Source organism: Mastigoproctus giganteus, chromosome 12 (genome assembly GCF_048544385.1).
Source record: "Mastigoproctus giganteus isolate SK-2022 chromosome 12, ASM4854438v1, whole genome shotgun sequence".
Lineage (NCBI taxonomy): Eukaryota > Metazoa > Arthropoda > Arachnida > Uropygi > Thelyphonidae > Mastigoproctus > Mastigoproctus giganteus.
In genome coordinates, this window is record NC_143586.1 from 118,582,608 (window position 1) to 119,543,981 (window position 961,374).

General features: G+C 38.8%; 2 protein-coding genes across 3 annotated transcripts; one reads left to right on the forward strand and one right to left on the reverse strand.

Annotated features, from left to right (window-relative positions):
* The first annotated feature begins 180,281 nt into the window (after positions 1 to 180,281).
* LOC150077362 (GTP-binding protein 6) lies at positions 180,282 to 481,059 on the forward strand. Its single transcript, XM_090386669.1, has 9 exons — positions 180,282 to 180,760; positions 199,128 to 199,309; positions 249,150 to 249,239; positions 264,850 to 264,955; positions 288,589 to 288,709; positions 313,621 to 313,829; positions 396,199 to 396,347; positions 409,293 to 409,448; positions 480,988 to 481,059. The coding sequence occupies exons 1-9, from the start codon at positions 180,323 to 180,325 to the stop codon at positions 481,016 to 481,018; spliced, it is 1,482 nt and encodes a 493-aa protein (XP_090242795.1). The 5' UTR covers positions 180,282 to 180,322; the 3' UTR covers positions 481,019 to 481,059.
* Positions 415,855 to 858,848, reverse strand: JMJD6 (Bifunctional arginine demethylase and lysyl-hydroxylase PSR). 2 transcript variants are annotated; one of them, XM_090386671.1, is made up of 8 exons: positions 858,693 to 858,848; positions 794,964 to 795,178; positions 710,726 to 710,878; positions 694,960 to 695,156; positions 631,216 to 631,363; positions 551,908 to 552,096; positions 498,850 to 499,040; positions 415,855 to 415,948 (listed from the first exon to the last, which is right to left on the reverse strand). In XM_090386671.1, the coding sequence occupies exons 1-8, from the start codon at positions 858,766 to 858,768 to the stop codon at positions 415,945 to 415,947; spliced, it is 1,173 nt and encodes a 390-aa protein (XP_090242797.1). In that variant the 5' UTR covers positions 858,769 to 858,848; the 3' UTR covers positions 415,855 to 415,944. The 2 variants fall into 2 exon arrangements, with proteins under 2 accessions (XP_090242797.1, XP_090242796.1); XM_090386670.1 differs by lacking the exon at positions 415,855 to 415,948 and adding an exon at positions 491,163 to 491,442.
* Positions 858,849 to 961,374: the final 102,526 nt, after the last annotated feature.

The following is a 961,374-nucleotide window of genomic DNA, read 5'->3' on the forward strand; positions in this document are numbered from 1 at the left end:
AAAACCTAAGTTTCAGGGAGAAAAATCCATGCTACCCTCACCTGACACCGACTAACTCAGCCACATTGTGAAAAATACCCATACGATTTCCTTCCGTCATCGAGGGGATTTGAACTCAGGTCTTTTCCACCCGGTTAGGAGAGGACGGCGATCCCACCACATGTGCTACCCAAGAGGGCAAACGTCGTTAGGGAAAATGAGCACGATAAGATAAGCAGGAAGGTATACACTACAGAGGATAAACCATTGTAATTAGAGCAAACAATGATTCTCGACTGAAGGGTAATAAGATGCTCTTGATGATAATGATGCTCTTGGTAAGGCGATGAAAGGGACGCTGAAATCAGTTACAGTTATAAATGTTCGATAAACAGTGGAGAAAGGAATTGTCGTGGAGGGGAGAGTGAGGAGTACACTGATTATATAAAAATGAAAGAAAGAATAAGACGTTTGGGTGTCTCATTCTCCAAGCCTAGGAGAGTGGGACCAAAAATAATCATTTACGACGTCAGTGTGGAGATCAGCAAGGACGAATTGATGAACGAGTTATGACTGAAATCTGAGTTACATGAATATGACACGGATGGAAATGGACGGTAAGTTCTTGGTACATTTCTGGAGTGTAAATTAGGCAAAAACTGTAATAAATTGAATGATGGCGGTATTGGGCTGTATTTACAATTATCTTATCGGCCAAGGTCTCATTTTTGTAGGGATGATGGCGTACGGACTGAATCACTAGTGACAATCTGTTGCAATTTAGTCTTATGGACATACCTTGAAAACTCGTAGACGCCACGAGCCAATCTGCATTCACTGTACTCTGAGTGATCACACATATCACAGTTGTCAACGTACACATAAACCTGGAATATGTGCAAATTGCGAGTCAAGGGGAAACATATCCGACCATTCGGTAAGAGACAAAATGTCTGCTATATGAGTGTACGCGGAAAATGATTACTGAACGGACAAACTAGGATACTGATTATTTGCAACCTGCAATGGCACAATATATAGTACTTTTCTCAAATATGCATCAGAACTAACAGATCTCTGAACGATACGTTGAAATCGATGGAAGGATACGTTGAAATCGACATTCCTTAAGTATAGTAAAATTAAGTGGTCAATGATCAAGCGTTGTGGCAGATGAATTCTGAATTGCGTGAAATCCTGCACAGATTGATTCAAGAATCATATGAAGTAGATGGTACGATAATGGGATACTCCTTCCCTACTCGGATTGCTTCCATTCAATATCGTAATCTGTGTGCAGTTGTTCTTATCTTTAACCACAATATTACCTTTACTCTTCTGCACTTCTCAATATCAATTGAGACAGATAGCATCAAAGTTTACCTAGTGTCGTTTTATTTCAAACATGGGATCGAACCATATCTAAATTATTTTGTTGACTTGTTGCATCACTTAGAGGGAAAGAAGGTCATTCTCTATTCGGATAAAAATTCTAAAAATACCTTGTGGTTCAGCAGACTGGCTGATGACAGAGTACGCTTACTTGAAGAGGCGATGAATCACCACAATATGTTTGTGCATAATCAGCCCTCAGAACGCGGTACGTTTTGGAGAGTGACCAGGGAATCTAACATTGATATCACGTTATTCACCCTATTTCATGTTGCTCCTGCCAGTTCCATCCGTCCCTGTCATTCAAGTTAAGAAGGGAAGTTCATCGAGCCCGTAGGTACTACCAAAGGCATAGAGACTGGCCCCAAGCCGACGTTAATCGTTTTTTTAAATCCACAAGTTGCCCTCGAGGGATCGGATGATTCTGAGTCTTCGCAAGATGAAACTTTTCGTTGGAAATCTCTTTCCACTGAGCAGATGGAATTGGATGGCTCATTGCAGGACTCTGCAACAAAAAAAAACACTGGCTAAAAATATACAGTCAGAGTTGGACAGTGATATCGCAAAGGGGGAGCCAACGAATTACAAGTTGGATACAGGCTCCGAAGATGAATTGAACTTACAAACAAAGCAAAATGAAATGGACACACCTGTCATTCTGGGTACCATATCGAAACTGCATAATGATTTTTCTGGGTTTCTCTCCCGAGAGGGAAACAAGATTACTAAAACAGCTGGTAACATCCTAAGAGAAAAGTGGCATAATTTGGAAACCGCGACAATGTCACTTCTCATTGAAAACGAAAAACTAAAGGCGCTTAATCAGGAGGTACAAAACAGAACAGATCTCCTTGATAGAATTATAAATACCTGCCCGGCATTCGTGATGAATTCAGATACGGCCAGACAAGAGAAATCAAAGGATCTGATAGGATCCGAGGTTATCGATTCTCAGCTGATAAGGGAGCCACACCTGACATGTTCAGAACCTAATCATTCTGAGTTACTACCTGCTTCTCCTGTTCCTAGATCATATGCAGACACTGTTCGAATATCGGTACAAAAGACTGGACAACCGAAAGTTAAAACTGATAATGTTATTATTCTTCGAGCTTCAGACACCAGTGGGTGCAAAACAAGTGGCGATGTTAAAAATCTCGTTACTAAGACCCTCAAGTCTGATCTTAAGACTGTTAAAATTAAGTCCCTACGCATGATACGAAATAAAGGAGTTATTGTAGAAACTGCTACCAAGACAGACTTAGAAAATTTATCTGCTTCTGAGTCTCTTACTTCGGCTGGCGTCTCTCTCGGTCGCCCTCGCATGGGAAACCCCTCTTTGCTTCTTTACGACATTCCAAAAGATTTAACTAAAGAAGAAATAATCGAAAATCTTCATGTGAAAAACTTGGCTGACTATGGATTTTCCTTGGAGGAATGTAAACAGGAAATTGCTCTCAGATTTACTACACGTGCAAGATCGTCGTCACTTGTGAATTGGGTAATAAGCTTCCCGCCAAGAATGTACAAACACCTTCTGTCCCAAGAAAGGATTTTCTTATCTTGGAGTTCTCACAAATTCCGTCGGTTTACAATTGTAACCAAGTGTTACCTCTGCTTAGGATATGGGCACACTACACAGTTTTGTTCCCACGAATCCCCTTCGTGCGGTCACTGTGCCCGCAGTGGTCATGTTTTCTCTGAGTGCCCTCATAAGGAAGAGGCGGCTTGCTGCGTAAACTGCAAGCGACGTAAACGGGAGTACAGCCATTCTGTAAAGGAGAGTGAATGTCCTGAATATAAAAGAGCATTAGAAACCGCAAGAATAAGGACCGCTTATGAGTAATTTGACTCATTACTCTGTACATAATGTAAACAACACCACCTCTCTAAACGGTTCTACGCCAGTTTCGTCTGTGAGGGAGAAAGACCGTCTGAGGATTATGCAGATAAATGGGCAGCGATCTCGGGCAGTAGCTGACGAGATTAGGCTTTCTGCCGAGACAAATTGTTTCGACATTGTCGCTATACAAGAGCCTTATTTTGCACGCGTCCAGTCTGGACCACAGTCTAAAATCCTGGGTTACTCGTTAAAAATGAGAATAATACAACCCGTCGACCAGAATCCCAAATCTTGTATATTAATTCTTAATGACTCTTTAGACATCACGGTTCTTCATGGATTTTGCACTCAGTTCTCTACCTGCATTCTTGTCACACACTCCGTAATGAATTTTTACTTAATTTCTCTCTACTGCCCTCCATCGGAGGACTTTAATCACTCTCTTGCTTACCTAGAGACTGTCATAAATACTTTGGGACCGAACAGCAATATATTGATCTCATCGGACGTCAACGCAAAATCAAACTTTTGGCACAGCTCTTCTACAGATGCACGTGGCCTTCTCTTGGAGGAGTTCATAATTAATCATTGTGTTTCAATTCACAACAAGCCTAATCACCCTCATACTTTCTCAAGTTATGCAGGAGAATCTAACATAGATATAACGATGACAAACTCTCACTTCGATTTGCGGCTTACTGACTGGACCGTGTATACGGACTGGTGCACCAGTGACCATAGAGTCATCTATTATATGCTTTCCCCTGATTCTACCGTTCCATCTTCACACACTTTCTCACAGCCAGAATTAATAAGATTTTCCATCAGAAACATTGACTGGAATGCTTTTGACTCTTCCATTCTTCTGGACCTTTACGAACAGAAACTTGCTTCTTTTGAAACCTCACATATTTCTCATCAAGTGAACTATATTCAAAATGCTATAATAAAAGCGTCATATAAGTCTTCTAGGAAAAAGAGGGTTAACCAGAAGACGTGCTCATGGTGGACGCAGGAGTTATCGCAGTTAAGAAGGGAAGTTCATCGAGCCCGTAGGTACTACAAAAGGCATAGAGACTGGCCCCAAGCCGACGTTAATCGTTTTTACCAGCAGTATTCTTCATTGAGGAAAAGCTACGTGAAGGCCATTGCCTCTCGAAAGCGTGAAACGTGGATGAATTTCGTTCACACCTCTGGAAATGCTAACCCTTGGGGTCTTCTATACAAGATTGTAAGAGGAAAAACCTCTAGTTCTAACATATTTGGCTCAATTGTGGCAGACTCCCTGGAAACACTGAACTGGCATGATTCTGCAAATGCAATCTTAGATGCTCTTTTTCCGTTGGATGATCCAACCTCAGACTTACCTATTCACTCTAAAATCCGATCAGACAATGAATTTTATGTGTCCTCAACAACCACCGAACCTTTTACGTTGGATGAACTGCAGGCTGTCTCCCATAAAGTTAATGTTCAGAAGTGCCCAGGACTAGATCTTATAGAAAACATTTTTATCATCAGAGTCTTGAAATTAAAACCTTACGTTCTTCTAAACTTATTCAACAGATGCCTTCAGGAAGAAACTTTTCCGGAAATTTGGAAGGTCGCTCTAGTTAAGTTGATCAGAAAGCCGGATAAGCCTCCTGGAGCGGCTAGATCGTACAGGCCGATCGCTCTGCTGGCTAACTTGGGTAAATTGCTAGAGCGACTAATGGCCATTAGATTGAATACCCTACTGGTAGAACAGGCTCTGCTTTCAAGAAGTCAATATGGGTTCTGTCCCGGACGTTCCTGCGAGGATGCTCTTGTGGACTTTGTCTCTTCAGTTCAAAACTCGGTACATAAATATACCCTGGCCGTTTTCATCGACTTCGAGGGTGCCTTCGACTCCCTTTGGTGGGAGAGCGTCCTGGAGCGTCTGCGATCGGCTAGGTGCTCCAACCACCTTTACCTTTTAATCCGCAATTATTTTGCCAATAGAACCATAATAGTCAAGGCTAAACATAGCCAAGTATCAAGATCAGTATCTAGAGGGTGCCCACAAGGTTCTATATTGGGTCCTTTTACATGGAACATGGTGCTGCAGCAGTGGCTCTCCCGATCTTTCGGTAACGTAAAAATAATAGCGTATGCAGACGATCTCACCATCTTGGTAAATGGTAACTCTAGGGCCGATCTGGAAAATACCGTAAATTTTGTTCTCCGGGATCTCTAAGATTGGACTGTGGCCAATAAGCTTAAAATCAGCTTGTCAAAAACGAAGATGATGATTCTTGGATCAAAGTTGGATATCACTCATCCTCCGTTGGTCAAGATCAACAACATTCGTCTCCCCATAGTTAAAGAGTACAAGGTTTTAGGAGTGGTAATTGATTCCAGTCTCAATTTTATTCCTCATTTGACAAACTTATCATCTAAAATACGTAGATTTACTGGTGCAATTGTTAGGGTGTCCCGTGTTGAATGGGGGCTCTCCAGAAAAACTTTAAGGATTTATTACAATGCAGTTTTCCTCCCTCTAATCACGTATGCTGCCGGTGCATGGTTTCACAGGGCACGGCTCAAACACTTCATTACAAAACTCGCCTCATTGCAGAGAACCATTTTGCGGTGTTTAGTTAAGGCATGCAGGACAGTCTCGACGCAAGCTCTGCAAGTACTAGCCGGAACATTACCTTTAGACTTGCAAGTTACTTACAGAGGCTTTTTATACAGACTGAAAAGGCAGATTGAGACCGAATTTCTTGGAATAACCATCAACCTTCAAAAAGATGCTAAAAGAGAAAGAAGGAGACTGTGGAACGAGTTAGTAAACATTTGGCAGTCTCGATGGGACACAGCTCCCGTTGGTGCAACAACGAGAAAATTTATACCACCAGTTTCATTTCTCCTTGATAAACGTGTTCGATTGTGGTTCTGTATGGACATATTCACGTCGTACCTGTTGACAGGACATGGATCGATGAACCAGAGTCTTCTTAGGTTCAATTTATCACAAACAGACCTCTGTTCGTGTGGATCACCAGAGAGTTGGGATCACATCTTGTTTCATTGCTCCCTGTATGACGATCTCAGACTTCCTCTTCAAGCACTTACTAATTTTCAATCAGGACAGGAGTCGTCTCTGCTTCAAAGCTCGGAGTCATTTCAGATTCTTCAGGCTTTCGCTCAAGGCGTATTTCTTCGAAGGCGTTCAGTGTCGACAGATCTCAACAGAATGCAGCACAACGGTCCTGCTGATGCATAGCTGGTTAGATCTCCTTTAATAATACATAAACTCAAATCCTCAAGAAATGAAATTTTCCTCGGCCTGCAGACAAAATTAAGTGCTTTCTTCCTTTTTTTTTTTTTTTTTTTAATTTTTTTTATTTATTTATTTATTTTTTTTCATTTTATTTATTTTATTATTTAGTTACATAAATGTTTCATTTTAATAATTTTGGTTCCAAATCCAGCACCACGGGTGATCCTTTTTTTTTTTTTTTTCCCTCTGGAATGGGCCCCCAGAGGATCCTGGCCTACCTTCTGACAACATTAGGTGGGTCAGAGTCTCTCTTGAGACAGTACGTGCTTTACATGGACTGGCCCACCTTCCCGTGGTGTGGACGAGTACCCAGAATCATCTGTCCAGGTGACTGATGCTTCTGGGTAGCCAAGCGGCCAGAACAGAACAACAAAACACACACATAATACACACAATATTATGTGTGTATTATGTAACCGACGTCACACACATATCTGGCCCATTTGTAGTGCTACTGTTCTTCACAGAGATACGAGGCGGAGTTGAACAAACGTTCTAGGAGCCGCCCTTTACATATACACATGTCCACATGTCCACATGTCCACGTCCCTGTCATTCCAGAATGCCTGACTTTGTCCATTTTTCCACAAAATCAATTGACTGGGCAGCCTTCGATGGATCAATTCAGCATGACTTCCCACTTCCCATGCTGTACCACCTTGACACTGTTTTGACAACCGAACTATGTGATCTCGTTCAGCAATCCGTAACTAAAGCCTCATACATATCAGCCAAGAAGAAGACATTCACTCCCAGGATCTGTTCTTGGTGGACAGTGGAACTCAGTAAACTTCGTAAAGATGTCCATTACGCCCGTAAACAGTACCAGTGTGGATGGCCTCCTCCAGATGTTGCCCGACTCTATAATGACTACATCACTAAAAAGAATCAGTACACAAAAGCAATAGCAAAGAGGAAAAAAGAAACGTGGACCAACTTTGTTAAGGACTCTGTCAATGCAAATCCCTGGGGGCTCTTCCACAAAATTACAAGGGGGAAGACTTTCACCTCAGACATCTTAGGGTCTGTGGTCTTAGGAACGAATGAATCAACTAATTGACACGACTCGGTCAACAATGTTTTCCCAACTGATGACTCCTCGGAAGACCTTCCCGAACATGCTGATCTTCGAGCACAAAATGCTAATTAATATTCTCAGTCCTTAGCAGATCCCTTTACCATGCTGGAGCTGGATGCAATACTGAAAAAAATCAATCCCTGAAAATGTCCCGGCATTGACCTTATTGAATGTCTTCATCCTCAGGTTCTACACATTAAGACCATCACACCTTTTGCTGCTGTTTAACAAGTGTCTACGAGACAGCCAGTTCCCTAAGTGTTGGAAAGAGGCATTGCTCCAGCTCATAAAAAACCAAATAAGCCTTCAACTGAACCATGGTCCTTCAGGCCTATTGCACTACTGGCTAACCTTGGAAAAATATTAGAGCGGCTAATGGCCAACAGAGTTACCACTTTGTTCCTTTCACAGGATTTAATCTCCCCATCCCAGTATGGCTTCACACGGTTGACGTTTTAGTATGCTGCACTTCATTTAATATCCTAATGTTTTCATTGTGCTTTATTTAATTCAGTTGTTGTCGAGAAATTGTCAGTAAGTGATTCCCTAACTGGCTATAAATTTTAATAGTTTTGTAAACTGTTAATATTAGTTTATTACCGTAGTAATATTGTTAGGCCTAACTCAGGAATCGCTGACTGTCTCGTTTAACCCTAGTTAGTTGTTGGCGCATCGGCTTCTGTGGCTATAATACATCTCCCAAGGTTTTTGCAGTACTCTGATCCAAGCCCGAGGCGGGATTTGAGCCCACGACCTTTGGGTTTCCAGGCAGGCACTTTACTCACCTGGCTAGCCCAATCGTCTATTTAAACTAGGGCGCTGAATACCCTGACCAGTGTAATCACGCGAATAGTGAGCTCCGTGGAAAAAGTTATTTTTATTGTGAAAAACATCGAATTTCTGATTGCAAATGGTGTTGGAAGAAGAGGAAATTGGACTGGATATACAGGTGACCTTTTGTGACTTTTCGTTAACTATTTTTAGAGATATGAACGTTTTTAAGAAATTTTCCTATCTAAACCAGTACAGCAATATGCTGGCAGCATATGTTTAGAATAATCGTTTTGATTAGAGCGGACCAAACTTTGGAAGCCCTAAAAACTTACAAAATAATCTCTCTTTGCCCTATGTGCGTGTAGCAGGTATTGTTCACCAGCATATTACAGCCACAAACTGATAAAAAGATTGACAACTTCGATAATCCGCACATCCGATTATCCGGAACCTTTGCTGATATGGATAGCAAAAATCACAAACTGAAAAGAAACTCAGCCAAAGGGGCAGGACGACGAGATAATCCCCCTAGAACAACAGGAGGACATAGAAGACGCCTGTCCAGGGACCCCCCAAACACAAAGCAAGCGTAAAAACAAAAAGTTGTTAACAGCGAAAATAGAGCGGGGAACACGCTCCCAAACTGAGAATAATGACACTCAGGAAAATGTCAATGTGAACAAAGAAACAAACAACGAAAAGCAGCAGGAAACCCCCCCCATGGATCCCTCCCTACCGGTGGGCACTGTCTATGAAAAGTCACTGGCACTCAAAACAGCACTGGAATCAATATTTAAAGAACCGAATAACAGGATAACCACCCTTGTGAGGTCGCAAATCGTCACAATCTTTAACAAAATGGAGACTATCCTTTTTAAGACATATGTTGAAAATGAAAAGGTCACCGCGAGGCTGCAGGCCTATAAAGACTGTGGGGCAAATAAAATGCAACAGCGTGCTCCCACATATGCTGAAACGCTGAGCAGTAACCAAAATCAGGAAAGCAAACTCACCATGGGCCCCCAAAAAGGGAGCAACCTCTCTTGATGACACCCAACTTGGTTGTGCTTAGACCTGTTGCCACAGATGGCCCCCAGGAAAAGAGAACTAGTGAAGAAATAAAGACAACTGTGATGAAGGAACTAAAGGATGACCTCAAAGCTACTAAGATAAAGTCCATCCGGAAAACGAGGAATGTAGGACTCGTTATTGAAACGGAGGGAAACGAAGACATACAGACGATAATGGATAACCCAAAAATTGCCACCTTGGGTTTGACTGCAGAATTGCCAAAAAAGAGAGGACCTGCTATCATTGTCTTTGACATTGACAAAGACCTAACCCCGGAACAGTTAGCCACAGAGATCATAAACAGAAATCTGAGACCGACCCCCCAGCAACTACAGGAACAGCGAACTCTGGTGCAGCCCGGGTACTCCACCAGATCTAGGGCAGGACCAAACAGAAACTGGGTTCTAAAGCTGGCCCCGACTGTCTGGCAGCAACTAAAGAATCAAGAGAGAATCTACATTGAATGGGGATCCCACCGATTCCGGGAGCATGTGGCAGTCCCGAAATGCTTCCGGTATTGTAAATACGGCCACACAAATCATACGTGTACACAAACAGAATCAATCTGCGGTCACTGCTCTGGCAGGGGACATGAATATAAAACATGTCCAAACAAGGAGCAAGATCCAATCTGTACAAACTGCAAGGCAGGGAAAATGGACCATTCGCATTCTATGAGAGACCCGAACTGTCCAGTTTATCTTAAAGTAAAAGGGTTATACCAGTCACGAATCGATTATGGAGAGACGCCCTAAAGAGTACAACAGATCCAAAATTGCAATAATACAGCATAACGCGCAGAGAGCTAGAGCAGTGGCCCAGCAACTTAGGGTCATAGCGTACGAGGAAGCTACTACTACAGGAACCATATACCCACTCAAAACGAGTGTGCGGATATCCGGCTGCATAAAAATTAGTCCATGACGAGAGTGACACCCCTTGGGCTGCGGTTGTGGTCCGCAATCCCAATTATACTGTGACTAAAGTAACACAGCTTTGTGCACCCTGGGCGGCGTGTGCCCACATCTTAACGCCATTGGGCCAAATCTATGCTGTTGCCCTTTACAGCAGGCCGGGCGAGGACATCACACCCATCACCAGGTACTTGCAGGCCTTGACCGACATGCTCCCTGATCAAAGGATCATAATTGGGGCAGATGTAAACTGCCACTCACCAGCCTGGCACAGTCTGACCCCAGACAGGAGAGGTACCAGAAATGGACAGATTTTAGAGGACTTTCTCTGGAACTCTCGGTTCACTATCCTGAACAGACCACACCAGATGCCTACATTTTGTAATACCCTGTGGGAGGCGACTATTGATGTCACGTTGTCCACGGGAAACCTTGCAGGTTACGTTGATGAGTGGATCGTCAGAGACTCGTGGACGACTTCCGACCACAGGGTGATTACCTGCCAAATCAGAAGATCATTAAACAGGCTACTGATACCTAAACAAACACTAAATCGCTTCGCCATCCGTTGGGCGAACTGGGAAAGGTTCAGAGAGGTCTTAATGCCTGCTGCGGCCCAACACATGGAAACAACAAACCAGAATGGGGACCCAGACGAGAATCAAAAGAGGGTAACAGAAATAATACTTGCGGCGAGTGAAGCATCAATGAAGAGGAGAAATCCCAAACCGGGAGCAGTCCCGTTGTGCACTCACGAGATCCAGCAACTCAGAAGGGAGACCATGAGAAGAAGAAAATTCTTTCAACGGGCAAGACGCACATGGCCTGCTGCTAAGGTCCAGATACTAAAGGATTGCTATAGAGAAGCATGAAACAGATATACGGATGCGATAAACAAGAGCAAACAAAGAGCCTGGGAAAACTTGGCAGGCATAACAGGAAATAATGAGCCGTGGGGGGTAGTCTATAGGATAATCACAAACAAACTCCCCAGGGGGGAAGTTATTTCTACCACATTGACACCACAGGGGAGCCAAACCACCATATGGCAACAGTCAATCACAAATATTCTGGGCACTATTTTCCCGGAGACTGCCATGCCTACCTCACCTGAACAGCATAGAATATGCCAAGAAAATGACATATACACCACTGACTCCCGTGAACCACCGTTCACGCTAGATGACATCAAATCAGCGGCAAATCACGTAAGAAATAATAAGTGCCATCTACTGTACGGTGTGACCAGTTCCAACAGTAAATACTACTTAATCATCTCCATAGATTTGCCGGGGCTTTCGACACCATTTGGTGGCCAAGTGTCCTGGCAAGGCTAACGGGGGCCAACCTTCCCTGCAATTTGTATCTCACTATCAAGTCTTACCTTACCGACAGGAGTATTAATGTCGTGGCACCCTATGGTAAGGTAAACCGCAGTGTCTGCAGGGGTTGCCCCCAGGGTTCTGTCCTGGGGCCGCTGTTGTGGAACATTGTCTTGGATGTGTTCCTGGCCATGGACCTTGGTGATGTCCAAACCCAAGCTTTTGCCGACGACTTAATCTTGAAAATTGCTGCCGACAATATAACCCAGTTGGAGGTAAAAGCAAACCATGCCATCAAGATACTACAGGACTGGACAACCTTACACTACCTAAAAATCTCACCAACTAAGACATCTTCAATCTTACTGAAAGGCACCCTTGACCTGCACACGCCACCTCAAATAAAGGTGAACAGCACCACAATGAAACTCCAAAGCCAGCTTAAGTACCTGGGGTGATATTAGATTGTAATCTTTCCTTCAAGCAGCATCTCGCACATCTAAGAACAAAGATAAGGAAGTACCCTGCACTGTTAGCACGTGTGGTCCGTCGTGACTGGGGACTTAAACGTCGCGTACTCTCCTTATATTATAAAACGACATTCCTACCAGCTATAACATATGCCTCTGCGGTTTGGTATCACAAGGCATCAACCGCTGTAAATAGACGCATAATCGACTCAATCCGTAGAACTATCCTGTTAACCATTACCAGAGCCTGCAGCACCACTAGCACTGTTGCCCTACAGGTCTTGGCCGGAGCCCTTCCCCTTGACCTGGACATCATACGTACTGGAATAGCCTATTATATAAACAAAGGAATGCCTTGCACCCACATAGACTACACAGTGGATAACAGTGCAACCCACAAGGCTGAAAAGCACAGGCTGCAGAAATACTTAAAAGAAACCTGGCAATACCGCTGGACAAACACAACAAAAGGGAATATCACCAAAAAAGTTCATCCCGGACGTAGCCAGAGTTTACCCCATTCTTCCAACCTGGCTGCAACCCGGACTTTACACGGCCTACCTCCTTACGGGTCACGGGGCTTTCAATGCAAAGCTTACTGCATTGGGAATAGTGGAGGATCCGCGTTGTACTTGCTGGGAACAAGAAAGCTGGGTGCACATTATGTTTGAGTGTGCCCAATACGAAGACTTTAGATGCAGACTAATAACTAGAGTTCACTATCTACCGAGGGATCTTGAGTCACATCTACTAGATACACAAGAGGAATATTTAGCCTTAACTGATTTTGCCCAGGGATTATTTACCAGGCGCCAAACACTAACCGCCATATACAGAAGACCTTAAAGGAATGAGACAAAACAAACCTGCAAATAGCAGTGAGATGACACAGAGGAGCCGACTATACAGACCTTGGACTGAGTACAAAATGAACTGGGAAAAGACAAGTGACAATATATTGTCTAACCACAAGAGTCATGATTACCGCCAATGGAAGCGAAAAAAAAAAAAAAAAAAACACCTTTAAATAGTTGTGACATCAGAACAAAGGGACACTGCCCCCAGACCTTGCTGCATAGACCCACTATATAATGAAAAAAGGTAGTGTGAGGACTATCAAACATCACGGAAGGGATAAAACCCCATAATGACAGCCAGTAGACTTGATTATGACCCCAAGATAATGACCAGAAAATAGGACCCAGACCACATGCAGTCTGGAAGGATGACATCCCAGATTTAGCCCCCTATTAGTGTCCCACCTAGATGAGACTCAACGGCCAGCTTTTTAGGGCCTGCAAACTGATGGAGACGACATACGGTGGCACTCTCCCGCCGGAACAGCCTATTGGCGACCCAAATCCGCACTCTCTTGAGCGGATCTTTCTTTCCAAACTCCTGGGGAGGAGAGGCTTGCCTCCCCAATTTTCTCACTCTGGTGGGGCACGGGCATGCCTCACTACCTGCAGGGGCTATCTACTCTGTCGGCCCCTTATTTCCAACTTCTTCCCCCCCAGTCTTCGTCCTTCCCCCAAACTTTTGTCTTGCACAGCATTTAGCCATACATTTCAAAATCAAAAGAGAACATCAAAATTCTTGCCCGAACCTATTTGGTCTTTAAAACTCACTTTCACGGCACAGCCCCACGGCGCGTACTATTAATACTAACTTGCTAAGTATCACTAATATCAACCTCGATTTATTTATTTATTATAATTATTATTATTTATATTTTATTTTTTATTTTATTTTATTTTATTTTTTTTTATTTTTTTATTTTTTGGTCCTAGCCACTGAAATCCCAGGAAAGTAAGTGGCAAGACCTGCCAGAGTACAAATATTGGTAACACCCGGCCGGCCTCCCTGTGGCGGGTATTGGTAACGTCGGGTTTCACTAGGGGCCCGGCGGCTAACAGGCCGGATGAACAATGGGCACAACAAACTACACAGTACATATCCCACACACTTTTAAATCTCTGGCTTGTCCGATACAGAGAACATACGCGGAGATGGGAGAAATCCCAGGTGCCGTCAGACCCCGAACATACCTAATGCCTAATACCTAATATGGCTTCACACACATACAGTTAAAAACACAGAGGAGAAATATATGCTGGCAATCTGCATTGACTTTGCTGGGGTATTTGACTCACTCTGGTGGCCTAGTGTCCTTAGGAGACTTCGCCAGGCAAATGCCCCACAAAACCTCTATAAGGTAATAAACCTTACAGACAGAAGTGTCTCAGTACGCACAAGGTTCCAGGAATTGACACGCCCTGTGAATAAAGGCTGCCCACAGGGTTCAATCCTTGGCCTTTTCTTTTGGAACATTGTTCTGGACGAATTTCTGGTCTTGGATCTGGGCCCCGTGGAAATCCTGGCCTTTGCAGATGACATGATTTTCGTTGTAAAAGATAACTCACGAGTGGTTGTAGAGAGCAAAGATCAAATGCCGCCCTCTTGCAGCTGCAGGAGTGGGCACAAATGCACATGCTCAAAATATCGCCTGAAAAAACCAAACAAATACTTCTAAAAGGCAATTTGGACATAAGAAGACGTCCACAAATCAAAATTAACACAACCACTATAAAAATGGTAACAGAACTAAAATATCATGGAGTGGTCTTTGATTCAAAATTAACTTTTTACCCCCATTTGATCTACTTGGCGAAGAAAGTGAGAAATTATGCAGGTATGATTGCCAGGATCAGTCGAGCAGACTGGGGACTCAAAAGAAAAACCCTGGCAATCATATACCGTGCAATGTTCCTACCTGTTGTCACCTATGGAGCCGATGCGTGGTTCATCCGCTCGGCCATAGTAAGAAATAGGAACAAATTAGAATCGATACAAAGGACAATACTACTCACTATTACCAGAGCATGTCGCACAGTAACACGCCTGCACTACAGTTGCTGGCCGGAACTCTCCCACTTCACCTGGAAGTAGCCAAAAGAGGCTTATATTATAGATTTAAAAAGGGCATACCCACAGAATTAATTTCTGGGGATAGCCCTTGACACAGCCAACACCTTCAATGATGAAAGAAAAAGAATAGCCACAAAGCTCCACGAGCTATGGCAAACAAAGTGGGAGCAGGAAACCAGAGGTCTGGTTACCAAATGGTTTCTGCCACGGGTGTCAATGGTTAGCCCAAAGCCACCTAAGTGGTATGCCGCTGGACTTTTTACAACATTTATATTGACAGGTCACGGCTCCCTAAAGGCGAAACTAACCTCCTTAGGCCTGACCGATGACCCAAACTGCACCTGTGGCGAAAGTGAAGACTGGGCACACATTCTATATGAATGTATAATATATGACATCCCCAGAACAGAGCTAATAGCACAGATTGGTCCCCTTCCCAGGAGAGAAGAACATCTGTTCATCATAGAAGAGCAAAATTATAAAGCTTTTACATCTTTCACACAGAAAGTATTCGAAATGCGCAGAGCAATGCAAAGAATGGCAATTCAGTCCCCCAGCAATTAAACAATAATCAATAGTAAAATTTCCCAAGTTTCCCACCACGCCCAGACGATGACTTAAAAACTGTCAGGATAGCAGTATTCTGCACCCTGACAGAAACCTGACATGACAAACCTCCCCAGGATTACCCTGCCATGTGTAGGAACCTGGGGCCCCATGCCAAATAAGTAACCACGTAGGGGAGGAAGATGTACAGGGAGCAGATTAGCTGAAAAATATCAGTAGGCTACTAGCAAAGGGAGGCAATGTTGTATGATTGAATGTGAATGAAAGACAATGAATAGGCTGGGAACTGAGTGAACAAGGAATTATGGTAAAAGGGAATAAATGGCAGTTTTGGTGAAAGAAAGAGTGACCTAGCATGAGGGAAAGAGAGAGTAAATGGGAATGAGTGGAAGAGCAAATGTAATTGGCCGAAAGAATACAAAGTTAAAAATAACTTACATCACTTTATATATACTGTACTAACAAACATTTACTAACCACATAAATACTATCACTGCATTCTCCCCTGGCCTACAAAAAAAAAAAAAAAAAAAAACTTGTGGTTAGGCCTGCACCACAACTGAAGAATAACAGTAAGTTGAGGTGCCCAGAGAGTGCAGTGCAGAAAGTAAGAGTCGAATAAATGAGATGAGAGCTAGAAGAATGAATAAAAGCGTAAGCGTGTGAGAAAAAGAACACAAGCCATAAATGCCACAGTTAAGTACACACTAACCTTAGTTTTAATTAGCATTTAAATTTACACTACACATCATTGCAACCCTTCCTGGTGTGTGAGAAAAATATGAATGAGTGAAAAAAAAAAAAAAAAAATATATATATATATATATATATATATATATAAAACTTGGAAAAAAATTATAAAATAAGAAAAAAAAGAATAATAATAAAATTAAAAAAATAATAATAAAAAAATAAAATAAAATAAAAATAAATAAATAAAAGAAAAAAGAATGCAAGTAGAGTGAGAATGCAGATTGTGAATGAAGTATGTGTGTCTCTCCCACCCCCTTGCCTGGTGGGTTCCCCACTGCCAGCTAACATATCCCACCCCCGGAGCGGGATGGGCAGATTCACCGTCATACCGGATTGGACACGAAGACATTCTGCGGCTTTGCTGCCAACTGCGATCTGAACTGGGTACTCTAACCCGGTTCCCTTTAAAACCCCATCCCCAGGCAGGGGAGAGAGGAGACGGATCTCTGTCTCCTCTCCTCCCTGCCTATCCCCCCATACTTCGCCTGGTGGGGCTCGTCTCCACTGACCTCTTTGGGGATGCCTACTTTATCGTCCCTATTCTTCTATCTGTTTTCCCCCAGTCTTCAGTCTCCCTCCCTCTTTAACTAAATCAAGTACACCCTTAAAAATGCCGCCAAATTAGTATTAATATTAGTATTAGTAGAGGCATTTGATGCAAGAAAGCAAGCTTATGCAGCATCAGCCAAAAAAAAAAAAAAAAAAAACCCACTTCCACTTCACCCCTCTGTTCGTTCAAAATACCTGTCCAGCTGAGCATTAAACTTATTTAGGCTATCAACTTCCACGACAAGAGATGGAAGTCTGTTCCACCAACCAACCACCCGCTGGCTAAAGGCAAATTTCCGCACGTCTATCCTACATCTGTCTTTCCTCAATTTGAATTTATGCCCTCTCAGGTGTTTATTCTGAGCGAGAGGAAGAATCCCATCAGCATTGAGCATGCTCAAACCATTCAAGGCCTTATACACCTCTATCAGATCACCTCGCTGGTGCCTAGTCTCCAGACACTGTAATTTGCAAAACTTAATCCTTTCTTCGTAAGAGCACCCCTTTGTTCCATTCACTAATCTTGTTGCCCTTCTCTGTACTCGTTCCAGCAGCTCTGCATCCTTCTTGAAATGAGGCCTCCAGACCTGTATACAGCACTCTAGGTGTGGCCTGACCATTGCCTTATACAAGGAAATAATCACCTCCTTATCCCTGCTAGAAAAATTCCTATTATCATTGACAATACACCATGAGCTACTCTTGCAGACCGTCTGCACTGCTCAGAGAACTTCATATCTGCCTGCACAACCACCCCCAGGTCCCTTTCATTCTCTACCACTGTCAGTGTAGTACCATAGAGTTGATACGTTGTTCTGGGGTTGCTGTTTCCCATGTGTAGTACTTTACATTTGTCAATGTTAAACTTCATTTGCCACCTCTCAGCCCATCTGCTCAACCTTTCCAGATCCTGTTCAGCAGCACAGTGTCAGTAGTATCCTTGACAACCCTGCCTACCTTTGTATCGTCTGCAAACTTCGACATTAATCTTGGTATACCCTCATCAATATCATTTATGAATACAGAAAGCAATAATGGACCCAACACTGAACCCTGAGGGACTCCACTAATAACATTTGTCCACGACGAGCAGTGTCCACTGATTACCATTCTCTGTCTTCTCCCCCTCAGCCACCCCTTTATCCACAGCAGCAATTTGCCTCCAATGCCACACTGCTCCAATTTGTGCAGCAGTCTTCCATGTGCAACAGTATCAAAAGCCTTTCTAAGATCCAAGTATATAATATCAAAGTTATTCCCTGCATCCAGTTCCTTTGTGACTGCATCATAGTATCCAATCAAATTGGTGAGGCATGACTTCCGCTTAAAAAAACCATGCTGTGTCCGAGCTATAGCTGAAGTCTTGTCTAAATGATCCTGCAGTGCTTCTTTAACTAGTGCTTCCATTAATTTTCCTGGAACAGAAGTTAAACACACAGGTCTATAATTACTTGTGTCAGCCTTTGATCCTCCTTTGTGAACCTCCCCTGAGTCCAAGGAAGCTCTCATAATTATGGCTAAGGGTTTGCTTACTTCCTTTGCTGCCTCCTTTAATATAACTGGATAGATCCCATCCATCCCAGGTGTCTTTCTTGTGTTTATCTTCAACAATTTCTCCTCCACTTTACTCTCAGTTATTACAAGATTCTCTAGCTTACTGCTAGAGTTGAATACACCTCTGGCTTTCCCCTCGCTAAATAACTCCTCATCTGTGAATGTCGATGCAAAATATTCATTTAGTTTGTTAGCTACCTGAGCAGGATCATCAACAGTTGACCCATCGATATCAAGTGGACCAATCTGATTCACCCACTTTCTTCTAGAGTTTACATAAGTAAAGAACTCTTTGCTGTTTTTCTTTGCATCCCTTGCCAAGGATTTCTCGTAATCTGCCTTCGCCTGCCTAACCTCCTTTGTAACTTGGTTACAGATCAACTTGTATCTATCATAGGCTTCTGTATCATGTGTTAATTTGTATGTATCCCATGAATGTTTCTTCTGTGCCATATGCCTCATCAGTTCATCTGACATCCATTTAGGCCGAAACCTTGAACAATATTTCTTAGTTGGTATGTAAAGCCTAGTAGCTTCCAAGATAAGTTCTTTGAATGCTTCCCATTTTGCATTTGCTGTTGGTAACATCATCAGTTGGTCCCACTGTATAGAATTTAAATACTGTCTCAGTCCATCATAGTCGCCTTTACGAAAGCAATAACCCTTCCCTTTACCCCTAATGGTAGTTACCTCTTTGAATAAATCCCACTTCAGCACACTGTGATTACTGCCACCTAGTGGTTCATTTATCTGCAGATTCTTAATGCATGAAGGATCACTGCTGATAATCAAATCAAGAGTATTCCTCCCTCTAGTTGCCTCCCGAACATGCTGATGTAGAAAACAGTCATCCAATAAATCCACAAAAGCCTTGCTAGTGTGTGAGTGACCAGCCCCCAAATTCCAGTCAATATCTGGGAAATTAAAATCTCCCATTATAAGACTCTCTGAATTACTGGCCCACTCTATTCCCCTGTACAGTTTCTTATTATACTCCTCAGAGTCATTAGGCCTATAGCACACTCCTACTCTCAATTTTGATCTCCCAATGCTTATGTCACACCAAACTGAGTCGACATTGCACTGTCCAGCTATGTCAACTGGCTGCACTTCCTTGGATTTTATGTGTTTCTTAACTAATAGCATAACCCCTCCTCCCTTCCTATCCTGCCTGTCCTTTCTGTAGACGTTGTACTCCCCAAATTCCAGTTCTGCATTCCTTACATCTGTGTGACACCACATCTCTGATATCCCAACAATATCTGCCTTTGATGTTTTGAGCAATACCTCAAATTCATCAAATTTATTTACTAAACTCCTAGAATTGGTGTACACGCAAGCATACATGCACCTGTTTCTATTCTTAGCTACCCTAACACAACCCATGTGTTTACTTGTACCGCAATGACTCCCGGCAGTCTCTGAAATATCCTGCATCTTGTGTTTCAGACTTCTGCTCATTCCAATAGAAGCAGTGCAAGAATCTCTTTCACCTCTGCCAGTGGCTACTGTTAATCTATTCGTCTTTGTCTCCCCCCAAGCTAGCAGTTTTCCGACCCACCTAACACTGCCTCGATAGCATCAGCAAATATTCTTGCACCCTTTTAAATGTATCTATTTTATATTTTATATATATGTATATTTTTAAGTGTATATATTTTAAGTGTATATATATTAAGTAAGTATATATTTAAGTGTATATATATTAAAATTATATATATTTTAAGTGTATCCCATCCCTGTAGAAGCAATCTCTCCTGTTAACAAGTACAGTCCAGGCTGAAAAAAATTCTGCCCCTTGAGCCTTGCGCAATCTTTCCAGGGTCGAATTGATCGACAAGGCTCTCATCATATACTTCCTCCTATCGTGTCTGGGCAGAATTGCAGACACTTTCAAATTCAAATTTCAAATTTCAACAGTGACTTGTACTTGTTAAGCAATTTTGCCAGTCTCCTACTCAAACTCCTACTCCAAATTCTAATCAACTTCTAAATTCTACCGGTTTCCTCTAAATCTGTAAGACAACTAACACTATTAACACTATTAACACAACAGTGACTTGTACTTGTTAAGCAATTTTGCCGGTCTCCTACTCAAACTCCTACTCCAAATTCTAATCAACTTCTAAATTCTACCGGTTTCCTGTAAATCTGTAAGACAACTAACACTATTAGCTAGCGTATAGCCTCACATGTCTAAATTTAATAACATCAAAATTTTCCCCGACCTATTTGGCCTTTAACACATCTCTTTAGCGTTCAACCCCAACCAGTGATTTCCTAACAGCAATCCCATTAAGCATTAACGTTAAACGCAATTTTTTTTATTTATTTTTTTTAATAGGTCCTAGCCACTGAAATCCCAGGAAACTAGGTGGCAGGACCTGCCAGAGCAATTTTTTGTGATACTGGATACACCCGGCTAGCCTCCACGTGGCAGGGTATGGGCAACGTTGGGCCCCACTAGGGGCCTGGCGGCCAATAAGCCGGATAAACAATGGGCACAACATATCACACTGCACAGTCACGGCCCACACACTTTCAAGTCTCTGGCTTGACAGTGTACTGTCCTCGATACAGCGAATCACACGCGGAGATGGGAGAATTCCCAGGTGCCTTCCGACACGAACATACCTTATACATACCTTATGGCTTCACATAGGGCGCTGACCAAGTACTGGCCACAAGCATAGTTTTGGTGCTCCGTTATTTGTTGTACCGTTTATTGGTTTCAAGTGTCACATTTTCATTTATTTTGTGTCCATTAAGTTCCTCTTCTCAAGATGTGTCCATGGACATCAACTTCGTGAAGATTGGCCAAGGTAATCGAAAGTTATGGTAATTTTTATTAGCGTTGATCTTGCCGGGTCACAACGTGCTTTTGCATTGTATATTGTTATAGTGCCAATTTTGTTAAAGTGAATAGTACCATAAATCATTCCTAAATATTGATCATAGTAATTATCGGGAACAGTAATTGAACAGTTCTACAACCACATGTATCTTTCATGATGAATTTTGGATATTTTGCTAGTTTTCCTTGTTTGACTTTAGTATGCTGGTTAATAAACAAAGGAATTTGTTCTCAGTGTGTACCACGCGGTCAAGCCCTGTTTGAGTGACCGTTAGCGTGAGTTGGTATCTACGTACCTCGAGATATCTATATCTAGAATATTTATTGGTACTAAATTTATTTGATTTAAAATATGATAAATAGATGTTATTAATTTCATTACATTTAAGATATTGAGAACATATATATATATATATATATATATATATATATATATATATATATATAATATGCGCAGTGTCATGCTCCCAATGGCTCCCCAGGACGAACAATAACCAAGCTCACCATCCAGTATTCTTCATATCTAGGGGTTAAGACTTCCCCCCTTCCACTCGTAAAACTCCGAGACTCTGAACTAAACACTGCACCCCAGCAGCAAAGCAACTCAGCAACTGCCCTTCAGAACCTTTAATCCCGCGGATTTTCATCCCGCAGATTTTCATCCCTCAGATTTCATCCTGCTGCAAAAAATTATCTTGGCACCATTATCCAATTCTGGGTATGGGAACACAAGACCTGGAGGAGATGCCAGCCAGAGGGTTCCCAGACATCGAGTGGTGAAACCCACCCTGGGCAAACCAGAAGAACAGGACGAAACAAGAGGTACAATATTGAAAAACCAGACCGGGAAATGAGGAGCAATAGTGAAGCAAGAGATCGACAGGAACCAAGCCAAAACACAGAAGAGCAAAAACAAGGGGGGAAATCCCCCCCGATCTCTCCTTGCCACAGGGAACAGTCCTTGAGCAAGTGCTCACCCTGCGAGCCACTCTAGAAAACATAATGAAAGATAACAGTAGCAGAATTTCTTCAAACTTAAGAGCAGACATAGTCCTTCAATAGACTAAATTAGAAACAATCCTCCTGCAAACAAACGTGGAGCACCAGAGGGCGCTTGCAGCCCTAGAAGCATATAAAGATGCTGATGGTGGCAAACAAATGCTACAGCGCACTCCATCATATGCCCAAGCGCTGAGGCACACCCCAAGTGAGAGGGAAAAAACCAGCGAATTACAAGTGCAAAAGAAGAAAGTACTCACAAAAACTCCAAATATAGTGATACTGAGACCTACCGGGAACAGCAACCAATCAAGTGAGCAAATCAAACAAAAAGTCATAGATAATATGAAGGAAGACTTTCAAAACACCAGGATAAAGTCTATCCGCAAAACCAGGCACCCAGGGATCGTGATTGAGACTGACAGCGAGAAGGAGATAGAAGAAATAAAAACAAATGTGAAAATAACCACATTAGGGCTAAAGGCAGAATTACCGAAAAAGAAAGGCCCAACTATACTAATATTCGATGTAGAGTATGACATGGATCCCCACCAACGAGATTTATAGAAAGAACTTACAGAGCCACTTCCCAGAGTTGGACCCTCTGAGCTGATTTTTCCAAAGTTCAAAATAAAAGCAAAGAACGGGATAGGAGTAAATTGGACGGTGGAACTGGCGCCATCTACTTGGCAAATCTTAAGCACCCAAAACAGAATTTATATAGAATGGAGCAGTCTGAGATACAGGGAACATATATCCATTCCCAAGTGCTTTCGCTGCTGCAGATATGGCCACACCACCCATACTTGCACACAAAGAGAGCCGACCTGCGGCCACTGCTCTGGCAAAGGGCATGAGTACATTACCTGCCCAAACAAAACCGACGCAACAACCTGCGCAAACTGTAAGAGTCTGAAACTGGTGCACTCACACTCCATCCGCGATACTGGGTGTCCGACATACCAAAAAATCAAGAGTTCCTGCCAACAGAGAATAAGTCATCAAATCCTACCTGTCGAATAGGTTCGTGACAGTCAGAGCACCATACTGTTCAGTAACAGGAGAAGTATTCAGAGGATGCCCACAGGGCTCAATCCTGGGTCCACTCCTATGGAACTTGGTTCTAGACGGCTTTTTGAACCTGGAACTCGGCGACGTCGTTCCCCTAGCCTATGCGGATGATGTGGTTCTGATGCTGCCTGGGGGATCTAGGACGCAACTGGAGAACACCGCCAACAAGAGCAATAGAAACTCTAGAGGACTGGGCTAACAACAATAACTTGAAGATCTCATCCTCGAAGACAAGATCTATATTATTAAAAGGAGCCCTAGACACCAGACGACCCCCTCAAATCAAAATATAAGGTAACACAATTAAGCTTACCACCGAATTAAAGCACCTTGGAGTCGTACTAGACAAGAACCTGAGCTTTATACCACATATAGTGCACTTACGGAAGAAAATTAGAGGATACTCCGCACTTTTTGCGCGAATCACACGCAAGGAATGGGGTTTGAGGAGGAAAACCCTCAGCCTCTACTATAAAGCTATTTTCCTGCCAGCGATTACATATGCTGCTGGAATATGGTATCGCAAGGCGACCACTGCAGTGAACCGGAAAAAATTGGAGACTACGCAGCGACACCTACTCATAACCATCTCGAGAGCATGTAACACTGTAAGTACCCACGCACTCCAGGCCTTAACGGGATCCCTCCCTCTGGAGATTGTTAAGCATGGGCTACTCTATCAATTGACCAAAGGCAGAACGGCAACATGCCTCGACTACACCATAGATCTGTCAAATGATCCCAAAGTAGAAAGGAACCGTCTCTCCGCTTACCTTCAACAAACTTGGCAGGCCCGCTGGGAGACCTCCAGCAAAGGTACAATAACTAGAAAATTTCTACCCAACATACAGCTGGTATACCCGGATTATCCAGCGTGGCTCTCACCAGGACTCTACACAACCTACCTGCTGACGGGACACGGGGCCATTAGAGACAAACTACAAGGATTTGGACTGAGTGATACACCGTTTTGCCTCTGTGGTGAACATGAAACGTGGGAGCACCTAATGTACAGTTGCCCACTATATGAGAACCTCTATTGTAAGTTCATTACTAGAACACAGCTTAACCTCCGTAATCAAGAAGACCTCTCCATAACTGAAGTTGACACATACAAGGCATTCGCGCAGCTGGCCCAGGACCTCTTCACAAGGAGAAGGACGCTCCCACAGCCTCAACCACTGCAGTAACCAACCATGCCATGCAGTAAACAACCAAGGAATTAAACCTCACAACTGAGTCTACCTGAAGTCACAATCTCTATGACTACCGACAGATATATCCACCTGACGTGACAACCCGATTAGACAAACTCATCCAGCACAGGCATTTGACAACCTGATCAAGACAACAAGACTACCATGCAAGGGCTCAGAGATATGACTGCAGCACATTGCTGCCACCTAGCCATATGGCGATCTGGGCTGGTAGCCTTGACCAGCCTGCTTTCACTCCTATTCCTTGGTGGGGGGGGGGGGAGATGGCTCGCTGTCTTCTCCTCCTCCTCCTGCCATCCCCCTTTCCCTCTGGTGGGGCATGAGCATGCCACACTGACTGCAGGGGCCATCTACCCTATCGGCCCCTTACTTCTCTTTCTTCCCCCAGCCTTCATCTCCTTACCCTTCTCTTTGACTATACACCGCGAAAGCCCCAAGCATCCAAATTTAAATTAGCACCAAAATTATTGCCCGCCCCATTAGACCTCTAGAACTTGTCATTTTAGCGTACAACCCCATGGTAATTTCGGGGAACAAACCACACATACTATCTCATAACAGCGATTTTGCAACTATACCACCGCGACCATCTTTTTTTTTTTTTTTTTTTTTTTTTTCTATAGGACCCATCCGCTGAAATCCCAGGAAATTAGGCGGAGGGACCTGCCAGAGTATAATAAATTTCAAGGTACACCTGGCCAGCCTCCTCGTTGGCATAGTACGGACAACGCCGGATCTCATCAGGGGCTCGACGGCCAATAGGCCAGAAGAACAATGGGCACAACATACTACACAACACATGATCCACACACTTTTAAATCTCTGGTCTTGACAGAGTACTGTCCCTCGATACAGTGAACACTCGCGGAGATGGGAGAAATTCCTGGTGCCGTTTGACCCTCAACATACTTTGTACTTTGTACTTTGTACCAACAGAGAATAGATTATGGCCACACACCATAAACAATTCAACTCCAGCATTCTCACATTCCACCGGCTCAATGCACAGCGTGCCAGAGCGGTGGTAGAGCAAGTCCGACTAAAACCTGACGATGAAAATGCTGACATCCTCATAATATTGGAACCGTACACGCACCAAAAGCAAGTACGGGGATATCCTATTAAATACAAAATTGTGCAGTACACAGATGAAACCCAATGGGCAACTGTGATAATCAGGAAACCCCATATCACGGTCACAAAAATCCCACAATTCTGCACACCATGGGCAGCATGTGCCCACCTTGTCACCTCCCTGGGAAGTCTTTATGTGGTTGCTCTATACTGCAAGCCAGGGGCAGAAATCGACTATGCGATAACATACCTGGAGAATCTTCAAACTGCACTAAGCGGACACAAGATACTGTGGGGGCAGACGTCAACTGCATTTCCCCCCCCCCTCTGGCACAGTACCACGCCTGAAAGAAGAGGCTCAGCGAATGGGCAAAGGCACCTGGCCAACTCCATATTTGTTGTTAAAAACCAACCCTTCTGCCTCCCGACCTTCTGCGATACCTTATAGGAAGCAGAGATTGACATAACATTAGCCACAAGGAACATAGACACCCACATCACAAATTGGACGGTTAGAAACGCCTGGACGACCTCGGACCATCGCACAATAACCTTCACATTAGAAAGAAACCTGACAAGAACAGCTGCCGACAGTCACATGCTAAATAGATTCGCCCTCAGCAAGGCAAATTGGGACACCTTCCGAGAGACTCTACGCACAGCAGGCCAGCAATATCTGCGCACACTGAGGGAGTAGGAATGAGGGAGCGAAAACCCGGAACGACTCCAGAAGGATTTAACAAAAATAATAACAGAAGCAGCAGAGAAAGCAATGAAAAGAAGAATCCCCATTGCAGGGGCCACGCCCTGGTGGACTGCAGAGCTCACACGAATGAGGAAATTAGTACAACACAGAAGGAAACAATTTCAGAGGGCTAGGAGGAATTGGCCACAACAAGAAGTCACTGAACTCAGGATCCAATATAGAATCGCTAGAAATTGTTATACTGAACAGATAAAAAAAAAGAAAAGAGAATCATGGGAGAGGTTGGTACAAGGGTCAGGAAACAGCAACCCCTGGGGGGTGGTATACAAAATTACCACTCACAAACTCCCCAGGGGGGAAGTCGTGACAGCCACCAAAACAGCACAAAGAAATTTAACCATAACCTGGGAGGAGTCGATTGGGAACATCCTGGACAACATCCATCAGGAGCTGCCAACAACACTAACAGATGAGCAGCAAGCTATCTGCCAAGCAAACAATTGCTATAATAATGACCAAATAGAACCCCCCCTTCACCTTAGAAGAAATTCAGGATGCAGCAAGCCGCGCGAAAAATAAGAAATGCCATGGACTGGACCTAATTGAACCGGAGATGGCGAAAGGAGCAACGGAACATATACCGGAATTACTGCTAAAACTATTCGATTGCTTCCTGGAAGCAGGTAAATTTCCACTACAGTGGAAAAAGGCAAATTTAAAACTGCTCCTAAAAAACCCAACAAAGCCACCAGAGACACCTATTTCTTACAGATCCATAGCCCTGTTACCAACCTACAGACCCATAGCCCTGCTACTAACAATGGTAAGAGAGATGGAATGAGGATATTACTAAGGGTCGTGTTACAAATAAATTTCTTCTGCGTGTAAATATTAATGATAAATCTTGGTTCAGATGGTTTTTTTAGTCCAAATGTTACACGTCACCTTATTCTTCACTGGATATGGACAATTTTTTTTTGCAAAGTTACATGAGTTAGGCTCTTATTTAAGAAGAACACACAAACAAATGACGATGGAATGATTCAAATTGCATCGTATAAAATTGCAGAAATCATTGGAAAAACTGGTAGTGCTCATGCAGTTTCTGAGACTGTAATATGATCCGCATATATAGTTCTTTTATGTTCCTCTCGTTAAGCAATCTATTTATTTAATAACAGCTCTTGTTACAAAAGAACTTGCACAGAGCAAGAAAGGAAAGCCACCTTTCTTTTTTCTCATAGTTTTATTACTAACCCCCTACTACTTTTCGCTTCGTCACACCAGATAATGCTCCTGCCTCCCCATGGCGGTGTTCGAGAGCCGCCGTAGTTAAAATGTACCAGGACTAGCGTCAAAATGGTCAAACAACGACTCGACGGCAAAACTGGAAAGGTCAGCGAAAGGTTGATGTTAGAGGTGAGCACCTGGTCCGACAACTCGTACAGGAGAACAGGCGCAGCACTGTTGAAGAGTTGACTATCAAATACAACATAGGCCAACCCGGAACAATATCTGGCATGACAATGCGTCGCACGCTCGCACGTATGGGCTATACCAGCAGATGACCCCTACAGCATCCTCTCCTAACCAAAGTTCATCGGCGTAAAAGACTCGCCTGGTGCAAAGAGCATGCAAATTGGACGTTAGAAGACTGGAAGAAGGTGCGCTGGTCGGATGAGTCACGTTATTTACTCCACACCGTGGATGGTCCATAATACAGGATATCAATACAGGATGTATGGTGTGGGGAATGTTTGCTGGCAGGAACTGGATCCCTGGTGCATGTGGAACAACGTATCAGTGGTCTCCGCTTGCTGCTTGCTGACTGTGTACACCCCTCTATGTTACACGTTTTTCCCGAATGGCGATGGTGTCTTCCAAGATGACAATGCGCCGAGTCATCAGGCACTTGTTGTGCAGGAATGGTTTGAGAAACACAGTTCTGACTTCCAGCATATCGATTGTCTTCCGAACTCCCACCGAGTTGTGGGACACTATGGAAAGGTATATCGGGCGTCTGGATTCCCCAATCACCTCCATACCTGCATTGCTGGACGTATTACACACAGCTTGGTTGGCCATACCACCCCGAACGCTTCCGACATCTTGTTGAATCAATGCCATGTTGGATAGCTGCTGTACTGAGGGCAAAAGGAGGATCTGAGAAGTATTGGGTAGGTGGTCATAATTCAGTGATCACTCAGAGTATATATTAATTACTAACAAACTCTATTAATTTCTGCAATGCTTGGTCACTGGTGGCAGCGCACCAGCCTCCATGTGTGGGGAGCGGTAACCTGGGAGAAGAAAGTCCCTCTCCCAGGGCTAGCTAAAATGAGCAAACAGAATTTGATAATTTCCCTCCTATTGAGCCTCGACGCTCATCATGTCCAAAAGTCAATGACACTGGCCATGACACATCACAGTCGAAAAACTGCGAACTGACAAAGAGCAACAGGAATTCTCATCTTTCCTAATCTGTCACTCCTTTGTCAAACAAATTAATGAGTATGCTCTCCCCATTTCTGATACAGAAATTATTGGCAAACTCATGAGGTTTGCCTAAAATGGTGAAAAGACAGATCTGAAGATTTACTAATAGAAAGTACGAGTCGTAAGCGGTCAGAGACTCTGATGAACCTCTCAACCTTTGGTGGTATTCCTGTGCAAGTTACCCCACAGTAATTACCTCCAAATCCACTCAGCAATTACCCTTTTGGAGGTAATTGCTGAGTGGGATTTGATCAATGTCACAGAAGAAGAACTGGTCTAAGAGTTAAAAGAACAGAAAGTCACACAAGCTAAGCGGATTATGATGAGAAAAAAATAGTCAGCTTGTTCCCACACGGAACATCATCCGTATGTTCCGTGCCAAATGGTAAATTTGGTATGCCAAATTTACCATTTGGCACGGAATTTGGTATGCCAAATTTACCATTGAATATTATAGCCGGCTATCTCAATTGAATGTTATAGCCGGCTATCCTTACATGCCTAATCCCATCAGGTGTTATAAGTGCCAAAAGTTTGGGCACTCTCAGACCGTCTGCCGAGGGGATGCAGTGTGCCCAAACTGTGGGTCAAAATCCCACACACAAACTGAATGTGATACTGAAACACCACATTGTCCGAACTGTCAAAGCCAACATCCCGCTTATTCAAGGATGTGTGAACTATGGAAAACAGGGAAAAAGATCCAAAAATGCAAAGTAGAACAGAAGGTGACTTACCAGGAGGCAAAGAAGCAAATTATGCTTACGACACCAAAATATACCTATGCAACAGCAGCAGCAAGGAAATTCCAGTCAGCACCCACTCAAACTAACGTGTCAGTTCGCCCAACCATGTCTATTGCAGATTGGGCCCGAAAAATACTCTCAACCTTATAGCAATCTACTAAGAAACGGAATGCGATAGATCGTGCCAACAACACACCAATTATAGTACCGCCAACTGCATCGCATCTGAAACCATAAAAAAACTCATCCAAATATGGATACAGATGAGAACATCAATCAGGATGAGTCAACCTTAGATCTGTACGCAGAAGATGACATGGACAACGGACGACTTATCTTCTCGAAAAAAGAAAGAATAAAATTGGAGAGACAGAAACAGAATGGATCTAAAAGGCAGACTGAATCAAACCCAACTGCTAAAAACAAGTAATGGATCACATCATACAGTGGAATTGTAGAGGCCTATGCAGCAACATCTATGACCTAATCCAACAGTATAGTCCGGTAAGCATATGTTTACAAGAAACTAATCTATCACCACAAGTAATTCCAAAAATCAAGGACTACGAGTATACTGTATACCAGCATAATATAAATAACAATAACATTGTGCGTGGAGGTATGGCCCTTCTTGTAAACTCAAGAATTCCCTTAGAAGACTCCAGACTCGAGACTCCCTTAGAAGCAGTAGCAATAACTCTCTCCTTAGGAATTATGTTAGTAATAGTTTCAATCTACCTATCACCAAACAAAGAATATTCTTATAATGACCTAGAAGAACTTCTGCTGCAGATCCCTCCTCCTCCTTTTTGTATATTAGGGGATTTTAATGCCCACCATCCACTCTAGGGCTCCCCACATACAGACAGACGAGGAAAAATTCTGGAATCGCTGATTGACAAACACAATCTAATACAGTACTGTTGAATATTGGTGCAGATACTTACATTCATTTCGCTACTAGAAAATTACAGCTATTGACTTAAAAATCTGCACTCCAACATTGCATCCACTCATCCGCTGGTCAACTCTGGACAAGCCCCTAAACAGTGACCATTATCCGATAATTTGCCAAATATAGACAACTAGAATCCCTCAGGCAAATAATACCCGCTTAAAATGGAAATTTTCGAAGGCTGATTGGAAGTTGTTTGCTTCTAATATCTCATTCGACAATGAAATTATCAGACATCAATCCATCGATGATGCCATACAACACGTCACAACTGAGATTCTAAATGCCGCAACCAAGGCCATACCCAAAATCCGTACTAGTTCCTTTAAACATGCCAATTTGTGATGGAGTGATGCGTGCCAGCTTGCCAAAAAAGAGAAAAACCGGGCATGGAACCTATTTCGAAAACACCTAACAACGGAGAACCTTATAAATTTCAAAAAAACGTAAAGCAAAAGCACGATTTGCAAGGAAAAAGGCTAAAAAAGATTCTTGGATCCAGTTTGCCTCTATTATAACGAAGGATACCAATAAGAGAATAATCTGGAATAAAATAAAAAAAAAAACTGAATGGTACATTTCTATACAGTACTGAGATGGAATGGACAAGACTTATCGTCTCCAGTTGAAATAGCTAAAATAGCTATTTCAAAATTTTGCCCAAATCTCAGATATAGCTGCATATAAACCATCCTTTCAGCAACGTAAAACATGTGGTGGAGTGATGCGAAATGAGTGATTCCTTCTCCGAAAGCAACTATCCTTACAAGGGCTGAGAAATGCAAATTAAATTTCAGCACAAGACTAACACTCCCATATAATCAATCCTTTACAATTTTTCAGCTACAGAATGAAAAATTGTAAAGGATTAATTTTTCAGCTAACTAAATTTCAGCACAAGACTAACACTCCCATATAATCAATACTTTACTATTTTTCAGCTACAGGGTGCTCTAAACAAATCAACAAATGGGGCATCGGTTCCTGATTGGATTTATTACCTCATGTTGCAACACCTAAAGCAAAAGGCATTAAATTCCCTATTGCTGTTTCAAATTGGATCTTCTACGAACGCCACTATCCTCGCTCATGGTGTCATTCAACAGTGCTAGCTTTTCCTAAACCTGGAAAAGATCAGATGAATCCATAATAGACTTCTATGGTACATAGAATCCCACTCAGTCATCAATTGTAATCAATACGGCTTCCGTAAAAACCGATTCATATTAGACCTAATGGTGAAAGCCGAGTGTAACATACGGAACGCCTTTATCCGAAAATAACATCTTGTCATGGTGCGCCTAGATATTAGCATTAGCATTAGCATTAGTAGAGGCATATGATGCAAGAAAGCAAGCTTATGCAGCATCAGCCAGAAAAAAAAAAAAAAAAAAAAACTTCCGCTTCACCTCTCCGTTCGTTCGAAATACCTGTCCAGCTGAGCCTTAAATTTATTTAGGCTATCAACTTCCACAACAAAGGATGGAAGTATGTTCCACCAACCAACTACCCGCTGGCTAAAGGCAAATTTCCGCACATCTATCCTACATCTGTCTTTCCTCAATTTGAATTTATGCCCTCTCAGGCGATTATTCTGAGCAAGAGGAAGAATCCCATCAGCATTGAGCATGCTCAAACCATTCAAGGCTTTATACACCTCTATCAGATCACCTCGCCGGTGCCTAGTCTCCAGACACTGTAATTTGCAAAACTTAAGCCTTTCTTCGTAAGAGCAACTCTTTGTTCCATTCACTAACCTTATGGCTCTGCTCTGTACTCGTTTCAGCAGCCCTACATCCTTCTTGAAATGAGGCCTCCAGACCTGTATACAGTACTCGAGGTGTGGCCTTGACCATTGCCTTATACAAGGGAATAATCACCTCCTTATCCCTGCTAGAAAAATTCCTGTATATCATTGATAAGACACCATGAGCTACTCTTGCAGCCCGTCTACACTGCTCAGAGAACTTCATATCTGCCTGCACAATTACAGGTCCTTTTCATTCTATACTACTGTCAGTGTAGTACCACAGAGTTGATACGTTGCTCTGGGGTTGCTGTTTCCCATATGTAGTACTTTACATTTGTCAATGTTAAACTTCATTTGCCACCTCTCAGCCCATATTGAAAAAGCATTTGACACCACTTGGCACTATGGCATTCTACAAGACCGCTATGCCATAAAACTCAGAGGTCGTCTGTCAATGATCATAGAGAGTTACCTTAAAAATAGAACTTTTCAAGTGAGCTATCGTAATGCGTTTTCACAATGTCTTGTCCAAAGAGGTGTACCACAGGGATCAGTACTCAGTGCTACACTCTTTGCTCTTAGGATAAACAATTTAGCGCACAACATTTTGGGTGATGTAGACACCTATCTTTATGCTGATGACCTTGCCATATCTTGCCATTCATAGAATATCCGTTCCATTGAACGACAACTGCATCTTGCAATAAACAAAATAGTGCCAATGACTTCACGTAATGGTTACGGTCTATAAGCAACCAAAAGTACAGCCATTCACTTTTCTAAAAAACGTCAGCTACATCCAAAACCCGAATTATCATTGGGAAACCATCCGATACCAATCACTAGCAATATCCGATTCTGATTCTTGGCATGACGTTTGACACCAAACTTCAAACCAGAAGCATATACTACAAACACGAACTCTCTGCATAAAAAAGCTGATTATACTTAAAGTCATCTCAACCATGACATGGGAAGCTGATCGCTATACTCTGCTCCATCTATACCGAGTTTTAATAAGATCTCGATTATATTAGAGTGCTCCAGTTTATGATTCCGTTCGAAAGACTCTGCTAGCATGTCTTAACACGGTACAACGTATTGTGCGCATGATTGCGCTTGGGGTATTCAGGATTTTTCCAAAGCCATCACCTTTGAAACACCCTATATACAGGGTGTTTCAAAGTGATGGTCAATAATTTATAGGTGAACTGCACAGACTACATTATGCAAAAAAAGCCTAGTACACATGGGTCTTTAAGTGAATCGTTTTCGAGATATTGCGCATTTCTAGTTGGGATCCACCACTGACTTGTTTGTTTAGGTTAGGTTATGCTCATTCCTCCCTTTGCCTTTCTCAATGCTCTGAGACGTAGCAGGCATACTAGTACTTCTCAAAGGATAGTCAACACGGAAAGAGGCTACAGCAAAGAAGAGTATGCAGACATGCAATTCATGTATGGTAAAGCCAACGGCAGTGCATTCGAGGCTTCGCGTTTGTACCAAGAAGCATTTCCCCGCCGAAGGCAGCCCAACAAGCGCACATTCATCAAGGTACATCAACCATGAGCGCTTCGCACATGGAGTACGAGCAGGCATGTCCAGAAGCATAACACCTGATGTTGAGGAAAGGGTGTTAGAAAGAATATTCAAATTATTATATTAGGGCCACCCATAATTTCTTACATATGCCCGTATATGTATTACGTCTTTAAATTGTGTGTGTTCTCTGTCGATTTGCCTGTTTTGGTGAACGAAAAAAACTTCAGTTTCTGGGGGTGAAAACCTTGCTATCTACGCCTGAGACTGACTAACTCAGCCACGGGGTGAAAAATGGCCATTAAAGTTTCTCGCGTCCTCGACTGGATTCGAACCCAAGCCTTTTCCCCCCTCGGTGTGGGGAGGACGGTGACGATACCACTGTGCGCAGACAGTTAGAAATAAAATTTTATTTAGGCTACCCGAATAATTAAATTTATCTGCCGTGCTGCGTCTTATGTCTGTTAATTGCGTGTGTTCTATGATCGATTTGTCTGTTGCTGGACGAAAAAACCCAGTTTCTGGGGGAAGAACCTTGCTATCTACGCCTGAGACCGAGTAGCTCACCCACGGAGTGAAAGTTAGAAAGAATACATGTGTTTTTGTAAAGGGCGGCACAAAAGCCAGGAATTTCGACAAGGAGGGTTGCTCTGCAAGAGCGGGTACTGAGTCATAGCGGTGTGTGGTGAATTTCACATCGCCAATTACTGTAGCCCTACCATATCCAGCGTGTACAAAGTCTGAGCAAAACAGACTACCCTCGCGAGTGAGTGTCGGATCTTACCAGAAAATGTACTTATCTCGAAAACGGTTCATTTGCGGCCCAATGTTCACTGGGACCTTTTTGCTTATTTTGTTTTGTACTTTTCACCTGGTCTGCGCAGATAACAAAGTGGTATCGTCACCGTTCTCCCCACACCGGGTCGAAAAGGCCCGGGTTCGAATCCCGTCGATGACGCGAGGAACTTTAGGGTGCTTTTTTCACTCCGTGGCTGAGTTAGTCGGTTTCAGGCGTAGGTAGCAAGGTTTTCCCCCCCAAGAAACTGAGTTTTTTCGTCCAGTAAACAGGTAATTTACACGCAATTTACAGACAAAATAAATATGGATAGATGTAGTCATTTACAGAGGACCCTAATATCATAATTTGTTTCTTTTTTTTTTTGTACTTTTCACCTTTAAATTATTGACTTCTCTACTTCTAAATTATTGGCTTCTATACAGGGTGTTTCATTTTTGAAACACCCTGTATAGAAGCCAATGGACCTCCACTTCATCTTCAGAGAAAGATGCTACTCCTCAAAATAAAATAGCCTTCCTAAAATAAATAGCCAACCATCTCATCCTATCTGGTCACACCTCTATGATCCTCAGTGGGTAAACCTTTTTAGAAATAAACCTCATGAAAACAAACCTACAGGAATCCGCCTACAAGAACTAATTCAGCAGTGGAATATGGATTTGACCAATTTTCACATCAAGACAGAGAAATCGTACAATCTCCATGGAATGCATGCATACCTTCATGTGATGATTACTTCCAACGTTTGTGGAAACAATCGATCGCTGATCAATCAAACTTTTCAGAAACTACATGCAGCCCACTCCTTGGCAAATGCACCAAACTCTTCAAAATGATACTAACGGCTCCCAAAGTGAGATAGCTGTGGGAGCTGCTGTGGTTCTATCAACATCAACAATCTCTGTCTCGTTACCTCAGGAATGCAGTGTTTTCACTGCATTCCTACAGAACTCTATGCCATTAAGAGGAGTTTGACATTCATTGCTAATAACTCCCCTCCGAAGACTCTATACAGTCTCTTTGAGTGCAGTGACAGCATTCCCTGGAAATTCTTGCCCTCCACATACATTGATAAATCAAATAACAACTCAAATATCGGATCTTCATAAAAATAGGCAGAGTGTCAATTTTTGTTGGATCCCAGGGCACGCTGGAATACTAGGAAATGAACATGCAGATAAAGCAGCAAGAAATCCCACTGACAATGGCAATATCCAGAATCCTTACACAGACTATAAACAATTCATACACCGAATATGTAATGAAAAATGGAGAGAATTTTGGCATAATCAGTTAAATAACAAGTTACGAAATATAATACCGACTCTGCAGGCATGGAAATCTAGTTTCCGCTCAAACAGACACGAGGAGGTTGTACTTGCCAGAGCAGGTATTAGACATACCCACCTTACGCATCTCTATTCATTTCAAGGAAATAACCCCCCCCCCCCACTATGCTTGCACTGTGATTCAACGCTAACTGTGAAACATATTCTTATAGAATGCGATCATTATCAGTCTGCCAGATCCACATTATTCCGATCCCTCCGTAACTTGAATGAATCTTTCTTTTCAACTAAGATATATTATTGGAGACAACTCCAATTTATCTGAAATTTTTAACAATCTAAAACAGATTAATATATATATATATATATATATACTCTTATAAACTCGGTTTACTAATCTGTACAGTTTCTCTCCACAGGAATAGGCGCAATTTGGCCATAGTATCCCTTGCGCCAAAAAAAAAAAGAAAAAAAAAAAAAAAAAAAGACCACAGCAACAACGTGCATTTCCAATCCCTTGAGGTGTTACAAGTAACAAAAGTGTATGGCAACTCTCAGACAACATGTAGAAGAAATCCAATTTGTCCCACTGTGTATCTTCCGATCATAGTCAGTCTGAATGTTTGGCAACAGAAATGACTTGTCCCAACTGCAAAGGAAACCATCCTGCGTATTCTAAAACTTGACAGATGGAAGACTGAAAGAAAAATGTTAAATATAAGGTGGAGACAAGGTAAGCTATCGAGAAGCGATGAAAATAATTGCTCTTACTATGCCAGTGTCTACCCAAACTGATGTTACAGTCCCCTCAAATATATCAATCTCTGACTGGACTCGAGCTCCTCTCTCAGCAACAGTCCAGTGTCCCTAAGCACACAGACCAGGCAAGTAATACTACTCGTACCAGTGACAAATCGTTCCCCACCAGTGATCGCTACTACTTCGCATAGTAAAAGTTCCAATTCAAGAAAGAATATCCAAGACACCTCCATGGCTGATTGGTTGGATTACTCATCCAACTAGGAAGATCCGATTTTAGAAATATATTTGGAAGAAGATCGGCCTATATATATATTCAAAAAAAGACAAACAGAAGTCTGAACGCCATAAAACTTTTCCATACTGAAAAAGCAGTCAGATACAGCTCCTTGTACTCATCTCAAGTAATGCCTTATATTTTACAGGGGAATTGCAGAGTATTTCGTAGCAATCTTGAAGATATTAATGATTATTTGATATCAATCTTGACGATATTAAATCCATCGTTACTCTCCAGTTGGTTTCTGCTTAAAGGAAACGTATTTAATTTCTTAGATTTCCACCTCCGTAAAGAGGTGGAAATTTGAAATATATCTCTATATATCGAAAATATCGCAATACATCGAATGCTGCCCGTGGTGGTGGTGTGGCCATCTTAATCAATTCACAGATCCCAGCCAAGCAAATTGTTCTTCAAACAGAAATTGAATCTGCTGCTGTACGTTTCTTCACTCAGATTGAGATAACGCTGGTTTCAATATATCTTCCACCAAATCATACCTTTTCTTACAAAGATCTTGAAGGAAACCTATTTAATACACTGCGCGGGTTACGCAGTGGTATCGTCACCTTCCTCCCCACATCGGGTGGAAAAGGTGTTCGAATCCCGTCGATGACGCGAGAAACTTTAATGGTTTTTTTTCTACTTCGTGGCTGAGTTAGTCGGTCTCAGGCGTAGATAGCAAGGTTCCCCCCCCCCTCAAACTGGGGGTTTTTTATCCAGCAAACAGACAAATCGACCGTAGAACACACGCAATTTACAGACATAAGAAGAAGAAGAAGAAGAAATCTTTATTGTATACAAAATGCATATGCCGTACACAATACCCTTCACGGCTAGAAGCCAGGGGTTTACAGTAAAGGTTAACACAAGGTAAAAGTCTAATATAAAGGTTACAAAGGCTAATACACTGCAATAAACAAGGATGAGATAGGAGAAAAAATAATCTTATTACTAATTATACAAGTATAATGAAATGAAAGCAAATGGAAAATTTACATATGAACGTAAATACACAACAGCATGTTAACATGCTAATTTATCCTCCAGGGAGCAGTCCTCTTACAGTGTTGGAGTCATCTGAGCAGGCGCAGAAAGTTGGAGCAATGTAGTCAGGGATCCATGGGAGTGATGGACAGGTCCTTGGGAGCAGGTTCTAATGCCCTGTGACATGGTCCTGAGAAGGAAGTCGATGGAGTAAGTTCTGCCTGTATTTTTTATCCAATGCGAACTTGTAGAGGTCGCCATCCAAGGAGTATACGTACTGCAGCATTTGCACGGGTATGAAGCGATCGGATAACTTTAACCGGTTTGGGGTGGCCTGGAGGACTGGATTGGCCCGAAGGCTTGGGACCGGGATCCTCCAACCGCAGTTGGCCCAGAAGTCTGGGTGCGAAATAATGCCAACCATCATTTTTACAGAAAAGACGAGTCTTCTCTCATGGATAATGGCAGGAAGACGTCTGATGTTTAGAGATGCTGCCATCTGGGTGGTCCTTCGTGCAGGGGGAAGTCGGAATTTCCATATGGCCCACTTCAATAGCCAAAATTCGCCCGCAAAAATGCGTCTTAGATGCGTTGCGGCAGTTGAGGTCCAGACTTCTGCTCCATAAAGAATGACCGGATAGACACACGTCTTAATATACCTGCACCCAACGGCCTGGTCACGGACATGCATAAGTTGTTGCTTAAGCATCCACCGGAGTTGACAGAATTTTTTTTGCAGGTGGTCTATGTGTGGTATAAAGGAGAGCTTCTGGTCAAAAATAACGCCCAGGTCGGTGTGTTGCTGCACAGCAGAAATCGCGGATCCTCTTATATTGGGTTGCACCATCGTTGGGTTCCGTTTGAGCGAGAAAGTGAGCTGTTTCGACTTCTCAGGATTGATGTGAAGGCCGAAACCGGAGAGGAAGGCCTCAAGGTTCTGGATTTTATGTTCGATTACGACATTTGTGTAGTCAGCAGTGTCTCCGGGGTTGATAACAGTGAACAGCTTTATATCATCGGCGAAGGTGATAATATCAGTTCGGCCCGTCACGAAAGGCAGAAGAACGGCTGAGAACAAAATACCAGAGAGGACCCCACCTTGTGGGACTCCAGTTGTAATATTTCTCATGGCAGTGAATTTAATTATTCGGGTGGCCTAAATATAATAATTTTATTTCTTTTTTTTAGACCTAATACAGTAACACATTGGTATTGAAGTATTTTATTTAAATTTAAATAAATAAATTTAAAGTATTTATATTGAACAATGAAAGAAGGAATGCCATCTCTGATATTGTTTACGTGACACGGAACTGTCTACTCAATCAAAGCTCATGTGGAGAAGAACAAAAGCAGAAAAAAATAGGAATGCGATGAAGTTACTGACATATGGCACTATCAGCTTCACGAAACTGCAAAGTCCACGGGGGCAACAGTACCCTGAGAGGAGGGGCGCCAAAATGGCAACTCATTTTTTGTAGAGCAGAAAATAGGAAAGTAAACAATAACAAGAGGGCTAATTGTGTTTTACCTCTGAGAAGGTTTACCAGGCTAGGGTCACCGTCCATTCATTTAATAATTTTCTTCTTCGATACACATATGCCAAGTTGTTTCAAACTCGCCAGGAAAGAGTTAACTTTCCTGGCGTGTTTGAAACTGAATTATCCAAGAGTGTCCTAATTTGCCTTCTCAGTATCATAAATATTTGCCATGTAAATGACTTAAATCGAACTAAATGAGATTACAATGAAAATCTCAGGTCATTAAATACAAAGAAAAAAAATACTCACGAATTCGAATTATCTAAATAAGTCTTACTATACTGATTTGTGAATAACATTATTATCGCAGTTTTTTTCTGTAAATGTAGTTTCCCTGCTTATGTTGGGAGCACAGCGGTACTTCTGTGGAAATGTCTGTACGTCTTACATGAAAGTTATTTCCGCATAATTAATAAGTGTGCATTAATGCTGTGTGCTGCTTTATTTTGTTGCGCGTGTTAATTAATATCACAATCATTCCAATTCGAACAGTACGCAACTTGATAACACGGAAAAGGTAAAGGGGACAGGAAATGCATAGTGATTCACAAAGGTACAGGAATTAGGCGTTGGGAGATATCGCTGATATAACAAATGTAATATAGGAAGCTGACGGCCACTGGCCAACAACCAAAAAAGGTAGCTCATTTTTAGTAGTGCAATAGCTATTCAAGGAATCAGTATGCATATAAAAGATATAAATAACGCCAGCAACGTCAAAGAATACACAAATTTATTTTGGTATAATTCTGTTGGTTTTTTTTTTATGTAAACCCCAATCACGAGAGGTATTAGAACCTTTAGTACTTAGTATCGTACTTGGGTTTACATACCACTACTATTACTAACACCCACACAACAGGTCTGGAGGCCTCATTTTAGGAAGGATGTAGATTTGCTTGAGCGTGTACAGAGAAGAGCAACACGATTGGTGAGGGGAATGAAGGGATTCTCTTACCAAGAGAGGCTTAAGTTCTGCAAATTGCAGTGGCTGGAGACTAGGCACCTGCGCGGTGATCTGATTGAGGTCTATAAGGCCTTGAATGGGTTGAGCACGCTGAATTCTGATGGGATCCTTCCACTTGTTCAGATTACCAACCTACGGGGACATAAGTTCAAATTAAGAAAGGACAGATGTAGAATAGATGTGCGGAAATTTGCCTTTAGCCAGCGAGTGGTTAATTGCTGGAACAAACTTCCATCTGTCGTTGTGGAAGTTGATAGGTTAAATAAATTTAAGGAGGAACTGGATAGGCATTTGGAGGGAATGGTGTGATTTTTTTTTTTTTTTTTTTTGGCTGATGCTGCATAAGCTTCTACACTTGCTTTCTTGCATCATGTGCCACTACTACTACTACTACTACAACAACGGAGACAAAACGGTACAGAGGGACTTTATTCAAAAATGGCAATATAGCACTGGCTGCCATGATACAGATGCATCACTGTATCTGTATCATGACGGAACAAAGGAAAGAGCCTAATGGCGATGCAGGCTTTGCACCACCTGTCCATACTTAAAACTCGTATGTTACTCGTATTAGAAACATATCTCGCCTTGGAAGCACTTTTCTATATCTCTTTCCTGAATAAAATACAAAACTTGGTATACCTAGTCGAAAACAATTAATACTCCTAACCTAAACCAATATCAAAAAAAAAAAAACAAAAAAAAAAACACAGAGAAATAAAGAATGAATAGCATACAGCGTGTAGGTTAGCGCAATTGCATCAGTTTAATTCGTAGTCACTACCAAAGTAGTTGAATTGGCATCGTTTTAATTATATCTCATATAGTGAATACCTTCGTAACGAATTCCCATGGTATTGCTCTACCTCGAATAAGTAACGCTTCACCAGTGGAAAAGACTAATGTTACTTGTTCTCGGCAGATACCACCACTCACAGTGATTCACAAAGGTAGACGAATTAGGGGTTGGGAAATATCGCTGATATAACAAAGGTGATATAGGAAGTTATGCCCCTAGCCATGTGCTGTGATGGGCTTGCTGTATTTGCAATAAATGAATATTTATTTATTTAAATAATATAAGAATAAGTAACATTAGTCTTCTACACTGGTGAAGCGTTACTTATTCGAGGTAGTGCAATACCATGGAAACTCGTTGAGAAGGTACTCACAATATGAGATATAATTAAAACAATGTCATCTTAACTAATTTGATAGATGGCTACGAATTTAAACAGATGCAATTGCACTAATCTATACGCTAGTCTGTAGCATGATGTTCCTACATTAAAATACTCTATAGTAAATAGCATACAATAATAATAATACGGCAAGATGTACCGAGGTCGTCGAATGTGAAAATACAAAAAATCGGTATACCTAGTCGAAAACAATTAATACTCCTAAACCAATATAAAAAAGGGAGAAATAAAATGAAGAATGCATAAACGTTTTTTTTTTTTTTTTTGCATAAACACCCCATAAACGTTTATATTCATCCTTGGCTGTTTGAATTTCATATAAGCAGCCATACGCTTAAGACATAGAAGCTGTACGCTTTAGCTAGACGGAGCATGTTACAGTACCAGTTGAGTGGGCCATCGCCTCAATGACTTGAAGTGACGATCTGTCACTTTCTAATAAACAACGACTATCTAATAAATAGGCTGCTCAGTACACAGCAAGTAGGGTAATAATGAAAATAAATACAGTATATCTTTATTGTAAGGTTCACCGGTACACGCAGGTACCGCGACTTTACAAAACCCTTCAGGGCATCATTCCAGAGGTTAAAGCGGCAGAGATAACCTCGCTAGAAATATAAAGATTAAATTATAGGCAAATTATGTATATTAAAAAAAAAAACATATAGCAGATAATATTAACTTGGAAGGAAAACTAATACAAAAACATAACTAAATTATTACAAATTAAGATAAGAAAAGACAGTTTCTTTGAGTTCGGTTTTCCGTGAGATTCTTGTTCAGCCGTAATGATCTCAAATCAGTTGATAGTTGTGGAGACCATCTAGGATGAGCCGTCTATACTTCTTATCATCTGTGATTTTATACAAGTCAACATCCAGGAATTGATCTAGATCAGCGGATCCCAACCGGTGGTTCGCGTAAGTGTTCCAGAGGATTCGCACTAAAAAATCTGTAATGGCGTCTGCTTAATTTACATGGCTGCGTGGGTAGCACAGTGGTATCGTCACGGTCCTCATCACTCCGGGTGGAAAAGGCACAGGTTCGAATCTCCTTCGATGACGCGAGAACTTTAATGGGCTTTTTTTCATTCCATGGCTGAGTTAGTCGGTCTCAGGCGTAGATAGCAAGGTTTTTTTTTCCCAGAAACTGGGTTTTTTTGTCCAGCAAAACAGACAAATCGACCATAGAACACACGCAATTTACAGACATAAGACAGAGCACGGTAGATGAATTTAATTATTCAAGTGGCCTAAAAATAATAGTTGTTTTTTTTTTATGTGCTGTTGTGGCTGGAGCTGACACTTCCAGGTAGCTCAATTCTGCGGCGTTCAATGGTTTGATTGTAGTGTTTGAAACCGAGCCCCACAACTCTACTCCATGTCTACCTCCGAAAAGTATCGTCCTGTTATATATTTTTTATCAGGTTTGTGTTCCTAATTATGTAGCAAGTGTTGCCTGGCAACCCACCGTTGAATTTGGCACAAAGTTCCTATATGATGACAAAATCTCAATTTTCTGTCAAAGATCACACTCAGATCTATCTGCTTTTTGACGCAGGAAAACAGACAGGGTGTCGTATATCTTGCATTGTCCGAAAGTGTTAACCCCTGAGTGGTTACCAAATTTTATGGAACAAATTAACGTGAGAGACATTCCAAAGAAGGTAGTGTTCAATTTCTGATACAGTAACGCGCCAGCTATACGGCGCTTTGCATTCTAATGCAAATTGACTGGTGGCGCTTTCGTCTTATTGCTGGGCGTAAACGCTTCCAGGACTCCAAAGCTAGGCAGCAACGCACCGTCTTCGGATCTCCGGCACTAAAACAAAGTCAATCCTCCTCAAAGATCAAAGTCAATCCTCCTCCAAGATCAAAATCAATCCTCCTCAAACTAAGTTAATCTTCCTCAAATCTACAGATTCGCCAACTACCAAGCTTGAAAACACTCCAATCCGGCTGTCTCCAGAAGTTAAAATACTTATGACTCCGTATTGACTCGGGGCTTACATTCCATCGCCACTTGAAATTTCTTTTAACCAAAGTCCGGAAGTAAGTCGCTTCCGGACTTTGCAGATTGGGGACTAAAACACAAAGCCCTACTGCTCATCTACAAAGCCATATTTATCCTAATTGTCACCTTCATCTGGTGTACGAAAGCTGTACTGGAGAGAAACAGACGAAAGTTGGATTCTATCCAAAGATCCATGCTGCTTTCCATTAGCAGGGCATGTTGCACAGTTAGCATGCCTACCCTACAGGTGATAACTGGATGACTCCTACTCTACCTTGAAGTCGTCAGGAGAGGACTGTTCATGCGCCTAAGAAAAGAGTATACCAACAACAATTCTAAACCTACAGTTAGACTTGCCAAATGATATCACGCAGGAGCGAAGACGTATCTCTGACCACCTACAAAGTTTATGGCAACAGTTTTTGGAAGAAAACGCCCAAGGGTAAAACAACCAAACGATTCTTACCAAGTATAAATGTTACTTACCCAAAGGCTCCTCCCTGGCTTTCTCCTGGCTTCCAAGTCACGCACCTAATCACTGACCACAGCCCATTTAGGCAAAAACTGATGTCTGTGGATATTGAAGCTGATTCCCCACTGCTACTGTGGTGAGGAGGAGACATGGCATCACGTAGCGTATGACTGTCCCCCTTTTTGAGGATGGAAGAATCAGATTCCTCACACTGAGATACAATGTAACCCACTGAACAATAAAAGCTACCTACCTATGCACAGGCTGTCTTCAACACCCGTCGAATGAAATTTACAGAACTCAGGGCCCAACAAGAAACGCCACCAACAACCTCCCTTCTGGGGTGGGACAGTGTCCACACATGAGAAAACGTCTGAACGACATGCTAACCCATATGGGGTAGGTAGGAACAAATGCTGGCACCTCTGATTCAGGATCTAACCGCTAACCCATCTTAAGGTAGGATAATTCTGGCACTCTACTGAGTGCGGGACAATAACTTCAAGCCTACTAAAGGTATTCTTACAGTTATTTGGCACCAGCTGGCACTCCCTGGAGCGCAGGATTCTAGAGTGCCATCCGACCTCTGGCGATGACACAGAGCCATCTGTTCTTGTGACCTTTACTTCCCTCCCCACCCCTCATTTCGCCTTAACTGGTGGCCTTGCCCGCCTCTCTTTCACCAAATTCACCTTGGCAGGGGGTACCGGTTCTCGCTCCCTCCCCCTCCATGCCCATTATTTCGCCTGGTGGGGCTATTACTCACTGACCGCCTCGGGGATGCCTACTCTATTGTCCTGCTTCTATCTGCCCCCCCTGTCTAACTAGACCGATGTTGTACCCCTAACTTAACGTAGCTAAATTACTAATTTGCGTCCAAATTTAACTTCACTCTCATCAAACGCACACCACCCGATGTCAATGACAGAGGCGCCAAATGGCGATCCTATCTGTGCTTCCTTGTACAGTCACTTTCGATCCCATTCTTTCCCCTTTCTTCACCTTCGCCTGATGGACTGAGTGTCCATTGATTGGTTGAGGATGCCTTCGCCTATATCCCCTTACTCTTAATTTCATTTCCCCCTCTTCTTCTGTACACTCTGTACTACCTCACTCTATCTAATGTCTTTTTTTTTAATATATATATGTATTTATTTTATTATTATTATTTTTTTTTTAAACTTGGTCTCGCTCAGGAAGCTGAGGCGACCCTGACGGAGACTAGTCAGAGAATTATGGGCAGCCTGGCTACCTCCTAGTGGTGTGTGCGGGCAACATGGGGTTCCATCAGGAGCCCTGCGGCAAAATGCCAGGATACACAACAGAACCCAACACAATACTACACATCTAACACACAACACTTTTCTGGCATCTGCAATAGTACTGTATTTCTTCACAGTGTACATGTGGCGCAGATGTGAAAAACCACATGTGGCGCCTGACCCTAACACTATGCACACTATGTTCTGCATAATCGAAGAATCACACTGTCTCTGCGGCGAACTAGAAACATGGCATCACATTATGAATCAGTGTGAAATATATGAAGACATCAGATGTCAAATGATCACGAGAATTAAATACATTCCTAGTGGCCGAGTGGTTAAGGCGCCAGAACCTGACAACCCAGAAATCAATTATCTTACCAGAGACTTAACACAAAGTATTCCTAACACCCAAGGAACACCATCTCCTGGATACACCAGAAGAATTTGCGGCCTTTAGTCGCATTGCACAGGACGTCTTCTCCAGAAGAAAACTACAAATAGCCATCCAGCAAGGCCAACGGAGTAATGAAACCAAATATGGACACCAAGGAATACGAGAAACTAAGGACGGGATATCAACCAATGATTTATTTATGACAATCGGAATATGTCACCCAAAGTTGAGAACGGAACCCCACCACTTAAGATAACAGAATCCACCTGGTAGGGAAGTAAACAAAAAAAAAAAAAAAAAAACTACCACACAATCAAAGAAGGATGCTGAACCAAAGAAAGAGGAACACAAGGATGGGGCTTGCCCCATGAGTGACAATGAACAGAAACAGACGCGAGACAAAGGCCATATTGGAGACAAGAAGAGGGCACTCTAGCCCCTTCACCTGTAATTCCTAACTCCCCGGGAGAAGGGGACGACCACACGGTCACCCCTTCTCGCCATCCGGTGTTTCTTCTTCTTCTCTGGTGGGGCATGGATGTGCCCACTGAAACTGGGGCCGCCTTCTCTATTGGCTCCATACTTCTGACTTTTCCCCCAGTCTTCTGCATCCCCTCCCTGTCTATCTTCATGCTAGCGAAAGTCCCAACATCAAAATTTAATACATCAAAACCGCCATACGCCCAGCATTCGGCCTAACAAATTAAAGCGATAATACCCCACGTCAATGCGAATAATAATTTTTTTTTTTTTTTTTTTTTGGTCCTAGCCGCCGAAATCTCAGGAAACTAAGCGGCAGGACCTGCCAGAGTAAACTAAGTCTACTGAGTTCCTGGCCTACCTCCACGGGGTTTAAGTGGGGCAACGTTGGATCCCAACAGGGGTCCAGCGGCTAAATGGCCAGAAGAATAACGGTACACGACATTACACGATCCAAGATCCATACACTTTTAAATCTCTGGCATTTACAATGTACTGTAATACACCACAACGTAAAATATGCGGAGATTAGGAAACCCTTGGTGCCGCTTGACCCTAAAAACACTTACACTTACTTACTTGTTCTGCCTTGGGGTCGCCTTCTCTATCGTCCCCATACTTCTGTCTTTCCCCACCAGTCTTCAGTCTCCCTCCCTCCATCCCTACTCTGCCTAATCGCTACCGAACGCGCCACACAAATTTTTAAAAAAATTTAACAGTGTCCAAATTCTCACCGCATACGTGAACCCCTTACGGCTTAACTCGATTCTAGCATCCATCACCCTTATTTATTATTTTTTTTTTCATAGGCCCTAGCCACTGAAATCTCAGGAAACTAGGTGGCAGGGCCTGCCAGAGTAAATAATTTCTCAATACTGGTGTACCTGGTTTGCCTCCACGGGGCCAAGTGTGGGCAACGTTGGGCTCCAGCAGGGGTCTAGCGGCTAAAGAACAACGATACACAACACTACACTCATACAATAGCCATACACTTTTAAATCTCTGGCCTTCCCAGTGAACTGATTCGCCTACAATGAAAGCAACGCGGAGATGGGGAACTCCTGGTGCCGTTTGACACTAAATGCACTTTACGCTTTACACTTCACTTTACTATACTTTCACACAATAATAATACAATAAGTAAAGTATGCATCGCTTCCAAGTACAACCTTATGCCAACAACAGGACAAAATTAGAGTTAAGAAATCCAATGGTCTAGTGATTTCACACAGTTTTACATTCTATCTTTTCAAAACAAATCCGGTCTATCATTTCTGGCATCCTCTTAATAACTCTAGAATATAAACTATGATATACCTTATTGAATTAATACCAATTACTACATATAAAAGAGAATAAGAAAGGAAGCATTGAGTTTAAAGTAAATTTGGCTGTTTCACACATTTTCATTCACACGTAAGAACGGTCTGCTTACCAGGTTAAGTTGGTTTGTCTGTAGTCTGTTACATGGCTTCCTTCTATAGTGGAGTGGACTGTAAGTGGAAGTGCAAGTGTGTTTAGGGTCAAGCGGCATAGGGGTTTCCCCCATCTCCGCGTAGTTTACATTGTGTTGTGTTACAGTATGCTGTAAATGCCAGAGATTTAAAAGTGTGTGGGTCTTGGATCGTTTAGTGTCATGTACCGTTGTTCTTCTGGTCGTTTAGCCGCTAAACCCCAATTGGGGCCCAACGTTGCCCACTTACGCCCCGTAGAGGCAGACCAGGAACCCAGTAGCTAATATGCACTCTGGCAGGTCCTGCCACCTAATTTCTTGAGATTTCGGTGGCTAGGACCTTAATAAAAAAAAAATAAAAAGAAAAACGGGGCACTTAAGTTTAGAAAAGACAGGAGAGGTTAATATGGTTCAGTTTTCAGTTTAGAAATCGTTAATTTTGATTAGTTATGTGGGGTTTACGCTGGCGTATTAGTCAGAGTAGGGGAAAGACACAAGTATGGGGTCGATAGGGAAGGCAACCCCAGATGGTCAGTAAGGCATGCCCATGCCTCACCAGGCGAAATATATGGGGTGGTAGAGGAGGGAGGAAACAGGAAAACCATCTCCTCCTCCCCCCCCTGCCAGGGATAGGAAAAAAGGTACCAGGCAAGGGAGCTGGTAGAGATCGCCATTTGGCTACACATGGCAGTGAGGCTGCATCAGTCGTAGTGTAGTCATAATTCCGGTAGTAGAGTCACTCGTGGGATAGTGTCCCGTCCAAATTGAATGCCTTTGTTTTGGTTCTCTGTCTTCATTCTGTATATTTGTCAGTTTCACTTAGGTCTCATATTTTTGGTACATAGGCAGGGTTTCTTGGTAGACAGGTAGTAGCTTCCACATAATTTTCATTCCGGAGTGTGTCCTAAAGGATGTTTTGATCTGTTATCTGGCTGGTCGTCTTTCACTCCTGGTGTATTGCATATAGTGTTCTCCTTCTTGAGAAGAGTTCTTGAGCGAAGTTGGTCAGGGCTCTGTGTTCCTCCTCTGAATCCAGTAGGTGAAACTCTTGCCCTCTGGGGAGGTATCTTATACTCGTGATTAGAATGCACCTGAGATCCTCGTATTGCGGACAGTCGTACATGAGGTGTTCCCAGGTTTCGATTTCTCCACATGTACAGCATGGGTCCTCTACAAGGGCGAAGTCCATTAACTTTGCGTTAAAGGGGCCGTGTCCAGTTAGCAAGTATGTTGTTTGCAACCCCGGAAAGAACCAAGTAGGCGATTTTGGATAGATTTTTTTCAAGTTGCGGTAAGAACTTGTGGGTGATTGCTCCTTTGGTTGTTTCTGCCTACCTGTCCTGCCACACCTGTAGCAGGTGAGACTGAAGCAGGATCTTTTCTGCCTTATGGTTGTTTGTTGGGTCTATTGTAAATTCCAAGAAAGCGGTGGGTATTCCCTTAGATAAGTAGTAGAGGAATCCTGTTGCGATTTCACGATCAAGTGGAAGTACTGCTGCTATCACCTGAAGCGCTGGGTTACTCACCGTTCTGCAGGCGCGGGTGGTAGTGAGGAGGATGGTGCGTTGAATTGCATCCAGGGTTCTCTTATTTACGACCAAGGCAGTTTTGTCATACCAGATTGCTGAAGCGTATGTAATTATTGGGAAGAAGGTGTCTTGTAGTATAAGGCTAGGGTACGCTTTTTGAGACCCCAGTCTCGCCTTCTGACCCTAGCTACCATGGCAGAGTAGTTTCTGATCTTTTTTCTTAGGAATTTGAGATGTGGTTGGAACGATAGGTTATTGTCTAGTATGACACCCAGGTGTTTTAGTTGACTAGCAAACTTAATAGTTGTCCCATCAATCTTAATCTGGGGTTGTCGTCTAAGTTGCAGGGTTCCTTTGAGCAGCGCCGACAATGTCTTTGTCGGTGAAATTGTTAAGAAATTCTTCTTGTCCCACTGTTGGGGTATCTGCAGGGCCTGATTAGCTACAATTTCCAATTGGGCTCTGGAGTTTGCTTGCACTGTCAAAATCAGGTCAATCTGCGAAGGCCTGCACCCCCACTGCACCTAGGTCCATTCTCATGAACTCATCAAATGCCAAGTTCCAGAGGAGTGGGCCCAATACAGACCCCTGTGGACATCCTCTGTGTACTATTCTTGCGATCTTTTTGTATGGAGTGTTTATCTAAATTTTTCTTTGTGAGAGATAGGTTTCGATGACTTTATAGAGGTTGGTGGGTACTTTAGCTTTCCTGAGTCTGCCCAAGACGCTCGGCCACCACAGTGAGTCGAACGCCCCGGCAAAATCAATCGATATTACGAGGAAATATTTGTTGTCACATTCTTTGACCTTGTTAGTTAGGTTTCTGAGGGCTTCTGTTGTGGAGGATCCCGGTTTAAATCCAAACTGATTTCCAGCTAGGAGGCCAGCTGCTTCATAGTGTTGGAGGATTCGTTTGTGCAGTAGCCTTTCAAATAATTTGCTAACTACTGAAAGTAGTGCTTTGGGCCTGTAGGATTTCGGGCACTCTGATTTCTTAGTCGGACTCTTGATGATAAGTTTGATGTTGGCCGTTTTCCATTTTGTTGGGAATTTCCCTACCTCTAGACATTGAACAGGGTCAATTGAAGTTGTGATGTATATTCTATTACTTTTTTAAGTATTTCGGGTTCTATCATGTCTAGGCCGGGATATTTTCTCTTTCTTATCCGGGCGGCAGCAGTACTGAGCGCCTCCATGGTGAAGGGGGGCTCCATTATTTGTGTATTGTAGTTCAGGTTTTCTTGACAGAGATAATTTTGTTCCTGTAGAGTTGGGACCGCCGGTTCCTTGAATATGGCATTCAAGTTGTTGTCCACCGATTGTTCCCAAGTTGTTGTCATTTAACCTTGTGGAGATCGAGTGGTAGTCACTACCTCCCCCCTAGGGAGTTTGTTGGTAATAACCGTGTAGACTGTTCCCCAAGGTTCATCATTTCCAGTTGTTGTCACTAAGCGTTCCCAAGTTCGTTCCTTACTTTTCCGGATGCCGTCCGTGTATTGGTTTCTGGGTTTCTTCAACAGTATTGGTTCCCTATAATGTTGCCTGAGGGCTTCTACTTCGGCTTCTGGCCACATCCTGCGCGCTCGTTGAAACTCATTTCTTCTTTTGGTTACCACTTTGCAGAGGGCACTGATTTCCGGAGTCCACCAGGGGTTGGCTCCAGGTTTCGGGTTCTTATTTTTGATAGCTTCGTTGTTTGTATCTGTGATTATTTTAGTTGTCTTATCTTGCAGTACGTCCGGGTCGACTTGCGGGTCTAAACTTCCTGGATTGGGTTCCACCACTTCATTCAGTAGGTTTCTGAAGAGCTCCCAGTTGGCACTGGTGATAGCGTATCTGTTTGTCATCTGCTTGGCTAGTGGTGTTGTTGTTAGGACTCTTATCTTGTAGGTTATGACCCGGTGGTCCGAAGTGGTCCACGAATCTTCGATCCTCCAATCAGTCACAAACCCAGCAAGATTTCTTGTTGCCAGAGAGATGTCGATCGTGGCCTCCCACAAGGGTATTACAATAGGTTGGCAGATGATGTGGCTGGTTTAAAACAGTAAATTGGGAGCCCATGAGAAAGTCCTCCAGAAGTTGGTCGTTTCTGGTACCTTTTCTGTCTGGTGTAGTACTATGCCATGCTGGCGAACGACAGTTGACATCCGCGCCGATGATAATTTTTTGGTTAGGCAGTGTATCCAAAAGTCGTTGTAAGTAGTTTATTGCGAAGGTTATTTCTTCTCCTGGTCGGCATTATAGCGCCACCACGTAGAGGGCGCCCAGGGCTGTGATAAGGTGTGCGCATGCGGCCCAGGTTGTGCAGAACTGCGTGATCCCGGTGGCCGTGATGTTCTGATTTCTGATCAATACGGCCGCCCACGGGGTATCCTCATCTGTCTGAATAATTTTGAAGTGCAGTGGATAGCCCCTGACCAGCGTTTTATGTACATATGGCTCCTGGAGTAGTATAATCCCACAATGATAAAGATCTCCCGTCTGGGAGATCTTTATCATTGTGGAATTAAAGTTTTTAATTCGTGTTCCCATAGTTAATTCTTCCTTGGTAGACACTCTTGGCTTTCAGATAGATCGGACATTTCGGGTCTCTGATGGAGTGATTATGGTCTATTTTCTGCGGCTAGTTTGATACAGGGTCTTGGTTCTTGTTTGGGCAAGCGTTGTAGTCATGATCTTTTTCAGAGCAGTGACCACATGTCTTGATGTTCTGTGTGCAAGTGTGGGAGGTGTGGCCGAACTTGCAGCATTTTTAACACTTCGGAACAGCCACATGCTCCCTGAAGTGACAGGATCCCCAGTCTATGTAGATTATTGATTGATTTCTTTATACTTGCCAGGCTTCCAGCACTAGTTCTACTATCCGGTTATTGCTGAAACCATCCCTTGATTTGATGGCGTATTTAGGAGTTATTAATTGTTGCGATTTCCCTTCCGGATATATCCCCTGGAAATTTCTTTGATATATTTCCTCTGTCAGTTCTGATGCGGTAATATCTTTGTTTACATCACAAATAACTATAGATGGGCCCCTACTTTTGGGTGGCTCCGCGCTCAGTCGAAGGATTGCAATCTTTGGGTTTTCCATTAATTCCTGTGCCTCTTCTTTGGTCTCTGTCTCTATGACTATACCCACACTTCTCAGTTTCCTAATTCCCTTTACTCTTGTCTGCTTTAGGTCTTCTTTTAGGTTTGTTATTATTTTGGTTTTGATTTCATCACTAGTTTTTATTTCTTCCAGGTCTCTTGGTCTTAGGATGACCATATTTGGCGTTGATAACAGCGTTTTTCTCTTATTCTGCTCTGTCCGCGCTGTATCAGTTGCAGTAGTTCTTACTGTAGTCCTCACCGCGTCTGAATAAGAGAGAGAGAACGCTGTGGCATTTGTTTTCTCTGGGCATCACAATTCCACCTCTTCAGCCAGAACAGATGGTGCAGACAGCTACTGAAGAGGCTTGGGCGAGACGCCGATGGTGACTTAGGCAGTGACGGTGACCAGCATCGATGATCGCAGGGATCCACTATACAACGGCGAACCTACAGCAACTAAGGCAATGATCTTTCAGCATCCATAGGAACGATGGAGACCAAAACTAGCAAAGCCTCCGGCGGTGACAACCCTTTGGTCTCATTTTGGGCCCTTTTAAATTCTGTGCTCTACTTTGTCTTCTAGAGTAAAACTCTCTCATTGGCCACTGGAAGTCACGAGTTTCCTGTCCAAGACGGTCCAGGAACGACGCATGCCCCCCAGTGGGTCCCCTCGTCTCTAGGTGTTTTATTTGGCGTTCTGGTGTCGGAGACATTAATAAAAATGCCCACGTACTTTCTCATGGCTGCCTTCCCTTTAGGCAACCTCCAACGCCTTCCGTTCTGTTACCCCGGCCATAAAATCCCTTATGTATCGTGAGAAGCCAGGCTCCTGCATTCCTTTCCCTTTGCACATTAATTAATTCATTTCTAGATCTGGTAGGGATTAGGGCGACTTTGCCTTACTGACTACTAAATACGATAAATATTTGTATTGACGATTTATTGTAAACTCTACTGACTTGGTTGTCGTGCCGGAGTATAAACAGAAAATTTATTCTTATTAGATATGGAGAGAAATTCGTATAACCTAATTAGAGCGAGAGGTTTTTCACGTTCCCTGAGATCCAAACTTTGCCTAGCTACAATGGGAATAATTTTCTCTGTTCTTCCATCTGCCCCTGGGTTCCCAACAGTGACACGATTCGGGTTTGATGTTGTTCTGTTACAATATTGATAACTGAGTATTAGTTTGGAATTGTTGGAATTACAGGGAAGGTAAAAACTCTCGGGCTAACACTTATTCCGCTGTTTACTCCCACTCTCTTTACATATAACTCACATGTATTTGCGTGAATACAACTGCTTTGAACAGGAGAATTCACGTTTAACTCTCTACGAAACGAGTCAGCTTACCAAGATAAGCATGAAACAACAGTCATACAGTTTATACACGTTCATACATGCATACGCTGCTGCGCTAATCGACTGCTCATACTTGCATTACATCAAAATATGTAATTCTGATGTAACACTGACTGCGAATTACATCAAAAGATGTCATCTGCTTGGCTAGTGGTGTTCTTGTTAGGACTCTTGTTATCTTGTAGGTTATGATTTATTTTAAGAAATATTTTGCTCCCTTTCCCCACTTTTCAGAATGAAAGTGCCTAGAGCCTACAAACATTAAAATCAGGCCCTGCAGTAACTTAATATTAACTAATCGACTATTTATAGGCGTTTCTACACACATTTTAGTGGGTCCAACACACAAGGGTTCACCATATAGTAATTCTCAGTAGAGGGCCATACATTACACACAATACCATTTCCATTTTAACTACGGTTTGTGATGTATGTGGTTCGTCGCAAACTCAATCTTTGCATACTCAATAATATTTTCGATGGCAAGCTTGAATACAAACAAATAATTGGAGTTCCCATGGGTTCGCAAATTTCCAGCCTTATCTCTAACTTGTTTTTACACTACTATGAGGAATTATTTTTTACTAGCAATCCAAATCATAAATTTTTAGCTTTCCGGTATATTGATGATATATTAGTTTTAAAAGCCGAATTTGAACGTTTAGCTGCTGATATTAGCATTAGCATTAGTAGAGGCATATTATGCAATAAAGCAAGCTTATGCAGCATCAGCCAAAAAAAAAAAAAAAAAAAAAACCTTCCACTTCACCCCTCCGTTCGTTCGAAATACCTGTCCAGCTGAGCCTTAAATTTATTTAGGCTATCAACTTCCACAACAAGGGATGGAAGTCTGTTCCACCAACCAACTACCCGCTGGCTAAAGGCAAATTTCCGCACATCTATCCTACATTTGTCTTTCCTCAATTTGAATTTATGCCCTCTCAATGCTGATGGCAGTATCCCATCAGCATTGAGCATGCTCAAACCATTCAAGACTTTGTACACCTCTATCAGATCACCTCGCCGGTGCCTACTCTCCAGACACTGTAATTTGCAAAACTTAAGCCTTTCTTCGTAAGAGCAACCCTTCGTTCCGTTCACTAACCTTGTTGCCCTTCTCTGTACTCGTTCCAGCAGCTCTACATCCTTCTTGAAATGAGGCCTCCAGACCTGTATACAGTACTGAAGGTGCGACCTGACCATTGCCTCATAAAAGGGAATAATCACCTCCCTCTCCCTGCTAGAAAAATTCCTGTATATCATTGATAAGACAGCATGAGCTACTCTTGCAGCCCATCTGCACTGCTCAGAGAACTTCATATCTGCCTGCACAATTACCCCTAGGTCCTTTTCATTCTCTACCACTGTCAGTAGTACCACAGAGTTGATACGTTGCTCTGGAGTTGCTGTTTCCCATATGTAGTACTTTACGTTTGTCAATGTTAAACTTCATTTGCCACTTTTCAGCCCATCTGCTCAACCTTTCCAGATCCTGTTGAAGCAGCATAGCGTCAGTAGCGTCCTTAACAACCCTGCCAACCTTTGTATCGTCTGCAAACTTGGACATTAAGCTTGATATACCATCATCAATATTATTTATAAATACATAAAACAACAATGAACCCAACACTGAATCCTAAGGGACTCCACTAATAACATTAGTCCACGATGAGCAGTGTCCATTAATTACCACTCTCTGTCTTCTGCCACTGAACCACCCCTTTATCCATAGCAACAATTTTCCACCAATGCCACACTGCTCCAATTTGTGCAGCAGTCTTCGATGTGCAACAGTATCAAAAGCCTTTCTAAGATCCAAATATATAATATCAAAGTTATTCCCTGCATCCAATTCTTTTGTGACTACATCATAGTATCCAATCAAATTGGTCAGGCAAGACCTTCCCTTAACAAAACCATGCTGTGTCTAAACTATAACTGAATTCTTGTCAAGATGATCCTGCAGTGCTTCTTTAACCAGTGCTTCCATTAATTTTCCTGGAACAGAAGTTAAACTCACAGGTCTATAATTACTTGTGTCAGTCTTTGATCCTCCTTTGTGAAATGGGGTCACATTTGCACATCTCCAGTCAATGGGTACCTCCCCTGAGTCCAAGGAAGCTCTCATAATTATGGCTAAGGGTTTGCTTACTTCCTTTGTTGCCTCCTTTAATATAACTGGATAGATCCCATCCACCCCAGGTGCCTTTCTTGTATTTATCTTCAACAATTTCTGCTCCACTTTACTCTCAATTATTACAAGATCATCTAGCTCACTGCCAGTGTTTACTTCATCTATGGCATTCCCCTTCCTGAATAACTCCTGATGTCTGAATGTAGATGCAAAATATTGATTTAGTTTGTTAGCTACCTGAGCAGGATCATGAACAGTTGAACCATCGATAGCAAGTGGATCAATCTGATACCCCTCTTCACTTAAACTCAACAAAAAAATGTTGATAATTTCACAACCAACTTCCTTGATCTGAAAATTACATTACTCTCTGCAATGATGCAGTTCCTCATCTTATTGACATTTATGACAAAAGAAACTATTTTAACTTTGAGATCATTTACCTCACAAATTGGCAATCTAATATTTCCAATAAAATTCACAAAAATACTATTTGTATTCAAGCATTTGTATTCCACCATATGCAGCAACAATATCCTTTTCAGCAAAGCAATAAAAGTTTTTTACAAGCTTTTAAATAATAATAAACCTCCTTTTTCATCAAATACTGTTTCAGTATTTGACTACAATTAAAAATAAATTCAATTTCGATTTACTTGGCGCCTGTCCGTGTTAAAGGTATTGTGCAGTTGTATATTATTTGGTGGGATTTCCACTAATCACTGATCATGACTTCCGTTTAAGGTTCTTTCTCGGAATGAGATTACTGTTACTTTACTCTCTAAATTTTTTCACACGTTTAGTTTGAATTCGTCCTTTCTACTTTTTGGAATCCTGTACATATGGCTTTTTATTCCAGGGCTTATTAAATGTGTTTCTTCCCTGATTAGAACTGCTAGGTTTGGCACTTTGCTTCTCTGACACTGGCTTCAGATCTTTTGTATGTATGGTACGCTTGTTTCATTTAACTAGGCCTTTTATTTGGTGGAATAAATTTCATCAATGGATACGAAAATTCTTCTTCTTCAAGGTTTTTAATTCTGTTTTCATGAATAGTTTTTTCTCCTGCCTTATTTTTTGTCACGCTCTTCAATGGATTCATTAAACCTTCAATCAACCTCAGTTGTGCCAAACTGAGCTTTTCTCTTTCTACAGGGTTTTGTCATCTTGGAAGTTTGGAGCCGTTATCTATAAACCCTATTCATCTTTGATCATCTAAATTTTACCAGAATTTTATCTCCTGTAGTTCGTAATTCTTCTTGTTCTACTTTCTGTTTCACACATTCCTTCACATATTGGATGCCTGCGGCCTTTTGTCTGGCGTTTCATGTTTTTAGGCCATCTTTTCCACTTTTTTTTTTAATGATAGAAGTCATTCCTATCTGTTTCTCTAAATCTATATAACGCGGTGACTTGTCATTGTTTCTCAATTTTGCATCCCGTCTCTTCTTCGTTCAACTTCAGGTAACTCCCAATTTTAATTTTGGTTTCGATTTCACTTCCTCTCTACAAGCCTATGGTATTAACACCCACTTTTACTAACGCTTGCTTATACCAGAGCTCTTTCTTTAAGGTTGGGTCTTACACACCCAGTAAGTTCAGTATTTTTAATGACTTTTTTCTACACTTTTCTACACCCTCGAATTACACTATTAGTGTAATTCGAGGGTGATACGAATGCTCCGTCTCTCATCAATCCTATCGCTATTTTCGCCTTCTTTTGACCATATTTTTCTTCCCTTCCCCTTCCCAAGAATTTTACTATTCCCTATACCATTCGCATGTCTACACCTTTTCGTTCAAATTTTTCTGCTTTATATTTGAATTTTAATTTTCAACCGCGTTAATTTAATTACCTTTCACCCCTTCCGCACTTCACATTTGTATTAAATTTCACATTACACTTTTGTAAATTTGTATTTATTTTAATTTACATTATTAACTTTATTTTTACACTGCATAGGGACTACCTTGTCTATTAGTATTACGATAAAGGCCGCTTATTTTCTTCCCCACTTTTTGTGAGGAACGCAGTGCCTGATACATGGTCAGGAGTAGTCCCCTGATGAATTTCCTGACTGTGTATCATATTTTCATCTACTATATTCAGATTTTGCATATTTGCCATACCCTGATTCGACCTCTTGCTAAAATTGCCCTCCCATATCTGAATATAGTGCTATTTACTTATTTATTTATTTGTTATTTATTATTTTTAATTTTTTTCCCTCAGTCCCGGTTCATTTCTTATTAGGGTTTTCAAATTCTTTCACCTGTTTAACAGCTACTTCACTTCCACTTTCGACTAACCCTTAAACTTCTCTTAGTTCAGGCACCGTGTGTACTTTTCATTTGCATTTTCACAGACACTTGATCTATTTTACAAACCACACATTATTTATATCCTTTTGCTTCATTTACTGCTGTACTCCGCATTTTGGAGCATTAGACATACGATAACTTTTGTTATTTTCCTTTTTCTGCTTATTTTGCTTCTTAACAGTTGTATATCACTACTATTTATTTAAGTTTTAGCCTTCTTCTGCTTTGCGCGATGATACTCTTAAACAACAGCTCCTCAATAGCCATTCTTCTAGGTCAGTGCTTCTCAAAGTGGGCGATATCGCCCGATGGGGGGCGTTTGAATTATCCGTAGGACGTTAGGCATAAAAGGGGGCAACAGGGGGCGATTTTTAAAGACAGGGAAATTCCACTTACAAATGTACTTGCTTGTGTAATGGATGGAGCACCATCAATGATTGGCCATTACAAGGGTTTTATGGCTTATTTAAAAAATGCTGTGCCAAATATTATTACTGTTCATTGTGTCATTAACCGTCAGCATTTAGTTGCAAAAAAACTTGGTGATCAACTGCACAATTCTCTACAAACAGTTATTACTGCTATAAACAAAATTAAAGCACATTCTTTGAATGATCGTATATTTCGAAAGCTTTGTGATCAAAGCAGTGAAGATTTTGAACGATTGCTACTTCACTCCGAGGTTCGGTGGCTGTCAAAAGGCAACTGTCTCAACAGATTTTATGAACTCTTTGATACTGTTGTCGAGGTTTTTGAAGATAGGAACAACGACCTTAGTAATGACCTCCAGAAAATGAAAACTGATATTGCTTATCTTGCAGATTTATTTCCAGATTCAACTCAATGAACTTACATTTACAAGGACAAGATGTAACTCTTATTAAGGCGAAAACTCAAATTTCAGCATTTATTTCAAAATTAAAGCTTTTTATGCGCAACATAGGACGACGTGAATTGTATCAATTTTCAAATCTGTTGGAAATAAAGAAAAAAGAAAAAATAGCTGATGAAACTAACTTTTTGTAATCATCTAGAAATGTTGCACAGAGGTATGCAGGAAAGGTTCAAAGATCTCCTTAATTTGAAAATTCCAGACTGGTTTATAAATCATTTTTTAAATAATGATGATGGTGAAGGTTTTATAGAAGAAGAATTGATTGAGTTACAAAATGAAGTTGAACTGAAGCCAAAATTTCAAAATTCATATCAGAAATTTTGGTTGCAAAAAAAATCCCTGACCATTATTCTGCATTGTGGGGAATTGTAAAAAAATTACTTATTTCTTTTCCAACATCATATCTAGTCGAAACCGGTTTCAGTGCTGTGTCTCAATAATTGAGATACTTTACTAGTTTTGTCAGCAATTATTGCTGACAAAACAAAGAAATTGTCTGGATGTTGTTAAACGTGGCGATTTACGACTTCTACTTACAGATATTAAATCTAATATTGATAAGCTAATAAATCTCCACCTAGCTCATCCATCGCATTAAATATTAAAATATAATTAACTATTTCCATTAATATCATGACTTATTTTTGTAATTAACTTTAATTTTTAGGACTTTATTTAAGTGACTATAACTGACTTTAATTATGTAGTTGTAATTTTTTACGAAGAAGGAATAAAGTGCAGTAAATAGTTTTCTTTATAATTCACACACATGAATGCAGGGCTGCATTTACGTTTTTGGAGGCAAACAGACAAATATTCATTTCAGTTATTTAGCTTCACTTTATATTGGTTGGCTAAAAAAAAGTCCTGGCGAGGACTTTTTTTTAGTGGGGCGGTGATCCAAAAACGTTTGAGAAGCATTGTGCTAGATGGTTCTGACATTTACACATCTTGCCTTATTTAATTTTTCCTTTTTTGCGTTATGAGTACAACAGATATAAATATGGTGAGTCAGCACTGTGTCACCTCTAGTTTCAGTAGAAAACGTGTTGCGTTCTGTTCTACTCCTGAGGATGGTCTATCAAATTTGACACAGGAGAATCATACTTTTGGCACCGACTCGTTCAATTCCATCTTTCTTAAACACGAAAGTAATCTGCATATAATAAATCACATTCCTTCTTTCTCTAAGTGTTGGTAAACGTTGTCTTACCTGTCCTGCCATGGATAACCTGAAACTTTCCATTGCTTTAACTCCACCCCTTTTTGTAAAACAAAAAAAAAACGTTATCTACCTCCTAGTATCAGAATAAATGGATACAGATCAAAAAGTAAAAATCTTTCTTTAGGCAATAACAATGATAGGCTTTGAACTGCTTCACTTCCATCACCATAATTTTAGCAATGCTATGATTAAAATCTTAGCCATCATAGAAGATAACCACAAACGTGAATACTACGAAAGCATCTTTATGTGTATTCACAAATCACTGTAACCCACATGGTTTAAATAATAAATTCTTCAATAAAATTGTATGCAGCAATAGATCCTTGAACACCGAGCACTGTTTCTACAAATTATTTAACCTTAGTCATATATTAAAAAACAAAATTGACAGACATGCTCGTTTAGCAAGAAACAAAAACCATATAAAAATATCAAATTCAACTTCTCTAATATCCTAAGTTCACGGGACCATACTACACTTGATTTGCATAATATTTACCAATTCCTTTTTAGCATTAATAGGTCTGTTCCTAAAGCACATGTCTCATCCAGCCATAAATTCGAGTTTGCCAATGCACAGCTGAAACACATAATAAAAGGCATCAGTCTCTTTAGAAATGGAATTACTGCTTCTCACTGCATCGAATATTGTAACATTATATTTATCCATAAATGGTTTGACAATATATCTTGTTCCTCTATTCTTAACAAACACAGTAACCTATTATCTTTCAACAACCGCTATAAATTTGATATACATCACTATTTCAATTGTGACCCTCCATTAGGATTAAAAACTGCAACTACAAACAACTTGCTACTAATTTAGGTAACATATCGCTTACTGATCTCCCATGCCATTGCAATAGTCCAGTTTATGCTCCTTTTGTGGATCAACATTATGGACATATCATAACTGGAAATCTAAACATCATAAATGACAATAATCTAAAAACAGCTATGAGTAAAGGGTTCAAATTCAGACCCATTAACCGAGTTAATCTTAATTACATCAACAAAAAGCTATATCAAGAACTTATACATTTTGCCTACAAGCTTGCTTATAAATATATACCATTCCACATGAAGCATTTCAAAACTTAATAACGATTATCTATCAAGACATCAAAAAAGCTATTGCCAAGTCCTACAAACTTGACAATAATCACCACATTCCATTCTGCAATCTGAAAAAAAAACATATTTTAGAATTACAGGACAATTTTATTATGTCCCTGTTGAAAAAGCATCCAAAAACTTTGCTATCTTCTGCAAACAATTCTACTTCAACCAACTAAAATCTGAAATTGAGAATAGCTCCACATACCATGCAGCCTCAATCCTGCTTCAACAATAAAAAAAGGTTATAGCTTTACATAAAAAACTGCACACCAAAATACAAAACTCTAGCCTTCCTTTCCTTTATACGACAGCTAAATTCCACAAACAACCGGTAGGTTTCAGATTCGTAACCAGTTCCAAAAATAGTGGCTGATACCTACCCTGCAAGCAATTCTTCACACAGCTAAAAACCAACTTCAGCAATCTTACTACTACCTGGATTATTAGCAATAACCAATCTGTTTTAAACATTTTTAGATCCAATCTCTCTATAACTAGTATTGAAACTTTCGACTATCCCTTAAATTTCTCTTAGTTCATGCACCGTGTGTACTTTTCATTTGCATTTTCACAGACACTTTATCTATTTTACAAACCACACATTATTTATATCCTTTTGCTTCCTTTAATGGCGCATCCGTAGCCAGGTGGGAAGGAGCAGCAGTCGTAGCACACGCTTCTTGATTAGACGGGGGTTCGAACCAGTCACCACCAAATACGGAGGATGCGGAAAGGTCAGGGAATGACCATCGCATATCCCGGAGTAATATGGCTTTAGTTGCTAATGCTCCTAAAATCCAAATAACAAACAAACATAACAGCTTCTTTTTACTGCTGCACTGCACGTTTTGAAGCATTAGACATAACTTTTGTTATTTTTTTTCCCGCTGATTTTGCTTCTTAACAGTTGTATATCACTACTATATATATATATATATTGCATAAATATTAAAAATAATAAAACTATTAGTATTGTCTAAGAATCAAATTCTAATAAATTTATTTTTTAATTTCAGTAAATATTTTAATAATTTGTTTTTTCAAGTTTTTCAAAAACCAGAAGGTATACGCTATTCACCTAAACAATTCCAGAGGGTACATGGCGTATACTCGTATATACCATCCACTGCAGCCCTGGTAAAGTAAGTAAGCAGCATTATCAATCTACTATATGATGGAAGCCTCCTCAACAGTTGAGGAAAATAGACCATAATCTGCCACGCTGGTCCAGTGCGGGTTGGCAGATAGATTGTATTTAGCAGTCAGAGGCTTCAACCCCGGTCTACTCAAAGAGCCAAATTGCACTCGCGCTCCTGATTACGGAGGCCGTGGTAACATGCTCTAATTACTATCACCACCTTGCCAACCTTCGTATCATCTGCAAACTTAGACATTAGACCTGTATGCCTTGATCAATATCATTACAACAATCACCATAATATTATAAGAATGCTTGTAATGTGTGTGGGCGCCTCCGTAGCCAGGTGGGAAGGAGCAGCAGCAGCAGTGCGTAGCACACGCTTCTTGATTAGACCGAGGTTCGTGCCCATCACCACCAAATACGGAGGATGCGGAAAGGTCAGGAAATGACCACCGCATATCCCGGAGCAATATGGCCTTAGTTGCTAATGCTCCAAATAAACAAACAAACAACAACAACGTAATGTTTGTCACTCTACTGAAAGCAGATCCATTTTTAATAGAAAGTAAATAAATTTTCTCGTTATATTCCCGGGGCGATCACACGGTCAGAGAAGTTCACGGAATACGGAGAATACGAGAAACAACACCGTGTTTAGCAGTCACAGGCTTTGAACCCCGGTCACTCAGAGCATGTGCACTTAAGCACCTTCGCGCTGAACACTCGGTTACGGTGGCCGCAATAGCACCTCTATCTTTTTCATTTAACACATTTTATTTAAAAATAGTGTTAATTGTTTAAGTTAATCATGAAGAACAAAATGTAAATCTGCAAAAATATTAATAGTTACTAAATGCAGATTTATTCAAACACCCTTTCTAAAATAGTACTTATTACTAATTGTAATATGTTGTAAGTATAATAGAAATCCTTATTGGATGCAAGTGTTCTTTGACCATAAATTTTCTCATCCGCTAGTTTAATAGACTTGATTTTTTAACTCTTTCATTATCGCTGGAATTTACAACAGTATTATATTAAGCATTATAATAAAATTCATACTTTAGGAGTTGTACTGTATACCCACAGTTTAGTCACAAACTATTACATCATTTGTAAAAAGCAGAAAAATGAGTAAACTATGATAGTGATAAACAGTTTATCAGATTCGAACTAGGTACTTACCTTCAGTGAGGATGCGGAGAGCAGCTAGAAAAGACACTAAAGGTACCATGGTTATCCTCAAGATCATTGTGAGCACGCGCACCTAGAAAGAAAACATTTTGTCTTCAGTACAACATATATGATTTTCCATAAGAAAACATACACGTTCCCACCCCTCTATTGGAACTCTTTTCTGTTCGTTTCTGAAACCTAGCTGTCTCCACTAATTCCTGGCACTGAGTATGGGATTAATGTTTATTATTGGCCATTGAAAGCGGCGTAGTGAGAACATTGATTCCGTACATCCTCTTCCCTAATTCCCTCCCTTCATTGAGTCACGGGTCAAGGGTTCGGCGACTGTTTTGTCGCTGGCCTACTCTGTAACTCCCCACTCCTTTTCCCTCTACCACAACCACGTGATTGTACAGTGGATAAAATAGGTTTCCGGGAAACATGCCACGGGTGAACGACCAAATAAAGTGTTACCTATACGGAGATGTGGACAGGAGTATGCCGTGTTCTGTATGTAGGTAGAGATGTTCACAGTGAGCTGAAGTGTCGTCCCACATCTCATGTGCTACTGATATATAATGATACTGTAATAGGGCGTGGTATGGCAGGTGAAACAATCCGACAGGCGGCTGCTCACGTCATCTACTGGTATTCACATCCCGGTCTGTGTGATAAATGTTTGAGCACTATAACGGTTCTTCTATAATTCAAAAAAAAATAATAATAATTAAAACTACCGGAAAAAAATATATATACCGAGCGAACATGATACTAGTGCATTTTGCCATGTATGACACGAATGCACGAAGCGAAGAAATGAAACAAATAAATATAAATGCTGTTTATTATAGTACATAAAGAAAAAGTGGTTTACAATTCCTGTAAACGATTGCACCACGGCAATTCCTAACGGTTAATATGTCTTGGGGATTAGTTGTAGAATATTGTAACAGAATCGTAACAAATTTTCACGATCCAAACACGAAAGGTTTAGGAAACGTATATTATGTTATGATATTATATGTTGATATTAGATAGTATGTTGGTATTATTATTCTGGTGATGAACAAGTATGCCACAGAAAGGGATATAATGATTGAAGGAGCAGTAATTGAAAAGGTGGAGTCATATACTTATTTGGGACAAGTCATTAGCTGTAATAATGATAAATGGATGGAAATCAAGAGAAGAATAAATTTTGAATGGATAGCATTCAGGAAATATAGTCACATACTGAGAAGCAATATCCCAGTTTGTCTGAAACGTAAAATAATGAACCAATGTATACTCCCCATCATGACTTATGGAAGTGAAACTTGGGCACTCACCAAAAGAATGGAAGAGAAGCTGAGAACTACACAGCGAAGAATGGAGCGAATTATATTGGGAATCAGACTGTTAGATAAGAAGAGAAACACATGGATTAGGCAGCAAACTCAAGTAAAGGATATTATTATCAAAACTAAAAAACTAAAATGGTCTTGGGCAGGACACGTAGCTCGAAAACATGATGACAGATGGACTAAGAAAATAACAGAATTGTACCCAAGAGGAGCTAAGAGAAAACCTGGAAGATAACAACGGAGATGGACAGAAGAAATTCATGAGTTTGTGGGTGCACAAAACACAAGGCACTGGAAAGTTGCTAGAGAGGCCTTCATCCTGCAGTGGATTGATGATTATTATTATTTCTGGTTAAGGTCGGAAGTATAGGCGCCGGCAGCATGGTGCAATTGCACCACCTTTGGATTTCGAAGTAATGCACAATTTTTACATATTATTCCTGTTTAATTCCAATGACAAAATTTCGCACCTTTTTCTTTCTCACTCTGCCCAAATGCGCTCGCAGTCTGCGCAGTACTTTCTCCCAACTATCACGAAACGTTAACTCGGCTGTACATGTAAATCAATCAAACTTGACTTAATTAAGATTAATTGCATGACTTAATTGCATGAATTCGATAATTTGGTGAACAAAAAATTTATTCCCATATCCTGCCGGCGCCGTTGGTTGGAAGTTTGTAAAATTAATTGTTTTTCTCAATACAAATGTAAATTATTACAAATGTATACAAGTTCAGATTAGCTCTTAATTTGAAAATTCACAATATTTCAATCATAATTTATTATGATTTCACTGTGAATGCAACAACAATCTTGAATTTAGTCAAATTTGTTGCCCGCTTCTTTGTGGATTTGAATTTATATTATAATAGGCCTAAATTTAATTCACTCGTTTAATATACAGTATATAGACTTCACTTTGGTACTGTGCGTAAAACACACAAATACGTATTGTAAACTCTGTGAAATACTGCACATTTTACAAAAGAGTTAGCAGTTTAAAATATGGATATGTTAATTAACAAAGCAATCCGGCATTCATATCAAAGATTGCATTTGTGTTGTAAGAATTCACAAATGCAGTCTTCGATATGAATGCTTTTCCCTTTTTTCCTTGAATAAGAATCCTTTTTTTCCTTGAATAAGAATCCTTTTTTGCATGAATAAGAATTCATGCAAAAAAGGATGAAACTTCTCTCTTTATAAGACGCTGTGTTGCTATTTTATCCTTTAAATTTTGCTGGTTTCAAGAACAGTTTTTGAAAAAAACAGTTTAAAATTGCAATGGTCTTAATTTTCACAACAGAACAATCTTAACTTTCAAATAATTGGTCCTGGTATTGCACTACTTTCTATCAGAAAGCTTGTTTGCTGTTTGGTTTTTAGGAGCATTAGCAACTAAGGCCATATTGCTCCGGGATATGCGGTGGTCATTCCCTGACCCTTCCGCATCCTCCATATTTGGTGGCGACGGGCTCGAACCCCGGTCTAATCAAGAAGCGTGTGCTATGCACTGCTGCTCCTTCCCACCTGGCTACGGAGGCGCCATCAGAAAGCTTCGTCAAAAGTCTAACAGCATTTGTTTAAAAGGTGAGACTGTTATGACAGTCTGATTCAGGACCAATTGATCCCGGATTAGAGAAGTGGGCAACACGCAGGCAAAATCAGTTGTAAGAAGTTGTTCGATGAGAGCTGTAATGCATTAGACGAAATCTAAATTTTCAAAGTTGTGATATACAACTTTGAAAAGCCGAATTCAAAGTTGTTACATACAACTTTGAAATCGGTTACTGTACATAAAGTCCTCTGTTTGTTTCAGTACTGTCATGAGAGACCACCAGCTCTCTGTTGATGAACAGTTAGTTCTGAAATACACACGCATAGCAGCCTTGTAAACAAATATGTAGTCTATTAAACTTTTGGGCCGCCTATCTGTTTGAAAGTAATGCAGTACCGGGGCAACTATAGTGCCTATGCGTGTTTTTTTTTCTTTTTTTTTTTTTTTTTTTATGTAAACCCCAAACACGAGAGGTATTAGAACCTATAGTACTTAGTACCGTGCTTGGGTTGGAGGTTGAGAAGACGAAAGAAGATATTTGTTGACATTGGATATGAACTTCTGTAGACTGTAATTTTCAGGAAATACGTATGAAGGAAGGCTGTTCCAGAAAACGGCAGTTGAATGAATAAACGAGGAAGATGAAAATTGGTTCTGTGAGTTTGAAGTTGGACAGTAAATGGATGTTGGCTGCACGTGTTCGGACTGTTTTGAAAGGGAGAGCGGGAATTATAGAAGCTAATTCAGAAGAACAGTGCCCATGGAAGTATCTGTAAGAAGAGGCATGCAGCAGAAACAGTACGTCTATGAGACAGCGAGTGGAGAGACTCTGTTAGAAAGGAGTCATTAATTAACCTAACTGTCCTCTTCTGAATGGAATCAAGAAGCTTGAGAGAGGTTTTGGGGGCACCACCCCAGATGTGTGAACAATATTCCATGGTAGGGCAGATTTGCGATTTATACAGAATGAGCATCTGTTTGAAAGAAAAATAACGCCGAGAGCGAAAAAAAAATCAAGTTTTTTAGATGCAGAGGAAGCGGTATTTGTAATGTGCTTGTGCCAAGAGAGATTAGAAGTCAGGGTAATCCCCAAAAGAGATATATCATTTTGCCTAGAAATCGGAGTGTCACCAAAGATAAGCATAGGAGCAGAAGAATCCTTTTTGCGAGATATAAGACAAGATTGAGTTTTAGAAGGGTTGAAATCAACTAAGTTGTCTTTGCCCCACTGGAGGATTACCTGAAGATCGGCATTTAAGGAATTGATAGCAGATTTTGTAGGTGTATGTAGGTGTATTTGTAGGTATATAATTGGTAGCAAAGGTTGTAGGTGTGTGTAGCTTTTAAGTTAGTCCTGGATTACTCTGTTTCTATCTTGCTGTGACAACCACAATGGGATATAATTATCACAATCAAACACGTGAATTATCACAATCAAACACGTGGTTTTATCAAGTTGTCGCCTAGTTTTCAGCGTTTTAAAATCGCTGTATTTTTAAATCAATTACTGCTTGCTTCTATGCTAGTGTTCAAAGAAAGTGCAAAACCTAGGAATTTCACATTTCTAACCCTTTTTCGCGATGGTACGTTACATTAATGACTAGCATCACAAATACAAATATAAACAATAGATATTTATTAATAGTTAAGGCAAAGCTAAGTAATATTTGACAGGTGCTCTCAAAATATTCCAAAATAAACATTTGCAACCTTTATACAACAGTTTTGGTAAACACGGCAATTATGGCTGAAATGTTATCAGAAGCCCTCAGTTTGCTTCAGTTTATCATTTTAAATGGAAAATAAAATGAAAAGTTTAACAGATATTTATTTAAAGTATACCCAGTATAAAATAAAATAAAATAAAATAAAATATTTCAAGTAGCTTTCGGAACTCGTGTCCCTTTCTCAACTGACAGAATTTTTGAATACATTACAAGCAAAGTGTGGCACGTTACTCATTCGTCATTGTTGTAGCACGGACGTGTGCTGCCTTGCGCCAGTGATCATCCATCAATAAAACGGTTGTCTCCAGGATTGGATGTATACGCATGCCTTTCTGGCGATTTAATGCCTTAGGGTTGTTCATTATGTTTAGTGACTCTAGCCATAGGCGGTGGCGAAAGTGTCGCGCGTGGTCCACTATCTCAAAGTCGCGCTTGGGGTCAAGATCGTGGTTGGTAGCCCAAAAATGTTCTGCAAGCGCGGACTGGTCAGTTTCGGCAAGCCGGATTGCTCTGTCGTGTTCCGTGAGGCGATCCTGGAGACGTCTCGATGTCTCACCTACGTAGCAACTGTTACAGGCCCTACAGGTGATACGGTACACTACATTGCTGCGTAAGACAGGTGTGACAGGGGTCTTCACACTGGAGACAAGTGAACGTAGGTTCCTACCTGGTAATTGTACACATTTTATGTTGTAACTTCTCAGGATCTTCGAGATACGTCCTGACACTCCTGGATAGTACGGAATGTAGGCGGATGATATGCCGACTTGCTTAGGAGGTCTTGGGTTGGAAGTAAGTTCTTGTGCCTGTAACAAGCATCTGTTTAGTACATGGGATGGATAACCGCATCTGGTTAAGTCCGCCTTCACACGGGAGATCTCGTTACGTCTAATTGTGTCGGTGCTGGAATGGCTCCAGGCCCTGGAGAACAGGGTGCGGGCAGTGCTATTGAGATGGCTTGGAGCGTGGCCGGACCCGTAGTTGGTGAATTGACCGCACCACATGGGTTTGCGGTATACTGAGGTCTCTAGATGTGGGCCTACGCGATGCACTAGCACGTCCAGAAACGGGAGCGAACCGTCCACCTCTGATTCTACGGTAAACTTGATGAAATTGGATAGAGAGTTGAGGTATTCTAGTAGCACTGCCCGCACCCTGTTCTCCAGGGCCTGGAGCCATTCCAGCACCGACACAATTAGACGTAACGAGATCTCCCGTGTGAAGGCGGACTTAACCAGATGCGGTTATCCATCCCATGTACTAAACAGATGCTTGTTACAGGCACAAGAACTTACTTCCAACCCAAGACCTCCGAAGCAAGTCGGCATATCATCCGCCTACATTCCGTACTATCCAGGAGTGTCAGGACGTATCTCGAAGATCCTGAGAAGTTACAACATAAAATGTGTACAATTACCAGGTAGGAACCTACGTTCACTTGTCTCCAGTGTGAAGACCCCTGTCACACCTGTCTTACGCAGCAATGTAGTGTACCGTATCACCTGTAGGGCCTGTAACAGTTGCTACGTAGGTGAGACATCGAGACGTCTCCAGGATCGCCTCACGGAACACGACAGAGCAATCCGGCTTGCCGAAACTGACCAGTCCGCGCTTGCAGAACATTTTTGGGCTACCAACCACGATCTTGACCCCAAGCGCGACTTTGAGATAGTGGACCACGCGCGACACTTTCGCCACCGCCTATGGCTAGAGTCACTAAACATAATGAACAACCCTAAGGCATTAAATCGCCAGAAAGGCATGCGTATACATCCAATCCTGGAGACAACCGTTTTATTGATGGATGATCACTGGTGCAAGGCAGCACACGTCCGTGCTACAACAATGACGAATGAGTAACGTGCCACACTTTGCTTGTAATGTATTCAAAAAATTCTGTCAGTTGAGAAAGGGACACGAGTTCCGAAAGCTACTGGAAATATTTTATTTTATTTTATTTTATTTTATACTGGGTATACTTTAAATAAATATCTGTTAAACTATGGACCCCAGTACTCCAGGCCCATTTGTCACTAAAATGAAAAGTTCACCAGGTACAAATTAATATTGTGTTGAACAGCCTCTGGCCCTGATGACAGCAGCATACCGTCGAGGCATTGACAAGATCAATTTCTGAAGATAATCAACTGATAGTTCGTGGTTCCAAAACACGAATCACAGCTTCATGAAGTGCACGAAAAGTCTGATTTCTTTCCGGCAACTGCAGATTCCACACGATGCCAACAGATCTCTATAGGATTCAGGTCCAGGCTGTTTCCTGGCCATATAAGAGTTTGTAATGGACCACTTTTTCACCTGTAACAAATGTAAACACATTACTGTCGAACCTCTAATGCAGAAATGAAGCTAAAGTAACTACAGAATTGCCTACTTACACTTTTGGCCCGGTGACAAGGAGCAGAGTCGTCCTGAAAGATGCAGTTACTTGGCAGATTGAAATGGTCACTAATGATTGGCAGCGATTTGCCTTCCAATATAGTCAGGTATCTATTGGCATTTACGGAACCTTTTATAAACTGCAAGTGACCTGTGCGATACGAAATGCACTCCCATATCATTTGGCTGGTAGGGAATTTAACTGTAGACACCATACAGTCTTGATGGTATTCTTCACAACATCTACGGCGAATCGTTTGTCTCCCATCAGAGCCGTGCAGGTTGAATTTCTTCTCATTCGAGAAAATAACTGACTTCCATTGCTCGGGGGTCCATTTCACATGCTCCTCACACCAAATTAATCGGGCATTTTTCATTTTTTGTGTGAGGACGGGCTGTAAGTTCATTTTTGAAGAAGCGTCTTCTGACTGTTACTGCACTTACTACCTGCACTACTGCACTTACTCCTGATGTTCTTCTCATTCTCTTTTCAGCTCAGACGAAGAAGCTTTACGGTTTCTAAGGCATAAGCGCTTCAAAACGCGGTCCTGTTTTGGCGTAGAGATTCGTTTGCGTCGTCTTCCTTTTTTCCTATCAGCAGAACCAGTATTCTTTTTGTATAATAACAGTCTTCAGTTTGGAAAGAAATCTACTCACTGTCGACTGATTACATGACACTCTATAAGCAATATGACGGGAAGAACATCCTTCCTCACGTAAAGCCACAATAGCACTCTTTCTTCGTGGCGTCAACTGCACGTAACTCGCCATCCTGACAAGCAAGGAATGACTGCAACTCTTGCAGAGTGTGCTTATATAGCTGAAATAACAGCTGATGCAATATTACGTCATTGCCTACGCGTGTCAATCTTATCTGATGTAATCTGTAAAAAATATTGCCATATACTTACGTTATTCGGACGACAATTACAATTTTATGGGGTGATACACTTTGAACACCAGTGTATATACTTTTATATGATAAACATGGCTACCAATTAACATGGTCTTTGTTGTGGAAGAAATATATTTTTCTTTTCACTTGTACTTCATTACAGAGTAAACTAAACTTTATTTAGATTGACACTGATGACAATTAGAAATGAGACAAGCCTTTGACTTTTGTTTTGGTGTACTTTTTGTATAATAACAGTCGGATTTAAAAACTTTATTACTTTGTCTACTATAATTATTATTTTGAAATTATTCTTCCTCAAACTGACTTTTAGAGAGAATGTCTGGTTGCCATCTTACTTTTCATGACCTTTGATGTTAAAGCTCTAAATTTTTGTGCTTTGAAAATATAAAATAGAAGTGAATATATTGTTTCTATATATAAGGCTCTAATGGAGGGTTAGTAAGCTGGTTATTGGAGGGAATTTCACTGGCCATCTTGCTTTTACGACACCTGCTGTGTAAAAACTTATTATGTGGTTTGAAAAACTAAACCACATGAGCATATACTGTAATTATAGTTGTACGGCCCTAATAGTGGGCTGGTAGAAGTGCAATAACATCACAAATATAGAACTTTTCCTATTTGGGCTACTTTTGAGCTGCAGTTGAATAGTCTGTCTACGCTCTCCTAGTGGTTGTCTGGGGTTTACAATTTTTCTTTTGCATGCTCATACGATTAAAGATTTTTGTGGCGTCCTCTGCTAAAAACAGTTTCCAAAAAAAAAAATCTTAAATTTTTGAATTTTTGTGAAATGCATTCAATTATGACCAAGGTTGTAGCTCGGCCACAACTTGCATGTTACTATGCACATAGACTAGTTGGTATTTTCTTTTACAGCCTTCACGGGTAAGTTTCTCTTATTGTGAAGTTCGAGAATATCGTACAGTTCATTTGGTGGCCCAAATGAATTGTGGAAAAGGATCAAAATAAACTATTTTGATTGAATGCTGTGCCTTGCTTTATATTATCTTTCACTTACTATTAAGAAGTAATAATCAAGATTTGTATTATGCAGAGCAAACAACATCTTGATACTGAAAACTTTCCTGTTTTTAGTAGCCTGTTTGGTGTTGTAAATACACTGCTATATTAACAGAACACGTACAATATTAACAGAACACGTAGAAAACGTGGTGTAACTCGTGGTGTAGTTCTGTTCTCTGATGAGTCCCGTTTTAGCCTACAAACAGATTCTAGGCGTTATTTAATTTGGAGATAAAGATGAATGCGTACCATCTCCCCAACGTCAGAGAAAGGGATACTTACATTGCAGGCGCTGTTTTCGTGTGGAGCGGAATAATGATTAACCGGCGCACCCCACTTCATGTTTTTAATAAAGGTACCATAATTACGCAGAGCTACTGAAAACAGATTCTAGGCGTTATTTAATTTGGAGATAAAGAGGAATGCGTACCATCTCCCCAACGTCAGAGAAAGGAATACTTACATTGCAGGCGCTGTTTTCGTGTGGAGCGGAATAATGATTAACCGGCGCACCCCACTTCATGTTTTTAATAAAGGTACCATAATTACGGAGAGCTACTGAAAACAGATTCTAGGCGTTATTTAATTTGGAGATAAAGAGGAATGCGTACCATCTCCCCAACGTCAGAGAAAGGAATACTTACATTGCAGGCGCTGTTTTCGTGTGGAGAGGAATAATGATTAACCGGCGCACCCCACTTCATGTTTTTAATAAAGGTACCATAATTACGCAGAGCTACTGAAAACAGATCCTCAAATCCATTGTGTGACTTTTTAGGGTGTGGTTGGCCCAGATTTTCTCTTCATGCACGACAACGCCACTGCACATAGAGCTCAAGTGGTAGAGGAACATCTTGAAACTGAACGATTGCCGTGGCCAGCACGATCACCCGACATATCCGATAGAACATATGTGGGACGCCTTTGGGCGTCGCATGTACGCCGACAGCCAACTTCTCGGTCACTTTGTAAGCTAAGGTCTGCACTGGTGGAAGAATGTGATTTGCTGTCATAGAATCTTATAGACGTCCATAAGGACGTCTATAAGATTCTATGATGAACTATGCTCGATATAAATCGAGCATAGTTCACCGCTGTCAAGCCTGTTTAACTGTTGGAGGGTATTATACGCCGTACTGATGTCACGTGACCATATTTTCGAGCATCTTGTATCGACTTCTGTAATGTGACTTTTTTTGGTAATTCTTATATAACCCCTATAAATGTCATTTATACCTGTCCGCAGTTTCTCGCTGTCTCCTCATTTCATCCTTATTCTGTGGTACACCGCTGTACCAAATTTTGCCCTGCTTCATCGCAAGTTGCACCAGTTACACCACGGTTTTTATGTGTTCTGTTAATTTTGCCGAGCAGTGTATAAATCATCAAATTTCCCTTGTAAATATGAATCCACAAATTTCTCTTGACAAGTTACGATTATACAGGGTGTTTCAGTTAAACGTTTCAGAACTTCTAAGAGGGGTAGGGTACATCCTGACAACTCGAAATCATATAGCAATGTGGGGTCGGAAATGCTTTCCTGAAGCGGTGTTGTACACAGAAGCACCATAAAGAAAAGAGACCGTAAGTGAGAAATCGTTTTAATAATACATGAAAAGAAGCAAAAGGTACATGGATTAAAGTAAGTGTTCGAAGTTTCTTCCACGGGCTACAATGCACGCCTCACATCTCCGATGCATGGACATCCGAACATTCTGGAATACTCCAGGCGAATTTCGAATTTCTTGAACAAGAACGCCAAGTTAGTAGGATGGATGATTACACGAACGCAGAATTAGCCGATATGCATTTGGCGTACAGGGCTGCAAATTGTAGTGGGCCAGCCGCACAGCGTTTGCACGCGGAACGATATCCGACGAGGCGTATTCCCAGTCATAATTTCTTTGCAAGACTGCACCAGAGGTTAGCTGAGAGAGGTTCATTTGAAAGAGCTGACAGGGACAGGGTAAGAACAGCACGGATTCCAGCCGTCGAACAGAATGTGCTGCAGCATGTACAGGGGAATCCAAGAACGAGTACACGAAGTCTAGCAAACGCAGTCGGGGTTTCCCATTGCAGCGTCTGGAGGATTCTCCGAGAACAAGACATGCATCCGTTTCACGTGCAGCGTGTCCAGACACAGCAACCGGAGGATTATGCACCTCGTATTGCTTTCGCACAGTGGTACCTTGGAAAATGTGCTACAAATCCCCTTTTTCCTGCTGAAGTCTTGTTTTCCGATGAGGCATCCTTCACAAGGGAAGGAATTTTCAACACGCATAACGACCATATCTGGGCGGTCGAGAACCCGCATGCAATACGACGTCGTGCAGCACAGATTCGATTTTCGGTCAATGTATGGGCCGGTATTATGGGAGATCACCTCATCGGACCTTACCTGTTACCGTGTCTTCTAACCGGACCTATCTACTTGATCTTTCTGCAGCAAGTATTGCCACAACTTTTGAGAGATGAACAGATTTCTGCATCGACGCAACAGACAATGTGGTTCCAACACGATGGAGTCCCTGCCCATTATAGCGGAGATGTTCGTAACTACCTGGATGTCACATTTGGTCAACAGTGGATCGGACGTGGTGGTCCCGTGCGTTGGCCTGCTCGGTCACCCGACCTATCATGTCTTGATTTTTATTTCTGGGGTCATATGAAATCGCTAGTTTATGACACCCCTGTTGACAATGCTGAGGAGCTAGTTGCAAGAATCGCAGTAGCTGCCGAAGAAATTCGAAATTCGCCTGGAGTATTCCAGAATGTTCGGATGTCCATGCGTCGGAGATGTGAGTCGTGCATTGTAGCCCGTGGAAGAAACTTCGAACACTTACTTTAATCCATGTACCTTTTGCTTCTTTTCATGTATTATTAAAACGATTTCTCACTTACGGTCTCTTTTCTTTATGGTGCTTCTGTGTACAACACCGCTTCAGGAAAGCATTTCCGACCCCACATTGCTATATGATTTCGAGTTGTCAGGATGTACCTTACCCCTCTTAGAAGTTCTGAAACGTTTAACTGAAACACCCTGTATAGCCTTAGTTGATATGTTTCAGTTTCTCCGCAGGAGATTCCTGCCTCTGCGTGTTTGCAGTCAAGTTTGGACAAGGAAATAGTTAGTGGTGTCCCTTCAAGTGATAGGCTTGGCACTGTTTCTGCTCCCACTACTGCTCCGCAGGAGGATGTTTTTGCTCAAGATGTCTCTTCTTTATATAACAGAATTGCAAAAATGCGTAAAGATTTGTCCAGTTTCCTATCTTATGAAGGGAACAAGGTTAAAAAGACAAGTGGTAAAGCTATCATAGATAAATGGCTGAACTCTGAAAGAGTGGTGACGGCGTTTTTTATTAATAACGAAAAGCTAACAGCATTGAATGAAGAAGTGAATACACGTGCCTCTTTACTACAGAAAGTTGGAAAAAAATCTTTCTATGATGATTCCTATAAATGCTTTTATTGCTAACAAAGACGTACATCGACCAGAGTACGGTCGTGGCTACTGCTTCTAGTAAATTGCCTCCCTTTCCTCATATTCGTTCTTCTCCTAAGACTTTGTGGATGCTGCTCGTTCTTTACCACAAGACTCTACTGTTTCTAAAGGTAACGACAACGTTATAAATTTGAGGGCATCATAGAATAGCAAATGCAAGTTCAGCGTAGACGTAAAGAACGTTGTGACCAATAATTTCAAAACTGAGTTGAAAAACGTCAGAGTAAAATCTTTACGTTTGGCGAGAAACCGTGGGGATATTGTCCAAACTGCTACTAAAACCGATTTGATCTCTATTTCTGCTTCAAATTCTTTTTTTTCTGTGGAATTGTGTCTGGTGTATCTAGGAAAGTCATCCTTCGATTTTAGAGTAGATGTACCTAAAGAGTTTTCTAAAGATGGAATTTTAGACAATCTGTTTTAAAAAAGAAACTTATCTTTGGAGGAGATGAAGCAAGAAATCGATTTCAATTTTCCACTAAGGGTAGATCGTCATCCGAAGTTGACTAGGTTTTGACTTTCGAGCGTATTTAAATGTGACTTCGCTATGGGGAGATTATAATTAGTATGGAGTTCACACAAACACAGGCCGTTCACAATTGTTACTAAATGTTACCTGTGTCTTAGCTACGGGCGCACAACGCAATATTGCACGCATGAATCTCCTTCTTGTAGACATTGGGCCCGTAGCGGTCACATGCATTTTGAATGTCCAAGTACGGATGCGGGTTTCTGTATTAACTGCAAAAGGAGGAAGAGGGATTTCCACCATTTTGTTCGGGACAGTAATTGTCCAGAGTATCTTAGGGCCCTAGAAATAGTAAGTCTTAGAACTGTAAATGACTAACTCATCCAATTTTACTCAGGAAGTTAGGATTAATTCTTATTCTTCTTTCGGTGTGAATAATGTAAATAATGTACATAGACGTGATCATTCACCAAGGACTTGTGAACAACGAACTTCAAATTTTGGTCTTAGAAATTCTGCCTCTTCCTCCTCCTCCTCCTCCTCCTCAAATCCACAATCCTTGAAGTTATTTCAAATCAACGGTCAACGCTCCAGGGCCGTCTCGGACGAGATACGGATTTCTGCGGAACTAAATGGAATTGATATCATTACTATACAGGAGCCAGTCACTTAATTCACTCGCCGAAAATTATGGGTTTCTCATTATCTTGTCGAGTAATACATCCATTTTTGCAAAATCCAAAGACATGTATGATTGTGTTAAACAATATGTTGGAAATTTCCATAATTAATGGTTTATGCAACAAATATGGCACGTGTCCTTATCACTAGTTCATGATCGAATTTTATCTTATATCGTTGCATTGTCTTCCGTCTGACGATCTAAATGACTCATTAAACTATTTAGAAAATGCTTTAAATTTTATTGGTCCGAAAAACATTTTGGTAGCATCTGAAGTTAATTGAAAATCCCCAATGTGGTTTTTGTTCCTTATCCTACGCTCGAGGCCAGCTCCTGGAAGAGTTTATGGTAAAATGCCCCAGTTCGTTCATCCTCCAACCGCTCAGGTCCATCTTCAACGGAATTCTAACCACAAGAATTCCTAAAGCCTGGAATAGCTACCTTGTCAAACCACATCCAAAAGTTCGAAAAACCCCACTCTACCTAAGCCGATATCTAACCCCTCAACGCTCTTGAAAATCCTGGAAAATAGTATGCTGCCCACCTTAATGAATCAGATCCTTGGAGATAAGCTGCCACAGATCCACTACCCCAACCGACACTGATCCACAGTGACGAACCTCCAACCTCCTTGCAACCACATGTAATATATTTTCTGCCTTTGAACAGCAAGAGAAAGTCGCAAACAACCTGAATCGCAACCTGAATATTGAAGCTGCCTTTGACGCCATGAGCGTGTCGGCACTCCTCCGCTTACTGGAAGACCACTATCTAATCCAATGTAATATCCTTTGGTTCATAGCATCACTCCTCTATGAGAGGGTACTACAAGTCGATGCGTATGGACAATCACACAAGGAGGCGATCTCTGCTGGTGTCCCGCAAGGAGGAGTCCTATCTGGCTTATTATTTATAGCCATCATTGCGCCTCTTGTTCGTAACAATGAGGAAATCATCACCTATGCAGATAATATAAAAATTCTAATGCCCATTATTTCCAACAATCACCTTGAGGCTACAGCGTGTATCAATAATAGTCTCATCAACGTTGCCGCAAACAGTGTGTACTCTCAATCAACCCACAAAAAAACAAACCTATTGGTGTTCTCTCTTAGAGCAACCCCTACAATAATAGCCCCAACACTCGATGGAATTGCAATATCTGCCATTACTACCCATGCGAATTTGGGAATAGTATTTGACCCAAAACTTCGGTTTCAGGCTCATGTAGACAAGCTCACGTCCAGAGCAGCCTCTCTCCGATAGGGAGCTAACCAGCAACTAATTTATGTTAAGGAGCCGCATATAATTAAGAAATTCATCAGTACTGATGAGGAGTGGAGAATAATTTATTCTCCACTCCTCTATGCTGCTGAAGTGTAGGCATCAGCAGCTACTACAACGAAAAAACCAATCCTGGCTGCAGAATTCTGGCTACTTAAATGGGCTAACCGAAAAACTTGTCTCCCATCACAGAACTACACAAAAAAACAAAACTAATGGTGTTCTCTCTCAGAGCAACCCCTACAATAATAGCCCCAATACACGATGGAATTGTAATATCTGCCATTCCTACCCATGAGGATTTGGGAATAGTATTTGACCCAAAACTTCCCAATTTGATTCCCAAACCAAATGCTGCCGAAAATACAGCAGCTCGACGCTGACTTGCATAGGTTTTGCAGCAATAATACCTACAGGAAAGAAGTGTTAGCAGCTGGCTCCAATCCCAGAATCTAATAAGAACAAGTTCGTGCGCCCTCCACACCACCTGCTAAGTTCGGCTGTGCTACGACAAAATTCTTTTGACAGAGAAGTGCCATTCATGTATATTATATATTTTTATTGTAAATATAACTGTATGATGTAGCTTGTAAATACAGTTAATAATGCGTAATGTGAAGAAGTGTAATAACATGTTTATATTTTAATTTTTACATTTTTAATTTTACAGTGTGCACATTGATTTGAGCCCCTGGCCTTTGGCCGTGACGGCACAGTTGCAACTTAACTTACATCTATGTACATTGTATTGATTTAGTTGCAATAAAGATTCTCTCTCTCTCTCTCTCTCTCTCTCTCTCTCTCTCTCTATATCTCTCTTTAAACATTTTTTTCTCCGTTCAAACAGACCTCAACCATATTATATCTGTTCTAGTTTTTCTGGAGAATAAAATATTAACATTATGCTAACAAAGCATGTTTTTAACGCTCAAATTCAGAATTGGACAAATAGTGATCATTGTGCAATTTCATTTGCCATCGTTCAAAATTTTTATTCTTCAGTATTTGATCTTCAACCTGAATTAATTCGCTTCTCTATTGGAAACATAAACTGGTTATCTTTCTATTCCTTCATGAATCTGAGTTTTCTGATCAATCTGACCATATGACTTCAATAGACCTTGCACTCCTTGTGGAAAAATCTATTCTAAAAGCATCTAAGGCCTCTAGAAAAAAGACAAGAACTTGATGGACACACAAATTATCCTTATTACATAAACGTGTGCATCAGGCAAGAAGACGATACCAAATCAATACCGAAGACGATACCAAAGACACAGGCACCTACCTGCCGAGAAGGTTTCTCCATTTTATGAAGAATATCGTAAACTTAGAAACGTTACCTGAAAGCTATCGCTCCTAGGAAGAAGGACACTTGGATTAACTTTGTTAGAGCTTCTGGTAACAGTGACTCATGTGGACTATTTTATCGAATTTTCCGAAATACAATCCTCACATCTGAAATCTAAAGCTCAATCTTCTCTGATTCCTCCAAGTGGAGAGACCTCCACTTGGACTGATTCCGTGAATGTCATTTTGGACAACTTATTTCTATCTGATGACCTAGATTTGGATTGAATTCGACATGCGACATTTAATTCTACTGTGGAAACTCAACTTTTTTACTATTCCTGAACTAATTCAGGTTTCTAAGAGAATCAATGAAAAAACTGTCCTGAAAAAGGTCTCGTCGAGAATATATTTATCGTTAGATTGTTCAAAAGTAAGCCAGAAGTTTTGATTTGTCTTTTTAACAAGTGTTTACACGAAGGCTCCTTTCCCAATCTTTAGAAGTCTACCCTAGTCAAACTTATTCCGAATCGCCATAAACTAGCTATACATCCAAGATCTTTTCGACCAATAGCCCTATATCTGAATTTGGGTAAACTTTTGGAAATGTTAATGGCTCTACCTCTTGAAAATTTACTGCAGACAAAATCTTATTTTCGCCAACCAATACGGATTTTATTGAGGAAGATCATGTGAAGACGCTTTTATAGAGATCCTTTTACATATTCAGAATTCACCATTCAAATACCCTTTAGCCGCCTTCATTGACTTCGAAGGCACTTTCAGTTCCCTTTGTTGGGAAAGCTCCTTCAAGAATGTCTAAGACATTCTTCAAGAATGTCAATTGTCCTCAATTACTCTTTCTTTTCAGAAGCTACTTCTTGGACCGTTACATTTGTGTGAAATCTAAATGTAATCAAGTTACTCGACAAGTCTCAAATGATGACCCGAGAGGTCTATCCTGGGGCCTCAAGTATGGAATGTTTTTCCTGCAAAGCTTTCCAAGTCTTTTGAATACGTAAACATCATTGCTTATGCTGATGACATCATTATATTCATCAGAGGTAAATTGAAGGCAGTTCTCGAGACCCATTCCAGTATAGCTTTATCTGACCTATTTAAATGGACCACTACTAACAAGCTAAAAAAATGAGTCCTATCAAAATAAAGATGATGATTTTTTGAACCATGTTAAATATACAAAGACCACCACAAGCAAAAATTAACTCGGTCCAAATTTTCTTGTTGCCAAAACTAAATTCTTAGGAGTTACTATTGTCCACAAATTAAATGTTTATTCGCACTTAAGCAATATTTTCCAAAAATTAGGAGTTTTATTGGTGCCATAATGCGTATTTCTAGAAAGGAATGAGGTCTTTCCCAAAGGTTTTGAAATTTTACCACAATGCTGTTTTCCTGCTTATCTATGCTATTGGGGCTTGGTTCCATAGGGTAAGAACGGTTATATTCCAGAAGAAATTTGCCTCTACAGAGTGAGGACCTTCACGTAGCTTATAAAGGACTGTGTTACAGACTAAAAAAGAAAGTTCCTACTTTCAGGAATTATCGTGGATACTTAAGTAGATGCCAAACGAAAGCGTTCTAGATATTGGAATGAACCGTAGACTTGCAGGGACGCCACGTCTCTTGGCAGTGTAACAAGAAAATTTATTTTAGAAGTTTTGTGAAACCTTTTTTGCGAATATGAAGCAGAAACAGTGGTTTTCTGTTAGTATGTATACGTCTTTTTTGATTACTGCTAGGGGTCTTTGAAAGAAACATTATATAGTTTGGGAAGCTCACAAACAGATCGCTTTTCCTATGGCGATATAGAACCTGGGGATTACATTCCTTATACATGTGTCAAATATACCACTTTTCGAATACTTCCTCAGAGTATGATTGTTCTCTTGTTCTTGGAATGGAGTCTGTGTTTTTGGATAATGCTGAAAATTTAATTGCATTAAAACTGTTTGCGCAAGAGACTTTTGGTAGAAAGCTCATTTTGAATGCAAATTTAAATCAACTAGGTGCAACTGTTGATGCAATGGAAGCTAGATGCAATGGAAGAAATTTCTGTTGCTTCCATTGATTCTGATGCAAGAGTAGATGACTAAATTTTATTAGTTATTTTGATGATAGACTGAAAATTGTATATTTGTATAAGTGTTTATTAAGGATACATATTGAAAAGCCATGCTTGGAATATAGTTAATTAGTTATAGTGTGGTAATTTAGAGATACCTGTATGAATTGTAAATAATTGTAATTTTACGATGGATCTAAGGCCGCGAACCCCCCCCCCCAAAAAATAGGGCCTAGTATAATTATATTCAACACAGACATCACGCCAACAGCTCTTCGAGAAGAACTGTATATGAGAAACCTCCAGCAAGAACACCCGGAGGTAGATCCAGCGTCACTTATAAATCCGAGGTATCAAACCAAATCCCGAATAGGTAGCGCCACAAACTGGGTGGTCGAGCTTTCGTCTGTGGACTGGAATACTATAAACAAACACAACAGAGTGTTCATAACCTGGGGCAGTCAACGCTACAATGAACACGTGACAGTCCCCAAATGCTTCCGGTGTGGCCGCTTCGGACACACCACCCACACATGCGCCCAAATGCAACCAAAATGTGGGCACTGTGCTGAAGTAGGACACGAATTAAAGACATGCCCTAAGAGAGAGAGAGAGGATCCACCAACATGTGCAAACTGCAAGGCGCACAAAATCCAGGCAGACCATTCCATCCGTGACAACAAGTGCCCTGTATACATAAAGGCCAAGGGAGTACACCAAACAAGACTCGACTATGGAAGCACGCCCTAAACAGTATAACCAACTAAAAGTTCAGTTCACACAGCTCAACGCGCAAAGGTCTAGGGCGGTTGCCGCCCAGTTAGCAAAAAAGGCCAACGAAGAAAATGTCGACATTATGCTCGTGAAAGAGCCATATACACACACACAATAAAGAGGTCAGGGAATACCCCCTGAAATACAAGATCGTGCATACTGATGCTGAAACCCCGTGGGCAGCCATCCTAGTTAGAAATTCGGATTACACAGTGACCAAACTATCAAACTACTGCCTCCCCTGGGCTGCGTGTGCCCACATAGTCACCACACTAGGGGAATTTTACAATATACAGTCGACCGGGGAAAGATATCCTCTCAACTATTAACTACCTACAGACCATGCACTCAGAATCCCCGAACGCCAAAATTTTTCGCCGTAGGCGCAGACGTAAACTGCAGCTCACTGGCATGGTATAGCGAAACCCCAGGACGGAGAGGCGTTGTGAACGGGCAGCGTCTGTAAGAGTACCTCACAAACAGTTGCTATAATATACTTAACCAGCCAAATAACCTCCCAACATTCTCCAGCACTATGTGGGAGACAACAATTGATGTCACCCTTGCCACAAGATCCGTCACTGATCACATCACAGCCTGGACAGTAACGGAAAACTGGAAAACATCGGACCACAGAGCAATAATCTTCGAACTAAACCGAACAATAGCCAGAAGCACAACTCCCAGACAACTACAGCACAGATACGCCATAGGAAAAGCAGACTGGCCCGAATTTCAACAGACCATACGGGTGGCTGCCGACACATTCAACACAGAAGAGACAACCCCATACCAACACCAAGTAAAACTGGTGAGACTTATCACAGAAGCGGCGGACAAATCTATCAAAAGAAAGAAACCATCTCCGGGAGCGGTACCCTGGTGGAACCCTGAGCTCCAGCAACTAAGGCAGGTAGCAAACACCTGTCGGAAAAAATTCCAGTGGGCTAGACGTGATTAGCCTATCGCAGAAGTAGAGGCGCTCCGGGAACGATACCGTACTGCTAGGAATCAATACACAGCAAAAATCAGAGATAGAAAACACCGTACATGGGAACACCTAGTTTCCACGACAGGAAAAGACAACCCCTAGGGAGTGGTCTATCGGGTGACTACAAATAGACTCCCCCAGAGGCGAGGTAGTCCCAACAACGAGGAAACCGCAAGGGGTTCACAAAGACGTGGCACGAAACAGTCAACAATATTTTGGATGCTATGTTTCCGGAGCACATTGATCCCACCACGCCAGAACAAGTACTGCTCTGCCAACAGAACAGTATATACACAACCCAGCAAATTGAGGATCCTTTCACCAAGATTGAGCTGGAGATCGCGGCGGCCAAGCTGAGAAACAAAACGTCCCCAGGAGAAGATCTCCTAGAGCCAGAGACCATCAAGAAAACAGTGGACACCATCCCGGAGGAAATATTGAAATTATACAATAAATGCCTCAAAGAAGGCTACTTCCCATGCGGTTGGAGGGTGGCGACGCTCCGGCTAATCTTGAAGAATCCCACGAAGAGGCAGAACCTGCGAGGGTCCTATCGCCCGATAGCGCTCCTGACAGTTCTTAGCAAGCTTCTTGAACATCTCCTGCGAAACAGAATAGAGAAAAACTATAAAAACGCAGGCCTAGAGTCACCCAAACAATTTGGATTTCGAAAAGGATACTCCACCACCGATCACTACGCAGCATCATCAACGCTGCAACAGAAACAGACCACAAACTTTCTTGCCATCGCGGTTGACTTTGCCGGGGCGTCTGACACCCTCTGGTGGCCAAGCGTCCTCAGTAGGCTCCGTGAGGCCAAACTCCAAAGTAATCTATACAATTGCGTCAGCAGTTACCTGTGCGACAGGTCAGTAAAAGTCACTGCTCTTTACTGTACAATAACCAGACGCATCTACAGAGGATGCCCACAGGGCTTCGTCCTGGGCCCACTACTCTGGAACGTGGTCCTGAACGGATTCCTCAACCTCAACCTCGGAAATTCAGCCTCCCAGGCGTATGCGGATGACCTTGTCCTGACGCTGGCAGAAAACTTCAGGGCTCAACTGGAAAACACAGCAAACCGGGCGCTTGCCACTCTACAACAATGGGCTGACGAAAATAACCTGAAGATATCATCCACTAAGACAAGCTCGATCCTACTTCGGGGAACCCTGGACACCAGAAGACCCCCCCCAAAGAAAAGTACAAGGAACCACCGTCAAGCTGACCACAGAAATGAAATTTCTCGGGGTTGTCTTTGATAGAAACCTATCCTTCACCTTAACTATCTCAGAAATAAAATCAGAAATTACTCGTCACTATTACTCGTCGGACTGGGGCATAAAGAAGAAAAACCCTTGCTCTTTTTCACAAAAGTGTGTTCCTGCCAGTCATCCTCTATGCCTCGGGGGTCTGGTACAAGAAAGCAACCACTGCAACAAATAAAAGAAAACTAGAAACCATACAGAGGTACATCTTGCTGACTATCTCACGAGCTTGAAACACAGTGAGTACACACACGCTTCAGATGCTCACGGGTGCCCTCCCCTTGGACCTGGATGTGATACGCAGTAGACTCCTCTACAGCCTTTCCAGAGGCATACCGGATACCAGCCTAAATTTCTCGTTAAATGTAGCCAGCGAACCGAAAATAGAGAAAAGAAGACTAACTGTACATATCCAGCAAACCTGGCAAACACGGTGGCAAAACTCAACAAAAGGGCAAATAACGCGAAAGTTCCTCCCAACTGTCTCGGCCGTATACCAAAATACCCAAGCTGGCTCTCCCCAGGATTGCTGGTCACGTACCTCCTAACTGGCCACGGCGCCATCAGATTCAAACTAATGACCTTGGACTCAGCAACACTCCCCTCTGTCGTTGTGGCTTAGTGGAAACGTGGGAGCATTTAATGTACCACTGCAAGCTTTATGAAGACCTCCGATGCCGACTTAATTACAGAATTACATTATGTACCAGAGAATCAAAAAGAACGTTTACTGGAGGAGGAGCACAGCTACAAAGCACTGGCCAATTTTGCATAAGATTTTTTTGACAGAAGGCATACTCTTCCGCCCCCACAGCCACAATAGCGATTCTGAGGCCCACAATATATGACTTTGCAAACAACCATATAAGGTGCATGGACAGTCACCATCAAGACAATCCACAAAGGGATTGCATCCCAGGAAGAAACAGCATAAACTGAAGTAATCACATACTGGACCAAACACTCGCAACCACAGACCTGACTAATTGACCTGTCCTGGTGCTCAGTGACAACTACAGACAGGATCCTACACCCGGACTAGACAAACTCGGATCCAACAAATGGACCCAGGATCCAACAACTAATGACCATGACTCCAGACAGAGACATAAGTAACCACAAACTGGACTAAATACCGACAACTACGGACCTAAGTAAGGCACCTGTTCTGCTGCCAAGTGACAACCACAGACAGGAACTACACCCGGATTGGACAACTAGGACCCAATCAAGGACCTGACTCAAGCAGACATGCAGCTGCCAGGTCATACGGCGACCTGTGCCGGCTCCCTTTCTGGGCACACTTTCCTCTCTCCCTCCTCCCCTGTCAGAGGGGGAGGCGACAGCCTTCTTGTTGCCTCCCCCCTGCCATCCCACATCATTCTCTCTGGTGGGGCATGGGCATGCCCCACTGGCACATGCTGGGGTCGTCTACTCTATTGACCCCAGTCTTTCTTTGCTATTCCCCCAGCCTTCAGTCTCCTCCCCTCTCTATCTGTATGCCAGCTATCTGTATACCCACACCAAAATTCTAGCTTCTTTAAATTATTTCGCCCTCTACTTGGCCATTAAATTCTCAAACGCAACCCCTTCAAACCGGGAAACATGTATATGCTCAACATACAACGTACAAAAATTATTTTATTTTATTTTTATTTTTTTTTTCTATTTATTTATTTTATATTATTTTATTTTTTTAATTTTTATTCTTTTTTTTAATTTTTTTTTTTTTTTTTTAGGTTCTTGCCATTGAAATCTCAGGAAAATAGATGGTAGGACCTGCCAGAGCAAATGCAAATTACTAGGTAACTGGTCTGCCTCCACGGGCGAAAATGGGGTAACATCGAGCCTCAGCAGAGGACTGGCGGCTAAATGGCCAGAAGAACAAGAGTACATGACACCATACATCTCAAGATCCATACACTTTTAAATCTCTAGCCTTTATAGTGAACTGAATCACCACACAAAGCAAACTACGCGGAGATAGGGGAAACCCCTGGTGCCGTTTGACCCTAGATACACTTTACACTTTACACCTACAGCAAACCTGGCAAACACGCTGGGAAAACTCTCAGAAGGGCGCAATAACTGGGAAATTTATACCTCAGGTGCTCGCCGTCTATCCAAAATACCCACACTGACTATCACCAGGATTATTAACCACCTATCTGCTCACCAGCCACTGTGCTATCTGACAAAAACTGACTGCCTTTGGACTCAATAACACACCTCATTGCCATTCTCTGGAATATGATCCTAGACGAATTCCTCGCCTGGGACCTGGGGGAAGTTAACTCTCAGGCCTTCGTACCCGATCTAATACTGACAGTCGCTGCTGAAAGCCGAGCACAAATGGAAGTCCAAGCAAACCAAGCACTTAAACTCCTTCAAGACTGGGCCACTGTCCACTTCTTAAAAATATCAACTACAAAAACTAAATCTATATTGTTGAAAGGCAGCCTAAACTTAAGAAGACCACCACAAATTAAAATCCATAGCCAGACAATCAAACTAGTTGCCGAACTGAAGCATCTAGGTATCATTGTAGACACCAACCTGTCCTTCCACCCTCATCTCAAATATTTGAGAGAAAAAGTAAGAAGATATGCCGGATTAATAGCCAGAATAACAAGAAAGCATTGGGGACTCAAAAAAACGCACGCTAACACTACTATAAAGCCTTCTTCACCCTGGCGATTACATACGCTTCCCCCGTGTGGTTCCATAGAGCTACACAGGTGGTTAACAAAAAGATCTTGGACTCCATACAACGCTCAATTCTCCTCGCCACCTGGGAACGACGCATGTGCGGTGACTGTGTCTATCTAGTTATTTTGTGCTCCTACATTTGCTTAAAATTCAAGTATAATTAATCAACGAAGTATAAAGTATTTGGGACATTCTGAAAGTTAAAGATGTCATCTACACAACAGAGATAACTATTGGACCCGAATCTTTGAGGTAAATTTACTTTTGATAACTTTAGATTGACATAATTATATTATTATTATTATTATTATTATTATTATTATTATTATTATTATTATCAGTTTATTTAACAAACACCATTGTACAGAAATTTCCTAGGAGGGTGGCGCATACATACATCACTTATTAGAGTGTAACATAGGATTAAATATCAGGAAATACATAAGATAAGAAACACATAGAGGAAGAATTACATACAGACATCATGCATTCACAGAAAAATTACAAAACAATATATGTACATAGAAAAATTACAAAATTACAAAACAATGTACATACATAGAAAAATGACATCGTCATTTACACTATGAATTGGTCCTCATTTTTTATTCTCTGAACAAAAGGAATACCCTCAGTCCTATAAGAATCTTTTGGAATATAATATATCGTTCATTTAAGATTTTTATCAGTTCGAGGGCACTTGAAGTCTCTCTTCAATTACGTTCTTCATCATATTTGTAGTTTCGTAATTTTAGCAGTAGTGATCGGTGGCACTTGGAACATACCACTTAGAGTGAATGCCAACCTAAAGCAGCTAAGTGGTTAATCCCTGCTTCACGCAACAAGGCAACAACACTCTGCCTTTTGTTCTCTGAGAAGAGCAAGTAGTTAGAGCCGTTTACTGTATACTCGTTCGAGTTTCACAGTCAAGCTAAATGAGATTGTCCACGCATACAATATGGAAATCTATTTAGAGCGCGCTTACAAACTCATCCCACTTGATTCATATAATTTTCGAAAACATTCAGATTCCGACGTTGAATATATGAACGGGGACCGCGCAGACGCTGGCAGACGCACTAGAAATGCTAATCTCCTTCGTGAGAATGATGAAGCTATGAGAAACTAATGAGGCAACAAAGCGCGCGGAAAGCTAGAAGGACAAGACATAGATCTGGCACAGAGTCCCCCCCTGTAAGGGATATACCTGAGGACCCTGGTACTGATACATCCAGTGGATCGGATACAGATAACACTACAGGAAACCCCAATTGACCAATTCTTAAAACTGCGCGACATCCTTGAGAAATATATGGCCAAGAAGACAAACAGAATCACTGCTCTCACTCGCACAGGCATTATTAGAATATGGTCGAAAATGGAGGGCATCGTTTACCATCTGCATACAGATAACGAGAAAATGTCGGCCAAATTAGACTTACTCACACAAGAACGGGAAAACAAAATGCTACAACACCGCCGTTCTTTTGCTGAGGCGTTGAGGAATGGCACTTCCTCCTCAACGAAGAGGCCCCTGTGCAAAAAAGTACTATCAGGAAATCTGACAAAGCGTTATCCCGGTGAAGCCCACAGAGGATGCGCAACTAACAACTAGCGACGCAGTTAAGGATGTTTTAACCAGTAATCTCAAGGAGCAGATGAAAACCCTAAAGATCAGAAGCATAAGAAAAACCAGGATGCCTGGTGTTATCATTGAAACTGATACTAGGGAGGAGGCACTCCCTATACTGGAGTTCAGAAATCTCCAACATAGAACTGAAGGCGGAAACGCCAAAACGAAAAGGACCTTCCATTATCCTCTTCGGTCTGGACAAGAATACTACTCCTCAAGAGCTAAAGGAGGAGATATACTACAAAAACCTTAGCGCGCATACACCAGAGGACGTTGATGCTGACATTATACCGAAACATATCACGAAGTCTAAGTCAGCTGCTACAGTTAACTGGATAGTCGAACTTTTCCCCAGAGCGTGGAAGGATATTAGCCAACATGAGAGAATCTACATCGGATGGGGAAGCCACCGATTCAAGGAGTACGTTCCAGTTCCCAAATGTTTCAGGTGTCTGCAATTTGGGAACACATCGCACACCTGCAACCAACGGGTCCCTTTAAACTCATGTCCCTGGTGGGCACAGTGTGGTCACTGTGCATAGCAGGGACATGAGTTTAAAGACTGTCCTAAAAGGAAGGAACCAGCAGCTTGCGCAAACTGCAAACGGTCTAATATATCCCATCTGCACTCCGTTAGGGATGCAAACTGCCCTGTATATATAAAATTTAAGAGAATATACCAAGATAGAACCAATTAGGGATAGACGGTCTACCCAACCACCAACACAGAAGAAGCTGAATTTCTTGCAGATTAATGCACAGCATGCCAGAGCGGTGGTTGAACAAATTAAATTAAAAGCAGAGGAAGAAATTATTGACATAATTATGCTCCAGGAGCCTTATGTCTACAAGGGTAAGCTCAGAGGTTATCCAGCTTCATACAAAATCATTCAAGGTACTACAGATGCACCAAAGGCCGCAATCCCAGTCAGTAACACTGAAATCTCTGTAACTAAAGTAGCTCCACTTTGTACATCCCTCAGTGCCTGTGCTCAAGTTCTTACTGCCATTGGATCCTTACATCTGCTCTCACTCTATAGCAGACCTGGTGAAGACATTTCAATTGCAATCGCCATAATACAAACAGCACTTGACCTTCTCCCAGGGGGTGAGCTACTCATAGTCATGGACGCGAATTGTCGCTCCCCCTTGTGGCCTAGTCAAACACCTGATCGTACGGTCACTCGAAATGGGGAGGGACTTGAAAACTTCATCCTTGCCTCCAGACTACAAGTACTCAACCAGCCTGGAAATCTCCCCACATACAGTAGTGTGGGGAAAGTACCATCGACATCACCCTGACCACGGCGACTATTTCTGGAAAGTTCAGCAAGTAGAAGGTTAATGAAACATGGACCACTTCTGACAACAGAGATATCACCTATTCTCTTGGCCGCTCTGTGGATCACGTTCCCGCAATACCAAGGGATGTAGTGCGATTCTGCACAAAGAAAGCTGACTGGCCGCATTTTTCAAGCCGAACTTGTAAGAAGACTTCATGAAATTTTCTTCACAACTGAATCATATCACCTCTGAGGACTGTGCAATTTCCCCATCGAAGACCATCAAAGAGGCCTGCTATGGCAATCCCCAAGAGAAAGCCCTTCAAAAACGCAATCCCTTGGTGGAATGCTGAACTACAGGACATGAGGAAGAGAGTAAAACAAGCTTGTAAAAATTTTCAGAGAGCCCATGCTCACCTTCCACCCTTGGAGGTCGAAGCCGCAAAAGACAGTTACGGATTATTAAGGAACAGTTACACTACCATGATTAGACGCTACAAAAAAGGCTCATGGCAGAATTTGGTCTCGATCACAGGAAATGATAACCCCTGGGGAGTTGTCTATCGTATCGTTGTGAACAAACTCCCTAGAGGTGAAGTCCTTAGTAGAACTGTAAAGCCTGATGGTTCTTCCATCTTCACGTGGGAGGACTCTCTCCACAACATGATAAATGCCCTCTTTCCAACAGATGATGCACGGCTAACTGAAGAGCAACTACAGATTGTTACCGCTAACGATTCTTACACAACAGAAAATACTGAAGAACCTTTTACAAATGACGATCTAAAAGCTGCACTGGACAAAACTGAAGAAAATAAAACTCCTGGCAATGATCACTTCGAGGTGGATGTTATCAAGAAATTTGCAACATACTTCCCTAACACCATGCTCGCCACTTTCAACACATGCCGAATGGAAGGCTACTTTCCTGCTATCTGGAAGGAGGCAAGCCTTAAACTCATCTTGAAGAACCCAGACAAACCACCTGAAAAGCCAAAATCTTACAGGCCAATTGCTCTCTTGCCAGTCCTCGGAAAACTTCTGGAAAGGCTTCTGCAAACTCAGCAGATTGTCAAAATGCTACTCTAAAGAAAGCCTCATTTCTCCACTTCAGTACGCTTTCGAAGCTGGTTGCAGCACTGAAGATGCTCTTCTTAAATTAATATCTAATGCTTCAAGCACTCAAGCTAAGTATGCGCTAGCCATCACAGTTGACTCTGCTTGCGCATTTGATCGGCTGTGGTGGCCAACTATTCTCAGAAGACTCCGACAAGCCAAAGCACAACTCAACCTTTATAGCTGTGTCAAGGAGTACCTGAGACACCGCACTGTCCATGTTAGTACCAGGTACAAATCTGTCACTAGCCAGGTCTCCCGAGGCTGTCCCCAGGGCTTGGTCCTGGGGCCTTTCTTTTGGTCCATCGTCCTGGACGATTTCCTTGGGATGAACTTAGGGATGACTCAACCCTTTGCGTTTGCTGACGATTTGGTTTTGGTGGTGCATGGTGACACATGAGCTCATCTAGAAGAGTGAGCAAATTGCGCACTAATTAAGCTCCAGGATTGGGCAACCATTCACCGACTAAATATCTTGGGAGAACAAACAAAATCTATATTGCTCAAGAGAACGTTCCAACTACGAAGACCACTGGTTATCAAAATTGACAACACCCCCATAAGATTATACCCAGAAATCAAGTATTTAGGAATCGTCTTAGATATAAAGCTAAATTTCCATCCTCACTTGAAATATATGTCACAGAAAATAAAAAAATACTCAGCCATGATCATCCGTATAAGCCGTGCAGACTGGGGGCCTTAAGCGCCGGGCTCTGGCCCTCATCTATAATGTCATATTATCCCAATAACTTGCTATGGAGCCTCAGTAAGGTGTACTAGGGCCTCCCTCGACCGAAATCCCCGTAAACTAGACTCTATACAGCGTTCTATGCTCCTTGCCATAGAAAGACGTGCAGTACAGTAAGCACTCCAGCTCTACAGGTGCTAGCTGGATGTATACTCCTAAACCTGGAGGTAATAAGAACAGGATTGTATCAACAGTTGAAGAAGAGTATTCCCACCAAAGCAGCAGGCATCGCTCTTAACCTTGATAGCAACCCCAAACAGGTGAAATTATGTACAGGATCTGGAAAGAGACATGGGATTACTAACCAGAAAGTTCATTCCCTCTGTGAACCTCATCAGTACAAAGCCTCCTCCCTGGTACTCACTAGGCCTCCATACTACATTTCTATTGACAGGCCACGGACCCTTTAAAGCAAAGCTTACATCCCAAGATGATCCACTGTGTCACTGCGGGGCTGAAGAAACGTGGGATCACGTTTCTTCATCGTAGGCGCATTTAGACATAAGTTAACTGCACTTGGAACTGAAGAAAAACCATTTTGTGTCTGTGGCCATGAAGAAAATTGGGAACATGTGATGTACCTCTGTCCACAGTATGACGACTACCGGACTAGACTGTTCACAAAGATACAAGAAAAACCCCCGAAATTCTGAGTACCTTTTTTCTCACGGAAGAAAACTTTTATATAGCTGTCACTGAATTCGCTCAAGATGTCCAGAAAAGGCGTTCTACCCACTTGAGGCACACATTACCAATTCCAGGACAACCCAACTGATGACACTAACTCTTCGCACTTTTTTTTTTTTGCCCCTGAATACCTTTAGGTTGGTTGGGTGCAGCTGAAATCTGGCTTGCCATAGTGGTATGACAACATGGCGCTCTTCTTTGCAGACCTCCCTTGTTCTGCAAACTGTCTTTGTCCCTGGCAATGGGTGGGCTCCCAATGCCAGGGGTGATTCCCACTTCTCCTCCTCACCTCTTTGTTCAGTTGGAGGATACCTTCCCTCCCATCACTTACCATTTCTCCTCCTTGTTCCCACTTTGATTCCACTTCTCGTACTATCTTCTCCACTCAGTCTCACCATTTTTTATTTATTTATTATCATTTTTATTTATTATTTATTTATTTTATTCTTTTATTTTATTTTATTTTTTTACTTTTTTTTTTTTACTTTTTTTTTTTTTTTGTTCTCCGCCAGGAAGCTCAGGCTGCCCCTGACGGAGAGCAGCCAGAGTACTGTGGAAGTCTGGCTCACCTCCCAGTGGTGGTGGCAGACAACGTGGAGTCCCACTAAAGGCCCTGCGGATAACAATCCAGAACATTACAACAGAACCCAACACAAAACTCTACACATACAACACACTACACTTTTTCTGGCTTTTACAGAGTTCTGTATACATCACAAGAGTACTGATGGCACAAATGGGGGAAACCACGGGTGGCGCCTTACCCAAACACTATGCCACCATGTCTCCTGGTCATCACCCGTGCCTGCCGTACTGTTAGTATGCATGCCCTCCAAGTCCTGGCAGGGGTCCTGCCCCTCGACCTAGAAGTTATACGCTGCGGAATGGCGTACCACCTGACCCTACACTCTAAGGGGAATACACCATCAATGTAGCAGGGAACAGAAGAGAAGAAAGGACCAGACTTGTGCACACATGTGCAGCAGGCATGGCAGGAAAGGTGGTCTGCTTCAACAAAATGGGAAATTACCAGGAAGTTCCTGCCTGCAGTCGGAAGCGTGTATCCTAGAGCCCCTTGTTGGTTCCACCAGGTCTATTTATAATGTTTCTCCTGACGGGCCATGGTGCCTTCAAGGCAAAGTTAACTTACTTTCGAATAACGGAAGACCTCCTCTGCATATGTGAAGAGACAGAAACATGGTCGCACATTATGTACAGCTGCAACCATTATGAGGCCCTCCGCTGTCGACTTATGATGGAACTCACATATCTACCAGCAGGACTGGAGCATCACCTTCTAGACTCGAGGGAGAAGTTTCTGGTCTTCACGAAGTTTGCGCAAGAGGTGTTTTCTAGGCGGAGGACATTTATTGCTGTTCATCACAACTAAAACCAGTAACTGAATGAAACAACTCAACCTAATTGAACAGAAGCATTCAAACGGAAAGATTGAGCTAACCACACTAAGGACCTTCTGCAACAGGACCAGGACAGGACACGAAACTGACGCAGTCCATTGTTCACCTGTCTCGAGATCCCTCTGCGGCGGAAGTGATCACCAAATCAGACTTAACTCTACCCATCTCCTGAACCTGAGACCAGCGGCTGTGACCTCTGAAACAAACTCCCCGGACATGACTATTGCTACAGTGCTGGTAAGGTCAGTGGCCTCCCCATACCAGTGCACTCTTGCACAGTACTTTCTACATACTTCCTGGGTGAAGGGGAGGAGAAGTCAATTGTCTTCTCCCCTCCTCGCCACCCGATTTTCTACCCTCTAGTGGGGCATGGGCATGCCTCACTGACCATCTGGGGGTCGCCTTCTCTATTGACCCCACCTCTATCTTCCTCCCAGTCTTCAGTCTCCTCACTCTCTCTCTAACTTTGCGACCGCGTCTAATGAAACCAAAATTATCCAAATCCACACTCAAAAACTTAAGTCAACCGTGCAACAACCCTATTACCATTCGGCCTACACCCTTTCAGCATAAAATATAGTAACTTTTTATTTTTTATTTTTTTTAGGTCCTAGCCACTGAAATCTCAGAAACTTAGGTGGCAGAGCCTGCCGGAGTAAATATAACTATACTGGGTGTACCTGGTCTGCCTCCACGAGACCAAGTGTGGGAAACGGTGGATCCCATTAGGGGCCCAACAACTAAAAGGCCAGAGGAACAACGGTACAAAACATTACACATATACAAGACACACACACTTTTAAATCTCTGGCCTTTACAGTGTACTGTATCATACGACAATGTATACTACGCGGAAATGGGGGGAACCCCTGGTGCCGTCTGACCCTAAATACACTTTACATTTTACACAAATATCATGGAATCGCCAATATGGCTGCCTTTCGTGCTGCCACGTTATTTTACCGCTCGAGGATTTTGCCTGAAATTATGTGTACAAAGTGTTTTTCTTCCCAGGAAAAGTGCCTACAGTGATATTAAAACCTCAGTGGATACCCGCGGCGAGTAACTTTCTGTACTTTACTGGGTTTTAGCTTGCTAGAATCGTTTTTATTTGTATTCTTTGTGTCAGACCGCATGGTCACTACGTGGCTGATACCCGAATATAGACAGGAGACCGATATAACGCGGTAGCCACGCTTCTATCGGGCAACTTGACTGGGAAGGTGACCCAAACTTAATAACCTCAGACTGTGACCTAGTCCAAATTTCCAGTGATCTTCGTGCTCTTCATTTTAAGGAACAATGACCACAACGTTTGCCTCCCTTCATAACCATATACTTACAATGGTGATTTTTTTTTTTTTTTTATTAACAAAAACAACAAGCGGCCCTTAGCCAGAAACCGGCAAATCCGCTATGTACATACATAGATACATATACAATGATATATATATGATACATATAATGATACAATATATAATGATACATACAATGATATATACATAAAATCGTGTTAATTACAATGTTATATGTGTAATGAACATGTAACATGTTCATACAGCAAATCACATCACGCAACTAATCAGAAGTATTAATTATGGCACAGGAACCAAAAGACAGCAGTCTTTTTCTGTCCTAGGAAGAACGAAAACCGCAGCCACTGGATGTAGTGCTATACCAATGGGTGTTAGCTAATCCTGTATCCACAGCTTCCCAAACTGGGGTACCAGCTTAAAAAAAAGAAAAAAAGTACATGGCAGGCGATATCAGTTTTAAGAAATATCGATAGAAATTGCAGGTATTGGGTTGGTTCCTTGTTGTTGATATGTTGATAAACTTGAGAAGAGTTGCTTTCTTTTGGTGAAAACAGCAGAGCAGAATTGTTGGTGAGCTGAGAACGATTGAGAATTTTCAGTCAGCGCCACTTCATTTCCTTCAGAGAAGTTGCTGACAGCAGCTTGTAGTGTCGATCTGTCATCATGGTACAGGCTGCAGCGATACAGAATATGCGTTCAGGATTCCTCAGCACCACACAAGCAGAGATTGGTGTCAGACAAGCCAAATTGAAATAGTTTGGAGTTGATGGAGCCGTGGCCAGTAAGTATATACGATGTTGTAAGGCTGGGAGAAAACCATTGGCGGACGTTCTTGCTGAGAGGGAAGGTAGCTGCAGGAACAAAACAGCGGGCGACTTGACCAGTAGTACTGGAATCCCATCGTGATTGCTACACACTGATAAGTTCATTCCAGATTCTCCGTTTCTCGTCTTTGATGTTAGCAGTTAAGTTGCATGAGATGCCGAGAATCTCGCCGGGAACTCCGTGCTTTACACGATAGCATAGTCTTTTGAAGATGATATGCAGGTCTAGTGATAAGACTCCAGCAAGGTCCTGCAGAGCAGCAGAGTACACTGTCCTGCAGGCCCGGAGCATGGCAAGCAGTATAATCCGTTGAATGGAAATGAGCTTGTAACGGAGTTTAACATTAACGGCTCTATGGAACCAGACTCCCGAAGCATATGTTATTATTGGTACGAATACTGCTGTATAATATAGTAAGAGAGACTTCCTATTTAGCCCCCAGTCCAATTTGGAAATTCGGATAATTGCTGCAGTGAACTTCTTAATCTTCGAGGCGAGGTGATTAATATAAGAGGAGAAGGTTAACATGTCATCTAAAATTACGCCAAGATGTTTTAATTCAGGAACAAAAGGGATTTGCTTTCCGTCTATCTTGTCTGCGCATGTAGCACAGTGGTATCGTCACCGTCCTTCTCACACCGCGTGGAAAAGGCCTGGATTCGAATCCCGTCGATGACGCGAGGAACTTTAATGGGCTTTTTTTCAATCTGTGGCTGAGTTAGTCGGTCTCAGGCGTAGATAGCAAGGTTTTTCTCCCCAGTAACTGGGGTTTTTTTGTCCAGCAAAACAGGCAAATCGACCATAGAACATATGCAATTTACAGACACAATTACGGGTTAATGTATTTAATTACGGGCAACCCTAAAATAATAATTTTTTTTCCGTCTATCTTTATATTTGGAGGTCTAACTTATCCTTAAAAACCATTAGTTTTGTTTTTGTGGCAGATATTCGCAGTTTATGTATATTTCACCACTTGATTAGCTCAGAAAGAGTTATATTGGCTGATTGTTCTAGTTGAAAAAGTGATTGACCTGGAATTAGAAGAATCAAATCATCGGCGTAGGCGAAGGTAGAGATATTGTCCGGTTTTTGCGTGAGCCAGCTGTTCAAAACTATGTCCCAGAAGAGGGGTCTCAGAACTGATCCCTGGGGGCATCCTCTTGAGATGATCCTTGAGAGAGACTGCTGTTTCGAGATTACTTGGATGAGTCTATTTTGGAAGTAGCTTCTAATAACTTGGAATAATTGCTGAGAGCACTTGGCTTGGGTAAGACGATTGAGAGCGCTCTCCCAACAGAGGGAATCGACAGCTCCCTCGAAGTCAACGAATATGGCCATTTCATATATTTAGCCCTTGAAGCTGATATGTGGTTAACTAAAGAGATCAAGGCGTCTTTACAGGATTTTCCCTTCTTGAAGTCAAATTGGGATGGAGACATTAAGTTTTGAGCTTCAATTAAATCTGCTACTCTGGGTGCTAACAATCTTTCAAATAGTTTGTCTAAAGAGAGATGGGTCTGTATGCTTTGGAATCAGATTTATTTTTGTCCGGCTTGTGAATAATTTTGATCAAAGGTACCTTCCAGAGATTAGGAAATATCCCCTCAGTAAGACATTTGTTGTACATAGTTAAAAGTATTTCTGGAAAGATTTCGGCTAATTTGATAATTACAGCATTTTCCACAAGATCTAAACCCGGACATTTATAGATATTTATTTTGCTTAGGGCTAGCTTTAGCTCGGGAAGAGTGAAGAGATCAGTTTCATATGAGGAGTGGTAGGTTGAGTTGCTATTCCTGATAGATATTTGTTCTGGAGTTCCTGTGGTGAGATCGTCCAGGGAAAGCAACCGATCCAGGATGGCGTTAACTGAGTCATTCCAGTTAGTGGTTTCTGTGTCGTTGTTCACTACACTTCATGAGAGTCATACTTGTTTTTGCTAATTTTATATAATAGACCGCAGGGATCAGAATTTCCTGTGGAGTGAACTAAGTGTTGCCAGGAGGCAAGTTTTTGTTTCCAATTGTATTTACGTAATCGTTCCGACTTCTGGTTCGTTTCGTATTGACTTCTGGTTCAGGCTAGGACCTTCTCCGTTGAAAGTCTCTGCCTGATTTGTGTACTTTTTTCGCAGAGTGGAAAGTTCAGCTGTCCACCGTGGAACTGTAGTATGCTTGCTAATTTTCTTCTTAGTGGAGTGTTCTGTAGCACGAAGTAAGGCAGCCTGTACATAAAATGCATATTCTGAGGCATTGAACTGGTTCAAAGACCGGCGAGTGTCAACGTTAATATCCTGGTGAATTGAAGACATAAATAAAGCCATTTCATGGTTTTGATAGAAAATCTTCTAAGAACTTTTGGAGGAGGAGAAGGAGGGGGACCTGTAGTATTTGGAAGGAGAGACACCTTAAAAGTGATTGCTCGGTGGTCACTGTTTGTGTAGTCAGTATGTATGGTCCAATCAGAGATCCTCGAGGACATGGCGGACGTTGAAATGGTTAAATCAATGTTTGATTCTCCGTGGACGTTTGAGAAGTTGTGCGGTTGGTTGGGTAAGTTGTGCAGATTTAAATTGTAGGTGAATAAAAATTCCTCGAAAATCCTACCTCTGTTGTCCAAGACACTGTTGAACCATAAGAAAGATTTTGAGTTTGAATCAGTTGTAATTATTGAATATGTGGGATTTAAAATAGCAAACACCTGTTCTAGATATCTTTGTGAAAATTTAATATCAACTATTTACATAGAATGTAAATAGTTGTTGTTGAAAATGTATCTACTGTTCACGTTTTAATAAAAAAAAAAAAAAAAAAAAAATATCTATCTATCTATCTATCTATCTATCTATCTGCCTACAATATGGTCATACTTTCAAGTTTTGTAAGCAATCTACATTTACCTGTGGTCACTGTGGCCTAACTGGACATCAAACTACAAATTGTCCATCCCTTGATAGTCCTCCATCCTGTTCAAACTGCAGGATTAAGAAGAAAGATGTCTCTCAATCCTACAAGGACACTAAGTGTCCCGAATTTGTTAAAGCACAGTTGACCAATAAACTAAAAACTAACTTTATTCCTTAGAATCTGGTAAGATTTTCTTGATTCTTATTGCTTCGTTTCCTTGTTGGGTTCTATTTGAATCCCTGTTACTGTTTAATTGTTAATTTAACCTAAGCTGCCTGTTTTTTTAGCTAATATTGAAAAAATTATAGTTTAAATATATTGTCTTAAAAAAAAAAAATATATATATATATATATATATATATATATATATATATATATATATATCTGACACTTAATATGAGAATGATCCAACGCGAAGAAACTGTTTTTCTTAATTCCTGAAACTGAAATGTTGAAACGTTTGTATTTCATTCTAAAAAGTTTTCTTTATCCTTTCTTTTTTGCTTTTGTACATAGAATGTAAATAGTTGTTGTTGAAAATGTATCTACTGTTCACGTTTTAATAAAATAAAATAAAAAAAATAATAATAATATCTGCTGATGGTGAACAATATAGTGACAGTAAGTAGAACGAGAAAGTTGATGTAGAGACTAAAATAGTGGAATTTTGATTACACAAGCCAGAGATAACAGTGATATCCAGCTTGTTGTTAAATATGATGATGGCAGATTTAGGATCAGTTGTAGAGGACTGGATGATTCTTGTAGTCATGGGACTCTTTTATGTCTCTAAGCCCATAAATGTGCTTAGAGACATAAAGTTCCTGAATGCATATAATATCAAATAAATTTTCCGTTGCAATGATCCTCATCTCATCAGCAACGCATCTAGAGTGTTGTCCATTGATTTGCATGATTGTAACATGGAAGGGATAGTCTGGTGCGCTGTCTAGCTATGCAGAGAGAGAGAGAGAGAGAGGCACACGGCTCGTCTCTGGTCTCAGGATCGCTTGTACGGCTGGTTGTTCATTATGATTGCCAAACGATGGCATGACCAAGAGACCTGCGGGTCTCCTGGTAATGCCAAATCAAAAAATCAAAGAGGATCTGTCACTAAGAGGTGACAGATCATCTTTGATTTTTTTGATAAATTCTAAATAGTCAGAATTCCTTAGCATTTCTTCAAGAGGACTAGAGACCTCAAGAGCAGGTTTATTATTATTATTATTAATCGGCACCTTAGGTTGCTGCGCTACAGTCTCACTAGGCGCGGAAGAGACAGGATCTGATGTTGGAGTACTCACTTCCCTTTTGAGTATGTTTCCTTTTCTTTAGTTGAGCTAATCGTGGTTCTTAGGTATGTTTCAAGAGTATCGGCTATTCTGTTAGTATCATCAAGTATCAAGTATCACCTTCAAGTATCATCTCCAAGCCATTTCTTTCTTGCCCTTCTCTGTGCAATATTAAATCCTCAATTTTCTCGAGACGTTTTACCCAGTTTTCTAGTTTTTTCCCATTGGCCGAAATATTTTTTTAAAATTATTTATCTCGCTAATACAAGTGGCATGCAATTCTGAATTTTTTCTTTTTTTATCTCTGTTTTTGCTACCAGGTTCAAAGATCGCAACAGATTGCGATTTATGGTCTCCTGTGTGGGTTACTGCTCCGGGCGTCCTCGGTTCAGGTATGCCGTCCGAATCAGGAGTTCCAATAAATGTAATGTTATTTCGCGTATTCTTTGATTTTCTAAGTGTTTTCTTCATTGTGGTTTTCCTGTGCGGAAATCGGAAAGTGCCGGTCGGGGAGTTATTCCTAGAAACGCTAGAGCTACATTTAGTTGCCTGAACACCGGAGGCACGTATTGGCCTGTCACTTAGACGTTTTAATTGTGCACATTCCTTTCGTGGGCATGTAGAGGATTTAGATTTCTTCATTGTTAGACCAAACGGAAATTTCCAGACAATTGTTTACAATTGTCTGGAATCAAATGTCTGGAATCAAAGCCATTAGAAAGAGACTCAGAGAAGACATAAGAAAATTTAACACAAGAAAAGTAGAACAAGCATTAAGGGAAAACAAAGGATTTAAATCAGCAGTTCATGAGCAGTAATACAGAAAAACAACAAATGATACTGAAACTGAGGAATAGCGAGGGTGTACTTATAAATAGCAGAGAAGGCATAATTCAAATAGCAGAAGACTACTATCAAGAGTTATACAAGGAGCGAGGGAATGATGCCAGCAGTTGGGAAGATGGATAGCAAATTAGTAACACATACAACATACCTGATATCCTTCCTGATGAGGTAGAACATGCGTTGAAGAAAATGAAGAATCAGAAAGCTCCGGGGGGAAGATGAAGTTACTGTAGAGTTGTTAAAATTGGAAGGAAGAGACATGGCACAAAAACTGGCAAGACTCTTCACAAAATACGTGGTGTGGAATCTAAGGAGTTAAATAAGGGGAATGCCAGAGGTGTATTCAGTTCTAGCAGTAAGCTACAGAATCTTGAAATAACTGGGAGTAAAGTGGAGGAGAAACTGTTGAAGATAAACACAAGAAAGGCACCCGGGGTGGATGGGATCTATCCAGTTATATTAAAGGAGGCAACAAAGGAAGTAAGCAAACCCTTAGCCATAATTATGAGAGCTTCCTGGGACTCAGGGGAGGTACCCATAGACTGGAAATGTGCAAATGTGACCCCAATCCACAAAGGAGGATCAAAGGCTGACACAAGTAATTATAGACCTGTGAGCTTAACTTCTGTTCCAGGAAAATTAATGGAGGCACTGGTTAAAGAAGCACTGCAGGATCATTTAGACAAGACTTCAGTTATAGCTCAGACACAGCATGGTTTTGTTAAGGGGAAGTCTTGCCTGACCAACTTGATTGGATACTATGATGCAGTCACAAAAGAACTGGATGCAGGGAATAACTTTGATATCATATACTTGGATCTTAGAAAGGCTTTTGATACTGTTGCACATGGACGACTGCTACACAAATTGGAGCAGTGTGACATTGGAGGCAAATTGCTGCTATGGATAAAGGGGTGGTTGAGGGGGAGAAGACAGAGAGTGGTAATCAATGGACACTGCTCATCGTGGAATAATGTTATTAGTGGAGTCCCTCAGGGCTCAGTGTTGGGTCCATTATTGTTTTCTGTATTTATAAATGATATTGATGATGGTATATCAAGCTTAATGTCCAAGTTTGCAGATGATACAAAGGTTGGCAGGGTTGTCAAGGACACTACTGACACTATGCTGCTACAACAGGATCTGGAAAGGTTGAGCAGATGGGCTGAGAGGTGGCAAATGAAGTTTAACATTGACAAATGTAAAGTACTACACATGGGAAACAGCAACCCTAGAGCAACGTATCAACTCTGTGGTACTACACTGACAGTGGTAGAGAATGAAAGGGACTTGGGGGTGGTTGTGCAGGCAGATATGAAGTTCTCTGAGCAGTGCAGACGGGCTGCAAGAGTAGCTCATGGAGTATTGTCAATGATATACAGGACTTTTTTTCCAGCAGGGATAAGGAGGTGATTATTCCATTGTATAAGGCAATGGTCAGGCCACACCTAGAGTACTGTATACAGGTCTGGAGGCCTCATTTCAAGAAGGATGTAGAGCTGCTGGAACGAGTACAGAGAAGGGCAACAAGATTAGTGAATGGAACAAAGGGGTGCTCTTACGAAGAAAGGCTTAAGTTTTGCAAATTACAGTGTCTGGAGACTAGGCACCAGCGAGTTGATCTGATAGAAGTGTATAAAGCCTTGAATGGTTTAAGCATGCTCAATGCTGATGGGATTCTTCCTCTAGCTCAGAAAAATCACCTGAGAGGGCATAAATTCAAATTGAGGAAAGACAGATGTAGGATAGACGTGCGGAAATTTGCCTTTAGCCAGCGGGTGGTTGGTTGGTGGAACAGACTTCCATCCCTTGTGGTGGAGGTTGATAGCTAAATAAGTTTAAGGCTCAGCTGGACAGGTATTTTGAACGAACAGAGGGGTGAAATGGAAGTGGGTTTTTTTTTTTTTTTTTTTTTTTGGCTGATGCTGCATAAGCTTGCTTTCTTGCATCAAATGCCTCTACTAATGCTAATGCTAATGCTAATAATGGAATCATAGTTTTGCTGCATAAGAAAGGAGATAAATCAGAAATTGGAAATTATAGACCAATTAGCTTGTTATCCCACATCAACAAGTTGTTCACACGGATCTTTACTAACAGATTAAAAAGAATACTTGATGAGAATCAACCAAAAGAGCAAACTGGCTTTAGGACAGGATTCTCAACTATGGATCACCCTTCACGTAATGTCACAGCTAATGGAGAAGGCAAATGAATATAAAACACCATTATGCCTGGCATTTGTGGATTATGAAAAAGCATTTGACTCCATACAGCATAAGGCAATGTTTCGGGCACTGGAAAGACAAGTGCATTTGTGGATTATGAAAAGGCATTTGGCTCCATACAGCATCAATGTTTCCGGCATTGGAAAGACAACGCATAAATACTCCACATATTATGATTTTTAATAAAATATATGAGAATGCTACCTCCTTTATTAGACTGGACAAAGAGAGTAATAAATTTAAAATTGAGAAAGGAGTTCGACAAGGAGACACGATATCTGCGAAGTTGTTTACTGCTGCCCTTAAGGAAGCTTTCAGAAGATTAGACTTGTCGGAAAAAGGAGTCAATGTGAATGGAGAGTAACTAAACCATTTACGATTTGCAGATAACATTTCGTTCATAAGCCACAATCCCAAAGAATTAGAGGAAAATCTTAATCAGTTATGCAAATTTAATTAGGATTTTGGACTAAAGATGAATATGGCTAAAACAAAAGTAATGATGAACAAGTATGCCACAGAAAGGGATATAATGATTGAAGGAGCAGTAATTGAAAAGGTGGAGTCATATACCTATCTGGGACAAGTTATTAGCTGTAATAATGATAAATGGATGGAAATCAAGAGAAGAATAAATTTTGAATGGATAGCATTCAGGAAATATTGTCACATACTGAGAAGCAATATCCCAATTTGTCTGAAACGTAAAATAATGAACCAATGTATACTCCCCACCATGACTTATGGAAGTGAAACTTACCAAAAGAATGGAAGAGAAGCTGAGAACTACACAGCGAATAATGGAACGAATTATATTGGGAATCAGACTGTTAGATAAGAAAAGAAACACGTGGATTAGGCAGCAAACTCAAGTATAGGACATTCTTATCAAAACTAAAGAACTAAAATGGTCTTGGGCAGGACACATAGCTCGAAGACAGAATGGTACCCAAGAGGAGCTAAGAGAAAACCTGCAAGACAAAGGCGGAGATGGACAGATGAAATTCATGAGTTTGTGGGTAGTAAATGGATGGCCATTGCACAAAACAGGAGGAACTGGGAAGCTGCTGGAGAGGCTTTCATCCTGAAGTGGATTGACAATGGCTGATGATGATGATGATGATGCCGATGAAGACGATAGTATAGTATAGAGATATATATCGATTATAGTAACCCCTTTGGAGGGGAGTGTAGCGTGTTGAAAAAACTTCAGTGGACTGTGAAATAAGCACAAGTAAATTTTTACAACGTGTTCTTTGTCCAAAATTACTCAGGGTAGGAACTCACCCACAGTCTAGGAAGCGAGATTTGAGGCGCGATGACCAAACAATACTAACTGTCACACTCACCAATTTATTATGAATGGTGGCATGCTGACTTGACCATTGACAAATACACTCGCTAAGTAATGCTCGCGAATCAAGCAATAAGCCCAACATTCAAAATAATAAACCTACACAGGACATTCAAGCAATAAGCCCAACATTCAAAATAATAAACCTACACAGGACATTCCTCTTCATAAGATGAATCACTCCAAACAAGACGTGACACCTATAGAACAGGTAGACTAAAGAAAAAAGTAAAATACACGGAGCAATAAAACAATGTATCTACTTCAAACAACAACCAAAATGGCCAGAGAGTGTATTGAATCGTTGGGGTTAATTTTGAGGGCATTTTTGGACTATGGAGAAATTCCTTTAGATTGGAGAAGTGTCGCCAATACATAAAAGCGGTTCTAACAGTGATATCGGTAACCATAGTCCAATTAGTCTGTTACTCTTCAGTAGTAGGGAAAATCTTGGAGGCAATGACTATGAGTACAGATCAGGGTTATGTTTGTTTGTTATTTGGTTTTTAGGAGCATTAGCAACTAAGGCCATATTGCTCGGGGATATGCGGTGGTCATTCTCTGACCTTTCCGCATCCTCCGTATTTGGTGGTGACGGGCTCGAACCCCGGTCTAATCAAGAAGCGTGTGCTACGCACTGCTGCTTCTTCCCACCTGGCTACGGAGGCGCCTACAGACCAGGGACATTTAGATAGATATGGCATTTGAAAGATATGCAACATGGTTTTTTGTTAAGGAAAAATAATGTTTCAGCTATTTTGACACAGTTGCTTGATATAAACAATTTTTGTTATATCAAGGCATTTGACTCCGTCCCTCATTAATGCTATGTAAGCTGGACAATGTTCGGATTACTGGAAAGAATCTAAGATGGCTGTATACTTTCTATTTCGACGGACAAACTGATTTATGTTAAACTTTATTACGATAAATAAAATATACATAAAAATATAATATTAAAACGGATATAGATTAAAATAAAAGCGTTAAAATACATAAGTAAAGAGCAATAATATATAAAATATGAAATAAAATAGAATAAAATAGTAGCCTTCGTGGCGAGGTGTCCCTTCTTCAGCTAATCAGTGAATGGTGTACTGCGCGTATACAGGGTGTCTCAAAAAATTGGTAAAAAAGTTTAGGGGAGGTAGGTAACATCTAAAGGAATGTGAATCGCATAGGAACCCATAACCGGAAACGTCGCCGTAAGTCGGTAGACGGCGCTGTTCATCAGTTCGGGAGTGGGAAAATTTCTGGTTTACTCATTCAGGCGGTAGTCCCCGCGCGAAGAGCATGCATCGATATACGAACTGTGAGCTGGCAGACATCAACCTCTATTTAACTGTGCAGCAATAATCTCAGTTATCCGAATATTCCCGATAAACCGATATTTCCAAATCTGAGAATATGGATACACTCAGTACAAATCCCACTGAATTGATTTGTAACGTCACTGAACGGCCATCGAGCGCTCAACAAACCACTGATAGCACAAAAAGTGACCAACCTGACATTGAAGTTCCGGATAAATCTGAGGATGTCCGGCTGACACCGGCATCCAAAAAGAAATACAGAAAACGGGTAGGTCCCCAATCGGACAGGGAAACCCGCTCACAAAGTGAGCCTCATGAGCCCCAGGGATCCCAGGGCCCCCACACAAGACAACCGCGAAAAGACGACAAAACAGCAAGAGTCGACTAACATCGACCCAACTCTTCCAGAGGGCACCGTCAATGAGCAAGAGGCGCCTCTGTAGCCAGGTGGACAGGAGCAGCAGTGCGTAGCACACGCTTCTTGATTAGATGGAGGTTCGAGCCAGTGACAACCAAATACGCAGGATGCGGAAAGGTCAGAGAATGACCACCGCATATCCCCGGAACAATATGGCCTTAGTTGCTAATGCTCCTAAAAACCAAACAAACAAGCAATGAGCAGGTATTGGCCCTGCGAGTCGAACTAGAAAATAAACTAAAAGAGTCTTCCAGCCGCATTACTTCAACACTTCGGGGAGAGATTGTTGGATCTGGGCAACGCTTGAAACAATCCTGCGCAATGTTCGCCTTGCTTCTGAGAGGAATGAGGCCAAATTCGAGGCATACCTCGAATGTAGGGGCACACAAATGCTACAGAACGCCCCAACTTTTGCTGATGCGCTGAGGAACACAAAGCCAAATACGAGAACGGACCCGCCACCAAAAAGAAAGACACTACTACCAACACCACACCTGGTAGTTCTCAAGCCGGCCACAGCCAATGCACCAAAAACAAGGGAGGAGATTAAGAAGACTGTAATCGCTTCCCCAACTGATGTCCTGAGAAACACTAAAATAAAATCCATCCGAAAGACCCGAAATACGGGCATTATCATAGAAACTGACTCGAAGGACGACGCTGATATAATATTAACAAAAGTTAAGATACCCACCCTGGGCCTTCTAGCTGAGCCCCCAAGGAAAAAGGCAACCTCAATAGTAATTTTTGACATTGACAAGGGCCTGGACCCCAACACCATACGAGATGAATTGTACAGGCCTAACCTCCAACATGCACTCCAAAAAAGAAGCTCCAGCTAACCTGATAAAGCCAAAGTACCAAACGAAGTCTAGAAGTGGCACTTCCTTCAACTGGGTTGTAGAACTGGCACCAACAGCCTGGCACATACTGACCCACCACAACTGAGTATACATAATGCCATGTGCTGTGATGGGCTTGCTGTATTTGCAATAAATGAACATTTATTTATTTATTTATTTATAAATTGGAGCTCCCACCGCTACAAGGAGCATATAACTGTCCCAAAATGCTTCAGATGCTGTCGTTTCGGTCACACAACCCACACGTGCACCCAGACAGAATAGACCTGCGATCATTGTGCTGATAAAGGCCACAGCTATGCAACCTGCCCGAACAAGGCCAATGAACCAATCTGTGCTAACTGTAAAAGCCAGAAACTACCTCATGCCCACTCACTTCGGGATAATAAATGCCCTGTCTACATCAAGGCCAAGGGCAGGCTCCAACAACAAATAAATTATGGGGACACTGCATAAACAGTATAACAGCAACAAGATAAAATTCCTGCAAATAAACGCGCAGCGGGCAAAGGCCGTTGTGGGACAACTCCGACAGAAGGCAGATGAGGAAAACATTGACATTCTCTTAATACAAGAACCCTACACTCATTCAAACGAAATGAGGGGATACCCCTTGTCCTACAAAATTGTCCAGGCTCCTGGTGTGACACTCTGGGCGGCGATCGCTGTGAGGAATCCTCACTTGACTGTGATGCAGATATCTCATCTCTGCTCTTCATGGGCCGCCTGTGCCCACATCATCTCCTCTCTGGGCGATTTCTACGCCGTTTCCCTGTACTGCAAGCCGGGAGAGGACATCCTACCTGCAGTCCAGTACCAACAACATGCCTTAACAGAACTGGCGGGTGCAAAGATTGTCATCTCTGCCGACTTAATTGCCGCTCCGCGCTCTGGCATAGTGAGACCCCAGGGCGTAGAGGTGCTGCAAATGGACAGTGGTTGGAGGAGTTCCTGGCCAATAGTGGTCTGGAAGTCATTAATAGGCCCAACAGCCTGCCGACGTTTTCCAGCTCACTTTGGGAAGCCACGATTGACGTGACTCTCTCCACCGGGTTCTTTGCTAGATTTCTATCGGATTGGACCGTGCGGGAGGGCTGGTCCACCTCAGACCATCGAGCCATAACTTTCAATATGTACAGATCGATCACTCAGTCCACAATTCTCAGACAGAAGCAACACAGATACGCTTTGAACAAAGCTGACTGGAGCCTGTTTAAAGAAAAACTCATAAATGGGATATTGCGCCTGCAAACCGAGAATGTGCAAGTTCAGCATCCAGACTCTCATCAGCACAAGGTCACGGACATAATTACAAACGCTGCAAATACAGCAATAAAACGGAAAAATCACATCCCTGGGGCGGTCCCTTGGCGGTCAGGAGAGCTTCAGGTCCTCAAAAGCGAAGTAAACCAAAAGAAGCGTGCATTCCAACGGGCCAGGCGATCCTGGCCCCCCCGCAAAAATTGAATACCTCCGGCAAGAATACAGAGAGACTCGAAACGCCTACAACGCGATGATCAGGCAGCGTCAAAGACTGTCCTGGGAGCACTTGGTATCATATCAACAGTTGATAACTCTGACTCCTGGGGTGTCGTGTTCAAGATAACAACAAGTAAACTGCCAAGAGGTTAAGTTATTCGCTCCACAATCACCCCACAAGGCCACGTGACCACCAATGGGCAGCATTCAATTTTAAACATACTAGATCACTCTTTCAAACAGCCACCAGATGACAACTCTCCAGAACAACAGCAGCTTTGCCTCGATAATAACAACTATAACTCAACACTCGTGGAAGAGCCTTTCACCGTCGAGGATCTCTCTGTGGCCGCTGGGAGACTGAGAAATAACAAGTCACCAGGCCTGGACATGCTCGAGCCCGAAATAATTTAAAAAGTTGCCGAATTCGCTCCTGAAACTCTGCTAAACCTCTTCAACCATTGCCTGCTAAAGGGATGGTTCCCAACTGATTGGAAAACTGCGTCCGTTCGGCTCATACTCAAAAATCCAACTAAACCGCACAACCGACCTGACTCGTATACAGACCTATTGCTCTCCTTTCTGTGCTGAGTAAGGTTTTGAGCAGCTCCTCAGACGAAGGTTGGAAAACCACTACAATACTGCACAGCTACCAGCACGAAATCAATTTGGATTCAAGCCGGGCATGTCTACGGTCGATGCGCTGGAGACCATTACCAAGGTTGCCAGGAACTGCAACCAGAAGTACCTCCTCGTCATCTCGATCGACTTCGCTGGGGCGTTCGACACCTTATGGTGGCCTCGCGTCCTCGGACGGCTACGACGCGCTGAGAAACCAGGAAATCTCTACAACTGCATTGCCAGCTATCTCATTGACAACACACTTTACACTTTACACTTTATCTCAGTGACAGGAGCATTGTGGTTCAGGCTCCCTTCTCCAGTGTGGAACGTCGTGTCCACCGAGGTTGCCCTCAGGGCTCTGTCCTGGGCCCCGTTTTCTGGAACTCTGTACTCGACGAGCTTCTCAGTACTGACTTAAGCAATGTCCAGACCTTGGCATATGCGGATGATCCCTCCCTGATCATGGCAGGGGACTTCAGGGCTCAACTTGAAGTATCTGCCAACAGAGCTCTTACTACCCTGCAAGAGTGGGTCCGGAAAAACCATCTGAGCATCTCATCCACTAAAACCCAATCCATTCTCCTGAAGGACTATCTTGATCCGCGGAGGCCGCCTCAAATCAAGATACATGGCACAACCATCCAGCTTGTTACCCAGCTGAAACTCCTTGGCATTATCATCGACAGCAAACTAACATTTCTCCCACAACTCAACTATCAACAGAATAAAATAAGAAATTACATTTCAGTGGTTGCCAGGGTGACCCACCGAGATTGGGGGGGGCTCAAAAAACGCACTCCAGCATTACTCTATAAAGCCATATTCATACCGGCTATTACCTACGGTCAGGAGACATATGGTTCTGGCATATGGTTCACCAAAGCCTCCACTGTGGTAGGACGAAGAAAGCTGAACATCATTCAACGGCCAATGCTCCTTAGGATGACCAGAGCATGTTGCACCTCCAGCACGCACGCACGCTCTACGGTCCTCGCCGTTGTGCTGCCCCTAGACCTTGAGGTGGTCCATGTGGGGGATGCTGTATCAGCTCAGCAGAGGAAAGTCTACCACCTTTATTGATTTTACCATGGATCCTACTAACACCTATTCCAGTGAAAAAAGCAGACTCCTCACCTACTTACAACAGACCTGGCAAGCTAGATGGTCTGAATCCACCAAAGGGGCCATCACCAGCAAATTTATACGGGACATATGCAAAGTATATCCCAAATGACCATCCTGGTTCTCCCCAGGCCTTCTAACCACGTACCTCCTAACAGGGCATGGTGCCTTTCGCAGCAAACTGAACCTTTTTGGACTTTCCAACAGCTCTCTTTGCACCTGTGATGTCCAGGAGACCTGGGACCACTTGATGCATGACTGCCTACTATATGATGACCTCAGATCTTCTCTCATCACACAAATTCATTTCATCCCGAGAGACCATGAGCAACATCTCCTGGAAGACCACCATACCTATACACCCTTTTCGAACTTTACTCAGGGCCTCTTCACAAAGCGGAAAACCCTACCATAACTTCAGAATCAGACCCAACCAGACAATGAAACAGCCTAATCAGCTATGTGTCAAGACCACTACTTGCTTCAGCATACTGCAATCCCCGTGAAGAATTTCAACCTGCACAATAATTGTGCCTTTACAATGCAGCCTCAATATAACTTCGATCTACCATGACTGCTGCTCCGGCTTCGCACCCACCAAGTTGACTCACGACTGAAATGACTCCACTATCTGGACGGAACTTCTTTGTCCCAGGATTGACACTACTCGGATCTGCTCCTCTCGGATTGACTCTACCAACTATATCTTCATGTAGCTCACTACTGAAATGACTTCACCACCTGGACGGGACCTGTCTGTCCCAGGATTGCACTACTCGAATTTGACCTTCTCGGACTGGACTCTGCAAACTATGACTTCACGCAGCATTGTTGCCAATGCCACGTGGCGAGCCTAAACCCGTGCTCCTTTGCACGGCCCTGTTTCTCCCCTGTCGTGGTGGGGAGGAGGTGAAGTTCCCCTTGTCTCCTCCCCGCCGCCCCGTCTTTTCTTCTGGTGGGATCTTGGCCTGCCTCACTGATTTTGGGGTCATCTATTCTGTCGACCCTATACTTCTGTCTCTCACCCCCAGCCTTCAGTCTCCCTTCCCCTCTAGCTTTCCAACTAACGTTCATCCCATGTCAAAATTATCCTAGCCCTACACTAAAATTCTTAATTCCACACTGTATAACTTAAAACTCCTTTGGCCTGAGCCTCTAGCGCACCTCTTTTTTTTTTTTTTTTTTTTTTTTGTCCTAGCCACTGAAATCCCAGGAGATTAGGTGGCAGGACCTGCCAGAGTACTTATTTAAAAATACTGGTGTACCTGGCTTGCCTCCACGGGACTAAGTGTGGGCAACGTTGGGCCTCAGTAGGGGTCCAGCGGCTAAATGGCCAGATGAACAACAGTACACGACACTACATCCAACAATATCCATACACTTTTAAATCTCTAGCCTTTATTGTGTTCTGTAACACACGACAATGTAGACTACACGGAGATGGGGGAAACCCCTGGTGGCGTTAGACCCTAAACACACTTTACACCTTACACTTTACTTGCACCTAGTGTATGGATTAGCAGAGGGCAATGGACGAGCCGCTCAACGAATTTATGGAGAACGCTTCCCAGACAGAAATGTACCGGACCACCGTTTGTTTGCGCGTGTGCATCAAAATTTGTGCGATTATGGGTCATTTAGAGGTAACAGGAGTAGTACGTTCGACGCGAATCCGCGCCATGGAAGAAAGTGTGTTGAATGCTGTTCAGAATAATCCTACTACCAGCACACGTGCCGTTGCCTCTACATTAGAAGTGTCTCGTTGCAGTGTACAGCGTGTCTGGCACGACGATTCCTAACACTCCTTTCATCTCCAAAGGATTTAGTTACTGCTCCTCCAAGATCATCCTGCACGTGTGGCTTTTGCTCAGTGGTTTCTCCAAGAAAGTGTTCAAGACTTGAATTTTCCAGCCTATGTTTTGTTCACGTATGAGGCTTATTTCACTCGGGAAGGCTTATTCAATCAGCACAATGCTCAAGTGTAGGCTCACGACAACCCACACGGTGTGCGCCCCCATGCGGCACAACATCACTTCGCAATAAATGTGTGGGTCAACATCACTTCGCAATAAATGGTCGGGACTGCTTAGTCGGCCCATACCTGTTACCATCCCACATGAACTCCGCTAAATATCGGATCTTTCTTGAACAAATTCTACCAGGGTTACTTGACGATGTTCCAACAAATGTGAGACGCAACATTTGGTTTCAACATGACAGGGCGCCTACCCATTATGGAAGGTGTGTTCGTGACCATTTGAACAGGCGTTTTGGGCGTCGATGGATTGGCCGTGGCGGACCCGTTGCCTGGCCCCCACGCTCACCTGATTTATCGAGCCTTGATTTCTTTCTGTGGGGGGGGGCCTCAAATCTGTCGTGTATGAATCGCCTGTGGAGATGGAAATGGATCTCGTGGCAAGACTCGTCTGCGCTGCTGTTACTATCAAAGAAACTCCAGGTGTGTTCGACCGTGTCCGCCAATCCATGCTGCGTCGGTGTCACGCATGCATCGCATCTCATGGTGGAATCTTCGAGGATCTGTTGTAACATCATGAAATGCATCCATCTCCTACTCCATTGTTAATATTATGTCAAATAAATATTTGCCACCAATTACTGTCTTTGTGTCATTTCTGCTTCTTGTACCTCTGCTACTACTTTCCTGTGATGTTTCCGGTTATGGGTTCCTATGCGATTCACATTCCTTTAGATGTTACCTATCACCCCTAAACGTTTGTACCAATATTTTTGAGACACCCTGTATATATGTTAACTATTATTAACTATTATTTTAGGTCACCAATAATTCATATGCGGGCTGTGTGTCTTATTTCTTTAATTTGCGTGTGTTCTATGGTCAATTTGTCTGTTTTGCTGGACGAAAAACCCCAGTTTCTGGGTGGGGGGGTTAGTTAGCTATTTGGTTTTTAGGAGCATTAGCAACTAAGGCCATATTGCTCCGGGGATATGCGGTGGCCATTCCCTGACCTTTCCGCATCTTCCGTATTTGGTAGTCACGGGCTCGAACCCCGGTCTAAACAAGAAGCGTGTGCTACCACTGCTGCTCCTGCCTACCTGGCTAGGGAGGCGCCTACTGGATGGGGACCTCGCTATCTATGCCTGACACCGACTAACTCAGCCACAGAGTGAAAAAAAGCCGTTTAAATTTCTTCGCGTAATCAACGGGATTTGAACTCTGGCCTTTTCCACCCGGTGTGGGGAGGACGGTGACACTACCACTGTGCTACTCGCACAGACTATACAACCAAACTATTATATTTAGGCCACCCGAATAATTACATTCATCTGCCGTGCTGTGTCTTATGTCTGTTAATTGCGTGTGTTCTATGGTCGATTTGTCTGTTTGCTGGACGAAAATCCCCAGTTTTCTGGGGGAAAAACTTTGTTATCTTCGTCTGAGACCGACTAACTCAGCCACGGAGTAAAAAAAGCCCATTAAAGTTCCTCGCGTCATCGACGGGATTCGAACCCGGGCCTTTTCCCTGGTGTGGCGAGGACGGTGACGATACCACTGTGCTACCGCGCAGATGCACAGACTATACACGTGTATATACGAGGAGTTGACTGGCATGATCATGAATTACAAATCCGGAATCTGTAATGGAGAATTACGCATACGTGACGAACGCCAGCGCTCATCGCACACCGAATGATAGACACCATAATGGGTGCATATGAGGCACAGTACACCATACTTGGGGTTCATTTAAGCGCTGGCGTTCATAACATATATATGCGCGCAGTATATACCGGGTGGTTATAAAATATGTTACCCTATTCAGGAGACCCTAGTGTCAAAACAGTTAGAGATAGCGCTGTCGAAATAGGTGGGTATGTCCCTTAGGGCATGGGAAAGCGATTTGTAGAAGAAAAAAATATTAGCTCAAATTTACCCCACTAGGGAGAAATTGGCTCTATAAACATGAGATGGAATACTTAACTTAGGATTAGATTTTAATATCAGAATTTAGAAATTTACAGATATCCTTCTATGTGCTTTCCTTCACTTGAGATGACATTCTGAAAATGGAGGACTGCGTGCGACACAGTTTCGCGTAGCATCTAAGTGGCTACATGAAGTTTAATGCCTGTTTTCAAATCGACAAGCGTTTGTATGTTGTTGTTGTTGTTGTTGTTGTTGTTGTTGTTAGATTTCTTTGTGAATCAATTACTTAGGCTATAATGCACTAATTATTAGGGGCTTAGAAGGGAACAGGTATCCTGTGTGTTATCAGACACTCAGCCTGAAACACTAATGGATCCAATATCACTCTATTACTGAAGATTTAGGAGAAGTCCGGTTGGCCTGCCTCCCTAAAATCCACTCATGCACACCTTCTCGATGGTAAGCCCTGTTACGTCACATAGGTGGCAATGAACGTGTAGAGTGGTTCTCTTCAAGACGCCTGGTCAGCGTGAAGAGGAAAAGACCAAACCTCCAGCATATGACAGCACCAACAATACAAATGACCATCAGTCCCCAGCAGCATTCACTCACCCTCTTACGGCAGCGAGAGGATCAGAGTGGAAGCAGAGGGTGCTAAGAATCTCTGGGTACGACCAGGCTGCCATGCACGGAAACTGAACTTGGCCTGTTATAACGTACGATCACTCATCGGTGAAGACAGGATATTAGAGCTGGAAAAGGAATTAGAAAATGTGAATTGAAATATCATCGGTTTGGCTGAAACAAGAAGAAGAAATGAATCACTGATAAATTTATCAAGTGGAAATCTACTGTACACCAATGGAAACAGTGAAAGGAGTGAAGGTGGAGTTGGCTTTCTGGTCCATAAAGATTTTAAAAACAACATTTTGGAATTCAAAAGTACGTCACCAAGGGTGTCAAGACTAATACTCAAGATTTCTAAGAGGTACAAGCTAAAGATTATAATGGTTTATGCATCAACATCGAGCCATAATGATGAAGAGGTTGAAGAAATGCACACCGAAATTGAGAGTCTTCTAGATGAGCAGAAAACCCACTACACTATTATTATGGGAGACTTCAATGCTAAGGTTGAAAAAAGTCAAAACAGCGCAGAAAGTGGAACTATAGGAAATTTTGGAATTGGTGAAAGAAATAAAAGAGGTGAAAGACTTGTGGAATTTGCAGAATCTCAAGGACTGTCAGTAATGAACACTTTTTTCAAGAAAAGGGTGAAGAGAAAGTGGACATGGAAGAGTCCAAATGAATTAACAACTAATGAAATTGACTTCATCCTCACTAACAGAAGATATATTGTGAATGATGTTACCGTCCTGAATAAGGTAAATGTTGGAAGTGATCACAGAATAGAAACATGTACACTTGATATAGATGTAGGAAAGGAAAGGAAAAAACTGACTCGAGTAAATAATACAAAGGTCTTTGAGATAACAGAGGAGGAGAAAAAGCAGTATGTACTGGAACTTAAGAACAAGTTTGAGCTTCTGCAGACTGCACAGGACCAAGATATCGACGAGGAATATTACAACTTTCTGAAACTGATAAAGCCCAAGAAACCTATAGGGAAAAAGAAATCCAAAGAAGAAAAAATTAGTCAAGAAACACTTGTCATGATGAACCGAAGACGACAAATGAAGAGCAAGAAAAACACTGAGAGGGAGAAAATTGAGTATACTGAGTTATGCAAAGCCATTAGAAAGAGACTCAGAGAGGACATAAGAAGATTTAACACAAGAAAAGTAGAACAAGCATTAAGGGAAAACAAAGGATTTAAATAAGCAGCCATGAGCAGTAATACAGAAAGACAAATGATACTGAAACTGAAGAATAGCGATGGTGTACTTATAAACAGCAGAGAAGGCATAATTCAAATAGCAGAAGACTACTATAGAGAATTATCCAAGGAGCGAGGGAATGATACCAGCAGTGGGGAAGATGGATTGCAAAGTAGCAACACATACGACATACCCAATAGTCTTCCTGATGAGGTAGAACATACATTGAAGAAATTGAAGAATCGGAAAGCCCCGGGGGAAGATGAAGTTAAGGTGTAAGGTATATTGTTGTCATGCGGCCCCAGGGGTTTCCCCCATCTCCGCGTTGCTTTCTTTGTGGGTGTACCAGTTTCCTGGGAATGCCAGAAGTTTAAAAGTGTGTGGGTATTGTACCTGTGTAATGTCGTGTACCGTTGTTCATCTGGTCATTTAGCCGCTGGACCCCTGCTGGAGCCCAGCGTTGCCCCACCTTCGCCCCGTGGAGGCGAAGATGAAGTTACTGTAGAGTTGTTAAAATTGGGAGGAAGAGACATAACACAAAAACTGGCAAGGCTCTTCACAAAGTGCATTAGAAAAGGTGTGACGCCTAAGCAGTGGAATAATGCAATCATAGTTTTGCTGCATAAGAAAGGAGATAAATCAGAAATTGAAAATTATACACCAATTAGCTTGTTGTCCCACATCTACAAGTTGTTCACAAGGGGCATTACTAACAGATTAGAAAGAATACTTGGTGAGAATCAACCGAAAGAGCAAACTGGCTTTAGGACAGGATTCTCAACTATGGATCACCTTCACGTAATATTACAGCTAATGGAGAAAGCAAATGAATATAAAACACCATTATGCCTGGCATTTGTGGATTATGAAAAGGCATTTGACTCCATACAGCATAAGGTAATGTTTCGGGCACTGGAAAGACAAGGCATAGATACCCCATATATTATGATTTTGAAGAAAATATATGAGAGTGCTACCTCATGTATTAGACTAGACAAAGACTGTATGAAATTTAAAATCGAGAAAGGAGTTCGACGAGGAGACACAATATCTCCGAAGCGAGACACAATATCTCCGAAGCTGTTTGCTGCTGCCCTTGAGGAAGCTTTCAGAAGATTAGACTGGTCGCAGGAGTCAATGTGAACGGAGAGTACCTAAACCATTTACGATTTGCAAGATGACATTGTGGTCATAAGCCACGATCCCAAAGAATTAGAGGAAAATCTTAATCAGTTATGCACAGTTAGTAACGATTTTGGACTAAAGATGAATATGGCTAAAACAAAAGTAATGATGAACAAGTATGCCACAGAAAGGGAAATAATGATTGAAGGAGCAGTAATTGAAAAGGTGGAGTCATATACTTATCTGGGACAAGTTATTAGCTATAATAATGATAAATGGCTAGAAGGCAAAAGAAGAATAAATTTTGGATGGATAGCATTCAGGAAATATAGTCACATACTGAAGAGCAATATCCCAGTTTGTCTGAAACGTAAAATAATGAATCAATGTATACTCCCCACCATGACTTATGGAAGTGAAACTTGGGCACTCACCAAAAGAATGGAAGAGAAGCTGAGAACTACACAGTCAAGAATGGAACGAATTTTACTGGGAATCAGACTGTTAGATAAGAAGAGAAACACATGGATTAGGCAGCAAAATCAAGTAAAGGACATTCTTATCAAAACTAAAGAACTAAAATGGTCTTGGGCAGGACATAGCTCGAAGACATGGTGACAGATGGACTAAGAGAATAACAGAATGGTACCCAAGAGGAGCTAGAAGAAAACCTGAAGACAAAGGCAGAGATGGATAGATGAAATTTCTGAGTTTTTGGGTAGTAAATGGATGGCCAGTGCCCAAAACAGAAGGAACTGAAAAGTTGCTGGAGAGGCCTTAATCCTGCAGTGGATTGAAAATGGCTGATGATGATGATGATGATGATGATGATGATGATGATGCACTAATTACTGTCTCATAAATTCTTCCTTTGAAAGCGTCTGTATGTTGCCACGGTAAACTCTGTCTTTCAGGTATCCCCATAGGCAGAAAACACAGGGATTGAGATCTGCTGATCGGGCTGGCCAGAACTGCAGGAAGTCTCTAGAAATTATGCGATCATGTTGAACGGACCAGTTCCTTCACCTGTCGACCAATGTGGGAAGGGATCTTGCTTGAACACTACAGTCTCCAAATATTGCCTTTCTTGCAGAGCAGGAATAATGTGATCTTTTAGAAGAGCGCAGTTCTGTACACTAGTCACCGTACACCTTACGGTGCCATGAGATGTAGACTCTTCAAAGAAAAATAGTCTGATTATAAACTCTGCTGTGAATCCACACCATACTGTACCGTATGGACTTTGTAGGGTTCTTTAACGTACAGCAGATGAACGAGAAGTTCGTCATTTTCGGCAGTTTTCTGCATTTAAAGCCCCATGAAGAATCAAATGTGCCTCATCAGACCACAACATCATTCGAGTCCATGTATTCAAGTTCCATAGGAGCCAGAAATCGTAGAGCAAAGTCTATTCGTTGTTGCTGATCACAAGACTTTAGTTCTTGCACTGCATTAATCTTGTATGGGAACCAGCGTAAAATTATTCGAGACACTTTAGGTACAATAGCCCGAGGAAGATTCAAGTCTCTTGACACACCTCTGGCACTACTGACTTGTAGTGTTTCGCATTTTGACCTGGAGGCCATTGCAACCGCCACTTCATCCATTACCCCTCTGTTCTGATACGTGGCCGTCCCCTGCCTGTAATTCTCCGGTCGTTTCAAATTTCTTTATTAGTTTTCTACGCTCCACTGACGTGAAAGTCGTTTACGCAAACCTTTAAGTTTGAGATATTTACGTAGTGCTGCATTAGCGTTACTATTATTCTGATAGAACAGTTTTACTAAGAGAGTACGTTCCTTTTTTGTAAGAGCCATAATGGTTATTGATGGTGGCGTTGGCCTTTCTGCTTTTGTCTAACAGGATGTAATTTGCGTGTCTTGAAGTAAATGACAACTTTTGCATATGTGCAGCGCCGTTTTCCCCCGGTGGTGGAAATTTGAACAAATTTTTTTTTCTGCTAATTTTTTCTGAATATCGGTGCGTATCCACTACGCTGTGAATACCCACCGATTTTCACAGCGCTAACTCTAACCGTTTTGACACTAGGGTCTCCTGAATAAGCAACTTATTTTTTAACCACTCGGTATAAATACGTGCAGTACACCATTCACCGACGAGCTGAAGAAGGGACACCTCGCCCAGAAAGCTAATATTTTATTCTATTTTATATTTTATTGCTCTTTACTTATGTATTTTAACGCTTTTATTTTAATTTATATTCGTTTCAGTATTATTTCAGATTGCACATATATTTTTTATCTATAATTATTTAGTATTATTTAGTATTATTTAGGAAACGGCCGTATGGTGCAAGAAAGCCTATGGCTTATGCTGCACCAGCCAAAAAAAAAAAAAAAAAAAATCCGAACATTATGTTTATGTTTATTTAATTATGTTTATAGTGTTTAACAATAAAACGATCCATCTGGAGGAATTTGAATTGCAGTAACCTTAAGAACTGGAGATGGATGTATATTTTTATTTATCTTAATAAAGTTTAAATAAATCAGTTTGTTGATCGTGAACAGAAAGTATACAGTGATATGCAACCCGAAGCTCAAGACCTGTTTTCCAATTCTAAGACGGATCACAGGGTGGCTGCAAAGTCTGAAGGCAGAGGGTTAAGATTAATGGATATTCTTCAGATCGGTGTTCTTGTACCACTGTTTTTGATTTTTATAAACGAGTTCGACGAAGGGATAGAGGCCATAATAACAAAATTTTCAGACGATGTAACGTATGGGAGCGTCGTTAATGATCAGTGCTGAGCAGCGCTTCTTCAGGTGGAATTCAAGAGGCTTCAAGAACGGTCAGGAAAGTGGCAGCTATGTTTTAATGAAGCAAAATGCAAGATTCGGAAATAGCAACCCAAAACAACTTATACCCTTGGTAGGGTCGAAATTAAATCCAGTAGAGAAAGAAAGGGATCTGGTATTTCTGATACAGGCAGATATGAATAGAAAGTGTAAATAGGTGTTCAGGAAAATTCATGATGCTCTACCAATGATTAATATAGCATATATATAAATCATGGTAGCCTATAATAATAGTAAGAGCCTATAGAGATAGGATCATAATCTCATTTTATAACGCAATTGTCAGATCTCATTTAGAATGCTGTGTCCAATTAGGAGACTTCATCTGAAAAAAGAAATTGCGCTTCTTGAAAGGGTCCGAAGATGAGAAATTCGCATTGTGAGATTGGCAAAAGGGCGACCGTACGAGGAAAGCCTTCGATTATGTGGATACAGAGCTTGGCAACTTTAAAGGAGGATCTGATTGAGTTTTATAAGGCTGTGAGAGGGGGTTAGTAAAATCAAGGCAGAATTTTCATATTGTTATAAATAATTCCACAACTAGGAATTACAGGGGAAGAGGTTGGGACTAGATTATAGGAAGTTTTCTTTTAGCCAACGAATTGTTGATTTCTGGAAAAAGTTGCCTCAGCAGGTAGTCGAAGAAACAGTTTGAAGAAATTCAAAGGTCAGTCACCGAATATCTATGTGAGAAAAGAAGCGCATAATTTATTTGCTTATCTACTTTTTTCTTTTTTTTTTTTTTTTTTTTTTTGGCTGGTGCAGCAAAAGCTTGTAGTTTTTCTTGCTCTATATGGCTAATACTAATACTATGGTTTTTATTCAGAACGAAGGGGGGAGGGAACAGAGAGAGAGAGAGCCAATCTCATGAACTCTTGAACTCATCCATCCACCATATCCCAAAATAAATCTTATTCACCTAAGGGTAGACCGCCCATACTGGTTAAATAGCACTGAGTTATCTCCAACTTCGGAGCGTATTTAGTATTTATATGCCCTTTGTAGTTGAATATTCCTTCTACAATAGGTACGGTAAGTGACAAATTCCCTTCAGGGCAGTAAATATCATAGGAAATATAAAAGAGTTGCTAAAATATTTAATGAATAGATTTGCACAATTTTCTTCTAGAGTTGTAATCGCAGTTGTAATCCAAATTGTTCAGTTTTAAGAACACAGCAGATAAAATATACTACACGAGATATACACTTGATGACATACTGATTGCACACACTATTGTGTCTGCAATTGTGATTGCACACCTGATCACACTATAAGTACACACAATTGTTCACGTAAACGCACACAACTGTTAGGCAACAGTAGCTTGAGCGAACCATACCGCGATTTGTTTCCTATAGTTTGCATCTTCAATTTTCTTTTCAAGATCAATTCCAATATGTGATGAGCTATGAATTGATTCCATTTTCATCCTCATGGATTTCGTGCCTCTTAAGGCACGAAATCCATGAGGTGGGGTGTACCACTCATATAGATACCAGAAGTATGGTGATGATATCACGCCAATCATAATCTTTATCGTCATAATCAATTGTTTCCAGGCAACGGTGATAGCTTCAACGGTGAACAGCTTAAACTACAGCATACGCTGTAGTTTAAGCTGTTCTGCAAGTTTCGTCGTCATTAAATGATGTGGGAAATGGTGTTTATTATTTGCCCACTTCAGAAACCAGAATTCAGTAGAATATATTCTCATAATGTGAGTAGGAGTGGCTAACTCTCACAGCGCGAATGTATTCTCAGGTCTTTTATACCAGCAAAATATCTATGATAAATTATCAATGAGAAGGATGTTTACGGTTTATACTTCTGTCATGAATCCTCAAAATTAACAAGAAACACAAAAACAGCACTTATTTGGACACATTTTAATTCAACCTTATTTAGGACTACTTTTACTCTCAGATAATTCATGAAGAAGTTTCAACGCGGAATTGCTACTAGTTAACGATGTCACTGTTTACGTCCTACCCATCCACGTCTAAAAAACGAGAGCTAAATTATTCTACCTATTTTCTCCGTTTCACTGGAATTGGAACGGGAAGTACAAAAGAAGAGGAAATGGGCTTCTGTGACCTCTTCTAACGGAAACGTTACAAATTTGCCAGGTTTTAATGAAATACCGTTTACTAAGGAGACTAAAGGACTTTCGAATGGTCATGCGTTTATCTCAGGTGATAGAAACTATAACGGTACACAGAAAATCTGCAAATTCTTTGTTCCTTCCCTCTGTCCCCCGCCTTTCTACCACATGGTGATTAATTTTCTTTCATTTCGATAGTCACGCAAGCGCAGGTAGGTCCTATTTCTTTCGTGTTAGTCTGCAACAGTGAGGGGGGGACACACCAATTAAGAATACTAATACAGAATACGTCCATTCACATAGAGCCATGGCAATCAACTTTAAACACTGGGTTTAAACTACGATATTGCTGGAAAATTGATGGGCATCACAGAAAGATGACTTTTATTCGTAAAATGAAAAATATCTATACAGTAAAAGGACTTGTAAAAGGACACAGGCCCGATCTTATATGCACCTCCGTGAAAATGAGCGACAGTGCATAGCACGCGTTCTTTGAGTGGACCGGGGTTCAAGCCCGTGACTACTAAATACGATAAATATTTGTATTGACGATTTATTGTAAACTCTACTGACTTGGTTGTCGTGCCGGAGTATAAACAGAAAATTTATTTTTATTTATTTATATATCTAATGCAGTATTAGCACTATGCAGCGGTTATGCTATGAAGTTACCAATTATGCATAACGTTATCAGTTACACGAGGGGTGATCATTTAATTCGGACTGATGCAAGATTTCATGTTTACCGCGCAAACTTTCGATAAATACCGCTATCGAAAGTAGTAGTGATCAGGTAGAGGCGCTCTGCTTGATCACTACTAAGCAGACTGTGTGCACATGCCGAGCTAGTGTTGCGTGAAGAGAGTTTTTATAACCGCGTATCACGTATTGAAGAGAGTTTTTATAACCGCGTATCACGCGTATGACGATCGTTTTGAAGCAAGTATCAAATCGTTATCTGTATTTGAAGCAAGTATCAAATCGTTATCTGTATTTGAAGCAAGTATCAAATCGTTATCTGTATTTGAAGCAAGTATCAAATCACATATCGCTGTTCAATCTGTGTCGGATATACAGATTGAACAGCGATATGTGATTCGTTATTGTGTCAGAACGGACTTAAATGCATCGGAAACAGTTAAAGAGATGAAAAAAGCATATGGTAATGAGTGTCTCTGTAGGACGGTCACATTCCGGTGTGATGTGGTTTCTCCATCAACTTCCAGGCCCCATATGGCTGTTAATACAGAGGTAAGGAGTCTTCTGTATTTGTATTATAGACCTGGCAAGGATAGTAGTGGCATAGTATTTAGGTTTAGGCGCCACCGGTGGTTTCCCACATCTGCACCATATGTACTCTGTGATGAAATACAGAACTACTGCACAGCCAGAAAAAAAGTGTAATGTCTAGTTAATGTAGTATTGTGCTTTGTTCTGTTGTTGTGTCTGGCTGCTTGGCCGCGGGGCCCCTACTGGGACTCCACGTTGGCCGCCACAACCACTGGGAGGTGAGCCAGGCTGCCCATTATACTCTGGCTGCCTCTGCCAGGGTTGCCTGAGCTTCCTGACAGAAGCCATAAAAAATAATAATAAAATAAATAAAAAAATAATAAAAAATAAAAATAATAAAAAAATAATAAAATAAAAAAAATGAAGACTGAAAATAAAAAAAAGTTGAGGCTGTAAAAAAAATAAAATAAAAAGATAAGATAGCATATGGGGGGGGGGGTAAGAGAAGAAGAAGAGGTCAAATGTGGGGAACAGTAGTTGGAGTGGACCAAAGAGGGAAGGCAGTCCACTCTAAGGAAGAGGATGGAGAAGGGAGTTGAAAATTCCAGGAGCAGGTGCTCCTGTGAGTATCCTGCACCCAGGGTAAATTGCATTATCCTGGCAAGGATATCACCACTGCCATTCTACACGACAGAAAAATAATCATTGAGCCCGATGTGAATTGTAGATCACCGGCTTGGTTCAGCAACCCGCCAGATCAGTAAGGAACAAGAAATGGCTGCGCCTGGTGGAGTTTTGGAAAATTCATCCGTAACTGTATTGAATAGGCCTAGCCAATTACCAACTTTCTGCAAGCTTAGGTGGGAAGCCACCATAGACGACTCACTTGCCACCAGAAATATAGCGGGGAATATTAATCATTGGAAGGTTCAGAATGCCTGGACAACGTCCGACCATACCGTCCTCACCTTCCAGCTAAACAGAGACCACCAGGGGCAGCCAGTCGAGAGACGAATGCTCCATAGATACACACTGCAAACTGGGACTTATTTAAAGAAATCTCGATTGCAACCATAACCAGAAAACAGACGGAGATTGATGGCACCCAAAGCTCGGATGAACTTCAACAAACCATAAACAAGATTATTAGAACTGCTGCACATACCACTATCTGATGAAACACATCGGCCCCAGGTGCTGCTGTCCTGGTGGAATCCAGAATTGCAAAGACTCCGAAGAGACATCCAAGCCAGGAGGAGAGTCTTCCAGTGGGCAAGGTGTACCTGGCCTGCCCCGGAAGTTGATGCATTTCGTGAAAATTACAAACGGGTAAGGAATGCGTACATCACCTCATTCAAAGCAGTAAGAAACAGTTTTGAGAACAACTCCAAAAAAAAAAAAAAAAAAAACCTATTATTTTTAGCCCCCCCCCCGAATAATTAAAATCAACTGCTGTGCTGTGTGTCTTACATCTGCTAATTGCATGTGTTCTATGGTTAATTTGTCTGTTTTTCTGGACGAAAAATCCCCAGTTTCTGGGGGAAACACCTTGCTATCTACACCTGAGACCGATAAATTCAGCCACGAAGTGAAACAAAATCATTTAAATTCCTCGCGTCATCGACGGGATTCGAACCCGGGCCTTTTCCACCCGGTGTGGGAAAGATCGTGGCGATACCATTGTGTTACCCGCGCAGACCCTGGGAACAACTCGTCTCAACCACTAGAAAGAGGTTGACCCCTGGGGAGTGGTGTACAAAGTACATGTAACCACAAATAAACACCCCAGAGGTGAGGTTATCGCCGCGACCACTTTCCCGCAAGGAACAATGACAAATACGTGAGGCATCAATAAATAGTATCCTGGATGAAATCTTCCACCCACATGTAGATCTGCAGATGCCAGAAGAAACCAAACTCTGTCAAGACAATGATGGATACCGAACGGACCACATTGAACAACAATTTACTAAGGAAGACCTCCAAGCAGCTGCTGCCCTCACCACAGGAAAGAAATGTCCTGGCCCGGACCTTCCGAAGCCGAAAATTGTTAAAAAAAAGTGGTCGAAATTGCCCCTGACCTGCTGCTCCAACTGTACAACCTCTGCCTCAGCACTGGAACCTTCCCCAAAGGATTAGAAGAGGAAAAAATGTCAAACAGTTAAAAACCGCAATGATCCACTAGAACAGCCTACCTCATATCGATTGAATGCTCTCCTCTCGGTCTGTCCCCAGGGCACCGTTTTGATACCGACGTTATGGAGCATACAGATGGAAGACTCGCTCAACATGGACATTGCAGAGGTCTATTCACAAGCTTTTACAGATGACCTTATCTTAACGGTCACGGCAAATTCTAGAGCACAACTTGAGACACAACTCAAGCACACTCTGCAAATCCTCCTTGGCGCCTCCGTAGCCCGGTGGGCAGAAGCAGCAGTGGTAGCACACACTTCTTGATTAGACCGGGGTTCGAGCCCGTGCCCACCAAATACGGAGGATGCGGAAAGGTCAGGGAATTACCACCGCATATCCCCGGAGCAATATGGCCTTAGTTGCTAATGCTCCTAAAAACCAAATAACAAACAACAACAACAAGCAAATCCTCCACGACTGAACTTAGGTACACTTTCTGAAGATCTGAACCACGAAACCAACTCTATTCTACTTAAAGGAGTCTCAGATCTCCGGAGACCTTCACAGATCAAAGTTGCGAACAAAACCAAACGTCTTTCCTAGAAATATCTAATTTATGATTGATTGAAAGACTATGATGAGAGCCTCTAAATGCAAATGGAATGGGCGATCAAGTGTGAATATCTTATTACGAGTTATTTCAGTTTGTCCCTAATTGATTGGAGCTGTGTTGTTATAGGGTTTTACGCGCATCAGCAACTTAATCCTGGATACTAACTTATCCTTTAAGCCCCACCTCAACTATCTGAGAAAGAATATTAGGAACTATACTGTTTTGGTTGCTCGAGTGTCAAAAAAGGATTGGAGATTAAACGAACCCTCATGCTCTTTTATAAAACGATATTCGTCCCAATAGTGACATATGCATCAGGGGCATGGTATACTAAAGTTATCATGGCTGTAAACCTGAGAAGTCTTGATTCTATTCAGCAGGCCATGCTCCTTGCCATCACCCTTGCTGCAGTACGGTGTGCACTCACCATACTGCATCACGGGTGATGGCAAGGATGGCATGCGCTCGAAGTCCTGCGAGTGTTCCTCGCAGGAGCACTCTCTGGATCTGGAAGTGGCCAGATGTCGAATCCTTTACGAACTCTTAAAGGTTGTGGGCTGCACCTTCCTGAAATGAAATGGTATGAGTTAGCTGGAAACGAAGATATAATGAGAGTAGAAGTAATCTACACATCAGAAAATCGTGAAGATTATGATGAGAGCCTCTAAATGCAAATGGAATGGGCGATCAAGAATGAATATCTTATTATGAATTATTTCAGTCTGTCCCTAATTGATTGGAGCTATGTTGTAGAGTTTTACGCGCATCAGCAACTTAGGCTACTGCGCCATATATAATATGTCTATTAGTGATTTCGCCACCTATTTATAATACTGTACATACATTGAGTGATCACTGAATTATGACCACCTACCTAATACTTTGTAGGTCCTCCTTTTGCCCTCAAAACAGCAACTATCCGACGTGGCATTGATTCAACGAGATGTCAGAAGCGTTCGGGAGGTATGGCAAACCAAGCTGTGTGCAATGCGGTCAGCAATGCAGTATGGAGGTGATTGGTGTATCCAGACGCCTGATATGCCTTTCCTTAGTGTACCACAAGTGATCTATGGGAATGATATTGCGGGAGTTCGGAGGCCAATCGATAAGCTGGAAGTCAGAACTGTGTTCCTCAAACCATTCCAAGTGCCCGACGGTACAGTGCATTGTCTTCTTGGAGGACACCATCGCCATTCGGGAAAAGGTGTAACGTGGGTGTACACAGTCAGCAAGCAGTTCATGATAGCGGAGACCACTGATATATTGTTCCACATGCACCAGGGGTTCAAGTTCCTGTCAGTGAAACATGCCCCACCGGCCTGCACTTTTAAAATTAAATTAAATTAAATTTTCTGTTTATACTCCAGGACGACCAAACGGTCAGAGGAGTTCACAAGATGGACAGAATACAAGAAACAGCACTGTATTCAGCAGTCACGGGCTTGAACCCCGGTCATTCAAGGCACGTGTACTTATGCACCCGCGCGCCTGACCACTAGGCTACGGCGACCTTTTTGCTTTTTGATACCATGCATGACGGATCAAGAGCCTCATGTTGTTGACGCCAAATCCGTACACGTCCATCCACGGTGTGGAATAAATAACGTGACTCTTCACACATTCTTCCAGTCTTCTAACGTCCAACTTGCATGCTCTTTGCACCAGGCGAGTATTTTACGCCGATGAACCTTGGTTAGAAGAGGATGTCGTAGAGGTAGTCTGCTGGTAATGCCTATACGTGCGAACGTGCGGCGCATGGTCATGCCCGATATTGTTCCATATTGACCCATATTGTATTGGGTAGTCAACTCCTCAACGGTGCTGCGCCTATTCGCCTGTACGAATCGTGGGGACCCGGCGCTCACCTCGACCATCAACCTTTGCCTGACCTTTGTAGTTTTGCCGTCGGGTCGATATTTGACCATTTTAACGCTAGTCCTCGTACACTTTAACTACAGCGGCTCTCGAAATCGAGAGCCGCCGTAGTTAAAGTGGGAAATCGAGGCATACGGTGGGAAATCGAGGTACCAGATCGTCGAGCACCCTCACTCTCTCCATTTTCAAAGTCCGATAAATCTTTCCTTTTACCCATCACGCTCGGAATTTTACTACCTACTGAACCGCTGAAACCTTATCTATGCTACGTATGTCGACTAATTCCGCACTCTCGTACCTCACGTGGTCAACGGGTCGCATTCAGTTTTCATAGGAGTGGTCATAATTCAGTGATCACTCAGTGTATAATATCATAGTCGCAGAAACTTTGAAAACCAGTAAGAAAATCTAGTGAAAGGAGTATGTACTGTGATGGATGGATGAATAACAAAATGCAAAATAATCACCTTAGTTTATAATATGTCTGTAAATTGGGTGCACTCTGCGGTCGATTTGCTATTTGCTGGATGAAAACATAATTTCGGGGGAGGCGCCCTCTCGCCTGAGACCGGCTGCTTTGTGAAAAAGACCAATAATAATAATAAGAAGAACTCTTTATTGCATACAAAAGGCACACGCCGTAGGGGTTAATATTTCTCATGTCACGGAGGGGATTCAAACTAGTGCGGGAAGGATGATGATTAAACCAACTGTGCTACCCACAAGGGAAATTGATTGGAGCAAGTGGAGGGGCCTCACCATTGGCAACAAAATTTTCAAATCAGCAAGGTTATTGTTATTTGCATCAGCGTTTTAGGAAAAGTACTAGGGAATAGATATTCTAAACCTCGTTATCACCCATGAACTAGACGACATCATAGGGGTATACCCAGAAGTGATCATAGAGTTCTAAGTTGGATTATGGGGAAGGAGGTAGTAGTAGGTAGGTAGGTAGTAGTAATATCCATAGGGAAGCAGACGTATACTAGGCAAATACAAGCAGGCGTTCCGCAAGGGGGGGGGGGGGGAGGTCCTGTCTGGAATTCTTTTCACAGCCATAATTAATCCTCTAGTACACAACAGACCAGATATGTCATCATATGCGGATGACTTGAAGCTCTTAACAAAAATAAAATCAACCGATGAAGCAATAGACACAACAGCAACCATCAACAAGACTTTATGAGAAATAAAGCAGTACCTCATGAGATTTGACCTGCAAGTTAATCCTGAAAAATCCGCCATCATACTCTTCTCACTGAAACCCACACCAACCATAATTCAACCTGCGATAGACGGAGTCTTGATCCCCTGCGTCGAAAAGCAGAAAGACCTGGGTGTGACCTTTGATCTAAAATTAAGATTCCATCATCACATTGAAGAACTCTGTGCAAAATTCAACAGGAAACGGTGGATTGCCAAGCAGCACTTGCTACATATTCATAACACCAATCTGATAAGAACGTATATCAGGACGATAATCTTCGGAGGTATACTGTATGGGGTAGAATTGTGGGGCTCGGCCGCAGACAGAACAATCAAACCATTGAACGCCGCGGAATACTAGCTCCTGAAATGGGCTACCTGGAAGTGTCATCTCCCACCACAACTTCACACAACACCGATGGCCAAAGCACTGAATTTGCAGCCTTAATGAACGGAAGAAGATTAATCTTCACCATCAAAATGATCGCTGGAAGAATCTGAGCGCCCAACATTTGGGACACTGTGTGCTGCAGCATCCCTGAACCAGCATTCCGCTGCACTCCCAAGCTTCTTGCTCTTCCGTCGAGGTTACATTTTAAAGATCGGTTCCTCCCTTATCAGAAGCTCCATCTAGCTCAGTCCTTGGAGGCCGACCTGTGCAAAATCGTCGATGACAAAAAGTACAGACGGCACATCCTGGATCTGCACGTGTGTTCCACAACCATCAACTGATGTGAGATCGCTCCGGCTCGGCAAGAATTTCAGGCAAACTTTAATTCAAGAAAACTGTCATGTGTTATTTTAATTTATTTTATTATTTTAATCTGATGTATTATTGTTATTATATTTTATTTTTAACTAAATTCAATCTGCTGTATGCTATTTATTTATCTTATTACGTATTTATTACATTTCCGGCGAGATGATAACTCTGCCACTTGTTAACCCCTGGCTTAGTGCCGTGAAGGGTTTGTAAAGGTAGGGTACCTGCGTACCTAGGAATCTTACAATAAAGATCATATTTATTTATTAGTTGTTCAAGGTGTCAATTCAAGGTTTCAGTTCAAGTAGTTGAATAGGTTTCAGTTTCATGAAAGGAAATTATAATATTTTAAGGTTGTATTTTAAGGCTGCCTCTGTAAACTGGGGGTACAGCTCACGCAGTGCACCTATAGTGTATAGTGTTTATTGTCCAGCGGCATTGGGGATTTCCCCTAAAAACCAGACGCAGTGCACATATATTAGAATAACTTCAAAGTTATATTTTTATTTTATTTATTATACTAATCAGTCCAAGGAAATTTTTCTGACAATCTCGCCACCTATTTATAATATTGTATATATAATATCATAGTCGCAGAAACTTAGATAGCATATCTCTCTATACATTAAAAAAATTTTCCTCCTAGTGATATTTATTCGAGACAATGGGAGAAGAGGACAGAGCAATTATGTCACTACAAATGCGCAGGTAAATAGTTACATTGTTGTCTTACATTGAAAGACAACTGCCTACATAACGTTCACCTGGCGCCTCCGTAGCCAGGTGGGAAGGAGCAGCAGTGCGTAGCACACGCTTCTTGATTAGACCGGGGTTCGAGCCCGTCACCACCAAATACGGAGGATGCGGAAAGGTCAGGGAATGACCACCGCATATCCCAGAGCAATATGGCCCTAGTTGTTAATGCTCCTAAAAACCAAAATAACAAACAAACAATAACATTCACCAACCTCGTGCACATGCTTCACTCTGTAATACATGACCACGCACGGCATCATTTGATGTTCCCTTTTCATGTTAGCTGAAGAAGGGACCTGATATAGTTCGTATATTTGTAAATAGTTTAGTGTTTTGTAAATATTTAAAATATTTGTATAGTTCATAAATATTTTAGTCCTGCTCTTTCTTTCGGATGCAACAATATTCTTCATGCATTATGGAACCCGAAGCAAAAGGCCTTTTCCTAAGTGACCTACGTAAATGCAGATAAATAATTACATAGTGATATTTATTCCACCTTGAGAATGTCGCGTGGTAGGGGGTGGGGTAGCCAATAGGAGACGAGGGATGCTGGTCACGTGGTACAAGTGGGCGGGGAAATTACGTCACTACAAATGCACAGATAAATAATTACATAGGCAATTTCCTGATTAGATATCAATCATAATAGCATAGTGTTTGGGTAACGCGCCACCTGTGGTTTCCCACATCAGCGCCATCAGTACTCTTGTGATGAATACAGAACCTCTCAAAAGCCTGAAAAGTGTTGTGTTGCATGCGTTGGGGTCTGTTGTGTTGTGCTGGTTTCTTGGCCGCAGGGCTCCTAGAGGGACTCCACGTTGTCCGCCGCCACCACCACCACTGGGAGATGAGTCAGGCTGTCTACAGTACTCTGACTGCTCTCCATCAAGGGTAACTGAGCTTCCTGATAGAGAACAAAAGAAAAAAAAAGCATGAGTGAGGGAGATAGTTGAAGAATGAGAGTAGGGGGAGGAAGAACATCAGTGCGTTTAGACAGGTGTGTCTTTTACGTAGAAAAGATTTGACTTCTTCCGTCATACCTCTACATTTTACGTAGAAAAACGTGCGCGGGAGTTGACGAGCAGGGAGCGTATCCCCCTAGTATACCATTACGAAAATCTAGTAAAAGGAATACTCCTTTTACTAGATTTTCTAGTGACATATTGAGATGGATGGATGAATAACAAACTAGCCAGTTTAATAAAGCAGAAAAAGATGATAGGGAAAAGTTATAGATCGATAAAAATTACAAGAACAAAGGCCTACAACAGGTGCAAAATTGATATTTAACAGTACCGCAGAAAAGGCTAGGCTGGCAAAGGTAGTTTATGAGAAATCTCTGGCTAAGACAGCAAAGAATGGGGACAAGGAGTTTTTCTCGTATGTGAATACTACGAAGTAAAAGAACGAGTCAAATTGGACCCTTGAATAATGAATTCGGGAAAGTTGTACATAAACCTGTTGTTGTAGACGAATTGAACAGGACTTTTGCACCGATATTTATAGAAGAAAGACCCTATTGGGGAGAAACTAGAAAGTATGAAATTAGCGATATTGAAATATGAAAAGGCGAGTAGGGGTCTTGGTATGGATGGAAAATACCCCGTAATTTAGAGGGCGGCAGCAAAGAGAATCCATTGAACCATCCAAGTTAATTATGAGGCTGTCACAACTTTTTAAGAAACAATAAACTCTGATTATGAGACGATCATGAGTGACATGTTTTGCGAAGTTCAGAAGACTAGGTTGCAATATGAGTTAACAAGTTATATTTGCCCTCACATCAACTATATCCCAGGAAATTTAGGTAGTTTAAGTGAAGATTCCATCAGAATATAAAAGAAATGGAAGAAAAGGTAGCTAGAGGAGGACAGAACGTTAGTATGATGGTGGACTATTTCTAGATGCTAAAAAGAGGAATACTGCCCGAAACTAGGAATACTGCTTGATGAAGTCAAAAGTTGCAAGTTTAAATAAATGTAACCGTATAAGAAATACCATTTGCGGCCATTTATGCTTGTCAGGAAGACGTACCATTGTTTTAAAGCATTTTTATATAAAAATAAACTATTTGCAAAATCTGTAAAGATATACAAAATAAACCAGAAGCACCTCTTTACGAAGAAGTACCAAAATTTTCGGGTTTTTTTTTTTTTTTTTGTTTTTTTTCATTTGTAAAAGATTGTAACATGGTAGAGTAAATTTCAAGTAACTTTCGAAATTACTATTACAAATCTAATTCAGATTTATCATCAGAAAAACTCTTCTTAAAATGCAGACCTGTGTAATCCAATTATTGCAATAGCACCTGGGTCGGGAGTTATAATAATAATAAATTTTCTGTTTATACTCCGGGACGACCAAAGGAGTTCACAAGATAGAGAGAATACAAGAAGCAGCACCGTATTCAACAGTCACGAGCTTGAACCCCGGTCACTCAAGGCACGTGTACTTATGCACCCGCGCGCCTGACCACTAGGCTACTGCTAATGCCTTTCGACAACTGTTTCATTTATCTCCGAGCGCTTCCAGTGGAAAAAGAATATAAAATCTTGACAAGGTCGTGATGAATTTTACTGTCTGCATTTAGTTACTTGCAGATTGCATACAGGAATAAATCATTGTTATGGCCGTGATGCCATTGACATCGAAATGCCAATTCTTTTCTAAGAAATATTAATTAAAATCAATTAAGGTTTTACTTACCAATTTAAAGCTTATTATTTAAGATTGATACGTGTTATTTCATAAAATAATAAACGAGTGTCGAAATAATTGAAAAAACGAACTTGCTAAATTAAATTTTTAATTCGTTCGTGAATTGCAGTCGTGTACGGCTATCATGATGCCGGAACCCGTTTATTTAATAATAATGATAATAATAGTATACATTTAAAATTTTTAGAAGTAATTCAAAATTCAATGAAGTTTATGACATATGTGCATACCTACACCCTACAAATTTTAAGATTAATATGAGGTACGGTAAGCACAAATGGTTCAAAATTTTATTACGTTCTTTTTGCTTTTCGGATTCTTTTACTGATTAGCAGGTAGAAATGCTTTATTCGTCACATACTCGTATTTCGTTGCTTAAAATTCATCTTCTGCTAAACGCCTTTAAGTATGAATAGAGTACAGTATTAGAAATTTCCGGGTTACGGTTTTTTGTAATCTTCATATCTTTCCTCTTACATCGTACTTCTTACAGCATTATACTGATCTCACAATTATGTCATAACATATTGACATAATCACAATTATGTCACAGTGGTTAAATTAAGTATTGTATTATACATGATTCAATAAAACAATATTATTTGAAAATTTAGTTAAGTAGAGAAACTTTAATTTTCAGTAGTTTCCAGTGGAATAGTTTAGCAAAATGTTTAAAAACGAGAATGCTGATACCCTGTTTTGAACATAAACATAAATTTATATTTTCATTCGGAAGCAAAAGTTCTAGAATATCCAGTTGTGATCGCTGTTTTTGCGATTTAAACAGTTAGTGAGTGTCTAAAAAAAGTTGTATATGGAATACCGTAAGTATACGGCGTAGAATAGAGTTACTTAGTAACTATATACTATGCAAATTATAACTACATGCAGTAAACTAAGACGTTTTTAAAGTATTATCGATGATATGGTTGCTTTTAAAGTATTATCGATGAAAATAAATTTTGACTTGATAAGCATCTTATCAGTTACTTAAAAATTGAGCGTAATATTATAATTTCAAAAATATAAAATAAATAAGAGTACTCACATATAATGTCAGCTGTAAAGAGAAGAAGTGATCACTGTGTCACTGAGAAAGGAAAATCTTTGGTTTTAATGATTCCCTTAATTATACTTCCTCTCTTTGCCGGACTATTAGGCCGCCATTGCAAGTCCGTTAACGAAGCCAGGTTTTTGTGTCCTCCACACTCTACTACCAGATCCACATGTCGCTATAGTTTTCTATACATGACATCCGTACTCGTTCCTACTTTCCCCCCACCCAATTGTACTAATGTCAAAGAGAGAGAGAGGCTTGTCGAGGATCGTGTAGCGCTCAAGTACGGAATTCAGGCATTTGGGAATTTCGCGGCCTTCACGTCCCACCGAACATCTCCACACCTACGAAATGTGCAAAACATGGAAATCTAGAGGTCACCATGAGGTCACCATAAGTTTAGCTTCCGTCGAAGATAAAGTAACGGGAAATGATCAGTAATTCTGCGTGAAAAGCTCAGTTTCCGCATTTGGTCACAAGGAGTGTCCACTTGTTGCCACTGACCCAAATCAGTTTCCGGAGAGAGACGTTTGCGACCTACTAGAATTTGATGGAGCTTCACAACTCACCGTGTTCCGTTACTGCTCTTTGTTTCAACGGAAGTTACCATAGAATACTCATTCATATTTCGAAGTGGTGAATGGCTGACGTACACAGCGAAGAGAAATAACAATCGCGAGTATTCACTTATATGTGGTTCGTTACATGAAAACACAATTCTAAGAATATTATAGAATGCACGCTCATGAACATTAGAAAGAAAGTGTTGTGCATGTTTGCTTGTATGTATCTACGAGTACATATATGAATTCCGTACATATAAGTGCATGCATATGCTAATTCTTCACATTTTATAACTTGGTTATGAAACATGATTATAAGAATATGACGTTCAAGTATAGAGCATGAAATAGTTTAGTTAGTATCGTGTATAAAAATTTGCATGAATTAAAATACTGCCCGAGCATCCTTTCATAAACCATACACAGTAGAAAGCGCGTAATTGAATAATACTATGATTAACTTTCATATAAATTTAGCTCAGTTAAACGTGTATTTCTGTGACACTTATGTCGTTAAATAGCGATCTACGGTTTATGGAAAGGATAAATGGCATCCTTTCTTAAGCCATAAATAGTACGAAGCACGTGATTTGATAGCGTCAAGGGTTAACTCTCATGTAAATTCAGCTGAGTTAAACGCATTTCTGCGATACTTGCTGATGCAATGCTGTGCGCATAGTACTGGTGTACTGGTGACCTGCGATGTAGTTAAAAAGTACAATAGTTAAATGCCATAGAAATTAACAGAGGAAAATGACATCGAATTTTTTATGTTACACAGATTTTCAACTTCGTTTTATGACAAGTATTAAACCGCAATAAAAAATACAAGAGGCATAAAATATTTTTATAAACAAAACGACTGCTACCGCAGGCACTGTACATCTATCACATCCAGGGTCCTGAGCTGGATATCATTATTCTTCTCTTTCTTGGTGATTTCTTCTACTTCTGTCAATATCTCTCTCTCTCTCTCTCTCTCTGGGTAACTCGGGAATTTTTTTTGGCTGGTGCAGCATAAGCCTCAGGCTTCCTTGCACCATATGGCTAAAAATAATAATAATAATAATAAAACTGGCACTGTATATCTATCCCTTGCGTGTAGCACAGTGAAGACTTTTTTTTCAGGCGGTGGTTGAATTTGATCTTGAGCGAAAGTTTCATTTCGCGTTCCGCATACTCGGTTTCTTTATCAGCAAAATGGACACACTGACCGTAGACTACGCGGGGTCCAAAGATTACGGCTGAGACGACTGCAGAGATTACACTTAGCCTTAGACTACACCTCATACCCTTAATACAAAATAATAATAATAAAAAATATATATCACTAACTGGACCAGCTTGCGAATCGCACTGAAACCATTACCAGGGCCATTCAGAATGAAATAAGCATCCAGAGTCGCCTATTTGTAAACAACTCCCTAAAATTTTGTATTATTACAGCCCTTGATAGAAATGCTTTATTAGTCACATAACCGTATTTCGACACACACTCGTATTTCGCTACTTAAAATTTCATATTCTGCTAAGCACAGTTATTAGGTGCGTTCGCATACATATTTTTTACATGAGCACTGGGAAAACTAAAATGAATTCAAGAGTCTGCTATAGGCCAAATGACTGTGATGAGTATAATGAACAGATACACAAAAAAGATACAGATCGGAATGTCTTAATGGGGAAATTTAGCTTTCCAAATATTGACTGGAACTTGTGAATTATTCACTTACACAGTAGCACAACTTTTCTGGATTCATTGCGCGACTGTTTTCCCTAGCTGCATGTTAGAGAGGTAACAAAAGAAAGCAATATGAATGATCTGATTATCAGCAGTAACTCATCATGCATTAAGAATATCCAAATAAAGGAACCACTAGTTGGCAGTAAGAGAAGAAAAGCGCAAATCCATAGTGAAGTGCAGTCAGCATTCCTGCAATGTCAGCGCAACTAGTCAACTCCCAGTGAAAGTTTCCGGACTGTCTCAATGTGTTGCAGCTTGTATATAATAACTATAAAAACCATTGATTGCAATATTAGCTGTGCATATTGCACTGTCTATGTATTTGCTGTGTACCCACGTAGTTTTTATATACTGAATGTAATGTGTACAGTTAATTGTAAGATTCCTCTGGTTGCCTGTAGCGGGCAACCGGCGGGAATTGTGTCCTACATTTCTATGAATAAAGAATTTTATTATTATTATCATAATATATTGACGTGGGATCGTCTTAAAGATATAACCACTGTCTAAGACTCTAGGGCAAACTGAAGGGCTTTTGCTTTTGCAAAGCCCTGTGTAAAGACGAGTGTGGTAGTCATAATAATTTTAAGGCGCGTTCACATATAAGTATAATATTCTAAGCGCCTTTTGTCTTTACCATGTAAGTCCGTCCATCCGCATGTAACAGAGGACTCCAAGTAGACAGAGTTCTATGAAATTTTGTATTTGGACTTTATTAAATCTAAAAAATAAAAATCTTACAATTATGAGAGAGAGAGAGAGAGAGAGAGAGAGAGAGAGAGAGAGAGAGACAGAGAGACAGAGAGAGACAGAGAGAGAGAGAGAGAGAGAGAGAGAATCTTTATTGCAACTAGATGAATACAATGTAGATAACTATAACTAAAGTTGCAATTGTCCCGTCAAGGCCAGGGGCTCACATCATAATTAAATAAATAATTATCTACAAAACGATATGACAGTAAAAATTTAAAAAACGGAGCATGCTATCATGATTCCTCGCATGATGCAAGTATTAGCTGTATTTACAATGCTACATCACGTAAGCTTATATTTACAATATATACTGGTATGCAAAACTCAAGGACCAACACTGTTTCTAAACGTTACAACCACAAAATCTTTACTTAAGTTACTCTTTACCGATGAGAGTAGATCCAGTCTCAACAGCCATTCTGGGCGTCAGCTAATCTGGCGAGAGGTTGGCACACAGTATCACCCCGCAAACATCACTGAAAGGGATCGATATGTCGGTCGAGGTGTTCTCGTCTGGGGAGGCGTTATCTTGGATAGGCGTACACAACTCCAGATACTGGAAGGCGGTACTATAACCAGTGCACGCTATTGTACTGAGGTAATTCTTCCCCATGTGCGTCTGTTCCGAGGTGCCATTGGTCCCGAGTTCGTGTTTATGGATGAAAACGCCACACTCCATCGCACTGCAGTTGTTGATATGCTTTTGGAAGGTGAGGACATTGTTCGTATGGATTGGCCTGCCCGTTCCAACGATCTAAATCCCATCGAACGCATATGGGACACTCAGGGGAGATGCCTAGGGGCACGTCCACACCCACCATAAAATGTTCACCAGCTGATGATGGCGCCGACAGAGGAATGGACGATGTTACTGCAAGAACTTATCAACAACATTGCTCTACGTATGGACAAGCCTACATTAGGGGTAGCCATATCTCCTACTGAGGACCACCTCTTCCCTTTGTTCCATCTTTGGCAGTGATGCATCTGTATTATGGCAACCAGTGCTATGTTGCCATTTTTGAATAAAGTACCTCTATACCGTTTTGTTTCCGTTGTTTTGTCGGTGTTGTTTCTTTCATCATTTCTGTACCTCACGAGGTTCCTTTGGTATGATTTTTCCACATCCAGGCCATTCCTGTGAGAAGCTGCAGGTGAAAATCTGACTGGTCCTTAAATTTTGCACACCAGTGTATACAACATACACCAACGGCATTCATACTTTCACTGCAAATACTCGTCAATGCGCTCGTTTACGCAAGCATGGGTATGTATACTTAGTCCCCGCATGTAGCGAACGAATTTCTTCGAAGCACAAGAGAGCTTGGCAGATGGTGTGGAGAGGAGCACGAGCTTGTGCTTATTGGCTTCTGGGATTCGGTCGAGCTTCTAACAACTCTTTCTAATAGGTTCTAATGGTGCAAAACTTATTCAAGTCGGTATCGAGGTGCTATACTTCCGTTAGCATTTGATTTGGGAGGAAGCGATCTGAGTAAAGTCTCCGATGCTTCGAGCAGAACATCGGGGTTGACCGAAGTTCTGGGTTGGGTATTCGCCAGTAACACGAATTCCAAATGCACCGTGTTGAGATTTGGCCGTGTTCATTTTAACTGTAGCTACCAGTCGTTGCATTTCAATAATATCAGGTAGTCGCTGCATCCCCAGTGAAGTAGCTAAGTAGCACAACTTTTCTGGTAGTTATGTCCTGTGGTGGGAGACAAGTTTTCCGATTAGCCTATTGAAGGAGCCAGAATTCTGCAGCGAGGATTCGTTTCTTCGTTGTAATGTGTCCACGGGTAGTAAGCGCTATCTTCACCGTCCTCCCCACACCTCGTGGAAAAGGCCCGAGTTTGAATCCCGTCGATGAAGACAGGAAGTTTAATGGGCTTTTTTCACTCCGTGGCTGAGTGACAGCAAAACCCCAAGAAAACTGGAGTTTTTTCGTCCAGCAAAACAAAAAAATCGACCAGAGACCTCACACAATTTACAGACAAAATACATATACGAGTATATGTAATCAATTACTAGTGACCCTAATAATAATTTGAATTCTTCGTTGTTGTAACAGCTGATGCCCACACTTCATAGAGAAGTGGAGTATAAATTACCACTATAATGAATTATTTTCTAATTATTTGAGGATCCTTGACATATATTAATTGCTGTTCGAATGCTCATCGAAGAGAAGCCGCTCTGCACCGGAGCTTGTCTACGTGAGCATAAAACCTAAGTTTTGGGTCGAATATGTATATATGTATGTATAAAACGCTTAGGTATCCTGCCCAAATTTTCCAACTGCTAATTGTTGCCAGCACCCGTTCACACGGTTCACTTCGCATGACTACCATACCGGACATTCTTTATTAATTTTTGTACTAACGTTTTTCGACTGAAGAAAGGCAACCTATGCTTGAAAGCTATCGATGTATGTTTATTTTATCTGTCTTCAACTTTAATAAACCGTTCTAAGTTTTGAGAAGTGTAAAAATTATTGAACAGTGTGTAAGAACTTTGAGAATATATAGAAGAAACGCTAATAAAACATTAGAGGATAGATCTAATAGACTAAGAGACCGAAACGAGACTCTACGACTAATAGATGGACAGAAAACATTGAAGAAAGAGAAGCCAGATTGGAAATAAGAAGACGGGCAAAACACCTTAGGACTGATCAAATAGAAGTACCAGATGCAAATAATCAACAATCTGTAATTAATGTGGAAGAGCATGATAAGAAATATGTGTTACAACTGTGAGTGTTGCAATGCAAGATATGGGGGACATGAGTTAAACACATCGAATAAATACACTAAATGCTGTCATGATGAAAAGCTTTCACTTTATCTATTGTCTGAGACACTGACTCTATTGCTGGAGCTGCTTAAAGGGAATACACTTGAACCAAATAACTACAGAGAACATGCACACATCGGCCAAAACATTATGACCAACGAATCTTTATGCAAATCGAAGCAACTGCAGGTGAACTACGGCACGTGGCGGGTCGGGACACGGTATACAAAACACCTGATACTGAGCTCCTTTAATCACTGTTACTCTTGATACACTGTTACCCTTGATACACTGTTTCCCTTGAAACTCTTGATACACTGTTACTCTTGATAATTGATACACCTGATACTGAGCTACTTTAATCACTGTTACTCTTGTTCTTCAAATGGGAAAAGCAGCGCACTTAAGAGAGTTTGACAAAGGCCAAATTGTAATGGCCAGACCGTCAAAGCATATCCGAAACGACACGGCTGGTGGGGTTCTCACAGCCAGCCGTGGTTAGTAACTACTGAAATTGGTCCGAGGAGGGGAAACCCACGAATCGCCGGCGATTCGTGGTGTTGGACGACCACAGCTCATCGATCTCGAGGTGAGCCAAGGCTCTCCAGGATGATATGTGGAAACAAAAGGGCAACTGTGGCGCAACTTGCCGGTAATTGAAATGCTGGTGACTGTAGTAATGTGTCACAACACACAGTACATCGAACCCTGCTGAAAATGGGGCTGTGTAGCCGCAGGCCACGCCAAGTGCCCAAACTAACCGCGGTTCACCGGCGACAGCACCTGCAATGGGCACGCGAGCATAGAAACTGGACTTTGAGTGACGGAAGAAGGTCGTCTGGTCCGATGAATCACGTTTCCTGTTGAACCATGTGGACGGAAGGGTACGTGTGCGTCGTTTACCTGGGGAAGTGATGGCCTGCATGCACCGTGGGATGAAAACAAGCCGGTGGCGGCGGTATCATGCTTTAGGTGATGTTCTGCTGGGATACCCTGGGTCCAATCATCCATGTGCCGAGAGCTCTCCTCCCGAATAGTCTTATGAGTTTAGCCTGTCTGCGTGGGTAGCACAGTGGTATCGTCACCGTCCTCCCCACACCGGGTGGAAAAGGCCCGGGTTCGAATCCCGTCGATGATGCGAGGAACTTTAGTGGGCTTTTTTAACTCCGTGGCTGGGTTAGTCGGTCTCAGGCGTAGATAGCAAGGTTTTTTTCCCTCAGAAACTGAGGTTCTTTTCGTCCAGCAAAACAGGCAAATCGACCAGAGAACACACGCAATTCATAGACACGAATACGGGTTAATGTAATCATTTACGGGTAACCCTAATATAGTAATTTTTTTTATGAGTTTAGCCGTGTTTAACGGCTAGAACAATCTCTAGCACGTGTGAGTATCGGTTTTGCAGATATGGCAGAGATAATTATCTGCTCTTGAAGTTTACATGTTTTCTTCCGCATTTGCCTACCCTTTCACTGGCGATTTCTCCCGATTGTGTTATAATTTTTTAATTCTACCCAAGACTGGCCAGAGCCACTAGGAAAGACTGGGGCCTGAAATAGAGGGCCCTTGGCGTCCTCTATAAGGCATTCTTTATCCGAACACTAGCCTATGCAGCTGTGGCGTGGTACACAAAGACTAGCACAGCTGTCAACGAAAAAAAACTGGACACACCGATCGATATTACTCATAACGACAAGAGCTTGCTGCACTGTGAGCACCCACGCGCTCCAGGTCCTGGCGGGATGCCTTCTCTTGGACTTGAATATTGAGCGCTGGGGGTTGCTGTACCAGCATTTCCAAGGAAAAATAGTCTCCCATATAGGATTCACTACAGATACAGCAAACTCCAAAACCGTGGATAAAAGAGGGATTTTACAACACGTGAAATCACTATGGCAAAATCGCTGGAAAACCTCACTAACAAAAGCTCCATTACTAAGAGGTTTATACTGGATGTCGGACAAATTTATCCACTCTCCCCGGCCTGGTTTTCGCCCGGACTCCAAACCACCAATCTATTGACTGGACATGGCTCATTTAGAAAGAGGATATATGACATTGGAATCTCAGCTACTCCGCTGTGCACCTGTGGACAGGAGGAGTCCTGGGAGCATCTGGTCCACGAGTGTGACCACTACGAGGACCTCAGATGTCAACTATACACCAAGATTCACTCGCTTCTTCGAATCCAGGAGGATATCGTTCTGCAATACGAAGAGACCTACAAAGCCTTCACACTTTTTGCACAAAACTTGTTCACAAGACAACGGACTCTACCCTCCCCTTAAGTGGAGGTATCCCAAAATTTCACAAATCCATGAATAGGACAATATCAATCACGAGACAACGGCCATCCCTCAATGGCCCAGAGTAACGGAAACACCACTAATACCTGATTGAATTCATAGAAAACCCTCTCTAAAGAACAACAGAATTAATGCCCGAAATATACTCCGGCTATTTCGCACAGGATCAGGAACCGATCTAGGAAAAACTACTGGATCACTGGAATGGACCCCCAACTTGTGAGGCAACCAGGATCTGGTTGGGCTACCTTAGTGACAATGAATCTTTTGAGACCTACATGGTCCAAAACAGGGATGAGACTGAATACTACTTGGAAAAGAAACCCATCGATAAAGATCAGGCAGTGGTCACCCTCTTGAACTCCTAAGCAAATGACAACAGGAATGGATTCCCAAACTGAGAGGCAGTCAAGTGTGTTAAGGTTGGCCTACTAAGCGACAACAAACTACTATGTTATGACTGGACCAAAATATGGAAGAGATTTTCTTACCACAGACAAAGAAAACACAACAATAAAGACTGGAGGTAGGACTTATCACTGTCCTCCACTGTGACAGTAACTGTGACTCAACTCGGTCAGAGACACCACAGAAGACCAGAAGAACCTCATCTCGCCTTGTTGGACAACTGGACTAAAGGACATCCAAGGTGGTCATAGGACTCATCATACACTGTTTCTCTCTTGAGCAGTGCTTTCCCTTCCTGTGGGGAGAGGGCGCCTGCTCCCCTGTAAACGCGGAGCCATCCTCTCTAACTGCCCCTTACTTCCTTTTCTTCCCTCCGGTCTTCAGCCGCCCCACCCTCCCTTTACTGTTATCTTTTACAGCGCTTTCAGCCCTACACGTCCAAAGTTAACTACATCAAAATTTCTTGCCTGACCCATTTAAGCGTACAGAAAATATTATTTAAGCGTATAGCCCCTCGCAAGCTTCTTCTAAACTATTCTAACAAACGCTAATAACTAACCGCGAGCATTTTTTTTTCCTTTTAGATCCTAGCCATTGAAATATAAAGTACTGAAAAAATTGAAGTACTGTAAAATATAGTACTCTGGTAGGACCTGTCAGAGTACTATATATTACAGATAACACCCGGCCGGCCTCCCCGTGGCACAGAATGGTAACGTTGGGTCGCATTAGGGCTCCGCGGCTAACAGGCCGGATGAACAAAGGACACAGCATGCTACATACCAGACCCATATACTTTTAAATCCCCGGCTTGTCCGATATGGTGTGCATACACGGAGATGGGATAAATCCCAGGAGCCGATAGGCACAAATATACTTATACCTAAACATTATTTCTGACCACGTAACCCTTTCACGGCAGCGGTCTTTCCCTCTGGCGGTGCCGTCTTTCAGCGGGGTAATGCTCCATGCCACACCGCCCGGATTGTTCGAGACTGGTTAGCGGAACATGAGGAAAACTTCCAGGTATTGTCCTGGCCTCCAAATTCCCCAATCAATCCCCTTCGAGCATCCGTGGTTTGTGTTGGAACAGCAACTCCGATCTGCAGCGTCTCAACCACGGACCTTACAGGAGTTAAAGGATCTGCTGGTTACGTGTTGGTACCAGATACCACAAGACACATTTAGAAATCTTGTAGCGTCCGTGACGCGTCGGGTACGAGCTGTTTTGGCTGCACTTGGAGGACCAATATCATATTAGGTAGGTGGTCATAATGTTTTGGCTCATCGGTGTACGAGAGTACAATTCAGCAATGGCGTTCGCATCAGTGGGCGCAGAGATTAAATCGCCGCCTGGAAATGGTCCAAAAATCCAAAATGGAGGTTGCTGCAATATTTGTTGGGAACCACCTGCAAATAGAGGGAACCACCTGCAAATGCATATATCCCACAGGTGACTGCTGTAGAATTATATCACTGCTAAACAAGAATGGTGAAGACTGGAGGATCTAGATTAAACTATTTACGCCATAATCAGAAAGATGACATATGTTAGGACGGGTACAACTAGTTATTCCAAAAACCACTAGTTATTCCCGTAGATTTGGGAATAACTAGTGGTTTTTGTGAATAACGGTGGAAATGGCAGACATTACAATTTCGTCGAGTGTTGGAGCCATTATTGTAGGGATTGATTTGAGGGAAAACACCATTAGTTTTTTTTTTTTTTTGTGTGTGTATAGATTGATTGAAAGTCCATACTGTTTGAGGTGAGGCGACGTTGAGGAGACATTGATACATACTGTAGCCTCAAGATCATTGTTAGGAGCAATAGGTGTTAGAATTTTTATATCGTCTGCATACATACGTGATAATTTTCTCATTATTACGGACAAGAGGCGCGATGACGGCTGTAAATAACAAACCAGATAGGACTCCTCATTGTGGAACACGAGAGGAGATCGCCTTCTTTTGTGGTTGTCCATGGGCATCAATCTGTAATACACTGTCGTGGAGTGGTGATGCTATGAACCAGAGGACATTGCCTTGGATTAGACAGTGGGCTTCAAGTATGCAAAGGAGTAGCGACACGTGGAGTCAAAGGCAGCTTCAGCAGCTAGGTAAGTGATTGCGACTTCCTCGTGTCGTTCAAAAGCAGACAATATAGTGCGTGTGGTTGCAGGGAGGTTCATCACTGTGGACCGGTTTCGGATGGCATAGTGGATCTGTGGCAGCCTATCTTCAAGAATGTGGTTGACTATTAAAATGGCAGCATAATTTTTTCCAGGATTTTTAGGAGCATCGAACTTTTGGATGCGGTCGGACAAGGTAGCTGTTCCAGGCTTTAGGAAAGATTCTTGTGGCCAGAATTCCATAGAAAATGTACCTGAGCAGTGGAAGGATGAACGGGTATTTTATCATGGATTGTGGCACTTTCCAACCGTTGGCCCTTTCCAACCGTTGGCCCCAGCGGTTGCAGTCGTTGATAGCGAATTTATCGCTGCTATCAGCTAGTGTGTAGAGATAGTGATGGAATGTAGTATGTCTTGTTGTAATTCATGGTCGGAACATAGAAGAGGGTTTGGTCGTCCTGCGCGTGTATGGAATCTGGTGATATGATCTAGCCATTGAGTTTGGTTCAGCTGAATAGGGAAGCTATGGGATCTGGAGTAGTATGGATTTTCCCTTTTTGAAGTTGAGCGTCCAGGTTTGCTGTAATTGCTCTTGATTTCTCCCTGTCAAATTGCACTCCTGCTCTTGAATAGGATATGCGGTCGGAAAACTGTTGACTACTTTTCCAAATCTGGTGCAGCTGCTGCTTTAATAGAAAAGCCATGTGTACTTTTGGATTCCATCAGGCTTTGGAGCGAGATGAGATCCTTATTTTCTTTGATCCAGCATATTGTGCAATGGAGTTTACCCAGCTTGTTAATAGGGGATACAGGTGGGAGAGACGTCAAACGTTTCGAGGACATGCCAAGATATAAGGGTGTCAGCTTTCTGGAATTTTTTGGCTGTTAAGGAACTTGGAGCTGACGACAACGGAGGTTTCGACTTTTTTTCGAACAAGTGATCCTCGAGTAGGTATGATTAATCATACATGTTAAGGACGAAAATAGTACGTCAAGATGGTTTTCTCCTCTAGTAGGACAATGATCGATTAGCTGTATTGGTTGATTAGCTGTATCGATTTGCTGACTTCAGGTAGTCAACAATAATGTGGTGAGCGGAGGAGTGCAATTGGTTTACAGCCCAGTTGGCCTCCTCAGTAATTATATCAATCGTGGGTACATGGGGATATATATTTAAGTAGCTATCTGCTGTGGATGCGTTTCTAACCAATGTGATGGCTAGGGCTTCGAAAAATTCGATGAGTAAGTGGACTTAGCGTTGATCAGTTTGATGGTCCCTCTTTGAAAGACATAGCAACACCACCTCTCCTGCTGCTTCTCCTGGAGGTAAACTCCACCCCTTAGCTCGCTAGTGTAGCTATTACTATGGTCTGGTTTTTTTATGAAAACCCCAAACACAAGAGGTATTAGAACCTTAGAACAGTGCTTGGGTTGCGGGCTGAGAATACGAAAGAAGATATTTGTTGATTTGAACTTCTTTAGACGGTCATTTTCAGGAAATACGTATGAAGGAAGGTTGTTTCAAAAAACGGCAGTTGAATGAATAAACGAGGAAGATGAAAAGTTGGCTCTGTGAGTTTAAAGTTGGACAGTAAATGGATGGTGGCTGGTGGTGGCACGTGTTCGGACTGTTTTGAAAGAGAGAGCGGGAATTATAGAAGCCAATTCAGAAGAACAGAGCCCATGGAAGTATCTGTAGAAGAGGCATGCAGCAGAAACAGTACGTCTATGAGACAGCGAGTGGAGAGACTCTGTTACAGAGGAGTCATTAATTAACCTAACCACCCTCTTCTGAATGGAATCAAGAAGCTTGAGAGAGGTTTTGGGGGCACCACCCCAGATGTGGGAACAATATTCCAATTGTTCAGATTTATACAGAATGAGCAGCTGTTTGAAAGAAAAGTAACGCCGAGTGCGAAAGAGAAAACCAAGTGTTTTAGATGCAGAGGAAGCAGTATTTGTAATGTGCTTGTGCCAAGAGAGATTAGAAGTCAGGGTAATCCCCAAAAGAGATATATCATTTTGCCTAGAAATCGGAGTGTCACCAAAGATAAGCATAGGAGCAGAAGAATCCTTTTTGCGAGATATAAGACAAGATTGAGTTTTAGAAGGATTGAAATCAAAACTAGGGATAGGATTTCCAGTCAATGGAAGAAAGTCATTAATATACGAGAGGAAAACAGTGGGGGAAAGAACTGAACCTTGGAGTACACCAGGATTAGTGAAGACGTTAGAAGACAGAGAACCATCTACCATCACCCTCAGTGAGCGACCAGAGAGAAAACTGGATAACCAATTACAAAAAACAGTTGGCAAACCATAAGATGGAAGCTTGTTTAGAAGACCTTTCTGCCAAACACGATCGAAAGCCTTTGAGATGTCAAGGGCAACTGCTTGTGTTTCACCGAACTTTTCCATTGAATTTGTCGTTAAATGGGTAACATAAGCCAGAATATCACCAGTGGAACGACATTGACGGAATCCATAGTGGCGATCGATCAGACAGAAGGTTTCTAGGTAGTTTAAGATTTGGCGGTTAATTGATTTCTCCATTACTTTAGAAAGTGTAGAAGTAATTGCAATGGGACGATAATTGGATGGGAGGTATTTGTCACCCTTTTCAGGAACTGGCTGGATATGAGCAAATTTCCAAGCTGAAGAAAAAATACCTTTCGAATAAGAAAGTGTAAAAAGGCGGCAAAGAACAGGAGTAAGTTCAGGAGCACAGGTTTTGAGAACAAGTGGAGAAATACCATGAGGACCTGGAACTTTATTAGCATCAAGATTTTTTCAAAATCCTTCTGAAATGCTTTTAACGGAAGGCCACAGGAGACATTGAATGGAGCGTGTTAGGAATGGTGGGAGGTGTTTTACCAAGATCATTAATACTTGAGTTGAAAAAAAAATGGGATTCTAGCAGGTCGGCTTTATCCTTGGCTAAAGTGACAGAAAATTATAGCCCCGGAACTGTCTCCAAAAAGACAAATAAGGCGATGGTTGTACTCAAGTCAAAAAAGGAAGCAAGATCACATAGCGAACCAAAAGAGTCACAAGACAACTCAGCATCTCACAAGTAGAAGTCCCCGACATAAATGACGTGAGCAAACAATCAGAGTCAACACATACCTTAGACCCCACCCCCACCTGAGGGTATGCCCTAGAGCAGGTATTGACTCTCAGAACACAGCTTGATGATTTAATGAAGGAATCATGTAATAGCCTCACCACCACCCTTCGTAGAGACATCGTGATTCTTTGGAGCAAAAAAGATACAATCCTACTAATACTACTAATACAAATTAGAAACAATCCTACTAATACAAATTAGAAACAATCCTACTAATACAAATTAGAAACAATCCTACTAATACAAATTAGAAACAATCCTACTAATACAAATTAGAAACAATCCTACTAATACAAATTAGAAACAATCCTACTAATACAAATTAGAAACAATCCTACTAAAACAATACTACTAGAGTCTGAAAATAATGACGCAAAGCTCGAAGCATGCCTTGAAGGTAGGGGCACTCAAATGTCACAGCATGCCCCTACCTGTGCAGATGCGCTGACTGACAAACATGTGACTACCAAAGAAAACACTGTGACTACCAAAAGAAAGCACTAATTAATAACTACATCTGGTTGTACTTAGTCCACTAGACACAAATGTTCACCAGTCTAGCGAAGAGGTTAAAACCCAAGTCACGACCAATTTTCAAAAAGAATTTAAATCAACCAGAATTAATATAATATGTAAGACAAGAAATATCGGTGTGGTTATTGAAGCGGAGTACAAGGAGGAGGCTGAGAGAATCACACAAAATCCAAAGATCTCCACCCTCAGCCTAGTAGCCAAGTCCCCTAAAAGCAGAGTACCGGCCATAACAACTTCGACTTGAACACAGATATCACTGCAGAACAACTCACTCAGAAGTTGTTCTGCAGTGATACGCAATCTCCAAGACTACTTACGTGAACAAAATAATCAGAAATTTTTTTCACCGAAATACTCAACTAAATCCAAAACTGGCCTTAATTAGGTCATGAATTTACATCAACAGGGACAGCCACCACTTTAGTGAGCACATGGCTGTGCCCAAATGCTTTAAATGTTGCAAATTTGGGTACACGTCCCACACATGTGACCAGACTGTCTCCCTGTGTGACCACTGCTCAGAAAAAGGGCATGATTATAACACCTGCCCAAACAATGCCCAGCAACCCATCTATGTGAAATGCAAAAGCCTGAAGATGGACAGCACTTACTCAATCCCAGACAACAAGTGCCCCATCTATTAAAAGAACAAGAGTTACTACCAAACAAGAACCGGTTAAGGCCCCAAACCCTAAAGGATTCAATACAGCTATGACTAAATCTTCCAAGTCAATGCACAGCGGACACTTGCAGTGCCTGACCAAGTTCGAGTAAAAGCGGAAGAAGAGAACTCAGATCTCATTATACTTCAGGAACCATATACCCACATACGACGGGTCAGGGGTACCCATTAAGGTATAAAATCGTTCAGTCGCACACACCCTGGGCTGCCGTTGCGGACCGAAATCTAAACCTCACAGCAACCAAGATTACCTAACTCTGTACAGCTTGGGTGGGGTGTGCCCTCATTATCAGTCCCATCGGAAACTTCTGTGCCATCTCCATGTACTGCAGTCTGTGGAGGACATTGACCGAGCTGTCAGATATCTAGAATCTGTCCGTCAAATACTCGAAAAAATGAGAAGATAGTCGTGGGGGCTGATATCAACTGTCACCACCAGCATCGCACAGCACCACACTTGATAGACGAGGAACAATAAACGGCCAACGGCTTGAAGAGTTCCTTTCTAACTCTCCCTTTGCAATACTCAACCATCCGAATAACCTCCCAACATTCTGTAACGCCCTGGGGGAGGCAACGATTGATATTTCCCTCTCCACTAGATCCTTCTCTAGCAACATTACTGATTGTATGGTCCAAGACTCGTGGATCACATCGGACCACCGACTCATCACATATCAATTGAACAGGAACCTTACCAAGCAGTGCCGACCCAAACAGCTAATACACAAATATGCAATCCAGAAGGCCAACTGGGAGCTCTTCAAGGCTCTGCTGACAGTGGATGCAGCAACATTGACAACGTAATACTGCTCCCAAAGGGATCCAGATGAGCTCCAGCAGGAAGTCACCACGATTTTACAAATGAACCTCACAAAGCAATTACGAAAAAGAATGCAATGCCTTGGTGGTATCAGGATCTGGCATATCTACAACAAGAAGCAAATCCAAAACGTAAGGCTTTCCAATGAGCGCGACGTTCCTGGCCTGCCCATGAGGTCGAAACCGAATGAAACCTGTACACAGAGGCCCGCAACAGATACACGGCAAAGATAACAGAATGTAAACAACACTCCTGGTAAACACTAGTGTCCACTATTGATAACGATAACCCCTTTAGTGGTGTATAAAGTCACCACCAATAAGTTCCCCAGAAGGGGAAGTGGTCACCACCACCAGGACCTCCAAGGTACCATGACTTCTTCATGGGAGCAGACGGCCTGCAACATTCTGGACGTCACCTTCTAGCCCCATGCAGCCGCAGCTTCGGAGGAGCAGTTTCAACTCTGCCTTGAAAGCGACAACTACGAAAAAATTCAGAACCTGGAACCTGCCCTTAACTTGGAAGAGCTATATGCTGCAACAGCACTAATTCGAAACAAAAAAATGCCCATCCAGATCTTTTGGAGCCGGAAATAATAAAAAAAGCTGTTGAATTCTGCCCGGAGATGATCCTTAATATTTTCAACCGCTTCCTACTGGCCGCGATTTTTCCCAATGGCTGGAAAGTCGCAAATTTAAAACTAATTCTAAAGAATCCTAACAAGTCCTTAGACCTGCTACAATCCTACAGGCCAATCACTTTACTTCCTGTCATAAGTAAACTCTTTTAAAGACTCCTACATCAGAGAATTCTCCAGCACTACGAGAATGCTAGCCTTTCAGCATTTAAATCCAGATTTTTTACTGTGTACGCCCTTCACAGTCTCCTTACTTCGGCTGCCAACGCTAGACAAGACAGATTTGTGAAGTATTTTCTGATGATATCTGTCGACTTCGTCAGGGCATCTGACACCCTCTGGTGGCTGAGCGTCCTCAATAGATTGCGCAGAGCTACCTTACCAAGAACCCTATATGAAACTATAAAAACATACCTCTCAAACAGAAATGGTTAACGCACCATTTCAGAGTGTTTCCAAACAGTTCTCCAGGGCTATCCATAGGGCTCGGTGTTGGGACGTAGATGAGGTAAATGCACAAGCTTGTACTAATGGTCTTATCATCACTGTGGCTGCTGACAGCAAAGCCCACCTCGAAACACTGGTAAACCAGACCTTTCATACTCTCCAAGGACGGGCCGCAGAGAACAATCTCCATTTTTCCCTGACTAAAACAAATTCTCTCCTTTTCACAGGCAAGCTGGATATCAGACCAGCGAATCAATAGAACAACCTATTGAACATATATAATTGATAGAATAGGTTCTTTTGATTGAATAGAACAATCTATAAAACGTATTCTATTGTTTCATCAGAAGCAAGAGAACAACCATCAAGTTTTCAACAGAATTAAAGTAACTGGGATTTATCCTCGACACAACTTGCTCATTGCACCCTCATCTGAAATACCTCGGAAAAAAGATATAAAATTAAGAAGCCCCGGTTTCCAGGGGTTTCGCGTTGTGACTGGGGATTCATCCAGAAGACATTTTTATTCTTCAAAACAGCCTTCATGTTAACATATGCCTCTGGAATTTGGTGTGCGAAAGCTACCACTGCCATCAACAAAAGGATACTGGAAGCCATCCAACCTCCCGTGCCTGCCGCACAGTGAGCACTCACACCGTGCAGGTCCTGGCAGATGCATTCCCCTGAACCTCGAGGTTGTTAGAACTGGTCACCTGTACCACCTTTCATAGGGAAACCCGCAAACCTTCCTCAACTTTACAATGAATACAGCAAATGCAAGATAGCTCAAAAACAGTGCCTCCATGCCCACTTGCAGTAGGAGAGGCAAACCAGGTGGTCAAACTCGACCAAGGGAGAAATCACCAGATGTCAATAGAACCTTCTGCAGACCTCCACCATGGGTCTCTCGCCAGGCCAATAAGTAAAAACTGAACGTTTTTACTTATTGGTTACGGTTCTATAAATGCTAAACTCACTGCACTGCACTTGGCATCACAGAGGACCGAACACGCACCTGTGGGACACCTTGTCTATGATTGCCAACTATATGAGGACCTCCATCGTATCCTCATTTCCAAAATTAGATCTATTCCGAAGGATCAAGAATCTCACCTCCTACACTCCGAAGAGGAATACAGTGCCTTCGTCTACTTTGGTGATCTCTTCACAAGACGAAGAACCCGCCTGGCACAACAAAGACATAGACCCGAACAAGATAATCCAGAATAGTGAAAGATATATTCACCGAACCAAGATGCCCACTAGTAATAATAGAACTGTGCCTAGGACAATTCTTGACTACTTCCAGACAAACCTACTGAAATCAATTACCACTGATTTGGACATCGCCAAATAGACTAACAGCATCTGACTATACATTTATCAGTGGAATATCAGTGCCAAGAGTTCTGGGCAAACTTGCATTAGGTTCTTCTTGGCTAGTGCCTCACCCTTTCCTTTTTTTTATAATTTTTATTTTTTTTTAATTACTATTTTATTTTATTTTTTTTTTAATTACTATTTTATTTTATTTTTTTATTTATTTATTTTTTTTTATTTTCTATTTTAATTGTTTATCTATAATTTTTTATTTTTTTATTTGAATTCTGGGTACTCTGATTTAGTGTCACAGAAAACGCCAGAGATTTTTCAAAAAGTATAGGGGTATTGTCCTGTTGTGTAATGTCGTGGTATGTTGTTTCTCTGACCTTTTAGCTGTTGGGCCCCTGTTGAGACCCCGGTTGCTCACACTTTGCCATGAGAAGGCAAGTCGGGTACCCAGTAGAAGTTTATATTATTAGTACTCTGGCAGGCCCTGCCACCTAGTTTCCAAAGATTTCGGTGGCTAGGGGCTATAAGAAAAAATGAAAAAAACTAGAAGAATAGCATAAGGCTGAATGACGCTGAAACCATGGTGAAGTTGAGTTTGAACACTAATGGAATTTAGTTGGTTAAATTAGGAGCGTGCGCTGTCGTATAGTTAGAGTGGGGAGAGTTTTAATTGTATCTCATATTGTGGTTGCCTTCACAACGAGATAGCTGCTATTGCATTACTTCAAATAAATGACGCTTCTCTAGTAGAGAAGACTACTGTTATTTATTTTCAGCGGATACCACCACCCAGACGATCGTTTCGAAGCTAGTGTGAATTTAACGTGAAAAAAAACTCATCGGACCAGATCTATTAAACCAAACAAATGAATTATAAAATCCAAACCTAAATCATGAAAAATTTTAATTCAGACGATCGTTTCAAAGCTATTTGTGAATTTAATGTGAAAAATAACCCATTGGACCAGATCTATTAAACCAAAAAAATGAGTTATAAAATTCAAACCTATATTATGGAACTGTTTTGATGAGAGCCTAAGAGTTATCAAGAAAACTTAATTTTGTAATAAACAAAAAAAAAAAAAAAAAAAAAAACCAGGTGCTTTTTTTTTTTCCAAATAACTAAAACCAGTACTTTAGATGAACATCATCTCCAATCAAACTGCACAGAAGAGGTGGCTCTCCCCCACCTTTTCGACCCTAAACGCCTTCATCATCAGTGTGCGGACCGGTACCCTGGTAATGCAACGTGCCATCACAGTTGCGAAGTTATTTCCACAATATGAGAGATGCCAAAGGGTGTTGTTAATAATGTATTAGAAATTAAATGCACAAAAGCATAATTCCTTAAGGGTTTAAGTAATTAACTATATAATATCGGTGTAAATACACCATAGTTAACCCATAAATTTGAACAACGGATGTAGCGTATTAGGCATCGTTTTAATTGTATCTCATATTGTGGTTGCCTTCACAACGAGATAGCTGCTATTGCATTACTTCAAATAAATAACGCAACTGTGATGGCACGTTGCATTACCAGGGTACCTGCCCGCCCACTGATGATGAATCCCACTAGCTTCGAAACGATCGTCTGGGTGGTGGTATCCGCTGAAAATAAATAAGTCTTCTCTACTAGAGAAGCGTTATTTATTTGAAGTAATGCAATAGCAGCTATCTCGTTGTGAAGGCAACCACAATATGAGATACAATTAAAACGATGCCTAATACGCTACATGCGTAGTTCAAATTTATGGGTTAACTATGGTGTATTTACACCGATGTTATATAGTTAATTACTTAAACCCATAAGGAATTATGCCTTTGTGCATTTATTTTCTCATACACTAATTACAATATAAACATTTAGTTGTTGCCAAGACCCAGCCAAAGTATGATGGGCAGCCTGGTTCATCTCCCAGTTGTGGTGGCCGGCAACGTAAGGTTCCATTAGGGCCCTGTGGCCAAGCAGCCAGAGACTATAAGCCTTTGGCTTACTAACTGGGGTAGTCTCCTATGGAATGCGGCGCAGAGATTAATTAACGAAGGTCAAGGGTTGTCATGGTCCTTGGAAAGGCCTATATTAGGAACTGTCTAGTGGGTGGAACCAACAGGGAAACCTTGAAAGTATAGGAGGGGGAAAGAATTGGAAAATAAAATTAATAGGGGAGCTAGTGATTTGAAAATTTTGGCTGGTTTTTCTAGTGAGAGCAGCAGTCTTGCGCGGGTAGTGAACTGTAGTAGTTGTGAAAAGGAGGTTGGCACGGAACAGAGGTTGCCGAAGTAGTGGGGAAGTCTATTATGTGTTGTGAATAGTGCGCTAAGGATGTTTTTTTTGGTGATGAAGGAGTTGCAGCGGTAAAAAAAAAAAAAAAAAGAAAAAGGGATTGCGAAAGGCCTGCTGAGATACTAGATTTCAAAGAACAAAGGGAACCCGCCAATCCGATGACAAAAAAGTTGTCGGAAGTCCAAACGACGGATTCCAGGGAATGTAATGAAAACTCTAAAGATTTGTGAGTACCTGATTTAACTTTTAAACCTAAAATACATGTACGGGCCAACCTGGTCGCCGCAATAAATGTTTACCCAAGGCATTTTCTCTCTCCCTTCGTAAGAAAAAAAAAGGAGGGGATTTATAGCATAATAGCAAACTGCCTGTGTCACACAATACTTGATTGGTTATTAGTGGTAGAACTAGAGTTAAGTAAATTGTAAGCTGAGACAGGCGGTACTGAATCAGTGATAGTAACAATTAAGGTGTTTAGAGTAATATACGGGACAATACAAGAAGACTATGTATGCTGAAGTAAGCCTAGCACCAAATCCTGTCAGCAAGAATAAGAACATGATACTAGCTTTATTTTGCCTGTTATAATATGTTGATCAGAAACAGAATTCTTTATAATAAAGAAAAAAGGGGTTGATGTTTATTGTAAAATACTGGACTGTACCTGAAGATTATGTGTGAGGAAGAGAATTTTGATAAGTATTGTCAAACCTTGTATATATTGTTTTAAAATGTCTCATTAAAGAATTTGAATAGATTAGAATAGTTTTGTGAATTATAGTTCCTCTGCTCAATTATATACTTAACGAAGGGAATCTTCTAGCAGTCAGCTAACTGGTGAGTTTGAGTTTAGTATATAAAGTACAATTGTTTAACCCAACTCTTAAGGTAGGACTTGGACTTCCACAAATTGAAGCTGGGAGGAGCATCTGGAAGTATTAGCCAGAGTAAAGGATACCGCATACAAGGCATAACAACAGAACAAAACACAATACTGTACTGTACAGCGGATTCTGGTTATTTGAGCCACCGGTTAATCGGAGCAGCCATTTATTTGGGACAAATCTTAAAGAGCAGAAGCTAATTGAGAAAATAGCCAGGGTTTTCTTCGCTTAATTGGGAAAACATGTCGTTTAATAGGGGCAGGAGACCGCAGCACTCGAGATTACCCTACGATTGTCTCTAACCATACCACGTGGCCTGGTCGGATTTCTGGAGTTCACGACCATAAAACTATTAGCAGTCCCCTATTTATTAGGCTCCTCTATTAGTGCAGTCTGTTATAAATATATAATAAACTCAATCTTATGGAATTTGCGATAATATCGACAGCTGGAATTCGGTGGGATTTTACTTTATTATGGTGAAATGCGTTTTCCCATCCCTGAAATCTTCAATCAAATAAAAAACAAATTTTCAGAATCTCCTTTTCATTCCGATTTTTTAAGCTTCTAACTTGTTACCCCGTTCTCACTTGCGTGTATCGTGTTAGTTGCAATGTGTGGGCGCTGTATTCTTCGTTATTGATTGCTTATCTTTTTTTACTCTTTTAAATTTTACATTACAGTACGTATTAATTAAACTTTGCACATAAGCGTAAATTTATTTTTATTTTGCTAATTTGCAGAAAATATTCTTCAAATTTTTACATATCATTTAATTTTTCAATTGGTAAGGTAATAAAGCGTAAATATATGCTTAATATATCTTTACTTTTATAGTCTGTGGATAATTTTTTTATAACTTTACTTTTATAATCTGTGGATACCGCACCTAAAGAAAGACATCGAGCTTCTTGAAAGGGTGCAAAGAAGGGTAACTCGCCTAGTGAGATCGGCAAAAGGGCGTCCTTATGAAGAAAGACTTCGAATATGTGGGTTGCAGAGTTTGGAAACTAGACACCTTAGAGGAGATTTGATTGAGGTGTTTAAGGCTCTGAGAGGCATCAGTAAAATGAATGAGGACAAAATTTTCAAGATTATAAATGATGCTAGAACTAGGGGACATAAATTCAAGTTACGGGGGGAAATGTTTAGATTGGACTGCAGGAAGTTTTATTTTTGCCAGCGAGTTATAAATTACTGGAATAAGTTGCCTTCATGGGTGGTAGAGGCCGACAATTTGGGGAAATTCAAAGGTCATCTGGATAGTACTTTCGGGTAAGGGAAACGCATAGGATGATAGGTGTAATTTCCTTTTTATTTATATTTTATTATATATTTTTTATTTATTTATTAATTATTATTATTTAGTTATTTATTTTATTTATTTTTTTTTATCATTGTTTTGTTCGGATTTTTTTTTTTTTTTTTTTTTTTTGGCTGGTGCAGCATAAGCCATAATCTTTCTTGCACCATGCGGCCGTTACTAATACTAATACTAATACTAATATTCCTCCTATTTTCGTTTATTAGAATCGCTGTTTAATAGAATTAAAATTCAATTCACAAACTTGTGCACAATGACCGGCAGCTACTACATATCGTATAGTGAACGGTACTTTACCCTGGCGAGTCTGTCGTAATATGGTTTGATCATACAGAGAATCAATCATTAGGTGGGGGTCCACTGTATTTTTAAGAATTTAATTTAAATTTGCATAATTGGGTCAGCCGCTTAATCGGGCCAAAATGCACTAGTCCCAATGTGTCCCAAATAACCGGAATCCACTGTACTACATAAACCAGACACGACACTTTTTATTCTGGCTTCTGCATTCCATCACAGAGTACATATGGTGCAGATGTAGGAAACCACTAGTGGCACCTGACCCTAAATACTATGACCCAGAATGCATTGCTCACATAATTAACTTTCAAAGCATTCACAAGTCCTGCTTTGACGTCACAACTGCTACATTCAAATGTAACAGCTAACCTTAAAACCACAAGGGATCCATCAGGATATAACTTCAGCAAGCAAGAAAGCTGACCAAAGTTAAAGATCAACTCAAGGTAAAAATTAAAATAAAATTGAAAAAAATTGAGAAAATACCACCAACACCATCTAGGGAGGGAAAATAAAAACAGAAAATTCAAGCAGAACCGGAAGAAAGGAGCGCCACCTGGCGAACAGGAACTGCCGGATGTAAACAGTGGCACCTGGTGAGATAGAAAAGAAACACAACCAGAAGCAAGCAGCAGAACACAGCGGGTTAGAAATACAATTTTCCCATGACATCACTTCTGGGGTCAGAGGTCATTTCGTTCATATCCTATCCCGATAATTCTACTTTAGTAACACACAGTAGGTACGTTACTCTGTGATTAACCCTACCAATATGCAGTTTTGCATTTGTAAAGGTTAAATTTCAATTGCCAATTCTCAGCCCAACTGCTAAATTTTTCAATATACTGTTACAGTATACCTTCTCTAATGTCAGTAACTACCTTATCAACCTATATATGAAATAGAAACGTGGACATTATTCCTAATATACCTTCATCAGTATCATTAATACATATAGAAAATAATATTGGGCCCAAAAAATAACCCTGGTGAATTCCATTGATAAGATTATTCCATGAAGAGTTCGCCCTCTGTCTTATTCTGCTCAACCTTTATCCATAGCAACCATTTGCACTTAATGCCACACTGCTCCAATTGGGACAGCAGTTTTTTATGTGGAACAGTATAAAAACTTTCTTAAAATCCTAGTATGTTATTAAAATAAATTTTTATATTCAGTTCCTTTGTGTTTGCATTGTAGTATCCAATTGAATTGGTCAAACAAAATTTCCCCTTAACTAACTCCCCATGCTGTGTCTGAATTATAACTGCTGTTCTACCTAGATGATCCAGCATTATTTTCTTAACTAGAGCCTCCATTAATTTCCTTGGAACAGAAGTTAAGCTAACAGGTTATTAATTACTCATGTCACGCTTTGTCACCCTTTGGGAATTGGGGACACAATCCCACATCTGTAGTTTCCCGGGAAATCCTCTGAATCGAAAGGTGCTCTCAAAATTATGCCTAAGGGTTTGCTTACCTTCTTTTCTGCCTTCCTTAATAACACAATAAGTGCCTTTCTTATGTTTAACTTCGACAATTTCTCTTCCATTTTCCTCTCAGTAATTACAAAATCAGTCGGCTCCCTGTTACAGCTTGATAAATTTCTGCTACCCATTCTCCTAAATAATTCCTCATGTGTGAATTTTGATAAAAAAAAATACTTATTCAGTTTTTCAGCAACCTGATCAAGATAATCAGCAGTGAAATTTCAATATCAAAGGAAACAACTGCATTTCATCCCCTTCCTTTTAGTTTATATAAGTAAAGAAGTCTTTGCTATTTTTCTTTGCATTCTTTTGCCAAAATATTTCTCATAATTTTCATTAGCTTGCCTAACCTCCTTTTTGACTTTATTGCAGACTAGTTGATATCTGCTATAGGCTTCTGTCTCTTCAAATGGTTTATATGCATCCCATATTTTTTTTTTCTCTGCTAGAAGTGTCATTAGTTCATGTAATTCAAGTATAAGTGTTGAACGGTATTTCATAATTGGTATGAAGAGCCTAGTAGCTTCTATAATTATTTTTCTGAAAGCTTCCAATTTAGAATTCGTTGTTGGTGACATCGTTAGTTGGTCGCACTCTTTAGAATTTAAACACTGCCTCAGACCTTTGTAGTCTCTAATACGAGAGCAAATATCCTTCTCTTTACCCTTGATGATAGTTATTTCTTTAACTAAATTCCCTACGTGTTCAATTCCCTGTGATCAATGCAACCTAGTGGTTATTTTAACTACAGATTCTTAATGCGTGAAGAATCGCAGCTGGTAATAAGATCAAGAGTAATGCTCTTTCTCTTCATCTTTTTGCACCTTAACATGCTGCTGTAGAAAACAGTCATCCGATAAATCGACAAAAGTTTTCTTGCAAGTATGTGTGAACTGCCAACCCAGATATCTGGAAAGTTAAAATCCCCCATTATAAGGACACTCTGCTTTACTTGCTCACTCTATTTTTCTGTACAGCTGTTCGTTTTCTGCGCGGTAGCACAGTGGTATTATCACCGTCCTCTCCACACCGAGTGGAAAAAGTCCGGATTCGAATTCCGTCAATGACGCGAGTAACTTTAGTGTGCTTTTTTTTCGCGGTTGAGTTAGTCGATCTCAGGTGTAGATAGCAGGGTTTTGTCCCCCAGAAACTGGAGTTTTTTTGTCCAGCAAAACAAGCAAATCGACCAGAGAACACACGCAATTTAAGACAAAATAAAATATATGTTCCTAATATCATCACATGTTTGTTTGTTTTTTGTACAGCTGGCTGTTCGTTATAACACACTCCTACTCCACCTTTTGCGTTTCCAATGCATATGTCACACCAAACTGAATCAACATTGCACTGACTATGCATTTCCACTGGATGCACTGTCTTAGATTTTATGTGCTTCTTAACTAAGAGCATAACCCCTTCCACTTCCTTTAATGTCTGTGACTTCTGTACACCTTGTACACCTCACATTCAAATTCTGCAATCCTTATATCTCAGTTATCCCACGTCTCTGATATCCGAACAATGTCTGCATTTCATGGCTTGAACAGCATTTCAAATTCATCATAGTTATTTACTACGCTCCTAGCATTGGTGTACCTGCAACTACACCAATGACAAGTACACCATGACATGATGTGAGTCATCACAGAACTTTTTGAAATTCCTGCCACATTCCTTTCCAGGCTGTTGCACGTTCCAAGAGAAGATGTTCGAGAATCACCTTCACCTCTTCCTGCTGGTATTTTTAATATCTTATTCTATGCATTCCCTCACTCCAATCTAGCAATTTTCCACCCCACCTCGCACTGCGTCGATAGCATCAGCAAGTGTTCTTGCATTCTTTCCATTGAAGTGTTTCCTCATCCCTGTAGAAGCAGTCTCTCTTATTAACAAGCATTGACCACACCGGTAAAAATTCTCACCCCGTCAGCATTGCACAATCTCTCTAGGGCCGTATTGATTGACAAGGTTCTCATCACATATTGCCTCCGATCAGGTTTGAGCAGAATTGTCGACACTTTCAAATTTAGCCTAACATGCGGTTTTTTTACATTACTGTGTATTATACCCTTCAGGATATAACAGTTGGTAGGATCGCCATCATCCCCACCCCAGGCGGAAAAAGACCTGAGTTCTACTACTGTCGATGGCGGGACGAATTTTTATGGGCCTTTTTCAGAATATGGCTGAATTGGTGTCAGGAGAAGGTAGCAAGGTTTCTTTCTCTTGGAAACTGCGGGATTTTCGTATAGCAAATATTAAGTTGGCTTCAGAAGACACAAAATTTACAGACAGTATACATGGAGCAATATGGCGTTATTCGCTGATGCTCATAAAATCCTACTGTCCTAAAATTTAAGGAACAGGCAGATTTTCACCTGTAGCTTCTCATAGGAGTGACTTGGATATGGGAAAAGCATAGAAAAGGAACCTCATGAGGTACAGAAATGATGAAGGAAACAACGCCGACACAACAACAGAAACAAAACGGTACAGAGGAACTTTATTCAAAAATGGCAACATATCATTGGCTGCCATGATACACGTGCATCACTGCCAAAGATGGAACAAAAGGGAAGAAGTGGTCCTCAGTAGGAGATATAGCCACCTCTAATGTCAATGCAGGCTTTGTACCGCCTGTCCATACTTAGAATGATGTTGTTAATAAGTTCTTGAGATAACATCGTCCATTCCTCTGTCAGCGCCATCTTCAGCTGGTGAACATTTTCTGGTGGGTGTGGACGTGCCACTAGGAGTCTCCTCAGAGTGTCCCATATGTGTTCGATGGGATTTAGATTGGTGGAACGGGCAGGCCAATCCATACGAACAATGTACTCACTTTCCAAAAGCATATCAACAGCTGCAGTGCGATGGGGTGTAGCGTTATCATCCATAAACACGAACTCGGGGCCAATGGCACCTCGGAACAGACGAACATGGTATGAGGTATGAGGTATATTGAGGGTCTAGCGGCTCCTGGGATTTCTCCCATCTCCGCGAATGTTCTATGTATCGGTGACAGTACCCTGTCAAAGCCAGAGATTTAGAAGTGTGTGGGTCATGATTAGTGTTATATGTTGTACCCATTGGTTATCCGGCTTATTGGCCGCCAGGCCCCTAATGGGACCCGACGTTGCCCATACCTCGCCACGTGGAGGCTAGCCGGGTGTTACTATTGAGTCAATTGTACTCTGGCAGGTCCTGCCACTTACTTTCCTGGGATTTTAGTGGCTAGGACCTAAAATAAAATTGGAACGACTGCGGTTGATTTTAATTCACTTACATTAAAGCGCTAATATGGGGTTTAACGCTGAAGGCCTGTTTCTGAAGTGCCTAAAAGGTTGGGCGAAATTTTTTTTGGTGTATTTTAAATTTGGACGTGTAGGGCTATACACTGTGCAAGAGAAAGTGCTGGGAGGGGAGAGTGAAGGCTGGGGGGTGAAATAGGAAGAAGAGGGTCGATAGGGTAGGTTACCCCCAATTATTCAGTGAGGCATGCCCATGCACCACCAGAGGGAAGGAATGGTGTGGCAGGGAAGAGAGGAGACAGCAAGCCGTCACCTCCCTCCCTTGCCGGGTGTGGGAGTAAAAGAATTGCACTGCACAAGAGAGTGCAGAGCCTTGAGCCAATATGGCTCCGTTGAGGCAGCAACTTGGAGTTTCTCTATCTTCGTCGGTCTTCCCTGTCATTGGTAGCGTTTGGTATCCAGATTTGTCCTCAGCTATGAACACTGGTCAGGTCCGTTGTTAGTCTGTTAGCAATGGCTGTGGTTCTCTTCATCATGGGAAGATCCGCATCTCCATGGGGTTATTCTTGCGATCGCTGGTTTTTGATGATTAGTAGTGAGCAGGTTCCTGATGGAGGTTCTCCTTGAGTCCTCTCAACGCGTGTTCTGTGTCTCTTTTTATTTATTTATTTATTTTATTTTATTATTTTTTATTTTTATCTTCTTTTATTTTTATCTTCTTTTATTTTTATCTTCTAGATGGCTATCAGTGTTTTACGCCTACCAAATAGTTTTTGGGCATATTCCTTTAGCTCCCTGTATTCCTCTAGTGAGTCCAATAGATGTGATTCCAAGTTCTTGGGGAGGTAGTATATTGCAGTGATCAGTCTGCACCTGAGGTCCTCATAATGGGTGCAATCATACATAATGTGCTCCCAGCACTCAAGCTCCCCACAGGCACAGCTCGGATCCACCTCAATCCCCAGCGCTGCCAGCTTGGCTTTAAAGGCCCCGTGACCAGTCAATAAATATGTGGTGTATAAGCCAGGTTGAAACCAAGTTGGGGGACTAGGGTACATCCTGTCGATGTTCGGAATGAATTTCCTGGTGATATTTTCCTTATTTGAGTTGGCCCAGCGCTCCTGCCAAACTTGCATCAGGTGTTTTTGCAGTCTTGTCTTTTCATATTTTTTGTGGTGCATTAACGTCCACAGTATAGCCATGGTATGTACAAGGTATTCCTTTGTCTATGTGGTAGTTCATTCCCCTGCGCGTGATCTCTAAGTCAAGGGGGAGAGCTCCGGCCAAGACCTGCAGTGCGTGGGTACTGGTTGTCCTACAAGCACGTGTAACTGTCAGTAGGATGGTTCTTTGCGTTGCATCAAGGATGCGTTGGTTTACTACAGTTGCTGTTTTGGGAAACCATATTGCTGAGGCGTAAGTGATGATCGGTAGGAAGGTTGTTTTATAAAACAATGACAGGGTGCGTTGATTTAACCCCCAGTCCCGCTTGGCGATCCTAGCCACCAATCCAGAGTATCTTTTAATTTTGGCTCTGATATAAGTTAGATGGTGTTTAAAGGTAAGATTACCATCAAGTATAACCCCTAAATATTTTAACTGGGTCACTAATTTTATTGTGGTAGGTCCCACCTTTATTTGTGGCGGTCTACGTATATCAAGCATGCCTTTTAGCAGGATGGAGGACGTCTTTGTTGTTGATATCGTCAGGCAGTGGGTTCTGGTCCAGTTTTGCAATATCAGCCTGATTGGCCTTTTCCTCTAGCTGGGCCCTGCTATCTGCAGCAATGGTGAGGACCAAATCATCAGCAAAGGCCTGGGAGCGCACATCAGCGAGGTGCAAAGCCAAGAACCCGTCCAGAACCATATTCCACAGGAGCGGCCCCAGAACAGAACCCTGGGGACAGCCCCTGGACATCACGATTCACTCTACCATAAGGTGCTTCCACGATGATGCGTCTCTCGGAGAGATATGACCTAATTATGGAGTATAAGTTGATCGGCACTTGTGCCTGCCTTAGTCTTGCCAGTATGGTGAAAGATTACCTCAGTACAGTAGCATGCACCGGTTACAGTACTGCCTTCCAGTATCTGAAGCTGTGTACGTCCATCCAAGATAACGCCTCCCCAGACGAGAACCGCTATATCGATCCCTTTCAGTGACGTTTGCGAGGTGATACCATATGCCATCCTCTCTTCAGATTAGCTGTAGTCCAGAATCACTGCTGAGACTGAATCTACTCTCATCAGTAAAGTAGGTTTCTTTACTGATGAGAACAGTGTTGGTCCTTAAGTTTTGCACACCAGTGTACAACAAGTACAACAGCCATGTCTTGTTAAGTAGGTCCGCAGGCCTCCTACTCTTAATGTTACTAGCTCCAGCGTGTACAACAATATCACCTTTTGTTCCCTTAAAAGACGATATGTGCTCAACTACGTTATTATCCTTTGCCGCGGCAAACATACTTTTGTAAAAATTAATAAATAGAGAGGACTCAGGTTATGGCCCCAAAAGAAAAAAAATTATAGTTGAAAAATAGTTAAAGATTGTTGAAAAAGTTAAGAGTGGCCAAACAAAATTCAGTATATTTCGTGAGTGTGGAAGTCCGGAAGGAATGAGGAAGATTAAAGAGGAAGAAAAATTGTGTTCATTAGTAGACTCCGTAAAAGATGATGTAGGCCTCCAATGAAAGAGGACTAGACTTTGTGCGAACAGTGATGTGGACTAATGCCTTTACAAATGGTTTCTACCGAATTGTAGTGAGTGAGTAACGACAAATTGCGTCATTTTGAAAGCAGAGGCATTGAAATTTCATAAGCTACTTGATGGAGATGACGACATATTTAAAGGTTCTGAAGGCTAGCTTTGGAGATTGAAAGGTCGTCATGCGATATCCCAGTTTAGTCCTGTAAGTAAATCTGCAATTGGTAATATTACAGCAGTAGAAGTGCTTCCTGAATTTCTGCTTAATTTGATTAAAGATGGTGAATTCACATATAATAATTATACAACTCTGACGAAACAGAGCTATTCTATGAACATCAGGGGCTCACATCTGGTGAGTATGGACTGGGCACACCCAGGGTCCTGAGCTAGATATTATCATGCTTCTCTTTCTTGGTGATTCCTTTCTACTTCTCTCTCTCTCTCTCTCTCTCTCTCTCTCTCTCTCTCTCTCTCTCTCTCTCTCTCTCTCTCTCTCTCTCAGGGTAACTAGGGAATTCTTTTGGCTGGTGCAGCATAAGCCTTACGCCATATGGCTAATATAATAAATAGTAACCTCCCTGACAAGTGACTGGATATTAAAAAGGCAAAGCAGGTATGAAAATTGTGATTAACAATTTTCATACCAACAAAGCAGGTATGAAAATTGTTAATCACAGGCTAATGCAATTTTAAGCACGTCAACATGAAATCTCTACCTGTGATTTATAAAATCACTAATAACAACCTTTTGGAGAGCAAGTGAGACATCATTTTCTCTCCAAAAAACTTGAAGAAAAGGCTCTGATACTGTAACATCGCTGACCAACTAATCATTCGGCTGAGGGCCTGAAACTGAAATGGTAAGATCAGAATAGCGTTTCTGCCAATGAACACGATTGCACTAATTTAGCTCATCAATCAGGGTATTATTCGAGCCTTCAAAGCCTGCTATCATGGAGTTCTACTTGCTGGTATTGTGAAATCACAAATACAGGTTCTAGAATTTCTGAAAACATTAACACTGAAAGACATTGCATATAATATTGGATTAGCGTGGGAGAAAATAAGTTCAGCAGAAAAAGAAAACTGATGGAAAATTACGTATGGAAAAGACGAGATCACTAATAACAACCTTGAATTACAGCATTTCAGAACAAGGAGCAAATGCTGCTTGTAATATACTTGGTGGTATTCTTGGAGCAAATGACCAAACTGCTTGGATTGAAGTGGATGCGAAGTTACAATTGCGCACAAACAGAAGTCATTAGAGATTGATTCATAAGGTAATGTGGATGACTTGTATAAGGAAAAAGGACCAGAAATTAACAAGGTGCTTGAAAACATTAATTGGGGTAGTGGTGTGGTTAGAATGTTACAGTGGTGGTGAACATCATGTATTGCATCTGACCACTGATAAGAATTATGTACTGGAAAAAACGCTGTTATGAGTTCTGGCAAACAAAATTACATGACTATTTTAGAGCGGAAGTGTAAAATGTAAGTCCATAACAGCATTGTGTATCAGTAGAATGTAAAGGGAATGAATTAACTTCTAATACTTTATGCCTTTTAGTCTGTATACTCATAAAACATTAGGAAACAAAGTATTTATTTACTAAGTAAAGTGTGTTTATGGAAAAAAAATGGCAAAAAATGGTAAAATGTTTTCGGCTATAGCATGCTTTGCTTATAATGCAGATATTAAAGTTATCGCCTGACCACCTACGTTTTATTCAGATCAGTGCCGTACATGCGAATCGCCCGGGGCCCTGGAATGTAGTGGGCCTGAATTCCCATGATATTTTAATTTTTTAAATATATAAAAAAAAGTTTGTTTCTTAAAATAATACTTCAATTGTACAAAAAATTCCCCAAATTCAATGTTGCCTTATTTATATTCAGTAAATTTATTTATTTTATAATCAGATGTTAAAAGAAATGAATTTTTGCCTATTTTTATTTTTAAAACCTAGTTTTAATACTACAAAAACCAACAATAATGCAGATTCGCATTTAAAACTGTTTACTTTGCTCTGAATGTAATGATATACGAGAAATTACAACTGCACTGAATGAAATCAAGGAATGGGCCAAAGGAAAACATGTAAAATTGCAGTCTGAAATACAAGGTTTGTTAATAGAAATTACTTCTTTTAAATTTATTATAAGTGTAGTTGTTTGGTATGAAACATTGAGTATTATAAATAATACTCAATAATACGTCAAGAAATCCAATCTTTGCAAACATGTTTTAAAAGGGGAATAAAAAATAACTGTTGGCTTACAATTATTTGTTAGTTGAATTATAATTATATCCCAACAGCATAATTTCTCTTCGGATATTATTACCATTGTCAATTACGGTTGCGTCTGGAGAGAGGAGTTTTTCAAGACTAAAATGATTAAAACATATTCCGAGCAACAACTGGCCAAGAAAGAATTAATAGATTGGCCATTACGTCAATAGAATGTTATTCTAGTAGTAATGGCATGTGATGCAAGAAAGAAAGCGTATGCAGCATCAGCCAAAAAAAAAAAAAAAAAAAAAAAAAAAATTACAAAACAATCCCCTCTAAATATTTCTCCAGTTCCTCCTTAAATTTATTCGACCTATCAACTTCCACAACAACAACAACAGATGGAAGTTTATTCCAGCAATTAACCACCCGCTGGCTAAAGGCAAATTTCCGCACATCTATTCTACATCTGTCTTTCCTCAATTTCAACTTATGCCCCCTTGGTTCGTAATCTGAACAACTGGAAGAATCCCATTAGAATTCAGCGCGCTCATCCATTCAAGGCTTTATACACCTCAATCAGATCACCTCGCAGGTGCCTAGTCTCCAGCTGCTGCAATTTGCAGAACTTAACCCTCTTCTGGTAAGAGGCTCCTTTCATTCCCCTCACCAATCTTGTTGCCCTTCTCTGTGCACGCGCAAGCAAATCTACATCCTTCTACATTGCCTTATACAGAGGGACAATCACCTCCTTTTCCCTGCTAGCAAAATTCCTGTATATCATTGACAACACCCCATGACCTGCCCTGGCAGGCTGTCTGCATTGCTCAGAAAACATCATATCTCACTGCACAATTACTCCCAGGTCTTTTTCATTTTCTACCACCTTAAGTGTAGTACCACACAGTTGGTACGTTTCTCTGGGGTTACTTCTACCCATATGCAGTACTTTGCATTTTTCAATGTTAAACTTCAGTTGCCACTTCTTAGCCCATCTGCCCAAATTTTCTAGATCCTGTTGCAATAACACACTGCCATTAATATCATTCAGAATCCTGCCAACCTTTGTATCATCTGCAAACTTCGATACTAAGCCTGATATATCTTCATCAATATCATTGATAAATATACAAAACAAAAGTGGATCCAACACCGAACTCTGGAATTCCAGTAATAACATTAGTCCACGAAGAGCAGCACCCATTGATTACTACCCTCTGTCTTCTCCACTCAACCGTCCTTTTATCCATTGTAGCAACTAATCCTTAATACCATTCTGCTCCAATTTGTAGAGTAGTCTTCCATGCCCAAGAATGTCAAAAGCTTTCCTGAAGTCCACGTATATAATATCAAAATTATTTTTTGCAACCAGTTCCTTAGTAACCACATCATAATAACCAATCAAATTTGCCAGACAAGAGTTTCCCTTAACAAACCCATGCTGTGTCTGAATTATTGCTGCAGTCTTGTCTAGATGATTCTGCAATGCATCTTTAACCAGTGACTCCATTATTTTACCTGGAACAGAAGTTAAACTAACTGGTCTGTACTTACTCGTGTCACCCTTCGATCCCCCTTTGTGAATTGGGGACACATTTGCACATCTCCAGTCCCCTGAGTCCAAGGATACTCTCATAATTATGGCTAAGGGTTTGCTTACTTCTTTTGCCACCTCCTTTAATATAACTGGATAGATCCCATCCACCCCAGGTGCCTTTCTTATGTTTAACTTCAACAATTTCTCCTCCACTTTGTTCTCAGTTATTACAAAATCATTAAGCACCTAGTTACAATTTGATAACCTTGTGGCATTTTCAAACCTTAATAACTCCTTATGTGTGACTGTAGATGCAAAATACTCATTCAGTTTGTTTGCTATCTGAGCAAGATCATCAACAGTTGAACCATCGATATCAAGTGCACCAATCAGATTCATACCCTTCCTTTTTGAGTTTATATAAGTAGAGAAATCCTTGCTGTTTTTCTTAGCATCCTTTGCCAAAGATTTCTCGTAATCTGCCTTCGTCTGCCTAACCTCCTTTGTGACTTGATTACAGACTAGCTTATATGTGCCATAGGCGTCTGTGTCACTTGATAATTTATATGCTTCTCATGCATTTTTCTTCTCTGCCACGAGTCTCATTAGTTCATTTGATAACCATTTAGGCCTAAACCTTAAACAATATTTCTTAATAGGTATGAAACGTTTAGTAGTGTCTACTATTAATTCCTTGAATGCTTCCCACTTAGAATTTGCTGTTGATAACAGCATCAGTTGGTCCCACTGTACAGAATTTAAAAACTGTCTGAGACTACTGTAGTCACCTTTACGGAAGCAAAAACCCCTTCCTTTACCCCTGATGGTAATTATATCTTTAAGTAAATCCGACATCAATACACTGTGATCACTGCCATCTAATGGTTCCTTTATCCGCAAATTCTTAATACACGAATGATCACTGCTGATAACCAGATCAAGAGTATTATCCTCTCTGGTTGCCTCTCGAACATGCTGCTGCAGAAAACAATCATCCAATAAATCCACAAATAACAACTAATTAGTTGTTACTTGGTTTTTAGGAGCATTAGCAACTAAGGCCATATTGCTCCAGGGATATGCGATGGTCATTTCCTGACCTTTCCGCATTCGGTGGTCACGGGCTCGAACCGCGGTCTAATCAAGAAGCATGTGCTACGCACTCCTGCCCACTTGGCTACGGAGGCGGCAGTCAATAGAATAAGATCTACTAAAAGATATAAAAGCGTCAGACGTTATAGACAAAATTTTATCGAGTAAATATCGTATGGTAATGATGTGAAAACCTCTAAGTTTATATAAATAATGTACTAGTTGTTAAAGTTTAAATAAATAATTATGATTTGAATAATTTTTGGGTGTTTCCTTTTTTTCAATTTTACGAATTCCCCCTTTTTAATTTTCGCGAGGGGGTTGAAGACGTTTCGTGAGACTGCACTGATTCAGATTGAACTGTTTTGGACAAAATCTCTTAATTTTTTTTATATGGAAAATAAACCAGTAAACTGACCTCTTCTAAGTTCAGAGTATGTGAAAAGTCAATAAAATTTAAGATAATAATTTTTCTATTGTTAAAGAGCCTTCTGCTGAAGGCTCTAAAAAACCGAGAAGGACATTGCCATTGTCCTGCCCTCGTGGACACCGTTCACAGAGTAACTTATTTCTTTGTGGCTCCGTTGGTAGTAACATACCTGTTGGAAAAGATCTGAGTTCGCTTCCTGTCCATGGAAAATTTGTATGGGCTTTTTACAATGTGGTTGAGTTAGCTGATCTCAGGCGATTGTACAGCGGTGAACAACAAAAAAAAAAAAAAACTGAAACTCTGAGGAGAGTATGTGAAGCAAGTAAGAAAAAAGGATTATTAAAAGGACATTAAAAAATGTAACATTTGTAGTGAAACGTATAAGATAATTTTTGATTACAGTCATTTTGTTTGTCGCAAAGCAAAGGTATTGCCTTAGATAACGCTTCTATTGCATCAGACGGTAATTGCAAGTTAAGCCGTTTCTTTAAATATAGCGTGGGAAGGGTATAAACGTTCATTAGTATCCTGTTTTGTGGAGGTGTAAGCATGGCTCCAAATGTTGAGATGATACCAAGAAAAAAAAGTAAAGTGTAAAACCGTAAAGTTCCCCGCCGATCAGATGGTCTGGAGATGCATAACAAGCAAAGGGGTGGAGCGAATTAAGTTTATCAATGGAACGGTGAATGGAGAAACCGACACTGCTATCTTGGAGGTGTGCCTGAAACCCGTTATTAGGGATCACCATACAGACAGGCCAAAACCACATTTTTCAACAGGCCTCAGCACCTTTCCACACAGCAAAATTGGTAAGTTTTATGCTATTTAGATTTAATGATAAGTTTGTCTTCTTGTCTCACAAGGCTTAAAACATATTTACACCAATGTTTTCCCTTGTTTTTCTCCATTAAGGTGCAGTCATACCTCAGAATTGCTGGCTGCAGTGTTGGACTGGCCCAGCAACAGTGCAGATTTGAACCATATTGAAAATTGTTGGTACATAATGTCGCATACCACCACATTATCTGATGCCACAGAGACCACAACAAAAACAACTCCAAAATCTGCTGTTAACCAGATCCCGGACGCCACTTTGTGCCCTGCAGAATTAAATTTAAGAAAGAAAAGGGTAAACGTGGCCACATGGAATGTAAAAAGTTAAAAGAAGGTAAAATGGATATGGTCATCAATGAAATGGATAGGTATAAAATTTGCATTTTAGGAGCAATCAAAGTCATGTGGACAGGACAAGGTCATTTCAAAACTGGAAATGGGTTTTTGGTTGTTTTTTTCCGGAAATGACCAAGTAAAAGAACATGGTGTCGCTGTCATTTTTCATTTTGAATAAGGAATGTTCAAGGTCTCTTCTTGGATACAATCCTCTTAATAGTAGAATGATGACGGTTAGACTTCAGAGTCAGCCAGTAAATCTCACAGTTTTAGTTGCATATGCACCGACATCAACATCCACAGACGAATAGATATGGATGTTTATTATGAAAATCTCCAGCCAGCTCTTGATCTGGTCACAAAAAGGATGCTTTGATACTCATAGATGATTTTAATACAAAAGTAGGCAAGACAGTTTCTTCTAGTCCGGAATCTGGTAGATTTGGCCTTGGCACTAGAAATGAGTGGGATGACAGTTTAATTGAATTTTATTATCTGGACAGTCTTGTCATATGTAACTCTTGCTTTCAGCAGCACCCAAGAAGGCTCAACATATGGAAATCTCCTGATCATAAAACAAGGAATCAGATTGATTATATCCTTATGCAGCAAAGGTGGCGTTCCAGTGTAATCACAGCAAAAACACTTCCTGGAGCAGATTGTGGCAGTGATTATCAGCTACTCCACATCGTTCTCAAGCTGAAGCTGAAAAAGATCATGCATAAGGTTTTCCGTAGACGATTGGATGTAGAAAATATTCCAATCGATTATATGCTTGAAACAGGCAATCGTTTTCAAGCTCTATTAGAACTAGATGACAATATGCTGCCTGAGGAAATGTGGGAAAATACAAAAAACATTATTAAGGATTCAGCAAATAGACACATTAGAAAAAGGTCCAAGATCAGGAAGCCTTGGATTACAGAAGTCACGTTTAAACTTAGTGAATAGAGAAGAACTGTAAAAGCCCAAGGTGTACAAGGAAACGAAGGGTATCAGGAACCATTTTGGTCCTTGAGGTTGTCACAGACATTCTCTCAGATATGCCAGACAAGCTGTTCTTGCTACCTGGGAGTCTAAAACGCTGATGGAACTGATATTCGGGTGACACTTAAGTCAAGTGGACCCAATTTCGGCGAGGTCCGGACGGTCTATGACAGCCAAATCCTCTGCTTGCACCTTCACGATGGTGGGACTGTTAGTAATCCTGGGTATAACCTCCAACGTAAGCAGGGGTCGAGGTGTGGCGCCCACACCACATGGAGGAACGCCGCCCCTCTATGTTACCAGGCAATACTAGGTGGTAGATGACTCTCATCAACCGGTGAAATACCACCACTTTGCTTATTGGAGGCTTGAAGTGGTGGAACCCATGTTTAGTCTCTAGAGCTAAGTTCCGGCCAACTCTTCCCTATCTCTTCCATCATGCAGTATGATTGATGATTTTTGAGGTTATGATGACTGTCGTGGCGAGATCCAATATTCCTTACATTTCGAGGGTACAGCTCTAAAACGGTGTTCGCAGGCCGGCCGCTAGATAGTACACCGGACCAAACCTATTGGTAACTCTCTAGGAGGCTTCCGGATCAGCTAGTGTATAATCTTGCTACCTCTACTCTGCCAGATAGTGACTGGAGGGAGTCCGAGTAGTGTGTATGCGGGGAGCATTGTCGAGGCCACGTTATGTCAAGGATCTGGGTATATTCTTACCACATGTACGCCATATCCAAAAATTTCATTACTTCATACAGCATGTCCCACCCACTTTTTCTTACTATTGAATACACCATGAATTGTCAAAATAATAGAGCAAGCTTATCTGCGAAAAGATCTAAACCTCCCAAGGACTTCCTAATTCATTTCACAAATATACGTGGTCTTAATTCCAATCTCAACGATGTCCATTTCCACTTGCAGTCTTCCAAACCCCATGTACTTTTTCTGACTGAATCTCAGTTATCAGTTAATTCAACTACTTCTCATCTCAGATGTCCAAATTATTTGCTGTATGATTCCTTTCGCCTCAAAAGTGGTACTTGTGCATATGTCCGTTCTGATATTCCCTGTCAGAGACTTGGCAATTTGGAATCTCCTCTCTTTGATCTTCTCTGGCTTAAAATCTCTCTACTTCATTGGGTCAAATTCATCTGTTGTCTCTACCGTTCTCCCAACTCCACTAATCACTTGGAGCTCTTTGACTTCCTCTCTTTGCAACTTGACTTTCTCCAGTCTAACTTTCCTAACAGTGAGGTAATTTTCCTTGGTGATTTTAACGTTCACAACTCCAGCTGGCTTCCATTTTCTAGTCACACCGACCCAGCAGGTCGAGATGCTGAAGCTTTTGCAATTACTAATGACCTAGCACAGATTGTTCATTTACCTACAAGAATACCGGACAATCCTAATCATACAGCCAATACGCTTGATCGTTTTCTCACAAACAACCCTTCTAAGTACAAGGTCGAAGTGAGAGGCCCTTTAGGCACTTCAGATCACAACTTGGTGATTGGCTCTCCTCCAATGGATCCTTTATCTCATGGCTATTCCCAACCTCGTATTGTTTGGCATTACAAGAATGCAAAATGGGATGACCTGCGAGACTTCTTTTCTTCTTTTCCTTGGTCTGATTACTGTTTCAAAACTTCTGATGTCAACGTTTGCTCAGATCGTGTCAGTGAAATTATTCTTGCAGGAATGGAATCCTTTATCCCACACTCCACTTTAAAATCTCGTCCTTTATCTAAACCTTGGTTTTCCAATAAATGTGCTAAGGCTGTCCAAGAGAAGAATGTTGCATATCGTAATTGGCTTGTTTCTAATTCTTCAGTTTCATTTTCTGCCTAATTTTTCTACATTTTCATTTTCTACACTTTCATTTTCTACACCAAAACTCGCAACAATTGTAAAGCAGTTATTAATCAGTCCAAACTAGAGTTTGAACAGGCTAAGAGTAGAAAACTTGCTTCTTGCCCTAATGGTAGCCGAGCATTCTGGTCTCTTGCCAAAGCTATTGGCCGCAACTTTTGCCCATCTCTGCTCACACCTCTGTCCAAACCAGATGGTTCTGTTGTCACTTCAGCCAAGGATAAAGCTGACCTGCTAGCATCCCATTTTTCTTCCAGCTCATGTATTAATGATCTTGGTAAAACACCTCCCACCATTCCTAACACGCTCCATTCAATGCCTCCTGTGGTCTTCCGTCAAAAGGATATCAGAAGGATTTTGATGAATCTTGATGCTAAGAAAGCTCCAGGTCCTGATGGTATTTCTCCACTTGTTCTCAAAACTTGTGCTCCTGAACTTACTCCTATTCTTTGCCGCCTTTTTTCACTTTCTTATTCCAAAGGTGTTTTTCCTTCTGCTTGGAAATTTGCTCATATCCAGCCAGTTCCTAAAAAGGGTGACAAATCCCTCCCATCCAATTATCGTCCCATTGCAATTACTTCTACTCTTTCTAAAGTAATGGAGAAATCAATTAACCGCCAACTCTTAAACTACCTTGAAACCTTCCGTCTGATCAACGATCGCCAGTATGGATTCCGTCGGTGTCGATCCACTGGTGAGATTCTGGCTTATGTTACCCATTTATGGACTAATTCAATGGAAAGGTTCGGTGAAACACAAGTAGTTGCTCTTGACATCTCAAAGGCTTTTGATCGTGTTTGGCATAAAGATCTTCTAAACAAGCTTCCATCTTATGGTTTGCCAACTGTTTTTAGTAATTGGTTATCCAGTTTTCTCTCTGATCGCTCACTGAGGGTGATGGTAGATGGCTCTCTGTCTTCTAACTTCTCCACTAATGCCAGTGTCCCCCAAGGTTCAGTTCTTTCCCCCACTCTTTTCTAATAAATAAATAAATAAATAAATAAATTTTCTGTTTATACTCCGGGACGACCAAACAGTCAGAGGAGTTAACAAGATAGACAGAATACAAGAAACAGCACCGTATTCAGCAGTCACGGGCTTGAATCCCGGTCACTCAAGGCACGTGTACTTATGCACCCGCGCGCCTGACCACTAGGCTACGGTGGCCTTTCCTCTTGTATATCAATGAACTTCTTCCATTGACTGGAAATCCTATCCATAGTTTTGCCGATGATAGCACATTGCATTCAACTTTCCATTTTGAGAAACCTTGTCCTGCTCAATCAGCTTCAACTTCTCGAAAATCTGCTGCCAATTCCTTAAATGCCGATCTTCAGGTAATTCTCCAGTGGGGCAAAGACAACTTAGTTGATTTCAACCCTTCTAAAACACAGTCTTGTCTTATATCTCGCAAAAAGGATTCTTCTGCTCCTATGCTTATCTTTAGTGACACTCCGATTTCTAGGCAAAATGATATATCTCTTTTGGGGATTACCCTGACTTCTAATCTCTCTTGGCACAAGCACATTACAAATATTGCTTCCTCTGCATCTAAAAAACTTGGTTTTCTCTTTCGCTCTCGGCGTTACTTTTCTTCCAAACAGCTGCTCACTCTGTATAAATCGCAAATCCGCCCTGCCATGGAATATTGTTCACACATCTGGTGTGGTGCCCCCAAAACCTCTCTCAGGCTTCTTGATTCCATTCAGAAGAGGGCAGTTAGGTTAATTAATGATTCATCTCTAACAGAGTCTCTCCACTCGCTTTCTCATAGACGTACTGTTTCTGCTGCATGCCTCTTCTACAGATACTTCCATGGGCACTGTTCTTCTGAATTGGCTTCTATAATTCCCGCTCTCTCTTTCAAAACAGTCCGAACACGTGCTGCCACCAGCCAACATCCATTTACAGTCCAACTTCAAACCCACAGAACCAACTTTTCATCTTCCTCATTTATTCATTCAACTGCCGTTTTCTGGAACAACCTTCCTTCATACGTATTTCCTGAAAATTACAATCTACAGAAGTTCAAGTCCAATGTCAACAAATATCTTCTTTCGTCTTCTCAACCTCCAACCCAAGCACGGTACTAAGTACTATAGGTTCTAATACCTCTCGTGTTTGGGGTTCTCATAAAAAAAAAAAAAAAAAAACAAGCAAAGTCATCAAGCGCTGTTTAAGGCAGGACAAACAGGATTATATCAATCGAAAGTGTAAAAAAATCGAATACCACAACAAACGAAACAACACCAAAAAGATGTATGATGTAATAAAGTTCTTAAGACAAAAGTTCCAACCAAAACTTAATGTAATTAAGTGCTCCAAAAGGGAAATTTTAACAGAGGAGAACACAATCAAAGGAAGGTGGAAAGAATACTGTGAGCAGCGATTTCGAGTACCTGCTGGTACTAATGATCTGCAAACCGCTTTTTAAGAGTGTGATCATGAACCAATTCCACTGAAGGAAGAAGTCGAAAAAGCCATCAGAGAACTAACGCGTGGCAAGACACCTGGAAATGATGAAATCCCAGTGGAATTATTTAAGCTACAGGTGTGAAGGGCGCCGAGTTTTTTCATAAAGCGATTGTAAAAATTTTGGAAATGGGACGGTGGCCATCAGATTGGAAGAAATAAATTTTCATCCCGTTACCAAAAAAAAAGGAGATCAGAAAATTTGCTCAAATTACAGGACTATTAGCCTAATTTCTCATGCTAGCAAGATTCTTCTTAAAATCATATTAAACAAAATCTCAAGAAAACTTGAAGCAGAAATACCAGAAGAGCAAGCAGGTTTCAGAAGGCGCAGAGGAACCACAGATCAGATCCTAAGTCTACGACTGATTATTGAAAAATGCAAAGAATTCAATGTTCCAGTCGTTTTGTATATTATAGATTATGCAAAAGCATTTGATTGTGTTCAATATGAGAAACTATGGGATACGATGACTAATATGGGTTTCCCGCTCCACATAATTCAGCTGATTAAGCTACTGTACTAGGAACAGGAAGGAACTGGGAGAACGAACATGGGAAACACGGACTTTTTCACAATAGGCAACGGTGTCAGGCAGGACTATATTTTGTCACCTCACCTTTTTAATCTTTTTTTTTAATAAAACAAGAAACAAATTCACACCACATGCAACCACTGATGTGAACAACAGAAATGCCATCACCATGTGCAGCAGCTGCAAACTTGACGATTTCAGGAACAATTCACGTCAACAGAAATGCTAAAAATACAGAAAACCACTCGCTGATCAGTGGAAAGTCATCATTGAGTCTTGAGTGCGCTTGTATACTTCGGAAAGATATCATTCGTGAAGCTTTGGAAGATTTAGAGACTGGCATCAAAATTGGAGGACTGAAGATAAACAACCTTCGTTATGCAGATGATACTGTGCTAATTTGTAACTCTAAGGATCATCTTAAAGAAACTCTGAGGAGAGTATGTGAAGCAAGTAAGAAAAAAGGATTATTTCTGAAAAACTAAAGTTATGGTGATTGGTGATAATCTCGATTCCATTAAAGTGAAGTGAAGGTTAATGGGCAAGATATCGAAGTAGTTGATGAATTTGATTACTTAGGGTAAAGAATAAATAAAAACAGTGACTGCTCAAACGATGTAAAGAGACGACAGGCAATTGCTAAAACGTGGCTCGCTGATCTGACAAAATTATGGAGGGATCATGATCTGCCCCTAAAGACGAAACTGAGAATCATTGATTCGTTAATTTTTCCAGTTGCCACTTATAGATGTGAAAGATGGAATCTGAAAAGAGTTTACAGGAAGAAAAGTGAGGCATTTAAAATGTGGTGTTACAGGAGAATACTGCGTATTTCTTACTTGGATCGAAGAACAAATGAGTGGGTATTGAATAAAATTGGTAGGCCTAAAATTCTTCTTCATAGCATCAACAAAAGAAAACTCAAGTTTTTTGGTCATATAGTAAGAAGGGAAAACTTTCCTTTGAAGAATATAATGGAAGGGAAAACCGAGGGGAAGGGTGCAGAGGAAGACCTGCAATTAGGTGAAAGGATGGAATAAGTGAACTTCTGGGCATGACACTTTGCGATGCTGTTCGTATAGCACACGATAGATGCAGTTGGAGAAATTTGTTGTTGGCCACAACAGTTCTTCAGGGAGTTATGTGACTGGAAGAAGATCCCAGAAGTTGATTAACTCTATGCCAGATCGTTGCAGGTCGAGGAGGAAGAACAAAATATTGAGGACTTATTTTGCTGATTTACAGTACATAATACTATTACTTTAACTTGTTATTTCACTTTGTACATGTAAATGCAATAAAATGTATGTTTGGTTATCATGATTGCTATTTGCATGATTTCGCATATTTCCATTAATTACGCATTTTACCCTTTTGGGAAGATATTTATGACAATTAGATATATCAGGTGGAGCCTTTTTATTGGATTTTATTCACAGATATATATATATATATATATATATATATATATATATATATATATATATATATATATCCCATCTAACAAATGCATTTCGAACATTTCTGCAACCAACAATGCAGTGCAAAACACATTATTTGCAAAATTCACAAGTTATGCAGTTTTTATGCCCGCCACTTGGTTTTATTCCCCGAAACTCGTTTTTTTTTTTTTTTTTTTTGTTTCCAAACGAACAGAAAATCGACCATAGAACATACGCAATTTTCAGATATTTTGTACGGATCAATATGGCCGTAGTTGCTGATGCTCCTAAACATCATACAACAAAATTGTACTCTCAGCTTTGGTCATAATTAAAATGTGGCGCCATCTTTTGGGTTACTTATCTAATCGAATCGCAAAAAGTCTTCTGTTCCTTGCTTTTGATTTATATTTCGTGGATAAGCCCTGTGTTATTTGGATAATATATTTTATATGTGTACTTTGTTGGTCTTTAAAAATTTTGATTTTGTACAGTTTGCTGGTGATTATATCGTAATTTTTTTTTGGAGTGCGATTTCCTTTTTACTCACCATAATGTTTGTTCGTGTGGCAGAAGTAGGAAGGCAGTGTAAGGTACTGAGAATATTACAATTTAAGTATGACTTGCACAGTGGATTAAGAAATATGTACTCGAGTGGTTTATTCTGTTTCTTTCATCCCCAATGTTGTTATTGTTGCAGATATATTGTACCGTTATTTAAGTGCCGTTTTAGTTCGGGTCCGAATTATATGAGTGGAAATAGTGGAACTTTTGATATAGCAATGGGTCAAAATGACAACGAAGAAATCGGTGAAGTAGTCGATGAAGATATAAACAGATACCGAATTCTAGGAGCAGGACACGATGTACTAATTATTCAGCCGCGAGTGAAGTGTGGTCCGAAGAAGCCAAAGCATACTACCTTCGAACTGCAGTTAGCGGAGGCCGTTGCATTAGTTGCAACACTTCCTAAATGGAATGTCATCGAAAAGGTTGGTTAGATTCGAAGATAGAGATTGAAAAATAGAAAATGTAAAAACTAGTGGGGGCTCGTAGTATAACACAGTGGTGGAGTAAATTGCGTTTTAATTTTTGAAATTTCTTGATTTCAAAAATCGGTAATGATTCAGTTATGGGTACAGCCTCCAAAAATGGCAGCGAGGAGAAGAGGGGGAAAGCCGTGATTGACGGGTTGTGGGTTATGACTCCGCCAGTTTTCCCTCCTCTCTTCGACTGCAAGTTACAGGGGGATGTCACGTGACAAAATAATACTGCGGAGGCCGAAAATAAAGAAAAACTGAAGGGGAAATGCATTTTTTTTTTTTTTTTTTTAAAGTAACAAATATGCACGTTTTTTTTGGTGATGGAAAAATGTCACGTAACATCACAAAATCGGAGCTGAAATTAAGAAAAAATACAGGCGAAACGGCAATTTTTTTAAAAACAAAACAAAAATTCACACCACGTGCAACCATTTGTTCTCTTCTAGTCTGTACATTACTAGACTATTTGGTCGAGATTCAGTATCGGGTACAGCCAATGAGAACGGCTCAGAAGGGCCGTGAATGAAGGCTGCCGCCCTTACCCACGCTTACTTTTTCATTTTTTGGTGATAGCTACACGATTTCACGAGTTAAAGACAGACAAGTAACAAAAATTAATACCACGTGCAACCACTGATTACTAGACGATTTCACGAGAATTAATTTTGGTGGCGGCTGCTGCACCCTAACTCCCGCTTTTCCCCTCCACAAAATCGGAACTGAATTGAAGAAGAAAAGGCGAAACGGAAGTTTTTTTAATAAAACAAGAAACAAATTCACACCACATGCAACCACTGATGTGAACAACAGAAATGCCATCACCATGTGCAGCAGCTGCAAACTTGACGATTTCAGGAACAATGCACGTCAACAGAAATGCTAAAAAGACAGAAAACCACTCGCTGATCAGTGGAAAGTCATCATTGAGTCCTGAGTGCAGGCTTGTATACTTCGGAAAGCTTTCAGGAATTCCACTGTAAGGGTGCTACTGCCTCGATGCTTCCTTCACCACATATACTCTGCGAGTTAGGAGTCAAACTGGTCACTGACCTTGCTCAATGACAGTTGCCTTTTTAAAGCACTCCACGTCCTCTCGATGCTGTTTGTGTTGGCGACAGTTTCCAGATAGCTGGAATGAATTGAGTGGTTTACAGCCAAATGCTTAAAACCTTTGTCTCCTAGGCAGTCCTAGACTTCCAACAGTTCAGTTCTATCACTGTGCTGGGTAAAATGGAAGTCTTAATGATGTCTAGGAGAAAAACACTTTCCTGTCCCTCATTCAGTCCCACCAAACACCAATTTTCCATTCACTCTTTTACCACAATTGTACTTTCGCTTCCAAAACTTACTTTCATCGATCTCTACAATAACATTCTCTCTGCCAATCATACCTCTTTCTCTCTCACACACTTGCACACAAACTTTGTGGCAAAAACTCCTCAAATTACTTAAGTTTGCAATACAACACCAAGTTCATTGATGATAAAATCGATGGGCACCTTCAGAACACAATAATAAGTTAGGAGAACATCAATGATACTGAGCCTGCTCTCGGAAAGCCAGTGCTTTCTCTTGGAAAGCCACGATCCCTTACGTACAGACTTTTTAATTTAATGAGTGTTGGCCCCTTTCATTCTGCAGATCCACTCAAAACCATCTGAATGATCCTTGTGCTCGGCCAAGCTCATCATACTTCCACACAAGAAACATTTATACTCACTTGCAATCAACCACACACTTGCATCCTTCATTTTCCAAATGACCCAACATTCTTGTACCGATTCGCTCCATTGGGGTTGAACTGAGAATTAACACAGAAAAAAGTACCTAAGATCAAGGAAGACTTGGCTGCGGCAGCAGCAGGATTAACATCTGTACTCGACCTAGATGAACCAAAAAGTAAATCACAAGCAATCAAATACAGATATTGGGGAAATTATATATTCCTAATCAGCCAATGAGATTGCTCAGGAGAGGGGGGGGAAAGTGGTCATGTCACTTTCATCATTCAACATTTCTTGATTATTATTATTATTTTTTTTTTCTGGGGGCTGCTTCCCCCAGATCCCTAGTTTTATTCAGCCATCCCAAAAACCAAACACTTTTCTTTTTTTAATTTTTAATTACGCATTTAATTGCAGTCAATGATTACATCAACACCATGTGACATTCCAAAGAGTGAAGTTCACAACCCACCATGTGGTTCCGGCAGAGTGGTGACACTTCCCTGGAACGTCCAGCTTGAAGGGGGGGGGGGGACCGTGGGCGGAGTCTTGCCCTGTCAATCACTGCCATATAGCCGATAGTCTGTATTCATTCGGGATGCCTTAACAGAATCTAGACCCAAAAATCATTACTTTTAATTGTTTGCGACTTTGGGACAGATTCAAGCAAAAGCCAGTCATTGGCCACGTCTAGGGGATACCTGATACTGAAGTTTTACCTCACATAATCCTGAACTTTTTCCTGGATGCGAAGGCACAACATTTTGTACCTTCGGATCTACGAAATGTGCAATCTTACATGGTTCCACATTAAAGGAATAAATAATATTGTTTTTATATTATTATTTTTTTTTCTATAGCAGTATTATTTACTATATTATATGGTAGTACTGACTAAAATAATTTATAGTTATACACCAATTCATTTAGTTAGACAAAAGTCTAAACCACCTGATAGGCGTGTGGAAGGAGTTGGGGGGGGGATCAGTTTCCTGTGCCCGAACATCGTGTGAGGAACCAGGAAATGAACCCCCCCCCCCCCCGAATAGGAAATAACAGGGGTGAACTTGCGGGTGCTATTTGTAGCAGGGCCTGGCTTTGGATCTCTTTTCCTGTGTCCCCCCCCCCCCCCCCCCAATCTGGCCACATTGCCAGTGGTTAAAATTTCTTTTTCCATTCAGCATATTGGATTAGAATAATCTTCTTGGTCTTCATCAATTTCATGTGCCTGTTGGTCCCAAGTTCTTTAAAATATTTTTGCCCACCTCTCATTTCATGCAGTCTGTTTTTCTCATTTTTTTCCTATTGTATATGACCACTAAGTAATAGGTTATATTTTACATTTTTTTTGATTTCCTCAATTTTAGCTTTAACCCTTAATGTTTTATTAGTTATATTTATTGGTTTCCTTAACGTTTTTGTTTTCTTTGTTTTATTTTTGATGTTGTACCTCTTGTCTCAGCTGCATACATTATTATAGGTCTTAGAGTACTTTTATTTTATTAAAGTTAAAATATAACTTTTTAGCATCCTAACTAATGTTTGGATTGTTCCAAATTATAATATTTAACCCCCCCCCCCCCATTATTTTACTTGGTTTTAATGTTTGTTCTGTTTAAATAATCTTAAGCCAGAACAATTGTACAGAGAAATAGAGTGGGCTAGTAAATCGGAATGTCTTATAATGGGGGATTTTAACTTCCCAGATATTGACTGGAACTTGTGGGTTGGTCACTCACACACTAGTCAGACTTTTGTGGATTTATTGGATGATTGTTTTCTGCAGCAGCATGTTTGAGAGGCAACCAGAGAAAGTAATACTCTTGATCTGGTTATCAGCAGTGATCATTCGTGTATTAAGAATTTGCAGATAAAGGAACCACTAGGTGGCAGTGATCACAGTGTACTGATGTGCGATTTACTTAAAGATTTAATTACCATCAGGGATAAAGGAAAGGGTTTTTGCTTCCGTAAAAGTGAGTACAGTAGTCTCAGACAGTTTTTATATTCTGTACAGTGGGATCAACTCACGAGCAGTGCAGACGGGCTGCAAGAGTAGCTCATGGAGTATTGTCAATGATATATAGGAATTTTTCCAGCAGGGATAAGGAGGTGATTATTCCATTGTATAAGGCAATGGTCAGGCCACACCTAGAGTACTGTATACAGGTCTGGAGGCCTCATTTCAAGACGGATGTAGAGCTGCTGGAACGAGTACAGAGAAGGGCAACAAGATTAGTGAATGGAACAAAGGGGTGCTCTTACGAAGAAAGGCTTAAGTTTTGCAAATTACAGTGTCTGGAGACTAGGCACCAGCGAGGTGATCTGATAGAGGTGTATAAAGCCTTGAATGGTTTAAGCATGCTCAATGCTGATTGGATTCTTCCTCTAGCTCAGAAAAATCACCTGAGACGGCATAAATTCAAATCGAGGAAAGACAGATGTAGGATAGATGTGCGGAAATTTGCCTTTAGCCAGCGGGTGGTTGGTTGGTGGAACAGACTTCCATCCCTTGTGGTGGAGGTTGATAGCCTAAATAAGTTTAAGGCTCAGCTGGACAGGTATTTTGAACGAACAGAGGGATGAAGTGGAAGTGGTTTTTTTTTTTTTTTGGCTGATGCTGCATAAGCTTGCTTTCTTGCATCAAATGCCTCTACTAATGCTAATGCTAAAAAGGTCTTCAATGAGGGCCTCATTGGATAGGTCTTTAGAGGTGTCATAAATCAGTAGCGAGGGATTTGATTTCCTGCGTGGGGTAATGACAATACCTGCAGTGGCCAGGGAGTTGGAGATACTAAACAAATCCTCTTGTGTAGCTGTTTCCAAAAGGATACCCTGGTTTCTGATAGATCTCAGATACCCTGATACTTCTATAGTCAGTCTTGAGTGTGTTGGTGACCAATTCTTTTATATCATTGCTTGTTTTTAGCTCTGAAGTCTTGTTGGCCCTCAAGAGCAGCAAGTGCTTTGGTTTCCTTATGGCAACTGGGGTCTGCAGTATTTTGCCTTCTTGAGTAGCAGTCAGGGTTTGTCCTGTGCAAACGACGCTTGCTTAGGAGGTGGCTTCGGTCTGGAGAATCTGTGGTTCACAGAGGAACTGGTTTCAGGACCAACAGCGACAGGGAGCTTAGAAAACGTGTCTACCACCTTCTCCAGCAGAATAGTCCTCGATCGCAGCTCTTCATTCACTGCTTTCAACTTTTCATTGTCAATTAACAACTGAGTAGAAATGATCTCCAAACTTGATCATAGCTCCTGGATATAATTACCCTGGGCAGGAGATGTCCCAAACAGAATGGTTATGTTCTAGTGTTCCGCTGTCTTAGTGAAATGGTTGGTGTCATTATTCAGGAATGAGACTAAAATCTGGTGGAGTTTGGAGATGTCCTGGTGCAAAGAGGTTGAATCAGAAGGGGGAGAAGGGATTCCTAGCCTTGGAGAGGATTTGAGGCCAGATGCAATGGTAAGGACCAGGGCAGGAGGAGCACTTGTCAGTGCAGGAGTCTTGGTGGCCAGTTGGGGGGTAGCAATAGAGTTGGCTGGCATGGTAGAACACAATGGGTCATCAGGGCCTTGGTCAGAAGCCACATACGGTGGACGACCCTCATCTTGGGAGGGGTATTCAGCTAGGGAGATGCCAGCCCTTGGTTCTTTGATCTTCTTTCTGTCCTTTTTCTTCTTCAATGCAAAATTGCCACTTTTAGTTGGGACACTCGGTAGAGGTGGGCTACCTGGATCAGGCCTCGCTTTAGTAGTGGAACTGGAGCTCTCGCATGTACTCATGGTAGAAATTTCAGTTCGTAGTTCGGAATGAAAAGTATGCACTGAAGTATGAGTGTAGGGATGCAGCTCATCAGGGATGAAAAGCAAGAGTGACCCAGGATTGTGCTGGTATTGGACTGTCCAAGTGGTTTAGTTATTAATCAGAGAATTGGTTCATAGCGCATCCACAAGGGGGAACTGTGCCAATTTGCATACCAAATCAAATCCACCACATGTTGGCAGTCACGTGACTTCTGGTCTATGAACAAAGCCCTTTGTTTCTAAGTTGGAAGAAGCAATGGCCACCCTCTAGCTTCATAATTTATCGTTAGCACTAGTATACCTATGCAAAAACTCTCGAACTCATCATGGTAGTATGCATATAATGTGTCCACAGTATAGTTAAGTCTTCACAGTGTTCCAAAATGTGACTTAATAGCTAACAATCAGCCAAATACTACGAATTCCAAGCGAAATAAGCAGCAGTTCATCAGTAAACAACAGCCAGACTAATATGGGAGCAGCCACGTTCGTTAGGAACAATGTGGTAGCTGGAGCAGCAAAGAAAAATTTTGAAAATCTTTAATAACATTGCTGTTCCCTAAAAGGCTGGAATAAAAATGGTATGTACGAATTCACCAACTCAAGGAGAATCCAGGACACTAAATTATATCCAATATGCGCAAAAGAATACCACAAATTAAAACAACTTTTGCAGAGCAAAAAAAAAAAATCATTGACAAACACAGTATATGCCACATGGCAACTCTGTAAATCTAAGCAGACACCATTACGGAATTTTTAGCGTGAACCCTGGGAGTTTGCGAACCACGAGTTGGGAACCACTGGTTTAGACTGATTCCAATCTTATAGAAATATTAGTAAATAAAAGATAGTCATGAAATATTCAGCAACACCAGTGTCAAATATTAAATATACAGGTAATCCTTGTACAACACGGTAGCTAGGTTCTTATAAAATGTTGTGTTGTGCGAAACTGAGTTATACGGACTAAGAAAAAGTACAAAAAGGGGAGTTGCGTTCCAAAAGTTAAAAAAATATGCCATTTTGTTAACAAAACTAACAAAAATACACTGTTCTAGATTTCGTGTATCTTCTGCTCTCTTTAAAAAATCTGGGTTTTTTTGCTTTTGCTTGATAAATCTTTGTGAATTTCGTTGTATGGAACTAAGCATTTGTGAAGCTCCCTTTTGTACTTTGGGCTCCTTTCATTCGAGAATCTGCATTCAAAAAATGATTCTAATTGCTCAGCTAACTTTATCCTTCCCGTATGCTTTTTATTGTAAAATCTGGAAGATTAGAATTTTCATCTGTGCTATCATCCTCTGAATTGATTTGGTTTTACCTCCAATGCCATTTCCACCAAATTCACCTTGCCAGCCTCTTTTTCTACCAGGAATTCTTGAACAAGTGGGTGCGAGAGTAAATGTGAACAGGTGAAGTTTTTACGGCTCCAGCAAATAGAGAAGTTTTTGCTTTTTTATTGACTTAAATTGACGTATTAATTTATTTTTTAAGAGTTGCTTTATATTCCTAGTAACAATACTTTAGTTTAAATTGAATTTAGATAGAGATTTTGTAGGTTATTACTTAGTATCGGTAAGGGTATCAAATCCACGTGTGAACAGGTTTTGCAGTTCTCGCGAACGAAAAGTTTTTAATTATACTTAGCCACTTTATTGACTTAATTGTTAGATTAAATTATTTTCTGTAAGTAGCTTATAGACTTAGTCAAGCTCCGTGGTTTATTTTGAATTTAGATAGCGCGATTTGGAAAGTAAATAATACCTTGTGTCCGTAGATTAATTGTTTGTAACTTGCCGCCATTGCTATACGATACAATGTGTGATAGTAAGGTTTAACGGAAAACTAGATAGCGAGTATAGTAGTATCAATTAATCAGTAAAATTTATTAATCTTATTAAATTTCATTGTCAATGGAATTATATTTTTTTAACTAAATAAATATAGTGACCTAGCTATTACAATATTCGATACCGAAATATATATATATAGTGTTATAACTGCATTGGGATATAGGTTTAGGGTTATATTTTGTATTGGAATTTTATTCAACTTGAATAGAAATCATGGCTCAGACCAGAGCAGCAAAGCAAAAGGCTCGAACTAGTGGAAGTGCTGTGGCTCAGGGGAGAACAGAGGGGGGTGGGAAGATGTCCTCTGAATCAGTCTATTGAAATGCACTGCTTGTTTGATGCTTGTGGAGCAATCAGGAACAAGACATGATATTGCCAAGGGGAATGTCTTTGTGTGTGCGTGTGATGTAAGGAGTGCAAGGAAATCAGGCGCCAACTCGGCGTTGTTATGGGCTTATATGAGAGCTTGAAGGACAGGGTGGATGCCCTCAAAGGATTTAAATTGAGGGGTCTATCAAGCTCTCAGCTGCCCACATCAATGCCAGAGCTTGCACTTGAACATCACACAACACAGCGGCAACCCCCAAGGCAGAATGCGCTGGTTCCAAAGGAACTAGTTGTTGTAGGTGACTCTACTGTCAGGGAAATGGGGAACATATTGTGCAAAAAGGATAGATGGAACAGGACCAGGGTATGTCTGCTAGGGGCAAAAGTTGATGATGATGTAGGGCAGATATCATCCTTTAAGGGCACAAAGGGTGATATTGTTGTACACGTTGGCATTAATGATATTAAGAGTAGGAGACTGGCAGAATTACTTAACAAGTACAAGACAATGCTGAAAAAAAGCCGTGAGTTAGGGTTGAATTTGAAAGTGTCTGCAATTCTGCCCAGACACGATAGGAGGGAGTATATGATGAGAGCCTTGTCGATCAGTTCGGCCCTGGAGAGATTGTGCAAGGTTCAAGGGGTAGAATTTTTCTCAGCATGGTCTGTGCTTCTTAACAGTAGAGACTGTTTCTACAGGGATGGGATACACTTAAATAGAAAGGGTGCAAGAATTTTTGCTATCGAGGCAGAGTTAGTTGGGTTGGAAAACTGCTAGCTTGGGGGGATACAAGGACTAATAGATTAACAGTAGCCTCTGGCAGAAGTAAAAGTGATTCTTGCACTACTTCTATTAAAACGCAATTGAGCAGCAGCCTGGAAAGCAAGGCAATGGGAATTTCCAGGACTGCTGGGAGTCGTAGTAGAACAAGTAAATACATCGGCTGTGTTAGGGTAACTAAGAGTAGAAACAGGTGCATGTATACTTGCATGTACACCAATGCTAGAAGTATAGTTAATAAATTCGATGAGCTTGAATTGCTAGTCAAGACATCAAAGGCAGATATTGTTGGGATATCAGAGACATGGTGTCACACAGACATAAAGAGTGCAGAACTGGAATTTGGGGAGTACAATGTGTACAGAAAGGATAGACAGAACAGGAAGGGAGGAGGGGTTATGCTGTTAGTTAAGAAACACATAAAATCTAAGGAAGTGCATCCAATTGATGTTGGTGCACAATGCAATGTCGAGTCTGCTTGGTGTGACATAAGCACTGGGAAAGGAAAAATGAGAGTAGGTGTGTGTGTGTGTTATAGACCTAATGAATATGAGGAGTATAATGAGCAATTGTGCAGAGAAATAGAGTGGGCCAGTAAATCAGTGTCTTATAATGGGGGATTTTAATTTCCTGGATATTGACTTGAATTTGTGGGTTGTTCACTCACACACTAGCAAAGCTTTTGTGGATTTATTGGATGATTGTTTTCTACAGCAGCATGTTCGGGAGGCAACTAGAGGGAGTAATACTCTTGATCTGATTATCAGTAATGATTTTTCATGCATCAAGAATCTGCAGATAAAGGAACGACTAGGTGGCAGTGATCACAGTGTGCTGAAGTGGGATTTACTCAAAGAGGTAACTACCTTCAAAGGTAAAGTGAAGGATTTTTGCTTTCGTAAAGGTGATTACGGTGGTCTGGGACAGTATTTAAATTCTATACGGTGGAACCAACTAATGATGTTACCAACAGCAAATTCAAAATGGAAAGCATTCAAAGAATTAATCTTGGAAGCTACTAAGCTTTTCATACCAACAAAGAAATATTGTTCAAGATTTAGGCTTAAATGGATGTCAGGAGAACTAATTAGATATTTGACAGAGAAGAAAAATGCATGGGATACATATAAATCATCATGTGACACCGAAGCCTATGATAGATATAAGCTGGTCTGTAACCAAGTTATAAAGGAGGTTAAGCAGGCGAAGGCAGATTACGAGAAATCTTTGGCAAAGGATGCAAAGAAAAACAGCAAAGAGTTCTTTACTTACGTAAACTCTAGAAGGAAGAGGATGAATCAGATTGGTCCACTTGATATCGATGGTTCAACTGTTGATGATTCTGCTCAGGTAGCTAACAAACTAAATGAATATTTTGCATCAACATTCACACATGAGGAGTTATTCAGGGAAGGGAATGCCAGAGGTATATTCAACTCTGGCAGTAAGATAGAGACTTTTGTAATAACTGAGAGTAAAGTGGAGGAGAAATTGTTGAAGATAAATACAAGAAAGGCACCTGGGGGTGGATGGAATCAATCCAGTTATATTAAAGGAGGCGGCAAAGGAAGTAAGTAAACCCTTAGCCATAATTATGAAAGCTTCCCTGGACTCACGGGAGGTACCCACGGACTGGAGATGTGCAAATGTGACCCCAATCCACAAAGGAGGATCAAAGGGAGACATAGGTAATTACAGACCTGTTAGTTTAACTTCTGTTCCAGGGAAATTAATGGAGGCACTGGTTAAAGAAGCATTGCAGGATCATCTAGACAAGACTTCAGTTATAGCTCGGATACAGCATAGGTTTGTTAAGGGAAAGTCTTATGTGACTAATTTGATTGTATACTCTGATGTTCTCACAAAGGAACTGGATGCAAAAAATAACTTTGATATCATATATTTGAATCTTAGAAAAGCCTTTGATACTGTTGCACATGGAAGACTGCTGCACAAATTGGAGGCAAATTGCTGCTATGGATAAAGGGATGGTTGAATGGGAGAAGACAGAGTGGTAATCAATGGACACTGCTCTTTGTGGACTAATGTTATTAATGGAGTCTCTCAGGGTTCAGTTTTGGGTCCATTGTTGTTTTCTGTATTTATAAATGATATTGATGATGATATATCAGGCTTAATGTCCAACTTTGCAGACGATACGAAGGTTGGCATGGTTGTTAATGACACTGATGACAGTACACTGCTGCAACAGGATCTAGAAAAGTTGGGCAGATGGGCTGAGAGGTGGCAAATGAAGTTTAACATTGACACATGTAAAGTAGTACATATGGGAAGCAGTAATTCCAGAGTAACATATCAACTCTGTGGTACCACACTGACATTGTTGGAGAATGAAAAGGATCTGGGGGTAATTGTGCAGGCATATATGAAGTTTTCTGAGCTGTGCCGACAGGCTGCAAGAGTAGGTCATGGTGTCTTGTCAATGATATACAGGAATATTTCAAGAGGTGATTATTCTATTGTATAAGGCAATGGTCAGACCACATCTTGAGTACTGCATACAGGTCTGGAGGCCTCATTTTAAGAAGGATGTAGAGCTGTTGGAACGAGTATAGTGAAGGGCAACAAGATTAGTGAATGGAACAAAGGGTTGCTCTTAGGAAGAAAGGCTTAAGTTTTGCAAATTACAGTGTCTAGAGACTAGGCACCTGTGAGGTGATCTGATTGAGGTGTATAAAGGCTTGAATGGTTTGAGCATGCCCAATGCTGATGGGATTCTTCCTCTTGCTCAGAATAATCATCTAAGAGGGCATAAATTCAAATTGAGGAAAGACGGTTGTAGGATAGATGTGCAGAAGTTTGCCTTTAGCCAGAGGGTGGTTGAATGCTGGAACAAACTTCCATCTGTCGTAGAAGTTCATAGCTTAAATAGATTAAAGGCAGAACTTGACAAACATTTGGAGCGAGGCGAGTGGATTGGTGAAATAAGGGTTTTTTTTTTTTTTTTTTTTTTTTTTGGCTGCTGTATTAGCTTGCTTTCTTGCATCATATGCCTTTGCTAATGCTGAATGCTAATGACGAGTTGCCATGACATTGCACTACTTCGAATAAGTAATGCTTCACCCTAAAGGAGAAGGCTATTGTTACTTATTCTCAGTGGATACCACCACCCAGATGGTACCGTTTCAGGGCTATTTGGCCCTTCTTTGGTGGGTGGATAGGTACCCAAGTGATGGAATGATGGCAAAGTAGTTATGAAGTATAACTCCACAATATGAGAGATGCCTGATGGTGTATAAGATGAATTAAGACTATACAGTAATGCAATAGTCTTCTCCTTTGGGGTGAAGTGTTACTTATTCGAAGTAGTGCAATGTCATGGCAACTCGTCGTGAAGGTATTCACAATATGAGATATGACTTAAACGATGCTGCTTTTGTAAATAATTTGCTAATCTAGAATTGGCTGTGTACGAATATGATGCATTTGCACTAACTTTTACATAGTCTGTCTCGCAAACTGAGGCATAAGCCCTAATGCATTATAGTCTTAATTCATCTTTTACACTATCAGGCATCACTCATATTGTGAAATTATACTTCCTAACTGTTTTGCCATCATTACATCACTTGGGTACCCACTCACCCACCGAAGAAGGCCAAATAGCCCTGAAACGGCACCAGGGGGAGCCTGGTGATGTCCGGAGTTTCCAAGAATAGGTAACAACAGTCTTCCTTACTGGGGAAGCTTTGCCTATTCGAGGAGTTTGAGTTTTTGAGTGGTGTGAGTTGAAGGAGTTACTGTCCCTTTCATTCTTCTACACCATTTCTTTTCCTCTTCCACTATTACTATTACTTTTCCTCTACTTTTTGCATTTTTAAGTCTAATACGGATAATTGGATAGTAGAGTTATTATCCCACACATATACAAAATAGCCCTGAAAACGATGCCGTCTGGGTGGTGGTATCCACCCAGAATAAGTAACAATAGTCTTCTTTAAGAATAAGTAACAATAGTCTTCTTTAGGATGAAGTGTTACTTATTCGAAGTAGTGCAATGTCGTGGCAACTCGTTGTGAAGGTATTCACAATATGAGATATGACTTAAACGATGCCGCTTTTGCAAATAATTTGCTAATCTAGAATTTGCCAATTCTAGATTAGCAAATTATTTGTACTAATATGATGCATTGCACTAACTTGTACATATTCTAACTCTCTTGCAGCCTGAGGCATATGCCCTAATGCATTATAGTTTCTCAGAACATTAATAAATTTACTCTTTACCACCATATTTTTTCCAATTATGATAGAAAGACTGAAGATGTAAGTAAATTTATTATTATCGGTTTCCAGTTTTCATTCACAAATTGTGGATTTATAATTTGTGAACGTGAGCCATTCACAAATTATTAATGATATATGAAGTTGTCCAGTTTTGATACTAATATATGTTACTTATTGCTGTAGATTTATTTATTTATTTATTTTACTATTCTTTACATTCTGTTGCAATTTGACAGAATGATTTGTAATTTTATTACTCTGGCGTCATTAATTTTTTTTTTTATTGAAAATTTGATGAAGGATCATTTACAGATCAGAGAAAGATATAATATGAATTTCGAAAAACTATTTTCTTGTCTGCACTTTTTTTTCTTCTTTTTTTTGCTTAGTGAACAATGAATGCGCACCTCTGAATAGAGAAGTATGCATTGATTTCCTTTGTGCACAATGTAATGCCAACTTTGTAGTAATTCTGTAATAAGTGATTTTATTATTAAATGTAAGTGAATTTATTATTCCAGTTTACATTATGGACCATTCACAAATTATGAATGGTCTATGATGTCAGCAGTTATCAAACATTGTATAGTTTGTAATAATAATAATATATTATTATTATTAGCCATATGATGCAAGGAAGCGTTACCCTGAGAGAGAGAGAGAGAGAGAGAGAGAGAGAGAGAGAGAGAGAGAGAGAGAGAGAGAGAGAGAGAGAGAGAGAGAGAGAGAGAGAGAGAGAGAGAGAGAGAGAGAAGAATGATGATATCCAGCTCAGGACCCTTGGTGTGCCAAGCCCCCTGGGGTTAATATGTTACTCATTGCTGTAGATTTATTTTATTTTTTTTTATCTATTGTTTGTCTGCGCAGGTAGCACAGTGGTATCGCCACCATCCTTTCCCTACACTGGGTGGAAAAGGCGAGAGTTCAAATCCCGTCGATGGCGCAAGGAACTTTAGTAGGCTTTTTCACTCCGTGGCTGAGTTAGTCGGTCTCAGGCATAGATAGCAAAGTTTATTCCCCAGAAACTGGGGTTTTTTTTGTCCAGCAAACAGACAAATCGACCAGAGAACACATGCAATTTACAGACAAAATAAATATATGGGTTGATGTAATCATTTACGGGGGGGCCCTAATATAATTTTTTTTTTTTTACTATTCTTTGCATTTTGTTTCAATTTGACAGAACAATTTGTAATTTTATTACTCAGTATTTCTTTTATTGAAAATTTGTTGACGGATCATTTACAGATTGGAGAAAGATTATAATATGAATTTGAATATGAATTTGCATCAATCACTGAGAACTCTTCCAACTTCCTTTCTCTGAAACTTTTGTGATCAATTTCTCAAAGAGACTAAATATAAAAACTGACTCTGCAAATTAGATGGTGATTATTTAAAATGTTTTTTGTAAATATTGTACATGCACGCTGACAGCAAAATTAAGTGATATTGAAAGCATCGTAATTACAAATTAATCACAAGAAAGATGAACAGCCCGTCAGTTTTCAGCATCGCAGAATGTATTGCCATTCAAGAAAATTGGTGATACAGAAGGTGCAAAGGCAGAAAGCAGCATAGCATTATGCTGCTTTCTGCCTTTGCACTAAATATTAGGTCTCAGGTGTAGATTGCAAGGTATTTTCCCCAGAAACTGAGGTTTTTCATCCAGCAACAACAGGCAAATCGACCAGAGAACATGTTCAATTTACAGACACAAAAAAACATGGGTAGATGTAATCAATTATGGGAGACTTTAATAATTTTTTTTTTTTCTGGAGACCGTGTAAGAATGATGCCCTGGGCAACTGCCCTGTTAGCTCGTACCTTAATCCAGCACTGATCCAGAATAAATGTCCTGGACAATTAGATACGTCTCCAACGGAACGGTTTGGGTCCCATTAGGGGCTCAGCAGCTGAATGACCAGAGGAACAATGGTACACAGCACTACACATATACAAAATCCATATACCTTTAAACCTCTGGCATTGACAGTGTTCTGTTTCTCACCCACAATGTATACTATGCAGAGATGTTTGACACTAAACACACTCTACATTATACACTCTGCTCCCCAATACTCCAGTCGGTGTGTATGAACAGTTTATAAAATTTATCAATGTAAAGAGCAGTACCGGAGAAAAGTGCAATGTGCTGAAACAGGAATTCGAAATATTAGGATTAGACATAACTAATATCCGAGGGCAAGGTTATGACAATGGAGCTAATATGAAAGGAAAAGTTTCAGTTGCTCAGGCAGGACTTTTACAGGAAAATTCAAGGACATTTTTTACATAATGTGCTTGTCACAGTTACAATCTAGTTCTAGGGGATATGGCCAAAACCTGTCCTGATGCAGTGACCTTTTTTAGTTTTTCATTATTTCAAAATGTTGAGGGATTAATATTGAATTTTTCAAGGGGCTCCACCAGCATGTCCAATCGGGCTCCGCATTTGCTAAGTCCGGCACTGGCTAAAGGCAAATATCCACACATCTATTCTACAAATGTCCTTCCTCAATTTCAGTTTATGCCCCTCAGGTGGGTAATATAAGCAAGAGGAAGAATCCCATCAGCATAACCTTGCCCTCAAACCATTCAGTAATTGAATTATTACTGAATGGTTTCAGTAAGTTTAAACCATTCAAGGCCCTATACACCTCAATCAGATCACCTCACAGGTGCCTAGTCTCCAAATGTTGCAAAATTTGCAGTACTTAAGCCTTTCTTGATAAGAGGAACCCTTTGTTCCCCCTCACCAATCTTGATCTTCTCTGTACTAAATGTTCCAACAGCTCTATATCCTTCCTAAAATGAGGCCTCCAGACCTGTATGCAGTACCAGGGTTTGGCTTGACCATTGTCCTATACAAGGGGATAATCACCTTATACATGCTAGCAAATTTGCTGTATATCTTTGACAAGACCCCAAGAGCTGCTTCAGCAGCATGTCTGCATTGCTCAGAAAATTTCATATCTGACTGCACAATTATCCCCAAGGTCCTTTTCATTCTCCACTACCCCCGAGTATAGTATGATACATTACTCTGGGGTTACTGCTACCCATATGCAGTACTTTACATTTGTCAATGTTAAACTTCAGTTGCCACTGCAGTTGCCACTTCTCAGCCCATCGGCTCAACTTTTCCAGATCCATTGCAGTAGCATACTGTCATTACTGTCATTCAGAACCCTGCCAACCTTCGTATTGTCTGCAAACTTAGACATCAACCTTGATATACCTTCATCAGTATCATTGATAAATACCGAAAACAACAATGGGGCGAACACCGAACCTTGGGGGACTCCACTATTAACATTAGTCCATGAAGAGTAGTGTCCATTGATAATCACTCTCTCTCTTCTCCCACTCAACCATCCTTTTATCCATTGTAGCAACTTGCCCTTAATGCCATAATGCTCCAATTGTATAGTAGCCTTCCATGTTTTGTTTTGTTATTTGTTTTTTAGGAGCATTAGCAACTGAGGCCATATTGCTCTGGGGATATGTGGTGGTCATTCCCTGACCTTTCCGCATACTCCATATTTGGTGGGCACGGGCTCGAACCTCGATCTAATCAAGAAGTGTGTGCTACACACTGCTGCTCCTGCCGACCTTGCTACGGAGGCGCCGTAGTCTTCCATGTGCCACAGTATCAAAATCTTTCCAAAAATCCAAGTGTATGATATCAAAACTATGCTTTGCATCCAGGTCCTTTGTAACCACAACATAGTATCCAATCAAATTTGTCAGATAAGACTTCTCCTTAACAAACTGATGCTGTCTCTCAACTATAACTGCAGTCTTCTCTAGATGATCCTGCATCTTTCCTTAACCAGTGACTCCATTATTTTCCCTGGAACAGAAGTTAGACTAACAGGTGTGTAATTATCCGTGCCACTCTTTGATCCCCCTTTGTGAATTGGGGATGTATTTGCACATCTCCAGTCCATGGGGACCTGCCCTGAGTCTAAGGAAGCTTTTATAATTTTGGCTAAGGGTTTGCTTACTTCCTTTGCTGCCTCCTTTAATATAACTGGATAGATCCCATCCACCCCAGGTGCATTCCTTATGTTTAACTTCAATAATTTCTCCTCCACTTTGCTCTCAGTTATTACAAAATCACTTAGCTCTCTGTTATATTTTGATAAGCTTCTGGTCTCTACTTACCTACAGAATTCATCATATGTGAATGTAGATGAAAAATACTCATTCAGTTTGTCACCTGCCTGAGCAGGATCATCAACAGTTGAACTTGCTATCAAGTGAACCAATCTGATTCATCCCCTTCCTTCTGGAGTTTGCATAAGTAAAGAAGTCTTTGCTGTTTTTCTTTGTGTCCTTCACTAAAGATTTCTTGTAATCTGTCTTCACTTCTCTAACCTCCTTTGTGACTTGATTACAGACTAGCTTATGTCTACCATGGGCTTCTGTATTGCCACGAGTCTCGTTGGTTCATCAGATATCCATTTAGTCCTAAACTTTGAACAGTATTTCTGGTATGCATTTGAACCTCCAAAATCTAGCATCCTCAGGATCTTATCCTCAATAGATTAGGTCTCTTGAAACTCTGGGCTGCTTAATTTTCTTTTAGGCAACAGCAGCAGATGAGTAAATATAAATGGATGATAGTTGCTATGTCAGTTTTGTTTGCAAACAGTAATCTAAAAATTCTAATGATGTTCACTAAATACTAAATGTATTTAGAGAGGTCCTCAGTGTAATGCTTCATGTACAAATCTTGAAACTCAGTAACTGAGCATGCAGTTGCTTATTACTGATGAGTCTTTAATCTTATCCACAAATGACAATTAGGCAGTTCCTCTGACCTGCAAAATTTTTTCATGTTGGAGTGCCAGAAAAATGCATTTTTCTGTGATGAATGTTTATCCTGTGAAGTTAGCACTAACATTACTATGAAAAATGAATGAATGGCCAATCTAAGAACTAAATTTGCAATTCTTGAGGGGCTTGCTGGATTCACCCATTTTCTTAAAATGTTTAGAAAATGGGTAGTGTCAGATAATAGATTGGCAGATTTGGGAGATTCTTCTCTAAGTTGCGTTGTTAAGGGAAGGGGGAATAGTAATTTCCTTTCTTTTTTTTTTTTTTTTTTTTGTTTTTTGTTGCAATCCAGGCACACAATGTATTATATTGAAAGAGTTAGTGACTACACAGTTTACTTGCTGAATGAAATTGAATTATTACCAGAATCAGTGAAGAGTTTATAATGATTGTTCTTGCCAGGAATTGTGAATACTGACTTTCAAAAATCTGTTAAAGGAGTTAGGTATGGGGCTATGAAAAGTTGATTTATAAATTGAATATGAAAATGAATTATTATTGTTTTATTCTATTTTATATTTTTGCTTAGGGTTTATATGCATTCTTTTTATTGTGTCAGGTTCTGGTAACTCTGTATATGGGTGAAACACTAGCAGATATTTATCTCAGCAGTGTAGTTATACTTTGATTTTGGCTAGTTATCTGATATATTACATTTTAATTTGTGTGTGCATGCACACACATACATACATGTATTTGTTTATAATAACAATTATTATTTTTATTTCTAGTTGTTGCTACCATCAAAAAATTTAAATACTAAGCTTATCTTTGGAAGTGGAAATATGAATAAAGTGAAAGAAGTATTTCACAGTAAACCTTTCATCAGTGCCATTTTCCTAAATATGAACCTGCTGACTACACTCCAGAAAGTCTCATTAGAGAAAATTTTTGGTATCCCAGTATATGATAGGTATGTTTAAAATTACATTTACATAAGTAAACTTACTTGAAACGAACTGAAAATAAGTACAGGCAGTTATCCAATCCAGAGCATTCTTCCATCATGCATCAGATGATGATTAGATAACAAATCCCATTTTCCCATAGGAACAATGTTGAATATTAAGGTTGAATATTCTTGCCAAGAGTCAGATATCCTATACCCCCAGTTATCTAGATTATTTTCATCTAAATATCACAAAAAATTGTATTAAACATATTGTAGCTTAGAATAGAATATAGTATTTCTTTGAGTCCCGGGGACTCACATCTGGTGAGTATGGGCTTGGCACACCCAGGGTCCTGAGCTAGATATCATCATTCTTCTCTTTCTTGGTGATTCCCTTCTACTTTTGACTCTCTCTCTCTCTCTCTCTCTCTCTCTCTCTCTCTCTCTCTCTCTCTCTCTCTCTCTCTCTCAGGGTAACTCGGGAACTTTTTTTTTTCCTGGTGCAGCATAAGCCTCAGGCTTCCTTGCACCATATGGCTATTAATAATAATAATAATAAGCCAGTGTATGTATTTATGGTTATTATCAATATGATTATCAAAAAAAAAAAAAACTTGTCATATTACTCCCATCATCAGAAGTGATTATCCGATTCCACCTTGAATTTTGTCAAGCTCTGACTTGGTATTGGTTGCAGATAACTTATTCCATAAAATCTGGTCTACTGTTCCTTCCAATGATTTTTGTAGCTGTGCTCTCTGGTTCCTGTTGTCATTGTCTGAGAGTTTTGGTACAAGGAGTACTTAGGTCATATTGTACCTATCAGTACTACATGTTGTGAATATTATGAGAACAGTCAGAAACAATCATATTGTTGTATATTTGCTTTAGAAAAACAGAACTTCTGAGAGATTTGATTCACCACTTATGATCTGGCAAAGTGTCAAAGGTTCTTTTAGATTTGGGAGAAAACTGAATAAACGTTGGATGTTATTATGAAAAGCACATTATCAATTATATGCTTTTTTTGTGAGTGGTATGTGGCAGTGATCATTTCCTGAAAAAAGTAAGCAAACCAAAGATGATCTATATGGGTTCTTGGCTACTGGTTCTTGTCTCATTTACTAGTGAGCATATTTCTGTCTCATTCGTTTTAATAATTGAGGCATATTTCTGCCTCATTCGATTTACTCAAAGAGGTAACTACCATCAGGGGTAAAGGGAAGGGTTATTGCTTTCGTAAAGACGACTACGATGGTCTAGAGACAGTATTTAAATTCTATACAGTGGGACCAACTGATGATGTTACCAACAGCAAATTCAAAATGGGAAGCATTCAAAGAACTTATCTTGGAACCTACTAGGCTTTACATACCAACTAAGAAATATTGTTCAAGGTTTAGGCCTAAATGGATATTAGATGAACTAATGAGACATATGGCAGAGAAGAAAAAACCTTGGGATACATATAAATTAACACGTGACACAGAAGCCTATGATAGATAAAAGTTGATCTGTAACCAAGTTATAAAGGAGGTTAAGTAGGCGAAGGCAGATTACGAGAAATCTTTGGCAAGGGATGCAAAGAGTTCTTTATTTATGTAAACTCTAGAAGGAAGGGGATGAATCAGATTGGTCCACTTGATATTGATGGTTCAACTGTTGATGATCCTGCTCAGGTAGCTAACAAACTAAATGAATATTTTGCTTCAACATTCATACCTGAGGAGTTATTCAGTGAGGGGAATGCCAGAGGTGTATTCAACTCTGGCAGTAAGCTAGATAATCTTGTAATAACTGAGAGTAAAGTGGAGGAGAAATTGTTAAAGATAAACACAAGAAAGGCACCTGGGGTGGATGGAATCTATCCAGTTATATTAAAGGAGGCAACAAAGGAAGTAAGCAAACCCTTAGCCATAATTACGAGAGCTTCCTTGGACTCAGGGGAGGTACCCATAGACTGGAGATGTGCAAATGTGACCCCATTTCACAAAGGAGGATCAAAGGCTGACACAAGTAATTATAGACCTCTGAGTTTAACTTCTATTCCAGGAAAATTAATGGAGACACTGGTTAAAGAAGCACTGCAGGATCATCTAGACAAGACTTCAGTTATAGCTCGGACACAGCATGGTTTTGTTAAGGGGAAGTCTTGCCTGACCAATTTGATTGGATACTATGGTGCAGTCTCAAAAGAACTGGATGAAGGGAATAACTTTGATATTATATACTTGGATCTTAGAAAGGCTTTTGATACCGTTGCACATAGAAGACTGCTGCACAAATTGGAGCAGTGTGGCACTGCAGGCAAATTGCTGCTATGGATAAAGGGGTGGTTGAGGGGGAGAAGACAGAGAGTGGTAATCAATGGACACTGCTCATCGTGGACTAATGTTATTAGTGGAGTCCCTCAGGGTTCAGTGTTGGGTCCATTATTGTTTTCTATATTTATAAATAATATTGATGATGGTATATCAAGCTTAATGTCCAAGTTTGCAGACGATACAAAAGTTGGCAGGGTTGTTAAGGACACTATTGATGCTATGCTGCTACAACAGGATCTGGAAATGTTGAGCAGATGGGCTGAGAGGTGGCAAATGAAGTTAATATTGACAAATGTAAAATGCTACATATGGGAAACAGCAACCCCAGAGCAACGTATCAACTCTGTGGTACTACACTGACAGTGGTAGAGAATGAAAAGGACCTGGGGATAATTGTGCAGGCAGATATGAAGTTCTCTGAGTAGTGCAGACGGGCTGCAAGAGTAGCTCATGGTGTCTTATTAATGATATACAGGAATTTTTCTAGCAGGGATAAGGAGGTGATTATTCCCTTGTAAAAGGCAATGGTCAGGCCACACCTCGAGTACTGTATACAGGTCTGGAGGCCTTATTTCAAGAATGATGTAGGGCTGCTGGAATGAGTACAGAGCAGAGCCATAAGGTTAGTGAATGTAACAAAGGGTTGCACTTACGAAGAAAGGCTTAAGTTTTGCAAATTACAGTGTCTGGAGACTAGGCACCGGCGAGGTGATCTGATAGAGGTGTATAAAGCCTTGAATGGTTTTAGCATGCTCAATGCTAATGGGATTCTGTCTCTTACTCAGAATAATCACCTGAGAGGGCATAAATTCAAATTGAGGAAAGACAGATGTAGGATAGATATCCGGAAATTTGTCTTTAGCCAGTGGGTGGTTGGTTGGTGGAACAGACTTCCATCCCTTGTTGTGGAAGTTGATAGCCTAAATAAATTTAAGGCTCAGCTGAACAGGTATTTTGAACGAACGGAGGGGTGAAGTGGAAGTTTTTTTTATTTCTGGCTGATGCTGCATAAGCTTGCTTTCTTGCATCATATGCCTCTACTAATGACTACTATTGGAGACAAAGACCAATAGATTGACAGTAGCCACTGGCAGAGGTGAAAGAGATTCTTGCACTGCTTCTATTAGAATGAGCAGAAGCCTGAAAAACAAGATGCATGGTATTTCAGAGACTGCTGGGAGCCATTGCGGTACAAGGGGTTGTGTTAGGGTAGCTAAGAATAGAAACAGGTGCAGGTATACTTGCGTGTACACCAATGCTACGAGTTTAGTAAATAAATTTGATGAATTTGAGGTATTGCTCAAAACATCGAAGGCAGATATTGTTGGGATATCAGAGACGTGGTGTCACACAGATATAAGGGATGCAGAACTGCAATTTGGGGTGTACAACGTCTACAGAAAGGATAGACAGGATAGGAAGGGGGGAGGGGTTATGCTATTAGTTAAGAAACACATAAAAACCAAGGAAGTGAAGCCAGTCGACATCACTGGACAGTGCAGTGTTGAGTCAGTTTGGTGTGACATAAATATTGGGAGATCAAAATTGAGAGTAGGAGTGTGCTATAGGCCTAATGACTCTGATGAGTATAATAAGGGGTTTGTTTTTTGTTTGTTTTTGGTTTTTAGGAGCATTAGCAACTAAGGCCATATTGCTCCGGGATATGCGGTGGTCATTCCCTGACCTTTCCGCATTCTCCGTATTTGGTGGTGACGGGCTCGAACCCCGGTCTAATCAAGAAGCGTGTGCTACGCACTGCTGCTCCTTCCCACCTGGTTACGGAGGCGCCGTATAATAGGGAACTGTACAGGGAAATAGAGTGGGCCAGTAAATCAGAGAGTCTTATAATGGGAGATTTTAATTTCCCAGATATTGACTGGAATTTGGGGGCTGGTTACTCACACACTAGCAGGGCTTTTGTGGATTTATTGGATGATTGTTTTCTACATCAGCATGTTCAGGAGGCACTAGAGGGAGTAATACTCTTGATTTGATTATCAGCAGTGATTCTTCATGCATTAAAAATCTGCAGATAAATGAACCACTAGGTGGCAGTGATCACAGTGTGCTGAAGTGGGATTTACTCAAAGAGGTAACTACCATTAGGGGTAAAGGGAAGGGTTATTGCTTCCGTAAAGGCCACTACAATGGACTGAGACAGTATTTAGATTCTATACAGTGGGACCAACTGATGATGTTACCAACAGCAAATTCAAAATGGGAAGCATTCAAAGAACTTATCTTGGAAGCTACTAGGCTTTACATACCAACTAAGAAATATTGTTCAAGGTTTAGGCCAAAATGGATGTCAGATGAACTAATGAGGCATATGGCAGAAAAGAAAAATGCATGGGATGCATACAAATTAACACATGACACAGAAGCCTATGATAGATACAAGTTGATATGCAACCAAGTTACAAAGGAGGTTAGGCAGGCGAAGGCAGGTTACGAGAAATCCTTGGCAAGGGATGCAAAGAAAAACAGCAAAGAGTTCTTTACTTATGTAAACTCTAGAAGGAAGGGGATGAATCAGATTGGTCCACTTGATATTGATGGGTCAACTGTTGATGATCCTGCTCAGGTAGCTAACAAACTAAATGAATATTTTGCATCGACATTCACACATGAGGAGTTATTCAGCGAGGGGAATGCCAGAGGTGTATTCAACTCTAGCAGTAAGCTACAGAATCTTGAAATAACTGCGAGTAAAGTGGAGGAGAAACTGTTGAAGATAAACACAAGAAAGGCACACGGGGTGGATGGGATCTATCCAGTTATATTAAAGGTGGCAGCAAAGGAAGTAAGCAAACCCTTAGCCATAATTATGAGAGCTTCCTTGGACTCAGGGGAGGTATACCCATAGACTGGAAATGTGCAAATGTGACCCCAATTCACAAAGGAGGATCAAAGGCTGACACAAGTAATTATAGACCTGTGAGCTTAACTTCTGTTCCAGGAAAATTAATGGAGGCACTGGTTAAAGAAGCACTGCAGGATCATTTAGACAAGACTTCAGTTATAGCTCAGACACAGCATGGTTTTGTTAAGGGGAAGTCTTGCCTGACCAACTTGATTGGATACCATGATGCAGTCTCAAAAGAACTGGATGCAGGGAATAACTTTGATATTATATACTTGGATGTTAGAAAGGCTTTTGATACTGTTGCACATGGAAGACTGCTACACAAATTGGAGCAGTGTGACATTGGAGGCAAATTGCTGCTATGGATAAAGCGGTGGTTGAGGGGGAGAAGACAGAGAGTGGTAATCAATGGACACTGCTCATCGTGGACTGATGTTATTATTGGAGGAGTCCCTCAGGGCTCAGTGTTGGGTCCATTATTGTTTTCTGTATTTATAAATGATATTGATGATGGTCATCATCGTCATCAGCCATTTTCAATCCACTGCAGGATGAAGGCCTCTCCAGCAACTTTCCAGTTCCTTCTGTTTTGAGCACTGGCCATCCATTTACTACTCAAAAACTCCTGAATTTAATCTATTCATCTCCGCCTTTGTCTTCCACGTTTTCTTCTAGCCCCTCTTGGGTACCATTCTGTTATTTTCTTTGTCCATCTGTCATCATGTCTTCGAGCTATGTGTCCTGCCCAAGACCATTTTAGTTCTATAGTTTTGATAAGAATGTCCTTTACTTGAGTTTGCTGCCTAATCCATGTGTTTCTCTTCTTATCTAACAGTCTGATTCCCAATATAATTCGTTCCATTCTTCGCTGTGTTGTTCTTAGCTTCTCTTCCATTCTTTTGGTGAGTGCCCAAGTTTCACTTCCATAAGTCATGGTGGGGAGTATACATTGATTCATTATTTTACGTTTCAGACAAACTGGGATATTGCTCTTCAGTATGTGGCTATATTTCCTGAATGCTATCCATCCAAAATTTATTCTTCTCTTGACTTCCAGCCATTTATCATTATTACAGCTAATAACTTGTCCCAGATAAGTATATGACTCCGCCTTTTCAATTACTGCTCCTTCAATTATTATTTCCCTTTCCGTGGCATACTTGTTCATCATTACTTTTGTTTTAGCCATATTCATCTTTAGTCCAAAATCCTTACTAACTGTGCATAACTGATTTGGGATCGTGGCTTATGACCACAATGTCATCTGCAAATCGTAAATGGTTTAGGTACTCTCCTTTCACATTGACTCCTTTCTGCGACCAGTCTAATCTTCTGAAAGCTTCCTCAAGGGCAGCAGTAAACAGCTTCGGAGATATTGTGTCTCCTTGTCGAACTCCTTTCTCGATTTTAAATTTGCTACTGTCTTTGTCTAGTCTAATAAAGGATGTAGCACTCTCATATATTTTCTTCAAAATCATAATATATGGAGTATCTATGCCTTGTCTTTCCAGTGCCCGAAACATTGCCTTATGCTGTATGGAGTCAAATGCCTTTTCATAATCCACAAATGCCAGGCATAATGGTGTTTTATATTCATTTGCTTTCTCCATTAGCTTTGATATTACGTGAAGGTGATCCATAGTTGAGAATCCTGTCCTAAAGCCAGCTTGCTCTTTCGGTTGATTCTCATCAAGTATTCTTTCTAATCTGTTAGTAATGACCCTTGTGAACAACTTGTAGATATGGGATAACAAGCTAATTGGTCTATAATTTCCAATTTCTGATTTATCTCCTTTCTTATGCAGCAAAACTATTATTGCATTATTCCACTGCTTAGGCATCACACCTTTTCTAATGCACTTTGTGAAGAGCCTTGCCAGTTTTTGTGTTATGTCTCTTCCTCCCAATTTTAACAACTCTACAGTAACTTCATCTTCCCCCGGGGCTTTCCGATTCTTCATTTTCTTCAATGCATGTTCTACCTCATCAGGAAGAATATCGGGTATGTCGTATGTGTTGCTACTTTGCAATCCATGTTCCCCACTGCTGGTATCATTTCCTCGCTCCTTGTATAATTCTCTATAGTAGTCTTCTGCTATTTGAATTATGCCTTCTCTGCTGTTTATAAGTACACCATCGCTATTCTTCAGTTTCAGTATCATTTGTCTTTCTGTATTACTGCTCATGGCTGCTGATTTAAATCCTTTGTTTTCCCTTAATGCTTGTTCTACTTTTCTTATGTTAAATCTTCTTATGTCCTCTCTGAGTCTCTTTCTAATGGCTTTGCATAACTCAGTATACTCAATTTTCTCCCTGTCAGTGTTTTTTTTGTTCTTCATTTGTCGTCTTTGGTTCATCATGACAAGTGTTTCTTGACTAATTTTTTCTTCTTTGGATTTCAGTTTCCCTATAGGTTTCTTGGGCTTTATCACTTTCAGAAAGTTGTAATATTCCTTGTCGATATCTTGGTCCTGAGCAGTCTGCAGAAGCTCAAACTTGTTTTTAAGTTCCACTACATACTGCTTTTTCTTCTCCTCTGTTATTTCAAAGACCTTTGTATTATTTACTTGAGTCAGTTTTCCTTTCCTTTCCTACATCTATGTCAAGTGTACATCTTACCATTGTGTGATCACTTCCAACACTTACCTTATTCAGGACGGTAACATCATTCACAATAGATCTTCTGTTAGTGAGGATGGAGTCGATTTCATTAGTTGTTAATCCATTTGGACTCTTCCATGTCCACTTTCTGTTCACCCTTTTCTTGAAAAAAGTGTTCATTACTGACAGTCCTTGAGATTCTGCAAATTCCACAAGTCTTTCACCTCTTTTATTTCTTTCACCAATTCCAAAATTTCCTATAGCTCCTCTTTCTGCGCTGTTTTGCCTTTTTCCAACCTTAGCATTGAAATCCCCCATAATAATAGTGTAGTGGGTTTTCTGCTCATCTAGAAGACTCTCAATTTCAGTGTACATTTCTTCAACCTCTTCATCATCATGGCTCGATGTTGGTGCATAAATCATTATAATCTTTAGCTTGTACCTCTTAGAAATCTTGAGTATTAGTCTTGACACCCTTGGTGATGTACTTTTGAATTCCAAAATGTTGTTTTTTAAATCTTTATGGACCAGAAACCCAACTCCACCTTCACTCCTTTCACTGTTTCCCTTGGTGTACAGCAGATTTCCACTTGATAGACTTATAAGTGACTCATTTCTTCTTCTTGTTTCAGCCAAACCGATGATATTCCAATTCACATTTTCTAATCCCTTTTCCAGCTCTAATATATATACCAAGTCCGATATACCATGGTGATGGTATATAGGGCTTAATGTCCAAGTTTGCAGACGATACAAAGGTTAGCAGGGTTGTCAACGACACTACTGACAGTATGCTGCTGCAGCAGGATCTGGAAAGGTTGAGTAGATGGGCTGAGAGGTGGCAAATGAAGTTTAACATTGACAAATGTAATGTACTACACATGGGAAACAGCAACCCCAGAGCAACGTATCAACTCTGTGGTACTACACTGACAGTGGTAGAGAATGAAAGGGACTTGGGGGTGGTTGTGTAGGCAGATATGAAGTTCTCTGAGCAGTGCAGACGGGCTGCAAGAGTAGCTCATGGAGTATTGTCAATGATATACAGGAATTTTTCCAGCAGGGATAAGGAGGTGATTATTCCATTGTATAAGGCGATGGTCAGGCCACACCTAGAGTACTGTATACAGGTCTGGAGGCCTCATTTCAAGAAGGATGTAGAGCTGCTGGAACGAGTACAGAGAAGGGCAACAAGATTAGTGAATGGAACAAAGGGGTGCTCTTACGAAGAAAGGCTTAAGTTTTGCAAATTACAGTGTCTGGAGACTAGGCACCAGCGAGGTGATCTGATAGAGGTGTATAAAGCCTTGAATGGTTTAAGCATGCTCAATGCTGATGGGAGTCTTCCTCTAGCTCAGAAAAATCACCTGAGAGGGCATAATTTCAAATTGAGGAAAGACAGATGTAGGATAGACGTGCGGAAATTTGCCTTTAGCCAGCAGGTGGTTGGTTGGTGGAACAGACTTCCTTCCCTTGTCGTGGAGGTTGATAGCCTAAATAAGTTTAAGGCTCAGCTGGACAGGTATTTTGAACGAACAGAGGGGTGAAGTGGAAATGGGTTTTTTTTTTTTTTGGCTGATGCTGCATAAGCTTGCTTTCTTGCATCAAATGCCTCTGCTAATGCTAATAATCCTTTCATAGCCTTATCACTTCAATCAAATTCTCCCTTATGTGTCTAGCGCCAAGTTTTTCAGATTTAGACCACATCTTCTCATAGGTATAATGCTTAGCATTCTTCACAAATCTTGCCTCTTTCCCTTCAAAACCCTCTCTAAAAGTTCGAGATCTTTCTTTAAATGTGTCCTACAACTGATATTCCAAGTAAGTCTTTCCATCATTTTATAGAGAAGGATAATGATTACCTTCCCTCTCCTTCAAAATTCTGATAAACCTTATATTGAACACCATGTGCCCTTCTTTCCATCTGTTTAAATTGTAAGTTGAAATTTGCTTTCTGTATCATAATTCCCAAGTCGTTCTCTCCCTGAACATTGCTTAATTTTTTTCCTCCCCATCTGTGAACTACTCCTGAGTTTCTGTTCCTTGTGTGCCACACCTTGCACTTGGGCATCATACTTTATCAGCTATTTTTTGGGCCCTACTTGCAGTTAGTTCAAAGTAGTGATGGGAATAATAGGGAGATCTAAATTGAATAATGAATTTTGGGTAATAATCGAAATAATGCATTATGGAATTTGCGTAACAGATTACAGATTTTTGATAATCAAACAGAAAGGTATAATCAGAGGTGTGGCTGATGTGGGCACACATGCCAAGATTGGTCTGTTGCGTAGGACAAGGTAGAACTGAAGCTTTAAGTTTTGATAATATCAGTTTAAGTCCATTCACTGTCACCTTTTTAATTTCATAATTGTTTATTTCAATTACTGAAATAATCAGTTATGGAAATCATTCGATTATGCCCATGGGATAGTTAACCCCACCTCCATTCCAAACTTTGATCAGCAGACTTTGACAGATTACAGAATACAACAGTTCCCCTTGTATTCCCCTCATAATATAGTAAACTAAGAAACAAGAGAGGTCAGAGCAATTATCCCTGAGAGACCCCACTCTAGTCTATTTTGTAGAATACCCATTTATGACCACACTCTCTGTCTCTTATCCTTCAATCAACCCCTAATTCACTGATGGATCTTTCCTGCTATCCCATCCTTTGCTAATGTAACTTCTCATGAGGAACCGCATCAAAGCCCCTTTTTAAAATCAAGGTAAGTGTGTCAAAGCTGTTTCTTGCATCCAACTGATTTAAAACCTCCTTACAGCAGGTTGCTAGATTGTTAGGCATGATCTCTACCTTCATGAAACCATACTGAGAATGGTTTCAATGGTTACATACCAATTTAGGATTCCATTCTTGTTGAGATGGTCCTATATTACATCTTTAACCATAAACTCCATAATCTTACCAACTGCAGAAGTCAAACTCACTTTTCTGAGAGAACATAAAGGTGGAGAGTTTCTAATATTCTTGTCACTTATTTTGTAGTGTTTCAACTTGACTTATTTTTCTTCCATGTGGTTTCAGTAGTAAAGATTGCTGCAAAATACCTATTTAACTTTAATTCAGCTGGATTATTGATTATACTACCTCTTTATCTTGCATCGCTTATCCAGTCTGATTTTTTTTTTTTTTTTTTTTTTTTTTTTTGTCTTATATATGAGCCTTTCATAGTTTTCATTCATAAGGGAAAAAAAAAAAAAAATCAGACTGGCAGTGGTTTCATTGCACATTTGATTATAGTTATTGTATAAAGCATTTTATTTTCAATCAAAAATTTCAAAAATACTTTCAAAAATAATGTCATACAATAGCCTTTACATATTCATGCCTTTTCTTTTTATTTTGCTCAATTAAATCTTTCAGCTTTCTTCTCATCTATTTCAGCAACTTTCTTTTGCTGTACTTCACAGCTAGTACTGTGAACAAGCAGTAAATGTTAACTCTCCATGGGTAACACGCCCAAATGGACATAAATGCTTAGACAATTTCTTTTTATTATAAAGGTATTAATTTTTAACATTTTTATTGAATTGAAAATAGTCTTTTATTAAATATATATATATATATATATATATATATATATATATATAATATACATAATGCATAGAATGAGCAAATTATAAGATGCCATTGGTCACTGAATGACTAGTGTTTGTATATTACAGTTAATACTGAAAAAATAATAAAAAAAGATATGGTTGCTTGCATGATATCTATTAGATGCAAAGCAAACAGATACCTTCTCACTTTATGAGAAGTTAGAATATTGTCTCATTGTTATTCAGAGAAAGGAGAAACATACATGGAAGGATATGATTTCGTTCCCAAATTAAAAAAAAAAAAAAAAAGATTTAAAAAGTGACATCAGTCAGATTGGTACATGACTGACAGAAAGTAAAATGAAAATTGTGAATATAGTGCATTGAAATCATATAAAATTAAAATCTGTATAATACTGTGTAATATTTTAAAAATGATATTCAAAAGTACTGTACAAATAAAAATTAAAAATAGTCTATTTTTCCGTATCATGTCTTCTCATATCTTTAATAGACCTAAAATTGTTGTGGTAAGGCAGAAGGTGAGTGCAGACATTTAAAATCTAAGCATGGGTTTTATTGGTAACTTTGGAGCATCTTGAAGAGGCTTTCCAAACAGATTTGGACTGCTGAGTTCTGCCTGTAGCAGACTTCTCTGTATCAGGTGGTTGTACTTTTCTTGAATGACATCCATGGTTTTATTTAAGTTGAGAACCTTGCCCATCTCACAATTAGCATTAGTAGAGGCATTTGATGCAAGAAAGCAAGCTTATGCAGCATCAGCCAAAAAAAAATAAAGTAAAATAAATAAATAAAAAATAGCCACTTCCACTTCACCCCTCTGTTCGTTCGAAATACCTGTCCAGCTGAGCCTTAAACTTATTTAGGCTATCAACTTCCACGACAAGGGATGGAAGTCTGTTCCACCTACAAACACGCTGGCTAAAGGCAAATTTCTGCACATCTATCCTACATCTGTCTTTCCTCAATTTGAATTTATGCCCTCTCAGGTGATTATTCTGAGCAAGAGGAAGAATCCCATCAGCATTGAGCATGCTCAAACCATTCAAGGCTTTGTACACCTCTATCAGATCACCTCGCTGGTGCCTAGTCTCCAGACACTGTAATTCGCAAAACTTTAGCCTTTCTTCGTAAGAGCACCCCTTTGTTCCATTCACTAATCTTGTTGCCCTTCTCTGTACTCGTTCCAGCAGCTCTACATCCTTCTTGAAATGAGGCCTCCAGGCGTGTATACAGTACTCTGGGTGTGGCCTGACCATTGCTTTATACAAGGGAATAATCACCTCCTTATCCCTGCTAGAAAAATTCCTATATATCATTGACAATACACCATGAGCTACTCTTGCAGCCCATCTGCACTGCTCAGAGAACTTCATATCTGCTTGCACAACCACCCCCAGGTCCCTTTCATTCTCAACCACTGTCAGTGTAGTACCACAGAGTTGATACGTTGCTCTGGGGTTGCTGTTTCCCATATGTAGTACTTTACATTTGTCAATGTTAAACTTCATTTGCCACCTCTCAGCCCATCTGCTCAACCTTTCCAGATCCTGTTGCAGCAGCATAGTGTCAGTAGTGTCCTTGACAACCCTGCCAACCTTCGTATCGTCTGTAAACTTGGACATTAAGCTTGATATAACATCATCAATATCATTTATAAATACAGAAAACAATAAAGGACCCAATACTGAACCCTGAGGGACTCCACTAATAACATTAGTCCACGATGAGCAGTGTCCATTGATTACCACTCTCTGTCTTCTCCCCCTCAACCACCCCTTTATCCATAGCAGCAATTTGCCTCCAATGCCACACTGCTCCAATTTGTGCAGCAGTCTCCCATGTGCAACAGTATCAAAAGCCTTTCTAAGATCCAAGTATATAATATCAAAGTTATTCCCTGCATCCAGTTCTTTTGTGACTGCATCATAGTATCCAATCAAATTGGTCAGGCAAGACTTCCCCTTAACAAAACCATGCTGTGTCCGAGCTATAACTAAACTCTTGTCTAGATGATCCTGCAGTGCTTCTTTAACCAGTGCTTCCGTTAATTTTCCGGGAACAGAAGTTAAACTCACAGGTCTATAATTACTTGTGTCAGCCTTTGATCCTCCTTTGTGAATTGGGGGTCACATTTACACATCTCCAGTCCACGGGTACCTCCCCTGAGTCCCAGGAAGCTCTCATAATTATGGCTAAGGGTTTGCTTACTTCCTTTGCTGCCTCCTTTAATATAACTGGATAGATCCCATCCACCCCAGGTGCCTTTCTTGTGTTTATCTTTAACAATTTCTCCTCCACTTTACTCTCAGTTATTACAAGATTATCTAGCTTACTGCCAGAGTTTAATACACCTCTGGCATTCCCCTCGCTGATTAACTCCTCATGTGTGAATGTCGATGCAAAATATTCATTTAGTTCGTTTAGTATCTATTTAATTCATTTAGTATCTGAGCAGAATCATCAACATTTGACCCATCGATATCAAGTGGACCAATCTGATTCATCCCCTTTCTTCTAGAGTTTACATAAGTAAAGAACTCTTTGCTGTTTTTCTTTGCATCCCTTGCCAAAGATTTCTCGAAATCTGCCTTCGCTTGCCTAACCTCCTTTGTAACTTGGTTACAGATCAACTTGTATCTGTCATAGGCTTCTGTGTCACGTGTGAATTTGTATGTATTCCATGCATTTTTCTTCTGTGCCATATGCCTCATTAGTTCATCTGACATCCATTTAGGCCTAAACCTTGAACAATATTTCTTAGTTGGTATGTAAAGCCTAGTAGCTTCCAAGATACGTTCTTTGAATGCTTCCCATTTTGAATTTGCTGTTGGTAACATCATCAGTTGATCCCACTGTATAGAATTTAAATACTGTCTCAGTCCATCGTAGTCGCCTTTACGAAAGCAATACCCCTTCCCTTTACCCCTAATGGTAGTTACCTCTTTGAGTAAATTTCACTTCAGAACACTGTGATCACTGCCACCTAGTTGTTCTTTTATCTGCAGATTCTTAATGCATGAAGAATCACTACTGATAATCAAATCAAGAGTATTACTCCCTCTATTTGCCTCCCGAACATGCTGATGTAGAAAACAATCATCCAATAAATCCACGAAAGCCTTGCTAGTGTGTGAGTGACCAGCCCCCAAATTCCAGTCAATATCTGGGAAATTAAAATCCCCCCCATTATAAGACTCTCTGATTTACTGGCCCACTATTTTTCTGTACAGTTTCTTATTATACTCATCACAGTCATTAGGGCTATAGCACACTCCTACTCTCAATTTTGATCTCCCAATGCGTATGTCACACCAAACTGACTCGACACTGCTCTGTCCAGCGATATCGACTGGCTTCACTTCCTTGGATTTTGTGTTTCTTAACTAATAGCATAACTCCTCCTCCCTTCCTATCCTGTCTATCCTTTCTGTAGACATTGTACTCCCCAAATTCCAGTTCTGCATTCCTTATATCTGTGTGACACCATGTCTCTGAAATCCCAACAAATCTGCCTTTGATGTTTTGAGCAATACCTCAAATTCATCAAATTTATTTGCTAAACTCCTAGCACTGGTGTACACGCAAGTATACATGCACCTGCTCTTCCTCTTAGCCACCCTAACACAACCCATGTGTTTACTTGTACCCCCATGATTCCCAGCAGTCTCTGAAATATCCTGCATCTTATTTTCCAGGCTGCTGCTCATTCCAATAGAAGCAGTGCAAGAATCACTTTCTCTTCTGCCAGTGGCTACTGTTAATCTATTAGCCCTTGTATCCCCCCAATCTAGCAGTTTTCCGACCCACCTAACACTGCTTTGATAGCATCAGCAAAAATTCTTGCACCCTTTCTATTTAAGTGTATCCCAACCCTGTAGAAGCAGTCTCTCCTGTTAACAGGTACAGAGCAGGCTGAAAAAAGCTCTACCCCTTGAGCGCTGCACAGTCTTTCCAGGGCCGAATTGATTGACAGGGCTCTCATCATATACTCCCTCCTATCGTGTCTGGGCAGAATTGCAGACACTTTCAAATTCAACCCTAATTCACGGCTTTTTTTCATCAGTGACCTGTACTTGTTAAGTAATTCCGACGGTCTCCTACTCTCAATGTTAAGGTTTGATTCTTCGATCTCAATCCATGCTTCACCGATATTCTTGACTGCATAAAAAATGAAGTCCTCATCCAAATTCTTCATAATTAAGCTCTCTTCCTTTTTGATTTCTATGATGGCTTGGGTAAGAGTTTGCCTAAGCTAATAAGTATGAAATGATGCGGTTATTCTCTGGTTCACTGGCTGGTACTTTATGGTGGGATTCGAATCATTCAGAAATTCTTTGAAAGAATGATTCGAATCATTCTTTATATTCTGTGATTCGAATCATTCAGAAACAAATCACCCGATACAATACCCAAAATCAACAATGCCTTAAATGCCAGTTTTTTAATCAAACAGTATTTTTCTGTACAAGGTACAAAATAATCATAGAACCACTCCTTGAATGAACACCATGCTTGCAACTCCAAACTTTTGTATTAGATTTCCATATTCCTGGAAGGGCAGTCCTCACAACTCTTAACAACTCCAGTGTTTTAAGAATGTAAACTAGCACGGATTTCAGTTTAATTACCAATGGCATTAGCACCTAACCATAAAGTCAATCTGCTTAGCCACTTTGAAGCCAGGCATTTCTTCTTTTTCATGGCTGTATAGGTTTCCTGGTTACTCTTCACCATTTGGGAGTAACTGTGTTATATAATATGAAGTTTTCTGAACAATGTAGACAGGCTTCCAGGGCAGCTGGTGGGATATTTTTAATGATTTTCAGCAACTTTGCAAATGGAGATAAAATGATTATTCCATTATATAAAGCAGTGGTCAAGTTGCATCTTGAATATTGCATACAGGTTCGGAGCTCCCATTTTAGTAAAGGTGCGGATGCTGTTGGAAAGTGTACAGAGAAGGGCAACAAGATTGGCTAAGGGCACGAAAAGGGTATTCTTATCCAGAGAGACTTCTGTTTTTGTAAGTTACAGTGTTTTTGAAACCAAGTTTCCACGAGGTGATCTTATCTTGGCATTTATGGCCTTGAAAGGATAGAATAAACAAAATGCCTATGAAATTTTTATGCTTAGTCATGTGACATAAAGGGGGAATAAATTTAAATTGAAAGAAAATAATTGCCGACAGAGTCTGAAATTTTTCTTTACTCAAAGAGTGATTGACTGTTGAAATAAACTCTGACCTACTCACATGGAGGTTGTAAGTTTATCTAAATGAGGGATTGAATAAAAACTTGAAAGAAATAGGTAAATAAGAGGAGGAAAGGACATTGGTTACTTCATTTTTTAATTTAAATTTAAACTTTATTTTTGACAAAGCAATCTTATATGGCTGGTGCTATGTAAGCTTGCTTGTTATATTGCTGATGATAATACCGGTACCAACAAGTTAGTGTTAACAGTGTTTACATTTCAGGTGCATTTGATATTAATTGAATTTTCATTAATAGAAATAAAAATTTCATTTTCTCATTAAAAGAAATAAAAATTAATAGAAATAAAAAATTTCATTAATAGATTAATAGAAATAAAAAGTAAATAACTAATTTGTTCCCAGTTAATTACTAATTAATAAATTAATTAGTAATTGATTGGGAATAAATTAGCTATTTACTTTTAAACCATTTCTCTTCTGTCAAGCAATGTGAGTGATGTCTTTTAAGGGTATGATGGGCATTATGGCTTGATCCAATATTTCTTACAATTTGAGGGTACAGCTCTACAATAGTTTTTGCAGGCCAGCTGCAAGATAGTCCAAACCTATTTGTCTCACAGGAATAGTTGTAGTCGATGACTTGATTTTCAGGGAAACTGAAAATATATTGTGCAAAAAGGATAGGTGGAATAGTACCGGGGTGGGAGGGACTAAAGTTGATAACATTGTAGAGCAGCTGTCATCTTTTAAGGGTACAAAAGGTGATATTGCTATACACATTGTTACCAATGATATTAAGAGTATTAGATCTTAGGCTCTAATTAACAAGTACAGAGCAAAGTTCAGAAACAGTTTCAAGTTAGGATTGAAATTGAAAGTGTTTGCAATTCTGCCCACACATGATAGGAAGAAGTACAGCTGACCCCTGCTCAACGCTGATAATTCGTTCCGGAAAAACAGAGCGCTAAGTGAATCCACATTAAGCGAGCGCCGCATTCCCATAAGGTAACATATGTATTTGTGAGTTGTGGTCGGTGCCATAGGATATTTCCTAATCAATAAGAAACGGTAGTGAAAAGATGCACAAATGTTGGTCAAAATATTTAATATTCAAATATTTGTACATATAAAATATTCTGCATTACATACATATATTTGATATGTAAGTGGTTACTTACGTATCAAAATTAAACTTAATTCCAATTAAAATCATGAATTTAATTGATCTAAATTGATTTAATTTAATTGATGAATTTAATCATGAAAAATGTATCGATTTTGGGTCGTACTTTGGTCCTCTTCCTGGAAACTAAAAGGGGTTTTAATTTTAAATCCCCCGCAGCGTTACCACCCAGCAATAAAGTCAACTGATCCTTCACCGCTTTTAAACATGGCATGTTTTTTTCTTCTTTCAATATGAAACTTCTTTAAGGCATACATTTCCAAAAAAAGTCCTGCTTCATCTATGTTAAAAACTTGTTGAGAAGTATAACACATAATACTCCTCTTCAATAATTTTAACAAGTTCTTTTTTGAAAGTTTCGGATCCTTGATCTGCACTTGCAGCTTCTCCCTGGATTTTAAATCTATTCAACCAGCCCTTGCTAGTTTTAAATGGTTCCACATTTTTTTTTTTTTTTTTAAGTGAGTTTTCTTCAGATATAAGCTAATCTCTCTCTCTTTTTTTTATTTATTTTTTTATAATATTTAACTAAAATATTTAAAGGCAAAGGCCTCGTGCTATGAGGTAGAATTACTAACATCTAGGTTAGTGCAAAAGCATCATTTTAACGTAGCCATCTACCAAAGTAATTAAATTAATTAATTAAATTGGCATCATTTTGGTTATATCTCATATTGTTAATGCCTTCAGAACGAGTTGCCATACTATTATACTACCTTGAATAAATAACACTTCAGTGGAGAAGACTACTGTTATTTATTCTCAGTGAATACCACCACCAAAATGGCACCGTTTCAAAGCTTGTTGCCTTCTCTTTGGTGGGTGGGTGGGCGGGCAGTTATCCAGGTGTTGCAATAGTGACAAGATAGCTACATTAAAATGATGCTTTTGCACTAACCTACATGTTAGTCATTCTACCTCGTAGCATGAGGCCTTTGCCCTTAAATATTTTATAATTTATATCACTGCACACCATCAGGCAATCTCTCATTTGCAACAACAGGGTATCTGCCCACCCACCGAAGAGAAGCCAACAAGCTTTTAGCATTAGTAGAGGCATATGATGCAAGAAAGCAAGCTTATGCAGCATCAGCCAAAAAAAAAAAAAAAAAAAAAAAAACATGCTCCCATTTCACCCCTCTGTTTGTTCCTAGTACCTGCTCAGCCTTAAATTTATTTAAGCTATCAACTTTCACAACAAAGGATGGAAGTCTGTTCCACCAACCAACAACCCGCTGGCTAAAGACAAACTTCCACACATCTATCCTACCTCTGTCTTTCCTCAATTTGAATTTATGCCCTCTCAAATGATTATTCTGAGCAAGAGTTTGAAACGGTGCCGTCTGGGTGGTGGTATCCGCTGAGAATAAATAACAGTAGTTTTCTCCACTGGTGAAGTGTTATTTATTCGAGGTAGTACAATACCATGGAAACTCGTTCTGAAGGCATTCACAATATGAGATATAACCAGAACTATGCCAATTTAATTAACTACTTTGGTAGATGGCTACGTTAAAATGATGCTTTTGCGCTAACATACATGTTATTATTTAACTTAACTGAATTCTGCATTGGATATTATCTTCAATAAAATTATTTAGAAGTCTCTCCATTTCAATCCTAATAGCCGGCCTAGCCCTAGTTGCTTGTAGTGGAGCAGCTGTCTTTCCCTCTGCTAAAATTAATTATTTATTTTTTATAATTGTTCTTACAGTTAAACTTTCCAGTTCTAAAATGTGGCACACTTCCGCTTGTTGTTGACCAGAATCGATTCACTTCGAAACGTCGAATTTCAGATTCAGTCTTTTTCTTACATTTGTAGTCTTCGTACTACATCCAGACATTGTTGCTTTTTTATTCTTATCCACCATTATTAACTCTTCGAAAATGTAACTGTGTTGGTTGCATTAATTATGATACAGTGTTTGAATAAACTGTCCGTTGTGCACAATGTCTAATACTGTACTGAATGATGACTAGAATTTGGATAAATGCATATAACGCAAATATTACAAGCAATATACTTGATCATTTTTTAAAATGTTGATCTCGGAACTACGTAACAAGTCACTGTACTGCAATTAAATTAGCGTGCGAGAAAATTTCACTGAGAGTGGGAATATTTCTCAAGTCGGCGTGGGAAAACATTTTAATGCTGTTTTGCTATTCATTTTCAAGCTGTCGACTCCATCATATGAAACAATTTCGTTAAATATGCCAAAAATGTAATCTGTAAAAGAGCATTATTGATTTGTGACAATATTATAGTCAGATACGGGTTATAATATAAGAACAGCATTATAGCGAATCAGCGTAAAGCAAACCGCGTTATAACGAGGGCCTGCTGTATGTGAATAAGAGCCTCGTCAGTCAGTTTGGCCCTGGAGAGATTGTGCAAGGTTCATGGGGTACAGTTTTTCTCAGCATTGTCTGTGCTTGTTAACAGAAGAAACTCTTTCTACAGGTATTAGATACTTTTAAATAGAAAGAGTGCAAGAATATTTGCTGATGCTATTGAGGCAGTGCTAGATAGGTTGAAAAACTGCTAGCCTTTGGGGGGGGGGGATACATAGTTTAATAGATTGAGTAGCCATAGGCAGAGGTGAAAGTAATTCTTGCACTGCTTCTTTTGGAGCATCCAGAAGTCTGGAGGACAAGTGTTCAGAATTCAAGACCTGATGGGGATCAACTCCCACATGGAACAAGTAAAGACACGGGCTGCGATATAGTTAATAAGAGTAAAAACAGTTGCATGTGTACTTGCATGTACACTAATACCAGAAGCATAGTAAATGAATTTGAAATAAAATGTTCTTGTTCAATTCATCAGATGCAGATAATGTGGGTATATAAGAGACATGGTGACACACAGATATGCTTAAGTTGCTGACAAACTCAAATATTTTGCATCTACACATTTGCATATGGGGAATTTTTTAGGAATGTATGTCAAATTGTAACGGAGTTGAGCAATTTTGTGATAACACAGAAGAAAGTAGAAGCGAAATTGTTGAATTTAAATTTTGTAAAGGCACCTGGGGAGGATGGAATCTGTACAGTTACATTAAAGGAGTCAGCAAACCTTTGGCCATGATTATGATAGTATTTTTGATTTGGGAAAGGTTCCTGTGGGGTGGAGAGGTGGAAAGATATCCCCAGTTCGCAAAAGTGGATGAGAGGGTGACAAGTAATTACAGACCTGTTAACTTGACCTCTGTTCCAGGGAAAAAATAATGCAGTCATTGGTTAAAGATGTGATACAGGGCCATCTAGACAGGAATGCAGTTATATTGCAGTCACAGCATGGATTAGCATTATTATTAGTAGAGGCACATGATGCAAGAAAGCAAGCTTATGACAGCATGAGCCAAAAAAAAAAAAAAATAAACACTTTCCATTTCACCAATCCATTCGAGCCAAACGTTTGTCCAGTTCTTCCTTGAATTTATTTAAGCTATCAACTTCTATGACAGATGGATGTTTGTTCCAGCAATTGACTACCCGTGGCTAAAGGCAAATTTCCTCACATCTATTCTATAGCTGTCGTTCCTCAATTTGAATTTATGACCCCTCAGGTTCATAATCTGAGCAATAGGAAAAATCCCATTAGCATTGAGTCTGCTCAAACCATTCAAGGCCTTATACACCTCAAATAGATCACCTTGCAATTGCCTAGTCTTCAGGTGCTGCAATTTGCAGAACTTAAGCCTTTCTTGATAGGAGAATCCCTTCATTCCCCCTCACCAAGCTTGTTGCCATTCTCTGCACTTGTTCTAGCAACTTTGCATCCTTCCTAAAATGAGGCCTCCAAACCTGTACGCAGTACTCAAGGTATGGCCTGACCATTGCCTTATACAAAGGAATAATCGCTTCCTTATGCCTACTAGCAAAATTCTTGTATGTCATTGACAAGCTTCCCCCCCCCATAACCTGCTCTGGTAGCCTGTCTGCACTGATCAGAAAACTTCATATCTGACTGCACAATTATCCTCAGACCTTTTTCATTCTCTATCACCCTGAGTACAGTACCACACAGTTGGTACGTTTCTTCTCTGGGGTTATTGCTTACTGATTACTGCTATCCATATGGAGTACATTGCATTTGTCAATGTTAAACTTCAGTTTCCACTTCTCAGCCCATCTACCCAACTTTTCAAGATCCTGTTGCAGTAGCACACTGTCATTAACAACCCACTGCCAACCTTTGTATCATTTGCAAACTAGGACATTAAGCCTGATATGCCTTCATCAATATCATTCATAAATATACAAATTTTTGTAAAAGAATAACAGACATTTATCTCTATATGATAATACATAGAACACTTCCGTATGATACTCTCCAGAAATTAAAACGAAAACAATTTTTAAAAAAATCGAAAATCTTAAATTACAGTAACAAATAACTAACAATAATTAAAAATCAAATGAACACAATTAAAAATCAATTTTAATGCAATTAAAAATTAAGTAAAAAATTAATTTAACGAAAAAAATGCAAAGCGATTTTCCTTCCAGAAGCTGACAATGCTTTACGCACATCTGCGTAAAGGACCACGAGTCGTAGATTAGATATGGCCGGCGAACATTAACAGAATTCTCATGTAATTTAATTTTGATGGTTTCTGCAATTAATAGTCTTGTATAATTACGTTGGACACTAAGTATTTTGGCCTCTTTAAACAAAAAAGTATGTTTTTCATTAGTGGCAGAAAAGGCTAATTCTGACGCTGCTGAACTAACTGAGGCCGCATGGTGATTAACACGAAAATTCAGAGAACACTGTGTAGAACCCTGATAAGAGGAGTCACAATCACTACAAGAAATGTATAGGTTATTTATTTGTGGTGTGAACATGAAAAGGACTGAGCGATTGTTCAGTGTAGTGTGTAATTTCCGTATTGGCCTGGCTACAATTTTAAATTCGGTATCTTTAAAGGATCTGTTAAGTTGTTTGTGCCACTGTTCAACATATGGGACAGAAATAAAATATTTTTTGATATTACTATTGTTGGTTGGTGTATTTTTTTTTTTTTTTTTTTTTTTTTGTATTCTATCCTTAGCTTGCACCCTAATTCTGTCTATTGTAGCAAGTGGGTAACTCCTGTTTAAGAATCTGCTGGTTAATATTTGTATTTCTGAGCCCAAAGCAGATTCTGTCGTTGAATATTTATAAGCATTGAAAAATTGATTAAAGAAAATCGGTCTTTTGTAGGTGAGTGGGTTGTAGCTATTAACGTAGAAGCATACCGGTGTTTGTAGGTTTACGATAGATGTTAAATTGGATTTTATTTGCATCCTGAGTAAGCGTGAAATTTAGAAAATTTAATGACTTAGTATCTGTATTCTCCCTCTCCGATGTAAATTTGAGTCTAGTATTTTTTTTATGAATATTATTAAACGAATGTAAAATGTCTTGGATAGTGCTACTATCAGTAATGACTAGAACATCATCTAAATACCTCCCATAATATGTGATATAGGGTAGAAAAGGCATCAAAAATATACGTTCAATCGTTGAAAGGTAGATCTCAGATATTAGGCCACTCAGGCTTAATCCCATTGGTAAACCAAAAATTTGTTTGTGTACTTTGGCATCAACTAACAGTTAAATTAAGTGAAAAATTTCCTTAATAGGAGGCTTCGTATGATGAATCGGTATAGTGTTATTATTTAACATATCCCAAAGAATATCTAATGTGTATTCAACGTTTACATTAGTATATACATAATGAGGTAACATCTAGTGAGAATAAATTATCATTACCACCACGTATACAGTCCTTAAGGTTATTAAATAGTGTATCATAGTTCTTAATCCCAAATTGTATCGCCTTTCTAAAGGGCTCTGGTTCATACTATCAAATTCATTTTTAATCTCTTTTTTTGACTATTTCATTCACTTCCTTTCTCTCCAGGTATATAACCCCAGGGGCTCACATCTGGTGAGTATGGGCCTGGCACACCCAGGGTCCCGAGCTGGATATCATCATTCTTCTCTTTCTTGGTGATTCCCTTGTATTCCTTACTCTTGTACGTTCACTCTGTCTCTCTCTCTCTCTCTCCGGGTAACTAAAATTTTTTTTTTTTTTTTGGCTGGTGCAGCAAAAGCCTCAGGCTTCCTTGCACCATATGGCTAATGATAATAATAATAATAATAATAATAATAATAATAATAATATCCTATCGATACACAATTATGGAGGATTTTTTTTAATACCTTGGTGCAAAATTACATTAGATTGATACTGAGATACTCGGCCCAAGGTTACCTTATTTCTTTTCTAAAGTATTGCCTTCAAAACAACATCGTTCTGAAGTTTGTCAGGGTTAATTTAAATCATAAAATTTCGGGCATTAAGCAACTAGCACTTGCCACATTGTGTAATATAGTTAAGCTTCCCTTAAAATCTCGGTATTCTGATAAACAAAAATACCTTTCCCAAGTGAGGAAACTTTGTGACAAATTAAAAAAAATTATCTGCATCCTAACGATTGGTCTGTATTGAAGACCTCCATAGATTTGCGACGTGAAGCACATTCCTCAGAAATAAAAAAACAGACACATTAACAAATTGAATACATTATCGGGAGGGTCAAGACATGTTCATAAGAGTTCTAATATATTGTTACAAGTTTGTAACTAAATGCATATGAGTTGTATGACAACCACCACCACATACGCACAATGGTCTACCAAAGAATACTTCAGTTAGTTTGCAAACACCCTCCTCGCCCAACATTCAATGAACTGACATATCAACAGGTTACAAATCTTTCCTCATATATGCTATCGCAGGACCAGATTTCACTTCTGTCGAAAGGATTAAATTAGCATTAGTAGAGGCATGCGATGCAAGAAGGCAAGCTTATGCAGCATCAGCCGAAAAAAAACCCTCCCATTTCACACCTCCATTCGTTCCAAATTGCCTGCCCAGCTCAGCCTTAAATTTATTTAGGCTGTTAGCTTCCACAACAAAAGATGGAAGACTGTTCCACCAATCAACTACCTGCTGGCTAAAGGCAAATTTCCAAACATCTATTCTACAACCATCTTTCCTCAATTTGAAACTGTGCCCTCTCAGGTTCTTAGTTTGAGCAAGAAGAAGAATCCCATCAGCATTCAGCTTGCTCAACCCATTCGAGGCCTTATACACCTCAATAAGATCACCTCGTAGGTGGCTACTCACCAGGTGCTGCAATTTGCAGAACCTTTGTGTCACCTTTTAAGCCTTTCTTGGTAAGAGCACCCCTTTGTTCCCCTAACCAATCTTGTTGCCCCTCTTTGTACTCTTTCCAGCAACTCTGGTATAATGGGATAATCACCTACCTGTCCCTGCTAGCAAAATTTCTATATATCATTGACAAGACTCCATGAGCGGCTCTGGCAGCCCGTCTGCACTGCTGAGCGAACTACATATTTGACTGCACAATTACCCCCAGGTCTTTTTCACTTTCCACTTCCCTGAGTGTAGTACCACACAGTTGGTACGTTTCTCTTCAGTTATTCTTACCTGTATGCAGTACTTTTGTCAATGTTAAACTTCAGTTGCCACTTCTTAGCCCATTTTCCGAACTTATCTAGATCCAGTTGGAGTAGCATATTGTCTTTACTGTCGTTAAAAACCATGCCAGCCTTTGTATCATCTGCAAACTTGGACATTAAACCTGATATACCTTCATCAATATCGTTGATAAATATACAAAGCAACAATGGGCCCAACACCGAACAATGGGGAACTCCACTAATAACAGTAGTCCACGAAGGGCAGTGTCCATTGATTGCCACTCTCTGTCGTCTCCCACTCAACCATCCTTTTATCTATTGTAGTAACTTACCTTAATGCCATACCTCTCCAATTTGTGCAGCAGTCTGCCATGTGCAACAGTATCAAAAGCTTTCCTGAAATCCAGGTATATGATATCAAAATTATTTTTGGCTTTCAGTTCCTTTGTGACCACATCATAGTATGAAATCAAATTGGTCAGACAAGACCTCCCTTTAACAAACCCATGCTGTGTCTTAACTATTACTGCAGTCTTGTCTAGATAATCCTGTAATGCTTCTTTAACAGTAATTCCATTATTTTCTCCAGAACATAAGTTCAACTAACAAATCTGTAGATATTTGTGTCACCTTTCGAACCCCCTTTGCAAATTGGTGATACATTTGCACACCTCCAGTCCATGGGGACCTCCCCCCGAGTCCAAGGAAGCTCTCATAATTATGGCTGAGGGTTTGATTACTTCCTTTGCTGCCTCCTTTAATATAACTGGATAGATTCCCTCCACCCCAGGTGCCTTCCTTATGTTTCACTCCAACAATTTCTCCTCCACTTTGCTCTCAGTTATTACAAAATCACTTGGCTCCCTGTTAGCGTTTGATAAACTTCTGGCACTCCCCTCATTGAATAACTCCTCATATGTGCATATAGATGCAAAATACTCATGCAGTTTATCAGCTACCTGAGTATAACCATCAATAGTTAACCCATCTATTTTAACTGGTCCAATCTGATTCATCCCTTTCCTTCTAGAGTTTACATAAGTAAAGAACTCTTTGCTGTTTTTCTTTGCATCCTTTGCCAAAAATTTCTCGTAATTTGCCTTTGCCTGCCTAACCTCCTTTGTGACTTGATTACAGAGTAGTTTATACCTGCCATAGGCTTCTGTGTCACCTGATACTTTATATGCATCTCATACATTCTTCTTATCTGCCACGAGCCTCATTAATTCATCTGACATCCATTTAGGTCTAAACCTTGAACAGTATTTCTTAGTTGGAATGAAAAGCCTAGTAGCCTCCAAAATTAAGTCCCTGAAGGTTTTCCATTTAGAATTCAATGTTGGTAACATCATCAGTTGATCCCACTGTACAGAATTTAAAAACTGTCTGAGACCCCTGAAGTCACCTTTACAAAAGTAAAAGCCTTTCCCTTTAGCCTTGATGGAAGTTACATCTTTTAAGTAATTCCCATATCAGCACATTGTGATCACTGTGACCCAGTGGTTCCTTTATCCTTAATGCATGAATAATCATTGGGGATAATCAGATCTAGAGTATTACTCCTCTGGTTGTCTCTTGAACATGTTTCTATAGAAAACAGGCATCCAATAAATCCACAAAAGCATCAGTTCCAGTTCCATCAATGCACCAGTTCCAGTCAATATCTGGAAAGTTAAAATTCCCCATTATAAGACATTCTGATATACTGGCCCACTCTATTTCTCTGCACAATTGCTCATTGTACTCATCAGATTCTTTATTCCTGTGATCACGAATGTACACTTGCATGTACACGTAGCATTGGTGTACATGCAAGTATACATGCACCTGTTATTCACCATGTATTTACTTGTTTCACTGTGACTCCCAGCAGTCCTGGAAATCTCCATTACCTTGCTTTCCAGGCTGCTGCTCATTCTAATAGAAGCAGTGCAAGAATCTCTTTTGCCTCTGCCTGCAGCCACTGTTAGACTTTTAGTCTGTGCATTCCCCCCCCCCAAGCTAGCAGTTTTCTGATCCACCTAACATTGCATCAATAGCATTAGCAAAATATTCTTGCACCCTTTCTATTTAAGTGTCAGTCTCTCCAGTCAACAAGCACAGACCAGGCTGAAAAAAATCTTGCACAATCTGTCCAGGGCTGAATTGATCGACAAGGCTCTCATCAGTACTCCCTCCTATTGTGTCTAGGCAGAATTGCAGACACTTTCACATTCAACCCTAAATCGCACCTTTTTTCAACATTGACTTGTACTTGACTTGTTAAGTAAATCTGCAGATCTCTTACCCTTAATGTCATTATTTCCGTGTACAACATCATAACTTTTTGTGTCCTTAAATGATGATATCTGCTCTACAACATCAACTTTTGCCACTGGCAGACACACCCCTGGTACTGTTCCACCTATCCTTCTTGCATAGTATGTTCCACATCTACCTGACAATAGAGTTCCACATCTACCAACAATAACTAGTTCCTTTGGGACCAGCACGTTCAGGCTTGCAGAATTACAACTTACCACCTCGAAAACTTCCTAAAATAACAGTGTGTAATTGAAATTATTTGGACTTCGTAATGTTCCACAAAAAGATTTATTTATTCAACAAATTAGCCAGGTGATGAATAACATAAAAGAAACGTGACTGCCATAATTGAATACATGTGACAGTTCAGCTTTATGTGAACTTCGGGAAAATAAAGACATTATTATTCAGAGAGCTTACAAAGGAGATACAGTTGTAATACTCAATAAACCAGATTATATTAATAAGTTAGTCAGTTGTATCAGATACCTCCACTTATCTTGAAGTAGACCTGGCACTATTTACCAATTTGGTCAGTCAATACAATAAAATGTTAACCACACATCGAAAAAATGAATACATTACTATGGCTCAGTTAAAGGAATTGAAAGCCAGAACATACAATATTCTTGCACTTTTTGGTCAGGTAAAATTACATAAGACTGGCTTTCCTATTTGGCCTATTGTTTCTTACAGAAACTGGGCATTTTCATCCTTGGCCACACATGTATATATAGCATCATGAACCCTTTAGACAGGCGATACAATTTGGGTTATTGTTATTTGGTTTTTAGAAGCATTAGCAACTAAGGCCATATTGCTCCGGGAATATGTGGTAGTCATTCCCTGACCTTTCCGCATCCTCCATATTTGGTGGTGACGGGTTCAAACCCCGGTCTAATCAAGAAGCATGTGCTACGCGCTGCTGCTCCTTCCCACCTGGCTACGGAGGCACCCCCTACAATTTGGGATTAAGAACTATGATACACTATTTAATAACCTTAAGGACTGTAGACTTGGCGGTAATGATAATTTATTCTCACTAGATGTTACCTCTTATATACAAATGTAAACGTTGAATACACATTAGATATTCTTTGGGATATGTTAAATAATAACTGTATACCAATTAATTATACAAAGCTATATTAAGGAAATTTTTCACTTAATTAAACTCTTAGTTGAAGCCAACTATATCACCTTTCGAGACAATGTATACAAACAAATTTTTGGTTTGTCAATGGGATTAAGCCTGAGCTTTTTTTTTTTTTTTTTATGTGAACCCCAAACACGAGAGGTATTAGAACCTATAGTACTTAGTACCGTGCTTCGGTTGGAGGTTAAAAAGACGAAAGAAGATATTTGTTGACATTGGACTTGAACTTCTGTAAATTGTAATTTTCAGGAAATACGTATGAAGGAAGGTTGTTCCAGAAAACGGCAGTGGAATGAATAAATGAGGAAGATGAAAAGTTGGTTCTGTGGGTTTGAAGTTGGACAGTAAATGGATGTTGGCTGGTGGTGGCACGTGTTTGGACTGTTTTGAAAGAGACAGTGGGAATTATAGAAGCCAATTCAGAAGAACAGTGCCCATGAAAGTATCTGTAGAAGAGGCATGCAGCAGAAACAGTATGTCTATGAGACAGCGAGTGGACAGACTCTGTTAGAGATGAATCATTAATTAACCTAACTGCCCTCTTCTGAATGGAATCAAGAAGCCTGAGAGAGGTTTTGGGGGCACCACCCCAGATCATTAATTAACCTAACTGCCCTCTTCTGAATGGAATCAAGAAGCCTGAGAGAGGTTTTGGGGGCACCACCCCAGATGTGGGAACAATATTCCATGGCAGGGCGGATTTGCGATTTATACAGAGTGAGCAGCTGTTTGGAAGAAAAGTAATGCCGAGAGCGAAAGAGAAAACCAAGTTTTTTAGACGCAGAGGAAGCAATATTTGTAATGTGCTTGTACCAAGAGAGATTAGAAGTCAGAGTAATCCCCAAAAGAGATATATCATTTTGCCTAGAAATCGGAGTGTCACTAAAGATAAGCATAGGAGCAGAAGAATCCTTTTTGCGAGATATAAGACAAGACTGAGTTTTAGAAGGGTTGAAATCAACTAAGTTGTCTTTGCCCCACTGGAGAAATACCTGAAGATCGGCATTTAAGGAATTGGTAGTAGATTTTTGAGAAGTTGAAGCTGATTGAGCAGGACAAGTGTGAAATGGTTTCTCAAAATGGAAAGTGGAATACAATGTGCTATCATCGGGAAAACTATGGATAGGATTTCCAGTCAATGGAAGAAGGTCATTAATATACAAGAGGAAAAGAGTGGGGGAAAGAAATGAACCTTGGGGGACACCAGCATTAGTGGAGAAGTTGGAAGACAGACAGCCATCTACCATCATCCTCACCGAGAAAACTAGATAACCAATTACGAAAAACAGTTGGCAAACCATAAGATGGAAACCATAAGCTTGTTTAGAAGACCTTTATGCCAAACACGATCAAAAGCCTTTGAGTTGTCAAGAGCAACTACTTGTGTTTCACCAAACCTTTCCATTGAATTAGTCCATAAATGGGTAACGTAAGCCAGAATATCACCAGTGGATCGACACTGACGGACTCCATATTGGTGATCGTTGATCAGACGGAAGGTTTCCAGGTAGTTTAAGAGTTGGCGATTAATTGATTTCTCCATTACTTTAGAAAGAGTTGAAGTAATTGCAATGGGACGATAATTGGATGGGAGGGATTTGTCACCCTTTTTAGGAACTGGCTGGATATGAGCAAATTTCCAAGCAGAAGGGAAAACACCTATGGAATAAGAAAGTGAAAAAAGGCGGCAAAGAATAGGAGTAAGTTCAGGAGCACAGGTTTTGAGAACAAGTGGAGAAATACCATCAGGACCTGGAGCTTTCTTAGCATCAAGATTCATCAAAATCCTTCTGATATCCTTTTGTCGGAAGACCACAGGAGGCATTGAATGGAGCGTATTGGGAATGATGGGAGGTGTTTTACCAAGATCATTTATACATGAGCTGGAAGAAAAATGGGATGCTAGCACATCAGCTTTATCCTTGGCTGAAGTGACAACAGAACCATCTGGTTTGGACAGAGATGGGAACTGAGATGGGCAAAAGTTGTGGCCAATAGCTTTGGCAAGAGACCAGAATGCTCGGCTACCATTAGGGCAAGAAGGAAGTTTTCTACTCTTAGCTTGTTCAAACTCTAGTTTACACCGATTAATAACTGCTTTACAATTGTTGCGAGCTTTGGTGTAGGCAGAAAATGAAACTGAAGAATTAGAAACAAGCCAATTCGATATGCAACATTCTTCTCTTGAACAGCCTTAGCACATTTATTGGAAAACCAAGGTTTAGATAAAGGACGAGATTTTAAAGTGGAGTGTGGGATAAAGGATTCCATTCCTGCAAGAATAATTTCACTAACTCGATCTGAGCAAACGTTGACATCAGAAGTTTGGAAACAGTAATCCGACCAAGGAAAAGAAGAAAAGAAGTCTCACAGGTCATCCCATTTTGCATTCTTGTAATGCCAAACAACACGAGGTTGAGAATAGCCATGAGATAAATCCCATTGGTTCAATTGTTGAAAGGTAGATCTCCGATATTAGGCCTGAGCGGCCTAATATCAGAGATATACCTCTCAACAATTGAATGTATACATTTGATGCCTTTTCTACCCTGATCACATATTATTTGAGGTATTTATACGATGTTCTAGTCATTATCGATAGTAGCACTATCCAAGACATTTTAAATTTGTTTGATAATATTCATTCTAGACTCAAATTTACATTGGAGAGGGAGAATACGGATACTAAGTCATTAAATTTTCTAAATTTCATGCTTACTCAGGATGCGAATAAAATCCAATTTAACACCTATCGTAAACCTACAAACACTGGTATGCTTCTATGTTAATAGCTATAACCCACTCACCTACAAAAGATCGATTATCTTTAATCAATTTCTCAATGCTTATAAATATTCAACGACAGAATCTGCTCTGGGCTCAGAAATACAAATATTAGCCAGCAGATTCTTAAACAGGAGTTACCCACTTGCTACAGTAGACAGAATTAGGGTGCTAGCTAATGATAGAATACAAAAAAATACACCAACCAACGATATTAATATCAAAAAATACTTTATTTCTGTCCCATATGTTGAACAGTGGCACAAACAACTTTAACAGATTCTTTAAAGGTACCAAATTTAAAATTGTAGCCAGGCCAATATGGAAATTACACATTATACTGAACATAATGGACTGAACATAATGTAGATACAAATTGCTCAGTCCTTTCCTATTTTGCAACACAAATAAATGACCTAGTATATAACATTTCTTGCGGTGATTGTGACTTGCCTTATCAGGGTTCTATGCTGTTCCTCTGAACTTTCGTATTAATCAACACATGGCCTCAGTTCGTGCTTCTCGTTCAGCAGCATCAGAATTAGCTTTTAATGAAAAACATACTTTTTTGTTTAATGAGGCCAAAATACTTAGTGTCCAACGTAATTATATGAGACTGTTAATTGCAGAAACCATGAAAATTAAATTACATGAGAATTCTGTTAATGTTCGCCGGCCATATCTAATCTCTGACTCGTGGTCCTTTATGTGGATGTGTGAAGACAAATAATCCCTATTTAAGTTCCATGCTCACCACTATTTGGTAATTTTTATTCCTGTGATCACGACATGCGGTCGAAAAGCATTGTCGGCTTCAGGAAGGAAAATCGTTTTGCATTTTTTTCTTTAAATTAATTTTTACTTAGTTTTTAATTGCGTTAAAATTGATTTTTAATTGTGTTCATTTGATTTTTAATTATTGTTAATTATTTCTTACTGTAATGTTAGATTTTCGATTTTTTTTTTTTTTTTAATTGTTTTCGTTTTAATTTCTGGAGAGTATCATATGGAAATGTTCTCCGTATCATATTGAGGTAAACTTCTATTAAACTTTTACAAATATTGATATCAACGTAGAACTTATTGAGCATTATAGCTCTGGTTCTTACTATAAATATACAAAATAACAATGGTCCCAACATTGAACCCCGGGATCTGAACCCTGGGGGACTTCACAAAGAGCAGTGTATTGATTACCACTTTGCCTTCTCCCACTCAACCATCCTTTTATCTGTTGTAGCAGCTTGCCCTTAATGCCATACTGCTTCAATTTGTACATTAGTCTTCCATGTGCAACAGTATCAAAAGTAACAGTATCTTTCCTGAAATCCAAGTATATGATATCAAAATTTTTTACATCCAGTTCCTTTGTGACCACATCATAGTATCCAATCAAATTGTTTAGACAAGATGCTGTGTCTGAATTATTACTGCAGTTGTGTCCTTATGATCCTTCAATGGTTTTTTAAACAGTGACTCCATTATGTTCCCTGGAACAGAAGTTAAACTAACAGGTCTGTAATTATTCATGTCGCCTTTTGATCCCCGTTTATAAATTGAGAATACATTTGCACATCTAAAGTCCATGGGGACCTCCCTTGACTCCAAGGATGCTCTCATAATTTGTGCTAAGGGTTTGCTTACTTCCTTTGCCACCTCCTTTAATATAACTGAGATATGGATAGATCCGATCCATCCCAGGTGTCTTTCTGATGTTTTTCAACCATTTCTCCTGCACTTCGTTCTCAGTTATTAAAAAATAATTTAGCTCATTGTTAGTTTAACTTTTTCTCCTCCACTTGCCTACAGAATTCCTCATGTGTCAATGTAGATACAAAATTCGAATTTGTTAATGGGCAATCATATTTCATCTTCCTCGTTTATTCATTCAACTGCCGTTTTATGGAACGACCTTCCTTCATACATATTTCCTGAAAATTACAGTTTACAGAAGTTCAAGTCAACAAATATCTTCTTTCGTCTTCTCAACCTCCATCCCAAGCACGGTACTAAGTACTATATGTTCTGATACCTCTCATGTGTGGGGTTTACATAAAAAAAAAAAAAAAGTCTGACCAGTCAGATGATACTATTATGCAGTAACAAAGGAACTGGATGTGAAAAATAATTTTGACATAGATTCAGAAAAGCTTTTGATACTGTTCCATATAAAACACTTCTGTTCAAATTGGTGCATTTGGCATTAAGGGCAAATTATTTTATGAATAATTGGTTGGTTCAGTGGGAAAAGACAGCGAATGGTTGACATTGGACACTGCACCTCTTGGACTAATGTTATTATCGGAGTTCTTCAAGGTCCAGTGATGGGCAAATTGCTGTTTTCTGAATTTATTAATGATACTGATTCAGGTGTATCAGGCTTAATGTCTAAGTATGCAGATGATATGAAGGTAGGCAGATTGGTTTATCACAGTAATCAGGGAATGCTGTTGCATTCCCCGATTACAACAAGATCTATACAAATTACGGTGGCAGAGAAGAGAAATGCATGGGATGCATATAAATTATCAGGTAACACAGAAGCCTATGGCAGATATAAGCTGGTCTGTAACCAAGTCACAAAGGAGATTAGGCAGGCGAAGGCAAATTACAAGAAATCTTTGGCAAAGGATGCAAAGAAAAACAGCAAAGAGTTCTTTACTTATGTAAACTCTAGAAGAGGGGTTGGCAACCATTTATTGAGTGGAATCATTTTTGATATAATTAAAAAAAAATAAACAAGAGAATCCAAGGAGCTGCACCTCAGCTCAAGCTGGGAGGAGGGGGAGTTTTGTTAAGAAACGGAATAGAATGGGAAGGTGTTTTATTAAAAAAAAATATATTTTGAAATATTATTTATTTATTCTGAAAAAAAATGTAGCAAACATCCACTTAGGTACGAGTCTCTCAACATCGGGCAAGTATGCCGTAATTTTCATCTTTAAACATGCTGACAGACTCGCATTTTTCAGACGGTTTCTTGATTTATTTTTAATATTGATCATATGTGGAATATTTCTCTGCAGAAATTTGCCGAACCAAAAACTTAGAGAAGTCCAAATGTAAATATTTTCAAATTTATATATGTGTCCTTATATATTTATATATATAAGCTACTCCACACATCGAACACAATTTGGTTTTGATTTTAAACTCATCTATTGCCATCCATTTGTATAGAATTGCAAGGGCAGCCTTTTGCCTTTCCAAATCCTTAATTTCAGTCTTGCACTCAACATGTCCTTGATTTATAAGTTCATGTGGGCTAAAAGTTGAGCCATAGCTACATGTTCAAAGAGCCACAGGTTGCCAACCTTGCTCTAGAAGGAAAGGGATGAATCAGATTGGTCCAGTTAACATAAGTGGTTTGACTATTGATGATCATGCTCAGGTAGCTGATAAACTGAATGAATATTTTGCATCTACATTCACACATGAGGAGTTATTCAAGGAGTGGAATGCCAGAAGTTTTTAAAACTCTAACAGGGAGCAAAGTGGAGGAGAAATTATTGAAGTTAAACATAAGGAAGGCGCCGGGGGTGGATGGGATCCATCCAGTTATATTAAAGGAGGCAGCAAAGGAAGTAAGAAACCCTTGGCCATAATTATGAAAGCGTCCTTGGACTTAGGGCAGGTCCCCATGGACTGGAGATGTGCAAATGCATCCCCAATTCACAAAGGGGGGGATCAAAGGTTGGCACAGGTAATTACAGACCTGTTAGTCTAACATCTATGCGAAATCACCAATTCTAAAAGCTCTGTGAATATTACTGTCCTACGTTATGAGTGTACGTGATCTACGTGACAAGTTAAATTATTAAGTCATGTAAGTAGTGCTATAATTTACTATAGGTCGACCATCACTAATCCGGCAGCGTTGGGAACCTGTGGGGTGCCAGATTAGTGAGTTTGACAGACCACTGGTGATTATTTTAGCACATACAGTTTACCCAACAGCTAACCACCTCATCCTACCTTTAACACGTTGACTGCCAAGCTAGTTTAAGAAAAAAATTCCCCAGGGGCCAAAAAATATTTAGCAAATAATTTGATCAGTAATTCAAAAATAAATATTGTGATGTCAGTGTTGTCGTTTTTTTGCTTAAAATATCAAAAAAAAGTCCTTTTTTTTTATATCTCATATATGTGGCTGATGTGGCCCAGTAGGTTACTTTATTTCTTGAGAAGCAGTATGTCGGCCACATACATGTGACACTATTACATACATATGAAGGTCGTTTGTGATTAGTTTATTGCACTTGCGGCGAGCGCTGCAATAAAACTAATTGCGATAAAATAAACTCTCAAACGTTGCAATAAGTTTGTCAGTAATGTTAGAGATTTGTGAAAACAAGTTCATTAGTGCACTGTATTATCCATCATATTGTGTTGTTTTTCAGCAAGTGCGTTGTAAAAAAAAAAAAAATCTAAAAAGGAATGGCTAAAAGAAAATTACTAAAATAAGAGGAACTGAGAGAAATTGCTGGAATTTAAAACTAAGCAGAGTTAAACTTCTCACAGATACACCGCTGTTGAATTTTTTCAGGAGTTCAACTTTATATGTTATGGACAATGAACGGTGTTTGTGCTTTACACCTCGAGAGGTACTTCCTTTATGCATTGGAACCATGGCTGGGGCTAAACAACCTCACTGTGTATGAATCTCACATCTACCCTACCATAGAATATTGTCCCACATCTGTGGCGTTGTTCCAGATACCATTTTCGAGGTATTTCAGGTGGCACCAAAGAAGGCAGTCAGGTTAATTAATGACTTGTCTTTTGCAGACTCTCCCCACTCTCTATCTCATAGATATTCAGTTTCTGCTGTATGCCTTTTCTATGGATGCTTCCCTGAGCATTGTTCTTAATTGGCATCTGTAATTCCCCCACTCACTTTAAAATCATTCCAAACATGGGCCTCAACCAGTCAGCATCCATTTGTTGTCTGCCTGCCTGCAAACTCACAGAATCCCCTTCCTCATTTATCCCATCAGCATTTATTTTCTAGAATGATCTTCCTTCAAACGATTTACTGAAAATTGCAATCTACAGAAATTCAAGTTTTATGTCAACATATATCATCTGTTTTCTCAGCGTCTCACCTACATGGTAGATGTGAATTTTTTTTTTTGTTATTTCGGTGCTGTTATTTTGATTTTACCTAGAAAGTTTTATTTTTAATATATTTAATGCAGCAATAATGAGGCTAAATAAGAAACAGAGATTAAGAATACAATTTTATTAACTGAATGTAAAAAACATGAATTCTGTAATACGTAAGCATAAAAAAATATAAAACATGCTTTAATATATAAACATAACTGGGTATGCCAAGCCCATACTCACCAGATGTGAGCCCCCAGGGGCTCACATCTGGTGAGTATGGGCTTGGCATACCCAGAGTCCTGAGCTGGATATCATCATTCTTCTCTTTCTTGGTGATTCCTTTCTACTTCTCTCTGTCAGGGTAAGCCAGCAATTTTTTTTTTTTTTTTTTTTGGCTGGTGCAGCATAAGCCTCAGGCTTCCTTGCACCATATGGCTAATAATAATAATAATAATAAAAAATGGAAAAAAAATTCTACTAGCATTATTAGGGCATATTATGCAAGAAAACAAGTTTATATAGCATGAAAGAAAAAAAAAAAAAAACGCCCTTCCCATTTCACCCATCCATTCACTCCAAATGTTAGTCTATTTCTACCTTGAACTTTTTCAAGCTGCTTACCTCCACTACAACACTTGGAAGTTTGTTCCAATTATCAACCACTCACTGGCTAAAGGTGAATTTCTGCACATCTATTCTACAATTCTTTCTTCAATTTGAATTTATGCCCCCTCAGGTGAGTAATCTGAGCAAGAGGAAGAATCCCATTAGCATTGCATTGAGCTTGCTCAATCCATTCAATGCATTATGCACCTCAATTAGATCACCTCACAGGTGCCTAGGTTCCAGAAGCTGCAATTTGCAGAACTTAAGTCCTTCTTATTAAATAATTAAACTTCACACCAACCGGTACTTGAAAATATTTTAATACTGTAACTAAAAACACTGTATTTACAATAAAATGATTAAAACTAGTTTAAAATATTTAAAATATATAAATAAAAACAATTAAAATATGACTTAAAACAGATATTAAAAATTAAAATATATCGTAACAACTGTAGCTTTCGGAGATGGCAGTCTCCTTTCTCAACAGCGTACATTTTGCTGTATGCAAAATCCTTAAATAGCAGGTCCACAGCATTCATCACATGGTTTCCCAGGAATGCGATTGGTATTTCCCATTTGCGCACCAAAACCAGAAATGGCTCGGGAGCACGCTACTCAAAGCCGTTCGTGTCCCAAGACAACCGTTTCAAAGAGAGGGTGTAAACGTACACCCTTATCTCTATTAATGGTATTACTGGCTGCCCCAATGGTATTATTGGCTGCCACCAATCTTGTTGCCCTTCTCTGTACTCGTTCCAGCAGCTCTACATCCTTCCAAAAATGAGGCCTCCAGACCTGTAATACAGTACTTGAAGTGTGGGCTGACCACCTTATACAAGGGGACATTTACCCCCTTATCCCTGCTAGCAGAATTCCTGTATATCATTCACAACACACAATGAGCTACTCTTGCAGCCTTTTTGCACTGTTCAGAATATTTCATATCTGACTGCATAATTACTCCCAGATCCTTTTCATTCCCTACTACCCTGAGTGTAGTACCACCCAGTTGATAAAGTACCTTGGGGTTATTGCTACCCGTATTCAGTACTTTACATTTGCCAATGTTGAACTTCAGTTGCTACCCCTCAGCCCATATGCTCAATATTTCCAGATCCTGTTGCAGTAACATACATCATTACTGTCATTAACAATTCATCAATATCATTGACGAATACCGAAAAGAACAATGGGCCCAACATTACAGTGTGTTGGACACACTCTCCATGAAGAGTGTGTCCATTGATAACCAATGGACATTTTGTCTTCTCCCATTCAACCATCCTTTTATCCATTGTAGCAACTTGCCATTAATACCATGCTGCTCCAATTTGTACAGTAATCTTCCATGTGCCATGATATCAAAAGCTTTCATAAAATCCAAGTATGTGATATCAAAATTATTCTTTTCATATAATTCCTTTGTCACCACATCATAGTATCCAGTCAAATTTGTCAGACAAGACTTCCCCTTAACAAACCCATGCTGTGTCTGAACTATAACTGCAGTCTTCTCTAGATAATCCTGCATTGTTTCCTTAAGCGGTGACTCCATTATTTTTCCTGTTAGTCAAACTAACAGGTCTATAATTAGTCGTGTCACCCTTTGATCCCTCTTTGTGAATTGGTGACACATTTGCACATCTCCAGTCCATGGGGACCTCACCAGAGTCCAAGGAAACTTTCCAAGTTATGGCTAAGGGTTTGCTTACTTCCTTTGCTGCCTCCTTTAATATAACTGGATAGATTCCATCCTCCCCAGGTGCCTTCCTTATGTTTAATTTATTTCAACAATTTCTGCTCCACTTTGCTCTCTGTTATTACAAAATCATGTAGCTCCCTGTTAGATTGATAAGCTTCTGGCATTCCCCTCCTTAAATAACTCCTCATTTGTGAATGTAGATGCAAAATATTCATTCAGTTTATCATCAGTAGTCAAACCATCTATGTTAAGTGGACTAATCCGATTCATTCCTTTCCTTCTCGAGTTTACAAAAGCCTTGATATTCCAAATATTGACTGGAATATGTGGGTTGGCCACTTGCACACTAGCAAGACTTTTTTGGATTTATTGGATGACTGTTTTCTACAGCAGCATGTTCGAGATGCAACCAGAAGGAGTAATACTCTTGATCTGATTATAAGCAGTGATTATTCATGCATTAAGAATTTGCAGATAAAGGAACCACTGGGTTACAGTAATCACAATTTGCTGATATGGGAATTACTTAAAAGATGTAACTTTCATCAAGGCTAAAGGGAAAGGCTTTTACTTTTGTAAAGGTGACTTCAGGGGTCTCAGACAGTTTTTAAATTCTGTACAGTGGGATGAACTGATGATGTTACCAATGTTGAATTCTAAATGGGAAGCCTTCAGGGACTTAATCTTGGAGGCTACTAGGCTTTTCATTCCAACTATACTGTTCATGGCTCAGGCCTAAATGGATGTCAGAGGAATTAATGAGGCTCGTGGCAGAGAAGAAAAATGTATGGGATACATATAAATTATCAGGTGACAGAAGCCTATGGCAGATATAAGATTGTCTGTTTACAAGTCACACAGGAGGTTAGGCAAGCGAAGGCAGATTACAAGAAAACTTTGGCAAAGGATGTAAAGAAAAACGGCAAAGATTTCTTTACTTATATAAACTCTAGAAGGAAAAGGATGAATTTGATTGGACCACTTAATATAGATGGGTTGACTATTGATGATCATGCTCAGGTAGCTGATAAATTGAATGAGTATTTTGCATCTATATTCACACATGAGGAGTTATTCAATGAGGGGAATGCCAGATGTTTATCAAACTCTAACAGGGAGCAAAGTGATTTTGTAATAACTGAGAGCAAAGTGAGGAGAAATTGTTGAAGTTAAACATAAGGAAGGCACCTGGGGTGGACGGGATCTGTAAAGTTATATTAAAGGAGGCAGCAAAGGAAGTAAGCTAACCCTTAGCCATAATTATGAGAGCTTCCCTGGACTCAGGGGAGGTCCCCATGGACTGAAGGTGTGGAAATGTATCACCAATTCACAAATGGGGTTCAAAAGGTGACACACATCACTATAGACCTGTTAGTTTAACTTGTGTTCTAGGGAAAATAATGGAGTCACTGGTTAAAGAAGCATAGCATGATCATCTAGATAAGACTGCAGTAATAGTTAAGACACAGCATGGGTTTGTTAAAGGCCTTTTCTGACCAATTTGATTGGATACTATGATGTTGTCACAAAGGAACTGAATGCCAAAACTGATTTTGATATTATATACTTGGATTTTAGGAAGGCTTTTGATACTGTTGCACATGGAAGACTGCTGTACAAATTGCAGAGGTATGGCATTAAGAGTAAGTTGCTACAATGTATAAAGGGAGGGTTGAGTGGAAAACGACAGGGCACTGCTTTTCGTGGACAGATGATATTAGTGGAGTTCCCTGCACTGCTCAGCTAACTTCATATTTGACTGCAAAATTACCTACAGGTCTTTTTCACTTTCCTGAGTGTAGTACCACACAGTTGGTATGTTTCTCTTCAGTTATTGCTACCCATATGCAGTACTTTGCATTTGTCAATGTTAAACTTCAGTTTCCACTTCTCAGCCCATTTGGTTTCGGTTCTGTGGGTTCGGTGCTGGGCCCATTGTTGTTTTGTGTATTCATCAATGATATTGATGAAGGTTTATCAGGATTAATGTTGAAGTGTGCATGATACAAAGGTTGGCAGGGTTGTTAACGACAGTAAAGACAGTATGCTACTTCAACTGGATCTAGATAAGTTGGGCAAATAACGGGCTGAGAAGTAGCAACTGAAGTTTAACATTGACAAATGCAAAGTACTGCGTATGGGTAGCAATAACTGAAGAGAAACATACCAACTGTGTGGTACTACACTCAGGAAAGTGAAAAAGACCTGGGGGTAATTGTGCAGTCAAATATGAAGTTTGTTGAGCAGTGCAGAAAAGCTGCCAGAGCAGGTCATGGAGTCTTGTCAATGATATATAGGAATTTTGCTAGCAGGGACATGGAGGTGATTATCCCGTTATACAAGGCAATGGTCAGGTCACACCTAGAGTGCTGTGTACAGGTCTGAGGACTCATTTTAGGAGTGATGTAGAGTTGCGAGAATTAGTACAAAGAAGGGCAACAAGATTGGTGATGGGAACAAAGGGGTGCTCTTACCAAGAAATTCTTAAGTTCTGCAAATTGCAGCACCTGGAGTGCATGCACCTGCGAGGTGATCTGATCGAGTGTATAAGGCCTTGAATGGGTTGAGCAAGCCGAATGCTGATGGAATTCTTCCTCTTGCTCAGATTAAGAACCTGATGGGGCATAGATTCAAATTGAGGAAAGACGGTTGTAGAATAGATGTGCAGAAGTTTGCCTTCAGTCAGCGGGTGGTTGATCGGTGGAACAGACTTCCATCTTTTGTTGTGGAAGTTGATAGTCTAAAGTTAAGGCTGAGCTGGACAGGCATTGGAATGAATGGAGGGGTGAAATGGGAGGATTTTTTTTTTTTTTTCGGCTGATGCTGCATAAGCTTGCTTTCTTGCACCGCATGCCTCTACTAATGCTAAAAGTAAAGAGCTCTTTGCTGTTTTTCTTTGCGTCCTTTGACCAAGATTTCCTGTAATCTGCCTTCACTTGCCTAATCTCCTTTGTAACTTGATTACAGACTAGCTTATATCTGTCATAGGCTTCTGTGTCGCCTGATAATTTATACGCATCTCATGCATTTTTCTTTTCTGCTATGAGCCACATTAATTCATCTAATATCCATTTAGGCCTAAACCTTAAACAGTATTTCTTAGTTGGTATGAAAAGCCTAGTACCCTCAAAAATTAATTCTCATTTAGAATTCACCGTTGGTAACATCATCACTTGATTCCACTGTATAGAATTTAAAAATTGTCTCAGACCACTGTAGTCACCTTTATGAAAGCAAAAACCTTTCCCCTTACCCTTGATTTACCCTTAAGTAAATCCCACATTTGTACATTGCGATCACTGACACCTAGTGGTTCCTTTATCTGCAGATTCTTAATGCATGAAGAATCACTGCTGATAATCAGATGAAGAGTATTAGTCCTTCTGGTTGCCTCTTGAACACATTGTTGTATTAGCATTAGCATTAGTAGAGGCATTTGATGCAAGAAAGCAAGCTTATGCAGCGTCAGCCAAAAAAAAAAAAAAAACCCACTTCCACTTCACCCCTCTGTTTGTTCAAAATACCTGTCCAGCTGAGCCTTAAACTTATTTAGGCTATCAACCTCCACCACAAGGGATGGAAGTCTGTTCCACCAACCAACCACCCGCTGGCTAAAGGCAAATTTCCGCACGTCTATCCTACATCTGTCTTTCCTCAATTTGAATTTATGCCCTCTCAGGTGATTTTTCTGAGCTAGAGGAAGAATCCCATCAGCATTGAGCATGCTTAAACCATTCAAGGCTTTATACACCTCTATCAGATCACCTCGCTGGTGCCTAGTCTCCAGACACTGTAATTTGCAAAACTTAAGCCTTTCTTCGTAAGAGCACCCCTTTGTTCCATTCACTAATCTTGTTGCCCTTCTCTTTTGCCCATGTTGCCCATACTCGTTCCAGCAGCTCTACATCCTTCTTGAAATGAGGCCTCCAGACCTGTATACAGTACTCTAGGTGTGGCCTGACCATTGCCTTATACAAGGGAATAATCACCTCCTTATCCCTGCTGGAAAAATTCCTGTATATCATTGACAATACTCCATGAGCTACTCTTGCAGCCCGTCTGCACTGCTCAGAGAACTTCATATCTGCCTGCACAACCACCCCCAAGTCTCCTTATCCCTGCTGGAAAAATTCCTGTATATCATTGACAATACTCCATGAGCTACTCTTGCAGCCCGTCTGCACTGCTCAGAGAACTTCATATCTGCCTGCACAACCACCCCCAAGTCCCTTTCATTCTCTACCATTGTCAGTGTAGTACCACAGAGTTGATACGTTGCTCTGGGGTTGCTGTTTCCCATGTGTAGTACTTTACATTTGTCAATGTTAAACTTCATTTGCCACCTCTCAGCCTGGCGCCTCCGTAGCCAGGTGGGAAGGAGCAGCAGTGCGTAGCACACGCTTCTTGATTAGACTGGGGTTCGAGCCCGTCACCACCAAATACGGAGGATGCGGAGAGGCCAGGGAATGACCACCGCATATCCCGGAGCAATATGGTCTTAGTTGCTAATGCTCCTAAAAAAAACAACCAAACCAAACCAAACCTCTCAGCCCATCTGCTCAACCTTTCCAGATCCGGTTGCAGCAGCATAGTGTCAGTAGTGTCCTTGACAACCCTGCCAACCTTTGTATCGTCTGCAAACTTGGACATTAAGCCCGATATACCATCATCAATATCATTTATAAATACAGAAAACAATAATGGACCCAACACTGAGCCCTGAGGGACTCCACTAATAACATCAGTTCACGATGAGCAGTGTCCATTGATTACCACTCTCTGTCTTCTCCCCCTCAACCACCCCTTTATCCATAGCAGCAATTTGCCTCCAATGTCACACTGCTCCAATTTGTGTAGCAGTCTTCCATGTGCAACAGTATCAAAAGCCTTTCTAAGATCCAAGTATATAATATCAAAGTTATTCCCTGCATCCAGTTCTTTTGTGACTGCATCATAGTATCCAATCAAGTTGGTCAGGCAAGACCTCCCCTTAACAAAACCATGCTGTGTCTGAGCTATAACTGAAGTCTTGTCTAAATGATCCTGCAGTGCTTCTTTAACCAGTGCCTCCATTAATTTTTCTGGAACAGAAGTTAAGCTCACAGGTCTATAATTACTTGTGACAGCCTTTGATCCTCCTTTGTGAATTGGGGTCACATTTGCACATTTCCAGTCTATGGGTACCTCCCCTGAGTCCAAGGAAGCTCTCATAATTATGGCTAAGGGTTTGCTTACTTCCTTTGCTGCCTCCTTTAATATAACTGGATAGATCCCATCCACCCCGGGTGCCTTTCTTGTGTTTATCTTCAACAGTTTCTCCTCCACTTTACTCCCAGTTATTTCAAGATTCTGTAGCTTACTGCTAGAGTTGAATACACCTCTGGCTGAATAACTCCTCATGTGTGAATGTCGATGCAAAATATTCATTTAGTTTGTTAGCTACCTGAGCAGGATCATCAACACTTGACCCATCAATATCAAGTGGACCAATCTGATTCATCCCCTTCCTTCTAGAGTTTACATACGTAAAGAACTCTTTGCTGTTTTTCTTTGCATCCCTTGCCAATGATTTCTCGTAATCTGCCTTCGCCTGCCTAACCTCCTTTGTAACTTGGTTGCATATCAACTTGTATCTATCATAGGCTTCTGTGTCATGTGTTAATTTGTATGTATCCCATGCATTTTTCTTCTCTGCCATATGCCTCATTAGTTCATCTGACATCCATTTTGGCCTAAACCTTGAACAATATTTCTTAGTTGGTATGTAAAGCCTAGTAGCTTCCAAGATAAGTTCTTTGAATGCTTCCCATTTTGAATTTGCTGTTGGTAACATCATCAGTTGGTCCCACTGTATAGAATTTAAATACTGTCTCAGTCCATCGTAGTCGCCTTTACGGAAGCAATAACCCTTCCCTTTACTCCTAATGGTAGTTACCTCTTTGAGTAAATCCCACTTCAGCACACTTTGATCACTGCCACCTAGTGGTTCATTTATCTGCAGATTCTTAATCCATGAAGAATCACTGCTGATAATCAAATCAAGAGTATTACTCCCTCTAGTTGCCTCCCGAACATGCTGATGTAGAAAACAATCATCCAATAAATCCACAAAAGTCCTGCTAGTGTGTGAGTAACCAGCCCCCAAATTCTAGTCAATATCTGGGAAATTAAAATCTCCCATTATAAGACACTCTGATTTACTGGCCCACTCTATTTCCCTGTACAGTTCCTTATTATACTCATCAGAGTCATTTGGCCTATAGCACACTCCTACTCTCAATTTTGATCTCCCAATGTTTATGTCACACCAAACTGACTCCACACTGCACTGTCCAGCGATGTCGACTGGCTTCACTTCCTTGGTTTTTATGTGTTTCTTAACTAATAGCATAACCCCTCCTCCCTTCCTAACCTGTCTATCCTTTCTGTAGACGTTGTACTCCCCAAATTGCAGTTCTGCATCCCTTATATCTGTGTGACACCACGTCTCTGATATCCCAACAATATCTGCCTTCGATGTTTTGAGCAATACCTCAAATTCATCAAATTTATTTACTAAACTCCTAGCATTGGTGTACACGCAAGTATACCTGCACCTGTTTCTATTCTTAGCTACCCTAACACAACCCATGTGTTTACTTGTACTGCAATGGCTCCCAGCAGTCTCTGAAATACCATGCATCTTGTTTTTCAGGCTTCTGCTCATTCTAATAGAAGCAGTGCAAGAATCTCTTTCACCTCTGCCACTGGCTACTGTCAATCTATTGGTCTTTGTCTCCCTCCAAGCTAGCAGTTTTCCGACCCACCTAACACTGCCTCGATAGCATCAGCAAATATTCTTGCACCCTTTCTATTTAAGTGTATCCCATCCCTGTAGAAGCAATCTCTCCTGTTAACAAGTACAGTCCAGGCTGAAAAAAATTCTACCCCTTGAGCCTTGCACAATCTTTCCAGGGCCGAATTGATCGACAAGGCTCTCATCATATACTCCCTCCTATCGTGTCTGGGCAGAATTGCAGACACTTTCAAATTCAACCCTAATTCTCGGCTTTTGTTCAACAGTGACCTGTACTTGTTAAGTAATTCTGCCGGTCTCCTACTCTTAATATTATTAGTGCCAACGTGTACAACTATATCACCTTTTGTGCCCTTAAAAGATGATATTCGCTCTACGACGTCATCAACCTTTGCCCCTGGCAGACATACCCTGGTCCTGTTCCACCTATCTTTTTTACAAAGCATGTTCCCCGTTTCCCTGACATTAGAGTCACCAACAACTACTAGTTCCTTCGGGACCAGCGCATTCTGCCTTAGGGGTTGTCTCTGTGTCACGCGATGCCCAAGTGCAAACTCTGGCGTTGATGTGGGCAGCTGAGAGCTTAATGGGCCCCTCAATTTAGTTTCTTCGAGGGCATCCACCCTGTCCTTCAAGCTCTCGTATAGGCCCACAAGAACGCCGAGTTGTTGCCTGATATCGATACACTCCTTGCATCGCGCACACACAAAGACATCCCCCTTGGCAGTATCATGTCCCGTACCCGATTGCTCTGCAAACATCAAGCAAACAGTGCATTTTATAAGGCTGTGAGTCAGAGGACAACTGCCCCCCCTCAGTTCTGCTCTGAGCCACAGCACTTCCATTAGCTTGAGCCTTTTGCTTTGCTGCTCTGGTCTGAGTCATGATTCTATTAATTTATTAATTAATTATGTTATGTTATTAATTATATTACGTTTGTAATCTAAGTCGTTATATGTATTTATTTAAACGTACAATTTAACTGCTAACGAAGTTCAACTAACGCTATCTAGTACGGTATATAACCTACGGTATATCTAGTACGGTATCAGAATGGCGGGAAAGTTACTAACGGTAACGGTAGTTACGAACACGTGGAAACCCTTACTGATACTTTTACAAGGCCGAGTAAAGAATAAATACACCAAATTAATCAAAAAATCACAAAATAATGTTATACTACTAAATTTAAATCAAAAGTTTTAGAAAAACAATAATTTCAAATCAATAAATAAGAAAAATCCACTTAGCGGCTTTGAACACGACCGTCACTAGTAGCCTCGTCAGCAGACTCTGTTTGTACAAAACAGTCATCCAATAAATCCACAAAAGTCTTTTTTGTGTGCGAGTGACACTAGCAAGACTTTTGCTAGTGTGCAAGTGCTAGTAATATTGACAGAAAGCGCAAGTTTCAGTCAATATCTGGAAAGTTAAAATCCTCCATTATAAGACATTCTGATTTACTGGCCCCCTCTATTTCTCTGCACAATTGCTCATTTCACTCATCAGATTCCTTAGGATTTTTAGCACACAGCTATTCTCATTTTCCCTTAAATGAAAAGTAACATTCATGATGTTACTTTTCATTTTTTTTTTTTAACAGGGTTTTTTTTTTTTCTTTTACTGCACAAACACTTGTCTTCTGAATTAGCATCTATATTTCCACCTTTCAGTTTTCAGCTAGCCCAAATACATCAATCTGCTATGAAGCATCCATTCACAGTTCAACTCCAGATTTAAGAAACAACTTTTCTTCTTCTTCCTTTGCCCTTTTTACACAGTATACTAAGGAGATTGCCATCCAAGAGAAACTCTCCTCTATCCAAAGATGTATGCTCTTAATGATGAATAATACCTGTCGCACTGTCTCAACAGCTGTGCTTCTTGTTTTAAATGGTTGCCTACCTCTGGACCTCCAAATCGCTTATTGAGGTTTTTGCTATTACCGTAGACATGCCAGTCCAGTTGACTTTTTAGGGTTCACTGTTAACATCCACTGCAATACTAAAATCGAAAAAACTCGTTGCTGGAACCATCTGGTTCAACTCTGGCAAGAACGGTGGTCTTAGTTGAACCAGAGGTATGGTCACAAGAAAGTTTATTCCATCTGTGTCCTTTGCCTTACAAAAGTCTATTCTAAAATGTTTCAGGGCACCTCCGTAGCCAGGTGGGCAGGAGCAGCAGTGTGTAGCACACGCTTCTTGATGTAGACCGGGGTTCGAGCCCGTGCCCACCAAATACGGAGGATGCAGAAAGGTCAGGGAATGACCACCGCATATCCCCGGAGCAATATGGCCTTAGTTGCTATAATGTTCCTAAAAAAAAAAAAAAAAAAAAACCCCAAAAAAAACTAAAATGTTTCAGTCTGAGTCTCCACACTCTTTTTCTTCTAACTGGCCATGGTTCTCTTCGTGCTAAACTTGCTATGTTTATTCTGTCTGAATCTCTCACCTCTGTAACTGTGGCAGCATGCTCTTTTCACCTGCCCATATTACTTGGATCTTCGTCAGCCTCTGTCTGCTATGTGTCAACCATTCTCCCCAGCCAATGAGTCATCTCTCTTTGACTCCAAAGAAAAATTTCATCTTCTGCAAGATTTTGCACATAAAGTCTTTGGCAGATGTGGACAACTCATCAGTAGTGCCCAATTTCAGGAACTACTCCTATTCCAGCTCTACTTCCAGTCCAGACCAGCATCTCTATCGCTACAAAGGCACCTCTGTAGCCAGGTGGGAAGGAGCAGCAGTGCGTAGCATACGCTTCTTGATTAGACCGGGGTTCGAGCCCGTCACCACCAAATACGGAGGATACGGAAAGGTCAGGGAATGACCACTGTATATCCCGGAGCAATATGGCCTTAGTTGCTAATGCCCCTAAAAACCAAATAACAACAACTATCGCTACCATCTTGTGATACCACCATTTTTTAGCTTAAGTACCATCTTCGACTTGGACAGTTAGTTGGTTATTAAACTTGTATGACACTGACATTATCCCTCCAAATAACATTCGATAGACCTCTGGCCTCAGGCTTGTCCTGAGGTGGGACTATCTACTGGCACCACCTTACGGTGGTGCGGGATTTCCCCCCCCCCCATTTTATTAACTTATTTTTATCTTTATTTTTTCCGAATTTTAATTTAATTTTATTTTATTTACTTTTCTGAATTTTATTTTTATTTTATTTTATTTACTTATTTTTTCGGAATTTTATTTACTTATTTTTATCTTTAATTTTTCTGATTATTTATTTTTTTTTTCCAAAGATTTATTTTTACTTTAAATTTTTTATTCCTTTAACGTTTAATTACTTTTATTTTTATAATTTATATTAATTTACTGTTTAAATTTAATTTTATTTGTTCATATTTTTAATGATTTGGACATTCAGTACATGCCACTCGAGGTTTGCTGCGGTTCGTGCTTAGTTGCGGCCTGCCCCCTCATGGCATAGACAGGTTTCAGGATGCACCACCCTGGTGCTTGTTGCTTCCTGATAGCAAAGCAGCCAGAAACAACTAAACAACATAACAAACACATACATGGCACAAACGTAGCATTACACACATTTCTGGCCTTTCTGCAGAGTTTTTGTAACATCACAGTGTACCATGGCAGAGTTGAACTAGCATTCGGGAGCCACCTTACACAAGATACTATTCATGTCTACATGCCCTCTTTACTTCTGTGGAGCAACCTTCCTTCCGTCCGTATGCATTTCCAGAAAATTACCATCTACAGAAATTCACGTCCAATCTTAACAGGCATCTTCTGCCTCTCCAACCATACATGGTACTAGAGTACTATAAGGTTCGATAACCTGGTCGCAGGGCTGTGCAAATGGGGTGTGCATTGCATGCGCTGCACCAGGGCCCCTGATCGAAGAGGCCCAAATCCAGGGAGCCATCAAGTCTCGACATAAATAAATGAGGCCCCTTTAATCGCTTTTACTGCTGGGCCCCAAGTACCTTTGCATGGCCTGCCTGTCCTGTTTGATGTTATTGTGAATTAGTAGTAAACATTGAATAAACAGGCTAAATTTATAGCAGTAATGATAGCAAATGTAATTTCAATATCAAGTAACTTTAAAATAATATTTTGTTCTGTATTATATTAGATATGCAATAGTCTTGGAGATATTTCGTAATCATGCACACACAAAAGAGGCCAAGCTTCAAGTAGCTTTAGCAGAAATCCCTTATCTTAAGTAAGTTTTTATTACTTATGTTACTTAATGCAGTGTGTTATAGTGATATATATTTTTTTATTCATTAATTGTATTATCGTGTGTAGATAATAAAGTAACTAAGCATAGTTACTTTATTATTTACGATCATGGGCTCACATCTTGTGAGCCCATGGGCTTGGCAAATCCAGGGTCCGGAGTTGGATATCATCATCCTTCTCTTTCTTGGTGATTCCTTTCTACTAATTTCTCTCTCTTTCTCTCTCTCTCTCTGTGAGATTTTTTTCTTGGCTGGTGCAGCAATAGCTTAAGGCTTCCTTGCACCATGTGGCTAATAATAATGTGCAAACTGTTTTCGACATTGTTTCCTATTTGTATTGGCCACATTCATTGCAAAATGATTAATTCATTTTCTTATAAGAAGATGGAGGCAGCAACATTTGTATCATGATTGGACTGTTGATTCACCAGGAATTGTTAGCTTTGAGTAGTGATCAACACATTATTTACATAATACAAAAACAAAATTTAAAAACATTTTTTCAACTTTTGATTTGAAAACCAACATGCAGTGTGCAGGCCAAGCACGGCCAACCTGAGATTTTTATATATGTGTATACCCACTGTTTCTCATTATGTGAAATAACAGTAATCTCACGGACTTGATCAAAATGATGTGTCCAATACTAGCAGTTGGACTGTAACTGTATGCTTTGTGTAAATAAAGTTGATTAAACTGTATTTTTGACTGCGTTTTTTTATTACTCCAAAAAAATTTACAAGTTTTGAATGGCTCTACTAACAGGCAGTACATGGCAGTATTATTCACCATAGTGAACTACAAAAAAAATTCATGCAACTTGCATAACATACCGACTTAGATTACAAACGTCACATAATTAATTAATACATAACTGATACGGAAGTTATACAAAGGGAACTCGGAGATAATTAATACTTGACACTAAAAAATATATATCTCGTTATAACTGTGTTGGGAGATAAGTTAGGGTTATAAACTGAAATTGAAATTTTATTTAAATTAAAAGAAAACATGACTCAGACCAGAGCAGCAAAACAAAAGGCTCAAGCTAATGGAAGTGCTGTGGCTCAGAGGAGAACTGAGGGGGACAGTTGCCTTCTGAATCACAGCCTTCTAAAATGCACAGCTTGCATGATGTTTGTGGAGCATTCAGGTACAGGACATGATATTGCCATGGGGGATGTCTTTGTGTGTGCGCGATGCAAGGAGTGTATCGAAATCAGGCAACAACTCAGCGTTCTTATGGGCCTATATGAGAGCTTGAAGGACAGGGTGGATGCCCTCGAAGGAACTAAATTGAGGGCCCATCAAGCTCTCAGCTGCCCACATCAACACCAGAGCTTGCACTTGGTCGTTGCGCAACACAGCGGCAACCCCCAAGGCAGAATGCGCTGGTCCCAAAGGAACTAGTAGTTGTTGGTGACTCTATTGTCAGGGAAACGGAGAACATGCTTTGTAAAAAGGATAGGTGGAACAGGACCAGGGTATGTCTGCCAGGGACAAAGGTTGATGATGTTGTAGAGCAGATATCATCTTTTAAGGGCACAAAAGGTGATATAGTTGTACACGTTGGCACTAATGATATTAAGAGTAGGAAACCGGTAGAATTACTTAAAAAGTACAGGTCACTGTTGAAAAAAAGCCGTAACAAGTACAGGTCACAGTTGAAAAAAAACCGTACTTGTTAACAGGAGAGACTACTTCTACAGGGATGGGATACACTTAAATAGAAAGGGTGCAAGAATATTTGCTGATGCTATCGAGGCAGTGTTAGGTGGGTCGGAAAACTGCTAGCTTGGGGGGAGGCAAAGACGATTAGATTAACAGTAGCCACTGGCAGAGGTGAAAGAGATTCTTGCACTGCTTCTATTGGAATGAGCAGAAGCCTGAAAAACAAGATGCAGTATACTTCAGAGACTGCCGGGAGTCATTGCGGTACAAGTAAACACATGGGTTGTGTTAGGGTAGCTAAGAATAGAAATAGGTGCATGTATACTTGCGTGTACACCAATGCTAGGAGTTTAGTAAATAAATTTGATGAATTTGAAGTATTGCTCAAAACATCAAAGGCAGATATTGTTGGAATATCAGAGACGTGGTGTCACACAGATATAAGGAATGCAGAACTGGAATTTGTGGAGTACAACGTCCACAGAAAGGATAGACTGGATAGGAAGGGAGGAGGGGTTATGCTATTAGTTAAGAAATACATAAAATCCAAGGAAGTGAAGCCAGTGGACATCGCTGGAGTGTCCACTGGCTTCGTCACGCAGTGTCGAGTCAGTTTGGTGTGACATAAGCATTGGGAGATCAAAATTGAGAGTAGGAGTGTGCTATAGGCCTAATGACTCTAATGAGTATAATAAGAAACTGTACAGGGAAATAGAGTGGGCCAGTAAATCAGAGAGTCTTATAATGGGAGATTTTAATTTCCCAGATATTGACTGGAATTTGTGGGTTGGTCACTCACATACTAGCAAGGCTTTTGTGGATTTATTGGATGATTGTTTTCTACATCAGCATGTTCGGGAGGCAACTAGAGGGAGGAATACTCTTGATTTGATTATCAGCAGTGATTCTTCATGCATTAAGAATCTGCAGATAAATGAACCACTAGGTGGCAGTGATCACAGTGTGCTGAAGTGGGATTTACTCAAAGAGGTAACTACCATTAGGGATAAAGGGAAGGGTTATTGCTTTCGTAAAGGCGACTACGATGGACTGAGACAGTATTTAAATTCTATACAGTGTAACCAACTGATGATGTTACCAACAGCAAATGCAAAATGGGAAGCATTCAAAGAACTTATCTTGGAAGCTACTAGGCTTTACATACCAACTAAGAAATATTGTTCAAGGTTTAGGCCTAAATGGATGTCAGATGAACTGATGAGGCATATGGCAGAGAAGAAACATGCATGGGATACATACAAATCAACACATGACACAGAAGCCTATGATAGATACAAGTTGATCTGTAACCAAGTTACAAAGGAGGTTAGGCAGGCGAAGGCAGATGACGAGAAATCTTTGGCAAGGGATGCAAAGAAAAATAGCAAAGAGTTCTTTACTTATGTAAACTCTAGAAAGAAGGGGATGAATCAGATTGGTCCACTTGATATCGATGGGTCAACTGTTGATGATCCTGCTCAGGTAGCTAACAAACTAAATGAATATTTTGCATCCACATTCACACATGAGGAGTTATTTAGTGAGGGGAAAGCCAGAGGTGTATTCAACTCTAGCATTAAGCTAGAGAATCTTGTAATAACTGAGAGTAAAGTGGAGGAGAAATTGTTGAAGATAAACACAAGAAAGGCACCCGGGGTGGATGAGATCTATCCAGTTATATTAAAGGAGGCAGCAAAGGAAGTAAGCGAACCCTTAGCCATAATTATGAGAGATTCCTTGGACTCAGGGGAGGTACCCACAGACTGGAGATGTGCAAATGTGACCCCAATTCACAAAGGAGGATCAAAGGCTGAGACAAGTAATTATAGACCTGTGAGTTTAACTTCTGTTCCAGGAAAATTAATGGAGGCACTAGTTAAAGAAGCACTGCAGGATCATTTAGACAAGACTTCAGTTATAGCTCGGACACAGCATGGTTTTGTTAAGGGGAAGTCTTGCCTGACCAATTTGATTGGATACTATGATGTAGTCACAAAAGAACTGGATGCAGGGAATAACTTTGATATTATATACTTGGATCTTAGAAAGGCTTTTGATACTGTTGCACATGGAAGACTGCTGCACAAATTGGAGCAGTGTGACATTGGAGGCAAATTGCTGCTGTGGATAAAGGGGTGGCTGAGGGGGAGAAGACAGAGAGTGGTTATCAATGGACACTGCTTGTCGTGGACTAATGTTATTAGTGGAGTACCTCAGGGCTCAGTGTTGGGTCCATTATTGTTTTCTATATTTATAAATGATATTGATGATGGTATATCAAGCTTAATGTCGAAGTTTGCAGACGATACAAAGGTAGGCAGGGTTGTCAAGGACACTACTGACACTATGCTGCTGCAACAGGATCTGGAAAGGTTGAGCAGATGGGCCGAGAGGTGGCAAATGAAGTTTAACATTGACAAATGTAAAGTACTACACATGGGAAACAGCAACCCTAGAGCAACATATCAACTCTGTGGTACTACACTGACAGTGGTAGAGAATGAAAGGGACCTGGGGGTGGTTGTGCAGGCAGATATGAAGTTCTCTGAACAGTGCAGACGGGCTGCAAGAGTAGCTCATGGTGTATTGTCAATGATATATAGGAATTTTTCTAGCAGGGATAAGGAGGTGATTATTCCCTTGTATAAGGCAATGATCAGGCCACACCTAGAGTACTGTATACAGGTCTGGAGGCCTCATTTCAAGAAGGATGTAGAGCTGCTGGAACGAGTACAGAGAAGGGCAACAAGATTAGTGAATGGAACAAAGGGGTGCTCTTACGAAGAAAGGCTTAAGTTTTGCGAATTACAGTGTCTGGAGACTAGGCACCAGCGAGGTGATCTGATAGAGGTGTATAAAGCTTTGAATGGTTTGAGCATGCTCAATGCTGATGGGATTCTTCCTCTCGCTCAGAATAATCACCTGAGAGGGCATAAATTCAAATTGAGGAAAGACAGATGCAGGATAGACGTGCGGAAATTTGCCTTTATCCAGCGGGTGGTTGGTTGGTGGAACAGACTTCCATCCCTTGTCGTGGAAGTTGATAGCCTAAATAAGTTTAAGGCTTAGCTGGACAAGTATTTTGAACGAACAGAGGGGTGAAGTGGAAGTGGTTTTTTTTTTTTTTTTTTGGCTGATGCTGCATAAGCTTGCTTTCTTGCATCAAATGCCTCTACTAATGCTAATGCTAACACACAGATTTAGATCATGTGCCCACTATTGGGGAAAAAAAAAACTTGAATGCCTCCTGCCCTAGAAAACTCATTTTGATAAGATTCTCAGATACTAGGATCAAAAAATAATTATTTGTGTAAAGAAGACAAAAATGGTCTAATATTACTGAAACTTACAGAATCAATAAAATCCTGTGATAGTGCACACTGCTAGGATAAAAGGGCATATGATGCTTATATTACTAGTTTCTTCTTTCAGGAAAGCACTTTAATGGGACAAGTCATTCAGAAATTTTTAGAATCCTTTCGAAGAAAAGTATTCACTCATTCATTCTTATTCTTACTTTGGGGGATAGCATTAGATACTGTAGACATAAGATTGCGTAAAGTGATGATGCCTCAAACTTTATTGACCAATAATATAAGTTGGACATCATGTGAAAGTTCAAGACCCACTAACAAAGCCATAACTAGGAACACCAAATAATCTAGGTTATAAAATTATGACTGTTGACCCAATGCAGAAAAAATATTGCCACTCCACATACAGTAGTTTTGGACATTATCACCCACATTATCATTGAGGAGCTAGGTAGACCAGGAAACCCACATGACCTAGTAAATTGGAAGGGGGAGATAAAAATACATTCAACTTTAATAATAAAAACCAAGAAAGTGTCATGTTAAAAGAAACCAAATCATGTTAACACATTAGCTGCTTTTGTATGAGTCCTTTCTGTGTGCCTTTTGGGGTGGCTTTTGTGTGGCACTGGAACAAGTTAGCACTGCTTTTTAGTAAATGGGAAAGGATTTCATCTGTGAAGAAATATCCCTCCAAATAACACTGGCATCTATTATTTCTAGTGTTTTAATATAAAGAGCTGTTTCAATGTCATCAGCTTCAACATAGTATCTACCCCTGTTCTGTTGCAGACCTGATGTCCCACGCTGTGGATCCATTATAACAACCCTTTAGGGTAAAATTTTATCATCCTTAGTGTGTATTGACACATGCTAAGGATGATGATTTTTTTTTTCCCCTTCACAAACTTCTTCTTTTGATGCTGTGTCCTATTGGAGGTTTGCTATCATCACGCTACTTAACATTAGCATTAGTAGAGGTGATGTAAAATAGCAAGCTTATATAGCATCAGCCAAAAAAAAACAAAAAAAAAAAAAAACAGAAAAAACCCTTCTCATTTCACACATCCATTTACTCCAAATGTTTATCTAGAACGTAGGTTGCCTTGAACTTAAGTTGCCGACCTCCACTACGACAGATGGAAGTTTGTTCCAATTATCAACCACCCGCTGGCTACAGGCGAATTTCCGTACAATTGTCCTTCCTCAATTTGAATTTATGCCCCCTCAGGTGAGTAATCTGAGCAAGAGGAGAAATCCCATTAGCATTGAGCTTGCTCAATCCATTCAAGGCCTTATACACCTCAGTTAGATTAACTCGCAGGTGCCTAGTCTCCAGAAGCTGCAGTTTGCAGAACTTAAGCCTTTCTTGGTAACACCAAGAAAGGCTACAATCCTTCATCCCACTCACCAATCTCGTTGCACTTCTCTGTACTCGTTCCAGCAGCTCTACATCATTTCCTAAAATGAGGCCTCCAGACCTGTATACAGTACTCAAGATGTGGCCTAACCATTGCCTTATACATGGGGACAATCACCTCCTTATCCCTGCTAGCAAAATTCCTGTATATCATTGACAAGACACCATGAGCTACTCTTGCAGCCTTTTTACACTGCTCAGAAAATTCCATATCTGACCGCAAAGTTACCCCCAGGTCCTTTTCATTCTCCACTATCCACAGTGTAGTACCATCCAGTTGGTACGTTACTCTGGGGTTACTGTTAACCATATGCAGTACTTTATGTTTGTCAATGTTAAACTTCAGTTGCCACCTCTCAGCCTATCTGCTCAACTTTTCTAAATCTGTTGTAGTAGTGTACTATCATTACTGTAATTAAGAACTCTGCAACCTTTGTATTGTCTGCAAACTTAGACACCAATATCGTTGATAAATAATGAAAGCAGCAATGGGCACGACACCGAACCCTGGGGTACTCCACTAATAACATTAGTCCATGATGTAAAATTAGAGGTGATGTAAAATAGCAAGCTTATATAGCATCAATCAAAACAAAAACAAAAAAAAAAAAAAACAGAAAAAACCCTTCCCATTTCACACATCCATTTACTCCAAATGTTTATCTAGTTCTGTCTTGAACTTAAGTTGCTGACCTCCATTACGACAGATGGAAGTTTGTTCCAATTATCAACCGCCCACTGGCTACAGGTGAATTTCCGTGCACATATTCTACAATTGTCCTTCCTTAATTTGAATTTATGCCCCCTCAGGTGAGTAATCTGAGCAAGAGGAGAAATCGCATTAGCATTGAACTTGCTCAATCCATTCAAGGCCTTATACACTTCAGTTAGATTAACTCGCAGGTGCCTAGTCTCCAGAAGCTGCAATTTGCAGAATTTGTAGCAAACCTTCATCCTACTCGCCAATCTCTTTGCACTTCTCTGTACTCGTTCGAGCAGCTCTACATCATTTCCTAAAATGAGGCCTCCAGACCTGCATACAGTACACAAGATGTGGCCTAACCATTGCCTTATACAAGGGGACAATCATCTCCTTATCCCTGCTAGCAAAATTCCTGTATATCATTGACGAGACACCATGAGCTACCCTTGCAGCTCATGGTGTCTTGTATGTGATAAAATCCAAGTATGTGATATCAAAATTATTCTTTGCATCCAATTCCTTTGTCAACACATCATAGTATCCAATCAAATTTGTCAGACAAGACTTCCCCTTAACAAACCCATGCTGTGTCTGAACCAGTGCTTTTTTTGTAAAAGAATAGGTGCCGGTACTCATTCTTTGCTATTAGAAAAAAACTGAAAATTAAAAGGACATGAAAAGTACAGTACTCTGAAAAATTATTTCCTAATATTGTTACTTTAGTAGTAATGTTTTTGGAATAAGAAGAACAAATTAAGTATATTAACACACAGTTTATTAAGCATAAATTTATTATTCAAATACATATACTTAGGGGACTTCACCCTCCCTCTGCTCGCTGCGCTCGCTTCTTTTGATAAAATAAAATAAAATACTTAACAGAAGCTTTTGACACAGTGTGTGCCTCTCTTCCTTAGCTACGAATACATAAATACGTTACATATGGAAATCAAGAATGGTATCACGTGGTCATGTTGGATAAACAAAGCGCGTGCACTAGGTTTATCTAGCATGTGCACGCTTAAACAGAAGCTTGTTTTACCACAGTAAAACAAGCTTCCGTTACGTATTTTAGTATTTGTTGCGTATTGCTGAGTAACCTGCATCTCTCTTTTCCCATTGGCTAAATAAATATCACTAGGAGGAAACTTATTTTAATGTATATAAAGATAAAAAAATAAGTAAAAAATAATAATTTTCGTAATAAAGTTTTTATAGATTATTTAAAATTTTATTGAGTTGTCATCCACCACACCATGCCGACTTCTTTTCTTGTTTGTGTCTGTTGCTGAATGACATTTTTTGTCATCAATGAAGCTCTGGTTGGGCTGGCAATCAGATTGATTTGTGAAAATCCTCTTTTACATTCACTCAGTGAAATTGGTATCGTACTCAGAGCATCCATCAAATGCTTCAATTCTTCTGAAACCATCTTTTCAATTAGGTATTCCCGAAATCCTCAAATTGTATTTCTTTCATTTAACTGTAACCTCATTGACAATTTTCTAACTTCATTTTCACCAAATGCCAACAATTCATGTTTAGAAGGTTTAATACCTTTGTCGTCTTCGTTTTCCTTCTCTCGTCATCGGTATTGTCACTAGTTCTTAAATTTGAATTTTTTCTTTTTCTTTTTTTTTTTTTTTATTGTCCAAAATGTCGTTATCATTCTGATATTTAGCTACAGTGACCATGTAACCAGAGAAAGGGAAATTTTTTGGAAAAATGTGGATAACGCACTCCTGCTAAACAACAGATGATTAATTGTCAGGGTAAAAGAAAATCACTCTCCCCTAATTCTCGGAGAGGGCACTTACAGTTGAATCACAGCGGTGTCCAACCTGCGGCCCGAGCGCAAAGTGAATTAAAACAGCATTTTAAATTTTGCTAATTATCAAAAATTCTCATTATATGTTTTGTTTAGTAAATGTAATCGTGTATTGTACTTAATAAAATTTTCGAATATTTTCAATTTCAGGTGTATCATTATTTTTATTTATTCACTTTAATATTCACCTTATATTCATCTTAAGCAGTAATCCTTTCAGGTTGTAAAATTAGTGGGGAAACATGCGAAAAAATTTACGGAATATTACAAATTTCAAAGTGTACTACATGCAAATGTCACAAGCCACTGTTAATGAAGGTGCCAGTACGCCGTACCGTTGCGTACTGTCTCAAAAAAAAAGCACTGGTCTGAACTATAACTGTTGCCTTATCTAGATGATCCTGCATCTCTTCCTTAACCAGTGACTCTATTTTCCTGAAACAGAAGTAATACTAACAGGTCTGTAATTACTCATGCCACCCTTTAATATCCCTTTGTGAATTGGGGACACAATTTGCACATTTCCAGTCCATGGGGACCTGACCAGAGTAAAAGGAAACTTTCAAAGTTATGGCTAAGGGTTTGCTTACTTCCTTTACTGCCTCCTTTAATATAACTGGATAGATCCCATCCACCCCAGGAGCCTTCCTTATGTTTAACTTCAACAATTTCTCCTCCACTTTGCTCTCAGTTATTTCAAAATCACTTAACTTCCTGTTCACATTTGATAAACGTCTGGCACTCCCCTCATTGAATAAATCCTCATGTGTGAATGTAGATGCAAAATACTCATTCAGTTTATCAGCTACCTGAGCCTGATCATCAATAGTTAACCCATCTATGTTAAGTGGTCCAATGATTCATACCTTTCCTTCTAGAGTTTACATAAATAAAGAACTCTCTGCTGTTTTTCTTTGCATACTTTGCCAAAGATTTCTCATAATCTGCCTTCTCCTGCCTAACCTCCTTTGTGACTTGATTACAGACTAGCTAATATCTGCCCTAGGCTTCTGTGTTGTCTGATAATTTATATGAATGCCATTCATTTTTCTTCTCTACCATGAGCCTCATTAATTAATCCAACATTTATTTAGGCCTGAATCTTGAACAGTATTTCTTAGTTGGTATGAAAAGCCTAGTAGCCTCCAAGGTTAAGTCCCTGAAGGCTTCCCAATTAGAATTCATTGTTGGTAACATCATCAGTTAATCCCACTGTATAGAATTTAAAACTGTTTGAGACCCTATAGTCACCTTTACGAAAGCAAAAACCCTTCCCCTTATCCTTGATGGTAGTTACATCTTTAAGTATATCTTTACATCTTTAAATATATCCGAAATCAGTGCACTTTGATCACTGTCACAGTGTACTGTGATCACTTTTTCTGCAAATTCTTAATGCCTGAATAACCACTGCTGATTATCATATCAAGGGTATTATTCCCTCTGGTTGCCCCTCGAACATGTTGCTGTAGAAAACGATCCTCCAATAATTCCACAAAAATCTTGCTTGCATTTGAGTGACCAATCCACAAGCTCCAGTCAATATCTGGAAAGTTAAAATCCCCAGGTACAAGACATTCTGATTTACTGGCCCATTTTATTTCTCTGCACAACTGTTCATTGTACTCATCAGAGTCATTAGGTCAATAACATACTCCTACTCTCATTTTCCCTTTTCCAGTGTTTATGTCACACCAAACAGACTCAAAATTGCACTGTCCACCCTTGTCAACTGGATGTACTTCCTTAGATTTTGTTTCTTAACTAACAGCATAACCCCTCTTCCCTTCCTACCCTGTCTGTCCTTTCTGTACACCTTGTACTCCCCAAATTCTAATTCTGCACTGCGTGTATCTGTGTGACACCATGTCTCTGATATCCCAACAATATCTGCCTTTGATATAATGTAACACTTCAAATTCATCAGTTTTATTTACTATACTTCTAGCATTATTGTACATGCAAGTATACATGCACTTGTTCGTACTATTAGTTACCCTAACACAGCCCATGTATTTACTTGTTACACGATGACTCCCAGCAGCTCTTGAAGTCCCCAGCAACTTGCTCTCTAGGCTGCTGCTACCGTTAATCTTTTAGTCTCTGAATTCCCGAAATCTAGCATATTACTCCATTTGAAGTTTTACAATATATTTTTAAATATTGTAGAAAACAACTGCTACATTTGGAAAATTTTATAGAATTTTCCAAATGTAGCAGTTGTTTTCAGAATTTTTCTGACTTTACTAGTTTCAGTTGCCTCAGGTGAATATAGTTTTTCAAAATTAAAATTAATCAAATTATTTACGATCGACATTGTCACAACAACAAGTCTCTAATTTGGCAATAATTTCGATAGAAAATGATCTTTTGGAAAAAATAAACATAAATGAAATAATTGATAAATTCACACATTTTAAAGCAAGGAAACAAATTTTTTTTAACATTATAATTTTCCTTTTATTTTATTATTGTGGGTACAGTTAGTGTGATTTAGAATTTAAAGTTTATTTCCAGGATTTCAGAATGATTTTATTATTTTTGTTTGTTGTTTCATTATATTATATGTGAGATATGTTATAATTCTTTTCTTTTTCAATAAATTATTACTAATTATTAATGCCTTATTTTATTTTTTAATCCAAATATTTTCGGGCAGCAACAATATCTGCCTTTGATATAATGTAACACTTCAAATTCATCAGTTTTACATAAATTTGATTTTGCTTACTGGTGGCACATAGGGTTACAGCGGCCCTGCATGTAGGTATAGTTATACCTCATCAAATCTTTCTCAAGGTGGGCAGAGATCAAACCGTTCTGGGTCGTTAAACATTTCAGTAATTTGTATCTCAGAGCAGTTCTTTTTGGAACAGTGCAAGATCCTAAACAATAATAAGACAAAAAAGAGAGATCCTTCAGGCATTCAGCTGCCCAACATATTGCTGAAGAGCTGAAGATTGCATTCAGGGAAAAGGGGAAATAAGCTTTTTAAAAGAATAGGTGAAGCAGGTCCACACTATGTCTGTTGTGGCAAAAGTTAATGATGTTGTAGAGTTAGCTGTCATCTAATGATATTAACAGTGGGAAATCTGAAGATTCGCTCTACAAGTACAGGGCAATGCTCAGAAAAAGTCATGAGTTAGCATTGAAAGAGACTGTACAAGGCTGATGGGATAGAATTTTTTTTTCAATGTGACCTAAAAAGCTTGTTAACAGGAGAGACTGTGTTTTTACAGGGATAGGATATACTTGAATCAGCAGCAGCCTGGAGATACAGGGTACTTCAGAGACTGCTGGGAGTCATTGTGGTACAAGTAAATACATGGATTGTGTTAGGGTAGCTAAGAATAGGAACAGGTACATGTATACTTGTGTGTACACCAATGCTAGGAGTTTGGTAAATAAATTTGATGAATGTGAGGTATTGCTCAAACCATCAAAGGCAGATATTGTTGGGATATCAGAGACGTGGTGTCACACAGATATAAGGAAGGCAGAACTGGAATTTGGCAAGTACAATGTGTACAGAAAGGATATACAGAATACGAAAGGATGAGGGGGTTATGCTATTAGTTAAGAAACACATAAAATCCAAGGAAGTGAAGCCAGTTGACATCGCTGGACAGTGCAGCTTCAAGTCAGTTTGGTGTGACCTAAGCATTGGAAGATCAAAATTGAGAGTAGGAGTGTGCACTCTGATGAGTATAATAAGAAACTGTACAGGGAAATAGAGTGAGCCAGTAAATCAGAGAGTCTTATAATGGGGGGATTTTAATTTCCCAGATATTGACTGGAATTTGTGGGTTGGTCACTCACACACTAGCAAGGCTTTTGTGGATTTATTGGATGATTGTTTTCTACATCAGCATGTTCTGGAGGCAACTAGAGGGTGTAATACTCTTGATCTGATTATCAGTAGTGATTCTTCATGCATTAAGAATCTGCAGATAAAGGAACCACTAGGTGGCAGTGATCACAGTGTGCTGAAGTGGGATTTACTCAAAGAAGTAACTACCATCAGGGGTGAAGGGAAGGGTTTTTGCTTTCGTTAAGGCGACTACGATGGTCTGAGACAGTATTTAAAATCTACACAGTGGGACCAACTGATGATGTTACCAACAGCAAATTCAAAATGGGAAGCATTCAAAAAATTTATCTTGGAAGCTACTAGGCTTTACATACCAACTAAGAAATATTGTTCAAGGTTTAGGCCTAAATGGATGTCAGTTGAACTAATAAGACATATGGCAGAGAAGAAAAATGCATGGGATACATATAAATTAATGCGTGACATGGAAGCCCATGATAGATGTAACCAAGTTACAAAGGTGATTAGGCAGGCAAAGGCAGATTATGAGAAATCCTTGGCAAAGGATGTAAAGAAAAACAGAAAAGAGTTCTTTACCTATGTAGGAGGGTGATGAATCAGATTGGTCTACTGGATATTGATGGTTCAACTGTTGATGATCCTGCTCAGGTGGCTAACAAACTAAACGAGTATTTTTCATCTACATTCACACATGAGGAGTTATTCAGAAAGGGGAAGGCAGTGAGCTAGATGATTTTATAATAACTGAGAGGAAAGTGGAGGAGAAATCGTTGAGGATAAACATAAAAAAGGCAGCTGGGGAGGATGGGATCTATCCAGTTATATTAAAGGAGGCAGCAAAGGAAATAAGCAAACCCTTGAGCCATAATTATGAGAGCTTCTTTGGACTCAGGGGAGGTACCCATAGACTGGAGATGTGCAAATGTGACCCCAATTCACAAAGGAGGATCAAAGGCTGACACAAGTAATTATAGACCTATTAGTTTAACTTCTGTTCCAGAAAAATTAATGGAGGCACTGGTTAAAGAAGCACTGCAGGATCATTTAGACAAGACTTCAGTTATAGCTTGGACACAGCATGGTTTTGTTAAGGGAAAAGCAAGACCAATCAAATTGGTCTTGCTTGACCAATTTGATTTTTGATATTATATATTTGGATCTTAGAAAGGCTTTTGATACTGTTGCACATGGAAGACTGCTGCACAAATTGGAGCAGTTTGGCATTGGAGGCAAATTGCTGCTATGGATAAAGGGATGGTTGAGGGGGAGAAGACAGAGAGTGTTAATCAATGGACACTGCTCATCGTGTACTAATGTTATTAGTGGAGTCCCTCAGGGTTCAGTGTTGGGTCCATTGTTGTTTTCTGTATTTATAAATGATATTGATGATGGTATATCAAGCTTAATGTCCAAGTTTGCAGACGATACAAAGGTTGGCAGGATTGTTAAGGACACTACTGACAGTATGCTGCTGCAACAGGCTCTGGAAAGGTTGAGCAGATGGGCTGAGAGATGGCAAATGAAGTTTAACATCAACAAATGAAAAGTACTACATATGGGAAACAGTAACTCCAGAGTAACGTATCAACTCTGTTGTATTACACTGACAGTGGTAGAGAATGAAAAGGACCTGGGGGTAATTGTGCAGGCAGATATGAAGTTTTCAGACAGTGCAGACAGGCTGCAAGAGTAGCTCCTGGTGTCTTGTCAATGATATACAGGAATTTTTCTACCAAGGATAAGGAGGTGATTATTTCCTTATATAAGGCAATGGTCAGGCCACACCTTGAGTACTGTATACAGGTCTGGTGGCCTCATTTTAAGAAGGATGTAGAGCTGCTGGAACGAGTACAGAGAAGGGCAACAAGATTAGTGAATGGAACAAAGGGTTGCTCTTACGAAGAAAGGCTTAAGTTTTGCAAATTGCAGTGTCTGGAGACTAGGCACCAGAGAGGTGATCTGATAGAGGTGTATAAACTCTTGAATGGTTTGAGCATGCTCAATGCTGATGGGATTCTTCCTCTCGCTCAGAATAATCACCTGGGAGGGTATAAATTTAAATTTAGGAAAGACAGATGTAGGATAGATTGTGTGGAAATTTGCCTTTAGCCAGCGGGTGGTTGGTTGGTGGAACAGACTTCCATCCCTTGTGGTGGAGGTTGATAGCCTAAATAAGTTTAAGGCTCAGCTGAACAGGTATTTTGAACAAATAGAGGGGTGAAATGGGAGTGGTGTTTTTTTTTTTTTTGGCTGATGCTGCATGAGCTTGCTTTCTTGCATCATATGCCTCTACTAATGCTAAATAGAAGGGGGGTGTTGATGCTGTCAGGGCAGTGTTAGATAGCTCAAAACTGCTACTTTGAGAGGAGGGGGAGATGCTCACACTAATAATCAGAATCATATCCAAAGGAAATTATATAACCTGTAAAAATTTCATTTTATTAAACCTTTAATTTAATAATTCTGTATACTCATGAAGCATTACTAAATAAAGTGTATTTACATTAAAAAAAACTGGGTGAGAAATGGTAAAATATTTCTAGCTGTGATATGCTTTGCTTATAACCTGGGTATTGAACTTGTTGCCTGACACCCACATTATATCGAGGTTGTGCTGTTTATGTCAAAGTCTCTGAATTTTTTTTTTCATATGAAAAAAAAAAAGATGAATACATTTGAACACGTAAGTTCTTCAGTTTTTACTAAAAGTCAATAAAATTTTAGATAAATTTTCTATAGTTAAAGAGAAAATATATATTTTTAAGTTTTTTTTTTTTTTCTGCACATATACGCCTATTAATTAATAGTATTAATCCAAAGAGCAAGGATTACTGAACTACAGCATGGTAAAATACAACAGGGTGGACGTCAGCGCAGTCGTGGCTCTGGTGAAACATTCTTGGAGACCAAGAAGCATGTACTTATGGTAAGTTTGTTTTAAATTTGAAATATAAAGTAAATTTTGTTGATAAAATATCAGTTAATAGAAAGAAGCTGTTTCATGAAGTCATCTTCAGATCCCTTCCCTTTCCATAATATGATCAATCATTCTGTGAATATTGAGTGATGGCCAATAGCTACTGTTTATTTTACAAAGATTTCCTTGTTGCAAAGGGTACTTCATTTGCAAAAAATTAAATTTAATGCTTAAAGAATTTAAAAAACAACATACCATACAAAAAAAACTGATATACCTTTAAAAAACAACATACCATACAAAAAAACTGATATACCTTTAAAAAACAACATACAGTATTCAGGTGATACTTTATATACATGAGTCAGGTGACTCAAGTCATGTGAACCCAATTTCGACAGAGTCTGGTCGATCTGTAACAGCCAAATCCCCTGCTTGCACATTCACAATTGTGGAACTGTTGGTAACCCTGGGTATAAACAACTTTGTGTAAGTCCTGAATTACGGCACCTAACACACTGTAGGAGACTATCTAGGTGCAAACCAATGTAAGAAAAAGTCAAGGTTTGCTACCCACACCACATGCAGGAGTGCTGCCTCTCTGTGTTATCAGGCAATACTAGATGGTAGGTGACTCATCAACTGGTGTAATACTACCACTTTGCTTATTGGAGGCTTGAAGTAGTGGAACCAACGAAAAGATTCAGTAAACCGTCCCCCATCTCTTCCATCATGCAGTATGATTGATGTTTTTTGAAGTTATGATGGACATCATGGCAAGATCCTTTCTTTCTTACCTTTCGAGGCTGCAGCTCTAAAATGATGTTCACAGGCTGGCTGCTAGATAGTCCACAGAACTAAACCTATTGGTAACTCTCTAGGAGGCTTCCGGATCAGCTACTGTATAATATCACTTCCTTTACTTTGTCAGATAGTGATTGGAGGGAGTCCAGGTAGTGTGTATGGGGGGGGGGCATTGTCATGTTATGGCAAGGAGCTTGAGTATATTCTCACCATGTGTATACCATTTCCAAAAATTTCATTACTTCATACAGCATGGCCCCCTCCCACCTTTTCTTACTACTGAATACACCATGAATTTTCAAACCAATAGAAAAAAACTTATATGCAAAAAGATCTAAAACTCCCAAACACTTCCTTGTTCATTTCACAAATTTATGTGATCTCGGTTCTGATCTCAGTGATATCCATTTCCACTTAGAGTACAGTCTGCCACTTGTTTGAGTTATGGGGTTCTTATTAGAATCCCATAACTGGCATTCTGACAGAATCCCAGTTATCGGATGATTCAACCGCTTCGCATCTCAGTTGTTTGAATTATTTGCTGTATGATTCCTTTCTCTTCAAAGGTGGTACTTGTGTATATGACCATTCTGATATTCCTTGTCAGAGACTTAGTAATATGGAATCTCCTCATTTCGATCTTCTCTGTATTTCATTCTGTCAAATTCGTCTGTTGTCCCTATCATTCTTCCAAATCCACTAATCACTTGGAAGTCTTTGACTTCCTCACTTTGAAACTACTTTTTCCAGTTCAACTTTCCTAAGGGTGAGATAATTTTCCTTGGTGATTTAATGCTAATAACTTCAGTTGGCTTCTGTTTTCGGGTCACACCGACTCAGCTGGTCGACATGCTGAGGCTTTTGCAATTACTACTGGCCTCACACAGGTTGTTCATTTATCTACCAGAATACCAGACAATCTTAAGCATGCAGCTAACATGTTTGATCTTTTTCTCACAAACAACCCTTCTAAGTACACAGTTGAGGCTAATGGCCTTCTAGGCACTTCAGATGACAACTTTTGATGATCTCTTCTCCAATGGAGCCTTTCTCTCATGGCCATTCTCAACTTCAGATTGGCAGTGGATATTCGAGAAGTAGAAGCTGTTTGTGCAGGGCAAGGTTTCTCAAACTGAAAGGTGGAATGCAATGTGCTATCATCAGCAAAACTATGGATAGGATTTCCTGCCAATGGAAGAAGGTAATTAATATACAAGAAGAAAAGAGTGGTAGAAAGAACTGAACCTTGGAGAACATCAGCATTAGTGGAGAAGTAGAAGACAGCAAGCCATCTACCATCGCCTGCAGTGAGTGGTCAGAGAGAAAACTGGATACCCATTTACAAAACACATTAAGAAAAAAATAAGATGAAAGCTTATTTTAGTCACGCCAAACATGACTAAAATAAGCTTTCACCTTTGAAATCTTTGTGTGTGTGCGCGATGCAAGGAGTGTATCGATATCAGGCAACAACTCAGCGTTCTTGTGGGCCTATATGAGAGCTTGAAGGACAGGGTGGATGCCCTCGAAGAAACTAAATTGAGGGGCCCATCAAGCTCTCAGCTGCCCACATCAACGCCGGAGCTTGCACTTGGGCATCGCGTGACACAGAGACAACCCCCAAGGCAGAATGCGCTGGTCCCGAAGGAACTAGTAGTTGTTGGTGACTCTATTGTCAGGGAAACAGGGAACATGCTTTGTAAAAAAGATAGGTGGAACAGGACCAGGGTATGTCTGCCAGGGTCAAAGGTTGATGATGTTGTAGAGCGAATATCATCTTTTAAGGGCACAAAAGGTGATATAGTTGTACACGTTGGCACTAATAATATTAAGAGTAGGAGACTGGCAGAATTACTTAACAAGTACAGGTCACTGTTGAACAAAAGCCGAGAATTAGGGTTGAATTTGAAAGTGTCTGCAATTCTGCCCAGACACGATAGGAGGGAGTATATGATGAGAGCCTTGTCGATCAATTCGGCCCTGGAAAGATTGTGCAAGGCTCAAGGGGTAGAATTTTTTTCAGCCTGGACTGTACTTGTTAACAGGAGAGATTGCTTCTACAGGGATGGGATACACTTAAATAGAAAGGGTGCAAGAATATTTGCTGATGCTATCGAGGCAGTGTTAGGTGGGTCGGAAAACTGCTAGCTTGGGGGGAGACAAAGACCAATAGATTGACAGTAGCCACTGGCAGAGGTGAAAGAGATTCTTGCACTGCTTCTATGAGAATGAGCAGAAGCCTGAAAAACAAGATGCATGGTATTTCAGAGACTGCTGGGAGCCATTGCGGTACAAGTAAACACATGGGTTGTGTTAGGGTAGCTAAGAATAGAAACAGGTGCAGGTATACTTGCGTGTACACCAATGCTAGGAGTTTAGTAAATAAATTTGATGAATTTGAGGTATTGCTCAAAACATCGAAGGCAGATATTGTTGGGATATCAGAGACGTGGTGTCACACAGATATAAGGGATGCAGAACTGCAATTTGGGGAGTACAACGTCTACAGAAAGGATAGACAGGATAGGAAGGGGGGAGGGGTTATGCTATTAGTTAAGAAACACATAAAAACCAAGGAAGTGAAGCCAGTCGACATCGCTGGACAGTGCAGTGTTGAGTCAGTTTGGTGTGACATAAACATTGGGAGATCAAAATTGAGAGTAGGAGTGTGCTATAGGCCAAATGACTCTGATGAGTATAAGGAACTGTACAGGGAAATAGAGTGGGCCAGTAAATCAGAGAGTCTTATAATGGGAGATTTTAATTTCCCAGATATTGACTGGAATTTGGGGGCTGGTACTCACACACTAGCAGGGCTTTTGTGGATTTATAGGATGATTGTTTTCTACATCAGCATGTTCGGGAGGCAACTAGAGGGAGTAATACTCTTGATTTGATTATCAGCAGTGATTCTTCATGCATTAAGAATCTGCAGATAAATGAACCACTAGGTGGCAGTGATCACAGTGTGCTGAAGTGGGATTTACTCAAAGAGGTAACTACCATTAGGGGTAAAGGGAAGGGTTATTGCTTCTGTAAAGACGACTACGATGGACTGAGACAGTATTTAAATTCTATACAGTGGGACCAACTGATGATGTTACCAACAGCAAATGCAAAATGGGAAGCATTCAAAGAACTTATCTTGGAAGCTACTAGGCTTTACATACCAACTAAGAAATATTGTTCAAGGTTTAGGCCAAAATGGATGTCAGATGAACTAATGAGGCATATGGCAGAGAAGAAAAATGCATGGGATACATACAAATTAACACATGACACAGAAGCCTATGATAGATACAAGTTGATATGCAACCAAGTTACAAAGGAGGTTAGGCAGGCGAAGGTAGATTACGAGAAATCCTTGGCAAGGGATGCAAAGAAAAACAGCAAAGAGTTCTTTACTTATGTAAACTCTAGAAGGAAGGGGATGAATCAGATTGGTCCACTTGATATTGATGGGTCAACTGTTGATGATCCTGCTCAGGTAGCTAACAAACTAAATGAATATTTTGCATCGACATTCACACATGAGGAGTTATTCAGCGAGGGGAATGCCAGAGGTGTATTCAACTCTAGCAGTAAGCTACAGAATCTTGAAATAACTGGGAGTAAAGTGGAGGAGAAACTGTTGAAGATAAACACAAGAAAGGCACCCGGGGTGGATGGGATCTAACCAGTTATATTAAAGGAGGCAGCAAAGGAAGTAAGCAAACCTTAGCCATAATTATGAGAGCTTCCTTGGACTCAGGGGAGGTACCCATAGACTGGAAATGTGCAAATGTGACCCCAATTCACAAAGGAGGATCAAAGGCTGACACAAGTAATTATAGACCTGTGAACTTAACTTCTGTTCCAGGAAAATTAATGGAGGCACTGGTTAAAGAAGCACTGCAGGATCATTTAGACAAGACTTCAGTTATAGCTCAGACACAGCATGGTTTTGTTAAGGGGAAGTTTTGCCTGACCAACTTGATTGGATACTATGATGCAGTCACAAAAAAACTGGATGCAGGGAATAACTTTGATATTATATACTTGGATCTTAGAAAGGCTTTTGATACTGTTGCACATGGAAGACTGCTACACAAATTGGAGCAGTGTGACATTGGAGGCAAATTGCTGCTATGGATAAAGGGGTGGTTGAGGGGGAGAAGACAGAGAGTGGTAATCAATGGACACTGCTCATCGTGAACTGATGTTATTAGTGGAGTCCCTCAGGGCTCAGTGTTGGGTCCATTATTGTTTTCTGTATTTATAAATGATATTGATGATGGTATATTGGGCTTAATGTCCAAGTTTGCAGACGATACAAAGGTTGGCAGGGTTGTCAAGGACATAACTGACACTATGCTGCTGCAACAGGATCTGGATAGATTGAGCAGATGGGCTGAGAGGTGGCAAATGAAGTTTAACATTGACAAATGTAAAGTACTACACATGGGAAACAGCAACCCCAGAGCAACGTATCAACTCTGTGGTACTACACTGACAGTGGTAGAGAATGAAAGGGACTTGGGGGTGGTTGTGCAGGCAGATATGAAGTTCTCTGAGCAGTGCAGATGGGCTGCAAGAGTAGCTCATGGAGTATTGTCAATGATATACAGGAATTTTTCCAGCAGGGATAAGGAGGTGATTATTCCATTGTATAAGGCGATGGTCAGGCCACAACTAGAGTACTGTATACAGGTCTGGAGGCCTCATTTCAAGAAGGATGTAGAGCTGCTGGAACGAGTACAGAGAAGGGCAACAAGATTAGTGAATGGAATAAAGGGGTGCTCTTACGAAAAAAGGCTTAAGTTTTGCAAATTACAGTGTCTGGAGACTAGGCACCAGCGAGGTGATCTGATAGAGGTGTATAAAGCCTTGAATGGTTTGAGCATGCTCAATGCTGATGGGATTCTTCCTCTAGCTCAGAAAAATCACCTGAGAGGGCATAAATTCAAATTGAGGAAAGACAGATGTAGGATAGACGTGCGGAAATTTGCCTTTAGCCAGCGGCTGGTTGGTTGGTGGAACAGACTTCCATCCCTTGTGGTGGAGGTTGAAAGCCTAAATAAGTTTAAGGCTCAGCTGGACAGGTATTTTGAACAAACAGAGGGGTGAAGTGGAAATGGGTTTTTTTTTTTTTTTTTTTTTGGCTGATGCTGCATAAGCTTGCTTTCTTGCATCAAATGCCTCTACTAATGCTAATGCTAAATGTCAAGAGCAACTGCTTAGTTTCACCAAACTTTTCCATTGAGTTTGTCCATAGATGGGTAATATAAGCTGGAATATCACCAGTAGATTGTCACTGGTGATTATTGTCACTGACAGAATCCATGTGATCATTGATCAGATGGAAGGTTTCTAGATAGTTTAAGAGTTTGCGGTCAATTAATTTCTCCATTACTTTAGAAAGAGTAGAAGTAAGTGCAATGGGATGATAATTGGATGGGAGAGGGATTTGTCACCCTTCTCAGGAACTGGCTGGATATGAGCAAGTTTCAAAGCAGAAAGAAAAACTAATTAGCTGCTGACGAAGTGTGCCTGACAGAAATATCCAGTTTTCTTCCATCAAATTGGAAGAAAATGGTTCATAGTCAGGTGGTTTATTCATCCAAGTAGATTAAAAACCCTATAATGCACATATGAGTTAAAGATCTGGAGTCCCCTTAACACACAGCTAATGTGTTAAGGGGACTCTCCAGATCTTTTTTTATATTAGTTGGTTTAAAGCAGTCTTTTTAGTATGTAATGTCTATCTTTTTTTAGTATGTTTCAAGGGCTTAAAAGGTGATCTTGTTGTACACATTGGTACTAATGTGATATTAAGAGTAGGGCATCAGAGGATTTAATAACTAGTGCAGAGCAGTATTTAGAAAGTTGTGAATTGGGGGGGGGATGAATTTGAAAGTGTCTGCAATTCTACCTAGACACGATAAGAGAATACATGATGAGTGCCTTATCAATCAATTTGACCATGGAGAGACTATGCAGGACTCATGGGGTAGAATTTTCTCAGCATGGGCTGATCTTATTAAAAGGACTGTTTCTACAGCATTAGCATTTTAGCATTAGTAGAGGCATATGATGCAAGAAAGCAAGCTTATGCAGCATCAGCCAAAAAAAAAAAAAAAAAAAAAAAAAGCACTCCCATTTCACCCCTCCATTCGTTCCAAATTCCTGTCCAGCTGAGCCTTAAATTTATTTAGGCTATCAACTTCAACAACAAGGGATCGAAGTCTGTTCCACCAACCAACTACCCACTGGCTAAAGGCAAATTTCCGCACATCTATCCTACATCTGTCTTTCCTCAATCTGAATTTATACCCTCTCAGGTGATTATTCTGAGCAAGAGGAAGAATCTCATTGGCATTGAGCATGCTCAAACCATTCAAGGCTTTATACACCTCTATCAGATCACCTCGCCGGTGCCTAGTCTCCAGACACTGTAATTTGCAAAACTTGCACTGTAATTTGTAAGAGCAACCCTTTGTTACATTCACTAATCTTGTTGCCCTTCTCTGTACTCATTCCAGCAGCTCTACATCCTTCTTGAAATGAGGCCTCCAGACCTGTATACAGTACTCAAGGTGTGGCCTGACCATTGCCTACAGGATTGGGATACACTTGAATGGAAGGAATGCAAGAACATTTAGAATATTTGCTGATGCTATCAAGGCAGTGTAGTGGATTGGAATACTACTAGCCTGGTGGGTGGGATACAAGACTAATATATTAAGAGCAGCCATAGGCAGAAGTGGAAGTGATAATTGCACTGCTTCTATTAGAACATGCAGTAGCATAGAAAGCAAGGTGTCAGGATTTCAAGAACTGCTGGGGATCCTCATGGAACAAGCAAATATGTGGGGCTGTGTTAGGATTATTAAGAGTAAAAAAAAATTACACGTATACTTGCATGTATACAAATGCTAGGAGCATTGTAAATAAATTTGAATTTGACATACTGGTTAAGTCATCAAATGCAGAGATTGTTAGGATATCAAAGACTTGGTGTCATTCAAACATAAGGGATGAGTAATTTGATTGTTGGGAGTACAATATGTACACAAAAGATGGACAGGAGGTGGGGGGAAAGTTATGCTCTTAGTTAAGAAGCAGATCAAACCCAAGGCAATGTGTCTAATTGACATGGGTAGCCAGTGCAATGTTGAGTCAGTTTGGTATGTATATGCACTGGGAAAATAAAAGTGAGAGTAAGAGTGTGCTATAGGTCTAATGACTGCGGTAAACATCTATATAGATTTGGCCAGTAAATCAGGTTGTCTTATAATGGAGGATTTTAACTTTCCCAGTATTGATTATACCTCATGGGTTGGTCAATCACATAGAAGCAAGACTTTTATGGATTTATTGGATGGTAGTTTTTTTACATTTTGTAGAAAGTAGAAAGGCAGCAAGAGAAAAGAATATACTTGATATGATTATCATATGTGTTAAGAATCTGGACATAAAGGACACACTAGATGGCAGTGATCACACTGTATTGGTGTGGGATTCATTATAGATGTAACTACTCTGGAAGCCCATACTCACCAGATGTGAGCCTCTGGGTGATTAATGATATTGATATGAAACATATGTCTTAACATCTAAGGAAGAAGACTTTTGCTTTCATAAAGGTGACTGCAGTGATCTCACACAGTATTTAAATTCTATGCAGTGGGACCATCTGATGACATGTTACCAACAGCAACTTCTAAGTGAGAAGTAATCGTAGTAATCGCTTCTATGATTACTTCTCACTTAGAAGTTGCTGTTGGTAACATCATCAGGCGGTCCCACTGCATAGAATTTAAATACTGTGTGAGATCACTGTAAGTCACCTTGCGAGGTATTTTATACCAACTGAGAGATTCCGTACAAGGCTGAAGCCTAAGAGTGTCAGATCAATTGATGAAGACTTATGGCAATGAAGAAAAGTGCATGGGAAGCACATAAATTATCATGGGATAAAAATACCAACATTAGATATAAACTACTGTAGGCATCAGATATAGATGAAGTCACAAAAGAGGTTAGGCAAACTAAGGCAGATTGAGAAGTTTCTGGCTAAGAATACAAAGAAATGCAGAAAAGATTTTTGTTTATGTAATCGCTTGAAGGAAGGGGGTGAAGAAGGGCAGTTGCCCTCTGAATCACAGCCTTTTAAAATGCACTGCTTGCATGATGTTTGTGGAGCAATCGGGTACGGGACTTGATATTGCCATGGGGGATGTCTTTGTGTGTGTGCGCGCGATGCAAGGAGTATAAAGAAATCAGCCGACAACTCAGCGTTGTTATGCGCCTATATGAGAGCTTGAAGGACAGGGTGAATGCCCTAGAAGGATCTAAATTGAGGGCCCATCAAGCTCTCAGCTGCCCACAGCAACACCAGAGCTTGCACTTGGTCATCGTGCAACACAGTGGCAACCCCCCAGGCAGAATGCACTGGTTCCACAAGAACTAGTAGTTGTTCGTGACTCTGTTGTCAGGGAAACGGGGAACATGCTTTGTAAAAAGAATAGGTGGAACCAGGGTATGTCTACCAGGGGCAAAGGTTGATGACATTGTAGAGTGGATATCATCTTTTAAGGGCACAAAAGGTGATATAGTTGTACAGTTGTAAGAGTAGGAAACCGGTAGAATTACTTAACAAGTACAGGTCACTGTTGAAAAAAAGCTGTGAATTAGGGTTGAATTTGAAAGTGTCTGCAATTCTGCCCAGACACTATAGGAGGGAGTATATGATGAGAGCCTTGTCGATCAATTCGGCCCTGGAAAGATTGTGCAAGGCTCAAGGGATAGAATTTTTTTCAGCCTGCTCTGTACTTGTTAACAGGAGAGACTACTTCTACAGGGATGGGATACACTTAAATAGAAAGGGTGCAAGAATATTTGCTGATGTTATCGAGGCAGTGTTAGGTGGGTCGGAAAACTGCTAGCTTGGGGGGATACAAGGACTAATAGATTAACAGTAGCCACTGGCAGAGGTGAAAGTGATTCTTGCTCTGCTTCTATTGGAATGAGCAGAAGCCTAGAAAACAAGATGCAGGATATTTCAGAGACTGCTGGGAGTCATTGCGGTACAAGTAAACACATGGGTTGTGTTAGGGTAGCTAAGAATAGGAACAGGTGCATGTATACTTGCGTGTACACCAATGCTAGGAGTTCGGTAAATAAATTTGATGAATTTGAGGTATTGCTCAAAGCATCAAAGGCAGATATTGTTGGGATATCAGAGATGTGGTGTCACACAGATATAAGGAAGGCAGAACTGGAATTTGGGGAGTACAATGTGTACAGAAAGGATAGACAGGATAGGAAAGGAGGAGGGGGTTATGCTATTAGTTAAGAAACACATAAAATCCAAGGAAGTGAAGCCAGTCGACATCACTGGACAGTGCAGTGTTGAGTCAGTTTGGTGTGACATAAGCATTGGGAGATCAAAATTGAGAGTAGAAGTGTGCTATAGGTCAAATGACTCTGATGAGTATAATAAGAAACTGTACAGGGAAATAGAGTGGGCCAGTAAATCAGAGAGTCTTATAATGGGGGGAATTTTAATTTCCCAGATATTGACTGGAATTTGTGGGTTGGTCACTCACACACTAGCAAGGCTTTTGTGGATTTATTGGATGATTGTTTTCTACATCAGCATGCTCTGGAGGCAACTAGAGGGAGTAATACTCTTGATTTCATTATCAGTAGTGATTCTTCATGCATTAAGGATCTGCAGATAAAGGAACCACTAGATGGCAGTGATCACAGTGTGCTGAAGTGGGATTTACTCAAAGAGGCAACTACCATCAGGGAGATAGGGAAGGGTTATTGCTTTCGTAAAGGCGACTACGATGGTCTGAGACAGTATTTAAATTCTATGCAGTGGGACCAACTGATGATGACACCAACAGCAAATTCAAAATGGGAAGCATTCAAAGAACTTATCTTGGTAGCTACTACGCTTTACATACCAACTAAGAAATATTGTTCAAGGTTTAGGCCTAAATGGATGTCAGATGAACTAATGAGACACATGGCAAAGAAGAAAAATGCATGGGATACATATAAATTAACATGAGACACAGAAGCCTATGATAGATATAAGCTGGTCTGTAACCAAGTCACAAAGGAGGTTACACAAGCAAAGGAAGATTATGAGAAATCTTTAGCAAAGGATGTAAAGAAAAACTGCAAAGAGTTCTTTACTTATGTAAACTGTAGAAGGAAGGGGATGAATCAGATTGGTCCACTTGATATCGATGGTTCAACTGTTGATGATCCTGCTCAGGTGGCTAACAACCTAAATGAATATTTTTCTTCGACATTCACACATGAGGAGTTATTCAGCGAGGGGAATTCTAGAGGTGTATTCAACTCTGGCAGTAAGGTAGATAATCTTGTAATAACTGAGAGTAAAGTGGAGGAGAAATTGTTGAAGATAAACACAAGAAAGGCACCTGGGGTGGATGGGATCTATCCAGTTATATTAAAGGAAGCAGCAAAGGAAGTAAGCAAATCCTTAGCCATAATTATGAGAGCTTCCTTGGGCTCAGGGGAGGTACCCATAAACTGGAGGTGTGCAAATGTGACCCCATTTCACAAAGGACGATCAAAGGCTGACACAAGTAATTATAGACCTGTGAGTTTAACTTCTGTTCCCGGAAAATTAATGGAGGCACTGGTTAAAGAAGCACTGCAGGATCATCTAGACAAGACTTCAGTTATAGCTCGGACACAGCATGGTTTTGTTAAGGGGAAGGAAGTCTTGCCTGACCAATTTGATTGGATACTATAATGCAGTCACAAAAGAGCTGGATGCAGCGAATAACTTTGATATTGTATACTTCGATTTTAGAAAGTCTTTTGATACTGCTGCACAAATTGGAGCAGTGTGGCATTGGAGGCAAATTGCTGCTATGGATAAAGATGTGGTTGAGGGAGAGAAGACAGAGAGTGGTAATCAATGGACACTGCTCGTCGTGGACTAATGTTATTAGTGGAGTCCCTCAGGGTTCAGTGTTGGGTCCATTATTGTTTTCTGTATTTATTAATAATATTGATGATGGTATAACAAGCTTAATGTCCAAGTTTGCAGACGATACAAAGGTTGGCAGGGTTGTTAAGGACACTACTGACGCTAGGGTGGTGCAGCAGGATCGGGAAAGGTTGAGCAGATGGGCTGAGAGGTGGCAAACGATGTTTAACATTGACAAATGTAAAGTACTACATATGGGAAACAGCAACCCCAGTATCAACTCTGTGGTACTACACTGACAGTGGTAGAGAATAAAAAGGACCTGGCGGTAATTGTGCAGGCAGATATGAAGTTCCCTGAGTAGTGCAGACGGGCTGCAAGAGTAGCTCATGGTGTCTTATTAATGATATACAGGAATTTTTCTAGCAGGGATAAGGAGGTGATTATTCCCTTGTATAAGGCAATGGTCAGGCCACACCTTGAGTACTATATACAGGTCTGGAGGCCGCATTTCAAGAAGGATGTAGAGCTGCTGGAATGAGTACAGAGAAGGGCAACAAGATTAGTGAATGGAACAAAGGGTTGCTCTTACGAAGAAAGGCTTATGTGTTGCAAATTACAGTGTCTGGAGACTAGGGACCGGCGAGGTGGTCTGATAGAGGTGTATAAAGCCTTGAATGGTTTGAGCATGCTCAATTGTGATGGGATTCTTCATCTTGCTCAGAATAATCACCTGAGAGGGAATAAATTCAAATTGAGGAAAGACAGATGTAGGATAGTTGTCCGGAAATTTGCCTTTAGCCAGTGGGTATTTGGTTGGTGGAACAGACTTCCATCCCTTGTTGTGGAAGTTGATAGACTAAATAAATTTAAGGCTCAGCTGGACAGGTATTTGGAACAAATGGAGCACTTTTTTTTGGCTGATGCTGAATAAGCTTGCTTTCTTGCATCATATGCTTCTACTAATGCTAAAATAGGTGTATGAAATCAGTTAGATCATTTGCTCTCATGCTTCAGTTAGAGCTGCCTCTTATTGGAAATTAATAAGGCTGCCAATAAGTTTTTGATTACTAAAAACTTTATTAAAATCACTGTACAAAATAAAAAAATAGCAAGTTGATAATATATACAAAGGGTACTAGGAAAGTTTTGCAATATGACGCAACAATGAATCACAGGAAGCTGCTTGTTGCTGCATGTTGAGACATGTTCATGCGTGCATAGTAGCTGCCGCGCCAAGTCGATGGGCTCAGTTATTCATTAGTAGTGAGAGTGTAAAGTGCTTGCGATGGCATCGTGGTCACGAAATGAGATAAGGACAGTTTTGCAGTATAATTTCGTGCGTGGTTTAACCATAGACCAGTGCTTAGAAGAAATGACTTTTGCACTAGATGATGATTGTCCACATCATACAACGATATTCAGGTGGTATAGAGAATTCCAAAGGGATAATTTCACTCTGGAGGATTCTGAGAGGCCAGGAAGGCCACGAACGTCAGTTACAGAGGAAAACATTACTGCTGTGAGGAAAATGCTTGACGAAAACAGGCGAGTGACCTACCAACAGATAGAGGATACTTTGGGCCTAAATGCACCAGCAATTCGTTCGATTCTGCAAGATCATTTGCACGTGAAGAAACTTTGTTCTCTCTGGGTGCCGCATCAACTGACTGAAGAGCAGATGACACGACGTGTGACTTGGTGCCGGGAGATGTTAAAAAAGTTTGATAAGGGACAATCTCGGTATGTGAACAACATCGTGACAGGTGACGAGACTTGGCTGTACTATTACGATCTGCCGACCAAGGCTCAAAACAAAGTTTGGGTCTTTGATGATGACGACACACCCGTAATTGTCAGAAAATCCCGATCTGTAAAGAAGAAAATGATAGCTGTATTTTTCAAATCGAGTGGAATTGTGGAACGTGTCGTTTTGGACACGCAGAAGACAGTCACAGCTAAGTGGTATACTGAACAATGCCTGCCTAAAGTCATTGGATCTATGAAGAACCTGTGGCCAAAGTCAAGAATGGACACCTGGTACCCCCATCACGATAATGCTCCAGCTTACCGCGCCAAAGCCTACACCGAATATTTGACCACGACAGGACTGAAACTTCTCGAGCACCCTCCCTACAGTCCAGACCTTGCTCCCTGCGACTTTGCACTGTTCGCGCATGTGAAAATGAAGCTAAAAGGGAGGCGGTTTTCCAGTGATGAGGACCTTCTACGGGCTTGGGACAATGAGTGTGCTTTACTCCCTAGTGAAACTTGGCAGAACTGGTTTAAAGATTGGTTTTGGAGGATGGAGAGGTGTATTGAATGTATAGGAAATTACTTTGAAAAAATTAAATAAACAAAGCTGTATTGCAAAACTTTCCTAGTACCCTTTGTATATAATATAATTATTATTGACTATTGAATGGTTTGCACCGTGAATCTTAAGTGTAGTCCCATGCTTCATGCAAAATAATATATAATATAATGTGTGATAAAGTCAATGAAAATGATAAATAAAATAAAATAATGCATAAAATCTGTTAAGGCTCAGTAACTTGTTTAAAAACCCTACAGAAATAGCTGAAAGCTTTATCAGTTTTTACGTATGCTTTTATTTTTTATTTATAAAAAAAAATAAAGGCATGTTTTATTTCATTTTTTATTTTTATTGGAGTTTTTAATAGAGGCTCACATCTGGTTTGTCACACCCAGGGTCCTGAGCTGGATATTATCATTCTTCTCTTTCTTGGTGAGTCCGTTTTCTCTCTCTCTCTCTCTCTCTCTCTCTCTCTCTCTCTCTCTCTCTCTCTCTCTCTCTCTCTCTCTCTCTCTCTCTCAGAGTAACTCAAAAAATGTTTTGGCTGGTGCAGCAAAAGCCTCCCCCTTCCTTGCACCATATGGCGAATAATAATAAATTATATATAGGTCCTTGAGGTTGTCACAGACATTTTCTCAGGTATGACTGAATAAAAACATTAGAGGAAGGAAGATCTGGGAGTTATAATATGGACAGATATGAAGTTTTCTGAGCAGTGCAAATAGTCAGCAGGAAAGCCTATGGTGTCCTATTGATGATTTATTGAACATTATCCTGTAGAGATATGGAGGACATACTCCTACTATATGAGGCAATTGTAAGTCCACATTTGGAATACTGTGTTGGGTATGGAGAAGACCTCATCTGAAAAATGACATTTAGCTTCTTGAAAGGGTCCAAAGAAGGGCAACTCACATGGTGAAATTGGCTAAAGGGAGACCATATGAGGAAGGATTCTATATATGTGTGCTGCAGAGCTTGCCAACCTGATACCTCAGAGGTGATCTGATTGAGGTTTATAAAGCTGTGAGAGGAATTGGTAAAATGAACGAATGCAGAATTCACGCTGTTATAGAGAATTCCAGAACTTGGGGGCATAAATTCAAATTACAGGGAAAGAGGTTAGACAAGATTGTAGGAAGTTTTCTTTTAGCCAGCAAGTCATTAATTGCTGGAACAGGTTGCTTTTACAGGTAGTCAAGGCTGACGTTTGAATAAATTCTAAAGTCAACTTGATAAAAACACCTGTGTGAAGAGGGAAGCAAATAATTTGTATTTTATTATCTACTTTTGTTTCCCCCCCGTGAATGCAGCAAAAGCTTGTAGCTTCCTTGCACTGTATGGCTATTTCTATTACTATGATACACTGGGCTTGCTACCTGGGAGTTTAAAATGTTGATGGAACTGATACAGTCATCTCCCGATTTGTGCGAGGGTTACGTTCTGGGTAAACACCGTGCAGTCCAAATCCAGCAATGCAAAACATAGTTTATATGACATAATGAGGGTTCTGTACCGGTACATACACAAAAAAAAAAAAATAAATAATAAATTGAAAAAATTGTCTTTGTTTGGTAAGAAAAAAAACTTAGAAATATGTCCATAAAATGAATCTTACTTATCTTGCTCTAGATTTTTAATCTAAATTCATTGCTTCTTCATCGCTGTTTTCCTGTGATAAACTTGCAACAGTATCTGGCTCTTTTTGAAAAAAAAATTAGTTAAAATTGTTTGCTTAGAAGCACTCTATAAATTTCTTCATAAGGAACTAAAGCTAATGATAAAGTTCTGCGAAAATTTAAATTCCTCTCCAAATTAGGATCCACATCCAGAGCTTCTTGGCTAAGCTCATTTGCAAGTCTTAAAAACTGAGCTAGTCTCTTTGCGGTCAAATTTTTGTGTGCATCTTCTTCACATTGTGAAAAAATATCACCCACTGATAATTGTTCTCTATGGGATTCAAGGACTTCTGTGATATCTGCTGGTTCCAGTTCTTCAAATCCCTCTCTGCTAATCATTTTGCCAATTATCACAATCTCAACTTCCTCCGACATTTCGACCGTGGCTTCTTCAGTGCACCTTTGTGACCACAGCTTTTTTCCACACTGCATTCATTGTTGTGTTCTTAACTTCACCCCACGAATTCAATATTTTTTACAGCATCAAGAATGTTATAATTCCTTCAATAATCTCGAATTGAAAGACTGCCTATTCCATCAGTACCTTCTATCAATTGTAAAAAAGATCTTAGGTAATAAAGTTTAAAGGAAGCCAATAACACCTTGGTCCATTGGCTGAATCAACGAAGTTGTATTTGCTGGAAGAAAGGTAACTTTCACATTTGGGTGCAGATCAGACATATGTGCAGGATGACTGGGCATATTGTCAAGAATGAGCAAGTTTTGAATGCTATGTTCTTCTTCTTCAGGCAATATCTTTTTGTTTCAACGAAAAAGCAATTTAAAATCCAATCCTCGAAGATTTTAGCTGTCATCCAGGCTTTTTTTGCTCAATTTCCAATGAATTGGTAAGGAGCTTTCCGATATTCCTTTAAAAGCACAAAGATTTTCTGTGGTTTACACTTAAAGTCACCCTCTGCATTGCCACATAACAAAAGTGTTAACCTATCTTTTGCAGCTTTGAAACCTGGGGCAGTTTTCTCTTCTTTTGAAATGAAGCATATACTTCCAAAATAAGCCGATCTCATCAGCATTAAAAACTTGACTTGCTAGATAGCCCTCAGTCACAATAACATCCTTGAAAGTTTTCGGATACAAAGAAGCAGCTCCTGTATCTGTATTGGCTGCTTCACCCGTTAATTTTAGATTGTGAAGACTGACATTTTTTTTAAATTTTCAAACCAACCCTTTCTGGACTGAAAGACATCTGCATTGGATGGACTGGCTTCTTCTTGTAAGCAATTAAAAATTTGCAGAGCTTTGGCACAAATAATATCCGAACTAAGAGGCATTCTCTTTTGATTAAGATCTTCTATCCAGAAAGAAAGTAATTTTTCAGAGAAAACTGAAAAGTTTCTCTATTAATGGATTTCTCACTTTTGTAGTGCTTTTTTGCAGCTGATGATGTGGAGCAGATGAACTTTTAATTTTCTCAATATTTTCCCTAATTCGTCGAATGCTAGATTCATTTATGCTCTATTTCTTGGCCAACGTCACAACCTTTTTGCCATTTTCTAACTCCTTAACGATTTTTAATTTTTCCTCTAAATTTAAAAATTGTTTTGTTGTAGCTTTCTTCATTTTAGGCACTAATTAAACACACACTTTATATAGACAAGAAATATTAAATCAGCAAAAGCAGTGCTTACCGATTAAAACTTTACATTGTGTGAACCAGAAAAAGATTCTGTCCGAACAGCTAACGTAGGATAACTGATGAAGGGGGTTCCTGAATGAGGAAGTTGTTTCAAAAATAACTGGACGACACACCACCGTTTATTGCTAAGTTTGGTTATGAGAATCAGTTTGGAATGCCTTTGTGATATTTTTCTAAAGCACATTTCTGGAGGTCACGACCATAAAGCATTAAAAACAATTTGCACACTCCGGTTTATTGGGCTTTTCTGTAAGTGCAATCTAATTATAAATGGGTCGTAAACTCGATCTTATTGCATTTGCAATAATACCGACAACTGGAATTCGGTGGGATTCTACGTTATTATGATGAAATATATTTCTTCTTCAATGAAATCTTCAATCATGTAAAAAACAAATAAATTTTCAAAATCTGCTCTTCATTCCTATTTTTGAAGCTTTGTAAACAAAACTTGGGCAGGTAGCAAAACTCGCTGCACAATCTAAAATCTAAAATTTTGCTAGTAAATATTTGACTGTGCAATAGCAAAACTGTGCAAATTGAGGGAAGACTGTATTCAGGTTACATTTGAGTCAAAGGACCGAATTCAGCAAAGTCTGTTGTTCTGCAACAACAAAATTCTCTGCTTGTACCTTCACAATGGCGGCACTGTTAGTAACCCTGAATGTAACCCCCATGTGCAAGTCCCTGAAATATGGCACATAGTATAATGGAGGAGACCCAGACATGAACCAATGTAAGTAATGGTCAAGGTATGGCATCCACACCACAGAAGAATGCCACCCCTCTTGTGTTACCAGGCAAAACTAGGTGGTAAATGGCTCCCATCAACCAGTGCAATACCACGACCACTTTGCTTTTTGGAGAATTGAAGTGGGGGGGAACCCATGTTTAGGCTCCAGAGCAAAATCCAACAACCCCCACCCCCTGAAATATGGCACATAGTATAATGGAGGAGACCCAGACGTGAACCAATGTAAGTAATGGTCAAGGTATGGCATCCACACCACAGAAGAATGCCACCCCTCTTGTGTTACCAGACAAAACTAGGTGGTAAATGGCTCCCATCAACCAGTGCAATACCATGACCACCTTTGCTTTTTGGAGAATTGAAGTGGGGGGGGGAAACCCATGTTTAGGCTCCAGAGCAAACTCCAGCAACCCCCACCCCCATCTGTTATGATGGGCATGATATTATAATGGTGAACTTCAATCTTTCTTATATTTCAAGGGTACAGCTCTAAAATGGTGTTCTCTAGATAGTCTACTAGACCAAACCTATTGGTAACTCTTCAGGAGGCTTCGGGCTACTGAGAATTCATTGCTAACATTCTTTCTAATATGCCATTCAATATCACTTCTAATTCTTTGAAATATTGGAGGGAGTTATAGTAGTTTGTTTGGGGAGAGCGGCATTGTGAAAACCACATAATGTCAAGTAGCAAGTGTATTCCATATCCAAAAATTTCATTACTTCGTACATGTCCTCCCTGCCTTTCTTACTACTAATTACATCAACTATAGTCAAATATCATTCATTCATTTCACAAATTCATTCATTTGTCACATCATTCATTTAACAAATTCATTCATTTCACATCATTCATTTCACAAATATATGTGGTCTCAGTTCCAATCTCAGTGATGTCCATTTCCACTTACAGTCTGCCAAGCCCCACCTACTTTTTCTGATAGCATCCCAATTATTGGTTGATTCGACCACTGTTCATAGTGGTATTTTGATTCCACCTTTTTTCTCAAAGATAGTACTTTGTGCCACAGCCAATACTCTTGATCCTTTTCTCACAAACAACCCTTCCAAGTAAATGGTTGAGATGAGTGATCCTCTAGCCACCTCAGATCACAACTTGGTGAGGGTCTCTTTTCCAATGGAGCCTTTTTTATATGGCCATTCATAGCCTCATTGTTTTGGCATTACAAATGCAAAATAGTATGATCCTAAAGATTTCTATTCTTTTTTTGCCTTGGTTGGATTACTGTTTTAAATCTTCAGATGTCGTTGTTTCCTCAGATCTTGTCAGTGAAGTTATTCTTGTTGCACATTTATTTTTGGAAACCCTCCTCTCCCAATAAATATGCTGAGGCCATTTAAGATGTTACGTATGGCAATTAGCTTGCATATAAATCTACAGATTCATTTTCTGTATACACCAAAGCCACAATAATTGTAAAGAAGTTATTAATCAGTGCAAACTAGATTTTGAGCAGACTAAGAGTAGAAAACTTGCTTCTTATCTGAACAGTAGTTGAGCATTGTGGTCTCCTGCCAAAGCTATTTGCCACAACTTTTGCCCATCTCTACTCCCAACTTTGTTAAAAGCTGTTGGTTTTAACAGAATAGAGAAGACAAAGCCAATCTGCTATATTCTACTTTCATTCGAACTCTTTTATTGATAATCTTATAAACTACCTTCTACCATTCCCAATGCACTAAATTCAATACCTCCTGTAATCTTTTGTCATAATTTTGGTGTCTGTTTGGTGTGACATAAACACTGAGAACTACAAAGTGTACAGAAAGGACAGACATGGTAGGAAGGAAGAGGGGTTATGCTGTTAGTTAAGAAACAGAAAATCAAAAGAATTGCATCCAGTTGACATGGGTGGATAGTGCAACCAGTGTGGTGTGATGTAAACAATGGGAAAGGGAAAATGACAGTAGGAGTATGTTATGGGCCTAATGACTCTGATGAGTACAATGAACAGTTGTGCAGAGAAGTAGAATGGGCCAGTAAATCAGAATGTCTTGTAATGGGGGATTTTAACTTTCCAGATATTGACTGGAACTAATGGATTGGTCACTTGCATGCTAGCAAGATTTTGTGGATTTATTGGAGGATTGTTTTCTACAGCAACATGTTCGAGGAGCATCCAGAGGGAGTAATACAAACCCTTGATCTGATAATCAGCAGTGATTATTCATGCATTAAGAATTTGCAGATAAAGGAACGACTAGGTGACAGTGATCAAAGTGTACTGATGTCGGATATACTTAAAGATGCAACTACCATCAAGGATAAGGGATTTTGTTTTCGTAAAGGTGACTACAGAGGTCTCAGACAGTTTTTAAATTCTATACAGTGGGATCAACTGATGATGTTACCAACAATGAATTCTAATTAGGAAGCCTTCAGGGACAGTCTTGGAGGCTACTAGGCTTTCCATACCAACTAAGAAATACTGTTCAAGGTTCAGGCCTAAATGGATGTCTGATGAATTAATGAGGCTTGTGGCAGAGAAGAAAAATGCATGGGATGTATATAAATTATCAGGCAACACAGAAGCCTATGGCAGATATAATCAAGTCACAAAGGAGGTTAAGCAGGCAAAGGCAGATTATGAGAAATCTTTGGCAGATTGGTCCACTTAACATAGATGTTTGACTATTGAATAACCCTGCTCAAGAAGTTGATAAACTGAACGAGTATTTTGCATCTGCATTCACACATGAGGAGTTATTCAAGGAGGGGAATGCTAGAAGTTTATCAAACTCTAACAGGGAGCTAAGTGATTTTTTAATAACTGAGAGCAAAGTGGAGGAGAAATTGTTGAAGTTAAACATAAAAAAGGCACTTGGGGCAGATGGAATCTATCCAGTTATAATGGAGGCAGCAAGGGAAGTAAGCACACCCTTAGCCATAATGAGAGCATCCTTAGAGTCAGTGGAGGTCCCCATAGACTGGAGATGTGCAAATGTATCCCCAATTCAAAGGATGACACAAATAATTATAGACCTGTTAGTTTAACTTCTGTTCTGGAGAAAATAATGGAGTTACTGGTTAAAGAAGTGATACAGGATCACCTAGACAAGACAGCAGTAATAGTTCTGACACAGCATGGGTTTGTTAGGGGAAGTCTTGTCTGACCAATTTCATTGGATACTATTATGTGGTCACAAAGGAACTGGATGCAAAAAATAATTCTGATATCATATCAAACAGAATAATTCTGATATCATATCAAACCAAAAATCATATCAAACAGAATAATTCTGATATCATATCAAACCAAAAATCATATCAAACAAAATAATTCTTATATCATATCTCAAACTATTCAAGGATTGAGGAAAGCCTTGAATGGTTTGAGCATGCTCAATGCTGATGGGATTCTTCCTCTTGCTCAGAATAATCACCTGAGAGGGCATAAATTCAAATTGAGGAAAGACAGTTGTAGGATAGATGTGCGGAAGTTTGCCTTTAGTCAGCAGGTAGTTGATAGGTGGAACAGACTTCCATCTTTTGTTGTGGAAGTTGATAGCCTAAATAAATTTAAGGCTGAGCTGGACAGGTATTTGGAATGAACAGAGGGGTGAAATGGGAGCGGTTTTTTTTTTTTTTTTTTTGGCTGATGCTGCATAAGCTTGCTTTCTTGAATCGTATACCTCTAATATACTTGGATTTCAGTAAAGCTTTTGATACAGTTGCACATGGAAGACTGCTGTACAAATTGGAGCAGTATGGTATTAAGGGAAAGTTGCTGCAAATGCGTGAGACGGTAGAGAGTGGTAATAAATGTACACTGTTCTATGCCTCAACTAATGCTGTATAAGGATTTGAACTATCTCGATACCAAAAAAGCTCCAGTTCCTGATGGTATTTGTCCACTTGTACTGAAAACCTGTGCCTGCCCCTGATCTTACTCATGTTTGGTATTTCCTTTTTTCCCCTTCTACTGCACTAGCTTCTAAACTATTTAGAAATCTTCCATCTCATCAGTGTGATCCACTTGTGATATTACTGGTTTATGATACTCATCTATGGACCAATTTAATGGAAAAGTTTGGGGAAGCTCAAGTAGTTGCTCTTGACATTTGAAACACTATTGATCATGTTTAGTATAAAGGTCTTCTAAAAATGCTTCCATCTTATGGATTGCCAACTTTTTTTTTTTAATTGGGTATCCAGGTTTCTTGCTCACTGCTCGCTGTGGGTGATGGTAGATGGCTTTCTGTTTTCTAAATTTTCCACTAATGCTGGTGTTCTCTAAGGTTCAGTTCTTTCTCCCACTCTTTCCCTCTTCTATATTAATAATTTTCTTCCATTGACCTCAAATCCTATCTATAGTTTTGCTGATGGTAACACTTTGTATTCCATCTTCCAGTTTAAGAAATCTTTCTCCTGCACAAACAGCTTCAACTTCTCGAATATCCACTACCAATTTCTTAAATCCTGATCTTCTGGTAATTCTCCAATAAGGAAAATATAACTTAGTTAATTTCAATCTTTCTACAACTCAGTTTTGTCTTATATCTTACAAAAAAATTATTCTTCTGCTCTATACTTATTTTGATATCACTCAGATTTCTACACAAATATCACATATTTATATTAGGATTACCCTGATTTCTGATCTCTCTCTCTTCGCACAAATGTTGATTACAAATATTGCTTATTCTGCATCTAAAATACTGGGTTTTCTCTTTTGCTGTCAGTAGTAACCTCTCTGTCTCCTAGACTCCGTTCAAAATAGGGCAGTTAAGTTAATTAATGGCCCATCCCTTACAAAGTTTCTCTATTCTCTGTGTTATAGATGTTCTGTTCTGTTGCAACCTTTTCTATAGATACTTCCATAGGCACTGATCTTCTCTATTAGCTTCTATAATTCTCTTTCTCTTCCAGACCAGTTCAAATATGTGCCACGACAATTTAGCTTCCTTTTACTGTCTAACTTCAAACTCACAAGGCCAACCTTTCTTCTACCCCATTTATTCCTTCAACTTTCATTTTCTGGGACAATCTCCCTTCACATATATTTCCTGAAAATTATAATGTTCAGAAATTCAAGTTAAATGTTAATAAGTAAAACCTTTTATAAGTATCTGATAAACTTTCAACCCATGCAAGTACCTAGTACTGTAAGTTCTGATACCTCTTGTATTTGAAGAGTTTTAAAAAAAATATATATATATTGTATACTATTATTTTATTTTAATTTGTACAGCGATTTTTATAAAGTTTTTGTAATCATGAGTTTATTTTTTGTCTTTTTAATCTTCAGTAAGACAGCCAACTCTAATTCAAGGTGGAATGTAAAATTGCATAACATAAAAATGTGTATTTATAATAAAAATAGTTGAATTTAGAATCGTATTTGTATTGTAATTTGATAATTTTTCTAATATGATTATACTTACTTCATTGTTAAAAGTAATATAGACAAATTTAAATATTCATATTTATAATTTTATATCCTTTCATATAGGAAAGAGAACTTAAAATAAAACAAGCTCTGTACCAGTTAAAGAGAAAGCGGTGTTTACTTAAGGTTCAACGTAAAAAAAAAGAAATACCAACAGTTGCTGTTATTGGTTATACTAATGCAGGTAAATATATATATAAGTTACTTTAGAATGATGGTATATATTCTGTTAAGTAACAGGGTTATTAAAATTAAAGTATCCCTATGTACAGGGCTCAGGAGTGAGTTCTAAGGCTTGTACTGAAGAAAAATTTGGGCAACAGGTACAATAAAGAATGCACTCGCCATTTATTGGAAAAAAAAATTAGTTACAAAATTTGTCACTGTATGTCATGTAACTATCTTAGTTATGATTATGCAAATAACTTACGTTATTTGCATAATTAGATAGTATGAATCAGAGCTGTACTACTCAATATGTTCTACGTTGATAATAATATTAGTAAAATAATAAGAGGAGTTTACCTCAATATAGTGCATAGAACCCTTCCGTATGATACCCTCCAGAAATTAAAATGGAAAAAACGAAAAAATCGGCAACTTACCGGTACATTAGAGTAAAATATAAACAATTAAATAATCAATTTAACACAATTAAAAATCAAATTAACGCAATTAAAAGAATCTAACGAAAATATTCAAAACGATTTTCCTTCCTGAAGCTGACAACGCTTTTCGACCGTATGTCGTGATCACAGGAATGAAAATTACCGAATCGGGTTAAACCTGATGCTTAAATAGAGATTATTCTATTTAAGACCTTTCCGCATCCTCCGTATTTGGTGATGATGGGCTCGAACCCCGGTCTAATCAAGAAGAGTGTGTTACACACTGCTGCTGCTCCTTCCCACCTGGCTACGGAGGCGCCTAAACAGAATATACATGCATGCATTTCATTTTTGCAGTCTTCATAACGTAGACACAGATTAATCATATCCAGGATCAGGAAGTGAAGAGAAGAGAACTCAGAATAGAAAAATAAATGTAATAGGTAATTTGATCAGAGGTTAATAACAATTTCCATATATTTTAATGGGCATTGTTGCTCTTCTTTGGAGACTTTTAATGTAGAAAATAAATTAATTTCAATTATAGAACATGCTTCATTACTTATTGCTGAAGATAGCAGCCTTCCAAACTTTCAGGTGTCTTTATTAACATTTGATACCTGAAATTGATGTTAAGTTGCATATCCAGAAAGAGCACCAGCTAATTATCAGGAAACGTTAATCATCTGTGATGATCTCAAAAATTTGTTCGGATAATAACAGCTAATCAGTGATCCATATTGAACTTTGGGGACTGTATTGCTGATTTTTACTGGTGAGGTTTGGTTTAAATGTGCACCCCATAACCCCCTGAAGTGGTTATGGGGCAATTTAATGGCAGAGCATTAAATTTCTGAGCCTTAAGAATGAGATTTGTCAACGAATCTCTCTCTCTCTCTCTCTCTCTCTCTCTCTCTCTCTCTCTCTCTCTCTCTCTCTCTCTCTCTCTCTCACACACACACACACAATGATCCCAAACATAAAATGTATTCAAACTCATAGTATTAGCAATGGCCACATGGTGCAAGGAAGCCTATGACTTATGCTACACTAGCCAAAAAATAATAATAAAAGGAAATAGATAATCTATGCGTTTTCCTCCTCCAGGTAATTATCCAGCTGACCTTTGAATTTCTCCAAACTGTCAGCCTCTATCACATATGTAGGTAACTTATTCCAGTAATTTATAATTCGCTGGCTAAAATAAAACTTCTTGCAATCCAGTCTGTCTCCTCCCATAACTTGAAATTATGGCCCCTTGCTCTAGAATCATTTATAACCATGAAAATGTCATCCTTATTAATTTTGCTTATGCCTCTCAGAGCATTAAATACCTCAATCAAGTCTTTTCTAAGGTGTCTAGTTTCCAAGCTGTGCAACCCACATATTCAAAGTCTTTCCTCGTATATTGACGCCCTTATGCCGATCTCATCAGGCAAGTTACCCATCTTTGGACCCTTTCAAGAAGCACAATGTCTTTAAGTGTGGTGTCCATACTTGAACACAGTATTCCAAGTGTGGTCTAACAATAGCCTTATATAATGGGATTATGACATTCTTATCTCTACTTGCAATTGTTCGATAAATCATCGATAGGACACCATGGGCCTTCCTTGCAACCAGTCTACAATGCTCGGAGAACTTCATGTTTGACTGTGTCATAATACCCAAGTCCCTTTCCTCCCCTACTGGCTTTAGTTCAACTTCGCCAAGTGTATAAGTTATTTTGGGGTTACTGTTCCCCAGGTGCAATACCTTACACTTTGCTGGATTAAAGCATAGCTGCCCTTTTTCTGACCATCCCTGAAGTCTGTCTAGGTCACTCTGAAGAAGCTCTGCTTGGCAGTGATCATTAACTACTCTATCAATCTTTACATCATCTGCAAATTTAGACATCAATCCCTCTATCCTTTCATCAGTGTCATTTATGAAAATAAAAAACAACAGTGATCCTAATACTGATCCTTGGGGAATCCCACTTCCTATGTCAACCCAATCTGAGGAATAACCATTTATCACAACCCTCTGTCTCCTGCCCTGAAGCCATCCAGCTCCTCATCTATGGATGTTCCCTGTGATTCCAACCTATTCCATCTTATAAAGTCAGCAATGTTTTATGTGCAACAGTATAAAAATCTTTCTTGAAATCCAAGTCGATGATATCAAAATTATTTTTGCATCCAGTTACTTTGTTACCGGATGCAAAAATTCAAATTCAAATTAGTTAGAGAATATCGCCCCTTGACAAACCCATACTGTGACTGAAGTATAACTGCATTCCCGTCTAGATGATCCTGCATTACCTCTTTAACCAGTGACTCCATTATTTTCTCTGGAGCAGAAATTAAACTAACAGATCTGTAATTACTCATATCACTCTTTGATCCCTTTTTTGCATTACTGTCATTAACCACCCTGCCAACCTTTGTATCACCTGCAAACAGACATTAAGCCGGACAGACATTAAGCATGGGAGAAGTGTAAAGTATCATCCCGAATCAAACCCTTAACTATAATCATAATTATAGTTAATTACCACCAGGGTTAATTACCATCAGGGGTAAAGGAAAGGGTTTTTGCTTCCGTAAAGCAAAAACTACATCAGCATGTTCGGGAGGCAACTAGAGGGAGTAATACTCTTGATTTGATTATCAGTAGTGATTCTTCATGCATTAAGAATCTGCAGATAAATGAACCACTTGGTGGCAGTGATCACAGTGTGCTGAAGTGGGAGTTACTCAAAGAGGTAACTACCATTAGGGGTAAAGGGAAGGGGTATTGCTTTCGTAAAGGGGACTACAATGGACTGAGACAGTATTTAAATTCTATACAGTGGGATCAACTGATGATATTGCCAACAGCAAATTCAAAATGGGAAGCATTCAAAGAACTTATCGTGGAAGCTACTAGGCTTTACATACCAACTAAGAAATATTGTTCAAGGTTTAGGCCTAAATGGTTGTCAGATGAACTAATGAGGCATATGGCAGAGAAGAAAAATGCATGGGATACATACAAATTAACACGTGACACGGACGCCTATGATAGATACAAGTTGATCTGTAACCAAGTTACAAAGGAGGTTAGGCAGGCGAAGGCAGATTACGAGAGATCCTTGGCAAGGGATGCGAAGAAAAACAGCAAAGAGTTCTTTACTTATGTAAACTCTAGAAGGAAGGGGAAGAATCAGATTGGTCCACTTGAGATCGATGGGTCAACTGTTGATGACCCTGCTCGGGTAGCTAACAAACTAAATGAATATTTTGCATCGACATTCACACATGAGGAGTTATTCAGCGAGGGGAATGCCAGAGGTGTATTCAACTCTAGCAGTAAGCTAGAGAATCTTGTAATAACTGAGAGCAAAGTGGAGGAGAAATTGTTGAAGATAAACACAAGAAAGGCACCTGGGGTGGATGGGATCTATCCAGTTATATTAAAGGAGGCAGCAAAGGAGGTAAGCAAACCCTTAGCCATAATTATGAGAGCTTCCTTGGACTCAGGGGAGGTACCCATTGACTGGAGATGTGCAAATGTGACCCCAATTCACAAAGGGGGATCAAAGGCTGACACAAGTAATTATAGACCTGTGAGTTTAACTTCTGTTCCCGGAAAATTAATGGAGGCACTGGTGAAAGAAGCACTGCAGGATCATCTAGACAAGACTTCAGTTATAGCTAGGACACAGCATGGTTTTGTTAAGGGGAAGTCTTGCCTGACCAATTTGATTGGATACTATGATGCAGTCACAAAAGAACTGGATGCAGGGAATAACTTTGATATTATATACTTGGATCTTAGAAAGGCTTTTGATACTGTTGCACATGGAAGACTGCTGCACAAATTGGAGCAGTGTGGCGTTGGAGGCAAGTTGCTGCTATGGATAAAGGGGTGGTTGAGGGGGAGAAGACAGAGAGTGGTAATCAATGGACACTGCTCATCGTGGACTAATGTTATTAGTGGAGTCCCTCAGGGTTCAGTATTGGGGCCTTTATTGTTTTCTGTATTTATAAATGATATTGATGATGGTATATCAGGCTTAATGTCCAAGTTTGCAGACGATACGAAGGTTGGCAGGGTTGTCAAGGACACTACTGACACTATGCTGCTGCAACAGGATTTGGAAAGGTTGAGCAGATGGGCTTCGAGGTGGCAAATGAAGTTTAACATTGACAAATGTAAAGTACTACATATGGGAAACAGCAACCCCAGAGCAATGTATCAACTCTGTGGTACTACACTGACAGTGGTAGAGAATGAAAGGGACCTGGGGGTGGTGGTGCAGGCAGATATGAAGTTCTCTGAGCAGTGCAGACGAGCTGCAAGAGTAGCTCATGGTGTATTGTCAATGATATATAGGAATTTTTCTAGCAGGGATAAGGAGGTGATTATTCCCTTGTATAAGGCAATGGTCAGGCCACACCTAGAGTACTGTATACAGGCCTGGAGGCCTCATTTCAGGAAGGATGTAGAGTGCTGGAACGAGTACAGAGAAGGGCAACTAGATTGGTGAATGGGACAAAGGGGTTCTCTTACGAAGAAAGGCTTAAGTTTTGCAAATTACAGTGTCTGGAAACTAGGCACCAGCGGGGTGATCTGATAGAGGTGTACAAAGCCTTGCATGGTTTGAGCATGCTCAATGCTGATGGGATTCTTCCTCTAGCTCAGAAAAATCACCTGAGAGGGCATAAATTCAAATTGAGGAAAGACAGATGTAGGATAGATGTGCGGAAATTTGCCTTTAGCCAGCGGGTGGTTGGTGGGTGGAACAGACTTCCATCCCTTGTCGTGGAAGTTGATAGCCTAAATAAGTTTAAGGCTCAGCTGGACAGGTATTTCGAACGAACAGAGGGGTGAAGTGGAAGTGGTTATTTTTATTTATTTATGTTACTTTTTTTTTTTTTTTTTTTTGGCTGATGCTGCATAAGCTTGCTTTCTTGCATCAAATGCCTCTACTAATGCTAATGCTAATGCTAAAGGTGAGTACAGTGGTCTCCGACAGTTTTTAAATTCTGTACAGTAGGATAAACTGACGATGTTACCAACAGTAAATTCTAAGTGGGAAGCATTCAAGGAATTAATCGTGGAAGCTACTGAAAGTTTCATACCTATTAAGAAATATTGTTCAAGGCTTAGGCCTAAATGGTTATCTAATGAACTAATGAGACTCGTAATAGAGAAGAAAAATGCATGGGATGCATATAAATTATCAAGCGACTCAGAAGCCTATGGCAGATATAAGCTAGTCTGTAATCAGGTGACAAAGGAGGTTAGGCAGGCGAAGGCAGATTACGAGAAATCCTTGGCAAAAGAGGCTAAGAAAAATAGCAAGGATTTCTTTACTTATATAAACTTTAAAAGGAAGGGGATGAATCTGATTGGTCTCCTTGACATTGATGGTTCGATTGTTGATGATCCTGCTCAGATAGCAAACAAACTGAATGAGTATTTTGCATCTACATTCACATATGAGGAATTATTAAGGTTTGAAAATGGCAGAAGGTTATCAAATTCGAGCAGGATACTTAATGATTTTGTAATGACTGAGAGCAAAGTGGAGGAGAAATTGTTGAAGTTAAACATAAGAAAAGCACCTGGGGTGGATGGGATCTATCCAGTTATATTAAAGGAGGTGGCAAAGCAACTAAGCAAACCCTTAGCCATAATTATGAGAGCGTCCTTGGACTCAGGGGAGGTTCCCATGGACTGGAGATGTGCAAATGTATCCCCAATTCACAAAGGGGGATCGAAGGGTGACACGAGTAATTACGGACCAGTTAGTTCTTCTTAACTTCTGTTCCGGGTAAAATAATGGAGTCACTGGTTAAAGATGCATTGCAGGATCATCTAGACAAGACTGCAGCAATAATTCAGACACAGCATGGGTTTGTTAAGGGAAAGTCTTGTCTGACAAATTTGATAGGATATATGATGTGGTTACAAAGGAACTGGATGCAAAAAATAATTTTGATATCATATATTTGGATTTCAGGAAAGCTTTTGACACTGTTGCGCATGGAAGACTTGTACAAATTGGAGCAGAATGGTATTAAGGGTAAGTTGCTACAATGGATAAAAGGATGGTTAAGTGGGAGAAGACAGAGGGTGGTAATCAATGGGTGCTGCTCTTCTTGGACTAATGTTATTAGTGGAGTCCCACAGGGTTCGGTTTTAGGTCCACTGTTGTTTTGTATATTTATCAATGATATTGATGAAGGTATATCAGGCTTGATGTCGAAGTTTGCAGATGATACAAGGTTGGCAGGGTTAATGACAGTAATGGCAGTGTGCTACTGCAACAGGATCTAGATAATTTGGGCAGATTGGCTAAGAAGTGGCAACTGAAGTTTAACCTTGACAAATGCAAAGTACAAAGGGTACTAGGAAAGTTTTGCAATACAGCTTTGTTTATTTAATTTTTTCAAAGTAATTTCCTCTACATTCAATACACCTCTCCATCCTCCGAAACCAATCTTTAAACCAGTTCTGCCAAGTTTCACTAGGGAGTAAAGCGCACTCGTTGTCCCAAGCCCGTAGAAGGTCCTCATCACTGGAAAACCGCCTCCCTTTTAGCTTCATTTTCACATGCGGGAACAGTGCAAAGTCGCAGGGAGCAAGGTCTGGACTGTAGGGAGGGTGCTCGAGAAGTTTCAGTCCTGTCGTGGTCAAATATTCGGTGCAGGCTTTGGCGCGGTGAGCTGGAGCATTTTCGTGATGGAGGTACCAGGTGTCCATTCTTGACTTTGGCCGCAGGTTTTTCATAGATCCAATGACTTTAGGCAGGCATTGTTCAGTATACCACTTAGCTGTGACTGTCTTCTGCGTGTCCAAAACGACACGTTCCACAATTCCACTCGATTTGAAAAATACAGCTATCATTTTCTTCTTTACAGATCGGGATTTTCTGACAATTACGGGTGTGTCGTCATCATCAAAGACCCAAACTTTGTTTTGAGCCTTGGTCGGGAGATCGTAATAGTACAGCCAAGTCTCGTCACCTGTCACGATGTTGTTCACATACCGAGATTGTCCCTTATCAAACTTTTTTAGCATCTCCCGGCACCAAGTCACACGTCGTGTCATCTGCTCTTCAGTCAGTTGATGCGGCACCCAGAGAGAACAAAGTTTCTTCACGTGCAAATGATCTTGCAGAATCGAACGAATTGCTGGTGCATTTAGGCCGAACGTATCCTCTAGCTGTTGGTAGGTCACTCGCCTGTTTTCGTCAAGCATTTTCCTCACAGCAGTAACGTTTTCCTCCGTAACTGACGTTCGTGGCCTTCCCGGCCTCTCAGAATCCTCCAGAGTGAAATTTCCCCTTTCCAAATCTCTATACCACCTGAATATCGTTGTACGATGTGGACAATCATCATCTAGTGCAAGAGTCATTTCTTCTAAGCACTGGTCTATGGTTAAACCACGCACGAAATTATACTGCAAAACTGTCCTTATCTCATTTCGTGACCACGATGCCATCGCAAGCACTTTACACTCTCACTACTAATGAATAACTGAGCCCATCGACTTGGCGCGGCGGCTACTATGCACGTATGAACATGTCTCAACATGCAGCAACAAGCAGCTTCCTGTGATTCATTGTTACGTCATATTGCAAAACTTTCCTAGTACCCTTTGTACTGCATATGGGTAGAAGTAACCCCAGAGAAATGTACCAACTGTGTGATACTACACTTAAGGTGGTAGAAAATGAAAAAGACCTGGGAGTAATTGTGCAGTCAGATATGAAGTTTTCTGAGCAATGCAGACAGGCTGCCAGGGCAGGTCATGGGGTTTTGTCAATGGTATATAAGAATTTTGCTAGCATGGAAAATGAGGTGATTATCCCTCTGTATAAGGCAATGGTCAGGCCACGCCCTGAGTACTGCGTACAGGTCTGGAGGCCTCATTTTAGGAAGGATGTAGATTTACTTGAGCGTGTACAGAGAAGGCAACAAGATTGATGAGGGGAACGAAGGGATCCTCATACCAAGAGAGGCTTAAGTTCTGCAAATTGCAGTGGCTGGAGAGCGCGCGGTGATCTGATTGAGGTGTATAAGGCCTTGAATGGGTTGAGCACGCTGAATTCTGATGGGATCCTTCCACTTGTTCAGATTACGAACCCAAGGGGGCATAAATTCAAATTAAGAAAGGACAGATGTAGAATAGATGTACGGAAATTTGCCTTTAGCCAGCGGGTGGTTAATTGCTGGAACAAACTTCCATCTGTCGTTGTGGAAGTTGATAGGTTGAATAAATTTAACGAGGAACTGGACAGGCATTTGGAGGGAATGGTGTGATTTTTTTTTTTTTTTTTTTGGCTGATGCTGCATAAGCTCATACACATGCTTTCTTGCATCACAGGCCACTGCTACTACTACTACACATCAATACAGATATTTTCATCGTTAAGAAGTGAGGTGAAATTATATGAAGCGATATATGTACACTGGCACTGAATCTAAACATTTTATTAGATGCTCTTCTAACAATTAGACCTATTTCAACTCAAAATGAAAGAAATTTTTCTACTTCAGGCTTATTTGTAACTAAGCAAAGATACAGGCTTTCTGGCAAAGCAGTTAATGCACTGTTTTTTTTTAATTTTATTTTAACAATAACTGTAAATGTTAAATGCTAATATTAGTTTTTTTTATTTGTTTTGTTTCAGTATTAGTGTTTATTTATGATTTCTTTAATGCTAATCTCAAACTTATTTTTTTCGAATAAATGTTGCCAATCTGTACGCTGTATGTAATAAAATTTTTTGTTTACTTTCATCAAACCATGAACCATGCGTTGCATTTTTTAATATCTAATTCTCCTTAAATTTTAGTTTTTTTACTTATACAACACAATGTACAGTCATTATTATAGTGTTTTTTGACTAGAATAAGGACAAAAATTCTTATCAAACGGATAGCAAATATTTAATCAATAAAATAAAATTTTTGGGAATTCTTGCGAACTGCAATTTCCCATTCTTGGTTCCTGAAGATAAAAAAATGTCTGGAATTTAGAAACCCTAGTGATGAGTATACTAAACAGCTATACAGTGAAATAGAGTGGGCCAGAAAATCAGAATGTCTCATAATGGGGGATTATTGCTTTCCAGATGTGGACTGGAATTTGTGAATTGGTCACTCAAACACTAACAAGCTTGTTGTGTATTTCTTAGATGACTGTTTTGTACAGCAGATTCTTAGAGAAGTAACAAGAGGAAGCAATATTCTTGATCTGGTTATCAGCATGATTCTTCATGCATTAAGAATCTGCATGTAAAAGATGCATTGGGTGGCAGCAATCACAGTGTAGTAATGTGGAATTTAATTAAATCCATAACTACTGTCAAGGATTAAAGGAAAGGCTTTTGCTTTCGTAAGGGTGACCTTACGAAAGCAAAAACTGTCTCAGACAGTTTTTAAATCTGGTGTTATCAACAGCAAATTCTAAAGGCTAAGTATTTATGGGAGTAATAAAAGAAGCTACTAGGCTTTTCATACCAATGAAGAAATATTGTTCAAGGCTTAGAATTAGAATTAAATGGATGTCAGATGAACTATTGAGACACATGGAAGAGAAGAAAAATGCATGGGATTCATATAAATTATCAGTTGATAGAAAAGCTTATGGTAGATATAAATTAGTCTGTAATCAAGTCACAGAGAGTTATCAGTGGGAGAGGCTATCAGTGGGCACTGCTTTTTGTGGACTAATTCTTCATGGACTAATGTTATTAGTGGATTTCCCTAGGTTCAGCACTGGACCCATTTTTTTTTAGTATTCCTCAATGATGTTGATGAAAGTATATCAGGTTGGCAGGGTGGTTAATGACAGTAATCAGAATGAGCTAATGTAACAAGACTTGGGAAAATTGGGTTGATGGGCTGAGAAATGGCAGATGAAGTTTAACATTGACAAATGCATGGTACAGCATATACCATACATAGCAGCAACCCAAGAGTTTTTTTTTTTTTTTTTTTTTTTGATTTGGTAGTTGTTGGCGCATCGGCTTCTGTGGCCATATTGCACCTCCCAAGGTTTTTTTTTGCAGTACTTTGATCCAAGCCCGAGGCGGGAATCGAACCCGCAACCTTTGGGTTGCCGGGCAGGTACTTTACCCACTCGGCTAGCCCCGTCGGCCAACCCAAGAGTAACGTATCAACTGTGTGGTACTACACTCAGGGTAGAGGATTATGAAAAAAACATGGAGGTAATTGGGCAGTCATGCTGCCAGGACAGCTCATGGGGTTTTGCCAATGATATAAAGAAACTTTGCTAGTTGGGATAAGAAGGTGAGTGCAGTCTGTCCCTGACATATGAAATAGATACATCCCAGGACTTCTTACGCAAGTCGATTTTACGTAACTTGGGAATGGCTAATAAAATATTGCTACTATATCACTGATATGCCAAAATTATAAAAACCATGTAATATCCTCAGAAGAATGAAGAAAAATAATTATATACTAAAATAATTAAAAACAATTATTTGGCAATAGTGCTAGGTTAGCACTATTGCCAATCATGTGGTTAAGCGATAACGGTTCTTGCAGTTGTGATTGAGAGTGGAAAGTACTTCTGAAATGGGAATAGTGAGAACAATCTAAAAGCATATGCTTGACTGTAAGCTGTAGTGTACAATGCGTGCATCGAGGTGGATCATCCCCTATGAGTAGAAACATATGGGTTAGGTGTGTATATCCAATCCTTAGTCTTGCTAGTACAACTTCTTCCTGTCTATTTTGTCTGAAGCTGGAAATCCATAATGCTGGTTCTTCTTTGATTTGGAGCAACTTGTTATGACTTTGTGCCTTCCATATTTCTGACCACTGAAATACACAGACTTTTTTTATATGCTTTAAATAATCTCTATATGGTACTTGGTAATTTGCTGGTGTTGTACTGTTTGGTTTTTTGGTTGCCTGATCTGCTCTCTCATTGCCTAAGATACCAGAATGCCCTGGGATCTAGCAGAATTTCACTGAATGATTCCTACTTCGTAGATGGTTTAAACAGCAAAGGATTTGTTTTTTGATTGGTTGTGATATTGAAAATTGATTGCCCAAAGAAGACACTGCACTCAATGAATCAGTGTATATTATACTGCTAGCATTGTGGAGAGTGTTAATATTCTGTAAGGCTAGTTTGATTGCATATAACTCAGCAGTATAACTGCTACATTCAACTGGTATATGTGATATGGAGACTGTAAAAGATGGAAAGACAGCTGCGGCACCAACGGCAGAACCTGTTTTTAAGCCATCTGTATATATTTGGTAGCTTTGTATATTGTTGAGGGCATGTTCTTTATGTAGTTGTTTGATATTTTCATCTGCCAGGGAGTTCTTTCCCCATTGCTGAAAGTGGGTATCACAGTCAGGGAGATTTACAGACCAGGGTGGATCAGGAATATTGCTCTCTTGAAGTATGTTATCAAAATCAATATTCCAGGTGTGAAGCAAATCTTTTAGTCTCATGCCAGTTGGTCTATTTTCAGTCGGTTTACTGTTATAGAATGCTGTCCACTCAGGGTTGGAAAGCAATGGGCGAACGGGATGGTCTTGGAAGGCTTTGAATTTTAGCTGCATAATTTAGAAGCAACATTTTCCTTCGAAGGTGAAGTGGAGGTTCGTGTGCCTCTACATACAGACTCTGAACAGGGGATGTTCTAAGTGCACCCAGAGCAGTGCGAAGGGCACTGTGTTGAATGGTATTAAGTCTGATCAATGCACTTTTCCTAGCTGAATCATATATGATAGTACCGTAGTCTAAACGAGATCTGATAATAGCACGATACAAATGTAATAGAGTGTATCTATCAGCTCCCCATGTCATAGCAGAAATGGATCTAAGTATATTAAGTTTCTTTAGACAAACAGTTCAGAGGTATGTGATATGTGAAACAAAGTTCAGTTTGGTGTCCAATATTAAGCCTAGGAAACGAAGATTACTGGTGAGAGGGATCAAATGGTTTTTTAATCTGAGTTTCGGTTCTGGGTGTAGCTTAACGTTTTTTGCAGAAGTGAACCGCAATTGTTTTTGGTTCTGATAAACGATATCCATTCTGCATTGCCCATGTCTCCAACTTATTTATGGAGAGTTGCAGCTGTCTTTCAATGGTATGAATATTTTGTGAACGGCAAGATATAGTTAGATCATCAGCATACATATATAGTTCTACAGTATTTGGGATGTTGTGTGTTATGGTATTCAGTCTAAGTGAAAAAAGGGTAGAGCTCAGTACTGATCCTTGTGGGATACTTCTTCTGGAGTGTAGGACCGAGAAAGTACAGATTGATAGCGAACCTGAAAGGTTCTGTGTTGAAGAAAATTTCTAATGAATTCTGGTAAGTGCCCTCGCAATCTATGGAATGAAGTTCTCTCAATATGCCATACCTCCAGGTAGTATCGAAAGCCTTTTCTATATCGAGACTTACCATTACAAGATGTTTATTTCTGACGTAAGCATTGCGGATATTAGTCTCGGCTTTCACCATTAGATCTAAAGTGGATCTGTTTTGTCAGAAACCAAACTGATTGTTGTTCATCAGTTCTTTAGTTTCAAGAATCCAGGTAAGCCGTCTGTGTATCATTCTTTCTAGGATTTTACTTAGACAGCTGGTTAGAGAAATAGGTCGGTAATTTTCTGGAAGTGAGTGATCTTTTCCTGGTTTAGGAAAGGTGAAAATGATGGAATGATTTTTTTTTTTTTTATGTGAACCCCAAACACGAGAGGTATTAGAACCTATAGTACTTAGTACCGTGCTTGGGTTGGAGATTGAGAAGACGAAAGAAGATATTTGTTGACATTGGACTTGAACTTCTGTAGATTGTAATTTTCAGGAAATACGTATGAAGGAAGGTTGTTCCAGAAAACGGCAGCTGAATGAATAAATGAGGAAGATGAAAAGTTGGTTCTGTGGGTTTGAAGTTGGACAGTAAATGGCTGGTGGCGGCATGTGTTCGGACTGTTTTGAAAGAGAGAGCGGGAATTATAGAAGCTAATTCAGAAGAACAGTGCCCATGGAAGTATCTGTAGAAGAGGCATGCAGCAGAAACAGTGCGTCTATGAGACAGCGAGTGGAGAGACTCTGTTAGAGATGAATCATTAATTAACCTAACTGCCCTCTTCTGAATGGAATCAAGAAGCCTGAGAGAGGTTTTGGGGGCACCACCCCAGATGTGGGAACAATATTCCATGGCAGGGCGGATTTGCGATTTATACAGAGTGAGCAGCTGTTTGGAAGAAAAGTAACGGCGAGAGCGAAGAGAAAACCAAGTTTTTTAGATGCAGAGGAAGCAATATTTGTAATATGCTTGTGCCAAGAGAGATTAGAAGTCAGGGTAATCCCCAAAAGAGATATATCCTTTTGCCTAGAAATTGGAGTGTCACTAAAGATAAGCATAGGAGCAGAAGAATCCTTTTTGCGAGATATTTTGCTGTTACGAAGAAAGGCTTAAGTTTTGCAAATTACAGTGTCTGGAGACTAGGCACCAGCGAGGTGATCTGATAGAGGTGTATAAAGCCTTGAATGGTTTGAGCATGCTCAATGCTGATGGAATTCTTCCTCTAGCTCAGAATAATCACCTGAGAGGGCATAAATTGAAATTGAGGAAAGACAGATGTAGGATAGACGTGCGGAAATTTGCCTTTAGCCAGCGGGTGGTTGGTTGGTGGAACAGACTTCCATCCCTTGTAGTGGAGGTTGATAGCCTAAATAAGTTTAAGGCTCAGCTGGAGAGGTATTTTGAACGAACAGAGAGGTGAAGTGGAAGTGGGTTTTTTTTTTTTTTTTTGGCTGATGCTGCATAAGCTTGCTTTCTTGCATCAAATGCCTCTACTAATGCTAATATAAGACAAGACTGAGTTTTAGAAGGGTTGAAATCAACTAAGTTGTCTTTGCCCCACTGGAGAATTACCTGAAGATCGGCATTTAAGGAATTGGTAGCAGATTTTCGAGAAGTTGAAGCTGATTGAGCAGGACAAGGTTTCTCGAAATGGAAAGTTGAATGCAATGTGCTATCATCGGCAAAACTATGGATAGGATTTCCAGTCAATGGAAGAAGGTCATTGATATACAAGAGGAAAAGAGTGGGGGAAAGAACTGAACCTTAGGGGACACCGGCATTAGTGGAGAAGTTAGAAGACAGAGAGCCATCAACCATCACCCTCAGTGAGCGATCAGAGAGAAAACTGGATAACCAATTACTAAAAACAGTTGGTAAACCATAAGATGGAAGCTTGTTTAGAAGACCTTTATGCCAAACACGATCAAAAGCCTTTGAGATGTCAAGAGCAACTACTTATGTTTCACCGAACCTTTCCATTGAATTAGTCCATAAATGGGTAACATAAGCCAGAATATCACCAGTGGATCGAAACTGACGGAATCCATACTGGCGATCGTTGATCAGATGGAAGGTTTCTAGGTAGTTTAAGAGTTGGCGGTTAATTGATTTCTCCATTACTTTAGAAAGAGTAGAAGTAATTGCAATGAGACGATAATTGGATGGGAGGGATTTGTCACCCTTTTTAGGAACTGGATGGATATGAGCAAATTTCCAAGCAGAAGGAAAAACAGCTTTAGAATAAGAAAGTGAAAAAAGGCGGCAAAGAATAGGAGTAAGTTCAGGAGCACAGGTTTTGAGAACAAGTGGAGAAATACCATCAGGACCTGGAGCTTTCTTAGCATCGAGATTCATCAAAATCCTTCTGATATCCTTTTGATGGAATACCACAGGAGGCATTGAATGGAGTGTGTTGGGAATGGTGGGAGGTGTTTTACCAAGATCATTAATACATGAGCCGGAAGAAAAATGGAATGCTAGCAGGTCAGCTTTATCCTTGGCTGAAGTGACAACAGAACCATCTGGTTTGGACAGAGGTGGGAGCAGAGATGGGCAAAAGTTGCGGCCAATAGCTTTGGCAAGAGACCAGAATGCTCGGTTACCATTAGGGCAAGAAGAAGTTTTCTACTCTTAGCCTGTTCGAACTTGTTTGGACTGATTAATAACTGCTTTACAATTGTTGCGAGCTTTGGTGTAGGCAGAAAATGAAACTGAAGAATTAGAAACAAGCCAATTACGATATGCAACGTTCTTCTCTTGGACAGCCTTAGCACATTTATTGGAAAACCAAGGTTTAGATAAAGGACGAATGCCAAATCTCTGATGCTCACCCATATCATAGGTAATAATGCTAATCTGCTGGAGTTTTTTCACTTTATTAAACAGATATTGAACAGATTATATGATTATATTAACTGATGTCATAGCAGTCATGATGCATGTGTAACATTCATACCATTGGTAGGTGCAATATGGCCTATAGCCCTTGCACCAAAAAACAACAATAGAAGCCTGAGGGGGTTTTGGGGCCACTGCCCCAGGTGTGAGAACAATATTCAGAAGCAATATTTGTGACATGCTTCTGCAAAGAGATTAGAAATCAGGGTAATCCTATAGAGATATGTGATTGTGTCTAGAAATCTGAGTGTTGTCAAAGATAAGCACAGGAACAGAAGAATCCTTTTTGTGAGATATGAGACAGGGCTGAGTTTAAGAAGGATAGAAATTAAGTAATATATGCACTATTGGAGAATTACCTGGAGATCAGCATTTATGGAATTCATAATTCCATAAATGCTGATTGGAGATCCAAGAAATTGAAGACGTTTGTGCAGAGCAAGGTTTCTCATACTGGAATGGAATGCAAGCAAAAGCAATTATCAGCAAAAAAATGGGTAGGATTCCCAGTCAGTGGAAGGCTGTCATAAATGTGTGAGAGGAAAATAGTTCGAGAAAGAACTGAACCTTGGGAAACACCAGCATTAGTGGAGAAGTTAGAAGACAACTTGCGGTCAGGAACATAAGACTAAATAAGCTTCCATAAAATGGAAGCTTATTTAGAAGAACTTTATTACACACACGCACGCACTTGCGTCAGAAGCCTTTGAAATGTGTATAGCAACTGCTTGAGTTTCACCAAACTTTCCATTGAATTTTTCCATAGATATTCCATAGGGTAATGTAAGCCAGTATATCACCAATGGATCGACAGTGACAGAATCTATACTGGCATTCATTGATCATGTGAAAGGTTTCTAGATAGTGTAGGAGTTGATAGTTAATGGAATTACCCATTACTTTAGAGAGAGAGAGACAGTAGAAGTAAGTCGAATGGAATGATTATTGGATAGAGTTGATTTGTTATCCTTTTTTAGGAACTGGCTGGATATGAGCATATTTCCAAGCAGAAAGAAAAACAACAGTGGAATATGAATATGTAAAAAGGCAACACAGAATAGGAGCAGAGGTTTTGAGAAGAAATGTAGAAATAACCTTAGGACCTGGTACTTTCTTGGCATCAAGAGTGTTCAAAATTTATGTAACATCCTTTCAGGACGCATAGAATGGAGTGTACTGGGAATGGTAGGAGGTAGTTTACAGAGATTATCGTTACAAGAGTTGAAAGAAAAATAGGATTCTAGTAGGTCAGCTTTACCTTTAGCTGAGGTGGCAATAGAACCATTGAGTTTTAAAAGAGGTGGGCGTAGTAGAGATGACAGAAGTTGTGACCAACAGCTTTGGCAAACAAGAAGAATCTTGACTACTGTTTTGACAAGAAGCAAGTTTTCTACTCTTCGGCTGTTCAAAATCTACTTTTGACTGAATAATAACTGCTTTACAATTGTTTAAAGCTTTGGTGTAGGTAGTAAATTAACCTAGAGATTTGTATATAGGCCAATTTTGCAATATGGACTGCCATAGCTCATTTATTGGAAAGCAAGTTTTAGACTAAGGACGAGATTTTAAGGTGGAGTGTGAAAAAAAAAAAAAAAAAAAAACGAGAGAGAGACCATCACCAAGTTGTGATCTGAGGTGCCTAGATGACCACCCACCTCGACCATGTACTAGGAAGGGTTTTTCTTATGATAAAGATCGAGTGTTTGCTGTGTGGTTAGGAGTACAGGAACTCCCTGACTTACATAATTACTCGACTTACAGAAATTCAACTTAAGTTTTTGCCCACTGGTGCAAACTTAAAAAAAATCGTGGAAATGTATTTTGCAACCCGTAGGAATAAATGGAGGTATTGTGAAAATATCGTAATGTTGAACCCGATAACACTTTTTTTTTTTTTTTTTTGGAATTCATTCCAAGTCCTTGAAGTCTATATTACTAAGCTATTTATCTTTCTAAAACATCATATTTATAATATAAATTGCACTACCCTTTCATCGTTATCATATGTTCCTGTTATAAGAATCAATTTTAAATGCTTTTGTGATATTTTTCTAAAGCACCTTTCGTGGAGGTCATGACCATAAAACAACAAAAACGATTTGCACTTTCTGGTTTATTGGGCTTTTCTGTTAGTGCAATGTAATTATAAACAGGTAGTAAACTCGATCTTAATGCATTTGCGATAACACCGATAATTGCAATTGTGTGGGTTTTTATGCTATTATGGTGAAATGTGTTCCCCTTCACTGAAATCTTCAATCATATAAAAAAAAAACTAATTTTCAGAAACTTCTTTTCATTCCTGTTTACGTATTACAATGATGAAGGGAAAATGACCAACGAAAAGTGCAAGTGGTAGTAATGCCTGGAAACGAAACAAAATTGATTTAGAAATGAAGGTGAAAATGATTAGAAAGTATGAAGCAGGACAAAGTTTATCTGTTGCAAGGGAATTAGGTCTTGCTGCTTCAACAGTGAATACTATTTTAAAGGACAGTGCGCGTATAAAAGAACATGTCAAAGGATCAACGCACTTAAGATCTACAGTAATCGCAAAACAGCGTTCAGGTGCTACATCACAGATGGAATAGCTGTTAATAATATGGATGGAAAATCAGATTCAGAAGCAAGTGCCCCTGAGTTAAGTATGGCGAACCCCTACCCAAGTTCATGGTAAGAAACAGGTGGTTTAAAAGGTTCAAGCATCACGCTGGTTTCCACAAAGTTAAAGTGTGCGGTGAAGTCGCCAGTGCCGATTCTGCAGCTGCAGAGAAATTTTGTGATGTGTTGGAAAAAAATTATTGATGAAAGTGGCTGTTCGACGCAGCATATTTTTAACGTTGACAAGATTGCTCTGTATTGGAAAAAAATACCGGATCGAACATACACTGCCCAAGAGGAAAAGACAATTCCAGGTTTCCAGGTGTCAAAAGATAGGGTCTTGCTTGAGGCTAATGCAGTGGAAGATTACAGATTAAAACCACTGCTTGTGTACCATTCTGGAAATCCTCATGCATTTAAGGGCATTAATAAAGCCACCCTACCGACCCTCTTTGAGGATTGGTTTAAATGCTGCTTCATTTCCCAGGTTGAAAAATATTGTCAAGATAACAACACTCCTTTCGAGATTTTGCTTCTATTGGATAATGCTCCTTGACATCCTAAGCATCTAGATAATTTCAATTCGAACGCGAGAGTCGTATTTCTACAGCCAAACACGACTTCACTCATCCAACCTATGGATTAGTGAAAGTGGTTATTTCGAATTTAAAAGCATACTATTGATGCACAACATTTGCTCAGGCATTGTCTGCAGTAGACGATGAGAAAAATTTTACATTAAGAGACTTTTGGAACTCTTATAATATTTACCACAGCTTATAATATTTAAACATTAATAAGGCTTGAGTGGAAATTACTAAAAGTTGTTTAAATAGCACATGGAAGAAAATATGCCCATGGCACATAAAAGGCTTTGAAGGATTTGAAAAAGACAAATCATATGAAGAGGTTGCTTACTGATGGAGGTTGTTGCCAAAGATGTTGAGGAGTTAATAGAGGAAGACGAGAAGAAATTATCTAACGAAAACTTATTGACTTGCAGGCAGCGATAGTGAAAGAAGGTAATGCTGACGAAGCTCAAGATGAACCAAATGAGGAGCCGAGACGCTTCATCACCGAGAGATGGCAATGCCATTTCATGAAATTGCATCAGCAATGGTGAAGTTTGAGAAGATGGACCCTGACAGCAAACGATTCTTAAAAGTTAAGAGGGGTGAATGATATGCTTGCTTGCTACAAATAAATCTACTATGAAAAGAAAAAAAAGCCACCGTTCAATCGTCCATTAATATGTTCTTTCGTAAGGTTGAGCGGCCGACACCTAAATCTCCACAGCCCTCAACCTCCGCAGCAGCGTACTTATCAGCTGACGATGTCGATTCTGGCAACGATGCTCAAGAGGTAAAACTTACTGATGTTATGCCTGTTTCCTCTCTTTTTTTGTAATTTTATAATTTTGAAATATTTTTAAATTGCATGCTTTTGTAATTATTCCTGTGCATGAAATAAAATTTAATAAATACAATAAATAATTCTATTTACATGTTTGTTGAACATTTCTTTTTTGATTCAATCAATTTAGCGAACACAGTTGCGAGTGCTGCACAAGCATGGGGGAAATTCCGACTTACGTAGCGTTCCGTGGAACGCAACCCTTACGCGAGTTGGGGAGTTCCTGTATCTGGTATTCTTGTAGCTAGATGATTAATCTGAGTGAGGTAATTAGTAATTGAAAAAGTTTCAAATCAAGTTTCAAAGAAAGGAAGCGAAAGAGTTCCAAGTGGTTAGTGGAGGTTGGATAACAGTAGAGGTAACAGATGAATTAGACAGAATGGGGGTAGAGATATTTTAAGCCAGAGAATTGAAAAGAGGAGATTCCAAATTACTAAGTTTCTGACAGGGAATATCAGAACTGACATATGCACAAATATCACATTAGAAGTGAAAGGAATCACACAGCAAACAATTAGAACAAAGTGAAATGAGCAGTGGTTGAATCAACTGATAATTGTGATTCTGTTAGAAAAAATGAAGTGGGGTGTGGCGGACTGTAAATGGAAGTGAACATTATTGAGATTGGAACTGAGGCCAATATATTTGTGAAATGAATGAAGTGTTTAGGACGTTTGGATTTTTTAGCAGATAAATTTGTTCTTTTAATTTGACTATTTGTAATTTATTCAGTACTGATAAAATGTTGGGAGGACATGTATGAAATTCTGAAATTTTTGGGGATGGTGTACACATGCAAGGATATATACCCAGCTTGACATAATGTGGACTTGACAGTGCTCCCTGCATACACACTACTCGGACTCTCTCCAGTCACTATCTGGCAGAGTAGAGGCAGCAGAATTATACACTAGCTGATCCTGAAGCCTCCTAGAGAGTTACCAGTAGGTTTGGTCTGGTGGACTATCTAGGGACTGGCCTTCAAACATCATTTTAGATGTAACCTCAAAATATACAGACAACTGGATCTCTCCATGATATCCATCATGTCCTCAAAAGACATCAATCATACCACATGCTGGAATAGATGGGAGAGGGATTGCCTGAGCTTTGCTCTGAAGACCAAATATGGGTTTCACCACTTCAAGCCTGCAATTTTGTCAATACTAATACTAATATTTGATTTTTAATAAATATTTAACTTTTATTATCTTACTTTTAGTGCTGTGTTTGGTGTAAGCAACATTAATGAGTCAGCCAGGAGTTTAGCATTCCATCATTGTTACTGTGGTAGTTTTGTATTGTTATTGTACTGTATTGTTAACCCCTTCCTGGTACATTTTTTTTCCGAAAAATGTGCCGTAACGGATTGACTTTTTTTATTTTACAGATTAAAAGTATGCATTATGCGAATATCCGAGTTATCTCGGGATAGCCAAAAAGTGTTCAAATTATACAGATTTTTTTAATAAATTAGCACTTGAGCTAAAAGAAAGGCACAGAAAAAGACTTCATTACTCATTATATAAATAAATTTAAAAAATCAAGTGGAACTCACAAGCAGTAACCTCCCGCCACAAGCAATAATTGCGAACTAACTGCATTCTGACCCATGGCTGCCACAAGTGTGGTAAGGTGAGGTAAGTGTCGCTTACAGACCAACCAACAAAAACCAGTCGTCTGCTGACAGGTGTAAAAAAAATCCTGAGAAATCTCGGGATTTATCTGGCTAATGCAAAATTAGCCAGATAAATGCCAGAGAAAATACGTTTCAGTCCTAAATTTGGAGGTATTATTGTTTGCTTCGGGTATTATTGTATTCCGAGATATTTCGTATAGTTCCAAATAACTTTTAAAACTAAAAACGAGATATCTCGGGATAATCCATGAAGGGGTTAAAGGAAGGTTATGTTACTTCAAATATGAAGGTGTTTTGGTTTTTTAGAAGATTTGATTTGCAAAAGAAGATAGCATTATTTTGCGTTTGTTAATTGCTGCTTTAGCAAATTCATGAAATTCACAATGGTGTGCTGTAATTAACTTCAACAAGGTCACGGAATTTAAAGATATTGAATAGTCAATACCACCCACCATTCCCAGTACACTCCATTTACCCTCCTCCCCGTTCCATCAAAAAGATGTTAGGATTTTGACGAATCTTGATGCTAAGAAAGCTCCAGGTCCTGATGGTATTTCTCTACTTGTACTCAAACCTGTGCTCCTGAACTTATTGTTGTGTGTTGCCTCTTTTCACTTTCTTATTCTAAAGGTGTTTTTGCTTCTGCTTGGAAATTTGCTCATATCCAGCCAGTTCCTAAAAAGGATGACAAATCCCTCCTAACCAATTATCATCCCATTGCAAGTAAATTAATGGAGAAATCAATTAACTGCCAACTCTTAAACTATCTAGAAATCAATGATTGCTAGTATGGATTCCATCAGTGTCAATCTACGGGCTATATTTTGGCTTATGTTACCAATCTGCGGACAAATTCAATGGAAAAGTTTGGTGAAACTCACGGAAGTAGTTGCTCTTGACATCTCTAAGGCTTGATTGTGTTTGGCATAAAAGTCTTCTAAAGATGCTTCCATCTTATGGTTTGCCAATTGTTTTTTGCAATTGGGTATCCAGTTTTCTGTCTGACCACTCACTACAGGTGGTGGTAACTGGTTGGTTGGCTGGCTGTCTGTCTTCCAACATCTCCCCTAATGCTGGTGTTCTCCAAGGTTCAGTTCTTTCTCCCACTCTTTTCATCTTGTATATTAATGACCTTTTTCTATTGAATGGAAATTCTATCCATAGTTTTAGCACATTGCTAAATGTGCACATTGCATTCCACCTTGCTTTTTTTTTTGAGAAACCTTGCCCTAAACAAACAGCTTCAACTCCTTCAATATCCACTAGAAATTCCTTAAATGCTGATCTTCAGTAATTCTCCAGTCCTCACTGGAGAATTAACTGGAGATAACTTAGTTGATTTCAATCCTTCTAAAGCTTAGTCCTGTCTTATATCTCGCAAAAAGGATTCTTCTGCTCCTATGCCTATCTTCGATGAGACTCCGATTTCTAGACAAGATCATATATCTCTATTGGAGATTACTCTAACTTCTAACCTCTCTTGTCATAATTACATTACAAATATTGCCTCTAAAAAATATTGAATCTAAAAAACTGGGTTTTCTCTTTCGCTCTCAGCGTTACTTTTTTTCCAAGCAGCTTTTCACTCTGAAAAATCACAAATCTGCCCCACCATAGAATATTGTTGCCACATCTGGGGTAGTGCACTCAGATGTGGCAACACTTAAAATTACTAATTTTAAGCTAACTAAAAATTACCTGTAGCATGTCCATGCTCAATGTACATGTCCTTGAGGGCATTCGTGACATCACCTTATCATAGTTGAGAGTTTTCGTAGCCTTCTCTGCTTTGCTTAATTGTAATTCTTTCTTTGAAATCAAGGCAAACTTGTTGGGCCCAACTGTACAATTTATTTTATTCTTTAGTAAGTCACAAGTTGTGCAAGTATCAGCATGAGGGCTATGAAATGACAACTTAGGGAACTCTCTTTTAAAAACTCTTCGGTAAAATCTGTGATCAATTTTACAATTAGGGTACAATAATTTGAACGCCTGATACATTCTGTGTATGTTGAGATCAGGGCTCAGGTAATGTTTTGATGATTTATGCCGAGAATAATGGCTTTCTTCAGTAGGAAATGACATGATATGAACTTTGATATGCTGTTTATTCTCCTCAATGTATTTTACCTTGTGGGCATGTGAGATAGGGTTTTTTCCCCCGTTGTTTTTGAAAATATTGACCCCCTTCTTTTCTACCAAAGTATAAACACATTTGTCTGGTAGCCATAACATGTCTTTAAACGATCTGCTGCATACTTGCACATGACAACTGTCAGAGGGTAAACTATAAGTAACAGAAACTTGCCTCTTACTTGAAGCGGGATCATCCTATTTTCCACGTCTCCTTCTCTGTATGTTGACAATGTTAATCAAACCCATTAGAAACGTACCTTTCACGACAAATGTCTGTTTCCAAAAATTGGCATGAAGTGTGCTTATTTGCTGTTGAGTGAAGTAACGACACTTACATGTAGCCTGGAAAAGAAAATGTTTGGTTATGTTTATAAAGGTTTTGTAAGTTCGATTATACCCACAACAACAACAACAATAAATTAAGAATCAATATTTAAACGTACTATTTTAAAAGGACAAGGTTTTGGAGGCATGCTGAGAAACACTGAATTATAATACAAACAAACACTACCTTAGTCGGGAAACCTTATGGACGGCATGAGGGAGTTACTACCTTCTCTGTGCCAACTGCCGTGCACTTGACACAGGAGGCATCTAGCAGCAACATTTTCAACCTGTTCTGTATTACTTATGGACTAACTACTTTCTCTGTGCTACTGGCATTGGCATTTACTACCTTTTCCATGCAAAAAATAAAGTCGAATTTTTGGCACTTACTACCTTTCCCATGTCAACGCCTCAATTATTGAATCATCTCTAACAGAGTCTCTGCACTCTGTCTCATAAGCATTCTCTATCTGCCGCATGCCTTTTCTATAGATACTTCCAAGGGCACTGTTCTTCTGAATTGGCTTCTGTAATTTCTCCTCCTCTCTTCCAAAGCAGTCTGAGCATGTGCTGCAACCAGTCAACATCCTTTTACTGTCCAACTTCTATTCTCTGCAACAAATCTTCCTTAACACATATTTCCTGAAAATTACAATCTGTAGAAGTTCAAGTCTAATGTCAACAAATATTTTTTATTTTTCTCATCCTTCAACCCATGCATGTTACTATAGGTTCTAATACCTCTCATGTTTGGGATTTTCATAAAAAAAAATCTAGGAAATCTGGGATTCCATATTGAGAATCTGGGATTCTCAATATGGAATCCCAGCGTAGCAAATTCAGTGACAAGCAGTATATTATAAATGTGAGAAGATTTGAAAGTATTTATGAATTATGGAGTTGTGCTCATCTTTGTAACTTCATTCTATTTTCAGCTATGAGTAACAGAGTAATAAGTGTGTTTACAGTTGGTTATAAGCATTTAAGCACATCATTTTTATATGTGTGTCATGGTAGTTTAATTATATAATATATGGAAAAAATTGGCGTTTTCTGTTATGCTTGTAATTTGATGGATATTTTATTTAAGTTAAGCTAATTAATTTTGTCTTTGTTTTTTTCAAGGAAAAACATCTCTGATAAAGGCATTGACAAAAGATCCTCATCTTGAACCTAAAAATGAACTCTTTGCAACATTAGATGTTACTGTTCATGAGGGAATACTGCCATCATACCAAAAAGTACTTTTTGTAGATACAGTGGGTTTCATATCAGATATTCCTGTCTCTTTAATACAGTCATTTGCTACTACTCTTGAAGATGCACTCCAGGCTGTATGTTAACATTTTTTTTTTTTTTGTTGTTATTGTTGTTTTGTTTTTTCTTTAATCAATTCAGTTTTGCATGATTGATAATTTTGTCTGAGTAATCCCCCAGGGGCTGAAATCTGGTGAGTATGGGCTTGGCACACCCAGGGTCTTGAGCTGGAAATCATCATTCTTCTCTTTCTTGGTGATTCCTTTCTACTTTTTTTCTCTCTCTCTCTCAGGGTAATAGGGAAATTTTTTTTTGGCCAGTGCAGCATAAGCCTCAGACTTCCTTGCACCATATGGCTATTAATAATAATAATAATAATAAAAAAAAAGTTTTAATATTTTTGCTTAGAAACATTTGAAAGGTGGAACATTCAGAAAAGTGGGGGGGGGAGCAATGGAAGATTATTATAGTTGAATGATTGAATTGTTTGATTGCTAAATTGTTAAATATTAAATTTAGTGTGGAGTGATCTTTTCTTCATTGCATCATATTAGTGTGCCTATAAAAAAAATATATATATATATTTTAATATATATATTTTAAAAAATATATATATTTTTTAATTACCATATTCTAGGTCAGTTTCTATTTTCATCCTGAAAATTTATGATTGATTATATATTATGTTTTGTGATTATATAAATTGATATAAGTTGATCCCATTTTTTTATTGTCTTTCATATTTTACATAATGACATGTTATGGTAAAATCTGCATTAATAATCAATTTTTGTTTTAATTCATTTATTCTGCGTTTTGTTTTAAAATTTTGTGAGTTGTAGCATTTTTATTACACTTCACTGTAAAGAAAATTGTAAGTACTCCCTTATGTAGAAGGCCATAAAACCAGCAAGTATGTAGGTTTTTTGTTTCACTTCATGTAAACTTACATATGTGAGTTTTTGACACTGATATTGCTCTTATTAATGCTATAGATACATATATGGAGGGTTTGATTATATAATTGAGCTGTTTCTCGCTGTCCATTTACTGTTGTACTGCACAATGGCTTTTCTGCCTCAATATGGAATCCCAAAAAGCATAACTGATGAATTCTGTGAACTGTTCTCATGTTGTGAAGAAGGTGAACAAATTCTTGGATTTTAAACAGTGAGCAACATTATTACAATAGAAAGCACAAAACTGCAGTTGCTGGAAACATGTTATCGAGGCGTTCATCCTGCAGTGGATCAACAATGACTGAAGACGATGATAATGACACAGTGAGCAACTATACATAGTTTATATAGTTGGTAAGTTTATAATAGAGTTAGCATTAGTAGAGGCATTTGATGCAAGAAAGCAAGCTTATGCAGCATCAGCCAAAAAAAAAATAAAGTAAAATAAGTAAATAAAAAATAACCACTTCCACTTCACCCCTCTGTTCGTTCGAAATACCTGTCCAGCTGAGCCTTAAACTTATTTAGGCTATCAACTTCCACGACAAGGGATGGAAGTCTGTTCCACCTACCAACCACCCGCTGGCTAAAGGCAAATTTCCGCACATCTACCCTACATCTGTCTTTCCTCAATTTGAATTTATGCCCTCTCAGGTGATTATTCTCAGCAAGAGGAAGAATCCCATCAGCATTGAGCATGCTCAAACCATTCAAGGCTTTGTACACCTCTATCAGATCACCTCGCTGGTGCCTAGTCTCCAGACACTGTAATTCGCAAAACTTAAGCCTTTCTTCGTAAGAGCACCCCTTTGTTCCATTCACTAATCTTGTTGCCCTTCTCTGTACTCGTTCCAGCAGCTCTACATCCTTCTTGAAATGAGGCCTCCAGGCCTGTATACAGTACTCTAGGTGTGCCTGACCATTGCCTTATACAAGGGAATAATCACCTCCTTATCCCTGCTAGAAAAATTCCTATATATCATTGACAATACACCATGAGCTACTCTTGCAGCCCGTCTGCACTGCTCAGAGAACTTCATATCTGCCTGCACAACCACCCCCAGGTCCCTTTCATTCTCTACCACTGTCAGTGTAGTACCACAGAGTTGATACGTTGCTCTGGGGTTGCTGTTTCCCATGTGTAGTACTTTACATTTGTCAATGTTAAACTTCATTTGCCACCTCTCAGCCCATCTGCTCAACCTTTCCAGATCCTGTTGCAGCAGCATAGTGTCAGTAGTGTCCTTGACAACCCTGCCAACCTTCGTATCGTCTGCAAACTTGGACATTAAGCTTGATATACCATCATCAATATCATTTATAAATACAGAAAACAATAAAGGACCCAATACTGAACCCTGAGGGACTCCACTAATAACATTAGTCCACGATGAGCAGTGTCCATTGATTACCATTCTCTGTCTTCTCCCGCTCAACCACCCCCTATATCCATTGCAGCAATGCCACACTGCTCCAATTTGTGCAGCAATCTTCCATGTGCAACAGTATCAAAAGCTTTTCTCAGATCCAAGTATATAATATCAAAGTTATTCCCTGCATCCAGTTCTTTTGTGACTGCATCATGGTATCCAATCAAATTGGTCAGGCAAGACTTCCCCTTAACAAAACCATGCTGTGTCCGAGCTATAACTGAAGTCTTGTCTAGATGATCCTGCAGTGCTTCTTTAACCAGTGCCTCCATTAATTTTCCGGGAACAGAAATTAAACTCACAGGTCTATAATTACTTGTGTCAGCCTTTGATCCTCCTTTGTGAATTGGGGTCACATTTGCACATCTCCAGTCCATGGGTACCTCCCCTGAGTCCAAGGAAGCTCTCATAATTATGGCTAAGGGCTTGCTTACTTCCTTCGCTGCCTCCTTTAATATAACTGGATAGATCCCATCCACCCCAGGTGCCTTTCTTGTGTTTATCTTCAACAATTTCTCCTCCACTTTACTCTCAGTTATTAAAGATTCTCTAGCTTACTGCCAGAGTTGAATACACCTCTGGCATTCCCCTCGCTGAATAACTCCTCATGTGTGAATGTCGATGCAAAATATTCATTTACTTTGTTAGCTACCTGAGCAGGATCATCAACAGTTGACCCATCGATATCAAGTGGACCAATCTGATTCATTCCCTTTACTTCTAGAGTTTACATAGGTAAAGAACTCTTTTCTGTCTTTCTTTGAATCCTTGAAGCAGAAGGGAAAACACCTATGGAATAAGAAAGTGAAAAAAGGCGGCAAAGAGTAGTAGTAAGTTCAGGAGCACAGGTTTTGAGAACAAGTGGAGAAATACCATCAGGACCTGGAGCTTTCTTAGCATCGAGATTCATCAAAATCCTTCTGATATCTTTTTGACGGAAGACCACAGGAGGCATTGAATGGAGCGTGTTGGGAATGGTGGAAGAAAAATGGGATGCTAGCAGATCAGCTTTATCCTTGGCTGAAGTGACAACAGAACCATCTGGTTTGTACAGAGGTGGGGGCAGAGATGGGCAAAGGTTGTGGCCAATAACTTTGGCAAGAGACCAGAATGCTCGGCTGCCATTAGGGCAAGAAGCAAGTTTTCTACTCTTAGCCTGTTCAAACTCTAGTTTGGACTGATTAATAACTGCTTTACAATTGTTGTGAGCTTCGGTGTAGGCAGAAAATGAAACTGAAGAATTAGAAAGAAGCCAATTACGATATGCAACATTCTTCTCTTGAACAGCCTTAGCACATTTATTGGAAAACCAAGGTTTAGATAAAGGACGAGATTTTAAAGTGGAGTTGGGATAAAGGATTCCATTCCTGCAAGAATAATTTTACTGACACGATCTGAGCAAACGTTGGCATCAGAAGTTTTGAAACAGTAATCCGACCATGGAAAAGAATAAAAGAAGTCTCGCAGGTCATCCTATTTTGCATTCTTGTAATGCCAAACAACACGAGGTTGGGAATAGCCATCAGATAAAGGTTCCATTGGAGAAGAGACAATCACCAAGTTGTGATCTGAAGTGCCTAAAGGACCTCTCACTTCGACCATGTACTTAGAAGGGTTGTTTGTGAGAAAAAGATCAAGCGTACTGGCTGTATGATTAGAATTGTCCGGTATTCTTGTAGGTAAATGAACAATCTGTGCTAGGTCATTAGTAATTGCAAAAGCCTCAGCATCTCGACCTGCTGGGTCGGTGTGACTAGAAAACGGAAGCCAGCTGGAGTTGTGAACAATAAAATCACCAAGGAAAATTACCTCACTGTTAGGAAAGTTGGACTGGAGAAAGTCAAGTTGCAAAGAGAGGAAGTCAAAGAGCTCCAAGTGATTAGTGGATTTGGGAGAACGGTAGAGACAGCAGATGAATTTGAGACAATGAGGTAGAGAGATTTTAAGCCAGAGAAGATCAAAGAGAGGAGATTCCAAATTGCCAAGTCTCTGACAGGGAATATCAGAACGGACATATGCACAAGTACCACCTTTGAGGCAAAAGGAATCATACAGCCAATAATTTGGGCATCTGAGATGAGCAGTAGTTGAATCAACCGATAAGTGAAATTCTGTCAGAAAAAATACATGGGGTTTGGCAGACTGCGAGTGGAAATGGACATCGTTGAGATTAGAATTGAGACCACGTATATTTGTGAAATGAATTAGGAAGTGCTTGGGAGGTTTAGATTTTTTTGCAGATAAGCTTGCTCTATTAGTTTGACAATTCATGGTGTATTCAATAGTAAGAAAAAGTGGGTGGGACATGCTGTATGAAGTAATGAAATTTTTGGGTATGGCGCACATGTGGTAAGAATATACCCAGATTCTTGACATAACGTGGCCTCGACAATGCTCCCCGCATACACACTACTCGGGCTCCCTCTAATCTGTCAGAGTAGAGGTAGCAAGATTATACAAAAGTTGATCCGGAAGCCTCCTAGAGAGTTACCAATAGGTTCGGTCTGGTGTACTAACTAGCAGCCGGCCTGCGAACACCATTTTAGAGCTGTACCCTCATAAAGGTAAGGAATGTTGGATCTCGCCACGACGTTCATCCTAACCTCAAAAGTCATCAATCATACTGCATGATGGAAGAGATAGGGAAGGGTTGACCGCAACTTAGCTCTATAGACAAAACATGGGTTCCACCACTTCAAGCCTCCAATAAGCAAAGTGGTGGTATTTCACCGGTTGATGAGAGTCATCTACCACCTAGTTCTGCCTGGTGACATAGAGGGGCGGCGTTCTTCCATGTGGTGTGGGAGCCACACCTCGACTCCTGCTTACATTGGTTCACACCTAGGTGGTCACCCACCATGTACTTGTGCATGGAGGTTATACCCAGGATTACTAACAGTCCCACCATCGTGAAGGTGCAAGCAGAGGATGTGGCTGTCACAGACTGTTCGGACTTCGTTGAAATTGGGTCCACTTGACTTGAGTGTCACCCGAATATCAGTTCCATCAGCGTTTTAGACTCCCAGGTAGCAAATACAGCTTGTCTGGCATATCTGAGAGAATGTCTGTGACAACCTCAAGGAGCAGCAGCAGAGTTGTAAAATCTGTTGCACATCATCTGTATACTACAAGGAATATCAGTTCCTGTGGCCACACTAAATTTTTGCAGTCACTCCAAATATTTCCTGGCTGTAGTAACACCATTATGTTTCTATTTGGAAATTACATCGGCCACCATTACTTTAATATGCTGCTGTTTCTCTGCAATAGCACAAACAGTTTGATTTTTAATGTGGTATCCTATGATGTTGGAATTTACATGGCACCCTGTTGGAATTTACCAAGTTCAATGCCTCAACCTATCTACTGTATTATTCATTGATCTGTTTACTTCTAGCTTGAATGTAGTTGCTCTTTTATATCTTTTATGTGAATAGCAGTTGTGGTTAATTTTTCTGCATCCTTCTGACAATATGACATATTTATGTAAAACATATGTATAATAAATTATAAATATATTGTTATTAAATCATGTCTTTCTAACACTAAGCACATACCTTTTTAATTCAGGTTAAGGATTTTACACTTGGCATATAAGTCAACCTTAAAATCTTAGAAGATATTGAATGCTTCAAGAGGATAAAATGGTGGAGATTGAAAGAGGAGGATTTGAGGAAGGAGTTTAAGGAAAAGGTGCTAAAAGGAATAACGTTACCGGAAGACATGCAAGAGTGGTGGAAGTTAAATAGTTGTATCATAAGAAAAGTTGGAGAAGAGTTGTTGGGGAAAACATTAGGAAAGGGGGTGCCGGAGGGAAAGGAGGTGGCAGAATGAGGAAGTGCAATTAGTGATAAAACAAAAGGAGATGAAGAAAAGATGGGATTTAACAGGTAGCCAGGAAGATAAAGAAGCATATAAATTAGCAAATAAGGAGGCAAAAATGGCTGTGACAATAGTAGAGGACAGAGGTCGAGGCCTATGGGGAACTGGAAAGGAAAGATGGAGATAGGCAATTGATGAAAATAGCTTGAGTACACCTTGAGTACTGTATATAGGTCTGGAGGCCTCATTTCAAGAAGGATATAGAGCTGCTGGAATGAGCACAGAGAAGGGCAACAAGATTAGTGAATGGAACAAAAGGTTGCTCTTACAAAGAAAGGCTTAAGTTTTGCAAATTACAGTGTCTGGAGACTAGGCACCGGTGAGGTGATCTGATAGAGGTGTATAAAGCCTTGAATGGTTTGAGCATGCTTAATGCTGATGGGATTCTTTCTCTTGCTCAGAATAACCACCTGAGAGGCCATCAATTCAAATTGAGGAAGGACAGATGTAGGATAGATGTGTGGAAGTTTGCCTTTAGCCTGCGGGTAGTTGGTTGGTGGAACAGACTTCCATCCCTTGTTGTGGAAGTTGATAGCCTAAATAAATTTAAGGCTCAGCTGGACAGGTATTTGGAACGAACGGAGGGCTGAAGTGGAAGTGTTTTTTTTTGGCTGATGCTGCATAAGCTTGCTTTCTTGCATCATATGCTAATAGCCAAAGTGAGAGACAAGGCATCAAAGGACTTCTCATCAATAAAACAGATAAAAGATGAGAGGGGAGTGGTTATACAGGAGAAGGTTAAGGAAAGGTGGAAAGACTATTTTAAGAAGTTATTAAATGAGGAAAACTCAAGACCATTATGCGAGGATGGAGAGACGAATGAAAGAGTAGCGGAAGGCATAAACAGGAAAGAAGTGGAAGACGCGCTCAGAAAAATGAAGAGGGGAAAGCAATAGGTGTTGATCAGATACCAGTAGAGGTATGGAGAAGTCTGGGAGAAGAAGGGATCGATATCCTATGGGACTTTATGGAAAAACTGTGGCAGCAGGAGAGGATACCCAATGAGTGGAGTATGCTGTTTGCTGATGATATTGTACTGTGCAAACCATCCCAAGGAAAGGTAGAGAAGAAATTGGAGGAATGGAGGAAAGCATTGGAAGAGAGAGGCATGCGGATGATATCGTACCGTGCAAACCATCCCAAGGAAAGGTAGAGAAGAAATTGGAGGAATGGAGGAAAGCATTGGAAGAGAGAGGCATGCGGATGATATCGTACCGTGCAAACCATCCCAAGGAAAGGTAGAGAAGAAATTGGAGGAATGGAGGAAAGCGTTGGAAGAGAGAGGCATGAGGATAAGTATACGTATGCCAATCTATAAAGGAAAGGGTGATGTACAAGAATGTGGGAACTACAGTGGAATAAAGTTAATGTCACATTTGATGAAGATCTGGGAAAGAATTGTGGAAGGAAGGATAAGGCAGGAGATGGAAATAGGAGAGGAACAGTTTGGTTTCATGCCGGGAAGAGGAACAACAGATGCGGTCTTTGCTTTAAGGCAGGTGATGGAAAGATACAGGGAGATGCAAGTACAATTGCACATGGTGTTCATAGACCTGGAAAAAGCATATGATAGTGTATGGAGATGCATGAGGGAGAAGGGTGCATCAGAAAAGTATGTAAGGCTTGTGAAGGAAATGTATGAGGGAGCGGTGACTCATGTTAGGAGTAGTGTACGTATGACTGAGGGGTTCTTTGTAGAAGTTGGACTGCACCAGGGATCAGCTCTTAGCCCATATCTGTTTGATCTGGTAATGGATGTGTTGGTGAGAGAAGTGAAGAGTAGAGCACCATGGAGTATGCTGTTTGCGGATGATATTGTACTGTGCAAACCATCCCAAGGAAAGGTAGAGAAGAAATTGGAGGAATGGAGGAAAGCATTGGAAGAGAGAGGCATGCGGATGATATCGTACCGTGCAAACCATCCCAAGGAAAGGTAGAGAAGAAATTGGAGGAATGGAGGAAAGCATTGGAAGAGAGAGGCATGCGGATGATATTGTACCGTGCAAACCATCCCAAGGAAAGGTAGAGAAGAAATTGGAGGAATAGAGGAAAGCGTTGGAAGAGAGAGGCATGAGGATAAGTAGAACAAAGACAGAATATTAGGTATTGAATGGAGAAGATGAGAGTTCTATAAAACTGCAGGAGGAAAAGCTACCATCAGTTTAGAAATTTAAGTATCTGGGATCGAACGTTGAGAGGGATGGAGGATTGAGTGCAGAAATACAGCATAGACTGCAATGTGGATGGTTGAACTGGAGAAAGATGAGTAGGGTGCTGTGTGATAAGAAAGTAAATTGTAGAATGAAGGGAAGAGTGTATAAAACTGTGGTTAGACCCGCATTGATGTACGGTGCTGAGACATGGGCGATTACAAGGGCCCAGGAGAAGAAGATGGAAGTGGCGGAGATGAGGATGCTAAGATGTGTGGTGTGATGAGGAAGGACAGGATAAGAAATTACTACATCAGAGGTATGGTTAAAGTGGGGCCTCTGAGTAAAAAAATGCAGAAATCTAGGTTGAGGTGGCTTGGACATGTGGAACAAAGAAGTGAGGAGTATGCGGGGAAGAAGTGTGAAAAGTTGGAGGTGATAGGGAAGAGGAAGAGGGAGAGACCTAAGCTGAGATGGAAGGAAAAGGTAGCAGAGGATTTAAAAGAGAGAGGATGGAGGAGAGAGGAAGCCCAGTATAGGGAGGAATGGAGGAAAAGAATTAAGGACGGAAATGCTGACCCCATATAAACGTGGGAAGAAGGCGAAGATAAATAAGAAGAAGATTTAATACTTCAAGAATTATATCCCAGAATATATTCGGTTTTAAGTAATTGTAGTCAAATAAGAAAATTATGCAGCATAACTTGCATAGTTTCTGTAGTGATTAAAACACTTCTTGCTATATTGCCTCTTTCAGATCATTAACTGTGTGAGAAGTGGTTTTAAACCCTTATATGTCCCCATATAAAAATATTCATGTGAGTTTAAATTAGTTGACAGAAGTGGCTAAGTGAAACTTCTGTTGTGAACATTAGAAAATCTTCATGGGAGTCCTCTCTTTCTAAATATTTCCTTCAAAAAATTCGAAACAATAGCTGTTGTATAAGACTTGCATGATCTTGTTGGAATCGGTTTTCAGTGGTATCAACTCCATAATCCATGAGAAAAGGACAGTCATTCTAAGAAACTTTTTCTCTCTAAATGGCCACTGTTATGCCACGTGATTTTTTAAAAGTATTAGTTTATTTAGCTTTATTCACTAATTTATACAATTAGGTGATGTTTCTGAACCTCTGCAGAACCCATCCTCACACCATGCTTGAATGTACTAAAGGACAGAAAAACAAATTATTATGAGTTACTGTAAATATTGGATTATCTATAATTTGTAAATTATATACAAATAAAGCTTAAAGTAAAGCTTACCTGTCAACAGCATTCCTCTTGCTGAACGACTAAGTCTCCTTCATTTAGTCAAGGAGAGCTAATAACAGCTCATTTTATACTTATGTTATGTCTGGGTCAGGAGGTTGACTGGCCAAAATAGTAGGTTGCCAGGTCAGTTATCATGGAGTCCAAAGCTCCTTATAGTTCAATTGTGCTTGGGGTTAACTTTTCAAGATGGTTAGTTAAGCCCTGCTCCCAAAAACTTCCCAGGTTGTGGTTATGCTAGTGGTGGTGTGGAGGAGAGGAATCTGCTGTCTTCTTGTCTGGAGCTTTCTTTTTTGTTTTTTGAGAGAGTAAGGCAGTGGTTTTCGACCTTTTTTTAATAACGGCACCACTAAGTAATTTATTTTATTTTGTCACACCCCTACTCAATTTTCTGCCTGTTAGATCCAATTCTCTCTCTCTGTATATATACATAACTAATATTAAAAAAATGTTATATGATAGTTATTACAATAATATAACTATAAACAAAATTACAACTCATAATACAAATTATATATATATATATATATATATATATATATATATAATAATTTTATTCTTTATATAGAGATACTAAATAAACCGATTATAAATCACCACAAAATTAAAAAGATAGCGTATACCTTTTTATAATGTAATAAATATATAAATATAAAAAAAAATAAGTTTAGTAACTTAAACCCAAATTACGTGGCACCCCTGGAATGTTGTTGCGGCATCCCAGTTGAAAACCACTGGAGTAAAGCTTAGCTAACCATTCCATAGAATCAACCTTAAGCACATTTGAACTACAAGAAGCATTGGGCTTCAGGATAACTGATCTGGCAACCTGCTACCAACTATCAGCATCCTGACCCAGGCCCAACATAAGCATAAAAATGAGCTGTTAACAGCCCCCCACCCCCCGACTGAATGAAGGAGACAGCCATTCAGCAAGAGGAAGCTGGATCGACAGAATCCATACTGGCGATCAGATGAAAGATTTCTAGATAGTTTAAGAGTTGCCGATTAATTGATTTCTCCATTACTTTAGAAAGAGTAGAAGTAATTGCAGTGGGATGATAATTGGATGGGAGGGATCCAATTTAAAATGAAGCAATTTTAAAATACATTACTGGTCAATTGTGCCATTAAAATGTTGAGGATGGTGCCCTGCTCACCCCACCGTAGTTCCAGTTCTGGATATTCAGTAATTGAATTCAGGATTTCATTTGTAAAATAAATGATCCTGGCTTGCAAATTTTCAAAAAAAAAAAAAAAAACGGTGTGTGCACCCTATACTTACGAAAGATATTTTATGTGAAAACATCTTTGACGAAAATCAGAACAGTTTTAAAATCAAACAACTAGAACCGAAATTATGAACAATGTAACATTTTATACTTACACCTGCTGCATACTTACTCTACTGAATCAACATTTGGAAGAGTTAGCGAAATCTAATCCAATAGCCTAATTACACATCAATTGTAGCCATTTGTTGAATAGTATGAAATGCAACAATACAATTACTTGTATTGTTGCATTTTCTTTACATTCCATTGTTAGGTGCTGCTATAGATGTTTTCATATCAGTAATTTTCTGAGCAGTGAAAAGGGCTGAATTTGTCACCCTGCCGCACTGCTATTGCCTTTGTGTTGAATGATGCTGAAGTCAAATGCAGAGTGTTGTCGAGAGTATTAAGCACACCAAACTAACAAAATAAAGGTGAAGGTAGCAATGAGCGAGCAAAAATGACAAAGGCTATCGAGTTTGCATAAAAGACAAACAGAAAATCAAGCATTGGATTTAGCACTGCCTTCAACTAGCAATGCCTCTCCTCCATCTAACAGTAATGTACCAGAGGTGAGTATTAATTATGTACAATGGAATGTTTCTCCAATTGCAGAGTAGATGAGTTTAAATGATCGAGCTCTTTTTCCTTACACCAACTACTATTTACATAAGAAAGGCCATCGAGAGTTTGAAAGGATATTGGGCGCCTCTGTAGCCAGGTGGGAAGGAGCAGCAGTGCATAGCACACACTTCTGGATTAGACCGGGGTTCAAGCCCGTCACCACCAAATACAGAGGATGTGAAAAGGTCAGGGAATGACCACCGCATATTCCCGGAGCAGTATGGCCTTAGTTGCTAATGCTCCTAAAAACCAAATAACAAAAACGAAAGAATATTTTTGAAAAATAATTTTTGTTCTGTATGCTACATTTTTGCGATCGACTATGGTTCAAAAATGACACAAAGAAACCAGCTGCTAAAGATGCACCATTGATACGCACTGCATTTTCCAAGGTTGATATTGATGGGATCCTTGTGTGTAATAGCTGCAGAGGATCACTTAAGAACAGCACCATTCCAGCACTATCTAAGTCGAAAGGATTTGTCTACCTAGAAATTACATTGTATTTACCAAAGTTGGTTTTGGTGACAGAGAAGCTTATTTCTCCTCACTTACTGTTCATACAAATAAGGATCATCTAGACAAGACTGCAGTAATAGTTAAGACACAGCATGGGTATGTTAAAGGTAGGTCTTGTCTGACCAATTTGACTGGATACTATGATGTGGTCACAGAGGAACTGAATGTCAAAAATAATTTTGATATCATATACAGGTCGGCCATCACTAATCCAGTTCCACCGCTAATTCGGACATAATTTCCGCAAACGTAATTTCAAATTTCCCAGGTTGGTGCACCAACCTGCCGCTACTGTTTTGGTGTCGTTGGTTGCAGCATCAGCTGTTGGCACGAAATCCTAAACACTGGAAAGCCATTTCTACTTGTTTTTCTGCATTTATTATTATAATCTGCTCACATTTAGCCCCAGCCATGGTTCCAATGGAAACTGAACTTGGCCTGTTATAATGTAAGGTCACTCATCGGTGAAGACAGGATATTAGAGCTTGAAAAGGAATTAGAAAATGTGAATTGGAATATCATCAGTTTGGCTGAAACAAGAAGAAGAAATGAATCACTTATAAGTTTATCAAGTGGAAATCTGCTGTACACCAATTGAAACAGTGAAAGGAGTGAAGGTGGAGTTGGCTTTCTGGTCCATAAAGATTTTAAAAACAACATTTTGGAATTCAAAAGTACATCACCAAGGGTGTCAAGACTAATACTCAAGATTTCTAAGAGGTACAAGCTAAATATTATAATGATTTATGCACCAACATCGAGCCATGATGATGAAGAGGTTGAAGAAATGTACACCGAAATTGAGAGTCTTCTAGATGAGCAGAAAACCCACTACACTATTATTATGGGGGACTTCAATGCTAAGGTTGGAAAAAGACAAAACAGCGTAGAAAGGGGAACTATAGGAAATTTTGGAATTGGTTAAAGAAATGAAAGAGGCGAAAGACTTGTGGAATTTGCAGAATCTCAAGGACTGTCAGTAATGTACACTTTTTTCAAGAAAAGGGTGAACAGAAAGTGGACATGGAAGAGTCCAAATGGATTAACTACTAATGAAATCGACTTCATCCTCACTAACAGAAGATATATTGTGAATGATGTTACCATCCTGAATAAGGTAAACGTTGGAAGTGATCACAGAATGGTAAGATGTACACTTGATATAGATGTAGGAAAGAAAAGGAAAAAACTGACTTGAGTAAATAATACAAAGCGGTGTTTCTTGACTATTTTTTCTTCTTTGGATTTCTTTTTCCCTATAGGTTTCTTGGGCTTTCTCACTTTCTGAAAGTGATAAAGCCACTTTCTGAAAGTGATAAAGCCCAAGAAACCTATAGGGAAAAAGAAATCCAAAGAAGAAAAAATTAGTCAAGAAACACTTGTCATGATGAACCGAAGACGACAAATGAAAAGCTAGAAAAACACTGACAGGGAGAAAATTGAGTATACTGAGTTATGCAAAGCCATTAGAAAGAGACTCAGAGAGGACATAAGATTTAACACAAGAAAATTAGAACAAGCATTAAGGGAAAACAAAAGATTTAAATCAGCAGCCATGAGCAGTAATACAGAAAGACAAATGATACTGAAACTGAAGAATAGTGATGGTGTACTTATAAACAGCAGAGAAGGCATAATTCAAATAGCAGAAGACTACTATAGAGAATTATACAAGGAGCAGGGGAATGATTCCAGAAGTGGGGAAGATGGATTGCAAAGTAGCAACACATACGACATACCCGATGAGGTAGAACATGCATTGAAGAAAATGAAGAATCAGAAAGCCCCGGGGGAAGATGAAGTTACTGCAGAGTTGTTAAAATTGGGAGGAAGAGACATAACACAAAAACTGGCAAGGCTCTTCACAAAGTGCATTAGAAAAGGTGTGACACCTAAGCAGTGGAATAATGCAATCATAGTTTTGCTGCATAAGAAAGGAGATAAATCAGAAATTGAAAATTATAGACCAATTAGCTTGTTATCCCACATGTACAAGTTGTTCACAAGGGTCATTACTAACAGATTAGAAAGAATACTTGATGAGAATCAACCAAAAGAGCAAGCTGGCTTTAGGACAGGATTCTCAACTATGGATCACCTTCACGTAATATCACAGCTAATGGAGAAAGCAAATGAATATAAAACACCATTATGCCTGGCATTTGTGGATTATGAAAAGGCATTTGACTCCATACAGCATAAGGCAATGTTTCAGGCACTGCAAAGACAAGGCATAGATACCCCATATATTATGATTTTGAAGAAAATATATGAGAGTGCTACCTTCTTTATTAGACTAGATGAAGACAGTAGGAAATTTAAAATGGACAAAGGAGTTCGACAGGGAGACACAATATCTCCGAAGCTGTTTACTGCTTCCCTTGAGGAAGCTTTCAGAAAGTTAGACTGGTCGCAGAAAGGAGTCAAGGTGAACGGAGAGTACCTAAACCATTTACGATTTGCAGATGGGGTCATAAGCCACGATCCCAAAGAATTAGAGGAAAATCTTAATCAGTTATGCACAGTTAGTAAGGATTTTGGACTAAAGATGAATATGGCTAAAATAAAAGTAATGACGAACAAGTATGCCACAGAAAGGGAAATAATGATTGAAGGAGCAGTAATTGAAAAGGTGGAGTCATATACTTATCTGGGACAAGTTATTAGCTGTAATAATGATAAATGGCTGGAAGTCAAGAGAAGAATAAATTTTGGATGGATAGCATTCAGGAAATATAGTGACATACTGAAGAGCAATATCCCAGTTTGTCTGAAACGTTAAATAATGAACCAATGTATACTCCCTATCATGACTTATGGAAGTGAAAGAATGGAAGAGAAGCTGAGTACTACACAGCGAAGAATGGAATGAATTATATTGAGAATCAGACTTAGATAAGAAGAGAAACATATGGATTAGGCAGAAACTCAAGTAAAGGACATTCTTAACAAAACTAAAGAACTAAAATGGTCTTGGGCAGTACACATAGCTTGAAGACATGATGACAGATCGACTAAGAAAATAACAGGATGGTATCCAAGAGGAGCTAGAAGAAAACCTGGAAGACAAAGGCGGAGATGGATAGATGAAATTCGTGAGTTTGTGGGTAGTAAATGGATGGCCAGTGCTCAAAACAGAAGGAACTGGAAAGTTGCTGGAGAGGCCTTCATCCTGCAGTGGATTGAAAATGGCTGATGATGATGATGGTTCCAATGCATAAAGGGAGGTCTTGTCTTACCAAGACTATGGTGCATCTCGTGGTGTAAAGCGCAAACACCATACATTGTTCCTAACAGATAAAGTTGAACTTCTGAAAAAACTTGACGGTGGTGTGTATGTGAGAAGTTTAACTCTGCTTAGTAAATTGCAGAAATTTCTCTCAGTTCCTCTTATTTTAGTAATTTTCGTTTAGCTATTCCTTTTTAGCTTTTTTTTTTTTACAACAGACTTGTACAAACTTGCGGAAAAATACAACACAATATGATGGATAATACAGTGCGCTAACGAACTTGTTTTCACAAAAATCTCTAACATTACTGACAAACTTATTGCAACGTTTGAGAGTTTATTTTGTCGCAGTTAGTTTTATTGCAGCACTCGCAATAAACTAATCACAAACGACCTTCATATGTGTGCCTTAATAGCGTCACACATATGTGGCCGACACAGCTTCTCAAGAAATAAACTAACCTACTGGGCCACGTCGGCCACATAAATGCGACATAAAAAAAACTCTTTTCTTTTGATATTTTAAGCAAAAAATCGGTAACACTAACATTACAATATTTATTTTAGAATTACTAATCAAATTATTTGCTAAATATTTTTTGGTCCCTGGAGAATTTTTTCTTAAACTAGCTTGGCAGTCAACGTGTTACAGTTAGGATGAGATGGTTAACTGTATGTGCTAAAATAACCACCGGTGATCCAGCAAACTCACTAATCTGGCACCCCGCAGGTCCCAACGCTGCTGGATTAGTGACAGTCGACCTGTGCTTGGATTTCAGGAAAGCTTTTGATACTTTTGATGCATAGGGAAGACTGCTGTACAAATTGGAGAGGTATGGCATTAAGGGTAGGTTGCTACAATAGCAGGGAATTTTGCTAGCAGAGTGGTAATAAATGCTCTGGACAAATTTGGATTGGAAAAAAAGAGCAGTGGACAAATCATTTGTTCACCGCTCTTTGTGGACAAATGTTATTAGTGGAGTTCCCCAGTGTTCGGTTCTGGGACCATTGTTGTTTTGTGTATTCTTCAATGATATTGATGAAGGTATAGGATTAATGTCTAAGTTTGCAGATGATACAAAGGTTGGCAGGGTTGTTAACGACAGTAAAGACAGTATGTTATTCCAGCTGGATCTAGATAAGGTGGGCAAATGGGCTGAGAAGAGGCAACCGAAGTTTAACATTGACAAATGCAAAGTACTGCATATGGGTAGCAATAACCGAAGAAATACAAACTTTGTGTGGTACTACACTCAGGGAAGTGGAAAGTGAAAAAATGATGGGGTGATTGTGCAGTCAGATATGAAGTTTGCTGAGCAGTGCAGACAGGGCTCTCAGGGCAGATCATGGAGTCTTGTCAATGATATATAGGAATTTTGCTAGCAGGGACAGGGAGGTGATTATCCCATTGTACAAGGCAATGGTCAGGCCACACCTAGAGTACTGTGTACAGGTCTGAAGGCCTCATTTTAGGAAGGATGTAGATTTGCTAGAACGAGTACAAAGAAGGGCAACAAGATTGGTGAGGGGAACAAAGGGGTGCTCTTACCAAGAAATGCTTAAGTTCTGCAAATTGCAGTGCCTGGAGAGTAGGCACCTGCAAGGTGATCTGATTGAGGTGTATAAGGTCTTGAATGGGTTGAGCAAGCTGAATGCTGTTGGGATTCTTTCTCTTGCTCGGATTAAGAACCTGAGGGGGCATAGATTTAAATCGAGGAAAGACAGTTGTAAAATGGATGTGTGGAAGTTTGCCTTTAGCCAGGAGGTGGTTGATTGGTGGAACAGACTTCTATCTTTTTGTTGTGGAAATTTTGAGCTGAACAGGCATTTTGAATGAATGAAGGGGGTGAAATGGGAGGGATGTTTTTATTTTTATTTATTTTTTTTATTTTGGGCTGGTGCTGCATAAGCTTGCTTTCTTGCATCGTAGGCCTCTACTAATGCTAATGTGACTGTTTTAGTCAACACGATGAGCTCAGACAATCTGACTGACATGCCATTACAATGGAAGTAATGCGATTGAGAACGAGAAAATCTGACAGTGGCTTTCAAACATAGGTAAAGATACAAAACTGACCTCGAGTGAGTTGGAATCAAAGAATTCATTAACAGCTGTATCAAAAACAGTTTGGCTGACCTACTACTGGACTCAAATTCGCCGTGAATAGACAGCTCTGTAAACCTACACATTCTTGACTGCTAGTGAAATCACTTGGCCGTGCTTCCTTTGGCTATTGTACAAGCTACAGAATAAGGGATGCAATATTAGTGAGGACGATGTGAGCAACACTGTCTTTATGCAGAAGGGGACGCTAATGAATAAAGATGCTGTAACTTGTGCAATGTACTTCAAGAAGATTAGATGTAATTATGAACATATTGCAGTTGAAATATTATAGCCCATTTGGTAAATTTTTTCAAGCGCATAGCATTTCAATGTCGCAGTAGTCCAAATGCACACATTTTGCTGTGGCTAAATAATGCTCCCAAAGATCCTTTGGATGAGAACAAAGAAGACACCATTGCAATGATCTACAAGTTAGTGTGTCTTTGCTAACAAGACCTCAGGGAGCTTCAAACTCACAAGCATACATTCACATGTTACAAGAAATTAATACCAGTTAAAAAACAGACTGTGCTAGGTTTAACTAGGTTCAAAAGCTTCAACTTCAAAGCAACAGAATAATGGGGAGTGTTTGAACCTCTCTCTCTCTCTCTCTCTCTCTCTCTCCCTCCCTCTCTCTCTCCCCCCCCCTCCATAGCTACATAAATGCTAGTGGAGTCTATTGCTGTTTTAATGTAAAAGGTAAATCATTCATTCAGCTCATTTGTGTGATGAGATTAATTTGATACCTCACTACAATGAAAAGAAGTTGTTTGTTTATTTATTTATTTGTTTTCATTTCAAAAAATTGGAGATTTCTCATTTATTGTTGTCTAGTGCCAGTTTACAGGTAGGTGTTAGCAAATCTCAAAAACAAATTAAGGAGAACTGTAATAGACTATAAAATGCCAGGGTGTTCAGAAACACATGCAGAAATAATGAAAATGTTAATAATTTAGTGAAATATTAATTTAAGGATGATTTCAATGTTTAGTAAACATTAACCCATAGTAGACAAAAATTTCGACATAAAGGCGCACACGCACGCACACATATATATATATATATATATATATATATCCATTATTTTAAATTAAATAAAACATAAGCCAGTAGTATGGCAAAAACTGTAGAGCGAAAATTAACATAAAAATAACCCAAATAAACAATCGAACGAAAAGAAAGAATAGATATAAATAGTAGCCCAGAAACCCTAATATAATTTCGATCTCTAAATCCAATTAACAAAAACTATACAATTTTTAGAATAATGCCAATTAGTTATTAATTTAGCGGTACCCCCCCGAGAGGTACCAGTTCCGAAAGACGTGAAATATCACCCAAAGAGGGTTAAAGGAACTACCAAACGATAACAAAATCAAAATAAACTAAAATAAAATAGAATATTGAAATGCAGCGATTCCATGACCATTATTGGCCTCGTGGTCCTCTGTCGATATGGGGCATGATGGTCAGTCTATTCTATTTTATTTTAGTTTATTTTGATTTTGTTATCGTTTGGTAGTTCCTTTAACCCTCTTTGGGTGATATTTCACGTCTTTCGGAACTGGTACCTCTCGGGGGGGTACCGCTAAATTAATAACTAATTGGCATTATTCTAAAAATTGTATAGTTTTTGTTAATTGGATTTAGAGATCGAAATTATATTAGGGTTTCTGGGCTACTATTTATATCTATTCTTTCTTTTCGTTCGATTGTTTATTTGGGTTATTTTTATGTTAATTTTCGCTCTACAGTTTTTGCCATACTACTGGCTTATGTTTTATTTAATTTAAAATAATGGATGTATTTCAGCTTCATATGGAGGAATTGCATGTCGCTGCCTCTAATGAATGCTTAATTATTTCTTCATTTTATTATAATTTAACTTTATTTAATATATTTCAATGATAGTATGTATTTCGGCTTCATATGGAGGAATTGCAAGTTGCTGCCTCTAATGAATGCTTAATTATTTTAATTTTTTATTATAATTTAATTTTCGTCAACATTTATTATAATTCAATAGTAATGGGTCGATATGCTAATTTAGCAACGCCTGTGCTGCCATCTATTTCCTTTTTTCTTCAATATAAGCTGATTCAGCTTACAGTATGTCAGTAGTGTGGCTCTGCTTTAGAGTGCTGTCTGTTCTATAGTTTATTTTCGCTGCATAAGGACCACCGCCATGCAAATCCTCTGCATTGGTTGATCTATCGGAGAATGGAAGGGTGGTTTGGTTCTTCGATATTTCCGCCTTTGCGATGTTTTGTATGACGATTGAAATGCAGCGATTCCATGACCATTATTGGCCTCGTGGTCCTCTGTCGATATGGGGCATGATGGTCAGTCTATTCTATTTTATTTTAGTTTATTTTGATTTTGTTATCGTTTGGTAGTTCCTTTAACCCTCTTTGGGTGATATTTCACGTCTTTCGGAACTGGTACCTCTCGGGGGGGTACCGCTAAATTAATAACTAATTGGCATTATTCTAAAAATTGTATAGTTTTTGTTAATTGGATTTAGAGATCAAAATTATATTAGGGTTTCTGGGCTACTATTTATATCTATTCTTTCTTTTCGTTCGATTGTTTATTTGGGTTATTTTTATGTTAATTTTCGCTCTACAGTTTTTGCCATACTACTGGCTTATGTTTTATTTAATTTAAAATAATGGATGTATTTCAGCTTCATATGGAGGAATTGCATGTCGCTGCCTCTAATGAATGCTTAATTATTTCTTCATTTTATTATAATTTAACTTTATTTAATATATTTCAATGATAGTATGTATTTCGGCTTCATATGGAGGAATTGCAAGTTGCTGCCTCTAATGAATGCTTAATTATTTTAATTTTTTATTATAATTTAATTTTCGTCAACATTTATTATAATTCAATAGTAATGGGTCGATATGCTAATTTAGCAACGCCTGTGCTGCCATCTATTTCCTTTTTTCTTCAATATAAGCTGATTCAGCTTACAGTATGTCAGTAGTGTGGCTCTGCTTTAGAGTGCTGTCTGTTCTATAGTTTATTTTCGCTGCATAAGGACCACCGCCATGCAAATCCTCTGCATTGGTTGATCTATCGGAGAATGGAAGGGTGGTTTGGTTCTTCGATATTTCCGCCTTTGCGATGTTTTGTATGACGATTGAAATGCAGCGATTCCATGACCATTATTGGCCTCGTGGTCCTCTGTCGATATGGGGCATGATGGTCAGTCTATTCTATTTTATTTTAGTTTATTTTGATTTTGTTATCGTTTGGTAGTTCCTTTAACCCTCTTTGGGTGATATTTCACGTCTTTCGGAACTGGTACCTCTCGGGGGGGTACCGCTAAATTAATAACTAATTGGCATTATTCTAAAAATTGTATAGTTTTTGTTAATTGGATTTAGAGATCGAAATTATATTAGGGTTTCTGGGCTACTATTTATATCTATTCTTTCTTTTCGTTCGATTGTTTATTTGGGTTATTTTTATGTTAATTTTCGCTCTACAGTTTTTGCCATACTACTGGCTTATGTTTTATTTAATTTAAAATAATGGATGTATTTCAGCTTCATATGGAGGAATTGCATGTCGCTGCCTCTAATGAATGCTTAATTATTTCTTCATTTTATTATAATTTAACTTTATTTAATATATTTCAATGATAGTATATATATATATATATATATATATATATATATATATATATATATATATATATATATGAACTTCTTCATATATACAGGGTGTCTCAAAAATATTGGTACAAACATTTAGGGGAGGTAGGTAACATCTAAAGGAATGTGAATCGCATAGGAACCCATAACCGGAAACGTCACGGGAAAGTAGTAGCAGAGGTGCAAGAAGCAGAAATGACACAAGACAGTAATTAGTGGCAAACATTTATTTGACATAATATTAACAATGGAGTATGAGATGGATGCATTTCATGATGTTACAACAGATGCTCGAAGGTTCCACCATGAGACGTGATGCATGCATAACACCGACGCAGCATGGATTGGTGGACACGGTCGAACACACCTCGAGTTTCTTTGACAGTAGCAGCAGCAGCACAGATGAGTCTCGCCATGAGATCCATTTCCGTCTCCACAGGCGATTCATACACAATAGATTTGAGGCCCCCCACAGAAAGAAATCAAGGCTCAATAAATCAGGTGAGCGTGGGGGCCAGGCAACGGGTCCACCACGGCCAATCCATCGACGCCCAAAACGCCTGTTCAAATGGTCACGAACACACTTTCCATAATGGGAAGGCGCCCAGTCATGTTGAAACGAAATGTTGTCTCATACTTGCTGGAAAATCATCAGGTAATCCTGGTTGAACTTGTTCAAGAAAGATCCGATATTTAGCGGAGTTCATGCAGGATGGTAACAGGTATGGGCCGACTAAGCAATCACAGACCATACCTGCCTACACATTTATTGCGAAGCGATGTTGTGCCGCTATTATTATTTATTGTTATTTGGTTTTTTTTTAGGAGCATTAGCAACTAAGGCCATATTGCTCCAGGAATATGCGGTGGTCATTCCCTGACCTTTTCGCATCCTCCGTATTTTGGTGGTGACGGGCTCGAACCCCGGTCTAATCAAGAAGCATGTGCTATGCACTGCTGCTCCTTCCCACCTGGCTACGGAGGCGCCGATGTTGTGCCGCATGGAGGCGCACACCGTGGGGGACCTCTGCTAATCCATACACAAGGTGCATGTGTGCCAGCTCACAGTTCGTATATCAATGCATGCTTTTCGTGCGGCGACTACGGCTTGAATGAGTAAACCAGAAATTTTCCCTCTCGCGAACTGATGAACAGCACCGTGTACCGACTTACGGTGATGTTTCCAGTTATAGGTTCCTATACGATTCACATCCCTTTAGATGTTACCTACCTCCCCTAAACGTTTGTACCAATATTTTTGAGACACCCTGTATATATGAACAGGCTGAACACAAATGATCATCCACAGATATTTGTTGGTGAAGTGTGGGTTACATCATCCCCATCCCCCAAAAAGACATTGGAGCCCATTCTCCAGTTATTCACATGTCACAAGAGAATGCCATAGAGGTGCCATAAACAAAATAACAGTTTTCCCATTTGAATAACAAATGTTAAATAATTAATCCCTTTGAAGGATTTCAGAATAACCAAAAGACTGCCAGTAATGGATTATGTTTGTGAGCAATCTTGGATATTTGGGCCTGTAAGTTTCACATAGTGGTCGAAACAACTTCAAATAGAGCCTTAGCATTATTTGAACTTATTCTTGTTAGTTTTCATTCAAATATATATGCACTTTAATACTCATGTATGGAATTGAGACCAAATGCAAACTGTAATGCTCTCACCCTGCCACCCTATTTATTAGTAACATACTGAATCGTGCAATTCTATTTACGTGAGATATGTCCCCAGAGTTATTTCCCAAACAGAAATACAGTATAATTTATACTTCTTTATCTCTCTGTTAATTTCCAAGTGATCTGCAATTTTTTGGATTTATTTGCTGCTGGCTTTTTTTTTTTTTCTCTTGTGAGTTAGTGAATTTATTTCCTCCACATTGCTGCTATGGACAGTTTGGCAAAAAAAAAAAAAAATTAAATTAAATTTTTTTTGTGGTGTAAGGTGTGTAATTTACCAAACTTTTTGTTAGTGTAAGGAAACTATGATGTATTGATCATTTTTTCTAGCCTGCCTCTGGTGCAGAAGGCTGCTGTTGGAACATCTGTTATCAATAAAGAAGGCAATGAAATTTACGAGAAGTATTGTATCCTGGAAAAGCCTAAGGCATCGGCATTGAAATGAACTCTGAATTATGTCTATGATATTTGATTATGGGTGAAACGTAAAGTGCATCAGAGTGATTATATCTGTAAACTCTTGGAAGATGAATTCAGATTATGATTTCCGCAAAATCTAAAATTTCAGTTGTCTTGGCTGACATAACATAACTGTAGCCCAAGCATGAATGGTGTTTTTGTAAATTTTTGCTTTATTTGCTTCATCTGGTGAAGGATATGGATTGCAGCTGTTGTAAAAGAACATTTGTAAAAGAACCTCTTCAGAAATGGAAAAAAATTAAAAAATAAAAAGATAAAAAACCGTTAATTTTTAAGAAGCATTCAGAGCTATATTGTTAATTTTCTATCAAAAATTGATTACATAATAGTGAATTTTTTAAAAAAATTATAATTCTGGAAATGTCATTGCAGAAAAAATGTTTGATAACATGGAATAGACAACTGATATGAAGTACATATTGATCATGATTGTAAAAATTATTATTTTTTTGTGGGAAAAATAATTTATCCCTCAGAGGATATTGAGATGATAGCAAAATGAAACCATACTCAGGTATGCATGAAGCCATAATGAAGCTATATTCAGAGAAGTATAGACACAGTATACCAAATGCAATCTTACAATTGCTTTGTACAGTGGGATTATGACCTTCCTATTTATGCAGGATATTGTTTAATAAATCATCACTAGAACACCATGAGATTTCCTGGGCACCTGTTTAGACTCCTCAGAAAAATTCATATTGCCTGTATCATAACTCCCAGATCCCTTTCTTCAAGAGTGGTCAGAAAAGTGGCATCTCATTAAAACAGAGATGCCACTTTTCTGACCACTCTTGAAGTCTATTCAAGTCACCTTGAAGGAGCACTTCTTGGCACTGATCATTAACAACTCTTTCAATCTTTACGTCATGTGCAAATTTTGATGTTATGCCCTTTATCCCTTCGAGGTAGTTTATGAAAATCAGAAACAGCAGTGGTCCAAGGAATGATCCTTGGGACATCCCACTTCTGAAGTTAGACCCAATCTAAAGAATAACCATTAATCACAACTCTCTGCCTTCTGTTCTGCAGCCATCCTACAGTCCATCTTAGTTTTTCTGGTAATCCCAAAATTTTTCAGCTTATACTGTAATGTCTCATGAGAGTCTGGCTCAAATGCCTTGCTAAAATCAAAACAAGCTATGTCAAGATTGTTCCCTACATCTAGCTCATGAACTAGATGTAAGGAACAATCTTGTTAAACATTATTTTTCCTTAACAAACCATGTTGTGTTGTGCCCTTTAGAATGCCTTATCTAAATGTGCCTGGATTGCACTCTTAATCATTGTTTCTAAGATGTTCTCTATCACTGGAGTCAGATTTGTTGATCTGTGGTTGCCAACTTCACTCTCAGAACCGCCTTTATTCATTGGCACTACATTGGCATTCAATCCAAAGGAATCTCTCCTGATTCCAAATATGCCCTCATAATTGACCTCAGTGGACACTTCTCTCAAAATTACTGGGTATATGCCCTAGTTGTCTTTAGGCTTGAAAGCTTTTCTAATAAAGTCATTTGTAATTTCAAAATCACTAATTTCATATGGCTCAGCCCCACTCATGCAGCCTCTCCTCAGCGTAAAAGATTGGTAAGACTTCATATCGGTCTTCAGTAAAGACTGATATGAAGTACATATTCAATTTATCAGCTGGGTTATCTAAGACTTTCCCCACACCCAGTGCACAAGGATCCATCCAGTTTGTTTTTTTCTTTGTATTCACCTGCATGAAATCTCCTTTTCCCGATTCTTTGCTGTCTTACCCAGTACTTTCTTATACTTGGCCTTGGCCTCCCTATCTGTGATACTATTATCAACTTGTAACTGTTGAGGCTTCAGTACTTTCATCAGCTCTGTAAATTTTCCATGCTGTCTTTTTCTGCTCTATTAGACCAGCCAGTTCTGCATTCATCCATCCCGGCATCCACGTTATTCTATATTTTCTTAATAGTATATACGAGGGCTGTCCGGAAAATATCCAGCCATGTAACATAAAAAAAAAAAAGTATCTTACCTATAACAATGGCACATTTGTTCCCTTTAAAGTACTCCCCTTGGGGCATTACACACTTATCCCAGCATTGTTTCCACTTTTCAAAACAATCTGCAAAGTCCCTTTTTGGGATCACCATCAGCTGCCTAGCCACATTCTCCTTAATCTTGCCTGTGGTCTGAAGTCTCCTCCTTTTCAACTGATTTTAGCTTTGGGAAAAGCCAAAAGTCATAGACCCATGACTTATCTCCGGTTATGATCTTCTTGAGGAAATCTCAAGATCATAACCGGATCTTGAGGAAATCTGGGTCATTGTTAGTGGTTTCAAGCAAGTCCTGTGCAACTTCAGCACGAAATTCCTTCCGACCTTGTGACAGCAGCCGCAGAACAAATTTTGCAGCCACACGTTTTGTGCCAAGATCCTCCGTCAAAATCTCTGAAACAATAGTCTGTGGAATCCCCACATCTTCTTCTAATCTCTCACTGTCAATCGCCGATTTTCATTGATTGCAGCCTGCATGCGTTCAACATTTTCGGGTGTTCTGCTTGTTGAAGGCCTTCCAGATCGTGGATTGCTTTCAACGGATTCCCGCCCTTCTTTGAAGCATCATTACCACATTTTTATCTGGGCTTCACTCATTGAATCATCTCTGAATGCCTTCTTAATCATTCAAATAGTTTCTGCAGACGAATGTCCAAGTTTGAAGCAAAACTTGATGCAGATTCGCTGATCTACTTGCTCGGTCATAGTGAATGCGATGGTCACACAGTACACAAGCTCACTCAACGGCGTCTCGTTGCCGACTGACTAGCCCCAAGCGAGAGTGACTGTTCATGCATGCGCAGTAATGTCTTCTCTAACGAGCTGCCAAGTTACATCAAGGTCACATGACCGATTCTCAAGATATTCAAAATAGCTGGATACTTTCTGGACAGACCTTGTATGCATTTGTGGCTTCCATGATTATTGCTTTGAAGGTATTTTGTGATTCTAATGTATTTGCTGTCCCCCTACAATCTGCCTAATTAATAGATGTTATATAGTGCCTTGAACTACCATAGTTCCCTTGTTCCCTTTTCTGAAATTAAATCCCATGCCTTTACCTTTAAATTATTATTATTATTATTATTAATAGCCATATGGTGCAAGGAAGCCTGAGGCTTATGCTGCACCGGCCAAAAAAAAAAATTCCTTATTACCCTGAGAGAGAGAGAGAGAGAAGTAGAAAGGAATCACCAAGAAAGAGAAGAATGATGATATCCAGCTCAAGACCCTAGGTGTGCCAAGCTCATACTCACCAGATGTGAGACCCTGGGGGATTACTTGGACAAAATTATCAGTCATGCAAAACTGAATTGATTAAAGAAAAAACAAAACAACAAAAAAAATGTTAACATACAGCCTGGGATGCATCTTCAAGAGTAGTAGCAAATGACTGTATTAAAGAGACAGGAATATCTGATATGAAACCCACTGTATCTACAAAAAGCACTTTTTGGTATGATGGCAGTATTGCAAACAGTTCTTTAGGTTCAAGATGAGGATCTTTTGTCAATGCCTTTATCAGAGATGTTTTTCCTATTACATTTATTACATCATAGGAATCGGCATGTTTGCTGTGTGCTACGACCTGTGAAAACTTGGAAAGGGGGATCCTGGCAGTTGAAGGGCAATTGCAGGCCTATTTACAATTGCAAGCACTCGGGATAACATTTGCTAAAGTTGTCCGTCAAAACATCTTACACTCAAGAGCTTCTTTCCCTCAAGCAAAAATCTGAGAAACAGTAATTGAAGCTGCTCTCAAATGGTTGCGAACCCTACAGTCAGCCATTTACATAATAGGAATTGAAAGAGCAGTGCTCTCTTTCCCAGATGAGTGCTGTTGGGAAGATGACATCCATTATATGATTAAGCATCTTTCATTAGAATCTATGGATTGACTGCTCTGTCTTTACAACAGAATCTATCTCGAAGAGCAGTTTCCAAATTCCTTTCACAAGGCAATTATACTTGTCTATCCTAAACCAAGAAAGAATCCAAAAATACCAAATAATTATTATTGTCCTATAGCTCTGACTAGCTGCTTGTGCAAGATCCCAGAATGAATAGTCAGTTATTGAATGATGTGGTATTTAGAAGCTTAATAACCTTTGCAGGACACAGTGTTACTTTTGAAGAAACAAGTCAACACTTGATCATTTAATCTTAATGGAAACATCGATTTGTAATACTTTCCTGAAACACGTGCACCAGATGTCATTTTCTTTGATATGGAAAAAGCATGTGACATGTCTTGGAGATTCGGAAATTTAAAAGATATTTACAGCTTGTGTCTTAGCTATCAAAGTTAATTCTATTCAAATTGTCTTCTATAAGTAGATTATAGACCTAGTCAGGATCCTTAGTTTATTCTAAATTGAGATAGAGAGATTTTGAAGCTAATCAACACTTACGAGTCCGTAGAAGTACCGTTCGAGATTCCCGACATTTTTACACGATAGCATAAGCTTAGTGTAGTATAGTGCATAATATAATATTGTCAATTAATCAGTAAATCTATTAATCTTGATAAACTTTATTGTCAATTAAATTGTATTTTTAACTCTATATATATATATATAACGACTTAATCGTAACAAATAATTAATACATAACTATAGTGGTACACGTGATACGGAAGTTGTATAAAGGGAACTCGTAGAAAACACTAGATACCGAAAAAAAATATATAACATAACTGTTTTGGGATATAACTTAAGGATTTAATTTTTGTTTTGAAATTTTATTGAATTAAATCGGAATCATGACTCTGACCAGAGCAGCAAAGCAAAAGGCTCAAGCTAATGGGAGTGCTGTGGTTCAGGGGAGAACTGAGGGGGGCAGTTGCCCTCTGAATCACAGTCTTTTAAAATGCACTGTTTGCTTGATGTTTGCGGAGCAGTCGGGTACGGGACATGATACTGCCAAGGGGGGGATGTCTTTGTGTGTGCACGATGTAAGGAGTGCAAGGAAATCAGGCGACAACTCAGCGTTGTTATGGGCCTTAATGAGAGCTTGAAGGACAGGGTGGATGCCCTCGAAGGAAATAAATTGAGGGGCCCATCAAGCTCTCAGCTGCCCACATCAACGCCAGAGCTTGCACTTGGTCATCAGGCAACACAGAGGCAGCCCCCTAGGCAGAATGCGCTGGTCCCACAGGAACTAGTAGTTGTTGGTGACTCTATTGTCAGTGAAAAGGGGAACATGCTTTGTAAAAAGGATAGGTGGAATAGGACCAGGGTATGTCTGCCAGGGGCAAAGGTTGATGACGTAGAGCGGATATCATCTTTCAAGGGCACAAAAGGTGATATAGTTGTGCACGTTGGCACTAATGATATCAAGAGTAGGAGACCGGCAGAATTACTCAACAAGTACAGGTCACTGTTGAAAAAAAGCCGTGAAATAGGGTTGAATTTGAAAGTGTCTGCAATTCTGCCCAGACACGATAGGAGGGAGTACATGATGAGAACCTTGTCGATCAATTCGGCCCTGGAAAGATTGTGCAAGGCTCAAGGGGGTAGAATTTTTTTTCAGCCTGGACTGTACTTGTTAACAGGAGAGATTGCTTCTACAGGGATGGGATACACTTAAATAGAAAGGGTGCAAGAATATGTGCTGATGCTATCGAGGCAGTGTTAGGTGGGTCGGAAAACTGCTAGTTGGGGGGGATACAAGGACTAATAGATTAACAGTAGCCACTGGCAGAGGTGGAAGTGATTCTTGCACTGCTTCTATTGAAATGAGCAGAAGCCTGAAAAACAAGATGCAGGATATTTCAGAGACTGCTGGGAGTCATTGCGGTACAAGTAAACACATGGGTTGTGTTAGGGTAGCTAAGAATAGAAACAGGTGCATGTATACCTGCGTGTACACTAATGCTAGGAGTTTGGTAAATAAATTTGATGAATTTGAGGTATTGCTCAAAACATCAAAGGCAGATATTGTTGGGATATCAGAGACGTGGTGTCACACAGTTATAAGTAATGCGGAACTGGAATTTGGGGAATACAATGTGTATAGAAAGGATAGACAGGACAGGAGGGGAGGAAGGGTTATGCTATTAGTTAAGAAACACAAAGTCCAAGGAAGTGAAGCCAGTCGACATCGATGGACAGGGCAGTGTCGAGTCAGTTTGGTGTGACATAAACATTGGGAGATCAAAATTGAGAGTAGGAGTGTGCTATAGGCCTAATGACTCTGATGAGTATAATAAGATATTGTACAGGGAAATAGAATGGGCCAGTAAATCAGAGATTCTTATAATGGGGGATTTTAATTTCCCAGATATTGACTGGAATTTGTGGGTTGGTCACTCGCACACTAGCAAGGCTTTTGTGGATTTATTGGATGATTGTTTTCTATATCAGTATGTTCGTGAGGCAACAAGAGGGAGCAATACTCTTGATCTGATTATCAGTAGTGATTCTTCATGCATTAAGAATCTGCAGATAAATGAACCACTAGGTGGCAGTGATCACAGTGTGTTGAAGTGGGATTTACTCAAGGAGGTAACTACCATCAGAGGTAAAGGGAAGGGTTTTTGTTTTCGTAAAGGCGACTATGATGGTCTGAGACAGTATTTAAATTCTATACAGTGGGACCAACTGATGATGTTACCAACAGCAAACTCAAAATGGGAAGCATTCAAGGAACTAATCTTGGAGGCTACCAGGCTTTACATACTAACTAAGAATTATTGTTCAAGGTTCAGGCCTAAATGGATGTCAGATGAACTAATGAGGCATATGGCAGAGAAGAAAAATGCATGGGATACATATAAATTAACATGTGACACAGAAGCCTATGATAGATATAAGTTGATCTGTAACCAAGTTGCAAAGGAGGTTAGGCAGGCGAAGTCAGATTACGAGAAATCTTTGGCAAGGGATGCAAAGAAAAACAGCAAGGAGTTCTTTACTTATGTAAACTCTAGAAGGAAGGGGATGAATCAGATTGGTCCATTTGATATCGATGGTTCAACTGTTCATGATCCTGCTCAGACAGCTAACAAACTAAGAATATTGTTCAAGGTTTAGGCCTAAATGGTTGTCAGATGAACTAATGAGACATGTGGCAGTGAAGAAAAATGCATGGGATACATACAAATTAATGGGTAACATGGAAGCCTATGATAGATATAAGTTGCTCTGTAACCAAGTCACAAAGGAGATTAGGCAGGCAAAGGCAGACTACGAAAAATCCTTGGCAATGGATGCAAAGAAAAACAGAAAAGAGTTCTTTACATATTTAAACTCAAGAAGGAAAGGGATGAATCAGATTGGTCCACTGGATATTGATGGTTCAACAGTTGAGGATCCTGCTCAGGTGGCTAACAATCTAAACGAGTATTTTGCATCTACATTCACACATGAGGAGTTATTCAGGAAGGAGAATGATGTAGGTAAAGTAAACATTGGCAGTGAGCTGGATGATTTTGTAATAACTAAGAGGAAAGTGGAGGAGAGATTGTTGAGGATAAACATAAAAAAGGCACCTGGGGTGGATGGGATCTATCCAGTTATATTAAAGGAGGCAGCAAAGGAAGTAAGCAAACCCCTAGCCATAATTATGAGAGCTTCTTTGGACTCAGGGGAGGTACCCATAGATTGGAGATGTGCAAATGTAACCCCAATTCACAAAGGAGGATCAAAGGCTGACACAAGTAATTATAGACCTGTTAGTTTAACTTCTGTTCCAGGAAAATTAATGGAGGCACTGGTTAAAGAAGCACTGCAGGATCATCTAGACAAGAATTCAGTTATAGCTCAGACGCAGCATGGTTTTGTTAAGGGCAGGTCTTGCCTGACCAATTTGATTGGATACTATGATGTAGTCACAAAAGAACTGGATGCAGGGAATAACTTTGATATTATATATTTGGATCTTAGAAAGGCTTTTGATACTGTTGCACATGGAAGACTGCTGCACAAATTGGAGCAGTGTGGCATTGGAGGCAAATTGCTGCTATGGATAAGGGGATGGTTGAGTGGCAGAAGACAGAGAGTGGTAATCAATGGACACTGCTCAACGTGGACTAATGTTATTAGTGGAGTTCCTCAGGGTTCAGTGTTGGGTCCGTTGTTGTTTTCGGTGTTTATGAATGATATTAATGATGGGATATCAAGTTCAATGTCCAAGTTTGCAGATGATACAAAGGTTGGCAGGGTTGTTAAGGACACTACTGACGCTATGCTGCTGCAACAGGATCTGGGAAGGTTGAACAGATGGGTTGAGAGGTGGCAAATGAAGTTTAACATTGAAAAATGTAAAGTACTACATATGGGAAACAGTAACCCCAGAGCAACGTATCAACTCTGTGGTACTACACTGACAGTGGTGGAGAATGAAAAGGACCTGGGGGTAATTGTGCAGTAAGATATGAAGTTCTCTGAGCAGTGCAGACGAGCTGCAAGAGTAGCTCATGGTGTCTTGTCAATGATATACAGGAATTTTTCTAGCAGGGATAAGGAGGTGATTATTCCCTTGTATAAGGCAATGGTTAGGCCACATCTTGAGTATTGTATACAGGTCTGGAGGCCTCATTTCAAGAAGGATGTAGAGCTGCTGGAACGGTTACAGAGAAGGGCAACAAGATTAGTGAATGGAACAAAGGGTTGCTCTTATGAAGAAAGGCTTAAGTTTTGCAAATTACAGAGTCTGGAGACTAGGCACCGGCGAGGTGATCTGATAGAGGTGTATAAGGCTTTGAATGGTTTGAGCATGCTCAGTGCCAATGGGATTCTTCATCTTGCTCAGAATAATCACCTCAGAGGGCATAAATTCAAATTGAGGAAGGACGGATGTCGGATAGATGTGCGGAAATTTGCCTTTGGCCAGCGGGTGGTTGGTTGGTGGAACCGACTTCCATCACTTGTTGTTGAAATTGATAGGCTAAACAAATTTAAAGCTCAACTGGACAGGTATTTCGAACGAACGGAGGGATGAAATGGGAGTGGTGTGTGTGTTTTTTTTTTTTTTTTTGGCTGATGCTGAATAAGCTTGCTTTCTTGCATCATATGCCTCTACTAATGCTAATGCTATTACTGAACAGTTTCCTTCAACTGCAAAGAGCACCCATTTCATTGATTACTTTAGCTCTTTTCATTGTCATGCAATATGAAGGTTATTGAAATGCAATTTCAGCATGTCATTGACAATATCAGTTCTTGGTCAATGGCTGGTAGGCTTGGGTTTTCATCCTAGGAGACTGTTTGTAACTACCTTTGTCAGAAGCGGAACCTTTGCCCTGAACCAGAACTAAAACTTGGACAAAACATGATCCCAGTAGTACCTGAAAAAAAATTTTAAGGAACTTATATTCAATAAAAAGTTGACATTTTTACAACAAGTCTGTCAACTTTGAACACAGTGCAAGGAGGTCCTGTACACATTATGGGCCATATTCTCCAATAAGTGGAGTGCAGATCATTGTACATTACTTCAACTTGATCGTGCACTCATTTGTTCATTAATTAGATTATGAGTCATAAGTGTATGCATTGACTAGAAACAGCCTACTGCAATGGATTTACCCAGTCCACCATTAGACCATTCACATTGCTACTGGAACATTCCAAATATCTCCTGTCCAGAGTATATATGACAAAGCAGCCTAACCATCCTTGTTTCTTCAATGAAAGCAGTTGTCATTACAGTATAATGACATATAGTATATGTCATTACAGTTACACATTTAAACTAAAATCCTTGCCGGACCACCCCACATGGGCATCAGTTTTTTAGCCATCAGAGTGCCAACTATCCCTTTGGTATTCTTGTCTAAGAGCTTCTCAGAGAGCTTAATGTAAATGGTGAATAATGCTGCCCAATCACCAAGGTAACCCCTTCCTGCCATGCCCACTATTCACCATATAACTTCTCCATTAAAAAGTGGGAGAGAAGGCCGCCACTCCAGAATCTGTCTACCAACTGCTCTGTGCTGCCCATCGAATTGAATACTCTGACTTCTTGCCTGTATTCACTTATGGCTCGAAGTCAGAGTCACATGTCAGGTTGGTTGCTATTCTTTGCAGATAACACTATACAAAGGATACTAGGAAAGTTTTGCAATACAGCTTTGTTTATTTAATTTTTTCAAAGTAATTTCCTCTACATTCAATACACCTCTCCATCCTCCGAAACCCATCTTTAAACCAGTTCTGCCAAGTTTCACTAGGGAGTAAAGCACACTCGTTGTCCCAAGCTCGAGAAGGTCCTCATCACTGGAAAACCGCCTCCCTTTTAGCTTCATTTTCACATGCGGGAACAGTGCAAAGTCGCAGGGAGCAAGGTCTGGACTGTAGGGAGGGTGCTCGAGAGGTTTCAGTCCTGTTGTGGTCAAATATTCAGTGCAGGCTTTGGCGCGGTGAGCTGGAGCATTTTCGTGATGGAGGTACCAGGTGTCCATTCTTGACTTTGGCCGCAGGTTCTTCATAGATCCAATGACTTTAGGCAGGCATTGTTCAGTATACCACTTAGCTGTGACTGTCTTCTGCATGTCCAAAACGACACGTTCCACAATTCCACTCGATTTGAAAAATACAGCTATCATTTTCTTCTTTACAGATTGGGATTTTCTGATAATTACGGGTGTGTCGTCATCATCAAAGACCCAAACTTTGTTTTGAGCCTTGGTCGGCAGATCGTAATAGTACAGCCAAGTCTTGTCACCTGTCACGATGTTGTTCACATACCGAGATTGTCCCTTATCAAACTTTTTTAACATCTCCCGGCACCAAGTCACACGTCGTGTCATCTGCTCTTCAGTCAGCTGATGCGGCACCCAGAGAGAACAAAGTTTCTTCACGTGCAAATGATCTTGCAGAATCGAACGAATTGCTGGTGCATTTAGGCCCAAAGTATCCTCTATCTGTTGGTAGGTCACTCGCCTGTTTTCGTCAAGCATTTTCCTCACAGCAGTAACATTTTCCTCCTTAACTGACATTCGTGGCCTTCCCGGCCTCTCAGAATCCTCCAGAGTGAAATTTCCCCTTTGGAATTCTCTATACCACCTGAATATCGTTGTACAATGTGGACAATCATCATCTAGTGCAAGAGTCATTTCTTCTAAGCACTGGTCTATGGTTAAACCACGCACGAAATTATACCGCAAAACTGTCCTTATCTCATTTCGTGACCATGATGCCATCGCAAACACTTTACACTCTCACTACTAATGAATAACTGAGCCCATCGACTTGGCGCGGCGGCTACTATGCACGTATGAACATGTCTCAACATGCAGCAACAAGCAGCTTCCTGTGATTTATTGTTGCGTCATATTGCAAAACCTTCCTAGTACCCTTTGTATCTGAGAGGATCTCTGACCAATGCAGCATATACCTTTGCAGCATAACCCACAATTACCTTTGGTGATTGTGGGTTTTAATGTGGCCCAAGATGTGTACTGCCTCTTTAAGTTTAATGCAGGTTTTCTTGCAGATGAGATATAATACTCATCCCTTCCTGACCCAGGTTCAGCAGGTATTACATTCTCTTTCTGAATGCTCATTCAACATCAATTTCTGCTAAATCCCAAGACACATTGGGATCAAGGGTAATGAACTGGCTGATGCTGCAGCCAGGTCACCACAACCCCAGAACAACTGTAACTTGTTGGTCCCCAATGCAGACTAGAAGCAAGTAATACACAATAGATTACTCTTCCAAGGGCAGAAATCTTGGTATCGGCAGGTTTTGAACAAGCTTTATGAAATAAAACACATGATCGAATACTGGCAGTCTAGTCTGCCCAGGAACACAGAGAAGTTGTCTTGCTCGCCTCTGCATAGGACACAGTAATCTTATGCATTTATTTCTGCTAAGGGCATATGACTCCCCTGTGTGTGAGCACTGTGACACCTTTTTAACCATATAACATATTTATCTGAGTGTCCATGGTATATAGACACCAATATGGTTTATATTTTACAGCTTTTAGTCATCTGACAATGTCAGGGTCTGATAACAGTGACTATGTGTCAAATGTTTTTGGTTATCTAAAATCATTAAACCTTTTTTACTCTTTAAAATTTACCTTTTTATACATCTTTACATATTTTTGTTGCAATTTGCTTTGGCATAGTGACCTAACCTAATTGGTTAGGTCACTAAAATGTTATCTTTTATATAACCTGATTTTGGTACATTATAGCCTTAGCTGATAATGGGCCAATAAAACCCAAACCAACCAACCTGCTATGGTTCCTGTACTTTTAGTCCTCTAATGTCATCTGATTTGTGAGTAATGATGAGGTCAAGAATATTCCTATCACTAGCATTTCCTCTAATATACTGATACAAATAATAATCGTCTAGTTTTTAAAAGGTTTGTTCCCCATGGTGAGTTTCACTCCCACTTATTCCACTTCATCTGGGGCGAATTGAAGTCACCGCATTTAATATAAGGCATTTGCTCTTTCTTGCCCATTCCATCCGCATGTAGAGACTCTTGTCATACCCTTCACAATTTTCTGGTCTGTGGATTACTCCCACTCTCACTACACCCCCTCTTTCAACCAACTCACCCCACACAGATTCTACGCTGGTGGATGTAACTTGGGCAGATGGGCTGAGAAGTGGCAACTGAAGTTTAACCTTGACAAATGCAAAGTACTGCATATGGGTAGAAGTAACCCCAGAGAAATGTACCACACTTAAGGTGGTAGAAAATTAAAAATACCTGGGGGTAATTGTGCAGTCAGATATGAAGTTTTCTGAGCAACACAGACAGGTGGCCAGGGCAGGTCATGGGGTTTTGTCAATTATATATAGGAATTTTGCTAGCAGGAAAAAGGAGGTGATTGTCCCTCTGTATAAGGCAATGGTCAGGACACGCCTTGAGTACTGCGTACAGGTCTGGAGGCCTCATTTTAGGAAGGATGTAGATTTACTTGAGCGTGTACAGAGAAGGGCAACAAGATTGGTGAGGGGAATGAAGGGATCCTCTTACCAAGAGAGGCTTAAGTTCTGCAAATTGCAGTGGCTGGAGACTACGTACCTGCGCGGTGATCTGATTGAGGTGTATAAGGCCTTGAATGGGTTGAGCACGCTGAATTCTGATGGGATCCTTCCACTTTTTCAGATTATGAACCTAAGGAGGCATAAATTCAAATTGCAGAAAGACAGATATAGAATAGATGTGCGGAAATTTGCCTTTAGCCAGTGGATGGTTAATTGCTGGAACAAACTTCCATCTGTCGTTGTGGAAGTTGATAGGTTAAATAAATTTAAGGAGGAACTAGACAAACATTTAGAGAGAATTGTTTTGTAAATTTTTTTTTTGGCTGATGCTGCATAAGCTTATAGCATACATGCTACTACTCCATCCGCATGTAGAGACTCTTGTCACACCCTTCACAATTTTCTGGTCTGTGGATTACTCCCACTCTCACTACACCCCCCTCTTTCAACCAACTCACCCCACACAGATTCTATGCTGGTGGATGTAACTTGGGCAGATGGGCTGAGAAGTGGCAACTGAAGTTTAACCTTGACAAATGCAAAGTACTGCATATGGGTAGACTACTACTACTTTGGACTCAGCAAAAGCTCTTTTCACACTCAGGCCTCCTTTGATAAGAACCATGACACCACCATGCTTCTGTCTTCCCTACGTTTCCTAAACACATTATACATACCATAGTGGAACTTTTGGTTGCCAGCATGTTTCTGTTAGCCCTATTATGTCAGCATTAGCTGACCCAACCAGGAGTTCAAACTCAGCCACTTCACTGACAATACCCCCGACATTACTGTAGACACAGTTGAGATCAAGGATTCTTTTACAGTTTACTATCATGACACACCCCTTGAAGCTATCCAGGCCCGCCTCCCCATCTCAATCATCATGCTCATTTGAAATATTGCTACCCTCAGAAAATCCTGCCAACATGAGCTGCTAAGGCAACAAACAAGAATTCCTGAGATGTATGTGCAAGCATGGGAGAATGAGAGTAGCCTTGTGCAGGCGAAGTTTTTACTGCTTCTAGAATAGAGAAATTTTTTCTGTTTTATTAGCTTAAATTGGTATATTAACTTATTTTCTAGAGTAGCTTTATATTCCTAGTTATGATACTTAGTTTAAAGTTTAACTTAGATAGAGACTTTGTAGGTATTACTTAGTATCGCTAAGTGTATCAAATCCACGTGTTACAAGTTGCAGTTCCGCTGAACGAGAAGTTTTTTAGCCATATTTAGCCGCTTTATTGACCAATTGTTATATTAAATTATTTTCTATAAGTAGCTTATAGACCTAGTCAGGATCTTTAATTTATTCTGAAGTGAGACAGTGAGATTTGGAAGATAATTAATACTTAAGTGTCCATAGATTTACCATTCGTAACTTGCTGCCATTGTTACACGATACGTTATATTTCGAACTAGATAGCATAAGCTTAGTATAGTATATAATATAATATTGTCGATTAATCAGTAAAATCTATTAATCTTTTCAAACTTCATTGTAAATTAAATTGTACTTTTTAACTAAATACATATAACGACTTAGATTACAAACGTAAAATAATTAATTAATACATAACTTGATACGGAAGGTATATAAATGAAACTCGTAGATAATACTCGATACTGAAAAATATATATAGTGTTATAACTGTGTTGGGATACAAGTTTAGGTTTATAATTTTGTACTGAAATTGAAATTTTATTAAAATTAAATCATGACTCAGACCAGAGCAGCAAAGCAAAAGGCTCAAGCTAATGGGAGTGTTGTGGCTCAGGGGAGAACTGAGGGGGGGGGACAGTTGCCCTCTGAATCACAGCCTTTTAAAATGCACTGATTGCATGATGTTTGTGGAGCAATCGGGTACGGGACATGATATTGCCATGGGGGATGTCTTTGTGTGCACGCGCAATGTAAGCAGTGTAAGAAAATCAGGCGACAACTCAGCACTGTTATGGGCCTATGTGAGAGCTTGAAGGACAGGGTGGATGCCCTCGAAAGATCTAAATTGAGAGGCTCATCAAGCTCTCAGCTGCCCATATCAACGCCAGAGTTTGCAGGTGGTCATCACGCAACACAGCGACAACCCCCAAGGCAGAATGCGCTGGTCCCAAAGGTACTGGTTGTTGTCTGTTACTCTATTGTCAGGGAAACAGGGAACATATTGTGTAAAAAGGATAGGTGGAAAGGTGGAACAGGATAAGAGTAAGAATGCCAGGGGCAAAGGTTGATGACGTTGTAGAGTGGATATCATCTTTTAAGGGCACAAAAGGTGATATAGTAGTAGTAGTGGCATGTGATGCAAGAAAGCAAATGTATGAGCTTATGCAGCATCAGCCAAAAAAAAAAAATCACACCATTCCCTCCAAATGCCTGTCCAGTTCCTCCTTAAATTTATTCAACCTATCAACTTCCACAACGACAGATGGAAGTTTGTTCCAGCAATTAACTACCCGCTGGCTAAAGGCAAATTTCCGCACATCTATTCTACATCTGTCCTTTCGTAATTTGAATTTATACCCCCTTAGGTTCGTAATCGGAACAAGTGGAAGGATCCCATCAGAATTCAGCGTGCTCAACCCAACGGGTACAATATATAGTTGTACACGTTGGCACTAATGATATTAAGAGTAGGAGACCAGTGGAATTACTTAACAAGTACAGGTCACTGTTGAAAAAAAGCCAGGAATTAGGGTTGAATTTGAAAGTGTCTGCAATTCTGCCCAGACACGATAGGAGGGAGTATATGATGAGAGCCGATCAATTCAGCCCTGGAAAGATTGTGCAAGGCTCAAGGGGTAGAATTTTTTTCAGCCTGGTCTGTACTTGTTAACAAGAGAGACTGCTTCTAAAGGGATGGGATACACTTAAATATAAAGGTTGCAAGAATATTTGCTGATGCTATTGAGGCAGTGTTAGGTAGGTCGAAAAACTGCTACTTGGGGGGGGGGGGATACAAGGACTAACTGATTAATAGTAGCCACTGGCAGAGGTGAAAGTGATTCTTGCACTGCTTCTATTGGAATGAGCAGCAGCCTGGAAAACAAGATGCAGGATATTTCAGAGACTGATGGGAGTCATTGCGGTACAAGTACTTATGGGTTGTGTTAGGGTAGCTAAGAATAGAACAGATGCATGTATACTTGTGTTACACCAATTCTGGGAGTTTGGTAAATAAATATGATGAATTTGAGGTATTGCTCAAAACATCAAAGGCAGATATTGTTGGGACATCAGAGACGTGGTGTCACACAGATATAAGGAAGGCAGAACTGGAATTTGGAGAGTACAATGTGTACAGAAAGGATAGACAGGATAGGAAAGGAGGAGGGGGTTATGCTATTAGTTAAGAAACACATAAAATCCAAGGAAGTGAAGCCAGTCGACATCACTGGACAGTGCAGTGTCGAGTCAGTTTGGTGTGACATAAGCATTGGGAGATCAAAAATGAGAGTAGCAGAATGCTATAGTCCTATTGACTCTGATGAGTATAATAAGAAACTGAACAGGGAAATAGTAAATCAGAGAGTCTTATAATGAGGGATTTTAATTTCCCAGATATTGACTGGAATTTGTGGGTTGGTCACTCAGATACTAGTAAGGCTTTTGTGGATTTATTGGATGATTGTTTTCTACATCATCATGTTTGGGAGGCAACTAGAGGGAGTAATAGTCTTGATCTGATTATCAGTAGTGATTCTTCATGCATTAAGAATCTGCAGATAAAGGAACCACTAGGTGGCAGTGATCACAGTGTGCTGAAGTGGGATTTACTCAAAGAGGTAACTACCATCAGGGGTAAAGGGAAGGGTTTTTGCTTTCGTAAAGGCGACTATGATGGTCTGAGACAGTATTTAAATTCTATGCAGTAGGACTAACTGATGATGTTATCAACAGCAAATTCAAAATGGCGAGCATTCAAAGAACTTACCTTGGAAGCTACTAGGCTTTACATACCAACTAAGAAATATTGTTCAAGATTTAGGCCTAAATGGATGTCAGATGAACTAATGAGACATATGGCAGAGAAGAAAAATGCATAGGATACATATAAATTAATGGGTGACATAGAAACCTATGATAAATATAAGCTGGTCTGTAACCAAGTCACAAAGGAGATTAGGCAGGCAAAGGCAGATTATGAGAAATCCTTTGCAAAGAATGCAAAGAAAAACAGAAAAGAGTTCTTTACCTATGTAAACTCTAGAAGGAAAGGGATGAATCAGATTGGTCCACTGGATAATGACAGTTCAACAGTTGAGGATCCTACTCAGGTGGCCAACAAACTAAATGAGTGTTTTGCATCTACATTCACACATGAAGAGTTATTCAGGAAGAGGAACGCCAGAGGTAAAGTAAACTCTGGCAGTGAGCTAGATGATTTTGTAATAACTGAGAGGAAAGTGGAGGAGAAATTGTTGAGGATAAACATAAAGGCACCCAGGGTGGATGAGATCTATCCAGTTATATTAAAGGAGGCAGCAAAGGAAGTAAGCAAACCCTTAGCCATAATTATGAGAGCTTCTCTGAACTCATGGGAGGTACCCATAGACTGGAGATGTGCAAATGTGACCCCAATTCACAAAGGAGGATCAAAGGGTGATACAAGTAATTATAGACCTGTGAGTTTAACTTCTGTTCCAGGAAAATTAATGGAGGCACTGGTTAAAGAAGCACTGCAGGATCATCTAGACAAGACTTCAGCTAAAGCTCGGACACAGCATGGTTTTGTTATGGGAAAGTCTTGTCTGACTAATTTGATTGGATACTGTGATGCAGTCACAAAAGAACTGGATGCAGGGAATAACTTTGATATTATATATTTGGATCTTAGAAAGGCTTTTGATACTGTTGCAAATGGAAAACTGCTGCACAAATTGGAGTTGTGTGGCATTGGAGGCAAATTGCTGCTATGGATAAAGGGATGGTTGAGGGGGACAAGACAGAGAGTGATAATTAATGGATACTGCTCATCGTGGACTAATGTTATTAGTGGAGTTGCTCAGGGTTCAGTGTTGGGTCCATTGTTGTTTGGTTTTTAGGAGCATTAGCAACTAAGGCAATATTGCTCCAGGAATATGCGGTGGTCATTCCCTGACCTTTCTGCATCCTCTGTATTTCGTGGTGACGGGCTCGAACCCCAGTCTAATCAAGAAGCATGTGCTACGCACTGTTGCTCCTTCCCACCTGGCTACGGAGGCACCATTTGTTGATTTCTGTATTTATAAATGATATTGATGATGGTATATCAAGCCTAATCCAAGTTTGCAGACAACACAAAGGTTGGAAGGGTTGTAAAGGACACTACTGACGCTATGCTGATGCTACAGGATATGGAAAGGTTGAGCAGATGGGCTGAGAGGTGGCAAATGAAGTTTATCATTGGCAAATGCAAAGTACTACATATGGGAAACAGTAACCCCAGAGCAACGTATCAACTGTGTGGTACTACACTGACAGTGGTAGAGAATGAAAAGGACCTGGGGGTAATTGTGCAGTCAGATATGAAGTTCTCTGAGCAGTGCAGACGGGCTGCAAGAGTAGCTCATGGTGTGTTGTCAGTGATATACAGGAATTTTTCTAGCAGGGATAAGGAGGTGATTATTCCCTTGTATAAGGCAATGGTCAGGCCACACTTTGAGTACTGTATATAGGTCTGGAGGCCTCATTTCAAGAAGGATGTAGATCTGCTGGAACGAGTTCAGAGAAGGGCAACAAGATTAGTGAATGGAACAAAGGGTTGCTCTTCTGAAGAAAGGCTTAAATTTTGCAAATTACAGTGTCTGGAGACTAGGCACCAGCGAGGTGATCTGATAGAGATGTATAAAGCCTTGAATGGTGTGAGCATGCTCAATGCCGATGGGATTGATCTTGCTCAGAATTATCACCTGAGAAGGCATAAATTCAACTTGAGGAAAGACAGATGTAGGATAGATGTGCAGAAATTTTCCTTTAGCCAGCGGGTAGTTGGTTGGTGGAACAGACTTCCATACCTTTTGTGGAAGTTGATAGCCTAAATAAATTTAAGGCTCAGCTGGACAAGCATTTCAAACGGATGGAGGGGTGAAATGGGAGTGGTTTTTCTTTTTTTTTCCCCTTTTTTTTTTTTTTTTGGGTGATGCTGCATAAGCTTGCTTTCTTGCATCATATGCCTCTACTAATGCTAATGCATTATCTGACTTGCATTGTCAGATAAATGAGTGTCTACATTGTCCTTTTCCCCTCTTAAGTGGCAGTTTCACTGAACCCTCTGAAGGTGTCTTCAATATTATTGTCAAGTATCCTTGTTCACCTTTGTTCAAATGAATAGTCTTTACAAAATAAATTTCTTCTACCTGCAAGTGCCACCATGCTGATAAAAGAATTCCCCCCAAGAGTCTTTCAGACTCCCTCAAGTTTTGAGTTAATCCACAAGGCTTTCCGCATATAATGCCTTTTGCCCAGACATGACAGAATTGCAGATACACAGCATTTTTGTCAGATCATGTTCATTTAATATTGTTCGTACCCACATGAATAATGGTGCTCTCGTTACCCCCACACCCCTCTAAAATATATGTTGTTACCAATAGTTTCCACAGGGAAACTGTTGTTTCCCTCTGTTTGCCAATAAAATTTAATTTACTTCAAATTCTGGGACCCAGACCAGGGTTCCAGATCCCACTTGATGGGTTATGAGATACTTGAGTTATTGATGAGCTCAGTTACATTTGTTTCTAGGATGAGCACCTTCAATGAATAGAATTCTTCTAGTAATGCACCATGTTTTAATTTGAGATCAGTATGCAACTTATGTCAGTTGCAAAGAAAAGAATTGTCAGTTGTGCCTGGTTTGTCTGCTAGACCGATGTTTCAATACATGCCACAGGATATACAAGCAACAAGTTCATGACTTGCACTGGAAATGCCTGCAGGCATTTCCATCTGGGTCATGATGTCCTTGGACTTTGTATTGAAAGTGTATTTTGTAACAACCCTTAAGAAAATTACAAAATTTCAGTATATTACAGAAATTAAACTGATGTGTAAGTTAGTGCAATGCATCAATTCTACATGCAGCCAGCTACTAAGTTACTAGGAATTGGCTTCATTAAGTACATCTCATTTGTGAATACCTTCAAAACGAGTTGCCATGGTATTGCACTATATATGCAATATATAGTGCAATATATATATGCAATATATAGTGCAATATATAATACCATATGATATATGCAATATCACATGGTATTGCACCTCAAATAAGTGATGCTTCACCAATGGAGAAGACTACTGTTACTTATTTTTGCATTCTTAGAGCTTGTTGGCTCCTCATCGGTGGGTGCCATCTGGGTGGTGGTGGTGTCTCTGTCGAGAATAAGTAACAGTAGTCTTCTCCATTGGTGAAGCATTACTTATTTGAGGTAGTGCAATACTGTGGCAACTCATTGTGAAGGTATTGACAATATGAGACATACTTAATGATGCCAATTCCTAGTTACTTAGTAGCTGGCTGCATATAGAAATGATGCACTTGCACTAACTTACATGTCAGTTAACTATTTTGCAGAGGCTTATAGACTTAAAGTGCTCTAAGAAATTAAACTGTTAACAGAACTTTATCTACTAGTGAAGTTAAATTTAAGCTACCAAAGTTATCAGAAGGATTTAGCTTAGCAGAAATACTTTAGTAAAGTTAAGGATTAAATTTACAAAAAATTTTGTCTTCGAGACACCCGATGTTAACCCTCTTCAGTAAATCTGCTTGAGGTGCTTAAAACTTTGAGTGGATTGAGTAAGTTAAATGCTGATGGCACTCTTGCTCAGATAACACACAAGGAGTTATAAATTTAAATTGAGGAGGATGATTGTAGAATATATATGTGGAAATTTGTTTACTGCCAGTGAGTAGTTGATTATTTCTTGGAACAAATTTCCATCGGTATTTTGGAAATGGATGTGGATAATTTGAAAAATTAAGGAAGAACCACACAAATTATTAGAAGTGTTAGACAGGTGATGCAGGAAGTGGTGTGTGTGTGTGTGTGTGTGTTGGCCGATATAAGCTTACCTTCTGCATCATTTGACACTAAGTGATGATCAATCATTTTGATATATATAATCTTATTGGCAGATACAATTCAAATCTGAGTGTATTCTGCCAGTGTATTGTATGAATTTTGAACCAAATATTTTATCTACTGTTGGAGCTTTTTTTTTTTTTTTTTTTTTTTTGTTTGATGTAAATTGGCACTTGGCTGTATTACCCTTACACTCAACTGCTTAATCACATTGCCAAAAGTCATGTTTTCTTTGGTGTAAAGAGGATATCATGTATAAAGTTTTACATAATTAGTGTTAATTTTACTGTTATATATAGTGAATTTTTTTTGGTTTGCTGTCAAAAATTTTGTGTGACATATTGCTAATCTGGTGGTGCTGGCACAATGCTTTAAAGCCCCCCCCCCCCCAAAATGCCTGTTCATTAATTTCCAATAATTAGTAGTTGTGCCTCTGTCGAGCATCCTAAATATATTCAATGTTTTACTTTTGAGTAGAATTGGAAGTAATGTGTTGTTTATGCCAGATTATTAAGTGAAATTGGCAGTAATACACGTACATAGTTTTGTTTGAATTTTTATCTTTCTAAAAGTCCTAATTGCGAAGCAGCAGTTTTCAAGCAATTACTCTATATGAGTATTAGCACCATCCTAATTTTCATTCCACTCACAACATTATCGCTGACTGCTCAAATTTTACGCTGATGCTGCATCATATCCATACTACAACCATGTTAGTAATATCTTGTACCTGCTAGCAATGTACTTTCTCACTTGTAGGTAGAAGGAATCTATTTTAGTTTGGATACACTCAGACAAAAGTGGTTTTTGCCAATATCACCAAGGGTACCTTAACAATTCAGGGAAATTGCTAATTGGGGTGGGGGCAGAGATAAGTGTTTATCTGATGATATTGATAAAGGTAATACTTTCACACATTTCAAGAATTCTTGTTCATTTCCATTATAGCCAATATTGGCAAGATGTTTGGATGATATTGATGTTTCAAATAAGCAGGAAGGTCAAGCTAGGGAAATAAGCTTCATTAACTCCGAGGGTGTGTCAGGGCAGTAAACTATACAAGAACATTTAGTCTTCACCGTGTATACACTGTGTTAGGAATGTTGTCAATAAAATAAATGAATTTGAACTCTGGTCAGGACAACTAATGCTGACATAATAAGACTATTGGTGCCACCCAGAAATATGGGATGCTGAGTTTTTAAAATGGTATTTACAATGTATTTTGGAAGGATAGGTAAGGTACAAGGTGTTGGGTTCATGCTTCTTATCAAAAGCAGCCCAAGCATGACAAAAGCTGTCCCAGATTCAGAAGTTTTTACTCATGCTAGTACAAAATCTGTGTGGTGCAAGTTAGCTGGAAGCAAAGGTATAATGAGAGTAGGAATAATCTACAGATTGGAAGGTTATGATTAGGACCTCTATATGCAAATGGAATGGGCAAGCAATTGTGAATGTCTTATTTGTGCATTCAGTTTGTCCCTAAATTGATTGCAGCAATTGGAAGGGCAGCAATTACAGCAAATCAACTAGATGATTGTTATTTGTATCAGTATGTTAGAAAAACTACTAGGTTAGTAAATATTCTAGATCTTATCATCTACAATGAACCAGATTACATCATAATACTTGACAGTATGGGAACTGTTAATCAGCAGTGATCACAGAGTGCTAAGCTGGATGATGATGAGGGGAAGGGGGGGAGAGAGAGATTGAGAGGCAAGTAGCAATTGTTAAAGATTGTTAAAGTTAAAGGAATGAGTTTCAATTTCAGAAAAGGAATTATGATAGTTTAAGGTTGTACATGGCTTTTGTGAACTGGCAAATTCAAGGTACTGTATATGGGTGCAAATACATTAGAATTATTATATAACTTTTTTGCTGCTATGGATAAAAGGATGGTTGAGTGTGAGAAGACAGAGAGTGGTAATCAGTGGACACTGCTCTTTGTGGGCTATTGTTATTAGTGGAGCTCCCCAGGGTTTGGTGTTGGGTCCATTGTTGTTTTCTGTGTTTATTAATGATACTGATAAAGCAGTGGTGGGAATAAAAAAAATTTAAAAACCGGTTCTCTATCACCTTACTCCTCCTTTTAAAGGTAAAAAAGAAAAACCAAACAGTATTTTTATTTTTCCTTCAAGTACAAGCATCCCTGGCTTGTAATACAGTGAAACTTCCCTTTAACAGACATCCATGGGGAATGAGAATGTGTCCGTTAGAGAGAAGTGTCCGCTAACAAGAAGTCTGAGGGAGAAAAAAAAAAGAAAGAAAGAAAAATCGTTAAACATTTAATGTAAAATTAAATTAAAATTTATACAGATTTTGAACAATATTTTTGTAAATAATATACAATTACATACACAAGAGATAAAGAAAAATCGTTAAACATTTAATGTAAAATTAAATTATATACAGATTTTGCACAATATTTTTGTAAATAATATACATACAATTGTGCTATGCATATTATGACATTATCTTAAGAAAAATACATACAGTAATCACTTATTTTCTTCTGCACCTTCTTCCGGCCTATAATTTTGTTTTCAACATTTGTTTGGAGTGAAGAAACCATCGAAAGTCCTTCAGTATCTTCTTCAGCGGCGAAAAACATTTTTAAATGATTGATTTGTATGAGCGCTTCTTCTATTTTCATCGGTGGTTCGTCTTTAATATGTTCTTCGACAGAATGACCTCCTTCCATTTCTTCATCCTCATGAGGAACTTCTTGAAAAATATCGATGATAATGTCGTTGATATCTAGAGCACCATCTTCTGTAGTGAGGTTTGAGTCTATATCTTTGTAGCCAGGGTCACACTTGTAGCGGAAGTATCGTACATTATCAATAGATGTTGTTCTTGTTCTTCTTGGTGCTCCACATTGCTGTTCACAACTTCAATTTTTTCCTTTGAGAAGCCAGACTTTATAAAACAGTTCACGACAGTTTGTTTTCTAATTGGGTTTACTGAAGAGGAAATCCATTGCATCACATCTAGGATGCTGAGTTTCTTTGCAAGGTCACTCACACATGTTGCATCGTTCATGTTTGCAATGAGATGTCTTAAAACACGTTTTCTGTAGTGAAGTTTAAAATTTTTTTATTATCCCTTGATCCAAGGGCTGACACTCTGCAGATGTGTTTGGTGGCAGAAAAACGATTTGGATGATGCAATTCAATGTGCAGGTGAGATGCAGCATTATCCATGAAAAGAATAATTATTCTGTTTTCCTCATGATATCTATTCGCTCATGATATCTCGTGTCATCCACGCTTTTTTATTAGACTTCTAGTCAACATTCAAAAGATTCAATTTTATGCCCTTGAAACAACGACGATTTTGTGGTTTTCCTATAACAAGAGGTTGTTCAAAGTCTCCCAACATATTTGTACACAATAGTACAGTCAAGCGTTCCTTAGAAATTTTTCCGCCCTGGCACTTTTCGTTTTTTAGACTCATTGTTTTTTCAGGAAGAGCTTTAAAAAACAACCCTGTTTCATCACAGTTGTAAATATCCTTAGCTTCAAAATCACGACATAAATCTTCCAATTGGCGGTCCACTCTGTTACAACCCCAGTATCAACAGATCCACCTTCACCACTTATGGTTTTCCAAGAAATTTTATGCCAAGTTTTGAACTTGTCTAGCCATCCCACAGAAGCTTTGAACTCATTTATTCCCATAGATTTCGCAACCTCCAAAGCCTTTTCCCTAATAATAGGCCCATTAATGGGAATATTTTTAGCACGTGCGCGACAAACCACTCATGCGTAACATTGTCAATTTGAAGTCCAACAGTTTTCGGGAATGATTTTTGAACCTGATCATTTACATGTTGCCAAAATTGTTTGAGCAGTTCATTTTTTTTTCTTTAGGATGTCGCTTACCTGCATCTTCCCGATTTTGAATTTTGCAGCGAGATTGTGAACACTATTTTTTTGCCGATCATACGCATTAATGAGTTCGACTTTATCTTTTAAAGTTAAATGCTTACGAGAAGACATTGTGCACTTCACATGACACTGAACAAAACTGAAAAATGAAACTCAAAGATGAAAGGCCAACAAAATCCCCCCCCCCCCTGCACCCACCGAATTCATCAGAAGTTTTACACGTGCCTTAAAATTCTGAAAATGGGTTTAGAACCGTGATGTAAACCTTGATAAAATTCAGAGAATCGGAAATAGAAAATAAACACACGATTGAGGCAATACGTGGAAGAAACGTTCCTAGAAAAGGGCCGTGAGCTCGCCCACTGTCCGTTATGGGGAGATCAAATTAACTGCTAATCTAAACGAAACAGTGCAGATTGCCTGTCCGCGTCCGTTACAGAGAATGTACACTAGACAGAAGCTGAAAACACGTTAAAACCAATAGAGGAGAGTTGGGGAATTTGAAAATGTCCGTTGTAGAGCGGTGTCTGTTAGGAGAAGTTTCACTGTATTCGACTTTACGGAAGTTTTTGTGGCTGGTGCAAACTTAAAAGAATCGTGGAAATCTATTTTGCATCCCGTAGGAATAAATGAAGGTATTGTGAAAATATCGTAATGTGAACTCAATAACACATTGTTTTTTTTTTTCGTAATTCATTCCAAGACCTTGGAAGTTAATTTTCGCTATATGCAACTAAGCTATTTATCTCTCTCTAAAAGGTAATTTTTATAATGGAAATTGCACTACACTTTTATCATTATCATACACCAATAAGCCAAAACATTATAACCAAAAAGTTGTTATGCAAATTGAAGCAACTGCAGGTGAACTATGCCGCATGCGTAGGTCGAGACATGGTATAAAAATATCTGATACTGAGCTCCGTTAATCAATGTTACTCTTGTTCTTCAGATGGGAAAGACAGCGGACTTAAGCGAGTTTGACAAAGGCCAAATTGTAATGACCAGATGACTGGGTCAGAGCATATCCGGCACGGCTGGTGGGGTGCTCACCGTCAGCCGTGCTTAGTATCTACCGAAAGTGGTCCGAGGAGGGGAAACCCACGAACTGCTGGCGAGGTGTTGGACGACCACTGCTCATCGATGCTCGAGGTGAGCGAAGGCTCTGCCAGATGGTACATGGCAACAGAAGGGTGACTGTGGTGCAAATCACCAGTAATTGGAATGCTAGTGACGGGAGTAATGTGTCACAACACACAGTACATTGAATCCTGCTGAAAATGGGGCTGCATAGCCTCAGGCCGCTCTTAGTGGCTATGCTAACCATGGTTCAAATTTAGGAAAATTCTGACACACAGAGTTCTGTGAAATGCAACCCTTACAGAAGTCGGGGAGAGGCTGTACTTCCAAATTACAAGTTGATTATCATCATACAGTTTATTTCCTCCATCTTTCATTCTCGTATCATAGGCTGTGTGGCCGTGTCTCATAGCCACGTTTGAACAGAGTGGGGTCTCAGAAATCCAATGGAAGGCCAATCAGGTTAATCGTCATCAAATTTGCAGAATTCTGGACTGGGAGGTAGCTTCTTTTACCTGAATATACAATATTCATCCTAGAAAAACCTCTTTCTGCCTCCGCAGAACTAATAGCAACTGTATTGATAATATTTTTCGCCTTTTATAGTGCTTGGAATTTCATGATTGTGGCAGTTTTTTAGAAATCCTAGAAGGAAGGGGATGAATTAGATTGGTCCATTTAACATAGATGGTTTGACTATTGATAATCTTGCTCAAGTGGCTGATAAACTAAATGAGTATTTTGCATCTACATTCACACATGAGGAGTTATTCAAGGAGGGGAATCCCAGAAGTTAAGTTAAAACTCTAACAGGGAGGTAAGTGATTTTGTAATAACTGAGAGCAAAGTGGAGGAGAAATTGTTGAAGTTAAACATAAAAAGGCACCTGGGGCAGATGGAATCTATCCAGTTATAATGAATAAGGCAGCAAGGGAAGTAAGCAAACTCTTAGCCATAATTATGAGAGCTTCCTTGGACTCGGGGGAGGTCCCCATGGACTGGAAGTGTGCAAATCTATCCCAATTCACAAAGGGGATTCAAAGGGTACACAAATAATTATAGATCTGTTAGTTTAACTTCTGTTCCGGGGAAAATATTGGAGTCACTGGTTAGAGGTGATACAGGATCACCTAGACAAGACAGCAGTAATAGTTCAGACACAGCATGGGTTTGTTAAGGGGAAGTCTTGTCTGACCAATTTAATTGGATACTATGATGTCGTCACAAAGGAACTGGATGCAAAAAATAATTTTGATATCATATACTTTGATTTCAGTAAAGCTTTTGATACTGTTGCACATGGAAGACTGCTGTACAAATTAGAGTGGTATGGCATTAAGGGCAAGTTACTTCAATGGATAGAGGGCTGGTTGAGTGGAAGACGGCAGAGAGTGGTAATAAATGGACACTGCTCTACTTGGACTACTGTTATTAGCGCAGTCCCCCAGAGTTTGGTACATTGACAAATGCAATGTACTCCATATGGGTAGCAGTAACCCAAGAGAAACATACCAACTGTGTAGTACTACACTCAGGGAGGTGGAGAATGAAAAAGACCTTGGGGTAATTGTGCAGTCAGATATGAAGTTCTCTGAGTAGTGCAGACGGGCTGCCAGAGTAGGTCATGGAGTTTTGTCAATGATATAGGAATTTTGCTAGCAGAGACAGGGGGGGGGGGACTATCCCTTTTTATAAGCAATGGTCAGGCCACATCTTGAGTACTGTATACAGGTCTGGAGGCATCATTTTAGGAAGGATGTAGATTGCTAGAATGAGTACAGAGAAGGGCAACAAGATTGGTGAGAGGGAATAAAGGGGTGCACTTACGAAGAAAGGCTTAAGTTCTGCAAGTTGCAGCGTCTGGAGACTAGGCACCTGCAAGTTGACCTGATCGATGTATATAAGGCCTTGACTGATTTGAGCAGGCTCGATGCTGATAGGATACTTCCGCTTGCCCAGATTAAGAACCTGAGGGGACATAGATTCAAATTGAGGAAAGACAGTTGTAGAATCCATGTGCAGAAGTTTGCCTTTAGCCAGTGGGTAGTTGATTGCTGGAACAGAGTTCCATCTGTTGTTGTGAAAGTTGACAGCTTAAATAAAGTTAAGGCTGAAATAGACAAATATTTGGAGTGACCGAATGGATGAAATGGGAAGGATTTTTTTTTTTTTTTGCTGATGCTGTATAAGATTGCTTTCTTGCCTCATATTCCTCAACTAATGCTGTTTAGTTCAGGATATACATTGTATTTTATAACAATGGTGGCAAGTTATGAACGGTAAATCTACAGACACTAAGTATTAATTAACTTTCAAAATCACTATCTAATTTCAAAATAAACCAAGGAGCTTGACCAGGTCTGTAAGCTACTTATAGAAAATAATTTAATATAACAATTAAGTCAATAAAACAGCTAAATATAATTAAAAATTTAGAGTTTGATGGAGCTACAAAATCTTGTCCAACACGTGGATTGGATATCCTTTCTCTCATAAATAATTCTCATACTCCATCAGATACAGCAAAATCAAAAGATTCGGCTATAATAAGAAGGACCAGTTTGCACAATGCCTGTGGATATAGATATTGACACCAGTCAAGACAAAGCAATCCTAGTCTTTCGTGTGGGAGGACACTGGGTATCCAGATTGCCCAAAAAAAGAAAAAAATTAAATCCAGCTGCTATAAACTCTCTGGACTCAAAACCAAAACCCATATACAATCTCTGAAACCAAACGATGGAGCATATTATTCAGTAGAATTGTAGAAGCTTACTTACCAGTATTAACATGTATGATGTAATCAAACAGTAACACATGAATCATCCATTTATCTGTAGTCTGAATTAATGCACTTTAAATAGAAAATGTGTTATATGTTTTGTCTCATTTTAAAATGAGTGATTTTACTCACCATTGAATTTGCATCAAATTTGGGAAGTACTTATTTGCCCATGCACCATAAAAAACCAAAACCAAACCAATCAGAGAAGATGCCGAGTGTTCGAAGACTTTTCAGTGGTTTTCAGAGTTTAAGTAGGTCTCTTGTTTGTCAAAGATGATATTTACTTTGGCTGCCCTTCACTTTTAAACATCAACCATTCAGTTACTTGTCTGTGACCTGAGCAGGAGTAATTAACATTTAATTATCGATGAAGTTTGTTATGGGATATGACAATTAATTTGAAGACAAGATTTGGGAATGTGATGCATTTCCCAAGTTTGTGCCTCACTGGTGAACTGAGTGTGGAGAGTTCTCACATGTCAGGATCTTTGTGATATGCTGCTGTTGACCCACACTTTTTCTTTCATCATCACTGCATATGGACTGATGTTGTGTGTATGGCTGTGATCCAGAAACAAAGGCTCAATGTTCTTTGTGGAAGATAACATCTTTTTCAAAACAAAAAAAAAGCAAGACAATCTTAATCAAATATGAAGATTGTGCTTATTGTCTTTTTTGATTCACAGGGCATTTTTCACTATGAATTTGTCCTTAATGTCAAACAGTGGACTAGGATACTGCAAAACAGTTCTGTGACAGTTGTGCCATGATGTATGAAAAAAAAGGCCAAAAAATGACAGGCTTCAGAAAATGGGTACTTGCATTATGGCAAGTACTCATGTGCAGTATGCAAAGAGTTTTCCCCTGCAAACTCTTTGCTTTTCATTCAAGAATTTCTTTCAAATCATTCCATCACTGTGCCCCCCCCATCTATTATATTCCCTGCCTTTAGCAAGTTAACAATCCCTTGAAAGGTCAAAGATTTGCAATAACTGAGGAAATTATTCATAATGCAACACAGGAACTGTTATTTCCAAAAAGAAGCCTCTCAGGATTGTTTCCAGAAGTTGTGGAAGGAATCAGTGTTTAGAGTGTCATGCAGACTACTTCAAATGAGATCCATCCAAAAACTTAGTAAATGTCATCATTTCCCAAATATTAGCTTGGTACCAAACTATGACCACTTATAAATTTGCTTTCTGTCACTCTACAATAACAGGTACAATTTGGCTGTAGAGGCCTTGCTCAAATAAGCTTCTGCTTCAACAACAACAGTGCTTTGATCAGTTTCATGAACTTGAAATTGGAAGTGACTGATAGTTTCATGTTTATATTTTATGTTTATATATATAATATCAGTGTAGATGCACCATAGATAGCTCCTAAATAAAAATCTATGATAGTAGTGTAAAGGGCATCATTTCATCTGTATCTCATTTTGTGATTATCCTTCATAATGAGTTACCATAGATTGCACTGCCTCGAATAAGTAATGCTTCACTAATAGAGAAGACTATTATTACTTATTCTCGATGGGCACCACCACCACCCAGATGGCACCGTTTCAAGGCTTGTTTGTATATGTGTGGGATAATAACTCTACTATTCCTATTAGACTTAGAAGAGCAAAAAGTAGGGGGAAAGTTATAGTAGGAGTGGAAGAAGAAGAAAAGAAATGGTGTAGAAGAATGAAAGGGACAGTAACTCCTTCAACTCACCCCACTCAAAAACTCATAAATTAGTATTAGTATTAGTAATGGCCGCATGGTGCAAGAAAGCCTATGGCTTATGCTGCACCAGCCAAAAAAAAAAACCCAAATAAAACAATGATAAAAAAAATAAATAAAATAAATAATAATAATTAATAAAAGAAATGGAAATTAAACCTATTATCCTATGTGCTTCCCTGACCCGAAGGTACTATCCAGATGACCTTTGAATTTCCCCAAACTGTCAGCCTCTACCACCCATGTAGGCAACTTATTCCAGTAATTTATAACTCGCTGGCTAAAATAAAACTTCCTGCAGTCCAATCTAAACAGTTCCCCTGTAACTTGAATTTATGTCCCCTAGTTCTAGCATAATTTATAATCTTGAAAATTTCGTCCTCATTCATTTTACTGATGCCTCTCAGAGCCTTAACACCTCAATGAAATATCCTCTAAGGTGTCTCGTTTCCAAACTCTGAAAACACATATTTGAAGTCTTTCTTCATAAGGACGCCCTTTTGCTGATCTCACCAGGCGAGTTACCCATCTTTGCACCCTTTCAAGAAGCTCGATGTCTTTCTTTAGGTGCGGTCTCCATACTTGAACACAGTATTCCAAGTGTGGTCTAACAAAAGCCTTATATAATGGGATTATCACGTCCCTACCTCTACTTGCAAAAGTTCGATAGATCATCGATAGGACACCATGGGCATTCCTTGCAACCTGTTTACAATGCTCAGAGAATTTCATGTCTGACCTTATCGTAACACCCAAGTCCCTTTCCTCCAGTACTGGGTTTAGTTGAACTCCACCAAGTGAATAAGTTATTTTGGGATTACTGTTTCCCAGGTGTAATCTTCCTCGCAGACACTCAAAAACTGATCGCCACGTGTGCCAACTACAATCTTCTGTCAGCCGTTCTCGACTTTGAGCCCTCACCAATTTCACTGACCAGCCTATTCCTACACAGGAGGTTGCTAATGCAAAGACCAGTGTATATTTCATCTCTGAAAATGATTTTTCCATAAAGTAACTTTAAAACCACTTTAATGCCTTATCATCATTGCCATGTCTTCTCGATTTTATCATTAAAAAATCTTTTATACTCAGCCATCAACAGTCTTTTAATTAACATTTGAATCATTTACTTTATAAATTCCATAATCTCCTGATGATTTTGACACAACCAGCTTTAGAACACGCATGCACATTTTTTTAGAAATATGTAACAATTAAGTTCTCTAAATCTGGGGGTTTCCCCAATGAAATTGGCCCTTTTTGCGATATCTTTATTATTTTTTTTTTAATGTACACTGGAATTCCATTTACGCGTAATGACATATCTCTTCTTACGTAAGTGTTTTAATTAAAACCCTGAGAGAAATTCTTCATTAACTACGCAGGAAATACCGCATTTCTTTTTTGAAATGGTAATTTGTATACAGAAGCCATTATTTAACCTACACAGGGCGGCAAAAGGTAGGAAATTAGGACACAGGCGACCAGTTCTGAAAAATTAGCGTGTGACATCATTAGCGTGTAGTGACAGTTGTAGACCAACCCTCGGAAAATGTGTCACCTTTATTCTCTTTCTCCTACTCAGCACTTCAAGGCCACCCACCCTTTAATCATCCCCGGCAACTGGTGGCCAGACATATACTGTTTACGCGCATTTGATATGCGCAGATTAAAAATAAGTGTTGACGATCATAGGTGGTTGTTTTCCTCCAGGGACACCAAGACGAATAGAAACACTTGTTATGAAATAGGTCCTTGAGTTGGGGTCAGAATAGCCGTGATTATCTCAATAAATACTATTAAGAAATATCCAATTAAAGGTACAATTGCAAACCTATTTCAATAGCAATAATAATCATAGAAGCTAATAACAATAGTTTTATTATGAATCATAATAATAAAGACAGTTGTCACATCTGTTTTAGTAAAGTTAAAAGATAAATACATGTTGTTGTTGTAGGGCTTTGGGAGCATCGGAGACTGGGGCCATATTGCTCCCTGTCTGTCTGTAAATTGCGTGTGTTCTGAGGTCAATTTTCTGTCTGCTGGATGAAAAGCCCGAGTTTCCAGGATATAAAACCATGCTACCCTCCCCTGAGACCGGCTAACTCAGCCACGTTGTGAAAAAGACCTATCAAAATTCCTGGCGGGATTCCAGTTCAGGTCTTTTCCACTCGCTTTGAGTAGCACAGTTGGTAGAATAGCTGTCTACCAACTGTGCTACTCACGAGGGCCAACAACTTGGTCTAATGACTGTAGTGTGTACTGAAGTTTAAGGTAACCTAACAGTCATCCAAGTTCAAAATATAATCTTATAAAGGTGAATCTGGTAAGGGCCCTAAACAATTGTTTATTTGTTTATAAATTGCAAAGTTAATAGACCTCAACATGAATAGAGGGACTATTGATTGAATTTTAACGAACATCTGAATACGAAGAAAGTCTGTACCAAGATCCTGCAGAAAAATCTCAGCTACTAGCAAAATCTGAGAAGAAATGAAATGCATTCGGACTTTGCAAAAGGGATTTGAAAAGGACCTTACTATTTTTAAAAAAAACTAACTCTTAACATTTGAATCTCCCGCTGTGACGCTAAAAATACCAGTCTTTGGGGTCTTCCAGATAAAAAAAAAAAAAGAAACACGAATGTGAAAATCCAAGGTTATGTCCTTTTTAAATATCAAAGGAATTGTTTATCACGAAGTTGTTCCTCCTTAAATGTTCAACCAAATATCCTAACTTAACGGTTGGTAACATTTAGGCAGAGACTGGAAAACGCTGGTCGAACAAAAGGATTTTATATTTTGACAGTGCATATTCCCACTTATCTTTTTGGGTAACAAAGTTTTTTTTGTAAAAAAGTCTGAGTATGGTCCGGGATCTCAAAGCCGCACTCATTGCTTGAGTGCGCCTTTGAGATCTTGGACCATACTTGGACGTGACAGACTTGTGAGCAGGTGGGTTATCCTTGTGGGACAAGGCTCCTTTGCTGAATTTTCGGCATTTGTCGGCGTTTGTCTTTTAATGTTTCACACAAACGTCCCATGGTCTGCGTAGCGTGCTCCTCTGATTGTGTAGTCTTTCTAAAGGTAATCCACTAGCAACACTCCATCTGCATCCCAAAAAACCGATGCCATCCCCTTGCCAACTGAAGAAGAAATCGACTTGACTTTCTTTGTAGTGGGATAAAAGCTGTGCTTTCACTTTAGATTGCTCCTTTGTCTCTGGATGAAAGTGATAGAACCACGTCTCATCCATGGTCATAAACCTTGCAAGGATATTTGTTGAATGTGGTTGAAAACGAAGCAGATGTTCACTTGACATGACAACTCTTCTGCGTTTTTGATCTGCTGTGGGATCCATCGTAGTGACACCTTTTTCATAACGCAGACCTTTCTTATTATGTGGTACACACGTACAAATGATTCCCAAGACGTTGGCAATGCACCGAACACCAGATCATGCACGCTGTCAACAACTTCTGGAGTGAAGGACATTGCAGGTCTTCCACACCGTGGGTCATCTTCCAGGTCTCCCTCCCTCGTTTAAATTCCACTGCCCACTTTTTCAACATGGAACAGGAAGGGAAATCTTCCCCCAATGTTGTAACCATATCCTCTTGAATTGCCTTTGGCGTTAGTCCTTTTCTTCCCAAACATTGGATGACTTCGCGGTGATTGATTTCGTTTGTTTTTCATTTTCAGTGGAAGCTGACTGCATACCGCTACTCCAGTCAACAGTGTTTGAGAATTGTGTATATTGGACAAAGTGCATGCCGGCCCCGAAAGAAAATAAAAATTCCATGATTACTGTAATAAAAGTAGCAGTGCTGTTCGTTGTATGATGTTATAATTGTCATTCATTAGTTGAAATAAAATACCTTGAACTTTTCCAATATATTTCAGGAACTAAATGATAGAAATATCCACGTTCGTGGTTTACATCTTCCAGCGCCCCCGTGTTCCTCCCCTGCTTTTACAGCTAGCAGTGAATGTTAATGTACGCCTTGTTAATTTGTGTGCCTCCAATTTGAATGGGAAAGCAAGCTCCCCTTGGCTATCAAGTTACCGACAGCGATGTACCTCGACTCCCATTTCCTAAGCAATTAAACTATGAAAGCAAGCTGTCCCTCCAGCTGCTATTTAATTGTCATTCAAGGCGTGCTATCGCCTCCTACCAGAATAAACAGTCCATACGGTAGCATCATTAGCAGCTTTTATTGATCAGCGCAGCATTGATAAGTCGCGAGAAGTTTAAAGTTTAGTTGAAACCAATTTTTGTTTTTTTGGCTGCCGTCACACACTTTGATTGGCTTATTTCAAATTATACCAAACCACTTTCGCTATTTATATTTTATAATTATTTTATTATTGTTTTTAAAAGACAGCTGTTTATAACCGGTACCGAAATTCCAGTTCCCATTCCATTGTTTTGGGCGCTCGTGGGTGGCACAGTTGGTAGAGTCGCCGTCCTCCCCGCACCGGGTGGAAAAGACGTGAGGAACGTTTAATGGCCTCTCTCACAACGTGGCTGGGTTGGTCGGTCTCGGGGGAGGGTGGCGTGGTTTTTTCTCCCGGAAACTCGGGTTTTTTTCGTTGAGCAGGCAGAGGATCGTCTTCAGAGCGCGTTTACAGACGGTGTACACGGAGCAATATGGCCTTAGTTGCTAATGAAAAAGGCCCATAAAAGTTCCTCACGTCTTTTCCACCCGTTGTGGGGAGGACGGCGATTCTACCATCTGTGCTACCCACGAGGGCTGTCGTTTATCCAGTAACAAAGTAACATCTTTCAAGAGTTGAGTGACGAAACTTGCGCTTGGTAACAGAGAGACTATAGTTAATCAGATAACAACCCAGTATCCCAACGATAACCAAAGAGGTATTTTAGAACGCACAACTGGTACTTTATCTCGGATGGGGTATGGCAGCCGACAACTGAACGAAGTTCTACTCCTGCCAACGAAACCCAAGGAGGTACTCTTACGGGGAAGATTGAGAAAACGTTGCCTGGTCTAATTATTAATATTATTAATTATTAATTGAATCCCACTTACTGTTAGTTTCATGCCAATGGGAGGAGGAGCTGCAGATTATGGAGAACACAAGGCAAGTCCATGGACCCATTATGCCAGGTGTCAGCAGTGCAGGCTGACGGAGACGTTGTATTGGTGTGGAGAGTATTTTCGTGGTGTATATTGGGTCCCTTGGAATTTGTCTCATTATAGGATGTAACGTATAACAAATTATTTACACTTTCAAAAACTCATTAGTTAAGTATTTAAAATTTTTGAAGTGTTGAAGGCATTTGTTTCTTCTATCAATTAGTCATCACCATTAATGAAGCTCAATTTTATATTATACGTTGTGTGCGCTTGGCATATTCAATAAGCAATTACGAAAAATCGAATATTCCTAGAATTTCATAATAGGGGTCATAAATTACGGGAATCAAACGATCGAAATGCTTAAATTAGGCATTGAAGAAAACTTGGTTTCTTTTAAGAGGTTGCAAAATTTTAACATCTTCGGGGAGAAGAAATTATATCACTTAAAAACGAAAAATTTATGTACAGAACGTATAAAAAAGATGTGAATACCTAGAGAGATGGGTTGAACACTACAATAGATTCAATCTGGATGATGTTGGGTTTTAGGAGCATTAGGGACTGAGGCCATATTGCTCTGTGTATGCTGTTTGTAAAATGCGTGTTCTGTGGTCGATTTTCTGTTTGCTTGGCGAAGGACCGAGTTTCCGGGAGAAAGGAGCTGTGCTGCCCTCGCCTGGGACCGACTAACTGGGCCGCGTTCTGAGAGAGGCCCACAAAAGTTCCTCACGTAATCGACAAAATTCGAACTCAGGTATTTTCCACCAGGTGCGGGGAGGACGGCAGTTCTCAACTGTGCTACCTAGGAGGGCCATGGAATGGATGTTTTGGGAAAATGCACCAATTTGGAGGTAACGAATGTGTAAAAATATTATTGATATGGTATTTTAAACTGATTATTTATTCAGTTTTCTTTACTCAAGAATTTCATTTTAGAGGAATTAAAAAAGACGAATGGTCATGTCTTAAGAGTTTTTTTTTTTTTTTTTTTTTTCCCAAAGTTTGTATTTCAAGAGCAGACCCCGGGAACAGAAAAATTGCTGGGCTTTGTGTTTGCCATTCGGGTACAAAATGGAAACGTTGAAAGAATATTTCTGGAGATTCGTGAATCGTTATTCAAAATTTTTATAATTGGCCACACCTCAGTTCTACCACACAAGCATTGAATTCTCAATTATATTTGAGAGAAATTAAATATTGTATATAATTTTAGGATTCAAAACTTATTGAGCTGGCCTGTATTATTCAGTATTTCAATTTAAAAGCGCTATTCTTTTCTATTCATATAACGGTTGGTTGAAATTGAAATTTAAAGTTTAATGGAAAAAATTTTGGAAAACCTTGGAAAAAGTTAAATAATTTTTTTTGGAAAAAACTGGTGGATTGAAAATTTAAAAAATTTTAAATGCAATTTTGAAAATTAATTTGTAACTCATTGTACTGCTTTTAATGTAAATATTCTTGTCTTCTGTATTGAATCCCAATTAGTATACACTGTGCAAAGTTCATGTATAATAAGTATTGCTACCACTTTGAATATGTGATTTTTTAATTTTTTTTAAATTTTTTATTTTAATAGTTAGCAGGGAAAGCAGTTTTATAATTAACTTTGGTGTGGTATTTATTCGAAAAGATCGGCCTTTCTCTTTGGTACTACTACGGAAAAAAATATTTATTAAATTTTTCAAATAAATATTTTCTGAGGAGTTTTTTTCTTTTTTTTTTTAATGCGCAAATAATTCCAATTTTTTAGAGGGGCTTATTCTGATGTTAAGTTCTTTATTCGCTCAATACAAAGGGTTAACATTTTTCAGGTTCAAATAATCATGCTTGGTCTTTTATCTCTATTCAGTGAACTCCTTAATCAGAATCAGCCAACTCGCCCTTTAGAAGAACCATGCCAAAAATGGCATCCGTGTCTGCATCGCTGTGGTTCAAATTCTCAAAGTATTTATAAGTACTGTCTCACTTAGCATAAGAACCTTATCTTTCGATATAGCTTCTCTGATCTCAAGAATAAATTTTATGTAATGCATTCTGTTTTCTGCCATTACAAACCAAAAGAAATCTCGTCTAGGAGTTTCAACGAGTTAATCCTGGCTGTCTTATAGTATTGGACGATGAGAAGTCTAAATCTTCAGTTGAACAATCCTCTCCCGATATCGAGATCACTTCTCTTTGATTTGAACAATAAAATCAAATATACTCCTCCATTGAGTTGCCTTGATATGGCACTACTCAATGGAGAAATATATTAATTTTTATTATTTAAAATACTGATGTTTTATGTCCTAAGTTGCCTGTCGTTGGCTGAAACTGACGTAGCCGAACCAAAACTGTAAACTTAATAATATGCGATTTTATTTTTAAATCCGTGGCCTCGATGAAACTACTAGTTATCTCCAGGCAGAACAATTTCAGCAAAGCTCGCTTTGCGTAAAACGAGAGAACAAATGTTGGCGTTCCTTTGACCTTGAACAGATGACTCTCCAAGCAAGCTTGTGTCTGTTGTAGTCACGTGCAGTACGCTTTAATATTACCTCAATAATGTAACGTGGATTCGGTGACAAACAAGACATGATTACCATCTGATTTGTCTACGTAACAATAGACCTTGACTGGTGGCGTACCTGTCTACGCCACCTTGTGTACAAATACGATACACAGGTGTGGTCCTGAAAATGTTCCGACCTTCAAAGTGCGCTGCCTTCTGAAATTTGTTGAATAAAAATTTCAATACGGATGGTATCGTGGCCTTCTTGATAGTGAATACTTCAAGGTTTTTTCGATATTGGTTGCAAAACAAACCTTATTGCGCATGCTCAAACCTAAAAGTTTACCCTTGTTGATATACTGTAAGATATAAGAGGAAATGAATTCAATTAGGTACAGTATTTAGAATAGGATTCGACTTAAGGGACATCGAGTACCCACCCCATTTGAGCTCCAATAATTAATCAAAAAATTGTACTCTTTTTTTTTTTTTTTTTTTTTTTTTTTTTCCAAAAATTTAATTCATGGAATTTACCAAAATGTGACCTTACCAATTACTTCAAAGGCAGTGCCTAGCTCTTCCCCCAAAATATTAAATGGATCTTGTACATCGACAACTGTCCACTATTGTGGTTTAAAATATATTTCGCTTGCATCAGAGTTCGTTAAGTGCAAATTTAGGCAACATATTTAGGAAACACATTGAGCATATAAAAGGAATAGAAGCCAGCATGACCATCTCATGTAAATAGAAAAGTCGTCTGAAGGCCCTTGAGCCATAAATAGAAGGCCGAGCGTGTAATTAGGCAACATTAAGTAGTCGGCACGGATGAATGGAGGTTGCAGACATGCCGGTGGCCATTTTTACTTCCTCCGAAAATGACGTCAAATACGTACTTTTGGGAGCCTTGGTGTTTATGTTGGCATCCTCCTGCAGGGGTTGTTTACGGCTCTACCGATCTCCTCACGGCTATTCGTGCGGCATGTAGGCACTTCCAGTAAATTCTTTCCAAACCCCTCCCCATCTGGGTCTGCAGTGGCGCCATCTGTGTTCTGTGAAACAACAGGCAGCCTTTGACGTTTTATGGGACACCTGAATGCAGTGACTTGGAACATTCAGTTTCCAAGAAGGGCTGTCTGTAATTCCAGTCGATTATCACCTGCATCTCATGATCTCGATTCCTGGTACCCGGTCCTTTGTTGGCAGCATAATTACTTTTTAGTGAGCTATCTTTTAGACCAAAATGCATTTAGAGATAAGTGTTATTTACTTTGAATGTGTAACTCTGCGGATGACGAACTGGAAACTTATCAAAATATTTAGAATTGAATGCGTATTATTTTTAACATTACGAAATTTTAGCCACCTCAACTTTACAAACTTCAAAATCTGAAAGTGAAGAAGTTTTATAAGAAATGTGAATATTTGAAATGTCTTATGTGGTCTTTGAAAAATGGCAGACAATAGAATCGAAAACAAATTTAACCTCAAATTTTTAACAAAACTAAAGAAAACACCAACTGAAACTTATGAGTTGCTACGTCAAGTTTATGGGGAAGATCCTATGTCAAGAGTTTGCCTGTTTGAATGGCATAAAAGATTTTGAGAAGGAAGAGGGGATGTGGAAGACGATGTACGACCAGGCCCTCTGGTATCCATGAAAACTGTTGAAAATGTGGACCAGCTAAGGACATTGATTAGAATTTATTGTGGTTTAAGCATTAGAATGGTTGTGTCGGAACTCAATATGGACAAAGAATCACAAAAATTTTAACTGAAAATTTAGGCATGAGAAAAGTACGTGTGCTGAGATGGTGCCAAAAATATTGAAGATCAAAGAAGACTCCACGTTTGTGAAGATGTTTCGAAAATTGAATATCCAGACTTTCTGAGCATTATAATTAATTGCGATGAAAGTTGGCTGTTCCAATACGACACAGAAGCTAAAAGACAGTCAATGCAATGGAAAACAAAACAAACCCCAAACCAAAAAGGCAAGAGTGTCAAAATGAAAAATGAAAATCATGCTTCTTGTTTTCTTCAATATTAAAGGAATTATTATGGTTGAATACGTCCCACCAAAACAGACTGTCAATCAAATATATTACATTGAAGTTCTGACAAGGCTACATGAAAAAATTCGAAGGAAGAGACCTGAATTGAGGAAGGATGGTTGGATGCTCAATCATGACAATGCTCCACCACACAACGCGCACTCTGTTCGCCAGTTTCTGATCAAAAAAATCCCTGTGTGTGAACGTGCACTCTACTCTCCATAATTAGCCCCCTGTAACTTTTTCTCTTCCCTAAACTGAAACGTGTACTTAAGGGAATCCATTTTCAGTCCATTGAAGACATACAGCAAAAAAAGACCAAACTTCCGGATATGTTTCTGTGCTTGGAAGAAACGTATGGAATGGTGTGCATGCAAGAGTCCAAGTTTTGAAGGGAATAACATGGTAAGGTACGAAATATTTCATTACAGTATATTTATTTTATTGTAACAGACTTCGTTATTTATTAGACACATTCGTACCTATTTCCACCCATCTCCATTTGGGTTTCCATATCGACATATATTCTACGACTTTCTTTCGTCAACTTAAATTTATACCCCCTCAGGTGCGTAATCTCATCAAGACAAAGAATCTCATCAGCATTAAACTTGCTGAAACCATCCAAAGCCTTAAACACCTCAATTAGATCTCCTCGCAGGTGTCTAGTCTCCAGACAGTGAAACTTGCAGAACTTAAGCATTTCTTGGTAAGAGAACCCCTTTGTTCCCTTCAGCAGTCTCTTTGCCATTCTCTGTACTCATTCCAGCAGCTCTACATCCTTCCTAAAATGAGGCTTCCAGACCTGTAAGCAGTACTCAAGGCGTGGTCTGACCATTGCTTTATATAATGGGATAATTACTTCCTTATCCCTGCTAACAAAATTCCTGTATATCGTTGACAAGGCACCATGAGCTGCTCTTGTAGCGTGTCTGCTCTGCTCAGAAAACTTCACATCTGACTGCACAATTACCCCAGGTCTTTTTCATTTTCCACTACCCTGAGTGTAGTTCCCCACAGTCTTTATGTTCCTCTGGGGTTATTGCTCCCCGCATGCAGTACTTTTAATTTGCCAATGTTAACTCTGGTTGCCGCCTCTCAGCCCATCTGCCAACTTTTTTAGATCCTGTTGCCCTAGCGTCATTAGGGGGCCTATTGGATTTATCCTTTACATTAGGAGAATTATCCACGTTCTCTTTGCTAGTGCTTTGTACCAATCTGCTTTCGCCCGTCTAATCGCATCAGTGGCTTTTTGTTATAATGCTCACACAAACGGGAATCACGTGATTGTTGGAATCATCGTAATTGCTCCATGCTGGCTTCTTTTGCTTAGTAGTTATTATTGTTAATTGGATAGATTCTATCAGCCCTAGGTGTCTTTTTTACTTTTAGCTTCAACACTTTTTCTTTTACTTTCCTCTCAGTTATCACAAAATCACTTAGCTACCACTTAAAATTAGATTTAGGATGGCTGCACTGGACAGCCAATGTCCTGTAGCTTGATTTGTTTGTCTAAAAATAGGCTAACCTGTCCCTTAAAATTGCACAATATGCTGGGAAAATATGGCTTTGTTTGTTGGTATGTGGGGGAAGAGATTGTTATACACTTTATCAGTGGTTGGTATCTGGAAGGTACACTCACCTTGAAGGACAGGTTGCTGTCCGCAAATGCCTCCGGGATAGAGAGAAAATTAAACACCGAAGAAAAACCACCGGAATGGATTTCGTGTGTTGTTCAGAGTAACATAAAAATAAAAAATAAACGATTTCTTTTTTTTCCTCCTTTTTTTGCTACACCAAGACGGTCACTTGAGGTCAGAGAAGTTTTAAGGTTAGAAACTACAAGGCTACAAAATCAGAGACAAGATTATTATTGAATCCTAAGCGTTCAGGTTATCAAATATGTTGATTTTATGATTTTTTTGTAATTGTAGAAAAGAATGATGTTTTCCTGAAAGATGTCTCTTAAGCTGGGGGCTCTCGTGGATAGCACAGTTGGTAGAATCGGCGTCCTCCCCGCACCGGGTGGAGAGGATCTCAGTTCGAGTCCCCCTCGATCACGGGAGGAATTTTTATAGACCTTTTTCACAACGTGGCTCAGTTAATCGGTTCATGCGAGGGTAGCATGGATTTTTCTCCCGGAAACTAGGTTTTTCTTCCAGCAAACAGAAAATCGACCACGGGATACAAGCCATTTGCAGACAATATACACGGAGCATTATGGCCCTAGTTGTAGGTGCTCCTAAAACTCTTACAATAGCTTAAGTTGGGAAAATAATAAATGAGGACTACACTGTATTGCTGAAAGTATCCTTACATCTTCCACACCGGATTTGGTAAAAATGAACCATACCCACCATCCACGTGATATAAAAGCAATTGGGTTCAACCTAAAAGTAAGCATCGGATTTTACGGAAGATCATCAAACATTAAAGAAACATGGAAGCACACATTACACAGCGACTTCTCTGGGGAATAATCCATCGTAATTGGTTCCTGGAATGTTGGAAAGCTGTGTTATGGAGCGACAGATCGCCGGCATGGTTTTCGAATAGAATGTCCAGAAGACGTTATTTACTAGAGTGTGTCATCTGACCTGTGAGGCTGCTGAAGATGCTGTCATCGACTGGAGTTGTTCCTCATTGGTTAGACTTGGACCACTGACTCTCGTTCCTGAAACAATGAATTTCATTTGTTACATTGGCATTCTCGACAATTCCACCATTTCTACACTGTGGAGAGAATTTGGGGATGGGGTCTTTTTTTGTATCAGCAGCACAGTGCACGATGTCGTATACTTCATAGCCCGTAGTGACTTGATTTGGTCAATAAGACGCAATCAATCCGCAATCAATATCTGAAGTGACTGCTGTGTCAAAAGAGGGATGGACCAAAATCCCGCTTTCCTGTTGCCAAAATTTAGTTCAGAGAGCGCCGAAGAGGATACACTGAAAAAGCACATAAAAATTCCTCACGTCACAACGGGACTTGAACTCAGATCTTTTCCGACCGGTGCGGGGGGGGGGACGGCGATTATACCAACGAGGACACTCGTATATTGAAATTTCTTTGATTACATACATTGGCAGGGCCTTCAGTTGTTTTGGATGTTGATCATTCCAGTTGTGCAGACGAAAAATCTGTAATGGACACTTAGTATTAGTATTAATATTAAGCCACATCACTGGTTTTTATTCGCCAAAATACGGATTTTTTTATCCAGAAAACAGTTACCCAAAAGATTGTGCAAGGCTCAAGGGGTAGAATTTTTTTCAGCCTGGACTGTACTTGTTAACAGGAGAGATTGCTTCTACAGGGATGGGATACACTTAAATAGAAAGGGTGCAAGAATATTTGCTGATGCTATCGAGGCAGTGTTAGGTGGGTCGGAAAACTGCTAGCTTGGGGGGAGACAAAGACCAATAGATTGACAGTAGCCACTGGCAGAGGTGAAAGAGATTCTTGCACTGCTTCTATTAGAATGAGCAGAAGCCTGAAAAACAAGATGTATGGTATTTCAGAGACTGCTGGGAGCCATTGCGGTACAAGTAAACACATGGGTTGTGTTAGGGTAGCTAAGAATAGAAACAGGTGCAGGTATACTTGCGTGTACACCAATGCTAGGAGTTTAGTAAATAAATTTGATGAATTTGAGGTATTGCTCAAAACATCGAAGGCAGATATTGTTGGGATATCAGAGACGTGGTGTCACACAGATATAAGGGATGCGGAACTGCAATTTGGGGAGTACAACATCTACAGAAAGGATACACAGGATAGGAAGGGGGGAGGTGTTATGCTATTAGTTAAGAAACACATAAAAACCAAGGAAGTGAAGCCAGTCGACATCGCTGGACAGTGCAGTGTGAAGTCAGTTTGGTGTGACATAAACATTGGGAGATCAAAATTGAGAGTAGGAGTATGCTATAGGCCTAATGACTCTGATGAGTATAATAAGGAACTGTACAGGGAAATAGAGTGAGCCAGTAAATCAGAGTGTCTTATAATGGCAGATTTTAATTTCCCAGATATTGACTGGATTTTGGGGGCTGGTTACTCACACACTAGCAGGGCTTTTGTGGATTTATTGGATGATTGTTTTCTACATCAGCATGTTCGGGAGGCAACTAGAGGGAGTAATACTCTTGATTTGATTATCAGCAGTGATTCTTCATGCATTAAGAATCTGCAGATAAATGAACCACTAGGTGGCAGTGATCACAGTGTGCTGAAGTGGGATTTACTCAAAGAGGTAACTACCATTAGGGGTAAAGGGAAGGGTTATTGCTTCCGTAAAGGCGACTACGATGGACTGAGACAGTATTTAAATTCTATACAGTGGGACCAACTGATGATGTTACCAACAGCAAATTCAAAATGGGAAGCATTCAAAGAACTTATCTTGGAAGCTACTAGGCTTTACATACCAACTAAGAAATATTGTTCAAGGTTTAGGCCAAAATGGATGTCAGATGAACTAATGAGGCATATGGCAGAGAAGAAAAATGCATGGGATACATACAAATTAACACATGACACAGAAGCCTATGATAGATACAAGTTGATATGCAACCAAGTTACAAAGGAGGATAGATTGATGATCCTGCTCAGGTAGCTAACAAACTAAATGAATATTTTGCATCGACATTCACACATGAGGAGTTATTCGCGAGGGGAATGCCAGAGGTGTATTCAACTCTAGCAGTAAGCTACAGAATCTTGAAATAACTGGGAGTAAAGTGGAGGAGAAACTGTTGAAGATAAACACAAGAAAGGCACCCGGGGTGGATGGGATCTATCCAGTTATATTAAAGGAGGCAGCAAAGGAAGTAAGCAAACCCTTAGCCATAATTATGAGAGCTTCCTTGGACTCAGGGGAGGTACCCATAGACTGGAAATGTGCAAATGTGACCCCAATTCACGAAGGAGGATCAAAGGCTGACACAAGTAATTATAGACCTGTGAGCTTAACTTCTGTTCCAGGAAAATTAATGGAGGCACTGGTTAAAGAAGCACTGCAGGATCATTTAGACAAGACTTCAGTTATAGCTCAGACACAGCTTGGTTTTGTTAAGGGGAAGTCTTGCCTGACCAACTTGATTGGATACTATGATGCAGTCACAAAAGAACTGGATGTAGGGAATAACTTTGATATTATATACTTGGATCTTAGAAAGGCTTTTGATACTGTTGCACATGGAAGACTGCTACACAAATTGGAGCAGTGTGACATTGGAGGCAAATTGCTGCTATGGATAAAGGGGTGGTTGAGGGGGAGAAGACAGAGAGTGGTAATCAATGGACACTGCTCATCGTGGACTGATGTTATTAGTGGAGTCCCTCAGGGCTCAGTGTTGGGTCCATTATTGTTTTCTGTATTTATAAATGATATTGATGATGGTATATCGGGCTTAATATCCAAGTTTGCAGACGATACAAAGGTTGGCAGGGTTGTCAAGGACACTACTGACACTATGCTGCTGCAACAGGATCTGGAAAGGTTGAGCAGATGGGCTGAGAGGTGGCAAATGAAGTTTAACATTGACAAATGTAAAGTACTACACATGGGAAACAGCAACCCCAGAGCAACGTATCAACTCTGTGGTACAACACTGACAGTGGTAGAGAATGAAAGGGACTTGGGGGTGGTTGTGCAGGCAGATATGAAGTTCTCTGAGCAGTGCAGACGGGCTGCAAGAGTAGCTCATGGAGTATTGTCAATGATATACAGGAATTTTTCCAGCAGGGATAAGGAGGTGATTATTCCATTGTATAAGGCGATGGTCAGGCCACACCTAGAGTACTGTATACAGGTCTGGAGGCCTCATTCAAGAAGGATGTAGAGCTGCTGGAACGAGTACAGAGAAGGGCAACAAGATTAGTGAATGGAACAAAGGGGTGCTCTTACGAAGAAAGGCTTAAGTTTTGCAAATTACAGTGTCTGGAGACTAGGCACCAGCGAGGTGATCTGATAGAGGTGTATAAAGCCTTGAATGGTTTAAGCATGCTCAATGCTGATGGGATTCTTCCTCTAGCTCAGAAAAATCACCTGAGAGGGCATAAATTCAAATTGAGGAAAGACAGATGTAGGATAGACGTGCGGAAATTTGCCTTTACCCAGTGGGTGGTTGGTTGGTGGAACAGACTTCCATCCCTTGTTGTGGAGGTTGATAGCCTAAATAAGTTTAAGGCTCAGCTGGACAGGTATTTTGAACGAACAGAGGGGTGAAGTGGAAGTGGTTTTTTTTTTTTTTTTTTTTTTTTTGGCTGATGCTGCATAAGCTTGCTTTCTTGCATCAAATGCCTCTACTAATGCTAATGCTTACACTTTGTTGGATTAAAGCATAGCTGCCATTTTTCTGACCATTCCTGAAGTCTATCTAGGTCACTCTGAAGAAGCTCAGCTTGACAGTGATCATTAAGTACTCTACCAATTTTAACATCATCTGCAAATTTAGACATCACGCCTTCTATCCCTTCATCGATGTCGTTTATGAAAATTAAAAACAACAGTGGTCCTAATACTAATCCTTGGGGAACCCCACTTCTTACATCAACCCAATCTGAGGAATAGCCATTTATCACATCCCTCTGCCTCCTGCCCTGAAGCCATCCTGCTATCCATCTAAGGATTTTCCCAGTGATTCCAACCTGTTCCAGTTTATAAAGCAACCATTCATGTGGGACTGAGTCAAAAGCTTTGCTGAAATCTAAATAAACAATGTTGAAATTATTCCCTAAATCCAGCTCGTGAGTGACCCTTTCAAATTGGCGAACTAGGTTTGTTAAACATAATTTTCCCTTTACAAAATCATGCTGAGTATCCTTGAGAATTTCAATTCAATCCAAATGATCCTGAATTCCACGCTTGATCATTGACTCCATGATTTTCCCTGCCATTGAAGTCAGACTGACAGGTCGATAATATCCCACTTCACTCTTAGTAGCCACCCTTATGTATGGAAGATACATTGGCACTTTTCCAATCCAAGGGAATCTCCCCAGGTTCTAGTGATGCTCACATAATTAGCCTCAATGGTTCAATGCACTCACTTGCCGCCTCCCTTAAGATTATAGGGTATATTCCATCAACTCCAGGAGCCTTACTGGCCTGCAAGTTTGAAAGTTTTTTCATTAAATAATCTTGCGAAATTTCAATATCATTAATTACATATTTTTGAACTTCGCTCCCACAATTTCCCATTGCCACAAACGATGCAATTCTTCGAATAGGCAACGCTTCTCCAGTAGAGTAGACTGTTGTTACCTATTCTCGGAAATTCCATGACTATCAGGCCCCCCTGGGGTGACCATTTTAAGGCTTGTTGGCTTTTCATCATTGGGTGGTCAGATACCCTGGTATTGCAAACATGACAACCCAGTTGTTGTTTTGGTTTTTAGGAGCATTAGCAGCTAAGGCCATATTGCTCCGGGATATGCGGTGGTCATTCCCTGACCTTTCTGCATCCTCCGTATTTGGTGGTGACAGGCTCGAACCCCGGTCTAATCAAGAAGCGTGTGCTATGCACTGCTGCTCCTTCCCACCTGGCTACGGAGGCGCCACAACCCAGTTGTGAAGTTAAGCTCACAATATGAGAGATGCCAAAAGGTATATGTGATACTACTAAAATAAAACTAAGTACAACTAGGCATAATATTTTAAGAGCTTAAAAATTATCTATATAATATTGGTGTAGTTACACCATAGATAGCTCTTAAAGAAAAAAAAACTATGATAGTTAGTGTAAAGGGCATCATTTCATCTGTATCTCATATTGTGATCATCCTTCACAACGAGTTACCATGTATTGCACTACCTCGAATAAGTAAGGCTTCAATAATAGAGATGACTATTTTTACTAATTCTCGGTGGGCATCACCAGCCAGATGGCACTGTTTTAGGGCTTGTTGGCCTTTCATCGGTTAGATCATTTTTAAGCTCTTAAAATATTATGCCTAGTTATGTTTAGTTTTATTTTAGTATTTATCGCATACACCTTTTGGCATATCTCATATTGTATTAACTTCAGAACTGGGTTGTCATGTTTGCAATACCAGGGTACCTGACCACCCATCAATGAAAGGCCAACAAGCCCTGAAGCGCTGCCTATTCGAGGAGTTCATGAGCTTTTGAGTGGTGTGAGTTGAAGGAGTTACTGTCCTTTTCTTTTCCTCTTCCACTCCTACTATTACTTTCCTTCTATCTTTTTGCTTTTCTAAGTCTAATAGGGACAACTGGATAGTTGAGTTATTATCCCACACAAATACAAAATAGCCCTGAAACGATGCCATCTGGGTGGTGGTGCCCACTGAGAATAAGTAACAATAGTCATCTCTATTAGTTAAGCGTTACTTATTCGAGGTAATGCAATACATGGTAACTCATGAAGGATGATCACAATATGAGGTACAGACGAAATGATGCCCTTTACACTACTATCGTAGTTTTTTCTTTAAGAGATATCTATGGTTTATCTACACCAATATTATATAGATAATTTTAAGCTCTTAAAATATTATGCCTAGTTTAGGGTGACCAGATTTATAAAACAAAAAAAACAGGACACTCATGGCAAGTTGACATGTTTCGGCTGTCATACTAGTTAAGACGATCCTCTTCTACTCGTTTCATGCCAACTAGCCATAACTGTTTAGCTTGATTAAAATTAATGTAGGTTACTTACATATTTATTGCTGTCTTAGTCTCACATTAACATTGTCAAATGACACAAATCTTTATTGAGCAGATTAATATACACTATTAATATTTTTGTCATATATTTTAGTATGACTGAATTTCTTCCAAAAGGTTTGGCCGTTCCTTTATGAAATTGTAAAAGTCCATACATGAAATGTCTTTAAAATGTATTTTTGTTATTCGTATTGCCTGTACAGTTTGAACAGACAATTGGTTAGTTTAATCAGTCCAAAATGTGTTCATTAAAAAAAACAACCTCTCTCACGGTGCATTTGTGCCCAGTTATCGCTAACACAGAACTTACAATGTGTGTTATGATCCCAAATCTAATGTCTTCATTTTTCATTGTCTGGATTGTCTCAGTACACCTGTCAGTGGTCTTCACACCACAATTCTTCCAATGATCAATCTTAGATTCACATATATTCTTTACATGATTCACTTCATTGAATAGTTTATCTTCATCTATTACTTTTAGTATGTTGGTTTCAATTTTGGATATGTTTTGGACACACTGTTGAACAACACACCAAGATGGAGGGATATTTAACAAAACCCATTTAAAGTCACACAGCTCTGCAAAAGGCTTGGCCCAGTTTTCCACATATTCTAGGAAAGTATCATATAAATTGGTGACAGTTTCAGCAAATTCAACATCTCTGATGACACTATCCTCTATTGGTTGGTTTCTGAGGTCGTGGACGGCAGATGTAAAAAAATGCTCCTTTCTATTGAGCATTTGTTCTGGCAGGGCAATCAGTTCTTGTGCCACTTCACTGCCACAAATGTCCTCTCATTCAATATTTTTGATAGTGTTATTACACATTTTAAGTTGGCTGTGAATGAACTTGAACCAGAGAAGGGACTGTGGATTATTAAAAAAAATCCCTCAAGAGTTTGGGGCTTTTATCTTGTGATATAAAATATGACTTGGGATCATCAAACGTTTTGATTATTCTTTCCACTGCCGGTAGCAAGGAAAGCCATCGCGTCTTCACACTTCCTAAAAGTTGCTTGTATTCCACTTCAACAGAATTGCAGGATTTCAGTGCCTCGACTCTAATAGTGAAAACATGAAAATGTTGAAACACTTTGTTAATAATTGATTTCCATCAATTGACAACATATCAGCACTTGTTTGCAAAGCATTATGCATGATATATGCAGCACAGCCTACTCTCAAGATGTTAATGTGTAAATATCCAACCTCTTAGAGAGGGTCTTGGCTGAGAGAGTGTTAGTTGAAGTAGAAACTAATACCCCTAGCCTGTGCTATATTTTAAAATGCCAAAAAATAAAAATATATAAGGTAAAAATGATGAATAATAGAGAACAATTAAATACCTGTTATTCATTAAGTTAGGTTACATCAAGGTAGGCAAAAATGTATTACTAAGAAAGGCATGAATATTTCATCAAGATCATCACCATCAGCCATTTTCAATCCACTGCAGGATGAAGGCCTCTCCAGCAACTTTCCAGTTCCTTCTGTTTTGAGCACTGGCCATCCATTTACTACCCAAAAACACATGAATTTCATCTATCCATCTCCGCCTTTGTCTTCCAGGTTTTCTTCTAGCTCCTCTTGGGTACCATTCTGTTATTTTCTTAGTCCATCTGTCATCATGTCTTCGAGCTATGTGTCCTGCCCAAGACCATTTTAGTTCTTTAGTTTTGATAAGAATGTCCTTTACTTGGGTTTGCTGCCTAATCCATGTGTTTCTCTTCTTATCTAACAGTCTGATTCACAATATGATTCGTTCCATTCTTTTTCTGTGTAGTTCTCAGCTTATCTTCCATTCTTTTGGTGAGTGCCCAAGTTTCACTTCCATAAGTCATGGTGGGGAGTATACATTGATTCATTATTTTACGTTTCAGACAAACTGGGATATTGCTCTTCAGTAGGTGACTATATTTCCTAAATGCTATCTGTCCAAAATTTATTCTTCTCTTGACTTCCAGCCATTTATCATTATTACAGCTAATAACTTGTCCCAGATAAGTATATGACTCCACCTTTTCAATTACTGCTCCTTCAATCATTATTTCCCTTTCTGTGGCATACTTGTTCATCATTACTTTTGTTTTAGCCATATTCATCTTTAGTCCAAAATCCTTACTAACTGTGCATAACTGATTAAGATTTTCCTCTAATTCTTTGGGATCGTGGCTTATGACCACAATGTCATCTGCAAATTGTAAATGGTTTAGGTAATCTCCGTTCACATTGACTCCTTTCTGCGACCAGTCTAACTTTCTGAGAGCTTCCTCAAGGGCAGCAGTAAACAGCTTTGGAGATATTGTGTCTCCTTGTCGAACTCCTTTCTCGATTTTAAATTTCCTACTGTCTTTGTCTAGTCTAATAAAGGAGGTAGCACTCTCATATATTTTCTTCAAAATCATAATATATGGGGTATCTATGTCTTGTCTTTGCAATGTCCGAAACATTGCCTTATGCTGTATGGAGTCAAATGCCTTTTCATAATCCACAAATGCCAAGCATAATGGTGTTTTATATTCATTTGCTTTCTTCATTAGCTGTGATATTATGTGAAGGTGATCCATAGTTGAGAATCTTGTCCTAAAGCCAGCTTGCTCTTTCGGTTGATTCTCATCAAGTATTCTTTCTAATCTGTTAGTAATGACCCTTGTGAACAACTTGTAGATGTGGGATAACAAGCTAATTGGTCTATAATTTCCGATTTCTGATTTATCTCCTTTCTTATGCAGCAAAACTATGATTGCATTATTCCACTGCTTAGGCGTCACACCTTTTCTAATGCACTTTGTGAAGAGCCTTGCCAGTTTTTGTGTTATGTCTCTTCCTCCCAATTTTAACAACTCTACAGTAACGTCATCTTCTCCTGGGGCTTTCTGATTCTTCATTTTCTTCAATGTATGTTCTACCTCATCAGGAAGAATATCGGGTATGTCGTATGTGTTGCTACTTTGCAATCCATCTTCCCCACTGCTGGCATCATTCCCTCGCTCCTTGTATAATTCTCTATAGTAGTCTTCTGCTATTTGAATTATGCCTTCTCTGTGTTTATACGTATACCATCGCTATTCTTCAGTTTCAGTATCATTTGTCTTTCTGTATTACTGCTCATGACTGCTGATTTAAATCCTTTGTTTTCCCTTAATGATTGTTCTACTTTTCTTGTGTTAAATCTTCTTATGTCCTCTCTGAGTCTCTTTCTAATGGCTTTGCATAACTCAGTATACTCAATTTTCTCCCTGTCAGTTTTTTTCTTGCTCTTCATTTGTCGTCTTCGGTTCATCATGACAAGTGTTTCTTGACTAATTTTTTCTTTGGATTTCTTTTTCCCTATATGTTTCTTGGGCTTTATCACTTTCAGAAAGTTGTAATATTCCTCGTCGATATCTTGGTCCTGAGCAGTCTGCAGAAGCTCAAACTTGTTCTTAAGTTCCAGTACATACTGCTTTTTCTCCTCCTCTGTTATCTCAAAGACCTTTGTATTATTTACTCGAGTCAATTTTTTCCTTTCCTTTCCTACATCTATATCAAGTGTACATCTTACCATTCTGTGATCACTTCCAACATTTACCTTATTCAGGACGGTAACATCATTCACAATATATCTTCTGTTAGTGAGGATGAAGTCGATTTCATTAGTTGTTAATCCATTTGGACTCTTCCATGTCCACTTTCTGTTCACTCTTTTCTTGAAAAAAGTGTTCATTACTGACAGTCCTTGAGATTCTGCAAATTCCACAAGTCTTTCACCTCTTTTATTTCTTTCACCAATTCCAAAATTTCCTATAGTTCCTCTTTCTGCGTTGTTTTGCCTTTTTCCAACCTTAGCATTGAAGTCCCCCCCCATAATAATAGTGTAGTGGGTTTTCTGCTCATCTAGAAGACTCTCAATTTCGGTGTACATTTCTTCAACCTCTTCATCATCATGGCTCGATGTTGGTGCATAAATCATTATAATCTTTAGCTTCTTCTTGTTTCAGCCAAACCGATGATATTCCAACTCACATTTTCTAATTCCTTTTCCAGCTCTAATATCCTGTCTTCACTGATGAGTGATCGTACATTATAACAGGCCAAGTTCAGTTTCCGTGCATGGCAGCCTGGCCGTACATTACATTATATGAAATCAAGGCATTTATTATTCTTTTTTTAATTCATTTATACTTTAATTTCTTAATTTAATTTCTTTAATTTAATTACATACACTGCATTGGGGCTACCTTACTTATATTTTTTTTTTAAGAGAAAAGTTCTTTTTCTCCCTCTTTTTTCTGTATTTTTTTATTTTTTTTATCTTTAATCTTTCCTCCATTAACATAAGTTTGTATAGAAATGGAGTGGTTTGGTACAAGATCAGGTGTAATCTGCCGATGAAATGCCTGATTTATGTACCAACTTTGTTTAATTTTCATCAACCTTTTTTTTTTTTTTTTTTCCCCTTTTTTTTTTACCGTCCTCCCACCCTCAGTTTGATGCTCACTATTTTTTGTATTAATTACTCATATATTTCGTCTTTTCCTTTCAGTTTATCTGTGTTTGATTGGCTCGTTGATTCAGCCTTTAATTTTATATATATATATTTTTATTTTTTTATTTGTAGGTTCTTAATATTCTTTTTCTTTATATTTCTCTTTCTTACCTTTCTTCTATTAGGCTCGGCACCTTGTGTTTAATACTTTTCCATCTTTTTTGTATTTTCGATTAGTTCTTTCTAATTTTATCTATATATATATATATATATAATATTAAAGATAATATAAAATAATAGAAAAAGTAAATCAATCAAATAATACATTCAGGGATTTAAGAAAACGGAAAAAAAAAAATATATATATATATATATTATCGCTTTTTACCCACAATCCAGATGACTTCAACTGGGGCCAACCACCCAGACTGAAGACAAAAAATGACAGGTTCTCTGTTTCTGTAATGATCAGTATATGCTAAGTATTTTAAATCTAAATCAACGAGCCAATCAAACATAGATAAACTGAAAGGGAAAGACGAAATATATGAGTAATTAATACAAAAAATAGTGAGCATAAACCAATATAGGCCAAATATAAATAAAATATAGTAATTAAAAAGTTAAGGAATTTTAGAATCAAAAGTAAGAAAATATAAGTAAATTATAAATGTAAGCATATATTAATCATCGTTGACCTGACAGAGAACATAATTTAATGATTAAAATAAGATTAAATATATAATACATACTACATATTTACCGTATCCAGGACATAATGTAATAGTTGTCAAAATAATATGTGGTGCCCCCTATGTGATGGATATGGTAAAAATAAATATAAATAAATAATTAATCAATTAGCCAATCAAATCTAAGTTAAAGCAAAGAGAAACATGCAGATAGTAAGAAGAAAAACCAAAGGAGGAAGAATAATAGAACCTGAACTCCACAACGGCAAAAAATAGTGGTATAGATAAGAAATAGTTTCTCCTACGTCCTTGGATTGCCCTAATAATTTCGGAGAAATAAAAAAAAAAATAAATAGTGTAGGACAGCTTAAAGACATTACAAGATATAAGTTGTTGATATAATTTCTTAACTTTTTAATTACTATATTTGGCCTATATTGGTTTATATTTGGTTTAGATTTAAATTACTCAGCATATATTGATCATTACAGAAACAGAGAACCTCTTGTCGTTTTTTGCCTTCAGTCTGGGTGGTTGGCCGCGGTTAAAGTCATCTGGATTGTGGGTAAAAAGCGATAATTTTTTTTTTTTGCTTTTTCTTAAATCCCTGAATGTATTATTTGATTGATTTACTTTTCTATTATTTTCTATTATCTTTAATATTTTATAGACATTATGGGTGTAATGCATGATTGCTCTGCAACTGCATTGACCCATAAATATTAGTTACAGTTACAGTCATTATAATTATTAACTTTCTTTTTTATCACTAATATATATATATAGATAGAAGGAGGACCACAATATGAAATACAGATAAAATGATGCCCCTTCAAACTACAAACGTAGCTTTTTCGTTTAAGAGTTTTCTATGGTGTATTTACACCAATATTATATGGAATATTTGCACTCTTAAACATATGATGCTTTATTGCATCAATCTTTGTTTTAACATTATCATGTACACCTTCTGGCATCTCTCATATTGTGTGATTATCTTCACAACTGGATTGTCATGTGTGCAATACCAAGGTGCTTGCCCACCCACCGATGAAGGGCGAACAAGCTCTGAAACGGTGCCATCTTGGTCGAGGTAGTGCAATACATGGCAACTCGTTGTGAAGGAGGAGCACAATATGAGATACAGATAAAATGATGCCCCTTCAAACTACAAACGTAGTTTTTTTTGTTTAAGTATATATTTGTAGTTTTTTGAATATATATATATATACATACAGACAAACGTATATTTTCAGTGTATTGGGTAGGGGTGCTGACCTGTCAAGTGTAATTGCCATGGAAAAAATTGATAAAGCCAGGTAAAAGCACAGACAACCTGAAATTAAATTAGATTAACATAAAGATAATAATGATAACCACGATGGTACCTAAATCAGTGGATCCTAGGGCTTTAACTACTCTTCGAGGGGTCGGCTACCAAAACCATAGAGCCACCACAATAAGCAGGGTCTCTGTTTCTGTTATGATCTATATGTATGAAATGCACATATCATAGCCGACCTGATGGAGACCAAAAAGAAGGAATAAAATTCAAACATAAATAAAAATATTGGACTGGATAAAATATAGTCTGGATAAAATACAATCTATTTCACTGATTCTGGCCCAAGCAGACAGTAAGTTGGCATTAACCTGACTTTATTCTGTAATCTAAAGTTACTTTGTTAAATTGCATAGTGTATTTTTATCTTTTTGAATTCAAACCTTTCATTCATTCATTTTTACCTTAAAAAGATTTAATTGGCATTATTTTAGCTTTAAATTGTTATTTTTATTTATGTTTGAATTTTATTCCTTCCTTTTGGTCTCTGTTGGGTCGGCTGTGATTTATGCGTTTAGTACGTAGAGATCATAACAGAAACAAAGACACTGCTTATTGCGGTGGCTCCTACTATTTTGGCTGCCGACCCCTCTAAGAGCAGTTAAAGCTCTTATTATTATTGCACTGCATTATTGTTTTTATGTTAATCTAATTTAATTTTGGCTTGTCTGTGCTTTTACCTGGCTGGCTTTATTAAATTTTTTTCCATCATAATTACACTGACAGGTCAGCACCCCCTACCCAATACATTGAAAATATACATTTATCTATATTTCATTATGGTTGCTGGGTATTTCTGCTATAACTAGTAGTGCCCTGGATCCATAACCCAGTTCAATACCTTTTCTTGCTTGCTTAGTCGTTCGGTAATGTGATCATATCCTATTATTTTTATCAATATTATATATATATATATGTGTGTGTGTGTGTGTGTGTGTGTGTGTATAGTACATGGATGTGTTTAATTTAATAAAGACAAATATATATTTTAAAAAAAATGCATATGTGGCATTAATTTTCTGTGCATAGTAATTCCTCTCTTAGGAATTTCAAAAGTGAGTAGCTTGTTTATAAGAAAAATTTCTTTAGAATGAAATTTTGTGGTAATTTAGGCACTTTGTTAAGAAGTGGGGTGTGACTGTGCTTCACAAACTAGATACAAGAGTTATCTTCCTGTGATCTCTCAGCTTTGTGTGCATATTTATGACTACAAGTACGCACTTTTATTTCAAATTATGCACTTTTTTTTTTAATATAGATCCAAAAAAACTATCAAATGATATGAATAGACTTTTCCTTAGTAGAAACTTGAATCGGCTTTTGACTTATTGAGTGCACATACCCACAGTGGCATGCAGAAAAACCAGTGTCTATAACAGAAATTTTAAAAGTCAGTGTTGCTTCAATTTACATTTAGTCTCAGCCAGAGGTTATGCATTAGCATGTCCATGGAAGCTGAAACAACAGGTTTAAGTAAACACCTCAGCTCTGTACCATTCTCAATTTGGTTCTCTAATATTCTTGTGCAGTACAACATGATAGTCTTAAATTATATATATATATATATATATATATATATATATATATATATATATATATGCGCCAAAATCTTAAGTTTAGTAATCCCAAAAAAATTAAAAATGAAGTTAATAGTATTCAAGATCCTTCTTTTCTGAGATCAAGAGCTGAAAGATGCATGCCCCATTCTTTAGAAATCCTCCAAGAATGAGCTGAAATCCCCATTAGCTGAAAGTAAGATAGAGAAATTACAACTTAAGTCATATAATTATAACAATTTGGAACATTCTTTCATCTCTGATGACATGAAAAAAGCAGAGTAGGCTCCACCTACTGTCAACCCCACCCACCCTCGCATCAAAACTAGTTTTGACATTCATGATAAAGTCAAAAATAACCTTACTGTAAGCTGTTTTATATATACTATGAAAAAACAAATATTTGATGATATGATGTGTTATTGTTTACGTACTCATAGCAGAAGCTGTATGACTTTGTGAATAAATTTGGTTAATTTAGATGTAGTTTTGCAGCTCCACGGACTTTAAATCATGAATTCCTGATACCAAAACAGAATTCATAAATAGCAAGTTTTCAACTATTACTGGAAGTGTTAAGTTAAATATTATTTAACTTAAATATAATCTTATTTAGTTAACCAATTTCCATCCAATAATGCTCTTTAGGGAAAATGTTTTTTGAAATCAGTTTTGCAAAAAAAACTTTCAGTACTTCTTAATATCACTGAAGGTAAAGAAATAGATATATTTTTCAGATCAGTTCTGCCAGTTTCAAGGTGAGCACCTAGCAGACACTTATGTAAGAAGAAAGAATTTATGTACAGTGGTCAGGTTACTGATGAGTGCCCAAGGAAGCATGAAATATAACAAGTCATTCCAAGTCACTCTTGGCATTTTAATAATTTGTCACAGCAATGCTGAGTGCTAGAGAATATTCAACACCAACAAACTCACTCAAACACTGGGTGACAGGGTAAAGAAAAACTGATATTGGATCTTCTCTTTCTGGTGTAGTTTTGGAAATGTTGTCACAGCCACATGTGAATAGCAGTGCCATTGTTATGAACAAAACTTTTGAGTCAATATTTCCAAAGAAATATTATTTAACTTTTTAAATATAAAATATATATTAAATATATTTAATACTTTTGACTCATTTATGAATATGTGCTTTCTTTCTTGAAGCAGTTATAGCTAGTTGCTGTCTAATAGACAATCAAAACAAAATTCCACAGACAAAGAAAAATGTTATAATCTAATGTTTAAATGCAACTGTACTGCTAGACTATCCTGTCTCTGTATTTTTAATGTAAAATGTGTGTTTTGGCAGCGAAATTTAATTTCTAGTTCAGTGTGGACTAGAAATTAAATAGGAAATTATTTGTCGGCAATAGGAAAAGAGAAGATTTTTTGAAAAAAAAATCTTCTCTTTTCCTATTGCCGACAAATAAATTTCGTCAGCTTTTTGAAGGTCAAATGTTGGCATCTGTGATCTCCAGAAATGCTGGAGAAACCTCATCTATTGTTAAAAGAAGTTATCACGGACTTTAAATAAGTTGATATTAACTGTAAGAGAGTTCTAGCTTTACCGAGGGTTTATGAATCTAGTTATGCACCACAAATTTAATTAAAGACTTATGCAGGAGATGATTTACAAATCCACATTTGGGTCTCTAAAGGGAACCCAGTGTTTCCTTCCCAACCACCCAGAATGTTTTCAGAATTCCAAGATTGTTACCCAATACATAAATGGTATCGGAAATAAAAGTTGCCAAGACTGCAAATAGATGGCATTCTAAAACACATTTGGTCAAACAGATAAAAGTCACTGATATGATCATCAAATGGCATGTTAAATGCAGAGTGAAATTAGCTATATAAAGAAAACTTCTCTACCTTCTTTGGCTATTTTAGAAACTAAGCAGCTGCATCAGCTGAATTTAAATGGTATTTAAAACACTGAAAGAGGGTTATCTAGACAACCCAGAACATGTGGCTATGCTTTAGTTTCGATTTAAGCAATGAGCATTGGGTAGGATTCAATAATGGAAATCATTAAATCCTAATCTCTCTTAATCCCAAAATTATTAAGTTGAATATACAGCCAAAATGTTTACAAAACACACACACCCTACAAAACTGTGTATGCTGGAATTGGGTATATCTGTGGGAAGTTGACATTCAATTTTTAATTTTTATTTTATTTTTTTATATAGAATTTAATCATTCATGTTCGAGATATCAGCCATCCTGATACAAATGCCCAGAAAGCCAATGTCCTTGAAACTTTAAAGAGCCTTAATATTTCTTACACATTAATGTCAAGCATGATTGAGGTTGGAAATAAAGTGGACCTCAAAACAAGGTAAAAATTGTGTTCATTGTATATTTTTGTAATAATAGAAAGATATTTTTAATAGAAAATAAAATAGATTATAGAATGATATAGAAAGGTAAAAGACCCTCTAGGTGGCAGCAACAACAGTGAGATTTTCTTTTGTAAAGGGCTTTTGTTTTCGTAGGGGTGACTACACTGGTCTCAAACAGTTTTTAAATTCTGTATAGTGGCACCACCTGATGATAGTGTTACCAACAGCAAAAGGAGGAATGGAAAGCATTCAGGGAAGTAATCATAAAAGATACTAGGCTTTTCATACGGACTAAGAAATACCGATCCAAGTTTAGACTTAAAAGGATGGCAGATGAACTGATGAGACTTGTGGCAGAAAATAAAAATGCAGATGTACAGAAATTATCAGGTGACACAGAAACCTATAGTAGATATGAACTAATTTGTAATCAAGTCAAAAGTATGTTAAGCAAGGTAAGGCAAATTATGAGAGTCTGAAAATGAATGCTAAGAAAAGCAAAAGCAGCAAAGACTTCTTAACTTATTTTAACAGTAGAAAGAAGGGGTTAAATCATATTGGTCCACTTTATGCAGATGGTTTAACTGTTGGTCCTGCTCATTTGCTGACAAACTGAATAGGAATTTTGCATCTACACTCATGAATGAGGAATATTTTAGGGAAGAGGACACCAGAAGAAGTTTCTCAAACTTGAACAGCAACTAAAGGATTTTGTGATAACTGAGAACAAAGTGGAAGAGAATTTAACAAATACAGGTCACTGTTGAAAACAAGCCATGAATTAGGGTTGAATTTCAAAGTGTCTGCAATTCTGCCCAGACACGATAGAGGGGAGTATATGATGAGAGCCTTGTTGATCAATTCGGCCCTGGAAAGACTGTGCAAGGCTCAAGGGTTAGAATTTTTTTCAGCCTGGTCTGGGTCGGAAAACTGCTAGCTTGGGCGGATACAAGGACTAATAGATTAACAGTAGCCACTGGCAGAGGTGAAATTGATTCTTGCACTTCTTCTATTGGAATGAGCAGCAGCCTGAAAAACAAGATGCAGGGTATTTCAGAGACTGCTGGGCATCATTGCGATACAAGTAAACATGTGCATACTTGCACATGTTTACATTATAAGTAAACATACTTGCATGTACACCAATGCTAGGAGTTTGGTAAATAAATTTGATGAATTTGAGGTATTGCTCAAAATATCAAAGGCAGATATTGTTGGGATATCAGAAACTTCATATCATACAGATATAAGGAATGCAGAACTGGAATTTGGGGAGTACAATGTGTATAGGAAGGAAGGAGAGGTTATGTTATTAGTTAAGAAACACATAAAATCCAAGGAAGTGAAGCCAGTCGACATCGCTGGACAGTGCAGTGTTGAGTCAGTTTGGTGTGACATAAGCATTGGGGGATCAAAATTGAGAGTAGGAGTGTGTTATAGGCCTAATGACTCTGATGAGTACAATAAGAACCTGTACAGGGAAATAAAGTGGGCCAGTAAATCAGAGTCTTATAATGAGGGATTTTAATTTCCCAGATATTGACTGGAATTTGTGAGTTGGTCACTCACACACTAGTAAGGCTTTTGTGAATTTATTGGATGATTGATTTCTACATCAGCATGTTCGGGAGGCAACTAGAGGGGGTAATACTCTTGATCTTATTATTAGTAGTGAGTCTTCATGCATTAAGAATCTGCAGATAAAGGAACCACTAAGTGGCAGTAATCACAGTGTGCTGAAGTGGGATTTACTCAAAGAGGTAACTACCATCAGGGGTAAAGGGAAGGGTTATTGCTTTCGTAAAGGTGACTACGGTGGTCTGAGACAGTATTTAAATTCTATATGGTGGGACCAACCGATGATGTTACCAACAGCAAATTCAAAATGGGAAGCATTCAAAGAACTTATCTTGGAAGCTACTAGGCTTTACATACCAACTAAGAAATATTGTTCAAGGTTTAGGCCAAAATGGATATCAGATGAACTAATGAGGCATATAGCAGAGAAGAAAAATGCATGGGATACATACAAATTAACACATGACACAGAAGCCTATGATAGATACAAGTTGATATGCAACCAAGTTACAAAGGAGGTTAGGCCAGCGAAGGTAGATTACGAGAAATCCTTGGCAAGGGATGCAAAGAAAAACAGCAAAGAGTTCTTTACTTATGTAAACTCTAGAAGGAAGGGGATGAATCAGATTGGTCCACTTGATATTGATGGGTCAAGTGTTGATGATCCTGCTCAGGTAGCTAACAAACTAAATGAATATTTTGCATCGACATTCACACATGAGGAGTTATTCGCGAGGGGAATGCCAGAGGTGTATTCAACTCTAGCAGTAAGCTACAGAATCTTGAAATAACTGGGAGTAAAGTGGAGGAGAAACTGTTGAAGATAAACACAAGAAAGGCACCCGGGGTGGATGGGATCTATCCAGTTATATTAAAGGAGGCAGCAAAGGAAGTAAGCAAACCCTTAGCCATAATTATGAGAGCTTCCTTGGACTCAGGGGAGGTACCCATAGACTGGAGATGTGCAAATGTGACTCCAATTCACAAAGGATGATCAAAGGCTGACACAAGTGATTATAGACCTGTGAGTTTAACTTCTGTTCCAGGAAAATTAATGGAGTCACTGGTTAAAGAAGCACTGCAGGATCATTTAGACAAGACTTCAGTTATAGCTCGGACACAGCATGGTTTTGTTAAGGGAAAGTCTTGCTTAACCAATTTGATTGGATACTATGATGTGGTCACAAAGGAACTGGATGCAGGGAATAACTTTGATATCATATATTTGGATCTTAGAAAAGCTTTTGATACTGTTGCACATGGAAGACTGCTGAACAAATTGGAGCTGTGTGGCATTGGAGGCAAATTGCTGTAATAGATAAAGGGATGGTTGAGTGGGAGAAAACAGAGTGGTAATCAGTGGACACTGCTCATCGTGGACTAATGTTATTAGTGGAGTCCCTCAGGGTTCAATGTTGGGTTCATTGTTGTTTTCTGTATTTATGAATGATATTGATGATGGGATATCAAGTTTAATGTCCAAGTTTGCAGATGATATGAAGGTTGGCAAGGTTGTTAAGGACACGTGGGCAAATGTAAAGGACTACATATGGGAAGCAGTAACATAGAGTGACGTATTAACTCTGTGGTACTACACTGACAGTGGTAGAGAACGAAAAGTAGCTGGGGGTAATTGTGCAGGCAGATAATAAGTTTTCTGAGCAGTGCAGACGGTCTGCAAGAGTAACTCATAGTGTCTTGTCAATGATATACAGGAATTTTTCTAGCAGGGAGAAGGAGGTGATTATTCCCTTGTATAAGGCAATTTTCAGGCCACACCTTGAGTATTGTATACAGGTCTGGAATCCTCATTTTAAGAAGGATGTTGAGCTGTTGGAAAGATGACAGAGAAGTCAACAAGTTTAGCGAATGGAACAAAGGGTTGCTCTTATGAAGAAAGGCTTAAATTTCGCAAATTACTGTGTCTGGAGACTAGGCACCTGTGAGGTGATCTGATTGAGGTGTATAAAGCCTTGAATGGTTTGAGCATGCATCAATGCTGATGGGATTCTTTCTCTTGCTCCAAATCATCACCTGAGAGGGCATAAATTCAAATTGTGGAAAGACAGATGTAGGATAGATGTGTGAAGTTTGCCATTAGCCAGCAGGTAGTTGGTTGGTGGAACAGACTTCCATCCTCTGTTGTGGAAGTTGATAGCCTAAATAAATTTAAGGCTGAGCTGGACAGGCTGTTGCTGGAACGAACGGAGGGGTGAAATGGGAGCGTTTTTTTGTTTTTTTTTATTTTGACTGATGTTGCATAAGCTTGCTTTGTTGCATCATATGCCTCTACTAATGCTAATGCAGGGCAGACCTAAAGAGGAATACAATTATATTACAGTAACAAAGGAATCGGATGCTAAAAAAAATTTTTATATTTTATACTTGAATTTCGGAAAACTTTTGACTGGTGAACATTAAAGAATGCTCTAGAAATTGGAGCAGTATGGCATTAAGAGCAAGTTGCTGCTGTGGATAAAGGGATGGATGAGTAGGAGAAAATGGAGTGGTAATCAGTGGACAGTCTTCTTTGTGGACTAATGTTATTAGTGGAGTCCTATAGGATTCGGTGTTGGACCCATTGTTGTTTTCTGTATTTATCGATGATATTGATGAGGCTATATCAGGCTTAATGTCCAAGTTTGCAGATGATACAAAGGTTGGCAGGGTTGTTAATGATAGTAATGATGGTATGCTACTGCAACAGAATCTAGAAAAGTTGGGCTGGCGGGCTGAGAAGTGTAAATTGAAGTTTAACATTAACAAATGCATAGTACTGCATATGCGTAGCAGTAATGTACCAACTGTGTGGTACTACACTCAGGGTAGTGGAAAATGAAAAAGACATGGGAGTAATTGTGCAGTCAGATATGAAGTTCTCTTAGCAGGGCAACACGCTGTCAGTGCAGCTCATGGGGTTTTTTTTACCATGATATACAGATATTTCGTTAGCAAGGATAAGGAGGTGATTATCCCCTTGTATAAGGAAATGGTCAGGCCACACCTTGTGTACTGCAAACGGGTCTGGAGGCTTCATTTTAGGAAGAATTAGTAAATTAATAAGAGGAGTTTACCTCAATATAGTACGTGGAACACTTCCGTATGATACCCTCCAGAAATTAAAACGGAAAAATCGACAAATTACCGGTACATTAAAGTAAAATATAAATAATTAAAGTAAAATATAATTAATTAAATAATCAATTTAACACAATTCAAAATCAATTCAAAACAATTAAAATTCAAATTAACGCAATTAAAAGAATCTAACGAAAAGAATCTAACGAAAATATTCAAAACGATTTTCCTTCCTGAAGCTGACAATGCTTTTCGACCAACTGTCGTGATCACAGGAATGAAAATTACCGAATCAGGCTAAACCTGCAACTTAAATAGTGATTATATGTCTTCGCGCATGCGCGTAAAGGTCCACGCATCGGAGATCAAATATGGCCGCCGAACATTAACAGAATTCTCGTGTAATTTAATTTCAACGGTTTCTGCAATTAATAGTCGCGTATAATTACGTTGAACGTTAAGTATTTTGGCCTCGTTAAATAAAAAAGTATGTTTTTCGTTAATGGCATGAAAGGCTAATTCTGACGCTGCTGAACGAGAAGCACGAACTGAGGCTTCGTGTTGATTTACACGAATATTAAGAGAAAACCGCGTCGAACCCTGGTAAGACGAGTCGCAATCACCGCAAGAAATGTTGTATACTAGATCATTAATTTCTTTTCTTTTCTTTTAACTTGTTGAATAAATACATCTTTTTCTGGAACACTAGTGTTCCACAAAAAGATGTATTTGAAAAAAATACATCTTTTTGTATTTTTTAAGTTAACCAAGTAGTAAATAACATAAAAGAAACGCGACTTCCTAAATTGAATACACATGACAGTTCAGCTTTACGAGAACTTCGAGGAAATAAGGATATTATTATACAGAGGGCAGATAAAGGAGATACAGTGGTAATACTAGAGACAAACATGATTATATTAATAAGTTAGATTCAGTTGTGTCTGATACCTCCACTTATCGTGAAGTGGACCCGGCACTGTTTACCAATTTGGTAAATCAATACAATAAAACGTTAACCACATATCGTAAAAACGACTACATTACTATGGTTCAGTTGAAGGAATTGAAGTCCAGAACATACAATATTCCTGCACTTTTTGGTCAGGTAAAATTACACAAGCCTGGATTTCCGATTCGACCTATTGTTTCCTACAGGAACTCGGCATTTTCAGCCTTAGCCACACATGTATATAATATTATAAAACCTTTTAGACAGGTTATAAAATTTGGGATTAAGAATTACGATACATTATTTAATAATCTTAAAGACTGTAGACTCGGCGACAATGACAATTTATTCTCATTAGATGTTACCTCATTATATACGAATGTAAATGTTGAATACACATTAGATATTATTTGGGATATGTTAAATAAAAACTCGACACCGATTAATTATACGAAGCTGCCCATTAAGGAAATTTTTCACTTAATTAAACTATTAGCTGAGGCTAACTACATCACCTTTCGAGACAAGGTGTACAAACAAATATTTGGATTACCAATGGGTTTGAGCCTGAGTGGCTTAATATCAGAGATCTATCTCTCAACGATTGAACAGATACATTTGACACCTTTTCGTCCCCGTATCACATACTATGGGAGGTATTTAGACGATGTTCTAGGTATTACTGATAGTAGTACTATCCAAGACATTTTACATTCGTTTAATAATATTCATTCTAGACTCAAATTTACATTGGAAAGGGAAGATACGGATACTAAGTCATTAAACTTTCTAAATTTCATGCTTACCCGTGACTCGAACAAAATACAATTTAGCATCTATCGAAAACCCACAAACACCGGTATGCTTCTTCATTATAATAGCTACCACCCGTTCACCTACAAAAGATCGATTATCTTTAATCAATTTCTAAATGCCTATAAATATTCAACGACGGATTCTGCTTTGGACTCAGAAATACAAATATTAACTAGCAGATTCTTGAACAGGGGTTATCCCATTAACACAATAAATCGAATTAGGGTACAAGCTAAGGATAGGATAAAAAATACTACACCAATCAACAATAGTAATATCAAAAAATACTTTATTTCTGTCCCATATGTTGAACAGTGGCACAAACAACTTAACAGATTCTTTAAAGATACCGAATTTAAAATTATAGCTAGGCCTATACGGAAGTTACACACTATACTGAACAATCGCTCGGTTCTTTCCGCGTTCGCAACACAAATTAATGATCTAGTATACAACATTTCTTGCGGTGATTGCGACTCGTCTTACCAGGGTTCGACGCGGTTTTCTCTTAATATTCGTGTAAATCAACACGAAGCCTCAGTTCGTGCTTCTCGTTCAGCAGCGTCGAATTAGCCTTTCATGCCATTAACGAAAAACATACTTTTTTATTTAACGAGGCCAAAATACTTAACGTTCAACGTAATTATACGCGACTATTAATTGCAGAAACCGTTGAAATTAAATTACACGAGAATTCTGTTAATGTTCGGCGGCCATATTTGATCTCCGATGCGTGGACCTTTACACGCATGCGCGAAGACATATAATCACTATTTAAGTTGCAGGTTTAGCCTGATTCGGTAATTTTCATTCCTGTGATCACGACAGTCGGTCGAAAAGCATTGTCAGCTTCAGGAAGGAAAATCGTTTTGAATATATTCGTTAGATTCTTTTAATTGCGTTAATTTGAATTTTAATTGTTTTGAATTGATTATTTAATTAATTATATTTTACTTTAATTATTTATATTTTACTTTAATGTACCGGTAAGTTGTCGATTTTTTCGTTTTTTCCGTTTTAATTTCTGGAGGGTATCATACGGAAGTGTTCCACGTACTATATTGAGGTTTAACATTGACAAATGTAAAGTACTACACATGGGAAACAGCAACCCCAGAGCAACGTATCAACTCTGTGGTACTACACTGACAGTGGTAGAGAATGAAAGGGACTTGGGGGTGATTGTGCAGGCAGATATGAAGTTCTCTGACAGTGCAGACGGGCTGCAAGAGTAGCTCATGGAGTATTGTCAATGATATACAGGAATTTTTCCATCAGGGATAAGGAGGTGATTATTCCATTGTATAAGGCAATGGTCAGGCCACACCTAGAGTACTGTATACAGGTCTGGAGGCCTCATTTCAAGAAGAATGTAGAGCTGCTGGAACGAGTACAGAGAAGGGCAACAAGATTAGTGAATGGAACAAAGGGGTGCTCTTACGAAGAAAGGCTTAAGTTTTGCAAATTACAGTGTCTGGAGACTAGGCACCAGCGAGGTGATCTGATAGAGGTGTATAAAGCCTTGAATGGTTTAAGCATGCTCAATGCTGATGGGATTCTTCCTCTAGCTCAGAAAAATCACCTGAGAGGGCATAAATTCAAATTGAGGAAAGACAGATGTAGGATAGACGTGCGGAAATTTGCCTTTAGCCAGCGGGTGGTTGGTTGGTGGAACAGACTGCCATCCCTTGTGGTGGAGGTTGATAGCCTAAATAAGTTTAAGGCTCAGCTGGACAGGTATTTTGAACGAACAGAGGGGTGAAGTGGAAGTGGGTTTTTTTTTTTTTTTTTTGGCTGATGCTGCATAAGCTTGCTTTCTTGCATCAAATGCCTCTACTAATGCTAATGCTAATGTAAACTCCTCTTATTAATTTACTAATATTATTATCAACGTAGAGCATATTGAGTATTACAGCTCTGATTCATACTATCTAATTTTAGGAAGAATGTAGAGCTGCTGGAATGAGTGCAGAAAAAGGTAGCGAGTTTGGTGACTGGAACAAAATTGCAGTGACTAGGCAATTGCGAGGTGATCTGATTGAGGTGTATAAGGGCTTGAATGGTTTGAGCAAGCTCATTATTATTATTATTATTATTATTATTATTAATAGCCATATGGTGCAAGGAAGTCTGAGGCTTATGCTGCACTGGCCAAAAAAAAATTTCCCTATTACCCTGAGAGAGAGAGAAAAAAAGTAGAAAGGAATCACCAAGAAAGAGAAGAATGATGATTTCCAGCTCAAGACCCTGGGTGTGCCAAGCCCATACTCACCAGATTTCAGCCCCTGGGGGATTACTCAGACAAAATTATCAATCATGCAAAACTGAATTGATTAAAGAAAAAACAAAACAACAATAACAACAAAAAAAAAATGTTAACATACAGCCTGGAGTGCATCTTCAAGAGTAGTAGCAAATGACTGTATTAAAGAGACAGGAATATCTGATATGAATTGCTTTTGCTGATGGGTTCTTTCTCTTGCTCAGCTTACACACTTGAGGTGGCATAAATTCAAATCGAGGAAAGTAGTAGAATAACAGATGTGCAGAAATTTGCCTTTAGCTGGTGGTTGATTGCTGAAACAAACTTTTGGAGCGAATGGATGGGTGAAATGGGAATTTTTTTTTTTTTTTTGGCTGATGCTGTATAAGCTTGCTTTCTTGCATCAGAAGCTTTTACTAATGATAATATTGTGTCATGAATTCATGTTATTAAAAACATGTTTTTTTTCCCTAAATTATAGTTTATATGCCTCTTCTGATACTGATTACTCTGCTACAAAGCGGACTGGAAAATCTCCTGTATTATCATTCTATTATGTTCTTGTCGACCCAACACAAAGGCAGCAGAAGTCGATTGGTATCCTTAAGCATTTCCAAAGGATAAGTAACAAATAGATTTATTAAATTAATCAGAGAATCACAAATAATAACTATACTACTAATTTTAAATTAAAAGTTGCAAAAAAAACCCAGTTTTTAAGTAACAAGTTCTACTTAGTGGCTCTTGAGATAGCCTAATCAGCAGGATGTATTAAACTTTTTCATATAACACTGGTCAAAGGAAAGAGAAACAAGAAGGGGTTGTGCACAGAACCCTGTCACCAATGCATCAGTTATGAAACTTATGGTTTGTCCATAACTAATAGGTAAAGGCTACATTACCTTATTACCTATTTCAAGAACTGCTGTAACATAGATTTGTAGCTAGTGCATCTACAAATAAAGGAAATGCCAATGAACTGGTCTGCTCAAGTGAAGAAAGTAGTAATGGGAGATTTAACCTTCCAGATAGTGACTGGAACTTGTAGGTTGGTCAGTCACAAACTAGCAAGGCTTTTGTGGATTTATTGGATGGCTGATTTCTACAGCAATATGTTCGAGAGGTAAAGAGGGAGTAATACTGTTGATCTGAGAGGGAGTAATACTATTGATCTGATTATCACCAGTAATTATTCATGCATTAAGAATTTGCAGATAAAGGAAACACTGAGTGGCAGCAGTCACAATGTACTGATGTGGGATTTAATTAAAGATGTAACTACCATCAGGGGTAAAGGGGGAAGGGCTTTTGCTTTCAAAAAAGTGAATATGGTGGTCAGACAGTATTTTTAATTCTACGCAGTGGAACCCATTGATAATGTTACCAACAGCAAATTCTAAATGGGAAGCATTCAAGGAATTAATCTGGGAAGCTACTAGGCTTTTCCTACCAACTAAGAAATACTGTTGAAGGTTCAGGCCAAAATGGATGTCAGATGAACTAATGAGACTAATTGCAGAGAAGAAAAATGCATGGGATGCATATAAATTATCAGGTGACACAGAAGCCTATGGTAGATATAAGCTAGATATAGTCTGTAGTCAAGTCACAAAGGAGGTTAGGCAAGTGAAGGCATATTATGAGAAATCTTTGGGAAAGGATGCAAAGAAAACCACCCAGGAGTTCTTTACTAAACCCTTGAAACATGAGGTTGGTTCACTTGATATCGATGTTTCGATTGTTTATGATTCTGCTGACAAACTGAATGAGTATTTTTTTTTATCTGCATTCACACACGAGGATTTCTCTAGGGCAGCAGTTCTCAAACTGTGTGTCTTGACACCCTGGGGAGGTGCCATAATTTACCAGGGGCATTGTGGACGATGTAATCACTTATGTAAGATTTCCATTGCAAATATTAAAAATGTATTTAGAACGATTTTTTTTTTTACTATTAGATATCTATTACTATTTGATCTGTATTATTAATGTAAATAATTAGAGAAAATATTTGGGGTATTTTTGACAAAGGGAATGCAGTGTTCACTGACCGCATTCTTGGTATCAGATTATTATGAGTCATTGGTTCAGGTATTTTCACATGTTATTTTACATTGCATGAGTCTGAACATATTAAAAATAAGAAACTGCACAATTATAGATGTGATACTTCACATCTATAACTGTGCTCAGAAAGTTTGAGAACATTACTTTCCTTCCAAAGAGCTGTTCACTCTGTACATATTTCAAATTTGCCCTACCATAGAATATTGTTCCCACATCTTGGGCAATGCCCCCAAAACTTTTATCATGCTTCTAGATTCCATTCAAAATAGGGCAGTTAGGTTGATTAATGACTCATTTCTAACAGAGCCTCTACACTCTTTGTCTCATAGACATTCTATTTTTGCTGTATGCATTTTCTATAGATACTTCTATGGGTACTGTTCTGAGTTAACCTCTATAATTCCCCTTCCTTCTTCCAATGTGGTCTGAATGTGTCTTGCAGCCAGTTAACATTCTTTAATGCCCATCTTCAAACTCATAGAACCAACTTTTCTTCATCATTATTTATTCATTTAACTTCCATTTTCTGGAACAATGTTCCTTCATACATATTTCCTGAAAATTCCAATCTACAGAAATGAAGTCTAATGTTAACAAGTACCTTCTTTTATCTTCTCAACCTTCAGTCCATGCACGGTACTAAGTGTTATAGGTTCTAATACTTCTCATGTTTGGGGTTTTCATTAAAAAAAAAAAAAAAAAAAAAAGAGAGAAAAGGGGAGGTGTTATCCCTTTGTAATGCTCAGGCCACACCTTGAGTACTGCATAAAGCACTGTAGGCCTCAATTAGGATGGATGTAGAGCTGCTAGAATGAGTACAGAAGGGCAACAAGATTGGTGAGGGGAACAAAATGGTGCTCTTACCAAAAAAGGCTTAAATCCTGCAAATTTCTGCATCTGGAGACTAGGCACCTGCAAGGTGATCCGATTGAGGTTGCTTAGATTTACACTCTTGTGGGGGCATAGATTGAAATTGAGGAAAGACAGTTCCAAAATAGATGTGCAGAAATTTTCCTTTAGCTAGCAAGTGGTGGATTTCTGGAATAAACTTCCATCTGCCATTGTGGAAGTTGATAGCTTAAATAAATTCAAAGAATAATGGATAGCTGAAATGGGAAATGTGTGTAAGCTTTTTGCATCATATGCCAGATGCTGTAATGTAACTGAGTATAATTTGTGGGAGGAGTAGACCGGTTACATCAAAAAATTCGAACCATATGAGTGCCTCAGAAAAGTGTCAGGTGGTACAAGAAACTTTTCTTTTGCCTGCCCAGTGGTCATTGTAATAGTAAATGCACAATTTATATTTGAGAAAAGTAGTGGGCAAGAGGAATCCCTCCTGGAATTAAATGGTTTTTTAGAGAAGTATGAAAAGGAGACACCTTTACAGGGAGGAAGGTGACAGAGATTGATATCTATCTCTTCTCATAGAAAGGCACTTGCCTGCTCATATTCCACCAACTTCAAAGATGTTTCGAAACTGAGTGTGCCATTTGTGTGTCCAGGAAGGAGGGAAAAAAAATAGAAAAATAAGTGTGGCATTCGTCTGCATCCAGAAGGTTGTTTTGAGGTGTATCATGCCAAAGCATGAGAGTGCAGTAATGCACACACATTTAGTGGACGATGGTTCAAGTCCACAAGTCCATTGTCAAAATAATAATGAATACTATCCTTAACTGTATTCATTATAGGACTTTGAACATTCTTGTTGACAATCCTATGACCTAGTGATCGTGCTGGATTGTTAACAAGATTTTTTTTTTTTTAATTTCATTTCACAATGTTTGTAGCACAGTGACAATTTTCTAGAATTGTACATTACCAATAAAACTTTTTAATGCACTGGAATGTCAAAATTGTAAATTGTATTTTGTTAAATACAAAATTTACCCTCTGGGGCACAAAAAGTTAATTTTAAGTCACCACTGAAGGGGTTACTTAATTTTATTTATTTATTTATTTTTTTTTTTTTTTTGGTTCCACTTAGTGAATCAGTTACGTTGTGTGGACAGGTCACATACTGACTTAGGTTCATAGTAGATAATCAGTGCTGCACCAGTGGATGATGATTACACTCTTGAATATGTACATGAATTGAATATATATTAAATAATTGAATGTATACGAAAAAGTTATTTAAATTTTTATTGTTCCATGTTTACCAGGTATATATTTTTATATTTTTAGTTTGGATATAGGTTATTTAAAAGATATCCATCTTGTATCAGCTATTAATTACACTGGTCTTGGAGAATTAATTCATGAAATAGAGAAAAAGTTGATACAAAATACAGGACGTTTGATCCATGTGTACAGAGTTGCATCTGGAGGAAGAGAAGCAAGGTAAGTAAAGCATTATTAATTTTGGAAGTGAGAAAAAGACTAAGAATGATAAGTAAAGAAATTAGAAGAATATTATATTTTAATGATGTTGTGATTTTGTATACTAGGAATAGCTTGTAATGGTGTACATTGAATATTCTTTCACACGGTGGAAGGGTGTTATATGCATTTCAGTATGAATTATTTGAAATACATATACAATACTTTTAACTTAAAGGCTGAATAATTGAGTCCTGTGACTTAGTACTTCTAGGGGGGGGGGGTGCAAATAATGCAAAAAAGCAAGCTTATAAACCATCAGCCAAAAAACAAAAAAAAAATAAAATAAAATAAAATAACAAAAAAAAAACCTATATCTTTTACCCATCCATACCCTCAAGAATTTGTCCAGTTCCTCACTGAAATTATTAAAATCACCCACTTCCAGAACCATTGATGGGAGGCAAACTTCCATGCAGCTATCCTGAAACCATCCTTCCTCAATTTGAATTTATGCCCTGATGTGTGTAGTCTTGGTAAAAGAAAGAAAGAATATCATCAATAATTAGCTTTTCCAATCCATTCAAGGCCTTTAACCACCGTCAGATCTTCCCACAGGTGCCTAGTTTCCAAATGTTGCAATTTGAGAACTGAAGCCTTTCTTGGTAAGAGCATGCTTCCTCCATCCATTCCAGCAGATTAACATCCTTCCTAAAGTGAGGCTTCTAGACCTGCAGTACTTAAGATGCAGCCCAACCATGGCCTTGTACAAAGAGATAATCACCTTATCCCTGCTAGCAAAATTTTTGTATATCATCGACAAAACCCCTTGAGCTGTCCTAGCAGCCATTTTGCACTAACCTGAGTATAGTACCACGTTGATATTTTAGTCTGTGATTACTGCTACCCATATACAATACCTGTATTTTGTCAATGTTAAACTTTAACTGCTATTTCACACACCTTCAACCTCATTTTCCTAGATCTTGTTGCAGTTGCTCACCCTAATCACTATCAATAACCACCCTGCCGATTTTTTGTATCATCTGCAAACTTGGACATTAAGCCTGATATACTTTCATCAGTATCATTAATAAATATTGAAACCAACAATGGGCCCAGCACTGAACCTTGGGGGACTCCACTAATAACATCGTTACAAGAAGAGAAGTGCCCATTGATAACCACTCAGTCATGCCTTTATCCATAGAAGTAACTTGCCCATAATGCCAAATTGCTCAAATTTATACAGCAGTCTTTTATGTGCAACAGTATCAAAAGCCTTCCTCAAATTGAAGTATCAAAATTATTTTTTTCAACCATTTCTTTGGTTACTGCATCATAGTATTCAATCAGATTGGTCAGACAAGACTGTCTCTTAACAAATCTGTGCTGTGACTGCAGTATAATTGCATTTCTGTCTAGATGGTCCTGCATGACTTCTTTAACCAGTGATTTCATTATTTTCCTGGGTACAGACATTAAATTAACAGGTCTGTAATTACTCATGTCAGCTATGATCCCCTTTGTGAAATAGGGATACATTCGTACATCTTCAATTCAGAGGAATCTCCCAAGAATCCAGAGATGTTCTCATATGTTTAAGGATTTTCTTATCTCCTTTGCTTCCTACCTTGATAAATTGGACAGATTCTATCTAATGCAGGCAACTTTTTTTTTTCTTTGTTTAGCTTCAACAATTTCTCCTCAGCTTTCCTTTCAGTCAACACAAAATTGTTTATCTGTCCAGTTAGATTTTGAAAAACTTCTGGCATCCTCTTCCCTAAAGCATTCCACATATGTGAATGTAGATGCAAAGTACCTGTTCAGACAACCTGAGCAGGGTCATCACAAGTTAACCCATTGACACGAAATGGCCAAATATGAATCATTAACCCCTTCCTTCTACTGTTAATATAAGCATAGAAGTCTTTGCTGCAGTTCTTTGCATTCTTTGCCAGAGAGTTCTCCTAATCTGCCTTAGCTTCCTAACCTTAGTTGTAATTTGATTACAGACTAATATATATATATTGGAATTATGTCTAATGACAATTAGATTTAAATATTAAATTTTCAAATAGCGTAAATGAGGGTATAAGTTCCTACATTAATGCTATTGTACAGTGACAATTAGACATTATACTTGCACGAGTTATATATGTACTTAACTTATTTATACATTATTACTTTTTAAAATTATGGTACTACTTGGGAGCATCAGGTTTGTAGTAACCCAACCAACCCATTAGTTATCTAGCCCTGGTATAGCCTTATATATAAATATATAACATAGATACTTATAAAAACAACAAAATTAATGTAAATTTAAAGAAGATTAGAGCCTTTTAGAGAAAGTTGGAGAATTAGAGAATACTGGAGAAATTGGGGAAAATTAGCGAAAGTTAGTGAAAATTAACATTCTTCTTTATTGCCATACATCTGCTACTTCTTCATGGACTTTGAGGAAGTAGCAGATGTATACTTCCTCAAAGATGTATATATAGTATAGAGGAATACATTATACATACCCATTTCTGTAATCTCCATCCAAGTTTTGCTAGATTAGCTTTAGGTAATTACTTGGTGAATAATTTGGAATAATGAGTGTGTATTTTTTTTTTTTTGAATATATGTACTTAATTTTAAATAAACAGGGTGGTTTATGCATATCACAGCAAATTGTGATAGAAGATTCAAAGCCCTATGGGTATGTATCAGATTAAATATCATTGTACCTCACTTCCATATCCTCTGGTGGTCAGTCTGAAAATGTTCAATTTTCCTGCCTTCTTTAAAGTTTTTTTTATATATATATATATATATATATATAATAAAAGAATAATAGTATTAAGAAGCTAAGTAATCATAGAGGGAAGATAATGTTGATTATGGATCAGGGACACTGCATTACCAAAACATACCCTACAGCCATAATGTCTATATATATCGTATGTAGAAAAGTGTGGAGAATATTTTTGTTTAATCCTATTGAATCTATGGTATACATGAGAAGTGAATTCGACGAAAAGGATTAGAAATGTAGCGATATATGTTAGGATGACGTGACCAAGTAAGATATATGAAAAAGAGACCGATAGTTGGCAAAAACTTAAAATAAGAAATGAAAAGGCGACCAAAAATAAGACTACATTGCAGTGTTTTTCACAATTTCAGTGTCTTCATTAGAGGCCATCCATCAAAATTATGAGAAAGATGGCAATGTTCTCGCTTCTGTATGCTATGGTGCATGGGAATGAAATTTGAAATTTTGCGGCAAGAATACGGTCTAAATTGTGCCAATAAATGTAATTATATTATGTAGGGCATAAAGATCATGGATGACCTTACAGAAGCAAGTAAAAAGAATTGAAAAAAAACTGAAGTAATGATATCGGAATGTAGGAATAGTCAAGAAGAAAGGAACTTACCGTTACCTTGTAAGACTGAAAATACCAAATGACCAAGATGGCGGTGTGCCAGTATATTTATGTATAAGTACGCTAGTGGTTCATGGTGTGAAAAAAAAAAAAAAAAATTGCATGGTGTGGTGTCTGTAGGCTAGTTGGATGTATAAATTGAAATGCAATATGTGGTGATGAATGCTGTTAAATACATGGTTCCCAAACTGCCCAGGATAGTTGAGAGATATAATAGCTCACAAAGTAGCGGTGAAAAGTAGCTAAACTTTGTTAAGGTTAAAAATAGATTGGGTAAAGTAAGAAGGTAGTATCCCGCATATTGCGTTCGATAAACTAATGGCTCACAGGACACAAGAAATAGGGACAAGTAAAGCAGAAAGATGAATGAAGTAGAGGTAAGTAGTTGGGCTCAGGTAGTTCGGGGTTGCAAACCTGTTCCTATAGTTAAGACCCTGAACAAAGGTCTGGGAGTGAGTACATGTATTTAAGGTCAGTTGTGTGAGTGAGAAAATTATGATGGATAGATAACGAAATGAAAATTAAATTATATACATCAAGATCCAGAAAATAGGGTGTAATATCATTTTCGTTTTCGCTAGTTTGGACACTTTTACCCCAGTGAACTCATATTCCTTGATGAAGTTTGGGAAGTTAATAACTATGAGGTCATCTATATATCTGAAGAAGTTAAGCTCTGTGGAAATGAGTTTTCAGACCAATATAGATATAGGTTTGCTATTATGCATGAAGCTGGACTTCCCATAGGTGTTCCTGCATAATAGCAATATAGATATAGGTTTGCTATTATGTTTCATGTATAATAGCAAACCTATACCTATATTTGTCTGAAAACTCATTTCCACAGGAGCTTAATTTCTACAGATATATAGATGACCTCATAGTTATTAACTGCCCAAACTTCATCAAGGAATATGGACACTTATACCCCAATGAACTCAAACTAGCGAAAACAAACAACAATGATATTACAGCCTATTTCCTGGATCTTGAAATTACAGTGATAAACAATCAACCTGTACAACAAATGTGATGCATTCAATTTTAATATAGTCAACCTCACACAGTGGCATTCCAGAATATATAGAGGAGTGCATGCCAATGTTATACTAGTGCAACACATCAGGATAGCAACCATCTGCAACAATAAGGAAATAACCATCAATAACATCAAGATACTATACAAAAAACTGACAAACCTTTTTCCTACAGCATATCTTCGCTACCACTTCTGTAAAGCTCTCAACATCATTAAACATAAAAAACTATGTGACATCAATATAGACAACAAAATCAGCAATAATTGATGACAAAAACCCATATACAATACACTAGGCCTCTTACAGCTTAGAAAACCTGTACCCACCAATTGGCCTAACACTGTATTAACCATGTATATAATTTAATTTAATTTTTAATTTTCATTTCATTATCTATCTATCATAATTTTTTCACTCACACAACTGACCTTAAATACATGTACTCACTCCCAGACTTTCATTCAGGGTCCTAATTATAGGAACGGGTTTGCAAACCCGAACTCCCCGAGTTGAACAGCTTACCTCTACTTCATTCATCTTTCTGCTTTACTTGTCCCTACTTCTTATGTCCTGTGAGCCATTAGTTTATCGAACGCAATATGCAGGATACTACCTTCTTACTTTACCCGATCTATTTTTAGCCTTAACAAAGTTTAGCTACTTTTCACTGCTACTTTATGAGCTATTATATCTCTCAACTATCCTGGGCAGTTTGGGCACCATATATTTAACAGTGTTCATCACCACATATTCATTTCAATTTATACATCCAACTAGCCTACAGACACCATACCATGCAATTTTTTTTTACACCATTTTCTAACACTGGGAACCGCTAGCGTACTTATACATAAAGATACTGGCATGCCACCATCTTGGTCATTTGGTAATTATCAGTCTTACAAGGTTAACGGTAAGTTCCTTTCTTCTTGACTACTACATTCTGATATCATTACTTCAGTTTTTTTTTTAATTCATTTTACTTGCTTCTGTAAGGTGATCCATGATCTGTATGCCCTACATAATATAATTACATTTATTGGCACAATTTATTAGACCGTATTCTTGCCCCAAAATTTCAAATTTCGTTCTTAACACGTGTCTACAGCACACGTGCACCATAGCATACAGAACATGTTGGAAACAGAAGCAAGAACATTGCCATCTTTCTCATAATTTCGATGGATGGCCTCTGACGAAGACACTGAAATGGTCAAAAACACACTGCAATGTAGCCTTATTTTGGGTCGCCATTTCATTTCTTATTTTAAGTTTTTGCCAACTATCAGTGTCTTTATCATATATCTTACTTGGTCACTTCATTCTAACATATATCGCTACATTTCTTATCATTTATGTCAAATTCACTTCTCGTGTATACCGTAGGATTAAACAAAAATCTTCTTCACACTTTCTACATATTATATATATCTATATATATATATATATATATATATACACTGGTGTTCAAAGAAAGTGCATCACCTAGGAATTTCGTTTCTAACCCTTTTTGCAATGGTATGTTACATTAATGACTAGCATCACAAATAGAAATATAAACAAAAGATATTTATTAATAGTTAGGAAGGTAGTTTGCCAATTAATGGGCAAAGCTAAGTAATATTTGACTGGTGCTCTCAAACTATTCCAACATGAGCATTTGCAACCTTTATACAATTTTGGTAAACACGACAATTATGGCTCAAATGTTATCATGAGTCCTCAGTTTTATTCAGTTTATCATTTTAAATGGAAAACAAAGTTCACCATGGTCAAACTAATATTTAGTTGAACCGCCTCTGGTCCTGATGACAGCAGCATCCCGACGAGGCATTGACAAGATCAATTTCGGAAGATAAATAAATGATAGTTCGTGGTTCCAAACACTAGTTATGGCTTCCTGAAGTTCACGAAGGGTCTTTAGTTTCTTTCTGGCAACTGCAGATTCCACGTGATGCCAACAGTTCTTTATAGTATTCAGGTCCGGGCTGTTTCCTGGCCAGCTAACAGTTGCAATGGACCATTCTTCCAACCATTTTTTCACCTGTAACAAATGTAAACATATTATTGTCGAACCTCTAATGCAGAAATGAAGTTAAGTAACTACAGAAGTGCCTACTTACACTTTTTGCCTAATGACAAGGAGCAGAGTCATCCTGAAAGATGAAGTTACTTGGCAGGTTGAAATGGTCTCTAATGGTTGGCAGCAATTTGCCTTCCAATACAGCAAGGTATCCATTGGCATTTACAGAACCTTTTATAAACTGCAGGTGATTTACTCCGCGATATAAAATGCACCCCGACATCACATTGATGAAAAAAAGCCGTGAATTAGGTGGCAGTGCGTAACACATGCTTCTTGATTAGACCGGGTTCAAGCCCGTGACCACCAAATACGGAGGATGCAGAAAGGTCATGGAATTATCACCGCAAATCCCCGGAGCAATATGGTTTTAGTTGCTAATGCTTCTAAAAACAAATGACAACAACAACAACCATGAATTAGGACTGAATTTGAAAGTGTCTGCAATTCTGCACAGACACAATAGGAGGGAGTATATGACGAGAGCCTTATCGATCAATTCGGCGCTAGAAAGATTGCGCAAGGCTCAAGGGGTAGATTTTTTCAGCCTGGTCTGTACTTGTTAACAGGAGAGACTGCTTCTACATGGATGGGGTACACTTAAATAGAAAGGGTGCAAGAATATTTACTGATGCTATCGAGGCAGTGCTAGGTGGGTCAGAAAACTCCTAGCTTGGGAGGATACAAGGAGTAATAGATTAACAGTAGACACTGGCAGAGGTGAAAGTGATTCTTGCACTGCTTTTATTGGAATGAGCACCAGCCTGGAAAACAAGATGCAGGATATTTCAGAGACTGTTGGGAGTCATTGCGGTACAAGGAAACACATGGGTTGTGTTAGGGTAGCTAAGAATAGGAACAGGTGCATGTATACTTTTGTGTACACCAGTGTTAGAAGTTTGGTAAATAAATTTGATTAATTTGAGGTATTGTTCAAAATATCAATGGCAGATATTGTTGTGTCACACAGATATAAGGAATGCAGAACTGGAATTTGGGGAGTACAATGTGTACAGAAAGGATAGGAAGGGAAGAGGGGTTATGCTATTAGTTAAGAAATGCATAAAATCCAAGGAATTGAAACCAGTCGACATCGCTGGAGAGTGCAGTGTCGAGTCAGTTTCGGGTGACATAAGCATTGGTAGATCAAAATTGAGAGTAGGAGTGTGCTAGAGGCATAATGACTCTGATGAGTATAATAAGAAACTGTACAGGGAAATAGAGCGGGACAGTAACTCAGGGAGTCTTATAATGGGGGATTTTAATTTCCCAGATATTGATTGGAATTTGTGGGTTGGTCACTCACATACTAGCAAGGCTTTTGTGGATTTATTGGATGATTGTTTTCTACATCAGCATGTTCGGGAGGCAACTAGAGGGATTAATACTCTTGATCTGATTATCAGTAGTAATTCTTCATGCATTAAGAATCTGTAGATAAAGGAACCACTAGGTGGCAGGGATCACAGTGTGCTGAAGTGGGATTTACTGAAAGAGGTAACTACCATCAAGGGTAAAGGGAAGGGTTTTTGCTTTCGTAAAGGCGACTACGATAGTCTGAGACAGTATATAAATTCTATACAGTGGGACAAACTGATGTTAGCAACAGCAAATTCAAATGGGAAGCATTCAAAGAATTTATCTTGGAAGCTACTAGGCTTTACATACCAACTAAGAAATATTGTTCACATTTTAGGCCTAAATGGATGTCAGATGAACTATTGAGACATATGGCAGAGAAGAAAAATTCATGGGATACATATAAATTAATGTGTGATATGGAAGCATATGATAGATATAAGCTGGTCTGTAACGAAGTCACAAAGGAGATTAGGCAGGCAAAGGCAGATTATAAGAAATCCTTGGCAAAGGATGCAAAGAAAGACAGAAAAGAGTTCTTTACCTATGTAAACTCTAGAAGTAAAGGGATGAAACAGATTGGTCCACTGGATATTGATGGTTTAACAGTTGATGATCCTGCTCAGGCGGCTAACAAACTAAACAAGTATTTTGCATCTACATTCACACATGAGGAGTTATTCAGGAAGGGGAATGCCAGATGTGAATTAAACTCTGGCAAGATAATTTTAAACTCTGGCTAGATAATTTTGTAATAACTGAGAAGAAAGTGGAGGAGAAATTGTTGAGGATAAACATAAAAAAGGCTGCTGGGGCGGATGGGATCAATCCAGTTATATTAAAGCAGGTAGCAAAGGAAGTAAGAAAACCCTTAGTCATAATTATGAGAGGTTCTTTGGACTCAGGGGAGGTACCCATAGACTGAACATGTGCAAATGTGACCCCAATTCACAAAGGAGGATCAAAGGCTGTCAAAAGTAATTATAGACCTGTGAGATTAACTTCTGTTCCAGGAAAATTAATGGAGGCACTGGTTAAAGAAGCACTGCAGGATCATCTAGACAAGACTTCAGTTATAGCTCGGATAGAGCATGGTTTTGTTAAGGGACAGCCTTGCCTGACCAATTTGATTGGATGCAGTTACAAAAGAACTGGATGCAGGGAATAACTTTAATATTATATATTTGAATCTTAGAAAGGCTTTTGATACTGTTGCACATGGAAGACTGCTGCACAAATTGGAGCAGTGTGGCATTGGAGGCAAATTGCTGCTATGGATAAAGGGATGGTTGAGGGCAGAAGACAGAGTGTAATGAATGAGAGGTAATCAATGGACACTGCTCATCATGGACTAATGTTATTAGTGGAGACCCTCAGGGTTCAGTGCTGGGTCCATTGTTGTTTTCTGTATTTATAAATAGTAGTAGTAGCGGCATGTGATGCAAGAAAGGAAGTGTATGAGCTTATGCAGCATCAGAAAAAAAAAAAAAAAAAATCACACCATTCCTCCCAAATGCCTGTGCAGTTCCTCCATAAATGTATTTAACCTATCAACTTGCACAACGACAGATGGAAGTTTGTTCCAGCAATTAACCATCTGCTAGCTTAAGCCAAATTTCCACACATCTATTCTACATCTGTCTTTTCTTAATTTGAATTTATGCTCCCTTAGGTTCGTAATCTGAACAAGTGGAAGGATCCCATCAGAATTCAGCGTGCTCACCCCATTCAAGGCCTTATACAACTCAATCAGATCACCGTGCAGGTGCCTAGTCTCCAGCCACTGCAATTTGCAGAACTTAAGCCTCTCTTGGTAAGAGGATCCCTTCATTCCCCTCACCAATCTTGTTGCCCTTCTCTGTACATGCTCAAGCAAATCTACATGCTTCCTAAAATGAGGCCTCCAGACCTGTATGCAGTACTCAAGGTGTGGTCTAACCATTGCCTTATACAGAGGGACAATCACCTCCTTTTCCCTGCTAGCAAAATTCCTATATATCATTGACAAAACCCCATGACCCACCCTGGCAACCTGTCTGCATTGCTCAGAAAACTTCATATCTGACTGAAAAATTGATCCCAGGCCTTTTTCCTTTTCTACCACCTTAAGTGTAGTACCACACAGTTGGTACATTTCTCTGGGGTTATTTCTATCCATATGCAATACTTTGCATTTGTCAAGGTTAAACTTCAGTTGCCACTTCTTAGCCCATCTGCCCAGATTATCTAGATCCTGTTGCGGTAGCACACTGCCATTACTGTCATTAACAACCCTGCCAACCTTTGTATCATCTGCAAACTTCGACATTAAGCCTGATATACCTTCATCAATATCATTGATAAATATACAAAACAACAGAGGACCGAACACCGAAACCTGTGGGACTCCACTAATTACATTAGTCCAAGAAGAGCAGCACCTATTGATTACCACCCTCTGTCTTCTCCCACTTAACCATCCTTTTACCCATTGTAGCAACTTACCCTTAATACCATTCTGCTCCAATTTGTACAATAGTCTTCCATGCGCAACAGTGTCAAAAGCTTTCCTGAAATCCAAATGTATGATATCAACATTATCTTTTGCATCCATTTCCTTTGTAACCACATCATAATATCCTATCCAATTTGTCAGACAAGACTTTCCCTTAACAAACTCATCATCATCAGCCATTTTCAATCCACTGCAGGATGAAGGATGTCCAGCAACTTTCCAGTTCCTTCTGTTTTGAGCACTGGCCATCCATTTACTTCCCATAAACTCACGAATTTCATCTATCCATCTCCGCCTTTGTCTTCCAGGATTTCTTCTAACTCCTCTTGGGTACCATTCTGTTATTTAGTCCATCTGTCATCATGTCTTCGAGCTATGTGTCCTGCCCAAGACCATTTTAGTTCATTAGTTTTGATAAGAATGTCCTTTACTTGAGTTTGCTTCCAAATCCATGTGTTTCTCTTCTTATCTAACAGTCTGATTCCCAAAATAATTTGTTCCATTCTTCTCTGTGTAGTTCTCAGCTTCTCTTCCATTCTTTTGGTGAGTGCCCAAGTTTCACTTCCATAAGTCATTGTTAGGAGTATACATTGGCTCATTTTGGAGGCTTGAAGTGGTGAAACCCATGTTTAGTCTCTAGAGCAAAGTTTCCGGTATCCCCCTCCCCCCATATTTCTCCTTCAACCCATGCACGGTACTAAGTACTATAGGTTTTGATACCTTTCGTGTTTGGGGTTTTCATAAAAAAAAAAAAAAAAAAATTATTTTACGTTTCAGATAAACTGGGATATTGCTCTTCAGAATGAGACTATATTTCCTGAATGCTATCCATCCAAAATTTATTCTTCTCTTGACTTCCAGCCATTTATCATTATTAGGGCTAGAGCCTCAAGCTGCGAACAAATTTAGACTATGTATATAAAGTGCTTAGCATCATAATACACAGCCATTTCTGAATAAACAGAAAATTTTAAGGTTTAACGATGCCACCTTAAAAATTTTCTGTTTATTCAGAAATGGCTGTGTATTATGATGCTAAGCACTTTATATACATAGAGCTAATACCTTGTTCCAGATAAGTATATGACTCCACCTTTTCAATTACTGTCCTTCAATTATTATTTCCCTTTCTGTGGCAGACTTGTTCATCTTTACTTTTGTTTGAGCCAAATATATCTTTAGTCTTAAATCCTTACTAACTATGCATAACTGATTAAGATGTTCCTCTAATTCTTTGGGATTGTGGCTTATGACTACAATGTCATCTGCAAATCGTAAATGGTTTAGGTACTCTCCGTTCACATTGACTCCTCTCTGCGACCAGTCTGATCTTCTGATTTTTTTTTTTTTTTTTTTGATTTGGTAGTTGTTGGCGCATCGGCTTCTGTGGCCATATTGCACCTCCCAAGGTTTTTGCAGTACTTTGATCCAAGCCCGAGGCGGGAATCGAACCCGCGACCTTTGGGTTGCCGGGCAGGTACTTTACCCACTCGGCTAGCCCGGTCGGCTGATCTTCTGAAAGCTTCCTCAAGGGCAGCAGTAAACAGCTTCACAGATATTGTGTCTCCTTGCCGAACTCCTTTCTCGATTTTAAATTTCTCACTGTCTTTGTCTAGTCTAATAAAGGAGGTAGCACTCTCATATATTTTCTTAAAAATCATAATATATGGGGTATCTATGCCTTGTCTTTGCAATGTCCGAAACATTGCCTTATGCTGTATGGAGTCAAATGCCTTTTCATAATCCACAAATGCCAGGCATAATGGTGTTTAATATTCATTTGCTTTCTCCATTAGCTGTGATATTACGTGAAGGTGATCCATAGTTGAGAATCCTGTCCTAAAGCCAGCTTGCTCTTTCGGTTGATTCTCATCAAGTATTCTTTCTAATCTATTAGTAATGACCCTTGTGAACAACTTGTAGATGTGGGATAACAAGCTAATTGGTCTATAATTTCCAATTTCTGATTTATCTCCTTTCTTATGCAGCAAAACTATGATTGCATTATTCCACTGCTTAGGCATCACATCTTTTCGAATGCACTTTTTTTTTTTTTTTTTTTGTTTTTTTTATGAGTACCCCAAACACGAGAGGTATTAGAATCTATAGTACTTAATACCTTGCTTGGGTTGGAGGTTGAGAAGACGAAAGAAAATATTTGTTGATATTGGACTTGAACTTCTGTAGATTGTAATTTTCAGGAAATACGTATGAAGGAAGGTTGTTCCAGAAAACGGCAGTTGAATGAATAAATGAGGAAGATGAAAAGTTGGTTCTGTGGGTTTGAAGTTGGACAGTAAATGGATGTTGGCTGGTAGCAGCATGTGTTCGGACTGTTTTGAAAGAGAGAGCGGGAATTATAGAAGCCAATTCAGAAGAACAGTGCCCATGGAGGTATCTGTAGAAGAGGCATGCAGCAGAAACAGTGCGTCTATGAGAAAGCAAGTGGAGAGACTCTGTTAGAGATGAATCATTAATTAACCTAACTGCCCTCTTCTGAATGGAATCAAGAAGCCTCAAAGAAGTTTTGGGGCAGCACCCCAGATGTGGGAACAATATTCCATGGCAGGGCGGATTTGCGATTTATACAGAGTGAGCAGCTGTTTGGAAGAAAAGTAATGCCGAGAGCGAAAGAGAAAACCAAGTTTTTTAGATGCAGAGGAAGCAATATTTGTAATGTGCTTGTGCCAAGAGAGATTAGAAGTCAGGGTAATTCCCAAAAGAGATATATCATTTTGCCTAGAAATCGGAGTGTCACTAAAGATAAGCATAGGAGCAGAAGAATCCTTTTTGCGAGATATAAGACAAGATTGAGTTTTAGAAGGGTTGAAATCAACTAAGTTGTCTTTGCCCCACTGGAGAATTACCTGAAGATCGGTATTTAAGGAATTGGCAGCAGATTTTCGAGAAGTTGAAGCTTATTCAACAGGACAAGGTTTCTCAAAATGGAAAGTGGAATGCAATGTGCTATCATCGGCAAAACTATGGATAGGATTTCCAGTCAATGGAAGAAGGTCATTGATATACAAGAGGAAAAGAGTGGGGGAAAGAACTGAGCCTTGGGGGACACCGGCATTAGTGGAGAAGTTAGAAGACAGAGAGCCATCTACCATCACCCTCAGTGAGCGATCAGAGAGAAAACTGGATAACCAATTACTAAAAACAGTTGGCAAACCATAAGATGTAAGCTTGTTTAGAAGACCTTTATGCCAAACACGATCAAAAGCCTTTGAGATGTCAAGAGCAACTGCTTATGTTTCACCGAACCTTTCCATTGAATTAGTCCATAAATGGGTAACACAAGCCAGAATATCACCAGTGGATCGACACTGACGGAATCCATACTGGCGATCGTTGATCAGACGGAAGGTTTCTAGGTAGTTTAAGAGTTGGCGGTTAATTGATTTCTCCATTACTTTAGAAAAGTAGAAGTAATTGCAATGGGACGATAATTGGATGGGAGGGATTTGTCACCCTTTTTAGGAACTGGCTGGATATGAGCAAATTTCCAAGCAGAAGAAAAAAACACCTTTGGAATAAGAAAGTGAAAAAAGGCGCAAAGAACAGGAGTAAGTACAGGAGCACAGGTTTTGAGAACAAGTGGAGAAATACCATCAGGACCTGGAGCTTTCTTAGCATCAAGATTCATCAAAATCCTTCTGATATCCTTTTGACGGAAGACCACAGGAGGCATTGAATGGAGCGTGTTAGGAATGGTGGGAAGTGTTTTACCAAGATCATTAATACATGAGCTCGAAGAAAAATGGGATGCTAGCAGGTCAGCTTTATCCTTGGCTGAAGTGACAACAGAACCATCTAGTTTGGACAGAGGTGGGAGCAGAGATGGGCAAAAGTTGCAGCCAATAGCTTTGGCAAGAGACCAGAATGCTCGGCTACCATTAGGGCAAGAAGCAAGTTTTCTACTCTTAGCCTGTTCAAACTCTAGTTTGGACTGATTAATAACTGTTTTACAATTGTTGCGAACTTTGGTGTAGGCAGAAAATGAAACTGAAGAATTAGAAACAAGCCAATTACGATATGCAACATTCTTCTCTTGGACAGCCTTAGCACATTATTGGAAAACCAAGGTTTAGATAAAGGACAAGATTTTAAAGTGGAGTGTGGGATAAAGGATTCCATTCCTGCAAGAATAATTTCACTGACTCGATCTGAGCAAACATTGATATCAGAAGTTTTGAAACAGTAATCAGACCAAGGAAAAGAAGAAAAGAAGTCTCGCAGGTCATCCCATTTTGCATTCTTGTAATGCCAAACAATACGAGGTTGGGAATAGCCATGAGATAAAGGTTCCATTGGAGAAGAGACAATCACCCAGTTGTGATCTGAAGTGCGTAAAGGACCTCTCACTTCAACCTTGTTCTTAGAAGGGTTGTTTGTGAGAAAAAGATCAAGTGTATTGGCTGTATGATTAGGATTGTCCGGTATTCTTGTAGGTAAATGAACAATCTGTGCTAGGTCATTAGTAATTGCAAAAGCCTCAGCATCTCGACCTGCTGGGTCGGTGTAACTAGAAAACGGAAGCCAGCTGGAGTTGTGAACGTTAAAATCACCAAGGAAAATTACCTCACTGTTAGGAAAGTTGGACTGGAGAAAGTCAAGTTGCAAAGAGAGGAAGTCAAAGAGCTCCAAGTGATTAGTGGAGTTAGGAGAGCAGTAGAGACAACAGATGAATTTTACACAATGAGGTAGAGAGATTTTAAGCCAGAGAAGATCAAAGAGAGGAGATTCCAAATTGCCAAGTCTCTGAGAGGGAATATCAGAACGGACATATGCACAAGTACCATCTTTGAGGCGAAAGGAATCATACAGCAAATAATTTGGACATCTGAGATGGGCAGTAGTTAAATCAACTGATAACTGAGATTCAGTCAGAAAAAGTACGCTTGGTTTGGAAGACTGCAAGTGGAAATGGACATCATTGAGATTAGAATTGAGACCACGTATATTTGTGAAACGAATTAGGAAGTCCTCGGGAGGTTTAGATCTTTTCGCAGATAAGTTTGCTCTATTATTTTGACAATTCACGGTGTATTCAATAGTAAGAAAAAGTTGGTGGGACATGATGTATGAAGTAATGAAATTTTTGGATATGGCGTACATGTGGTAAGAATATACCCAGATCCTTGACATAACGTGGCCTCGACAATGCTCCCCGCATACACACTACTCAGACTCCCTCCAGTCACTATCTGGCAGAGTAGAGGTAGCAAGATTATACACTAGCTGATCCGGAAGCCTCCTAGAGAGTTACCAATAGGTTTGGTCCGGTGTACTATCTAGCGGCTGGCCTGCGAACACCGTTTTAGAGCTGTACCCTCGAAATGTGAAGAACTTGCCAATTTTTGTGTTATGTCTCTTCCTCCCAATTTTAACAACTCTACGTAACTTCATCTTCCCCCGAGGCTTTCTGATTCTTCATTTTCTTCAATGCATGTTGTGCCTCATCAGGAAGAATATCAGGTATGTCGTATGTGTTGCTACTTTGCAATCCATCTTCCTCACTGCTGGCATCATTCCCTCGCTCCTTGTATAATTCTCTATAGTAGTCTTCTGCTATTTGAATTATGCCCTCTCTGCTGTTTATAAGTACACCATTGCTATTCTTCAGTTTCAGTATCATTTGTCTTTCTGTATTACTGCCCATGGCTGCTGATTTAAATCCTTTGTTTTCCCCTAATGCTTGTTCTACTTTTCTTGTGTTAAATCTTCTTATGTCCTCTCTGAGTCTCTTTCTAATGGCTTTGCATAACTCAGTATACTCAGTTTTCTCCCTGTCAGTGTTTTTCTTGCTATTCATTTGTCGTCTTCGGTTCATCATGACAAGTGTTTCTTGACTAATTTTTTCTTCTTTGGATTTCTTTTTCCCTATAGGTTTCTTGGGCTTTATCATTTTCAGAAAGTTGTAATATTCCTCGTCGATGTCTTGGTTCTGAGCAGTCTTGCGAAGCTCAAAGTTGTTCTTAAATTCCAGTACATACTGCTTTTTCTCCTCTTCTGTTATATCAAAGACCTTTGTATTATTTACTCGAGTCAGTTTTTATCATTCCTTTCCTAGTCTAATAAAGTCTAATAAAATTTACCTTATTCAGGACAGTAACATCATTCACAATATATCTTCTGTTAGTGAGGAAGAAGTCGATTTCATTAGTTGTTAATCCATTTGGACTCTTCCATGTCCACTTTCTGTTCACCCTTTTCTTGAAAAAAGTGTTCATTACTGACAGTCCTTGAGATTCTCCATGGACTGTCATTCATTTCTTTCACCAATTCCAAAATTTCCTATAGTTCCCCTTTCTGTGCTGTTTTGTCTTTTTCCAACCTTTGCATTGAAGTCCCCCATAATAATAGTGTAGTGGGTTTCTACTCATCTAGAAGACTCTCAATTTCGGTGTACATTTCTTCAACCTCTTCATCATCATGGCTCGATGTTGGTGCATAAATCATTATAACCTTTTGCTTTTATCTCTTAGAAATCTTGAGTATTAGTCTTGACACCCTTGGTGATGTGCTTTTGAATTCCAAAATGTTGTTTTTAAAATCTTTATGGACCAGAAAGCCAACTCCACCTTCACTCCTTTCACTGTTTCCATTGGTGTACAGCAGATTTCCACTTGATAAACCTATATAAGTGATTCATTTCTTCTTCTTGTTTCAGCCAAATTGACGATATTCCAATTCAAATTTTCTAATTCCTTTTCCTGCCCTAATATCCTGTCTTCACCGATGAGTGATCTTACGTTATAACAGGCCAAGTTCAGTTTCCGTGTATGGCAGCCTTGTCGTTCCCAGAGATTCTTAGCACCCTCTGCTTACACTCTGATCCTCTTGCTGCCGTAAGAGGGGGACTGAGGGCCATTTGTTTTGTCGTGCTGTCATATGCTGGAGGGTTTGGTCTTTTCCTCTTCACGCTGACCAGGCGTCTTGAAGAGAACCACTCTAGACGTTCGTTGCCACCTTAGTGACGTAACAGGGCTTACCATCGAGAAGGTGTGCATGAGTGGATTTTAGGGAGTCAGGCCAACCGGACTTCTCCTAAATCTTCTGTAATAGAGAGATATTGGATCCATCAGTGTTTTAGGCTGAGTGTCTGATAACACACAAGATACCTGTTTCCCTCTAAGCCCCTAACAAACCCATGCTGTGTCTGAATTATTGCTGCAGTCTTGTCTAGATGATCCTGCAATGCTTCTTTAACCAGTGACTCCATTATTTTACCCGGAACAGAAGTTAAACTAACTGGTCTGTAATTACTCGTGTCACCCCTTCGATCCCCCTTTGCGAATTGGGGATACTTTTGCACATCTCCCATCCGTGTGGACCTCCCGTGAGTCCAAGGATGCTCTCATAATTATGGCTAAGGGTTTGCTTAGTTCCTTTGCCGCCTCCTTTAATATAACTGGATAGATCCCATCCACCCCAGGTGCCTTTCTTATGTTTAACTTCAATAATTTCTCCTCCACTTTGCTCTCAGTTATTGCAAAATCATTAAGCACCCTGCTACAATTTGATAACCTTCTGCCATTTTCAAACCTTAATAACTCCTCATGTGTGAATGTAGATAACAAAATACTCAACGAGTTTGTTTGCTCTCTGAGCAGGATCATCAACAGTGGAACCATCGATATCAAGTGGACCAATCAGATTTATCTCCTTCCTTTTAGAGTTTATATAAGTAAAGAAATTCTTGCTGTTTTTCTTAGCATCTTTTGTCAAAGATTTCTCATAATCTGCCTAACCTCCTTTGTGACCTGATTGTAGACTAGTTTGTATCTGCCATAGGCTTCTGAGTCGCTTGATAATTTATATGCATCCCATGCATTTTTCTTCTCTGTCACGAGTCTCATTAGTTCATTTGATAACCATTTAGGCCTAAAACCTTGAAAAATGTTTCTTAAAAGGTATGAAACTTTTAGTAGCATCCACGATTAATTCCATGAATGCTTCCCACTTAGAATTTACTGTTGGTAACATCGTCAGTTGATTCCATTGTACAGAATTTAAAAATTGTCTGAGACCACTGTATTCACCTTTATGGAAGCAAAAACCCTTTCCTTTATCCCTGATGGTAATTATATATTTAAGTAAATCTCACATCAGTACACTGTGATCACTGCCACTTGGTGGTTCCTTTATCTGCAAATTCTTAATACACGAATGAGCAGATCAAGAGTATTACCCTCTCTGGTTGCCTCTCAAACATGCTGCTGCAGAAAATAATCATCCGATAAATCCAAAGAAGTCTTACTAGTGTGTGAGTGACTAATCCACAAGTTCCATTCAATTTACTAGCCCACTCTATTTCTCTGTACAATTGTTCATTGTACTCATTCGAGTCATTAGGCCTATAACACACTCCTACTCTTATTTTTGCTTTCGCAGTGCTTATGTCACACCAAACTGACTCAACAGTGCACTGTTCATCTATATCAACTGGATGCACTTCTTTTAATTTTATGTTTTTCTTAATTAACAGCATAACACCTCCTCCCTTCCTACCCTGTCTATCCTTTCTGTACACATTGTACTTCCCAAATTCCAATTCTGCTATCCTTATATCTGTGTGACACCCCATCTCTGCTATCCCAACAATATCCGCCTTTGATGTCTTGACCAACATTCAAATTCTTCAAATTTATTTACTATACTTCTAGCATTGGTATAAATGCGCCTCTTGTTATTCTTAGTTATCCTAACATAAATGATATTGATGATGGTATATCAAGCTTAATGTTCAATTTTGCAGATGATAGAAAGGTTGGCATGGTTGTTAAGGACACTACTGACAGAATGCTGCTGCAGCAGGATCTGGGCAGATGGGCTGAGAGTTGGAAAATGAAGTTTAACATTGACAAATGTAAAGTACTACATATGGGAAACAGTAACCCCCAGAGCAACGTATCAACGCTGTGGTACTAAACTGACAGTGGTAGAGAATAAAAAGGACCTGGGGGTAATTGTGGAGGCAGATATGAAGTTCTCTGAGTAGTGCAGACGGGCTGCAAGAGTAGCTCATGGTGTCTTGTCAATGATATACAGGAATTTTTCTAGCAGGGATAAGGAGGTGATTATTCCCTTGTATAAGGCAATGGTCAGGCCACACCTTGAGTACTGTATACAGGTCTGGAGTCCTCATTTCAAGAAGGATGTAGAGCTGCTGGAACGAGTACAGAGAAGGGCAACAAGATTAGTGAATGCAACAAAGGGTTGCTCTTACGAAGAAAGGCTTAAGTTTTGCAAATTGCAGTGTGTGGAGACTAGGCACCGGCGAGCTGATCTGATAGAGGTGTATAAAGCCTTGAATGGTTTGAGCATGCCCAATGATGATGGGATTCTTTCTCTTGCTCAGAATAATCACCTGAGAGGGCATAAATTCAAATTGAGGAAAGACAGATGTAGGATAGATGTGCAGAAATTTGCCTTTAGCCAGCGGGTAGTTGGTTGGTGGAACAGACTTCCATCCCTTGTTGTGGAAGTTGATAGCCTAAATAAATTTAAGGCTCAGCTGGACAGGTATTTGGAACGAATGGACGGGTGAAATGGAAATGCTTTTTTTTTTTGTTTTTTTATTTTGGCTGATGCTGCATAAGCTTGCTTTCTTGCATCATATGCCTCTGTTAATGCTAATTTGGCTGGTAGGGAATTTCACTGTAGACACCATACAGTCTGGATGGTATTCTTCACCAATTCTACGGCGAATCGTTTGTCTCCCATCAGAGCCATGCAGATTGAATTTCTTTTCATCTGAAAAAATAACTGACTTCCACTGCTTGGGGGTCCATTTAACATGCTCCTTACACCAAATTAATCTGGCCTTTTTCATTATTTGTGTGAGGAAGGGCTTCTTCTTAGGACAATAGGCCAAACGTCCATTTTTGAAGAGGCGTTTTCTGACTGTTACTGCACTTGCTACCACTCCTGTATGATCTTCCCATTGTCTTTTCTGCTCAGATTAAGAAGCTTTATGGTTTTTAAGGCATATGCGCTTCAAAACATGGTCCTGTTTTCCATAGAGACTCGTTTAAATCTGGTTCCTTTTTTCCTATCAGAAGAACCAGTATTCTTGATTTTGGAAAGAAATCTGACACTCTTTAAGCAATATGACAGGAAGAACATCCTTCCTTATGTAAAGCAACAGTAGCACTCTTTCTTCGTGGTGTCACCTGCACGTAACTCTCCATCCTGACACAAGCAAGAAATGATTGCAACTATTGCAGAACGTGCTTATATATATAGCTGAAAGTAACAGCTGATGTAATATTACGTCATCAGCTAGGCGTGTCAATCTTATCTGATGCAATCTGTAAGAAATATTGCCAATACTTACACTATTTGGATGACAATTACAATTTTAAAGGGCTATGCACTTTCTTTGAACACCAGTGTGTATATATATAATTATTATTATTATTATTAGCCATATGGTGCAAGGAAGCCTGAGGCTTATGATGCACCAGCCAAAAAAAAAAAAAATACATTTTCTGAATTACCCTGAGAGAGAGAGAGAGAGAGAGGAATCACCAAGAAAAAGAATAATGATGATATCCAGCCCAGGGTGGGCCAAGCCCATACTTACCAGTTGTGAGCCGCATCCCATGCATTTTATTTCTCTGTCACAAATCTCATCAGTATATGTTATATCCATTTAGGTCAGTGTTTCTTAGTTGGTATGAAAAGCCTGATAACTTCTACAATTACTTCCCTTGAATCCTTCCCAATTAGAATTGGTAACATCAGTTGGTTCCACTGCACAGTAGTTAAAAATAACTGAATGCACAAGGCATAATATGTTAAGAGTTTATTATCTATATAATATCAGTGTAGATACACCATAGACAACTCTTAAGAAACTACGAAGTAGTTGTTGTAGGCATCATTTGCTCTGTTTCTCATTGTGCTTTTCCTTCATGACGAGTTGCCATGATATTGCACTACCTCGAATAAGTAGCGCTTCACTAATAGAGAAGACTATTGTTACTTATTCTCAATGAGCACCACCACCCAGATGGCACCGTTTCAAGGTTATTGGCCTATCATCAGTGGATGGGCAGGTAGCCTCGTATTGCAGACATGACGACTCAGTTGTGAAGAGAATCACACAATATGAGAGATGCCAAAAGGTGTATATGACAATATTTAAAAATAACTAAAAGAGTTGTCTATGGCGTATCTACACTGATATTATATAGATAATAAACTCTTATGCCTTGTGTATTAAATTATTTTTAAATATTGTCATATACACCTTTACAACTGGGTTGTCATGTCTGCAATACCAGGGTACCTGCCCATCCACTGATGATAGGCCAATAGCCTTGTTTGGTTTAATAGATCTGGTCCAATGGGTTATTTTTCACATTAAATTCACAAATAGCTTTGAAACGATCGTCTCAATTAAAATTTTTCATGATTTAGGTTTGGATTTTATAATTCATTTGTTTGGTTTAATAGATCTGGTCCAATGGGTTTTTTTTTTTTCACATTAAATTCACAATAGCCTTGAAACAGTGCCGTCTGAGTGGTGGTACTCACTGATAATAAGTAACAGTAGTCTTCTCTATTAGTGAAGGGTTACTTATTCGAGGTAGTGCAATATCATGGCAACTCATCGTGAAGGAAGAACACAATATGAGAAACAGAGCAAATGATGCCTACTACAACAACTACTTTGTAGTTTCTTAAGAGTTGTCTATGGTGTATCTACACCGATATTATATAGACTGCATAGTATATAAAAACTGTCTGAGAGTACTGTAGTCACCGTTATGAAAACAAAAGCCTTTCCCTTGACAGTATTTGTCTTTAATTAAATTTCACATTAATACACTATGTTCACTGGCACTCAGTGGGTTTTTTAATGCAGATTCTTATTGCTTGAAGAATTGCTGATAACCACATCAAGAGTATTCTTGCCTCTCGAACATGCAGCAATTAATCTACAAAACTCTTGTTGGTGTGTGAGCGACTAAACCACAAATTCCCCCGACATCTGGAAAATTAAAATCTAGTATAAGACCGTCTAATATACTGGCCCACTCTGTTTCTCTGTATAATTGTTTGGTATACTCGTCACAGTCATATTTAGGCCTATAGCACACTCCTCTCATTTTTGTTTTCCCCACTGCTTATGTCACACCAAACTGATAACCCATGTTGATTGGATGCATCCCTTAGATTTAATATTCTTCTTAATTTAAAAAAGTAACCCTCCATTTTATCCTGTCTGACTAAATTGCATTGTACTCCCCATATTCAAATTCAGCATTGCATATATACAAGTGACACCATATCTCCAATATCCCTACAACGTCTCCATTTGATGACTTAATCAGTTTTTCAAATTTATTTTCAATGCTCCTAGCATTAGTGCACATACATGTTGTTGTTATTTAGGAGCATTAGCAACTAAGGCCATATTGTTCCGGGGATATGCGGTGGTCATTCCCTGATCTTTCCGTATTTGGTGGTCACAGACTCGAGCCCCGGTCTAATCAAGAAGAGTGTGCTATGCTCCTGCCCACCTGGCTACGGAGGAGCTATACATGCACATGTTCTTATTCTTTGGTACCCTAACATAGCTCATGTATTTACTTGTTCCATGATGACCAACAGCAGATCTTGAAATCCCCAACCCCTTGCTTTCCGGGCTGCTACATGTTCCAATAAAAGCACATAGAAGAACACTACAGTAGGGCCCCACTCGTACAGCGGGTTAGGATCTGGATCCCCGCCAAAAAGTGGAACATAGCTTTTTTTTTTTTTTTTTTTCACTTGTGAATGCAAATAAAAGCCTAATAACATGCTTACACTATCATATGCTGTAAACAGACTGAATCACCGACATTAAAATGGCATCCGACACCCTTTTTAGACTCGGCTGCTGAGCGCATCATGCCAAAAAAACACGGAACAGGCACTGAACATAAAGAAAATGGATATAATGAAAACCTCTGTATTAGTTGAATGCCGAAAAGTGGTGCACTACTGAACAAGAATGACTTTCATCTTTCTGCATTAATATGTTAATCTCCCCAAGCTAGCAGTTCTCAAACCCCTCTATCACTGCCTTGATAGCATCAGCAAATATTCTTACACTGCTTATATTTAAGTATATACTCTCCCTGTTAAAAGTCTCTCCTTTTAATATGCACATACCACACTGAGGAAAATTGTACTCCACGAGCCTTGCACAGACTCTTCAGGGTGTTATTGATTGACAAGGCTCTCAACATGTACTTCCTCCTATCATGTCTGAGCAGAATTGCAGACCCTTTCAAATTCATTCCTAACTTGCAACCGTTTCCCAACATTGCCCTTTTCTTATTACCTTTTATGCCCTCAATTAGCATCATCTTTTGTGCCCTTAAAACAGAGGTTCCCAAACTTTCTCAGTTCACGCTGCCCTTGGTGTCCCAGTAATTTTTTCACGGCACCCTTGGGCCAAAAGAAATACCTAACACGGTGGTTTTCAACGTTTTAATAATCCGATTCTGTCTATGTATATATATATATAATATTAAAAAAAAATGTTATATGATAGTTATTATAATAATTTGTAGTTATATAATAATTTTAATTTTGTAGTGATCTATAATTGATGTTTATTTAATACCTCTATATAAAGAATAAAATTTATTTCATTATTTCAAAATTAAAAATTTATTTCATTATAAAAAGGTGTACAACATGGTACAATGGATATCGTACACCTTTTTATAGTGAAATAAATATATAAATTTCAAAAAAAAAAAAAAAAAAAAAATTAATAGCTTAAACCCAAATTACGTGGCACTCCTGGAATGTTGTTGTAGCACCCCAGTTGAAAATCACTGCCTTAAAAGATGATATCTGCTCTATAACATCATCTACTTTTTATAATATATTTCATATATTATTATTATTAGCTATATGATTCAAGGAAGCCTGAGGCTTATGCTGCAACAGCTGAAAAAAAATTTGAGTACCTGAGAGAGAAGTAGGAGGGAATCACCAAAAAAAGAGAGAAGAATGATGATATCCAGCTTAGGACCCTGGGTGTGTCAAGCCCATACTCACCAGATGTGAGCCCCTTTATAATATATGAAAATATAATATATTTTCAATTTCCATGACAATAGTGACACTAACAGTAACTACCTCCTGTGGGATTAGCACATTCTGCCGAGGATTGCTGCTGCGGTGTTGGTGTTGAGCAGCTGAGAGCTTGGACCCCCATTTTAATTCCTTTGAGGGCATCCACCCTACTCTTCTAACTCTCATAAATGCCATGAGAACACTGAGTTGGTGCCTAATTTCTTCACACTTTCTGCACCAAAAACACACACAAAGACATCCTCCTTGGCTCTATTATGTCCTCCTCCAGAAAAGTTGACAAACATTGCTTAAGTAGTAGATTTCATTAGGCCATGATTTGTAGGAGAATCGCCACCTTTGGTTCTCCTTTGAGCCATATCACTTGCATTACTTTGTGCCCGTTACTTTGCTGCTCTAATCTTGGGCATGATTTCCATTTAAATATAGTTTAATTGATTAACAGTGAAAATTAATAAATTCGTAAATGCAATGATGTCAAGTTTACATTACCTTGCACTAACAAGTTTAAGTTATATCCTTATTAAAGTGAAATTTCTTAGCTAAAACAAAAAAAATATATGCCAACCTACATGATTTAGAACCTTCGAGTTACTTATTAAACACTACAATTTCACTGCACTGCTAGTTACATACTATTGATATTCGCACCAATCACCATGCAAAATATAAGTACTGTGAACAGCTTGTCTAATTTGAAAAGATTGCCAAAACCATCTACACACAAGCATCATTATAACGAAATTTATTTATTATTTTTTTAATTAAAACGCCAAGCACGAGAAGTTTTAGAACCCATAGTACTTAGTACCACGCATGACTTGAAGGTTGAGAAGATGTAAGAAGATACCTGTTGATATTTATTTATCTATAAAGATTTATTTATTTCATTTTAATTTCCGTAGATTGTAATTTTCAGGAAATACATATGAAGGCAGGTTATTCCAGAAAACAGAAGATGAAGGAATAAATGAGGTAGAAGAAAGGTTGGCTCTGTGAATTTGACGTTGGACAGTAAAAGGATGCTGACTGGTTGTGGCACACTTTTGGGACTGGAGGAATTACAGAAACCAATTCAGAAGAACAGTGTCCGTAGAAGTATCTATAGAAAAGGCATGCAGCAGAAACAGAACCTCTGTGAGACAGAAAGTGGAAAGACTTTGTTAGCGATGGGTCATTAATTAAACAAACTGCCCTCCTTTGGATGGAATCTAGAAACTTGTGAGAGTGGCTTCTGGGCCACTGCCCCAGATGTGGAAATAATAATCCATGGTAGGGTGGATTTGCGATATGTACAGAGCAAGCAGCTGTTTGGAAGAAAAGTAAACCCATGTGAAAGAGAAAACCCAATTTTTTAGATGCAGAGGAAGCAACACTTGTGATGTGCTTATAGAGATATATGATATCATCTATATAATATCGGTGTAGTTACACCATAGGTAGCTCTTAAAGAAATACGATAGTAGTGTAAAGGGCATCATTTCATCTGTATCTCATATTGCGATCATCCTTCACAAGTTGTTTGTTATTTTGGTTTTTAGGAGCATTAGCAACTAAGGCCATATTGCTCCAGCGATATGAAGTGGTCATTTCCTGACCTTTCCGCATCCTCCGTATTTGGTGGTCATGGGCTCGAACCCCGGTCTAAACAAGAAGCGTGTGCTACGCACCGCTGCTCCTGCCCACCTGGCTACGGAGGTGCCCCTTCACAAGTTACCATGTATTGCACTACCTCAAATAAGTATGACTATTGTTACTTATTCTTGGTGGGCACCACCACCCAGATGGCACCATCTCAAGGCTTGTTGGCCTTTCATCAGTTAGATAATTTTTAAGCTCTTAAAATATTATGCCTAGTTGCATTTATTTTTATTTTAGTATTATCAAAAATAATACTAAAATAAAGAGATTAACTTCACAACTGGGTTGTCATGTTTGTTTGCAATACCAGGGAACCTGCCTACCCACCGATGATAGGCCAATAAGCCTTGAAACAGCGCCATCTGGGTGGTGGTGGTGCCCACCGAGAATAAGCGATAATAGTCTTTTATATTAGTGAAGCGTTACTTATTCGAGGAAGTGCAATACATGGTAACTTGTTGTGAAGGATGATCAGAATATGAGATACAGATGAAATGATGCCCTTTACACTACTATGATAATTTTTTCTTTAAGAGCTATCTATGGTGTAACTACATCGATATTATATAGATAATTTTTAAGCTCTTAAAATATTACACCTAGTTGCATTTAGTTTTATTTTAATATTATCATATACACCAGGAGTCGGCATCCTGCAGCTCGCACGCTGCATGTAGCTCTTTGAACTGCGGCTCTTTTATGGCAGATGTGTCTTCACATTTAAATGTGTTAAATAAGAAATTACAAAGAAAAGGCAACAGCAGGTATGCTTTTGGAAGAAGTGCTTTGTTTGAATATAGACTGCGTTTTTGAAGGAGACAAAGGAAGTGGCAAATTACTACTTTTTCCAATGTTAAAAATATATCAAGAAGGTACTAAAAATAATCCCAATCCTATTAATTTGCCATTTTTTCAACGTATGATTATCAAAATGCGTACCAAATTTAGCTGTAGATTTGAGGATTTTAGACAGGAAAAGGTGACATCATTTTTAATCAAACCTCTTGAACTTAGTACTTCTCAGTTAAATTTTTCTCCATTCTCTGAAATTGATGAAGCACAATATGAAATAGAGTTAGAGTACTTAAAAATCAAGGACTTGTGGAGTGCAAGACTTTTAGCCTTAAAACTGAAATTGAGGATTTGGACAGGCCCTTGCAATTCTACACAAATGGACAGCAATAGATGAGTTGAAAAAGCAAGACCAAATTGTGTTCGATGCGTCATACAAATAGCTTACCGGACACACATATAAATTTGAAAATACAGTGGATTCCGGTTATTTAGGCCAGCCATTTATTTGGGGCAAATCGAGAAAATAGCCAGGGTTTACTTAGCTTAATTGGGACAACATGCCGTTTAATCGGGGCAGGAGACCGCAGCACTGGAGATCACCCTACGATTGTCTCCGACTTTACCACGTGGTTCGGTCTGATTTCTGGAGGTCACAACCATAAAACAATAAAAACAATTAGCAGTCATCTGTTTATTGGGCTTTTCTGTTAGCGCAATCTATCATAAACGGATAGTAAACTCGATCTTATTGAATTTGCGATAATACCGACAGCTGGAATTCTGTGGGTTATTATGGTAAAATGTGTTTACACTTCCATGAAATCTTCAATCATATAAAAAAATTAATTTTTATAATCTAATCTTCATTCCTATTTTTAAAGATTTGTAACTTGTTATTCCGTTCTCACTTGCGCGTACAGTATCGTGTTACTTGCAATTTGTGTGTGCCGTGTTCTTTGTTATCGATTGCTTATCTTTTTACTGTTTTGAATTTTAACCCCCACCCACAAATGTCAGTGAACAGAAATGTCAACTAGTTAGTACGTACATATTACAGTACGTATTAATTCAGATTTTCATGTATCATTTAATTTTTTAATTGGTAAGGTAATAAAGGGTAAATTTGTGCTTAATATATTTTTTACTTTTATAGCCTGTGGGTAATATTCCTCCTATTTTCGCTAATTAGAATCGCTGTTTAATAGAACTAAAATTCAATTCACAAACGTGATCACAATGAACAGCGCTTACTACACATCCTATAGTGAAAGGTACTTTACTTAGGTGACTCCATCCTAACGTGATTTGATTGTACAGTGAACCAATTGTAAAGGGGGGGCCTACACTGTATAACTATTTACGTGAAACTTCGGATAATTGGGGCAGCCGCTTAATCGGGCCAAAATGCACTGGTCCCGATGTGTCCCAATTGACCGGAATCGACTGTATTTGCGTTTGGACTTCTCTCAGTTTTTGGTTTGATGAATTTCTACGGGCAAATATTTTTGAACATGAACTATATTAAAAATAAATCAAGAAACTGTCTAAACAATGCGAGTCTCTCAGCATGTTTAAACATGAAAATTACAGTATACTCACCTGATGTTGAGACTCACTCAAGAAGTTCAGCAGCCAAAGTCACATTAATTCATGCCTAACTGGATGTTTGTTGCATCTTTTTCAGTATTAATAAATATTTCAAAATATACAGCAATACCTCCCCTAGCACGGCTTCAAACAGCACAGGTTTCATTATAACATGGTTTTCAATTAAGTTTAAGTCTGTGAAAAGGCCTTTGGTATCAGGTTCCATAATAGTCATACAATTTATTGCTTTATGACTATAATGTTCCATTGCCCTGAAAGTTCCTGTTTGTTTATATTTTTGTATCTTAACTTATAAATTTATTAGTTTTCAGAGGAAGCAATAAACTTTGACTAAATGACTTTATGACTTAAGTCAAATTTACACTAATAGCCTAGACATGTACTCTACATAATTAGATCCCCCAGGGGCTCGCATCTAGTGAGTATGGGCTTGGCACACCCAGGGTCCTGAGCTGAATATCATTATTTTTCTCTTTCTTGGTGATTCCCTTCTACTTCTCTCTCTCTCTTCAGGTGGTTCAGAAATTGTTTTTTTGGCTGGTGCAGCATAAGCCTCAGGCTTCCTTGCACGACATGGCTAATAATAATAATAATAATAATAATAAAAATAATATGCTGCATTGTCATATGTACCTAGGCTAGGTACGCGTACATATATGCTGTGGTGCCAACTCTGTTCTCTCACATGCACATGTGCCAATAGCTCCCCTCAGGCAGTCAGCGGCAATGTGCAACAGTGTTCCATCCTGATGAGACAAGGTGATAGCTTTTCAAACTTTATTTCACAACTTATTTTTTACCCCTTTAAATATGAGTCAAAATAGGAAAAGTGATTAAAGCAGTGGAGCTACTAAACATATATGGCTTACATTAGAAAAAAAACTTGATATTATCAAGTGCCATGAAGGTGGTGCATCATATGCTAAAACTGTGCAGGAAAATGGAATGAATGAAGCATCAGTGTGAACGATAATTTGAAAGAAGGATCAGGTTAAAGAGCAGGGAATTTCTACAGCATCTTACATGATGAAAGCGATAACTAAGCAAAGAAGTTCGCTATTGATTAATATGGAACGTCTTTTATTAATATGGAGAGAAGATTGTAATAAAAAGAGAATTCCTTTGGGTCAAAACATCATTCAAGTGAAAGCCATGAGCCTTTATAATGCACTCAAGGAAAAAGAAGAAAATGAAGAGGAGGAGACTAAAGAAATATTTACAGCCAGTTGTGCTTGGTTTTTCCGATTTAAAAACTGCGTTGGGCTCTTCACAATGTTCGTTCTCAGGTGAAAGTGCAAACAAAGTCGCTGCTGCAATATTTCCCAGTGAATTGAAAGACATCATTGAAATATATACAGCCATACCCCACATAGGGGTATGGCTGTATATATTTTTTAATGAACCGCCTTCCCACCCTATTCCATTTCTTAAAAAACTCCCCTCCCCCTCCACCCAGCTTAAGCTGAGATGCTGCTCTTCAGATCCTCTTTTTTTTTTTTTTTTTTTAATTAGATCAAAAATGGCTCCTCACTCAAAAAAGGTTGCCAATCCCTGATATACACCTTTTGATATCTCTCATATTGTGAGATTAACTTCACAACTTGGGTTGTCATGTTTGCAATACCAGGGTACCTGCTCGCCCACCGATTAAAGGCCGACAAGCCTTGAAATGGTGCTATCTGGGTGGTGGTGATGCCCACTGAGAATAAGTAACGATAGTCTTCTCTATTAGTGAAGTGTTATTTATTCGTGGTAGTGAAATACATGGTAACTCATTGTGAGGGATGATCACAATATGAGATACAGATGAAATGATGCCCTTTACACTACTATCATAGTTTTTTCTTTGAGATACCTATGGTGTAACTACACCGATATTATATAGATAATTTTTAAGCTCTTAAAATATTATGCCTAGTTGCATTTAGTTTTATTTTAGTGATATCATCTAGAAATTTGAGTGTCATTGAAGATAATCATAGGAGCAGAAGAATCATTTTTGTGACATGGGTTTTAGAAGGATTAAAATTAACTAAGTTGCCTTTGCCCCATTGGAGAACTACCTGGAGATAAGCATTTGGGGAATTCATAGTGGATATTTGCAAAATTGAAGCTGTTTGTCCCAGGGAAGTTTTCTCAACTGGAAGATTGAATGCAATGTTCTATCGTCAGCAAAGCTATGGATAAGATTTCTGATCAGTAGAAAAAGGTCATTAACATGCAAGAGGAAAAGAGTGGGAGATAGAACTAAATTTGAGGGAACACCTGTATTAGTGAAGAAGTTAGAAAACAGAGAGCTATCTACCATCGTCAGCAGTCAGAGAGAAAACTGAATACCCAATTACAAACAACATTTGGCAAACCATAAGATGGAACATTATTTAGGTGACCTTCATTTCAAACACAAATCAAAAGCCTGTGAAATGTTAAGAGCAACTGCTTGAGTTTCACAAGACTTTTCCATTGAATCTGTCGATAGATGTGTAATATAGGCCAGTATATCACCAGTGGATTAACACTAATGGGATCTATACTGGCAATCATTGATCAGATGGAAAGTTTCTAGATAGTTTAAGAGTTGGCGGTTAATTGATTTTTCCAATACTTTAGAAAGATTAGGGGCTTGTCACCCATTTTAGGAACTGGCTGGATATGAGCAAATTTCCAAGCAGAAAGGAATAAGAAAGTGGAAAAAAGTGACATAGAACAGGAATAAGCTCAAAGCAAAGGTTTTGAGAATACGTGGAAAAATACTATCCATCAGGGCCTGGTGCTTTTTTTGGCATCAAGGCGATTCAAAATTCTTCTGACATCCTTTACAGGGAAGACAACAGGAGGCATTGAATGGAGTGTACTGGGAATGGTGGGAGGTGGTTCAACAAGATCATCAATACATGGGTTAGAAGAAAAGTGGGATGCTAGCATGTCAGCTTTAATTTAAGCTGAGGTGGCAATATAACCATCCAGTTTTGACAGAGTTAGGAATAGCTATGGGCAAAAGTTGTGGCCAGTAGTTTTGGTAAGAGACCAGAGTTCTTGATTACTGTTTGGACAAGAAACAAGTTTTCTACTGTTAGCTTGCTCAAAATCTAGTTTTGACTGATTGATAACTGCTTTACAACTTTTGTGAGTTATGGTGTAGGTAGAAAACGAACTGTGGATTTGCAATGATCTTAGCTTGAACAGCATTAGCGCAATTATTGGAAATAAATGTGCTAATGCTGTTCAAGGTTTAGATAAAGGATGAGATTTTAAGGTGGAGTGTGGAATAAACGATTTCATCCCTTGAATAATAATTTCACCGACATGATCTGAGCAATGTTGACATCCGAAGATTTGAAACAGTAATCCAACCAAGGAAAACAAGAAAAGAAACCTTGCAGATCATGCCATTTTGCATTCTTATAATGGCAAACATTATGAGGTTGAGAATGGCCATGAGAGAAAGGATCCATTGGAGAAGAGACTATCACCAAGATATGGGAATAGAAATCATTGAGATTGGAAATGATATTTGTGAAATGAATGAGGAAGTGTTTCAGAGGTTTAGATGTTTTCTGAGGTAAGTTCGTTCTGTTAGTTTGACTATTTGTGATGTATTCAGTAGTAAGAAAAGGTAGGGAGGACATGTATGAAGTTTTTCGATATTAGCATTAGTAGAGGCATGTGATGCAAGCTTATGCAGCATCAGCCAAAAAAAAAAAACACTTCAATTTCACCCCTCCATTTGTTTGAAATACCTGTCCAGCTGAGCTTTAAATTTATTTAGGCTATAAACTTCCACAACAAGGGATGGAAATCTGTTCCACCAACCGACTACCTGCTGGCTAAAGGCAAATTTCCACACATCTATCCCACATATGTCTTTCCTCAATCTGAATTTATGCCCTCTCAGGTGATTATTCTGAGCAAGAGGACGAATCCCATCGGCATTGAGCATGCTCAAACCATTCAAGGCTTTATACACCTCTATCAGATCACCTCGCCGGTGCCTAGTCTCCAGGCACTAATTTGCAAAACTTAAGTCTTTCTTCATAAGAGCAACCCTTTGTTCCATTCATTTATCTTGTTGCCCTTCTCTGTACTTGTTCCAGCAGCTCTACATCTTTCTTGAAATTAGGCCTCCAGACCTGTATACAGTACTCAAGGTGTGGCCTGACCATTGCCTTATATAAGGGAATAATCACCTCCTTATCCCTGCTAGAAAAATTCCCATATATCATTGATAAGACACCATTAGCTACTCTTGCAGCCCGTCTGCACTGCTCAGAGAACTTCATATCTCCCAGGTCCTTTTCATTCTCTACCACTGTCAGTGTAGTACCACAGAGTTGATACGTTGCTCTGGGGCTGCTGTTTCCCATATGTAGTACTTTACATTTGCCAATGTTAAACTTCATTTTTCACCTCTCAGTCCATCTGCTCAACCTTTATAGATCCTGTTGCAGCAGCATAGCGTCAGTAGTGTCCTTAACAACCCTGCCAACCTTTGTGTCGTCTGCAAACTTGGACATTAAGCTTGATATACCATCTCGCAATGTGTACACCATATCCATATGGTGTACACATTGTGAGAATATACCTAGCTGCCTGACATAACTTAGCCTCGACAATGCTCTCTGCGTACACACTACTCAGACTCTCTTCATTCACTCTCTGGCAGAGTAGAGGCAGCAAGATTATTCACTAGTTGATCTGGAAGCCTCCTGTAGAGTTACCAATTGAAACTTTAGTAGACGCTTTTGCTGCTGGCCTGCAAGCCTCATTTTAGAGCTGTATTCTCGAAATGCAAAGAAGATTGGGTCTGTCTATCATACCATCAAAAACATCAATCACAATGCATGATTGAAGAAATGGGGGTTTCTGGTGCTTTGCTCTGGAGACTAAACTTAGGTTCCTCCTTTTTAAGCCTCAAATAAGCAAAGTGGTAGTAAGGAAATCAGGTGACAACTCAGCATTGTTATGGGCCTATATGAGAGCTTGAAGGACAGGGTGGATGCCCTCGAAGCATTAAAAGTGAGGGGCCCATCAAGCTCTTAGCTGCCCACACCAATGCCAGAGCTTGCACTTGGTCATCGCGCAACACAGCGGCAGCCCCCAAGGCAGAATGCGCTGGTCCCAAAGGAACTAATAGTTGTTGGTGACTCTATTGTCAGGGAAACGGGAAACATGCTTTGTAAAAAGGATAGGTGGAACAGGACCAGGGTATGTCTGTCAGGGGCAAAGGTTGATGACGTAGAATGGATATCATCTTTTAAGGGCACAAAAGGTGATATAGTTGTACACGTTGGCACTAATGATATTAAGAGTAGGAGACCGATGGAATTACTTAACAAGTACAGGTCACTGTTGAAAAAAAGCCGTGAATTAGGGTTGAATTTGAAAGTGTCTGCACGATAGGAGGGAGTATATGATGTCGATCAATTCGGCCCTGGAAAGATTGTGCAAGGCTCAAGGGGTAGAATTTTTTTCAGCCTGGACTGTACTTGTTAAAAGGAGAGATTGCTTCTACAGAGATGGGATACACTTAAATAGAAAGGGTGCAAGAATATTTGCTGATGCTATCGAGGCAGTGTTAGGTGGGTCGGAAAACTGCTAGATTGGGCGGATACAAGGACTAATAGATTAACAGTAGCCACTGGCAGAGGTGAAAGTGATTCTTGCACTGCTTCTATTGGAATGAGACGCAGCCTGGAAAATAAGATGCAGGATAGTTCAGAGACTGCTGGGGTACAAATAATCAGTCTACCACTGTCAGTTGATGTCTCTGGCTCACATAGTGTAGTTAGTAAGAGCTTAGCTACAAAGTTTACTTCAAGCAATAATGCAGAAAATAGAGAAATGTTACCCATTTTTATATATATATATATTTTTTTTATAAAACCTCAAACACGAGAGGTGTTAGAACTTATATTACTTAGTACCGTGCGTGGGTTGGAGGTTGAGAAGACGAAAGAAGATATTTGTTGACATTAGACTTGAACTTCTGTAGACTGTAATTTTCAGGAAATACGTATGAAGGAAAGTTGTTCCAAAAAACGGCAGTTGAATGAATAAATGAGGAAGATGGACAGTAAATGAATGTTGGCAGCACATGTTTAGACTGTTTTGAAAGAGAGAGCGGAATTATAGAAGCCAATTCAGAAGAACAGTGCCCATGGAAGTATATATAGATGGCATGCAGCTGAAACAGCATATCTATGAGACAGAGAGTGGAGAGACTGTTAGAGATAAGCACCTCTGTAGCCAGGTGGGCAGGAGCAGCAGTGCATAGCACACGCTTCTTGATTAGACTGGGGTTTGAGCCCATGACCACCACTGCATATCCCCAGAGCAATATGGCCTTAGTTGCTAATGCTCCTAAAAACCAAATAACAAACTTTTAGAGATGAGTCATTAATTAACCTAACTGCCCACTTCTGAATGGAATCTAGAAGCCTGAGAGAGAGAGAGAGAGAGGTTTTGGGAGCACCACCCAAGATGTGGTAACAATATTCCATGGTAGGGCAGATTTGTGATGTGTACAGAGTGAACAGCTGTTTGGAAGAAAAGTAATGCCGAAAGCAAGTAAGTTTTTTAGATGAAGAGGAAGCAATATTTGTAATGTGCTTGTGCCAAGAGAGATTAGAAGTCAGGGTAATCCCCAAAGCAGATATATCATCTTGCCTATACCAAAGATAAGCATAAGAATCCTTTTTGCGAGATATAACACATGACTGAGTTTTAGAAGGATTGAAATCAACTAAGTTGTCTTTGCCCCATTGGAGAATTACCTGGAGATCAGCATTTAAGGGATTGGTAGTGGATATTTCAGAAGTTGAAGCTGATTGAGTAGGGCAAGGTTTCTCAAACTGGAAAGTGGAATGCAATGTGCTATCATCAGTAAAACTGTGGATAGAATTTCCGGTCAATGGAAGGTCATTAATGGATTACATATGGATTACACATATTAAACAGTAAATAAAATCTGAAGGTATGGTACCATCTCACTTTATCAGGTATGTACACTTTTACATAGTGACAAACTAATACTTCTTTTAACACACAGTTTGTATACATGAACTGTATGACTAGGAATGGTGGCAAAAATGAAACTTGGCAATATATCATCACATGCCATGAAGTAATTTGTCGAATTTGCACTGTTGAGAAATTTATTGAACTTTTCCCATGGTGCAGTTATTTATCTTTCTAATATTCACAAAATTAATGCATTAACTGTCTATTCCTGAATGTTTACCAAAATGAAACTAAAAGATTATTACTGCAAGTGGTGGCCTTTTAACATTTTCTCTTTATAAGAGGCCTGGTTTACATTTGTTTTCACATATCACAAAACCTGTTAGGCTTTCTTATTATTTTAACATGTTTGACTTCCACTGGGATGACCATAATTTCATTTTTGTCATCCATGTTTTATCACCAGTTACAATGCAATTTCACAATTGCATTGTAACTGAAATTGCATTGTAACTCATAATAAAGTTCTTGACAGTGAACCTTTGGGTCATCATTCAACAGTCTCGAAACAAATTTTGCTGATGCTCAACGCATGTTAAAGTTTACAAATCAAATTGTCTGGTATGATCCAAAGATTCCCAGTTCATTACAATTCCCCAGATGGTTAATTGCTGATCACAAAGTTTTTATGCTTAAAGTTGAAAGTTACTCTGTACCTTCCCTATAGCAGATTCTAAACCATTTTGGAAATGTTTCATCCACTGATGATAAGGCTGTTATTTATAACAGCCTTTTTAAACAAGTATCACTAAATGAAATTCTTAACATTTGGAAAATCTTTAACTCTGTTTTTTGTAGTCTTCATGAAAAGAAATGGAACAATGCACATGCATTGTTCCATTTTCACATCCATTACAATCTCAACAGAAGTCTGAACACATTTGAACTTCAATATGTGCTACTTATTGCTGATTTCATGGAGCAAAAAGTTGCTCAAACCAATGATATGGTGATTCCTCCACTACACTTAGTCATCACCTTGGCCCTCTGCCTCAACTACATCATTTGTAACACTCTTGGAACTTTTTGATCATACCTCATATATGATGGAATTACATCCTTCTTCCTACATAAGATGGAGGCGTATGATGCAAGAAAGCAAGTGTATGAGCTTATATAGCATCAGCCAAAAAACAATTTCACACATCCATTCCCTCTAAAATTTTGCCCAGTTCCTCCTTGAATTTATTTAAGCCGTCTACTTCTACAACAACAGATGGAAGTTTGTTCCAGCAATTAACCACACGCTGGCTAAAGGTAAATTTCTGCACATCTACAACTGTCTTTCTTCAATTTGAATTTATGCTCCTCTCAGGTTCGTGATCTGAGCATGATCCCATCAGAATTAAGCGTGCTTAACCAATTCCAGACCTTATTCACCTCAATAAGATCACCTTGCAGGTGTCTAGTCTCCAGCTGCTGCAATTTGCAGAACTTAAGCCTTGGTAAGAGGACCCCTTCGTTCCCCCTCACCAATCTTGTTGCCCTTCTCTGTACACGCTCAAGCAACTCTACATCCTTCCTAAAATGAGTCCTCCAGATACAGTACTCAAGACGTGATCTGACCATTGCCTTATACAAAGTTATAATCACCTCCTTTTTCTTACTAGCAAAATTCCTGTATTGACCCTTTGGCAGTCTGTCTGCATTGCTCAGAAAACTTCATATCTGACTGCACAATTACTCCCAGATCTTTTTCATTTTCTACCACCCTAAGTGTAGTACCACACAGTTGGTATGTTTCTATGGGGTTATTTCTACCCATATGCAGTACTTTGCATTTGTCAATGTTAAACTTCAGTTGCCACTTCTCAGCCCATCTGCCCAAATTTCCTAGATCCTATTGCAGTAGCACACTGCCATTACCGTGCTAACCTTTGTATCATCTGCAAACTTCAACATTAAGCCTGATATAGCTTCATCAATATCATTGATAAATATACAAAACAACAGTGGAACCAACACCGAACCCTGGGGTATTCCACTAATAACATTAGTCCACTAAGAGCAGTGTCCATTGATTACCACTCTCTGTCTTCTGCCACTCTTTTATCAATTGTAGCAAGTTACCCTTAATATCATACTTATCCAATTTGAACAGTAGTCTTCCATATGCAACAGTCTCAAAAGCTTTGAAATCCAAGTACAGCCACTTCCCGGCTTATGTAATACTCAACTTATGGAAATTCGACTTTACGTTTTTGGCGGCCAATACAACCTTCAAAAAATCGTGGAAATGTATTTTCCATCTCGTAGGAATAAATGGAGGTATTGTGAAAATATTGTAATGTGATAACAATATGAACCCAATAACAATTTTTTTTTTTTTTTTTTTTGGTAATTCGTTCCAAGACCTAGGAAATTGAAATTCATTCCTATTTACTTACTGTATTACAATGGTGAAGGGAAAGGAACTAATGGAAAGTGCAAGTGCAGGCAGTGCTAGGTTGATTTAGAAATGAAGATGATTAATTAAGAAGTACAAAGTTTGTCATCCATTGCACAGAATTAGGTCTCGCTGCTTCAATAGTGAATACTATTTTAAGGGACAGTGCACGTATAAAAGAACATGTTAGAGGATCAACACATTTAAGATCAACAGTGTTCAGGTGCTACATCGAAGATGGAAAAGCTATTAATAATATGGATGGAAAATCAGATTCAGAAGCAAGTACATTTGAATCCAATGACCATTCAAGCAAAAGCAATAAGTATTTATGAAGGTATTAAGGATAAGCACAGCAAACCCAAAGCCAAGTTCATGGCAAGCAACAGGTGGTTTAATAGGTTCAAGCATTGCGCTGGTTTCCAAAACATTAAAGTATGCAGTGAAGTCTCAAGTACTGATTCTCCAGCTGCAGAGAAATTTTTTGTTGTTTTGGAATAAACCCCTTCTAAATCTCCACAAGGACCTGGGGTTCTCCTATCAGTGTAGACAGGCTGCTAAGACAGCTCATGGGGTTTTCAGTGATATACAGGAACTTTGCTAGTGATTATCCCAGTGTACAAGGCAATGGTTAGGCTAAACCCTGAGTACTGCATACAGGTGTAGAGGCCTCATTTTAGAAAGGATATAGATCAAGTTGAATGGGTGCAGAGAAGGGTAATGAGATTGGTGAAGAAAATGAAAGAGTGGTCTTACCAAGAAAGGCTTCAGTTCTGTAAATTAGTGTCCGGAGACTAGGCACCTGTGAGGTAATCTGACTGGGGTGTGTAAGTCTTTGAATGGATTGAGCAAGTCAGTGCTGATGGCATCTCACACACATCAGGGGTATAAATTCAAATTGAGAAAGGATGGGTGTGAGGAGGTTTGCCTTCAGCCAGCCAGTGGTTGATTGTTGGAACAAACTTCCATCTGTTGTGGAAAAGGTTAGTTTAAATTAATTCAAGGAAGAACTAGACAAATTATTGGAGGGATGGACAACTGATATGAGTTTTGCTTTTTGTGCTTGCTTTCTTGTATCATATGCCACTACTAATAATGATAATTTTTTTAAAAATTAGGGTTTTTTTTTTTTTTTTTTTTTATATATATATATATATACACCTGGAATCAAAGAGCTACTTACAGCAAATGCTTTTCTTATGCAATAAAACACTTGATGTGTACACATGTACAGAGAATATTCTTGAGACTTATCCATTTCAACCATTAATGAAACAGCATATGTTAATGACATCTTGTGCTTCTTGTAAACCTGACTATGTATTGAACATGAATGGAGATGGTGAACTGTTTGTGGAATGGCATTTGCATGGCCAAAAAAAGAAAATTGCATTCACATTGGGAAAATCAATTTAAAAAAACCTCTTCAACAAAATTGAAGAGGGGGTTGAAATTGGGGAAATCTTTTACCTTTTCAGTTCCTTATTGCTATATTAAACTTGTAAAAATGGATTATAATAGGAGAAAATATGATGATTGTCAAGTAATCTTTTCCCTTTCTTTGTTGACAAAGTGAAGATAAATTTAAAAATTACTGTTGCAAAATAGCTTTGCAGAAATTTGCAGTGGGTTGTTTTTTTTTTGCCAATGCTGTATAAGCTAGCTTCATTGCATCTTTTTGTCAATATTAATATCCTGTGCTATAATTTAATTAAATTTTATTTAAATTAAGATAAGTTACTTTCTTTATTATCCTACCTTTGGAAACAAAAAATATATATATTTTATTTTTCTTTTTATAAATTAAAGTTGGTTATACAAAGAAGCAACTGTCAAGGCTGTAGTTGCAGATGATGATGACCCAAATTTTATTTTCATAGAAGTAATCATAACAGAAACAGCTTCAGCGAAGTTCCTCCATTATTTTGGTAATTTACTGGTTAAGATTAATGATAATATTGAGAAAAACAGGTAATTTTCTCTTATGTATTTGTTATAATGCATCAAAAGACTTATTCTTGAATTATATATTTAAAAAATCAATAGAATTAAAAAGAAAATATATATATATAATGGACACAGTGATTATAATAATAGTAATATAGTGTGAGTTCCTACTAAAGAAAGTGAAAGAATTCTCAGTGATTGTGCTCACATTTCATATTATTTCTTGCACAGTTGCCCAACCAGTTTTAAACTAAAAAAAAAAAAAAAATAGTATTAAAATATAGTAAAATAGCTAAATTAAAAGCAATACATATTTTGATTTCACATTCCTTTTGAAGGAATAAAAAGTTGCCTGATCACATAGACACCATCTGAGTATAGTATAGTATTGGGTATAGTATCCAGTTTTGGTTGACTTCAGAGAAATTTCTTGCCATATTAAATTCCATTCACAATACATAATCTAAGTGGATTCTAAGTATCCTGAACAGTATAGGCAAGAGAGTGAATGCATTTTATCGTAGTCTACCAACTTGGTAAAGATTGCTACATCACCAATTATGAATACCACTTGCTTACAATTTTTTTTTTACATATATGTTTGTGCATAATACTGATGAAGATATCCTATGGCATTGCTATACCCTAAGATAGATATATATTTATTTATTTTATTATTTTTTTTGCTGTGGAACCCTTTTGCATTTATTTACAGAATTCCACTGTCTTTAAAGATAGTAGTATATACACTTACAAAATAACTTTTTTAAAAATTAGTAATAAAAAATTTACAGAATTGCTGAAACCCCTTTGTGCTTTTGCAAATATGGCCTAGGAAATAAAGTTTGCAGATTTTTTTCTAGGCTTCTGCAAAACAGTTAAATTCTATCTTAGAAGATTACATTTGTATGAATTTTAGATTTCAACTGCAACATTTAAATATCACAGTAATATATTGTAGAGAATAGGACAAATACAGCCTAGTCCTAGAAATTAAAGGCACACATAATGGTAGTTAGTGTACCTTTGACCTCTAGAACAAAAAAAATATTCCCTTGTTCAAAATGGCAGTTACACTTCCATGTGCCTCTTGGCTGTTCATTTAGACAAAATGCATTATAGTTCAGCATACATTTGCTAACAGAGACCACTCACCAGCTCAAGAGAAGCCAGTAAGTTTTGAAATAGCTGCCCTGGCAGTGTCTCAGGCTTTTAAATGTATAGTAGATTTTCCTTTCCAGATTATGCTATATAATTAAAAAAAAAGCAATTTTAGGCACTTGAATAATATCTCGAAATGTTTTATTTGTTTCAAAATAATCTCAAGCTTTAAAGTTAAATATTCAGCTCTCAGTTTTCAATGCTAATAGAAAGATCCCATCATCAAAATCAAATGCATTAAATTTTGTAAACTAATTCATTGTTAACTGTTTGCTTTTTTGTTTCTAGCATTTATACTTTTTGTTAGGCTTTTCTAAAAGTTAGTCTGATCATGAAAGCTATATTTAAACTCATTGTGTGTAGCTGTTAGCAATATTTGTTGATTTAGATCTGAAATGATTTTCATTAATAGAAACATTTCTGTATTCCATTATTTTGGTTAATGCAACACATTTTAAATGTCTATTTGAACTAGTTTTTTTATTATTTTGTTTTTATAAATCCCCTCAGTGCCTTCATAATGAATGTCACAAATTTGAAATGTATTGGAGAAACTAATAAAAATGCTGATCATAATCATATATCCAGGGAGCACTCGCTCAAGTTATTGGCAAACAAAAGATATTCCCAGGTTATCTAACCTTAAATAATATACGTATGTAAAAAAAAAAAAAACTAAAAATGTGAATTTAGCTAAATGGTCTTTGCACAGTGATCAAATTTGAGTGTCACAAATTTTCATCATCAGATATTTGATATTGCTTTGATACCTGTTTAATAAATGGAGCCATTAGTATATTTCCAGTGTAAATATTTGAAATTTTGTACATACTTGGTTGTTTAATTCATAATTTTAATGCACAATTAGTATGGGAAGAGGGGAATTTTACTGTTTAATTGAACTGTAAGTAATTTTATTAAAAATAAAAAAATCAGTAATGATATGTAGTTTTTTCTAAAAGCCTTACTGACATGCGGTCAAACAGATACTTGATACATTTCAGAAAAATGTACACAAGCCCTTGAAACTAGCAAAATCAGAGTTAGAACAATTTTACAGATGCATGTTATATATTTCCCTATTCCTAGGTATTGGAAATATTGGTTAGACCACATTTTTTTGTTAATCCTCACATGAATTAACATTAGTAGAGGCATGTGATGCAAGAAAGCAAGCTTATGCAGCATCAGCCAAAAAAAAAAAAAAACACGCTCCCATTTCACCCCTCTGTTCGTTCTAAGTACCTGTCCAGCTCAGCCTTAAATTTATTTAGGCTATCAACTTCCACAACAAAGGATGGAAGTCTGTTCCACCAACCAACCACCTGCTGGCTAAAGGCAAATTTCCACAAATCTATCCTACATCTGTCTTTTCTCAATTTGAATTTATGCCCTCTCAAATGATTATTCTGAGCAAGAGGAAGAATTCCATCAGCATTGAGCATGCTCACACCATTCAAGGCTTTATACACCTCATTCAGATCACCTTGCAGGTGCCTAGTCTCCAGACACTGTAATTTGCAAAACTTAAGCCTTTCTTCGTAAGAGCAACCTTTTGTTCCATTCACTAATCTTGTTGCCCTTCTCTGTACTCGTTCCAACGCCTCTACATCCTTTTAAAATGAGACTGCCAGACCTGTATACAGTACTCAAGGTGTGGCCTGCCCCTTTCCTTAAATAAGGGGATAATCACCTCCTTATCCCTGCTAGAAAAATTCCTGTATATCAATGACAAAACACTATAAGCTACTCTTACAGACCGTCTGCACTGCTCAGAAAACTTGATATCTGCCTGCACAATTACCCCCCAGGTCCTTTTCGTTCTCTACAACTGTCAGTGTAGTATCACAGAGTTGATACGTCACTCTGGGGTTGCTGCTTCCCATATGTAGTACTTGCATTTGTCAATGTTAAACTTCATTTGCCACCTCTCAGCCCATTTACCTAGTAGCTTCCAAGATAAATTCTTTGAATGCTTCCCATTTTGAATTTGTTGTTAACATCATCAGTTGGTCCCACCGTATAGAAGTTAAATACTGTCTCAGACGACCGTAGTCACCTTTACGAAAGCAAAAACCCTTCCCTTTACCCCTGTGGTGGTAGTTACCTCTTTGAGTAAATCCCACTTCAGCACACTATGATCACTGCCACCTAGTGGTTCCTTTATCTGCAAATTCTTAATGCATGAAGAATCACTACTGATAATCAGATCAAGAGTATTACTCCCCCTAGTTGCCTCCCGAACATGCTGATGTAGAAAACAATCATCCAATAAATCCACAAAAGCCTTGCTAGTGGTGAGTGACCAACCCACAAATTCCAGTGAGTATCTGGGAAATCAAAATCCCCAATTATAAAACTCTCTGATTTACTGGCCCACTCTATTTCCCTGTACAGTTCCTTATTATACTCACCAGAGTCATTAGGCCTATAACACACTCCTACTTTCAATTTTGATCTCCCAATGCTTATGTCACGCCAAACTGACTCAACACTGCACTGTCCAGCGATGTAGACTGGCTTCACTTCCTTGGATTGGTACTGCATAAAGGAATCCTCCTTTTAGGAAGGATGTGGATCTGTTGAAACTGTTGCAGAGATGGGCAGCAAAAGGGTATTCTTATCAAGAATGACTTTAGTTTTGCAAATTCCAGCATCTGGAGACCTAGACACCTAAAAGGTCTGATTGAGGTGTTTAAAGCTTGAAGTGGGTTGAGTAAGTTAAATGCTGATGTCATCTTCCTCTTGTTCAGGCATTATTGTGGTGGTCATAAATTTAAATTGCAGAGGAATGATTGTAGGACAGATGTGCAGAAATTTGACTTTCAGTCAGCAGTCAAAACAAATTTCTGCATATTTTAAATTTTTGCAACAAACTTCCATGGTGTCATCTAAGTTTGGACAGGAGTTTGAAGTGGCTATTACTTATTTTATTATTATTATTTTTTTTGATAATACTCTATAAGCTTGCTTTCTTGCACATATGCCACTAACTCTACTTTCTTCCACTCCTACTCTCTTTTTTGTATTCCCAGTGCATATGTCACACCAAATTGACTCACCATTGCAGTGACTACCAATGCAATGGTGAGTCAATTGGGGGAGGGGGGGTTAAAATTATCAAGTGCAACTAGATGCACTTGGTAATTTTAACTCCCCCCCCCCCCCTTGTCTGTTCTTTCTGTACTCACCACATTCAAATTTTGCATCCCTTATATCTGAATGGCAAATCTCCTGTAACTCTAAAATGCCCACATTTCATGACCTATCCCATACTTTAAATTCATCAAATGTTTATATACTCTAAGCATTAGTGTACACAAGTGGTGAGCTGTGAATATATTAACAAATGGCTCTCAGTTTTGCCAATTTTTTGACGCGAAACATCCTTGGAGGGTACTTACCAAGTAAATCTGATTGGTCACAGAAGTGATGTCACACCCGACTTCAGCCAGAGGTGATGTGAAGAGAAACCTGGATCAGGCTGTAAGAGCCTGATCTTGAGATTACGCCATCCCGAGATCGATATTTGAAATGGCTATGCTTTCGTAATTGCTCCTGATCTAAAACTGGACTTTGTGATGGCCTCTGGTTTTGGAACAATGCACGAACTATCCAAAGACAGCATAAGGAAGAAACACCTTTCTTGAGCTAACATGCATGTTTCATGGACAAAAGAGCAATGCGACACCCTCATCTTTTCTAACGAATCGAAATTCAACCTGCATAGCTCAGATGGGAAACGATATGTCAGAAGACAAAAATCAGAGGCATACCATCCTGACTTCATAACATCGACTGTAAAGTTCCCCGCTGGTCAGATGGTCTGGATATGTATAACAAGCAAAGAGGTGTGGCAAATTAAGTTAATTAACGGACTGGAACGATGAATGCAGAAAGCTACACTGCTATCTTGGAGAAGTGCCTGAAAGAAACCCATTATTAGGGATCACCACACAGACATCCAAAACTGCATTTTTCAAAAAGGAATCAGCACCTTGCCACACAGCAAAACTGATAATTTTTATGCGATATAGATTTAATGACGAGTGTCTTCTTGCTCATAAGGCTTAAAACATACTGACGTTTTTCTCCCTTAAGGTGCAGTCATACCTCTGAAATGCTGGCATTAGTGTTGGACTGGCCTGGCAACAGTGAAGATTTGAAACCTATTGAAAATTGCTGGTATATAATGTCATCTAAAATTGCTCAGAAGCCAACAAGTAAGATTCAGCTGCAGGACAGCATTGTAAGGGTATGGTACCACAAAATTGGGTAACCATATATCCAAAAGTTGATTAACTTTATGCCAGATTGTTGCAAGGCTGTAATTGCAGCTCGAGGAAGAACAACAAAATATTGAAGACTTATTTTGCTGATTTACAATAGATAATACTATTACGTTAACTTGCCATTTTAGTTTGTACACATAAATGCAATAAAATGTATGTTTGCCATTTGAATGATTTCTCATATTTCCATTAATTACGCATTTTACCCTTTGGGAAGGTATTTATGGCATTTAGGTATATCAGGTGGAATCTTTTTATTGGATTTCATTCAGAGAGAGATATATCCCATCTAACAAATGCATTTCGAACATTTCTGCAATCACAATGCAGCGCAAAACATTATTTGCAAAATTCAGAAGTGATGCAGTTTTTTTGTCCACCACCGTAGATATATTGCAGTCACAAGTATGCGTCTTTTCAGTTATCATAAATCCATTACTTGTCTTCCGGCGCCTCTGTAGCCAGGTGGGAAGGGGCAACAGTGCATAGCACACGCTTCTTGATTAGACCGGGATTCGAGCCCGTGACCACCAAATACGGAGGATGCGGAAAGGCCAGGGAATGACCACCACATATCCCCGGAGCAATATGGCTTTAGTTGCTAATGCTCCTAAAAACCAAATAACAACAACCACTTGTCTTCCAGAAATTATGGAAATTTGTGAATGATCAATAAAATATTTACAATACAAAAGCTCTTTTTTCGTAATCAATATATATACAAATAAAAATAACTAAAAGAAATGCAAAGGATGTTTCATATAAAACCATCTACCATGCATGCTTGGCACAGCACCACTTTTTTATTCTTATTTTTTTTACAACTAGGCAAATATAATGGATATTTTTTTTCACGATAATTTTAATATTACGAATAAAAAGTAAAATTAAATATTTCTTTTTCACAAATAACATAAAAAATAAACTATTCTTGAAAAGGTACACAAAAATCAGAGATTACATGAAAACAATTATTACACAAAAATTCTTTCTAAAAATTGCCGTATAGAATTTACTTCATATTTATTGTTAATCTTCTGCTTTGCTCAATAGATGTGTGATGATTACGGAGGAAGGAGTTGATGTAACGATCTGAATCAAATGTAAAAATGGTTTTCCATTTAGATGTATGGCCTTCATATCTGCAACTTGTTTAATTGTCAAAGATGTTCTTTTTATTGTTTATATTATTCATTACGCTGAAAGCTTGCTCAGCTTCACTGCTAATTGCAATGGTTTCAAGGATATTTCTGACTTTTTTTTTTTTTTTTTTTTTTATTGAAAAGGGAATTTCACTCAATTTTAAAGATAAACTGTCTTCGACAAAATCACTAAAATCATTAATTTTTATTTCATATTTTATTAGAAAATTCGAATTTCTTATTTGTTTTTCATTCCACGGAGATAAGTTCTTCCATATTCCAGGTAGCATATGTTTAAAATTTCTTTCAATTTCTTATTGTCAATGATATCATTATTTCCTTTATTTAATTTATGATACCATTAAATTTATGACACCATTAAAATGCTGGGGATGGGGCCTCAATGTAGTTCCAGCTCTGAACTGAATTCAGGATTTCAATTGCAAAAGAAACAATCATTTCAACAACGGGCTCGCAAATTTTCAAAAAATAAATAAATAAATAAAAAGGGCTCTCGCAAGCCCGTTATAGCTCACCACAAATGTCCTGTGAGAACTTCCAGCAGACCAGACCTGTAAATCCTGACATCATGCTTTTCACACTTGCATGTTCCTAGAAGCAGTGCAAGAATCATTTACACCTCTGCCTGCTTTTAATGTATTATTCATTTTATCTCCCAGTTTTCTAACCCACCTAACACTGCCTTGATAGCATCAGTGAACAATCTTGCACCCCTTTTATTTAAGTTTATCCCATCCTTGTAAAAACAGTCCCTCCTGTTAACTAGCACAGACTATTCTGTGAAAAATTCTTTCCTTCTGGGTAGAGTTTTTCTCAGCATAGTCTGGCAGGATTGCAATTACTTTTAAATTTGATTCTGACTCTCAGCTTTTTCTAAACAGTGTACAAATTTCTTAAATCTGTACTGTTAAATAAATCCTCAAAATATACTCTTAATATCATTAGTACCAATCTGTACAGCAGTGTCATCTTTTAAGGGCACAAGATCTTTTAACCTCGCAAAACATCAACTTTAACCTCTGGCAGACATACCCAGCTATCCTGTTTACTCAATATATTTCCCGTTTCCCTGACAGTAGAGACAGCAATGACTGCTACTTCGGGTGGGATTAGAGATTTCTGCCACTGAGGATACTATTTGTGTTGTCTCTAGCATTAAGCTAGGCAACTAAGTGCTTGGGGGGTTCGAGTGCTTATCCTTGATGTCTTTTAGTACTTTTTTTAAATAATTTAAAATGCATGTTTGAAATCTTTCTGGATTTTCCTTCAAGCTCCATATTAATAAGGTCACCGCCCCCCCCCCCCCCCCAATATAATGGTGTGTTGTCAGTTTATTTAACCTAGTAAGGTGCTAGTATAGTTGCACCTGGTGGTAGCTGGGCACCTGACAGGTGCCCCCTGAAAATAACAACATTCCTGTATTAAAAATCATACTTTTACTGTAATAGTTTCTGAAGGGATTTTTTTTTTTTTTTTACAATTTTCAAACAGACATTGTCCAATGGGAACTGGTCAGGTGCTTCACCACTACTGCTGCAACTATTTGCTTTTTGCTTGAATAGTGGCATGGTATCAGACAAGTGCCAAAATTGCATTTGTTTAAAGTCTCAGGTTACTTGTTTTCCATCTCTCACTAGTTCAGTAACCATCTACCATCTTACCCTAGCCGTTTTTTAAATATTTATTATTTTCACATATTAAAGATGGTAACAAATTCTGTTGGGAAACAAAGTATGTAATTTCACTCACTGCAAAAGGCACCAAATAGGAAATAAACTTGAAAACAGAAATAACTAATAGTATCAAATTTATAATGTTTTTTTAATATTTTAAGAATATTTATATTCAGAATAAGCAGATATACAGTGAAACTTCTCCTAACGGACACCTCTCGTTAACGGACATCTCTCTACAACGGACATTTTCAAATTCCCCAACTCACCTCTATTGGTTTTAACGTGTTTGCAGCTTCTGTCTAGCGGACATTCTCTGTAACGGACGCGGACAGGCAATCTGCACTGTTTCGTTTAGATTAGCACTTAATTTGATCTCCCCATAACGGACAGCGGGCGAGCTTACGGCCCTTTTCCTAGGAACTTTTCTTCCACTTATTGCCTCAATCGTGTGTTTATTTTCTATTTCCGATTCTCTGAATTTTATCAAGGTTTACGTTGCGGTTCTAAACCCTTTTTCAAGAATTTTAAGGCACATGTAAAACTTCTGATGAATTCGGTGTGTGCAGGGGGGGAGGGGAATTTCATCGGCCTTTCGTCTTTTGAGTTTCAGTTTTCAGTTTTCTTCAGTGTCGTGTGAAGTGTACAATGTCTTCTCGTAAGCATTTAACTTTAAAAGATAAAGTCGAACTAATTAATGCGTATGATCGGCAAAAAAATTGTGTTCGCAATCTCGCTGCAAAATTCAAAATCAGGAAGACGCAGGCAAGCGACATCCTAAAGAAAAAAAAATGAACTGCTCAAACAATTTTGGCAACACGGAAATGATCAGGTTCAAAAATCATTCCCGAAAACTGTTGGACTTCAAATTGACAATGTTACGTATGAGTGGTTTTGTCGCGAACGTGCTAAAAAAATTCCCATTAATGGGCCTATTATTAGGGAAAAGGCTTTGGAGGTTGCGAAATCTATGGGAGTAAATGAGTTCAAAGCTTCTGTGGGATGGCTAGACAAGTTCAAAACTCGGCATAAAATTTCGTGGAAAACCATAAGTGGTGAAGGTGGATCTGTTGATACTGGGGTTGTAACAGAGTGGACCGTCAAATTGGAAGATTTATGTCGTGATTTTGAAGCTAAGGATGTTTACAACTGTGACGAAACAGGATTGTTTTTTAAAGCTCTTCCTGAAAAAACAATGAGTCTAAAAAACGAAAACTGCCAGGGCGAAAAAATTTCTAAGGAACGCTTGACTATTGTGTACAAATATGTTGGGAGACTTTGAACAACCTCTTGTTATAGGAAAACCACAAAATCCTCGTTGTTTCAAGGGCATAAAGTTGAATCTTGAATGTTGATTGGAAGTCTAATAAAAAAGCGTGGATGATACGAGATATCATGAGCGAATGGATAAGTCACTTTAACCAAAACATGATTGGTCAAAACAGAAAAATTATTCTTTTCATGGATAATGCTGCATCTCACCCGCACATTGAATTGTCCAACATTCAAATCGTTTTTCTGCCACCAAACACATCTACAGAGTGTCAGCCCTTGGATCAAGGGATAATAAAAAAAATTTAAGCTTCACTACAGAAAACGTGTTTTAAGACATCTCATTGCAAACATGAACGATGTAACATGTGCGAGTGACCTTGCAAAGAAAATCAGCATCCTAGATGCGATTCAATGGATATGGTATGTGTTTCTTTATGTGTTTCTTAATTAATAGCATAACCCCTCCTCCCCTCCTGTCCTGTCTATCCTTTCTATACATATTGTATTCCCCAAATTCCAGTTCCGCATTACTTATATCTGTGTGACACCACGTCTCTGATATCCCAACAATATCTGCCTTTGATGTTTTGAGCAATACCTCAAATTCATCAATTTTATTTACCAAACTCCTAGCATTGGTGTACACGCAAGTATACATGCACCTGTTCCTATTCTTAGCTACCCTAACACAGCCCATGTGTTTACTTGTACCGCAATGACTCCCAGCAGTCTCTGAAATATCCTGCATCTTGTTTTCCAGGCTGCTGCTCATTCCAATAGCAGTGCAAGAATCACTTTCATCTCTGCCAGTGGCTACTGTTAATCTATTAGTCCTTGTATCCCCCAAGCTAGCAGTTTTCCAACCCACCTAACACTGCCTCGATAGCATCAGCAAATATTCTTTCACCCTTTCTATTTAAGTGTATCACATCCTTATAGGTCTCTCCTGTTAACAAGTAGAGTCCAAGCTGACAAAAATTCTACCCCTTGAGCCTTGCACAATATTTCCAGGGCTGAATTAATCACCAAGGCTCTCTTCACTGCATTTGGATCATTGTTTAATGGTGTTTTGGCTGTTATGCTGACAAAGCTATGCAAGTTTATAAATTTTTAGGACTCTACAGAATATACTAAAATATAACTGTTTGGTATATGAACTAAGCAAGGCAACAGTTTCAAATTTGCTTGCAGGCTTCAGAGTATTTCAAAACTTCCCTTCTCCCCCACCACCACACACACACACACACACACAGAGAGAGAGAGAGAGAGAGAGAGAGAGAGAGAGAGAGAGAGAGAGACTGATAATTTCTAGCCTCCCATAATAACTGCACAATCCTAACGCCAACCGTTATTAAATAAAATAAAAAATAGTGTTGTGTTATATTAAAATAATAATGATACAAATAAATGAAATAAATAGAATGATATAATTCCACTGGATAAAACTGTAAAGTGGAGCCATTATCAACCCACTGCAGGATGGAAGCCTCCTCAACAATTCATGCTGAGGGAAATAGACCATAATCTGCCATGCTGGTCCAGTGCGGGTTGGCAGATTGACCGTATTCAGCAGTCAGGGGATTGAACCCCGGTCTACTCAAAGAGCGCGTGCTACTGAACTCCCGCTCAAAAGGTAACTGTCTGTTATAAAATATGAAATTGTAAACTGCAATGAATAAATTACAATAAACAATGTAGATAAAACACTGTAGCTTTCAGAGGCATCTGCTTGCTTTTTCAACAGTGAAAAGAGGCATTCTTTCACTGTTTTTTTTTTTTTTTTTTTTTCAACGGTGAAAAAGGAGGCAGATGCCTCTGAAAGCTTATGGTGTTGTAACGCTTTTATCATCCTGTGTTTGATCTACATTGTTTATTGTAATTTATTCATTGCAGTTTAAAATTTCATATTTTATTGTACAGACAGTTACCGTTTTATCTGGTGGAATTATATCATTCTATTTATTTCATTTGTTTGCATCATTATTATTTTAATATAACACAACACTATTTATTTATTTTATTGCTGACCGGGCTAGCCAGGTGGGTAAAGTGCCTACCTGGCAACCCAAAGGTTGCAGGTTCGAATCCCGCCTCGGGCTTGGATCAGAATAAAATGCAAAAACTTTGGGAGGTGCATTATGGCCACAGAAGCTGATATGCCAACTAACAAAAAATATATATATATATATTTTATTTAATAATGGTTGGTGTAGGATTGTGCAGTTATTATGAATGTGTATATTCCCAACCCCAGAGGCCTATTTGAAGATTCTAGCCCCCCTCCAGACTTTAAATTTTTCTAATAAATTTTTAATTGACTCAATAAGCAGAAAGATATCAATCAAAATATAGCTGTTATTTCTTAATAATCTCTTTAATTTCAGAAAAAGAAATGGAAATATTTCACTACATACAGTGAAACCACACCAGTAGTTTCCCACAACTATGCCATCCATATTCTTGTGAAGAAAACAGAATTCTAAATGCTAGAAGTGTGTGTAATGTGTAGTTTCCGAAGTGTAATGGTGTAATGTGTTGTTATGGAGTCCCACTAGGTCCTAGTGGGACTCCATGTTGTTTGTTATCACCATGGGAGGTGAACCAGACAGTATGGACTATTGTTCTATGGCTATTCTAGCTAGCCCCTGCTGAGGGGCTAGTCAGAGCTTCCAGAACTGAGATGAAGGTAAAAAAAAAAAAAAAAAAAAAGAAGTTCAAAAGAAGGCAGGGAAATAGCAAAGAAAGGCGAGTCAGAATGCCGGAAGTTCAAAGTGGTGGGCCACAGGGAATATGGTCCACTATAAGTTAAAACAAAATGGAAGAAAAAAGAAGTTTGAGCAACAGCTCTAGGGGTCCATGTGTTTGGCAGTCACTGTGAAGGTATCCCACACTACACAAATAGTGTCATCAGATGTATCAATCTTACATCAACTCCAGTGTAAGGTGTCTCAAATGGAATGGACTTACACTGGACTGGTCCAGTCCAGTGTAAGTCCATTCAAGGAATTTGTGCCATAGATGAGTCCAGGTTGAAGAGGTGGCATGTTATCTAGCTTCAGGTATTATTATTTCAGCATTTGTTGATCTACTTATGAACATCAGTTAAACAAGACAGTTCACAGAATGCATTAGTTAGTAAAGGCACATGATGCAAGAAAGCAAGCTTATTTAGAATCAGCCAAAAAAAGAAATAAAACCCTTCTAATTTCACCCATCCACTTGCTCCAAATGTTTGTCTAGTTCTGCCTTGAATCTATTTAAGCTGTCAACTTCTACAATGACAGATGGAAGTTTGTTCCAGCAATCAACAACTTGCTGGCTAAAGACAAACTTCCGCACATCTATCCTAACAACTGTCTTTCTTCAATTTGAATTTATGCCCTCTCGGGTGATTATTCTGAGTAAGAGGAAGTATGCCATCAGCATTGAGCATGCTCAAACCATTCAAGACTTTATACACCTCAGTCATATCACCTTGCAGGTGCCTAGTCTCCAGACCCTGTAATTTGCAAAACTTAAGCCTTTCTTCATAAGTGCAACCCTTTGTTCCATTCACTAATCTTTTTGCTGGCCGCTGGAAACTTAAAATCGTGGGAATGTATTCTGAATCCCATAGGAATAAATGGCGGTATCGTGAAAATATCGTAATGTGAACCCAATTACACATTTTTTGTTTTAAAAATTCATACCAAGTCCTTGGAAGTTGAAAATTTTGCTATATTACTAAGCTATTTATTTCTATAAAAGGTCTTATTTATAATGGAAATTGCACTACCCTTTCATCATTATCATATGTTCCCATTATAAGAATTAATTTTGAACGCCTTTGTGATATTTTTTTAAAGCACATTTCTGGAGGTCATGACGATAAAACAATAAAAACAATTTGCACTTTGCAGTTTATTGGGCTTTTCTGTTAGTGCATCTAATTATAAACGGGTCGTAAACGCGATCTTATTGCATTTGCGATAATACCGATAACTTCAATTGTGTGGGTTTTTACGTTATTAGGGTGAAACGTGTTCCCCTTCGCTGAAATCTTCAATCATATAAAAAACAAATTTTCAGAAACTTCTCTTCATTCCTATTTATGTATTACAATGATGAAGGGAAAATGACCAACGAAAAGTGCAAGTGGTGGTAGTGCCAGGAAACAAAACAAAACTGATTTTGAAATGAAAATGATTTAAGTACTAAGCAGGACAAAGCTTGTCATCTATTGTAAGGGAATTATGTCTAGCTGCTTCAACATTGAATACTATTTTAAAGGACAGTGCGTGTATAAAAGAACATGTCAAAGGATCAACAGTGTTCAGGTGCTGTTTCGAATATGGAATAGCTGTTAATAATATGGATGGAAAATCAGGTTCAGAAGCGAGTGCCCCTGAGTCTAATAACCATTCAAGCAAAAGCAACAAGTATTTATAAAGATATTAAGGATAAGTACGGTGAACCATCTCAAGTTCGTGGCAAGCAACGGGAAGTCAGCGAGTTCCTGTACTTATTCCAGGTTCAAGCATCGCACTGGTTTCCACAACGTTAAAGTATGCAGTGAAGTCACCAGTGCCGATTCTGCAGCTGCAGAGAAATTTTGTGATGTGTTCGACAATATTATTGAAGAAAGCGGCTATTGAACAAAGCAAATTTTTAACGTTGACGAGACTGCTCAGTATTGGAAAAAAAATGCCAGATCGAACATACATTGCCAAAGAGGAAAATACAATGCCATGTTTCAAGGAGTCAAAAGATAAGGCCACGCTCTTGCTTGGGGCTAATGCAGCAGGAGATTACAGATTAAAACCACTGCTTGTGTACCATTCTGGAAATCCTTCTGCATTTAAGGGCATCAATAAAGCCACCCTACCCGTGCATTTCCGATCGAACCAGAGAGCATGGATAACAGTAACTTTCTTTGAGGATTGGTTTAAATGCTGCATCATTCCCAAGATTGAAAATATTGTAAAGACAATGACGTTCCTTTCAAGATTTTGCTTCTATTAGATCAGTGGTTTTCAAACAGGGTGAGGTGGCACCCCGGTTGAAAACCACTAACCACCCAAAGGTTTCAACTGGGATTGAAATGTTGTTGTTGCGGCAACCTTAGAGTGCCACAACAACAACATTCTAGGGGTGCCACGTAATTTGGGTTTTAAGTTACTTAGACTTATTATTTTTTTAATTTATATGTTTATTTCATTGTAAAAAGGTGTACAGTATCTTTTTAATTTTGTGGTGATCTATAATTGATGTTTTCTTAGTACCTCTATATAAAGAATAAAATTATATACTGTATATATATAATTTGTATTATGAAATGTAATTTTTATAATTATATTATTGTAATAAATATCATATAACATATTTTTTAATTATATATATATATATATATACACACACACACAGAGCGAATCGGATCTAACAGCCAGAAAATTGAGTAGAGGTGCCATTATTAAAAAAAGGTTGAAAAACCACTGTACAGTCGGTCCTCGTATAACACGTGTTTACATTACACGAATTCGAACATACACGATTTATAAATAGGGGAACGATATCTTATATAACACGAATCGAATTCGCTTACGCACGATTCGCCTTTGTGTTTACAAGAAATGGCAGTCGAACGCAGAATCACCCCAACCGAACGCAACATGATAGGAATGAAGAGAAGATTCTGAAAATGTATTTATGTTTTTTTTATCAGTAAAGGGGAAACACATTTCACCATAATAACGTAAAAACCAACACAATTCCAGCTATCGATATAATCGCAAATGCAATTAGATGGAGTTTACTACCAGTTTATAGCAGATTCCACTAGCAGAAACGCAACTGGAAATTGTTTTATGGTAGTAACCCCCAGAAATGTGCTTTAGTAAAATGTAAGGTGTTAATAGTGTATATAATAGTAATATATAATAGTTATGATATATTATAACTATTATATAATATATAATAGTTAATAGTAGCACTCAGCCTTTACGGTTTTGTTTATTCAGTTGCTACACGGGCGCAGCTTTGTTTATGTGTATCAAGCATGCTTCCTCGTTTTGTAATTGTGCTTTATTCCCTAAAAATTAGTAAAATACTTAAAAGATGTGAAAAGGAAGCGTCCTGACGAAGACTGCAGATTCAGAGAGAAAAAAAAAAAGCAATATCGATAAACAGAGGCGGACTGGGTCAAAAATTCTTACCTGGGAAAATTTATAGTGGCCTCATACTACGGTTTATGGCCAAAATCACACCAGCCTCCTGCCCACCAGGACTTCCCGGGTAAGGCTTATGGCCAGTCCGCCTCTGTCGATAGAGAAAAAATATGAAATTGTGAAACGCTTTGAGCAAAATGAAAGACCATGTGATATTGCACGTGCTACAGACCGAAATGAGGCAACGCTGAGAATTAGAAAGAATGCAGAGAAAATAAAAACAACTTTCATAGCAGGAACAACACAAAGTGTAATAAAATCCATTAGATTAAGACACAAAGAATTGGAAGAGATGGAATGGCTGTCATCTGTTTGGATAGAAAATCAAACAAAAAACAAGTTTGCTTAAGATAGAAGCAAAAGCATTAGCAATATTTTATTATGTAATAGTCGTAATAAATACGTAAGCATTTTATTAAGACTTACATATTATAATTTATACTTATGTATTATAAAATATGTAAGTATTTTATTATGACTATTTTATTTAATATAATAATTTTTTTTACTATTTTATTAATAAATTTTTATTATTTAAATAAATAATAAAAAATAAATTTTTTATTATTTATTATATTACAATAAAAATATTATTTTTATTATGTATTTTAATCGTTATAAAATACTTACGTATTTTATAACGATTAAAATTACCCGATTATTTATTGTGTTTGGTAATGTTTTGGTTCCAAATGTGTGTTCAATCTTGGGTGGTCGGCACCTAACCCCACTTTTCCTCTAGGGCCTGTTGCTTATATTGCACAATTTTGCATTGCACGAGGGTTTCTAGGAACACAACTATCGTGCTATACGAGGACAGACTGTATTAGATAATGCTCCTGGATATCCTATGCATCTAGATGACTTCAACATGAGAGTCATATTTCTACTGCCAAACACGACTTCACTCATCCAACCTATGGATCAGGGTGTTATTTCAAATTTAAAAGCATACTATTTACGCATTATATTTGCTCAGGCATTGTCTGCAGTAGACGATGAGAAAAATTTTACGTTAAGAGACTTGGAAATGTTACAATATTTATCACGCCATCTTAAACATTAGTAACACCTGGGTGGAAATTATTGAAAGTTTTTTTAATGGCGCATGGAAGAAAATATGACCATGGCATGTAAAAGGCTTTGAAGGGTTTGAAAAAGACGAATCATATGAAGAGGTTACAGATAAGATTGTAAACGTTGCAGAGCTATTTCAGTTAGAGGTTGTTGCCAAAGACATGGAGAAGTTAATAGAGGAAGAAGAGAAGGAATTATCTAATGATAGTGAAAGAAGAAAATGCTGATGAAGCTCAAGATGAACAAAATGAGGAGCCGAGATGCTTCATCATCAGAGAGATAGCAATGGCATTTTGTGAAATTTCGTTGGCAATGGAGAAGTTTGAAAAGATGGATCCTGACAGCGAACGATTCTTAAAAGTTAAGAGGGGTGAATGATATGCTTGCTTGCTATGAAGAAATCTACGATGAAAAGAAAAAAGGCAACCGTCCAGTCATACATTAATATGTTCTTTTGTACGGTTGAGCGGCTGACCCCTTCTAAATTCCTGCAGTGGCATACTTATCAGCTGAAGACATAGTGTGGCAACGATGCTCCAGAGGTAAAATTTACTGATGTTTTGACTGTCTCCTCTCTTTTTTTTAATTTTATAATTTCGAATTTTTTTTAAATTGCACGCTTTGTAATTTTTCCTGTGAATGAGATAAAAAAATTGAATAAATACAATAAATAATTCTATTTGCATGTTCATTGAACATTTCATTTTTGATTCAATCAATTCAGCACTCACACAGTTGTGAGTGCTGCACAAGCATGGGGGAAATTCCGAAGTCAGGGAGTTCCTGTACTCATTCCAGCAGCTCTATATCCTTCATAAAATGAGGCCTCTAAACCTGTATACAGTACTCAAGGTGTGGCCTGACCACTGCCTTATACAAGTTGATAATCACCTCCTTATCTCTACTAGAAAAATTCATGTATATCATCAACAAGGTACCCTCTAACAGTTATCTAGTGCTTCCTTGAATTTATTTAAGCTATCCGCAATCAACCATCCATTGGCGAAATGCAAACAATTCTTCCCCAGTTTGAATTTGTCCCCTCGTATGTAGTCTGAGCAAGAGGAAGATTCCCATCAGCATTTAAGCTCAATCCAATCAATCTTAAAACACCTCAAGCCGACCGGGCTAGCCGGGTGGGTAAGGTGCCTGCTTGGCAACCCAAAGGTCGCTGGTTCGTATCCCACCTCGGACTTGGATCAAAGTACTGCAAAAACCTTGGGAGGTGCATTATGGCCACAGAACAATCAGCTCAAAAACACCTCAATCAGATCACTTTGCAGGAATCTAGCCTCCAGATGCTGTATTTTGCAGAACCTTTCTTAGTGAGAGCACCCATTTGTTCCCTTTCTTTATACTCATTCTAGAAGTTCTACAGTCTTCCTAAAATGAGACCTCCAGACCTGTATGCAGTACTCAAGATGTGGCACAAATATTGCCTTATAGAATGGGATAATCACCTCCTTATCTCTGCTAGCAAAATTCCTGCGTATCATTGACAAAAATCCCTTGAGCTGTCCTGGCAGCCTGTCTGCATTTCTCAAAAAACTTCATATCCAACTGCACAATTACCCCCAGGTGTTTTTCATTTTCCACTGCCCTGAGTGTAGTACCACATAGTTGGTATGTTACCTAGGGTTATTACTACCCATATGCAATACTTTGCATTTATTAATGTTAAATATCAATTGCCATTTCTCAGCCCATCTACCTAATTTTCCTAGATCTTGCTGCAGTAGCATACTGTTATTACTGTCATTATACAGGCTGCCAATCTTTGTATAATCTGCAAACTTGGACATTAAACCTGACATGCCTTCATCAGTATCATTGCAAAATATAGAATAGAAAAGAAAAATGGACCCAACAATGAATCCTGGGGGAATCCACTGATAACATGAGTCCACAAAGAGCAGTGTCCACTGATTACCAGTCTGTCTTCTCCCACTCATCCATCCCTTTATCTGTGTGGCAGCATCTTAACCCCTAATGCCCAGGGGTATGTGGTGCCCGGGTGCCAATTGAAATCTGGCATCCCCCTTTAAAATTGTCTTCATATGCGTATGTAAGTTTCAGGTTTTCCAGCACCCTGTGAATGTTGCCAACCAGGTGTAGTGCACCCCTTGCACCCTCAGGGCAGCTCGCTCCTGTTAATGCCACAGTGCCCCAATGTACAGCAGCCTTTCATGTGCAACAGTATTAAAAGCTCTCCTGAAATCCAAGTGCATGATATCAAAATTATTTTTTGGATCCAGTTTTCTTGTAATATCCAATCAAATTGGTAAAATAAGATTAAACCCTTAACAATCTCATGCTGTGTCTGAAATATAACTACAGCCTTGTCTAGATGATCCTGCATTACTTCTTTTACCAGTGACTCCACTGTTTTTCCCGGAACAGAAATTAAACTAACAGATCTGTAATTACTCATTTCACCCTTTACCCCCCCCCCCCCTTTTTTTGATCTGGGGAAAATTCACATATCACCAGTCTACAGGGACCTTCTCCAAGATCCAAGGATGCTCTCATAATTCTCGCTAAGGGTTTGCTTGCTTTCTTCACAGCCTCCTTCAATATAATTGAATAGATCCCATCAATCCCAGGTGCCTTTCTTATGTCCAACTTCAATTTCTCTTCCAGTGTCCTCAGTTATTACAAAATCATTGTACTCTGTTAGTTTGATAAACTTCTAGCATCCAAAATACTACAAAAATATCTACAAAATACTTATTCAGTTTGTCAGCAAACTGATTATCAACAGTCAACCCATCAATACCAAGTGGACCAGTCTGATTCATCCACTTCCTTCCAGTGTTTACATACGTAAAGAAGGCTTTGCTGTTTTGCTTTGCATCCTTTGCCAAAGATTTCGTGCAATCTGCCTTCACTTACCTAAATGCCTTTATGACTTGATTACAGACTTAGTTATATCTACCATAGACTTCTGTGTATTTTTTTTTCTCTTTGCCACGAGTCTCATCGGTTCATCTGACATCCGTTTAGGCCTAAACCTTGAAGAGTATTTCTTGGTATGAAAAGCCTAGTACCTTCTATGATTAATTCCTTGAATGCTTCCCATTTAGAATTTTCTAATGGTAACATCATCAGTTGGTCCCACTGTAGTCACCTCTAACCTTGGTGATAGTTACATCTTTAAGTAAATCCCAAATCAATACTCTGTGATCACTATCACCTAGTGGTTATTTTATCTGAGGATTCTTAATGCATGAATAATCACTGCTGATGATCAGATCAAAAATTACTCCCAACAAGAGGGAGTAATATTTTTGATATTTTTTGAGCATGTTGCCTCTAAACATGCTATTGTAGAAAACAGTCATCCAGTAAATCCACAAAAGTCTTGCTGGTCTCTAACTGACCAACACACAAGTTCGAGTCAATATGTGGTTAAGTTAAAAACCTCAATTTTAAGATGTTTTGACTTACTGGCCCACTGTATTTCTCTCTCTCTCTCTCTCTCTCTCTCTCTCTCTCCAGTTATTGATTATACTCATTGGACTGGCCATCCATGTCAACTGGATGGCCAGTCTAAGGATGGCCTTAGACTTAATGTGCTCTTAACTAAGAGCATAATCCCTTCTCCTGCCTGTCCTTCTGTATGAATTGGTCTCTTGACATTAAAAATAACAATTAGCTAAAACCAGCATAAAAGGATTAAATATTACCGATAAATATTGAAAATGTTGAATTCAGAGAATGAAATGAGGGCAAATAACTTTCAACCAGTAGTGTCCTTATCAAAGAATTGGTATGAAATTTTTAAACCCAGACAAAATTCAATTGACAAACCAGGTCCAGCCTGTAAAAAGAGGCAAAAAAAAGGCCACTGCTGTTGTGGGAAGTAAATTGCCCAGAAAAATCAGCAATCGGGAAAAATTAATAAAAGTACTGAAAAACCTGATGCTGACAAGAAAACAGAGTCAGATTCTGGGCAGCCATCCCCAGACAAAATCATCAATGAGAAATCTCCCTTGGATACAATGACTGCCGTATGCCTCCAATTCGAGGAACACATGGCAACATACAGTAGGGTCATGGCAGCAGTGCATACAGACATTGTGGAATGTTGGACCAGGCTGGAAAGGTATTGCAAGACCTGAACATAGAAAAATGGGTGCCGCAGGCCAAACTGGATGCCACAAAAAACTAAATAGAGGGAAAATACAGAAATGCAACAGTGCCCCGGCTCTTACTCAGAGATGCTGAGGACTAATGCCAAGGAGTCCTAGGCTAAAACAAAACGGCCCAAGTTGACCCTTAAACAAGGCACCAAACTTAGCACTATTAAGACCAATTGAGGAAGGTACTCGTAATGGTGAAGAACTCAAATCAGCTGTTTAAAAGAACCTAAAAGGTTTTTTTTGTTTTTTTTTTTATGTGAACCCCAAACACGAGAGGTATTAGTACTTAGTACCGTGCTTGGGTTGGAGGTTGAGAAGATGAAAGAAGATATTTGTTGACATTGGACTTGAACTTCTGTAGATTGTAATTTTCACTAAATACGTATGAAAGAAGGTTGTTCCAGAAAACGGCAGTTGAATGAATAAATGAGGAAGATGAAAAGTTGGTTCTGTGGTTTGAAGTTGGACAGTAAATGGATGTTGGCTGGTGGCGGCACGTGCTCGGACTGTTTTGAAAGAGAGAGCGGGAATTATAGAAGCCAATTCAGAAGAACAGTGCCCATGGACGTATATGTAGAAGAGGCATGCAGCAGAAACAGTACGTATATGAGAAAGCGAGTGGAGAGACTCTGTTAGAGATGAATCATTAATTAACCTAACTGTCCTCTTCTGAATGTAATCAAGAAGCCTGAGAGAGGTTTTGGGGGCACCACCCCAGATGTGGGAACTTTAACTTCCACGGCAGGACAGATTTGCGATTTATACAGAGTGAGCAGCTGTTTGGAAGAAAAGTAACGCCGAGAGCGAAAGAGAAAACCAAGTTTTTTAGATGCAGAGGAAGCAATATTTGTATTGTACTTGTGCCAAGAGAGATTAGAAGTCAGGGTAATCCCCAAAAAAGATATATCATTTCGCCTAGAAATCGGAGTGTCACCAAAGATAAGCAAAGGAACAGAAGAATCATTTTTGCGAGATATAAGACAAGACTGAGTTTTAGAAGTATTGAAATCAACTAAGTTGTCTTTGCCCCACTGGAGAATTACCTGAAGATCGGCATTTAAAGAATTGGTAGCAGATTTTCGAGAAGTTGAAGCTGATTGACCAGGACGAGGATTCTCAAAATGGAAAGTGGAATGCAATTTGCTATCGGCAAAACTACGGATAGGATTTCCAGTCAATGGAAGAAGGTCATTAATATACAAGAGGAAAAGAGTGGGGGAAAGAACTGAACCTTGGGGCACACCGGCATTAGTAGAGAGGTTAGAAGACAGAGAGCCATCTGTGATCACATTCAGTGAGCGATTAGAGAGAAAACTGGATAACAAATTACTAAAAACAGTTGGCAAACCATAAGATGGAAGTTTGTTTAGAAGACCTTTATGCCAAACACAATCAAAAGCCTTTGAGATGTCAAGAGCAACTACTTGTGTTTCACTAAACCTTTCCATTGAATTAGTCCATAAATGGGTAACATAAGCCAGAATATCACCAGTGGGTCGACACTGACGGAACTATACTGGCGATCGTTGATCAGACGTAAGGTTTCTATTTAGTTTAAGAATTGGCGGTAAATTGATTTCTCCATTACTTTAGAAAGAGTAGAAGTAATTGCAATGGGACGATAATTGGATGGGAGGAATTTGTCACCCTTTTTAGGAACTGGCTGGATATGAGCAAATTTCCAAGCAGAAGGAAAAGCACCTTTCGAATAAGAAAGTGAAAAAAGGGGGCAAAGAATAGGAGTAAGTTCAGGAGTACAGGTTTTGAGAACAAGGGGAGAAATACCATCAGGACCTGGAGCTTTCTTAACATTGAGATTCATCAAAATCCTTCTGATATCCTTTTGATGGAAGACCACAGGAGGCATTGAATGGAGTGTGTTGGGAATGGTGGGAGGTGTTTTACCAAGATCATTAATGGAAGAAAAATGGGATGCTAGCAGGTCAGCTTTATCCTTGGCTGAAGTGACAACAGAACCATCTGGTTTGGACAGAGGTGGGAGCGGAGATGGGCAAAAGTTGCGGCCAATAGCTTTGCCAAGAGACCAAAATGCTCGGCTACCATTAGGGCAAGAAGCAAGTTTTCTACTCTTAGCCTGTTCAAACTCTAGTTTGGACTGATTAATAACTGCTTTACAATTGTTGCAAGCTTTGGTGTAGGCAGAAAATGAAACTGAAGAATTAGAAACAAGCAAATTACAATATGCAACATTCTTCTCTTGAACAGCCTTTGCACATTTATTGGAAAACCAAGGTTTAGTTAAAGGACGAGATTTTAAAGTGGAGTGTGGGATAAAGGATTACATTCCTGCAAGAATAATTTCACTGACACGATTTGAGCAAACGTTGACATCAGAAGTTTTGAAACAGTAATCCGACCAAGGAAAAGAAGTCTCGCAGGTCATCCCATTTTGCATTCTTGTAATGCCAAACAACACGAGGGGAATAGCCATGAGATAAAGGTTCCATTGGAGAAGAGACCATCACCAAGTTTTGATCTGAAGTGCCTAAAGGACCTCTCACTTCGAGCATGTACTTAGAAGGGTTGTTTGTGAAAAAAAGATCAAGCATATTGGCTGTATGATTAGGATTGTCCAGTATTCTTGTAGGTAAATGAACAATCTGTGCTAGATCATTAGTAATTGCAAAAGCCTCAGCATCTTGACCTGCTGGGTCGGTGTGACTAGAAAACGGAAGTCAGCTGGAGTTGTAAACATTAAAATCACCAAGGAAAATTACCTCACTGTTAGGAAAGTTTGACTGGAGAAAGTCAAGTTGCAAAGAGAGGAAGTCAAAGAGCTCCAAGTGATTAGTGGAGTTGGGAGAACGGTAGAGACAACAGATGAATTTGACACAATGAGGTAGAGAGATTTTAAGCCAGAGAAGATCAAAGAGAGGAGATTCCAAATTGCCAAGTCTCTGACAGGGAATATCAGAACAGACATATGCACAAGTACCACCTTTAAAAAAAGGAATCAAAAGGAATAATTTGGGCAATCTGAGATGAGCAGTAGTTGAATCAACCGATAACTGAGATTCTGTTAGAAAAAGTAGGTGATATGAAAACCCTGAAAATCAATGAAATATGTAAAATTAGGTGTTATTATTGAAACACCCTCTCAGGCTGACTTAGATGTTATAATTAACGGTACAAGGTTAAAAAACCTGAGTCTCAGAGCAAAAAGATCAAGGGGGGGGGGGTCTTCAATAATCATTTTTGATATAAAGAGATACCCAAGGAGGATCTCATATATGAGGTAATTCAGAGGAATATATAAGAAATGTACTTAAGAAAACCTCAGACCAGAGTTCAGTCCATAATAACACACCAGGTCATTATCAGACTGCAATGTTAATTAGATAATTGAATTACCTAATTAACAGTAGATTGTTTGAGTAGACACCCAAGCACATGGTGTCTACTCAAACAACAGGACAGAATCTATGTTGGAAAGGGTGTCATAGGTTCAGGGAATGTGCCCCGTACTGAAGCATTTCTGGTGCCTAAGTGCCTCCGGTTGCATGTGTATGATATATTTGGCCATACTTCCCACACAACCAGAAACAGAATACATATGGTCAATGTGCCACAATAAGGCACGACTACAATAAATGTTGTAATAAAAACCCGCAACCGAAGTGCACCAACTGTAAGTCTGCCGGCTTAGGCGCTAATCATTCAGTTATAGATCCCAAATGCCCGATGTATTTGAAAGCCAGAAACTCTAATACAGGTGGGAGCCCTGCTCTAAAATTCCTGCAGTTGAATATACAACAGGCTCAAGCTGTAGCAGACAAGCTGAGGCTTGTTTTGAAGAGGAAGGTATAGATGTTGTGCTGCTCCAAGCACTGATACTCACATGGGTAGGGTATGATATACGATACCCTGTAACTTTTAGAGTAATTGAATCCTCTACAGATACTGCATGGGCTGCCATCACTAAGAAATCCAACCCTCACTTGAACTAAAATACATGGGCTTTGTACTCCTTACACAGTATGTGCTCAGATTACCAGTGCTTTAGGTTCCACACATTATTTCTAAAGTCATTATTTCGCATAAAGTATGAGACTATGTGTAAGATTCACTAGTGAACTGAACGGGTTAGTGCCATTGCACCATTGTTTGTAGTGAACTGCCTCAGTTTTAATATTATGAATATCTTCACAAGTTGCAATGGTATTGCACTACCTCGAATAAATAACTCTTCACCCATGGAGAAAAATAATGTTACTTATCCTCGGAGGATACCTCCACCCAGACGGCACTGTTTTGACACTGGTTGGCCTCTCTTCAGTCAGTGGGGTGGGTGGGTGGGTAGGTAGATTGCAACCCTGGTGTTGCAATCGTTGACAATCCAGTTATGAAGTTTAAATCCACAATATGAGAGATGCCTGATGGTGTGTAATAGTATAAACTAAGGTGTTTATTTTGCAAAAAAGAATGGAGCGTGTAAGATTCACTAGTGAACGGATTAGTGCCATTGCACCATCTTTTGTTCATAGTAAACTGCCGAAGAGTTAATTGGCATTCTTTTTTTTTTTTTTTTTTTTATGTAAACCACAAACACGAGAGATATTGGAACCTATAGTACTTAGTACCGTGGTTGGGTTGGAGGTTGAGAAGACGAAAGAAGATATTTGTTGACATTAGACTTGAACTTCTGTAGACTGTAATTTTCAGGAAATACATACGAAGGAAGGTTGTTCCAGAAAACGGCAGTTGAATGAATAAATGAGGAAGATGAAAAGTTGGTTCTGTGAGTTTGAAGTTGAACAGTAAATGGATGTTGGCTGGTGGCGGCACGTGTTCGGACTCTTTTGAAAGAGAGTGGGAATTACAGAAGCCAATTCGGAAGAACAGTGCCCATGGAAGTATCTGTAGAAGAGACTCTGTTCGAGAGGAGTCATTAATTAACCTAACTGCCCTCTTCTGAATGGAATCTAGAAGACTGAGAGAGGATTTGGGGGCACAGCCCCAAATGTGGGAACAATATTCCACAGTAGGGTGGATTTGTGATTTGTACAGAGTGAACAGCTGTTTGGAAGAAAAGTAACGCTGAGAGGGAAAGAGAAAACCAGATTTTTTAGAGGCAGAGGAAGCAATATTTGTAATGTGCTTGTGCCAAGAGAGATCAGAAGTCAGGGTAATCTCCAAAAGAGATATATCATTTTGCCTAGAAATCGGAGTGTCACCAAAGATAAGCATAGGAGCAGAAGAATCCTTTTTGCGAGATATAAGACAAGACTGAGTTTTAGAAATATTGAAATCAACTAAGTTATGTTTGCCCCCACTGGAGAATTACCTGGAGATTGGCATTTAAGGAATTTGTAGCAGAGTTTCGAGAAGTTGAAACTGATTGAGCAGAACAAGGTTTCTTAAAATGGAAAGTGGAATGCAATGTGTTACCGTTGGCAAAACTATGGATAGGATTTACAATCAATGGAAGAAGGTCATTAATATACAAGAGAAAAAGAGTGGGGGGAAAGAACTGAACCTTGGGGGACACCGGCATTAGTGGAGAAGTTAGAAGACAGAGAGCCATCTACCATCACCCTCAGTGAGCAATCAGAGAGAAAATTGGATAACTAATTACAAAAAACAGTTGGCAAACCATAAGATGGAAGCTTGTTTAGAAGACCTTTATGCCAAACACGATCGAAAGCCTTTCAGATGTCAAGAGCAACTGCTTGTGTTTCCAAACCGGAGAAAGATCGAAGGGGATCCCCTTCAATCTTTCTAATAAAACGGTACTTTAAGACATACTATAACTTCTAAATGTCATAGTAAATGATATAAAACGGTATCGGGAAAAATGAATCTGCCACATAAAATGAACCCAGACCGGATCCCAAAATTAGCCTTTAATTATAAACCTAGAGGCAAAAGAGATGTTGGTCGATCGAGACAACGATGGCGAGATCAAGACCACCTCCAAGAGCTACAACGGAACAGATCTTAAAAGACCTAAGCCTGAAGGGTTTTATATGGCAATTATGTTCGTATTTATTGGGAATGATTTCCAAAGGTCACAGTGTGTCTATAACTTATTACAGAGATATTTGAGTTCATATTTGATTATAGAAGTTTATTTCCTTGAGGAACTGAAAAACATCTGCTATATTTTTCCTGTCTTCCATTATGGTTTTGAGAGTGAGGGAGTGATGCCTGGTTGTTAACTCCTTAAAGCAGTTTCGGCATTTGGCTGAAAAAGCTGGACAAGTAATTAGTACGTGTTCTGCTGTTTGTTGTGTGTAGTAAGTAGGACATTGAGGAGGATCCTCTCCTCGCAAGAGATGACTGGCTGAAATGAATGTGTCCTATTCTTAACCTAGCAAGTATCACTTCATCATGTCTGTTTTGTTGTATGCTGGATCTCCATGGTTGGAGTAAACTTTTAATTTGGTGAATTTGTTATTGGTTAGAACTTGCCATTGTTGCTACCAATGATGTAGTATTAGCAGTAGTGGTGATGGCATGTGATGCAAGAAAGCAAGCGTATAAGCTTATGCAGCATCATCCAAAAAAAAAAATACAAAACAATCCCCGCTAAATATTTGTCCAGTTCCTCCTTAAATTTATTTAACCTATCAACTTCCACAACGACAGGTGTGTCCCACTATGATGGATAACTTGTTTGTAGTCTGAGAAAGGAATGTATTCGGATGCAGATAGGTTGCTATTGGCTTCTTTAGCAGCTTTGCCTGCTTGTTCATTGCTATATATTCCGACATGCATTGGATTTGTTGCTGGAGTGGATGTTTATTAGAACTGACATTTTGTATAGCTATCCTGGAACTAAGGGAGTCAGTGAAAATTATGCTGTTTTGAGAGCTTGAAAGTTAAATTTGATTAAAGCTAACATAATGGCTTGCAGTTCTGCAGTATGAATGCTGCAATCTTTTGAGAGTCTTTGGGCCAATGTGATATCTGAAGAATAAACTGCTGTTCCCACTTGAGATTCAGTTTTTGAGTCATCTGTATATAGGATGCAATGATCTAAAAATTGTGACTTGTAAGCAGCATGCAGATGTTGATAGCTATGTGGAAGTGCTTGTTTGTTCCAAAAGCGGAAAGAGAAAGTCGTATGTAGGCTGTTTGATTATCCATGGTGGTGTATACTGCTTTGCCAGTGGAGTAATCAAATCTAGATTAAGATCTCTACTATGGAGGTTTTTAATCTTATGCTTGCAGGTTTATTGATTCTTTGTTGTTGTTGTTGGTAATGTTGTTCTCATTCTGATGTAAAGAGTTTTCTGTAGGGGGTGACCATAGGGATTTTATTTTAGCTCCATAAGACAGTAATTGGTTATATCTTCTAATATGTAAATTAGAAGCGTACAGAAAAAAGCTCCAAGAGCTATTCGAAGGACACAGTGATATATACTGGGTCGAGCCATCTCAGGACACTAGATATTGCTGAGTCATAGACTGGGGCACCATAGTCAACTTAAATCGAATGAGTAGGCGATATAAACAGAGTAGTATTGTTCTATCTGCTCCCTAGGATATGGCAGATAGAACTTTTAAAATATTCATTTTCTTCAGACAGTGAATTCTTATGTGACTGATCTGCTCTAAGAACGTCAATGTCATTTTTTCGTCAAAAACAAGTTTTAAGAAACGGGCACTATTTTTAACTGGGATTATCTGTTCTTTCAACCTGAGTTCTGGGTGAAGATTCCTTTTTCTGCAGAAATGTATACATGTGGTCTTTTGTACTGAAATTCTATATCCATTTCTTTGTTTATAGCTACTTGGAATTGTCGTTCTGTTGTTCTCTTATGCTACACTTGATAAGAAATGATGAAATCATCAGCACAGACAGTTGTGAAGATGTTTGGTATTTGTTCTATTATTGTACTGAAGTGGACTGCAAAAAGTGTGGCACTTAACACAGATCCTTGAGGGACTCCTTCCTGATAATATGTTGTTTATTCGAACTTGGAAAGTCCAATTCTTAAGGAAATTACCCGTGTAGAGGGACAGATGTCCTCTAAGGCCAAGTTTATGTAACCTTCTAAGTATACCATAGTGCCAGGTGGCACTATGATATACTTAGAATCATATGCTTTCTCGATATCAAAGTTAACCATGACTTGATGCTGTTTTCTGAGTAAAGTGTTTCTTACCTGATTTTCCAGTTGTATAAGTACATCTACCTTATGTAGAACGATTTTTTCCAAAGCTATATTGTGCTGAGTTGAGAAGATCATTATTTTCTAGATACCATGTTAGTCTATTGTTGACCATTTTCTCTAAGCTATAGAGCAATAGTTCTGTGGATAAGATACGTCTTTTCCCTGTTTTGGAAATGCTTGTATAATTGTTTGGTGCCATTTCTCTGGAAAAGTATTGTCAAGGTATATCTTGTTGAATAGATCTAACAGGGCTAATCGAAGCAGTCAAGTGGACTTGACTGCTTCAAAGAATCAATAGGTAATTTTGCATTCCATTTATGAAAAATTTGAGTTTATTAATAGCAAAAGGTGGGTTACAACTTTCAAACATAAGCAAAAACCTGGAAGTAGAAAAAATAACATTGTACATCAACAACAAGGATGCTGCACAAAAATTCTGAACCTTAGTCAAAGACTGTGATCCAGATTATGGATTTAATCAATGGTGAGCTATAGTGGGCTCGCGAGAGCCCATTGTTATTTATTTATTTATTTTTTTTTTTTTTGAAAATTTGCAAGGCCATTGTTGAAACGATCAATTACCGTCAGACCTCTGTTTAATGAACTTCTTTATAGGAATAAATTTTAAAAATTCCCCTTGGTAATTACATTTAAAATAGTTTCCATAGAAAAAGGATGAATTACAAGAGACAACTTTGCATGCATTGTTCTCACCTCTGGCCTTTAGGCAATGAGAAAGCGCAAATTAAGGGTGAAATGGTTCACAACGTTAGTTGTGAACCGTTTCACAACTAACGTTAGTGCTATCCGTAAAACACATTCTGAGAAGTCCCGCTAGTTAATATGCTCTTAATCCTCTGACTGGATATGCTTTCCATATCCAGTCAAGAGGATTATTGTTTGTTTGTTTGTTATTTGGTTTTTAGGAGCATTAGGAACTAAGGCCATATTGCTCCAGTAGTCATTCCCTGACTTTTCCGCATCCTGCATATTTGGTGGTCACAGGCTCGAACCCAGGTCTAATCAAGAAGCATGTGCTATGATCCACTCCTTCCAGTAAATTTCTCCTGTCTATGTTTACATGGTCACAGTAGCTGAATATCTGAGTGATTCCGATATTTTGCACAGTATTCAAAGAACTAGTGATGGTAGCAACGTCGAGGGGGGTGGGGAGGATGAGTTTTGGAAACCGCGTCAAGGTTTTCACTGTGAAGAAAACAGCCAATAATTAAAAAAAAAAAAAAAAAGCTGTATCGCCAATCTCCAAAAAAACCAGAACGAATTAAAGATGATTGCTAAAGAACTTTATGTGGAAACTATAAAGATCGGTTGTGTGTTCGGGCCACAATGTGCAGCTTGTAGCTTGCAGACGGCAATTGAGGGTTGGAGGAATTATCCTGCTCTCTGCAAACATTTTGAATCAGAAGTTAAATATTCTGGATTATTAAACCGACTTTTCAATCTGGAATTTCTTAACAATTTAGCATTAATGATCGACATCCTGCAGGAGCTCTCTTACCTCTCAGAAGATTTACAAAGTCACAGCATCACTATAGTAAAAGCAGATAAATTAATTATTCAAACTATCAATGCCATCGCTAATATGAAAAATTCTGAAGGAAATTATGAAGCTAAAATTGAGAGCATGTTGAAGTTGGAAGAATTTGAAGGAATCAAAATCGAAAGTAAGAACACATTTAACTTATCCTTATTAAGGATAAGTTATTAATGCAATAGAGTAATTTTAAACATGTTACCCGGAATTGTGGAATATGAAAGAACTTTTGTCTCAGTGGCAAGACGGTGAAAAACGAATAAGAAATTTAAGTTTTCTGATAAAATATGAAATAAAAATTAATGATTTTAGAGGTTTTGTCAAAGACAGTTTATCTTTAAAAGCGAGTGAAATTCCCTCTTCAATTAAGAAAGCCAGAAATATCTTTGAAACCATTGTGATTAGCAGTCTGAAGCTGAGCAAACTTTCAGCATAATGAATAATATTGTGACAATTAAAAAACACGTTGCAAATTATGATGACCATATATCTGAATGGAAAACCATTGCTTCAAATTTGATTCGGATCATTCAAATCATTCTTCCGTAATCATCGCTCAGCTATTGAGCAAACCAGAAGATCAACAACAAATATTAATGAAGTAAAATTGGCAATTTTTAAAATAAATTTTTCTTGAACATTTGTATAATAATTTTTTTCGTGTAATCTGTGATTTTTGTGTACCTTTTATAGAAGTTTGTTTTTTGTGGAATGTTTTGTGTAATGGGAAATAGTTACAAAGGAGTAAAGACTGTTTTTGTTAAAATGTGTAGCATGAAATCATGAATCCACAAACATGTATGAAAAAGGTTTCATACATGTTTGTGGAATGTTATGCAATTATTTTGTTAGCAAGCTTATTCCATGAATCTGGTCCTCTTGTACAAAAGAGAGTGAATGCAGGTAAACAGACTAAAAAAATGTCAAATTAACTTGCTCTAAATGTTTTCTTTTTTCAGTCGCCACCAATTTATGGGACAGTCAGGTTAACTCAGGTTTATATGATGAAGTATTTTGTAAACAATAATGGCAGAGCAGTGTGCAAAATAAAGATAATTCCAACTATATGCAACTGTATTCCAGCCAGATAACAATTAGTTTTTAAAGAGAGCAAAAATTTCACTAATTTGCAGAACTAGTCTCATTTGTCAAAAATGATTAACTGCATTCATCATTACACCATTATTTGGCCTGTATTTGAAGATGTGTGTGGTACATTTAAACTAACATACAAGAGATCAACCTTCCTAAATGTGAATGATGAGTGCTTTTATCTTTTGTTAATAATCATGTCACAGTGTTACCTTGATCAAGTATGGATGGTGCAAGTTGCTCTTAGGCTTCATCTGCTTTTAAGACAAATACTATCCTCGCTATTGTAAGCTCTAAAAAACAAAACCCGATGAACAAAAACCAATAAGCTCTAAACAAAAGATGGGGATAAAAGAAGAAACAGAAGCATCCTGCTATGCAGTCTCAACTAATATCCTTGCACTTCTATTTCTATAATTTTGTAACTATGTTAGATATTGCAATATCTTCTACCAGGTTTCACTTTAACTGATTAATATTTAAAATACAAAAATGCCACTGTATTTGTGTAAAATAAATGTTCTTTACTGTTACTAAGAAGTAATTAAGATATTTCACTATTCTGTTTTCATTGAAAATCAGCACTGAAAGAAAATAAAAATACTGAAAACTATAAAGAGAAAAATATATTTAGCATATACTGGACCTGTGACTAGGAGACTAGCCTTAATCCCTACCCAAGAGAAGCTGATACTGGTAGGTGAACTGCAAGTAGGGATAGGTAAACCTCTCTTAATTTTCTTGGCTGTTTCTGAATCTGCAGTCATACTGCTTGGTCATTTTACTTCATTTAGGGAATACTTTATCCTCACAAAATTTAAAATTGGAGACGACATGACTGTGTAAGGTTTTTACTAGGATATTCAGTGGTAGTAACAATGTTTTTATTTTTAAAATTTTCAGTTTTCTACTGCAAAAGCTAATACGAATACAACTATAACTTGAATATGCAGTTTAGTTAAATATTGAGTATATTTTCTTCAGTCTGTTATACGAGATTGTTCTCATTGCTAACTTTATTATATTAGAATTACTGTATTTTTCAAGCCTTTCATATAGTTTTCTCCCTATATTATAATAAAGGAAATACTGGACACTCACTTTATTATGTGGGCTTACATGATTGCAGAGTAAAATAATATTTGGGTTCCCCAGGCATCAAATTCCATTTTAATCATATGTCATCTGGCCCACAGAGCTCAAACGAATAAACAGCATACAGGTCTCAACAAATGAATCAATAAAGGGCGAGCCTTGACTGTAGTATCTGTCTCAGTGTTTAACTTGCTGCAAAGGTGTCTACAAATCTTGAACATGATAATCATTTATTACTGCATATTTATACTGTAATATAACATAAGCTACTATATTCAGGAGTTTTTAACACACGCAGTAAACTACACAATCAACATTGAACAACTGAATAATGGAAAAATGCACTGCAGACAGATTAATCCAATTTTGAAATTTTTGAATCCAAGTTTAGAGTCTATGTGAGATAATCAACTGAAAAAAAAAATTATGCCACATTGTTTACTGCTTACAGTCAAGCACAGCGGTGGTGGTTCCATCATGATCTGGGGTTGCTTCTGTTTTTCTGGAGTGGGTGACATCGGCAGAACTGAAGAAATTTTAAGAAATGAAGGATATAAAACATTCCTGCACTTCGACTTTGTAGACATTTTATACTTTTTTTTTTTTTTTTTTTTTTTATGAAAACCCCAAACACGAAAGGTATCAAAACCTATAGTACATAGTACCGTGCATGGGTTGAAGGAGAAGTATGGGGGGAGGGGGATGCCGGAAACTTTGCTCTAGAGACTAAACATGGGTTTCACCACTTCAAGCCTCATAAGCAAAGTGGTGGTATTTCACCGGTTGATGAAAGTCATCTACCACTACAACAAGACAATCACTCAAAGCATAGCTCTAAGCTGTGCAGTGACTTTCTAGAAACCAAACATGGTGTGGCCAACCCAGTCGCCTAAAAACCTAATACAGCTTTTATGGGAACATCTAAACCGTCAAATCTACGAAGCGAGCCCATTTTCACAAAATTTATATGGAAACCTTGCAGATCGCTTGACATCAGTCAAGACACTATTATAAAATTAGTCACCAGAATGCCATGTCTGTATTAGGTAGTAATAAAATCTTATGGATGATATTTTGATGAAATTTCAGTATAGTTGTAATATAATGATTTATATATTTTTGCAGTAAATTTTTTAATGCTTAATAAAAAAAAAAAAAAAAACCTTAAAATATTTTGTATTGTTTTTTTTTTTTTTTTAACCTCATACCATCATCATCAGCCATTATCAACCCACTGCAGGATGAAGGCCTCTCCAGCAACTTTCCAGTTCCTTCTGTTTTGAGCACTGACCATCCATTTACTATGCACAAACTCATGAATTTCATCTATCCATCTCCACCTTTGTCTTCCAGGTTTTCTTCTAGCTCCTCTTGGGTACCATTCTGTTATTTTTTTAGTCCATCTGTCATCATGTCTTCGAGCTATGTGTCCTGCCCAAGACCATTTTAGTTCTTTAGTTTTGATAAGAATGTCCTTTACTTGAATTTGCTGCCTAATCCATGTGTTTCTCTTCTTATCTAACAGTCTGATTCCCAGTAAAATTCGTTCCATTCTTCGCTGTGTAGTTCTCAGCTTCTCTTCCATCTTCCATTCTTTTGGTGAATGCCCAAGTTTCACTTCCATAAGTCATGGTGGGGAGTATACATTGATTCTTTATTTTACGTTTCAGACAAACTGGAATATTGCTCTTCAGTATTTCCTGAAAGCTATCCATCCAAAATTTATTCTTCTCTTGACTTCCAGCCATTTATCATTATTACAGCTAATAACTTGTCCCAGATAAGTATATGACTCCACCTTTTCAATTACTGCTCCTTCAATCATAATTTTTCCCCTTTCTGTGGCATACTTGTTCATCATTACTTTTGTTTTAGCCATATTCAACTTTAGTCCTAAATCCTTACTAACTGTGCATAACTGATTAAGATTTTCCTCTAATTCTTTGGGATTAGGGCTTATGACCACAACGTCATCTGCAAATCGTAAATGGTTTATATCGTTTATCTTCATAGTTCATTTCAAAAAAATTAATGAAAACTTTTCATGCATATGATTCCAATATATATTCCAACTTTAATATTTGTACAAGAATAAGAGAAGTTTACCTCGATATCAAGCGTAGAACACTTCCGTATGATACTCTCCAAAAATTAACAATAATTACAGATCAAATGAACATAACTAAAAATTAAGTAAAAAAATAATTTAAAGAAAAAATTGCAAAACAAATTTCCTTCCTGAAGCTGACAATGCTTTTTGACAGCATGTCGTGATCGCAGGAATGAAAATTACTGAATAGGGATAAGCATGGAACTTAAACAGGGATTATCTGTATCCACGCAACCGCGAAGGACCATTTCTCGTATAATTATGTTGAAAACTAAGTATTTTGGTAAGTATGTTTTTCATTAATGGCATGAAAGGCTAATTCTGACGCTGCTGAACGAGAAGCACGAACTGAGGCCATGTGTTAATTAATTAGAAAGTTCAGAATAAACCGCGTAGAACCCTGATAAGACAAGTCACAAGACCGCAAGAAATGTTATATACTAGGTCATTTATTTGTGTTGCAAAAGAGGAAAGGACTAAGCAATTTGTATCTACATTATGTTCAGTCCATTATGTTTAGTTGGAAAATTAAATGCACTAGGCATAACCTTATGGGTTTTGATAATTAACTATATAATATCAGTGTAAATACACCATAGTTAACCCATAGATTTGAGCTACGATTGTAGCTTAGAAGGCATCGTTTTAATTGTATCTCATAATGTGGTTGCCTTCACAACAAGATAGCTACTATTGAATTATTTCAAATAAATAATGCTTCTCTAGTAGAGAAGACTACTGTTATTTATTTTCAGTGTACCACCACCCAGACGATCGTTTCGACTTTTTGGCTTCGTCATCAGTGGGTGGGTAGGTAATACAACAAGCCATCAAGCCTTCTATGCTACAATCGTAGCTCAAATCTATGGGTTAACTATGGTGTATTTACACCGATATTATATAGTTAATTATCAAAACCCATAAGGATTATGCCTAGTGCATTTAATTTTTCAAAGACATTACCACCACACCCTTCTGGCATCTCTCATAATGTGGATATAACTTCGCAACTGAGATGGCTTGTTGTATTACCTACCCGCCCACTGATGACGAAGCCAAAAAAGCTTCGAAACGATTGTCTGGGTGGTGGTACGCTGAAAATAAATAACAGTAGTCTTCTCTACTAGAGAAGCGTTATTTATTTGAAGTAATTCAATAGTAGCTATCTTGTTGTGAAGGCAACCATTATGAGATACAATTAAAACGATGCCTTCTACGCTACAATCGTAGCTTAAATCTATAGGTTAACTATGGTGTATTTACACCGATATTATATAGTTAATTATGTTTAGTATAATGTGTAATTTCCATATTGGCGTGGCTACAATTTTAAATTTGGTACCTTTAAAGAATCTGTTAAAGTTGTTTGTGCCACTGTTCAACATATGAGACAGAAAAAGTATTTTTTGATATTACTATTGTTGGTTGGTGTATTTTTTTTGTATTCTATCCTTAGCTAGCACCCTAATTCTGTCTACTGTAGCAAGTGGGTAACTCCTGTTTAAGAATCTGTTGGTTAATATTTGTATTTCTGAGCCCAGAGCAGATTCTGTAGTTGAATATTTATAAGCATTGAGAAACTGAAGGACCACGAGTCGGATATTAGATATGATCGATTAACAGAATTCTCATGTAATTTAATTTCGATGGTTTCTGCAATTAATAGTCTCATATAATTATGTTGAAAACTAAGTACTTCAGTAAGTATGTTTTTCTTTAACGGCATGAAAGGCTAATTCTGATACTACTGAACGAGATTAACATGATTTTGATTAACATGAAAATTCTGAGGAAACCGCATAAAACCTGATAAGACGAGTCACAATCACCGCAAGAAATGTTGTATACTAGGTCATTTGTTTGTATCGCAAACGAGGAAAGGACAGCGATTGTTCATTATAGTGTGTAATTTCCGTATTTGTCTGGCTACAATTTTAAATTCGGTATCTTTAAAGAATCTTAAGTTGTTTGTGCCACTGTTCAACATATGGGACAGAAATAAAGTATTTTTTTTGATCTTACATTGTTGGTTGGTGTATTTTTTTGTGTTCTGTCCTTAGCTTGTACCCTAATTCTGTCTATTGTAGGAAGGAAAATCATTTTGCAATTTTTTTCGTTAAATTAATTTTTTACTTAATTTTTAATTGCATTAAATTGATTTTTAATTATTGTTAATTATTTCTTACTGTAATGTAAGATTTTTAATTGTTTTCATTTTAATTTCTGGAGAGTATCATACTGAGGTAAATTTCCCTTATTCTTTTACAAATATTGATATCAACGTAGAACATATTGTGCATTATAGCTGTGGTTCGTACTATCAAATTTAATATATATACATTTCCTCTTTTAGGTGGATTTGTGTGTGTGTGTGTGTAGCAATATTTCTTTAGTTGAAGTAAACTTATATGCATCATTAAATTCTTATATGGGAAGATTAAAATTAAAGAAGAAACGAAAAACTGCATAATTATTAAACGGACATTATTCATTACGAAATGGATTTCAGCCAATTGTGTCAAATTTTAGACCTCCAAAACGGAGTAAAAAAAAAAAAAAAAAAAAAACAAGGTATAGAGATTAGTAAATTGCAGTGGCAATAAGGTAGCTATTCTTTTTTTTGGAAATACCATTGTCAACAGAGTAGAAGTAGCCACACTGATGCAGAAGGAAGCTCGTCTGTAAGTGGACGAAGGGAGTTTCAAGCTATCCAGATACCAACCTCTTGAAAAGTATGGGGGGGGGGGGGGCTGGAATTCAACGTGTCTTTTCTTTCAATTTGAACTTAGTTATAACTTCTCCATCATGCATAATTTCTATTCATTACTTAATTTAATTAGATTTTAGTATTATGTAATTATTGTTAATAGGTTTGTGGGCTAAACTGAGAAAATGTGTGGATAATTCCATCTGTCCCTTTTGTGCCTCCGAAGGCTGTATTTATGGTAATATGCCTGCATGCTGGAAACATCTAAGTGGTTGTATCTAAATATTAATATAAAGTAATAAAAAATGTAACATAGAAACCAAATTTTCAATTGTTTCAGCTATTCTATTTTTGCTCTTTAATGCCATTAAAACACTGCAGAAGAACCATCATTAAACTCAGCCATGATAAGTCTAACTTCCAGAAACTGTGTGCAGCACTTTAGTCCTGTTGGGAAACTTTGCTGTGGCATTCCTATACAGCATTTCTGCAAAGTCTTATCAGAGTCACACTATGATATGAATGGATGGCCCAGTGATAATTCAACTATGAAAAGTTTTAAATGTAATCATTTTTATTCTGTACACTAAATTAATTATTGCTGGCTTATTGAAACAATACAAATTGGGAGAGAAGGGGTGGAAGATAAATAAAAGGGTTGCTGCCTGAGCTATGAACATACATATAGTATAATATAATGGCGTTAAAAATGATGAGTATAATATAATGGCATTGTATTTGACTATGATTTTCTCGTGGTCAAATACAAACATGAAAATCACTGTAGTGATATTATCAAATTGCATTATGTCAGATTAATGCTTTGTGTAATAACCACTGAACTGAATCTCCAATTGCTAATTATCAACGAGTCACTAAATTTGCTCATGAAAAGCATAATTAAACTTCCACAAGGTATATATTAAGAAATGTATTAATTATAAAACAAATTATTGTACACTATCACATTTTACTTCCGATTATTGATTCACAATAACAATTTTTTATTACCCTGAGGTGAAATTCCCCCCCCCCCCAACATTGAAGGAAAAATAAATACAGTCAGTTCTCGTATAACACTACACAAATTCGATCATACACAATTTATAAATAAGGGAACGATATCGTATATAACACGAACTGAATTCGCTTATGCACGATTCGCCTTTGTGTTTACAAGAAATGGCAGTCGAATCACCCCAACTGAACGTAACATGATAGGAATGAGGAAAAGATTCTGAAATGTATTTGTTTTTTTATATCAGTGAAGGGGAAACACATTTCACCATAATAACGTGAAAACCCACACAATTCCAGCTATCAGTATTATTGCAATTGCAATTAGATAGAGTTTACTACCAGCTTATAACAGATTCCACTAGCAGAAATGCAACTGGAAATTGTTTTTTATTGTTTTATGGTAGTAACGCCCAGAAATGTGCTTTAGTAAAATGTGAGCTAGTGAGGTGTTAGTGTCTCTGCCATCACAGTGTTGTTTATTCAGTTGCTACACATGTGCAGCTTTGTTTATGTATATCAAGCGTGCCTCCTCAATTTTGTAATTGTGCTTTATTCCCTAAAAATGAGTAAAATACTTAAACGGTGTGAAAAGGAAGCGTCCTGGTGAAGACACTACAGATTCAGAGAGAAAAAGAAAAACAATATTGATAAACAGAGGCGGACTGGTCAAAAATTCTTACTCGAGAAAATTTGTAGTGGCCTCATACTAGCATTTATGGCCAAAATCACACTGGCCTCCGGCCCACCAGGGTTTCCACGGTAAGGCTTATGGCCAGTCCGCCTCTGTCGATAGAGAAAAAATATTAAATTGTGTAACGCTTTGAGCGAAATGAAAGACCATGTGATATTGCACATGCTACAGGCCTAAATGAGGCAACACTAAGAATTAGAAAGAATGTAGAGAAAGTGTAATTAGATCTATTAGATCAAGACACAAAGAATTGGAAGAGATGGAATGGCTGTCATCTGTTTGGATAGAAAATCAAACAAAGAACAAGTTTGCTTACGATATAAGCAAAAGCAGTAGCAATATTTTATTACGATTATTTATTATTTGGTAATGTTTTTGTTACAAATGTGTGTTCAATCTTGGGTAGTCTGCACCTAACCCTATTTTTCCCCATAGGGCCTGTTGTTTATATTGCACGATTTTGCATTGCACTAGGGTTTCTAGGAACACAACTATCGTGCTATCCAAGGACTGACTGACTGTAATAATAAGCTAAGTAATGTGTTGGCTGGTCATATCAGGTACTGGACTACTGCAATTTCACTGTATTTTTATCAATTATTCAATATATATATATATATTTTATTTTATTATTATTTTTTTTTTGGTAGTTGTTGGTGCATCGGCTTCTGTGGCCAAAATGCACCTCCCAAGGTTTTTGCAGTACTACTGAATATGACATGGAACCTGCTTCAATATATGGTTGATGTAAATGTCAAATATTTATCAAGGACACAGGATATAACGACTATAGGAACAAAAAGGAAAAATCCTTTTTGTAGTATTCATATTTAGAAAATGCCTATATAATATGCAACTGCATAATCTCAAAGTGGCTCTAAAGTGACAGACTTCATCCAGTACAATCTTGCTCAGCTGATAACAGGAACTGGAATATTAAACATTTCCTCACAATGCACAAAACCAACAAATATGTAATTACAGTAGACTTTAAGAATAACAGCACCTTCAGGGATTCAAGGTGCTGCTATTTTCATTTTTCCATTATCTAGAAAGTGTTTTTTTATTTTTATTTTTAATATATTTAATGCAGAAATAATGAGACTAAATAAGAAATAGAGAGATTAAGAATGCAATTTTATTAACTGCACATAAAAAATATAAACATGTTGATGATCCAATATTATATTCTGCCATTAATACGCTCCTACTTGCATCCCATTTATTTTTGTTATTATATCAAGTTTAGTCTGCACGGGTAGCACAGTGGTATCATCCTCCCCACACAGGTGGAAAAGGCCCGGGTTCGTTCCCCATTGACAATGCGAAGAACTTTTATTGGCTTTTTTCACTCCATAGCTGAGTTAGTCTGTCTCTGGTGTAGATAGCAAAGTTTTTTTTTTCCCAGGTAGTTGAAAGCAAATTTCTAGGTGAATACTGTTAGTTTGGATTATATCAAGTTTGTCACTAAGCTTTAATGTTGTTCTTCTCTGTACAAGGTTTATTAACTGTTGGAACCATAGTGAGGGGGTTTTAACTTAAAATAAATGTAAAACAGTGGTATAATCTGTGATATCAGTACAGAATTCACTTTCAAAATGGCAAATGTAAACAAATACAATAATCAAATGACCTGCCAGTTTCTTTTTTTCGGCAATGCAAGGCATCTGTGCTATATGTAAACATCTGATCTCAATGTGCCGTTGGCTCAAATGTTCTGTTTGGGTTGCTGTTATTTCAACAGTCTACTGTATTACGATTCAAACACATCCATTGGGTCAGATCTGGTATTAAGATTTTTATATTAGAATAAGTATTGGTAAACAATTCTAATATCTGTAAAAGCTAATTTAGATACACAAATTAAAATAGAGAAGTGAAATTTTGTATTTTGGCTGGATCGTGATTTTTTTTTTTTTTTTTATGTCATGAGCAAATTAGTACACAATGAATACTTTAGTCATTCCTTTAAGGTGGAAATTGCAACTTGCAATTTGTGACACACATTGAATATATGAAATTTTCTCAATACACAGACAAAACACCCCTCAGTTATGCAGCTCATGTGTACATTAAACCTTAAGCTATTGTGGTGACAATTTTAAAATCCCATAACCCATGTATCATGACAGCTTTGTTGAACATCTTGTCTTAAAGCTAGAATCTGATCAATGATTTCTGAATGCACTTGAAAATTTATAACACCATAATCATAATCAGGGACTGTATTTTAATTCTTCTGCACATTGCTGATTGCTTCACAAAATAAACATAAACACATTCTGCTTAATGCCAAATAAATATTGTATTTTAAAAACTATGTAGAAATACTACTCTAAAAGATAATATTTGAAAATAAATAGTTATCTCATTAAAAACTGAACAAGCTTTATTATGTACAATTTTCAGTCTTTCTCCAAGAAATCTGCAGAAATGAAGCCATAAAACTAGCTTCACTCAAAATGTGAGGTAGTGGTAACCACATGTAGGCACAGATACTATCAGCATCAAACAGTAGTGGTTCTGGAGATGCTGCTTTTGTCACAGTGTACTGGCACAAGCCTGAAAAATTGTCCAAAAGTAAGGCAAAGAACTAGATTGACATAATAGTTAACTGCAGTAGTTTATTAATCCTCATATGCTATCTTCGATAACGTCTACTCTCTTTTTCATCATCATCCCTACTAGATGATCGCCGCCTGCAATGAAAAAAAAAAAAAAACTTCCACAACAAATGTAAGATAATTTTTTGCTCATGGCAATAATAAAAAAATAGTCAAGACAGTTTCCTAAAGATTATTTATACAATAAAACTTGTTTTTGTTTTGGAGAATTTAACTCACCAGAACAAGATACCAGGAACAAGAGAAAATTGATAGTCATGTAGCTAAGTGTTATAATTACAATAACTATACTTGGAAGGATAGTGATTGTAAACAGGCCTCTTCTACATAGCGTAGACACTACATATAAGAGGTCCGTGTATGAATCCCATGAGACAGGAGGAATTTTTATAAGCTCATTTTTTCACAATAGCTAAGTTAGTCTTGGAAAAATAGTTATGGCTCCCATCCAGAAAACTTGAATTAATCATTAAAACAGGCAAACATATGTGCAATTTACAGACTATATTTGTTTCATCTTAGCTGCTTCAAGCAATTTTAACAACCCAACTTGTAAACAATCCTTGCAATAAACTAAAGAACCATTTTCATACCTTGCCCTCCAGATGACCTAAGAGACCTAAACAACATCAAAATACCAATATGGTATTGGTATATGTAACAGTTCAAATAAATCAATGTACACCTCAAAATGTGAATGTTATTTTGTTGCTATGTTCACTTTATATTTATTTAGAGGCTGCAGAAAACCAAAACCTTTAACGCTATAAAAAATAAAAATAAGAGACCCTACAAATCAGCCATAATTACAAATAATACTCTAATTTTATAACAAAAGATGTTTTTACCTGCACCCCCCCCCCCAACTTATGTAAGGAATTTTTCCATATTTGCAGAATTTTATAGAATATACAGTAAGTGCTGGTTATAGTGATCACTGCTTATTAGAATCAGTTGCTTTATAGAATCAAATTTCTATAAAGAAAGAACCGATTCAAATCAATAAAAAGCACTACACTTGCATCGTTCATTAGAATCACATTTTCCGTTATAAAAATCAATTTTGAATGCCTCTGTCATATTTTTCTAAAGCCCATTTCTCGAAGTCACAACCATAAAACAAATGTGCTGTTTCTCGTTTATTGGGCTTTTCTGTTAGTGCAATAAACAGGTAGTAAACTCGATCTTATTGCATTTGTGATAGCTGGAATTCTGTATTTTCAAGTTAGTATGGTGAAATGTGTTAACCCTTCACTGAAATCTGCTCTTCATTTCTATACTTAAACTTCGTCTCACTTGCATGTGTTGTGTGCTTTGTTGAGAGAGCTCAAATTCACTCTTTCTGTTCACTGATAAAGTCAGTGAACAGAAAGAGTGAATTTGAGTGTAAAAGACAAACTTATGAATTACAGAAACACAATAAATTAAACCTAGGCAATATATTTCAAAGGGAAGTGGCAGTAAAATTAGGAATGACTCAGTCATCTTTATCAAAATCACGTCTGGTTTCACTAATCTGATTAGTGAAACCAGAAAAAGGAAGTGTGAAAGGAAATGCCAATTTCCCTTCAGAAAGAGCACTGGAAGAAACTGATGCAAGTTGTTTGTTATTTGGTTTTTATCAGCATTAGCAACTAAGGCCATATTGCTCCGGGATACGCGGTGGTCATTCCCTGACCTTTCCGCATCCTCCGTGTTTGGTAGAGATGGGCTCTAACCACGGTCTAATCAAGAAGTGTGTGCTACGCACTGCTGCTCCTTCCCACCTGGCTACGGAGGTGCCCTGGTGCAAGTGATTATGAATATAGACTGTTATACAATATTGAAAAAATCTATAGTCTTTGTAGTGATAATTTAAAGCAATCTAAAATAAGTGACTGTTCTAAATTATATCATATTACAAAGTGTTATATTTAATTAATATTTATATTAATTAAGCTATGCACGTCCAAGTATCAATTTATTTTTATACTTACGATTTTCACATATCATTTAATTGGTAATAAACCTTTGGTAATAAAGTGTAAATTTGTGCTTTATATCTTTATTTTTATACTATCTGGATAATATTTGTTGATTTTTCACTTATTAGAATTGCCGTTTATTAGAATCAAAATTCAATTTGCAAACGTGATCACTATAACCCATGCTTACTGTACCTATTTTATAGGTATATTCGAATTTTCCATTTTATAGAAAATAATAGAAAATTTAAATATAGAGCTTTTACTGTATTTAACCAGTTAAAAGCTAACTAGGTTATGACATTAGATTGTAACATAAATCATAAGCTTACATTTTAAAGGAAATCATTGTATATAAAAATAAATATTTTTCTAAATTTAAGAAAGAGCAAGTGGGGGGATATATTTATTTGCCTCCATTCTCCCTTCAAAAATATTCAGCCTAGTATAAGGCTAAATTATACAAACAAAGCCAAACTGTATAACTATACTTGGTTCAATACATTATAATAAAGCTAACATTTTAGGAGAAGGAAATTAACATTAGCAGAGCAATATGGTGCAAGAAACCAAGCTTATACAGCATCAGCAAAAAAAAAAAATAAAATAAAATAAAAATAAAAACCTCCCATTTTATCCATCCATTCGCTCCAAAATCTGGAGACTAGGCACCTCGCAGGTGCCTAGTCTCCAGATGCTACAATTTGCAGAAATTAAACCTTTCTTGCTAAGACTACCCCTTTGTTCCCCTCACCAGTCTTGTTGCCCTTCTTTGTACTCATTCTAGCAACTGTAGCTATATCATTCCTAAATTGAGGTCTCCAGACCTGTATGCAGTACTCAAGGTATGGCTTGACTATTGCCTTATACAAAGGAATAATCACCTCCTTATCCCTGCTAACAAAATTCCTGTAAATCACTGACAAGATCCTATGACCTGCTCTGGCACCTGTCTGCACTGCTCAGAACACTTCATATCTGACTGAACAATTAGAGGGCTTAGTGACAGACAAAGTTAGCTACAAAATTGCATTTTTGTTTTGAAACAACTTTAGTTTAACTTTATACAAATAACAATGCATATCATGTCATAGAAATGTATTTCTCTAGTAGTTTACAAGTTACCTTGGGCAATAAGCACATTTCTGGTAAACCAAGAAAGTGTCAAATGACATTTTCTCAGTAAATTACAAAAACATTTACTACAAAATGATTTTGTAGTTATCGTTGTCTGACACTAATAAACCCTCGAATTACCCCCACATCTTTTTCATTCTCCGCTACCCTGAGTGTAGTACCAGACAGTACATTTCTCCGGGGTTACTGCTACCCATATGCAGTACTTTCTATTTGTCAATGTTAAACTTTAGTTGCCACTTCTCAGCCCATCTGCCCAAAACTTTTCTAGATCCTGTTGCAGAAACATACTGTCATTAAAAACCCTGCCAACCTTTGTATCATCGGCAAACTTCAACATTAAGCCTGATATACCTTCATCAATATCACTGATAAATACATAAAACAACAATGGGCCCAACAGAGACCCCTGGGGGGACACCACTAACATTAGTCCACAAAGAGCAGTGTTCACTGATTGCCTCCCATTATGTCTTCTCCTACTCAACCATTATTTTATTCATTGTAGCCATTAATACCATACTGCTCCAATTTGCACAGTAGTTTTCCATGTGTAACAGTATCAAAAGCTTTCCTGAAATCGAAGTTTAGGACATCAAAATTATTTTTTGCATCTAGTTCCTTTGTGACCACATCATAGTATCCAATCAAATTGGTCAGACAAGACTTCCCTTTAACAAGCTCACGCTGTGTTTGAATTATTACTGCAGCCTTGTCTAGGTGATCCTGCAATGCCATTATTTTCACCAGAACAGAAGTTAAACTAACACTTCTGTAATTACTCGTATCACCCTTTGATCCCCCTTTGTGAATTGGAGATATACATTTGCACATCTCCAGTCCGTGGGTACCTCCCCGGAGTCCAAGGATGCTCTCATAATTACGGCTAAGTGTTTGCCACCTCCTTTAATATAACTGGATAGATCGCATCTACCCCAATTGCTTTTCTTATGTTTAACTTCAACAATTTATCCTCCACTTTGCTCTCCGTTATTACAAAATCATTTAGCTCCCTGTTGGAGTTTAATAAGCTTCTGTCCTCCACTTCCCTACAGAATTCCTCGTGTGTAAATGTAGATGCAAAATACTCTTTCAGTTTGTCAGCTGTCTGAGCAGGATCATAAACAGTCGAACGATCGATATCAAGTGGACCAATCTGATTCATCCCCTTCCTTCCATATTTTATATAAGTAAAATAATCTTTGCTGTTTTTCTTTCCATCCTTTGCCAAAGATTTCTCGTAATCTGCCTTTATTTGCCTAACCTCCTTTGTGACTTCATTACAAGACTAGCTATATCTGTCATAGGCTTTGTGTCACCTGATAATTTTTATGCATTTTTCTTCTCTGTCACAAGTCTCATTAGTTCATCTGACCCCCATTTTGGTCTAAACTTTGAACTGTATTTCTTAGTTGGTGTGAAAAGCCTAGTAGCTTCCAAGATTAATTTCTTGAATGCTTCCCATTTAGATTTTTCTGTTGGTAACATCGTCAGTTCTTCCCACTGTACAGAATTTAAAAAATGTCTGAGACCACTGTAGTCACCTTTACAAAAGCAAAAACCCTTCCCTTCATCCCTGATGGCAGCTACATCTTTAAGTAAATCCCACGTCAGTACACTGTTATCACTGCCACCTAATGGTTCCTTTATTTGCAAATTCTTAATGCATGAATAATCACTGCTGATAATCAGATCAAGAGTATTACTCCCTCTGGAAAAATTGCAATAATGTGGAGATGTGATCAGAGGCAGAACTGGGTCCAAATTTTTTTTTTTACCGTTGAAAACTTGTAGCAGCCTCATACTAGTGTTTATGGCCAAAATCATACCAGTCCCCTACAGTCTTTAGTCCACTGGGGTTTCCCCCAGTAAGCCTTATGACCAGTCCACCTCTGGATGTGATTTACTGCTTTATAAAGCAGTAAATTGAACTCTGGGTAATGTGTACTTCATGACATGTAAAAAGGAATTTATTAATCTGGATAATTAATATACTGGTAACCTCCCATATAAGATAGTACTTCTACAACACAGTTTTGTTCTAACACGATTGATAAAGTACGGAAATCTTTGCAAAACATGGTTTTGCTCTAACGCAATTAGAGAAATGCAGAAAACCCTGCATAACACAGTATTTTTGTGCAGAGAAAACCCTGTATTATGTTGGATGTAATTTTTCAAAATTTCCATTATTTTTTGTGAATCCCCACTGTTGTTATGCAAAAAAAAAATTATTGGGAAATCCCTGTGTTAGGTTCTGTACTTGTTCAAGACCATAAAAAATTCTGACTTGGAAGTGCGCAGTTTGTGACTTTTAAGGTTTTTGTAAGGTTATTTTGGTTTTTATTTGATCGTTTATAAATTTTTCAGGGTATGTATTACTAAATATTGCTCTTAAAAACCGCATCTGAATAATTTTTTTTTATAAATTAAATTCCAGCCCTAAATTATGCTTAAGGAAAGTAAAAAAGCACCACTCCAAAGAAACTTTATATTTCTCTAGAATCAAAGAGAAATTTTGGATCGTCTTAAAAAATGGGAAAGGTATCGTACATTACATACATAAAAGTTTAAATTTAAATGAAGCAACAATCCAGACCATAAAGAAAAATGAACAGAAAATTATAAGTATTGTTGCTGCAGGATCTTTAATTTCTGCAAATATGACAGCATGTCCAGGGGCACCAATAATTGAGAAAATAGAAAAAGCACTCAATACTTCGATTGATGATAGCAGTAAATGAAATTAAACAAAAGGCACTAAAAATTTAATAACCATTTAAAAGAAAATGGAGAATCCTTAGTTAACCCGGTGTTTGTTGCCAGTAAGGGTTGGTTTGAACAACTTAAAAACTGCTTCTCATTATATAACAATGAATTCAAGGAGAAAGTGCATCGACTGATAATGAAGCTGCCCAGAATGTATGCAGAGGAATGTCAAAAAATTATTGAAGAGCACAGATATACACCACATCAAGTTTTCAATGCCGATGAGACAGGTGGAAAAAAATGCCCAACAACGCTTATTTCAAAAAAAAGAAGACTGTACCAGGTTTTAAGGCATCAAAAAGATCATGTAATGTGCAGTAATGCATCAGGTGATTACATGATAAAACCTATGCTAATTTTTAGATCCTCTAATCCTAGTGCAATGAAAAGTGTAAATAAAAACGTGTTTTGTGTATATTAAAGAGCAAATAAAAAAGCTTGGGTAACTGCCAATTTATTTAAAGAATGGTTTCTAAATTGTTTTATGCCAGTTGTGGAAAACTATTTAAAGCTGAAAAATCTAGATTTCAAAGTTTTATTACTATTGGATAATGCATGCCATCCAAATGTTAATGTTTCTACCACCAACTTCTTTAATTTTTAAATTGTGGACTGTATCGGAATCATAGCTTTATTGCTCAAAGAAGTAAAACCATCAAAATTAAATGAGTGTTGGAAAAATGTATGGCGAAAGCCAGTTCATTCAGGAAACAGGGTCAAACCAGCAGAAAAAGGAATCAGTGCAATAATAGAACTTGCTAAGTTGGTAGGAGGAGAAGATTTTGATGATATGACTATTGAAGACCAAGAATTGTGGTATAAAAAAGAAAGAGGCCAGTGAAGCGGATTTGGTGGAACTGGCATCAGAGATAAACCGAATGAGATGAAAATTCTGAGGTTCCAAATTTTACAATAAAAAAGCATACAGGAAGGCATAAACTTAACTGAGCAATTACAATCTTATTTTTTGAATGCAGATCCTCCGACTGAAAGGAGCACAAAAATGAAAGGAGTTCAAAGGAGCACTGAAAGGAATTCAAAAATGCTTAGTTCCATACAATGAAATTTACAAAGATCTATCAAGCAAAAGCAAACAAACTCAGATTACTGATTTTTTTAAAGACAGCAGAAGATACACGAAATCTAGATGCAGATGAAAGTTTAGAAGGTGAAGATATTCTGCAAAAGAGAAAATGTCCTCGTATGATTGTGATTTAGTGATGAAGAGGAAGAAAATTGAATGAACATACATCATCTGACTGATGTATATGTATCACAGTTTGTAAGACGTTTGTTCAGTTATTACTATTTTTAATAAAAATTAAGGTTCCAATAGTTATAAAAAATGGTGTATTTTTGTTAGCTTTTGGAACATGACCCCCTTTTTGTACTGGCTATTAGTCCCATATAACACGGTTTCACACTGCACGAGATTTTGTAGGCACCTAACTACCATGTTAGGTTCACCTGCACATTTATTCTAAATTCAAGTATAAATTACTTATAATTACTTATCTAATTAATAAACTCCTTGTTATGCAGTATAGTTTATCCATAATATATCACTCTGTAATAAATGGTTGAGGTTGATCTTATCAAAAGAAAAATTTACCGTTTTCTTTTACGATCAGTGATACTTTCTTTACCAGAATCATCATCACTTCCTGATCCTGAACTTGAGCAACATGATGACTCTGAAGATGATGAGGAAGAACTAGATGCACTAGAACTATCAGATGCCACACCAGTATCTTTACTGACATCTATATGATCAGCAATAGCAGCTAATTCTGGTCTTTGTTCCTAGGGCAATGTGAATTCCCATTAATAACAAAAAAATTTGCAGTTACCAGGAAAAATAGAAACATTAAATCAGTTTTCTGCTCATATAGTGTTATAGCTACACTTAACACTCTGTATGTAACAGTATAAAATGATTAAATACTTAGTACTAGCAACATATAGCTGACAACTTTTGACTTTCAAAAAGATGAAGATAAGAATCTGTAAGCAGAACGAAAATAGAATGTGTTTTGGCCAAACAACCAATAAAACAGGAGATTCAAAAAAAACAATAAGTCCCCATTGCTTTAGAAAATAAATTTCACTGACAATATACACATTTTATATTAAATTGTATGCTTTTAAACATACCTACCTACCATTTTTTTCCCTCTGGATTTCTGTTTTTGGATATTGTATTAATTGATTATGATAGTTTCAAGACACTATTGCATACTTTGCTCTCTTCAGAAATGTTGGGCCAAAGTTTAATTATTATTATTATTAGCCATATGGTGCAAGGAAGCCTGAGGTTTTTGCTGCACCAGCCAAAAAAAAAAAAAAAAAAAAAAAAAATTCTGAGTTACCCCTGAGAGAGAGAGAGAGAGAGGGGGGGGGTCAGAAATAGAAGGGAATCACCAAGAAAGAGAAGAATGATAACATCCAGCCAGCTCAGGACTCTGGGTGTGCCAAGCCCCATACTCACCAGATGTGAGCCCCTGGGGGTATTCATGAAAATGGCTCTGCTGTGTAAGAGCATTTCTGAATCTTCACAATAGAGAGATCAGATCTGAATAACTCATCTTGTTTGTTTTTCTAATCCTGGCTGAATTTTTCCTTCTCACACTCAGATGAAACACCACTTTTTTTTAAGGAATTGTTAAAATGCTGAGCATGACTGAGATAATTTGTTAATTTCAAGCTTACTCGTGCACTTATCAGTTCACCAACTGATAAGTACACATCAAATACCATTGTACATCAATTTTCCCTTCTTTCATAATAGCATCTGGTAGGTTCTCACACTGAAACTGACATCACTTATGCTTCATCTATTTCTTTATCTTTAATGACATCAAGTACTGTGAACTTGCCCACACACACTTTCAAATTTGAAAATGATGCACTGCCAACTGATGAAATTTGTGCTATATCTCAGAATTTATAGCAGTTGCATGTTAGTGCATCATGCACTAACATACAACTGATCATGCACTAACATGCAACCATACTTGGTCACTGAGCAAAAGAACTGAATCTTCTCCTCTTGTGCCTATGACTAAGTAAAAATAATCCTTCTGGTGTCTTCTATCGCAGTCAATTTCAAAAATGGAAGTGGAAGATTTGAAAACTCTTAGTGAAATAAATTTGCATATAACATTCTTCAACACATCCAAGAGTAATGACCTAAGTGCAGGCAACTCTCGGTTTATGAACATTTGTTCATAAACCGAGCGTCGGTTTATGAGCGTCGCAATTCATTCAAAATTTTTTATTAAACCCTCCAATAGAGTTCCTTATAAAACGAAAGGCCAAATGTATAGTGAACATAATTGCAAAATTTAAATATATAAATTTTTAAAAAATGTATTTATTACAATGATTATCAGAAAATTATATGATAATTAGACCGAACTGTTCTTGGTTAATAAAACTAACCCAGCCAGTAAAAAAAAAAACGTTGGTTTACATGGCACGCCACATAATGTTTTCTCGTGGAAAAGAAATCGGTGATTCCCCCTATTATAATATAATAGGATCATCACTTGTCTTAGACAGTCAACCATTGGTTCACTTAGGGTCTGGGAAAGGGACGCAAGCTTCCCTGTCCCTTTCTCTTCCAGTCGCAAAGATACCTGAAATGGATAATAGCAGCACTGCGAACACACAGCAAAAAATGCACCCGACCAATCTTTCGTGTCACACAACAGCAAACGTGGTCAGTTGTTTTATAGACACCATTAAGTGTAGTTCTGCATCTGGTGACTTAAAAATATATTTTTAAAATTTTAAGCAATCATGGGTCCAAAGCAAAATAGTAGTGCTGGTGCTAATAGTGGTAGTAATAAAAGATGCAGTATACAATAAACCACTCAAAAATTAGTACATGGTTTTAATGCCTTAAAATTGCTGCTAACATACACAATACTTATCGTAAAAGTTTAGGAATGCAAGATGCACATAACGAACAACATCTTGGAATGGAACTCGTTTGTAAATCGAGAGTTGCTTGTATGGATATTGGATACATTGGACTGAAGAGCTATTTTTGGATTTTTCAACACTGGTATGACATTTAAAAGAAGCAAGTAAATTGTTTTGCTGAAGTTAGAAGAGAGAAACATGAACAGCCTTTCTGCACAAGAGAGTACAGCATGCCTATGAATAGACTTTCTGCATCAGAGATAAACCACATCAGAGGATGATAGTGCAGATGAAAATTCTTAAGTTCCATAAACTTAGCAGAGAAATTACAATCTTATTTTTATGAATGCAGATCCTCCGACTGAAAGGAATTCAAAAATGCTTAGTTCCATACCATGAAATTTACAAAGATTTATCAAGCAAAAGCAAACAAACTGAGCTTACTGATTTTTTAAAGGTAGATATTTTTTATAGCATAACTCTGCAGAAAAGCCTATTTATGTTTCCCTTGAATCATTCTTTGCTTATCAGCTTGCTTGACTTATTTAGTATTGCTTTCACCAAAAGTCTGAAATACAACAGTTCTTTCTATTGAGTTTGTAATTTTGTCTTATTTTAGCCCATCTGCCCAACTTTTTCAGATCCTATTGCAGTAACGTACCTTCCTTACTGTCATTAACGACCCTACCAACCTTGATATAGCCTGCAAACGTGGACATTAAGCCTGATATGCCTTCATCAATATCATTGATGAAGGTATATGAAAACAACAATGGACACGACTAACAACATTATTACAAGGAGAGGAGTGTACACCGATTGTTGTTTGTTATTTGGTTTTTAGGAGCATTAGCAACTAAGGCCATATTGCTCCGGGAATATGCGGTGGCCATTCACTGACCTTCCCACATCCTCCGTATTTGGTGGTGACGGGTTCGAACCCCAGTCTAATCAAGAAGCGTGTGCTACGCACTGCTGCTCCTTCCCACCTGGCTATGGATGCGCCTGAATTATAGAAGCCAATTCAGAAGAACAGTGCCCATGGAAGTATCTGTAGAAGAGGCATGCAGCAGAAACAGTACGTATATGAGACAGCGAGTGGAGAGACTGTTAGAGATGAATCATTAATTAACCTAAATGCCCTCTTCTGAATGGAATTAAGAAGCCTGAGAGAGGTTTTGGGGGCACACCCCAGATGTGGGAACAATATTCCATGGCACGGCGGATTTGCGATTTATACAGAGTGAGCAGCTGTTTGGAAGAAAAGTAATGCCGAGAGCGAAAGAGAAAACCAAGTTTTTTAGATGCAGAGGAAGCAATATTTGTAATGTGCTTGTGCCAAGAGAGATTAGAAGTCAGGGTAATCCCCAAAAGAGATATCATTTTGCCTAGAAATCAGAGTGTCACCAAAGATAAGGATAGGAGCAGAAGAATCCTTTTTGCGAGATATAAGACAAGACTGAGTTTCAGAAGGGTTGTAATCAACTAAGTTGTCTTTGCCCACTGGAGAATTACCTGAAGATCGGCATTTGAGGAATTGGTAGCAGACGTTCGACAAGTTGAAGCTTATTGAGCAGGGCAAGGTTTCTCAAAATGGAAAGTGGAATGCAATGTGCTATCATCCGCAAAACTATAGATAGGATTTCCAGTAAATGGAAGAAGGTCATTAATATACAAGAAGAAAAGAGTGAGGGAAAGAACTGAACCTTGGGGGACACCGGCATTAGTGGAAAAGTTAGAAGACAGAGAGCCATCTACCATCACCCTCAGTGAGCGATCAGGGAGAAAACTGGATTAACCAATTACTAAAAATAGTTGGCAAACCATAAGATGGAAGCTTGTTTAGAAGACCTTTATGCCTCAGTGAGCAATCAGAGAGAAAACTAGATAACCAATTACTAAAAACAGTTGGCAAACCATAAGATGGAAGCTTGTTTAGAAGACCTTTATGCCTCAGTGAGCAATCAGAGAGAAAACTGGATAACCAATTACTAAAAACAGTTGGCAAACCATAAGATGGAAGCTTGTTTAGAAGACCTTTATGCCTCAGTGAGCAATCAGAGAGAAAACTGGATAACCAATTACTAAAAACAGTTGGTGAACTATAAGACGGAAGCTTGTTTAGAAGACCTTTATGCCATACATGATCGAAAGCCTTTGAGATGTCAAGAGCAACTACTTGTGTTTCACTGAACCTTTCCACTGAATTAGTCCATAAATGGGTAACATAAGCCAGAATATCGCCAGTGGATCGACACGAAGTTTAAGAGTTGGCAGTTATAATTATATAAAATGGTCTAATAGTTGAAAAAAATAATAAAATGTATGCATAGCACACAGTGATCATTCTTGACCTGACAGAAAAGAGAAAAACTAAAATCTAAATTAAGAGATAAGCAGACTTGACTTACCACATCCTAAATAAATAATCACATGTGAACTTTAATGTAGCCAAAAAAGAAATTGAGGAATGAATTAAGTTCCAAGCTTTCAATTGTCCCTAGAGGACTGAAAGCTTGGAAAATGGCAACTTTGAATGTTGGACATGGTAAAATGTTTATTTATATGCATAGAATGCACAAAACTTGAACCTCATGAAGACAAATACAGTAAACCCCCGCTATTCCCGGGGGTTACGTTCCTGAGAAATGTCGCGAATCCCGAAAACACGTATACTGAGTTATGGCTCCCATAGTAATAAAGGGGATCCGTTCCAAAATTTGAAATATATAAGAAAAACTAGTCTAAAATTTTGTCTACGTATGTATTATATGTACCTTCATAATATGACTATGTACATAGACAGTACATAGTGAAATGCAAACATATGGCATCGAAATGAAAATAAGAAACAATTTAATATTAAATGTAATGTTTATTAGAAATTTCAAACCAGCGCCTTTGCTAACTAAAAAACTTATCCCGCCAGTGCTATCACCAGTTTCGCTAAAGTGTTGATAAAGGAGTTTTGCCTTTTCGCGAATGATGAGTGAACTTAATGGAATTTTATTTTGAATTCGGTCTTCTATCCACAGATTTAAAGCTTTTTCCATTTTTTCTAATTTAACATCACGAGTTACAGAGCAAATTTTTGAAGCAATTAGCGCGTTTTCACAGACACTACGGCAGATTTTTTCTTCTGATTTCTTGATTGATCGTACTGTTGACTCATTGATTTTATAATGTTTTGCCACTGAGGAGACACTTTCACCATTAGAAAGTTTGTCTAATAACTCAATTTTATTCGCCAATGTCATCACCTTCTTTGATATTTTCACATTTCTCTTTTTATTCGTAGCCATATTTTTGTAGGGGTTAGAAAGAACTTGTCCACAATAGTCACTTTCTTCCGTTAACACACTCGAAAAAGTCTGTTTTACACTGCAAAACGGTAGATTTATCATTTTTGTAAGCATATCAATTTATAAATTGATAAATTTATTCAATTTATAAACATATAAATTAAAAGCAAATGACGAAACCTTCCATGACAAACGCATAACACATACTGAACAAGGATTAGCGAAAAACATCCACGCTTGCGATTTTGTCACCCCTCCCCCCCCACCCACTGAGCGCTGTTTTGACCGGGAAAGATAATTTTAGCCACGCCCATGTTTTTTATGGCGGAAAATATTCATGGCGCTTTAAAATTCACATTTTTTTAGGTTTCATTTTATATTAAATTGGCGATCGCGAAACCGCGAATACAGATACCGCGAATAGCGGGGGTTTACTGTATATAATACTATGTTTAGAAATAGTTTTTTCTTCATCCTCAATAACTCTTATAATTTTGAAGAAATAAAAATGAAGAGCACAGGATAATTAAAAGTATGATGCAAGATATAAGACAAATTTGGGGTAAGCCCAGAATTGCAAGCTGAAGTTCTAGTTATTATGCCTGCAAACTTAAGTGAAGTGATGTATAATCATAAAATAAGAAAAACATAGTAAAACAAATCATATATATACAGTAAGACAAGACAAAACGAAGAGATACGCAAAAGAACAAAGCTGTATTGATATGTATGACTATAAATAATGAATGAAATCATATATAAAATAATCATATGAAAAAAATAATGACCAAGAACAACACTAGGTTACTTGAAATACACTATGTTGCTAGCCAGTGGGTACAAGTTTTTCAGACTGTAATACACCAAGAAAGCATAATGTATACAATATATATATATATAGAGGCCAGAATTGAATTTAAACAACCTCTCAATTAGAGTTATAGGTTCAAGTAGAAGTTTTATGAAATTTATAATATTTCTATGGACCTTCAAAAGTGATAATTTAGATATGGGATTGGGGAATTTTTAATAACCAGTTTGTTATGCAAAGTCTTGATATTAGATATGTAGATAGAACTTTTTATGCAAATGGCAGCAATCCTGAGACATTAGAATAGAATAATACTGCATGTACAGATTTGGAGATACTGGATGACCAGTGAGTAAGACTGAATACACTGAAATTTAATGCAACTGATTACCACTCTCTATCTTCAACCACTTAGCCCTCCCTTTATCCATAGCAGCAACTTGCTATACTGCTTCACCTTGTACAGCACAGTAGTTTTCATATGCAACAGTATCAAAAGCTTTCCTAAAATCCAAGTATATGATATCAAAATTATTTTTTCATCCAGTTCCTTTGTGACCACATCATAGTATCCAATCACATTGGTGAGACAAGACTTCCCCTTAACAAACCCATGCTGTGTCTGAACTAAAACTGCAGTCTATTAGCATTAGCAGAGGCATATGATGCAAGAAAGCAAGCTTATGCAGCATCAGCCAAAATAAAATTAAAAAAATAAAAAAACTACTATTTTATCCCTCCGTTTGTTCGAAATACCTGTCCTAATGCTTGTGGCAGAAATGTATGACTATAGATTTGTGGTTTGATAATCTGCATCCATTTTGTGTGAACCATAATTCAATATTATTTATTGATATTTGGAGATGCCTCTTGATGCAGCTCATATTCTGGGAGGGACAGAATATGGTAAGATTATCAGCACTGTTGACTCATTACAGTGTTTGGAATGCTATCTGTGATATTATTTATTCATATTGGAAATAAAGTGGCACTGAGAATGGAGCCTTGTGGGACCCCTTCTTCTTGTTTGTATGTTTGAGACAGAACTTGCCAGTAAAAAAATTGGAAGGACCTCTCATGTCGATAGAATGGATCTCTCATGATGCTACAGCATCATGAGAGATCCATATCAAACACTTTCCCTGTATCACGACAGTCTGTGACAAGATGTTGATTTCTAATTAATACATTTCTTATATTTTATTCAGCTTTTACCATGAGATCTAAAGAAGATCATTTTCCGAAAGCCAAACTGATTATTACAAATTATGTTTCGGGATTCAAGGTATCAGGTGAGTCAATGGTACACCATTTTTTTTTTCAAAGTTTTACTCAAGCAGATGGTTAGAGAAATTGGTCTATAGTTGAGGAATTGAAAGATCATTTTTGTTTAGGGTTATATGGTACCCTTGGAGTGTACTCCAAGGGTACCATATAATCCTAATGTTCAGGGAATATATGTTCAGAGGAAATCCAATTGTAAAAGTTTAGCAGTGAGGATAATGATTTCAGATCTAAACATTGAACAATTATATAGTAAATTCTGCCAGGGCCAACAGCACTGTTTCTTGAGGTATTTACGGATTCTTTCAGTTCAGAGAGTGTGAGTGTTTGATTACAGGTAAGGACAGGTAGCTTCAAAGCTTAGTTTGTATTTCTCAGCTTTGGCTTTAATTTTTTTGAAATGAGAGTTGATGTGTGGCTGAGCAGACAATTCAGAGAATACCATTCCTACAGCAATCTCCAGGAGAAGAGATCTCCTTCCCATTACAGTTATGAATAGGAGAGGTTAACATCTCCTATACTAAGAGGTATACTATTTACAATTTAACTGCTGATTATTATTCTGGCATAAGTAACTTTGTTGATTGATGAAGTAAACTTTATCCAGGAAAAGTTCCAAGCTGCATTTTTTTTATATTTTTACTTTGTTACAATCTTTGTTCCACCAGTGGTTGGTGCCTACAATTTCTTAATCAACACTGCCAGGATGGCATCTGATAGTATCCATGTTGTGATATGGAGTATAAATAGTAGAAAACTCAATTTTCTGTGACAGGAAGAAGAGGAAGACTGACAAGCACTCGCAGTGTTTAATGAATCAATATATATATATATAATGTTTATGAGTTATTATTATTATTATTAGCCATATGGTGCAAGGAAGCCTGAGGCTTATGCTGCACAGCCAAAAAAAAATTTGAACCACCCTGAGAGAGAGAGAGAGAAGTAGAAGGGAATCACCAAGAAAGAGAAGAATGATGATATCCAGCTCAGGACCCTGGGTGTGCCAAGCCCATACTCACCAGATGTGAGCCCCTGGGTTTTTATATTCTCCAGTATAACTACTAGATAAGTACTGGATTCTGAAGACAGCAGTTGAGAGATGATGGTATCCTTGAAGAATACAAAGGATACCATCACCTCTCATTACTCACATTTAGAGCAACCTTTAACCTAATGCCAGATCATTTGTTGAGTGGTTTAGTTTGAAAGAGGTTCCCCCATTTCGGCATAAAAAGTTACAGCTATACGGGGTGGTGATGGAAACTATCAAAACTGGCCATACAATTTAGTAGCAGAACTTGTCATCAAAGATGAAGAGGGATTTACAGGTTTCTCTATAGTGAGATCAAACTGGTGATAAATGTGATCAAACCATTCCAGCACATTTGGCCTGGATGAGGCATATGCAGGAGATACTTTTTTTTTGTTAGTTGTTGGCGCATCGTCTTCTGTGGCCATAATGCACCTCCCAAGGTTTTTGCACTCCTCTGATCCAAGCCCGAGGTGGGATTAGAACCCGCGACCTTTGGGTTGCCCACCCGGCTAGTGCGGTCAGCTTGCAGGAGATACATAGTCCAAAATATAATGATCTGCACCCCATGATATAGAAAAGATTACTCTGAGAAGATTTAGTTTCAATTTAGAAAGTTTAGTTTAATTTGTTAAACAGAAATTTCTTTATAAAGAATATGACTTTTCCAACAATGAAAAATACTGTAATTCAACATTCAGAAATATAGTAAAAGATGGGAAATAAATAAGAAATAAGTAGGTATGAATAGATTTTCTAACACTTTAAAACAATTAATTTATTAATACATACATATTAAAAATGCCTACTAATGTAATGTGTGCATTATATTAGTAGAATTTTAAGAATTATTTCATAAAATATTTGTTTATTTTTTGTTGTTCATTGGATTTTACTATACATCGTTCATAAAAATGTTTTTGTTTAAACACTCAAATATATTTTTTGGCACATTTTCTTCACACTGAAGGTCTCAACATAAAGTTTCAAACACTGCCAACATTTCATGTTTGGAAGGTTTAATATTGCCCTCATTTTCATCCAACTCATCGTCTACATTGTCACTAGTTCTTTGAATACTCTCCAAAATGCTGGAGTCACTTGGATATCAGCTACTATGGAATCATTATCAACTCCTAAAAATTTGTCAAGAACAATTTCTTCACTGACCAAACCTCTTACTTGGAATTCTTATGAAGATTGCTCAGTATCTCATAGTAGTTCAAACTTCTCATCACTGTTAATTGGCATTTCAGCAAAACCTGCTTTTTTGAAACAATTCTTAATCATTGTTTCCATCACATCTTGACTCCACACTTTTGCCAACTCTGATATGCACATCCACAAATCTATAACAATCTATAGGTTGCAAAGTTGGTCTCTATTCTCAGTATAATTTTGTTCAGTACATGCCTTCAGTAGTGCATTTTCAAATTCTTGATAATGCCTTGGTCCATTGGCTAAAGTTTAGATGAGGTATTGAGAGGGTGGTAGTAGTAGTAGTAGTAGTGGCATGTGATGCAAGAAAGCAAGTGTATGACCTTATGCAGCATCAGCCAAAAAAAAAAAAAAAAAAAAAAATCACACCATTCCCTCCAAATGCCTGTCCAGTTCCTCCTTAAATTTATTCAACCTATCAACTTCCACAACGACAGATGGAAGTTTGTTCCAGCAATTAACCACCCGCTGGGCTAAAGGCAAATTTCCGCACATCTATTCTACATCTGTCTTTTCTTAATTTGAATTTATGTCCCCTTAGGTTCGTAATCTGAACAAGTGAAAGGATCCCATCAGAATTCAGCGTGCTCAACCCATTCAAGGCCTTATACACCTCAATCAGATCACCGCGCAGGTACCTAGTCTCCAGCCACTGCAATTTGCAGAACTTAAGCCTCTCTTGGTAGGAGGATCCCTTCATTCCCCTCACCAATCTTGTTGCCCTTCTCTGTACACGCTCAAGTAAATCTATATCCTTCCTAAAATGAGGGCTCCAGACCTGTACGCAGTACTCAAGGCGTGGCCTGACCATTGCTTTATACAGAAGGACAATCACCTCCTTCTCCCTGCTAGCAAAATTCCTATATATCATTGACAAAACCCCATGACCTGCCCTGGCAGCCTGTCTGCATTGCTCAGAAAACTTCATATCTGACTGCACAATTACTCCCAGGTCTTTTTCATTTTCTACCACCTTAACTGTAGTACCACACAGTTGGTACGTTTCTCTGGGGTTACTTCTACCCATATGCAGTACTTTGTATTTGTCAAGGTTAAACTTCAGTTGCCACTTCTTAGCCCATCTGCCCAAATTATCTAGATCCTGTTGCAGTAGCACACTGCCATTACTGTCATTAACAACCCTGCCAACCTTTGTATCATCTGCAAACTTCGACATTAAGCCTGATATACCTTCATCAATATCATTGATAAATATACAAAACAACAGTGGACCTAACACCGAACCTTGTGGGACTCCACTAATAACATTAGTCCAAGAAGAGCAGCACCCATTGATTACCACCCTCTGTCTTCTCCCACTTAACCATCCTTTTATCCATTGTAGCAACTTACCCTTAATACCATTCTGCTCCAATTTGTACAATAGTCTTCCATGCGCAACAGTGTCAGAAGCTTTCCTGAAATCCAAATATATGATATCAAAATTATTTTTTGCATCCAGTTCCTTTGTAACCACATCATAATATCCTATCAAATTTGTCAGACAAGACTTTCCCTTAACAAACCCATGCTGTGTCTGAATTATTGCTGCAGTCCTGTCTAGATGATCCTGCAATGCATCTTTAACCAGTGACTGCATTATTTTACCCGGAACAGAAGTTAAACTAACTGGTTTGTAATTACTCGTGTCACCCTTCGATCCCCCTTTGTGAATTGGGGATACATTTGCACATCTCCAGTCCGTGGGAACCTCCCCTGAGTCCAAGGATGCTCTCATAATTATGGCTAAAGGTTTGCTTAGTTGCTTGCCGCCTCCTTTAATATAACTGGATAGATCCCATCCACCCCAGGTGCTTTTCTTATGTTTAACTTCAACAATTTCTCCTCCACTTTGCTTTCAGTTATTACAAAATCATTAAGTATCCTGCTACAATTTGTATCAGAGTAGAAAACAAGCTTCATACTTGTAAGTTTCAAAACTACTGAGTGAAGGTGGGCAGGGTAGTTATCAACAGTCAATGCAATTTTTCAGTTTTCTTTCATCTTTCTATCAAAATTTAAAATCCACTGTTCGAAAATTTCACTTTTCATCCATGATTTTTTGTTGTAGTTCAATTCTAATGACTTCACTCCTTTGAAACATCAGAATTATTTACTTTTGCCTATTACCAAAAGCTTCAGTTTTTCATCACCAACCAAAACTGTAATTCTCATCTTACTATGTTTACCACCTACACATTTATTATCTTTAAAAGCCCGTATCTTGTTTGGTCAACATTTAAAAAATAGACCTATTTCATCAACGTTAACTATGTCTGGCCTTGTAGTGCACCATAATTTTTTCAAAACTGTTTCTTTTCAATGGGTACAGTTTTTTTTTATTACAACTCCACTTTCACCAGAAATAACTTTTTCGAGTAAACCATGTCACTTTTTTTTTAAATTTGTCTAGCCAACCAGAATTGTCTTGGAATGTTTTATGCCCCAGAAAAGATACATACTGCATAGCCTTTTCTTTTATTAATGGCCCTAATATCAGCATGTTTTGGTCTCAAATCAATTTCACCCACTTAAAAATAGCTTCATCTTCACAAGCATGATTTAGAACGCTTCCAACTGGGTCTGCTTTCCTCAAACAGTTTGAGAATCAAACCAAGGTTTTCAGAATGGTTGACATATTACTGGCAGAGATACCGAATTTTAAAGTGATTTCTTTTTTTTTTTTAATGCCCCGATCTATGCTAATAAAGACATCAACTTTTTCCACTACACTCAAGGATTTCCTCTTAGATATTGATACAGCAGCTAAAACAAAACTGATTTGGGGACCACTTGTACCTACCATGTAAACAGAGAAAGGTGAAATTTAGTGAAAGTGTGGATGACTCATTTCTGTGAAACAACATGAATTTCCAGGATAAAGGAAAATCACTCTCTCTCCTAATTCTCTAGAATTAGGAGAGAGTAAACACCCTATTAGAATAGGGTGTTTACATTACAGTAGAAAACAGGTTTACCAGAGGCAGTGTCTGCATCGGGATGTATCTTAACCTTTGCCAATGGCTGTGGACACATAGCAGTCAACATTGATTGGTCTCAGTCAAGGGTAACGTCGCTCTCCCGAAAACTCAGGTTTTCGTCCAGCAATCGATTACAGAACACATGCAATTTACACGTTATCAACAATGAAATTAGTTAGCTAATTAGTATATGTTTAAACAATGATTGATTTATCGAAAGAAATGAAAACATAGCCTATAAAATCAAGCAAATTATAATAATATAGAAATTATTTATGACTTACAAATGTTAAAAAATGTTTATTCTTCGTATTCTTCATCATCATCAACTAAATGCACACTCATTATTGGCTCGGCGCACTTGGTTTGTTGCACAAGGAGTTTTCTTCAGAAATGTTTCAAGAGGCATTTGTTTCCAAGATAACCTTCTTCATATTATAAATTTCACGACACACACAAATTGCAACTAACACGATTCGCATGGAGTAACAAGTTCATGAAGCTTTTTTAAAAAAAAGGACTACCCGTTTATAATTAGATGCACTAATAGAAAAGCCGAATAAACCAGAAAGTGCAAATTGTTTTATGGTAGTAACCTCCAGAAACGTGCTTTAGAAAAATATCACAAAGCTGTTCAAAACTGATTCTTATAATGGAACATATGATAACGATGAAAGTGTAGTGCATTTTAATGATTTGAATTGGTAACTTAAACAATTTACAAACCACGCTCATGACCTTTTATATGGCTTTAAGGTCATGCTCGTGACCTTGAAAATTACATTTTAGAGAAATAAATAGCTTAGTTATACAGCAAAAATTTCAGCTTCCAAGATCTTGAAACGAATTACCAAAAAACAATGTGTTATTGGGTTCACATTACGATATGTTAACGATACGATAGTGCCTCTGGAACTGATTAATATCGTAAAGCGGGGTACACTGTATTGTGTAGCTATGCACGTGGTTTGGATGCGGTATTTATGAATGTTTAACAGTCATTTTTTGCAATTAATGTTCATATTTTCGATTTTGTTGATACTTGATAAGGGGTAAAAAAACTCGTAAACCCGGGAACTTGTAAGGCGAAAACTTGTAAAGCGAGAACTGCCTGTACCAGCAGATTGCATCTTACGGCATCTTCTCCTAACCAAGATTCATCAGCATAAAAGACTCGCCTGGTGCAAAGAGCACGCAAGTTGGACATTAGAAGATTGGAAGAAGGTATGCTGGTCAGATGAATCACGTTATTTATTTCAACACTGTGGATGGTTTACCAGAGGCAGTGTATGGATTTGGCGTCAACAACACGAGACTCTTGGCCTATCATGCATGGTTTGAAACGTGCAGGCCGGTGGAGGCGGTTGTATGGTGTGGGGTATGTTTCACTGGCAGGAACTTGGACCTTTGGTGCATGTGGAACAACATATCAGTGGTTTCTGCTATTGTCAACTGCTTGCTGACTGTGTACACCCCGCTATGTTATACTTTTACCCGAATGGCAATGGTGTCTTCCAAGATGACAGGCACCTCCGTAGCCAGGTGGGCAGGAGCAGCAGTGCATAGCACACGCTTCTTGAGTAGACTGGGGTTCTAGCCTGTGCCCACCAAATACGGAGGATGCAGAAAGGTCAGGGAATGACCACCGCATATCCCCGGAGCAATATGGCCTTAGTTGCTAATGCTCCTAAAAACCAAATAACAACAACAACCAAGATGAAAATGTGCCGAACCATTTGGCACTTGTTGTAAAGGAATGGTTTGAGGAACACAATTCTGAGTTCCAGCATATAGATTGGCCTCTGAACTCCTTCCGATATAAATCCCATAGAGCACTTGTGGGACACTATCAGGTACCTGGATACACCAACCTCCATACTTGCATTGCTGACCGCATTACACACAGCTTGGTGTGCCATACCTCCCGAACGCTTCCGACATCTTATTGAATCAGTACCACATCGGATAGCTGCTGTACTGAGGGCAAAAGGAGGACCTACGGGGTATTAGGTAGGTGGTCATAATTCAGTGATCACTCAGTGTAGATAGCAGTTGACAAGCATGACTTCTCGGTACAGCAGAGGTGGTTGTATATGTTTTATAGGCACCACTAAATTGTGGAATGTTTTAGCTCTTAATTCGTACTTTCTACAGCTTCAGCTCTATTGCCTAAAGGCCAAGAGTGCGAACAATGCGTATCCAGGTTTCTCGAAATCAGTTCGTTATATGAAAATTTACCTTGGTTATACGGAAAAAATTTCAATGTAATGACCAAGAGGAAATTAAAAAAAATTCGCTATATGAAAGTTCATTAAAGAGAGGTCCGACTGTGTGTGTGGGTAGGCCGGCGCGCGCGCGCGCGCGCGCACACACACACACACACACACACACACACACACACACACACACACACACACACACACACACACACACACACAGCAGGTAGATAACAGATGTAGAGAAGGAAGTATATAAAAAAATTAATACATGTATAGAAATAAGCCAATATTATTATACAAAATAATATTGTATATCGCAAAATCCTGGAACTGTTATACCACCACCAGAATTGTTGTGTGACAAACCGGTAATATAGTGTCCTTTTTTGCCCATGGCAAGGGTGAACAATCTCTTTACTTGGTACATATATATATATATAAAAGAAAGAAAGAAAGAAAGAAAAAAAGAAAAAAAGTGAAGCTATAAGGGGGGGGGGATATAGAAAACTGGCATGTAAGGTTGACACAACAAAGGACCTAAAAATAAAAATAAATGAAAAATGAAACTACTACAAAAAACATAGAAGTGGTATATCACTGAGAGTAGACAAAGGCTAATGGTGCAAATAATTGCAAGAAGCAATTAGGTAGAAGTGATATACTGAAATTGTGTGCCAAAAATGGTATGTGTTTATAGACCTAGAAATACAACTGAAAAAGTATATAAATGTGTATAAACTTATATTTATATTTTTATATACACATTGCATTTATAAGCTTATAAATTTAGCTTATAAATGCAATTTATAGTGATTTAGCTAACAGAAGGTCAGGCAAGTCAATTAGGATATAAATAGACACTCCAGCCCTCATATTACAATAATAACCCAGAGTGTGGAAAAATTTTAGTTTTAGGAAAGTGAACAGCATATGACTTTAGAATATCAAGTTATTGCTCAGGTTGTCCGGGAGCACGATTTCCTGTCTGAGCTAGCAATGCACAGATATATGCATAAGTAGTAAGCAGAAAACGGCAGGGAAAATTAAACTGTCTGTTCATGGAAATAAAGAACAGTAACTAAAGATCAATACATTATCACTTTTATTAAAAAATAAAGATAATATTGTCATTATGTACGACACAAAGGGAAGAAGCAGAACACGATAATAGACCATGTAAATAGTAAAGTGAAATGGATGATTAAGACTAAAGTACAGACTACATAAATGTGAACTCACCAAATATGAGGCAATCTAACCTGATAAGACTGGTAAAAGAAAGCAAAACTGATACATGTGTATACTAAGCCGACCGGGCTAGCCGAGTGGGTAAAGTACCTGCCCGGCAACCCAAAGGTCGCGGGTTCGATTCCCGCCTCGGGCTTGGATCAAAGTACTGCAAAAACCTTGGGAGGTGCAATATGGCCACAGAAGCCAATGCGCCAACAACTACCAAAAAAAAAAAAAAAAAAACGTGTATACTAGTGACCTCAGTGCCAAAAATGTGGGGGAAAAAAAAAATAATAAAATAAATAATAATAATAAAAAGTGAGCCAAAATTAATAAGAAATAATTTAGACCAGTACACCAAATAAGAGCCAAGGCCAAATTGAGTGTAACATCACATCAAAAATCTGTTATGACTCCAAAAAAAAAAAACAAAGGGTAGATACCCAGAAGATACAGTGTTCATTATAAATATATAAGCATCCTGCAACTACACACACACACACACACACACACACACACACACACACACACACACAGGTAGCCCTCATTTTGCACTGTTCCGATTGGCGCCGAACACTAACCACAACTCCATTTTTATTTTATTTATTTATTATTATTTTTTTTTTGCAATTTTTTTATAAATTGAAAGTTTAAAATCGTCAGACAAAATTTATCGGCATAATACTGTGCTATGCACTATTCACATGATTTACGACAATCTGAGGCAATCAGCAACTGGTGCATCGATATCAGAGATGAGAAGGATTCCCACCATCAAAGTAACCTGGAAAGATTGTGCAAGGCTCAAGGGGTAGAATTTTTTTCAGCCTGGACTGTACTTGTTAACAGGAGAGATTGCTTCTACAGGGATGGGATACACTTAAATAGAAAGGGTGCAAGAATATTCGCTGATGCTATCGAGGCAGTGTTAGGTGTGTCGGAAAACTGCTAGCTTGGGGGGAGACAAAGACAAATAGATTGACAGTAGCCACTGGCAGAGGTGAAAGAGATTCTTGCACTGCTTCTATTAGAATGAGCAGAAGCCTGAAAAACAAGATGCATGGTATTTCAGAGACTGCTGGGAGCCATTGCAGTACAAGTAAACACATGGGTTGTGTTAGGGTAGCGAAGAATAGAAACAGGTGCAGGTATACTTGTGTGTACACCGATGCTAGGAGTTTAGTAAATAAATTTGATGAATTTGAGGTATTGCTCAAAACATCAAAGGCAGATATTGTTGGGATATCAGAGACGTGGTGTCACACAGATATAAGGGATGCAGAACTGCAATTTGGGGAGTACAACGTCTACAGTAAGGACAGACAGGATAGGAAGGGGGGAGGGGTTATGCTATTAGTTAAGAAACACATAAAAACCAAGGAAGTGAAGCCAGTCGACATCGCTGGACAGTGCAGTGTTAAGTCAGTTTGGTGTGACGTAAGCATTGGGAGATCAAAATTGAGAGTAGGAGTGTGCTATAGGCCTAATGACTCTGATGAGTATAATAAGAAACTGTACAGGGAAATAGAGTGGGCCAGTAAATCAGAGAGTCTTATAATGAGATTTTAATTTCCCAGATATTGACTGGAATTTGGGGGCTGGTTACTCACGCACTAGCAGGGCTTTTGTGGATTTATTGGATGATTGTTTTCTACATCAGCATGTTCGGGAGGCAACTAGAGGGAGTAATACTCTTGATTTGATTATCAGCAGTGATTCTTCATGCATTAAGAATCTGCAGATAAATGAAGCACTAGGTGGCAGTGATCACAGTGTGCTGAAGTGGGATTTACTCAAAGAGGTAACTACCATTAGGGGTAAAGGGAAGGGTTATTGCTTCCGTAAAGGCGACTACGATGGACTGAGACACTATTTAAATTCGATACAGTGGGACCAACTGATGATGTTACCAACAGCAAATTCAAAATGGGAAGCATTCAAAGAACTTACCTTGGAAGCTACTAGGCTTTACATACCAACTAAGAAATATTGTTCAAGGTTTAGGCCAAAATGGATGTCAGATGAACTAATGAGGCATATGGCAGAGAAGAAAAATGCATGGGATACTTACAAATTAACACGTGACACAGAAGCCTATGATAGATACAAGTTGATATGCAACCAAGTTACAAAGGAGGTTAGGCAGGCGAAGGCAGATTACGAGAAATCCTTGGCAAGGGATGCAAAGAAAAACAGCAAAGAGTTCTTTACTTATGTAAACTCTAGAAGGAAGGGGATGAATCAGATTGGTTCACTTGATATTGATGGGTCAACTGTTGATGATCCTGCTCAGGTAGCTAACAAACTAAATGAATATTTTGCATCGAAATTCACACATGAGGAGTTATTCAGCAAGGGGAATGCCAGAGGTGTATTCAACTCTAGCAGTAAGCTACAGAATCTTGAAATAACTGGGAGTAAAGTGGAGGAGAAACTGTTGAAGATAAACACAAGAAAGGCACCCGGGGTGGATGGGATCTATCCAGTTATATTAAAGGAGGCAGCAAAGGAAGTAAGCAAACCCTTAACCATAATTATGAGATCTTCCTTGGACTTAGGGGAGGGACCCATAGACTGGAAATGTGCAAATGTGACCCCAATTCACAAAGGAGGATCAAAGGCTGACACAAGTAATTATAGACCTGTGAGCTTAACTTCTGTTCCAGGAAAATTAATGGAGGCACTGGTTAAAGAAGCACTGCAGGATCATTTATACAAGACTTCAGTTATAGCTCAGACACAGCATGGTTTTGTTAAGGGGAAGTCTTGCCTGACCAACTTGATTGGATACTATGATGCAGTCACAAAAGAACTGGATGCAGGGAATAACTTTGATATTATATACTTGGATCTTAGAAAGGCTTTTGATACTGTTGCACATGGAAGACTGCTACACAAATTGGAGCAGTGTGACATTGGAGGCAAATTGCTGCTATGTATAAAGGGGTGGTTGAGGGGGAGAAGACAGAGAGTGGTAATCAATGGACACTGCTCATCGTGGACTAATGTTATTAGTGGAGTCCCTCAGGGCTCAGTGTTAGGTCCATTATTGTTTTCTGTATTTATAAATGATACTGATGATGGTATATCAAGCTTAATGTCCAAGTTTGCAGACGATACAAAGGTTGGCAGGGTTGTCAAGGACACTACTGACACTATGCTGCTGCAAAAGGATCTGGAAAGGTTGAGCAGATGGGCTGAGAGGTGGCAAATGAAGTTTAACATTGACAAATGTAAATACCAGCAACCCCAGAGCAACATATCAAATCTGTGGTACTACACTGACAGTGGTAGAGAATGAAAGGGACTTGGGGGTGGTTGTGCAGGCAGATATGAAGTTCTCTGAGCAGTGCAGACGGGCTGCAAGAGTAGCTCATGGAATATTGTCAATGATATACAGGAATTTTTCCAGCAGGGATCAGGAGGTGATTATTCCATTGTATAAGGCAATGGTCAGGCCACACCTACAGTACTGTATACAGGTCTGGAGGCCTCATTTCAAGAAGGATGTAGAGCTGCTGGAACGAGTACAGAGAAGGGCAACAAGATTAGTGAATGGAACAAAGGGGTGCTCTTACGAAGAAAGGCTTAAGTTTTGCAAATTACAGTGTCTGGAGACTAGGCACCAGCGAGGTGATCTGATAGAGGTGTATAAAGCTTTGAATGGTTTGAGCATGCTCAATGCTGATGGGATTCTTCCTCTAGCTCAGAAAAATCACCTGAGAGGGCATAAATTCAAATTGAGGAAAGACAGATGTAGGATAGACGTGCGGAAATTTGCCTTTAGCCAGCGGGTGGTTGGATGGTGGAACAGACTTCAATCCCTTGTGGTGGAGGTTGATAGCCTAAATAAGTTTAAGGCTCAGCTGGACAGGTATTTTGAACGAACAGAGGGGTGAAGTGGAAGTGGGTTTTTTTTTTTTTTTTGGCTGATGCTGCATAAGCTTGCTTTCTTGCATCGAATGCCTCTACTAATGCTAATGCTAACCACTCGTGGATGCGGGTAGTAAAGGTCCATGCGGTGAACCGTTCAGTTAGTTGTTGTTTACGCTATTTACACGTGTTGGAAATTTATTGCACAAGCATTTTTTATTAATTGTGTTATTATTAAATCAAATAATAATAATAGTTATATCCGTGTGCAGTTTTTGCCAGTCGTGTTATAAAAGTTTTTAATTTAATAGAATAAAGAGATGCCATTTCTGGTAAAATAAGTTCATTGAAACCTAATGCAATATTCGGAGAATGGAATCTGGTGAAAGCCACCCTAATGTGTAGGGCTATGAATATGCCTCCATCGAATATTACTACAACTATGAAAAATGCTAATAAAATAAAACAATCAATGCAAAGTGGTAGGTAAAATTTTTGGTGCCCGGAACCTAACCCCATAATTTGCAATTGACTCCATTATATAAAGGGTTCCAATTGCACCTGTCCCCCCAGGAACTTAACCCTGATGTAAATCGAGGGCTATGTGTGTGTGTGTGTGTGTGTGTGTGTGTGTGTGTGTGTGTGTGTGTGTGTGTGTGTGTGTATATGTATATATATAGAATATCATTAGAAAAAGTAAATCAATCCAACAATAAGAATACCATCAAGGACTTAAGAAAACACAAAAAAAAAAAAAAAAAAAAAAAAAAAATTATTATTATCGCTTTTTACCGACAATCTAGATGACTTCAACTGGGGCCAACCACCCAGAACGAAGGCAAAAAACGACAAGAAGTTCTCTGTTTCTGTGATGATCAATATATGCTAAGTAATTTAAATCTAAACCAAATATAAACCAGTATAGGCCGAATATAAATCGAATATAAATAAATCGAATGAAGATAATTAATTAAGAAAAATTTTGAAATATTAGAATCAAAGGTAAGAAATATAAGTAAAATATAAATGTAAGCATATAATAATCATCGTTGACCCGACAGAGAACGTAATTTAAGGATTAAAACAAGATTAAATATATAATACATACTACATTTGACCGTGTCTAGGACATAATGTAATAGTCGTCAAAATAATATGTGGTGCCCCCTATGTGATGGATACGGTAAAAATAAATAAATAATTAAATTAAATTAACGCAAAGAGAAACATGCAGATAGTAAGAAGAAAAACTAAAGGAGTAGGAAAAATAGAACCTGAACTCCACAAAGGCGAAAAATAGTGGTATAGATAAGAAATAGTTTCTCTTACGTCCTCGGATTGCCCTAATAATTTCGGAGAAATAAAAATAAAGAGTGTAGGACAGCTTAAAGGCATTACAAGATATAAGTTGTGGCTCGGGTATGCCCGGGATCGCAAACCCGTTCCTATAGTAGGACCCTGAGCTGAATTTGCATGTTATCTCAGCGTGAATTTAAGTAAATTTAAATGAATTTAACTATATGTATTAAAAAAAAAAAAAAAAAAAAAAAAAAAATGATACACTGTAATTTGCAAGCCGGTGGGTACAAGTTTTCTACGCCGTAAGACACCAAGAATGCAAAGTGTATCCTATTTACATATATACATGGCACTAAATATAACGATTTTATTGAAAATTATATTGAAACGATAGGTTCAGAAAACAAATTTTTGAAATTAATTATGCTAATTGCTTTCCTGAAGTGATATTTCAGGTAAGTGATAGGGAAATTATTATTAATCAACTTGCCGTACAATGCTGTTAAGCCTGTTGAACAATTTTTATTACTATTGCAGATATAAGCAATCCTTAAACATTGCGATAAAATTATATTAGCATGCACTGATTTTGATACATTTAATTTCCAGTTTGTAAGGCTGACTACATTAAAATTAAATGCATCTCTTTTATTATATACATTTACGTCTATTTTATTATTATATAATATTTCTATATGAAGATCCAAGTAATTTGCTATAGTATCGGAACTATTAGTTTTTTCCAACACAAGCTCCCCTGGATATAATCCACTGTAATCCTGGACAAAATGTGGACAATTAAAAACACATATATCATCTACGTATCTGTATATAAGTATGTTATCTTGAAATTCTCTTTCTGTATAATACAGATAAAGGTTTGCGATTATGCTTGATGCTGGACTTCCCATAGGGGTGCCAGTCACTTGTAAGTATAATGAAGTTCCGTCATATACATAATTATTAAAGATGCATAATTTTATTAGAGAATAACAATAGGTTAAGTCAACCTTTATAGCATTTTTATTTTCTAAATATAGTTTCTGGAGGACGACTTTTAAATTATCAAGATTAATACTCGTAAATAGACTGTTAAAGTCAAATGTTTGTATTTGATGAATATTGTTATTTTTTATAGCATTTATAATCGGTAAGTTATTATTTATTATAATAGTTTTATTTAAGTTATTTAATATAATTTTAAGTAACTTTTCTAACGTTTTTCCGGGAAATTTAGCATAACTATCTCTACATGATGTTATGAATCTAAAAGCAATGGGTGATTTATGAAATTTGGGTATGCAATATATAAATGGATATTTTAGGTTATTATACTTTAACTTTAATTTTTTATGCAATGCAATTAATTTTTTGATTATTATATTAGAAGAAGATGTTATCTGTTTATATGTACGGCTAGACTGTAGTTCATTTTTTATAATATCTATATAATATGATTTACATATGATTGCATAATTGCAAGCAGCTTTGTCAATGGGAGTTATTATAAAATGTTCATGTATATCTTTGAGCTGCCTATTTATTAATTTGGTATTATATAGATTATCCTGTACGAATTTCAATTGATTATATTTATTAGATATGATATTAAGCATTGTAAATAACCACATGTGATAAGCTTCAACCGGTATATTATGTTTGTATGCTGATCTTATGCAGTATTTTAGTAAATCTAGATATAACAATTTTTTAAAGTTAGATTTATTAATAGGTGGATTAGGTCGAAATTTAAAACCCAGTGATAAAATATCTCTAAGTTCGGGATATGGGATTATATCTAAATTGCCGGTTATAATGTGATTATGGTTAGGATCCACGTATCTATGAAATGAAGGTTTGTGACAAACACATGTATCCTGTCCGATGTTAATATTGTGAAGGTTTGTAGCTATTGTTTTATAGTTACACGCTTTAAGACCAAATGGTTTAGAATATCTAAATCTGATATTAATATGTAAGTTATTAATAGGCAGCAAGTCATTACGTAAATTAATAGTTTTATGTATATCTAAATCATCCATCATTTTATTTTGAAAGTATAAGATGAGGACAGAGTTTTCAGGCTGCTTGCTAACATTCAAAATATTAATTCTGAATTTAAAAATATCCAATATAATGTGCATAAGGTGGGAGGATGCAAAGACGTAATCATTGGTTTTTCTATATAGTGCTTTGAGTACACTAAGTTTAATACTGAAAAGTGTGTTGTGAATTTTACTAATATTTATAGGATCCGTATCCCACATTTTGAATAAATCTATAAAGTCTCCTAGATGTTCTCGGTTGCTTTTATACGTGTTGGATTTACTATACAGGGTGTTTCAGTTAAACGTTTCAGAACTTCTAAGAGGGGTAGGGTACATCCTGACAACTCGAAATCATATAGCAATGTGGGGTCGGAAATGCTTTCCTGAAGCGGTGTTGTACACAGAAGCACCATAAAGAAAAGAGACCGTAAGTGAGAAATCGTTTTAATAATACATGAAAAGAAGCAAAAGGTACATGGATTAAAGTAAGTGTTCGAAGTTTCTTCCACGGGCTACAATGCACGCCTCACATCTCCGACGCATGGACATCCGAACATTCTGGAATACTCCAGGCGAATTTCTTCGGCAGCTACTGCGATTCTTGCAACCAGCTCCTCAGCATTGTCAACAGGGGTGTCATAAACTAGCGATTTCATATGACCCCAGAAATAAAAATCAAGACATGATAGGTCGGGTGACCGAGCAGGCCAACGCACGGGACCACCACGTCCGATCCACTGTTGACCAAATGTGACATCCAGGTAGTTACGAACATCTCCGCTATAATGGGCAGGGGGCTCCATCGTGTTGGAACCACATTGTCTGTTGCGTCGATGCAGAAATCTGTTCATCTCTCAAAAGTTGTGGCAATACTTGCTGCAGAAAGATCAAGTAGATAGGTCCGGTTAGACGACACGGTAACAGGTAAGGCCCGATGAGGTGATCTCCCATAATACCGGCCCATACATTGACCGAAAATCGAATCTGTGCTGCACGACGTCGTATTGCATGCGGGTTCTCAACCGCCCAGATATGGTCGTTATGCGTGTTGAAAATTCCTTCCCTTGTGAAGGATGCCTCATCGGAAAACAACACTTCAGCAGGAAAAAGGGGATTTGTAGCACATTTTCCAAGGTACCACTGTGCGAAAGCAATACGAGGTTGAAGAAACTTCGAACACTTACTTTAATCCATGTACCTTTTGCTTCTTTTCATGTATTATTAAAACGATTTCTCACTTACGGTCTCTTTTCTTTATGGTGTTTCTGTGTACAACACCGCTTCAGGAAAGCATTTCCGACCCCACATTGCTATATGATTTCGAGTTGTCAGGATGTACCCTACCCCTCTTAGAAGTTCTGAAACGTTTAACTGAAACACCCTGTATTTCCTATTGCGATTATCTTTACGAAGTTTGGCAATTTGAAACATATTATAAACACAAATATCTTTTAAATTATGTCATATATTTTTGATTAAATTTATTATTTAGACCGTATGGATATAGTGTTTTATATTGTAACATGCTAATTTCTTCTTGCAATAATCTTTCATTTGCGTTGTTAATTACGTTAAGTATTGAAATGAAAATATTACCAAAAGTATGTTTTTGGAAATGTCTGAATTCAATATCATGTTCCAGATTACCTGTTTTCTTACTGGATTTGTTATTATAAGTTTTAATATCGGAACGATGAAGGTTCATTCTGATATTTAGTTTATTGCTAGTTTGACCAATATATTTAACATTGCATGTACGACAAGTGATCATATATATAACATTATTCATTTTACAGAATATATGTGAATTCGTATTCATTGTAGCATGATTTGGATGCATATAGGGGCAAGTAAGACATAATTTGTTATTACAAGGTTGAAATTTAAGAGATCGGATATTAGTGCCAGAAGCATTATATGCTAAACTGCTCTGTAAAGTGTGTGATATTTGTGTATGTGTAAATGTATTAACATGGTTAGGATTACTATCCAGGGCAACAATAGTATCCTCGGTCACTTTTATCCTACTCTGCCGATGTAGTATATTATTATTATTATATTTAAGTGACATAATAAGCGCAAAGTTAATATAAAATAAAATAAAAGCAAAGTCAATATAAAATAAAATATAAAATAAAATCAAGATGCGCAATCATAAATCCATGAAGGTAAAATTAAGAAAGATCAATCAATGCAGTTAAGAAAAAAAAAAAAAAAAAAAAAAAGAAAAAAGAAATATAATAGAAAAAGCAATCATAGGTAGTGTATACTTAACCTAAGCAAAGCTTTTGTATATATTAATAGTTATATTAGTGATAAAAGGAAAGCAAGAAATAAAGAAAAGCAAGAAAGTTAAAAGACAATAACTAATATTTATGGGTTAATGCAGTTGCAAGCAATCATGCAATACACCCACAATGTCTATAGAATATCATTAGAAAAAGTAAATCAATCCAACAATAAGAATACCATCAAGGACTTAAGAAAACGCAAAAAAAAAAAAAAAAAAAAATTATTATTATCGCTTTTTACCGACAATCTAGATGACCTCAACTGGTTCCTACGTTTCTTCATTCTGGGTGGGGCCAACCACCCAGAATGAAGGCAAAAAACGACAAGAAGTTCTCTGTTTCTGTGATGATCAATATATGCTAAGTAATTTAAATCTAAACCAAATATAAACCAGTATAGGCTGAATATAAATCGAATATAAATAAATCGAATGAAGATAATTAATTAAGAAAAATTTTGAAATATTAGAATCAAAGGTAAGAAATATAAGTAAAATATAAATGTAAGCATATATTAATCATCGTTGACCTGACAGAGAACATAATTTAAGGATTAAAACAAGATTAAATATATAATACATACTACATTTGACCGTATCTAGGACATAATGTAATAGTCGTCAAAATAATGTGGTGCCCCCTATGTGATGGATACGGTAAAAATAAATAAATAATTAAATTAAATTAACGCAAAGAGAAACATGCAGATAGTAAGAAGGTAAGATAGTATAGGAACGGGTTTGCGATCCCGGGCATACCCGAGCCACAACTTATATCTTGTAATGCCTTTAAGCTGTCCTACACTCTTTATTTTTATTTCTCCGAAATTATTAGGGCAATCCGAGGACGTAGGAGAAACTATTTCTTATCTATACCACTATTTTTCGCCTTTGTGGAGTTCAGGTTCTATTTTTCCTACTCCTTTAGTTTTTCTTCTTACTATCTGCATGTTTCTCTTTGCGTTAATTTAATTTAATTATTTATTTATTTTTACCGTATCCATCACATAGGGGGCACCACATATTATTTTGACGAGTATTACATTATGTCCTAGATACGGTCAAATGTAGTATGTATTATATATTTAATCTTGTTTTAATCCTTAAATTACGTTCTCTGTCGGGTCAACGATGATTAATATATGCTTACATTTATATTTTACTTATATTTCTTACCTTTGATTCTAATATTTCAAAATTTTTCTTAATTAATTATCTTCATTCAATTTATTTATATTCGATTTATATTCGGCCTATACTGGTTTATATTTGGTTTAGATTTAAATTACTTAGCATATATTGATCATCACAGAAACAGAGAACTTCTTGTCGTTTTTTGCCTTCATTCTGGGTGGTTGGCCCCAGTTGAAGTCATCTAGATTGTCGGTAAAAAGCGATAATAATAATTTTTTTTTTTTTTTTTTTTGCGTTTTCTTAAGTCCTTGATGGTATTCTTATTGTTGGATTGATTTACTTTTTCTAATGATATTCTATAGACATTGTGGGTGTATTGCATGATTGCTTGCAACTGCATTAACCCATAAATATTAGTTATTGTCTTTTAACTTTCTTGCTTTTCTTTATTTCTTGCTTTCCTTTTATCACTAATATAACTATTAATATGTATATATATATATGCATGCAGTGTCTATTAAATAATGAGACTATTGCAATAAAATATATATAATGAAATATTTTATATCTTACAAGTTATCCCTGTCAAAATAATTGCCTTGGGCTTGCACACAGTTCCTACGTTTCTACTAAGCACGGAAACATTTCTGGAAATTATCTTCTGTAAGCCCTTTTTAACACTTCAGTCATTTTTTTCTTAAAGTCTTCAATGGACTGAAAATGGGTTCTCCTAAGTACACTTTTCAGTTTAGATAAGAGAAAAAAGTCGCATGTGGCAAGGTCTGGCAAGTAGACGCATGTTTACACACATGGTTTTTGGTTTTTTGGCTAGAAACTGTTGAATAGAGTGTGCTCCAGCACACAATTGTCTCATGCCTAAATTTTCAGTTAAAATTTGCCTGTTTCTTTGTCATATTGAGTTCTTATGTACCAATTCTAATTCTTAGATGATTATAACTTTTAACCAACATCCTTACCCAATCCACATTTTCACCAGTTTCCATGAGTATCAGATGGTCTAGTCATTCTCATCTTCCACATTCTCTCTTCCTCCTAAATATGTTTTATGCCATCCAAACACACGAACCCATAACATGGTATCCTGCCCATAAGCCTGAGCAATAACTCGTAACTTTCAGTTTGTATTTTCTTTAGTTTTGTTAAAAATTTGAGGTTGATTTGTTGTTCCATTCTTTTGTCTGTCAATTTTCTGGTAAACTGCAAAAACACAACATAATGAAAACCTGTCTCAAAGAAAAAAAATGAGCGTGTTGGAACATGACTTGGCAGACAATTAGAGAATGGTTCAAGATCAAAGATCAACTGCTATGCCTTTGTTTCACAGTTGGCACTTGTGTGTAGTGAATGTGTGCAGCCTCGTTATTTAATAGCCAAACTTGTATTTGTAAAGTATGCATGTAAAGTACAAATATCAAGGCCTAATCATAGATAGAATTGGTTCCATACTTTAAAATAAGCTATCAAAATGCTCTGTCTCACTGCAAAGCATGTTTTAAGAGAATTATGAAGGTGCAAGACAGTGGTTCATTCTCTCTTCCAGTTAAACTATACAAGTTCTAATGAGCATCCTTCAAAAAAACTTCTTGCTCAGCAACAATAGGTTCTTTTTCCTTTTCATCACTAAAAATTTTGGGTTACATCACATCTGCAATGAGTCCTCTTCATTTGTGCATATTCTAAAACACTTCAGCATAGTCTTCATATTTCCTTTAAGTTTATGCATTATGCAACAATGCACATCCTCAATTTTTTTTTTTAATTTGACTGGACTGTTCTTTGTGATTAATAAAGGAAGATGCTTAATTCGCTGCATCGTTCAAGGCAAATAATCCAGCATGTTTGAAGCAGTTGGAGATCACTTTTATGATCAATCATCGCTTTTACCCCTGCTGAAACACATGAATATATTGTCTGTACCATGTTTTCCTTTTGGGAAATAGCACAATTCTATTTGAGAGCATTCTTCAAACATTTTATTTTAAAGCACTGAACACTGAATTACACCTTTATCAAGCAGCTGAAGAATGGAGGTCACATTAGGTGGAATGTACACAACGGTGATTGAATATAGGCCATTCACCTGGCAGTGAAGTGCTGCAATTAAACACAAACTGAAAAATTTTCTATTCTCCTTGCTCATCTTGCAACATTAGTCTCTGACCTATTGTTCTTAGATTTCTGATGAAATCCAGGCCTTCTGGTTTGCTTGATACATAGTCAGCAATGCTCCCAAACTTTCAGCACACCAGGGCTTCTAAACTTTCCCAATTATTATGAAAATGGCAATCTCCAGTTTTCTTTTTTATTCAACATATTTCTCACCTTTAAATGTAAGCATTTTATCTGATAGAAACTTAAAAAAAAATAAAGAAGGGAGGAAGGAACAAAGCTCAGTTTCACCGATGATGTTGTTCTGGTTGTATGTCAACAGAACAATTTTTTTTTTTTTTTTTTTTTATTCTCTTCCGTTCCTTTGCAATGTCAGTGTTGATGTGATTGACTTTCACTACATGCTTTTTTGAGAAACAGTCAAAAATGAGTCTTAAATTTCTGGAACCATCAATCAGAAGACAAGAAATACTGAATGTTTATCCGATGCTTGGATTCAATCTTAGTTTTAAAATGATTTTCATACAGTTTAACATTTTTTTTTTAAATACTGTTTATTTTAAATTTATTTATTGACAATAAATTTCTAGCACTATAAACATTTTTACAATGAAACTTTTATCACATAGCATTAGTAGAGGCACACGATGCAAGAAAGCAAGCTTATGCAGCATCAGCCAAAAAAAACCCTCCCATTTCACCCCTCCATTCATTCCAAATTGCCTGTCCAGCTCAGCCTTAAATTTATTTTATCTATCAACTTCTGCAAGAAAAGATGGAAGTCTGTTCCACCAATCAACTACCTGCTGGCCAAAAGCAAATTTCTGCACATCTATTTTACAACTGTCTTTCCTCAATTTGGAACTGTACCCCCCCCCCTCAGGTTCTCAATCTGAGCAAGACAAAAAATCCCATCAGCATTCAACTTGCTCAACCCATTCAAGGCCTTATACACCTCAATCAGATCACCATGCAGGAGCTGCCTCTCCAGGCGCTGCAATTTGCAGAGTTTAAGCCTTTCTTGGTAAGAGCACCCCCTTTTTTCCCCCTCACCTACATTTTTCCTCCAGACCTATACACAGTACTCTAGGTGTGGTCTGACCATTGCCTTGTATAACGGGATATTCACCTCCCTGTCCCTGCTAGCAAAATTCTTATATATCATTGACAAGACTTCACGACCTGCTTTGGCCACCTGTCTGCACTACTCAGCAAACAGTTCACACACTTCAGTTATTGCTACCCATATGCAGTACTTTTCATTTGTCAAGGTTAAACTTCAGTTGGCACTTCTCAGTCCATTTGCCAACTTATCTAGATTCAGTTGGAGCTGCATACTGTCTTTACTGCCATTAACAACCATGCCAACCTTTGTATCATCTGCAAACTTGGATATTAAACCTGATATGCCTTCATCAATATCATTGATAAATATACAAAACAACAATGGGCCCAACACCGAACTCTGGGGAACTCCACTAATAACTTTTGTCCACGAAGAACAGTGTACGCTGATTACCACACTCTCTGTCATCTTCAATTCAACCATCCCTTTATCTATTGTAGCAATTTACCCTTAATGCCATACCTCTCCAATTTGTACAGAAGTCTTCCATGTGCAACAGTATGAGGCTCGTATCAAAAGCTTTCCTGAAATTCAAGTATATGATATCAAAATTATTATTGGCATTCAGTTCCACATCATAGAATCCAATCAAATTGGTCAGACAAGACCTCCCTTTAACAAACCCATGCTGTGTCTTAACTATTACTGCAAGTCTCGTCTAGATGATCCTGCAATGCTTCTTTAACCATTGATTCCATTATATTTTCTCTGGAACACAAGTTAAACCAACAGATCTATACTTACTGGTGTCACCTTTTGAACTCCATTTGAGTCTAAGAAAGCTCTCATACTTATGACCAAAGGTTTGCTTACTTCCTTTGCTGCCTCCTTTAATACAATGGATAGATCGGGTCCTCCCCAGGTACCTTTTTTATGTTTAACTTCAACAATTTCTCCTACACTTTGCTCTCATTTATTACAAAATCACTCAGCTCCCTGTTACAGTTTGATAAACTTCTGGCACTCCCCTCACCGAATAACTCCTCGAGTGTGAATGTAGAAGCAAAATACTCATTCAATTTACCAGCTACCTGAGCATGATCATCAAATATTCAACCCATCTTTGTTAAGTGGTCCAATCCAATTCATCCCTTTCCTTCTAGAGTTTACATAAGTATAGAACTCTTTGCTGTTTTTCTTTGCATCCTTTGCCAAAGAATTCTCATAATTTGCCTTTGCTTGCCGAACCTCCTTTGTGACTTGATTACAGACTAGTTTATATCTGCCATAGGCTTCTGTGTCACTTGATACTTTATATGCATCCCATACATTTTTCTTTTCTGCCACGAGCCCCATTAATTCATCTGACATCCATTTAGGCCTAAACCTTGGACAGTATTTCTTAGTTGGAATGAAAAGCCTAGTAGCCTCCAGAATTGAATTCCTGAAGGCTTCCCATTTAGAATTCAACATTGGTAATATCATCAGTTAATCTCACTGTACAGAATTTAAAAACTGTCCGAAACCCCTGTAATCACGTTTAAAAAAGCTAAAACACCTTCATTTTAGCCTTGGTGGTAGTTACATCTTTAAGTAATCCCCACATTAGTACATTGTGATAAATCTATTCAAGTTAAATCTATTAAACTTGTTGAACTTCATTGTCAATTAAATTGTACTTTTAACTATGCATATAACGACTTAGGTTACGTAACAAGTTGATCTGTAACCAAGTTACAAAGGAGGTAAGGCAAGCAAAGGCAGATTATGAGAAATTTTTGGCAAGTGATACAAAGAAAAACAGCAAAGAGTTCTTTACTTATGTAAACTCTAGAAGGAAGGGGATGAATCAGATTGGTCCATTGATATCGATGGATCAACTGTTGATGATCCTGCTCAGGTAGCTAACAAACTAAATGAATATTTTGCATCGAAATTCACACATGAGAAGTTATTCAGCGAGGGGAATGCCAGAGGTGTATTCAACTCTGGCAGTAAGCTAGAGAATCTTGTAATAACTGAGAGTAAAGAGGAGGAGAAATTGTTGAAGATAAACACAAGAAAGGCACCTGGGGTGGATGAGATCTATCCAGTTATATTAAAGGAGGCAGCAAATGGAGTAAGCAAATCCTTCGCCATAATTATGAGAGCTTCCTTGGCCTCAGGGGAGGTACCCATAGACGGAAGATGTGCAAATGCAACCACAATTCACAAAGGAGGTTCAAAGGCTGACAGAAGTAATTATAGACCTGTGAGTTTAACTTCTATTCTCGGAAAATTAATGGAGGCACTCGTTAAAGAAGGACTGCAGGATCATCTGGGCAAGACTTCAGTTATAGCTCGGACACAGCATGGTTTTGTTAAGGGTAAGACTTGCCTGACCAATTTGATTGCATACTATGATGCAGTCACAAAAGAACTGGATGCAGGGAATAACTTTGATATTATATACTTGGATCTTAGAAAGGCTTTCGATACTGTTGCACATGGAAGACTGCTGCACAAATTGGAGCAGTGTGGCATCGGAGGCAAATTGCTGCAATGGATAAAGGGGTGGTTGAGAGGGAAAAGACAGAGTGGTAATCAATGGACACTGCTCATCGTGGACTAATGTTATTAGTGGAGTCTCTCAGAGTTCAGTATTGGGTCCATTATTGTTTTCTGTATTTATAAAGGATATTGATGATGGTATATCAAGCTTAATGTCCAAGTTGCAGACGATACGAAGATTGGCATTGTTGTCAAGGACACTACTGACACTATGCTGCTGCAACAGGATCTGGAAAGGTTGAGCAGATGGGCTGAGAGGTGACAAATGAAGTTTAACATTGACAAATAAGTACTACATATGGGAAACAGCCACCCCAGAGCAATGTATCAAATCAGTGGTACTACACTGACAGTGGTAGAGAATGAAAGAGACGTGGGGTGGTTGTGCAGGCAGATATGAAGTTTTTTGAGCAATGCAGATGGGCTGCAAGAGTAGCTCATGGTGTATTGTCAATGATATATAGGAATTTTTCTACCAGGGATAAGGAGGTGATTATTCCCTTGTACAAAGCAATGGCCTTGTATAAGGCTACTCTCGGCCACACCTAGAGTACTGTATACAGGCCTGGAGGCCTCATTTCAAGAAGGATGTAGAGCTGCTGGAATGAATACAGAGAAGGGCAACAAGATTAGTGAATGGAACAAAGGGGTGCTCTTACGAAGAAAGGCTTAAGTTTTGCAAATTACACTGTCTGGAGACTAGGCACTAGCGAGGTGATCCGATAGAGGTGTTTAAAGCCTTGAATGGTTTGAGCATGCTCGATGCTAATGGGACTCTTCCCCTTGTTCAGAATAATCGCCTGAGAGAGCATAAATTCAAATTGAGGAAAGACAGATGTAGCATAGACGTGCGGAAATTTGACTTTAGCCAGCGGATAGTTGATTGGTGAAACAGACTTCCATCCCTTGTCGTGCAAGTTGATAGCCTAAATAAGTTTAAGGCTCAGCTGGACACGTATTTCGAACGAAAAGAGGGGTAAAGTGGAAGTGGTTATTTTTTATTAATTTATTTATTTTTTTATTTTTTATTAATTTATTTTTTTTTTGACTGATGCTGCATGAGCTTGCTTTCTTGCATCAAATGCCTCTACAAATGCTAATGCTAAAAGAAAGAAAGAAAAATGTAAACGTTTAATGATTTTTTTTATGTGAACCCCAAACACGAGAGGTATAGAACCTATAGTGCATAGTACCGTACTTGGGTTGGAGGTTGAGTAGATGAAAAAAGATATTTGTTTACATTGGACTTCTACTTCTGTAGGTTGTAATTTTTAGGAAATACGTATGAAGGAAGGTTGTTCCAGAAAACGACAGTTGAATGAATAAACGAGGAAAATGAAAAGTTGGTTCTATATGTTTGAAGTTGGAAAGTATATGGATGGTGGCTGGTGGCGGCATGTGTTCGGAGTGTTTTGAAAGAAAGAGCGGGAATTATAGAAGCGAATTCAGATGAACAGTGCCCATGGACGTATCTGTAGAAGAGGCATGCAGCAGAAACAGTACGTCTATCAGACAGCGAGTGGAGAGACTTTGTTAGAGATGAATCATTAATTAACCTAACTGCGCTCTTCTGAATGGAATCAAGAAGCCTGAGAGAGATTTTGGGGACACCACCCCAGATGTGGGAACAATATTCCATGGCTGGGCAGATTTGTGATTTATACAGAGTGAGCAGCTGTTAGGAAGAAAAGTAACGGCATGAGCGAAAGAGAAAACCAAGTTTTTTAGATGCAGAGGAAGCAATATTTGTAATGTGCTTGTGCCAAGAGAGATTAGAAGTCAGGGTAATCTCCAAAAGAGATATATCATTTTGCCTAGAAATCGGAGTGTCACTAAAGATAAGCATAGGAGCAGAAGAATCCTTTTTGCGAGATATAAGACAAGATTGAGTTTTAGAAGGGTTGAAATCAACTAAGTTGTCTTTGCCCCACTGGAGAATTACCTGAAGATCGGCATTTAAGGAATTGGCAGCAGATTTTCGAGAACTTGAAGCTGATTGAGCTGGACAAGGTTTCTCAAAATGGAAAGTTGAATGCAATGTGCTATCATCGGCAAAACTATGGATAGGATTTCCAGTCAATGGAAGAAGGTCATTGATATACAAGAGGAAAAGAGTGGGGAAAAGAACCGAACCTTGGGGGACACCGGCATTAGCGGAGAAGTTAGAAGACAGAGAGCCATCTATCATCACGCTCATTGAGCGATCAGAGAGAAAACTGGATAACCAATTACTAAAAATAGCAGGTCAGCTTTATCATTGGCTTAAGTGATAACAGAACCATCTGGTTTGGACAGAGGTCGGAGCACAGATGGGCAACAGTTGCGGCCAATAGCTTTGGCAAGAGACCAGAATGCTCGGCTACCATTAGGGCAAGAAGCAAGTTTTATACTCTTAGCCTGTTCAAACTCTAGTTTGGACTGATTAATAACTGCTTTACAATTGTTGTGAGCTTCGGTGTAGGCAGAAAATGAAACTGAAGAATTAGAAACAAGCCAATTATGATATGCAACATTCTTCTCTTGAACAGCCTTTGCACATTTATTGGAAAACCAAAGTTTAGATAAAGGACGAGATTTTAAAGTGGAGTGTGGGATAAAGGATTCCATTCCTGCACGAATAATTTCACTGACAAGATCTGAGCAAATGTTGACATCAGAAGTTTTAAAACAGTAATCCGACCAAAGAAAAGAAGAAAAGAAGTCTCGCACATCATCCCATTTTGCATTCTTGTAATGACAAACAACACGCGGTTGGGAATAGCCATGAGATAAAGGTTCCATTGGAGAAGAGACAATCACCAAGTTGTGATCTGAAGGGCCTAAAGGACCTGTCACTTCGACCATGTACTTAGAAGGGTTGTTTGAGAGAAAAAGATCAAGCGTATTGGCTGTATGATTAGGATTGTCCGGTATTCTTGTAGGTAAATGAACAATATGTGCTAGGTCATTAGTAATTGCAAAAGCCTCAGCATCTCGATCTGCTGGGTCGGTGTGACTAGAAAACAGAAGCCAGCTAGAGTTGTGAACATTAAATTCACTAAGGAATATTACCTCGCTTTTAGGAAAGTTGGACTGCAGAAAGTTAAGTTGCAAAGAGAGGAAGTCAAAGAGCTCCAAGTGATTAGTGGAGTTGGGAAAACGGTAGAGACAACAGATGAATTTGACACAATGAGGTGAAGAGATTTTAAGCCAGAGAAGATCAAAGAGAGGAGATTCCAAATTGCCAAGTCTCTGACAGGGAATATCAGAATGTACATATGTATAAGTACCACCTTTCAGGCGAAAGGAATCATACAGCAAATAATTTGGGCATCTGAGATGAGCAGTAGTTGAAACAACTACTGCTCATTCTAATAGAAGCAGTGCAAGCATCTCTTTCACCTCTGCCAGTGGCTACTGTCAATCTATTGGTCTTTGTCTCCCCCCAAGCTAGCAGTTTTCCGACCCACCTAACACTGCCTCGATAGCATCAGCAAATATTCTTGCACCCTTTCTATTTAAGTGTATCCCATCCCTGTAGAAGCAATCTCTCCTGTTAACAAGTAGAGTCCAGGCTGAAAAAAATGCTACCCCTTGAGCCTTGCACAATCTTTCCAGGGCCAAATTGATCAACAAGGCTCTCATCATATACTCCCTCCTATCGTGTCTGAGCAGAATTGCAGACACTTTCAAATTCAACTCTAATTCTCGGCTTTTGTTCAACAGTGACCTGTACTTGTTAAGTAAACAACCGATAACTGAGATTCAGTCAGAAAAAGTACATGTGGTTTGGCAGACTGCAAGTGGAAATGGACATTGTTGAGATTAGAATTGAAAACACGTATATTTGTGAAATAAATTAGGAAGTGCTTTGGAGGTTTGGATCTTTTCGCAGATAAGCTTGCTTTATTAGTTTGACAATTCATGGTGTATTCAATAGTAAGAAAAAGTGGTGGGACATGCTGTATGAAGTAATGAAATTTTTGGATATGGCGTACACGTGGTAAGAATATACCCAGATCCTTGACATAACGTGGCCTCGACAATGCTCCCCACATACACACTACTCGGACTCCCTCCAGTCACTATCTAGGAAGAGTAGAGGTAGCAATATTATACACTAACTGATCCGGAAGCCTCCTAGAGAGTTACCAATACGTTCGTTCCGGCGTACTAACTAGCGGCCGGCCTGCTGTACCCTCGAAATGTAAGTAATATTGGATCTCGCCACGACGTTCATCATAACCTCAAAAGTCTTCAATCATACTGCATGATGGAAGAGATAGGGAAGGCCTGAAGATAGGGAAGACCGGAACTTAGCTCTAGAGACTAAACATGGGTTCCACCACTTTAAGACTCCAATAAGCAAAGTTGGTGGTATTTCACCGGTCGATGAGAGTCATCTACCACCTAGTATAAAATTAAACTAAAATATATACAGAATTTGTAAAATATTTTTGTAAACAATATACAATTACAAACACAAGACATAAAGAAAAATCATTAAACGTTTAATGTAAAATTAAATTAAATTATATACAGATTTTGCACAATATTTTTGTAAATAATATACATAAAATTTTGTGCTATGCATATTATGACTTTATCTTAAGAAAAACACATGCAGTAATCACTAATTTTCTTCTGCACCTTCTTCCGGCTGATAATTTTGTTTTCAACATTTGTTTGGAGTGAAGAAACCATCGAAAGTCCTTTAGTATCTTCTTCAGCGGCGAAAAACATTTTTAAACGATTGATTTGTATGAGCCCTTCTTCTATTTTCATCGGTGGTTCACCTTTAGCATTAGCATTAGTAGAGGCATTTGATGCAAGAAAGCAAGCTTATGCAGCATCAGCCACAAAAAAAAAAAAAAAAAAAAACCCACTTCCACTTCACCCCTCTGTTCGTTCAAAATACCTGTCCAGCTGAGCCTTAAACTTATTTAGGCTATCAACCTCCACTACAAGGGATGGAAGTCTGTTCCACCAACCAACCACCCGCTGGCTAAAGACAAATTTCCGCACGTCTATCCTACATCTGTCTTTCCTCAATTAGAATTTATGCCCTCTCAGGTGATTATTCTGAGCTAGAGGAAGAATCCCATCAGCATTGAGCATGCTCAAACCATTCAAGGCTTTATACACCTCTATCAGATCACCTCGCTGGTGCCTAGTCTCCAGACACTGTAATTTGCAAAACTTAAGCCTTTCTTCGTAAGAGCACCCCTTTGTTCCATTCACTAATCTTGTTGCCCTTCTCTGTACTCGTTCCAGCAGCTCTACATCCTTCCTGAAATGAGGCCTCCAGACCTGTATACAGTACTCTAGGTGTGGCCTGACCATTGCCTTATACAATGGAATAATCACCTCCTTATCCCTGCTGGAAAAATTCCTGTATATCATTGACAATACTCCATGAGCTACTCTTGCCGCCCGTCTACACTGCTCAGAGAACTTCATATCTACCTGCACAACCACCCCCAAGTCCCTTTCATTCTCTACCACTGTCAGTGTAGTACCACAGAGTTGATACGTTGCTCTGGGGTTGCTGTTTCCCCATGTGTAGTACTTTACATTTGTCAATGTTAAACTTCATTTGCCACCTCTCAGGCCATCTGCTCAACCTTTCCAGATCCTGTTGCAGCAGCATAGTGTCAGTAGTGTCCTTGACAACCCTGCCAACCTTTGTATCATCTGCAAACTTGGACATTAAGCTTGATATACCATCATCAATATCATTTATAAATACAGAAAACAATAATGGAACCAACACTGAGCCCTGAGGGACTCCACTAATAACATTAGTCCACCATGAGCAGTGTCCATTGATTACCACTCTCTGTCTTCTCCCCCTCAATCACCCCTTTATCCATAGCAGCAATTTGCCTCCAATGTCACAATGCTCCAATTTGTGTAGCAGTCTTCCATGTGCAACAGTATCAAAAGCCTTTCTAAGATCCAAGTATATAATATCAAAGTTATTCCCTGCATCCAGTTCTTTTGTGACTGCATCATAGTATCCAATCAAATTGGTCAGGCAAGACTTCCCCTTAACAAAACCATGTTGTGTCCGAGCTATAACTGAAGTCTTGTCTAAATGATCCTGCAGTGCTTCTTTAACCAGTGCCTCCATTAATTTTCCTGGAACAGAAGTTAAGCTCACAGGTCTATAATTACTTGTGTCAGCCTTTGATCCTCCTTTGTGAATTGGGGTCACATTTGCACATTTCCAGTCTATGGGTACCTCCCCTGAGTCCAAGAAAGCTCTCATAATTATGGCTAAGGGTTTGCCTACTTCCTTTGCTGCCTCCTTTAATATAACTGGATAGATCCCATCCACCCCGGGTGCCTTTCTTGTGTTTATCTTCAACAGTTTCTCCTCCACTTTACCCCCAGTTATTTCAAGGTTCTGTAGCTTACTGCTAGAGTTGAATACACCTCTGGCATTCCCCTCGCTGAATAACTCCTCATGTGTGAATGTCGATGCAAAATATTCATTTAGTTTGTTAGCGACCTGAGCAGGATCATCAACAGTTGACCCATCAATATCAAGTGGACCAATCTGATTCATCCCCTTCCTTCTAGAGTTTACATAAGTAAAGAACTCTTTGCTGTTTTTCTTTTCATCCCTTGCCAAGGATTTCTCGTAATCTGCCTTCGCCTGCCTAACCTCCTTTGTAACTTGGTTGCATATCAACTTGTATCTATCATAGGCTTCTGTGTCACGTGTTAATCTGTAAGTATCCCATGCATTTTTCTTTTCGGCCATATGCCTCATTAGTTCATCTGACATCCATTTTGGCCTAAACCTTGAACAATATTTCTTAGTTGGTATGTAAAGCCTAGTAGTAGCTTTCCAGATAAGTTCTTTCAATGCTTCCCATTTTGAATTTGCTGTTGGTAACATCATCAGTTGGTCCCACTGTATCGAATTTAAATACTGTCTCAGTCCATCGTAGTCGCCTTTACGGAAGCAATAACCCTTCCCTTTACCCCTAATGGTAGTTACCTCTTTGAGTAAATCCCACTTCAGCACACTGTGATCACTGCCACCTAGTGGTTCATTTATCTGCAGATTCTTAATGCATGAAGAATCACTGCTGATAATCAAATCAAGAGTATTACTCCCTCTAGTTGCCTCCCGAACATGCTGATGTAGAAAACAATCATCCAATAAATCCACAAAAGCCCTGTTAGTGTGTGAGTGACCAGCCCCCAAATTCCAGTCAATATCTGGGAAATTAAAATCTCCCATTATAAGACTCTCTGATTTACTGGCCCACTCTATTTCCCTGTACAGTTTCTTATTATACTCATCAGAGTCATTAGGCCTATAGCAAACTCCTACTCTCAATTTTGATCTCCCAATGCTTATGTCACACCAAACTGACTCGATACTGCACTGTCCAGCGATGTCGACTGGCTTCACTTCCTTGGTTTTTATGTGTTTCTTAACTAATAGCATAACCCCTCCCCCCCTTCCTATCCTGTCTATCCTTTCTGTAGACGTTGTACTCCCCAAATTCCAGTTCTGCATTCCTTATATCGTGTGACACCACGTCTCTGATATCCCAACGATATGTGCCTTTGATGTTTTGATCAATACCTCAAATTCATCAAATTTATTTACTAAACTCCCACCATTGATGTACACGCAAGTATACCTTCACCTGTTCCTCTTCTTAGCTACCCTAACACAACCCATGTGTTTACTTGTACCGCAATGGCTCCCAGCAGTCTCTGAAATATCATGCATCTTCTGCTCATTCTAATAGAAGCAGTGCAAGAATCTCTTTCACCTCTCCCAGTGGCTACTGTCCATCTATTGGTCTTTGTCTCACCCCAAGCTAGCAGTTTCCGAGCCACCTAACACTGCCTTGATAGCATCAGCAAATATTCTTGCACCCTTTCTATTTAAGGGTATCCCATCTCTGTAGAAGCAATCTGTCCTTTTTACAAGTACAGTCCAGGCTGAAAAAAATTCTACCCCTTGAGCCTTGCACAATCTTTCCAGGGCCGAATTGATCAACAAGGCTCTCATCCTACACTCCCTCCTATCGTGTCTGGGCAGAATTGCAGACACTTTCAAATTCAACCCTAATTCTCGGCTTTTGTTCAACAGTGACCTGTACTTGTTAAGTAATTCTGCCGGTCTCCTACTTTAATATGTTCTTCGACAGAATGACCTTCCATTTCTTCATCCTCATGAGGAACGTCTTGAAAATTATCGATGATAATGTCGTTGATATCTAGACCATCTTCGATAGTGAGGTTCGAGTCTATATCTTTGTAGCCAGGGTCACTTGTAGCGGAAGTATCGTACATTATCAATAGATGTTGAAGTTCTTGTTCTTCTTGGTGCTCCACATTGCTGTTCACAACTTCGATTTTTGCGTTTGAGAAGCCAGACTTTACAAAACAGTTCACGACAGTTTGTTTTCTAATTGCGTTTACTGAAGAGGAAATCCATTCAATCACATCTAGGATGCTGAGTTTCTTTGTAAGGTCACTCGCACATGTTACATCGTTCATGTTTGCAATGAGATGTCTTAAAACACGTTTACTGTAGTGAAGTTTAAAATATTTTATTACCCTTGATCCATGGGCTGACACTCTTCAGATGTGTTTGGTGGCAGAAAAACGATTTGAAGGATATAATTCAATGTGCGGGTGAGATGCAGCATTATCCATGAAAAGAATAATTTTTCTGTTTTGACGAATCATGTTTTGGTTAAAGTGACTTATCCATTCGCTCATGATATGTCGTGTCATCCACGCTTTTTTATTAGACTTCCAGTCAACATTCAAAAGATTCAACTTTATGACATTGAAACAACGAGGATTTTGTGGTTTTCCTATAACAAGAGATTGTTCAAAGTCTCCCAGCATATTTGTACACAATAGTACAGTCAAGTGTTCCTTAGAAATTTTCAGCCCTGGCACTTTTCGTTTTAGACTCATTGTTTTTTCAGGAAGAGCTTTAAAAAATAACCCTGTTTCGTCACAGTTGCAAATATCCTTAGCTTCAAAATCACGACATAAATCTTCCAATTTGACGGTCCACTCTGTTACAACCCCAGTATCAACAGATCCACCTTTACCACTTACGGTTTTCCAAGAAATTTTATGCAGAGTTCTGAACTTGTCTAACCATCCCACAGAAGCTTTGAACTCATTTACTCCCATAGATTTCGCAACCTCCAAAGCCGTTTCCCTAATAATTGGCCCATTAATGGGAATTTTTTAGCATGTGCGCGACAAACCACTCATATGTAACATTGTCAATTTGAAGTCCAACAGTTTTCGGGAATGATTTTTGAACCTGATCATTTACGTGTTGCCAAAATTGTTTGAGCAGTTTTTTTTTTTTCCTTTAGGATGTCGCTTACCTGAGTCTTCCCGATTTTGAATTTTGCAGGAAGATTACAAACACTATTTTTCTGCCGATCATACGCATTAATTCAGAGAATAGGAAATAGAAAATAAACACACGATTGAGGCAACACGTGGAAGAAACGTTCCTAGAAAAAGGGCCATGATCTCCCCCGCTGTCCGTTATGGGGAGATCAAATTAAGTGCTAATCTAAACGAAACAATGCAGATTGCCTGTCCACGTCCATTACAGAGAATGTTCACTAGACAGAAGCTGAAAACACGTTAAAACCAATAGAGGAGAGTTGGGGAATTTGAAAATGTCCATTGTAGAGAGATGTCCGTTAAAGAGAGGTGTCCGTTAGGAGAAGTTTCACTGCATAGAGATTTTAAACCAGAGAAGATCGAAAAATGGAGATTCCAAATTACAAAAGTTTCTGACAGGGAATATCGGAACAGACATATGCACAAGTACTACCTTTGAGGCGAAAGGTATCATACAGCGAATAATTTGGGCAACTGAGATGAGCAGCAGCTGAATCACCTGATAGCTGAGATTCTGTCACAAAAAGTACATGGGGTTTGGCAGATTGCAAGGGGACATACCAATCATTGAGATTAGAATTGAGACTACATAAATTTGTGAAATGAACTAGAAGGTGTTTGGGTGGTTTAAATCATTTCGCAGATAAGCTAACTCTATTAGTTTGACAATTCGTGGGGTATTCAATAATAAGAAAAATTGTGTGTTGGGGGGGGGGGGGGACATGTATGAAGTAATGAAATTTTTGGATACGGCATACACATGGTAAGAATATACCCAGATCCTTGACATAACGTGGCCTCGATCCGGTGTACTAACAAACAGCCTGCCTGCGGACACAATTTTTGAACTGTACTCTTAAAATGTTGTTGTTATTTGTTGTTATTTGGTTTTTTAGGAGCATTAGCAACTAAGGCCATATTGCTCCGGGATATGCGGTGGTCATTCCCTGATATTCCCGCATCCTCCGTATTTGGTGGGGACGGGCTCGAACCCCGGTATAATCAAGAAGCGTGTGCTATGCACTGCTGCTCCTTCCCACCTGGCTACGGAGACGTTCTTAAAATGTAAGGAAGATTGGATCTAGTCTTCTTTGATGGAAGAGATGGAGAAGTGTTGACCGAAACTTAACTACGGAGACTAAACGTGTGTTCCCCCACTTCAAGCCTCCAATAAGCAAAGTGGTGTTATTGCATTGGTTGATGATAGTCATTTACCACATAACATTTCCTGGTAACACAGAGGGGTGGCATTTCTCATTCTGGTGTGGACAACATGTGTTGACCCCTGCTTCCGTTGGTTCAGATCTCGTGGTCACACTTGTGCATGGAGGTTATACCCACAATTACTAACAGTCCCACCATTGTGAAGGTGCACGCAGAGGATTTGGCTCTCACAGAGTATCAGAACTTCGCCAAAATTGGGTCCACTTGACTTGAATGTTTTTTTTTTTTTTTTTTTTCTTTTTATGAAAATCCCAAAGACGATGAAAGAAGATATTTGTTGACATTTGACTTGAACTTCTGTAGACTGTAATTTTCAGGAAATACGTATGAAGGCAGGTTGTTCCAGAAAACGGCAGTTGAATGAATAAACGAGGAAGATGAAAAGTTGGTTCTGTGAGTTTGAAGTTGGACAGTAAATGAATGTTGGCTGGTGGCGACATGTGTTCGGACTATTTTGAAAGAGAGCGGGAATTATAGAAGCCAATTCAGAAGAACAGTGCCCATTGAAGTATCTGTAGAAGAGGCATGCAGCAGAAACAGTAAGTCTATGAGACAGCAAGTGGAGAGACTCTGTTAGAGATGAATCATTAATTAACCTAACTGCCCTCTTCGGAATGGAATCAAGAAGCCTGAGAGAGGCTTTGGGGGGCACCACCCCCAGATGAAGAAACAATATTCCATGCCAGGGCGGATTTGCAATTTATACAGAGTTGGAAGAAAAGAGTTGGATTTGGAAGAAAAGTAATGCCCAGAGCGAAAGAGAAAACCAAGTTTTTTAGATGCAGAGGAAGCAATATTTGTAATGTGCTTGTGCCAAGAGAGATTAGAAATCAGGTTAATCCCCAAAAGACATATATCATTTTGCCTAGAAATCGGAGTGTCACTAAAGATAAGAATGGGAGCAGAAGAATCCTTTTTGCGAGATATAAGACAAGACTGAGTTTTAGACGGGTTGAAATCAACTAAGTTGTCTTTGCCCCACTGGAGAATTACCTGAAGATCGGCATTTAAGGAATTGGTAGATTTTCGAGAAGTTGAAGCTGATTGTGCAGGGCAAGGTTGCTCAAAATGAAAATAAGAATGCAATGTGCTATCATAGGCAAAACTATGGATAGGATTTCCAGTCAATGGAAGAAGGTCATTAATAAACAAGAGGAAAAGAGTGGGGGTAAGAACTGAACCATGGGGGAAACCAGCATTAGTGGAGAAGTTAGAAGACAGAGAGCCATCACCCTCAGCGAGCAATCTGAGAGAAAACTGGATAACCAATTACTAAAAACAGTAGGCAAAGAATAAGATGGAAGCTTCTTTAGAAGACCTTTAGGCCAAACACGATCAAAAGCCTTTGAGATGTCAAGAGCAACTACTTGTGTTTCACCAAACTTTTCCATTAAAATAGTCCATAAACGGGTAACATAAGCCAGAATATCACCAGTGGATCGACACTGACCGAATCCATACTGGCGATCGTTGATCAGATGAAAGGTTTCTAGGTAGTTTAAGAGTTGGCAGTTAATTGATTTCTCCATTACTTCAGAATTGTAGAATTGCAATGGGACGATAACTGGATGGGAGGGATTTGTCACCCCTTTTAGGAACTGGCTGGATATGAGCAAATTTCCAAGCAGAAGGAAAAACACGTTGGGAATAAGAAAGTGAAAAAGGCGGCAAAGAATAGGAGTAAGTTCAGGAGCACAGGTGTTGAGAACAAATAGAGAAATACCATTAGGACCTGGAGCTTTCTTTGCATCAAGATTCGTCAAAATTCTTCTGACATCCTTTTGACGGAAGACAACAGGAGGCATTGAATGGAACGTGTTGGGAATGGTGGGAGGTGTTTTTCCAAGATCATTAATACATGAGTTGGAAGAAAAATGTGATGCTAACAGGTCAGCTTTATCCTTGGATGAAGTGACAAAGAAACCATGTGGTTTGGACAGAGGCGGGAGCAGAGATGGGCAAAAGTTACGGCCAATAGCTTTGGCAAGAGACCAGAATGCTCGGCTACCACTAGGACAAGAAGCAAGTTTTTTCTCTTTGCCTGTACAAACTCTAGTTTTGAATGATTAAAAACTGCTTTACAATTGTTGCAAGCTTTGGTGTACGCTAAAAATGAAATTGAAGAATTAGAAACAAGCCAATTACAATATGCAACATTCTTCTCTTGAACAGTGTTGGCAAATTTATTGGAAAACCAAGGTTTAGATAAAGGACGAGATTTTAAAGTGGAGTGTGGAATAAAGGATTCCATTTCTGTAAGTATAATTTCACCAACACAATCTGAGCAAAAGTTGAAATCAGAAGTTTTGAAACAATAATCTCACCAAGAAACACAAGAAAAGAAATCTCGCAGGTCATCCCATTTTGCATTCTTGTAATGCCAAACAACACGAGGTTGGGAATAGTCATCAGATAAAGGCTATATTGGAGAAGAGACAATCAGAACGTTTTGATCTGAAGTGCCTAAATAACCTCTCACTTCCACCATGTACTTAACGTTGTTTGTGAGAAAAAGATCAAGTGTGTTGGCTGTATGATTAGGATTGTCCGGTATTCTTGTAGGTAAATGAACAATCTGTGCAAGGTCATTAGTAATTGCAAAAGCCTCAGCATCTCGACCTGCTGGGTCGGTGTGACTAGAAAATGGAAGCCAGCTGGAGTTGTGAACATTAAAATCACCAAGGAAAATTGCCTCATGTGTTAGGAAAGTTGGACTGGAGAAAGTCAAGTTACAAAGAGAGGAAGTCAAAGAGCTCCAAGTGATTAGTGAAGTTGGGAGAATGGTAGAGACAACATATGAATTTGACACAATGAGGCAGAGAGATTTTAAGCCAGAGCAGATCGAAAAGTGGAGATTCCAAATTAACAAGTTAAATCTGACAGGGAATATTGGAAGAGACATATGCACAAGTACCACCTTTGAGGCGAAAGGAATCATACAGTGAATAATTTGGGCATCTGAGATGAGCAGTTGTTGAATCAACCAGTAACTGAGATTCTGTCAGAAAAATTACATGGGGTTTGGCAGACTGCAAGTGGAAATGGACATCGTTGAGATTAGAATTGTGACCACAGATATTTGTGAAATGAATTAGGAAGTGCTTGGGAGGTTTAGATCTTTTCGCAGATAAGCTTGCTCTATGAGTTTCACAATTCATGGTGTATTCAATAGTGAGAAAAAGTAGGGGGAGGGAGGGGACATGCTGTATGAAGTAATGAAATTTTTGGATAGGGCGTACACTTGGTAAGCATATACCCAGGTCCTTGACATAACGGGGCCTCGACAATGCTCCCCGCATACCCACTTCTCGGACTCCCTCCAGTCCCTGTCTAGCAGAGTAGTAGTAGCAAGATTATACATTAGCTGATCCGAAAGCCTCCTAGAGAGTTATCAATAGGTTCGGTCAGGTGTACTAACTAGCGGCCGGCCTGCGAACACTGTTTTAGTGCTGTACCTCCGAAATGTAAAGAATATTGGATCTCGCCACGATGTTCATCATAACCTCAAAAGTCATCAATCATACTGCATGATGGAAGAGATAGGGAAGGGTTAACCAGAACTTAGCTCTAGAGACTAAACATGGGTTCCACCACTTCAAGCCTCCAATAAGCAAAGTGGTGGTATTGCACCGGTTGATGAGAGTCATCTACCACCAAGTATTGCCTGCTAACACAGAGGGGCAGCATTTCTCCATGTGGTGTGTGGGTGCCACACCTCGACCCCTGCTTACGTTGGCTCACACCTGGGTGGTCACCCACCATATGCTTGAGCATGGAGGTTATACCCAGGATTACTAACAGTCCCACCATCGTGAAGGTGCAAGCAGAGGATTTGGCTGTCACAGACCGTTCAGACTTCGCTGAAATTGGGTCCACTTGACTTGAGTGTCACCCGAATATCAGTTCCATCAGCATTTCAGACTCTTAGGTAGCAAGTACAGCTTGTCTGGTATATCTGAGAGAATGTGTGTAACAACCTCAAAGACCAACCTAGTACCGTGCTTGAGTTGGAGGTTGAGAAGATATTTGTTGACACTAGATTTGAACTTCTGTATACTGTAATTTTCAGGAAAGACATATGAAGGAAAGTTGTTCCAGAAAATAGCAGCTGAACGAATAAATGAGGGAGACGAAAAGTTGGTTCTGTGAGTTTGAAGTTGGACAGTAAGTGGATGTTGGTGGCACATGTTCGGACTTTTGAGAGAGAGAGAGAGAGAGAGAGAGAGAGAATTATAGAAGTCAATTCAGAAGAACAGTGCTCATGGAAGTATCTGTAGAAAAGGCATGCAGCAGATACAGTACATCTATGAGAAAGTGAGTGGAGAGACTCTGTTAAAGATTAGTCATTAATTAACCTCACTGTCCTCTGAATGGAATCTAGAAGCCTGAGAGAGGTTTTGGGTCACCACCCCATAACTCCATATGTGTGGATTTGCGATTTGTACAGAGTGAACAACTGTTTGGAAGAAAAGTAATGCCGAGAGTGGAAGCGAAAACCAAGTTTTTCAGATGCAGAGGAAGCATTATTTGTTAAGTGCTTGTGCCAAGAGAAATTAGAAGTCAGGGTTATCCCCAAAAGAGAGACATCATCTTGCCTAGAAATTGGAGTGTCACCAAAAATAAGCATAGGAGCAGAAGAATCCTTTTTGCGAGAAATAAGACAAGACTGAGTTTTAGAAGGATTGAAATGAACTAAGTTGTCTTTGCCCCACTGGAGATCGGCATTTAAGGAATTGGTAGCGGACATTTTAGAAGTTGAAGTTGTTTGAGCAGGGCAAGGTTTCTCAAATTGGAAAGTGGAATGCAATGTGCTATCATCGGCAAAACTATGGATAGGATGAATGGAATAAAGTCATTAATATACTGGAGGAAAAGAGTAGGGGAAAGAACTGAACCTTGGGGGACACCAGCATTAATGGAGAAATTAGAAGACAGAGAGCCATCACCCTCAGTGAACAATCAGAAAGAAAACTGGATAACCAATTACAAAAAACCGTTAGCAAACCCTAAGATGGAAGCTTCTTTAGAAGACCTTTATGTCAAAGGTCTTCTTGTTACCCGAATATCAGTTCCGTCAGCGTTTTAGACTCCCAGGTAGCAAGTACACTTTGTCTGGCATATCTAAGAGAATGTCTGTAACAAACTCAAGGACCAATAGTTATATACCCCCCCCCCCCTCTGTTGTGTCTCACTGTGTAGAAACATTGTGCCCACGGATTGGCTATCTATGGTGGTATTGTGTTTTATTATTTCTTACTTGCTGCTTTGTCAACTTTATTATTTTTATTTCAGTTTTTCTTTCTTTTTAATTCTTCAGTAACAATAACAATACAGCCACTCCCCAACATAAGTAAGGGTTGCATTCCCCGGAACTCTATATAAGTTGGAATTTTCCTAAATGTTAATGCAGCACTCGCAACTATGCGTGCTAAATTTGATTGAAGCAAAAAAGAAATGTTCGATCAACAAACAGAATTATTTATTCAATTTTTTTTTTTATCTCATGCACAGGAAAAATTACAAGTACAAAAATATAAGCTTGCTTTCTTGAATCATTGCCACTCTTAATACTAATCAGCTTATACGACCAGATTTGGTATAACTTTTAAATATATGACTGTTCAAAGTAGAGAGAGAAGTTTTCTATCTTTTTTTTTTTTTTTTTCGTGACAATTCCTTTGCTGTGCTCTATTTTCATTGCTTAGTTCCTGAACGATTTCACCATCAGACAAAGTTAAGATTCTATTCTAATATTATCCCTTTAACCTGGAATGAGCGGGAGGTATAAGGGAGGCATGGTAATTCAACCAAAGGTGGATATTTTCTAGTTTTGCCACATCCATGCATAGTCATCTCTACTAGTAAATCTCAAATGTTTTTCATGGAACCAGTGTCAGAGGACCAAAATGGTTCTTTTTCCCTGTAGTACAGAAATATATCTAAAAAAAAAAAAAATTGGGTGAGGGCTATAAGATTTGTTTCTCCCCCCACCCTCTGATGAAGTGATTGTGTTTAGGTCATCTTGTGTCCCTTAGAAATAGGGAAAGATCCATAGGTGGACTAGTTTTTTCTTGTCCATTTGTTTTGTTCTTAATCTTAGGAGAGCAGGTTTCTTTTCCCAAGTTTATAACTCCACCACATGGAAGCAGGAGTGGTGCCACGAAGCGAAAAGGAGATGTCAATATTTGATAAAGTTAGGTATACTCAAGAAGACGGTTGTCTTTCCTTTCTTTTAAGTAACCTACTTCCTTTAGAGCAAATTTAAATCTATTATTAAAATTAAATTAAAAAAGTAAATTATGTTTCATCATAGGAGAAGCACTTGAATATTCCTCAGAAATCACTAGAGTCACTTATTAGCACTTGAGGCTATAAGACCTACTGCCTAGGAAATAAATACGTGGATGAGGAATCTTAACCACCAACCCTCCAGGTCCATTTAGCTATAGGAAGTGTTGGGGGATCAAGATTCTGTTGTTTATTGTGCATATAAAAAGCTGATATACAAATACGTAAACTTTACGTATTTGTACATCAGCTAACATTAATAAGTTGCAAACATTATCGGATAGGTCAAGACACGTTCATGCGAATTCTAACACATTGGTGCGGACTTCCGACCAAGTTCATACGAGCTGGGTGACATCCCCCCCCCACAGACACACAACGTGCTACCACAGAATATGTCAGCTAGTTCACGAACACCCCCGCACCCAGAATCCAACGAACCGACATATCAACAGGTTACAAGTCTTTCCTCGTGTACACTATCGCAGGACCAGATTTCGCTTTTATCCAAAGGACTAAATTATAATTTAGTCCTTTGGATAATTTAGTCCACCTCGAAAACTGCCTAAAAAACAACGTAATTGATATTGAATTTGGACTTCGTAATGTTCCACAAAAAGATGTATTTATTCAACAAGTTAACCAAGTAGTGAATAACATAAAAGAAATGCAATTTCCTAAATTGAATACACATGACAGTTCAGCTTTACGAGAACTTCGGGGAAATAAGGACATTATTATACAGAGGGCAGATAAAGGAGATACAGTGGTAATACTAGATAAACATGATTATATTAATAAGTTAGATTCTGTTGTGTCAGATACCTCCACTTATTGTGAAGTAGACCCGGCACTGTTTACCAATTTGGTAAATCAATACAATAAAACGTTAACCACGTATCGAAAAAACGACTACATTACTATGGTTCAGTTAAAGGAATTGAAGTCCAGAACATACAATATTCCTGCACTTTTCGGTCAGGTAAAATTACACAAGACTGGGTTTCCTATTCGACCTATTGTTTCCTACAGGAACACGGCATTTTCATCCTTAGTCACACATATATATAACATTATAAAACCCTTTAGACAGGTAATACAATTTGGGATTAAGAACTACGATACATTATTTAATAAGCTTAAAGACTGTAGACTCGGAGACAATGACAATTTATTCTCTAGATGTTACTCATTATATACAAATGTAAACGTTGAATACACATTAGATATTATTTGGGATATGTTAAATAAAAACTCGACACCAATTAATTATACGAAGCTACCTATTAAGGAAATTTTTCACTTAATTAAACTGTTAGTTGAGGCTAACTACATCACCTTTCAAGACAAGGTGTACAAACAAATTTTTGGATTACCAATGGGTTTGAGCCTGAGTGGCTTAATGTCAGGGATCTATCTCTCAACGATTGAGCAGATACATTTGACACCTTTTCGAACCCGTATTACATACTATGAGAGGTATTTAGACGAAGTTCTAGTTATTACCGATAGTAATACTATCCAAGACATTTTACATTCGTTTAATAATATTCATTCTAGACTCAAATTTACATTGGAAAGGGAAGATACGGATACTAAGTCATTAAACTTTCTAAATTTCACGCTTACCCGGGACTCGAACAAAATCCAATTTAGCATCTATCGAAAACCTACAAACACCGGTATGCTTCTACATTATAATAGCTATCACCCTTTCACCTACAAAAGATCGATTATCTTTAATCAATTTCTTAATGCCTATAAATATTCAACGACGGATTCTGCTTTGGACTCAGAAATACAAATATTAACTAGCAGATTCTTAAATAGGGGTTATTCCATTACCACAATAAACCGAATTAGGGTACAAGCTAAAGATAGGATACAAAATACTACACCAATCAACAATAGTAATATCAAAAAATACTTTATTTCTGTCCCATATATTGAACAGTGGCACAAACAGCTTAACAGATTCTTTAAAGATACCGAATTTAAAATTGTAGCTAGGCCAATACGGAAGTTACACACTATATTGAACAATCGGTAATAATACTGAACAATGTTCTTTCAGCGTTCGCAACACAAATTAATGATCTGGTATACAACATTTCTTGCGGTGATTGCGACTTGTCTTATCAAGGTTCGACCCGATTTTCTCTTAATATTCGTTTAAATCAACATGAAGCCTCAGTTCGTGCTTCTCGTTAAGTAGCGTCAGAATTAGCCTTAAATGCCATTAACGAAAAACATACTTTTTTATTTAACGAGGCCAAAATACTTAACGTTTAACGTAATTATACGCGACTATTAATTGCAGAAACCGTTGAAATTAAATTACACGAGAATTCTGTTAATGTTCGGCGGCCATATTTGATCTCTGATACGTGGACCTTTACGCGCATGCGCGAAGACAAATAATCTCTATTTAAGTATTAGGTTTAACCGGATTCGGTAATTTTAATTCCTGTGATCACGACATACGGTCAAAAAGCGTTGTCAGCTTCAGGAAGGAAAATCGTTTTGAATATTTTCGTTAGATTCTTTTAATTGCGTTAATTCGATTTTTAATTGTTTTAAATTGATTTGAATTGTGTTAAATTGATTATTTAATTATTTATATTTTACTCATTTACTCGGTAAGTTGTCGATATTTTCGTTTTTTCCGTTTTAATTTCTGGAGGGTATCACACGGAAGTATTCTACGCATTATATTGAGGTAAACTCCTCTTATTATTTTACTAATATTATTATCAACGTAGAACATATTGAGTAGTACAGCTCTGATTCATACTATTTTATAAATCTATATATTTTGAAAAGTGGAAGGATAAATTCTGAAAATTCTCTTGTTCAAAATGTTTTATAGAGGACTATAAAACAAAATGATATTTTATTTTGGGGAACTGCTAGTAAAGTTAGGAACCAAAAATGGTTCAGGGCTGAAAACGTTTGTGAGACCATGATTTTGTGTAACATGGTTAGAGCCAGCAATGGCCTGAGGAAAAGTGGCTTCTGATTTGTCCCATCACAAATTTAATCATTAGAAATACCTACCAACCAAGTCATCATCAGATGAAAATGCCAAAGGCTGAACACTACCTGATATTGAACATAATCGACTTATTTTGCATGTTGATTACCTATACTTAATCAACGGTGCCAACATATTACAAGGAAGATCTGAAAGTTTAATATAATATCTAATAAACACCAAAATTCATATGACGATAACTTTTTTCACCTTCATTTATTTACCATGTTTCATCTCCTTATAAAAGCAATATCTAAGAAATTATCTAGGATGTCAAAATGTCATAATAAAGATAGTGCTTGTAAACTGAAATATAAAAATGTTAATACTTACTTTCAACACTCTATACCACTTTTTTGACAGTTTAGGCCTTCCTCTTACAGTTTTATGCCAAACGATAGGGAAGTTTGTAAGGCTACAGAAATTTTGTGTAACAGCTATAGTATTGTCTAGGTTCAACACAACATGCCACCATCCTCCTGGTACAAATACAGTCTCACCTGGCTGTTGAAGGATCTCCAACTAAGTATATAGTGATAAAATTGAAATTAGAGTGCAACTAGTGATTAATCATAAAAAGTTTCAGTAATTTAAAAGAATATAAAATAAATTAAGAAAAAACTTGAATATGAAAATTTACTCTACATGGTGTATTTTACTTAAGCATGATTTATAATATTATTTCCAATGCTATTTACAATTTTATCAAGTAGAGATGTGAAATATGAAGAGTCCAATGGTAGTGGATGAATTGAAAATTTCAAACTAGTATCCAATGGTAATGGATACTAGTTTTAAGCAATACAGGGATAAATTATAAGGAATCATATTTGTTTTGACAAAAGGGGAAAAAGATAATGAACTGAATCAGCATCCATGCCAGGTTCTGCTGCCAATCACAATGTTGTACATAGTCTATTAACAAGAAAGTTGACAAGTCTATTAACAATTAAACAAGAAATTTATAGCACAAAACAAAGGACTTCTATACATGGAAATTTCACTTAATGCTTGTTCTACAAGGTACCAGCCAACTGCCATGACCATTAGAATAGAACTCTTCCATTTCAACTAAACAACACTGCCAAGTTTATACATTCAAATGATAGACACCTCTTTCAACAATAAAAATCATGACAGTCATTGCCTACCATGCCTGAAGCTATGACTCCCTGCTATAACTACAATGTCTGAGACACATCAATAACTCATACAAAAAAAAAAAGAGAGAGAGAGATTCCTACCAACAGTACTTTGAGCTAGCATGTAGCTAACATGAATAAACATTTTACGTATCATATTATGGTTTCCTATATATATATATATATATATATATATATATATATATATATATATATATATAGGTTGTCTCAAAAATATTGGTACAAACGTTTAGGGGAAGTGGGTAACATCTAAAGGAATGTGAATCACATAGGAATCCATAAACGGAAACGTCACCATAAGTCGGTACACAGCACTGTTCATCAGTTCGCAAGAGGGAAACTTTCTGGTTTACTCATTCAAGCAGTAGTCGCCGTACGAAGAGCATGCATCGATATACGAACTGTGAGCTGGCAGACATGCACCTAGTGTATGGATTAGCAGAGGGCCCACACGGTGTGTGCCCGCATGCGGCACAACATCGCTTCGCAATAAATGTGTGGGCAGGTATGGTCGGTGACCGCTTAGTCGGCCCATACCTGTTACCATCCCGCACGAACTCCGCTAAATATCTTTCTTGAACAAGTTCTACCACGGTTACTTGACGATGTTCCAGCAAATGTGAGACGCAACATTTGGTTTCAACATGACGGGGCACCTGCCCATTATGGAAGGTGTGTTCGTCACCATTTGAACAGGCGTGTTGGGTGACGATGGATTGGCCGTGGTGGACCCGTTGCCTGGGCCCCATGCTCACCTGATTTATCGAGCCTTGATTTCTTTCTGTGGGGGATCTCAAATCTATCGTGTATGAATCGCCTGTGGAGACGGAAATGGATCTCATGGTGAGACTCGTCTGCACTGCTGCTATTGTCAAAGAAACTCCAGGTGTGTTCGACCATGTCCGCCAATCCATCCTCTGTCGGTATCACGCATGCAACGCGTCTCATGGTGGAACCTTCGAGTATCTGTTGTAACATCGTGAAATGCATCCATCTCATACTCCATTGTTAATATTATGTCAAATAAATGTTTGCCACTAATTACTGTCTTGTGTCATTTTTGCTTCTTGTGCCTCTGCTACTACTTTCCCGTGACGTTTCCGGTCATGGGTACCTATGTGATTCACATACCTTTAGATGTTACCTACCTCCCCTAAACGTTTGTACCAATATTTTTGAGACACCCTGTATATATGAAACCATATATCTGGCAAAAAACTTTTACACTTATCCCTACTTTATATATATACACTGTATATACAGGGTGTCTCAAAAATAGACAGCATAACTTCACGAATGAGTTCCTCATATGTAGACAATAAAAATATTTTATATCAACATTGTTCCGGAAATGCTTGGTTCCCGAGTTATTAACCGGAATGTCTTATCTCCCGCAGGTGATTTCCTTCATCACAAGGTACTAATAGAATTTGGTGGTTTTCCATTCCGACCATGTACTCAAATCAGGAGCAAGCGGATATGCACTTTATGTACGGTTTGGCAGATGGGAATGCTCTGGAGGCTCGTTGTTTGTACCACGAAAGGTTCCCAGAACGAAGATGTCCAGGCAGGAAAACCTTTGACAGTATCAATCGCCGCCTTCGTGAACATGGTACTTTTACACCTCATGCTGCCAACAGAGGACGACCGCGATCTGTCTACGATATTGTCTACGACTCCCGAAGTAGAGGAGTGGACCAACTGCCTGCCCTCCACACTCGCTGATTTAAACCCACTAGATTTCTTCTTGTGGGGCCATTTAAAGTCATTGGTGTATTCGACTCCGGTAGCTGATGTGGAATCTCTCCGCAATCGAATTGTGGCAGGTTGTGAGACAATACGAAACATGCCAGGAATTTGGCATCATCTTTGCGAGTCCATGAGACGTCGATGTGAGGCCTGTATTCAGGCAGAAGGTGGACATTTTGAACAATTACTATAAAGTGATGTGAACAGTTAAGTGTCATAGACAGACCTTCAAAACTCAGAAACCAAGCATTTCCGGAACTATGTTGATATAAACTATTTTTATTGTCTACATATGAGGACCTCATTCCTGAAGTTATGCCTTGTAATTTTGAGACACCCTATATAGCATTAGCATTAGTAGAGGCATTTGATGCAAGAAAGCAAGCTTATGCAGCATCAGCCAAAAAAAAAAAAAAAAAACCCCCACTTCCACTTCACCCCTCTGTTCATTCAAAATACCTGTCCAGCTGAGCCTTAAACTTATTTAGGCTATCAACCTCCACTACAAGGGATGGAAGTCTCTTCCACCAACCAACCACCCGCTGGCTAAAGGCAAATTTCCGCACGTCTATCCTACATCTGTCTTTCTTCAATTTGAATTTATGCCCTCTCGGGTGATTATTCTGAGCTAGAGGAAAAATCCCATCGGCATTGAGCATGCTCAAACCATTCAAGGCTTTATACACCTCTATCAGATCACCTAGCTGGTGCCTAGTCTCCAGACACTGTAATTTGCAAAACTTAAGCCTTTCTTGAACAAGTTCTACCACGGTTACTTGACGATGTTCCAGCAAATGTGAGACGCAACATTTGGTTTCAACATGACGGGGGAACTGCCCATTATGGAAGGTGTGTTCGAGCACCCTTTTGTTCCATTCACTAATCTTGTTGCCCTTCTCTGTACTCGTTCCAGCAGCTCTACATCCTTCTTGAAATGAGGCCTCCAGACCTGTATACAGTACTCTAGGTGTGGCCTGACCATCGCCTTATACAATGGAATAATCACCTCCTTATCCCTGCTTGAAAAATTCCTATATATCATTGACAATACACCATGAGCTACTCTTGCAGCCCGTCTGCACTGCTCAGAGAACTTCATATCTGCCTGCACAACCACCCCCAGGTCCCTTTCATTCTCTACCACTGTCAGTGTAGTACCACAGAGTTGATATGTTGCTCTGGGGTTGCTGTTTCCCATGTGTAGTACTTTACATTTGTCAATGTTAAACTTCATTTGCCACCTCTCAGCCCATCTGCTCAACCTTTCCAGATCCTGTTGCAGCAGCATAGTGTCAGTAGTGTCCTTGACAACTCTGCCACCTTTGTATCATCTGCAAACTTGGACATTAAGCTTGATATACCATCATCAATATCATTTATAAATACAGAAAACAATACTGGACCCAACACTGAGCCCTCAGGGACTCCACTAATAACATTAGTCCACGATGAGCAGTGTCCATTGATTACCACTCTCTGTCTTCTCCCCCTCAACCACTCCTTTATCCATAGCAGCAATTTGCCTCCAATGTCACACTGCTCCAATTTGTGTAGCAGTCTTCCATGTGCAACAGTATCAAAAGCCTTTCTAAGATCCAAGTATATAATATCAAAGCTATTCCCTGCATCCAGTTCTTTTCTGACTGCATCATAGTATCCAATCAAATTGGTCAGGCAAGACTTCCCCTTAACAAAACCATGCTGTGTCCGAACTATAACTGAAGTCTTGTCTAAATGATCCTGCAGTGCTTCTTTAACTAGTGCCTCCATTACTTTTCCTGGAACAGAAGTTAAGCTCACAGGTCTATAATTACTTGTGTCAGCCTTTGATCCTCCTTTGTGAATTGGGGTCACATTTGCACATTTCCAGTCTATGGGTACCTCCCCTGAGTCCAAGGAAGCTCTCATAATTATGGCTAAGGGTTTGCTTACTTCCTTTGCTGCCTCCTTTAATATAACTGGATAGATCCCATCCACCCCGGGTGCCTTTCTTGTGTTTATCTTCAACAGTTTCTCCTCCACTTTACTCCCAGTTATTTCAAGATTCTGTAGCTTACTGCTAGAGTTGAATACACCTCTGGCATTCCCCTCGCTGAATAACTCCTCATGTGTGAATGTCAATGCAAAATATTCATTTAGTTTGTTAGCTACCTGAGCAGGATCATCAACAGTTGACCCATCAATATCAAGTGGACCAATCTGATTCATCCCCCTTCCTTCTAGAGTTTACATAAGTAAAGAACTCTTTGCTGTTTTTCTTTGCATCCCTTGCCAAGGATTTCTCGTAATCTGCCTTCGCCTGCCTAACCTCCTTTGTAACTTGGTTGCATATCAACTTGTATCTATCATAGGCTTCTGTGTCATGTGTTAATTTGTAAGTATCCCATGCATTTTTCTTCTCTGCCATATGCCTCATTAGTTCATCTGACATCCATTTTGGCCTAAACCTTGAACAATATTTCCTAGTAGCTTCCAAGATAAGTTCTTTGAATGCTTCCCATTTTGAATTTGCTGTTGGTAACATCATCAGTTGGTCCCACTGTATAGAATTTAAATACTGTCTCAGTCCATCGTAGTCGCCTTTACGGAAGCAATAACCCTTCCCTTTACCCCTAATGGTAGTTACCTCTTTGAGTAAATCCCACTTCAGCACACTGTGATCACTGCCACCTAGTGGTTCATTTATCTGCAGATTCTTAATGCATGAAGAATCACTGCTGATAATCAAATCAAGAGTATTACTCCCTCTAGTTGCCTCCCAAACATGCTGATGTAGAAAACAATCATCCAATAAATCCACAAAAGCCCTGCTAGTGTGTGAGTGACCAGCCCCCAAATTCCAGTCAATATCTGGGAAATTAAAATCTCCCATTATAAGACTCTCTGATTTACTGGCCCACTCTATTTCCCTGTACAGTTTCTTATTATACTCATCAGAGTCATTAGGCCTATAGCACACTCCTACTCTCAATTTTGATCTCCCAATGCTTATGTCATACCAAACAGACTCGACACTGCACTGTCCAGCAATGTCGACTGGCTTTACTTCCTTGGATTTTATGTATTTCTTAACTAATAGCATACCCCCCCCCTTCCTATCCTGTCTATCCTTTCTGTAGACGTTGTACTTCCCAAATTCCAGTTCTGCATCCCTTATATCTGTGTGACACCATGTCTCTGATATCCCAACAATATCTGCCTTTGATGTTTTGAGCAATACCTCAAATTCATCAAATTTATTTACCAAACTCCTAGCATTGGTGTACACGCAGGTATACCTGCACCTGTTTCTATTCTTAGCTACCCTAACACAACCCATGTGTTTACTTGTACCGCAATGGCTCCCAGCAGTCTCTGAAATATCATGCATCTTGATTTTCAGGCTTCTGCTCATTCTAATAGAAGCAGTGCAAGAATCTCTTTCACCTCTTTCACCACAAATATATATATTCAGGTGACTCCCAGTTAGTGCTCTTAATTGGGATTGTAAAAACAGGCTAATTTTAAGGTACCACATCTCCATATAACAATATTGAATGTAAAATTTTAAATATAAATTATAAAATACATAAATTATGCAATAAAACTTACCTTAAAATTATGGAACCTTATAGGCATACTGTATTTACAAAAATATCTTGTGATACCATTGATTTTCTAATCATTCAAACTACTAAATACAGTGCAAACCTACCATTTGCTTGAATCCAGGCTTTACAGAATGCCCAATTTAGTTTCTAATGAAAAGTTTTTCAAATAGATAGCTTTACATCTTCTTCAGATTATTAGTACTAGATAATGGCTTGATCTCTTTGAGGCCATTTCAAAAAAAAAAACCAACTCAGACAAAAAATGCACATATACAATATGTAAACCAAAACTAAACTGAAAGCAGCATTGTTGAGGGATCATTGGCTACCGAGATCTATGCAGTTAAGGGCAATTTTATATATAACGCCAATAAATTCCAGCTAATTAGAGAACCCTTGAGAGGCCATGCCCTTTTCAATAATACAGGAGTCCCTCGATTAGCATGGTTTATATTTAGCTGCCAATTTTTGATTAACACGAATCAAAATTTATATTAGCGCGGTATTTTGGCTTGGCTCAAAGAACCTGAAGCTGGTGATGCTACGAATGTAAATACAGTACATTAAAGTATGCAACCTGGAGGATGCATTGAGCCACATCATCTATATTTCTAGCTATACCCTCCTTTCTTGCGTACACTATACTTCCCCGACTCTTAACTTTTTTTTTTTTTTTTTTTTGTCATTTGTTGTTCATTATTCTCTGGTTTGTCTCCGCCAGGGTTGTTCATTATTCTTTTGTTGTTCATTATTCTCTGGTTTGTCTCCGCCAGGGTAGCCTGGCGGAGACAAACCAGAGAATAATGGGCAGCCTGGCTACCTCCTAGTGGTTTGTTTGGGCAACGTGGAGTCCCACCAGGGGGCTCTGCAGCTAAATGCCAGGACACACAACAGAACCTAATGCAATATGTCATATACAACACACAACACTCTTCTGTATTCCTTCACAGCGAACATATGGTGCAGATGTGGGAAACTACAGGTGGCGCCTGACCCTAATACTATGCACATGCTAAAGTATGCATAACATTATAGAAACATCGCTTGTTTTCTTGGTGAGTGCACGGCTCTGTTTACAAAAGGGAGTTAGGGTGGAAACACACTATTATCACGTCACGTGAATCTCGTCATAAAAGTAGTACTCTGTGGTCCCTGTTTAATGTAAACTGCGAAGTCGGTCGGAGAAGAAATGTCATCACTGTAACATAGGGTGGCCAGATTAAAAATTTGATCTCGAGGTACTCATGCTTATGTTTGGGGTATTCATTCCTCGTTTAGGGATACTCGCATTATATCTTAAGGAAACCGAACAATTTTAATAACAAACATTTTATTTCAATATTTTGTTGATTTTTACGAGTTTGTGGAATGCAAAATTAGTCAAATTTAAATAAAATTAACCGAATTATAGCCCATGCTTTAATTCGGAAAATTTTATTGCAAAAGTTATACACACTAAAGGAAACTTTTTATAAATATTAACGTCAAATGTTTTCCATAATTGTTTATAATACATATTCAATAAACCTGATTTATTTTATCAAAAAGAAAATATTTTCCTTATCATTTGAGCGAATTTTCTTTAACAGTTTTCATTTTTTAGTGCATATGCGTAATCTTTGCATGACATATTGTGATTGGTTTTCTGCAACAGTTCTCCTTCAACATTCTTATTTCTATCCTTTTTCCATGTGTTAAACATTGAGCTAAATACTTGCTCACCATTTCATCTGAGGCAAAGCAAAAACGAAATTAATATTTTTTTTCTGTATTACGTACTTCATATGCATTTAAAATTTTTATCCAACCATCTGTGGTATTTTGAGGTCTTTTGTCGCAATATTTCTACGGAATGATTTCAACAGAACATATTCTTTATACAGCAAATCGATACTGATATTGTGAATTTTAAATAAAAAAAAGTTTGTTGCCTGAGCCTTAAAACATTACAACGAAATAAAAAAGAAGTCAAATAGAATGTAAAAGGTTACAAAGTAAGCATAAATATTCTACAAACCTCTTTGTAAATAGGATAGAATGTTGTTTGAGTCTTTAATTAAGGGTACAATTCAACAACAACTTTATCGTCAGTTAGTTCTTTCTTCCTGTATAATCATCTCAACAGGTTGTTTTATGATTTCTGCTTTTTTCAAATGTTAAAAATTTTATTAAATGTTTATATAAAATGTTTAAAATTTAATAAATGTTTAAAATTTTGTTAGAAATTTTATACTTCCAAAAGGAGTACGTCTGGCAACCTGTTTGTTATTTGGTTTTTTTTTTTTTTTTTTTTTTTTTTTTTTTTAGGAGCATTAGCAACTAAGGCCATATTGCTCCGGGATATGCAGTGGTCATTCGCTGACCTTTCCGCATTCTCCGTATTTGGTGGTGACGGGCTCGAACCCCGGTCTAATCAAGAAGCGTGTGCTATGCACTGCTGCTCCTTCCCACCTGGCTACGGAGGCACCTCTGGCAACCTGTAACGTTGTATATGTGTCATTCTCTTTGAGGAAAGCTGAAGCGAAATGAATTGCCACATATACAACGTTACAGGTTGCACTTTTCTTATAGCTGAGAAAACAAAAGAGTACGCAATGGATACACGACATCAACTGGAAGAGAACAGAAAAGGGCGAATTCGATCATTTACTGCAGGACTTAGAAGACGATGCAAATCATTTCAAGATGTACTTATGGATGAATAAAGAAGAATTTAATTTCCTATATAATCCAATTAAGGATGACATTCAAGGGCAAAATACGCAATTTAATCAGCTCTAAGGAAAAATTAAAATTATATGTTAAAGGAAAGTTAAAATACTGCAAGTTTAATTTTGAATAAGGTCTTATTCTGTCAAAATACAAAACAAAATTTTTTAAAGAAATTTAATAACAACAAAAAACTACTTCTCAACCCTAAAAATTGAACTTGTAACAAATTGAAATGATCGACTTGTTTGTCCTCTCAATTTGTAATTCTGTTGGTCTATTTTCCTACTTTTTCCAGTTTTGAGCATCCCTGTGACTGGACATTTGCGGTGAGTATGCCGAGTAGCTAGTCGAAGTGGAGGGTGCTTCAGAAAGGCAACGTCCTTGAAGTTGTTATTTGTTTTCGGATATTCTTACTTGTGCACTCAAAACAGAATATTTACTTCAAATTTAATTTTCTATTAGCATTTCCTCGTCACGTGGTCACGCCTAACGAAATTTTTGTTCGAACAGAAAAATCTGACTTTCTGATAATGTCGTTCAGCCTTGAAGCTCAGCGTGTTATCTATCTTGTGAATACAGCCAATCACAATACTGCGTCTTCAAGCAATAAAATAATGCTCCTCCACATTTTACATTAGATATGTATACGAGTGAAGTCTCGTGAAGTGATAGTAGTGTGTTTCCGCTCTTACTGTTTATTTTGTGTCGCATCATACCTTCTCCATCGAGAAATAAAACAAAAACGAATGCAAGATACAGTTTGGGAAGCTAGTTTGTTTTTCTACCATAATAAAATAAAAAGAAACGGATTATTTCAAACGTGTATTATTACAACAATTGAAATATTTTCTATTATGCACTCTGAAGGTTAATTACTGTGCATACTAATTAATTACATTAATTTCTATTAAATTGTTATATGTTATGTAATTATTAACTATGGATAAAAGGAAAAGTGTATCTGATAGTGCCTCTGGTAAAAAAGAAAAGTGATAACGTTAGATTAAAAAAATTGAAGTCATAAAAAGATTTTGAAGATGGTGATAGTAAAATACAAATTTCTCGACATCTTGGAATGCCTGAACAAATGGGTTTGGATGATTTTAAGTAAAGCCAGTGCATATAAGGAAAAAGGTAAGCTTGCTTCATCGTCAGCATGCACACAAACCACAAGAAATAGAAGTGTTACGATGATTGAGATGGAACATCTTTTAGCCATTTGGATAGAAGACTGCAATCAAAAAAGAATTCCAATCTGCATAATGACCATAAAAACAAAAGCCTTGAGTATTTTTGCAACTTTAAAGGAAAAGTCAACAATAGAAAACTTGGGTAGAGTGGTAACTGAAGAAAATGTTCAAGCAAGTTCTTCAAAAGAAAAAGTGACTGAAGCGGAAACGGAACAAAATTTCACCGCCAGTAAAGGCTAGTTTGAACGTTTTAAGAAAAGAACAGGATACATAACGTTGCACTGACCAGAGAAGCGGCAAGTGCAGATAAAGATAAAGATGCAGCCACGAAATATCCTGAAATTTTAAGAAAATTGTTGATGACAGCAGCTACGCAGATCAACAAATATTTAATGTTGATGAAACAGGCCTTTTTTGGAAATGAATGCTAAAAAAAAAACCTTACTAGCAAAAAAAAAAAAGAAAAGGCTCAATCAGGCTATAAAGTTTCCAAAGAGAGAATAACACTTTTATTGGGAGGCAATACAAAAGGTGATTTGAAATTAAAACCCATGGTTATCTATAGAAATGAAACTCCCAGATCTTTCGGTAATGATTTTAATAAAACAAGCCTACCTGTTGTTTGGCACTCTAATAGAAAAGTTTGGGTCACGAAAGCTTTATTTGAAGAGTGGTTCACTAGCTATTTTTGTCCGAAAGTTAAGGCCTACCATGAAGAAAATAATCTTGCATTCAAAATTTTACTAATTTTAGACAATGCCCCGGACCCCCCACCAGCACTTTCTGATTTGTGTGAAAACATGAAAGTTATCTTTTTACCTCCAAATACAACAAATCTTTTACAGTCTGTGGATCAAGGCATAATCTCTAATTTGAGGCGTATTATTTACGCAGAACATTTGCACAAACAAATGAAGCAACAACTGGAGATGTTGCAGTTTCTTTAGTTGAGTTTTGGAGAAATTACAACATGAGGAAAGCAATAGACAATATTCATGAATCATGGTCTGAAGTAACATCCAGCAATATGAGAGCAGTTTGGAAGCATATATTGCCACATTGTACAAATAATTTCTGTAGTTTCACAATGTCAAGACTGTTATTGATGAAATAGCAAATACTGGAAGAGATCTAGGGTTTGAAGAAATCGACAACAGTGATGTTCGCGAATTGCTGAAATCACATTCAGAACAATTAAGCGATTCTGACCTCCTTAATATTGATGAACAACGAGCATATGACGAGGTGGAAATTTGCGAGGAAGAAAGTGCTCAAGAAAAGAAGTTGACATTAAAAGAACTTGAAGGAATATTTCGCGCAGCTGAAAATTTGAAACAACTAATCATGGATGCAGACCCAGATATCGAGCGCAGTATGCAAATTCACAGGAACATTGAAAAAGATGTGTATCCATACAAGCGAATTTATGATGAAAGGAAGAAAGAAAAGTCTGCGCAAACCAGCCTTTTGAAATATTTTGCAAAGAAATAAAGTGAGTTATATATTGTATTTTTCTTAATTTCAATAAACTTTTCATTACTGTACTGCATATATTTATAATTATCCTTTGCTTTTATGCTACTGTACATTAAATTTCCATAAAAAAATGTATTTTTAAAAATATTGATTGGTATAGTGTAGGCCTTGGAACAAATTAGGCTATTTTGTATTGATTATTAACTTTGATTAGTGCGATTCCTGTACTGCCTGGCATGGAAATGTAAAAAACATTTTTGTTGTTGTTGTGTGGGTTTGATGGCGCATAAGCTGCTTTGGCTAGAATGCACCTGTATATTTTTGTAATACACAAGAAATGGTGCAGTGACTGCTTCGATATGTTTTTCACTTAAATCATTAAATGACCATAAAATTTTACAGCCATGGACTTATGAAATTTAGGAAGCTACAGAAAACTATCACATAAATGTAAATTACCAATGAACATGAAAAATAACTTTTGGGACAATACAGGTAGCCCTCGGTTTGCACCAATCCAATCTGTGCTGATTCACAATAGCACCAGTCAATAATCGCAAGGCCATTTTATTTTTATATATTTTTGAAATTTTTTTATAAATTGAAAGTTTAAAATCACCAGGCAAAATTTATCAGTATTGTACTGTACTAAATATCATGCATTATTCATGTGATCAAAAACAATCAGAGCCAATCAGCAATTAGCATGTCCACATCATAGCCAATCAGAGAGAAGAAAGCTTCCTGCTCTCAAAGAAGCCACTCGTGGATGTGGGTGGTAAAGGTCCATGCTTTCAGTTGGTGGTTGTTAATGCCATTTACAAGTGTTGGAAATTTAATATGCTTATATTTTTAATTAATTGTGCTATTAATAAATAAAATAATAATTAATAATAGTGATAGCTATGTGCAGTTTTCACCAATTGTATTATAAAGTTTTTAATTTAATAGAATAAAGAGACACCATGTCTGGTAAAAGAAGTTCAATGAATCCTAGTGCAAATGAAAGCATGAAAAAGGGATATCAATCTATCACACTGGAAAATAAGATGGAGGTTATTAGGAGGATGGAAGCTATTGAAAGCTGCCCTAGTGGGTAGGGCTATGAATATGCCTCCATCGACTATTACTACAAATATGAAGAATGCTGATAAAATAAAACAATCGATGCGAAGTGCTACACAAGTTAGTTACACACGAAGTAAGCTTTTATTACTTAAATTAATTTTAAATTATTTTAAATTTTAATTTAAAAAATAATTAATTAAAAATTTATTATAAAATCACAGGGTTTATTATAAAATTCCGGGCACCATGATTAAAATTATTGGTGCCCGGAACCTAACCCTGTGATTTTCCTTTGATTCCATGATATAAAAGATTCCATTTGTGCTTGTCCACCCAGGAACCTAACCCCAGCATAAATCAAGGGCTACCTGTATACATACAGTGGCTTTCAAAATTTCTCCTTGTCATAAATTCGAAATGCTTTGCAGGATTCCCATTTTGGCTGTAAATACAGTCACTTTCTCATTAATTACAGTATCAGTTAACATTAGGAGACAATTTAAATCAATGAATACCCCTCTGAAGACAAGTAATGTAAATGCTGAATGGAAAACTGTAAGGATATCAAAATATTTAGAGCACTATTGCAAACAAGCGCTGAGTGAGCCATGCTATAATGGGAGATAACTGTTTACGAAAAGCCTAAATATGAAAGGTATTATAACCTATGTAGAGGAATTATTACCATGGATATAGATAGGTTAAGGTTGAGAAGACAGAAGATACTTGTTATATTAGATTTCTATCTTCTTAACCTTGCAACCTAGCTATATCCATGGTAATAAATAAGAAGGACTGAGTTTTAGAAGGATTAAAATTAACTAAGCTTTCTTTGCCACTCTGAAGAATTACTGGAGATTGAAATTTATGGACTTGGTGGAGGATATTCCAAAAGTTGAAGCTGTTCATGCAGGATAAAAGTTAAAAGAAAAAGTTTCTAAAATTAGAAGGTTGTATGTAGTGTGCTATATTAGCAAAAATTAATAGATAGGATTTCCAATGGAAAAAGGTCATTAAAGTGCATGAGGGAAAACAGTGAGAGAAAGAACATTAACTTCTCCACTAATGCAGCAAAGAAGTTTACAAGACAGTGAGTCATCACTCGTAGTGAGCACTCAAAAAAAAAAAACAAAATTGATACCCAATTTCAAAATGCAGTAAGCAATCAGCAAGGTTTAGATGGGAGCTTGTTTAGAAGATCTTTATGCCAAACATGATTAAAAGCCTTACAAAACATCAGGAGCAATTGCCAGTTTCACTACAATTTTCCATCAAAGTACTTTGGAAGAATGGAAGTAAGTGCAATAGGGCTGGATGGGAGAGATTTGTTACCTTTTTAGGGGCTGTCTGAATAAGAGAAAATTTCCAAGCAGAAGGAAACAGACAAGTGGAAAAAGAAAGTTTAAAAAGGTGACAACACAGGAGCACAGATTTTGAGAACAAGTGGAAAAATGCCATCAGGACTGTTCAGAATTCTTCTAAACATCCTTTCTCAGAAGGCTACGAAGAAAATTAAAATTTCTCAGAGAAGCCATTTTATAATCTTTGAAGAGAATTACTGGAATGATTATAAAGCAGCTACAGGGCAGAAAGCAGGTTATTATTAATGGATAGATAGGTGTAACATCAGAAGTGCAATCCCCAAAGAAACTAGATCACTGTATTTTCATAAATGACACTGACAAAGGGATAGGGAGTCTGCCAAACCCCATGTACTTTTTCTGACAGAATCTCAGATATCGGTTGATTCAACTACTGCTCATCTCAGATGCCCAAATTATTCGCTGTACGATTCCTTTTGCCTCAAAGTTGGTAATTATTAGCATTAGTAGAGGCATTGCGAAAAACCAAGCTTATGCAGCATCAGCCAAAAACAAAATAATAATAATTAAAAAAATAAATAATAAATAAATAAATAAAAAATAACCACTTCCACTTCACCCCTCTGTTCGTTCGAAATACATGTCCAGCTGAGCGTTACACTTATTTAGGCTATCAACTATCACGACAAGGGTTGGAAGTCTATTCCACCAACCAACCACCCGCTGGCTAAAGGGAAATTTCCTCACGTCTATCCTAAATCTGTCTTTTCTCAATTTGAATTTATGCCCTCTCAGGTGACTATTCTGAGCAAGAGGAAGAATCCCATCAGCATTGATCATGCTCAAACCATTCAAGGCTTTATACACCTCTATCAGATCACCTCGCCGGTGCCTAGTCTCCAGACAATTTAATTTGCAAAACTTATGACTTTCTTCGTAAGAGCACCCCTTTGTTCCATTCACTAATCTTGTTGCCCTTCTCTGTACTCGTTCCAGCATCTCTACATCCTCCTTGAAATGACGGCTCCAGACCTGTATACAGTACTCTAGGTGTGGCCTGACCATTGCCTTATACAAGGGAATAATCACCTCCTTATCCCTGCTAGAAAAATTCCTATATATCATCGACAATACACTATGAGCTACTCGTGCAGCCCATCTGCACTGCTCAGAAAACTTCATATCTGCCTGCACAACCACCCCCAGGTCCCTTTCATTCTCTACCACTGTCAGTGTAGTACCACAGAGTTGAGTTGCTCTAGGGTTGCTGTTTCCCATATGTAGTACTTTACATTTGTCAATGTTAATCTTCATTTGCCACCTCGAAGCCCATCTGCTCAACCTTTCCAGATCCTGTTGCAGTAGCATAGTGTCAGTAGTGTCCTTGACAACTCTGCCAACCTTCGTATCGTCTGCAAACTTGGACATTAAGCTTGATATACCATCATCATTATCATTTATAAATACAATAATGGACCCAATACTGAACCCTGAGGGACTCTACTAATAACATTAGTCCATGATGAGCAGTGTCCATTGATTACCACTCTGTCTTCTCCCCCTCAACGACCCCTTTATCCATAGCGGCAATTTGCCTCCAATGCCACACTGCTCCAATTTGTGCAGCAGTCTTCCATGTGCAACAGTATCAAAAGCTTTTCTAAGATCCAAGTATATAATATCAAAGTTATTCCCTGCATCTAGTTCTTTTGTGACTGCATCATAGTATCCAATCAAATTGGTCAGGCAAGACTTCCCCCTTAACAAAACCATGCTGTGTCTGAGCTATGATTGAAGTCTTGTCTAGATGATCCTGCAGTGCTTCTTTAACCAGTGCTTCCATTAATTTTCCAGGAACAGAAGTTAAACTAACAGGTCTATAATTATTTGTGTCGCCCTTTGATCCTCCTTTGTGAATTGGGGTCACATTTGCACATCTCCGGTCCAGGGGTACTTCCCCTGTGTCCAAGGAAGCTCTCATAATTATGGCTAAGGGTTTGCTTACTTCCTTTGCTGCCTCCTTTAATATAACTGGATAGATCCCATCCACCCCAGGTGCCTTTCTTGTATTTACCTTCAACAATTTCTCGTCCACTTTGCTCTCAGTTATTACAAGATTCTCTAGCTTACTGCCAGAGTTGAATGCACCTCTGGCATTCACCTCGCTGAATAACTCCTTGTGTGTGAATGTCGATGCAATGTTATGCATAGGTCCGTTCTGATATTCCCTGTCAGAGACTTGACAATTTGGAATCTCTTCTCTTTGATCTTCTCTGGCTTAAAAATCTCTCTACCTCATTGTGTCAAATTCATCTGTTGTCTCTACTGTTCTCCCAACTCCACTAATCACTTGGAGCTCTTTGACTTCCTCTCTTTCCAACTTCACTTTCTCCAATCCAACTTTCCTAACAGTGAAGTAATTTATCTTGGTGATTTTAATGTTCACAACTCCAGCTGGCTTCCATTTTCCAGTCACACAGACCCAGCTGGTCGAGAAGCTGAGGCTTTTGCAATTACTAATGACCTTGCACAGATTGTTCATTTACCTACAAGAATACCGCACAATCCCTAATCACACAGCCAATACACTTGATCTTTTTCTCACAAACAACCCTTCTAAGTACACAGTCAAAATGAGCGGTTCTTTAGGCACTTCAGATCACAAATTGGTGATTGTCACCTCTCTAATGGAACCTTTATCTCATGGCTATTCCAACCTCGTGTTGTTTGGCATTACAAGAATGCAAAATGGGATTACCTGCGAGACTTCTTTTCCTTGGTCGGATTACTGTTTCAAAACTTCTGATGTCAACGTTTGCTCAGATCGTGTCATTGAAATTATTCTTGCAGGAATGGAACCCTTTATCCCAAACTCCACTTTAAAATCTCGTCCTTTATCTAAACCTTGGTTTTCCAATAAATGTGTGATAAGACTGGTCAAGAGAAGAATGTTGCATATCATAATTGGCTTGTTTCTAATTCTTCAGTTTCATTTTCTGTATACACCAAAGTTCGCAACAATTGTAAAGCAGTTATTAATCAGTCCAAACTAGAGTTTGAACAGGCTAAGAGTAGACAACTTGCTTATTGACCTAATGGCAGCCAAGCATTCTGGTCTCTTGCCAAAGCTATTGGCCGCAACTCTGTCCATACAAGATGGTTCTGTTGTCACTTCAGCCAAGGACAAAGCTGACCTGCTAGTATCCCATTTTCCTTCCAGCTCATGTATTAATGATCTTGGTAAAACACCTCCCACCATTCCTAACACGCTCCATTCAATGCCTCCTGTGGTCTTCCGTCAAAAGGATGTCAGAAGGTTTTTGACGAATCTTGATTCTAAGAAAGCTCCAGGTCCGGATGGTATTTCTCCACTTTTTCTCAAAACCTGTACTCCTGAACTTACTCCTATTCTTTGCCGTCTTTTTTTCACTTTCTTATTCCAAAGGTGTTTTTCCTTCTGCTTGTAAACTTCCTCATATCCACCCAGTTCCTAAAAAGGGTGACAAACTCCTCCCAACCAATTATCGTCCCATTGAAATTACTTCTACTCTTTCTAAAGTAATGGAGAAATCAATTAACTGCCAGATCTTAAACTACCTAGAAACCTTCCATCTGATCAACGATCGCCAGTATGGATTCCATCAATGTCGATTCACTGGTGATATTCTGGCTTAGGTTACCCATTTATGGATTAATTCAATGGAAAGGTTCAGAGAAACACAAGTAGTTGCTCTTGACATCTCAAAGGCTTTCGATCGTGTTTGGCATAAAGGACTTCTAAACAATCTTCCATCTTATGGTTTGTCAACTGTTCTTAGTAATTGGTTATCCAGTTTTTTCTCTGATTGTTCACTGAGGGTGATGGTAGAAGGCTCTCTGTCTTCTAATTTCTCCACTAATGTTGGTTTTCCCCCTCAAGGTTCAGTTCTTTCTCCCACTCTTTTCCTCTTGTATATTAATGACCTTCTTTCATTGACTGGAAATCCTATCCATAGTTTTGCTGATGATAGCACATTGCATTTCACTTTCCATTTTGGGAAACCTTGTCCTGCTCAATCAGCTTCAACTTCTCAAAAATCTGCTACCAATTCCTTAAATGCCGATCTTCAGGTAATTCTCCAGTGGGGCAAAGACAACTTAGTTGATTTCAACTCTTCTGAAACTTAGTCTTGTCTTATATCTCGCAAAAAGGATTCTTCTGCTCCTATGCTTATCTTTAGTGACACTCCAATTTCTAGGCAAAATGATATATCTCTTTTGGGGATTACCCTGACTTCTAATCTCTCTTGGCACAAGCACATTACAAATACTGCTTCCTCTGTATCTAAAAAACTTGGTTTTCTCTTTCGCTCTCGGTGTTACTTTTCTTCCAAACAGCTGGTCACTCTGTATAAATCGCAAATCTGCCTTGCCATGGAATATTGTTCCCACATCTGGGTTGGTGCTCCCAAAACCTCTCTCAGACTTCTTGATTCCATTCAGAAGAGCGCAGTTAGGTTAATTAATGATTCATCTCTAACAAAGTCTCTCCACTCGCTGTCTGATAGACGTACTGTTTCTGCTGCATGCCTCTTCTACAGATACTTCCATTGGCACTGTTCTTCTGAATTGGCTTCTATAATTCCTGCTCTCTCTTTCAAAACAGTCCGAACACGTGCCGCCACCAGCCAAAATACATTTACTGTCCAACTTCAAACCCACAGAACCAACTTTTCATCTTCCATGTTTATTCATTCAACTGCCATTTTCTGGAACAACCTTCCTTCATACGTATTTCCTGAAAATTACAATCTACAGAAGTTCAAGTCCAATATCAACAAATATCTTCTTTCGTCTTCTCAACCTCCAACCCAAGCACGGTACTATGGGTTCTAATACCTCTCATGATTGGGGCTTACATAAAAAAAAAAAAAAAAAAAAAGAGTGTGATGTGAAAATTTGCAGAAGACAAAGGTTGGTCTTTGTCTTCTGCAAATTTTCATTATCACCACAATGTCATCTGCAAATCGTAAATCATTTAGGTTCTCTCCCTTCACATTGACTCCTTTCTGCGACCAGTCTAATCTTCAGCAAGCTTCCTCAAGGGCAGCAGTAAACAACTTCAGAGATATTGTCTCCTTTTTGAACTCCCTTCTCAATTTTAAATTTACTACTCTCTTTGTCTAGTCTAATAAAGGAAGCAGCGTTCTCGTATATTTTCTTCAAAATCATAATATATGGGGTATCTATGCCTTGTTCCCCTTCAGGATGACTTTAAACAGGTCTCGAGAACAGTCAAACAAGTGGCAGCTATGTTTTAATTCAGCAAAATGTAAGGTCTTACACTAGGGGAATAGCAACCCTAAAATAACTTATATACTTGGTGGATTTGAATTAAAAACAAGAGAAATAAAGGGATCTGGGAGTTACGATACGGGCAGATATGAAATCCTACACCAAGGGTGTCAAAACTAATACTCAAGATTTCTAAGAGGTACAAGATAAAGGTTATAATGATTTATGAACCAACATCGAGCCATGATGATAAAGAGGTTGAAGAAATGTACACCGAAACTGAGAGTCTTCTAGATGAGCAGAAAACCTGCTACAGTATTATTATGGGATACTTCAATGCTAAGGTTGGAAAAAGACAAAACAGTGCAGAATGGGGAACTATACGAAATTTTGGAATTGGTGAAAGAAATTAAAAAGGTGAAATCTTTTTCATTTCTTGAAAAATCTTGTGGGATTTTTCAAGAAATGAAAATCTTGTGGGATTTTCAGAATCTCAAGGACTGTCAGTAATGAACACTTTTTTCAAGAAAAGGATGAACAGAAATTGGACACGGAAGAGTCCAAATGGATTAAAATCTAACGAAATCGACTTCATCCTCACTAACAGAAGATATACAGTCAATGATGTTACTGACCTGAATAAGGTAAATGTTGGAAGTGATCACAGAATTGTAAGATGCACACTTGATATAGATGTAGGAAAGGAAAAAATTGACTCGAGTAAATAATACGAAAGCCTTTGAGATAACAGAAGATGAGAAAGAGCAATATATACTGGAACTTAAGAACAAGTTTTAGCTTCTACATCTGTAGAGATTGCTCAGGACCAAGATTTCGATGAGGAATATTACAACTTTCTGAGCGTGATAAAGCCCAAGAAACCTATAGGGAAAAAGAATTCCAAAGAAGAAAAAATTAGTCAAGAAACACTTGTTATGATGAACTGAATATGAAAAATGAAGAGCAAAATAAACACTGACAAGGAGAATATTGAGTATAGTGAGTTATGCAAAGCCATTAGAAAGAGACTCAGAGAGGACATAAGATTTAACACAAGAAAAGTAGAACAAGCATTAAGGGAAAACAAAGGATTTAAATCAGCAGCCATGAGCAGTGATACAGAAAGACAAATGATACTGAAACTGAAGAATAGCGATAGTGTACTTATAAATGGCAGAGAAGGCATGATTCAAATAGCAGAAGACTACTATAGAGAATTATACAAGGAGCGAGGGAATGATGCCAGAAGTGGGGAAGATGGATTGCAAAGTAGCAACACATACGACATACCCGATATACTTCCTGATGAGGTAGAACATGCATTGAAGAAAATGAAGAATCAGAAAGCCCCGGGGGAAGATGAAGTTACGGTAGAGTTGTTAAAATTGGGAGGAAGAGACATAACACAAAAACTGGCAAGGCTCTTCACAAAGTGCATTAGAAAAGGTGTAACGCCTAAGCAATGGAATAATGCAATCATAGTTTTGCTGCATAAGAAAGAAGATAAATCAGAAATTGGAAATTATAGACCAATTAGCTTGTTATCCTATATCTACAAGTTGTTCACAAGGGTCATTACTCACAGATTAGAAAGAATACTTGATGAGAATCAACCAAAAGAGCAAGCTGGCTTTAGGACAGGATTCTCAACTAGGGATCACCTTCATGTTATGTTGTTTGTTATTTGGTTTTTGGGAGCATTAGTAACTAAGGCCATATTGCTCCAGGAATATGCAGTGGTCATTCCCTGACCTTTCCGCATCCTCCATATTTGGTGGTGACAGGCTCAAACCCCGGTCTAATCAAGAAGCGTGTGCTACCCACTGCTGCTCCTTCCCACCTGGCTAAGGAGGCGCCCTCACCTTCACGTAATATCACAGATAATGGAGAAAGCAAATGAATATAAAACACTATTATGCCTGGCATTTGTGAATTATGAAAAGACATTTGACTCCATACAGCATAAGGCAATGTTTTGGGCACTGGAAAGACAACGCATAGATACCCCATATATTATGATTTTGAAGAAAATATATGAGAACGCTACCTCCTTTATTAGACTAGACAAAGACAGTAGGAAATTTAAAATCGAGAAAGGAGTTCAACAAGGAGACACAATATCTCCGAAGCTGTTTACAGCTGTCCTTGAGGAAGCTTTCAGAAGATTAGACTGGTCACAGAAAGGAGTCAATGTGAATGGAGAGTACCATTTACGATTTGCAGATGACATTGTAGTCATAAGCCACGATCCCAAAGAATTAGAGGAAAATCTTAATCGGTTATGCACAGTTAGTAAAGATTTTGGACTAAAGATGAATATGGATAAAACAAAAGTAATGATGAACAAATATGTCACAGAAAGGGACATAATGATTGAAGGAGCAGTAATTGAAAAGGTGGAGTCATATACTTATCTGGGACAAGTTATTAGCTGTAATAATGATAAATGGCTGGAAGTCAAGAGAAGAATAAATTTTGGATGGGTAGCATTCAGGAAACAGTCACATATTGGGGAGGAATATCCCAGTTTGTCTGAAACATAAAATAATGAACCAATGTATACTCCACACCATGACTTACGGAAGTGAAACTTGGGCACTCACCAAAAGAATGAAAGAGAAGCTGAGAACTACACAGCGAAGAATGGAATGAATTATATTGGAAATCAGACTGTTAGATAAGAAGAGAAACACATGGGTTATGCAGCAAACTCAAGTAAAGGACATTTTTATCAAAACTAAAGAACTAAAATGGTCTTGGGCAGGAACATATAGCTCAAAGAGATGATGACAGATGGACTAAGAAAATAACAGAATGGTACCCAAGAGGAGCTAGAACAAAACCTGGAAGACAATGGCGGAGATGGATAGATGAAATTCATGAGTTTGTGGGTAGTAAATGGATGGCCATTGCACAAATTAGAAGGAACTGGAAAGTTGCTGGAGAGGCCTTCATCCTGCAGTGGATTGAAAATGGCTGATGATGAAATCCTTTGAACAGAATAAACAGGTCGCAAGGAAACTCCATGTCCTATCAATCATTTATTGAACGATATCCTGTAGAGATAGAAAGCTCATAATCCCACTGTATAAGGCATTCATAAGATGGAATATGGAATACTGTTTCCAAGTATGGATACTTCATGTGAAAAATGACACTGAGCTCCTCGAAAGGGTTCAAAATTTGGCAACTTGCCTGGCTAGATTGGCAAAAGGGTGACTGTACAAGTAAAAAGTGATTATGTAGATTACAGAGCTTGCACCTTAGAGAGGACTTGAATGATGCTTATAAATCTGTGAAGGGGGTTAGTAAATTGAATGAAGGTGGAATTCTAAAGAATTGCAGAATGAGGTGCCATAAATTCAAAGTACAGTAGACTCCAGATTAGCCGAGACTTCTTTAACCAATGTGAACTGTTGAAGAGTTGTATATACTTTGTCATCAAAGACAAGAGTACGCAGTTCAGTACAGAGCAGGAACTCACACCAGTTGATTGATTTTTTACGTTTATTGATTTCGTGACATTTTACTCTCTAATTTTAAGATTTAATAAAAAAGAAATATAAAAAGATTTAAAAACTTTATTCACACTTAAATAAAAAACTTTACTTCAAAGTTTTTTATTTGTCATGTTTCATCTATGTTATTAAGGTTAGTGTAAGCACTACGAGTGGAAAATGGAAGTGCTCTGTTGAGTCTTTAGATATGTACTTGAATGGAATCAAACACTTTTAATTGAGGAGAAACAACAAAAAAAGTGGCTAGTGAATTAGATGTTGGTGTAGTGACTGTAGGGAAGTGGAGGAGAAAGACCAGAAATTGAAAAATGGTATTCACAAAGAGTATCTGTATCTGATAGTGAAAATTTGAATAGAAAAACAATGAATAAAGGAGAATTTAAACAAACTTCTGGAGCTCTGTTTTTTTTGTGGTTCACACAGACGAGAGACAAAGGAAGCCCAATTTATGGGCCAATTTTACAGGATAAAGCCTTAGAATTTCATAAGCATTTTAATGCAAGGGAACAACAATTTACCACAAGTATTGGTTGGTTGGATCGTTGAAGGAAAAAAAAGGTTTGGAATTAGAAATCTGGACATCACTGGGAAAAAATTATCATGTAGTAGGGAAGAAATAGTAACATTTACTGCAAAATTAGCAAAAATCATTCAAGAAGAAAATTTGAATTTGGATCAAATTTACAACTGTGATGAAACAGGCCTGAATTTTAAAATCTCCCATCCAAAATACTTGAAACTAGAAAAAGAGAAGGAAAAAAAAAAAAAAAAAAATCAGGTTCCGGTTTTATAATCAGGACCTGAAATGACAGTGCTGGCATGTTCAAATTCATCAGGGGATCGTAAGCTTATGCTAACTCTCATTGGAAAGTCAAAGAATCCCCAAGCTATAAAAAATGTAAAATGTTTGCTATTAACTATGCAAATCAAAAAAATACTGCATGAATTCAAGTTTGTTTAAAACATGGTTTCATGAAGAATTTGTTCCTAGAATAAAAAAAATATTTGAATGAAAAGAAACTTCCCCATCATTATCAGCCATTTTCAGTCCACTGCACGATGAAGGCCTCTACAGCAACATTCCAGTTCCAGTTCCTGCTGCAATGGCCATCCATTTACTACCCACAAACTCATGAATTTCATCTGTCCATCTCCATCTTTGTCTTCCAGGTTTTCTTCTAGTTCCTCTTGGGTACCATTCTGTTATTCTCTTAGTCCATCTGTCATCATGTCTTCAAGCTATTTGTCCTGCCCAAAACCATTTTAGTTCTTTAGTTTTAATAACAATGTCCTTTACTTGAGTTTGCTGCCTAATACATGTATTTCTCTACTAATCTAACAGTCTGATTACCAATATAATTCGTTCCATTCTTTTGGTGAGTGCCCAAGTTTCACTTCCATAAGTCATGGTGGGTAGTATACATTGGTTCATTATTTTACATTTCAGACAAATTGGGATATTGCTCCTCAGTATGTGCCTATATTTCCTCAATGCTATCCATCCAAAATTTATTCTTCTATTGACGCCGAGCAATTTATCATTATCAGCTGATGACTTGTCCCAGATAATTATATGACTCCACCTTTTCAATTACTGCTCCTTCAATCATTATATCCCTTTCTATAGCATACTTGTTCATCATTACTTTTGTTTTAGCCATATTCATCTTTAGTCCAAAATCCTTACTAACTCTGCATGGCTCATTAAGATTTTCCTCTAATTCTTTGTGATCGTGGCTTATGACCACAATGTCAGCTACAAATCATAAATGGTTTAGGTATTCTTCATTCACAATGACTCCTTTCTGTGACCAGTCTAATCTTCTGCGCACTTCCTCAAGGGCAGCAGTAAACAACTTCGGAGATAGCAAAAGGCTCAAGCTAATACGAGTGCTGTGGCTCAGTGGAGAACTGAGGGGGGCAGTTGCCCTTTGAACCACAGCCTTTTAAACTGCACTATTTGCTTGATGTTTGTGGAGCTGTCAGGTACGGGACATGATACTGCCATGGGGATGTCTTTGTAGGTGCGCGATGCAAGGAGTGTAAGGAAATCAGGCGACAACTCGGCATTGTTATGGGCCTATATGAGAGCTTGAAGGACAGGGTGGACGCCCTCGAAGGATTAAAAGTGAGGGGCCCATCAAGCTCCTAGCTGCCCACACCAATGCCAGAACTTGCACTTCGGCATCACGCAACACAGCGGCAACCCCCAAGGCAGAATGCGCTGGTCCCAAAGTAACTAGTAGTTGTTGGTGACTAATGTCAGGGAAACGGAAAACATGCTTTGTAAAAAGGATAAGTGGAATAGGACCAGGGTATGTCTGCCAGGGGCAAAGGTTGATGACGAAGAGCGGATATCATCTTTTAAGGGCACAAAAGGCGATATAGTTGTACACATTGGCACTAATGATATTAAGAGTAGGAGACCGGCAGAATTACTTAACAAGTACAGGTCACTGTTGAAAAAAAGCCGTGAATTAGGGTTGAATTTGAAAGTGTCTGCAATTCTGCCCAGACACGATAGGAGGGAGTATATGAGAGCCCTGCCGAACAACTCGGCCATCGGAAGATTGTGCAAGGCGCAAGGGGTATAATTTTTTGCAGCCTGGTCTGTACTTGTAAACAGCAGAGACTGCTTCTACAGGGATGGGATACACTTAACTAGAAAGGGTGCAAGAATGTTTGCTGATGCTATAGAGGCACTGCTGGGTGGGTCGGATAACTGCTAGATTGGGGGGGATACATGGACTAATAGATTAAAAGTAGCCACTGGCAGAGGTGAAAGATTCTGGCACTGCTTCTATTGGAATGAGCAGCAGCTTGGAAAATAAGATGCAGGATATTTCAGAGACTGCTGGGAGTCATTGCAGTACAAGTAAACACATGGGTTGGGTTAGGGTAGCTAAGAAAAAGAACAGGTGCATGTATACATGCATGTACACCAATGCTAGGAGTTTGGTAAATAAATTTAATAAATTTCAGGTATTGCTCAAAGCATCAAAGCCGGATATGTTGGGATATCAGAGATGTGGTGACACACAGATATAAATAATACAGAACTGGAATTTTCGGAGTACAACGTCTACCGAAAGGATAGACAGGATAGGAAGGGAGGAGGGGTTATGCTATTAGTTAAGAAACACATAAAATCCAAGGAAGTAAAGCCAGTCGACATCGCTGGACAGTGCAGTGTCGAGTCAGTTTGGTGTGACATAAACACTGGGAGATCAAAATTGAGACTAGGAGTGTGCTATAGGCCTAATGACTCTGATGAGTATAATAAGAAACTGTACAGGGAAATAGAGTGGGCCAGTAAATCAGAGTGTCTTATAATGGGAGATTTTAATTTCCCAGATATTGACTGGAATTTGTGGGTTGGTTGGTCACACACACTAGCAAGGCTTTTGTGGATTTATTGGATGATTGTTTTCTAAATCAGCATGTTCGGGAGGCAACTAGAGGGAACAATACTCTTGATTTAATTATCAGTAGTGATTCTTCATGCATTAAGAATCTGCAGATACAGGAACCACTAGGTGGCAGGATCACAGTGCGCTGAAGTGGAATTTGCTTTCGTAAAGGCGACTACGATGGTCTGAGACAGTATTTAAATTCTATACAGTGGGACCAACTGATGATGTTACCAACAGCAAACCCAAAATGGGAAGAACTTATCTTGGAAGCTACTAGGCTTTACATACCAACTCAGAAATATTGTTCAAGGTTCAGGCCTAAATGGATGTCAGATGAACTAATGAGACATATGGCACAGAAGAAAAATGCATGGGAGACATAAAAATTAACACATGACACAAAAGCCTATGATAGATATAAGTTGATCTGTAACCAAATTACAAAGGAGGTTAGGCAGGCGAAGACAGATTACGAGAAATCTTTGACAAGGAATGCAAAGAAAAACAGCAATGAGTTCTTTACTTATGTAAACTCTAGAAGGAAGGGGATGATCAGATTGGTCCACTTGATATTGATGGTTCAACTATTGATGATCCTGCTCAGGTAGCTAACAAACTAAATCAACATTTTGCATCTACATTCACACATGAGGAGCTATTCAGGAAAGGGAATGCCAGAGATAAAGTAAACACTGGCAGTGAGCTAGATGATCTTGTAATAATTGAAAGTAAAGTGGAGGAGAAATTGTTGAAGATAAATACAAGAAAGGCACCCGGGGTGGATGGGATCTATCCAGTTATATTAAAGGAGGCAGCAAAGGAAGTAAGTAATTCGTTAGCCATAATTATGAGAGCTTCCTTGGACTCAGGGGAGGTAACTACAGACTGGAGATGTGCAAATGTAACCCCAAATCACAAAGGAGGATCAAAGGCTGACACAAGTAATTATAGACCTGTGAGTTTAACTTCTGTTCAGGAAAATTAATGGAGGCACTGGTTAAAGAAGCACTGCAGGATCATTTAGACAAGACTTCAGTTATAGCTCGGACACAGTATGGTTTTGTTAAGAGGAAGTCTTACCTGACCAATTTAATTGGATACTATGATGTAGTCACAAAAGAATTGGATGCAGGGAATAACTTTTATATTCTATATTTGGATCTTAGAAAGGCTTTTGATACTGTTGCACATGGAAGACTGCTGCACAAATTGGAGCAGTGTGGCATTGGTGGCAAATTGTTGCTATGGATAAAGGGATGGTTGAGTGGTAGAAGACAGAGAGTGCTAATTAATGGACACTGCTCTTCGTGGACTAATGTTATTAGTGGAGTCCCTTGGGGTTCAGTGTTGGGTCCATTGTTGTTTTCTATATTTAAAAATAATATTGATGATGGTATATCAAGCTTAAAGTCCAAGTTTGCAGACTATACAAAGGTTGGCAGGGTTGTTAAGGATGCTACTGACGCTATGCTGCTGCAACAGGATCTGGAAAGGTTGAGCAGATGGGCTGAGAGGTGGCAAATGAAGTTTAACATTGACAAATGTAAAGTGCTACATATGGGAAACAGCAACCCCAGAGCAACGTATCAACTCTGTGGTACTACACTGACATTGGTAGAGAATGAAAAGGACCTGGGGGTAATTGTGCAGGCAGATATGAAGTTCTCTGAGCAGTGCAGTGGGCTGCAAGAGTAGCTCATGGTGTCTTATCAATGATATACAGGAATTTTTCTAGCAGGGATGGGGAGGTGATTATTCCCTTGTATAAGGCAATGGACAGGCCACACCTTGAGTACTGTATACAGGTCTAGAGGCCTCATTTTAAGAAGGATGTAGAGCTGCTGGAACGAGAACAGAGAAGGGCAACAAGGTTAGTGAACGGAACGAAGGGTTGCTATTACGAAGAAAGGCTTAAGTTTTGCAAATTACAGTGTTTGCAAATTACAAAGCCTTGAATGGTTTGAGCATGCTCAATGCTGATGGGATACTGCCTCTTGCTCAGAATAATCACCTGAGAGGGCATAAATTCAAATTGAGGAAAGAAAGATGTAGGATAGACGTGCGGAAATTTGCCTTTACCCAGTGGGTGGTTGGTTGGTGGAACAGACTTCCATCCCTTGTTGTGTAAGTTGATAGCCTAAATAAATTTAAGGCTCTGCTATACAGTTATTTTGAACAAATAGAGGCGTGAAGTGGAAGGTGTTTTTTTTTTTTTTTTTTTTTGGCTGATGCTGCATAAGCTTGCTTTCTTACATCATATGCCTCTCCTAATGCTAATATTGTCTCCTTGCCAAACTCCTTTCTCAATTTTAAATTTGCTACACTCTTTGTCTAGTCTAATAAAGGAGGCAACGTTCTCATATATTTTTTTCAAAATCATAATATATGGGATATCTATGCCTTGTCTTTCCAGTGCCCGAAACATTGCCTTAAGCTATATGGAATCAAATGCCTTTTCATAATCCACAAATGCCAGGAATAATGGTGTTGTATATTCATTTGCTTTCTCCATTAACTGTGATATTATGTGAAGGTGATCCATAGTTGAGAATCTTGTCCTAAAGCCAGCTTGGTCTTTCGGCTGATTTACATCAAGTATTCTTTCTAATCTGTTAGTACTTGTAGATATGGGATAACAAGATAATTGGCCTTTAATTTCCAATTTCTGATTTATCTCCTTTCTTATGCAGCAAAACTATGATTGCATTATTCCACTCCTTAGGCATCACAACTTTTCTAATGCATTTTGTGAAGAGTCTTGCCAGTTTTTGTGCCATGTCTCTTCGTCCCAATTTTAACATCTCTACAGTAAATTCATCTTCCCCAATGGCTTTCTGATTCTTCATTTTCTTCAACGCATTTTCTACCTCATCAGGAAGGATATCGGGTATGTCATATGAGCTACTAATTTGCAATCCATCTTCCCCACTGCTGCCATCGGGATCCCGAAAAGTTGCCCCTCCACATTTCGCCCTCCGCATTTCGTCTCCCACATTTTGCCCCCGACACATTTCGCCCCCAGTAGATAATGAACAGGCTAGAGAAATGTAAGTAATACACCTAATTTTTTATTAATTCTATTTGTTTTGTTTTAATAGAATGAATCAATCACAGAATAAATGCACATTATTATTGTTTAAAACTCGAAATTAATGCAGTGCCTCTAAGGTAATCAATCACATTACGATTTTGAAAATCGTGGACTATTCTTTTGATTCTAGCAGAAATTGCAGCATACTTCTTGTTCCATCAGAAAACCACTCCTGGCTACGCGCCAATAACTGAAGATTGTTACTAGTGGAAAAAAATAAGCATGCGACCCAGGAGCAGTTCGTCCTGAGAATCATACATTAAAAATTGTTTAATAGATTTGATAATTGAGAGCTATTAAGTGCTCGATAATTCCTATATTCTATTATATTATAAATCTACAGGGATTACCTTTATTTTAGATATAGGAAGCTTCTTTTCCAACTCTCCTAGTCCAACTTGCTAATAATTCTTGAGGATGGCAATATTAATTTTGCAAAACAGATGGGACAACTTTCCCACTGTCAGAACCATAGTGTTCAGACCGTGCGGTCTCAACAATGAGCGCTCAAGACTTCTGTCTTCAAACACCATACCTCTGGCAGCAAGGAAACCATTATGTGGATTGGCATAAAATTAGATTTTTGAAGGTCTAAACTGCTTAATAAATATGGACCGATTATTTCTTTTGGTCCTGTAGGTGGACTTTAGAGTTAAATTTAGGGGTCTAATAAAATTGGATATGGGGGGGGTGAATTATTCTCTACATTCCTTAAGTCAGACTAGAACTTTTCGGGCGTCATGTTCACAGGAATAGAGCAACTCACAATTAATCATTGATATCACCATCCTCAAGAATTATTAGCAATTTGGACTAGGAGAGTTGGAAAAGCAGCTTCCTAGATCTAAAATAAAGGTAATCCCTGTTGATTTATAATATAATTAAAAACTGTTGTACATTGCCATTGATAATAATTTCTTGATAATTCTGTGGAATTACTAGGTCCTGGAGATTCGGTAAGGCAGGAGTATCATTGTTGCATCGAACATGAAGAATGGTTCGTTTAAGTGAATCCTTTTTAGGATTGGTATTAGCCTCTGCAGTAACTGATGACATCGGTATGAGCCTCTGCAATAACTGATGCAACAATCTGCTGCGGCTGTTCGGTTGTGGTTGTTGCATGTTGCCATATTTGACCAATCAATTGCAATGCTTCCGACCTTGCAGCTTGAGCTGCATGGTTATGTTTAGTTACAACTTTCACAACTGGGCCTTCCAAACCCTCTGTCCAAACACGCCCTTTGCAGGTGGAATGATTTTGAATTGAGCAAGAGTCCACTCTGTATCTTAATTCTCTGTGGAGGGCAGTGAAAACAGCAAATGCGCGCTGTCAACTGCGCCACAAAATATGAGGAGAGCCAGATGCAGGAACTTTTATTGTTTGAATTTAGACAAATCAGAACAAGATTCACTTGTTACTGAAAAGAATCCTATAAGATTAGTCACTGTTCCCTCCCCCATGTCCGTCACTAACCACGTGACTATCACCCTCGTGGTTGAGTATGTATTCTTTCCATTGTGAAAGGATTAATAGTTCCGGTTAACCCTTTCACAATGGAAAGAGAACCCTGAACACATACAAAAGGGGAGAAATTAATTTAAAAGCTCCGTGACAATTTGTACACGAATGTCATTTTGAAAATTTGTTCGGAAAAGTTAGAGTTATCGCAAGTTCAGTTCGAGTAATCGAGAGATTTTCACACGGAATCTCCACTAAAGGGGCTGGGACTTCAATAAAAATTTGAGTTATCAAGATGACCGTAAAGTATTTACATTTCTGTAGCCTACTCATTATCTACTGGGGGCAAAATGTGGGGGGCGTAATGTGCAGAGGGAAAAATGAAGGGTCGAAATGTGGGGGGGGGGCATTCTAGAGGCCGCATGATGTCAAGGATCTGGTTATATTCTTACCATGTGTACGCCATATCCAAAAATTTCATTACTTCTTACAGCATGTCCCTCCCACTTTTCTTACTATTGAATACACCACGAATTGTCAAACTAATATAGTAACCTTATCTGTGAAAAGATCTAAACCTCATAAACACTTCCTAATTCATTTCACAAATATATGTGGTCTCAATTCTAATCTCAACGATGTCCATTTCCACTTGCATTCTGCCAAACCCCATGTACTTTTTCTGACAGAATCTCAGTTACCGGTTGATTCAACAACTGCTCATCTCAGATGCCCAAATTATTCACTGTATGATTCCTTTCGCCTCAAAGGTGGTACTTGTGCATATGTCTATTCCAATATTCCCTGTCATATTTAACTTGTTAATTTGGAATCTCCACTTTTCGATCTTCTCTGGCTTAAAATCTCTCTGCCTCATTGTGTCAAATTCATATGTTGTCTCTACCATTCTCCTAACTTCACTAATCACTTGGAGCTCTTTGACTTCCTCTCTTTGTAACTTGACTTTCTCCAGTCCAACTTTCCTAACGCATGAGGCAATTTTCCTTGGTGATTTTAATGTTCACAACTCCAGCTGGCTTCCATTTTCTAGTCACACCGACCCAGCTGGTCGAGATGCTGAGGCTTTAGCAATTACTAATGACCTTGCACAGATTGTTCATTTACCTACAAGAATACTGGACAATCCTAACCATACAGCCAACACCCTTGATCTTTTTCTCGCAAACAACCTTTCTAAGTACAGGTTCGAATTGAGAGGTCCTCTAGTCACCTCAGATCACAACTTGGTGATTATCTCTTCTCCAATGAGCCTTTATCTCATGGCTATTCCCAACCTCGTATTGTTTGGCATTACAAGAATGCAAAATGAGATGACCTGTGAGATTTTTCTTCTTTTCCTTGGTCGGATTACTGTTTCAAAACTTCTGATGTCAACGTTTGCTCAGATCGTGTCAGTGAAATTATTCTTGCAGGAATGGAATCCTTTATCCCACACTCCACTTTAAAATCTCATCCTTTATCTAAACCTTGGTTTTGCAATGAACCTGAAAATGTGCAAAGGCTGTTCAAGAGAAAAACGTTGCATATTGTCATTGGCTTGTTTCTTATTCTTTGGTTTCATTTTTTGCCTACACCAAAGCTCGCAACAATTGTAAAGCAGTTATTAATCAGTCCAAACTAGAATTTGAACTGGCTAAGAGTAGAAAACTTGCTTCCTGCCCTAATGATAGTCGATCATTCTGGTCTCTTGTCAAAGCTATTGGCCGCAACTTTTGCCCATCTCTGCTCCCACGTCTGTCCATACAAGATGGTTCTGTTGTCACTTCAGCCAAGGATAAAGCTGACCTGCTAGCTTCCAATTTTTCTTCCAACTCATGTATTAATGATCTTGGTAAAACACCTCCCAATATTCCCTACACGCTCCATTCAATGCCTCCTGTGGACTTCGTTAAAATATTGTCAGAAGGATTTTGACGAATCTTGATGCTAAGAAAGCTCCAGGTCCCGATGGTATTTCTCCACTTATTCTCAAAACCTGTGCTCCTGAACTTACTCCTGTTCTTTGCGGCCTTTTTTCAATTTCTTATTCCAAAGGTGTTTTTCCTTCTGCTTGGAAATTTGCTCATATCCAGCCATTTCCCAAATAGGGTGACAAATCCCTCCCATCCAATTATCATCCCATTGCAATTACTTCTACTCTTTCTAAAGTAATGGAGAAATCAATTAACCGCCAAGTCTTAAACTACCTAGAAACCTTCTGCCTTATCAACGATCGCCAGTATGGATTCCGTCAATGTCAATCCACTGGTGATATCCTGGCTTATGTTACCCATTTATGGACTAATTCAATGGAAAAGTTCGGTGAAACACAACCAGTTGCTCATGACATCTCAAAGGCTTTTGATCGTGTTTGGCATAAAAGTCTTATAAACAAGATTCCATCTTATGGTTTGCCAACTGTTTTTAGTAATTGGTTATCCAGTTTTCTCTATGATTGCTCACTGAGGGTGATGGTAGATGGCTCTCTGCCTTCTAACTTCTCCACTAAAGCCGATGTACCCCAAGGTTCTTTCCCCCACTCTTTTCCTCTTGTATATTAATGACCTTCTTCCACTGACTGGAAATCCTATCCATAGTTTTGCTGATGATAGCACATTGCATTCCACTTTCCATTTTGAGAAACATTGTCCTGTTCAATCAGCTTCAACTTCTCGAAAATCTGCTATCAATTCCTTAAATGCCGATCTTCAGGTAATTCTCTAGTGGGGCAAAGACAACTTAGTTGATTTCAATCCTTCTAAAACTCAGTCTTGTTTTATATCTCGCTAGAAGGATTCTTATGCTCCTATGCTTATCTTTGGTGAGACTCCGGTTTCTAGGCAAAATGATATATCTCTTTTGGGGATTACCCTGACTTCTAATCTTTCTTGGCACAAGCACATTGCTGACCGGGCTAGCCGGGTGGGTAAAGTGCCTGCCTGGCAACCCAAAGGTCACGGGTTCAAATCCCGCTTCGGGCTTGGATCAAAGTACTGCAAAAACCTTGTGAGATGCATTATGGACACAGAAGCCAATGTGCCAACAACTACCAGAAAAAAAAAAAAAAAAAAAAAACAACAAGCACATTACAAATATTTGTTCCTTTGCATCTAAAAAACTTGGCTTTCTCTTTCGCTGTCGGCGTTACTTTTCTTCCAAAGAGCTGTTCACTGTACAAATCGCATATTCGCCTTACCATGGAATATTGTTCCCACATCTGGGGTGGTGCCCCCAAAACCTTTCTCTCGGGCTTTTTGATTCCGTTCAGAAGAGGGCAGTTGGATTAATTAATGATTCATCTCCAATGGAGTCTCTCCACTCGCTGTCTCATAGACGTACTGTTTCTGTTGCCTGCCTCTACTACAGATATTTCCATGGGCGCTGTTCTTCTGAATTGGCTTCTATAATGCTCTCTCTCTCTCTCTCTCTCTCTCTCTCTCTCTCTTTCAAAACAGTCCAAACACGTGCTGCCAACATCGATTTACTGTCCAACTTCATAGTCACAGAACCAACTTTTCATCTTCCTCGTTTATTCATTCAACTACCGTTTTCTGGAACAACTTTCCTTCATACGCATTTCCTGAAAATTACAGTCTAAAGAAGTTCAAGTCCAATGTCAACAAATATCTTCTTTCATCTTCTCAACCTCCAAACCAAGCACGGTACCAAGTACTATAGGTTCTAATACCTCTCATGTTTGGGGATTATATAAAAAAAAAATTTTTTTTAAAAATGTGATATCCCTTCTTCAACATCTAGATCAAGGTGTTTTGGAGGCTTTGAAATGCAACTTTCGGCGATGTCTCTTAAAACATCTGCTTCAAAATCTTGAAACAGGGACCAGTGTTGTTGAGAATCTCAAAAAAATTAACACCAATTATTTACTGGTTGGCAGAAGCATGGAATGATGTTAAAACATCTAATCTTATTAAATCCTGGAAAAACATTTTATGCTACAAAAACGAAGCCAATGCGAATTAGATGGCAAATGAAGACGAAATAGGTGATGAAACCTTTTTTAGAACTAGCCAAACACCTTCCTGTTTCAGAAAATTTTACTACAGAGGATATTAAAGAGTGGATGAATGTTGAAGCTGGAAATGACTGATGACATGATCGTAAAACTTCTTAATGAACAAAAAGATTAAAGTGAAGATGACGATGCACAGAAACTATAAAAAAAAAAAAAAAAAAAAAATTTGACATATACGGGGAAGGTTTAAATGTTATTGAGTCAGCTTTAAGTTATATTGTACAGCAAGAGGAATTTCAGCACACCCGCTGAAATTTTTGTTACTTAGGCACCTACAAAATATAACACCTAAAAAGTGAGGAGCTTTTATGAAACAGGAACCCATTAAGGAATTTTTTATATGATATTAAGGTGTAGTGCTAACAACTAAGTACATTTTTCCTTGTCTATTGACTTATAATTTTTATACATGTATTATTGTTTTTTTTTAATTTTTGCAATTTTTGTAATAAAATTTTTGTAAATAAAATTAAGTGTTTTATTGTATAATTTAAAAGTCATTATGTTTAATAAGTAGGTCTAACCTGAAAATAATGTAAATCATCATGTTATGTATTCAAATTTACCAAGCCTTCCGTGTTATCAGAGTTTTTGATTATCCGAGGTCCCCTTAGTTCTCATTAACTCGGATAATCAGAACTACTGTACAGAGGAAGAGGTTCAGACTAAAAAGTGCATAATTTGTATTTTCTTATCTACTTGTTACTTTTTTTTTGGCTGATCCAGCAATAGCCTGTGGCTCCTTTGCACTGCCTGGCTAATACTTTAATTCATGCTAATAAAAAAAAAAAAAAAAAAAAAGAATTGTTTTTGAGATTAATGCATTCCACAATAAAGTCAATGGTAACAGATATTTGCCATGATGATGAAGAGGTTGAAGAAATGTACACTGAAATTGAGAGTCTTCTAGATGAGCAGAAAACCCACTACACTATTATTATGGGAGACTTCAATGCTAAGGTTGGAAAAAGACAAAACAGCACTGAAAGGAGAACTATAGGAAATTTTGGAATTGGTGAAAGAAATGAAAGAGGTGAAAGACTTGTGGAATTTGCAGAATCTCAAGGACTGTCAGTAATGAACACTTTTTTCAAGAAAAGGGTGAACAGAAAGTGGACATGGAAGAGTCCAAATGGATTAACTACTAATGAAATCGACTTCATCCTCACTAATAGAAGATATATTGTGAATGATGTCACTGTCCTAAATAAGGTAAATGTTGGAAGTGATCACAGAATGGTAAGATGTACACTTGATATAGATGTAGGAAAGGAAAGGAAAAAACTGACTCGAGTAAATAATACAAAGGTCTTTGAGATAACAGAAGAGGAGAAAAAGCAGTATGTACTGGAACTTAAGAACAAGTATGAGCTTCTGCAGACTGCTGAGGACCAAGATATCGACGAGGAATATTACAACTTTTTGAAAGTGATAAAGCCCAAGAAACCTATAGGGAAAAAGAAATCCAAAGAAGAAAAAATTAGTCAAGAAACACTTGTCATGATGAACCGAAGACGACAAATGAAAAGCAAGAAAAACACTGACAGGGAGAAAATTGAGTATAATGAGTTATGCAAAGCCATTAAGAAAGAGACTCAGAGAGGACATAAGAAGATTTAACACAAGAAAAGTAGAACAAGCATTAAGGGAAAACAAAGGATTTAAATCAGCAGCCATGAGCAGTAATACAGAAAGACAAATGATACTGAAACTGAAGAATAGCGATGGTGTACTTATAAACAGCAGAGAAGGCATAATTCAAATAGCAGAAGACTACTATAGAGAATTATACAAGGAGCAGGGGAATGATGCCAGCAGTGGGGAAGATGGATTGCAAAGTAGCAACACATACGACATACCCAATATTCTTCCTGATGAGGTAGAACATGCATTGAAGAAAATGAAGAATCAGAAAGCCCCGGGGGAAGATGAAGTTACTGTAGAGTTGTTAAAATTGGGAGGAAGAGACATAACACAAAAACTGGCAAGGCTCTTCACAAAGTGCATTAGAAAAGGTGTGACGCCTAAGCAGTGGAATAATGCAATCATAGTTTTGCTGCATAAGAAAGGAGATAAATCAGAAATTGGAAATTATAGACCAATTAGCTTGTTATCCCACATCTACAAGTTGTTCACAAGGGTCATTACTAACAGATTAGAAAGAATACTGGATGAGAATCAACCGAAAGAGCAAGCTGGCTTTAGGACAGGATTCTCAACTATGGATCACCTTCATGTAATATCACAGCTAATGGAGAAAGCAAATGAATATAAAACACCATTATGCCTGGCATTTGTGGATTATGAAAAGGCATTTGACTCCATACAGCATAAGGCAATGTTTCGGGCACTGGAAAGACAAGGCATTGATACCCCATATATTATGATTTTGTAGAAAATATACGAGAGTGCTACCTCCTTTATTAGACTAGACAAAGACAGTTGGAAATTTAAAATTGAGAAAGGAGTTCGACAAGGAGACACAATATCTCCTAAGCTGTTTACTGCTGCCCTTGAGGAAGCTTTCAGAAGATTAGACTGGTCGCAGAAAGGAGTCAATGTGAACGGAGAGTACCTAAACCATTTGCGATTTGCAGATGACATTGTGGTCATAAGCCATGATCCCAAAGAATTAGAGGAAAATCTTAATCAGTTATGCACAGTTAGTAAGGATTTTGGACTAAAGATGAATATGGCTAAAACAAAAGTAATGATGAACAAGTATGCCACAGAAAGAGACATAATGATTGAAGGAGCAGTAATTGAAAAGGTGGAGTCATATACTTATCTGGGACAAGTTATTAGCTGTAATAATGATAAATGGCTGGAAGTCAAGAGAAGAATAAATTTTGGATGGATAGTATTCAGGAAATATAGTCACATACTGAAGAGCAATATCCCAGTTTGTCTGAAACGTAAAATAATGGACCAATGTATACTCCCCACCATGACTTATGGAAGTGAAACTTGGGCACTCACCAAAAGAATGGAAGAGAAGCTGAGAACCACACAGCGAAGAATGGAACGAATCATATTGGGAATAAGACTGTTAGATAAGAAGAGAAACACATGGATTAGGCAACAAACTCAAGTAAAGGACATTCTTATCAAAACTAAAGAACTAAAATGGTCTTGGGCAGGACACATAGCTCGAAGACATGATGACAGATGGACTAAGAAAATAACAGAATGGTATCCATGGTCTTGGGCAGGACACATAGCTCGAAGACATGATGACAGATGGACTAAGAAAATAACAGAATGGTATCCAAGAGGAGCTAGAAGAAAACCTGGAAGACAAAGGCGGAGATGGATAGATGAAATTCATGAGTTTGTGGGTAGTAAATGGATGTCCAGTGCTCAAAACAGAAGCAACTGGAAAGTTGCTGGAGAGGCCTTCATCCTGCAGTGGATTGAAAATGGCTGATGATGATGAACAGATATTTGAAAAATTAAAAGTTCTGTTAAAGAAATCATAGGCCTAAGGTTTTGGAGGCTCTAGCAATAAATCTGTTAAAATAATCAATGAATGTTAATGTTCCATTAGATGAAATTAGACAAAAATAAAAAGCCAAATCAGTAGCTTCATTAACTTTTTTTTATTAAATGATTACCCAGTGACTATGTCAAATTAAGTATGGTTTCCGCACCCCCCCCCCAAGATAATCAGAGATTGCCAATGCATGGCATTTTTCTAAATTGAGAATTAACCCATCACAGGTAACCCCCGCCCCCCCACCCAAACACTTAAGGTTGATAATTTGTTCTGGAAAAAGATCATTAAGTGAATCAGCGCTAAGCGAGCACAGTATTTTCATAAGGTAACAAGTACTTGTGAGCTGCAGTCGATGCCATAGGATATTTCCTACTTCAGTATGGTAGCCAAGCAAAAGACAAATGTCAGTCAAAATATTTAATATTCAAAAATTTGTACATATAAAATATTCTAAATTACATACGTATATACACACACTTATTGTGTGTATACAGGGTGTTTCAGTTAAACGTTTCAGAACTTCTAAGAGGGGTAGGGTACATCCTGACAACTCGAAATCATATAGCAATGTGGGGTCGGAAATGCTTTCCTGAAGCGGTGTTGTACACAGAAGCACCATAAAGAAAAGAGACCGTAAGTGAGAAATCGTTTTAATAATACATGAAAAGAAGCAAAAGGTACATGGATTAAAGTAAGTGTTCGAAGTTTCTTCCACGGGCTACAATGCACGCCTCACATCTCCGACGCATGGACATCCGAACATTCTGGAATACTCCAGGCGAATTTCGAATTTCTTGAACAAGAACGCAAAGTTAGTAGGATGGATGATTACACAAACGCAGAGTTAGCCGATATGCATTTGGCGTACGGGGCTGCAAATTGTAGTGGGCCAGCCGCACAGCGTTTGTACGCGGAACGATATCCGACGAGGCGTATTCCCAGTCATAATTTCTTTGCAAGACTGCACCAGAGGTTAGCTGAGAGAGGTTCATTTGAAAGAGCTGACAAGGACAGGGTAAGAACAGCACGGACTCCAGCCGTTGAACAGAATGTGCTGCAGCATGTACAGGGGAATCCAAGAACGAGTACCCGAAGTCTAGCAAACGCAGTCGGGGTTTCCCATTGCAGTGTCTGGAGGATTCTCCGAGAACAAGACATGCAACTGTTTCACGTGCAGCGTGTCCAGACACAGCAACCTGAGGATTATGCACCTCGTATTGCTTTCGCACAGTGGTACCTTGGAAAATGTGCTACAAATCCCCTTTTTCCTGCTGAAGTGTTGTTTTCCGATGAGGCATCCTTCACAAGGGAAGGAATTTTCAACACGCATAACGACCATATCTGGGCGGTCGAGAACCCGCATGCAATACGACGTCGTGCAGCACAGATTCGATTTTCGGTCAATGTATGGGCCGGTATTATGGGAGATCACCTCATTGGACCTTACCTGTTACCGTGTCATCTAACCGGACCTATCTACTTGATCTTTCTGCAGCAAGTATTGCCACAACTTTTGAGAGATGAACAGATTTCTGCATCGACGCAACAGACAATGTGGTTCCAACACGATGGAGCCCCTGCCCATTATAGCGGAGATGTTCGTAACTACCTGGATGTCACATTTGGTCAACAGCGGATCGGACATGGTGGTCCCGTGCGTTCGCCTGCTCGGTCACCCGACCTATCATGTCTTGATTTTTATTTCTGGGGTCATATGAAATCGCTAGTTTATGACACCCCTGTTGACAATGCTGAGGAGCTGGTTGCAAGAATCGCAGTAGCTGCCGAAGAAATTCGAAATTCGCCTGGAGTATTCCAGAATGTTCGGATGTCCATGCGTCGGAGATGTGAGGCGTGCATTGTAGCCCGTGGAAGAAACTTCGAACACTTACTTTAATCCATGTACCTTTTGCTTCTTTTCATGTAATATTAAAACGATTTCTCACTTACGGTCTCTTTTCTTTATGGTGCTTCTGTGTACAACACCGCTTCAGGAAAGCATTTCCGACCCCACATTGCTATATGATTTCGAGTTGTCAGGATGTACCCTACCCCTCTTAGAAGTTCTGAAACGTTTAACTGAAACACCCTGTATATATGTATGTAATAAATACATATATATATGTAGGAATAAATTCATGATTTCAATTGACACTTAAAATGTCAATTGAAATCATGGATTTATTAATCTGATGCCGTGAGTTATCGAGTTTTCATATCTTTGGATGAAATGTGTGTCGATTTTGGGTTGTATTCTGGTCCTCTTTCTCTCATACAAAATTATGTGGGGATTCATTTCTTTCTTTAAATTTCTTATTACTTTTTAACTTCATTCCATGTCAGGATCTTTCTCTAACAAATAATCACACATTTTTTTCAAAGTGTTTGAAAGCTTCACTGAATCCTTTTGCAATCAGCAACTTTATTGGTTCTTCATCTGAAGGATCTTGATCATCTTATCCCTCAATTGCATGATGCTCTTGTTCTTTTGTCATTTCTATGCGTTCTTCATTATACCATCCCTGTCATTGTTGGTCATCTCTTGTATGCCATTATCATCAATTTCATCCAATGCTGCTTCTTTTTGAAGCTCAACAATTTGAGCTCTAACATTTTCAACTGAATCATCAGGTTCTCAGGAATCCTTTACACAATCCTTCCAAACTTTCCTCCACACTCCATTTATAATTTTTTGAGTTGAAATGTAGAATTTCCAAACCTCCTTTAGGCTTTGCATATTTTCACCAGTGTTGATGGCTTCGGCAGCTTCAGAAAAGGTGTCCCTTATGTAGTAAGCTCTAAATGTGGTAATAACACCTTGGCCCATTAGTTGAATCAGACATGTAGTGTTTGGAGGCATGCAAAAAAATTTTATATGACTGTTCAAGTCTTCTAAGCTCTCTTCGTTTGTATGTCCTGGTGCATTGTCCATAATCATAATTGCCTTTGTAAGCAAGTTTATTTTCACACATTATCTTTCCATTGCTGAATAGAAGAATTCAGCATAACAAATCAATGAAAAAAAGGCCTGGTTACCCAAGCTTTTTTTTTTTTTTTTTTATTAGCCCTCCAAATTACAAGTAGGTTTGATTTAGCAAAACCTTTAAGAGCCTTTGGATTTTTTTAATGGTGAACTAAAGGGGGTTTTAATTTAAAATTCCTCACAGCATTAACACCCAACAATAAAGTTACCAATCCTTCACTGCTTTGATGCCTGAAATACTGTTTTCTTTTTTCAATGTGAAACTTGTTTTAGGCATTCACTTCCAAAAGAATCTGTTTCATCTATGTTAAAAACTTGTTGAGCAGTATAACACTACCTTCAATAATTTTAACAAGTTCTTTTTTGAAGGTTTTGATCTGAACTTGTGGTTTCTTCCTGGATTGCTTTGTTCTGTAGGCTTTTCAAATCTATCAGATAAGCCTTTACTAGCATTAAAGGGTTCAACATTTTTTCCAAAGTTAGCTTTCTTTATAAATTGCTTTTTCTTTAATAATAATAATTGAACTTAACAGAATTTTGCATTGGATATTATCTTTGATGAAATTATTTAGAAGTCTCTCCATTTCAATCATAATAGCCAGCCTAGCCCTAGTCAATTTAGTTGCCTGCAGTGAACCAGATATTTTTCCAGCTACTAAAATTAATTCTCTATTTATTATAATTGTTCTTACAGTTGAACCTGCCTTATTACTATAAGTTATTGCACACATCCACTTGTCATTGACTGGTATTAATTCACTTCAAAACAACATATTTCATTTTCAACCCCAAACTTTTTCTTTCCTTTGTAGTCTTCATACGGTGTCCAGATTTTGTTGCTTTTTTCATTATTATGTACCATTATTAACCTTTGATTTGAACTTCTGTAGATGTAATTTTCAGGAAATACGTATCAAGTAAGGTTGTTGAAGAAAACAGCAGTTGAAGTAATAAACGAGGAAGATGAAAAGTTGGTTCTATGAGTTTGAAGTTGGACAGTAAATGGATGTTGGCTGGTGGCAGCATATGTTTGAACTGTTTCGAAAGAGAGAGTGGGAACTATATAGAAGCCAATTCAGAAGACCAGTGCCATTGGAAGTATCCGTAGAAGAGGCATGCAACAAAGACAAAGACTCTGTTAGAGATGAGTCAATAATTAACCTAATTGCCCTCTTCTGAATGGAATCTAGAAGCCTGAGAGAGGTTTTGGGTGGCCGTCCCAGATGTGGGTACAATATTCTATGGTAGGGCAGATTTTCAACTTGTACAGAGTGAACAGCTGTTTGGAAGAACAGTAATGCCCAGAGTGAAAGAGAAAACAAAGTTTTTTGGATGCAGAGGAAGCAATTTTTGTAACGTGCTTATGCCAAAAGAGAGAGAGAGAGAGAGAGAGAGAGAGAGAGAGACAGAGACTAGAAGTCAGGGTAATTCCCAAAAGAGATATATCATCTTGCCTAGAAATTGGAGTATCACTAAAGATAAGCATAGGAGCAGAAGAATCCTTTTTGCGAGATATAAGACAAAACTGAGACAAAACTGAGTTTCAATCCTCAAAACTGAGGATTGAAATCAACTAAGTTGATTTTTGCCCCACAGGAGAATTACCTGGAGATCAGCATTTACGGAATTGATAGTGGATATTTGAGAAGTTGAAGCTGATTAAGCAGGGCGAGATTTCTCAAACTGGAAAGTGGAATGCAATGTGCTAAATCAGCAAAACTATGGATAGGATTTCTGGTTAATGTAAGAAGATCATTAACAAACAAGAGGAAAAGAGTGGGGAAAGAACTGAACCTCGTGGACACCAGCATTAGTGGAGAAGTTAGAAGATAGAGAGCCACTACCATCACCCTCAGTGAGCAGTCAGAGAGAAAACTGGATATCCAATTACAAAAAACAGTTAGCAAACCATAATATGGAAGCTTGTTTAGAAGACCTTAATGCCAAACACGATCGAAAGCATTTGAGATGTCAAGAGCAACTTCTTGTGTTTCACTGAACTTTTCCGAATGTGTTCATAAATGGGTAACATAAGCCAGAATATCACCAGTGGATTGACTCTGATGGAATCCATACTGATGATCGTTGATCAGATGGAAGGTTACAAGGTAGTTTAACAGTTGGCGGTTAATTGATTTCTCCATTACTTTAGAAAGAATAGAGCTAATTGCAATGGGATGATAACTAGATGGGAGTGATGTGTCCCTTATTTTGGGAACTGGCTGGATATAAGCAAATTTCCAACCAGAAGGAAAAACACCTTTGGAATAAGAAAGTGAAAAAAGGTGGCAAAGAACAAAAATAAGTTCAGAAGCACAGGTTTTGAGAAAAAGTGGAGAAATACCATCAGGACCTGTAGCTTTCTTTGCATCACGATTCGTCAAAATCCTTCTGACATCTTTTTGACAGAAGACCACAGGAGGCATTCAATGATGCACGTTTGGAATGGTGGGATGTGTTTTACCAATATCATTAATACATGAGTTGGAAGAAAAATGGGATGTTAGCAAGTTGGCTTTATCCCTGGTTAAAGTGAAAATAGAACCATCCGGTTTTGACAGAGGTGGGAGCAAAGATGGGCAAAAGCTGCGGCCAATAGCTTTGGCAAGAGACCAGAATGCTCAGCTACCATCAGGGCAAGAAGCAAGTTTTCTACTCAGCATGTTCAAAATCTAGTTTGGACTGATTAAAAACTGCTTTAGAATTGTTGCGCGCTTTGGTGTAGGCAGAAAATGAAACTGAAGAATTGGAAACAAGCCAATTACGAGATGCAACATTCTTCTCTTGAGCAGCCCTTAGCACAATTATTGGAAAAACAAAGTTTAGATAAAGGACGAGATTTTAAAGTGGAGTGTGGAATAAAGGATTCCATTCCTATAAGAGTAATTTCACTGACACGATCTGAGCAAACGCTGAGATCAGAAGTTTTGAAACAGTAATCTGACCAAGAAAAAGAAGAAAAGAAATCTCGTAGGTCATCCCATTTTTCATTCTTGTAATGCCAAACAACAAGGGATTGGGAAAAGCCATGAGATAAAGGCTCACTGGAGAAGAGACACTCACCAAGTTGTGATCTGAGGTGCCTATCATCGGGACCTCCTTCTGAGTCGAAGAAAGCTGTCATAATTATGGGTAAGGGTTTGCTTACTTTCTTGGCTGCCTCCTTTAATATAACTGGATAGATCCCTTCTACCACAGGTGCCTTTCTTAGGTTTAACTTCAACGATTGATTTCTCCTCCACTTTGCTCTCAGTTTTACAAAATCACTTAACTCCCTGTTAGAGTTTAATAAACTTCTGGCACTCTCCTCATTGAATAACTCCTCACGTGTGAATGTAGATGCTATTTTTTTTTTAGGAGCATTAGCAACTAAGGCCATATTGCTCCGGAGATATGCAGTGGTCATTCCCTGACCTCTCCGCATCCTCCGTATTTGGTGTTCACGGGCTCGAACCGAATGTAGATGCAAAATACTCATTCAGTTTATCAGCTACCTGAGCATGAAATCAATAAGAAACCCATCTATGTTAAGAAGTGCAATCCGATTAATCCTTTTCCTTCTACAGTTTACATAAGTAAAGAACTCTTTGCTGTTTTTCTTTGCATCTTTTGCCAAAGATTGCTCGTAATCTGCCTTAGTCTGCCTAACCACCTTTGTGACTTGATTACAGACTAGTTTATACAGGGTGATTCACTACCAATGCGACAAACTTGCAGGAGGTGTAGGGGGCACAAAGACGAATTGGAATCACATAGCATTGCAGGGTCCGAAATGCCTTCGTCATGCGGTAGAGGACGTTTAACGGGAGGTCGCGTGAACAGCGATCCCGCTGGAAGTCAGCATTTGCGAATCGGTTCCCGAGGCAGTAGGACGGATGAGTATTCAAACGTTGAACTGGCCGACATGCACCTCGCGTATGGAGCTGCGGATTGTAATGGGTGCGCCATTCTGCGCTTGTACCAGGAACGTTTCCCGCACAGGCGTGCTCCTCATCATACGATTTTCGCACATGCACAGAAGGTTACGTGAGACTGGTTGTTTCACGAGAGGTACCATGAATTGAGAGCGAACGATGGGGACGCCACACAATGAGGAGAATGTCCTACGTCTTGCAGAAGGCAATCCGAGTACAAGTACTTGAGCGATAGACCAACAATTGGGTATTTCCCAATCCACTGTATGGAGGATACTATGTGTTCATACCATCTACAACGCGTCCAATCATTGGAGCCTGTGGATTATCCACTCCGGAGGACTTTTGCTACTTGGTTTCTTCAATAGAAACGGTTTGCAAATGCTGACTTCCAGCGGAATCGCTGTTCATGCGACCTCCCGTTCAACGTCCTCTACCGCATGACGAAGGCATTTCGGACCCTGCAATGCTATGTGATTCCGATTCGTCTTTGTACCCCCTACACCTCCTGCAAGTTTGTCGCACTGCTAGTGAATCACCCTGTATATGCCATAGGCTTCTGTGTCACCTGATACTTTATATGCATCTCATACATTTTTCTTCTCTGCCACGAGCCTCATTAATTCATCTGATATCTATTTAGGCCTAAACCTTGAACGTTATTTCTTAACTGGAATGTAAAGCCTAATGGCCTCCAAAATTAAGTCACTGAAGGCTTCCCATTTAGAATTCAACATTGGTAACATCATCAGTTGACCTCACTGTACAGAATTTAAAAACTGCCTGAGACCCCTGTAATCACCTTTATGAAAGTAAAACCCCTTCCCTTTAGCCTTGAAGGTAGTTGCATCTTTAAGCAATTCTCACATCGGTACACTGTGAACACTGTCACACTGTGGTTCCTTTATCTGCAAATTCTTAATGCATGAATAATCACCACTGATAATCAGATCAAGAGTATTACTCCCCCTGCTTGCCCCTCAAACAAGTTATTAATGAAAGAAGGAGATAGAGTGTTCACAACCTCATTATATTCATGTTCATTAGAATAAAAATTAGAGAAGTAACAAACTCTTGTATAGAGTGTAACCTCGATATAACAAAGTGTCAAACGACAACTTTAATACCCACATAAGCGAAGTACATTAGCTGAAAATATTTTACCCATTCTTTTTTAACATAAACACACTTTACTTGGTAAATAAATACTTTATTTACTAATGTTTTATGTGTATACAAACTAAAAGACAAGTATCAAAGATTATATCATTCCCTTTACGTTCTACTAATACACAATCCTGTTATGGACTTACATTTTATACATCCATTCTCTTCTGAAATAGCCATGTAATTTAATTTGCCCCAACTGACAGCATTTTTTCAGAATGTAATTCTTAATAGTTGTTGGATACAATAAATGAAGATGTCACTATCACTGTGAAGTCTAATCGAGCCATCACCTCATTAATGGTTTCAAGCATTTTGTTAATTTATGATGCTTTTCCCTTTACACAAGGCATCCTCATTATCTTCTGAGTCAGTCACTATGTCACTGGCCTTCTGTTTCTCGATTGTTTTCCCTACTGTTCACAAACACTGTGATTTGTATGTATGTCTGCCAGGGGCAAAGGTTGATGACGTTGTAGAGGGGATATCATCTTGGCATTAATGATATCAAGAGTAGGAGACCGGCAGAATTACTTAACAAGTACAGGTCACTGTTGAGAAAAAGCCTTGAATTAGGGTTGAATTTGAAAGTGTCTGCAATTCTGCCCAGACACGATAGGAGGGAGTATATGATGAGAGCCTTGTCAATCAATTTGGCCCCGGAAAGATTGTGCAAGGCTCAAGGGGTAGAATTTTTTTCAGCCTTGACTGTACTTGTTAACAGGAGAGACTGCTTCTACAGGGATGGGATACAGTTATATAGAAAGGGTGCAAGAATATTTGCTGATGCTATCAAGGCAGTGTTAGGTGGGAAAACTGCTAGCTTGGGGGGGAGATACAAAGACTAATAGATTAACAGCAGCCACTGGCAGAGGTGAAAGTGATTCTTGCATTGCTTCTATTGGAATGAGCAGAAGCCTGAAAAATAAGATGCAGGATATTTCAGAGACTGCTCGGAGTCATTGTGGTACAAGTAAACACATGGGTTGTGTTAGGGTAGCTAAGAATAGAAACATGTGCATGTATACTTGCATGTACACCAATGCTAGGTGTTTAGTAAATAAATTTGATGAATTTGAGTTATTGCTCAAAACATCAAAGGCAGATATTGTTGGGATATCAGAGACGTGGTGTCACACAGATATAAGGAATGCAGAACTGGAATTTGGGGAGTACAATGTACAGAAAGGATAGACAGGATAGGAAGGGAGGAGGGGTTATGCTATTAGCTAAGAAACATATAAAATCCAAGGAACTGAAACCAGTCGACATCGCTGGACAGTGTAGTGTTGAGTCAGTTTGGTGTGACATAAGCATTGGGAGATCAAAATTGAGAGTAGGAGTGTGCTATAGGCCTAATGACTCTGATGAGTATAATAAGAAACTGTACAGAGAAATAGAGTGGGCCAGTAAATCAGAGTCTTATAATGGGGGATTTTAATTTCCCAGATATTGACTGGAATTTGGGGACTGGTCACTCACACACTAGCAAGGCTTTTGTGGATTTATTGGATGATTGTTTTCTACATCAGCATTGTCAAGAGGCAACTAAAGGGAGTAATACTCTTGATCAGTAGTGATTCTTCAGGTATTAAGAATCTGTAGATAAATGAACCACTAGGTGGCAGTGATCACAGTGTGCTGATGTGGGATTTACTCAAAGAGGTAACTACCATTAGGGGTAAAAGGAAGGGTTATTGCTTTCGTAAAGGCGACTACGATGGACTGAGACAGTATTTAAATTCTATACAGTGGGACCAACTGATGATGTTACCAACAGCAAATTCAAAATGGGAACCATTCAAAGAACTTATCTTGGAAGCTACTAGGCTTTACATACCAACTAAGAAATATTGTTCAAGGTTTAGGCCTAAATGGATGTCAGATGAACTAATGTGACATATGGCAGAGAAGAAAAATGCATGGGATACATACAAATTAACACTTGACACAGAAGCCTATTATAGATACAAGTTGATCTGTAACCAAGTTACAAAGGAGGTTAGGCAGGCGAAGGCAGATTACGAGAAATCTTTGGCAAGGGATGCAAAGAAAAACAGCAAAGAGTTCTTTACGTATGTAAACTCTAGAAGGAAGGGGATGAATCAGATTGGTCCACTTGATATTGATGGGTCAACTGTTGATGATCCTCCTCAGGTAGCTAACAAACTTTTGGAATTCCACACTCATGAAATATACTGCATTTTGTTTCACCACTCTTAACTGTTTCGATAATCTTTAAAACTTTTCTTACTGTGTAATTTTTTTCTTTTAGTCACCATTACTTCAGTCCTGCTGATTTACTAATTTTGCCATGTATTTATTTCTGATGCGTTAGAATTTACCATGTTTTTATAAAACTAAATCAAGACCAAACTATCCGACCTATCACAGCGAAGTTGTATGATTTCTCCAAAAATCACTTGTAGTGCATGTATATTTTTGTCTGGATTAGCCTTTAGTTTTTGCTATCTAAGTGAACTTGGGTGAAGTGGAAGTGGGTTTTTTTTTTTTTTTTTTTTTGGCTGATGCTGCATAAGCTTGCTTTCTTGCATCAAATGCCTCTACTAATGCTAATGCTAACTTCTAGTCAAAAACAGCAACAACAGTTGTCGGCTGTTGTTCACAAAAATTTACTTTGTAACTAATATAATGCACTTCATGAATGACAACAGTATTCCCCTCCAGAAGTAGCTGTTTGTAATTAGCATTCCATCAGTGAAATGCTATTTACAAACAGCTTACTCTTTTATTGTCTCTCTACCTGAGGGGAGAAACTGGGTGTCTACAGTAATTAGTCTCTAACGAGTCTAGGTGTTTACAAAAATCACTCTGCAGCTGAATATATTAAAGCATATATACAGCCAATTTTATAGCTAATTTTGATCTTAGAAATAGTAGTAGGATGTACTGTAGATTTGAAGATATACAGTATTCACTTTTTTCAGTTTCCAATAAGAAATTGCTAGTAAACACACTTTGTGGTCCTTGAGGCTGTCGCACACATTCTCTCAGATAGGCCAGACAAGCTGCGCTTGCTGCACGTGAGTCTAAAAATGCTGATGGAACTGATATTCGGGTGACACTCAAGTCAATTGGACCCAAGTCGGGATGGTCTGTGACAGCCAAATCCTCCGCTTGCAGAGGATTTGGGATGATGGTGGGACTGATACCCCTCTGTGTTACCAGGCAATGCTACCCCTCTGTGTTACCAGGCAATACTAGGTGGTAGATGACTGTCATCAACCGGTTCAATAATACCACTTTGCTTATTGGAGGCTTGAAGTGGTGGAACCCATGTTTAGTCTCAGAGCAAAGTTCTGGTCAAGCCATCCCCATCTATTCCATCATGCAGTATGAGTGATGTCTTTTGAGGCTAATGAACACCATGGCAAGATCCAAACTTCCTTAAATTTGAGGGTACAGCTCTAAAACTGTATTCGCAGGCCAGCTGCTAGTTAGTACACCAGACTGAACCAGTTTCTAACACTCTAGGAAGCCTCCAGATCAGCTAGTGTACAATCTTGCTACCTATGCTCTGCCAGATAGTGACTGGAGGGAGTCCGAGTAGTGTGTATACGGGGAGCATCGTCAGGGCCACATTATGTCAAGGATCTCGGTATATTTTTAACATCTGTATGCCATATCCAAAAATTTCTTTACTTCATACAGCATTTCCACCTCCCCACTTTTTCTAACTATTGAATAAATTTAAGGAATTGGTAGCAGATTTTCGAGAAGTTGAAGCTGATTGAGCGGGGCAAGGTTTCTCAAAATCGAAAGTGGAATACAATGTGCTATTTTTTTTTTTTTGGTAGTTGTTGGCGCATAGGCTTCTGTGGCCATAATGCACCTCCCAAACTTTTTGCAGTATTTTGATCCAAGCCCGAGGCGGGAATCGAACCCGCGACCTTTGGGTTGCCAGGCAGTCACTTTACCCACCCGGCTAGCCCGGTCGGCACAATGTGCTATCATCAGCAAAACTATGGATAAGATTTCTAGTCAATGGAAGAAGGTCATTAATATACAAGAGGAAAAGAGTGGGAGAAAGAACTGAACCTTGGGGGAAAACCAACATTAGTGGAGAAATTAGAAGACAGAGAGCCATCTACCATCACCCTCAATGAGCGATCAGAGAAAACTAGATAACCAATTACAAAAAACAGTTGGCAAACCATAAGATGGAAGCTTGTGTAGAAGACCTTTACGCCAAACACAATCAAAAGCCTTTGAGATGCCAAGAGCACCTGCTTATGTTTCGACAAACTTTTCCACTGAATTTGTCCACAAATGGGTAACATAACCCAGAATATCACCAGTGGATCGATACTGACGGAATCCATACTGGCGATCGTTGATCAGACAGAAGGTTTCTAGGTAGTTTAAGAGTTGGCAGTTAATTGATTTCTCCATTACTTTAGAAAGAGTAGAAGTATTTGCAATGGGACGATAATTGGATGGGAGGGATTTGTCCCCCTTTTTAGGAACTGGTTGGATATGAGCAAATTTCCAAGCAGAAGGAAAAACACCTTCAGAATAAGAAAGTGAAAAAAGGTGGCAAAGAACAGGAGTAAGTTCAGGAGCACAGGTTTTGAGAACAAGTGGAGAAATAACCATCAGGATCTGGAGCTTTCTTAGCATCAATATTTGTCAAAATCCTTCTGACAGCCTTTTGACAGAAGGCCACAGGAGGCATTGAATGGAGCGCGTTGGGAATGGTGGGAGGTGTTTTGCCAAGATCATTAATACATGAGTTGGAACAAAAATGAGATGCTAGCAGGTCAGCTTTATCCTTTGCCGAAGTGACAACAGAACCATCTGGTTTGGACAGAGGTGGGAGCAGAGATGCGTAAAAGTTGGGGCCAATAGCTTTGGCAAGAAATCAGAATGCTCAGCTACCATTAGGGCAAGAAGCAAGTTTTCTACTCTTAGCCTGTTCAAACTTTAGTTTGGACTGATTAATAACTGCTTTACAATTGTTGCAAGATTTGGTGTAGGCAGGAAATGAAACTGAAGAATCAGAAACCAGCGAATTACGATATACAAAGTTCTTCTCTTGAACAGCCTTAGCATATTTATTGGAAAACCAAGGTTTGGATAAAGGACGAGATTTTAAAGTGGAGTTTTGGATAAAGGATTCCATTTGTGCAAGAATAATTTCACTGACACAATCTGAGCAAACGTTGACATCAGAAGTTTTGAAACAGTAATCCGACCAAGGAAAAGAAGAGATGTCACAGGTCATCCCAGTTTGCATTCTTGTAAAGCCAAACAATATGAGGTTGGGAATAAACATGAGATAAAGGCTCCATTGGAGAAGAGACAATCGCCAAGTTGTGATCTGAGGTGCCTAAAGGATCTCTCACTTCGAACATGTACTTAGGATTGTTTGTGAGAAAAAGATCAAGCGTATTGGGTGTATGATTAGGATTGTCCGGTTTTCTTGTAGGTAAATGAACAATCTGTGTAAGGTCGTTAGTAATTGCAAAAGCCTCAGCATCTCGACCAGCTGGGTCTGTGTGACTAGAAAATGGAAACCAGCTTGAGTTGTGAACATTAAAATCACCAAGGAAAATTACCTCACTGTTAGGAAAGTTGGACTGGAGAAAGTGAAGTTGCAAAGGAAGGAAGTCAAAGAGCTCCAAGTGATTAGTGGAGTTGGGAGAACGGTAGAGACAACAAATGAATTTTACACAATGAGGTAGAGAGATTTCAAGCCAGAGAAGATCGAAAAGAGGAGATTCCAAATTACCAAGTCTCTGACAGGAAATATCGGAATGGACATATTCATAAGTACCACCTTTGAGGCAAAAGGAATCATACAGCGAATAATTTGGGCAACTGAGATGAGCAGCAGTTGAATCAACCGATAACTTAGATTCTGTCATAAAAAGTATATGGGGTTTGGCAGACTGCAAGTGGAAGAACATCATTGAGATTAGAATTGAGACCACATATATTTGTGAAATGAAGTAGGAAGTGTTTGCGAGGTTTAGATCTTTTCACAGATAAGCTTACTCTGTTAGTTTGACAATTCATGATGTATTCAATATCAAGAAAAAGTGGGTGGGACATGCTGTATGAAGTAATGAAATTTTTGGATATGGCGTACACACATGGTAAGAATATACCCAGATCCTTGATATAATGTGGCATTGAAAATGTCCCCCCCCCCCGTATACACACTACTTGCACTCCCTCCAGTCACTATCTGGCAGAGTAGAAGTAGCAAGATTTTACACTAGGTGATCTGGAAGCGTCCTATAGAGTTTAACATAGGTTCGGTCCAGTGTCCTAACTAGCCAGATCATTGACATAACGTGGTCTCGATAATGTCCCCTCCCCCGCATACACACTACTCGGACTCCCTCCAGTCACTATCTGGCAGCGTAGAGGTAGCAAGATTTTACACTAGTTGATCCGGACGTCCCCTAGAGAGTTACCAATAGGTTCGGTCCAGTGTACTAACTAGCGGCCGTCCTGCGAACACCATTCAGAGCTGTACCCTCGAAATGTAAGGAAAATTGGATCCCACCACGATGTTCATCATAACCTCAAAAGTCATCAATCATACTGCATGAGGGAAGAGATGGGATCTTAGCTTTGATGGGGCCACATTCCTCCATGTGGTGTGGGTGACACACTTCGACCCCTGCTTACATTGGTTCACACCTGGGTGGTCACCCAACGTGTGCTTGTGCATAAGTACCACCTTTGAGGCAAAAGGAATCATACAGCGAATAATTTGGGCAACTGAGATGAGCAGTAGTTGAATAATCTGGGTATAACCTCCATGCTTGTGCATGGAGGTTATACCCAGGATTACTAACAGTCCCATCATCATGAAGGTGCAAGCAGAGAGTTTAGCTGCCACAGACCGTCCGGACTTTGCCGAAATTGGGTGCACTTGACTTGAGTGTCACCCGAATATCAGTTCCGTCAGCGTTTTAAACTCCCAAGTAGCAAGTACAGCTTGTCTGACAAATCAGGTTGTCACAGAATGTCTGTGACAACCTGATTTGGCTTCTATAATTCCCACTCGCTCTTTCAAAATAGTCCGACCACATGCTGCCAACATCTATTTACTGTCCAACTTCAATCTCACAGAACCAATTTTTCATGTTCCTTGTTTATTCTTTCAACTGCTGTTTTCTTCAACAACCTTCCTTCCTATGTATTTCCTGAAAATTACAGTCCACAGAATTTCAAGTCTAACGTCAACAAATATCTTCTTTCATCTTCTCAACCTCTAACCCATGCACGGTACTACGTACTGTAGGTTCTATTACCTCTCATGTTTGGGGTTTTCATAAAAAAAAAAAAAAAAAAAAAAACTTTTCATAAATCTTTTTTTTTACTTGTTGCCAGTGATTTAAAAATGATTTTATATCATTATTTTGTCAAAACTGCATCATGTATATATTTCTTTTATATTTGTTATAAGTTTCTCCACTCAGAAGACAGGTTAAATACAGTGTATTTTATCTGTCTTCTGAGAATTGAGATTTTATTGTAAATAAATTATGATTCATTGTAGGTGTCTCTTTGTCATGCTGTTTGTGTTTTTTTTTTTTTTTTTTTGCCTAATTAATTATATTAGTTTTTCATGGAACGGGGTGGATACTTTTTTTTTTTTTTTAAATTTTTACTAGTGGATGTGATGGGGACATTATTTTTAATAACCTGATTTAATTTTCACAAATTATGTTGAAAAAAGTACTGAATCTTGTATATTAAAATAATTTTGCCAGGCTGTACGTATTCATCAGGGGGTTTTCTTAAAGTTACATATCTAAAATGCATTAGGGCTTATGCCTTACACTGCGTGAAATTTAGACTATGTACAAATTAGTGCAAAAACATGTTAGTACACAGCTAATCCTAAATTAGCAAATAATTTGCTTTAATTCGTTTAAGTCACATCTCATACATTTTTTAATCAAGTTAAAGCTAATGAACATATTTCAATAATTAAATGCAGAATTACTATCTTATAATGGTAAGATAGTAATTCTTCTGCATTTATTAGAAATTAGAAAGGATTCCAAATGCTGTTCAATCTTCTGAAGCATTGCTTTGTTAACTGGAGGTGGTAAATATGGAAGGGTTATACTTCCACTGACCAGTGTTTGTCTAGTGGCAAACACTTTAAATAAAACAGCAATGTACTTCTCCACTGAATCAGTACATTTTATTTAGAGTAGTGCAATATACCAAGATATCTTTTGGCAAAGATGCTTCCACAGTATGATATTAATGCACCAAGACTTGCTCATTGTGAACATTGAACTTTCATATGCCACCTTCAGCTCATGAATGATAAGGTTTGGGGGGGGGGGGGGGTAGAGTTGTTAATATATTAAGTTTTTTAGTTCACATGTGTAGGAAGCCCAGGTCATTATTTTGAAGAACTGTGTTACCTCTTAATACTGAATTTGATTTTTTTAAAAAAATTAAGTCTAATGATCTTACATAACTTGCTTATTTGTTTATTAAAATGTCAGTTGATCTTTACCACATATTGGCATACTTCATTTTTTTTCACACTATAACTCTTCAAAGTAGAATGACATGCTTAATGTTAGTTTGTTAGTTGACTCTCAGTAACTCACACGTGAGTAACTCATAGCTAACAAATGGAATAAACTACAATATCTTCTCCTTTTTCTTGGCTGAACTATTTTAAATCCCTTGATCCTAATACTTGCTCAAATTGTAATAGCAGAGGAAGCAAGCTTATACCTCTGGGTGAAGAGACTATCTCATTCTTCCTCAAATTTATTAGACTACCCACTTCCAATTCAAAGTTTGTTGGTACACACTACCAATATGACACCACATTGGTAGTTTGTACCAACAATCAATTACACTCTGGCTGAAAACAAAATTTCCAAGCAAAAAGGCTGGCATCTCTTCTGTGTAGCCAAACATTTTCAATTTCAGTTAATATCCAATTGTGTATGTCGTTTGAGAAAGAGTTAGAATACCATCACTATTAAGTTTACTCAATTCATTTAAAGCCTTAAAACACTTCAATCGGTCTCATTGTAAGTGTTGCATTTACAGAAATGAAATCTTTAGTAAGAGCACCCCTTTTTTGTTCTTGACTAATCTGGTTGCTTTTCTCTGTACCCATTCCAAGGGATCCACATCTGTATGCAGTACTCATGATGTGGCTTAACTATTACCTTATACAATGGGATAATGTCCCTGTTGACAAAGTGCCTGTATATAATTGACAGAACCACATGAGCTGTTCTGGCTGCCTGTCTGCACTGCTCAGAGAACTTCAAGTCATACTGTACAATTACTCTTAAGTCTCTTTCATTCTTCACCACTTGAATGTGATACCACCTAACTGGTATGTTATTCTGGGTTGTTCTGTCCTTGCATTTACCGAATGTTAAACCTCAATTGCAACTTCTCAGATCTGCCTAATTTATCTAGGTCTTGCTGCCTTGATTCCAATCAACAATCACTCTGCGCCAACCTTTTCATCACATGCATACTTAGACAGTAAGCTTGATATGTTTTCATCAATATCATTAATAAATGCTGTTAACAGTATTTATTAATGATACTGATACCAAGCACTAAACATTATTATTATTATTATTAGACATATGATGCAAGGAAGCCTGAGGCTTATTCTGCAACAGCCAAAAAAAAATTTCCGAGTTACCCTGAGAGGGAGAGAGGGAGAGAGAGAGAGAGAGAGAGAGAGAGAGAGAGAGAGAGAGAGAGAGAGAGAGAGAGAGAGAGAGAGAGAGCATGTCAGAAGTAGAAAGGAATCACCAAGAAAGAGAAGAATGATGATATCCAGCTCAGGATCCTGGGTGTACCAAGCCCATACTCACCAGATGTGAGCCCCTAGGGTATAAAGGACTCCATTAATATCATTAGTCCAAAAAGAGCAGTGCCCATTTATGACCACCTCGTCTTCTGCCGCACAAACATCCCTTTATACAGTAACTTGTCGCCCTTGAAAAATGATACAGAATCATTTTTGAACCAGTGTCAACAAGTCAAAAAAAAAAAAAAAAAAATGGAACTCTTCTGAGGAGAACTGAAATATTATTATACAGAATATTTTGCTAGTTCTCTAATTTTTATGCTAATGAACATGAGTATAATGAGGCCATGAACATTCTTTCACCCTCTTTCAATAATAACCTACTAACTCCTTTCTCCATTACAACTGATATACCTCACAAAACATTACAAAAATTCTCCCTAACTATATTATTATTATTATGGAATTCCAATGACATCTTGGAAGCACTACTTTGTGGTTTCTAAAGTGACATTTAATATCTTATTGATGCCAGTTTTACATGAGGGAAAACATCATCAATATTAAAAGTCACTACTATTACCCATCTTTTCAAAAAAGGAAAAGAAAACAAATGCTCTCTTCTTTTATAACATTTCACATAAAGCTAACTCCCTAAGCAAAATTATTGAGAATATCATTTATACCTAGATCAGAAAAGTTGCCATTAATAAGTCAGGGTATGCACATCACGGATTTCTTATTGGTAGATTAACAGTGACAAAACTAGTTTCTTTACAATTTGATATTAACTGCACCCATGGTGGAATAACCAAACTGATATAATATACTTGGACTTAAAGCTTTTGACATTATTTCACATACACAAATTTGCTTTAAGCTATATCATATATCATTAGTTGGTAAGGCATTGATGGAATACTTATTTACAAACACAGAGCTCCTCTTTTTCAAGGGGGTGGGGGGGTCCCTCAGGGTCTCCATTTACACCACTCCCTTATTTGGAATATACCTTAATGATATTCAGGATTGCTTAAAGAAAGCGAAAGTTAAACTATTAACATATGCAGATGAATAAAAATTTACCAAGATAGCAAGCAAATCAATACAAGACTAAAATTTTGAAAAGGGGACCAAATGAAATTAACATATGGATTAAAAATTTACTGATCATATAAACAAAAAAAAAAACAGCTAGAGCCTCTAAAACCTTAGGCTCCTGAAAAGGATATCCTTGGACTTTACCAAGCCACATTTAATAAATTGTATCTTTTCTTATAACTATTGTTCTTACACCTGAGTATGCCTGAGCACCTGAGCAAATACCAGATATCTCATTAAAAAACTGGAGCATGTTCAGATTAATATTAGTGAAGTCAAAGTTGGATTCTGAAATGAAAACTTAGGTAAATGACAGAAATTTTTTGGGCAGCTTCCACTTCATCAAAGAAGAACAACAGCATATAGTAAATATTTATACTTCCTAATTAAAGTTAAACTTGATGCCACCAAAATGCTTTCTCTGATCAATTTGAAAGTCCATACAAACACTGAGAAAGGATGACTTATTTGTGTTATGTACATTTAAAAAAAATCATTTCAAATATGATTTCTTCAAGAAAACTTTTAATTTTTGAATGTCACTTAACATTGTCATTATTGTGGAACACCTTAATCTCAAAAATAAAACAGCCAATTATTACTCATTAAAAAAGAGAAAGGGGGGGAAAAAGGGAAATTGAGGGAAGAAAGGGCAAGAACAAGGAAAAAAGAGAAGAGGAAGAGGAATTTTTTTTTCTTACAAAGATTTCTCTTTATCCCACTGAAAATATGTCATACAAGTTTTGTTGTTGTTGTTATTTGGTTTTTAGGAGCATTAGCAACTAAGGCCATATTGCTCCGGGGATATGCGGTGGTCATTCCTTGACCTTTCCGCATCCTCCGTATTTGGTGGTCACGGGTTCGAACCCCGGTCTAATCAAGAAGCGTGTGCTATGCACTGCCGCTCCTGCCCACCTGACTATGGAGGCACCACACACAAGTTTTGTCTTTCCCTATGATTTTTTATTAATTTAAGTACAACCTTACTATTTTATTTATTTCACAAATTCGCTTATGTAATTTTAATTACTTTTCAAATATTTTATGCATTGTATGTATTCTAAATATATTTATAAATTATATTATTTATACATATCCTATGTCTGTTTTTTTTTTAATAACTTTTAATCATTTATAAAAAAAATACCTTTATTTTATTATAAGGTATCCTTAAATTCATTCTTGTTATTCTAAATCAGCTTTAAAGATTTCATGCAATTTATTACATACTCTATTTTTAAGTATATTATTAAATATTTTGTATTTTCTTTATTTTGATACATTTCAAATATTATCATTTTATTTATATACATGTTTGCTTATATACTTCTGCTGATTTTAGTGGAATTTTTTTTAATAAAAACAACAAAGTAAAGTAAAGTAAAGTAAATAAACACAAAATAAAAACAAGAGAAAATAAGTAGAATGTTAGCAAACTCCTCATGACATCAATTTTGTAAGGACAAACATTAATTTACCTACATTAAATTTAATTTATAAACGTAAAATTTCAAAAAAAAAAAAAAAAAGTTACTACAAGTGCTTAGCATAAAACTTGTTTGTGTATTTAGAAAAAACAATTGGTTGTGCCATGCATATATCAGTGGAGAGTAACCGGTTCTGGTAGCTCCTAGATGGCATGTAATGAATTTCCAACATATGTGGCATGCTGCAGGAAAAGGTTGACCAGCCAGGGTTTAAAACAACTAGGTAAATCAGATTCTATGCTTAGTATCCTTTCATGCATTCTCTACTTCCTTTATTATAACAGCAGTTTTTTTTTTTTTTTTTTGTTTCTTTTGGTTTTCTAAGCATGGATAGGGTGCACTGTGTGTACTGTGAGACACAGCCTATTCTAAAAGCAGTTTAGCATAAAATCTAGAAGACTACACTAGTTATGTATATATGCTTTTGTCAGGATAACAATACTAAACAGTTCAATACAAAGAACGTAGTAAAATGTGAAGGAACAGTTAGCCTTAGGATGAATCTGAACACTACATTGCATTGGATGTTCAAGATAAAATTTAAGTCTATAGAGGGAAGCATTACTTATTTGAGGTATAATAAAAGAGCTCGTCATTCTTTAATGAAGCCTTACATGCAAAATACTTTTGTTTCAAACATTTAAGCAATATACAAACTTGTATACTGTCTAAAATTTGTAAAGCTTGAGGATTTAGCCCTTAAAAGACTATTAGTTAAAACTTAATTACATATAAATTAAGATTTATCAGTAATTAAAATTAAATATAGAAAAATGTTCCTTGAAGCATACAGACACAGATATCTGTATACTTCAGGAAACTATGTCCATTCCCCAATTTTCTGTGAATAATATACAGAAAATAATACTGTTAGTAGCAAGATTTTTAGCCAATAATTTTTAGAATTAATTCATTCTAATGATTATCAGTAACATTTCATTTTTAGGTATTAAATTTGCTGTGTATCATCCAGAGAAGGAAAAATAGTTTTCTAAATGTTAATTTAATGAATGATTACAACATTATTTAATGAATGACTGATGAGTACAATGAACAATTGTACAGAGAAATAGAGTGGGCCAGTAAATCAGATTATCTTATAATGGGGGATTGTAACTTCCCACATACAAATGGACAGCAATAGATGTGTTGAAAAAGCAAGACCAAATTGTGTTCGATGCGTGGAGACAAGTATATAGACTGAAATTAATGGGTTGGTCACTCACACGCTAGCAAGATTTTTGTGGATTTATTGGAGGATTATGTTTTTTTTTTTGTTAGTTGTTGGCTTCTGTGGCCATAATGCAGCTCGCAAAGTTTTTGCATTTTACTCTAATCCAAGCCTGAGGCGGAATTCGAACCCACGACCTTTGGGTTGCCAGGCAGGCACTTTACCCACCTGGCTAGCCCGGGCCGGTCGGCAGGATTGTTTTCTACAGCAGTATGTTCAAGAGACAACCAAAGGGAGTAATACGCTTGATCTGATTATCAGCAGTGATTCTTCATGCATTAAAACTGTAGATAAAGGAACCACTAGGTGGCAGTGATCACAATGGGATTTACTTAAAGATGTAACTACCATCAGCGGAAAAGAGAAGCGTTTTTGCTTCAGTACAGTTGACTACAGTAGAATCAGACAGTTTTTAAATTCTATACAATGGGACCAACTGATGATGATATCAACAGCAAATTCTAAATGGGAAGAAATTCAAGGAAGTAATCTTGGAAGTTACTAGGCTTTTCATACCAACTATGAAATACTGTTCAAGGTTTAGGCCTATATGGATGTCAGATGAACTAATGACATGCGTGGCAGAGAAGAAAAATGCATGAAACCCATATAAATTATCACGAGAAACAGATGCCTATGATAGATATAAGATAGTCTGTAATCAAGTCACTAGCATTAGTAGAGACATTTGATGCAAGAAAGCAAGCTTTTGCAGCATCAGCCAAACAAAAAAAAAAAAAAAAATCACTTCCATTTCACCAATCTGTTCGTTTGATATACCTGTCAAGCTGAGCCTTAAACTTATTTAGGCTATCAACTTCCACGACAGGAGCAAGAGGAAGAATCCCATTGGCATTGAGCATGCTCAAACCATTCAAGGCTTTATACACCTCTATCAGAACACCTTGCTGGTGCCTAGTCTCCAGACACTGTACTTTGCAAAACTTAAGCCTTTCTTCATAAGAGCACCCCTTTGTTCCATTCACTAATCTTGTTGCCCTTCTCTGTACTTGTTCCAGCAGCTCTACATCCTTCTTGAAATGAGGCTTCCAGACCTGTATGCAGTACTCTAGGTGTGGCCTGACCATTGCTTTATACAAGGAAAATCACCTCCTTATCCCTGCTAGGAAAATTCCTATATATCATTGACAATACACCATGAGCTACTCTTGCAGCCTATCTGCACTGCTCACAGAACTTCATATCTGCCTGCACAACCAACCCAGGTCCCTTTCATTCTCTACCACTGTCAGTGTAGTACCACCGATTTGATATGTTGCTCTGGGTTTGCTGTTTCCCATATGTAGTACTTTACATTTGTCAATGTTAAACTTCATTTGCCACCTCTCAGCCCATCTGCTCAACCTTTCCAGATCCTATTGCAGCAGCATAGTGTCAGTGACAACCCTGCCAACCTTCGTATCGTCTGCAAACTTGGACATTAAGCTTGATATACCATCATCAATATCATTTATAAATACAGAAAACAATAATGGACCCAATACTGAACCCTGAGGGACTCCACTAATAACATTAGTCCACGATGAGCAGTGTCCATTGATTACCACGCTCTGTCTTCTCCCCCTCAACCGCCCCTTTATCCATAGCAGCAATTTGCCTCCAATGCCACAGTGCTCCAATTTGTGCAGCAGTCTTCCATGTGCAACAGTATCAAAAGCCTTTCTAAGATCTAAGTATATAATATCGAAGTTATTCCCTGCAACCAGTTCTTTTGTGACTGCATCATAGTATCCAATCAAATTGGTCAGACAAGACTTCCCCTTAACAAAACCATGCTGTGTCCGAGCTATAACTAAAGTCTTGTCTAGATGATCCTGCGGTGCTTCTTTAACCAGTGCCTCCATTAATTTTCCTGGAACAGAAGTTAACCTCACAGGTCTATAATTACTTGTGTCAGCCTTTGATCCTCCTTTGTGAATTGGGGTCACATCTGGACATCTCCAGTTTGTGGGTACCTCCCCCGAGTCTAAGGAAGCTCTCATAATTATGGCTAACGGTTTGCTTACTTCCTTTGCTGCCTCCTTTAATATAATTGGATAGATCCCATCCACCCCAGTTGCCTTTCTTGTGTTTATCTTCAACAATTTCTCCTCCACTTTACTCTCAGTTATTACAAGATTCTCTAGCTTACTGCCAGAGTTCAATACACCTCTGCCATTCCCCTTGCTGAATAACTCCTCATGTGTGAATGTCGATGCAAAATATTCATTTAGTTTGTTAGCTACCTGAGCAGGATCATCAACAGTTGACCCATCGATATCAAATGGACCAATCTGATTCATCCCCTTACTTCTAGAGTTTACATAAGTAAAGAACTCTGTGCTGTTTTTCTTTGCATCCTTTGCCAAAGATTTCTCGAAATCTGCTTCACCTGCCTAACCTCCTTTGTAACTTGGTTACAGATCAACTTGTATCTATCATAGGCTTCTGTGTAACGTGTCAATTTGTATCTATCCCATGCATTTTTCTTCTCTGCCATATGTCACATTAGTTCATCTGACAACCATTTAGGCCTAAACCTTGAACTATATTTCTTAGTTGGTATGTAAAGCCTAGTAGCTTCCAAGATAAGTTCTTTGAATGGTTCCCATTTTGAATTTGCTGTTGGTAACATCATCAGTTGGTCCCACTGTATAGAATTTAAATACTGTTTCAGTCCATCGTAGTCACCTTTACGAAAGCAATAACCCTTCCCTCTACGCCTAATGGTAGTTACCTCTTTGAGTAAATCCCACTTCAGCACACTGTGATCACTACCACCTAATGGTTCATTTATCTGCAGATTCTTAATGCATGAAGATTCACTACTGATAATCCAATCAAGAGTATTACTCCCTCTATTTGCCTCCCAAACATGCTGAGGTAGAAAACAATCATCCAATAAATCCCCAAAAGCCTTGCTAGTGTGTGAGTGACCAGCCCCCAAATTCCAGTCAATATCTGGGAAATTAAAATCCCCCCTTATAAGACACTCTGATTTACTGGCCCACTATTTCCCTGTACAGTTTCTTATTATACTCATCAGAGGCCTATAGCACACTCCTACTCTCAATTTTGATCTCCCAATGCTTATGTCACACCAAACCAAATCGACACTGCACTGTCCAGCGATGTCGACTGGCTTCACTTCCTTGGATTTTATGTGTTTCTTAACTAATAGCATAACCTCTCCTCCCTTTCCTATCCTGTCTTTTCTTTTTTGTATACGTTGTACTCCCCAAATTCCAGTTCTGCATTCCTTATATCTGTGTGACACTACATCTCTGATATCCCAACAATATCAGCCTTCGATGCTTTGAGCAATACCTTAAATTCATCAAATTTATTTACTAAACTCCTAGCATTGGTGTACACGCAAGTATACATGCACCTGTTTCTATTCTTAGCTACCCTAACACAACCCATGTGTTTACTTGTACCGCAATGACTCCCAGCATTCTGTGAAATAGCCTGCATCTTGTGATTCAGGCTTCTTCTCATTCCAATAGAAGCAGTGCAAGAATCTCTTTCACCTCTGCCAGTGGCTACTGTTAATCTATTAGTCTTTGTCTCCCCCCAAGCTAGCAGTAAATAAAACCTAATTTACAATCTAAAGCAGTAACTGTAGCATCATTTAAAGTGAGTCATCTTCTTGCAAAAAAATGCAAACCATTTTCTGATGGAATTCTAGAACAAAAGTGAAATTAAAAGTGCTCTTCAAGATTTGCAATCATCTTGAAATACTGTCGTGAGACATATCAAAAAATTAGTAAAAACATGAGTGAACAATTGCGTGTGCATATTACTGTGTGTCCTATTTTTTTTTTTTTTTTTTTCTTTTTACAACTGGATGAATCTACAGATGTCAGTGATACAGTTCAATTGCTCGTTTTTATTACTATAGTTTTCAATGATTCTGCCACTAGAGAACTGCTGAGTATGGTTTTGTTAAAAGAAAGAACTAGAAGTCCTGATATATATAACGCATTCAAAAATTTTATTGAAAAAATTAAATTACCACTATTTAAGCTTGTATCAATAACAACAGATGGAGCTAAAGCAATGATGGGGAATCTTAACGGATTCATCGCATTGTGCCAAAAGGATGATGAATTCCCATGTTTTGAGTTACCACTGCATCATCCACCAACAAGTGTTAGACAGCAAAAGAATAAATACTAAGTGTTATGGACACAGCTTTCAAAATCATGAATTTCATCAGACAACAATCTCTTCAAAGGAGACTTTTCAAATGCAACTCGGATCTGATATTACACACAGATGTGAGGTGGCTGATATTACACACAGATGTGAGGTGGCTGAGTCAGAGCCGTAAGTTTCTACAGAGATTTTGAAATTTGCTGAATGAAATTAAAAAATTTGTTGATCAAAGGAGCATTGGTTATCAGCAGCTACAAGATACGGAATGGTTGTGTGATCTGGCTTTTTTGGCAGATTTTAACAGTAAATTAAGTGATCTGAATTCGTAATTACAAGGAAAAAATAATAATGTGGGTGACATGATTCACAATATTTCTGCATATAAATATCAATTTTTGGCAATGACTAAGGATCCCAAAGGGAAAAAAATTCGATCAATTTGCAAATATGCAAGATCGTTTGCAAAAATATCCTGTTTTTCAATTTAATAGTGAGAAATATGTTTCTGAAATTTAAAAAGTTGTGGATGATTTTGAAACCAGATTCAGTGATTTTAAAACAATTAGCATTGGCAGATCATACAAGAAAGGAAGTTTATATAGCATCAGCCAAAAAAAAAAAAAAAAAAACACACATTCATACACACTCCCTTCTCATTTCACTCATCCACTAGTTCCAAATGATTGTGTATTTCTGCTTTGAATCTATTTAAGCTATCAACTTCTATAACGACAGATGGAAGTTTGTTTCAACAATAAACCACCCGCTGGCTAAAGGCAAACTTCCGCACATCTATCCTACAACTATCTTTCCTCAATTTGAATTTATGCCATCTCAGGCAATTAATCTAAGCAAGACGAAGAATCCCATCAGCACTTAGCATGCTCAAACCATTCAACATTCTTTACGGTTGGCCTTATCAAGTATATCCCCATTTTGAAAGCTTGGCAGATGACATGAACAGACAAACTTGTATAAATAGAATTCAAAATAATAATTTTGAATTCTATTTATACACCTCAATCAGATCACCTTGCAGGTGCCTAGTCTCTAGACACTGTAATTTGTGAACTTAAGCCTTTCTTCGTAAGAGCATCCCTTTGTACATTCACTAATCTTGTTGCCCCTCTCTGTACTCGTTCCAACAGCTCTACATCCTTCTTAAAATGAGGCCTCAAGACCTGTATACAGTACTCAAGGTGTGGCCTGACCATTGCCTTATACAAGTGGATAATCACCTCCTTATCCCTGCTAGAAAAATTCCTGTATAACACTAACAAGACACCATGAGCTACTCTTGCAGACCATCTGCACTGCTCAGAAAACTTCATATCTGCCTGCACAATTACCCCTAGGCCGTTTTCATTCTACAGCTGTCAGTGTAGTACCACACAGTTGATATGTTACTCTGGGGTTACTGCTTCCCATAAGCAGTACTTTACATTTGTCAACGTTAAACTTCAGTTGCCACCTCTCAGCCCATCTGCTTAATTTTTCTAGATCGTGTTGCATCAACATACTGTCATTAGTTTCCTTTATTAGACTAGACAAAGACAGTAGGAAATTTAAAATTCAGAAAGGAGTTTGACAAGGAGACAATATCTCGGAAGTTGTTGTTGTTATTTGTTTTTTAGGAGCATTAGCAACTAAGGCCATATTGCTCCGGGGATATGAGGTGGTCATTCCCTGACCTTTCCGCATCCTCCGTATTTGGTGGTCACTGGCAACCCCATTCTAATCAAGGAGCGTGTACTATGCACTGATGCCCCTGCCCACCAGGCTACGGAGGCACCTCCAAAGTGGAATGCATTTGCCTTCAGTTGCCATCTCTCAGCCCATCTGCTCTACTTTTCTAGATCCTGTTGCAGCAGTGTAGTGTCATTAGACTCCTTTATTAGACTAGACAAAGACAGTAGGAAATTTAAAATTCAGAAAGGAGTTCGACCAGGAGACACAATATCTCCAAAGTTCTTTACAGTTGCCCTTGAGGAAGCTTTCAAAAGATTAGACTGTCGCAGAAAGGAGTCAATGTGAACGGAGAGTACCTAAACCATTTAAGATTTGCAGATGACCTTGTGATCATAAGCCACGATCCCAAATTAGACAAAAATCTTAGTCAGTTATGCAGAGTTAGTAAGGATTTTGGACTAAAGATGAATATAGCTAAAACAAAAGTAATGAACAAGTATGCCACAGAAAGGGATACAATGATTGAAGGAGCAGTAATATAATTGAAAAGGAGCAGTAATATAATTGAGCAGTAATTGAAAAGGTAGAGTCATATACTTATCTGGGATAAGTCATTAGCTGTAATAATGATAAATGGCTGGAAGTCAAGAGAAGAATAAATTTTGGATGGATAGCATTCAGGAAATATAGTCTTCAGGGAACAGGATAGCATTCAGAAAACATACTGAAGAGCAATGTCCCAATTTGTCTGAAATGTAAAATAATGAACCAATGTATAATACCCGCCATGACTTATGGAAGGGTTTTTTTTTTTTTTTGGTAGTTGTTGGCACATCGGTTTCTGTGGCCATAATGCACCTCCCAAGGTTTTTGCAGTACTTTAATCCAAGTCCGAGGCGGGATTCGAACCCATGACCTTTGGGTTGCCAGGCGGGCACTTTACCCCCCTGGCTAGCCCAGTTGGCACTTATGGAAGTGAAACTTGGGCACTCACCAAAAGAATAGAAGAGAAGCTGAGAAACACACAGCGAAGACTGGAACGAATTATATTGGGAATCAGACTGTTAGATAAGAAGAGAAACACATGGCTTACGCAGCAAACTCAAGTAAAGGACATTCTTATAAAAACTAAAGAACTAAAATGGTTTTGGGCAGGACACATAGCTCGAAGACATGATGACAGATGGACTAAGAAAATAACAGAATGGTACCCAAGAGGATCTAAAAGAAAACCTGGAAGACAACGACGGAGATGGACAAATGAAATTCTGAGTTTGTGGGTAGTAAATGGTTGGCCATTGCACAAAACAGAAGGAACTGGAAGGTTGTTGGAGAGGCCTTCATCCTGCAGTGGATTGAAAATGGCTGATGATGATGACTGTCATTAGTGTCATTAACAACCCTGCCAACCTTCGTATCATCAGCAAACTTAGACATTAAGCCTGATATACCATCATCAATATCATTTATAAATACAGAAAACAACAATGGACCCAACATTGAACCCTGAGGGACTTCACTAATAATATTAGTCCACGAAGAGCAGTGCCCATTGATTACCACTCTCTGTCTTCTCCCAATCGACCTTTACTTTATCCATAGCAGCAATTTGCCTCCAATGCCACATTGCTCCAATTTGTGCAGCAGTCTTCCATGTGCAACAGTATCAAAAGTCTTTCTACAATCCAAATATATGATATCAAAATTATTCTTTGCATCCAATACCTTTGTGACTACATCATAGTACCCAATCAAATTGGTCACACAACACTTCCGCTTAACAAACCCATGCTGTGTCCGAGCTATAACTGAAGTCTTGTCTAGATGATCCTGCAATGCTTCTTTAACTTGTGCGTCCATTGATTTCCCTCAAACAGATGTTAAACTAACAGATTTGTAATTACCTGTGTCTCACTTTGATCCTTCTTTGTGGATTGGGGCCACATTTGCACATCTCCAATCCATGGGTACCTCCCCTGAGTCCCAAGAAGCTCTCATAATTATGGCAGGTGTTTGCTTACTTCCTTTACTGCCTCCTTTAATATAACTGGATAGATTCCATCCAACCCAGGTGCTTTTCTTATGTTTATCTTCAACAATTTTTCCTCCACTTTACTCACGGTTATCGCAAGATTATCTAGCTTACTGCCAGAGTTTAATACACCTCTGGCATTCCCCCCCCCACACCTGAATAACTCCTCATGTGTGAATGTAGATGCAAAATATTCATTTAGTTTGTTAGCTACGTGAACAGGATCATCAACAGTGGAACCATCGATATCAAGTGGACCAATCTGATTCATCCCCTACCTTCTAAAGTTTACATAAATAAAGAACTCTTTGCTGTTTTTCTTTGCATCCTTTGCCAAAGATTTCTCATAATCTGCCTTTACTTGCCTAAGCTCCTTTGTGACTTCGTTACAGACCAGTTTATACCTATCATAGGCTTCTGCGTCAACTGTTAATTTATATGTATCCCATGCATTTTTCGTCTCGGCCACATGGGTAATTAGTTCATCTGACATCCATTTAGGCATAAATATTGAACAATATTTCAATTCGAAAATTGTAGATCTCTTAAAGTACCATTTATAACTGACACAATATAATAGCGTAGCTTAATTTACTTTATTATGATACTCACCTTTTTATAATCTGCATTGATGTTGGAATAAATTGGATGATAATTTTAAATTTAAGTTAGCATGAATAAGTTAGGATTTAATAACAGAATTAATGTGCGCAAGGAAGTAGAAGTGCACGTCTTCGTCCTTGGTTGTCAATGTTGAAATTTGAAACGATTTTAGTTATACGGTTGGAAACAGAAGGCCAATAGCCATAACAAGTTGCTTTCGTTTTACACATCTTCAGTTGGCAATGGTAGAATGAGAGTAAACGCGTGTATTTAAGAAGACTAGGTTCCCGTGATGCTCCTGGATACACGTGGGAATCTCAGGTGCATGAGATTCCAGACCAGTGCTATGTTATAGGGTAGTTTGGAATTTAATACTTGGAGAGTGGAATGGCGGCGAAACCATTCTATAACTAGGACTTCGTATTGGAAAATTTTAAAACTGGATTTTAATTTGATAATAGGAATGGCTGAATCTACTAAGGGGGTGTGGTTGTGGGATTGAACATGTGTTGCTAATTCAGTATTGGACTGTCCCGTCCTAAAGCTATTGTAGTGGTAGTAAGCACGTGTGTTTGATGTTTTGGTAGAACCATATTTTGTGGTGGTGCTACCAATGTAGCAAGCGTTACAGTTATCTTGACATTTTATTAAGTAAATGATATTATTCATGTCACTAATGTGGTAATTTTGTGTATCTTTATATGAGTTGAATAATGAACCCAGTTTATTGTAAGATGAGAATGTAAGGACATCAGTACTATTGAATAAACGGCGGAATTGGTTGGCAAAATTACTATGGTAAGGGAGGATAATACGTGGATTATTATTGGACATGCGTTTGGTTGGGTTGTTGATATTATTTTGGACTGTGATAATAGTTTGTTTGATTAATTGAATAGGATATTTCCTAGATATGAATTTGCTTGTAAGATATTGTAGTTCATTATTAAGGTCATAATGTGTGGAACTGTATTTTATAGCATTGTAAATTTGATTATAAAGGACTGCTTTTTTTGTGTTGAGGGGGTGATGTGATTCAAAGTGTAAGTATTTGCCCGTGTGAGTATTTTTTCTGAAAATTCTTGTTCCTAGTTTTGTATTGCTTCTGTATATAGTGAGGTTTAGGAAATTAATTTGTCCCTTTCCTTCCAATTCCAGGGTATATTTTAATCTATTATGCATGGAATTAAATTAATGAAAAGATCATTTATTGTGGATTTGTGCTCTATTAAGAGGATATCGTCAGCGTATCATATAAATAATTTAATATCGGGGGGGGGGGGGGGGGTATGGTTGTAATATATGATTTTCTACGCAGGCTAGGTAAATTTCAGATGGGGGGGGGGGCTGAGATTCCTAATCCCATAGGTAGGCCGTAGGTTTCCTGGTAAATCTGATTAAGAAATCGGAAGTATCTGGCCTCTAATAGAAAGGTTGTAAGTTCTAGTTTTGTTGTCTGTTAAGAAATTACGTAAGTTTTGTAATGTGGACGGCAAATGTACATTAGTGTACAATGAGACTACATCAAAAGATGCTAGGATGTCATCATTGGTTATTGTGATAGAATTTATTTTTTCAAAGGTTTGAGAGGTATTGTTTAAATTTTTAAACAATACCTCTCAAACTGTTTGTTAAATTTAAATTGTTTTAAACAATTTAAATTGTTTTAAATTTCGAAAATCTGGTGAGTGGGGAGATAATTTTGACCAGGAAGGAAGATAAATTAATGAAAGCTGATTTGCTGAAGGATATTATGGGTCTTACTGGGTGATTGGGTTCATGGAGTTTGGTAATACCAAACATATGCTGTAGAATATTGTTACGGATACCAATCTGTTGAAGGGTGTATAAATTAATTTCATTGTTGGATCTTAATTTCCTTAAAATGATGTCAAGCTTATTTTTATGTTTGGAAATAGTATATGTGTTATCCAGTTTGTATGTATCTGAATCAGAGAGTATAGATTCCATTTTTTTCTATATATGTGCTTTTGTTTATTATTACTATGGAATCATCTTCAGCTTTCTGGATGATAATATTTGGATTGTTACATATTGTTTGTAAGTCCATTAACTGTTGTTTGTTTACATAGAGTTGGGGTTTGAATCTGGAGTTAAGAATTGAATTACTTTGGTGTATAATTCGCCATTTATCTGGATGGTTATCTAATTTGGTTTGTAGTTCTATTATACATTCTTTGTAGGGATATTTATTATCTTTAATAGCAAAGTTAAAACCGTAATCGAGGTTAGCGAGTTCAGTGGAAGAAAAAGGGTACGAAGAAATGTTTATAGTGGAAGATTTTGTGGCGGTGTGAGGTTTCTGTGTAAGGATCCCCCATTTTCTGTTGTGTCTGAGTTCGATGTCGTTAATGGCAGTTGCTATACGTATTTCATTATATGTCGTAAGGTCCACCCAAGATTGCGGTGTCATATTTCTTTTGAGGCTGAATCTTAATCGGTGTATTTAGGATAGTAGGTTATATTTTTTATTGTATCTCTTCTGTAATTCTTTTTGTAAAATTTTAATACAGGTTTGATGGATAATATATGGATATTTTTTACATGTATTTCTAGGAAATATGTGGGCAAATTTCGGGATAATATTATGAAAGAGGCATTTTTTTAAAAAATAAATATGAATTTTATTGGAAAAATATTTAATTAAAATTTTTGATAGTTGTGTTTCGGGATTTGACATGTTAAGGGGCATCAAGGAACGTAGGTTAAAAGGCGGAGCAGATGAAGGTGCATTTGTACCCTAATGTTCATTTGCTGTCCAGATTACAAAACTTACGTAATTTCTTAACAGACGACAAAACCTTATCGAATCGCAATTCCCTTTCAATTAAAATTTTCAATTATCACAGTCCAAAATAATATCAACAACCCACCCAAATGCATGTTTAATAAAACAATCCACGTATTATCCTCCTTTACCATAGTAATTTTGCCAACCAATTCCGCCGTTTATTCAAAAGTACTGATATCCTTACATTCTCATCTTACAATAAATTAGGTTCATTATTCAACTCATATAAAGATACACAAAATTACCACATTAGTGACATGAATAATATCATCTACTTAATAAAATGTCAAGATAACTGTAACGCTTGCTACATTGGTAGCACCACCACAAAATACGGTTCTACCAAAACATCAAACACACGTGCATACTACAACTACAATAGCTTTAGGACGGGACAGTCCAATACTGAATTAGCAACACATGTTCAATCCCACAACCACACCCCCTTAGTAGATTCAGCCATTCCTATTATCAAATTAAAATCCAGTTTTAAAATTTTCCAATATGAAGCCCTAGTTATAGAATGGTTTCGCCGCCATTCCACTCTCCAAGTATTAAATTCCAAACTACCCTATAACATAGCACCGGTCTAGAATCTCATGCACCTGAGATTCCTACGTGTATCCAGGAGCATCATGGGAACCTAGTCTTCTTAAATACACGCGTTTACTCTCATTCTACCATTGCCAACTGAAGATGTGTAAAATGAAAGCCACTTGTTATGGCTATTGGCCTTCTGTTTCCAACCGTATAACTAAAATCGTTTCAAATTTCAACATTGACAACCAAGGACGAAGACGTGCACTTCTACTTCCTTGCGAACATTTTAATTCTGTTTTTAAATCCTAACTTATTCATGCTAATTTAAATTTAAATTTATCATCCAATTTATTCCAGCATCATTGCAGATTATAAAAAGGTGAGTATCATAATAAATTAAATTAAGCTACGCTATTATATTGTGAACAATATTTCTTAATTGGTACGAAAAGCCTAGTAGCTTCCAAGATTAATTCTTTGAATGCTTCCCATTTTAAATTTGCTGTGGGTAAAATCATCAGTGGGTACCACCGCGTAGAATTTAAATACTGTCTCAGACCACCATAGTCATCTTTACAAAAGCAAAAACCCTTCCCTTTACCCTTAATGGTAGTTACCTCATTGAATAAATCCCACTTCAGCACACTGTGATCACTGCCATCTAGTGGTTGCTTTATCTGCAGATTCTTAATGCATAAAGAATCACTACTGATAAAGAGATCAAGAGTATTACTCCCTCTAGTTGCCTCCCGAACATGCTAATGTACAAAACAATCATCCAATAAATCCACAAAAGCCTTGCTAGTGTGTGAGTGACCAACTCACAAATTCCAGTCAATCGCTGGGAAATTAAAATCCCCCATTATAAGACACTGATTTATTGGCCCACTATTTCTCTGCACAATTGATCATTATACTCCTCAGATTCATTAGGCCTATAACACACACACACACCAGCTCTCATTTTTCCTTTCCAAGTGCTTATGTCACAACAAACAAACAGACTCAATGTTGTGTTGTCCACCAACATCATATGGATGCACTTTCTTACATTCCATGGGTCCAACATATTTCTTATCCATTTAATGTCATCTTAGATACAAAACAAACTGCAGAAAAATTCACTAAGATTTTTCACACAGAGAAAATATTATTTGAAAATGAAATTATTACATTACGAAACAATATCTTCCTAAAAGCCAGATCATCAGAAAAAGACTTTTGGAAATATGTTGGCTGAGAAAAGTACCCAAATGTAAAAAAAATGCAGTTAACTTGTAAATTCCTGTTTTGGTTCCACTTATCTATGTGAATCGTCCTTTTTGTATTTGAAACAAACAAGAAAGAAGAAGAATCACTTTACTCGTATGGACTCATACAGAAGATTCTTCATGGTTGGCCTTATCACGGTATATCCCCATTTTGAAAGCTTGGCAGATGACATGAACACACAAACTTCACATAAATTAAAATTTTAAATACGTATGAATTTAAAATAAGAATTTTGAATTGTATTTAACTTTAAAATTTATAAACAGCATTTTTCAATATATGTTGATTAACTGTGCAATAAAAATGAAATCAGACTGGTCCACTTCACATTGACAGATCAAGTACTGATGAACCTACTGAGGTAGCTGACAAACTAAATGAATATTTTGCATCTACATTCACACATGAGGAATGTCCGTAGGGAATTGAAGGCCACAAGCTTATCAATCTCTGGCAGGCAGCTAAATGATTTTGTAATAACTAAGAGCATAGTGGAGGAGAAATTGTTGAAGTTAAACATAAGAAAAGCAATTTGGGTTGATGGGATCTATCTAGTTATATTAAAGGATGCGGCAAAGGAAGTAAGCAAACCCTTAGCCATAATTATGAGAACATCCTTGGAGTCCGGGGAGGTACCTACCTACAGATTGTAGATGTGCAAATGTAGCTCCAATTCACAAAGGGGGACACGAATAATTACAGACCTGTTAGTTTAACTTCTGTTCCAGGGAAAATAATGGAGATGTTGGTTAAAGAAGGAATGCAGAATTATCTAGACAAGACTGCATTTATAGTTCAGACACAGCATGGGTTTGTTCAAGTGAAGTCCTCTCTGACAAACGTGACTGGACACTATGATGTGGTCACAAAGGAACTGGATGCAAAAATTAATTTTGATATCATATACTTGGATTTTAGGAAAGCTGTTGCTACTGTAGCGCATGGAAAACTACTGTACAAATTGGAGTGGAATGGCATTAAGGGCAAGTTGCTACAATGGATAAAACTATGTTTGAGTGGGAGAAGACAGAGAGTGGTTATCAATAAACACTGCTCTTGATGAACTAATATTATTAGTGGAGATCCCCAGGATTTGGTGTTGTTTTCTGTATTTATCAATGATATTGATGAAGGTATATCAATGTTAATGTCTAAGTTTGTAGACAATATGTGCAACAGGATCTGAAAACGTTGAGCAGATGTGCTGAGACATGGCAACTGAAGTTTAACATTGACAAATGTAAAGTACTGCTTTTGGGTAACAGTAACCCCAGAGTAACATATAAACTGGGTGACACTACACTCAGGGTAGTGGAGAATGAGAAGGAGCTAGTAGTAATTGTGCAGTCAGATATGAAGTTTTTTAGCAGTGCAGAGAGCCTGTAAGAGTAGCTCATGGCGTCTTGTCAATGATATACAGGAATTTTGCTAGCAGGGATAAGGTGGTGAATGTCCCATTTTATTAGGCAATGGTGAGGCCACACCTTGAGTACTGCATACAGGTCTGGATGCCTCATTTTAGGAAGGATGTAGAGCTGCTGGAATGAGTACAGAGAAGGGCAACGAGATTGGTGAGTGGAACAAATTGTTGATTTTACCAAAAAAGGATTAAGTTCTGCAAATTACAGCATCTGGAGACTAGGCACCTGCGAGGTGATCTAAGTGCTGTGCATAAAACTTGAATGGTTTGAGCAAGCTCAGTGCTGATGGAATTCTTCTTCTTTCTCAGATTACTCATTGAAGGGAAATAAATTCAAATTGAGGAAAGACAATTGTAGAATAGATGTGCAGAAATTTACCTTTAGCCAGTGGGTTTTTGATAGTTGGAACAAACTTCCATCTGTTATAGTGGAGGTAAACAACTTAAATAAGTTCAAGGCAGAACTAGACTCTTTTTTTTTTTTTTGGTAATTGTTGGTGCATCGGCTTCTGTGCCCATAGTGCACCTCCCAAGGTTTTTGCAATACTTTGATCCAAGCCCGAGGCGGGATTCGAACCTGCGACCTTTGGGTTGCTATAGGCAGGCATTTTACCCACCCGGCTAGCCCGGTCGGCTTTTAAGGGCACAAAAGGTGATATAGTTGTACACGTTGCCACTAATGATATTAAGAGTAGGAGACCAGCAGAATTACTTAACAAGTACAGGTCACTGTTGAAAAAAAGCCGTGAAGCAGGGTTGAATTTGAAAGTGTCTGCAATTCTGCCCAGACACGATAGGGGGGAGTATATGATGAGAGCCTTGTCGATCAACTCGGCCCTGGAAAGATTGTGCAAGGCTCAACGGGTAGACTTTTTCAGCCTGGACTGCACTTGTTAACAGGAGAGATTGCTTCTACAGGGATGGGATACACTTAAATACAAAGGGTGCAAGAATATTTGCTGATGCTATCGAGGCAGTGTTAGGTGGGTCAGAAAACTGCTAGCTTGGGGGGAGACAAAGACCAATAGATTAACAGTAGCCACTAGCAGAGGTGAAAGAGATTCTTGCACTGATTCTATTGGAATGAGCAGAATGGGTTGTGTTAGGGTAGCTAAGAATAGAAACAGGTGCATGTATACTTGCGTGAACACCAATGCTAGGAGTTTAGTAAATAAATTTGATGAATTTGAAGTATTGCTCAAAACATCAAAGGCAGATATTGTTGGGATATCAGAGACGTGGTGTCACACAGATATAAGGAATGCAGAACTGGAATTTGTGGAGTACAATGTCTACAGAAAGGATAGACAGGATAGGAAGGGAGGAGGGGTTATGCTATTAGTTAAAAAACACATAACATCCAAGGAAGTGAAGCCAGTCGACATCGATGGACAGGGCAGTGTCGAGTCAGTTTGGTGTGACATAAGCATAGGTAAATCAAAATTGAGAGTAGGAGAGTGCTTTGGCCTAATGACTCTGATGAGTATAATAAGATACTGTACAGGGAAATAGAATGGGCCAGTAAATCAGAGAGTGTTATAATGGGGGATTTTAATTTCCCAGATATTGACTGGAATTTGTGGGTTGGTCACTCACACACTAGCAAGGCTTTTGTGGATTTATTGGATGATTGTTTTCTACACCAGCATGTTCGGGAGGCAACTAGAGGGAGTAATACTCTTGATCTGATTATCAGTAGTGATTCTTCATGCATTAAGAATCTGCAGATAAAGGAACCACTAGGTGGTAGTGATCACAGTGTTCTGAAGTGGGATTTACTCAAGGAGGTAACTACTATCAGAGGTAAAGGGAAGGGTTTTTGCTTTCGTAAAGGCGACTATGATGGTCTGAGACAGTATTTAAATTCTATACAGTGGGACCAACTGATGATGTTACCAACAGCAAATTCAAAATGGGAAGCATTCAATGAACTAATCTTGGAAGCTACCAGGCTTTACATACCAACCAAGAAATATTGCTCAAGGTTCAGGCCTAAATGGTTGTCAGATGAACTAATGAGACATATGGCAGAGAAGAAAAATGCATGGGATACATACAAATTAATGGGTGACATGAAAGCCTATGATAGATATAAGTTGGTCTGTAACCAAGTCACAAAGGACATTAGGCAGGCAAAGGCAGATTATGAGAAATCCTTGGCAAAGGATGCAAAGAAAAACAGGAAAGAGTTCTTTACCTATTTAAACTCAAGAAGTAAAGGGATGAATCAGATTAGTCCACTGGATGTTGATGGTTCAACAGTTGAGGATCCTGCTCAGGTGGCTAACAATCTAAACAAGTATTTTACATCTACATTCACACATGAGGATGTTATTCAGGAAGGGGAATGTCGTAAGTGAAGTAAACATTGGCAGTGAGCTAGATGATTTTCTAATAACTGAGAGGAAAGTGGAGGAGAAATTGTTGAGGATAAACATAAAAAAGGCACCCGGGGTGGATGGGATCTATCCAGTTATATTAAAGGAGGCAGCAAAGGAAGTAAGCAAACCCCTACCCATAATTATGAGAGCTTCTTTGGACTCAGGGGAGGTACCCATAAACTGGAGATGTGCAAATGTAACCCCAATTCACAAAGGAGGATCAAAGGCTGACACAAGTAATTATAGAGCTGTTAGTTTAACTTCGGTTCCAGGAAAATTAATAGGGACACTGGTTAAAGAAGCACTGCAGGATCATTTGGACAAGAATTCAGTTATAGCTCAGACACAGCACGGTTTTGTTAAGGGCAGGTCTTGTCTGACCAATTTGATTGGATACTATGATGTAGTCACAAAAGAACTGGATGCAGGGAATAACTTTGATATTATATATTTGGATCTTAGAAAGGCTTTTGATACTGTTGCGCATGGAAATCTGCTGCACAAATTGGAGCAGTGTGGCATTGGAGGCAAATTGCTGCTATGGATAAAGGGATGGTTGAGTGGCAGAAGACAGAGAGTGGTAATCAATGGACACCGCTCAACATGGACTAATGTTATTAGTGGAGTTCCTCAGGGTTTAGTGTTGGGTCCATTGTTGTTTTCTGTATTTATAAATGATATTGATGATGGTATATCAAGCTTAATGTCCAAGTTTGCAGACGATACAAAGGTTGGCAGGGTTGTTAAGGACACTACTGATGCTATGCTGCTGCAACAGGATCTGGAAAGGTTGAGGAGATGGGCTGAGAGATGGCAAATGAAGTTTAACATTGACAAATGTAAAGTACTACATATGGGAAACAGTAACCCCAGATCAATGTATCAACTCTGTGGTACTACGCTGACAGTGGTAGAGAATGAAAAGGAACTGGGGGTAATTGTGCAGGCAGATATGAAGTTCTCTGAGCAGTGCAGACGAGCTGCAAGAGTAGTTCATGGTGTCTTGTCAATGATATACAGGAATTTTTCTAGCAGGGATAGGGATGTGATTATTCCCTTGTATAAGGCATTGGTCAGACCACACCTTGAGTACTGTATACAGGTCTGGAGGCCTCATTTCAAGAAGGATGTAGAGCTGCTGGAACGAGTACAGAGAAGGGCGACAAGATTAGTGAATGGAACAAAGGGTTGCTCTTACGAAGAAAGGCCTAAGTTTTGCAAATTACAGAGTCTGGAGACTAGGCATCGGCGAGGTGATCTTATAGAGGTGTATAAGGCTTTGAATGGCTTGAGCATGCTCAATGCCGATGGGATTCTTCCCCTTGCTCAGAATAATCACCTGAGAGGGCATAAATTCAAATTGAGGAAGGACGGATGTCGGATAGATGTGCGGAAATTTGCCTTTAGCCAGCGGGCAGCGAACGGCGGGGTGAAATGGGAGTAGTGGTTGTGTTTTTTTTTTTTTTTTTTTTTTTTGGCTGATGCTGAATAAGCTTGCTTTCTTGCATCATATGCCTCTACTAATGCTAATGCTAACTTTTGGAGTGAATGGATGAGTGAAGTGGGAAGGGTTTTATTGTATTTTATTTTATTTATTTTTTTTTATTTTTTATTATTTTTTTTTTTTTCTGATGCTATATAAGCTTGCTCTTTCTTGAATCATATGCCTCTACTAATGCTAATGCTAAATAAACTTACTCTTATTATGAACATCAAATGCAGAGTAATGTGCTTTATTCTTGCATACTAAATAGGTTGATAATTCCACTTTTATAAGCAATTTTTTTTTAAAAAGAACTATGCATTATATTTAGCTATAGTTCATAGCTTTTCAAGCTGATAAAGCTAATAGTAAGGAATATGCTCATGGCTACAGTTAAACTATTTCTTAGTCCATCAGAAGATTAGGAGATTAATTCAGTAAATAATGCAAGAAGTTCATCTAAATTTCAAGAGAAATTTCTATACTAGAAAATACAGTTACATTCATTTATATTACCTTCAAAGGTGAAGAGTGCAAAAACACACAAGATTCTCATATGGGTCAACAGCTGATACATGTATTTCATATGTTCCTTCCTGAAGCATTTATGCTCTAAGATAAATACAGAAAAATTATGCATAAAGAAAAAGAAAAAAAGAAAAAATTTTCCCTTAATTTTCTTCTATAAGCAGGAGTGAAAAAAAAAACAATTTCTATTTATACTCCAGGAAAGCAATGTAGGACGAGAGGAGTCTACAACTGCAGCAATTATATATTACAAGGGAATATATAAATATTTTAATATCACGTAGAATCAAATATACTTCAAGCAAATCTCACTACTGGTATGCCATTAACTTTGCTATGGACAGCTTTTCTATGCACTGTTAAACACACAATGCTACATTTTAGTTTTATCATGTTCTACATAATTAGAAATCATTTTTTTTTATCCCAATAATTGAAATTTTCAAGGAACAAATAAAAAAAAAAAAAAAAAAAGTATCTGAACACTTACAGGCTTACAATCTTCTGGCCAAGTTTGTAACTTTGTTCTAGGATATATATATTTAAACCATGTAATAGCTTCATCAACTTGTTTTCCACCTTCTTCAGGCTGCACTTTTATTAGGTCTCTAGGAGTGTGAGTGGGAAAAAGGCACCATCTAATATAATAATGGAAAATAAAAAATAATCATGAAAAAAAAAAAAAAAAACAGATTGCAAATTGCACATTTTGTATGAGTAGAAAACAGCAGAATATAATGTAAGCTATTTTCTGCTATTTTCAGTTTATGTAGAATGTACGGTCTATCTAGATCTGACAATTTTCTGTTTAATAAAACCAATTACAGACAGTCCCCGTATAACATGGTTTTGCTCTAACACGATTGATAAATTGTGCAAACCTGGCACTTTTATAACATGGTTTCACTCTAAAAAGGCTAGAAAATTGTGGCAAACCTCGCATAACACAACATTTTTGAGTTTTTGTGAGGATGAAACCATGCTGTTATGTTAGATGTAATTTTTCAACATTTCCATTCTTTGTGAATCTTTGACTCGCTAGTCGTTATGCAAAAAAAAATTATTGGGAAATCCCCATGTTTTATTTTGTTGAAAAATCTCCGTATTAGATTCTGTGCTATTGAACTTGTGCTTGTACTATTGAATTGGTGCTTGAAACCATAAAAAACTGACTTTGAAATGTGCAATTCATGACTTTTAAAGTTTTTGTAACGTTATTTTGGTTTTTATTTCATAGTTTATAAATTTTTCCGGGTATGTATCACTAAACTTTGTTCTTAAAAACCATATTGGAATAAATCCTTCGTTGTGAATTAAATTCAAGTCCTATAAATTAGGCCTAAGGAAAGTAAAAAAGCACCACTCAAAAGAAACTTTATTTTGTAAAATAAAAGATGCAAATTTTGGATAGTTGTAAAAACATGGGGAAAAGGTATCATACATTGCAAAAAGTTCAAATTTTAAATGAAGCAACAATCTGGACAACAAAGAATTTGAGCAGAAAAATTAGAACCTCTCTTGCTACAGGATCTTTCATTTCGCAAATATGACAGCTCGTCCATGACCGCCAATAACTGAGAAAATGGAAGAAGCATTCAGTATTTGGATTGACGATAACAGTAAATGAAATTAAACAAAAAGCACTAAAAATTTATAACCATTTAAAAGAAAATGGAAAATCTTTAGTTAATCCAGAGTTTGTTGCCAGTAAAGGTTGGATTGAGCAATTTAAAAACTTCCCATTATATAACATAATGAATTCAAGGGGAAAGTGCATCGGCCGATGCACTTTCCCCTCGAGGAAATTTTGAATTTCCGCAAGTGGAAAATTCAAAAATTTAGACAATAAGCCTTCATTGGTGTTATTTCAGAAAATCAAAAACAACTGTGGTCCCAATACTGATCCTTGGGTAACCGCACTTCTTACATTAACCCAATCTGGGGAATAACCATTTAGGAATTTCAAAAAATTATTGAAGAGCACGGATACACACCACATCAAGTTTTCAGGTCTTTGGTGGAAAAAAATGCTCAACAGAACATTTATTTCAAATAACGAGAAAACTGCACTGGGTTTTAAGGCATCAAAAGATTGTGTAATGTTACTTATGTGCAGTAACGGTTTTATCATGTAATCAGGTGATTACACGATGAAACCTATGCTAATTTTTAGATCCTCTAACCGTCGTGCAATGAAAGGTGTAAATAGAAACGTGTTACCAGTATATTGGAAAGCAAATAAAAAAGCTTGGGTAACTGCCAATTTATTTTTAAAGAATGGTTTTAAATTGTTTTGTGACAGCTATGAAAACTATTTAAAGCAGAAAAATCTATATTTCAAAGTTTTATTACTATTGGATTATTGGATCATAATCCAATAAATTATCCAATGATAAAGACCTTCCAGACAAATGCACAACAGGCCAGAGCGGTGGCCGACCAGGTCAGAGTAAAAGCAGAGGAGGAAAATGGAGACATTATACTACTCCAGGAGCCATATGTACATAAAAAGCTGGTCAGGGGCTATCTACTGCACTTCAAAATTATTCAGACAGATGAGGATACCCCGTGGGCAGCCATACTGATCAGAAATCAGAACATCACGGCCACCAGGATCACGCAGTTCTGCACGACCTGGGCCGCATGTGCACACCTTATCACAGCCCTGGGCGCCTTCTACGTGGTGGCGCTATACTGCCGACCAGGAGAAGAAATAACCTTCGCAATAAACTACTTACAACTTTTGGATACACTGCCTAACCAAAAAATTATCATCGGCGCGGATGTCAACTGTCGTTCACCAGCATGGCATAGTACTACACCAGACAGAAGAGGTACCAGAAACGGCCAACTTCTGGAGGACTTCCTCATGGGCTCCCAATTTACTGTTCTAAACCAGCCACATCATCTGCCTACCTATTGTAATACCCTGCGGGAGGCCACGATCGACATCTCTCTGGCAACAAGAAATCTTGCTGGGTTCGTGACTGACTGGAGGGTCGAAGATTCATGGACCACTTCAGACCACCGGGTCATAACCTACAAGATAACAAGAGTCCTAACAAGAACACCACTAGCCAAGCAGATGACAAACAGATACGCTATCACCAGTGCCAACTGGAAGCTCTTCAGAAACCTACTGAATGAAGCGGTGGAACACAATCCAGGAAGTTTAGACCCGCAAGCCGACCCCGACGTACTGCAAGATAAGACAACTAAAATAATCACAGATACAAGCAACGAAGCTATCAAAAAGAACCCGAAATCTGGAGCCAACCCCTGGTGGACTCCGGAAATCAGTGCCCTCCGCAAAGTGGTAACCAAAAGAAGAAAGGAGTTTCAACGAGCGTGCAGGACGTGGCCAGAAGCCGAAGTAGAAGCCCTCAGGCAACATTATAGGGAAGCCAGAAACCGATACACGGACGGCAACCGGAAAAGTAAGGAACGAACTTGGGAACGCTTAGTTACAACAACTGGAAATGATGACCCTTGGGGAACAGTCTATAAGGTTACTACCAACAAACTCCCTAGGGGGGAGATAGTGACTACCACACGAACCCCACAAGGTCAAATGACAACAACTTGGGAACAATCGGTGGACAACATCTTGAATGCCATATTCAAGGAAACGGCAGTCCCAACTCCACAGGAACAAAATCATCTCTGTCAAGAAAACCTGAACTACAATAAACAAATCATGGAGCTATTGGACAGATGGAACAGGACCAGGTTTTGTCTGCCAGCGGCAAAGGTCGATAACATTGTACAGCAGATATCATCTTTTAAGGGCACAAAGGGTGATATAAGGCTTTGAATGGTTTGAGCATGCTCAATGCCAATGGGATTCTTCCTCTTGCTCAGAATAATCACCTCAGAGCGCATAAATTCAAATTGAGGAAGGACGGACGTCGGATAGATGTGCGGAAATTTGCCTTTGGCCAGCGGGTGGTTGGTTGGTGGAACCGACTTCCATCATTTGTTGTTGAAGTTGATAGCCTAAACAAATTTAAGGCTCAACTGGACAGGTATTTCGAACGAACGGAGGGGTGAAATGGGAGTGGTGTGTTTTTTTGTTTTTTTTTGGCTGATGCTGAATAAGCTTGCTTTCTTGTATCATATGCCTCTACTAATGCTAATGCTAATATTGTTGTACACGTTGGAACTAATGATATTAAGAGTAGGAGACCAGTGGAATTGCTTAATGCAAATTAATTACAAGTCAATGGTGAAAAAAAGCCGTGAGTTAGGGTTGAATATTCTCAAGTGTCTGTAACTCTGCCCGGACACGATATATATATATATATCGATCGGAGGGAGTATATGATGAGACCCTTGTCGATCAATTCGGCCATGGGGAGATTGTGCAAGGCTCAAGGGGTAGAATATTCTCAGACTGGTCTGTGCTTCTTAACAGGAGAGACTGCTTCTACAGGGATGGGATACATTTAAATAGAAAGGGTGCAAGAATATTGGCTGATACTATCTAGACAGCATTAGGTGGGTCGGAAAACTGCTAGCTTGGGGGGGGGGGGATACACGGACTAATAGATTAACAGTAGCCACCGGCGGAGGTAAAAGTGATTCTTGCACTACTTCTATTGAAATGCAATTGAGCAGCAGTGTGCAAAGCAAGGCAATGGGGATTTCCAGGACTGCTGTGAGTCATAGTAGAACAAGTAAATACATGGGCTGTGTTAGGATAACTAAGAGTAGAAACAGGCACATGTATACTTGCATGTACACGAATGCTGGGAGTATAGTTATTAAATTCAATGAGCTTGAAGTGCTAGTCAAGACATCGAAGGCAGATATTGTTTGGATATCAGAGGCATGGTGTCACACAGACATAAACAGTGCAGAATTGGAATTTGGGGAGTACAATGTGTACAGAAAAGATGGACAGGAAAGGGGGAGAGGTTATGCTGATAGTTAAGAAAAACAAAATTTAACGAAGTGCATCCAATTGATGTTGGTGGACAATCAAATGTTGAGTCTGTTTGGTGTCACATAAGCACTGGGAAAGGAAAAATGAGAGTAGATATGTGTTATAGGCTTAAGATTCTGATGAGTACAATGAACAGTTGTGCAGAGAAATAGAATAGGCCAGTAAATCAGAATGTCTTATAATGAGGGATTTTAACTTTTCAGATATTGATCAACTTGTGAGTTGATCACTCGCACACTAGCAGAACTTTGTGGATTTATTGGATGATTGTTTTCTACAGCAGCATGTTAGGGAGGCAACTAGAGGGAGTAATACTCTTGATCTGATTATCAGTAGTGATTCTTCATGCATCAAGGATCTGCAGATAAAGGAACCACTAGGTGGCAGTGATCACAGTGTGCTGAAGTGGGATTTACTCAAAGAGGTAACTACCATCAAAGGTAAAGGGAAGGCTTTTAGCTTTCGTATAGGTGACTACGGTGGTCTGAGACAGTACAGTAAACCCCCGCTATTCGCGGGGATTGCGTTCCTGAGAAATTCCGCGAATACCGAAAACGCGAATACTGAGTTATGGCTCCCATAGTAATAAAGGGGTTCCGTTCCAAAGTATGAAATATATAAGAAAAACTAGTCTAAAATTTTGTCTATGTATGTATTATATGTACCTTTATAATATGACTATGTACATAGTGAGATGCAAGTATATGGCATCGAAATGAAAATAAGAAACAATTTAATATTAAATGTAATATTTATTAGAAATTTCAAACAAATCTTTTAAACCAGCGTCTTTGCTAGCTAAAAAACTTATCCCGCCAGTGCTATCACCAGTTTCGCTAAAGTGTTGATAAAGGAGTTTTGCCTTTTCACGAATAATGAGTGAACTTAACGGAATTTTATTTTGAGTTCGATCTTCTATCCACAGATTTAAAACGTTTTCCATTTTTTTAAATTTAACATCAGGAGTTAGAGAGCAAATTTTTGAAGCAATTAGCGCATTTTCACGGACACTACGGCGGATTTTTTCTTCCGATTTCTTGATTGATTGTACCGTTGACTCATTGATTTTATAATGTTTTGCCACTGAGGAGACACTTTCACCATTAGAAATTTTATCTAATAACTCAATTTTATTCGCTAATGTCATCAGCTTCTTTGATCTTTTCACATTTCCCTTATTATTCATAGCCATATTTTTGTACGGGTTAGAAAGAACTTGTCCACAATCAAGTCACTTTCTTCCGTTAACACACTCGAAAAAGTCTGTTTTACACTGAAACGGTAGATTTATCGTTTCTGTAAGCATAGCAATTTATAAATTTATTCAATTTATAAGCATATAAATTAATTAAAAGCAAATGACGAAACCTTCCATGACAAGCGCATAACACATACTGAACAAGGATTAGCGAGAAACATCCACACTCGCGATTTTGTCACCCCTCTCCCCCCACCCACTGAGCGCTGCTTTGACTGGGAAAGATAATTTTAGCCACGCCCATGCTTTTTTTATGGCAGAAAATGTTCACGGCGCCTTAAAATTCACATTTTTTTAGGTTTCATTTTATATTAAATCAGTGACCGCGAATACGCGAAACCGCGAATAGGGGGTTTACTGTATTTAAATTCTATATGGTGGGACCAATTGATGATGTTACGAACAGCAAATTCAAAATGGGAAGCATTCAAAGAATTAATCTTGGAAGCTACTAATCTTTTCATACCAACAAAGAAATATTGTTCAATATTTAGGCCTAAATGAATGTCAGATGAACTAATTAGACATGTGACAGAGAAGAAAAATGCATGGGATACATATAAATTAACATGTGACAAAGAAGACTATGATAGATATATGCTGGTCTGTAACCAAGTTAAAAAGGAGTTTAGGCAGGCGAAGGCAGATTACGAGAAATCTTTGGGAAAGGAAATTTTCTTTGGCAAAGAAAAACAGCAAAGAGGTCTTTTTTTTAGCATTAGTAGAGGCATATGATGCAAGAAAGCAACTTATGGAGCATTAGCCAAAAAAAAAAAAAAAAATTCCATTTCACCCCTCCGTTTGTTCGAAATACCTCTCCAGCTGAGCCTTAAATTTATTTAGGCTATCAACTTCCACAACAAGGGATGGAAGTCTATTCCACCAACCAACTACCCGCTGGATAAAGGCAAATTTCCACACATATATCCTACATCTGCCTTTCCTCAATCTGAATTTATGCCCTCTCAGGTGGTTATTCTGAGCAATCCTGTCGGCATTGTGCATGCTCAAACCATTCAGGGTTTTGAATGGTTTGAGCATGCATCAAACCTCTATCAGATCACCTCACCAGTGCCTAGTCTCCAGACACTGTAATTTGCAAAACTTAAGCCTTTCTTCATAAGAGCAACCCTTTGTTCCATTCACTTATCTTGTTGCCCTTTTCTGTATTCATTCCAGCAGCTCTACATCCTTCTTGAAATGATGCCTCCAGACCTGAATACAGTACTCAAGGTGTGGCCTGACCATTGCCTTATACAAGGGAATAATCAGCTCCTTATCCCTACTAGAAAAATTCCTGTATATCATTGACAAGACACCATGAGCTACTCTTGCAGCCCGTCTGCACTGCTCAGAGAACTTCATATCTGCCTGCACAATTACCCCCAGGTCCTTTTCATTCTCTACCACTGTCAGTGTAGTACCACAGAGTTGATACGTTGCTCTGGGGTTGCTGTTTCCCATATATAGTACTCTGCATTTGTCAAATGTAGAGTACTATATATGTAGTAAACTTCATTTGCCACCTCTCAGCCCATCTGTTTTAGAGTTTGCTGCATACTAACATGCTGCTATTCCACACACTTGAACATTATTAAACTATCCATTACAGTCAGTCCTCGTATAGCACGATAGTTGTGTTCCTAGAAACCCTCGTGCAATGCAAAATCGTGCAATATAAACAACAGGCCCTATGGAGAAAATAGGGTTACGTGCCGGCGACTCAATATTGAACACACATTTCTAACCAAAACATTACAAAACACAATAAATAATCTTAATAAAATACTTACATATTTTACTATATAATATCGGTGTAAATACACCATAGTTAACCCATAGATTTGAGCTACGATTGTAGCGTAGAAGGCATCGTTTTAATTGTATCTCATAATGTGGTTGCCTTCACAACAAGATAGCTACTATTGAATTACTTCAAATAAATAACGCTTCTCTAGTAGAGAAGGCTACTGTTATTTATTTTCAGCGTACCACCACCCAGACGATCGTTTCAAAGCTTTTTGGCTTCGTCATCAGTGGGCGGGTAGGTAATACAATAAGCCATCTCAGTTTCAGCCTTCTACGCTACAATCGTAGCTCAAATCTATGGGTTAACTATGGTGTGTTTACACCGATATTATATAGTTAATTATCAAAACCCATAAGGATTATGCCTAGTGCATTTAAATTTCCAAATACATTACCACCACACCCTTCTGGCATCTCTCATAATGTGGATATAACTTCGCAACTGAGATGGGTTATTGTATTACCTACCCGCCCACTGATGACGAAGCCAAAAAGCTTCGAAACGATCGTCTGGGTGGTGGTACGCTGAAAATAAATAACAGTAGTCTTCTCTACTAGAGAAGCGTTATTTATTTGAAGTAATTCAATAGTAGCTATCTTGTTGTGAAGGCAACCACATTATGAGATACAATTAAAATGATGCCTTCTACGCTACAATCGTAGCTCAAATCTATGGGTTAATTATGGTGTATTTACACCGATATTATATAGTTAATTATCAAAACCCACAAGGATTATGCCTAGTGCATTTAATTTTCCAAATTACATATTTTATTACGTAAGTAATAAATAGTCGTAATAAAATACTTACGTATTTTTTTACGACTATTACGTAATAAAATATTGTTAATGCTTTTGCTTCTATCGTAAGCAAACTTGTTTTTTGTTTGATTTTCTATCCAAACAGATGACAGCAGTTCCATCTCTTCCAATTCTTTGTGTCTTAATCTAATGAATTTAAATTACACTTTGAGTTGTTCCTGCTATAAAAGTTGTTTTTATTTTCTCTGCATTCTTTGCAATTCTCGGGGTTGCCTCATTTAGGCCTGTAGAAAGTGCAATATCACATGGTCTTTCATTTCGCTCAAAGCGTTTCCCAATTTCATATTTTTTCTCTATCGACAGAGGCGGACTGACCATAAGCCTTACCGGGGAAACCCCGGTGGGCCGGAGGCCGGTGTGATTTTGGCCATAAACGCTAGTATGAGACCGCTACAAAATTTTCCCTGGTATGAATTTTTGACCCATTCCGCCTCTGTTTATCGATATTGCTTTTCTTTTTCTCTCTGAATGTGCAGTGTCTTCACCAGGACGCTTCCTTTTCACACCTTTTAAGTATTTTACTCATTTTTAGGGAATAAAGCACAATTACAAAACGAGGAGGCACGCTTGATACACAAACAAAGCTGCGTGTGTGTAGCAACTGAATAAACAACACCGTAAAGGCAGAGATACACTATTAACACCTCACATTTTACTAAAGCACATTTCTAGGGGTTACTACCATAAAACAATAAAAACAATTTCCAGTTGCGTTTCTGCTAGTGGAATCTGTTATAAACTGGTAGGAAACTCGATCTAATTGCATTTGCAATTATACCGATAGCTGGAATTGTGTTGGTTTTTACGTTATTATGGTGAAATGTGTTTCCCCTTCATGATATAAAACGCAAATACATTTTCAGAATCTTCTCTTCATTCCTATCGTGTTGCGTTCGGTTGGGGCGATTCCGCGTTCGACTGCCATTTCTTGTAAACACAAAGGCGAATCGTGCATAAGCGAATTCGGTTCGTGTTATATAAGATATCATTCCCCTATTTATAAATCGTGTATGATCAAATTCGTGTAGTGTAAACACGTGTTATACGAGGACTGACTGTATTTGGTTTTAGTGGAACTTTCGGTGTTCTCTTTTTGTTTTATTAACACCTTTGGCCTTTCTGGTTTAGTAACACCTTTTCCTTTTTTGGAAAATATAGTTCCCCATCTTTGCTTTGTTAAAGATCTGAAGTTCAGTTTTGTCTTCAACTTTCATTTGTTTTGTTTGTTTTTTTATTGTTCAATACTATTTGTTATTTCTTTACTCTTTTTCTTTCTTGAATTTTCACAGCACTGGGTGGAACAGACACTGATGTTTGATAGTCTGTTCATGTGGTTCTGGTTGCGATACTATGAGTGACTCTCAGGCCCAGTCGGCTAGGGATTGATGAGATTGAAGTGGTACTTCTGTTTGGATCTCAACTGAGTATCTTATTTTTGTAGTTTTGCATATGAAAGTCAAATCAGATTTGTTCATAGTATTGTTCTCTGATTCTTGGTAGATATGTCATGTTCTGTTTTGCATTTTTGTATTTTTTTCCCTCTTTCAGTGTTCGCATTCCTTCAAATAAGCACTGCAATTCCCATTACAGTTTGGGCACTTTGGATTCTGAGCTGTACAGTTTTGATTGGTATTGTTATGAAACCCAAAGTTTGCATATTGCAGTACCACGGCAAGCTATCTGCAAATGACCACATTTCTGGCATTTGAAACAGCAGTGAGGATTTGGAATGTATGGTTTAATTTTGCAGTTCAAATAACTGGCTTTCACTAATATAGGTGTATTAAAGGTAAGGATCAAATTTCAAGTTTGGGTGAGTATTCGTCTTTTCTAATGGTGAATCTCTTATCAAATACACCATGACTTCTTAGCTCATTTTTAATGTCATCTCTTCTTTGATGACAACGAGGAGATTACATTCAGATAAGATACCTCTTGATATATTTAGTGTTAAGCAGGGATACTGTTACAGAGATAACCTCCAAAAGCTGTCATTTGATGAAGCTATTCAGAGTGGTCCAACAAAACTCTCAAGACATTTTTGAATGATGAAAGGTGACTGGCTTCTCAGTATTGAGTGCAAGACGTTGAAGCCCGGAGTGAGTCAATGTCTGGTTTTTTTTTGTCTCTTTTTAGATAATGTCTTTCTTCAATTTTACAACTAGCTAGAGACACATCTCAGGGTTCGCTACAGGTCTGTATTAGTCACTATCAATTCTTTTTGCCCTAAGAGAGTGCTTTTTTTTTTTTTTTTTTTTTCAGATTTCCAGCTCTGCCACGTAGAGGCAGGAACTGTGCCATCTAGTGATATAGGGTGTATAAACTCTTTGTTTTATACTCCTGCACGACCACCAAGACAGTAGTTCACAATAAATCATCAATACAAATGTTAATCATATTTATCAGTCACTGGGTTGAACCTCAGTTCATTCAAAGAGCACATGCTACTGCACTCTTTCTCCTGACCACTCAGGCTAGTTGTATTAGTAGAGTTAACAAGAAAAAAGAAGTGTCTTTCCTTTCTTGACCTTGGTTTTCTTTTACTTTCTGGAACTTTATAAGAATATAGTATTTAACAAGAAAACACTAATTCAAAAAGAGCTCTCTTTGCCGCAATGTCACTGAATGGCTTTGGTATCACCTGATCACTAACATTTGACCCCTGTTAAGGGACAGAAATTTGAAACATGTACATATTTTAACTTATTATGTACAATATTATTAAATAAATTAAAAAACATTATATATAATCGATACTATCAGCTACTTATATTTTCAGGTTATTTCAAAATTTATTTTAAACTTAGCACACTTCACAGCACACAAAATTTAAAATTACATATATTTCTTCCCACACACACAGCATAGATTCCATCTTGAGAGAACAGTTTCATGTTCTTGTCTTTACTATGTGAAAACAATAATAATAAATCATTTAAAATAACTACAGAAAGACTGTAGATAATAATTGAACTAATGGGAAAAGAAAAACAAGTAACCTGAAACTATAAACCATCACAATGTCAGCACCTGTCTAATACTATACCACTTAGTTAGTTAGTTATTTGGTTTTTAGGAGCATTAGCAACTAAGGCCATATAGCTCCGGGATATGCGGTGGTCATTCCCTGACCTTTCCGCATCCTCCGTATTTGGTGGTGACAGGCTCGAACCCCGGTCTAATCAAGAAGCGTGTGCTACGCGCTGCTACTCCTGCCCACCTGGCAACGGATGCACCATACCAACGAAGAAATAATGTTCAAGGCTTAGACCTAAATGTCGTTTAGATGAAATATTGAGACAAGTGGCAGAAAAGAAAAGTGCATGGAATGCATATATAATCACGTAATTCAGAATCCTATAGTAGATATAAATTAGTCTGTAATCAAGTTACAAAGGAGGATAGAGAAGCTAAGGCAGTTCATGAGACATCTCTGGCAAAGAATGCAAAAAAACATAGCATTAGTAGAGGCATATGATGCAAGAAAGCAAGCTTATATACCATTAGCCAAAAAAATAAATAAATAAATAAAATAAAACACAATAAAACCCCATCCCGTTTCATTTATCCATTCAATCCACATGTTTGTCTAGTTTTGCCTTGAACTTATTTGTTTCTGAATTCCACTACAACAGATGGCAGTTTGTTCCAACTATCAACCACCTGTTGGCTAAAGGCGAAATTCCGCACACCTATTCTACAATTGTCTTTCCTCAATTTGAATTTATGCCCCCTCAGGTGAGTAATCTGAGCAAGAGGAAGAATCCCATTAGCATCGAGCTTGCTCAATCCATTCAAGACCTTATACACCTCAATTAGATCACCCTGCAGGTGCCTAATCTCCAGAAGCTGCAATTTGCAGAACTTAAGCCTTTCTTGGTAACACCAACCCTTTGTTCCACTCACCAATCTCGTTGTCCTTCTCTGTACTCGTTTCAGCAGCTCGACATCGCTCCTAAAATGAGGCCTCCAGACATGTATAGTGGTCAGGCCACACCTATACAGGTGTGGCCTGACCACTGCCTTGTATAACAGGATAATCACCTCCCTGTCCCTGCTAGCAAAATTCCTATATATCATTGACAAGACTCCATGACCTGCCCTGGCTGCACTGCTGAGCAATCTTCATATTCAACTGCTTACCTCCAGGGCATTTTTACTTTCCACTTCCCTGAGTGTAGTACCGCAAAGTTCGTACATTTCTCTTCGGTTACTGATACCCATATGCAGTACTTTGCATTTGTCAATGTTAAACTTCAGTTGCCACTTCTCAGCCCATTTGCCCAACTTACCAAGATCCAGTTGGAGTACCATACTGTCTTTACTGTCGTTAACAACCGTGCCAACTTTTGTATCATGTGCAAACTTGGACATTACACCTGATATACCTTCATCAATATCATTGATAAATATACAAAACAAAAATAGGCCCAACACCAAACCCTAGTGGAGTCTACTAATAAGATTAGTCCATAAAGAGCAATGTCCATTGATAACCACTCTCTGTCTTCTCATACTCAACCATCCTTTTATCCATTGCAGCAACTTGCTCTTAATGCCATACTGCTCCAATTTGTACACTAGTCTTCCATATGCCACAATGCAAAAGCTTTCCTAAAATCCAAGTTTATGATATCGAAATTATTCTTTGCATCAAGTTCCTTTGTGACCACATCATAGTATTCAATCAAATTTGTCAGCAAGGCTTCCCCTTGAAAAACCCATGCTGTGTCAGAACTATAACTGCAGTCTTGCCTAGATGAACTTGCATCACTTCCTTAACCAGTGACTCCATTATTTTCCCTGGAACAGACGTTAGACTAACAGTTCTGCAATTACTGGTGTCACCCTTTGATCCCTCTTTGTGAATTGGGGATGCACACCTCCAGTTCCCTGAGTCCAATGAAGCTTTCATAATTATGGCTAAGGGTTTGCTTACTTCCTTTGCTGCCTCCTTTAAAATAACTAGATAGATCCCATCCAACCCAGATGCCTTCCTTATGTTTAACTTCAACAATTTCTCCTCCACTTTGCTCTCTATTAGAGTTTGATAAACTTCTGGCATTCTCCTCCTTGAATAACTCCTCATGTGCGAATGTAGATGCAAAATACTCATTCAGTTTTTGAGCTACCTGAGCATGATCATCAATAATCAAACCATCTATGTGAAGTGGACCAATCTGAGTCATCCCTTTCTTTCTAAAGTTTACATAAGTAAAGAACTCTGTTATTTTTCTTTGCATCCTTTGCCAAAGATTTTTCGTAATCTGCCTTCGCTTGCCTAACCTCTTTTTTTGACTTGATTACAGACTAGCTTATATCTGCCATAATCTTTTGTGTCACCAAATAATTTATATGCATCCAATGCATTTCTCTTCTCTCACACCTCATTAATTCACTTGACATCCATTTAGGCCTAAACCTTGCACAGTATTTCTTAGTTGGTATGAAAAGCTTAGTACTCTCCAAGATTAAGTCCTTGAATTAAGTCATTTAGAATTCACCATTGGTAACATCATCAGTTGATCCCACTGTATAGAATTTAGAAACTCTCTGAACTGTAGTCATCTTTACGAAAGCAAAATCCCCTCCCCTTATCCCTGATGTAAATGATGATCTTTAAGTAAATCTCACATCAGTACACTGTGATCACTGCCACCTAGTCATTCCTTCATCTGCAGATTCTTAATGCATGAAGAATCACTTCTAATAATCAGATCAAGAGTATTAATCACTCTGGTTGTCTCTCAAACACATTGCTGTAGAAAACAGTCATCCAATAAATCCACGAAAGTCTTACTAGTGTGTGAGTGACCAATCCACAAGTTCCAGTAAATATTTAGAAAGTTAAAATCCCCCATTATAAGACATTCTGATTTACTGGCCCACTCTACTTCTCTGCACAATTGCTCATTATAGTCAGATTCATTGGGCCTATAACACACACCTACTCTCATTTTCCCTTTCCCAGTGCTTATGTCACACGACACTGACTCAACATTGCATTGCCCACCAATGTCAGCTGGATGCACTTTCTTAGATTTTGTGTTTCTTAACTAACAGCATAACCCCTCCTCCTTTCCTGTCTATCCTTTCTATACACATTGTACTCCTGAAATTCCAATTATGCACTGCTTATATCCATGTGGCATCATGTCTCTGATATCCCAACCATATCTGCTTTTGATGTCTTGACCAGCACTTCAAATTCATCCAATTAATTTACTACAACAAAACAACAGCAGAAACTTCCATGCTTATATTAACAATAGAAGGAAGGGAAAAAATCACATTGGGCACCTGATAACAATGGGTTAACTTTTGATGACCCTGTTCAGGTTGCTGAAAATTGAATAGGTATTTTGCATTTACATTCATACAACTCTTTAGGGGAGAGGATGCCAGAAGTTCATCAAACTCCAATGGGCAGCTAAATGACTTTGTGATAACTGAGAGGAAAGTGGAAGAGGAATTATTGAAGCTTAACATAAAAAAACACCTGGGATGGATGGGATCTATCCAATCATATTAAGAGAGGCAGCAAAGGAGATAAGCAAGCCTTTAGCCATAATTATGAGGGTATCCTTGGATTCAGGGAGCCTATGGACTGGACATGTGCAGATGTATCCCCAATTCATAAAAGGGATCAAAAGGTGACATGAATAATTATAGACCTATTAGCTTAACATCTGTTCCAGGGAAAATAATGGAGTCACTTGTTAAAGAAGTAATGCAAGACCATCTGGACAGGAATGCAATAATTCTGAGGTCACAGTATGTATTTATTAAGGGACAATCTTGTCTAACCAATCTGATACGTTTCTGTGATGCAGTAACCAAGGAACTGGATGCAAAAATAATTTGATAATTATATACAGGGTTGTTCAAATTAAATTATCCCTGTGTAGAGGGTTCTGGAGTGAGTTCTAAGGCTCGTACTGAAGACAAATTTGGACAACAGGTACAATAAAGAATGCGCTCCCCATTTATTGGAGGAAAAAAAAAATTAGTTACAAAATTTGTCACTGTATGGTGCGTAACTATCTTAGTTACGATTATGCAAATAACTTGCGTTATTTGCATTATCATAAGTTATTGCCATACCGCCACTACTCAACTCGACTGTAGCAAAGCAGTCTTTTCAAAATCATATAGATGTTTGCTGCACTACAGCAGCAATGCCAACAATGTTGCAGGAAATGGTACTATTAGTGAAGCTGTACTATAAGAACAGCAACAATGCAGCTGAGGCTATCAGAGAATTCTGGTAAGGTGCGAGTGACCAATTGACCAGTTCCAGTTAATATCTGGAAACATAAAATCCCCAATTTGAAAGCATTCCCGTTTACTGCCCATCACACTTGTTTAACATTAGCATTAGCATTAGTAGAGGCATTTGATGCAAGAAAGCAAGCTTATGCAGCATCAGCCAAAAAAAAAAAAAAAAAAAACCCACTTCCACTTCACCCCTCTGTTCGTTCAAAATACCTGTCCAGCTGAGCCTTAAACTTATTTAGGCTATCAACCTCACCCACAAGGGATGGAAGTCTGTTCCACCAACCAACCACCCGCTGGCTAAAGGCAAATTTCCGCACGTCTATCCTACATCTGTCTTTCCTCAATTTGAATTTATGCCCTCTCAGGTGATTTTTCTGAGCTAGAGGAAGAATCCCATCAGCATTGAGCATGCTTAAACCATTCAAGGCTTTATACACCTCTATCAGATCACCTCGCTGGTGCCTAGTCTCCAGACACTGTAATTTGCAAAACTTAAGCCTTTCTTCGTAAGAGCACCCCTTTGTTCCATTCACTAATCTTGTTGCCCTTCTCTGTACTCGTTCCAGCAGCTCTACATCCTTCTTGAAATGAGGCCTCCAGACCTGTATAGAGTACTCTAGGTGTGGCCTGACCATTGCCTTATACAATGGAATAATCACCTCCTTATCCCTGCTGGAAAAATTCCTGTATATCATTGACAATACTCCATGAGTTACTCTTGCAGCCCGTCTGCACTGCTCAGAGAACTTCATATCTGCCTGCACAACCACCCCCAAGTCCCTTTCATTCTCTACCACTGTCAGTGTAGTACCACAGAGTTGATACGTTGCTCTGGGGTTGCTGTTTCCCATGTGTAGTACTTTACATTTGTCAATGTTAAACTTCATTTGCCACCTCTCAGCCCATCTGCTCAACCTTTCCAGATCCTGTTGCAGCAGCATAGTGTCAGTAGTGTCCTTGACAACCCTGCCAACCTTTGTACCGTCTGCAAACTTGGACATTAAGCTTGATATACCATCATCAATATCATTTATAAATACAGAAAACAATAATGGACCCAACACTGAGCCCTGAGGGACTCCACTAATAACATTAGTCCACGATGAGCAGTGTCCATTGATTACCACTCTCTGTCTTCTCCCCCTCAACCACCCCTTTATCCATAGCAGCAATTTGCCTCCAATGTCACACTGCTCCAATTTGTGTAGCAGTCTTCCGTGTGCAACAGTATCAAAAGCCTTTCTAAGATCCAAGTATATAATATCAAAGTTATTCCCTGCATCCAGTTCTTTTGTGACTGCATCATAGTATCCAATCAAATTGGTCAGGCAAGACTTCCCCTTAGCAAAACCATGCTGTGTCTGAGCTATAACTGAAGTCTTGTCTAAATGATCCTGCAGTGCTTCTTTAACCAGTGCCTCCATTAATTTTCCTGGAACAGAAGTTAAGCTCACAGGTCTATAATTACTTGTGTCAGCCTTTGATCCTCCTTTGTGAATTGGGGTCACATTTGCACATTTCCAGTCTATGGGTACCTCCCCTGAGTCCAAGGAAGCTCTCATAATTATGGCTAAGGGTTTGCTTACTTCCTTTGCTGCAACCTATGACTGTTTGAAGCAACAGGACATTTTGGTGTTCAACCGGGTAGAGATCGAAAATGAGTCGACTCCTCTCATGTTGAAGATGTGGCTATGGTTGTCATGGATTTATCAAGTCAATCTCCATGTGGTAGCGCAAGTATGCCAGCTGTTGCTCGTGAAATGGACATGCTGTATTCCACTGTGAGGCTAGTAATGCATCAGGTGTTGCAGTGCTATCCTTACAAGATGCACATGCTACAGCAGCTAAAGTATGGTGATGCAGATATTCGTTTCACATACACACTTTAGTTTCTGGTGTGAATGACAGTGGAGATCACTTGGCCCTGAAACATCCTTTGGAGTGATGAAGCCCACTTCTGCTTAAATGGACAACTGAATATGCACAACTGTCATATTTGGGTAACAGAAAACCCTCGAGTTATCCAAGAGGTCCCGTTGCATTCTCCAGAAGTGACAGTGTGGTGTGGATTTACGGTCACATTCATGATTGGGCCATATTTTTTTTGATCAGGTAACACTGACTGGACCCAGCACCTGTTCCATCACTGGACAGCAATATTATGAATTGTTGGCAAATTTCGCAATACCAAAGCTGCAATAACATGAGTGCCTTCAGGATACCATATTCATGCAATATGGTGAACCGCCCCATATCCACCATTGTGTCCAAAGATTGCTAGGGCAACAATGTTTGTTTCCAGACATCTTGGCCACCCTGATCACTGGACCTCAACCCCATGCAACTTCTGTTTGTGGGGTTTCTTGAAGAATCAGGTGTATTGGGAAGGATGTCAAACTCTGGCAGATCTGAAGGACAGTATTAGACATCATGTGCTGACTATTCCAGTTTACACGTTGCATTCTGCTGAAATGCTGTTCTTCAAATGTAAACTGTTGTTGAGCAAAATGGAGGATACATTGAACAATTGTAGCACTGTTTTGTATTGCCACAGTGCCCCATAGTGATAAATTTTGTAACTAAATCTTTTTTCCACATTTCTCTTCAGTACGAGTCTTAGAACTCGCTCCAGAGCCCTCTACATAGGGATACTTTAATTTTAACAACCCTGTACTTGAGTTTCAGGAAGGGTTCTGATACTCTTGCACACATGACAGGCTGCTGTATAAACTGAAGCAATGTGGCATTAAAGACAAGTTACTGCCAGATGAAGAGATGGCTAAGCGGAAGAAAACAGAGTGGTTATCAGTGGAGTCCCCCAAGGGTACAGTGCTGGGCCCATTGTTGTTTTCAATATTTATTAATTATACTGATGAAGTTATATCATGCTTTAAGTCAAAGTCTGCATATAATACAAAGGTTGATATGCTGGTTAATGACAGTAATCAGGGTGAGCTACTGCAACAAGATCTAGGAAAATAGTGTCAATGGGCTGAGAAATGGCAATTAAAGTTTAACATTGATAAATGCAAGGTACTGCACATGGGTAGCAGTAATCCCAGAGTAATTTACCAACTGTGTGGTACTACACTCAGGGTAGCAGAAAATGAAAAAGACCTGAGGATAACTGAGCAGCCAGATATGAAATTCTCAAAACAGTGAGACATGCTGCCAGAAAAGCTGGGTTTTGTCAATGATATACAGAAACTTTACTAGCAGGGATAAGGAGGTGATTATCCCCATTAGGCCACATCTTGAGTACTGTATACAGCTCTGGAAGCTTTAGGAAGGATGTAAAACTGCTGAAATGGGCAGAGAAGGACACCTAGATAGATGAAGGGAGCAAAAGGGTGCTCTTAACTAGAAATGCTTCATTTCTGCAAACTGCAGCTTCTGGATACTAAGCACCTGTAGGGCAACCTGATTAAAGTGTTTAGGGCCTTGAATGGATTGAGTAAGCTGAATGCTGAATGTGAACGGCATTCTTTCTCTTGCTGAGACTACACCCGAGGGGGCATCAATTTAAGTTGACAAAGGATGGCTGCAGGATAGATGTGCAGAAGTTTGCCTTCGACAGACTTTCATCTGTTGTGTATGTGGATGGTTTGAATAAATTCAAAGAAGAACTGGATAAATTCTTAGAGGGTAGGGATGCATGAAGTGTGTACTGTGTGTGTGTGTGTGTGTGTGTGTTTTTAGGCTGATACTATATAAGCTTACTTTCTTGCATCATTTGCCACTACTGCTACTACTATATTTAAGAGTAATGATCACAGTACATGAATGTGAGTTATGTTTGATTGAAGAGCTATTTTCAGATTCTCAAATGTTGACAAGACATTTAAAAGAAACAAGCAGATGCTTTCTTCAAACTAGTGTCTAACCTTGCCTGGTTAGAACTGCTTTCACCAGAAGGTTGCAATTCAGAAGTTGTTTTTCTTGAGTTCATCAATTTGTCTTTTTTCAAAACTTTTTTTTCATGAAATGGATCTGAACATGATTCAGTTACACTCACTATAGTGATCACTTGTCATACCTTTAAATTTGGTACTGCTTTTCTCAGCACTTCTAATTTCTTCTTTAAACAGATCAACGGTTGACACTGTTCTACCAAATAGTTACACATTTAATCAAAACCGGTAATGAGTCTATGCTTAAAACTCTTAGCTACTTCAGTGTCACACACCATTGAAACTGTCTAAATCTGTCTTTCCTTTTACTATTTCTTTATAGGTAAACATTTACCAAGTATTAGCATTAGTAGAGGCGTACAATGCAAGAAAGTGAGCTTATGCAGCATCAGCCAAAAAAAAAAAAAAAAAACACACACCTCCTATTTCACCCCTCCATTCGTTCCAAATGCCTGTCCAGCTCAACCTTAAATTTACTTAGGCTATCAACTACCCACAACAAAAGATGGAAATCTGTTCCACCAATCAACTACCTACTGCTAAAGGCAAATTTCTGAACATCTATTCTACAACTGTGTTTCCTCAATTTGAATCTGTGCCCTCTCAGGTTCTCAGTCTGAGCAAGATGAAGAATCCCATCAGCATTCAGCTTGCTCAACACATTCAAGAACTTATACACCTCAATCAGATCACCTCACAGGTACCTAATCTATAGGCGCTGCAATTTGCAGAACTTAAGCCTTTCTTCGTAAGAGCACCCCTTTCTTCCCAATCTTGTTGCCCTTCTTTGTACTCGTTCTAGCAACTCTACATCCGTCCTAAAATAAAGTCTCCACACCTGTACACAGTACTCTAGGTGTGGCCTGATTATATGCGGCCTTGTACAATGGGATAATCACCTCCCTGTCCCTGCTAGCAAAATTCCTATATCATTGACATGACTCCATGACCTGCCCTGGCAACACGTCTCCACTGCTCAGCAAACTTCATATTTGACTGCACAATTACCCCCCAGGTCTTTTTCAATTTCCACTTCCCTGAGTGTAGTACCACACAGTTGGTACATTTCTCTTCGGTTATTGCTACCCATATGCAGTAATTTGCATTTGTCAATGTTAAACTTCAGTTACCACTTCTCAGCCCATTTGCCCAACTTATCTAGATCCAGTTGGAGTAGCATAGTGTCTTTACTGTCGTTAACGCCCTTGCCAACCTTTGTATCATCTGCAGACTTGGATATTAATCCTGATATACCTTCATCAATATCATTGATGAATACACAAAACAACAATGGGCCCAGGACCGAACCCTGAAGAACTCCACTAATAACATTTGTCCACGAAGAGCAGTGTCCACTGATTACCGCTCTCTGTCATCTCCCACTCAATCATCCCTTTATCCATTGTAGCAACTTACCCTTAATGCCATACCTCTCCAATTTGTACAGCAGTCTTCTATGTCCAAACAGTATCAAAAGCTTCCCTGAAATCCAAGTATATGATATCAAAATTATTTTTGACATTCAGTTCCTTTGTGACCACATCATAGTATCCTTTTGAACTACAGGTACCTTTTGAACCTTTTTTGCGAATTAGTGATACATTTGCACACCTCCAGTCCATGGGGACCTTCCCTGAGTCCAAGAAAGCTCTTATAATTAATGGCTTATTTCCTTTGCTGCCTCCTTCAATATAACTGGATAGATCTCATCCACCCCAGGTGCCTTTTTTATATTTAACTTCAACAATTTCTCCTCCACTTTGCTCTCAGTTATTACAAAATTACTTAGCTCCCTGTTAGAGTTTGATAATCTTCTGGTATTCCCCTCAATGAATAACTCTTCATGTGTGAATGTAGATGCAAAATCTCATTCAGTTTATCAGCTACCTGAGCATGATCATCAATAGTCACAACCCATCTATTTTAAGTGGTCCAATCTGAGTCGTCCCTTTCCTTCTAGAGTTTACATAAGTAAAGATCTCTTTGCTGTTTTATTTTGCATCCTTTGCCAAAGATTTTTCATAATCTGCCTTCACACATCTAACCTCCGTTGTGACTTGATTACATACAAGCTTACATCTAACACAGGCTTCTGTGTCACCTGATAATTTAAATGCATCCCATACATTTTTCTTCTCTGCCACGAGCCTCATTAATTCATCTCACATCTATTTAGGCCTGAACCGTACTTCTTAGTTGGAATGAAAAGCCTAGTAGCCTCTGAGATTAAGTTCCCGAAGGCTTTCCATTTAGAATTCACCACTGTAACATCATCAGTTGATCCCACTATACAGAATTTAAAAACTGACTGAGACCCCTGTAGTCACCATTATGAAAGCAAAAGCCCTTCCCTTTAGCCTTGATGGTAGTTACAACTTTAAGTAATTCCCACATCAGTACATTGTGATCACTGTCACCCAGTGGTTCCTTTATCTGCAGATTCTTGATGCATGAAGAATCACTACTGATAATCAGATCAAGAGTATTGCTCCCTCTAGTTGCCTCCCGAAAATGCTGCTGTAGAAAACAATCATCCAATAAATCCACAAAAGTTCTGCTAGTGTGCGAGTGATCAACTCAAGTTCCAGTCAATATCAGAAAAATTAAAATCCCCCATTACAAGACATTCTGATTTACTGGCCTATTCTATTTCTCTGCACAACTGTTCATTGTATTCATCAGAATCTTAAGCCTATAATATAACACACACGTACTCTCATTTTTCCTTTCCCAGTGCTTATGTCACACCAAACTGACTCAACGTTGCACTTGTCCATCTATGTCAACTGGATGCACTTCCTTAGATTTTGTGTTTAAGTAACAGCATAACCTCACCTACCTTCCTGTCCTGTCTATCCTTTCTGTACACATTGTACTCTCCAAATTCCAATTCTGCACTGATTATATCTGTGACACCACATCTCTGATATCCCAACAATATCTGCCTTTGATGTCTTTACTAGCACTTCAAGCTCATCAAATTTATTAACTATAATCCTAGCATTGGTGTACATGCAAGTATACATGCACCTGTTAGTCCCCACATGAATTATTATTTATGTGGGGACTAACGATATTAAACGTACACAACCTGACCATCTGTTGGATAAATATAGGACTATGTTAAAAAATTCCACAAATTAGTTCAGAATGTGTATGTGTCTGCAATTCTGCACAGAACTGATATGAGGGTTTATAAGCTAAAAGGAAGTAAAGAGAGAATTATTATGCATGTGGGGCTAATGATATTAAACGTACACAACCTGACCAGCTGTTGGATAAATATAGGACTATGTTGAAAAAATGCCGTGAATTAGTTCAGAATGTTTGCGTCTGCAATTCTGCCCAGACACTATAGAGGGATTATATGCTAAAAGCCTTGTGGATTAACTCAAGACTTAAGGGAATCTGCAAGGCTCTTGGGGGAATGGGGGGGATTTTTATCAGTGTGGCCCGCATTTGTAGGTAGAAGGAATCAATTTTGCAGAGATGTTATTAATTTGAAAAAAAGGTGCTGCAAGGATGAGGATACCCTAAGACAAGGGTGGCCATCAAGCCTATCGCGATTTACCAGTCGATTATGACGAATTTTAATTATACTGTATATAAAAAAAATAGAATAGTCAAAATCTAAATGTTATTATGTGCCCCACTGCATACGATTATTAAAATCTGTTGAACCGCATGACTACTCTTGAAGAAAATGAACTTGACGAAAATGAACCAGATCTGATATTACACACAGATGTGAGGTGGCTGAGTCGAAGTAAGTTTCTACACAGATTTTGAAATTTGATGAATGAAATTAAAAAATTTGTTGATCAAAGGGGGAGATGATTATCAGCAGCTACAAGGTACGGATTGGTTGTGTGATCTAGCTTTTTTGACAGATTTTACAAGTAAATTAAGTGATCTGAATTTGGAATTACAAGGAAAAAATAAAAATGTGGGTGACATGATTAGTAGCATTTCATACATATAAATATCAATTTTTGACAATGGCTAAGGATCTCAAAGGAAAAAAATTCGATCATTTTGCAAATATGCAAGATCATTTGCATACGTCAAGTAATATAGTAAAACTAGCTTTAATTTCTCAATTTAACCTTAAAAAGATATATTTTAAACATATTCAACGATATCGTAATATTTTTAAAAAACACTAAACATTATTGATTGGAATAACCTAAAGTCAGTCATTCAATTAAAAATTGAAGCCCAAGCCATTACATTAAAGAAATAGACATTTCTTAAAATTACAAGCACTTAGGGGTTTTTTCTTATAATAGAAGTCATTATTCTTCATATAATCGATATGAGAATCACAATGGATATCATAATACTTGCAACGAGGAGAGGAATTCTTACACCTTTCAGAGTAGAAATTTGCCTCAGATTAATGATACCTCCGCGAACAACCAAACTAATAATGTCTATTTGCACAATGGTTCATATTATGACGACCTTACCCCTTTTAGATACTTCCCCTTTTAGATACTTCTCCTTTTAGCTTACTTCTCAACAAACAGCGTTATTAAATAAAGGTTTAAATGTAATCTGAACAGGTTTTGTAAAGAAATAATCGAAATTACGCAAGTATTTTAAGAAAAGATGTTTCCCATTGGTTTACTATGGGATGCAGTCACACTATCAACACTATCACACATCTTTATTAGTTTTAAGGATATCGATAAAAATCGAATGTTTCCTAGCAAAACTGCATTAGATAATGCAATCTGAACAGATTATGTAAAGATATGTCAGATAATTAAGATCAGGAAGATAAAAGAGGAAGGGTCATGCTTCTTATCAAAAGCAGCCTGAGAGCAAAAACAGCTTTTGCTGAGTCTGAAGTTACGTCTGCCAGCACAGAATCTGTGTGGTGTGAATTAGTTGGAAACAAAAGAACAATGAGTGGGAGCAATCTACAAACCAAAAGACTGTGAAGAATATGACGAGAGAGTTTACAAGCAGATGGAATGGGCAAGTAAGCATGAATGTCTTATTATGGGAAACTTTGATCTGCACCAGATTTATTGGAATAAGTAGGAGGGAAACTCACGATGGGGAAAAACTTTTTTAAATAAATTAAATGATTATTATTTGCCAGCATGTTAAAGAAAGTGCTGTGGGTGAGAATATTAGTGGCCCAGAGGAATTAATACTCTTGATCTGATTATCAGTAGTAATTATTCATGCATTAAGAATTTGTAGTTAAAGAAACCACTAGGTGACAGTGATCTGATGTAGAATTTACTTAAAAGACGTAACTACCATCAAGGGAAAATGGAAGGTTTTTGCTTTTGTACAGCGGTCTCATACAGTTTTTGACTTCTATACAGTGGGATCAACTGATAATGCTAAAAACAGCGAATTCTAAATGTAATTTCTTGGAAACCTAGTAGCTTCCAAGAAATTAATCTTGGAAGCTACTAGGTGTTTTGTCCCAACTAAGAAATACTGTTCAAGATTTAGCCTAAATGGATGTCGGATGAACTAATGAGGCTCGTGGCAGAGAAAATGCATGGGATCTTTCTATGTCACCTGATCATTTATATCTGCCTACAGCAGATATAATCTAAGCTGTAATCAAGTCACAAAAGGAGGTTAGGCAGGCAAAGGCAGATTACAAGAAATCTTTGGGAAAAATGCAAAGAAACACAACAAACACTTCTTTACTTATGTAAACTCTAGAAGGAAGAGGATGAATCACATTGATCCACTTGATATTGATGGTTCGACTGCTGATGATCCTGCTCAGATAGGTGACAAACTGAATGAGTATTCTGCATTTGGATTCACACATGAGGAATTCTATAAGGAAGGGGAGGACAGAAGTTTAGTAAACTCTAACAAAGAGTTAAATAATTTTGGAATAACGGAGAGCAAAGTAGAGGAGAAACTGTTGAAGTTAAACATAAAAAAAGTCACCTAGGGTGGATGGAATTCTTTCCAGTTACACTGAAAGAGGCAGCAAGGGAAGTAAGCAAACCCTTAGCCATAATTATGAGAGCATCCTTAGATTCTGGGAAGGTTGCCATGGACTGAAGAAGTTCAAATGTATTCCCAATTCACAAAGGGGGTTCAAAGGGTGACAAATAGTTATAGACCTGTCAGTTTAGCTTCTATCCAGGGAAAATAATGGAGTCACTGGTTAAAGAAGTGATACAAGATCATCTAGAGAAGACTAGATGATCCCCTTAACACACCCAGACACGGTACGGGTTCGTTAATGGGAGGTCTTGTCTGACCAATCTGATTATATACAATTCTGAGGTCACAAAGGAACTGGATGCAAAAATTTTGATAACATATACTTGGATTTCAGGAAAGCTTTTGATACTGTTGCATATGGAAGACTGCTGTACAAATTGGAGTGTTATGGCATTAATGGCAAGTTGCTAATGGATAAAGGGATAAAGGTTGAGTGGGAGACGGCAGAGTGTGGTAATAAATGGACACTGCTCTACATGGACTAATGTTATTAGTGGAGTCTCCCAGGGATCGGTGCTGGGCCCATTGTTGTTTTATGTATTTATCAATGATACCAATGAAGGTATAGCAGTCAATAGTGAAATTATAGTATCCTTATAATACCGTGATAAATCTGACTAAAAAATGAATAGCAAATGCTTAGAAAACGGTGCTCACCTTGTATAAATCTGCAATAAAATTTTTTGGTAGATGGTGGTTAAATTTAGGTTGAAAGAAGCATTAAATAGAACTAAGGCGGGGAATGGGGTGAAAATATTTTAAACAGATTTTAAAATGAGCGCAAGGAAGTAGAAATGCAGATCTCCAATCCTTGGTTGTCATAAAGAGGTTAAAAGACGTAAATGAAAAAAAAGAGAGAAGACCGGTAGTGCCAATAGTCGTTACGATGGACTTTCGTGAGTAAACCGTCATCAGTTGGCAAATGGAAGAGAAGTGAGCGCGTGTTGTATTTAAAGTTTATCTAAACTCCCATGATGGTCTTTTTGACATGTGGGAACTTTAGCCGCGAGAGGTTCCAAGCCAGTGAAAGGTTGAAGGGAAGTTTAGCGTTAATAATGTTGAGATCAGAATGGTGTCGGTACCATTCGATGGTGAGGGCTTCATATTGAAGAATTCTGTAGCTCGATCTAAGTTTAATAATAGTGATGGCAGAGTCAACAAGGGGGGGGTGGTTGTGGGTTTGAGCATGGGTTGTTAACTCAGTGCAGGATTGACTTGTCTTGAAACTGTTGAAGTGGTAGTATGCTCGGGTATTGGAAGTTGTGGAGGAACCGAATTTGCTGGTTGTGCTGCCGATGTAACAGGTGTCGCAGTTCGGTTGGCATTTTATGAGATATATTAAGTTATTGAGATCATTGATGGGATATTTGTGTGTATCTTTGTAAGAATTAAATAGGGAACCTAGTTTATTGTAAGTGGAGAAGGTGAGGGAGATGTCGGTATCTTTGAATGTATGTCGGAATTGTGCTGCGAGTTCACTATGGTAAGGGAGAACTATGCGAGTATTTGTCTTGTGACTGTGTCTGGTGGGGTTATTAATACTGTTTTTAACGGTGGATATTGTGTGTTGGACGAGTTGAGGGGGATAGCTCCTGGCTATGAATTTATCAGTAAGGTATTGAAGTTCATTGTGTAGATCGCTTTGTGAAGAGGTGAATTTGATAGTGTTGTAGATTTGGTTGTGTAGGACGGCTTTTTTGGTACTAAGGGGATGATGTGAAGTGAAATGTAGATATTGACCGGTGTGCGTATTTTTTCTGAAAATCTTGGTATTTAAATTTGTGTCTGTTGTATAAATAGTGAGGTTAAGAAAATTAATCTGGTTGTCCGTTGCGATTTCGAGGGTAAGGTTTAGCCTGTCATGTATTGTATTGAATTTTAAAAAAAGATTGTCTATGGTTGTTCTGTTGCCTATTATTAGGATATCATCGGCGTAGCGGAGGTATAATTTAATTTCAGAGGGGAAAGGTTGTAAAATTTGGTTTTCAATAGTGGCGAGATAAATTTCAGAAAGGGGGGCAGAAATGCCTAAACCCATTGGTAAACCAAATGTTTGTTGATAAATTTTATTGTTGAATCTAAAATATCTAGCGTCTAGTAAAAGAGTGGTAAGTTCAAGGATGTGGTCAACTGAAAGAGAGGTACGTTTCGTTAAAGTGTCATCGGCTGTTAGAAGTACGCGTAATGCTTGCAGGGTGAAAGGAATATGCACATTAGTGTATAGGGATATGACATCAAAAGAAGCTAATACGTCTCTGTCGGATATGGTGGTGTTGCTGATTTTTTGGAATGCTTGGTTGGTATTATTAATTTTGAATGTAGAGAATCGAGTGAGCGGGGATATAATTTTGACAAGGAAGGTGGATAAATTAGCAACTGATTTACTAAAAGAAACAATAGGTCTTAGTGGGTGGCCAGGTTTGTGTAACTTGGTTATTCCGAACATGTGGGGCAGAATGTTGTTGCGAATACCTATCTGTTGTAATGTAAAGAGGTTGATTTCTTTGTTCTGTCTGAGTTTTCTGAGAATTGTATCAAGCTTATTTTTAAGTTTTGTAATGTTGTGGTTGCTGTCATTTGTATATGTATCTTGGTCGGCTAAAATTAACTCCATTTTTTCTGTGTAGGTGTTCTTGTCCAGGATAACGATTGTGTCTCCTTTGTCAGCTTTTTGGATGATGATATTTGGGATTTTACTTAGTCTTTGTAAATCCGAGAGTTGTTGTTTTTTATGTTAGGGAGAGATGTGAGTTTAGAATTTATTATCCTATTAGACTGGTGTATAAGTCGCCACTTATCGGGATGTTGATCGAGTTTAGACTGGAGTTCGATTATACAATCTTTTATTGGATAGTGTTGTTCTTTAATGGCAAAATTGAAGCCAAATTCTAGGCCGGAGAGTTCGGAAGGGGTGAAGGATTTTGAGGAGAGGTTAACGGTGGAGATTTTTGGGGGGGTTTTAGATGTGAGTGTGTTCCATTTTTTGGTGTGTTTTTGTGCTATGTGCTGGATGGTGGCATTGATATGTATATTGTTATGGTTAATATATTCAATCCAGGCGTCCGGTGGCATGTCTTTTGAGAAAGAATCGTAATTGGTGTATACAGTTTAAAAGTTGGTGTTTTTTGTTAAATCTTTTCTTAAGTTCTTCACGTATGATCGCGATAGATGTGCGGTGTATGATATGTGGGTATTTTTTACAGTTATTTTTGGGAAAAATGCGGGCGAATTTGGGGATGACGTTGTTATAATAACCATTTTTGTAGGAAAGCTATGTGTAATTTGTTGGAGAAATATTTGATAAGCGCTTTGGAGAGTTGTATTTTCCTATCAGGCATGTCTAAGGGCATCAGGGATGAGATTAGAAATATATAAAAGATATTGACCCGGTGCAGATAAGGTGTTGATTATGACGTTAAAATATCTTATAAGTTTGACAATAGTGAAATTATAGTATCCTTATAATACCGTGATAAATCTGACTAAAAAATGAATAGCAAATGCTTAGAAAACGGTACTCACCTTGTATAAATCTGCAATAAAATTTTTTGGTAGATGGTGGTTAAATTTAGGTTGAAAGAAGCATTAAATTCGAGGTTGGCATTCGAGGTGAGCGGACGCACTTAGACAGGGCTCCTCAGTTAAGTGGTTTACTTTTGGATAGTGCTTTTAAATATTTGATTTATTTAGATATTGTTGGATTATTTTGTTATAGGTTTTCCTGTAACTGTTTGATTTTAATAATATTATAGATATAATTTTTTAAAGTTACTTTCATTGATTTATTTAATTTTATAATGGTAGTTACGAGATCTGCCTTAAACACGTCACAGCGTATCGTGACTCACACAGAAATAGCAGATGGCGATTTACGGGTGAGTCATGATTTAATCCGTTGTGGAACCTGTGGAATGTTTTCCAAGGTCGACCTGGTGACTAATCCTACCTCACCTGGGGATTCTTTTCTTTGTGATCGATGTAAGGAGTGCACCGATCTTAAATTACAATTTGGTGCACTGATGGAACAATTTGAGTCCCTGAAAACACGAGTGCTTGCCCTCGAAAATAATGCATCTGGGAGCTCGTCAGGGACTCAAAACTCCAGCAATCTACCAAGTGATGCACACCCGATTCGAGCCTCAAAACAGAAAAACCAAGTACAAACTACTCTGGTTAAAAAGGACATTGTTTTATTAGGTGACTCCATTGTCAGGGAAACGGGGAATATTTTTTGTAATAAAGATAGGTGGAGGAGAACCAGGGTATGTCTGCCGGGAGCAACTATTGATGATGTCACCAACAGACTGTCAGATTTTAAAGGGGGTAAAGAAAATATTATTATTCATGTGGGGACAAATGACATTAAACGTACACGATCTGATGATTTGTTGGAAAAATACAGGACCATGCTGAGGAAATGTCGCGAGCTAGGCCATAATGTCTATGTGTCTGCAATTCTGCCCAGACACGATAGGAGGGATTATATGTTAAGAGCCTTGTGGATTAACTCAAGACTTGAAGGAATCTGCAAGGCTTTAGGGGGTAAATTTCTATCAGCATGGCCCACACTTGTAGGTAGAAGGAATTTGTTTTGTAGAGACGGGATACACTTAAACAAAGGTGGTGCAAAAGTTTTTGCCAGTATTATTGAGGATACCTTAAAGGTTCAGGGAAACTGCTAGTTAGGGGGGATGTGGGTATTACTGACACGCGTTTATCTGATAATATTGGTCAATGTAACTCTTGCACATACCTTAAGAGTTCTTATCTGTTACCCCAACTGGACGTATTATCTAGATGTTCTGGGGGCAAAGACGTTTCACGTGCGCGGGTAGCTAATATCAGGGACGAGAGCCTAAAAAATTTCAAGGGTTGTGTTAGGGTTGTTAAATATACAAGAACAGTAAATCTTAATCGTTTATACAGTAACGTTAGAAGTGTCGTCAATAAAATGAGCGAATTCGAACTGCTGGTTAAAATAAGTAACGCGGACATAATAGGGCTTACAGAGACGTGGTGCCACCCGGAAATTGGGGATGATGAGTTTCAGTACGGCTTGTATAATGTATTTAGGAAGGATAGGTTAGATAGAAGGGGTGGTGGGGTAATGCTTCTTATCAGAAGCAGCCTGAGTGCGACGATAGCTTTCCCGGATTCAGACGTTTCACATGCTAGTATAGAGTCTGTATGGTGTGAGATAGTTGGAAACAAAGGTATAATGCGAGTAGGAGTAATCTACAGACCAGGTGATTGTGAAGATTATGACAAAAGCCTCTACATGCAAATGGAATGGGCAAGTAAGCATCAATGCCTTATTATGGGTGATTTCAATTTGCCTCTAATTGATTGGAATAAATGGGAAGGAAACTCGACATGGGGAACAAAATTTTTAAATCAACTAGATGACTGTTATTTGTATCAACATGTCAGGGAAAGTACTAGAGAAAAGAATATCCTAGACCTCATCATCACCCATGAATCAGATGACATAACAGGGCTGACAGTAGAGGAACCAGTAGCAGGAAGTGATCACGGAGTTCTACGGTGGATGATGACGAGAGAGGTAGCAGAAGTAAAAGGCAAAGGAATGGGTTTTAATTTCAGAAAAGGAAATTACGATGCCTTAAGATACTACATGGCCTCTATTAACTGGGGAGATATCGCGCAGAGAATGAATACAATTGAACTGTGGTACGCTTTTAAAACATTAATCACAGATGCCTTGAATGTGTATATACCATTAAAAAAATACTCCACGAGGAGAGTTCCAAGTTGGATGACTAGTGAAGTTGCCGCATTACTTGAGCAGAAAAAGGTGGCATGGAAAGGTTACAGAACAATAAAAAGTACTGAAGCCTATAACAGCTACAAGGTGATGTGTAATAGAGCCACAGAAAAGGTTCGACAGGCAAACGCAGTTTATGAGAAATCACTAGCAAACAGAGCAAAGAGGGGGGATAAAGAATTCTTCACATATATAAATGCCAAGAAGAGCAGGACAAACCAGATCGGACCTTTATGTAAGGGAAAGGGGATAGTAATAAATACACCAGCTGCCGTTGCAGATGAACTCAACAGTTATTTTGCATCGATATTTACAAATGAAAAGCCTTTTGTGGCAAAGGGAAATTGTGGGAGCGAAGTTAAAAAATATGTAATTAATGATATTGAAATTTCGCAAGATTATTTAATGAAAAAACTTTCGAGCCTACAGACCAGTAAAGCTCCTGGAGTTGATGGAATATACCCTATAATCTTAAGAGAGGCGGCAAGCGAGTGCATTGAACCATTGAGGCTAATTATGCGAGCATCATTAGACTCTGGGGAGATTCCCTTGGATTGGAAAAGTGCAAATGTATCTCCCATACATAAGGGTGTCTCTAAAAGTGAAGTTGGAAATTATCGACCTGTCAGTCTGACTTCAGTAGTAGGGAAAATCATGGAGGCAATGATCAAGGGTGGAATTCAGGATCATTTGGATCGAATTGAAATTCTCAATGATACTCAGCATGGTTTTGTAAAAGGAAAATCATGTTTAACAAATCTGGTTCGCTATTTCGAAAGGGTCACTCACGAGCTGGATTTAGGGAATAATTTCGACATTGTTTATTTAGATTTCAGCAAAGCTTTTGACTCAGTCCCACATGAGCGATTGCTTTATAAGCTGGAACAGGTTGGAATCACTGGGAAAATCCTTAGATGGATAGAAGGATGGCTTCAGGGCAGGAGGCAGAGGGTTGTGATAAATGGCTATTCCTAGATTGGGTTGATGTAAGAAGTGGGGTTCCCCAAGGATCAGTATTAGGACCACTGTTGTTTTTAATTCTCATAAACGACACTGATGAAGGGATAGAGGGCGTGATGTCTAAATTTGCAGATGATGTTAAAATTGGGAGAGTAGTTAATGATCACTGTCAAGCTGAGCTTCTTCAGAGAGACCTAGATAGACTTCAGGAATGGTCAGAAAAATGGCAGCTGTGCTTTAATCCAACAAAGTGTAAGGTATTACACCTGGGAAACAGTAATCCCAAAAAAACGTATTCACTTGGTGGAGTTCAACTAAACCCAGTACTGGAGGAAAGGGACTTGGGTGTTACGATACGGTCAGACATGAAATTCTCTGAGCATTGTAAACAGGTTGCAAGGAAGGCCCATGGTATCCTATCGATGATCTATTGAACTTTTGCAAGTAGAGATAGGGACGTGATAATCCCATTATATAAGGCTTATGTTAGACCACACTTGGAATACTGTGTTCAAGTATGGAGACCGCACCTGAAGAAAGACATCGAGCTTCTTGAAAGGGTGCAAAGAAGGGTAACTCGCCTGGTGAGAACGGCAAAGGGGCGTCCTTATGAAGAAAGACTTCGAATATGTGGGTTGCAGAGTTTGGAAACTAGACACCTTAGAGGAGATTTGATTGAGGTGTTTAAGGCTCTGAGAGGCATCAGTAAAATGAATGAGGACAAAATTTTCAATATTATAAATGATGCTAGAACTAGGGGACATAAATTCAAGTTACGGGGGGAAATGTTTAGATTGGACTGCAGGAAGTTTTATTTTAGCCAGCGAGTTATAAATTACTGGAATAAGTTGCCTTCATGGGTGGTAGAGGCCGACAGTTTGGGGAAATTCAAAGGTCATCTGGATAGTACTTTCGGGTAAGGGAAGCGCATAGGATGATAGGTTTAATTTCCTTTTTATTTATTTTTTATTTTATTTTTTTTATTTATTAATTATTATTATTTAGTTATTTATTTATTTTTTGTTTTTATCATTGTTTTGTTCAGATTTTTTTTTTTTTTTTTTGGCTGGTGCAGCATAAGCCATAGGCTTTCTTGCACCATGCGGCTGTTACTAATACTAATACTAAATAGAACTAAGGCAGGGAATGGGATGAAAATATTTTAAACAGATTTTAAAATGAGCGCAAGGAAGTAGAAATGCAGATCTCCAATCCTTGGTTGTCATAAAGAGGTTAAAAGACGTAAATGAAAAAAAAAGAGAGAAGACCGGTGGTGCCAATAGTCATTACGATGGACTTTCGTGAATAAACCGTCATCAGTTGGCAAATGGAAGAGAAGTGAGCGTGTGTTGTATTTAAAGTTTATCTAAACTCCCATGATGCTCTTTTTGACATGTGGGAACTTTAGCCACGAGAGGTTCCAAGCCGGTGAAAGGTTGAAGGGAAGTTTAGCGTTAATAATGTTGAGATCATTATTATATCCCCGCTCACTCGATTCTCTACATTCAAAATTAGTAATACCAACCAAGCATTCCAAAAAATCATCAACACCACCATATCCGATGGAGACGTATTAGCTTCTTTTGACGTCATATCCCTATAAACTAATGTGCATATTCCTTTCACCCTGCAAGCATTTCGCGTACTTCTAACAGCTGATGACACTTTAACGAAACGTACCTCTCTTTCAGTTGACCACATCCTTGAACTTACCACTCTTTTACTAGACGCTAGATATTTTAGATTCAACAATAAAATTTATCGACAAACATTTGGTTTACAAATGGGTTTAGGCATTTCTGGCCCCCTTTCTGAAATTTATCTCGCCACTATTGAAAACCAAATTTTACAACCTTTCCCCTCTGAAATTAAATTATACATCCGCTACACCGATGATATCCTAATAATAGGCAACAGAACAACCATAGACAATCTTTTTTTAAGATTCAATACAATACATGACAGGCTAAACCTTACCCTCGAAATCGCAACGGACAACCAGATTAATTTTCTTAACCTCACTATTTATACAACAGACACAAATTTAAATACCAAGATTTTCAGAAAAAATACGCACACCGGTCAATATCTACATTTCACTTCACATCATCCCCTTAGTACCAAAAAAACCGTCCTACACAACCAAATCTACAACGCTATCAAATTCACCTCTTCACAAAACGATCTACACAATGAACTTCAATACCTTACTGATAAATTCATAGCCAGGAGCTATCCCCCTCAACTCGTCCAACACACAATATCCACCGTTAAAAACAGTATTAATAACCCCACCAGACACAGTCACAAGACAAATACTCGCATAGTTCTCCCTTACCATAGTGAACTCGCAGCACAATTCCGACGTACATTCAAAGATACCGACATCTCCCTCACCTTCTCCACTTACAATAAACTAGGTTCCCTATTTAATTCTCACAAAGATACACGCAAATATCCCATCAATGATCTCAATAACTTAATATATCTCATAAAATGCCAACCGAACTGCGACACCTGTTACATCGGCAGCACAACCAGCAAATTCGGTTCCTCCACAACTTCCAATACCCGAGCATACTACCACTTCAACAGTTTCAAGACAAGTCAATCCTGCACTGAGTTAACAACCCATGCTCAAACCCACAACCACACCCCCCTTGTTGACTCTGCCATCACTATTATTAAACTTAGATCGAGCTACAGAATTCTTCAATATGAAGCCCTCACCATCGAATGGTACCGACACTATTCTGATCTCAACATTATTAACGCTAAACTTCCCTTCAACCTTTCACTGGCTTGGAACCTCTAGCTGCTAAAGTTCCCACATGTCAAAAAGAGCATCATGGGAGTTTAGATAAACTTTAAATACAACACGTGCTCACTTCTCTTCCATTTGCCAACTGATGACGGTTTACTCACGAAAGTCCATCGTAACGACTATTGGCACCACCGGTCTTCTCTCTTTTTTTTCATTTACGTCTTTTAACCTCTTTATGACAACCAAGGATTGGAGATCTGCATTTCTACTTCCTTGCACTCATTTTAAAATCTGTTTAAAATATTTTCACCCCATTCCCCGCCTTAGTTCTATTTAATGCTTCTTTCAACCTAAATTTAACCACCATCTACCAAAAAATTTTATTGCAGATTTATACAAGGTGAGTACCGTTTTCTAAGTATTTGCTATTCATTTTTTAGTCAGGTATAGCAGTCTTAATGTCAAAGTTTGCAGATAATATAAAAGTTGGCAAGGTTGTTAATGACAGTGAAGACAGTATGCTGCTGCAATAGGATCTAGAAAAGTTAGATAGATGGGCTAAGAAGTGGCAACTGAAGTTTAATATTCACAAATGCAAAGTACTGCATATGGGTAACAGTAACCCAAAAGAAACATACCAACTGTGTTGTTGTTATTTGGTTTATAGGAGCATTAGCAACTAAGGCCACATTGCTCCAGGGATATGCGGTGGTTATATCCTGACTTTTCCATATCTTCCGTATTTGGTGGTAGTACCTGAGTGTAGTACCAACTGTGTGGTACTACACTCAGGGAAGTGGAGAATGAAAAAGACCTGGGGGTAACTGTGCAGTCAGATATGAAGTTCTCAGACAGGTGACAGAGCAGATCATGGAGTCTTGCCAATGTTATATAAGAATTTTGCTAGTAGCGATAAGAAGGTGATTATCCCCTTGTATAAGGCTATTGTCAAGCCACACCTTGAGTACTGCATACAAGTCTGGAGGCCTCATTTTAGGAAGGATGTAGAGTTGCTAGAACGAGTACAGAGTAGGGCAACAAAGGGGTGCTTTTCCAAAGGAAGGCTTAAGCTCTGCAAATTGCAGGCATTTGGAGACTAGGCACCTGTGAGGTGATCTGATTAAGGTGTATAAGGTGTTGAATGGTTTGAGCAGGCTCAATGCTGACTGGTTTTGTCCACTTGCTCAGATTAACAACCTGAGAAGGAATAGATTCACACTAAGGAAAGACAGTTGTAGAACAGACATGTGGAAGTTTGCCTTTAGCCAGCAGGTAGTTGACTGCTGGAACCGACTTCCATCTGTTGTTGTGAAAGTTGACAGTTAAAATAAATTTAGGGCTAAACTAGATAAACATTTGGAGTGACCGGATGGATGAAATGGGAAGGGGTTTTTTTTTTTTTTTTGTATAAGCTTGCTTTTTTGCTTCATATGCCTAATGCTAAAGATATAGCAGTAGCAATGGAAACATGTGAGCGAGCTTATGTAGCATTAGCAAAAAAAAAAAAAAAAAAAAAAACAATTTCACATATCCATTCCCTCTAAAACTTGGTCCAGTTCTTCCTTGATTTTATTTAAGTTATCAACTTCCACAATGACAGATGGAAGTTTGTTCCGCAAATTAACCACCTGCTGGCTAAAGGAAAATTTCCACACACATTCTACAATTGTCATTCCTCAATTTGAATTTTTGTCCCCTCAGCTTCGTAATCTGGGCAAGCGGAAGAAACCCATCGCCTTTCAGTGTGCTCAACCCAATCAAGGCCTTATACTCCACAATCAGATCACCTCGGAGGTGCCTAGTCACCAGCTGCTGCAATCTGAAGAACTTGAGCCTTTCTTGGAAGAGGACCCCTTTATTCCCCCACCAATCTTGTTGCCCTTCTCTGTACACACTCAAGCAACTCTACATCCTTCCTAAAATGAGGTCTCCAGACTTTAGCAGCTCAAGGCGCTGCCTGTCCATTGCCACAAAGGGATAATCACCTCCTTTTCCCTACTAGCAAAATTCGCACATATCATTGACAATGCCCCATGACCTGCTCTGGCTGCCTGCCTACATTGCTCAGAAAAAGTGGTCTAATCTTGAGACTGTTATTACAGCTATCTTAATTGATAATGAGATTAAAAACTATTAATAAAGAAATCAAACTCTGGGCTAATTTGCTAGATAAAGTTGTACAAACCTTTTCAGTAGAAATAGTAATAAAATGGATCATATCTAGGAATCAGGTAAACAAATTGCCGAAACAAATACATACAGCAGTGTCTGAGGGATCACAGTTTCAGGTTGCTTCCTCAGTGAGATCATATGCTGATGCTGCCCATGCAGCTTCAGTGAAGGAAAAATCAGTAAAATCAAGTGAAAATATCATAATATTAAGAGTTTCAGAAAATATAAACTGAAAACAAGTGCCGATGTAAAAAATTTAGTATCTAATACTTTCAAGACAGAGTTTACCAATGTAAAAATAAAATCAGATCCTTGAGATCAGCACATAAAGGGGTAGTGCTAGAAACTGCTTCCAGTCTAACATTTTTTTTTTATGAAAACCCCAAACACGAAAGGTATCAAAACCTATAGTACTTAGTACCGTGCATGGGTTGAAGGAGAAGTATTGGGGGAGGGGGATGCCAGAAACTTTGCTCTAGAGACTAAACATGGGTTTCACCACTTCAAGCCTCCAATATGCAAAGTGGTGGTATTTCACCGGTTGATGAAAGTCATCTACCACCTGTTGTTAGATATAGTTATCTACTTCAGGTTCCTTGTCCTCTCTGGGTTCTCAAGAAAGATAATCCTGCTGCATATGGTATACCTAAGAAATAAAGTAAAGAAGACATCGTTGAGGATTTATACAATAAAAATCTTAGTGACAACGGATTCTCTGAGAAGTCAGAAATTATACTACTTTTAGATTTACGACAAGATCTTCATCCAATATTCACTGGGTATTTATAAAATCGAATAATGGAAACTATGGACAGGATTTTCTTGGCCCGTAGCTTGCACAGACATCAGCCATTTATGATTGTTCCCAACTGTTTTTTATGCTTGGGATACAGGCATATGGCTCGGTACTATACTCACACATCTCTATTTTATGGGTATTGTTCCCGGAGTGGTCATGTCTATACAGAATGCCTGAGTAAAGAGGGATCCCTTGTTGTATAAATTGTAAAAGGCGCAAAAGAAACTTTCAGCATGCTATTAGCAATCTCAGCTGCTGCGAATATAAAAGAGCTTCAGAACTGGCATGACAAAGGATTTCTCATATCTGAGTCTGTACAGACTGAAATTGACGGAGAAAATAATCAATCTACTATATTTCAACAACTAAAAATATTACAGATATATGTCCAACATTTGAGGGTTGTAGCTGATGAGAGAATACAAGAACCTTATTCTGTTAAAGTAAATAATAGGCAATCTAAAATAACAGGTTTTCCTATAAAAGCAAGGGTAATTCAACAGGTATCAGTTAATCCAAAAACTTGTATTATTGTTTTTAATCAGAGGATTGATGTTACGGTGAAAAATACATTTTACTCTGCATGTGCTACCTGTGTTCTAATAACATACCATTCTGTGTCATTTTAATTAATATCTCTATATTGTCCTCCTACCAAGGATTTTAATGACTCTGAATTACCTGGGATATGCAACTACACTAAAAGGTCATAAGATTCTTATAGCCTCAGATGTTAATGCCAAATCGAGCTTATGGTATGACAACACCACAGGTTTTCAAGGTTGTCTTTTGTAAGACTTTTTATTCAGTCACAATTTAACTGTGGTTAACAGACCAAGCCAGTATACAACCTATAGTAGCTTGACAGGTGAGTCAAATATAGACGTCTCTTTGGTTTCCTCTTCATTTGCAAATATAATACCAGTCATTACACATTGGACTATTAGCGATCACTGTATGATAATTTATTTGGTTAAGTCAACATACTGCTATGATTTTCATTCTCAATAACTTCCAGAACTGATTAGATTTTCTCTCAGAAAAATTGGACAAATTTTGAAGACTTTGTTAATCTGGATTTTCCCAATCCATTAGATTTATTTGAAAATAAACTGCTACTTAAACTGCTATTGCAGGGATGTACTTGATGAACACCTGATACAAAAGTAAAGCAACATTCAGCATCTGTTCTTACTTCCCATTCTTCTGCATTGAAACTTGCCTTCCATGCGATCAGTGAAGGCTACACCTTTTTATTCAACAAAGCAAAAATACTTAATATCCAACATGATTACAGTAAATTATTAATTGTGGAGACTCTTGAAATTAAACTACATTAATGTTCAAAGAAAGTGCATCACCTAGTAATTTCCCATTTCTAATCCTTTTTCGTGATATATTACATTAATGACTAGCATCACAAATAGAAATATAAACAAAAGATATTTATTAACAGTTAAGGCAAAGCTAAGTAATATTTGAGAGGTGCTCTCAAAATATTGTGCCTCCGTAGCCAGGTGGGGAGGAGCAGCAGTGCATAGCACACGTTTCTTGATTAGACCGGGGTTAAAGCCCATGCTCATCAAATGTAGAGGATGGGGAAAGGTCAGGGAATGACCACCGAATATCCCCGCAGCAATATGGCCTTAGTTGCTAATGCTCCTAAAAACCAAATAACAAACAAACAAACTAAAAATATTCCATAATGAGCATTTGCAACCTTTATACAACAGTTTGGTAAACACAAACTGAATTATGGCAATTATGGCTGAAATGTTATCAAAAGCTACCAATTTACTTCAGTTTATCATTTATTCAGTTTATCAGAAAACAAAATGAAAGGCTCACAAGGTGAAAACTAATATTTAATTGAACTGCCTCTGACCCTGATGACAGCAGCACACCATTGAGCCATTGACAAGGCCAATTTCTGAAGATAATCAACTGATAGTTCATCATTCTAAACACGAATTATGGCTTTCTGAAGTTCACAAAGGGTCTTCGTTTTCTTTCTGGCAACTGCAGATTCCACATGATGCCAACAGTTCTCTATAGGATTCAGGTCAGGGCTGTTTGCTGGCCAGCAAAGAATTATAATGGACCATTCTTCCAACCATTTTTTCACCTGTAACAAATGTAAACATATTACTGTTGAGCCTCTAATGCAGAAATGAAGCTAAAGTAACTACAGAAGAGCCTACTTACACTTTTTGCCTGGTGACAAGGAGTAGATCCGTCCTGAAAGACTCTGCAGTTACTTGGCAGGTTAAAATGGTCTCTAATAGTTGGCAGCAATTTTCCAATATAGCCAGGTATCCATGGGCATTTACAGAACCTTTTATAAACTACAAGTGACCTACTCCACGATACGAAATGCACCCCCATATCATTTGGTTGGTAGGGGATTTCACTGTAGACACCATACAGTCTGGATGGTATTCTTCACCATGTCGACGGCGAATTGTTTGTCTCTCATCAGAGCTATGCAGGATGAATTTCTTCTCATCCGAGAAAATAACTGACTTCCACTGCTCGGAGGTCCATTTGACATGCTCCTTACACCAAATTAATCGGGCCTTTTTCATTTTTTTGTGTGATGAGGGGCTTCTTCTTAGGACGATAAGATACAAGTCCATTTTTGAAGAGGTATCTTCTGACTGTTACTGCACTTGCTATCCCTCCTGTATGTTCTTCCCATTCTCTTTTCAGCTCAGACAAAGAAACTTTATGGTTTTAAGGCATAAGCACTTCAAAACACGGTCCTGTTCTGGTGTAGATATTCCTTTGCATCCGGTTCCTTTTTTCCTATCAGCAGAACCAGTTTCTTGAGTTTGGAAATAAATCTATTCACTGACGAATAATTACAAGACACTCTATAAGCAATATGAAGGGAAGAGCATCCTTCCTCATGTAAAGCAACGATAGCACTCTTTCTTCGTGGTGTCAACTACATGTAACTCTCCATCCTGACACAAGCAAGGAATGACTGCAACTCTTGCAGAGCTGCTTATATAGCTGAAAATAACAGCTCATGCAATATTACGACATCACCTACGCATGTCAATCTTATCTGATGCAGTCTGTAGAAAATATTGTCATTTACTTACGTTATCATCATCATCATCAGCCATTTTCAATCCACTACAGGATGAAGGCCTCTCCAGCAACTTTCCAGTTCCTTTTGTTTTGAGCACTGGCCATCCATTTACTACCCAAAAACTCATGAATTTCATCTATCCATCTCCGCCTTTGTCTTCCAGATTTTCTTCTAGCTCCTATTGGGTACCATTCTGTTATTTTCTTAGTCCATCTGTCATCATGTCCTCGAGCTATGTGTCCTGCCCAAGATCATTTTAGTCCTTTAGTTTTGATAACAATGTCCTTTACTTGAGTTTGATGCCTAATCCATGTTCTCATCTAACAGTCTGATTCCCAATATAATTCGTTCCGTTCTTCGCTGTGTAGTTCTCAGCTTCTCTTCCATTCTTTAGTTGAGTGCCCAAGTTTCACTTCCATAAGTCATGGTGTATACATTGGTTCATTATTTTACGTTTCAGACAAACTGGGATATTGCCCTTCAGTATGTGACTATATTTCCTGAATGCTATCCATCCAAAATTTATTATTCTCTTGACTTCCAGCTATTTATCATTATTACAGCTAATAACTTGTCCCAGATAAGTATATGACTCCACCTTTTCAATTACTGCTCCTTCAATCATTAATTTCCCTTTCTGTGGCATACTTGTTCATCATTACTTTTGTTTTAGCCATATTCATCTTTAGTCCAAAATCCTTACTAACTGTGCATAACATTAAGATTTTCCTCTAATTCTTTGGGATCGTGGCTTATGACCACAATGTCATCTGCAAATCGTAAATGGTTTAGGTTGTAAGGACCCAGCCTTACAATAAATTATAAAGTTTGTTAAATATTGGAAGAATTAATTGTGGCGTATATAGTTAGTTTCAGTCAAGTATCATTTGTTAAGAAACACTGAAATTCGAAGGTTAGTCCAAACACACCCAGTTAGTTAAATCTCGGTTGTATGGAAAAATTCCTTAAGCGAGTCAGTAAAAGCAATCATAATGGACCGAAACAAATCCCACTTAAGACAGGAGCATATACTCTATAGAAAGGGCACTGAGTGCGGGAGTGGCCCTATTATAGATTTCACGGTTCGACCTCTAGCAGGTGTGGGCGACTAGAAATGGATATGGGGGTGAGGTCACAAAGAAAGCCTGAAACTCTCTTAGCTGACCGGAACTTACGTTTAATTTCGAGAAATTACCAGTATTTTCCAGATTATCGGAAGTTCGGTCACACTAGGAAAAAGAAAGCACGCCCACGGAAATGAAGGGAGACGAATAGGATCACGGATGAAAGGATGTGGAAGTCAACGATTGGCCAGTAAGAAAGCGGTGGGAAATTTGAGAGAAAGGAGAGAAGGGAAGAAAAAATTGATACTGATCATTTCGGAGAGGAGTTTTTGTGGTGGAAGCAGTCCTGGGGAGATGGAAGCTGTAGTGGGAGAATTGATTATAAGAATTTATTTTGTGAAAGTCTAGAGTCGGAAGTATCGTTCCCTTGAAGAAGTTAATGCAGTCTATGGAGGAAGAATGGTGAAACGCCCTAGAGGCAAATTTCTCGATTGAGCAGTTGAGTGACTAGTCGACCCGGAAGGTATCCCAGTCCTCGGACGCAACGCAGATGGAGGAAGAAAGGAGATAAGATCCGGTATTATCTTCAGCCGTGCAGTACCCGGTAGAGAAACCCAGGATAGATTACTGTGTTCCCCGGATGAGCAACCTTTCGCTTTCCAGTCCTCACCCCGAGCAGATAGGAAGAGAGACCGAGCAGGGAGGAATACCAGACCATTGCGTAAGTGTTAGAATAAGTACTGAGAATATAATTTGTAAAAAAAGGGGAACTAATTTAATAATAAAAAGGACTCTAGGAGGACGCTATAAGTTTTAAGAGAGAATGTCAAAGTACTAAATATATATTCATATATATTTGAACGAGTGTAATACTTAAGGAGTGATAATTTAATTTAGTATAGAGATCAGAGTAATGCAATTTAAGAGTAAGTTAATCTGTAGTAGGAAGTAAAAATTTTGTCCTTGAATTATTGTGAATGTTAAATTGCTGTGAGTATGACTTATTTGGGGTAGAAAATGATTAAACAGGTAAACAATTAAATGAGCATCTAGCCCTAATTGTGAAATAGTGGATTAATTGAACGGAAAGGTAACTAAGTAAATTGGTTGGATATTGTTGACTGTTGACATGTTTGCAAGTAAGGATTCTGGAATGAATATATATGTATTTCCTAATAAGTTGGGAAACGAGCACTTATGAAATTATATTTTGTCTGTTCATTGGCTGATGGTGGTTTATTGACTTACATGGACTGTTAAGGAGCAAAGAGACAGATTGTGCGTTGTGAGGGGTAATAAATGCCCGGACCTACTGAAATCTTTGTAGAGCAACATGAAGAGACACAGTGATATATATATATATATATATATATATATATATGTAGATATATATAAGTATTAGGATTTAGTAGTTCTTTTGATAACAAGGTTGACTGTAAATTACAAGATATATACACATTTAAAAATTAGTAAAATAACAAGTGTCAAACTAAATACTGTATTCTGTTAAAGGTTATTGTAATTTTCTTATATATAATATGACAATAAAAAAACAAATTGTATATTCTACATTCTTGTGTGTGTGTCTGTCATTTCTAAACTCAGCCAGTCCAGTGGAAGAATACCTTAATATATTAGGGGTCCCCGTGAGTCTGGGAATTTTCTGAAATCAATCAAGTCAGGTGTTAAAGTGGGAGGGGTTAAAATAAGGGGGATATAAAAAAATATAACATAATATAATATAATTGTAGGCCTCCCTTGAGCAATAGAATTTTCAGAATAAATAAAATAGGTAATTACCCACCCCCACAATTGGCGAGCCAGAGCCAGGATAATTCTTCACGACGGAAGGCTGAGTTCAGAACGACAAAAAAATATATATATATATATATATGTATATGTAATCCAGTTGCTGAAACTGATAGAAAAAAATTCAGCTGGCGAGCCAGAAAGTGAAAAGTGAAAAAAAGTAAGTAGTTAAAGTGGGTACTGAATTAGAATTTGTGTTTTAGAATTAGGTGAATTAAGTTATAGAATAAGAAAGGTATTGACAACAAATAACGAGTTAATTAGATTAAACCCCAACCTCGAAAGATAAGTCATGGCTACAAGGAGAGCGAACAGCAGTAGGGATAGAGAAAGGGAGGAAAATATCAACGGGCAGGAGACATCAGGAGAAACAATTGTTAGTATAGGGAATGATAATAGGGGCCCAATTAAGTTAAGCAAATTTTTAAAAGTATTTAAAGGGGAACCATCAGAAAATGTGGAACATTTTCTGAGAAAACTGAAAATGATTAAGGAAAAGGAAGAATTAACGGAACTAGAAATAGTCATGATGGCGGAATTCAAACTGGAAGGCAGGGCCCAGACTAGGTATTTAGAGGAAACCCAAGGGATGGAAATAGAAACATTAGATAATTTTGAAAAGATATTAAAGAAGTTATTTTCCCCAAAGATCACGTTTCTGGAAGGGATCGGGATATTAAATAATTACAGTCAAAATAATCGCGAAAGCATAGAGGACTATTACAAAAGATTTTTAACAGTAAAATTAAATACTGAAGTATCAGAAAAAGAAAAAAGTGCCTTTGACAAAATCCTGATGGGACAGTTTTTGATGGGGGTCAGAGATAAATATAAGCGAGAAATCCTTAGGAGAAAACCCAATTCATTAGCTGAGGCCATGAAACTAGCCACTGATGAGGAAAAGCTAGATCTCCAAGGTCGGGGGGCAACAAGAGGGGACATAAATATAGTATCAACTGGAGAAGGGACAAAACCGAAAGGTAATAAAGAAAGGGAAGGCGAAATTAAGCTAGAAGGGCTAGAGAAACAGATAGCGGGAATGGAAATAAAATTAAATAAATTATTAGAGCAATTAAACACGAAAAATAATGCACTAGATGAAAATAATAGGCAGGGGGGTGAAAGACCGCAAACGGGGCAGAGCACAAGATGTAAGTACAACGACACAGAGGGGTGGAAAGGGGAAGTCAAAGAAGTTAGGCGAGAAAGATATGGAAAGAAATGCTATATATGCGGGCGAAGCAATCACTGGGCCAAAGACTGCTGGTATAGGGATAGATATCACGGGGACAGAAATGAACACTGCCAAGACAGGGGCACAAATCAAGGGCAGCATATAAGTATGAATGCTCTGCATCTTAGACACTGGGAAAATAATTCCTGTGAAAAAGGGAGGAATAAATCAGGAAGCACAAGGACGATGCCCCTCACACATAGAAGTAAGTTTATGAATAAAGAACCAATAGTTTTGGCCAATCGAGGACATAAATGGAATCATCAAGGTCAGGTGAAGTGTTATAGGTGCAGCAGATATGGGCATATAGCCAGATTCTGCCGGACTCAGATGGTGGATCAGGGAGTCAAGTATGGGAATACTGATCCCAGAAAGTCATGGAAGATCAAGAGAGGTCGATTTTATCCTTGGCGCTCAAGAAACCTCATATTTGGTCCAATAGAGTGCAAGGATAGGCCAGAAATGAGAGAGATGAATTATGGAAGTCCGGTAAGTGAGAGAAACGACAAGAGATCAAGCTCGGTAATTGAAAGGAAAGAAAAGAAGTGGAAAGAGACTGAAAAAATTGATGTGAAAGGGCGAAAGAAGGGACCCAGACGGCGGAATAGGACCAAAACACTACACGTGGGAACATTAGAAGTAAAGGAGAAAGATAAAGAGAAACATGAAGATAGCGAACTGTTAAATAAAGTGGAAGAAAGTGGAGGTGAAAAGAATGACAACTGGGTAAATGAATCAACAGAGTCGAAGAGAATCGAATGGCCATGGAACCACAGAACTGAAACTTCCTATGGGGAAAGGGCCCTCAAGTTGAAAGAGACAAACAGACTACAACAAATGTATTTAGGAGCAGTATTTAATGAAAACATGGGATGGGAATAGTTTTAGAAAAAAAAAAAATTAAGTAATGTCATGTATATAATTGTATATAGAAAATTTAGAAGGAGGGATAGATTGTAGTTAATAAGTAGGCCCTGGAAGAAGGCACATCCGCCTGAGGACCTGTATAAAATTTATATATATGGGATATAAATTTTTAGGGGGAGAGGGATGCAATGTAAGGACCCAGCCTTACAATAAATTATAAAGTTTGTTAAATATTGGAAGAATTAATTGTGGCGTATATAGTTAGTTTCAGTCAAGTATCATTTGTTAAGAAACACTGAAATTCGAAGGTTAGTCCAAACACACCCAGTTAGTTAAATCTCGGTTGTATGGAAAAATTCCTTAAGCGAGTCAGTAAAAGCAATCATAATGGACCGAAACAAATCCCACTTAAGACAGGAGCATATACTCTATAGAAAGGGCACTGAGTGCGGGAGTGGCCCTATTATAGATTTCACGGTTCGACCTCTAGCAGGTGTGGGCGACTAGAAATGGATATGGGGGTGAGGTCACAAAGAAAGCCTGAAACTCTCTTAGCTGACCGGAACTTACGTTTAATTTCGAGAAATTACCAGTATTTTCCAGATTATCGGAAGTTCGGTCACACTAGGAAAAAGAAAGCACGCCCACGGAAATGAAGGGAGACGAATAGGATCACGGATGAAAGGATGTGGAAGTCAACGATTGGCCAGTAAGAAAGCGGTGGGAAATTTGAGAGAAAGGAGAGAAGGGAAGAAAAAATTGATACTGATCATTTCGGAGAGGAGTTTTTGTGGTGGAAGCAGTCCTGGGGAGATGGAAGCTGTAGTGGGAGAATTGATTATAAGAATTTATTTTGTGAAAGTCTAGAGTCGGAAGTATCGTTCCCTTGAAGAAGTTAATGCAGTCTATGGAGGAAGAATGGTGAAACGCCCTAGAGGCAAATTTCTCGATTGAGCAGTTGAGTGACTAGTCGACCCGGAAGGTATCCCAGTCCTCGGACGCAACGCAGATGGAGGAAGAAAGGAGATAAGATCCGGTATTATCTTCAGCCGTGCAGTACCCGGTAGAGAAACCCAGGATAGATTACTGTGTTCCCCGGATGAGCAACCTTTCGCTTTCCAGTCCTCACCCCGAGCAGATAGGAAGAGAGACCGAGCAGGGAGGAATACCAGACCATTGCGTAAGTGTTAGAATAAGTACTGAGAATATAATTTGTAAAAAAAGGGGAACTAATTTAATAATAAAAAGGACTCTAGGAGGACGCTATAAGTTTTAAGAGAGAATGTCAAAGTACTAAATATATATTCATATATATTTGAACGAGTGTAATACTTAAGGAGTGATAATTTAATTTAGTATAGAGATCAGAGTAATGCAATTTAAGAGTAAGTTAATCTGTAGTAGGAAGTAAAAATTTTGTCCTTGAATTATTGTGAATGTTAAATTGCTGTGAGTATGACTTATTTGGGGTAGAAAATGATTAAACAGGTAAACAATTAAATGAGCATCTAGCCCTAATTGTGAAATAGTGGATTAATTGAACGGAAAGGTAACTAAGTAAATTGGTTGGATATTGTTGACTGTTGACATGTTTGCAAGTAAGGATTCTGGAATGAATATATATGTATTTCCTAATAAGTTGGGAAACGAGCACTTATGAAATTATATTTTGTCTGTTCATTGGCTGATGGTGGTTTATTGACTTACATGGACTGTTAAGGAGCAAAGAGACAGATTGTGCGTTGTGAGGGGTAATAAATGCCCGGACCTACTGAAATCTTTGTAGAGCAACATGAAGAGACACAGTGATATATATATATATATATATATATATATATATATATATATGTAGATATATATAAGTATTAGGATTTAGTAGTTCTTTTGATAACAAGGTTGACTGTAAATTACAAGATATATACACATTTAAAAATTAGTAAAATAACAAGTGTCAAACTAAATACTGTATTCTGTTAAAGGTTATTGTAATTTTCTTATATATAATATGACAATAAAAAACAAATTGTATATTCTACATTCTTGTGTGTGTGTCTGTCATTTCTAAACTCAGCCAGTCCAGTGGAAGAATACCTTAATATATTAGGGGTCCCCGTGAGTCTGGGAATTTTCTGAAATCAATCAAGTCAGGTGTTAAAGTGGGAGGGGTTAAAATAAGGGGGATATAAAAAAATATAACATAATATAATATAATTGGGGTCCCCTTTCAGCCTAGGATTTTCTACATATAATAAAAACAATAAATCCCCCCCCCCCACAAGGTACTCTCCGTTCACATTGACTTCTTTCTGCGACCAGTCTAATCTTCTGAAAGCTTCCTCAAGGGCAGCATTAAACAGCTTGGGAGATATTGTGTCTCCTTGACGAACTCCTTTCTCGATTTTAAATTTCCTACTGTCTTTGTCTAGTCCAGGCCTTCTTAAACTATGGGTCGCGACCCCATTTGGGGTCGCGTAGCAAAATTCTGGGGTCGCGAAAGATTTTAATGTCAAATATTTAAATACACGATTTTATAACATCTAGATGTGTATTTGTGCAGAGTCACACTCACACACCTGCACACAAACAAAGGGAGGAATGCGCGCGCACACGTGCAGCGAGACTATGATTCAATAACACTGACTGTAATGTGAACTAGTGCAGTATTGACGCTCTTCTAGTGTAGTCAATTGTCAGTGTTCCGCCGTAACGAGATTTTAGTTTTTTTTATTTATTCGGTAATTAATAAATCAATTATTATATGCAATATGTTATTTTTATATATTTATTGTATTTTAGGATCGAAATAATTTTTGGCCATGGATAAATGGCTGAACTTAAATAAGAATAGCAATGACGCAGATAATAATGCTACAAACTCTTCTCAGGCAGGACAAAATATTGAAAAACAGGCATCTTATGTGCGAAAAAGAAAATATGATGAGTCTTTTCTTCAATTTGGCTTTACATTTCAAAATTGTAAGGGTAATGAACAACCTCTTTGTTTGATCTGCAATGAATTATTGGCTCCGGAGAGTATGAAACCATCAAAATTAAAAAGACATCTTGAATCAAAGCATGTTTCGTATGTCAATAAACCAAAAGAATATTTTGAAAGACTGTATAAATCTTTAAATAAAGAAAAAAAATCCTTTGAAAAATTTATAACCGTTAGTGAAAAATGTTTACTAGTGTCATATGAAGTTTCATACTGTATTGCTAAAAATAAAAAGCCGTTCACCATTGGAGAAGATCTTGTATTACCTGCTGCTATTAAAATGGTAGAAATACTACATGGAAGTAAATATGGCGATGATACTCGAAAAATTCCTTTGTCGAACGACACTGTCTCGAATAGAATTTCTGATATTAACAAGGACCAATTAGTGCAACTTATTACAAGAATTAAAGAAAGCCCAAAATTTTCAATTCAGTTGGACGAAACAACTGATATTACTAAATTGGCTCAGTTGTTAGTATATGTCAGGTACGTTTATAAAGAGAGCGTGGAGGAAGAATTGTTATTTTGTCGTCCTATGGAAGACCATACTACAGGGAAAGACATATATTGTAAAGTTGACGAATTTTTAAAAACTGAAGGTTTAGAATGGAAAAATTGCTGTGGAATATGCACAGATGGTGCAAGAGCGATGACCGGCAAAAATTTTGGTTTTAAATCATTTTTTCAAGCTGCTCATTATGATCATATAACTTTTACTCACTGCCTTATTCACCGAGAGGCCCTTGCACCAAAAAAATTAGCACCAGAATTGAACGATGTGCTTCAGGATGCTGTTAAGATTATAAATTTTATTAAGAGCCATGCCCTTAACAGCCGCTTATTTTCAAATCTCCGTAAGGATACGGATTCCAACTACACAACTTTATTATTACATGCAGAAGTAAGATGGTTGTCAAGAGGTCAAAGTTTAAGAAGGTTATTGCTATTAAAGGACGAGATCGAAATATTTTTAACCGAACGAAAATGTGAACTTGCTGCTTTTTTTCAAAATGACTTATGGCTATCCAAGCTGTGTTATTTGTCAGATATTTTTGCGAAATTAAACGATCTCAACTTGTCTCTCCAAGGAAAAAATTGCGATATATTTACTTCGAATGATAAAATTGAAAGTTTTATCAAAAAGATCAACATTTGGAAAAGTAGGGTAGAAAAAAATTCGTTCGAAATGTTTTCCAGTGTCGACAATTTTATAATCGAGAAAATTCATTGTAAAACTTTTATTGCAAAAATTATTGTAGATCACTTAAAAGCGCTAGAAACACAGTTCCGTACATATTTTATATTAAATATTGATTTCCAAAAAATAGTTTGGATTCAAAAGCCGTTTTGGATTGGCTTAAGTGAGATTGATCACCTGCCACTTAAAGCTCAAGAGGAATTTGCTGAGCTTTCGAGTGACTCAAACTTAAAACTACAATTTCAAAAAAAGTCCTTGACTGAATTCTGGATCGGAACTAGAACTGAATTTCCGACAATCGCTGATATGGAGTTAAATGTACTTCTACCATTCAATACCACATATTTATGTGAAGTTACTTTCTCAGCTTTAACACATATTAAATCCCAGTATCGTTCAGCGCTAAAAAATGTTGAAGAGGTCTTACGTCCAGCAGTGTCAAACATTCCACCAAGATTTAATTTGTTATGCAATAAAAAACAGGCACATCCATCTCATTAAATTTTTTACTTTAATTTTAATTTAATACTTACCACTCAACGACTGCGTTCGAATATATTCGAGCGAACTAAGACGGTCAGAATCCCCTTTTATTTATGTTATTGCAAAAAATGCAATTTTGATGAAAAATAGGGCATATAATTTTTGTAACTATAATTAATACAATTTTACAATTTTTTGTGCAATTTTTAATTTTAGATTTTTGTATGTTTCAAAACGAATTCTAAAACTATATATTTTCATATGTATATGTATATTGTTACCTAATAAATAAATCATCAAAAAATATTAATTTATCTTTCTTTTATATTTATATGGGGTCGCCAAGAAACTCGCAATCATAAATGGGGTCGTGAATGAAAAAAGTTTAAGAAGCCCTGGTCTAGTCTAATAAAGTAGGTAGCACTCTCATATATTTTCTTCAAAATCATAATATATGGGGTATCTATGCCTTGTCTTTCCAGTGCCCGAAACATTGCCTTATGGAGTCAAATGCCTTTTCATAATCCACAAATGCCAGGCATAATGGTGTTTTATATTCATTTGCTTTCTCCATTAGCTGTGATATTACGTGAAGGTGATCCACAGTTGAGAATTCTGTCCTAAAGCCAGCTTGCTCTTTTCGTTGATTCTCATCAAGTATTCTTTCTAATCTGTTAGTAATGACCCTTGTGAACAACTTGAAGATGTGGGATAACAAGCTAATTGGTCTATAATTTCCAATTTCTAATTTATCTCCTTTCTTATGCAGCAAAACTATGATTGCATTATTCCACTGCTTAGGCGTCACACCTTTTCTAGTGCACTTTGTGAAGAGCCTTGCCAGTTTTTGTGTTATGTCTCTTCCTCCCAATTTTAACAACTCTACAGTAACTTCATCTTCCCCCGGAGCTTTCTGATTCTTCATTTTCTTTAATGCATGTTCTACCTCATCAGGAAAAATATCGGGTATGTCGTATGTGTTGCTACTTTGCAATCCATCTTCCTCACTGCTGGCATCATTCCCTCGCTCCTTGTATAATTCTCTATGGTAGTCTTCTGCTATTTGAATTATGCCTTCTCTGCTGTTTATAAGTACATCATCGCTATTCTTCAGTTTCAGTATCATTTGTCTTTCTGTATCACTGCTCATGGCTGCTGATTTAAATCCTTTGTTTTCCCTTAATGCTTGTTCTACTTTTCTTGAGTTAAATCTTCTTATGTCCTCTCTGAGTCTCTTTCTAATGGCTTTGCATAACTCAGTATAGTCAATTTTCTCCCTGTCAGTGTTATTCTTGCTCTTCATTTGTCATCTTTGGTTCATCATGACAAGTGTTTCTTGACTAATTTTTTTCTTTTTTCGATTTCTTTTTCCCTATAGGTTTCTTGGGCTTTATCACTTTCAGAAAGTTGTAATATTCCTCGTCGATGTCTTGGTCCTGAGCAGTCTGCAGAAGCTCAAACTTGTTCTTAAGTTCCAGTACATACTGCTTTTTCTCCTCCTCTCTTATCTCAAAGACCTTTGTATTATTTACTTGAGTAGGTTTTTATCTTTCCTTTCCTACATCTATATCAAGTGTACATCTTTCCATTCTGTGATCACTTCCAACATTTACCTTATTCAGGACAGTAACATCATTCACAATATATCTTCTGTTAGTGAGGATGAAGTCGATTTCATTAGTTGTTAATCCATTTGGACTCTTCCATGTCCACTTTCTGTTCACCCTTTTCTTGAAAAAAGTGTTCATTACTGACATTCCTTGAGATTCTGCAAATTCCACAAGTCTTTCGCCTCTTTTATTTCTTTCACCAATTCCAAAATTTCCTATAGTTCCTCTTTCTGCGCTGTTTTGCCTTTTTCCAACCTTAGCATTGAAGTCCCCCATAATAATAGTGTAGTGGGTTTTCTGCTCATCTAGAAGACTCAATTTCGGTGTACATTTCTTCAACCTCTTCATCATCACGGCTTGATGTTGGTGCATAAATCATTATAATCTTTAGCTTGTACCTCTTAGAAATCTTGAGTATTAGTCTTGACACCCTTAGTTATGTACTTTTGAATTCCAAAATGTTGTTTTTAAAATCTTCATGGACCAGAAACCCAACTCCACCTTCACTCCTTTCACTGTTTCCATTGGTGTACAGCAGATTTCCACTTGATAAACTTATAAGTGATTCATTTCTTCTTCTTGTTTCAGCCAAACCGATGATATTCCAATTCACATTTTCTAATTCCTTTTCCAGCTCTAATATCCTGTCTTCACCGATGAGTGATCTTACGTTATAACAGGCCAATTTCAGTTTCCGTGCATGGCAGCCTGGTCATACCTAGAGATTCTTAGCACCCTCTGCTTCGACTCTGATCCTATCACTGCCGTAAGAGGGAGAGTGAAAGCTGCTGGGGACTGAGGGCCATTTGTTTTGTCGTGCTGTCATATGCTGGAGGGTTTGGTCTTTTCCTCTTCATGCTGACCAGGCGTTGTGAAGAGAATCACTCTACACGTCCATTGCCACCTAAGTGACGTAACAGGGCTTACCATCGAGAAGGTGTGCATGAGTGGATTTTAGGGAGGCAGGCCAATCGGACTTCTCCTAAATCTTCTGTAATAGAGAGATATTGGATCCATCAGTGTTTTAGGCTAAGTGTCTGATAACACACAGGATACCTGTTCCCCTCTAAGCCCCAATTTTAAGGGGTTATGCACTTTCTTTGAACACCAGTGTATATCAAAAAGTTAATGTACGTCGTCATTATCTGGACTCAGACACTTGGTCTTTCACGCGCATGCACCAAGATAACAAATCATCTCTACTATAAATTCCATCATGCACTTCGTGGGTTTACTATCTTGTGATCGTGACTCCAGTCGAAAAACCCTGTCAACTTCAGGAAAGTAGAAAATTCTTAATATTATTTTAGCATTACTTTGTTTTTTAAAATGGATTTTGTCTTCTTGCACTCGTGGATTTTGGTTGGTGGTTTCATGTATTTGGGGTCAAGTCTGGAATTCTTGGACCTTGATTCCAGGTGCATTAGATCTTGGTTTTGCATTGGTTTTGTCTTTGAGTAGAAAGAATTCATTTCAATTAATTTTACACCCATTACAACTACAGAAAGAATTAGCACTGAACTGTTCTACAGGACATCACAGAAGTAATTCCTCTTTTCATAGTTAATTATTCTTGTTTAAATATAAGATCGGTATCATACATTTATTGTAGGAAATCTTGACCCAACGCTCACATCAAACTAATCCGGTTAATGTAATATAAAATCTTTAAGTATTAAAATCTTTAAAAACGCGAACATATCCCTATTAAAGTATTATTAAAGTAAATGAAATTATATAAAACTAAACTTGTCTTCAATTCACATAGTCTAACTATGAGAATTGAAGCTAACTGCTATCACGGACGAGCCAAGCACAGTCGATGCACATCAACCTACCCCAAACTAAACCCATCAGCATTGATGGGTTTAGTTTGGGGTAATAGACTAGAAACAGAAGACAATTGTCAAACTGTATTAAAACTATATTAAATTAAAACCGTATTAAAATATTCTTAGGCTGAACTTCTTAATACATGACCAGGTATTTTGGTTGTAAACCGTGCTCACAAGTAGTAACAAGTTAAAACAATATCCAATCTCCTATACTTTAAAATCACAACAAGCATAAAATCACAACATCGCAACAAGATTATTACCATTAACGAATGTGAATTATGCTATTCACACATGTGTGTGAAGGTCCATGAGTCCAAAATAGTATATGGTCTCGGTGCATTTATAAAACAACAGTTTAATTTTATTTTAAGTGTTTCAGCTATTAACAGTTTTATGTATTCTTTCTGTGAATTTATCACTTTAGCTTCATTAAACAGAAAAACACAGTTCTCCTAAATGGCGTGAAACTAAAGTTCAGCTGCACCTGTCCTTTTCGCCCTCACAGATGCCTTGTGTTGTTGTAAATGCATCGAAAGATAATTTTGGATAGAACTAATGTTATAGACAATATTGGTTTGCTTCATGTTAGAGACTGGGGTTGGGTTCCTTGACCTAAATATTGTATGAAGTTTACTGGTCGGTAGTGCAACTATTTTGAATTCTGTATTTTTAAAAATGTTATTAATGTCTTTCTGGTCTATCATTGCTGATGGGCTTAGTTTGGGGTAGGTTGATGTGCATCGGCTGCACTTGCCTCTTCCTTGATAGCAGTTAGCAGACTATGTGGATTTAAGATAAGTTTAGTTTTATATAATATCATATAATTTAACAATCCTTTAATAGGGATATTATGCGATTTTAATACTTAGAGTTTTATATTACATTAGCCAGATTAGTTTGGTGTGAGTGTCGGGTCAAGATTTCCTACAATAAAGGTATGATATCAATCTTATATTTAAACAAGAGTTCTTAAAGTAGGAAAAATTGGGCTTTATTGCTCTTACATTTTGAAATAGTTAATTATATAATATCAGTATAGATACACCATAGTTTACCCATAAATTTAACTACATGCGTAGTGTAAAGGGATCATTTAATTTCATCTCATATTGTGGCTATCTTCACAATGAGATACCAGGTATTGCACTACTTCGAATAAATAACACTTCTCTAGTAGACGAGGCTACTGTTATTTATTCTCAGTGGGCACCACCACCCAGACATATTAGCATTAGCATTAGTAGAGGCATTTGATGCAAGAAAGCAAGCTTATGCAGCATCAGCCAAAAAAAAAAAAAAAAAAAAAAAAACCCACTTCCACTTCACCCCTCTGTTCGTTCCAAATACCTGTCCAGCTGAGCCTTAAACTTATTTAAGCTATCAACCTCCACCACAAAGGATGGAAGTCTCTTCCACCAACCAACCACCCGCTGGCTAAAGGCAAATTTCCGCACGTCTATCCTACATCTGTCTTTCCTCAATTTGAATTTATGCCCGCTCAGGTGATTTTTCTGAGCTACAGGAAGAATCCCATCAGCATTGGGCATGCTTAAACCATTCAAGGCTTTATACACCTCTATCAGATCACCTCACTGGTGCCTAGTCTCCAGACACTGTAATTTGCAAACCTTAAGCCGTTCTTCGTAAGAGCACCCCTTTGTTCCATTCACTAATCTTGTTGCCCTTCTCTGTACTCGTTCCAGCAGCTCTACATCCTTCTTGAAATGAGAAATTCTTCTTGAATATTTCGAAGCTTGCTGGCTTACCCATCAGTACCCCAATAAGGCAAACATGCCATCACAGTTTCGAAGTTAATTCCACAAGGGTGATGCCAAATGGTGAACAGAACGATACTGTACTGCAATAATTAAAGACAGGGATGGGATACACTTAAAAAGAAAGGGTGCAAGAATATTTGCTGATGCTATCGAGGCAGTGTTAGGTGGGTCGGAAAACTGCTAGCTTGAGGGGGAGACAAAGACCAATAGATTGACAGTAGCCACTGGCAGAGGTGAAAGAGATTCTTGCACTGCTTCTATTAGAATGAGCAGAAGCCTGAAAAACAAGATGCATGGTATTTCAGAGACTGCTGGGAGCCATTGCGGTACAAGTAAACACATGGGTTGTGTTAGGGTAGCTAAGAATAGAAACAGGTGCAGGTATACTTGCGTGTACACCAATGCTAGGAGTTTAGTAAATAAATTTGATGAATTTCAGGTATTGCTCAAAACATCAAAGGCAGATATTGTTGGGATATTAGAGACGTGGTGTCACACAGATATAAGGGATGCAGAACTGCAATTTGGGGAGTACAACGTCTACAGAAAGGATAGACAGGATAGGAAGGGGGAGGGGTTATGCTATTAGTTAAGAAACACATAAAAACCAAGGAAGTGAAGCCAGTCGACATCGCTGGACAGTGCAGTGTTGAGTCAGTTTGGTGTGACATAAGCATTGGGAGATCAAAATTGAGAGTAGGAGTGTGCTATAGGCCTAATGACTCTGATGAGTATAATAAGGAACTGTACAGGGAAATAGAGTGGGCCAGTAAATCAGAGAGTCTTATAATGGGAGATTTTAATTTCCCAGATATTGACTGGAATTTGAGGGCTGGTTACTCACACACTAGTAAGACTTTTGTGGATTTATTGGATGATTGTTTTCTGCATCAGCACGTTCGAGAGGCAACCAGAGAGGGTAATACTCTTGATCTGGTTATCAGCAGTGATCATTCGTGTGTTAAGAATTTGCAGATAAAGGAACCACTAGGTGGCAGTGATCACAGTGTGCTGAAGTGGGATTTACTCAAAGAGGTAACTACCATTAGGGGTAAAGGGAAGGGTTATTGCTTTCGTAAAGGTGACTACGATGGACTGAGACAGTATTTAAATTCTATACAGTGGGACCAACTGATGATGTTACCAACAGCAAATTCAAAATGGGAAGCATTCAAAGAACTTATCTTGGAAGCTACTAGGCTTTACATACCAACTAAGAAATATTGTTCAAGGTTTAGGCCTAAATGGTTGTCAGATGAACTAATGAGGCATATGGCAGAGAATTGGATTGGATTGGATTTGGGTTTTATTGGCGCATTAGCATCTTAGGCTATAATGCGCCAATATGGCAGAGAAGAAAAATGCATGGGATACTTACAAATTAACACATGACACAGAAGCCTATGATAGATACAAGTTGATATGCAACCAAGTTACAAAGGAGGTTAGGCAGGCGAAGGCAGATTACGAGAAATCCTTGGCAAGGGATGCAAAGAAAAACAGCAAAGAGTTCTTTACTTATGTAAACTCTAGAAGGAAGGGGATGAATCAGATTGGTCCACTTGATATTGATGGGTCAACTGTTGATGATCCTGCTCAGGTAGCTAACAAACTAAATGAATATTTTGCATCGACATTCACACATGAGGAGTTATTCAGCAAGGGGAATGCCAGAGGTGTATTCAACTCTAGCAGTAAGCTACAGAACCTTGAAATAACTGGGGGTAAAGTGGAGGAGAAACTGTTGAAGATAAACACAAGAAAGGCACCCGGGGTGGATGGGATCTATCCAGTTATATTAAAGGAGGCAGCAAAGGAAGTAAGCAAACCCTTAGCCATAATTATGAGAGCTTTCTTGGACTCAGGGGAGGTACCCATAGACTGGAAATGTGCAAATGTGACCCCAATTCACAAAGCAGGATCAAAGGCTGACACAAGTAATTATAGACCTGTGAGCTTAACTTCTGTTCCAGGAAAATTAATGAAGGCACTGGTCATTTAGACAAGACTTCAGTTATAGCTCAGACACAGCATGGTTTTGTTAAGGGGAAGTCTTGCCTGACCAACTTGATTGGATACTATGATGCAGTCACAAAAGAACTGGATGCAGGGAATAACTTTGATATTATATACTTGGATCTTAGAAAGGCTTTTGATACTGTTGCACATGGAAGACTGCTACACAAATTGGAGCAGTGTGACATTGGAGGCAAATTGCTGCTATGGATAAAGGGGTGGTTGAGGGGGAGAAGACAGAGAGTGGTAATCAATGGACACTGCTCATCGTGGACTAATGTTATTAGTGGAGTCCCTCAGGGCTCAGTGTTGGGTCCATTGTTGTTTTCTGTATTTATAAATGATATTGATGATGGTATATCAAGCTTAATGTCCAAGTTTGCAGATGATACAAAGGTTGGCAGGGTTGTCAAGGACACTACTGACACTATGCTGCTGCAACAGGATCTGGAAAGGTTGAGCAGATGGGCTGAGAGGTGGCAAATGAAGTTTAACATTGACAAATGTAAAGTACTACACATGGGAAACAGCAACCCCAGAGCAACGTATCAACTCTATGGTACTACACTGACAGTGGTAGAGAATGAAAGGGGCTTGGGGGTGGTTGTGCAGGCAGATATGAAGTTCTCTGAAGTGTGCAGATGGGCTGCAAGAGTAGCTCATGGAGTATTGTCAATGATATACAGGAATTTTTCCAGCAGGGATAAGGAGGTGATTATTCCATTGTATAAGGCAATGGTCAGGCCACACCTAGAGTACTGTATACAGGTCTGGAGGCCTCATTTCAAGAAGAATGTAGAGCTGCTGGAACGAGTACAGAGAAGGGCAACAAGATTAGTGAATGGAACAAAAGGGTGCTCTTACGAAGAAAGGCTTAAGTTTTGCAAATTACAGTGTCTGGAGACTAGGCACCAGCGAGGTGATCTGATAGAGGTGTATAAAGCCTTGAATGGTTTAAGCATGCTCAATGCTGATGGGATTCTTCCTCTAGCTCAGAAAAATCACCTGAGAGGGCATAAATTCAAATTGAGGAAAGACAGATGTAGGATAGACGTGCGGAAATTTGCCTTTAGCCAGCGGGTGGTTGGTTGGTGGAACAGACTTCCATCCCTTGTGGTGGAGGTTGATAGCCTAAATAAGTTTAAGGCTCAGCTGGACAGGTATTTTGAACGAACAGAGGGGTGAAGTGGAAGTGGGTTTTTTTTTTTTTTTTTTGGCTGATGCTGCATAAGCTTGCTTTCTTGCATCAAATGCCTCTACTAATGCTAATGCTTACAAACACCAGCCAAGGAGTAAAAATTTTTTTTTTTTTTTTTTATTCCTTGACTGGTGTTTGTCTTTAATTATTGCAGTATGGAATTTGCCAGCCCCATAGGCCTGTTTGAAGATAGAATGATACTGTATTTAAATTAAAGACTAAATGCAGAAGGCATAATATGATATGGGTTTCAATTAGCTATCTCATATCGTGGCTACCTTCGCGAGATACCAGGTATTGCACTACTTCAAATAAATTAAACTTCACAACTGTAATGGCATGTTTGCATTATCAGTTCTGCAATTACCAGTGTCACCATTTAATCACCCTTGTGAAGTGGGGAAACGATTGCACACCTTCAGTCCATGGGGAGCTCCCCTGAGTCCAATGAAGCTTTCATAATTATGGCTAAGGGTTTGCTTACTTCCTTTTCTGCCTCCTTTAATATAACTAGATAGATCCAATCCAACCCAGGTGCCTTGCTTATGTTTAACTTCAACAATTTCTCCTCCACTTTGCTCTCTATTAGAGTTTGATAAACTTCTGGCATTCTCCTCCTTGAATACTCCTCATGTGTGAATGTAGATGCAAAATACTCATTCAATTTATGAGCTACCCGAGAATGATCATCAATAATCAAACCATTTATGTGAAGTGGACCAATCTGAGTCACCCCTTTCCTTCTAAAGTTTACATAAGTAAAAAACTCTTTGTTATTTTTCTTTGCATCCTTTGCCAAAGATTTTTCGTAGTCTGCCTTCGCTTGCCTAACCTCCTTTGTGACTTGATTGCAGACTGGTTTATGTCTGCCGTAATCGTTTTTGTCGCCTGATAATTTATATGCATCCCATGCATTTCTCTTCTCTCACACCTCATTAATTCATCTGACATCCATTTAGGCCTGCACCTTGAACAGTGTTTCTTGATTGGTATGAAAAGCCTAGTATCCTCCAGTCTTCTGGTATATCACCTGTAAATAAAATTAGATTAAACAATTGTATGAGGTGTTTTAATATTGCATCGCCTCCCAATTTCCATAGTTCTGCTTGGATACCATCATTTACAGTGCCTTGTCATTCTTTATTTGGCTAATTGCTTTCTGAACTTCTTTTGCTATCGAGGGTGCTTTATCTCTTCTATTATCTAAGGCAAGAGCGTTTTTTCCTTCCCTTTTGAACAGGGTGTGGTAATATTCTTTCCATATTTTTTTAAATTTCTTGCGTGTTTCCTGTTTTTATATAGTTTTTATTTTTCGTTATCAGTGTTTTCAGGATGTATGTTTTAGAGAGTTCCTTTATAACCCGGTAAGTTGTTTTAGGGTCTTGACATTTATTTGCCTCTTCGTACTGCTTTGGTTTGTGTTCCAGCCATTTCCTTTTAGAAGCTTTACATAGGTTGTCTATTTTGTTTTTTAGGATTTTATATTTTTCCCTTTTTTCTTGACTATTTTCTTTGTTTAGGAGGTTTTTCATTTGTCTTTTTTCCATCCATACATCTAAAATTTTTTGCTGTAATCCAAGGATTATTTGGTTTTGTTCCCAAGGTTTCTAAGGCTTCTTTAGTAATTTGTTTAGTTTTCTCCCATATATTTTCCACAGATTATGAATAGTTTATATCTTTTAATTTTTTTCTAGTGTTTTCCCATAAATTTCCTTTATTTTGTCTTCTTCAAATCGTGATATGTTTAATGTTGCTCTATTGTTCTTTGGCTTCACATTTTTAAATTTCCATTTAATTGTTGCTGCTAGCAGGTCAGTGTCAAAATCTGTACTCTAAGCGTTTTAACATTTTGAATGGATGATTTTCAGTTGTTATTAAAATGTAGTCGATACAGTTTTTTTGTATTTCCATTTGGTGATGTCCATGTATACTTATGTTGAGAACTGTGGTAGAACAGTGTGTTGATGATGAATAGTTTATTTTCTTTGCAGAAGTTCAAGAGTTTTCTCCTCGCTCATTTCTATTTCCTATCCCAAACATTCCTATTTCATCACTGAAGTCTGTCGAAAAGTCTCCAACTTTTGCGTTAAAGTCTCATTATTATTATTAAAAATATCTTTGAATATCCATTATTATTAAAATATCTTTTTTGTTTGTGTTATCTATGGTTTCTTTTAGGTCTGAATAGAAGGCAGCTGTCTCTGTATCATCATGTGAGGAGTCTGGGATGCATATCTGGATTATTTTTATGAAGATTCCTTTTTCATTACCTTTTATTCTTAAACTTATCATTCTTGAGCTGTGCAGGTGAATTTCTATTACTGAATTTAATGAATATTTCTTTACTATGAAAGCGACTCCTTCTCTATGTATGTTGTCTTTTCTCCCCGAGTAAGATATCCTTCCTTCTGTCATATCCAGTGTTCCTTCTTCTGTCCAATGTGTCTCTGATATTCCTATGATATCCAATTTGATCTTTTTCAATTCTTCTTCTACCAATTTTATTTTCCCGGGCTTGTAAAGCGATCTTATGTTATGGTGTATCATTTAGCATCTTACGTTATGGTGTATCTACATTGACATTATATAGTTAATTTAGACCCATATCATATTATGCCTTGTCCATTTAGTCTTTAAATACAGTATCATTCTGTTCACCATTTGGCATCTCTCATATTGAGGAATTAACTTTGCAACTGTAATGACATGTTTGTATTATCAGGGTACCAGTCTACTCACCGATGAGTAAGCCAACAAGCTTTAAAACGCATCTGGGTGGCGGTGCCCACTGAGAATAAATAACAAGTCTCCTCTACTAGAGAAGCATTATTTATTCAGAGTAGTGCAATACCTGGTATCTCGTTGTAAAGGTAGCCACAATATGAGATTAAATGAAATAGTGCCTTTACACTATGCATGTAGTTAAATTTATGGGTAAACTATGGTGTATCTACACCGATATTATATAGTTAATTTAAACCCATATCATATTATGCCTTGTGCATTTAGTCTTTAAATACTTATAGAACTTATTGAGCAGTGTAGCTCTGCCATATTTTAATGTAAAATAATGTAAAAGTTAATGCTAATAATGTAAAAGCCATATGGATCTCTAAATTCAGTTTCCACCTCTGATGTTTTGTCCCTTCAGTGAATAGCTGAAAGTGGACTGACAAGGCTTGAGCACACATTACAAACACATTACCATTATCCATGGATTAATATCTTTTATATAAATATCATCACCAGGAAGCAATTTGGGATTTATTGAAAACATTAAGACACTGTTACAAGAGCCATTTCAGAACTTCTGGTCTCATATAGTGAATGTATGATGATCTGTGAATAGCATTCAGAATTGAGTGAACATCCAAATGTATATAAGATAAACTTCCAATACAAGATATAACAACCTGTTACACACAAAAGAGTTGTACATATCTTTCACCTCCAGGCAACATTTTCTCTACATGGCTTAACAGTCAAGGTTACAGGGTACAGTTCAATGCATACATCACAATATTTTTAAAAGCATATACATCTGTGTTTGTCAATTTCAACCTCTTTGGTCACTCTACTGAAAGCAACTGAAGCTAGTTGTCAAGGCTTCAAATTGGTTGTTTCTAATGTGAGTATTAGAAACAATACTGCTAGGCACGGGTTGATACCTTTTAAACAAATACCAAACACCGAAAGGAAAATTTTTTTTTTTTTTTTTTTTTTTTAACAAATAACAAAACTGAGGCACCATTGTGATAGCTGTTTCAAGATTAATGGACTTGGTCGTCCTGCTGACTTATGATCTTGAAATAGCTGTCATAATAGTGGCTCAGCTTTTTATAGTCCATGGCTTGCACTGTCTGATAGATGCTACTTCTTAAATTTCCTTTTTTGGAATAAATCAAATCCTCTCATATATCTTTCCTCACCAATAATCTACAAATCATGATGTGGTACTTTTGTTTCAATTTAGCTGAGTTATAGCATTTATTTGGCAGGTTAGCTGTTTATTTGAAGACCACACAAACAAGTGTATTTGCAAACATTATTCATCCAACAACTACTCTTTGTAATGGATAATGGCAGATACACTGACCATCACATGCATTTGGCTCTTTTTACCAGTCTTGTGCATTTTTCTGAAAACTGCCTTTTCTCATGAAAAGCTCAAAATTAAGCAATGGGGTTATGAAGCAAAAAAAAAAAAGCAGACAGCTCAAGAAATTTCAAACAATGAATGTTTGAAATCTCGAGTGGATAAATTATATAAATCCTAATGTATTTAAAGATGAAATGCACAAGGCATAATTATATATGGGTTTTAAGTAATTAACTATATAATACTGGTGCAGATACACTATGATGTATCTACACCAATTGGTGTAGATACACCATAGTGTATATTTCCATAGTGTATATACACCATAGATACACTATGGTGTATCTACACCGATACACGATAAAATCAACAAAAAGGCTAAAAATTATTACATAAAAGACGCGCACACGCACACTTCCATTACAGGTGTGAATATAATATGATTTACCTTTTATGACCTTGAATGAGAGCATTCCAAGCACTGGTACCCAAAGGATCTATGTGAATTCCTGTTCCAGAGCGAGAGGATCCCATGACAAACCAGCGATAGGGTGGTCGTTTTTCTTCACCAGTATATTTAAATAAATCATCTCGGAAGTAAACTGGAACTTCATAATCATCCAACAACTTCTTTCGCCGTATATGCTAATTTAAAAATAACTGTAATTATATATATATATTACTGCTTGTAATATTACTAGCATATACAAGGTTTGGTCAAAAAGCTCTGTGAATAATATAGTTATGGAAGAACAAATAAAGTAAAATTTAAGGAAGGAAAATTAAAGAAAGAAAAATATAATAATCTGTTAATAATCTTATAATTTTTGAATGCATAGTAATAGCTAAAAGGTTGAGTAGAGCTTACAGCAAAATGTTTTGATCGTACAAAAAAAACTAAGCTTTAACTTGTCATTACATGACATCTAAGCAAACAGCTGCTGTGTGTGAACACACAGCAGCATTTGTTCCATGTAATGAAAATGGTATAAAAACCATTATGGGAATCCTATTGTCTCAAAACTTGATACTACGACATGTTGGACAGACAACTTGTGTAATCAAGACTTGGCTAATATTGGTGGGTCTTGATTACACAAGTTGTCTGTCCAACATGATGCACTGAAAATTATGAAATTTGTAAGTGACTGACAAAAACAGTGCGTTGTGTTGCACCTGCCTTATTTTTCTGATTTGGCACTATGTGACATTTAACTATTCCCAAAACGGAAACAGGACATGAAAGGAAAAAGGTTTGAGTTGATTCAAGAAATCCAATCAAACACAGTTAACTGCCTAAAAGGATTCTCAAAAACAAACAAACAAACAAAAAAAATCTGCTTACACTTTGGCATGAACAGAAGAGTTAACAATCAATCAGTTTAACAATGAATTTACTCGTTAACCACATTCAGCAGTCATGTAAACTTGAACCATGGTCCACTCAAACGTATTAGTTTCTACACTCTCGTATTACACTACCCTGATACGTCAGGCCACAAATTCAAAAAATGTTCTTATCATGGCCAGTATGAAGGAACAAGTACTGAAGAAGAATATCATACTAAAGAACTTAACAATTTAAACATTTATTATTGAATAAAATTATTTTTTTGCAATTCACTGAACTTTTTGATCAAACATTGTAAAATGATAAGCAAATTAAATCTTCAAGAGAGTAAAGCACTAAAACTTTACTACAAGGAGTAAATGTATGCTAAATAAAATTTACAAAAAAATAAAAATGAACAGTAATAAAAAAAGAAATACAGAATCATTCAAATCTTCAAATGGAGAGAGAGAGAGAGAGAGAGAGAGAGAGAGAGAGAGAGAACCCCTTGGCATTACAATTCAAATAAATTCCCCTATAGTCTCAAATTTGTTATACACTGATGTAAAATAATTATCTATGTTACTGATAAGAAAATAAATTAAAGAAAAGATTATTTAAACATATTTATTTACAAATATGTTTGTAAGCACTTCCTAATTCATTTCACAAATATATGTGGTCTCAATTCTAATCTCAACGATGTCCATTTCCACTTGCAGTCTGCCAAACCCCATGTACTATTTCGGACAGAATTTCAGTTATCGGTTGATTCAACTACTGCTCATCTCAGATGCCCAAATTATTCGCTGTATGATTACTTTCACCTCAAAGGTGGTACTTGTGCAATGTTCGTTCTGATATTCCCTGTCAGGGACTTGGCAATTTGAAATCTCCTCTCTTTGATCTTCCCTGGCTTAAAATCTCTCTACCTCATTATGTAAAATTCATCTATTGTCTCTACCGTTCTCCCAACTCCACTAATCACTTGGAACTCTTTGACTTTCCCTCTTTGCAACTTGACTTTCTCAAGCCCAACTTTCCTAACAGTGAGGTAATATTCCTTGTTGATTTTAATGTTCACAACTCCAGCTGGCTTCCGTTTTCTAGTCACACCGACCCAGCAGGTCGAAATGCTGAGGCTTTTGCAATTACTAATGACCTAGCACAGATTGTTCATTTACCTACAAGAATACCGGACAATCCTAATCATACAGCCAATACGCTTGATCTTTTTCTCACAAATAACCCCTCTAAGTACACGGTCGAAGTGAGAGGTCCTTTAGGCACTTCAGATCACAACTTGGTGATTGTCTCTTCTCCAATGGAACCTTTATCTCATGGGTATTCCCAACTTTGTCTTGTTTCGCATTAAAAGAATGCAAAATGGGATGACCTGCGAGACTTCTTTTCTTCTTTTCCTTGGTCGGATTACTGTTTCAAAACTTCTGATGTCAACGTTTGCTCAGATCGTGTCAGTGAAATTATTCTTGCAGGAATGGAATCCTTTATCCCACACACCACTTTAAAATCTCGTCCTTTATCTAAACCTTGGTTTTCCAATAAATGTGCTAAGCCTGTTCATCAAGAGAAGAATATTGCATATCGTAATTGGCTTGTTTCTAATTCTTCAGTTTAATTTTCTGCCTACGTCGAAGCTCGCAACAATTGTAAAGCAGTTATTAATCAGTCCAAACTAGAGTTTGAACAGGCTAAGAGTAGAAAACTTGCTTCTTGCCCTAATGGTAGCAGAGCATTCTGAACTCTTGCCAAAGCTATTGGCTGTAACTTTTGCCCATCTCTGTTCCCATCTCTGTCCAAACCAGATGGTTCTGTTGTCACTTCAGCCAAGGATAAAGCTGACCTGCTAGCATCCCATTTTTCTTCGAGCTCATGTATTAATGATCTTGGTAAAACACCTCCCACCATTCCCAACACGCTCCATTCACTGCCTCCTGTGATCTTCCGTCAAAAGGATATCAGAAGGATTTTGATGAATACTGATGCTAAGAAAGCTCCAGGTCCTGATGGTATTTCTCCCTTTGTTCTCAAAACCTGTGCTCCTGAACTTACTCCTATTCCTTGCCGCCTTTTTTCACTTTCTTATTCCAGAGGTGTTTTTCCTTCTGCTTGGAAATTTGCTCATATCCAGCCAGTTCTTAAAAAGGGTGACAAATCCCTCCCATCGCAATTACTTCTACTCTTTCTAAAGTAATGGAGAAATCAATTTACCGCCAACTCTTAAACTACCTAGATACCTTCCGTCTGATCAACAATCGGCAGTATGGATTCTGTCAGTGTCGCTCCACTGGTGATATTCTGGCTTAAGTTACCCATTTATGGACTAATTCAATGGAAAGTTTCGGTAAAACACAAGTAGTTGCTCTTAATATCTCAAAGGCTTTTGATTGTGTTTGGCATAAAGGTCTTCTACACAGGCTTCCATCTTATGGTTTGCCAACTGTTTTTTGTAATTGGTTATCCAGTTTTCTCTCTGATCGCTCACTGAGGGTGATGGTGGATGGCTCTCTGTCTTCTAACTTCTCCACTAATGCCGGTGTCCCCCAAGGTTCAGTTCTTTCCCCCACTCTTTTCCTCTTGTATATTAATAACCTTCTTCCATTGACTGGAAATCCCATCCATAGTTTTGCCGATGATAGCACATTGCATTCCACTTTCCATTTTGAGAAACCTTGTCCTGCTCAATCAGCTTCAACTTCTTGAAACTCTGCTACCAATTCCTTAAATGCTGATCTTCAGGTAATTCTCCAGTGAGGCAAAGACAACTTAGTTGATTTCAACCCTTCTAAAACTCAGTCTTGTCTTATATCTCGCCAAAAGGATTCTTCTGCTCCTATGCTTATCTTTAGTGACACTCCGATTTCTAGGCAAAATATTATATCTCTTTTGGGGATTACCCTGACTTCTAATCTCTCTTGGCACAAGCACATTACAAATATTGCTTCCTCTGCATCTAAAAAACTTGGTTTTCTCTTTCGCTCACTCCGTTACTTTTCTTCCAAACAGCTACTCACTCTGTATAAATCGCAAATCCGCCCTGCCATGGAATATTGTTCCCATATCTGGGGTGGTGCCCCCAAAAGCTCTCTCAGGCTTCTTGATTCCATTCAGAAGGGCAGTTACGTTAATTAATGATTCATCTCTAACAGAGTCTCTCCACTTGCCGTCCCATAGACGTACTGTTTCTGCTGCATGCCTCTTCTATAGATACTTCCATGGGCACTGTTCTTCTGAATTGGCTTCTATAATTCCCGCTCTCTCTTTCAAAACAGTCCGAGCACGTGCCGCCACCAGCCAACATCCATTTACTGTCCAACTTCAAACCACAGAACCAACTTTTCATCTTCCTCATTTATTCATTCAACTGCCGTTTTCTGGAACAACCTTCCTTCGTATGTATTTCCTGAAAATTACAATCTACAGAAGTTCAAGTTCAATGTCAAACAAATATCTTCTTTCGTCTTCTCAACCTCCAATCCAAGCATGGTACTAAGTACTACAGGTTCTAATACCTCTTGTGTTTGGGGTTCACATAACAAAAAAAAAAAAAATACATTCCAGGCCATATGAATACCTCTTCATTGTGACTAGCAAATAGAGAAACAAATACCATTGCAATATCATTAGGTATTCTATAACAGATATTAGCATTAGTAGAGACATACGATGCAAGAAAGCAAGTTTATGCAGCATCATGCAAAAAAAAACAAAAAAATTCCTATTTCACCCCTCCATTCATTCCAAATGCCTGTCCAGCTCAGCTTTAAATTTATTTAGGCTATCAACTACACACCACAAAAGATGGAAGTCTGTTCCACCAATCAACTACCTACTAGCTAAATGCAAATTTCCGCATATCTATTCTACAACTGTCTTTCCTCAATTGGAATTTGTGCAAGAGGAAGAATCCCATTAGCATCCAGCTTGCTCAACCCAAGGCCTTATACACCTCAATCAGATCACCTCACAGGTGCCTACTCTCCAGCCACTGAAATTTTCAGAACCTTTCTTGGTAAGAGCACCACCAATGTTCGCCTCTCCAATCTTGTTTCCCTTCTTTCTACTCATTCTAGCAACTCTACATAATTCCTAAAATGAGGCCTCCAGACCTGTACACAGTACTCTAAGTGTGACCTGACCTTTGCCTTGTATAATGGGATAATCACCTCCCTGTCCCTGGTGGCAAAATTCCTATATATTATTGACAAGACTCCATGACCTGCTCTGGCAGTCCCTCTGCACTGCCCATTGAACTTAATATTTGACTGCACAATTATCCCAAGGTCTCTTTCACTTTCCACTTCCCTGAGTGTAGTACCACACAGTTGGTACGTTTCTCTTCGGTTACTGCTACCAACCCCGATGCCTCCGTAGCCAGGTGGGCAGGAGCAGCAGTGCATAGCCCACGCTGCTTGATTAGACCTGGGTTCCAGCCCGTGCCCACCAAATACGGAGGATGCGGAAAGGTCAGGGAATGACCACCGCATATCCCCGGAGCAATATGGCTTTAGCTGCTAATGCTCCTAAAAACCAAATAACTAACAAACAATAACAACTGCTACCAATATGCAGCACTTTGCATTTGTCAATGTTAAACTCCAGTTGCCACTTTTCAGCCCATTTGTGAACTTATCTTGATCCAGTTGGAGTAGCATACTGTCTTTACTGTTGTTAATAACTCTGCCAACCTTTGTATCAACTGCAAACTTGGACATTAAACCTAATATTCCTTCATCAATATCATTGATAAATATAAAAAACAACAAACGGCTCAACACCGAACCCTGGGGAACTCCACTAATAACGTTTATCCCTGAAGAGCAGCATCCATTGATTACCACTCTCTTTCATCTCTCACTCAACCATCCCTTTATCCATTGTAGCAACTTACCCTTAATGCCATACCTCTCCAATTTGTACAGCGGTCTTCCATGTTCAACAGTATCAAAAGCTTTGCTGAAATCCCAGTATATGATATCAAAATTATTTTTGGCATTTAGTTCCTTTGTGACCACATCATAGTATCCAATCATATTGGTCAGACAAGACCTTCATTTAACAAACTCATGCTGTGTCTTAACTACTACTGCAGTCTTGTCTAGATGATCCTGCAATGCTTCTTTAAACAGACCCCACCTTTTGAACCCATTTTGTGAATTGCTGATACATTTGCAATCTGCAGTCCAAGGGGACCTCTCGTGAACCAAGGGCGCTCTCATAATTATGGCTAAGGGTTTGCTTACTTCCTTTGCTGCCTCCTTTAATATAATTAGATAGATCCCTTCCACCTCAGGTGCCTTTTTTTATGTTTAACTTCAACAACTTCCCCTCCACTTTGGTCTCAGTTATTACAAAATCACTTAGCTCCGTGTTAGAGTTTGATAAACTACTGGCACTCTCCTCACTGAATAACTTCTCATGTGTTAATGTAGATGCAAAAAACTCATTCAGTTTATCAGCTACCTGAGATTGAGCATCAATAGTCATTATCTATGTTAAATGGTCCAATCTGATTCATCCCTTTCCTTCTAGAGTTTACATAAGTAAAGAACTCTTTGCTGTTTTTCTTTGCATCCTTTACCAAGGATTTCTCGTAATCTACCTTCGCTTTCTTAACCTCATTTCTGACTTGACTACAGACTAGTTTATATCTGCCATAGGCTTCTGTGTCACTTGATACTTTATATGCATCCCATACATTTTTCTTCTCTGCCACAAGCTTCATTAGTTCATCTGACATCCATTTAGGCCTAAACCTTGAACAATATTTCTTAATTGGAATGAAAAACCTAGTAGCCTCCAAAATTAAGTCCCTGAAGGCTTTCTATTTAGAATTCAACGTTGGCAACATCATCAGTTGATCCCACTGTACAGAATTTCAAAAGTGTGAGAGACACCTACAGGGGTCTCAGACAGATTTTACGAACCTTTACGAAAGCAAAAGCCCTTCCCTGTAGTGTTGATGGTAGTTACATTCTTAATGAGTAGCAGCCTGGAAAAAAAGATGCAAGGTATTTCAGAGACTGCTGGGGTTCATTGCAATACAAGTAAACACATGGGTTGTGTTAGGATAGCTAAGAAAAGGAACAGGTGCACGTATACTTACGTATACACCGATGCCAGGAGTTTGGTAAATAAAGTTGATAAATTTGAGGTATTGCTCAAAACATCAAAGGCAGATATTGTTGGGATAACAGAGACGTGGTGTCACACAGATATAAGGAATACAGGATTGGAATATGGGGAGTACAATGTATACAAGAAGTACAATGTATACATAGACAGGATAGAAAGGGAGAAGGGGTTATGATATTAGTTAAGAAACACACAAAATCCAAGGAAGTGAAGCCAGTCGACATCGCTGGACGGTGCAGGGTCGAGTCAGTTTTTTGTGACATAAGCATTGGGAGATCAAAATTGAGAGTAGCAGTGTGTTATAGGCCTAATGACTCTGATGAGTTTAATAAGAAACTGTACAGGGAAATAGAGTAGGCCACTAAATCAGAGAGACTTATAATGGGGAATTTTAATTTCCCAGATATTGATTGGAATTTGTGGGTTGGTCACTCACACACTAGCAAGACTTTGTGGATTTATTGGATGATTGTTTTTCTACATCAGTATGTTCGGGAGGTAACTAGAGGGAGTAACACTCTTGATCTCGTTATCAGTAGTAGATTCTTCATGAATTAAGAATCTGCAGATAAAGGAACCACTATGTGGCAGTGATCACAGTGTGCTGAAGTGGGATTTACTCAAAGAGGTAACTACAATTAGGTGTAAAGAGAAGGGTTTTTCCTTTCGTAAAGGCGACTACAGTCGTCTGAGACAGTATTTAAATTCTATACGGTAGGACGGTGTTACCAACAGTAAATTCAAAATGGGAAGCATTCAAAGAATTTGGAAGCTACTAGGCTTAACAAACGAACTAAGAAATATTGTTCGAGGTTTAGGCCTAAGTGGATGTCAGATGAACTAATGAGACATATGGCAGAGAATAAAAATGCATGGAATACGTATAAATTAATGGGTGACATGGAAGCTTATGATAGATATAAGTTGTTATGTAACCAAGTTACAAAGGAGATTAGGCAGAAAAGGCAGATTATGAGAAATCTTTGGCAAAGGATGCAATGAAAAATAGCAAACAGTTCTTTACCTATGTAAACTCTAGAAGGAAAGGGATGAATCAGATTGGTTCACTGGTTATTAATGGTACAACTGTTGATGCTCAGGTGGCTAACAAACTAAAAACTAACTAAATGAGTATTTTCCATCTACATTCACACATGAGGAGTTATTTAGGGAGGGGAATGCCGGAGGTGAATTGAACTCTGGCAGTGAGCTAGATGATTTGTAATAACTGAGAGGCAAGTGGAGGAGAAATTGTTGAAGATAAACATAAAAAAGGCACCCGGGGTGGATAAGATCTATCCAGTTATATTAAAGGAGGCAGCAAAGGAAGTAAGCAAACCCTTAGCCATACTTATGAGAGCTTCTTTGCACTCAGGGAGGTATCCATGGACTAGAGATGTGCAAATTTGACCCCAATTAACAAAGGAGGACCAAAGGGCAACACAAGTAATTACAGACTTGTTTGTTTAATTTCTGTTGTTCCAGGAAAATTAATGGAGGCACTGGTTAAAGAAGCACTGCAGGATCATCTAGACAAGATTTCAGTTATAGCTCGGACACAGCATGGTTTTGTTAAGGGGAAAGTCTTGCCTGACCAATTTGATTGGATACTATGATGTGGTCACAAAAGTACTGAATGCAGGATATAACTTTGATATCATATATTTGGAACTTAGAAAGGCTTTTGATGCTGTTGCACATGGAAGACTGCTGAACAAATTGGAGCAGTGTGGCATTGGAGGCAAATTGCTGCTATGGATAAAGGGATGGACCAGTGGGAGAAGACAGAGTGCATTAATCAACAGTCACTGCTCATAGTGGACTAATGTTATTAGTGGAGTCGCTCAGGGTTCAGTGTTGGGTCCATTGTTGTTTCTGTATTTATAAATGATATTGATGATGGTATATCAAGCTTAATGTCCAAGTTTGCAGATGTTGCGAACGTTGACAGGGTTGTTAAGGACATTAATGACATTACGCTGCTGCAACAGGATCTAGAAAAGTTGACCAGATGGGCTGAAAGGTGGCAAATGAAGTTTAAAATTCACAAATGTAAAGTATACATATGGGAAGCAGTAACCCCAGAGTAACGTATCAACTAAAATTAAGTTGTGAGAACGAGCGTAGCCTGTGCGGATGTACATTTTTGCCGCTCCTGGAACAGAGAAGTTTTTTCTGATTTATTTTCTGTTATATTAGCTTAAATTGGCATATTAACTTATTTTCTAGAGTAGTTTTATATTCTTATTTACGATACTTAGATTAAAGTAACTTAGATAAAGATTTTGTAGATATTACTTAGTATCGGAAAGAGTATCAAATCCACGTGTTTACCGTTCATAAATAGCCGCCATTGTTAAGCGATAAAAAATATCTCGAAATAGATAGCATAAGCTTAATATAGTATAGTACATAATATTGTCAATTAATCAGATAATTAATCTTGTTGAACTTCATTGTCAATTAAATTGTACTTTTAACTATACATATAACGACTTGGGTTATGTAACATAAATAATTAGTAAAAAAAAATAATTAATACTTAACATGATACGGAAGTTATATAAAGAGATTTCGTAGATAACACTCGATACTGAAACAGAAATATCGCGTTATAACTGTGTTGAGAAATAAGTTTAGGGTTTTAATTTTGTACTGAAATTGAAATTTTATTGAAATTTAATCGAAATCGTGACTCTGACCAGAGCAGCAAAGCAAAAGGCTCAAGCTAATGGGAGTGCTGTGGCTCAGGGGAGAACTGAGGGGGGCAGTTGCCCTCTGAATCACAACATATTAAAATGCACTACTTGCTTGATGTTTGTGGAGCAGTCAGGTACAGGACATGATACTACCATGGGGGATGTCTTTATGTGTGCGTGCGATGCAAGGAGTGTAAGGAAATCAGGCGAGAAATCAGCATTGTTATGGGCCTATATGACAGCTTGAAGAACAGGGTGGATGCCCTCGAAGGATTAAAAGTGAGGGGCCCATCAAGCTTTCAGCTGCCCACACCAATGCCAGAGCTTGCACTTAGTCATCACGCAACACAGCGACAGCCCCCAAGGCAGAATGCGCTGGTCCCAAAGGAACTAGTAGTTGTTGGTGACTCTATTGTCAGGGAAACGGGAAACATGCTTTGTAAAAAGGATAGGTGCAACAGGACCAGGGTATGTCTGCCAGGGGCAAAGATTGATGACGTTGTAGAGCGGATATCATCTTTTAAGGGCACAAAAGGTGATATAGTTGTACACGTTGGCACTAATGATATTAAGAGTAGGAGACCGGCAGAATTACTTAACAAGTACAGGTCACTGTTGAAAAAAAGCCGTGAATTAGGGTTGAATTTGAAAGTGTCTGCAATTCTGCCCAGACACGATAGGAGGGAGTATATGATGAGGGCCCTGTCGATCAATTCCGCCCTGGAAGGATTGTGCAAGGCTCAAGGGGTAGAATTTTTTTCAGCCTGGTCTGTACTTGTTAACAGGAGAGACTGCTTCTACAGGGATGGGATACACTTAAATAGAAAGGGTGCAAGAATGTTTGCTGATGCTATCAAGGCAGAATTAGGTGGGTCGGAAAACTGCTAGATTGGGGGGGATACAAGGACTAATAGATTAACAGTAGCCACTGAAAGAGGTGAAAGTGATTCTTGCACTGCTTCTATTGGAATGAGCCGCAGCCTGGAAAATAAGATACAGGATATTTCAGAGACTGCTGGGAATCATTGGGGTACAAATAAACACATAGGTTGTGTTAGGTTAGCTAAGAAAAAGAACAGGTACATGTATACTTGCGTGTACACAAATGCTAGGAGTTTAGTAAATAAATTTGATGAATTTGAGGTATTGCTAAAAATATCAAAGGCAGATATTGTGGGGATTTCAGAGCCGTGGTGTCACACAGATATAAGGAATGCAGAACTGGAATTTGGGGAGTACAATGTCTACAGAAAGGATAGACAGGGTAGGAAGGGAGGAGGGGTTATGCTATTAGTTAAGAAATACATAAAATCCAAGGAAGTGAAGACAGTCGACATTGCTGGACAGTGCAGTGTCGAGTCAGTTTGGTGTGACATAAGCATTGGGAGATCAAAATTGAGAGTAGGAGTGTGCTATAGGCCTAATGACTCTGATGAGTATAATAAGAAACTGTAATGGGAAATAGAGTAGGCCAGTAAATCAGAAAGTCTTATAAAGGGGGATTTTAATTCCCCAGATATTGACTGGAATTTGGGGGCTGGTCACTCACACACTAGCAAGGCTTTTGTGGATTTATTGGATGATTGTTTTCTACATCAGCATGTTCGGGAGGCAACTAGAGGGAGTAATACTCTTGATTTAATTATCAGTAGTGATTCTTCATGCATTAAGAATCTGCAGGTAAATGAACCACTAGGTGGCAGTGATCACAGTGTGCTAAAGTGGGATTTACTCAAAGAGGTAACTATCATTAGGGGTAAAGGGAAGGGTAAAGGCGACTACAATGGACTGAGACAGTATTTAAATTCTATACAGTGGGACCAACTGATGATGTTACCAACAGCAAATTCAAAATGGGAAGCATTCAAAGAACTTACCTTGGAAGCTACTAGGCTTTACATACCAACTAAGAAATATTGTTCAAGGTTTAGGCCTAAGTGGATGTCAGATGAACTAATGAGACATATGGCAGAGAAGAAAAATGCATGGGATACATACAAATTAACACGTGATACAGAAACCTATGATAGATACAAGTTGATCTGTAACCAAGTTACAAAGGAGGTTAGGCAGGCGAAGGCAGATTACGAGAAATCTTTGGCAAGGGATGCAAAAACAAATTAGCAAAGAGTTCTTTACTTATGTAAAATCTAGAAGGAAGGGGATGAATGAGATTGGTCCACTTGATATCGATGGGTCAACTGTTGATGATCCTGCTCAGGTAGCTAACAAACTGAATGAATATTTTGCATCGACATTCACACATGAGGAGTAATTCAGCGAGGGGAATGCCAGAGGTGTATTCAACTCTGGCAGTAAGCTAGAGAATCTTGTAATAGCTGAGAGTAAAGTGGAGGAGAAATTGTTGAAGATAAATACAAGAAAGGCACCTGGGGTGGATGGGATCTATCCAATTATATTAAAGGAGGCAGCAAAGGAAGTAAGCAAACCCTTAGCCATAATTATGAGAGCTTCCTTGGACTCAGAGGAAGTACCCATGGACTGGAGATGTGCAAATGTGACCCCAATTCACAAAGGAGGATCAAAGGGCGACACAAGTAATTATAGACCTGTTAGTTTAACTTCTGTTCCTGGAAAATTAATGTTGGCACTGGTTAAAGAAGCACTGCAGGATCATCTAGACAAGACTTCAGTTATAGTTCAGACACAGCATGGTTTTGTTAAGGGGAAGTCTTGCCTGACCAATTTGACTGGATACTATGATGCAGTCACAAAAGAACTGAATGCCAGAAATAACTTGGATATTATATACTTGGATCTTAGAAAGGCTTTTGATACTGTTGCACATGGAAGACTGCTGCACAATTTGGAGCAGTTTGGCATTGGAGGAAAATTGCTGCTAGGGAAAAAGGGGTGGTTGAGGGGGAGTAGACAGAGAGTGGTAATCAATGGACACTGCTCATCATGGACTAATGTTATTAGTGGAGTCCCTCAGGGTTCAGTATTGGGTCCATTATTGTTTTCTGTATTTATAAATGATATTGATGATGGTATATCAAGCTTAATGTCCAAGCTTGCAGACGATACGAAGGTTGGCAGGGTTGTCGAGGACACTACTAACACTATGCTACTGCAACAGGATCTGGAAAGGTTGAGCAGATGGGCTTCAAGGTGGCAAATGAAGTTTAACACTGACAAATGCCAAGTACTACATATGGGAAACAGCAACCCCAGAGCAACATATCAACTCTGTGGTACTACACTGACAGTGGTAGAGAATGAAAGGGACCTGGGGGTTGTTGTGCAGACAGATATGAAGTTCTCTGAGCAGTGCAGACGGGCTGCAAGAGTAGCTCATGGTGTATTGTCAATGATATATAGGAATTGTTCTAGCAGGGATAAGGAGGTGATTATTCCCTTGTATAAGGCAATGGTCAGGCCACACCTAGAATACTGCATACAGGTCTGGAGGCCTCATTTCAAGAAGGATGTAGAGATGCTGGAACGAGTACAGAGAAGGGCAACAAGATTGGTGAATGGAACAAAGGGGTGCTCTTACGAAGAAAGGCTTAAGTTTTGCAAATTACAGTGTCTGGGGGCTAGGTACCAGCGAGGTGATCTGATAGAGGTGTATAAAGGCTTGAATGGTTTGAGCATGCTCAATGCTGATGGGATTCTTCCTCTTGCTCAGAGTAATCACCTGAGAGGGCATAAATTCAAATTGAGGAAAGACAGATGTAGGATAGACGTGAGGAAATTTGCCTTTAGCCAGCGGGTGGTTGGATGGTGGAACAGACTTCCATCCCTTGTCGTGGAAGTTGATAGCCTAAATAAGTTTAAGGCTCAGCTGGACAGGTATTTCTAATGAACAGAGGGGTGAAGTGGAAGTGGTTATTTTTTATTTATTTATTTATTTTATTTTATTATTTTTTTTTTTGGGCTTATGCTGCATAAGCTTGCTTTCTTGTATCAAATGCCTCTAGTAATGCTAATGCTAACTATGTGGTACTACACTGACAGTGGTAGAGAACGAAAAGGACCTGGGAGTAATTGTGCAGGCGGATATGAAGTTTTCTGAGCAGTGCAGATGGTCTGCAAGAGTAGCTCATGGTGTATTGTCAATGATATACAGGAATTTTTCTAGTAGGGATAAGGAGGTGATTATCCGCTTGTATCAATCAATGGTCATGCCACACCTTGACTACTGTATTTATGTCTGGTGGCCTCATTTTAAGAAGGATGTAGAGGTGTTGGAACGAGTACAGAGAAGGGCAACAGGATTAGTGAATGGAATAAAGGGTTGCTCTTACAAAGATAGGCTTAAGTTTTGCAAATTACAGTGTCTGGAGACTAGGCACCTGCGAGGTGATCTGATTGAGGTGTATAAAGCCTTAAATGGTTTGATCATGCCCAGTGCTGATGGAATTCTTCCTCTCGCTCAGTATAATCACCTGAGAGGGCATAAATTCAAATTGAGGAAAGACAGATGTAGGATAAATGTGCAGAAGTTTGCCTTTAGCCAGCAGGTAATAGGTTGGTGGAACAGACTTCCATCCTTTGTTGTAGAAGTTGATAGCCTAAATAAATTTAAGGCTGGGCTGGACAGAGTTTTTTTTTTGGCTGATGCTGCATAAGCTTGCTTTCTTGCATGCTGTGCCTCTTCTAATGCTAATTAAAAAAAAAAAAAAAAAACAACCAGAAATAAAATTCAAGTAACAACTGGAATGGGTATATACAGACGTTTCGCAAGTTGTAAATAAGCGACAGGATAGTGGCGTTATAAGTCATCATTTGGAGATTAGTGTACCTATTATCTTGCAACCCCTGCTGTCTTCACACCCACTCCTCAAAAAAATATATATATATATGTTTAGTTTGTTTTAGTGTGTCGCGTTGTTTGTTGTGTTCAGTTGCACTGCAAAAGGACAAATTTTGTTTCATCATTTATGTCACAGATATCGGAATTTTTTTTTTTTAAGTAACTTTTTTTGTTTTTATTTTTTCGTTCATAAATCACAAAAATGATGGGCAAACGCAAGAACTCTGCTTTCAATTAAACAAAAACTTGAAATAATTCAAAAGTTTGGAAACGGTACATCCGTTAAATCTCTAATGAACCATTATAATGTTGATGACCAAACATACTCAACACTGTAAAAAATAAAGGGAAGCATCCTATTGGACACATGAGTAGCATGTGGTAAGTTTTTTTGTTTTTTTTTTTTTTATCCATTGCCATACTTTGTACGTAAGGCGCCTCCGTTGCCAGGTGAGAAGGAGCAGCAGTGTATAGCACACGCTTCTTGATTAGACCAGGGTTCGAGCCCATCACCACCAAATACGGAGGATGCGGAAAGGTCAGGGAATGACCACCACATATCCCGGAGCAATATGGCCTTAGTTGCTAATGCTCCTAAAAAAAAACCAAATAACAATAAATAAAACTTTTTACGTAGGTTGCTGAACATTTTTTGATACAATAAGTCACCGACTTACGTTACGTTATTTATATATATTTTTTTATATGACTAAAGATTTCACTGAAGGGGACACACATTTCACTATAACTTAAAAACCCACAGAATTCCAGTTATCGGTATTATCGCAAATGCAATAAGATTGAGTTTACCCGTTTATATGAATTGCACTAACAGAAAAGACCAATAACCTGGAAAGTGAAAATTGCTTTTACTGTTTTATGGAAGTGACCTACAGAAATGTGCTTAAATTAAAATTAAAAATATATTAAAAAAACTATTTTTCTTCATTCTTCTGAGGATATTTATGTGGTTTTTTTTAATTTTAGCATATCAGGGATATCATAGCAATATTTTATTAGTCATTCCCAAGGTATAGTAAAACTTACTATACCTTTTACTTATGTAAAACTTGACTTATGTAAGAAGTTCTGGAATGTCCTGCAATTATTAATATATAAATTATATGTTTATAATTTCTATGCAAAGAATTATTACAATGGATTTTCCTGACTTCCTAATAATTACTTTATAATATACTAAGTGCATTCATATGTAAAGTCTTAACTATATATTTGTAATATTACTCACCTCTCCAAAGCTACTGTCAAATATATAAAGTGGACTATCGTCTCGATTATGTTCCATATAATACACAAAGTACTTCATTTTTAATTTGACACTATAACCTTCATTATCTTCTCCACATTTAAATTTTTGGTTACGGTATTTTCTTGAGAGCCTCTGAAATAAAAATAATAATAAAGAAACATAAAACAGCATTAATCTTCATGTGGCACTTTGCTGATTTAAAAAAACACACTTATGCATGATGACGTAACAAAATAATGTTCTTAGTGCACTCTAATCAGTCCTGCACAGTCTGAAAGTTTTCTGCAAACACATCTGAATAATTAATAATATTATAATTATTTGTATAGAATAAAATTTCACATAATGAACTCAAGCCATTAAAATGTTCCACATTTTCACTTGATATCAATTTACAGGTTTGTTACGTGGGGGGGGGGGTGGACCTTGTCTGCTTTATCTGATCAGTTACCAGAATGCAGTAACAAAGGAACTGATGCAAACAATTTTGACATCATATATTTAGATTACAGTACAGCTTTTGACGCTGTTCTACACAAAAGGCTGCTATAGAAATTAGAGCAGTGTAGCATTTGAGACAAGTTACTGATATGGATAAAAGACAATAGCAGTTATAAATAGGCACTGCTGTACTTGGATTAATGTTATTTGGAGTCCCTTGGCAGGGCCACCGCAAGTGGGTAGGCGAGGTAAGCGTCACTTACGGGCGGCAGTTCAGGAGGGTGTCACAAAAATTTTGACTTCTGCAAGTCGGACCACTGTTTTTCTTTATAGCGAAAATTTCTATTTAGTGATTTTTTTGAATTCCTCTTGGTAATCACATTTAAAATAGTTTTTGCAGAACAAAGAAAATTTCTATGTAAGTTTTCTGCCTCATGTAAAGTACATAAAAGAAAAATGTAAATCAATTCTAGCAGGATTACGACTAGTAACCAGAAAGGAGTGGGGTCTGAGAGGTCACTCTCTCAGTCTATATTACAATTGTGTCTTTTTGTCTATTATTACCTATGGTGCCGGTGCGTGGGGCTATAGAGCTACTAAGTGTGCTGGGATTAAGCAGTTGTTACAGGCCCAGGTTGCTGCCCTCCTGATGATGTCTAGAGCATGTAGGACTACATCTACTGTGGCTTTACAGGTTCTGTTGGGAAAACCACCAGCACATTATGAGATCCAATACAGATACATGAATTATCATCTGAAGAAAGCACGCCTGTTTCCTTGGAAGACGTGCAGCTTGATTTGGGTGCCTCTTTGGCTTCTGAAAGGAAAAGACTGCATTCCATCTACATTGAAAAGTGGCAAAGAGATTGGAATACCTCAGATCTTGGTAGTGTAACAAGAAAATTTTTACCTTTAGTTAGAGTTCAACAAGAAAGAATTTTTATGGTTTTCTCCAGGATTACACGGCACATTCCTCCTGTCGGGTCATGGCAGCATTAATAGTAAACTTTAAACAACGACTGTCTCCTACTGCACTATGTCTGTGTAGGGCTGAAGAGAACGTAGATCATATCTCATTTGATTGTCACTACTATTTTGGACTATAGACAAGAACTTCAACTTACTGCAGGAGGACACTTCACTAGTGAAAATAAGCCTCTTTACTTGTTTGATCTCAGGTTGTTTAACGCTCTTAATACATTTGCTACACGGGTCTTCAAAAGGAGAGATGAACTTCGACCAGTTAACTCAAGATAGACTGTTGTTCTTGTGACTCTTTGTACCTCAGGTTGGTGTACAGAAAAGTAACTACTATTTCTCACAGTAATTACTTGTATTAGATGGTTTTTTTTTTTTTTTCCCTTTGGTAGTTATTGGCGCATCGGCTTCTATGGCCATAATGCACCTCCCAAGGTTTTTGCAGTACTTTGATCCAAGCCCGAGGCGGGATTCAAACCCACGACCTTTGGGTTGCCAGGCAGGCACTTTACCCACCCAGCTAGCTCGGTCGGCGTAAAAAAAAAAAAAGGTAAAGTGCAGCCATTATCAACCCACTGCAGGATGGAAGCCTCCTCAACAATTCATGCTAAGAGAAATGGACCATAATCTGCCACGCTGGTCCAGTGCGGGTTGGCAGATCGACCGTATTTAACAGTCAGGGGATTGAACCCCGGTCTACTCAAAGAGTGTGTGTGCTACTGACCACTCGGCTATGGAGGCTCATTGCATAAGTGGGAGGTCGCCCCGTGGCCGCCGGTGAAATACCACTACTTTCATCGTTTCTTTACTGACTCGGTGAAGCGGTCGGCGTATTAGATGGTAACAATGTTATTGTTATATATTAGAACTACTGGATTTCTACTGCCTCTGTAGATTCTACTTTTTGTTCCTTGACAATGCTAGCTACTCCAGTGGATTATCCTTTAGGACCTGTATTATTTGGTGAACTGTTGAAGCCAACTAAGACTTGATCATTTTCGTTATCAAGTAATTCTTCAGTAATTTTCGTTCCTGTGATCACGACATATGGTCGAAAAGCGTTGTCAGCCTCAGGAAGGAAAATTGTTTTGCAATTTTTTCGTTAAAGTCTTTTAATTAATTTTCTTATTTTTAATTGCGTTAAATTGAGTTTTATTGTGTTAAATTGATTTTTAAACTATTTGTTACTCTAATGTAAGTTTTTCGATTTTTTTGTTTTAATTTCTGGAAAGTATCATACAGAAGTGTTCTACGTACTATATTGAGGTAAACTCCTCTTATTATTTTACAAATATTGATATCAACGTAGAAAGTATTGAGCATTACGGCTCTGGTTCACACTATCCAATATATTTGTTAATGATGAATCTTTCCCTATTAATAATTTGATGGGGTGAAATTTGGTCCGTGATATTTGTACTCATTCCTCAACGAAGAAAAGGATGTCTTGAGCTTTCTGTTTGCTGATCCTGATACCAGGATGGGACTTTTGGTAAGATGCCAGGCACCCGTCACGATGACAGCAGAACAGGGCACAAAATTTATATACAAAACACTACACACACAACTGGTTATGGCACAAGCCTCACCAAAAGAAGTATAAAAGTGGCTAATGGGGCAAACCCTGGGGTCCACAACAGCTACACATAAATAACAAATGGATTACAAGAGACTTTACTGGGGACACATTGTTTGCACCTCTGGCCTTCAGGGATTACCAGGCTGCAAATTAGGGTACTCGTAAAACCTATCCAACTGCCTTCCCACATACCCAGAAGTTGTGCTGGTCATCTGATTGGTTAACATTTACCAGTATTCAACGGCAGCAAATAAGTCATTTGAAATAAATACAGTATATGAGATTGCAGACTTATGTTAATTTGCTTATTATCTGGATATGTGATTATTATATTTATATTTCACAGGGTTATACTCCAGAATATGGGAACTCCAGAACAATGACCCGTACTTCGGCCGAAAAGAGAGGAAGAAGGCAGTGATAGGACGTGAAGGCACCTCCCACTCACTGCTTTATCCCCTCTCCTGCATGTTACTGGGGAATGTCATGTGGCATCACAATATGTCGGAGCTGAAATGACAAAAAAGAAACGGCAATTTTTTTTTAAAACAGTCAACAAAAATTAACACCACATACAACCACTGATTCTTCGCCCCACACCATACATTACTATTACTAGACGATTTCACATGTGTTAACAATGAGAATTGCTCATGTGCATAAACAGAGATGCTTTTTTTTTTTTTTTTTTGTTCTGGGCGCTGCTACCCCCATGTGTACGACATCTCCCCCAGGACAAAACCCTCTCAATTAAAGTGCAAAGTAGGATAAAAACCCCCTTGGACAAATAATAATATGAAATGTTTAAACCATGATTTTTATTCTTATTACAGTATTTGTAAGAATGAGCTCTTAAAGAACACTTAAAGGACACAATATGCTGGCACAAGAGCCATTCAGAACTGATCAACTCAGATTTCATTACTTCAACAGAACTGCAAAATTGCTAAATGAATCCAACATTGATATTCTAGATGAAGACATCAATATCAAAAAAGAGTTGCAAAGGTTTTATAATCAAGTAACTAGAAAATGAAAATAAATGATTAACTTAATAATAAGAAGAAGAAAAATAATAAAAATAGGTATATTTTAGCTATAAATTTTTCCATAAACAAAGATAATAAATAACAAATATAATAAGAAGAAATAATTAAAATAAAAGAAAAAAGAAAAAAAATAACTGGATAACTATACAAACAATAACACAAATCTATCAATGTAACTACTCATTGTGAACAAACAAGAAAAGATAACAAAAATGCTTAGAAATACAAATTTCTCTGTCACCCCAGCTTTGCTCAAATGCAAATCGCTTGTATAGTAAGATATTTATTGTATATGTTGTAAATTGATCTTGTATATTTGACATTGTATATTAAGATCTGACATTGTATACTGACTGTAAATAGAATTATTACTGTATTGCTACTGTCATATTCTCCTCTGTAGGGCTTCGGCTGTTTTGGAGTAAAAAAAAACACTTCTCTGAGAACATTTCATGTTATTATTTGTCCAAGGGGACTTTGTCATACTTTTCAGTGTAACTGAGGAGGTTTAATCCAAGTTAGTTTTGTCCTATGGGGATTTTATCCAGACCCAGCTGCCCTCACACCCCTACTAGTATAAAGAGACCTGGTACTAACAACTCATACAATTACTGCAAAATACACCAAATCATCAAGAAACAACTTGAGGGGGTGGGGAAATCACTTTATCCACCCTTGCATGCACACTGAAAACACTTGTATTTCGAAGGTATAAAATTCACACTCGTACACCAATCAATTAGAGCCTTACATCCATCCTTTTGCAAACGAACAACAACACGATAATTTCGCATTTCAAAATCAGAAGCGAATCACAAATCCAATCAAGCAATGAGGTAAATTACGTATTCCCTATAATCAGCCAATCGCAGAACTCGACTGGACAATCACTCCGTTCTTCGGTCACACCTCAACGGAGATACCCATGTCCTGTAGTTCAGCCAGAATAATATATATGATACTATTTTTAACAAGGCAATGTATAGTGTTCAAGGAGTTCAAAAGATCTTTATGAAAATGGTAACTTAAAACTTTCTGAAATAATTTCTAAATTTGATTCAGTTATGGCAGAACATATTCGCCGTATTCAGAAATCTGAATCGAAAAATATTGTGCGTTATTTGGGTGATCAAATACAAAAATTATTGAAATAATTTCACAAAATATTGTTAATAAAATATTAGAAATGACCAGAGAAGCTAAATATTTGGCTATGGTTTTGTTATTATCACTGAAGACAAAAATAAAGATGTGGATACAAAACATGCTAAATCAATAGCCTTAAAAATAATATCTTATAAATTTCCTTGTTTTATTATAATTTGCCATTATATTTTAAATAAAATTAATCCGGTATGAAAAAATGCTTGAGAAAAAAAAAAAAAAAAGGATTCTGATATACACGAAGAAACTCTTCAGTGTACAAAATATCACAGAACATTTTAGGAAAATAGAATGGAGGAAGCAGGCCAAAAAATATGGCCACTATCATTGGCATTGAATTGTCGTTTCCAGAAGCATTGTCAAGGAAAATATTTAAAAAAAACGCCATTTCGATTATGAAAGTAGAGAAGAAGCTATTTACAATCTGCAACAAAATTTCAAAATTAATTTTTTCTTTCAAATTATGGACACAATTTTCTCCTTAACTGAAAGGTTTAGAACTATGAAAGAACACGGAGAAATATTTAAAATGTTTTATATTTCGGAATTTAAAAAAAAAATGGTCAGATGACGATTTATTAAATCATTGCAAAGATTTACACATTAAGTTAAGTGACATTGATCATAATGAGTCTGATATTGATGGTTTAGCATTATCTGAAGAATTCAGAGTACTTCAATTTATATTGGATATAAATTTAATGGATTTAATTTTCTGGAGGTCACATTTATAGAGGTCACAACCATAAAACAAAAACAATTTGCAGTTTCCGGTTTATTGGGCTTTTCTGTTAGTGCAATAAACGGGTAGCAAACTCAATCTTATTCATTTGAAATTCTGTGTTTTCATGTTATTATGATGAAATGTGTTTCCCCCTTCTTTGAAATCTGTTCTTCATTTCTATATCTAAACTTCATCTCACTTGCATGTGTCATGTTAGTTCCAATTTGCATGTGCCGTGTGCTTTGACTGAAGCTTATCTTTTTTACAGTGTTTTAAATTTTACTACCAAAAAAAAATTTCATTGAACAGAAAGAGAGTGAATTTGAGTGTAAAAGATAAGTTACGAATTATAGAAACATACGATAAATTAAACTTAGGCAATAGGTCTCAAAGGGAAACAGCAGTAAAATTAGGAGTGCCTCAGTCATCTTTATCAAAATTGTTAAAATCACATCACACATTAAACACTAATGTGATTAGGAAACCAGAAAAAGGAAGGGTGAAGGGAAATGCCAAACAAAAGCTAATGATTTTGCTGAAAAACTACACGAAGAGTTTAAGGCGACGGACGGATGGCTGACAAGATGGAAGGAGAGGCATGATATTGTTTACAAAATCTTCACGGAGAAAAACAGGATTCCGATGGTTCTGAAGCTGACACCTGGTTGAAAACCTCTTGGCAAACTGTGTTAAGCACTTATAATCCTGAAGACATTTTTAATACAGATGAAACAGGGTTGTACTACAGGGCTACCCCAGACCACTGAATGATTTTTAAAAATTCCTCTGTGCCTGCAAGAAAGAAGATCAAGGACAGGATTGCAGTTCTTTTAACATGCAACATGACAGGAACAATCAAGATGAAGCTGTTAGTTATTGGCAAGAGTAAATCATCTAGATGTTTTAAAGGAATAAAACAGCTGCATGTTGAATATGCCAATAATACTAATGCTTGGATGACAGCTTCTTTATTCGAAGATTATCTTTGTAAATGGGATTTGAAATTGGATAAGAAAAACAAAAAAATTGCATTGGTTTTGGATAACTGCCCAGCTCATCCAAAGTTGACTTTCAAAAACATTGAATTAGTTTTTCTACTTTCAAATAATGCATCACTGATTCAACCTCTCGACCAGGGAATAATAAAAACCTTTAAGACCTTTTTATAGATCGGATATGGGGCGAAGAATCATCCAGTCTATAGATGAAGGTTTGGGAACATCATCCAATATCACAAAGCACATAACTGTTCTAGATGCACTTCATATGACAATGAGTGACTGGAATGAAGTTTCCGAAACCTGCATTAGCAACTGTTTCAAAAAATGTGGATTAATTATTCATGATGGACAACTAAGTCACGATACTGATCACGTTGAAAATTATTCTTGCAGGAATGCAATCCTTTATCCCACACTCCACTTTAAAATCTCGTCCTTTATCTAAACCTTGGTTTTCCAATAAATGTGCTAAGGCTGTTCAAGAGAAGAATGTTGCATATCGTAATTGGCTTGTTTCTAATTCTTCAGTTTCATTTCACACAAGTTAATACAGCTTTAACAGATGAAGAAATTGCCCAGTCGTTACTGATAATTTTGCCGAGAAGGAGAATGAAGATGAAATTGAACAAATTCCAGTTACAAAACTGGCAAACTCGTGAAACTATAGCTGTCCTGAGGAGAGCGTTGGAAGAAACTGGTGCAAGTGATCATGAATATAGACTTTTATACAATATTGAAAAATCTATAAGACTTTGTAGAGATAATTTAAAGCAATCTAAAATAAGTGATTATTTTAAATTATAATCATATTACAAATTGTTATGTGTAATTAATATGTATATTAATTAAGCTATGTATGTAAGTATAAATTTATTTTTATTTTATTCGGAATGTAAAAATCTGAATATTCTTCCAATTTTTACATATCATTTAATTGGTAACAAACCTTTGGTAATAAAGAGTAAATTTGTGCTTTATATATTTATTTTTTATAGCCTCTAGATAATATTTGTTGATTTCGCTTATTAGAATCACCATTTATTAGAATCAAAATTCAATTTGCAAACATGATCACTATAACCGGCACTTGCTATATGTTTTTTTTTTTTTTTTTTTTTTTGATTTGGTAGTTGTTGGCGCATCGGCTTCTGTGGCCATATTGCACCTCCCAAGGTTTTTACAGTACTTTGATCCAAGCCTGAGGCGGGAATCGAACCCGCGACCTTTGGTTGCTATATGTGTGTGTGTATGTATGTGTATATATATATACACAGTGAAATCTCGTTAATACAAAGTTCAAGGGACCTAAATTTTCATGTTTTGTAATAACAAGGTCCCCCAAAAGTGTCAAAATTTTACCTTTTTTTTTTTTTTTTTTTTTTTGTACTTACTGTATAGTATGAATCAGAGCTGTACTATTCAATATGTTCTAAGTTGATAATAATATTAGTAAAATAATAAGAGGAGTTTACCTCAATATAGTGCATAGAACACTTCCGTATAATACCCTCCAGAAATTAAAACGGAAAAAACAAAAAAACCGACAACTTACCGGTACATTAGATTAAAATATAAATAATTAAATAAACAATTTAACACAATTCAAATCAATTTAAAACAATTAAAAATCAAATTAACGCAATTAAAAGAATCTAACGAAAATATTCAAAACAATTTTCCTTCCTGAAGCTGACAATGCTTTACGACCGAATGTCGTGATCACAGGAATGAAAATCATTCCTGTGATCACGACACAGGAATGCTTTACAGGACAATGCTTTACGGTCGTAAAGCATTGTCAGCTTCAGGAAGGAAAATCGTTTTGAATATTTTCGTTAGATTCTTTTAATTGCGTTAATTTGATTTTTAATTGTTTTAAATTGATTTGAATTGTGTTAAATTGTTTATTTAATTATTTATATTTTACTCTAATGTACCGGTAAGTTGTCGATTTTTTTGTTTTTTCCATTTTAATTTCTGGAGGGTATTATACAGAAGTGTTCCACGCACTATATTGAGGTAAACTCCTCTTATTATTTTACTAGTACTTACTGTACATCTAAGAATAATAATAAATAATCATAATATCAAAAATAAATTAATAAAACAAAATGACAAAAATAAAATAAAATAAAAACAAAAGCCTTGTCAAACAATAGAGTAATAGGAATAACATATTTTTTAAATATTTTATTTTATTTGTAAGATAAACTAAGAGAAAAGCAATATTGATGGAAATAAAAATATTATACATTATTTTTGACCAGATGGACCGTACGGAACACAACCAGTCAGTAGCCTTTTCTTTGTCCCAGACTCACCGCAAACATTTTGCGAAACCAAGTTATTCCTGTCTTTAAATCTTTGGAGCCAGCCACTGCTGCATTTGAAGTTGCTAATCCCGTGTTGCTGAGCTAGACAATTTGCCTTTTCTCGCAAAATTGGACATGATATTGGCAAAGAAGTGAAGCCAGTTGACATCGATGGACAGGGCACTGTCGAGTCAGTTTGGTGTGACATAAGCATAGGGAAATCAAAATTGAGAGTAGGAGTGTGCTATAGGCCTAATGACTCTGATGAGTATAATAAGATATTGTACAGGGAAATAGAGTGGGCCAGTAAATCAGAGAGTCTTATAATGGGGGATTTTAATTTCCCAGATATTGACTGGAATTTGTGGGTTGGTCACTCACACACTAGCAAGGCTTTTGTGGATTTATTGGATGATTGTTTTCTACATCAGCATGTTCATGAGGCAACAAGAGGGAGCAATACTCTTGATCTGATTATCAGTAGTGATTCTTCATGCATTAAGAATCTGCAGATAAATGAACCACTAGGTGGCAGTGATCACAGTGTGTTGAAGTGGGATTTACTCAAGGAGGTAACTACCATCAGAGGTAAAGGGAAGGGTTTTTGTTTTCGTAAAGGCGACTATGATGGTCTGAGACAGTATTTAAATTCTATACAGTGGGACCAACTGATGATGTTACCAACAGCAAACTCAAAATGGGAAGCATTCAAGGAACTAATCTTGGAGGCTACCAGGCTTTACATACCAACTAAGAAATATTGTTCAAGGTTTAGGCCTAAATGGTTGTCAGATGAACTAATGAGACATGTGGCAGAGAAGAAAAATGCATGGGATACATACAAATTAATGGGTGACATGGAAGCCTATGATAGATATAAGTTGGTCTGTAACCAAGTCACAAAGGAGATTAGGCAGGCAAAGGCAGACTTAGAAAAATCCTTGGCAAAGGATGCAAAGAAAAACATAAAAGAGTTCTTTACCTATTTAAACTCAAGAAGGAAAGGAATGAATCAGATTGGTCCACTGGATATTGATGGTTCAACAGTTGAGGATCCTGCTCAGGTGGCTAACAATCTAAATGAGTATTTTGCATCTACATTCACGCATGAGGAATTATTCAGGAAGGAGAATGATGTAGGTAAAGTAAACATTGGCAGTGAGCTGGATGATTTTGTAATAACTGAGAGGAAAGTGGAGGAGAGATTGTTGAGGATAAACACAAAAAAGGCACCTGGGGTGGATGGGATCTATCCAGTTATATTAAAGGAGGCAGCAAAGGAAGTAAGCAAACCCTTAGCCATAATTATGAGAGCTTCCTTGGACACAGGGGAAGTACCCATGGACTGGAGATGTGCATGTGGCGAGGTGTGGCGCCCAATTCACAAAGGACGATCAAAGGGTGACACAAATAATTATAGACCTGTTAGTTTAACTTCTGTTCCTGGAAAATTAATGGAGGCACTGGTTAAAGAAGCACTGCAGGATCATCTAGACAAGACTTCAGTCATAGCTCAGACACAGCATGGTTTTGTTAAGGGGAAGTCTTGCCTGACCAATTTGACTGGATACTATGATGCAGTCACAAAAGAACTGGATGCAGGGAATAACTTTGATATTATATACTTGGATCTTAGAAAGGCTTTTGGTACTGTTGCACATGGAAGACTGCTGCACAAATTGGAGCAGTGTGGCATTGGAGGCAAATTGCTACTATGGATAAAGGGGTGGTTGAGGGGGAGAAGACAGAGAGTGGTAATCAATGGACACTGCTCATCGTGGACTAATGTTATTAGTGGAGTCCCTCAGGGTTCAGTATTGGGTCCATTACTGTTTTCTGTATTTATAAATGATATTGATGATGGTATACCAAGCTTAATGTCCAAGTTTGCAGACGATACGAAGGTTGGCAGGGTTATCAAGGACACTACTGACACAGGATCTGGAAAGGTTGAGCAGATGGGCTTCGAGGTGGCAAATTAAGTTTAACATTGACAAATGTAAAGTACTACATATGGGAAACAGCAACCCCAGAGCAACGTATCAATTCTGTGGTACTACACTGACAGTGGTAGAGAATGAAAGGGACCTGGGGGCAGGAAGATATGAAGTTTTCTGAGCAGTGCAGACGGGCTGCAAAAGTAGGTCATGGTGTATTGTCGATGATATATAGGAATTTTTCTAGCAGGGATAAGGAGGTGATTATTCCCTTGTATAAGGCAATAGTCAGGCCACACCTCGAGTGCTGCATACAGGTCTGGAAGCCTCATTTCAATAAATAAGGATGTAGAGAGGCTGGAACGAGTACAGAGAAGGGCAACAAGATTAGTGAATGGAACAAAGGGGTGCTCTTATGAAGAAAGGCTTAAGTATTGCAAATTACAGTGTCTGGAGACTAGGCACCGGGAAGGTGATAGAGGTGTATAAAGCCTTGAATGGTTTGAGCATGCTCAATGCTGATGGGATTCTTCCTGTTGCTCAGAATAATCACCTGAGAGGGCATAAATTCAAATTGAGAAAAGACAGATGTAGGATAGATGTGAGGAAATTTGCCTTTAGCCAGCGGGCGGTTGGTTGGTGGAATAGACTTCCATCCCTTGTCGTGGAAGTTGATAGCCTAAATAAGTTTAAGGCTCAGCTGGACAGGTATTTCGAACGAACAGAGGGGTGAAGTGGAAGTGGTTATTTTTTATTTATTTATTTTTTTTTTTTTTTTTTGGCTGATGGCTAATAAGCTTGCTTTCTTGCATCAAATGCCTTTACTAATACTAATGCTAAAGTCAGTTCCATCCTTTAGGAACTAGGGAGCCAAGTGGCAATAATCGGATCGCACTGCCAACATTTGCATTAAACATACAAAATGACAATAATTATTTCTCACGGGGCGAAAAAGAACTTTGTAATACTTATTAACCATATTTTGTAATAAACAAATATGTTTATTACATATTTGTTTATTACTTAAAACAAATATGTTTTAAGTCAAGTGCACCCTAGTTCGGCCAAGTCCGGACGGTCTGTGACAGCCAAATCCTCTGCTTGCACCTTCACGATAGTGGGACTGTTAGTAATCCTGGGTATAACCTCCATGCACAAGTACATGGTGGGTGACCACCCAGGTGTGAACCAACGTAAGCAGGGCTCGAGGTGTGGCGCCCACACCACATGGAGGAATGACGCCCCCCTCTATGTTGCCAGGTAGTACTAGGTGGTAGATGACTCTCATCAACAGGTGCAATACCACCACTTTGCTTATTGGAGGCTTGAAGTGGTGAACCAATGTTTAGTATCTAGAGCTAGGTTCCAGTCTTCCCTATCTTCAGGCCTTCCCTATCTCTTCCATCATGCAGTATGATTGATGACTTTTGAGGTAATGATGAACATCGTGGCAAGATCCAATATTCCTTACATTTCGAGGGTACAGCTCTAAAACAGTATTCGCAGGCCGGCCACTAGTTAGTACACCGGACCAAACCTATTGGTAACTCTCTAGGAAGCTTCCGGATCAGCTAGTGTATAATCTTGCTACCTCTACTCTGCCAGATAGTGACTGGAGGGAGTCCGAGTAGTGTGTATGCGGGGAGCATTGTCGAGGCCAAGTCATGTCAAGGATCTAGGTATATGCTTACCACATGTATGCCATATCCAAAAATTTCATTACTTCATACAGCATGTCCCACCCACTTTTTCATACTAATGAATACACCATGAATTGTCAAACTAATAAGCAAGCTTATCTGCGAAAAGATCTAAACCACCCAAGCACTTCCTAATTCATTTCACAAATATACGCGGTCTCAATTCTAATCTCAACGATGTCCATTTCCACTTGCAATCTGCCAAACCACATGTGCTTTTTCTGACAGAATCTCAGTTATCGGTTGATTCAACTACTGCTCATCTCAGTTGCCCAAATTATTCGCTGTATGATTCCTTTCGCCTCAAAGGTGGTACTTGTGCTTATGTCCGTTCTGATATTCCCTGTCAAAGACTTGGCAATTTGGAATCTCCTCTCTTTGATCTTCTCTGGCTTAAAATCTCTCTACCTCATTGTGTCAAATTCATTTATCTCTACCGTTCTCCTAATCACTTGGAGCTCTTTGACTTCCTCTCTTTGCAACTTCCATTTCTCCAGTCCAACTTTCCTAACAGTCAGGTAATCTTTCTTGGTGATTTTAATGTTCACAACTCCAGCTAGTTTCCATTTTCTAGTCACACCGGCCCAGCTGGTCGAGAAGCTGAGGGTTTTGGAATTACCAATGACCTTGCACAGATTGTTCACTCACCTACAAGAATACCGGATAATCCTAATCATACAGCCAATAACGCTTGATCTTTTTCACACAAAAACCCTTCTAAATACACGGTCGAAGTGAGACGTCCTTTAGGCACTTCAGATCACAACTTGGTGATTGTGTCTTCTCCAATTGAGCCTTTATCTCATGGCTATTCCCAACCTCGTGTTGTTTGGCATTACAAGAATGCAAAAGGATGATCTGCGAGATTTCTTTTCTTCTTTTCCTTGGTTGGATTACTGTTTCAAAACTTCTAATGTCAACGTTTGCTCAGATCGTGTGAGTGAAATTATTCTTGCAGGATAATCCTTTATCCCACACTCCACTTTAAAATCTCGTCCTTTATCTAAACCTTGGTTTTCCAATAAATGTGCTAAGGCTGTTCAAGAGAAGAATGTTGCATATCGTAATTGGCTTGTTTCTAATTCTTCAGTTTCATTTTCTGCCTACACCAAAGCTCGCAACAATTGTAAAGCAGTTATTAATCAGTCCAAACTAGAATTTGAACAGGCTAAGAGTAGAAAACTTGCTTCTTGCCCTAATGGTAGCTGAGCATTCTGGTCTCTTGCCAAAGCTATTGGCCGCAACTTTTCCTCATCTCTGCTCCCACCTCTGTCCAAACCAGATGGTTCTGTTGTCTCTTCATCCAAGGATAAAACTGACCTGCTAGCATCCCATTTTTCTTCCAACTTGTGTATTAATGATCTTAGTAAAACACCTCCCACCATTCCCAACACGTTCCACTGAACGATCTCCTGTGGCCTTCTGTCAAAAGGATGTCAGAAGGATTTTGACGAATCTTGATGCTAAGAAAGCTCCAGGTCCCGATGGTATTTCTCCACTTGTTCTCAAAACCCGTGCTCCTGAACTTACTCCTATTCTTTGCCGCCTTTTTTTCAATTTCTTATTCCAAAGGTGTTTTTCCTTCTGCTTGGAAATTTGCTCATATCCAACCATTTCCCAAATAGGGTGACAAATCCCTCCCATCCAATTATCATCCCATTACAATTACTTCTACTCTTTCTAAAGTAATTGAGAAATGAATTAACCGCCAACTCTTAAACTACCTAGAAACCCTCAGTCTGATCAACGATCACCAGTATGGAATCCGTCAGTGTCGATCCACTGGTGATATTCTGGCTTATGTTACCCATTTATGGACTAATTCAATGGTAAGGTTCGGTGAAACACGAGTAGTTGCTCTTGACATCTCAAAGGCTTTTGATCGTGTTTGGCATAAAGGTCTTCTAAACAAGCTTCCATCTTATGGTTTTGCTAACTGTTTTTAGTAATTGGTTATCCAGTTTTCTCTCTGATCACTCACTGAGGATGATGGTAGATGGTTCTCTGTCTTCTAACTTCTCCACTAATGCTGGTGTCCCCCAAGGTTCAGTTCTTTCCCCCACTCTTTTCCTCTTGTATATTAATGACCTTCTTGCATTGACTGGAAATCCTATCCATAGTTTTGCCGATGATAGCACATTGCATTCCACTTTCCATTTTGAGAAACCTTGTCCTGCTCAAACAGCTTCAACTTCTCGAAAATCTGCTACCAATTCCTTAAATGCCGATCTTCAGGTAATTCTCCAGTGGGGCAAAGACAACTTAGTTGATTTCAACTCTTCTAAAACTCAGTCTTGTCATATCTCGAAAAAGGATTCTTCTGCTCCTATTCTTATCTTTAGTGACACTCCAATTTCTAGGCAAAATGATATATCTCTTTTGGGGATTACCCTGACTTCTAATCTCTCTTGGCACAAGCACATTACAAATATTGCTTCCTTTGAATCTAAAAAACTTGGTTTTCTCTTTCGCTCTCGGTGTTACTTTTCTTAACAGCTGCACACTCTGTATAAATCGCAAATCCGCCCTGCCATGGAATATTGTTCCCACATCTGGAGTGGTGCCACCAAACCCTCTCTCAGGCTTCTTGATTCCATTCAGAAGGGCAGTTACGTTAATTAATGATTCATCTCTAACAGTGTCTCTCCACTTGCTGTCCCATAGACGTACTGTTTCTGCTGCATGCCTCTTCTACAGATACTTCCATGGGCACTGTTCTTCTGAATTGGCTTCTATAATTCCCGCTCTATCTTTCAAAATAGTCTGAACATGTGCTGCCACCAGTAACATCCATTTACTGTCCAACTTCAAACTCACAGAACAAACTTTTCATCTTCCTCGTTTATTCATTCAACTGTCGTTTTCTGGAACAACCTTCCTTCCTACATATTTCCTGAAAATTAGTCTACAAAAGTTCAAGTCCAATGTCAACAAATATCTTCTTTCATCTTCTCAACCTCCAACCCAAGCACGGTACTAAGTACTATAGGTTCTAATACCTCTCGTGTTTGGGGTTTACATAAAAAAAGAAAAAAAAATTTTTTACATAGAAAAGCCTATCCTTTTGCAGGGCAATGGTGTGTGCTTCATATAAACAAGTACTTTGTATAAACCGAGTTTGTATTAACGAGATTTTACTATATATAAATATAATTTATTTTTTTGTTTTTTTTTTGTGAAACCCCAAACACGAAAGGTATCAAAACCTATAGTACTTAGTACCGTGCATGGGTTGAAGGAGAAGTATGGGGGGAGGGGGGGTGCTGGAAACTTTGCTCTAGAGACTAAACATGGGTTGCACCACTTCAAGCCTCCAATAAGCAAAGTGGTGGTATTTCACTGATTGATGAAATATATTGAATAAAGTATGCCTAAATGGATGTGAAAGTTACATAAAGTGCCAGTAACTAGAAGGGTGTGGAAAGTAGAAAAAGAAGTATAGTGGATTTGTGAAAGGTGAAAGAATGTTAATATCCTGATGAATTAGTAGAATTATGGGTTGAATTACCAAGCCAATAGAAATTGGGAAAACCATAAAATAAAATGAGTACATCAAAATACTAATAGAATAAAAATAAAAATAAACTGAAAATGAAAGTAAAATGATAGTGTTATAGCTGTCATCAGATATGGTGGGGGGGGGGACATATTCAGAAAATGGTCGAATATAGGTAAGGCAAATATGCTTGATCTGATGTCACCTGAAATGGATAAATACATGATCAAGTATTTCATCAGGGGACTACACCTGACCATGTATCAGCAACTGCTTTTCTGTACTTGTTCATTGTAGTAGAAGAAAAGTGATAGGCCAAAAGGCAACGAAAATGAAATTAGCACATTATAATACAGATGGACAATGCAGTAACAATGCAGTGTAATTTATTTGGGTAAAAATATGGATCAAGTTAGAATAAATATGGTTAATATAAAATGTTTAATATAAATATGTAGAATTTAGTGTAGGATTTAATTATGTATACATAGGATTTAAATGATTCAATAAAAGAATTTGGAACAAGCGCATGGTAAAGAGTGAGGTATTAAATTGAGGATGGGAAGGGAAAAAGGAGTATTTTAAATAAAGACAAAAAATAGCAATAGAATTAGAATAGTAGAAACATTCGTATCACCCTCGTGTACACTAATAGTTTTACGAACAGGAAGTACAGTAGAAAAATGACAGCAGATAGATAAAAAGCAAAGAAAAAGTTATTAAATAACACTAAGCTTGCCGGGGTTGTGAAGCCCAACCTTAAGTAAGGGCTCTGGCATTTGGAAGCTTTAGTATAAAAGGGAGCTAATACCAAATACTTGTATTAAAATGAAAAATGTGTCGAAACATGCCGAGAAACGAACCTAAAACGAAATCGAAAGTATAATAAGAAAGTGAACGATACCTGGAGTATTTCAAGAAATGCACAGTACAGACATGCTGGTGGGAAAAAATATATACGTAGCAGACTGAAAAAGGCAGGGAGAATGATGCACACATATTCAGAGAATAAATGCATGCACACAAACTTCAACCACATTACCAACATAACTACGTGATAAAGCAATTTATAGCAGTGCAGCAGACTTAATAGTAAGCTGCGAAGAAATGCAAAGCAGTGACCTCTATAGTCATATTTAGAATAAAGTGTATGGAAATAATTTAAAATTAGCATTGGAAAAAGAAATGCAGTTGGAATAGTACGACTTTATCATGATAAAGTCATACAAAATTAAACACATTACTGTTAATAGATAAATACTGTTGTACAATACGTTAGCAAATTTTTTTTGCCGATGTATTGGCAGAAAAAATTCCATTTCTTCGCAGCTTACTATTAAGTCTGCTATGCATTCAAAATGATTTTCCTTTCTGAAGCTGACAACACTTTACGACCAGAATGGATTTTTGTTGTGATCACAGGAATGAATTTTCATTGCTGTGATCGCGACATATGGTCAAAAAGTGCTGTCAGCTTCAGGAAGGAAAATCATTTTGAATATTTTCGTTAGATTCTTTTTAATTGTGTTAAATTGGTTTTTAATTATTTGTTACTCTAATGTCAGTTTTTCGATTTTTCCGTTTTAATTTCTGGAGAGTATCATACGGAAGTGTTCTACGTGCTATATTGAGGTAAACCCCCTCTCATTATTTTACAAATATTAATATCAACGAAGAATTTATTGAGTATTACAGCTCTGATTCATACTGTCTAATATATATATACAGTGCTTTTTTTGTGACGATACGCAACGGTACAGCATACCGGCACCTTTATTAATGTGTAACATTTGGATGCAGTGCACTTCGAAATTTGTAATATTCCATAAATTTTTTTCACATGTTTATCTACTATTCAAATAAGCTTAAAATTATTTAATTAAATTTACATTTGTCACTGTCTATTGTTAAGATATTTTCTATATAAAACTGTATAACCATTTTAATAATTATAAATTACTCAGTCGGGCCTCTGTTTAATTATTTTGAATTCCCCTTGGAAGTTACATTTAAAATAGTTTCCATTGAGTGAGAAAATATTCATATAGCGAATGGATTAGGAGAGAATTAATTCAGTATGCCCTGTTAGCATTTCTGAACTTCAGGCAATTTGTACTGCTGTGCGAATTAAGAGAGCTGAAGGGATTACCATTCTACAATTTAGTGGTACCTGGTAAAAACTATCCGACCACCCGTCCAACATACAGAGAAGTCGTGCTGGTCTGCAGTGAGCAGATCAAGGCGTATTCCCAATGGGCTCTGGTCCACCTTCTACTGCAGTGGTGTCCAACCTTTTCCCATACAGGGGCCATATTCAAAAAAAATTCAGTTAGATTTCTTTAGTGTGTTAAATGTCTTTAGTGTATACACGTTAGCGTGTTTAGTCCTTGACGTTGACACAGACATTCTCTCAGATATGCCAGACAAGCTGTACTTGCAACCTGGGAGTCTAAAACGCCGATGGAACTGATATTTGGGTGACACTCAAGTCAAGTGGACCCAATTTCGGCGAAGTCCGGAGGGTCTGCTTGCACCTTCACGATGCTGGGACTGTTAGTAATCCTGGGTATAACCTCCATGCACAAGTACATGGTGGGTGACCACCCAGGTGTGAACCAACATAAGCAGGGGTCGAAGTGTGGTGCCCACACCACATGGAGGAATGCCGCCCCTCTGTTACCAGGCAGTACCAGGTGGTAGATGATTCTCATCAACCGGTGAAATACCACCACTTTGCTTATTGGAGGCTTGAAGTGGTGGAACCCATGTTTAGTCTCTAGAGCTAAGTTCCGGTCAACCCTTCCCTATCTCTTCCATCATGCAGTATGATTGATGACTATTGAGGTTGATGATGAACGTCTTGGCAAGATCCAATATTCCTTACATTTCGAGGGTACAGCTCTAAAACGGTGTTCGCAGGCCAGCCGCTAGTTCGTACACCAGACCGAACCTATTGGTAACTCTCTAGGAGGCTTCCAGATCAGCTAGTGTATAATCTTGCTACGTCTACTCTGCCAGATAGTGACTGCAGAAAGTCCGAGTACTGTGTATGCGGGGAGCATTGTCAGGGCCACATTATGTCAAGGATCTGGGTATATTCTTACCACGTGTACACCATATCCAAAAATTTCATTACTTCATACAGCATGTCCCAACCACTTTTTCTTCCTATTGAATACACCATGAATTGTCAAACTAATAGAGCAAGCTTATCTGCGAAAAGATCTAAACCTCCTTTTATCAAACGGTGAAATACCACCACTTTGCTTATTGGAGGCTTGAAGTGGTGAAACCCATGTTTAGTCTCTAGAGCAAAATTTCCGGCATCCCCCTCCCCCCATACTTCTCCTTCAGCCCATGCATGGTACTAAGTACTATAGGTTTTGATACCTTTCGCGTTTGGGGTTTTCATAAAAAAAAAAAAAAAAAAAAAAAGCACTTCCTAATTCATTTCACAAATATACGTGATCTCAATTTTAACCTCGACGATGTCCATTTTCACTTGCAGTCTGCCACATCCCATGTACTTTTTCTGACAGAATCTCAGTTATCGGTTTATTCAACTACTGCTCATCTCAGATGCCCAAATTATTCGCTGTACGAGTCCTTTCGCCTCAAAGGTGGTACTTGTGCATATGTCCGTTCTGAAATTCCCTGTCAGAGACTTGGCAATTTGGAATCTCCTCTCTTTGATCTTCTCTGGCTTAAAATCTCTCTACCTCATTGTGGCAAATTCATTTGTTATCTCTACCGTTCTCCTAACTCCACTAATCACTTGGAGCTCTTTGACTTCCTCTCTTTGCAACTTCACTTTCTCCAGTCCAACTTTCCTAACAGTGAGATAATTTTCCTTGATGATTTTAGTGTTCACAACTCCAGCTGGCTTCCGTTTTCTAGTCACACCGACCCAGCAGGTTGAGATGCTGAGGCTTTTGCAATTACTAATGACCTAGCACAGATTGTTCATTTACCTACAAGAATACCAGACAATACTAATCATACGGCCAATACGCTTGATCTTTTTCTCACAAACAAGCCTTCTAAGTACACGGTCGAAGTGAGAGGTCCTTTAGGCACTTCAGATCACAAATTGGTAATCGTCTCTTCTCCAATGGAACCTTTATCTCATGGCTATTCCCAACTTTGTGTTGTTTCGCATTAAAAGAATGCAAAATGGGATGACCTACGAGACTTCTTTTCTTCTTTTCCTTGGTCGGATTACTGTTTCAAAACTTCTGAGGGGAACGTTTGCTCAGATCGTGTCAGTGAAATTATTCTTGCAGGAATGGAATCCTTTATCCCACACGCCCCTTTAAAATCTCGTCCTTTATCTAAACCTTGGTTTTCCATTAAATGTGCCAAGGCTGTTCAAGAGAAGAATGTTGCATATCGTAAATGGCTTGTTTCTAATTCTTCAGTTTCATATTCTGCCTACACCGAAGCTCGCAACAATTGTAAAGCAGTTATTAATCAGTCCAAACTAGAGCTTGAACAGGCTAAGAGTAGAAAACTTGCTTCTTGCCCTAATGGTAGCCGAGCATTCTGGTCTCTTGACAAAACTATTGGCCGCAACTTTTGCCCATCTCTGCTCCCACTTCTGTCTAAACCAGATGGTTCTGTTGTCACTTCAGCCAAGGATAAAACTGACCTGCTAGCATCCCATTTTTCTTCCAGCTGATGTATTAGTGATCTTGGTAAAACACCTCCCACCATTCCCAACACGCTCCATTCAATGCCTCCTGTGATCTTCCGTCAAAAGGATATCAGAAGGATTTTGATGAATACTGATGCTAAGAAAGCTCCAGGTCCTGATGGTATTTCTCCTTTTGTTCTCAAAACCTGTGCTCCTGAACTTACTCCTATTTTCTGCCGCCTATTTTCACTTTCTTGTTCCAAAGGTGTTTTTCCTTCTGCTTGGAAATTTGCTCATATCCAGCCAGTTCTTAAAAAAAGGGTGACAAATCCCTCCCATCCAATTATCGTCCCATTGCAATTACTTCTACTCTTTCTAAAGTAATGGAGAAATGAATTAACCGCCAACTCTTAGAAACCTTCCGTCTGATCAACGATCGCCAGTATGGATTCCGTCAGTGTTGATCCACTGGTGATATTCTGGCTTATGTTACCCATTTATGGACTAATTCAATGGAAAGGTTCAGTGAAACACAAGTAGTTGCTCTTGACATCTCAAAGGCGTTCGATCGTGTTTGGCATAAAGGTCTTCTAAACAAGCTTCCATCTTATGGTTTGCCAACTGTTTTTAGTAATTGGTTATTCAGTTTTCTCTCTGATCACTCACCTGAGGGTGATGGTAGATGGCTCTCTGTCTTCTAACTTCTCCACTAATGCCGGTGTCGCCCAAGGTTCAGTTCTTTCCACCACTCTTTTCCTCTTGTATATTAATGACCTTCTTCCATTGACTGGAAATCCTATCCATAGTTTTGCTGATGATATCACATTGCATTCCACTTTCCATTTTGAGAAACCTTGTCCTGCTCAATCAGCTTCAACTTCTCGAAAATCTGCTATCAATTCCTTAAATGCCGATCTTCAGGTAATTCTCCAGTGGAGCAAAGACAACTTAATTGATTTCAATCCTTCTAAAACTCAGTATTGTCTTATATCTCGCAAAAAGGATTCTTCTGCTCCTATGCTTATCTTTAGTGACACTCCGATTTCTAGGCAAAATGATATATCTCTTTTGTGGATTACCCTGACTTCTAATCTCTCTTGGCACAAGCACATTACAAATATTGCTTCCTCTGCATCTAAAAAAAAAAATTGGTTTTCTCTTTCGCTCTCGGCATTAATTTTCTTCCAAACAGCTGCTCACTCTGTATAAATCGCAAATCCACCCTGCAATGGAATATTGTTCCCACATCTGGGTTGGTGCCCCCAAAACCTCTCTAAGGCTTCTTGATTCCATTCAGAAGAGGGCAGTTAGGGTAATTAATGATTCATCTCTAAAGAGTCTCTCCACTCGCTTTCTCATAGACTTACAGATACTTTTATGGGCACTGTTCTTCTGAATTGGCTTCTATAATTCTTGCTCTCTCTTTCAAAACAGTCCGAATACGTGCCGCCACCAGCCAACATCCATTTACTGTCCAACTTCAAACCCACAGAACCAACTTTTCATCTTCCTCATTTATTCATTCAACTGCCGTTTTCTGGAACAACCTTCCTTCATATGTATTTCCTGAAAATTACAATCTACAGAACAAGTCCAATGTCAACAAATATCTTCTTTCATCTTCTCAACCTCCAACCCAAGCATGGTACTAAGTACTATAGGTTCTAATACCTCTCGTGTTTGGGGTTCTCATAAAAAAAAAAAAAAAAAAAAACATTTTCCATATCTTGTTGCATGTAAAATGTAAAAGTAAAATTGAAAATATTCGAAAATTTTATTAAGTACAATACACAATTACATTTACGGAACAAAATTTAATGAGAAATTTTTTTTTATAATTAATAAAATTTAAAATGATGTTTTAGTTCACTTTCCTCGTGGGCCGTAGGTGTTTTTTCATTGTTGAATACCTTTGTGAATCAACTGTAAGCACCCCATTCGAGAATTAGAAAAGAGATTTTCTTTTACCTCGACAAATAATCATGTTGTTTTGTGGAGTGCGTTAATCACATTTTCCCTATCTCTGTTTATATGGTCACAGTACCTGAATATCCGAATGACAACATCATTTTCGACAGTTTCAAAAAAAAGAAAAGAAAAAATTCAAATTTAAGAACTAGTGACAATACTGATGACGAGAGAAGGAAAGTGAGGATAAGAAAGGTATTAATCCTTCTAAACATGAATTTTTGGCATTTGGTGAAAATGAAGTTAGAAAATTGTCAATTAGGTTACAGTTAAATGAAAGAGATGCAATTCATGGATTTTGGGGATACCTAATTGATAAGAAGGTTTCGGAAGAATTGAAGCATTTGATCAACGCTTTGAGAACAATACCAATTTCATCGAGTCAATGTAAACGAGTATTTTCACAAAATGAATCTGATCGCCAACCCAACCAGTGCTTTGTTGATGACAAAAACAGTTTCTTCATTACTGTTTCCCATTGTAGGCCTACCGCTGACCTGCTTCGATCCAGCAAAATATGTCGATTCGTGGATACTTCGGAAACGTCATTCAGCAACCGACACACACAAAGAGGAAGAAAAGAAATCGGCAAACGGTGTCGGATGAAAACATAATAAAAATTTGGAATATTCTACAAAAACTTCATTATGAAATTATTTTTACTTATGTTATTCGTTTTTACTTATTATTTTTGGGGTCTGTAGTCTAACGAAGGACCCTTAAAATGTCACTCAGTTGTCTGCCTGTCCATCGGTCTGTCACAGCATTGTATCTCTGGAACGACTCAACCTATTGACTAGAAATTTTGCATAGATTTGCACATCAAGTGGGCTAACATAACGCCATGTTGATCATTGTTGACAAAAATTTGTCTGAGAAATGGAGGGGTTAAAGGGGGATAAAAATGTTGTCGACAACCTATAGCTACACCATTGGAAACAACTCAATGAGTATGTTTTAAATATAATTTTAAAATATTTTTAAATTTAAAAATGGTGGCGCCAGACAGGAAAATGTGAGTAATTTTCGTGTTCCCCTCTCTATTTCCGTCGCTAACAAAGCTAAAAATTTAAAAATCATGTTAACTATGCGTTATTCGATGCTTATCAAGGGGAAACTATTCCGATTGAAATCTATCATTTACTTTTAGCGTTAAGATTAAAAAACCAATTTTTTTTTGCAATTCGATAGCATGCTTCTTTGTACTAAGTAACTCTCCTTTTGGTGACAAAAAGGTTTCTAAATAGTCAGTTAATAATTCTATAAAGGTCATTTATAAATTTTGCGACCAGAAGTATTTTTAACAATTTTCAAAGCTGGTGTTGTCCCGGCAAGGAGATACTCAGAGAGCCAGTGTTGAGGCAGTGGTGGTGGTGGTGGAGGACCCGTGCAAGACTCTGCACCTACACGGAGTCTTGCACGGCCCTCACCCCAGTCGCTTCTCCCCCGAGACTTTAATTTCTTGTCCAGGAAGAAGTCGTAGTCGCTTTTCCCACCCTTTGCATTCACAACAACAACTTGAAAGACTCAAACAGACGTTTTCGTTATTTCCTAAGTTTTAGGCCAAGCCGGGGTACTAGAAACTTTTTTCAGTTACCATAAAGCTTTCTATTTGAGATACTACACCAACGCCCATTCGTGTCATCCTGAGTGCCTGGCACTCAGTAATTGACCGATTTATTTACTTATTTTATTCACATTTTACTTATTTTTCTATATATACTTGAATAATTAATTTATACTTAAACTGTTAATATATTAAATTTGTTGTTCTTATTCCAAAAACATTACTACGAAAGTAACAATATCAGGAAAAAAATATTTTTAGAGTACTTTTCAAATCCTTTTAATTTTCAATTTTTCCTGATAGCATAGAATGAGTACCGGCACCTATTTTTTTACAAAAAAAGCACATATTTATATATATAAATATATATATATATAGTTATATTAAACTGCTGTATATACACTTTTTTTTCCCACTTCATCTGTCCATTCATGGTCCCTGACAAAGTAGCGGAGAGATGTCCAAGTGGATGAATGCAATTTTCCATTTCCTCTAACCCTTTTATATTCTTTTTCAAATTGCCCTTTTATTTCACTGCTTTTCAACATGGTTCTTTAGCTTAAGAATCAAACGAATTTAGTATATAACTAGAAAAATTAGAATTTATATTAAAAAAAATAAGCAAACCGCCTACTGCTAGCACACCAAATTGCTAGTCAGCACCATTAGGCCTTAATGCCTGAAATGCCATCCATTCAAGTTATAAACACACAGCAAACACAAATCCAAAAATAAACAGGTTTATGTTCTAAGTCAGTGGTGTCCAACCTTTTCCAGAACAAGGGCCATATTCAAAGTTAGATTTGTGTCACGGGCTGCACTGAGTGATCTCATAAAAATTAGTGTGTTACATTTTTCATTTGTTACATGTTAAAGGAAGTTTCTATTTTCATGCTAATGCTTTTTATTTTCAGGCTATATATAAAAAATGCAACTTTCCAACACTTTTATGTGCAACAAATTATATCAGTGATTTATTTTTTTAGATTTTATTAAAATAAAAAAAATGACTATTAAAAGTAATTTTTTATTTAATAAAAAGTATTTTGTTAAAAAATACCTTGCTTTTAAATGCTCACTTTAGAAAATTAACAACCTGAAAAGGATCACGGCCTTTCAATGTTAAAGTGAATAAATAAATATAATGATACACCTAAAATTGAAAATATTCGAAAACTTTATTAACTACAATACACAATAACATTTACTGAACAAAACTTAACATTTAAAAAGAAAATTTTGGTTGATAATTTATAAAATTTAAAATGCTGTTTCAGTTCACTTTCCAAGCAGGCTGTATAAAAATTACACTAGTTTACAAATTTAAGTTTGTTCACTGGGGTTTGAATTTCAATAGATCCTACTGCTGAAATACGTTGCTGTGATTTCAAATATGACTTAGATTTTTTTCTATCACATCCAGATACATCACAATTTAAAAAATAAAGTATTGTTTTTTACAAAAGTATATAACTTTATTGTATTTAGTAATGACAAATTGATAGGATTACATTTTCATACATCAAAAAATACGTATTAATCAAAATTCCGAAACTTTCATTAATCAGACCTTTGTCTCTTTGTTTGAAAAGAACGTTTAATCGTTTTTCTTTTATGTACAGTGCCAGGTTTCTCTCTTTTTAAACACCAGCAGTAGTCGGCCATCATGCTTGTATTCCACCTTCCCTGGAACCTCTGCTCCATTTTCTTTATATCCTGATGGAATCTCTCCCCTTGTTCTTCCCTCATCTGTGCAAGATATTCGGGGGAAAAATCAAGATGGGCATGCAAAAAGTGAATTTTGATGCTCATATTGCAACCTAAATTGCGAAGCTTTTCGAACATATTTTGAACAATTTTCTCATAATCGTGTGATTTATGATTTCCTAGAAAGTTTTCCATTACACTTTTAAAAGCAATCCAGGCTTCCCTTTCAACATCAGTCATAGCAGTTTTAAACTGACCGTCTAAAACTAATTTTCTAATTTGGGGACCGATGAAGATACCCTCCTTAAGTTTTGTATCAGATAAACTGAGAAATTCACTGCAAAAGTACTTAAAACAGTTGCCAACCTTATTCAATGCTTTAACAAGTTACTTCATTATGCCTAAGCAGTGGAGGTAAAAGTATTTTATCTCGCTTCACCAAACTTTCGTGCACAATATTTTTTGACCTCGACATAAGATTGTGCCTCCGAGGCCATTGTTTCTTTGTTCAATGCAGCACTTTATCTCTGCTATCCCATTCACAAATAAAGCGTGGCATTTTAGTGTACCAACCCTGCTGCCCAAAAACATAAATAACACTTTTAAGTCTCCACATAGTTGCCATTCGTGATCTTGATATTAATTTTCTCCAGAAGCGACTTTAGATTGTCATAAGTTTCTTTTAAGTAGACTGAATGAGCAACTGGCACAGATGTGTACCAGTTGTACAAGATACAAGAGAACACCTTTTAAACTAGTCTTAGAAGAGTCTATAAATAGTCTCCATTCACTAGGAACATATGATGGAGCTCTCCTAAGGCACTTATTAAACCAGCGATATCACTGCAATATACGAGAGGACCTTTTTGTGAAAAATACTGTATAAACTCCTTTTCACGATTTATGTACCAGGAAAATGATGTAAATGGAGCAAGTAAGTTCTTCGCTTGAAGTCTTGATCCCAGAATTTCAGCAGCATACTTTGGAAGACCTAAGTCCCTTACTAAATCGTTCAGTTCAATTTGCGTCAATTGCCTTGGCATTAAAATATTTTCTGGTTGATAACATTCCTCTTCACTAACCTCTTTAGCTTCTGCTTCGGTGGAAGATGTGGACTCTAAAGTTTCTGGTGGAGGTTTTACAGGCAGATCAGGTCCATGCAGAACCAGTCTAACGGTGACAGTAGATCTGGATATTTGATGTCCTTTTTATTTTTTGAATTGTAAAAAGTAACACTTGGCATGACTTACTGGCTCGTGCCACACCTTAGGAAATAGCAAATGGCAAGCACACCTCTTTTCCTTGACTGCATTTTCTAAGATGTTCGACACATGTATGGCATACTTTATGCGGTGACCACGATTTATCCTGATCGCCTAGTTTTATGTCAAAGTACGCATAATACGATTTTTTTTTACAAAATCGGTAATATTTCACCTCTGCTTTACAGGAACGAAACAACCACATATGTAACAAAATATGTTAGGACTGTTTATACACTTTCTGGTTGCCATACTAAAAGAAAACTAACACACGAGAAATCATGACGGTTTTTACAGGAGTACCGTGACTGCATAAGGGATGTGCCACTTATATAGGCTCTGCAGTTGAGTGGACTGTACAAACAAGTGAGTGCATGCTCAGGCAAATTTAACTAGTAACTACACACAGCAGTCTCCCAGACCCCACTCGGAAAATAAAATTCTGGGAATCACATATGGGCCGGAAGAGCGGGGTGGGGGCCATCTACCTTCCCGTGTCAAGATTGGCTACCTTGCAGTGTGTATATTTACGGGTTAAACATGTACAATCTGTTGTATTTGAGGCAAATATTTGATACTGATTACGAATATAGGGGTATAAAACATGTAAATCATTGCAGAAACTATAGTTATGTACACATTTGCATATAATACGAAGGCAATATTTTGTTAATGAATTGTGAGAAATCTTTACGTGATAGAAACAAACGGATTTCGGTTTAGTAATCAGTAAACATGCAAAATAACTGCCACATACTTTTACTCAAACCCCAGATACACTGTAAACCAGTAGTAGTAGTGGCGTGTGATGCAAGAAAGCAAGTGTATGAGCTTATTCAGCATCATCCAAAAAAAAAAAAAAAAAACACAAACCTTTCCCTCCAAATGCCTGTCCAGTTCCTCCTTAAATTTATTCACCTATCAACTTCCACAACGACAGATGGAAGTCTGTTCCAGCAATTAACCACCCGCTGGCTAAAGGCACATTTCTGCACATTATTCTACAACTGTCTTTCATAATTTGAATTTATGACCCCTTAAGTTCATAATCTGAACAAGTGAAAGGATCCCATCAGAATTCAGCATGCTCAACCCATTCAAGGCCTTATACACCACAATCAGATCACCGCGCAGGTGCCTAGTCTCCAGCCACTGCAATTTGCAGAACTTAAGCCCCTCTCTTGGTAAGAGGATCCCTTCATTCCCCTCACCAATCTTGTTGCCCTTCTCTGTATACGCTCAAGTAAATCTACATCCTTCCTAAAATGAGGCCTCCAGACCTGTACGCAGTACTCAAGGTGTGGCCTGACCACTGCCTTATACAGAGGGACAATCACCTCCTTCCTGCTAGCAAATTTCCTATATATCATTGACAAAACCCCATGACCTGCCCTAGCAGCCTGTCTGCATTGCTCAGAAAACTTCATATCTGACTGCACAATTACTCCCAGGTCTTTTACATTTTTTACCACCTTAAGTGTAGTACCACACAGTTGGTACATTTCTCTGGGTTACTTCTACCCATATGCAGTACTTTGCATTTGTCAAGGTTAAACTTCAGTTGCCACTTCTTAGCCCATCTGCCCAAATTATCTAGATCCTGTTGCAGTAGCACACTGCCATTACTGTCATTAACAACCCTGCCAACCTTTGTGTCATCTGCAAACTTCGACACTAAGCCTGATACACCTCCTTCATCAATATCATTGATAAATATACAAAACAACAGTGGACCCAACACCGAACCCTGTGGGACTCCACTAATAACATTAGTCCACGAAGAGCAGCACCCATTGATTACCACCCACTTAACCATCCTTTTATCCATTGTAGCAACTTACCCTTAATACCATTCTGCTCCAATTTGTACAATAGTCAAAAGCTTTCCTGAAATCCAAATATATGATATCAAAATTATTTTTTGCATCCAGTTCCTTTGTAACCACATCATAATAACCAATCAAATTTGTCAGACAAGACTTTCCCTTAAGTGGCGCCTCTGTAGCCAGGTGGGCAGGAGCAGCAGTGTGTAGCACACTGCTTCTTGAGTAGACCGGGATTCGAGCCCGTGACCACCAAATACGGAGGATGCAGAAAGGTCGGGAAATGACCACCGCATATCCCCGGAGCAATATGGCCTTAGTTACTAATACTCCTAAAAACCAAATAACAAACAAACAAACTTTCCCTTAACAAACCCATGCTGTGTCTGAATTATTGCTGCAGTCTTCTCTAGATTATCCTGCAATGCATCTTTAACAAGTGACTCCATTATTTTACCTGGAACAGAAGTTAAACTAACTGGTCTGTAATTACTCGTGTCACTCTTTGATCCCCCTTTGTGAATTGGGGATACATTTGCACATCTCCAGTCAGTGGGAACCTCCCCTGAGTCCTAGAATAACTAGTGTTATTCTTGGGCCATATCTGGCCCATAGGTTGGACACCACTCCTCTAAGTAAAACAATGTGGGTGTAATGTTTAATTGATAACTATTATAATATCATTAATGCCACATATCTAAACACCAATCTGAAAATCCTTTATAGCACAAGAAACATACAACGAACATTTAAGTTTATATATATATATATATATATATATATATATATAGGAGTAATATACAGCGGTTAAGAAGCAAAATAAGCAGAAAAAGGAGAATAACAAATGTTATCGTATGTCTAATGCTCTAAAACACATAATAATAATAATTTCATAGACACGTTTATCTACTTTACAAACCACACACACACATATATATATATATATAGTAGGAATATATAACAGTTAAGAAGCAAAATAAGCAGAAAAGGGAAATAACAAAAGTTATAGCATGTCTAACGCTCCAAAACGGGCAGTACAGCAGTAGAGGAAGCAAAAGAATATAAATAATATGTGGTTTGTAGAATAAATAGTGTCTGAGAAAATGGAAATGAAAAATACACAAGGAGCCAGAACTAAGAAGTTTAAGGGATAGTAGAAAGTGGAAGTGAAGCAGTGGTTAAACAGGTGAAAGAATTTGAAAAACCTAGTGTTAAAAATACACTGGGACTGAGGGAAAAAAAATAATTAATTAAAAAAAATAATAATAAAATATATATACACACACACAAGTAAATAAATAACACTATATTCAGATATGGGTCGAATCAGTGGATGTCAAATATGCAGAATCTGAATAGTAGATGAAAATATGATACATAGCCAGGAAATTCATCAGGGGACTACTCCTGACCATGTATCAGGCACTGAGTTTTCAAACTTGTCTGTAGTATTAGGAAAAGGGGAGCAAATATGCAGCCTTATATCGTAGAGCTGAACCTCTAGAAAACACGAATTAAGAGCTAAAAGGATTAAGAATTAGTCACTTTATCTTTTAGCATTAGCATTATTAGAGGCATATGATGCAAGAAAGCAAGCTTATACAGCATCACCCAAAAAAAAAAAAAAAAAAAAAAAAAAAAACCGCTCCCATTCCATCCCTCCGTTTGTTCCAAATACCTGTCCAGCTCAGCCTTAAATTTATTTAGGCTATCAACTTCACAACAAAAGATGGAAATCTGTTCCACTAACCAACTACCCGCTGGCTAAATGCAAACTTCCGCACATCTATCCTACAACTGTCTTTTCTCAATTTGAATTTATGCCCTCTCAGGTGATTATTCTGAGCAAGAGGAAGAATCCCATCAGCATTGGGCATGCTCAAACCAATCAAGACTTTATACACCTCAATCAGATCACCCCGCAGGTGCCTAATCTCCAGATACTGTAATCTGCAAAACTTAAGCCTTTCTTCGTAAGAGCAACCCTTTGTTCCATTCACTTATCTTGTTGCCCTTCTCTGTACTCGTTCCAGCAGCTCTACATCCTTCTTGAAATGAGGCCTCCAAACCTGTATACAGTACTCAAGGTGTGGCCTAACCATTACAAGGGGATGAGCACCTCCTTATCCCTGCTAGAAAAATTCCTGTATATCATTGACAAGACACCATGAGCTACTCTTGCAGATTATGTAGTACAGTAAACCCCCACTATTCGCGGTATCTGTATTCGCAGTTTCGCATATTCGCGATCGCCGATTTAATATAAAATGAAATCTAAAAAAATGTGAATGTTAAAGTGGCGTGAATATTTTCCGCCATAAAAAAAACATGGCGTGGCTAGAATTATCTTTCCTGGTCAAAACAGCGCTCAGTGGGTGGGGGGAGAGGGGTGACAAGTTCGCGGGCTTTTTCTCGCTAATCCTTGTTCAGTATGTGTTATGCGCTTGTCATGGAAGGTTTCGTCGTTTGCTTTTAATTTATATGCTTATAACTTGAATAAATTTATCAATTTATAAATTGATATGCTTACAAAGATAAATCTATCATTTTGCAGTGTAAAACAGACTTTTTCGAGTGTGTTAACGGAAGAAAGTGACTTTATTGTGGGACAAGTTCTTTCTAACCCGTACAAAATTATGGCTACGAAGAACAAGGGAAATGTGAAAAGATCAAAGAAGGTGATGACATTAGCGAATAAAATTGAGTTATTAGACAAAATTTCTAATGGTGAAAGTGTCTCCTCAGTGGCAAAACATTATAAAATCAATGAGTCAACGGTACGATCAATCAAGAAATAGGAATAAAAAATCCGCCGTAGTGTCCGTGAAAACGCGCTAATTGTTTCAAAAATTTGCTCTTTAACTCGTGATGTTAAATTAGAAAAAATGAAAAAAGCTTTAAATCTGTGGAGAGAAGACCGAACTCAAAATAAAATTCCGTTAAGTTCACTCATCATTCATGAAAAGGCAAAACTTCTTTATCAACATTTTAGCGAAACTGGTGATAGCACTGGCGGGATAAGTTTTTTTGCTAGCAAAGGCGCTGGTTTGAAAGATTTGTTTGAAATTTCTAAAAATATTACATTTAATATTAAATTGTTTCTTATTTTCATTTTGATGCCGTAGGCTTGCATTTCACTATGTACATAGTCATAATATGAAGGTACATATAATACATACATAGACAAAATTTTAGACTAGTTTTTCTTATATATTTCATACTTTGGAACGGAACCCCTTTATTACTATGGGAGCCATAACTCTGTATTCGCGTTTTCGTTATTCGTAACATTTCTCAGGAACGTAACCCCCGCGAATAGCGGGGGTTTACTGTACTTTATATTTGTCAATGTTAAACTTCATTTGCCACCTCTCAGCCCATCTGGTCAACTTTTCTAGATCCTGTTGCAGCAGCATACTGTCATTAGTGCCCTTAACAACTCTGCCAACCTTTGTATCGTCTGCAAACTTGGACATTAAGCTTGATATACCCTCAACAATATCATTTATAAATACAGAAAACAACAAATCGACCCAACACTGAATCCTGAGGGACTCCACTAATAACATTAGTCCACAACGAACAGTGTCCATTGATTACCACTCTCTGTCTTCTCCTGCTCAACCATCCTTTTATCCATAGCAGCAATTTGCACTTTTAATAGCTAAAGGCTTTAATTCTTAAGAGCATTCCAAAATTTAGTTTTGCCCGTAAAGCATTTACTGAACCAAGAAGTCATGCTAGGAACTGCTATCTGTGTGTCCACAGCCATTGGCAAAGATTAAGGAATATTCTTGACACGGACATTGGCTCTGGTCAACCTGTTTTCTATTGCAAGCACCCTATTAGAGAATTATGAGAGAGTGATTTTCCTTTATCCCAGAAATTCACCTGTTGTTTTGCAGAAATGATTCGTCCACACTTTCTCTAAATTTCACCTGTCTCTGTATGGTAGGTATAAGTGGTCCGTAAATCAGTTTTGTTTTAGCTGCTGTGCAAGTAACCTTACAATGTCTAAGAGGAAATCCTTGAGTGTAGTAGAAAAAGTCTAAGTGCTTAATAGTGTAGATCTGGGTGTTAAAAAAAAAAAAGAAATTGCTTTAAAATTCGGTATCCCTGTCAGTAGTGTTCAACCTTTCTGAAAAACCTCATGTTTCGATTCTCGAACTGTTTGAGGAAACGGGACCCAGTCAGAAGAGTGCGAAATTATGCCTGTATATAGATGAAGCAGTTTTTAAGTGGATGAAGTTGATTCGAGATCAAAATATGCCGATATCAGGGCCATTAATAAAACAAAAGGCTATGGAGTACGCATCTTTTCTGGGGCATAAAACTTTCCAAGCCAGTTCTGGTTGGCTGGACAATTTTAAAAAGCGCCACGGCTTACTCAAAGTTGTTTCCGGCAAAAGTGGGGCTGTAATTGAAGAAGACTGTACCCATTGGAAAGAAAACAGTTTTGAAAAAAATTATGGAGGACTACAAGCTCAAAGACATATTCAACACTGATGAAACAGGTCTAATTTTTAAATGTGTGCCGAATAGGACACTGACTTTTAAAGGTGAAAAATATTGAGATGGTAAAAATAGTAAGGAAAAAATTAGCCTTGGTTGGTGCATGTATGGCTGGTAATAAAAAACTGAAGTTTTTAGTGATAGGCAAAAGTAAACAATCCAAATGTTTCAAAGAAGTAAAGTCATTAGAGTTGGACTACAACGAAAAAGCTTGGATGAAAAGTGAAATTTTTGAACAGTGTATTTTAAATTTCGATAGAAAGATAACGAAAGAAAACAAAAAAAAAATCACTTTGATTGTCAACAACTGCCCGGCCCACTTTCACATGGTAATTTCGAAACTTACAAGTGTGAAGTTCATTGACTGCAGTCAATGAACCAGGGCATTATCAAGAATTTTAAAATGCACTACAAAAGGTGAATACTGAAAAAAATTATACTGAGAATAGAAACCAACCAACCTATAGATTCTATTATAGAATTGTGGATCCGCATATCAGAGTTTGCGAAAATGTGGAGTCAAGATGACGGTAAGAACGATGAAGAACTGTTTCGCAAAAGCAGGTTTTGCTAAAAAGTCAATTAACATTGATCAAAGGGATGAACTGTTACGAGATATTGAGCAATCTTGGAACAAGTTGCAAGCGAGATGTTTGATCAGTGCAGAAACTGTTTGTGAAGAATTTTTAGGAATTGATAACAATGTCATAGTAGCTGAATATCTGAGTGATTCCAATATTTTGGAGAGTATTCAAATTTCATTACTTCATATAGCATGTCACCTCCCCCCAACTTTTTCTTAAGATTTTATACACCATGAATTATCGAACTAATAGAGTAAGCTTATCTGCGAAAAGATCTAAACCTCCCAACCACTACTTACTGACAACATCGATGATGAGGTGGATGAAAATGAGTGTAAAGAAGGCAACAGAAATGTTGGCAGCGTTTGAAACTTTGCGTCGAGGTATTCAATGTGAAGAAAACGTGGCAAAAAATATATTTGAATGCTTAAACAAATGCGAACATTTTTATGAATGATGTACAGTAAAATCCAAAGTACAACAATAAATAATCAAATATTTTACGACATAATTCTTAAGAGTACTAATATATGGTGCACATATCTAAGTATCTGGGTATATTCTTACCATACATACGCCATATCCAAAAATTTCACTACTTCATACAGTACGCCCCCCCACTTTTTCTTACAATTGAATACCCCATGAATTATCAAACTAAGAGTAAGCTTATCTGCGAAAAGATCTAAACCTCCCAAACACTTCCTAGTTCATTTCATAAATATATGTGGTCTCAATTCTAATCTCAACGATGTCCATTTCCACTTGCTGCCAAACCCCATGTACTTTTTCTGACTGAATCTCAGTTATCGGTTGATTCAACTACTGCTCATCTCAGTTGCCCAAATTATTCACTGTATGATTCCTTTCGTCTCAAAGGTGGTACTTGTGCATATGTCCATTCGATATTATCTGTCTGTAACTTTGTAATTTGGAATCTCCTCTTTTCGATATTCTCTGGATTAAAATCTCTCTACCTCACTGTGTCAAATTCATCTGTTGTTTCTACCGTTCTCCCAACTCCACTAATCACTTGGAGCTCTTTGACTTCCTCTCTTTGCAACTTCAGTTTCTCCAGTCCAACTTTCCTAACAGTGAGGTAATTAATGTTCACAACTCCAGCTGGCTTCCGTTTTCTAGTCACACCGACCTAGCTGGTCGAGATGCTGAGGCTTTTGAAATTACTAATGACCTTGCACTGATTGTTCTTTTTCGCTTGATCTTTTTCCCACAAAACAACCCTTCGAAGTACATGGTCAAAGTGAGTGGTCCTTTAAGCACCTCAGATCAGAACTTGGTGATTTTCTCTTCTCCAATGGAACCTTTATCTTATGGCTATTCCCAATCTCGTATTGTTTGGCATTACAAGAATGCAAAATAGAATGACCTGCGAGATTTCTTTTCTTTGGTCGGATTACTGTTTAAAAACTTCTGATGTCAATGTTTGCTCAGATCGTGTCAGTGAAATTATTCTTGTAGGAATGGAATCCTTTATTCCACACTCCACTTTAAAATCTCGTCCTTTATCTAAACCTTGGTTTTCCAATAAATGTGCTAAGGCTGTTCAAGAGAGAAACGTTGCATATCATAATTGGCTTGTTTCTAATTCTCCAGTTTCATTTTCTGCCTACACCAAAGCTCGCAACAATTGTAAAGCAGTTATTAATCAGTCCAAACTAGATTTTGAACAGGCTAAGAGTAGAAAACTTGCTTCTTGCCCTAATGGTAACTGGGCATTCTGGTCTCTTGCCAAAGCTATTAGCCACAACTTTTGCCCATCTCTGTTCTCACCTCTGTCAAAACCAGATGATTCTATTGTCACTTCAGCTAAGGATAAAGCTGACTGCTAGCATCACATTTTTCTTCCAACTCATGTATTAATGATCTTGGTAAAACACCTCCCACCATTCCCAACACGTGCCATTCAATACCTCCTGTAGTCTTCCGTCAAAAGGATGTCAGAAGGATAGTGACGAATTTTGATGCTAAGAAAGCTCCGGATCCTGATGGTATTTCTCCACTTGTTCTCAAAATCTCTGCTCCTGAATATACTCCTGTTCTTTGCTGCTTTTGTCACTTTCTTATTCCAAAGGTGTTTTTCCTTCTGCTTGGAAATTTGCTCATATCCAGCCAGTTCCTAAAAAGGGTGATAAATCCCTCCCACCCAATTATTGTCCCATTGCAATTACTTCTACTCTTTCTAAAGTAATGGAGAAATCAATTAACCGCCAACTCTTAAACTACCTAGAAACCTTCCATCTGATCAATGATCGGCAGTATGGATTCCGTCAGTGTCAATCCAGTGGTGATATTCTGGCTTATGTTACCCATTTGTGGACAAATTCAATGGCAAAGTCGGTGAAACATGAGCAGTTGCTCTTGACATCTCAAAGGTTTTTGATTGTGTTTGGCATAAAGGTCTTCTAAACAAGCTTCCATCTTATGGTTTGCCAACAGTTTTTTGTACCTGGTTATCCAGTTTTCTCTCTGATCGCTCACTGAGGGTGATGGTAGATAGCTCTCTGTTTTCTAACTTCTTCACTAATGCTAGTGTCCTCCTAGGTTCAGTTCTTTTTCTCTTGTATATTAATGACCTTCTTCTATTGACTGGAAATCCTATCCACAGTTTTGCTGATGATAGCACATTACATTCAACTTTCCATTTTGAGAAACCTTGCCCTGCTCAATCAACTTCAACTTCTCAAATAACCGCTACCAATTCCTTAAATTGCTGATCTCCAGTGGGACAAACACAGCTTTGTTGATTTCAATCCTTCTAAAACTCAGTCTTTTCTTATATCTCACAAAAAGGTTTCTTCTGCTCCTATGCTTATTTTTGGTGACACTCTCATTTCTAGGCAAAATGATATATCTCTTTTGGGATTACTCTGACTTCTAATCTCTCTTGTCACAAGCACATTACAAATATTGCTTCCTCTGCATCCAAAGAACTTGGTTTTTTCTTTCGCTCTCGGCGTTACTTTTCTTCCAAATAGCTGTTGTCTCTGTACAAATCACAAATCTGCCCTACCATGGAATATTGTTCTCACATCTGGGGCGGTGTCCCTAAAACCTTTCTCAGGCTTCTAGATTCCATTCAGAAGAGGGCAGTTAGGTTAATTAATGACTCATCTCTAACAGTCTCTCTCCACTCACTGTCTCATGGGTGTACTCTTTCTGCTGCATGTCTTTTCTACAGATACTTCCACGGGCACTGTTCTTCTGAATTGGCTTCTATAATTCCCACTCTCTCTTTCAGAACAGTCCAAACCCGTGCCGCCACCAGCCAACATCCATTTACTGTCCAACTTCAAACTCACAGAACCAACTTTTCATCTTCCTCGTTTATTCATTCAACTGCTGTTTTCTGGAACAACCTTCCTTCATAAGTATTTCCTGAAAATTACAGTCCACAGAAGTTCAAGTCTAATGTCAACAAATATCTTATTTCGTCTTCTGAACCTCCAACCCAAGCACCATACTCTCGTGTTTGGAGTTTTCATAAAAAAAAAAAGTAGTCATTTCTGAATGTGTGTATTAATAAACTATTTTAAAATGTTAGAAAATTCATTCATTCTCACTTATTTCTGATTTATTTCCCATATTTTACTGAATTTCTGAGTTGAATTGCAATATTTCTCATTATTGAAAAGGTTATATTTCTTTATAAGCATCATATGGCATCTGGTGAGTATGGGCTTGGCACACCCAGGGTCCTGAGCTGGATATCACCATTCTTATCTTTCTTGGTGATTCCCTTCTACTTTTCTCTCTCTCTCTCTCTGGGTAAATTCAGAAATTTTTTTTTTTGCCTGGTGCAGCACAAGCCTCAGGCTTCCTTGTACCATATGGCTAATAATAATAATAATAATAATAATAATAATAATAATAATAACAAAATTTCTGTATAACAAATTTTTAAAGCAAACGATCGATTTCATTATATGGAGGTCCGACTGTATTTGTTTGGTTTTATCAGGCGATATTTTGAGCATATGCATTTGTGCCCACTGCTTCAGCTGTAAGAAGGTGGAATTTGATCTTTGCTCTACAATCACTCGCGTGTTTCCTTTTATAAAGAAAATCATGTCATCTGCAAAGGCCAGGCTTTCACACAGGGGGCCCAGATCCAAGGCCAAAAATTTGTCCAGAGCAATGTTCCAGAAGAAAGGGCCAAGGATTGAACTTTGCAGGCAGCCTTTATTCACGAGGCGTGTTAATTCCTGGAACCTTGTGCGCACTGAGGCACTTCTGTCTGTAAGGTACGAGTAGCTGTTTATTACCTTATATAGGTTTTGTGGGGGATTTATCTGGTAGAGTCTCCTAGGCCACCAGAGTGAGTCAAATGCCCCAGCAAAGTCAATAGAGATTGCCAGCATATATTTCTCCTCTGAGTTTTTAACTGTTGTCAGTAGAGCAGGGCAACACTGTAGTGTTGCCCTGCTCAAAACCATACTGATTGTTGGAATAAACGTGCTTCTGCATAGTATTTAGCTAATCTGCTATATATTAGTCTTTCGTATATTTTTCCTAGTACAAGGAGTAGGACTATTGGTCTATATGATTTGGGATAAATAGAGGGTTTCTGAGGGTTTTTGAGAATTCATCTTAATACAGCTTTTTTTCCATATTTTTGGGAATATACCTTCTGTCATACAATTATTATATAGTACTATTAATTTGTCTGGTACTATTTCTGCTAATTTTTTGATAATCTCACCTCTAAGAGGTCAAAACCTGGGCATTTATTGTTTTTGGTTTTAGGTTTTAGACAGTGCTATCTCTAAGTCTTGTATAATAAACAGAGGTTCAATACTGGCATTGTCATATTCAGTGTTTTCTTTTATGATGTCCAACTGGGTGGGGGAATGATCTCCAGTTTCGGTCTGAATAATACTGTCTAGGATGTTATTTACAGAGTCCACCCAACACAGGATTGGGGTTCCATCTGTTTTGACAGTATTTTGTAATATCACTCTTCCGTAGACAACTCCCCAAGGGTTATTATTTCCAGTGGTTCCCACCAATTGCCTCCAGCATTTCTTTTTCTTGTCCCTTATGAGGGCTGTATACTGATTCCTGAGAGTTCTATAAGAATCTCTCAGTGCATCCACCTCATTTTGTGGTCAAGATGTTCTTGCTCTTTGAAAATTTCTTCTTGCCTAGTGCACCCTTCAAGTACAGTCAGTTCAGGGCACCACCAGGGAACTGTCTGCTTCCTCAGTTTTTCCCTTGGGATAGACAGGTCTGCTGTTTTTGTTAAATTGTTTGCCATAGTCAGTGCTTGCTCATCGGGGCTACAGTTGCCTGATCTAGACCACTCATTTTCCTGTTTTTGCAGCTCAGCTGCTGTATGTTCTGCAAAAATCTGCCAGTTTGCCTTTTTAAGGTTATACCTTTTGATATCCAACAGAGAGTGTTGTTTGTAATTGCCTGTTTAGTTTGAAGGTGATGGCAAAATTAACCCCAAAAAATTACAAATGTTTAGTATTCTCATTAAAACAGAATCCTACAATTATCAAGCCAGCCTTGTATGACGTTCAAATTCCCTCAATACAAAAGCATACCAACTTGGGCACAATTTTTGACACTAAGCTATGGTTGAATCGGCATCTGGAACTGTTGCTAATTCATGCTGTGACTCTGATGGATCATCACATGACAAATCAACTACAGTCAAATACACCATAACAATCCTATACGCAGCTGAAATCCTGGTATTAGCTGCTGCTGCCACAACAATATAACCCATCTGCACATCACAATTCAGGCTCCTCAAATGGGCTGTCAACAAATTATAAACTCCATCTTAACTAAGAATAATTATCGTGGTTCACATAACTATGTCCATACAAAGGCTGCCTGAACTTATTCAGGTAAGGAGGCCTACCATCTCAATCAGACTCCTCAAGTTCTATTTTTTTATTGTTCTTTTGGGACTCCTGCAGCTGGAGAATCCCACCTGCTGCTCTCAGAGATTCCCTTAAGCTCTGCTTTTCTCATGACCATCTCAATCTTGTTGGTCGGTTTCTACCACAACAAATACACCCAATATTGACCTCAACCAATTTCTATACCTACACTTCCCAGTCTCAGGCCTCCCTTCAAGCTGACTGCAATCCACTGTAGTCCGTCAGTGGGCAAATAACTGGACAGGGTTTGCCAATCATCTGTTCACAGAACTCCAAGGTAAAATATCCATGAGACCTGCCCCTCCAGCTAGCAGATGCCACAATGAACAGTGACGAATGATTATTTAAAAAAAAAAAAAAAAAAGTCTCATATGATATGAATAAGCATTAGCTGCTTCTCAGTTTTACCAACTACTTGGTCTTATCATCATCTTCTATACTGTATATACCTCATTATGTAAATGTCTGGGTGTATTTACTGAAATTTACTTATTATTATTTACTGCTTACTTATTATTACATTTAGCATCTAAAGTACTACCTGATGTTTTGAGTGGAATTTTTGGTCCATTGCTGATTTGGATTCAAACCAAGAATCTAATGGCCACTCTACACGTTCAAACCAAGAGTTAAAACTCGTGATTAACGTATCGATTTCACTTTTATTTTTATTATTTTTTTGCTATCCTACTTCCAACTAGTGCCATGTGACATCTTCAGCATAGCAGGGTTAGAACCCTGCTGTTTAATCCAGCTGTTTAATCCCTGAGATTTCTAAAGGGTTAAACAAGGTGGGGTTCTTTGAGGACTAGTGATAAAATCGCACCAAAACTATAAAAAAATAGAAGAAAGAAAATATGTCTGATACTTTATTGCTGCCATTTTCAAAGTTGCAGTGAAAAATTGTCACCTTGGTAATTCCTTTAGAGACATCAGGAGAAGGATTAAACTGCAAATTCTGCCATTACATCTTGCAAAGCCACATCTTAATATTCAGACAGCCTTTGTTATCGATATTTTGGCGGGAATTTCATAACTTTCATTCAGTAGCTTAAATTTAACTTCTTTAGTGATTTAAGTTTTGTCAATCAATTTTGATATTTTGTTAACCTAAATTCTGTAATATATTGTAAATTTAAATTTCATAATCTTTCTACAGTTCAAATTTTACTTACATTACAGTTGCCGCAAGATCCATTTACGATACAAAGTCCAGGGACATTGGAACTCAAATGGAAATACCTGCGGGCATTTTAGATGTGAGTTGAAACTTTGTTGTTTGTATAGCCTGTGGCATGTATTTTAAGGCTAGTCTAGTAGAAAGACCTAAGCCATCAGGCGATTCTTTTCTCTGCAACCAATGCAGGAGTGTACCGATCTCAAAATACAACTTGGTGTGTTACAAAAAGAATTTGAGTCACTAAAGAAACGATTGCTTGCCATATAAACAAATGTAACTGAGAGCTCGTCAGGGAGTCAAGTATCTCCTGACTTGCAAGTGATGCACCCCCAATTCGGGTCCAGAAAAGAATAGTCAAGGGTAGACTGCTCTAGTCGAAGGTGATCTAGTTTTATTGGGACACTATTGCCAGGGAAATGCGTAACATTTTTTGTAATAAAGATAAATTCTGGTTCTGGACCAGAATGTGGTTCCAAGGAACAACAACTGATGTTACCAACAGATTGTCCAAATTTAAGGGAGGTAAAGAGAGAATTATTATTATTCACGTGGGGAATAACGATATTAAACGTACAATACTTGACAATCTGTTGGATAAATATAGGACTATGCTGAAAAAATGCTAGAAGTTAGATCAGAATGCATGTGTCTGCAATTCTGCCCAGATACAATCCTCTTCTTTCAGTCACATAGCTCCCTGAGGAGCTGTTATGGCCACCAAAAAATTCCTCCAACTGCACTGATCACTACGATGCTCTACGAGTGGCATCGCAAAGTGTCATGCCCACAAGTTCACTGATCCCACCTTTCCACCTAGTTGCAGGTCTTCCTCTGCACCTCTTCCCCTCGATTTTTCTTTCAATTATATTCTTCAACAGAAAGTTTTCCCTTCTTACTATAGGTCTAAAAAAAAGTTGAGTTTTCTTTTGTTGATGCTATACAGAAGAATTTTAGGCCTGCCAATTTTATTCAATACCCACTCATTTGTTCTTCGATCCAAGAAAGATATATTCAGTATTCTCCTGTAAAACATTTCAAATGCCTCAATTTTCTTCCTATCGATGCTTTTCAGATTCCATCCTTCAAATTCCATAAGTGGCAACTGGAAAAATTAACAAATCAATGATTCTCAGTTTCGTCTTTAGGGACAGAAATTGATCTCTCCATAATTTTGTCAGATCAGTGACCAACGTTTTAGCAATTGCCTGTCGAGACGACAGGCAATTGCTAAATTGCTTTACATCATTTGAGCAGTCACTATTTTTATTTATTCTTGACCCTAAGTAATCAAATTCATCAACTTCTTCAATATCTTGTCCATTAATGATTGTTGATGTTCTGGTTATGTCGTTTATGGATAATGGGGCATGAGGTTTTCCGAAATTTAATCGCTTTGGAAATCTGTTATTGGTAATTTGTAATCTGTTACAGTATTGGAAAACGTAATAATAATAAAACAGGTCTGCTGACGAGGTCTGCGAATTTCCCAGGTCTGCTGACGAGGCTACTAGAGACGGTCGTTTTCAAAGCCGCTAAGTGGATTTTTCTTATTTATTGATTTGAAATTATTGTTTTTCTAAAACTTTTGATTTAAATTTAGTAGTATAACATTATTTTGTGATTTTCTGATTAATTTGGTGTATTTATTCTTTACTCGGCCTTGTAATTGCATAAAAGTATCGGTAAAGGTTTCCACGTGTTTCAACTCCGCTAACCGTTCGTAATTTTCCCGCCTTTGTGATACGATATACCGTACTAGATAGCGTTAGTTGAACTTCGTTAGCAGTTAAATTGTACGTTTAAATAAATACATATAACGACTTAGATTACAAACGTAATATAATTAATTTTATTTAACATAATTAATTATACATATAACCACTTAGGTTACGTAACATAAATAATTAGTAAAAACAAATAATTAATACATAACTTGATACGAAAGTTATATAAAGGGATTTCGCAGATAACACTCGTTACTGAAACGTAAATATTTCGTAGATAACACTCGTTACTGAAACGTAAATATTCCGTAGATAACACTCGTTACTGAAACATAAATATAGCGTTATAACTGTGTTTGGATACAAGTTTAGGATTTAATTTTGTACAGAAATTGAAATTTTATTGAAAGTAAATCTAAATCATGACTCAAACCAGAGCAGCAAAGCAAAGGGCTCAAGCTAATGGGAATGCTGTGGCCCAGGGGAGAACTGAGGGGGGCAGTTGTCCTCTGAATCACAGCCTTGTAAGATGCACTATTTGCTTGATGTTTGCGGAGCAGTCAAGTATGGGACATGATACTGCCATGGGGGATGTCTTTGTGTGTGTGCGATGCAAGGAGTGTAAGGAGATAAGGCGACAACTCAGCGTTGTTATGGGCCTATATGAGAGCTTGAAGGATAGGGTGGATGCCCTCGAAGGATTACAAGTGAGGGGCCCATCAAGCTCTCAGCTGCCCACACCAATGCCAGAGCTTGCACTTGGTCATCGCGGAACACAGCGGCAACCCCCAAGGCAGAATGCGCTGGTCCCAAAGGAACTAGTAGTTGTTGGTGACTCTATTGTCAGGGAAACGGGAAACATGCTTTGTAAAAAGGATAGGTGGAATAGGACCAGGGTATGTCTGCCAGGGGCAAAAGTTGATGACGTTGTAGAGCGGATATCATCTTTTAAGGGCACAAAAGGTGATATAGTTGTACACGTTGGCACTAATGACATTAAGAGTAGGAGACCGGCGGAATTACTTGACAAGTACAGGTCACTGATGAAAAAAAGCCGTGAATTAGGGTTGAAATTGAAAGTGTCTGCAATTCTGCCCAGACACGATAGGAGGGAGTATATGATGAGAGCCCTGTCAATCAATTCGGCCCTGGAAAGATTGTGCAGGGTTCAAGGGGTAGAATTTTTTTCAGCCTGGTCTGTACTTGTTAACAGGAGAGACTGCTTCTACAGGGATGGGATACACTTAAATAGAAAGGGTGCAAGAATGTTTGCTGATGCTATCGAGGCAATGTTAGGTGGGTCGGAAAACTGCTAGATTGGGGGGATACAAGGACTAATAGATTAACAGTAGCCACTGGCAGAGGTGAAAGTGATTCTTGCACTGCTTCTATTGGAATGAGCCGCAGCCTGGAAAATAAGATGCAGGATATTTCAGAGACTGCTGGGAATCATTGGGGTACAAGTAAACACATGGGTTGTGTTAGGGTAGCTAAGAAAAAGAACAGGTGCATGTATACTTGTGTGTACACCAATGCTAGGAGTTTAGTAAATAAATTTGATGAATTTGAGGTATTGCTCAAAACATCAAAGGCAGATATTGTGGGGATTTCAGAGACGTGGTGTCACACAGATATAAGAAATGCAGAACTGGAATTTGGGGAGTACAATGTCTACAGAAAGGATAGACAGGATAGGAAGGGAGGAGGGGTTATGCTATTAGTTAAAAAACACATAAAATCCAAGGAAGTGAAGCCAGTCGACATCGCTGGACAGTGCAGTGTCGAGTCAGTTTGGTGTGACATAAGCATTGGGAGATCAAAATTGAGAGTAGGAGTGTGCTATAGGCCTAATGACTCTGATGAGTATAATAAGAAACTGTTCGGAGAAATAGAGTGGGCCAGTAAATCAGAGAGTCTTATAATGGGGGATTTTAATTTCCCAGATATTGACTGGAATTTGGGGGCTGGTCACTCACACAGTAGCAAGGCTTTTGTGGATTTATTGGATGATTGTTTTCTACATCAGCATGTTCGGGAGGCAACTAGAGGGAGTAATACTCTTGATTTGATTATCAGTAGTGATTCTTCATGCATTAAGAATCTGCAGATAAATGAACCACTTGGTGGCAGTGATCACAGTGTGCTGAAGTGGGAGTTACTCAAAGAGGTAACTACCATTAGGGGTAAAGGGAAGGGGTATTGCTTTCGTAAAGGCGACTACAATGGACTGAGACAGTATTTAAATTCTATACAGTGGGATCAACTGATGATATTGCCAACAGCAAATTCAAAATGGGAAGCATTCAAAGAACTTATCGTGGAAGCTACTAGGCTTTACATACCAACTAAGAAATATTGTTCAAGGTTTAGGCCTAAATGGTTGTCAGATGAACTAATGAGGCATATGGCAGAGAAGAAAAATGCATGGGATACATACAAATTAACACATGACACGGACGCCTATGATAGATACAAGTTGATCTGTAACCAAGTTACAAAGGAGGTTAGGCAGGCGAAGGCAGATTACGAGAGATCCTTGGCAAGGGATGCGAAGAAAAACAGCAAAGAGTTCTTTACTTATGTAAACTCTAGAAGGAAGGGGATGAATCAGATTGGTCCACTTGAGATCGATGGGTCAACTGTTGATGACCCTGCTCGGGTAGCTAACAAACTAAATGAATATTTTGCATCGACATTCACACACGAGGAGTTATTCAGCGAGGGGAATGCCAGAGGTGTATTCAACTCTAGCAGTAAGCTAGAGAATCTTGTAATAACTGAGAGCAAAGTGGAGGAGAAATTGTTGAAGATAAACACAAGAAAGGCACCTGGGGTGGATGGGATCTATCCAGTTATATTAAAGGAGGTAAGCAAACCCTTAGCCATAATTATGAGAGCTTCCTTGGACCCAGGGGAGGTACCCATTGACTGGAGATGTGCAAATGTGACCCCAATTCACAAAGGGGGATCAAAGGCTGACACAAGTAATTATAGACCTGTGAGTTTAACTTCTGTTCCCGGAAAATTAATGGAGGCACTGGTGAAAGAAGCACTGCAGGATCATCTAGACAAGACTTCAGTTATAGCTAGGACACAGCATGGTTTTGTTAAGGGGAAGTCTTGCCTGACCAATTTGATTGGATACTATGATGCAGTCACAAAAGAACTGGATGCAGGGAATAACTTTGATATTATATACTTGGATCTTAGAAAGGCTTTTGATACTGTTGCACATGGAAGACTGCTGCACAAATTGGAGCAGTGTGGCATTGGAGGCAAGTTGCTGCTATGGATAAAGGGGTGGTTGAGGGGGAGAAGACAGAGAGTGGTAATCAATGGACACTGCTCATCGTGGACTAATGTTATTAGTGGAGTCCCTCAGGGTTCAGTATTGGGGCCTTTATTGTTTTCTGTATTTATAAATGATATTGATGATGGTATATCAGGCTTAATGTCCAAGTTTGCAGACGATACGAAGGTTGGCAGGGTTGTCAAGGACACTACTGACACTATGCTGCTGCAACAGGATTTGGAAAGGTTGAGCAGATGGGCTTCGAGGTGGCAAATGAAGTTTAACATTGACAAATGTAAAGTACTACATATGGGAAACAGCAACCCCAGAGCAACGTATCAACTCTGTGGTACTACACTGACAGTGGTAGAGAATGAAAGGGACCTGGGGGTGGTGGTGCAGGCAGATATGAAGTTCTCTGAGCAGTGCAGACGAGCTGCAAGAGTAGCTCATGGTGTATTGTCAATGATATATAGGAATTTTTCTAGCAGGGATAAGGAGGTGATTATTCCCTTGTATAAGGCAATGGTCAGGCCACACCTAGAGTACTGTATACAGGCCTGGAGGCCTCATTTCAGGAAGGATGTAGAGCTGCTGGAACGAGTACAGAGAAGGGCAACTAGATTGGTGAATGGGACAAAGGGGTTCTCTTACGAAGAAAGGCTTAAGTTTTGCAAATTACAGTGTCTGGAAACTAGGCAGCAGCGGGGTGATCTGATAGAGGTGTACAAAGCCTTGAATGGTTTGAGCATGCTCAATGCTGATGGGATTCTTCCTCTAGCTCAGAAAAATCACCTGAGAGGGCATAAATTCAAATTGAGGAAAGACAGATGTAGGATAGATGTGCGAAATTTGCCTTTAGCCAGCGGGTGGTTGGTGGGTGGAACAGACTTCCATCCCTTGTCGTGGAAGTTGATAGCCTAAATAAGTTTAAGGCTCAGCTGGACAGGTATTTCGAACGAACATAGGGGTGAAGTGGAAGTGGTTATTTTTATTTATTTATGTTACTTTTTTTTTTTTTTTTTTTTTGGCTGATGCTGCATAAGCTTGCTTTCTTGCATCAAATGCCTCTACTAATGCTAATGCTAATGCTAATTAACCCTCACTTTACTGGAATCGAGATTATCACCATAATTTTAGTTTTACACACATTCAAAAACAATCCTTTTTTCTTACTTACTTCACATACCCTCCTCAGAGTTTCTTTAAGATGCTCCTTAGAATTGCAAATTGGCACAGTATCATCAGCATAACAAAAGTTGTTTATCTTCAGTCCTCCAATTTTGATATCAGTCTCTAAATCTTCCAAAGCTTCACACATGATATCTTCGGGATAAAGATTAAAAAGGAGAGGTGACAAAATACAGCCCTGCCTGACACCATTATCTATTTTGAAAAAAATAGTCTGTGTTTCCCATGTTGGTTCTCACAGTTCCTTCCTTTTCCAGTAGCTTAATCAGCTGAATTATGTGGATTGAGAATCCCATATTAGTCATCATTTCCTATAGTTTCTCATGTTGAACACAATCAAATGCTTTTAAATAATCTATAAAAGACAAAACAACTGGAATATCATTGAGGATTAAGGGTTCAGCAAAACTTTAGTTGGGGGGGAAAGAAGAAGGGTAATTTAGATCAGTGTTTATCTGATGATATGGTAATGCTTGCACTCACCTCAAGAATTATTGTTTGTTGCGACAACAGCTGATGTTGATAAGATGTTCTGAGCAATGTTTCAAATGAGGGGGGAAGATAAAGCTTTGGATATAAAGCTAAATAACTTCAAGGAGTGTGTCAGGGTAGTAAACTATAGAAGATTACTTCATTTCATAAAAGATTACTTCTGTGTCTGGATGTGTCGTTTCAATGACACATGCATTTCAACTTCAACTGTGTCTGCACTGTGTCTTTATGTTGTCAATAAAATGGCTGAATTTGAACTCCTGGTTAGGACAACTAATGCTGATATAATAGGGCTAACAGAAACGTGATTCCACCCAGAAATTGGCATTAGTAGATAGAGGCATATGATGCAAGAAAGCAGGCTTATACAGCATCAGCCATAAAAAAAAAAAAAAATCCCATTTCACACAACCATTCAATCTAAGTTTGCCCAGTTCCTTGAATTTATTTAAGCTATCAACTTCCACAACTACAGATGGGTTTGTTCCAGCAATCAACCACCTGCTGGGTAAAAGCAAATTTCCAAACTTCTATTCTTCAACTGTCCTTCCTCAATTTGAATTTATGCCCCCTCAGTTTTGTAATCTGAGCAAGAGGAAGAATCATTGATCAATATCATTGTGACTGCGCATATGTGCAGTTGAAGTTTAAAAATAAGAAATGCAAGGCACTGCACATAGGCAGCAGCAACCTATCAACTGTGTGCGGCCCACACCCAGGACAGCAGAGAATGAAAAAGACCTGGGGGGGCAATTGTGCAGTCACATATCATTCATCAAATCATTGATAAATATTGAAAACAATATAGAAGATTACTTCATTTCAACTGTGTCTGCAGTAATATCAAGAATGTTGTCAATAAAATGGCTGAATTTGAACTCCTGGTTAGGACAACTAAAGCTGACAGAAACGTGGGTCCACCAAGAAACTGGTGATGGAGAGAACCAGTACAGTATGTATAATGTACAAACAGTCCTCGTATAGCACGATAGATGTGTTCCTAGAAACCCTCTTGTAATGCAAAATCGTGCAATATAAATGACAGGCCCTATGGGAAAAATAGGTGCCGACCACCCAAGATTGAACACACATTTGTAACCAAAACATTACCAAACACAATAAATAATCATAATAAAATACTTACGTATTTTATTACGTGAATTACGTAATAATTACGTGTTTTACGTAATTTATTACGTGAATTACGTAATAATTACGTATTTTATTACGACTATCATATAATGAAATATTGCTAATGCTTTAGCTTCTATTGTAAGCAAACTTGTTCTCTGTTTGATCTTTTATCCAAATAGACGTTCCATCTCTTCCAATTCTTTGGGTCTTGATCTAATGGATTTTGTTACACTTTGAATTGTTCCTGCTATGACAATTATTATTTTCTCTGCATTCTTTCTAATTCTTGGTGTTGCCTCATTTAGGCCTTAGCACGTGCAATATCACATGGTCTTTCATTTCGCTCAAAGGGTTTCACAATTTCATATTTTTTCTCTATCGATAGAGGCAGATTGGCCATAAGCCTTACCAGGGAAACCCCGGTGCGCAGGAGGCCAGAAGATGATGGCGGCCAGTGTGATTTTGGCCATAAACATTAGTATGAGGCGCCAGAAATATTCCCGGGTAAGAATTTTTAACCCAGTCTGCCTCTGTCTATCGATATTGCTTTTCTATTTCTCTCTGAATCTGAAGTGTCTTCACCAGGATGCTTCCTTTTCACACCTTTTAAATATTTTACTCATTTTTAGGGAATAAAGCAAAATTATAAAATTATAAAATGCTTGATACATAAACAAAGCTGCGCACGTGTAGCAACTGAATAAACAACACCGTAAAGGCAGAGACACACTATTAACACCTCACTAACTCACATTTTACTAAAGCACATTTCTGGGGGTTACTACCATAAAACAATAAAAACAATTTCCAGTTGCATTTCTGCTAGTGGAATCTGTTATAAACTGGTAGTAAATTCGATCTAATTGCATTTTCGATAATACCGATAGCTGGAATTGTGTGGGTTTTTACATTATTATGGTGAAATGTGTTTCCCCTTCACTGATAAAAAACAAATCCATTTTCAGAATCTTCTCTTCATTCCTAGTGGGTTGCATTCAGTTGGGGTGATTCCGCGTTCAACTGCCATTTCTTGTAAGCACACAGGTGAATTGTGCATAAGTGAATTCGGTTCGTGTTATATACGAAATCGTTCCCCTATTTATAAATCATGTATGATTGAGTTCATGTACTGTAAGCATGTGTTATACGAGGACTGACTGTGTTTAGGAAAGATATGGAAAACAGAAGGGATAGGGGGATCGTGCTTCTTATTAAAAACAGCGCAAGCATGAAAAGAGCATTTGCTGAGTCTGAAGTTATATCTGCCAGCATATATCTGTGTGATGTGAGTTAGTTGGAAGCAAAGGAGCAATGAGAGTGGGATTAATCTAAAGACAAGAAAATTGTGAACAATCTTCACATGCAGATAGAATGGCCAAGCAAGCATAAATATCTTATTATGGGCGACTTTAATCCACCCCAGCTCAATTGGCATATGTAGGAGTGAAACTCATCATGGAAAAAAACTTTTTTAGATAAAATAAATGATTATTGTTTGTACTAGCATATTATGGAAAATTTAGCGATGAGAATATTCTTGAAATTATCATTAGTGTTGAATCAGATGACATCACAAGCCGTGAAGTACAGGAACAATTGTCAGAAAGTGATATGAGCAGATATGAGCGTATGGCATTAAGGGCAAGTTACTGCAATGGATAAAGGGATGATTAAGTGGGAGATGGCAGAGATGGTAATAAAAGAACACTGCTCTACATGGACTAATGTTATTAGTGGAGTCCCCCAGGGTTCAGTGCTGGGCCCATTGTTGTTTTCTTATCAATTTTTATCAATGATATCAATGAAGGTATATATCAGGCTTAATGTCCAAGTTTGCAGATGATACAAAGGCAGGGTTGTTAATGACAGTAAATACAGTATGCTACTGCAACAGGATCTAGAAAAGTTAGGCAGATGGGCTGAGAAGTGGCAACTGAAGTTTAACATTGACAAATGCAAAGTACTCCATATGGGTAGCAGTACCCAAGAGAAATGTACCAACTGTGTGGTGGTACTACACTCAGAAAGGTGGAGAATGAAAAAGACCTGGAGGTAATTTTGAAGTCAGATATGAATTTCTCTGAGCTGTGCAGATGGGCTGCCAGAGCAGGTCATGGAGTTTTGTCAATGATATATAGGAATTTTTCTAGCAGAGACAAGGAGGTGATTAACCCTTTGTATAAGGCAATAGTCAAGCCACACCTTGAGTACTGTATACAGGTCTGAAGGCCTCATTTTAGGAAGGATGTAGAGTTGCTAGAATGAGTACAGAGAAGGGCAACAAGATTGGTGAGAGGAACAAAGAGGTGTGCTTATGAAGAAAAGCTTAAGTTCTGCAAGTTGCAGCTCTGGAGACTAGGAACCTGCGAGGTGACCTGATCAAGGTGTATAAGGCTTTGAATGGTTTGAGCAGGCTGAGGGGATACTTCCACTTGCTCAGACTAAGAACCTGAAGGGGCATAGATTTAAACTGAGGAAAGATGGTTGTGGAACTAGATGTGCAGAAGTTTGCCTTCAGCCAGCTTGTAGTTGATTGCTGGAACAGACTTCCATCTGTTGTTGTGGAAGTTGATAGCTTAAATAAATTTAAGGCTGAACTAGACAAACATCAGGAGTGACCGGATGGGTTTTTTTTTTTTTGTCTGATGCTGTATAAGCTTGCTTTCTTGCATCATATGCCTCAACTAATGCTAATATGAAGTTTTCTGAACAGTGTAAACAGGCAGCCAGGAAAGCCCATGAAATCCTATCGATGATTTATCGAACGTTATCCTGTAGAGACAGGGAGATCATAATCCCACTTTATAAGGCAATTGTAAGACATTTGGAATACTGTGTTCAAGTACAGAGACCTCATCTGAAAAAAAAAAAAAAAAAAAAAGGCACTGAGCTTCTTGAAACGGTCCAAAGACAGGTAAGCGGAATGGTGCCTAAGAGGTGACCTGATTGAGATTTATAAGGCTATGAGAGGGAGCAGTAAAATGAATGCAGGTTGATTTCTCACTGTTATAAATAATTCCAGAACTAGGGGTCAAAATTCGAATCACTTGGGTTGAGGTTTAGAATAGATTGTAGGAAGTTTTCTTTTGGCTAGCAAGTCATTGATTGCTGGAACAGGTTTCCGTCGAAGGTAGTTGAGACTGATAGCTTGAATAAATTGAAAGGTCAACTGGATAGTTAGTTGTGTAAAGAGGGAAGCATATAATTTGTAATTTCTTATCTACTTGGGTTTTTCTTTTGCCAGTGCAGCAAAAGCCAGTGGCTTCCTTGCACTATATGGCAAATACTATTATGCAGATGATAATTCATACTTTCTGCATACATTCCAATGTAGCTATATAGCAACTTTGTCAAGACATATTTTGTAGTGAGTTTGTGTGACCTTAACTTCATGGGCTAATGATATGGTCGTTAGTTTCATCTTTTTCTTTGCACAATCTGCCTTAGAATGCAGATTTTTTTCCAAGGACAGGTATTATTATGCCTGTTCATTTCGTCATACATACATTTAAGATTCCATTAATGCTATAAAGGCCATCCCCTAGGCTGCAGCCTATCCGTGGTTATCAACTGCAATATTGTGCTGTTAACTGATTCGGAGTTTACAGTAGATTGATACAGACACTGAAAAGAACTCAATACATAATTTCCTTTCTTATTTTTGTTTCTGAACTTTCAATTTGGCCACTAGGCCCCAAGTGAGGAAAATCAACTTTATACTTCCCATTTGTAAATCAGATGGGTTCCCATCGCTTCTACAAGGAGGTGGGCCACCGCTATCTCCCATTAGTGTTTTCCGTCTTCTAAATACTTCACTCACGAAGTCATTAAAATATGCAAATAGGCGACAATCTGTGAACAGAACTCAGAGTTGCTCTTTCTCTAAAATACCAACTGATCTTTCCAATTTAGATCTGACATCCAAATAACAACGACAATCCAGCATAACATGTTCAGATGTTTCTGGTTCACAGACGTATGACCCCTGTTCATGTAATCTTAACAATGACTATTTATACGCCAATCCATGTCCAGTAATGCGGCTTGTGGCATGAAAACCAAATTGAAGCCATGGTTTTAACTTTGGATTGATAATTTTATTATATTGGTCAGTAATTACTTGGAACTGCCACTTTGTGTTTATCTTTCATGATTAGCACTATTCTTAAAGTTGTCATCCAATCATCACTGTTGCAGCATGGTATTGAACTGCTGTGCTAGCCTCAGATGTAAGTTGGTTAGATTTTTTTTAGCTAAATCCATGCACTTCATCTTTTGCTGGGGTTGCCCAATCTTTAACTCTCTTTGATTGTTTTGTAACATTTTCTGTTGTGGTTATTAAATTTTTCCATATCTTATGAAAACCTATTCCTTTAATAATAAATCTGCTTCTTTATTATTAATATTGTTTACTAATTACTTACGTTTTCAATAAACATTAGTCAATCTTGAAAACAGTAAAACCTGGCACAGCTGTAAAAAGTTAAATTGCTATATACTATACATATATTAGTATACCAGCAGTAAGAATTCTCTCTATTTGCAGAATTCAGAAAACCCAAAAACTTTGTCCACAATTTGTTATGAATGTTTGGCACCTGTCAGAATCTCCGCCACTGACTTTTATTTTGTGAGTCGATAATGTTTAATGGTTCTTTGATTTTACATTTAAGTCTTGTCTGTATATGTTTAGGCTTTTTTTTTCCCCTTCCCAGTTTTTAAATTACTGTTAGTTGCTCATTTTTCAGTATCAACATTAATAGCCTGCACAAAACTTAAAACAAAATATCACTATCTTACAAAGAAGCGTTTTAACATACCTTGCTATATTTTGTAATTTTGTTGTCTCCTTTAATGCCACAAATCCATTGTCATGAAAAGTTCTGGATTGCTTGGAAAGCTGAATACAGCAATTTTAGTTCCACTCCTGTAGTTGCCTTTGCAGTTCAGGACTAACAACAATGAAGCACAGCTTGTTTAAATATAATACAGTCAAAGCCTTTATAGCGACCCCCAGAGGAATGAGAAAAACGGTCATTATATTTATAGTTCATAAAATCAGCAAAAGAACAAAGAAAAGTTTGCATATTTAATGAGTCCTACTAATACAATACAGTATAATCTAATTCAGAATATGTACTAAAGTATGAAAACAAGACAATGAAGATTGTACTGAATTATTAAGATTAATTTGTAAATTACATATGTACAGTAATTACTGTATACAGTAGTACATACCTACAGTATTTATGTATATGTGTACATACACATATAAATATATCAAGGCCTAATCATAAACAAGAGAATTAGTTTCAGTGGCAGAATATGTTTTAAAAGAGTACAATGAAAGTGCATGTAAAAAACAAGATTTGCAATTTTTGGGTCATTATAAAGAATTTGTTTGTGTCTTTCAAAATTGTTAACTTTCAACGTAAAAAAAAAAGATTAGGTTTATGGAAAATTGGCTGGGACCTGCCACGCAACTGTTGTAATGTGTTGGGATGTAAAAAAGAGCTTGAACTGTAAAATGAAATACCAATGTATTCAATGAATCTATCTTGCATGCACACACACACAACTAATGTCTCTCTGTCTGTGTAAGAAAACCTTCCAATATGTATGCTCTCAAAAATAACCAAGGTAGCCCGACAATATCACAATGGCTATGCCGCTTTGGCCTCTATCACTTGGCAATCACAGTACTGTGTGTGTGTGTGTGTGTGTGTGTGTGTGTGTGTGTGTGTGTGTGTGTGTGTGTGTGTGTGTGTGTGTGTAGACAATAGGATACTAGGGAATGTTAGGCAAAAATTTCAGAGGAAAAAGTGCCTTATTGTCTGAAAATATGGTTCTTACAATTCATGAGTGGAAATAAATTGAAACACTGTGCTACATATCAGTACCCTATGCAGAAGTACTGAATGCCAAAAATTACATTATTCAATTAACACACAAGTGTAAAAATTAACACTATTATATGGGGGAGTGAATAAGTATTTACCCTCACCTAGAAAAATTTGAGTTAGGGATTTGATATTAGAGAGAGAGAGAGAGAGAGAGAGAGAGAGAGAGAGAGAGAGAGAGAGAAACTACTAGGTCTCATTAGTCAATGTACATTTCTTTGTTTTTCTAGATCCATCAGTTACTGGACCATGAATTCGGTGAGAGGTGATCATTTATACAATTTCTTTATTTGCAAGGCCAAGGTTCAAAACAAATACATAAGGAGATGAAAGCTGTTTATAGGGAAGACTGCCCATCATATGGGATTAATAATAATTGGATAAAACAGTTCGGGTGTAGGTGAAGCAGTGTGCAGGATAGCCGGAGAAGGAGATCAAAATTGAGAGTAGGAGTGTGCTATAGGCCTAATGACTCTGATGAGTATAATAAGAACTGTACGGGGAAATAGAGTAGGCCAGTAAATCAAAGAGTCTTATATTGGGGGATTTTAATTTCACAGATATTGACTGGAATTTGGGGGCTGGTCATTCACACACTAGCAAGGCTTTTGTGGATTTATTGGATGATTGTTTTCTACATCAGCATGTTCGGGAGGCAACTAGAGGGAGTAATACTCTTGATTTGATTATCAGTAGTGATTCTTCATGCATTAAGAATCTGCAGGTAAATGAACCACTAGGTGGCAGTGATCACAGTGTGCTGAAGTGGGATTTACTCAAAGAGGTAACTACCATTAGGGGTAAAGGGAAGAGTTATTGCTTTCGTAAAGGCGACTACGATGGACTGAGATAGTATTTAAATTCTATACAGTGGAACCAACTGATGATGTTACCAACAGCAAACTCAAAATGGGAAGCATTCAAAGAACTCATCTTGGAAGTTACTAGGCTTTACATACCAACTAAGAAATATTGTTCAAGATTTAGACCTAAGTGGATGTCAGATGAACTAATGAGACATATGGCAGAGAAGAAAAATGCATGGGATACATACAAATTAACACGTGACACAGAAGCCTATGATAGATACAAGTTGATCTGTAACCAAGTTACAAGTGAGGTTAGGCAGGTGAAGGCAGATTACGAGAAATCTTTGGCAAGGGATGCAAAGAGTTCTTTACTTATGTAAACTCTACAAGGAAGGGGATGAATCAGATTGGTCCACTTGATATCGATGGATCAACTGTTGATGATCCTGCTCAGGAAGCTAACAAACTGAATGAATATTTTGCATCGACATTCACACATGAGGAGTTATTCAACGAGGGGAATGCCAGAGGTGTATTCAACTCTGGCAGTAAGCTAGAGAATCTTGTAATAACTGAGCGTAAAGTGGAGGAGAAATTGTTGAAGATAAATACAAGAAAGGCACCTGGGGTGGATGGGATCTATCCAGTTATATTACAGGAGGCAGCAAAGGAAGTAAGCAAACCTTTAGCCATAATTATGAGAGCTTCCTTAGACTCAGGGGAAGTACACATGGACTGGAGATGTGCAAATGTGACCCCAATTCACAAAGGAGGATCAAAGGGCGACACAAGTAATTATAGACCTGTTAGTTTAACTTCTGTTCCTGGAAAATTAAGGGAGGCACTGGTTAAAGAAGCACTGCAGGATCATCTAGACAAGACTTCAGTTATAGCTCAGACACAGCATGGTTTTGTTAAGGGGAAGTCTTGCCTGACCAATTTGATTGGATACTATGATGCAGTCACAAAAGAGCTGGATGCAGGGAATAACTCTGATATTATATACTTGGATCTTAGAAAGGCTTTTGATACTGTTGCACATGGAAGACTGCTGCACAAATTGGAGCAGTGTGGCGTTGGAGGCAAATTGCTGTTATGGATAAAGGGATGGTTGAGGGGGAGAAGACAGAGAGTGGTAATCAATGGACACTGCTCATCATGGACTAATGTTATTAGTGGAGTCCCTCAGGGTTCAGTATTGGGTCCATTATTGTTTTCTCTATTTATAAATGATATTGATGATGGTATATCAAGCTTAACGTCCAAGTTTGCAGACGATACGAAGGTTGGAAGGGTTGTCAAGGACACTACTGACACTATGCTGCTGCAACAGGATCTGGAAAGGTTGAGCAGATGGGCTGAGAGGTGGCAAATGAAGTTTAACATTGACAAATGTAAAGTACTACATATGGGAAACAGCAACCCCAGAGCAATGTATCAACTCTGTGGTACGACACTGACAGTGGTAGAGAATGAAAGGGACCTGGGGGTGGTTGTGCAGGCAGATATGAAGTTTTCTGAGCAGTGCAGACGGGCTGCAAAAGTAGCTCATGGTGTATTGTCGATGATATATAGGAATTGTTCTAGCAGGGATAAGGAGATGATTATTCCCTTGTATAAGGCAATGGTCAGGCCACACCTAGAGTACTGTATACAAGTCTGGAGGCCTCATTTCAAGAAGGATGTAGAGATGCTGGAACAAGTACAGAGAAAGGCAACAAGATGGTGAATGGAACAAAGGGGTGCTCTTACGAAGAAAGGCTTAAGTTTTGCAAATTACAGTGTCTGGAGACTAGGCACCGGCGAGGTGATCTGATAGAGGTGTATAAAGCCTTGAATGGTTTGAGCATACTCAATGCTGATGGGGTTCTTCCTCTTGCTCAGAATAATCACCTGAGAGGGCATAAATTGAAATTGAGGAAAGACAGATGTAGGATAGACGTGAGGAAATTTGCCTTTAGCCAGCGGGTGGTTGGTTGATGGAATGGACTTCCATCCCTTGTTGTGGAAGTTGACAGCCTAAATAAGTTTAAGGCCCAGCTGGACAGGTATTTCGAACGAACAGAGGGGTGAAGTGGAAGTGGTTATTTTTTATTTATTATTTATTTTTTTATTTATTTTTTTTTTTTTTGGCTGATGCTGCATAAGCTTGCTTTCTTGCATCAAATGCCTCTACTAATGCTAAAGGAAGACCCATCTCAGCCACAGATCCTGCTACTGAGGCTAAGTGGAACAGCTAGTGTGACTATAAATTTTATAACAAATTAAGTGAAAGATTAGGTATGAGTCTGTTTGCATCATAATGCATGGTTACTACACATGTCTAAGTAGACAGCATGAGTTACAAGACTGTTGACATCTCTTCAAAAGCTCCACAGGAGAAAGTGTTCTACACAACTGTTGAAGATTTTTTAGAGAGAACGATGATAATTTTTTGATTGAATTGTGACAATGAATCAATACTTGGGACAGCACTATGAACCAGAAACAAAATAGAAGAGCAAACATTGGAAACATTCACCATCACCAATCCCACAAAAAAGCCATGGTTCAACTGCCTGCCAAGGTCATATTGTCAGTCTTCTGGGTCTCTGAAGGTTACAGATTAGTCCGTTACAGATTACTTTGCAAAAGGCAATAGCATCACTGGGGGAGTACTGCAGAAACCACTTCAAGTTGAAGAGAAGTAGGTAGCTATTCAAAGGTGTCTTCCTCCTAAATGATAATGCTCCTGTTCATAAGGCTGCTCTCACAGTGGACTTTGCAATCAGGCATGACTTTATTTCGTTCAGCAATCTTATTATAGCAGCGCTCACCTCCTAGAGGTGAGTGCTGCTATAATAAGGGTACTAGAGGTACTATAATAAGCATTAATGAGTAATGACAGTCTAAAAAAATGTACAAAATGCGAAATGTTTGCAAACTGTCCAGAACAGGACATGATCTAGCTAAGGAGGATGTCTTTGTGTGTGCTAGGGGCAGAGACTGCAAAGAAATTAGATGCCAACTCAGCGTTCTGATGGGCTTCTATGAGAGTTTGAGGTGTAGAGTACATGCCCTCGAAGAAATTAATGAGGGGCCCATCAAGCTGCCCAACTCAATGCCAGAGCTCACTACTGTCCATCAGGCAACACATCTGTAATCTCCAAGGCAGAATGCAATGGTCCAGAGGAAGTAGTTATTGTTGGTGACTATTATCAGCGAGACAGGGAATATATTATACAAAACGGATTGGTGGAACAGGACCAGGGTATGTCTCCAGGGGCAAAAGTTGATGACGCTGTAAAGCAGATATCTTTTCAAGCCACAAAAGATGATACTGTTGTATTCGTTGGCACTAATAACTTTCAGAGTAAGAGGACTGCAGATTTAATAAATAAATAAATTTTCTGTTTATAATCCAGGACGACCAAATGGTCAGAGGAGTTCACAAGATAGACAGAATACAAGAAACCACGCCATATTTAGCAGTAACGGGCTTGAACCCCGGTCATTCAAGACGTGTACTTATGTACCCACACCCCCTGACCACTTGGCTACGGCAGCCAATTACTTATCAATTACAGATCAGTATTGGAAAAAAAAGTCGCAAGTTACAGTTAAAAATTGAAAGTGTCTGCATTTCTGCCCCCACACAATAGGAGGAAGTATACGATGAGAGCCTTGTCAATCAATTCGGCCCTAGAGAGATTGTGCAAGGATCACAGGGTAGAATTTTTTCAGCACGATCTGTGCTTGCTAACACGAGAGATTGCTTCTACATGGATAGACTTAAATAGAAAGGGAGCAAGAATATTTGTTGATGTTATCGAGACAGTGTTAGGTGGGTCGGAAAACTGCTAGCCTGGAGGGATTCACAGATTAAAGAATAACAGTAGCCGCAGGCAGAGGCAAAAGTGATTTTTGCAATGCTTTTAAAATAATGAGCAGAAGCCTGGACAGCAAGTTGCAAGGGATTTCATGTGATGCTGGAAGTCAGCATGGAACAAGTAAATACATGGGCTGTGTTAGGGTAACTAACAGTAAGAACAGATGCATGTTACCAACAGCAAATTAAAAATGGGAGGCATTCAAAGAATTTATCTTGGAAGCTACTAGGCTTTACATACCAACTAGCATTAGCATTAGCATTAGCATTAGCAGAGGCATATGATGCAAGAAAGCAAGCTTATTCAGCATCAGCCAAAAAAAAAAAAAAAAAAAAACCCACTCCCATTTCACCCCTCCGTTCGTTCGAAATACCTGTCCAGTTGAGCTTTAAATTTGTTTAGGCTATCAACTTCAACAACCAGTGATGGAAGCCGGTTCCACCAACCAACCACCCGCTGGCCAAAGGCAAATTTCCGCACATCTATCCGACATCCGTCCTTCCTCAATTTGAATTTATGCCCTCTGAGGTGATTATTCTGAGAAAGATGAAGAATCCCATTGGCATTGAGCATGCTCAAACCATTCAAAGCCTTATACACCTCTATCAGATCACCTCGCCGGTGCCTAGTCTCCAGACTCTGTAATTTGCAAAACTTAAGCCTTTCTTCGTAAGAGCAACCCTTTGTTCCATTTACTAATCTTATTGCCCTTCTCTGTACCCGTTCCAGCAGCTCTACATCCTTCTTGAAATGAGGCCTCCAGACCTGTATACAGTACTCAAGATGTGGCCTTACCATTGCCTTATACAAGGGAATAATCACCTCCTTATCCCTGCTAGAAAAATTCCTCTTTATCATTGACAAGACACCATGAGCTACTCTTGCAGCTCGTCTGCACTGCTCAGAGAACTTCATATCTGCCTGCACAATTACCCCCAGGTCCTTTTCATTCTCCACCACTGTCAGTGTAGTACCGCAGAGTTGATACGTTGATCTGGGGTTACTGTTTCCCATATGCAGCACTTTACATTTGTCGATGTTAAACGTCATTTGCCACCTCTCAGCCCATCTGTTCAACCTGTCCAGATCCTGTTGCAGCAGCATAGCGTCAGTATTGTCCTTAACGACCCTGCCAACCTTTGTATCATCTGCAAACTTGGACATTAAACTTGATATCCCATCATCATATCATTCATAAACACCGAAAACAACAACGGACCCAACACTGAACCTTGAGGAACTCCACTAATAACATTAGTCCACGTTGAGCAGTGTCCATTGATTACCACTCTCTGTCTTCTGCCACTCAACCATCCCCTTATCCATAGCAGCAATTTGCCTCCAATGCCACACTGCTCCAATTTGTGCAGCAGTCTTCCATGTGCAACAGTATCAAAAGCCTTTCTAAGATCCAAATATATAATATCAAAGTTATTCCCTGCATCCAGTTCTTTTGTGACTACATCATAGTATCCAATCAAATTGGTCAGGCAAGACCTGCCCTTAACAAAACCATGCTGCGTCTGAGCTATAACTGAATTCTTGTCTAGATGATCCTGCAGTGCTTCTTTAACCAGTGCCTCCATTAATTTACCTGGAACAGAAGTTAAACTAACAGGTCTATAATTACTTGTGTCAGCCTTTGAACCTCCTTTGTGAATTGGGGTCACATTTGCACATCTCCAGTCCATAGGTACCTCCCCTGAGTCCAAGGAAGCTCTCATAATTATGGCTAAGGGTTTGCTTACTTCCTTTGCTGCCTCCTTTAATATAACTGGATAGATCCCATCCACCCCAGGTGCCTTTTTTATGTTTATCCTGAACAATCTCTCCTCCACTTTCCTCTCAGTTATTACAAAATCATCCAGCTCACTGCCAATGTTTACTTTACCTACATCATTCTCCTTCCTGAATAACTCCTCATGCGTGAATGTAGATGCAAAATACTCGTTTAGATTGTTAGCCACCTGAGCAGGATCCTCAACTGTTGAACCATCAATATCCAGTGGACCAATCTGATTCATCCCTTTCCTTTTCGAGTTCAAGTATGTAAAGAACTCTTTTCTGTTTTTCTTTGCATCCTTTGCCAAGGATTTTTCATAGTCTGCCTTTGCCTGCCTAATCTCCTTTGTGACTTGGTTACAGACCAACTTATATCTATCATAGGCTTCCATGTCACCCATTAATTTGTATGTATCCCATGCATTTTTCTTCTCTGCCACATGTCTCATTAGTTCATCTGACAACCATTTAGGCCTAAACCTTGAACAATATTTCTTAGTTGGTATGTAAAGCCTGGTAGCCTCCAAGATTAGTTCCTTGAATGCTTCCCATTTTGAGTTTGCTGTTGGTAACATCATCAGTTGGTCCCACTGTATAGAATTTAAATACTGTCTCAGACCATCATAGTCGCCTTTACGAAAACAAAAACCCTTCCCTTTACCTCTGATGGTAGTTACCTCCTTGAGTAAATCCCACTTCAACACACTGTGATCACTGCCACCTAGTGGTTCATTTATCTGCAGGTTCTTAATGCATGAAGAATCACTACTGATAATCAGATCAAGAGTATTGCTCCCTCTTGTTGCCTCACGAACATGCTGATGTAGAAAACAATCATCCAATAAATCCACAAAAGCCTTGCTAGTGTGTGAGTGACCAACCCACAAATTCCAGTCAATATCTGGGAAATTAAAGTCCCCCATTATAAGACTCTCTGATTTACTGGCCCACTCTATTTCCCTGTACAATATCTTATTATACTCATCAGAGTCATTAGGCCTATAGCACACTCCTACTCTCAATTTTGATTTCCCTATGCTTATGTCACACCAAACTGACTCGACGCTGCCCTGTCCATCGATGTCGACTGGCTTCACTTCCTTGGACTTTATGTGTTTCTTAATTAATAGCATGACCCCTCCTCCCCTCCTGTCCTGTCTATCCTTTCTATACACATTGTATTCCCCAAATTCCAGTTCCGCATTACTTATATCTGTGTGACACCACGTCTCTGATATCCCAACAATATCTGCCTTTGATGTTTTGAGCAATACCTCAAATTCATCAAATTTATTTACCAAACTCCTAGCATTGGTGTACACGCAGGTATACATGCACCTGTTTCTATTCTTAGCTACCCTAACACAACCCATGTGTTTACTTGTACCGCAATGACTACCAGCAGTCTCTGAAATATCCTGCATCCTGTTTTTCAGACTTCTGCTCATTTCAATAGAAGCAGTGCAAGAATCACTTCCACCTCTGCCACTGGCTACTGTTAATCTATTAGTCCTTGTATCCCCCCCAACTAGCAGTTTTCCGACCCACCTAACACTGCCTCGACAGCATCAGCAAAAATTCTTGCACCCTTTCTATTTAAGTGTATCCCATCCCTGTAGAAGCAATCTCTCCTGTTAAACAAGTACAGTCCAGGCTGAAAAAAATTCTACCCCTTGAGCCTTGCACAATCCCTCCAGGGCTGAATTGATCGACATGGCTCTCATCATATACTCCCTCCTATCGTGTCTGGGCAGAATTGCAGACACTTTCAAGTTCAACCCTAATTCACGGCTTTTTTTCAACAGTGACCTGTACTTGCTAAGTAATTCCGCCGGTCTCCTACTCTTAATATCATTAGTGCCAACGTGTACAACTATATCACCTTTTGTGCCCTTAAAAGATGATATACGCTCTACAACGTCATCAACCTTTGCCCCTGGCAGACATACCCTGGTCCTATTCCACCTATCCTTTTTACAAAGGATGTTCCCCGTTTCCCTGACAATAGACCAACAACTACTAGTTCCTGTGGGACCAGCGCATTCTGCCTAGGGGGCTGCTTCTGTGTTGCCTGATGACCAAGAACTAAGAAATATTGTTCAACATTTAGCCCTAAATGGATGTCAGATGAACTAATGAGACATATGGCAGAGAAGCAAAATGCATGGGATACACATAAATTAATAGGTGACATGGAAGCCTATGATAAATATAAGATGGTCTGTAACCAAGTCACAAAGGGGATTAGGCAGGCAAAGGCAGATTATGAGAAATCTTTGGCAAAGGATGCAAAGAAAAACAGAAAAGAGTTCTTTACCTATGTAAACTCTAGAAGAAAAGGATGAAAAGACAGGGTAAGAAGGGAGGAGGAGTTATGCTGTTAGTTAAGAAACAACATCTAAAGGAAGTCATCCAGTTGACATGGGTGGACAGTCCAGTGTTGAGTCTGTTTGGTGTAACAAAGGAATGAATCAGATTGGTCCACTGGATATTGATGGCTCAACTGTTGATGATCCTGCTCAGGTGGCTAACAAACTAAATGAGTATTTTGCATCTACATTCATACACAAGGAGTTATTCAGGGAGGGGAATGCCAGAGATGAATTACACTCTGTCAGTGAGCTAGATGATTTTGTAATAACTGAGAGGAAAGTGGAGGAGAAATTGTTGAAGATAAACAAAAAAACAGGCACCCAGGGTGGATGAGATCCATCCAGTAATATTAAAGGAGGCAGCAAAGGAAGTAAGCAAACCCTTAGACATAATTATGAGAGCTTCCTTGGACTCAGGAGAGGTACCCATTGACTGGAGTTGTGCAAATCTGAACCCAATTCACAGAGGAGGATCAAAGGGCAACACAAGTAATTATAGACCTATTAGTTGAACTTCTGTTCCAGGAAAATTAAGGGAGGCACTGGTTAAAGAAGCACTGCAGGATCATCTAGACAAGACTTCAGTTATAGCTCAGACACAGCATGGTTTTATTAAGGGAAAATTTTGCCTGACCAATTTGATTAGATACTATGATGTGGCCACAAAGGAACTGGATGCAGGGAATAACTTTGATATCATATATTTGGATCTTAGAAAGGCTTTTGATACTGTTGCACATGGAAGACTGCTGAACAAATTGGAGCAGTGTTGCATTGGAGGCAAATTATTGTTATGGATAAAGGGATGGTTCAGTGGGAGAAGATAGTGGTAATCAATGGATACTGCTCATCGTAGACTAATGTTATTAGTGGAGTCCATCAGAGGTCAGTGTTGGGTACATTGTTGTTTTCTGTATTTATAAATGATATTGACGATCGTATATCAAGCTTAATGTCCAAGTTTTCAGATGATACGAAGGTTGGCAGGGTTGTTAACACTAATGACAGTACGCTGCTGCAACAGGATTTAGAAAAGTTGAGCAGATGGGCTGAGAGACGACAAATGAAGTGTAACATTGACAAATGTAAACCACATATGGAAAGCAGTAACCCCAGAGTAACATATCAACTCTGTGGTACTACTCTGACAGTGATAGAGAACGAAAAGGAGCTGGGGGTGATTGTGCAGGTAGATATAAATTTTTTTTCTGAGCCGTGCAGACGGTCTACAAGAGTAGCTCATGGTGTCTTGTCGATATACAGGAATTTTTCTAGCAGGCACAATGAGGTGATTATCCCCTTGTATAAGGCAATTGTCAGGCCGCCATGAGTACTGTATACAGGTCTGGAGGCCTCACTTTAAGAAGGATGTAGAGCTGTTGGAACGAGTACAAAGAAGGGCAACAAGATTAGTGAATGGAACGAAGAGTTGCTCTTACGAAGAAAGGCTTAAGTTTTGCAGATTACAGTGTCTGGAGGTGATCTGAGTGAAGTGTATAAAGCCTTGAATGGTTTGAACATGTCAATGCTGACAGGATTCTTTCTCTTGCTCAGAATAATCACCTGAGAGAGCTTAAATTCAAATTGAGGAAAGACAGTTGTAGGATAGATATGCGGAAGTTTGCCTTTAGCCAGCAGGTAATTTGGTTGGTGGAACAGACATCCATCTTTTGATGTGGAAGTTGACAGCCTAAATAAATTTAAGGTTGAGCTGGACAGGTATTTGGAATGGAGGGGTGAATTGGGAGCGTTTTTTTTTTTTTTTTTTGGCTGATGCTGCATGAGCTTGTTATCTTGCATCATATGCCTCTACTAATGCTAATACTTGCATGAACAGCAATGTTCGAAGCATAGCAAATAAATTTGATGAATTTGAAGTTCTAATCAAAGCATGAAAGGCAGATATTGTTGGGATATCAGCGATATGGTGTCACAGAGATATAAGCAGTGCAGAATTCAAATTTGGGGAGTACAATGTGTACAGAAAGGATAGACAGGATAAGAAGGGAGGAGGAGTTATGCTGTTTGTTACAGAAAACACAAAATCTAAGGAAGTGCATCCAGTTGACAAGGTGGACAGTGCAACGTTCAGTCTGTTCGGTGTGACGAAGGAAAATTAAAGTAGGTTTGTCATTTGGTTTTTAGGAGCATTAGCAACTAAGGCCATATTGCTCCGGGAATATGCGGTGGTCATTCGCTGACCTTTCTGCAGCCTCCGTATTTTTGGTGGTCACGGGCTCGAACCCCAGTCTAATCAAGAAGCGTGTGCTACGCACTGCTGCTCATACCCACTTGACTACGCAGGTGGCTAAATTAAATTGGAGTAGGATTGTGTTATAGGCCTAATGACTGATTAGTACAACGAACAGTTGTGCAGAGAAATAGATTGGGCCAGTAAATTAGAATGTTTTGTAATGGGAGATTTTAACTTTCCAGATATTGACTGTAATTTGTGGGTTGGTCACTCACGTGCTAGCTATTGCTAGCACGTGAGTGACCAAATTTTGTGGATTTATTGGAGGATTGTTATCTACAGCAACATGTTCGAGGGGCATCCAGAGGGAGTAATACTCTTGATCTGATTATCAGCAGTGATTATTCATGCATTAAGAATTTGCAGATAAAGGAACTGCTAGGTGACAGTGATCACAGAGTACTGATGTGGGATTTACTTAAAGATTTAACTACCATTAAGGCGACAGGGAAGGGTTTTTGGTTTCGTAAAGGTGACTACAGTGGTCTAAGAAAGTTTTTAAACACTATACAGTGGAATCAACTGATGTTACGAACCGTGAATTCTAAATGTGAAGCCTTCGGGGTCTTAATCTTGGAAGTTACTAGGCTTTTCATAACAACTAAGAAATACTGTTAAACGTTCAGGCCTAAATGGATGTCAGATGAATTAATGAGGCTCATGGCAGAGAAGAAAAATGCTTGTGATACATATAAATTATCAGGCGACATAAAAGCCTACGGCAGATATAAGCTAATCTGTAATCAAGTCACAAAGCAGGTTAGGCAGACAAAGGCAGATTATGAGAAATCTTTGGCAAAGGATGCAAAGAAAAATAGCAAAGAGTTCTTTACTTATGTAAACTCTAAAAGGAAGAGGATGAATCAGACTGGGCCACTTACATGATTTGACTATTGATGATATTTCTCAAGTAGCTGATAAACTGAAAAAGTATTTTGCATCTATATTCACTCATGAGGACTGATTCAAGAAGGGGAATGCCAGACGTTTATCAAGCTCTAACAGGAAGCTAAGTGATTTTGTAATAACTGAGAGCAAAATGGAGGAGAAATTGTTGAAATTAAACACAAAAAAGCACCTGGGATGGATGGAATCTATCCAGTTATATTGAAGGAGGCAGCGAGGGAAGTTAGCAAATCCATAGCCATAATTATGAGAGCATCCTTAGATTCAGGAGGTTCCCATGAGATGGGCAAATGTATCCCCAATTCCCAAAGGGGATTCGAAGGGTGACACAAATAATTAAAGACCTGTTAGTTTAACTTCTGTTCAAGGGGAAAATAATGGAGTCACTGGTTATAGGGTGATACAGGATCACCTAGACAAGACTGATGTAATAGTTCAGACACAGCATGGGTTTGTTAAGGGTCTTGTAATTAAGCTTTTTTTTTTTTTTTTATTAAAACCCCAAACACGAAAGGTATCAAAACCTATAGTACTTAGTACCGTGCATGGGTTGAAGGAGAAGTATGGGGGGGGGGGGATGCCGGAAACTTTGCTCCAGAGACTCAACATGGGTTTCACCACTTCAAGTCTCCAATAGCATTAGCATTAGTAGAGGCATTTGATGCAAGAAAGCAAGCTTATGCAGCATCAGCCAAAAAAAAAACCCACTTCCACTTCACCCCTCTGTTCGTTCAAAATACCTGTCCAGCTGAGCCTTAAACTTATTTAGGCTATCAACCTCCACTACAAGGGATGGAAGTCTGTTCCACCAACCAACCAACCACTGGCTAAAGGCAAATTTCCGCACGTCTATCCTACATCTGTCTTTCCTCAATTTGAATTTATGCCCTCTCAGGTGATTATTCTGAGCTAGAGGAAGAATCCCATCAGCATTGAGCATGCTCAAACCATTCAAGGCTTTATACACCTCTATCAGATCACCTCGCTGGTGCCTAGTCTCCAGACACTGTAATTTGCAAAACTTAAGCCTTTCTTCGTAAGAGCACCCCTTTGTTCCATTCACTAATCTTGTTGCCCTTCTCTACATCCTTCTTGAAATGAGGCCTCCAGACCTGTATACAGTACTCTAGAGACTAAACATGGGTTTCACCACTTCAAGTCTCCAATAAGCAAAGTGGTGGTATTTCTGACCAATTCGATTGGATACTACGATGTGATCTTAAAGGATGCAAAAAATAATTTTGATATCATATACTTGGATTTTAGGAAAGCTTTTGATACTGTTGCACATGAAAGACTGCTGTACAAATTTGAGCAGTATGGCAATAAGGGGAAGTTGGTGCAATGGATAAAGGAATGGTTGAGTGGGAGACAGCAGATAGTCGTAATAAATGGACACTGCTCTATCCGGACTAATGTTATTAGTATAGTCCCCCATCGTTTGGTACTGGGCCCATTTTTGTTTTGTGTATTTATCAATGAAGGTATATCAGGCTTAATATCCAAGTTTGCAGAAGATACAAATGTAGGCAGGGTTGTTAATGACAGTAAAGATAGTATGCTACTGCAATAGGATCTAGAAAATTTAGGCAGATGGGCTGAGAAGTGGCAACTAAAGTATAACATTGACAAATGCAAAGCTCTGCATATGAGTAGCAGTAACCCAAGAGAAAAGTACCAATTGTGTGGTGGTACTACACTCAGAAAGGTGGAGAATGAAAAAGACCTAAGGATAATTGTGGAATCAGATATGAAGTTCTCTGAGCAGTGCAGATGGGCTACCAGGACAAGTAATGGAGTTTTGTCAACGATATTAGGAATTTTGCTAGCAGAGACAAGGAGGTGATTATCCCTTTGTATAAGGCAATAATCAGGCCACACCTTGAGTACTGCGCACAGGTCTGGAGGCATCAGTTGCTAGAACGAGTACAGAGAAGGGCGATACGTTTGGTGAGAGGAACAAAGAGGTGCACTTGCAAAGAAAATGCTTAAGTTCTGCAAATTGCAGTGTCTGGAGACTAGGCACCTGCGAGGTGATCTGATTGAGGTGCATAAAGCCTTGAATGGTTTGAGCATGCTCAATGCTGACAGGATTCTTCCTCTTGCTCAGAATAATTACCTGAGAGGGCATAAATTCAAATTGAGGAAAGACAGATGTAGGATAGATGTGCAGAAGTTTGCCTTTAGCCAGCAGGTAGTTGGCTGGTGGAGCAGACTTCCATCCTTCGCTGTGGAAGTTGATAGCTGAAATAAATTTAAGGCTGAGCTGGACAGGTATTTGGAACGAACAGAGGGGTGAAATGGGAGCTTTTTTTTATTTATTTTTTTTTATTTTTCTTTTTTGGTTGATGGTGCATAAGCTTGCTTTCTTGCATCATATACCTCTACTAATGCTATCCCTTTTTATAAGGCAATGGTCAGAATATGCCTTGAGTATTGCATACAGGTCTAGAGACCTTATTTTAAGAAGGATGTAGTGTTGCTTGAGCAAGTACAGAGAAGGGCAACAAGATTGGTGAAGGGAACGAAGGGTCCTGTACAAAGAATGCTTAAGTTCTGCAAATTGTAGTGGCTGGAGATTAGGCACCCATGAGGTGTATAAGGCCTTGAATGGGTTGAGAAGGATCAATTCTGATGGGATTCTTCCATTTTTTTTTCTCCTTTTCGGGATTTCTCCACCTGAGTGGGCATAAATTCAAATTGAGGAAAGATAGTTGTAGAACAGATGTGGGAAAATTTGCCTTTAGTCAGCGGGTAGTTGATTGCTGGAACAAATTTCCATCTGTGGCTGTGGAAGCTGATAGCTTGAATAAATTCAAGGAGGAACTGGACAAACTTTGAGGGAAAGGATCTGTGAAATTGTTTTTTTTTTTTTTTTTTCCTGGCTGATGCTACATAAGCTCATACAGTTGCTTTCTTGCCTCACATACCTCTACTACTACTTTGAAAATCTTTGCATATTTAAGACTGAGGAGGAGGTAATAATAAAGTGTAAGCCAGGTTTTCTGCTTAAAGTGAAGAGGGCTGAAATTCAATTTAAGAAGCCTGAAAATCTTATCCACAGATAAGAAAAATATGCAGCTCTAGAAGGTGCACAGAAAAGAATGAAATTGCCAGCCAAGTTTCAAAAAGCTAACTCAAATATTTCTGAGTGAGGATAAATACTTTATTTATATTTATATTTATTTATATTTATATTTATTTATCGTTCCCTTGTATAAGGCAATCTTGGATTAAATTGAATATCAAAAATGACTGATAAATAAATAAATAAATATATATATATATATATATATAAGCATTAGTTGAGGCATACAATGCAAGAATGCAAGCTTATGCCGCATCAGCCAAAAAAGCTTGCTTTCTTGCATCGTATGCAAGAAAGCCATTATCAACCCCTGCAGGATAGAAGCCTCCTCAACAATTCATGCTGAGGACAATGGACCATAATCTGCCATACGGGTACAGTGCGGGTTGGCAGATCGACCGTAATTAGCAATCAGTGGCTTGAACCACGGCATACTCAAAGAGCATGTGCTACTGCACTCCCACTCCTGACCACTCGGCTACGAAGACATTAAATATGAATAAAGTGAGTGAAAAAATTAAAATGTAAAGAACTTTGTTTACCAAGTTGCTTGCAGTTATTAGTATTACCATTTTTTTTTTCATTATATATATATATATAATTTAAGTACATTTTGAGGGGGAAGATTTTACTATTACTTGTTGGAAAACAAGTAATGTTGGAAAAGAGGGCCTAGTCAGGCCCTCTTTTCCAACAAGATTGAGACTGGATGTTATTTTGTGTGTGTATGTGGCGCAATACATATAGTTAATTGAAAAAACCAGTTAAAGTGGGAAATCTTAAAAAACTATTTTTATTATTACCATTAGCATTAGTAGAGGCATTTTCATGGAATCAAAATATCTTTTTGTCAAGATATCTCACTTGCTTATTCTGCTGAGAGTTCAAAACAATCACCATTCCAACCACCAAACAACACTTGATAAAACCCTGACGAACATTCTTATTAATATTATTATTTTATTTTGAATTATATTTTCACTTAAAATGTGTATATATACATGTAATGCATTTACGTAAAATCAGTAATTTTTATCTATTTAGACCAGTGGCTTTCAATCGGGGTGCCGCAACAACATTCTTAAGGGTGCCGTGTAATTTGGGTTTAAATTACTTAAATTTATTATTATTTTTAATTTGTATATTTATTTCATTATAAAAAGGTGTACGGTATCCATTGTACCATATATTTTTAATTTTGTGGTGATCTATAATCGATCTTTATTTAGTACCTTTATATAAAGAATAAAATTATTATACAAGTACATATATCAAAAGGTCGTAAAAACCACTGTGTTAGGCATTTCTTTTGGCATAGGGGTGCCATGAAAAAATTACTGGGACACTAAGGGCGCTATGAACCGAGAAAGTTTGGGAACCTCTGATTTAGACAATCAAATGAGACATTTTGCATCATAAACCCTCCACTTTTTTTTTTTTTAAGCTGACTATTCATAAACATCAAACTGCATCTAGAGTATTTTTAGCTGGTGCATTAGAAAGTTTTGGCTCTCAACCGAACCTACTCTCCTCTTTCTTCATACAGTATTTAGATCCACATGATTCAATCACTCCCAAATAATTTCTGCATCATCTGTAACTTCATTTTCCAACAAATCATCATCATTAATCCACTATTATATGTCATCTTACAGTAAATCTACAGAACTTTCAACTTCCCAGAAATTTGTTGATAAACTATGTTCTTCATTATCCTCTAACTCAGAACTTTGAAACACCTCAGGCCACAGTTTTCTCCGAAATATAGTTAATGTTGAACTTGGAATTCTGTTCCATGCTACAACATCTGTAATGTTGATAACTTTCAATGATTTTATTTTAAGACCTATATTAATTTCTTCAAAATCAAAAATCTTCGTCTACATCATCTCTTTAAACCTTCTAGAACTCTTGATCACGGCTAGATCAAGAATGACACATTTGGTGGTATCAACATGACTTTTTAGTCAACTTCTTTTGAGTTCCTCACAAGTGGGATTGTGCAGAACCATTACCAAGAAAGGGAATAGCCTTTCAAGTAAATGAAATCTCAAAAGTTAAAGTTCCATTTATTAAATAACTACAGTGAGAACTTGAATTATAAACAAAAAAAAACATATGATTCCATGGTTTGTAGCATTAATGCAATGGTCTTTATTCTTATAGAAAGAAAACAATTTTGACTTCATGAGTTGGAATTGTACTGTACTACTGTCAACAAAGCACCAGAGTGGTTCTTGCATGCAAAAACTATACAAACTACAAACTACAAAGATAATTTCAGAAATCACACCAAGTAAAAAATTTGCTTATATATTTAGATATATGCACGCTGTGATCACTGAATTATTACCACCCCATCCATAATGGACTATGCTATGCTCGCAGTATTTGTTTGTTTGTTTGGTTTGGTTTTATTGGCGCATTAGCATCTAAGGCTATAATGCGCCAAGACCAGGTAATATATAAAAATTTAACATCTCAGTGACCTAATTAATTAGGCCACCGTGTCCAGATCTAATTACAATGATAAATCAATAAACGAAATAATAATAACATGAATTTTAAATACGATTAAAAACGTTTATTGCTTTCAAAAAGCTACCTCGCAGTATAAAAAGCCAAACAGCATCATACACTAGAGCAGTGGTAATCTGCATCTGGTCATGCATGTCAAAGTGATAAAATAGCAGTTATGGGACGTAGTAAAGATAACATGGAGTTTCAAAATGGCATGATTGGGGGCGCTTGTGCGTCAGTTGCTTCCACATCGGAAATGGCACGTTTTTTCACTTGCTCACAAAAAATAGTGTCGAACAGGTCAAACCACCTTCCACCGACAGAACTGTAAAGGATTCCACAAGGTGGATGTTTGTGGTAAGTGAAGGGTACAGCACACTATATGGACTAAGCAGCAGGCCACTGTGAGATAGACAACATCACAATACAACACAGAGAATGCAAGAACAATATCCAAAATGACAACACACCTCACACTCAGACATATGGGTTTCCAGAGCAGACGACCCCTCTCCTCACTGCTGATCATCGTCGATGGCAAATATGCTGTGGTGTCAGCAACATACTAGTTGGACACTGGAGGATTGGAAACAAGTGGGCTTGTTGGATGAATCCAAATACCTGGTACAGATTACGGATGCCTTCGTATGTGGTACAAGAAACACGAGTCCACAGGCTCATTGTGCATGGTGTCCAACATCCAAGCAGGCAGCAGCTGTTGCTTAATATGGAGCACATTTTGCTGGCAAGAACCACGACTCCTAGTGTATGTGGACCAACATTTCACTGGTGAGATCTACCACAGCTCTTAGGAGACCATGTGCATTCTGCCATGTTGCATTTCCCCCCCCCGGTCAGAAATGGGATCTCTCAAGATAATAATGCACTGTGTCATCACACCCACACTGTGCATGAAATGGTTCGAGGGATACAGCAAAGATATTACTCATCTTGATTAGCCCCAAATTTGCCTGACCTCAATCAAATTTTCAATTGGATTGAAATCAGGCAAGTTTGGGGCTAATTAAGTGGGATGTTTTGGAACATGAAATGAGGCTTATGGACCCACAAGTGTCATCTATTCCAACACTGTGGAAAGTCATGCAGTCAGCATGGCTGCAAGGTTTTCCTTGCAGTAAAAGATATTATTAATAGCCATAATTATTATGTATGTTTGATATACTGATTGGGAACAGTGAAGTGAAGTAAAGTGATTCAAGAAGAGTTCAAGAACAGCTTTTACTTGCCATTCTGTTCAACTGAGTTCAAAATATTCAAGGTAATATCTGAATATTTCTCCAGCAAAGATATCGATATTTCAAATTGTGTTTCGATATTTGAAATTATTTGAAATACTATGCCATGAAATGGGGTCTGCACATTCCACACTATTACTGCATGCAGAGGTTCACTGGCAGTCCAAAGGTCAAATGTTAAAAAGATTGAGAGGAGGTAGTATTGTTTCTGCCAGGTAGAAATTGGTACTTGAAACGCTGCTATCTTACAGACATTTTTCAGAATCTGAATGAGCTAAATTTATCTTCACAAGGGCCACAGAAAAATGTATTTCAAATGTATAGTAAAATAGAAGGGTTTAAAAAGAAATTTAAGGAGTTGTGGATTAATAGAGCCAATGACAACTATTTTGATACATTTTCTGTATCAAAAAGGACCTCTGTAATGTACAGAGGTGCTGAATTAAGTGAAAGATAAAAACAATGAATTTGATTACACAGAACTTAAACTGATCATTTTTAATCACTTGAATAAACTTAGTGATAAATTTGATGACTATTTTCTTTCAAACAAAAATCCAAGAGTAGGTTTTTTTATGAATATTTGATCCAGTTAATAATAGCAAAGAATATAACTTATCACTAGAAGAAGAGTTAGTAGCTGATCTTTCCTCAGACTGCACATTAAAAATTTTAAAGATGGATTTTCCTCTAAAGTTTTTGGATTAAAGCGCACAGCAAATTTCCACAACTAAGTGAAAAAGTGCTGAAAGTCCTTCCGTTTTTCAAACATCTTATGTGAAAGTGGATTTCCTGTAGTTACTGAAACAAAAAGCAAGCTGAGAAATCATCTAGACATTACTTCAACATTACTCTCTCTCTCTATCCAAATTTAGCCCCAAGAATAGATGAACTCTGTTCGAGCATGAATGCCCAAATATTCCATTAAGTGTGGATGTATACTATGTAATCCTTATATTAAGTAACAATTAAAAAAATCAAATTATCAATTCTCTACCTAATCTTACTATTACTCTTTATTGTAATAACATTATTTATTCATGTTTTGTATTTTGATTAAGGAAACATTTTTCAAAGTTTCCTTACTTTTTGTTATTTTTAATGTTTTAATGATAGTATTTTGTTATTTTGGATTTTCCTTTCATTATAAATAAATAAATCTTTATTTGTCCTACCAAATATAAAATATAAGTGTACATTGGTAAGTTACAAATTCCCTTCATGGCATAAAATGCCAGGGGATTACCATAAAATTAAAAAAAAAAAAAAAAAAACAATGGCTAAAATATACAAGAAAGGTAAAATTATTCCCATCTGATGGATTTACCTTACTCTACCTATTTAACAATACTATGTTTATAATATTTCCTGCTCTTATACTAATTGTACTTGCTGCATTGTTTGATTTGTTTTAGTTAATAATTTGATCATGGCATTTATAGATTAAGAGTTTCAGTGCTGAGAAATACATTTCATATAACTTATTAACAAATATTTTCTGCATATATAGGAGCAAGACATGCATACTTCATTTTCTGGATCGTTTTATGATAATGTAATATTTATGTAAACAAAATGTAAAAAAATAGATGCATATGCATATATTTGTTCTGGTGCTCCTCTTAAATTACAGAATATCTTGGGATGCTCCATGAACTAATAAAGGTGGAGAAACACTGCTGCAGCACCTCACAAATTTTCGCACACAAATTTTTGCATTCTTCAAAAACTATACATAAAAAGTAAAATAGCCACTGAAAGCAAAAGTGTGTTAATATTTATGAAGATAGCAAAATTTCATATTTTAATGTTCAACCAAATGTTAAGACAGGATCATAATTTTTGAGAGGAACTCTCAAAAATGATCTGCTTTTTGTTTCATTAATATCTCATTTTTCCCTGCACAACTTTAACCTTTATGTTATACAGCTTGTTAACTTTTGGTTGGCAGTGTCTTGATTCAAACAAATATTCTTTCAGTCATTTGCATCCATCAGAGATTTGCTTATAGTTCCACTTCCTGGTATTTACTCTTTCTGTTTTAATCAACTTTACTGCCTTGCAAGGGAGATACACTGTAGAGCTTCCCCCACCTCCATTACTTAAAATGCAGTATTTTTTCACCCTTTAGTTCCCACCCACTTCATTTTCACTTGCTGACTCAGATAATTTTCTGCTGTCACAAAGTGGCTTTCCATTCACTAGTAGACATTTACTAATCTAGTAGCTACATTACTGTGATTTCGTTATATGTTGTTTTAACTTTAAATAAATAATTTCCTTAGTAACTGTATCTATTGGGCTTTCAAACTAAACCCTATATGATGCCATTAAGGCATTATATAAGGTGTCTATTCTGTTCCTATAAATTTTTAATCCGGTGGTGGTAGCCCTGCACCTGACAGATGCCTCTCCAAAATAATGTCCCGGCATTAACGGTTTAAAAAATTTAACATACTTAATGATAAAATATGTGAAATTTTTTTTCTACCTTCCTTAAATATAATCAACCTTTGACTACAATAACAACTAAATTTTTTTAATGGTTCTCGCAGAGTAAGTGAATGCAAGAACAGGTGATGTGTTAGGATCTTTGCAACTCTAACGGAAAATCAAAGAGCATGAGGCATCTCAAGCTGGATGATACTATAAGGTAATATTTATTTATAGCTCAAGATTTTTCTCTCACACTAGCTATACAAACAGGTTCAGTCTCATGCAAGTTGTTTTGAAAGATTTGTTACTGTTTTCTCATAAAAAAAAAATATCAAGCTCAACAATCACTAGACTTTTGCTACTCTTTGCGAAACGAGATAAGTAAGATAAGTTTCAGTATGTTTCAAATTTGGCAAGCTTCACAGTGGTGCACTGTGAAGCTTGCCAAATTTGAAACATACTGAAACTTGGAAGTAGATGTTTTTTAATCTTTTTTGAGATGTCACTTATTTTATAAAATATATAGACACAACTTTGCCTCCATAATGAGTTGCAATAACAGCACTTATTGTGAAAGCAAAGTTCTTTCTGCTCTCAGCATAAATACCATTTCATTAATGCCACTAAGCTCGGAATTATGTGTTTGTTTATAATTCCAGTTTTACTTGCTTTTAAACTGTCTGCAATTATATGGGAGATTAACCTTTTAGTGAGGCCATCCTAGGGCAAATGCAAGTTTGTTCTGCTGTGCAAAATAAGGTGATACTATAAGTTGTTCTGCTGTGCAAAATAAGGTGATACTACTCCAAGATCCATGCATTCCCTACCGTCAGTTTAAAAGCCTGTTGCCCGCAAAAACAAATGAACTAAAGAGATTCATAATCCGCTGTTAGTGGATAATAATTATTAAAATGTGCTCAATTGTTCTAACACTGGGTACACCTCTCTAAAATTCAGAATTTTGCTTTTAAAGAAATTTTTAAATTTACTTTTAAGAATAGATAACAATGGTCCAACATGAGGACCATTGAAAGATTGTTCCTTCAATAGAATGAAAGACTGAAATACTTTCATAATATCTGAAAGATTATTAATTTTTGTTCAAGGTAGACAGCAACTTTCAAATTTCACATGCTTCACAGCACAACAAATTGAAATAAATTTTGAAAAAATATGAAAATGGAAATAAATGATAGTATATAAAATGTTATGTATTTTTTTTAAAATGTAACCCTCGTATAAAACGGTAGTCAGATTCCTATAAAATCTTGTGTAGTGCAAAACTGTGTTATACAGGACTAAGAACCAGTACAAAAAAAGGGGTTACATTACAAAAGCTAACAAAAATACACCATTTCATTAAACAAAAAAAAGTGTTAACAAAAATACGCCATTTCATAAAAAAAAAATTTTAACAAAAATACATCATTCTAGATTTCATGTATGTTCTGATCTCTTTAAAAAATCAGCAATGAGTTTGTTTGCATTTGCTTGATAGATCTTTGCAAATTTCATCATATGGAAGTAAGCATTTTTAAACTCCCTTTTGAACTCAGGGCTTCTTTTAGTCAAATAATCCATATTCAAAAAATAAGATTCTAATTGCTCGGCTAATTTATGCCTTCCCATATGCTTTTTGGTGTAAAATTTAGAAGTTCAGAATTTTCATCTGTGCTATCATCCTCTGAATTCATTTGGTTTACCTCCGATGCCATTTCCACCAAATCTGCTTCGCCAGCCTCTTTTTATACCAGTAATTCTGCACAAAAGCTCAAAAATATCGTGTTATGCAAGGTTTGTTGCAGTTCTCTAACAGTGTTATAGCAAAATTGTGTTATATAAATACCATGTTGTGCGAGGATTCCCACAATTTACCAATCGTGTTAGAGGGAAACCGTGTTGTAGAAGTACCGTGTTATTAGCATTAGTTGAGGCACACGATGCAAGAAAGCAAGCTTATATAGAATCAGCCAAAAAAAAAAAAAAAAACATTCACATTTCACCCATCCGATTACTCCAAATGTTTGTCTAGTTCAGCTTTAAATTTATTTAAGGCTATCAACTTCCACAACAGATGGAAGTCTGTTCCAGCAATTAACTACCCGTTGGCTAAAGCAAACTTCCGCACATCTACTCTACAACTGTCTTTCCTGAATTTGAATCTATGCCCCCTCAGGTTCGTAATCTGAGTAAGCGGAAGTATCCCATCAGCAAGGCGCCTCCATAGCCACGTGGGCAGGAGCAGCAGTGCGTAGCACACGCTTCTTGATTGGACCAGGGTTCGAGCCCAAATACGGAGGGTGCGGAAAGGTTAGGGAATGACCACCGCATATCCCGGAGCAATATGACCTTAGCTGCTAATGCTCCTAAAAAAAAAACCCAACCAACCAACCTACCCACCAGCAATGAGCCTGCTCAAACCATTCAAGGCCTTGTACACTTCAATCAGATCACCTCTCGCAGGGGCCTAGTCTCCAGAGGCTGCAACTTGCAGAACTTAACCCAGGTGCGTTTTTCATGTTTAACTTCAACAATTTAGCATTAGCATTAGTAGAGGCATATGATGCAAGAAAGCAAGCTTATTCAGCATCAACAAAAAAAAAAAAAAAAACCACACCACTCCCATTTCACCCCTCCGTTCACTCGAAATACCTGTCCAGTTGATCTTAGTCATAGAATTCCAGATATTAAACAACTTGCTTTTACCACGTCGCGCCATATTATTAAACTCGCTTTAAATTCTCATTTCGCAATGAAGAGAAATTATTATTCCCAAGTACTACACTTTGCGACAAAATAAAAAAATATTTACAATCTGACGACTGTTTTGTACAATATGGTGCAAAATTACATTAAAGTGACATTAAGATATTCAGCACAAAAATATCATATTTCTTTTCTGAAATATTGCCTCCTTGAAAATATCACTACAAAATTCGCTAAGGTTAATCTTTATAGTTTTGATGTGGAATGCATAAGCCATTGAAATAAAAAATAGGCATTCAAATAAATTAAACGCATTATTAGTTTTAAATTGAATAAATGTTACTAAAACCCCCTTGTACAGATGCAATATACCCACTAACAACCCGGAAACATTTACACAAACGGTCGCGCAAACACATACGGGCACTTCTACTATTTGTCCACATAAAGAGAATGGGGCTGCACATAACACAAATTTAGCATACATACGTTCTTCCCCCTCACATTACACGTATAATGAGTCAACATATAAGCAAGTTACTAATCTATCTTCACACGTGTTATCAGAGGATCAGATCTCACTCCCATTGAAGGGACTGAATTTTAATTTACCCCCACGAAAACTAGCTAAGAAACAATATGTGATAGATTTTGAGTTTAGTCTCTGCAACATTCCACAAAAAGACTTACTAATCCAGCAAGATCAATTGAGTAGTTAATAATCCCCAAAATCTTCAGTTACCCAGATTGAATAAGAATGAAATTATAGCATTACGTAATCTTAGGGAAAACAAAGATATTGTCATCTAAAGAGCAGATAAAAGGGACACGGTAGTTATTCTGGATAAATTGGACTCTGTTATATCGGATAGTTCAACCTACATGAAGATTGACCTGTCTATATTTAAGAATTTAGTAAATCAATATAACAAAACACTAACTTCATACCGTAAGAGTGATTTTATTTCTATGGCTCAACTAAAAGAGCTAAAAGCTAGGACTTGTAATATTCCTGTACTATTCGGACAAGTTAATCTTCATAAACCCTGTTTTTCCATACGACTAATTGTAACCTACAAAAATTCAACTTTTTCACACCTAGCTACACACATCATAAAACCTTTTAGACAGATGATAAAATTCAGTATAAAAAAACTATGACACTATTTGACAGTTTTAAAGATGTCAAGCTTTGTGGTAATGATAAAATAGTTTCTTAGATGTGACTTCCCTGTACACTAATGTAAATGTAGACTACGCTCTTGATGTATTTCAGGAATTGTTAAACGATGGTACCGTTGCGATTAATCACTCTAAATTACCTAAAAAAGAAATTTTTGCTTTTAATCAAGTTTCTACTTGAAGCTAATTATTTTGCTTTTAAAAACACGATATACAAGCAGATCTTCAGACACCTATGGTTTTAAACCTGAGTGGCCTAAAAACAGAGATCTATCTTGCTAATATCGAGCACATGCATTTAACACCATTTCTCCCCCGCATTACTTAATATGGGAGATACCTTGATAATGTACTTGTTATAATAGATTATGACACCACTCGGGACATTCTACAGATATTTAACAATATTCATTCAAGACAGATATTTAACAATATTCATTCAAGACAATTTTACATTGGAGGAAGAACATATAGAAACAAAAGCTCTAAATTTTTTAAATTTCACCCTTACATGAGATATGCAAAAAATACAAATTAAAATCTACTGGAAACCCACCAATACTGGGATGTTCCTGCACTACAGAAGTTATCATCCATTTACTTATAAAAGGTCCATTATATTTAACCAGTTCTATAACAATTACAAACATTCTACTTCTGAACCCACCTTAGATTTAGAAATTGATATACTAACCAACGGGTTTCTAAATAGGAGCTATCCACTCTCAATTATTAATCAAATCAGATTACAAGCAAAAAATAAGTCAGAAAATGCAATACCTATTAATGAGACAAATAAAAAATACTTTATTTCTGTTCCGTATGTCGAACAATGGTACAGGCAACTCAATAAACTCTTTAAAGATAACAGAATTCAAAATTGTAGCCAGGTCTATGCAAAAGCTCCACAATTTATTGAGAAATCTCAGTTTTTCCTTCTCTCTAGATACAAGTAAATGATCTTGTATACAATAGTTCTTGTGGTCAGTGCGCATCACTGCGCCAAGAGTCGACTCGGTGTGCTCTTGATTTACATGTGAAACAACATGCTGCTTCGATCCGTGAAATCACACGCAAATGCATTGGAATTGGCATTTCATGTCCTCAATGAAGGTCACTTATTCCAATTTAATGAAGTGAAAATTTTAAACATACAACGTAATAACATAAAATTATTGATCGCTGAGACCCTTGAAATGAAGCTAGACTAAAATTCTATCAACATGCGCCGTCCTTACCTAATTTCGGATTTATAGTTTTTTTTTTTTTACGCATGTGACAATACAAATTTCTGACTTGTGATCAAGATGAATAGTCAAAAAGTGTTGTCTGCTTAAGGAAGCAAAATACAGTAAATTTTGTTTAATTTGTATGTCAATGTGTTTATCCAAATGTTATAATCATGATTTTAATTATTTATTCTTGTAAACTATTTTAATTATTCTGACAGAATGTCTTCTCACACTCAGTTTTCCTGAGTTGGTTCGATGAGTTTTGGGGTCAGGTTGGGGTTCTTGGCTTTTGATTCCATTCTTGCGTCAGATCGGTCAAGAAAGAATGAAAGAATTCATTAAAATCATTTTATTAGTTTATTTTATTCATTTGTATTTGGAGAGTATTGGCTGGAAGAAATCTACACAAAATATTGAGGTAATCTCTTGCTCTTTTAAATAAAACTAATACAATTTCCATCATACAAATGACCTTTTAAACAGCTTAGTTATATAGCGAAAATTCCAACTTCTGAGGTCTTAGAACGAATTACCAAAAAAAAACAAACAATGTGTTATTGGGTTCAACATTACGATGCAAAATATGTTTCCATATTTCTTTTTTTCATTTCATACAGGCCGGCAAAAGCTTATGTAAAGTCAAATTTACATAAATCAAGTATTACATAGTTGGGAGTGCCTGTATATGTAAAGTGTTTTATATATATAAAATCCCAGCACAGACATCATTTAGTCATACTAAGCTTGAGACTGAAAACCAGTGCAATGTTTGAACATTGATGACAGAGGTGTTTTTTATTTTATTTTAACTTTGAATATCTGTATTGTTATTTTAACTGTCCAAATATCTGTATTGTTAGTTTTAGAATAGGGTGAGAAAATATGCCCTATAAAGAACAATATACATAAGGAAATTTGCCCTATGAAGAACAATAACTTATGAATTTATTCACAATTTAAGTTGTGATAGCAAAAGAGGTAGTTAATTTTTTTTTTATTATTACTAATTTGCTATGAAGGCAGTAGAAGGTTGTTTTTACAATAGTTGGGTTTTTCACTGAGATTATCTTTTCCAATATCTGCTTATTGACCATCCGGTTTTGATGAATAATTTCATTTGTTGAAGTTATAATTTCGTGTCATGTTGTGCATTCTTCCAATTCAACATACAAGGCTATCTAGTAATAATAAAAACTGTTATCGTCATATTTAGATATTATCAGATTTTACATTTACAGCAAAAAATAGGTGAAATGAACAAGAAAAAAATAAGTTGCAAAAAAAATCATAAATGCTGCACTACAAAGCATTTGAAATGTGTGTGGTTGTTCTTGGCCTACATAACCTTTAGTATTATGAAATGACACAATCAATGAGGGCTGAAATTTTAACACATATAAAACCCTAACAAAAAGCTTCAAAACAAAAATCACCCAAATAGCACAAAGTAGATAACATTAAGGCTGGCTCAGGAAAATTTTTAACAGGAACACCAAAAGACAGCATAAAATTATGCAATTTCAATCTAAAGATTTAAGACAGTACTACTCAATAGCCTAACCTCAAATCAACATATATTAGGATATGTTTGTAGAACTACACCAGAGCAGGAATGAGGTAAGCAATACATGACTACTGGGTATGTTTAAGCCTTTCAACTTTTCCCACGGTATATATTATATGATTTGTAGAAGAATAAGAGAAGTTTACCTCGATATGATAAGAACACCTCTGTATGATTCTCTCCAGAAATTAAAATGAATATAATTTCTGGAGAGTATCATATGGAAGTGTTCTACGTATCACACTGAGGTAAATTTCTCCCATTCTTCTACAAATATTGAAATCAACATAGAACATCATAGCTCTGGTTTATACTGAAAAATATTTAAGAGTAAGTGATTACCTCAATCTTTTGCATAGAATGCTTCCAGTCAGTTTATTTTATTCATTTACATTTGGAGAGCTGGAAGCTCTCCAAATGTAAATGAATAAAATAAACGGATAAAATGATTTTAATGAATTCTTTCACTCAAAGAGACATGGCCAATTCGACACAACAGAATCGAAAGCCGAGAACCCCAACCCGACCCTGAAAAGCATCCTGAGTTGGTTTGACGTGTTTTGGGTTTTGGGGTCGGGTTCTTGGCTTTCGATTGCATTGTGCGGCGAATCAGTCATGTCTCTATGAGTGAAAGAATTCGTTAAAATCGTTTTATCCATTTATTTTATTCATTTACATTTGGAGAGCACTGACTGGAAGCATTCTACACAAAAGATTGAGTAATCACTAACTCTTTTAAATATATTTGTTAAAACGTAGAAGTTATTATAGCTGTGCATTTTTTACAAAACTATCAAATATTATATGATTATACATGATTATCATGTAGACCTGTATTAAAAGTGCCCAAATAGGTGTCAACATAATACATCAAGGTTTGGCAAAAGTGATTACAAAAAGGAAAATTTTATAACTCAGCTAACATCACTTTATATGATGTATCACTTGAAAAAAAAAAGAGAGAGAGAGGTCTACTTACCGGCATTGTCCATTTATATTGAGATTTCCAATGATCAGTAAGGCCTCTTATAACAATAGGCTTATAGAGTTTTTCATAGTTTTCGACAAACTCATCTGAGGTAACTTTGCTCACGTGAATGCGGTCTACAGTGTCCTTCACATTTGAAAGCTCAAGATCAAAAGATACCGAATAATTAAGTCGTGTCCATCCATTGCCATCCTTTTCATTCAGTTCTATAACAGCAGAAAGAAAACAATTAATTTTAAATCTCCCTCCCTCCCTCCCTCCCCCTGTCACTCGTGTGGGGAGGCAGAAATAATACATTTAATACTAAGTTCAGCAAATTCAAATAACGAGTGCTAATAATTTAAAATCAAAATGTGCCAAATCAAATATAAATGCAAACAACTTATACTATAAGACTCAATCTTTTTGATCTCAAATGGACAACTTCCATAAAAATACACCAGTATTCCAATTAACATACTTTATAATCTTATAGTAAGAAAAAGTTTACAAGCTAACTGCAAAAACTATTTAGTTAAAACTTTACCCCCGCCCCCACCTACATCTGTTCTATTTGATACTAGCAATATCCTCTATGAACACACTGGCACAGAGAAGAAGAATCTTTAGTATTAGATTTGAGCATAAGAATGAAAGGCCAGATGTTCATTAACACAGTTCACTTGAAATTAGTTGAAATCAAGACTTAAAGACATACACTCTCGACTCATAATAGAGAATATGTAACAGATGCTCACACCCCCCCAGTTTCCAATCTTAAGCAAAGAATAACTTAAATACATGCAATATATTTCCCCACTCATCTTTCCATGCCTTTCAAAACCTTACAGACCTTGATATCCAATTACTAAGTTCTGTAGCCAAACAATCACATTTTATTATCATAAGGATATACACCAATGAGCCAAAACATTATGACCACCTACCTAATATGATGTTGGTCCTCCATGTGCAGCCAAAACAGCTTGCACCCGGCAAGGCATGGCCACTACAAGATTTCTAAATGTGTCTTGTGGAATCTGGTACCAACATATAACCAGCAGATCCTTTAACTCCTGTAAGGTCCGTGGTTGATACGCCGCAGATCAGAGTTGCTGTTCCAACACAAACCACAGATGCTCGATGGGATTGATGTCTGGAGAGTTTGGAAGCCAGGGCAATACCTGGAAGTCTTCCTCATGTTCCGCAAGCCAGTCTCAAATAATTCGGGTAGTGTGGCATGGCGCATTATCCTGCTGAAAGATGGCACTGCCAGAGGGGAAGACCATTGCCATGAAAGGGTGTACCTGGTCAGCAATGATGTTCAGGTAGGTGGTAGACATCAGAGTACCTGGCACACGGATGACTGGACCCAGGGTATCCCAGCAGAACATAGCCCAAAGAATGATACCATCCCCACCGGCTTGTTTTTGTCCCACAGTGCATCCAGGTACCATCACTTTCCCAGGTAAATGACACACACTTACCCAGCCGTCCACATGGTGCAACAGGAAATGTGATTTATTAGACCAGACGACCTTCTTCCAATCACTCAAGGTCCAGTTTGGATGCTCACGTGCCTATTGTAGGCACTGTCGCCAGTGAACCACGGTTGGCATGGGCACTCAGAGTGGCCTGCAGCTATGCAGCCCCATTTTCATCAAGGTTCGATGTACTGTGTGTTGTGATACATTACTCCAGTCACCAGCATTCCAATTACGAGCGAGTTGCACCACAGTCACCCTTCTGTTGCCACATACCATCCAGGAGAGCCTTTTTCAGCAGGGTTCGATGTACTGTGTGTGTGTGTGTGTGTGTGTGTGTTGTGATATATTACTTTAGTCACCAGCATTCCAATTACCGGCGAGTTGCGCCACAGTCGCCCTTCTGTTGCCACATACCATCCAGGAGAGCCTTTGCTCACCTCGGGCATCGATGAGGCAAGGGAAGCCTTTGCTCACCAACACCTCACCGGCAGTTCATGGATTTCCCCTCCTCGGATCACTTTCGGTAGGTACTAGCCACGGCTGACCGTGAGCGCTCCACCAGCCATGCCATTTCGGATATTCTCTGACCCAGTCGTTTGGCCATTACAATTTGGCCTTTGTCAAACTCGCTTAAGTCCGCTGCCTTTCCCGTCTGAAGAGCAAAGTAATACAGTAAACCCCCGCTATTTTGCGGTATCTGTATTCGCGGTTTTGCATATTTGCGATCGCCGATTTAATATAAACTGAAACCTAAAAAAAATGTGAATTTTAAAGCGCCGTGAATATTTTCTGCCATAAAAAAAAACATGGACGTGGCTAAAATTATCTTTCCCGGTCAAAACAGCGCTCAGTGGGTGGGGGGAGAGGGGTGACAAAATCGCGAGCGTGGATGTTTGTCGCTAATCCTTGTTCAGTATGTGTTATGCGCTTGTCATGGAAGGTTTCATCGTTTGCTTTTAATTTATATGCTTATAAATTGATATGCTTACAAAAATGATAAATCTACCGTTTTGCAGACATAAAACACTTTTTCGAGTGTGTTAACGGAAGAAAGTCTTTATTGTGGACAAGTTCTTTCTAACCCGTACAAAAATATGGCTATGAATAACAAGAGAAATGTGAAAATATCAAAGAAGGTGATGACATTAGTGAATAAAATTGAGTTATTAGATAAAATTTCTAATGGTGAAAGTGTCTCCTCAGTGGCAAAACATTATAAAATCAATGAGTCAACGGTACGATAAATCAAAAAATCGGAAGGAAAACTCCGCCGTAGTGTCCGTGAAAACGCGCTAATTGCTTCAAAAATTTTCTCTGTAACTCGTGATGTTATTAGAAAAAATGGAAAAAGCTTTAAATCTGTGGATAGAAGACCGGACTCAAAATAAAATTCCGTAAGTTCACTCATCATTCGTGAAAAGGCAAAACTACTTTATCAACTCTTTAGCGAAACTAGTGATAGCACTGGTGGGATACATTTTTTAGCTAGCAAAAGCGCTGGTTTGAAAGATTTGTTTGAAATTTCTAATAAATATTACATTTAATATTAAATTGTTTCTTATTTTCATTTCGATGCCATATGCTTGCATTTCACTATGTACTGTCTATGTACATAGTCATATTATGAAGGTATATATAATACATACATAGACAAAATACATACATAGACATATTTCATACTTTGGAACAGAACCCCTTTATTACTATGGGAGCCATAACTCAGTATTCGGGACATTTCTCAGGAACGTAACCCCCGCGAATAGCGGGGGTTTACTGTACTGATTAACAGAGCTCAGTATCAGGTGCTTTTTATACCGTGTACTGACCCGTGCATGCGTTGTAGTTCACCTGCAGTTGCTTCGATTTGCATAACGACTCACTGGTGTACTTTTCTGATCTCACCATGTAAATTGCACCATATAATAAAGCAAGTCTTTTGCAAGTGCAGTCTCTATACTTAAATAAAATATATTACAAGGATAGTCTCATAAAGTGCCTTATACACGGGGGGGGGGGGGGATTATGTCCTTATCTAAACAAACAAATGTTCAATAAATCACCAATAGGCTGGCATGGTTGATCCTTGCCATTTTTTCCCACATTGCATAGAAAATTTCATGTCTGCCTATATCACAACACTAAAATCTATACCTTCTGTATTATGATTACTGCCACTTAATGGTTCCTTTATCTGGATATTCGTAATGCATGACAAATCTGATGATAATTAGACCAAGTGTATTTCTTTCTCTTGTTGTCTTGTTTGCAAGCTGCTGTAGAAAACAGTCATCCAATAAATCTAGAAAAGTTCTGATTCCGTGTGAGTGACTAATCCACAAGTTCCAGTCAATATCCAGTTCAGCCAAATATGGAGGATGCGGAAAGGTCAGGGAATGACCACCGCATATCCCGGAGCAATATGGCCTTAGTTGCTAATGCTCCATATAACAAACAAACGAACCAGTCAATATCCAGTTCAGTCAGGTTACAGTAAATAGGGCCAGTGGAATAAGTTAATGTCCTCCATTATAAAACATTAAGTTACTATACTGACCCAATTTACCTGTCTGTGTAATTGTTCATTATAATCATCACAGTCATTTGGCCTATAACAGACTCCTACTCTCATTTTACTTTCATTCACAGTGCTTATGTCACACAACAAACTTACTAAATTTAACTGAATAATTGCACTGGCCACCAACATCATCTAGATGCAGAGCCTCATATTCTATATGCTTCTTAACCAAGAGGCTTACTCCCCCCCCCCACCCTCACTGCTTCTGTCTTGCCTGTACACATTATAATCACCATATTTAAATTCTGCATCCTTCACATCTTGAGTGGCACCGAATTTGCAATATCCCTACTATGTCAACACTAATGCTGACTTAACGGTACTTCAAATTCATCAAATATTTTTAATATACTCCTAGCATTAGTACACAAGCAAGTATACTGGCAATGGGAAATTGTGGGAGCGAAGTTAAAAAATATGTAATTAATGATATTGAAATTTCGCAAGATTATTTAATGAAAAAACTTTCAAGCCTACAGACTAGTAAGGCTCCTGGAGTTGATGGAATATACCCTATAATCTTGAGAGAGGCGGCAAGCGAGTGCATTGAACCACTGAGGCTGGTTATGCGAGCATCACTAGACTCTGGGGAGATTCCCTTGGATTGGAAAAGTGCAAATGTATCTCCCATTCATAAGGGTGGCTCTAAAAGTGAAGTGGGAAATTATCGACCTGTCAGTCTGACTTCAGTAGTAGGGAAAATCATGGAGGCATTGATCAAGGGTGGAATTCAGGATCATTTGGATCGAATTGAAATTCTCAAGGATACTCAGCATGGTTTTGTAAAGGGAAAATCATGTTTAACAAATCTGGTTCGCTATTTCGAAAGGGTCACTCACGAGCTGGATTTAGGGAATAATTTTGACATTGTTTATTTAGATTTCAGCAAAGCTTTTGACTCAGTCCCACATGAGCGGTTGCTTTATAAGCTGGAACAGGTTGGAATCACTGGGAAAATCCTTAGATGGATAGAAGGATGGCTTCAGGGCAGGAGGCAGAGGGTTGTGATAAATGGCTATTCCTCAGATTGGGTTGATGTAAGAAGTGGGGTTCCCCAAGGATCAGTATTAGGACCACTGTTGTTTTTAATTTTCATAAACGACATTGATGAAGGGATAGAGGGCGTGATGTCTAAATTTGCAGATGATGTTAAAATTGGTAGAGTAGTTAATGATCACTGTCAAGCTGAGCTTCTTCAGAGAGACCTAGACAGACTTCAAGAATGGTCAGAAAAATGGCAGCTGTGCTTTAATCCAACAAAGTGTAAGGTATTACACCTGGGAAACAGTAATCCCAAAATAACTTATTCACTTGGTGGAGTTCAACTAAACCCAGTACTGGAGGAAAGGGACTTGGGTGTTACGATACGGTCAGACATGAAATTCTCTGAGCATTGTAAACAGGTTACAAGGCCCATGGTGTCCTATCGATGATCTATCGAACTTTTGCAAGTAGAGATAGGGACATGATAATCCCATTATATAAGGCCTATGTTAGACCACACTTGGAATACTGTGTTCAAGTATGGAGACCGCACCTAAAGAAAGACATCGAGCTTCTTGAAAGGGTGCAAAGAAGGGTAACTCGCCTGGTGAGATCGGCAAAAGGGCGTCCTTATGAAGAAAGACTTCGAATATGTGGGTTGCAGAGTTTGGAAACTAGACACCTTAGAGGAGATTTGATTGAGGTGTTTAAGGCTCTGAGAGGCATCAGTAAAATGAATGAGGACAAAATTTTCAAGATTATAAATGATGCTAGAACTAGGGGACATAAATTCAAGTTACGGGGGGAAATGTTTAGATTGGACTGCAGGAAGTTTTATTTTAGCCAGCGAGTTATAAATTACTGGAATAAGTTGCCTTCATGGGTGGTAGAGGCCGACAGTTTGGGGAAATTCAAAGGTCATCTGGATAGTACTTTCGGGTAAGGGAAGCACATAGGATGATAGGATTAATTTCCTTTTTATTTAATTTTTAATTTCATTTTATTATTTTTATTTATTTATTAATTATTATTTGTTCGGATTTTTTTTTTTTTTTTTTTTTTTTTTGGCTGGTGCAGCATAAGCCATAGGCTTTCTTGCACCATACGGCCGTTACTAATACTAATACTATATACACACAAGTTTTTGCTTTTAGTAACTCTAACACAGTTCATGCATTTGTTTGTCCCATGAAGACCTACAGTAACCCTTGTAATCTCACTTTGCTTGCAGCTGCTATTAATCTATTAGTCTGTGTAATCCCCCCCCATGCTGGCAGTTTTCTGACCCCACTAACACTGCCTCGACAGCATAAATAATGGCATACACACTATCAAATAGAAGGGGCAAAAATATTCTTGAACCCTTTCTATATAAGTATATCTGCTGCTAACAGAACAGACCACACTGGGAAAAATTTTACTCCGTGAGCTTTGCACAGTCTCTCCAAGGAAAAAACCGATCAAGTGCTTCCTCCTATCATGTCTAGGCAGAATTGTAGGCATTTTCAATTTTAATCCTGACGTGCCTTTTTCTCAATACTGATCTCTACTGTTATGTAAATCCTCAGATCTACTCTTAATTATTATTAGTGCCAATGTGTGCCAAAAGTGATATTGTGACCATCTTTTAAGGTGACAATATCACCTTTTGTGACCTTAAAAGATGACAGCTGCTCTACAATGTAGTGAACTTTATCCCTTGCAGAGACATACCCTGGTCCTATTCCTCATATCCTTTTTGCACAATATATTTCACTGAAAATAGAATCATTGACAACTGCTACTTCCTGTTGGACCAGAGATCACCACAGAAGATGTCATTTAGATGTCTATTGCTTGAGCATAGGCTATAGTGTTGGGCTAGACAGCAGAGTGCTTGATGCATCCCCCTCTTTTATTCCTTCAAGTGCATCAACACAGTCCTTTAAGCCCTCACATAAGCTCATCAAAATGCTGAGCAGTTCCCTTATTCATACGAGAATTGCTTTGGCAGTTCTCTCCCGACCCAAAGCATTCCTACCTGCTTTTAACTTTTTGCTTCACTGCTCTGGTCTGAGATATAATTGTAATCTAAATTTAATTAAAGAACACTGCAAAAATACTAAGAAATATGAATATAATATTGATGCACTATATCTGGATTATTCAGCGGCAGTACTTACTACACTATTTTAAGTTACATTATTTATTATGTAATAAAGTTACATGATAAGATCGTGTTTCTATTGGTACTCCAATAGAAATTGGTACTCTGGTTCCAACTATACTCCAATGGAACGTAGGAGTTCCTCGAGGGTTGCAGAGTTTATAACCATGTGGTTTCCATCTTTGCCACATGAAGACAGGCCATAACCATTCCGGCAATCCTTTAAATTAGCACACTGATCTTTTCAAGGTCATACATACAGTCTATCCCCACCCTGCAGACTGGAGATAGTCTGTCCCCACTCCCCACTCTGCAGAGTTTGGGAGGGGGGGGTTCAGACAGCAAAAAGGTTCACCATCGGATGGAGTAGCACATTCAGCCACCATCACAGAAGTCACTGTGACGGTACAAATGAACTACAACCTTGGCCACTGAAGGTAGGCACAAAAAGCTACAATCGTAGGTCAGCCACGAAACTGCCATTTCAAATCAGTCACACAAAGTGGACATGTTTCCTTGTCTAGCAGGTCCGGGGATTCCCGCAACTCCACAAGGTAGCTATGTGATGCAATACAATCTCAGTAAAGACCAGATAATGTGCATTAGTGTAATTTTCATTGTATTATGTTATGTTAGCATTAGTAGAGGCATATGGTGCAGGAAAGCAAGCTTATGCAGCATCAGCCAAAAAAAAAAAAAACCTCCCACTTCCACTTCACTCCTCTGATCGTTCGAAATACCTGTCCAGCTGAGCCTTAAATTTATTTAGGCTATCACCTTCCCCAACAAGGGATGGAAGTCTGTTCCACCAACCAACTACCTGCTGGCTAAAGGGAAATTTCAGCACGTCTATCCTACATCTGTCTTTCCTCGATTTGAATTTATGTCCTCTCAGGTGATTATTCTGAGCAAGAGGAAGAATCCCACCAGCATTGAGCATGCTCAAACCATTCAAGGCTTTATACACCTCTATCAGATCACCTCGCTGGTGCCTAGTCTCCAGACACTGTAATTTGCAAAATTTAAGCCTTTCTTTGTAAGAGTACCCCTTTGTTCCATTCACTAATCTTGTTGCCCTTCTCTGTACTCGTTCCAGCAGCTCTACATCCTTCTTCAAATGAGGCCTCCACACCTGTATACAGTACTCAAGGTGTGGCCTGACCATTCCCTTATAATCACCTCCTTATCCCTGCTAGAAAAATTCCTGTATATCATTGACATGACACCATGAGCTACTCTTGCAGCCCGTATGCACTGTTCAGAGAACTTCATATCTGACTGCACAATTACCCCCAGATCCTTTTCATTCTCTACCACTGTCAGTGTAGTATCACAGAGTTGATACATTGCTCTGGGGTTGCTGTTTCCCATATGTAGTACTTTACATTTGTCAATGTTAAACTTCATTTGCCACCTCGAAGCCCATCTGCTCAACTTTTCCAGATCCTGTTGCAGCAGCATAGTGTCAGTAGTGTCCTTGACAACCTTGCCAACCTTTGTATTGTCTGCAAACTTGGACATTAAGCTTGATATACCATCTTCAATATCATTTATAAATACAGAAAACAATAATGGGCCCAACACTGAACCTTGAGGGACCCCACTAATAACATTAGTCCACGATGAGCAGTGTCCATTGATTACCACTGTCTGTCTTCTCCCCCTCAACCACCCCTTTATCCATAGCAGCCATTTGCCTCCAATGCCACACTGCTCCAATTTGTGCAGCAAGCAGTCCTCCATGTGCAACAGTATCAAAAGCCTTTCTAAGATCCAAGTATATAATATCAAAGTTATTCCCTGCATCCAGTTCTTTTGTGACTGCATCATAGTATCCAATCAAATTGGTAAGGCAAGACTTCCCCTTAACAAAACCATGCTGCATCCAAGCTATAACTGAAGTCTTGTCTAGATGATCCTGCAGTGCTTCTTTAACCAGTGCCTCCATTAATTTTCCTGGAACAGAAGTTAAACTCACAGGTCTATAATTATTTGTGTCAGCCTTTGATCCTCCTTTGTGAATTGGGGTCACATTTGCACATCTCAAGTCTGTGGGTACCTCCCCTGAGTCCAAGGAAGTTGTCATAATTATGGCTAAGGGTTTGCTTACTTCCTTTGCTGCCTCCTTTAATATAACTGGATAGATCTCATCCACCCCAGGTGCCTTTCTTGCGTTTATCTTCAACAATTTCTCCCCCACTTTATTCTCAGTTATTACAAGATTCTCTAGCTTACTGCCAGAGTTGAATACACCTCTGGCATTCCCCTGGCTGAATAACTCCTCATGTGTGAATGTCGATGCAAAATATTCATTTAGTTTGTTAACTACCTGAGCATCCGCAGTTGACCCATCCACAGTTGACCCATCGATATCAAGTGAACCACTCTGATTCATCCCCTTCCTTCTAGAGTTTACATAAGTAAAGAACTCTTTGCTGTTTTTCTTTGCATCCCTTGCCAAAGATTTCTCGTAATCTGCCTTTGCCTGCCTAACCTCCTTTGTAACTTGGTTACAGATCAACTTGTACAAAGGGTACTAGGAAAGTTTTGCAATACAGCTTTGTTTATTTAATTTTTTCAAAGTAATTTCCTCTACATTCAATACACCTCTCCATCCTCCGAAACCAATCTTTAAACCAGTTCTGCCGAGTTTCACTAGGGAGTAAAGCACACTCGTTGTCCCAAGCCCGTAGAAGGTCCTCATCACTGGAAAACCGCCTCCCTTTTAGCTTCATTTTCACATGCGGGAACAGTGCAAAGTCGCAGGGAGCAAGGTCTGGACTGTAGGGAGGGTGCTCGAGAAGTTTCAGTCCTGTCGTGGTCAAATATTCGGTGCAGGCTTTGGCGCGGTGAGCTAGAGCATTATCGCGATGGAGGTACCAGGTGTCCATTCTTGACTTTGGCCGCAGGTTCTTCATAGATCCAATGACTTTAGGCAGGCATTGTTCAGTATACCACTTAGCTGTGACTGTCTTCTGCGTGTCCAAAACGACACGTTCCACAATTCCACTCGATTTGAAAAATACAGCTATCATTTTCTTCTTTACAGATCGGGATTTTCTGACAATTACGGGTGTGTCGTCATCATCAAAGACTCAAACTTTGTTTTGAGCCTTGGTCGGCAGATCGTAATAGTACAGCCAAGTCTCGTCACCTGTCACGATGTTGTTCACATACCGAGATTGTCCCTTATCAAACTTTTTTAACATCTCCCGGCACCAAGTCACACGTCGTGTCATCTGCTCTTCAGTCAGTTGATGCGGCACCCAGAGAGAACAAAGTTTCTTCACGTGCAAATGATCTTGCAGAATCGAACGAATTGCTGGTGCATTTAGGCCCAAAGTATCCTCTATCTGTTGGTACGTCACTTGCCTGTTTTCGTCAAGCATTTTCCTCACAGCAGTAATGTTTTCCTCCGTAACTGACATTCGTGGCCTTCCCGGCCTCTCAGAATCCTCCAGAGTGAAATTTCCCCTTTGGAATTCTCTATACCACCTGAATATCGTTGTACGATGTGGACAATCATCATCTAGTGCAAGAGTCATTTCTTCTAAGCACTGGTCTATGGTTAAACCACGCACGAAATTATACCGCAAAACTGTCCTTATCTCATTTCGTGACCACGATGCCATCGCAAGCACTTTACACTCTCACTACTAATGAATAACTGAGCCCATCAACTTGGCGCGGCGGCTACTATGCACGTATGAACATGTCTCAACATGCAGCAACAAGCAGCTTCCTGTGATTCATTGTTGCGTCATATTGCAAAACTTTCCTAGTACCCTTTGTATATATCATAGGCTTCTGTGTCACGTGTTAATTTATATGTATTCCATGCATTTTTCTTCTCTGTTATATATCTCATTACTTCATCTGACATCCATTTAGGCCTAAACCTTGAACAATATTTCTTACTTGGTATGTAAAGCCTAGTAGTTTCCAAGATAAGTTCTTTGAATGCTTCCCATTTTGAATTTGCTGTTGGTAACATCTTCAGTTGGTCCCACTGTATAGAATTTAAATTCTGTCTCAGACCATTGTAGTTGCCTTTACGAAAGCAATAACCCTTCCCTTTACCCCTGATGGTAGTTACTTCTTTGAGTAAATCCCACTTCAGCACACTGTGATCACTGCCACCTAGTGGTTCCTTTATCTGCAGATTCTTAATACATGAAGAATCACATACTGATAATCAAATCAAGTATTACTCCTTCTAGTTGCCTCCCGAATATGCTGATGTAGAAAACAATCATCCAATAAATCCACAAAAGCCTTGCTCGTGTTTGAGTGACAAACCCACAAATTCCAGTTAATATCTGGGAAATTAAAATCCCCCATTATAAGACTCTCTGATTTACTGGCCCACTCTATTTCCCTGTACAGTTTCTTATTATACTCATCACAGTCATTAGGCCTATAGCACACTCCTACTCTCAATCTCCCAATGCTCAAGTCACACCAAACTGACTCGACACTGCACTGTCCAGCAATGTCAACTGGCTTCACTTCCTTGGATTTTGTGTTTCTTAACTAATAGCATAACCCCTCCTCCCTTCCTATCCTGTCTATCCTTTCTGTAGACGTTGTACTTCCCAAATTCCAGTTCTGCATTCCTTATATCTGTGTGACACCACGTCTCTGATATCCCAACAATATCCGCCTTTGATGCTTTGAGCAATACCTCAAATTCATCAAATTTATTTACCAAACTCCTAGCATTGGTGTACACACAAGTATACATGCACCTGTTTCTATTCTTAGCTACCCTAACACAACCCATGTGTTTACTTGTACCGCAATGACTCCCAGCAGTCTCTGAAATGTCCTGCATCTTGTTTTTCAGGCTTCTGCTCATTCCAATAGAAGCAGTGCAAGAATCACTTTCACCTCTGCCAGTGGCTACTGTTAGTCTATTAGTCTTTGTATCCCTGCAAGCTAGCATTTTGTCTGCTGTTCATCTGGCCTCTTGACCTAGGAGCCAGTGGAATGCCCCTAGTTGATGTCCACGATCATGTGGAGGTGTGCTAGGTAGTAGGGTAACAGTTCTCCAGCTGGGTGAATCGTGGCATCACCTGAGCTTGTCAGGAACGGCCTAAGAAGTTTTTATTGGAAAGGAGTTTGGGGGTGACAGATCGAGATATGGATGTTAGATGAAGGTAGAGGATGACAGGAAGACTTCCACCAGAAGTTAGAAGTTAAAGGAATAGGGAGGCACCCCTGTGGAAGCAACCCACCCTCCATAGGGGTGAGCTGTTAAAAACAGGTAGTGTTTAGAGTGGCAGACCCCACCAGGAGAAGGTTGGGGGAGTCAGGCTAGGGTAAATTCAAATTCAGGATGCTTATGTTGGGGGAGTCGATTCGGCAGGGGTGGGGAGTTCCTGCTCATTCACAAATATACATGTTCATACACCTATCATGCCTACATGCAGACAATACACACTTTTTTTATAATAAATATTCAGGTGCACAATAACATCGCCGAGTCACACATCTTTTGTCCAACTAGTTGACATGGCACACCACACACACTTTTTTTTTTATAACAGACAACACCATGAACCACCATATGGAATTAGTCACTAAAATAACATAATGAGCCTCCCTTTGCGGTACGTCAATAAGCTATCATGAGGAGCCACCCTGTAAGGAAATCGCTAAAGCACAGCGAGCCAATATATGGAGTTGGTAACGGTCGTGACAGATGAGCAGTCACCTAAGCTAATTTGCCAAGGCAGACAAAGGTACTATCCAGGATCAATCAGTGAAGCAACATAAGTCTCCATCTTGGATTGCATTAAATCAAGCAGCACCATGACATGCAATTGTTGCTAATCAGGCAGCACTACCAGGAAGTGCAAAACTCCCAATGTCGCTAATTAGGCAGCATTAACATGCAGCACCATGAAGTGCCATACACAACCCATGTGATTATACTGACCAACATGATTTTTATATCAGCTGATATAAATTTTTCTGGGAAGATTTCAAAAATAATTCTAAAATAAGGCGCCTCCATAGCCACGTGGGAAGGAGCAGCAGTGCATAGCACACGCTTCTTGATTAGACCGGGGTTCGAGCCTGTCACCACCAAATACAGAGGATGACTACCGCATATGCCGGAGCAATATGGCCTTAGTTGCTAATGTTCCTAAACACCAAATAACTAACTAATTCTAAAATAAATGATATTTGAAATGCGTCTTTCATCAAGTTACTAAAATATCTTTCAATATGACAGCATAATTTTGCTATTTTTGGAATTTGTGGATTAATTTCCATTACAATCTGCTACGGAGGTATGAAAAAAATTTCTTTCGTTGGTCACTGTTATCAAAAACCCCTCATACAGTTAAACATCTTCATATAAACCAACTATTATATTACAGCGATCAGAATATATTCATATGGAATTTACTTAAAGATATAACTACTAACAATGGTAAAGTGAAGAGATTTTGCTTTCATAAAAGCAACTACAATGGTTTTAGACAGCTTTTAAATTCTTTTCCAATGAGATCAACTGATGATATTACAAACTAAAAGCTATAAATAGGAAGCTTTTTTTCCTCAGGAAAGTAATTGTAGAAGCTCCTAGGCTTTTATAATAGCTGAGAAACATAATTATCCTCTTTTTAAAAATCCAAGGGATGGTTATTATTATTATTATTATTAATAGCCATATGGTGCAAGGAAGCCTGAGGCTTATACTGCCCCAGGAAAAAAAAAAGTTCCCGAGTTACCCTGAGAGAGAGAGAGAGAGAGAGAGAGAGAGAGAGAGAGAGAGAGAGAGAGAGAGAGAGAGAGAGAGAGAGAGTGTCAAAAGTCAAAAGTAGAAGGGAATCACCAAGAAAGAGAAGAATGATGATATCCAGCTCAGGACCCTGGGTGTGCCAAGCCCATACTCACCAGATGTGAGCCCCTGGGGTTATAAATTAGCAGGACACAGAAACCAACAGTAAGTATAGATTAGTCTGAAATCAAGTCTCTAAAAGGTTATGCAGGCTACAGCAGATGAGAAGTTTTTGGCTATGACTGCAAAGAAAAGTTGCAAATAATTCTTTTCTTATGTTAATACTGAAGGAAAAGGATGGATCACATAGCTACATATGAACTGCATAACTAATGAAAATATTTATTCACAATCTGAATGAAAATTAAATTTCATCTAAATTCATCATCCAAGAACAACATTAGCATTAGTAAAGGCATATGATGCAAGAAAGCAAGCTTATGCAGCATCAGCCTAACAAAAAAAAAAAAAAAAAAAACCCGCTCCCATTCGTTCCCCTCCGTACGTTCCAAATACCTGTCCAAGCTCAGCCTTAAATTTATTTAGGCTATCTACTTCCACAACAAAGGATGGAAGTCTGTTCCACCAAACAACTACCTGCTGGCTAAAGGCAAACTTCCGCACATCTATCCTACATCCAACTTAGTTGATTTCAATCCTTCTATTACTCAGTCCTGTCTTATATCTCGCAAAAAGATTCTTCTGCTCCGATTTCTAGGCAAGATGATATATCTCTATTGACTTCTAATCTCTTTAGGGATGAGGATACCAGAAGTATATAAAGTTATAACTGGGCACTAAATGAATGTGATAAATGACAAGAAAGTGGAAGAAAAATAGTTGAATCTAAGTAAATCAGAAATATGGGGGCTCACAAAATCTATCTGATTATATTAAAAGCAGCAGCAAAAGACATAAGCAAACCTCTGGCCATAATTATGAGAACATCCTTAGATTCAGGGAAGATCTGGATAGATTGGATATTATGCAAATATCTCTACTATTCACAGTGGGGAATCAAAGGGTGAACTGAGTAATTACGGACCTGTCAGCTTGGTCCGTTTAATGCAAAATCATTTTTGCAGGAATGCAGTTATACAGCAATCACCATTTGTTAAAGGGAGATCTTGTTTGACCAGTCTCATTAGTATTAGCAAATGATGCAAGAAAGCAAGCTTATACAGCATCAGCAAAAACAAAAAAAAAAGAGCCAGCTATTCCATATCACCTGTCTCTCCCTTCTAACAATTTGTCTAGTTCTGTATTGCTTAAGATGATCAACAGTTTGCCAAATCAGTTTTGTGAAATTCCTAACTATTGTCTGAAGTTGTGAGTTTTATGTGTTACTACTATCAAGAATTCCACTTTCTTGTCTTGAGGATCAGTTAGTTTATAAGGTTATTGCTATTCCTAAAAAATTGAGAAGTAAGGATGCAGAGGACTTTAGACTGATTTCAATTGGATCGCCATTCCTGAAAATCCTTGAGAAACTGATTTTGTTTTCTATGTCTACAAAAGTTTACTTTAGCAAAGTGGAAATTTCACATTATGGATGTGAACATAGATCTACAGTTAATTCTCTGAATCAGTGTCCAAGATTGTTGTTTGTTTTTGTTATTACTCCTGCACGACCACCAAGACAGTAGTTGACAATAAATCATCAATACAAATGTTAATCATATTTATCAGTCACTGGGTTGAACCTCAGTTCATTCAAAGAGCACATGCTACTGCACTCTTTCTCCTGACCACTCAGGCTAGTTGTATTAGTAGAGTTAACGAGAAAAAATAAGTGTCTTTCCTTTCTTGACCTTGGTTTTCTTTTACTTTCTGGAACTTTATAAGAATATAGTATTTAACAAGAAAACACTAATTCAAAAAGAGCTCTCTTTGCCACAATGTCACTGAATGGCTTTGGTATCACCTGATCACTAACATTTGACCCCTGTTAAGGGACAGAAATTTGAAACATGTACATATTTTAACTTATTATGTACAATATTATTAAACAAATTAAAAAACATTATATATAATCGATACTATCAGCTACTTATATTTTCAGGTTATTTCAAAATTTATTTTAAACTTAGCACACTTCACAGCACACAAAATTTAAAATTACATATATTTCTTCCCACACACAGCATAGCATCCATCTTGAGAGAATAGTTTCATGTTCTTGTCTTTACTATGTGAAAACAATAATAATAAATCATTTAAAATAACTACGGAAAGACTGTAGATAATAATTGAACTAATGGGAAAAGAAAAACAAGTAACCTGAAACTATAAACCATCAACAATGTCAGCACCTGTCTAATACTATACCACTCAGTTAGTTAGTTATTTGGTTTTTAGGAGCATTAGCAACTAAGGCCATATAGCTCCGGGATATGCAGTGGTCATTCCCTGACCTTTCCGCATCCTCCGTATTTGGTGGTGACAGGCTCGAACCCCGGTCTAATCAAGAAGTGTGTGCTACGCACTGCTCCTTCCCACCTGGCTACGGAGGTGCCAGTGTCCAAGGTCTATAAATCTTGGGAAGAAAGTATTTGAATTTGTTTTTAAAAGACACATTGGCAGCTTAGGCCATAATGGGAAAAGTAAATAATGTTTTGGTTTTTGATATTTATTATTATTAGTAGTAATAATAGCAGTGGCAAATGATGAAAGAAAGCAAGCTCATACAACATCAGATAAAACAATAAAACAAATAAAAAAAGCCAGCACTTCCCATTTCACCTGTCCATCTCCTCAAAACATTTATTTAGTTCCTCCTTCAATTTATTCAACCTACCCACCTCTAAAACACCAATGGGAGTTTGTTCCAACAATCAACCACCTTCTGGCTGAAGGCAAATTTCTGCACATCTGGCCTATAAGCATCCTTCAGTTTATGCCCACTCACAAGTGTAGTCTTGGTGAAAGTAAGGATTCCATCAGCATTCATTTTACTCAATCCATTCAAGGACTTAAACACCTCAATGGTATCTCCACACGGATGCAGTCTCCAGAAGCTGCAATTTGCAAAATATTCTCTGCATCTGATACTAAAGATCTATGTGCTTCTTTGCTTTTCCAAAAAATGCCATTTCCAGACATGTATGCAGTACCCTATATGTGGACTAAACCAGTCCACATATCAGCTTTTTTTTCTTTTTTTTATAGTGGGACAGTTTTGGTCAAATTCATCCTGGGATTTCAGCTAAAGGGTCAGTATTCAAATTTTATTATGATATAGAATTTGTACAAATTACAAACATATATATAAAAAAAAGGTAAAGTGAAGCCATTATCAACCAGCTGCAGGATGGAAGCCTCTTCAACAATTCATGCTGAGGGAAATGGACCATAATCTGCCAAGGTGGTCCAGTGCGGGTTGGCAGATCGACCGTATTCAGCAGCCAGGGGCTTGAACCCCGGTCTACTCAAAGAGCATGTGTTACTGCACTCCTGCTCCTGACCACTCGACTACGGAGGCTGTAGTATACACGTAATAATCTTATATCCATAAAATTACAAAAAAAAAAAAAAAAAAAAGACTTTTTTTTTTTTTTTTTTTTAGCAAATAGTGCCTTTCTCACAAAAGTACATCACCAAGGGAGTCAAAGACTAATACTCAAGATTTCTAAGAGGTACAAGCTAAAGATTATAATGATTTATGCACCAACATCGAGCCATGATGATGAAGAGGTTGAAGAAATGTACACCGAAATTGAGAGTCTTCTAGATGAGCAGATGCTCAACCTTTCCAGATCCTGTTGCAGCAGCATACTGTCAGTAGTGTCCTTGACAACCCTGCTAACCTTTGTATCGTCTGCAAACTTGGACATTAAGCCCTATATACCATCACCATGGTATATCGGGCTTGGTATATATATTAGAGCTGGAAAAGGGATTAGAAAATGTGAATTGGAATATCATCGGTTTGGCTGAAACAAGAAGAAGAAATGAGTCACTTATAAGTCTATCAAGTGGAAATCTGCTGTACACCAATGGAAACAGTGAAAGGAGTGAAGGTGGAGTTGAGTTTCTGGTCCATAAAGATTTAAAAAACAACGTTTTGGAATTCAAAAGTACATCACCAAGGGTGTCAAGACTAATACTCAAGATTTCTAAGAGGTACAAGCTAAAGATTATAATGATTTATGCACCAACATCGAGCCATGATGATGAAGAGGTTGAAGAAATGTACACTGAAATTGAGAGTCTTCTAGATGAGCAGAAAACCCACTACACTATTATTATGGGGGATTTCAATGCTAAGGTTGGAAAAAGGCAAAACAGCGCAGAAAGAGGAGCTATAAGAAATTTTGGAATTGGTGAAAGAAATAAAAGAGGTGAAAGACTTGTGGAATTTGCAGAATCTCAAGGACTGTCAGTAATGAACACTTTTTTCAAGAAAAGGGTGAACAGAAAGTGGACATGGAAGAGTCCAAATGGATTAACAACTAATGAAATCGACTTCATCCTCACTAACAGAAGATCTATTGTGAATGATGTTACCGTCCTGAATAAGGTAAGTGTTGGAAGTGATCACACAATGGTAAGATGTACACTTGACATAGATGTAGGAAAGGAAAGGAAAACTGACTCAAGTAAATAATACAAAGGTCTTTGAAATAACAGAGGAGAAGAAAAAGCAGTATGTAGTGGAACTTAAAAACAAGTTTGAGCTTCTGCAGACTGCTCAGGACCAAGATATCGACAAGGAATATTACAACTTTCTGAAAGTGATAAAGCCCAAGAAACCTATAGGGAAACTGAAATCCAAAGAAGAAAAAATTAGTCAAGAAACACTTGTCATGATGAACCAAAGACGACAAATGAAGAGCAAGAAAAACACTGACAGGGAGAAAATTGAGTATACTGAGTTATGCAAAGCCATTAGAAAGAGACTCAGAGAGGACATAAGACGATTTAACACAAGAAAAGTAGAACAAGCATTAAGGGAAAACAAAGGATTTAAATCAGCAGCCATGAGCAGTAATACAGAAAGACAAATGATACTGAAACTGAAGAATAGCGATGGTGTACTTATAAACAGCAGAGAAGGCATAATTCAAATAGCAGAAGACTACTATAGAGAACTATACAAGGAGCGAGGGAATTATACCAGCAGTGGGGAAGATGGATTGCAAAGTAGCAACACATACGACATACCCTATATTCTTCCTGATGAGGTAGAACATGCATTGAAGAAAATGAAGAATCGGAAAGCCCCGGGGGAAGATGAAGTTACTGTAGAGTTGTTAAAATTGGGAGGAAGAGACATAACACAAAAACTGGCAAGGCTCTTCACAAAGTGCATTAGAAAAGGTGTGATGCCTAAGCAGTGGAATAATGCAATCATACTTTTGTTGCATAAGAAAGGAGATAAATCAGAAATTGGAAATTATAGACCAATTAGCTTGTTATCCCATATCTACAAGTTGTTCACAAGGGTCATTACTAACAGATTAGAAAGAATACTTGATGAGAATCAACCGAAAGAGCAAGCTGGCTTTAGGACAGGATTCTCAACTATGGATCACCTTCACGTAATATCACAGCTAATGGAGAAAGCAAATGAATATAAAACACCATTATGCCTGGCATTTGTGGATTATGAAAAGGCATTTGACTCCATACAGCATAAGGAAATGTTTCGGGCACTGGAAAGACAAGGCATAGATACTCCATATATTATGATTTTGAAGAAAATATATGAGAGTGCTACATCCTTTATTAGACTAGACAAAGACAGTAGCAAATTTAAAATCGAGAAAGGAGTTCGACAAGGAGACACAATATCTCCGAAGCTGTTTACTGCTGCCCTTGAGGAAGCTTTCAGAAGATTAGACTGGTCGCAGAAAGGAGTCAATGTGAACGGAGAGTACCTAAACTATTTACGATTTGCAGATGACATTGTGGTCATAAGCCACGATCCCAAAGAATTAGAGGAAAATCTTAATCAGTTATGCACAGTTAGTAAGGATTTTGGACTAAAGATGAATATGGCTAAAACAAAAGTAATGATGAACAAGTATGTCACAGAAAGGGAAATAATGATTGGAGGAGCAGTAATTGAAAAGGTGGAGTCATATACTTATCTGGGACAAGTTATTAGCTGTAATAATGATAAATGGCTGGAAGTCAAGAGAAGAATAAATTTTGGATGGATAGCATTCAGGAAATATAGTCACATACTGAAGAGCAATATCCCAGTTTGTCTGAAACGTAAAATAATGAATCAATGTATACTCCCCACAATGACTTATGGAAGTGAAACTTGGGCACTCACCAAAAGAATGGAAGAGAAGCTGAGAACTACACAGCGAAGAATGGAACGAATTATATTGGGAATCAGACTGTTAGATAAGAAGAGAAACACATGGATTAGGCAGCAAACTCAAGTAAAGGCCATTCTTATCAAAACTAAAGAACTAAAATGGTCTTGGGCAGGACACATAGCTCGAAGACATGATGACAGATGGACTAAGAAAATAACAGAATGGTACCCAAGAGGAGCTAGAAGAAAACCTGGAAGACAAAGGCGGAGATGGATAGATGAAATTCATGAGTTTTTGAGTAGTAAATGGATGGCCAGTGCTCAAAACAGAAGGAACTGGAAAGTTGCTGGAGAGGCCTTCATCCTGCAGTGGATTGAAAATGGCTGATGATGATGATGATGCCTTTCTCAAGTGGGTCAACAAAATGTCCTCACAGCCTATGACAACAAAATTTCATAGACTGGAGACCACTGGCTTTATACAATGAGATAATTACCTCCTTATTCCTGCTGGCTAAATTCCTGTATATTATTGACAAAATGCTATGTGCTGTCCTGGCAGCATGCCTGCAATGCTCACTGAACTTCATATCTGACTACACAATTACAGAGTCTTTTTCATTCTCCACTGCCCTGACTGTGGCACTACTAATTGGTATGTTTATCCGGGATTACTCCTCCCGTGTGAAGTACCTTACGTTTACTACCAATTTTAAACACACACACCAACCGTTTATGACTGGTTGAATAATGAAATAAAATAAAATAAAATGATAGAAAAGACTGTAAAATAATATTTACAAAAAACTTTTAATCATTTACAAAAAACTAAACTATAACAAAAGTAAAATAAGTAAATAAGTTAAAATGCATTAAAATATAAATATAAAAGCGATAAAAAGACGATAAAAAACACTAGAGCTTTCGGAGGTGTCTTCCTCCTTCCTCAGTAATAGTGAGACTTAAATGACACATCCTTAAATACCAGGTTCACGGCACACGTGGATGACCAGGCGCATACTCAGCATTCCTTTCACTTGTGCCGGAACCGGAAGTGGACTGGACACGTGGAAAATTAAAACGTTTGTCTCTTGTCAAAACCACCGCCTCAAAAAGGGGGTGAAGCCTAACTCCCCTGTCTCTGTTTATACTATTGTTACCAGAGGATCCGATCCACAGACTTTCCAGCCACTTGCGGTCCCAGAATCTGTGCGCCCGGTCAAGGATGACAGCGTTGTCGGGGGAGATCTGGTGTTGTTTTTCCCAATAGTGCTCGGCAATGGCGGATTTATTGAGCTCTGCGGTCCGTATCGCTCGTGAATGTTCTCCCAGACGGTCCTTGAGACGCCGTCCTGTCTCCCCCACGTAACATTCCCCACAATCCGGGCATGTGATCTCATACACGACCCCACTACTAGAATCCCTAGTAATGGGGTCTTTGACCTGTGACACAACTGTGTGCAACCTCCGGCCCGGAAGCTGCACACAGCGTGTCTGAAAGTCGCGAAGCATCCTCGCAATGCGATCTGACAGGCCCGGATAGTAGGGAACATACACTGTGGTAAGCGGTACAGGCGGAACTACCCGATTGGGCTCTTCCTCTCTGTTGTATTCATCAATGACCCTCTGGGGGTAACCGCACCTCATAAGATCCATCGTGATTTGCCTAATTTCCTTCTCCCCCTCCTCAGGGGTACTGCAATGCGTTCTCACCCTACCCAAAAGTGCTCTGGCCACACTATTCTTATGTTGGACAGTCTGTGCCGTCCTATAATGTGTGTACTGGCCCCTACACATTGGTTTCCTATAAACCTTAGTTCTAAGTCTGGGGCCTTCCCTATATACCATTATGTCCAGAAATGGGAGGGTACCATCTATTTCTACCTCCGAGGTAAATTTTATGAAGGGGGAGAAACCATTGAGAAATGAGACCACATCTTCCTCTCTCCCCTTCCTTACAATAGTAAACGTGTCATCAACATATTGTTTCCACTTACGCATAGGGAAATTCAATCTTGCGAAAACCCTATTCTCAAATTCCTCCATAGCCAGATTTGCAACAATGGCGCTGATTGGAGAACCCATGGCTGTACCGTGAACCTGTTTATACATCACTCCTTGGAAAACCAAGGTTGTACTAGAAAGACATAATTCAACAGCACCACATTTATCTTCTATGTTTAGGTGGGATCTAGCACTTAAAGTATTATCATTTTGTAAAGCCAACCTTACACATTCTACCCCATGTGCTATGGGGATACAAGTAAATAATGATATAACATCTAATGACATCATCATCTCGTCCTCCCCTATTTCTTGACTCCTTACAAAGTTCACAAATTCCGCACTGTCTCCAATGACCAACGCGGACCGCCCCACAACTGGGGAAATCAGCTGCGCCAGATATTTAGATAAAGCATACGTAGGGCTACCAATGAAGGAAACTATGGGCCGTAATGGAACATTCTCCTTGTGTGTCTTAGGTAACCCATAAAATCTGGGCAGTCGACACCCTGTTGCACGCATGGACCAATACTTGTCCTTTGGGTGTCGACAACAGGGTGTCGACTGCCCAGATTTTATGGGTTACCTAAGACACACAAGGAGAATGTTCCATTACGGCCCAAATGCACATGATCAGGATACTATCTGAAAAAGTAAATCCATACTTTTGAAAGGAGACCCCTCAAATTAAAGTTAATTGAAAAACCATAAAAATTGTATCAGAACTAAAATAACTAGAGGTTATTTTTGACTCAAAACTAACTTTCTATTCCCATTTGGCATACTTGGCAAGAAAAGTAAGAAACTAGGCAGGCATGATTGCCAGGATCAGTTGGGCTGACTGAGGGCTCAAATGAAAGGCCCTGACAATCATAAGTAGTGTTCTCGCCTGTCATCACCTATGGAGCCGGTGTGTGGTTTACCTGCACGGCCATAGTCAGAAACAGGAACAAATTAGAGACAATTAAGAGAACAATACTTCTCACTATCACCAGAGCATGTTGCACTGTGAGTACACCAGCACTGCAGGTGTTGGCTAGTGCTCTCCCACTTTATTTGGAAGTAGCCAAAAGAAGCTTATATTACAGGATTAAAAAGAGCATATCAACAGAATTTCTGGGGATAGCCCTTGGCACAGCTAACATTATCAAGGCTGAAAGAAAGAGAATATCCACAAAGCTCTGTGAGCTATGGCAAACAAATTGGGAACAGGAAACCAGAGGTCTGATTACCAAAAGGTTTCTCCCACAGATGACAATAGTTAGTCCAAAGCCACCAAAGTGGTACATCCCTGGACATTTCACAAAATTTATATTAACAGGTCATGGCTCCCTAAAAGCTAAATTAACTTCCTTAAGGCTGACTGATGAACCAAACTGTATCTGTGGCAAAAGTGAAAACTGGACATGCATTCTCTTGGTATGTCATAATTATTTATGACATACCAAGAACCCAATTAATAGCAGAAATTGCTATTAATACAAGAACATTTATTTGTAATAGAAGAAAATAAGGCAAAGGTAAAGAGCCAATATGAGAACCACAGGAAATTTATACCGGGCAAACTCGTTTCCAGCTACCACAGTTTATCCCTGCATTCTCGGTAAACAGATGGTGTATGTTATCAGTAGTGGCAGTAGAAGTCAATAACAATGTACTGATTAGTTTTTTCTTGTTATTAAAAGCAGATTATTGGAGTTCGTGAGTGTAATGCCTTCGCAGCTGAAATTTACTTATAAGTACACCCTCCAGACGGCCTTAGTCTTAGGATGTTTATCTCCCATTCCAGCTGTTTTAAAATAGGAAAACCACTTCTACAGATGGTGCATGTTATCAGTAATGGCAGCAGAAGTTGTTTTCCTATTGGGTTAAAGGAAGACAGATAAACACACTAAAACTGAGGCAATCTGGAGGGTGTACACATAAGTAAATGTCACCCCACTCATGAACTCCAATAATTTTAATAATGAGAAAAAACTAATCAACACATTTTTATTGACTTTGAATGCCACTACAGATGACATGCACCATCTGTTTACCAAGAACACAGGGAGAAACTGTGGTAGTGGGAAACGAGTTTGCCCGGTATAAGTTCACCAAAGTTTCCTGTGGTTCTTGTGCCAAAAATAAAAAGCTTTCACAAGCTTTACACAAAAAGTATTTGAAATGAGTAGAAATATCCAAAGATGGGCCTTACAGCCCCCACAGCAAAACAACATTCCTTTGCCAAATTGCCGAAGTTTCTCAACACGTCCAGATGACTTTTTAAACTAACAGGGTAGCTGTATCCAGCTCCCTGACAGATACCCAAATTTGACTTTTTTTTTTTTTTTTTTATGAGAACCCCAAACACGAGAGGTATTAAACCTATAGTACTTAGTACCGTGCTTGGGTTGGAGGTTGAGAAGATGAAAGAAGATATTTGTTGACATTGGACTTGAACTTTTGTAGATTGTAATTTTCAGGAAATACGTATGAAGGAAGGTTGTTCCAGAAAACGGCAGTTGAATGAATAAATGAGGAAGATGAAAAGTTGGTTCTGTGGGTTTGAAGTTGGACAGTAAATGGATGTTGGCTGGTGGCGGCACGTGTTCGGACTGTTTTGAAAGAGAGAGCGGGAATTATAGAAGCCAATTCAGAAGAACAGTGCCCATGGAAGTATCTGTAGAAGAGGCATGCAGCAGAAACAGTGCGTCTATGAGACAGCGAGTGGAGAGACTCTGTTAGAGATGAATCATTAATTAACCGAACTGCCCTCTTCTGAATGGAAGCAAGAAGCCTGAGAGAGGTTTTGGGGGCACCACCCCAGATGTGGGAACAATATTCCATGGCAGGGCGGATTTGCGATTTATACAGAGTGAGCAGCTGTTTGGGAGAAAAGTAACGCCGAGAGCGAAAGAGAAAACCAAGTTTTTTAGACGCAGAGGAAGCAATATTTGTAATGTGCTTGTGCCAAGAGAGATTAGAAGTCAGGGTAATCCCCAAAAGAGATATATCATTTTGCCTAGAAATTGGAGTGTCACTAAAGATAAGCATAGGAGCAGAAGAATCCTTTTTGCGAGATATAAGACAAGATTGAGTTTTAGAAGGGTTGAAATCAACTAAGTTGTCTTTGCCCCACTGGAGAATTACCTGAAGATCGGCATTTAAGGAATTGGCAGCAGATTTTCGAGAACTTAAAGCTGATTGAGCTGGACAAGGTTTCTCAAAATGGAAAGTTGAATGCAATGTGCTATCATCGGCAAAACTATGGATAGGATTTCCAGTCAATGGAAGAAGGTCATTGATATACAAGAGGAAAAGAGTGGGGGAAAGAACTGAACCTTGGGGGACACCGGCATTAGTGGAGAAGTTAGAAGACAGAGAGCCAGCTACCATCACCCTCAGTGAGCGATCAGAGAGAAAAATGGATAACCAATTACTAAAAACAGTTGGCAAACCATAAGATGGAAGCTTGTTTAGAAGACCTTTATGCCAAACACGATCAAAAGCCTTTGAGATGTCAAGAGCAACTACTTGTGTTTCACCGAACCTTTCCATTGAATTAGTCCATAAATGGGTAACATAAGCCAGAATATCACCAGTGGATCGACACTGACGGAATCCATACTGGCGATCGTTGATCAGACGGAAAGTTTCTAGGTAGTTTAAGAGTTGGCGGTTAATTGATTTCTCCATTACTTTAGAAAGAGTAGAAGTAATTGCAATGGGACCATAATTGGATGGGAGGGATTTGTCACCCTTTTTAGGAACTGGCTGGATATGAGAAAATTTCCAAGCAGAAGGAAAAACACCTTTGGAATAAGAAAGTGAAAAAAGGCGGCAAAGAATAGGAGTAAGTTCAGGAGCACAGGTTTTGAGAACAAGTGGAGAAATACCATCAGGACCTGGAGCTTTCTTAGCATCAAGATTCATCAAAATCCTTCTGATATCCTTTTGACGGAAGACCACAGGAGGCATTGAATTGAGCGTGTTAGGAATGGTGGGAGGTGTTTTACCAAGATCATTAATACATGAGCTCAAAGAAAAATGGGATGCTAGCAGGTCAGCTTTATCCTTGGCTGAAGTGACAACAGAACCATCTGGTTTGGACAGAGGTGGGAGCAGAGATGGGCAAACGTTGCGGCCAATAGCTTTGGCAAGAGACCAGAATGCTCGGCTACCATTAGGGCAAGAAGCAAGTTTTCTACTCTTAGCCTGTTCAAACTCTAGTTTGGACTGATTAATAACTGCTTTACAATTGTTGCGAGCTTTGGTGTAGGCAGAAAATGAAACTGAAGAATTAGAAACAAGCCAATTACGATATGCAACGTTCTTCTCTTGGACAGCCTTAGCACATTTATTGGAAAACCAAGGTTTAGATAAAGGACGAGATTTTAAAGTGGAGTGTGGGATAAAGGATTCCATTCCTGCAAGAATAATTTCACTGACACGATCTGAGCAAACGTTGACATCAGAAGTTTTGAAACAGTAATCAGACCAAGGAAAAGAAGAAAAGTCTCGCAGGTCATCCCATTTTGCATTCTTGTAATGCCAAACAATACGAGGTTGGGAATAGCCATGAGAAAAAGGTTCCATTGGAGAAGAGGCAATCACCAAGTTGTGATCTGAAGTGCCTAAAGGACCTCTCACTTCAACCTTGTTCTTAGAAGGGTTGTTTGTGAGAAAAAGATCAAGCGTATTGGCTGTATGATTAGGATTGTCCGGTATTCTTGTAGGTAAATGAACAATCTGTGCTAGGTCATTAGTAATTGCAAAAGCCTCAGCATCTCGACCTGCTGGGTCGGTGTGACTAGAAAACGGAAGCCAGCTGGAGTTGTGAACGTTAAAATCACCAAGGAAAATTACCTCACTGTTAGGAAAGTTGGACTGGAGAAAGTCAAGTTGCAAAGAGAGGAAGTCAAAGAGCTCCAAGTGATTAGTGGAGTTGGGAGAACGGTAGAGACAACAGATGAATTTTACACAATGAGGTAGAGAGATTTTAAGCCAGAGAAGATCAAAGAGAGGAGATTCCAAATTGCCAAGTCTCTGACAGGGAATATCAGAACGGACATATGCACAAGTACCACCTTTGAGGCGAAAGGAATCATACAGCAAATAATTTGGACATCTGAGATGAGCAGTAGTTGAATCAACTGATAACTGAGATTCAGTCAGAAAAAGTACATGGGGTTTGGAAGACTGCAAGTGGAAATGGACATCGTTGAGATTAGAATTGAGACCACGTATATTTGTGAAATGAATTAGGAAGTCCTTGGGAGGTTTAGATCTTTTCGCAGATAAGCTTGCTCTATTATTTTGACAATTCATGGTGTATTCAATAGTAAGAAAAAGTGGGTGGGACATGCTGTATGAAGTAATGAAATTTTTGGATATGGCGTACATGTGGTAAGAATATACCCAGATCCTTGACATAACGTGGCCTCGACAATGCTCCCCGCATACACACTACTCGAACTCCCTCCAGTCACTATCTGGCAGAGTAGAGGTAGCAAGATTATACACTAGCTGATCCGGAAGCTTCCTAGAGAGTTACCAATAGGTTCAGTCCGGTGTACTAACTAGCGGCCGGCCTGCGAACACCGTTTTAGAGCTGTACCCTCGAAATGTAAGGAATATTGGATCTCGCCACGACATTCATCATAACCTCAAAAATCATCAATCATACTGCATGATGGAAGAGATAGGGAAGGGTTGGCCGGAACTTAGCTCTAGAGACTAAACATGGGTTCCACCACTTCAAGCCTCCAATAAGCAAAGTGGTGGTATTTCACCGGTTGATGAGAGTCATCTACCACCTAGTACTGCCTGGTAACATAGAGGGGCGGCGTTCCTCCATGTGGTGTGGGCACCACACCTCGACCCCTGCTTACGTTGGTTCACACCTGGGTGGTCACCCACCATGTACTTGTGCATGAAGGTTATACCCAGGATTACTAACAGTCCCACCATCGTGAAGGTGCAAGCAGAGGATTTGGCTGTCATAGACCGTCCGGACTTCGCCGAAATTGGGTCCACTTTGACTTGAGTGTCACCCGAATATCAGTTCCATCAGCGTTTTAGACTCACAGGTAGCAAGAACAGCTTGTCTGGCATATCTGAGAGAATGTCTGTGACAGCCTCAAGGACTAAACTGGATTGACTAGGGCCCCCTAAGGATTACCCTGCCCCTGGTGGGAGACCTGGGGGACCTCACATTGGACTTCATTTAATGGTCCAAAAGATACAACATCGTATTCTGTAACCTAGGCTAGTTCTTCTAATTTTCCTTTTTTATGCTGGCCTTGTTAAACATTGTGTACACAGTTCTAAGCAATGTCTCTATATCTTGCATAATAGATACATTTTTCCAAGCATCGTCCAATTCTAAATCTTCTCGGTGTGCAACACAATGTTGTGCAGATAGATGTAATATTTCCTTTTGGAGAATTGATGCTACTCAATTTTTCGTTACAACCTTATACTTGCTCCATCTGACATGAACATTACCATCTTTTGAATATCAAGATTATATTCATTGCAAAAAAATTTTATTTTTTTCTAAAATGGACATACTGTCACAGTTTGTAAGCTTCAAAATACCTTCAAATACTGTTTTGTAATATGTTTCATTTTCTACTCGAAATTTAAAATAAAAAATGAATACTTTTTTTACTAACATATCAGTACTTTCGTCTACAATTAAACGTGTGGAAAGTAGATTCTCTTATTTCATTGAGGATATTTTTTTATGGGAACAGAGTTTATACATTCAACAAATTCAAATGAATACATTTTATTTCTAAAATTTTTAGGTATATATAAATTTTTCCATGTGTTCATGAATGTCTTGTACAGAGTTCATTGATGCATCAATTTTTTATGGCTAATATCACATCATTAATTAAAACCTTAACTGTATCAAAATTTGATTTCAATTGCTCACTTCTTTCCTTTTTTATGTTACATACTTCTACAGTTTCCCTCAAAATACTTAAAATTCCACCTTTTTTTTCAGATTACGTAACTTGGTAACTGCGTATATGTACCTTCTGACTTAGATGCAGTTTTACAAAATCTAGTTTCCATTATTCTCATTTTCTTCCTGTACTAAATTCTCTTGCAACTTTTGCTTCTGCACAAACAGTACACATGAAAAATATTGAAAAATGTGTTGAAAAATACAGTAGGGTCTCGATTAATGCAATTAATTCATCCCGCGAGCGCATCGCGCAAAACAGAAACGTGTTAATCGAATATAATAACCAATAGGAAAAATTATAATTGGACCTTGACCTTCTGGAATGTCCATAGAGAATTTTAAAAATACCTTTTAAATAACTTTTTAACTGTATACAATGTAAAAGATAATGAAAATAATTATGCAATTAAATGTTTATTGCATATAACAGCAGTTTCCAAACTGTGCGCCGCGGAATATTTTAAATTTTCTAGGGAAACACAGCGATACTCGACATTTGTCGGACACCGTGCGAACTACTAGCTCGAGGAGAGGGATAGATGAAATTCATGAGTTTGTTGGTATTAAATGGATGGCCATTGCACAGTTGCAACATTTCATATTAAGCTGTTTGGACCTAACTACTAAGCGGAACTGTTAGGTATTTCTTTTGGTCTGAGTGCACCTTGAAAAAATTACTGAGACACTAAGAGCACTGTGAACCGAGAAAGTTTGGGAACCTCTGACATAAAATACACGATGAAGAAATGACTGTTGCGGAAATATTTGACCAGTGTTGACTTTCTCTTTTCATCAATCAATTTCCAATCAAAACTCTCTGGGGCCTGGCGAAATAAATATCGCAGAGAACCTCAAACCTTTTGTCTGAGGTTCTATATGATACAAAAGATTTCATCTAATTCTTTTACCGTTATCTCCTTCGCGGTAACATTTTCATCTGGTTCATTTAAAAATTTGAATTTTTATGCAAGTGTGCATTGACTTTATTAGCAGGAGACAAACAAGTAACACGTCGTCTTCCGATGGAACACACAAAGGCGGGCAGCAGGCAAACGTTTGTTTATTTACCGTATTACTCGCGGTAAGCTTAACGCGTGATTCAAATCTTTTTCAACTATCGCATAAAAAAAAAAAAAAAAAAAAAGATCGTGTTAAGTGAAAAGTGGTATAATTTTTTAAATAGCGTTAACTGAAATTTGCATTAATCGAACTCACGTTATGCGAGGCCTTCCTGTATCTCCTAGTTTTAGTTGTTTGATGATGAAATTTCAGCATCAATTTGTTTTAAAAGCAATCCTTTTTAAATATTCTGCAAGTTTTTTTTATTTATAGTATTTGCATCTTTAGCTTTTCTTTAGGACATTTTTTATCTGAAATATTTTAAAATTAAAGAATATTATTAATCCTCTGTATTTTGTAAATGAAGTTGTTATAAAATATTAGGAACAATCACAAATTAATGCATTATTAAAATAGTTTATAAAAATATTTTAAAAAGTTTAATTTTAATTATTTTTACCTTCTTTAATAAAATATTAAGTAATACTAAACCAAAGAACTAAAATGGTCTTGAGCAAGACACATAGCTCGAAGCCATGATGACAGATGGACTAATAAAATAACAGAATGGTACCCAAGAGGAGCTAGAAGAAAACATGGAAGACAACGGCGGAGATGGATAGATGAAATTCATGAGTTTATGGATATTAAATGGATGGCCATTGCACAAAACAGAAAGAACTGGAAAGTTGCTGGAGAGGCCTTCATTCTGCAGTGGATTGAAAATGGCTGATGATGATGATGAAACGTTTTTGGTTATAGATTAAAACAAATACGGATCAGTAGATCCACCAACACTCTGGCCACATATTTTTACGTACTACTTAGTAAAAATTAATACTTAAAAAACTCTACTTAAAATTTTCACGACCACAATACATTACTTATACACTACCCCCCACACATATATTGTGTATGTGTGTGGTTGAGTGGACGGAATGTCAAAATACTGACCTTCCCTATTATATGGTATTTATATTATTTTTATAACAATAAACTCACCTTATAAACATACAATATAAATTATATGAAATAATTTTTTTCATATAAATAAAAATCAACAACTTTTCACTATGCAATATCTTTTCACTATGCACTATGTATTTGTAAATAAAAGATTTTTTTTTCTTTTTTTTTTTTTTTTTTATGAGAACCCCAAACACAAGAGGTATTAGAACCTATAGTACTTAGTACCGTGCTTGGGTTGGAGGTTGAGAAGACGAAAGAAGATATTTGTTGATATTGGACTTGAACTTCTGTAGATTGTAATTTTCAGGAAATACGTATGAAGGAAAGTTGTTCCAGAAAACGGCAGTTGAATGAATAAATGAGGAAGATGAAAAGTTGGTTCTGTGGGTTTGAAGTTGGACAGTAAATGGATGTTGGCTGGTGGCAGCACGTGTTCGGACTGTTTTGAAAGAGAGAGCGGGAATTATAGAAGCCAATTCAGAAGAACAGTGCCCATGGAAGTATCTGTAGAAGAGGCATGCAGCAGAAACAGTGCGTCTATGAGACAGCGAGCACAGAGACTGTTAGAGATGAATCATTAATTAACCTAACTGCCCTCTTCTGAATGGAATCAAGAAGCCTGAGAGAGGTTTTGGGGGCACCACCCCAGATGTGGGAACAATATTCCATGGCAGGGCGGATTTGCGATTTATACAGAGTGAGCAGCTGTTTGGAAGAAAAGTAACGGCGAGAGCGAAAGAGAAAACCAAGTTTTTTAGATGCAGAGGAAGCAATATTTGTAATGTGCTTGTGCCAAGAGAGATTAAGAAGTCAGGGTAATCCCAAAAAAAGAGATATATCATTTTGCCTAGAAATCGGAGTGTCACTAAAGGTAAGCATAGGAGCAGAAGAATCCTTTTTGCGAGATATAAGACAAGATTGAGTTTTAGAAGGGTTGAAATCAACTAAGTTGTCTTTGCCCCACTGGAGAATTACCTGAAGATCGGTATTTAAGGAATTGGCAGCAGATTTTCGAGAACTTTAAGCTGATTGAGCTGGACAAGGTTTCTCAAAATCGAAAGTTGAATGCAATGTGCTATCATCGGCAAAACTATGGATAGGATTTCCAGTCAATGGAAGAAGGTCATTGATATACAAGAGGAAAAGAGTGGGGGAAAGAACTGAACCTTGGGGGACACCGGCATTAGTGGAGAAGTTAGAAGACAGAGAGCCATCTACCATCACCCTCAGGTGAGTGATCAGAGAGAAAACTGGATAACCAATTACTAAAACCAGTTGGCAAACCATAAGATGGAAGCTTGTTTAGAAGACCTTTATGCCAAACACGATCAAAAGCCTTTGAGATGTCAAGAGCAACTACTTGTGTTTCACCGAACCTTTCCGTTGAATTAGTCCATAAATGGGTAACAGAAGCCAGAATATCACCAGTGGATCGACACTGACGGAATCCATACTGGCGATCGTTGATCAGATGCAAGGTTTCTAGGTAGTTTAAAAGTTGGCGGTTAATTGATTTCTCCATTACTTTAGAAAGAGTAGAAGTAATTGCAATGGGACGGTAATTGGATGGGAGGGATTTGTCACCCTTTTTAAGAACTGGCTGGATATGAGCAAATTTCCAAGCAGAAGGAAAAACACCTTTGGAATAAGAAAGTGAAAAAAGGCAGCAAAGAATAGGAGTAAGTTCAGGAGCACAGGTTTTGAGAACAAGTGGAGAAATACCGTCAGGACCTGGAGCTTTCGTAGCATCAAGATTCATCAAAATCCTTCTGATATCCTTTTGACGGAAGACCACAGGAGGCATTGAATGGAGCATGTTAGGAATGGTGGGAGGTGTTTTACCAAGGTCATTAATACATGAGCTGGAAGAAAAATGGGATGCTAGCAGGTCAGCTTTATCCTTGGCTGAAGTGACAACAGAACCATCTGGTTTGGACAGAGGTGGGAGCAGAGATGGGCAAAAGTTGCGGCCAATAGCTTTGGCAAGAGACCAGAATGCTCAGCTACCATTAGGGCAAGAAGCAAGTTTTATACTCTTAGCCTGTTCAAACTCTAGTTTGGACTGATTAATAACTGCTTTACAATTGTTGCGAGCTTTGGTGTAGGAAGAAAATGAAACTTAAGAATTAGAAACAAGCCAATTACGATATGCAACGTTCTTCTCTTGGACAGCCTTAGCACATTTATTGGAAAACCAAGGTTTAGATAAAGGACGAGATTTTAAAGTGGAGTGCGGGATAAAGGATTCCATTCCTGCAAGAATAATTTCACTGACACGATCTGAGCAAACGTTGACATCAGAAGTCTCGCAGGTCATCCCATTTTGCATTCTTGTAATGCCAAACAACACAAGGTTGGGAATACCCATGAGATAAAGGTTCCATTGGAGAAGAGACAATCACCAAGTTGTGATCTGAAGTTCCTAAAGGACCTCTCACTTCGACCGTGTACTTAGAAAGGTTGTTTGTGAGAAAAAGATCAAGCGTATTGGCTGTATGATTAGGATTGTCCGGTATTCTTGTAGGTAAATGAACAATCTGTGCTAGGTCATTAGTAATTGCAAAAGCCTCAGCATCTCAACCTGCTGGGTCGGTGTGACTAGAAAACGGAAGCCAGCTGGAGTTGTGAACATTAAAATAACCAAGGAAAATTACCTCACTGTTAGGAAAATTGGACTGGAGAAAGTCAAGTTGCAAAGAGAGGAAGTCAAAGAGCTTATATTGGAGTCAACATAAACGAGATGTGTTTGCCATGATTCGTTAATTACATATACAATGATCTTGACGTTGAGTGCGTGTGAACCAACATGGCCCATATTGCTATGTATGTTATACAAATTCAGATATAAATGAGAAATTACAACTAATTAAATTATCTATCTACCTTACATGGAAAGAGCTACATTAATAAGTGAAGACCCCATAACATGTGCCGTATTCTTTAATAAAATTGTTGAGAGTATATTCAAAATTTTAAAATTGAAAACCTATAGTCCTTTTGGCAAAAATTGTTGTGAAATTATGTTGTAATTGCCAAAATATTATGTTGTGTTTAAACGCATTGAATTTCAACATCGAGGAAGTCCAGATATATTATTATGGATGAACAATGCATCCTCTGCACCATTAGAAGAAAAAGAAGGTGGAATGGAAGAAGAAATCCAAATGATAGAGGCATTATGTTCTATAGAGAAAACTTCAGATTATTCAAATTTACAGCAACATGAACATACTTTTATCTGTTATAAAAATAATAACGCAAACTGACACAAATGTTAATTTGAAGGACCTTTTTGGCCAATGTCACAAACTCATATATTGATACCAGTGACCATAGGTGACAATCGAAGTTAGCTTATCGCAAAAAATATCGTAAAATGCATATTTTACGATATTAACTCATTAGAATTGGATAATCGTGTTAATTTCGAAGAATTCCTTAAATCAAATCATACCAATCAGAAGAAGAATATCTAAATATTTTGAAGGCTGGTATCAAACGACCACGTGTATTTCTTAAATGCAAGATAGAAGAGAAATTTATGAATACATGTAATTACAATCCTTGGATTTTAGCTGTGCTCAAGTCTAATTCGGATTTACAATTTATCATAGAAGAATATTCATGTGCAGCATATGTGAATAAAACTAACAGAGGAATAAGCAACCGGCAAAGGATAGAGCTACAAGAAGAATATCCTGATATGGTTATAACTGATCTAACAAAAGCATTAAGTATAGATGTATTGAATTCTTTGGAGATGAGTTCAAAAGAGGCAGCTTGGTATTTATTATGATACCCAATGTCCGTGTCTCCAAGAGCAATTGAATACACGCCACCGATATAGCCACAAGCATCAGAAATTACGTAAATCGAAAACTGAATTGGATGAACAACAAGTTGATAGAGAGTTTTTGGATATACAGAAAGATAGTATTTTTGATAAATATGAAAAATGGGGCGAAACGTTAAAAGATATAACTCTTGCACTATTTACTACTCATTATCGAAAAGGGAATGGGAAAAGACAATTTCCTAAAATAATTCTATACTGGAATTACAATACATCTTCATGAACATATATGCGAAATTGTAACTTTACACATATCATTTATCAATGAGGAGAATGAAATTTTGAACTTTATGAAACCAACAAAGAGATAATTACCTTGAGAATCAAAACAGTTCAAATCTGATATTGATATTGAAAAGACGCTAGCAATTTGTAGGCAACTTTGTATCGAACTTGAGGAGAATGATAAAAATGGACTGGCAGTGGAAAAAAATGAAGAATTTCTTAAATCAAAAGAAATTCATGATGATTTATTTATCAACAAGAAAACTATTGTGAGATGAGAATGGTGAGGATGTATAAATTATCAAGTATGTATAAATTAGGAAGCAAGATTACCATCTTGAAGCTATCTATTGTCAAATTCATAATCAGATACATGAACCGATACAAGCATTTCTCACTGAACCTACTGGCTGTGGAAAGACATTTATTCTTAAATTATTGATGGAAACATATAATCGCTTTTCTAACATAACAAATATTCACAACATGTTACTTGTGCCTCCACAGGCAACTCCACTGTGGCAATCAACGGTACAACAGTGCATTCTGCTTTAGCATTAGCAAAAGAACATGATACAAGAAAGCAAGTTTATATAGCATCAGCCAAAAAAAACTTCTAATTTCACCCATCCACTCACTCCAAATGTTTGTCTAATTCTGCCTTCAATCTGTTTAAGCTATCCACTCCTACAACGACAGATGGAAGTTTGTTCTAGCAATCAACCACCCACTAGATAAAGGCAAACTTCCGTACATCTATCCTATAATTGTCTTTCCTCAATTTGAATTTATTGTTGTTGTTATTTGGTTTTATAGGGGCATTAGCAACTAAGGCAATATTGCTCCGGGGATATGCAGTGGTCATTCCTTGACCTTTTTGCATTCTCCATATTTGGTGGTCACGGGCTCGAACCCTGGTCTAATCAAGAAGTGTGTGCTATGCACTGCTGCTCCTGCCCACCTGGCTATGGATGCACCCCAATTTGAATTTATGCCCTCTCACGCAATTATTTTGAGCAAGAGAAAGAATTCCAATAGCATTGAGCCAAACCATTCAAGGTTTTATACACCTCACAGGTGCCTAGTCTCTACACACTGTAATTTGCAAAACTTAAGCTTCATAAGAGCAACCCTTTGTTACATTCACTAATCTTGTTACCCTTCTCTGTGCTCATTCAAGCAGTTCATCTTTCTTAAAATGATGCCTCCAGACCTGTATACAGTACACAAGGTGTGGCCTGACCATTGCCTTATATAAGTGGATAATCACCTCCTTATCCCTGCTAGAAAAATTCCTGTATAACACTGACAAGACACCATGAGCTACTCTTGCAGACCGTCTGCACTGCTCAGAAAACTTCATATCTGCCTGCACAATTACCCCCAGGTCCTTTCCATTCTCTACCACTGTATACCCTAAATACCTCACCCACCACGGAGCCCTACAAGGGGTCGCCCACTAGTGAACTCACGAATGGGATGCCAAATTCGCTTAGGAGCACCATACCCACATTTCCAATAAGCCTTGATCCTGTCTCAGGACTAAAGGGGGGGGGGGGGTTACATTGGAACGAAGTGGACCCAAGCAGTAGGAACCACCCGCCGAATGATCCCAGTCAGGCCAGTCCGGGACCACCCGTCTTGTCGAAGCAGGGGTCAAAGTGGTGTATCAAGGCTGGGCCCCTCAACCACCAGAATCCCCCTTTCCGAGTTTCCACGGGTCATGGTGCACGGCTGCACACACCAGATTCCAATGATGTAACCCTGGATCCCAGTGATGCTAATCTGGGAGACCAGCAACATCACTGGGAGGTCCCCTCACCACGTACAGGTGCCCAAGTCGAGGGGGGGGTAGGTTCGGTGTTTTAAATGTGAATATCACTGTCCAACAAGAAAGTTCTCTCATCTGATAGAATTTTCTTGGGTTGCAATGCATACAGATTTCGACCCTTCACAATTGTCACAAAGTGTTTCTTGTGCCTTGGATATGGCCACACCTCGCAACACTGTACCCATAACTCCCCCACGTGTGGCCACTGTGCACGTAGCGGGCATGTACATGTGGAGTGCCCCCATCAAGATGAGCAACCTTGCTGTGCCAACTGCAAACGACGGAAGCGAGAGCATTCTCACTCAGTCCGTGACGTTACTTGCCCTGAGTACCAACGTGCACTAGAAATGGTACGACTGAGAACCTCTAATGAATAGTTCAAATACAGTTCAAACCAAGCCGAGCCATTGCAAAAAACTTTGATTCTACTCCACAGGCTTCCACCAACTCAGTCTGGGCTAGAGTAAAGCTAAGAATTAAGCAAATAAATGGACAGAGATCACGATCCGTCTCTGACAAAATTCGTGTCTCCGTTGAGGACCATTAGATCGATATTATCGCCATCCAGGAACCCTACACTGCTAGAATACAATCTGGACCATCAACGAGGATTATGGATTTTCCCATCACCACCAGAGTCATTCAGCCTGTCCCAGAGGACCCGAAATCCTGCATTGTGGTCTTCAACCATGAACTGGACATCTTGGTCGTACATGGGCTCTGTAACAAATTTGCTACCTGTGTTCAAATCATTAGCCCAGCACTGACCTTTTATCTTATTTCACTCTACTGTCCACCATCTGCAGTCTTCAATGACTCACTGAATTACCTAGAATTTGCACTCAATTTCCTTGATAACAAGTCAGTCCTTGTCTCGGACGTCAATGCCAAATCCCACTTCTGACAGAGCAATACCACGGACCTTCGAGGAATAATGCTAGAGGATTTCATTGTCTCCCACAAACTCATAGTCCATAATCAGCCAAACCAGCACACCACCTACAGCAGCTCCACAGGGGAATCTAATATTGATGTCACAGTAACCACCAGCAGTTTAGGCCCGTGTATCCATGACTGGCAGACTATACCAGATTGGACCCTTAGCGATCATAGAGTTATCACATTCGATCTAACCCCAAATGCAACTAACACATCCAGGATGCCCAGACCACCTGCATTAGTGAGGTTCTCCATCAAGAGCATCGACTGGTCTTTGTTTGATGACTCTGTAGTCAAAGACTTTACCCCACATGAACCGAACTACCTGAACTCCTGCACAGCTGCTGAAATAGCAGACATGATCCAGCAAGTGCTGTTGAAGGCCTCCTACAGGTCGGCCAGGAAAAAATCTATCCGTCCCACTGCCTGCTCTTGGTGGATTCAAGAGCTTACTGCACTCCGCAGAGAGGTCCATCATGCCCGTCGACTTTATCAACGCCATCGCGACTGGCCTCCCTGTGAAGTAGCTAAATTCCACAGCAATTATATCGCTAAAAAGAATGAATACACCAAAGCCACTGCAGCCCAGAAGAAAACCGCCTGGTCGGAGTTTGTCCGAGACCTAGGAAACTCCAATCCTTGGGGACTTCTATACAAAATAGCAAGGGAAAAGACTTTCAGGCCTGAAATCTTTGACACTGACTACTGGGAACACCGAGACTTCTAACTGGACCAACTTCATCAACTCCACACTTGACAGACTGTTTCCTGAAGAAAATCCAACAGATGATCTACCTGAGCACATAGCAATACGATCAGCTAATCAAACCTATGCTTCTGAGGAAGAAACCAATCCCTTTACAATGGAAGAGCTCACAGCCGTCCTCAACAGGATTAATCCTCAAAATTGTCCAGGAATGGACCTCACTGAGTACATCTTTGTCCTTCGTTTGTTCAAGCTTAGACCCCTATATCTCCAATTGCTCTACCACAAATGCCCACTTGAGGGAGTTTTTCCCAAGGCATGGAAAGTGGCCCTGCTGCGACTCATAAGGAAGCCTGGCAAACCCCCAGGAGATCCACATTCCCTTAGACCAATTGCACTCTTGGTAAATCTAGGCAAAGTTCTAGAAAGGCTCCTGGCTCTCCGAATCATACAACTGTTCCAGGAAAAGAACCTATTCTCCCCAACGCAGTATGGCTTCACACCAGGGTGATCTACAGAAGAGGCGCTGTTTGACGTCATCCTCCATATTGAAAACTCTACATCTAAATTTGAACTGGCCATTTTGGTGGATTTTGAAGGTGCCTTTGACACTGTCTGGTGGGACAGTGCATTGGCATGCCTCCGCCTAGCTAACTGTACCTCCCATCTCTACAAGCTCTTCCAGAACTATTTCACAGAGCGCACTATCACTATCGTGGTAAATCCAATCTTCTGCAGATAACTAGACCAACCTCTCGGGGATGCCCACAGGATTCTGTCTTGGGCCCTTTGTGTGGAACATGGTCCTGCACAGCTGGCTTTCTAAATCTTTTGAAGGATGCAAAACTGTGGCGTTTGCAGACGACCTGACTATGGTTTTTTCTGGGAAATCACGCTCCAACCTTGAAAACAAAGCAAATCTTGTCCTAGCAGATCTCTACTCCTGGACAGTTCTCAACAAGCTTCAAATCAGTACCAGCAAAACAAAAATTATGCTTTTTAAATCAAAGCTTGACCTACACCACCCTCCACAAATCAAGATCTCCGGAAAACAGCTTCCTATTGTGACACAGGGTAGTCATTGACAATAAGCTGAGCTTCCTTCCACATCTACAATACCTAGGGGTCAAAACAAAAAGATTTTCAGCTGCAATCATGAGGATCTCTAAGAGCAACGGGGGACTCTCCAACAAAGCACTCTCTCTTTCTGTATTATAAAGCTGTTTTCATCCCCATTGTGACCTACGCAGCACGAGTGTGTGGTTTCATCGGGTTCAACGAGTACATATGAAAATCAAGGTGAACTCCATCCAACGTGCTATCCTCCTGGCCACGCACAGATTATGCCGAACAGTGTCTACAGCTGCCACCCAGGTGATAGCAGGAACTCTGCCGCTTGATCTATTTCTAATCTTCAGAGGGCTTAACTTCAGAATTAAAAAGAAAATACCAACAAAGATACAGGGCCTAGAACTAAATCTCAATGCTGACCCCAAAGCAGAAAGAGCTCGCTGTTATAAGGAACTCTTCAGTATTTGGCAGGCTAGGTGGAACACCTCACACACAGGCTCCGTTACCAGAAAAGTCCACCTTGATGTCACTTTCACAACCTTGAAAACGGTAAAGACCTGGCTTTCCCTCACCTTGGAATCCTCCTACTTGGTTACTGGACACAGGTCATTCAAAGAAAAGTTGCATCTACTGGGTTTGCTACCAACAGATCGCTGTTTCTGCGGCAGGTCAGAGAATTGGAAACATCTTCTTTTCGAATGCAGGTTGTACGATGACTTAAGAAGGACCCTGCTGCAGGCTGTGCCAGGTATCTCAGAACAGCAACCAGAGCTTCTACTACAAACACCTGACAATCTAAAGGCATTCCAATCCTATGCATCCCAAGTCTTTGAGCGCAGGAAACAGAGCTACATAGTTGTAACTGCACCTAACAATACCTCTTCAGTGACTTAAGGGTTCTATATTCGCATGCTACCATCTTCTTTTTTTTCTATTTATTTATTTTTATTTTTTCAACGTACTGTCTGGAGTTTGCACTCTAGTGCAGCCAGTTTATTTATTCATTTATTTTCATTTATTTATTTATTTTATTATATATATATATTTTTTTTTTTCTTTTCTTTTCCTTATTTTTATTAAATTATTTTTCTTATTTATTTAATATGTTCTTCACGCGCTCTGCCTTGAGTTCCCACTCCTAGTGCAGCCAATTTATTTATTTATTTTATTATTTTCATGTTTATTTTTATTTTATTTTTTTTTTTATTATTTATTTATTTTTTTATTTTTATTTTTTTTTCCCTTCATGCACTCTGCCTTGAGTTCCCACTCCTGGTGCAGCCAATTTATTTCATTCTTTTTTCCTCATTATTATTTCTTTATTTTTTATTATTATTTTTATCATTATTATTTAATATATATTTTTTGATTATTATTTAATATATATACATTTTTTATTAATTAATTAATTAATTTTTTATTTATTTATTTATATATATTTTTTTAATATATATTTTTTTATAACTGCACCACGGGTGTTTTTTTTTTTTTTTGGCTCTTCTTTCTTTATCTCCTCCCTCTGGAATGGGTCCCCAGAGGAATCTGTCCCACCTTCTGGCAACACTAGGTGGGTCAGAGTCTCTCTTGAGACAGTACGTGTTTTGCTGGGGATGGCCCACCTTCCCGTGGTGTGGACGAGTACCCAGAATCATCTGTCCAGGTGACTGATGCTTCTGGATAGCCAAGCGGCCAGAACGTAACAGAACACACACAGAATACACACAAACGTACATCACACACATATCTGGCCCATTTGTAGTGATACTGTTCTTCACAGAGACACGAGGCAGAGTTGAACAAACGTTCTATGCGCCGCCCTTACCTATACACATGTTCACATGTCCAAGTAGGGACAGGCTCTCCATCTTTTTTGATGATGATTCTTTTTGTGTGTACCACATTCTGATCTCATAGTTCCTGGACAAGTTCATCCTCCGATACGTTTAAAAGATCCCACTCTGATATTACCCCTTTAGAGGAGTTTAAGGTGGCAGGTAGGGTAACCTTCGTGGGAATTCCACCAAAGGAATTCCCACGAAGACTGTACTTTTAACAGTCTCTCGGCGTGTCTATGTTCGATCATTTCAACTAATAAGTCTCCGGACCTTAATCGCCGACCATTTTTGGAGGGCCAGCCACATTTTCAAGATATTTTTGTATAAAAAACGGGAAAAGCTTACTCAATGATTGGTCTGTGGAGGAGTGTAGAATTAAAGAGAGGTACGGTATTATCCATTCCTTTTTTTTTGTCGTTTAGCATGGGATGTTGTGTCATCATGATCTGGATAATTGTTTTTCTAGGTCTGGATCAAAAGATCCATAAGTGGACTGTTTAATTTTGTCTATCTTTGCTCCTTTTTTTGCCCTGGGAGGGTGGGTGGGTTTCTTCTCCCAGGTTTCCAGCCCCGCCACGTGGAGGCAGGAGTGGTGCCACTAGTGACCAAGCAATAAAGGAAGGTTAGTAGTTAGTGTGTTGGTAAGTAGTCCTATGTACAAGAAGAAAAGGTGTCTTTCTTTTTCTGTCGGGTACATTAAGTTCTTTATTTTAGAACGGCAAAATTGAATACTCTGAAAATTGAAAAATAATACTATAATTATCGGCCGCTCTTTGAGAAAATCGCTTTGATATCACTCAGAAATCGCTATAGTCACTCGCTTGGCACTCAGGACCAGAAAAAGTTGGATTTATATTACTCATAGGAGTAAGATAATTTCTGGTGCCCTAATTAACTCACTCACCACAGAGCCCTACGAGGGGACGCCCACTCGTGAAATAGCAGGTCCTGCATACACAAATGGGATGCCAAGTTCACTTAGGAGCACCATACCCACGTTTCCAATAAGGCTTGATCCCATCCCACAACTAAAGGGCGGGAGACTTATTGGAATGCAGTTGACCCTAGCAGATCCTGGGCTGGTCTGGCTTGGTACTTGGGGTTTCTATTCTCTATAAAAATGATCCCAGTCGGGCTGGTCCAGGATCACCCGTCTTGTCGAAGCAGGGGCCGAAGTGGCGTATTAAGGCTGGGGCCCCTCAACCACCAGGATCCTCCTTTCCAAGTTTCCACGGGTCGCAGTGCACGGCTGTACATGCCGGATTCCAACAATGTAACCCTGGAACCAAGGTATGGGTGTTAGATCCCAGTGATGCTAATCTGGAAAGCCAACAGCATCACTTGGAGGTCCACTCACCACGTACAAGTGCCCAGGTCAAGGGGTTGCAAGTGGGGGGTAGCAGTAATGTTGTGAGCAGAGAATGAGTTTTAAAAATCTAGCGCCCAGCCTACAGAATTGCTCAGAAACTGTTGCTTGCTACTCGGGGTTTCTATTCCCTATAAAAATGCTTTAATTACTCCTTTAATGCTTTAATTCATCCTTGAAATTGCTCCTTTAATTCATTCTTGAATTTACTCCTTTAATGCATTAATTACTAATTACTGCTGCTGAAAATTCTGAGGATTAACAGGATAACAATGGCAATGCTTAAAACTTCATTCCTACCAGGAATTCATGTGCTTTTCCCAATTAGAAGCTTTCTGATTTCTAGGAGCACAAGAATGATTCAGTTGTTCTGTTGGTTATTGTAGAAAGTCAACATAAAAATAAGAAATACTATCCAAGCATGATCACTGACAATATATTTAAGGATTTTGTACCGATATGAAACACATTTGATGAAATCAAGTATAGTGATTTTCTTACAAAGTATTTATCTAATTTGCATTCTAACGATTTGTCAACTGCAAACTTCGATGTCGGAATTAAACATTTATTAGTATTGGATGATTTTCTTATTTGTAGTTCATTCCATACTACTACAGCTCTTGACCACAGAACTGGAAGAAATACATGAACACTGAGCAAGCAGTAGGATGACACCATCACTCATCCTTGGGCATTATAGACAAAAATTATCCACAAAATTTACAACTTCGGTGGCATTCAAAATTGTGAGGCTAAATAAATATTATTAATTTCACTCCATCTCATATAAATTTTTAATATTCACAGATTAAACCTAATTCCTGGAATCTCAGAACCAAACTACCCTAACTGACATCCAGTAATATTAGTTTTATTCTAAAACAGACCTGAAGGCATTGTGAATAGCCATCTCAAAACCAAAAACTACAGATTGGAGTCTTAATACTAAACTAATGAAAACCCTTTTCCGATAAGATATTAACGAGACTACACAATATTCGAACATCATCATCAGTCATTTTCAATGCACTGCAGGATGAAGGCCTCTCCAGCAACTTTCCAGTTCCTTCTGTTTTGAGCACTGGCCATCCATTTACTACACAAAAACTCATGAATTTCACCTATCCATCTCCACCTTTGTCTTCCAGGTTTTCTTCTAGCTCCTCTTGGGTACCATTCTGTTATTTTCTTAGTCCATCTGTCATCATGTCTTCGAGCTATGTGTCCTGCCCAAGACCATTTTAGTTCTTTAGTTTTGATAAAAATGTCCTTTACTTGAGTTTACTGCCTAATCCATGTGTTTCTCTTCTTATCTAACAGTCTGATTCCCAATATAATTCGTTCCATTCTTCGCTGTGTAGTTCTCAGCTTCTCTTCCATTCTTTTGGTGAGTGCCCAAGTTTCACTTCCATAAGTCATGGTGGGGAGTATACATTGGTTCATTATTTTACGTTTCAGACAAACTGGGATATTGCTCTTCAGTATGTGACTATATTTCCTGAATGCTATCCATCCAAAATTTATTCTTCTCTTGACTTCCAGCCATTTATCATTATTACAGCTAATAACTGCTCCTTCAATCATTATTTCCCTTTCTGTGGCATACTTGTTCATCATTACTTTTGTTTTAGCCATATTCATCTTTAGTCCAAAATCCTTACTAACTGTGCATAACTGATTAAGATTTTCCTCTAATTCTTTGGGATCGTGGCTTATGACCACAATGTCATCTGCAAATCGTAAATGGTTTAGGTACTCTCCGTTCACACTGACTCCTTTCTGCGACCAGTCTAATCTTCTGAAAGCTTCCTCGAGGGCAGCAGTAAACAGCTTCGGAGATATTGTGTCTCCTTGTCGAACTCCTTTCTCGATTTTAAATGTGCTACTGTCTTTGTATAGTCTAATAAAGGAGGTAGCACTCTCATATATTTTCTTCAAAATCATAATATATGGTGTATCTATGCCTTGTCTTTCAAGTGCCCGAAACGTTGCCTTATGCTGTATGGAGTCAAATGCATTTTCATAATCCACAAATGCCAGGCATAATGGTGTTTTATATTCATTTGCTTTATCCATTAGCTGTGATATTACGTGAAGGTGATCCATAGTTGAGAATCCTGTCCTAAAGCCAGCTTGCTCTTTTGGTTGATTCTCATCAAGTATTCTTTCTAATCTGTTAGTAATGACCCTTGTGAACAACTTGTAGATGTGGGATAACAAGCTAATTGGTCTATAATTTCCAATTTCTGATTTATCTCCTTTCTTATGCAGCAAAACTATGATTGCATTATTCCACTGCTTAGGCGTCACACCTTTTCTAATGTACTTTGTGAAGAGCCTTGCCAGTTTTTGTGTTATGTCTCTTCCTCCCAATTTTAACAACTCTACAGTAACTTCATCTTCCCCCGGGGCTTTCCGATTCTTCATTTTCTTCAATGCATGTTCTACCTCATCAGGAAGAATATCGGGTATGTCATATGTGTTGCTACTTTGCAATCCATCTTCCCAACTGCTGGTATCATTCCCTCGCTCCTTGTATAATTCTCTATAGTAGTTTTCTGCTATTTGAATTATGCCTTCTCTGCTGTTTATAAGTACACCATCGTTATTCTTCAGTTTCAGTATCATTTGTCTTTCTGTATTACTGCTCAAGGCTGTTGATTTAAATCTTTGTTTTCCCTTAATGCTTGTTCTACTTTTCTTGTGTTAAATCTTCTTATGTCCTCTCTGAGTCTCTTTCTAATGGCTTTGCATAACTCAGTATACTCAATTTTCTCCCTGTCAGTGTTTTTCTTGCTCTTCATTTGTCGTCTTCGGTTCATCATGACAAGTGTTTCTTGACTAATTTTTTCTTCTTTGGATTTCTTTTTCCCTATAGGTTTCTTGGGCTTTATCACATTCGAACATCATGAGTATCAAAAAAATAGTTCACAAATCATGATCAATTTTCAAATAGATATAATGATAAAATAATGTGTGTGAGGTATGGTTGTTTATTGGCGCATTAGCTGCTATGGCTATAATGCACCTATTCGTAGGAATATCAGAAAATAATTAAGAATGAAGCAGTTCAATTTCATTTCAGTTCTGAAATCTATTCATAAAATATTATACACTCCAATTTGTTTCAAAAAGAAGAAAAGTTCCTTAATATTTGCCTCCTCTCCAATGATATGATGTTATGTCAACGGTTCTTGAAGATTAGCCAGATTTTGAAGTATTGAAGTATGATGTGGTTGATAGTGTGGACAGTCAATCAAAATGTTTGACTGTTATATGTTCAGAGCAGTGTGAACACTGAGGAGTATCATAGCCTGTAAGTAGATAGAGGAGAGTCAGATGGGTATGCCCTATTCTAATCCGTGCAATACCACTTCTTCTCACCGAACTGTCTGAATGAGTGAGTGTCATAATTTTGAGTCCTGTGTCAACTGGAAAAGTTTGTTATTTGTTTCTTTATGCCATAGCTCTGTCCACTGTGCATGGTATGCTGTTTGAATTATGATATTATAATTAGAAGCTGGAATGAAGACAGAGGTGAAGTCTAAGGTTGATGGATTTTCAGCAGATATATCAGCCTGAATGTGTTGGAATCCAGCAAAACTTCACTAGTTGTTGACGATGATCCATTTGCAATAGCAAACTCCTGATTTTCATTAAAATATGGTGATTCTTTTGAGAGGGATTCTGCATTGCTCTGATTGAGCTCAGACAATCATTGTAAACTATATTTTGCAGATGGGTGTAGAGTCAAATTTTCTAGAGCTAACTGTACTGCATACAGTTCTGCTGAAAAGTTGCTATACTCAGGTGGAAGAGAAGCTGATATGATAGCAGAGGGAAACACTGCTGCTGTTCCAACAGTTGAAAGAGATTTGAAACCATCTGTATTGGCAAGAAGTCAGCGCAGCTTTGAATATGGCTAGCATGGAGTTGTTGCACATTCAGTGTCGGTAGGCGATTCTTTCCCCATTGCAGAAAAAAGTATCACAGGTCAGTTGAGGAAGCCGGGTCCACGATGAATGAGAGTAATTCTTTATCTATTGTGGAGAGTAACATACCAGTAATTCTTTATCTATTGTTGCCTATTGTGGAGAGGAACATACTTTTTGATATTTCAAGGAGCCATAGGCCATCTGGTCGGATTTTACTTGGTTTATTTCTATAGAGATTAAGTAGTGGTTGATTAAAAAGGTATGGCTGAATAGGATGCAAAGAGCAAGTCTGTATTTTGGCTGCATATTTAAGTAACAGCATTTTTCTGCAGAGATGCAGAGGGGTTGTTGTTGTTATTTGGTTTTTAGGAGCTTGGTTTGGTGTGGTTTGGATTTTATTGGCGCATTAGCAACTAAGGGTATAATGCACCAAGACCAGGTAATATATAAAAATTTAACCTCACAGTGACCTAATTAGTTAGGCCACCATGTCCAAATATATTGGCCTGTTATAACGTACGATCACTCATCGGTGAAGACAGGATATTAGAGCTGGAAAAGGAATTAGAAAATGTGAATTGGAATATCATCGGTTTGGCTGAAACAAGAAGAAGAAATGAATCACTTAAGTTTATCAAGTGGAAATCTGCTGTACACCAATGGAAACAGTGAAAGGAGTGAAGGTGGAGTTGGGTTTCTGGTCCATAAAGATTTTAAAAACAACATTTTGGAATTCAAAAGTACATCACCAAGGGTGTCAAGGCTAATACTCAAGATTTCTAAGAGGTACAAGCTAAAGATTATAATGATTTATGCACCAACATCAAGCATGATGATGAAGAGGTTGAAGAAATGTACACCGAAATTGAGAGTCTTCTAGATGAGCAGAAAACCCGCTACACTATTATTATGGGGGACTTCAATGCTAAGGTTGGAAAAAGGCAAAACAGCGCAGAAAGAGGAACTATAGGAAATTTGGAATTGGTGAAAGAAATAAAAGAGGTGAAAGACTTTTGGAATTTGCAGAATCTCAAGGACTGTCAGTAATGAACACTTTTTTCAAGAAAAGGGTGAACAGAAAGTGGACATGGAAGAGTCCAAATGGATTAACAACTAATGAAATCGACTTCATCCTCACTAACAGAAGATATTGTGAATGATGTTACCGTCCTGAATAAGGTAAATGTTGGAAGTGATCACAGAATGGTAAGATGTACACTTGATATAGAGGTAGGAAAGGAAAGGAAAAAAACTGACTCGAGTAAATAATACAAAGGTCTTTGAGATAACAGAGGAGAAAAAGCAGTATGTACTGGAACTTAAGAACAAGTTTGAGCTTCTGCAGACTGCTCAGGACCAAGATATCGACGAGGAATATTACAACTTTCTGAAAGTGATAAAGCCCAAGAAACCTATAGGGAAACAGAAACCCAAAGAAGAAAAAATTAGTCAAGAAACACTTGTCATGATGAACCGAAGACGACAAATGAAGAGCAAGAAAAACACTGACAGGGAGAAAATTGAGTATACTGAGTTATGCAAAGCCATTAGAAAGAGACTCAGAGAAGACATAAGATTTAACACAAGAAAAGTAGAACAAGCATTAAAGGAAAACAAAGGATTTAAATCAACAGCCTTGAGCAGTAATACAGAAAGACAAATGATACTGAAACTGAAGAATAACGATGGTGTACTTATAAACAGCAGAGAAGGCATAATTCAAATAGCAGAAGACTACTATAGAGAATTACACAAGGAGCGAGGGAATGATACCAGCAGTGGGGAAGATGGATTGCAAAGTAGCAACACATATGACATACCCGATATTCTTCCTGATGAGGTAGCACATGCATTGAAGAAAATGAAGAATCGGAAAGCCCCAGGGGAAGATGAAGTTACTGTAGAGTTGTTAAAATTGGGAGGAAGAGACATAACACAAAAACTGGCAAGGCTCTTCACAAAGTACATTAGAAAAGGTGTGACGCCTAAGCAGTGGAATAATGCAATCATAGTTTTGCTGCATAAGAAAGGAGATAAATCAGAAATTGGAAATTATAGACCAATTAGCTTGTTATCCCACATCTACAAGTTGTTCACAAGGGTCATTACTAACAGATTAGAAAGAATACTTGATGAGAATCAACCAAAAGAGAAGCTGGCTTTAGGACAGGATTCTCAACTATGGATCACCTTCACGTAATATCACAGCTAATGGATAAAGCAAATGAATATAAAACACCATTATGCCTGGCATTTGTGGATTATGAAAAGGCATTTGACTCCATACAGCATAAGGCAACGTTTCGGGCACTTGAAAGACAAGGCATAGATACACCATATATTATGATTTTGAAGAAAATATATGAGAGTGCTACCTCCTTTATTAGACTATACAAAGACAGTAGCACATTTAAAATCGAGAAAGGAGTTCGACAAGGAGACACAATATCTCCGAAGCTGTTTACTGCTGCCCTCGAGGAAGCTTTCAGAAGATTAGACTGGTCGCAGAAAGGAGTCAGTGTGAACGGAGAGTACCTAAACCATTTACGATTTGCAGATGACATTGTGGTCATAAGCCACGATCCCAAAGAATTAGAGGAAAATCTTAATCAGTTATGCACAGTTAGTAAGGATTTTGGACTAAAGATGAATATGGCTAAAACAAAAGTAATGATGAACAAGTATGCCACAGAAAGGGAAATAATGATTGAAGGAGCAGTAATTGAAAAGGTGGAGTCATATACTTATCTGGGACAAGTTATTAGCTGTAATAATGATAAATGGCTGGAAGTCAAGAGAAGAATAAATTTTGGATGGATAGCATTCAGGAAATATAGTCACATACTGAAGAGCAATATCCCAGTTTGTCTGAAACGTAAAATAATGAACCAATGTATACTCCCCACCATGACTTATGGAAGTGAAACTTGGGCACTCACCAAAAGAATGGAAGAGAAGCTGAGAACTACACAGCGAAGAATGGAACGAATTATATTGGGAATCAGACTGTTAGATAAGAAGAGAAACACATGGATTAGGCAGTAAACTCAAGTAAAGGACATTTTTATCAAAACTAAAGAACTAAAATGGTCTTGGGCAGGACACATAGCTCGAAGACATGATGACAGATGGACTAAGAAAATAACAGAATGGTACCCAAGAGGAGCTAGAAGAAAACCTGGAAGACAAAGGCGGAGATGGATAGATGAAATTCATGAGTTTTTGGGTAGTAAATGGATGGCCAGTGCTCAAAACAGAAGGAACTGGAAAGTTGCTGGAGAGGCTTCATCCTGCAGTGGATTTAAAATGGCTGATGATGATGTCCAAATATATAATAACAAATATATAAAAAAGATAAATCAATAAAAGAAATAACAATAACATATAAATTTTTAAATACGAGTAAAAACCTTTGATTTAAAAAAGATAAAAACAGCAGACATTGTCATTGTTGGATAAAATCTGACTGGGTGTATACGGCTCAGTCAGATGATTAAAAGCGGTAAAACGGATATTGCTAAAATCTGGATAATCAATTAAAATGTGTCTGATTGATAAAATTGTGCCACAGAATTCACACATAAGAGGGTCATCAGCCCTCAGCAAAAACGAATGAGTCAAATGACTATGTCCTATGCGGGTCTGGGCAAGAACAACTTCCTCCTTACGATTCCTGCACAGACTAGACTGCCACGGTTCAATTACAGGCTTTATACGGTATAATTTATTAGCAGTCTGTCTATTCCACAAATCCTGCCGTTGGGAGTGTATCTTCTGGTGTATTATTTGCCTGTAGTCTGTATAGGGGACTGACAGGCAGGCGATTATTATTTGGAATTGCTGATTTGGCTGTGGTGTCAGCCAAATCATTTCCCCTAATCCCAATGTGGCTGGGAATCCAGCAGAAGCAGATATCATATTCACGTTCATGGAGAAAGCGAATCTTCTGCTGAATACAACACAGAACTGGATGAGGGTTATATCTCACAGATATTAAAGCCCGTAACACGCTGAGAGAGTCAGAATATAAAATGAACCGTTGGTATTGGCATTTACTAATGTGATCCAAGGCTAACTCTATAGCGTGCAGCTCTGCAGTAAATATGCTGCATTCAGAGGGAATCTGCTCCGATGTAGTGGTGTCTGTAAAGACAGCAGCAGATCCCGTTTTTAGGACCATTAGCAACTAAGGCCATATTGCTCCGGTGCGGTGGTCATTCCCTGACCTTTCTGCATCCTCCGTATTTGGTGGTGACTGGCTCGAACCCCGGTCTAATCAAGAAGCATTGCTACGCACTGCTGCTCCTTCCCACCTGGCTATGGAGGCGCCTATGCAGAGGGGACTCATGAGTTCAATGTATAGGCTATGAGTTGGAGATGTACGCACCAATTGCAATCCGCAGTGCATTATGTTGAATAGGATCCAGCCAATGTAGTACACTCCTTCGAGCAGAATCATAAACTGGAGCACCATAGTCTAAACAGGCTAATCAATGCTCTATATAAGAGCAGCAAAGTCATACAATCTGCTCCCCAAGACAGAGTAGATAAAGCTCTTAGCATGTTGATCTTCTTGAGACAGGTAGTACGTAATAATTTAACATACTCAAAGAAGTTTAGCTTACCCAGGGAATCTGATATTACTGGCAATCAAAATGGTGGAATTTGATATCCGACGTTCAGGATCTGTATGTAGTTTGCATTGATTGCAAAAGTGGATCGCAACTGTTTTCTGTTGGGAAAGACGATATCCATTGAGCTCAGCCCACTTTTGTACTTTACTGAGAGACATCTACAATTGCCTTTCGATAGATCTCATATTCTGAGAATGGCAAGAAAGAGAGAGATCGTCAGCATAAAGGTACACCTCTACAGTTTTTGGGAGTTCTTTTGTGATGGAATCAATTCTGAGGGCAAACAGTGTTGCACTCAAAACTGACCCTTGAGGTACTCCTTCTGCGAGAATGTAGTAGAAAGGGAATTTTGATATCAGACCTGGAAAGATTGGCTCTTGAGGAAGTTCCGGCAGGTTGCCACGTAGACAATGATTATGGATGTCACGGAGAATGCCAGGTAGTATCGAATGCCTTCTCTATATCTATGGAGACCATAATTAGGTGTTCATTTTTAACAAAGGCATTTTGAATTTCAGAATCAGCCTTCATCATCAGATCAAAGGAGGACCTGTTTTGGCGAAAGCCATGCTGACTATTACTTAGTAGACGTTCACTCTCAATGATCCAAGTGAGTCGATGTTGGATCACTTTTCCAAAAATTTTACCGAGGCAACTGGACAGAGATATTGGTCTCTAACTATTAGGAATGGAGGGGCCTTTTCCAGGTTTCAAAAAGGCCAGAACTATAGCATGGTCCCAAGAAGTGGCATAAACATTTCCCAAGAAGATTCAGTTAAAGAAGGCCAGCAGCATTTGTAAGTTTTTCTCATCAAGGTGCTGTAACATAACAAAATATATCCCATCTGGCACAGCAACACCGTTGCATGTTGTTCTGATGGCTTGCAAAAGTTAAGTATTGGTGCAGCTGGTTATATGGAAGTAATAGTGAGGTTCGAAAACTGATGTGTCTGTTCTGTGGTGGTCTAAGTTTTCTGAAATTCCGAAATGTAGGTGGAAGCAGCTGAGACATGAGCAGAAGTTTTGCCTGGGGCATTTGCTATATAGAGGAGCAGAGATGTCTGGACCATTGCAGGAAAGAATTGGGAAAGGAACAGTTGGAAACTTCCCAGAAAGCTGCCTAATTTTCTTCCATATTAATTATGGGTTTTTTTTCCTATAGATAGTTGATGCAAACCAAGTCCAAGAATCTTTCTTGGCTTGTCTTTGAATGAGATGCACTTTTACCTTTAGTTTCTTGTAGTTAATAAGATTAACTGTAGTTGGAGTTCGACGAAATAAATTTCATGCTTTATTTTTTTCTTCTTCGCTTTTGTGCATTCCTCATTCCACCAACAGTTGAAATGCCGTTGAGTCTTGGAATTTGATATTTAAAAAGCTTGGAATTTGAGCTTTTAGCTGCAAATAAAAGGCAGGAAGTGACATAATCAGTAACTGTAGTTGTATAATTTTTTTGTCAAGTGTGATTGCTGACTGAAATTTGTCCCAATTAGCTTTAGAGAATTTCCATTTCCTGCAGGGTTGGTCTAATGGTGGTTGTGTAATCATCAGATTACAAACAATTGGAAAATGATCGCTGCCCATGGGATTATCCAGAGCGGACCATTGCATGACTGAAAACAGTATCAGGGAACAAATCAATAGGTTAAAGGCAGGAGTCTGTCCATTAGGTAACTGTATATGGATGTGCGAGCCACTATTAAGAAGAGTTTCTCTAATCCAACTTTCCTAACAGTGAGGTAATTTTCCTTGGTGATTTTAATGTTCACAACTCAAGCTGGCTTCTGTTTTCTAGTCACACTGACCCAGCTGGTCGAGATGCTGAGGCTTTTGAAATTACTAATGACCTTGCACAGATTGTTCGTTTACCTACAAGAATACTGGACAATCCTAACCATACAGCCAACACACTTTTTCTCTTTTTCTCAAAACTTTGATCTATTTCTCAAAAAACAACCTTTCTAAGTACACGGTCGAAGTGAGTGGTCCATTAGGCACCTCAGATTATAACTTGGTAATTCTCTTCTCCAATGAAGCCTTTATCTCATGGTTATTCCCAACCTCGTATTGTTTGGCATTACAAGAATGCAAAATGGGATGACCTGCGAGATTTCTTTTCTTCTTTTCCTTGGTCGCATTACTGTTTCAAAACTTCTGATGTCAACATTTGCTCAGATCGTGTCAGTGAAATTATTCTTGTAGGAATGGAATCCTTTATTCCACACTCCACTTTCAAATCTTGTCCTTTATTATTCTAAACCTTGGTTTTCCAATAAATGTGCTAAGGCTGTTCACAAGAGAAGAACGTTGCAAATCGTAATTGGTTTGTTTCCAAACCTTCAGATTTATTTTCTGCCTACACCAAAGCTCACAACAATTGTAAAGTAGTTATTAATCAGTCCAAACTGGAATTTGAACAGGCTAAGAGTAGAAAACTTGCTTCTTGCCCTAATGGCAGCCAAGCATTCTGATCTCTTGCCAAATCTATTGACCACAACTTCTGCCCTTCTCTGCTCTGACCTCTGGTCCTGTCAAAACCAGCTGGTTCTGTTGTCACTTCAGCCAATGATAAAGCATCCCATTTTTCTTCAACTCCTGTTTCAATGTTCTTGGAAAAACACCTGCCAACAATCCCAACATGCTCCATTCAATGCCTGCTGGAGTAAGTAATAGGAGTAAGTTCCGGCAGCAAAGAATAGGAGTAAGTTCAGGAGCACTTGTTCTCAAAACCTGTGCTCCTGAACTTCCTCCTATTCTTTGCTGCCTTTTTTCACTTTCTTATTCCAAAGGTGTTTTTCCTTCTGCTTGGATTTTTACTCATATCCAGCCAGTTCCTAAAAAGAGTGACAAATCCCTCCCATTGCAATTACTTCTACTCTTTCTAAAGTAATGCAGAAATCAATTAACCGCCAACTCAAACTACCTAGAAACCTTCCGTCTGATCAACGATCGCCAGTATGGATTCCGTCAATGTCGATCCACTGGTGATATTCTGGCTATGTTACCCATTTATGGACAAATTCAATGGAAAAGTTCGGGGAAATACAAGCAGTTGCTCTTAACATCTCAAAGACTTTCAATCATGTTTGGCATTTTAAACAAGCTTCCATCTTATGGTTTGCCAAATGTTTTTTGCAATTGTTTATCCAGTTTTCTCTATCGCTCAGTGATGGTGATGGCAGATGGCTCTCTGTCTTCTAATTTTTCCACTGAAGCTGGTGTCGCCCGAGGTTCAGTTCTTTCCCCCACTCTTTTCCTCTTGTATATTAATGATCTTCTTCCATTGGCTGGAAATCCTATCCATAGTTTTGCTGATGATAGCACGTTGCATTCCACTTTCCATTTTGAAGAAACCTTGCCCTGCTCAATCAACTTAAACTTCTCGAATATCCACTACCAATTCCTTAAATACCAATCTCCAGGTAATTCTCCAGTTGGGCAAAGACAACTTAATTGATTTCAATCCTTCTAAAACTCAGTCTTGTCTTATATCTCGCAAAAAATATTCTTCTGCTACTATGCTTATCTTTGTGACACTCCAATTTCTAAGCAAAATGATATATCGCTTTTGGGGATTACCCTTACTTCTAATCTCTCTTGGCACAAGCACATTACAAATATTGCTTCCTCTGCATCTAAAAAACTTGATTTTCTCTTTCGCTCTCGGGGTTACTTTTCTTCCAAACAGCTGTTCACTCTGTACAAATTGCAAATCTGCCCTATCATAGAATATTGTTGTCACTTCTGTGGCAATGTCCCCAAAATCTCTCTGAGGCTTCTAGATTCCATTCAGAAGAGGGCAGTTAGGTTAATTAATGACTCCTCTCTAACAGAGTCTCTCCCCTCAGTCTCATAGACAGTACTGTTTCTGCTGCATGCCTTTTCTACAGATACTTCCATGGGCACTGTTCTTCTGAATTGGCTTCTATAATTCCCGAACACATGCCACCACCAGCCAACATCTGTTTACTGTCCAACTTCAAAGTCACAGAACCAACACTTCATCTTCCTTGGTTATTCATTCAACTGCCATTGTACGAACAAACTTCATTCGTACGTATTTCCTGAAAATTAGTCTACAGAAGTCCAAGTCTAATGTCAATAAATATCTTCTTTCGTATTCTTAACCTCCAACCCAAGCACGGTACTAAGTACTATAGGTTCTAATACCTCAGTTGTTTGAGGTTTTCATAAAAAAAAAATCCCATGACCTGCCCTGCAAGCCTGTCTGCACTGCTGAGAAAACTTCATACCTGACTACACTATTACCCCCAATGTCTTTTTCATTCTCTATCTGCCTGAGTGTAATACCATACAGTCGGTATGTTTCTCCAGGGGTTACTGCTACCCATATACAGTACTTTGTATTTGTCAATATTAAACTTCAGTTGCAGCTTCTCAGCCTATCTGCCCAACTTTGAGATCCTATTGCAGTAGCACACTGTCATTACTATCATTAACAACGCTGCCAAGCTTCGTGTCATTTGCAAACTTGGACATTAAGCCTGATACAACCTTTATCAATATCACTGATAAATGTACAAAAAACAAAGAACTGTGGGGAATGCCACTAATAACATTAGCCCATGAGAGCAATGTCCATTGATTACCACTGATTTTTCCCACTCGGCCATCCTTTTATCCATTGTAGCAACTTTCCCTTAATGCCATACTGCTCCAACTAGTACAGTAGTCTTTCATGTGCAACATTATCAAAAGCTTTCTTGAAATTCAAGAATATATCAAAATTATATTTTTGCATCCAGTTCCTTTGTGACCACATCACAGTATTCAATCAAATTAGTCACACAAGATTTCCCTTTAACAAACCCATGCTGTGTCTGAATTATTACTATATGATCCTGCAATGCTTCTATAACCTGTGACTCCATTATTTTCCCCAGAACGGAAGTCAAACTAACAAGTCTCTAATTACTCATGCCACCCTTTGATTCCCCTTTATGAATTAGGGATATATTTGAACATCTCAAGTCTGTAGGTGGACCTAGCCTGCAAGGATGCTCTCATAATTATGGCTAAGGGTTTGCTTGCTTACTTTGCTGCCTCCTTTAATATAACTGGATAGATCCCATCCACCCCAGGTGTCCTTCTTATATTTAACTTCAACAAATTCTCCTCCACTTTGCTCGCACAAAATCATTCAGCTCCCTGTTACAGTTTAATAAGCTTCTGTCCTCTACTTCCCTACAGCATTCCTCATGTGAATGTAGATGCAAAATACTCATTCAGTTTGTCACCTATCTGAGCAGGATCATCAACAGTTGAACCATCAATATCAAGTGTACAAATCTGATTCATCCCCTTCCTTCTAGAGTTTATATAAGTAAAGAAGCCTTTGCTATTTTTCTTTGCATCCTTTGCCAAAGATTTCTCATAATCTGCATTTGCTTGCCTAACCACCTTTGTGACTTGATTGCAAACTAGTTTATATTTGGGATCTAGTTTATATTACTTTTTGAGAAAGAGAGTAGCCTTGTGCAGGCGACTGCTCTTGAAAATAGAAGTTTTTTCTGTTTTATTAGTTTGAATTGTCATATTAACTTATTTTCTAGAGTAGCTTTATATTCCTAGTTACGATATTTACTTTAATTTTAACTTAGATAGAAATTTTGTAGGTTATTACTTAATATCGATAAGGGTATCCAATCCATGTGTTTACAAGTTTTGCATCTCTGCAGAACGCAAAGTGTTTAGCTATATATAGCCACTTTATTGACTTAATTGTTATATTAAATTATTTTCTATAAATAGTTTACAGACCTAGTCAAGATCCTTGGTTTATTCTGAATTGAGACAGTGAGATTTTGGAAATTAATTAATACTTGAGTGTCTGTTAATTGTTGAAGATAAACATAAAAAAGACACCCTGGGTGAATGGGATCTATCAAGTTAAATTAAAGGAGGCATCAAAGGAAGTAAGCAAACCTTTAATCATAATTATGAGAGCTTCCTTGGACTCAGGAGGTACCCATGGACTGGAGATGTTCAAATGTGAACCCAATTCACAAAGGAAGATCAAAGGGCAACACGAGTAATTATAGACCTGTTAGTTCAGCTTCTGTTCCAGGGAAATTAATGGATGGATGCACTGGTTAAAGAAGCACTACACGATCATCTAGACAAGACTTCAGTTATAGCTTGGACAGAGCATGATTTTGTTAAGGGGTAGTCTTGTCTGACCAATCTGATTGGATACTATGATATGGTCACCAAGGAATTGGATGCAGGGAATAACTTTGATATCATATATTTGGATCTCAGAAAGGCTTTTGATACTGTTGCACATGGAAGACTGCTGCACAAATTGGAGCAGTGTGGCATTGGAGGCAAATTGCTGCTATGGATAAAGGGATGGTTGAGTGGGAGAAGACAGAATGGTAATCAATGGACACTGCTCTTCATAGACTAATGTTATTAGTGGAGTCCCTAAGGGTTCAGTGTTGGGTCCATTGTTGTTTTCTATATTTATAAATGATACTGATGATTGTATATGAGGCTTAATGTCAAAGTTTGCAGACGATACAAAGGTTGGCAGAGTTGTTAAGGACACTACTGACAGTATGCTGCTGCAACAGGATCTGGAAAGGTTGTGCAGATGGGCTGAGAGGTGGAAAATGAAGTTTAACATTGACAAATGTAAAGTACTACAAGTGGGAAGCAGTAACCCCACAGTAACGTATCAACTCTGCGGTACTACACTGACAGTGGTAGAGAATGAAAAGGACTTGGGGGTAATTGTGCAGGCAGATATGAAGTTTTCTGAGCAGTGCAGACGGTGTGCAAGAGTAGCTCATGGTGTCTTGTCAATGATATACAGAAATTTTTCCAGCGGGGATGAGGAGGTGATTATCCCCTTGTATAAGGCAATGGTCAGGCCACATCTTGAGTACTGTATACAGATCTGGAGTCCTCATTTTAAGGATGTAGAGCTGTTGGAACGAGTGCAGAGAAGGACAAAATTAGTGAATGGAACGAAGGGTTGCTCTTATGAAGAAAGGCTTAAGTTTTGCAGATTACAGTGCCTGGAGACTAGGTACCTGTGAGGTGATCTGATTGAGTTGTATAAAGCCTTGAATGGTTTGAGCATGCTCAATGATGATGGGATACTGACTCTTGCTCAGAATAATCACCTGAGAGGGCATAAATTCAAATTGAGGAAAGACAGATGTAGGATAGATGTGCGGAAGTTTGCCAGGGTTCATTAGGCTTGGATTCATAAAGTGTTGGCCATAAAGGTTGGTTGACAATTAGAAGGAGTAATACTCTTGATCTGATTATCAGTAGTGATTCTTCATGCATTACGAATCGGCAGATAAAGGAAACACTAGGTGGTAGTGATCACAGTGTGCTGATGTGGGATTTACCCAAAGAGGTAACTACCATCGGGTAAAGGGAAGGGCGACTACGATGGTCTGAGGGAGTATTTATATTCTATACAGTGGGACCAACTGATGATGTTACGAACAGCAAATTCAAAATGGGAAGTATTCAAAGAACTTATCTTGGAAGCTACTAGGCTTTACATACCAACTAAGAAATATTGTTCAAGTTTAGACCTAAATGGATGTCAGATGATCTAATGAGACATATGGCAGAGAAGAAAAATGCATGGGATACATATAAATTAATGGGTGACATGATAGATATAAGCTGGTCTGTAACCAAGTCACAAAGGAGATTAGGCAGGCAAATGCAGATGAGAAATCCTTGGCACAGGATGCAAAGAAAAAAGAAAATAGTTCTATACCTATGTAAACTCTAGCATTAGCATTAGTAGGCATATGATGCAAGGAAGCAAGCTTATGCAGCATTAGTCAAAAAAAAAAAAAAAAAAAAAAAAAACCAACCCTTCCACTTCGCCCTTCCGTTCGTTCGAAATACCTGTCCAGCTGAGCCTTAAATTTATTTAGGCTATCAACTTCCACAACAAGGGATGGAAGTCTGTTCCACCAACGAACTACCCACTAGCTAAAGGCAAATTTCCGCACATCTATCCTACATCTGTCTTTCCTCAATTTGAATTTATGCTCTCTCAGGTGATTATTCTGAGCAAGAGGCAGTATCCCATCAGCATTGAGCATGCTCAAACCATTCAAGGCTTTGTACACCTCTATCAGATCACCTCACCGGTGCCTAGTCTCCAGACACTGTAATTTGCAAAACTTAAGCCTTTCTTCGTAAGAACAACCCTTCGTTCCGTTCACTAACCTTGTTGCCCTTCTCAGCTCGTTCCAGCAGCTCTACATCCTTCTTGAAATGAAGCCTCCAGACCTGTATACCGTACTCAAGGTGCGGCCTGTCCATTGCCTTCTATATCTTATATCTAGAAGGAAAGGGATGAATCAGATTGGTTCAATAGTTATTGATGGTTCAACAATTGAGGATCCTGCTCAGGTGGCTAACAAACTCAACGAGTATTTACATTTACACATGAGGGGTTATTCAGGAAGGGGAATGCCAGAGGTGAAGTAAACTCTGGCAGTGAGCTAGATGATTTTGTAATAACTGAGAGGAAAGTGGAGGAGAAATTGTTGAGGATAAATATAGAAAAGGTACCCAGGGTGGATGGGATCTATCCAATTACATTAAAGGAGGCAGCAAAGGAAGTAATCAAACCCTTAGCCATAATTATGAGAGCTACTTTGGACTCAGGGGAGATACCCATAGACTGGAGATGTGCAAATGTGACCCCAAATCACAAAGGAATACATATAAATTCACAGGTCTACAATTACTGACAAGTAATTCTAGACCTGCGAATATACCTTCTGTTCCAGGAAAATTAATGGAGGCACTGGTTAAAGAAGCACTACAGGATCATCTAGACAAGACTTCAGTTATAGCTTGCACACAGCATGGTTTTGTTAAGGGGAAGTCTTGCCTGACCAATTTGATTGGATACTATGAGGCAGTCAAAAAAGAACTGTATGATATATTTGGATCTTAGAAAGGCTTTTGATACTGTTGCACATGGAAGACTGCTGCACAAATTGGAGAATTGTGGCATTGGAAGCAAATTGCTACTATGGATAAAGGGATGGTTGAGGGGGGGAAGACAGAGGGATAATCAATGGACACTGCTCATCGTGGACTAATGTTATTAGTGGAGTCCCTCAGGGTTCAGTGTTGGGTCCATTGTTGTTTTCTGTATTTATAAATGATATTGATGAAGGTGTATTGACATTAAGCTTGACATTAAGCTTGATATACTATCAAGCTTGGACATTAATCTTGATAGTATATCAAGCTTAATGTCCAAGTTTGCAGACTATACAAAGGTTGGCAGGGTTGTTAAGGACACTACTGACGCGATGCTGCTACAACAGGATATGGAAAGGTTGAGCAGATGGGCTGAGAGGTGGAAAATGAAGTTTAACATTGACAAATGTAAAGTAGTACATATGGGAAACAGTAACCCAGAGCAACGTATCAACTCCTGTGGTACTACACTGACGGTGGTAGAGAATGAAAAGGACCTGGGGGTAATTGTGCAGCCAGATATGAAGTTGTCTGAGCAGTGCAGACAGGCTACAAGAGTAGCTCATTGTGTCTTGTCAATGATATACAAGAATGTTTCTAGCAGGGATAAGGAGGTGATTATTCCTTTTTATAAGGCAATGGTCAGGCCACACATTGAGTACTGTATACAGGTCTGGAGGCCTCATTTCAAGAAGGATGTAGAGCTGCTGGAACGAGTACAGAGAAGGGGAACAAGATTAGTGAATGGAACAAAGGGTTGCTCTTACGAAGAAAGGCTTAAGTTTTGCAGATTACAGTGTCTGGAGACTAGGCACCAGCGAGGTGATCTGATAGGGGTGTATAAAGTCTTGAATGGTTTGAGCATGCTCAATGCTGATGGGATTCTTCCTCTTGCTCAGAATAATCACCTGAGAGGGCATAAATTCAAATTGAGGAAAGACAGATGCAGGATAGACGTGCGGAAATTTGCCTTTAGCCAGCGGGTAGTTGGTTGGTGGAACAGACTTCTATCCCTTGTTGTGGAAGTTGATAGCCTAAATAAATTTAAGGCTCAGCTGGACAAGTATTTCGAACGAACGGAGGGGTGAAATGGGAGTGTTTTTTTTTTTTTTTTTTTTGGCTGATGCTGCATAAGCTTGCTTTCTTGCATCATATGCCTCTACTAATGCAAATGCTAAATGTTATTTTATATCAAAAGTGTTCAAAAAATATTTAGGTGCATTTAAGATTCCAGATTATCTCTCATGTGAAAGTTGGAAATTAATATTCCACGTGTCCAAAAACATGTATTCACTGCCTTTTTAAACAACACAGCTGGTAAATATTTTTGCTAACTGGAATCCAGTTGAAGTTAATACCAGCCACATACAGCAAGATACCGCCGTCTTTTGCAGCACAGGTCACAAAAATAATAATAATAAAGAAAATAAGAATTAAACAATAATTAAAAATAAAGAACTAAATAACAATTAAAATTTATTTAATCAGGTGATGAACTTTACAATGCTCCCCAAGTAAAATAACTTTGGAAAAAAAATAAATACTTTGAGAACCCAAAACATGGAAAAAGTGGAATGTGATGAAACCAAGCTGTCTTTCCGAAATGAACTGTTACCTAACAGGTTGCTCTACATTACTTTTACCTAATATATTGCATCTTGACTAGCAAAAAAAAAAAAAAAAAAATTTGCAAAGTTGTTTTTTTACTAGTCAAGATGAAAACAATTCATCTTGACTTTCTCTTGACTTCAATTCATCTTGACTTCAATTCTGTAATTGAAAACAATTACAGAAAAGGTTTTTTTTTTTGAGTTTCGTAGTTTCATTATACAACCATAAAACAAGAAAACTAGTCATCTTTTCTACCTCCAGTGGAAACATCCACAATTCCAGATAGGCTCCTGATGCTGGTTATAAATCAAAATTTCATGAATACTGCTATTTTTTTGTGAAGAATAAAACAAATAATTAAAATAAGGTTGTCATTAATAAAAACTAAATTTGCTATTTTAAGATTTTCATCTTTTAAGCGAATAAATTGCTTTGGAAAACTAATATTAATCTGGCTAATGTCAACCAGTAATGTAGTTATAGTAATAATCGGGGCATGTGATACAAGAAAGCAAGCTTATGTAGCATCAGCGCAAAAAAAAAACATTTTACACATTGATTCCCTCGAAACGTTTGTGCAGTTCCTCCTTGAATTTATTTAAGCTATCAACTTCCACAAAGACAAATGGAAGTTTGTTCCAGCAATCAACTACCTGCTAGCTAAAGAGAAATTTCCACACATCTATTCTATACTCTTTTGAATTATAGATTTGAATTTATGCCCTCTCAAGTTTGTACACTGAGCAAGAGGAAGAATCTCATCAGAACTGAACCTGCTCAACCCATTCAGGGCCTTATACATCTCAATCACATCACCTCGCAGATGCCTAGTCTCCAGATGCTGTAATTTGCAGAACTTAAGCCTTTCTTGGTAAGACCACCCTTTTGTTCCCCTCACCAAACTTATTGCCCTTCTCTGTACTCGCTCAAGCAACTCTACATCCTTCTAAAAATGTGGCCTCCAGACCTGTACGCAGCGCTCAACGTGTGTCCGGACCATTACAAAGGGATACTCACCTTTTCATTACTAGCAAAATTCCTGTATATCATTGACAAGACCCCATGACCTGCTCTGGCAGCCTCTCTGCACTGCTCAGAAAATTTCACATCTGACTGCACAATTACTCCAAGATCTTTTTTCGTTTTCTACCACCCTAAATGTAGTACCACACGGTTGGTACATTTCTCTAGAGTTACTTCTACCCATATTCATTTGTCAATGTTATACTTCAGTTACCACTTCTCAGCCCATCTGCTCAAATTTTCTAGATCCTGTTGCAGTCTCATCCCTTATTTTATTTCAGGCCACAACAAAACCATTTATTTTAAAATTTGGCAACAATTTATATACGTAACAACTTGAAAATTCTTCAGTGATTTAATCAAACTCAAAAACTGGAGATAGTCATTCGTATTAGCAGTAGTATAACTGCCTCAGTACACTACTTTAAAGTAATGAAAAAACAGAAATAACAATTACCTGGTCTAGCTTTCATTTTAGCTTCAAGTATTCTTTTATTCGCTCTTCTTTCAAATTTTTCGAAATCCCCATCCATCGCTTTTCTCAACTAACCACATAAAAACACTCACATAAAGTCAACAGAACGTTACTCTACATATAATAGCACCATTTCGTATTAACACTAAATAGACATTTCATGTACAGATGGCGCTGTAACTTACATCAATAGATAAATATCAATTTCCACATTCCAGAAAGTCCAAATACAAGGATCTTTCAGAATTCATCTGTTCAGAAGAGTGAATAGTTACGGTTTCAGTACAGGAAAACCCGAATGCACATGTAAAGAACAGTGGGATTAGATGAGACAAGGCCTAGGAGTGCTTTCTACGAAATATTTTACTAGGAAAACAAAAGTATGGCAAACACGTAGTAGCAGTACAGAAATGTGATGCAGAAAAGCAAGATTATATACCATCAGCCAAAAAATAAATAAATAACACATTTCACACATACTTTCCCTCTAAACGTTTCTCCACTTTCTCGTTGAATTTATTTAAGCTTTCAACTTCCACAACGCTAATGGAAGTTTGTTCAAGCAATGAAATATTGACTGGCTAAAGACAAATTACCTCTCATCTCTCCCTGGAAGATTAAAGGAAACGACTATCACCCCACCTTTTAAAAAGGGGGCTAAAGACACACCTTCCTCATTTCGACCCATACATAAATCTAACCCCCTAAGCAAGATCATTTAGAACCAGAACTTCCTTTACTCTCAACTCTGCTCCTTCATGAAAAATAAATTCAGCCGCATTCATCATGGCTTCCTAATAGGCAGATCAACAGTGACTAACCTACTCTCCATAGAACATGACATCAAACTTAGCCTGGATAATAACAATCAGATAGACATTATATACCTGGACCTACAGAAAGCCTTTGACTCGGTACCACACAAGTTGCTTTGCCTCAAATTAACGCACATAGGTTTACCAAGTAATGCCTTATCACTTAGGTCTAACTTCCTTGACAACAGGAAAAGCAGAGTTCATTTTGAAGGAAGATACTCCTCCACTTTCCATATACAAAGGGGAATCCCACAGGGTTCTCCTCTGGGGCCACTACTCTTTGCTGTATATATTAACGACATACAAGATTGTATGCAACATGTTAACATCAAAGTGCTCTCATACGCAGATGACTTGAAAATATACAAAACCATCAAAACAACACAAGACTGTGAATCACTGGAAAATGGACTAGACACCATCACCCGATAGATCACAAACAATGGTCTAACACTAAACTTAAACAAATGCTGCACCATGTCTGTCGCAGACTATCACAAAAAACACCAGATTAATTATCCCTATAAAGCTAATAATCATGAGCTATTGAGAATACATGAGGTTTCAGATTTGGAAGTATGGTTTTCTGACAAGGGAAACTTCAACACACACGTAAATAAAACTACAGCTAAGGCCTCCAAATCCCTTGGACTGCTTAAAAGAATCTGCTTCGATTTCACCAACGTAACCCATGTTTAGTCTCTAGAGCAACGTTTCCGGCACCCCCCCTCCCCCCCATACTTCTCCTTCAACCCATGCACGGTACTAAGTACTATAGGTTTTGATACCTTTCGTGTTTGGGGTTTTCATAAAAAAAAATAATAAAATAAAAAAAAATAAAAAAACTAAAAACAGCTTGCATAATGATAATCAACCCAATTCTAGAATATGCCTCACAAATCTGGAATCCTCACACCAAAATTCTTATAAAACAACTGGAACGTATTCAGAAATCCATAGTCAGATTCCTGGTACAAATCTAGGTTGGAATTGAACACAAAATCCTACGATGAATGGTGAATTCACTTCGGGATGGTACCACTCTACCAAAGAAGAGCTGTGGCAGACTGCAAATTCCTAATGCATCTCGTGGCTGGAAAGTCGGATGCCCCCCGAGCTGCTCTACCTCATCAACTTCAGCTGTCCTCCAAGAGCCTTGAGAAGACAAAATATGCTGGCACAAGAGCCATTCAGAACTGATCAACTTAAATTCCATTACTTCAACAGAACTGCAAAACTGCTAAATGAATCCAACATTGATATTCTAAATGAAAACATTAATATCAAAAAAGAGTTACAAAGGTTCTATAATCAAGCTACTATAAAATGAAAATAAATGACTAATTTAATAATAAGAACAATAATAATACTATAAAGATAGGTATACTTAGCTTTCAAAAAAAAAAATAAAAAAAAAATTTTCAATGAACAAAGATAAGAAATAACAATTATAAAAAAAAAAATAGGGATAACAATAACAATACAAATCAATCAATGAAACTACTTAATGTGAACTAACAAGAAAAGAAAACAACAAAATACTTAGAAATACAAATTTCTCTGTCACCACAGCTTTGTTCAAATGCAACTCGCTTTTAACGTATGATATGCATTGTATATGTTGTAAATTGACCTTGTACATTTCACTTTGTATATTGAGACCAGACATTGTGTACAGATTGTAAATAGAATTATTACTGTATTGCTACTGTCATATTCCTCCTCTCTAAGGCTTCGGCTGTTTTGGAGTAATAATAAAAAAATAAAAAAATAAATAAAAAAAATCTGTTTTATAACTGTATTTCCTCAATTTGAATTTTTGCCCCCTCTGCTTCGTAATTTGAGCAAGAGGAAGATTCCTGCTGAACGCTGTATAAGCTTGCTTTCTTGCATCATATGCCTGTACTAATGAAAATGCTAAAAATCCCATCAAAATTGAGCTTGCTCAACCCATTCAATGCCGTATCACCTCAATCATATCACCTCGCAGGTGCTTAGGCTCCAGACGCTGCATTTTGCAGAACTTAAGCCTTCCTTCATAATTTGGATGCAAAAAATAATTTTGGTATCAAATATTTGGATTTCAGGAAAGCTTTTGGCACTGTTGCGCATGGAAGGCTATTGTACAAATTAGAGCAGAATGGTATTAAGGGTAAGTTGCTACAATGGATAAAAGGATGATTAAGTGGGAGAAGACAGAGGGTGGTAATGAATGGGTGCTGCTCTTCGTGGACTAATGTTATTAGTGTAGTCCTACAGGGTTCGGTGTTGGGTCCACTGTTGTTTTGTATATTTATCAATGATATTGATAAACGTATATCAGGCTTAATGTCGAATTAATGTTTGCAGATGATACAAAGGTTGGCAGGGTTGTTAATGACAGCAATGGCAGTGTGCTACTGCAACAGGATCTAGATAATTTGGGCAGATGGGCTAAGAAGTGTACTAAATTTAAGGTGGTAGAAAATGAAAAAGACCTGGGAGTAATTGTGCAGTCAGATATGAAGTTTTCTGAGCAATGCAGACAGGCTACCAGAGCAGATCATGGGCTTTTGTCAATGATATATAGGAATTTTTATAGCAGGGAAAAGGAGGTGATTGTCCCTCTGTATAAGGCAATGGTCAGGCCACGCCTTCAGTACTGCGTACAGGTCTGGAGGCCTCATTTTAGGAAGGATGTAGATTTGCTTGAGCGTGTACTGAGAAGGGCAACAAGATTGGTGAGGGGAATGAAGGGATCCTCTTACAAAGAGAGAGGCTTAAGTTCGGCAAATTTCAGTGGCTGGAGACTAGGCACCTGCGCGGTGATCTGATTGAGGTGCATAAGGCCTTGAATGGGTTGAGCACGCTAAATTCTGATGGGATCCTTCCACTTGTTCAGAATACGAACCTAAGGGGGCATAAATTCAAATTAAGAAAAGACAGATGTAGAATAGATGTGCGGAAATTTGCCTTTAGCCAGCGGGTGGTTAACTGCTGGAACAAACTTCCATCTGTCGTTGTGGAAGTAGGTAGGTTTAATAAATTTAAGGAGGAACTGGATAGGCATTTGGAGGGAATGGTGTGATTTTTTTTTTTTTTTTTTGGCTGATGCTGCATAAGCTCATACACTTGCTTTCTTGCATCACATGTCATTACTACTACTACCCGTTTGTTACATTCACCAATCTCCTTTCCGTTCTCTGTACTCCCTCAAGTAACTCTATATCCTTCCTAAAATGAGGCCACCAGACCTGTACGCAGTACTCAAGGCGTGGCTTTAGCATTGCTTTGTAAATGAGGGATAATCACCTCCTTTTCCCTACTAGCAAAATTCCTGTATCAAATTGAGAACACCCCTGCCTGTCTGCACTGCTCAGAAAATTGGAAATCTGACTACACAATTACTAACGGGTGTTTTTCATTCGGTATCACTCTGAGTGCAGTCCCACACATTTGATACGTTACCGCGGGGTAACGTATCAACTGTGTGGGACTGTGTGAGCTAGTCATATGCAGTAGAGTGTAGAGCAGTGGTTTTCAAACTTTTTTTAATAACAGCACCCCTAAATAATTAATTTTATTTTGCGGTACCGCTAATCAATCTACTCAATTTTCTCCTTGTTAGATCCGATTCTCTCTCTCTCTCTCTCTCTCTCTCTCTCTCTCTCTCTCTCTCTCTCTCTCTCACTCTCTCTCTCTCTCTCTATATATATATATATATATATAATAATTTTATTCTTTATATAGAAGTACTAAGGAAACATCAAGTATAGATCACCACAAAATTAAAAGGATATGAAAAGTAATTATAGACCTGTTAGTTTAACTTCTGTTCCTGGAAAATTAATGGAGGCACTGGTTAAAGAAGCACTGCAGGATCATCTAGACAAGACTTCAGTTATAGCTCAGACACAGCATGGTTTTGTTAAGGGCAGGTCTTGCCTGACCAATTTGATTGGATACTATGATGTAGTCACAAAAGAACTGGATGCAGGGAATAACTTTGATATTATATATTTGGATCTTAGAAAGGCTTTTGATACTGTTGCACATGGAAGACTGCTGCACAAATTGGAGCAGTGTGGCATTGAAGGCAAATTGCTGCTATGGATAAGGGGATGGTTGAGTGGCAGAAGACAGAGAGTGGTAATCAATGGACACTGTTCAACGTGGACTAATGTTATTAGTGGAGTTCCTCAAGGTTCAGTGTTGGGTCCGTTGTTGTTTTCGGTGTTTATGAATGATATTGATGATGGGATATCAAGTTTAATGTCCAAGTTTGCAGATGATACAAAGGTTGGCAGGGTCGTTAAGGACAATACTGACACTATGCTGCTGCAACAGGATCTGGAAAGGTTGAACAGATGGGCTGAGAAGTGGCAAATGAGGTTTAACATCGACAAATGTAAAGTGCTGCATATGGGAAACAGTAACCCCAGAGCAACGTATCAACTCTGCGGTACTACACTGACAGTGGTGGAGAATGAAAAGGACCTGGGGGTAATTGTGCAGGCAGATATGAAGTTCTCTGAGCAGTGCAGACGAGCTGCAAAAGTAGCTCATGGTGTCTTGTCAATGATATACAGGAATTTTTCTAGCAGGGATAAGGAGGTGATTATTCCCTTGTATAAGGCAATGGTAAGGCCACATCTTGAGTACTGTATACAGGTCTGGAGGCCTCATTTCAAGAAGGATGTAGAGCTACTGGAACGGGTACAGAGAAGGGCAACAAGATTAGTAAATGGAACAAAGGGTTGCTCTTACGAAGAAAGGCTTAAGTTTTGCAAATTACAGAGTTTGGAGACTAGGCACCGGCGAGGTGATCTGATAGAGGTGTATAAGGCTTTGAATGGTTTGAGCATGCTCAATGCCAATGGGATTCTTCATCTTTCTCAGAATAATCACCTCAGAGGGCATAAATTCAAATTGAGGAAGGACGGATGTCGGATAGATGTGCGGAAATTTGCCTTTGGCCAGCGGGTGGTTGGTTGGTGGAACCGACTTCCATCACTTGTTGTTGAAGTTGATAGCCTAAACAAATTTAAAGCTCAACTGGACAGGCATTTCGAACGAACGGAGGGGTGAAATGGGAGTGGTTTTTTTTTTTTTTTTTTTTGGCTGATGCTGAATAAGCTTGCTTTCTTGCATCAAATGCCTCTGCTAATGCTAATGCTAATGCTACTCTAAAAAAATTTTTTTCTTGATATTGTTACTTTAGTAGTAATGTTTGGAATAAGAACAACAAATTTCGTATATTAACACAGTTTATTAAGCATAAATTTTTTATTCAAGTATATAAAAAGATAAGTAAAATGTGAGTAAAATAAGTAAATAAATCGGTCAACTACTGAGTGCCGGGCACTCAGGATGAAGGGTCCGTAGTCAAGAATGGTGGTTAGGGTAGTATCTCAAATAGAGAGCTTTATGGTAACTGAAAAGAGTTTCTAGTACCCTGGCTTGGTCTAAAACTGAGGAACTAACGAAAACGTTGTCTATTTGAGTTTTTCCTGTTGTTGTTGAGATAAGGGTGGAAGAAGCGACTCCGACTTCTTCGTGGAGGAGCGATTAAAGTCTTTGGGTGGTAGAAGCGTTGGCAGGTGAGGGTCGTGCAAGACTCCGCGCAGGCGCCTCCCCACCACCGCCTCTTAAAGACTGACATTCTGAGTACCTCCTTGTTGGGACAACTCCAGCTTTGAAAATTGTTAAAAATATTTCTCGTTGCAAAATTTATAAATGACCTTTATAGAATTATTAACTAACTATTTACAACCTTTTTGTCACCAAAAGGAGAGTTACTTAGTTCAAAGAAGCGCGCTATCGAAGTGCAATAAAAAATTGTTTTTTTAATTTTAACACAAAAAGTAAATGATAGATTTCAATCGGAACAGTTTTCCCTCTATAAGCATTGAATAATGCATAGCTAATGTGATTTTTAAATTTTTAGCTCCATTAGCGACGGAAATAAATGGGGGAACACGAAAATTACTCACATTTTCCTCTCTGGCTCCGCCATTTTTAATTTCAAAAATATTTTAAGAGTATATTTTAAACCTACTCGTTGAACTCTTTCCAACGGTGTATAATAAGCTATAGGTTGTCGAAAACATTTTTGTTAAACACGGACTGTTAAAAACTACGGACCCCAAAAATAATAAGTAAAAATAATTTCATAATAAAGTTTTTGTAGAATATTCCAAATTTTTATTAAGTTCTCATCCGACACCCTGTGCCGACTTCTTTTCTTCCTGTTTGTGTGTCGGTTGCTGAATGACGTTTCCGAAGAAGCCACGAATCGACATATTTTGTTGGATCGAAGCGGGTCAGCGGCGGGCTTACAATTTTAAGAAACAGTAGTGAGGAAACTGTTTATGTCATCAACGAAGTTCTGGTTGGGCTGGCGATCAGATGCATTTGTAAAAATCCTTGTTCACATTCATTCGATGAAATTGGTATCGTACTCAAAGCGTCCATCAAATGCTTCAATTCTTCCGAAACCTCTTTTCAATTAGGTATTTGCGAAATCCACAAATTGTATCTCTTTCATTTAACCTAACTGACAATTTTCTAACTTCATTTTCACTTAATGCCAACAATTCATGTTTAGAAGGCTTAATACCTTCGTTGTCCTTGTTTTCCTTCTGTCGTCATCGGTATTAACTGTCCAAAATGTCAATGTCATTCGGATATTCAGGTACTGTGACCATGTAAACAGAGATAGTGAGAATTTCCGGGAAAATGTGGATAACGCACTTCCGCGAAACAACAGATGATTATTTGTCGGGGTAAAAGTAAATCACGCGCTCCTAATTCTCAAACCGGGCGCTTACTGTTGATTCACAGCGGTGTCCAATCTACAGACCGCCCGGAAAGTGAACTAAAACAGCATTTTAAATTTTGTTAATTATCAAAAAAAATTTTTCATTAAATGTTTTGTTCAGTAAATGTAATTGTATATTATACTTAATAAAAGTTTCGAATATTTTCAATTTTACTTTTACATTAAACAAGATATGGAAAATATAACACACTAAAGAAATCTAACTTTGATTTTTTTTTTTTTTTTTTTTTTATATGGCGCTTGTACGGGAAAGATTTGGACAGCACTGCAGTAGAAGATGGACCAGAGCCCATTGGGAATACGAATTCCCCCTTGATCTGCTGACTGCTGACCAGCGCGACTTCTCCGTATGTGGGACAGGTGGTCCGATAGGTTTTACCAGATACCACTAAGATGCAGAATGGTAATCACTTTAGCTCTCTTAATTCGCGCAGCAACACTAATTGCCTAAATTGCCTGAAGGCCAGAAATGCGAACAGTGCGTACCGAGTTAATTCTCTCCTGATCCGTTCGCTATATGAAAATTTTCTTCGCTCAACGAAGCTATTTTAAATGTGACTTCCAGGGGGAATTCAAAATGATTCGCTATTAAAGGACTTCGTTAAACAGAGGTCCGACTCAGTAATTTAGAATTATAAAAATGTATATACAGTTTTATATAGAAAATATCTTAACACAGCGAAAAATACAAATTTAGTTAAATAATTTTAAGCTTATTTGAACAGTAGGTAAACATTAAAAAAATTTACGGAATATTATAAATTTCGGAGTGCACTGCTTCCAAATACTGTATCACACGTCACAGAAGATGCCGGTACGCCGTTCCGTTGCGTACTGTCCCAAAAAAAGGACTAAATAACTTAAACCCACATTACGTTTTTTTTTTTTTTTTTTTGTGAGCACCCCAAACACGAGAGGTATTAGAACCTATAGTACTTAGTACCGTGCTTGGGTTGGAGGTTGAGAAGACGAAAGAAGATATTTGTTGATATTGGACTTGAACTTCTGTAGATTGTAATTTTCAGGAAATAGGTATGAAGGAAGGTTGTTCCAGAAAACGGCAGTTGAATGAATAAATGAGGAAGATGAAAAGTTGGTTCTGTGGGTTTGAAGTTGGACAGTAAATGGAGGTTGGCTGGTGGCGGCACGTGTTCGGACTGTTTTGAAAGAGAGAGCGGGAATTATAGAAGCCAATTCAGAAGAACAGTGCCCATGGAAGTATCTGTAGAAGAGGCATGCAGCAGAAACAGTGCGTCTATGAGAAAGCGAGTGGAAAGACTCTGTTAGAGATGAATCATTAATTAACCTAACTGCCCTCTTCTGAATGGAATCAAGAAGCCTGACAGAGGTTTTGGGGGCACCACCCCAGATGTCAGAACAATATTCCATGGCAGGGCGAATTTGCGATTTATACAGAGTGAGCAGCTGTTTGGAAGAAAAGTAACGCCGACAGCGAAAGAGAAAATCAAGTTTCTTAGATGCAGAGGAAGCAATATTTGTAATGTGCTTGTGCTAAGAGAGATTAGAAGTCAGGGTAATCCCCAAAAGAGATATATCATTTTGCCTAGAAATCGGAGTGTCACTAAAGATAAGCATAGGAGAAGAAGAATCCTTTTTGCGAGATATAAGACAAGATTGAGTTTTAGAAGGGTTGAAATCAACTAAGTTGTCTTTGCCTCACTGGAGAATTACCTGGAGATCGACATTTAAGGAATTGGCAGCAGATTTTCAAGAACTTGAAGCTGATTGAGCTGGACAAGGTTTCTCAAAATGGAAAGTTGAATGCAATGTGCTATCATCGGCAAAACTATGGATAGGATTTCCAGTCAATGGAAGAAGGTCATTGATATTCAAGAGGAAAAGAGTGGGGGAAAGAACTGAACCTTGGGGGACACCGGCATTAGTGGAGAAGTTAGAAGACAGAGAGCCATCTACCATCACCCTCAGTGAGCGATCAGAGAGAAAACTGGATAACCAATTACTAAAAACAGTTGGCAAACCATAAGATGGAAGCTTGTTTAGAAGACCTTTATGCCAAACACGATCAAAAGCCTTTGAGATGTCAAGAGCAACTACTTGTGTTTCACCGAACCTTTCCATTGAATTAGTCCATAAATGGGTAACATAAGCCAGAATATCACCAGTGGATCGACACTGACGGAATCCATACTGGCGATCGTTGTTCAGACGGAAGGTTTCTAGGTAGTTTAAGAGTTGGCGGTTAATTGATTTTTCCATTACTTTAGAAAGAGTAGAAGTAATTGCAATGGGACGATAATTGGATGGGAGGGATTTGTCACCCTTTTTAGGAACCCGCTGGATATGAGCAAATTTCCAAGCAGAAGGAAAAACACCTTTGGAATAAGAAAGTGAAAAAAGGCGGCAAAGAATAGGAGTATGTTCAGGAGCACAGGTTTTGAGAACAAGTGGAGAAATACCATCAGGACCTGGAGCTTTCTTAGTATCAAGATTCATCAAAATCCTTCTGATATCCTCTTGACGGAAGACCACAGGAGGCATTGAATTGAGCGTGTTAGGAATGGTGGGAGGTGTTTTTCCAAGATCATTAATACATGAGCTCGAAGAAAAATGGGATGCTAGCAGGTCAGCTTTATCCTTGGCTGAAGTGACAACAGAACCATCTGGTTTGGACAGAGGTGGGAGCAGAGATGGGCAAAAGTTGCGGCCAATAGCTTTGGCAAGAGACCGGAATGCTCGGCTACCATTAGGGCAAGAAGCAAATTTTCTACTCTTAGACTGTTCAAACTCTAGTTTGGACTGATTAATAACTGCTTTACAATTGTTGCGAGCTTTGGTGTAGGCAGAAAATGAAACTGAAGAATTAGAAACAAGCCAATTACGATATGCAACAGTCTTCTCTTGGACAGCCTTAGCACATTTATTGGAAAACCAAGGTTTAGATAAAGGACGAGATTTTAAAGTGGAGTGTGAGATAAAGGATTCCATTCCTGCAAGAATAATTTCACTGACACGATCTGAGCAAACGTTGACATCAGAAGTTTTGAAACAGTAATCAGACCAAGGAAAGGAAGAAAAGAAGTCTCGCAGGTCATCCCATTTTGCATTCTTGTAATACCAAACAATACGAGGTTGGGAATAGCCATGAGATAAAGGTTCCATTGGAGAAGAGACAATCACCAAGTTGTGATCTGAAGTGCCCAAAGGACCTCTCACTTCAACCTTGTACTTAGAAGGGTTGTTTGTGAGAAAAATATCAAGCGTATTGGCTGTATGATTAGGATTGTCCGGTATTCTTGTAGGTAAATGAACAATCTGTGCTAGGTCATTAGTAATTGCAAAAACCTCAGCATCTCGACCAGCTGGATCGGTGTGACTAGAAAACGGAAGCCAGCTGGAGTTGTGAACGTTAAAATCACCAAGGAAAATTACCCCACTGTTAGGAAAATTGGACTGGAGAAAGTCAAGTTGCAAAGAGAGGAAATCAAAGATCTCCAAGTGATTAGTGAAGTTGGGAGAACGGTAGAGACAACAGATGAATTTGAGACAATGAGGTAGAGAGAGATTTTAAGCCAGAGAATATCGAAAAGAGGAGATTCCAAATTACAAAGTTACAGACAGATAATATCGAATGGACATATGCACAAGTACCACCTTTGAGGCGAAAGGAATCATACAGCAAATAATTTGGACATATGAGATGAGCAGTAGTTGAATCAACTGATAACTGAGATTCAGTCAGAAAAAGTACATGGGGTTTGGAAGACTGCAAGTGGCAATGGACATCGTTGAGATTAGAATTGAGACCAGGTATATTTGTGAAATCAATTAGGAAGTCCTTGGGAGGTTCAGATCTTTTCGCAGATAAGCTTGCTCTATTATTTTGATTCATGGTGTATTCATGGTGTATTTAATTCATGGTGTATTCAATAGTAAGAAAAAGTGGGTGGGACATGCTGTATGAAGTAATGAAATTTTTGGATATGGCGTACATGTGGTAAGAATATACCCAGATCGTTGACATAACGTGGCCTCGACAATGCTCGGACTCCCTCCAGTCACTATCTGGCAGAGTAGAGGTAGCAAGATTATACACTAGCTGATCCGGAAGCCTCCTAGAGAGTTACCAATAGGTTTGGTCCGGTGTACTATCCAGCGGCCGGCCTGCGAACACCGTTTTAGAGCTGTACCCTCGAAATGTAAGGAATATTGGATCTTGCCACGACATTCATCATAACCTCAAAAATCATCAATCATACTGCATGATGAAAGAGATAGGGAAGCGTTGGCCGGAACTTAGCTCTAAAGAAACATGGGTTCCACCACTTCAAGCCTCCAATAAGCAAAGTGGTGGTATTTCACCGGTTGATGAGAGTCATCTACCACCTAGTACTGCCTGGTAACATAGAGGGGCGGCGTTCCTCCATGTGGTGTGGGCGCCACACCTCGACCCCTGCTTACATTGGTTCACACCTGGGTGGTCACCCACCATGTACTTGTGCATGAAGGTTATACCCAGGATTACTAACAGTCCCACCATCGTGAAGGTGCAAGCAGAGGATTTGGCTGTCATAGACCGTCCGGACATTGCCGAAATTGGGTCCACTTGACTTGAGTGTAACCCGAATATCAGTTCCATCAGCGTTTTAGACTCACAGGTAGCAAGAACAGCTTGTCTGGCATATCTGAGAGAATGTCTGTGACAACCTCAAGGACGTTGCTGCGCTATGGCCATAGTTGCCGATGTGCCCAAGAAATCTCTAAATCAACCAACCAACCCAAATTACGTGGCACCCCTGGAATGCTGCTGTGTCTTCCTAAGGTGCCGCGGCACCCCGGTTGAAAACCACTGGTGTAGAGTGTAGAGTGTGTTTAGTGTCACACGGCACCAGGGGTCCCCCCCCATCCCCGCGTAGTATACATTGTGGTTGTGAAACTGAACACTGTCAGTGCCAAAGGTTTAAAAGTGTATGGATTTTGTATGTGTAGTGTCGTGTTCTTCTGATCATTTAGCAGCTGTGCCCCTAATAGGACCCAACATTGACCACACTGTGCCCTGTGGAGTCAGACCAGGGACCCTGTGTTTAGATATTATTTACTCTGGCAGGTCCTACCACCTAGTTTCCTGAGATTTCAGTGGCTAGAACCTTAAAAAAAATAATAATCAATAATAAAAAAGAAAATAAAATAAAAGATAATTGAATAAAATAAAATAAAAAACGATTAAAGAAAATTAAATAAAATAAAAGATAATTGAATAAAATAAAGTAAAAAACGACTAAATAAAATAAAATAAAAAACGATTAAAGAAAATTAAATAAAATAAAAGATAATTGAATAAAATAAAGTAAAAAACGATAAAATAAAATAAAATAAAAGATAATAAAATAAAATAAAATAAAAGATAATTAAATAAAATAAAATAAAAATCATAAAATAAAATAAAAGATAATTAAATAAAATAAAATAAAAATCATAAAATAAAATAAAAGATAATTAAATAAAATAAAATAAAATAAAAATAATTAAATAAAATATAATATAAAATAAAAAAGAAGAAAACGCTTGAATTGGTAGCCAAAAGTCATTGTGCGAGGTTCATATTTGCATGATTCAATTTTGACATGTGGGACATTACTCTGGTGTATAAGTAGAGTGTGGGAGGGATACTAAAACGACCCCAGTGGCCAGTGGGGCCTGCTCAGGTCCCACCAGAGGGAATGTGGGGTGGCAGGGAGGGGAGGAGCTGGAGAGGTAGGTATAAAGTAAATCGAGACAGGAAGCTCGATTTAGATCGGCAATAAGGCGCTCTGCAGCAGCGCTGCACTGTCAAGTCTAGGGTATCCGTCTAGCCTCCACAGAGGTCTGATCAGATAGTTCTCGTTCATGAGACTCAGGACCTGTCCATGCTGTCTTGATTGTAGTCCTCAAAAATGGTAGTCAGGTCCAGTGTTTGTTGCGTTTTCATCAATTTTCTCCAGGAAGTGGAGTTTACAGGCCGGCTCTATTCGTCGTTCAGAAGTCGTGTTTCTGTTAGTCACATTTCATGATGACTTGTCGGGGAAGTGGAGATCACTCCAGGCTTCGTTGCGTTCTCTGGTCAGTCGCCTCCGAATTTGAATCACATCCGGGGAGAGGTATGTTTTAATCTGGTTTGTTCTGATTTTCGTGAGGGCATCATCCTATCATATTGTGGGCTGATGCCTCCATCCAGGCAACAAGTCGTTGCTGCTTGAGATTGTTGCACTATGGTTTTCATGGGAGCAGGTTGCCGTCTAGTCAAGTGGGTTTGGTAGTTGCGACAGGGTGAGTCTTCTTAACACTGTCACTTCCGCAACTCACCCTGAGACTTTGGGCATATTTGGAGAATGCTTTGTAGGTGATGACACTCTCTAGGATGTGGTTCTCTCTGTCTTTAGGGATAAACTGTAGCTCAGTGAAGAATAGACCCCGGAAGACCTCATAGAGTCGGCAGTCATATATCAGGTGGTCCCAGGTCTCCTGTGATCCTCATGTGCAAAATGGATTGTTGGCTATTCCCAGTGTTGTTAGCTTGCTACTTATGGCACCGGGTCCTGTTAATAATCAAGTGCGATAGAGTCTCGGGGAGAACCACGAAGGCGATTTTTGATACGTTGCTTGTACGTATGGAATGAATTTGCGAGTTATTCCCCCCCGCCTTTGCAGACTCCATCCAACATTGTTTGTACGTCTGGAATGAACTTGCGAGTTATCAACCCCCCCTTTTTGGGGCTCCATCCACCATAGTTGCCATACGGATTGGAAGTAGTTTTGCAGTCGATTCTTTTCTGTAGATCGATTCCCAGCGGGGTACTGAATGTTGTCCCTATGTCGTGCTCTTTCCTCGTCCAAGCTGGTACAGCATTCCTGTGCGTCTCACCTCCAAGTCAAGAGCCAAGGCTCCCGTAATCACCTGCAGAATGTGGGTGGAGACGGTGTTACTGGCCCGCGTCTTGGTGAGAAGAACTGATCGGTGAATAATATTGAGTTTTCTGCTATTTGCTGCCTTACGTAAGTAGACGATAAAAGCGGCGTATGTAGCTGCTGGAATGAAGACTGTTTTGTAGAGGAGGGCGAGTGTGCACCTCTTTAGGCCCCAGTCCCGTTGTACGAACCTTGCCACCATTGCAGTGTATTTCTTCATCTTTGTTTGGATGTAGTTCAGATGTGGTAGAAAAGATAGTTTACTGTCGAGAATGATTTACAGGTGCTTTTGTTCCATGGCCAGTTTTATGGTTTTGTCGTTAATTTTAATTTGTACAGGCTTTGTGGGTGTTGGGTATCCTTTGAAGCGAATGGATTGAGTCTTGTTTGAAGAGATTTGCAAGTGGTGCTTTCTGGTCCATTCCTGAAGGACGGATAGGGCTCCATTTGCTGTTGTTTCCATCTGAGCCCTTGAGCCAGCTTCCAAGATCAAGATTAGGTCGTCCGGAAAAGCCAGCGCCCGGACGCCCACAAGGCCCATGGAGAGGAATTCATCCTTTACATAGTTCCAAACGAGTGGTCCAAGCACAGAGTCCTGCGGGCATCCTCTGTATATCTGTTTTTCAACTCTAGAATAAGGTGCCTGGACTACCACTCTTCTCTTGGTTGATTTTGTGGAGGGCCGCTCAACACCCTCTTGTGGCTTGGTCACAGGAGGGTGTCGATCCTCCCCGCAAAATCAACTGAGACGAGAAGGAGTTATTTTCTTTGGCAGTTTTCAGCTGCAGTCATGATTCTTTCAAGTGCATCAATGGTGAATCGGTCTCTCCTAAATCAAAATTCGTTCTGTGCATGAAGCTGTGCTAAGTTGTAGTACGTTTCTATCCCTTGATATACGAGCTGCTCAAAGACATTGCTTAGTAAAGAAGAGAGAACAGAGAAGAGTGATTAGGCGGTATGAATTAGGCAGTGTTGTGGCTTCGTTGGGCTTTTCAGAATCAGTTTAATGTTGGCATTTTTCCAGTCTGTGGGAATGCGGCCACTTTGGCGACAGTAGTTGTGTAACTCGAGGAGAAGATTTGTGGCAAGCTCTGCCACATTTTTCACTATTTCAGGTTCTATCAAATCCATTCTTGGAGATTTCTTCTTTTTTAGTTTGCCGACTGCAGATATTATGGTCAGCTGCGTGAATGGTGCCTCTGTGAGGATGATGCGATATGTGTCATTCTCCTGGCATATTTGCTCTTCCTCAGCGGCGTTTTGGCTGTCCAGGGTTTTTAACATGGTGTTTAAGATGTTGTTCACCGATTCATTTCAATTTTTAGTCATTCTTCCTTGGGGCGTCCTGGTAGGGTTTCACCTTACCTCTGGGAATGTTTTCCTTGTGATATTATAGACTATGAGCCAGGTGTCCGAGTTTCCCCACTGTGGAGACCAAGTGCACCCAAGACAGCTTTTTCCGCTGCCTGATCATTGCAGTGTAGGCATTCCTGGTTTCCTGGTATTGTTGCCTGAGGGCTCCAATTCTGGGGGGCCAGTAATGCCTGGCTCTTTAGAATGCTCGTCTCTTTTGGTTGAGCTTTCGGTGGAGGGCATCCAGTTTCCTAGACAACCAGTGAACGATCCCTGGTCGTGGGAATTTTCCCTTAATAGCTTGGTTTGCTGCGTCCACAATTGCATTTTTGATTGCACGCTGGTGGAGGTTAGGAGTTTGGGTCTGGCAGTGCTCAGTCTACAGTCTCTATGTGTTTGTAATGATCGCTTCCTCAAAATCATTCAACTCTGCCTTTGCCACAGTGCATCTCTGGAACTTGTAACTGGTGATGGGTTCTTGATGTATTGTTCTGTACACGTTGAAAGTGGTGGCATTGAGGTCGGATGTCGTCAAACATTCCTGGACCTTCCAGTCTGTTATATTTAGTTTCCAGTCTGTTAGATTCTTGCACTGCTTCTATTGGAATGAGTAGCAGCCTGGAAAACAAGGTGCAGGGTATTTCAGAGACTGATGGGAGCCATTGCGGTACAAGTAAACACATGGGTTGTGTTCGGGTAGCTAAGAATAGGAACAGGTGCATGTATACTTGCATTACACCAATGCTAGGAGTTTGGTAAATAAATTTGATGAATTTGAGGTATTTCTCAAAACATCAAAGGCAGATATTGTTGGGAGATCAGAGACTTCGTATCATACAGATATAAGGAATGCAGAACTGGAATTTGGGGAGTACAATGTCTACAGGAAGGATAGACAGGATAGGAAGGGGCTTATGCTATTAGTGGCCTGACGTAGCCCAGTGGTCAGGGACGAGAGTGCATATCATGCGTTCCATGAGTGGACCGGGGTTCAAGCCCGCGACTACTAAATAGGATAAATATTTGTATTAACGATTTATTGTAAACTCTACTGACTTGGTTGTCGTGCCGGAGTATAAACAGAAAATTTATTTATTTATTTATTTAGTTAAGAAACACATAAAATCCAAGGAAGTGAAGCAGTCGACATCGTTGGAAACTGCAGTGTGAGCCAGTTTGGTGTGACATAAGCATTGGAAGATCAAAATTGAGAGTAGGAGTGTGTTATAGGCCTAATGACTCTGATGAGTATAATAAGAAACCGTACAGGGAAATAGAGTGGGCCAGTAAATCAGAGAGTCTTATAATGTGGGATGTTAATTTCCCAGATATTGACTGGAATTTGTGGGTTGGTCGCTCACACACTAGAAAGGTTTTGTTGATTTATTGGATGATTGTTTTCTACATCAGCATGTTTGGGAGGCAACTAGAGGGAGTAATACTCTTGATCTGATTATCAGTAGTGATTCTTCATGCATTAAGGATCTGAAGAAAAAGGAACCACAAGGTGGCAGTGAATACAGTGTGATGAAATGGGATTTGCTCAATGAGATAACTACCATCAGGGGTTAAAGGAAGGGTTTTTGCCTTTGTAAAGGTGACTACGGAGGTCTGAGACAGTATTTAAATTCTATGCGGTGGGACCAACTGATGATGTTACAAACAATAAATTCAAAATGGGAAGCATTCAAAGAATTAATCTTGGAAGCTACTGGGCTTTTCATACCAACTAAGAAATATTGTTCAAGGTTTAGGCCTAAATGGATGTCAGCTGAACTATTGAGGCATATAGCAGAGAAGAAAAATGCATGGGATACATATAAATTAATGGGTGACATGGAAGCCTATGATAAATATAAGCTGGTTTGTAACCAAACACAAGGGAAATTAGACAGGCAAAGGCAGATTAGGAAAAATCATTGGAAAAGGATCCAGAGAAAAACAACAAAGAATTCTTTACCTATGTAAACTCTAGATGAAAAAGGATGAATCAGATTGGTCCACTGGATATTGATGGTTCAACTGATGGTGATCCTGCTCAGGTGGCTAACAAACTAAATGAGTATTTTGCATCTACATTCACCCATCAGAAGTTATTCAGGGAGGGAAATGCCAGATGTGAGATAAATTCTGGCAATGAGCTAGAGGATTTTATAATAACTGAGAGGAAAGTAAAGGAGAAATTGTTGAAGATAAATATAAAAAAGACACCCGGAGTGGATGGGATCTATCAGTTATATTAAAGAAGGCAGCAAAGGAACTAAGCAAACCCTTAATCATTATTATTAGATCTTCTTTGGATTCAGGAGAGGTACCCATGGACTGGAGATGTGCAAATGTGACCCCAATTCACAAAGGAGGATCAAAGGGCGACTCAAGTGATTACGGACCTGTTAGTTAAACTTCTGTTCCAGGAAGATTAATTGAGGCACTGGTTAATCAAGTACTGCAGGATCATCTAGACAATACTTCAGTTATAGCTCGGACACAGCATGGATTTGTTAAGGGAAAGTCTTGCCTGATCAATTTGATTGGATACTAGGATGTGGTCACAAATGAACTGAATGCAGGGAATAACTTTGATATCATATATTTGGACCTTAGAAATGCTTTTGATAGTGTTCCACATAGAATACTGCTGAACAAATTGGAGCAATTTGGCATTGAAGGCAAATTGCTGCTATGGATAAAGAGATGGTTGAGTGGAAGAAGACAGAGACTTGTAATTAATGGAGACTGCTCATCGTGGACTAATGTTCTTAGTGGAGTCCCACAGGATTCAGTGTTGGGTCTATTGTTGTTTTCTGTATTTATAAATGATATTGATGATGGTCTTCTAGCTTAATATCCAAATTTGCAGACGATACGAAGGTTAGCAGCGTTGTTAAGCACATTAATCTCAGTACGCTGCTGCAACAGGATCTTGAAAAGTTGAGCAGATGGGCTGAAAGGTGGCATATGAAGTTTAACATTGACAAATGTAAAGTACTACATATGGCAAGCAGTAACCCCAGATTGATGTATCAACTCTGTGGTACTACGCTGACAGTGGTTGAGAACGAAAATGACCTAGGGGTAATTTTGCAGGCAGATATGATGTTTTCTGAGCATTGCGGGCGGTCTGCAAGAGTAGCTCCTAGTGTCTTGTCAATGATATACAGGAGTTTTTCTAGCAGGGATAAGGAGGTGATTATCCCCCTGTATAATGCAATGTACCTTGAGTACTGTATACAGGTCTTGAGGCCTCATTTTAAGAAAGAATTAGAGCTGTTGGAATGAGTACAGAGAAGGTCAACATGATTATAGAATGGAACAAATGGTTGTTCTTACGAAGAAAGGCTTAAATTTTGCACATTACAATGTGTGGAAACTAGACTCCTGCGATGTGATTTGATTAAGGTGTATAAACCCTTGAATGGTTTGAGCATGCTCAATGTTGATGGGATTCTTCCTCTTGCTCAGAATAATCAGCTGAGAGGGCATAAATTCAAATTGAGGAAAGACAGATGTAGCATAGATGTGCCGAAGTTTGCCTTTAGCCAACGGGTAGTTTGTTGGTGGAACAGACTTCCGTCCTTTGTTGTGGAAGTTTATAGCCTAAATAAATATAAGGCTGAGCTGGACAGGTATTTGGAACGAACGGAGGGATGAAATAAGAGTGGTTGTTTTTTTTTTTGTTTTTTTTGCTGATGGTAGATAAGCTTGCTTTCTTGCATCGTATGCCTTTACTAATGCTTAAGCTAATGTTGCTGGCGAGAGATCTTGTTAATAGAGTAACTTCAAGTGTTGCCTCCCATAGTGTAGAAGCAAAAGTTGGAAGGTTGTTTGGACAGTTTAGTACGTCTGCGAGGAATTCCTCCATTTTTTGTTCGTTCCTGGATCCTCTGTGCTCTGGGGTGTCAGTGTGCCAGAGGTGGGGGGGGAGCTACAGTTTACATCAGCGGAGATTAGAATTCTGGAGCCTGTGTAGCTCTGCCAGGACTTGTTTCAGGTGGTATTTTGTTGCCGGAAGAACGTCCTCGCGCGGTCGACAGTAGAGAGGTATGGCATAGAAATCCCCAAGATATGCGTGCAGGAGGTCCACGCATAGCATAACTGTGAGATCTTTGTAACTGTTAGGTTCGGGTTCGCAAACCAGAATGGCTGTCCGGGGTGTTTCTCCATCTACCAGGATGGTTTTATAGGATGTCGGGTATCTCCGCATTTCGTTAGCTACCGCATAGGGTTCTTGCATATGTATGATATCGCAGTTTTCTTCATCTGCCTTTTTTCATATCTGGCCTGCCACAGCTTTGGCCTGCTGCACATTGATCTGCATGAACTTGATGCAGGGAATATTGTTTAGGCAGAGACCCCATATTCGATTCTCTACTGGAGGGTATTCTTGGCTTTAAGGTATACTGGTTATTTACTGTCACGAATAGAATGGTTGTGTGGAAGTTTCAAGCTTTTGCAGTTTGCTCACATTGGCTCTCATTCCTTGTTGAGGCAGTTTGAAAAGTTGTGTGTTCCTTCTCTACACAATGGCCGCAGGTAAATATTTGGGCACACATGTGTGTCTGAAACGACAGCAGCGGAAGCACTTGGGTACTGCTACATGCTCTCTGTACAGATGCGATTCCCAGTTTATGAATATTCTTGTCTGCCGTGTGAGAATCTTGCATGCGTCTGGAACAAGCTCTACAACCCAATTTATGGAGTTGCCATAATTGCTTCTTGTCTGATATTTAGGGATAATAACATTCGCCAGGTCTTGGTTAAGTAGGTCCTCTTGTAGGTTGGGTCTGTATATTTCATCACAGATTGTGGCTGGACTAGGGTCTTTGTCTACGTCATATGGTTATGGACGGTCCTTTCTTCCTAGGTGGTTCTGCAGTGAGGCCAGGTGTTAGATTTTATTATTACTCAAGATAAGGTTGTCATCGTGGCTGGATTCAGTTTCAGTAATCACCCAAGTGATGCATGTGTTCTGTATCGATTTTATTTTGGCCATCCTAAAGTCCTCGATCAGAGAGTCCATCACTGTCTTTTTTACTTCCTCGCTGGTTTGGTGTCCGTCCACAGAGTAGTGGGTTTAAGAACCACTAGATGAGGTTTGGGAAGTAGTGTCTTTCTTGCTTCTGGCTTTGTATTGTTTGTTGCTTTGGTAGTGTTTGTCCTCAGCGCTTCAGCAAAAGTGGGGCGCGCTGTGGCATTTTGTTCACCCCACTTCCCAGATAGGCATCGGGCCTGGCCGTTATATTTCATTTTCCAGGTGGGTCTGGTCAAAAATTGTTTCCGGTTTAGTCCACAGGGAAACTGTTTCGGCTTTAATACTGTGGTAACTCTGCTACTCTGCTTCTTGAATGGGTTTTCAAGGGCGGTTCGCAGGACCAATTTTTGTTGAGGAACAGTGCCCTCAGGCAGGGTTGGGTCTAATGGTGTTTCTTCTTGTTTATCCTCTGTGGAATCTCCTTGCGATGAGTGGGTGCTTTGTAATTCTCTCATGTCGATTTGTGAGCAGGTTTCCCACTCCCACTTCAGAATAGTTGGCTTATATTTTTTTCTTATGGCAGGGGAAGCTCCTTCGCGGCGGTCCACCGGCCCTTCGTGATGCTTCATGACTGTAATGTCACCATTGCTGGTTTTTTGGGTCGTGATTTGGGCTTTGTTAATTTTTCACAGCATGTTGGGATGATTAGCATTAGTAGAGGCATATGATGCAAGAAAGCAAGCTTATGCAGCATCAGCCAAAGAAAAAAAAAAAAAAAAAACCCTTCCACTGCACCCCTCCGTTCGTTCGAAATACCTGTCCAGCTGAGCCTTAAATTTATTTAGGCTATCAACTTCCACAACAAGGGATGGAAGTCTGTTCCACTAACCATCTACCCGCTGGCTAAAGGCAAAATATAATTTCGGATAACCGAGGTAAGTTAGTATTTCCGAGACTGTGGGATATTGTACGATAGGGCTTTGTTATTGGTGTTGAAAGACAAGTTCGGCGCTACAAGTTCGTAGCCCAATTTGGTGAATTTCTGTGCACTGAAGGAAATTTAGGCTGCTCCTCACAGTCATGTGGAGTCGGGGAAACAGCTATTCACGAAAATACCCCTAGAGGCCCAGAGAAACATTCTCCAGGGTGTTTTGAGGGGCAGTGAGAACGAAGGTGAGATTTGTTTTTCCGTAGGAGCAGTAATTGTGGAAATCGCTTCCATCATAGAATGTTTATGGAAGAGAGGGGGGGGAAACACAAGTCATGTTATCTTCATTGTATCCACATGAAAATCTTCGGGAATTGTTGGAGAAGTCTTTGCCCAAAATTAAACCGTTATGGATCACCTCCCCAATCAAGAGCTGGATTCAAGCGCGGCGGCCAGAAATAATTGGACGCACTCTCTATTTCCCTGTTGTCAGCGGAATGGTGACCACTACCGTCTGGCAAACAAAGGAAACAGAACGCTTGAATTCAACTAATAAGCCCAGACAAACACAAAAGCTTCTCACCTGGAGAATCCACTTGTGTTTAAAATTTAATTGATGTACTTTTCCTGAAAGGAAACACACTTAATCCACATGTTATTAGCTAAAATGGCGGAGTGATGAACAACGTGTCCGATGTGGTTGGCAGACATATTGGCGATCGTGAAGGCGGCAATATTGACGTAAGCATGCGCTACATACAAGCACAATGCTATCATGTATGAGAATTAAAGGCTCACATAAATTCATTAAATCTACACAGAATTTTACATAAAGTCACCTGGTAATCCAGTATCTTTAGTTCTTAAGTTCAAATCTTTGGCGAACGGTAAATCCATGATTAATCGGCACTATAATGAAGTGGCAAAAATAAGGTGGCAAATGAAGTTTAACCTTGACAAATGTAAGTATTACATATGGGATGCAGTAATCTCAGTGTAACTTATCAATTCTGTGGTACCACACTGACAGTGGTAGAGAATGAAAAGGACTTGGGGGATAATTGTGCAGGCAGATATGAAGTTTTCTGAGCAGTGCAGACGGTCTGCAAGAGTAGCTCATGGTGTCTTGTCAATGATATCCACGAATTTTTCTAGCACGGATAAGGAGGTGATTATTCCCTTGCATAAGGCAATGGTCAGGCCACACCTAGAGAACTGAATACAGGTCTGAGGCCTCATTTCAAGAAGGATGTAGAGCTGCTGGAACGAGTACAGAGAAGGGCAACAAGATTAGTGAATGGAACAAAGGGTTGCTCTTACGAAGAAAGGCTTAAGTTTTGCAAATTACTGTGTCTGGAGACTGTAATTTTCAAAAGTCTGGAGACTGCGATGTGATCTGATTGAGGTGTATAAAGCCTAGAATGGTTTGAGCATGCTCAATGAGGATGGGATTCTTCCTATTGCTCAGAATAATCGCCTGAGAGGGCATAAATTGATACTGAGGAAAGACGGTTGTAGGATAGATGTGCGGAATTTTGCCTTTAGCCAGCGGGTTGTTGATTGGTGGAACAAACTTCCATCTGTCGTTTTAGAAGTTGATAGTTTAAATAAATTCAAGGCAAAAGTTGACAAACATTTGGAGCGAGTGGATGGGTGAAATAATTTTTTTTTTTTTTTTTTTGGCTGATGCTATATAAGCTTGCGTTCTTGCGTCATGTGCCTTTGCTAATGTTAATGCTAATGCTAATGCTAATGCCAATAATCATTTTTAATCAGAGCACATAAAAACGTGACCACACGGTCGAAAATCAACAACACTCTTTCCCATATGCAGTACTTTGCATTTGTGACTGTTAAACTTTAGCCCCTCTGGCCAACTTTTCCAGATCCAGTTGCAGTACCACAGCACCATTACTGGCATTAACAACCTCACCAAACTTCGATATAAGCCTGATATACCTTCACCAATGTCATTAATAAATATACAAAACGACAGTGGGCTCAACTCGGACACCTGGGAGACACAACTAATAAAATTAGTCCACAAAGAGCAATGTCCTTTGATTACCACACTCTGTCTTCTACCACTCAATCATCCTTTTATCCGCAGCAGCAAGTCGACCTTAATGTCATACTGCTCAGACTTATACAGTATTTCTCTGTAATCCAAGTATATCATATTAAAATTATTTTTTGCTCCAGTTCTTGCATCCAGTTCCTTTGTAACCACATCATTGTATTCAATCAAATTTGTCAGACAAGACAAACACATAACAAACCCATTCCCTTAACAAACCCATGCTGAGTCTTAACCATAACTGCAGCAACCTTGTCTAGTTGATCCTGCCTCGCTTCCTTAACCAGTGGCTCCATTATTTTCCACGGAACAGAAGCTAAACTAACTAGTCTGTAATTGCTCCTGTCATCCGTAGATTCCCCTTTCTGAAATGGGGATACATTTGAACGTCTCCAGTCTGTGGGGACTTCAGCTGAATCGAACAATGGTCTCATAATTATGACTACGGGTTTGCTTACTTCCTTTGCCGCCTTCTTTAATATAACTGGACAGATCCCATCCACTCCGGGTGACTTTCTTATGTTTAACTTAAACAATTTCTCCTGCACTTTGGTCTCAGTTATTAAAAATCGTGAAGCTCCCTGCTAGAGTTTGAGAAACTTCTGGCATTCTCCTTCCTCAATTACTTTGTGCGAATGTAGATGCAAAGTACTCATACAATTTCTCAGCTACCTGAGCAGGATCATCAACTGTCAAACCATTGATATCAAGTAAACCAATCTGATTCAACCCTCTCCTTGTAGAGTTTACATAAATAAATAACTGCTTTGTTTTGTTGTTTTTTTGCAACCTTTGCCAAAGCTTACTCGTACTCTGCCATCGCCTGCGTTACCTCCTTTGTGACTTCATTACAAACCAGTTTATGCACAGGGTGTTTCAAAAGTGATGGTCAATAATTTAAAGATGAACTGTACAGACAACAAATTGCCAAAGAAGACTAGTAAACATTGGTCCTTAAGTGAATCGTTTTCGAGATAATGAATATTTCTAGTTGGGATCCACCACTGACTTGTTGTTTAGGTTAGGTTATGCTCATTCTCTCCCTTTCCCCTCTCTCAATGCTCTGAGACGTAGCAGGCATAAAAGTACTTGTCAATGGATAGTCCCTTTCCCCTCTCTCAATGCTCTGAGACATAGCAGGCATAAAAGTACTTGTCAATGGATAGTCAACATGAAAAGAGGTTACAGCAACAAAGTGTATGCGGACATGCGCTTCGTGTATGGTAAAGCTAACGGCACTGCACTTGAGGCTGCACGTTTGTACCAAAAAGAATTTCCCCGGAAGACTGTTGGACTGCCGGGGATATGCTTCTGCTGGAGAATGCAGCCCAACAGACGCACATTCATCAGGGTACATCAACGCCTTAGCACATGGAGTACGAGCAGGTAGGCCCAGAAGAATAAAACCAGATGTTGAGGAAAGGGTGTTAAAAAGAACAAGTGTAAAGTGTTCAATGTCTAACGGCCCCAGGGGTTTCACCCATCTCCGCGTTGTGTACTCTGTTTGTGTATCACAGCACTCTGTGAAGGCCAGAGGTTTAAAAACGATGTGTGTGTGTTAGCGTTGTGTAGAGTGATGTTAGGCTGTTCTTCTGACCATTTAGCAGTTGGGCCTAGCGTCCCACTGTTGCCCACACTTAGCCCCGAGGAGGCAGGTCAGGCACTTGAGGAATAGCTGAAGTAGTCTGCAGGCAGTGCCACCTAATTTCCGAAGATTTCAGAAGCAAGGGCTAAAAAAAAAAATAATAAATAATAATAATAATTATAAAAAAAATAATAATAAAATAATAATAAAAATAATAAATTAAATAAAAATAATAATAAAAAATAAAGAAAGAATATAAAGAAAAAATAAATAAAGAATATAAAGAAAAAATAAATAATATAAAGAAAAAATAAATAATATAATAAAAAATAATAAAAATAATAAAAAATAATAAAAATAAATAAATAATATAAAGAAAAAATAAATAATATAATAAAAAATAATAAAAATAAATAAATAATATAAAGAAAAAATAAATAATATAATAAAAAAATAATAAAAATAATAAAAAATAATAAAAATAAATAAATAATATAAAGAAAAAATAAATAATATAATAAAAAATAATAAAAATAAATAAATAATATAAAGAAAAAATAAATAATATAATAAAAAAATAATAAAATAAAATAAATAGATAAAGTAAAAAAAATGCGAGACAAGTTAGAGTAGAAGAAGAGTCTGAAGGGGGGGTGGACAGGTAGAAACATGGGGATGATAGGGAAGACAACCCCAACCTGGTCAGTGGGGACAAGCCCCACCAGGAGAACAGAGGGGAGCAGTGAGGGGAGGGGAGGTGACGGAAAACCGTCTCCTTCCTAAGGGATCGGGATTAAAAGTGAACTGGGAAAGAGCACCCCGTTCAGGTCGCCAATATCAGGTCACAGTCAGGTAATGGATCCATTATCCCACAAAAGAAGTACTTTCAAGAGTACTTCTTGGCATTTGGTGTTATTTTGCTTCCTCCAGGTGTTTCTTGAGCTTTGGTGTTATTTTCCCTCCTCCAGGTGCTTCTTGGGTCTTCCTGGCCTTATCGATGGCCATTGTCTGGAGGGGTCAGGTCCACTTTAATTGCTTCTAGGAGGACTAAGTCGCAGTTAGGTTTTGATCCCTGTATCTCTCTCATTGAAAGAATAATTATTTTGTCATTTCCCCCAAATGGTTTGTCAGTTTCTGGTCAGCGTTCCATGGGATTTTTATTTTTATTTTATTTTTATTTTATTAATAGCAAGATACACAACAGGTAACCATTAACAGTGTATCTGAGATCAGATCAATAAACATAATAACAATAATATGAAATCCAACAGGACGATAAACATTGATATAGATTCAAACAATAAAAGCATATGTACAAAAGAGGATTGTATTAAGTTAAGTTACCGGTAAAACAAGTAATAACTAATCCGTTAGAGAATAGAAAAATAATATAACAAATAATAATCTACAATAATTAGATGTGAGCTAGTCACTTTGCAGTTTAAGAGAAGAGGCAAACTTGTGGATGGAGTATGCATTTAAAAGGTCCATGTTAGTGTCCATGATCTAACAGTTTGAAGTCCCGGGTTGTCAAGTTGGGTGATGTCATTTTTCAGTTGCTTTTCATTAGAAGTATTTATTTTGTTGGTCATTTATGTCAGGTCAATTTGTCTAGGTAGTTTGTCCAATTGAGGAAAGACAGATGTAGGATAGACGTGCGGAAATTTGCCTTTAGCCAGCGGGTGGTTGGTTGGTGGAACAGACTTCCATCCCTTGTGGTGGAGGTTGATAGCCTAAATAAGTTTAAGGCTCAGCTGGACAGGTATTTTGAACGAACAGAGGGGTGAAGTGGAAGTGGTTTTTTTTTTTTTTTTTTTGGCTGATGCTGCATAAGCTTGTTTTCTTGCATCAAATGCCTCTACTAATGCTAATGCTAATGCTAATGCTAATTCCATTCAGTTTAGTCATATAGTCAATTCCATGACACTGATAAGTAAGGTCCATGCTAGTGGTCTCTGTGGATGGCAATTAATATCCTGCGTCGAGCAAAAAGTTCCTGTACATACTTAGTAAATGCCTTATACTCCTCTGGTGAGTCGAGGAGATATGATTCCAGATTCCGTGGGTGATTAACTGGCAGAGATGTTGTTGTTGTTTGGTTTTTTAGGAGCATTAGCAACTAAGGCCATATTGCTCCGGGAATATGCGGTGGTCATTCCCTGACCTTTCCGCATCCTCCGTATTTGGTGGTGACGGGCTCGAACCCCGGTCTAATCAAGAAGCGTGTGCTACGCACTGCTGCTCCTTCCCACCTGGCTACGGAGGCGCCAACTGGCAGAGAAGGTCCTCATAATGGGTACAGTCAAGCATAATGTGGTGCCAGGTCTCTGCCTCTGGTATGTGCAGCATATGTCCTCGATGATTCCCAAAGTTGGTTAATTTTGTGTTGAATGATTCATGGCCGGTCAGTAGTTAAGTTGTGAATAGTCCAGGATGGAACCAACTTGGGGGCTTTGGATACACCCTGTCAATACTGGGTAAGAATTTTTTTGTGATTTCGCCTTTTGTTGATGCAATCCATCGATCCTCTCATGCCTGCTGTAGATGCCTTTCGAGTCTAGTTTCCACTGCCTTCTGATTCGCTGTTGGGTCTATGGTGAAATTTAAAAAAGTGCAGGGCAAGGTAATAAGCCAGGAGGGCCCCAGCAAGGACCTGGAGGGCTGGTGCACTGGTTGTGCGGCAGGCACGGGTGATGGTGAGTAGTATCGACCGCTGTATTGTGCCCAACGTTCTATGGTTTACTGCGTTTGCAGCTTTACGGAAGCAAACAGGAGAAGCATAAGTTATTGTAATTAGGAATTTAGTTTTATAATAAAGTGACAGGGTGCGTTTATTGAGTCCTCAATCCCAACTTGTGATTCTGACAACCAGTGCGGAATAATTGTTAACCTTTGTTCTTATGTGCTTCAAATGGTGTTGAAATGATAGATTAGGGTCCAAGATGAAAACAAGATATATTAGCTGGTTTGCCAGTTTTATAGTTGTATTATAAACTTTCATCTGTGGTGGCCTCTCTAGGTTGAGGATTCCCTTAAGTAAGATGGAGGACGTCTTGATTGGTGAGATTTTTAAGAAGTGGGTTCGTGTCGTCTTGTACGATCCTCAATGCCTGGTTTGCCATGGTTTCGAGCTGGTCCCTGCTGTCTCCAGCAAGCTTCAAAATTAAGTAATCAGCAAAAGCCTGGAAGCTGACTTCACCAAAACCCATAGACTCATCTAAAATCATGTTCCACAGGAGTAGCTCCCGAACAGACCCCTGGGGGAGGCCCCTGCTAACCAGTCTGGTCAGCTTTTTGTAAGGTGCGACGACATTTATTTTTCTCTGCGAGAGGTAGGACTTCAATGTTACGTAGAGGTTAACTTGGATGTGTGCGCATCTCAGCCATGCCAGGACGCTCGGCTACCAGATGGTGTCAAACGCCCCAGCGAAATCAATAGTTATGACAAGGAAACACTTCTTGACTCAAGTAGATGCAGAATCCAGGAGATTTCTCAGAGCTTCGATGGTGGAACATCCAGGTTTGAACCCAAATTGAGTTGGTATAATTAGATTTGCTTCTTCGTAGTGGAGGCTAACCCTTTTATGCAGTTAGGCTAACCCTTTTATGCAGTAGTCTTTCATAGAGCTTGCTGACAATTGGCAACAAAGCTATTGGACGATATGAATCCTGTACGTCGGGGAGCTTCTTGGGATTTTTCAGGATAAGTTTTATGTTCGCTTTCTTCCATTCAGTTGGAAAAGTTCCCTGTTTTGAGACAGGTATTAAATAAGGCGATGAGGAGATTCGGTGTAGTTTCTACTACTTTTTTGATTATTTCTGGTTCCAGTAGATCTGGGCCAGGGTATTTCCTGTTTCTAATTAAGTTGCTGGCCTGTTGTAGTTCCTCCAAGGTAAAGGCTGGTTCTTCTTGCTCTGTTATATATGTGTTAATAACAGTGCATATTTGGAGCTGCTCCGGTAGAGTCGAGGTGGCTAGTTCTTGGAAATTGCATCTAATATGTCATTGTTCTCATGTAGTAGTTAGGGTTACCTGCGGCGTCCGTGTAGTAGTAATAACCTCTGCTCTCGGGAGCTTGTGGTGACTTTGTGGTGACTCTGTATGCCACTCCCCAAGGATCAGTATTTACTGTAGTACATTACCATTTTAACCTCCATTTGCCAAATCCGCTCCCTAGGCCGTGGCCTATCCGCGGTAAAATCAGAGAATGGGATTTTTCCTAACTTTTAGAATTCAATTTTGTTAGTATAAATAAATAAATAATAATAACCAAACAAATAATTCCTATCTGGCCACTTAGCCTCATGCAAGGAGAATCAACTTTGATTTTCTATTATTGATCCCAATTGGATGAGTTGACATCCCTGCCACTTAGAGGCGTGCCTCTACTACCCAGCAATCTGAATCTCCTTTTAAATACTTCCGAAACGTACTTATTAAAATAAGTAAATAGTCTTTTATCAGTGAACATGACATGGAGTCTCTCCTTCTCCAGATAGCCAATTGATAGTTCCAATTCCATTCTCAAGTCAACATAATAATTGCAGTCAAGCATAACATGCTCAGATGTCACAAGCTCTCCACATTTACATAACCCATTTTCTTTAAGTCCAAGCTGAAAGAGTCTCAATGCCAATCCATGTCCAGTTAACAGAAACATAGAACAAAGACCAAACTGTTGCCAAGTCTTTCTTTTAGTATCAATTATATTTATTTTCGGCAAAAACATAAAGGTCTGTCGTCCTTTTTCAGATGTTTCCCATTCTATTTGCCATCTTATTTTAACTTCTTCTAAAACTCTATTCTTTTCACTTTTAACATCTGCTCTTGTATAAATTTTATCTGGTTCTGGACAAGTTCTTATTCTTACTATCGTCTTCCTAATATTCCGTTTAGTAAGATATCCTACTCCAGCTATTAACACTACATACTGGACTGGCAACCTACCTGATATTACCTGCAGGGCTTCTGTGGACACCGTCCGACATGCCTGAGTAATCCCTAGTAATGCAAATCTTTGTGCTTGAACTAGGTGGTTTTGAATAATCTTATTCCCAATCCTATGAACCCAAGCCCCGGCAGCATAACACATTATAGGTGAAAACAAACAATCGTATAACAGATTGAGGCCTCTACCTTTTATGCCCCAATCTCTTCTAATCACCCTCCGGAGCTTGGCATATAAGGTTTTAATTTTTACTTTTAAATACTTAACGTGTTCTGTAAAGAACAAACGTTCTTCAATCATTAAACCAAGATATTTCGTTACTCGTGCATATCGAACGGCACACCCCATCAGCCGTACAGTAGGAGCTCTATTCATGCTTAGTCTTCCCTTAAGCAACATCTGAACCGTCTTTTCCTTTGAAACCTGCAATTTATGTTTCTTTGTCCATATTTCCAATGTAGTCAAAGCTTCTTCTGCTTTACTTTCTATGGAAGATCTGGAATTTCCTTGAACCATCATTACCAAGTCATCAGCATAAGCTATTTTTGTGACTCCAGCCATTTCTTCATTTAAATATTCATCAAAGACCATGTTCCACGCAAAGGGGCCTATCACCGAGCCTTGTGGACATCCTTTAACAACTTTCCTAATTATCTCTGTATATCTAGTTTTAACTACTACTTCCCTATTGGAAAAGTAGCTTCTAAACACCTTATATAATTTTGTCTTACATACTTCTTTAATTCTAGACATGATGCCATCCCAGCATAAGTGGTCGAAAGCACCTTTAAAATCAATAAATATACCTAAACAATACCGTTCCTCAATGTCCTCCACCGCTTGAAGCAATCTATATACCGCATCTTCAGTTGATGAGTCTTTCTTAAAACCATATTTTTTTTGGTTTTGTGATAACACATTTCTTGTTTCATATCTCATCATAAGACGGTTCATACATAATCTTTCATATATCTTACCCAAAACGGAGAGGAGAGCGATTGGACGATATGTACCAGTTTCGTTAAGCATACGTTCTGTCCCTTTTATAAGTAATTTTATCTGTGCTCTCTTCCACTCATCCGGAAAGGCACCCTCTTCTAAACATCGATTACACATATTTAAGTATAACTCTGGAGCCATTTGAAAAGATCTTTTCATCACCAATACTTCTATTTTGTCTAGGCCCGGCGATCTACCATCCTTCGCCTGGCCCATGGCCGTTGTCAGTTCTTCTAATGTAAACTGTTCTTCTGGTGTCACGATAAAATTCTGACCATCTATTTCTAAATCATTGACTTCTTCATTTTCATCTGGAAAGAGATCGTCCAATATTCTGTTCACTAATTCTTCCCAAGTTAATGTTTGACTATTTTCATTGCCGATAGTACTCATTATTTCCGATAGGCTTCTTTTATTAGTTAATAATTTAAAAATGGAATTCCATGGATCCCTAGATCCTTGTTTGCTCACATATTCCCTCCACTTATTCTGTTTAGCTTTACAGATAGCTGTAACATATTCTTTACGACAAGCTTTATACATATTTTTATACATCTCACACAAATCTAAATCTCCGTTTCTTCTTACAGCCTGGAACATTCTTCTTAAACAAAATGTTTCTCTCCTTTTTTCAGATAATTCAGTACTCCACCAGAATACTGGCCTATTAACCTTATACCTTTTCTTCATACTACAAGAACATGCATCTATTAAGTTAAATATTAAATGCTAAGTATTTGAAGTATTTGACTTGAAGTATTTGACTCAAGCACAACGTTTCTTTCTTCTTGCAATCACAAGAAATTGCAGAACAGTGTCGACAATGGCACTCCAAGTATTGAATGGAAAACTTCCTATTCAATATGAAGTTATGTACCACTACTTACAATATTATCTTCGGACAGCTCTGCCTGGAAGGGTGAGCAACTATTCAATTAATTTAGACATACCAACTAAGAATGATAATTGTAGAATTAGAAGAGAGTTTGTTAATAGTTGGCAATTAACTTGGTCCAATGCAGCAGAAGTTGGTAGAGTTACTTTTAGTTACCTTCCTAACATATTAGAATTTACCAAGCAACGCTTGGCCTGGTTTTGCCCAGGTCTGAATGTATCTTTTCTTCTAACAGGGCATGGCAGCTTGAACTCCAAATTGTTCACTCTAGGGTTGGCTGCCTCTCCAATATGCAAGTGTGGTGCTCCTGAGACCACAGAGCATTTAATATTTAACTGCTATCTCCATGCAGATTTCAGAACTAATTTACAGCTTCTTACAGAAGTGTACAATGAGATGACCTACCATGTTTTGTCAATGATAAAGAAAATTTCCTAGCTTCTGTAACTTTGCAGATAAATTTTTTGCACGTAGAAAGAGACTAATTGGAGTTGATCTGTAAAAAGTGATGCCGAGTAATCCAGAGTTTGTGTTCAAGGACAAGAACTATTATGCTTCTTTTGCCATTAAATGTTTTCTGTAAATAAGTCCTTAGTTTTCTTTTCTTAATAAATATGTTGGTTCTACGATGGCAATGATGTTGTGTTTTGTAGATTATTTGCTATAAATATAAAATTGGATTTAGTAGAATTAACAGAGAGGCTGTCTGTTGGTTGTGTTAGTGGTTCTTGAGCAGAGTGTGGTTTCTGTCAAAATGTGACTTGTAAAGACTATCACGATTTTGTGTACAGAGGAAATGTTGGCTATGCATGTTGTAAATATGATATTGAATTGTAAAACGCTGACAGGGCAAAGTAGTTGAGTCCTCTACAACCGACAAGTGTGTCTGGTTGTTGTGGCCTAATGGTAATACTTTTGAAATGGTGTTAATTAATGTAATGAGTGTTATTTATAGTTTTGGTTTTCTGATTAAATCCCCCAGGAGTGGTGATCGTACTTACTTAGCTAATAGTAAACATTGTATATAGGTACTTTTTTTTTGTTTTTTATTATTTTTATTTATTTATTTTGTATTTTTTATTTATTTATTTTTATTATATTTTATTTACTTATTTTTCCTTTTTTTGTTATATTTTATTTTTTTGCAATTTTTTTATTATATATATATATATATATATATATATATATATTTTTTTTTTTTTTATGAGAACCCCAAACACGAGAGGTATTATAACCTATAGTACTTAGTACCGTGCTTGGGTTGGAGGTTGAGACGACGAAAGAAGATATTTGTTGACATTGGACTTGAACTTCTGTAGATTGTAATTTTCAGGAAATACGTATGAAGGAAGGTTGTTCCAGAAAACGGCAGTTGAATGAGTAAATGAGGAAGATGAAAAGTTGGTTCTGTGGGTTTGAAGTTGGACAGTAAATGGAGGTTGGCTGGTGGCGGCACGTGTTCGGACTGTTTTGAAAGAGAGAGCGGGAATTATAGAAGCCAATTCAGAAGAACAGTGCCCATGGAAGTATCTGTAGAAGAGGCATGCAGCAGAAACAGTGCGTCTATGAGAAAGCGAGTGGAGAGACTCTGTTAGAGATGAATCATTAATTAACCTAACTGCCCTCTTCTGAATGGAATCAAGAAGCCTGACAGAGGTTTTGGGGGCACCACCCCAGATGTGGGAACAATATTCCATGGCAGGGCGGATTTGCGATTTATACAGAGTGAGCAGCTGTTTGGGAGAAAAGTAACGCCGAGAGCGAAAGAGAAAACCAAGTTTTTTAGATGCAGAGGAAGCAATATTTGTAATGTGCTTGTGCCAAGAGAGAGATTAGAAGTCAGGGTAATTCCCAAAAGAGATATATCATTTTGCCTAGAAATCGGAGTGTCACTAAAGATAAGCATAGGAGCAGAAGAATCCTTTTTGCGAGATATAAGACAAGATTGAGTTTTAGAAGGGTTGAAATCAACTAAGTTGTCTTTGCCCCACTGGAGAATTACCTGAAGATCGGCATTTAAGGAATTGGCAGCAGATTTTCGAGAACTTGAAGCTGATTGAGCTGGACAAGTTTTCTCAAAATGGAAAGTTGAATGCAATGTGCTATCATCGGCAAAACTATGGATAGGATCTCCAGTCAATGGAAGAAGGTCATTGATATACAAGAGGAAAAGAGTGGGGAAAAGAACTGAACCTTGGGGGACACCGGCATTGGCGGAGAAGTTAGAAGACAGAGAGCCATCTACCATCACCCTCAGTGAGCGATCAGAGAGAAAACTGGATAACCAATTACTAAAAACATTTGGCAAACCATAAGATGGAAGCTTGTTTAGAAGACCGTTATGCCAAACACGATCAAAAGCCGTTGAGATGTCAAGAGCAACTACTTGTGTTTCACCAAACCTTTCCATTGAATTAGTCCATAAATGGGTAACATAAGCGAGAGTATCACCAGTGGATCGACACTGACGGAATCCATACTGGCGATCGTTGATCAGACGGAAGGTTTCTAAGTAGTTTAAGAGTTGGCGGTTAATTGATTTCTCCATTACTTTAGAAAGAGTAGAAGTAATTGCAATGGGACGATAATTGGATGGGAGGGATTTGTCACCCTTTTTAGGAACTGGCTGGATATAAGCAAATTTCCAAGCAGAATGAAAAACACCTTTGGAATAAGAAAGTGAAAAAAGGCGGCAAAGAATAGGAGTAAGTGCAGGAGCACAGGTTTTGAGAACAAGTGGAGAAATACCATCAGGACCTGGACCTTTCTTAGCATCAAGATTCATCAAAATCCTTCTGATATCCTTTTGACGGAAGACCACAGGAGGCATTGAATGGAGCGTGTTAGGAATGGTGGGAGGTGTTTTACCAAGATCATTAATACGAGCTGGAAAAAACATGGGAGACTAGCAGGTCAGCTTTATCCTTGGCTGAAGTGACAACAGAACCATCTGGTTTGGACAAAGGTGGGAGCAGAGATGGGCAAAAGTTGCGGCCAATAGCTTTGGCAAGAGACCAGAATGCTCGGCTACCATTAGGGCAAGAAGCAAGTTTTCTACTCTTAGCCTGTTCAAACTCTAGTTTGGACTGATTAATTACTGCTTCACAATTGTTGCGAGCTTTGGTGTAGGCAGAAAATGAAACTTAAGAATTAGAAACAAGCCAATTACGATATGCAACGTTCTTCTCATGGACAGCCTTAGCACATTTATTGGAAAACCAAGGTTTAGATAAAGGACGAGATTTTAAAGTGGAGTGTGGGATAAAGGATTCCATTCCTGCAAGAATAATTTCACTGACACGATCTGAGCAAACGTTGACATCAGAAGTTTTGAAACAGTAATCAGACCAAGGAAAAGAAGAAAAGAAATCTCGCAGGTCATCCCATTTTGCATTCTTGTAATGCCAAACAATACGAGGTTGGGAATAGCCATGAGATAAAGGTTCCATTGGAGAAGAGACAATCACCAAGTTGTGATGTGAAGTGCCTAAAGGACCTCTCACTTCAACCTTGTACTTAGAAGGGTTGTTTGTGAGAAAAAGATCAAGCGTATTGGCTGTATGATTAGGATTGTCCGGTATTCTTGTAGGTAAATGAACAATCTGTGCTAGGTCATTAGTAATTGCAAAAGCCTCAGCATCTCGACCTGCTGGGTCGGTGTGACTAGAAAACGGAAGCCAGCTGGAGTTGTGAACGTTGAAATCACCAAGGAAAATTACCTCACTGTTAGGAAAGTTGGAGTGGATAAAGTCAAGTTGCAAGGAGAGGAATTCAAAGAGCTCCAAGTGATTAGTGGAGATGGGAGAACGGTAGAGGCAACAGATGAATTTTACACAATGAGTTAGAGAGATTTTAAGCCAGAGAAGATCAAAGAGAGGAGATTCCAAATTGCCAAGTCTCTGACAGGGAATATCAGAACGGACATATGCACAAGTACCACCTATGAGGCGAAAGGAATCATACAGCAAGTAATTTGGACATCTGAGATGAGCAGTAGTTGAATCAACTGATAACTGAGATTCAGTCAGAAAAAGTACATGGGGTTTGGAAGACTGCAAGTGGAAATTGATATCGTTGAGATTAGAATTGAGACCACGTATATTTGTGAAATGAATTAGGAAGTGCTTGAGAGGTTTAGATTTTTTTGCAGATAAGCTTGCTCTATTATTTTGACAATTCATGGTGTATTCAATAGTAAGAAAAGTGGGTGGGACATGCTGTATGAAGTGATGAAATTTTTGGATATGGCGTACATGTGGTAAGAATATACCCAGATCCTTGACATAACGTGGCCTCGACAATGCTCCCCGCATACACACTACTCGGACTCCCTCCAGTCACTATCTGGCAGAGTAGAGGTAGTAAGATTATACACTAGTTGATCCGGAAGCCTCCTAGAGAGTTACCAATAGGTTTGGTCCGGTGTACTATCTAGCGGCCGGCCTGCGAACACCGTTTTAGAGCTGTACCCTCGAAATGTAAGGAATATTGGATCTCGCCACGACATTCATCATAACCTCAAAAATCATCAATCATACTGCATGATGGAAGAGATAGGGATGGGTTGGCCGGAACTTAGCTCTAGAGACTAAACATGGGTTCCACCACTTCAAGCCTCCAATAAGCAAAGTGGTGGTATTTCACCGGTTGATGAGAGTCATCTACCACCTAGTACTGCCTGGTAACATAGAGGGGCGGCGTTCCTCCATGTGGTGTGGGCGCCACACCTCGACCCCTGCTTACGTTGGTTCACACCTGGGTGGTCACCCAGGTGTATATATATATATATATATATATATATATATATATATATATATATATATATAAATATATATATATATATTATAATTAATATGATAAATAAAAGTAAAAGATGGCAGTTGGAAACATCCGGAAAGTTTAAAAAATTATATCAAAATGTCAAAAGAAAGTTACGATAGCCTACATCAGATAAAGGCGGGAAAAATTTGCTAAATACAGTACTCCGAAAATAATAAATAATGAAATCTGATGTCAGCAAAGTAAATATTGATGCTAAATCAGGTATTTCATCGGGAGACTACACCTGACATAGCATCAACGGACTGCGTTTCCATACTTGCCCATAGTTATGCAAGAGAAAATTTATAAATGTAAATAAATAAATAAATATAAAAAAAACAAAAAACGGAAAAGTAGCTCTTACAAAGTATGGACAAGGTAGTCCCTACGCAGTATTATAATGAAAATATAATTAAGATAATTATATTGGGTGAATATTATAAAAAATAGAAGATTAAAAATATTATACCTGAAAATGGCGACGCGAAACTACATGAGGTCAATACGATAGCTGCAAACAAAACAAATGAAACAGCTACTAACGAAAAAATAGATAACTAGTGACCTCTATAATCAGTTTTTAAAACAGTATTTTAAATACACAGAATAAAGTAAATTTTAGGCAGATAAGAAGAAATGTGGCGAGAAGTGTACCAGACAGGACCATATATATATATAAAAAAATAATAAATAAAATAAATAAATAAAACGGGAGAGGCTGTGGTTTTAAGATTAGCATCGCGCAAAGCAGCAGATGGCTAAAACTTAAATTAACATAAATAGTGCATTAAAACCAATGGAGATAACAGAATGATAAAAATCGTTTAGCCAAACAAATGCACCAAAGCGCGCAAAGCAGCAGCAAAGGATGCAGATGTATATAAAATAATATAAATGCCAATGCAAGCAACACTAAAGGCCACAAGGAAAAAATAGTAGATTAACTATAGAATAAATATTGGAGCCAGCAAATGGCAAACCGGAGTTAAAAACAAGACCATCTAAAGACTGAATAACAGAGATGGGTGTAATTTAAAGAACAGTATCGCGCAAAGCAGCAGATAACTAATTCCACAGCCTCTCCCGTTTTATTTATTTATTTTTTTTTTTATATATATATGGTCCTGTCTGGTACACTTCTCTCCACATTTCTTCTTATCTGCCTAAAATTTACTTTATTCTGTGTATTTAAAATACTGTTTTAAAAACTGATTATAGAGGTCACTGGTCATCTATTTTTTCGTTAGTAGCTGTTTCATTTGTTTTGTTTGCAGCTATCGTATTGACCTCATGTAGTTTCGCGTCGCCATTTTCAGGTATAATATTTTTAATCTTCTATTTTTTATAATATTCACCCAATATAATTATCTTAATTATATTTTCATTATAATACTGCGTAGGGACTACCTTGTCCATACTTTGTAAGAGATACTTTTCCGTTTTTTTTTTTTATATTTATTTATTTATTTACATTTATAAATTTTCTCTTGCATAACTATGGGCAAGTATGGAAACGCAGTCCGTTGATGCTATGTCAGGTGTAGTCCCCCGATGAAATACCTGATTTAGCATCAATATTTACTTTGCTGACATCAGATTTCATTATTTATTATTTTCGGAGTACTGTATTTAGCAAATTTTTCCCGCCTTTATCTGATGTAGGCTATCGTAACTTTCTTTTGACATTTTGATATAATTTTTTAAACTTTCCGGATGTTTCGAACTGCCATCTTTTACTTTTATTTATCATATTAATTATAATATACATATATTTACATTTGCATCCGTTGCTGCTGCTTTGCGCCCTTCGGTGCATTTGCCATATCCAGTTTATTTAACTCTCTGATGTTTTCTGTTTTTACTCTTTAATACAATCTTTTATATATATATATATATACAGGTTGTCTCAAAAATATTGGTAAAAACGTTTAGGGGATGTAGGTAACATCTAAAGGAATGTGAATCGCATAGGAACCCATAACCGGAAACAAAATATATATATATTGTACTATATATATATATATATATATATATATATATATATATATATATATATATATAGGTTGTCTCCAAAATATTGGTACAAACGTTTAGCGGAGGTAGGTAACATCTAAAATAATGTGAATCGCATAGGAACCCATAACCGGAAACGTCACCATAAGTCGGTAGATGGCGCTGTTCATCAGTTCGCGAGAGGGAAAATTACTGGTTTACTCATTCAAGCAGTAGTCGCCGCACGAAGAGCATGCATCGATATACGAACTGTGAGCTGGCAGACATGCACCTAGTGTATGGATTGGCAGAGGGCAATGGACGAGCCGCTCAACGAATTTATGGAGAACGCTTCCCAGACCGAACCACCGTTTGTTTGCGGGTGTATATCAAAATTTGTACGATTATGGGTCATTTAGAGGTAACAGGAGTAGAGCGGGCAGACCACGGTCGACGCGAACTCCCGCCATGGAAGGAAATGTTGAATGCCGCCCAGAATAAACCTACTACCAGAACACGTGCCGTCGCCTCCGCCTTAGGAGTGTCTCCTTGCAGTGTACAGCGTGTCTGACACGACGATTCCGTACACCCCTTTCATCTCCAAAGGGTTCAGTTACTGCTCCCCCAAGATCATCCTGCTCGTGTGGCTTTTGCGCTGTGGTTTCTCCAAAAAAGTGTTCAAGACTTGAATTTTCCAACTTATGTTTTGTTCACGGGAAGGCTTATTCAATCAGCACAATGCTCATGTGTGGGCTCACGACAACCCACATGGTGTGCGCCCCCATGCGGCACAACATCGCTTCGCCATAGATGTATGGGCAGGTGTGGTCGGTGACTGCTTAGTCGGTCCATACCTGTTACCATCCCGCACGAACTCCGCTAAATATCGGATCTTTCTTGAACAAGTTCTACCAGGGTTACTTGACGATATTCCAGCAAATGTGAGACGCAACGTTTGGTTTCAACATGACGGGGCGCCTGCCCATTATGGAAGGTGTGTTCCTGCCCATTATGGAAGGTGTGTTCCTGACCATTTGAACAGGCGTTTTGGGCGTCGATGGACTAGCCGTGTTGGACCCGTTGCCTGGCCCCCACGCTCACCTGATTTATCGAGCCATGATTTCTTTTTGTGGGGGGCCCTCAAATCTATCGTATACGAATCGCCTGTAGAGACGGAAATGGATCTCGTGGCGAGTCTCGTCTGCGCTGCTGCTACTGTCAAAGAAACTCCAGGTGTGTTCGACCGTGTCCGAGAATCCATGCTGCGTCGGTGTCACGCATGCATCGCGTCTCATTGTGGAACCTTCGAGCATCTGTTGTGACATCATGAATTGCATCCGTCTCGTACTCCATTATTTATATTATGTCAAATAAATGTTTGCCACTAATTACTGTCTTGTGTCATTCCTGCTTCTTGTGCCCCTGCTACTACTACTTTCCCGTGACGTTTCCGGTTATGAGTTCCTATGCGATTCACATTTCTTTAGATGTTACCTACCTCCCCTAAACGTTTGTGCCAATATTTTTGAGAGACCCTGTATATATATATATATATTTTTTTTTTATTATTATTTTTTATTTTATCTCACTCTATACACTATTGTAAACTTTTCTCTTCTATTTCATGGGAGGTCTATCTCTTCCCCTTATCTTCTATCCAACCTCCCCATCCCTTCCAATCCCCATACTTCAATTCTTATCCCCACTTCCTTTACCTTGGGTCTCCCAGGCTTGCCTGATAGCCCCAGTAAGAGTCTCAGCTAGAAAGTGGACCCTGACGTGCCTTCTCGTGGCCAAGGTTTGGAGTCAGGAGAGTTCCCTGTCCCCTGGCTGTAAAGTTGCCAGTGCTGGCACTCAACACTCAACATAACAAGACACATACTTACACACCTACATACATACACTTGCCAGCCTTCACCTTTTCAGATGCTACAGCGGCATATAGGGGAAACCCTGGAGACCGCAATTGAAACAAACACACCTTGACCTTGTACTTTTCACCTGAGTGAGGGCGCTATATCTTCCAGTGTGGATCTTGTGTAGTGAACGTACTCCTACTTTTTGAGATTTTTAATGTGTTCATTGTCAACCCCCTTATGTGTAAATATGTGTACCTAGAAATTAAAGTTGTGGTGAGTTCCTAAGAGTTTTTTTTTTGGTGTTGGGACCATGGGATTTGTGGAACTATTTGCGTGAGATTATATTACAACCTGAGTAAATGATTTCATAGTCATACATTGCATTGCATAGTTCTTATACATATATCACTGAAATCTCCCATAGAGATACCATTATCCCATAGACTTTGTATGGGTGATAATGGCAACTTGAAATATTCCATTTTTTGAAGTTAGTCATGGAGACAGAAAACATTTACTACTGCCATCTCAGTATTTTGACTTAATACCATTTGTTCATTACTTAAGATTTCGGTTGGATAACATTGTGGGCTTGTTTGGGCTATAATTTTTTTAATTTTAAAGTTGATATTTCTCCTCATCTATTGGTCCTAGGGACTCCATTATTGGTAGGTGAGGACCTTAAGAAAATACATAATTTCAAGAATTTCTGGCGTCCTCAGGCTATTAGGGACCGAGATCTAGACACTGCTTTTCGAAGATTTCAGAACTTCCCTTCCACTTTTCATCCAGCTGGAGAAGTGTGAATACATATAGGCATATTGACATAACTTTTGTCTTTAGGGTACTAGTGAGTATCTTATTAAGGTTGAGAAGAGAAGTTTAGAATAAGAGGATAGACGATAGTGTTTTATTATATTTAACCTACTTATTTGACATGGATACTGACATGGACCATGACCGAATTAGGATACTGACACAAGATTTTGACTTTGAGAATTCTTCTGGGTCAGAGTCTACAGACTCATCTAAGAAAAATAAGGGGTCCAGGAGGACGAAAACTCCCAAAACTAGAATTACTGAAACTCTAGGAGATAAAAACCTTGTTGTGGAGGAGGGTCCATCTGTTTTGTTTGCTTCTGAGGCTGGGTCTGAGCCTCCGATGGTCATTGTCAAAAGTAACTTGGTTCCAACCAAGTCATTGTCAAACATTGTCAAAAGTAACTTGGTTTCATCTGAAGTTCTTTCTCTAACAGAGGGATTGGACCTGGGTGGGTATTTGAACGCTTCAATTGTATATGCTACAGTTACCAAAATCAGGAAGGCTCTGGGAGGGTTTTTATAAAAGGATTCTAGCAAGGCAACTAAGTCTTCCTCTAACCGCACCCATAGTCTATGGGCAGATCTAGAAGCAGTTATCACCGCAATCTTAATTGGTAATGAACGACTTAAAACCAAACCATCTGAATTGGAAATCAGGACAAGTTTTTGGACAAGGGGATGGAAATCAGGACAAGTTTTTGGACAAGGGGATGGAAATCAGGACAAGTTTTTGGACAAGGGGATACAGATCCAAGGGGATCTTCATCCTTATAAGACTTTTGTGGAAGCTGTTCGTGATTCAAGGCGAAATAGACAGACTCCTGAGACAACAGAGATTCCACTGCTGACTTTTTCAGTGGTGGTGGTGGTGGTGGCGGCTTCTTCGGGCAGATGAATTGCTGGTGAACATAGGATGGGTTCCGGAAGGGGGGTGTCTGATTTCGAAAACATCCTGATACTTAGGCTCTCAACACAATCGTCCCTAGCGTCTGGTCAGGATGTCAAGAAGGCAGTTACTGAAGTGAATAAAAAAGATCACAAGGACATGAAAATCAAGAGTTTACGTCTCTTGAGAAACAAGGGTGTGTTATTAGAAACAACAAATCCTGATGATGCCAAGAAGATCTCAAATGCTTTTGCATTAAAGATGCACGATTGTCAATGGAAAAACTCAGATTGTCCGATACTACAATTTTGATTTACGGTGTCCCAAACGAGTACTCAAAGGAGGATATTTTGGAGGATTTAATTATAAAAAATTTAAAAGACTGGTTTTAGCAAGGAGGAAGTTCAGAATGAGATGACGTTCAGATTTAATTCTAGCACCGGAACCAGAGTGACCAATTGGGTTATTGATTTTAGTCCATGCCTTATGGGATACATGATTCAGAGTGACAGAATTTATCTAGGATTTACGTCACATAAATGACGTAAGTTTACAGTTTTAAGTAAATGCTTCGGATGTCTGGGACATTGTCACAGTGCACAGTTTTGTTCCACTTGTGGCCACTGCGTGGGTGTAGGCCATGTTTTTGCTGACTGTATGGTTTACAATTAATGCACCTCAGTGCATTAATTGTAAACTCTGTTAGGGATAATAAATGCCCTGAGTACCTTAAAGCTGTTGAGTAGACAGACCGAAGAATCAGACATGAATAATACAACGGTAATTGATCTAACAAGTGTTAACCTGCAGTACGGCGAAATAAAAATTCTTCAAATTAATGGACAGAGATCTCGGGTCGCGGCGAGCGAGATTAGGAAAGCTGTTGATGATCTGGGGTTTGATATTGTATGCATGCAAGAACCCTATTCCTCTTCTCAGGTAGGGGGTTCAGCTTATAAAGTTATGGAATATCCAATTTCTGCAAGGATTATTGCCTCAAGTGACAATCGACCCAAGCCCGCCATAATTATCTTTAACAGTAAACTAGTAATAACAACTATCTCAAGTGCATGTTCTGCTACCACATCGTGTATTCTATTTTCCTTCAGGGACCAATCGTTTTATGTGGTTTCCTAGTATTTTACTCTCTCGAATGATATTCAGCCAGCCTTGAACAGACTTGACAGGGTATGTAGTAGATATTCAGCTAACAACTTACTAATTACAGATGATCTCAACGCTAACTCTACACTTTGGAATAGCGGCTTTTCTGATGCTCGAGGCGAGCAGTTGGTTGATTTGATCTTGGATCATAATCACTGTGTAAAGAACTTACCTGATAAACCACATACATTCTCGATGACAAATGGCGAATCTAATATAGATACTACCTTAACCTCCATTAATCTGGTAGATAGGATGCAAGATTGGGACGTAACCTTTACGATTTTACCGGAGGATAGACCAGTTAGATACAACAATAAGGGATTTAAGGCGTTTCCAGATGGACAGGGTGAACTGGACCAAGTAGTAGTAGTAGTGGCATGTGATGCAAGAAAGAAAGTGTATGAAATTATGGCGCCTCCGTAGCCATGTGGGCAGGAGCAGCAGTGCCTAGCACACGCTTCTTGATTAGACAGGGATTTTAGCCCGTGACTGGAGGATGCGGAAAGGTCAGGGAATTACCACCACATATCCCCGGAGCAATATGGGCTTAGTTGCTAATGCTCCTAAAAAAACAAATATGAGCTTATGCAGCATCAGCCAAAAAAAAAAAAAAAAAAATTGCACACAACCATTCCCTCAAAATGTTTGTCCAGTTCCTTCATAAATTTATTTAACCTGTCAACTTCCACAATTACAGATGGAAGTTTGTAACCACCCGCTGGCTAAAGGAAAATTTCCGCACATCTATTCTACATCTATATTTTCTTAATTTGAATTTATGCCGCCCGTTAGGTTCGTAAGGGGCTTAGAGGGGAACAGGTATTCTGTGTGTTATCAGACACAGTCTAAAACACTGATCGATCCAATATCTTTCTATTACAGAAGATTTAGGAGAAGTCCGGTTGGCCTGCCTCCCTAAAATCCACTCATGCACACCTTCTCGATGGTAAGCCCTGTTACTCATTTAGGTGGCAACGAACGTGTAAAGTGGTTCTCTTCAAGACGTCTGGTCAGTGTGAAGAGGAAAAGACCAAACCCTCCAGCATATGACAGCACGACGAAACAAATGACCTCAGTCCCCAGCGGCTTTCACTCCCCCTCTTACGGCAGCGAGAGGATCAGTTTGAAAGCAGAGGGTGCTAAGAATCTCTGGGTACGTCCAGGCTGCCATGCACAGAAACTGAACTTGGCCTGTTACAAAGTAAGATCGCTCATTAGTGAAGACAGGATATTAGAGCTGGAAAAGGAATTAGAAAATGTGAATTGGAATATCATCGGTTTGGCTGAAACAAGAAGAAGAAATGAATCACTTATAAGTTTATCAAGTGGAAATCTGCTGTACACCAATGGAAACAGTGAAAGGAGTGAAGTTGGAGTTAGGTTTCTGGTCCATAAAGATTTAAAAAACAACATTTTGGAATACAAAAGTACATCACCAAGGGTGTCAAGAATAATACAAGAATAATTTAACCCCAGGGGCTCGCATCTGGTGAGTATGGACTTGGCAAACCCAGGGTCCTGAGCTGGATATCATCATTCTTCTCTTTCTTGGTGATTCCTTTCTACTTTTGACTCTCTCTCTCTCTCTCTCTCTCTCTCTCTCTCTCTCTCTCTCTCTCTCTCTCTCTCTCTCTCTCTCTCTCTCTCTCAGGGTAAGTCGGGGAATTTTTTTTTTGGTTGGTGCACCATAAGTCTCAAGCTTCCTTGCACCATATGGCTAATAATAATAATAATAATAATAATAATAAAGACAGCTTCCAGAGGAAAATAAACAACCGAATTTTCGATGAGGATTGAGGAGCCTTCTACAGGAAACCGGGTGAAGATGAGAAAGAAGGAAACGGACTACCCGAGCGGAAGACAATCGAAGAATTCTAGGGAAATATCTGGAGCAGTGAAGTAAGATATAACAGTAGAGCACCCTGGATAGAAGTAGAACGGAAGAAAACGAGGGACATACAGCAGAGGAGAGAGTGGAAGATTCGAATAAAAAAAAAGTAAAATAGTCGATCAGGATCACCCAGAACTGGCGAACCCCAGGAATTGATAATATCCACAACTACTGGTACAAGAAGCTCACCTGCATGCACAACCACCTAGCAGAGCAGTTCACTCGAATGATAAGGTACTCGGAGACAATACCGAAGTTTCTCACTGAGGGAGTAACTTATCTGAAGCCTAAAGATGAAGATACAAGAAATTCGGCGAAATACAGGCCAATCACATGCCTCCCAACGATGTACAAGTTCGTGACCAGCTGCATAACTAATACGATATCAGACCACTTGGAGAGTCAGAACATAATGACCGAACAGCAGAAAGGATGCAAGCGGAGGAACAAAGGATGCAAGGAGCAATTAACCATAGATGCCGCAGTTATAGAGCAAGCCTTCAAGAAGCACCGTAACCTATACACAGCCTACATTGATTACCACAAGGCAGTCGACTCCGTACATAATAGCTGGCTAATAGAGAACCTGAAGATCTACAAGGTCAATCTACAAGGTCAATCGGATAGTGACACACTTCCTACGAGCAACAAATGGAGTACCACCATTAAGGTCGAGAGCATCACAACCAGGCCAATCGCCATTAGAAGGGAGATGCTCTAAGCCCACTATCGTTGTGTCTAGCACTCAACCCCCTATCCACCATACTCAACGGCAGCAAGCATGGATATAACCTCAAAGAAGGAAGAAAGAACCTGTACTCCCTGACATACCTGATGTACAGGGATGACATCCAATTCTACGTGGCAACCGAAAAGCAACTCCAAAAACTACTCTGGATAACCGAAGAATTCAGTAAGGACATCAGGATGGAATTTGGTCTAGAAAAATGCAAGACCCACACACTGCACCAGCGAAAATTAGTTGGCCGAAACTACCAGCTGATGACTGGCAAAGAGATCGAAGCTATGACAGAAGGAGGGACCTACAAATACCTAGGGATGATGCAGGCTGAGCAGTTAGAACACAAGGAAATCAAGAAGCGCCTAACCGAAAAATATCATCAGAGACTCAGAAGCCTGCCGAAAGCAAAATTGTCCGGAGGGAACGCAGTTAAAGCCATAAATACCCGTGCAGCTCCAGTAATAACATACACATTCAGGGTCATAGATCGGACTAACACCAAGCTAAAAGATATCATCTGAAAGACGAGGACAATGATGACCAAGAGTCACCAACACCACCCAAAGTCAGTGGAGAGAACCTGAAGTACCCTGAAGAATTACTTCGAGAACAACACAGCACCACTCCACCAGGCCATAAGGAAGATAGGTAAGTGGTATGCCCTACTCAACCTAAGCGGGGGAACCCCTCCCGCCCAGATGGTACAAGAAACGAAGTTAGAAAGATGGGCAAAGAAGACACTCCAGGGCAGACACTACAATGAATTCCATCAAGATCACATCGTTAACATTGCTTCCAATGCATGGCTCACAAGCGGGACGCTCTTCCGGGAGACTGAAGGATTCATGCTGGCCATCCAAGACTAGGTAATCAACACCAGAAACTATAGAAATACATCGCAAAGGAGCTCGGAATATCAGATGACATTTGTCGACGATGCCACCTGGCCTCAGAAACGATCCAACACACCACTGCGGAGTGCAAGGTGATCACCCTGACTGAGTACACTCATAGACACGACCAGGTAGCCAGCATAATACATCAGTAGCTAGTGAGGAAATACCAGTTGACCAAAGAAAGTGTGCCATACTACAAGTAGGATCCCCAGGCATTACTAGAGACCCGGACCCACAAGCTGTACTGGGACCGCGACATAATAACGGATAAGACCATCCCGCACAACAGACCGGACATAACCTTTGTTGACAAGATGTAAAAGGCTACCTACCTGATTGTCAAGAAAATCCATGAGGAAAAAATTAGCAAGTACACGAATCTGAGATATGAGATCAAGGAGATGTGGCATATCGAAGAAGCATCAACCATCCCAATCATCTCGTCAACCACCGGTATGATGCCAAAGACTCTACATAGCAGCCTAGCAACAATAGGTCTCCCACAGAACACCTACAAAGAACTGCAGAAAGTCGCATTTCTGAACACCTGTAGGATAATCAAGGATTTCCTCGACCGACAGTAACACCAGACATTACAACCGCCCTGTGTACTTGGTAGCAGTTCCCGTCACGGAGTGGAATCCCCCAATCAGAGAGAAATAATATAAGAGCAACAACAATAATAATAATAATAGGGGCGCGAGGGCCCAGTTGTTTAGACACTGGACTACCAGCCTGATGGACCGGGTTCGAATCCCGCATTGGTGGAAGCGAACGCGGCTCTATTACGCTGGGAGACCGATATAATAATAATATTAAATGATTAAAAAAAAAAAAAAAACATCGCGAAAGTTATCCCATTGGAATTACCTTCCACAAAGTCGTTGTGACGGCTGAGGCAGATAGTGGCGCCATTTGGTGTCTCTCGCCAGAACTAAATAAATAAACCACTGGACATAAGCAAGCCGAAGCTAAACAAGTCTACCTCCATAAATAGGAGGTAGACTTGTTTAGATAAATGTCCCAGATAAATATTATTCATACTGCATCGAGTGTGGCACAGGATAAAGTCACTCGCGTTCAGGCCTTAGGCAGAGGGGTCGGTTCGAAAGGTCGGAGAGAGTCTCCCGAGCAAGACATTGGGGCAAGTGGCATTCTTCCCCACAAGGTTACCACAAGAGAATCGCAAGACCATTCAGCCACACTAATGGAAGTGTTTCCTGCGCAGCGGCGCGAGTGATCACCCAGGAAGTAATAAAACGCCAACGCACGAAGTGGAACATTGAAATGAATACATACATCATGCGAGCATACTATGAAATAACCAGGCAAGAGACCGATATGACAATGTACAGGTCACGACTACATACCAAGTGGTTGGAACGATACCCGAATATTCAGGTTACCGAACAGCGATTAGCAGACCAAAGAAGGACCATCGTCACGAAGAGCCTAATATCTTCTGCCATCTTAGAGCGATCTGCTACAAACCACAAAGAATATGGTCAATATGGAACCAGAGGAGGAACAGCACACCATGGAATCAGATGAGGAACAGCAAGAAGAAATACAACCTAGAGTAGCTGAAGTGGAAAGAGACGACGTAGTCATTGTATTCAGAATAGAAGACGAGTGGAAGAAGGCCCTAACAGAATTCGAAGAAATGGACCTCACAAGAACCCACGTGATACCTAAGCAGAGGGCAAATAAAATCCTGTGGAGGGTAACAGACGACTTCAATCGGCAAATAATGCCACATTATCTTGACAACAATGGTGCAACATTGGAGGCAATCCACACAGCTGTATACTGTGCTGCCATAGCAGCTAGGATTAATGGAAAAGAAATGAGAGACCAGCAGCAAAAGAACCAAAAACAGAAGGAACCGGCAGCTTGGGAAAGAATACTTCAGCAGAAGATAAGAAGAATTAAGAGTCAAGATAGATCAGTTGACCCAGTACCAACAGAGGAATAGAGGTAAGAAATTGATTGGAAGGGTGAAGAGCATCCTCAAGAGAGACAGCATCCACAGCAAACATGAGACCAGAAATCAGAGAATAGGAGAATACTTGGACACACTGAAGCAGAACTTCCTCGCACTCAGCAAGAGACTACACCGATACAAATAGAACTATAGAAAATACGCAAAGGAGCCTGGAATATCAGATGACACATGTCGAAGATGCCACCTAGCCTCACAAACTATCCAACACATTACTTCGGGGTGCAAGGTGATCATTCAGACTGAGTACACTCATAGACACGACCAGGTAGCCAGGATAATACATCAGAAGCTAGCGAAGAAATACCTGTTGACCAAAGAAATTGTACCATATTACACGTTCGAACCCCAGGCAGTACTAGAGACCTGGATCCACAATCTGTACTGGGACCACGCCATAATAACGGATCAGACCATCTCGCACAACAGACCGAACATAACCCTTGTGGACAAGATGGAAAAGGCTACCTACCTGATTGACATAGCGGTGTCCAACCCTAGCAATGTCCAGAAAACCCATGAGGAAAAAAATTAGGAAGTACACGAACCTGAGACATGAGATCAAGGAGATGTGGCATATGGAACAAGTATCAACCATCCCAATCATCGTGTCAACCACCGGTATGATAACAAAAACCCTACATAGCAGCCTAGCAGCAATAGGTCTCCCAGAGAACACCTACAAGGAACTTCATCAAGTCGCAATCCTGAACACCTGTAGGACGGATAGATATTTCCTCGGCCGACAGTAACACCATACATTACAACCACCTTGTGTACTTGGTAGCAATACCCGTCACGGAGTGGAATACCCCAAACCCATGGAGAAATAATATAGGAGCAATAATAATAATATTAATAATAGTAATCAGTTCAAGAGAATTACTCCCTCTGGTTACCGCTCGAACGTGCTGTTGTAGAAAACAATCATCCAAACAATCCTTGCTGGCGTGTGAGTGACCAACCCAAAATTCCCAGTCAATATCTGGGAAGTTAAAATCCCCCATTATAAGACAATCTAATTTACTGGCTCCGTCTATTTCCCTGTTCTGTTGTTCATTATACTCATCAGAGTCATTAGGACTGTAACACACTCCTACTCTCAATTTTGCTTTCCCAGTGCTTATGTCACAACAAACTGACTCAACATTGTACTCTACTGTCATATCATCTGGATGCACTTCCCTAGACTTTATTTGTTTCTTAACTAACATCATAATCCCTCCTCTCCTGTCTATCTTTCCTGTTCACATTCTACTCCCAAAATTTCAATTCTGCATTCCTTATATCTGTGTGACACCAAGTCTCTGGGTTCCCAACAATATCTACCTTTGGTGTTTTTCCCAAAAGGAAGATATTGCACCACAAATTCTTCAAATTTATTTACTAAACTCCTAGTATTGGTGTTTTTACACAAGTATACAAGCACCTGTTCTTATTCTTAGATGCACTAACGCAGCCCATGTATTTACTTGTTCCGCAATGACTCCCAGCAGTCTCTCAAACCTCGAGCAATTTGTTTTGCAGGCTGCTGCTCATTCCAATAGAAGCAGTGCAAGAATCACTTTTACCCGTTGGGCTATGGCCGCCGTTATGTTCGTACGTACGATATATCGCTCTCAAGAAGATATACAGTGCAGGAGTTCCTTGGTGAGAAACCTTTTGCATTCTATAGGGTATTTCGTTAAGATCCCAGTGTCATTTATTCTGTTTCCCTTGCCAGAATGCACTGGTCGCCATGTGGCTGACGGCAGGAAAATAGAGAGCCAACCAATATAACGTGGCTTGCACGCTGGTATCTGGCCGTTGACTGGGGAGGTTACCCTCATAATGATTTCACCTTGTGTTAACTTGTACAGAAAGAATGTTCCAAAATTTCTGGACTGTGTTTAAAGCGATATTATAGGGGAAATCATGACTTTTGTGCTTTCCCCCCCCCACCTCCCATAAACTTTTCATGGTGATGCGTGAACTTCTTACTCGTGAAACACATTGAAATCCTGATGTCACCATGTCTTCGGCGTTCCCCGAAAACACCACAGGGAACTAATCTCATCGCTCTGGGTGCATTTTAGCACTTGATCGTTCCCTCTCCCACCACGTGATCAAGTGGAGAACTCAAACTTGCGATTAACAGTTGCAAGACACTTAATAAACCTACGGACTTGGGGTTAGTGTCCATCGACGGCTCTTGGAGCCCTACTGTCAACAAGCATGCCCAAAACCCGATAATCCGGAAAACTTCTTTAATACGGAGTACCAACAAAATGGAGGGAAAATCGGACAGAACTACCGTCACCGTGTAACAAGATCAAAATAATGACTCGATATTGATAGAAAACCAAGAAGAGATGGAGAACCCCCGCTCAGCAGCCCCTCGCCCAAATGAAAAAATTGGAAAATGACCCTCCCGAAATCAAAAAGGAAAACACACTTGCAATCCGAGCAAAAGAAGACAAATGAAGTAGTTGCCACACAGAATGACACTACAGAGGAAAACCGGGATTCTAACGACGCACGAAAAAATGCGCGATTTCCCCCATACACCCTACGCTGCCTGAGGGTCCTGTTCTGGACCAGATGCTGGCTCTCCGGGTGGAGCTCGAAAACAAGTTGAAGGAATCCTCTAGCAGAATAACCACTGCACTCAGAGGAGAAATTGTGACCATCTGGACCAAGCAGGAAACAATTCCACAGAAGGTCCATGTAGAAGCGGTAACAAATAAGGCCAAATTGGAGGCCTATATGGAATGTGGGGCAAAATAAATGCCACAGCGGGCATCCACTTACACAGAAACGCTGAGGAACCCTACAAATGTACAGACCACAAGTCAACGGGTCCAAAGGAAAAAACCTTTCTGCTCACACTCAATATATTGGTTGTACGATCAGTGGAGAATGAAAAATCCACCATCGAGGAAATAAAGAAGAAATTCACAGAGAACTTGAAACAGGACTTCGGCGCAACTAGAATCAAAGCTATCCGAAAAACCAGGAGCCCTGGAATAGTTATCGTAATGGTAACCAAAGAAGAAGCACATGAAATAACAAACTCCAAGATCTTAACCTTAGACCTTACGGCGGACGCCCCCAAAAGAAAAGGGCCATCTGTAATCATCGTTGATATTGACCAGGACATGACATCTGAAAGCCTAAGGGAAGAGATATACAGGAAAAACCTCCGAAACGAATTACCTGAAAAGGATTAAAAATAGCTGATTATATCTAAGTACAGAACCAAATCGAGAAATAGTGGAAACTGCAACTGGGTGATAGAGGCAGGGCAGATCCTGTGAATGGAAAACACCATATACATAGAGTGGAGCAATTATAAATTTAGCGCATGTGTGGATGTACCAAGGTGCTTCCGATGCTGCAAGTAAGGCCACACAACCCACACCTGCGCCCAAAAAAGAAGCAACATGTGACCACTGTTCTGAAATGGGCCACAATTACAATAGCTGCCCAAATAAAGAAAAAGATCCCATCTGCATCAACTGCAAATCCCTGAGGTTGATCATGCCCATTCTACACGCGACACAAACTGTCCAACCTACCAGAAAGCTGAGTGTGTACCAGTCACGAATCAATTATGGGATACACTATAAGAAATTTAATAACGGAATCCTAGTGGAGCACCAAATAAACAACCGGCTGGCCAGAACAGTGGCCGACCAAATACGGAAAAACGCTGATGAGGCTAACGCAGATGTTATCCTGATACAGGAGCCCTACACTCACACAGGGCAAGTCAGGGGCTACCTGCTCCGATATAAAATTGTACAATGCAACGAAGACACTCCGAGGGCGGCAGTGGTAGTACGGAACCCGGAGATAACAACGACAAAAATACCAGAACTCTGCACGCCATGGGTAGCATGTGCCCATATTATTTGCTCTGTTGGCAGCCTGTATACAATTGTACAATGCAACGAAGACACTCTGAGGGCGGCGATGGTAGTACGGAACCCGGAGATAACCACGACAAAAACACAACAACTCTGGATGCCATGGGCAGCAAGTGCCCGTATTATTTGCTCTGTTGGCAGCCTGTATATGATCTCGCTGTACTGCAGACCAGGAACAGAAATAGATTTCGCTATCACTTACCTACAAACGATGCAAGAAACCCTAGCAGGACAAAGAGTCGTAATCGGCGCCGATGTAAACTGCCGTTGCCCTCTCTGGCTCAGCACTACGCTGGACCGACGAGGTATCATGAATGTGACAGAGGCTTGAGGAGTTCCTAGCAAATTCTATCTTCACTGTAAAGAATCGACCCTTCAATCTACCGACATACTGCAACACCCTATGGGAATCAACCATAGACATCACGCTAATCACAAGAAACATAGAAGCTCATGTGACCGATTGGACTTTGCAAAACGCCTGGGCCACATCGGATCACCGCACAATCACCTTCAATATCAAGAGAACGATGCTAAGGTCAACAAATGGCAAATACATGGCGAGCAGGTTTGTCATCAAAAAGGCAAACTGGGAGCTCAAACTGGGAGAACAATTGATCCGAAAAGCACAAGCACAGGAGGAAGTGACCGGACGGGAGAGAGAATGATGGGTTGGAAAATGCGTACAAGATGCAGGAGAAAGTCACCCACATTATAACCACTGCAGCGGAAATGGCGATGAAGAGGAAGACACCCTCCGTAGAAGCCATGCCGTTGTGGACCTCAGAGTTACAAAAACCACGAAAGCAAGTCCAAATAAAGAGAAAAGAATACCAGAAAGCGTGGAGAACCTGGCCACTGGCAGAGATAGCCTATCGTAGACATCAATACCAACACCTACGCAATGCCTACACTGAAAAAATAAAGAAAAATAAGAAAGCCTCCTCGGAGCGATTAGTCTCTGCAACCAGAAATAAGAACCCCTGGGGGGTTCTCATTTCCATATTGATTCCCATAGCGTGTTGCAGTATGTCGGTAGATTGAAGGGTTGATTCTTTACAGTGAAGATAGAATTTGCTAGGAATACAAAATAACCACAAATAAGCTCCCCAGTTGGGAAATAACAACGGCAACAAAAACGCCTCAAGGATCCCTCACTACAACATGGGATGCTTCAATTAATAACATTCTCAATACAATCATTCTTGAACTCCCAGACATCCTCAGTGACAAGCAGGAAGAAATCTCACAAGTGAACGCCTCATACACATCGCAACAAATGGAGCCGCCCTTTACCATGGAGGAGCTACAAAATGCTGTGACACAGATGCGAAATCGGAAATGCCCGGGACCGGACCTCCTGGAGTCGCAGTTGATCAAAAAGGCTGTGGAACACATACCTGGTCTCCTGCTCAAACTATTAAACTGCTGCCTGCAAGCAGGGAAATTTTCGACCTCCTGGAAAACCACAAATCTGAAACTGGTTCTGAAGAACCTTAACAAGCCACCAGAACAACCGAATTCCTACTGACCGATAGCTTTACTGACTACCTTGAGTAAAATATATGAAAGGCGGTTGCATAAAAGAATTATGAGCCACTAAAAGCCGCAAACCTAGAATCACCAAAACAATAAGGATTCAAACCGGGATTATCAACCATAAAGCAGTCCAAAACCTTATATTCAAAGCAACTTAATGCGACAGGAAGTACTTCCTAGTCATCGCAATGGACTTCGCCGGGGTATTCGACACCCTGTGGTGGCCGAGCGTCCTAGGCTGGTTGCGGGATGCAGCGCTACCAATAAACCTCTACAAGGTTATAAAGGATTACCTAACTGAGCGAAGAATTGAGGTGGTAACACCTTTTCGAAAAGTGGCTCGATGGGTTCGCAGGGGCTGCTCCAGGCCTCGGCCCTTGGGCCGCTCCTGTGGAACATTCTCTTTTACGACTTCCTCGCTCAGGACTTGGGCAAAGTGAACTACCAGGCCTTTGATGACGATTTGGTACTGATGGTGGAGGCGGACTCCAGATTGGGCCTGGAGACTCATGAAAACCAGGCAATACAGGTGTTACAGGATTGGGCAAAGCTACACATGTTGAAGATCTTACGCAAGAAGACGAACTCTGTTCTACTGAAAGGGATGCTCTACATCCGCGGACCACGGCAAATAAAGATAACAGGAGCAACCATCAAACTTGCAAAACAAATACGATACTTAGGAATTACAGTCGACAGTAATTTATCCTTTACCCCTCACATCATCCACTTGAAACTTAAAGAAAAACTAAGGAATTACGCAGCATTAATAGCAAGAGTCTCACGCAGGGACTGGGAATTAAACAGAAAAACCCTGTCCCTGGACTACAAAGCAATTTTCATCCCAGTCATTACCTACGGATCCCCGATATGGTACAAAAAAGCAGGAACAGTGGTAAATAAAAGACACCTGGACACAATCCAGCATAGCATTATGCTCATCATCACTCGTGCATGCAGAACAGTGAGCATGCACGCCCTCCAGGTCCTGACAGGAGTCCTCCCACTGGACCTGGAGGTGACTCGCTGCGGGCTGATGTATCACCTGTCTAAGGGAACACCCACTACAATCTATGGACTCACCCTAGAACCAAACAACAACCGCAAAGCAGAAAAACAGAATTGTGGCTCACCTGCTACAGCTATAGAAGGACAGATGGACAGCGTCAAACATAGGCGAAGTGATGAAGAGATTTATACCACTGGTTGCCAAGACGTATCCAAAAGCCCCCCCGTGGCTTACCCCGGGATTAAATGCAACATACTTACTAACGGGCCATGGTCCATTCAAGGCAAAATTGAACATGCTGGGTATAACGGAGCTAATTTGCACCTGCGGTGAGCCTGAAACATGGCATCATATAATGCACGACTGTGAGTACTATGATAAAACACAGAATCGTACTAATAACTAAAATAAAATACATATACCAAAAAACCACGAAGTCTTCGACCAAGAAAACTTCTTGCACAAGAAAGTTTGCACAAGAAATTTCCGTTCTTCTTCGACCGAAGAAGAACGGAAATTGCCATCCACAATGAATCAAAGGATATTGCATACTCGAAGAAAATCGACCACCCACAAGACTGCAAAGAGAAAGAAGAAATCAAAATGAGCATGGAAGAAAACAACCCCGACCGAAATGAAGTCACAGACGGATCAAAGGAGCCAACAGGACCCTACAAAGATCAAAGAAAATAGCAAAGTGACAAAGAACCTGGTTAGACACAGCCACATCTGGTGAGTATGGGCTTAGCACACACCCAGGGTCCTGAGCTGGATATCATCATTCTTCTCTTTTTTGGTGATTCCCTTCTACTTCTCTCTCTCTCTCTCTCTCTCTCTCTCTCTCTCTCTCTCTCTCTCTCTCTATCTCTCTCTCTCTCTCTCTCTCTCTCTCAGAGTGGCTCGGGATTTTTTTTTGTTTTGGCTGGTGCAGCATAAGCTTCAAGCTTCCTTGCACTATATATCTAATATTAATAATATTAATAATAAGAGGAACTAACCGACAAAGATGAGTGCATGCAAACAAACCAAGTGACAAAAAATCCATATGGCGGTTTCCATATGAATATGAATCCATATGAATCCTATTCAGACCGCCATACGCCATATGGCGGTCTGAATAGGACTCCCTTGTCCTATTCACCTTTAATTCCCAATCCCCTGGTAGGAGGGAGACAGTTTCCTGTTCTCTCCCTTCCCTGACACTCCCCGCTTCTCTACTCCTGGTGGAGCATGGGCCTGCCCCACTGCTTTTGGGGACACCAACTCTATCGTCTCCATACTTCTGACTTCCCCCCCCAGTCTTCAGTCTCCCTCCCCTACACTGTCTATACACCAGTGCATGTCCCACACAATGTCAAAAATTGAAACATGTTCAAATTCAAACCGGGTGCATAAAACTCTTTCAGCTTAAACCTTTTTCAGCGATTATTTCCCCACAAATATATTTTTCTTTTTTTTTAGGCCCTAGCCACTGAAATCTCAGGAAACTAGGTGGCAGGGTAAAATATCAACTACTGGGTACCTGGCCTACCTCCACACGGCTAAATGTCTGCAACGTTGGACCCCAGTAGGGGTCTATCGGCTAAATGGCCAGAAGAACTACGATGCACAACATTACACTTACAAAATCAATACACTTTTAAATTTCTGGCCTTTAAAGTGAACTGTTACACCTACAATGCAAGCAACGCGGAGATGGGGTCAATCCCCGCCGCTAAACACTTTACACCCTACACATTTTTCACCTCTGCCATTTTCGCTCTGTGACTGAGTTAGTTGGGCTCAGGCGTAGATAACAAGATATTATCCCAAAAAATTGGGGTTTTTTTGGTCCAGTAACACAGGTAAATCGACCAGAGAACACAGAAATTAACAGACAGAATGAATATATGAGTAGATGTAATCATTTACGGGTGACCTTAATAACATAATTTGGTTTTAACTCTGCCAGCGGCTACTGTTAACCTATCCGTCAGTATAACCACCCCCAAGCTAGCAGTTTTCCGACCCACCCTAACACTGTCTATATAAAGCATCAACAAAAATTCTTGCACCCTTTCTATTTCAGTGTGTGTATCACATCCCTGTAGAAGCAGGCTCTGCTGTTAACAAGCACAGACCAGGCTAAGAAAAAATTCTACCCCACGAACCATGCAAAATCTCTCCAGGACTGAATTGATTAACGAGCCTGTCATCAAAGACACTGGTGTTCAAAGAAAGTACATCACCCCTTAACGTTGTAATTGTAGTCCGAATAACGTAAGTATATGGCAATATTTTTTACAGATTGCATCAGATAAGATTGACACGCGTAGTCGATGACGTAATATTGCATCATCTGTTACTTTCAGCTATTTAAACATGCTCTGCAAGAGTTGCAGTCATTCCTGGCTTGTGTCAGGCGAGTTATGTGCAGTGACGCCACGAAGACAGAGTGCTATTGTTGCTTTACGTGAGGAAGGATGTTCTTCCCGTCATATTGCTTATAGAGTGTCTTGTAATCAGTCGACAGTGAGTAGATTTCTTTCCAAACTCAAGAATACTGATTCCGCTGATAAGAAAAAAGGAACTGGATGCAAATCAGTCTCTACGCCAAACAGGACCGCGTTTTGAAGCGCTTATGCCTTAAAAAACGTAAAGATTCTTCGCCTGAGCTGAGAAGAAAATGGGAAGAACATACAGGAGTGGTAGCAAGTGCAGTAACAGTGAGAAGACGCCTCTTCAAAAATGGACTTGTAACCAGTCGTCCTAAGAAGAAGCCCCTCCTCACACAAAAAATGAAAAAGGTCCGATTGGTGTAAAGAGCATGTCAAGGTAAGGTGTGCTGGGGTCTAACGGCTCCTGGGGTTTCGCCCATCTCCGCGTATTTTCTATGTTTCTGACAAGCCTGAGATTTTTTAAAAAATATATATATGGTTCATGAGCTATGTGGCGTGTTGTGCCCTTTGTTCTTCCGGCCTATTAGCCGCCAGGCCCCTAATGTGACCTGACGTTTCCACACCCTGCCAAGGGGAGGCTGGCCAGGTGTACCCAATGAGGCTATTTTACTCTGGTGGGTCCTGCCACTTACTTTCCTGAGATTTCAGTGGCTAGGACCTAAAAAAAAAAAAAAATAAAATAAATAAATGTATATAAAATAAAATACATTGGAGAAGTCCGAGCGTAGTTTAGTTAGTTAAGGTTCTTTTAAACATCGTTTGGGGTTTACACTGAAAGTCTGTAAGGCCTAAAAGGTCGGGCATAAATATTGATTGGTGTGTCTTAAATTTTGATGTTGGGCTGATCGCTATGTAAGATGACAGTTTTGGGTGGGGAGGCAGAAGACTGGGGGTGGAAATAGTAAGTAAAGGGGTCTATAGAGAAGATGACCCCCCGTTTTTCAGTGGAGTATGCCCATGCCCCACCAGAGGGGAAGAAGGCTGGCAAGAGGAAAGAGGATTCTCCCCCTGCGAGGAAATGGGGAGCATGTCAAATGGAACCCCGAGCAGTGGAATTCAGTTATTTTCTGGGATGACAAGAAATTCAACCTGCATGGCTCTATGAGAGACAAACGATTTGCCGTAGACGTGGTGAAGAATACCATCCAGACTGCATGGTGTCTACAGTGAAATTCCTTACCAGCCAAATGATATGGGGGTGCATTTCATATCTCGGTGTAGGTCACCTGAGTTTATAAAAGGTTCCGTAAATGCCAGTGGATTCATTAGCATTAGCATTAGCATTAGTAGAGGCATTTGATGCAAGAAAGCAAGCTTATGCAGCATCAGCCAAAAAAAAAAAAAAAAAAAACCCACTTCCACTTCACCCCTCTGTTCGTTCAAAATACCTGTTGTCCAGCTGAGCCTTAAACTTATTTAGGCTATCAACCTCCACCACAAGGGATGGCAGTCTGTTCCACCAACCAACCACTTTTAGCCAACCACCCGCTGGCTAAAGGCAAATTTCCGCACGTCTATCCTACATCTGTCTTTCCTCAATTTGAATTTATGCCCTCTCAGGTGATTATTCTGAGCTAGAGGAAGAATCCCATCAGCATTGAGCATGCTCAAACCATTCAAGGCTTTATACACCTCTATCAGATCACCTCGCTGGTGCCTAGTCTCCAGACACTGTAATTTGCAAAACTTAAGCCTTTCTTCGTAAGAGCACCCCTTTGTTCCATTCACTAATCTTGTTGCCCTTCTCTGTACTCGTTCCAGCAGCTCTACATCCTTCTTGAAATGAGGCCTCCAGACCTGTATACAGTACTCTAGGTGTGGCCTGACCATTGCCTTATACAATGGAATAATCACCTCCTTATCCTGCTGGAAAAATTCCTGTATATCATTGACAATACTCCATGAGCTACTCTTGCAGCCCGTCTGCACTGCTCAGAGAACTTCATATCTGCCTGCACAATCACCCCCAAGTCCCTTTCATTCTCTACCACTGTCAGTGTAGTACCACAGAGTTGATACGTTGCTCTGGGGTTGCTGTTTCCCATGTGTAGTACTTTACATTTGTCAATGTTAAACTTCATTTGCCACCTCGAAGCCCATCTGCTCAACCTTTCCAGATCCTGTTGCAGCAGCATAGTGTCAGTAGTGTCCTTGACAACCCTGCCAACCTTTGTATCATCTGCAAACTTGGACATTAAGCTTGATATACCATCATCAATATCATTTATAAATACAGAAAACAACAATGGACCCAACACTGAGCCCTGAGGGACTCCACTAATAACATTAGTCCACGATGAGCAGTGTCCACTGATTACCACTCTCTGTCTTCTCCCCCTCAACCACCCCTTTATCCATAGCAGCAATTTGCCTCCAATGTCACACTGCTCCAATTTGTGTAGCGGTCTTCCATGTGCAACAGTATCAAAAGCCTTTCTAAGATCCAAGTATATAATATCAAAGTTATTCCCTGCATCCAGTTCTTTTGTGACTGCATCATAGTATCCAATCAAGTTGGTCAGGCAAGACTTCCCCTTAACAAAACCATGGTGTGTCTGAGCTATAACTGAAGTCTTGTCTAAATGATCCTGCAGTGCTTCTTTAACCAGTGCCTCCATTAATTTTCCTGGAACAGAAGTTAAGCTCACAGGTCTATAATTACTTGTGTCAGCCTTTGATCCTCCTTTGTGAATTGGGGTCACATTTGCACATTTCCAGTCTATGGGTACCTCCCCTGAGTCCAAGGAAGCTCTCATAATTATGGCTAAGGGTTTGTTTACTTCCTTTGCTGCCTCCTTTAATATAACTGGATAGATCCCATCCACCCCGGGTGCCTTTCTTGTGTTTATCTTCAACAGTTTCTCCTCCACTTTGCTCCCAGTTATTTCAAGATTCTGTAGCTTACTGCTAGAGTTGAATACACCTCTGGCATTCCCTTTGCTGATTAACTCCTCATGTGTGAATGTCGATGCAAAATATTCATTTAGTTTGTTAGCTACCTGAGCAGGATCATCAACAGTTGACCCATCAATATCAAGTGGACCAATCTGATTCATCCCCTTCCTTCTAGAGTTTACATAAGTAAAGAACTCTTTGCTGTTTTTCTTTGCATCCCTTGCCAAGGATTTCTCGTAATCTGCCTTCGCCTGCCTAACCTCCTTTGTAACTTGGTTGCATATCAACTTGTATCTATCATAGGCTTCTGTGTCATGTGTTAATTTGTAAGTATCCCATGCATTTTTCTTCTCTGCCATATGCCTCATTAGTTCATCTGACATCCATTTTGGCCTAAACCTTGAACAATATTTCTTAGTTGGTATGTAAAGCCTAGTAGCTTCCAAGATAAGTTCTTTGAATGCTTCCCATTTTGAATTTGCTGTTGGTAACATCATCAGTTGGTCCCACTGTATAGAATTTAAATACTGTCTCAGTCCATCGTAGTCGCCTTTACGGAAGCAATAACCCTTCCCTTTACCCCTAATGGTAGTTACCTCTTTGAGTAAATCCCACTTCAGCACACTGTGATCACTGCCACCTAGTGGTTCATTTATCTGCAGATTCTTAATGCATGAAGAATCACTGCTGATAATCAAATCAAGAGTATTACTCTCTCTAGTTGCCTCCCGAACATGCTGATGTAGAAAACAATCATCCAATAAATCCACAAAAGCTCTGCTAGTGCGTGAGTAACCAGCCCCCAAATTCCAGTCAATATCTGGGAAATTAAAATCTCCCATTATAAGACTCTCTGATTTACTGGCCCACTCTATTTCCCTGTACAGTTCCTTATTATACTCATCAGAGTCATTAGGCCTATAGCACACTCCTACTCTCAATTTTGATCTCCCAATGCTTATGTCACACCAAACTGACTCAACACTGCACTGTCCAGCGATGTCGACTGGCTTCACTTCCTTGGTTTTTATGTGTTTCTTAAACTAATAGCATAACCCCTCCCCCTTCCTATCCTGTCTATCCTTTCTGTAGACGTTGTACTCCCCAAATTGCAGTTCTGCATCCCTTATATCTGTGTGACACCACGTCTCTGATATCCCAACAATATCTGCCTTTGATGTTTTGAGCAATACCTCAAATTCATCAAATTTATTTGATGAATTTGATTCTTATTTGAAATTTATTTGATTCCTGGCTATACTGGAAGCAAATTGCTGCCAACCATTACAGATCATTTCAACCTGCCGTGTAACTGCATCTTTCAGGACGACTCTGCTCCTTGTCATCGGGCGAAAAGTGTATATAGGCACCTGTAGTTACTTTAGCTTCATTTCTGCATTAGAGATTCGACAGTAATGAGTTTACATTTGTTACAGGTGAAAAAAATAGTTTGGAAGAGCGATCCATTACAACTCTTAGCTGGCCAGGAAATAGACAGGATCTGAATCCTATAGAGAACTGTTGGCATCGTGTGGAATCTGCAGTTGCCAGAAAGAAACCTTCCTGAACTTCAGGAAGCCACAATTCGTATTTGGAACCACGAACTATCAGTTGATTATCTTCCGAAACTGATCTTGTCAATGCTGTTTGTTTGTTATTTGGTTTTTAGGAGCATTAGCAGCTAAGGCCATATTGCTCCGGGATATGCGGTGGTCATTCCCTGACCTTTCCGCATCCTCCGTATTTGGTGGTGACGGTCTCGAACCCCGGTCTAATCATGAAGCGTGTGCTACGCACTGCTGCTCCTTCCCACCTGGCTACTGAGGCGCCCTTGTCAATGCCTCGAAGGTATACTGTGTCATCAGGGCCAGAGGCGGTTCAACTAAATATTAGTTTGCACCTGGTGAACTTTGCACTTTGTTTTCCTTTTAAAATGAAAAACTGAAGCAAATTGGAGGCTTCATATAATATTTCTGCCATTAATGTCGTGCTTACCAAAACTGTTGTATAAAGGTTACAAAAATTCTCATTTTGGAATATTTTGAGAGCACCTGTGAAATATTACCTAGCTTTGCCTTAATTATTAATAAATATCATTTGTTTGCACTTTAGTCAACGCTTAAATAAAACCAGCACTCACCTCATGATCCGTTTAGTTGCATGAGTTATATAAAAAAGGGGGTTTGGGAACGCCTCAGATTAAAAACTAAAATTGTAAGTTAAAAATCTTGTCTTAAAAATTGAAATTAAACTCAGAGGCGGAAGAAGTGCACGGCGTCATCCTCTAGTTGTCAGTTTTAAAACGTAAATGAGAAGAAGTTTTCGTTTAAATGAGAATAAGGCCAATAGTCGTGAACGATGGACTTTCGTTAAAAACATAATCAGTTGGCACTAGGGAAATGAATAATAAAAAATCGGCGTGAACTTTAACTACTAGAAATGTTTCGCTGAACACATGGTATTTTAATGCGAGCGAGATTCCAAATTGAGGGAAAAGGAAGCCGGAAGTTTGGTGTTGAGTACGACAAGGTTGGTATTAAGCCGGCACCATCCTATTTTGAGAGTTTCGTATTGAAGGAGCTTGAAGTTTGAATTTAATTTAATAATGGTAATTGCATCATCAACCGAGGGGTTATGGATGTGAGTATGCACTTGTTGAGAGAGCTCAGTGTTTCCTTGACATGGTCGGAAACTGTTAACGTGGCAGTACGCAGGTGATGATCCAATTTTGTTGGTAGTACATATCAATGAAAGTATTAGTGATTCTGGATTGCCAGGTGATTTTTGAGGATATTCCATTCTGTACCTTTTAAGAAATCAGCGTTTGAAAATTTTGTATGTGTTACTATATGTTTTGCTATGGCGGCAATTACTTTGTTGCCATGTTGCTGATATAAAGTTGTGTTTAGCTGCCAATTTCAAGTTTGTTGTGTATATCTAATGAATATTATTACTTGTAGTATTTGATAATTTGTAATTCAAATTATCACCTTGCATTTTACTTGATATCATCTTTGAGCTTGTCGCGATCGCTCGCCACATTGTATAAACAAAGGCGACGCCATATTGGCTGACGTTCATTACGTGCTTTTCGACGGCAGATTTCATCAGTTCAGAGAAAAATTTTTCTATTTATACCATTACATTCTATTTATCTCATCTGCCACTATTTATCTATCATCACCTGAGGGGCTCACATCTGGTGAGTATGGGCTTGGCACACCCAGGGTCCTGAGCTGGATATCATTATTATTCTCTTTCCTGGTGATTTCTTTCTCTCTTTCTCTCTATAATAATGATGTTTATTGTACGAAACTGAATGGTTTCCGCTATTTTCTGTCACATGTGATCAAAGTATATTATACTGTATATACTGTATATGATTAATATGTCTACCTTCGATCTCTTATTGCTCGGCATGGAATAGACGGACTTTGTTTATTGTTGTGCCGTTCGATACATCGGACATTTTCCTGCCGGATCAGTGCTGTCAGTGCTTTTTTCGGCTTTTTGACCTGGGCACGCGAACTGGAGTTGGCGGCATGGATAGTCCTCAGTGTGCCGGTATCCTCAGCGTTTTAAACTGTCGTTAAAGGCTTTTTCCCTAACTCTAGAGTTATTTTATAGTTTGGGCGGCTTGGAGGGTAGGTGGCAGTCTCAAAAAAAAAAAAAAAAAAAAAAGAACACCACCTAGTCTGCCATACTCACCTCACCTCAACGAGATCCGCCTCAAAGACGCATTATATTTCCGATCATACGAAGAAGCTCGATTATCCGAAATGCCGCTAGAGTCATCAGATAAGAAATTGGACCAGATTGAGAAGCAGCTCAGAACTGCTCCTACAATAGTCAAGGTCGACTCCGGACTTCGGAAAGCTTCTGAGGAACTTGAAAACTCCAGGCTAGGCCCAGGCAGTAAAAATAAATTTAAAAACTACCACCTAAGCAGCCTGATAGTGAAGGACAAACACAGAAAGCTGATAACAATGATCTAGCCAATACGGAGAAAAGCGATTACAACTGTGATCCACTGGAAGTGACTGACGAATCCACAAAATAAACGAACTGTTCTCCTGCACTGGACCGTAGACTTTCAGAAGGGCAAACCCGGACACAAATCTTAACTCGGAGAACCCAACTAATGACGCTCATGGCAAAGCCACATAGTAGGATTACAACTGGGTTGCGCAGTGAAATAATAACCATATGGACCAAAGTGGAAACGATTTTAATGAATACTCGTATAGAGCATGAAAGAGCTCCAGATAAGCTGGAAACTACATGGATGGGAGGGGCACACAAATGCCACAGCGCGCCCCCTCATAAGCACATAGGCTGAGGAACTGCCAGAGAAAGACATGTAATACAAAAGGGGCTAAGCCTAGAAAACAGCTCCTCCTTAATACACCAAATTTAGTGGTCCTTAGGCCAACTGATCCAACGAGGAGCTCAAATCTACTGTGATGACAGAATTAAAAGAGAACCTTAATGCTACTAAAATCAAGTCCATAGGGAAAACTCGCAATGTTGGACTCATTATCGAGACTGACTCCAGAGAAGACATGCAGGCAATAATAACTATCCCGAAGACAGCTACACTCGGGCTTTCTGCCGAACCGGCTAGGAGGAAGGGTCCCTCCATCATAATATTTGAAGTGGACAAGGAAATAACTTCCAAGATATCCCCGCGGACTGACCAGCAATCGCAGAACCTAGTGCTGCATAGGTACTCAAACAAATCAAGAATGGGGACTAATAACAACTGGATAATGGAACTGGCCCCAACGGCCTGGCAGATACTGAAGACGAGACTTCACATAGAGGGTGGAAGTCATCATTTTAGGGAGCATGTGACCGTGCCAAAATGCTTTATGTGATGTAAGTTCGGTCACACCTTCCAAACATGCACCTTAGATGTGGTCACTACTCTGGGAAGGGACATGACCACAACCACTGTCCCAATGAAGCACAAGAACCCATCTGCGCAAATTGGAAGTCCCTGAAAATGGAGCATACGCATTCCATCCGGGACCCCAAGTGCCCAACATATGTTAAAGCTAAGAGTTTGTTCCAAATGAGAATAGATTATGAAGAGACACAGTAAAAAATTTAATACCACCAAGATCACTATATTACAGCAAAATGCGCAGCAGGCCAAAGCAGTGGCAGATCATCTAAGAGCAAAAGCAGACGAAGAAAATTCTGACATAATTATATTGCAGGAACTGTACAACCACTCTAAAAAAACGTACTTGGCTAGCCAATAGTATATAAGATCTTACAGTCTGAGGAAGACACTTTTTGAGCCACCATTGTGGTTCGTAACCCCAACTTTACAGTAATCAGAATAAACCAACTATGCATGGCCTGGGTCGCATGTACTCACATCTTAACTCTAGTGGGCCCCTCTATGCTGTTGCACTGTACTGCAGGCCGGGGCAGGAGATCACTTTCGTCACCAGGTATTTGCAGTTGCTGCTTGACACACTTCCAAACTAGGGAATCATGGTCGGGGCAGATGTCAACCGTCAGTCCCCGGCCTGGCACAGTCAAACACCTGATCGAAGAGTAACTAGGAATGGGCCGTTCCTTTAGGAGTTCCTGGAAAAACACAACGATGGTTGTCTTGAACAAGCCACACCAATTACCTACATTTTGTAACACTCTCTGGAAGGCCACCATTGATGTCACGATGGCAACTGGGAAAATCCCTAGCTATGTCACGGACTAGACAGTTCAAGATTACTGGACATCTGACCACACAGTAATCACTTATGAAATCCGACGTTCACTTAAAAGAACACCAGTACTCAAACATATGCTTAACCGGTTTGTGGTTAATAAAGCAAACTAGGAGCTCTTTGTTGAGTTGCTCGAACCGGCTGTGGTCCAACATCTAGCTGCAATGAACCCGCAGTCTGATCCAAACGAAACCCAAAAGAGAGTTACCAGGATAATCACAACCATCAGTGAGGCAACAATCAAATGCAATATTCCAGCCCCGGGTGCAGTCCGCTGGTGGACCCCAGAGATTTAGACTTTGAGATGTGAAGTGATCAAAAGAAGGAAGCAGTTTCAGAGGGCGCGGCGATCGTGGCTGGCTGCTGAAGTTACGGCAATGAGAGAACACTATAGGAATGTAAGAAATAGATATACAGATGTGATAACGAAGAGTAAACATAAAGCTTGGGAGCATTTGGTCAGTACTACAGGAAATACTGATCCCTGGGGCGTAGCATACAGAGTCACCACAAAGAAGCTCCCTAGAGGAGAGGCTACTATACTACACGGACACCGCAGGTAACCCTAACTACTACATGAGAACATCACATATTAGATGCAATCTTCCAAGAACCAGCTACCTTTACTCTACCGGGGTAGCTCCAAATATGAACTGTTATTAACACATATATGACAGAGCAAGAAGAACCAGCCTTTATCTTGGAGGAACTACAACAGGCCAGCAACTTAATTAGAAACAGGAAATGCCGTGGCCCAGACCTACGGGAACCAGAAATAATCAAAAAAGTAGTAGAAACTACACCGAATCTCCTCATCACCTTATTTAATACCTGGCTCAAAACAGGGAACCTTTCCAACTGAATAGAAGAAAGCGAACATAAAACTTATCCTGAAAAATCCCACCAAGCCCCCGACGTACAGGATTCATATCGTCCAATAGCTTTGTTGCCAATTGTCAGCAAGCTCTATGAAAGACTACTGCATAAAAGGGTTAGCCTAACTGCATAAAAGGGTTAGCCTCCACTACGAAGAAGCAAATCTAATTATGCCAACTCAATTTGGGTTCAAATTTGGATGTTCCACCATCGAAGCTCTGAGAAATCTCCTGGATTCTGCATCCACTTGAGTCAAGAAGTATTTCCTTGTCATAACTATTGATTTCGCCAGGGCGTTTGACACTATCTGGTGGCCGAGTGTCCTGGCGTGGCTGAGATGCGCCCACACCCCAGTTAACCTGTTCGTAACAATCAAGTCCTTCCTCTCGGAGAGAAAAATAAATGCCGTCGCACCTTACAAAAAGCTGACCAGACTGGTTCGCAGAGGCTGTCCCAGAGCTCTGTTCGGGAGCTACAGATGAGTCTATGGATCTTGGTGAAGTTAGCTCCCAGGCTTTTGCCGATGAATTAATTTTGACTATCGCTGGAGACAGCAGGGCCCAGCTCGAACCAAGGCAAACCAGGCATTGAGGATCCTACAAGACTGGGCACAAACCCACTTCTTAAAAATCTCACCAACCAAGACGTTCTCCCTCTTACTTAAGCGAACTGTCAACCTACAGAGACCACCACAAATAAAAGTTGATAATACAACAATAAAACTGGTAAACCAGTTAAAATATCTTGTTTTCATCTTGGACCCTAATCTATCATTTCAACACCATTTGAAGCACATAAGAACAAAGGTTAACAATTATTCTGCACTGGTTGCCAGAATCACAAGTTTGGATTGGGGACTCAATGCTTTCCCCCGCACCTTCCTTCAGACTCCTCCTGCTGTAACTTGTCTCGCATTTTTTTTAAATTTATCTATTTATTTTATTTTTTTATTATACTGTTATATTTTTATTTTTTTATTTTATTTATTTATTTATTTATTTATTTATTTATTATTTTTTATTTATTTATTTTCATTTATTTATTAATTTTTTTTTAGGCCCTTGAAATCTTTGGAAATTAGGTGCCAGGGCCTGCCAGAGTACTTAAGCGATCTATCTAGTGACTAACTTGCCTCCTCGGGGCTAAGTGTGTGCAATAGAGGGTCCCAGTAGGGGCCCAATGGCTAAATTGGTGAGAAGAACAACAAAACATGACACTAGACGATGCTAACACACACATTGCACTTTTGAAACCTCTGGTCTTCACAGAGTTCTGTGCTACACAAACAGAGTACACAAGCGGAGATGGGGAAAACCCCTGGAGCCGTTAGACATCGGACACTTTACACTTTACAGTACATATCAATCCATGTAGCCAAAGGAACATCCTCCAATAGTAGTGGAAGTTCATTTTGCTGAAATTCTTGGTAAATGTGCCCTGTAAGTTTATTTTGTAACAAAACAGGCCCAATCAACTGATTATCAATGATTCCGCACCACACGTTTACAGAGAAACTATGTTGAAAATTTGTTTCTACACTGGCATGTGGATTTTCGACTGACCACCTATGAGAGTTATGGGTGTTGTTGACACCATCGCGGGTGAAAGTAGCTTATCGCTGAACAGTATTAATAGAATTAATTGGCGATTAACATTCGCCCACCGAAAAAATTCCAATTCCTCAGCATCGTCTCCTACTTAAAGGTGTTGCACCCACTTGAATGACCATAATCCTTGGACCAGACTGCTACACATTACGCCTGGACTACGCAGCTTGCTGCCAATAGCCTTATTGGTGACCTGAATCAACTTTAAACCACACTCCATGGTGGGGAGAGGGAAGACAGTCTCCTGGCTCCCCCTTCCCCCGCCGATTTTCTCTTCTCCTGGTGGGGCATGGGCATGCCCCACTGATCATCTGGGAGCATCTTCTCTATTGTTTGTACCAATTCTTCTGCCTTTACCCCCCAGTCTTCTGCCTCCCCTCCCCACTCTATCTGCACACAAGCGAATGCCCCACACATTAAATCTAATCTCGACCAAATTTAGAGTTTCACCCAATCTCTGTCTATTCATATCAAGCGACATCCCAATGCAAACGATATTTTTTTTATATATTATTATTTTATTATTATTATTTTTATTTTTATTTATTTATTTTTTTAGGTCCTAGCCGCTGAAATCTCAAGAAAGTAGGCGGCAGGACCTGGTAGAGTATCTACTTAAAATATTGGTGTACTTGGTCTGTCTCAACGGGGTGAAGTGTGGGCCACGTTGGGCCTCAATAGGGATCCAGCGTCTAAATGGCCAGAGGAACAATGGTACATGACATTACATTTACAATATCCACATACTTTTAAATCTCTGGCCTTCCCAGTGAACTGGTTCACCTACAATGAAAGCAACGTGGGGATGGAGGAAGCCCCTGGTGCCGTTTGACATTAACATACTTTACACTTTACTGTACAGAACCTATACATAATGGTCACCAAAATCTCTTCTCTCTGCACAGTGTGGGCAGTGTGTGCCCATGTAATTGGCCCTTTAGGTGCCTTCTATTTAATATCACTCTATTGTTGACCCAGTCAAGACATCGGCCCAGCTATTGACTACCTAAGTACAGTTACCACTACGCTACCTAATGCTAAAATCATTCTGGGTGGGTGGATGTTGACTGCCGTTCTCCTGCTTGGCAGTCTCACAGCTGACTGACCCGGTTGCCATAATGGGCAGCATTTGGGAGAATTTCTAGCCACCTAATCATTTAATATAATAAACAGGCCAAATAACCTCCCAACATTCTCCAGTACTATGTGGGAGTCTACAATAGATATAACAATTGCCACAAGATCAATCTCAAGTAAGATGTCGGGGTGGCAGGTCAATGAAGCCTGGACTACCTCTTACCATAGAGCAATAACATACAGCCTCACAAGAAATACAGAATCAACTCCTACTCCGCACTACGATATCAATCACTATGCCATCAGTTCACCACCTCTCTCCAGTCAACAATCATGGATCACCCTTCTGATATCCTCTCCCTGAAACCCGAGCAGCATCAAAAGCTTGTCACTGACATCATCACCCTCTCCTGCAATAAATCTATGCCCAAAAAAAACCTCTTCCAAATGTTGTTCCATGGTGGTCTCATGAACTCGAATTCCTACGCTGAACTGTTCATAACAAGAGGAAAGCTTTTCAGAGAGCTCGCACTTCTTGGTTAGCAACTGATGTGGAAGCCCTTCGTGAAGACTACAAAAGGACCAGGAACCAGTACACTTCCATGATAAGGCAGCGAAAAAGAACTGCATGGGAGGGGCTGATTACCACCACTGGTAACTCGGACCCTTTGGGGGTCGTGTACCGAGTTACTACCAAACAACTGGCAAGAGGAGAAGTAGTCCACTCCACAATAACATTACGAGGAATCATGAAAACGTCATGGGAGCAATCCATGATAAATATCTTGGATACTCTCTTTATCAGTGACGCTGATCATCTCACAACACAACAGCAGCAAATTTGTCTAGATAATGGCAATTACCACATTGACTCTCTGGAGGAAGAATTTAATACTGAAGAACTGCAGCAAGCCCTTGGCAAAATGAAGGATAAAAAATCTCCAGGACCGGATTGCATTCAACCAAAAATAATAAAAAAGGTTACCCAGGTAAACCCACAATTTCTGCTTAACCTGTTCAATAAAAGCCTAACCCAGAGATCCTTCCCAGAAAGCTGGAAAATAGCTGAACTGAAGTTAGTACTCAAAAACCCATCCAAGCCTACAGAACAGCCTAAATCGTACCCACCTATTGTCCTCTTGTCCACATTGAGCAAGCTACTAGAATGCGTTCTCCATACCAGACTCCTAACACACTACACAGAAGCCCTACAATTCAATTTATAGTATGGATTTCGCCCAGGGCGCTGCACGGAGGATGCTCTCTACCAAATAACCCAAGCTGCAGCCAGCACTAATTACAAGTACTTGCGCCTCATAACCATTTACTTTGCCAGGGCCTTTCACATGCTCTGATGGCCAAGCATTCTTCGCAGGCTAAGACTTGCATGCATACCAGCCAAATTATATAAGTGTATATAAAGTTACCTTTCCAACAGGAAAATCACCATCTCCTCACCATACCAGAAACTCACCAAATCTATCTACAGAGGCTGCCAACAGTGTTCAGTCCTTGGCCCTTTTCTCTGGAACATCATCCTTGATGGGATACTTGGCCTGGATCTGGGCTTTGTAACTATCCAAGCATTCACAGATGATATTGCCATCTCCATCGCAGCGGACAACAGAGCAGCTGTCGGGGCCACTAGAAATTAAGCAGTACAGATCTTACAAGACTGGGCGACTCTACACAACTTCCAGATTTCTCCACAGAAGACAATCCATCCTTCTCAAAGGCATCCTGCAAATATCAAGCCTCCTCAGATCAAGGTACAAGGAAAAATCATGAAGCTGGTAAACTCCCTAAAATACCTGGGTATCATCCTGGATTGGAAGCTCTCCTTCTTTCCATACCTCTCATACCTTCAAGAAAAATTCAGAAATTATGCAGCCCTAATCGTCCAAGTAAGCAGGTGTGGCTGGGATCTGAACCAGAGAACACTCAAACTCCTGTATAAAGCTATATTCCTCCCTGTTATTACATACGGATCCTGTATTTGGTACCATAAAGCAATAATTGTTCACAATAAATGCAAAAAATTCAGCAGAGTATATTGCTCCCCATAACCAGGTCCTGCTGCACAGTAAGCTCTCTGACCTTTCAGGTTCTTGCAGGTGTCCTCCCACTGGACTTCGAGGTTATCTGTCGAGGATTGCACTACTGCTTGTCACGGGGAATCCCGGCTACCATCTTTGGACATACCATCGACACTCGCACTGACTGTAAGCAAGAAAAAAAAAAACTAGCTGCCATGCTAATACAAATCTGGTTGACAAGATGGGAAGAGATGGACAAGGGCCTAATAACTACGAAATTCATCCTGGATTTCAAACTTGTTTATCCAAAGTCGCCGCTTTGGTTCTCTCCTGTACATATATTATAACTGGACACGGCTCTATAAATCATAATTTGACTACCTTGGGAACATCAATAACCCCTACTGTACATGTGGAGAAATGGAAGACTGGAACCATCTTCTTTATAACTGTCCAATTTATGACGATCTTCGAGGACCATTGTATACCAGACTCCAACACATACCTCAAGGACAGGAGTACCTGTTCATTTCTGCCGAACAACACTACAAATTACTAACAGAGTACACACAGAACCTCTTTGCTAGGTGCAGGATTATACAACCAATTCAAGCTAGGGATACAAACCTGTGAGGGACTTGCTCAAACCAGAAACAAAAAATCTGTTCTTGACCATTTTACCAGCATCGGCTTGCTAACCCTGGACATCCAGGGTAGGATTACCTGCTAACGTTCGACATGGTTGGGTAGGCTCCAGTGGTCTTGAACACTCCACCACAAAATATGTCACAGTCAGCACTGTCGCTGAGTGGCTTTTCTACCCTTCTGGATTTACTCCCCCCCTTTCTCCTGCTGAGGTGTACACTCCACTGTCAATTTATCAGATGCCTTCACCTACATCCCCTTATTCTTACTTTCATCCCCCATCTTCTTCTGTACATCCTGTACTGCTGCACTCTTGTTCCACAGGCCTTCTGTTATAGTGTGCTTGCCAAATTACATTCAGTGTAAATCATATGGCTTCGAGGCAAGCTTGTTCACTAATACAGGTCTCCACAACACTCCTGAGTTTCTCATGATCGACTATTGCTTAATATCAGAACAAAGCCTCATGTTCTCAAGACCTATTCCGGGATGTAGAGAATAGATTTGCAACAACAAGATCGCGTTGTGATTTTAGCTTTGGACCCGTTCCAGATGGTTCGACTCCTGAACGCCGCAGATGATGGTTCTTTTATTCATACAGCTCATACTATGGCTAGTGCGTGGCAAGAAAATAGTCATGAGGCAAAAGTGAACAAACAAAACATGGTTTATTGAGTACAGATATATTGTACAAAATGAATAAAAAGTGATAACTCATTCCATCTTAATAAAATGAATGGGTTATACAATATACTAAAGGTAAGAATATTAATGGCACATTTATACCAGTAGGTGTGTGTTCTTCATTTGGTCTTTGTAGATAGTTATTGCTCGTACTCTATGGAATCGACGAACATCTTGCTGTCCAAGTATTTGGGTATTAGTGTAAAATTGACTTGTAAATTGGATAATGGCTAACAGTACTACAATTAATAGAGAAACGTATTGATATAATGTTCCAGAACTTAAGTGTGGTTAAACGGACATTCGATATAGTGTGTATCTAGGAGGAGGAATGGCTATTAGAGATATCAGTCAGAAAAGGTGTAAGTCTCCTTGTAGGACAATTCCATCTGTTTAAATATTAAAAACTAGGGTGGACTTCCAGAAGACTCCTGTGTATTGTCAAAGATTGATGCTGTAGAACAGCAGTCCATCAAATAGTGTTTTCCCGAAACGTCTCTCTTGCTCTTTGCTTTTCTCTCTGCCTCTCTGATTCCTATTCTTTCTCGTTGCTCTTTCTCCTCTCTTCACCATTGACAACGACTCTACTTCTCACAACAATAACAACAACCTAACAACCACCCTTTCTCTCCCCTCTCTTCATTTATATAGGTCTCCCCTTTTTGAGTTCCCCTAACTTGTATCGGCCCACGGGCCAGCTTTGCGGGAAGAAGAAAAAGCCATGGACTGTCATCCAGGAGACTTGACATAGCCAAAAGATGGAATTTATGAGCGGTAAAGGTCACATTTGTACAGGGTTGCTTCTTTGGGCTGGCTAGCAGAGGTTATAGGCATAAAGTCGCCCACTCTTACATAAGGAATCTCCAAATAATAAACATCTCGTTGCTACCTAGTTCTGATTACGCTAAAAGGGTGTTCTTTCCTAGTGTTACTCTCCTTTCCCGACAAAAGTCACATACTTTCTCACCGATTTTGTAAATACTGCGTCTATGATGCCTGTTCGATCAGGTCGAATAACGACATCTCACTAAGAATTAACCGGACACTTAACGGGGGGATAAGATTTCAGCTGCCGCTTTCACTAGCGTGCTGTCAACGAGTGTGCACCAGGGGAAACGAAAACAGTCTCCCCCAGGAAATGAATGTTGTTTGACAAGTATAGGAGTGCCAAAAGTATAGGATGATTTGGAGCGGTGACTGCTTCTTAATGGCAAGCCATGTGGTAAAAATGAAAGCATTTTTAGACTAATCTCCTCCATCGCCAAATTTTGGTCATGGGAAAAGAAGCATTCACATGACCAAAATTCAAGATTTTTTGAACAGGCTCGAAGATAAATCATGGAATCTCTCGGTTTCGAGGGTGGGGGGAGAAACAAACATACCTCCTCTTAAAAATTGGATTAATCTTAATGAATACAAATAGTACCTAATAAAACAATGTATTCTACCTAACAACATTCTGTATGTTACTGAGGTTGTCAGAGGTTAACCAACGTGAACTTGATACAATTTTACCTACGACAACCTTCCTTGGTCAAAGCAATCATTACTACAAGGATTACACACAAAAAAATATTTTAACATAATCTGGTAGGTATAATGTTCTGTTCACCAAGCACCAAATGTTCACAGACTATTGTGACAGTGTCTTCTGAGTTCACACATTTCTCTTTATTAATTATGCTAGCGAATGTTCTCCTGCCTGTGAATCCTGGAAAACTATATTTCTGGAGTGCTGAAGAATTGGTCCATTTCTGATCCGGAGGGTCACTGGGAATACACCTCTGCAGAAACACGCAGAATGTAGCTTCTATGTCATGCCCTCCTCTTGATGTAGAAACATGATATGGAACAAAAAAAACAGAGTTAACATCTGCTCTTTTCTCTAATCATTTATTTACAAAGTATCACATAAACTTAATACTAGACCTAATTCACATTTGTGACAATCACTAACTAAAGAAAATACATTATACAGATAAAGTTATTTAACAGCTTGGCTAAATAATGTTTCATAATGATGTTTAATAAATAATGCTCAATAATGATAAAGTTATTTAACATTTTGGCTAAATACACTATAAGTTAACCATCCCTTAAAATACATTATCAAGGTTTAACACACAAGAATGTTCAAAGTAACAAACGATTATAATGGTTAAATCAAAACCATAGAGTGATATACTTGATTAATTGATAGTATAATTACCCATGAAACAATAAAACAATAGGTATGAGTATATGGCCTTATGATTTAGGAAATTATCAACGTAAGATCTTCAAACATATTGTAAAACAATTCACTATGGAAAACAGTAAGGTTAACATATATCAAAACTAAGATTAACATTTATATAAGCACTCATAATTAAAATACGATATGCACATTAACATACAATTCTACTTCATTGATACAATATTAATACTTCAAAAGACTATCCAATCACCACAATTATAACACTTGCTGTTGATTGTTCCCTGGTGGTGATGATGAAGGTAGTAGGTTCAGCTTCCTTGCGCTTATTTCATTGTTTTCAATGCAATAGTTGCTTCCTTTTTGAAAGGTTGAGACACTGCATTGTACCTCTGTTCTCCAAGGAAAATAACTCACTGGGATACATAACACTGTATGTCACATGAATAGCACTAATAGAGTTGACTCAAAAGATGACAGCCATTGCTAAAGATTAAAGCAGGATGTTTTTGTGGAGTAGGCACATCTTCTGATTCCAACTTCACACTGCATTAGCATTAGCATTAGCATTAGTAGAGGCATTTGATGCAAGAAAGCAAGCTTATGCAGCATCAGCCAAAAAAAAAAAAAAAAAAAACCCACTTCCACTTCACCCTTCTGTTCGTTCAAAATACCTGTCGAGCTGAGCCTTAAACTTATTTAGGCTATCAACCTCCACGACAAGGGATGGAAGTCTGTTCCACCAACCAACCACCCGCTGGCTAAAGGCAAATTTCCTCACGTCTATCCTACATCTGTCTTTCCTCAATTTGAATTTATGCCCTCTCAGGTGATTATTCTGAGCTAGAGGAAGAATCCCATCAGCATTGAGCATGCTCAAACCATTCAAGGCTTTATACACCTCTATCAGATCACCTCACTGGTGCCTAGTCTCCAGACACTGTAATTTGCAAAACTTAAGCCTTTCTTCGTAAGAGCACCCCTTTGTTCCATTCGCTAATCTTGTTGCCCTTCTCTGTACTCGTTCCAGCAGCTCTACATCCTTCTTGAAATGAGGCCTCCAGACCTGTATACAGTACTCTAGGTGTGGCCTGACCATTGCCTTATACAATGGAATAATCACCTCCTTATCCCTGCTGGAAATATTCCTGTATATCATTGACAATACTCCATGAGCTACTCTTGCAGCCCGTCTGCACTGCTCAGAGAACTTCATATCTGCCTGCACAATCACCCCCAAGTCCCTTTCATTCTCTACCACTGTCAGTGTAGTACCACAGAGTTGATACGTTGCTCTGGGGTTGCTGTTTCCCATGTGTAGTACTTTACATTTGTCAATGTTAAACTTCATTTGCCACCTCTCAGCCCATGTGCTCAACCTTTCCAGATCCTGTTGCAGCAGCATAGTGTCAGTAGTGTCCTTGACAACCCTGCCAACCTTTGTATCATCTGCAAACTTGGACATTAAGCTTGATATACCATCATGAATATCATTTATAAATACAGAAAACAATAATGGACCCAACACTGAGTCCTGTGTTGGGCTAATAACATTAGTCCACGATGAGCAGTGTCCATTGATTACCACTCTCTGTCTTCTCCCCCTCAACCACCCCTTTATCCATAGCAGCAATTTGCCTCCAATGTCACACTGCTCCAATTTGTGTAGCAGTCTTCCATGTGCAACAGTATCAAAAGCCTTTCTAAGATCCAAGTATATAATATCAAAGTTATTCCCTGCATCCAGTTCTTTTGTGACTGCATCATAATATCCAATCAAGTTGGTCAGGCAAGACTTCCCCTTAACAAAACCATGCTGTGTCTGAGCTATAACTGAAGTCTTGTCTAAATGATCCTGCAGTGCTTCTTTAACCAGTGCCTCCATTAATTTTCCTGTAACAGAAGTTAAGCTCACAGGTCTATAATTACTTGTGTCAGCCTTTGATCCTCCTTTGTGAATTGGGGTCACATTTGCACATTTCCAGTCTATGGGTACCTCCCCTGAGTCCAAGGAAGCTCTCATAATTATGGCTAAGGGTTTGCTTACTTCCTTTGCTGCCTCCTTTAATATAACTGGATAGATCCCATCCACCCCGGGTGCCTTTCTTGTGTTTATCTTCAACAGTTTCTCCTCCACTTTACTCCCAGTTATTTCAAGATTCTGTAGCTTACTGCTAGAGTTGAATACACCTCTGGCATTCTCTTTGCTGAATAACTCCTCATGTGTGAATGTCGATGCAAAATATTCATTTAGTTTGTTAGCTACCTGAGCAGGATCATCAACAGTTGACCCATCAATATCAAGTGGACCAATCTGATTCATCCCCTTCCTTCTAGAGTTTACATAAGTAAAGAACTCTTTGCTGTTTTTCTTTGCATCCCTTGCCAAGGATTTCTCGTAATCTGCCTTCGCCTGCCTAACCTCCTTTGTAACTTGGTTGCATATCAACTTGTATCTATCATAGGCTTCTGTGTCATGTGTTAATTTGTAAGTATCCCATGCATTTTTCTTCTCTGCCATATGCCTCATTAGTTCATCTGACATCCATTTTGGCCTAAACCTTGAACAATATTTCTTAGTTGGTATGTAAAGCCTGGTAGCTTCCAAGATAAGTTCTTTGAATGCTTCCCATTTTGAATTTGCTGTTGGTAACATCATCAGTTGGTCCCACTGTATAGAATTTAAATACTGTCTCAGTCCATCGTAGTCGCCTTTACGGAAGCAATAACCCTTCCCTTGACCCCTAATGGTAGTTACCTCTTTGAGTAAATCCCACTTCACCACACTGTGATCACTGCCACCTAGTGGTTCATTTATCTGCAGGTTCTTAATGCATGAAGAATCACTGCTGATAATCAAATCAAGAGTATTACTCCCTCTAGTTGCCTCCCAAACATGCTGATGTAGAAAACAATCATCAAATAAATCCACAAAAGCTCTGCTAGTGCGTGAGTAACCAGCCCCCAAATTCCAGTCAATATCTGGGAAATTAAAATCCCCCATTATAAGAGTCTCTGATTTACTGGCCCACTCTATTTCCCTGTACAATATATTATTATACTCATCAGAGTCATTAGGCCTATAGCACACTCCTACTCTCAATTTTGATCTCCCAATGCTTATGTCACACCAAACTGACTCGACACTGCCCTGTCCATCGATGTCAACTGGCTTCACTTCCTTTGACTTTATGTGTTTCTTAACTAATAGCATAACCCCTCCCCCCTTCCTATCCTGTCTATCCTTTCTGTAGACGTTGTACTCCCCAAATTGCAGTTCTGCATCCCTTATATCTGTGTGACACCACGTCTCTGATATCCCAACAATATCTGCCTTTGATGTTTTGAGCAATACCTCAAATTCATCAAATTTATTTACTAAACTCCTAGCATTGGTGTACACGCAAGTATACCTGCACCTGTTTCTATTCTTAGCTACCCTAACACAACCCATGTGTTTACTTTTACCGCAATGGCTCCCAGAAGTCTCTGAAATACCATGCATCTTGTTTTTCAGGCTTCTGCTCATTCTAATAGAAGCAGTGCAAGAATCTCTTTCACCTCTGCCAGTGGCTACTGTCAATCTATTGGTCTTTGTCTCCCCCCAAGCTAGCAGTTTTCCGACCCACCTAACACTGCCTCGACAGCATCAGCAAATATTCTTGCACCCTTTCTATTTAAGTGTATCCCATCCCTGTAGAAGCAATCTCTCCTGTTAACAAGTACAAAAGATATGCACTAACAGAGAGAGAGAAACCAAAAAGTAACTAGTGAGGTACCTATGAAGCCCTAGCTTAATTGCATCCTTCCTCTCTACATTTAATCCTGTATGATTAAGACAAAATTTGTATGCCCATGACATATTTGTGTGAGAAAGTAATAATGTCTGCTCAATAATAGTATTTGCTCAATGGTCATATTATGTTTAAGAGTTCTGGTACTAATCTTTTTTTGATTCCTGATAAATAACTTCTGCTTCTGCCTGAAATCTATAGTTATGATAAATTAAATTTTCTTTCCTGTGTTTCTACCTATACCATTTGCTACCCTGTGTTCGTTGAGTTGGTCAATAACATAATTGCTGATAAAACCTAATGACAGAGTCTAATGAGATCTATCCTTTTCGGTAAACATGACCTCCAACCCCTGCTCCTTAAAATGAGCTTACCCATCCGACAACACATGTCTCATGTGTCTAACCTGATCCACGTTTTCCTTTAGTAGTGTCAAACACATTCTGTAGGAAATAACTGGCGGATTCCTAACAGTCTGCGATCCACACTCTGCTAGCCAATATGTTTCGGCCGCTTGTCTCTGACATATACATGAGGACTGCTCATTACATTCAGTTTAAACACAAGAAAAGAAATGTCACTCTCATGTGCCTCTCCTGGTCCCCAAAAAAATTGTATTTTTCCTTCAAGATAGAAGGGACACAATAGTGAGCCTCCTATTGTGTTCCTTCTATCTTAAAGGAACTCAATAGTGAGCCTTCTCCTCATAAAGCTCTCTTGTTCTTCAGAGTTTTAATCTAAGATTCATCAATCCCTCCAGGCATTTCTAATAAGACCTATTAAATCAAAATCTATGTCATTGTTTTGTGTATCCAATCTCAAAGCGAGTGGTCCTAACATCCACAATATTGTTCTTTCTACTCCACTCGGCTGTTCTACTTGATCTGAAATTCCTTGTTCCTCAATATTTTGATCTAGAAGTTCATCTCTCTGCATCTCCATTTCACTGGTGGGATTATTCTGTTCTGTTTCCTCTCTTCTACTGGAAGCTGACTCGGGTACAATCATTTCATTTTGTGATGGGGGGGTAATAGTTACCACATGTGGGGTATGAGTTACATGACTGTGACTGCGCAAATTATAACCACGTGACTGGATAGGCATACGGGCAGTTTCATCTGACTCCTCAGACTGCTCTATCGCTGATTGTCTATTCTGATTCTTATTTGGGAGATACATCAAAGGAATGGACAATTGGATAGTTATAGTCAGTTGGGTTATCACAGGTCTGAGGTCTATTGGTGATATCAAATCACACTCTTCCACAATGGGCTCATCAAAGATCCAGGTTTCTTTTGGCACTGTCTCTGTAACTGTTTGATCTGGTAGTTCCATATATTCCAATTCCTCTCTTCTAAGTTCGGGAAACACTTTCCGGTCAACTACCTTGGTCAATCGATCTACATGCACAATTTGCTTATATTTGGGATTATACAGATTCTGTATTTCATAGTTAACCAGTGAGGTCTGATTAATCACTCGATAAGGATCTTTGCTCAAATGAGCCAGTTTCTTTGTAGTACCCACTTTCATCTTAGGAGTAAAAAGATAAACGAGGCTTCCTACACAGATATTCTTATCTACAGCTATTGATGCTCTACCGTGTTCTTGCTTTTGTACTGCTTCCTCCAAATGTTGAGAGACAATCTCATAAGTTCTCCGAAGATGTGCACACATCTGCTCTGAATAATTTTCCAAATACGCATAAGAAGGTCTTATTTTGGCATGCCAGAGGTCAGAGGGCAACACCAAATCCCTACCATAAATTAAAAATTTGGGTGATTCTTGCATGGAACTGTGAGTTGATATACAGCAACTGCCACTGGAACCATGATATCCCAATCTGATTGAGCATCGTTGACTACATGTGACAAAATTTTTGCTAATGTCCGATTCAAATGATCGACTTTAGTATTGCACCGAGGATGAAAAGAAGATGTGTGGAGTTGATGGATATTTAGCTTCTCACACGCTTGCCGTAACAATGAAGACATGAAGTTACTACCCTGATCCGTAAGTAAGTACTTAGGAATTCCATGTCTTGCAATTACAGTGTTGATAAAAGCTGTGGCTACTTCATCAGCCTTGGGAGTGGAATCACTTTGGCATAACGGGTAAAATTATCCACTGCTCTCAACAGATATTTGTGTCCTCTCAAAGTCATAGGAAGAAGTCCTAGAATATCCAGGGACACTCTTACCCAGGGAGAGTTTTCAACAGGAACTCTCATCAGGGCTGTTTTGGCCTTAGGGTTGTATCCTTTATGCTCCATACAAGGACATGACTCAATATAGTTCTTGACATCACTATATATACCTACCCAAAAAAATCTTTTCTAATCTTCTCTAATGTCTTCTGTAACACTGATTGTCCCCTACTGAGAACATTGTCATGACATAATTTCAACACTTCTGTCTTCAAGCCATCTGGGACTATTCATTGTTCGATTGGCTCTTGTCATGTAGCTACAGGGTCAGATAAAGTGTAGTGATACAGTACACCATCTTCAGTCAAATAGAAAGAATCTTGAATTTTCGTTAATAACTGGTATTCCCTCTAACTGTTCAATTAACCTCTGCAACATCAGAACCTCTCTTTGAAGGGTTTTAATCAAAGTTCTGGTTTGTTGGTGCGGAACTGCCAGCGATTCTAAATTAACATCTGCTGATATAGGAGCAAGTAATTTAGTGTTTTTTTGTTTCTTTAGTCTTTTCCATTTTTCATCTTCCTCTAACACCGGTCTAGAAAGAAAATCTGCATTTAGGCTGCCATAGCCTAGTGGTCAGGCGCGCGGGTGTAAAGTACACGTGCCTTGAGGAACCGGGGTTCAAGCCCTTGACTGCTGAATACGGTGCTGTTTCTTGTATTCTGTTTACCTTGTGAACTCCTCTGACCGTTTGGTTGTCCCGGAATATAAAAAGAAAATTTATTTATTTATTATTTAAATGAACTTTACCTGGATGGTATACAATTCTATAATTCTCTTGTAACAACATGCTCCAACGGGCTATACATAGCGATGGATTTTTCAAATGGGGCAAAGAGCTCAATGGTTGGTGATCCGTTATCAATGTGAAACCGTTAGACACTAGAAAAGGTCTGAACTGCATTACCTCAAAAACAATCGCTAAGGCTTCTTTTCTGTGGTACTATACATTAACTTGGATTTCTTTAACAGCCTGGAAACATAAGCAATGGGCTGTCTCAAATTTTCACCTACTTCATGGTCCAATACGGTTGCAATGGCATGGGATGAAGAATCTGAAGAAACATGAAAGGTCTCATGAAATCCAGATAAATCAACAGAGGTTGTGTTGTCAAAGCAGTTTTCAGCTGGTCAAAGGCGTGCTGAGTAGAGCTGTCCCAAACAAAAGGTGTTTCTTTCTTTGTATCAAAGATCGTGCTATATCAGCAAATTCTGGGATGAATTTTCAAAAGAATTCTGTCATTCCAAGAAATGATCGGACGGATGATGACACTCATGGATTCAAGTGGCATTGGCAGGATCTGGGCGGATACCATCTATGGTAACAAGGTGGCCCAAAATTTTCAACTATTCCCCAGAAATTCACATTTCTTAGGCTTTAACTTAAGATCATATTCTCTCAGATGTTGGAAGACTTTCTGTAACTTTGCAAGATGTGAATCAAAATCAGGAGATGTGACCACAATCCAAATATGCAAAGATCGAGTGCTTTTAATAAATCCTGTAGTGCCAAAGATATAGCACGCACAAACAAACTCAGAATGTGTTTTTAATTCCAAATGGCATTTTTCCAAAATGAAATAATGGTTCACCAGTGGTAAAGGCTCTTTTATGGTGATCTGCAGGATGCATTTCGATTGATGAAAACCAGATTGCAAGCCCAAGGAACTAAAATAACATGCCCGTCAAAGAACATCCAAACTTTCGGCCATGTTGGGGATTGGGTAGTTGTCCGCAATCGTCTTTGCATTTAACTTTGGAAAATCTATTCACATATGGTAAGATTAGCATTAGTAGAGGCATATGATGCAAGAAAGCAAGCTTATGCAGCATCAGCCAAAAAAAAAAAAAAAACACTTCAAATTCACCCCTCCATTCGTTTGAAATACCTGTGCAGCTAAGCCTTAAATTTATTTAGGTTATCAACTTCCACAAAAAGGGATGGAAATCTGTTCCAACAACCAACTACCCACTGGCTAAAGGCAAATTTCCGCACGCCTCTCCTACATCTGTCTTTCCTCAATTTGAATTTATGCCCTCTCAGGTGATTATTCTGAGCAAGAGGAAGAATCCCATAGCCATTGAGCATACACAAACCATTCAAGGCTTTATACACCTCTATCAGATCACCTCGCTGGTGCTTAGTATCCAGACACTGTAATTTGCAAAATTTAAGCCTTTCTTCGTAAGAGTACCACTTTGTTCCATTCACTAACCTTGTTGCCCTTCTCTGTACTCATTCCAGCAGCTCTACATCCTTCTTGAAATGAGGCCTCCAGACCTGTATACAGTACTCTAGGTGTGGCCTGACCATTGCCTTATACAAGGGAATAATCACCACCTTATTCCTGCTAGAAAAATTCCTATATATCATTGACAATTCACCATGAGTTACTCTTGCAGCCCATCTGCACTGTCAGAGAACTTCATATCTGGCTGCACAACCACCCCCAGTTCCCTTTCATTCTCTACCACTGTCAGTGTAGTACCACAGAGTTGATATGTTGCTCTGGGGTTGCTGTTTCCCATATGTAGTACTTTACATTTGTCAATGTTAAACTTCATTTGTCACCTCTCAGCCCATCTGCTCAATCTTTGCAGATCCTGTTGCAGCAGCATTTTGTCAGTAGTGTCCTTGACAACCATGCCAACCTTTGTACTGTCAGCAAACTTGAACATTAAGCTTGATATACCATCATCAATATCATTTATAAATACAGAAAACGATAAAGGACCCAACACTGAATGCTGAAGGACTCCACTAATAACATTAGTCCACAGTGAGCAGTGTCCATTGATTACCACACTCCCTGTTCTCCCCCTCAACAACCCCTTTATCCATAGCAGCAATTTGCCCCCAATGCCACACTGCTCCAATTTGTGCTGCAGTCTTGCATGCACAACAGTATCAAAAGCCTTCCTAAGATCCAAGTATATAATATAAAAGTTATTCCCTGCATCCAGCTCTTTTGTGATTGCATCATAGTATCCAATCAAATTGGTCAGGCAAGACTTCCCATTAACAAAACCATGCTGTGTCCGAGCTATAACTGAAGTCTTGTCTAGATGGTACTGCAGTACTTCTTTAACCAGTGCCTCCATTAATTTTCCTGGAACAAAACTTAAACTCACAGGTCTATAATTACTTGTGTCAGCCTTTGATCCTCCTTTGTGAATTGAGGCCACATTTGCACATCTCCAGTCTGTGGGTACCTCCCCTGAGTCCAAGGAAGCTCTCATAATTATTTCTAAGGGTTTGCTTCCTTCCTTTGCTGCCTCCTTTAATATAACTGGATAGACCCCTTCCAACCCAGATATGTTTATCTTCAACAATTTCTCATCCACTTTACTCTCAGTTATTACAAGTTTCTTTAGCTTACTGCCAGAGTTGAATACACCTCTGGCATTCCCCTCGCTGTATAACTCCTCATGTGTGAATGTCGAAGCAATATATTCATTTTATTTATTAGCTACTTGAGTCGGGATCATCAGCAGTTGACCCATCGATATCGAGTGTACGAATTAATTAATTATGTTAGTGTATTAATTAATTATGTTATGTAATAGTGTATTAATATAATTGTAATAGTGTAGTAATTAATTATGTTGTTTTTAATCTAAGTTGTTATATATATTTAGTTAAAAGTACAATTTAATTGACAACGAAGTTTAATAAGTTTAATAGATTTTACTGATTAATTGACAATATTATACTATACTAACGCTGGTTAATTTGGAATATAATGGTATTGAATGAGGAAGGTGGCACATTATGAACAGTAAATCTACGGACACTTAAGTATTAATTAACTTCCAAATCTTGTTGTCTCAATTCAGAATAAACTAATGATCCTGACTAGGTGTATAAGCTACTTATAGAAAATAATTTGATGTAAAAAATATTCAAATATTCAATAAAGTGACTAAATATGGCTAAAAAAATTCTCGATTAGAGGTGTTGCAACTTGTAACATGTGGTTTGATACCCTTACTGATACTTTTATGCAATTACAAGGCCGAGTAAAGAACAAATACACAGGTCAATCAGAAAATCACAAAATAATGCTAAACTGCTAAATTTAAATCAAAAGTTTTAGAAAAACAATAATTTCAAATCAATAAATAAGAAAAATCCACTTAGCGGCTTTGAACACGTCTTTTTTTTCCCATCATAAAAACGTTTGCCCATCATAAAAACGTACGTGGGGTATATATTTTATATAATGATTCTAAATTACCATTGATCACATTGTTTATTCAAAATGTTGAAGCCAAATTTCTTGTAGACACTGTAGCAAGTGTATCTTTAATGAGTACAGATTTATTTAACAAAATGAAGCATGACAGATCATGCTCAAAAAAGAGATCCATTTTTTTCACTAACACAATTGGTGCTGAATATGGGGAAATACTGGGTTCTATGATATTCGACTTCAGGAGATCACTTACTTGCCTTCAAACTTCATCTTTCAATAAGAAAGGAACTTTATACGCCGTTTGTTTTACTGGGATATTGTCAGTGAATCTAGTTCTGTGTTTAAATACTTTTGAATCTTCTAACTGAGCTGGAGACTTAGTGAACACATCCTTGTATTCATACAAGGCTGACAGTTTGTGTGTTTGATCATCTGTCAAGTGATCAAAGTCAAAGTCTTGTGACAGGAGATGCTTTTCTTTATCTACTTCCTCACCTGCAAAAATAACTGTATTATTATTAATGCTTTCAAGATTAGCAATTCCCATTCCTTTTGGAAGATGGAGATGCACGGTTGTCAGATTTGCAATGAGCACTGAGACCTTCCCATCTGGTCCTATTTTATTCACTGAACATCTGACAGCTAGGTCATCCTGACTCAAATTAGAATTTGGTTCTGCTAACACTAGCTCTTTGGTCGAAGCAGCAAGCTAGTTACAAAATGCTCTAACGACCCTCTCTGAAGATGCTCGTAGCAAATGCTTACAAGTAAGTTTAGCTACCGAGGGTTTGTGACCCAAGAATTGTTCCCTTCACCTTCTTCTCATAAGCAAATCCTTAATGGCACTGAATGTATTATTCCTTTGCCTAAGTCTATTGTAAATAAAAACCATTTTAAGACATTTATTCTGAATATTACATTGTATTGCCCCTTAAAGTTTCCATCAGCCACTAAAACGTTTTGCTGAAAGGTGACACTGTCTAATTTAAGATTTGCTGTAATTTCAGCATGTATAGGAACAACATATCCCAAAACACTGGTTACTAACAGGTCTGGTAACCTTGGATTCAGTGATCTGTCATGCTTAATTTTGTTAAATAAATCTGTACTCATTAAAGATACACTTGCCCCAGTGTCTACAAGAAATTTGGCTTCAACATTTTGAATAGAACCTGCGATCAACGGTAATTTAGAATCATTATATAAAATATATATCCCATGTTGTACGTTTTTATGATGGGCAAAAGGTTTACTGAATCTCTTCAAATTTTGACGAGGTGGAACGGTTTATAATGTTGAGTCCCTTTTATTTCGTTCAAAAGCCCGTCTTTGTCAGAAATATCCATCCCTATCTCCCCTGTATGCATCAGGTAGGCAATCTACATTGCCTACCTGATGCATTGGCCTACCTAAAATGGCTTTAGGCTGAGTTTGATTCTGATTAAACTGATTTTTAGGTGATTGCCTTCTTTTCCTTGTATAAAAGTTCATATTATCCCTATTTTGATTGTTATAATACTTTCTATCTGCTATTCTATCCCAATTTTCATTAAAATTGTAACCCGGTTTCTTAACATAAGATGTCCTAATTTTTGGCCATGCAGAATATTCGTGCATGCTGTAGTTTGTATACGGGCGAGTGGAAGGTTGTAGCATCAGTCGATAGCTACGAAGTTGACCACTATCAATGAAGTGTCTCTTGCCTTGTCGACGGAATTTTCAAATGCATGCCTCCTAACATAGTGCGGTGCAACTACGTGTCTCCTTCTCGGCACAGTCATTGAACTCCGTCCTCAAGGTTGCATCATCACCCAAGAGCATTCTGTATGGCTGCGAACATGTTAAGCTTAGCACCTCGCAATCCTGGGGAGGGGGAAAGTGGTCTGCGGTACAATTGCTTTGACAACAGTCCTTTTGACTGAGAGCCATGACTTGTATCTCTAAATTCTCAAGAGTAGCGTTGTTTATCATTAATGTGTCTAATAATTGCTGTAAGTCTTGTATAGGCTTAAGAAATTTTTAAAAATAACTTTCCTGTTGATGCCCAACTTCATCTCTGTTAGTCTGACTAAACATAGCATTAATTTGTTTTATGTTTCGTTTCCGTTAGTTCGTCGTTGGTTTCTTCCCTTCACACAGTTGTGACTGATTGTGCAAAAGTTAAGGGGTTCTGGGAAATTATTATCCTTCTAATTTTATTTGGAATCCCCCTTGAGAAATTGGGCTAACATAGCCTGATCTAATATGGCCAACGCCTTAGGAGAATCACTCTGCATTTTAAAAGCTAGCTGAGCTAAATTTTGCATGCTTGTACTATAGCAGGCCATGGACTCCAACGGTCCTTGAATAGCCATTCAAAATTGATGAAGACAGGTAATGATCGGTTGACTTTTCTTAAACTGAGCCAAAAGGGCATTTTTAAATGCGTTATAACTCTTTTCCCTCCGTAACTTGACCAATTGGGCCAAGTACTCCGCTGTAAGTGAGCCGAATTTCGATTTACAGACTGCTATCAATTCTTTATCTTGCCAGAGTGCTAATTCCCCAACACTCTCTAGTATCTCAAAGAACAATTGGACAGAAGGGCCTTCATCAGATTTTCCAAAAAGATTGGCACAAGCCCAAGGTAACCCGCAATATTAGCCAAATGAGGCCTGCCAGATTTGGGAGGAGATTGCGTTTGCTGCATCCCAAATAACAGGGCAGATAAATCGCCTTCTTCTGTCGTTTTTGTGGGCTCTGTTCTTCCATTTTGGATTTATTAGTATCTGAATAAGATTAGGGTCCCCTAAAATGGTGTGACTTACCTTTCTGTAGAGCTGAAAAGGTTAGTTAACGTTAGTAAACAACAATTTCTCAAAGAAAAGTTTTACAACATATAGCAACTCGGTTTTTTTTTGTATATAGGTATGATCGTTACTAGTTGGGCAACTGTTGCCACAAGTTGCTGTGGTATATGTAGGTTGACTCTTTACTAATTGAGCAAAAGTTAGCAACTGATCCTGAAGATGTCTGTATTATTTGTGTTGATGTGAAAGAAAAATGCCTCTACCTATTCTCTGTAAACACAAAACCACCAGCACTGTCAATATTTCTTTCCACTACAGTAGTACGCCACTTATTCTTGTGTTTCTGTTCTCTGGTTCATTCTACTGCACTTTGCTTCTCAGTCCACAACAATTAGAATTGTTCACGGGCAGTTGTGTAAAATGGTTTTTCATCCCAAAAAACAATTGATCCTGTTTGCGATTAGTAGCAGTGATCCACAGGCCTTCTGTTACAGTGCGCTTGCCTAACAACATTCAGTGTAAACCATATGGCTTCCAGGCAAGCTCGTTCACTAATATAGGTATCTAGAAGGCTCCTGGATTTCTCATGATTGACTATTGGTTAATATTAGGACAAAATCTCTTTTTCTCAAGACCTATTTCGGGATGTAGAGAATAGATTCGCAACAACAAGATCACATTATGATTTTCACTTTGGACCCATTCCAGATGGCTCGACTCCAGAGTGCCACAGATGATGGTTCTTTTATTCAACAACTCGTGCAATGGCTAGTGTGTGGCAAGAAAATAGTCATGAGGAAAAAAGTGAACAAACAAAACATGGTTTATTGAGTATAAATATATTGTACAAAATGAATAAAAAGTGATAACTCATTACATCTTAATAAAAATGAATGGGTTATACAATATAATAAAGGTAAGAATATTGATGGCACATGTATACCAGTAGGTTTGTGTTCTTCATGTGGTCATGTGGTGTAGATAGTTATTGCTCATACTCTACGGAATCAACAAACATCTCGGTGTCCAAGTATTTGGGTATTAGAGTAAAATTGATTTGTAAACTGGATACTGGCTACCAGTACTACAATTAGTAGAGAAACGTATTGATATAACGTTCCAGAACTTAAGCGTGGTAAAACGGACAATCGATACAGTGTGTATCTAGGAAGAGGAAAGGCTGTTCGAGATATCTGTCAGAAAAGGGGTAAGTTTCTTTGTAGGACAATTTCATCCATTTAACTATTAAAAACTAGGGTTGACTTACTAGAAGATTCTTGGGTATCATCAAAGATTGATGCTGTAGAACAGAGGTCCGTCAAATACTGTTTTCCTGAAATGTTTCTCTTGCTCTTCGCTTTTCTCTCTACCTCTCTGATTCCTATTCTTTCTCCTTGCTCTTTCTCCTGTCTTCACCATTGACAACAACTCTGCTCCTCTTTCTCTCCCCTCTCTTCATTTATATAGGTTCCCCCTTTTTGAGTTCCCCTAACTTGTATTGGCCCACAGGTCAGCGTTGCGGGAAGAAGAAAAAGCCATGGACTGTCAACCAGGAGACTTGACACAGCCAAAAGACAGAATTTAGCATTAGCATTAGCATTAGTAGAGGCATATGATGCAAGAAAGCAAGCTTATTCAGCATCAGCCAAAAAAAAAAAAAAAAAACACAACCACTACTGCCATTTCACCCCTCCGTTCGTTCGAAATACCAGCTGAGCCTTAAATTTGTTTAGGCTATCAACTTCAACAACAAGTGATGGAAGTCTATTCCACAAACCAACTGCCTGCTGGCTAAAGGCAAATTTCCGCACATCTATCCGACAATTTATGAGGGATAAAGGGAAACTTCATATTTGTACAGGGTTGCTTCTTAGGGCTGGCTAGCAGAGGTTACAAACATAAAGTTCGCCCACTCTTACATAAGGAATCTCCAAATAACAAACATTGTTGCTACCTAGTTCAGATTACACTAAAAGGGTGTTCTTTCCTAGCGTTACTCTCCTTTCCCGACAAAAGTCACATACTTTCTCACCGATTTTGTAAATGCTGCGCCTACGATGCCTGTCCGATCAGGTTGAATAACGACATCTCGCTAAGAATTAACTGGACACTTAACAGGGGGGGGATAAGGATTCAGTTGCCACTTTCAGTAGTTCGGTGTCAATGAGTGTGTGCCACGGGAAACGAAAACAGTCTCCTACAGGAAATGAATGTTGTTTGACAAGTATAGGAGTGCCAAATGTATAGGATGATTTCTCCAAATGGCTTGCCATTAAGAAGCAGTCACCTCTCCAGGTGACTGCTTCTTAATGGCAAGCCATGAGGTAAAAATGAAAGCATTTTACACTCTAATTTATTTTTTATTTATTTTTATTTTTTATTATTTTCTTATTTTTATTATTGTTATTTTTTATTTTTTATTTAATTTATTTTTATTTAATTTTTTTATTTTTATTTTAATTTTTTATTTAATTTATTTTTATTTTTCATTTTTTATTTTTTATTTTTTATTTAATTTATTTTAATTTTAATTTATTTTATTATATATTTTTTTATTTATTTCATTATATATATATATATATATATATATATATATATATATATATATATATATATATATATATATGGTCTCCGTTCAGGAAGCTCAGGCGACCCTGACGGGGACCTACCAGGGAATAATGGGCAGCCTGACTACCTCCTTGTGGTGTGTGCGGGCAACGTGGGGTCCCATCAGCTGTCCTGCGGCCAAATGCCGGGACACACAACAGAACCCAACACAATACTACACATTCAACACACTACACTTTTTCTGGCATTTACAGTGTTCTGTATTTCTTCACAGTGTACATATGGCACAGATGTGGGAAACCACTGGTGGTGCCCGACCTTAACACTATGCAAACTATGTGTGTTAAAAGGATACAAGCCCTGCTCACATAATATTCACCGTACTCTTGTCTGTGGATCACCAATTTGTGTAGAAATTCTTCATGTGCTAATAGTAGGATTACGTCCTACCGACTAGAAAGTGTTCTATTTCATCCAGATTTTGTTCATTTGCACTTTCAGAAGGAATATAGTGCTGGAATCTGTACCAGTCTCGCGCAGCTTGGTGTAAAAACTAGTAAATTCTTTTGAATCCGGTATTCTGAGGTTAGGAAACCTTTGACGGCATTCACTACAAGTGGTAAAAATGTCTTAATTTTTACTTCACGTTTCAATTTGAGGGCTGTTACTTTGCCAAGTCACCTTATACTTTTTGTAACTAATGTATTTGTAGTATGATATTCACTCCGTGTATAAGGCTGCACCTTTTTTAGTGTATGCCTGTTAGCGCCACGCTAGGGAAAAACAGCAGTTGAAATACTATTCCATCTTTATGAGTCCTGCTGATTCACAGCAACAGATCCTTACTCGATGGGAACATACGAATATCATGGATGTATTATTTATAAAACTACGAGAAAGTAAATGACTTTCGTCAGAGAAAAGAGAGTGGTGACTATTAAGAAATATACTTTAGGGTGAAATCTGAACCTTATAATTATGAGGTGATTGTTGTCTGGAAATTCCTTGTGTTGGGGGACGGAATTTAGATCTAGTGACTACCGCTGAACAGTCTTGAAATTTCAACCCATGCAGATGTGAGGTTCCTCTTTCTCCTCGTAAGTTTCTTTTTTCACTGTATCAGTCTCCAAAATAACAGTCCCTGGGATTTTGATTTCACCACGAAATTAGTGTTTTAACCAAAAGAAGCATTGGAAACTCTAAAGGGGGGGTGGACATATATACATATTCAGATCAGAGACAAAAAAGGTTGGAGAGGACGGAGAGAGAGACATGGACAGACACAGAAGGAGACAAAGAGACGAAAATAGTCTTGTCCTGAGCGAAGCACTTCTCATTTCTTGAGACAATCTCATCAAAAACGTCTTGAAAATCTTTTGAACTTGGCTCCTGTTCCTAGATGCCTGTTCCCGAATACAGCAAAGATTATTCTGGTAAGTCTCACCCTATATTCACGACACAATAGTTTAATAGAATGAAAGTATCGGACGTTCATAACTGACTCTTTATTTAATAGAGTCTACTGAGAAACATCCCTCCTCATAGGAACATCCACTAAGATAGCATCAATCTCACAACACTGAGAAAGTAGAGTATAATATTCGCAAGATCCATTTGTATTAATATAACACGTTATGACTGTTAAGTCTGTATAGTACACTTACATATACACCCAGATACTCAAACTGGAGGATAAGTATTGGCTCCGAGAGTATGGGCAGGGCCAAGTGAAGGCCACATGAAGAACACAGACATGTTTATACGCATGTATCATTAACCTTATAGTATATTGTTTTATCCCCTTTGATAAGAATTAGAGCTCTTATATAATCAGTATTTTACACCTGTTTTGTATGCTAGAATTAATAAACCATGTTTTATTTAATCATCCTTGCCTCTCAGCCGTTCTCTTGCTACATGTTATTCATAGCACAAATTTTATCGTAAAAGAATCATAGTTTTGCAGTATGCTGAGGTCTAACTTATGGGAGGATTTTGGAATGAAAAACACAACACCCTTTTCGATGTAGCGAGTGTATTCTCCATATTGCAGAATAGGTCTTGAGAACATGAGATTGTTGGCCTAGTATATAAACCAGTAGTCAATCATATAAGAAATAGGCGTTTTCTGGAACATCAATATTAACGAATAAACTTGCCGGGAAATCTTGTTATACACATTTCATTTTCAATAATATTAAGAGTTGAATGTCCTAATGTCTATCTAAGAGATAAATGTCTATCAGTTGATTGAATTACTGCTCATCTGAGTTGCCCAAATTATTCGCTGCATGCTTCCTTTCGCCTGAAAGGTGGTAGTTGTGAATATGTCCGTTCCCATATTCCCTGCCAGAGGCTTGGTAATATGGAATCTCCTCTTTTCGATTTTCTCTGGCTTAAAATCTCTCTATCTCATTGTGTCAAATTCATCAGTTGTCTTTACCGTTCTCCCAACACCATTAATCACTTGGAGCTCTTTGACTTCCTACCTTTGAAATTTGACTTTCTCCAGTGCAACTTTCCTAACAGTGAGAATATTTTCCATGCTGATTTTAATGTTCACAACTCCAGCTGGTTATCGTTTTCTAGTCACGCCGATCCAGCTGGTCGAGATGCTGAGGCTTTTGCAATTACTAATGACCTTGCACAGACTGGTCATTTACCAAGAGGAATACCAGACAATCCTAACCACGCTTGATGTTTCTCTCAGAAACACCTCCTCTAAGTAAACGGTCGAAGTGACAGGTCCTTTAGGAACCTTAGATCACAACATGGTGATTGTCTCTTCTTCAATGGAGCCTTTATCTCATGGCTATTCCCAACATCGTATTGTTTGCCATTACAAGAATGTGAAATGGGATGACCTGTGAGATTTCTTTTCTTCGTTTCCTTTGTCCGATTACACTTTCAAAACTTTGATGTCAACATTTGCTCAGACCATGTCTGAAATTATTTTTGTAGGAATGGAATCCTCTATCCCACACTCCACTTTAAAATCTCATCCTTTATCTAATCCTTAGTTTTCCAATAAATGTGTTAATGGTGTTCAAGAGAAGAACGTTGCAAATCGTCATTGACTTGTCTCTCATGTAACAATTCTAAAGCAGTTATTAATCAGTCCAAACTAGAGTTTGAACAGGCTAAGAGTAGAAAACTTGCCTCTTGCCCTAATGATAGCCAAGCATTCTGGTCTCTTGCCAAAGCTATTGGCCGCAACTTTTGCCAATCTCTGCTCCCACCTCTGTCCAAACCAGAGGGTTCTGTTGTCACTTCAGCCAAGGATAAAACTGAACTGCTAGCGTCCCATTTTTCTTCCAGCTCATGTATTAATGACCTTGATAAAAACACCTCCCACCAATCCCAAGACGCTCCATTCAATGCCTCCTGTGGTCTTCCGTCAAAAGGATGTCAGATGGATTTTGACGAATTTTGATGCTAAGAAAGCTAAAAGTCCCGATGGTATTTCTCCACTTGTTCTCATAATCTGTGCTCCTGAACTTACTCCTATTCTTTGTCGCCTTTTTTCATTTTCTTATTCCAAAGTGTTTTTCCTGCAGCTCGGAAATTCTCATATCCAGCCAGTTCCTAAAAAGGGTGACAAATCCCTCCGATCCAGTTATTTTCCAATTCTAATTACTTCTACTTTTCTAAGGTAATGGTGAAATCAATTAATCGCCAACTGTTAAATTAACTAGAAAGATTCAGTCTGATCAACGATCGCCAGTATGGATTCCGTCAGTATCGATCCACTGACGGAAGTAGTGATATATGTGATATAGAGTGGTCATATATTTTCTTGTGTTACCCATTTATGGGCTAATTCAATGGAAAAGTTCGGTGAAACACAAGCAGTTGCTCCTGACATCTCAAAAGCTTTCGATCGTGATTGGCATAAAGGTCTTCTAAACAAGCTTCCATCTTATGGTTTACCAACTGTTTTTTGTAATTGGTTATCCAGTTTTTCTCTCTGATCGCTCCCTGAGGATGATGGTAGATGGCTTTCTGTCTTCTAACTTTACCACTAATGCCGGTGTCCCCCAAGGTTCAGTTCTGCCCCCACACTTTTCCTCTTGTATATTAATGACTTTCTTCCGTTGACTGGAAATCCTAAACATAGCTTTGCCGATGATAGCACATTGCATTCCACTTTCCATTTTGAGAAACCTTGCCCTTCTCATTCAGCTTCAACTTCTCGAAAATCTGCTACCAATTCCTTAATTGCTGATCTCCAGGTAATTCTCCTGTGGGGCAATGACTACTTAGTTGATTTCAATCCCATGCTTATCTATAGTGACACTCATATTTCTAGGCAAAATGATGTACTGTATATTTTTTGGTGATTTCCCTAAATTCTAATTTCTCTCTCTCTCTCTCTCTCTCTCTCTCTCTCTCTCTCTCTCTTGGCACAAGCACATTACAAATGATGCTTCCTCTGCATCTAAAAAACTTGGTTTTCTCTTTCGCTCTCGGCGTTATTTTTCTTGCCAACAGCTGTTCACTCTGTACAAATGGCAAATACGCCCCAGTTTCAAGAAATATCTTCTTTCGTCTTCTCAATCTCCAACCCAAGCACGGTACTAAGTAGTATAGGTTCTCATACTTCTCATGTTAGGGTTTACATGAAAAAAAAACAAACCTCCATTTGAAGAATGATGTTCAGAAAAACCCCTGTGGAACAAAGCAGCAGTAGCACTTCTACCACAAAAACAGTAGATAAACACCATATCGGCATATTCAGTATATGTGAAGATGTGCAGCATTCACTTCTAATACCTCACAGCGGCAGTTTATAGTTGCTTCTTGATCACATCTAATTCAGGGAGCTGTACGCTTCAGTTTCCAAGAGCTGTATCTCCGTATCCATTGAGTATTGGACAGAAGTTTATATGAACTTTTTTACTCAGAATAATAAATAATCGATACGATAACCTCCGAAAATATTTACTGTTATTCCTAATATATTCCTGCCTGTATATACAGTATTTTTAAAATTCTGCTTATACTCCGGCACGACAACCAAGTCAGTAGAGTTTACAATAAATCGTTAATATATATATTTTTTTTTATATGAACCCAAACACGAGAGGTATTAGAACCTATAGTACTTAGTACCGTGCTTGGGTTGGAGGTTGAAAAGACGAAAGAAGATATTTGTTGACATTGGACTTGAACTTCTGTAGATTGTAATTTTCAGGAAATATGTATGAGCGAAGGTTGTTCCAGAAAACGGCAGTTGAATGAATGAATGAGGAAGTTGAAAAGTTGGCTCTGTGGGTTTGAAGTTGGACAGTAAATGGATGTTGTCTGGTGGCAGCTCGTGTTCCGACTGTTTTGAAAGAGAGAGCGGGAATTATAGAAGCCAATTCCGAAGAACAGTGCCCATGGAAGTATCTGTAGAAGAGGCATGCAGCAGAAACAGTACGTCTATGAGAAAGCGAGTGGAGAGACTCTGTTAGAGATGAATCATTAATTAACCTAACTGCCCTCTTCTGAATGGAATCAAGAAGCCTGAGAGAGGTTTTGGGGGAACCACCTCAGTTGTGGGAAAAATATTCCATGGCAGGGCGGATTTGCAATTTATACAGAGTGAGCAGCTGTTTGGAAGAAAAGCAATGCCGAGAGCGAAAGAGAAAACCCAATTTTTTAGATGCAGATGAAGCAATATTTGTAATGTGCTTGTGCCAAGAGAGATTAGAAGTTAGGGTAATCCCCAAAAGAGATATAACATTTTGCCTAGAAATCGGACTGTTACCAAAGATAACCATAGGAGCAGAAAAATCCTTTTTGCGAGATATAAGACAAGACCGAATTTTAGAAGGGTTGAAATCAACTAAGTTGTCGTTGCCCCACTGGAGAATTACCTGAAGATCGGCATTTAAGGAATTGGCAGCAGATTTTCGAGAAGTTGAAGCTGATTGAGCAGGACAAAGTTTCTTAAAGTGGAAAGTGGAATGCAATGTGCTATCATCGGCAAAACTATGGATAAGATTTCCAGTCAATGGAAGAAGTTCATTAATATACAAGAGAAAAATAGTGGGGGAAAGAACTGATCCTTGGGGGACACGGGCATTAGTGGAGAAGTTAGAAGACAGAGAGCCATCTACCATCACCCTCAGTGAGCGATCAGAGAGAAAACTGGATACCAATTACTAAAAACAGTTGGCAAACCATAAGATGGAATCTTGTTTAGAAGACCTTTATGCCAAACACGATCAAAAGCTTTGAGATGTAAAGAGCAACTACTTGTGTTTCACCGAACCTTTCCATTGAATTACTCAATAAGTGGGTAACATAAGCCAGAATATCACCAGTGGATCGACATTGACGGAATCCCTACTGGCGATCGTTGATCAGACGGAAGATTTCTAGGTAGTTTAAGAGTTGGCGGTTAATTTATTTCTCCATTACTTTGGAAAGAGTAGAAGTAATTGCAATGCGACGATAATTGGATGGGAGGGATTTATCACCCTTTTTAGGAACTGGCTGGATATGAGCAAATTTCCAAGCAGAAGGAAAAAAACTTTTGGAAAAAGAAAGTGAAAAAAGGCGGCAAAGAATAGGAGTAAGTTCAGGAGCACAGGTTTTGAGAACAAGTGGAGAAATACCATCAGGACCTGGAGCTTTCTTAGCATCAAGATTCTTCAAAATCCTTCTGATATCCTTTTGACAGAAGACCACAGGAGGCATTGAATGGAGCGTGTTGGGAATGGTGGTAGGTGTTTTTCCAAGATCATTATTATATCAACTAGAAGAAAAATGGGATGCTAGCAGGTCAGCTTTATCCTTGGCTGAAGTGACAACAGAACCATGTGGTTTGGACAGTGGTGGGAGCAGAGATGGGCAAAAGTTGCGGCCAATAGCTTTGGCAAGAGACCAGAATGCTCGGCTACCATTAGGGCAAGAAGAAAATTTTCTACTCTTAGCCTGTTGAAACTCTAGTGTCGACTGATTAATAACTGCTTTACAATTGTTGCGAGCTTTGGTGTAGTTCACAAAATGAATCTGAAGAATTAGAAACAAGCCAATTAAAATATGCAACATTCTTCTCTTGAACAGCCTTAGCACATTTATTGGAAAACCAAGGTTTAGATAAAGGACGAGATTTTAATGTGGAGTGTAGGATAAAGGATTCCATTCCTGCAAGATTAATTTCACTGACACGATCTGAGCAAACATTAACATCAGAAGTTTTGAAATAGTAATCCGACCAAGGAAAAGAAGAAAAGATGTCTCGCAGGTCATCATATTTTCTACTCTTAGCCTGTTCAAACTCTAGTGTGGACTGATTAATAACTGCTTTACAATTGTTGCGAGCTTTGGTGTAGGCAGAAAATGAAACTGAAGAATGAGAAACAAGCCAATTACGATATGCAATATTCTGTCAGAAAAAGTACAAGGGGTTTGGCAGACTGCAAGTGGAAATTGACATCGTTGAGATTAGAATTGAGATTACGTATATTTGTGATTTGAATTAGGAAGTGCTTGGGAGGTTTAGATCTTTTCGCAGATAAGCTTGCTGTATTAGTTCGACAATTCATGTAATGCCAATAAACACGAGGTTGGGAATAGCCATGAGATAAAGGTTCCATTGGAGAAGAGACAATCACCAAGTTGTGATCTGAAGTGTCTAAAGACTTCTCACTTCGACCGTGTACTTAGACGGGTCGTTTGTGAGGAAAAGATCAAGCGTATTGGTTGTATGATTAAGATTCTCCGGTATTCTTGTAGGTAAATGAACAATCTGTGCAAGGTCATTAGTAATAGCAAAAGCCTCAGCATCTCTACCTGCTGGGTCGGTGTGAATTGAAAACGGAAGCCAGCTGGAGTTGTGAACATTAAAATCACCAAGAAAAATTACCTCACTGTTAGGAAAGTTGGACTGGAGAAAGTGAATTTGCACAGAGAGGAAATCAAAGATCTCCAAGTGATTAGTGGAGTTGGGAGAACGGTAGAGACAACAGATGAATTTTACACAATGAGGTAGAGAGATTTTCAGCCAGAGAAGATCAGAAATTGGAGATTCCAAAGTGCCAAGTCTCTGACAGGGAATATCAGAATGGACATATGCACAAGTACCACCTTTGAGGAGAAAGGAATCATACAGCGAATTATTTTGGCATCTGAGATGAGCTGTAGTTGAATCAACCGATAAGTGAGATTCTCTCAGAAAAAGTACATGGGCTTTGGTAGACTGCAAGTGGAAATGGACATCGTTGAGATTAGAATTGAGACCACGTATATTTGTGATATGAATTAATAAGTGCTTTGGAGGTTTAGATCTTTTCGCAGCTAAGCTTGCTCTATTAGTTCGACAATTCATGGTATATTCAATAGTAAGAAAAAGTGAATTGGACATGCTGTATGAAGTAATGAAATTTTTGGATATGGCGTACACGTGGTAAGAATATACCCAGATCCTTGACATAACGTGGCCCCGAGAATGCTCCCCTCATACACACTACTCGGACTCCCTCTTGTCACTATCTAGTAGAGTAGAGGTAGCAAGATTATACACTAGCTGATCCGTCAGCCTCCTAGAGAGTTGCCAATAGGTTCCGTCCGGTGTACTAACTAGCGGCCGGCCTGCGAACACCGTTTTACAGCTGTACCCTCGAAATGTAAAGAATATTGGATCTCGCCACGACGTTCATCATCACTTCAAAAGCAGAGGCGGATTTAACGGCGGGCGCACCTGGCGCGCACCCTGTGCCCCGACTTCTGAAGGGCTCACGCAAAACCCCAAGAAATTAGTTGAACATATTAGTTCAAAACTTTGTGATTATAATTTTGCTATTATTCCAATAAAATTTGAATATAATATATGTATAATATAATTATACATATATTATATTCAAATTTTATTGGAAATAAAACATTAATAGTACATAATATTTTTTATTTATTTAAAAAAATGGTTAACATGTATTTTTATTTTCCCTGCCTCTCTCTTTTTTTTAATGGGCACAATATTTTCTTCTGCGCCCGGGGCCTCAACCGACCTTAATCCCCTCCTGCTCAAAAGTCAATAATCATACTGCATGATGATAGAGATAGTGAAGGGTTGACCGGAACTTAGCTCTAGAGACTAAACATGGGTTCCACCACTTCAAGCCTCCAATAAGCAAAGTTGTGGTATTTCACCAGTTGACGAGAGTCATCTGCCACCTAGTACTGCCTGGTAACATAGAGCGGCGGCTTACTCCATGTGGTGTGGGCGCCACACCTCGACCCCTTCTTATGTTGGTTCACACCTGGGTGGTCACCCACCATGTACTTGTGCATGAAGGTTATACCCAGCAAAGCTTTTGACACTGTTGCGCATGGAAGACTATTGTACAAATTGGAGCAGAATGGTATTAAGGGTAAGTTGCTACAATGGATAAAAGGATGGTTAAGTGGGAGAAGACATAGGGTGGTAATCAATGGGTGCTGCTCTTCTTGTACTAATGTTATTAGTGGAGTCCCACAGGGTTCGGTGTTAGGTCCACTGTTATTTTGTATATTTATCAATGATATTGATGAAGGTATATCAGGCTTAATGTCGAAGTTTGCAGATGATATATATGTTGGCAGGGTTGTTAATGACAGTAATGGCAGTGTGCTACTGCAACAGGATCTAGATAATTTAGGCAGATGGGCTAAGAAGTGGCAACTGAAATTTAACCTTGACAAATGCAAAGTACTGCATGTGGGTAGAAGTTGGCTGTCCCAGAGAAACGTACCAACTGTGTGGTACTACACTTAAGGTGGTAGAAAATGAAAAAGACCTGGGAGGAATTGTGCAGTCAGATATGAAGTTTTCTGTGCAATGCAGACAGGCTGCCAGGGCACGTCATGGGGTTTTGTCAATGATATATAGGAATTTTGCTAGCAGGGAAAAGGAGGTGATTATCTCTCTGTATAAGTCAATGGTCAGGGCACGCCTTGAGTACTGCGTACAGGTCTGGAGGCCTCATTTTAGGAAGAATGTAGATTTACTTGAGCGTGTACAGAGAAGGGCAACAAGATTGGTGAGGGGAATGAAGGGATCCTCTTACCAAGAGAGGCTTAAATTCTGCAAATTTCAGTGGCTGGAGACTAGGCACCTGCGCGGTGATCTGGTTGAGGTATATAAGGCCTTGAATGGGTTGAGCACGCTGAATTCTGATGGGATCCTTCCACTTGTTCAGATTACGAACCTAAGGGGGCATAAATTCAAATTAAGAAAAAACAGATGTAGAATAGATGTGCGTAAATTTGCCTTTAGCCAGCGGGTGGTTAATTGCTGGAACAAACTTCCATCTGTCGTTGTGGAAGTTGATAGGTTGAATAAATTTAAGGGGGAACTGGACAGGCATTTGGAGGGAATGGTGTGATTTTTTTTTTTTTTTTTGGCTGATGCTGCATAAGCTCATACACTTGCTTTCTTGCATCACATGCCACTACTACTACTACTACTAACAGTCCCACCATCGTGAAGGTGAAAGCAGAGGATTTGGCTGTCACAGACCGTCCGGACTTCGCCGAAATTGGGTCCACTTGACTGGAGTGTCACCCGAATATCGGTTCCATCAGCGTTTTAGACTTCCAGGTAGCAAGTACAGCTTGTCTGGCCTATCTGAGAGAATGTCTGTGACAACCTCAAGGACAAATAGAAATATTTATCGTATTTAGTAGTCACCGGTTTGAACTCCGGTCCACTCAAGGAACGCATGCTCTGCACTCTCGCTCCTGACCACTGGGCAACGTCATTTTTTCATTATTTGTAAAATTTGGGGTCCCTTAAAGAATGGCGACTCGGGGAAGGGTTCTGATTGACCCGTATCCGGCTCTGGTGGTTTCAACGGTCTACTAAAACTAACGGATTAAATATCTTCGAGTCAGCTTCGCGAAAGTTTTTTTTAACGCGATTTCGTAAGAGGCATGTCTTTCCTGTTTGCGCCGGATAATTTAAATACAGTATTTTTCTTGACTCAGTGCATAGTTTCAAGTATTCATATTATTTCCTAAGCTGTGAATAAATGAGTTCTAAAGAAAACATGTAAGAACATATTATAATCCAATTATCTCTAGCTAGCTTTAGTTTAT

Excerpts from the sequence above, each read along its gene's own strand:
- JMJD6 (XM_090386670.1), bottom strand. The coding sequence starts at position 858,768 with ATGGATGGGGATTTCGAAAAATTTGAAAGAAGAGCGAATAAAAGAATA. Across the intron at positions 631,364-694,959 it reads CTCATTCAAGGTCATAAAAG|ATGGTGCCTTTTTCCCACTC; the intron begins GTAAATCATATT and ends TTATTATATTAG. Across the intron at positions 499,041-551,907 it reads AGTGGTATAGAGTGTTGAAA|GAACAAAGACCAGAATTAGC; the intron begins GTAAGTATTAAC and ends ACATTGCCCTAG.
- LOC150077362 (XM_090386669.1), top strand. The coding sequence starts at position 180,323 with ATGTTTGTTCGTGTGGCAGAAGTAGGAAGGCAGTGTAAGGTACTGAGA. Across the intron at positions 249,240-264,849 it reads GCAGAAATCCCTTATCTTAA|AGCAAGGATTACTGAACTAC; the intron begins GTAAGTTTTTAT and ends ATTAATCCAAAG. Across the intron at positions 409,449-480,987 it reads TCTGGAGGAAGAGAAGCAAG|TCGCCACCAATTTATGGGAC; the intron begins GTAAGTAAAGCA and ends TTCTTTTTTCAG.